Raw genomic sequence first — 1129013 nt, 5'->3', positions numbered from 1 at the left:
CTCAGAGGGAAGTCTGCTTCTCTCTCTGTCCCTCCCCCACTCGTGCTTTCTCTCTTTCTCTCAAATAAATAAATAAATAAATAAATAAATAAATAAATAAATCTATCTTTAAAATAAATTTACAATAAAATGATGGCAATCAACATAGTGTGATATTGGCATAAGAATAAACCATCCATCTATGGTCAACTGATTTTCAACAAGGGTGCGAGACCATTTAAATGGAAAAAGAATAAACTTTTCAAGAAATGTTGCAAAAACTAGTTATTCACAAGCAAAAGAATGGAGTTCTCACACCATATATAAAAACTAACTAAAAAAAAAAAAAGAACTCAAAATGGATATAAAATATAAAACTATAAAAGCCTTAAAAGAAAATGTGAGGGTAAATCATGATCTTGGATTTGTCAAAAGATTCCTAGATATGACACCAAAAGCATGAGTTACAACCACAAATAGATAAATTGGATTTCATCAAAACTAAAAATGTGCTTCAGAAGACACCATTTCAGTCTGTTTGAGCTGCTATAACAAAATACTTCAGACTGGACAGCATTACAGACAAGAGAATTTTATTTCCCATAGTTCTGGAGCCTGGAAGTCTGAAAGCAGGGTGCCAGGATGGTCAGATGAGGATTCTCTTCTGGGTCACAGACTTCTCATTGTGTCTTCCCATGGAAGAAAAGACTAGAGAGCTCTGCGGTCTCTTTTATAAGAGCATAACCCTACTCATGAGAGTTCCACCCTCATGACCTAAGCACCTCCCAAGGGTCCCACATCCTACTACCATCAGATTGGGCATTAGGGTTTCAATATAGTAATACAAACACATCAGTCTGTGTTCTTAGGAACTCTCTGGTGATGGATGCTGGTGTAGTATCAAGTTTGAACATTACTTGAGCGCTGTGGGGAAGTCAGAGGGGAGGTAGAAACTTACCTCCCCTCTGCTCTTTCTGGGTGTGTTTCCTCTATTGCTACAGACTCTCAGCACTGCCCATTCTCCCCCCAGCCCACAGTAGTTATCTTGGTAGAAAATGGCTACCAATTGGGGCACCTGGGTGGCTCAGTCAGTTAAGTATCTGCCTTTGGCTCAGGTCATGATCTCAGGGTCCTGGGATTGAGCCCCACGTGGTTGGTCTCCAGGCTCAGCAGGGAGCCTGCTTCTCCCTCTGCCACTCCTCCTGCTTGTGCTGTCGCTCTCTCAAATAAATAAAATCTTTTAAAAACATATAAAAAAGAAAATGGCTACCAATAATCCCCAAATTTAATTATTATTATTTTTTATTTTTATTTTTTAGAGCACCAGCCAAATTGAGACCAGGATCCAGTTCCAACTGCAGATTCTGGGGGGAAACTCAGGTGGCGTGGTTTGTGTCAGCAACCTCTTCAAGGTTGCTCCCGGTATAACCTTTGAATAGAGGGAGGTTGGGGTTGAGAAGGGAAGAAAAAGAAATGGGTATCCTTTACGGGCAGTGACAGAAGAAAATCTAGGGTTATTAAGCACACAGTTCAGCTAGTTTTAATTTTTCTAGTTTCAGCACTGAAAGTCTCATGTCCTGGGAAACACTTTCATCCTGAGCAAACTACGACAATTGGTCACCCCGGAACTGAGGCTTGGGGCAGGAAGAGTTTTCACTTTTGCAGTGAAGGGTTGCAAAAAAGAAAGAGAAGGAAGTTAAGACTCCCTCCCAAATGGGAGTATTTGGAGATGTTTGGTGCATTTTTGGTTGTCACCGTAACTAGTATGCTCTAGTGACATTCTACAATACTTGAGTCGGAACTGCACAAAGAAAAATTGTTATGCCCCAAATGCCAGTAGCTCCCTTGCTGAGAAACTTCTATAATAAAATGAAGGTATAACTACTAACCTAGTTGCATATTAAAATCACCTGAGAGGGATGCCTGAGTGGCTCAGTGGTTGAGCATCTGCCTTTGGCTCAGGGCTTGATCCCGGAGTTGCAGGATCAAGTCCCGCATTGTGTTTCCCGTGGGCAGCCTGCTTTTCCCTCTGCCTATGTCTCTGCCTTTCTTTCTGTGTCTCTCATGAATAAATAAATAAAAATCTTTAAAAAAATAAAATCACCTGAGAGCTTTAAAGGGCCTAGATTGGACCTCCAGACTTAGCCCCAGGTTTTCTGATTTAACTGGCCTAAGGAGGCACCCAAGGCCAAAATTAAAGTTCTCCCAGGTGATTTGAGTGCTTAACTGGGTTGATAGGACCAAGGAGAATCAAAGTGAGGATGAGAGAGGGATTGGTCCCTGAAGTTGGAGTCCTGGAAAGTGAATTATTTGGGCCTTAGGGGAAGTTGGAAAGTCTGAGGCTGTAGAGAGATATAGAAGGCTGGAGGACAATGATGAAGGCTTAGGGTCTGTTCATTGCCCCGCAATCTAGATCTAGCAGCTTGGAACCAGAGCAGGTATGTGCTCACTGCTCAATAAGCAGAGTGGCAAGGAAAGTGAGAGTCAGAAGTGGATCTAAATACCTAAATTCTTCAGGAAGCAAGAGCTGGTTGGTAAGCAGAGAGATGCAGGCAGTGTGACAGGTGTGACAGTGGTTATAGGTTCTGGGCTGGTGAGGTAACCGAGCATTGGATAGTCTATTGCCTGGTCAGCTCATTAAATACACTGTTTCTCCAGTATTTGCAAAGCCTGTCAGTTTGGGGTAAACAGTTGTGATTTCTATGTCTCTCAGTAAGACCAAAAATGACTGTTTGACTTCACATATTTGTAAAACGGTGTTTAATTACCTTAACAATTGCTTTCACTAAGCCTTTCCAAGGCACTTTCACATGATTTTACTTGGTCCTCCTTGTGCATGGTGGGTAACTGTTATGACCTCTTTGAACAAGAGAGTCCAACTTAGGAAAATAGTTAATGTGGTTAGGGTCACATGGCTAGAAAAAAGCGGTGTTGGGATTGGCACCAGGGGTTCTGATTTTAGGACAGACCTCTTTCCACCATGCCATACGAGAGAGTTCTTTTGCTCTTCCTATAGCCAAGAGGGGACTTCTGCATTTGTGAGGAAGCACATTCTCCTTTCAGCCTGGTTGGGCAACAGTTTGGATCACATCAGTCCCAATGCATTGCTTAAAAACATGAAATAAAATTGAGTTCAGTGTCAATAAATGTGGATATAATACATCTTATATAAATTAATCTTGTCAGGAGGAAGCTACTCCCCTTACCCCAATATATGGCTTCCAAAGTGAAGAGCTCAACAGAGGAAGGAAGACTTTGTAGGAGATAGAAGAGTAGGATGCAGGGAGAGCTTGGTGGACCATTACTGAACTGTGTGTTTTTTCTCTATTGCCCCTGGGTTCTCTGAGCAGTAGTGTATTTCCTTTTTTTTTTTTTTTTTTTTTTTTTTTTTTTTTTTTTTAGTAGTGTATTTCCTTTGCGGGAACAAATCTCCCATTTTTGGTCTCTGGGCACCAGAGGCTACTGGGCACAGAATAACAACAACGACAACAACTAAATAAATAAATAAATAAGTAAGTAAATAAATAAATAAATAAATAAAATAGAACAAATCTCACTTTGTTAATGTTGAGAAAAATTTGAACCTACTCAGTGCTTTCCCACCCCAGTGTATCAGAACTGTCCCTGAGAACATCTTTAAACAAGGCTCCTTTTGACTGTGAATAGTTAATTTGTGCTCTCATTTTTCCATAGAAATTCATGATCTCAAAAAAAAAAAAAAAAAGAAAAGAAAGAAATTCATTATTTCTATTTACCTACCCCCCTTCTCCCAGGCTCTTCCAGAAGCATGAATATGCTTTGCAAGTGAAATGGAGTGAAAAGCTGGCCTGGACTGAAGGCACTTCTGAGTGGACAGCCAGACAAAGGCAGATGCTGTCCTCAGCACGTGAGCCCTGATTGTGGGTTTGAGGGAAAAGAGATTTGTTGAATGCTGGGTTTACGCCTGTCTCAGGTTGTGAAGCTGAAGGCACTTGGTCTAGAACATCTGCCCTAAGGGAGAAGGGCCAGGAAAGGCTCATGTTATGCAGCCTTTTCTTGGCAAATAGCCATCCAGATTTAATCCACACTGGTCCCTAATGGTTATGACTTCTTTGAGTTTATAATGTCATCATTTGGGGGGAAAATGTGCTGTCCTTTAATTTTTAAAATTTTTAAATTTTTTTTTTAAAAAAATGTATTTATTTATCTTAGAGAGAGGGGGAAGAGGGAGAGCTGGTGAGAGAATCTCAAGCAGACTCCCTTCGGAGGGTAGAACCTCATGAGGGGCTCAATCTCAGGACCCTGAGATCATGACCTGAGCTGAAGTCAATAGTCAGACACTTAACTGAGCCACTCTGGCACCCCTGCTTTTTAATTTTTTTAAAAATTTTTATTTATTTATGATAGTCACACACACACACACACACACACACACACAGAGGCAGAGGGAGAAGCAGGCTCCATGCACCGGGAGCCCGACATGGGACCTGATCCCGGGTCTCCAGGATCGCGCCCTGGGCCAAAGGCAGGCGCTAAACCGCTGCGTCACCCAGGGATCCCAGCTTTTTAATTTTTTAATGTAATTATTTTTAAGTAGGCTGCGTGCCTGACTTGGGGCTTGAACTCATGACCCTGAAATGAAGAGTTGCATGCTCTCAACTGAGCCAGCCAGGCATCCCAGCTGAGTTGTTTCTGATGAATATGTTTGTTAGAAATGTTAATAATCATTATAAAGAAAATTCAATTTATTTAAACATTACTAATGCATTCAACAAATTATTTTGTGCCTGCCATTTGCCAGGCACTGTTCAAAACAGAGTCCCTATTTGTGTAGAGCCTACATGTTAATGGAAGGAATAGCCAAAAAAAAAAAGAAAAGAAATATGGACATATCAATTGGTGATAAGAAAGTATAAACCAGGGAAACGCCTGGATGGCTCAGCAGTTTAGTGTCTGCCTTCAGCTCAGGGCCTGATCCTGGAGTCCTGGGATGAGTCCCACATCGGGCTCCCTGTATAGAACCTGCTTTTCCCTCTGCCTGTGTCTCTGTCTCTCTGCCTCTCTCTCTGTGCGTCTCTCATGAATCAATCTATCAATCAATCAATCTTAAAAAAAAAAAAGTATAAACCCCTCAAAATCCCATCACCAGAAAAAAACATTGTTAACATTGTGGTGAATATCCTCGCAGACCCCTCTTCTGGCTTGTATACAAATAGAAATATAATTTTATATTAATGAGTATTTTCACATGCTGAGCACAACCTGCTCTTTAATAAGATTTTTTGACATCTTTTCATGTCAATAAGTAAAAATTAACATGATTTCCCCCCTGGTTTTGACTTTTTTTTTAATTTGGAAAATTTCAAACATATACAAAAGTTGAGAGAATGATATGGTGACATTTTTACTAATCCCCATTTAACAATTGTTAACATTTTGCCATATTTGCTTCACCTATGGGGGTGTGTGTGTGCTCATGTCTGTTAAACTAAATTACAGACTTCATGAACTTTGTACCTTTTTTGTTCCTACCCCAACTGGGTGAACTGCAATTCAATTCTTTTTTTAGGGTGTGTGTGTGCAGAATTCAATTCTAACATTAACTACCTGGAGTTAATATCAGACTCCACAGGCTTAAGCTCAGTCTTCCACAAGGCAGCCTTCACTTCAGATGTCAACCTTACTTCAGGGGTACCCAGGCCACCTGTACTCCTGACAAACTGGCTACAAATTTAGGGGTTCCCCAAATCCCCACATGTTCAGTTATTTGCTAGAACAACTCACAGAACTCAGGAAAGTACTACACCTATGACTAACTAGATTTCTATTATAAAGGCTATACTTGAGGTCTAAGAGGAAGGCAGAGCTCCCTTGCCCCCTCCCGATGGAGTCAGGGTGTGTTACCCTTCAGGGACATCAATGTGTTAGAAGCTCCACTGAGATTCAATGTCCAGAGTTGGGTTTTGTTTGTTTGTTTTGTATGTTTTTTTTCTTTGGAGAGGGAGGTGGGGGGAGGGGCAGAGTTTGAGGGAGAGAGACTCTTAAGTGGGCTCCACACCTAGCATGAAGCCCAAGGCGGGGCTTGATCTCAGGACTCTGAGATCGTGAGTTGAGCCAAAATCAAGAGTTGGGGGTGTCTGGGTGGCTCAGTAGGTTAAGCGTCTGCCTTTGGCTCACGTCATGATTTCAAGGCCGTGGGATCCAGGCCTGCATCCCATCAGGCTCTCTGCTCAGTGGGGAGCCTGCTTCTCCTTCTCCCTTTGCCCCTCCCCCTGCTTTGCAGTCTCTCTCTTTCTCTGTCAAATAAATAAACAAAATCTTAAAAAAAAAAATCAAGAGTTGGATGCATGGGGCATTCACTCAGGCACCACTCAATGTCCAGAGTTTTTTTTTTTTTAAGATTTATTTATTTATTTATTTATTTAAAGATTTTATTTATTTTTTCATGAGACACAGAGAGAGAGGGGCAGAGACACAAGCCTAGGGAGAAGCAGGCTCCATGCAGGGAGCCTGACGTGGGACTTGATCCCAGGTCTCCAGGATCACACCCTTGGCTGAAGGTGGCACTAAACTGCTGAGCCACCGGGCTGCCCTAAAGATTTATTTATTTATTTATTCATGATAGACAGAGAGAGAGAGAGAGAGAGAGAGAGGCAGAGACACAGGCAGAGGGAGAAGCAGGCTCCATGCAGGAAGCCCGACAGGGGACTCGATTTCGGGACTCCGGGATCATGTCCTGGGCCAAAGGCAGGCGCCAAACTGCTGAGCCACCCAGGGATACCCAATGTCCAGAGTTTTGATCAGGGTTTTGTTACTAGGTACGATTGATTAAATCAGTGGTCATATGATTGAACTCAATCTCCAGCTCCTTTTTTTCCCCTCGCATGTTTGGGCCCAAAGCTACAAGCCTTGAATTAGTCTTTCTGATGACAAACTCACATCCCAAAGCTATCTAGGGGCCCATCATAAGTCACTTCATTACAATAACAAAGACATTCTTATTACTTAGGAAATTCCAAGAATTTGTTACTACCATGCCAGGAGCTGGGGACAAAGACCAGATACACTCTTTTTTGGTGCCATATCACTTGTAAATACTTCAGTATGTATTTCTAAATATATAAGAACATTTTTCTTAAAATATCACTGTCTTCTTAAAATACCGAAATACTACTCTCATAAATGATACGGGGCCAGGAGTGAACTGTGAAGAATTCTTGAGATGTTTTTGGTGCAAAAAAGGTGCTTTTATTATAGCATGGGGATGGGACTCATGGGCAGAAAGACCTGCACTTTTACTGTGTGAAGCTGGTAGTTATATACTTAGTGCTCAAGAGGGAGGCAATGTGCAGGGAGTATTAGATCATAAATGTCTTTTTCAATTTCTATTCATCAAACTACTTTTGCAAGATTTCTCTGGTGCTTATCATTCATTCAGCTTCATATTAACTATTGGTGAGATGTACAGGTAGTCATGAGACCTTTTAAGAATTTAGCAACCAGCACATATTTGATCCTTATCAGAACTTTGCAGGCTGTTGGACAGCCTTTTGGGCTAAAGGTGAACACTTTTCTGCTTCTATTCCTCATTGATATGTAACAAAATTAACAATGGTTCTGACTTGATTTTCAGCAGCTGCTTGGGATCTAAGGTATGCATACACTCTAATGTTCAGTTCCTTATGTATGGAAATTTAGGATATTTTCATTTTTCACTAGGGCAAACCACACTGGAATGAACATTCCTATGCATGCACCTTTTTACCCTACAAATGTCCTTTTACTACCTCAGAAAATTGTGGCTGCTTGCCCCTGGCAGGAAGTTGTGAAATTCAATCCAAGGGTTTTGTCTTCTAGCTAAGCATAGTGTTTCTCTGTCCCAGAGCAGTCAGCACAGCTGTGCTTGGGTTTTTACTACCATCTGTGTGCCAAAGAAATCTGATGTTTCATGTTCTGTCTCCCTTTCTGATATGAAACATCAGATTTCTTTGGCACACAGATGGTAGTAAAAACCCAAGCAAAGACTCCTAACTCTGGGAAACAAACTAGGGGTGGTGGAAGGGGAGGTGGCGGGGTGTGGGGGTGAATGGGTGACGGGCACTGAGGTGGGCACTTGATGGGATGAGCACTGGGTGTTATTCTATATGTTGGCAAATTGAACACCAATAAAAAATAAATTTATAAAAAAAATCTGATGTTATCTGTTTCTTTTGGATGAATAGGAGGGCCTTCCCTTAGCTCTCTAATGTCAAGTGGAGGCAAATGTTATGGACTGAATTGCTTCCCCGCCAAATTGCCAAATTCGTATGTTAAAGCCCAAACCCTGATGTGATTGTATCTGCAGATAGGATCTGTAGGAGGTAATTAAGATCAAATGAGATCATAAGGGTGGTGCCCTATTCCAATAGGACTTTGGCCTTGTAAGAAAAGGAAGAGTGATCACACTGTTTCTCACTGCATAGAGTACACAGCAAGAATTTGATTATCTATCAGCCAGAAAGAGAGCTCTTACCTGAACCTGACCATGGTGGCACCTTGACTTTGAACTTCCAAAAAGCCTCAGAACTGTGAGAAAATAAATTTTTGTCATTTAAGCCACCCAGTCTATGGTGTTTTGTTATGGCAGCCTGAAGTAAGACAGCAGAGTGTTTAATCAAAACTCTTTTGATGAGACAGGTGACAGAAACTGAGTTTGAATTAGCTAGGAAAAAAGTATTCATTCGGGGAACTCTAGGAAGGGTTGAACAACCCGAACAAGGAAAGAATAGGTACTTGGGGGAAACCGTTGGCCTCTACCACTGTTTTTACAACTTATTCCCAAAGTTCAGTGGCTTTCCTCATCCTAGGGTTTGGAGTAGGCAACAGAGGATGAGAGAAGAGAATTAAGGAGAACTGTATGGGACCCCAATCTATGCTTAGTGTAACCTGAAGTTCATCTCAAGTCACAAGCATCATCCCATGGCAGATTTAAGCTTTCATGGAAGTTCCCATGGCAGCACCTGTCTGGAATTGGAGAGAAACTTATTTATTGAGGTATGATACTCAACCTTTGGATATGCTCACCGCTGGTGAGTAAAAGGCTCAAACTTACAACCCTGAGATCAAGCCATATGCTCTACCAATGGAGCCAGCCAGGTGTCCCAGGTATTTCAGATTATTTCTAAAAATTTATTTCAGATTTATTATTCTAATAGTACTTGACACCTTTGGAGCATTTGATGCTACTTAAAGGATGATCCCTTTGTAGTACATTCTCCTGGTTCTCCACTTTCCTCTCTGGCTACTCCTTTCTAGCTTCTACTTCCTTGCCCATCCTTTATTATTTATCTGCAGTGCCCTGCCTTAGTCCTTCTCCTCCCTGGTTCATCTGAACCATTTCCTTGTCTTCACCCACCACCTACGTATGAAGATGACTCTCAAATCTCTATCTTCACCCCAGTCCCTGGCTTCAGTCTGCTGGCCTTGGCTTGTTCACAAATGCCTCAATGCTCAACATAGCCAAAACTAAACTCACCATCTTCCCCCTTGCACTTCCTCCCTACTATCACAAAAGCTGTTTCTTTTTCTGGATTCCATATTCAGAAGCCTGGTTTCTCTTTCCTTTATCACACCCTACAGCTCAATTACCATATCAAAATTCTTTTCCCTAAATTCATCTTCAATATCCATATCTCCACAGCACTGCTGTGTCATTTTAGGCCACCATACCTCACCAGGATTGTCACAAGTTTCTTTCTTTCTTTCTTCTTCTTCTTTTTTTTTTTTTTGTAAGATTTTATTTGACAGAAAGAGAGAGAAAGAGAGAGCATGAGTGAACACAGCACGGGGAGCAGCAGAGGGAGAGGGAGAAGCAGGGTCCCTGCTGAGCAGGCAGCTCCATCGTAGGACCTCTGGATCATGACCTAAATCGAAGGCAGATGATATCCAACTGAGCAACCCACGCGCCCCAACAAGTTTCTTATTTCTGTTTTTGCCCCCTTCCCCAGCCATTTAGTGTTGCAACTAGATTGATTTTTCTAACTAAAGAGCTAGAAGACACATTATTTAAAACATTTACTATACCCACTATATATTAGACAATGGTTTAAGGACATGAAGAATAGGACACTATGGGGGGATTGGTTGGTTGGTAGTTTTTTTTTTTTTTTTTTAAGATTTTATTTATTCATGAGAGACACAGAGATAGGGAGAGAAGCAGAGACACAGGCAGAGGGAGAAGCAGGCTCCATGCAGGGCCTGACGTGGGACTCGATCTCGGGACCCCAGGATCACGCCCCGGGCGGAAGGCGGCGCTAAACCGCTGAGCCACCCCGGCTGCCTGGTTGGTTGGTTTTTGCAAATATTGGCCAAATATCTACATGGTGTTTTAAAAATTCTAATAACAAACCTTTTTAAAATAATAATTTTATTGAAATATAATTCACATACCGTAACAGTCATCCTTAAAGATGTATTAAATGGTTTTTATATTCACAAAGTTGTGCAACTATCACCACTATCTAATTCCAGAATATTTCATCTCTCCTCACTTCCCCTGGCAACTACTAATCTACTTTCTGTCTCTGGAGATTTGCCTATTCTCATATTCCAAATTAATGAAATCATATATGTGGCTTTTTTTTTTTTTTTGGTCTGGCTTTCACTTAGCATCTTTTCAAGATTCAACCACATTGTAGCATGCATCAGTACTTCATTCCTTTATTTTTTATTTTTTAAATTTTTTTTCAAATTTTTATTTATTTATGATAGTCACACAGAGAGGGGAGGGGGGCAGAGACATAGGCAGAGGGAGAAGCAGGCTCCATGCACCGGGAGCCCGACGTGGGATTCGATCCCGGGTCTCCAGGATCGCGCCCTGGGCCAAAGGCAGGCGCCAAACCGCTGCGCCACCCAGGGATCCCACATTCCTTTATTTTTTATTTTATTTTTTTTTAAAGATTTTATTTATTTATTCATAGAGAGGCAGAGACACAGGCAGAGGGAGAAGCAGGCTCCATGCAGGGAGCCGGATGTGGGACTCGATCCCGGATCCCCAGGATCACACCCCAGGCTGCAGGCGGCGCCAAACCGCTGCGCCACCAGGGCTGCCCTATTTTTTAAATTAATTAATTAAAGTAACAAATTTATTTTCTCATAGTTCTAAAGGCTGGCAGTCCCAGATCAATGTGTTGGTGGACCAATTTCTCCAGAGGCCTTGCTCCTTGGCTTGCAGATGGGTACTTCTTCCCTTTAATATTTAATATTCTATCATGTAGATGCATCACAGTTTGTTTATCCATTTATCCGCTGGTGGGCTTAGGGTTGCTTTCACTTTTTGGCTATTACAAATAATGCTATGAACATTCATGCACAAGGGTCCGTATGGACTTAGGTTTTCATTCTCATGGATACACACCTAGGAGTGGAACTACTAGGTTAGATGGTAACTTTAACCTTTTGGGAATTGCCAGACTGTTTTCTAAAGCAGCTGCACCAATTTACAACTCTACCAGCAGAGTGTGAGGTTTTCAATCTTTCCACATCCTCACCAACACTTAATGTCTTTTTTCAAGTCATTTTAGGGAGTGTGAAGTGGTATTTCATTATGGTTTTGAATTGCATTTCCCTGATTATTAGTGGTGTTGAGCATCTCTGCATATGGATTTGTATGTCTTTTTTGGAAAAATATCTGTTCAAATCTTTTGCCTATTTAAAAAATTGAATTGTGTTTTCATGGTTGAATCATAAGGGTTCCTTATACATTTTGCATGCTAAACCTTTAGATATATGATTTACAAAAATTTTCTTTCATCTTGTGGATTGTCATTTCACTTTTAATCATTACCTTTGACACAGAAGTTTTTAGTTTTGATGAAGTCTGATTTATCTATTTTTCTTTTCATTGTACTTTTAGTACTAAGAAACTATTGCCTAATCCAGGAACATGAAAATATAGTCCCATTTTCTTCCAAGGATTTTATAGTTTTAGCTCTTACACTTAGATCTAGAATTTATTTTTTTGTATATGTGCAAGGTAGGTCCAACATCATTCTTTAGCTTGTGAATATTCACAGAGCTTTTAAACTATATTGAATTGCTTGTCTTTCAATTAGACTGTAAACTCCTTGAGGGCAGAGACCATAATGACTTTACTAATTTTTTTTCTTAATGAATGGATGAATTAGGTTGCCGGAATATTGTTTCTTTTCTTTTGTCTGAAATCATATAAGTTCCGTGCAGTAACAGTGTTTCTCATTATGATGTTGGCTATTCAAATCTGTTGAGAGTAACAATTCAGAAACAAATACACAGGCTGATAGGAATAGTATTATTTAACAGGCTTCACGATAGTGAAACTGATTTGGATTCAAATCCTGACTTTAAGAACTATGTAACCCTGGGCAAAGTACATTACCTACTTCTTATTCTATAAAATGGGGATTCAGATGGTGTAGCTGTCAAGAGGATTAAATCAGATCTTTTTAACTACAGTGCTTTACACGTTGTAAGCATTCATCAAATAGTGGCATTTATTATTGCAAAGGACTAGCATCAATGTTGAGCAATCCTTTAACATGCTGCTCCCCTTTTGTCCAAAATTTCTTCAGAGTGCAGATTCCAAAATTCCTATTTTCTTTTATGAATTAAGAATTGTTAGACCATTGATTTTTTTTTTTTTTTCTGATTCGGAAAGATACACACAAAAATTCAATTCAATGACCCTAGAAATGTATGTAAATACTGTGGAGTTCAGTGTCCTGAGCAATAGAATGAAACACCTTTTGGGGTGTAAGAACTTAGTAGGAAGGGGGCTATACAGGGATTGTAAGCATTTTTGATTCATCTGGATGTGGCACATATTTCAGTTTTGTACATTATTTGCTTAAGCGTCTGTCTCATCTACTACAGCCAGGATAGGAACCCTGTCTTCAGTCATCTTTGCATTTCCAGTACGGTGCATACCGCACGGATGGCTGGATTGAGGCGCCTTCTCCACGGGCGTCAGGAAGGATTCCCTGGATAGGGATGGAGAAGTCCGAAGGGCGTTGGAAGGACCTCGGACCACTTTCAAGGAGAGAAGAGCCGCTCAGGTACAGAATACACGCCGCTCCTATTGCTCCAGTCGTAAGCAAGTAACGGAGAGAATCACATCCAACTGCCTCTTCCCGGCTCCCGGCCTGGCAGGACCACTTCCGGGAGGGGGCGGGGAGACGGGAGGAGGCGTGCCGGGAAGGAGGCCGTTTGCGAAGCACCAGGCGGAAGTGTGCCAAAGGTACCGGTGCCACGGCTTCCGGTCCGGGTTAACGCGGCTTAGGTACGCTGCGTGGTTTGTGTGGCGTTGAGGACAGACTTCGGAGGGCGAGTCAGTGGGTGAAGAGGCGAGTATCGGCGTCTGAACTCAGAAGTCTGGAGTCTAGTGGGAGGATAGGAAAAAAGGCCGGGAACCCGAATACAATCTAACCTCTGTTTCCGAGGGGGCAGCTTCCACGGGAACCCCTCTGCCCTGGTAACGGCCAAAGAGGAGATGGCGCCAGTCAGGGAGCGGCCGTGGCCGACACAGTGAGGAAGCTTGAAGGCGGAGCAACCGGAGAAGCCTCGGGAGAACAGCCAGAGCCGTCGCTGCCGCTACCACTGCCACCACCATGGAAGGGGCAAAGCCGACTTTGCAGCTCGTATACCAGGCAGTGCAGGCGCTTTACCACGACCCAGATCCCAGCGGAAAGGAGCGCGCCTCATTTTGGCTTGGGGAGCTGCAGCGTTCGGTGAGGGGCCCAGGGAGGCCGTTCTGCGCCGCGGGGCAAGGGCGGGGTGGGACCCGGGCTCGAGCTGGAGCCTGAGCAGGGCGGTTGGCCTCGTGAGATGCTCTTTAGGGAGGAGCTGCTGCCGCGGGGTGGGGCTGCGAAGCTACATTTACGCCGCTTTTCGGAAACTACTTCCTTGTGGTCGGTCGCGAACTGGCCCTTTCCCCACCCCGTAGAATCTTGATTTGTAGGTCCCGTTCTCGCTTGGGGCACGGATCTGGTCGTGTTTAAGTTTTACGCTTGCTACTTCTTAGGCTCTGCTTTTGCGTTTAGTCGTCCTTCAGCCAAATCCAGTCCCAATCTTTCTCCATCTTCCACTTAACGGATGCTTTCTCCGTCTCCTCTCGGTGTCCCAGTGTTGAGCCTGGCAGTTCCATTCCAGCAGTAGCCTTACACCTCACTGTGTGTGCCTCACTGATTTTTCATTAACAGCGATAGTTTGAGTCTCTCATTCTCGAAACTTCTCAGGTTTCTAGATTTCTGTTACACGTGAATTTCCGCCGTGTTTTGGAGTACACCATGATGCAAAGAAAAAAAAATACCGGTTCTGATTTCAGGAAATTCTTGCAGTTAGTTCACCTTTTGATGCATATTTGTTCTCTGACCTGGTTTTTCTCCTCTGACTTTAGTTTCTTTATAAGATACTGGTATCATAGCTGCCTTGATTATTCCATATGAATGTGTGGATATCCGGTTAGGGGTTTAATTACAACCTGTTATACCTATTGTATCTCTGCACTCTTTGATGCACAGGTCTTACCATCCTGTATGTTTTATATTCACTTTTCCTGTGTCTTATTTGTGTGTGTGTATACTCGATGATCTTACTGACTTTACCTTTATTTTTGCATTTTATATTCCCAAGCATATTTTTATTTTTATTTATTTTATTTTTTTTTCCCAAGCATATTTTTAAAGTTTACTCCCTTCTCTTTCTTTTTAAAAACTAGTAACTGATACTTTAGGGTGCTTTGCCCTTTTAAGTGAGGCTCTCGGCTGTGCAGGTACATAGTACATATTTAAAATTTTGCAGCTTTGGTTTTAAATATTACATTTAAAAATTGGGGAACCCCAAGTTCTGGATAACCTCATGGGAAGATAAAGGAGTAAGACTCACTGTAGGCTACACAAGAAAAAACCATTCACATATATTCTTTTTTTTTATTTTTAAGATTTTATTTATTTATTCATGAGAGACAGAGAGGTGAAGACATAGGCAGAGGGAGAAGTAGGCTCCCCACAGGGAGCCTGATGGTGGGACTTGATCCCCCGGGCCCTGGGATCAACCTGAGCCAAAGGCAGATGCTTAACCACTGAGCTGCCCAGGTGCCCCACATATACTCTTATTTAATGCTTAGTTTGTTTTTGGGGAGTCACAAATCTGATACATCATACCAAAAGTCACCTTTTCCCTACTAAACTTGCTTATTGTTGTATTTTATTTATTTTTTAAAGATTTTATTTATTTATTTATTTATTTATTTATTTATTTATTTATTTGACAGAGCCAGAGCACAATTGGGGGAAATGGCAAAGGGAGAGGGAGAAGCAGACTCCCCACCAAGCAGGGAGCCCTATGCGGGGCTTGATCTCGGGACCCCAGGATCATGACCTGAGCCAAACACAGATGCTGAGCCACCCAGGCATCCCGTTTGTATTTTACATTAATATTTTGAGTGCTTACTCTGTACCAGCAACTGTGGTAGGCATTGGTATATGGAAATGAACCAGACAAAAATTTCCACTTGCCACATAGTATGTTTGTGATGATGAAATGAGTTACTATCTGCAAAGAGCTTAGGGAAGTCATAGTTTAAAATGTTAGTAGTTGTTATTTAAATGGTACTTTTCTTACTTTCCACTGCTCTCTATTATAATCTTACATCGTCATCATTATTACTATTTACAGTAAGGGTCCCAACAGGAACAGATAGCACATTTGTAATAGAATAATTCAAGGAGGGTTTATTTTATAAAAGTATTGTTTATAAAGGTTTTGGTCTAATGTGGTACTATAAGAGATAGTGTAGTAACCTGTAGCCAAATTGTTAACATTTGTAGGCTGGAAAGAATAGGAGAGGGAGTGATTACTTGAACTCTGAAGGGAGGTATGGAGTTGGTTGCCTTGAGAGGAGTAGCAGTTTTCATTTGAAGGGACATAGTCATCATGAGGTGATTTTTCAGGGAGAGGGCTGGAGGAATAACTATATTGACCTTATTCCCCGAACCTCCTGGGATTCTTCTTTGAGCAAACCCAACCAAAAGCTAGGAGAAACAGGAACTTGTTGATAATAGTCCATATAGATCAGCATATTAGGGCAAAAACCAGGGAAGAGTGGAAAAGTTGACCTGGAAAAAACATCTAGCACAGTCCCACATCATCATTTATAGGCAACGTCTGCATAAGAATCCACAACTCAGCTGACATTTCAGCCCCTTAATTCCTTTACCTCCCTTTCTCAGCCACATGGTCATATTGTCACATCTTGGGTCTTGTCATTACTAAAAAGTCAGCAATCCCTCATGGCACTAACTCAGTCTTATGGTCACACAGTCACACCCTGAATCTTGTCATTTTTAAAAAGTCACCAGCCTGGGTGCCTGGCTGGCCCATTTGGTAGAGCATGTGGCTCTTGATCTTGGAATTGTGAGTTCAAGACCTATGTTGGGTATAGAGCTTGCTTTAAAACGGAGGAGTGTGTGCTTGGGTGGCTCAGTTGGTTAAGCTTAGGTCTTTATCTCAGGATCATGAGGTTAAAACACACATTGGGCTCCACATTGGGCTCCAGGCTGGTTGTGGAGCCTACTTTTAAAAAAAAGTCACCAGCCCCCCACATCACTAACATCTGCTCTGATCACAGCCCACTCTTCCAGTTTGCTGGCTTAAGGATTCAAGTAACCTCATATAACAGTTTCATTTTTTGAAATCTATATTTTTAATTTTTATCAAAATTAAAAACTTATGGAATGCCTGGGTGGCCCAGTCGGTTAAGTGTCCAACTCTTGCTTTTGGCTCAGGTCGGAATCAGCCCCTCTGTGGGGGCCCTGCATAGGGTGTGGGGTCTGCTTATGATTCTCTCTCTCCTAGCCCCCTCATCCCTTGCTCACTTTCTCCCTCTCTAAAAAAAACTATGTAGTTATATATTTAAAAGTTAAAATCTTTTAAAGTTAAACTTTTAAAACTTTAAAAAGTTATAAAATGGAAACTTTACAAGAAAGGCCTAGACTGTAAAAGAGCAATTATGTTTAGACTTTCTTCTATGAAAGTCTTCCATTGCATTTCTCTAATATAGTTCTATCAGTTTTGGTTAAATACACACAGTACACATTGTGAACCACATAGCAACGTGGTAATATTCCCTTTATTGTGCAGCTTTTCTCCTTTGTTGTGCAGCTTTTTTTCCTCGTGGTAGTCATTATCTTTTTCTTTCTTTCACATTTGCTTCATTTTCTGTATATCTGCAATAATTTGTCCAAAACTTTCTTTTTTTTTTAGTTTATTTTTTTTTAAAGATTTTATTTATTTATTCATGAGAGAGAGAGAGAGAGAGGCAGAGACACAGGCAGAGGGAGAAGCAGGCTCCATGCAGGGATCCCGAAGTGGGACTGGATCCTGGGTCTCCAGGATTACGCCCTAGGCTGAAGGCGGCGCTAAACCGCTGAGCCGTGGGGGCTACCCTGTCCAAAACTTTCTGCATATGTAAATACCCTTAGTATGTTCAGTTTGGTAATCTGTTTCCTTTTTTTGGTAGAAGGAAACCTCTCCCAAGAGCATTCTATCTTCCTCCTCCAATCTGACCTTGTTATTCTCCAGGTCTGTTGCATAATTATTGTTCTGGGATCTCTAACACCCTGGAGAATTATGTTCTTTCTTATGTTATAATCCTGGATCCTATGATCTTTTCTTGGATTACTCCCTCGTTTGATGACTAATTGAGAAGGAAACCTTTACCCCTTTTCTCTTGTATTTCTGTTTGGTCTTCTTTTCTTGGACCACTTTTATCCTGAGAGCAATCCTCTGGATATAAATGGGGCTGCCGCTGGCAGGTAGGAGAAGGAACCAGGGGATGGATTTTACCACTAAGTATGTAGGCTTTAATCTGTTTTAAATATGATATTCCTGTCCTTAGGTGAGTCTGTTGGCCAAGAGTCTAGAATCCCTCTGTGTCAGTCCTCCCAAAGTGAGTCTTCTATGATGGTGGGAGGATAGTAGCCTGGCCACTCAGTCAGGGAGAAAATATCAGTCTGACTGCTTATACAGATTTTGAGCCCACTCTTTTGTTTTTTTGTTCTACCTGTGCATCTGCCTTCAGATGTACCTGGTACTTTTAATTCCTGAGCCTAACTGAGATTTTGCAACATGAATCATTTTGCCCCTTGGCTTTCCCTTTCTCATCTTGTCCTTCCTCTGAAAGTTTCAACTTTTTCAGTCTTGCTAAGACAGTTAACTTCTTCATTAGCATTCTAGTTTCTACAGTTTTCTTAATGCTTTTTTTTTTTTTTTTTTTAATTTTATTTATTTACTCATGAGAGACACAGAGGCAAAGACATAGGCAGAGGGAGAAGCAGCCTCCATGCAAGGAGCCCGATGTGGGACTTGATCCTGGGACTCCAGGATCACGCCCTGAGCTGAAGGCAGATGCTCAACTCCTGAGCCACCCAGGTGTCCCTACAGTTTTCTTAATAATAGTCATGGTTTTATTCTTTTTGTCCTTGTGGTACCCCCCACCCCATTTCAAAAAATCTCTTTACTCTGATTTTAGTGGATTTTTGGAAGGGACCTGTGAGCAAACAGATGTGTTCAGTTCAATTATGTTAAACAAATCCCTGCATTACTTCTTAAATTTCATCAAAACCTTATTCAAAACTGGCTCCAATTTTTTCTTCATTAGGTCTTATCTTCTAATTTGGATTATAAGGTCTATAATTGTAGTCATTTTCTTAAATATACTGTAACCATCAACCCTTCACCTCTGATTTAGTAAAACTTCCTAGGTATAGCCAATTGCTTCTCACTTCTATCAGGTCTAGGTTGCTCTGCATCTCATTTTCTGAATTCTTAGGAACCTTGATCTTTTGGTTATCCTATCTCTCACTTATGTTTTCAAACTCTCATTACTGGGTTCTTCCCATCAACATTCATACAGCTGTAGTATTTCCCATAGTAAGCAAATGGTTATGATGGGGAGGGAAGCGTGGCAGAGAATGCTTCCTTTGTCCAATTTTCTTATTTCTTTGATTATTTCATACTTCTGTACTTTTATTCTTTAAAAAAAATTTTTTTTTTTTAAATTCCTGAGAGACAGAGAGAGGCAGAGACATAGAGGGAGAAGCAGGCTTCTCACAGGGAGCCCGACATGGGGCTCGATCCCCAGACCCAGGATTATACCTTGAGCCACCCAGGCGTCCCTGGGTACTTTTACTCTTTCATAATCTTGTCTTCAAATGAAGAAACTAACCCATCTTTTCAAAGCCCAGCCAAAATCCTTTCTCCTTGAAATCTTAACTGAATCTCTTCAAATGAAAATAATTTCTGTGTCCACTGAATATCTAGAGCACTTTATACAATTGTATTTATAAATTTTTTTTTTTTTTTACTTTTTTGAAAATCTGGTTTGTTCCTTCTACTGGACTGCAGAATCATTTTATTTGTTTATGTGATACTTACACTTGAGGGAATAATTTAATGGTTATTAAGAAAGCAGTGATCAAGATGCCTGACACATTTCTTTAAAATGTGTGTTGAAAGGCACCTGAGTGGTCAGTAGTTTAAGCGTTCGATTCTTGGTTTCTGCTTTGGCTCATGATCTTGGCCCAACATCATCAGGCTCTGTGCTCAGCGTGGAGTCTGCTTGTTCCTCTCCCTCTGCTCCTTCCCTTGCTTGCACTCTCTCTCTCTCTAAAATAAATAAATCTGGGCAGCCCTGGTGGCTCAGCGGTTTAGCGCCGCCTCTGCCTGTGTCTCTGCCTCTCTCTCTCCTCTCTGTGCTTCTCATGAATAAATAAATAAAATCTTTAAAAATAATAAAATAAATCTTAAAAATATATACATATGTTGAATGAATAGCTACTTGTAGGCACCTCCAAAGGGATAGTTGGGTATCTCAAATTTGTCTTCATCTATGAATTTCATTTATTTTTGCTGCCTCTCTCTACTATACCTGTGGTTAATTGAAAATAAACAATATTATTCAGCCTCCTATGATGTTCTGTTTTCAGTCTTTTTTTTTTTTCTTTTAAAAGATCTTATTTATTCATGAGAGACAGAGAGGCAGAGACACAGGCAGAGAGGGAGAAGCAGGCTCCATGCAGAGAGCCTGATGTGGGACTCCATCCCAGGACTCCAGGATCATGCCCTGGGCCGAACACAGGCGCTAAACCGCTGAGCCACCTAGGCGTCCCTGTTTTCAGTCTTTCTATCCTTTATGAGGGGCTTCTGGGTGGCTCAGTCAGCTAAGTGTCTGCCTTCTGCTTAGGTCATAGTCTCAGGGTCCTGGGATCCTGCCCTGTGCAGAGCCTGTCCTGTCGAGCCTGTTGTGTCTGGCTCCTTGCTCAGCAGAGTTTACTTCTCCCTTCTGTCCTTTCCCACCCGCTTGTGCTCTTTCTCACTCTTTCTCAAATAAAATCTTTGGGGGGAAAGAAAAACTTTGTGAGATGAATTTATATTGCCCTCATTTTATTCTCTGAAAGATTTAAGTACAGGAAGGGAGAGGAACTTTTTGACTCAATAAGGCTTTTTCAGAGTAATCAATTACTAAGTACAGACCAAAGGTCTGGTCTAGCGTAGTTACAGCATAGTGTTCGTTCTTTCTTTCTTTCTTTCTTTCTTTCTTTCTTTCTTTCTTTCTTTCTTTCTTTCTTTCTTTCTTTCTTTCTTTTCTATCTATCTATCTATATCTATTTTTAAAGATTTTATTTATTTATTCATAGAGACAGAGAGAGAGGCAGAGACACAGGCACAGGGAGAAGCAGGCATCATACAGAGAGCCTGACGTGGGACTCGAGCCAGGGTCTCCAGGATCACGCCCTGGGCTGCAGGTGGCGCTAAACCGCTGCGCCACCGGGGCTGCCCCTGCATAGTGTTTTAATTTCAAGTTGGTTGTTAATGAATTTGCCTGGCTTGTTTGAAAACCATTTTGAAGAATATACATTTTGAAAAAACTCATCACTTCTCCAACTCTCATTTTACTAACCAAAAGTCATTTAGTAGAGTTCTAATGACCTAGTGACAATAGATTTGGTTTAAGGGTGTAATTTAGTAATGGTTTAGTCTATGCTATGAGCATGTTTTCTTTTTCTCTGATATTTACTTAGAACAGCCATTTGCCAGAGAATCTATATTCATTACTTATTTTTTTTTAAATTTTTATTTATTATTTATGATAGTCACACACAGAGAGAGAGAGAGAGAGAGAGAGAGAGAGAGAGAGAGGTAGAGACACAAGCAGAGGGAGAAGCAGGCTCCATGCACCGGGAACCCGACGTGGGATTCGATCCCGGGTCTCCAGGATCGCGCCCTGGGCCAAAGGCAGGCGCCAAACCGCTGCGCCACCCAGGGATCCCTATATTCATTACTTATAACTTTTTTTTTTCCCGTCAAAATTCATGGAAACAATATATAGCCATGGTTTTGATTTTTTTTTTTAATTTTTATTTATTTATGATAGTAACAGAGGGAGAGAGAGAGGCAGAGACACAGGCAGAGGGAGAAGCAGGCTCCATGCACCGAGAGCCCGACATGGGATTCGATCCGGGGTCTCCAGGATCGCGCCCTGGGCCAAAGGCAGGCGCCAAACCGCGGCACCACCCAGGGATCCCGCCATGGTTTTGATTTATGTGATAGGCAGGTATCACTGATATCCAAAGTGTTTTAAAATAAAGCAAGTTATTTTTAGACAGATCTCAAAGGAGGCCTGACAGTGAACTATGTCCACTTTTGGTAACCCAAGAGTAGACTGTGTAGAAAGCAATAGAAGGAAAGACTGTCTCTTTATACAGCTAATGAATTATGCTACGCATTTGTTCTAGGTTTATAATTTAGGCTATAAGGAGACTACTTTTATAGAGACAATCTGTGGCTCAGAGGTTAGCTCAAAAGTTTTATAGTTGAGTCTGGAAACTGAAAAGAAATGATGAAATCATAAAAAGCATCAGTCAAATCAGATCATGCCCTGATGGACTAATTTGACATTGTCATGTTTGGTTTATTATATGTCCTTGGGAATTTTCTTCCAGATGTCCTGTCAGGAAAGTCATGGGTCATAAAATTTCAGCTTTAAATTTCTTTCTTAGTAATTTTCCTCTTTGGAATTTTTTGATTCTTTAGCCTAGTTCAAAAAACCTATGGTCTTTGGTTTTTCTTTTAGCAATTTCAGTTACTGACTTATCTGAAAACCTGGGCTTTCTTTATGCTTATGCTTTCATTTTCCAGTTAAGTAACTCGTAAAACATGACACGCTTTTGAAAGAAAAGCCTTCAGAAAAGAGAAATATTCATCTACAAATTCTGTGGATCAGTTAATTCAACTAACAGGAATACTGTATGCCTTGCATTGCTGGAATTGGAAACACATGAATGATAAAAACCAGAGACCTTTATTGCAGAGTTTAACAATCTGGCCATGTTATTTAATATGGTAGGCGTTAGCCAGATGGCTGTTGTGGCTACTTAAATTAATTAAAATTAAAGTTAAAATCAGTTCTGTATTTGCCATATTCCAAGTCTTGACAGTGCAAATATAGACATTTCATGTCTTTGGTGTATTGAAGACTCTGAATGAGAATTTGTGATGGTATTTATGTTGGCATGGTAGTCTGTTAGCTGGTGGCATTCATCCATGTTTGGATTAGTTTATTTCTTGTCTTCCCAGGCCTTGGACCAGAGTTGGTGGTGCGATTCAGGGTATAAAATTATCAGGGCAGTGCTGCATTTTCTAATTATAACACAGTTTTCTTCCAGAGCTTTCCAGATATTTCATCATTTTGTTCATGTTGATTGCATTGGTGTCTGTAAGGGAAATGGAAAACAGATTGCATGGATTTTTTTTTTATTGTGGTAAAATATTCATAACAAAAATAACCATTTTTAGGTATACAATTCAGTGGCATTAAGTATGTTCATGTTGTTGTGCATCCATCACCACCATCTTATTTCCAAACCTTTTCATTTTGTAAAACTGAAAATCTTACCTATTAAACACAGTTAGCTCCCCATTTTCCCCACCTTACCCTCCAGATCCTGGCAACCTGCTTTCTATTTCTATGAATTTCACTACTCTAGGTACTCCTGTAAATGGAATCATACAGGGCAGCGCGGGTGGCTCAGCGGTTTAGCCTTCAGCTCAGCGCGTGATCCTGGAGACCTGGGATTGAGTCCCACGTCAGGCTCCCTGCATAGAGCCTGCTTCTCCCTCTGTCTGTGTTTCTGCCTCTCTCTCTCTCTCTCTCTCTCTCTCTCTCTCTGTCTTTCATGAATAAATAAATAAAATCTTTAAAAAAATAAATGGAATCATACAGTATTTGAACTTTTGTGATTGGCTTATTCATTTAGCATAATGTCCTTAGGTTCATCCATAGTATATTATGTGTCAGAATTTCATCCTCTTTTAAGGCTGAATAATAATCTCTGTACCATATTTTGTTTATCCACACATCTGTCAAACAATGAACACTTGGGTTGCTTCTACCTTTTGGCTATTGCAAGTAATGCTGTTATGAGCATGGGTATACAAAATACCTTTTGGAGGCCTTGCTTTCAATTCTTTTGAGTATATATCCATAAAGGGAATTGCTAGTCTTATGATAGTTTTGCTGGGTTTCTTTGAGGAACCACCATACTGTTTTCCACATTTTATAGAATGTTAAGCTCTGTTGAACTTAAAAACAAATTTAATTCATAGGAAGTCGATATTGCTCAGGTTACCTCTCCTGTATTTTTCTAGCTTGTACCCTGATACTGAAATACTGCCAGAGTGTTTTACTGCCGTACAGGTGAAGTCTCACATAGAAGCTTAATTTCTGTTTATTGGAAGTTCATAGTGCTGCTAAAGGGGAAAATTTTGTAGTGTTTGTCATTCAGAACTCCTTAAAAATGCTGACTTAATTTTCCTTTCTGGTAGAATTTCCAAAATGACAATATTATGAAACATATGAGTTTTCTTTTTCTTTTGGTCAGAAATTTTCTGTTAATGGAGGTTATATTACTTATTTTTCTCAAGCCCATAGCACAGTTCTTTTCAGTTTTTCCTCTGTATTAATTGTTTCTTTGTATTTTCATTTTCAGCCATAGTATAGTACTCTTTAAGTAGCTCCCAAACACAAGAATATACTTGGAATTAAACCTGAAAATTACTTGTTTTTTAACATAAGGATTCAGAGTTTTCTAACACTTCAGTGCCTTTTTTTTAACACAATATTTTGTACTTTTACATAGACATTTCATATTCCTATAATATTGAAAAATTTGACTCTTCAGCACAGTGTTAACATGACTGAAGAAGCATGCATCCCTTGGTAATCTGATTTATATGAGTTGTTGTAAAACTTGGCACAGATGGGCAGGAATAGAGACTAGTGATTAAAGGAAATACATTTTCTATGTTTTTGGCTTTCAGGAAGTACTTATATCAGCTTTGCTTCATATGATTTTAAGTTTGGCATTTTCTGCTTTTAAAATAGGACTGCCTAGTATAATTAGTAAGGCCCACAGCAAGCACTGTGATTACCAAGGGATGCATGCTTCAGTCATTCCCAACCCAAGTTGATTTTTTTTTTTTTTTTCCAACTTGATTTTATGGATCCAGATTTACTTACATTTTTTTAGGGCCATTCTTTTTTTTTTTTTTTTTGGCCATTCTTGAGGCTAGTGTTCACGTATATAGGTTATAGAGGATTTTAAATTTGGATAAAGAGTTTTTACTTGTCATGAAAATATTTTGGCAAGATTTCTCAATACCATATTATTCATGACCATATTATGTGACAAATTTGAGCCAAATTTCATATGACAGAGTTATGACTTAGGATTGTTTGAAGATACTTGTCCCAGAAACATGGGGAATCTCATCAGAAACTGAGGAGGCCATATAGGGTTGAGTGCTGTCGTTTGGTCTTACTGATTTGTTTCATCATCACCTCAAGATGGAACAGCACATATAGACGCTACAGTCTACTGAAAGTTGACTTGAGTATTTTGATATTTGTCATGGAATTTGAATAGTTTATGATCTTTTAAAGAATTATTTTTAGCTAGAAATCTCTTCCTTCCCATAAAGGAAATAGCATCTCCCTTTTAATTATTTATTCAGTTATTATGGAGATGGCTGTGAAAATGTTTAAGTTGGCTGAATTTGTGTCTATGAACGAGCCTTTTTGCTTCTAGAAAAGTTACTTATGCACGCAAGGGTATTTTCTGGGTATGGGAGCCTGTTAGGGGCTTTGTATGACTCTTTCATTTATATTGGAGGTGGGAGTTGTTTACTTATCACTGCTGTGGTGAAGTTATTAGCTAAGTTCATACCATCATGGTTTCTGCATTTCAGGCCATTTTATAACACAAGTTATATTGAAAAACATCATTTTTAGGTAGTAATGTGCCAAACCCCATAGTTTGTTTTTCTTAATATTCCTTCAAACCATTTTCTCTCCCTGCTAAGAAAACCTTCAGAAAGTAACTCATGACAGACTTAGCAGATTGTCCTATATTTGTAAAATTCTCACAAAATATTAGATACAAAGGCTTAAGATAGTTGACTAGCTTAAAAAGTTACTTTCTCTGTTTCAGGTAAATTCAACTTACTTTTTTTTTTTTTTTTTTACCTGTCTGATGGGAATGATTTTTTTCTTGATTGGGGAAATTCTGGTTTTCTAGCTCTTTACCACATTTGTTATAGGGTATATGTATAAAACTGCGTTTGTGGACTGATGATTTTTTTGTTTTGTTTAGTTCTTTTCACTCTGCTTTGTCTTAGTCTCTTTTTCTCCCAATATGCTGTAAATCTTTAAAAGTCTTTATTTAATAAATACATTATTCTCTAATTGAAACGCTTAAAAAAGTACAGCAACCTGACCCTTTTATGTTACTTTTCAAATTTCACTGAAATATTTGTATTTTCAGAACCTCATTTTCTATTTGCCAGAGCTCTTCTGTCCTCAGTGAAGTATTTTAAGTAATTCTGCTTAATTTGAGGAGTTTTTGTAGGATTAACTAGCAGCCCTAATCCGCTTCCAATTCTTGGCAGCCAATGAATCCTTAGGCTCCTATCTGGGTGTGTGCTTGCATTGTTGACAGTCCGCCTGCTCAGTGATTTAGGTTGATTCGACAGTTTTGGAACTGTTGGTGTAGAAGTGAGTCTTGGAGCAACAGAGCACCATAAAGAAAAGGAAAGGGCAAGTATTTTTAGGATCTGCTGTGAAGTATAATGAAAGACAGAGTATGTTAGTGAAAGGATTGCTGGGCCATAGCCTGCTTCATATTCATCACATAGTCATGGAAATATCTTTTGAAAAGACTGATATAAAGGCCTGTTCTGCTACTGCTTTGTGAAATGGAAGATTGGAATTAGATGCTTAAATGGAAAATGTTCTCTTGTTGCAGCCTCTTTGAAATGTGCTGCTGGTGGGAGCTGCAGCTTCCTCCTGCTGACTCTGAGCCCCAGGCTTCGGTTGAGATGGTCCTTTCAGAAATGTGGAGCTTAGTCCAAGCCTGGATTTCAGTGGGTAGCACCTGGCATCTGTGGCTAGAAAGTCCTATGAAGTGTAAGTGCTTTATTCTCTCCTTGTCAAGAATCCCTTTTCCTTCCTTCTTTTTCTTCCTTCTGCAGCTTAGCAGAGGGGAAGTACAATGAGCAATATACTGTAGTGTCTAGGATATCAGGATTTGGTTGCATTTTCTTTATGGCTCAGTGACCAAAACAAGATTGCTTGGTTTTAGATATCAACAATTCTTAAACCTTCCTAGAATTCAAAATGAAGTGATAAATTATGACCCCTTAATATATGGTATTGGCAGTATCATCCCAAGTAATTTTTTATTGACAGATTATTAGTAGTTATGATACTCAGATTTGCCAAATTTCTCTAGAGATCACTCTTCTATTTTATTCTTACTCTAAAAGACAAATATTTAAAAAGAGAGGCACATTTGACCAGTGGATGAGGCAGCATCAAGGTAAATAAGGATTGTTGAAATGAAAGGACTTCTCTTTGACTTTGGCTTCTACCTGATACATTTGCACTACAAGCAATTTGGGAATTTTCCAAAGACCAGTTTCTCATAGAAGTGTCCTTGGAATTTCATACAGCTGCCATCTGTATTTTAGTTTAGTTAAAAAACAAAAACTGGGACACGAGCAGTTAAAGTGCCTGCCTTCAGCTCAGGGCGTGATCCTGAAGTCCTGGGATCGAGTCCCACATCAGGCTCGCTGCATGGAGCCTGCTTCCTCTGCCTGTGTCTCTGCCTCTCTCACTCTCATGAATAAATAAATAAAATCTTAAAAAAAAAAATCCAGATAACTACATAATTAGCATTAAAAGATACAAGTTTTATATGTGATTTAGTTGCTTGAAGTTAAGTGCTGTTCTCTTTTTTCCTATTTCGGAAGTACTGGTAATATTTTAAAGTAAGCTCATTCCAGAAGACTACCATTTTAGGGAGATTTTAAGATTCTCTTCACTGAAATTTTTCTTAAAGTCTGAATCTTCAGATTTTAGCTAGGAAATTATTGAGCTTCCTCTCATTGCTAAAACAGAATATGTATTTAAAACAAAACGAGACGAAGGCTCCATCTGTGCAAGGCATATGAAGTTCTACAAATGAAGATTCTGAATGAAAAATGTCTCATCCTTTCAGGGCCTCTGTTTTCTTTATCTGTAAAGAACTGATTTGCTTATTCTCTGTTGCCCTTTCTCTCTCTAAACATTTTGGATTCTGTTCTTAGAGCTGATTCCCAACCTAGTAAGTATCTAGCTATGTAGTAGAAGGATGGGCTTTTCATGTTTGGGAAAGCAAAGAGGTGTTAGAGATTTAGGAGATGATATAGTATCTTGTCATTTTTGCTTCTTATTTAATATATACTTTAAGTACCTCTTATGGCGAAGGATTTTGTGAGATGTAGAGATAGTTACAGTTGTTCTTTCTTTAATTTTTTTTTATTTTTTTATTTTTTAATTTTTAAAATTTTTTTTATGATAGTCACACACAGAGAGAGAGAGAGAGGCAGAGACATAGGCAAAGGGAGAAGCAGGCTCCATGCAACGGGAGCCTGACGTGGGATTCGATCCCGGGTCTCCAGGATCGCGCCCTGGGCCAAAGGCAGGCGCTAAACCACTGTGCCACCTAGGGATCCCTGTTCTTTATCTTGGAAGAGCTCGCAGTCTATTAGAAAAGATGAACAAAGGCCCAAGTAATTATAGTACAAAGTTCTATAGTTGAGCTGTTACAGAGCCAGTGTGAAAGCCTTTAATATTTTCTTGTAATCACTGTTTCAGGAGTTTGAGTATGATGGGTTTTTGTGTGGGAGTGGGGGATGGGAATGTTCTCTGTTGCCCCAGTCTACTATAGTCTTAATTCCAGTGCTGCTATCTCAGTGGTGGGGTTTTTTTCAGTGATCCTGGCCTCACCTATGGCATTCTTGCTTTGCATTCCATCTGGCAGGTCTTGTGCAGGATACTTTTTTTTTTGCCCTTCCCTCAGTGTTAGGAGACCTCGTATTGCCAGTGGGCAATAGGTCTTAACCTGTGTTGTGAGGGTGACAGGATTTGCTACCCCCACACAGCTTGAGGCTTTTGTTCAGTAAGGGAGAGGATCTAGTCAGCTTTTTGTGCCTTCTGTGCTGTTGAGGCTGTTCCTGTCCAGGATCATTGTACCAAAGGTCGTTTTCTCTGGTCTTTTGCCTTGTCTCCGGTCTTTGTCCTAAGTATCTGGGGGAGGTCTGTGAAGAAGAGCCTGTAGATGTTGTGAACTTCCTTTGTCTGTGAGTCCCAAGGGTTTTATATGTTCATGTTAGTCCATACTCAGCCTTTATCATTTTGTTCATAATTTTAGAATTTTTATTACTTGGGTATCTGGTACCCTATGCCTTTTCCTCATTTGTTACACCACAGGGGAGCCATTCATTGCTTGCCTCCTGTCTCCTTGGAGAGGTCTGTCTTTAGATTTCAATCTACTTGGTTACCCTGGGACTTCAGCTTTTGATGCATTTTAAGAAAAGTTATTTTGTAGTTTATTTGCTTTTGTTTATTGTTAACTCAAAAGCAGTGTTCTTTCTGACTTGCTACATCTTAGATGTAGAACTCCTCTCAGATATTTTTATTCAGATGTTTTAAACTCTACAAGATGATATTGCTTTATATAGTCAGTGTCCATAAAGATTAATCACATACTTAACCTTTCCATTACTCTTCATTTCTTCCTATTTCCATGTTTCCATCCAGAATTATTTTCTTATTCCAGGAAGAACACCCTTTAGTATTTTCTTCTTTTTGGGTCTGTTGGTTATAAATTGTCTTTTATTATTAGTCTTTAAATTTTTCATTTATTTATTTTAGTTAGCTATTTAGTAAGTAAGCAGGCAAACAAGGAAGTAAGCACTAGGCCCAGCGTGTGGCTTCAACTCGTGACTCCAGGATCAAGAATCACATCATCTACCAACTGAGTCAGCCAGGCATCCCTTTGTTTGTGGCCTTAAAGTGTTTTAATTTTGTTGCATTTCGAAGGGTTTTTTTGCTGGGTATAAAATAACTCATTAGCAGTTATTTTCTTTCAGTACTTTGAAGATACTGGTTCTCATTGTTTATGTTGACAAGCTAGCTATCAGTCTTGTTGTTCTTTTAAAGGTAATATATCTTTTTTCCTCTTTTTACTGTCCTTTAGATTTTTCCCTTTGGCCTTTTTTTTTTTTAAGATTTTTTTTCTTTTTTTTTTTTGAGAGAGATTTTGCATTTGTGTGCACAGTCACAGGGCAGGGGGCAGAGTGTCTTAAGCAGATTCTGCACTGAGTGTGGAGCCCAATGTAGGGCTTGATCTCGTTCCCCAGAGATCACGACCTGAGCCAAAACCAAGAGTTGGACTTTTAACCAACCGACACTGCCATCCAGGCACCTGTCCTCTCTGGCTTTAAAACAGTGTTATTATGATGTGCTTAAGTCTGTTTTTTTTTTTGTTTTTTGTTTTTTTTTTTTCTGTCCTTAGGGTTTATAGAGCTTCTTAAGTCTGTAGGTTGGTATCTGTACCACTTTGGAAGTTTCTCAGCCATAAATCTTTAGTGATTCTGCCCCATTTTTTTCTTTTCCTTCTAGGATTTCAGTTATATGTAAAAGTTTTTCACTTGTGTCCCATGTGTCACTCAGAGTCTGTCTTTTTTGACTTTGTGTTTTGGTCTTGTTATTTTTCTCTTGATTTTTTTTCTTTTTAAGATTTTATTAAAAAAAAAAAAAGATTTTATTTATTTATTTGGGAGAGACAGATAGCAAGTGAGAGCACAAGGCAGGGCCAGGGAGGGGGATTAGCAGGCTCCCCACTGAGCAGGAAACCAGACTTGGAGCTCGAAGCCAGGACCCTGGGATCATGACTTGAACTGAAGGCAGACGTTTAACTAACTGAGCCCCCTCCAAGCACCCCTCTCTTGATCTGTTTCTAGTACAGTAGTATTTTCTTCAGTTGTCTAATTTACTATTTTAACCCTTCCATTTGGTTCTTAATTTCTGTTACTATGTTTTGCAGTTTTAGAATTTCCACTTGACCCTTTTATAGATTACATTTCTTAATGACCATTCTCCAATTTGTCTTCTGATTCCCTGAATATATTAATTCCCTGAATATTAATTAATATTAATATATTAATATTTTGAAAAGTTCATAACTTGAAAGAACCTTACAGTGAACATTGATATACCCTTCTCCACAATTTGGCAGTGTTCCATTTGCTTCTGTCTTTCTGTTTTTCTTTGAGTATATATTTTTTAACCTTTTGGAAGTAAATTGAAGACCTTATAATGCTGTATGCCTAAAAACGGACATATCTTGTAAGAACAAGGACATTTTTCTAAACTAAAACTATTGTTACTCTCTAGAAGTTTAACTTTCATGTAATGGTATTATGTAATACACAGCCTATATTCACATTTCCCAGTAGTTTTTATTTTTAAAATTTTTCTTAATCCAGGATTCATTTAAGGAAAATGCATTGCTTGTAGTTGGTCTTTTTAGTTCTTCAAGGTGTTTTTGTTTTTCCTTTATGGGTAGTGACATTGAAAAACAAATACATGTCAAAAAAAAAAAAAAAGAAAAACAAATACAGTCCCATTTTGTATGTTTTTGATATACCCCCACTATTTGGTTTTATCTCCTCATTTTCTCATGATTTTATTCAGGTAAAATATTTTTGGGGGAATACTACCTGGATGATAATTTGTTGTCTTCAGTGATTCACATGAGTAGCATAAAATCTGTTCTGTTATTGGTGATGTTAAGTTTTATCACTTCAGTTAAGACATCATAGTTGTTAGGTCCTCATTTCATTATCTAGGTACGCTATTTTCTTTTTTTTTTTTTAAACATTTATTTATTCATGAGAGACCCAGAGAGAGAGAGAGGCATAGACATAGACAGAGGGAGAAGCAGGCTTTTTGCAGGGAACCTGATGTGGGACTGATCCTGGATCCTGGGATCAACACCCTGAGCTGAAAGCAGACGCTAAACTGCTGAGCCACCCAGGCATCTCATAGGTACACTATTTTCTATTGTCAGTTTCTTTTCCCTTTGTTGATGTTATTTAATCTTGCTTTTGTTTGATACTGGATATATTGTTTATGAAAATTTGAAGGGTTAATAAATGATGTTTTCCTCCTGACATGATTTCTTTCGCTTCTGGCAGGTCTTTAAAATAGGACTAAATCCCTTTACGAAGAACTTGAGCAGATTCTAAACTGTGTTTCTTTTTTTCTTTTGGTGGTAAAATATACATAACATATAAAATCTACCATTTTAAAACTATTTTTAAAGATTTATTTATTTATTTGAGAGAGAGTGCATGCATGTACACATGTGTGTGGGGAGGGGCAGAGGGAGAGAGAAACTTTAGCAGACTCCACTTTGAGCTCGGAGCCCCACGTGGGGCTTGATACCAGAAACCTGAGATTGTGATGTGAGCTGAAACCAAGAATCAGTTGCTCAATTGACTGCTCCACTCAGAGGCCTCCATTTGAATTATTTTAAAGTGTACATTTAGTGGCATTAAGTACATTCACATTAATTTACCACCATTACCACAGTCCATCTCCAAAACTGTTCATCCTCTTCAACTCCCCATCAAACAATAACTCTCCCCATTATCTTTTCCTTTCAACACCTGGCAATCAGAATTATTTCACTTAGCATAATGTCCTCAAGTTTCATCCATGTCATAGCATGTAATGGTACTCCCTTCTTAAGGCTAAATAGTTTATCCATTCCTCTGTCAGTTAGCATTTAAGTTATTTTCAACTTTGGCCTATTTTGAAATATGCTACTATGAACATTGGTGTATAAATATCTGAGTCCCTCCTTTGCATTGGCTTGGGAACATACTCAGAAGCAGAATTGCTGGGTCACGCGGTAATTTTATTTTTAATTTTTTGAGGACCTGCCATGCTGTTTTCCATGGTGACTGTACTATTTTCAGTTCTCACCAGTAATGCACAGTTTTCCAGTTTTTCTACATCTTCACCAATACTGTTTTCTGTTTTCTTGATACTAGGTATCGTAATGAGAGAAATGCTATCTCATTGCGGTTTTGATTTACATTTTGCTAATGATTAGTGATGTTGAGCATCTTTTCATGTGCTTATTGGCCATTTGTATATCTTTTTGGAGAAATGTCTCTTCAGGCCTTTGCCCATTTTTTAGTTGGGTTGTTTGAAGTCTTTTTTGTTGAATTATAGGAGTTCTTTATATATTATGGATATGAATTCCGTATCAGATTTATCATTTGCAGATACTTTTCCTGTTCTGTGGGTGGTCTTTTCATACTTACCAAGTCTTTTCATGATAAATAGAAGTTTTAAATTTTGACGTAGTCCAGTTTATGTATTTTTACCTTTTTTGCATGTGCTTTTGATCTGAGAATCATTGCCAAATCTCATTTATGAATCTTTCCCCCTGTGTTTTCTTCAAAGAGTTTTATAGTTATAAATCTTAATTTAGTTTGTGATCCTTTTGGGATTAATTTTTGTATATGATGCAAAATAAGAGTCCTGTTTGTCCTTGTTGAAAATTATTTGACCATATATGGAAGGATTTATTTCTGAATTCTTTTCTGTTCTATTAGTCTTGTGTCTGTCTTTATGCCAGTACCATACCTTTTTTTTTCTATTGTGGCAAAAAACACATAACATGAATTCATCCTCTCAGCTGTTTCCAAGAGTACAGTACAACATTAATATTGTCAACCATGCGTATGTTGTTGTGTAATAGATCCCTTGACCCCTCTCATTCTCCATGACTGAAATTCTATACCTACTGAAAAACATCTTACCCTCATCCCAGTTCTGAGTTTGACTATTTTAGCTATCTCATATAAGTGGAATAATGTAGTATTTGCCTTTTTGTGACTGACTTCATATAACATGTTCTCAAAAAAAAAAAAAAAAGGCAAAACAAAGCATAATGTCCTCAAGGTTCATCCATGTTATAGCATGTAATAGTACTTCATTATTTTTTTAGGACAGTAATATTCCATTGCCATGTATTACCACATTTTGTTTATCCATTCATCTGTCAGTTAACATTTGAGTTGTTTTCAGCTTTTGGCTATTGTGGATACTGCAGTGTACATGGGTATGTAAATACCTTTTTAAGAATCTGTTTTCAGTTCTTCTGGATATATACCCAGAAGTGGAGGGCTGGATCATAAAGTAATTCTGTTTTTAATTTTTTTGAGGAACTTCTATACTGTTTACCATAGCAGCTGTACTGTTTTACATTTGCTTTTATAACAGTGCACAAGAATTCCAGTATCTCCACATTCTCTCCCAACACTTATTTTCTGTTTTTTTTTTTTCTTTTGATAGTGGCCGTTTGACAGGTGTGAAGTGATATGTGATTATGGTTTTGATTTTACATTTCCCTGATGACTAGTGATGTTGAGCATCTTTACATATGCCTGTTAGCCATTTTTATATCATCTTTAAAGAAATATTTTTTCAAATCCTTTGCCCATTTAAAAATTGGGTTATTTGGTTTTTTGTTTTGACTTGTAATAATTCTTTATATATTCCAGATATTAACCCATTTTCAGAAATATGCTTTCCAAATAGTCTCTCCCGTTTCACAGGTTGCTTTTCTATTTTGTTGATTATTTCTTCTGCTGTATAAAAGTTTCAAAGTTTGGTGTAGTCCCGTTTGTATATTTTTACTTTTGTTTCCTATACTGTTTGTGTCACATGCATGAAATCACCATCAAGTGTCATGATGTCCTCCCCACCATGTTATCTTTGGGAGTTACAGTTTTCAGGTCTTAAATTTAGTTCTTAATATATTTTGAGTTAATCTTGTACATGGGTCCACCTTCTTTTTTTGTCTATGAATATCTAATTGTCCCATTATGTAGTTTTTTTGTGTGTATGAATAATTTTTGTATGTGTGTATGAATATCTCCTTTCCCCATTGTGTAGTTTTCCCATAATTCTTTTTTTTGTGTGTGTATGAATATCTCCTTTCCCCATTGTGTAGTTTTGGCACCTTTGTTGAATATCATTTGACTGTATTTGTGAGGGTTTATTTCTAGGCTCTCTTTTTGTTCTGTTGGTCTATGTACCTGTCTCTATGCCAATACCATACTGTTTTGGTTATTTCAGTCTTGTAATAAATTTTGAAATTGGGAAATGTGGGACCTCCAGCTTTGTTCTTTTTGAAGACTGTTCTGGCTATTTGGGGGTCCTTTGAGATTTCATGGATTTTTTTCTTTTTCTTTTATTTTAAAATATGCTTATTATAAAATACATTCATTTATGTTCATTTTATATTAAGTAGTGAAACACAGGGCTTGAACTCATGACCCTGAGATCAAGACCTGACCTGAGATCAAGAAGATCCTTAACTGACCAAGCCATCCAGGTGCCCCTTCATATGGATTTCTTTTTTTATTTTTTAAGATTTATTAATTTTTTGGAGAGAGAGAATCTTTTTTTTTTTTTTTTTTTTTTTTAAGATTTTATTTGTGAGAGAGACACAGAGAAAGGCAGGGACACAGGCAGAGGGAGATGCAGGCTCCCTGTAGGGGAGCCCAGTGCAGGACTGGATCCCAGGTATCTGGGACCACAACCTGAGCCAAAGGCAGATCCTCAACCACTGAGCCACCCAGGCATTGGAGAGAGAGAATCTTAAGCAGACTCCCTGTGAAGTGGGGAGCCTGACACAGAGCTCAATTTCAGGACCCCAAGACCACAGCCTGAGCTGAAATCAGGAGTTGGACACCCACTGACAGCCACCCAGACACTCCCCTCCATATGGATTTTAGATGGATTTTTTATTTCTGCAAGAAACGTAATGGGGATTTTGATAGAGATTGCATTGAATTTGTAGATCACTTTGGATAGTACTGACAATAGTAAGTTTTCCAATCCTTTAATACAGGATGTCTTCCCATTTATTGATGTCATCTTTAATTTCTTTCAGCAGTGTTTTATAGTTTTTTTAAAGATTTTATTTATTTATTTGAGAGAGACAGAAATAGTGACAAGATACCAAGAGAGAGCACAAGCAGGGAGGAGAGAGAAGCAGGCTCCCCACTGAGGAGGGAGCCTGATGCAGGGTTCCATCCTAAGACCTTGGGATCATGACCTGAGCTGAAGGCAGCCGCCTAAGCGACTGAGCCACCCAAGTGCCCTGTGTTTTGTAGTTTTCAGTGTACAATTTTGCTTCCTTACTTTATTCCTGAGTATTCTGTTTTTTTTTATGCTAATGTAAATGTAATTGTTTTCTTAACTTCTTCAAATTGTTCATTGTTAATGTATAAAAACTGATTTGGAAGTGTTGATTTTGTGTTTTGCAACTTTGCTTAATTCATTTATGATAACAGGTTTTTGGGGAATCTTTAGGGTTTTCTACATGTAAGATTATGTCTTATGTGAATAGTCATCATTTTACATCTTTCTGTCCAGTTTGAATGCCTTTTGTTTCTTTTTTCGCATTTGCTTTTGCTGGAACTTCAGTAAGAACTTCCAATGCTTTGTTGAATTTAAATGACAAAAGTGAGCATCCTTGTCTTGTTCCTGGTCTTAGAGTTTTGAAAAACTGTCAGTGACCATTGAGTAAGATGTTCATTGTGGGTTTTTCATGTATGGTCTTTTTTTTTTTTAATTTATTTATTTATTTATGATAGTCACAGAGAGAGAAAGAGAGAGAGGCAGAGACATAGGCAGAGGGAGAAGCAGGCTCCATACACCCGGAGCCCAATGTGGGATTCAATCCCGGGTCTCCAGGATCGCGCCCTGGGCCAAAGGCAGGCGCCAAACCGCTGCGCCACCCAGGGATCCCATATGGTCTTTTTTTATATTGAAATCATTTTCTTCTTTTCCTAGTTTGTTGAGTATCTTTTTTTTTTTTTTTTTTAAGATTTTATTTATTTCTAAATGAGAGACACAGAGAGAGGCAGAGACATAGGCAAAGGTAGAAGCAGGCTCCATGCAGGGAGCCTGATGTGGGACTCGATCCTGGGACCCCGGGATCATGCCCTGAGCCAAAGACAGATGCTCAACCACTGAGCCAGCCAGGCCCCCCTGCCCCTTTTTTAAATTTATTTATTCATGAGAGACAGAGAGAGAAAGAGAGGCAGAGACACAGACAGAGAGAGAAGCAGGCTCCATGCAGGGAGCCCGACGTGGGACTTGATCCCAGGACCCTAGGATCACACCCTGGGCTGAAGGCAGGCGCTAAACCACTGAGCCACCCAGGGATCCCCTGTTGAGTGTCTTTATCATGAAAGTGTGTAAAATTTTGTCAGATGCTTTTTCTGCATCAATTGAGAAATTTGTCGTTTTTTCCCCCCTTCATTCTGTTAATGTGTGGTATATTACTTTTTTTTTATGTTGAACCACCATTGCATTCCATGAATAAATCTCACTTGGTCATAGTATATAATCCTTAATATACTGTTGAATTTGGTTTGCTAGCATGTTCTTGAGGGTTTTTTAAATCAATATTTTAAAGGGATATTGGTCTGTAGTTTTCTTGTAGTATCTTTGGCTTTGGTATCAGAGTAGTACTGGTTTCATAGAATAAATTAAAAAGCATTCTCTCTTCCTCCAGTTTTTTGAAAGAGTTTGAGAAAAATTAATCTTTAAATGTTTGATAGAATATACTGGTAAAGCCATTTGGTCCTGGGCTTTTCTATTTTTTATTTATTTTTTTTTAATTTTTATTTATTATTTATGATAGTCACAGAGAGAGAGAGAGGCAGAGACATAGGCAGAGGGAGAAGCAGGCTCCATGCACTGGGAGCCTGACGTGGGATTCGATCCCGGGTCTCCAGGATCGTGCCCAGGGCCAAAGGCAGGCGCCAAACCGCTGCGCCACCCAGGGATCCCGGTCCTGGGCTTTTCTTTACTGGAAATTTTTGATGGCTGATTCAATCTTTTTACTAGTTATAGCAGTGTAGTTCCTTCAGATTTTCTAGATCTTCTTGATTTAGTATTGGTACATTGTATATTTTTGGCAGTTTGTCCATTTCTTTCTTTTTTTTTTTTTTTTAAGATTTTATTTATTCATGAGAGAGAGAGACGGAGACACAGGCAGAGGGAGAAGCAGGCTCCACGCAGGGAGCCCGAAGTGGGACTCAATCCCGGGTCTCCAGGAGCACGCCCTGGGCCAAAGGGAGGCACTAAACCGCTGATCCACCCAGGGATCCCAGTTTGTCCATTTCATCTAGAGTATCCAATTTGTTGGTATACTGCTGTTCCATAGTATTTCTTATAATTTTTTTTAAATTTCTGTAAAATTGGTAGTAACTCATTTCTTTTTTTCTTAGTTAATATAGCTAAGGCTTTGGCAATTTTTAAAAATTTTTTTCAAAGAATCTAGTCTTTTTCTGTTCTGTATTATTTATCTTTGCTCCAATTTTTATCATTTTTTTCCTTGTGCTAGCTTTGGATTTTGTTCGTTCTTTTTCTAGTTCCTTTTGAAGAATCATTATATGATTTAAGGGGTAAAGTTAGGTTGTTGATCTTTCATTGCTGAAATATTTCTTTTTTAAAACATAAATGTGTGTGGCTGTGAATTTCCTTCTTTATGCTCTTTTTGCTGCATCTCATAAATTTTGGTATGTGTATTTCCATTTTCATTTATCTTTTTTAAAAAGATAAGATTTAGTATGTATGTATGTATTTATTTATTTATTTATGATAGACATAGAGAGAGAGAGAGAGAGAGAGGCAGAGACACAGGAGGAGGGAGAAGCAGGCTCCATGCCGGGAGCCCGATGCAGGACTCGATCCCGGGACTCCAGGATCGTGCCCTGGGCCAAAGGCACCACTAAACCGCTGAGCCACCCAGGGATTCCCCATTTTCATTTATCTTAAGATATTTTCAGTTTCCCTTCTTCTCCCGTTGTTTGTTTTAAGAATATTTTACTTTTGGGGTACCTGGCTGGCTTGGGCTTGTGAGTTTGAGCCCCACATTGGGTATAGAGATTACTTTTTAAAAATCTTTGCATTCCCACCCTCAAGTTTAACAATCTAGGAGGAAATGGGTTTTTTGTTTTGATTTTTGGTTCTGCCCTTATTTTTGAGATCTCTACTTTTAAAGGCAGAGAAACATTTAAGTTAGAAATATAATTAACTCAGAATGATACATTTGGAATTTTTACTGGTTTCTGCCATTCAGATTAAAGCACAATGTGGCATGGTACAGTCAATGAACTTTTTCCTGAGTCCTGACCTGGTAGGTTGACAGATTTCACTTGGGAGGAAGACATCATACTAGTTCAGTTTTAACAGGAAATATTGGAGGTTTTTGGGGTTTGGTGGGTTTTTTTTGGGGGGGGGGAGTTCTATTTTGTTTTTTAAACACATATTCAGAAAATAGGGTGGAACAAATATATAACTTGGTAAATTACTGTATGTGAGTGCCCTTACAGTTACCACCCAAAACAAGAAGTAGAACCTTTATGGCCATTCCAGAAGTCTTCCTTGGCTCTATTTGACATAACTGCTTCCCTCTCCCTAAAAGTAACCACTGTCCTTTCGTAGTAATCCTTTCTTTGTGGTTTTTTAAATAGTTTTTATTCTTGTAAAAAAAAAAACTATAGTTTTTAGTCTTTAGTTTGTTAAAAATATGTCTTTCGAATGTCTTTTAATCAATAGATTCTCTGTCTCTATAGAATATTTAACTGTTGAGGAATCTGGGCCATTTCATTTGACTTACTGAGTTTCCCTACACCATGGATTTTGCCTATTGCATAGTTATGATGTAGTTCTAGTCTCCTCTATTTCCTGCAAATTGCCAGCTGCATCTAGAGGTTTGATGAGACACAAGTTTGATCCTCTGGTAATTGTGATATCCTGTTCTTTTGTCAGGATGCACATAATATTTGGTTGGTTGTTCTCATGATCTACTGTGAAACAAATTACCTTAAAACTTAGTGACTTAAGAGGTGCCTGGCTGCTCAGTGGTTGAGCATCTGCCTTTGGCTCAGCATCCCGGGGTCCTGGGATCGAGTCCCACATCAGGCTCTCCAGAAGCAGAAGAGCCTGCTTCTCCCTCTGCCTATGTCTCTGCCTTGCTATGTGTGTCTCTCATGAATAAATAAATAAAATCTTCCAAAAAAAAAACCAAACAAAACAAAAACCTTGGTAACTTAAAAATTGTTTTGGGGCACCTGGCTAGCTCAGTCAGTGGAACATTCGACACTTGATCTCAAGGTTGTGAGTTCAAGTCTCACATTGGGTGTGGAGCCTACTTTAAAAAACTTAAAAAACAAAAATAAAAATCTTTCATTGTATCTCATAATTTTGTGGGTCACAAATTCTAGCAGGGCTCTGTGGATGATAATTCTATTTCATGAAATTTGGTGGATGGGCTGGTCTAGAGGTTCAAAGATGGCTTCATTTACATACCTGACACTTACAGAAATGGCTGGAAGACTAGACTTAGCTGTGCTTCTCTTGCTTTACATGTAGTCTTAGGTCTCTTTACATTGTCTCTCCAGTATAGAAATCTGAATTCTTATATAGTAATTGTCCAAGAAATTGTATAAGTATTAAGACAAATATTTTGGAGAGATTCTTTGATAGATGATAGATCCTGTTTCTTTTTAAAGTTCACCTGCTGATTTTATCCCCTATCCATGAATATTGCCTGTAGCAATTATTACTGTGGTATTGAAATAGTGATTATCTGTTTTTCTCATTCCTTATTACCTTTATTAACTAAGCAGTTTTCTGTAAAAATAATATCTTATGTCTTGCAAATAACCTGTCCGCAGTTATTTATTTACTTGGTTATTGTTCACATCAGTATGGACTTATGGGTATTTGCTTTATTTTTGAGTGTTGTTTTTTTTTTTTTTTAAAGATTGTATTTATTTATTTATGAGAGACACAGTGAGAGAGGCAGAGACATAGGCAGAGGGAGATCCCAGGACCCCGGGATCATGCCCTGAGCCAGAGGCAGATGCTCAACTTCTGAGCCACCCATGCGCCCTATTCTTTGAGTTATAATCCAATACTGTCATCATTCATTTTCTTACACTAGGTTTTTTATCTTTGGCCATTGAGGTGTTTCAGGTTGGCTTCTGTATCCTTTGGACTTTAGACTAGTGTTTTCTTTTTATTATTATTGTTTTTTTTTGTTAGATTCAGCAATTTTTAATGTTATCACGTCAATTTATTAGGTAGATGTCCAATATCTTTGCATTTTTCTGGTAGACTAGTTTTTAAAATGTTCCTCTGGTCTGCTTTCCTTGTAGAGAGATTAGTCTATTCATTATTTTCTTTCCCCCCCTATAGCTATAAATAGCATTTAACCTCATTTTTGTGTGTGTGTGTGTGTATATGAGAGAGAGAGAAATTAATCTTTCTGAGCTTCAGGAGGCATGTTAAAGGTAATATTTTCATCTTCAAAGAACTTCCTTTTCTGATAGTATTTACAAATGTGGTTTGATTTCTAAGATTTCCTAGCTTTGTTACCTTCTCTTCTTCCTTTGTCTCTGTGTTACTTATACTGTATAATTTTGCTTCTGTTCACAGCATTCTGTCCTGCTTAGAGTCCTGTCTTTCCATTTCAAGAGTTTATAGAAACTAGACTGTACCATCTCCTTAGATTTTATGTAGGCTTCTTCCACTCACCTCTTCTCACCTGCTTTTAGAATGCACAAAACGTCTTCTATTTTCAGTCCTCAAATTATCTCTCTCTTCTTTCCATTGAATACCTTTTGGCTTTTTTGGTGTTCCTTTGCTCTTACATCCATTGGAGACCCTGTTATTTTCCTCTGCTTATGCTTTTTACTGAAGCTGAAACCACGCAGGTCTTATGTCACTCACTGGTTTGTCCTCAACCACTTAAGTTTTCAGGTTCTTAGACGTAACTAGATAATACCTGGTTTTGTTGTAAATTCCATAGTTCTTTAGTTTTGCTTTTTAACTGCTGTTTTTATGGGGTCATTTATGGAGATTCAAGGTTTCATAGAATCTTTTTGCTATTATTATTTTTTTAAAATAACAGTTTGAGAGGTACCTGGCTAGCTTAGTCAGTAGAGCATGCAACTTGTGATCTCAGGGTCGTGAGTTTGAGCCCCATGTTGAGTATAGAGCTTACTTACAAAAGAAAGACTAGATTATAAAATATCAGTTTGAGCAAAATATGTTTATGGCATATTAAACTACAGATATGCTTAAATTATTGGTTAGATACTGAATAGCTAAAAACTTATGTGGCTGGAAGATTTTTTGTGACATGTTTTATGCTTATTTTCCACCGTCTTATTGGATTGAAAGCTAAGTCTCTATTTTCAGTTTACTTTGGGAACTTGTACAGGCCATTTGAAGAATCATTATATGTTACCTGTGAAGTGCTCTAGCTTTATAAGAAATTGACTGGGTAAATCTATGTGATCTCTTTCCACAATTGCTTCTACTTCTGAATTGAGATTGAAAAATTTTTTTCATTTCATTATTGCCAACCTATTTTTTTTTTAAGATTTTATTTATTTATTCATAGACACACACACACAGAGAGAGAGAGGCAGAGACACAGGCAGAGGGAGAAGCAGGCTCCATGCAGGGAGCCCGATGTGGGACTTGATCCCGGGTCTCCAGGATCACACCCCAGGCTGCAGGCGGCGCCAAACTGCTGCACCACCAGGGCTGCCCCTTGCCTACCTATTTTAGCTTTCTCCCAAGAAGAGGCAGTTTGGTAGACTTGGATTAAAATTAATCAGTTGTTAATTAGTTGCCTACTGTGTACTGCACAACTTTGTTCTCAAAGTTATCTTTCAAAATAGAACTCTTTTCTGTAACTGTTAAAGACCAAATCCAGGGATCCCTGGGTGGCGCAGCGGTTTGGCCTCTGCCTTTGGCCCAGGGCACGATCCTGGAGACCTGGGATCGAGTCCCACGTCAGGCTCCCGGTGCATGGAGCCTGCTTCTCCCTCTGCCTGTGTCTCTGCCTCTCTCTCTCTCTCTGTGTGACTATCATAAATAAATAAAAATTTAAAAAAAAAAAAAAAAAAAAGACCAAATCCAGTGTTTTCATTCCATTATTATTTCCATAGATACATTTATTTTCTCCTGTGGAAATGATTTTAGTATTACGTATAGCACTTTGCCAAACAATACATTAGAAAGCAATAGAAGTATGTGAAATATTCACTTGGGGTGAGATGATCTTTCTGCTAAAGGGAGCTAAAGATTGAAATATAGGCCTGCTGAGACCTATTTATAGATATATTAAAATGGTTCTCAGATTCACTTCTCAAAGTGAACAAAAAGCTTTTTTTTTTTTTAAGTGGAAAAGAAGCATCCAACCTCTAGGTAGGCTTGGAAGTTATACAGTGACATTTGAGTTTTAGTGGGAGCTTTTGGGACTTTTTTCTTCATGCTTTCCCCCCTATACAATTAATGATTCTTATCAGCTAGATTAGATCAACTGATCTGATTGACTCTCATGCCTTCCTAGAATGAGTCAGGAGGATTTAGGTAATACTTTTGTTGAACAGGGCTTATATAGTTTGAGGTATTGGCTAAATTAGTGGGTAATTTAGCTGGTCAGATTTTTATTATACTTTGGTCTACATATTACGTGTATTGAGGTGTAACATTAAAATTACTGGGATCCCTGGGTGGCGCAGCGGTTTGGCGCCTGCCTTTGGCCTGGGGCACGATCCTGGAGACCCAGGATCGAATCCCACGTCGGGCTCCCTGCATGGAGCCTGCTTCTCCCTCTACCTGTGTCTCTGCCTCTCTGTCTCTCTCTGTGTAACTATCATGAATAAATAAATAAAATCTTTAAAAAAATAAAAAATAAAAAAAAAATAAAATTACTTAGGACAATAGTCGTTTTTGTCTTGTCTGCTTTCAGGTTCATGCATGGGAGATTTCAGACCAATTGTTACAGATCCGACAGGATGTGGAATCATGCTACTTTGCTGCACAGACCATGAAAATGAAGATTCAGACCTCATTTTATGAGCTCCCCACAGATTCTCATGCCTCTTTACGGGACTCATTACTAACCCATATCCAGAACTTGAAAGACTTGTCACCTGTCATTGTAACGCAGGTAAATCCTGTGCTTCTCATTAGAGAAATTTGTAAGGCCATTTGGATTTATCAAATTAATTTTGATTGATGTTGCTAGGCCACGTGAAGTAATGTTAACAACTTTATTAGAGTTACTGCTATTTTCTTAAGTGGATAGAAAGTGAAAATGTAAATCTGTGTTACTGTTAGAGTTCATTTGATTTCAAACCAATTTAAGTACCAGGAATGGGGGAGATGAGTATAGGTTTTCACAGGCAGGCATGTGTGGTGCCACTCCCCTCCCCCCATTAAAATTGCAGATGATAAAAATTTTGTATACTGTACTGTTCTGGGTCAGAGGTCTGCCTACTTGCCTTTAAAAAAAAATCCTTTCTGGACTAATTGACTAGTAAAAGCCTCATGTATGAAATAGTGAACCATCTGGCCCTTCCCCCTTAGACTGGGAAATACATTAGAAAGGGAAACTGGAAGAAGCTTCAGTGAATACATACTCACGCATGTTCTCTGCCTGGCGTAGAAGTGCCCTTGAAGAGGAAGGAGGCTTTTGCATAAAGCTTCAAGATGAGAAATGGAAAGAGAAGGGAAATGCCATTCCATTACTTGAGGAGTGAGCCAAAGGGCTGACTTTGTCAGTAGCTCTGGCCTTTTGGCAAAGTATAATTTATCTGTCCATGAAGTTCTATGGTATTGCCAAATAAAAGTAAGTATTGATGTATTCTGAGGAAAATCTGTAGTCTGTTCTTTCTGATTTCTTTTTGTTTTTTGTTTTTTTTTTTTTCATTTTTAGGTGTAAACTTTTAAATCCTAGCAATTTGTAGCTAGTCCAGAAGAGTTTACATGATATATGTAGTTGTGAAAGTGAGGAGAGGTGGGGGAGGTGTCAGTCTTTGTCATATTATTTGGAAAAAGTTTAGTTTCTTTGCTTTCCAATTAATATTGTTGGTAACCCTATTTCTGTTCATCTATTCTATTCATTATTCATTTCATTTATTTAATCTCTCTTCTTACTCAGCTCGCTTTAGCAATAGCAGACCTTGCCCTACAAATGCCTTCCTGGAAGGGATGTGTACAAACATTGGTGGAAAAGTAAGTCACTTATGTTGACTATATACTAGCATTTGGAATTACTATTAACCTACAAAGAGAAATTTGTTAGCATTAACTAGACATTTGGAATATTTCCCCAAACTCTTAACCAAGAATTATTTATTATTAACTTCTGTTAGAATAAAAGAAAATCATTTAAAATTTAAATATTACAGAATTGTCATGTGGGACATAAAAGGCTCTCTCATAACTTATAACATACATGTTCTTTGAATTAATTGCAACAAAGTCTTTTATTGTCTTGTGGATCACTCCTACTACCTGACATGTCAGCAATTCAAAAAAACATTGTCAGAATGTTTAAGATTATATTAAATTGAAAATCATTATGAGTAAAAATTCTTACTAATTGGGGTTTGTTTCATATCTGTCAAAGGGACAGTATCATTTTTAGATACATAGACCCTGCTACTTTGTTGTTGTTTTTGTTTTTTTTTTTTAAGATTTTATTTATTTATTCATGAGAGACAGAGAGAAAAAGGCAGAGACCTAAGGCAGAGGGAGAAGCAGGTTCCCTGCAAGGAGCCTGATGTGGGACACGATCCGGGTACTAGGGATCATGCCCTGAGCTAAAGGTAGACGCTCAACCACTGAGCCACCCAGGTGTCCCAGAGCCTGCTACTTTGAATAAAAGCATTTCCTCATGGTCTTAGCCAGATAATCTTCATATTTGCTTGCGTTTCAGCATTTGATTAGGAAATTATTTTTGAACAGAATGGATGTCCTTTTTAACTCCAACTACAATGTGTCATGACTTTAAGAAAATTTTCATTAAGAAAATCAACATATGTTCCTTAAAAAAATTATAATAGTATGGAAGCTTTCAAAGTAAAAGCCTCTCTCTGTCCCTATTCCTGTATTTTATAAGTAACCACTATTAATAGTTGACTGTATAGCCCTCCAGACTTTCCTTTAAGCATCTTGAAATAAGTAAGTGCATATACATTTTAATATACCCATGTATTTGTTCCCTCATATATAATATACTTCATACACTTTTTTTTAACTTAATACACTATGGACATCTTTTCATGTTAGGACATAGATATTTCAGTTACTGTAATGGCTACATATGATCCATTGTATGACTGTCTGTAACCTTTTTTTATCCTAATTATAGAGGACCTTTATAATTTCCTAATATTTTTGCTATTATAAAAAAAGTACTGCAGGGCATATTTTTGTATACTTTGGATATGTATGTGAGATTTTTCTGAGAGAGAAATTTGCAAGTGGAGTTACTGGGTCAAAGATTATTATGCAAGTTGAAATTTTGATTTCCAGATACCTTTCCAAAAAAATTTTAGCTGTTTTTTCCTCCACTTTAACAGTAATGAGAATGCTGCTTTTGTTGTTATAGATTATTCTGAAGCGTGTTGTTATCTTATGTGATTGTGTATTTTCTGACTGTAAATAACTTCAGTCTCTCTCCTTTTCTTTTCCAGATATAGCAATGATGTAACTTCTCTGCCTTTTCTGCTGGAAATCCTTACAGTGTTACCTGAAGAAGTGCATAGTCGTTCCTTACGAATTGGGGCTAACCGGCGTACAGAAATTATAGAAGATTTGGCCTTCTACTCTAGTACAGTGGTATCTCTATTGGTAAGTGTGAATTACTAAGTTGTTCTGTAGAGGCAAAAAACCTTGGTGGTTATTTTCTAACTCAGTTGCATTATTGTGAAATACAGCTTTCTTTGCAAAAATTGGCAATGATATTATAGCATTTATAGAACACTTTACAGTTAAATACTTTCAGAAACTACTTTTGAGTTGTAGTAGTGCTGTAAGGGTGATGTTGTTTCCATTTTATGAATGAGTTATGAGCTTTAGACTTAATACAATTGCTAATTCAGAATTTGAACTCAGGCTTTTCTGATTACGTCTCTTGCTTTTCTACTCTTTCATGCTACAAACTAGTGGCTCTTGATGAAGGACCATGCTAAGGGAAAGTGTATAAATTTACTTAGGGAGAGGATCCTCTCTTAAAGATCAGTTGAAATTTTGATAGGGAGGTGATTCAGGACTTTGACCTTTGAATATCATAATTATAGATTAGATAATACTACACCATCTTTTTAAAAAAAGTTAAATGTGATTAGGTCCTTTTTGATTAGGTAGACATTTTAATGCTGTAGACCAGAGATGGGTAAATTTATGGGTAATCTATGAGTTAGTCACCTGTTTTTTTTTTTATTTATGGGTAATCTATGAGTTAGTCACCTGTTTTTTTTATTTATGGGTAATCTATGAGTTAGTCACCTGTCTTTTGTATATAGACTTTTTTGGAAGACAGTCATTCAGTTATGTATTGTGCATATCTGTAATTTTGAGCTGAAATGGCAGAATTGAATAGTTCAGGACTACATATGGTTATAAAATCTAAAATATTTACTATTTGGCACTTTAAGGAAAATATTTGCTGGTTCTTGAACTTTGATGGTATTAAATTGTCTAGCCCGTATCTCATTATCTCATTTTTAGGTCTTTCTCGTCAGGTGAATTTTTTCAATAATGTAGTTATAGATTATTTTTCAGGAATTTGTTTCAGTACTTTTACAACATCATAGAACTTTTTATTTGAGAAGTAAATTTTTTACTTAATTGTGTTCAGATTGGTGTTAGAGATTCACTGGAAAATTATTCTTTTACATGCATTTTTCAACTTAACGTTTATTTTAAAGAAATAGTATTGAGAATTAGAAAATACAGACAAATTATATTCAAACTATCTGGAGATCACATTATTAACCCTTTAGTACATATCCACTATGAACATATGACAAATTTTTTAACTACAAGTGAAATTATATTTTGCCTATCCTCCTACAGCCTGCTTTCTCAGTTATCCAACTTCATCTTTCCATTTCAGTAAATTTTTATATCATCTAATAAATACCCAGACCATATTCACATTTACCACGTTCAATCCTAAAATATTCTTTACAGCATTTTTCTAAGTCAATATCCAGTCTAGAACCATGCCTGTGTCAGTTTATTATGATTCCTAATCACAGTTCTGCTTCCCCTTCTTTTTCTTTTCTTTTTTAAGATTTTTTTTTAATTCATTTATTCATGAGAGACACAGAGAGAGAGAGGCAGAAACATAGGCAGAGGGAGAAGCAGGCTTCCTTGCAGGGAGCCTGATATGGTACTTGATTCCAGGACTCGGGATCACAACCTGAGCCAAAGAAAGATGTTCAGTCACTGAGCCACCCAGGTGCCCCTCTTCCCCTTCCTTTTCAAAACACAACTGATTTCAAGGAGATTGGACCGGTTATTTATATTATAGACTACCTTGCCTTTTGGATTTTCTGGTTGCCTTGTCTTTGTTTCATTTAGTTTGTTTTTCTGTTCTCTGTATTCCCTTAATTGGAAGTTGTATCTAAAACAGCCCTTCTCAGTAGGCATTCCTCTAGAGAATTAAGCCTTAATGCCCTAAGGCATCCATTGTATGGAACAGATTCTCTCCTATGCATTAATAATGGTAGGAGCATGCTATCCATAGGATAATGGAAAAAACAGTCACCCAAATCATTTTCTGTAAGGCTTAATTCTTTTCAAAACCATGGTTGAGAAAGACAGAAAGGCTTAATGATTGATTTTAAAAGGTTAAAAACATTTTGGGACTCCCGGGTGGCTCAGTGGTTGAGTGTGATGATAACAGAGTCCTGGGATTGAGTCCCACATTGGGCTCCCTGCATGGAGCCTGCTTCTCCCTCTGCCTGTGTCTCTGCCTCTCTCTCTCTGTGTCTCTCATGAATAAATAAATAAAATCTTAAAAAAAAATAAAAGAAATAAAAGGTTAAACATTTTTAAATTTTTATTTATTTATTTTTATGGGTGGGGAGGGGCAGAGGGAGAGAGAATCTTAAGCAGGCCCCATGCCCAGTGCAGAACCTGACACGAGACTTGATCTCACAACCCTGAGATCATGACCTGAGCCGAAATCAAGAATCAGGCACTGAAGCTCATCAAAAGGTTAATTAAACATTTTTGTCTGGAATACATCATAGATACTTCATGGGGCATCTTATCAGAAGAGAAATACTTTTTGATGACCTTCCATTAGTGACATTAGAGTTGACTGGATTAGGATGATGACAATCTGATTCTTCCATTTATAAAGTTTGTTTTCTTCCTTGTAATGCAATTTATATGGTGGTAGTTTGTAAAATAACAAATGTTCAATTCTGTATCAACCTTTGCCTAAAGATTTCAAATTCTACTTGGTGTAATCAATGTCTTAATAATTTCATTGTAGTTTGCAAAATAATATTTTAATAATTCTTTCATTCCTTCTGTGTATAAATTGGCATTCTTGTGAGTACTCTGGTATTCTTCTACTAGAAAGGCACGATAAATCTTAAATTCTTTTTAAATTTCCTGTTTGCTAAATAAGGTTTTGTTTTAAATCTGCCTCAAGTGTTATTTTTTTCTGACATTTTCTTATGGAATATCATGACTCAGGATTTTCACTGATGTAGGGTCTCATCTAAAAATCATTCTTTTGGTGCTTAAAATGTCATAACTTTGGCCACTGGAGCATTTCTTTCCTTTCTAACAAAAAAAAGATGACTGATACTCCCCTTGTTACCTCTTTGCTCTAGATCTGGAATACTTGGTTCCTATTAGTATCAGTCTGAATCTAGTCAGAAGAGAGAAACTATATAGTAGTGTGTGAGAATGTTCATTCATTCATTCAAATATTTTATTTATTCATGAAAGACACAGAGAGGCAGAAACATAGGCAGAGGGAGAGAAGCAGGCTCCTTGATGTGAGACTCGATCACAAGACCCCAGGATCACTACCTGAGCCGAAGGCAGACACTCAACCTCTGAGCCACTCAGGCATCCTGGGAATGAGAGGCCCAAATTGTCCAGGTGAATAGGTTTGTCTTCCAGTTTATTGGAATCATATTTGTATTTCCGGGTAGAAGCATTTCTTCCTTGGGGACCAAAATCTCCAAACCAACAAAGGTAAAGTTGCTCATTACTGTACTTCCCTTACTCTGATATGAGTTCCTTGATTAGATAGGATGCCATGGTGGTTGGATATGACATTCTGTGAGTCTGTGAATGATAGAAGCACTGACAGAAACACTGCAAGCAGGGAAAGCAAATCCATATCCAGCATATGTGAGTCTCTCTCTTCCTGTGAGTGTTGTCCTTCCAGACAGATGTCTGCTTCTTTTGTGATAGAAGTCCAGTGTAATCAATCAGCCTGGTTCCCATGGTAGAAGGTGCCATTTTAGGCTGCTGTTGGCAGATATGACACTCATCAGTAGTTTTAACTTAGTGGAAGTCCATGTTAATCCTAGTGTAGCGTCCATCATTCTGTAATCCAGGCTTGATTTTTCTTCTTTAGTCATTTAGGTCTTAAGGAACATGCCAAGAGGCAGGAGACAACGGGCATGAATTGAGGAACATAAGCCAGTGCAAGAATAGTTGATGTCAAAGGAATCTGACCTATCTGCTCATGCAACTTTCTTATATCTTTTTGAAGTCAGTCTCTTATATTCCATTTCTCTTTGATAACAGGTTGCTGTTATGTATGTATCGCCATGTTTAGTTAGTTCAGATAATACTCATTTCATGATAAGCTCAGGCCACGTGATCACCTGATGTTCTGTGGATAGATGTTTGGTTTCTACCAAGGTTCAGTAGTAAGCCAGAAACTGTTTCTCAAAAGAATAATTACCTGTAGAAGAAGATATAGATTTGCTCCCAAGTCCTAGATATTTGCACTATGATTTATACTTCCCACAGGTGCCATATATTCATTAAATCCAGAATCTCTAAGAAGTACACTCATATCAATGAGTTTGGTTCAAGTTAGTAGTATATTCCAGCCTCCCTTCATCTAATACCCTTAGAATCATTCCCACATATGTTCCTCCGGTTTCTTCAGGTATATGTTAACAAAGTTGTACAGTTTTTTTGTTATTTCCTCTTGTATTTATATACCTGTCTCCCAGAACATGCTAAGATTTGACCATAGTTATGGGTGACACAAGAAATGGTTGTGGTAGATCTTGAGGAGAATGGGCATCCCCTTTGAAAGGCACCTGAAATTAGGCTATTACAGAGCTTTCAAACTAGTTTGAACTAGAAGGCTAGTCTTCTCAGACACTAGAAGGCAGACTACACCTGCTGTTAAGGGATACTCAGTAATTTGGGAGTTCAAGATTATCCATTTCATTAGGGTCCAACCAGATGTCTGTAGTCCAAGTTTCAGAATTCCATGCTTTACAGTTTAACTTTCACATGAGAAATTTGGTGAGATTGTGCATTCAGCTGTTTATAATTCAGTAAACCACACTATTATGTGTGTGTATATCAGCCCTGGAGCTACACAAAATAAGAGCCTCATACTGAGTGGTTGTGGAAGCTTTGATTCTCAGACAATGATTTAAGTTGAGTTAAGGGACCTGAGCTTGTTTTATTTTTGTAAGCATTCATATGAAGTCAAAAGAATCCAGTCATAACTGCAGTTCTTATAATCATCATTATTGGCACAGTGGTCAAGTGCAGCCGCCACTTGGACTCCCAAGGCATATGCTTGACTTAATACTTCTTCATAATTGACAACAGGCAATAGCTTGGTTTGTTATAAAGAAATCTGAAAATTTTGTCCCTGTAGTACTTAATAAGGTCTATAATTCTGTCATGTAACTTGTCATGCTATAGAACCCAGAAAATGAAATGTCCAGAATTGCCAGGAAAAATAGGTTGGCTGTGATATCAGGTACCAGAGGCCTCTTAAATCTTTTTCATGGTTTTCCCCATTCCTCTTATTCATTCTATTCCATCCCATTTTGTCAGTACGACACTTTTGTGGTCCATTAGAATGAAGCCATTTCTAAACATTGTGTTGAACTTTTAAACACTTTAAATATTATTCTTCTTGCCCTTAGAGTTGAACTGAGCCTGTCCTCTAATATATTTTAATTTTCTTCCCTTCATTTGTTCTTCATTTTGTTAATCCAAGGTTAATTCTTACTTACCTCTGCTGCATTTTTACTGGTGAGCTTTTCTGGCATTTATGTTTCAGCTTTGAGGCCTTGCTTTAAGAGAGAGAATTCTTAATAATACAGTTCTTAAAGAGGAAGCCAAGGTAACCCTTTCTAAGTTCTGAAGCTTTATGGTGTGTATTTGATTCAATGAGTGATTTTTTTTTTTTCTCTTCAAAGCAACTAGATTTAGATGTAGCATTTTTCCAAAATTCTGTTCTTAAGTTTGAGTCAGAAGTTAGAATATACAGTCAAGTCCTTCCATTTGTAAATATCATGTCTTAGTAAATTGAAATGTCATTCAAGAAGTATAAAGGCCAAACAATTGTGTAATGATTATACCTTCAAAGATTCAGATGTGTGTGTGGTTGCCATGAACTTGCTTGAAGCATCTTTTCTTTTTTCGTTTCAATTCCATTCAGTACAATTACTAATTGAGAAGAATGTAATTATAATTGTCTGATACAGCAATAATAGGAGGAACCTGGCTACCGAAAAGTACAAGAGTCAACGTTTAAATCACTATGGGATTCTGTATCCCACCATATGCAACCTAAACCCCATGGCAGTTATGTTATTTCTGATCATTGCTTATAAAAGTTACATTTTTTAAAAAATCCAAACAAAGTTGCACTACACTTTACTTTGGAAAAAATATACATCACAAAAACAGTTTGCAAAGAGAAACTGGTTTTTTATTTATTCATGAGAGACACAGAGAGAGGCAGAGACATGCAGAGGGAGAAGCAGGCTCCTCACAGGGAGCCCAATGTGGGATTTGATCCTGGGATCACACCATGAGCTGAATGAAGGCAGATGCTGAGCCACCCAGGCATCCTTAGAAACAGTGGTTTTAGTCTGACTTTCCCTTTTATCTCTTTTATCAACCCACCATATTTACAGTAGTGTCTTTTTCTGTGGAATGGTGTATTTACTGGAGTAATCAAGTGTAGCTGAAACATCAGCTTTTCATAGTAGGACTAGCTTACTTTTATAAAATCAACTGTGTAGATGAGTATTATTTTAAGATAATTTTTTGATAAGATTATGTTAATGCAGAAGAGGGATCTAAGAAACTATTATTTCTGAAACAGAACTATCTTTGGACAAGTTTTAATCTCGGTGTATCTCAGCTTCCCAGTTGAGAAAGTAGAAATAGTACCTGGCTGTAGTGTTAGTTGAGATTAATAAATTAAGGGCATTGAGAGCAGCATCTGACACTTTCAAAGCGCTTTGAACTGTTGGCTCTTAATATTATTATCCTTCTCAATATTATACCTGCAAGATGATTTTAATAATGGTTTAAAGATAAAGTTTGCCATTATTTAACTTTTTTTTCCTTCTTTTCAGATGACCTGTGTAGAAAAAGCAGGAACAGATGAGAAAATGCTTATGAAGGTCTTTCGCTGTTTGGGAAGTTGGTTTAACTTAGGAGTTTTGGACAGTAACTTCATGGCTAACAATAAGTTACTAGCACTCCTTTTTGAGGTTTTGGTAAGTAATGGGTTTGTTTATGAAAGTATTTTTACCACATAGTCACAGTAGTAACTAACCTTCTGGAACATAGCAGTGTTTTCAGATTTCTGTACAGTGATTAGAGGATGTATAATAAGAAAGCAGTGTCTCTCTCTTGCTTGTTACCAAGTACCAAAGGTATTGAAGGGGGCAGCCCAGGTGGCTCAGTGGTTTAGCGCTGCCTTCAGCCCAGGGTGTGATCTTGGAGACCCGGGATCAAGTCCCACTTCACACTCCCTGAATGGAGCCTGCTTCTCCTTCTGCCTGTGTCTCTGCCTCTCTCTCTGTGTGTCTCTCATGAATAAATAAATAAAATCTTAAAAAAAAAAAAAAGTATTGAAGGTATTAGTATTAATACTCAGAACAGAATGTAGTTAGGTTTAATAGGAAAGCAGTTTTACATGTAGATCAGTGGTTTACATATTAAACTCCAAGTAACAAAAAACCATTGGTCTCTTTTTTTCTTGTTTTGTCCCCTTTTCCTGGATGATGTCCTTCCATAAAATCATATTAGTTTGGAAGCTCTGTGTGTACTGGTTGTGTGCTAGTGCACTATTATTTAGAAGGTGGTAGGGGCACCTCGGTGGTTCAGTCAGTAAAGCATTTGCCTTCAGCTTGAATCATTATCCTGGAGTCCTGAGAATGAGTCCTATGTCGGGCTCCCTGCTAAGTGGGGAATCTGCCACTTCCTCTCCCTCTTCCTGTGCTGTTCCCTGCTCTTTCTCTCTCTCAGTCAGTCAAATAAATAAATAAAATCTTAAAAAAAGAAGATGATAGCATGATAATAGATTGATACCACTGTGAATTAAAGGAAAGGAAAGCACATTCTTCAAAAAGACATTTTTGGTATTCTATTGTTAGTGTATTTATGCTGTGTTTTTTCAGGAGCAGGAGCTAAGACGCAGGAAAGTTAGGATGCTGCTAATAATTATTTTGCTAGTCACTGTCTTTGTCTCCATTTCTATTGATGCCCTACCTCAGTAATGGTAATTTTGATTCTCATCTTACTAAATTGTATAAAGAGTAGTCAGTATAAATAAATTAAAATCCTACTTTTGTTTAAAAGTTTATGAATATGAGGGACACCTGGGTGGTGAGGTCAGTTGAGTGGCCAACTCTTGGATTTAGCTCAGGTCATGATCTCAAGGTCATGAGATTGGAGCCCTTTGTTGGGCTCCCTGCTCAGTGGGGTATCTACTTGAGATTCTCTCTCTCTCTCCCTCTGCCCCTCTTACTCATGCACACTCTCTCAAATCTTTTAAAAAAATTTATGAGTATAATTGATTACATATGAAGGGAGGGCAGTTTAGAATACACATCAAACACAAGACCTTGGTTACTTCTGGGAATTAAGACTGGGGTAAGGAGCAAGCTAAGTAGTGTGCCAGGATTATATTCTTCACTGATCCAGTGTGTCAAGACCCCTTTGCTATTTAAAAGAAGGATAATTTTAGAGTCAGTGTCAAATATATTCTCATTCTTACATTCATTCAGTGGTTCAGAATCATGCCATTAGTTTGGTTTATGTGCAGACCACAACTTTATTATAATGGTGTAATAAACTGTAATAAACTTTTCTCCCACAGTTCTTTTTTTTAAGCTTTTACAAATATAATGCTGGAGATATGTATATATATATATACACACACACACAAAATATATATACACAAAAGAATAAATTTGAGTGTTTAACTTTTAAATCATATAATAACAATAAATATTTTTGAATTTACCTCTCAACCTAAGAATAACCTAATGAATAATTTGCATCTATCTTGTGTGTTCTCCCAACCCTCACTCTATTGCTCCTTCCCCACCCTGGAGATTCTAAATGTCCTTGTTTTTTATTATTCACAAAAGACTAATATGCTTTCACTAAATTTACCCATCCTCTCAACTGTACTCTTCTAAAAAGAAGCCCTAGAGGAACCTTCTGATCTGCTCTAATTTGTACCAATTACTCTTTAGATCTTCTCCTCAGCTGTTGTTCTGGAACTTCTCTTTACTATGCTTTTGGATTGGATTGTGTTTTGAACGTTTTTAGACACCTTCCTTAGAAAGATATGTGGGAAGTAAACTTTGAGCTTTCGCATTCCTGAGAAATACTTTTATTTTACTTTCATTCTTGATTGGTGGTTTAACTATAATTCTAGGTTTAATATTCTTTTCCCTCAGGATTTCTAAGGCCTTTCTTTTGTATATACTGGCAGGCATCATTGCTAGAAGAAACTAAATAGCTGATTTTTTTGCTCCTATCAAAGTTACCTTCTCTCATCCCCAGAAGTTTTAGAAACCTTTGTTGAACCTTGGTATTCTGAAATATGGACCCTTTCATTTTATTTTCTTATATTTTTAAAGATTTTATTTATTTATTTTAGAGGAGTGGGGAGTGTTTGCAAGTGAGGGGAGGAGCAGAAGGGGAGAGAATAGGAAAGAATTCCAAGCAGACTTGGCTCTGAGTACAGGATCCAACGTGGGGCTCAGTCCCACAACCCATGAGGTCATGACCTGATCTGAAACCAAGAGTCAGCTGCCTAACCTACTGAGCCACCCAGGTGCCCTGAATCCTTTCTTTTTAAAATAGTACTTGAATATAAGAAAAAGGATGGAAAAGATTTCCACAGACTAAAACGGGGTAGAGAACACATGGCATTACATTAGGGGCAGCTGGTATGGGTGGGGGGAAACATGGAACTTTAGAAGTCATGTGACTGTGATTGAGGTATGGAAAGGCTGTATATGTTTGGCATATAGAGAAATAGAAATAGGACAGGGAAGATTGATGAATATTGTCTGGTTGAAGGTCATGACTGTTAGGCTGTTATGCATTTATTTATTTATTTATTTATTTATTTTTAAGACGTTATTTATTTATTCATGAGAGACAGAGAGAGAGAGAGGCAGAGACACAGGCAGAGGGAGAAGCAGGCTCCCTGCAGGGAGCCCGATGTGGGACCCGAACTCAAAGACAGGTGCTAAACCACTAAGCCACCCAGGGATCCTGCTGTTATGCATTTAAAGTATACTTCAGAAACAAGCTATAATTGTTTTGCTAGTACTTGGATTATAGCTTAATGATCATGTCTTTTCTGTTCCTACTATCTCCCAGCAACAGGATAAGACTTCATCCAACCTACATGAAGCTGCTTCAGATTGTGTGTGCTCAGCTCTCTATGCCATTGAGAATGTGGAGACTAACTTGCCATTAGCCATGCAACTTTTTCAAGGAGTCCTAACATTGGAGACTGCTTATCATATGGCCGTGGCACGTGAAGATTTAGACAAGTGAGTGATTATTTCAGGCAGTAGCCCTAGGTTCCATCCTTTGTGATTCTTTATGACTCCTTGTAAATATAGACACCTCATCCTAAAAATGCTCTGCTATTCTCTACTGAACCTAGACTGGCAAATTAGATGCAGAAGGAAAGGTTGGAATCATAGAAAGTAGTAGTAAATTTTTCCACTCACAGAGCATAAGGCTCTAAGATTTAGGAATGAACCTTGGAATATCGAGTGTGATTTGATAAGGATTTTATTCAAATGTTTTAGTAATTGAGAATTTAAACTGACTTATGAGTCATATGCTTATGTGTATAAAAATACACAATAAGGAAAAGTGGCTGTTGTAGAGATTTTGATACAGGATAGCTAATAATCACTACGTGTCCCTTAGACTGAGGATCCTTTTACTGATTTAATTAACTGTCTGTAAGTATGTACATATAATATACAGATTTCTGACTTGGTGCTGTCACTACTCTTTCATCTACAGAGTTCTGAATTACTGCCGTATTTTCACTGAACTATGTGAAACTTTTCTTGAAAAGATTGTTTGTACTCCAGGCCAAGGTCTTGGTGACCTCCGAACTCTGGAACTGCTGCTTATTTGTGCAGGACATCCTCAGTATGAGGTAGTGTTTATATCATCTAAGCCCATTATTCGCCAAATTGTATGTTGTATATTACCTATATTTCATTGCCACCCGCCCAGCTTTTTATTTGTGGGAAACTATAGTCTTGTTTTTGGTTAATGTGACGTGGTAGTTTCCTCTGTGTTGGAATTTTTTCTTTTTAAATTATATTTGAGTTTCTGCTTTGAATCTTTTTTCTGTTTTCTTATGTGGTTAGTTGGGCTGACTGCTGTAGGAAGAAAGCTTACTGCCTTTTTACTGAGCCCCCTCTTTAGGTCCAGTTGTTCTTTTTAGAGCTTTACTGCTAAAAAACAAAACAAACAAAACCACAAAATCTTAACTGCACAAGTCTTAACATCCAAAATTTTTTTTCCAAATTGTGGTTGGGAGGGACACCTGGGTGGCTCAGCTCAGTAGTTGAGCGTCTGCCTTTGGCTCAGGTTATGATCCCCGGGTCCCTGGGATTGAGTCCCACATCAGGCTTTCCTAGGGAGCCTGCTTCTCCCTCTGCCTATGTCTCTGCCTCTCTCTCTGTCTCTCTCATGAATAAATAAATAAATAAAATCCTTAAGAAAAAAAATTGTGGGTGGGAATGAGAAAGGGATTGAAAGGATTTAAAAGTCTACTCCATTCCAAAATCCCTATAGTACTCTGCTTCTTAAAAAGAGTTGACTAGATTTTTAAAAATCTTGTTTATTCAAGAAGTTTTACCTCCTCTTAATAGTATAAGTGAGAAAGAACTTCCAATTTGGGTATTATTTTAGATAGGTCTATTTTGGACCCTTGATCGAAAAAGGATGGTAAGGGCATCCTTAAGAGCACAGTTGTGTGATTCTCATTTCTTTTTCTTTTATTCATAAAAATGTTTGTTTGATTTGATCTTTTGAGGATACCCAGATTTAGATGAAACACAAAACATTTCCGGGAGGAAGTATAGCACCATGTAATAATTATCACTCCTTTAAATAGTGCTATAAGTAAGATAAGCTGTGGATAAAGTCCTGGACTTTTTCTTCCCTTTCAGTCCCACTTAGGAAAGTTGATGAGTAACAATGACATAAGATTAGCATGTTCAGGGATTTGCAGACGCTTTGCCTATTAAGAGGTGTTTTAATCTCAAATATGAAATGATTTTTAGATTTGAAAAAAATACTTTTAAAGAGACTTCCAGGGGATCCCTGGGTGGCGCAGCGGTTTGGCGCCTGCCTTTGGCCCAGGGCGCGATCCTGGAGACCCGGGATCGAATCCCACGTCAGGCTTCCGGTGCATGGAGCCTGCTTCTCCCTCTGCCTATGTCTCTGCCTCTCTCTCTCTCTCTGTGACTATCATAAATAAATAAAAATTTAAAAAAAAAAAAAGGAGACTTCCATTTCTGTATCAATTTCTCTAAATTCAGAATCCATAATACTTTTGAAGAAGTTATCAGCTAAAGAGGGACTGTACCCCCACTCATCCTAAATGGAGTTTTGAGGCCTATCATGGGAAGATACTTTGGGAGGATAATAATAAATCTGCTGGAGAACATGTGGCTTCTGAACTGGTTTTACTCCTATTATTTTAGATTATATCTTCCCTGTGTAGTTTTGGTAATAAAACTGTCTTCATATTCCATCCCTTTTCTGATTCAAATAAACTTTCTTTTCTTTTTCTCTTTTAATTTGACAGGTAGTAGAAATTTCCTTTAACTTTTGGTACCGACTAGGGGAGCATTTGTACAAAACTAATGATGAAGTTATTCATGGAATCTTCAAAGCTTACATTCAGAGGCTGCTTCATGCCTTGGCTCGACACTGCCAGCTAGAACCAGACCATGTAAGTTCCCTTCTCCACTTCTTCAGATCTTAATTTCCTACTCTTTTCAGTGCTAATTTAAACATGAACTAAAAAGATATGAAAATAAAGCTAATGGAATGTGCAGATTTTCTGTCACTCTATAGCTTATACTAATGGAATCCATAACAGTGTAACGAAGAGTGAGTATAAGGCTTATATAGAAAGAAGTCAGTTTTGCTGAGCCAGTAATTATTCTCCTGGGAATTTACCTTAAATAATTCTGCTGAAGGAAAAACAGTGGCTGTTTTATATATATAAAGCATTTTCTGTAAAGTAAAAAAATGATAAATTCATGTACAACAATATAGGAAGTTACATAAATTATGATGTAGCAACTTGATGGATCATTATGCAAGAGTTAAAATAGTGACTATTGAAATGGTCATGGGTCCACCTGGGTGGCTCAGTGGTTGAGCGTCTGCCTTTGGCTCAGGTTGTGATCCTGGGGTCCTGGGACTGGTCCAGCATCGGGTTCCCTGCAAGGAGCCCGCTTCTCCCTCTGCCTATGTCTCTCCCTTTTTCTCTGTGTCTCTCATGAATAAATAAAATCTTAAAAAAAAAAAAAAGTAATTGGTTTGCTAAATGAAAAATATCAGAATGTAAAAGTTTATAGGCTGTATTTTTAATAGTATAACGTAATTGGATTTAAACTAACACAGAAGTGAAGTATTTGTGTGAGAATGTGGTGAATTATACATATGATCACATAATACACATTTTTCTTTATATTTTTACTGATTTTTTAACTTATGAGAAAATATAGAAATAATCTTCTTAGAAGAATATATACTAGAAATACCATAAAATAGTTGGAAAACTCTTTAACCTCCATTCTTTGCTCAGTCTCTTAAATCTTAACAGCATTTATTTATTTCATCCTTTTGGTTGGTTGGTTAGTTGGTTAAATTCCTGTTCTTTAACCTAGGACTTGAAGAGAGTTTTTTCTCATTGCTCACAATTAAATCTGACATGAAAACTATAACTGTGTTTGTTCTCTTCATTTTAATGTTAACATTTTTGTTTGAGTCATGGTATTTTGCATCTTCAAAGAATCTTAGTGATGATCTAGTCTAGTGGTTTTCAACATTCTTGTTTTGTTTAACTGGGGAATTCTATCTTCAACTACATCTTATGTGAAAGCCTGATATGTAAATAAAAACAAGGCCTCTTTTTAAAAAATTTAAATCCAATTAATTAACATATAATGTATTACTGGTTTCAGAGGTCAGGGCAGAGAGCCATCAGTCTTATATTAACACCCAGTGCTCATTATATCACATGTGCTAAATGTCTGTTATCCAGTTACCCCATCCCCCCACTCCCACCTGTGATAACGAGTCTCCTTACGGTTTGTTTTGCTCTCTGATTTCATCTTTTTTTATTTTTTCCTCTCTTCCCCTATGATCCTATGTTTTGTTTTAATTGGCCCTACTTGTTTGATCCCCTTCTTCCCTTTTGCTAGTTCCTTGGCACCATTTCCCTTGCAGTAATTCCTTATACTTGTGGAATATATAGTGCTTTATAATTAATTCTTTACCTCAAGATAGCCATTATTTCTTCCTCATTCTCTGACTTTAATTGCTTCATCTTAAAGTAAGGAGGTTGGATGAGATCAGCAATTCTCAATAATATTGTTTTTTTTTTCCAGATAGTCATGGATAAAGCTTATTATACATGCCCTTAACCATCTCACAGATGGAAGCACGAAATATAAATGATCTCTATTTTTTAATGAAAATTTTCAAATATTTGGCAAAGGTCAAAATTTTATAGTGACTACCTATATACCTACTACCTAAACTCTGCTAAAACTTGTTTTATGTTTTATTATATATCTATATATATTATTTATATAGAATTCTTTTTAAAGTCTAAAATTCTATTCTGCATCCAGTTGTGATAATGACTGATTCTGGTAAAACTTGAACAATGAAGCTTCAGAGGCTTATTCAGTACTAAAAATAAGATAAACTTATATAAATTACCACCTCTTCCAGGTCACTTCCCACACCACTGCTCCAGATATTTTCAACAACAGCAAGATGTGGCTTGGGAATGGGGAAAGGGAGAAGAGTTTCTCATAGTAAGGGTAGAGGATAAGTTGTACTGACTTGTTGACATACTGTATAGTAAAATACCCCTGATTAGGCAACTTATCTCTTGTTCATTGGGACTGAATTGCTTAGTGGCTTTTTCTTTATTCTTAATTTTTTTTTAAGATTTATTTATTTATTCATGAGAGAGAAATAGGCAGAGACATGGGCAGAGGGAGAAGTAGGCTCCTCGCAGGGAGCCTGATGCAGGTCTCCGTCCTGGATCCCGGGATCATGTCCTGAGCCAAAGGCAGACACTCAACCGCTGAGCAATCCAGGTGTCCCTATTCTTGGTTTTATAGAGGTCAGTAAAGCTTTACTGATAAGTTTAAAAGAAATGTTATCCGACTTGAAATTTCAGGAGGGGGTTCCTGAGGAGACTGATGACTTTGGAGAGTTTCGGATGAGGGTATCAGATCTGGTGAAAGACTTGATTTTCTTGATTGGGTCTATGGAGTGTTTTGCTCAGGTAAGTCCATTTGGAGATTTTTACTGGTTTTACAGATCACTTTAGTTATGTTCACTTTTGTATTTTCTGTAAATGTTCCACCTTATTCTTCAATTTTAATGGCTAAATAGGACAGTAGATATGCAGGTGCCTAGCACACTGCCTGGCATATAGTAGCTTTGTTTGTTTAGTTTCTTAGAAGCCAATTGCAGTCTGTGGCTGGTTCAGTTATGGTTTATTCTTGCTATTGAAAACTGTTTTACTTTGTTCAGAATGGAAAATCATAGATAAACCTTAAGGCCCCAAGATATTTATAGGGAAGTTGGACCTAGCCAGGAAAAATTGGCAAGTTTTTCTGCTTTATTAATTATGTACCAACTCCTGGCAACTCTTTTAGTTATTTGGCATTTCCTTTGTCCATACTTATGGTTAGATTCCTGTGCAGTTTCATCCCAGAGGTGACTATACTAGAGTAGAAGATTCATAGTCCTGTGAATTTCCTGACAGTGAGTAACATTTTACCTCATAAGGTTGCATTCATCACCATTCCACATCACTTAACATTAGCATATTTTCAGGCAGTTTTCATATTGCTAGATTGTGCTCTAAGTTCTGAAATACTAGTTTTGATGTCAGGAATACTGAACTAACCTTTATTATATTTTATTTTTTTGGTAACCCAGCCATTTTGTGTCTTTTGGGGCATAATCTGATTTAGAAAGCGTTAATAAAATTATAACTTTTTCTTTATAACAAGCAAAGTGTGTTTATTGATCTAATTACAAAGAGTTGGAGATTCTTAACAGATTCAGTGAGATCACCAGATCACAGGCAGATGACCTTTGTTTACACTTCAGCTCTTCTGTCATTCACTGTGTGGCTTTGAGCAAGTTACTTGTTTTTCAAATCTCAGTGTACAAATTTACATAAAGTATCAGTGTTGTCCAAGGTGTATTCTGTGGAACACTAGTCCTATGAGATTTTTTTTTGGGGGGGAATCCTCAATTAAAATTAAGAAATGACTTAGACAATATGTTAAAGGCTCAGTGAAGTCCTACAGCAAGAGAATTATTTAATTTTATCTTACTTAGCAATGTTTGTTATTTGACTACAGAAATCTTATTTAGACTAACACCCAGTCACATCCCAGAGGTGGATATACCTGGACTAGAACATCTCTGAGTATTCTGCTTGGTCTCTTTTCTTCTTCCCCTTGCTTGGATATGGTATTCTAAATAGCTACTTTTTAAGAATTTAATATCTACTGCTAGTGTTGTTGCAGATAAGTATTTAAAACAATAGAAATGTAAAATCAGTACCTATTTAAGAAGTTTACATTGTATCTCAATCTTATGTGTATTTATGTGTTTATTATTGTAGGGATCAGGAAAAGACACTCATGTAATCATATGTTTTGCTTTTCCATAATCCTCATTTTGTGGGGGCAGATGATACTTTGATATACTCTTGGGGAATATAACTGGGTTTATTTCAGATATTAAAATAGTAGTTACTTCTAGTTAGTGAAGATGTGAAAAATGAAAATAATATTCTTCCTTGGCTCTGAGAGATAGATTTAGAAACAAAGGGCTGGATTTATTTTAACTAACAGGATTTTTTTGTTTTGTTTGTTTTGGAATTCTATTCTGTTGTCCTTTTAATGGATCCATAATCCACCTCTTCTTCTCTAGTTATATTCTACTCTGAAAGAAGGCAACCCACCCTGGGAGGTGACAGAAGCGGTTCTCTTTATCATGGCTGCTATAGCAAAGAGTGTTGATCCGTGAGTGTCTAATAAGTCTTTTGCTGGGAACTCTAAATATGAAAGGAAGGAAAATTACATCATTTTTCCTCATATGGTATATGTTTGGAAACTCTTAAAACGTCTTACATCTGTAATGTAATCTGCCTAGTCTTCTGACTTCTAGAGTCTGTTCCAGAGTAGCATGCATTGCTGATATCCATTTTTTTAAACTATATTTCTTTGAATTAAAATTATTTTGTTCTTGATGCTAAGAAGGTAATGCTGATTTATCTTTCGAACTGAGGCTCCCCTGTGAAAGTTGATACAATAAAAAATTTGTTAGGCTGTTAAATTGTTGGTACTTGCTTAAAAGCAGTTGAATAGGCACTAATTAGCTCTCATCTCCTTTGGACCTTGGTAAGTTATCCTTACAAGTATTTCATTATATTGTTCTCCTTTTCATCTGCCTTAGAGAATCATTTGTGAGTTTGAGAGGCAAGAGAGGCACCATTTCACCCTAAAAGAATAGCAAAATCTAAGGGGCAATTATTAGTTTTGTTATTGCCATGGGAAATTTTAAGTTATTAGAATTTGATTTCTACTTGAATAGCATAGAAATTCTATTTATGATTTTAACATGAATTCCTAAAGACAGAATTTTCTTTGTGATGTGAATTTATAAATTGATGCTAATATCTATCAAGTTTTCCTGTTGTGATCAGATACCTGCAATCGAGCCCTATCCCATGCCTTGGTTGGAGAGATAGTTAAGGTATCTATTTATGAAAAGTATAGTGCTTTCTTAGCTGCCTTTCAGGGTTTAGTCAATGAAGTCTTACATGTTTCTAATCCAGTAAATACTCAAGGAGATAGAGTAGGGTTTTTTTCTCTATTAAAATGCACTGGTCCTGAATTGCAGATCATACTGTTTGCTCTTAAATTTGTTTTGGTATCTTTTGGAACCTTCAGTGATAGTCTGAAGATTATTAAAATCACTAATATCCTAACTGATATGTGTTGGTGTGAAAAGAGGTGGGTAGAGAGTCTCAAAAATTAGTGCTCTCAGGAAACAAGGCATAAGCGAGAAATTTTATGTTGTTTTTTGTTTATCCACATTTCAGGCAAACTGTGTGATAACAATTTTTTAGTGTATACAAAGGACTTAGACTTAGTTTATCAACACAGAGTGCTTTTGCTCTAATCCAGGACATTATTTGGATTTTAAACATCTTTTGTTTCTGGATTATATCCTACCACTGTGGGGTGGGAGGAAATAAAGAATTTCAACCAGTATTCTTGTGGAGTGGAAAAAGATAAGGAAAGGGGGAAAATAAATTCATGGAGCCATGGAGAGTATTTGGTTAGCTTTAATTTTCCCTTAGGTTCCAAGTCGCACATTTATCTATTTCTGCAGCTTGTTTTCTTGTTCCTTTAGTTAGTGAGCTGGCCCTCCCATACTTACCTGTTCTTAAAGTTTCCAGTATCCAGCTATAAGAAATCTTTGGAGAAGAACTAATAGCAAGTGGTCTATTCATTCATTCATTTAGCCATTCAGGAATATTTATTGAGGGATCCCTGGGTGGCGCAGCGGTTTGGCGCCTGCCTTTGGCCCAGGGCGCGATCCTGGAGACGCAGGATCGAATCCCATATCAGGCTCCCGGTGCATGGAGCCTGCTTCTCCCTCTGCCTGTGTCTCTGCCTCTCTCTCTCTCTCTGTGACTATCATAAGTAAATAAATAAAAAAAAAAAAAAAAAAAAGGAATATTTATTGAGTGCCCACTATGTGCCAGGCACTGTTCTAGGTACTGCAGTTATAAGAATAACTAAAATGGATTCTTTAAGAGAAGACATTCATCCACAGTAAATACTTGCCTCTCCAATTTGAAGAGCCTTATTTGATAGCAGGATGTGTCTTTAGATACTTTACTGGCATTTAGAAGATTAAGGAGCAGTATGCTCCTCCTGAAACAATATCTTCTATTTCTGTCTTTTTGCCTCTTTTTGAATATTTAAAAAACTTTCATACCAAATATTAAGCACTTTCATCCAAATGGTTATATGTTTAGAAAAAAGCCCTTTAGCAATGATTTATCTCATTGCAGCCTATTATTAGGCCAGAATCTAACCTTTGAAATCAGTAACTATGAATACTTGCTTTTTGTACCCAGGGAGAACAATCCAACACTTGTGGAGGTCCTAGAAGGAGTTGTCCGTCTTCCAGAGACTGTACATACAGCTGTGCGATATACCAGCATTGAATTGGTTGGAGAGATGAGCGAAGTGGTTGATCGAAATCCTCAATTTCTTGGTATGTGTGAACTTACTCCTCTGCAGCTACTGTGTCTGATTTTTCTGATTTTGTTCTTCCTCTCTTGCTTTTGCTCTTGTCTTGCTTTCTATTTTTATTTGTAGGTAGAATGTTTCTAGACACTAAGAGTAAATATTATGAGATTGCTTAGTTGACACAACATTTATAATCCATACTTTGGAGAAAGAATCTTTGAAAGATTAGATTTTTAGATAGGGAAACAGTTTGCTTCTAGTAGTCTGCTTTGGCATGAACATTTCTGTCTGTTAGTCTTTGGCACATGGTTGAGCTAATCAGATTTGCCTGTAGCTCTAACCTTTTTTTTTTTTTTTTTTTTGTAGTTCTAACTTAGTGTTAATAGGCTAAAGCAAAGGAAAGGTTTTTTAAATTTTATTTTTATTTATTTATTTTTTTAAAGATTTTTTATTTATTTAATCATGAGAGACAGAGAGAGAGAGGCAGAGGCACAGGCAGAGGGAGAAGCAGGCTCCATGCGGGAGAGCCTGACGTGGGACTCGATCCTGGGTCTCTAGTATCACGCCCTGGGATGAAAGCGGCGCTGAAGTGCTGAACCACTGGGGCTCCCCAAAGGTTTTTTTTACAGTGTTAAATACATGATCCTTTTAAAAATCAAGAATTATCATTTGAAACAAAGTAAGTTCAAATTAAATGAAGAATGTTGAATTATATAACCTCTAGATGCACTTATTGGCCTGAAAATATAAATATTATAGTAGAAATCATTTCTTTTATCCCTCTCATTTTGCAAATAAACAAATTCAAAAAGACTAAATAATTTATCTTGGATAATATTAAGCCCCCCTGCTATTCAGTAGTGATATATTCTGAGAATTTTAAGAACCCCCAAACTTGTGAATATCATTAATTATATTATTAAGTTTGATGTATTTTCTATGCTTATATTACCACCTTTTAGAAAAAACTCTAGTAGAGTTAACATACAGTGTTATATTAGTTTCAGGTGTACAAAGTAGTGATTAACAGTTCTCTGCATTACTTGGTGCTCATCAAGATACATGTACTCTTAATCCCCTTCACCTATTTCACCCATCCCTCTACCCACCCCACTTCTGGTGACCATCAGTTTGCTCTCTTTAGTTAAGAGTCTGGTTTTGGTTGTTTTGTTTTTTCTTTGTTTTGTTTCTTAAATATATGGAACTTAAATTCCATATATGAGTGAAATTATATGGTATTTCTCTTCTCTGACTGATTTACTTTACTTAGTATTATACTCTCTAGATCCATACATGTTGTTGCATGTGGCAAGACTTTAGTCATTTATGGCTGAGTAATATTTGTGCGTGTGTGTGTATACCCCCTTTTTTTAATCCATTCATCTGTCGATGGACATTTGGGTTGCTTCCATAATTTGGCTATTATAAATAATGCTGCATTAAACAGGGGTGCATATATCTCTTTGAATTAGTGTTTTCATATTCTTTGAGTGAATAAGCAGTAGTGGAATTACTGAATTATACATTTATTACCACCTTTCAGCTTGATTTTATTTTATATATACTTTATTGTTTGAAACTCTTGCTTAAGAAGTGAGGTTTCTTTTTTCTTATTTCTGTATACAGAGCATATGACAGACATGCTCACATTATAGCTGAAACATTTTCAAATTCAACATATCATTTAAATTTTTAAAAATACCTATTTTCTAATTCTTTTTTTTAAAGATTTTATTTATTTATTCATTAGGGACACAGAGAGAGAGAGAGACAGAGACATAGGCAGGGGGAGAAGCAGGCTCCCCTCAGGGAGCCCGATGTGGGACTCGATCCCTGAACTCCAGGATCATGCCCTGAGATGAAAGCAGAGCTTAACTGCTGAGCCATCCAGGCATCCCAGCCTATTTTCTAATAGGTTTTCTAATAGATTAGATTTCTCCACATCTATTACCTGTCTCAACATTTGGCTTGCTTTTCTGAATGATTTTTCCACAAGAAACAAAGTGGGTTTGTTATCATTCACTATCACCTTGCATTATTTTATTCAAATAAACTTCAACACTGTGACAGATTGCTTCATGTTCATATTTACTTTAGAATAGTTAAAACACAGGATGCCTGGGTGGCTCAGTGGTTGAACGAATGCCTTTGGCTCAGGTTGTGATCCCAGGCTCCTTGCAGGGAATCTTCTCCCTCTGCCTATGTCTCTGCCTCTCTCTGTGTCTCTCAGGAATAAATAAAATCTAAAACATTTAAAAAAAGGATAGTTAAAACAATAAATATTCCATTTGAGAATCACAACAAGCCTGCAGTATTATAGTTGCCTATACTTTGTTTTTCTGATTTTTAGGCTTAAAAGTTTTTAGTCGTCTTTTGTGGAGGGGGCAGGGAGGTTGGTGCATCATATCAGTCATTAGACTGGAAATGAAGATAATGTTTAAATGTGCTTTAAGATACTATTATTTTGATTCCTTTTATGGTTTGGTATGAAGTTAGAGTATAAAGTACTCACAAAGTGATTTTTAGTCATATGTGATTTTCCCATAGAAAATCATTCTGAGGGCATCTGGGTGGCTCAGTGGGTTAAGTGTATGCCTTCAGCTCAGGTCACAATCCCAAAGTCCTGGGATCAATCCCTGCATCTGGCTCCCTGCTCAGTGGGGAGTATGCTTCTCCCTCTAACCTCTACCCCTACCCCTCTTCTCGTGTGCTCTCTGTCTCTCTGTCTCTCTCTCTCTTTCTCTCTTTCTCTCTCAGATAAATAAAAACTTAAAAAACATTGTGATTTTTACAAAGTAAGGTAAAAGATAATATAATTTTTTATAGAAATTCACCTTTATAATTAGTTTCTTTGGCACAATTTGCCACAAAGTAAAACAATTTTTCTAGAAGTGCTAAAGCTCAATCTATGTGTTTTTAAAGCCTTTTCTGACTATAAGAAAGGAAGTATAGGGGTGCCTGGGTGGCTCAGACGGTTAAGCGTCTGCCTTCAGCTCAGGTAATAATCCCAAGGTTCTGGGTTCGAGCCCCACATCAGGCTCCTTGCTCAGCAGAGAGCCTGCTTCTGCCTTTGCATGCTGTTCCCCCTGCTTGTGCACACACACTGACAAATAAAATCTTTAAAAAAAAAAAAAAAAAGGAAGCAAGTATAAAAGTGTCCACTTTAGAGAACCGTCATTGTCTTAATTAACATAGGCTGTTTTTACATAGTGACTCATCTCTGAGTGTAAATAATGGTAGCTTTCTGAACTTCATATTCTTTTTTATATTGCCGTATTCTTAATACTTGTATGGTCTTATCCACCAGTGGTTTTTAAATTGTACTGTGTGAAGGCCTAGCCATGAGGAAAGAATTAGAAGGGGAATAGTTAGGACCCAAAGCTCCCTTACACTATGTCAGTGAGATCAGCTCCTTTTGTATGTCTTATATATTGGAGTTTGAACACATTTCGTTTTCTAAGATGGTTCTTTTGCTTAAAAGGGGGGAAGGGGACAGGGATATAAACCTCTGTTCTAAGAAATTAGAAGTTTTCCTTGAGTTTCAGATATGTAATCTCTATTGTGTGGTTTCTTTGTTAGATCCCGTGTTGGGCTATTTGATGAAGGGCCTGTGTGAAAAGCCTCTGGCTTCTGCTGCAGCCAAAGCCATTCATAACATTTGCTCTGTCTGCCGAGACCACATGGCTCAGCACTTTAATGGACTCCTGGAGATTGCCCGTTCCCTTGATTCCTTCATGTTGTCTCCAGAAGCTGCTGTGGGCTTGCTAAAAGGTATTTACTTCAGATGATAACCAATAACATCTCTAAGTCACTTCTGGGGATTATCTTCTACTAGTGACATCCCAGGTTTTCAGTTGCAGCATGCTTAGTGATGGACAAAGTCAGCCATTCCACTCAGGAGGGTGTTGATTATATATAGATGCATTCTTTAGAATATTTTAAGGCTATATAACTAATTCAAACTGCTTACAGTTTGTGTAGCACAGACCTAGAACCTAGATTTTGGGTTGGCAATGACACATTTGAACTAAACATAGTTCCTTTTTAAGTTGGGGGAAGAATAAAAAAGACCAAATAGCATTGCCATACCAAAGAGGTAGTTGGAAATGTAAAGATAGTGTGTGATCAGTCTTGTCAGTAGAAACTTGGTCTCTTACTGGTCTTTAACCATTATGCATCAGCTTTACATTCAGTGATTGCCTGTCTAGAGGCAAGGAGCCAGAGTGATGATGAAGTTCAGAGGAAGAGGAACTAGAGATATTAAAGCTAGGGAAGAAAAGACAGAAGAGACTTTAAGCATGGTGGCTATTTTTAAATATTTGAAAGATTGTCCTATAAAAGAGGGAACAGTTTATTTTATGAATAGGAGTTAGTTGTTGACATGTACTGGCTCTTAGAAAGAAAACACTTGAAGCTAAACTCTGAAAACAGATTGGGGTGCCCTGTGAAGTAGTGAAATCCTATAGCTGATAAATAGAGGGAATTGAGGGTATATCAAATAAAAGATTGGGTAATACAACCTGTGTGGCATTATTTAAGCCTCTGTGAGTAAAAAACAAGTTAGTCTTGGCTAAGTTGGATGACCTTGTCTGTGAACTAACTGTTCTTTCTTATATTTATGACCAAGTTCCTTTCCAGCTAGTATATTTGCATTTTCCAAGACAGATTTTCTTTTTATAGCATGGCTTTTTGTTGTTGTTGTTTCCCTTCATAGGCATAGATAATAAGGCATTGAAACAGAATCAAATATTCTTACTACTTACCTACTGAATTAAAAGGAAAAATCCTATTTAAGTTAAATTCCTCCCTCTGATTTTAAATAGGTCTAACTCATCCATGACTTATAGATTACCAGGAGAAATCATTTAGTTTTTTAATTCACATTTGAAGACTTATGGATTGATAACTGTTCTGTTGAATGAAATTTTGGGAGATTAGAAAAATCATAGTCCTGGAATTTTTTTTTTTTTTTTTTTTTTTTTTTACCTTGGAAAGGAACTAGGCTAATATGTAATTCTTTGGCTCTAAGGGGAGATGCTTCAGTATTTGATGAGGATTGTGACAAGAGGAAGGCTGAGTGAGAAGGGTTTGGGCCTTCTGTTCCCATTTTAAGCTAGGTACTTTTTTTTTTTTTTTAACCTATTGGCATTCCAACTTAAGAGATGGAAGAGATGGGGGGGAGATTTTGCAACTATTTAAAAAATGAAAGAAAGGCAAACTTAACTTATTCTTCTGTTCAAAGCACTCATTTTACAGGCCCAAAGATCATACCTTACCTACCCCATAGATTCTGTTATGGTATAACTAGAATCAGACCTCTTAGGAAAAAAACTGTCTCTGTTTCTCAAACTTATCTCATGAAAAGAATTGCCTACAGTACTTATCAAAAATAAAGGCTTTCCTTGACCTGCTAGATCAGAACCCCTGGGAAGTTTGAGAACCATTCTACTATGCTATATAAAAATAGCTTTGATATTGGCTTTGTGAGGAATTTTTAAAAAGTATTTGAAGAATTGGAAGGGGAGTTGTATTTAAACATCTTTAAACCCATAGGCTGAGGAGAGAGAATTTAATATTAACTTCAGTTGTGAATGTTAAGTGAAAGTGATTTCCTTGTCTAAGCCAAATAAAGAGAAACTAACCTAAATAACAAAATACTATAACTGAAAAAACAGTGCTGATCTTTTGAAAAGAATGAAACCAGCCAGCCTCTTCTAATAGCCAACTGATAGAGATCAATGAATTCCCTCAGTTGAACTTTTGTTTTATTTGTATTTTTCTTTGTCTTGCAGGGACAGCACTTGTCCTAGCCAGATTACCTTTGGATAAGATTACTGAATGCCTTAGTGAACTATGTTCTGTTCAGGTTATGGCATTGAAAAAGGTGAGTCCCAATTAAATAAGAGGCTTAATATATATATATGATGCTTACATGTTAGAAAGGAAAAGACGAAATTATGTATTTACAGGTGATCTTTTATTTATGTATAGACAAGCCAAGAGAATGAAGTAAAAAGTTACTAAAAGTAGACAGGGGTGCCTGGCTCAGTTGGTTAAGTGTCTGCCTTTGACTCAGGTCATGATCCCAGCCTCCTGGGATCAAGTCTTCCATCAGGCTCCCTGCTCAGTGGGAAACCTGCTTCTCCGCCTCCTTCTGCCTGCCACTCCAAGCACACAGAGAGTGTGCCTGCCACTCCAAGCACACAGAGAGTGTGCTTGCACTCTGTCAAATAAAATCTTTTTAAAAAAATAAATAATAAAATAAAATTAATAAGTCTATCAAAGAAGCTGCATCCATGGTTTATTCTAAAATCAGTAGATTTTCACTATCAGTAATACCATTTTGAAGATATAATGGAAAAAACACCATTTAAGTTAGGAACAAAAAACCATAACCTACCATGTTTCCTTCAAGAATATTGAAAAGATGTCAGCTCTTCTCAAGTTACACTTGTAGTGCAATAATAGAAGAATTTGACATAATGATTCTAAAGTTTATCTCTAATGATATCCTGCTAGAACTATTTAAGAAGTTTTAGGAAACAATAAGAGGCAACTTACTTTATCTCTTAAAATATATTATGAAAAAAATATATATTATGAAGCCTTAGTCATTTTGAAGTGTTGTAACAGAAAGTGAAATAAAAATAAGGATTATATAATAATGTTGTGTATGATCTATATTATATAATGCATATAATGTCTTGGTATTATAAAAGTAAATGGGGGAAAAATAATAACTGTTTTTCCACACCACAATGATCATGTAGTAATATGCAGTCTTGGCCATGATGCAGTAAGATAAAGGAAAGTAATTTGACAATATGAATTTAAAAGTAGTAACTATTGGGAATCTCTTATAAGGAAATAAGCAGAGATTGGGAGGGAGGTTGATGTATAGGGATGTATGTTGCAGTGTTTGCTGTAGGTATGTATGTGTAACAACAGAGTTTTAATATCTCTCTGTCTCTTCAGCTGTTGTCTCAGGAGCCCAGCAATGGCATATCCTCAGATCCCACTGTGTTCTTAGATCGCCTTGCAGTAATATTTAGGTAAGAAGGGAGACTGGTTGCCTGATTTGGGTTAACAGCTCAAATAAGACCATTATGTATTTTAAAAAGCATGTGTTTTTTCCGTAAACTTCCAGGTACTTCCTGTCTTCTGTCTTTCTGTCTTCCTGTACTTCTGTTAGGAGACTGAAAAGCCCATTACTGGAAATTTTGGTGCAAAGACAAATTCTAAGACTTTATTCTTGATAGACCTTTGTCAAAAGATACTTTAAAATGTAATTAATTTTTTAAATCTCTAGATTGGTGATTATCAGACTTTAACATGCATAACAGCCATGTTATCAAATGGGTATCAAATGGGAGGGCTTATCAAAATAGATTGCTGGGTTCCATCCCCAGAGTATGATTCAGTTGGATTTGGGGTAGGATCCAATAATTTACATTTCTAATAAGTTCCCATGTGATGCTGTCATTGCTGCTTGCTATTCCCAGGATCACACTTCAGAACTATTGCTGTGTATTGTAGGGGTGCAAAATATAATAAAGCCTTTTCATTGATCAGGTGAAATTAATCCTTCTTTGAAGTTCAAGGGAAGCCTAATGATTAAAAAAAAATTTGAGGGATCCCTGGGTGGCGCAGCGGTTTGGCGCCTGCCTTTGGCCCAGGGCGCGATCCCGGAGACCCGGGATCGAGTCCCACATCGGGCTCCCGGTGCATGGAGCCTGCTTCTCCCTCTGCCTGTGTCTCTGCCTCTCTCTCTCTCTCTCTCTCTCTGTGACTATCATAAATAAATAAATAATTAAAAAGAAAAGGAAAAAAAATGTTTAAAAAAAAATTTGAGTGACAGTGTTCAGAGTGATCCTTCCTGAGTTACATAATTTATTATTTGTCAGACCCATAGATATAAGTGGAATATTAGAGTAGTTGTGTAAAAGCCTATGTGGAATAAGTTAAAACTGAGGTGTTTTAGCTTATTTGTTCAACAGGTGTTTTTTTTAATTTGGTGCAGTGTTTTTCTTTCTTTCTTTCTTTTTTTTAAGATTTTATTTATTTATTCATGAGAGACACAGAAAGAGAGAGGCAAAGACACAGGCAGAGGGAGAAGCAGGCTCCATGCAGAGAGTCTGATGTGGGACTTGATCCCGGGACTTCAGGATCAAGCCCTGGGCTGAAGGCAGGCACTAAACCGCTGAGCCACCCAGGGATCCCCGGTGCAGTGTTTTTCTTGTATAATTATGATAGCCCTGTTACCTGACATTCTGAAAGTCCAGCCAACAGTCCTTATTTCACAATAAATGGAATATCTGCAATAGATGGAAATCCCCCAATTTAAAGAAAATGAAATTTTTTAAAAAATTAAGATGCTGTTGAGTTTATTGAAATTCAAGAATTTCTTTCCTTTAAAGAGGTTGGTAATCATACAGGTTTTTTTTGTTTGTTTGTTTTTTGTTTTCCTGCTTTCTTTCAAATTAGTGGATTCTAGAACTAGAAAAGTATTTGGATTTGGCATATTGTAAGTGGGCCCATATTATATATCATTGGATTCTGACTACAGCCATGAAAAACATACTGGGTAGGCTAGAATTTTTAAAGCTTTTGCCTTTTAATGCTGAGACTGGAGCAGTACTTGGTTTCTTATAGTCGATTGAGACAGCCTGGTTTTTAATTAATATTTTTTATTAATTTGGAAAAGTCTGGTTTTTAAAGAGAAAAAAATGAAAAAGATAATTATAGTGCTCCACAACCCATGTAAGCCAGAGTTAGATTGAGTTGGCATGTTCTAGTGGAAGTGGCTTAAAGGTGACCCAAAAAACGGCGCAAGGGATGATTTAAACTATGTGCTTGTGTTTGTTTGACTGGAATAGAAGGAAAAGGTTTTGAGTCATAAATAACTTTATTATTTGGTATTCTTTATGTGATGACAGTGTTACTAAGTAAGCCAGCAGGATTCAGAGCTATGGCTCTTCAGTTAAGTTGCTCTTTTAATGTTTTGGGTTGTTGTCTTTCCCCAGACACACCAATCCCATTGTGGAAAATGGACAAACTCATCCTTGCCAAAAAGTCATACAGGAAGTAAGTGCTTAACATGCCTGTGAAACAAGGCTTCCTTCCTTTTTCCTTATAAGGCTGTGGGTAACTAAAATGAGAAGATACTGTCTTTTAGGCTCACAGGAAGATTCAGTTTGTTGATACAGTTTAAGTTTCAATGAATAGAAGAGAGAACCATTCAAATAAATATTTTTTACTATAGATTTGATAAGAAAACAGACTGTGGGGAAATGTACTCAAAGCCCAGAGAAGTAGAAAGAGATTATCTGTGTGAATCCTAGAGTTGCTAGGAGTAGGAGGCCTGTGTAATACTAGCAAAATTTTTTTGACAAAGCCATTTATCCCTCATGGCTTTTGTTTCCCCATTGTAAATGTACTTTTGCTTTTTTCACTGACGGTAAAATGAGGATCAAAAGGCATGTTATGAGAAGTGCTTTTCAGGCTTCAGTGGGAAATCCCCAAGTATCCATTAGTGTTTGACAGTATCAGATAATCCCATTTCGTTAGCTCCAGCCCTTTTGTTCAAAGTATTCCAACTCACAACTGTCTATAAACATCTCTTCCTCTGTAACTCATACTAATTCTTTTCATCCTGAATTAGGAAGTCCAAAGTTTATCTTTTAGGAAAGTTAGACATGCTTCTCTTCCTGTTCTATAGAGTCACTATGCTTCTCTTAAGAAGTGGTTGTGTTTTAGTGTTGGATAATGTATTGACCCTCTACACACTCAAATGCATGTGTGCACTCATGCACACCAGATTGAGGCCACATGTTTTTCTATAAAGAAAGCTTTTTCCAAATTATTTGAAAACCAAATTAGATGTTACCAACTTGGAGCATTTTTTTCATCTCTTAATTGTTCATTGTTTTCTTTCTTGTGCTCTTTGACTTTTGACTCAGATATGGCCAGTTTTATCTGAGACTCTAAATAAACACCGGGCTGATAATCGGATTGTAGAGCGTTGTTGCAGGTGCCTCCGCTTTGCTGTTCGCTGTGTAGGCAAAGGATCTGCAGCCCTGCTGCAGCCACTAGTTACACAGGTAAGTTCTTCCTGAGAGGGAAAATGTACAGTGTATAGAATTTGAAGTAGGAGTCTTCACTTTTTTTTTTTTTTTTTAAGATTTATTTATTTGGGGATCCCTGGGTGGCGCAGCGGTTTGGCGCCTGCCTTTGGCCCAGGGCGCGATCCTGGAGACCCGGGATCGAATCCCACATCGGGCTCCCGGTGCATGGAGCCTGCTTCTCCCTCTGCCTGTGTCTCTGCCTCTCTCTCTCTCTCTCTCTGACTATCATAAATAAATAAAAATTAAAAAAAAAAAAAAAGATTTATTTATTTGGGGGATGAGGAGAGAGAGAGAGAGAGAGGAGCATGAGCAGGGAGGAGGGGCAGAGAGAGAGGGAGAAGGAGAGAGCCTGACATAGGGCTTGATCCCAGGACCCTGAGATCATGACTTGAGCCGAAGGCAGATGCTTAACTGTCTGAGCCCCAAAGTGCCCCTGAAATAGAACAAAAATTTTGCTGATGAAATGGAATACTTGTGTTTATTAAATACAAACTCCAAAATATTTGAAGGAGATAAGTAGTACCTATGGTATGTTGTCTCTGAGGGAAACAGCCTATAATCTATTCTGTATAGTGAGAGTCTAAATAGTAACACATTCTGGCATGAAATTAGGAAGAGAATGACTTTAATGCTCAGCTCTCATGTACTAGCACTAAGCATTTTATACTAATTTTTCTTTTTAAAATGTGTTATGTCAAATTTTGCCATTTCTTGGCCCAAAGGAATTTTTTTCTAACTTGACCAGATTTGGTCACATAAGTCACATAAGTCTGTTATTTGTCAAGAAATGTTTGACTCTTTTATAATCACCAAGATTGATACGTAATTATGATGGTGTGACTCACTGTATGAGGTTCTGTAAGATCACATTCACATCAAGAACTACTCCATATGAGATGCCTGTAATTAGTGACTTAAATCACTAAGTAATTGATGTTAACCTTATAGCAGAGCCAGGACCAGATTGAAGAAAGGCACAGAATTGAAAGGCAAGGCAAAGTGTCAGCCTTGGTGTTTACAGGACTTGGAGTAAGTGCCTTCTTAAGTTTTGCCTCCATGCATTGAGGGAAAATGCACAGCTCCAGGTTGGGCCACCTCCTCAGCCTGAAGTGACCCTTCTCTACCTAGACAGTGTATCCATGATGCAGATTTTAAGGAGTTAAATATTCTGGGGAGCTGACCCTGACAGTGAGTGCCTCCTTAAATTCTGCACCCTGGTGCCTCATTCCTTTTTTTTTTTCTTTTTAAAATTGTGTTTCTTAAGTAAGCTCTACACCCAGTGTGGGGCTCGGACTCACAACCCTGAGATCAAGAGTTGGATGCTCCACTGACTGAGCCAGCCAGGCACCCTTGGGTACCTCAATCATAAGGAAGCACTCACCTTCAAGTAGGATCATGCTAGTGAAGTATCAGTTGGCATATGCACAGCCCTGCCTTCTTTATATTGTAGATTAGCTTAAAGTTTACATTTACTATACCCTGAGGACACTGTATATTTGTACTGCATGTATTTCCATCTTCGGTATGTATCCCCCTCAGTGTAATACATTCTGGATCAAATGTAACTTGATTTAATGCCTCTTTGCTGTTAGAGGATACCCTCATGACTTTATTTTTTATTGTTGTTTTGTTTTGTTTTGTTTTGTTTTTATTCCTGCTGATTATGTGACCAACCCAATAGAGTAGCACCTTGTATAGGAAGTGTGTTCTAAAATCAGTACACGTGAAAAAATGAAAAGTATTTTTTTAAATCCAAATTTCAGAAGTCAGTAAACCAGAACTATAATTGGCCTGTCACCTAGTTTTGTAAATATAGTTTTCTTAGAGATTGCCATGCTTATTCATTTACGTATTCTGTATTGGCCATTTTTGTGCTACGGTGGCAAAGTTGAGTAGACAGGGCAGCCCTGGTGGCTCAGCGGTTTAAGCGCTGCCTTCAGTCCAGGGCGTGATCCTGGAGACCCGGGATCAAGTCCCACACCAGGCTCCCTGCATGGAGCCTGCTTCTCCCTCTGCCTGTGTCTCTGCCTTTCTCTCTCTCTCTCTCTCTCTGTCTCTCATGAATAAATAAATAAAATCTTTAAAAAAAAAAAGTTGAGTAGACAGATGATATGGCCAACAAAGTCTAAAATTTTTACTATCTGGCCCTTTAAGAAAAAGTTTACCATGGGATCCCTGGGTGGCTCAACGGTTTAGTGCCGCCTTTGACCCAGGATGTGATACTGAAGACCCATACTGGAGACCCGGGATCAAATCCCACATCAGGCTCCCTGTATGGAGCCTGCTTCTCCCTCTGCCTATGTCTCTGCCTCTCTCTCTCTCTCTCTCTCTTCTCTCTCTTCTCTCTCTTCTCTCTCTCTCTCTGTGTCTCTCATGAATAAATAAAATCTTTAAAAAAATATAAATTATTTATTATTTATTTATTTATAAATAAATAAAATCTTTAAAAAAAAAAAAAAAGAAAGAAAGAAAAAAATTTACCAGCTCATGACTTCAATCATTCAAGTAGGGCATATAGTTTTGAGTATACAACACCAAACAGATTCATAGCTCCCATCATAGCCCATTCTATGGTATATGTTAATGGTAAGAGTCAGTCACTTGTCTTTCAGCCCCCTCCACATTCATTGAGATAAATTTATATAATAAAACCAATACACTGAGTTATACGTCCAGCTCTTGATTTCAGCTCAGGTCTTGATCTCAGGATTCGAAGTTCAAGCCCTATGTTTGGCTCCACGCTGGGCATGAAGCCTACTTAAAAAATCAATACATGTGTTGTAATGGCATTTTATTTTATTTTATTTTAGATATTATTTATTTATTCATGAGAGACAGAGGCAGAGACATAGAGGGAGAAGCAGGCTCCCTGCAGGGAGCCTAATGCTGGGACTTGATCCAGGACCCCGGGAGGATGATACTCAACTGCTGAGCCACCTAGGTGCCCCTGTAATGGCATTTTAAATAGATGAATGTATAGATACCTTTTAATTTTTGGAGGAGAGTAGGGGAAAAATCCTAAACAAATCATTTAACTCAGGTATATATATTAACATTTTTATTCTCTTGAGATCCAGGTATCTTGATCAGAAACACTGTTTTTTACTTAAAAGTTTAAGTAGAAGGGTTTAGGAGCCACTCAAAATTTAAACAGTGCTTTCACAGTCTCTTTCAGGATGAGGATAGTTGGCATTTTTAGCCCTGCTATAGCTATATATGCTTTTTTTTTTTTAAGAGTTAATCTTTAATGCAAATAAGAACGACCTTTAAGTTGTTAGGATATATGCTAGGATTTTGCAAATATCCTGGATTCTAGCATCCTAATGGCTTCCAGCTTGAAGTATTATCAGCTCTCTTAAAATATTGTTTTGGGAAGATAAATGTCAAAGGCATAAAAGGACTCCAAAAAGAGTACTGGAAAATTATTGAAGAATTGAGCCCTCTCTTTCAAAAAATGTAGCCAGCAAGCTTTACAGTGTTGTCTCAAAGAGAAGAAACCAGTCTGTCTCTGAATTTCTTCATCTAAACAGTTTCCTAAGTTAATACTTTTTGGGGAGTAAAGAATTGAACTAACTGGTTTTTCCCTTGGCAGATGGTGAATGTATACCACGTACATCAGCATTCCTGTTTCCTGTACCTTGGCAGTATCCTCGTGGATGAATATGGCATGGAAGAGGGCTGTCGGCAGGGACTCCTAGACATGCTTCAGGTCTGTTTTTCTTGGGGAGTTTCTTGGAGGGACTAAAGGCTTAGCAGTTTGTTCTTCACCATGTTTTGAATTCTCTTGCTTCTCTGTGTTTATCCTCCAGGCATATTGATTACCTAATAACAGGGAGGTAGAAACTTTCTAGTTACTCTCTGGACAGTCATGCCTGGGAGAATGAGAGAGAGATTGGCCATATGAATGTAAGGATCAGGGGCACCTGATAATCTAGTACATAAGCAGTCTTACTTTCAGAAAGTTCTAAATTTTTTTAGCTGGGGGAAGGTGCGCCTGTAGGCAGAGGAAGACAGAATCTTAAGCAGTCTCCATGCCCACTATTGAGCTCAACACAGGGTTTGCTCTTATGACCCTGAGGTTATAACCTGAGCCAAAATCAAAAGTCAAATGCTCAACTGACTAAGCCACTCCAGTGCCCCCAGAAACTTCTAAAACTTTGAGATGACATCTATCTAGTTTCATCAACTAAAATTTATACCCTCAACCCTATCTGAAATATGCACTTCATATGTGAAAACTACATCAACTGAGAAAGATTTCTCTCTTCCTTTTCTTGATCTAATTCTCCTCAGAGTGTTTTTCTTTTCCCATCTGTACTTCCCCCACTTTGTTCCTTTTGTGTATGTTGTGATATTTAGCAAGTCTGAATGCTGTTAGATTTATGTACTAGCACTTATTTAAAATCTCTATTCTGTTTTAGGCACTGTGCATCCCCACCTTTCAGCTGCTGGAACAGCAGAATGGGCTCCAGAATCACCCTGACACTGTGGATGATCTGTTCAGGCTGGCCACCAGGTCAGTCCTTCTGAAGAGCAACCCTTACTTTATTGCTTATCCCCATCACTGCTTAGTCTTGTCATGTAACACTTGATTGCTTCTCTATAAATGAGGTTAGAGGAGTATAGGTAGGTTAATGATTCCTAGCCCAAAGTTAAATATGAACTGGAATATCCCTGTAAGTGAGGAAGAGGAGTTGGATGGGAGTGGGGGAAAGCAGCTGGGTTTCTATAACAAAGGAGGGAACATGCACAAGACAATAAAACCAGCTTGACAAAAAACATTTGACTAGAAAATCTCTAGAATCCCCTCTAGTTTTAACTTTCTGTGCTGCTATGATGACATGCTTCACTTCAGCTTTTTCCTTTAGGAGGCTTGGCATCTTTTAGATAAAATCATATTTCAGAGTAAAAAGTTCTTAAGATTTTAAGGTGCCTTAGAAATTAACTTGTTCTGCACTTTCTGGTTCTACCCTCAGCTTTCCACCCCAATTACTGCTTAAATTCCTTCTACCAGTAACACTGACTATATTATTGCCAAACCTTTGAATTCTTTCTTTAGTCCCTAGGTAAGGAATTTGAACCAAATCAGTAGTGAGCATAAAAGCATTTAAAAATTATTAAAAATAGATTATTATATGTAATTATACATTTAATATGTATCACTTACAAATGCAAAATAGTATTGACTGTTTCAGGATTGACTATTGAACACTTTTTTTGTTAGTTTTTGGACAAGTTAGAAACACCTTTGTTTTTGTTGTTGTCATCATTGATATGAGAGAACTGTTTGGTAGGCTCTCTAGTCTCTGCTTTCCCACTGTGTGTTCCTTGAAAAACTGATCCCCAGAGATGCTCTTTGCACAAATAAGCATGGTAAAGTAAATTTGGAAAATATTGTGTCTTTTTTGCAGAGATTCTCCACGTACATTAAAGGGTCTGAGAAATCTCATGTCATATTGAGTGGAAAGTTTAGAGAGTTCCCATACACCCCCTGCACCACTACCACCCCACGCCTCCCTCAAAGTCCATAGTTTACATTAGGGTTTAGTCTTGGTTGTGTACCTTCTGTGGGTTTGGACAAATGTATAATGACATGTATCTACCATTATCATATGGAATAGTTTTAATATCCTGAAAATCACTGTGTTCCACCTGTTGAGTCCTCCCTTACCCTTTGATGGCTAGCAACCACTGATCTATTTACTGTCTGTATTCATAGTTTTGCCTTTTACTCTGGTTGCTTGTAGAGCCTAATCCTGTCATTTATACCTACCCTATCTTTCTACACCAGGTTTATTCAGCGTAGCCCTGTTACCTTGCTGAGAAGCCAAGTGGTCATCCCTATCTTACAGTGGGCCATTGCTTCTACTACCCTGGACCACCGGGATGCCAATTGCAGTGTCATGAGGTTCCTACGAGACCTTATCCATACAGGGGTAGCCAATGATGTAAGTATAAACGTTGTACTTTATTTTGCAGCTCACCGCCTTTTTTATATCTCTTCTTCATTTCTTAGGGGAAAACCAGATTCTCCTTATTTGATATGTATTGGTAGGTACATACCATTCACTAGCCAAAACATTATTAGATTTAAGATAGACTCTACTAAGTGCTGTAAGCTACATAAAACAGTCTAAAAATATTTCTACCTCCATGTTATTTAGGTTTGGCTGAAGAGATAAATAAATATATAGATTTAAATAACAAAAGAAAAGCAGTATTTGATTGCCAGATGACTGATAAAAGTCATGATTGCCGTGAGATCAGAGGAGGGAAAGCTCTTTGGTCAGAAGTGGGTTGGGATTAGTTTCTGGAAGAAGCAGGACCTCAGTGCAACCATCAGATATAGATAGAATTTGGATGGATTAGAGAGGGGGAGGGTAGTCTTAATTGGGGCATTAATATAGCCAGAGAAAGTCAGGATAGTACTAAGTATGTTAGACAATCAAAAGACCTGTTTGGCTGGAGTATATAATGGCTCACAAAATTTTCAAAGGTAGATTTGGCTAAATGTGGAATAGAATTGAAGGTAACAGAACAGTAAAGAAATAAGCAATTACAAAAAAATAAAAAGAAAAAGAAAAGCAATTACATGAATGGGCTAATTATTTAACAAGTTTGGTAGTAAAAGAAAAAAGAAAACTATGTGAAAAGCAATTTATAAAAAAAAATTTTTTTAAAGATATTAGAAGTATATGTATATTCAAGACTATAGAAAGGAAGAAAATAAGGGTTTTTTTGATAGAAAAGATTAGGTATCTGAGAGAAGTCTTTGATTTTTCAGTTGGTTTTATTTTATTTTTTTAAGATTTTATTTATTTATTCATGAGAGAGACAGAGAGACAGAGGCAGAGGCACAGGCAGAGGGAGAAGCAGGCTACACGCAGAGAGCCCGATGTGGAACTCGATCCCGGGTCTCCAGGATCAGGCCCTGGGCTGAAGGCGGCGCTAAACCTCTGAGCCACCGGGGCTGCCCATCAGTTGGTTTTTAAAAAGGAAATAGACACTATTTTTCACAGAAAAAGAATTAAAATTGCTACCTATAACCATTAATCATTGTTTCTCTTCTGCTTTCTGTTCATGAAAAATCTAAGGGTTAAAGTTAGTCTCAGCTGATTTCATGCCCATTTCCTTGATACTAAACTCTTAATATTTTCTTCCTAATGACAGAACATTTTAGTGGCATCTGTGAATCTAGCTGTTATATATACATTTCCTTCTCTAGGAAAGAGGAATTACTATTAGAGTGGAGATTTGAAATTAGAGCTTATTTTTACTCTGTTTCCTTATAGCATGAAGAAGATTTTGAATTACGGAAAGAACTGATTGGACAAGTGATGAACCAGCTTGGACAGCAGCTTGTAAGCCAGCTGCTCCACACATGCTGCTTTTGTCTGCCCCCCTATACCCTACCAGATGTGGCTGAAGTACTCTGGGAGATCATGCAGGTTGACAGACCGGTAAGATCATTTTCATGAAGAACCCATTCTCACAGTCCTAAACTTTAGTTCCTGGAGGCCGATTATAACTTTGAAAATAGCTCTATTATGGGGATCCCTGGGTGGCGCAGCAGTTTGGCGCCTGCCTTTGGCCCAGGGCGCGATCCTGGAGACCCGGGATCGAATCCCACATCAGGCTCCCGGTGCATGGAGCCTGCTTCTCTCTCTGCCTATGTCTCTGCCTCTCTCTCTCTCTCTGTGTGACTATCATAAATAAATAAAAATTTAAAAAAAAAAAAAAAAGGAAACAGCTCTATTATATATCCATGGAACCTATTCTAGGCATATTGCTAAGTTTAATTAATAGATGATGGGGCCTACAGAAGGCCAGTGATTCATTATTAGGTTTCTGAAACATGTTGGTTTCACTGTCAACAGGGTTTATATTACCTGAAGTGAATACTAAGCATTAAATTCAGTTCTGTGGCTGGCCAGTGAGAAATTTGTTCACTTGTGTGAAGAGATGCCCATATATCAGTTATATAATGATACAGATGGATATATTCAAGAAGTAAATTTACTTCAAGCTCCTTAGATAGCACTGTATGGTTTTCCATGCTAATAAATCTAGCCAGGGCATTTGGGGATATAGAAGCAGAAAATTAGCTCACAACATACTCTTGGATTTTTTTTCTCCTTTGGGTTAATTTGCATCTTGTTTCAGTTATTTTATTTTTTTTATTTTATTTTTTATTTTATTTTTAATTAATTTATTTGAGAGAGAGAGGGAGAGCACAAGCAGTGGGGGGAGAGGCAGAGGGAGAAGAAGAAGCAAGAAACAGGGAGCCTAGTGCAGGAGGAAGGAGAAACTTAGCAGGGAACCCAATGCAGGGCTCGATTCCAGGACCCTGGGATCATGACTCAAGCTGAAGGCAGATGTTTAACCCACTAAGCCACCCAGGCACCCCTGATGTTTCAATTCTTGATCCAGGTCATTTATCACCTGAGCAAGGAAGTTTTTGTTAGGTTATCCAGTAATTTCATTACTGGGCCACATGATCATAAATCAGGTTATATGTACTGCATGAAAGTTTTGAGCATAGTGGTAAAGTATATATAGCCTGTACATGATTTTTAAATAGGATTTATAATTTTTAATATTAATATAAAAGCAGTTCAGAAAAGTACACAGTTGCTTCAGTTAAAGTGAACTGTCTTCCAGAACTACAGAAAAATCCAGATGCACAAGTTTATTGTAACTTTTAAGTCCACATGCATCTTAATGTTGTTTCCTGCTTTGTATCACTGATAATAGTTGTTAGCTTCAACTTCAGCAGTTTCACAAAACAGATGTTACTGAGCCAAAGGTTCTGCCTTGGATTTGTGTATTTATCTCCAAAATTTAGTGATCAGTGTATGTTGTCCAAGTGAGTATATGCTTTACTTGATTTAAGACTTAATTATTTGTTTGAGAGAGAGCAGAAATGGGAGCAGCAGCAGCAGAAGGGAGAATCTCGAGCAAACTCCATGCGGAGCGTGGAGCCCAACACAGAGCTCGATCTCATGACCATGAGATCATGACCTGAGCTGAACCAAGAGTTGGACACTTAACCAGCTGCGCCACCCAGGCACCCCCAATTCTTGATATATCAAACTCTTGAGACTTCTATGTGACTCTAGTTTCATCAGATAGCTCTGCACTTCTTCCATGTAAGCTCAAATGCTTCAGGAATGAATAGTGTCTATAGTTCCTATTGCTAGTAGTTCATTATGTTCTATTTCAATCTAATATGGCTATATTTTTGTGTTTTCCTAAAGAAAGTACTCTGTGAACCCCTCAGGACCAAGTTTAATTCCAAAAGTCCTTGACATGAGAAGTGAAATTTCCATACTGTTACTTTTTTTTTTTTTTTTTTTTTACAAATATACTTGGTTCCCAGGTAACAGAAAACTTACTATGTAAATTTGACTTTATTTTTTTAAAGTTTTCATCTTTAATGAAATGACCTTGGAAATGTACATTTCCACGACACCAATAGTACAGTTTATGGAGTCACAGTAAGGTACACAGAATTACATCTGTAATTAATATGAATGCCAACATTTCAAGCAGTAATTTCTGTTACATAGCAAACAAAATCAAGAAAGCAACCATCAAACAAAAGAGACCCAGAGCTTCAGACAAGGCAAATCCCAGGATAGCATATGAAAACTGCTGCTGCTTCAGCAAAGGGTTTCTGGCATAACCAGTGATAAAGCTGCCAAAGACTGTTCCAATACCAGCACCAGAACCAGCCACTCCCACTGTTGCAGCACCTGCACCAATAAATTTGGCAGCAGTATCAATGTCTCTCCTGATTGCACTGGTTGGAAACTCCCTTTGGATTAGCTGAGGCACACCATTCTGGGCCCGATTAAATACTGTAGAGTGCTCTCCAGTCCTAGCCTCTGGTCGATATAACAATGATGCAGAAATTGGTCTGTATGCAACTCTGGATCCAGCTCGGATCAGAACAGGGATGCAAGCGAGCTTGGCGCAGGCAAACATCATACACTCTTTGGAACGGCGTGGCTGGAGGACCTGGGTGACGGCCGACGCGAGCTCCTCTCCTGCTTCCCTTCTTCCCCAGAGGCAGCAGACAGGGCAGCATAGGTCAAAAGAGTGGCACTAAACCTAACTTTATAAAAACATTCTTGGGGCCCGTGGGTGACTTAGGCAGCTCCCTTAAACTCAGGTAATGATCTCAGGGTCCTAGGCTCGAGTCCCATGTGGGACTCCGTACTCAGGAGTCTTTTTCTCCCTCTCCCTCTGGTCCTCCCCTCTGCTTGTATTCTCCGTCCCCCGTCCCCCCCCCCCCCAAATAAATGGATTTTTAAAAATATTTTTAAAAAAATAAAAACGAAAACATTCTGGATTTGTAAATCTATGGTTAAGTGCTAACAGAAGAAGAAAATTAGAACCACACATTTAGGCAGGAACAGAAATGAAATAGCCATGGGCTCATAAGAGTTTACTATATAGATAACCACAGAATGGTGGTCAAGCAATTTAAAAAGATTGTTTTCTATAAACATCAACTTACAGCTAAGTTTTTGTAAAGGAACTCTTACATAAATTTGGGTTGTCCATACCCTGTAAACTGATTGAAATTCTCTAAGGATGTAAGTCCAAAGAAAATTTGCATTGAGCACTTTCTTAATCGTACCATTTTCAAAATTCAGCACACAGATTCTTCAATAGAAGATGGTGTATCATCTTCATCACGTGACTTGAATATACTATTAAACCCTTACCTCTCTTCCTCTCTTTCTTTGTTGGATACCCATCTGTAGCCATTTACTCAGTGTTTTCAACCAGATTTCTCAGATTCCTTTACTGGTAGATGATTAGACCCATTGTGTGCTAGCTGATTAGTTTTGCTTTTTAGTTTCATTTCTGATTGTTCCATTTGGGGCTATCTTGTAAATTCACAGGCTGTTTTTGGATTCCAAAACTTTATCAATTAATGGTTCTTCCAGAATTTCTTGCCCCTGCTTGTTTTTATCTTAGTAGTATTGTCTTCTTTGGGAGTAACACTTGGAGAATTATGCAGTACTTCTTAAACATTGTAATGGAATATTTACTTTTGCTCCAGTCTGTTACCATAAATTAACATAATGGAATATATAATGTAAAAAAATATAGTTATAAAAGGTTATTTTACTGCTGAAAACTATGACCAAAATATACACCCTACTTAAGAAAGGTGTTAAAAAAGAAAAAAGGTGTAGAAGGGACTCCTGGGTGGTCTAGCAGTTTAGCGCCTGCCTTTGGCCCAGGGCGTGATCCTGGAGTCTGGGGATCGGGTCCTACATTGGGCTCCCTGCATGGAGCCTGCTTCTCCCTCTGCCTATCTCTGCCTCTCTCTCTGTGTGTCTGTCATGAATAAATAAATAAAATAAATAAAATCTTAAAGAAAAAGGTGTAGAAAATTAGAGCTAACTCAGAAAAGAACAATTCAACTGAAAATAACCCAGAGGAAGTCTCTAGAATTTGATTTTTTAGTTTGAAGAGGAAGGAAGTAAGAAGGGTAGGGGTAGACAGTTTTTCTGCATATGAAAGGTATAAAGAGAGAGACTGTAAAAAAAAAAAAAGAGAGAGAGACTGTGCTCAGATATAAAAAATATTCTTTTACAACATTTTTTTAAAAGTTGTATTTCTTTGAGAGTGAGAGAGTCTGTGAGTTGGGGTAGGGACAGAGGGAGAAAGAGAATCCCAAGCTGATGACCTGTTTAGCGTTGGAACCCGACATGGGGCTCGACCCCATAATCCATCAGATCATGACCTGAACCAAAACAGAGAGTTGGGATGCTCAACCCACTGAGCCACCAGGCACCCCAATAATATTCTTTTAAATAGCAAACAGAGGGATCCCTGGGTGGCGCAGCGGTTTGGCGCCTGCCTTTGGCCCAGGGCACGATCCTGGAGACCCGGGATCGAATCCCACATCGGGCTCCCGGTGCATGGAGCCTGCTTCTCCCTCTGCCTGTGTCTCTGCCTCTCTCTCTCTCTCTCTCTCTCTCTCTCTCTGTGACTATCATAAATTAATTAATTAATTAATTAATTTTAAAAAATAAACCTCTAAAAACTTTAAAATAGATAGATAGATAGCAACCAGAGTGAGCAATAAAATTTTCTGGCCCAGAGAAAAGGCAGGTACCACAAAGGAGTTGACTGAATAGTTGACCTTAAAATCCTTTAGACTCTGGATTCGTATTATATGTATATTCTTTGACATGTTTACTTACTATACTTTTTGTCCTTGCTCTTTGTGGTACTGAACTTTTGCTGTAAGTTGCCTTTGATCATTGTACTCGAGTTTTCTGGCAGCTGTTTAATTTTTGAAATATTACAGAAGTTTAATGATAGGAACAGAACAATAGTCTCATCCAGAAGAGACTTCATTTCTAAGGTAGAGAAGTGCTTTTGAAATGATGGCCTGCTGCACCTTTGAAGTGAAATCTAGATTTGCCTTTGTAGACCATTCCAAACCCCAGAGGGTTAGAAGACCTAAACATAGTAGTGCTTTTGTTAATTTGCTGCTAAGGAAAACCTGCGGGTTGTGTTATTTACTTGTAGAGTCCAGTTGAGTAAGCCCTGCCTCTTCTTAAAACTCTAACCATCTTCTCTGCACAGACTTTTTGTCGATGGTTAGAGAACTCCTTGAAAGGTTTGCCAAAGGAGACAACTGTGGGAGCGGTCACAGTGACACACAAACAACTTACAGATTTCCACAAACAAGTCACTAGGTGAGTGATGTGGGGTTTTTTTTTTGTTGTTGTGTTTTAATGTGAACAGAAATGGTGTGCAGAAAAAATATATCTTTGTTTCTTATACCAGATACACCCAGGAGTATGTTTCTCGTGTGCCTTAAAATTCACAATTCAGTGTCTGTTTAGCGTTGAATTGCCCACATTGACATTAGAAACCAATTTGAGGGGAAATATCACCATGCTGTATAGGTGTACATCATTTTTACTGTACAAACTTATTAACAGGTATAAGATCTTTATGGGTAAGTGGAAGCATTATTTCTTCCAAGAGAAAAATGCATTCAGCAGACCACTACCCTTCACAAGATCTATCTTTATCTTTCTGGAGTCCTCTGTTCTTGTCTGTATTCAGGGATCAGAACTATAGATGTGAATTAGGCAAACCATTAGTTGTAAAACATAGATGATGTAAACTGAAGTGAATTGGAAAATACTCATTATGCCTAAGATACTGAAATTCTAATTGCATGCAGGCCAAATGAAATATCTGAGATGCTTTAAGCCCATGAGTCAATTGCTTGAAGCTTAGTTAAAATGTTAAGAAGTATACATGAGTATTTTTTTTTACTGTGAACATAGTAAACATTATAAGTGTAGCTGCATAGTCTTAATTACTACTTCATAGCTGTAAAGGAGTTGTTTAATTTCTGGACGGTGCCTCTGTTAGTATACATTTAGATTATTTTTCAGTATTACAGGTAATATTAAAACTCTAGCCTTTTCCTTCTTTTTGACTATTTTCCTTAAAATGCAGTCATTGGATCAAGATTATGAGATTTTATGGCTCTTGATAGCAATTGTATTTTGTAACTGTGTGCTACCTTGCCCCAATACATCTTTTTATATGTCTAGTATTTCTAGAATTCTGCCTAGATTTTAGGTATTAGCTTACAGTCATACAGTAGTGGAATTATTTATAGGTCTGAGAATTGAGTGTTGCAGAAGGGTTGGTAATAGCGAAAAACACTATAAATATTCTAATTGCTCATTAGTAGAAATTGGTTAACTGATTAACAGAATGTAAATAAATAGGCACTAACAAAAAGGAGCAAGAATGTCATGATACAGAAGTATATGTAAGGTATATTATAGAGGGGAAAAATAACAGTATCATATAACCAACCCAGCTTCTACTGACAGTTTTCTTAAATTTCTAATTGTGATGAAATACAGATAGAATTTATCATTTTAACCATTCTTAAATATACTGTTCAGGAGTGTTAAGTACATTGTGCAATCACTGTCCGGAATTTTTTTCGTCTTATAAAACCGAAACTATACTCCTAAAACATCAACTCTCCCTCCTCCTAGCCTCCCGTCCCCAGCAACCATAAACTCTACTTTGTTTATGATTCAGCTACTCTAGGTACCTCATATAAGTGAAATCATACAGTATTTGTACTTTTGTGACTCAGTGTAATGTTCTCAAGGTTCATCCATGTTGGTAGTATGTGACAGAATTTCCTTCCTTTTTACGGCTGAATGACATTCCATTTTCTGTATATACCACATTTATTTATTCATCTGTTGATGGACATTTGGATTGCCTCTACCTCTTGGCTGTTCTAAGTAATGCTGCTATGAATATGGGTGTATAAATATCTCTTTAAGACTCTTGCTTTCAGGACACCTGGAACATATAAGACACCCCTAACTTTGTTCTTTGTCCAGGGTTGTTTGGGGTCTTTGGGGATTCCCTATGAATTTTAGGATAGATTTTTCTATTTTCACAAAAAATATCATTAGGATTTTTTTTTAAGATTGTATTTATTCATGACAGACAGAGAGAGAGAGAGAGAGAGCGCGCACGCAAGGCAGAGACACAGGCAGAGAGAGAAGCAGGCTCCATGCAGGGAGCCCAACGTGGGACTCGATCCGGGGTCTCCAGGATCATACCTCGGGCTGAAGGCGGCACCAAACCACTGGGCTGCCCTCATTAGGATTTTTGATAGGGATTGCATTGAACCTATAGATTGCTTTGAGTAGTATTGACATCCTAACAAAATTAAGTTTTCCAGTCTATGAACAAGGAGATGTCTTTGTATTTATTGGAGTCTTTAATTTCTTTCAGCAGTGTCTTATAGTTTAAGTATTACATTCTTTTTGATCCAGTTGTAAAGGAACCAACTTGCACTTTTAAAAACTGCTATATATATCCATAGTAAATTTCTGGAAAGATAGCTAGGACCAAGAAGGGAGAAAAGACTTTTTACTTCATAACTTTCTATATTGTTTTCATTTTTTCATGAGCATGTGGTATACTTTTGTAATTAAAACCAGACCTAGTTTTTTAAAGGGGGGAGAGGGGTGCCTGAGTGGCTCAGTCAGTTAAGTGTCTGACTTTGGCTCAGGTCATGATCTTGGGGTCCTGGAATTGAGCCCCACATCGGGCTCTGTGCTTAGCAAGTAATCTGTTTGTTCCTCCCCACCACAACTTATGAAGTGGTGGTACAAGAGCTAATCTTTTCTGAGACTAATTTCTTGATCTTGCTTTCCAAAATGCAAGTGTTTGGGTTCTCCCAGGGTTTCTCATCTCCCAGGGTTTCACCAATAATTTTGTTAATTTGTTAAAATTCAAAGCCTGTGCGTTCTATTTTGTAGCTTACTAGAAGTGGCTTAACATCATGTCCCAGGAGTAACTGACTTTTGGCCATAGGCCAAATGACATGCATGACCAAAAAATGGCTTGTGACTACCTTCATGACATATTTTGCCAGAAGGGAATTTCCCCTCTTCTAGGTAGGTGTATATTGACTGGGAAGACTTTACAAAATTATTTTATTTATTTTTACTATGAATCTTCCCAGTGGAAGTACTATTCCACCCATAAGCAGTCTCAGGGGAAAGAGTATAGCTTCTTTCTGCTTCTATTTTGCTCTATCCCATCTAGTGGTATAGAAGGGAAGATCATATTGGTTCTAATTTCCTTAAAGCAAATGGGAACCTGGAGAGAACCATCAAACCACTAGGCTTAGAGTCAAGGATGTTGGCATGAATCTTGCCACTTACTGAACCTCAGCCTATTCATCTGTAAAATAGGATAATACCTATCTTATTCATAAAGGGTTATTATGAGATACCATGTGGAAATCTAAAGATTTGGCATGTTGTAGGTGATCAGTGAATGTTAACTTTCTCCTTGGAACAGAATCTGCAGGAATGTTGTTAAGCATTTGCAAAGCTAGCTTGAGCATGTCTCCTGACAGCTCTAAGGCAGCCACCCACACATTCTAGAATAGGTCTCCACCAAACTTGTATTCCCTTATCTGGGCTAATCTATGATAGGTAGAACAATAGAATAAATCTGAAAAGTCATGGACATTACCTTGTTTAAGGAAAATTGAGGCACACAGGAAAGGACCCCAAATAATGCAATGCTACAAAAAAAAATATCTTTGATTTTTGCCTTGTGATATGGGGAAATAAGGTGCACTACCAACCTGGCCTACTTGATCTCTCATTGCGGAACAAGTTTTGCTGCTCCTCCTAGAGTAGGCTGTGACACAGTCGTGGGAAATGAGTAGAAGAGGTAATGTTGAGGTGCTAGAGAAGGTTTGTGATTGCTCACCTTATAGTAATTCTCTTTCTCTAGTATGTGTGTTGCTCTTGAACCTTCTGTTCCATGCATGACTCAGTCTCCCTTTTGGTTTTAAGGTCTTATAACTCCTGCCTCAACATGTTGCTTTGTTTGCCATCCTAACAGGGAGGGCAAACTGGTTCAGTTTCATTTCAGCAAGTCCAAGCCTGTTTTTCAAATGGTACTGGTAATTAACTAATTCTCTAACATTTTTGGTTGGTCAACTTGAAGAAAGCTGAGGTTTTTCATTCTGAAATATTCTTGCTCTCCAGATACCATTAATTATGACTGGAAGAAATCCTGCCATCATTTCCCATTTCTCTGTGTTGATGTTTATTCTCTGACTCTTAACACTTGGCATGAGGATCACAAGGTCAGAAGATGTTGAATTAAGGAAACATTGATTCTAGAGTTAGAAGCCAGTATGGGGTATCTTCTTGCTCAGATCATCAGTTAGAGTTTGGTTACTTTCTGTCATCCACCAGAACATCAGGTGAAAAGGGCTGTGTTTCTCAGCACACTGCTAGGATTACGGGGCTTGAGGAACGAGCACCATAAAAGTATTCAGAAGTATGGTGAAAGGATCAGAATTGTGGGACTAGAAGCCAGAAGATAGAGCTTAGAAAAATAGTGCCTATTTTAAACGAATGAATGAAATGAGATGAAATGGAAAATAAATGCCAGAAGAACTGAGGCAGAAAACAAAATAGTAGTAGCTTTTAAGTTTGGTTGTTATTTTTAAATCCATTTCTCTGGGTCTAATCACCAAGGACACATTAACTATTTGGCTGAGGTTCTCCCCACCAGGGCAGTTGCTGACAGGACTGGGAGCGGAGCTGAGCTGACTCAAGATGCTGCCCGACCCCTCCTTCACCCTGGCTCACACAGTTCTCTGTACTTGCATTCTGGCTTTGGCACTTTTTCTCCTGTGTCACAAGAGAGGTGAAGGATGGAATTATCATTTCTCTTCTGGATTAAACCAAGGGTAGAAAGAGGGTAGAATTAAAACATGTGAGGCATTAGAACAGCAAAAGAATCTTAAGTCTCTACTGTTGCCCCACATTTAACTGTTTCGTACTGTCATAGTTCCTTATGATAACATGCCACACAGTGACTTCTCGTGGGTTGCATATCTTCTTCCTTTGTGACCGTGGGAGCATGAGCGATTATGTGCTTGCCAACCCAACTGCCTCCTTAATAGTATTGATTTGGAAATAGAGTGAGGGAAGGTAATGGTTGTATTGAAGCATGTTAAATTTACAAATGGCAGAATTTTTATAAAACCAAAAGACTATCATTTTCATTAAATTTTTTGGGTGGAGAGACTGGAAGAAAGTTTCTAGAATCTTTGGTTGAATCAAATCCTGGAGTCTGAATCAAGGTTCTTAATGTTTCCAACCTTGTAAAAGGTAGGGAAATCCAGATGTAGGCACAAGGGAGATAGTTCTCCTTTCACCTTCTTTTCTGTGGAACCACTTATCAGTTCTTTCCCCTGCCGTTTAACCATTATGAGAAGGAGAAAGCACTTTCTTCTAACATTGAATCCTAGGCAGTAGGCTGTGGTCCTGAGTTTTTTTTTAGAACCAAAGAGAGGGCCACAGAAGAATGAGCATATTTGGAAGTTCTTCCTCTTCCCCCTGTTTTTAGCTTAGCTCCATGCCCATTTACTGAAGCCTATTATGAAGATTGACACAAAAGAACAAAGTGGGCATCAACTGGATTCTCAGGGACAGTTTTGGACAAAGGCTTTTTGAAGAAATAGGGTCAGGTGAATATTGGGCTTTTCAAATCCCATCTCAGTGCTTATCTGAGGACCCAGTCCTGTTTCCCTCCCTACTTTCTACATGCCTTAACCCTTTCCTCTCTCCTCTCCTTTCTCCTCCCACAGGAGGAAACCCTGAGCAGCCTGTCCAACTAGAAAATTGCTGACTGCTAGAGACTTAGTTGCTGGAATGGGCTTTGTAAACAAAATCTGCCTTTGGAAGAGAATGAGGAAACCAGGATACCTAAGTTAGCTCAGCTCATAGAGTTAAAATTATTAGCCTTAGGTGAATATGCTTGCTTTTTTATTCGGGGGTTCTGGCTTTCTTGTATTTATGTCAGGGACTTCAACCAAGTGTTGAATGACTTAGTCCTCCAAACATTATAAGGTAGGTAACGTGGTAAATGAAGCAACTTAGTAACTCGTCCAAGAGTGGTGGAACCAAGATTCAAACCTAGGCAGTTTTTGTCTAAAGCCAGTCTTTAGGGACGATACAGCTTATAATTATTTCACATGCAGTAGTTAATGTTTGCCCTTGAGTTACAGAAAGATCAGAAGCAGAGTCCAGAGACAATGGAGAGAGCTTCAAACAACTAGGATAGTTCCCAGTGGACCTCGGTGTTGTAGTTGTTTTGAGCATATTTTATCTTTCTCATCAGGGACCAACCTACTTTTTCTTTTCTAGTGCTGAGGAATGTAAACAAGTTTGCTGGGCCTTGCGGGACTTCACCAGGTTGTTTCGATAGCTTACACTCCTGCACTGTGCCTGTCACCCAGGTGAGTGGTTATAGTTCCTGGCTTTTTCCCTGGCTGTCAGCAGTGCCTGGGGATGGCATAGGTTTTAGTGCCTATCATGGAACCTGTACTATAGCTAGTTAGGAAAGGACTTAACAGTTTAACACTGCTGAACGGTTAAGAAATGCAGGACCCAGGACTCCTGGATGGCTCAGCAGTTGAGCATCTGCCTTTGGCTCAGGGCATGATCCCAGAGCCTAGGATTGAGTCCCGCATTGGGCTTTCTGCATGGAGCCTGCTTCTCTTTCTGCCTATGTCTCTGCCTCTCTGTCTCTGTGTCTCATGAATAAATAAATAAAATTAAAAAAAAAAAAAAGAGAGAGAGAGAGAGAAGAAAAGCAGGACCCTGATTTGCTTAGGTCAAGGCAGCCATGATCTTGTCAGGTGCTTTTGGAAAAGCACCTGCTTCTTCACCCCCATAGGAAAGTTCTTATTGTAGGAGATCTCAAAAAAACATTACTCCTCTCATCCTTTACAGACACTTGAGGATGGTAAGTATATACGTTAATAAATATTTTTTTAATCTGGTTATTTTGGTGAAAACAGTGCTGACCTAAAGTTGACTATAATTACATTGACACCATTCTCCTAAAACTGACTTTTCAGATTTAATGAGCAGAGATGTTTATTCTTAACACTCTTAAGTTTGTGAACTCCAAAATGCCAGGTTCTGACCAAGACAGGAGGTAGCATCTTTGGCTCCTCATCATCAGTTTTTCTCCATGTGCTTCTGTGACTCCTGGTTCTAAAGCAAAGCAAGAATCTTAGCTAAGGAAAGAAAGAAGTGGGTAGTGGGATTTGGGTACCAGTTTCTTGACTGAGAGAAGAAAGGCAGCTCTTGTCCTATGCCCTCTCTTTGACGTCTTAGACATTATCCTCCCTGGAGGCAGTTCTCAGTGGATATGCAGCACCTCACTGGTGGCCATTAAATGTATTAGTAGATTAAGGCACTTTTCAGCAGTGCCTTGCCACGCCAGAAATTATTTCTAAATTTTATTCTTTAGCAAGTAGTGATATCATTTGGGATCCTCAAGTTGTGCAGTGTCAGTAACAGCTAATGTTGGTACACATAGGCTTGTTGGTGGACAGCTGTGGATGCTCTTAGCTCACACTTATGGAGCGCTGTGTGTGTGTGTGTGTGTGTGTGTGTGCGCACGCCAGGTACTGTTCTAAGTGCTAAGATCATCCTCAGGTGGTTCTCTGGCTTAGTTACCATTATTGTTCCCATGGTACAAGGGAATAGAGGTTCCAACATGTTAAACGATTTGATTTCACAGTGAGTAATTGATAGAGCCACAATTCAAACACTGATATTCTGGTGGTAGAGTCCTCACTTTTAACCACTCTACTTCATACTTTCACGTAGTACCATTTTGATACAGACTAAATCAGTGATTTTTAAACTTTTGTTAGTAGACAAAGTCTTCCTTCAGCATAAACTCTTACATGAAACACACCAGAATTTAGACTAAAGTAGAGATTTTCTGGTTGGTTTAAGGTGGGTAGCCTAGACCTGCTGGCTCACTCTTTACCCCCAACATATCATCCCTAGTTTTACAACACTCAGAAGGGGACTGCAGGTAGTATCATTACAGCGGTAGCCCTCTTGAAATCACAAGAAAAAAAAAATCCAACTTTCTTTTTTTCACTGAGTTCTTATGGCAAAAGCCAGTGAGGTACCTGAGCAAATAATAAGCTTCTTATAAAGTCAAGGTAGAAATTTTCCTATCTCCTGAACCACAGTTATTGACTGTTTTGTCTCTTTTGTCAGGAATGTCTTTTTTAATTAGAAGACAGGAAGAAAAAAAAACCAGACTGTGTCCCACAATCAGAAACCTCCATTGTGGCAGAGGGGCCTTCACCGCCACCACGGCGTTCCGCCAGACAGGAAGAGACTCCAGCCTTCAGAGGCCATCCTGAGGAGTTCCTGTTTGGGGGTGTGAGGGAAAATCAGCGCGGTTTAAAAAAAGATGGCTGCGGGCCTGTCCGGCGTGGTGGGAGGGGAGCTGGTTTCCTGGTGAACTTGTTTCAAAAGGAAAAATAATTTTAAAGAAATAAAAAAGGAAAAAAAGGAAAACTAAACTGAAAACAGAACTGAAACGTTCACTTGGTAGCAGTGACATGCACACACACATGTACCTAAACACATGCTAACATGCATGTGCACACAATAAAATAAAAGTACAAATTTTTGTGAAACAGAAACCTTTACTTAGGGAAAATGGGAATTCAGACTAAATAGCTGCAATTGAAAGAAAAGGGTCAGGATCATCTTTTAAGGTTTTCTATTGTTTTTACCTCTTTCTCCCACCCTTCTTTTCCTTTTTCCTCTCTCTTTTAATGAAAATGAGTGGAAATTTCCTCCCACTCTCCCCAGCATTTCTTCCCACCTCTAGAGTTATTCAGACAAGGAGGAGCCTGTTTGTTTTATATCATGGTCACATCAGTGATACTAGGACCTGCCAGGGCCAAAATTCATGTATATTCCCAGCCCTGACCCTATCCAATCTCTTAAATCCATTTCTAATCCCCATTGGATTGTCATCAAACTTGGAGAAAAGAGCCAAAATTAGGGTGAGTGGGATACAAATGTATATTCTAAGTTTTAGTTTTTTTAAGATTTTTGTGGGGTTTTTTTAGTTAATTTGTCACCCCCAGACATGAGAGAGGACAAAAAAGAGGGTGGGCATATGGGGGAAAGTGTTTACAGGGCTAACTGTATTTTACTAAAAAAAATGTGGAAATTATTTGACTTCATTGAGGGGTGAGGCGGGAGAGGGAAGCCCAAAGCAGATCTTAATGTTTTAAAGGAGTTGCAGCCCTGCACAGGTGTTAGCTATGAGGGCACTGTTCTGTCTGGTGTTGTAGCCATCGCAAGAACAAATCAACAGCAACAAAAAAAAAAAAAAAGAAAAGAAAAGAAAAAAATAATAAATTTTTAAAATTTAATCAGTGTTTGTTTTTCCTCTTTTCACTGCCTCATAGCTCTGAAATGATACAGCTAGACTGCGTGAGTGAGCAGTCTTAGCCCTTACCTGGGAGATGGCTGTGGATCAAGTTTAAACAGCAGGCCCCTGCCCTTGACACCACGGATACTTCATATTTCAGAAATGGCTCCTGCATCTTTTATTCTTCTAGTTCATCCTAAAACTCCTCGTGCTACACTTTATTCTTTCATATAGCCTCAGGAGCCAAGAGAATGGGTCCCTACACATGTTAAACAAAAATGCGGCACATATATTCTCTACAAAGCCACCCAAGTAGATTCCTAACCCACTGATTCCTAACACACTGACTATGGTATTTGGTCTTTGAAAAAAAGAAACCTGTATTGCACTATAATTGACACAGGATAAGCTGCACATATTTCAGTTACACAGTTGATAAGCTTTGACATAGGATACACCCATGAAACCATTAACACAATCAAGATAGTGAACATACCTTTACTCCCAAAAGTTTCCTCATGCCGCTTACATCCTCCAGTAGCTACTAATCAGCTTTCTGTCACTATAGATTAGTTTGCATTTTCTTTAGTTTTATATAAATAGGATCACATAGTATGTTAAAGCAGTTGGGTTTTGAGCTAATAAGTTTGACTGCAAAGCTCTATATAGTGTTTGGAATCAGTAAAACTGAACCTTCTTGCATAACCTCAGTTGTACTCAGAGTTTGACTTGGACAGGATTTTAGACCGCACACATCTAAAAATCCGCCCACCCTTCAGCTAGCTTCCTCCTGGAAAGCAGAGCCAGCCAGCTGAGTGCTTATGGAGCCCCACTGACTCATCAACCTGGAAGGCTGGCCCTCCTCCTGTCGCAGCCCTAGAGATGGAAGGCAGGTGCTAGGGGAAAGGGCCAGCTGATGCCAGAAATAGGGTCTGGTAGAAGATCATGGAAGCAGATGGTACTGGAAAAAGTAAGCTGAATCTGTTTTTAATATTTATTAATTGAAAAATACATAAAATTCCATTTCTACCCCAAAGAGGTAGCTGCTGGCCTTAAGGATCCAGTATGATACCTAAGTGCCTTTCTCAGGAAGGAGAGAGATGTGAAGAAGTGAGGCCCAAACTAGGGAACCCCACAACCTGATCAGGCCCATCCCTGCTGAGGCAGCATGGCCCATAGCACTTGGCTCTTCTGGCCACAGGAATTGGGGTAACCACAAGATTGGGCCACTCTGAGACCGTTCCCTCTCAACGAACCCCCCAGGGGTGGTGGGGGAGTTACTTCTCTGCTTCCTGGGGCTTATGGCTGAGTTCCTCCAGAGTGAGCAGAGGAGAGGCACATACAGGGAGACAGCCCTCAAAGCAAAACTGGCTTCCAGCTTCCCTCAGATGCTACGGGAAAGAGCCTGGAACTTGGACCTCTCTTCCCTCTCCCTTCTCCGTGCAAATCCACTCCAGGACACCCAGATAGTGGGCCCCGTAGTCAGTCAGATGCCCACTGGGGCCATCACCCTTCACATGAGCCCACACCCCTAGGTGGGAAGCTGTGCCAATGTCCGTCTGCATGCAGTCTCATTGTTGCATGCCAACTGAGTGCATGGGCCAGGCCCCCTGGCCAGCACTGAGGCCTGCCACAGCGGGGGCCTGGGCCACAGGCTGCAACCGCTGCTGGGACTGCCAGAGGTGATGGAGCTCCTTGAACTGCTCTACCATGCGGTCTTTGAGGTCTGGGTTTGAGATCTGTAGCCGGATACTATCAGCTGACCAAGAAAGCTCCCCTGAGAACATCTCCAGCAACAGCCGAGCTGCTACAGGCACCACCTGTGGGGCAGAGACAAAAACAGTCAAATCCAGTTGTGCCTGAGGCATTCACCAGAGGGCAGGTGGTGGACTGCATCCACCAGGAAGAAGAAGGGGCACCAATTTCTACTTCATACAAAGGCTGCTGATGTGTGGGCAGCCTCCGGCCTTGATTATCTCTGGCCACGGAGTTCCCACTGCTCAGAGAGCCCTGGGCCTCTACCTGGGGCAACGGCTGATCCCCAGGATTCCCCAATATTCAAACCAAAGCAGAGTAGGGGGTGAGATGGCGGTATACCTGTACAGTGATGAGCTTCTTCTCTCGGGGTTTGCGGTCAGGCCACTCCTCCCCAAAGCAGAAGAAGATCTCAAATGGCGGTGGGGTGTTAGTCTGGCCCTTCTGGAACAGGATGAGCTCTGCAGCAAGATCAAGACCCTTAGAGGCTAGAACCATGCCCCTGGATGAGAGAAAGCCAGGAAGAACACGATGCGGGTCCCTCACCATTGAGAAAATGCTCCAGGCTGAAAAGCTTGGTTTTGACCTCCCGCTGGATGGGGTTGGGGTGTGAGCCGTGGGCCGAGGCGCAGGGCCCGCTCCAGAACACTTTGCACTGGCACAGGCGGATGGCATACAGATCTTGGCCCTGCAGCTGGAGTATGAGGCCGCGGTCCAGGACATCCAGCAGCTGGTTTGTGTAGAAGCGCTGCTTGTCGCTGGGGATGTCCTCAGGGCTGGGGAAGCGCACTTGCTCCAGGCTCACGGGGCCGAAGAGCTCTACCTGGTCCTGGGTGGGCTCCAGCTGACTGTAGAAGAGCCGGCACCCCTGGGGGTTGCTGATGGTGAGGGCACGGGGTGGCCGCCCCCGGTACTGGAACTTGATCTCCAGGTCCGTCACTGTGGGGCAGAGGGCAGTCCCGCCCAGGCCATGAGCCCCACGCCTCCTCATTCTGTAGCCCACTGACTTGCTCTGTCCTCTGCCCAGTGGCCAGACCATCCTGTCAGCAATCCCAGTTGCCCCCCCACCCTGCCCCCAACCCAAGGAGGGACTGGCTTGAGCATCTTTGCTCTTCATCCTCCACCCTTCTGGCAAACCAACCCCCCAGCTCTGCTTTACCCACCCAGCCCTCCTGTGGGTCCTTACGAGGCAGCATGTGGGGGCTGATTAGCAGGTCGGGCAGGAGTTGTTCGCCTGTGGGGGGCAGGCTGGCAGCCAGGGGCCCAGGCTGCAGGCTCGGCAGGACTTCAGGGAGAAGCTCCCCAAAGCCAGCAGGGTTGCCAGGGGTGGGGCCCAGCAGGCTGGGGTCTGGTGCAGGAGGGCCCAGCACCACAGGCGGCTGGAGGGTGGGCGGCCACTTGACATCCTCTTTGGGTAAAGAATAGGGTGCCATGGGGGGGCCAGGTTGCACTGCTTCTACAGAGGGTGGGGGCAGGCAGAGCTTTAATGCCACTTCTGGAAACTTCCCCCTAGGCCCACCTACTCCCAGTCCTGGGCATCCCCCCAGCCTCCCTTCAGCCCCCTCCCAGGTACCTATGGTACCTGCAGCCTCTACTTCTACCAGGCCCCCAACCACACCACCTCCCGGCCCCACCTGTGATGCTCAGGCTTGGTAACATCCTCTGGAGCTGAAGGGAAGACCCAGGCAGACGAGGGAATAGGCCAGAGAGATAGAAGGGAGGACAGGTTAATGAATTGATCTGAAGCTAAAGAAACACATGAGAACAACAGGCAATTCCCCGGTGCTCAGCTCTGCAAGGCCAGAGTCTGCCTTCCATCCCAGCTCTGCCCTCCCAGGCGGCTCCATGAGCTCTCACTGCAGGTAGCGGTCCCTACTCAGCCCCAGCTCCTGTGCGGGTGTGTCAGACAACATGTGGGTGTGTTTTGTGCCAACAAAGCCCTAAGGGAGTTCAGGGCAGTGACTGTGCCCTTAGCCTCAGAACCCCAAGAAGAAACTCAACAGCAGAGCTACTAAAAAGGCTGCAGGAGCCTGGAGGAAGGACCGCGGAATCCTAAAGCAGAGCACGCAGCAGAGAGGTCCCGACAAGGCCCACCACGTCAGTGCAGGCCGACGCTGCCAGGAATGGCCCCGAGCTCACGTCTTCCTCTTCTTCCTCCTCCTCCTCTCCTGCACCAAAAGTGTAATCCTCACTAGGCTGGGACTCTGTAGAGTAGGGAGAGAAAACAGAGGGAGTCAGTGGAGGAGGAGGAGGAAGGCCACCAGGGCTCCACGGGGCAGCTCCTGCTGTGGTTCTTCCTCACCCACAGTGGCCCCCACAGTGAGGTGAAACCCCACATAGCTGCCAGGAATCACTGGGGACCTCCCTGACCCCATGGCACTAAGCTTCTTAAGTCACTAGACCTACACTCCCTGTAGCCAAGAGCCACGAACAGGGCAAACTGAGGAAGGTAGACATGGAGCCTGGTCTCTGCCAAGTCATTCCCGGCCTCATAAGTGGCCCCATGGCAGGCCACTCACGGGAACTTGGGGTGTTAGGACCTGGAAGCAGGTCCCTGACCACTGCACGCTGGAGGGACCCTGGGCCTTCCCGAACAGCTTCCTAGGTGGCCCACCTAGGGCCAGGCCTGATACCTGCGGGAGCGGAGCCATTAGAGCAGACCTCGTAGATCTTGTAGGGCTGAGGCGGCATGTCCCGGGGTCCATCATAGATGAGGCGGAAGTCACGGCTCTTGTTAAGGGCACAGCGCAGGTTGGCCTTCCACTTGGCTGGGTCCGCCTCGTCCACCCCCTCGGTGTACTTTCCTGTCTCCTTGGCCCAGGCCTGAGGCAGGGAGAAAAGATAGGCCACCGCCGAGAACCACCCTCAGCAATGCCCCAGCCCCTCCTCGCCTACGGAAGTCACTGCTGAGCGGTGAGAAGTTCAGGGACACACGGAGCCCCAGAGCATCTCTCTGCGAGGTGGGAGACTGGGAGACGGGCCTGCAATCCTCCCCAGTCTCCTCAGGGCTCCGACAAACTATAGGAAACCTACGTGCTTTGAAAGGCATTTCATCAGCCACTCCCGGGAGGGGAAATAGATAAAATCTCCGAGCAGGACGGTGCAACATGGAAGGTAAGAACACTGGATCTGGAGTGGGATTCATTTGAATCTGGAAACTGCCATCCACCAGCTGTGGGCCAAGAGCATGTCACTCTGCCTCTTTTTGCTGTAATGTCTCCATCGGAGTGTCCCCTCACAAGTGTGCTAGTGAAGACTCCAGAGCCCACAGAGCTTTCAGAACTGTGCCTGCACTTCGGATGGGCTCCATACACTTCAGCTGTTGGTATTATTTTTGAGGGTAAGTTGGCTGATGTCAGGATTCCAAATATTCCCCCCCACACACTTTTTTAAAAGATTTTATTTATTTATTCATGAGAGACACACACAGAGAGAGAGAGAGAGAGAGGCAGAGACACAGGTAGAGGGAGAAGCAGGCTCCATGCAGGGAGCCCGATGTGGGACTTGATCCCAGGACTCCAGGATCGTGCCCTGGATCAAAGGCAGGCATCAAACCGCTGAGCCACCCAGGGATCCCCTATTTCTCCCCTTTAACCTAGCAATTTGACTTCTAGGAGTTTATCCTGGGGATACAGAAGCATCCACATAAAATTCTGCACATACAAGGTTATTCACTGCAGCACTATTTGTAAAAGCAGAAGACCCCAAATAAATAAATGCCCATCAACGGGACCTGATTAAATTATGGCCAATCCTTAGAATGGAATACTGGGCAGCAAGAAAAAAAAAAGGAGGTGCTTTTGATATACTGAAAAGTCATAATCTTCAAGAAATATGAGGTACAGAAGGGTAGCTATACAGCTGTCATTTTGTGAAAAGCAGGGAGGAAAGATAGGTACCTATTTGTGTGTATGCACAAAAATCCCTCAGGAAGGAGAAACGAGAAATTGACAATACTAATTGCCTCCAGGGAGGGATTGGGTGGCTGGAGACAGAGGTGGGAGGGAGGCCTTTTTGCTGCAAACCATTGTACACTTTTTTAAATTTTGCATTGCATTACCTATTCCAAAATAAGAAACAGATTTGAAAAGAACCTTCAAAGGGTAAAATATCTACCTGCAAAGACTAAGGAAGTATCTACTTGCAAAGACTATTGGAAAACATCCAAATCTTTAAAAATAAGGATTCTCTTTGACCCAGCAATGCTGAACTCTAGCAACTAACCCCAAAGAAAATCATTTATGATATCCAAAGGGTAAGTAAGAGTTTAGAAGGTGTACATGGCAACAGGTCTTCAATACCGGAACACTAAAAGCCAAGTGAGGTGTCCAAAAGCCAGGTCTGGATAACTAAACTGCTAACCCCTCCAGTGGTCACTGAAAGTGATGTGACATTTATGGCAGAGGAGAGCTGGGCCTGATGTTGGGTGGAAAATACAGGATACAAAACAATATACGGTTGATTTCATTTTTTAATTTTATAGACACACATACAGAAAACTGAAAATAGAAGCAAAAAAATATCCAAAGTCGTTACCTCCTAGTGTTAACATTACGGAGGCATTCTGGGGTCTTCTTTTAGGGTATGTGCACTCCACACAGGCGCCCTGCACACGCATGTACCGACGTGTGATGAGAATGAGAAAGGAAAAGGGAGGAGGAGGAAGGTCTCCTGGGGGGGAGGGGCTTCTGTCCCCACCTTGCTCTGGGCAACAGGTTAAAAAAAAGGCACAGCTGTGGGAATGCCTGCATCCCCTTAGTCCAAGCCTGGGGTCACCTGCAGCAGGGCAGCTGGGACAGTGGTCAGTTTGGTATATGGGGGATCCTCTTCTGGGGGTGGTGCCTCCGAAGTCCAGGCGGTAACCCCCATCCAGAGCTTACCTTGAAGATGGTATTATCCCCCTCCTGGCTGGGGCCATGTCGCGTGGCATGGCGCCAGGGGATGCAGAAGAATTTCCTTTCCCCATTGACCCACTGAAGCCCTGGGTACTGGCAGCTGTTCACCTGGGCCACCAGCCAGGGCTTCAGTCGCACGCGGCGGGGCGGAGGGGGTGCCCTGGGGGCAGGCTGGTTCATGGCCAAGGGGTCTGTGGGAGAAACCCAGAGGCGGCGGGCGCATCAGAAGCTTTGCAGATAGACGCTGCCTATGGCACAAAGACGTGGGGTGGGGGCACCCAGGGTGGGGGTTGCCAAGCCAGGGGTACTGTGGCTTTCTCTTCCTCCCAGCACTGGGGGCCAGAGTGTCTCCAGCCTGCACAGACAATTCCCTTTTCCAACCATCAGCTTTCTTGCCACAGGGTCACTACATCTGTGCTCTGAGTTTGGGGGGGTGGGGGGGACGGGGTTTACAGATACAGCGGATGCTGTGCGTGCCGCACCCAGACATGCTTTCCCAAGTGGGGCACCAGCTCCCCAGCTGCTGTGAGGCTGGAGCAGCACAAAGGCACTGAGCTGCTCACTGCTGTCTCACTCCCGGGGCTCCCTCCAGGGCCCATGTGACTGACAGGTGAGGAGAAAAAGCCAGTCTCCTTGCTTCCGTGGAGCAAACCGGTGCAACGTGTGCTCCAGAACTGCCTGCGGCCGGGCTGAAGGCTGCCTCCAGCCCATCCCACATCTTTGCTCAGCTTTCTTCCTGCCCACCCTGCTGCCCTCCCTCTCCTTGTCCCCAGGACTCCCTCCCTACAGCACCTTCGAGGAAACCTGGCGCAAGAGCAGGTCACCATGTGTGAATGGAGGGAGGGTTCCCAGCCTATCCCTCAGAACTCCCTTTCTTCCTCAGTTTTCCTCAGGGATGAAGTTTCTCTGAGGAAAGCTGGACGTCTTGAGAGAAATCCTACCAGCCATCTCAGCCCACCTCCTGCATCTCCAGGACAGCAGCCTTAAGTAGGACTTGAGAAATACCAGCCAAGTGATATACCCCAGGTGCTAGAAGATTCTGTCCTGCACCCGTTTCTCCTCCACCGGCCCTGCTCTCTCCAGGATCCTCCTCTGACTCAGAGTGGGGTGAGACCAGAGGTCAGAGGAAGGCCGCTGGGGCTGTGACACAGGCAAGGGTCCAAGGTGGGGCAGGCCTGTCAGGGAAGGAATGGCTGGAGGAAATGGGGCATCCGGGTGGCAGATGGGGACAAGAGCTATCCTTAGCGTTTGTGGTACCACCGTGTGACAAAAGGACTAGGGTTTGAGTCAACACCTGAACAGCCTCCACAGAGGCAGACTAGAGACCAGGTTGAAAAAAAGAACTTTCCGAAAGCTAAAGCCATGTGACAAACAGGCTAGGCCTGGGAGCAACTGGTGTCTGAAGGTACTCAAGCTCAGGTGAGCTTCCTGGCCTGCCGTTGGGGTGAGCTTGGAGCGAGAGGCTCTCTCAGGTGTGGGCCCCATCATTCCAGGCTTGCTTGGAGCTCGGTTTCCCCAGAAATTCCCTGCCCGGTACCTTTTTGGGTTGTAGTTGTTAAGCGCCACTTCCACGCTGCTAAAAAGTCTCCATAGGCCAGGCCTCTCTTCAGAGCAGTGCCCAGATCCGGGCTGCGACAGGAAGAGTAAGAGACCCCCCAGCCCAGTCCCCAGGCCTCAAAAGACTGGTGGCTCAGTTCCCCTTTCTGAACCAAACTCCACCCAGACCCAGGGGAAATGAAAGTGGCCAGACCAGACAACTCAGAAATCTGACTCACTGTGAACATGGAAAAAGTGACATTTGGGTCCCCAAGACCACATTCTTAATCCTCTACCCTGTAGCCCATTGCCCCCCATCCCTAAGCTTGCTGATGGTCATTATACATTAGCGTGGTTCACAGCAGGGGGTAGAGCCTCGCCCACCACATCAGTTTTTATAGTTCCCAGCTGCACCCTCTGCAGAGAGGCCTTGCTCCTCGAACAGACTGGTGATAGGCACCGGTAGCTGTCAATTCTGGCTAAGTGGAGGTGGACAGAGGAAAGCTCTGAAGACCCAGAGGAGAAGGCAAGCGAACCAGATGATCATCTCTCCACATGGTCAGGCCAGCAGCTGTGCGTGGGGTGGTGGAGCGGGGAGACCAGAGAGGCCTACTCCTCTGCCCAGGGCAAGGAGGAAGTCAGGGTGAGTCCTGCCACCTAGCCTGGCCCAGCAGTGCTGTTCAATACAAAGATTTTGAAATGACTCATGTCAGTAATGTACAATCCCTTTGGGCAGTCTAAGGAGCGGGGTATGGAGAAGAGGCTCCCAGGACAAGTCCAGCCAGGGCCAAGGGAGGGTGTCCAGCAGGCCAAACAAACATCTTCAGCCTCAGGTGCACCAAGACCAGGCTCAGTGTGTTTCCCAAGGAGCCTTCCTCCTGCCTGGAGGTGGGCTTAGATCTAATTCAGACTATCCTAATGCTAAGAGTTCTGAATCTCAAAGCGTTTGCACCCCATCCCTACTTTCCCTCCAGATAGAAACAGTCACCCACACTCCCAGGGGACCTCAGAAGCTATAGCACAACCTAAAAACTCCATCCTACATTCTATCCCCCCTTGCTGTGAGGACTTGATTTTTCAGGCCTGCCTTCTCAGGAGTCTGGAGACTTGGGGGTGACATTTCTGCAGCCTCCAGACCTAGGATTTGAGCTCTGGAGAGTGGGGAAAGCCAAAAGAACCTGCATCAGTTTCCACGGAAATGAGGAAAAGAGGTGTGGGCTGCTGAGGATCTGAGGAAGCCCTCATGGGTGAATTATATAAAAGTGAAGCATCTAGAGGGGCACCTCAGGAGCTCACGCTGGGGTGGGGAAGCCCCACAATTCACACCGGGACCCTAAAGTTCCAGGAGGCAACCACCTGAGGAGCCTGGAACCCCATAGGGCCCAGGGACCCCTAGGGAAGGAAGCTCTGCAGCCCCATAGTGTGAGGAGCATCAAGCCCCTTGCCACCTCTGGACTTTGATTACACTGTCTCCCTGCAAACCCCACACTAAACTCGGGGAGAAGGCGAAGGGTTCCCTACACCTGCGTCACCCTAATCCCACACCCTCCAGGTGAGTTGACCACATCTTGAGACAAGCAGATGCCTCTCTCGGCTTCCTTCAGGGGAAAGCAGAGGTGCAGGGGGAAACCCCAAAGTAAGGCCTTTAGGCTTAAAAGAAAAAAAAAAAAAGTGGTTTCCCAATGCCTCCCTAGGCTTGACAGGAGCCAGCTGCCAGACCAGATAGTTCAAGGGAGGGCGGGGACTCTGCCCTGGCCCGGTGGGCCTCCTGGCCTCCTCCGCGGGCCGCCTGCGTCCTGGCTGCTCCTGGGCACTTAGCCCCGCTCTGGGGGGCAACCTGGCGGGTCCCGCGGAGCCACCTCCAGGGCGCCGGCGCGTTCGCCTGCTCCCGGGCTCCTCCCGCTGACGGCGCCCCCTGCCTGCGCCCCGCCACCCCAGGGGCTGCCCAGGGGCTGCCCAGAGACTCCTGCGGGCGGGGTGGCGAGGGGGACACCTTCTACCCGCCTCGCGGCCACGGCCATCCGCCTTTCCTTCTACTTTTAGACTCTTCCTTGTTTTAAGTTCGAAGGAAGGACCTAGTCCAAGAATTGCTCCCGCGGTTCTTCTCTGCGGGGAGGCTCAGCGCCTCTCGCTGCTGGTCGCGAGGCAGGAGGCGCCCCCGCCCGACACCGTCTTCCCGCACACTCTGCCCCGGTCCTGCCATTGGCCTTAAGGTCCTGGGGAGACGAGCCCTTTAAGCCTCATCCTCTTGGCCGAAAGCGGGATGCCTAGGGGCCCCCTCTAAGACCCGAGCCAGGCCGCTGCCGGGCGCCGGGGCGCTCCCGGTCCTTGCGGTGGCTTGACGAGCCGGAGCGAGCGAAGAGCCGAGCTGGCCCCCGGGCTCCGCCCCCCGCCGCGCGGCCCCCGGGCCCTCCGGGCGCCTGCGGGACGAGGCTGCCGGGCGGCGCGCCCTCCGCCCATCGCGCCGCAGGAGGCACGGAGGAGGCCGCCCTGCAGTCGGCGCCCCCAACGCCCCGCCGCCCGGGCTCGGCCGCCTGCGGAGCCGGACGCGACCCCTCCCGCGCTCCCGCCCCGCCCCGTCCCCCCGCCCGCCGCCGGCAGGTGCCCCGAGGGCGCGGAGAGGAGCGCGGGCGGCCGCGACCTACCTGTGTGCGCTGCGCCCGCGTGGCTGCGCCCGGGAGCACCGGCCGGCGGCGGGGCCGAGCTGCGCTCTCCGCGAGCGGCGCCTCCCGCCCGCCCGCCCGCCCGGCACTTCCGCGTCGCCCGCCCCCGCCCCTGGGCCGCGGCCGCCGAGCCGGGGAGCGCCCGCAGCGCCCCGCCCTGCCCCTCGGGACCACCCCGGAGGCGCCCCAGCCCGCAGCGACCCCGCGGCCGAGCGCCCGGCGCATCCGGCCCCGCCGGGCCCGCCAGGCCGACTCCTGGGCTCGCTCGGGCGCCGGCAGCTGCGGAAGAGTCGTCCGACAGCCCCGCAGCCCGGCCGCAGGCGCCGCGGAGCTCGGCCGGGTCCTCCCTGGCCCTGGAAGGTCCCCTCGGCGCCGCGCTCCGGGCCGGGTCGCCGCCGTCGCGAGCCCGACACCCCCGCCCCGACGGGCTTGCAGGGGGCGCCCCACGCCGCTCGGCCCCCCTCTGGGTCTCAGCCCTCGCACCGCCCGCCCGCTCTCCCTCCCGGCCGCCCTGGGGACCTTCCAGCGCCAGTGCGTGGCCCCTCGCCCCGCGCGTCACGCTCACGGCGGCTGGGACCGTCCATCTGCCGCGCTGAGCGGCTCTCGTTTTGCGGTTCCGGCCCCAGCCTTCATATGCCCTGTTCCTTCTCCTGGAGCACCTCCTCTTGCCTTCATACGGCTGCTCTCTGAATTTTGTCTCAGCATCACCTCCTCTGGAAAGCCTACCTTGACTTCCTCTCCTTGGTCGGGTGTCTGAGCTCCCAAGCTCGTCCTTGTTGGCTTCATTTATGAATTTTTTTTTTTAATGTCTGATTCCCCCTGCAGTCAGCTTACTCGGGGGGCTCTTCTTGTCTTTTCATTTTCTCTAGTAATTTTTAATTTAAAAAAATGTTAATGAAGAGCAATTTCCAAGTTAAATTTTAGATAGCAACTGGAATATATTCATTTTTTCTAATATTATCAAAATACTGCCAGATTCCTGTAGAGCCCAGGGTGCGTGAATGTGTGGGTGGGGGGAGCTGTATTACTTGCCCTTTAAAGCGGGCACTGTATTTTTTGCAAATTCAGTGTTAGTTGATGAATCAGAACTTTGACCTTTCCCTCCTCTGCTTTTCCCTCTAGGAACACCTGGGTTGCTCTTCATTATTAATATGTATCATTACTCATTATGTGTTGTCTTTTTTTTCTTCATTTCTGCATCTCCCTCTCCTCTCCCCCAAACCTCAGTCCTAACGTAAAATGGAAATACAGTTATGTACAAGTATTTTATTATTTGTATCTGCTGAGTATTTCACTATTTCATATTTTTAAAAATTTAAAGTGTGGATAGTAGATTTATATTTTTCTTCTGTAAAAATGAAACTGCCATTAAGTAGAAAGTGGCCACCACAAAATGGGAACCCTTTCCCACCAATGCTTGATAGAAAAATATTCTACATTGGTCCAGAAAATATATCTGGAGCAAGAGCCACCAAAAGACTTCTTTTATTGTCAGATGTCCCACACAGAGTCTGAGGGACCATGAGACTCTAGGATTCTGCACCCTGCCCTCTACCCACTGCCCCTCTTGCTCAGGTGAGGTCCCAGCTCTTAGAGACTCTGAACTCTGTTAAGAGCCCTGCGGGGGGAGACCCCTACAGGGCCTGTGTACAGGAAGCTCACCACACTTGAGCTGGCATCCATCTCTGGTGCCAAGTTACCTTAGGCAGGTTCTATGAATCTGATTCCCTGTCTGTAAAGGGGAGATGTTACCGAGCTCACAGCATTGGCAGGAGGCTCCAGTGATAGGCGCTACACAGGAGCTCTGCTCCACCGGGGCCTGCCTTGAGCAGACTGGGGGAAATCTGAAGGAAGAACCACTCTGGGCCAGAGACATGGCATAGGGAGGAAGGAGCAGGGGCTCTTCCAGGCTCTTCCAAAACAGAAGGGTCCCCATGGTGAAGCAAAAGCAAAGGGAAAGTGAGGCTACACCCAATGCCGGTGCAATCACTCCTGGTCTCTCAACCCCACCCCTGTGCCCCCAGCAGGGCCTGGCCACAAGGAAGCAGGGAGACTTGGCCTCCACAGCCCCGGACATGTGCCCAGGCCCCTCACTCCCAATGGTGAACTAGCCCCTGCCCCCACTTCCCCTGCCTGGGGTAGCAGATTGAGGGTGTGGTGAGAAGCCCAATTCCGGTAGAGGCCAGGGTGCATGAGTGTGTGGGTGGGGGGAGCTGTATCACCAAAGGGAACTGAAAGAAGCTGAGTGTGAGTGGGTAGGGAGAGAGGACAAAGGTGCAAGAGGCAGTGGGACAAGAGCCCCCGCCCAACTCTGGACCTGCCCCTCTCAGTGCAGGCCTGAATGAGAGCTGCCTCGACCGCCCCTCCAGGAGACCCATCCCCTCAGGCTCAGCCCTTGGGATTCCCCAGGCTCACCTGTCTCCTAGATACCCCTCTTTCTGGGAACTTGCTGGCTAGATGCCAGGCTCTGGAGTCTAACAGGCCTGAGTCACTCCCTGGCTCTACCACTGAGGCATTGTGTGACCTTGAGCAAACCACAGCCTCGCTGGGATCCCCATTTCCATCACTGCACAGGTTGGTGGTGAGGCCTAAATTCAGCACATCCCAGTGAGCACCTTCTATATGCTGGGATAAAACAGTGAGCAAGAGTCTGTTTGGTCTAAACCCCCCGCCCTCCTGGAGCTTCCATTCTGGGGAGGCAGATGCTTAAGTAACAGAATTAGTGGTCTTTGTGGATCATCGTGCAGGCTGAGCCCATGTGATCTGACTTAGGCTTTGACTCGGCCTCTCTGGGCTCCTGTAAGCATGCAAGTGGTAGCTCTAGTAGGATCAATGCCCAGGAGGCCTCATTGGGACTTCCTCCCCGTTTCTTACCAGTGACTGCCACCTCCTCAGAGCTTTCCAGGGCAAGACCTGGAAGTCCCCTACTTGGCCAGCACTGTCACATGCACACCTCTAGACCTCCTGCCCCATGTTCCCCCACTTGCAGCTCCCTTTACCTCCTCACATGGCCTGAGGCCTAAGGACCTGTGCTGTCGCCCCATCCATCCCAGACCTGGCTCTTTCTGCTCCCTTGGCCCTTTTAAGAGCAAAAGCTACTTCCCTTTTCCTTCATAGTCAGCACCTTTCCTTGCCCTGACCACCCCCACCTCCCCACGCCGGCAACCTGGCCTACCCCTCTTCCATGGATTCTGGCTCTGAACCTCGGTCCCACAGTTCAAACAGGCCCTGGAAGTCCCAGGAACTCCCAGAAACTCTGGTCTCTGTATCTCTTTCTCATATAAACTCTCCAATCCCGGGGTTTCATTGTTGCCTAGATTTCTCATGGGTTTGCTATGTATTTATTCATTTTAAGAGAGGACAGGGGGAGGGGAGGGGCAGAGGGAAAGGGAGAGAGAATCTTTTATTTTTCTTTTAAGATTTTATTTATTCATGAGAGACACAGAGAGAAATGCAGAGACATAGGTAGAGGGAGAAGCAGGCTCCCTGCAGGGATCCCAGTGCAGGACTCGATCCCAGGACCCCGGGATCAGGACCTGAGCCAAAGTCAGATGCTCAACCACTGAGCCCCTGGGGGAGAGAGAGAATCTTAAGCAGGTTCCCTGCCCAGCCAGAAATGGGGCTCCATCTCACACCCCTGAGATCATGACCTGAGCTAAAATCAAGAGTCAGATGCTCAACTGACTGAGCCTCCCAGGTGCCTCTCTCATCAGTTCTTTATTTTTTTTTCTTTAAAAAAATTATTTTTTATTTATTTTATTTTTTTTCATCAGTTCTTTAAATAAAGGTGGTGGAGACTCTCCTCACACACCTCAGTGCCCTAACATTGTCCCCCTCGAGTAGGGCTGCCCTGCCTCCTGCTGCAGTCATCACTGGTCCTTCTGTTGACCCCTCCCCCACTCACATCCTCCTTCTAGACGCCAGGATGCCTCACCCAGGCATCCTTACACCCCCACCCCACCCTCACTGCTGCACACAATGATTCAAGTGCTCCCCAAATCTGCTGAGCTCAGTGTTTCACTCAAACCACTTCCCTCCCCTCTCCTGGGCTCTGTCATAGAAGGGATCAGGACTCCATCCTTCCTGCCTGTGTAGAGCAAGAGGCACCTGGATAAGAAGGAAAAGAAAGAGGAGAAAACCCAAGCCTTCTAGGGTCCTGCACTGTGAATGGCTGTTTTGTGGGGGACAGAGGCCACTTGGCCTCACAGGATCCAGGTGTGGACCTCAGTGTCCTGTCTTGTCCCAAACAGACCTGGTTGAAATCCAGAGTCTGTAGATGTTCCCACCAGGGACTGGAGTCCCATTCAGGTGCACGAGGCCCACCCATTGTTGGTTGGGGTGCAGGAGGCCCTGTAGTCACAGGCTCCAATGCGCTTACCAGCCAAATCCACCTCAAGCCCCTGTAGCTTAGAATCAGTGCTTGGAATCCTGCCTGGTGCAGGATTGTTGTTCCTTTGAGGTGAGAAATGAGGGAGGAGTCAATTCTATCCAGGATGTCAGCTGGGCCCAAAGGCATAGGGGGGCGCTCCTCTTCTCACAGCTGGACCTCAGGGTGGTGGGGAGATTACAGAAGGTCTAGGGTTGGCTCTGGGACTCTGCAAGAAGTGATCTCTGGCCTGGAGCAGCTGAAGTATGAGGTCATGGGAGGGGGGCAAAGGGGCATGATATTCATCCTACATGGCCTTTCATTACTTCACCATAGAGGGGGGATGTCCCCTGCCCCTCTTTGGCCTTCTAAGGGGCAGGTTGGGTGGGGGTTGTGAGTTGAGCATGTCCCACTTGGGGTGGAGGGAGGAGTGGGAACTCTTGGGGGCTGGTAGTAGTGGGAACAGGTGCTTGGTTCCTGCCAACCAGGTATTCCTGGCCTACTATTCCCTGGGGGTCAGGCTTCTGGGGGGCCCTGGGTGGGGTGTCCCCCAGGTTTCTCTGCTGCTCTGGTAGCTTCTGATGCCAGGGATTGAAAGTCAGAAAGCGGAATGCTCTAAGGGCTAAAGGATCCTGACAGGCCTACCCTGCTCTCTTAGGCCCTCCCAGAGAAGAGGAGGCTGACTGTCAGATCTCACTGGAGGGGCATCTGGGGAGTGGTTCTTACCAGGCCAGTGTTCTAGAACCCCATTGTTTCACAGATCTCCAAGCCAGGAGCCAGGTAGAACTCTGATGTCCCCCTGAGTCCCTGAGCCAGGCAGACTGGCACAGAGCAACAGAGGTGCTGGTGGGTATGTGGAATTAGGAGTCTCCACTATCTGTGCCAGTCTACAGGGCCATGCATATCCTCTTTCAGCCTATCCTCCTTCCTCTTTGCTGGGGCAGCACTCCCAAAGCTGCAGGGAGGCTGGCGTGGCTTGACAGCTGATCCAGGGCCCATCGTGGGAAAAGGAAAACGAAAGAGGTACCTACTCCGACAGGAAAGAGCTCACGGGTCCTTCCTCATCGCCACCACCCGTCCCCCACTCACTGCAAGGGCTTTGCTTTGCAGCAACAGGTCACAGAGTTCCCAGAAGAACTGTGCAAGGGGACAGTGAGCCCAGGGATCCTGGGGCCCACTTGGAACTTGGCCACTTAGGGAGCGAGTGTGCTCACTCCTGCATTCTTACTGTGGTTTGGGGCCCAAGGTTCAGGTGAGAGAGACAAGGGCAGTGGGTGCCATGCAGAGGGACAGCCTATCCCAAGCTACGGAGCAGGGCCAGGAGCGGTCACCACTGGTGCTGTAGCCTCTCAAGGCTTAGGGGACACGCTGGTTCACGGCCGTGTTGGAACTGGATACAGGGGGGAGGGGGCAGGCCACGTGCCTGGCTGACCCGAGGAGCAAATGCAACCAGATCATTCTAGTGAGCCCTTAATACATGCTAGACACTACTAAGCACTTGTCATATATTATTGCATTTAATTGTCTTGACCGGCCAACATGCAGTGGGCATTCTGAGTATCCCCCTTGACAAAGAAGCAGGCTCAGAAACAGGCTAACCTGGTGAACTTGAACAAATTACCCTGCTTACTTCTCTGTAGTCAGGATTATGCCCAGCTTGTAGAAGCACCACCCTGATCTCTGCCTTCATCCTCACACGGTGCTTCCCCTGCACTGTATGCCTATGTCCAAATCTCCCCTTTGGATGAGGACATCGGTCATATTGGATTGAGGCCCACACTAATGACTTCATCTTAACTGAAATAATTACATCTGCCATGATCCTACGTCCAAATAAAGCACCATTCTGAGGGACAGGGTGGGGGCAGGGGTTAGGACTTCAACATATGAATTTGAGGGAACACAATTCAACCCCTAACCATATTTAACATGTAACCTACTTTGCACCAAACACTGGAGTCACACTTGCTTTTCATGACAGGGAGAGGGGAGGGGGAGTCAGCAGCTGGGGGCCTCCTTCCTCCTGCTCAAGTCCCTGGAGGTCGTCTGTGTAGAAAAAGTGGCCCAGCGGTGCCTGGGTGACTCAGTGGTTGAGCATCTGCCTTCAGCTCAGGGTGTGATCCCGGGGTCCTGGGATCGAGTCCCCCATCGAGGCTCCCTGGGGGGAGCCCGCCTCTCCCTCTGCCTGTGTCTCTGCCTCTCTCTCTGTGTCTCTCATGAATAAATAAAATCTTCAAAGAAAGAAAAGAAAAGAAAAGAAAGAAAGAAAGAAAGAAAGAAAGAAAGAAAGAAAGAAAGAAAGAAAGAAAGAAAGAAAAGGTGGTCCGTGTGTCCAGAGAATAACTGGAGTGCCTGAGAGAGGCTGCCCACTCCCCAGAGGCACTTGGGTGATGCAGTCAGTTGAGCGTCCAACTCTTGTTTTCCGCTCAGGTCATGATCTCATGATCGAGCCCCTCTTTGGGTCTGCTTGAGATTCTCCCTCTCCCTCAGAGCCCCTGCTCGTGCTCTCTTTCTCTCTCTCAAATAAATAAATAAATCTTTAAAGAGAGAGAGAGAGAGAGAGAGAGAGAGAGAGAGAGAAACTATAGTATCAGAGAACAGACTGGGGGTGAGGTGCAGGGAAGGACTGACCACAAAGGAGCAGCATGAAGTGGTGGGAAGAGTAACAATGGTGGGTACACTAAAAAGAGTGAGTTTTATCATATGGGAATGACAAAGATTTTAAAAGTGGGGTGCCGGGGATCCCTGGGTGGCTCAGCTGTTTGGCGCCTGCCTTCGGCCCGGGGCACAATCCTGGAGACCCAGGATCGAGTCCCGCATTGGACTCCCTGCATGGAGCCTGCTTCTCCCTCTGTCTGTGTCTCTGCCTCTCTCTCTCTCTCTCCTCTCTCTCTCTCTCTCTCTCTCTCTGTCTCTCATGAATAAATAAATAAAATCTTTAAAAAAAAATTTTTTTTAAGTGATCCAGAAGAGCCAAATTCTAAATGTCAAGTTTTGGGAACAGTTTAACAAATTTACTTAGTTTGTAGTTACTTCTTTATGCAAGCAGAAGTCAGATATATGATAAATATGTCTTAGAAAACCCTTTAAATAAATCTAACATAGGGGCACCTGGGTGGCTTAGTGGTTGAGCATCTGCCTTTGGCTCAGTCGTGATCCCAGGGTCCGGGGATCGAGTCCCGCATCAGGCTCCCCACAGGAAGCCTGCTTCTCCCTCTGCCTATGTCTCTGCCTCTCTTTCTGTGTCTCTCATGAATGGATGAGTAAAATCTCACTAAATACATACATACATAAATCTAGCATAAACACTCTAAATAATTTTTAAAAAGCAAAGCAAAGAAAAAGAACACATCCTTCACAGACTGGCGGGGGCGATGCCTTGCCCCCATGCTCTCTGTTTCTCCCTCCCTCCAGCCTGGCTTCTTGGGGGCCTGCAACCCCTCTCCTGACCTCCTCTCAGCTCTCAAGAGGCTGACCATTGACCGACTTCTACTAAGTTCCCTGACTGTCCACGGAACCAGACACAGGGCCAACCCCCAGTATGAGTGGCTCCAGGTGACAGGTGTACACGTCAGGGTCCTGGGCAGGTGCCGTCAAATGCAGGCAAGTTCACAGAGGCGTGAACAGAGTTATGAAAGCCAGGGGCAATGTCCAGGCACCCAGGGCCTAGCATCAGTGGGGAAGCCTCCAAGGGATTACCTTCCAGGACCTGTGGCTGCAGCAAGGTGTGGGGCACAGTCAGTTCCATATCCCCGCCCCTATCTCTTGTCACTGCCTCCCATTAGCCAAATCCACCCAGAATCTGAAGGCCAAGGGAGCCCCAGGCACGCAGGCTGAGGAGGTCAGCCTCCTTGGGTCATGGAGTAAGGCAGAAGAAAGCAGAGGATGGATAGGGAGGGGTGGCAGGCAGAGAGAAACCAGAGCCGCTGGGAAGGGAGGGATCTGATGGGGGTGCGGGGGCACACCCTGGGGCACACTGTTACCTTGGGCTTCTCCCTTGGGGGACAAACATCCAAGCTCCTCTTCCAGGCTGGGAATTCCTGCATGAATGAATGAATTCTTCCTGGGAGAGTGATGGATCGAATGGGAAGAGGCGGGCTCCTACAGGCACTGAGAATAAGGTAGATCATTTTCCCCATGATTTCTGCCCTTCTAGACCCTTAAGAACTGAGTACCCACTTGGAGGCCTCCAAAGGCCCCTGAGCTAGGGAAGCAGAGGCCATGGCAGAGGCAGGGGGTGCCACCAGGCACCAGGGAGCCTGCGTGGTCCTTCACGTGAGGCCTTGCTCCCCCCTCTCACTGGAAACACCCTGGTGAGGTGCCCACCCCCTACCATCCACCCCCCACCGAGACCCCATCTTCTCCATCTGGGCCGCTCAGGGCCAGTTCGCAGGGCTGAGTCAGGTGTTGATGCTGCAGGGGAGGGGAGGCACAGCAGAGTGAAGACCAAGGGGCCTGTCACTCTGATTATTGTAGTGTGCACATCTGCACAGCAGCCCCCATGCTCCCCAGTGCAAGCCCCCAGTGGGAGGAGCAGAGCTTGGTCTTGGGACCTCGAATGTTCTCAGAGTGCCCTGGGAGGTAGGGCTGGTGGCAGTTGATGGGGAGGAAGAGGCTTTCTCCTCAGCCCCTGAGGCACTTGTACATGTGCCTTCTCTGTCCTACATCCTTCCCCCTGAGGGTCCTGGTCAGGTCGTAAACCACCCCTCCTGCACGCACCCTGCACCTCCTTTGATCGGGCTGGGCTTTTGGTGAAAGCTATTGTGGGTCCAAGGGTGTCTAGGCAGAGAGGTGGTTAAGACCTCATGAGGGCTCAGTCTCAGGGTCCAAGCACCAGCAGATTGGGGTGGGGGTTAGGGTGGGCAGTGGGGAGGCCACTCAGAAGGTCCCCTTCTGAGAGGTCTCTCCTGGAGGTCCTCAGGCAGCATGTCCCCCACTTCTACCTTGGACCAGAGCTGGGAAGGCAACAAATCCCCGTACTGGGCAGTACCTGGGATGAGGAGCAGAGGCCTGGGGTGACGGTTTAAGGGCAGAGTACCCCTTGTTATGCTTCAGCTTTCCCCCTGCCCCAGCCAGGAGCTGAACTCTGGCCCCCAGAGCTCTTGGCCTGGGACCCCACCGAAGCCTGAGTGGGCAGCAGGGAGCCCTATCTCCAGTGAGTGAACTCATCCCTGGGGTGTGGTGACCCTGGTCTTCCCCTTGTCCTGTGTTCCACCTGCTCCCTGCTCCTAGGTCTAGTCCCAAAGATTCCCAGATGCACTGACAGGGATGCTTTGCTTTCTTAGCAGAGCTGCTGGTTGACCAGAAAGGCAGAAGCTTCAGCAGCTGTCCACTCCTCACACTTCCTCTCATTCAGATCCCCCCATTCCAGCCTTCACCCCTGTGTGTCTGCCCTCTAGCCTGGCTCAGCTCCGGCTTTGAATTTTAGGATACTTTAGGGAAAAGGCAGGGGGTAGCTACCCCATCCACTGAGCGCTGCCCCCCACAGCCTGCCAGGGGCAGAAGGGAATGTGGATCCATTCCAGGATTCTACTGGGAGGTATTCAAGGTTCTGGAAGAAGCAGCATTGGAGCCTGACCACAGGGCTCCCAATGGGCTGCGCCCAGACCTTAGGACACACGCTTTCCTGCACCTGAACATCTGACTTAAAATCTGAGGTGATCCCAAGGGCTATGCAGCCCCCCAATACTCCACCAGAGTTGTATCCTCCGTATCGCTCACGGAGGCCACCGTGTGGCCATCTCAGTGCTTCAGTCTTCCTCCAGGTGGCATCAGTTGTCCAAGACCATCCTTCCTTAGGTAACTTTCCTGCCCAGGACCTTTCCTGGGAACAGCTTACCTGGATGGGACAGGAAGACAGCATAGTAAGCTGTCCACAGGTTAGCCTAGAGCAACCACTAGAAAAATAACTTAAAAATTAGTAAGGGATCCTGGCTGGCTCAGGTTAAGCGTCTGACTTTAGCTCAGGTCATGGTCTCAGGGTCCCAGGATGGAGCCCCGCATCAGGCTCCCTGCTCAGTGGGAAGTCTGCTTGTCCCTCTCCCTCTGCCCGTCCCCCTGCTTATTCTCTCTCTCTCTCAAAATAAATAAAGTCCTTAAAAAATAGTATGAAAAAATAATTCGAGGAATAATTTAAATTTTATGCTAGAAAATATTCACAATGTAAAACAAAGCAGTCTAGGAGAAACAGAGGAACAAGAAAGACATGAGATATTTAGAACGTAAAACGGCAAATACAACTATATAAATAATATGAATAGATTAAACAATCCAATCCAAAGGCAGAGATCACCAGACCAAATTAAAAAATAAGATCCAACGATATGCTGTCTATGGAGACACATTTTAAATTTGAAGATACAAATAGATATAAAGTAAAAGAACAGAAAAAGATGTATCATGCAAACAATGATCATAAGAAAACTGGAGAGGCTATACTAATATCAGACTCAGTCTATTTTTTTAAAGATTTTATTTATTTATTAATGAGAGACACACAGAAAGAGAGAGAGAGAGAGGCAGAGGCACAGGCAGAGGGAGGAGCAGGCTCCACGCAGGGAGCCGAATGTAGGACTTGATCCCAGGACTCCAGGATCACGCCCTGGGCCAAAGGCAGGCACTAAGCCACTGAGTGTCTACCCAGGGCTCCCCATAATTCCATATTTATATACATTAAGAGATGGTCACCATAATAAGCCTAGATACCATCTGTCACCATACAAAATTGTTAACAATATTATTGACTATATTCGCCTGTGTTACACCAGACCTCATAGATTTTAAACCAAAGGAAGTTACTAAAGGTAAAGAAAGACATTTTATAATGATAAAAAGTGTAATCCATCTAAGAGATGATAGTTATAAACATATATACACTTAACAACAAAGCTATCCTTCACACTGTATACAAAAATTAACTCAAAATGGATCAAAGACCAATATGTAAGAGCTAATACTATAAAAGTCTTATAAGAAAATAAATCTTCCTAGCTTTGCATTAGGCAGCAGTTTTCCAACTATGACACCTAAAGTATGAGCCACAAAAGAAAAAAAAACAGATAAATTGGATCTCATCAGAATTATGTTTTGAGCCGCAAAGGACACTATCAAAAAAGTAAAGAGACAACCCACAGAATGGAAGAAAATACTGGCTATCCATATACCTGATAAGTGACTATATATGATATATAAAGAACATTTAGAACTGAATAATAAGACAATTCAAATAAATCTGGGAAAAGGATTTGAATAGATATTTCTCCAGAGAAGTTATATAAATGACTAATAAGCACATGTAAAGATGCTCAACATCATGAGTCATTAGGGAAATGCAAGTCAAAACCACTTTACACCCACCAGGATGAATATAATAAAAAAGTCAGATAATAATGAGTGTTGTAGAGGATGTGGAGAAATTGGAACCCTCAAATATTGCTAGTGGGAATGTAAATGGTACAGCCACTTAGGAAAACAATTTGGCAGTTCCTCAAAAGGTTAAAGATAGAGTTACCACATGATGCGGTAATCTCACTCCTTGGCATACACCCAAGGTAAATTAATGCATATGTCCACACAAAAACTTGCACATGAATATTCATAGCAGTATTATTCATAATAGCCTCAAAGTGGAAACTACCCAAATGTTTATCAACTGATAAGTGGATAAATAAACTATAGTATATACCTGCAATGGAATATTATTTGGCAGTACAAAGGAGAGAGGTACCGATAGAAGTCATGACACTGAGGATCCTTAAAAATATGCTCAGTGAGAGGAATCAGACACAAAGGACCACATATTGTATAATTTACTTAGATGACATGTCCAGAATACGCAAAGAAATCTATAGAGAAAAACTGTAAATGAGTAGTTCCCAGAGCTGGGGGATGGCTGGTGGTGGGAAACAAGGAGTGACTGCAAGAATACAGGGATTCCTTTGGGGGGTGATGAAATGTTCTAAAGTTGATCATGCTGGTGATTGCACAGCTCTGTGAATATACTGAACTGCTGAATTGTACTCTTTTCTCCGCCCCCTTGGTAACCACACGCTTCCTTCAGCACTAGCAGTGCCCTGGGAACAGCACTAGGCTCTTCACCTGTTTTGTGTTTTTAATTAATTAATAAATCAATCACTAACTAATTATGTAGGCTGCACACCCAGCATGAAGCCCAATGCAGGGCTTGAACTCATGACCCTGAGAACAAATGGGAGCTCAACTGACTGAGCCACCCAGAGGCCACTTCCTGTTGGATGTGAACACCACGATGCTCTCTGGGACTGCCTGGGCCCGAGGTGCATGGCTCCCTCTAGTGGTGGCCCTGTCTGAACTGGAGTCCTCAGTAGCCGCAGGTCCCAGTTTTTATCTGCCTGGGTTTACTTAGATTTTCTGGTGGCCAAGAGCCTGCCTGCTGCTGTCACATGCGATCACAGGGGCTGCTCAGCTATCAAATCAATGGCAAAGTTTTCATTCACCTCTTTGAAATTTCAAATTGAATTTTCTTATAGTCTTTATTATCATACACCTGACTGGTGTGAGTAATCTTCAACCTGGTGCCCCAGGGGGTAGGCTCAGCAGCAGGGGGAGGTCACTGCCCCTGCCATCTTGTGGGCTCTGAATTGTACCCTGCAAATGGGTAAATCTATGATATGCGAATTATATCTCAATAAAGCTGTTTGCAAAACAAAAAACATAAAAAGGGAACCTGAGGTTACTACCAGGTGCCAGGACATCTGGTGTCTTAAGATGGCCCAGCTCTGGTTTTGATGCACTGGCCTCTCTCCCTCTTCAACTGATCCCTCTCTTCATATTACCTGGAAGGAAGACTTACCATTCTCCTTCCCTCAGTCCCTGTCCTTGGTCTTGTTTTTCTCTAAAACTGTGGGCTTGGGCTATGGTGCTGGGTGAGACCCGTTGCTTGACCAGAGCCCCCTTGGCCAGTCTTGGCCCAAACTCCAGTGAGACAATGTCTCCTCTGGCCAGCCTATGTGGGAAGGCAAGCGCCAGTGTCTCAGAGCCTGACTGCCAAGGGAGTCAAGAGAATGGCCAAGGGGTTCTGGGCTAACCCAAAGCAGAGGGCTCTGGGCAAGTGTAGACAGTATCCTCTCCACACAAGCCTCTATCTGGCTGTTAATGCCTTGCCTTTGTTTGGGATCTGAATTCTGGGGCTCTGACCCAGGATCACAGGAATAGGGGCCAAAGGAACTTCTGAGACTCAGTACCCCCAACCCAATCCTTGGATTTTATAATAAGATTGAGGCAGTGGAAAGAGAGACCCCTGTATGTGCCCATCCATTGGTTCCTGCCAAGCAACTTCCATGCCCATACCCTGGGATTAAAGCAGAGGAGGAGCAGAGCTGGCAAAGTGGACCTGCCCGAGGGGTCCTCCCAGCCCTCTGTCCTGGGGAGAATACGCCTAAATCTTGTAACTGCATGGATTCCCAGCACTGCAGAAGAACCGGTGAGAAGCAGAAGTTCCCCCTGTGCAGGAGTCACGGGCACTGGGAGAAGAGCAAACAGACACCTCAGTGGTTAGGCGTCAGAGCTGGGGTGCAGTGCTGGTTCTGCCACTCTCCAGCTGAGCGAGCTTGCTTAGGCTGCTTAAACTCTGCAAGCCTCAGTTTCTTTGCCTGTCAAGGCCATGAGGGATAAGAAGAGAAATGGGTATGGGAGCCTGGATGGCTCAGCGGCTGAGGGTCTGCCCTTGGCTCGGGGCGTGATCCTGGGGTCCTGGGATCGAGTCCCACATCGAGCTCCCTGCAGGGAGCTTGCTTCTCCCTCTGCCTAGGTCTCTGCCTCTCTCTCTGTGTCTCTCATGAATAAATTAAAATTAAAAAAAAAATAAAAAGAAATGGGTGGATAGGAGGAAGAGGAGATTGTAGGCAGGAAGCAGTATCTATGTATCTCGTCCTCTCTTCCTCCACCCTCTTAGCTCTCCAAGCCCTAATGGGATCCCCAGGGATCAGTCTTTGAGAAAAGAAAATCATGAAAGATATTTGAAAAAACGAGAAACGCTAGGCGGGGATAGGCACAAGAATGATGAGCAAGCTCCCCTCCAGGCTGGAGAACCTCAAGGCTTGGCGGTCCCTGTGTGGGTACCTGGAAACCTTCTGCCCATCCCCTAGGCCCCTGCTCTGCTGCAGGTTTCAGATATGCAATAAGATGGCATCAGTCTTTCTATGCCAAAAACAAAACAAAAAGTGCACACACACTCCTAAAGTCCCAGTGGGTTCAATCCAACAAGGAAGTATTCCAACTGTGAGTATTAATCCTCGAGCCGTGTTAGTCAAGTGTGTGGACTGGCATTCTGTGCCGGGTAGACATGCCGCAGCTTGGCACAGAGCCTGGAGCATCGTGAGGCGGACCTTTGCAGGCATTTTAAAAACAGGCAAAGGATGACCTTCCTGGAGGGCGACTGGTGGGCTACTTATTTGGAATCTGGGGGAGGGGTTGCCAGGCTGCGGGGTACAGTTGTGAGATTTGAATGTCAGATCTATGAGGAACAACACATTCCCCACTTGCTGTGGCAGCTCAGCTGGCCAGCCAGGGGTGACCTTGGCCTGGGGTAGGACACGATGTTATGAGTGGGGAGTGAGGGTCGTGGGGGAATTGGGAGGCTGGGACAGGAGCCACTGAGATTGCTGACTCAGGGGAGAGCTGGCAAGGGTTGCCGGGGTGGGGATGGGGGCTGAGATCCTGCACAGCCTGTTGCAAAATGCCATCTCCAAAAGAATCACATGGTGTATACGTGCTTGCACATGGTTGTGTGAGCCAGGTGAAGGGTGTGGAAAAACATCCCTGTGTTACTCATGGTCACCTGGGGGTGAGAGTCGATGGGCAAGGGAAGGGGCAGATGTAGCGATGAGCTTTGTCTGCCTATCTTTGTAGTATCTCATTTCATTTATTGCAACTGGTATGATTTGAAAGATAGCAAATGAAGTACAAAAAATGAATCATTTACAAATCTTTTCTGTCCCTCCCTCCTCATAATGGCCTTTTGCTTCCAGCCAGCAAATCCAGAGAGAAGTCCAACCTGCTGTTATTGTCCGTACAGCATGAAGCAGGTAATATCTGGGAGGTGACCTATGTTGAGGTGTTGTTCTGTGTGCCAGGCGCCACGGAGACGTCAGGGACACATCCTCATCGAATTCCCCCCTCCTGCAGTTACTTCATTGTATAGGTGAAAGATTGCAGCTTAGGGAGGTGGGGTAACTTAGTGGAATAAGTAGTTAAGTTAGCATACTGGTTGAGGACCCAGGAGAAAACAGGATACCTGCAGACTTGGTAAGAGAATCAACAAGGGGTGTTGAAGGCCGAGGGCTAAGAGGAGCAGGAAGTCGTCATCATCCCTGGGTGGAGAGGACAAGGAGAAGGAATGGTGTTGAGAGCCCAGGTGAGCAGAAGGAGGGAAGAAATATCCCCAACCACTGTCCTCTCCTGCCTCCCAGGCCCTGCCTGTGGCTCTTGGGGGCTGACCCAATAGGAAGCCAGGCAGATGAAGTCTGTAGGGGCTGAGAGGGAGGAGAAGGAATGGGGGTGGGGAGAAATGGAGACCAACCAGTCTGGACTGTGAGGGTGGAACAGGAGTTGAACTCAGAACCCATCAGCTTTGAACCCTGGAGTCCTTCTCCTGCCCTCCATAGCAACATGGGCTGCCCACATGGATGTGCCTACGCCCCCCTCTGGCTCCCACATGCCACTCTATATGTGGGGCCATCCTGCCAAGAAAGGACTTAAGCCTGAGTCTTTCCTGCTTTCTCTGGCCAGAATGTCCTCCTCTATAGAATGGGCTGGCTTTGAGTCAGGACAGCTGCATCTGGCAGAGAAATGTGAGCCCTGTATTCCAAGCCTGACACTTGTGTGCACCTATGATTCCACACTCACACTCACACTCCTCTTCTGCCAGGGACCCCAGGCCCCCCTTCCCTTGGCCTGCATGGGGGCATTCCACGAAGGGCCATGTTTCGTTTATTGCTATATCTCTGTATCTGGCTTGATGCCTGGCACAAAAGAGGTTCACGATGATCACTCATAGTGGAACTCAAATGCCTCCCCAAATGCCCTTTCCTCAGGACCCTGGGTTTTTATTTCAGAGTGAGTTTTCCAAATGCCTGAGTGGCTCAGCAGTTAAGTGTCTGCCTTCAGCCCAGGGTGTGACCCTGGAGACCCAAGATTGAGTCCCACATTAGGCTCCTTGTATGGAGCCTGCTTCTCTCTCTGCCTGTGTCTCTGCCTCTCTCTATGTCTCTCATGAATAAATAAATAAAATCTTTTTTTAAAAAAAGTTTCTCTACCATGTGAAACAGGTGAAGAATGTGCTGAGTGTCCTTTCCAGCCATTAATTCATGTAAGCTCACAAAACATTCTATGGGGCTTGCTATTAGAACTACCTGTCACAGCTAAGACAAATTAGCCCCTGAAAGTTAAATGACTTGCCTGAGGTCACCAGTGGAAAGTATCATCAGACCCAGGATTTGGACTCACCAGAGTCTGCTCTTAGCCTCTGCTCCACCCAGTCTCCCAGGGGACCTGCCTTATAACAGGCACCATTTTCTTTAACCCTGGTGAGACTAGAGATGCCACATCCTTGTTTCTTCTCTGTCTGCTGGCCCGAGCCTCCCTCTGCTCCTGTGAGCCCAGCTCCAGATCTGCTGAGGCCACCACTAATCCTCCTGCCAATTGCTCAGGCACTTTTCAGGGTCCACACTCCTGGGAGAGATGCTGCCCTCTCTTATGAGGAGTGGGCAGCAGAGAGGGGGACCTTTAACCCCTGCCTGGATGGGGGGAAGGGTGGCTTCTGACTCTCTGGCCTTTACAGCAGGGAGGGAGACTGCTTTGGCAGGATTCATGGCTCCACCTTCAAAGTCCCTTTGCCTGTGAGCTGGGGGGGGAGGGGCGGCATCCCTGCTCTCCCCCTGCTTCCCAGCTGCACTGAGAAGTTCTAGGCCAGCTTTCCTCACTTCCTCCCATTGGATGCCTCTGCCGGCTGAGCCCACGGCCCAGCCCTGCCCCCAGTCCCGGCTCTTCCCCACCCCAGGCCTGAGTTTAGGAACTGGAGAATAGACTGGGACCAGCCAGCAAAGGGAGGCCTTGGCATTTAGGGCCAAGCCTGGGGTTCCTGGGGTGGGTAGGGGTGGTGGGTAGAGTCCAGGAAGGAAACGCATAGGTGGAACAAAAGAGGAGGAAAGCAGGAGATCTCAGAGGCCTGGAGCAGCACCTTTGCTGTTGCTTGTCTCTACTGAGCACTTAGCATGTGCCAACCACTACCCTAAGTTATTTATATACTTGCACCGCCAGTCTGTAAAGTAGAAGTTATAATCCCCAGTTTACAAACAGGGAAACCGAGGCACGATTAGGCGTCTGTTTAACGGCACAGGGATTTGGCCGAATAGGGCTTTGAACCCAGCACAATCTTCTTCTCCCGAGAGCAGGAAGGAAGCTGACCTGGGAACCCCCGGGCAAAGGAGTGGCCCCAAGGGGAGGGGGGCCGGAGAACCCGCCGTCCGGGGGCCTCAGAGGGAAGAAGCAGCGTTCATTGTCAGGGTTCCTCGTCCCCCTGCAGGGACCGCAGGCTTCCGCGGCCGTCGGGAGCAGAGCCCTCCCCGAACGAAGCCCGGTGGGAGGCGGCCTGGCGCGTGCCCACCCCGCCCCCCGGCGCCCGGGCCGCGACCGCAGGCGGCGAGGCGGAGCGAGCATGGCCGGGCCCCGGGCAGCGCCGCTCGCCGTCGTCCTGCAGCTCGCGAGCCTGGCCCTGGCCTCGGCGGCGGGCGGAGGTAGGTCGGGGCGCCGAAGGCCGGGGCGGGGGCCGGGGGGGCGGGGACGGGCGGCCTCTCCCCACCCCGCGAAGGGTGCGAGCGCCGCCCGGGCCGCCGCGGTCCTGGTGCTCCCCGTCGGGCCGGAGCCGTGGGGGGGCGCAGGGGGCTGAGGCCCGGGGCGGGGGCTTCCTGCAGGCAGCGGTGGGGGAGAGGCTGCCCCGGGATCTGGGAGTCTGAAGTTAATTATTTGTCTTGAGAAAGCGGGGAGGAAGGAGGCCCGCTCGGGGGGCTGACTTGAGCCCGTCTGGCCTTCTCCTGGGGGCGGGGGCTCAGGCCGGAATAGAGGGGTCGGCGCAAGGGCTTGGCCGCCGGCGGGGACAGGGGAGCCGCCCGGGACAGCTCCCCGGGGAGCAGTCGGGCTCTGTGAAACCGTCTCCAGCAAGCGGCTGGCCTATCTTCCCTGAGGGTCCCGAAGGACCCCCACCCTCTCCCTGACGCCCTTATTGTGCCTGCTTAAGTAGGCCTGGAGGAGTGGCCTGAGAGGAGGGACCGGGGGCGGGGGGTGACAAGTCCGATGGAGGGTATCTGGCGCTGAGACCTCATTTTCAGCCGCCCTGCAGGGCCCCGGGAAGCGCGCCCCCTACAGGAGCCACACCACCTTCGCGGTGACAGGATACCCGCAAAGGGAGGCGATGGGGATGTGCACAAGAGGCTTGGGTGCCGGCATTTGTTGGGGTGTTAGAACCCAGATGTGGGGAGTAGCGGGGCAGGCTGAAAAGATGGGTGGCGTTTGCAAAAGGTCACATTTGGACTTCCCGCTGGGAACTATCAGACGTAGAGAAGTGATGCCAGAGGTGAGCAGGTGGAGGCAGGGAGGACGCCTCTGATTCAGCCTCCCGAGTGGAGAGAGTGGAGAGGAGAAGAAGGAGGAGTGGGTCGAGGACAACTGAGTTAGACCAGAGGCTGATGCGTTGGGGGGTACACAAGAGGGAAACTGAGCCCCAGATTTCTGAGTCCGTAGGGATGGCAGCAACCAAGACAAGAAACTCGGGCAGGCCAAAACAGGTTTGGAAGAGAGAAGACAATTTAGGTTTCAAATTAGACTCTCCAGTCCTTGCTTGGAAAAGCCAGGGTGGGGAGTGGGTGACACGGCCTCTGCCTTACAGGACTGGTGTCTGCGAGAAACCCTTTTAGCCACCCCAGGCCTGGCCTCATTAATGAGCTGCCTCTGTAGGAAAGACCTTCCCCTCTCCCTCCTCTTCCTTATCCAGACCCTCCACTGCCCACCCTCACCCAGAGGAAGGATCTGGGCTATGGGATGTCCTCAGCGTCAGGCTACCCCCGCCCGGCAGCAAGAACCTCTGTCAGATGCAGAGTGGGGGGTCCCAAAGTGGGATCCCAAACCCCTCCACCACAGGCCCAGAAATAGTGGCGAGGCTGGGGGCGGGGTAGAGGTGGAGCAGAGGGAGCGGTTGCCCCTCCCTGTGCACATTCAGGAAGCAGTGCCTTTGCTGATGGGATGAGGACAGGATGAGAACAGGGGGTTGGAGGGCCTGGTCTGCTCACATGAGACCGCAGGCCCCTTAAAGCAGCCCCGCCTTTCATGCAGCATCTCCCTCTCCTGGGCTGCAAACTGCACAGGCTGCTCTAGTCTCTCCATGTCCCCAGCAGGTCAGGGTCCCTGGGGCTGATACCTGACAAAGGTTCTTGCTACTTGGGAAAGCTGGTCTGGGTGACTTTTGTCCACCTTCTCCCTTCTTCTTCCATGCTCTCACTCCAGCACCCTCACAGACCATATCTCTTCTCTGGAAGGTGGGTGGGCAGGTGGACAGGGGTAGGGCACAGGGTGACCCTCTTCCCCTGCATGGTTTGGAAGACAGGACCCAGGAAACCTTGTTAGCCCTTTACCCACAGGCCCACCTTGGATTCTTGTACCCCTCAGGTGGGGTCATCCTCAGGGAGCCCCCTGAGCTTGCTGACATCCAGGACTACCAGCAGCAGGAGCCAGCCCACTCCTCAGCCCCTGCTGGGGCCCCCCAGGAGCAGTGGCGCCCCCTGGAGGAACGGCTGGGAAGGCTGGAGGCCCAGATGATGGCACTCGGAGAGCAGGTACTGCTGGGGGCCTGTGAGTGTGGGCGGGGGAGGCAGGTCTTGTGGGTTTTTTTGTTTTTGTTTTTGTTTTTTTTTTAGGTCTTGTGTTGTTAAAGGAAAGCAGGGTTGGGTGGGAACTGAGCCAGCACCTCCTACCTTCCCCTCTACCCCTTTCCCCCAGAACAAGGAGCTGCAGGCGAGGGTGAGGCAGCTGGAGTCCTGTGAATGCCGCCGCCCAGCTTCTCCCCAGTGCCAGGGACTGGGGCGGGCCTGGCCTGAGGGTGCTGGCTGGGAGCCTGACACCTGCACAGTCTGTGTGTGCCGGGATGGGGCTGTGCACTGTGAGCCCAAGCCCAGCCTGCCCCATTGCCATGGTGAGTGCTGCCCTATCTGCCTGCCAGGACACCAAGGGATGGCTGTGAGTACCTGGGTGACAGCACTGTCTCCTCCCCAGGCTGCAGCCACCATGGTCAGGCCTATGGCAATGGGGAGACCTTCTCCCCAGACGCCTGCACCACCTGCCACTGCCTGGTGAGTTCCCGTGACCCACCTAGACATCACATATCTGTCCCCCTTACCTGCCTCACTTAAGTTATGCATCACTGCAGCCTGGTATGCTGGAAGTTAAGTGACGGGGTCCACCTGCCCCGCCTCCAACACCTTGCCACCAGTGGCTCTGGCTGATTCCAAGTGGCTCTATTTTCTGGAGCTCAAACCCCACCCCCCTTCTGATTTGGGCCTGGCAAACAGTGGCATGGAGGGCAGAGGGGATGGAGCTGCTTATCTTCCTACATCGCCCCCTCAGCTGTGGCCCTTCCCTGTCCCTGCTCATCCATCTGTCCCTGTCATCTACCTGCCTCCTCTCCCTCACTTGGTTCCACATCCACCTTCTTCCAGCCCTTCCTTCCTCGCTTCTCTGTTGAGGAAGCTCTCAGTTTCCTTCCTAGGATCTCTCCATTCTAGAAACTTGCTAGTACCGGGAAGAGATGGTTTCTGGGGGTCAAGAGAAGCAGAAGATGATGGGGGTGGGGGTAGGATGTCTCTTTTCTGCCTTCGGACCAAAGGGAGCCCACGTACCCTGAGCTGCCTTGGCCTCCTGCTCCTCTGTTGTGTCCAGGCCTAGGGTAAGCTTTTGGTTCTGGAGGCAGGCCTTCCAGGGTTCTGATGTCTGTGCAGCCAAGGGTCTTCTTTCCCACAGGAAGGAGCCATAACCTGTACCCAGAAACCATGCCCAGAAGGACCCTGCCCAGAGCCAGGAGCATGCTGTCCGCACTGTGAGCCAGGTCAGCCTCCTGCACTCGTTCTGGGGCCCCCACAGCCATTGCGTGCTACCTTCCACCTGCCACAGGCTGCCTGCCCACTCACTCTGGCAGTAGTTTGGCGACTTCAGAACAGAAGCACAGGGGCACCTGGGTGGCTCAGGTGTTTAGGCATCTGCCTTCAGCTTGGGTCTTGGTCCTGGGGTCCTGGGATCGAGCCCCGTTTCAGGCTCCCTGCTCAGTGGGGTGTCTGCTTCTCTCTCTGCTCCTCACCTCGCTGGTGTTCTCTGTCTCTCTCTCTTTTGCTCTTGCAAATAAAATCTTTTTTAAAAAAACTCAAAAAACTGAAGCACAGTCAGCAAATACTGACTCTGGCCTGGGACTGATCCAGAACCTCTGTATGATCTTTTTCCTGCCCTCAGGGAGCTTCTAACATAGTTGAGAAGACAAACTGATAGCTAATATAACACAACATTTAAGATCCAATGACTAGATTAAAAGACCTATAGAGGGACGCCTGGGTGGCTCGGTGGTTGAGCGTCTGCCTTTGGCTCAGGGCATGATCCCGGAGTCCTGGGATCGAGTCCCACATCGGGCTTCGTGCATTGGAGCCTGCTTCTCCCTCTGCTTGTGTCTCTGCCTCTCTCTCTGTGTGTCTCTCATGAATAAATAAATAAAATCTTAAAAAAAAAAAGACCTATAGAAGGGCAGAATGTGGTTAACTGCCAGAGGGGATGGCAGGAAGGCAGGGGAATCCACTCAAGTCTGTGTCAGGGTGGGCTTTACAGACAGTGGGTCATCTCAGCTGGATCTTCAAGGGAAAGTGAGATTTCACCAGAATGAGATAGCACTTAACAGCCCTTTGGACACAAGAACAGGGTGGGGAGAGATGTGTTGTAGGAAATCAGTCTGGAAAGGCCCAGTGGGAACAGATTGCTGCTATAAGCCCTGCAGTTTGTACTTTCTTCTGTGGGCAATTGGAGCCATTGAAGGCTGCAGAACCAGCATGGCTTGCTTAAAAGAGTGTTTTAGGAATATTCATCTGGTTTGGGCTAGATGCGAGAGACCGTTTAGCAGGCTAGTACAGTAGTCGTCTAGGCATGGAGCCAGGGATGGCAGTGGCAGCAGAGGGAGGGTGTTTCTAAAGCCCAGGCAGGAGCTGGGGACTGGTTAGATCCCATGGAACAGTGGGAGGCTAGGAAGGCAGTGAGTGGTGCCAGTGACATGAAGAGAAGTGGGAGGAGGTGGAGGCTGTGGCTTTGCTGGGAGATGTTACTAGCTCATAGTCAGGGAAATAGGGTTCTCAGATTTAGCAAATAAAATACGAGAGGCCTTGTTAAATTTGAATTTTACATAAACAACACATTTTTTTTTTAGTGTAAGTACATCTAATGCAATATTTGGAACATACTTATACTAAAAAAGTATGGATTGTCTAAATGGAATTCAGATTCAACTAAGCATCCTGTATTTTATCTGGCAAGATAACAGCTAGTAGTATGAAGGATGGGTCAAGGGCTCAGGAGACCAGTGAGGTCTGGGGAGTCCTGGCCAGAGATGAGGAGTGGAGTCTTGGGAGTTGATGGATCACAAAGAAAAGGGACACACACGCACATGCACACACATAGAGCTTTCAGGATACGTGGTGCCTTAAGGCCACTGCTAGTTCACCTGATATCTTTGGTGAAGATTTTTAAAAAGGCACCCTTTTGGGGCAGCCCGGGTGGCTCAGTGGTTTAGCAACGCCGTCATCCCAGGGCGTGATCCTGGGGACCCAGGATTGAGTCCCACGTCAAGCTCTCTGCATGGAGCCTGCTTCTCCCTCTGCGTCTCTCTCTCTCTCTTCTCTCTCTCTGTCTCTCATGATTAAATAAATAAAACCAAAAATCTTAAAAAAAAAAAGAAATAGAAAAAAAAAAGCACCCTTTCCTCAACACTTCTATCTATTGTAAAATAATGGAAATCTAATTGTTTGAGTTAGACAATTGACTGCCATCTGCTGGAAAGTTGTAGTAATTATAAAAATTTCTGTTTATTGCCTGAATGGTACCCTGTGATGTGGTACCATTGGAGGTGCTATGGGTCTCTAACATGGAGCTCCCGGCCTGGTTTTGCAGGCTGCCCTGGAGGCCACAGATCTGGGGAAAGGTGGCAACCAGAGCCCTGTGTCATCTGCACCTGCCAGGTAAGGGAATCAGAGACTAGCCCAGCCACCACCCACGTCCCAGATGCCCGGCCTACCCCAGGCCTGGCCCCCAATCTGGGGGCCAGACAGAGCTGCTGCCACCCCCCAGGCGTCAAGGCCTACAGCCTGCTAGGCCCGCTAGGCCAGCAGAGTAACTCAGCTTGGGCAGTGGAGACAGAGGGAGGGCTCAGTGTTTGCCCTGCAGGCAGGGACCGTGCGGTGCCAGACGCCCTCATGCCCAGAGCTCAACTGCCTGGAGAGCTACACCCCGCCTGGGGAGTGCTGCCCTGTCTGCCGGCCAGGTGACCTCCCGCCCTGCCCTGCGCCTCCACCCCCTCAGCCCCTGAGGGTCCAGTACCTACTTGGGGTCATGCCTTCCCCGGGTGATGTCCACTCACCCTGCTCTCTGCTGACCAGCCTGTCATCCTGGCAACCCTCCCCAGGCTGTGAGTATGAGGGGCAGCCTTATGAAGAGGGTGCCAACTTCCTGTCCAGCTCCAACCCTTGTCTACAATGCTCCTGCCTGGTGAGTCCCCACTCCCTTTGTCCAGGCCCTGCTCCTTCTTATATACTCCTTGCCCTACCTTGGGCCATACCTGCTGCTCCTGCATCCCGTCATACACCTTCCAAGACCTGCTGCTGGTGAGGTTCACCTGCATGCCAGCCCCGTGCCCCGCCCCCAAGGATGTCCGGCCCTTGCCCACCTCCTCTCTGGGAGCCGGCCCCGGTGGCTTTACAGCTACCGGTGCATTACAGAGGAGTCTGGTTCGCTGTGTGCCTGTCAAGTGTCCACCCAGCCCCTGCCCTGAGCCGGTCCTGAGGCCTGGGCGCTGCTGCCCGACCTGCCGAGGTAAGGGCCCTGCTCCTGCCCTGGAACCCCAGGGCTGTTGCTCCATCTCTTCAACCCCTGAGCCCATTCTGCTGGCTCTGACCTGGGGGGGTGCGCTCTGGTCAGTGGAGAAGCGATGCCCTATCAAGCCTGCTCTGGAGCTGAGCACGCCCGGGCTGATTCTGCCCTTGCCACTTCATGGCTGTGTGCCTCTGAGGGAGTTACTCTGTGCCTCAGGTCCCCATTGGTGTGGATAATGACACTAGACACCTTATAAATGTTGACCGTAATTATTAGATGCTATGTGCACGGAGACACAGGGTGGGTGCTCCAGGTGGACCACTAGGGGGTGACGCTGAGTCGCACACCAATACCATGGCAAAGGCAGGATGAGAAGCAGGTGCCAGGTACTGTGAAACTCAGGGGAAGGAGCCCTAATCCAGCCTGGACACAGGAAGGAAAGCGTCCAGCTAGGGCATTCCAGGAAGAGAGGCCAGCTTGCACGAAGGCGCAGGACTGACAGTGTGAAGTGGATGTGTGTGAGGTGGGAAGGTGCAAGCAGGCGCAAATGGCCAAAGCCTACAGTGAGAGATGAGGAGGACCGAGAGCAGGGGAGGTGTGCATGGCCGCGCTGGGCCCTGGGAGCCTGCAGGAGTCTAGGCAGAGGCATGACCTGGTGTGGTCTGGGCTCAGGAGGCCCGGAGGGCATGTGGAGGAAGGTAGGAGCAGGCTGGAGCTGGCACTCAGGCTGGCTCCCACCAGGCTTCCTCTCTGCCCGTCTTCACCCCCACCCCAGGCTGTGTGGAAGGTGGCTCTCGCTGGGAGCATGGCCAGGAGTGGACTGCCCCTGGGGACCCCTGCCGGATCTGCCAGTGCCTGGTGAGCCCCACCACTGCTCCCCCACCCCTCCCCTTCCCTGTCCCCAGGCCCACCATATTCATTCCTTCATTTCACTGGGCACATCCCATAGGCACTAGGAGAGGACAGAGCTGGGGAAGGCCAGACCCTGGGCACTGTGAAGGCAGAGACGGGGCTGTGCCTGTCTGCGTGCCAAGTTCTGAGCACAGTAGGAATGCAGCATGGGTTTGTGAATGACCTCAAAGAGCTTGCAAGCTCCAGGAGTGAGGGCAGGATATGACAGGCAGGAACAGTTCCAGGAAGAGAGAAATGCAGAGTACCTGGAGACGTCTAGAACTGTGCTGTCCAGTCTGTAACCATTACTGTGTGTGGCCACTGAGCCCTTGAAATGTGGCCGTCTGATCTGAGATCGGCTGTAGTGAAAAATACACATGGGATTTTAAAGAGTTAGTATGAAAGAAAGGAATGTAAAATATCTTATTAATGCTTTATGTTGATTGTATATTGAAATAACTTCTGGATATATTGAGTTGAATGGAATATGTTAAAATTTAGTTTTATCTGCTTCTTTCTACTTTTTGAAATTTGACTACGAGGGAATCTGAAGTGACTTGTGACTTGTGTTATGTTTCTATTGGACAGTACAGATCTAGAAAATCTTCATGGGAGGGGTGGTGTTTACCTAAGATCTTAAAGGGTGAGTAGAATTTAAGTAGGGAGAAACAGGAAAAGACGCTCCAAAATGTTTGTGCCCCCCTCAAATTCCTATGTTGACATCCTAACCCCCAAGATGATGGTATTAGAAGCGGAGGGGGCTTGGGAGATATTTAGGTCCCGAGAGTGGAGCCTTCATGAATGGGATTCATGTCCTTGTAGAAGGGACCCCAAGGAGCTAGCTCCTCCTCTCTTCAGCCATGTGAAGACACAGTGAAAAGACAGGTGTCTAGGAACTTGGAAGCAGGTCCTTACCAGACACTCTGGCACCTTCATCTTGGACTTCCCAGCCTCCAGAACTCTGTGAACTAGATTTCTGTGGTTTGTGAGTCCCTCAGCCTATAGGATTTCATTACAGCAACCTGAATGGGCAAAGATACCAGGTGTGGGGAACAACAGTCCAGGCAAAACCTGGGGGTGGAAGCGGCGGAGGGACGTGGAAGCCTAACATCCAGGCAGGGCGCATACTGAGGAGGGCTGTATTTCCAACCAGAGCCACGGAGCTCCCTGACAGCTTCCTAAGAACTGAGGACTCCACTGTGCAGGACATGGGGCACCCACCCGCTCTGCACCCATGTGCGTTCCCACCCTGTTCACACGGACCACCCATGCTCACACCTGTGAGAAGAATCACTCGCTGCCCACGTATAGGACTGACCATAGTTAGCCTCGATGCAGGTGGTGAACTCAAGGGGCGGTCTCTGTTTGGGAACAGCTCTGGGGAGTAGCGGCAGCTACTGTTTGGCAGCTTCCAGAGGTGGCTGTCACACCAGACACCATATCTCATTTCATTCCCATAACAGGCTACGAGGACAGGACTATTATTGTCTTTTTTCAGATGGGTAAACTGAGTCACAGAGAGCTTCAGGGTTAAACATATCTGGGTTAAACATCTGTATTAGTTTCCAAGGGCTGCCATAACAAAGGGCCACAAATAGATTGGCTTAAACAAGAGAAATGTATCATTTTGTGGTTCAAGAGGGCACAAGTCCAAGATCAGAGTGTCATCGGGCTGGTTCCTCTTGATAGCTGTGACAGAGACTGTTGTAGGCCTCTCTCCTGCTTCTGGTGGTTTGCTGGCAATCCTTGGTGTCCCTTGGCTTCTGCCTTCCCCTTCACATGCTGCTGTGTGTGTGTGTGTGTGTGTGTGTGTGTGTGTGTGTGTTCAAATTTCCCCTTTTTATAAGGACAGTTATTGGAGGGGACACCCCACTCCAGTATGACCTCATCTTAACCAGTAATTACATCTGCACCGACCCTGTGTCCCAGTAGGTTATGTTCTGAGGTGCTGGGGGCTAGGACTTCAACATATGAATTTGAGGGGACACAGTTTAAGCCATAACAATATCCAGTAAGTGGATCGCAAGGACTCAACTGCTCTTTCTGCCGCTTTTAATGGCCACTTCCTCTGCCCCCTCCCAGGAGGGCCACATTCAGTGCCGCCAGCGACAGTGTGCCAGCCTGTGCCCATACCCTGCACGTCCCCTGCCTGGCACCTGCTGCCCGCTGTGTGATGGTGAGTCGGTGAGGGGAGCCTGGAGTGGGGGTCCAGAAAACTCACGGCTGGCCCGGCCCAGTCTCCCATGAAGGCCATGACATGCTGCAGTGGGGTTCCTGAGAGGGGTCTGAGGCACCCTCTTCCCCAACAGGCTGTTTCCTAAATGGGCGGGAGTACCGCAGCGGAGAGCCGGTGGGCTCTGGGGACCCCTGCTCGCACTGCCGCTGCGCTGTGAGTGTGGCTGCCTGGCAGGGAGGGCCCGGCTTCCCAGCCTGCCTCTCGAACGCTGACCAGGCCCTGTTGGCAGAATGGGAGTGTCCAGTGTGAGCCTCTGCCCTGCCCGCCTGTGCCCTGCAGATACCCAGGCAGGACCCCTGGGCAGTGCTGCCCAGTCTGTGACGGTGAGCTGGGGACTCGAGTCACCAGGAGAGGGCTGAGCACTGGCCCAGGAGGGGCCCCTGGGGTGGGAGCAGGCATTTGGACCTATGGGAAGCCCCCTTGGACTGTAGGATGGGAGAAGTCCTTGATAAGCCCTGTCACCATGGGCGAGGGTCACGTTCTCACCTCACCTTCTTGTGACAAACTGGGCCCCAGGGGTGGAACTCTTGATCCTGGAGGCAGGGAGGCTGGAGCATCAGGAGGCAGAGTGGATGCCTCGAGGTGGTGTGAGACTTCTCTGTCAGCCTCCAGCTCTGTCCCCCGGTCCTCCTGTCCTCCCGTCCAGGCTGTGAGTACCAGGGACACCAGTATCAGAGTGAAGAGACCTTTAGACTCCAAGAGAGTGGGCGCTGCATCCGCTGCTCCTGCCAGGTAGCAGTCTCACCCTCTCACACCCCAGATCTCTCTCACTCCTTGAGGACCCTCACCCAGTGTCCCTCCTAGGCCGGCGAGGTCTCCTGTGAGGAGCAGGAGTGCCCAGTTGCCCCCTGCACACTGCCCGCCTCTGGCCCCCAGCTCTGTCCAGGTATGTGGAGAGGGTGAGAGGTAGGGGCAGCTTCAAAGGAGTGCTGCTTCCAGCTGCTGCAGATGGAAGGGCATTCCTTCACAGTAAGGGGGGCATTGCTGGGCCCACCAACCATTCCAGTGTGTGCTTAGAGGCCACCGTGGGGATGGCAAAGCCAGGGTCCTGTGGTCTGGGGAGGTCAGGGATGGCTGAAGGTGTCCAGGTTGCCATGGTGATAGCCCCCCCCCCCTTGCTGCAGCCTGCGTTCTCGATGGAGAGGAGTTTGCTGAGGGGGTCCAGTGGGAGCCTGATGGCCAGCCCTGCACGGCCTGCTCCTGTCATGACGGCATGCCCATGTGTGGGGCTGTGCTCTGCTCCCCAGCTCCCTGCCAGCACCCTACCCAGCCCCCTGGTGAGAACTCCCCCCTGATCTGGCTTTCTTCCCCTGCTGTGTCCAGCCCACCTTGGTTAGCTGGGCTCTGACCAGTCTGCCCCACCCAGGTGCCTGCTGTCCCAGCTGTGAGAGCTGCACCTACCATGGCCAAGTGTACGCCAATGGGCAGAACTTCACAGATGCAGATAGCCCTTGCCATGCCTGCCACTGCAAGGTACCTCCTCTGGCTTGCCACTGCCCTGCTGAGCCCTTCCTGGGGCCCGGCCCCATTGCCCTCTTCCCTGCTCCCAGGATGGGACTGTGAGGTGCTCCTTGGTTGACTGCCCTCCCACAACTTGTGCCAGGCCCCAGAGTGGACCCGGCCAGTGCTGTCCCAGGTGCCCAGGTATGTGCTTCTTACACCTGTCTGGCTTTTGGGCCCTAGACCCAGCGCTCCCATGGCCCCATGGGCTTGGCAGATACCTTAAAAAACAACAGCCTTCTCAAATTGTTTCCAGTCTGACACAGCTTGGAACTCTCTGGATCTCACAGGGTATGGGTGGGAGGGAGAGTACAGATTTATTAATCCCTCATGTTACTATACGACCCTTCCCTCCGACTCTATTTCCTCTTCCAATACCCCCACCAGTCAGATATACTTGTGTATCTATCAGTATAAAGCAGGTTCATGCCACAAACATTTGGGTCTGGCATGTGGGAGGCTGGCTGCTGGCATGCAATGTGACCTGAGCCCTGCCCTCGTGGAGAGTCTGTGTCAGGGTATGTATCACAAACACATGCATGCATGAGCTTCTTGGCTTTCCACCCTCAGAGACATGCACACATGCCTGCAGGTGAATGGGCTCAAATACACACACACACACACACACACACGTGTGTGCTCAGAGTGATAGCCACACTGGCAATATACAGACTCCTCCTCCACTCTCTCCATGGTGCTTCCTAGTGACCTTTCCTCAGTGGCTCTGGACTCCAAAGATAGATGGGCTCTCAGTCCACTCCAAGAACTGTCAATCCTTGCCCCACTCTCCTGCCCCTTTCCACTACCCCAATGCTCAGACTGCATCCTGGAGGAACAAGTATTTGTGGATGGCGAGAGCTTCTCCCACCCCCGGGACCCCTGCCAGGAGTGTCAATGTCGGGAAGGCCATGCCCGTTGCCAGCCTCGGGCCTGCCCCAGGGCCCCCTGTGCCCACCCTCTGCCTGGGCCCTGCTGCCAGAACAACTGCAATGGTGAGGTGGATGGGATGGAGAAGGAGGGGTGGTCTTCTTGGATGGTTGGTCCCATCTGTGGGCTGGAAGAGCTGGAAGGGCGGCATACCAGGGAGGAGTGGGGCCCCTCCCAGGCCTATAGCTGCCCCATCTCCCAGGCTGTGCCTTCGGAGGGAAAGAGTACCCCAACGGAGCCGACTTCCCTCACCCCTCTGACCCCTGCCGTCAGTGTCACTGTCTGGTCAGTCCGCCCCCCCCACCCCGGGTGGGAGGAGGGGTCCAGGGGAGTAGGGGTGGGACTTGGGAAACCTGGACAGGTCCCCCAAGTGGCCGACAGAGACAGAAGGAGCGGGGACGCCCTCTGCCTCCCACCACTAAGCCGCCCGGCGCGACGCGCCCGCCTGTTGCAGAGCGGAAGCGTGCAGTGCCTCGCCCGCCGCTGCCCGCCGCTGCCCTGTCCAGAGCCGGCCCTGCTGCCCGAAGAGTGCTGCCCGCAGTGCCCCGGTAGGCGGCGCACCCCTGGGGCAGATCCAACCCCGACAGGGGGCGCCTCCCCTCCCGGCTCTCCCGGAGCCCCGACGTGCGCGCTCTCCCGCAGCGCCCTCCTCCGGCTGCCCGCGGCCGGGGGGCGGGGGTCCGGCCCGGCTCCTGGAGCATTTCTCCCTGCCCGGCGACCCCTGCCGCCGCTGCCTCTGCCTCGCCGGCTCCGCGTCCTGCCAGCGGCTGCCCTGCCCGCCTGCGCCCTGCGCCCACCCGCGCCGGGGACCCTGCTGCCCCTCCTGCGACGGTAACGCCTCGGCGGCACCCCCACCGCCCCCGTCCCCTGTTCCCTCCAACTCTGCCCCGGCGGGAGCCTCGCCCTACCTGGCCCCCTCTCTTTCCGTGTCCCCTTCTCCAGCCCCCAACGCTGCGCCAGCCCAGCATCCCCCTCCCTCCAAGCCCACCACTGCCACGTCGGGGTTCTCACTAAGCATGTGGGGGGACAGCGCCTAGTCCGCCTGGCCTGGGAGGCTGTGGGCCCGGGGGACAGCCACCACGACCCCCGCCCCCGCTCCTTCCCTCCTCGCCTGCCCCCCTAGGCTGCCTGTACCAGGGGAAGGAGTTTGCCAGCGGGGAGCGCTTCCCTTCGCCCACTGCCTCCTGCCACGTCTGCCTCTGCTGGGAGGGCAGCGTCAGCTGTGAACCCAGGGCCTGTGCCCCTGCTCAGTGTCCCTTCCCTGCCAGGGATGACTGCTGTCCTGCCTGTGATGGTGAGGGGCAGGGGACCGTGGGGATGAGGGGCTGGGAGGGCTGGGCCAGCAGAGTCTATCACCTAACAAAAACAGCTGATGCTATTTGGCTGTGTGACTTCGGACAAGTTACATAACCTCTCTGGGCCTACTTTTTCTTTTTAATTAAAAAATACATTTTAAAAAGCTGTAGTTTTGTAAAATACGCATTACTACCTTAACCATTGGTAAATGTAACCATATCTCCTATAAAAAAGAGACAGTTGAACAAGATCCAATTTCCCAGTCTTTGGTCATTCTTGTACTAGCCTAGCAATATTGCTACATACCCCTCTATCACCTATAATTTTATTTAGTTAACTGTCTTTCTTCAAATTAATTTTTTTTTAATTTTTATTTATTTATGATAGTCACACAGAGAGAAAGAGAGAGAGGCAGAGACACAGGCAGAGGGAGAAGCAGGCTCCACACACCAGGAGCCCGATGTGGGATTCGATCCCGGGTCTCCAGGATCGCGCCCTGGGCCAAAGGCAGGCGCCAAACCGCTGCACCACCCAGGGATCCCTTCAAATTAATTTTTAAATTTAAATCTTTTTAGAAAAGAGTCTTTATATCATACTGTCAATGAATTCGATTTGCCAGGAATGAAGATTACCATCAATATTAATACAGTTAAACATAAAACATTAAATTCAAGTCAGACACTTTTGCCTGCCAAGGCTTTGAGATGGAGACTCTTTATTTTCTGTTAAGACTTAATTTTTTCTTTATGGCAGTTTTAGGTTGCCAGCAAAAGTGAGAGGGAGGTACAGAGATTTTGTATGTACTCCCTGGTCCCTCACCCAGCCTCCCTCATTATCCACATCCCCCACTGGAGGGATGCATTTGATGCAGTTATAATTGATGAGCCAACACCGACACATCATTATCACCTGAAGTGCCCTCTCTTTTTAAAAAGGTCAGCAAGAGTCAAAAAGCTGCTGGGGTCAAGGCTGCCAACACCCCAGGATCCCTCCCTGTCTCTGATTAATCAGAGGGCTTGAAAGAGTAATGGAAAGAGGATACCTTGAACCATATCTCCCAAGCCATCCTGGGCTATTTCTAGCTCTCAGATTGGGAACATTGATGCCTTCTGGCCAGGCAGTGGCCTGCTGGGTATTTAACTTTAGGGACAGATTCTGTGTGGGTCTTTCCCAATAGATTGCAGGCTTAAAAGGGAGGAAGTTGGCCCTTTGGCCAGTCCCCCCACGCCAGACTCCTCTGACCCCCTTCCCCTGCCTGGCTCGAGTCCTTCCCTCCCACAAGTTGCTGTGTCTTTGAGGCCCCAGCTTGGGCCCAAGGGCCCAAGCTCGGAATGGAAGCAGAGGACTGACTGTTCATCCCTCTCCCTTTCTGCCCTTTGCCTGCCCCTCCCCATCCTTTCTTGAAGGTTGTGAGTATCTAGGGGAGTCCTACCTGAGCAGCCAGGAGTTCCCGGATCCCCGAGAGCCCTGCAATCTGTGCACCTGCCTCGGAGGCTATGTGACCTGTGGCCGCCGGCCCTGTGAGCCTCCGGGCTGCAGCCACCCGCTCACCTCAGCTGGACACTGCTGCCCGACCTGCCAGGGTAGGACAGCACCTGCCCTTCCTGCCCCTTCTGGAGCTCTGGGGGGCCTAGAGTCCCCCCTCTCCTGAGATAGCCACACAGCAAACCCACAGCCTGTACTCTCCTCACACCACACCCAGGCCCTCCTGTCTGTCCCTGCCGTCACCTCAGACCAGTGGTTGTGTTCGTTAAAAAACTGGTCCTTGTGTTTCCAGAACTTCCTGCTCTTTAATTGTCTCGTCACCTTCCTCAAATGTCACATCACCAGATTCCACCCATTTAGTGGCCCCCAGACCCTAGAGTCACCAGTCACGAGGGGCAGCTTCCTTCCCTCCCGGCTCCTTTTGCCCATGATCCCGAGCCCAGCCCACCTCTTGCCTTCATTTCCAGGAGTGCCCTTCCTCACCTCCTCTGCCCATGGGCCCTGCAGACAGAAGCTCACCAGCAGTTTTAGATCCCACCTCCAGTCCTCACTCCCGTCATGCCTGCCCCTCTCAGCAGCCAGGCAATGTCTCTCTTCCCACCTTCACCTTGGTGGCTGCTGCAGGCCACACTTGATGTCTCCCGTCTATGTTGGCTTTGGTGGAGGTCCCGGGGCCCAGCTGTATGTGTGGCCATGGAAGGCTGCATTCATGGCTGCTCTTTATGTTTCCTCCTCTGCCAGGGTGCCTCTATCACGGGGTCACTGCAGCCTCTGGAGAGACCCTTCCTGACCCACTTGACCCCAGCTGCTCCCTCTGCACCTGCCAGGTGAGGTGGCCTTTTGGAATCTTGGTAACCTTCCATCCCTCAATCCTCCTTTCTGGCCAGGAAGGCCTTGTTTCCTCCCACCCCGTCTCACAGGGTACCATCTGGTGGAAGGCAACTGGGCCAAGGGATGGGGGTTGGAACCTGGCAGGCTCAGTACGGGCACCCCACCCTAGGGCAGTGTGTAGCCTCATTTGAGGTGGTGAGACATGGAGTCAAGAAGTGGCAGTGTGACCTCTCTCCCCCAGGAAGGATCCATGCGCTGCCAGAAGAAGCCATGTCCTCCGGCTCTCTGCCCCCACCCCTCTCCAGGACCCTGCTTCTGCCCTGTTTGCCACAGTGAGCTGCCTTCCACTTGCCCCAGTCTCCCCCTGCACCCTATGCTCGTCCTCATCCCTCCCCGCCTGTGTCTACCAGCCTGAGGCTGCACAGGGCAAGGTGGCATAGCCCTTTGCCCAGGAAACATGTTTCCCACAGACTGCCTCTCCCAGGGCCAGGAGCACCGGGACGGGGAAGAGTTTGAGGGGCCCCCAGGCAGCTGTGAGTGGTGTCGTTGTCAGGTAGGCAGGGAGGGAGCACAGTGGTTAGCAGTGGGGGCAGGCCCACAATGCCTCTGGGGTACCTGGCCTAGGGGGCAGGTCAGGGAACCCACATCTCCTGCAGGCTGGCCAGGTCAGCTGTGTGCGGCTGCCGTGCCCTCATCTGTCCTGCCCGCTCCAGGTCACGGAGCAGGGGAGCTGCTGCCCTCGCTGCAGAGGTATGCCCGGCCCCATGTGGCTGCCCCCTTGCTTTTGCCCCTGGGTCTGATGCCCTGTACCTGCCCCTCCTTGCCCTCCTAGCTCTCCCTTGCCCCCCACCCCCGCCCTCCGCCCTGCTGGCCCTGCCACACCTTGGCCCTTGAACGCTCCTCCTTGGTAGTCTTCAGTTCTTCCTTCCTCTCTCTGCCCCTGGCCTGGCCAGACCATCACCCCCTCAAAACTGCCCCGCTTCATAACCACACTCTATTCATCATCATCATAATGACGATTAACATTTGTTGAGGTCTGCACTTGACACATATCTCATTTAACCCACACACGATCAGATAGGTACTGTGATTATTGTCATTTTACAGATGAGAAATCTGAGGTACAGTGAGATAACATATAACTTGCCTGTGGTCATGCAGCTAGTAGGTGGCAGTCAGGATTTACATCTTCACTGTCTGGTACTAGAATATGAGCCTTTCGTAGGCTGCCTCTTGGCCCTTGCCCCGAACACTGCTCAGCAGGGTATAGCTTCCACAGAACTGTCACAGCATCTCATGTGCCCTTGAGGTAGGCAAGACAGATGAAATCCCCATTTAACAGGTGAGGAGATTGATGCTTGGAGAGGTTGTTACCTTGGGCACATGCTTAGCAATGGAGCCTTTCATTCTTTCCACATGCACTTATTACACACCTGCTGCATGCCAGGTACCGTTGCTGGTACTGGGCTCCTATTTGTTGTAGTCCTTGGTCTGGCAGGCAAGCACGCATGGAATAGGATAAGAACCCAGGTGTTCTGACCCTCACCCCGGGCCTTTCCCCTGCACCAAGACAGGAGCTCTGTCCCAGGCCACCTTCCTACCACATCTGTGCAGATCCCTCTCCTGGTACCCACATGCCCTGCTGACCACCCAGGGTTGGGGAGACAAGGGCATACATGCAGAACCAAAGACTCAGAGCTCACCCCTGCTCACCTGGGATGCAGGCTGCCTGGCTCATGGGGAGGAGCACCCTGAAGGCAGTAGCTGGGTGCACCCCAAGAGCCCCTGCTCCTCCTGCATGTGTCATGAGGGCGTTGTCACCTGTGCCCGCGTCCAGTGTATCAGCTCCTGTGCCCAGCCCCACCAAGTGCTCAGTGACTGCTGCCCACGATGCTCTGGTACTGGAGCCTGGGGACCGGGTGAGGGAAGTCAGGGAGGCAGCCCCTGGTCAACATCTCCCTCCTTTGAACTGGGCTGGGCGGCAGAGACGGGCTATTCTAGAAGTGAGCCCCATTCTTGCACACACACCCCTGGAGCTGGGGGGCACTGTGGGGACAGATGACCCTGCCCCCTGGCATTCCTGCCAGCCTAAAGCCTCCCTGGTCCTGTTCTGCTTCTGCCCCCCACCCCAAGACTGTGAGCATGAGGGCCACAAGTATGAACCAGGGGAGAGCTTCCAGCCTGGGGCAGACCCGTGTGAAGTATGCCTCTGTGAGGTGGGTGACGGCAACATCAAGGGGGGAGCCTGGACCCTGTGGGGAGCAGGCACTGTGGGGGTCAGAGACAGGACTGTGCCCCTGTGGCCAGAAGGTGAGGCAGGACTTGGAGTGAAGAGCTAAGCAGGGCCAGAAAGTGTGGGGTGGGATGGGCACCAAGTGTGGGGAGTTGGGGAGGCAGGCAGTGGGAAAGCCCTCCTGGCTGGGGTGTAGGGTGGGTATGTATGGGAGGTAGGGGAGACACCTGGGAAGTGGTTGCGGGGCATGTTAGGGAATTGCCATTTGGAGCAGATGTTCAGTGGCCTATGTGTGGAGACTTGGCAGGCAGGGGAGGAGGATGGCATATAGGAGGGTCAACAGCCACATGAAGGTTCAGGCCCAAGTAACTGGAGAGAGAAGGGGACGTCACCTCTGGGAATTAGAGCATGGGGTGAGGGGCACCCTGGGGAGATGGGGAGCCTCACTGGAGTTTAACCTGCCCAAGACATATCCAGGAGGAGGCGCAGCAGACAGATGGAAGGGCCTGGAGCCCAGGGAAAGAGGGTGTCTCTCAGCTTTCAGGGCCTGGGACCCACCCACCTTTGCTCACTTGTTTTTGTAGCTGCAGCCTGAGGGACCCCCCAGCATTCAGTGTCACCGACGGCAGTGTCCCAGCCTGGTGGGCTGTCCCACCAGCCAGGTCCTGCCCCCTGGGCCCCAGCACTGCTGCCCCACGTGTGCCCGTGAGTTCCCGGGATATGGGGGTAGAAAAGAGGGTAGGACTGCCACTCTCAGAGTGATACTGGAAGAGCCAGCCAGCTCTCCTCTGCAGCCTTAGCTCTCACTCTTACCTGAGTCCAATGGACTATTCTGGAAGCCCATGCCCTGGCAGGTGAGGCCTGCACCCCACCACCCCCAACCTAGGACAAATGGGGAAACTGGCGGAGATCCCTGGACTCTGAAGCCCGGCACAGTTTGTGGAGCATCTTGCCCAGCAGGTGGCGATGGAGGCAGGAGTTTTGTCGGCTGCTGGTTTCTTGAGAGCAGTAATGGGGAGACCAGAGAGGCCACAGGGGTGGGGAACAGTTCTTACCCACACTTGCTAGGATGTGCTTCAAGGGGAGAGAAGAAGACCAAATTTATTAAGCATCTACTGCATTCTAGACACTGTACTTGGTGCTTTTAATAAACAGTATCCCATTTAATTCTCTGTTGCCCACTGAGGGGTATTGTTCCACTTTTACAGATGAGAAAACTGAGGTTCAGAGAAGTTGATTAGTCTGCCCAAAATGGCACAGGCACTCAATGCTGGAGCCAGGACTAGAACCTGGGGTCCCCACCTGGCTCTGCTTCCTCATGCCCTTTTAACCAGGTAATAGGAAAGGAAATAGCCGAAGAAGCAGACAAGGTGTCCTGATGGTCTGTAGTGACCTCAGGCTAAGGAAGCCACACCCTGTCCATCTCCAGGCCTTCCACCCTAGTAGTCTGCAAAGTTCTTTTTAAAAAGTCCAACCTTTTCTTTGCCCCAGAAGAAAGAGGACTTATCCTCTTGGAATCAAGGTGTTGGGCATATGAGTATGCCTAGGCCTAGAAAGTCTGGGGACACAGTGGGTAAGTGGGCTTTTGCCCCCTGATTCCCCCTTCCACCCCCAACGCTGAGTTCCTGTCTTCACAGAAGCGCTGAGTAACTGCACAGAAGGCCTGCTGGGGTCTGAGCTGGCCCCGCCGGACCCTTGCTACACCTGCCGGTGCCAGGTGAGCCCTTCTGCCTCGGGGACTCCCAAAGCTCTGTCTTCCTCCCTCATAGGCTGTGGCAGCCACTCCTCTCCTGTGGCAGGTCCAGGCTCCCCAAGGACCCAATGTCCACGCACTTACCTTGAGTATCATAGCTGCCTAAGTCTACTCCCAACACCCTGCTCCCTCCCTCTACCGATGGTGTTCATATGTCCTTCCACAGGATCTAACGTGGTTCTGCATTCGCCAGGACTGTCCTGAGCTCAGCTGTCCCCCATCAGAGCGCCATACCCTCCCTGGGAGATGCTGCCCCGAGTGCCGAGGTGAATGCCAGCCTTACCTGCATCCTCTTAGCATGAGCCCTGGGATAGACAGGAAGGGTGGCATCCAAAGGCTAAGTGGGCGACCTGGGGTCTATACTCCAAATGCAGTCTTCGTTCTTTTGTAGAAGTGAAGAGTGGTTCACTGGAGTGTAGAAAACAGAGGAAAGCAGGGAATGACCTCTGGATTCTCAAGGCCTCGCGCGAGGCTTATCAGTGGGCTCAAGGACTTCAGGCCCACTGGCCAGGCATTGCTCTGAGCTGGCAGCTGGCCCATGGGAAGGTTCCAGCCTCTGGCTCTTTGGGCTTTCGGGACCTTTCCCATTTCCCAAATACTGGCGTAGGGCCTGCCATCTAGTAGGTCATCTGGATGCCCATCAGGGTGTTAGTAGAATGGTGTGGGCACCTGGCTGCGGTGGGCCTTCAGGGTAAGCTTCAGAGAGGAGGATGCAGCTGGAAAGACAATGCTCCCCCATCCTCATTTCTTCCTGCTCAGAATGTGTGGTGGAGGCCGAGGGCCGGAGAGTGGCAGATGGAGAGAGCTGGCAGGACCCTAGCAATGCTTGTGTTACTTGCACCTGCCATGTAAGCTGGGTGGTAGGCGGGCATGGGGTGGGGCGGAGGGCCCTACAAATGGATAAAGGGAGGAGTCTCAAGACACTGGGCCAGTGAATATGGGGTATTTGAGATAATTAGAAAAAGCCCCCCCCCCCCCCCCCCCCCCCCCCGGCCGGGAGAGTGGGCAGCGGCATCCCTGTGCTGGGCAGGGAGCTAAGAGCTGGCTTTCATCCCTCACTTGGACATGAAGTGGGTGTTCTTGGGCAGGGGCAGAGAGAAGGGGCTGCTGCCTCAGAAGGTGACCCAGAGGGCCCCGAGAAGTATGAGGCCAGGGGCCCCAGGCCCTGCACAAAGTCCCTAGAGCAATAACATCTGTCCTCAGCGGGGTCAAGTGGAGTGCGACCTGGAGGAGTGCCCCGCCCTCTCCTGCCCCCACGGCTGGGCGAAGGTGCGAGAGGCTGGCCGCTGCTGTGACCGATGCCAAGGTGCCAGCCAGACGGTGGGACTTGGGGACGAGTGAGACCCAGTGCGAGGGACAGGCAGTTGACCCTCCCCCGCTCCTGTCCCCTCAGCCCCCGCCCGGTCGTGCGAGCACCAGGGCCGGGCGGTGGCCCCGGGGGAGCGCTGGGCCGTGGACCTTTGCACCACCTGCTCCTGCGTGGCCGGCACCGTGCGCTGCCAGAGCCAGCGCTGCCCGCCGCTCTCCTGTGGCCCCGTGAGTGCCGCGGCCGGGGCGGTGGGGGCGGGGGCACGTGGCAGCGCGGTCCTGGGAACCCGGCGGGAGGAGGCAGGGCGTGGGTAGTGGCGGCCGCGCGGGGAGCGGACGGGGACCCGGGGCTGTGCGGCTCCAGGCGCCGCCACAAGGAGGTGCCCTGAGCCCGCTCGCGCTGAGCCCGGAGCGAAGCTGGAGTCCCGGGAAACTCCGGGCGATCCTCGGTCCCAGGGGATCTGCGTGGGGCACGGCGGGGAGCGCGATGTGTCTGACCAGGGTCTGGGCTGAGGCCAGGACGAGGCCCCGGCCCTGAGTCCCGGCAGCTGCTGCCCCCGCTGCCTGCCGCGCCCCGCCTCCTGCATGGCCTTCGGAGACCCTCACTACCGCACCTTCGACGGCCGCCTGCTGCACTTCCAGGGCAGCTGCAGCTACGTGCTGGCCAAGGACTGCAGCCGAGGGGACTTCAGGTGCGCAGCCCCCTCCGCCTTCTCCCTAACTCCCTACACCTGGCCCTGCTGACCGCTGCACCTGGGCCTCTCACGCCACAGCGTGCACGTGACCAACGATAACCGGGGCCGGAGGGGTGTGGCCTGGACCCAGGAGGTGGCGGTGCTGCTCGGAGGCGTGGCAGTGCGGCTGCTGCAGGGCAAAGCGGTCACGGTGAGCAGAGCTGAGCACCCGGCGGCGAGCATCGGTCCTCGCTGTCCACTCGACAGTCCCGACTTCGCCCCTCCTCCTGCCTCCCTCCTCCAGGTGGACGGGCGCCCGGTGACCTTGCCCTTCCTACTGGAGCCGCTGCTGTACGTGGAGCTGCGGAGACGCACCTTGATCCTGCATGCCCAGCCCGGGCTCCAGGTGCAGAGCCAGGGCCAGGGGGCGCGTGGGAGCTTCCGACCTGCTCAGGCCTCTGGATCTGTGTAGAGGGAATGGGAATACCAGCCAGGTTCAGGGCCAGATCAGGCCAGGGAGGTGAGAAAGTTCTGCTGAATTCCGAGGGGAAGAGAGGAATCATGGTCAGACACCTTGGGTGCAATGAAAGGCATTCTGAGCCTAGTTTCTAATCTTGGTTCCACCACCGACACACTGGGACTCAGGCCAGTACCAACGCCCTCTGAGCCTGTTTTCTAGTTGGTAAAAAGGGGGAAAGATTGGGGGGGATGTCAGCCAAGGTCTCCTAGCTGACTTCTGAGATTCCTTCCAACTCCCATGTGAAAGAGTACATTTCACCCTGCCTTTGGCAAGAAGTACAATTTGTAAATTCATAAAATAAGGCTTGTCCGTATTTCTGATCTGGACTCTAATTGTGCTCTATCCTCTGTGAGGTCCTAATGCCCACGAGAAAGTGAATTTCTGGAAGTGGGTTGCATTTCATCAGGGGCCCAGCTCAGGGATGCCAATGGGAGAAGGTGCCCTCCTGCCAGAGTTGTGGGCATGCCTTCTGTTTGCCCAGGACTCACAGCATGTGCCAACTTGGCTTTGGCCAGAGCAGCCTCCTTTCCATGGGGAGCCTCTACCCACCCATTCTCCTCCCCTACAGCATGGAGTGTGTTGACAACACCTGTGGCCAGGTTGGGGTCCCTACCTTTCCCCATTCCTCAATCCCAGCCTCTCAGCACAGGTGCTGTGGGACGGGCAGTCTCAAGTGGAGGTGAGCGTGCCTGGCTCCTACCATGGCCAGATGTGTGGGCTCTGTGGGAACTTCAATGGCTTTGCCCAGGATGATCTGCAGGGCCGCGAGGGGCTGCTCCTGCCCACAGAGGCTGCGTTTGGGAATAGCTGGCAGGTGAGTGGCACAGGAGCTGGGTAGCCGAGAGAGGCATAGTTGAGTGTGAGTCTTAGAACAGCCCTTCTATATAGAAAGTGGGGGGACACAGATGGTCTTTGCAGCTTCAGGATGATTTGCGGGCTTCTTGCCTGTCCTGGTGCTGGGGAGGCAGGATGGCCCTTTGAAAGAGGCATCATCTAAATCCACAAGTCCTGCCTTGCCACTCACTGGCTGTGTGACCTTGGATAAGCCACTCATCTGCTCTGGGCCTTGACTTGTTCATCTGTAAAATAGGAACAAGAGAAAGTAGGTGGTGTTCCCTTTGCTATTCTTGTGGGGGGTGGGGAGGATTGAAGCTAAACCAAATTATTTGGTGGAAAGTGTTTTGAAGAACATAGCACACAAAGGTCAGCTGCCAGTGAATGCTGTCACATCAGGGTCACTCTTCCCACCTAGGTCCCAGAAGGGCCTGGACCTAGTCGGCCGTGTTCCAAGGGCCGTGAGGTGGACCCGTGCAAGGCAGCAGGTTACCGTGCCCGGCGTGAGGCCAATGCCCGCTGTGGGGTGCTCAAGTCCTCCCCGTTCAGTCGCTGCCATGCTGTGGTGCCGCCAGAGCCCTTCTTTGCCGCCTGCGTGTATGACCTGTGTGCTTGTGGCCCTGGCTCTCTGGCTGACACCTGCCTCTGTGACGCCCTGGAAGCCTATGCCAGCCACTGTCGCCAGGCAGGGGTGACGCCTGCCTGGCGGGGCCCCACGCTTTGCGGTGAGGGGGCAATGCCCTGCGCATGCTGGGGAAGAGGGTGGCGCAGAGGGCTCAGGTCTGGATGGGGTAGGTACCGGGAGGGCCGCCGGCGTGCCCCCGTGACCCTGACTTCCACTCCACTTGCAGTGGTGGGCTGTCCCCTGGACCGAGGCTTCGTGTTCGATGAATGTGGCCCACCCTGTCCCCGCACCTGCTTCAACCAGCACATCCCCCTGGGGGAGCTGGCAGCCCACTGTGTGAGGCCCTGCGTTCCCGGCTGCCAGTGCCCCGCAGGCCTGGTGGAGCACGAGGCCCACTGTATCTCACCTGAGGCCTGCCCCCCAGTCCAACTCACTGGGGACCGACCACCCACACCTCTGCCCAGCCCCAGCCAGTAGCCCCAGGGGGCACCCTGAGCCAGGATGACCCCAGGACTCATCAGGTCAAAAGCCTCCCCTTGGAGAACAGCTCTTGCCGTGGCCAGAGCCATGGAGAGAGTGCCCCACCCAGACCCCGGGAGCCTGGGCCTGTGTTCCACAGAGACCTCACTATGTTCAGTCAGAAGCAGTAAAATTGGGGTCTCTCCTAAGGCATACTTGTGTGTCTGTGTGTTTTCTCCTGGTGTGGGGATGGTGGCAGCTGTGGGAACTGTGGGGACTGAGCCCTACATCCTGCTCACTTCTTGCACCTGCCTAGGCTGCCCTCACCTGCCATACCCTGGTGTTACCTGGGAAACCCTGTACTGGATGGAAGGAGGACCCAGGTATCTTGGTCTCAGCACTGTGCTCACACTGTATCACAAGCATGGCCCATGGTCTGCATGCTGGTCCCTGGATTCATGTGGAATCCTGTGGGGGCTGAGGAACAGAGAAGGGGCTCAGTCCCCACATGGCATTCCTTTTCCTCTTGATTTGGGGGATACCAAGAGCTAGGTGCCTCCTGGGCCGCTCTAAGAGCTGGTGACAGAGGGACCCCAAGCTTGTAGGGGGGAACAAGAGATACGGTAGATCATGATGAAATATGGACATGTGCACATATGCACACACATACACACACACTAACACCCCTCAGAAACCCTGGTAAGGGATCCCTGGGTGGCGCAGCGGTTTGGCGCCTGCCTTTGGCCCAGGGCGCGATTCTGGAGACCCGGGATCGAATCCCACGTCGGGCTCCCGGTGCATGGAGCCTGCTTCTCCCTCTGCCTGTGTCTCTGCCTCTCTCTCTGTGTGTGTGACTATCATAAATTTAAAAAAAAAAATTAAAAAAAAAAAAAAGAAACCCTGGTAAACATGTGTAGCACATGCTTGAGCCCCTGTGTGCATTCAAAGCCACACCCACCCTCGATGGACACAGGAGCAGGAGACATCCTTGTAGGGGAAGGAACATGGGTTCTGAAATAGAAAAAAAGTATTTCTTCAAAAAGTCTCTTTTCAAAGGGACTCTATTTTTGCCACCTATTGGCTATGACCTTGGTGTTTCAGGGGCCTTGGGTAAAAGATGAGGGGGTGCTGCATTCTCATTGCCAGCTCCCTGATGTTTCAACAGAAATGAAGGGAGTGTCTGGCTGACCCGAGGTCAGCTGTCCTGCTAGCTCAGCCCCGGCTGAGGACCACGGAGCAGAGCTGGCCCCGGTCTCCCACAGAGCGGTGGCAAAGCAGCAGGAAATGTGACGATGACAGACCGGCTCACGTCTTGTCCTGCCCTTGTCCTAACCTACACAAAGCATGCCCTCACCTGATGAACCTTGTGTATGCAGAGGAGTAAACAGTGACCTGTGGCTCAGCCCTTTGCAGGTGAGCCACTTGGAGCAGGCACCTGGGGGTGCTCGCCCTCTTCTGCCTGTGGCTGCTTGACCCAGGACCATGCTTCCCCCAGGCCTGTGCATCCCGGCCGCTGGCCTCCAGATGAGGGAGACACTGGCATATGCTAGCTGGGGCTCCCTACCCTCTGGGACTGGTTTCTAACCTGGACAACTGGCGTGATAATGCTAGCACCTACTTCACAGAGGCTTCAGGGACAGATGACATGTACGCAGCATCGTGTTTCCGCGCATATAGTAAGTGAGCTGCCGGCGGCTGCTGTCCATGTGGGGTGTAGCTAATGTCTAGCTAATGCCGTTGCAAGCTTCCTACGTACACATAAAACACATACTCCCAGGACTGCAAACAAGCGCACACACGCACCTCTCTCTCCGGCACGGTCACAGTCCTTGCCCCGCCGTGCGAAGCCAAGAACCCCGTGTCAGAGACAAGCCTGAGTCTCTCTGAGACATGGCTGGGGTCCAGGCCCTGGCTCAGATGTCAGGTCCCTGCATTATTGAGCTCTGGAGGCTTTGTCTCCTTCTTATCCCTGGTCCTCCCCTCTCCAGGCTCCAGCAGCAGCAGAGGAGGGAGGGGAATCCGCTCTGGCTCCCCCTGCCCATGGAGCAGGCAGCCACACCTGGGGGCCCAGGGCTCCCGTGTAGCCACAAGCAGGCCTTAGCCCTGTACCACCACCTCTTTAGATGCCCTGCAGGCCCGGGCCAGCTCCAGGCTGCCCTGCAGCAGGTGAGGAAGGTGGGGCATTGCTTCCAAAGGGCAAGGCGGAGGCCTGACTCCATCCTGTCCCCCCAGGTGCAAGAGAGTCAGGCCTGTCCCTCAGGACTGGAGCTGCCCGCTGTGTTGCTGGAGATGGAGCAGAGCCGGCGGGCCCAGGAGCAGGTAGGGGCTGGCCAGGGCACATGGCAGAGGGCCGAGAGGGCACCCCTTCATGCCCCGGCACCCATTATTTTTTCAGCTCCTGTGGGACTTGGAGCTGCTGACTGGGGCAGGGCTGAGCCTCTTCTGGCCCCCCTGGGCCCAGTTCTGCGGTCTGAAGGACCAGGCCCAGTGTGTACAGAGCCGGTGCAGCAAGCCCCGCGGTAGGATGGGTGGGGGCCCTGAGCAGCTGACCAGCTGGGTGAGCAGGGGCACGGCTGAAGGCAAGGGGGTCGGTCAGTGTGACATCAGGGGGTGGTGGTGGTGAGGGAAGCAGAAGTATGGGCTTTGGACCCAGGAGCCTGGGTTCTGTCCCTGTTCTGATGCTCGCTGTGGACCGTAAGCCTGTTTCCTCAGCTACAAAATGGGGAAGACAGTAGATCTGACTGGAAGGGAGCACCAATGAACTCATCCATGTACAGGGTTTAGCACTGTGCCTGGCACACAGGACCTGCTCATTCCCTACCAGCTGCTATTACCATTCCACAGTTAGTGACTATATTGGCCAAATCAATGGAATGGTGACATCTAGAAGGCTTTAGATGTGGCTGCAGCATGGGGGGAAAGCAAGCTCAGTATTGCTCCTGAGGCCACAGGCACTGATGCCTGAGGTGCACAGACCCTTTCCTCTGGGGCTGATGGCTGGGCTGACCCCTTCTAGGAGGGAGGCTGTTATGGTGACTGGGACCTGGGACTGTGCCTCCCAGTCATGTCTCAGTTACCAATTGTCCAAGGCACTTTGGGCAGGTTGGCAGCCCTCTCGGAGAGCCTCTCCCTCAGCTGTGCAAGAGGGGGTGTTAGCAGTGACCACTAAGGAAGCATCCAGCTGACATTGTAGGTCAGGATTCCAGTCTCATCTGAAGGCTTGAATGGGCAAGAGCGATCCATTTCCTCACAAGGAGGGGAAGAGAACAGGGTCATAAGTGGGCAGGAATACCAGGAGGAGGGATGATTAGGTGTCATCTTAAAGACTACCCACCGCACTGGGGGATGATGCCCTGTGGACTAGGGCACCCTCCAACTTTCCAGAGTTCTAGGCGGTGCTCATTGCCCCAGGCTGGGGACTCTCTGAGCCAGAACCATCAGATTCCAGAGGGGTGAGTCTTTCTCCCAGGAAATTCTGTCCACTTCATATGGCCACAAAAGGCCAGGCACTGGACCCTTTTTTCCTATCTCCTTCCACAGCCTTGCCTAGCACCTCTTCCTTACACCCAAGGCTCCTCTTTGGGCTCTCACTCAGTTGCGCCCATATGATTGCCCCACAGCCCCTGGAAAGGGTGACGCCCAAATTCCAGCTCCTGGGGTCCAGTGGTGGGTGCAGGGGCTGGGAGAGGCGACCCTGGACTGGGTTTAGGCATTGGGGCCAGGAAACTGGCAGACAGGCTGCCTCCCCGCCTTCCAGAGCCCACGAGCTGCAAAAGGTGATTCTGAGGCAGGCTCTGCACTCCTGCAGGGGGCAGGTGGTAGACCCATCATCAGCCCTGGATCTGGGTGAAGCTAGGAGTGACAGAGACCCAAGGTGGGAGAGCCCTGCTATGCCTGCCGAGCCCACACCTGGTATGCCGACACCCTGGCTGGGTGGCTGGACTAGATGGGGAGGAGGGGGGAAGTCCTCATCTCAAGTGCCAGGATTTCAGTCCCCTTCTCACTCATTCTTCATCTTACACTGTTTTTTTGGGGGTGCCAAGGAGCACCCAGGGACAACAAGTAGGTCTTATTTTATGTCCCGATTCCACCTGTTTGGTACCAGCTGTCTCAGGCACTGGGTCCAGGATTCTGAAGCTAAACTGGGACTCAGGGGAGAGAGCACTGGGAATGACTGTCCATGGTGGCCCAGGGAGGAGGGGACAGAATAGCTGTGCCGGCCACCTGTTTACCCCTCGCATGCCAGGCACTGGGAACATACTGAGCAGGAGAGAGGCTTGACTCCATTACTTGGTCCCTGTCACTGAGGGGATCACAGCCTAGTGAGAGCGTGACAATAAATAGGCAATCAAAATTCCATGGGATCGATGCTGTGAACCCTGGGCCTATTAATTTATATGAAGCCGACTTTCATCTCAGATGATTTGTTAAATAAACCTAGGTAAGCCATAAGCCTCTAATTGTTCCACTGTGCATGTGAGAGAAGAGCAAAGAGCCAATGCTTGTTTTTTCTGATTGACAGACATTTTTACAAGTAAAAGATCTCTGGGGAATACAGAGATATCAGTTATAGCATTATAACTGGAGAAATAAATTATCTGGTGAGACAACAGATCAGAATTGTGAGGCAATGGGTTGGGGGTTATGTTCACTGTTCATGGCAATAATTTCTAAAGGCTTGGGAGTCTTATCAGACTCCTTTGTTCAAAAGACATGTTTGTTTGTTTTTTTTTTTTTTCACAAAAAAACATACCCACTTGGTTACCATTGTGAATATTCACACATCCATGTGGCATAAAGATGGAACATTCTTGTGAAAGTTGTCCGTTTAGGGTCTTACGAAATCAAGTTCTTTTAACCAGTTTTATGGATGCAGAGTGGCTCTCCTTCCTGCACAGCTGCAAGGGAGCAGACATTTCATTTCTTTTTTTAGATTTCTTTGGTTAATTATGAAACTCACAGTTTTTAGGCCAGGCTCCAGCCTAAAATTTCTTTTCTTGAGTTTCATTGGATTTTACTGTTAGCAACTAAGAAAGACCTAAAGAGGATTTTTCTTAATAATAGTAAAATAAGGTGCATACAGTGGGTTTCCTTGCCGGTCTAAATGGGTGTCCTCATAAGGGACTGACAAGCCTGGCCCACAGGCCCTTCCTTCCCCGTGCCAGGCAGCCCCTGGTGGTTTTGAAGATAAGGGTGTGCAGGTTCCTCTGAAGTGCTCTGACGAGGAAGAGGTGGTTGGCTGTCGGCAAGAAAATCCGACAGGCAGGCATGTGTGTGAATAAAGGTGACTGATGAGCTGTGACAGCCTTAAAGTTCACACATCAGACCGTCTCCTTCACCTGAGGCGCTGGGGACTCCCTAGGCTTCTTGGTTCCAGTTCAGGTGGATTGTGTGTGAGGGACTAGGCCATGAGCAGAGTGTTCCTGACATTGGTCTTTCTCCCTCAGGCTGCTTACAAGAGCTGAACCCTGCCACCAGCAGTAGCTTTGGGGACCCAGCACACTCTGAAGTCAAGGTGAAAGAGTCAAAGTGTCCTGGACAAGGGCCCCCTCAGACTGGCTGTGGATAGCAGGGTAGAGGCTGCCTGGGAGGAGGCTACTGGGGGGAGGTGGTGTCCCCTCCTATAGCCAGGTAAGAAGGGACCATCACAGAAGCATCTTTTTTTTTTTTTTTAAAGATTTTATTTATTTATTCATGACACACACACACACACAGAAGCAGAGACACGAGACACAGAGGGGAAGCAGGCTCCATGCAGGGAGCCTGACGTGGGACTTGATCCCGGGACTCCAGGATCAGGCCCTGGGCAGAAGGCTAAACCGCTGCGCCACCTGGGGATCCCCAGAGAAGCACCTTTTACATAACATAGAGTAGGCTTAAGGAGTTCAGGAGTCAGGCAAGGGCTGTGATGGAAATGAAGCCCACTGGGACAGTCACGGAGGTCTCCAGGGTCCCTCAGGGAAAGTGGCCCAGGCATGGGGGTTCCCTCGCAGGCCTGGGCCCAAATGCTCTTCTTCCTTCCCAGGACCTGGCTCAGAGGGAAGAGAGGAGACAAGCAGAACCCACAACCCAGAGGCCATTCATCGGCCTGTGGGGGAGGAAGCTGGTTCAGGGAGCCCCAAGGCCCTCAGGCCTGCCTTCCCAGGGCCTGCCAGAACCCCAACATCTCCCCCAGGGGCCAGGCTGGGGCCTGGGCCAGCAGAGAGCAGAGCTTCAGAAATTGCTGAGGATTGAGATTCTTCAGAGGCCGAGAGAGGAGGACCCTCAAGAGCAGAAAGAAGGGTGTCCCCGGGGTCAGAGAGGGGAGGCTGCCAGGGGAGAGAACAAAGACGTTCCCAAGAGACAGGGAGAGCAGCTACACCAGGGTCCGAGTGGGGGGGCTACTCAGGCTCTGAGGGAGGAGGTCTCTGTGTATCCCAGGGGGGAGCCTCCCCAGAGTGAGAGGAGAGAGTGTCCTCAAGGTCACGGCGGAAACAGGCCTGAGTGTCCGGGAAAGGAGGGAAAGGAGGTCCTCCGGGAGCCGAGGAAGGAGACCCCGCAGGCCCGGGAAGTGAAGGCCCTTCAGACTTGCCCCCGCGGCCTCTCACAAGCCCGGGGGGCGGACGAGGGAGAGGTCCCCACACCGTCCCCGGAGGAAGGCGGCTCCCCGGGAATTTCGAGGGACTCCCACCGGTCCCCGGGAGAACAGAAGCCCCAGCCTGCGGGGAGGGCGGGCCCTGGCTCCGGGGAAAGGACCACCCAGCTGACGCCGGACAGAACGGACGGCCCGGGGCGAGGAGAGCGGAGGGCCGAGCCGCAGGCGGCCCCAGACCCTGGGGGCTCCGGGCGGCGGGAGCGCCCCGCAGCTCTCCCGGGACGCCCGGGGCCGGGGCGCGACCCGGAAGGAGGCCCGGGCCCGGCGGAGCAGGTGCGGGGCGGCTCCGCGAGGCTCGTGGGCGCCGTCGGGGGGCGGAGGGGCGGCGCGGAGGCTCCCGACGCCTCGAAGGCCGCGTGGCCCGGGCCCCCGGGCGCGGAGAAGGCGTCGGCGGGCGCGGGCGCGGGCGCGGGCGCGGGGGCGAGCGCGGCGCAGCGGGAGACGGCGCTGCAGCGGCTGCTGGAGCTGCACCGGGCGGCCGGGCGCCGGCGGCGGCAGGAGCGGGAGCAGCAGCGGCTCCGGGTGCGTAGCGGCGCCGGGCGGGCCGGGACACCAGGCGCTCCGGGGGCACAAGGGGCCGCCGGCCGCTGACAGCCGCCTCTCCCAGGTCTTGGAAGGCCTCCGCATTGCCAAGAACCGCCGCTGCCGGGTGCACCCTCTGGGGCCCCCGCCCGGCCCAGCCCGGCTCCCGCCACAGGCAAGACTCCCGGGGGAGGGCGGCGGGGCCACCGCGATCCTGCCCGGGCGGGGGCCGGGGGCCGGGCGCTCCTGGGTCCCTTCCGAGGGCGCGCTCGCCCCGCCGCCGACTGAGGGCGCAGGGGCGCGCCTGCCCGGTGCTGCCCCCTGCGGGCTCCTTCGGGCCGCGGGCTGGGAGGCCGGGGCCTCAGGGCTCCACACCGCCCAGGAGGACGCGGCCCGGCAGCGGCGCGCCCTGCGGGAGCGGCTGCAGCAAGTGCTCCGGGAGCGGACCTGGCGGCTGCGGGCCCTCGGGGCCAGGTGAGGGGCGAGGGGGGCAGCCGATGGGGCGGTGGTGGCTCCCGCTCTCTGGCATCTGGGAGGACGGGCCGCTCTCTCCCAGGAACACCCAGAACTTCCAGCGGCTCCTGTGGCCCCCGGGCGCTGAGGAGCCTTTGCCTGGAGAGCAGCGCTCACCCTTCCCGGCCCCCTCCAGTCACTGCTGAATCCTCACGGGGTGATTAAAGAGATGGAGACCGAGGAAAAGGCGAGCCACGACCCGGCAGCAAGGGCCATCAGAGGAAGTTCCAAAAAAGGCCCAGAACTCTGCCTCAGCGCCTGGGAGGCGGGACACACAGACACACACAGCGGCTTCAGCCCCACCAGGAGGCGTGTTATTCCTTCTCCCGGTCCCCCAAGTCCCCTGGCTGGCCAACGTCAGAGAGCCAGGTCCCGAGGGTCAAGCAGCGCGAAGGCCCCATTCTTTCGGAAGAAGGATTCGATGCGGCACATCTTACAGGACACCAGTTCTTGCTTCGCTGGGGGGCCTGGGAAAAGATGTCAGAGGCCAGGAATGGATCCTGGGAAAGGAACTTGCGGAGCCCGGGAGCCCCACAAGCTGCCTGTATTGTATCCACTTGTAAGTGTGACGGAATAAAAAGTGCTCCTGAGGAACGTGGGCTGTGGGCAGACAGAGCCGACCGGGGGTCCAGACCAGCAGTGATGGCAGAACTGGCCCATCCGCCAAGTGTCATCTTTTCCCCCACCTCAGGCTCCTCCACTGCTTGCCATGGGGACGGACAGAGCCGGCCATCTCTGAAAGAGAGAGGGCTGCCTTCCACCTCCTGCTCTCCTGGGACTTGCTTCCTGCTTTGGGGGAAATACCTCTTTCCCTTCCCTTTAGGGCCTTGGGGAAAGTGGCGAGAATCTTTAGGCAAAATGTCAGCTGTGTTTATCCCCAGCCATCCACCGTTTGCCCAGGCCCTCAACCCTGTGGAGAAACACCCATAAGCCCCTGAGTAGTCTCACTTGCAGTCCATGACCACAAACAGTAAAGGGACACAGGATCACCCAGCAGTCCTGCAGCATTCCCGGGCACGCTCCCTTTCCTACGCCATTGAGCTCTTCATCTCCAGCTATACCACTGCCTCCCTCCTGTCCTCCCTGAGGATGATCTGGACTCTCAGCCTTGCAGATAAAGCAGACTCAGCCCAAGTGGACAGCCTTCCCACCAACACTGTCTCCCTACCGCTCTCTGTGCCCCCCTGCCTCTGTCAGATTCCAGCATCTGGAGTTTCCTGGGTGGGCTCACCCAGCCTCGGGCTTTAAGTAACATCTACATCTCCGTGGCTCCCAAACTGACATCTTCAGCTCTGACATCACTCCAGCGGGGGATCTCCGTACACAGCCACCTCACTGGCACCTCCGGCATGGCCAGGGCTCACCTGTCCTCACACGCCCTCCAGCCCTGCTCCCCTCCATCTTCCTTGTCCAGGCACCTGAGCCAAACACTTGTGCTTTCCCACAGCCTTCTTTCCCCTTCTGTCATCCCATCCATCCATAGGCTTCATTGATTCCTCTTCCAAAGCATAGCCTGAATCTACCACGGCTCTCCTGCTAATCACCCTAGCCCAAGCCATCGTCCTCTCCTGCCAAGAGAACTCAAAATAGATGCAGATCTCACTGGCCAGTTGATTCTTTCCCTGAAAAAGCCATTACTTATGGAATAGTTAGTACCCTGTCAGTATTGTTCACCTGCTTAAAACCCTCCATGGCTTCTTCTCCCACTTGGAATAAAATCCAAATTCCTCTGTCTCTTAGCTTCCAGCCTTTAGGTCCTCAGAGAGGCCTTTCTTGACAATCACGTATCCCTTGCCCATCTCCCCAATCTCTCCCTAGTCTCATCATGAAACTTTCCCTTCTCAGATGTCTCCTTTCTCTCGTGCTTATGGCCCAGATCCCCCACTAGAATGGACACCCCCACCCATGGGTCTTGTACGCCTAATGTCGACTGCATGGCCTGACTTGTGGCAAGGGCTCTGTGTCTGTGAGGTGAATAATTTCTGAGAAGTTGGGGCTCACCCAGCTGCCAGCCATATGTGAAGTTGGTGGTGATGGGGAAGAGGTAACGCATCTCTGGCATGTCCAGTTTTCGGGTGTTGAGGTAGCGGTAGCGCCCCTGGAAGTCGTGGGAGATGCCTTCATACAGCAGGGCCCGGGTGGCAGGCAGGACTGGGTACATTTCTGACCGAATAGGAGCCTCCAGGGCAGGGCTGGGGACCTTGGAAGGCACTGCTTTGGGGGCAGGTGGAGGTAAGAGTGGGGCTTTGGGGTGCAGGGTGGGCAGTTTGAGGGGCAGGCGCGCTGTAGCCTTAGCCTTCTGCTTGGCCTTCACCATCGACCCATACTTATGATGCCATTCACAGCGCAACATCTTCTCCCTCAGATATTCCTCCTTCCAGAAGTTCTGCCGCAGCGTATCCATGCTGAGTTGGCGCGACATGGTAGCAAGGGAAGGAGCGGTACCAGGGTGGCTGCAGCTGAGGGATAAGCGATAGCAAGTAGAGTCCTTCCCACAGCAGGTGGCTGCCACAGACAGTCACCTGGCAACCAAGCCTCACCTCACACAGGGCCAGGGTTCTACTTGCCATGCCTTTAGCAGACCTCACATGCCTTGATCCAGAGGCAACCTCAGGCCAAGGCCCACCGGCTAAGGCCTTGATCTCCAAGCCTCTTGCAGGACCCAGGCTCAGTCTAGTATCACAGGCTTCTGGGTTTCCTGTGTTTCTGCTTCCGTTCCTTGGGGTCAAGTCCCTCCCCAGCCTGAGAGAATGAATTGGGGGAGCCTAGGACCTAGGCACAAGCCTCCTCCCATCCCTCCCACCAGAGCTGGTCACCGTTGATTCCAAGGATCCATCCTTGAGTTATGATCTCTTGGCACAATCTTCCTGGTCCAGCTTTTCCATGCCTATATCTTTGGCAGAACCCTTCCCAACCCTGCCAATCTAATCCCCCCAACCACCTCATCCATGCACGTCCTTTCTAGTAGCCAGTCTCAATTTGGAGAGAAACGGGAATGTTGCTTTAATTTAACATGAACAGAGACACTGTGTAACAGCACAGGGAAGATGTAGTGGAGAGAAGATACTCAGGCTTCCTGTTCCCTAACCAGCCTTGACTTTAATGGCAAAGCCCCAGCAATCTGGAAGCACCTCACCTAGCCTCTCAGTGGGTTGGGAAGGGGCAGGGGGCTGGGAAATCAGAGACGGGCTGAAGGCAAGCCTGGGGAAAGGCTGCATGGCTATGGGGAGGGCTCTAGCGCAGGTCCTCGGCCGTGAACATGCCCCTGGCCCTGCGCAGGATGGAGTCCTTGGTGGCATCATAGGGGTGCTCCTTGGACGGAATCTCTAGAACGGCTGGAATGGAGCGCTGGTGGGCGTCGAGCGCATGCCGCACCATCTCTGCGATGTATTGGTTGATGAGGATAATGCCGATGTCATCCCGGTTTAGAAACTGCCTGTTGGGAGAAATGAGAAGAGATTCTCACTCTGAGGTGCTGAGGCTGGGCTGCAGAGGAGAAGGGGCTTGACCCAGAGACTGCAGAGCACAAAGGCAAAAGTTGCTAGCTACATTCTCTTTCTAACCAGGATCACCTTCATTTAAAAATCTAAGGGCCCAGGACACCTGGGTGGCTCAGCGGTTTAGTGCCTGCCTGCCTTCAGCCCAGGCGTGATCCTGGAGTCCTGGGATCGAGTCCCCCATCGGGCTCCCGCATGGAGCCTGCTTCTCTCTTTCTCTGCCTGTGTCTCTGCCTCTGTGTGTGTGTGTGTGTGTGTGTGTGTGTGTGTGTGTCTCATAAGTGAATAAAATCTTAAAAGAAAAAAAAAATCTAAGGGCCCTCTAGCTGTCTTCTGCCTCCCCTGCCTGAAAGGCTCCCAAGTGAACTGGTGCTGAAGACTAGTGCACATGCTGGTGCATTCTTCTGTATGCTTCATTTGTGTAAAAAAAAAAAAAAAGAGAGAGAGAGAGGATAAGAATGTCTGTCCCTTTGTGTGTACATAAAGAAAAAGCAGAAAAGTAAATAAGCAATTAATTGCTCACAGGGGTGGAGGAGGGAGGTAACGAAGTGGAAAAAGAGGAGGGTGGGAGTGAGGGGTGGGAGTGAGACTTGTCCGTGTATACCTTTTAAATATTAATTTACAAGCTACATGAATAACTTTTAAAGGAAAGCTTTTTTTTTTAAAGAGGGCTGATGAGACCATTAAAGGTCTATGCTGAAGACGTTGGGGAATGGATCATAGGGGAAGTTTCGCATGAGTCAAGAATACAACACAGGAGGAGGAAAATCACACTTTCCCCAGACAGAGAACCTACCACTGGGATCTCCCTTCCTTATGACCACCCACACGTTAGTTAAGTAAAATATTAAAAACTATTTTAACTGAGCGCTTGCTCTGTGCCAGGCACTAGGGCAGGTTAGACTTGATGATCTCTGGGTCCCTTTGGATGGAAACATGAAAAATTCCTGGAGTAAAACCTACCCTCCTCCCAAGACAACTTGGGTCACTTTACCAGAATGCCTAGAGATCAGGCCGGTTCAGGGCCAATCATACCCCCGGCAGCAGGAACCAGTCTCAGCCCGCAGCTCAGGACTGGACTGTGTAGGGGAAACAAGTGAGAGTAGTTTGTCCCTGAGATTGGGTAACAGCCTCCTTCAGGATGGGGCGGGAAAACAAAGGGGGCTAGCATTCTCAATTCAAGTCACCAGGACACCTCCTGGTTTAAGGGACATGCCTGCATTCATACTATGAAGCTATCGCTCTTGACCCAGGGTAAGAAATCAGGAACTTCAAATGCAAGGTCTTAGCAGAAAGTAGCAGGATATAGTCCTAATACTCTGCCTGCGGTGCTCAGGACAATAGGAAATTCTAAGAGTTGAGGGAACTGCACAAGCAGTGTGAACCTGGCTTAAGAGAGTTAGGTCTGGGTTCAAATCCCCCCTCTCTCTCTTCCAAAGGATGTGACCTCTCTGAGCTTTAGTTTTCCTACTTGCAAATGGGAATAATAGCCTCTACTTTACAAGGCAGTTGTGAGCCTCTAAGGGACATAACAATACAAGAAAGCCCGACCCCACTGCCTAGGTATTCGATAAGTGTGTGGGTCGCTTAGGGTCGAGCGCTAACAAGGCGGGGAGCCTGCTCTACGGGGCGAACAGGGGCGGAGCTGAGATAGGACCCTGGGGCAGATTGGGGCCGAGGGGCGGCGCCCATCTCCAGATCTTTTCCCCTTTCCTGACACAGAGTCATGTGAGGGATGAGCTCGTGAACCTGACATAGCTCAGGTTCCCCCATGCCCCAAAAGAGAACTTGGAGCATAGAGGCCTCCTCCGGAAGGGCGACTGGACCGACTTCCTTGACCCCAGACATCGGGGTCTGGAAGCCCGGCGCCGACCCCGCTGACCCCCGTGGCTCCCACCCGAGGCAGAGGGTCCCATTCAGGCCTCGCGGGCTACCGTACCGGAAAGTGTCTTCGATCTCATTGATGGTTGTATCCTTCTCCACCACCAGGAAATTGGGGTGGCGGTTCTTGTTAAGCTCCCCTATGCCGCCCAGCAGGAAGCCAGTCACGGTGTCTTCGTCTCCGATCACGGCAATTAGCTTCCCCCTACCCGCCATTCTCGCAGGCAGGTAGAGCTCCGCGGCGACGGCCCTTAGACGACGAAGCCCCTCCCCCGCAGCGCACCGCCTTTTCGGCCGCGCCTCCGCCCTTTACACATGCGCAGTTCACCACTCCGCCTTCCGGGACATGCGTATCAAGAGTAAAACGTCTTAATCTGAATACGCCTGCGCAATAATGAGGGGCCCCGAACCTGGGGACTACGATTCCCAGAAGTGCGCGCGGCACCACAGGTTCACGCAAGCGCGTTCCATCGGTCGTTCAATAAACCCGATGCGCCCACTGCTGATAGATACCGAGCCCCCAGAAGAGGAGACGCGGTTTCTGTCCTTGAAGGCAAGGTCCGGGTCTGTATCGTGTATTTAACTATGGCACACAGTTAACAACTAGTACGTATTTGTTGAGTATATAAAATATTGGACAAGTTAATGGTGACACTGACTAGTGAGGTAGGGATTCAAGTGAACAGGCAATTAATTACAGAGCAGTGTGGTAATTGCTAAAATGTGAGCCGTACGTGGAAGCATCCACTGAAGGGATAACCAACCCACTTGGGGGGACGGTGTGCGCAAAGAAGATCCCCCGAAGGATTTAGGAGATAGAAGTAAGGACAAGAGGGTGTTACACCCCGGGCAGGAGGAACAGCATATGCAAAGGCTTAGTGACATAGCATAAGTCCCCTCAAGCAAAGTTAAAGAATCTGGAACAAATTATTCTGAGGACAAATTATCCTGAAGTCTTTGGAAAATGATATTGTGAGATACATGTTTTAGAGATAAGCGCTGTCACGGTGCTGTGTGCAGAGGCAAGACTGCAGAAGGAGGGATCCCTGGGCGGCTCAGCGGTTTAGTGCTGCCTTCGGCCCAGGGTGTGATCCTGGAGTCCTGGGATCGAGTCCCACGTCAGGCTCCCTGCATGGAGCCTGCTTGCCCCTCTGCCTGTGTCTCTGCCTCTCTGTGTGTCTTTCATGAATAAATAAATAAAATCTTAAAAAAAAAAAAGACTGCAGAAGGATACCGTTTTGGTAAGAGATAATGGTGGTCAGAACTCAGGTTGTGGGAATGGGAATGTGGAGAAGGAGATGGAGTCAAGAGATATTTAGGGACAGAATGGACAAAACTGGTATTCAGATTGAATGTTTGGGAAGTAAGGTAGAGACCTAGCTGACTCCCAGGTTTCTGGCCATTGCAACTAGGTGGATAGCACTAACACGTCTGAGTGAGCTAGCCGTATTTCACCTAGTGTGAAATATGGACTGAAAGGTCCACCCTTTCCTCCTCTATTTTTAGCAAACAGGCATACTGGTGTTCAGCATATGGTTTGTGAGTTTAGAGTGCTTGAGACATCCAGATGGTCTCGTCTAGTGGGTATTTGTATGAGACGTTTGGGATTTGGGCACACCTGGTTTGAATCTTGGCCCAAAAGTCATACTTAGAGGTATGGTTTTGGATTTATCATCAAAATTCTCAAGGCTTCAAGTTCTTCAGATAGTAGTATCCCTACCCACTTGATAGGGCTGTAAGGTTTAAGGGAGATAGAGTCCATAAATGCTCAATACCTAGGGCCATTCTACAGTTGTGGAAGAGCAGCTGGGCTGGACATCTATGGACACACAGATGGAAAGCAGATGATGCTGAGGAGGTGGCCAGCAAGCCATCCAGGAAAGCGCTCACACCTAGAGTGAGTGGGGAGGGAGGGCAGAGAATGAAGACGGGTGCGTGTAGAAGCACCTGGTTTAGTGCCTGGCACAGAACTAGCCCATAATGCTCACAAGTGGTTGGGTACTTAAGAGAATGGATCTTGCCTTCAGTGATTTTATCAGGTGAAGAGCTGGGCACATTTATACACTCATTCATTCAACCAGTGTTTATCAAATGTGGCCATGAGAAGGCTGAAGATCCATGATTGATAAGACATGATTTCTGTCTGCAAGGAGCTCAATGAAGGATGGGGAGGAGGGCAAACATAAGAGAGGCCCTGGAGAGAGGTCTTAAGGGGGCAGGATTCCAAGCAAGGAGGGGGAAAGGGAAGAAGAAATTTAAAGAAGAGTGAGGAGGCAGATAGGCTACTGAGTAAACCAGGTGAGGAGAGTGGTCTTCTCTGACCTACCCACCAATATGTGCTGAAATGTCCAGGAGCAGGTCTACAGTTGGCGGGGGAGGGGGGTGTCAATTTACTGAAATCCTTTTTGGCCCTGCTGTGTCTACTGAATTATCCATTTACTCGCTTGTCACAGCTGTCTATATTAGACCTTCCAGGGTCAGGGAGCTACAAAGTCACAGATCAGTGTAGTAATGCAAAGATGTGCCCTGGGGAAGTTTCAGAGCTGGGGGCAGGGGTAGATCAAGGGGGCCAGGAAGAAGAGGAGGGTGGAAAGGCAAAGCATGGGTGCCCAGGAATCTCAGAGCTGTAAAGAGGGGTCGAAATGGAGGGTGTGGTGGGGAGTAGGCACACTGACTCAGGACTTCTTGTGTCAGCAGGTGGGGGAAGATGGTGTGCGAACTTAGAGGCCTTGTTAAGAGGAGTAGACATTAGCCTGGAATAGGAGGGAGCTGCAGAGGGGACCGGACACAGAGAGGGCCAGATTCCTTGAATGGGAGCCTGTCAGGCTGCAGTGTGGAAGGCGGGTTTGAGACGTGGCTCAGGCCAGGGAGGCTAAGGGGAGAGGCTGGTGGGCCAGGGAGACCAGTGGGCCAGGGAGGTTAAGTGACAAGGCAGGGACGCCTGGGTGGCTCAGTGGTTGAGCACCTGCCTTCGGCTTAGGGCGTGATCCTGGAGACCCGGGATCAAGTCCTGAATCGGGCTCCCCACATGGGGCCTGCTTCTCCCTCTGCCTGTGTCTCTGCCTCTGTCTCTCATGAATAAATAAAATCTTTAAAAAAAAAAAAAAAAAAAAAAAACTGTTGGTGGGGCCAGAGCAGGTCCGGACCTGACCCTGGACTCAGCTGGAGTGAAGGCTCCGGGCCTTGCATGGGGTGCTTGCTGGGTGAGGAACAGTTCCTGTTTGAAGGACCTAATTTATGGAACGTCTTTGAGACCAGGCTGCAGGGAAGCTGGCCTCCCAGTAGTCTAGGGCAGTCTTCCAGAACACTGTTCACCTCCCTCTCCCCCCCAGCTCTCCCCAGCTGTCTAGGAGTCTGAGAACTAATCCCTGAGGCCCCTGGCAATGGTTCTTTCAGGTATCCTGCCATAATCCCAGACCCCGCCAAATAGGTGGTGGCCACCCAGAGAAAGCACGAGAACAAGAAGAGCTAAGCCTCTGCGACAGGCCACACTTTATTTGGAGTGTTCCACGTAAGCGACTCCCAGCAGAGCCGCCTGATATGTGCAAAAATCCCCCCAGAAAGCTGGGCCTCGCAGTGTGTAAAAAAGGCCCCTCATGGGGCAGAGCTGTGCAACTGTAAAAAAAAAAAAAAAAGAGAGAGAGAGAGAAAGAGAAAGAGAGAGAGAAAGCAGTCCTCCAGGAAGCCTGGCGGGCAGATAGAAATCACTCTGGGCCAGGCCACGAGCCAGCACTGCTGCTGGTTCTGGGTCTGTTTTCTCCTCCGATTGTGCTTTCTTTTCCAAGTCCTTCACACTCTGGGGGTGGGGCCACCGGAGGGGCCAGACACAGTCCTTAGCAAGGTGGTCTGGCCGGCAGTGCGGCTTGAGGGTAACCTCTCTCACACACACGCAGACACCCCCAAACACGTGCTTCCCCACTGGCCTCAGCCCCACCAGAAAACTCGGGGCTTCCCTGACCCCTTCCCAACCCCCAGCCTGCCCTCATGTCACATTCGATGGGAGGTGCACTGCCCTGAGACAGATAAGGCCCTCCATCCCCCGGGGGCATGGCAGGGTGGGGAGGCCTTGCCCCTCATTTCACACCCCAGGGCAGGTGTTCGTGGTCTGACTCTGCGTGTGTGCATCTAGGGGTGTGTGTGTGTGTGTGTGTGTGTGTGTGTGTGTGTGTGTGTGCATTGGCTGGAGGTGGGGGCCGAGGCTGGGGGAGGCACTTCTGGGATTCAGGGCACGTTGACTTTGAAGGGGCTTCCAGGGACGCTTTCGTCGCCCCACTTGACGATGAGGATGTAGTCCCCTTTCTCCTTGACGGTGTAGGTGACGTTGTATACCCGGTTCCCCATGTGCTTCACATACACCTCCTCACAGGGGGTCTTGGGCCCGTGCACGCCCACCATCATCATGTTGGTGCCTAGAGAAGGAAACAGAAGGGGCTGGCTCACACCGGGGGCCTGCAGCCCTTTGGCACCTCACACCCGAGAAAACCACCCCTTTCCTCCCTCGCATGCCTGCTTTGCTGCAGTCCACAGTGAAGGAGTTCTTCTGGCCCACAAAGGCCTGGGACAGCCCTGGGCCCCGTGTCACCACCTTGCTGGCATCTGAGGAGAACTTAGGGATGGAGCTGTAGCTGGAGCCGCGGCTGGAGGATGACTTGGTCACGGTCTCCACCAGAACCGTGGATGTTTCGTGAAGGCTATGGCCTCCAGACAGCCGGGGACCTGAGGAACAGAGTGGGGTAACCACGAGTTGTGTGAGAGGCCTACGTCCCCTGGCAGCAGACCCTCGGCCAGCACTGACAGCCCCCATGGGCCACATCGCTTCCCCCGCTGTGGCTTCCAGAATTCCCAACAAGCCCTGCGATGTGTACCAGGTCTGGCTCATCCCGAGGTCCTGGGCCTCTGATGGCTCCAGCCCTCACCCTGGCTTGGTCTGGGAACCCAAGTCATAGGGTAAGAGTCTTGCTTTGAAAACAACACATATCCACATAATCCTTCAGTGCTTTGAAAAGGAAAGCTCGCTAAATATGTACTGAGTTTTGTCTTCTAGGAAGCCAGAAACACAGGAAGCCAGGAGGGCAGAAAGTTAAGCTAAAGCTTGGGAGCCACTGCAGGGAAAAGAGTAATCAACGGATGGATTTCAAACATGATTCTCCATGACATCACAGAATGGTGTGCTGTGGGAGGCCAGGTGACCTTATTCCTGGTTAGTTGCCCGTGGTTCCTGGGTTAGAACATGGCCCAATGTGAATGGCCACTGGACTCATCCAGGCTGGGCTGGAAGGATGCACCCAACCAGGGCACTCACCTGTGACCTTGGCCTTGAAGGGGCTGCCCACGATGTGCTGGGGGCCACCATACTTGATGGCAATGAGGTAGTTGCCAGGGGCCATGGGAGTATAAGTGACCACATGGCCCTCAGGACACTCCCGACAGTCTAGCTGCACCTTGGAGGGGCCGTCGATGGTGACAGACAGGGCCCCTGAGCCCGCATTCAGGGTGTTGACAATGAACTCTGATGATACACCTGGGGGACAGAGGCAGCAAGGCTGTAGGCAAGAAGGGCTTGGGGCCCAGAGCAGACCCTGCAGGGACTCAGTGCCCCAGGACAGGGCAGTGCAGGACCAGAGGCCGAGCACCCCAATAGCCAGCCCTCTTCCCCAGCCCCAGGCACTCACCAGTGGTGCCTCCCTCAAGCCCAGGACCATAAGCTGACACCAAGCCTGGGTCCCCTGCCTGGCTCTGTTCCCCAACACGGATCTTGAAGGGACTGCCGGGGATGTGGGCACCGTTGAACTTGACATCAATAGAGTGGACGCCGTTCTCATGGGGGATGAAGCGGATGGTGTGCTTGTCTGTGGGGCAGAGGGTTGGCGAGTGAGGCTTTGCTCTTCCCCTCCCCACTCCAGAAGGGCCGCACAGGGTGGGCAAGGCTGGGGCAGCTCACCGCTGTCCAGCTCAGAGACGTAGCACTCCTCCACTGCACCCGAGGGCGTGTGTACTCTAGCGTCGATCACGCCCCGAGCACCATTCAGCTGCACCGCGAAGGAGGCTGGCTGGTTCACCTTGAGCCCTGTCTCCTGCAGGGGCCACAGAGGGTGCTCAGACTCCTGGGCAGGGTCTGGAGCACCACTCTCTGCAGCCCGACACTGCTCTCGCTGCCCGCCCAGCCTGAGGCTCCCAGCCCCAGCCTGGCCCAGCTCAGGAAGGTAGTCAACAAGGCTATGGGAGCTGGGAGGCAGGGGCTGGGCCTCTGGCCTTGGCGCCCACCTGGCTGTGCTGGGCACTGTGGGGGAGGAGATGCCGTACCCTGTTCTGGCTGAGGAGGTAAGGTTCACACGATAGAGGAGGCCAGTGCTGTATGGCCCAGAGGCCCAGACAAGGAAGGAAAATGTAACCTAGACTGGCCTGGGGGTGCTCCCCAGAGAAGGTGGCTCAATGGGAAGGACTAGGAGAAGGAGTGTGTGATGATCCTGGAGGTGAGACATGGCGCCCCCTGCTGTACAGATACTGGGAGGGAGGGAGATTTCTGCTGACTGTCCTTACTGAGGTCACTGCTAAGCTCCTGGACATGTTGACCTGCCTTCGACTCCTGCCCATCTCTTAGGATGGCAGAGGGACCCTACTACCCCTGGGCACATACCTGCAGGCTGGTGACGGTGAGGCGGCGAGCGTCATCTGAGAGGGAGGCCACAGGCACCACAAAGGGGCTGTCTGGTATGTGCTCGTCATTGAACTTGATGGAGACCTCATAGTCACCTGGGGAACGAAGGCTGGTTGGCACAGGCCCCTGGATGGCAGGTGGTAGGGGTGGAATCACCCACCCACCTCATCCCAGGATAGGCACCTTGGGTCCAGGGCTCAGGTCTGGAGAGAGACTCCCATCCCCAGGGGGTGTGGGGGTAGAGGGAGATGGGGCAGAGAAAGAGCAGGGACCCATCTGTGCTCTGGCCAGAATGCCAGTCTGAAGGGTCAGGCAGGCACAGCCTCTGCCTCCAGCGTGGACCACTCACCTGGTTCCTGGACAACATAGGAGACGCCACAGGAGCCATCTTTTCGGTCTTCAAAAGCAATCTCCGCCTTGCTGGGTCCCTCCACAGCAATGGACAGGCCCCCGGCACCTGCTTCTCGAGTCCAAATGCTGAACTCGGCTGGGGACAGGGAAGCAGGGCAGAGGCAGCTCTTTAGCACCACTGCCACCCCGCCGGCTGCCCTGGGGCCACCGCCCCCCCGCCCAGCCCCTGCCCCTCACCTGGCACACCGGCCACACCTCGTTCCAGTCCTGTGCCACCAGCCCTCACTTTGTGGGCACCACCTTCACCCAGTGGCCCCACAGTAAACTGAAAGGGGCTGCCAGGCACATGCTGACCACGGTATTTGACAGTGACTGTATGGGGCCCCATCTCCTGGGGCACGAAACGCACACTGTATGCGCTGTCTTCTCCCTCAACGATCTCTGCGGCTTCCATCTTGCCCGATGGGCTGGTCACCTGTGCAGTCATGTCCTGAGAACTGGCTTCACCTGCAGGGAGTGTGGATTACTGTCAAGGTGAAACTGGGGCTGCTCGCAGCCTTGGACGTTCCCTCCCTCCTCAGTAAAGCTTCTTCCTCCACCCAGAACACCTGCTGCCCGTGCCCTCCCCACCCTGTCCCACGGACCAGAAGGCCCGGTGCAGCCATGCTTACCCTCCTGCTGCCGAGTGATGCTGCCGAAGGAGCCCAGGCGCTCCCGGCCCAGGAAGTCTCCGAAGACAGCAGGGAAGGGATCTCCACCCACCTGGGTGGACTCCTCCACCCGCACCTCGCGCTTTGTCTCCCCACCCCGCGTCTTGCTGATCTCCGTGCGCTCTGTGCGGGTGTACGTGTGGCTGCTACGCGTGAAGGTGCGCGTCAGGCGCTCCTGGGCAGACACCATCTGGAACCAGTTCCCTAGGAGACACAGCAGCAGAGGTGAGTCGGAGGCCCCGTGCCCTCCCCAGAGCCCCGCCCCAGCTCTTCCGAGTCACACCTGGGATCTTGAGGTTGAGGTCACAAGTGCTGCCGATGGTGGCGATGGAAGGCGCCTGTCTGCGCCGGGTGATGCTTTCCTTCATGCGGCCTTCGCCGGTAACCTTCACAGTGAATGGGCTTCCTGAAAGAGGGGAGGGGGGCGATAGGGTAGCTCAGACCACTGGCCTCACAGCCTCTCCCTGCCCAGCCGTGGCCCACAGCTTACCAGGCACGTGCTTGTCAGCAAATTTGATGTTGATGATGTAGGTGCCAGGCTCCGTGGGGCAATAGGTGACTTTACATGTACCGTCTTCCATGTCCTCACAGTTGATGTCCACCTTGCTGGGGCCTTCAATACTCAGCCCCAAGCCCCCATAACCTGGCAGGAAACCAAGGACCCATCTCCCTCAGGCCCTGCCACTCTGCTCTCCCTTGCCCACACTACAGGCTCTGTCTGGAACAGGTGGCCGACGCGTATAACAACGAGTAATGAAAGCTGGCTCTGCAGGAGGAGGAGTGGGCCAGGTGCTGAACCAGAGGACCAGGGATGGGGCAGTGTAGAAAATTCACTGGAGCCTAGGAGGCCTCCTCCCCCAGAGAGGGAAGGTGAGTCAGAAACTCAGGACAGCTGAGCTTTCTCTTACATTTGAGAGAAGTGCATAGTCCCCCAAATGGACCCCGGAATGTGAATCCCAACAGAGATGGGGGCCAGGAAGTCCAGGGAGGAGGATGTGACTAAGGAGGCCCTGGGCAGGAAAGTTCAAGTCCTTGTTAGAAGCTCCAGCTGAAACAAGGGGTCCCTGGGGCAAGAAGTACCTGCATTGCGAGTGTCCACGATGAACTCCGCCACCTGGAAGGTGTGTCCCTCGGACAGGCCTTTGCCCCAGACCCGCACCTTGCTGGCGTCCCCAATCTCAGATGGCCCCACCAAGATCTTGAAGGGGCTGTTGGTGACGTGCTTGCCACTCTTGCGCACGCTCACCACGTGCTCCCCAACTTCCTTGGGGGTGAAGGAGATGCCTGTGGAGAGGGGCTGGTCAGGCACGGTGTCCTGAGCCTGGCAGAGCACCCCTTCCTGACTCCTGTCATGCCTTCCTCCTCCTGAGGTCCCTCCCCACAGCCCCATGCTCACCAATGTGCCGGTTGGGCAGGCGCTTTAACAGGCAGGGCTCCTCATTGCCGGAGGGGGCACGGATGCTGGCGGTCAGCAGGCTCAGGTCACTCTCAGTGATCTTCAGTGACACATCCGTGGAGGTGCCCACGTTCAGCTGTGATGTGCGCATTGAGTCATCACCTGGTGGGGGAATTTGACATGTCAGACTGTGAGGACTCCAGACAGGCCATGTCCTCTTGGCTCAGGAAACCTCCTAGCAGACCCCACTGGACTCAACAGATGGGACCACTCAAAGGGCAGAGGCCCAAGGCCCAGGACAGCACAGTCTTCATTCATGTGTTAGCCACCAAAGATTACTGGTGGGTCCAGGACCCTGGCTGCCCCGTGGATGCCTCAGGCCAGAATGGGTTCAATCCCTAATCCATATATTTTAATTGCAAGTCGTGGTTTCATGACACTGAAACACTAGGCTGGACTGGATGATGTAGACCGTTGCCTTCCATGTGGCTCTGACCTAGTTGCTTAGCCTCTCTGGGCCTACTGATCTATCAAAAGAGATTATACCCTAACTTCACAAGTTATTTCAATACTAAATGAGATGATGTATTTGAAAGCATGTGGGGTGGTTGGATACTCCTCATCTGCTATTGACAATGGAGTGTTCTCTCTATTTGTCCAAACAGACCTCTTTCACCCAGAGAGGCCCCTAGTCTAACGCCCTGGGTCAATCAAACACGCTGGGCTTGCACATCCAGCACGTGCCGGGGCTTGGCCTGTAGGCCTGTGTGCCCACCCCTGCCCCACCTGTGATCTTGGCTGTGAAGGGGCTCCCTGGGATGTGCTTGTCATCAAAGCGCACGATGATGCTATAGTCTCCGGGCGCAGTGGGCAGGTAGGACACGGTGCAGGTGCCGTCCTTGTTGTCCTTGCAGGTGATCTCAGCCTTGGATGGGCCCTCCACAGCCAGGGACAGACCCCCTGTACAGGGAGGTGGGGCTGAGCTCAGATGTTCCTGCCCTCAGCCCTGCACCTGGCCTCCTACCCCAGCCCTCTGCCTCCCCAGCACTCACCTTCCCCAGCATCCTTGGTGACAATGGTGAAGGTTGCCGGCTTGTTGACCATGCCATGGCTCAGGCCTGGCCCATAGGCACTGACATGGCGGCTGTTGATGGCGTCCACGTAGAACTGTAGGGGACTTCCTGAAAGCAACCGAGAGAAGGGGCGGTGCCGGTAGTGAGGACAGGAGCTACCTGAGCCCACCTGTCTCCCACGTGACTCCCTGACTTTCTCTGTCTGCCATGGGGCCTGATGGAAGTCTGCCTCCTACTGAGATAGCAGCCTCCTCGAGGGCTGGTGTGGCATCTGCAAAGAGCAGGTGCTCGAGGGACGTTTGTTGAAAGAAGGCAGGCAAGGATGAAGTCACCGTGGGTTCCTCTCAGCCCAGCCCAAGCCCAGCCCGGCCCCAACTTACCAGGGATGTGGTTGCCGTCATACTTGATCCCCATCTGGTGTAGGCCTTTCTCTGTGGGTGCATATCTCACCGTGATGGTGCCGTCCTTGTTGTCGGTGATGTTGGGCCGGGCCGTTTTCCCAGAGGGCATCCGTACCTCCCCTGCCAGGTAGCATGGTTATTAGGGGACCCCGTTTTTTCCCACCATGCCCACCCCTTTCTTGCTGCCCTCAGGCACCAGGAGACAGCCCGGAGCGGCAAGATGAAGCCTGCACTGGGATGTAGGAGCCTCGAGTCTGAGTTCCAGCCCTGTCCAGCTTGGCTATGTGACCCTGGGTAACTCCCTTCCCCTCTGGGCCTGGAAGGTGACCCCTTCCCAGGCAGCGCAGGACAGTACCCGTGAGTTCCCCTTTCTGCACAGTGAAGGGGATGACCAGGTTGAAGGGCCTCAGCATGGATTCCATTGGCTCTGCAGGCACCACTGGCTCCTCTGTGGCCTGTGTAGGGGAAAGGAACGGTTGGCCAGGGAAGGTGTGGGGAGCCTAGCCTGAGTCACAACTGAAGTCGGAGAAAGTGAGGAAAGAACAAGATGGTTAATGGTGAAGCCAGAGTGGCAGGAGAAGTGTGTCAACCGCAAGAGAAGAGGTGCTCAGCTTGGAGGCCCATCTGCCCAGATTGACACCCGCTTGCTCCCCAAGATGGCCCCCCCAAACCATGCCCCAGCCCTGGCCACAGAGAACTAGAAGGAAGAAGTGAAGGAGCAGGGGGAGGGCGAGGCGTGGCCCAGGTGGGAGGCAGCAGTACCCAGTGTGTGGGGTAGGTGCTGGGCCGGGGCAGCTGCAGCACGTCAGCAGGCTCCTCCACGTGGGGCATGGGGTCACACGCCTGGGAGGCAAGGCACGGAAAGCATGGGTTGTGGCAGGCCAGTCCACACCCGCCAAGAGACCAGGAGCTAACTCTGAGAATGGCCCAGGGACCTGCAATTGGGCTACCCCTGGGGCGGGATGGCTATTTCATGAGCTTTATCCTCTGGAGGGCTTCATCGTCCTGCGGGGCCACCCTGAGGGGATGTATAGGGACTGTGGGCCTGAGGGTCAGTGAGGTGAGTTCTGACCGACCACTGGAGGGACCAGAGACAGGGGCTGTGCTCAACTCCCAAGTTGGAGGGCCATGGGGAACCAAAGGCTTGACTCCAGAACACTCGGCCCACAATTCATCAGACATGGGGATGGGTTCTGGGATTTCTTGCTGCTGCTAACCAAAGGCCCGTCTCCTCAGCCACTGCCCCAGGCCTTGGAACTTACCAGTACATGGAAGGGGCTGTTGGGGATGTGCTCGCCTCCAAAGCGGATGGTGATGACGTACTTGCCGGGCTCAGGTGCTGTGTAGTAGATGTCAAAGGTACCATCGTGGTTCTCAACCACGTCCACGTCGAGCTCCGCCCCATCCGGCGTGGATACCGTGCATGTCACCTTCCCCTTGCCTGCTGCCTTGGCATCTACTGTGATCACGGTCTCCTCCCCGATCTGGATGCGGGGTCCCAGGCAGGCACCTGCCACCCAGAAGAGCCAGGTTGAGGGTCTATGAGGGCTGTGCCCAGTCCCTCTCCATTCCCAGCTGCCCCTACCACCTCAGCCCATGGCAAGAAGAGAAAGGGCACTCACCCAGGCCATGGCCTCCAATGGACACTGGAAACAGAGAAGAGTGTGAGGCCACACAGCCATGGGGAGGAAGAGGGGGTGGGGGATGGGGGCAGATGAGGTGGGCTCTCTGACCAGCAGTCCCCTAAGGACTGGGCCAGGGACCTGGAAGAGCTAGGAGGGGGCTAGGAGGGGTGCTCCATGGTGAGCAGGAGCAGAGTACAAGGCGGGGGGTGGGCACCCACCTGTGACAAGACACTTGCTGGCATCCCCAGTGGGCAGGGCATGGATGCGGAAGGGTGAGTAGGGGATCTCGTCGCCACCATACTTGATGGTGATGGTGTACCGGCCACTCATGTCTGGCAGGTAGGACACGGTGTACGTGCCATCCCCGTTGTCTCGTATGTTGGCCTTCTTGGGCTTTCCCTCCGGATCCTAGGAGGGAAGCAGAGGTCAGGGCCTGCCTGTGCCCAAACCCTGACCAGGGAGGTGAGCTACACACAGACTCACCAGGATCTGGACGGTGAGCAAACCCTCGCCAGCATCCCGGGCATCAATGGTGAACTCCACAGGCAGGCTGGCAGGGATGCCAGAGGCATTGAGGCCAGGGCCACTGGCCCGCACCTTGCTGGCATCGTGGGCAGGAAGCACCTTGATCTTGAAGGGGCTTGAGGGGCAGAAAGGGTGGACAGTTGGCTGCAGGTCCGGGGGGAGTGCTCCCCACAGACAGAAGCAGGAGGGAGGATTCTGCAGGGCAGAAAGGAGGGAAGAGCCCACATCCCGAGTTCTGTGGGAGGATAACCTGCGGGGTTACCCGCTCATGATGGACCCAGAGCATTTCTGCGTTCCCCGGAAGATGCTGTGGTCAGTTTAAAGAGGAGGGTGTGGAAAGCTTCCTTCTCCCACCACCTGCTTTTTCCCAAGGCACTAATTTTGTGGCTATGTGGCAGGAAAGCCTGACCCAAGGAGAGCCCCTGCGGCTGAGCGCCTCTCTGGGGTTACAGGCAGGGAGCCCCAAGGAAGAGTGGACTGGGGGGCTGAGATTGAGACAGGTGAGGCCAAGGCAGATGGGAGGGGCACCCCCAGGACCCTGGCAATGGCCTGCAGGTACAGCCCCCATAGCAGGGCCCCAGAACTCAGGCTCAGTGTGTGAGAGCCCAAAAGTAGTTCTCACCTGCGTGGCACCTCCTGGTCAGCATACTTGACAGCTACCGTGTAGGGCCCATCCGTGGCTGGGGTGTAGTGGACGGTGTGGGTGCCACCTCCATTGTCAAGCACCTCCACGGGCTCGGCCACACCTGGACAAGGTAGGCAAGGTCAGCAGAGAGCCTCCTGATGCTCCATCCTACCGGCTCTCCTCCCCCCACCCCCACCTGGACATTCTGTACCTGTGGGGCCCAGCACGGCCACTTGCAGTGGGGCCCGGCCAGCTTGGCTGCAGTCCACTGTGAAGGTCTGGGGTACCCGGGCCCGGACACCGGCCCCCAGACCTGGCCCTGAGCACTTCACCTTCCCAGGGTCCACCACGTCCTTCACCGGCACCCGGAAAGGGCTCCCTGCAAGGAGGAGGACGTCAGCCCCAGCCCACCTGCCTGGGAATATCTTGGACACTGAGGAGGCAGCTAGAAGGAGGTCTCTGAAATGCCTCAGGGAGGCCAGACCAACATGTGCAAATGCTTAAGACCTTGCTAAGAAAATGTAAACAGGAATAAACAAACTTGGCTGCAGACAGCGACGGGGCAAACCTCATGCGTAGGGCCACAGGCCTGGAAGAATTCCTTCCTAAATTAAATGCTCGAAATGCATCTTAAAAATAAGATCCACTTTTGATGGTGTGAAATTAGAAAAGGTCAAAAAAGTCCAATTTCAACATGCCCAAGCTCTGCAATCATAGAAGACAGAACGTGTGCCAGCAGCTCAGCCCTGCAGGGGAGCAGGAGAGGGTGCAGACAGAGCAAGAGGGTGTGAGAGGCGACCTCGCTGAGCCAGCAACAGGGGCCTGGACTGGGTCTGAGCGACTGGACCCCTGAAGTCTCGTGCTTCAGGCGAGGGGCCAGGACACCAGCTCTGGACTTGTGGGCATGAACTGGAGGGGCCATCTCGTCCACAGCAAGCACCGCCCTGCTTCTCACGCCCTCAACACCCACACCACCCCACCACCCCACCCGCAGCCTCACTGCTGCCTCCCCCAGCGGCCTGCCCTCCATGCACACCTGGGATGGGCCGCCCCCCGAAGGTGATGTTGACGTCATAGTCTCCAGGGGTGAAGGGGATGTACTCCACGGTACAGCTGCCATCCTTATTGTCTTTGCAGGACATCTTGGCTTCCGAGGGGCCCTCAATGGCTAGGCCGAGGCCTCCAGTGCCAGCTCCCCTGCAAGGTGACACACTTGTCAGCTCTGCTAGTGACAGGGAGAGGGAAAAGTGGCTGACTGGGGTGGGTGGAGGAAGGAGGGCAGGCCACCAGGGGGCCAGCTGAGGAGGGAGGAGCTACAGGGGTTGACGTGAAGCACTGCAGGAGGTTTGCTCCTAGGTCACCCTTGAGGGGATGTGATGAGGCTCACACAGAAGGACAAAGGAGAAGGGCACATGGCTGGGTCAGGATGGCCATGCCTCAGGGGGCAGATTAGGAAAGGGGGAGGATACCTGGTCTCCACAGTGAAGTGGTTGGCCTTGTTGACTAAGCCACTCTCCAAGCCTGGCCCGAAGGCCCGCACTCGGGTGGGGTCACAGCCCTCCGTCACGCCCACTCTGAAGGGGCTCTTGGGCACAGCTACGTCGTCATACAGCACCTCCACCAGATGTACGCCTGGAAGCCGGCCACACACAGCAAGTCAGGGTGTGCACAGCCCCCGTGCCCCGGCTGCACTGAGCAAGCAGTGATGGGAGCCCCACCGTTCCCCCCTCAGCCCATGCTCTCACCCTCTTCATAGGCGGTGTACTGCACTCGGTAGGTGCCATCACCATTGTCCGTCACATAGGTGTCTGTCTTAGCACCCGAGGGGTTGAGTACACGCGCTGTCACATGGTTCCCACCAGTGGCTGTTAGGGATCTTGCATCCACAGTGAACTCTGTGGTCACCTCACGCAGGACACCTGGGTCCCAAGAGAGGCACAGTCAATGTGGGTCAGGGACAGCTCTCACATAGTTGCTCACATCTCCACTCTCCCTAACTCCCAGGCTGTCCCTCCTATCCGCCAGCTACCTCCCCGCCTGAGCCCAGCCACCCTCTGCACCCCTGTGCACTCCAGGCCCATCTCCCACAGCCCCTGATTTGTTCCCATCACCACCCTGTGACACTCTGTTCACATCAGATGTCCCACAGTCTCAAGGGTGAGTCTGGGTCTTCTCTCTCCTATACCTTCCACCCCCACGCCTAGCCAGTGGCTGGCCCCCAGCAGGTGGCCACTCATATTACTGAACTGAGCTATATTTACTGAACGGTCTCCTAACCCTCTACTCCAAAACTTTCCCTCTATACTCTCCACAGTGTGGATTTTTCAGGTCAGGGACATGATCCAAGAAAGCTAGGCTCTCCTCAGAAAGATGCACACAGGCAGGCACAGGTTTGCTACAGGAGCAGAGAGGCAAAGCTCCATGCCCAGCCTCTGGCTCTTGGTTCCTTCTCTGGGGTATCTGAGCCCTAAGAACTCCAGGCTGCCCCCCAAGCCCTATTTTCACCCAGCCCTGGCCCTCCCTAAGCCTTCAGCCCTGCTTCCCTCCCTCCTGCTGATGCCCATGGCTCCCTGACTGGCTCCTTCCTCTCACTCACCATGAGGCTCCACCCCGGGCCCTGAGACCTTGATTCCACTGGTGTCAACAGCAGGCTGCACGTGGACGCGGGTGGGGAATTTGGGGACAGGGTGCCCGCCATACTTGATGGTAATGGTATAGGTGCCAGGAAAGGCTGGGCTGTAGGTGATGTGGTAGGTGCCGTCTGCGTTGTTGTGGATCAGCACCTCAGCCTTGACGCCGGCATCCGACAGGATCTCAATGGTCAGCTCAGCCTCACCCGCCTCCGAGCAGTCCACAGTGAAGGTGGCTGCCTCGCCAGCCTTGCCACGCTCCAGGCCAGGCCCACTGGCCCGCACCTTGCTTGGGTCAAACACGGGCCGGATGGTGGCCTTGAAGGGTGAGCCTGGGATGTGGGCTTCAGCAAATAGGATGTTGATGGTGTACTCGCCCGGCTCCGTGGGTAGGTAGCTGACAGCACATGAGCCATCACCATTGTCCTGGCACTCGATCTTGGCTTCGCAGGGGCCCTCTACAGTCAGCCCGAGGCCGCCGGTACCTGCCCCCTTGGTGTCAATGGAGAACGGTGCTGGGCTGCCTACCAGTCCACCCTTGAGACCAGGGCCATAAGCACAGACCTAGGAAGAGGAGCAAGTATATGGGTTCCTGATATCCCATGGTTGGTCTTCATGGCTCCCTACCCAGCTAAGCACCTTTAAATGTAGCAGCTACTACAGACTGAGTCCTTATAACAATTCCAGATGAGGAAGTGGGGACAGACAGATTAAATCATTTGTCCCAGTTAGTGAACCTGGAATGCAAGCCCAGTGCAGTCAAATACCACACTCTTAATAACTAAGCTGTCTCAAAGGCAGGCCCTGGGATGGGGGAATCACTTGGCATTGGGTCCTTGGCTGCACTCACTCCAGGTGCATGGGTCTTCTAGCCTCTGCCCCTGTGATTCCTCCATCTTCCCTGTAAACCCCCATACCCCAGCTCCCTCCAGCTGCCATCTCTTCACCTTGGAGGGGTCAGGGGGCAGGACACCTTCCACAGCAAAGGGGCTGCCAGGCACTGGGTGACCATCGTAGGTGATGTCCACCTTGTAGGGCCCCTCCTCAGGGGGCATGTAGCGCACAGCCTGGGTTTCAGCTCCACCCCCAGGCTCCACCTTGCAAGGTATGGGTCGGCGAGAGGGTGAGGTCATCCGCACATCCAGCTGGCCCTGACCGCCAGCCCCACGTGTGTTCACAGAGAACGCCTGTTCTTGCCCCACAGCCACCTCTGCGGAGAGGGCAAGGGACACAATGAACAGAGACTCCAGCCCATCCCACAATACCGGTCACTTCCCAAGGCAGCTCCTGTCCCACTTACTGCTGTTCAAGCCTTGAACTTTGACTTTGCTGAGGTCCAATGGGGGTGCCACATTCACTACAAAGGGGCTCTTGGGGACAGGGTCCCCACCATAGGTCACTGTCACAGCCATGTTGCCCTGTTGGGTATGAGAAGAGGTCAGAACTAGGTGGGTTAGACATAGCCTGGCAACACACCCTTGGCCAACATGGACTTGAGGCCCAGAGGTGCACAGCCAGAGAGGAGGGGTGGCAGGAAAGGGGCCAACACTCAGAAGTGGCCCTAGGAGACTGGAGAATGGAAATTCAGGACCCTATCAGCCAGGAATGGTGAGGTGGGGTGGGGGGACACACCTGCTGGACAGCTGTGTACTTGACAGTGTAGGAGTAGTCATGGTTGTCAATGATTTCAAAGTCCCGCACAGCTTCGCCCTTGGCAGCCCCAGCAAAGTGCACATCCAACTTGGCCTTGCCGGCTCCCTTGGTCAGTACCGTGAAGTGAGTGGGCTTCCCAACTTCCACACCTGGGGAGCCCAATCAAGATGGCAGGTGAGGGCCTGGGGGACACCCAGCCCCACCTCCAGCCCAGCCCCGCACCTGCCCAGACACCTACCTGTTCTGTTCAGCCCAGGGCCCTCAGCCTTGACCTTGCTGGCATCATGGGATGGGTCCACCTTAATATGGAAGGGACTGGCAGGGATCTCCTGGATGGGAAAAAGACCTGGTGAGGATAGGCAAAGCCAGCTTCTGAAAGAGTCCCCTTTGTTTTTTCTGAAGCATGCTGCCTGCACACAGAAGTGCTCGATCGATGGCTGCAAAACTGTCCCCAAATGACATCATATCAAGCTGCTGGCTTAGACATGGAGGGTATAGGCTACCAGACTGCCACAGGCCAAGGGTGGGGTACCTGGTTGGCAAACAGCACCATGATGGTGTAGCGGCCCGCTCCCGGGGGTGTATACTTGACTGTGAAGGTGTCATTGTCATTCTTGATGATGTCAAAGTCGATGTCAGCTTCTGCAGGGCCCACTACGCCAGGGGCGCACTTGATACCGATACTCACATCACCTGAAGGGAGGCAGGCACAAAACCGTGAGTGGGGTCTCAACAGCCTCACCCACTTAACTAGAACTCTGCCCAGAAACAGGGTGGAGCCAGAGCAGGAGCCCCACCCCAGGCCCCTGCCCCCACCCCAGCCACAGCTGGGCGCACCTTGCCCAGCCTCACTGCAGTCCACGGTGAAGTAGGTAGGCTCGTTGGCCTTGAGGCCTGTCTTCTCCACGCCTGGGCCATACACCTTCACCCGCTCAGGGTGGCTGCCTTCTCCCACATTTACCTGCAGGGAAAGGGGTCAATGCTCAGCACAGTGCTCCTCCCACAAGGCCGCTTTCCTCAGCGCTACCAGGCCAGCCTTAGTGGTACCGATCTTAGCCTCCATGTGGACAGTGAGGTGGGGAGCAGGTGACAAGGGCCCAGGGACAACCAACATCTCCTGTGCAGGGTTCCACCCTCCCCTGGGACCCCAGCGGCAGGAAGCAAGACAGGAGGACATACCCGGAAGGGGCTCTTGGGCACGTTGACACCTCCCCAGGAAATGATGATGGTGTGTTTAATGGGCTTGGTGGGCACATAGGAGCAGCGGAAGGTGCCATCGCCGTTGGGAATGACCATGATGTTGACAGGGCAGCCATCAGCGTCCTGTGGGCATCACCAAGCGAATCTTAGAGTGCTCAGGCCTCCTCAGAGCACTGGCGCCCTCTGCTGGCCTCCATGCCCTCCTCACCCACCGCCTCTGACCTCAGGCCAAGGGAGCTCCGCCCCACGTGCTCTGGTGGTCAGGGCCCGCCCTGGGAGCCTAGAGATCTGGCTCTAGGCCATCTGTGTGGCCTGGCCTCCCAGTTAAGCATCTGAAATGTGTTAGTGGGGGAGAGGTTGCGCTAAGTCACTGTTTCTAAAATTGAATAGTGAACATTTTAAAGAAAAATTATCCTCTTGGACCCAAGAATACATTCATTAACTTCTAGAGGTTAGTGGCTACCAGTTTGAGAAACTGATTTGGGAAGCCAAGTCTATCACTGGCTTGAAAGATAATCAAATAATCTTTCAATTCAAAATTATTAGTACAACAAAATACACTTTTGGTAAAATATGCTCTTATGAATTCATCAGAAAACACAAAATTTTGTTTCCCATAGTTCTCCTGGATCCATAAGAGTCAGTCCTGCCATGCTACAATTTCCTCTGCCTCTCACCTGCCCCCACCTCCCAGGGCTCCTGCCCCAGGTGATGGGGGCAGCAGGACTGGGCAGTAAGTACCCCACCTGGGCATACAGATTCAGGTCTCCCTTGCCAGCGGCACGAGCATCAATGGTGAACTCCGCAGGCTTGTCCACGATGCAGCCTGTGGGCTCCAGGCCGGGCCCAAAGGCCTTCACCTGTGTAGCGGGAGGAGCAGAGAGCTAGGTCAGGGCCTGGAGGAGGGCCCTCTCCCCCAGTTCTGGGCCCTTGTGCAGGCGCTGGGACCCACCTTGTCTGGAAAGCAGTCGGGTGCGGCTGGCTGGATGTGGGCAATGAAGGGGGAGTCTCGGATGTCCTCATCATCACAGATGACATGCACAGCATACTCTCCGGGCTCTGTGGGCCAGTACCTCACATCGCAGGAGCCATCCCCCTTGTCATCACACTCAATCTTGGCCTGCGAGGGCCCCTCAATGGAGAAGCCTGTGTGCAAGGTACAGAAGATCAGAGGGCACAAGAGGCAGCTCGGACACTCAGGCAGGACCCCTATGTCCCACTCCTGATACTACCCAGCATTCCCACCCCGTCCCCAGTCACTTCCCAGGTCCCTCCATCACACCACTCCCCAGCATTCCTAGCTGCTACCACCCAGCCACTTACCCAGTGTCCCCACCTCCGTGCCAATGGCCTCCACCACAAAGTCGGCTGACTTGCCCACCTGGCCAGTTTTCAGGCCAGGACCCCAGGCCCGTACCTTCTGTGTTCCTGCCTCTGGGCTCACCTGTACCTCAAAGGGGCTAGGCAAAGAGGGATCTGGTGTCAATGCCAGGAAGTACCTCTGCTGGGGGTAGCCCTCCTCTCTTCCCTCACAGTTCCAGGCAGCCCAACCTCCCTCCTCCCACCCTGTGAGGGTCCCAGACAGGAAGGCATAGAGTGTGCCCGGTGCTTACCTGCGGGGGATAGCATAGCCGCCCCATGTGATGGTCACCACGTACTTCCCAGGCACCACAGGGTAGTACTCACACTCGAACACACCATCTCCAGCCTCTCGCACCTTTACTGGCTCCTCTGTGCCCTCTGAGGAGATGAGAGGTGGAGAAGGGGGTGTGATCAACAGTTTGGGAGTAACAGTTCCTCCATCCCTCAAGGAGCCCTCGGAACCCAGGTCCAGCCTGAAGGCAGCACTACCAGTGGGCAGAACTGAGATCAGGCAGGGATCACATGTCATCCCTGTGCCTGACACCTGGGGTTGCACGTAGGGTGAAGAGGATCATTCCCGGCTTGCAGTTGGGAAACTGAGGCAAGAGAAGAGACGATGGGTCTCTTTGGAGCCTCTCCAGGGGGGCATGGTACTGCTGTCACTGCCCTGAGGGAGCCAGACCCACTGGCCGTACTTCCTCCCTGCTCTCCCATTCCCCAGACCCAGGCCCTGTCACTCACTTGGCCCCTTGACTGTGACCTTGAGCTCTCCGCTGCCGGCACCCTTCGTGAACACCTTGAAGTCAGCCACCTCTTTCACACGCACACCCTTGGGCTGCAGGCCCCGCCCAGAGGCACGGCAGGCATTGGGGTTACAGGCTGGGGGTTGGAGAGAGAAGATTACCGAGGCTCTGTCTCAGGCTCCTCACCACTCATCCCCTACCTCCCTGGGCATAGTCTTCCTGACCCTCACAAGCACAGGGCTCTGCCCTCATGCATCTTCCCCCTGTACTCCCTGGGGCCTCTGACACAACCGGGGCCTCTGAGAGCCAAGCTGGACAGCGAACCACTAGCAACCCTTCTCGCTGGGCTTCTCAGAGTCCGTGGTGCCTGGGACAAAGATACAGCAGAGCCTGGCAGAGAGTGGGGCAGAGAGAGATAGGGGAGGGCCCCAGACCACCCCAAGGCACCCACCTAGAGCCACCTGGGCCTTCTCAGGCAGACCCACCATAGTGGCTTTAGGACTAAGTTATGCCACGAAACACTAACATGGCCTCAGAACAAGAGATACTCAACATGAAGCCAGCCAAAGGCAAGGCAGGGAAATCAGCCTGCCATGGAATGCTACCACTGGCAATGAACCCAGACCTGGTTTCTAAACACAGGCCAAAGAATGGTGATCTCAGCAGAGAACCCAGTGGGGGGCCACAGACTAGGCAAGGACATGTACTCCTGGCCTACCATGGAACCTGGGCCCGGCCACATAGCACAGGTGAGGCCAGTTAGCCATGGACATGCTGGCCGCCTCCGCCAGACAGCACTAACTTGGCACCACTTTCTTGGCCTGGTGGATGATGTGGGAGTGGGCGAGTGATGGCAAAGGTTCTGAGTGGCAGAGAGAAAACTGGAAGGAGGAGTCACCACCTGAGGGCCTGGGCTATGGGTGTCATCACATGTGCCCCTGCAATCCTTCCAAGGTGGCACCTGTCTCATATGCTTTCCTATGGTCTCCTGACCCTCCCTGGGAGTAATGTGTGGAGAGATGATCGGGATGAGATCTGTCCAGAGCTACCCACATCCTCACCACGACTATTCTATTTTAAAGCTTCAGCTGACTCCCTGGATCGGGTCCTTCATTTCCCATAAACCCTCAGACCCAGAATGTGGTGGCAATTCTGTGTCCCGGCCTCAGTGAGGGTGACTGTGGGGGACAAAGGATCTTTACCTTCTGCCACATGGACGGGGAAAGGACTGCGGGTGATGGGGGCACCAGCAAAGGCCACATGCACCGTGTGGGGCCCCTCCATCACAGGCCTGTACGTGCATCGGAATGTGTTATCACCCTTGTCTTCCAGGGCCACCTCCACTGTGTCCCTCCGGCCCTGCGGGTCCACGATCACCACGGCAACATCACCAGTCCCAGCCCCTGCCAGGCACAAAGGCTGTGAGTGCTTGGGATCTGGACACACACAGCTGCTCAGGATCCCCTTCTCTGGGACTGCCCACCTCTCTGCCCCAGGCCCCCATCTGCATCACCCAATGCAATTGTGGGCTGCCTGCCTGACATCCCCCTGGGGCCTACCCTTACCCGCAGTGTAGATGTCAAAGTAGGTGGGTTTGTTGGCCACATTGCCCATGGGCTCCAGGCCAGGGCCACGGGCCGACACCTTGTTGGCATCCCCCAGGGCCATGCCCACGTTCACCTCAAAAGGGCTGCGTTCGATGTTCTGGCCAGCAAAGAGCACGGTCACCTAGAGTCAGGGGACAAGTGTTAGCTTCTTAGGGAAAGCAATTCTGAGAGGGGGTGGTGGGGCAGGGCAGAGCCAAGAATGGGGGGAGATGGGCTGCTGGGTGTGCTGGGATGGGGTGGGGTGTGGGCAAAGAGGGGTCCACTCAACCAGGGCTAAGGATGAGAATGGAATGGGGAGGGTCTGCAGGGAGATACCTTGTGCAACCCCGCAACCTTAGGCACATAGGAGACAGCATAGGTCCGGTTCTTGTCATTGTTGGGAACCACCTTGGCCTATGGGGAAGGGAAAAGATCAGAAGTCACAGCACCTGGCAACACCCACGGGGATGCCTCCCCCAGCCCCCAGTATAGCAGCTGGTTCTGGCAGCCATCTCCAGGCCATTCCTGCTATCAGCCTGTGGTCTCTGGTTGCAAGCCCATGCCAATCCCTCTGGTCCCCAAAGGCTCTGCATACCTCCTCGGTGTGGCCCTCAGGGTCCTCAATGTAGACCAGCACCTCACCCACACCGGCATCCACCGTCTGAACAGTGAAGTGGGCAGGCTGCAGCACCGTGTTGCCGTGGGGCTCAATGCCTGAAGGACAGAAGGCAGAGCCAGGGTATTTACGGGACCCATCCAAGGACGTACCCAGCTGCACCGGGTCCATCCAATCCCAGGCCCTCAACACATACCAGGCCCGTAGGCGATGGCCTTCTTTGGGTTCAGCTGCTTAGAGCGAACAGGGGCACCAGGCTTGAGTTTGGCCTTGGGGAACTGGGACAGGTAGGTCATGACAGAATGCTCATCCACGTTGGGATCCACAATCTCCTCAGGGGCAATCACCTGCCACAGAAAGGAATGGAGTCACAGGGTGCCTGCCACCTTGCAACCTTACTTCTCTCCCACGTCCTGGCTGGGCTCCTTATAGACCCAACCTCCCTCCTGAGCCCGCTGGCCCCCCTTCTCTGCCCTCTCCCCATTTACTGGTGTACCTGGGGCACCCCGAGCCAGTCGTCCGCCTGCTGCATGGCCTCCCGGGCGTTCTCCACAGGCTGGTTGGGGTCCCAGGCCTCCCAGTCAGGGCAGAGGCCTGGAAAGATGGTAAATGGAGATGGTGACTTGGGGGGAGTAGCCAGTCCAAAGGCAGAGCATTTCCTTGTCCGACAGCCTCGCAGGCTGTGAATTCACATGCCCTGCTTGAGGCCCCGAGCAGCCAGGTGCCTCCTGACCACTTACGTTAGGGCGCATTGGCTGGGATGCCCATCACTGTTGAGAGGCACAGCAGCCCTCCCTAGCACCAACAATGAGATCTTTCTGCCCTGGCTGACGCAGCCTGGCACCAGCCCTGCCTGTCAGCCTCCTGCCTGCCTGGGCCCCAGTGCAGACCCTGTGGGGACACCCCCATCCCGTCCCTCCTGCCTCGTTCCTGCTGCCTTGGGGGTGCACAGAGGAGGTGAGAGGCCCCATCCTGCATAAGCCTGTCCCCCAAAAGGTCTCCTCATAGCCACCCTCAAGTCCTAGACCTCCAAGCACTTCCCACATCAGCCTTAGGGCATAAGACACCCTCTCCTTCCTCACTGACCACTTGGGGAAACTGAGGCACTTAAGGGCATGTTTTGAGAGAATGGGTTCTCCTCTGTGGACACCCAAAATCCAGCCCTCCTAATGGGAAGAATGCTGAGGCAGCCCCAGATCACTCCCGTCAAGGGGTGCAGAGGTTAGGGGGTACTTGGTCCAGGCCAAAGCTGGAGGAAGGGTGATGCTCATTGGTTGGGAGGGGGCTGGCTCAAAGGCTGGAATCCATGACCGCCGGAACAGCTGAGCTCACTGCTGGCGGCCTCACCAGCTGTGGGCAATGGCTCAGCAGCTGGGAATGCTTCCCAGGCACTGGTGCCCCCGCCTCCCACCCCCTGGCTCCCCACCCCCTGCTCCCCGGCTGACCCTAGGCTGGGGGAGGATCCTCCCAAGGGGCCAGCGGGCAGAGCTCATCCACCTATCCGGGTTAGAAAACGACCTATCTTCTTGGGAGGTGATGGTCAGAAAGGGAGCTGCCTATGGGACAGGCACTAGTGCGCGATGCCTCAGTCTCCTCGCCCTGAGCTGTTCCCACCTGACGAGGCCAGGGGCTACAGCGAGAGAGGGCAGGGCTGGGTCACCTGCCACTGGGCAGTGCCACACCAGCCTCAGCCCCTCCTCAAACTGATCCCAGGGTCTCACGAAGAAGAACCTTCTCAGGACCTAACTCCTGGCCTTCTTGCCACATTTCTGTTCTTTCAGCTCAGCAGAAACGGTACCCATGTGGCAAAGTAGGAAGCTCATGGAGCAGGAAGTTGAGGCCTTGGGCTCTAGTTCAGTTCTGCCACAAATAAGCTGTGTGGTCTTGGAGAGGTCACTGGCCCTCTCTGGACCTTAGTGTCCTTGTCTGTAAAATGAGGAATTCTGAACCTTTTGAGGCAGCTGCAGGATCTGGCACAGATCAGAGAGGGCCTGCTGCCAGCGATGATTCTCGGCTGGAGCAGGGGCAAGCCTCACCGGCGCTCCTGATCCCCCAGCCCTGAGATATGCATTCTGACGGGCCCAGGCCCCAGCACCCCCAGCGAAGGGCTCCATGATGAGCCCTCTGGCCCACTCACCAGGGGCGCAATTGTCCACCAGGGCACCCAGAGCCTTGCCGTCCTGCCAGTCACGGTTGAAGTTAGTGATGGGCAGTTGGGGCACCTTGTTCTGGATCCAGCCGAGCAGACGCTGTTTGGGCGTCTGCTTGCGGGCGTCCTCATCATCCTCATCCTCCCACATGGGCATGGAGATGGAGTAGTGCAGGATCAGCGTCCAGATTAGACCCAGGATCAGCTTCAGGTTTCCATCCACGATGGCCTTGCTGTCTGCAGAGCAGAGAGAACAAGCTGGACTCAGCAAAGGGGCTGCCCTGAACAACTCAGCTCCTGAAGCTGCTGCTAGAGCACGGGGGATCAGAACTCCTGATTCTGGAACCTGCCCCCTTCTCTGCCTACCAAATTCTCACCCTCCCACAATGCCGGACCCAGAGGACTAATGCATTTGTTTGGGTCTCTCCCCTGGAAATGAGGTTGCTTCCCAATGTGCCTCCACAACAGGTGCTTTCACCTGAGCAACAGTGCACGCATGGGCCTCCATCAGGCTACAAGCACCTGGGCAATTCTCCGGGATTGTGAGCCTCTTGGGGACAGACGCTGTTTTGTTTCTTTTTTTTTAAGTTTTATTGAGGTACGCCTGACATACAACAAACTGCACATATTAGAGCATACAACTGGATAAACTTTGACGGCACGTATACAACCAAAAAGCCATCACCATGTCATAAATGTATCCATCTCTCCCCAAATTTCTTTGCATGCGCCCCTTTGTGACCCCTCTCTCTGCCCCTCCTTATCTCCTCTTCCCAGGCAACAACTGGTCTGCCCTTGGTTACTATGGATTAGTTTGCATTTTCTAGAGTTCTATACAAATGTAATCGTATAGTATGTACTCTTTTCGTGTGGCTTCTTTCACACTAGACACTATCTTACTTCTCTAGACTCTGTAGAACTTGGTTGGGTCTCAATAAATACTGGTTGAATGGGTGAAGATTTTAAAAACTGAATTTGGAGAGGAATAGAACTAACCTGGTTCCAGCCAAATTTTCCTCTGAACACCATAAAAGGCTTTTGGAACAAAGTTCTGGAAGGAGGGAGGGGGTACAGTGCAGGCTTGAGTAAGGCTTGAAAATCATGTTTTCAAATGCTGGGGCCAGTAGGATTTCACATGAGCCAGGAAGAATGTCACCCATGTGGACTCAAGTCTCAGAAGCTCAGACACCGCACCCATCCCTTCCTTTGAGGAATACCAGAACAGGTCCCCCAATATTTGGGGGGCCTAGTTCACCTTCCACAGCCAGAAAGAAATATCCAGGTCCCAAGGTGACCTGGAGTATAGATCTTTGCAAACCAGCTTATTTATAAAAGACAGCACACGAGTGAAATCCATCAGCTTCCCTGAACACCACTTTTAGGAGGTTTGGCGGGCAGGGAGACTCAGCCTTGTTTACTCGTGTTGCCTGAGAGATAGGAGAGGGTGGGGCTGGAGCCACCCCTCCCCCCCTTACACATCTTTTCCTCCTTCTCTAGATCTTGGGAGAAAGCAGTTAGGAGACCAAAGACCTGGGGAACTCCAGCATCCTCCACCCCATCCCACCCCCACCAGCCCCCAGGAGGGAGAATCTCAGCCTCCCTGTCCCTGCGGCCTCCAGCTCTAGCCCCCTTGGCTCCCCCACCCTTTCACTGATTCATCCTTCCTTCCCCCGCAGCTCCCCAGCCCGCCCCCTCTCCCCCTGGCTCCACCGCAGCACAATGGTTTGGCAGCTCTCAGATTCCATGACACACTCCCGGCCTCCCGGTGCTTCAGTGCGCTCTCTCAAACACTCGGTCCACAATACTTTCACACAGCCTTGACACCCAGTGCCCCGCAGCCTCTCACCACCCTGACAGCCTCCAAAGCCAGTGCTCACACACCCAGAAGTGCTTCTTGCAAACTAGAACCAGATTCCTGGGAGGGAGGCCCTGAGGTTGCCGGGGTTGGAGGGGGTGTCATTCATATTTGCTTCAGGGAGAAGTTTCTCCCCAGTAACTGGCCCTGGGCCAGACAGCAAGTGGTCCACTGCAGCCTGGGGCAGGAGAGGGGCCCCGAGTCCTGCTCTGGAGCAGTGACCTTCCTCTCTGAACTCCCCCCCACCCCCAGGCCAGGCAGAAGAGGGAGAGCTCCAATGGAGCCAGGCTTCCTCCCTCATTCCCTGAGCCACCACTTCTCCAGCCAGGGGACACCCCCAAAGGGGTGGGAGGAGCCTGAGAGCCAGTCCTTGAGGCCACCCCAGGCCTCAAGTGAAGGGGGAGGAGAGAGAGCCTGGGCGAGGGAGGTGCCGGCACAGCTGCTACCCCCTCCAGCCCCTCCCTCAGCTGTTGGCTCTAGAAGGAATAGCAACTGGGGAACAGCTGCGGCACAGAGCTGCCTCATTAGGCCTCTTTGTTTGGAGGGGCTGGGGTGGGGGGGCGCCGGGTCGGGGTGTTGGGGTAAGGGTGCAAGGCTCCTTCAACCCAGGCTGAGCACCCCTCCTTCAGGTGTACTTCTCAGCTCCCACCCCACTCCTAGAAAGGGAAGTGGGGAGACTTTTTGACTCCCTCCCAGGTGCCCAGATGCTCAATTTCAGTCCTGAGACAATGCCCAGAGGAGGCCCCTGGACAGCCCCTTCCCACCACTAGGTGGGCCAGAGGGAACCAGAGGAAGCAGAACAGCCAGCCCTGGTGGAGAATCCCTTGACATCTCCCGGCTGGGGTGAGCAGCCCTGCTGCCGGTGCCCCCTCCCCTCCACCCTCAGCCTCAGGCCTGGCCCCAAATTGCTGACAGCTTATCTCATCAGCGCGAGTGAGCCACTTGGCCCAAATGGGGAACAGTTCCCCTTCCTCTCAGCGGGAACCGAGGAGCGTCCCTCCCACCCCCAAACCATCTTTTGCTTCTTCCCCCTCTACTCTGAGCCGGCCCCTCTACAGCTGAGCCAAGGGGCTGGAGCCAGGCACCACCATGGGGGAGGGGAGAGGTGCGCTCAGGAAGGATGAGGCCCGGAGAGGGGCTGGCCACCCCCGCAGTGGGGAAGGGAGGGGAAGGCTGAGCAGTTTCCTATAAAGCTCTGGTAAGGCCCCAGGCCCTGCCCTTGAGACACCACCTGGGACAGTCAGTCCTGTGGGTCAAATCCCAGCATGCAGGGGGATGACAGCCCCAGGACTGACTTGTCTCTGCCCCCCCCACACACCATCTGACCCCCCCAACACACACATACACATACACACACACTCATGTAGCCTTTAGCCCCACTACAAACACCAGGGCCCCCTCCCCCACTCCCTGTCCTCAGGCTTGTCCTTCTGGAAAGCTCAGAGACATCTGCTGTGTCACGGAGGCAGGGCTATTTCCAGGCCAGAGCGGGTGGGGTGGGGGGGCAGTATTGGGGCAGGAGGGGTAAGGCCTAGAGAAAGGACTGGACAGGGCAAAGGGCCCCGGACTGACTTCAGCTGCTAATTCAGGAGGCCGAGAGAAGCCCTGAGGGACAGTGGGGGTGGACAGACATTCAATTATCTAGAGAAGTCTCTGGGGGTAGCCTGGTGGGGAAAGGCACTTGACTCCATATGAAACTCCTCTTCTGGGGCCCTGGAGTGCACCCCAAGGGGCCCTTTCCGGTAAATCATGGCAAGACTCTTAAGGGCTTATCACAGGGGTTGGGGGTCTTCCCTGGGCCCTTAGCCAGCAGGGAGCACAGCAGGGCTGGGAGGGGAGGAGCAGCCCCTGGCCACTCAGAGCCCACCCCCAGCTCCCTAGCTCCCTAGCTCCCAAGCCTGGAGTGCCTCCCCACCCCCACCAGCACTGATACACCTTCCAAATCTGGTTACACTCAATGACTTCCTCCCTTCTACAGTCCTTCCCCTCCCTCTCCTCAACCCAGACCTTTAGTTGCAGCCAATGGGGGCCAAGCGGGTGGGCTGGGGCCTGGCATGGACTTGGGGGAGCACCCTCCCAGGCCAGCTGAAGCTGGAGGTGGGTAGGCAGGGGTTAAGGTTCTCTGCACTCGCTCAGTGCCTTTTTAGGTTTCTGAGGCTGGGCTCTGCCTGCCCTGGCCCAGGGGCCTGAACCCAGCTGCTGAGCACATGCCTGTGGAGGGCCCCCGGCCCCATGCCTGCCCAGCCACCAGCTCTCCCTGCACCTCTCAGTCCTCAGATGGGCAGTGGCTGGGACCTGCCTTCAGTGGGCTCCTCCTCCGGTGGGGGTGCTAGGAGGCAAAGAAGCTATTTACTTTGTTTAGGGAGTAGACACCCCCAGGAATCGGTAATGGGCACTGACCCTGTCTTCTCAAGCACTGGGCTGGGATGGCCCCATGGCAAGAAAGGGGACAATGAGGAGAGGAGGGTTGATGGGAGTGTGTGCGGGAAGGCTGGGCTGGAAGACTTAAGAACGGTAAGGTCTGGACTCCCCCGGACACCCCCCAGATGCCCCTATAAGGACAGCCCGGTGTGCAGGCAGTGCCCGTGCGGCCTGCGTCGAAGGGCTGGGAAGTCCCTGTGCCTCCCCGCTGTGCCGGGGTCGCCCCCTGCCCTAGCTCAGCTCCCCGCGCCCACCAGCACCAGCACCAGCACCAGCACCAGCACCAGCACCAGCACCCGCGGCGCAGCCCCCAGGGCCCGCCCATCCTCAGGGCGCGTCCCCCTCCCGCACTGACCGATGGACACGAGCTTGATGTGCTCGCGCTCGAGGAACTCGAGGGCCACGGACACGTTCTCCAGCTTCATCTGGCGGAAGTTGGGGCGCGGGTGGAACTTGCGGTACATGCGCTTCTGGCTGAGCACCTCGAGCAGCGCGATGAGGCGCAGCCCGTCGCTGAGGTCGCGCTGCAGGTCGGTCAGGCGCTTGCCCACGCACTTGAGGTGCTCGTTGCACCAGCGCGTGAACGTGTTCTGCTGGATCTTCTTCCACGGCGCGTCCTCCGCCAGGTCCTTCTCCGTGGACGGCATGTCGTCCACCTCGTCGGCCAGGCCGAGGCCCGCGGCCTCCGAGTAGCCGCTGTTGTTCATCATGCTGCGGCGGGCTGGGGCGGGCTGCGGCGGGCTGCGGCGGGCTGCGGCGGGCGCTGTCGGGGCGCGGGACTCGGCCGCTCTGCGCGGCTCTCAACTTCTCTCTCGAGCGCGCCCCGGCTGGCGGGACTCGCGGGCCTCCTCGGCTCCTCGGCCGCGCTCTCTCTCGGTCTCCCTCTCCGGGGGCGGAGCGGTGCTCGGGAAGTGCGGGCCGGGCCGGGGCGGGGGGTTTAAGAAGCCCCCGGGGCCGCGCCCCCCCCGCGCCGCGCGGCGGCCCCCGAGCCCACGTCAGAGCGCCGGCCTCCCAGGAATGCCGCCGGCCCGCGGGCCCCGCCCCTCCTCCCTCCCCCACGGCCGGGCGGCGGGAGGGGCTGGCCCGGGCGGGGGTCCGCGCCGCCCCCGCGCCGCCCCCGCGCCGCCCGCCGACGCCCCTCCGCTGGGGGAGGCGGCTCGCAGAGCAGGAAGGCGAGGGGCGAGGGCGCCCGGCACCCCAGGCTAAGCGTTGCCAGTCGGAGGTGGAGCACACCCCTTCCAGACGCTGTGGGGCTAAAGAGATAAGTGGGGAAACTGAGGCTAGTGCCTAAGGGCCAAACACACTGAACTAGTGTTGACAGAATTTTCTGGATGAACCGGTGTTAGGGCCATCGACAGGGCCTGCGAGTTCTGGCTCTTGGCCCCGGGGTATTGTCCACCTGCAGGGGAAAGGAAGTGTGTGTGCTTGTGATGGACTGAGAGGAAGCAGGACACTGCCCAGGCCAGTTAGGGAGCAGGCCTGGGGCCCTCCACTTTACAGGTAGAAAAGCCTCATTGGAAGCCCAAATCCAGGGCCCCAGGGCAAAGACTGAGGCTGCCCCTGACTCAGTGTCCCTGTCACCAGCCCACTTGGCCTCATCTCCTCAAAATGAAGCTGAGCTCAGGAAAAGAGTACCTGGTGAGTCAGACTGTGTCCCCCCTATGTCTGACTCAAGCCAAGGTGATGAGAGGGCAGGGAGAGACCGTCCCGTTGTACCAGGGAGCCCCTTGGGCAGTGTGCCCACTTGAGCCACAAGGCAGATCCTTCCAGCAAAAGGGCGGGTTAGCCAGACAGAAACAGGGAGAGCCCAGCCCAGAACAGCCAAGGGGAAACGTGACGGGGCTGGTGGGCAGGGAGAGCCTGAGGGAGCCAGCCAGAAAGCCTAGGCAGGACTGGGCTCAGGGTAAGCCAAGGGCAGCTGGAGGCCTAGGGTATGGTGACAGCAAGGAAACTGAGGCACTCGGAGGAGCTGCTTTGGTGAGGTCAAAGAGGTAGAGAGCACACTTCTATAGAGGATAGATGGTCTGCAATTCCGTAGCATACATATGTTCCACATCTCCCAGTACCCTTTCTAGGCCAAACTTTCTCAGCTGCCCCAACCTTATTGACCCAGTAAGTCTGGGCCAGACAATCCCCAACCTAAGCTGTGTGTGGTGATTAGAATTCGGGAAGGTTCTGGGACCTTCTCTGAATCATTCTATCTTATTCCTCTTCTACCCCCAGGCATGGTGAAAACGAAGAGGACAGTAGGCATCTTTGAAGGGTGTCTCTTCAAGGGCAGAGTGAAGGCAGTCCCTGTTACGGGGCTCAGGAAGAAGTTCAGGGGTTTTGTGGGGGGGCAGTGCTTATGGTAAAAGGGGATCTGGGAATGATTTCTTTCCCTTCTCATAATGTAGGGAGGGGGAGGAGTAGAGAAGGGACCAGAAACAGAAAAGAGACCTGCTGTGTGTGACTTGGGAGGGGGGAGCTCTGGGGGCCCTGATAGTGACAGGCGAGGTATAAATAGCTTGGGTCCTGCGGCTCATGTTCTGTCGGCTGCCTGTGACGAGGTGCTCAGGAATTCCACTCTGCTAGTGGCACCCCCCGTCTCCAGAACTCTCGTTCCCCCATGCCACCTTTGTTCCAGGTCCAAAATCAACCATCCGGCATCAGTACTGACCATCGACTTGAGAGGCTGAGCTCTCCTGTGGAGAGGTGCCCAGCTGCAGACACATGACACATAGCTGGGTCTCACAGGGATGTGTGTGTGTGTGTGTGTGTGTGTGTGTGTGTGTGTGTGTAAAAAGGTAGACATTTGATACCCAGTCTGATGTGCCAGCTCAGGGTTCAGTGAGGTTGTCTTTGAAGCCCTGATGAAGAAACTGAGGTAGGGATCTGAGACAGCTCTCCTGCAGAGGAGGGAAAGGGGTAGGGTGGGTTTGCGTGGAGCTGATAGCCTCTTTACAAACTCTGATGGCTAAAAAAAAAAAACAAAAAACAAAAACAAAAAACAAACTCTGATGGCTCACAGTCCTGTTTTGTGGGCATTACCTGAGGTCCCCCAGTAGGTTGAGGGAGTCTGTTGAGGAGGGGAGGATTTCGAGGGGAAGCCAGTGTGTGAAGAAAGAACTCCCAAGTACAGCTTCCCGGCTCTCCCCTCCTCCTTCCCTCACCCCTCTCTCTCCCCTCTCTCCTCCTTCTCCTTCCCTCTTTTCAAGAGAGGTTTGTGTGTGGCTCCAGAGGAGTAAGTGAATGGTTGGCAGACAAGGGCGCCCAGTGCCAAGGATGGTTCCCGGCATCCTTCTCACCCCCTCCCACAGAAACCCGAACCTGTTGCTCTCCAGGATAAATCGGGGCCTGACTCAGGCCCCAGCCAGCCAGTCACAGTCAGCCTGACCCAGGCACAGGCTGGTGACTCAGCCCTCAATATAGCCCATGAGCCTGGGCCCAGCCATGAAAGCTGGAACAGACCGTGCACAATGCTGGTCCTGGGGCCTGCCAAGTGGGGCCCCCTCCCTGAGGAGGGCTGATGTGCTCCTCCCTGAGTCAGGCAGGGGCACAGAGAGGAGTTTACAGGGGGTTTCATCAGCTGAGTATTTGGGGCAGCGCTGGCTGGGGCCACAGGCCTTTTATAGCCCCCCTGACTCACCACCCACTGACCTGTCTCAGGAGACCAGGTTGCCTGGCTGTTCACCTGGCCCTGCCTTTCCCACCAAGGGGCAATGCCTGTCAGCCACTGACACTGGCCATATTTAACTTAGGCTGAGGGCAGCCCCGGTGGCGCAGTGGTTTGGCGCCGCCTGCAGCCTGGGGTGTGATCCTAGAGACCCACATTGGGCTCCCTGCATGGAGCCTGCTTCTCCCTCTCCCTCTGTCTCTGTGTCTATGCCTCTCTCTGTGTGTCTATGAATAAGTAAATAAAATCTTAAAAAAAATAACTTCGGCTGAGCAGAATCTAAGTGACCAGGTCAAATGGGCCATGTTTGGAAATCTTGTTTTTCTGGAACCAGGGACATTTCCATAGTCACCTGTAATGATACCAGGTTGGCCAAGCTCAAAGTTGGCGCTTTAATCAATCTGTGATACTGACTGTGGCCCTGACTTAGGTCAGGGACACTGTGATAGTGTAGAAAGAGCCATAGGCTGAAATCCAGCCTCTTCACTTCTGGGTCTTGCAACCTTGGGCAGGTAATATTAATGCTTTGGGGCTTCAGTTTTCTCATCTGTAAAACGGAGTTACTAGTACCCTCATAGGACTTTTTTTTTTTTAATGTGTGAAGGCGAAAGGCGACAACATGTGAAATGATTAGCACAGTGCCTGGCAACCAATAGGTTGTGATCAGAAAAAAAAAGTGAGTTTGCTTTTTCTGCCGGTACCATGTAGTTTCTAGTGAGCTAGCCCTTCCTCACGGCTTTCCCTATCCCCTGTAGAGCTCATTGCCAGGATCTCTACACTACTCCCCAATTCCCTTCCCCATCTGCCAGAATCCAAACCGGAGTACTTCTGATCTGTGGAACCGCCCAGGAGTGGCAGGTGGTGGCGTGGGAGAGTCCGAGGTGGCCGTTGTGCAGAAAGGGAGCAATCATGCAGAGTACAGTAGGGGGGAAGGTGTTTGGAGTCCTGATTCTAGCTGTACCTTGGCCCAAGTGTGTGCCTGCCTGTGGCTTCTAAGAGAAACCCTTGCAGACATAACTAGCTTAAGTGGCTGTTTCATATTCAACACAGAGAGGCCTCTACCGGGGCCACAGTGTATCAACAAGACCAGGAGGCACAAAGCCCCCAGTGATCAAGAGGATGGCTTTCTAAAGCAAGCCAACAAGATCAAGTGTCCTAAAGGGAAGAGTTCTGTATTCAAAGCGCAAAGGCTGGGGGAAAGCAGGACCACTTTCCTGCCATTGCTCAGGCTCTAGGCTCAGGCCTGGGAAGGAACACACAGCATCCTAACTGGACGCTGACTGCACACCAGACTGTGACCTCCATCTTGGCTTCTAATTCCAACTTAAATCAGTGATCCTCACGGGTAGGTAATCTTCCAGTCCTTTCCACCACATATGTTCTCCTGCCAACTGGTGGCTGGAATAAAGCAGATAAAAAAACAAAAAAACAAAAAAACCCAGGGTCTCACTAACACTCAACAGCAAGGGGCTAGTGGTACCAGGTGGGTTGTGAAGGAATTTCTCCAATTTAGGTTACAGCTGAGAACACATGACCTAATGTAACCGAGGCCAGTTCTTCTCTAATTTTACTGTGCGTGCTGATCAACTGGGGATCCTGGTAAAATCCAGATTCTGTGTCAGTAGGTCTGAGGTAGAGCCTGAGCATCTGCCTTTCTAACAAGCTAACAATGCTGCTGTTGCTGTTTCTGGTCTGTGGACCACACTTTTGAGTAGCAAGGGGCTAGGCCACCCTAAATCAGTGCTAGTTTCAAAGAGGAGTCTTTTAAAGGGAGGTAAAAGGAACACGTGGCCCTGCCCTCAATCTGCCTAGGTGCAGCCTTGTTCATGCGGATTGGTCACGAGTTTAGCACCAGCCCCAGGCCCCCTGGGAAAAGGCCAGGGAAGAGATGAATTAATCAAATGTTTGGCAGTGCCCACCACAGTGCCTCATTCTTTTTTTTTTTTTAATAATAAATTTATTTTTTATTGGTGTTCAATATGACATTGCCTCATTCTATAGGTATGTGTTGCTTTGGATATTTGAGTGAATGGAACAAGGTCCTGTGGCATCAGGTAAAAAAGAGGCAGAGAGGAGGGTTCCGGAAAGCCAGCAGTCAGGGTGCCGTTTTGCCCACTGTGGGCTATGTATATACTCACAGGCCCTCCTCTGGGAACAGTCATGTGAAACAACGAATCACAAAGGGTTCCACAGAGATGGAGGAAAACAAGGACTCTCCTAAATTACCCTCATCATCCTGCTTGTCCCCACTTTGACCCACTCTCCATCCTTTGCCCTGCTCTGAATTCCAGGAGACTGACTTTATGTCCCCTAGGCATCTCTGCTCTCTGGCTGCCAGCTGGGATTAGCCAATGAAAGGTGCCAACAGGAAACTGGCAGGTGGGAAGAGAGTATCAGGCTCTGGCAAGGGCTGTACCCCCTGTGGGTCTGGGGTCCCTTTCCAGGCCTCTAGTCCTTGCTTCCTCCCCTCTCCCCTTCAGGGCTGGGAGGGGTGACAACTGTTGCTGGTGCCTGAGGACTTCACTATTCCTTGCTGGTCCTCCTAACTCTGCCTGCATGGAGTCCCTTCACTAAACACTCTTAAAGTTAAAGCTCTAATACACCCCCTATTCACTGCAGGCGCCTACATGATCAGTAAGTCCTCTCTGAGCACGAATCCCATGAGGAGTCACAAGGACTGAGCCTTGAATGCTCACATGCAGATCTTCTCAGGGCACTCTTCTCACTACAGACGGGTACGGGCACAGACCCAAGGGCAAGTCATTTAACCCCCCTCACACAGAGTACCCAGCTCATTCCATTTCCCTGAGCTAGGATGAGCTCCTAGAGACGGGGTTTATATGTGCAGACCAATGCATCTGCGAGACGGCTGGCAGCACAGGGTGCCATGGATGGTGCACCCTCATCCTGAGGTCATCTGCACAGCGAGAAATCATATTCAGGAACCAGATCCTTAAGTGAGGTACCTGGTTAAAGGGGGACTGCTCTGTTCTGGTTGTGTTGTGAGGTTCTGTTTAACAAACAAAAAGCCACAAAGTCTCAGGTAATTAGGTTGATATTTAATTACACGGAACCCGGGTTCTTACACAAGGCAGGAGATGGCAGCCAGCAGCTCCCCATAACCTTTCCAGCCTGGGTGACTGAGGCTAAGGAGATGGGGACACATGGGACACATGGGTGAGGTGGGGGCTCTGGCGCAGTGTGTCCTGCCCAAAGCTGAGGATAGTGGCCACTGGGGATCTGCTCCCTCGGCTGGCCCAGGTCTGCCATCACTCCATGAGGCAGAACTCTGACTCCTGCGGTCGCATGTTGGGTAACACATACAGAGCCACAGCCGCAATAGCCAAGAACACCATAGGCTTCCACATCCCAAACAAGTTCTGTGGGGACCAAAGACAAATGGTGAGTGCTCGGCCTTCTGAACCCTTCCCTAAGCCAGAGATTCCCCTGTCTACTGGCACTGGAGAGACATCAGGAACCTCATGGTCTGGTCTCTCTCACCTCCTGGGTAACTGCTGAAGACAATGTGGCCTTAGTTCTGGCAGTGTTAGACATCTGGAACAACGCCAGGTATATCACCTGAGGTGACTGCGTGTAGGCATGCCCAATGGAATGAGGAGAATACCAGTTCCTGTGTGTAGAAGCAAGCTCAGGAGGCAGACCAAAGAGTACCCAGATGGTCGCAGTGAGAAAGGATCAAGTGCTATGGCAAGAAAAAAAGAGGGTAAATGGAGGCCTTTGGGAAAAGCAGCAGTGCCTCATTGGCTTTATGCAGGAGAAGTGAACTCAGTCAAAAGGATAAAATGCAGGGGGAAGTAAAGAAAGCACACCATGGAGTACAGGCAAATATGAGGTTCTTAGGCAGCCGAAGCCTTTTGTGGAGAAGGACATTGGTTTGGGGAAACTCAAGGAAGCTGGTCACTGGTCTAGAAGGCAAATGCCAGGGTCCTTAAAACACCCCTGGTCACCAGGGTGTTGACTTCCAGAGCATGTGCCACTGTGCTAAGTCTTCTAGACTCTGCTGACCACAGCGAATCCTGCTGATTCGTGGGACAACAAAGCAGCATCATTTAGGGCACATGAAATCGTGGACAATACATACTTAGGAAAATAGTTCCTATTGTTACTACTTTTTTTTTTTTTTTTTTTTACTGTATTACTTGAAAGACCAAATTTGGGTTTTGAGTCCTAAGCTATGGCATAATAATGGGGAGGATTTTAGGTAAGAGCAGAGTATAGCCCATTGATGCTCAGAATGCATTTGCTCAGAGAATAATGGAACTAAAAAGAGGATTTTAAGCCAGCTATAAAGAACAAAGATCTCCTACATTTGTAGAAGTAGTTACTAAATAGAGCAGCACAAATGAAATGGAAAGCACAATGCTGGAGATGGATATATAGAGTAATTTATGTAACAAAATAACTGGAAGGGCACTTGAGGGGCTCAGTCGGGTAAGTGTCCAACTTTGGATTTCAGTTCAGATCATGATCTTAGGGTCATGAGATCCAGCTCCATGTTGGGCTCCACACTGGGCATGGAGCCTGCTTGGGATTCTCTCTCTCCCTCTCCCTCTGGCCCTCCCCCTCCTCAAATAAATAAAATTAAATTAAATTAAAATAAAATAAAATAAAATTTAATTTAATTTAAAAATAAAATAAAATGGAAGATAGAGCTGATCCATAAATGTGAACTAGTATTCTCTATACCAGAGATGCAAGTTCCAGACTGGCTGAGTAGAGGGCTGCTCCCAAAGGGTAAGTCACATCAGGCTCTCCTTTTAGACTGGGTTCCTAAGTTGGCAGACCAAGGAAATGTTTTTGGACTTTATCAAGACATCTGACAGACTTTCCATGATATCCTTGGAGAGGATGGGAGGAATTAAGAGTAGGGTACCAGCACAGTTTTCTGTGTGACCATTTAATAAGTGATCAGTGAGCTGGATAAAAGAGAGCCTGGAGAGACAACACTCTAGAGGCTCAGCCCTCATCTTTGATGATCATGAACAGGGCGCCTAGCTGGCTCAGTCAGAAGAGCAAGCAACTCTTGGTCTCGGGGTGGTGAGTTCAAGCCCTATGTGAGGTGTAGAGATTAAATAGATGAAACTTAAAAAAAAAATAATGCATAATATAAAGGTGGGCTGGTCACCTCTGAGGAGGATGCAAAGCTGGCAGAGAAATGGGTAATTTGAAACCACAAGGTCAAGATTAAAAAAAAGAAAAACACAAACCCAAACTCCACAAGTTACATCAATGGACTATACCTAATGGGAATGAATTAATAAATCTGCCTTGGATCAAAAAATCAACTGCAGGTAGAAAATGAGGAGAGGATGCTTAGCATATGCAATATGCAAAGAGGCTTTATAAACAATGCATGCCCTGAGTTAACAATGTGACATTAGTTGTCGGGAGCTAACACCATTGGAGGCTACATTAAGAGAAGTACGGGGTCTTCCTAATTACATGGAAGCAACCAAGGAAAACTGCTCAAAATGTGGAGAGATGGTAAGGAGGGAAGCAAGACTGGCATTTTAGCTGTTGCTAATATTAGTCCTTAGAATCCAACTCACAATTCAGTGGTGGTATTACTTGACCTCTCCATGCCTTGGTTTTATTATATGATAATAAAAGCTACCTCACTGGGTCGTTGCAAAGATTAAATGAGTTAACATACGTAAGGTGATAAGAACAGTGCCGATCACAATAGTATGTATAATGTAAGTATACACTCTTTTAAAATTATTTATGGGGTGTTTTATCATTTATGAAGCACTTTCATAAACATGAACTCCTGTGATCTTCACACAAGGAAGACAGGTTTGTTTGACCATCCTTTGCTGTCATCTCAGAAACGAATGTTCTCATTATACATTTTGCCCACTGGGACTAAAAGGAAGAGGCAGAGACAGACTGGGCCAGATTTTCTGACAACTGGTCAGCCACACTTTCTACAGGGCTACACTGCCTCAGCTCCTGGACTGGGAGCTGCAGAGCAAGAGGCACAGCCAGGCTCCCTAAGAGCGCCCTACCCAGGGTTCCTTCCTCTCATTCTGCATGGGCCTGGCCAAGCTGCAGAAAGGTTACATCCAAATGCTTTGGGTCTCCCCTAGGAACTGAGAAATCTGGATATGGACCGGAGAAGAACAAGTATAGGGAGACACTCTGTCACCAAAGGAGTAAGTAGAATGCCTTAGAGGGGAGAAAGGATGCAGAGGAAAACAAGTAAGGGGAAAAGGATGCTGGTGAGTCCTTACCAACACATGCTTCAGCTGCCACCCCAACCTGTGTGTTAAGCCAGCTACACTCCATTTGCAGGGGTGAGAAAGGAGGGCAGGGAGTGGGGTGGACAGGGGAGCAGGAGAAAGAAGCCAGAACAGGCCAGGAGAGAATAGTTTATGGGTTCCAAAGATAGGTGGAACCCTAGGGCTCTACCTTGGGCCCTCTAGACCACATTCTGCCTCCTAAATTTGGTATCCTGTTGACAGACCAGATTACATGGACCAAGGCCAAGTGGAAGGTGCCCAGAATATGTCAGCCTCGGTGCCCTGAGAACACTTGCAAATCGCTCTTTTCACAAGTACCTCATTCTCTCCAGAAAGCCTGGTTTGGGAAGCCAATTACAATAGAATCTGGACCCCAAAAGGGATAAACGGAGAACTATAAAATATTTCCTGGCATTCTTATTCTGATTTTTCCTAAGACCAGAAGTCCCAAACCAGAGAATTCCTTAGTAGAAAGAACACAATATGGTAGGGGTTTCTATTCCATTTTCACCACGTTTGAAGGACAAATTGAGGCTGCCCTCATACAAATGCCCCTGGGCAGAGGGATTAGGGTTGGGGTTGGGGGCTGGTCATGGCAGGCCAGAATTCCTCTCTCACCCAACAGGGGAGGCAGTAATGCCTTATTTTGCCGTCTTGGGTGGTGACAGTAGTGAGAGCTTGGTTCTGGGGCTAAACAGAGACAGCCTTGCCAACAGATGTCAGCTCACCAGAAGTGGTCAAGCGTTTCTCAAAGTAGCCACAGTGCTGGGAGCAGCCAAGGCTTTCCCAGCCAGAGGATAGAAACTCAAACTGTGTCAACAGTATGCATTCCAACTCACTATGTGTTAGGAAGACGTGCTCAGAGGTGTGGGCTCTGCAGTAGCCCGAGGAGAAGTCAGGGCTAAAACTCAGCCCTGCGTATCCTGCTGTCCGATGGCTAAAGCAAGAAGCAAGCAAACGAGAGAAAGGGGAAAGAGGAGAGGCCAGGGCAACCTGCACCCTCCCTCTACCCCTCGGAAGCAGAGGACTCAATACCAGTACCTGTGTTAGGACGACGTCTCAGCCCACCAGCACCAGAGCAAAGCCGATATGACCACCAGGCCTACAAGAGGCAAGGAGAAGATGGGGGGCTTGGGGGCAGGGGATGGCTGCAACATACCAAATGAGAAGGAAGCACAGGGAGAGGCCAGGAGATGGGGGGTGGTATAAAAAGACAGAAACATATGAATCCAATGGATAATGAAGATGAGAAAACAAAGGGAAAAGAGAAAGAGATTGAGAGGTTACACAACAGGCAGTGAGGGCAGCCATATCTCTCCCCTGGCCTGGGGCCTGGATCTTCCCACTGGCAGCCTGTGGAAGATGCAAACCTGAATGGGTTAAATCAGGCAGTCGGGCCACTCTCCTGGCTCACCATAACCCTCTCAAGCGGGGTGATCTGCACTAGACCGTTCTTGTAGGACAGTGACTCTTGAAAAGGGATGCCCCGAGAGTAACGCTGGGCTCTCCGGATGAGGAGGACGTGTACTTCTCCAGGTCACTGGGTCTCCTGCCAGGCCACCAGTCCCTCCAGTAGCCCACTTGTTCTGGTTGCTCTCCACCAGGTCTCAGTGTTCTGGGCTCTGGTCCCGACGATCCCCTAGGAGTCTAATGCTGTTGTTGGGGGACAACATGCACTAGAACAGGCTAACAGTAGAGAAGTGCTAGTGCTTCGACTTGCAACAATCTTCCAGAGAGCAAGTGAATTCGCAGGCAGTGACACACATGCCATCAGAGCTGCCTGCAAAAGATTCGGGCCGCAGGGAGGCAAAGGGACACCTCCACGTGTAGACACAAGGAATGTGCTCAACTGTGAAGTTCAAGGATCAGACTGGCATTTAGAGATGCAGCACCCAAGGCAAGGAAAGCTAGGAGGCTCTGAGCCAACATGTGGTGGAATATGATGAATTTGAAGAAACTGGAACCCTGGGGAATGGGCTGTGGTTGCTCCTACTTTTTACATCCTAAATAATGGTCCTCTGCCACAAGGTTAACAGAGAACTGCACACTAGATTTTTAGCCAGCGCTGCGGACGGAGTTGACTGGGACGTCCCACTACAAGAGACTTATTTCCTTCCCCTGTGTTTAGAGAGATGGAAAGAACCTGTCCTGTAAACTGAGGACTTATTCAGGAAGGACTCTTCAGGGAATCGGAGCCCCCAGATAACCTCAACTAGGGCAGGAAATCAGTTGGTTCGTACCTCTGCAGATGTACCAGTAGTTAAAATACAGAAATACTTTTGTACAGTTGGTAAACAACTCAGGATGCTCCCATACCAGCCTCTCAAGATCTAGCAACTAAAGGGTGAGGGCTCTGGTGGCTCCCCGGATGGGCCAATGGCCCTTGCAGACTAAAATACTCTACCGCTTCTGACCAGCCCCCATCCTCCTGCCCTGTAATACACAGAACCTGTAAGGCACAGCAGCCTCCCCACACCCCTGACAGCAACGACAAAGGTCAACCCAACAGGGCACCTCAGGGAAGCAGGACCAAGCCACTAATGCAGGCTGAGGGCCTGAAGCAGGCCTCACGTTGTCCTATCCTCAGTGCAGCGCCAGGTGAGGGGTGAAGAGCCCTCCTGACGTGAGGAACAAGGGCTACCACCCAAGTGAGAGGAGGTAGGATGGCAACAGCCCCACCCCGCTTCCCAGGAAAGGAGATCTCTGAGCCATAGGTCCACAGCACGTGGGCCTGAGCCCACCATCTCTCGTGGAGAGCCCACCTCCACCACTTCAGGCTCCATCTGCACTCTCCCCAAGTGCTGCGCCTCAGGCCTTGGCTGGCCTCTGCTCCTACAGACGTCCATCCTCAGGCTGGGTCACCCCTCCACACAAGGGCACCTGAGGGAGCACAGAGCCCACTTCCCACTCAATCCAGCCTTTGACCGTGGTTACCTTTTTGCTCTCAGAAAGCTTGAGGGGGTTGCTTTCCTCTGAAGCTTCGGGACAAGCATCATCAGTGCTCTCATCTTTGCTGTCTTCCTCCTTGCCCTCCTGTTTTTGGGACTCTTCATAAACCCCGTCCTCATCTTCTGTGGACTTCACCTCTGGAGGCTCTGACCTCACAGAAACCACTTCATTCCAGAGGACCTGCTTCATGTCCTTGATTTTTTCCTTCCCCTCCTCCATTTCTGTTAGATCACCTAAATCCGTGTGGCTGGCCTTGTAGTGCAGCACCACCTCCAGATTCTGTGGGTGGAGGCAGGGCAGGGTGGGGCTGCGGTTACCGCAAAGATGCCTACCTTTGGTGACAAAGCTGGACTATCTCAAGAGCACTTTGCTTCCCAGAGTGCTCCGAGTCTCTCCCTGAGCACAGAGCGGTGACAGTCACATCCAGCCTCTCTGGACCGACACAACCATCGCTGGCCATTTAAGATGGCTACCAGAGCTAGAATCTTGAGCTCTGACCCTCAGCTGCTGCCTCCCCCGCCCCGGCCCGGGCCACCATGACTCCTACTTGACCCCACCCTCCTCTCGTCTTAGGACACAACTGCTTTGAATGAATTCCTTCTCTGCATCTATTTGGTCCCTCTCTTGGGCATGTAACCCAGGAAGAAAATTGGGCTGAGCTAATTGGAGCAGTTGTCCACCCTAGGGGATATGGTCCTTTGGGGCTGCACCACCAGGTATAAGTGATCTATGTTCCACTGCTTTTAAATACACAGGAAAGGGGAGTATGGAATTGCCACCAAGAGGGAAATACTCTGCTACAAGAGAGAGGCCAGAAGCTTCTCTACAAATACCTCACCTGGCCAAAATGGTGGCAGTGATGATTTTTCTTCCCAAGATCTCATCTGCCTTTCTGCTTATCTGGCTACTAAGGTTATTACTCACCTTTTCGTTCTCATAGCTGCCCTCAGAACAGTCGAGGCTTGGTATGGTCACCTTTTTATTTTTAACCCCATTGGCATTTTTGTTCATATTCTTATTGCCATTTTTCCCATTGGTTTCTTTGGTAACAGAGGACTTCTCTTTGAGCTGGCGGAGCTCTTCCTGGCAGCACTGCAGCTGCCCCTCCAGCTGCTCCTGCACTGCCAGAAGCCTGCCCTGCTCATCCATGCTCGCCTGGTACTGTAGCTGCAGCTCCCGCAGCTTAGTCTGCAGCTCTTTGATCTGCCGGGGTTGGGGGGCAGAGGGCCAGTCAGCCGCAGCCTGGCCTAGTCAGTCAGCTGGAGCCCTGCCTGGGGGTCACTCCCAGTGTGTGCCTTGCCAAGGCCCAAGGGGGAGTAGACGAGAGGAAATTTTAAACTGCAGGATACGAGTCTCTATTGCAGTTTCACAAATAGGCTCTGAATGAGGTACCTGACGGTTTACACCTAACGTGATCCAAAAAGGATGATTTAAGTTATGTTTTTACTGTGACCTGTCTGGGGAAGAACTATAGGGCTACCTTTTCTGAACCTCGGGGCTTTATTACAGATAATCTTTCTGATGGAAACTCTTACTTTGCCCAAGCTATTTCTCTATTAACTACCTAAGGAACCGTGTGGTCCACTCCTGAGAGCGTGCCTGGACTCCTACACCTCACCCTGGAAACATAGGCAAATTCCAATGCTGCTCTCTAATTTCTGGTTTTGTCTTTCCTGACTTCTGGCATCACTTCTGGTTGCCCTGGTAGGTGCCAATACTAAGCAACCTAGGCCCACGTGCTGGCTGCTCTCTGAACTCTCCTGTGTGCACATGGTGAGCTCTGCTGGACTGTGGACTACTCCTGGGTTTAGAAAGACTGCCTTCTGTCCCATCCCTCACAGATGCACAGCACCCTTCTTGGCATAATGAGATCTGAAAGGAGGCAAGCCTCTATCCTCAAGGTGCTCACAATCTAGCTGAAGAGACCCCAAATAACTAAAGGTGAAAAAATACAACTCCACAGAAGTGTTCTGGGACCTACAAAGGAGAGAGATGGTAAAAGGACAAAGAGAAAAGCTATTCAGAGTTTTGATGATGAGTAACTCTCAGCACAGTGAGCACTGAGCAGTGTCCATCAGGGCTGATGGGCTGCAGCTCCTGCTCTGCTCCTCTGACCAGGAAGGGGGCGACTATGCAGAGCAAGCAGTGAGCTCCCAGCCCTCTTTCCTCAGTCTCTCCAAAATGGCTGTGACCTATGACCTCCTCTGGCTCTAGGAATTCCTAGAAGAAACCTGGCCTCCTAGATAGCAGTTACCTCATTCTTGTCGTTTGGGGAGGCAGTGGGCTTCTCAAGGCTTTCTATGCACTCCTTGAATTCCTTTTCACAGGCGTCCAGCTCTTCCTTCAGCTCTTTCTGCCTGTCCAGCAGCTTTTTCATCTGCTCTTGCAGCCGATCATGTTCCTCCTGGCTGAGCTGGTACATGGCCTGCACCCCCTGCAGCTTGATCACCACCTTGGCAACCATGTCCTCACAGTGCTGCGGAGGGTGGAGGAGTAATGACCGCACCCAGGGGAGGACCTGCCCTCCGCCCCACTCTCTTTGCTAGGCCCTTACCTGGGTACAGAACAATGGCGGCAAGGATCTGAAGCTGCCCAGGGGCTAATTCTGTATTTCCTCCCATAAAGCACCATCGCTGTGATGGGAGCATCTCCATATTAGACAGGTGGAGTGCCTTGTTCATTTCCAGTGACCCAGCTCAGCCCTGACCCCGCTGCCCACCTCACTTCTTGCACCCTTCACTGGTGACTTATCTCTTAGTAAGACAAGAAACTTCTCTCCCTGGCTGACCTCTCCTTTGGCTACTTTTACCTCTGTATCTTCAGGCCCAGCAAGCTCATCGTCAGTGCTGCTGATGTAACTCTTGTAACAGGTGTCAGAACTACTACTGCTGCCGTAACTCTTCTTATAGGTAACGCTGCTGCTGCTGCTGCTGCAATAACTCTTCTCAAAGTTCTCATGGGCACTGGAGCCGCTGTCATAGCTCTTGAGAAAGCTCTCATTGCTGGCCTGAGTGCTCCCAAAACTCTTGTGATAGCTCTCACTGTCATCAATGCTACTATAACTCCGGCGACAGTTCTCGTTGACAGTCGCCATATCGCCGTAGGTCTTGTAGGACTCCAGGCTCATTTTTATGGAAGGGGACTGGCCCTGGAGCAGCTGCATTTCTTCCAGGCAGAGCTGTAGGTCGGCCTGCAGCCTCTTCCGCTCCTCGAGGAGCCTTCCCTGCTCCTGCTGCAGTAGCTCCTGCTCGGTCTGAGTCCCCTCATACAGCACCTGCAGAGCCTGAATCTGGGCGATGATCATCTTGGACTGCCGGGAGTGGGTGGGGAGACATTACTAACACTCCAGATACTGCCATCCTTCTAGCTGCACCCTTCCTGGGACAGATGTCTGAGATGCACTTCAGGGACCCGTCCACCTACACTCATTTCACCATGGCCTAGGTCTTTAACAGCCTGCAGCTACTGGCACATGTCAGTTTCTCACACTGGGGATAATCTTCCCAGGGCAGATATTTTATGGTTCCCAGGCTCCCGTTCCTGCTGGTTTCTAAACTCTGGTACATCCGTCTCTCCATGCAGCAGAGCTGAGTGAGTATCAAGAACACTCTGCCTCCCTCCCCTCCCGTCTTCTCAGTCAGGATATACCCATTATATCCTAACCCTGGGGCTCAGTCCCCTCCCCTATTCCCAATTCTAAAATCAGCCCTGGCCTTGAATGTGAGCAATGTGAGCCTACAAGAATTCCTCCTTCAGAAGATGTGGACCTGGAATTAAGGTCTCACTACAAGTCCCTGTACCTCCTGTCCCAATTCTGAATCTGGCCTCTGGGCATGTTTCCCAGGCCCTCTGCGCCTGGCTTCTTGGCTGCTAATGCCCAGGGTGAGATCTGATCAGTTAAAGAAATAGTTATACCTGGTTCCTGGTCAGTGTTATCCATGCTGAAATCTGATGCCCTTGGAATCTGACCAAATCTGTTTGGACTTCTGCAATTTCCTGGTTCTCCCTATCTAGGCTAATATCTGAATGAATAGGGCTAGCCTAAATTGGAACTCTCTACCTGCTCTTCCCTGCTCACCCTGAGACCTCAGACCAAAGGCATCCCTTAATCCTGAAGAGACTTGTGCAGAAGTCTCCACCAGTGTGACCTCAGAGGCATGGCCCCTTCTTGGTGTTTGAGATGCATGGATTCTCTAGTCTAACCCCCATCACATGGCTCTTACTGCCACCAAAGTTCCAATGAAGATAATGTGGTCAGTACCAAGAATGCCACATGCTAGGAATTCTTCCCTTGGAAATGAATGGCCCCAGATTTGTGGCAGGTAGAACACCAAAAAGTGATAGATTTTGATCACTGGAAAGTATACTGCTCAATTATCAACCAGCTCATGAGAAAGGAATGACATGCTCAGAGTCAGTCCCAAGGAATCCAGACAAACACTAAATTGATACTTTAAATCTGGAAAATGATGTTGAAGGGGCTGCATCAAATTATCAAGTGATTAGATTCCTGGGTTACCCCCAGTTCTCAGTGTTCACAGCACTTCAACTGAGCATGTACCTGATTGAGGTCCTCAGGCCATAGCTAAAGCCACATCTTAATGAGCCTGTGGGTGGGCACGGCTGAAGGAGGGGGCCTCAGGCTCATTCTTACACTTGGCCAGACAGGCCTTCCTGACTTTGACCCTTCCATGGAGACCTCTTCCCTACCATGCTGCTGTCCCAGGAACTGTCTCCCCACCTCTTGTTCTGGTTACCTTGTTCTGACCACACTTGGAGGACTTAGGTGATTTGGAATCATCGGGCTTCTCCAACACATCCCGGAAACGAGACTCTTTGAAATGATGCAGCTCCTCATGCAGCTCTGACTGTTCTTTGAGCACACACTCTTGATTCTGCACCAGTTTTTTCTGCTCTTCCTGCATACCTTGGTAGAGCAGCTGTAGTTCACACAGGTCTTGTAACTTTGTAAGTAGCTCCTGACTCTGTAAGGTGGAGTGGGAAGGAAGCAGGCAGGAACCGTGGTAGCTACATAGAAGACCCATGCCTCCTCCTTCCTGCTGGGGACCCTTCCCTTAGGAGTCTCTGGGTTGGCTCTGAACAGCCATCTGGGATGGGGTTGGTGTGGTGGGGGAGTGGTCCTTCTGTGGAGACCTGCTAGGTGAGTAGTCATGATCTCGTATGGTGCAGGCATTCTGTAGTTTACAAAGTTCTCTCAGAGTATATTTTATCCAGTTGGACTAAAAATCTAAGGAGAAAATGCTGGGCAGGTTCCAGAGTACAATATGTATTTTAAGATTTAAAACCTACTCAGCTATACTCAATTTTTTGGTTTGAAGAGTCAGTGACCAAAGTAAGCCATGGCTGACTGAGAAAAGGTTTGATCCCCACCCTGATCTTTTCCCCAAGTATAGTCACACCTCAGAAGCTTCTCGAAGCAGCTTCTCCCTAGTCAGCAGCCATTCCCTGGCTGGGGTTACCTTAGGGATGAGACCAGTTTTGGGCAGTGGGAACGTGAGCCTGTGCAGCTCTTCCTGCAGCTGCCCCTGCTCCTCCTGCATCCTCCTCTGATCCTCCAGGAGCTCACACTGCTCCATCTGCAGCTGCGCCATCTCCTTCTGGCTGGCCTTGTACTTTTCCTGCAATTCTGTGAGTCTGGACAGCAGTGTGTCACACTGTGGAGGGGGTGGTTACTCTGTGAGGCATTTCTCTGCACTGTCCAGCAAGCAGAGCCCTTCTGTGCTCTCCTGCATCTTGTGGTTCACCAGAGGCTCCCTCCCTGTATGGTCCCCTTGGACTGACAGTCCCAAGCCATGCTGCACCCGTGAGGGTTTAGACACCAAATGGGAAACCCCAGCAGGCTGCTCAGGACTGTCCGGTTATGCTGTAAATTTCGTCTTCTGGCCCCTTCTGAGAGCCCTGTGAAGGGAGTGTTAACAACACCCCTCCCTTCTCAGGTCCCCACCTTCCTTTCCTTTGGCCCTTCCCTTTGGTAAAGATCATTCTCCTGCCCTGCTGGGAGTTCTGGTTCCTGTCACTGTTACCAACCCCAGTTGGTTTTATACCTAATTATACTTCTTACCAATAAAAACTCCACCCGATTTGTCCCCATTTTTGTTTTCATTATCATTTTTTTAAATATCTAGAAAAATATGGGCTACTGCTGAATTTGGATTGAAAAGACTAAATTATCCCATGATTCCATGAAACCAAACCTTCTAATATCGAATTCATCTCAATGCTGTTTTAGGACAAGAGGAAAAGCTGGCTCTGTGTCAGCGAGCTGGCTCCCTCTCTGTAGTCTCTTCTACTAGGAGAGGAGAGGGTGAGCAAGTCATAGACACTCTGGCCTCTAGACTGAGTGGGAATGGAAGAAGAAAATGTGAACCTGGGCATAGAGAGGCAGGTGGACCATTGGGGTGGTCCAGATAAGCTCCCCATTCTGGGTCTTCCAAAGGCTTTTCCCTGGGGACACAGCCTGCTGCTGGCTGTGATAGGAGCCACTGAGTATTCCGGCAAAAGGTGACTTGCTCTACCATACTTTGAGAATCTCGTGCCTTTTCTCCATCATGTTTCAACATCTTCCATTTCCTATCAGTGATCAGGAGCTGAAAGTGCTCAACACAAGGTCTAAGGATAACTGATAATGACTTGCATTTTATACACTATGGAAAAAAAGAAAATAAGGAAAGCCTCACTTATCACTACCAGGATTTATTATTAAAAGCAAGTAAGAAGGGAATAGTATTCTGTTCAATTTAAAGAGGGTAAAACTCAAGCTTAGAGAACTTCTCTATTCTGAAGTCACAGAGGAAACCTTAGAAGAGCCTAGGTCCTTCTAATATCCAATCAGCACCCTGGTCTAGTTGCACAAGACCACATCACCTGACAAGAGCATCTGCAATCTGCCTGAGAAAACTGGACCTTCTCTTTCTAGGTCTAATGATAAAAGTTGCACATGTGGGCTTTTCTGTATGTTCTCTGCAAATTACAAGATATCACTATAAGTTCTAATAACAAGGTCTAAGTGTCTACACATATGGAATCACATGCAAAACCCTCAGGTGTTCAGACTGGATGCAGCTGCACTGATCCTATTAGGCCGTGGCTTGGGCTCAAAATCAAGATCAAGGCAAACTGTTTAAAAGTAAATAGCATGGGACTCTTCTTCTGTTTCCTGACTTGCACACCCAGCTGTGACTGGACGGACAGGGAGCTCATCAAGCCCCTTGGTTGGATGACTGCACCTGTTGCCCTTATACCTCCTTTTTCCAGAGGAAGTACCCAGGAGACCTCACCTCTCTTAATTACAATTACCTTATTAGCACATTTCCCTTTGTCTTCTGGGATGGACTGGGTGGTCTTGAGCTCCTTCAGCTCCTGCTGGCAAAGCAGGAGGTCCTGCTCGAGCTGATCATACATGTGCTTCTGCCGCTCCAGCTCTTCCTTGCTGGTCTGGTACAGCCGCTTCATCTCCTGAAGCTGGGCGTGCATCTCTGCGTTCTGGGGTAGGGGAGGCAGGCCCCACCATCATCCCAGAAGCCCTTGCAGCTGCACTCTCTCTTCACAGACAGGGACTAAGGGGTCCTACCTGGTCCTTTCCAGTCCCAATTTCATCCCAATGGGGGCTACCTGAGATGGACCAGACCCTAACAGGCTCGACGCAGGGGCCTTCTGGGGCTTCCCTTTTGGGCAGATGGGGAAGAAAAAGAGAGCTACCTTTTTACTGGCTGATTTTCTGATTTAAAATCAAAGGAAGCTGCGTGCATCATGACTCTGTGAAATCACCTTTCTACTAGGCACCTCTTTATCCCCCATACCAATGGCTATACTACAGAATGCCATGAGTGCCCCCTCCTCTTTGGTACTACTGCTTTCACAGAAGATTCCATCTGGCTATATTCTCCCTCACCTGGAGTTTCTTTTACCTTCTCACTGCTCTCCTGGAAGGAGGCCACGACGTTCTTGAGGCGCTGCACCTCCGCCTCATGGTACTGCAGGTCCCCGCACAGCTGTCGCTGCACTTCTAGCAGCTTATCCTTCTCGCACGTGATGTGCTGGTACTGAAGCTGCAACTTCTGTAGCCGGCACAGTAACTCCTGTGGTGGAGGGGGCTGTGGGCAGTACCTCTGGGGTCCTCAACCCGTTCACTCTTCTGCCTGAGTCACTCTCAGACACGGATGGTCTAAGACCTGACTTCTCCCTGCCCCTTGCTTACCAGTTGTCCTCTCGCCCAGCGCCGTGCTCAAGGGTGGCCGGAGATCCGTACCAGTGGTGCTGCGCATGTGGCAGCTGGACTTATTTTAACTCTGCTCTGATCCACCGTCCCCAAAACCTCTAAGCACCTCAGTTGCCCCTCACCTCCTTTTGTGGTTACCTTCTCGTTTGGGCTTTCTACGACTGTGGGTTTCAAGACTCTGAGCTGCCGGAGCTCAGACTGAAGCTGTAGTTGCACCTTCAAGAGCTCATTCTGCTCATCCTGGCTAGCATCGTACTTTTGCTGCAGGGCACAGAGTCTGGTCTTCAGCTCCTCGTTCTGTGGTGGGAGGACGTAGGTAGAACAGTTACTCTCAAGAGAAACAGCAGACCCCTCTACAGACCAGTTTGGGTCCTTTCCAGACGTAGACATCTTGAAGAGCTCCCACAGGTCTAAGGTTGGGTTTCTTCTCTGAGGCAGACATTCAGGAATGGCTACCATTTCTAGAACACAAAGCTATGTGACTTGTCCAACTGGTCTCCAGTAGACTGTACCCCTGGTCTCAGGGCAAGAATCAGCCAAGCACAGCCTTGCTCTGCGTTCATCCTTCCCTGATGCAGCAGCTTCACGGAGGCCCTTCCGCCCTCCCCATACTCCCTTCCCCCATCAGTGTTTACCTGGGTGACATTGGGAGAGGTCTGAAACCGAAGCACCTCATTCTGTGCACACTTAAGCTCTCTCTGCAGCCGCCTCTGCTCCTCCTCACTGGTCCGACGATGATGCTGTAGTTCTTGCAACTCACAACACAATTCCTTACACTGTGCAGGAGATGGAACAGAAAGGCTGATTGAGGATAGGTGCCACACACACTTCGAAACTAGACTTGAGGAAGAAAAAAAAAAAAAGAATAGGCTTGGAAAGGATATGGCATTCCTTTTATTGGAATATTTCCATCGAGCAAGCAAACGAGAACCCAGAGTACTATCACCTGCCATAGTGTATGCCTCCTTTGTCAGCCCCGTATCTAAGGAGATGTTGCTACTGTAGGCCAGGAGAGGGTAAAAGAGAGACAGTGACGGTGCCTGCCTTCCCCTACCTTGTTCTGCATGTCATGCATCTGCTCTTCAGCTCCCAGAAGCTGTTGTCGCAACAAGTGAGTTTCAGGATCCGGTTCTAGAAAATCCATTTCTGAAGTCTGAGACTCTGCTGACATCATATTCTTTAGCGTTTGGGTTTCCAGCCACTTTTCTGTTGCTCTTCGTGTCCTATAATCCAGAACCCCAGAACCATGTTTGGGAAAGTGCTCTGCCTGGCATCACCTGGTAAGGGTGCTTGGTCCTGATGTCTTTATTTTAGGCAAAGATGGTAAAGAGCCTTATATTGTGATTTGTCTTCCAAATAAACATGTCAAGAAGGTGAAGAAAAAGTCCCAGTACCTCAATCAAGGCATGCTTGGCTCTGGGAGACCTAACAATGCTAGTCTAGTTGGGCTCAAGGCTGGGCCTTGTATCCAGCCAGCTCTAATCTGGAGGGAGGTACTACACCATTTGACTGAATTCAGCCTGTGTGGACAAGAAAGGAATCACTGTGATCAACTCTAGGGCAGAGCAAACCAGACCCCAATCCCTAGAATGGAAGTAAACTAAATTTTAGAACTCCAGTCCTGAGACACTTGGCTCTCCATGTTTGCTTCTAAGTGGCATCTGTGGAAAAGACTGGCTGGGTAGAAGTAGAGGGACATTTATTAGCCTAGCATCTGCCTTCACTGGTTCTATTCAGAGAAAAGCCAAAAGCAGAGTCCTAAGAGTCCTCCTAGCCTGCTGGTTATACCTCTCACTCTCCAGATCCGCAAGCTGCCCCGTGAGGCTGCTGTTGCTCTCCTGCAGGGCCTGGTACTCCTCGTTCAGGAAGCGGTAGCGTTCTCGCAGTTGCTGCAATTCTTCTGCAGAGGACAAATGGAGACGTGTGAGATCCTGGGGAAGAAGCACTGGTAATCAGCCCCTAATTTTCCTGCTTAGAAATCAGATAGCAGAAAGCTGAATAGCTTCTCTTTTTCTAAAGACTGAAGAGACACCGCATGCAGTGGCTTAGAAGACAAAACCCCCCAAATTCCACACTGCTATGTGTCTTTATCCTCTTTCACATAGCTGCCTTTCTTCTCATCTGCCCAGATCTGCCCTGTGTACCCATCTTCAGAACCCCAACAGAGGAAGAGTCTTGAGATTTTAGGAGCTCGTGAAGGTTTTAATTGAGTTTCTGGGTTATTATATTTCAAGTTTCCATTGATGATTACCTTCCTATTACTCTTTTAGTACAAAAGCTGAGGGATGTGAAACTGCCGCGTCACACTGCCAGTCCTGGCCTTCTGGAGACAACCTGGGCATCCTGAACGTCCTTTTACTTACTTTATCACCACACCAAATACACTGGCCTGCATGTGGTCAAGAATTCATTCTGAAGATCTTTTATCAGCTGACAGAAGAGCCCATCCCCACCAGACCCACATATCACCTTCAATCATCAGCAGAGATCTGGTTGCAATGACCCAGCACATGTCCCTAAGTACCAGCTACTAATACTTTCTGGAGCTACAATCAAACAAACACCTCTATCTATTTTGTTTCTTCCTGATTAAGAATTATTTATCTTAGAATACCAATTCTACTGATATTTAAAGAATACTGACTTGCTCCAATTAGAACACAAGGTCTATCGTACCTGCTGTAAGAGTCAACACCCTGAAATTCACATCTAATGTTCCTTCTTTATTCCAACCAAAAGTTTTTGGAGTACTGCAGATTACCATGGAAGGAAGGAAGGAAACTAACCTTTAATATAAGCCAACCATGTGCTAAGCATTAGCACTTGATGGTTTCAGCCTTCCAGTTAGCTAGTCTGTGAGGACTTCAACATACTAGGCATTTCATTTAATCCCGAAAATAGTCCTGTAAGGTTTTCTTTCCCTTTTTTTTTAAATAAACTTTTAATTTTACAATAGCTTTAGAGTCACAGAAAAGTTGCAAAGATAGTGTAAAACTCCCTGGGAGAGCTCTCATCTCATTTCCCCTATTGTTAACATCTTACCATGGGTACATTTGTCACAACTAAGGAATCAATATTCATACATTACTGTTAACTAAACTCAACATTTTATTCAGATTCCTCTCCATTTTCCCTAAGGTCCCTTCCTATTTCAGGATCCCCTCTGACTGTAAAGTTTTATTAACCAATTTTTACAGACACAGAAACTAAGAGAGAGACAATAACCAGGCCAAGTTCACCCCACTAATTAGCAGAACTGTGGTTCTGCACTCAGGTCTGTTTAACTTTGACCCAAGCTTTCCCACTGTGCTGGCCTCACTCTCCTGGCACCACCAGCCCAAATGCTCTTCTGAGAAACTTGTTACAGCTGGGAAAAAATCACAGTTCTTTGATTCCTTGTTGACTGCCTCTGCTTGACCTGGCCTAATACAGGGCCTCCCATTATACCCAAATCATAAATCTAGCCTCAGAATAAAGGCAAACTCTGATGTCATGAATCCTAGCAACTAGCTGGGAGACTCATTGTCTGAAAGCAGAGCTCTAAGCTTTTTAGTACTTCATGTATTACTGGAAATAACCTCTCTTCCTCTCCAGCTGTCTTGTGCTCTGATTTGTTGCCCCCTAAAGCTTCTACGTTGGAGAGGGCTCAAGGAGCCTAAGCATTAGCATCCTGGGACCTGGGAGCAGGACTGGAGCCCCCCCCACCCCCCGCCCATAACGCGCAGTCCAGGCAAACTGCCATGATGCCAGAGCTGCAGGAAGTTTCTCAAGGTGATCAACCCCTTATCCTGGAGACTTTCTCAGGAAGCGCTTTCCCATAGTTAAATCAACAAACGTCCAATGGCTCTCTGAGGAAGAATTCTCAGAATACACCTCCACAGTGTCATTTCTCATACCACCACTGACTGGTTATGTGACATCTAGATAAATTCTTCTCCCTTATGGTCTTGAATTAAACGTGGAGTTTTTTTTTTTTTTTTTTTTTTTTTTTTTTTTTTTTTTTTTTTTAAAGATTTTATTTATTTATTCATGATAGTCACAGAGAGAGAGAGAGAGGCAGAGACACAGGCAGAGGGAGAAGCAGGCTCCATGCACCGGGAGCCCGATGTGGGATTCGATCCCGGGTCTCCAGGATCGCGCCCTGGGCCAAAGGCAGGCGCCAAACCGCTGCGCCACCCAGGGATCCCAAACGTGGAGTTTTTTTCTAGAGGTTCCCAATTCATGATCTAAGACCACCTTCCACCATTTTCTTGGATACTAACTCCCTCTGCTCGGCTTTACTGGCAGGCCAGGAAGGGGGTTTGCCCTCTCATACCTTGCATCTCGGAGAAATCTGAAAGACTTAAACTATTGGATGGGTCAGAGCTCTTCATCTCCATTTCTGCACGGAGGGAGGTGATCTCCATTTCATACTCTCCCCGAATGCGCTCCATGTCATCGAGTTCATTCTGCATCCGGCAGAGATCCTCCTGCAGGGATGCTATGTCACTCTCATGTTCAGTCGCGGAATCCTCTGCTGCTTGCCGCAGATTATGGATCTCAGCCCGGGCCAAGTGCAACTCCTGTTCTATTTCCTTAAGTTCACTTTCTTTCTCACGCTCTAACAGGGAAATCTCCTCTCGTAGAGACCGCAACTCACCTGCAAAGCCCAGAGGTTGGGATGGTCAAGAGGATAAATGGACTTATCATGTTCTAGAAGCAGAAAGTTAAAGGCAGACTTATTTCTTATCTGGAAACTACTGGCAATCTAGTCTCTATCCCATCAGAGAAGTATAGCTTCATCTGCTATGGAATAAAGAGGACTCCATGTAGGAAGGTAGAGTAGAAAAGGAGATTCTGAGGCCTGGCACCAAAGCAACCCCTTAGGCTACTGCAAACAAAAAGTATTAAGTGCTCCTGTGTTGCAGATTAAAACTAATTTACAGTATTTTACTGATGCACCGAGTCTTTCCAAAAATTCCCTGACTAAAAAAAATTTGCACAGACTATTCTCATCTATTCAGTCTGGAAGCTTAGAAATTACAGAGCCTCACAGCTCCCACGAACTGCCTAGTACTGGCCCCTGATGTGTATTTAGAGTTCTCAGCTTAAATGAAAATGTAGGCTCATCACATGATAACCAAACATGGTTATGTCCTTCACTTTCCTACTACATCCTTGACGTTAGGGTTTAACTTTCCTTTAGGGTCCCCTCTGGGGTCTGGCCCTTAAAAAAAAAAAAAAGGCTTCCTCAGATCCACTGGAGTATGGAGGAAGGTCCTCTTCATCCAAAAAAGTTCATAATTTGGGAGGGCAAAGGGGCAGGGTCCGCCCAGAGTAGAGGGGCGGGGATTGCAAGCCCGAGGGGGAGGGGCTTGCCCGAAAACTGGGCGGGGCGGCCCCTGGTAGGGAGTTGGGGTGCCGGACCCGGATTCCAAAGAGCTAGCGCCGGTTGACAGTGGGTCTGGGGCTGTCCGAGTGAAGCCCAGGGCCCGGGAATCGGGCTGCGGGACAGAAGTGGGTTCTTACTCACTGGTTATGGCCTCCATCTCGTCGGGCCCCCCCCACCCCCGCAGGCGGTCTCCTTGGGGGGCCTCCCGCCGCCGGCCGGTCCCGGCCCCCGCGGGGCTGTGGCGGCCAGAACGGCCTCTCGACACCAGCTACCTCTGAGGTCGCGTGCGCCCCCTCTTGGCGGAAACGGGCAACGCGCGTGCACAAGGGCGGTCTCTATAGTTCACCCGGCAGGGTGCAGTTTGTGTGTCTTCACCAGACCCTCAGCCCCTCTCTTGCTTGAGACCTCATGCTTAGTAGAAACAACCCTACTTAGTAGAGAATCGCTCCTGAATTTCAGTTTTCCCAAGTAGTTGCCAACCTGCAACTCTACTGACTTCCCTCCTATTTGTAAGGAAGTATGTCCCTTCTCCAAGCAAAGAGGTCTTTTCCTCCTCTACAGGATTGCTTCCTTCATCATACAAACATGATCTAATGTAGTGAATCATATCTTAACCCCCCCCCCAAAAAAAAAACCTCTCCCTTGACTTCATTTCCTCTCCCCTTATTTCTCTGCTTCTCTTCAGAACATGTCTACTGTAACTAACTGTACTCACCTCCTCTATTTCAACTTCCCCTTCCTCTTTAATCCCAATCCAAACGGGCTTCTGTCCTCACTAAAATATCTCAGAGCCCTCCAAATAAGATGCAACAGGCATCTTATTTGATTTAACAACTTTTGACAGTTGATCATTATCTCTTTGAAGAAATTTCTGCTCTTGGCATCCAGAACATGAAATACTTTTGCCATTCCTCCTACTTTAGTCTCTTTTGTTCATATCTCCTCTACTGGACCTTTAAATACTGGAGTATCCCTGGGACTGGCCTTTTCCTCTTCTTATATCTCACCATGTGATTTCATGGTGATCTCTCAGGGATTCAAATGCCACCTAAATGCTAATGACTCCCAAACTTATATCTCCAGCCTTGATTTCTCCACTGGTTCTAGATTCATATATCCAACTGCCCCCTTAACATAGTTATTTAGATGTTAACAGTCATTTCAAACTCAACACGTAAAAACATGTCTCCAGTGGTTCCTCTAGCCCTTAAACTTGTTCTTTACCAAGTCTTCCCCATCCCAATAAATGACAGCACTATCCATTCAGTTTCTCAAGGCAAAGTGATCTTTCATGTCTCTCCTATTCCCACCCCTCCCCCACTCTCCACCCCATCCAATTCATCAGAAATCCTGAGGGCCCCACCTTCAATATAAGACACTCCCATGTCTTTTTACTGTACTTAGAATAAAAACCAAACCTCCCAGCTGACCTATAAGGTCCTTTGTAATCCAGCCTCAGCCTGACCTCTCAGAACACTCTCTCTTACAAGGGTCCTCCGCATGCACTCTGCTTCAGCCACAATGGCTTTTGTTCTGTCCTTCAAACACATGAAGCTCATTCCCACCTCTGCGTTTTTGCATGTGCTATTCCTTCTGCCTGGTATGCTCTTCCCTCAGATCTTTCTCATTATTCAAGTCTTAGCTCAAATGTCATCTTCTCAAAGAGGACTTTTCTAACTGCCCTATCAAAAAAAAAAAAAAAAATTCCATCTCACCACATCTCTCTATATCCTATTGTTATACTGTCTTCATAGCATTTATTGCCACTTGAACTTATATTGTTTATATTCTGCCTCTCCCCGTTAGAATGTACTCTTGATTAGGGCAGGGATCTGGTCTGTCTTCTTCATAGCTTGTCCTCCAAGTATATGGGCACTCAATAAATGAATGATAAACAAATAAATCAGCACCATTTTATGGATAAGGAACTGAGTCTCAGAGAGATAAAAGTGACTTGCCGAAGATTCTAAAGCATGTCAAGTGGCAGAGTTGGGCCCAAGAATCTAGGTGATCCGAAACAAATGCTCACTGTCTTCCCAGATGCAATGCATCTCCTGCCATTTCTCTCCCTCACCCTCTTCCCATTCATTGTCTACTTCTCCTGCATCTACCTTGGCTTACATTTTTCCCTTCTCTTTTCTCCCCTTTCTCTACCTTTGCTTGTTCCTCTCCAGGCCCAATACCCGGCCTTCCTTTTTTCTCCATTTATATTTTTCTTTTGGTTTGATCTCAGTTCTCCCTGGAGAGTCCCTGCTGTTTTCTAGGGCAGCTTCCCTAAACCTTCTGGAAGCCCATGGAAGTAACAAAAGCTGCCTCTTTTTTTGGTAGTACAGGGGAATGTGGGACACCTGCCTTGCTGCTTTCCAGAGACAAAGGGATGTGGGCGTTAGAAGAAAGAGATTTGGGGCCACAAGCTTGGTCCTAGGAAGCAAGAAAAGCGTTCTCATCTGCGTCCCTTAAAAGATGTAGAGTCCCCTCAGTCACTTCTCATTGGCTCATTGCTTTTCCCATGGTGCCCTTGTAGGGACAGGGAAAAGCAGTCTGGTTTGGAATTCAGCCCTGATTACCTACCCCATGACCCGAAGAACAAAGGGAAAGGGATATAGGTGTGAAGGGATGAGAGAAAAGGGAGAGTGTTAGCCAGAAAAAGAAGATGTGAAATGGTAGGGCAACAAAGGGCAGCGGAAGGCAGAAGAGCCAGGTAGAGATGCAAAGAAGAACAGAAATTAGGTAAAAAGGAGAATGGGGAGAGAAGGAGGAAAAGGTGAGAATAGTAAGGGGAAAATGAGGAGAAAGTACTGAATTAGTTTATATTTGTCTGCTATGCTACAGTCAAACCCTCAGGACAAAAGTACTTGGATGGCCACGTTCCATCCAGTCCAAGTGCTGGCAATTACCTTGGAGCTGCTGGATTTGCTTGGTGAACACCTCTGCCTGCTGGGCACTGGCCAGCCGTTCATCCTCCAGGAGTCCTGCAGTGAGAGAGGCAGCAGGCATGATCCTGGGATCCGGGGAGCCCAGACCCTCTGGCCCCCTCCCAGGCACTCACCCTGCAGCTCCAGGGAGTCATCCTCATGCTGCCCTGCCAGTTCCCGGGTCTCCTCCAGCTCTGCCACCAGCTGTAGCACCTGAGCCCGCAGCTCTTCCAGCTCTGTCTCTGTGAGGCTCAGACCCCGGTGCTTGCTAACAGACAGGGAGCCCACACTGCCACCTTTCTGCACTTGCTCTTCCTCTTCTTCCACCTCTTCTTCTTCCTCTTCCTCCTCATAGAGAGCTGGGAGTAACACTTCCCCTAGGAGAGAAACCCATCCCACCAGGGGGTCAGAGGCAACTTCTTTTCCAGAGTCCTTCAAGGGCCCTTCTGCTCATTGTCCCAGGGCAGAGATGGTATAATAGTGCCACCTGGTGTCCCCCAAGGAGCCCCCTCGGCAGGACCTGCACTCGGTGATGAGTCCTCAGGTGTAAGGGTCAAGTTTGGAGGTAGCCCATCCCCACCCAGGCCCTTCCTGGACCAGTATTGTACCAGGTGGCCTCTTGCTACTGACTTCGGGCAAACTGAGCAGCTGGGTGCTGGTTAGCTATGTGAGCTTGCACAAGGATACATGCTTCTTGCAGTCCTGGTGGTCTCTGCATAGTGGGACAAGTACTCAAGAAAGGATTCAGATGCTGGCCGTGTCTTTAGGCCAAATGGGACAAGAGTTAAAGTCTGGGGTTTGTCCAAAGTTAAAAAATTATCCAGGTGGCTTGGAAGAAATTAGCTTTTCCAGAATAAGAAAGGGTTGCCTATCGGTAGTTAGAAAAAGAAAACATCTGAATGAAGTGATTTTAAATGTTTTACTGGACCAATACTGAGGCCCTTTCAAATGTATTCTATCACATGGCTGTTCTGAAATTTTCTGCAGAGTCCACTTCCTTTTCTCTGCTGTTAGGAGGCCTCTCCCTTCCTCAAGTGTTATGAGTTCCCTCCTCCTAACTTCCCTCCCCAAACCTGAAGGAAACTTCAGGTTTCAGTTCCAAGGCTGTACTTGTGTGTAAAAAAAAGCCTACCATTTTAATGCATCAGGAAACTGGGGTGCACTGGTCCCCAGCCTCTGGTTGGTGAGTACCCCCTCCTTTGCTGCAATGCAGTTCCTTGAAATAGCGACATTTTGTCAGGATACTGATTATTTGCTTTGTTTTACAATTCTGAATCCCTGGTCTCATGACAGCAGCCTAAGGTCCATCTGGGACCCCTTGTGTCATCTGTCCCCTTAAAGGAGCAGGGTTGCCCACACAGTGTGCGTGGAGACCTGGGAACACTTCACAGGGAGTCCTGGGAAACGGATCAGCATCCTTCCAGGAGTCTGGTGTTGGCAGCAACTGTCAAGTAACATGGGTGCGGTGGGGATACATGAGTGTTGGGAGGTTGGCCTTCTCACCTGCCCCCTCCCAGGCAATTCTTTCAGGCTGTAAGGGATCCTAAGAGAACCAAAGCCACAAAGGCTTACATTCAAAGTTAGTGGTGGTGGCACCAGAAGGACAATGCTCACTTCACATGCTCACTTCCCTGCTTTTCAAAAATATGAGACAGCTTGGGATCTGGGTCGGGTGGCAGTGAGAACAAACCCCCTGCTGAAAGGCTGCTTCAAAGCTCTGTCCAACGAGGCCTCTTTCTCTGTCTGGCAGCTCCCCCCGGGACACACAACCTGGTTAGCTGGTGATTAGGGCCCCAAAGGGAGGCACCCAGAACCTCCCTCAAAGCCTGAGCCCTGAGGAGGGGTAGATTTCAGACCTGAAGGGTAGAGGGGGCTCAGGTGAGCTACAGGAAGGGCTCTGTCCTGGCTGGGAGCTCTGGGGACCAGATGGGGTAAGGAGGAAGGAAGGGAAGTTGGCTGAGGGGAGAGAAAGAAAGCTCTTTGGGAAAACTCACCCTCCATAGCTTGCATCCCCCGCCGCTCCAGGGACCCCCAGCGTTGGCCTTTCTTCCTCTCACAACCCTCAGATGCTTCATAGGAGCCTAAAGTGGTCACTGTGGGTCCTGTGGGTAGGAAGAGAGGAGGCACGGTGGGCTACTAAGGCGGCTGGGGGCTGGGGTGCACAGGAGGGAGAGGGGGACGTGCCTTCTAGCCCTCTGGAGCCCCAGAGTTTTTAATCCAGGTGGAAGTGCTCGGCTCACGCGGCCCCGGCTGCGACTTTCCTCCCTCAGCCGCCCCTCGAGCTGGGCCTGCGGGGATCCCGCCCTGCGCTGCCCAACCTCCCCGGCATCCCCAGTTCCAGGCTCCTCTCCCAGCACAGTCTCTTTAGCTGTGAAGGGAGACGGGCGAGAGCCAGGGCAGAGAGGCTGAGAGGGTGAGGTGGTGCAAGGAGGGGAAGGAGGGGATGCGGGGCGGGGGGATGCGTGGGGCAAGGGGTTCCGGGCCGGGGCCGCTCCCCTCCGCTCCGTTCTCTGCCTGGACCCATCCACCCCATCCTCGCCCTGCGCTCGGAGCCTTCGGCCGGAGGGGGCGCAGGGTCTGGGGCCCAGGGCCGGACCGACGGGGTGGAGGGGTGCAGGGCGAGAGACCGCCAGGGGATGATGCGACCGGTGTGGGGAAGACCCAGCCCGGAAAGATGGAGACCGGGCCCGGGGTGAGGGGCAGGATGAGGGAGGAAGACAGGACGGAAAGGTGGGAGCGGCGGAGGGAGAGGGGGGAGAGCGAGGACGTGGGGGTCTGGAGGGAGGAGAGATGGAGAAGAGGAAGGAGTGGCGGCGGAGAGGTGAGGGAGGGGCGGCTCTGACCTGGGCCGGGGCAGCTCCAGCCCGCGGCGCCCGCGCCCGCCCCGGCGCCCGCCTCCATGGCCGCTCGCGCCGCCGCTGCCGTCGCCGCCCGGAGGAGACGCCGCAGCCGCCAGGCCGGGGACCCGGAGCCGGTGCGCAGGGGAGGGAGGGCGGGCCGAGGGGGCGGGGCCTGGCCGGGCCACCTGACGCCACCCCCGCCCGGAAGCCCTCGCTCCACCGCCCTCCGGGACCCGGGCGGCGAGCGGGCGCGGGGGGCGACGGAGCCCGGCCCCAGACTCACCCCAGGGCCGGGGCCGGGGCCGGGGGCGGGGGCGGGGGCGCCCTCGGAGCGTGAGGCCGTCCCGGAGTGGCCGCGAGGTCGCCTGGTTCCGGCGAAGGGTCCCGCCCGGGCCGGCTGCGCGCGGAGACCCCTCGGGGCCAAGTGTCAGACGAGCCCCGTCCCGCGCGGGGATGGGGCAGGAAGAGCACAAAGCTGGACGCATCCTCCGCTGCTGTTTCCTCCAAACGCGCGGACACACGCCCGCCAAGCGGGGCCCGCGTCCCCCACCTCCGCAGGCAGCGCGGACCCCGGCCGCAGCCCCCACTCCCGCGCGGTGGCCTCTTGCGTCCCGGGACTGACCGCGTCAAGGCAGGAGAAGGGAAGCCAAGGCCGAGATCTGTGACCCGCAGGGCCCTGACCCCCCTGCTTTCCCCGCGCCCCAACCAAGCCAGAGCCCGAACCCCCTCGGGAGGGCGGTGCCTTGGCCCCTCGCAGCCCTCACTGCCTGAAGACCTCTTCCCTCCACCACTCTGCCTTCCCCCCTGGCCCCACACCCAAGGAGCTGCGATGCACGACTTCCACCCACCCTGCCTCTGGAGCCTGTTCCGAGTGGGCACTGCTGATTTTCACTCTCATACAAGGGAGACGTGGAAACCCAGAGGGCTTGTTTCACGTAATCGTTCATTCAGGGCACATCTACCTGGTGCGGGATCAGAGGAGGCAATCGTTCTCAGGTCTCTACAGGTCTCACCCAGGAAAGAAGTGGATACACTTGGGAACCAGGCAGTCCCAATGCATCGAGGAAAGTGTTAGGAGATTCCTGAGCCAGGGACACACACCAATCCCTTTTCTTGGCTATCCACTCACCAGGTTATGGACGTGCATTGTCTGTGTTCACAAGCCCTCTGTATTCTTCAGGAAAGAAGCCTTCCTTTGCCTAGACATCCCTACTTATTCTACAACCCTCAGTCAGGAGTCACCTCTAGGCAGCCTCTCCTGATGCCCACCCCTAGACCAGTAGAGGCCTGCTGTGCTCCACACTGTCCTCTTTACTCCTGGGGTAGCACCTGTCACTTTGTCAAGGTCAGGTTTTTACTTTGTGTCTGCCCAACTTCTGGAAGATTGGGAAGTACTTTAGTCATTTGTGTATGTCTAGCATCTGACAAAGTATCTGACACAATAAATGAGAAAGGTAAATCTTTCAACTACACAATTAATACTCTGTCTTATCATTTAACACATGATTTCACATGGAGTGAAATGTTGCCTATTAAATATAATGTTGTTCTGTAAGTCTCTTCTCTCCCTCCCTCCCCTCCACCTCCTTTTTTTCCCTCCCTCTCAAACCCCCCAGCCTGGTGCTCTGAAAGATGATGAACACAGATCAAGGAGGTTTCATCTGCTCCCCAGAGGGCAGGATTACACCCCAGGTCCTCTGGTCAAGGTGATCCAGATGTGGGGAAAGGCTGTTGAACAAGCCCATGAAGACCCCTTTCAGAGAGCCTGCTCCAGGTATCAGGCTTGTCCAGACAAGGCTGGTGTGGGGGTGGCAAGGCGTCAGGATGGGCGCACAGAGCCTGGGCATTGACAACACTGGAAGGCTGGAAGCCCAATAGCTGTTTGCTCTGCCCAAGCATGGCTCCTTCTAGTCCTGGCTTAGCCAGCAAGTTTGGTTAACAGTTGACCTTGACTGCTGACTTCTTGGTTCATGGAGGGAGGGGCAGAGAGGAAGTTGTCAACTGTGACATCCTGTGATCCAGGCTCTCCTCAGGGAGTTATTATCCTGAGTATTAGGACTAATCTCTCCTTGGTTCCTGGGGTGTTGGTCACCATTCACCTTGGATTTGGGGAACATTCAGGAGAGACCTGAACCAGTCCATTTTCAGGACCCAAATTTGGGCAAATCCTGATTGAGGATGGGGGTGAAGCTAGGGGGCAAGAGGTAAAGGCTTAACAGGCAGGGGGTGGGAAATGGACTGTGGTCCAGGGATGCATAGAAGGGCCAGGAGTGGTGGAGATGCCAACCAGGTAATCAGCTTAGGAGGATGATCTGAATTAATCCTTGTAATCCCTGGACTCTGTACTCAGCCTCCTCCTAATCCCATCCCAACAGATCATCCTCTCTGAGGATCGATGCAGCCATTTATCCCCCTTTGCCTTTATTTCTAAAGGCCCATTTAAAAGGAAAAAAAATGTGAATATTTCAAACATGCAGAAAAGTACAGTACAGAGTATAATAACAAATATCTGTGTACTCACCACTGAAATCCAACAACTGTTCATTTTGCCTCATTTGATTCAGAGATAGCCCTTTTATTTATAGTTTCACAGTTTTGCTTTATATGTATGTATCCACGAACAACAAAATATTGATTTGTGTATTTAAAAAATCTATCTGGGGGCTCCTGACTGTCTCCATAGAGCATGTGACTCTTGACTTCTGGGTCCTGAGTTTGAGCCCCAGATTGGGCATTGAGATAACTTAAAAATAAATAAGGAAAAACTCTGCAAACTTTCTTTCTTTTTTTTTTTTTTTTTTTAGATTTTGTTTATTCATGAGAGACAGAAAGAGAGGCAGAGACACAGGCAGAGGGAGAAGCAGGCTCCACGCAGGGAGCCTGACATGGGACTTGATCCCGGGTCTCCAGGATCAGGTCCTGGGCTGAAGGCGACGCTAAACCACTGAGCCACCCAGGCTGCCCTGCAAACTTTCTTCTTATGTCAACATTTTTTTTTTTAAATATTTATCCATGTTTCATTTAGCTCCAATTCATGAATTTTAAGTGCTGAATACTACTTCAGTATTTGCACATGCCACAATTTATTTATCCAGTCTTCAACTAATGGGCATTTAGGCTGTTTCCAGTTTTCTGTGTTAGAAAACAATGCTTTAGGGGCATCTGGATGGCTCAGTTGGTTAAGCATCTGACTCTTGATTTCAGCACAGGTCATGATCTCAGGGATGTGAGATTGGCCCCCATGGGCTCCTACTCATCTCTGTACTTGGCCAGTAGTCTGCTTCTCTCCTTCTCCCTCTGCCTCTCCCCCAGCCCAACTTTCAGGTGCTCTGTCTCTCTCTCTAAAATAAATAAACAACTAAAATAAGTAAAACGAAAACAGTGCCTTTGTGGTTAGTGTTGTACATGCATCTTGCACATATATATAAGAACTTCTCTAAGGTAGATACTGAGGAGTAGAATTTCTGGGTCATAGAATAATATGTGCATGTTAAACTTTGCAGATTATTACCAAATTGCTCTATGAAGTAGTTGGACCAATTTACGATCCATTAACAATGGCTTCCAGGGCTCATTTAGATTCGCTAGCATATTTATAAGTTTCTCTGCTCATCATTCCTTCTTGCATTTCTTTCCTTCCTTCTTATTTGCTTCCCTTCTTATGAAGTATATCTTTTGGTGGCATTTCAGTGAAAGTCTTCGGTAAACATTCTCAAATATCTTTGTTTCATATAACCTTTTTTCCCCAAAGATTTTATTTATTTATTCATGAGAGACAAACAGAGAAAGGCAGAGACAGGCAGAGAGAGAAGCAGGTTCCCTGCAGGGACCTCTGATGCAGGGCTCAATCCCAGGACCCCGATCACGACCTGAGCCAAAGGCAGATGCTCAACCACTGAGCCACCCAGATGCCCCTATATCATATAATTTAAATAGAAATTTATTTTATTTTATTGTTTTTTTATAATTTTATTTTTTTATTTTTTTAATTTATTTTTATTTTTAGAAATTTAATGGGCATAGAATTTTAGGTCGAGAGCTTTCTCTTGGCCTTTGGAAGATATTCCTTTTCTATAATCTTTTGTTGCTAATGCTTTCACTAGTGTCTTTTAACTATTCTTCCACATTTCATATCTCATCACTTCCCTCCTCCATATTCCCCCCCTCCATATTTTGAATGGTTTCATTAGCTCCATCTTCCAATTCACTAATTCTCTTAACAGCCGGGTCTATGGGACACATGGGTGGCTCAGCGATTGAGTGTTGGCCCTCAGCTTGGGGTGTGACCTGGGAATCCCTGGATCAAGTCCCACGTCGGGCTCCCTGCGTGGAGCCTGCTTCTCCTTCTGCCTATGTCTCTGCCTCTCTCTGTGTCTCTCATGAATAAATAAATAAAATCTTAAAAAAAAAAATTAACAGCCAGGTCTGGTCTACTGTTCAATGGGTCATTGAGTCTAATTTCAATGATGCATCTTTCCCTATGTTTTACTTTTTCCCTCAGTAAGGTTTTTTTTCTTATATATAGGGCAATACTTTCATTTTGGTTTATTTTCTTATCTTTAATCTTTAATAGTTCTAAGTATACTTATTATATAATGCTTTTCATGTTGTTTTCTTATGCACTGTTCTTGGAATGTTGATTCTCCTATTTGTTGTGTCTGCTGACTCTTCCTTATGGTGGCTTGCTTCCTTGTCCAGTTTATGATATTGTGAGGTCTTCTTCATTGGATGTTTGATTGTTTTGTGAAAGTCTCATATGCCCTAGGTTATGAAAACATTGTGACAGAGCTCTTTTTTCTTTAAAAAAACTTTTTTTTAATTATTTATTTTAAAGAGAGAGAGAGAGCATGAGCAGGGGGAGGAGCAGAGGGAGAGGAATCAAGAGAGAATCCTTAAGCAGCCTCACCAATGAGCATGGCGCCCAACTTGGGGCTGGATCCCAGGACCTTGAGATCATGACCTGAGCCGAAATCGAGTCAGCCACTTAACCGACTGAACCACCCAGTTTGCCCCAATGACAGAGCTCTTTCTTGCTTCTCTGGGGATATATGGTATTCTAAGTTTCCTAAGCCAGGGTTAGATTTAATTTCTCTGCTTGAGGATCCAGCATCATGCAGATAACGTAAATCCAGATGCAATACAAGCATTTGCTCAGGCTTGGGACTTTAATTTCTGAGTTGATTTGTGTTTCTATTCCTTTTCATTGCTTCCTTGGACTGGTGTGTGTTGTTTTCAGGTTTTTTCCATGAACAAAGTAGATCTTTGATAATCTGAGCTTTGTGCAGGGTTTTCAGTCCCAGCTTCTCATCTCTGGTGGGCTGAAGTGACATGCCCTATAACTGGAAGCACTAAAACATAGTTCCAGGTTCCCGGGTATATATCTGTGTCTGAAATCCACCATGGGCCACTGTGATAGCCCCCTCTTCTCATATCTTTTCTTTTCTGTTTTTTAAAGATTTATTTATTTTTAGAGAGAGGGAGCACAAGTGGTAGGAGGAGCAGAGGAGAGAGAGAGAGAGAGAGAGAGAGAGAGAGAGAGAGAGAGAGAGAGGATCTCCAGCAGACTTCACACTGAGTGAGGAGACCCACTCAGGACTTGACCATCACGACCTGAGCCAAAATAAAGAGTCAGTCACTCAACTGAGTTAGCCACCCAGGTGTCCCCTTATTCTCTTTTCTTTGGCTTTGTATTCCTTAATTCTGATGTTTGGAGATGTCTCCTTCTTTTTCTTTTTTTTCAAGTTGGCTCCATGCTGGGCTTGAACTCAGGACCCTGAGATGGAGACCTGAGCTGACATCAATGGTTGGATGCTTAACTAACTGAGCCACCCAAGTGCCCCAGGGAATTTCCTTTTTTAAAATAAATTTTGGGTGGGTGGGGGGTGCCTGGGTGGCTCATTTGATTAAGTGTCTGCCTTCAGCTCAGGTCATGATTTCAGGGTCCTGGAATTGAGCCCCATGTCAGGCTCCCCTCCAAGCGGGGAGTCTGCTTCTCTCTCTCCCTCTCCCTCTGTCTCTCCCCCTACTGGTTCCCTCTCTCTCTCTCTCTAAAATAAATAAAAATCTTTTAAAAAATAAAATAAAATTTTACATTATCCAGGTATTAATTTTGTTTTAATGTTGTTTTTGGTTTTGTTTTTAATTTTTAACATACTCTCCACACCCAGTGTGGGGCTTGAACTCACAAGCCCAAGATCAGGAGTCACATGGTCTACCAACTGAACCAGCCAGGCATTCTGATAGTAATTTTTAAATTCTTTTTAAAATTCTTTTTTATTTATTTTTTAAAAGATTTTATTTATTTATTCATAGAAACGGGGTGGGGGGTGCAGAGGCACAGGCAGAGGGAGAAGCAGGCTCCATGCAGGGAGCCTGACGTGGGACTCAATCCAGGGTCCCCAGGATCACACCCCAGGCTGCAGGCGGCGCTAAACCGCTACGCCACTGGGGCTGCCTTTTTTTTTTTTTTTTTTTAGTATTTTATTTATTTATTCATGAGAGACACAGAGAGAGAGGCAGAGACATAGGCAGAAGGAGAAGCAGGCTCCATGCAGGAAGCCCGATGTGGGACTCAATCCTGGGACTCCAGGATCATGCCCTGAGCCAAAGGCAGATGCTCAACCACTGAGCCACCCAGGTGTCCCTAAATTCTATTTTATGCAACCTTTCTGTGTGTGTTTTAGGGGGCACTGGGTGAGGAGATAGCTACACTAGTTCAGTCTATCCCATTGCCACAAGTTCCTCTCTAGACTTTATCTTTAGCATCATTCCAAATAATCCCAATGCTGTAAGGTGCATTATAGTTTGCAAAGAGCTTTCACATACAATTTCTGCTTTAATCCTCCCAACAACTCTAAGGAATGAGTGTTACTGTTCCCATTTTACCAATGGGAAAACTGAGACTCAAAATTGCTACTTTTTTTTTTCTAAAGATTTTATTTATTTATTCATGAGAGACGGGGGGGGGGGGGGGCGGGCGCGGTGCGGTGGAGGAGACATAGGCAGAGGGAGAAGCAGGCTACATGCAGGAAGCCTGATATGGGACTCGATCCCAGGCCTCCAGGATCATGCCCTGATCCAAAGGCAGACGTTCAACCACTGAGCCACCCAGGTGTCCCTAAATCCTACCTTTTGGACTTCAAATCCAGTGCATTTCATAGCTTGGACTTTATACGAGGAGCTTGTCTTTTCTAGACCTCCAGCTCAGACCCACTCCCCAAATTATGCTGATCATTTGCTCTTTATCTGAGGCCCTCTGAGAGGCTCTTTCAGCCTAACGCAATGCAACCCTTTGGATCTGACCTTCTCTAGCTCAGCTCCTGATGCCAGTCCCCTCCTTCCCCATTTGGCCTCAGTGGAAATAATGGGCTATATACAGTCCATGGCTAATGGGAAGAATGACTGGCAGCTTATCCTTGGGGTCTTTTATTCACTTACCACTAGGCCATCTTTATACCTCTACCCTAAAAAGGTCATGCAGTGTATATGTGTGTGTTGGGGTACTGGAAAAAATTTTAAGAAAACCAGGGCTCGTCCGGGATTTGAACCCGGGACCTCCCGCACCCTAAGCGAGAATCATACCCCTAGACCAACGAGCCACTGATGGTTATGTCTAACCAGATGTGCCTTCCCTGCCACATCAGCAGCAGGCGCAGTTTGTGGTTCCTAGAGGTGGAATCTTCTCCCAGGCTGGCAACCAGCCCAGGCCGGCTGCACTCCAGCGGGCTCTGCCTCTCTCTTGGCTCTCTTCACTCCTCCCCGGCCCAGTCTGGAGCCACACAGATGCTCCAGGCAGGGCCCCTTCCCCAGGACCAGCCGTTTCTCCCCCATGGGCTTTGTGGGGGTGCTGGTGGCAAAAGGCTGAAAAGAAGCCAGGGTCCAGCAACCTCCACTTTCCAGGGGAGCCCCAGGTCTGAGGAATCCTGTCTGGCATCTCTGGCACCCCATGAAGAACGGCCCTTCTTTCTTCCCTCATGATTAGACCACCAGAAAAAAATCCTCCAAATCATTAGCCTCTTAGATGAGGAAGTAGAAGGCTGATCTAGATCACCTTGACTAAAAGACATGTGCTAAATTGCTCAGTTTCCTCATCTGTCGGGGGTGGGGAAAGTAACACTTGCCCTATGTGTCTTAGGGGTAAGACAATGTCTGTGAAAGCAGTCTACAAACTGTAAGGGGCTGTATGAAGGAGATGAGTTCTTCTGATGGCAAGATGGGGGTCGGGGCGGGGGGTGGAAAGACTCAATAGGAAAGTTGCTCTTTAATGCTTAAAATAGGCTGGGCAATATATTCTATGTTTTATAGCTATTATTAAGCCTCATAACAACCTTGTGAGACAGGTGTCATTCCCACTGTAAGAAAAAAAAAACATATCTACATTCAGCTTACAAGAGGCACATTTATCTAAGTTTAAAGCCTGTTTTAAACACAGTACATACTGCTACCCAGACTTTCTAGAAAACTAGAGATGAGAATACATCCTGTAGATACTCACACTCCCTCCCACACCCCAGCCTGCCCTGCTCATCCTGCCCAGGGGAGGATTCAGGGAAAAGCCTACTAACAGGGTAAGTGTGGCGGCCTGGGTGGGTACCTTCGGGCTGTGGGCTTCGAGTTTCCCGCCTCCCAAAGGAGAGCGAGGGGGAGGTTCAGAATCTGGGGTCTCAGGAGACCCCAGGGTGGGGGGGGGGCCCTGCCTGGCTAACTTTTGCACTTCCCCTGTACCATATCCATCACCCTCCTCCCCACCCACTACCACCCAGCCGTGCTGCTTGCTGAAGGCAGAGCCCTGTCTTGTTAGTCTTTGGGTCCTGCCTGTGTCTGGCACTTGGCAATCCTGCTGACAATGACTCCCAAGCATTTCTATGTGCTGGGTTCTGTGTAATCACTTTACCAAATTAATCTCATCTTCACAGCACAACTGTTATTGTAGACATCACTTAGCAAATGTCTGTGGAATGAATGAGTGAGTGAGTACGTGAAAGAAAAGTCTCATGAGAGTACACAAAAAAATCACTAGTGGCAACAGATATTGAGGTCAATCCTCATCTCTTGGCTCCAAGTAGAAACCATAAGCCTGAAGAAACCCTCCTGCCTTCTGTGCTTTTAAGCTGGCTTCCTAATGAACCAACTCCTCTCTTGGATAGGCAGGAAGAGAATGGCCCCTCACTTGAGAGAGAGGACTGGCCAGCGTTCGTCTCGGCGGGGGGGGGGGGGGGGGGGGGGTGGCGTGGGGGGGTGGGTGTTATTGTCTCCATCCAGGAGGGCCAGACCAGACAACTGGTTCTGCTAACTAATCGTGGCCAGGAAGAAAGGCAACAGCTCATCTATTCTAAAACCAAAGAGACTTTTTTGGGTAGCTGTTCCCCAGCTATGAACTGGCTTATAAATAATAGCACATTCAACACGTCATTCTGTTACCTCAGCACGCATTCCCTAAATTGCTCATTTTGGTAGATGTGCCAGGAAGTGAGGTGGCTCCAAGAGAGACTCTTAGGGCTAAGAATGTTTCAAGGATGACACCGGGGTTGGATTTCAGCCAGTGCTTCTCTCTGGGGGTGCTGTTCAAATTTGGTGCAGGATCATTCTTCTTTTTTGTGGCCTGTCTGGAACAGTGTCCTGCCCACTAAATACCAGTAATCCCTTCCTCACTGTTGAGACAGCCAGAACACCCCCCCCCCGCCCCCGCACACTGCCAAATACCTCTAGGATGGCAGGGGTCTGGGGAGAGGATGGGGAGAGGAGTACTGCTCTGGTGGGAATCCACTGGCACCTACCCTTTTTCCCTAGGCTAAAATTACTGTGGCCTTGCTGTGGGCACTAGGCCTTTAGGCCCTCAATGACTTGTTTGTCTCTGTGTTTAACAAGCCACAGATAGAATTCTCTGGGGACAATAGTGGCTCTACCTCTAGGGGCTTCCTCCCTTTGTCTCAAGAGAGGATAGTTTTTAGTCAGGCAAATCCTTTGATGATTCCTCATTTCTGTGACAGCATGTAGGCCTTTCTCTTATCTCATCATTTGTCCGGAGAACCCTTATGGGTCAGTATTTAACAGACAGCATTGTCACAACACACCATCTCAAGTTCATTGTCACCTCCTATGTATCAACAACACAACAAAAGTCAACACTGGTTGCCTTGAGAGAGGGGAAATGGATGGGAAATAAGGTGCTTCTTCACTGTATATTCTTTTTTTTTTTTAATTTTTTTAATTTTTTATTTTTTTTTAATTTTTTTTATTTATTTATGATAGTCACACACACAGAGAGAGAGAGAGGCAGAGACACAGGTAGAGGGAGAAGCAGGCTCCATGCACCAGCAGCCCGACGTGGGATTCGATCCCGGGTCTCCAGGATCGCGCCCTGGGCCAAAGGCAGGCTCCAAACCGCTGTGCCACCCAGGGATCCCCTCTTTTTTTTTATATAGATGGATTTTATTTATTTATTCAAGAGAGAGAGCACAGAGGGAGAATGAGAGGAAGAAACAGATTCCCTGCTGAGCAGAGAACCTGACTTGGGGCTCGAACTCAGGACCTCGAAATCATGACCTGAGCCGAAGGCAGACTGATGGAGCTACCCAGGTGCCCCTTCACTGTATATTCTTCTGTACTTCTTGAATTTTCAGTCCTGGACATGTCTATAACCCACTCAAAAACAAATTAAATTATGGAAATCTAAGCAGAGAGAAGCAATGATTAGAGAGGGCAACGAGAAATATATTTCAAGAGTCTAGGGAGACTCAGTATCCTCTGGGTCAGAACAGGCCAGTGGAGCTGGTATTTGGCTCCCAGCCTAATGGTTCTGGTCTATGTCCAGTTCTGAATTATACTTTGTGTTGAGTCTGTATTGAGGGGTAATAGGCATATACCCAATCCTGTGAAACTGGTTGTTCTGTCTACTTGGGAATGTTGTTGAGGACATTGTTTATTGTATCACACCAACGGCTCCTTTGTGTAGTTCCCACGGAGGCATTCTTGTCTGTCATAATCCCAAGAACAGTTGGTTTGCATTTACTTTCTGGACACTGAATTATGTAAATGTGTAGCTGCTAGAAAGCATGCATGTATGGTCATATTTCAATTTAATTCCTGACTTTTGAACTCCTCACTGTTGTTCTCTTTCTTCTTTTGCTCCTACATTTGATTCATGACTTCTTGTTGTGGCCCATATATTCCCCACAAACCTCTGTCGAACTATTTCTGGAAAGGGTGGGAGTATAAATGAATAAACTCTTAAAGAGAATAGGAAAAAAAAAAAAAAAAAGCCCAAACACTAAAACTATTCAAAAAGGATCCTCTTTTGGGGGCTCCTGGGTGGCTCAGTTGGTTGAGCATCTGACCCTTGGTTTTAGTTTGGGTCATGATCTCAGGGTGGTGAGATCTAGCCCCACATTTAGCCCCACCATAGAGCGGAGTCTGCTTTGGATTATCCCTCTGCCTCCTTCTGCCCTCCCCCTGTTCTCTCTCTCTCTCTCTCTCTCAAATGAATAAATGAACCTTTATTTTTTTTTTTTAATTTTTATTTATTTATGATAGTCACAGAGAGAGAGAGAGAGAGAGAGAGAGAGGCAGTGACATAGGCAGAGGGAGAAGCAGGCTCCATGCCGCGGGAGCCCGACGTGGGATTTGATCCTGGGTCTCCAGGATCGCGCCCTGGGCCAAAGGCAGGCGCTAAACCGCTGTGCCACCCAGGGATCCCAATAAATGAACCTTTAAAAAAATCCTCCTTTTCTAGGACTTTCCTTTTTTCTGGACAATTAGAATGATTGGAAAAACAAATTTCCTCTTGACCATTTGGTTCTGGACATTTATGTGTAAAACTAAATCAGTAGTTCTTAACTGGAAAGTAGGGGACATGGAATGGTTTTACCTCTCAGGGGATATTTGTGTCTGGAAACATTTTTGGTTATCATGACTGAGGTGGAGCTAGTGCTATTGGCAGCCAGTGAGTAACGGTCAGGAATGCTGTTAAACCTCCTACAATGCGTAAGACAGCTGCCCTTCCCTCAACAACAAAATATACCTGACATAATTTTCTGTAAAGCCTTAGTATATTATCATGTTCCTAAATCAATAAAGTGACTTTAAACCCGAAAAGTGCACCACATACATTAAATGTACTTAAAATGTCTTCAGTTTTTATATCATTACCCTCCACTTTACCCCCTGTACCATCCTCAAAATCTTTCTGTTCCCTACTCTATGGCTTCACTGACTCTGAAAATTTGATGTCCCCTGCGTCAGTTTATACTCTATGCTTGGGTAAGGCTCTTTTTGGCCTGAGCTGTCCACCACCACCACCTCGCACTCTGAGCCCAGGCATCTGCCCCATCTTACTCAGGGCTGAGTTGCTCCCAGCTTGGGCCCACTGCCCCTCCCTCTGATGTTGGGTAGAATACGGTCAGAAGGGACTGTTTGGAAAGGTTTCAGGACCGACCTAGTAGGGGCCGAAGATGCAGCCACCTGGGTAGTGCAGTGACAGGGCCTTGGGGTGTCTTTTGCCCACATCAGCTGGGATGGTAGCCCAAGCCCAAGGGTTCCTGTCAGAACCATTTACAGAGGTGGGCAGCTCAGCAGAGCCCTGAAGACAGCAGAGGTTGACTCGCTCTACTCAACACAGGCTAACAGCCCCCATGGCCTTCCCAGAGGCAGGTCTTCAAACACGGCCTTCGGGATGGCCTCTGGCCCAGGTCAAAAGAGCCTGCCTGGGGCAGAGGACCAGCTGACCCAGGCATCTAGTGGAGACAAAGTGGCCTTGCATTTCCTGGATGCTTAGCTGGGTCTCTGCCAGGATCCTAGCTGTGGGTGCGTGCCCGTGCGCACACATGACACGGAGACCCCAGTCTCTCACAAGTGGCTGGCAAGTCTGCTCTGAGCCTTTCTAGCTCAGGATTCAAGGGATAGATTTCAGTCCTAAGGTGTGGACTTTTGGAGTTTCAGATGGAAAGCCACAAGTGTTTGCTCAGCTCCCCTAACTTGGTGGAATCAAACTCAAGCACTTTCTCTGCTGCCCTAGAGAGCAGCTCGAGCCTCTGCTCAGCTTCCAGACCACCAGCTCTTGCCTTTTGGAGGCTCCTTGGATATTCCTCCAGGCAGAGTTCAGCAGGCGGCCTGCAATCTGAGGGGAGTTTGCATGCAGATCTAAAGCCCTCTTCTTCTGTGGCGTTATCCTTCCAGGAAACCTACTTTCACTCTTCTACTCTGGAGTCCTAGACTCTGTCCTCTGACTCTTCAGGAATAAAGGTTGGGACTTTTCTGCTGGAGTTCCAGCTGTCCCTTGCCAGTTAGCCTGGGGAGTGTCCTCAGGAAATAATCCATTTACCTGTAGACGGTTCCTTTCATTCGAGGATTGGGTCCTTTCTGTTGCTGCCTGCTTTGGGGTACCTTATAGCGCTTTCCAGGAGATGTTTCGCACATTTTGTCCAGTTTATAATTTACCCCGCGGAGGGATTTCTCTGATACAAACTACTGTGCCACCAGGGGCCATCCTTTGGCTTCCACTTAGCTGTATTTAAAATGCGTGGCTTGGGGCAGCCCCGGTGGTGCAGCGGTTTAGTGCTGCCTACAGCCTGGGGTGTGATCCTGGGGACCCGGGATCGAGTCCCACGTCGGGCTCCCTGAGTGGAGCCTGCTTCTCCCTCTGCCTGTGTCTCTGCCTCTCTCTCTCTGTGTCTCTCATGAATAAATAGATAAAATCTTTAAAACAATAAAAAAAATAATAAAGTGCGTGGCTTTTATCTACATACTCACGGTCTGCTGAGGTGGGGCAGAGGGCACATTCACAGGGCTGAGGTGTAGTGTTGTAGGCAGAGCTTAGGGCAGAGCTGGTCTCGCTGAGGTGGGCTGTGCGGACGAGGTCTGGAGTCCAGCTCTCACAGCTGGGCAGGACTTGAGAGCAGGCAGGGCCAAAGGATGGGGGCTTGGGCACTGCTGAGCTCAAGGCAGGGCCAGGGAGCAAACTAACCTCAGCCTGGCTGGGAGGGAGGGGGGAGATGGGGGCATGAGGGCTCTGAGCAGAAAGCACACCCTCTCTGGGTAAAGTTAACAGGAAGAAACAGGCAGCCAGGGAGGCCTTAGACTTCAAGCATTGTCCAATTGCCCTTGTGCCCATCTGTGAAGGCTGTTTACTAAGCTGCTCCCAGGGCGCTCCCCAGGATGCTCCCCTGGCTCTGCCCCTTCCTGGGGCATGAGGCTGCTCCCCAGGCTGGCTGTGAGTCCAAGATCTCTGGAGAGGGAGACTTAGGGGGCACCTTCCACAAAGGAGCAGATGGGAAGAGAAACACATAGGGATGTAGTGGTGCTGGACACCAAATGGAAAGGCATGCCCTCAATAGCTTCGTTCGAAGGACACACACACACACACACACACACACACACACGCACACAATGGTGGCCACAGCTCTGTTAATATGGGTCAGCACCCCCAGGTTGCAGTGAGCCAATTCTTATTCATTCTAGCACCCAGTACTGCATATTGATTCTTTGAGCCCAATATTTTTATCCTCTCAAGAACACACAATCAGCTTTAGGGCCACAAAAGGAGGATGAGGTGGGGGCTTGGACAGCTCTAATCTCAAACTTTGTCCTTAGGAGGCTTAGGATCAGGACTGATCATTCAGGGAGCACGGAAGGGGCTTTGGAGGGTGGGGCAGAAGTGGTGGTGGGATGGTAATCTATAAGAGGAATCAGAGAGGGTGGTGGACATCCCATGAGTAAGATGTCAGGGGAAGAGGAGTTTTATCTGTTCAAGAACATCTCCTTGGTGGGGCCATGGGACGGGCCTCAGTACCACATCGCCCCTGTCTGGGCCTTCCACCTCCAGGCAGTCTTCATGGGCTTTGTCTTCTTTGCAGGGACACCACTCAATGGCACGGTGCTGGTGGCTACCCTGCGCTATAAAAAGTTGCGACAGCCACTCAACTATATTCTGGTCAATGTGTCCCTGGGGGGCTTCCTCTACTGCATCTCTGTCTCCACCGTCTTCATCGCCAGCTGTCAGGGATACTTCGTCTTTGGCCGCCATGTTTGTGCTTTGGAGGCCTTCCTGGGCTCTACAGCAGGTACTGCAGGGGAAGAGGCTGGGGGGAGACAGGACTACTCCAGATTTGGAACCAGGGACCAGACTGTGGGGTTAGAGTGGGTCCCTAAAGAGGCCTGGGGGGACGGGATTTGGTGCTCTTTATCATCTGGGTACAAAGCACCCTGGACTAGAAGTTTGACGAACTGAGTCCCAAACTCCACACCAAACGTCAGCCCAAAGCGCCTCTTTCCCCGCTCTGCCTGCCAGGCTGGGTGGGGCTGTCTACCCCAATTACCCTCACGTTTCACTACAGGTCTGGTGACAGGCTGGTCACTGGCCTTCCTGGCCTTTGAGCGCTACATTGTCATCTGTAAGCCCTTCGGCAACTTCCGCTTCAGCTCCAAGCACGCACTGATGGTGGTCCTGGCTACCTGGACCATTGGTATTGGCGTCTCCATCCCACCTTTCTTTGGCTGGAGCCGGTGAGAGTGTAGGGCAGTGGTGCTGATTTAGCTCGGAGCTCAGGTTGGCGTGGGTGGAAAGAGTTGGGTATAAATTTAGTCTCTGACCTCTTTTTTGTTTTGTTAAAGATTTATTTTAGAGAGAGAGAGCGAGAGCACTCGTGCACACACGGGGGTCGGGGAGGGGCAGAGGCAGAGTCTTAAACAGACTCTGCCCTGAACGTGGAGCCTGATGTGGGACTAGATCTCATAACCTGCCCCAGGTGAAACCAAGTCAGGCACCCCTGACTTGCACTTTTAAAGAGCTGGTGGACTAGGTGAGGGCAAGGCCTGTGAGAGGCAAGTGCTAACATTTATCCTGCAGTTGGAATTGCTATAGCTGTAGCTGGTAAAGACACAAACTGCCCCTGCATGAAGTCCTTGAGCATCCTCTAAGTGGAGAGCACAATCCAGGAATCTCAGCTCCCACTCCATTCATACTTGTGGTGAGCCCCGCAGCGAGCAAGTGCTTGTCCAGTGGGTGAGTGCTTGGTCCCTTGCAGGTTCATCCCGGAGGGCCTGCAGTGTTCCTGTGGCCCCGACTGGTACACCGTGGGCACCAAATACCGCAGCGAGTATTATACCTGGTTCCTCTTCATCTTCTGCTTCATTGTACCTCTCTCCCTTATCTGCTTCTCCTACTTGCAGCTGCTGAGAGCCCTCAGAGCTGTGAGTGATTTTTGAGGGTCAGGGAGGAAAGGGTCAGGGAACTCCAGAGGAGGGAAGAATGAGTGGGTGCTTTCAGAACATAAGACATCTGGAAATGCCCACAGTCAGGTAGAGGGGATATCTAAAAGCAGTGAGGGAAGTGGGGGCAGGCAGAATGATGAAATGGTGTGAAGAGTAGGGCGAGGACCTCTCTGCTCAAATATGTGTGGAGAGATTCATGTGATCTCTTCCAATGTCGCAGACTAGGGTGCCATCTCCATCTTGCCTTCCTCAAGGAAGGAGAGCAAGAGGCACTAGGCCAGAAGCTGGGACAGAAGAGAGGCAACTGGAGTAGATGCGTGCAACCCCTCCACCCCCTGCTGCCAGCCCCAATAGAAAAGGGTGGAGATGTGGGAGTTGAGGGCCAGGGAGAAGAGGATGTTTCTCTGTGCTCTGCCCAGGTTGCAGCCCAGCAACAGGAGTCAGCTTCAACCCAGAAGGCCGAGAGGGAGGTGAGCCGTATGGTGGTGGTGATGGTGGGATCGTTTTGTCTCTGTTACACACCCTATGCTGCGATGGCCATGTATATGGTCAACAACCGGAATCACGGACTGGACTTACGGCTTGTCACCATTCCTGCCTTCTTCTCCAAGAGTGCTTGTGTCTATAACCCCATCATCTACTGCTTCATGAATAAGCAGGTAAAGCTCTCTAATTACATTCCTATGAGATTCCAGTTCATAAGACCTGGTTCTCTTCTCACCAACAACTTTTGCATTCAGAGCTCTTGAACTCAAAAGGTTTCTAAGAGTGAACAAGGGAAGCCTTTGGTAAGCACAGGGAGATAGGTGTGGTCGTCGAGACAAAGTAATAGAACCCAGAGAAAATAGAACTTGAGCCATAAAAAATCTGGTTGCTCTAAATGGCAGGATGAGAAATGAAAGGGTTTTGCTTTCTTGAAAAATAATCATTCCCCTAAACTCCTAATCCTTCCACTTTACAAGTTCTTAGTCCTTTCCTTTCCTATTTCTAGCCCGCAGGAGCATATGCAAAGCACAGAAATCACAATACATGCATAAATCTCTAACACATCCTATTATCTGAAGGTTCCAGGTGGCCTCCTATCCCAAATCATGAATCTAATGAAAACCCAAATTTAGGTGAATCTAGGAGAGTTCCTGTCTTGTGGGGCAAACTCCTTGCTTTGAGAATAAATAACTTTGTTTCTTCAGTCCCCAGAGATGGATTCAAAACCTGTCAATGGAAACAAAATTGGCAATTCTTTCCAACCAGAAGCACCTTCTAATAATAGTGGCCCTTCCCTTCCAGTTCCGAGCCTGCATCATGGAGATGGTGTGTGGGAAGTCCATGACAGAGGATTCTGAAATGTCCAGCTCCCAGAAAACAGAAGTCTCCACTGTCTCTCCCAGTCAAGTTGGCCCCAACTAAGGTGCCATACTGGCTTATTTGCAGCAACAAGGGTTTTACATTTAGGGAAATTTCTTTCTCTCTCAAAAACCAAACTACTAACAAAGCAAAAACAGATGGGATGGGAATAATGGTAATTCAGGGAGTCAATTTTCCATTTTCCTACCATTCCTTTCCTACCTACAAAGCTATTGTTCCAACTGGGTCTACTAACATGGTCTATGGCCATGTCAACAATCCTCGATTTCTACTCCTAAGTGGCATCATTCATAGCATTTGGAGAACTGATTATATATGAGGGACAATAAAGGAGTATGGCTGATTTTTCAGTGTATGGATAATAATTACCTTCCTTTTTGCCAGTATTTTTCCTACTGGGAATCTGAGAGGATACATTCTGAATTAGAACTCAAACACCTTAGAAATGGGAGAGAGATAAAGAAAAAAACTGAAACTTTGAGTAAGCCCAAAATAGGAGTTTGAAAGAACTTCTTTATGCCATCACTGCCAGTAACCCTATAGCTCTGGCAAGGACAGCCATGTCCAGAAGTTCTTGAGCCAGTATGAGTTATTCTAGGTGCTCTCCCACCCAATTTAGCTAACCCTATATATCTCTCTTAAAGCTGCATTATTTAGTAAAGTTAATATTTAATTCCCTTCATGTTCTCAAATGACTGCCCATCTTAATACCATTTATAAACTATACCAGAATGTTCAAAAAAACTGTTTTACCTTATAATTTATGCTTCCCCTCTGCACCTCCTGAAAAAGAGCCTTTTTGAAATAAAAGATAAATGTGTGTACATTCAGGAATGGCTTGTTTGGTATCAGGTAATTATGTAATGAGCAGCTGGACTCCTCTCCAGTTATATGGCCCAAGGAAAGCAAAGAAGGGTTACAGCTGTAGTGAGAAAGATGCCAGATTTCAGAAATAGAAAAAGAATAATCTGGGAGAAGGCAGAAGTTGGATGGGGAGGGAGTGTGGTAAACCTTCTAGGAGACCTCCTTTTCTTGACATTATATAGCATACATAATTCTAAGCATGAGTTTTTCTTTTTTTTTTTTTAAAGCTTTTATTTATTTATTCATGAGAGACACAGAGAGAAAGAGAGAGAGAGAGGTAGAGACACAGGCAGAGGGAGAAGCAGGCTCCATGCAGGAAGCCTGATGTGTGACTCGATCCCAGGTCCCCAAGATCAGGCCCTGGGCTGAAGGTGGCGCTAAACCGCTGAGCCACCCAGGCTGCCTGTGAGTTTCATTTCTTTTTTTTTTTTTTTATTTATGATAGTCACAGAGAGAGAGAGAGAGAGAGGCAGAGACACAGGCAGAGGGAGAAGCAGGCTCCATGCACCGGGAGCCTGACGTGGGATTCGATCCCGGGTCTCCAGGATCGCGCCCTGGGCCAAAGGCAGGCGCCAAACCGCTGCGCCACCCAGGGATCCCTGTGAGTTTCATTTCTTAAGAGAATAAAGGACATACACATTCCCCACAATGAATGTAAACAGTTTTATTTAGAAACAGATAGGTACCTGTTTGCATTATAGAATATAAAACTTGGTTTACACTCTATAAAAAATAACCAGTATCCAAATTCAAGAGAGCTAGCATTCACAGAACACACAATGTGGGTGTGTAGCTACTGTTCACCAGCCTCAGGTTTGACTTAAACCAAAAAGATAATCCAGGGGGATCATTAGAGATTAGAGTACAACACTTGCTGCTGAGCACCCAGCATCCAGAAGTTGCCATTTTAGCATATGAAGGTTTGCTTTCTTTCTTTCTTTTTTTTTTTTTTTTTTTGTAGGTTTGCTTTCTAAGTGCATGACTTTAACATAAGGCCTGGGTTCTCTGTACCTAGGGAGCTGCAGGGCTCAGTTCATGTGCTCTCTCTAATCCCAGGTTGACATTATTATCTCTGATCTTCTTAACGATAAAAATGGGGAATCTGGAGAGCAGGGAATTTATATTCCCCTATACTGGGGTTAGACTTTAAAAGAGTGTATCCACTCTCAAGAGCTCAATGTAAAGGCCAGGATCAAGTTATGTGAGAATCTGGCTTTTTACCAGGCTAAGTAGTCCACCTCAACATGATCATGGAAGACCAAAGGATACACCTAGGTTCAGATTATAATAATCACCCAGCACCACCTGAATGTATTATCCAGAAAGATATATGAAATAATAAAGGTTAGATATACATATATTTATCTTAGTAACCTGAGGGCTAAAAAGTTTGGAATATAATAATTCTTCTCAAAAGAGGTCCATCTGTAAGAAAAGGACCAAAAAAGACAGAGTTCATGTTACATAAGATATGGGTAAAATGAGTTGGGAACAGAAGGTGGCTTCTTCAGCTCTTTCTACAGTGTCCCTCTCTTTGACAAGGATTGACAATTTGCTGATCCATGATAAACTTTTTGGGGGGCAGCGGGGATGGGGGCTGATGGGTCAAAAGGCAAGAAGGTTGAGCAATGGTCCTCAAACCAAAGAGTCCTCTCAGTAGGCCCTCTCATCTTTGAGTCTGAGTTCAAGCTCTTCAGCTGACACAGAAACAGGCCTGGGAGTAAGTGGTTAGCATTCTGAGGTATGAGGATCCCTGGTAAATTCAGCAGCATGTGGTTTTTGGAAACCAGCCCACAAGATAAGAACACTGCAACCAAGCTCCTAACTAATACTGCTATTTAACCTCTGTCTGAAAGAGAAAGAGAAGAAAAAAAAAAATCCCCAATATGCTGGGAGGTTGTAAGCTTCATATAAGGTGGCCCAAATAATCTCTATTTCATCTCAGGGTTTCTTAAGAAAACCCTCATTCAGTGATCATTTCTCTCATTAAAGGCACTTTCAATGAAATAACATAATTGGCAAAGAGTACATTTTAACTGTAGTGAAAGCAAGATTAATTCCTAGGAACACCTGGGGAAAGAGGAGTTGAACGGGGCGCTTACAGTGATTTAATAGGCAAGACAGTCTTGAGCACTTCAACAGATGCATACCCAGAAAAGTGTGTGCCCTGAAAACACTTGTATTTTTCCCTTAGTTTTCCAGCTGTTTCTATGTATAGCTCTGTAAGAGATCACACTCACTACTTGATTGATTTTCAAGACATGGCCCTAACTCTTCCCACCACAGCTGTGCCTAGCAAAATTAGCAAACAGCCAGTCCTACTGGGAAAAAAAAAAAAAAAAAAAAGAATGAAATCAAGTCGAGCCAAGCTTTCTGACAGCACAGGGATCTGTCCTTGCCCAGATATTGCCACAATCAATTGCTAGACTTAGAGCAATTGAATGGAATATGTGGCCCCTACTACTTATGAAATATATTTTTCAATAGGCAAGATTAAGTGTTGTCTCTCTAAATATAAATTTTGGGGTATATTTTTTTTCCTTTTCTCTCTCCTAAACATTTCTTATTGATCTCAGGCTTAAAAAATTAGTTAAGTCAAAATTACAAAAATTATATGGCAAGGGTTGAGAAAGACTGAAGGGCTAATGTTTGCCTACAAGCATGAGTCAAGGATGTTGATCCTTCATATCATACTCCCAACCAGAGAACAAATACAAAAATAAACACACCATGTTATACATAATACAAAGTGTAAATCTACAAACACAAGTGTACTAATTAGAGTTGTTCCTCAGAAGCACAGTTCCCTCCAGTACCTCAAGGAGGAGGAGGAACGGGGACGGGATGGTTTTCATTACGCCTTTTCAGGTCTTAAAGTTTGTAATAACAGTCTCAGTAGCGCAAACAATTTCATGTGAAACCAGAAGCTGTAAAAATAAATTACTTTTGAAGAAATGTGGGTTCCTCTGTCTACAGCTCAGAACTCATCATGCCGTACTAAGGCCTCACCAAAATCTGTGGCCTGGCTGCCCACAAATAAATCATACTTGTCAACAATCTCCTCCTTGGTAAGCTTGCCATCCTGAAATTAGAGAGAAGAGTGAATTGAGGCAAAATAGATTTCCCACTCCAAATTTAGAAACACTGCCAAAGAACAAAAGGGGTTAGTCAGGATTTATGATTCTAATTCCCACTAAATTAAATGTGAACTCAATCTTCACCCTCAACCCTCCACAACACACACACAAAGAAGGAAGAAAACAGCAATTAGTACAGTTTTCTTATAAAGTTAAAAATGGAGGGATGGAAATAACACAGCTCAATAACTGAACACCAGAGATACGTCAAACAAAATGTGGGACATCTCCTATGTATAGGTAAGAGACAGGAAGAATTGGGGAAAATACTTTAAAGTGAATCAAGTCATTGCCTAACAGGAACAATGAAATCTGCTAATGTCCTCACATAGTCTTCACCCCCGCTATGCCCTAGCCACCAATCAGATTCCAGACACAACTCCAAATGAAGGCTCAGACACTCAGCTCAAAAATTATCTAGGCCAGATTCCGAAGGGATGACCTTGGGAGTTTCCTTTTCTTTTTTTTTTTTTTTTGGGGAGTTTCCTTTTCTCACGTATCTCAGGACACAGCACCTGGCTACTAAAGCGATTAAAGCAAGAACTCAAAAACAGACTGACCCTTAAAAAAGCCTAATGCTAAGACACTGCATTTGAAACAGAAGTTTGGCCTAGATAGGACAATGTTCAGCATACCATCCCTCCCCTCCATCTTTAGATTGATTTTCAGCATACTCTAAGCAGAGCATTCAGATTGCTGAAAGGCATTCAAATTGGTGAAAAGGTGATGGCTTAGTGAGACTTCAATTCTTTTAATGAAATAAATGCCTCAGATAATTGATGAAGGACAATTTTAACAAGCTCCAGAGAAATGCTGATTTATAATCCACTACAAAGAACTTAATTTTAAAAAGTATATTTAAAGAGGAAACAATCAAATTTGAGCAAGCAAAATGAGCCTGTAACAGGTAAAAGAACAAAGGAAAAAAAAAGCAGAGAAAATGTTCTGGGGATCCAAAGATAACAGATGATGCATGCTGGACACAGGCTACATACAGAGGCTCATTTCTGAAGCAAATGCCTTCAATGTGTGAATACTGGGCGATGGGATTTCTAAAATCAGATAGCTACTGCCCTGTAAGTTTTCAATAGCTGACTTAAGATTAGTAGCAGACTTAGACCAATTAAGACCTTGCATGCTCTATGTACCTTAACAGGAATGGTTTAGGCAACACCCCAGAAACAGACTTCGCTCACTGCTATGTCCTTTAGACATGGCCAGACTTACCTTGTCTTGGTCTGATTCATAGACTAGATGCCTGGCTTCTGCCTCTGCATGATCATAGTCTGAGGGGAGGATCCAGTCTTTGGTCTCTTCCTTGTCCATCTTCCCATCACGGTTCTTATCTCGAAACTCAACAAACTGTTCTCTTTCTGTCTTTACCCACTCTGGCTCATCAGCATTTCCATCATGGCTGTACATGTCACCTGCATGCACAGATGTATATAATGCAAAAGGTGAGTCTGTCTTTTCTCTAAGACTGTCACATGGTAATCTGGCTTAACTCTTCTTCCTCATCCATTTGTACGGGACCTAGTAGCAGTAACAAGGGTATTTTAGGTCAGAGAGGCCTTAACAAGTAAGGCATTTTCCCGAGGCTTACTTAATGACCTTGTAACAAGAATATTTCCAACTGCTTAATGTCCACAATAGCTAAAATATGGGGAAAACCCAGATGTCCACCAACAGATGAATGGACAAAGATGATGTGGTATATATATATGCAATGGAATATTACTTAGCCAGTAAAAAGAATGAAATCTTGCCATTTGCAAGGACATGGACAGAGCTGGATAAATACCATATGATTTCACTCATATGTGGAATTTAAGAAACTAAACAGGTTGAATATAGAGGAAGGGAAGAAAAAATAAAAGCAGAGACGGGGTAAACCATAAGAGACTCCTGGGATCCCTGGGTGGCGCAGTGGTTTAGCGCCTGCCTTTGGCCCAGGGCACGATCCTGGAGACCCGGGATCAAATCCCACGTCAGGCTCCCGTTGCATGGAGCCAGCTTCTCCCTCTGCCTGTGTCTCTGCCTCTCTCTCTCTCTCTATCATAAATAAATAAAAATTAAAAAAAAAAAAAACATAAGAGACTCCTAACTATAGGGAACTGAGGGTTGCTGGAAGGGAGGTGGATGGGGGGATGGGATAATTGGGTGATGGGCATTAAGGAGGGCACTTGATGTAATGAGCACTAGATGTTATATGCAACTGATGAATCAATAAATTCTATCCTTGAAACTAATAATATACTATATGTTAACTAAATTTAACTTAAATTAAAAATTATTTTTAAAAAGAATATTTTATGCTGCTGCTTTTATGAGTGCAGAGAGTCCTTAGCTCTTAGGAAATGCAGAAATAAGGGGCAATGACTAGCATCCAGAAAAAATAAAGACTATACTTTTAGAATTATGTGAGTGGAAAAGTCTGAAAATTCCTAAGTTATACATCAAACTTGCATGCAAGGTATGGGGAACATATATTACATATATTACATAGGTCTAAATAATTTCTAGCAGTTCTAAGCAAAGGTAGTTATTTAGTTGTGATAAAAGTAATTCATATGTTGAAACCCACAAAATGGAGGCTGCTCTACTAGCATGGCCTACGCCATAAATCTAAACCTAACTTCTGGGAAACACTACACTGCCAAGGAAATTTAACATAAACCAATCATAATTCTCCAACTCAGCTTTAGCTAACTTACCTAACCCTAGAAAACAGAACCTACTAGCCCTATAAGGAAATCCCTGACCTTCTAGCCAATAATGCTGTTTCTGCATTGCTTTCTTCTAATGCTTTATAAAACCCAGTTTTACTCAAAATCCCTTGGGAAGAGTGTTCCACTGCTTATGAGGCATTGCACTCCCCAATCCATAGACTGTTTTCCCTTGAATAAAGGATGAATTCATTACTAAACAGTATTGACAGCTGCTACTATCATTTTCCCCAACTTGAAGGCTTAGAACTACTTTTTTTTGAACAAAGGAGGAGTACCTCAGAGCAGGACTTGCCAGTTTTTTTTTTTTTTCTATGCCACAGCATATTCAGAAAATGTAGTATTTGTATGATCCATTAGGCCCAGTGCACCTTATTAGCTGTCCTATGGGTCAAGGAGACCTTTCACAGTACATATGAGGAAATTCTGAATTAGGGAATAAATGTGTGCTGTAAAGACAAATTTTAATATATTTTTTATTTTTTAAAAGATTTTATTTATTTATTTGAGAGAGAGAGAGCATGAGTGACTGAAGAGGGGGACAAGTGGACTCCATGCTGAGTGCAGAGCCTGACTTGGGACTCAGTCTGAGATCATGACCTGAGCAGAAATCAAGAGTCAGGGCAGCCCCCGTGGCTCAGCGGTTTAGCACCGCCTTCAGCCCAGGGCGTGATCCTGGAGACCTGGGATCAAGTCCCACACTGGGCTTCCTGCATGGAGCCTGCTTCTCCCTCTGCTTATGTCTCGGTCTCTCCCATGAATGAATGAATGAATGAATGAATGAATGAATGAATGAATGAATAAATAAATAAATAAATAAAATCTTTAAAAAAAGAGAAAAAGAAATCAAGAGTCAGACGCTTAACCAACTGAGCCACGCAGGCACCCCTTAAAAGACATACTTTTAAAAGAAGCTAGAATATATGACATAACCTAAGTACATTTTAAAGCTAAATGAGTAAAGAATATTATTTAATTTTCCATTTAAAAAGGATTCAATCTTTCTTTTAACATAATCACAAAAAGTTCTTTTAGGTTTTAGAGATGTATACATAACCCAATGCTTATAGATGAAATGAGATGATGACTGGGATTTACTTCAAAATAAATTAAAAAAAAAAAAAAGAAGCAGCAGATATAGATTTAAAAGTACTGGCCATGGGCTGATGGCCATTAGGTACATAGTGGTTCATTATACTAGTCTAATTTTGTGTATGTTTGCAATGTTCTATAACAAACTTAAAGAATAAAAATAACAGTATAACTCCAGGGACTTCTTATTAATGTTAAATGTAAGAGACAAGGACCATTTACTTATGATCTCATTCCTCAACAGGGCAGAAACTAGCCCTGGCATATCCCCCCAAACTGGAAGATACTTTTCGGGATACTTTCAGGTTTACAAAGCCCAGCATCCCTAATGTAAAAGTGTTCACAAATTGATGATTTGTAAAAGAAAGCAACAAATCTACATACACACCTGAGAGCTTTAATAGTTTCAAAATACAATTCCTCTGCCCTTGAATCTCTATGATAGGGATGCAGAAAGAAATCTCTCCTTATTTGACCTCGGTGCTTGATAAATGATGGTACTTAACAGTTATAAAACTTAGTTCCTCTCCTCTGGAGGTTCAAATGAGTTCTTCAGTTTTAGCAATGGTGATAAAATGGCAAAAGCCAAGAATGAAAGGATAAAATATTGAAAAGTGGAAATAGTCAACTTTGAAACAGGCTCAAAGTAAATGCACCCAGACATTTATTTCCACTACGGTGATGAACTCCACTAAAAATAATCATTTTGGTAAAAAAAATTTTTTACTGTTCACCCCGTTCTTTAAAAAACTCAAAACACATCACTGAGTCTTTAAAGAAAAGAATGGTTAAGTATTCAGGAGTAATTCAACTAGAATAATAACCCTAAATGTAAGTAGCAAGCATAATTAGATAAAAATCTAAGAAGTAATTCATTTAATTCAAGGGACAGGTGGAAAAAAAGAGACAGAGGACCTAGACAGAAAATACAAACAGAACACCATGGAAAGAAGCAAAGGCTCTAAGAGAAACCAGCGACTCATGGTCATTTATTCACCCACTGATCTCTTTTATTCTGTTCCCTATCTTCTTCTCCTGGGTTTCCCAATGGCAGCCTAGGCTCCCTGAAACTCTTTATTGTCGATTCCATAGGCATCTGGGATGAACCGCATCAGTGCTATCCAATATGGCAGCCACTGGCTACGTGGAGCTATCAAGGACTTGAAATGTGGCTGGTCTGAACTGAGATGTACCGTAAGTGTAAAATACACTTTAGAAGACAATATGAAAAAAATCCTTAATAATTTATATTGATAACACGTTGAAAGTATAGTACTTTAGAATATTAGGTTAAATAAAACATATTATTGAAAATAATCATGTTTAGGGCAGCCCGGGTGGCTCAGCGGTTTAGCACCTCCTTCAGCCCAGGGTGTGATCCTGGAGACCCGGGATAGAGTCTCATGTCAGGCTCCCTGCATGGAGCCTGCTTTTCCCTCTGCCTGTGTCTCTGCCTCTAATTCTCTCTCATGAATAAATAAAATCTTAAAAACCAAAAAAAAAAAAAAAAAGAAGAAAAAAAAAGAATCACGTTTAAAACATTTTTTTTGATGTGACTATCAGAAAAGTAAAAATACGTATGTAGCTCACATTTACATTTTGATTGGATAGTGCTGCTACAGATACTTTATCACCACCCACTATTATTCATGCTGGTCTGGCCTTAATGTTGTGCTAAGAGTTGACCCATAGGGGCCAAATTATTTCTATGGGCAAATACACTTCCATTGCTTCTCAGCTTCTCCTAGGAAAAACAGTAGAAACAGACTTACCAATATACTCTTCTAGGTCAATGAAACCATCGGCATTCTTATCTATATCCTCCATTGTTTCCTAGGCAGAAGAAAATAAGAAGAGACTATTAAAGTTAGTATCTAGATGAAATTTAGGCAATAATTTATCATTAAAACACATACATACACATATATGTGTGGGTATGATTAAACCACAGGAAATTGCTTAGGGCACCTGGGTGCTCAGCTCGTTAAGCATCTGTCTTTGGCCCAGGTCCTGGGATCTAGCTCCGTGTAGAGCTCACTGCTGGGGTGGGGTGGTCATGCTTCTCCCTCTCCCTCGGCCCCTCCCCCTCCACGGTTTGTGTTTTCTCTCTCAAATAAATAAATCATTATTTTTTATTTTTTAAAAAGGATTTCATTTATTTATTCATAAAAGACAGAGAGAGAGAGAGAGAGAGAGGCAGAGACACAGGCAGTGGGAGAAGCAAGCTCCATGCAGGAAGCCCAATGTGGGACTCGATCCTGGGACTCCAGGAACATGCTCTGAGCCAAAGGCAGATGCTCAACCACTGAGCCACCCAGCCGTCCCAATAAATAAATCTTTTATATATGTATGTATGTATGTATGTATATATATATATATAAAATAAGCCATAGGAAATTGCTGTTTTTCTAGCTAAAAAATGGTAAAACATTACTTATTTTTTATGCTTCAACCCAAAATAACTATGAACCCTCTTGGAGGAACACTAGCACTGTTCAATGACCTATCCCATCAAGCCCACAATGATACGGAATAGCCCCAGTCATGCTGAAGTCATTCTAACGGGAGATGTGACAAATAGGTCAATAGCTATAGTCTGTATTTCATGTTTACAAAACTATAAAGCTTATAGTTTATGTCTTATTGGTAACTGCCTCCTGTGAGAATTCTTTAAGTATTACTATTAGTGCCTGATAACTGGTTATGGAATATTTTTAAAAATAGGATTTTCCTGGGGTGCCTGGCTGGCTCAGTCGGTAGAGCATGTGACTCTACCTAGGGGTTATGAATTCAAGCCCTATGCTGGGGCTTAGAGCTTACTTAAAAATAAAAGCAAATCATTCTTCCAGATACAAAGTAAAGGCTAAAGAGGAAAGACAGTGGAAGTAACAAAAAGAAACTGAGTTTCTGTTGAGAATTATCACTCTTCACCAACCTGTACTACTATATCTTTCATGTAGTCATATTCCTCAGGGTGCAGGAAAGCTGTAAATTCCTCCTTTGTGGCAATGAGGTCTCCATCCTTGTCTGCCATTTTAAACCTCCGCTCATCTCTAACCATCATTTGTTTATAGTTAAATCCATCATCAGGGTCTGGATCATCTAGAAAACAAAACATTTACGTCAAATCTTAAGACTTCCACAAAACATGAAAATGTGTGGGCTGAGGAATCAATTTCCAAGATGAACCAAGTAAAGAAGAAATAAGCTGATTACAAAGGTAAAATTTTAACGGTGTGAAAACATTCAGTTTTCATAATCAAAATCAGGTGCAAATTAAATGTAAATGTTTGCCATTCCACATGGAACCCTGACTCCTTAGCTATGTAACCTATTACGTGATGCTTTGCTATTTTTGAAGTTAAGGTTATGAGGGTTCAAGCTTTCTGGTTATATTTGAGAGGCAGTGCTAACATCATACTATCTGGGTTTGAATCCTACCACTTTTTAGCTGTGTGACTGTGGGCAAGTAACTGTGCTTCAATCTATTCATCTGTAAAATGAAGATAACAGTGGTGCCTATTGCGCAGGACTGTGGAATGAGCGAATAAATCTAAGTGCTTAGAATAGTGCCTGGCATATAGTGGGCATTCAACAAATGTTAGCTATTGCTGTTTTTATTAAACATTAGGCTCCTGAGGCACCTGGATGGCTCAGTCAGTTAAACATCTGCCTTCGGCCCTGGTTGTGATCCAAGAGTCTTGGGATGGAGCCCCACATCGGGCTCCCTGCTCAGTGGGGAGACCACTTCTCCTTTTGCCTCTGCCGCTCTCCCCCTGCTATGTTCTCACTCACTCTCTCAAATAAATAAAATCTTAAAAAAAATAAACATTAGGCTCCCATTGAGAAGCTAGATACTAAAGGCCCCCTCCCCTATCTCATATTAAGCACACTTTGATTCAAGCAACAGAATATTACCCTTTGAAAGGTCACACTTTTGTTTTTTTTCAGTGAACTCAGATCTACTGTAAGTTACAGGTACTGTCTGCCACTCTTATCATCTCCCCCACCCCCGGAAGATTTATGGAAGATTCTAGAATGCAAAACTAATCTACAGTTACAGAAAATAGGTCACGGGTCCCCTAAGAATAGGGGGAAGGAGAGCAGAATTACAGAAGGACATGAGGAAACCTTTTGGGGTGATGGATACATTTATTTATCTTGATTGTAGTAATGGGTTCACTGGTATATATCTATGGCAAAACTCATCAATTGTTCATTTGAAATATGTGCGATGTACTGTATGTCAATTATACCTTAATAAAGCTGTTACAAAAAATAAGCACTAGATTACAACCAAATTGAAGTTGGACCTACCCATCTGCTAGGATGTTGAACTACATAAGGAGTAGTTATTTAGTCTCTATATAAGAATCTAGAAGAATGAAATTCAGCTTAAGTTGAGAAAATGTGGAGTTATCTGTAGTAAAAAAACCCAAAACAAATGAACAACAAAAAAAAGTCTTTTCAATCTGCTGTGTGGACCAAAAGATAACATGTGAAGATATTATGAAATGTAAAAGACACCACCACATTAAAGCTAAGAAACAATCTTTCCTAGAACATACTGATCAAATAAAAAAAGATATGGCATTAGTTTTATAAAAAGGCCCACAGGGCCCCTTTAGCAATAACATCACATTGATTTTTGATACTGTAGTTCAATCTTTCCATACTTTAAGCACTGTTGGGAAAACAAAAAGTACTGTTCTATTTTCAGAGTTGGGTAGTTTGAAGCTTTATTCTTTGTTGAGTGTCAAAATTCTGTAAGACAGCTTATTGAATCATACTCAAAATCATAACAGGTTGGAGATGGGAGAATTTAAGGAAAATACACTTTTCTAAGATACTGAGTCATCTCTTCTAAACAAAGTTTCAGCACTAACTACATAACAAAAAAATAAGATAACAGAAGACAACTTACATATTAAGACTAGATTCTTAACTAAGAGCCCTCCTCTCTGCCTTAAGGTAAAATGTGGTGGCTACAATCCAGTAGCCTGATACATGCACATATATGAGGATGAAAAAGGAAGATAACTTTATTTTTAACAACTAAACTCATGTGTCTGCTGTCATTACTGATCGCCAGATCTATCCTAAGTACCAGTTTACTGTGCTATCCAGCCTACACAGTTTTGATAGGCTCTTATCTAATTTTGCTAGAATGGATCTTAGTATTTATCTGACTTGTGGTAGAGACAGTGTTAACTTTCTTTTTGTGGAAAGCAGATTCATTAAGACAGATTTTAATTAAAAGCTAAGATGATTTATACCTGAGCTCAAAAATTCAATCAAGAATGTACTCTCAGCTCACAAAAAACCCCTTAGCACTTCTGTAAGCCACCTTACTGCCCCAGCAATATCCACCCACATGCCTCAAGGGAAAGGTGCCTTATAAAGATATTTCCTCTCTAGTGAGTGCTTCAGCTTATTCAGCCTCAGTAGAAATACCCATTACATTGAATCATTTGACCAAGACAGCAAAAGAGCTCTCAACAGCTTTTTATGCGCATAATCATACAAAGGGTTTAAGATTCATTCTGGGTAGCAAGTGAGCGTCTAGGTCTGAATAGAGATTTATTATCATATCATTTTGTTTAGATCACCAAGAACTTACCCTTCACTCTATTTTTATAAGTCCAAATAAATCAGGAGGGTGTTGGCTCTGAGCCAGAAAGCAAGAAGCACGGGTGCCTCTCCATCTGCACTGACTTTTTAATACACAGGTTCTTAATTGGGTGAAGGATATGTTTGGTTCTTGGCTAAGTGTCAAGCATGAACAGAGATTGCCACTTTAGTCTAAGGAATGAGAACAAGCCCAATACAGAAATAAAAGTCTCTTCACTAGAAATGCATGCAGTCCTGTAATTAACACAGACAGCTGGCTATCCAGTGGGAGAAACAGACCATTATACACTCACTGCTTATTAACCAGTGGTGGAGAATGCCTCCTTTAACCCAGAAATTTGCCTAATTTCCAGGATAAAAATGCAAGAAGTAACATTTAATATACATCTTATTTCAAATTGTAACCACATAGGGGAATCTCACTAACAAAAACATCCTAAGTCATCAACTCAGTAAGATCGCCACCTAGCATTCAGCAACAGGCAAGTGTAATACAGAAAAGAAAATTACTAACAGGTGGCCCAAGCACACAAACTACCAAATCCACAGAAAGCAATCAAAGTCATATTTATTTGCCTTGAAGCATTTGCATAGCAGGCTGATAAACTCATGTGCCAGAGAAAACAAATGGGAAATTTTCATTTCTAAACTTCATAGGCAGATATACTAAAATAGTTAAATTTTATCAAGAAAAGCTATTATACTTGATATTTACTTCATTAAGGAAAGAGGAATTTTCCTATTCTCACCAGTTATAAGGAATCTAATTTGGTTTGAATTTCAGGTCCAATATTTAAAAATTTTTTTTAATTCAAATTCAATTTAGTTAACATGTAGTATATCATTACTTTCAGAGTAGCATTTAGTGATTCATCAGTTGCATATAAAACACCCATCATGTCCAATACTTTAATGTGACCATGTCAAGAGACATTTTAAGGTCTCCTGCTTTGCATTATTGAAATAATGTAGCCTTTTAGATGATATCTACTCCATGGTCTCTGAGGGATCACAGAAAGAAAAAATTGGTAAAATAATATCTGAATTGCTAAAGATGTATAAGATGCCAGACCTTAGAAAACCAAATTAAATACTTAATATATACATTTAAAGTTAATTTAAAAAAAAAGAAATCAGTTCAGAATTGGACTATTTATTTATTTATTTATTGGACTATTTAAAATAAGCACAATTTCCTCCTTTCACTGTGTGACCCATTTGTTTCTTTGACTCAAGACCATGGTCTCTATCAGGCTGACATCTTGCCCCTTACCCAGGTAAGTGCCATAAGTCACGTTTCTGTACTCATCCCAGGAGATTAAGCCGTCTTGATTCATATCAAACTCGTGCCATTGGTTTTCAACATTGTCATATATGTATTTCTTCTGGGCGTGCTTAATCCAGGATTTCAGCTCCCCCTCCGTCACAAACCCATCTTTATCCACGTCTATTTTATCTACAATCATTCTACAAGACAAAACAGTTACGTTTCAAGGTGCCAGCTCCACAAGGCTTTTTCCCCCAGATAGTAGGGACCTACCTAAAACGTAGCCGTAGGTGGCATTTTTATACTCCTCCCAGGAAACGAGGCCGTCCTCATTGAGGTCATGCCCCTTCCACTGTCGCTCTACATCCTCGTAAATCCAGCGCTTTTGTGCAAATTTAATCCAGTCTTTGAGTTCATCCACAGTGACAAACCCGTCCTTGTCGCCATCTATTTTACTTACAATTTTTCTGTAGAAAATGCAGAGAAATCCAGCAAGAGGTTAAAAGGACACAAGGCTCTAGACTTAGCCAGGTGTGTGCTGTAGCCAGAAGTGTTGCCCAGCGCTAAAGCACGGACATAAAAGAAGTCTCCAAAAAAAAACAAAACAAAACAAAAAAAAAACAACAACAACAAAAAAAAACCTTCCAGACAGGCAACTGAAAATATTTCTCATAAATGGCCTGTTACTGATCTGAAATGAGCCTTCCAGATAAGGCAAGCAGAGTTCATAGTCGGTGCACTCACATGCAAACCCAATCTCATCCCTTTAGGGGCAGGTTATAGCCAGTGGTCATAATTCAGGAGTGAATATCCATTCCTATCTGGATTCTTCATTCTTTGCATCAAATAACATGCAAATCTTTATGTTTTTCTTTATTGCTTTTGAGAGAATCTCAATTTCTTGGTAAATAATCACAATCACTGATATGATTTTCTAAAAAATCAAAAATTTACACTAGAATTTTAAAAAATCAGTTGCTTTTTAAAAAGGTAACACTTTTGTTAAAAATATAAAAATACAAAGACAGTTCTGGGATCACTTACACCTCAAGTCAAGATTTAAAAACAGAAGCCAAAAAACCAAAACACACACACACACATACATATACCCCCAAACCAAAAAGACCCAACCCCTCCCCCCATAAGCCCCCCCAAGCCCCCCACAGTGACACAAAGGCAGGACAGATGCATGTTTATTCTAAAAAATAGCTAGCAGCTAATTATACATTATGTTGAATTGGACTTTCACATATAACCACAAAGAAAGAGAACTCTGAGGAAATGATGGATAAGAATGTCTGCCCCTAACATACATGAGCTTAGAAGAATGTTAGTAAGTTGAGAGGGTGAGGATATAGATGATAAAGCAAAACTATAAAACTAAAGAATCAATATACTTCATCCTTCATCCTGGAGCTTTTCTTCCAGGTTTGCCATCTCAAGTTTAACTTAAGAATTTTGAAATATGTGCATGATATGAAAACCCCTAAAGATGCCACCACTCTAACTTATAGAGACACAGACAACCTATGTAAAGTCACCCAATTAAGTAGCCCAGTTTGGAATGGGAACTTCAAATCAAAATGTCTACGAGATCTGAAATCTTGGCATACTCCTATCCTCTACTATTTGCAGAATTGAAAGAAGTCTGTCACTTGGTAGCAAAGATTGTCTTTTCCCAGTTTGCATTCATTTCATGAATACAACACTGGAAAGTGATTAAAAATCACAGAGTACTTTAAAAAAAAAAAATCACAGAGTACTCCTGACACTATGAAAAGAGATTCACTTTGATATTGGTATGTTGTTAGCCTTAACTGTCTAGTATTTACTTAAACTCTGTAATGTAACAAGCATTTTCCTTCAAGGAATGTGTAATCGTCTAGCTTTTACTCTAAAATGTTAATAGAAAAAGTAAAGCAGTAAGAAGCTCTCTCTTAAATATCTTCCTCTATCTATATGGACAGAAGACGATTTTTTTGCAACTTTAACCCTTGAGAGTCTAAAAAGTTTTTAACACATTGATTCCTACCAGTATTAAAAACTTCTGCATTATCTATAATGGAGCCCATTTTATGTCCAAATGGTACTACCAATAGTGCCACTGTACCATTAAGAAAAAAAGGGTAAGGTATTGGAATGTCTCCTGTTCTCAAATGAAAATTTTAAACTATTATAAATAGCCTAAAAAGAAGGATCACTCAAATAAAGAGACCTATGACTATTCAAGATGGGGTTTTGTTAATGAAGTTGGCTGAACGCTACTCTATGTATTTCAACAGAAATATCTCAAATGCTTTAACCCAGAGGGTGGTAAACTTTTTCTGCAAAGGGATAGATAGCAAATATCTTTTATTTTGTTGGCCACATATGGTTTGTCACATATCTCTATATTTTATTTTTTTTAAAGATTTAATTTATTTATTCATGATAGACAGAGAGAGAGAGAGAGGCAGAGAGACACAGGCAGAGGGAGAAGCAGACTCCATGCAGGGAGCCTGGCGTGGGACTCGATCCCGGGTCTCCAGGATTGCACCCTGGGCCAAAGGCAGGCACTAAACCACTGCATCACCCAGGGATCCCGTATCTCTATATTTTAATAGTCATTTAAAAATATGAAATATGGGATGCCTGGGTGGCTCAGTGGTTGAGCGCGCCTTCAGCCCAGGGCATGATCCCAGAGACCCAAGATCGAGTCCCACATCAGGCTCCCTTCATGGAGCCTGCTTCTCCCTCTGCCTATGTCTCTGCCTCTCTCTCTGTGTCTCTCATGAATAAATAAATAAAATCTTAAAAAAAAAAACAAAAACAAAAAACTTATATATGTATAAAAGCCACTCTTATCTTGCTGGCGATCCAGCCTATAGGGAGCTATGAAAGCACACTAGAAGCAGGTATGTCCTATTTTAGGCACTAAGCTCTAAACTCTGATCTTTAAAGCCTGTGCAAATTTATGAAGCTAATGGTGTTGTTTTCCTGCGACCCTGAAGAACTCTACAGATGTAGTTATGATGCCACCAAATAAGCATTTATTTCAGGATAGACACAACGTACTTAGCGGACCTTATGTTATTTCTCCTAAGAGATAAGACATGCTTCTACATTTCAAAAGTCAGAAAGCAAATCCTTTGTTGTTGTTGTTTTTTCATGAACCTGGGTAAGTAGGCTCCAGGAGGATTCACAATATTCCTGAAATTTTCAGCATGCAAAATTTTATATATAGTCATATGTGCACTTTTCTGAGGAAGACTTCTTTGCTTTCCTTAGACTCTCAAAGAGGTTGGCCTATGCCCTAAAAAAGGATGATGAACTGCTCTAGTTCATTTCTTAAACAAATACACCAACGGTGAAAACTGTTTAATATTAAGGACCACCACCTTAAAACAAATAAACTTCATCTGAAGGACACATAAATGAAAAGTATACTTAAGACTTCTTCGGGTGGGAGGGGAAGAATACACACATAAGAAAAAATGTTCTATTTGTCAACATTCTTAAGAAAAAGGGAAAACTACATTAAAATTAAATGTTTTAGATATTACTAAAGATTTAAAAATAGTAGTGAATTTTTACAACTACAGGTGTAAACAATGATCTTTTTCCTAATCACTTGCCTTCTATATAAATGGAAAATTCAGAGGGTGGGCCAAATCTGTTGTTCCCAACCTCTGGTGTGCAGTCCCCTACCAAAACAATGTTTAGAAATGCCACAGCAGGGACGCCTGGGTGGCTTAGCGGTTGAGCGTCGCCTTTGGCTCAGGGCGTGATCTCAGAGTCCTGGGATAGAGATCCATGTCAGGCTCTCTGCATGGAGCCTGCTTCTCCTCCCTCTTCCTGTGTCTCTGCCTCTCTCTCTGTGTCTCTCATGAATAAATAAATAAATCCTTAAAAAAAAAAAAAAGAAAGAAATGCCATAGCAAATAAGCTTTAAAAAAAATCAGGGATCCCTGGGTGGCTCAGTGGTTTGGCGCCTGCCTTTGGCCCAGGGCGCGATCCTGGAGTCCCGGGATCGAGTCCCGCGTTGGGCTCCCTGCATGGAGTCTGCTTCTCCCTCTGCCTGTGTCTCTGTCTCTCTCTATGTCTATCATGAATAAATAAATAAAATCTTAAAAAAAAAATCACTTGGTATCCTTGTTTCCAATAGCAGTACATCACCCTATTTCTCCTTATCTCCAAAATTTAGAAGAAAATAGTACTTGTTCACACATTCTATGAAAAACATTTTAACTATCTTACTCTAAACAAATCTGAAGTCTGCTCATGTGTTGAACTTTTGCTATTTAATGACAAAAAGGAACATTCTCTCTACTGAAAACTGCTAGCAGAGCTATTCCACTACCTGCACAGAGCCAGAATGTACTGACACCAAGTCTAAAGGCCCTTCATTATTTAAGAGTAATTCTGTGAAGAGCCATGTGAGACCCAAATGGGGGTCGGACATACACATTAATAGGTAGGAGTCAAAGACGGAGAACACCCTCATGCATCCCTATTTTTAGCCCAAGTGTTAGCACAGTTATAAGGTTAAAATTAAAAGTGAGCATGGTCTCTTAAAGTTAGAAAAGCAACCTAAGAGAAGACTGACTCTATGTGCCTTCAGGTGTTTGAAGATAGTTTCTCATCCACATAGCAAAATCTTGTATTTCTGTCAGTGTTTCAGAATAAAATATTGTACCCTTCAATTAACAGATAATCTAATGAAAGGATAAGATAAACTTATTCTGAAGTATCACCCAAAACAAACTCTATAATGTCTTCTAATCATAGTACTATCCACGATGGCAAAATACTTTTGGAAGTTCTTACGTGGCACAACTTTCCAAACAAATCTCTTTAATATAGTTCAGGAAATTATACCAATGGTGCTCATTAAGGAGGAAATGTTCACTAAATTAACTTGCACTTCCTCAAAGAGCAAGGCTTTGGAAGAGCCAAAAAAGACATTCTTAGATCCTCAGAAATCCACCAAATCAACTCACTAGGTAAAAAAGATGCCTGCTGAGAGCCACAGAATCCAACTTTGGACCAGCTGTTATTAAAAACAGCAACTCATACTCTGACATTAAACCTATCACTTATTATAATCTAAAAGGCAAGGCTGGTTTGCTTGCTTTTGTTTTTGTAATTAAGGAAATATCTGAGAATGAAAACAAGGTAAAAGACATTCTCAGAAATCATCAACTTTACAGAAATTAGCCCAGGGGTTTCATTTACTTAAAGGCTTGGCTTGGGGAACAATGAATAGGTCGCAGATTGTATGTAAAAATTAAAAGCATCAGGGCCGAGAAACCCTCCATTTAACATTCCTTTGAAAATAAGATGCAATTCAATCTGGGTCCTGTAGCATTTGGTACTTTTATGCAAAAATGACTTTGCTTTGTAGAATGAGGTAAAACTGTTACTCAGTGGAGAAATGTATGAAAGCAAGCAATTAATTTTAGTGGTAGCAATTCTGGTTAGTTTTCAGGTGTAGTTCAAAACAGCTTTACTGTGTGGCCAAGCCAAAAGAGAAAAAAAAAAGAATGAGCTGATTTTTATAAAGAAATGTTATTAGTTTAGCCCCCTGAGAGTTGGCACCTTACCCAAGCCTTTCCTTGCTTTCTTCTGGTGTCAGCTGATCAAAGGTCTTTGCTTCTTCTGCACCCAAGAAGGCATCATGGTCATAATCAAAACTCTGAGCATCATTGTGAACTTTGTCGCTAAGCTGAGGCTCATGGTGTACACGGTCCTTCTTTTCTGTGGGCTTGCTCAAGGCAAAGGCTGTGCACAGGGACAGGCACATAAGAAATTGTCGCAGGTCCATGATAATCAGATCTTAAAGAAAAACAGAAGTTAGTTAATTCAGGAAGCCATGTGCTTTGTAATTAATTAAATAAGAAACTAAAAGCTCATAACCAATTTTTTTTGGCTTACAACCAATTTGATACTAAACCAAACATTATTATTTAATCCATAAAATAAGAATGGTAAAATATCAGACTTCCCAATTTTCACCAGTTTAAATTCAGATCTACTGACTCCAAATAACTATTTTTTGTACTATATCAGGGGTCTGGCCTTTAAACCTGGATGATTAGGATCACCTAAGAACCCTTAAAAAATGTCTCCTACTGAATTAGAATCTCTAAATTGAATGAATATATCTAAAGTTTTATTTTTTAAAGATTTTATTTATTTATTCCTGAGAGACACAGAGAAGCAGAGACACGGAGAAGCAGGCTCTATGCAGGGAGCCCGATGTGGGACTCGATCCTACGACTACAGGATCACGCCCTGAGCCAAAGGCAGCCGCTCAACAACTGAGCCACCCAGTTGTCCCTGATCTAAAGTTTTAAATGCTTCTCAGGTGATTCTGATGATCATTAGATTAGGAACCATGAAATATTTGAGATTACTTGTCCTTATATACAGCACCAAGTTGTCTCCCATACCCATGCTCAACCTCAAATCACCTTCAAAGATCAAACCATTCAGATGGTACAGCGATGGAGAACAACTGGCTTTAGCATTCCTTATACTGTGTTTCCCAAACTTGCCCAGGCATTAGGACTGCTTGGAGTACTGTTCAAAAGCACAGATCCTCAGGTCCTACTCCATACCTTCAGAATCTTGATAGTCACAGTTGACTCTAATGAACATGCACAAGGCTGGAACACTTTATCAAAAAATGTTGACCAAAAAATTGCAGACAAGCTGCAGAATGGTAACTTGTTTAGCACACTCTACAAATGTCCCACAGTATTGTCTAGAGAAGTTACAGTCTTAGAGAAAAAAAATAAAAGTAAAAATTATGGGGAAAGATTTTTCCAACTTTCATATTTTAACTAATCTTTCACCAGAAGAACATGAATTCTGAATGCCTTTCCCCTACAGTGAGAGTCAGTTTTTGTAAATTCAGTTATCTCTTACTCATTTCCACTGGAAACCAATGGCTCCCCTAACTGGATAGGCAGGTGGTTATTAGGCATGAGGCTTGCTGTTGTGGTTACATTGTGTTTCCCAAAAAGATACACTGAAGTCCTAAACCCTGTACCCATGAATGTGACCTTATTTGGAAATAGGATCTTTGCAGATGTAATTAAGTTAAAATGAGGTCATTTTGGATTAGGGTAGGCTCTAATCCAATGACTGATATCCTTATGAAAGAAGGAAATTTAGACACACAGAGAATAGAATGCCAAGTTATGAAGAGGCAGAGATTGGAATGATGCATCTGCAAGTCAAGGAATGTCCAGGATTCCTGGCAACTGCAGAGGCTAAGAAGAGGGAAGGAAGGATCCTCCCCTAGAGCCTTCAGACAGAGCATGGCTCTGCCAACACGATTTCTAATTTCTAGCCTCTAAAACTATGAGAGAATATCTGACCTTTTAAGCCACCCAGGTTGTGGTAATTTGTTACAGCAGCCCAAGGAAACTAAGGCTCATGCAACACACAAAAGATAAATATGTTACTTTACCCTAATTTGCAGATTAAACTAGCTAGACTTTCCTTCCTCAGGATGTCTTTAGTGGAACCATCTAGTCCAAGGGCTCACAATTTATATGTAAATATTTTTAAAAACATGAAAATTCTTTCAGCCTAACTCCTAACTTAGTGGTTCTCAACCTAGACTGCATGCACCCTAGAATCACCCAAAACTTTTTTTTTTTTAATTTTTATTTATTTATGATAGTCACATACAGAGAGAGAGAGAGAGGCAGAGACACAGGCAGAGGGAGAAGCAGGCTCCATGCACCGGGAGCCCGACGTGGGATTCGATCCCGGGTCTCCAGGATCGCGCCCTGGGCCAAAGGCAGGCGCTAAACCGCTGCGCCACCCAGGGATCCCTCACCCAAAACTTTTAAGAAAATATGATCACTAAGTCTCACCGCTACCTATTAATATTTTGAAAAGGCAACCAGGTTGTGAACCACTATTTTAACTAATCTCTCAAATAGCATAGTAATATCTTAAGAAATCTGATCTGAAAGTATACTTCAAAGAAACTGCATTTATCTGATCCTGCCTCAAAGTTTTTGAAACCTGGAATGAATTGTTCCAGGGAAAAAAGAAATTAAATATGCCACTACATTAGACAAATTTTATTTTTTTATTTTTTACTTTTTAAAAGATTTTATTTATTTATTTATTCATGAGAGGTACAGAGAAAGAGAGAGGCAGACACAGGCAGGGGGAGAAGCAGGCCCCATGCTGGGAACCCAACATGGGACTCGATTCCAGGTCTACAGAATCACACCCTGAGCTGAAGGCGGCACTAAACCGCTGAGCCACCCGGGCTGCCCCAGATTAGACATATTTTAATGTATGTTTTTCTTGTAACCCTCAAGAAAGCACAACCTGAGGCCTCCATGAATAACTTTCAGGTTGCATAGAAGGACACTGTATTCAATACCTGGGAAAGCAGCACAGTGGGGAAGGGAGAGAAGGCCCTAAAACAACAGAGGATTCATCATTAGAAAGTAGAAAGTATTCTAAATAGGACAGCCCCAAGAAGTCCAACAGAATGCCGCTAAGGAGATGACGGGAGGCAGTCACTCCTGGAATGCCCATTCTCCAAAAAAAGGTACTCTTACTTGAACGGTTGGTGAGACTGATGAAAACCCCTAAGCAATGTGAAAGCCAGACCAAGAGACTCTTAGAGAAACGGGAAGAAGGTGGTCCTTTTCTTAAGCTGTTCCCACCAATGTTAGAACTCAGCTATGCTTCTGAAAGTTAATCAGCATCCTGTTTCATGCTATCTCACCCAAATGCCCAAATTTGTATACAAAGACACTTGTACAAAGATATTCAATGATAGTTTATAATGATTAAAAAAATAGAAAACTAAACCAGAGAACTAGTAAATACATATTAAATCTATATTATGGGACAATACAAAAGATTAAAAAGAATGAGGTGGATCTATCTACAGTGAAACGGAGAATTCACGATGACATGTTAAGGGAACAACAAAAAAAGCAAGTTGCAAAACAATGTCAATTTAAAACCCAAACCAAACAACCTCTCCGATTATTTATATTTGTATAATATAGAACACATATGCATGAAAATGGCATGGAAGGATAAGCATCTATCTGTAAACAGTGGTATCTCCCCAGGCTCAAGGGAGAAGAGGTGGGGTGGTGAGGCTGGTGTGAACTTTAATATTGTACTTTGTTGTCTATATTTTGTAAATGAATACACAGTGTATTGCCTGTATTACTTTTTTTTTTTTTTAGATTTTTAAAAAAGTTTATTTTTTATGAGACACAGAGAGAGGCAGAGGCACAGGCAGAGGGAGAAGCAGGCTACCTGCATGGAGCCTGATGCAGGACTTGATCCCAGGACCCTGGGATCACGACCTGAGCCAAAGGCAAACGCTGAACCACTGAGCCACCTAGGTGCCCTGCAAATAAAACACTTTCAAGCCATTTCTCCAGATTGAAAAAGGAGACTGAACCCCCCCCCCACTATTTTTAAGTCATAAACTTTTTAAAATAAAACATGCTGCTCTAGAATAACACTTCAGCTTACCCTTCAATAATTCAACTGATCAATCAAATCAATGGAACAAAAGAGAAAATTAGAGATTTAGTGGCTCTCTTTAAGTGCCAAAATGAGTATGCCTTTATTTAAGGGCAAAATAAAGCTTCCATCTCAAACTACAAATAGTTCTTTAAACCAACAAAACTCTTTAGAGATAAGGAACAAATTTCTGTTGTTGATATTTTGTAATATATCCAAACGATTTCTATATACTGTTAGAGGTTTATAAAATCAAGTAAAATCAAGTCACTGCAACAGAAGATTTTCCTTATGCCTATTAATAAGGGAACTTCACTTTTAGGAAAATTTTATAAATAATTAATTATATCCTCAGAATAAAATACCCCAACAACTCTTGCAAATCTCAAATGTGACAATATGAATAAATGCGTAAGCCCATTACCAGGTCTGGAAAAGATACTGTACAAAGTTTTTATACATGAAATATATGGAAATGTAACACCGATTCACTGAGATTTAGAGGCAAAACTACATTTAAATTTGAGGCCTAAGATCTTGATAACAAGATAACAAGGGTAAGAGATAAGAGAATTCCAGAGTAAAAGTCAAGAGCTTTATCATCTATCGTTCCCTTTTTCTTTCTCTTTGAATTAACCTTCCAATCCCATGCCTCTAAAGGCTTCTTCCCCCATTTTGTCAATCAATACTTCTCAGGTTTCCACAATCCAAAATCAGTTCTTTCCCACACCTCACTATCCATTCAAGGTTGCCCTTCCCTTTCCTTCACCAGCAAGAGTGTCTAGGCTGCTATCTGTGTCTCCTCACCACCTACTGCCACCCTGAAATCTAGCTGCTTACCACTGATGAAACTGCCCTTTAAAAAAAAAAAAAAAAAGATTTTATTTATTTATTCATGAGAGACACACAGAGAGAGGCAGAGACATAGGCAGAGGGAGAAGCAGGCTCCCTGCAGGGAGCCAATTGTGGGACTCCATCCCAGGACCTCAGGATCCTGTCCCGAGCCAAAGGCAGCTGCTCAACCACTGAGCCCCACTAAACTGTTTCTTAAAAAGGTGCCCCACTAAACTGCTTCTTAAAAAGGTCATCAGGGGGAGGGGAAAAATAAAATAAAAAGGTCATCAAGGATCACTTGATAGACAAAGTCAATGGTCCTACCTTCCACTCTCTGCAGTGGGCAATAAAAAACCCTGCACTTTAACTTTTAAAAAAAAATATATATATATGCTTTGTGCCCACATATAATATACTAACTCCTGGCTATTAGAAACTTTCACAAAGGCCTCTTGTTCTATGAATACAGACACCAAAAAACAAAACAAAACAAAAAAAACAAAATGTACTAGATTTATCTAAATCCATACAATACATAAAAATGTTCAAGTAGAAACAAAGGCTATTCCCCAAGACAAAGGATATTTTATGTGGGAAGATGTGAGAACAGTACAAAACAACTTTTCACACAGGTATTTGAAGAACTACATTAGTGCAGTTATTTCTGAAGCATCTTTCTCTTTTTAACCAAACTGAAATCAAATGATAGAAAACTAAACGGCTCTTCTCTTTCTCCTTCCCTCTTCATTATAACTACACATCAATGGATAATAGAGTATCAGGAAAACATAAATGAAGAACTTAGTTGTATGAAAGCTCACCATGTGATCTAGAAAGTAAACGAATGGTTGTGCAAAAAGCATCTCCTCATCTCCTATTTATCAAATGGCCTGTAATTTCTTCTAAAATTCTGTCTCTAGGCAGCCCCGGTGGCGCAGCGGTTTAGCGCCGCCTGCAGCCCAGGTCGTGATCCTGGAGACCCTGGATCGGAGTCCCACGTCAGGCTCCCTGCATAGAGCCTGCTTCTCCCTCTGCCTGTGTCTCTGCCTCTCTCTCTCTCTCTGCGTCTCTATGAATAAATAATTAAAATCTTTAAAAATATATAAATAAAATAAAATAAAATTCTGTCTCTCCCTCACCAAGGGTAACATCTAATAATTTTTCTTAAAAAAATAAAATCTAGGGGTGCCTGAGTGGCTCAGTCGGTTAAGCATCTGCCTTCCTCTCAGGTCATGATCTAGCATCACGTCCCCACGTGATAGATAAATATGTCTATCTAGCTCCCTGCTCACTGAAGAGTCTGCTTCTCCTTCTCCTTCTCCCTCTGCCCCTGCAGGCAAGTGCCTGGGCGCTCTCTCCCCTTTCAAATAAGTAAATAAAATCTTTAAAAAAAAAAAAAAATCTAGACCTGTACTGTTCAGGACAGTAGGTGTGAGTCACCTGTGGCTGTTAAGTACTTGAACTGTGGCTAGTGTAAATTAAGATGTGACATAAGTGTTATACTTTATATAGAAAGAATGGCATTTCTTATGTACTGGGTTAAATTATTAAAATTAATCTGTTAAAATTTCAGGTGAAAATGTATTTATATGTAACATATACTTTATTTCTACTGGATAGTGCCATGTTAGAGACACAAACTAAAAAAAAAATTTTTTTTAAGGGATCCCTGGGTGGCGCAGCGGTTTGGCGCCTGCCTTTGGCCCAGGGCACGATCCTGGAGACCCGGGATCGAGTCCCACATCGGGCTCCCGGTGCATGGAGCCTGCTTCTCCCTCTGCCTGTGTCTCTGCCTCTCTCTCTCTCTCTGTGACTATCATGAATAAATAAATAAGGCAGGATCACACCCTGGGCGGAAGGGAGGTGCTCAACCACTGAGCCACTCAGGCATCCCTAGAGACACAAACTAAATAGAACAGGGTAAGATATAAAGTAACTATCATCCTTTTGAAGTATGTCATCCATAATATCCTCTGCAAAGTTATTTTCATGAATTGCTTGTTAATTTATAAGGAGAAAAGATTAATAGCATACGCTTGAGTCTCCTTCAATAACAAAGATTAGCCTTAAGAATCTGTTTATTAAAAAAAAAAAAAAATCTGTTTATTGGGCAGCCCGGGTGGCTTAGCGGTTTAGCGCCGCCTTCAGCCCAGGGTGTGATCCTGGAGACCCAGGATCGAGTCCCATGTCAGGCTCGCCGCATGGAGCTTGCCTCTCCTTATGCCTGTGTCTGTGCCCCGCCCCCCATGAATAAATAAATACAATCTTTAAAAATAAAAAATAATTTAAAAAGAATGTTTATTTTATCCATTCACAAATTTCCTTAAAAGCTCTAAATTCTTGCCATTTCCCTCCCTTCCCTCTAGTCATTGGTCACGGAACACTTAAATTGTTTCAGGGGAAATTTAGATGTCTGGATTAAATGCAACTTCTCAAGAACATTAGCACTGAGTGATCCCACAGGTATTCTGGTTGACCAAAGACCCATTGCTCAAAGTTAACAAGTGGGAGAAACGGGTGTGGTGGTAAAATTCCAGTTCTCTGAGCTGGATATTCAGCAAAAAAGGGCAATCCACTATAATGCAGCAAAAACAGGATCTACGTGTCTACTTCAACTGTGGGTTGGATAGCAGCTTAAGTATCCTAAGGCCTACGTTATGAAATCTAAACATTTAGAGCTATCTAGTTATCTGACATTCTTCATTTACAACTTTAACTTTAGTCTAAGTACCACCAATGGATTATCACATTAAAGGAATAATGTCATCCTTCACGATCTGATACAAGTTATGATAATGACAAACCATTTATTCAATGTTTCTCTAGTGGCAAGGCAAATCATTAACACATTCTAATTATATTTGTGGTACTGAGAGCACACATTTTTTAGACAGTTGAGAATAGAAAAAACTGCAAAATTTAGCCACAGAAGAACTTTGAGAATGATAAACTACTACTCAGGCTTCATTAGTTCTATAACCAAAGCAACCCAGTATAAAATTTAAATTTTTCTGGGGATCCCTGGGAGGTTCAGCGGTTTAGTGCCCGCCTTCGGGCCAGGGCGTGATCCTGGGGTCCCGGGATTGAGCTCCGCATCGGGCTCCGCATGGAGCTTGCTTCTCCCTCTGCCTGTGTCTCTGCCTCTCCCTCTGTGTCTCTCGTGAATAAGTAAATAAGGTCTTAAAAAAAATTAAAAATTTCTGGCTACGGAGTGAAAAAAATTAAGAAAAAAGTTCTAAAAATTCTAGGAGAAAAAAGTTTCCTTTGGGGCTGATGAAACCTTAAAACATAGTTAACTGCCATGGGAATGCTTTGCAGAATGTAGGGACAGGAGCTTTGTTTTCTAGTTGCAATTTTGTAGTGTATGTTTAACACACATAAAGTCCTTGAGAATTTGATAGTTATTTTAGTTCAACCTCCCTTCAGTGCCAAATGTCTATAAATAATTTTAAAGTCCTAGATGAAAAGACCTATCTATTATGATTACTCCATCTGGAAGTAATCCGTATCCATTCCTCTAAACTTTTATAAAACTTGTTTGTACCACTCCACAATAATGATCTTAGGCTACTTTAAGTTGTCTCCTTAGCTCCCCTACAGATACAACATTTTTTAAAAGGCAGGACTCTCATCTAATATAAATTAATATCTTTCTACAGTCCCTAATACAATGTCTTGCATTTTTTATATACCAATACATTTTACTTGATTGGTTGGACAGCACTTGGCAGCAATGCAGTTCCTGCCTGCTACCCAACCCCCAATTCCCTTTACCAGATCTGGCCATCAGGCAGCAACAGGCAACGTGTTATTTCAGCTGTTTTAACTCTAATACATAAATTACAACATCAACAACACCCATATTTCAGAGTTCACAAAGGATCTCGGATGCTATGGTCCAGCCTCTCCAATGGCTATCCCTAGCTATACCTCTGTCCTTCCGACATCCCTGGCACATCTATGTTATAGAAAATTTGTGTTGATATTTATTACTGACCTCCTATACTGGTGCAATATATAGAAAATGCCACCAATAAGTGTATCTTGTGATGAACGGAAACAATTATATTGAGAGTGATGAAGAGTTGATTTCAAAGCTGTAACTGGGTACCACTCATTCAAGCATATGCAGTTCATCTTTATCAATCAGTTCATAGTCCTCCCAGTTGCAATTCTCAAAAAAATCCTACTGGAGACCCCTAAATCACTGTGAAACTCAGATTAGACCTAGGCAACTCATCCTCTATCCACAAGTCCAATTTGCAGGTTTGTACTGTAAATCTGTACTATACAACTTAAAGTCTTCAGCAATGGCCAACGTTTGTTATTTGGTTAACTAAATTTGCTGAATGAGGTCAGACATGCATTTGTCTTGTGTCTTCCACTCTAGGGCAAAAAATAACTTATCAGTGATTACACCTTTCCTACTCCCCCTATGAAACCATCATTAGAAGCAATCTTATTCCCAATTCATTAACGTTGACCTTATAGTACATGCTGCCAGGAAGTGAATGCAATTCAATTCTGAGAGACATTATTCTGGGAACTTATACACTTAGGAATTGAGATCAAGGGCCCTACAACTTTAGGAGGAGACCTAATCAACTTTGGCTTGGTGCAAAAGCTTTTTTCAAAACTACCAACCACCTACCAAGCGCTTAATCAGGGCAGCTGTAGGAATTTACCTTTCAATACAGCATGCCAAAAATCAGAACTAGGGTCCAGCGCTAGAAACAGGAAAAAAAAAAAAAAAAAAAAAAGTAAAATACAATTCCCCAATAAAGCTTTACAAACTATTTCCCGTCGCTGACAAGTATGTAGCCAAACATGGAAGCTCAAAGCAGTCGGCCTTTTAAAATTACACAAAGTGTTTTTTTTTTTTTTTTTTTTTTAATCACCTAAGTGTCTTCCCGCTTTCTCCCCGCCCCGTTTCTACACCCTCAAAGTCAGCGAATACGACTGTTTTGGCAGACGAAGCCTACGCTCGGGATGTGGCCTTGGGGCTGGGCTGGAGGACACAGGTAGGCCAGTTTAGTGGGAGGTGGCAGATTACGGTTACAATAACGCTACCCCACCGCCCTCCGACCTTCGGTAGGCAAACGAGGGATTCGGCGAGAGACGGGGCCCCGGGACCGAAGACGTGGCAAGTCAGCCACAAAACAGCACCCCCCCACCCAGGAGGCCAAACCGGGAGCCGCAGTTCGCCGAGACCCAGCCCCCCTCCCCCCAGCGCGCGGCCGAGCGCGGGCGGCGGCCTTCCACTCAGACCGCGCGCCGAGGGCCCGGGGGTCGCAAGCAGGTTCAGGGCCGTGTCCCCGCGTTAGCACAAACAGGGGCCCCAAACGGAGGGGATCCACGCCGCGTGGGAAGCGAGGGTTGAGGACAAAAAGAAAGCGTAAAAGGGCGAGGCTGCAGAGGGACGGAGGACCGCGGTACCTACCTCTCCTCCTAGCGCCCACGGCCCAGGAACCCACTGCCGCCGCTCACCCACCGGCTCGGCTCACGCGCGCAAGCCCCGCCTAACCGGAAGCAGCTTCGCGACCCGCCCCCAGCCGCCTCACCGGCGGCCTCCCGACCAATCACCAACGAACCCGCCGCTGGCGTACAGCTTTTCCGGACATTCATTGGCCCTACAGTCGCGGAACCGGGATTGGCTGGAAAGCGCCACGTCCCCGCGAGCGCGCCGAGTGCGTGGACCGGATTCCCGCCCAGCCCCGGTCCCGGCCTGTGGGGTTGGCGGGCCCCGGCCCGCGCCTCAGGGCGGCGTGTGGGCGCGGCTGCCCGGCGGCCACGTCCCGCTGCACAGCGCGTGACGCGGCCGCCACAGCGCTTCTTGGATTACCCGCTAGTTATGCTCATGCCCACGAACACACAGGGCCGAATTACTGCCCCGGCATCAGCTTCTTTCCCTTGGGCGCTATCGCCCCGATGGAGACTGCCGGAGGCTCTTTACTCGTTGGCTCCAGTGTATCTTTGAGCTTTACCTCCCACCACTCCCTCCGCATGTCCTGGGCTCTGGCCATTACCACCGCGGTGTTTGCTAACAGCCTGCCCTTTCACATCTCTTTTATCTGTCTTCATCAAGTGACCTCCTCTGCCTGGGCTAAGTGCATTTTCCTGATTCTCTGCCTTATGGATGCCAAGAATAGTCCCGCTTCAGTCCCAGTCAACTTTAGAAGTCTTTCCTGACCCTACTAGGCATAATAATAATTCTTTTATTTGCCTTCCTAACTTCAATCTTCAATGCGCTGTGCCAAATTTTGCTATAGAAAGCCTTTTCTCCACATGTCCTCCTCTAGGCTAAGCTCTAGGCTAGAGATCTGCCTTATTCGTCTCTTTATGTAACAGCTGACCTTGCTGTCCAGTTCAGAGTAAATGCTTAACCCTGTTAAGTGAACCGAGTGGGTGGAGCCAATTGCATGTCCCTGATTTAAGAGGAATACGGGAAATGTTTCACTTACTCATTTTCAGGTCATGAAATTCAAAGAAACATGAAATGAGGACTACTATGTTTGCAACACAAATGGAACATAAACTACTATCTTCTTAGCACACAAAAGCCTCGATTCTTTAATATCCGGTTCAGATGTAAGTGATATGCTGATGAAAGAGTTAAATACAAAGCCATTTAATGCACTTTTAAGTGCCAAGATGAAAGGTTGAGGATGAATGCTGTGGAAATTCAGACAAAGGAGTGACAGTGACCCTTGGTGCTAGCCTGAGAGGTCTTCCTAAGAAAGTGTGACTCAGACTGGACTAAGGAATTCCTGAATGCAATTATTCAGCAACAGCAGTAACAGGAACAAAAGCAAGTAGGAGTCAGAGAGGGGGGGTAAATTCTTAGGCCAGGTAGGGGATGAGGGAGGTAAAAAAAAGAAAAAAAAAAAAGTAGAGGGGGCATGAATAAAAAGCAGAGATATGTTTCTCTAAATAATACAAAGTCTTAATCTGAGGAGCTTGAGCTGAAGGCAGTGGGAATTGTGAATCTTTTTTCTGAAGGTTTCTAAACTTGCATCTATGTGGGTGGTACAATGAAATTGAAGGAGGTTCTTTCTAGGAGGAACATCTCCCAATAGGGATTAACTATAAAATAGACTACATCAGGAAGTATTTTCAAAACTTTAAAAAGTGCCTCTTTGAAGTCAAGCTCTGTGCCAGGTGCTGATAAACCCACAATGAATAGGACATGGTCCTCACCCTCAAGGAACTATAGCTCAGTGGGAGAGCCACCCATCTTGAAAGTGTCCTAGAGGAAGCTGGATAAAGTAGTGCGACTCTGCCAAAGATGTGGCCCTCCAACCCTGAGATTCCCTGTGGTTAAGGGCTTGGACTGGGCAGAGCAAGGAAAATGAAAAAAAAACAAAAACAAAAACAAAAACCTCTTATATATAAGAGAAAAATTTAAAACATAAAGTGAAAATAACAAGTCCTGGACTTAGTGATTACTCACATGAAAGAAATGAAGGAGCTCTCAAAAACTTAAAGTTTTAATCATAGGAAACTGAGAGAATTAACTAAATGGGTGTAAGAAAAGGGGAATGAGTTCAAGATATGGAAAGTCTAAAAGGAGTCAATAGGGGCATCTGGGTGGCTCAGTCGGTTATGCATCTGCCCTTGGCTTAGGTTATGATCTCAGGGTCCTGGGATCAAGCCCCAAGTGGGGAATCCCTGCTCAGGGAGGAGTCTGCTTCTCCCTCTCCCTCTGCCCTCCCCCCTACTCATGCTTTCTTTCTCTCTCTCAAATAAATGAATAAAACCTTTAAAATAAAAATGAAAATAAAGAGAGTTAATGGGCTGGAGGAGATACTTAGAAGCATCATTGGACAAGGCAGCCATGAGAATAAGTGAGCTTTCTGAGGAGAGAAAAGCACATTATGCCTCAAGGGAGCCCCAGAGTTAGAAAGTAGGTGGTGGAGGAAGAGGACTTGAAGGGTGACACATGAGAAATGTCACCTTAGCTGCCCCCAAAGCCCATTAGTCCTGGATTCTGTCAGAGAAGTACTGAAGTACTGTTTATGGCAAGTATGTCAACCTCAAAAGGCTGATGTTCTTCAAGCATTCCCTACTCTGCCATATGGTACTACTGAACTCTACAAATAAATGTGCCAGACACTGTTTCCCATGTGCCAGACACTGTTCTAGGCATATGCCAGACAGCAATAAACACAATGGACCAAATTCTCTCATGGTGCTTTTATTCTGGTCTGTAGCCAATAGTCCAGATAAAAAAGCAAAACATATAGAATGTGAAGTAATGATGGGTACCAAGGAATAAAATAAGGCAGGGAAGGAGAGAAAAGAGTGCTGGGACTATCCAGAGTGATGCTGCCATCTTAGAGTGGCCAGGGAAGGCTTATAAAGAGGATGACATATAATGACATATAAGTGAACATCTGAAGGTAGTGAAGAACATATGGGGGTGGGGGTCGGGGGTGGGGGGTGGGAGAGAACAACAAGAAGAAAGGCCCTGACCTGAAGCATGCTTGGAATGTTTGAGAAGCAGCAGGGAACCCATGTGGCTGGACTGTGGTAATTGAGGAGAGTAGAGAAAATGAGGTCAGAGAGGAGGTAGCAGAGATTTCTGCAAGGAGCAAAGGAACAGCATGTAGAGCCTTTAGACTATTGTAAGGACTTTCGCTTTTACTATGACTGAGAAGACATGGAAGAGACTGGCTATTTACCAGACTGTTTCCTCTTCCTTCTATGAACATAGCTAGACTACAGTTCTAGTTCAGGATGGGTAACTGAGCCCTGGCCAAAGGAAAAATAGCAGAAATGTCTACTACTTCTAGTACTTGCCTTACAAACTTGCCATGTGCCTTTGTTCAAGATCTTTCTCTTACTGTGGTAACCCTAGAACCCACGGTACATCACAAGATGGAAGGAGCCCAGGTTCCTGTTAAAAAAACTGTTCACTGAACAGAAACACCTTTTTTTTGGACTTTTTCTGAGAAATGAATTTCTATTGGCTATTTAATGCCACTGATGTATTGCGATTTATCTATTTCAGAGCTAGCTTTACTTTAATAAGATGGGAAGACATTGGAAGGTTTTGAGTGGAAAAGTGACATGATCTAAGATTTTTAAAGGGTTACATGTGACCAAAGAGGGTGAGATCAGAAACCACCCACCCATTTAGGAGGCTTTTGCAACAATCCAGGTGATGACAATCATGATGATGACTTGGTCCAGAGTGGTAGCAGTGTCAGATCCTGCATATATCTTGAAAGTAGTTTGAAAGGATTTCCTGGTGGGTTGGAAATGGGGAAGAGAGAAAGAGAGGAGTCAAGGATGACTCCAAAGTTTTGAGAAAGTAGAAAAATGGAACTGCCATTTACTAGGATAGAGATGACCTTGGGAGGAGCAGGTCTTGAGGGATAATACTGAAAGGTTAGTTTTGGACGTGTTGAGAGCCTATTAGATATTCAACTAGAAATGTCAAGTAGGCAGTTGGATATGTGTCTATGGAGTTCACAGTGTTCTGGACTAGAGATATAAATGTGGGAGTAATTGGTTTATGTGTGGTATGTAACCATGAGTTTTGATTTGGAGATGGTAGAGAGTATTGATGAGAATGAAAACTGAGAAGAAAAGTCAGTGGAGGAGGAAAGCCAGGAGAGTGTAGTACTCTAGAAGCCAAGTGAAGAAAGCATTTCCAGGAGAAAGGAGTAGTCACATATGTCGCGTGCTGGTAACAGTGAGATGAGAAATGATTAGCCATTGGGTTTAGCAATGTGGGGGATCAGCTTTGGTGGGGTGGTGGGTGCCAAAACATACCAGAGGGGTTCAGGAGAGAATAGGAAGCAAGATTGGAAACCTATTCAAGGAGTTTACTTCAAAAGGGTGGAGAAAAGAAAAAAAAGGGTGGAGAAAATTGGAGCAGAGATATAGCAGGGCCAAGAGAAGTTTTATTTTCTTCTATTTTTAAATGGAAGAAATTGGTTTAGGAGAAATACCAGTGTATTGCTGATGACAGGGGTCTAAGAGTGAGGAAAAAATTGATGTAGGAAAAAGGGGGAATTTCTGGAGCAATGTCCTTGGGTAGAAGAGATGGGATGGGATCTAGTACAAAAGGGGAAGAGTTGGACTTTGCTTAGAACTGAGACAGTTCTTCCATAGTAGCAAGGAGAGAAGGAGAGAAGGTAGATCTATGGGTCTCGATCCAGGTAAGTGGTGGACATGGTGGAGAGAGCTTGAAGTTTCCTTTCTGTTGCTGATGTTCTCAGTGAAAAAGGAAGCTGGGGTCATCAGCAGGCACTGGGGGTTTGAGGTGAGAGGAGGTGTGAAGCAGCCATTCAGCAGAGAGGACAGATGAGGTGGGCATAGTATGATCTCCAGGCTATATTGAGGACCCTCCTGAGGCTGGAGATTATGACTTTGAGATAAGACTGGGAAGTACATCACAGTTTTCTCCAGGCAAGTTTAGCAGCGTGATGCAGGCATTGGAGCTGGTGGAGAGTCGAACTTGGCCAAGTAAATAGAACCAAGTGGAAGAGACACAAAGGTGTTGAAGGTGCATGCGAGAGAATGATAATAATAATAACTGATCCTAGAATGTAGGCTGAAGGGGAGGGAAATGAGGACATGGGGAGAGTGAGGGACAGTGAAAAGACAGCAGGAACAATAGGTTGTGGGATTAGTGGGTGGAAGGATTATTGGGCTCAGGGAAAGACAGGAGGTGGTAGAGCTGGAAAGTGGGAGTCATGGGGTGGGGTGCAGTTATTAACAACAAACTCCAGGGTAAAATCACAGTGGCTGATGAGTATAGTGGGCAGGATTTTGGGGCAGCGGCTCAAAGAATAGTGACCTGGGGTGTGGGAGAGATCATCTAGGTAAATATCGAAATCACCAAGGATCAGGACAAAACTCATCCTTGGAAAAAGTGATGGTGATCCAGGAGCTTACTTTTTAGCCCTCCAACCATTTAAATTACTCCAGTGAAGGAAAAAACCCTCGTAGGATATCTTAAATCAGAGCAGGACATCTAAGAAAGCTTTCCAGGGCAGCCTGGGTGGCTTAGCGGTTTAAGTGCCTGCCTTTGGTCCAGGGCGTGATCCTGGAGACCTAGGATCAAGTCCCATGTAGGGCTCCCTGCATGAGCCTGCTTCTCCCTCTGCCTGTGTCTCTGCTTCTCTCTCTCTCTCTCTCTCTGTGTGTGTCTATCATGTATAAATAAATAAAAATCTTTTTAAAAATCTTTCAAAAAAATAAAAAATAAAAAAGCTTTCCAATGAGAAGTTTGGTTGAAATGCTCATAGTCTTTTTTTACTGAATGTGAAATATTATACATTGTAAACAAAGAGGCTAGACAGTCCTTTGTGACTCCCTTGATCTGTGAACCGCTGATTTTACATTTACTTTGAGCCTGGAACCTCTGACTTACCTGTTTTGAGACTGTACCTCCTGTCTGTGAAATCCCTGGTTTAATAAGCACTAACAAGTTATGTCAACATTTAAAGGGGGTGTCAATGCGAATTGAGCAAGTGTCAGTAGAACTGAGACAAAAGAGAAAGTTTGACCATAAAAGTCCCCCTACCTCACCCGCCTTGTCTTACACTGCCTCTTGCAGGAATCTTTCTGCTGCCTCAAACCCAATCCTTCATTCGACACACCAGGGTCAGGCTAGCAAGTCCAAGTTAGGGAATGTGCTAAGGAAGAGGGTGCAAAACTTGAAGCAGAAGAGGGGGGAACCTAGATGGCTCAGTCAGTTGGACATTGCCTTCACCTCGGGTCATGATCTCAGGGTCCTAGGATCATATCAGGGTCCTGGGATGGAGCCCCACATCGGGCTTCCTCTCCCTCTGTTCCTCCCCCTGCTTGTGCTCATGCTCTTTCTCTGTCAAATAAATAAAATCTTAAAAAATAAAATAAAATAAGGGACTAATAACTACAAAACTGGCAAAAAAAAAAAAAAAAAAAAAAGGAAGCTTCAGGAGAGGCCGTGGGGTGGAATTGGTTTTTAGCCTTCTCATAGTTATCCAGAGTACTTGGCACAGAGAAGAAAACACAACTGTTTTGATATATGGCCTTACTTTCAAGTTTTAAATTAGATAAATAGAAGCTTAGGGAGGCATCTGTCAATGGTCTATTTCTTCTCTTGTCCTCCTCAGCTTCTCCTTCAGGGCTGTTCTGTTTTCTTCTGTCACCACCTCTCCGTGAGATCTCCCCTCTTGTCTTACTTCCTCCCTCTACCTCCTCTTCATTCCGCTTTGTTCTCTCCCACCTGTCCTTCGGTCCTACGTTCATTTCCTTCCTTCTCTCCATCTCTTGGCCATAGCCCTTCTGAGAGCACATCTTCTCATGCTCACCCTGCGGTGGTAACGGAGGCGAGGTGTGATGGGTGGTGGCGTGGACCTGGAGTTACATGCTGGAATAATGCTTCTTACCCGGAGCCATGCTCCCAAATGGTTTTCCAAGGAAAGGCTATGCTGTCAGCGTGAGATGATTCTGGTTTTTCCTTAGTTGTAGCTTTCTCCTCCCCCACATCCAGAGTCCCTCAGAAAGCTGAATGCTGCAGAGTGGTATTGGTGAGGGCTGCATAGATTCTCCCCAGTGCAAAAGGGTGGCTCAAATAGAATTTCCTGTTAGTGTAGGAGAGAAAGGTGTCCCATGAGATATAGCTTGCCTCAAAAGCTCTGGACACATAGACACTTAAGGTAATTTTTTTTATTGTCTACTATTAATAACAGGTATTCTGTAAGAGTTGGTAATTTATTATTATTATTTAACTTGAGAAAACACAAACCACTTCTGCTTTATTTAGGGATCTATCTCTGGTCAAACAGAGGCACATATTGGCACTAATGAATGGTTGCCAAATGAATATATGGATGGATGGATGAACCTTTGGAACATGCAAAGATAAGGGCTGGGCTCCAGAGAAGTATCACTTCCACCCAACTCTTTCTGGCCTAGTTCCTTCTCACTCTCTGCAATAGAAGATTGGGGCTCCCCCAAGAGCTCTGGAAAGGAAAAGGGAGAACCAGCATCCCACTCCCTCAAAGGAAGAGCCCAGAGGCACTCTGTGGAGTCAGCGCCCCCCATCCCCCCACCAGGGAGAAAGCAGGTCTAGCCACAACAGTGTTGTCCAGGTCTCTATGGCTTCAGGGCCTCTTGCAAGAACTCCCAGGGGCCTCTAGGGAGCTGCCACATTTAGGATTTCACTCAACTCAGCTGGAGGTAGAGAAGAACAGAGCAGGAGCAAAGAGGATTGAGGTGGCTTTGGTAGGCACCCCTTCACTCCCACCCACAGCCTCCTGGAATCACCCGCAGGACTAGGACCTGAACCCAGGCCTGAGATGGGACTCCAGGGCTGTCCCAGGAAGGCAATCAGATTATTCCCATCACGGTACCTATGTGTGAGGTCAGCTGTGGCCTGGTGGAGGCTGCCAGGGTGCTGAGGAGTGAAAGGGGCTGGGGCCCAGAGGGGTTCTCTCTTTCCCACTCTCCATAAGTGAATGAATCTCTCCAACTGAGGTCACGCGTGCAAGGGATGCTGTCTTCGCTGGGAGTGTCTTTCTCTAGGTCAAAAAGGGAATGCATTTGTTTGTAACTTTAATTCACAGGGCAGTCTCACAGGTCATAGCCAACACTTATGGGGTGCTTATTATGAGCCAGGCACCATTCCAAACAATCACATGCATGAATACTCTTTTAATCCTCACAATGAGCCCGAGAGGTCAGCCTTTTTACTAGTATTCTGAGACACAGGGAGGTTAAGTCACTTACCCATGGTCACATAATGAGGAGTCAGAGCCAGAATTCAAAGCCAGGCAGCTAGGCAATAGAGCCCATGTTTTAACTATTATATCATTTGAACAAGGCAGTGCCAGTAAAAGGAGAGAAACAACATGGCTTGGAGAGGATCACTGAGTGAATTTCCTGAGATTCAGCTAGCCGAACTGGCAATGGCCTTGAACCCGGATGGCCTTAAGCCAGAGCCCATTCTTGGTCCAGTTGGCTTCAGCTACTCAGAGGGTGGCTTGCAGCCCAACAGCTTTGGCATCACCTGGGAACACATTAGAAATGCACAGTCTTGGATCCATCCAGAACTACTGACTCCGAATGTGCATCCCCCACTGATGGGGGAGTTGAATGGTTCAGCTTCCCCTGAATGGGGGAGTTGAATGGTTCAGCTTCCCCTGAATGGGGAAGTTGAATGGTTCAGATTCCCCTGAATCTTTTCCAAATATAGCTCTCTCTTACTTTTCATCCAGAAGTTCCCAGAGGCTGGGGTACAGCTGTCCTTCCAAAGTCAAAGAAGAAAAGGGTGTTCTGGGATGCCTGGGTGGCTCAGTGGTTGAGCGTCTGTCTGCCTTTGGCTCAGGGCGTGATCCCGGGGTCCTGGGATGGAGTCCTGCAGTGGGCTCCCTGCAGGGGGCCTGCTTCTCCCTCTGCCTCTGCCTCTTTATGTTTGTCTCTCATGAATAAATAAATAAAATCTTAAAAAAAAAAAAAAAAGGAAAGAAAAGGGAGTTCTTTCGGTTCCAAGGAAAGTGAAGGGTTCTGAGGACATACTGGGATAATTCGTTCAATCAGCCTCAGGACAGTTTGGGACTGGTGGTAGTTTCCATGACACCACATGTCTTGTGACTCTGAAAATCAAGCTGTTCTCCCAAGTCCTAGAAATAAGCTTGACATATTCTCTCTGTCTTCTTCAGCCATAATTTCATGGGATATGTTTTGAGTATGTGTGTGATTGAATGTATGTGTGAAAACATTAATGAATCATCATTGTATTTAGTGGTCACATGACATGAGAAAGCACTCCTAGGTTTGGAAAAATGTGGGCCAGCTCTACTTACCATTTAGAACAGGGGCTAAATGAACTGGCAGCCTCCAGGCTGAATTTGGCCTGCAGATACGTTTTGTTTGCCCACTAAGTGTCAGCCTAGACTGTGTTTTAGTTTTTATGGGGCAGGGGGGTATGTCACATAAAAATCCAGATTTTTGCCTTTGTTGAAAAATCAGAGTATCTGGCAGCATCAGGCCTGTGTTCCAGCATGGTGACAATTGAAGTCTTCATGGAAACTTCCATTTTCTTGTTGTGACCGTCCCCACCACTTCCTACTGCCTCTTCAGTGCTGCAACCAAGTGTCAGCCCAGCTATTATTTAACTTACAATGGAGATGAAAGAAAGGTCAACCTTTCTTATATGATGTCTAGGCTCTCTACCTGTTTATACCACTTGCGGATGTTTGAGTTGTAATCCGTGGTTTGGATGAAAGTTGGCAGAGCTTCTCCAGGATCTACACATTCCCCTAAATTCCTAAATATAACATGATATTCTCATTGCCTTCTGAACCAATAATTTATCAGTAGTGTGATGCACGGATTTTATTGAATTCCCATTGTGCTCCTAGCCCTGTGTTTGCCACTGCAGATAATTCAGAAGCATGAAAAGAATGAATATTGGTTGAAGACATAAGACTTAAGCCCTTGAAACAATTAGGGAATAATTTAAAAGAAGTTATGACCAAGGAAAGATTAATCTGGAAGGATGGGTAGGATTTAGGGTGGAGCATCAGGGGAAGGGAGCAGATGGGATGAATAAGGCATGGGGAAGAAGAGCTAAGGTTGACCAGAGCAGTTTAGGCCTGCAGAAGAGGAGGCACAGGGCTTCTGGCTTGAGGGTGAGATGGTAAGAGGGTCATGCATGCCGAAATGAGTAGATTTGGGGTAAACTAGAACCTGTCAATAAATGGGGAACTGGCTGCTGTGTCCAGAATATGTCATGCTCCCTCACACAGATCCCCTCTGCCTCCTGTGTTTCGGCCAGCCTTGCTGTGCTCCCTCTCTATGACTTGACTCAGATGCCCGGCCTTCCCCAACAGCCTCCTGGGAGTGGGGATGGGCCTCTGTCTTTGTGCTCCTGAGGTATCCCAGGCACGAGTTTTGAATGTTGCCTAGAAAGAGAGGTTTTGTGATTTTAGGATCTACCCATCCGACTCCACCAAATTATAAACTCTTTCAAAGGGTTTAATACAATGTCTTTCTTTCATTGTGACTCCAAAGCCTTCAACCGTGTTGGACACTTACCAAGGGCTCACTGCATGTTTTTGAATGAGTAAATGAAGAATGAACTAGTGGAAGATTATTGGAGCAGGCCGGGCATGCGGCAGTAAGGTGGACTAGGGTAGAATCTGCGGGAGTAGAACTGAGGAAAAATATAAAAAATATTTCAAAGAAAGAAATTGGTAAGATATTCGCTGCCAAATTGACTACGGTGGCCAAAGAGCCTAGAGGAACTCAAACCAAGGCCTGGAAAGACAACAGAGATCCAGGAAAGCTGGGCTGGGGAGCTGGAGGGGGACATATTCCTACACCTGTGGTGCAGAAAGTTCTCCGAGAAATGGGTGCCCTGTGCCCTCTGTTACCTGAGCTGTCCCATTTGGTCTGTGTCTTTTTGCTGCTCCTGGAGCTCCAGCCATTTCAGGATCAAGGAAACGAAGGTCGAAAGGAAAAGAACAGAGCATGAAACTCTCATTTCAAGTCTTGTTTCTAGTTATATTTTTCTCAATGCAAACACTTTAGAGGCAGATATAAATACGAAAAAGGGGGATCCCTGGGTGGCGCAGCGGTTTGGCGCCTGCCTTTGGCTCAGGGCGTGATCCTGGAGACCCAAGATCGAATCCCACATCAGGCTCCCGGTGCATGGAGCCTGCTTCTCCCTCTGCCTATGTCTCTGCTTCTCTCTCTCTCTCTGTGACTATCATAAATAAATAAAAAAAAAACTTTAAAAAAAATATGAAAAAGGCCAGCTGTTGCTATACTGGGTGGGTGTGACACATATTAAAGTACCAGAAGAAAAAAATAGGGAAGGGGGAAGGGGGGTGGGGAGAGCAGAGCCCATGCTGCTGTTTTTGGTGAGGAGGAGTGGGTGTGACTCCATCTGTTTGGTCCTTTGTCTCAGCCTTTTATTTTATTTGCTGTAAGTTGCTTGTTGTTGCTAATGTGCAAAAAAAATGGATATAATTGCAACCAGAACCAGACTAGAACCTGCCTGAATGAAGAGAAAAACCATCACTCAGGGCTTCGTTCTGGGAAATTAAAGAGAAGAAACCAAAGTCCATACAAAGCAATTACTGAGATAACAGTGAAGCAGAAATTCACTTCCCCCGATTTCTCACAGCCCTCTGATCCATTTGGGACATGACAGCCCAGACTCAGTGGCCCTAGATTGCTGGCTGGTCTCTCCATTCTCCATGCCTATACTCCCTTTCTCTTCAAATCAACTGTCACTGCAACAGAGGGGGCGGGGTGAGGTGGGGTGGGAGGGGCGTGGGGGGTGGCACGGGACCTTTCCAAAAAGTAGATTGGATCGTGTCACTTCTCAGTTTTAAATGAGGCTAAGGCTCCTGCGACACTAAAGTCTGAATTCATTCCCATGGCTCCCTGGACCCTGGCACAGCCCTCCGCCACTGCCCACTTCAACTTCCGTCCATTTGTCCATCACCATCACTTCCCCATTGGCCTTCCCTCCCTCTTTCTAAAGTCACCAAATCTCTTCCTCAGGATGAGGTCTCATCTGGTCCCTCAACCTGTACAGCCTTCTCTACCCTTCATCTATTTAGTGGCTATTTTCCCTTCTGGTCTTAGCCTCCTCTGACCTTCCTCTGTCCTTCCAGAAATATTATAAACTGTCTGTGCCAGATATTGCCAATGGGTCCCCAGCATCCCTTCTTCCCTCTTTCCTTGGGAACAGAGGTCTAATTTTGTGTTGGGCCCATGGCTATGCACAATGATGAGTGTATTTCCCACCTCCCTTGTAGCTGGGTGTGGCCATGTGACTGAATTTTGGCCATTAATATAAACAGAAGTTATCCTTCAAACAGTAATAGTAATTTTTTAAAAAATCCATGATTTAACATTTGAGACAGTCAAGAAGTTGCTTCACTATATCTTGCTCTATTAGAGTCCAGGGGTCTCCAGCTCCGCAATGTGACATCTTACCTAGAAATTTCTTAACTACAGATCTCTGTAGGTAAGGTTCTGATATACAGAGTGACAATCTCCAGTATAAATTCTCAGGCAGTGGGCAACTGAGTTTTTCTTGTGTTAATACTTTTCTACTTCCAGCCCACGTTTGAGTTAATAAGACAAGTTAATACTTATTGAGGCTTTCCTTATGTCTGTCTCTAAATCTGCTGAGAAGCATGCCAAGTAGTGATATGTATGAGTTCATTTACTCTTACAATATCTGGGTAGGTTGGCATTACCATAATTTCCATTTTGCCCATCTGAAAATGTAGGACTAGAAAAGTGAAGCAATGTGCCTGAGGGCTCATACAGCAGTGAACAGGACTGTGTGAGCTCTTAACCACTCTAAGAGACGACCCCCTCCAACTCTACTTTTTGTCTTTCCTTTCTTTCTCTCTCTCTCTCTTTCTTTCTTTTCTTTCTTTCTTTCTTTTCTTTCTTTCTTTCTTTCTGTTCTTTCTTTCTTTCTTTCTTTCTTTCTTTCTTTCTTTCTTTCTTTCTTTTTTGTTTTGTCTTTGCGTTTCTGGTCCCTGTTGTGTTCTCAATGCCTGTCTTATACTGTCTGACTTAAGACTCAACCCTAAGTCACCTACACATCTAGGGACATTTCCTCAGGCATGGAGAAAATGGGACTGTACAATGGAGCTTTCCAGAACAGGTTATACATTTAGAAAGCAACCACAGAAGCTCCGTAAAGTCCAAGCAGAGGCCAGGCGAGTAGGTAAATGAACTCAATCAGTAGACAATATTTTAGTTGTTTCTCTGTAAGGACTAGGAACTGGACTAGAAATTAGGTTTTACTTTCCCACCTGTGCTACTAATTTATTCTTATTATTGAAGAGTTACTTTTTATTTTTTATTACATTCCTCCTCTGGAGTCAAGCCTACATGCTTGCTGTGTGGAGGAGAATAAGGCAAAGAGAATGAGGGAAAAGGTTACTCTGAATCAAAGAAAAAAAAAACCTGGATACTGAGTGTCAGCATTTCATGCTCCTCCCTCTGCTCCTTTTCCAAGTGACTAGGTTTCTGGATTGTATGGCCCAGACCATCTGGGCTGCAGAAGGGATGGCAGGCTGGCCTGACTTAAGGCATGTATATACCTGAACTCATCGTGCTGGTGCAAGTCGGCAAAAATCTGAGAGAGTGCCTCACTCTCCCCCTTGGCCATCAGCTGCATGAGGCTCTCACTGGGCTGGGAGGCTTGGGGTTTCTTCTGTACTAACTAGATGGAGAGAAAAAGCAAAGCCAGGTGGTTAAGGACTGAGGGTCTCTGCATTTTCCTAATCATGGTCCCGACCTGAAAGTGCTGGAACTTGAACTATTCCTCTGGGCTGCCATGTCAGCTGCTCAGAGAGGCCATTCTGGGGCCATTTCATTTTGTTTATATCTTCTGTATTGTTAAAAATATCCTTCGGTGCCTCAAGGTGTCATTGAAAACTTTAGACATAATTTAGTAGATAATCTATTCTTATTAACATACCTTCATACTTTCCTGAGTAGTCTATTCATAAAACTTTAATAAGGTTTTTGCTACTTGGTTTTATATTTAAATGTAAGGGGATCAAATATCTATTGTAGGAACTTAATGGATGCTTAAAAAATCAATTTCTCTAAGAAAAATCCTACATTGAGCTGCTTTTTACACCTGGGTAAAATTGTTTTCTTTCCTGTTGCCTGTGATACCACCATAGGTACTCCAGCTGCTAATTCATTCATTTGATCATTCATTCAATATTTATTGAATGTCAACTATGTGCCAGGCACTAGGGATGTAGCAGCTAAGAAGACAGGGAAAACCCACTGCCTTTATGGAGTTTACATTGCAGCTCAAATTGGTCTTAGGGCTTGGGGCAAAAGTGCCCAGGTGGTTGGTATTGGTAATATTTAAATATTGGTAAATTCTACCAAATATTTAAAGAAATGGTAATACCAATTCTTCAAAAATTCAGAAAACAGAGGAGAGAACACTTCCCAAATCAGTCAATGAGGCTAATACTACTCCGAGACCAAAGCAAGGGTATCACAAAGATTTCTCAGGAAAACTACAGAGTAATATCACTGATGAACATAGAAGCAAAAAATCCTTAACAAAATGCTAACACACTGAATCCAGCAACATATAGAAAGAATTATATATACCATGACCAGGTGGAATTTTTACTGCAGAAACACAAGGTTGTTTTAACATCTAAAACTCAATTAATGCAAGACACTATATTAATAAAGGACAAACCACATGATCATCTAAATAGGTGCAGAAAAAATATTTGACATAATCCAATACCCAGTCATGATAAAAACTCTGAATAAAAAAAGAATAGAAGGCAACGTCCTCAACCTGATAAAGGACATCTACAAAAATCTCTTGGTTGCATCATATATATATTTTTTAATTTATGATAGTCATACAGAGAGAGAGAGAGGCAGAGACACAGGCAGAGGGAGAAGCAGGCTCCATGCATCGGGAGCCCAACGTGGGATTCGATCCCGGATCTCCAGGATCGCGCCCTGGGCCAAAGGCAGGCGCTAAACCGCTGCGCCACCCAGGGATCCCGGTTACATCATATTTAATGAAAGACTGAATGTATTTTTCCTAAGATTGGAAACAAGGTAAGGATATCTGCTTTTGCCACTTCTAATAAATATTGTATGGTGCTAAAGGTTCTGGTTAAGGCAATAGACAATAAACAAACAAAGAGATCCTGACTGGAAATGAAGTAAAATTGTCTTTATTTGCAGATGATATTTACATACGTATGTATGTAGAAAATCCCAAGGAATTTGCAAGAACTACTGTATCTAATGAACAGGGTTAATATACAAAAATCAATTGTGTATCTATATACCATCAATGAGTGATGCAAACATGAAGTTAAGAAAACATAATTCAGTTCACAATAGTATTGACAATAATAAAATACTTAGGAACAAGCTTAATAAAAGAAATTCAGAACATGTTTACTGAAATGTACAAAAATATTATTAAGAGAAATGAAAGATCAAAATAGATGGAAAGATAATCTCATTTTCATGTACTGGAAGACTCAATACTGTTAGGATGGCAATTCTCTCCAAATTAATGTGTGAATTCAACATATTCTTGTCAAAATTCCAGCAGGCTATTTTGTAGAAATTGACAAGCTAATTCTGAAATTGGTATGGAAATGCAAAGGATCTAGAATAGTCAAAATAATTTGAAAAAGGATCAAACTGGAAAATGCACATCACCCAATTTCAAAACATAGTATAAGACTATACTAATCAAGACAATGTGATATTGGCACAAGAATAAGCAACAGATCAATGGAACTCTCGATTGAGAATCCAGAGATAAATCCTTAATTTATGGTCAATTTATTTTTGACAAAGATGCCAGGACAATTCATTGGAGAAAGAATAGTCTTTTCAACAAATGGAAAATCCTTTATTATATATAGGACAATTGTATATCCACATGTTAAAAAAAAAAGTACTTAAACTCTTACTTCCCATCATATACAAGTAGTAACTCAAAATAGATTATAGACCTAAATGTAAGAGCTAAATCTATAAAACTTCTATAAGAAAACATAGGATAAAATCTTTGTGACTTCCAGTTGAACAAAAGTCTTAGCTACAACCCCAAAAGCCTGATCCAAAAAAGAAAAGAAAAGAATCGATAAAGTGAACTTCATCAAACTTAAAAATTTGCTACCCAAAAACACCATTAAGAAAACGAAAAGGAAACTTACAGACTGGTAGAAAATATTTGCAAAACATATATCTGATAAAGGATGTGTATCTAGAATATACAAAGAACTTTCACAATTCAATAAAAAGATAAAACTCAATTTATTTTTTTTTGAAACTCAATTTAAAAGTAGGCAAAAGAGTTGAATAGATATTTCACCAAAGAAGATATATAAGTGACTAGTAAGCCCATGAAAACTTTCTCAACATCATTAGATATTCAGGAAACCCAAATTAAATCCACTATGCATCCATTAGAATGGCTTTACTAAAAACCATAAATAATACCAGTGTTGGTAAGGATATGGAGAAAGTGAAACCCTCATGTACTGCTGATAGGAATGTAAAATGGTGTAGCCACTTTGGAAAATGCTTTGTCAGTTTCTTTAAAAGTTAAATCTAGGAGTGCCTGGGTGGCTCACGGTGAAGCACCTGCCTTCAGCTCAGGTCATGATCCCAGAGTCTTGGGATTGAGTCCCGTGTCAGGCTCCCTGCTAAGCAGGGAGTCTGCTTCTCCCTCTCTCTCTCTGCTCTTCCCCCCTGCCCATGCTCCCTTTCTCCCTCTCCCTCTCTCAAAATAAATAAAATCTTTAAAAGTTAAATCTAAACTTACTCTATGACCCAGCTATTGCATTCCTTGGAGTCTACCCAAGACAAATGAAACATATGTCTGCACAAAAACTTGTACACAAATGTTCATACCAGCATTATTCATAATAGTCAAAAACTGGAAACCATCCAAATGTTCACCAATGGACAAACAAAATGTGGTATATCTATACAATGGAATGCTATTCAGTAATTTTCAAAAAAGATTTTATTTATTTATTCATGAGAGACACAGCAAGAGAGAGAGGCAGAGAGAGAAGCAGGCTCCCTGCAGGCAGCCTGGTATGAGACTCGATCCCAGGACGCCGGGCTCATGCCCTGAGCCAAAGGCAGATGCTCAACCACTGAGCCACCCAGGCACCCCTGCCACTCAGCAATATGGAGAGTTTGTGATTCTGCCACGGAGTTGACCTCATGCTACAATATGGGTGAGCCTGAAAAACATTATGCTAACTGAAAGAAGCCAGGCACAGAAGGCTATATATTATAGGATTTAATTTATATGAAATGTCTAAGAAATATGAATTTATAGAGACTGAACATATATCAATGGCTGCCTAGGGCAGAGAAATAGGAACAATTGAATGACTGCAAATGGGCACAGGGGAATTTGTAGGGTGACGGAAGTGTTCTAAAACTGGTTTGTGGTGATGGTTGCACAATTCTCCGTGGTTACTGAAAAAGTTGAACTGTGCTCTTCAAAGGGTTGGGTTTTATGGTTGTAAATTATACCTCAATAAAGCTGATTAGCAAAGGCCTACGGCAGGGATCACCTTCCCAGGTTGCTCGCATACCAGATCACCTGAACTCCATAGTTCAGCTCTGGACTTTGCTGGAGGTGGCAATGGTGCCCACTTACGTTAGAGTCTCCCGAGGGGCTGCAGCTGTTCTTGGGTACCAGACAGTGAGTGACAAGAATCCTAGGGTCTTTGGTGGTGATAGACAGGCCCTTATGCAGAATTTGAACCAGTCGGATCCAGAAGTGGAAGACAGTCTCAGGATGGTCAGGGTGGAGCCTGAGATAGTAGATCTTCTCAGTGACTGTCCTCAACCGCAGGATGCGCTGAAGCTGGTCGTAGACCTGGAGCTCCACAAACTTCAATGGGAGAATCCTGGAGCCACAAGGGAGGACACAAGGTGGCAACCCTATCGCTTCTGATTTAACCCTGTCTTTGTTAAAATGAGAAAGGTCTTCCACAGGGCTGAGGCTTTTGGAGTAGGAGAGAGAATGCTTAGCACAGTGATACTCAAACTTTGGGGAGACCAGATTCACCTGGGGGCACCTGGGTGGGTCAGTCAGTTAAGCATCTGCCTTCAGCTCAGGTCATCATCTCAGGGTCCTGGGCTCGAGCCCAACATTGGCCTCCCTTCTCAGTGGGGAGTCTGCTTCTCCCTCTCCCTCTACTCCCTGCTCTCTCTCTCTCACTCTATATTAAATAAATAAAAACCTTTTTAAAAACCCTATTAAAATAAATACATAAATAAAGTGCAGACACCTGAAGGTATCCCCTACAACTCAGATTCAGTAGGTCTGGGGGCTTGCCCTGACATCTGCCATGATTCTCATGTTGGTGCTCCCTGGGATCCTGTTTGGGAGAGGTAGCCCTGGAGTAAGGTGCCTGGGGTCAGTTTTCTTCTTGATAGCATAAAGGGAACTGCCCTTCCCAGCCACAGAGTGGCATTGTCCAGCCTGTCCATTTGTTGACCCTAATGCTTTAACTACTCTTCGAAAAGAGTCTAAAGTTCAAGGATTTGAGCTGTACTTCCTATAGGAACACCCAGAACATAAAGGCAAGGTTTATCACCCAGCCAACATGGAGAAATGAAGGGTTTCCCTGTATTTCTGGGACTCTCTAGAGATTCTTGAGATATCCTACAGATTACTTGGAGAAGCTCAAATATCCAAAAGAACTGTTTCATCCCAGAGAGGTCTGATGTCATTGTATGTCACAGTTCTGAGATGCAGTTCCACTCATTCTACCAGTAGGAAAACTGAGATGAGGCAAATAACTTGAGACTAAAAACTTTTTGGAGTCATTGGGATACCAGAGACTAGAACCTATGTCTCCCACCAGTGCTCCATTTGCCAGACCTCATTGCTTCCTTGCCCCTCAGCCCAAGTCGGAGAGATGTTCTATGTTCAATGGGGTGAGTGCAGCAAGAAGGGGCATGTTGACTAGCTTCTCACTGTGGACCATAACTCTTCCCTTGGCCCTTCCCCACCCTGGCCTTGATGCTTCTGGTGCACCTTGTCTTGGGCTACTGTTGTCTAAAAAAATAATGTCACTGCCAGTGACTTCTCTGCTTCTTACTACTTGGAGTTTAGTCACAAAGCAGCCTCTGCTTTGGGTCCACCCTTCATGCTACTCGTCCTCTGTTCCCATCTGCAATACTTACCTCTTCAGCTTGATGTTTGGGGCTGTAGATGGTCTGTTCCATGTCTGGCTCTGTCCCTGGTGCCATTTCACACTAGCCATGAGGAGGATATTGGGAAGGGGCAGGCAGGGCACAGAGGAGGTTACCCCAAGGGCCATGGTGTTGGAGGCTTTGTAGATGTCTATCCAGCTCCTGCCCTTTCTGACCTGCAAAGCAGCCCCACGGACACAGCCTGAGCATTTGGCAGAAGCAGCAGTGTATTCTAGCAGAGGGTTTCTCAACCTCAGGCCTATTCACCTTTGGGGCTGGGTAATTCTTTGTTTGGGGGAGGGAGCTCTCGCATGCATTGCCCGATTGTTAGCAGCAGCCTCGGTCTCTACCCACAAGACACTAGTAGCAATCCCTTCCCCCGCGGAGTTGTGACCATCAAAAATATCTCCATTTGAAAATAAGTAAATATATATAATCTCCATTTGGGATTGCCAAATGCCCCCTGGCGGCGGTGGGCAAAATCAACGCTTGTTGAGAAGCACTGTTGAAACCTGTATTGGTTAAATACCTGTAAAGTATTTATACTACCTCCTCTTAACAACTGCTCTCAGGAACCATAACCCAGGAGTTCCCTGACCTGTGTCACATTCCTGTGGCTCCTCCTCACACTGTTTCCTGGCTTTTCTTTGAAAAACTTGTCCTAAGGTCATTCTTTGAGGGGCCCAATTATCTCCTGCACTTTCGCTGCACTGTAAGATCCCTTGCAACTCCCAAGGTCTGTTTATTTGGGGTTCCCCCCCACCCCAGCCCCAGGAAAGGAAGTGCAGGCAAGGAAACAAAGATACGCTAAGGGGCCCAGGGTGGCACAGGTGGTTAAGTGGCTGACTCTTGATATGTCGGCTCAGGTCGTGATCTCAGGGTCCTAGAATTGAGCATGGGGATGGGGATGGGCTCATGCTCAGCAGGGAGTCTGCTTGACATTCTGTCTCTGTCTCTCTCTCTGCCCCTCCCTCTGTGCTGCCCCTGTGTGCAAGCATGCTCTCTCTCTCTCTAATAAATAAATAAATATTTTTTATTAAAAAAACTTTTTTTATTGCATCATTAAAAAATGCAAGAAGTGCCCATTGTACTTAGGCCTTTGCTTCCCATGTTTGCCTGTAACAACCAGGCCCAACTCCTTTTATAATAGAAGAAACTGGGATTTGGGGCACTCAGGTCACTTGCACAATGACACCTCCTGATAAGAAAGCAGAGACTCTGAGCCTGGGGCCCTTTTGGTACCCAGCTCCTCTTTTACCAATCAGCATTTCTGTTACAAGCCCTCAAAGGGCAACCCATTTCACTGCCTCTTTGTTCATCTCTTTGGGCTGACAGCCTGGAGGAGGAAACAAATTGAGGGATTCAGAGACCAAATCTACTGAGAGCAGAAAACCCCTGACCTCTGTCCCCACGATGACAAATGCCTGCAGAAGAAGCCCTGTCTGAGGCTCTGCAAAGTCAGGGTCAGATGCATTTCAGGCCCACTGACTCTTCCTTGCCTCAGTTCTCACTCCACTCCAGTCCCAGGGGCAGATGCTCCCAGTCACATCTTGGGAACAGGGTTAGGAGAATCAAGGAATGCCATTCTGAGCCACCCAAGTGTACCTGGACAAAGTTGCTTTCAAATACCACTGAGTCAGGAAATAGGTTGAATTCTGGAGAATGAAGCATCTGGCAGAGCAGTCCCTCCTCTACACCCAGGCCCACTCCAGGGTTTGGCTCCCCATCCACAGGCAAGAGGCCCCTGACTTCTTCCCAGGCATTTAGGGGAGGGAAGGTTGGAAAAGATCTTGTGACTTTTACTGTCTTCTTTGATTTCCACCTAGTCTTTCTCTGTGGAACCGATGACAACATTTCTGCACATGCTCAGGGGCCTGCTGCAAGTTTGTCCTGGTATCTCTCTCTTCCCTCGTGGCCTTGGGCAGCTGGCCAAGGCCTGGGACCGCCAATCAGCTCACAATGATGAATGGATGACATCATGAAAAAACCAGGGCAGGCCTGCAGGAAAGGGAAATGCAGAGGAGCCTCCCTTTTCCTCCAGAGTGCTTTTAGGGCTTGTTTATGCCCTGATGGTCCCCAGCCCCTGTCAGAACGCCGGGACACGGTGCCCCCAGAGCTTGCTGAGAAAGTGGTGAGCCAGGCAGAAAACAAGGAAGGAAGGTTTCTGGGAGGCGATCTTCCTCCCTGCCTTTCAACCTTCCCTTACTTTTAGTGCAACCTACCTCAAACAGTTTGAAGGGCTGTTCTCTATTTAAAACCCAGCCCTACTGAGCCTTGCATGATATGGGAACACGCGTGACCTGGTTTATCTGCAGGACACTTTTCTGTTTTGGAAGGAATTGCTGGGCCCTGCTCCGTGCTCTGCTCTGTGCTCTGCTACGCCTGGGTGGTTACTCCTGCAGGCCTATTTCCCTTAGCAGGTCAAACTGAAGGAGGAGTACAAGTAATTAGTTTCTTACCCAGAGGCTGGCTTTTGAGGGTGCCAGCTGAGAGGAATAGAACTGGGATGGGCAGTTCTGCTACATCAACAAGATATTCCCCCTCTCAGAGAGTGACAGCATTCCTCATTCTGGAGTCAGAAGAAGCAAGAGCCCAAATCCTGCTGTGGCTAGGTCAGGGGCAAAGAACAAAGCAGGCTGACCACCGCTCAAGTCCCCTTTGGGGGGAAATTGTATTCTAATTTGAACAAAATTCTGGAATTTACCAAATGATGTAAATCAAAATCAAATGTGATCTCTTTGGAAAAGTGAGTTGACAACTCATATATGCAACGTAGAAGCATGAAGATATATTTTTGTATTTCATTATCAAGTCAGAGAGGCAGCTGAAAGGTCACAAGATTCTCCTGATCCGATTCCATCTGTCCCTCACCTGGTCACTTCTAGTTTGCCCCTGGTCAAGTACCTGAAACTGCTTCCTGGTTGGCAAAGCAACTTCTGCATTCCTGTTCCTCATTTTTTTCTGTTTATCATGTGGGACAAATGTCTTCCATGGAATACTCTCTAAGGATAGGGTCAAGAGACCACATTCTGAGATTTACATTTCTCTAGAAACAACACACAGTACAAACAAGATGGCAGTTAACACGCTGGTATAAGTTAAGCTTGTCTACCACAGTCAAACTTATTGGTCTGGGAATATGGTTTGGATGTATTTGGCCACTGACACATCCAAAGGTCCCCTTTAGTGGGGAAGATGCCTTTTTCTGTTTTTTGTACTCTCCTGTTCAGCCCAATTGTGTGGTATGTGAAAGAGGCTTTAGTTCCTGGTCTAGAAACTAATTGTGAGGAAGTGAGCTTTCAGCTCTAAACAAAATGCCAAGCAATAATCAAATGTCTTCAAGATGTCTACCCTTCCTACTTGCCCCCAATCAAACCTCAAAAACTAGCACACTTAATGTTTTTTAAAACCACTTGATGGATGCTTGCCTTTCTCAATATCTATTCTCTCCATTTCTTTATTAATGGAATGCCTGATTTTTAGTTGGGCACAAGTTTCTGGAATCAAAATTACATTTCCTGGCCTCCCTTACAGCTAGATAAGGCCATGTGACAGAGATGTAAGCCCAACGTGCAAAGTGCTGAGGAAACATTGTGGGAAGGGGCATACTTTTTTCACTCCTTATTTTTTTCCTTCTGACTGGAATAGAGACTTGACAGTTGGAGCCTGAGCAGTCCCATTGGGCCATGAAGTGGCATTCTACGGGTGGTAGCATAGCAAGATAAAAGGGCTCCAGCTCCTTGATGATCATAAAACTGTCATACTAGTCCTACCTGGACTGTGTACATCCAGACTTCCTCTATGTATGAAAGAAATAAATTTGAGTTTTCTGTTATACTGAGTCAGACTTAAAACTTGCTGATACAACTATATAAAACTCCTGTCTATTCTTCCAGACTGATTTTACAGAATATAATGAGGCTATTTACCAATAATTCTAAGCAATGAAGAAAATAAGATTAATTTATAGGTAGTTGGGACCTTAAGACTGACAAATTTGTGACTTCTGGGGAGGAAAGTTGTGTAAATATATGTCCCCATAATATGAGAAACTCGTTGCAACTTTTATCATTCTGTGCATGCAGAGATGTTGATGCTGCCACAATTATTGCTTGGGCACATTTGGCGATCACTCTGGTGACGGTCTGTGGTTTGAGGCTAAAATCACTCAGTATAGTGTAAAATATCATTTCAAAGCTTGCTCAGGAATGACCAAGTATATGATTGTCAGTTGGGGCTGGACCTGGGTTCTGTGGAGCTTAAAGTTTATACAACTTTGGAGATACTTAAAAATACTGGAGGGATGGGGCAATAGGAAGTTATTATTTGATGGGTACAGTTTTAGTTCGGGAAGATGACAAAGTTCTGAAGATGGTTGTTGGTGATGGTTGCACAGCAATGTGAGTGTACATTATTCCACTAAACTGTACACTTAAAATGGTAAATTTTATGTATATTTTACTACAGTAAAAGATTTCTAAAACATAAAAAATAAAATAAAAAATCCCCACAAAAGTATGATACAAAATTGTTAGAAGCCTTCATCGGGGCTTGGAAGTTTCCATGTGAACAAAGGGCCCTAAAGTATAAGCTTTATTATCTTCATGGTAAATCTGTCCCATTTAAATCTGTGTCACTATTTAAAAAAAAAAAACTATTGCATAAGCAGTACATGTGCTTGTAGAACATCAGAAAATAGAGACAAGTTTAAAAAACAAGCAGCATATTCTTACCTCCAACATCACTGCAACAACCATGGGTATGGGTGTGTGTGTGTGTGTGTGTGTGTGTGTGTGTTTGTGAGAGAGAGAAAGAGCGAGAGATACTACTCTAAAAATTGTTTATAACTTTTTTATAACATAAATGATTTAGTCAACACTTTCTACCTTTGTACTTTGGTATACTTTTATCTCATCTCATCTAATTTCTGAGGCATATAAAAATTTCTTAAATTAACTCCAATTATTCTTAAAACTGATTTATCCAAATCAGTATTCAATCTAGGACTTCACATTCCCCTTAAGTTTATTTTAATCTAATACAGTCCCGTTTTTAGGACACGTACTAGTGGAACAATTGAAGTAGTTGTCCTACAGAATATCTCACCTTCTGTTTTTTTTTTTAGTATATGTGCTGCCGAAGCGAGCACAATATCTCACCTTCTGGATTTGTCTGGTTACTTCCTTGTGTTATTTAGTTCACTTGCTTAGCTATTATTTTTCTTTTGAAATAGAATTTATATCTAAAGGGCTGATGGTTTCAGGTAATTTTTTTTTATTAAAATAGTCACTATTTCTTAGTAAAGAGCTACTATGGGATCTATGTAAGATATTACTCTTCTCTCCCAAAGAATGTCCATAGGAAGATATGTTGAAAGAATATATATGTATCAGGAGAAAAAAATGATTCCAGGAAATAGAATAAAGTCCTTGACAAGAATCTTCTCTGCACTCAAGGGACCTTCGAGTTCCCATGAAACAAGCAAGCAAACAAACATAATCAGACACCAAAATAAAATGAAAAGGAGACCTGATGACGTAAGGGGAGGGGGGAAGAAGAAAAACCCACTCAATATCTGACAGTCACATTAGAAACCACAAGGAATGGAGGTAACATGGTAGCAAATGGAGTCAATGACATGGTTAGCAGGTCAGAGACTATCACATGGAACTCAATGATAAAGAAGAGCAAGAGATGAGGAGACTTGAAAGAAAATGACATGGGAGACATTTATATTGACCCAACATACAGCTAGAGTCCCTAATCAAGAGGGAACAAATGGAATCGAAAAAGTCATCAAACACATGAAAGAAAAAGCCATTTCTGAAACAAAAGACCCAATTTGGCAAACAATGGGATTTACTTTATTCCAGGTAAACTAAGTAAAGAAACCATTGAGACAAGAATAGCTCTTGTCAAGTTCCTTAATCTTAGGCCTAACAAAAGCATCCTACTACAAATGTCTGGATAGAAGAAGCAGAGAATCTGCCAAGGGGAATAAAATGAGACTAGTTTCAGACTTCAGCAACTTTAGATGCTATGAGACAATGGAACAATGTAAAAGAATATTGGAGAAAAAGGATGTGACCTATAATTCCATAGATGGGATTTACATCGAATGACATTCATTCAACTGTAAAGGAAGCAAAAATAATCTTCAAATACTAAGCATGCTGGAATAAATAAATTTATAGGCTGGTTCTTTGAAAAAAAAAAATTAGACCACTGGCTAACAGTTTAATTTTTTATAAAAGGAAGACACAGAATATACAATTTGAAATAAGAAATCACAAATAAGTACAAATAACTACAGGTTCCTGGATAAAGGAGATGTGCAACCTACAATATACTTTAGTCTAGGTATGTTCAAAAGACTTCAAAATATAGTGACTTAAAATAGAATGTTGGTTCTCCCTTACACAGTAGTCCAAAGATAGGCTGTCCTGAGCTGGTGGAGTACCTCTGCCATTGTCAATATGTCACTGTCTCTGTGTTTCAAAGTGGCTGCTTCAGCTCCTGCCATCATATTTGCATACTGGCCAGAGAGAAGGGGAAGGGGGAAGGGGAGGGCACACTCATTCCTTTTAAGAGCATGACCTAGAAATGGCATAATCACTTTTGCTCACATCTTATTGGTCGGAATTCAGTCATTCGGCCACACCCAGGCACAAGGGAAGCTGGAAAGTGTAGCTTTTAGCTGGATGCCCATGAGCCCACCTAGAATTGGGGTGTTATTATTTAAGGGTGAAGAATATCAGTGTAAAATCAGCAGCCTCTGCAAAGAAGCCATACAGAATTATTTCCTCTGACATCCATAGTAAATACACAATAATTTTTTAAATGGCAAAAGTTTAACTTGTGGCAACCTAACAAGAGGTTAAGTGGTGGCCAAAGAATAGAACAGAAAATCTGGGTATGGCCTGATAACAGAGCAAGAAAGCTAGTTAATATAATTGTGGTGTGTGTTCTCACAAATCACCCACATCCACTCCTACCCCCCTAAATTGGCGAGAGGCAGTCTGAGGGAGTGAGTAATCAGCTCAGGGAAAACAAGAGACAAATATTCAAGAGGAGGAGGCCCTGTTGATCACAGCACTGTCTCAGCAGAAGCAGAAAAGCTCAGCTCTGCCCTCTGTTTTTCAGATCTTCTGGCTGAATCGGCGCAGATCACCCCATGAGAACAGGGTATACCCCCCACTTAGAGAAGAGGATGTTTTAAACACCGCGGGGAGAGAGCATAGCCAGGTCCTCCTCACTGGACAGATCTTCTGGAGGAGGTTGGAGATGAGAAGTGAGTTGGGGTGAAGATCGACTAGGCAGGATGTTGCTGTGGGCCTGGAGCAGGGCCAGGAGAGAGCCTGAGGAGAGGGTGACGCATGGCTGGGACGGTCCTGGCGCCCAAGTGATGCTGTCGGGAGCTTGCTTCCCTGAGAGCTAAGAAGTGGAACCAGCAGCGCAAAGCAGCTTCGAGGAGCAGCCACAGTGTGAGGTGGGGGGGAAAAAGTGGAGAGAGCGAAGTAGGCTAAATGTTGCTGTTAAACTATCATCAAAGTCAAGAGGGCAATGTAGACGACAAGGTCAGCGCTCCAATATAGTGCTTCTCAGCCTTGTCAGACCCAAGTGCCTTTTCCATGACAAACTCTAACACCCCCTTTACCATTCTGAAATAAAATTCAGTGATTATAACCTACCTATATATATTATTTTTAAAAGTCAATATGCTAGCCTACCTGTAATATAAAAGAAAAAAAGCTATGATAAAATCATATATGTTCCAATATGTAAATGCTGGTGCAGGACTCTATTCGAGGTGGAAATGAAATATGATCAGAAACTTGTACCCAATGGATCCCTGGGTGGCCCAGGGGTTTGGTGCCTGTCTTTGGCTCAGGGCGGGATCCTGGAGACCCGGGATCGAGTCCGCGTCGGGCTTCCTGCATGGAGCCTGTCTCTCCCTCTGCCTGTGTCTCTGCCTCTCTCTCTCTCTCTATGTCTATCATAAATAAATAAAATATTAAAAAAAAAATTAAATTGTACCCAGAACGCAGTAGTCACACACACACACACAAAAAAAACCCACAAAAAACAAAAACAAACCACAACACCGACCGGTAGAGGTATATTGAATCGGCTACTCAATAAAACTACACTATAAATTGACAAGTGGGGTCCCAAGCAGTCAATGCGGATGGCAGGATGTTCCCGTGAGGCCGGCCTGCTCAGCCTCCTGAGCCAACCGGCGGGGTCCCAGCGGCCGTGGCGCGCCACCTGGTGGCAGTCATCCGCTCAGCTTCCATAGTCCTGTGAAGGAATGCGCGTTCTCGGGCTGCCTGGGCGTCTGGGTTTAGCAGCCAGGCTGGGCTGAGCCTGCAACCAAAGGTCCCTGATAACCCTGACGGCAATGGGCACGATGGGGACTGACGCCTGCGAGAAGAGGCCCAAAGGCCATTGTCCTTCTGCCCTCTGGACTTTGAGACTCATGAGCTGCCTGAAGCGCGTGCCAAGCTGTTCTGGGTTTTACTTTTCCCATCTGTGAAGTATATAGTTCATAAAAACAGCTATCTCATACAATTATGAGAATCACATTAGATTGTTGATGTGGCGACACTTTCAAAAATGCAAAGTGTTTACAAGTGGAACGTCCTGAGGGCGCGTGGGTGACAATCTCATACCACTAGTTGTCACATTCTTCTTGCGTCTAGATATGTCCCTTGCATGGCGGTGAAGGGAGGGAATGGTTGTGACAGAAATTCCTTTCCTTCTTTGTGCAAGGCAAAGTGCTTAACTGGTGACTTTAGGAGGCTGTAAAACCATTTTAGAATAAACCATCTGTGACTATTTCTTTGTACGCATGGGCACATGGTATGTTTCTTATTGCAACTATTAACATTCAAAATCAGTGTTTTGTTTGGGCATAATTAGAATTTTTAGTGATATTTTAATTTTAAAAAATATTATCCACATCCCCAGTGGGGAAATTCATTTACCCTAAATCAGGCAGGAGTCAGAGACAGAGCAAAAGCCACAACAACCCCTTCTCAAAATGTCTCTAGATTGCTGTATTTCTGGTTGTTTCCATTCAAGTTATAGCTTCTGTAAGTGGCCTTAGTTTTAATAATTCTAAATGTTCATTCGTAAATGCCTGTTTTATGAAGCTTTACCACTCTCAGTTGTTTCCCAGTATTGAAACCACAGAACTTGGATTTCATTGAACCCTTGTGGGCTTTATGGTTTTTTTGCTCTCTTTTTTGTTTTTGTTTGGTTTTTAAGCAGGACTTTATGGTGGGGGCAGGGCAGGGGGAGGCTATCACAATTGGTATAGGGACCATTATGATGGAATTTTGCAGTGAGGGGACAGGCATTGGGCTCAACTCCCAATGTACCTGGACAAGTGGGGATGTATAGCTAAGGGGCAGGTGGGAGTTGGTAGATGGAAAATACTGAGGAGTAAGGGAGATTCTGGTGAATTTGACTTAACGGGATTCTTGATGAAAATAAGACCTCTGTGTTTTGTTTTCTAAATCAAAGGCCCTTGATTCTGAGAGCTTAGTGAATTCCTTGGTATCCTCAGGATGCACTTCGAGACCACTCATTTCTACACTTTTGGTGTCCCCGGGATCTCTGCTTCCTCTACCTGCTGTCTCATCAATAACACTAGACTCTTAATTGACCAGCTGTTATTTTTTGTAAGATGCCATTTGTGAGGCTTTAATCTCATTCCATCGCACATTTCAAGTGAGTCTGTCTTGATATTATTCCTTGAGGACATGTCTCTGAATTCCACTTCAGAAACTTTAAGATGCATTCTTGCATTGTTTTGACAATTGTTTTTGCAAATGTCATATCCTGGTGGGCTCTAATTGACACTGGATCACAATGTTTTGTTTCTTTTCTCCTTTAAATTATGTGTTTATTGGCTATTAAAAGCTTTACTAATCCCTCATGTGGTGATATTTTCTTTTTTTTTTAAAGATTTTATTTATTTATTCATGAGAGACACAGAGAGAGAGAGAGAGGCAGAGACATAGGCAGAGGGAGAAGCAGGCTCCATGCAAGGAGCCCCACGTGGGACTTGATCCTAGGACTCCAGGATCACACCCTGGGCAGAAGGCAGGTACCAAACCGCTGAGCCATCCAGGGATCCCCTGGTGTTATTTTCTTTCTTTCTTTTTTTTTATTTATTTATTTTTATTTATTTTTATTTATTTATGATAGTCACAGAGAGAGAGAGAGAGAGAGAGGCAGAGACACAGGCAGAGGGAGAAGCAGGCTCCATGCACCGGGAGCCCGACGTGGGATTCGATCCCAGGTCTCCAGGATCGCGCCCTGGGCCAAAGGCAGGCGCCAAACCGCTGGGCCACCCAGGGATCCCATCTTTCTTTCTTTTTTTACCCCATAGGTCAGGAGTTCTTTTTTTAATTAATTAATTAATTCTTTATGATAGTCACAGAGAGAGAGAGAGAGAGGCAGAGACATAGGCAGAGGGAGAAGCAGGCTCCATGCACCGGGAGCCCGACGTGGGATTCGATCCCGGGTCTCCAGGATCGCGCCCTGGACCAAAGGCAGGCGCTAAACTGCTGCACCACCCAGGGTTCCCCCCCCCGGTGTTATTTTCATCTAAGAAATAGTTTGAGGAATCATTTTAATGATGAAGTCCATTCAGCAAAGGCCATAGTTTCTTCCCTTGTTGGGGGGTGTTGGGGTTGGGAAGAACGATGTGGGGCACCAGAGCTGACTATTGCAGAAACAGGTTTATTTAACAAGCTTTACTTGGGTGTCTAGCAGGAACCAGTTATTGGAGGATACACAAACGAGTAAGATACCAATGGTTGACATATTTGCCTACACAGCATCCATTTTTCTGGGAACAGTGTCACAGTTACACTTCAGGGCTGTAAGCAGAAAATTGACAGGTCAACCCAAGCCAAAGGGAATTCATTGGAAAACTATTGGCAGGTCTTTACCACAAATGAAAGTTAAGGGAACCAGGTTTGGGGGATAGGAGGGAACCAGAAGAGAAGCAATAGACCAGCCCAGCAATTGTCGTGTAGCCAGGGCCGCTTGGTCATAGCTCTGGAACAGGGCGAGGTCGGTGGAGGGAAGCTTACCAAGAGGAAACTTCAGGAGGAAGGGGATGACATTCCTGCTCAGTATAGAAAATTCAGCTTAAGTCTTTACAATGGACCTGAAGAGTTAGCAGGATGAGTGACTCCTGGAACTCGTGTTACAGGATTTTTTTTCTCCGTTGGTACCTGTGGATCTTGGTCACACTGCTTTGAAGAAGGAAGAGGTAGACCAGATAGAGTGGTAGGTGGCAAAGCCAAGTTTGTTGAGCAGTAGCAAAGTGATAATACGAAGCTCCGGAGGAAGGAGGGGACCTGAGACGGTTGCGCTGGAGTTCTAAATCTAGGGGTTTTAATGGGCTTGCTAGTGGGCCATTTTAATCTGATGACCCCTCCCTGAGCCTGTCATCCAATCAGGGTTTTGTCATCTATCTATCAGGTGGGAAAGGGTGGAGGGCTCCTTCCAGAGTGGCATAAAATCCTTTTAAGGGTGGTTTCTTCTTAGGGTGGGGGCCGTTTGTCCCAGCCTGCCTGCCTTCCAGGTATCTATCCATCACTAGGAAAGTGTTGAGAAGAAGAGGCCACCATGAAATGAGCAGTCTCTTTCTGTTCAGGAACACAGCCCATCTTGATGTGCAAAACAAAGGCAAAAGAAAAATGACATTTCCTTACTACCTATAGCCCACTGACAAGTCCTTGAGACAGGCAGAGTGACATTCCTCTAGGGATTCACCTGCCTCGATGTTAATGCTTTGTTAAGGGCAAAAGGCAATCTTAGTCCAACCGCCAGCATCCTGTATGTCTACTTTAACATATAAAAATTCCTTTGGATACTTCCTTTATCTCTACCCTCTAAGGTACATGTTAACAATCGTTCCCCAAGCATATGACCCATCAATATACACCTGAAGGGTCTCATGACTAAGGTTTTATTAGACAGTAATAAATGACCTTTTCCTAACAATAACTAGTCCCCTCAAGTCCTGGAAACTTTGCTTCCAAAATTCCTCAGGGACTCACACTAACCCTAACCCCCTCCCAACTTGAAAATATATAATGGGCCACTCCTCGTGATCCAAGCGCAGCTCTGTCTGCCCAAGGGTCCTGTCCCTGGACTTTAATAAAACCACCTTTTTGCACCAAAGACATCTCAAGAATTCTTTCTGGGCCATTGGCTCTGAACCCTAACATCTTTCCTACATCGCACCTTATGTGACTACAAGGGAGGGAGGAATTATCTCGATCTCATTCTCTTCCCTCCCTCTCACCTCCTACCTGGACTTCCCACTAGCCAAACCCACCTGGGCTCCAGAGGCAAAGGGCCCTTGAGTGTAGCCTATACAGATCAGCAAGGAGAAGAGGCAGGAACCAATGGAGAAGGGGGAGAAAGGAGGAGTGGATTTGGAGGGAGGAGAGAAGTAACTGGCACATGGAGTCACAAGGCCCAAGCTAGGATTCCTGGGACACTGAATGTTAAATGAATAAACACAAGGACAGAGAACACGACTTATTCATGCCATCGAGTGTCCCAACAGAGCATAGATTAAATCCAAGTCCTGGGTGCTGCCCTGGGTCTGCCCCTTCCAGCCATTCCAGTTTCTTCGATGGCCTCTTTGATTGTCTGAGCCATTCTCAAATGGACAGGAGGACACCAAACCCAAGCTCTTTCTGCCTCAGAGTCACTCCTGTTGCTTGCACCTGAAGAACTCTGATATACAGATTAGTACTAGAGAGTGGATTGCTGGTCATAGGTTCCCAGGGAGTTTAGTAGCCCAACAAGACAGCATAGAATGTGGCAAGATTCCAACAGTATTCTGGGGTGAGAACTTACCTGTCAATGGTCCCCAGCTCATTAAATGACCAGTTGTTGATAGCTAGGGCCACTTGACGGCAGAAGGTATCTGCTGCAAGTAGGTGCTTTCTGCCTTAGGAGCATAGTAAGGGTATGAAGAATTCCAGGACACTGGGGTACAATAGATGCTTCTAATGACACCGAATAACTTAAAAAGAACAAAAGTTAAAACAGATTTGGGTCTCTCGGTTGTTGCATTATGAAGGCTGTCAAGATCACAGCTTCCATCTGGTATCTTGTGTAAAAGAGGCACAATGTAACAGCGAGATTCCATCAGCTGGAGCAGGGATAACAGAGAAGACCTGGATGACCCAAACCCTCAGGTCTTTCTCAACACTCCCCGCTGCCCATCCCATGGGAGAGGAAGTCCATCTCTCCTTACAGGAGGGTATTGAACAATCCCCTCCATGGTATTATGCCAGCAACCAGAATTCAATGCCATGATGCCCCAGCAGGTGTGGGTAGGTAAGTAAGTATGGGAATCAGCAAAGGGAAGAGAATATTTACCCAGGAAAACATATTGAAGTCAAGTGTGTGAATACTGATCAGGAGAACTTTTAAGGCACTCCGTCAAGGCGGGAGAGCAGAGTTTTCGATAAGGCTGATTTTACTGATATGGATGCTCTTACCAGAGATTACATCATAATTGTGCTATTTCTCACAGCGCTGTATATTTCTTAGTTTGCTGTGTTGGCTGAAGCAAAGCTAGATTCAACCTGGTTTACATTAGAGAATGAGAGGCCAGAAATTCCTTGATGTGATGTAGAAAAAGGAATTCAAAGCCTTTGGGAGACAAGAAAGTTGAGTTGGATCACGTACTTGCCATTGCCCTTGCCTGACCCCGTCCCTTTTAGAAGGCCCTGAATACTTGCACATCTCCAAGGTTTTGAGAGAGCACTAGAATGTTTAAGAGGCTGTTTCTAAGCTAGTGAACAGGATCTATAATCTCAGTGGGAAAAAAGAGAATTCTGGGGCACTCAAGGACCGGAAGCATAGTTCCGCATGATAATGAGAGCTGAGAATGGTTTGACTTTTTGAGATTCTGTGTCTGTACGTAATCAAGGGTGTTTTGGGGACATTTTTCATGCCTTCTGGCTGCCTGTGCTTCTTTTTTTGGATTTACACATTATGAGTTTCATCTCCTCAAAGGGACCAGACCTTACTTTTTCAGCCCCCCCTTTCGGCTCAGGTGCATCCTGTAAACTGAATTCCGCCAAGCAGACTAACTTGCATGAGGCCTCGACTTGGGTATGAGCAACATAAGGAGGTTAGCCCTGCACAGAGAGGTCTCCCTGGGAGGCAGGGGAAGTAGAAGCATCTGATTTTAGAACTCAGGGATGACGGACTCCAGGCCAGGGCTACAGGGGAGCTGGTGTGTGTGCAATAGTGGGGCATGGGGTCTTTTGTTGGAGCCGTCCTGCAGCCTGGCTGGGCTATCATTCCTTGTCCTAACTGGAAGCCTTAAGCATTTCTCTCCTGCCTTTCCAGAGAGTCTGTCAGCTACTCGATATCCTTTCAGCTGTTCCTTTTATGCTTGAACTAGCTAGATTTGGCTGTTGACAACTAAAAGATCAGGACTGAGTTAGGGTCTCTAGGAATAAAATGGAGAGGCAATGATTCAGGTCATTTTTTTTTTAATTTATTTATGATAGGCACACAGTGAGAGAGAGAGAGAGAGAGAGAGGCAGAGACACAGGCAGAGGGAGAAGCAGGCTCCATGCACCGGGAGCCCGACGTGGGATTCGATCCCGGGTCTCCAGGATCGTGCCCTGGGCCAAAGGCAGGCGCCAAACCGCTGCGCCACCCAGGGATCCCCATTTGCTTGTTTTTAATGGCTTCCACCTCTTATTATAACTGATGGGTATGATACTTGACCTTATCAATGGAGCTCTACGCTCCTATCACATCCTGCGTGTGCCTGTTTATAGCCTTTCTCACACCATTATGATTGTTTACACGGCCATTTCCTTGGTGGGACTAGGAACTCTTGAAGAACAGATGTCACTTGCTATTAGAGTTCTTTGCCAAGAAAAGGAGCTGACTCTAATTTAAACCAAAGGGAATTTATTGGAAGGATATGGGTTAGCTCACAGATTCAAAGGGGCAGCTGAAAAGCCAGAGCCAGAGCCAGAGCCAGAGTTGAATGCACTGCCATCAGAATAGCTCCATGGATTCAGGTAAGGGCGGCCAACTGAACATCTCATCAAATGCTGCAGCAGGCTGGGTGGTTTCTCAGGAGAAATTGAGGGGTTTCTCAAGAGAACAACTTGGAGAATGGATGACTGGTGGCCAATAATAACAAATGTGCAGCACAATGTGACTCTCTGCTCTGTTCAGAGAGGCACTCTGCCATGGGCCTCAAGCATCTCTGCTCATCCTTGCTATGTAAGCCAGATTTCAGGACCTAAATGGGTTGTTTTGCTCACTTGCATGTTTCTGGATAGGGATGAAGAGTTTTTGTTTTTTTTTTTAAGATTTTATTTATTCATGAGAGACAGAGAGGGGCAGAGACATAGGCAAAGGGAGAAGCAGGCTCCCTGTGGGAAGCCCAATGCAGGACTCAATCCCTGGACCTGGAATCACGACCTGTGCTGAAGGTAGCTCAACTGCTGAGCTACCCAGGCGTCCCAGATTGCAGAGTTTTAGACAAATTGTCTTACTCTTTGTGTTTTCCTTCGAAACCATGTTTTACTCAACACTATGAAGGATTCCATTTTTTTTTTTTTGAAGGATTCCATTTTGATGGGCAGACTGCACAGTAGCATTTTGGGTCCCCCTTTGGTGTTAACTCAGAGTCAGTGGCCCACAGTTCTTTAAAGTTTCTGTGTTTTTTTAAATTTATTTATGATAGGCACACAGTGAGAGAGAGAGAGAGGCAGAGACACAGGCAGAGGGAGAAGCAGGCTCCATGCACCGGGAGCCCGACATGGGATTCGATCCCGGGTCTCCAGGATCGTGCCCTGGGCCAAAGGCAGGCGCCAAACCGCTGCTGCCACCCAGGGATCCCAGGTCATTTGGATCATCAAGTGAAAGCTGGCTCTCATGGATACAGTTAGGGAACCACAGCTGCTCACAGCCCATCTCCTTGAATAAAGGGAAGCCTGGGATCCTTAACTAGGAACACTATTACTAATACTGTAAACTGCCTACCATGAGTGTTCCTCTTAGGCATCTCTGAAGAGACCTTGGGCCATTTACACTGATAATGTGCCCTCATGGGATCCCTGGGTGGCACAGCGGTTTAGCGCCTGCCTTTGGCCCAGGGCGAGATCCTGGAGACCCGGGATCGAATCCCACGTTGGGCTCCCGGTGCATGGAGCCTGCATCTCCCTCTGCCTGTGTCTCTGCCTCTCTCTCTCTCTCTCTCTCTCTCTCTGTGACTATCATAAATAAATAAAAATTAAAAAAAAAAGATAATGTGCCCTCATAAAAGGGAAACACAGAAACTTTAAACCATTGTTCTCTTGAACAATAGGAAGAAACACAAGGAAAGTGATGTGGGCAGAGTGAAGGACATGCCACACCCTTGCAGGATGTAAATGCACTGTGCATTTAGGAAACTGCACTAAGTTTAACATGGTAGGAACTTGAGATGGGAGGGAAGCAGCCTCTGGGGAAGTAGAAAGGCTGGAGAAATACGCCTGGTCATTTCCTATCAAAGGGTTTGGCTTTTATCAAGGGTGAAGCTGTAGTCAGATTTGTGTTTCAAACAGATTGCTCTTTAGAAGTATAGAAGGGAAGTGGATTGGAAAGAAATCAGAGTTATTGGCTTTTGGAGTTAGACTGGGCTCAGATCCTGACCCCACTGCTTACTCCCTCTATGACCTTAAGCAAATTCTTGAACCCCTCTATGGCTCACATTCACCCTCTGTGAAATGTGTTAACAAGAGTATCTACTCCTGGGGCACCTGGGTGGCTCAGCCAGTTGGGCATCCATCTGCCTTCAGCTCAGGTCATGATCCCAGGGGCCTGGGGTTGAGCCCCTTGTTGGGCTACCTGCTCAGCAGGGAGCCTGCTGTACTCTCTCTCTTTCTCTCTCTCAAACAAATAATATTTTAAAGAGTATCTACCTCCCAATGAGTTGTAAGGATTAAGTGATCTTTATAAAGTCTTAGCATAGGGTTTGGCACATGGTCAGTTGCTAATGAAGTTAGCTAGTGGGGCACCTGGGTGGCTCAGTGGTTGAGTGTCTGCTTTTGGCTCAGGTCATGATCCTAGGGTCCTGGAATCAAGTCCCCATCAGGCTCCCTGCATGGAGCCTGCTTCTCCCTCTTCTTGTGTCTCTGCCTCTCTCTCTTTATCTCTTATGAATAAATACATAAAATCTTTTATAATAAAATAAAATAAAACTAAAAAAAAAATAAAGTTAGCTAGTATTGTTATAATGAGGAGAGGTTGGGAGACCAGCTGGGGTTATCACAGTAATCTAGGTGAGAGCCGACGGAATTGTAAACCAAGGCAATAGAAATGAAGGTGCAGATCCCCTAAATGTTTGTAAAACACACTGTATCAGTGGAGTTGATTGACCCTTCATGCAGGGGCGCTTTAAGAGCAGCATGGATATGTCACTAGTGATACTAGGACCACAGGCATAAGCTGGGAAGCAAGGTTACCCTTCACATCAGCCTCCAAGTTCTACTCTCAGACTGCTCTCAGTCCCTCATCAGCACTTGCTCAGCTTCACTGTAACATGCTGGAAGGAAATTTTTTTTGTTTTTCTTTTTATGGGAGACAAGAAGAAACCCACAAACATTAGGCATCCTCTCAGCTCATGTCTTTGCTGACCCAGTCAGGCCAGGATTTACCACTCAGCCCACCCAAGTGTGCTCAAGGGGAGAATGGCTGTGTTCTTTTTCCCTCCATCACACTATTTCCACTCATGTGAACTCTAGAAAAGAAGTGCCCCTGGCCTTGATTTGCAGGCCAGTGGTTTAACCACCATGTCGACCTTAATGGCTTTTTTGTGTCTCCAGAATAGGGCTCAGTATCTCTCCCGCATCCTCCCTCAAGGCAGGTAGCTTGTCCATCTCCTTCTCTCTAACATACCCAGCATCAAGCTCAGTGTCTGACATCTAGCAGGAGCCTGATGAATATTTCTGGAATCTTGTGGTAATATTTTCCAAGTGATTATCTGCCATTGGTCCAGAGGTTGGCCCAAGCTCCTGCTCTGTCTCTGATATACACAGTTACTGTATCTTCCAGGTTGCTTCCATTAGGTCCAGGGTAGGAAGCACCAAAACAAGTAGGACTTCCAGTGACAGGTGGTCATCGTCATCCCTACCAGAAGCCACATCTTTATTAGCAATCAAGCTTTGCACGGCCCAGGGTGAGCCTTCATATCTATACATTAACATGGCAGTTGGGGTGGTAAAGGCTCACTTTGTTGCTTGAGGTAAGTGGGGCAATGCAAAGTTATCTCCCAGTTGGTCAGCATCACTCTCAGGATTTCTTTCACTTTGGGCTTGTAGCAGTTCTGCCTCTGATTCCCCTGCCCTTCTGAAAGGGGAAGTTGAGTTTCTCCCCCTGGCCCTTTCCTCCAGACTAGATATTTTGGCTTTGCTTGGCTGCTCTGGGGTTTCAACTTAGCAGAACATTTTCCCCACTTACCTCCCTAGAGGGTGAGATTCTGCTCCTAATAAGTCCATCCCGAGCCTGAAGCCCCACAGAGCACAACCTCTAACAATTAGGAACTCACTTGGAGGTTTATTGGTGGAAGTACAGAAGCACTTTGTTATAAGCACCATCATACCTCTCCCATGGTCTTTTGGCCCACAGTGGGAAAACAGCATTAAAGGAGGTTGTAGCTAGTGCACTGAATGAAGCTAGGGAAGATCACCCTGTTTTGGCCAGGTATCAGGGTCCTAAAAGGTTCTCTCCTAGGGAACTGGCAACAGGAGCCTGCAGGAAGTGTTCATCTGGATTCTCTTGTTCCCAGAGACTGTGGCTCAAGGCAGCTCTCATGGGTATGTTCAAATTGACTGGAGATACCACTCTTGCGGGTGTCTGATAGCTGTCCAAATTGTCTATTTTGATGGCAACATTGGTGTTACTGTTGGAGCCCAGAAATTGAGGTCGTTGGAAGCAATAAAAGAAAAAAAAAAAAGCATTGTTAGGAATTTAATTTAAAAACTGTTTTAAAATTATGTTATTTCCTGTACACGTGCCTTGAACATAGATGTGAATGTGGCAATGATTGGCAGTGACACATGCATATACAGTATAATATATCAAGAGTGACTTGAGCAGAGAAAGCCCAGCAGGCAAGAGGCTCAAGCTAAGGCCTGCTCTGCTGGAGTGGAACAGACACCCCTCCAAACCTTAGGTGTCGCATTTATATGTCGTGAACCTAATGTGTTAAGACTCAAAGGTGAGATCTGAGCCCACTGGGATCTGCCTGATGCCTACTATAAACTGCCAGGCAGCAGCCTAAGCCAAAGAAAACCTTAAGACAATTCTCTGAAACATTAACAACTTAAAAAAAGTCACAGCCACTTAATGTGTCTAGAAAAACAGTGTAGCCAAATTTTTAAAAATTTTGATTCTAAGTGAGATACATGCTCATTTTAAATTAAAAAAAAGGGGGGGGGACCATAAAAAAGCACAAAAATAAATAAATAAAAATCACTCACACTGTAACTATTCAAAGAGGAATGCACTGAGTTTTTTTTTTAAGTGAAACTAATTTTAGAGTTATGTAGCTAGCACTTGGCAAAATGGCCGAATAATCTAAAAAAATCTTCGTATAAAACACCTAGAAATGCTAGATAAAATATAATCACATAATTTTTTTAAGACTTTATTTATTTATTCATAGACATAGAGAGAGAGGGGCAGAGACACAGGCAGAGGGAGAAGCAGGCTCCATGCAGGGAGCCCGATGTGGGACTCGATCCCGGGTCTCCAGGATCACACCCCAGGCTGCAGGCAGCACCAAACCGCTGCGCCACCAGGGCTGCCCCTAATCACATAATTTTAAAGGCATTGTTAAACCCACAAAAAGCAAAGAAAAATCCCAGGGGCCAAATATTAAAGACAGGCAAAGTGCGGGCTGAAGCTGGGGGTGCCCGAGGGACTCGTCAGTCTTTGTGCCCTGGGTATTTTCATGGCCATGAGACACAGGAGGTAAAGTCTTGGGCCCAAGCAAGGCAGGGACTTGACTGAGGTATTTGCATAAATCAGAACTCTCAAAGCCACCTTCTCTGTGAAAGGATGCACCAGAAGGAAATGCATCTGGTGCCACAGCTTCATCTATATCCACCTGGATTCTGAGTCAAAAGGAAAGTCTCTCCTGAAAATTCTTATGCTCTTTTGAAATCTGAAATGGCATATGGTCCAAGAACTCCCAAGTTGAAAAACTAATATAAAAAAATTTCTCCTGAGCCAGTAATATCTCTGAGGCACCTGACGGAAGCAAACTTATCATGGTTGGGGGTGGGGGTGGGGGGGTGGGGTGGGGAATCAACTACTTCCTACTTCTATTCAGGCTCACAGATAAAGACCTGCTGGAGAAAAAGCTCGTGATAAACAATTTCAGCTACAGAGGGCATTAAGATGCACTTGGTGTCCACATCTGTGTATGAGGGAGCAAAGAGAAGCAACAGGGCATCTGATGTATCTGAAAACAGGAGAGCTCCCAACCTCCCACAGGTTCTCAGTGGAAGTGCAGCAGGACAGTTTGAGAAGGAGGAAACTGGGAGGAAGTGCAAGGGGTCTGGCTGTGGTAAAGGCGGAAGGGGTTGGCGCAATACGTGCCTTATGAACTTTCAAAGCCATCTAACATTCTCTCTTGTAAGACACAGCCTCATACTAAGGAAAAACCATTGGAAACGGGGTCTAAATTGAGGAAGCAAAGAAAAGAGAGAGAGATCAGCTAAAGACAGGAAGAGGAACGCAGCCCCAGGAGGCCTAGAAAGCACAAGGCCGTAAACACTTCACAAAGACAACCTAGAGCCCAGACCAGAAAGCTTGACCCACCCTCGTTTCCCAAAGTTCAGAAAAATCATTTCACATCAGAAGTAACCATCAGAAAAGAAGAGTAATCAAACCCTGTGAAAAATTATATAAGGAAAAAAAAGAGTATATGAAGCATAATAAATGCTTACAGACAATGAAAGCACACTAAAAAGATGAGCCAGCAAAACAAGTGAAAACCACAACTCAGCATTTCAAAATGAGCTGAAAGAAATTAAGAAAGTGATAGAATATATGAAAGAACAACACAACTCAGAATTTAAAAGGTTTATAAACATGGTGATAAAACTGAAGAATTAGACATTTTTAAAGAAATGAAGATTTCCAAAATGAAGCCTAAACCAGAAAGAATACAAGAGCATACAAAGCGGATAATGCCCTAAGAGAAATAAAGGGACAAAAGCAGAAATTAAAGAAAGAAAAAAAGAGAAAGTGACAGCTCTATTAGATAAGCAAAGATGATCCAATACATATAGAGTATCCAAAGAAGATTTTATATAATTCAATAAAACTACCTTGAGATTAAAAACAAAACCAAAAACAAGCCTGGAAAGCACACATAAAGGCACACAGTGACCTGGGAGACCAACCCAGCATGACCATCATTGGCATTGGGACGGTGCCCCAGAGGGAGGCTAAGGTAGCATGGAAAGTCCTTTGTCTAAAGCTGCTGCCTTTTCCCCTCAATCTGAGAGAGAAGGGCTTCCCGGGACCACCCAGGGACCTTGAGCCATGGCCCCAGAGGTCCTGGGAGGCCCAGTAGGGAGGGGCAGAGCTCCCACTCAGGAAATCTGAAGGGTGGGAAAGATGGAAGGCAGGGTCTCTTAGGTGGCAGAGTGAAGAGGAGTTGCTTCTATGTCCAGTGGTTTGTCAAATCTAAGAGGACATTTCCTGAGGGTCAAATGTGGACCATACCAGAAAGAGAGAGTGGGAGCCAGCCTGGAGCCATGACAAGTCCTGCCCAAGGGGACTCCCTTAAAGGGCAAAGGGGCTATGACCGCTAGTGTCTGGGTGGCGTGGATGGCGGCAGAGTCAGGGTCCAAGAGGTGGTGGCCAGATGAAAGGAAGGTGTCAGAGCATCACCAGAGTTGCAGTGGGGCATGAGAGGAGTATCAGGTATGGGACTTCAAAGAACCCAAGAAAGCTCCTAAGAGAAAAAGTGAGCTTTCAAATTAAGAAAGAGAACAAGAGGAGTGACAACCCAGTGCCCACTATAAAGGACCATCTGAACATGAGGCCAGGCTGAGGGAAGGTGCAAACAGTTCAGAGTTTTTGATCATTATTAGGCACCAGACATTTTAATTTCAGAATTGAGAACCAGCTTTTATCTAGGGGCAGGAAGAAAACTTTTCCCACTGAAGAAATTGTAAAGGGAAAGCAATGGGACGCCCGGGTGGCTCAGCTGTTTAGCACCGCCTTCAGCCCAGGGTGTGATCCTGGAGTCCTGGGATCGAGTCCCACATTGGGATCTCTGTGTGGAGCCTGCTTCTCCCTCTACCTGTGTCTCTGCCTCTCTCTCTCTCTTTGTCTCTAATGAATGAATAAATAAAATTTAAAAAAAAGGGGGGAAACAAAAATACATTTACATTTTGATTACACCCTTCAAGTAGTAATTGTTCAATGTATTAGTTGCATGTTTTTGCTTTTGTTTTCCATCACTTGTTGCATAGAGTCCAATATAATTACTTAGCAAATTAGTAAATGGTGTTGGAGCCATCTCCACTTTGGCCTACTGTTTATTCTGTCCATCTTACAGAACAGATAAGTGAGGTAAAGAGAACTCAGAACTGTCTTACCCAGGGAATCCTGATGAGCTGGGACTGGAGATAGTGAATATTTAACTCCTTAAGCCTGTTTTATTAGCTTAACTTTCTTCAAATTAATTTACTCATCTCTCGTTCCTTTTATTGAGCACTGTCTATATGAAAGCACTACAATTTGCCTAGGATATATTCAGACCAATCAGCCACAAACCCTGTTTTCAAGGACAGGCTTATAATAAAACTAAGGGGAGAAGTCATTCACATAATTATCTAGAATAAAAAGAAGGAACTGAGATAATTTGGCAGAGAGTGTCACTGACACCACCCATGGCTCAGTGCTGCGGGAAGGGATATTGGAGCAACCGGTGTGGAGGACCCCACCTGTCTGCTGTGAGCTGGGGTCTTCCTGAGATATTCGAGAAACTGCCACTGGTCTGCTCAGCTGCCAACAGCATGAAGTTTTCGCTGGGCTGAGTGGATGACGGGAGGCTGCTTTCAGGCTGGGTGGAGAAATTTACAGTCAGATAACCAGGTCTGCCCTCGGACAGTTCTTGACCTCCTCAGGCCAGAACCTTGAAGGAACTCACTTGAATCTTCCGGCCTACACCTGGGAAACTACACCTGGGCCTACACCTGGGAAATGTCCCTTAAACATTAAACCTCAGAATCCTCAGACCACAATTGAACCATGGCAGGATCACCTCCTCTCTCTGATGGGCTACTATGGCTCCTGCTCACAAACATTAAGAGGCCATAGGATACCTAATTCCACAAGAGGAACGTGTTTAGATACTAAAATCTGAAAGTCTTAGGCAATCCAGCCTATTAAGTTCTTTCTTTCTGTGCCTCTTCCCTAAGCAGGTCCAGGAAAAGCCTTCTGTATGTTGGAAGGCATTGCAGAGTATACTTCTGCATGAGCTTGCTTCCTGGAAATAATCTGGCCATATATATCAAGAGCCTTAAAAATGTTCATACCCTTTGAATTCTAATAATCTATTCTGAGAAACAATCAGAAATGTGGACCATACACATAAATGCTTGTTTTAACATCACTTACAATAATGAAAAGTTAGAAACAATTCGAAGTGGCTGATAATAGGAGAATGGCAAAGTGAATTTTAATTCATTCATACAACTACTGAACAGCATGAAATTATCAAAATGATGTGCATAAAGAGCTTTAAAAAGAAATGGAAAAATGCTTCTGATGTAATCTAAGTCGAAAAAGCAACATTCAGAAACATTATATATTTAATATCCTCAAATCTATAAAGTAAAAATTAATTTAAAATGGAAAACTGTTTAAGAAACAAAACGAATGAACAGAGGGAAAGAAAGAGGCAAAACCAGGAAACAGACTCTTAACAATAGACAACAAATTGAGGGTTGCTTGAGGGGTGGGTGGGGATGGGTTAAAAGGTTGATGGGGATTAAGGAGGACACTTGTGATGAGCACCAGGTGCTGTAAGTGTGTGATGCATTACTAAATTCTACACTTGAAACTAGTAGAAACCAGTATTACACTGTATGCCAACTAACTGGAATTTAAATAAAAACTTGGAGAAGATAGGTAGATAGATAGATAGATAGATAGATAGATAGATAGATAGATAGACAGATAGATGATAGATAGATAGAACCTGGATGAGATGGACTCTTAGCAAATTCAATCTAGCCTCTAACCTTTAAAGAATAAATGTTTTCAAAGTTTTGAAATACTCAATGATGTGAAAGCACATGCGAAATTCTTCAGTTGATGTTAAGAAGACAGCATAACTTTAATGCCAAATCTAATAAAAAAAATCAAACAATAAAAAAGAAAAAGAATAATAAATAAAATGGAAGACTGGAAAGGAAAAGAAATATGCAGAATGTTCCAAGTGATTTGCGTGGGGTTGGGAAGAAGTGGGAGAAATTGTTCTATAATTTTCTAATTTTCTTCAGTGAGTATTATCTCTTTATAATATTGGGAGGGGAAAACCCGACGAAACAATTTTTAAGTGAGTTAAGCACTTTATAGCTCTTTTTTAGGAAAAGTAAATGAATTTGCTTTTCATGTTTGTAGACCTCAGTTCAGGGTGTGTGCCTCATTGGCCATGGAAAATGGAGTTGGTCCCTACAACACTAGACTCTAATATCCATCATCCTCTGAGGTGCCGTGCGCCCTGTGCCCCCGACTCGCTGTAGGTCTTGGCTGGAAGCCTCACTTACTGTTGTTGAAGTGGAGCTGTTGGACATTTTGGGCACCAGGCAGTGAGTGAATTGGATTCTCGGGTCTTTGGTGGTGATGGACAGACCTTTCTGCAGAATTTTCACCAAGCGGATCCAGAATTGAAACACAGCCTCTGGATGTTTTTCATGGAGCCTCAGGTAGTAGATCTTTTCAGTCACGGTCCTAACCCTCAGGATGCGTTGGAGCCGGTCACAGATTTGTAGCTCCACAAACTTCAGGGGGAGAATCCTAGACACAACCAGGAAATTCCCATAGCAAAAAGCTCACCAGTTCAATCAATCATGTGGTGCCTACCTCACACTTGGCCCATCCTCATTAGGCTCCCTCCTATCTCTGCTTGAGTGGGTTAGGGGAGATGCCCCTGGGAGAAAGCTCGAAGCCTACAAGGGGGAATGATTACCAAGAACAACTCTTCTCTGACTTCCAGGGCCTTTGTCACTAAAGAACCTGCCCACATCAATAATAATGGCTGATAGTCGTTGCATAACATCTCATTCAATCCTTACAACAACCCTTTGATGAAAGAAAGATATTATTAATTCCATTTTATAGATGTTGAAACTGAGGGCCAGAACAGCTAACTGATCTGCGAAAGTTTAGATCTTCATAAGTAGGACCCGCAACTGAGGTGTTCTGACTCCATTTCCAGATCTCTGCCCCAAATCCTAGTTAGCTGTGTTGAGAGTAAGAAGAATGAATGTTCTATACATCCAGTAGGTTTTTTTTCAATTTGAATATTCCATAATCCCATCTGATTTTCATACCCCTCACCTTTTGGGGGGAGGGGAACCCTCTAAGTCTATAAATATACATAGATTTATATATCTATAAAGACAATATACAAATAAAAATATGAATATATAAATATAGAGATAAATAAATATTAAATAAATCAATAGCAATAAATCTAAATAAATAAATAAATAAATAAATAAATAAATAAATAAATAAGAGCCAAGATCCTCAAAGACCAGGCTGAGACAAGGACTAGTACTCTATACCCATAGCACCAAGCACAGTGCCTAGTACACTCAGACACTAAATAAACATTTGTTAAATTAATGAATGAATTCTACATAGTTTATACATGAACACACTGTCCTTTCTTTTATCTAAAATCCAACTGCAAAACAATGCGGTCATCCCACCTCTTCTGGCCCCTCCCTCAAGCCTTACTTTACCTGCTGAGGGTGACCTCTGGAGCACAATCAGGCGTGCTCCAGGAGGGAAACTGACCCCGGGGCCAGGTGACGTTGGCCATCAGGAGGACGTTGGGAAGTGGCAAGGAGGGCACCGAGGAGGTCACCCCAAGGATCACAGTGGTAGACCCTTCATAGACATCCATCCAATTCCCGGGCTTAGTGACCTAGAAATCAGCCCCAGGTACATAGGTCAGAGAGAAGCAGAAGACAGGGTGGACAAATACAAGTGCTGCAGCACTTCAACTTGGTGACATGCTTAGAGCACCTGGGTTTCTTGCAGGTGTGCAGTATATTGGGCTGGGCCATGATCAGCATCCATCTTTGTGTGGGTTTCCCCAGACAGATCAGTTTACTGGTAACAGGAAACTGTGTTACCCTTCTTTGTGTCCTCTGTTTTATCTAGCTTTAAAGATTTTTATTTATTTATTTATTTGAAATGGGGAGGGGGGCAAAGGAGAAAGGGGAAGGACAAGCATACTCCCACACTGATCAGGGAGCCCTTTGTGGGGCTGGATCCCACAACCCTGAGATCGTAACCTGACCAAAATCAAGAGTCTACCTCATGCTTGGCCCAACCTCATTAGGTATAACATTTATTTAATGTTAAAAAGATGCATTAGTAAGAAAAAGCTGAGAGACATCGACATTTTACTCCTTCATCCTTGGGTTGAAGAAGCCAGCCAGGTTTCTAATGATCTGGAAGGGAGATTGTGTAAAGAAAGTTCTAGAAGAGGAGGAGAGTGAGGTAAGAGCTATTGAATGGGGAAGACTCAGGCAGCCCAGCATCAGGGAGGGCCCAGGTTGTTGCCGGATCTTGAATAAACTTAAGAACCTGTTTTCTTGCAGCATCTGAGGCTGTGGAAAGACAGGGAGACTGGATGCTTGGCACTGGACACAGCGTTTCAGCTAAGACACCCCCACCTCACTGTCCAGAGTGGGCAGAGAAGCCTCCAAGGAACCACAGGGATCAGGGTAAGGAACATTTGAAGGGTGACCCCTATGTTCCCAAGACCAGAGGACCTAGTCCCAATGTTCTAGACTTTGTAGGACCATCAGAACCATTTCACAGCCATGTTCACTGGGGACAAGAGGAAAGCCACAGGAAGGACTGAAATTTAAGTTCCCGCAAACCTAACTAGAGGGTGCTCCTAGAAAAGTCTATTTTTATTTTGAAGGAAGAAAAAAATATTTCTTGGAGCCCATGTTGTGGAATGAGAGTCATATATGTATTATAAAACACAGGGCTGCACATATTAAAAGTAAGTGCTAAATAAATGTTCTTGGGTGATACTTCTTTTTTTTAAATTTTATTTATTTATTCATGAGAATACACAGAGAGGAGAGAGAAGCAGAGACACAGGCAGAGGGAGACGCAGGCTCCATGCAGGGAGCCTGATGTGGGACTCGATTCTGGGTCTCCAGGATCACACCCTGGGCACTAAACCGCTGAGCCACCGGGGCATCACCGGGGCTCTTGGGTGATGCTTCTTAGAGGTGATAGCAGAGGGGTGATTCTGAGGAGAGGGGAGAAAGAGAGCCACCTAACTGTGTAACTTGGATCCTTTCGAGTAAACATTTTTAAAAAGATTTATTTAATCTATTTAATATACAGTGAGCATGAGTGAGGGGGGCAGAGGAGGAGGGAGAGAGAATCTTAGACTTTGTGCTGAGCATGGAGCCCAATGCTGCGCTCGATCCCACGACCCCAAGATCACAACCAGGGGGCAGCCCAGTGGCTCAGCGGTTTAGTGCCGCCTTCAGCCCAGGGCATGATCCTGGAGACCTGGGATCAAGTCCCACATTGGGCTCCCTGATGGAGCCTGCTTCTCCCTCTGCCTGTGTCTCTGCCTCTCTCTCTCTCTCCTCTCTCTGTGTTTCTCATGAATAAATAAATAAAATCTTTAATAATAATAAAAAAAAAAAGATTACAACCAGGGCAGAAACCAAGAATACAATGCTCAATTGACTGTGCCACCCAGGTGCCCCTCAAACTTTTAATTCCCCCATGGGGCAGCTTCAGCAGGCAGGCTTTTCTCCTCCCTAGTACAGTCTGAGTTTTCTGCTGCCCGAGTTGCTACGTATCCATCCAGAGAATCTAAACAATTTTAATATCATGTCAAAGGGAACATATTAAGAGAGTAAACCTCCTGTCAAAATATCACACCTAAATAGAAAGGACTGGAATTTGGTATCCTGAGTCTGAATTTCCTTCTCCACCGAGACTGTGTTAGGAAGGAGCACACCTTCCACTAGGTTGCCAGCTGATGGCCCCACTGTGCAGCCTCCTGGAGTAGTGCAGGAACCAGGGAGCACCAGGAGCCATGAACTGGCTCTCTGAAATCTGGGGGACTTTGTAAGGGAGGAGCTTGCTGTTGTGTGAATGCGTCTCCAAGCTAAGCTCAAATTGTCTCCACCCTCTCCTGTAACTCCTCATTGCTTTATGACTCCGTCACAGGGATTCCTGACTGCAGACCCTCCCTGTGCATTCCAGCCTCCTGCCTTTACCCAGGTCCTCGAAGTACCTTGGCCTGAATGTCCTCCCCCTGCTCTTCCACTTACCAAAGTCTCAGCAATACCTCAAAGAATGGTGTAACCCCCTCTTTGGGGGAGGCTTCTTCAACTGCCAAAGTCGAAAGAGGGCTCTGAACTCCCTAGACACTGGCGCCCCTCTCTCTGCTCATGCTTTAGGGATCAGCAGTTCCAAACCACCCGACAGAGCTTTCTTAGCAGTTACCATTTTATAACATGCCCTCTAAATTGACAAATTCATAAGCTCCTTGGCCAGGGACACTATCTAATCTCTCTTTACATCTTCTGCCCCACACACAGCACACAGTTTGCTAACTGAGGAGCTGGTTATGCCACACCTGCAAAGCAACACAGGTGTGCAGGTCCCAGCTAGATCTCTAGAGGGAGGCGGGCAGCCCCTCAGTGAGATGTAATGCATTTTTTAAAAGTAAAATTTACCCCCAATGTGGGGCTTGAACTCACGACCCCAAGACTAAGAGTCACATGTTCCACCATATGCCATGTGCCAAAAGCTAAAATGACCACCTCATACTCTCAATGGCCCCATGCTTCCCAGGCCCAAAATGGTCACTTCCATTGGCCATATCACTATCCTTTAGGAGATTTAGAATTTGGGCAAGGCCAATTCTAGGGGCTTGGCTCTCCAACTAGGCTGTTTCCAAACCATCCCAGAGAGAGGAAGTTGGATTTCAGAGCAGACATTCTGAGAGGGTGCATATGGACCCTGCTTGGAGACTGAGCTCTAATGTACCCTTTTGCAGGGTATAATTCTATTTCCTGAAAGCCTATGACTTGCGGGGAGCCCCATGATGTTGTAGGCATAAACTGAGCTGAATTTGGGATCCAGACCCTCTGGTGGTCTCTAGCCATAGCGGCTTCCTTCTCCTCCCCAGGGCTTTCCAAGGCCACAGCTCCTTTGGACCAACCTTCAGGAACAAGTTTTGGAAAGGGAAAGAGAGTGGGCTCTGAGCTGCACACGGGTACCTGGATAAAGTTGCTTTCAAACACCACTGAGTCAGAGAACAAGTTGAATTCTGGAGAATGAATCAGTTGACAAAGAAGGCCATCTTCCACCCCAAGTTCCACTCCAGGGCCTGGTTCCCTGACCTCAGGTGGGAGGCCCCTAATTTTACTCATTGGTTCTTGGGAAGAATGGGCTGGGGAACATCTCTGGGGCTCCACGCAGACCCAGCCCAATTTCAAGATGTTGGTGTGACCACTGCTCCCCCCACCTCCACAGCTCCACTTCCCCTCCTGACTTACAGGCTGTCCACCAGGCCAGGGAGGGCCTGTCGGCTCACAATGGCAGGCATGACATCAAGGAATGTGATAGGTAACAAACAGGGAAGTCAAGGAAAGATTGGGGGAGCAGGGCCTTTTATCTCCCCTTCGCACTACATACTGGCAGTCATGTAGTCTTATTCCATTTTTCACTAATTCTCTCTGTATACATGAGGAAAATGACTGCACTATGGTTATGCCAAGACAGCAGTGAGCTGGCCAGAACAGCAAGGCAGGCTCCCAGGAAACCCACAGCCCTCAATCCTCTCCCCCGACAGTGAAGGCCCTCACAAAAAGTTTCTGAGTGAACTGATCACCTAAAGTCAGGCCCTCACCTTGCCAGAAAAGCTTAGGACAGAGGCAAGCAATTCACCCCCATCTCTCCTACCCCATTTCATGGGATAAAATGATTATATATATATATATATTTTTAATATAAATATAATATATCATAATTTTATAATATAATAAAATAATATAATTTTATAATAAAATATTTTATAATATTTTATTTTAATTTAATATTTATAATATTTTAATATAATTTAATTTAATATAATATTTTAATTTATAATAAAATATTATATTATAATCTTATAATATATGTATTTATTTAATATATATATATTTAAACACCAGGTTGTTCACAAAGCAAAGAGGCTTATTTATTTGGAAACAGTAGGCAAATGAGAAAGTGTGGCATAGTAGTATGCTCGAGCCAGTGCAAAACAGAGATCATGAAAACTTAAATTTTCAGGATTTTGACAAAGCGGTTATTAAACACAGCCATTATTAAAAAATTAATTATATAAGCTTACACTTAAACAAATCATACAAAAACAAAGGTAATGGCCCAAACTCACCTTCTGAATTATTAATTATTTTACTACTCTCCAGAGGCTATTTATATCTATTGTACCTACGTGGTAAAAATACTCTATAATGGTGTGCTACTACTGCCTATCTCTTCTCCATGTGTGTTCAAGGAACCTCCTGTTGGTCACTGCCTTCAAACCAGCCATGTTGAGAGTTATTTACACCACAGAAACCAGTAAATTCGGGGCACTGGGGTGACTTAGTTGGTTAAACGGCTGCCTCGGCTCAGGTGGTTATCCCGAAGTCCTGGAATTGAGTCTGCATTAGGCTCCCTGCTCCGTGGGGAGCCTGCTTCTCCCTCTGCCTCTCCCTCTGTCTCTCATGAATAAATAGATAAAATCTTAAAAAGAAAAAAAAGAAAGAAACCAGTAAATGCTACTAATCAACCCTTGATTTATTATTTTGTTGGCTATCCAAAGGGATAAAGTGTTAATGATGGAAATTAAACTTAAAAGTGTGTCTGTAGCTGTTACATTGTAGCCACAAAATAACTCTGAGGAGTCTTCCAGTATATGAAAGCTGTTATCTGATTTAGGAAATATGTTGCTTAAGTCATTGGTGAACGTGTAAAGTTCCAACATACAACTTGGTTACTTCATTTTCACCTTATTAATATAAGTGAAAAAATCAGCCAATATTCATGTCAGAACTACACTTGTTTGTCAGTTGCATAGGTTGGCCATGGAATGATTACTGAGACCTACAAAGTTAGAAAAAGATGAAGAACAGTATATTTAAAATGCTATCACTTGGATCAAAGGTATTTAACAAAAGGATACATACTCATGCATGCTTGAACATGCCCAGAAAAATTCTGGGAAGATAAAAACGTCATTGGCTTAGGAGGCATAGGGCATTGGTAATGGTGATGAAAAAAAGGACTTATTTTTCACCGTATACTTTTTTTTTTTTACTATTTGAATTATTTACCATGAACAAGTATTTCTTTTTAAAAAATATTTTATTTATTTATTCATGAGAGACAGAGACACAGAGAGGCAGAGACATTGGTAGAGGGAGAAGTAGGCTCCATGCAGGGAGTCTGATGTGGGACTCGATCCCAGGACTCTGGGATCATGCCCTGGGCCCAAGGCAGGCACTAAAACCCTGAGCCACCCGGGTGTCCTCATGGATTTCTTTTAAATAAATTTTAAAATAAAAAGTGTTAAAGAAACTTCCTACATATGGCTCTACAAATATTTGCTGAGAAGCAACTATGTACAAGGTACATTATATATTGGAAGAATCATTACTAGCTCTATAAGTAGTCTGTTCAGAGTTGTAGACATGTGGTCAGGGCTGTATTGGACATAACTGTTTACTTCCTGAGTTAAAGATATGTATTTGAAGAAATAAGGGCTGGAAGATTTCCAAATATAGTAAAAATTATAAACCTACATCTACACAAAGAGTAATTACTAGAGTAACAATTTTTACATTAATAAAAATTTTTAAATATATATACACACAAATTTTAAAGTTCTTTAACAATTGACTAAAAATTATAACAATGTAATATGTAACATTACATGTAGAACATATGTAGCAGTAAAATATATGACAAGATGGCACAGAGGGGGTGCCTGGGTGGCTCCATCAGTTAAGCATCTGCCTTCAGCTTGGGTCATGATCTTGGGGTCCTGAGATCAAGCCCTGCATTGGGCTCCTTGCTCAGCAGGGAGTCTGCCAGGGAGCCCCGCCCCTCCCCCAGCTCATGCTCTCTCGCTCGCTCACTCTCAAATAAATAAAATATTAAAAAAACAAACAAACAAACCAAGAATGACACTGAGGATGAGAGGGGAAAATAAAGGTGGAGTATTGTGTGGTTCTGACATTATACATGAGGTGGTAAAATACTATTTGAAGTAAGACTGTAATAAGTTAGAAGATGTCTACTGTAAATCCTAGAATAGAGGAACCATTAAAAAATTAAATAGATGTATAGCTAATAAATCAATAGTAAAGATAAAACAGAACATTGAAAAACACAATTAATCCACAAGAAGGTAAGAAAAGGAACAAAAAACAAATAGGAAACAGAAAATAACAAGTTAGAACATTTAAGCAACCCAATCTTATTCATAATTACACTAAATGTAAATGGTCTAAACATTCCAATTAAAAATGAGATATTGCCAGTCTGTATAAAAAGAAAGGCACAGGGAAGCCTGGGTGGCTCAGCGGTTTAGCGCCTGCCTTCGGCTCAGGGCATGATACTGGAGTCCCGGGATCGAGTCCTACATCGGGCTCCCTGCATGGAGCCTGCTTCTCCCTCTGCCTATGTCTCTGCCTCTCTCTCTGTGTCTCTCATGAATAAATAAACAGAATCTTAAAAAAAAAAAAAAAGAAAGAAAGGCACAACTATATGCTTATCTACAAGAAATCACAATATATAAAGACACATAAGTTAAAGGGACAGAGTAAGATAAACTTTGCAGCCACTAATCATAAGTCAGCTAGAGTGGCTATATTAATATCATACAAAGAAGACTTCATGACAAAGAATAATACAAGTGATAAAGAGGGACATTTTTTTTCTAAAGATTTTATTTATTTTGAGAGAGAGAGTGCACATGCAAGCGGGGGGAGGCGTAGAAGGAGAGAGAGAATCTCAAGCAGTCTCCATGCCAAGCTCAGAGGTTTACATGGGGCTTGATCCCATGACTCTGAGATCATGACCAGAGCCGAAATCAAGAGTCAGACACTTAACTAATTGAGCCACCCAGGCACCCCAGAGGGACATTTTTAAAATTTAAATTCAATTAATTAGCATATAGTATATTATTAGTTTCAGCAGTAGAGGTCAGTGATTCAACAGTTGTATATAACATCCAGTGCTCATTACATCACATAATTTCTTTAATGTTTGTCACTCAGTTTCCTAATCCCCCCTTCCTCCACTCCAGCAACCTTCAGTTTGTTTCCTATGATTAAGAATCTCTTATGGTTTATATCCCCCAAAGAGAGACATTTGTAAAAGATAAGAGGGTCAATTTAAGACATAACAATCCTAAATGTATATGTAGCCAATAACAGAGTTTCAAAAAACATGAAGTAAAATCTGATGAAACTAAAAGGAGAAATAGATATTTAGAGTTGGATGTCTCATCATTTCTTTCTCAGAAATTCACAGAACAAGTAAATAGGAAATCAATAAGGGTACAGAAGACTTGAAGATCAACTAACTTTATGTAAAATTTCTTAAAGATGTATTTATTCATGAGAGAAACACAGAGAGAAAGTCAGAGACACAGGCAGAGGGAGAAGCAGGCCCCGTGCAAGGAGCCCGATGTGGGACTCGATCCCAGATCCCAGGATCGCGCCCTGAGCAGAAGGCAGACGTTCAACTGCTGAGCCACCCAGGTGTCCCTATCTATCTATCTATCTATCTATCTATCTATCTATCATCTATCATTTATTTATAGTGAGCGCACGCTCCAGCTGGGGGTAAAGGAGCAGAGGGAGAGAGAGTGAATCTTAAGCAGGCTCCTCAGCACAGAGCCCAATGCAGGGCTCCATCTCATGATCCTGAGTTCATGACCTAAGCCAAAATCAAGAGTTGGATGCTCAAGCAACTGAGACACCCAGGTACCCCCCTCTATATAATTTTTATTAAAATTTTTATTTTGTATATTTTCTATAAGAAATATTTTGTATGCTTTCTCTAAAACACAGAACACTCACTCAGAATCCACTTTCTTTTCAAATGCACATGGAATATTCACCAAGATACACCATGCGCTGAGCCATAAAACAAGTCTCAGTAATATGGGGTATGTTCCCTGACCATAATCAATGAAATTAGAAGCCAATGAAATTAATGAAAGAAAAATATTTGGAGGAGCACCTAGGTTGCTCAGTTGGTTAAGCATCCACCTTCAGGTCAGGTCATGATCTCAGGGTCCTGGGATCTAGCCCCATTTGGGCTCTCTGCTCAGAGGGGAGTCTGCTTCTCCCTCTCCTTCTGCCCTTCTGCACTTGCCCCTACTCATGCTCTCTCATGCTCTCCCTCTCAAATAAATAAAATCTTTTTAAAAAGAAAAAATATTTGGAAAATATCAAGGGATTTGATGGTCTATGGGCAAAGCAGGGTGTAAATATTGTAAGTCACAGTCATTTCATAATTTTTTAAAAATTTTTATTTATTTATGATAGTCACAGAGAGAGAGAGAGAGAGAGAGAGAGGCAGAGACATAGGCAGAGGGAGAAGCAGGCTCCATGCACCGGGAGCCCAACATGGGATTCGATCCCGGGTCTCCAGGATCGCGCCCTGGGCCAAAGGCCCGCGCCAAACCGCTGCGCTACCCAGGGATCCCGCATTTCATAATTTTGATTTGTTACAATAGGTTTTCTTAAGAAAAAAAATCTCACGTGTCCACACAAGAATAACCTGGGGGTGAAAAAGCACATTATTGAACTATTTTGCTATCCCGCCTTTTGAAGGGGTCCTTGAAAAAAAAAATTACGTTGTAGAAAAAAGAGCTGCAAACTAGCAATCGAGCACCCATTAATTCAATGATATTATCTAAGTTACTTACCTTTATTCCGTTTCCTCTGTAGTAAAATGAAAAGATCTATGTGTGTAATACAGTGGCCACTAGCCACATGTGACTACTGAGCACCTGAGATGTGGTTAATCCAAATGAGATATGTTTTTTTTTTTAAAGACTTTATTATTTATTTATGAGAGACACACAGTGAGAGGCAGAGACATACACAGAGGAAGAAGTAGGCTTGATGTGGGACTCAATCCTGGGACTTGTTCCTGGGACTCTGAGATCATGTCCTGAACCAAAGGCAGCTGCTCAACCATGAGCCACCTAGGTATCCCAAATGAGATATGTTCTAAGTGTAAAATACCAATACAAATACATACTTAGTACCAAAAAAAAGTAAAATATTGATCTCATAAATAACTTCTTAGGTTGATTACATGCAGAGATAGTATTTTTAGTATATTAGGTTAAATGTGTTTAAAATATATTTTTGTTTCTTTTTTGTGTAACCACTAGAAAAATTTAAATTAAGTATGTGGCTTGCATTATATATTTATTGGGCAGTGTTAGACTAGAGCCTATCTTCCAGCCTTAATATTCTGGTATCTATCATTAACTTTAGGGGCAGAGTCCTTAAATCTGGAAAGCATTACACAGCCTATAGTTACTGTTTCCTTCTTCCTTAGACTCCAGTAGATGGCACTAGAGCTAAGGCCTCAAGCTAATAAGGAGATAGGATTTCTACTTCCAACTTTCTCAATATGCTGTGCTTAGGCTCCCCTCCTGTCCTTGCTCACAGTTCCCTCTAGAAGGAAAAGTTTCTAAGCGTGGCTACCTATTCATTTCTTAAAATTCAGATGCTCTAAAAGCTTTTCCTTTTAATATCTGCCTCCGGCCAGAAGGTAACTTTATGTACCCACGTCCCATACATGTTCCTATCACAGAACCATGAAACATTATTGGTTTACATTATTGGTTTACATGTTTCTTCCCCCCACCCTGCTACTGTTGATGCATGTTATTGGAGGTAGGTAGTAATGAAATCTTAGTCTATGCGCAATAGCCAGCAGGTGCTGAAGGCAGTGTATCAGTCGGGATAGGCCAAGTTATGCTGCAGTAGCTTAACACAATAGAGGTTTATTTTTTATTTACACTACATGTTCATCAGGTATCGTAAAGGGCTCCTCTCCATGGTATCCTCACTCCAGGACCTACGTTAATGGAGCAGTTTCATTTGGACCACTGCTGGTTATTGTAGTGGATGAGGAAAGGTTAAGGTTTTTGAACCAGTGGTTAAGTGTTCTGATCTAGAATCGACACAAGTCACTTCTACTCACAACTCATCGGCCAAAACTAATTCATGGCCTTGTCCAATCACAAAGGTGTCCCGAAGTGCACTTCTATCATATGCTTGAAAGGCAAGGGCAGAAGTATTTGAAGACCGTTAATGACAACCACTAATGACTTCTGGTCAGTAATCATTCAGCGCACTATCCCTCCTGCAGATGATATACATTCACCATACCTCCCCAAAGAAGACAACCCAGTAATTCCCTTCAGCTACATCAAGTTCAAATTCAAGAATCTCTGAGTGATGCACAATAATCTCTACACCAGTTTCTGATGTGGCTTGAGATGGAGACCTATAAATTAAAAAGATAAGCCCCCTCACATTTAATAAATATTGGTGGAACAGGGACAAGATGAATGCACTAAGGGAGAAGAGGAGGAATAGGAAACATAGCAGCCTAGTGATCATGATGTGCCACTGAGCAGAAGCAGTGAAGGTCCCTTACCCCAGGGAAAGGGAATAGTTTCTGATTAGGCCCCAATTCTGCTTCCTGGGAACACAGCCTTAGGCAACTGTTCTGCTTTATGCTACTGAGAACTCAAGAGTTGTTGCTGCAGCATAACCTAACCTAACCTAACGCGCCCTCAACTGATAAAGACAGGACTATAGAAGGGCGTGTTGCATATTTGAAACAATAAACTTTAGTATGTGTGACATTTACTTACTTCGAGGGCAGCAAAGTGATCTTATTAAAAGTTGGGAAGCCAGCAACTCATGTTATACAGTAGCAAAGTATTGGTAAAACTGTTGCCTGCAGTAACTGAGAAGACATACCTGATCTAATCTAAGAAGTAAGGGAAAGTCGAGAACTGTATTTTAGCAGCCTGAATTGGGTACTATTGGTTACCACTGACAAAGCACAAGATTAGCTCAGACAAGAACTGAACTGGCCAGCCTGCAAGTAGATAAAAGGGCTGTAAAGTGATTACAGAAATCAGAGGGCTTGCAGGGTTCACAGAAACAACTATTTCTCATCCCTAACAGTTAACAGATAAAACTGAGAAATGTTTACAATGACAAATGCTATTTCAAACTCAGCTGTGTAGGCAGGATGACTGATGGGCTATCTTGGTTTACCCAGACCTGTCCTAGTTTTAGCCCTTAAAGTACTGCATCCCAGAAAAATCCCTCTGCCAGGCAAACAGAGACAGCAGGTCGCCCTATTCATGGGAAAGATCAAAACAGGGGTATGGCCATCACATCTGTTGTTAAAATCTCCAAGTAGATTAAGTTGTCATAGAGTGAAGACTTCACAAAGGTTGTGGCACCCTATAAACCATTTCAATTAAACTGCTTGGGGAAGTGACTTTCATGGGCAGCTCTCCCACTTAAAAACACCCCAAATGGGTTGAAGGTATGAGAATGAGAAAATATATCAAATTTAATATGTTTAGGATAGCTACTGGCACATGTCAGTGCCTGAAATCCGAGACCAAAAAAAAAAAAAAGTCAGCTATATTTTTTATTTGTACTCTGCTACTGAGAGGTGAGCCACATAACCCCAGCTATCCACTAAGGATCATGGAGGCAGACGGTACCATGTGCCCATGGGTGGGAAGCTGGAAATTCTTGCTAAACAGCACTAATGACTACCATAGTACAATAAACAGAAGTGATACCCAAACCACTGGCTTCTGGAGTAGTGGCATTTAAGCTCAAGAACGACTCAGGAAGCAAAAGTGGGTTAGCAGAGGCACCATACTCCTTTCTTACTCTTTGGCAAAAGTAAATCAAACTCACCATACATGAAATGACAAACGTCAAGAGAGTGTGAATGGATATATTACCATGGGCAGAGGAGTGAATGGATGCACTTGAAATGGAGCAGCAGATGGAGTAGTGGATACAGGCAAGAAAAAACCCCCACCCAAATCCCTCCATTTCTGTGTAAAGACCAAGCTGTAGAGATCCAGGAGTGAGCAGAAACAATTGTCTGTGAAGTGTGGACGTTTAACCAGCTGACCTAGAGATCAAAATTGAGCCCTTATTCCTATGGATAACAGCAGCACAGGAGGAAAAATACAAAGCCTACTGGACTGATAGTCCTCTTTCCCCCAGAGACTGAAGGTGAGGGTGCTAGAAGAAATCATTTTTCTTTAGAAATGGAGAATCAAGAGATGACTAGAATATTCTTGGTCTAGGCTCAGAAAACTGGTTGATACAGGGCAGACCCAACTGCCCTTGCCTCTGAATTCAGGTTTATTTACATTGTTTTATGGTTTTCTTAAGTAGCTTCTATGCTCAGTGTGGAGCTCAATGAGGGCCTTGAACTCACAACTCTGAGATGCTTTTTTTTTTTATTTAAAATTTTTTATTTTTTAGATTTTATTTATTCATGAGAGACACAGAGAGAGAGGCAAAGACACAGGCAGAGAAAGAAGCAGGTCCCTGCAGGGACCCCGATGTGGGACTCAGATGCTCAACCACTGAGCCACCCAGGCACCCCTACATTATGTTTTAAGCAAAGTATTCTTTTTTTTTTTTTTTTTTAAGCAAAGTATTCTAAGTACTTTTCTCCTCCAGAGTTTTTAAGGTGTCAAACCCCAAATCTAGGAATGAAGACCCTTCCCTACCATTAACTTCAAGGGCAGAAGTCAACATGACACATAGAAATATATATTCAACTTTTATTTCATTAGAAAAATTAATTTAAGCCACATGGTGGCCATAATGCCATTCTTGAGCAGGCTTTGTCATCCCACTGCCCCCTTCATACCAATATACATGCATACATGCTTTGTTAGAGAAAGGACTTTACCATATGAAACAATGGGAGGTGGACACTGACTATTTCATCATCCCCCTCCCTATGCCAACTCATACACCACTTCAACTGCTGTCCACACACAGACAAGGTCTCATGGAAGAGAAGCTGAACACCACATAAACTGACCATAACACCCAAACCCAAAGGAACTCTTGGAAAAAGCTAACAAAGCAGGGATGAAAATAACCCCATCTCCCAACCGCTGAACATGAAGCACATGCCCCTAAGAGACATCAGAGCCATGGTGCAAAGGACACCAGAACGTATACAGCAGACCCTGGGGAGAGCAGTGACATCATTCCATCGCAGTTATAGGCAACCCACTCACACCGGTATATTAGACAGGCTCTTTTTCCAGGGCAAGGAACATCCAGATGGAGAAGCCCTTCAAGGGCCTGGTAACAGTTTGTTCTGGTAACACTGATGTTCTGAGCTTGCCTGCCCAGGAACTGGACACCTGCCTGGATCTGTTTAGGCCAGTGGTCCAAGGTTATAGCTGGTGGAGGGAGGTCTTATCACACCTCTCTGGATGGATGGTCTGGAATGCCCTTGGGGGCTCTGCACTGGCTGTATGACCTCTGGTGGTCCAAGAGCTCCCCAGCAATGGGCTCTCCAGTATGCCTCCCAGGGACTCCATCAGTCTAACGAAGATGGAGAGCAGGGTCAGCACCACACCTAAGAGATAGAGGTTCAACATAGGCTTCATGGCTGAAAGGACTTCACTTCTCTGTAGAGCGGTAGAGCTGTCACTTCTTGAAGGCCTCTGGATACTGAGGAAAGAGAGGTGAGATTAATCGACAGCCTTTTGGGATATGCATGTATCTAGTCCTGACCTCTGTCTTCCTGTGGAGCTAAGGGTGAGGCTCAGCCCGTCAAAGAGACAGGGACCAGTAGATATGTTCTTTGCAACAGACTCTCCAAGCATAGTTATGCTGTAGACTCCATGGCTGCAGAGCTAGCCTTGCTTCTTGGACTAATTCAAGAGCACTCCTTAAAACTTTTACTTCTCCTAAAGTAAAACCTTTTATTTCTCCTGCCAGGTGCAATGCACAACCCCTATGCCACAGTCCAGAGACCAAAAATCTTCCTGAAAGGAGTCTTTTTTTTTTTTTTTTTGGGGGGGGGGGAGGTAAGGATAGGAGAAAGCAATCTGCCTAGAGGTTCTCCTCACACCTCAGTCAGGTCCCACCCAGTTAATCATCAACTTTTTGGTAAAGCCAAAATAATTACAAGACAGTCACATCTATCAAGTTCACTTATTCAACAAACACACCCTGGATACCTACAACGTGTTAGGCACCCTGGAAGGTACCGCACGGGGCCCGGTAGTCATGAACCCTGCCCTCAAGGGCCCTACAATCTAGGCAAGAAATTAGGCAGCGAGCAGCCACACAACACGCCAAGTGCTAACAAGGCTGCTGTGGGACCAGGGCCGGACGGGGACGCCTAACCCGGCGCTAGAGAGCACGAAGAGAGACACATGGAACGCAAGGCCATCTCTGAAGCCAAGGCCGGAGCGGCTGACTCCGCACCCAGGTGGAGGCGCAGGGAGGACGAGTCCAGCCGGGGGCGCGGGGCGGAAAGCCGGGGAAGCCCACAGGGCCGCTCACCTCCAGGAGCAAGGGCCAGGAGCGGCCCGCTCGCCAGACAGCGGGTCTCGCAGGAGTCCGCAGGCAAGTCACGTCCCGAGAGCGCCAAAGCGCAGCGCGCAGCCCAGACGACTCCCCGACGCAAAGGCGCAGCCGTAGGCGCGAAGCTGAGCGAGGCTGCCCACGCCGCCCACTTATAGCCGCGGCCCCGCCCCGAGCCCGCGCACGCGCACTCGGGCCGCACGCACTGGCCCCGACGCACGTCCGTGGCCCCGCCCCCGCCCCCGCCCCCGCCCCGCCCCGCCCCGTGCCGCGCCGCGCTTCCCGTCGGACCAGTTTCGGAAAGCGTCCGCCTGGGGTCTGTGAGTCACTGAGGTCGGCAGTGGGACTGCGTGCGTGTGAACCCAGACTGCCTTCTTCCTGCTGCAGGAAGCCGGAGGGAATCAGCCCATTTACGCCCTACCAGGTGGACTGGAAGACTTACCTGGAGTGCCCAGATCCAGAGGCCCGCGGGCGGGGCGGGGCGGGGCGGGGCGGGGCGGGAGGAGGGCGTCTTCCCCAGACCCTCCACGAAGCAAGGATCGCCGGAAGGCAACAGGTCCCACCCCTACCCTACTCCTAGTATTTAAATTCCAGCGACTGTAGAGCTGACTTTCACTTTCTAGGAGAACTGAGATTCCTCAACCCTTCCAAACCCCGACATTTAGTTTACCATCGATACCACTGGAATGACGAGAGGCCCTTTTACAACGTACTAAGTTCCGCCCTCCAGGAATGTCTGTCATATGTGAGAACATGTGAAATACTCAGCTGGCCCTGGCGTCTGTGCCTGAATGCACACGGACAAGTCACTTTGTACTCACTGGGCCTCAGGTTTTAAAGATTGTATTTATTTATTTGAGAGAGAGAAGAGAGAGCATGAGCTGGGGGAGAGGCAGACGCCCCGCTGGGCAGGGACCACGGAGCCAGATGCCAGGGACCCTGGGATCATGGGCCTGAGCCTAAGGCAGACACACAATGTACTGCGCCACCCAGGAACCCCCACTTGATAATTTTTTAAAGGTACTTTCAGATTGAAACAAAGAGCTAGGAGGTGACAATCCAGCCTCATCCCCAGATCTGCGGGCTGAGAAACCTTACAAAGCACCTCTCCACCCCCCAATCCCACCCCCCAGGAAACCGGAGAAATGTAGACCTTCTGCTGTGAGAGCAGATCTCAGAAAATAAGAGTCCTAGGGAGACGCCGGGAAGGCCCCTGGGAAGAGCCTCCACACTGAAGGGCTGTCATGGTCTCACGGCTTTCCTCCTGGGGATGGCAGTTTGGCCACAGCGCGGGGGGAAGGTGACTCCAAGCAGGGCCACAGAGCTGTGGGACTGGCGGTCCCATGTGCCAGGGGCAAGTGCGGGGGCTGGATGCGTAAGAAAGAACCCGGAGCCTTCTGCATAGGCTCTGCGATTTTGCAAAAAAAAAAAAAGAAAAAAAGGATGAACGAACAAACGAGCAGGAAGGGAGGAGCCAAATCCCAACTGCGACCTTTCCCCTACTTTCTGTGCTTGTGGTCTTGTTTTCTGGGAGGAGTGAGTCGGAAAAGGAGAAAGTTGGGGATGGAGACGTGCTGGCAGGCAGGCACTTATAAACTAACCTCTCTACTTAGACCGCAGGAATTTTTGGTCTTTCCTTAGAGTTTTGACTGTTTTTGTGCCGGACTCAGCAACTCTTGCACTGTTGTGAGGAGACGCTAGAGCTCTGAAATCACACTGCCAGATGTCCCAACTTGCTAGTTGGGTGCTTTGGGCAAATCCTTTAACCTTGCTGTACTTCAGTTTCCTCAGATGTTAAAGGAGAATAATAGCAGCCCTTAACTGGAAGTTAAATGAATTCATCCTTGTAAAGCACAAAGAAAACATTCCATGAGTGTTAACATTATCTGTATTATCCATTACAAAACTCCCAAAGAGGGGCTTTGGTCATAGTAGCTTATGTCTGGCACGTGAACCCAGGAATTCCACAATAATCCTTTGGGCTCTGCTTATTGTGAGCTCTCAATTTTTATGTTTACACAGCTAGAAGTAAGACATGGGCACCTCTCAACAATTCCCTCTCTCCCTATAGTCACTGTCATTGCCTAAATGTCATACCAGCTGAAGTTAACCAGGGTTTAGGTGAATGTAGCCCTGTGCTTCCCTTGTACCAGGTATGAATATTATTGGTTGTCATCTTTGGGTAGGAACTGGGCATATCTAAATCGGGACTCTTGTCCCATCTCCATCACCTTGGCCAAGTTAATTAATCTATTGGAGCCTTAGTTTCCTAATCTATAAAATGGGGGAAATAATATATAGATAAATAGGAGATGCTCCATAAGGAGTGGCTATTATTTTACTAAACCACTTGAATGTGTGTGTGTGTGTATATATATATATATATATATATATTTTTTTTAAGTATTCTCTATGTCCAGTGCAGGGCTGGAATTTACAAACCTGAGATCAAGAGTCACATTCTGTACCAACTGAATCACCCAGGTGCCCCTAGGGGCAAATTCTTATCTTAAATCAGGTTGTTATCTAGTTGGATAAATAAGACCTGCAAAAGATAACTGCCAACCCAAGGCACTATAGGGGTCATGGTTAAAAATGAATTGATCTTGGATCATGATCCACGGGGTCCTGGGATTGAGCCCTGCATGGGGCTCTCTCTGCCTCTGCAGCTCCCCACTGCTTGTGCTCTGTCACACTCTGTCAAATGAGTAAATAAAATCTTTAAAAATAAATAAATCCTTTAAATTAAAAAAAAAAAATTAGACTTGAGCATGAGTCCTGCTCTGCAATTTGCAACCTATTGTCCTTGGGCTCTGCTTGCCTCCGTTTCTTCCTTTATAAAATGGGAGTAATGAGATGCTTGGGTGGCTCAGTGGTTGAGCGTCTGCCTTCGTGATCCCGGAGTCCCAGGATCCTGTCCCACATTGGGCTCCTGGCAGGGAGCCTGCTGTTCCTTCTGCCTGTGTCTCTGCCTCTCTCTCTGTATCTCTCTCTGTGTCTCTCGTGAATAAGTAAATAAAAACTTTTTTAAGAATGGGAGTAATAATAGTTCTAACCTTAGTAGGTTAGACTGTTAGGAAGTTTAAATAATGGATGTAACGTACTTAGTATAGATTAAGGGCAAAATAAATGGTGGTTACTAATCTGATTAGCTCCAAGGGTAGACTATTGTGAACATACGGCAGTGCTTGGGAGCCCCGAAATAGAGGAAGAGAGGGAACTGGGTGGGAGAGAAATATGAAGGAAGAGCATGGCTAGGGTGGCAGTGGTCCGCTTGGGGATCGTTTAACAAATTCACCATGAGTGAGTGGAAGACTGGAAGCAAAGTAAGCATTTTCCAAATAATTGGCACCTGCCATGCATTTTGTTGAATGTCTTACATAATATGATTTAACTGAACTCCCATAACAACCCTGTGTGGCAGGTATGAGTGTCTTCCCACTTTGTTAGCCACACGAGCTAGTCTTTTACTCATCCTTCATATCTCAATTCAAATATGTTTCCGTGGGCTGCCTGGGGAACTCAGCTGTTCTCTCTCTCTTAAATAAGTAAATTAAAAAAAAATGTTTTAAAGACTTATTTATTTATTTATTCAGAGAGAGCGAAAGAGAGGCAGAGACACAGGCAGAGAGAGAAGCTGGCTCCATGCAGGGAGCCCGACGTGGGACTCGATCCCGGGTCTCCAGGATCACACCCCAGGCTGCAGGCGGCACTAAACCACTGCGCCACTGGGGCTGCCCAGTAAATAAAATCTTTAAAACAAAACAAAAACCATATTTCCTCTGAGACCCCTTTGCTGACCCCTCAGATCCTTGCTAAAGGCTGCAGTAGCATGACATACATTTCCATCACTGTTAGTTACCTTACCCTTGATTGTAGTAATGTCTGCTTCCCTCTTAAAAGCCTGAAAACATCAGTGAAAGGAGTATCTGGTCTAATTTTGTCTTCATTTCATCCTAGCACCTAGCACCACATAGTAGGCTTTCAATAAATATTTGTTGATTGGAGAAATATATAAACAAATGATCTTACCCGGCATATTCAGTGAGTCCCCATTGTTCTACCAAAGAAAGGTAGACAGGGCCTCAAGAAAAACCCTTTATAAGTTCTATCTTCTCCTTGGGAACTGCTAATCAAGGAAAGCTCCTTAATGAACCATATCCTTACCCCAAGCCCCTCAAAAAAAGTGCTACCATAGTCAGCCCGCACAGGAGTACCATACTAAGAATATAATATCTTCACAAATCTGGTCTTATGATCTGGGTTCCATTTAAAGAACATGTCTTTGCCAAGGTGGTGAGTATAAATTGGTACACTCTCTATGGAAATCAATTACATAGTAGCTATAAAAACAAAAGAATGCATATGCCCTTTAACCTAGAATTTCATATCTAGAAATGATCATTACAGACAAATTCCTGCATATAGAAAATGGAGTATATAGAGGCAGTCATTACAGCACTGTTTGTAATATTAAAGATTGGAAAGAAACAGAGCAGCCTATTAATAGGAACTGGTTAAGTGAGTGACCAGTACCAGGACTGCATGATCATACAGTGGGTTACTATAAAGCCAGCCAAAAGAATAAAGGGTTTTGCACAGACTGATGTGATCTCCACAATACAATAAGTGGAAAAGCTAAGCGTATAGTGTGTGTATAATATGCTACAGTTTGTGTTAAAACAGACTCCCAAGAAAGAACGTACAAAATGAGATACCAACAAGACGCCTGGGTGACTCAGTTCATTAAGCATCCTACTCTTGATGGCAGGGTCTTGGGGTTGGGTCCCGCATCAGCCTCCATGCTGAGCATGGAGTCTGCTTGAGATTCTCTCTCTCTCTCTCTCTCTCTAAAATAAAGAAGTAAAATAGTTTTTAAAAACAAGATACCGGGGTGCCTGGGTGGCTCACCCAGTCAAGCATCTGTCTTTGACTTGGGTTCTGATCCTGGGGTCCTGGGATTGAGCCCCATAACTGGCTCCCTGCTCAGTGAGGAGTCTGCTTCTCCCTCTTGCCATTGCTCATGATCTGTTTCACTCTCTCTCTCTCTCTGTCAAATAAATAAAATCTTAGCAAAAATGAGATACCACCTCCTACCCACTAGGAAAGATCTATCTATATCTATATCTATATTTATATCTAACTATCTATCTAATATATATATCTAGAGAGAGAGAATTATATAGAGAATTTAAAAGAAAACAAAATAAGCAGTGGATGTGGAACCCTTACACATTGTGGTTGGGAATGTAAAACAGCTGTTGTGGAAAACAGTTTAACAATTCCTCAAAAAATTAAACATAGAATCACCATATTATCAACAATTCTACTCTGAAGTAAATATCCAAGAGAACTGAAGATATATGTTCACCCAGAAACTTATATACAGATATTCACAACAGCACTGTATTTAATAGCCAAAAAAGTGGAAACAACTCAAATGTCCACTAACTGTAAACAAAATGTGACACAATGGAATATTATCCAACCATAAAATTTAAGTACTATACATGTTTTAGTATGAGCGAACCTTGAGCATATTATGTTAAGTGAAAGAGGTCAGACACAAAAGGACACACAGTGAATGACTCCATTTATATGACATGTCCAGAATAGGCAAGTCTATAGAGATAGGAAGTAGGTTAGTGGTTGCCAGGGCCTGGAGGGAGAGAGGAATGAGGGGTGACAGCTAATGGGTACAGAATTTCTTCCTGGGATGATGAAAATGTTCTAAAATTAGGCAGTGGTGCTGGTTGCACAACTCTGTAAATGAACTGTACATTTTGAAAGGGTGAATTTTGGCATGTGAATGAGATCTTAATAAAGCTGTTATTCTCTAAAAAGAAAGGCCAATTAAAAACATCATCCACTGACAAAGAACTAATCACTACAGACCCTTACTAAGGAACTTTTCAAGTGCTTAAAAAGAAACCTGAACCCAGAAGCAAATAGTGAGATTCAAGAAAAAATGGTGAGAAAACAAATTATGACTACTCAAAACTATTTTTTCCAGACTAGAAGAGAGCAGAAAAGTGGCAGCAGAGCACAGCATGTGAGATTGGAGCAGTCCTCTCTTGGGAGAGACAGCACCAGAACTTTGCATGGAACCTGAATGAGCTGGTGGTTCGTGAACAGAGCTGTATCAATGCCAATGCCCTGGCTTCACCATCACAACATAAAGACCCTAGATACTAACCCTGGAGAAGTACTTGGGAATTGTTTCTACTGCTTCGCTTTGCAACTTTAAGTCCAAAGTCATTTCAAAATAAAAAGTTTTAAGAGTTAAAAAAAAAGTAAACCCCTTTTTAGTAGTAATGATTACTTTGGCAAAGTAACAACAACAAACTAAAAAATAATGGTAAACCTTTAAGTTGGAAACAGTGAGTAGAGAACAAGTCTTATTGAGAGGAAGGTAGATATTGATTAATTTTAGGCATTTTAAGTCCATATTAAAATGTTAAGGGCAGCTCTTCCTGTTACCTTTTGAACGATTCAGGCTTCAAGCCATTGGGTGGAGCAGATCACATATTAGCCGTGAAGGAGAGGACTAGTGGCCCAGAGTGGAATATTTCTTTTATTCTCTACTCTATCCTCAGTGTCTGATATGTGTTCAGTAAATATTTGTGGAATAGATGGATACATAAATGAATGGCTTACTCTCTCACTCCCTTCTGGACTCTGATCAAATGTCATTTCTCAGGGAGGCCTTCCTAACCACCCTATATAAAACACACCCTCATTCTGTCCATCTCCCCTACTCTGCTTCATCTTTTCTTCACACTACTTGATACCACCAAACCTATCTTATACTTAAATGTTAATCATCTGTCTTCCCCCACTAGAAGGTAGCTCCTTGAAGATAAGGATTTGAACTATTTTGTCAATAACTACATGCTTAAACCCATAGCGTTACCTGGCATTAGGTGCTCAACAAATACTTACTGAATGATTAAATATTTTTTTGATTAAATATTTTTTAAGAAAAAGAGCAGCTCCTCAATGATTGGTTTTATTTATTAGTAATTGTGCAACATTTTAACAATTATTTCTGGGTGATATAGCTATGCAATTTTTCCTCCAAAATTTTCTTGCGGGTGCATGTGTTACTTTTATAATTAGAGAAAAAAACTTTCAAAATGTAAACTAACATTTTGTAAATTAATTGCTTGTGCAACATTGTGACAACAGGAGATATGCAATGAGGGGAAAACAGCCAAGGGAGTTTGGATGGGGAAACTGGGTCAAGAGCAGGGCTGCTGTGGGGGTGGGGGTGAGTGGGAGGGCTAGGGCAGTGCAGGGCACCAGAGAAAGATGCCCATGGAAGGTAGAGTCAGTTCCAAAAGATGGGCAAAGGGCACCCAATGCAAACAGAGGCTTCTACACCCCCTACCTGGGCCAGGGGCCAAAATTCTGAGTGTGGTTCTGGTGCTAACTACCTACCAACCTGGGACAAGTTGCTTTTCCAGGCCTCAGTTTTCTTTTCTGTGAAACACAGGGCTGAGGGAAATGAGCTGCCTCTAAGTGTTTCTACCTCAGAGGTGTGTGGTTCTAGAACCTGTGCTAAGAAACTACAGCATGAAAAAAAAAAAAAAAGAAAGAAAGAAAGAAACTACAGCATGGGCGGGAGTGAGTCCCAAAGGCACAATGGACTCCTGTCCCCAAGCCCCATTTGGGAAATCCCGGATAAACAATGCAGAGTTAGAAAAAAAAGTATTTAGACGCCTGGGTGGCTCAGTGGTGGAGCATCTGCCTTTGGCTCAGGATGTGATCCTGGGGTCCTGAGATGGAGTCCTGCATTGGGCTCCCCACAGGGAACCTGCTTCTTCCTCTGCCTATGTCTCTGCCTCTCTGTATCTCTCTGTATCTCTCATGAATAAATAAATAAAATCTTGTGAAAAAATAGTATTCAAAACTATATGGCCCATCTACATTAACCATGATATATATAAATATCATATATAAATATCATATATAAATGTCATTTATATCATATATATATATATATATATATAGAGAGAGAGAGAGAGAGAGAGAGAGAGAGAGAGAAAGAGACTGATAGGATATACTCTGAAATATTAACCTTGACATTAGTTTTCACTGGGCAAGCCCTTTTAATTCATTAGTCACAAAAGAGTGCCAGGGGCCTACAGACTTTTCAAGGACTCTCAAAAAAATGTTTGAGATATAGAAGAGAAAATACATTGCTTCAAAATTTTTTGAAAAGCAAAATTAAAATGAATGAACAGTTAATCAAAGGTCCCTCAAATATGACATGTCAACTAGACAATTTTACTCAACTCAATAACTTTAAATGTGGGATATGAGTATATTTTAGTGGGCTGGAGTCACGTCTAGGGCCTATGGAAGTTCTTAAAATGAGTGAGTGGTGGATTATGAATTAGTTTTATAGTTTCCTATAGCTTCAGATCTTCTACTATAAGCATATATAGTAAGAAGAAAAATTCAATGAATTTTGAGAAAGCATGTAAATGAAAAAGCCTAGGAAAATTTAGGGTGAAGAAACTTTCCCCATCTCAACAAAGGCTGAGGCTCTCTAGTCCTCTGATTTCTATAGATAATAAATAAAAAGGAAACTTAACTCAAAACATATATTTTAAGAGTTTTCTCTTTCTGTGCTGATTACTAAGTTATGCCCATCCAACAACTGGAATAAATCCACATGTGGACATTCTTCTCCCTCTTTCCTTCATGGAATCTTAAAATTATTAAATGTTAAGACCTAGGAGAAGCCTTTCTTCTTCCTGTCTTGGTGTTCACAGTGCGCTGAGAGTGGGGCACCCGGGTCAGCCATGACCCAGCCAGGCATGGAGTGGAGAGAGCTTCGTGCTTCTGGGCAAGTGGCTGCAGGAGCTCCAGGAGGGGGCAGGTGGGTGTCTGGCTGTCATATCAGGGAGATGGAAGTTGGGGTGAAAGCCTGGAAGGTAATGGGTTTCTCCTGATTTCTGTGCTATTTTCATTCATCATTGCAACATCTACATCCCCCTCTTCTGTGTGTGGCTACATGCACACATACCCTGTGTTTACATATATGGGTACACATGGGTACATTCTCTGTCTTCCTGTCAGGCTGACACCTTTCCCCCAGACACAGACGCCCAGACATTTCTGCTGCCAGCCGACTAACTGCATAGCTCTGTTCCCAGTCAGCTAGTGGAGGGCAAGGGGGTTGCCCTGCTGCCTCTCATCCCAGCCAAGAAGGGCAGAAGCTGCTGCCGGGCAAGACAATCTGGTCAGAATTCTCCTCTTCTTTCCCCTCAATGGTGATGGCCCAGGTCCTCCTGAGTCCTTCCCCCAACTCAACTCCAACCTCCCAACCCTCCCGACCCTCTCCCTGAAAGGCAGCTAAATCCACCCAGTCTGTCAGGCTCCCAGCTCTTTCTTTTCTTTTCTTTTTTTAAGATTTTATTTATTTATTCATGAAACACACACACACACACACACACACACACACACACACACACACAGAGGCAGAGACTCAGGCAGAGGGAGAAGCAGGCTCCATGCAGGGAGCCCAACATGGGACTCGATCCCAGGTCTCCAGGATCAGACCCTAGGCTGAAGGCGGCGCTAAACCACTGAGCCACCGGGGCTGCCCTCCCAGCTCTTTCTTTAGGCCCTATGATCCTCCCCAGGCCCCCAACTCTGGTTCTTTTGCTTACTGAAGTATCCGTTCCTGATGTCATAGCATTCAATGTTTTGCCTCTCAGCTGATAAGCACGTTCTATCTAGAGAACCTCCTGTACTGTTCTTAAGAATTATTACAAATGAAAAAAAATATTACAAATGTTTTACTTATTCATTTATTTTCACTGTTAGATTGTAATTACTTCGAGAGGAAGGGTTATTTGAAGATTTAAAAATATATTATCTTTTTTTAAAAAAGTATTCTCTATGCCCAGTGTGGAGCCCAATGAGGGGCTTGAACTCATGACCCTGAGATCAAGACCTGAGCCAATATCAAAAGTTCGATGCTTAACTGACTTAACCGAGCCACCCGAACACCCCCCAAAATATATTCTTTTTAATCTGTGCCTTGTACAAACCAGGCGTTCAGCAGTTATCTGATCAATCTCTTTAAAAAAAAAAAAGATTTTATTTATTTATTTGAGAAAGGGAGAATGATCAGGGGAGGGGCAGAAGGAGAAGCAGACTCCCTACCAAGCAGAGAGCCAAACAGGGGGACTCCATCTTGGGAGTCTGGGTTCATGACTTGAGCCAAAAGCAGCCACTTAACTGAGCCACTCAGGTCCCCTGATCAATCAGTCTCTTATCACACACAGGCAATATAGATCACTGAGCCCCCTGAGCTCACTAAATCCTTTAGATAGACTAAACTCATACTTTCTCTGCCCATCCCACCCATATCATCAAATTGAGGCTCAGCCACTGCCCAGCCAGAGCAATGGGTAAATCTTTTCCTCTCTCCAGCCTACAGTCCTCTCTGTTGAAACAAACAGACTGAGCTCCATATGCTCTAACTTTCCTTCTAGCAGATTAGATTCTCTAACTCAGTGCTGTTACAGCATCATGGCAGCCTCTTGTCCTCTGACTTTTGGAATAAATTTATAGTTGTCCCCTGCCTCTTCTGTCTCTGCAAAGCAGGGAGAAGTCAAGGAAAAAGAAAAAGAAAGGGATGTGGAGAATCTTTCACAGTAAAGGAAACGTCAATTTAGGGACTCATGCAAAATGAGGGCCACCCAGAAGATTGTGCTTGGTGTGTAATGGGACATGCAGAGCCCAGGTGTTCTGGGTGTGTGCATCAGGACAGGTGTGTGCACACTTAGGAAACTTTACTCTGGCAGTGACTCTCAGACAGTTGATGTTCTCGTTGTTGATGTGAACTGCTGCCCTAGAGTGCGTGGGTGTGTGGCTTTCAAAGCCTCCTGGTTCAGGTCACTTGGTCAAGAGGCGTGTGACTATTGTTGTTTTTGTGTGCCTGAAACTGTGCTAGGCTCATCACTCCAGGAAGTTCAAGTTCTTTGGTTGGATTAGTGAATCACCGCGTAGATAGAAAACATGGGCTGCCTGCAGTTCCCAGTTCCCTTACTTCTTGCAAGCCAGGCAATGAGAGCAATCTCCCCATGGTCCCAGAGGCCAACACACCTGAACAGCCCCTTCCCATTGAGGGAATGCATTGTGAAATTATACCCTGAGGAAGAGACATCATCAATGGGAAGGGCACGAAGTCAAAGTCATTCCACAATCTGGAGACAAGACAATGGCCTGGAAACAAGCTCAGTAACCAACCTTGCCTTGCTCAGCTCCCGAGTTGCATTGCCTGATTGACCAAGGAAAGGACATATTCCTATGCCCACAAGAATGAGAAGTTACCACTCTGATCAGAGCCCAGATTTCAATAAACCCTACACCCGAGGTTGGGCTCCTCTGACCTGTCAGGGCAAGACAGAGGGGTTCCTAGCTTCAGGGAGGATACTGTCTACCATCAGAGTTAGATTTCCTCCCCAGAGGATGGGCTCACCTTCTAACCCCTTCCCGGTAAAGTCATTCCCAACCCCACAACGAGAAGCTCGTCGATATATGTACTTCTGATTCTTCTAGCTGCTTTTCCCAACCTGGGACATCTGATCATCCTGTCAGAACACACAGCAGTCCCTCTCCTGCCCTCTTGCTTGTCTGATAAAGGTCAAACCCAGCTCTGCTGCTAGGCTTCTTGCATTTTCTGATTAAGTCCCCTTTCTCACATAACTGTGGTTCACTTATCCTCATGTGGTCCCCATGCTTTCTTATAAATTTATATGCTGATTTCCAGAAAGGGCGTGTATTTGACAATGTCATTTTTCTATTAAAGATATCTTGTTGGGGCACCAGCTAGCTCAGTCAGAAGAGCATGCTACTAGATTTTGGGGTTGGAAGTTCAAGCCCTACATTGGGTATAGAGATGACTTAAATAAATAAAACTTAAAATAAGTTTCTGTTCCTCTTATCAGTTTTCCAAGTTCTTGCTGTATTAAGTTGAGCCCTTATCTATTGTATTTATGAAAAAATATTTCCCTATTTGCTTTTAATTTTATGACTATTTTCCTCTTTTTTTTTTTAAGACTTTATTTATTTATTTGACAGAGAGAGAAAGAGAGAGAGAGCCCAAGCAGTGGAGCAGGAGAGGGAGAAGCAGACTCCCTACCGAGCAGGGAGCCCGATGTGGGGCTTGATCTCAGGACCCCAGGATCATGACCTGAGCCGAAGGCAGATGCTTAACCAATTTAGCCACCCAGGCACCTCTATTTTCCTCTTTTTAACATTCATTTATTCCACAACTATTTATTAAGTGTCACTAGGAATAAGCACTGAGCAAGACATTTTGGAGGCTGGACTACTTGCCTTTAGGATCCTTCCTCCCTCCTACCCTCTGATTGTTCAACCTTCAGGTCTAGAAGCTTGATAGTATAGTCATACTTTTGGGTTATAAGGCTCTGGGCCTAATCACTTAAATTTATATATAGCTCACGTAAGTAATAAAAAGGTAAACATGAATTTAAAATGTATAATATATGGTTAATATAATAACTCACTGCAAATAAAATTCACATGAAATTGACCTATCAACAACTTATTAACTTTCATTTATTAGATCACAATGAGGAATAAACCCTCCAGGTGCTGTGCTGAATGGTCAATGAGTACTTTGTTATGTATAAATGTCCACTTGGGGACCCAAACACAACAGAAAGTAGCTGAAGGTGGTAGAATCAGAGCTGGCTAGGGGATCTCAAAGGTGAACATCACCAAGTCCATGGGCTCGCTATCCCCACTGTCCCTATGGGAGGAGTTAGAGCCCTGGGACTGGATTTCTTGTGTTGGTATTTCTGGGTTAAGAGCAGCAGCTATCAGGTCAATGGAACCTGAGTTGAAGCTCAACTCCACTACTTATTGACAGTGTCACTTTGGATAAGCTACTTAATCTCCCTGGGGCCCAGTTGTCTCATTAATTATCTCTCAGTGGGAGTGATGATACTCCCCCCCCTATAAGACCATTTTGAAAATTAAATGACATTATGTAGCCAAAGGTTTTGGCAGTGTTTGTACTGACGCGCTCAATAGATGTTGGTTATATTTTATTATTATTATCACCACTGTTATTATTCTCCTTATGTTATGTGGCAGAGGCTGGCTGTATTTGGGTGCTGAGGATGAAACAATGAACAAGACAAACACGGTTCTTGCCCCATTCCACCTCCAGAGATCTGATACCCCGATTCAGCTCCTCACACTCATACTCAATCCAACAAGGCTGAATTTTGCAGATAGCCTTAATCATACACACAGCCTCGCATCCCTTCTTGCACTGCCTTGTTGAGAAAGTCACTTTAAATCAAGGACAATCTCAGACTATAAGTTCTTTGAGGGCAAAAAATTAACTTATTTCTCATTCCACTGAAGAACACAATACATGTTTGGAAAATGACTGGTGTCCTTCTGTGAAGTGGAAAATCTGGACACAGAGTGAAGAGGGCCATATGAAGACAGGGACAGAGATTGGAGTTAGGCTGTCACAAGTTCAGGAATGCATGGGTTACCAGATGCTGGAAGAAGCAAGGAAGAATTCTACTCCAGAGACTTCAGAGGGAGCACAGCTCTTCTGCTACCTTTGGACTTCTGGCCTCCAGAACTGTGAGAGAATAAATACCTGTTATTTTAGTGGTATTTTGTTATGGTGGCCCTAGGAAAATCATACAGATGAGGTGGAGTGGTATGTAGACAGGGGATGAAAAGGATTCTAACACAAATCAATACCATTTACACATCTGCAGGAATGTCAGATTAACTCATTTTAGGACACCAGAAAGCTATGTTAGATCATGGGGAGGGGAGGGGGAACAAGGCAGTGTGGTAGGGGGAGAAGGATAGTGCTATGGGACACTAGGCATCTAGGGGTTGAGCATCTCTGGGGCCAGATCAAGGGTGCATGGAGAACAGAGGTCTAGGGGAAAGCAAAGGCAAAGAGGAGCTTTCCCATCAGTCTTACCCAAGGAGCAACTCTGGGGACAGGCCATACATCTGGGTTCCCGAAAGGTAGGGTAGTGTTCCCACACTTCTGACACTTAAGGACTCTAGCCTCATCCATAAATCCATGTTTCAATTTTGTTGATCCCCCAACAATTTACCAATTAGAGTTTCTGATTAATAAGTGAGAACTAATAATAATACGTTCACTCACTTCAACATTTACTATATGCCAGGTTTGTGCTCTTTGGTGATGTTACAACCCGAAGAGTGTGCATTCTCTATTCTTCAGCAGCTTAAACAATTCTAGTCAAAATTAAACCACTTGACATTTCAGTTCGCCTAGGAACCCTAATGAAAGGGAGTGTATGGGTTATATCAGGATTTTTGAAATACTGAAAATAGTCCTGGGGAGCTTTTTAGTGGCAATACGGCTGATTTCCTAATTCTGAAGGGTGAACAGAGAGCAAAGTCTTTTGTTTTCCAACTCTATAAAACCCATAGAAAGATCATAGAGCCTGCAATACAAATAAAATAAAAGCAAAAAAATTTTTTTAAAGATTTTATTTATTTATTCATGAGAGATACAGAGAGAGATAGAGAGAGAGAGGCAGAGACAGAAGCAGGCTCCCTGCAAGGATCCCGATGTGGGACTCAATCCCGGATCCCAGGATCATGCCCTGAGCTGAAGGCAGATGCTCAACCGCTGAGCCACCCAGGCGTCTCAAATAAAAGCAAAATTTAATGCCACTCCCCATAGACCTTCAGACGCAGAGGCAATAATAAAACAAAACAAAACAAAACAATACAGGTTAACAAGTGTTGACAAGGATGTAGAGAAATTGGAACCTTAGAAATGGGGCTGCGGATGTAAATGATGTTGCCGTTTGGGAAAAAAAGTGTGCTGCTTCCTCCAGAAGTTGCACATGGAATTACTATATGACCCAGTTACTATATATATATATACTCTAAATGGGTGGATTTTACTGTGTGTGAATTGTACCTTCACAGTAAAACAAACAAACAAAAAGTCTCAAGCCCTAATGACTAATGATACTGGACATCTTTTCATATGTATATTGGCTACTTATATATCTTCTCTGGTGAAATGTCTTTCCACTCCTTTAGTCATCTCTAAATTGGATTCTCTTTTTTGTTGTTAAGTTGTAAGAGTTCTTACATGTTTTGGATATAAGTCCCCTATCAGATACATGGTTTTCAAATACTTTCTCTCATTCCATGGGTGCTCTCACTTTTGTTTTTATTTTTAAAAATGTTTATGTGGGAGAGTGCTCTCACTTTTAAATTCTAGTTTGGCGGGATCCCTGGGTGGTGCAGCGGTTTGGCGCCTGCCTTTGGCCCAGGGCGTGATCCTGGAGACCCGGGATCGAATCCCACGTCGGGCTCCCGGTGCATGGAGCCTGCTTCTCCCTCTGCCTCTCTCTCTCTCTGTGACTATCATAAATAAATAAAAATTTAAAAAAATAAATAAATTCTAGTTTGGCTAAGTATAAATTTTAGTTTGCTAGTTATTTGTTCTTAGACATTTATAATATTATTCCTTTGTCATCCAGCTTATATTAATGATAGAAAATGAGGACTCCTGTCATTTGTTGCTTCTGGACAATTCTCAGCCACTGTCTTTAAGAGTATTTCCTCATTTTATTCTATTTTCTCCTTCTAGAACACCAGTTCCACAAATGTTAGCCCTGGCATTAGTCATTCTGGTCACCATGTCTCTTAACTTTTCCTTCATATTTTCAATCTTTTGTCCAGCTCTGCTGCATTCTGTGTAACTTTTTAGTTTTTTTTTTTTCAGTTCACTAGTTTTGTCTTCCATTCTATCTAATCTGTGGTTTGACTTGCTTACATAGTTTTAAATTTTGATTATTAAGGCTTTCATCTCTCCATGTTCAATTTGACTTCTTTTCAAATCTCCTTTAACTTTTTTGAGAGCCTATGATCCTTTTCTCAGGTTTTCAAGTTCTTGTTTTCCTCCAAACATTTAAAACATTCTTCTTTTTTATGCTGTACCTAATAATTCCATTATCAGAGGATGGGAAGGATCTTACATAGCTGTTTACTGAGTATGATGATATTTGTTCACAGAGGATTTTTTTCTCTGTTTTGTTTCGTTTTGTATTTGAGCTTTACTTGTCCAAACTTTTTTTTGAGGGGATCCTATGGAGCCTGGAGTGAGGGGTGGCTACTCCAGAGAAGCTTTTCGAAAAGCTTCTTTAAAGAATCACTAATTGTGGGGCACCCAGGTGGCTCAGTTGGTGAAGCTGTTAATCATGCAACCCTTGGCTTCAGCTCAGGTTGAGGTCAAACGTCTGACTCTTGGTTTCAGCTCAGATCATTACTCATAGGTCCTGAAATCAAGCCCGGTGAGGGGCTCCTCACTTACCCAGCAGTCTGCTTGAAGATTCTTTCTCTGCCCCTGGCTCACTAGGGCATGCTCAAGTGCACATGTTCAATGCTCTGTCAAATAAATAAAATCTTAAAAAAAATAGAAAAAGAACCACCACTCATTCTGAATTTTTGTTAATGTTTTGTCTTATGTTTTCCCAGACCAGACATAATATAAATTTATTCTCAAATTCATCTGAAACACATGATCAAAAATTCCCACAGGAAAACCTTTTTCATGTCTGAAATGCACATAGAGATAAGTACATAACTCTGATCCCTCCCTTTGCTAATGGCCAGATTTCTCCTGGCCCACCCTTCCTTGAGAGCACAGCCCAGAGGATGCCAACTCTTTGCCAGGTTTTGGTTATTGAGATTAGCCAACTCCCACAGGACAGCTCCAGCTTCTTGGTCCACTTAAAATAACTCTGGTTTTCAGATTTCTCTATTCTTTGCTCTGTATATTTGTCTTCTTTTTAAAAAATTGTATTTATTTATTCATGAGAGATATAGAGAGAGGCAGAGACATGGTCGGAGAGAGAAGCAGACTCCCCTCAAGGAGCCGGATGCGAGACTGGATCCCATAACCCCCGGACCACACCCCAGCCAAAGGCAGATTCTCAACCACTGAGCCACCCAGGTGTCCCTGTATATTTGTCTTCTGCCTCAGTAGATTTCTCTTTCTTTTCTTTTCCTTCAAGCTCTGCTATGCACTTAAAAGAACATTTATATCTTTGGTATTTTGCATCTGGAAGATCGTCTTAGTACCTAGTTCTTATATTGCCTGAAATAGAACTCCCAGGGGGGAAAAAGCACAAATAAGCACAAGATTTCTAGTGTTCACAGCCCCACTGAAGACTTTAGACATGTGCTTCAGAAGATGAGTTCATCAGACAGTGGAATTCCTATTACTGTTAGATGTTAGATGTTAGATGTATGGGTAACCTAGAACATTGACCCAACTAGAATGCATCACCCTTAAGAAGGGTTTGAAAAAGTGAAATCTGTGCTAAATCTTTTGAGTAGTCAGCAGGAGCAAGATTAGAGACAAAGGCTGGTCTTTCTGAGACCCTTAAATCAATCCCCTTCCATCTAACTCTCCTATGTGGTGCCCTAGAGGAAGGCATGGGAAGCATAGTACCTGGCACCTAGTAAGTGCCCAATAAATACTTGCTGACTAACACTGAATGTATAATTGAGTCATTGTGTCACAAGACAACTCCTTGATTTTCTGCAGTAAATTTCTCTATTAATCCTACCAGTCCTCAGGCCAGTGTTGGAGAATGAGTTTGTTAAAACACTGCTACAGAGCAATAAGGTACATTGGGGTAGTATTAACAGATAGTCATTTCCAACTAATCAAAGTAAAACATGTACTTGGGGTTGAATGATGGAAAAAAAAGGGGGACCAAAGCCCACATATGAATTATGAAGTATTACCTAACACGCATGGAGCACTTGTTATATACCACTGTTGTTCTAAGTTCTCTCCATGTATTAATTTGTTTAATCTTGCCAACCACCTGAGGAGCTCAGTGTTGTTACAATCCTATTTTATAGGTTAGAAACTAAGGCACAGAGAAATTAAGTAATTTGCTATTGAAAGATGGAGCTGGAATTCAAACCAGGCTGTTCAGCCCAGGTGTTCATGTGCTGAGCCATTAGGCCATCATGCCTCAGCTGGGACCTGGGTTCCTTCACACAGATCTGCATACTGTTTCAAACAACACGTCTTGTGAAGCCTCTGGCCCTTGCCTGTGCTCTTCTTAATACTTGAAATGACCTGTTCTTATTTACTCCAAAGATACAAATGCAGTGATACGAAGGGGCACCTGCACCTCAATGTTTATAGCAGCAAAGTCTACAACAGCCAAACAATGGAAAGAGCCCAGATGTCCATCGACAGAAGAATGGGTAAAGAAGATGTGGTATATATACATGGAATATTACTCAGCCACCAAAAAGAAAAAAAGAAAAGAAATTTTGCCATTTGTAATAACATGGATGGAGCTAGAGGGTGTTATGCTATGTGAAATAAGTCAGTCAGAGAAAGACACCTATCATATGATCCCACTCGTATGTGGAATTTAAGAAACAAGATAGAGGAGCATAGGGGAAGGGGAGGAAACATAAAACAAGACAAAATCCGAGAGAGAGAAATCATAAGAGACTCTTAATCATAGGAAACAAACTGAGGGTTGCTGGAGGGGCCGGGTGGGAGGATGGGGTATCTGGGTGATGTAATGAGCTCTGGGTGTGACTTAAGACTGATAAATCACTGAACTCTATCTCTGAAACTAATACACTACATATTAATTAATTGAATTTAAAATTTTTTAAAAGAAATGATCTGTTCTTTCTTTATCTGGGGAAACTTTTTTCATCTTTTCAGACTCAGCTGAGATTTTTGGTGCCTCCAGAAACTGGCTCTACTTTGGACAAGGGCAACAAGGACAAAGGGGAAGGGAAAAATCTATACTCCATGATTGAGAAGATAAAAACCAATAGATTTCACTTATATGAAGCCAAGAGGGAGACATCCATGTTGCCTCCTGGCCTAGGGCTCTGGGGGGCTGGGCTGAAACCTTGTGTGTAGAGGGACATGTACAGATGGGAGAATCCATTAAGCCATGTTGTAAGAGTTTTAGGAGGCACTCTTTGTATCCAGCTTGCCTTTCCTTAGGACGGCTTAATTCAGAAGGGAAACCAAAGTGGTTGGTGGCAAGCACGCCTCCTCTATTCCGTGTGATTTGGGTGGTGATACAAAACCCCTCTGCCCAAATGTATTTTCCTTTATGCATGAAATCTCCATCCTTTGGGGTACAGTATTGTCTCCTGAAAGTCACATTTTACAACCATATACTGAGTTGCAATTACGTGCCAGGCAGGGAGCTCGGCGATCTATCTTCACAGCAATCCTAAGAAGCAGGTGCAATGGTAATCATACGTTTTCGTTTGAGGAAGCTGGCTTCTGAGAAACGACCCTCATGTAAGGTAACACCGCTCGAAAATGGCAAGATAGGGACTCACTCCGGTTAGGAATCGGCGCTCTCAACTGTTCCCGGGCCTCTCCCTGACGCCAGGTGGTCTGCGCATCCCTCCCGGGGTCCCGGAGAGCGCCCGGCGGTGGGGAGACAGCGCCTTCGCCGCCTTGCTCCGAGCTGCGGGGTTGCTCTTTGGGGAAGTCCGGAGGGGGGCGTGGGACTCGCGGATGCAGGCGCCGGGAGCAGCCGAGGTTCGTCCCAGGAGGGAAGGGCGTTCAGCGAGGCGTTCGGACTTGCTGCGCCCCGAGAGCCCTCCCTCTCCGGCTGGACGGCCGCGGGCTGCCCTCGCGCCGGGGCTCGCTCTCCTCCCGGGGCCGCGTCTGCGCGTCCGTCGGTCTGGCCGGCTCACGGCGCCGAGCTGGCCCGAGCGGGGCTGCCCCCGCCCCTAACGGGAAGGAGCCTCCGCGCACCCTGGCCCGGGAGCAGACCCACGCCCGGGCAGGCGGAGGCGCGAGCCCGAGTCCCCGCTCTCCCCGCAGCGAGGCTGGCAGGCGGCTCCGGGGTGCTCTGGGTGCCGACGACTCCCAGTCACCTCGGATGCCACCGCTTCTTAGCCCGCGCCTGTCCCGGGCTGTCCCGCGGGCCCCGAGCTCGGTGAGGCAGCTGCTCCGCCTTCCCCGGGATGGCCACACATCGCCGCCGAGGAGAAGCCGGGCGGCATGTAACCCCCCGCAGGGTGGCCCCCCTCCCCTAACCTGAGGAGTCAGCCTTTGTGTGACAGGTGCCTGCCTGCGCTCTAGGGACCTAGCTGTGGCAGGGAAGTGAGTGGGCGGAAGGAGGTGAAAGGTCCCGGTTCACCTAAGCCTCCACCTGCACCCATGAGGTCAGCAAACCTGGGCTGGGCAGGGAGGGTCAGAGTGACTGGGTCTTTCCCAAAAGCTGGGAAGAGCATAGGTCTTGCCCTAGTCACAAGCAGGTCAAGGGCTGAGCAGCCAGCTGGAAGCCAGTAGCTTCTCAGAAGCAGTCTCCTTGGAGGCAATTTCTATCCTCACTGGTGTTTGCTTCTACTAATTTTTTTTTTTTTTTAAGATGATGGGGTTGGTGTTTTACAAAAGTAGTGAGGTTGGTATTTTAGGTATTAGGTAACTCAGAGTCCCAGAGTCCGGACGGGTTGGGCATCAGGATGGGCCTGGGACATCATGACCAGAATGCACTCTGTGCTAGCATGTGGAGATTGGCTGTCCTAGCACCACCCACCCCAACCTCTTGTCTTGCACAACCTGGAGCTCCAATGGTTTAAATAGAATAAGCCAAATCATCTTCTTAGCTATGGCCAGAATTCTGGTGTTCAACTCTTAGCTAAAAAGTAAATAGTATATTTGCCACCATTCCCTATGCTTAAGTTTCTGATGGAGCAATGAGATGTCTCCAGGGCCCTCAAACTCAGAATGGGTGCAGTACCACCTTGCTATGTCACCTCACTTCTGACCCACAACCCCTGGAGGCTGAAGGGTTAATGTAAGCTCTGCCTAATTCTGGAAATTTCTCACTAGGGCTGCTAGAATCCAAGGCATGACTACAGCTAGGATGCATGAGAACCGAGACTCAAATCAGGCCTGCCATTTAAACAGGACACTAGGGCATCCCTGGTGGCGCAGAGGTTTAGCGCTGCCTGTGGTCCAGGGTGTGATCCTGGAGACCCGGGATGGAGTCCCACGTCAGACTCCCTGCATGGAGCCTGCTTCTCCCTCTGCCTGTGTCTCTGCCTCTCTCTGTCTCTCTCTTTCTCTCTGAATAAATAAATAAATCTTTAAAAAAATAAAAATAAAAAAATAAACAAGACACTAGCCTGGGATCACGAGAGTCTTAAGAAGGTAGTAGGTGTGAGGCATCTGGGTGGCTCAGCAGTTGAGCGTCTGTCTTTGGCTCAGGTCATGATCCCAGGGTTCTGGGATCGAGTCCCACATCAGGCCCCCAATGGGGACCGCCTGCTTCTCCTTCTGCCTGTGTCTCTACCTCTCTCTGTGTGTCTCTCATGAATAAATAAATAAAGTCTTAAAAAAAAACAAAAGAAGAAAGTAGTGAGTGTCTGGATGTGGGGAAGGATGAATGTGGGGCTCACACTGTAGTGGTGTGCAGGTCCCCTCATACACACAGGCCCCACATCAGTGAAGAGTCCTTACATGTGGTAGGAGCTCAGTAAATAGTGGTTAAACAAAAAAAATTGGCAAAGTTTTAGACTCAAAAAGACTGAGAAGTGGTCATAACCATGTCCCAATCCTTTGCACAATTGTGAGGTGCACCTGATTTCCATCCACCATGCATTTGCATCCCAGACCCTTACCTGTGGCATCCTGTTTTCCCTGGAGCCCCCCCACCCAACTTTCACTTACCTCACTCCTTCCCATCCTTTCAGTCTCAGGCTAGGACTCTTCCAGGAGGTCTGGATTATGTGCCCCTCTTCTGTGCTCCCATATACTGACACTGCCTTCCTGTGCTCGCAGACGTCACGTGGGATTGGAATTACCAGTTTCCCAGCCTGTGCCCTTCATCAGACCACAAGCCTTGAGGCCGGTGATTGTATCTTACTCTGTTCATGCCCCTGTGCCTAGCACATTGTCAATGCTCACTAGATATTTATGAGATGAATGCATTAAACACACTGTTTCTCCATCCACTTCCTCCTTGGAAGTTGACCTGAAGTGGAGCCACCTGCCAGGTGAGACATAAATCAACCTCTGGCAGAGAGAGACGTCTGTTTTATAAAAGACTTCAAGCCCAAAGAAACAATATCTAAAGTTGGAGGCTCAGGCATCGTGGCTGGTGGAGGGTTTCCTCCTGCAAATAACATCTGGGAAAGGCGGTCATCTGTTCTGCAACCGATGCTGCTAAGAACCAAAGGTTGGGGTGTTTTTGTGTGTTGAGATGAAGCGGAGGACCCTCGAGTCCTGAGCAGCCCTTTGGTCCAGTGGCGTCATGTACCGTGCTGTGATGGGTGCTGTGATGGGTGCAAGGGCCAAAGGGGAGTGGGGGTTGGGTCTGCTGAGTCCGAACCATACCGGAGCTCTGGCAGACGATCTCTACATGGCAGCTGCTAACCGTGAAGGTTATGTGGGGAAAGAGGGGCAACTTTGGGCTGCCTGGGTGGCTCAGGGGTTGAGCATTTGCCTTCGGCTCAGGGCAAGATCCCCGGGTCCTGGGATGGGGTCCTGCATCTGGCTCCCCACAGGGAGCCTGCTTCTCCCTCCTCCTCTGTCTCTGCCTCTCTCTCCATGTCTCTCATGAATAAATAAATAAATAAAATCTTAAAAAAAAAAAAGAAGAAGAGTGAGTTCAAGAACTTAACTGCTACATTGTTTTGTTCTGTCAGGTTTTTTTGTGCTGATTTAATCAGCCAAGACGCTGTGATTACAAGTATGAATATATAAGTAATGTGTTTGAGGTTGAGGATTGGGTGTAGACAGATGGTTAGAGGGTGTGTGCGTGTGCATGCACACGTGTGCTTCATACCCCTGTGGGCATGGTGTCCCTGTGCTTTCAGTTCAGTCACAGAAATGAGGAGGGAAGAACGGGAAAGAGGAAACACATACAATATGCCATATGCTTTATGATTTTTACCTTGTTTAATCCTATAACTCTGTACTGTAGATTTCGGCTATCCCCATTTTGCAGTTGAGGAAACTGAGGCTCACAGACGTTTTGTAGGGTGCCGAGGGACACGGAAACAATTTGTGATCTTCATAGTAATGTTCAATTTATGTCTGCTCCATTATTTCCAGGTTGACTCCTAACTCAATGGTTTGGCCATCTAGGACAGGACACAGAGGTAAAGCATTGATTGAACCCGGTTAAGAAAGGTTAAGCCTTCAGGCCCTGGGGTCAGACTGACCAAATTCCAGTCTGACTTTTACTGTGTGACCTGGGCATTAGTGTGGAGACCTTATGTCAGTGCCTTTCTTTTAATGCCATAAATTTCCCTTTATTAAGTGGTCAGCTCCAAACAGCTTATTAAATATTTATATCCTAACAACATAGACATTTGAAAAAAATAATACACATAAATTAAAAGCAAAAATATTTTAATTAATTCTTAGATTACCACGATTACTGATGAGATACTGTGACTTGGGAATTGCATTACTTCTCTACCTTTGGAATCAAATTGAACACTACCCTCAATTCCTGCTCCACACCGACTTCAGGTGGAATGTCCAGTTTTGCCGAAATAAGTCATTGAAAGGAATGCAGCGCCACCTACTGTAGAAACAGTGAACTGCCTTGAGCTAGTAGTTCACATAGATGTCAGACGTCGAGTATTTAACCGCTCCTGAAAATTTTCAAATATTCTGCGGAACCTCCGTGTGGCAACTTGGAGTACGTTGGCACACGGTCTGGGAATTGCGGTATTAGGGACTATCCAGGATTACTTGGGCAATTTACTTATCTTTTTGTGTTTTCCTCACCTGTAACGTGGATAATAATAATACCTAGCTGATGGGTTTGTGATGAGATTTGCATGAGGTGTGTGTAAAGCACCTTTGCAATGGCCCTTGATGCTCTACACTTGAATCATATGGGAAACCTAATTAAAATCGTGGATGCCTGAAACCCTACCTACAGATTCTGATGTACTTGGTTGGGGGAGGGGGTGGGCAAAGGCATAGGAGTTACTTTTTTTAATTTTTTAAAAATTTTTATAGATTTTATTTATTTATTCATGAGAGACACACACAGAGAGAGGCAGAGACATAGGCAGAGGGAGAAGCAGGTTCCATTCAGGGAGCCTGTTGTGGGACTCGATCCCAGTACTCTGGGATAACGCCCTGGGCCAAAGCAGACAACCACAGAGCCACCCAGGCATCCCAGGAGTTACTTTTTGTAAAGTACCCCCACGAGAAAGGAGAAAAAATGAGTGGGAAATAACAGGGAGGGAGACAGAACATGAGAGACTCCTAACTCTGGGAAACGAACTAGGGGTGGTGGAAGGGGAGGAGGGCGGGCACTGAGGGGGGCACTTGATGGGATGAGCACGGGGTGTTATTCTATATGTTGGCAAATTGAACACCAATAAAAAATAAATTTAAATAAATAAATAAATAAATTTAATTTTTAAAAATTTTTATTTATTTATGATAGTCACACACACACACACACACAGAGAGAGGCAGAGACACAGGCAGAGGGAGAAGCAGGCTCCATGCACCGGGAGCCCGACGTGGGATTCGATCCCGCGTCTCCAGGATCGCGCCCTGGGCCAAAGGCAGGTGCCAAACTGCTGCGCCACCCAGGGATCCCTAAAAAATAAATGTATTAAAAAATTTAAAAAGTACCCCCACGAGATTTTTTTATAAGATTTTATTTATTCCGATCCCAGGTCTCCAGGATCACGCCCTGGGCTGAAGGCAGGCGCTAAACCGCTGAGCCACCCAGGCTGTCTCCCCCCGCGGCCCACCCCCCCCCCACCCCCCGGCCACACACACACACACACAAGATTTTATTTTATTTTATTTTATTTATTTTTTATTTTTTATTTTTTATTTATGATAGTCACAGAGAGAGAGAGAGAGAGGCAGAGACACAGGTGGAGGGAGAAGCAGGCTCCATGCACCGGGAGCCTGATGTGGGATTCGATCCCGGGTCTCCGGGATCGCGCCCTGGGCCAAATGCAGGCGCCAAACCGCTGCGCCACCCAGGGATCCCCACACACAAGATTTTAATGTGTGTCCAGGGCTGTGATCCACTGACCTAGCACATAGTGAGCAGGCTATTTTAAAAATAAAAGTAATATTGTTATTATGGTCAGACAGAGAGAACATAAACCTAGGTATTTGAAGGCCTGGGTTCTAGAACTTTTCTTCCATTTAGGGGCTGTGTAGTCTTGGGCAAATTACTTGCTGTCTCTTAACCTCTATTCCTCTATGTAAAATGAGGATAATGACTGTGGTGAGTCCTAAATCATAGAGTTATCATGAAGTAATGTGTGTGAAACTGCTCTTTAAATTGTATGGCACTATTGGAAACTAGAAGATGTAATCCCAAAGAGTAACAAAACCCCAGAACACTTGAGGACCACTGCCCTCTGCCGGTCTGTGCACCGTGAAGCGACCCATAGACCCACAGCCGAGAAGAGGCAAACAAATTGTGGGGTTCACCAGGGCTCCTTCTCAGCTGCGGAAGAGCCCAGCCTATTTTTTGGAGGTACTGCAGTACTGAAGAATCCCAGAAGAGGGCACCCTTGTCCCAGTCCCAGACGCGGGTTGGCATCTAACCATCCATACCAATTTATTTTGAAAAAGTTTAAGTAAATAAAAGCTTAAACTTCTAGATTTTATTTATTTTTATTAGCCATTATACAGTACTATGTAAAATAATTACAAACTCAAGAGTTTAAACAAGAACACAATATAAACACTGTAAAAGAAATGAAAGCTTAGTTTTACTCACTTAAGGCTCTTTGGCAGTAGATCTTAGCAAAAAATTTCTCTAGATTTCCTTTTAATCACCATTTGGACTTTTAATAATTACAGTTTTAAAAAATATTTTATTTGTTTCTTCATGAGAAACTCGGAGAGAGAGGCAGAGACATAGGCACAGTGAGAAGCAAGCTCCATGCAGGGAGCCCAATGTGGGACTCCATCCCAGGACCCCAGGATCACAACCTGAGCTGAAGGTCGACACTCAACCACTGAGCCACTCAGGTGTCCCATAATTACATTTTTTAAAAATATTTTATTTATTTGAGGGGATCCCTGGGTGGCTCAGCGGTTTAGTGCCTGCCTTTGGCCCAGGGTGTGATCCTGGAGTCCTGGGATTGAGTCCCACATCAGGCTCCCTGCATGGAATCTGCTTCTCCCTCTGCCTGTGTCTCTGCCTCTCTCTCTCTCTCTCTCTCTCTCTCTCTGTGTCTCCCATGAATAAATAAATAAATAAATCTTTTTAAAAAATTTATTTATTTGAGAAAGCAAATGAGAGAGCACAAGCAGAGGGAGAGGCAGAGGGAGAGGGAGAAGCAGACTCCCTGCTGAGTGCAGACAGCTCCATGAGGGGCTCTATGCAGTGCTCAGGACCTGAGCCAAAGGCAGACACTTAACTGACTGAGCCCCCAAAATTATATCTCCTATGAGAAGTAGCAGTTTGTAAAGGAAGCACCTGACACATAGTAGTTATTATATATATATTATATATATATAAATAATAGTTATGATTATTATATATAATATAGTAATAGCTATTATTATCATGACACTTGAAGCTAAACGGAAGCCCTATGCATTTTCATACATATCAACAGAGAGTGAGTTCTGGGGTTTGGTTTTCCCTTGACCTTGGGCTTCAGAGTGAAAGGATGAGGTATTATTGTTAATTGATTAAAACTAGTCCTTTGTCTTTTATAGAAATAACTCTTTCATTGTTGTTTTCATTATATGGGCACACCTCTTTTGCCTGGCTGAAATATAAGCTTAGTACAAAAAAGATGTAATTATTGGGCTTTACTCATAACTGCCAAATGTGGTTCAGTTGTGAGTGGGTGAACAGCCTGTGACATCCATACTGTGATGGAATGCTCCTGAGAATGAAAAAGAAGGGGCTATGGGCAACGGTGTGGGTGAATCTCAGATGCATCTTGCTAAAGTGAAAGAAGTCAGACTCCGGGAAGACTGGGTGGCTCAGTGGTTGAGCGTTGAGCATCTGCCTTCAGCTCAGGGCCTGTTCCCAGTGCCCTGGGATTGAGTCCTGCTTTGGGCTCCCTGAGGGGAACCCTGCTTCCCCCTCTGCTTGTGTCTCTGCCTCTCTCTGTGTGTCTCTCACAAATAAATAAAAATCTTAAAAAAGAGAGAGAGAGAGGAAAGAAAGAAAGAAGTCAGACTCCAAGAGCTACCTACTGTATGATTCCACCTATAGAACATTCTGGAAAGGGCAAAATGATAGGAACAGAAAACAGATTAGGGGCTGCAAGGGATGAGGGGTGTTGGTGGGGAGGGGGACGTTGGCTGCAAAGGGGCAGTGTGAGGTAATGGGAACTGTTCCATATCTGGTATCTGGATTGTGTTGGTGGTTCCGTGACTCTAATCGTTGTCAAAACTCAGAACTGCATATCAAAAAGAGTGAATTTTACCTTGTGTAAATTAAAATTTTTAAGTGAGTGAAAAGCCAGACATAAACAGCCTTGTATTGTCTAATTCTATTTATATGAAAAGTTTAGAACAGGCACATTTATAGAGACAAAAGTAATTTTGTGGTTGCTAGGGGTTGGGACAAGGAAAGAATGGGGAGTGACTGCATATGGGTGGGGGCTTTCTCCCTGGGGTGAGAAAAATGTTCTGGAATTAGATGCTGCTGATAGTTGGAGAATCTTGTGGATACACTAAACACATGGAATTGCACATTTTTAAATGGTGGGGTTTTATGCTCTGCAAATTATATCTCAATTTGGAATAGTGATTTAAAAAAAATCTTACTTAGCCGGTTTCCTCATCTATAAAATTAATATTCCTACTTGATAGGTTGTTGTGTTTAATGTCCAAAAGGAGCCACACATCCCGTGTTCCATGGCTGTGCTCCACCTGGATGCCCAATGACAACTGCTTTCCAGGACCCCAGTTCCGGTGTAACCACTCTGTGTGGCCCCAGGAAAACCAGTTCACTTCCCTGAGCCTCACGTTTCTCCTCTGCAAAATGAGAAGAGCGGGATGAGATGAACTCTCCGATTCCCCCATCTGGCGAGGACCTCTACAGCACTCCTTGTTTGATGAAACCACCGAAAACAAGAATTTGTGTCTGTATGGTTCTCGACATTTCTCAAAGCACTTTTTTAAAAAAAAGATTTTATTCATGTATTCATGAGAGACACAAAGAGAGGCAGAGACATAGGCAGAGGGAGGAGAAGCAGGCTCCCTGCAGGGAGCCTCATGCAGGACTTGATTCCAGGACCCCAGGATCGCGCGACCCGACCGGAGCCAAAGGCAGACGCTCAAACTCTGAGCCCCCCAGATGCCCCCTCAAAGCACTTTCAAGGAACCTACCTCACTTGGTACCTCACCGAGCATCTCGAGCCTCTCGTGTACTCCATCACAATGATAATCCAGCTTCAGAAGAGCGAGCATGATGAACCAGCAGGAAGCAGAGGCTTGGGGCGGCCAGGAGTGAACGCAGCCTTGGGCAGAGGGGCCCTGGTTCAGTGGCTGCAGAAGCTCCCGCCTGCCCCAAGTTCAGGACCAGGTGCCAGGGCCTCACAGCACCCCCTGCCCAAGCGCGCGCTCAGGGGGTCCAGGGCGGAGCCACCAGCGCTCTGGGTGGCTGGTCCCTCCGCCCTCCAGAGCCCCGCCCCAGGAGGCTCAGGTTTCCAGGGGCCCAGAAACCCACTCTGGTGCGGGCCAGTGTTGATGTCAGCTCTCCAAACTGCTTCCTAAATCTGCTCTGTCTCCAGAGAATTCTTGGTTTCGTTGGCTAGAAGTTAAACAGAGCAGCATCTCCCAGCATTTCAGGACTACAGGCAGATAAGATGCTCTTTTTCCCTTCTTCAGTGTATATAGAGAGAAGGAGCCCTAGGGCAGCCTCTCTCTTCTCTCTCTTTCTCTCTTTGTCTCTCTGTATATCTCTGTGTCTCTGTCTCTGTCTCTCTATCTCTCTCTCGCGCGCACACACACACATTCGTGGGACTGTGTCAAAGGTTCCACAGCCCTGGTAGGGGAGAGTGGAGACTGTGTAGGACCTATCATGAAGGGTAATGAGAAGAGAGAAGGGTGCACAGTATTCCAATGAGATCCCACTCTGGCCTAGGGTCACCAGGCTCACCTCTGTACCTTCAAGGGAATAGAGATGTTGCCCCCAGTCTTACCCCCAAGATGGCCCTTGCTGGTAATTTGGTGCCCTCACCCTCCCGAGTGGCTCTGGGCTAAGCTTCAGATGCACGCAAGGGATGGGAAGGCAGTGCTGTGGATACAGGGCCTGCCTATAGGTAACCAGGTGGGGCTGGAGACCTCCATGGGGCCCTGGGGATCTGCCAAGAGGCCTGTCTCCAGCAGGAAACCCTGGGCAGCCCTCACATTCACCCTGAGGACTGAGCTGCTGTCTAAGCTGGAGTCCTCGGAGGAGGAGGCAGGAATAGGAAAACAGGTAATTCCTCTCACACATCCCTCTGAGTGTTGCAGGGGAGTGAGTGGATGGGGCAGGAGAGGATACAGAGTGTGGGAGCCCACAGGGTTTCAAGGCCTGGGAGCAGGGTAGAGAGGTAACACTCCCAGATGTGCCCTTGGACAGATTAGGCAAGGGGGAGGCAATGCTTGCAGGGGGAGGGAGACTTGAGTGGATGAGGTAGGCCTGGGCCCACTACTCCTATGACTGAACTTCTTCCCTGCTAACAGCCAGGTGTCACCCCAAGGCAGAGGCCCCTATCCTCCACTCTCCCTGCTGCCCTCTGTCCTGCTTTCCCACTGTGACCTAGCAGGAGGAGGAGGAGGCTGGGGCTGAGGCAGACCGGGAGGAAGGTAGAGCTCTTTTGAAACTTAGGGCCCAATTGCCCCCCCCCCCCCACCTGGTGACCACTGGATGGGAACAACTTCCCCTTCCTGCCCTCATGGCACCGGGGAACTGAAAACACTCACAACAGTCACTCCCCAGACCAGCTGGGGACCATGGTGGGGGCCTGCCCCGGTGCCCCAGGCCCACACTTGGCACCACCATCACCCTCCGTCCCTCTGCTTTCCAGTCTTGGGCCAGAGGCAGGAGTGGGTTGGGGTGAAGGCCAGGGTTTGTTGTGGCTGTGATAATGTCAGGGCCTCCCAGGCAAGAGAAAAGTGTGCTTTGCACATTGCTTACATTTTTCTTATGAAGCTAGGCTGAGAAACGCTTGGAAATAAAAAATGAGAGAGGGTGGGCAGACTGTCCTCAAAGGCAGGCTCTTGTGTCACCTGTGCCCTTGGGGGTGAAGGGAAGGGTGTCTCAGTGGGAATCCAGCAGAGGATGCTGATGGGCACAAGGGGTTCCTGTGGTCTTGGTATAGACCTTTCCTGGTCTGGTGATCTCTACTCACTATCCCTCTCCACTCTCACCCCTGCACCAACCCTGTCTGACTCCAACCTCATCCTCACAGGAGGTGCAAAAGCACTCACTATCTGAGCAATGTGCAGCAAAGCTGTCAGGTTATGTAAGCCCTGGAGGCTGGGGCTGGGACAAGGAGGGGTGTGGGAGAAGAATCATGAGGCTGGCACCTGGGTCCTGCTTCCTCCCATCACCCCCGCCCATTGCTTGGATATGGCTGGCTGGCTCGCAGGGGTGAGACTGAGACCCAGCTTTGTGGCTCCACTTTCTGTGATACCTCAAAATGCTAATCTCCACAGGCTGCTCCTTCTCATCTGACCTTACTCACGTCCCCAGTGTCTGGGGCACGGGTGAATGACTCCTTGCCTCTGAGGAGCCTGCGGGCAGCCCCTGGCAATCCACTGGTAACACTCCCCCAAATCCCAGGCTCTGAATCCTGTCCTCCAACCAAAGTACCCTGTTCCGACCCTGCTCCTAGACATTTTGCCTCTGGTCCCTTCTCCCCTACATGTAAACTGGACAGGAGAGAAGCACCAGTCAGTCAGGACAGCCTCTGCCCTCACGGCACCTTTGCCCTATGTCTCCTCTGATTGTCTAAGTGGGAAACTCCTGGTACTCCCTTTTCCTCCACCAGGTGAGATTCCCCCCCCCCCCCCCATTTCACCTGCTCTGACAACCCTGAGAACCTACCTGTCCTTCCTGACAACCTTGAGAACCCAGCCTTCTCCTTCCCCCACTGTCCCATGCCTGCTGGCTTCTTCATTGACAGTGGCCTGGGGACGACGCCACAGCTGCCAGAGCTGGCCAGAAGCTGTTCCCTTTCTAGCGATCGGCTTCTCTTCCATCAGTTAGTCTGTGGATTATTAATTGTGCGTTCTGTGCTCTTTAGAATGTGATTTAAAAAAAAAAAAAGATTTTACCCATTTATTTGAGAGAGAGAGAGACAGACAGACCCGATCACAAGCAGAGGGAGCTACAGGCAGAGAGAGAGGGAGAAGCAGGCTCTCTGCTGAGCAGGGAGCTCGATATGGAGCTCTATATGGGGTTCAATGCATGGCTCAATGCGAGGCTCGATCCCAGGTCCCTGGGATCATGACATGATCCGAAGGCAGATGCTTAATCGACTGAGCCACCCAGGTGCCCCTAGAATGTGATTCTATTTCTGGCAGCCTCCTTCTCTTATTTGATGAATGTGTGAGTATGTGTGTTCAGGTTTCTATAGGGTGTCCTTTCAAATAAAGAGACAGTGAAGTTCCAGAAGACCAGCTGGATTTGGGACAGAAAAAAGCTTTGGTTTGGGTGATATCCCTGAAAATTCCACTTGGCTCCTGACACACCAGTACAAGGTGGGGTCCTGCCTCAGGGGAGTTGGACTACTGTGAGGAAAGCCCAGGGCCTGGGAATAGGAGGACTTGCCTCTCATTCCAGCTCAGGGAACATCACAGGATCCTCTCTTAAGCTTTCTGTGCTTTGGTTTCCTCGTGTATCACCCAGAGTTACCATCAGCTACCTGACCCAACCCTCAAACTGTGCAGTAGAGACGAGGCTCCCTCCAGGCTGGCCTGGTCACTGTCCCAGCAACCTCCTAGCTCACTCCACCTCAGCAATTTTGCCCATGTCATATCCTCTCCTTGGAATGTCCCCTCCAGTGACCCTCTTTTCCTAAATCATAACTTCTTCAAAAACCCAGGCTGGTTCTTTCCCTCTGTGAAATCTTCTCTGATTACTCTAGCCAATAGTGTTGGGTCTCTCCTTACATCTTCTGTAACACTCATAGTTGGCATTACCAATGAACTTTATATCAGGGATTCTCAACCTCAGCTCAATTGACGTTTTGAGCTGGATAATTATTTGTTATAAAGGGATTATCCTACTCATTTTAGGACATTCATCTGGCCCCTATTCAATAGATGCCAGCAGTACCCCTCCAGATGTGACAACCAAAAACACCTCCAGACATCACCAAATGAACCCTGGGGGCAGGGGGCAAAATCAGCCCCAGTTGAGAACCATTACCTTATATTGTTATTTAGCTTTTAATATTTCATTTTCCCAGCTAGATTCCGTTATAAGCCCTAATGTGCCTGGTGCATGTTTTACATGTCATGTGCTCCATAATTATCTGTTGAACAAATCAAACATGCATTTTCAAATGCAAGAAGTGCAGGTAAAAGTGATTCTTATAGCTTCCTTTAGGCCTGAGTTTACTTCTATGGGGTGGAGACATTCATGTTTGCCCCTAGAAAGTCAGTCCACTTTCTTCCCACAATCAGATCTTAAGGAACAACTGTTAGCAAGGAATTTTGCGATGTCTACTACAGAAATTTTACAATAAATGGGACCCATAACAAAAATATTTCCAAGCTAAAAAAAAAAAAAATTTCCAAGCTAAACTCTCCTTATTTCAAGTAAAACTTACTCAGATCAAACTCTGAATCACAAAAGAATCTGAATCATCCTTTGAAGTTCACTGCAAGTGGCCATACCTTGTATTAGACTCTCTGCTGATGGTGTCTGGCTCTGTGTGAGAGTAGAGCAGATGAGAGTTATTAGGACAATATTTCAGGACCCAAGTGTTGAAGAAAACAAGCCCTGGGTCTTACAGGGCTCCACCAATCATCGCTTTCTGCCTGTGGGCAAACTGCTTCACCTTCCTGAGCCTCAGTTTCCCTGCCTGAGAAACAGACATAAGTCATGGGAGGCAGGATTGCTGAGAAAGGCATAGGTCTATGCTAGTGTCTGATGTGTATATACTCAATGTTGGTCTTCCTCCTTCAAGGGGAAGAGCTGTATCTAATTCCCCCATGAGCCCCTCTACAGCCTAAGCACAGTGCCCTGCCCATAGTAGTACTCTGCACACCTTTTTTATAGCAACACTCCATACATTTTTGGTGAATGGACTGTGCACCTAACTTTAGGAAGTCTGGGAGATGAAGGATTACAGATCGACAAGCACCTGGACAGACCATCACCCCTCAATCTTATAACCCCATGTTAGTTGCAGGCTAATCCTAAACATGTATTTGACTCATATACTTTGTTTCGAGCTGGAAAGGGCTTTCTACAAGATCTAATCCAATATTCTTCTTTCTCAGTTGAGGAAACCGTCCCAGCGAGGATACATAGCTCTTTCACATACAAACAACTACAACAGTCCATTGTCCTGCTTGCTTAGGAGGATTAAGTAGTTTTGCTTTAACTAGTTAGGGATTCTTCAAATAGTTCCTCTAGACAGACCAGTGTTTTTCAACATCGGCACTGCTGACCTCGGGACTGACTCTTTGTTGTGAAGGGTGGTAGGGTGCACTTTAGGATGTATAACAGCGCTCTCTGGCCTCTACCCACTAGATGCCAGCAATATACCCTTTTCTCCCTTTGTCATGACAATAAAAAACGTCCCTACACATTGCCAAACATCTCAGTGAGAATCATTGGTCTAGACATTACTGCAGGTAAAATCCCTTCATGTGAAATGCTGAGGCCCTCGGGTTATCCCATCAAAATGTGATTGTTTTAATGAATAGTTTGCTAGTAAATCTCATTTGTAGCCAGCAAGCTCTGGAGAAAAGACAGAACCGCTCTGTAGTGAGCGCCAGGTCTCAATCACTGCTCAGGGCCACTTATTCTGTATACGTGTGTCATTTATTTATCATACTGCCTACTTCCAGGGGACTTTGAAATGGAGCCTGTCTCATGTCCTTCTCAGAACAACTGGCTGTTTTCTGTGTGTTGCCCAGGAATCTGGTTGTGGAGAAGGGGCTCCTCCCCATCAGAGCCCCTCTCATATTGTACTCTCCCAGCCCGTTTGTCTGCCCCAGTGGTCTGTAAGATCCACAACTGCAGAGACAATGACCATGTAATTGGCACATGGGAAGTGCCCAATAAACAAGTGTGGAAGGAACATGGAATAGAAATTATAATATGTTGCATTTGGCTGTGAGTCAATAGTGCAGAACTTAGCTAGAGCTTGCTTAGTTCACATTAACCATTGCTTCTGTTTATTAAGATCCACCACAAGGGTGTCTAGGTGGCTCAGTCAGTTGAGTCTGACTATCGCTCAGATCATGATCTCAGGGTCCTGGGATCAAATCCCACATTGAGCTCCCTGCTCAGTGGGGGGTCTGCTTCTCCTTCTACTCCTCTCCCTGCTCATGTGCTCTCTCTCAGATAAATACATAAAATTAAAAAAAAGAAAAAGAAAAGAAAAGAAAAAAGAACCTACCACAAGCCGGGAACTTTGTGTTTTCTCATTAATGGCAAATGAACATTATCAGATAGATACTATTAACCCCATTTGAAAGATGAGGAAATTGAGGCTCAGAGAGTTTATGACTTGAGTGATTATATAGTAAGAGGTCCACATGTGGACCTAGGCTCACCATATAGCCAGTCCTCGTCCTTTCTGATATATTACTGCTCCTGTTTATAGTCATAAAACTGTGTGTTGGTTCTTTCAGTGAAAAGAATGATTAGCTCATGATCAGGGACCAGAAAAATGACCGTATCATTGTGTACAGTTAAGATCAGTCCACCCTTGCCCCTCTGAGAGATCTGCAAGGCCGTGGAAATAATCTTGTTATACAAACTGTCTGAGTTCCTCTGGGCTGCTATAACAAAAATACCATAGATTCAGTGGCTTAAACAGTTTATTTCTCACAGTCTGGAGGCTGGGAAGTCCAAGATCAAGGCACTGGCGGATATGATATCTGGTGAGAACTTTTTTCATAGACGCTGTGTCCTTTCATGGCAGAAGGCCTGGAGAAGCTCTCTGGGGTCTCTTTTATAAGGGCACTAATCCCATGACCTAATCATCTCCAGAAGGTCCACCTCCAAATGCCATCACAACGGGGATTGGGTTTCAATATATGACTTTTGAGGGGACACAAACCTTCAGTCAATAGCAAAAATATTGTCTATAACGTTATTCACAGTAACAAGATTTCATGTGTGGCCAAGAGTCAGAGAAAGTGTTTTAATCCAAAATCTGGGGAATGGGTGTGTACACATATAGGAAAAGACACCAGAAAGAATAAAATGCAAGATCCTACCACTGTGGGACGCCTGGGTGGCTCAGCGGTTGAGCATCTGCCTTTGGTTCAGGGTGTGATCCCAGAGTCCCTGAATCGAGTCCCACATTGGAGTCTTTGCATGGAGCCTGCTTCTCCTTCCTCTTCCTATGTCTCTGCCTCTCTGTGTGTCTCTCATGAATAAATAAATAAAATCTTAAAAAAAAAATCCTACCACTGCATAAATTCAATTTCCTTTGTGAAATAGTTGGTGAGGAGTCTGATCCATAATTCTGCCTTCTTGAAATACATCTTAACACCGCCAGTCATTCAGTGTTTACCATTTGCTCTCCCAGATTGTCAGACTTTTTTTTTAAGTATACAGTACAAGAATTGTCAAGTGTTTATTTTCTATCTACTCTGTGTCTTCAAAGAAATTATTGCCTGAGGGCAAGGACTCTGTCGACAAGAATAATAACAATGGTGAAATAGAAAAAGCTATGCCTTTTAGTCAGTAAATGAACAAGTTTGAGCACCTGTAGGCCCAGCCCCGCTGCTTGGTGATGGGGTACCCCAAAAGAGGGCAGAAACGCCCTTTTCTTCAGGAGCTTGCAGCCTTATCCGTTCCTTCCTCAGGTGGTGCCAGTTAAAATCTGAGGAAATCTACTTTTCTGCAGTTTAGGGGAATCTATTGAATAGGTGGTAAAGGGGGCAGCAGGCAAAGGGAGATGGATAATCACCCCCGCCTGTCTCGCCCGAGTTGCGGTAGGTCTGCGGCGGGCCCGTAGGAGGCGCCCAAAGGACCACGCCATCGGTCTTTAGAGACGCTCCGCTCCTTTCCTCTCCGGCTTTCCTTAGGAGGAACCAGATAACTGGAAGGTCCGGACGGTGGGGAAGGTGATGGGGCGCGGGGGTTCCTTGCGGTTCCCCCTCCATCTCCCGGTATCCCCTCACCATCCCCGGACGGCAGGGACCGGCTGAGCCCGAACGCCCGCTTCCCCGGCGGGGCGGGGCGGGGCGGAGCGCAGCGCCAGGGCCACGCCCCCCTCGGTGCCCCGCCCCCGCCCCGAACCCCGCCCCTTCCCGGCCCCCGACTCGGCTGCGCTCACTCCCCAGCGGGGGCCCGGGGAGCCTCCAGGCGGAGAGGCTCCCGCCCGCCCAAGCAGCGGCCTCCGCATGGAGGGGCCGCTAGCTCCGCTAGCGGGGTTGGGCCCGCGCCCGCCGCCGCCGCCGCCGCCGCCGCTGGGAGGCGGAGCCGCCGCCGTTCCGGAGCCCGGAGCCCGGCAACACCCCGGACACGAGACGGCGGCGCAGCGGTACAGCGCCCGTCTGCTGCAGGCCGGCTACGAGCCCGAGAGGTGACGCCCAGGGCAGAGCGCGGGGCGCATCCGGGGCGGGCGCGGCGGCTCCGGGAACCCGGCGACGCTGCGGGGGAGGGGAAGGGCAGGCCCCAGCACCCTTGCCTTCTAACCTCCTCCACCCCTAAACCCCCGAAGCCGGGCGCAGACGCCACACACCTGGCTTTGGTTGGGGGAAGCGGGCAGGCGCTGTGCAAAGGGTTCGGTGCTGCGCCGAATACGGGAGCAGGTCGGCAAGACGCTCCCGAAAGTCTTAGCCCTATTCGGACCTCGGCTACACACCCGACGATACCTGGTCCAAGTGGCTGCAACTCCTGGGGTGGAAACAGTGCTTGTTGGAGTCCCTGTCCAACTTTGTTTCCTCCTCCTTTAGCCGTTTCCTCCTAGAGCTATCTCCAGAGTCTTACAGGTGTAGGTGTCCAGATGGATGCTTCCTCAGAGCCGGGGGAGGACACTGCCCCCTCCTCGCCATTCACTAAAGTCTGATGAGGCTACTAATGCAGCTCGCCTCAGGGTTTCTCCTAAGATTCAGGACCCCTCCTGCCCTTAGCCTGCTGGGGTCTGTAAGAGTCACTGGAGGAAGAGTGAGGGTGTTGAGCTGGGCCCCAGGGATACTGGCTGAAAAGGAGACAGTGGCTAATCTCTGGTTTGTATCACAGCTTGAAATACAATCCCGCTGTCCTTCCGGTCCAGAGGATTTGGACTTCTTTCTCTGCCCCATCTGTTGGTGCTCAGCAGCCTGGGGAGGTGACCTGGAAGCTGGTTTGGTGGGGGGGGTGGTCTGGGGGGAATTAGCCCTGCAGCTCTGCACAGGGGCTGGTGGCTTATGTAAGAACTTTTAAAGGCTTAAGGGGCTGCTGGGTGAACGCTGGCCCCTCCTGCCCTGGCAGGCTGCCTCTCTAGAATTGACTCAGGTTCCAGCAGCCCTATCCTTCCTCCCATCCTAGAAATTCGCCTACTGGGGCCCAGGGGCCAGGACGATAGGGAGAGACCAGATGAGGTGAGGGAGCAGGCTGGGGCACTTGGAGGCTTGATGGAGGCAATGCCTTGGTTACAAGCAGGTACTGCAAAAGGATCATTTCAGAGCTCAGACCGGGGCTGCAAAAAAGGAGCATTCTTTCTCCAGACTATACTTCTACACAAAGGGGCCATCCCCACCCCCCACCAGTCTTGGAAGAACCTGTGTAAAACCCAAGCCCCAGCCAGGTGGTGTAATGAGATTCCCAACCTGCTGGCGAGACCTCCATCTGCTATCACTAGCTTAGAGAGCTCTGCAAACAGGACAGGGTTGGATGGGAAGTCCTGTGTCCTGGGTTTGGGGCTAGTGTTCTTGTTCTCTAGCTCCATCTTAGGCAAGCCATGTTCCTCATCCCGGCTCTACAAGGGCAATATTGTTGCTACCTCTTCACCCCACCCCCACCCTCCCCTCAAAAGTGTTTTGAAATCTTGTCCCTTTGAGTGGCTCCAGACCAGACAGAAACCCCTGGCTCCCAGCCTGGGCACTACTCCTCCACTACCCTGGAGAAGGTGCTTCGGCCTGCTTCTCTACCCCACTGCCTTCGCAGCTGCTAGGTGGGGGGCCTCAGGGGACCAACAGCCCTTCCTCAGGCTGAGGAGGCCCACTGGTTGCCTCGGTGTCTCCTCCCCATGGAGGAAGCAGCTGGGGAAGATCAGGAAGAGGGAGGAGGAAAGCCACGGGGATGGATTAACCGTCTCTGGAAAAGGACAGCCTAACCCAGGGCTGAGCCCAGCGGCTTAGAGTAATGAGGAGCTCTGACAGGTCAGAGCAGGCGGGGATGTGGGGCAGCAGAAGAAGGGGAGTAGGGCCCTAAGTTCTGTCATCACTGCAAAAGTGACCCCCCTCTCCAGAACTCAGCCTGGCAGCCTTCTCCCCTAGGTCCAATTTCTGGGCTGGGGCAGATGTCCCATTAAAGTCATCTGAGATGTCAGAATCCAGCTGCTCTCCTGCACCCCAGCTCTGGTGGAATCCTGAATAGTACCCTACCCATTCCTAACCCATTCTGTAGGGGATAGTGCGCCAGAGCAGGTCCCTTAGAGACCTAGAGACCACAGACCACCCACCACCTGTGCTCTTGGCCTACAATGCCACTGCAGCCCCTATCCTACTGCTGCAGAAGTGGCCCAGGACACTTTTGATGTGCCAGGGTTCTTTCTCTGGCTGGTCTCACTGCTCTGTCTCCAGATGGCCAGGGAGAGGTCCTAATGCTATGCCCCTCAGGGCCCCCTCACTCCACCATATGGCACGGGCCCCCTCAGGCCGAGTCCATGAGTGTTGGGGAACCAGGAGTGCTTCTGAGGCACCCCTGGCAAGCTGGCTCCAGCCCCTACTCAGCAGAGACCTCCAGTAGGCCCACTCCCTACTTTCCAGTGCCAGAGTGCCCTCAGAAGCCCCCATCAGGAACCCTCCTCAGGGGTCCCCAGGTGGGCAGGGAAGCTTGTGTGTGTGTGTTGGGGGTGGGGGTGTTCTGTGATATTCCCATCACTCACAGTAAGAGGAAAGAGGACACTGGACATCTGAGTCTCCTCCAGCACTGTAGCCTCACGGGCTTCATCGCCCAAATTCTGTGGGAAGGTCCCCCTCCCCTCTGCACATAGATGGAACAGTCTGTATTTTCCTGGCAGGGTCCTGGGGCGTCACTGGGGGAGGCTGGGCATCCCAGGGAGCCTCCCCTGGGCCCGGCTGCCACCAAACTGCTGAGAGGTAAACAAACGCAGCCTCCAAGGGCTGAGGCGGGAGGGAGGGAGCACCACAGAAAGCCACCTTGCCAGGAAGAGGACTGTGTCCCTGCCCTGCCTTTCTCTCCCCTAACCAAGAAGTGGGCTGTGGGGCCACAGGAAGAGGAGGGAGGAGGAGACCGTGGAGTTTGGGGTGCAGGATGGATTCTGCTCTCTAGCTTTTGGTCAGGGAGTAGCATTAGCAGTTCTGGTCTCACAGAGAGAAGGGTTCTGGTCTCCCCCTGCCATCCCACCTCTCCTCAGGTGAATCAGTTTGCTGCTGCCAAATCTTAATGCCCCCATGTAGAAATCTGGGTCTTATTGGGCCCACAGAGCCACCAAACTTCTGCTTTGGGAAATCCTTAAAACTTCCCCAGCCTGTGTCCTAATTTGTATGCATACTTGCCTAAGCCAGGCCTGTGATCCTCCCTCACCTTCCCAGCATACTACCCTCCCAAATGAAAACAAACTTTCCTCTCTGGGGTTAAAACCCAGATATATATATACACCACTTTCTGAGCTGGGGATAGGGCTGACAAACTGAAGCACTGGATCAGGAATCAGAGGTAGTACCGGTCCTCCCTTGCTTTGCTCTCCGAAGGAAGGGACGGTTTTGCATCTGTAAAGTGGGGATATCTAATAGTTGGCAGCCAGCGGATTGTCAAGTGAATGTGATCATTTATGAAAAATGCCTCGTAAACTGCAGAGGGCTTCAAGGCCGCCCAAAGGTCAGGGAATGTCATTGCTGAGAATGCCAGCTCCTAGGCATGATGTTGGGGGAGACTGGGGCCTTGGTACTGGGAGGGTCCAACCACAAACTCCCGTGTGTTGGGGAGCTGTGAGCCCAAACCAGGCCCACAGGGCTCCGAGTCCCCATCAGGGGCTGGCGCTTGGTCTCGGGCGAAGGCAAACCGTGTTGGAGGTATCCCTGGGGTGGGGAGTAGGACAAGGGGAGACTCAGGTCAGCGCGGGCCGGGCGGCTGCGGGAAGCGAGGCTGGGGCCACCCAGGCTGGGAGGGAGCGGGCAGCGGGCAGCGGGGAGCGCGCCGCGGGGGGTTGGGGTGCGGGCAGGGGGCTAGGAGGCGGGGCGACGGGGTGGAGGGGGCGTGGTCCCGTGGTCCCGTGGTCCCGTGGCCCCGCGGGGCGGAGGTGCCACTGCGGGCGGCGGCCGGGCCCGGCTCCTCCGGGCCTTTGTGCGGCGCGGGGCGGAGGCGGCCGTCTCCCGGGGGAGGGGCGGGAGGAGAGGGCGGCGCCCCGGGCCCGCCTCGCGGCTGCCGCAGCCCCCGCCCCCGCCCCCGGCCCGCCCGGCCCGCGGCGGCAGCGTGGCCGCGGCGTCAGCAGCAGCGGCGGCGGCGGCGGCGGCGACAGCAGCCCCAGCGGCGGGGCGGCCGGCGCGGGTGTTTATGTCGGGCCGCGGTGTCTCCCGGCAGCATGGCGGACTACCTGATCAGCGGCGGCACCGGCTACGTGCCCGAGGACGGGCTCACCGCGCAGCAGCTCTTCGCCAACGCCGACGGCCTCACCTACAAGTAAGCGCCGCGGCCTCGGCCCAGCCCCGCGCACCCCCCGCGCGCCGCGACCCCCCCCCCCCGGCCCCGCACGTGCGCCGCGCCCCGGTGACGCCCGCGCTCTCCGGCCCGATTCGAGCCACTTGGGGGGCGGGGGCTGGGCGAAGGAAGGAAGGAGGCCCGCGCGGAGACGGACGTGGCACAGCGACATCGCGGGCCCTCGGTGCCATGCCCCGGTTATGGCCGGATCCCGGGCCGGCCTGCCCCCTTCCTCCTCTCCCGGGCGTCTTGGCCCCATGGAGGGGCCCCGGGGCGGTGGGAACTGGAGATGTGGGAGTTATGGAGAGACTTTTTCCAGACCTTGGTCCAGGACACCCTCTGGCTCCCAGCTCACGTGAGGGCAGAAGGGACCCTGGAGTCCAGCTAAGGCAGCTGCTTGGGTGTTGCCTCCAGGAGAGGCCCAGCTGGGCAGATGGGATGGCTCCTTTTTCCCACAGACCTGTCCAGCCTTCCTTCCAAGTGTGCCCCGGCCGGCCCACAGGTTAGCACTAGTGCCCCCCCCCCCCCGCCCCCCAGGGCACGAGTATTCTGTGACTGCTACCCCTAGCCCACCCTACAGGGGGTTTTGGAGAAGGAGGAGACCTATCTGTTTGCCTCTGGCTTAGTTTGCATTTCCATGGGCCCCGGGCCAGTTGTCCTGCGGGCTGCAGGCCTGGCACTAGCTCCCCTGGCTGCAGGACTGTGTCCATGCCAGGAAGGACCATCAAAACCTGGGACTGGGAAGAGTGGGGATGCTAGCAAGTCAAAAGCATCCCTGCCCTGTCTCCTGCCGGTCCCTGCCCTTGCCTGTAAGCACTCATGCTCAGCAGGCAGTTTCCCTAGTCACCAGGATTCCCAGTCATTTCTAAGTGGTTCGGCTTGCCTGGCCATAGCTGGGGTGTGGGCCAGGTGAGGGGTGTATGCAATACCTAGAGAATATTGAGAGACCCAGACTCCAGCGATTCTTCTCCTCCTTCTCAGTGTGCCACAGAGGCCTCTTCACTGTACAGAAGGGTTACCGAGGGGCAGGGGCAGTTAAGGTTCTTTATTTGTTTGGAGGGTCTTTGATGAATGGGGAGAAAGGATCTCTCTGATACATTGTTCACTGGAGTCTTCTAGGTAAACTCCCTAGGGAAATTCCTAGCAGTTTCTCTAGGTCTGGCAGGTTAAAGACCCCACCCCTCCCACCCACCCTGCAGCTTTTCCTTCCTGCACTGGGGTGGCTGCTGCTTTGCTTAGTCCGGTTGGGAGTGTTCCTAAAGTATGGAGCTTTTGCTTTTGGGTGTGTCTGTTAAGGCCACGTGACTTCAGGCAGATTGGGCCCACGGGGCCCCTGGGTTATGGCACACTGCTTTGCCAAATCCACGCAGACCCACGGTCTCCTTCAGGGCTTTGCCATGACCATGGCCCACCCTAGTGTTGGCAGCTGCCATGCTTGGTTAGGGCCCCGGCATCCTGGTCCTAACAACTGTAAAGCCCCTTTCTCCCCTTTCCCATCCCAGGTCATGTCTGTTGGTTGCTCCAGTCCAACTGGAGTGGAGTGGCAGCTCTCTCAAAACATTTCCAAGTGCCTGCTCTGTCAGAACATGCCCCATGCTCAGCCCCCCAGGGTCCCTCCATGCTGTTCTGAACCCCATGTGACTCAGCAGCCCCAGTCCTGGGCTGTGCAGCTCGTCCTGTGCCTAGTGGTGCTCATGCCATGCTGCACTACTAAATGGTTTTTGGGTTCATTCTGTGTTTACTTACTGCCTCCACCTATCAAGATTGAGAAGTTTTCAAGGACAGGCGCTGTATCTGCTATGTGTGTCATTATAGGAACTCCTATGTGCCTCAATGAGCTCTGAGCCCTGAAGGCAATGGACATTTGAGGCCAGCTGCCTTGGTGGCGCCCCAGGTCCACAGACCTTCCACTGGCTTTGGCTCTGGGTCTCTGGGCTAGAATCAGCAAGATGCTAGTGGGGGGCATGAGGGTGCTTCAGCCCTGGCCAGGGAATGGCAGGGATCAGAGGGCTCTGGTCTCTGCCCCCCTTCCCACCCCTAGGCTACCTCGCCTGGCACGGCAGGCCCTGCCCCTTTTGGGGACCCCTCCTCACTCAGTAACGCTCACTTTTCTGTCTTCACAGCGACTTCCTGATTCTCCCAGGATTCATAGACTTCATAGCTGATGAGGTGGTGAGTACCTCTTCTGCTGACCTGGGGGAGGAGGACCCCGTATGTGGTAGAAGAGGCTGACTTCTTGCTCAAGGGCGGGGTGGTGGGGAGACTTTTCTCGGGCATGTAGCCTTTACTGCTGCCAGAGACACTGGCACAGTGCAGTGGGGTAGACTGATGGGGCAGAAGCAGCTGTGGGGACTCAGGGGTGTGCTGAGTGGTGGGCCTGGCACAGGGCAGGAGGGCTGTCACTGCCAGAGCCGCGGTGAGGTTCCGAAAGGCCCTGCGAGGGGATGGGGTTGGGTGTGGCAGCTGCATTACTGCGGTCAGGAAGGATTGCATTTTGTCTGAAATGCTGAGCAAGGACATGACAGAAGCCAGTAAAGTTATGGAGACTTTGGATGAGGTGGACAGACTGGTCTATGGGTCCGTAATGCATAGGAATTGGCAAGACGATTTGTGAGAATTCAGTTCTGGACAAATACAAGGAAACACGGTGCCTCACTTTATTGAAGGGGCTCAGCAATGAGCCAAGTGAATGAACAGTGTTCTTTATGCTTTTAACCTATGACAGATTCCTAGAAGCCGAGGGGTGAGTGCTGACGAGTATAAGTCATTTCATGGAGAAGTTAGATTATTCAACAATGAATTCCTGCACATTAGAGAGTTTCCTTTGTTGCTGTTACTGATACTTATTCGGGTCTGATGCTCACGGAAGACCAAAGGGCCTGAGTGTGCCCGGATCACTCTTCCCTCAGGGAGACTCATGTCTAGCCTCGTAGCCAGTGCTGATGTGGATAGATTTTGGGGGGAAAATTTGGGCTATTCTGGATATGTCCCTTGTGATGGCAACCAGGATATCTTGGTTCAACTGTTCAGTTTAACGAAATTTACCAAGCCCTCTGGCTTTGCACCAGACCCGGGGCAGGGTATGAAGAAGAAAGGGATGGAAAAGTACCATCCTGGCTATCCGGGTCTCCCAGTCCTATGGCCTAGGTCAGGAAGGCTGTGTGGCTCTTCTCCTGTGGCATGATGGGAGAGGAGAAGACAGAGTTTTCTAGACTGCAGGGCCATGGTTCCAAACCAGGGTCTCTGGACGGGCTTCAGGGGCCTATGGATCTCCAAAAATTCTATACCAACATCTGTGAGTGCTTTGGGGGCTAAGATCCATGAGCTGTTGGCCTGAATCTCAGAGGCAGATCCTCCCAAATGTATATGTGCAGCTCTGACCTCTCCCCTGAGTGGCAGACCCTTAGTTCCTTACTTTCCTGGATGTCCTATAGACTCCTTTCTACACCTTCTCCTGGTCACAGCATTTCCCACCTGGCCCTGTTGGGCAGCCTCCTCTGTTGCCTCCCTGCCTCAGGCCTTGTCACATAGAGTCTATTCTCCACATCAGAGCCTGAGCAACTTCTTTGAAACATAAGTCAGGGACGCCTGGGTGGCTTGGTCGGCTAAGCATCTCCCTTCTGCTCAGGTCATGATCTCAGGGTCCTAGGATCAAGCCCCACATCAGGCTCCCTGCTCGATGAGGAGCCTGCTTCTGCCTCTGCCCTTCCCCCTGGCTTGTGCCCTTTCTTTCTCTCTCAAACAAAGAAATAAAATCTTAAAAAAAAAGACAAAAAAACCCCACATGAATCAGATCATGTCTCTTCTGCCATGAGACCCTCCAGTGGCTTCTCATCTTAGGATCAAATCTAAGCTCCTCTCCATGGCCTCAAGGCTACACATCCTTACTGCTCACCCCCTTAACCCCTGTCTGTCTCTGCCCCTTAGCCCCTGCCCCTCCCCTTTCGCTCTCCTGTGAAAGCCTTCTTCTGTCTTAAATACACCTGAGGAAGATTGGGAACGGAGGCAGGTTTCGCACACATAGCCCTCTCTGCCTGCAGTGACAGCCCCTCAGACTTGGACTTGATTGGCTCCCACTTGTCATATCCCAAGAAAGAGGCTTCCCCTGACCACCACATCTTCCTTCCCGTGGCCACTTAGCTTTGTTGTCTTTCCTTGGGGCCTTTATCCTGACTGAATAATCTCATAAGTGTTTTACATGTTTGTCATCTTTTTTTCCAAGTAGAATGTAACTTCAGGAGCGATAGCACCTGCCTCATTCACTGTTGTATCTGCAGGCCTGTCCTGGTGCGGGGGACCCATAGGGGCTCTGTACACATTGGTGGAGCGATTGGTAAAACTCTTCACACAGACAATGCCTCTGTTCTCAGGACCTGACCTCAGCCCTGACTCGGAAGATCACCCTGAAGACGCCGCTTATCTCCTCCCCGATGGACACTGTGACAGAAGCCGACATGGCCATTGCTATGGCTGTGAGTCAGTCACCAGTGTTGGGAAGACTCTGGGGGTAGAGGGGGACCAAATGGGGGCTGGATTCAGGAGTGGGGTTCGCAGAGCAAAATGGTTGGCCCCTGGCTCTGATCACACTTCCCTTTCACTCTAGCTGATGGGCGGTATTGGTTTCATTCACCACAACTGCACTCCGGAGTTCCAGGCCAACGAGGTGCGGAAGGTCAAGGCAAGTACGAGGCCTGTTCCCCAGAAAGAAGATGCGACCTGGCTGCCCCCTGCTTTGCCATGCTCTGGCTGACTGCTGTGGGGTCTTGTCTGCCCTTTCCCACATTGGGGACATGGGGCTCAGCCCTCGTTTGCCCACTGGCCCTCTCTTCCCATTGAGAGTCCTGGCTCCCCTGTGGCATGGCTGTAAACCACCTCCAGCCTTCTTTCAGCTTTTCTGAAAGAAGCCTGTCTCTACCCACAGAAATTTGAACAGGGCTTCATCACGGACCCCGTGGTGCTAAGCCCCTCACACACTGTGGGCGATGTGTTGGAAGCCAAGATTCGGCACGGCTTTTCCGGCATCCCCATCACTGAGACAGGCACCATGGGGAGCAAGCTGGTGGGCATCGTAACCTCCCGAGACATTGACTTTCTTGCTGAGAAGGACCACACCACCCTCCTTAGTGAGGTACTTGCAGGGCAGGGAAAGTGTGGTGGGGGCAGAGGGAGGGCCTCACATCCTGGGGCCTCAGGCTGGTGCCTGTGACCAGGGACCAGAGGGAGGCCCGGCTCCCTTCTCTCTCACCTGCCAACCTGCAGGCAAATGTTCCTGGCTCCACAGGTGATGACTCCGCGGAATGAGCTGGTGGTGGCTCCGGCGGGTGTAACGTTGAAAGAGGCAAATGAGATCCTGCAGCGCAGCAAGAAAGGTACCCGGAGTGCGCAGAAATTGCAATACTCCTCCCCCATCCCAATCTGTCCCCCTGCACCCCAGGCCCCCTGTTCCTTCAGAGCTTTGTAGGCTGTTCCAGCAACCAGACTGCCTGATGCCCGGGCCTTGGGGAAGTTTTGAATAATCCCAGGTTGGAGTATGAATCCTGAGGTCCTTTCCTTGGCTTAGGAAAACCTGTCCCCTATTCAGCATCTTCACACTATGTCTTCCCATAAAGCTAGTCCTGTGTAATGCTCATCACAAAACAAAAACAAGAACAAAACTGCTGAAACATGCTTTCTATGCCCCATATTCCATAAAAAAAATTGTATGTCAGCTTATCAAAGACCTTGAGAAATCCTGCAGTTAAATGTATTTTACATTGGGGCCACTGACACAATAGAGGAGACACTGGGAAATGCTTCCCTGGCTCAGACTGGATTGTTTCCTGGGGGTGGTACTGGAAAGGGTGCATGTTCCTCCCTGCCTCACATTTGTGCCCCGGCTAGGAGTTTTCGACCACTGTGGCCTGTGGCCTAGCAGGTGAAAGGCTGCCAGTGCTCAGGGGCCGCCCACCCAGCTTGGTTAGGCCACAGGGCAGGAAGAGCTCCGGAACCCACTTGGTTGAGAGGTTTCTTTGCTTCCTGTTCTTTGGGAAGACGGCCAGGTGCCTAGGAGCATTTCCTGGGTGGGTGCTGTCACCTAGTGGCTAGTTTGGGTACTTCAGTGGGATCTTCAGGCTTGGTCTGTTTGGTCCTGACTTTTGGGACTCTCACTCCAGCCCCAGAGGCCTGTTCCTTCACCTAACCTCTGCATTCCTCATCAGGGAAGCTGCCCATTGTCAACGATCGTGATGAGCTGGTGGCCATCATTGCCCGCACTGACTTGAAGAAGAACAGGGATTACCCTCTGGCTTCCAAGGATTCCCACAAGCAGCTGCTGTGTGGGGCGGCTGTGGGTACCCGGGAGGATGACAAATACCGCCTGGACCTGCTCACCCAGGCAGGCGCCGATGTCATAGTGCTGGTATGGGCACCGTCCTGGAGCAGGGTGGTTCAGGAGACGAGAGGCTTAGGAAGACCTGGGTTTGCTTCTAAATAAGCCTGAAATTGGAATTAGGAGGGTCATGGGTACTCTGACAGCTCAGAGAAAATTGTGGGCCTTTTGGGAGGCCCGAGGCACCCTAATACTTAGAGCTCACATTCTTCGAGCACCCCACCCCCACCCCCCGCTTGCCTGGTTCTGCACTCAGACCTTTATGTGGATAAACTCATTTGACCCTCACAACAGTTCCCTGAGGTACAATACCACCCCCACCTGTCAGATGAAGGAACCAGGGTTGACAAAAATTAAGTAATTTCATCTGTAGTGAGTTGGTGGGAACAGGCTATGGCCCCTGGCAAGATCTTGCTGCAAGGACCAGTCCATACAGTGGGTATAACGGGGCTTTGTCTGCTCTGAGACTACAAACTGGTGGTGCTCAAACTTTTTGGGGAAAGCAAGCCTCTTCGAGACTCAGTTGGCTGAGAGTTGTCAAGTGTTTTCTCTGGGGAAAAAAAAAGAGCTTTCTCATAACGTTTTTCATACCATATCAGGAGTTTATCTGCTCATGATCCCCTCTTCCCCCATCAAGGACTGTTGGCCATGAAAGTCTGAATGTTTCTGTCTCCTTTCTCACAGGACTCCTCCCAAGGGAACTCTGTGTATCAGATCGCCATGGTGCACTACATCAAGCAGAAATACCCCCACCTCCAGGTGATTGGGGGGAATGGTGAGTGCAGGGTCCCCCGTCACCCCCTGTCCTTGGCCCCGCACTGCATAACAGAGGAAACTGTCCTCAGCATTCCTAGGTGATGGCATTACTCCTATGTGGGGAAGAGGGCTGACTGAACGGGCTTGGTTACTGTGGGTCGAGGAGGCTAGACTGGGGTCCCAGGCAGTCCCAGGGCAAGGAAAGGGCATCCTATCCTCACACTGTTCCTCTTTCCCTGCTCCTCCAAACCCTCTTCCCCACCCCTAGTGGTGACAGCAGCTCAGGCCAAGAACTTGATTGATGCTGGTGTGGACGGGCTACGTGTGGGCATGGGCTGCGGCTCTATCTGCATCACCCAAGAAGGTAGGTGTCAGGAGAGTAATGCCAACAAGAACACCCCACTGGGCCTCCACAGGCTCTGGGGCCCCACTCTTGTTCCACAGACGCATGCTGAATGCTCGCTGCACAGTCTCTTTCCCAGGATGATGGGTTCAGGGGTGATCTGGGCTCAAGCTCTGCCTATCTGACCCACTGACTTGGGAAAGGCTGATATAAGGTAACTTTGAATTTTGCAAGTATGCCAGCCTACTTCTCAGATTCTGGTCAAGAAGGCCCAATCTGGAGGCCCAAGGCTGGTGTGAATACTTCCCTGAGGGGCTTGTTGGAAGCCAGCTCAGAGTTTGGATAAGCTTTGTGACAAGGAAGATACTTAAGATGTGGAGATAGCATGTCCCTGAATGTGTAAGGACATACAACGTTATCACTGTGTGGCAATAGTGAGGGTGGGGGGGTCCTCTCAGTCACAAAGCCCTTTTGCAGGGTGCATTCCTGAACATGAAGTGGAGGGGTGGGAGACCCTGGTGTGCATCCTCGTATGCTTGAGGGGTGCTCCCTGGAGGCTGGTGTCTGACTTGTGGGTCCTGGCTTGGCCTGAGGGGACATTTCTGGATCCTCTAGTGGGGGTCATTTCTCCCTCACTAGAGTGACCCATTTGGTCTTCTCTGCCCAAAACATCTCCTCTTTTTGGTCTTCAGAGCCTCTGCTTTTAAATATCTATGGTTCACCTTAGCTGACCACCATGGTAAAACGTGGGCCTTCACTCAGTGACTTACCGTATATTAATTGAGCACCTGTTGTGTGTCAGGCACTGTTCTAACTCTTGAGAGGCAATAAGGACAAAACAAACCACAGGTGCTTCCAGAGAAAGCTTCTTCTCCATTTTATCCAGCTTTCCCTCCATCCCTAGATAAGTGCTAGTTCCTTAGAATTCCCACTTAAAATCTCATACTTAAAAACTGTGAACTATTAAAGTCAAGGAAACGCAAACCAGTATCCCAGAGGAGCTATGAGTACCTAACCTTGGTAACAGGCTTTGCAAATAAGAGATTGAGAGAGAGGTTGAGTCTGGGGACTGCCACCCCTCCCCCAGACCCAAGTGCACCAGTCTGGGGGTAGGGATGCTATACTCTGATACTCTGAAGGCTAGTACTGACCACACACACACACACACACACACCTGGCAAAATCCTGCATGGTACTGTTCTGGGTGGAGTGGGCCAGGTACCCGGAGTGACATGCCCCCTAGTGTTATATACTGCTGCCTATCCTGGGCCTCAGAAGTATCATCCAGCCCCGTCCCTTTTCCCAAGAGGAGGTGGGACACAAGGAGACGAGCCTCTCCCCACCTCAGACTTGTGTGCCCTCCTGCAGTGATGGCATGTGGTCGGCCCCAGGGCACTGCTGTGTACAAGGTGGCCGAGTATGCCCGGCGCTTCGGGGTGCCGGTCATAGCTGATGGTGGCATCCAGACCGTGGGGCACGTGGTCAAGGCCCTGGCCCTTGGAGCCTCCACAGGTAAGGGGGTCTGCTTGGGGTGGGGCAGGCTGGAGGGGGGTTGGGAGCTGGGTAAGGGCAGTAGGAGGTCTATGGGGCTGGAGGCACTGACCCCTCAACCACCACAGTGATGATGGGCTCCCTGCTCGCCGCCACCACGGAGGCCCCTGGCGAGTACTTCTTCTCGGATGGGGTGAGGCTCAAGAAATACCGGGGCATGGGCTCCTTGGATGCCATGGAGAAGAGCAGCAGCAGCCAGAAACGATACTTCAGGTGCCCTGCTTCTGAACCCCAGCCCCGGGCAGACCAGCCCACAACCCTTCAGCATCCACACAGCCTTTGATTTCCCAAGATGGTACCTACTCTCCATATGATAGTTCTGGAAACTGAGGCACAGGGTACAAGTAGCAGACATGGGATAGTACCTGGGCCATCTGACTCCGAACCCATGCTTTTTTACACTGCGGCCAGGGAGTGGCAGCTTGGGGGATGGGGGGCTCCTGGTGGTATCCCCTGTGCTGGTACCCTCAAGAGGTGGCGTGGGCTCCCCCGAGCCATGGGCTGCTTGGCTCAATCTCTTTGCCCTCCACGCAGTGAGGGGGATAAGGTGAAGATCGCACAGGGTGTTTCGGGCTCCATCCAGGACAAAGGCTCCATTCAGAAGTTCGTGCCCTACCTCATAGCAGGTATCCAGCATGGCTGCCAGGATATCGGTGCCCGTAGCCTGTCTGTCCTGCGGTGAGTACTGTGACTGGGGTGGGAGTGGGGGCACAGGTGAGGGGAAGACCCTGCTTCCCCTCTGTCCTCCATGTCCCTAACGTGCTCCACTGACCTGCCTGCAGGTCCATGATGTACTCAGGAGAGCTCAAGTTCGAGAAGCGGACCATGTCGGCCCAGATTGAGGGTGGCGTCCATGGCCTGCACTCGTAAGTGTGGTGGCCTCCTTGCCCCAGCTGGCTGGCACTTGGGTTGGGCAGGTGGGGCCATGGTTCAGAGGCCAAGCCGAGGTTTCAGGGAACCCGTGGACCCTCTGCACCAGGAATGGATGCTTCTGCAGGATGACCCCATCACCCTGCCCTACAGGGCCTAGCCCACCCTTAGACCCTGCCCTTTGGACCCCATGCAGGCAGGCCCCTCCCCTCCCCTCGGGCAGCTCCCCGAGCAGGGCATGGGAGATGTGGCTGCTAGCCCCCCTCCTGGGCTCCCAGTCCCTTGCTTGCTCAGAAGCTTGGTGGCTGGTGGCAGGGGCTGGAGGTGCTGGGCTCTTGCTGGTGGCAGCGTCAGGCAGGAGGTGGAGGCTGGGGGCATGAGCCCTCTGGCGGGGAAAAGGGCAGAGAGACACATGCCAGGGCCAGCGCTGGGGCGACCGTTGGGCGGGGCAGTGCTAGTTGGCAGCAGTAGTTGCAGGCATGCGTCCCCGCCCTGGTCGAGAGGGCCTGTCCCCCCAGGCATAGGCGGGCATCTAACTTGTGTCTCTTTCTGCCCCATCCTCCCATAGCTATACCTTTCTGCCGTGTAAGTAACTGCGCTGCCCGGGCCAAGCGTAGAGTAGAGCAGGGGCAGTCTGGGTGGGACCTGGGCTGGGGGCGGGGGCCGTTGGGTCGGGGGTGGCACTGGGGTGTAATCATGGGATGCGGACCCCAGGACTGGCACCGAGCTGGGGCAGCCAACAGTGGCCCCTCGTCCAGTGGAAACGGTCCCTTCTGGGGTGCAGAGAGATGTCCCCAACCGCAGGCCTGAGGTCTCCCTGTCTTGGACTGAACCCAATGACCACAAGGGGCCTTGGCCAGTGTGTGTGCAGGACTGGGGTGGAGACATGGCAGCAGAGGTTCAGCTTGGTCTGAGCTTGCTCTGTGAGGATGGACTGTGTCTTCTTTAGCTGCGTCTCCACCCCCAGCATTGGGCACAGCCTACTCAGCTGTGGCTGTGGCCAGAGGGAGCATGGCTATCTCTGCACCTGGCATGGTTCTCTCAGGAGCCATGGCCTGGGGAAGACAGAGGCACGGGGCCTGCTCTTTCCCCCTCTTGCACCCCATGTGGGGATGCCCTGGCATCCCAAGGCCTAAGGGTGAGGGGATCTGGGAAGGGAGCAGGTCCAGACACTCACTCTTGGCTTCCCTCTTGCCTTGTCCCCACAGTTACGAGAAGCGGCTGTACTGAGGATGGAGGTGGAAGCCAGGGCAGTGGAGGGGGTGCGCCGCAGGGTGCCCCTTTGAGCACAGCCTCCCTCCATAACTGAGTGGTCCATAGATTTGCACTACGGATTCCCCAGTTCCTTTCCAGGGAGAGAGGAGGGGCGCCCCTGAGGGTCTGCGGCCCCTCCTGGCCATCCCCTGCAGAGTCAGGACTGCTCCTGGGGCTCAGCTGCCCTGGGGGCATCCCCCCACCCCGGGTTCCCCCTTCTTCAGTCCCCCTGAGCCTAGCCAGCCTGGGCTCTCAGGCCCTGTGCCTGCCTCAGGTCTTTCTCGCTGCAGCCTGCTCCGGCCTGGCGCCCACCCCTGGGGCAGGTGGCCCCTCCTGGCTTCTGTAGGGCACCTCCCTCCCTAACCTCCATCCCAGAAATGGTGCTCTCCTGGCCCTGCCTCTGGCCCCTTCCTGGGCTGTCGCCCCCTCAGCCATGTGGCACTTCTGGGCTCCTGACCTAGGCCAGAGGGAGGTCTCTGCCCCCTTCCCCTGGCCCTGGACTCCCCGGGCCCTGCTCCTCAGGCCACTCCCCCTGCCCCTGCCCCTGGCCCTGGGGAGGAGGCTGCCCATCATTCCTGACTCACCGCCGTCCCCGGGTGTACCATTCCTGCCCTCTCCTCTCAGCTGCAGTCGAAGGCTTTAACTTTGCACACTTTGGGGTCACAGTTACGTCATTGTATATTAAATAATCTGAATAAATCAAGAGGTCTCAATACCTCTGCCATCTTGTCTCTGCCCCTTGTCTGCTGGGCAGTTGGCACCTACCCTAGTGATAAGCTGGAGCCCAGAGGCCCTGTCAGAGCTGGGCTAGGTGCTGGGGGATCACCAGGCCCAGCGTCCCCAGGAAGGTGAGGAGGGCGTTGTGGTATTCTAGGGGGTACTGGCACAAGTGGGCCACATGTTGGGGGGGTGTCTCCCAGGCCTGTGCCTACATTGGCATGCTCATGCAGGCAGACGGTGTGGCAGAGGAACCATTGTGGCTGTAGAAGACTACCATCGGAAGCCGCACTGGTGACTGCCCCAAAGTCCCCACTGCAGCCTTGTGATACCAGAGGTGGAAGTGGGGAATGGCTCTAACCCTGATCACCAGGCCCAGAGCCTGTGGCCTCATCAGCTGAGATACATGTGTGGGTACCAGGTAGAGAGGCTTAGCTCCCACTGTTCATATGCAGCTCAGGACCCGTGTCCCAGACTCAAAGCCCTCCTTGTGGGGACAGCACTTACATGTGGGCTGCTGAATATTCTCAGGGTTGGGGGTCCTGGGGTGCTCACATTGCCTTTCTCTGCCTCTGTTGTTATAGTTGGGCATTGGGCATGCAGCTGTGCCACCAATGTACAGGCACCACTCAGGAGTGGAAGCAAAGAAGATGGCCTGAATGCTCTAGTGGCAGGAATGAGGAGAGGGTATAGAAACTAAACCCTAGTGGGTGGGTAGGGAATAGCTGGAAACATTCCCCTGACTCTCACTGAGGCATCTTCCAGCCTTGAGGGATGAGAAAGAAAGACCTGGAGGGCAGGACCGTTGTTTGGGTTCAGAGCTGGTTCAATGACCCCTCCAAGAGTGTTGCAAAGTGATGGGTCAACTGAGAGTTCCCAGAGGCCTCGCACCCTGGAGTCTGTGGCCTCAGTGAGCCCCTAAGAGTCCAGAGAGACTCAGCTGGGTGGGAGAAGGATGCATGGGGGATGGACCAAAATGAGGCCATGTTTCATTGTTTGTCTTGCATGTTGATTTGCGAAAACCATACAGGAATCAGCTTGACCAGCAATTGAGATGGGAAAGATCTAAGGGTTTTTAGAGAAATACAGTATCACTTGGCAGCAAGGGTGTACATGGTTCAAAGCGAAAATTTTTCTTTTGCACTAGATGGAACTGGGTGATTAGAACTGACCAGGAGAACAGGTTACCTTGTAACAATGACCTTCCTGTTACTTGAGGTATGTTAGCTTTAGTTTGGTGCTTCTTGAGGAAGTTTAAGCACAATGGTCCTGAAATTTTGGTATGTATCCAAACCCCCTGGAGAGCTAAAAACAAATCCAGAAGCCCAGAATCACTGAAGTAGGACAGAGTCTGGGCCTATGAGCTATCCCTCAGGCCCAGGTGATTCTGACACATACCCAAGTTTGAGAATCACTGTTGAAGAAACCTATGAATCCAGTTAATATGATTCTGAGATTTGTCAAAGCGCGTGCCATTAAGAGTTTCAGACCACACAGCACCCACCTCATGGCCTCATTGTGAGGTTACATGAAAGAATGTACGGAAGGAAGGTTATGAGTGGTCAGTAAATTAGTCTTGGCATGTACTATTGGCCCTCCTCTTCTGCAAAGGAATGGAGGCTGGAGATGAACGCATGCCAGGCTGGCCCAGACTCACTCGCTCTAGGTTATAGAATTCAGCCACTGTAGGCCCAGGTGGGACAAAGGGATAGTCGCTTTAGGGAGGATGGCCACATCAGATCCAGAGGTAGTCCAGAGCCACATTTGGGGCAGATGCAGATCACAGACCCCGTGATCAGCAGAATGTGTTCACCTGGAGTCCAGCCTGGTTGGTGTGGCTTAGGCACTCCCCACCCTCACCCTGGCACACTCACCCAGCTCCGTGCAGTCCAGGCTGCCCATTGCCAGGCTGTGGAAGATGTGGCTGCGCAGGCAGCAGGCCACATTGCTGTGTCACTCCAGGTCCTGGCTCATAAGCAGCAGCACCTGTGTAGGGTTTTAGCCACACAGAGAGAGGGCATGCACCACCAGCAGGTGGGCAGCCAGTGTCCTGGTCTCTCACAGTGACACCAGCATGCAGGCAGCCTGCCCCAGGCTCCAGTACGGGCACTCTCCACGACCAGCACACGGAAGCCACAGACCAGGTAGAGCTGCAGGTACCTGTCCCAGCCAGGGGAGAAGCAGCAGCTGGCGGAGGCCCAGCGACCCTGATGAAAGGAGCCCGAGAGCTGGTGGGCAGCAGTAGGGCCGTGACCAGCCCACCCTGGAGGACAGATGGAGGAGTGGTGGGTAGCGCTCAATTCTGGCCCCACCTTTCCCCCCACATCTGCAGGCGGAGAGCAGGGGCTCTCAGGTGGCTTGACCCAGTAGCTCAGGAGGGGCCAGACTGGCCCTCTGAAGGCTCTTGGAGCTTCTTTGGTTCCAGTGCTGATCAGGAAATGGGTGGCAGCCAGCCCTGAACGGGGTCAGCACCCCAGCTGTGTACGACTCAGCCACCCTCAGATCCCCCTCCATGCCACCTCCTTACATCCGGGAGTGGGGTCTAGAGAGGAAGAGGAGCCAGCCACAAGGAGAGGAGGGGGAGGCAGCTCCTTCCTCCACCCTCACACTAAGCTTTTTATTCCTTCAGGATTCCTCCTGGCTAGTAAGGGCCAGACTCTGACGCCAACCTCTCTGGGTCCATGCCTCACCCCCACTTTATACATAGCTCCCCCCTTATTAGGGGGCAATTTTGTGCACGTCACCCCACCCCCAGCGGTCCTCCACCTCCAGCTGAGCAGGACATCTGCTCAGAGGTAGGGCCAGGGTCAGAGCATGCAGCCCCTGGCAACACCTACCAGGCCCAGCTCCAAAACCCTGCTCCCCATACCTGTTGTCCTTAGGACAGGGCCCCTCATCTACAGGGTGAGAGAATCACCTTCACCAGCCTCCTTTACTTTCCTTCTGCTTCAGTTCCAGAGGGAAGATAGGCAGGGTCAGGCACCCAAGAGACCTTGGTCCCAGCCTCCTGCTCCATCCCCTCTTAAGACCATTGGCAACAGTAGTCTCTGGGCTGAGAGCTAGGTGTCTGGCTCCCAAGTGAGCTGCACCCCCTAGCCCAGCTAGAGTCGGAGGGGATGCGTGTAGGTAACAGGGTGCTGTATTAGCCTGGGACAGGTAGAGTCCAGCCTTTCCCTCTCTGGGTGCCTTAGTTTCTCTACTTGTGATCCTCATTAGGGAAAGAAGATTATCTCACCCCCACCTCCACTCCAGGCATCTCAACAGCTTCCTGTCTTTTGACCCTGCACACGAGGTCCACTCCACCCTTCACCTTTCAGGGCAGGATCATCTCAGGGTGACCAAGGGCAGGTAGGGGCAGATGCCCAACCACTGAGACACCCAGGGGTTCCCGGAGCCACCCAGGTGTCCCAGGAGGAAAGCACTTTTTATGGTGGAGATGCTGGGGGAGAGGAGCAGGGGCAGAGAGCGTTCTGTGCCTGGGGAAGCCGGAAATCCCAGGTCTGGGTACCTTAGGAGCAGTGTGGCACTGCATCCAGCAGGTGGCGCCAGGACCCGTCGACCTGGGAGACCCCGGGACCCTGGAGCGGGGCAGTTTCCTAGGCAACAGGCAGCCTTTTTGAAAGCCCTGCTCTTGGCAACCATTCCCTGGTTGCCCGTGTCCACAGTAAAATTTGGCGTCTGAAGGACAGGAGGAGCACGGGAGTAAAATAATCTCTCAGAAAGGAGAGAAGCTGGGTGGGGGTGGGGAAAGGAGTCTAAAAGACCTGCTTTCCGCAGCCATTTATTTAACCAAGCACCAGTCACTGTGGTAGGTGCATGGTATCCTCAGCAATCCCACAAGGTGGTAGTAGCACAAATTCTTTTATTACGGACGGAGAAAATGAGTGCCAGAGAGATAGTGACTTCCCAAGTCACCAGATGATAAGAGGTTAGCTCAGTTAGGAAGCAGGGCCTGCCCAGACCTCCTCCCTTCCGTTCCACTTTGCCTCCTGGTGATGGGCATGGTCCCTCAGGGAAGCTGGGGTGAGGGGGTTGGGATGAGGCCTGTTAGGGGACCAGGAACATTAGGCAGGGGTGAAGAGAGCCGGAGATGGACCTGCCCTTTGCAGCCTCACCTGCATGGGGCACCCCTCTGCTCAGGGTTCCCCTGACCTTGCACGGAGACTCCCCTCTGTTGGAGGACCACAGAGCTGGAGGTTGTGTGGACTTCCTAGGGAAACCAAAGACAGACAAGCTGTCCAAGAAGGACGAAGCTGGAGCCCAGGACGGTGCAGGAATGGATTCCGTTTCAGCAGTTGTATAAAAAAGGCTGGCTTCCACTGAGTCAAGGGATAGATTTGGAGGATTCAAATTCAGTTCAAATATCTAATGTACTCTCACTCCATTGTGGTCTCGTTTACCTGGTTGCTCCACATGTCCATCAGGACATGAAATAGGATCTCATGCTGAACATAACCATAAACATTTACCTATACATACCTAAAAACCAGGAGAGCAATCCAGTCGGAGCCTATGTCCAAAAGCGGGAGAAGACCAATGTCCCAGCGCGAAGACAGTCCGGCAAAGAGAGCAAATTCTCTCTTACTCAGCCTTTCTGTTCTATTCAGACCTTCAATAGATTGGATGAGGCCCACTCACACTGGGGAAGGGAATCTGCTTTACTCATTCTACAGATTCAAATGTTAATCTCACCCAGAAACACCCTCACAGACACACCCAGAATAATGTTTGACTATCTGGGCACCCCATGGCCCAGTCAGGTAGGCACATAAAATTAACCATCAAACTTCCCCGCCATCATCCCACACCTGGTCCTCCTTCAATCTACCCCATTTCAAAAAATAGCAATTCCCTTCTGGCTGCTGAGAAAAAACGAAAACAAAAAATCGTGGAGCCCCCGCCTTGACTCCTCTTTCTCTCACATTCACGTTAAATCCATCAGCAAATCCTGTTGGCGAGCTTCCGGAATACATCATTGACGCTTCTTCTAGCGTCTCCCCCAGCAAAGGTGGTCCTAACCACCCCTCGTTTGCATCGGCTCCTGCAAGGAGCATCTAGCCCCAAATGTTGCCTCCCCACAGAGTCTTCTCAACATAACTGCCAGGGTCACTCTTTTAAAATGGAGGCCAGAGCATATCCTGCCTCTTCTCAAAACCCTCCAGTGGCTTCCCTGGGGTAAAAGTAAAATAAAGTCTTTACTGTGGCCTACAAGGCCCTTCACGATCCAGCCACCCTATGTCAGACCTTGTTTTCCATCCGTTTCTCCCCACCAGTTCTGTTCTAGCCACGTCGGCCTCCTTGCTGTCCTCAAATGCTCCCACCAGGCCTGTTCCCTCTGCTTCCCCCGGAGATCCACGTGGCTCACTCCTGCACTGCCCTCAGGTCTCTGCTCCAGGAGCACCTGGTTAGACAGACCTTCCCTGGCCCCATGTCCAAAACAGCAGGCCTAGCTGTCCATCCCTATCGCTATCCCTAGCACTTTTCCTGTTTTGTTGTTTTCCAGAACACATCACAAACATACTCTCTGCTTATGTGTATATGGTCTGTTTTCCTTTGTGATGTCTTCATCATGGAAAAGAGTGTTGCTCTGAAATACCTGTTGAATAGATTGAATAAAATTGTAGAACACACATACTGTATGCCGCTGAGTACTGCAAGCAGAGGATGCACAGATCGGGTTTACTCTATGTGGGGCACTGTGTTTCGTGCATTATGTCATTTAATACAGCCCCATGTAGTAGGGACTTACTATCAGCCTCATTTCCGGAAGAGAAAGCAGGCTCAGAGAGGCAAAGTGATTTGCCCCAGGCTGCCCACTGAGCCAATTGTGATCCAACCATTTGCTCTCTAGCCCCAAATTCCCTACCTCTCCCTCTCTCTTAGGGGATCCCAAGAGAGCCCAGGGGCACAGAAAGGAAAAAGAAGAGAGGAAAGGAATGCTCATGCCCCTCAGGAGAGAAGTAGAGCAGGATAGAGCTGGTGGGGCCCTGGGTGACAGGGCACCTCGCCAGCCCCTGCTCGCCTCCTCCCTCCACTCGTGTGGCCTCTACAGCCCCAGGGCTGATTGGGCTCCCTCCCCTGGCACCAGCCTTCTTTGCCACACCCCCGCCCTTGCCTGGGGCCTGGCTACACAGGGATCCCTTTCTGGCCCAGTGAGGCATGTAACCCCGGGCTGACAGGCGTCCGGATGCCAGGACAGCTGTGGCTGGCCAAGGGTGAGGTCACGGGCTGAGCACTCCATGCCCGGCCCTCCTCTCTCATCACAGGCTCACTCCTTGCCCTGCCCCGCTGCAAAATCCCCCTCCATACTCCCTCCTGCACCACAGCTTTGCCCCTGGGGGCTCGGGCCTCTCCTGGCAAGGCTTTGGTGTATTAGTTTACTGTTGCTGCTGTAACAAATTACCACAAACAACACAGCAGCTTAAAGCAACACACATTGATTATCTTACATTTCTGGAGGTTGGAAATCTAAACTAGATCTTCCAGTCTGTGCCCCTTCTGGAGGCTGAAGAGGACAATCCTTTATCTTGTCCAGCAGAATTCTAGAGGCCGCCTGAATTCTTCGGCTGGTGGCAACTTCCTCCATCTTCAAAGTCAGCAGCTCAGCATCTTCTAATCTCCCTGCCTCTCTGACCTCTGCTTCCATTTTCACATCTGACCTCCCACTCTGACCCTCCTACCTCCCTCTTATAAGAACTCTAATGATTATAGTGACCCACAAGGATAATCTCCCCACCTCAAACTCTTACCACAGTCACACTTGCAAGGCCCCCTTTGCCGTGAAAGGTAACATATTCACAGATTCTAGAGATTAGGATGTGGACATGTTTGGAGGGCCATTATTCAACATTCTAGGATCCAGCTAGGATGCTCACTTCCTCCATAACTAAGGGGATATTTACAGCACATTTACCATGAGCCTCAGTCTACTCCATGCTAAACACCATCAATATTATCTCACACCATTCCTCTGAGGTGGGCATGGGATCCCACTGTAAAGTGAAGAGCCTGGTCAGCTAGATCCTTTGGCTGGCCTCGATCCCAAGGCTGCCTCCTCAGACTGGAAATGAGCCCCTCCCTCCTGGAAGCCCTCTGCTTTGGCTCCAAGTCCCTGGGGTTTGCATCTTGATCTGGCCTGAGGCAGGGGTTGTGTCTCAGTCCTCAGGGCCCTGGTGTGGGACAGAAGAAAAGGTACCTGGGCAACGTTGAAATAGAAGGAGAGATCATATTTGTGGACTAGGGTTCAGGGATGGGCTCTGGAGGATCTATGACCGCCTCCTCCTGTGTGTGCAAGGTGGTGTGTCTGTAGTTCTTCTGGGCAGAGGGAGCAGAATGTCCCAGATTCTCAGAAGGGCTCGATTTCTAAGGATCAAGAAAGCCTACTGGAGGGATCCCTGGGTGGCGCAGTGGTTTGGCGCCTGCCTTTGGCCCAGGGCACGATCCTGGAGACCCGGGATCGAATCCCACGTTGGGCTCCCGGTGCATGGAGCCTGCTTCTCCCTCTGCCTGTGTCTCTGCCTCTCTCTCTCTCTGTGTGACTATCATAAATTAAAAAAAAAAAAAAAAAAAAAAAAAAGCCTGCTGGAGGGTCTGCTCCCATCCCCCTTACCTAGGCTTCCTTCTCTGAACCAGCCCGTCACCTGAGTTCACTCAGCACCAGGGGCCATGGCCAGGGGAGGCTGTGACGAGGTGCTGGGATGAGGGGCTTGTCAATGGAGCATACTGAACAGCATGGTTCTAGAGGATCCACCTTCATCCTCTTCTTCTTCATCATCCATGCAATGATTCCATATTTTTGAGTTCTTACAATGTATCATTGTCTGCCGTCCCCCCCCATCCTACCAACACTACCCCCCCCCCCACCTCCCCACACACTGGCTGTGAGGACACTTTCCTGCTCTTGGCAGAGTCTAGTCCTTCAGGGAGGAGCACAGTCTTCCCCAGGGGGCCGGGAGGAAGCAGGCTTTCCTCACCTCTGGTTCTCCATATCACCTTCCAAGCTCCTGCCTGCCTTCAATCTCCCAGTGGCCCCACCTTCCAAGCTTTTCCTGTCATTGCCCTTGCAGACATGACTTCACCCTCCTATCAGCAGTGGTCAGGCCCTGAGAGAAGGGGTGGAACATTCTTCATGGCTCTGCCCAAGACAGGACTGGAACACAGGTCTCCTGGTTCCCAAGTAAGACCGCTTCAGACACATGGTTAGGATTTCAGAATCGGGGATAGAGTGTGATGAATAGCTTATTTCAAACCTTGTAAAACAAGAAGTGTGTTTTGAGCAATCTGCTCCAATAGCTGGAAGCAGTAGGATTTCTGGTTTGCCCTCTTCGCCTGCGCCCTTCTTGGAAAGGTTTTACAGAGTTCTTCCAGTTTTCCTCCTACGGGCAGCTGATCAAGGGCTAAGCTTGCAGAGGGAGCAGGGTGCAGAGTGCAGAAACATGTAGAACACAGCCAGGGTACCCACAGCCTGCATCCCAATAGTGAACTCCCCACTCAGTGTCCAGGAGAAGGTCCCCTCCTTCATTCCCTGCCGGGCCCAGGCCCTCTGGGAGGTGGGGTAGATTTAAGTGTCCCCAGCATCAATGCTGCCATTTAGTGATCCTGCCATTTACATAACCAAGGCATCGAGTCTCAGGAAACAAGGAGGAAGGCTGAGATGAGGAGCAAAGATTGCTTTGGTGGTAGGGAGGAGGGAGGCCCTCCAAGGAGAACTAGGGGAACTAGGGGAATGGAACCTGTGCTGAGGCAGCCGGCTTCTCCTCTGGCGGAAGGGGGGTGCCCCCTCCATTGACACCCTGACTAGGCCTCACAGGGGTGCCAACGTAGCAGCTCTGTTGTTGTGGTCCATCAGCCCTGCAGGCCCCTCTGGCTGCTCCTCTCTGTTCTCTGAGCCCTGAGAGGGATGGGGAGGGGAGGGTCATGGGTAGAAGCGGCTCAGGCTTGTGGGTATCCACTCCCCTGCTGCGGGGAAACAGCTGAGTTCTCAGGACACTTGTGGGAAGCCTTCAAGCTGTCAAAAACCAAAGCCCAGCTGGGTTTGCTCCAACACATTTGTGTGGGAGGAGGGGCTTGTAACGGAGCCCCCAGAGCCACCAGTAGCCTCGGACCTGTCCCCCGCATCTTGTGCCTGGGTGGTCCAGAGTAGGGGACCTCAGCTCTAAGCAGGGCGTGTGCTTTTTTACAGGGATGTGAGAACCAGGACACTTTTCCCTGGGGCCCGCTCTGCCCTATAAAACTTAAACAGATCAACCTTGCAGATGGCATCGCAGCTCCTACCAGCCCCAACCTCTTTACCTCTACCTGCTGGCTAGCCGGTACCTTGTAGCCTAGCCCCTGGTAGGAATCCTCTTCCCCTAGCCACTCTTGTCCCCCACTTGTCCCTACCATGCTCCTGTTCCCCTAGCCCCCACCAATCACTTCTGTCCACTGCCCCCCAACTTCACCACCTCCTCTATTCCCCTGCAGTGCTTTATTTGTCACACCTGGAACCATAACATAGTAACATGGTAGTAAACACTTTTATGGTATTTCTGTGTTCAAAGCACTTCATACATCCTAATTCATTTAGTAGTCTCAGTAAGTTTATGAAGCGAGGATGATTATTACCCCCAATTTACAAATGAGGAATCTGATATACTGGAAAATGATAAGGTTTGACTTAAGTCTAAGGGCTGCAGAACCAGGGAGATAGAAACCCACCAAGCAGACACTTGGGAACAGCTGTCATTGTCAAAAGATTAAAGCGAGTTTTTTTTTTTTTTAATTACAAAATAACCTGTGCCAAAGACCTCCCTGACCTCTGCCCTATCCACCCTAATCCCCAAGAACTAAAGACACAAAGAGATGAAATGCAGGGACTCACTGGAGGGACCCTTGGCTATCCTACCCCAGCGCCCCCCACCCTAGGAGCCAGCAGCAGGAAGGAGGAAGGACAGGAGATCAGAGCAAGGTAGGGCTCCTTGGTCCCCATGTCTGTTCCTCAGGCCTCCTTCCCCTTACTACTCTGCTTCCGGCCCACTTCCATTTTTCTTCATCACCTGCAGGCACTGGCCTTCTGGATGCTGGGAGGATGCCCTGACCTCCCCGGGGAGGACTGCCCCACAGAGCTTCTATGTAAGGTTTCACCCCATTTGTGTGCATTCCCAAACAAGGCTGAGGAACAAGGATAATCTAACTGAGAAAGAAAAGGATGGTCTCATACTTGGCGGAGACTTCCTGGAGAAGAGATGCTGGCTGAGCAGAGCCCCTGGCTCTTGGGTGGCTTTAGCTACTCTGAAGATTTACAAGAACCTTTTCTGGAAATGTCTGTGAGCAAGGTCACAAGGGAGTCCTAGGAAATTCAGAGCCCACTGCAGTGAGGCTGGGGTGTCCACCGTCCCTTGGAGCTCTATGCTCTCTGCTTCCGAGCTTGCTCCTATCTCCTCCCAGGAATATGGCAAAGGGGAACACCTCCCTAGCAGGCAGAGGGGCCTGGAGGGGAGGACAGTAGCTTCATTGCAAGTGGTCAAGCCAAGGTCAAGTACATGTAAGAATTGGGGCAGGCTCACCTAGACAATTCCAACCTGTGGTTCCAAAGGAGGTACACCGGCATCAAAAATCTTGGTGATGACAGCTGTCAATGTGTCTTCTGACTTAGTCCCCAGGCTCCAATCTGAAGTGGCGTCCCTCTACACATGGTGCACAGCTGACATCTTGGGGTCCCCCTTCACTGTCTTCCAAGGCAGCCCTTTTGCCTCTCTCCTGTGGATCTCCTCTGTTTTGCACCCCACGTTTTTGGCTTTCTTGGTTTATTTCCTGGTTTTGCTAAAATACTCTCTCTAGTAGCTTTTCCAGAAACTGTGCAAGGGAGGTAGATATTTTGAAATTTTATACATCTGGAAATAGATATATCCTATCTTTTGACCTAACTGATAGCTTGGACGGGTATGAATTCTAGTTTGAAAGTACATTTTCTTCAGCATTTTTAAAGCATTGCTTTTGACTTCTGTTGTTGCTGTTGAGAAATCCAAAGCCTTTCTGGTACCTAATCCTTTGTATGTTACTTGGTTTTGGAAAATTCTAGACACTTTAATTTGCCTTGATGTGAGTTTGTTGTCATCTACAGTGCTGGGTCCTAGTGGACATGCTTTTAATGATCTGACAACTCATGTCCTTCTGTTCTGTAAAATTTCCTCAAATTAATTCAGTGAGGATTTCTTTCTTTCTTTTTCTTTTCTTTCTTCCTTCCTTTCTTTCTTTTCTTTGGTTCTTTCTTTCTTATTGGAGCTTCTTTTAATTTAGTGTTGAACTCATGCAGCTGTCCTCAAATGTTTTTTATCTTTTGTCTTCTATATTTTGTTAGTATGGTTGCTTTATTTCCTAGGGGATTTAATCAGCTTTATCTTCCCATCTTTCTATTGATGTTTTGTTTCTGCTGTCATGATTTTATTTTTCAAGACATTAATTCTTGCTGTTGCTATGTTCTGGTTGTCCCTTTGTATAGCATCTTGCTCTTGTTTTATGGATGCACTGTCTTATCTCTCTAATATTAACAATGCCCCCCCCTTTTTTTAAACACTTGCTTCTCTCTCTGTATAAACTGTTTCCTGCAAGTGACTTTTCTTATTGTTTGTTTTCTCAATTTGCGTTGAAAATTTCCTGGATGTCTGGTAATCTTTGGCCATGATTAAGGTTGTGGAGGGTGAGAGGGCTAGTCAAAAACCCTGAGCCAATTCACAGGCTGTGTTCACCACCGTAGGGTGATCTAGTTGGGTTGTTTGGAAGGAAACCTCTATGTCAGTATCTTTAGGTCTTTCCTCGGGCTAGTGAAATACCCCAGTGTAGAGTCTTCCAGTTTCCTGCCTAAAGGGCAAAGGTCCTACTCCTAGCTCTTTGGGAGCCCAACAGTACGAGAAGGCTAGGGGCCTCTGGTCACTTAATCTCCTGGTTTCCAGTATTTTCAGTATGGCATCTCGGTTCACAACGGCGTTCAAAGCTTCTCCAATCCATATACCCTCTATCTTACCTTCCTTCAGAGAAAATCTTCCAGACCCTGGCTGGGATAGGCGAGGGACTTGAAGCCCACTGGCTTGGAGTTAGGGAAGGTCCAGGGATCTAACTGCTTTTCATCCTGGCCCTTACTTTAGCAAACCTATTCCACAGCTCCAGAGGGACCTTAGCTTGCCAGTTTCTGTGTCTTCTGAGAACCTTGCAATGTAAATCAAATTGGCTCTCCATTTTCCCCACTGCCAGCTGAGATGTCTTTTTCCTCAGGGCTGATAAGTCAGTAACCACATGGCTGTCTGCCATCCTGCTTCAAAAATTCTGTGGCTGTTGTCTGTTTTCCTGTTCTTTCCATCCCTGAGGATTTATCTCGTGATTTAAAAATCTCTTTATTGAAGTTTTAGTGGGGTTTTGGGAGGGACTGAAATTAGATATATGCATTTAATCACCATCTTAACCCAGAACCCTAACTTCCCTTTTCAATATATTTTTAAAAATATAATTCCTGGGAATAACCCTACTTGGTCATGGAAGATTGCTGTTTTAATGTACTGGGGTATGTTTATTTCTGTCTTTCCATTTAGAAGTCTTTAAGTGAACACGATTAGCAGGAAATTAACCTTTCTATGAGGAGGATTCAAGGGAAATGTCTCTAGCAGGATAACTTTTACTAAGTATATGAGAGAAAACCAGTGGCTGGATCCCAGTATGTAGCCTTCAGGAAGCCCCTAAAGGATTTGGGGGAATTCCCTACTGGAAGAGGGATCCTATAGTAATCCCAGAGGGTGCATCCAGGGAATGCCCTTTGCAATGTTTTGTTTAGGGACCCAGAATAAAACCAGACTTCATCATTGACATTCCATGGAGAGGAAGTCATTTGGTTGCCTGGTTGAAGGAATTCTGTGATTAAAAAAAAAAAAAAAAAAGCGGTGAGTCCTAGACACCTTTCTGAAGCACAACTCATTGCCCACATGGAGCCCAGAATTATTATTATTATTATTATTATTATTTATTATTTTGTTATTCACTTAGCTGATATTCACTGAGCGCCTACCCAGGGCATCTCTTTATGACTCTGTGAGCTCTCTGACTGAGACAGAACTTGCCCTCAGTAACTCAATGAGCAGCACCCCCCAACCTTAGAACTCAGCAAGAGAGGGGGAAATGGAAAGGGGGCCAGAGTCACATCCAAGGCCATAATGCAGTGACAGTAATTTTTCTCTCTGTGGCTTGTGATGAAAGAGTAAGTGAGGATATTCCTAAAGTATTTAGCACAATGCTTGGCATACAATAGGATGTCTGATTTTGAGGGACAGCTTTATGTGGTACAGGGAATCTCCTGTTTTATGTTTTCCTGATACTTTTAAATACTAGCATTTTTGGAGGAACAGTTGAAGGGATTTAGAGACTGAAGATGACACAAACGAGCTGGAACTACTTAAATCAGTCACTAGGACACCCTAACAGGGTCCATAAAGTATCCACAGTGACCACCCTGCTCGTTTGTCATCTTTAACACTGGGTTAGCCTTGGCCTGGGCTCTCTTATATCCTTGAAGCTGCACACTCTTTGATTTCGCTGTTCTCTTCTCCTCTGTCATTGGAAACGCCTTATAATCCACCTCTCACAGGCAGCTTAGGCTCACCATTCATTCTTCCTGGCAGACATTTCTGAAACTCTGAGTATTTCTGAGAGATCAGTTTTAGCCAAAAAAAAAAAAAAAGTTACGCACCAATTGGCATTCTGCAGTTCACCTGTCCAGTGTTGCAGGCACTCCCGTGTAGCAGTACAACTGCTGAAAGCCACCCGGGTGTGGAGAGGGCAGCGGATAGAGTACAGTCTCTGCCAAGCTGCGGAATCTGGGTAATGGGCACATTCGATACTTTTCTGAGCCTTAATTTACCTACCTATGAAATGGGGACACCCACAGCTTGCGGTGAGGATGGACGAGACATTACACTTCCACTCACGGCTTAATGAGCGCAGGGGTGGTTCTTGCCTGGGGTGCGGTCCCGGGGCAGGCTGCCGTGGGCGCGGGCGTGTGTGTGCACGCGTGTGCGCGCGCGGGGCTCCGGCCCGCGGCCGAGTGTTCCCGGGCAGCAGGGCGCGCGGCTGCGTGCGGTGGGCCGCCAGGGGGGAGCGCGGCCGTCGGCGCGGGGCTGCGAGCGACATGCCCGCCCCCGCGGCCGACCGGCAGCGCGGGGTGGACGAGCGCGTCGGGGCGCCGGGCACAGAGGCGGGGGCGCTGGGCGCTGCGGTGCGCGCCCGCCTGGCGGCCCGGGCGGGGCGGGGGCGGGGCGGGGAGCGGGCGGGGAGCGGGCGGGCGGGCGGGAGGGAGGGGCGCGCGCGAGGGAGGGAGGCGGGGGGAGGAGGGCGGGCGGGCGCGCGGTCAGAGCGCGGCTGCCGCGGAGCCCGGCGCGGGCGGCTCTGCCGGGGAGCGGGGCTCGCAGCCAGGAGGCGGCGCCGCGGGGAGGGAGCGCGGGGCGGCGAGCCGGACCGGGCGGGCCGCGGGGCACAGCGCTGCGGGCCGCGGGCCGGGCCACACCGGGGGCAGCGTGGCGGCGTGGCCGCGGTCGCCGGGACGTGCCGAGGGGCGTCGGGCGCGACCCAGAGGACCGGCGAGACTCGGCGCAGCGTGGTCCGGCTGGGCGCCTGGGCCGCCGCGACCTCGGGTCCTCGGGGGACTTGGCAGCGGAGCCCCGCCTGCGGGAGGGAGCGGAGGAGCAGGTCGGCGGGTCCGGGCCGGGGGAGAGCGCGAGCGAGAGCCGGAGCCGGCGCCGGCGCCAGCGAGCGGGCGAGCGAGCCTTCGAGGGCTGGGAGGGTGGGTGTGTAGAGGGACGAAGGTGTGTGATGTCTGTACGGAGTGCGTGGATGTGTGCGTAGGGGTGTGTGTGCCTCTCTGTGTGACTGTATATACTGTGCGTGTCTGTGAGGGGCGTGTGTGTGTGCGCGTGTGTGGAGAGACAGGGAAGGTTGGGAGCTCATGGAGCTTGGGTCTGAACCCGAGTAAGGGAGGGCATTCGGCAGAATCGGGTGTGTGTGTGTGCGTGTACACGTGTGTGTGCAGGGTGAGTGGGTGAGTGTGTCACGGGAGCTAGGTGTGGCCATGTGTGTGATGTAAGGGTGCCGGGTGCACGTGTGTCCCTGGCTTACCCTCCCCTTCCCCCACCAGATGTGTGTGCGTGGAGGGGATGTTGGGGGGGAAGGTCGGACTCCACTGCAGCAGCCCCTTGCCCGGCTTGCCTGCCTGGCCATCTTCCCCAGGAAGCCAGAGCCGGCCAAGCTGCCCCTCCCCCAAACACTTCTAGGGTTAAGGGAAAGGGAGCAGGCCAAGCCCCTGGAAAGAGGGGACAGGCTGAAGGGACCGCTTCTGCCAGACCAGGGCCCCCTGCTTCTCTGGCGGGAGCCTGGCTGCCTTCCCCAGCTCGCCAGATCATCCAGCCCTGGGCTTTGCCCCTCCCAGGGCCCCGTGTTCTCTGGGCTCTGAGTGAGAGACAGTGCCAACACCGTAGCTTAGGGCCCCAGGTGGGCGTGGGAGCAGGTTGAGACTCCTCTGTGAGGGTTTGCTTGTTCACAATTGTATTAGCAGAAGGGTGCTTGGCACATAGTAGGCCTCAATAAATATCTGATTTATTGGAGAGGAGAGAGGGAGGACCAGAGGACAGGAGAGAGGGAGGAAAGGGATCTGAGTCTGGGAATCAGCTATCAGGTGAGGATGAGGGCAGCTGGTTGCCATCAGAGCCCAGTCTGGTAGGGGAGCAGGGCTTTAGGGGGAGGGGAGGGAACCCACAGGAGAGAGATCTGTTCTGGGGCCTGAATGGAGGAAGTAGCTGGCAACTCTCCTTGGGCAGAGCTCTTTGCATCCTGCCCCCCACCACCTGCTTCTCTGTGACCAGCAGCCTCTCTCAGGGGGCATCTGGTCTCAGGCAGCCAGGGCTCATAGCGCCTCTCCTCTCTCCAGGACCTTCAAGCTCAAAAGGTGCTGAAGAACTGAGCCCCTGCCCATTGAGGCCACCCGAGGCCAGGTGGGGCCATGGCAGGGCATAGCTGTCTGGGGCTGGGGCTGTTCTGCTGGGTCCTGCTTGCTGTTCCAGTGGGGCCCCAGCCTGCCTCCTCCGTCACAGGTGTCCCTCTTACCACTCTGACCTCACCACCTCAGAGTGAGGCCTCTATGCTGTCTCTCAACCTGGGACTTAACTTCAAATTCCACCTTCGGGGACCTGCTGCTGCCTGGGCACTCCCTGTCACAGAGACCCAGCCGCTCTCTTCTGGGCCCAGCCGGGAGCCTGAGGAAGAGGTGGCCAGTGGGCTGAGGACTGATCCCTTTTGGGAACTGCTAGTGGGCTCCCTTGGGAACTCCCCTCCAGAGTGGGGATCTGCTGAAGGCAGCTCTACTCCCTGGACCTCCTCCCTGTCTCCAGAGTCCACATCCCCCATCTCTGGGCCCACTGACCGGCCCACTGCTCCCTATCAGCCCAGGATGGGCACCGTGACCTGGAACACTGCTCTGACAGCTACGGCACCTCCATCCAGTGCTCCCAGGCTCCGCCAGAGTGAGCTGGAGCTGAAGTTTGACATGGCGCTGAGAGCAGGTGCGGCCCCCACACTGGGGCATCGAACGCTGCCCCTGCTGCCCAGCCTGAGGGCCAGTCTGGCAGAGATTGCCGGGCGCCTGGGACCCTTTGGTGAGTACCCACCCCATCTGGAGGAGAGCCCCTGCTGCAAAGCCTGGCAGGTAGGAGGAAGCTTCAGCCTGGGCTCCTTTTGCAGGGTTCTTTGGCACTACTCTGTCCCCACTGCGGAACCTCTCAGGCCCAAGCCCCTTAGGCCCAACTCCATCCCCAAGCTCTGCCTCTCAGGTTTCAGATTCTCCAGGTGAGTGTTTATTTCATTGCAACCAACACTTAGGGAATACTTCTACGTGCCAGGCACTGTGCTTTGGGCCTAATCAGCAAACACCCCCCCCCCCTTTTTTTGACTCTTTGTTGCTTCTCCTAGGGCCTGGGACACGGGCCACTGCTCCCGTAGGGGAAATGCCCTGTTTGCCATATGGAGTTTGGTTCGGTCCTAATAGCTTACCTCCAAGGGTGCATGTGGCTACAATTCCTGTTTGGTATATACTGGCTCCCTTAGCATAAGCTCTGGGGGAAGGACAGTATTTTCTCCAAAGTCCCAGAAGCCAAGGCTGGCTGGTAGGATGGCACTTGAACCCTACATGCTCCCTTTGCAGGGTTCTTTGGCACCACTCTGTCCCCACCCCCCTTCCCCCTGGAGAGAAAGCTCCCAAGCTCAGGACCGTTGGACCCAGCTGCTTCCCTAAACTCTGCCACGATGGCAACAGCATCAGTAGGTAAGTGTCCAATTCACTTGAACATGACATTTATTTAGCACTTACTGCATGCTAGCCACTCATCTGCGTTCTGGGACTTTTTTATTTCAATGTCATCATAGTCATCATCACCATTCTCTCCTTCGTCACCATGGAGATATATATTAACGGTCTGAGAACCAGTGTTGCTGGGGATAGTCCCACACAGAGTTAAGTAATGGTTCTCTGGGAGTTTTGTCATCCCAGGCAGAGCAGGATGTAGACAGTTGTATCAGAGGCAGACAGATACAGGAGCTCCTTCATGGTTCCCACAGTCTCGGTACCAACTCCACCCTTCACGCCAGCCTGCCTGGCCTGCCTCTCCACCCCCTACTCCAACCTTGGGGCTCTCGCCTTTGCTGTGTGATAAGACACGACATGTTGTCAACCTTAGCAGAGCTGGGCCCCTCATGGGAAGATGTGGAAGAGAAGACTGTGAGGAGACAGATGCCACCCTTATTCAAGGGAACACTTCAGAATATGCACATAGACAAGCTGGTGGTGCAGAGGAAAGAGCAGGGGCTCTGGAATCTTGAGACTTGGTTCAGAATCCCAGCTCACTTCCAAACTGGCTGGGTGACCTTGGGCAAGTTATTGAACCTCTCTGACCCTGAATTTTCTCATATATCTAGGGTTTAATGATAGCACCTATTTTGTTATTGTGAAGCTTCCAGATAACATAAGCTCTTGGCAAGAGGCTGGGCATGAAGTAGAAGTTTATTAAAGAGTAGCTGTTAATCGTGGTTTTTTTCCCTCCTGCATCCCAAATACACTTCCAGACCCTCCTGCTGGAGCACCACACCCTTGGCCCTGAGATGTGATGGACATCACAACCCACATGGCAGAGTCCACACTCAGGGAGAGGCTGTGGGAGGGGAGGCCCAGGGAACCATGGAGAGGGACCTCCAGGCCCAGCTTTAGTTCTGCAAAGCCTTTCCTGTTGCTGTGAATCCTCTCGGCCACTTCACAGTGGGAACCAGCTCCTCTAGCTTCTTCCAGTTCTAGACTTAAGACAGAACCTGACTCTGGCTCACTCCCCATCAGTTGCTGCACTCTTGGGCCTGTGGGGATTGGGGGGGGGGGCGGGGCTGCTGATCCCTCCCCATCCAGCCTAGTGTGTAGCAGTGGCAGGGTCTGCTGTAGGGTGGGAGGGGGCAGGCTCTGTGGCCCCAGGGGAAGGATGTTGGCTGGCGGTCTGTCAGCCTGGGTGACAGTGCTGGCCAGGCAGGTTTAATGAGTCTGGACAGTATCAGAGGAAGCCCAGCTTGCTGCCCTACCTCCTCCCCCCTCTCACTGATGGTTGCAGGAACTCAGCCTCTTCCTGGTTATTTCTCTCAGATAAACCCAGGAGGGCCAGAGGCTTCTTGGTGAGGTCAAGGGCCTTGCTCAAGCCAGCAGCGTGTGTAGGGAGTAGTGTTAAGCACTTAAGGGACAAAGTGAGGCTCTGTGTGTCTCCTCTAGGGCCTTCCTAACCTAGGTGTGGTTAAGCTTTGATTCTAGGGCTTCTCTTCTCTTGCATTAGGTTCCCTTCACCTTGGACAGAACTAGTATTCAGCTGGTATACTCCAGGAGAAGTTGTGCAGGTTATTAACATATTGAAAGACTTTGAAACCAGTTGAGAAGTACCCACTGGCCTTCACCCCCTGAGCACTCCCCTCCACTCCCTGACCACCAGGGCTGATGTCTGTTCTGATTGGCTGCCATCTGTGGCATTTACAGTTGTTAAATATTTCGAATATCTGTTACCCTGACAAAGAGGATCAATCTTCCATGATCCTAGAGGTGGGGGTTGGGAGAGGAATGGGGCCAGGCAGCTGAATGGGCTATAACTTCTACTGGGAGAGTAGCTTCCCAGGCCTTTGATCTGGGCAGCTGGTAGATAATCAGGCCTGACTTTCCAGAAATCTAGCAGGCCCCTCTCCCTGACTCCTCCCCAGCCAGCTGTGACCTCACCAATTACTCACATTGACATCCTATCTCCTTTCTTGCCCCTGAGGTCAAGAGGGGCCACAGGCCCAGAGTGGGACCACCTTGTAAGAGAAGGCCGCTCAAGAGAGGGATCCTAGGAACTCACTATCATCTAGGCTCTTCTTGGGAAGACTGAGGACTCCTTCTGGGGAAGCCTCAAGTAGGGAGATGGGATGAGGTCAAGCGGATTCTTCCAAGGCAGAAGCTGGGTCTTCTCTGCCTGTTGCCACTCACAACATGGCCAGCCCTGAGTACACAGGGCATGCTTACCTCCCCCCAGAAAGCAATGCTCCTACTTCAGAACTGCCCCCTCCGAGACCTGAGTTGTGCCTGAGGTCTATACTTTGTCTATTTTCTGGTTTTAATTTTTTTTTTCTGGCTTAGAAATGTTAAAAATTTGCTCTAGTTGCCATAGTGCTTGGGGACAGAGGTGAGAGATAAGGTGTCTTGTGACCCTCAGGTAAGAAATGGAGCTGGAAGAAGGTAAGGTAGACCAGATCTCTGACAGCTGCAACTTGTCTGCTCAGTGAGCAAAGAGGAGGCTGTGAGGGGTGGCAGTCTGTCTGGCTCAGGCTGTGGAGCTCCTGGGCACGGTCCCATTGCCTTTCTGCAGAGCCCGCCAAAGTGGGGGAAAAGCCAAGCAAACTCATCCACTTTGCAGAAGTGGGTTGGGCAAGAGCATCTGAGGGGACAAAGGAATGAGGTTGATGGAGGGGGTACAAATATTTGATGCTGCTAATGTCAGATTGATACCCACTCCTGATCAACAAGCCATCCCAGCCAAATGATCCTTACTAAACTCATGACTGTGTGTCTTCATTAGGTGTTCAGGGGTGGTTAGTCCATCCAAATGATGTTTTTAAAATAGGGTTCACAAAGTGAAATGATGTGTTGATGTTCACTCATTTGACTAAGGATGTGCTAAGAGACAACAGACTTTTGTTGGTTAAATCAAGAACTAGTTTGAGGCCAGGAATAGTCACGCTCACATGAACACAAACTGATGATTGATGGGTGATAAACATTAGCTGATAATGATGATACCAACAACAATCACATATCGAATGCTTATTATGCACCAGGCTCTCTGAAGAGCTTTGGACACATCATCCATTTATCCTCCTAACAGCCTTATGCAGTAGGTACTCTTCCCATTTCAGACTTGAGGAATGTGATGGAACGGGGACCAGGGCACATGCTGCTGTTCGCAGTAGGCAGCAAGCTGTGTATATTTAAATTTTTGGCTGCTCCCTCTCTGCTCTCCCCAGTTGTCTGATTTCTGTCTTCCCCCCCCTCTCTCTCCAGAGCCCCTTTCTGCCCCCCTCACTCCTTTTCCTTGTTCTTGGGATGGCTGTTTTGCACATTCCCAGTGTGAACTGGCACTGACTGGGCATGCACCTGGGGTCTTCCCGTATTGTACAGCTGAGGCAAGGTGGGAGCATGGCCAGGCGGTTGGGGCAGGAGTCTGCCTGTCAGGAGACCCTCCCTTCCTCATTGTACATCTGCCTCCTGTGCACCTCCGCATCCTCCCCAGGGTGTCTCCATCCTTCACCACCATCTTCCTCCCTCCATACTTGTTTGCAGCTGCAGTTCTGCTGAGCTTGCTAGGTGGAGTAGGGAGAGGTTCAGCCTGAAACATCTTCCTTTGCTGCCTGGCCAGGGGAAGAATCCTTGGATCTCTTTCTAGTTCTTTTCTGGCTCCAAGAAAGTAAATTAGGGATCTTGCTCCTCATCCTCTCTTCCTTGACTCCCTCCCGCCCTTTTTAAAAAAGATTCATTTATTTATTTTCAAGAGAGAGGGAGAGAGAGGGAGCAAGCATGCATGGAGGAGGGGCAGAGGGAGAGACTGTCTTAAGCAGATTCCTCACTGAGCAAGAAGCTCAATCCCATGACCTCGAGATCATGACCCAAGCCAAAACCAAGAGTCAGGCACCCAGCCGACTGAGCCACACCAAGTGCCCTTTGACTTTACTTTCCCCGAGGGATGTGAGGGAGGTGTTGGAGCACAGAATGGGGCCCGGGGGGCCTAAGTTGGCAAATCCTAGAGCACTCGAGGGGCTCACTCACTAAGATGGCATCTTATCCCACTATGCTCTCCCCAGTGGTTCCTTCCTGGGAATTCAAGGGTAGCCTTGAGACCCAGGGGAGTCCATTCCAATGTCACCTTCTGTACAGTGAATTGAGAACTAAAGGGGCATGCACCTTAAGAGCCTTAGACAAATGACTGAGTGACTGAGTCAGCATGGGGACCGCGGCCATGGGAAGCTAAAGTCTGGGGGTGTGGCAGACAGGAAGGCCGGTGAATAGGAAAGATTGTGTTCTCCTCAGATGCTGGGGTCAGGAGTGTCTTACCTCTACCCCCACTGCATGTATGCACATGTATGCAGAGGGGCTTTACCTAAAGAGACAGGGGGCAAGGGGTAGCAGATGAAAAAGGGCAGGGGAAGCTTCTCCTAGCACCAAGGTGGGAGTTGGGAGTCAGGGTTACAGAATAAGAGATAAGCAAACTAGCATTATGAAAAAGGTCTGGAACCATGAGAAGTGTCTCAGACCAATGTTCAGAGCTGGATTCTAGTGGCAGCTCTGCCAACTTGTGACCTTGGGCAAGTCACTTTGTCTCTCTGTAGAGCCTCAGTGTTTTCACTAGGAAAATAAGGGGATTCATTTACGCAACGAGTATCTGCTCGGAGCCTCCTCTGAGCCAGGCACCATTTTAGGCGTGGAGATTCAGATGTGAGCAGAGCAAAAATCTTTGTTCTTAAGAAGCTTTCTTTCTGGTGGGAGGATTGAACTAGAGGGGCCTTCTCCAGTTCCTTCCAGTTGTAAAATTCGGTGGCCTCTTAAGAAAAAACCCTCTTCAGTAGAACCTCAGAGCGATGAAGGGAAATGAACAAAGCAGATAGCTGAGGGTGGGTCAGGGATGCCTCCAGGGATGAGAGCTGAAATTACTGAGGAGTTTGATGGAGTTTGAAGGCCGGCAGAAGGCAAGGGGCTGAGAGACCAGGTGAATCCCATATTTAAGACAAATGTGTCCTAGATGTTATGAAGACTCTGACTGGCATACAGGCTACTGACTGTAGGGAAGTCAAGGGGAGGGCTGCACAATTGCCTCACACAAACGTTCTTTGCCCACAGACCCCACCATCTCCACCTCTGGCCTAGATGAAGCCTCTCCTGCCAGCCTTGGGAAGCCTTCGGTGGAGCCAGAGTGCGGGCCAGGGTCCTGCAGCATTGCAGGACTGCCTGGAACCGAGGGGCAGCCTCCTGGGGCCCCGCTACCGCTCTTCTTCCTGACCCTGGAGGCCGACTGGGCGGAGGCCAGAGCTCGCTGGGGGCTGGCCTGGGAGGCCCACGTGTACGGGGTAGGCACGCTTTTCGGCCTGGTGGCCCTGCTGGCGCTGCTGGCCCTAGCCCTCCTGCCCTGGCGCTGCCCGCCCGGCGCCCCCTGCCTGGCGCTGCTGGACCTGCTCCTGCTCTCGGCCGGGACCACGCGGGCCTTCCCGCTCTTCTACGACGCCTACGGCCACCGCGACCGGCTGCCCCCGCTCGCCTGGCTGCTGCTGCAGGACCTGCCGCTGCCCTGCCTGGCCGCCGGCCTGGGCCTGGCCTGCCTGCTGCTGGCCCGCCCGCGCCCGCCGCGGTGTCCCGCCGGCCTGGCCGCGCTGCTGCTCCTGGGGCTGGGGCTGGCGGCCGCCGCCGCTGTGGGGAGCGCCGCCCACCGCCCGCTGCGGCCCCTGCGGCTGGCCTCCCGCGGGCTGCACGCCCTCCTCGCCGCCCTCCTCTCCGGGCTCCTGCTGGCGCTGTCCTGCTGGGGGGGCCGGCGGCGGCGGGCCGGGGCGCCCCTGGGAGGGTCTGGTTTCAAGGGCGCCACCCCCGTCCCGCAGGCGCGCAGCCCCTTCGCCCCGCGCGAGTCCTGGCGGTGCGCGGCCCGCACGGCCCCGGTGGCGGGCACTTTCGGGCTGCTGAGTGGAGCCCTGCAGGGCTACGAGGTGCTGCACGCCTTGGGCTATGGCGGCCAGCCTGGCCTGGAGGGACCCTGGCCCTGGTGGACCTTCCAGCTAGGCCTGCGCTTGGGCGAGGTGGGCGTCGCGCTCCCGTTGGCGCTGCTGGGCCTCTACCCGGCGCTCAGCAGTCCCCGTGTGCCGCCGCGCTGCTGGGCCAAGCTCTTCCGCTTGTCCCCGGGCCACGCGGCCCCGCTGCTGCCCGGGGGCTGGGTCACCGGGCCTCCAGACAAGGAGCCCCTGGGTGGCGCCATCGCCCGTGGCGACGCGGAGCTGCTGCAGCTGTGCGCCCTGGCTGGGCCAGGCCCCGATCTCCTACTCCAGGGAGGCGGCTGCCGGGGCTTCGAAGGGGCGGCGGGAAACCCGGCCCCTTCTCCGGCCTCCTCCCCCTGCAGCGATTACACCGTGGACTTCCGCCCGCCCTCCCCAATCAACCTGCGGCGCAGCATTGAGGAGGCCCTCTGCAGCGAGGCCCTGCTCACGCCCGGCCTCTTCCAGGGCCCTGCCTTCGGGGAAGCCCTGCCTGGGCTCGGCCTCTACCGCACCACCTCGCTGGGGGCGAAGACGCGGGCTGGGCCCAGTGGGAGGTCTGAGGAGGCCCCTGGCTCCTCTGCGCCCCAGGAGCTCCCCTCTCCCGGGGCCTGGCCCGCAGGCAGCAGCGCCTCTTCTGGCTCACTGTGCGGACTTTCGCGGGACAGCTCGTCCATGCTGCTGTGCTCCAGCCCGGACAGGCCTCCACGCTGTCCACTGGTCTGCGTCCTCAGTCCACCCAGGCCCTCAGGGTGCAGCCCTAGCCTCCCGGGCTCAGGCTCCTACCAGGCTCTGTCCCCACCCTCCCGTGACTCCCCAGAGCCCACTCCTGAGCTGCAGGCCGCAGAGGCTTTGCTGCAGGAGCAGTTCCTGGACGCCTGCCGACAGATCGATGAGCTGAGTGTGGGCAGTGACACCATAGACCTGTGAAGAGGCAGCCCCCTGGCTGCCCCAGCCTATGCCCCCTCCTGACGCCTGCTCTGCCCGAGACCTGCACACTGTAACCCTTCCCCAATCCTGCCTGGCTCAGATACCTCCCCCTGCTTCCTTCCCCATCCAGGGGTCCCTGGGTGGGTGGGTCAGCAGCCAGGTTCTATTGATTGGGAGTCAGTGCCACCTCCTCTGGAGCCCTGGGTGCGGATCCCTCAGCTGCAATGCTAGGCTGGCAGGGGTCCCACTTTCCTTGGCATTCACCAGCAATAAAGTTCCAAGGTGCTCCACTCCTGACCGCCACTCCCCATTCTGGTGCTGAGTGAGAGGGGCTGTCCTCAGAGGACCCTCAGACTGGCTTCAGTCCCCACACCCACCTCTGCCATGCCCAGGAATCCCATTACTGTGTGAGTGAGACTCCCTGTCCTCCACAGGGTCCTTCCCCATAGAAGGGTCCCCCATAGAAGGATCCATGGCCCATCGAGGAGACTCTACAGCAGTTGGGTGGGAGGTGAGCGCTTTCAGAGTTAATTTATCAATAAAATATTTTCAGAGAAAGGTCTGATCTTCTTGGAAAGGTTTAGATGAGTTAACAATAGCAGCGGTTCCATCAAAACTGAAAGACAAGCAGTGTTTGGGTGGGATGGCTTCATCTTAGACTCCAGTGACCTTCACTCCTGACTGCACAAAGCCTTGTCCTACAGCTGGGATGAGCAAGGACCCTGGGAGTGACCCCTTGAAAACACTCTGACTCTCTGGGAAGTGGCTTGTCAGAGATGAAAGAGGCCCTGAGAAGTTAGGCGGGAATGCTATAGTCTTTGGTGGAAATGTCTGCATCCCTAGGAGCCTGGCCGCAGGCTGGGGTGGATAGCTGGCTAGGGATGAGTTAGTAGTAAAGTCCTTCATGGAAACATTGATACACGTGTCAAGGGCTTGATTGCTTTGAGCTGGGATCCCCAGCAATCTCCCTGCCATGTTCCCCGGAGGAATTCACAGAGGACACTATCTGCTCTACCTACCAACAGGGCCTTTTCAAAAGGTTGGACTTAACAACCCTCTTATCCTGCACTCATCTCCCATAGGTGTAGATCCTCCCTGAAGAAAGGCCCCATCCTACCCACCAAAGCAGAACTGACAGTGCAGAGACCCAGGCACACCAGGCACTCTGTAACCTCTCCCTCGTCCAGAGCATTTGGCTCTGAGCTCTGTAGTGTGCATTTATCACTTGGCTAAAATGCAGTAAGTTCAGAGTGGCACTAAAACAGGGTCATAGATGAGGTTTGAAAATGAAAATCTGGCAGTGCTCTGGCAGATGTCTTACACATCACAGGGAAACCTATAGGGGCATAACATACCAGGCTCAAAGTGGAAAAACAGGAATAGGAGTGGTTTTGTCTCCAACTCTGCCGATCAGCTCCTGGGGATTTGAGAAGGGAGGCCGGGGAGTCAAGAGGAAAGCAGGCAGGGAGGCCGGGAGGGGTGGGCCCTCACCAGACCAGGCCCATGCGCCAGTGGGAGAATGAAAGCACCACTCTCCTTGCACCTGAAGATCTGTCTTGCCTGACAGGAATGTGCAGGGTCTCAGACCTCAGAAGGAGGAAGAGTCAGTGATGTTTGGGGAGAGTGAGGGTCATAGTAGGGAAGACCATGAGAAGCAGGTGGGACAGGCGCCGCTGAGGGATAGGATGAGAGTGGTTTTTGACTGTATCTCCTCCATCACCTGGCTCAGCTTGGCTCAGAAATTCTTGCTGCATCGTCACTCTGGGCTGAGGCCCAGAGAGCTGCCAGCCTCCTAATTACAGGCATTTCTCATTGGTGTCGTTGTGGCTGTAGCGTACCCAACATTGGAGCTGCTTTATACCATGGAAGGGGTGCTTGCTGCCTGGAAAAATTGCTCTTTTTTTTCCTCACCAAGCCTTCCATCTGCCTCTACTCACACCCAACTTCTTTTGGCCACCTCTTCCTCACTCTGATGCTTGCCAGCTGGCTCATTCATTCGCTCTCCCCACCAGGGATCCTGGGGTTCATGCACACAGGCTCCAGCAGAGCAGTCCAAGCCCCACATACCCTGCCGAGTCAGTCTGTCGGTCGGTCTGTCTGTCTGTCATTCCTCCCCTCCCCGTCCACAGACACCCATTCACAAACTCCTTTACTGTCTGGAAGCTGTGGATGGGGCTGACGAGATGGGGTTGGGGAGGTAGACTGCAGCTCAGTGTTCACCAGCTCCAGCACTTTGGTTTTCCTCAGCAAGAGCTACCTCAGCCCTTTGACTTTATAAAGAGGCTAAGACTTTGGTGTGACAAGCCCTCCCTTTCGTCCCGTGCCTCAGCCCTCACCCAAGCAGGTTTCCCAGAGGAACCCAGGTAGATCTTAATGCATACACCCTTCAGTTTCAATTCTGAGTCCCTGCAGGGAACTGAGAGACAAATTCATTCATTCATTCATTCATTCATTCATTCATTCAATCTCTTTAAAACATTTCATTGAATGCTTACAATATATGAGGTGCTGAGGAAAGAGGTGAACGAGGTGGGCGCCAGCCCTGAACTTATTAAGTGAAGGTCTTTGTGGGTAGGCAGATGCTGATCTAATCATATAGGAGGGCCTGACTGGCTCAGTTGGCAAAGTATGCGATTCTTGACCTTGGGGTTGTAAGTTTGAGCCCTACTTGGGTATAGAGATTATGTAAAAATGAAATCTTAAAAAAAGAATTAATCATATAAATAATTACAGTAGCACTAATGGGTTATGAGAAGTGCCAAGAATAAGAAGGAAGTGGTATTCTAAGAAGGTTTGGCTTGCAAGGGGAAGTGGAACCAGAGGGATGGTGCCTGGGAGGCTGGCTGGGAGAGAGCACACAGCCCAGGCCTCTCTTACTTCCTTTCCAGGCTCCTGCACAGTGATGGATGAGGGAGAAGCCAACAGTTTATTTCCCCTGGAAGCCACGTTGCTGATGTGGTGCAGGGCACCACAACTCCTGCTATTTAATAAAGAACACTGCATGTGTCCTGGGTAGATGGATGAGCAAATATTCCTGACTGAAGCACCACGTGGTGTCCCTAATGTGAATGGATAGGAGAGGACTGGGCTGAGGTTGAGGCTGGGAGACTGAGATGGGGGGCCGGGTCTGAAACTCCGGAAGTGTAGATGGGGTCAGCAGTGTGGTTATCCTTCCCTACAGGCACAGAAGTCCTCCACATTGTGGGTGGCTGCTGCCCCCTGATGGGCATAGGCAGACAGTTTTGTCCTTTAAGGAAGGTCTGAGTGAGAAGTACTTAAAACAGAATTGTGGGGCATCCCAAAGAGGGGGGGAAAAGCCTTCTTAGGATTCTTTTCCCTCTGAACACTGCAGCCAGCACTGGGAAGGCCTCCCTATAGCTAGAGCCCTGAAGCTTGCAGTTAAGTCTTTGGAGATAGAATTTTGATTTCTAAAGTGGTGAAGAGGCAGGAGAGGAGGCAAAAAAAAAAAAAAAAAAAAAAAAAAAGAGGGAGGAATGTGGAATCCCAAACCGACTTTATTCAAATGACACATCCCACTTCCTTTGTCTATTGGTCTCTGTCTATCCGGGATAGGATTAACCTCATAGCCTTAAAAATCTGTTTTGCATTTCAGAACTTCCTCTCTTGAGTTATGTGTTTAAGAATAACTGGCATTTTCTTTTGAGCATTATTTACTTGGAGGTAGGGCTTGATAAATCTGATGTTAAGTGTTCAGGCTCCCCCCCCCCCATTACTATCAACCAGTCATCCCATCCATCCAAAATGTATTGAAAATAAATGGGGTTTGAAGAGAAAGGGAAATTGCTTTTCACTGTACCTTTTGCGCTTTTTGAACCTCTACCTACCATGTGTTCAGGTTATACTGTTGAAAAGTTATTATTTAAAAAGTGCATTCTCAGTTGCAACCCCTGCAGGGTGTGGCAGTCTTGCACACAGGTCAGTTCCTGAACCCAATGGAATGGCAAGTAGTCTCTGCCTTCTAGGTTCTAGGAGCACCCAGGTCTACTGGTGGAGTGAGATCCCTCAGCCTTGGATCTGTCTGATAAGCTGACCTGAGGGAAGTTTCTCTCCTGTCTCTGGGAGGACCTGTGTTCTGGGTCTCTGTGTGTGTATGTTATGTTTGTTTTGGGTATGTTCTCATGGTATCTTGTAGTGTACATGCTACGATTTCTTTGTAAGTTTTTAAAATTAATGTCTGTCTACCCCCCACTAGACTTCATTCTCCATGAGAGTAGGGACTAGTGTCTCTTTTTAGCTTACCAATTTTATCCCTAGTGCCTGGTACATAGTAGGAGCTCAGTAAATATTTATTGAATGAATGATTGTGTGTGATCTGTGTCTGTGCGTGCTTTAGTAGCTGCAATTTGTCTGTGAACTGTTAGAGGCACAGTTATAGCTATCTGTTATAGTGTGACAGATGTCTCATATTCTCTGAAAATATGAGGATTGTTAAAATGATGTGTACGATGTATGCATCTATGTGCATTCTGGTTGCATTTTATACATGTAATTGGGAGTCTGTGGTGACAGTGAAGAAATAATTTATTAAATATCAATTATATGTCAGATCTTGGGTGAGACCCCCGAACAAAAAACGACTTCCTCTGCCTGCTGTAGTACTTTGGGATCACCTCCTGGAAGTGAGATTTTAAACTGGGTGGGAGTGGGTATTTACCCCAAAGATATAGATGTAGTTAAACAAATGGGACACCTGCACCCCAATGCTCACAGCACAATAGCCAAACTGTGGAAGGATCCACAATGTCCTTCGACAGATGACTGGATAAAGAAGATGTGGTCTATACCTACAGTGGAATATTACTCAGCCATCAGAAAGGATGAATACCTACCATTTGCATCCCTGTAGATGGAACAGGAGGGTATCATGCTGAGCGACTAAGTCAATTGGAGGACAATCATCATATGGTTTCACTCATATATGGAATATAAGAAATAGTGAAAGGGACCATCAGGGAAAGGAGGGAAACTGGGAAAAATTAGAGACGAAGACGAACCCTGGGAGACTCCTCTAACTGGGAAACAAAGGAAGGGTTGCAGAAGGGCAAGAGGGTGGGGGGAAGGGGTAACGGAGCGATGGGCATTAAGGAGGGCGCGTGATGAGATGAGCACCGGGTGTTATGCTATATGTTGGCAAATTGAATTTAAAAAATAATAAATTAAACACACTCAAAGTAAAAATAAACTGGGTAGGAACTAGCAATGCCCCACAGTGGGGGGTAGGCGGCGAAGGGGTCCAGAGGGGCGGTACTGGACTAGAGGTGGAGCCCCGCTTAAGAAGCTCCGCCCCCGGCCATAACTCCATAACTTTCTTTCTTTCTTTCTTTCTTTTCTTTCTTTCTTTTCTTTCTTTCTTTCTTTCTTTCTTTCTTTCTTTCTTTCTTTCTTTCTTTCTTTCTTTCTTTCTTTCTTTCTTTCTTTCTTTCTTTCTTTTCTTTTCTTTCTTTCTTTCCTTTCTTTCTTTCGTCCTTCTTTTCTTTCTTTTTCTTTCTCTTTCTTTCTTTTCTTTCTTTCTTTCTTTCTTTCTCTCTCTCCTCTCCCCCCCTCCCCTCCCCTCCCCCCCTCCCCTCCCCTCCTCTCCCCTCCTCTCCTCTTTCTCTCTCTTCTCTTTGTTTTGTTTCCTATCCCGGAACGTTTTTTTCTCCTTCCACCACGTCCTCTTCCGGACTCTTTTGAATGACGAGCACTTCCGGAACCTCCGGGCAGCTCGGCGTGGTTGGCCTGCCGGAACCGGCTCCTTGCCCGGCGTGTGCGCGGGCCGGGTTCGCTCGCGGGCTCGCGCGCCCCGGTTTCCCAGCCTCATGGCCGGGCTGACCCTGTTTGTGAGCCGCCTCCCGCCCTCCGCCCGCAGTGAGCAGCTGGAGGAGCTGTTCAGTCAGGTGGGGCCGCTGAAGCAGTGCTTTGTGGTGACGGAGAAAGGTAGGGGGCGGGGCTGCCGAGGCTGGGGCGGGGGCGGGGGGCGCCCGGCGGGGACATGCTCCCGGCCTCAGCCAGCCGGTGATGCTGCACCCGCTCCGCCGAGAAGGGGCTGGGAATTGCGTTTCTTTTCTAAACCGACTCGGTTCTGGATGAATCCATAGGGGTCCGTTTCTGGAAGTCAAGGCATTGCCTTTGGGTTACAGAGCGCTTTCCATTTATTACCCGCGCTCACTTTGCAAGATATTAATTCGATAACAAGGAGATAGTGAATGTTTAATAACACGTCAGTAAGGCTTATTGAGAGTCAGTCTATCGCCTGGCATGGTGCTGAATTCCGCACGTGTTAATCTCATTTAATTTCCTCAACAGACTTGTTGGGTGGAGAGACTTAACCCCATTTTACAGACAGGAATCTGGGGCTTAGGTTAAATTTGGTAACTTTAAGTTCGTATAGCTTGTAAGTAGTGGATCCAGAATTTGGTTACTTGACCCGGAGCTCCTAACCAGTATGCTCTTCATTTACTCACTTATCCATTTACTCGTTTATTCATTCAAATATTTTTTGAATGGCTACTCTGTACTAGGCGCTGTTGTAGGTCCTAAGGATGCAACCTTGCATCAAACCAAGCCAAAAAACTTGCTCTTACGTCTTCAAGATGGGGAAGACAGCCAATAAATAAGCAAGATACATAGTTATAAGGGTGGTAAATACTAAGGAGAAAAATAAGTCAGGAAGGATAAGGAGTCTGTGCGAAGGAGAAAAATAAGTCAGGAAGGATAAGGAGTCTGTGCGAGTGAGTGTGCGAGAGGAGGGTTGTAGAGGAGTGAGGAATGGCAGGTATATAGAAAGCAGCCAGGGAAGGCCTGACCAAGATGAGGGAGTGAACTTGTGTCTCTCCAGGAGGAGTCTCGGTGGAGGAAACAGCAAGCTCAGGAACACTGGAGGAATAGCAAGGAAAACAGGGTGACCACAGTGAGTGAATGAAGGTAAGAGAATTAGGAGATGAGATTCTGGGGTACCAGATCATCTAGGACCTATAGGCCATTGGAAGGACTTTGACTTTGAGATGAGAAACTACTAGTTTTGGATAGGGAGCAGTAAGTATGATCTGGCTTACATTTTAAAAGTTTCTCTGAGGCTGCTGTTGGATAATAGGACAGAAGCAGGGAGACCAGATAGTAAGTAGGCTTTTGCAATGATCTAGGTGAGAAATTATGGTGTTGACCAGGATGGTAATAATGAAGGTGGTAAGAAGTGATTGGGATATGGATATTTTTGAAGGTAGAACTGAGAGGATTTGCTGATGGATCAGATGTGGGGTATGAAAAAAGAGGAGTCAAGTTTGACTCCCAAGGTTTTTGGTTTGAGCCCCTGGGGATATTGATTTGTGTAGTACTGCTATATTCCCCATATTCTGTGTGATGCTCATTGCATCACTGTGTGAAAGGGTTGGCATGTATTGGAATGAGGAAGAATTGTAAGGATTTTAATTGTAGAAGCATTCCTTCCTCTTAACCTAGACTTCAAGGTACACTTGAGATAGGCACCTGATGTTCCATTTAGCTCCCTTCTAGTCAAGAGGCTCTCTCTGTAGGTGGCTGTTGCTTTGCCTTTCAGCAGAACAGCTAGCAAGAACTGGCATCCTGTAGCCCCCCCCCCAAACCCCCCCACCCCGTTTCCCTCCATGGTATCTGCATATGTGATATGTGAGTAGGCAAGTTAACTGTGTGCCAGTAATCCCTCCATCATTAGCTTCTATTTCATTAATAGCAGAGGTTGGAGTTGGGATTGTCCACATGGCTCTGATTGCTATACAAGCCATAACACTAGCCTGGTTCACTGTCATTTTAAGTAGAGATATAGGTGAGTGAGAAAATGAGAGTGCTCTACAGCCTTGTTTCTTAAACTGCAGATTATTACTTGTTAGTGGGTTTTGAGTGGGTCGTGACAAGAATTTTAAGTAATTTGTACACCTAGTGTGAGGCTCAGACTTACAACCCCCCAGATCAAGACTCTCATGTTCCATGACTGAGCCAGCCAGGTACTCCATTGGTTTTATATGAAAAATATATATGTGTACTGGGTTCTACTATAAGTTACATTCATTACTTGGGAGAAACACTGTTGTCCAGTGCTTAGTGGTTCTGTCCTAGGGAAGGACAGGCATTGAAAGGGAATTCTCTTTTGGGTCCTCAGAATATAGCAGAGGTGTAATTTTACCTTGTACCCTGTGTATGTGGTCTAAATCTTAGGGGAAAAAAAGGGGGGGGGGGAAGCTCTATTCCCTTTTTTTATTCCCTTTTTTAAAGATTGTATATTTTTCTGTCCAGATAGTCAGGATGTGTTGGAAAGAGTGCTGTACTGGGATGGGAAGAAGGGAGGGGATGTGGGATGAGGTCTTAGTTGTGATGACTTGAAGGCATGCCACTTAACCTCTTAAAGATGGGGATGATATCACAGGATGTTGTGGGGATTCAAATAAAATGAGAGTGCTTTGTGCAAACAGTGAATGGCATTTATTGTGAATACATGTTTTTATTTGGTGCTGAGCTCGTTCACGCATTCACGTTTCAGCTGCTTTGTTTTTGGTTGTACTGATCAGGAAGGGCCCTGATTTTTCTTCTGACTTCTGACAGTGAGTGGGCAGGCCTTGTGAGGAGTCCCAAGAGAAAAGACCTTGATCTCCAGATCACAGTATGCCTTCCTAGGGCAAAGTACCAGCTTTAACTATTTATGTGAATTGGCGTCCTGTGTTTGAGGGCTTGTACCCTGAAGTAGGTTCAAGTGTAGTTGAAAAAGAAGCAGAGCATATGAGCCATGTTTCTTCTTTGGGTAGTAGGCAGACTACCTGGTCTTTTTTCCTTTTTAAAAAATTAATTTATTTATTTATCTATTTATTTATTTATCTATTTGAGAGAGAGCGTGTAAGGGGAAAGGGAGAAGAAAGCAAGAGGGAGATGGAAAAGCAGACCCCCAGCTGAGCCAAGGAGCCAGTGCAGGACTCAATTCCAGGACTGTGGGATCATGACCTGAGCTGGAGGCAAATGCCCAACCGACTGAACCACCTAGGTGCCCCAGTCTTTTTCCTTTCTGATGCAGTAAATGACTTAAAAATTTGAGTACACAAAATGTTAAACCAATAAAAGCATACCAAAAAAAAGGGCAGGGGATCCCTGGGTGGCTCAGCGGTTTAGCGCCTGCCTTTGGCCCAGGGCGCGATCCTGGAGTCCTGGGATCGAGCCGCGTCGGGCTCCCGGCATGGAGCCTGCTTCTCCCTCCTCCTGTGTCTCTGCCTCTCTCTCTTTCTCTCTCTCTCTCTCTCTCTATGTCTATCATAAATAAATAAACAAATCTTAAAAAAAGGGGGGGGCAAAAGTTGGTTATAGTTTTTATTTGCAACTATTAATCGGCTTGGTCCTAATATTCTTTATGGCCTTTATATTGGTGGAGTCCCATGGAAAGAACAGGGGGCTAGTGATGAGGAATCAGTTGAGCTACTAACACTCTGGTGCATTAACTAGTTCACTTACTTTCCTCCATCTCAAATTATTCATTTGGAAAGGATGAATATTACCTACCTCAGTGTGTTCTAGAAGTGAGATAAGAGATTTATAGCTACTTTGGAAAGGTTAAATTTGATATTGATTGCTAAGGCTTAAAAATGGTAATAGTATCTGCAGGCTCCCAAAAACAATGTTTATTGTTTTTGAGGTTCTTTTATCAGGGCCTCGGGCATTCATTTCTGATCTGCTGCATTATTACACTGCAGTTTTCAAAGTTACCATACTTACCTTTCCCATCTTCTCTGGTAATATTCCATTCTCTTTGATGTTGAGTTATTCTTTGGGGATATAATGGATATCATGGATCTCCAGTATTCTCAAGAGTATCAGGAAAGGAGGAAGAAGAGAAGCTAACAGTGAAGACACCAAATTAGAAGAGGAAGCCTAACAATTTCTGAGCAAAGTGGGGAAGGGGCCACTGATGCCAAATTTGTTTCTATCTCTCCTGAAAATTTTGGCAAACTGATAAGAGGATGGTCTGGCAGTATATTTGCTACTGAGGGCCTTGAGAATTTACTGGTTTAAAAAAAAAAAGAATTTACTGGCTTAGGGCTCTTGGTTTATTTTTTATTTATTTATTTATTTTTTAAGATTTATTTATTCATTCATTCAGAGAGAGCGAAGAGAGTGGCAGAGACACAGGCGGAGGGAGAGCAGGCTCCATGCAGGAAGCCTGATGTGGAACTTGATCCCAGGTCCCCAGGATCACACCCCAGGCTGCAGGCGGCGCTAAACCGCTGCGCCACTGGGGCTGCCCGGGCTCTTGGTTTATGATTCTCCCCCACCCTTCACTTTTCAGGGAGTAAGGCATGTCGAGGCTTTGGCTATGTCACTTTTTCTATGCTGGAAGATGTTCAGAGGGCCCTCAAGGAGATCACCACTTTTGAAGGCTGTAAGATCAACGTAACTGTTGCCAAGAAAAAACAGAGGAATAAGTCCAAGGAAAAGGGGGAAAATGGTGAGTTTCTAGTAACTGAAGGTAACTTTCCCTCAGGGTGAGGAAGAGAGGGGGGGAAAGGGGATAGCTTCTACATTTAAAGCTTCCTTAAATTTCTTTTTGATGTCCAAAATCATCTAGTGTATTTTATTACTCATTTTTGTCTTTTATTTAATTCTAACTTTGGGAATCTGATGGTCCTGCATGTTGTCATAGTTAACCCTGTGGGAAATGCCTTTTTTTTTTTTTTTGCTGGTAGCTTCTTTCCTGTGATGTTCTGGGCCTAGAGGTAGGTGATTTTGGATCGCAGACTTATTTTGTTGCCTCTTATTTTTTAGAAAATTCAGAGCCCCCAAAGAAGGAACCAAAGCCTAAAAAACCCAAAGTGGCAGATAAGAAAGCCAGATTAATTATTCGGAACCTGAGCTTTAAGGTGAGTGATGGAGAAAACACTGCCTGTTCTCCAGGCTGTTGGTGCTCATTGGTGGAAATCCTCACCTAGATGATATAATTGGACATATTTCCTTCTGGGGATGAATCTTAGCATTGTTGAATACAGAAAATGGGCCTGTATAAACAATTAATTAAGGATATTAAGTGTGAAGATGCCTGCCTTTTGGGACACTACTACTGAGATAGGGAGGAGAGGAAGAGCTCTTTGATGTCTATCTTGTCTCTTAGATCCAAAGCAAGATGTCTACTGTTTAGAAATGTTTGATATCCTAGTCTCAAGAGTAAAAAAAAAAGGAGTGAGAGTATGCAAGTTCTTTGTAATGAATTGGTTTAACAGTTGATGTTTCACGTTTATTTTCTGTGATAATATCTTTTCTTCGCTTTTGGCATCAGTGCTCAGAAGATGACTTGAAGACAGTATTTGGTCAATATGGAGCTGTCCTGGAAGTAAACATCCCCAGGAAGCCAGGTACCAGTAAACCTTCATTTGTTGTAGATTAGATTAAGATTATTTAAAATAACGGTCTTTTTCCATTTCCACCTTGAACTAACCACAGTTTGAAATAGAAATACAGGGGCACCTGGGTGGATCACTCAGTTGAGCATCTACTCTTGATTTCAGCTCAGATCATGATCTTAGGGTTGTGGGATCGAGTCCCAGGTGGGGCTCACACTTAGTGCAGAGTCTGCTTGTCCCTCTCCCTCTGCCCTCCCTGCCGCCCCCCCCCCCCCGCACATGCATGCACACTCGCATGCTCTCTCTCTCTCAAATAAATAAAATCTTTTAAGCAAAATAGAAATACAAAGTTCATGTCATACTCTTTATGAGCCCCAGATGACATGATATGCCTACATAAAGTATCAGGCACAGTGCTTGACACCTAGCAAAAACTCAAAAAGAGTCTTATTCCCCCAGTGGCATTTTTAATTAGATCAGAACTAGTTTTAGAAGATAAGTTATAGTTCAAGAAAATTGCTCTGCCCAAGCTTCAGTCAGAGCATACTCAGTAGGAGTACATAAGCTACTGCTTTGGGCAAGGGGCTGACTGGTTGGCAGGACTTGGGTCATCTTGTAATGTCCTGCTTGGTGTTCGTTAGCTGCCCACCTGCTGCCTCTAACTTCTTTGTCTGTTTGCACGCAGATGGAAAGATGCGTGGTTTTGCTTTCGTCCAGTTCAAAAACCTTCTAGAAGCAGGAAAGGCTCTCAAAAGCATGAATATGAAAGAGATAAAAGGTAAGTTTTATATACCTATACTATTCATCTAGATATTTCTGGTGTTTGGATGAATTAGTACAGTAACCCACTTTCTACATTTTCAAAAGGTGTTTTGAATTGTTGAGAGTCTTACTGCTAATATAGAAGCTGTTTGGTGAAATATTCCTAGTGCTTGATCTTAGGGTTAAACTTGAAAGAACGCAAGCCATTATTCGCTATTCCTTATTTGGTGATGAGTGTGTACTTAAATCTTTAATAAAAATATATCCCTGAAATAATCATTGATAGATGCAGATTGCTGTCCAGGGAATGTGTGGATTTTGCAGGTTCTCTGTCTTGGTCTTGATCACCCTTGAGCTCTGGTGGGCTATTAAAGAAGGGCTTGGCTTGGAGACTTTGTAACTTCTGTGCAAAACTCTTGCTTAGTCTAACTGGAAACTTGTCTACCTGGAAACACTGTTCCATTCTTTCTTTACTTTTTTACTTTCTCTTACCCTAGGTGTGGGGGCTGTGTAGAAAGGCAAAACAACATTTAAATTGATACAGAGCTTAAGGGTTAAAAGGGGCAGGCTACTCTGAGCTTTATTTTGGAACCAGTGTTCTCTGAATTGGCAGTTTCTTTTGTTTGTTTTGGTTTTGTCACTGTCTTTGATGAATAAGAAGTCATTTACAAGAGATGTTAAAAAGAGGAAGACCTTTCTGATGATACTTTTCTGTCTGACAGGGCGGACAGTGGCTGTGGATTGGGCTGTGGCAAAGGATAAATATAAAAATACACAGTCTGCCTCTGCCCCAGGTAAGATGTGGTGTTGGGTAGAAGGGCTTGTATGTCCTGAGGTGAGTATGGAAACATCCCTATCCTACGGAAAATTATAAGGGAACCTACTAGTAAGGGAACCCAGTAAGAATATTGGGTCAAAGATACAAAAGCACAAGATTAACAGAAAGAATGAGACTAAGGATTAAGAGAAACTGAGTTCTTGCAGGCTCAGAAATGAGCCCAGAGCTTTGTTGATTCATATTGTACCATCTGGTGATCTGGTCTCAAAATAGGATCTTTTGAGTCTAAACCCACTCCTGAGTGTGAATGTGAATAAGGAGTAGGGCCTAAGTTCATTGTCCCCCTGACGGCTGTCCTTTCCCAACTTTTCTTAATAGTGACTGAATATTAAGAATAGAGAAACTGGGGATCCCTGGGTGGCACAGCGGTTTGGCGCCTGCCTTTGGCCCAGGGCGCGATCCTGGAGACCCGGGATTGAATCCCACATCGGGTTCTCAGTGTATGGAGTCTGCTTCTCCCTCTGCCTCTCTCTCTCTCTCTCTCTCTCTCTCTGTGACTATCGTAAATAAATAAAAATTAAAAAAAAAAAAAAGTTGTATGCTCTACAAACGGAGCCAACCAAACACCCCATCCCCATTAAAAAAAAAAAAAAAAAAGAATAGAGAAACTGGGGCACCTAGATGGCTCAGTCGTTGAACATCTGCCTTTGGCTCATGCTGTGATCCCAGGGTTCTGGGATCGAGTCCCACATCAGGCTCCCCTCATGGAGCCTGCTTCTCCCTCTGCCTATATCTCTGCGCCTCTCTGTGTCTCTCAAGACTGACTGACTGACTGACTAAATAAATAAATAAATAAATAATCTTAAAAAAAAAAAGAATAGGGAAACTTTGGGGCACCTGGGTGCCTCTGTTGGTTAAGTGTCTGCCTTTGGCTCAGGTCATGATCTTGGGGTCCTGGGATTGAGTCCGATATATGGCTTCCCTGCTCAATAGAGAGTCTGCTTCTCCCTCTCCCCCTGCCGCTCCTCCCTGCTTATGCTCCCTCTCTCCCAAATAAATAAGTTAAAAATAAAAATAATAGGGAAACTTAAAACTTGAGGGTTGTTTTGTTTTTGTTTTTGTTTGTTGTTTGTTTTTTAGAAAGCAGTGGCTTTGAAACCACCAGGAGCTCAGAGAACAGAACTCACTGAGATGAAAGTTTGTGGCTGAGCTCCACAGTAAGCATTGTGCTGGCTGTGGTGCACAATGGCAGGCTGTCTGTGGGCACTCAGTTGCTACTTCTCTCATTCTCAGCCTGATTAACCTTAAGGCTTCTGATGAATGGGACAGGCTTCCAGGGAATCTCAGTCATGAGGGGTTTTTGTTGTTCTTTTTGTGGTTTTCCCTCATACTTTCTCTTACATGCGGTAAGAAAAAATATATAATATATAATTTTTTATATTTTATGATATATTTATGTAAAAATGTATTTTTCATAGTTATAAGATCTAGTCCTAGCCCCAAGGAACTAGGAGCTTAGGGTTTTAGTTACTCTGTTCAAATAACCTTGTTTTGGATTCTAAATGAATTCTTGACTTTCTTTATCTCTGTGTGTAGGTGAGAAGAGGCCTGAACCTAAACATCAGGAATTAAGTAAAGAGAATGGTAGGGAAGAAGAGGATATGGAAGAGGAAGAAGAAGAAGAGGATGATACAGAAGAGGAAGAAGATGGGGAGGAGGATAAAGAATCAAGGGTGACCAAGCCTGCACAGATTCAAAAGAGGTAAGCAGCTCAGCTTGTTCTGAGACAACAGAAGAAGATCTAGGATTATCTCTGGGAGGAGCAGTGGTCTTCCCTGCCCCCATCACGGCAGATGTAATGTGTGTGATGAAGGGGCATAGACCCCTCTGGCAGCCCAGATCCTTAGTTCTGAACTGTGCCATTGCAGAGCTGTCAGGAGGGCTGCACCTGCAGAGAGCAGTGAGGAGGATCATTCTGACGAAGACAGCGGCCTGAAGGAGAGAGATGATAGTATTGATGGAGAGGAACTGGCTCAGAGTGACACCAACAGTGAAGAGCAAGAGGACGAAGGTTTGCCTGGGGATCTTTGTAGACACTTTTACATTTAAAACCGGTTACTGACAAATGTGCATCAGTTCAGTGCACACCTCTCATTAAATAGGACCCCAAAGTGGTCTGTCAGATTCATGTTTCAGTGCTGAAAAGGATACCCTTATATTCCTTCTAAAGGTTTTTGTTTTGTTTTAAAATTAGTTTGGAATGGCATTTGAAGGTTAAGATTCTCAGGGAATTTAAAACCTGGCTTAATGCTGAGGCACTACTTCTCTCTTGTTTATCCAAGGTGAATGAATAACTGGATAAGCAGGATATTATATTCTAACACCAAGTGGATTTTAAACAACTCTTGTGAATTGAGATAGGGATAAAGACCTCTTGGGGCATTTTGTAAAGCTGTAATCAAACCCAGTTGCCACCTTTATAAAGAATGTTGGGTGTAAACTCATTTATTGAGGGAGGCAGGTCTTTACAGAATGAGGAATGGCCAATAACTGGTTGTTTAGGTTAAGTCTGGTGTGTCAGTTTGGTCATATAAAAAATCTGAGGAAATAGTTTTTTCCATGAGGAGAGAATGGGAGACACCCTAGAATCAGAGAAGCTTCTGTACTGAGGGGACTATGAGACCTTGCATTCAATAACCAGGTTCATCTGTCTCTTAACCATTCTTTACATTGAAAAAAATATTGAGCCAATACATAATAATGGCAGAAAATTTAAAAAGATAGTGCAGTAGAGTGTAATATAGAGAGAAAAGTTCCTCACCAGACCCCTAAGGGTCCCTCAAAGTAACCACTGCTGTTGTTTTCATATTCTTTCAGAATTGTTATATATCTGTAAACATGTATGTCTTTTTTTCTTTTTCCCCTAAGATTTTATTTATTCATTCATGAGAGGTACAGAGAAAGAGAGATAGACATAGGGGAAGAAGCAGGCTCCTCTCAGGGAGCCGGATGCAGGACTCAATCCCCGGACCCGGCCCGGATCATGCCCTGAGCCGAAGGCAGACACTCAACTACTGAGCCATATAGGTCTATTTTTAAAAACAAACAGTAAATCTTCCTTGTACCCAGGTCCTCAGCCACTTTAGGGCCCCTCCCCAGAGACAACCAAAGTTAAAAGTTTCTTGTGTATCTATTTAATACCTTTATAAGCAAAAACAAATGTGGGGTGTACACATACACATACAGGTCCAATAGTTATGTTTGTGTGTGTGAATGTGTATTTTTTTTTCCTCAAATGTTCTAAACCTTTAGACTGTCCTGACAGTATATAGGAATGTCTTTCTTTCCATACCCTTACCACATTGGATTTCATTCTTTTATTAAGTTGTTGCCAATTTGTTGGAATGAAAAACAGTATCTTTTTACTGGTGCTATGTTTTTCTTATAAGTTTGAGCGTCTTTTCCTGTATTTAGGTGTATATCCTTTGTTCACTTTTAATTTTGTGTTTTCTTATTTGTTTATGCAAGGTTTTTATATATCTAAGAAGTTAGCCCCTTGTCATTTGGGTTGCACTAAGTCTTTTTCATTTTGTTGTATTTCTTTTTACTTTAGATATGCAAATCTCAAAGAAAAAGAAGAGGAAGTTACCCTCTGATGTGAATGAAGGGAAAACTGTTTTTATCAGGTATGCCTTTGTACCTCAAGAGGTACTGTTTGTGTTGCCCTCACAGGTTTTCCTTTTCTCCTTTTTTCCTTCTCTCTTTGTCTCTCTTTATTTTTGGAAAGATTTTATTTTTATTTATTATTTTTTAAAGATTTTATTTATTCATGAGAGACACACAGAGAGAGAGGCAGAGACATAAGCAGAGGAGAAGCAGGGAACCCCATGTGGGACTCGATCCCGATCCTGGGACCCCAGGATCATGCCCTGGGCCAAAGGCAGGCGCTCAGCTGCTGAGCCACCCAGACATTCTGAAAGATTTAATTTTTAAGTAAGCTCTACACCCAGGGTGGGGCTCAAATTCAGAGCCCCAAGTTGTGAGTTGCATGCTCCACGGACTGAGCCAGCCAAGTGCCCCACTCTTTGTTTCCTAGTACTATTTCTGGTAGCTAGGCCAGAAAATTGGATCATTAATACATCTGGCCCTAGGAACATAGCAAACAGTGAGAATATAGGAGAATCAGAACTGCACCCAGAAGATAAAGAGCGGGAGTCTCCAGATTTTGTCCTCATTTACATTTCATTCTTTGTAACTGGGGTAGCATCATTTGGAACAAATCAGTTCTTTATTAGAAACATCTTTGTTTTAGGAGAAGTGCTGTAGAGGGGTGATACCACTTGTCCCAGATAATTTCTTTCTTCATACCTAACTTAACTTTCAAAGTAGTGTCGAGAATAAAATAAGGCATCCCATTGGTTTCCAAGAAAATTTAAGGGAGGAAGTCAAGTGGAGATAGGTTTTATCTCATGTTGCCATTGCTGTTATAGTCCTACTGACTGTGGTAAGTTGGCTGTTTTATAGAGTCAGGACATCTTCAGGACACCTCAGGCATGCCTTCTTTTCCTTTCTTAAGTGCCAACCTGCCAGGGCTATTTGGGTCTTATTTTAAAGAGGTGTACTTTATTTTCCTGTAGAGTGCTTTAAGATTGTTTTTATTATATAAGTAATTTATGCTTATTGTAGGAAATTTAGGAAATTTCCTAAATGAGCAAAAAGACACAAGATATTAACCTTAATTATTACTCAAAGAACACCTGCACACATGCCCATATCATAACTATTTACAAAGGTGAGTTTAGCCTCCACAAGCTATGCTATAGCCCATTTTCTGCCTTAACGGCATGTCTCTCATAGTTGTTTTTACCTGGTTGTTTGGAATGGCCATATAAATAATTTTGTATTTGTAGAGGATCTTGTCTAATAAGAAAGGGGAAATGTTATACTTAGGAGCCTGTGATTTTAATACCGAGGATACCATTCCTTACTGTTTCCACATCTTTTAATTAATAAAAAACTTAGGAAAGTAAAGGATGGAAGACAAAAAACTATACACAGACCAATTGGAAGAAGTAACGTGGCTAGGATGTCTTATTGCAGAAAATCTTTTTTGTCTCAGTTACTTTGTAAGATGGAATTGTTATGGGGTTAACTGAGTGTAGAGAAGAAAAATTATAAATATTTATTGAGGACTGTTTTTACCCTAGAAGGGTGTGAATAGCTGGGGAAATGAAGGATCTTTACAGTATATGGAAATTTAGTAGAACAAAATCTTCCAACTTTTTTTAAGATTTTATTTATTTGACAGAGAGAAAGCACAAGCAGAGAAAGCGGCAGGCAAAGGGTGAGGGAAAAGCAGGCAGAGGCAGAGGAAGCAGCAGGCTCCCCACTGAGCAAGGGGCCCCATGCTGGAGAATCCCAGGATCCTGGGATCATGACCTGAACCGAAGGCAGACACTGACTGAGCCACCCAGGCGCCCACTTCCAATATTTTTTAATTCCATGAAAAGGAATAAGTGCTTTTCTTGTTTTGCACTTAGTAAACTTTACTGTGTTTGCTTCTGAGTTATTATTTTGAAGAATTTTCTGACTTTTGTAAAGTTTAAATTGAAACCTCGATTTCACAGCAACACAGAGGGGAAAATGCGTAATTGAGAGAGGCGGGCAGATACACACATGTACACTTTTGACTTGTCTCATTAGCCTGCTGTGAATCTTCTGGTTGTAATAAGAGAAACGAATTTTGGCCAATTTAAATGAGAAATCAGGTTTGTTGGGTGAACATTGAGTGGTTCACTGGATCAAAGCAGGGGAAGAGCAAACCTTAAGAAGGAGATGAAAATCTGGATGTTTTGGGGCTCAGCTGTAGAAGGCTGTGGTCTTTTCTCTGAGAATACTGCCTTTCTTTTTTTCATTTTTAAGGTATATATTCTGTAAAGTGCGTTAATCTAAATGTACAGCTCAGTGAAATTTTTCATACATATGTATCCATGTACCCACCACTCAGATCAAGATACAGGACATTTTCAGATTTCCACTTCCTAGAAGTTTCCTTTGGGTGGGGTCCTGCTATTTTGAAATGAATTTGCATCTACAGCTTCTGCCTTAATGTATGTCTGTTTAAGTTTTAACTTTCTTGGGGAGAGAATCTGATTAACATAGAAAGGCCAGTTAATGCTAGCCATGGGGGAGAGTCACACATCAGAGGTGGGGTCACTGGGGCCTCCCCTATGTATGGGTGCTATTCTTAAACTACAGAGGGTGGTTGTGAGCAAGAATACCACTCCATTTGGTGTCTCACCTTGTACTAGAACATAGGATCTCACTTTTGTAATTGACTTTTCTTGTGACCTGTCTTCCATAGAAACCTGTCTTTTGACTCAGAGGAAGAAGAACTTGGGGAGCTCCTCCAGCAATTTGGAGATCTTAAGTATGTCCGTATTGTCTTGCATCCAGACACAGAGCATTCTAAAGGTATTTGTTGTCAGCTTGTCAGGCCCTAAAAAGGTAGAGACTGTTGCCATGGACACTGGGTTACTTGAGAGCGTAATGTGTGCCATTCTGAGGGGTCTACAGTCCATCCAGCCCAGGTTTCTATGATTCAGAGAAACACCAAGGACATTCTGAGGTTGTCTTCCAAGATATCAAACTCAGCATCTTTAATGGTGTTGCCAGCCACAATTTTGTCTAAGCTATTTTTTAAGCCCTTGCTTATTTACTTTAGGGTAATGAATTCCATTTGTTGTTCTTCTTTGAATTTCAAATGTGATAGCATCTCATGGGTATTAATCATTCCACATTGCTTGAAATTACTGGGATCTTTTTCAGTTGCTTTTGTTAGAGATGGAAGCTAACAAATTTTTTTGCAGTGGCAACAGTCAGAAGGAAAACTGTATATAACAGGACTGCTGCCTTAGATTTTTTTTCCCCTCAAGCTATTTCTTTTGAACTTTTAAGGATTGGCCCCAGTTCATTCTAGTATACTGTTGTTAGGGGAGCAGCATCTTTTCAGTCTATTCATAATCTTTCATTTCATCAACTGCAGTCATTCTCCTAAGCAGTGAGTTCTTAATTCATTCTGGTTCTTGCTTCCTTTGAGATTTAGCAAAAGCTATGAACCTTCTCTCCAGAAAAATGCCACTTCTGAGAATTTGTGGGCTCTCTGGACTCTATTCAAGGGTTAAGAACCTCTATTTTAAACTTTACTTTCCAAATTGATGAGACCTGATCATTTTCAGTTTTTCCTTAGGCAAAAAGATAGAAGTAGGGCAGTATGATGGAAAGAAAGCTGAACTGCTTCCTGGAGATTAGGGATCTAATTGTAGCTAAGCCGTAGACCAGCTGGGTGATTTTGGCAAATTGTTTAACCACTGCAGGCTTCAATTTCTTATCTATGAAATGAGTAGATTGAACTGGAATAATCACTGAAGGTGTCTTCAACTTTAATATTCAACTATACTTCTTGGACCTTCTTCATTTCCAGTATATTTTTTTAAAAATGGGCAACTAAAATTGCATAGAATGTTCCTAGTAATGTAGGATATTGCTTTACTTTGATATCTTTTGTTTCTTTTTGATGCAGTAGTCTGTTGGGTTGGTATTTTCAGAATGTGGTCAATAGTTGACTTTCTCAATCTTTCTTGTCCTATTAATATTAGCTGAGAGTTAATGATCTTAATAAGTGTAGTTTTCATTATTATTTCTTAAATACATTGTCTTTTTCTAGCACTTAATAAATTTTTTTGCTTTCTCACGCAGCCTTGGCTGCCTCCTATCATTTGTCCTTGTTAGCATGCCATTTCACTGTCTAGGAGAGCTAAAAATTATCTGTGGACTTTTAGGGAAGTGTTAAGACTAAACTCAATACTGACCCAGTGTTAAAATTCTTACCCATTCAAAGAGAAGTACCCATTTTCTTCGTATTGGATGAATAAGCTAATCTGTCAATTAGAAACATTCCTCCCCCTCAATCTTCCTTCCTTTCTTTTTGTATCATTTGTTTCTTTTGCTTGAATGTCTATTAATGCCAGATACTATAGTAGGTGCTAGCAGCCTAAAAACATGGCCCTTACTCCTGAGGCATTCGTCCTATTTGGGAAGATACCACCTGACCAGCGCTATAATAGAAGAGATGTGATTGGAGGACCAGTAGATGGGGCACTTCGCTCTGCCTGCTCTGGAGGGCAGGAAAGACCCCACCTAGATGGTGACTTTTGGGTTGGCCTGCCATGTGTTGTCTTAGTCTGCTGCCATTTATTCTCATAGAGGACAAAAGTTCAGTCAATGCCCCAGTAGCTCTAGGAAATATGACAGTTTTTTTTTCATATATGAGGGAATATTTAAATTTGTATAAAGGGATACTAACAAAATATTATGAAACTTGTGTTTCGTTTTTGGAGTCTACTATAAAGTCAACTTTTTTTCTTTACTGATAAAAACTGCTTTTTATCAATAGTAGAAATTAGGATGGGTTGATTGGCTCTGCATCTAACCAGCGATAGGTGAGTTTGTGCAAATTCTAGAGTATGAGTCAAGAATCGAGCTTCTGGCTTTCTGGTTCACTGCTGTATTCATGTGAGAGAGGCCAGGAACTTTGACTCCAAGAGACCAGTCTGCCCATATCTGATGTCTCCCAAGTGGCAGTGAGATGATGTGATTAATTAGTTGATGACAGTGAGATCTGTAATTAATTTCAGGGTTCCTGCCTCATTTTTTAACCTTCTAAAAGGCAAGCATTAAGAAATGCTGATTTAAGTGGAATTTCTCTACTATATCTTGTGGCTTTTTGTTACTAAGGAGAGCAGTAGTGAGACTAAAGTTCTAAGAAGCATTGGAAAAGATGAAGTAATAGTAAAATTCCATTGTAAGCACATGTCCTATCTGTCTTGGAACCTTTGTACTTGATGCAGTGCATGTCTCATAGCGTCTAACAAAAGGACATATTGCTCTGTCTTCCACTCTGTGTTAGGCTAGCACCATTTGTCGTGTCATCTTTGGCATCCTGGTGGGCCATGGGAGTTTGGCATCTCACTCAATTTTGTTTCTCTGTGTAGGTTGTGCATTTGCCCAGTTCATGACTCAAGAAGCAGCTCAGAAATGCCTTGAAGCTGCTTCTCCAGAGACTGAGGTAAGGAGAACATTTCTTCTATCCCATAACTTAGGGGATAGTGACTCCTAAGGCCAGCATTTGCTGTTTATACACAGCTTTATAGTACTGTCAATACTATAATAATAATAATAATAATAATAATAATAATAATAATAATAAAGCTAATGCTTATTGAGCACTTAGTGTGTGTTAGGCATTAAACTTTACATGTATTATTTAATCCTTAATATCAGTTCTACAGTGGTATATAAGGTAATTACAATTACACCTCTGGGGTGCCTGGGTGGCTTAGTTGGTAGAGGTCTGACTCGACCTCAGCTCAGGTCTTGATCTCAGGGTCATGAGTTCAAACCCTACATTGGGCTCCACGCTGAGCATGGAGCCTACTTAAAAAGATCAATTATTATACCTATTTTATAAGTGTGGAAACATGTGTAATAATGTATCTAATATTTATTGATCACTGTATGTCAGCCCATATTGTAGCCTGATGACATGAAAGTTGGGACAAGAAGGGATTAAGGTCATCTATGAAGAATAAATGAGAGACAATGTAGGGGTGATGGATTTTTCTGTATATTCTGTAACCAAGTATATATTGTTTTGAGGTATCCTGTGTTGCCCATTTATCTCTTAAATTCTCTTAAGTAGAGTTAACACTATCATTTCATTAGCTTTCTTTAGAATTTAACAATTTGGCTATTTACAGATCCGTTTTCCTCACTTTAGCCCTCCTTTGGGCCTAATCAACTCCCATAAAATAAATTACTGCTAACTGCCCTAAGTATACACATGGCCTTTTGCACAGCTATTCTAAAATATTAGGCTAAGTGATCCACTTGCAGCCACCTAGGCTAAGACATCCTGTGGGTTGGTTCCATAGCATAATTGGGGTTTGCTGTTTTCCCTTTCCTTGGCATTCCTTGTCAGGTACTTACTTAGTCTTTAACCTTTTAACTAATTTTAAGAGAGACAATTGCAATCTGTTACAGGGTGGTGGACTTAAACTGGATGGCCGGCAGTTGAGGGTCGATTTGGCAGTGACCCGTGATGAGGCTGCAAAGCTCCAGACCAAGAAGGTGAAGAAGCCAACTGGAACCCGGAACCTCTACCTGGCCCGAGAAGGCTGTGAGTAGTGGAAGGGAGATGTGAACCAGGCTTCTGAGTTAGCAGGCCCTGTTCTGTGACAGTGACCAGCAACAGTATGTTTGGGGGCATGTTTCAAATTAAAAACCCACATGTGTTCTTCAACAATGTTACATCATTATTCCACTTTAGCAAATATGGCTTTCTGTTAGGAAACCGTCACTCAGGTTTTGGATTAACCGGTCTCATTCTCTTTTCTTTTCTTTTTTTTTAAAGATTTTTTTACTTTATTTATTCATAGAGACACACAGAAAGAGAGAGGCAGAGACACAGGTGAAGGGAGAAGCAAGCTCCATGCAGGGAGCCCAACATGGGATTCGATCCAGGGTCTCCAGGATCACGCCCTGGGCTGCAGGCGTGCTAAACCGCTGCGCCACCGGAGCTGCCCTCATTCTCTTTTCTGCTTGTTTGCCTTGAGATCTTTAGGTTGGGGGATTAGCAGGGCAAAGAGGGAGGAAAAGCTCAAATTACCTTTGCTTCTTGTCATGATTTCTGATAGTTTTTCTCAAGGAGTTGAAAATTATGACTAAAATTACTCTTGATTAGTCATAGATTTAAAATTTGCACTCAGTACCTTTCCCTTAATGTCAAAAAGATAATCAGAAATTAGCTTCAGTGAAAAAAAAAAAAGCAGTTGGTTAAACGTCTGCCTTCAGCTTGGGTTGTGATCCTGGGGTCTTGGGATCGAGTCTCGCATTAGGCTCCCTGCTCAGTGGAGAGCCTGCTTCTCCCTCTCCCCCTGCTACTGCCCCTGCTTGTGCTCTCTCTCTCTGTCAAATAAATAAATAGAATCTGAACAATAAAAAACCCCAGAAGAATCCCTTCCTCTAGGTCATACAGTATTTGTCAGCCTACTACTGCACAGCTGCACAGCCTGGACTAGTGATGTAAGGCCTTTAGCTTTTGGTTGTAGGCCTCTGTATGGCCAGGTGGCTGTTTTCAGTTTGGCTTAATTCACTGCTTAGTACTCTCCCCCAAATACATGAGTAACAGCAAAATTCCAAGGGCAGGTTATAGGTGGAGCATTTTTGTTTCCAGAATACCTAAAATGTACGTATTTTCAGAACTTTCTCTAGGCCTTTCCATCTGACATTGGGCATATACATGAAGCTTTTTGTGGGGAGGGAAAAAGAGGAACAAATTCACAAAATGTTCAGTTTTAGTCCTTGATAGCAGCTCAGAGCTGAGAACTTAGCCCTGTAGCCTATTTCTGGACCTACCCAAATGCCACTATGTCCTGGCCAGCATAGTCCTCTGGGCCCTGTACAAAGAGCTTGCATCATTCAAATCACATTCCTCTTGTTGCTCAGTGAAAATTCCCTTGCTGATGTCTTGGCCTTTTTCCCTCTTTTTGCAGTGATTCGTGCTGGGACTAAGGCTGCGGAGGGTGTGAGTGCTGCTGATATGGCCAAAAGAGAACGGGTGGGTAGATTAGGCACCAGCCTTCAGGTTCTGCATGATTTATTATAAATCAATAAATAATAACTATTGAATGCTGGAGGTGCCTGTCAGAGAGCCAAACATCAATCACAGACCCTGCTTGCTTACACTCTTGTTACAGGGAAGCACACCGGTGAAACAGCAAATAACCCAACATTGTACATCATGTTATATGAGTGTTGTATGCCATTATAAGGACTGTGTCTTATTCTTTAATTCCTAATGCTCAGCAGTAAATGTTTGCCAAATAGTATGCTTCTACATCACGGAGTAGACACTTAGAGGCTAAGGCTATATATAATTAGGTATCAGTATGAAGGCAGAGTAACCTAAGAAAGGAAGATCAGAATGAGCTGGAGTTAATAGGGAAGGGGTAGATGTGGGTTTTAGAAGGAAGAATTAAGATGTCCTTTTGTGGTAGGGAGTTATGTCCAGATTATAAAATCATCTTAGGAAAACTCCACATCATGGGAGTTTCCACTGATAACTGATACCATTGAGTTTTTTTGCTGCTTAATAGTATTCATTCCCAGTAATATTTTAAAAAAAGACTTTATTTATTTATGAGAGAGACAGAAAGGCAGAGACACAGGCAGAGGGAGAACAGGCTCCACATGAGCAGGGAGCCCGATGCAGGACCTGACCCAAAGGCAAATGTTCAACCACTGAGCCACCCAGGTGCCCCTCATTCCTAGTAATTTTTAACTTTTGCCCAAGTAGCCTACTTTCAAAAAGTTAAGGCAGCCTAGAATGATAAAGAGGCATGACCATTAAAAGAATGAGCTTTGGAGCTTGAACATACAGAAGATGAACAGAGATGAGAATATAATGACACTAAGAGGCAGTGTGTTTTTCCTATGTACAGTTTCTAGACTTGGGTTCACGTTTTTTGGTAGTGATCTTCTGGAAATCATGGTATTTAGGGGGCACTGTATGCCCTTTTCTGATCACAATATGATAATGACACATTTAATTTTCCCTTAGAACAAATTTTTGTAGCAAAAAGCTCTGTAGATTATATGCATTATAATTCACAGCAGGTGGAGCTTTCCCTGGGAGAAAAATCATACTGTTGAACTCAGGTATGAGAGTCTCTTCAAATAACCCTTTAATATTCATTTCCAGAGTATCTGTTTATTTTGTGATTTGTTAGTCCTTTACTAAATAAGGAACAGCAGAAATAAGACTTAGTAAAAGACAAAAAATTAAAACTTTTTCAACTAACTGATTTTAAAAAACACACCAGAAGAAGACTATTATCCTCTCACTTCAGCAAATGTTGCCCTGGGACTGGTGTTTTGTGCAGCATAGTTGAGGCCAATGCTCTAGAAGCAAAATTCATTTCCGTTGTGTATGAAGCAAAATTTGTTTCTGTGGTCATGGACATTCTTCTGCCTCAAGGTGGCAGAGTTGAGACAACATTCTAGCAAGTATTCTTTAAATAAATTCCATTTCCTTTTGGAAGGACTAGATAATTAGTTTGAGTTGGTGGGCAGACAAGGATTGGGCATAGATGTTAACCACTGTATTATTTATTATTTGCTTTGGGCCAGGTTTTGAGTTCGGGATTTTTTTGTATATTACCTCATTTCAGCCTTACATCAGTGCTAAGAGATTGGTATTTTGAGCTACAGTTTCACTTTGTAGAGGGAAACACTGAGGCTTAAAAAATTTCATGTAACTTCTCCAGTTAAGGATGAATTTCCAGTTTAGTCTGAATCTAGAGCCCAAGATCTTACCACCTACCCACCATTTTGCCTCTTTGAACCTTTCTTTCCCTATGCTAGGCCTCATAAGGTGGTAGATAGGTGATTTCCCTTCTTTTGTCCATATGAAGGGTTATTGAAGGGTGGGGGAGTGGGGGTGGTGGCCACAGTTCTTTCCTTTTGGAGAATTATGAACCTGCATTTTTATTTTTTATTTTATTTTATTTTATTTTATTTTATTTTATTTATTTTATTTCACTTTATTTTAATTTTTTATTTTTGCATTTTTAAAGGGTAGATTGTCTTATTAACAATTTGTTGTTCTTTCAGTTTGAGCTGCTAAAGCATCAGAAACTTAAGGACCAGAATATCTTCGTCTCCCAGACCAGGCTGTGCCTGCACAACCTCCCAAAAGGTGTGGATGACAAAGAACTTCGGAAGCTTCTACTGAATGCCACCAGAGGGGAGAAGGGAGTGCGCCTCAAGGAGGTGAGAGCTGGCCCCACCCACTTAGAAGTTTGGTACTTGTCCTGGGTCAGATTAAGCATTTATTCCAGGCTTTGGTGCTAGCCGATTGACAGAATTTCTTCTGGGAGCATTGTCAACAGATGAGGCTGAGATTGGCAGTTTTCATGTTTATTTGTTTGTTTTCTCTTCTTATAACTGCCTTTCACCCACATTGTCCAGATTGTAGCACAATGTGAGGAAATGTCTGCCCTCATGAATTAATTTGAATTCTTGCTGTGTGCTCAGCATCATAGCAGGTGCTATAGTGTTAATTTTCTTGCAGAGAAAATAATCTGTCTATTTTGCTCTTTAGAAGAACATTTTACTTCCATTTGCAATACTCTTACTGTACGAAAAGAGTCCTTGGTGCTGTGTGGTAAGCACAGAGAGTCATGCGGGTCTTCAGCGGTTGTATTAGACAAACGCTGGATTTGCACCAAAACTTGATGAGACTCCATAAGAGTACAGAGCCTTCTCCTCTGCCCCACCCTCTGCAAATCTTCATCCTGGCACTTATGATTACATGGTCCTGTCGTTGTCTGCTAGTCATTTCTCCTGACCAGCTCTCCTGAGCTCTTTGAGAGCAGGTTTCTCATTGCTCCCAGTCCTTGGCAGGGTACCTGGAACATAGTAAATCTCTCAATCTATATTTATTGAATAAGTAACACAGCCAATATTAGAAATCTACTTTGCTCTGATTTATGACTATAAACTGTTTTCCTAATCCTGGAAAATCTCTTCAAAATGTATGGCATTGGTATTTGGGGAATTACATGAGAGAATGTGAACATATCAGCACATATCTGACACCACTCTTAGTAAAACTGTTCAAAGTGTTACTGGCATAGAGGTCAGTTGTGTAATTTCTCATATCAGCATCTACAATATTTAATAAGTGCTTGTACATTTAAAACCTATCATCAGAGAAATTCATGTGTTTTACTGTATTTGCATTGCATTGAATTTTCTCTTTATTTTATTTTTTGATCCCTCTATTGTCATTTTAAGGGGTCTTTCTTTTTTTCTTTCTTTCTTTCAAGAGTGATTCATTTATTTATTATTTATTTATTTATTTATTTGAGAGAGAGAAAGAGAGAGCACGAGCAGGAGGCGCAGAGGGAAAGGGAGAGAGAGAATCTCAAGCAGACTCCACACTGAGCATAGAGCCCTATGCAGCACTCGATCTCACAATCCTGAGATCATGACCTGAGCTGAATGCAAAAAGACACTTAACCAACTGACTGTACCTCCCTGGCACCCCTTGAATTTTCTCTTTAATGTTTTAATACGTGTTGGTATAGTATCTCACCAAAATCGTAAGCTTCTTCAGGACAGGAACCTCATTTTAAGCTTTTCTTAACTTCCCTATAGTACATGGCACAGTTCTTGGGACAATGTAGGTACTGGAAGTATACCAAATGCAGCATCCATGTATCCTTAATACCTAGATTTCTCGATTACATGAGAACTACAGCCTTTTCCAAGATATGCTACTATGGTATGGTATCTTTGATGTCCCAGGACACCTATTACATTCAGCTTACGGATTTAAGGCAAATCATGCCAGAGAAGATCCGAGCTCTGAGCAAAGCTAGCTGAAGCTTCAGCTGTAATCCTTAGGCTATATGTTAGGCAGGCCCTTCCTCATACCTGAATGTCTTTCTTAAAGATTTATTTATTTATTTGAGAAAGAGAGAGAGCAGAGGGAGAAGGAGAGAAGCAGACTCTCTGATGAGCAGGGAGCCTGAATGGGGCTCCATCTCACAACCCTGAGATCATAACCTGAGCTGAAATCAAGAATCAAATGCTTCACCAAGTGAGCCACTCAGGCACCCCTCAGTGCCTTTCTTAGCTAAAGCCATCAGGCCTCTTTTCCTTCTTCAGTAATTTCCTTTCTGAGTGGCTTCTTCAGTGATGAGATCTATGGACAGCGCTTCATCCTCAGTGATAACTTACACAATTTAAAGTACCATATACTTTTGAACTTGTATGTATTGTCCACAATTGACTATTTTAATTGGGGGGTATTTTCATCTACATGCTTATTTATAGGTTTTTTGTTGATCTCTGTAAACTCTTAGAAAGCCAGAAAGTATCTATTTAATTGGCTTTGTGCTTTCAGTAGATGTATGCTAATAAGACCTTGGTAAATGTTAGTCCAGTATAATATGGCTGTTGTGGCAGTGATGTGGATGAGGATTCTGTCCCAGCCACCTGATCTCACAGTGAGTCTGTTCATGCTCTCATTCTGTAATCATGCCTTCTTTCTCTTGTTCTACTCATAGTGTCGGGTGATGCGAGACCTCAAAGGAGTGCATGGGAAAGTTAAGGGTCAGTCCCTGGGCTATGCCTTTGCAGAGTTCCAGGAGCACGAGCATGCCCTGACAGCCCTTCGCCACATCAACAACAATCCAGAGATCTTTGGGCCTCTGAAGGTGAGCCTCATCCTGTGAGGAGACCTATTCCTCTGAGGGCCCTTTGCAGAAAACCATTTCTCTGCTTTGTCCAGTGTCCTCTGACTTATGTGTGGTAGGAAAGAGGAGCCAGTTAGTGAGGGAATAAGCAGTGGTTCAGCGGATAAGATGATCAGAAGGTTTTGAAATCTAAATTGGATAGACTGCTTGCAGAATGGCCCCTTACCTTTGAGTAGAGTAAGTGAGCAGGAGAGAGGGCAGTGGTGGGGGATATCTCAGCTCATTGCTCTCAGAAATTAAGAAATCTAATGAATGACATTCTCTTTCTGACACAGAGACCAATAGTGGAGTTCTCATTGGAGGATCGAAGGAAACTTAAAATAAAGGAACTGAGGATTCAGCGCAGCCTGGTACAGAACTGAAATGTTTTTCTGTTTTTGCTTGTTTTTTTAAGTTATGGTCAAATACACATAACATGAAATTTGCTATTTTTAAGTGTATATTTCAGTTAAAGCATTTTTTTTTTCAGGCTACGTTAAACGCCTATTTTATTGAGTTTGTGGTTCTGCACCCTTGAAATAGGTCTCTATCTCATTAGGTTTTTACACTTTACTCTTAGTTCCCTAGAACTCTCCAGGCCATCTTCTCTGCTGGCCTGTCTTGTGATAGCCTCACAGAGGGGAAAAGAAAGAGGAGAATCAGGCTGACGTTACTAGCAATGAGCAATGCCAGTACAGTGTTTGGTTGACAGTACATGTCAAAGGGAATGGCCCAGATGAAAGTTTTACATTGTAGATTTCAGTTCTCTCTTCCATAATTCTTCCTTCTTAGATGGCTCCAGAAGTATGATGCCTGATAGTTTTAGTACTGTTTTTAATCTAGTGTGGTATAAAGGAACGAATGGGAATGGAAATGCTCCTGTTCAGACTCAGGCTGTACCCCTGAGTTCCTTGGCAAGTTAGTACCTCTCTCAGCTTCAATTTAGTTTGTACAATAGGATTAACAGGATTTGCCTCACCTGATTGATAAGGATTAAATGGTAACAGTGCATGGTCAGCACATAGTCAGCACTCTTTCTCTTACTCCTCTAGCCCTCAGATGTAGAAGGCCAGGTATTCTTTTTTTTTTTTTTTTAAGATTTTATTTATTCATGAGAGACACAGAGAGAGGCAGAGACATAGGCAGAGGGAGAAGCAAGCTCCATGCAGGGAGCCTGATGTGGGACTCAATCCTGGGACTCCAGGATCATGCCCTGAGCCAAAATCAGGTGCTCAACCACTGAGCCACCCAGGCGTCCCAAGGCTGGGTTATTCTTGATTCCATAACTCCTACTGCTTTCATTGATAATATACCTTAATTTGCTTATATATCAAACATCTGCACTCTTTGTGGTGTGTACCATGGGCCTGACCAATAGAAGAGCAGTTTCAGTGGTTAATACAGTGGTTCTGAGTAGGAAAATCTGGGATCTGGTTCTTGTTTGAGACAGCTTTGTTCTAGGAATAGACTTACTTACAGCCTTAAGCTGTTGCTTCAGAGTGATTCTGAAACTAGTGGCTTAATAAAAATGATTCAGATGGCTTTATTTGTTGCTTATACTTGTGTACATATTGCTCTTTCTGTGTAAAAGTGTCCCTTTCCCCTGACTCAAGGACACTTCTACGGTTTCCATATTCAGATCAAATGTGCTTCCTCAAGAAGCATTTTCCCACCTCTCTCGAAAGAGGTAAGACCCCATTACTTGTACTTTCATGAACCTTTCCTTAAGGTCTCTAGTTTTTCACTTTGCGTTATTTGTGTGTCTCTTGTCCTCCATTAGGCCAGGAGTCCTCAAAGGTAGTCACTATTCTTTCCCTCTGTACCCTTACTTAGAAATTGAGACGGGCATATTACAGGCATAGAACAATCTTTGTTGTATCAATAATTAGACTAATTTAATGTGGATCTTCTGTTTCTTCTTCCATTACAGTGCAATATAAATCCGTAACATACTTTATGCCTTCCTTCTCTTTTTAAAAAGATTTTATTTATTTATTTATGAGAGACACAGAGAAAGAGGTAGAGACACAGGCAGAGGGAGAAGCAGGGTCCCTGTGGGAAGCCCGATGCGGAACTCAACCCCAGGACTCCAGGATCATGACCTAAGCCAAAGACAGATGCTCAACCACTGAGCCACCCAAGTGCCCCTGTGCCTTCCTTCTCATAGCATCTTTTCCTAGTCTTCATTTCACTATTCCTTCTCTAACGTTCTTCCTTTCTTTATGTAGACTCGAGTTTCTGACCTAGGTCGTCTTCCTTCTCAGAAATTCACTTAGCCTTTCTTGCAAGACCCGTCCCCTGGTGACAAATTCCTTTAATTTTGTTTGTCTGAGAAAGTCTTTATTTCTCTTTCACTTTTGAAGGATGATCACATTGAATACAAAAGTCTAGGTTGGTGTCTTTTTTCCCAAAAATTTTAGATATTTCTCTGTTCTTTTATTTCTTACATGGCTCCTGAAGAGAAATTCAGTGTAATATTATCTTTGTCTCTCTGTAAATAAGGTATTCTTTAGCCTACCCCACGCCCCTTCTTTCCAGATCTTCATTTTGTCTTTGATTTTCTACAGTTTGGTATGATATACCTGTTTTTGGTATATATCCTGTTTGGTATTTGGCTGAGTTTCCTGCATTTGTGGTTTAGTGTCTGTCACTAAGATTGGTAAATTCTCACTCCATGTTTCTTTTCTTTTTCTTTTTCTTTTTTTTAAGATTTTATTTATTTATTCATGAGAGACACACAGAGAGAGAGAGAGAGAGAGGGAGAGGCAGAGACACAGGCAGAGGGAGAAACAGTCTCCATGCAGGAAGCCCGATGTGAGACTCGTCTCCAGAATCACGCCCTGGGCTGAAGGCAGTGCTAAACTGCTGAGCCACCCGGGCTGCCTTCACCCCATATTTCTTCAAATATTTTGTCTGTTCTTTTCTTTCTTCTCCCTCTGGGATTCCCATCACACATTTGTTTAGTAATTGCTGCCCCATGCAACTGGCTTTTCTTTTTTCTTTCTTCCTACTGGCTTCGAGTCTTGGGCATGCATATACTTTCCTCTGTTCCTGCGTATGGAAAGGGAAGTGGTGATTTTGTGTCCCCCAGGTAACTGTCTGCTACCATGTCAGGGCCTGTGAACTTGTATTCATTTTCCTATAATTTGTAACTATTCAAGGGAAGAATTCTCCTTCTTTGACTAAGCTCCATGAAGCTCCTTTTCTGCTGAGTGTTTCCAGCAGATAAACCTCATCCAGAAACAGATGGCAGTGTCTTATTTTATGCAGCAAAAAGTGAAATCCAAGCCTGCAACTGGTGAGCCCCAGCAGGAACAACCAGCACTTGGAAAAGACCAGCAACAGAAAGCAGCTCAAAACCACACACGGGAACAAAGCAAGACCCCGCTGGAGCAAAAGGGGAAGGTGCATTCTACTTCGTGGACAGGGTTCCAGACCAAGGCTGAAGTGGAACAGGTGGAGCTGCCCGATGGAAAGAAGAGAAGAAAGGTCCTGGTGCTCCCCTCACACCGAGGCCCCAAAATTAGGTGAGATGCAGAATGGTATAGAACAGCAGGTTGCTTCTACAAGGGTTTGGTTTTGCTTAGCCCTTTTCTTCTTTGTGGCTGTTGTTTGGATGAAAGATATGTTTAGTACTGCATTGGTCCCCCAGAAAGAGCTAATGTGCAGGCATCTTGACACCAACAGATGTGGCTCTTGGAACAATTGGAGGCCGGAATAGCACTAGTGGAGGGGTCACAGAGGATCCTCCTCCTGGCGACTTTCGTGTCATCTTCTTCTCCTGAAAGCCCCCTCCAGTCCAGAGGGTTGTCTCTGTCAGCTGAGGCCTATCTACTGAGGGTTATCTTGCAGATCCTGTTTGAGGCAGCAGATTAGTGCTATCAACAAAAGTTAATCTTTACAAAATATTTGTGAAAAAAATGAAGGTTTTTGAGAATCCCTTGAAGTTTTAAGCCAAAACTTTTTAAAAGGTATATAAATGTTGAACCTTCGGGTATTCTGTTATAGTATCCCTTTTTAGAATGACTTCTCCTGGGCTAAGAAAGCGCCAGTGTGAGAAGAGGAATTTTATCTTGTGGCTGAGATAGCCTCAGAGGTGCCAGTTAGCCGGAGAATTCAGAGTGACATTTTACCTGACCTCTTATTTCAGGCAGCGGGACAAAGGCAGAGTGAAGTCTCTCCCTCCCAAAAAGCCAAAGCCCCAGATAAACTCGCAGAAGCAAGAGAAGCAAAAATTACCTTCCAACCAGGTGAGTTCTGTAGGGCACGAGGCTTTGGGATGGCTGGGCTCTGCCACAGCTGGCAGCCACTTTTGTGCCCTGATTAGTTAAGCAAAAAGAAGGGCTTCTGGATTGCAGCTAATGCAAAGCACAGCTTTTTAGAGGGTGTTGCGGTATACAGTTCTAAAAGTGGAGAAAACCTAGGACGCCTGGCTGATTCAGAACAGCACGTGACTCTTGATCTTGGCATCATGAGTTCGAGCCCCATGTTGGGTGTAGAAGTCATTTTTAAAAATAAATAAACTTAAAAAAAAAAAAATAGAGGCACCCGGCTGGCTGAGTTGGTAGAGCTTGAAACTCTTGATCTTGGAGTCGTAGGTTTGAGCCCCATGTTGGGTGTAGAGATTACTTAAAAATAGAAACATCAGACTCTTTTTTTTTCTTTTAAAGATTTTATTTATTTATTCATGAGAGAGAGAGAGATAGGCAGAGACACAGGCAGAAGGAGAAGTAGGCTTCATGCAGGGAACCTGACGTGGGACTTGATCCTGGGACTCCAGGATCACGTCCCAGGCCAAAGGCAGGCGCTAAACTGCTGAGCCACCCAGGGATCCCCGAAGCATCAGACTCTTGATTTCAGCTCAGGTCTTGATCTCAGGGTCATGGGGTCAAGCCCTGGGTTGGGCTCCACACTGGACACGGAGCTTGCTCAAAAAAAAAAAAAAATCTTAAAGTAAATAAGGAATAAATAAATAGGTAAGTAAAATAAAAGTAGAAAGAACCTGTATATTAGTTTCTCTACTTCAACAATTATCTTATTTTACCTATTCCTCATACATAATGCCCCCTGCCCAGATTATATATAGTAAGGCAAATTCTGCTTCAGATGTAAATATGCCTTAGATGAAAATATGGTTTATTGCTCAGAAAAGTACCTCAGAATGCTGGTCTGACTAGACTGACTAGACCTAACTGACTAGGTCTTAACAATATGTGTACATTATGCCATTATTATATCTAATGAAATGAGTAAGAAGCCTTTAACATCATCTAATATGCAGCCCATTTTAAAATGTCCCCAGTTGACTCAAAAATGTTCTTTTGTAGTTGGGCTAGTACAAATTAAGATCCAGAGTCCGCCCATTAATTTGGTTTTTATACCTCTTAAATCTTTTTTTTTTCTCTATAATACTCACTCTGCTTCATCACCCCCCCACCCTTTTTCCATGCTGATAATTTGTTGGAGAAACTGAGTCATTTGCCCTTTAGAATGTGTTATATTTTCAGTTTAGTTGCTTGCTGCCTTGTGGTGTCATTTAATTGATGCCTGTGATACCCTGTATTGCCTATAAACTGGTAATTAGATGTACAGGCTTGATTAGATTCAAGTCCAGTTTTCTTTTTTTCTTTTTCCTTTTCTTTAAGATTTTATTTATTTTTAAGTAATCTCTACACCCAGTGTGGGGCTTGAACTCATAACCTTGAGATCAAGAGTCACATGCTTCACTCACTGAGCTAGCCAGGCGCCCCTCAAGTTCAGTTTTCTTGGCAAGAATATTTCATGGGTGGTGCTTTCTGTTGTGTCAGCATCCTAAGGCCCATAACATTTGGTTGCCCCATTTTTTGTGATGTTCAGGTTAATCAGTAGATCTGCAGGCTTGAGGGTTGTCCACCTCTCTTCCATTTGTGAAGTTTCCACCAGCCTCTCACCTAATGGTTTTAGCACCCATTGATGATTACTATCTAGATCCATGATTTCAATAAAAGGTACAGAATGGTGATTTTGTAGGGTTTTGGGGTTTTTGTTTTTTGGTTCTTTTTTTCAGTTCTTTTGCATTGTTTTGGGAGAATTCTAAAGAAAAGAATCTTCCCTTGTCAACTATACAAATGAAATACCATTTGTATAGAAAAGGCAGAATAAATGCTTGATTTCATTTTTCTTTATCAGTTTTCAGAGCAATGAGTTGGTGCCCTACCAGCCTCCTATGGTGACCAGTAAGATCTTTTTAGTATTACAGATTCCTGAGTTTTTATATATTTGATGTGTTGCAACCAAACGCAGTTATAATTCTTGTCCCATCTTAGGCCAGCAGAAGGCCCTACAGGATGGCTCCTGAGTCCTTCCAATCTGACCCTGTCTTTGGTGGTGTCCTTGCTTTCTGGTACAACCAGATGTCCCACCTCATCTTACATAATTCTTCCTTAGTCCTGGCATTAGCCATTTTTCCAAGCAGCCCTATTTCCTTTTAGTAGAAAATTGTGGTTCTACATTCTTGAACATTTGAGGTCAAGCTTTCTTTTCCCCTTCCCTAGTGCCTTTCTTTTAAGTTGCAAGGATGAAAGAAGCAGTAGCTTCTCCTACTCAAGGAATCTGTGTCTCTGACCCGTACCATACTATATCATAGAGCTCTATTTCTGAAATCCCATAAGCAGTATTCTTGTTGAGGGAAAGGGCCAGCAAGAAGATGCAAACTCTGGGCTGACTCACCTGTGAGAAGACTTGCAGGAGCATTTGAGAGCAAGAGCTCTGAAGCACCTACATAGTGGTTTAGTTCAGCCCCTCTCTTAGGCGTTCCTGGTCCGGTTTCTTGCCAGCGGATGATTCCTTTTGGGTTTTGGTAGGAGTCACTCTCTGGAAATCCACCTCTTATGGTAAACAGGATTCGTTATTTTCTCTCTTGAATGGTGTCAACGTGAGGTCATAGTCAATGCTTGAAATTGATATCTTGTTTTTCCTTACCTTTCATTTATAGGCCCCTAGGAAGAAAGCTAAGGGAAATAAGACTGAAATCCGCTTCAACCAGCTGGTCGAACAATATAAGCAGAAATTACTGAGACCTTCAAAAGGAGCACCTCTTGCAAAGAGGAGCAAATGGTTTGACAGTTGATAGTGGCAGCGGACTGGATAAGAAGCTGGATTCTTTGTCAAGCTTCCCTCTGAGGGAAAGACACCCCCTTTCCTCCCCAGTGTGCTGCCACTTTGTTGGGAGCTCCCCTGGGCTGCACACATTTGAACTTTGGGCCCTCCCCAGTGTGTGATTAGTGAACCACAAAGAGAAATCTCAGAAAAACATCATGATGTTTTTTTGTGTATTATCCAAGTTACTGTGTGAATTGTGTCTATAATTATTACCCATTCAGTCCTCTGTTTTAGAAATGGAAACAATTGCACGGAGGATTCTTGAGGGCTGAATTTTTAAGATGTATATTTTGTTAAGTGTCTCCTCTAAATGAGCTGTTTTGTGGCTTTTTAAATAAACTATTTCTCATTTCTAATAGATGTGAATCCTTTATTATTTATGAACATTTTTGACATTCCTAACATAGTTCTACATAATGCAGGAATTAAGTAAGAACAGAGAAAAATGATTTGCAACCTAATCTCTTCCCAGTAGAAGAGACTGGGAAAGTCATTGAGGTCAGTGCAGAAAGCAACACCTGATAACTGTTTGCCAGATGAGTGGGTTATTATGGGCAGTTGACTAGAAATCAGTTTGCAGTAGTCCCCTGTCACTAACCTAGCTGGTGATGACCCACATTTTCTCTCCTCAGATCTTAACAGTGGTAGGGGTTGGAGGGAGCAGTGAGCATCAGGCCTAGCCTTTAGCTTGTCTTGCTTTTACCTAATGGGTAGCCTTGAACCATAAATAGACTCTCTGAGCCTTAGTTTTCTCATTTGTAGAGTAAGAAATTGAACTAAAGTTTTTTTCTGATCCATTTTGGCTCTGCTCTTTTTCTAATTCATTCATTCTACTTCATACACTTTTTTTAAAACTCGGGATAGAGATGACTCACTACTTTCCAAAATTTTAGGGGAATCATAAAAGCTGGGAGGGATGGTAAATAAATATTAGAATCTAGATCCAAAAAAGATCATGATAGCCAGAAGGAATGGGCTGAATCTGATAAGATGAAAATCATTGGGAGTAATGTAAATTCCTTCACTTGAGTTCCAAAAACCCTTCTTCACAATTTCTGGTTGAAGAGTTTGAGTTGATTGAATTCACATTATGAAGGAACAGCGTGGCTGCCACACATGTAATAGGACTGTTAGGCTATAGTAGTAGAAATGGGATGTCACCAGGGAGTCAGCTGCTAGTACTCTGGGTTGGCCATACCACACCTATGAGATAAATGTCATGACCAAGTTGGTGAAGGAAATCAAAATGATAGATGGAAGCACAATTGGTCATGAGTTGGTTGATGTTGAAGTTGGTTGTAGGTAGATGGAGATTTATCATACTATTCTGTTTGCTTCCTTGGACATTTGAAATTTTCCATAATAAGAAGTTAGAAAGTTTAGAAAGTCAGATGAGTAACGGGGAAACTGGTCTGACTTGCCTGAGAAGGGAATTCTTGGGGTGTTATTAGCTGTTGGTAGAGCCTAGAAGGATATATGGAGGCAGAAGAGTAAAACTCACAAGGAATCAGATTTTGGGAGAACTTAAGTGTAGCTGTCAGAGAGACATGAGTCCCATCTCTGGAACAGCCCAAGTAGAGTAAGTCTGATATTGCCAGGGATTCCAGTGCTAGGGGATTGGGCTAGAGGAGGTCATAAGGACTGATCAGCTCAGTAATGTTTGGCCCCAGGGTGACCTGAAGCTGTGCTTTATGTCTTAGTCCCTGAGGCCCCTCCTCATCCTCTTTGTATTGTCCTTCATATGCTTGGTCCCAATGATGTCTGCTCCGGGCTCAATATGGTGGTGTTCCTCCAACAGGCAGAGCCCATGGTTCTGCAGCCCCTGTCACCTCTCCTGCTTGTCTCTATCCATCACTCCCTTTCTTACAGTTTGGCTGCCCAACCCTTCAATTCCTTCAACTCGACCACCTCAGAGGCTTTGTATTTGTTCCTTTCACCTGGAAAACTTTTCCCTCAGATCTTTTGCTTACCACTCAGATCTCCACTGACTGGTCACCCCTCCTGGAACTCTTTCCTGGTAAAGTAGGGCTCTTCATCCCCTCTTGTCTATCCTACCCCCATCACTGGAATCCTGTCACTTTGCTTATTTTCTCTCTAGTGCTCAGTCTATCCGAAGTTATTTGTTCTCCTAGTTAGAATGTATGCTTTGTGAGGGGAACTTGATATCTCATTGGTCCTGGAGATGCAGGACCTAGAATTGAACCTGGCACATAGTAGGTAATGAGTAAATGTTTTTTGAATGAAAAAAAAAATGGGCAAAGGAGGAAATAGTACTCAGTAGGTCAGAGAAAGAAGTGGGAATACAGCCCAGAGGTTTTGACTCTCTGGTCCAACCTGGTGCTATAGTAAATGATGCTCTCTTGAGAACCATTGCAACCCTAGGGATGTGACTGTTGAAATATCTTGGGGGGAATCAATGAATGCTCAAAAAAAATGTCCTTAATTGGCTTAAAAATGGATAAAGGAGAAACCATGAAAATATTTACTCTTCCTTGGGGAAGAACTAAAGGGCAGGGGCTCTATCTCCAGAGTTACCTTCAGACAGTATGACTTGGGGAGTTTGAAACATTCTTGCAACAGCTTGGTCACACATCTGTCCTAGGAGGCTCTGTACACTGCGGAGGGAGCAAGATACTTTATTAAGGTATACACAGACTCACGATCTACCACCACCTGCCTCTTAGCTAATCTGTCTTCTCTTGGCCAACTCTGCTCACCAGATACTTTTTTGGGGTGTACAAATATCTCTAAATTAACATTCAAAAATACATCTTAACATTTAGAATAGATAAAAATTGGTGTCGACTCAGATAGCTTTGCCATATTCTCTTAGATTCAAATGCTTCTGATAGCTTTAGCAACCTTGGAAAGTTATTGCTCAGTTCTTTTTAAAAGTGATAATGCAGACCAGTCATCCGCTTTCTCAACAACCAGATTCCTTATATGGTATTGTCCTTTGGGACACCTTATTGTGGCCTATCTGGGCAGCTCCACTTACCTTTGCCTTGGGAGTATTAATGCATAAGGGTTGTGCTCACTTCTACATGAAATGGAAATTTCATGAAATGGTATTTTCTGAATTAGAGGTACAGACTGCTTAGTTAAAAAACAATGACAATGACATCCAAGACCAAATGTCTTCAGTCAAACTGCCAAGTTTCAATAGCATCTTTCTGCTTGGTTATGGTAGCCTGGCTCAGATATCTTCCCTTTAAATAAAGAGTCTTAAGATTATATGCTATTTCTTAGCTTTTCTGGGGGACTACTTGGTAGTTTTGAGGAATCTGATCCAGGATGTACAGTTCTTTACTTTAGGCTCAGCCTGCAACAAACATGTTTACCTGTCTTGGAAGTAAGATCTGTAAACTTCTATTACAGAGTCAGGACATGTGAAATCATTTTTATTTTTTTAAGGTTTTCATTTTAATTCCAGTATAGTTAACATAAAGTGTTTTATTCATTTCAGGTGCACAATATAATGATTCAACAATTCTATGCATCATCACCACAAGCTTATCCCTTAATCCCCATCACCTGTTCCACCCTTTCCCTGCCTCCTCTCTGTTAACCATCAGATTGTTCTCTATAGTTAAGAGTCTGTTTCTGGTTTGTCTCCTTTTTTTCCTTTGCTCATTTGTTTCTTAAATTCACATATGAGTGAAATCATACGGTATTTGTCTTTCTCTGACTGACTTATTGCACTGAGCATAACACTCTCTAGATCCACCATGTTGGCAGATGGCAAGATTTCATTCTTTTCTATGGCTGAATGTGAATTTATTCTTTAAAATATTTCCAAACATCTTTTGGTGTGTTTTTGCCTTGAAAAGAGTTTTTCCAACTCAGAACCTCAAGGTAGAGAACGTCTTCTTACCATGTATTTGACCTTCAGTCATCTGAGGAAGCAGGAGGTCAAATATGCCAGAGTGAGTGCCAGCCACCTAGAATCTTCAGTCTTATGCCCTCTGATTGACTCAAGTAGCTACTTTTCTGCTTTATATCCCCATGACTCACTTTTTGAGACATGATTGACAGGCATCTGCCACCTCTGCCCATGCAACTTATAAAGTTCTGAAACTAATCTGCTCTATCATGGCAGTAGCTACATCATCAGACTGTGAGGATGCCCAAGATAGATTCATGTTTCAGTTTATTTCAGATGATGCTCACCTATGCTTTCTCCCACTAAGCCCTAACTAGTGCTTTAAGGGCCAGGATGAGGTTGTTTTGTTTCTCTTAGGCCAAAGAAACATTTTCAGACTTCCTTTGTCCAAGGTTGACTCAGTTAGAAGTTACCCACATGTGTTATCTTATTTTGGTTCTCTCATTCTTGTTCTGATGCCTCTTCCTTACCAGGATTAATTGTAGAACCTGAGACAGTTGATTGGGGTGCTATTCAGTGGCCCAGCCATGTGTGAGTTATAGGTACATCTGCAATTGCTTTGGCTTCTGAACTAGTGTTTGGCTCTATCTAGGCTTCTGTGCTTGAGAAAGAATATACTGGGAGGAATATGAAAGATACAAGACTGAGACTGGTAACTAATTCTGGGAAGCAAACTGCAGAGTCACCAGAAAACCTTTGGACCACCCACAAACAGAGCATCTTTTGATAGATGGCTAATCCAGTTTTCCTTAGACTTGTCCATGCTGCCCAGAGCCTTCTCCATTTATCAGACATCACTGCTGCAGAGTCATCCCAAAACCCTTTCACTGGCCATTTGACAGAAGGAAAATCCTTCCTGCCCTTGAGGGCAGGAACTATATTTCACACTTTTCTACATACTCTGCAATATGTAATAATGATTTACACATAGGAGTTCATTTCATTCTGTTGAACTCACCGAAGGCCATCTGTTTCAGGGCTTAGCTGGGCTTATAGAGGACAACAGAGTCATTTCCCGAGTGAGGTATGTGAAAGGGCCCCAAATACAAAGTGATAGAAGAATAAACTGCTAGTCGTGGTCCCTTGAGCACACCACCTGTGTTGTTTTTACTGTTCCTTGTCCAGATTGGTTCATCCCTCCTTTCCACTGGTGTGCTATCCAGCATTCAAGTTCAAGCAGATTTCTCCCTGGCGACCCTACCCAAACCTTAGGAAAAGGTTTCCTTGCAATCCCTCCCTCAGTCCCTGACATTCACTAGTTGGCATCCACTGACAGAGCATATGCTACTGTGGCTCACTTGTCATTTCCTTAGGTCTTGCCTCCCCAAGGAGACTGAGCCACTGGCAGCAGGAACTTGCTCCCAGTAATCCCAGCCCCAGGGACATGGCTAACCTGAGAGATTGATTGTGGAGGATGATGAAGATGGGGGATATGCCAACAGTCATCTGTGGCAGTGACCTCTCCCCAACCTGTCATTTTCTTTTTGCTTAGCCTCGTTTATAGCAGGTACTCAATAAATGTCAGTTCCTCCCCCTCATTTTCTCCTGCTCTTCTTCCCTGCACTATTGTCTGGGCTTCAGCCCACCAGCAACTCCTCTCACATGCTGTTTGGTCTGCCTTATGGCCTGAACCCATCTTGTGCCTATCCCTGTCTGCCTGAGGGACTCCCAGCCCTCATGCATTCGGCTGGATATTAAAGGCTCTTTGTACAAAAACCTAGTTGTAAGACATGGATTCTCAGGTGTCTCCCACTCTCAACCTCTCCATTTTCCCCTCCTTTTCCTCTCTCCTGGGTTGATACTCCATTGTCTATAGGCACTTTTCAACCAAAAGGTACTCAGATGCTGTGCTTTGAGGAGGTTTTCCTTTGGAGAAAAGATTCCATGTCAGATCCACGTTGAGGAAGACCTTGTCATGGCACTTGGCACCTTAGATGGAGAGAGATCCAGAACATTGTTCTTTTCCTATTTGCAATGAGAGGATGGAAGTCTAGTGTACCCTTCTAATAAAACGATGTGCTATCATGACATAATAAGAAATATATATGTGGTATTTGTCTCCTTATCTTGGCACAGAGCTCCCAAAACCTTTGGAATTCCCTGTGAAGAGAGCAATAAAGGTGTCTTTTGTTAATGAGGTGATTTTTGGATGCATCTAAGGATGGGGGCTGGTTGCCAGAACAGCCAACCCTGTGACTGGAGGCTCAAGATTGAGTTCAGTCGTCAGTAGCCAATGATTTAGTCATTCAGGCCTAGTAATGAAGCCTCCATTAAAACCCCAAAGGGTGGGTTTTGGAGAGCTTCCAGGTCAGTGAACACAGGTAGATTAGGGGAGAGTAGTGCTATCCGGAAAGGTCAGGGAAGCTCTGCACCTTTTCCCAATACCTTGCCCGAAGCTTCTTTCCTGTCTGGCTGTTCCTGAGTTCTATCCTTTTATAATAAACTAGTAATCTAGTCAGTAAAATGTTTCTGTAAATTCCATGAGCCACTCTAGCAAATTAATCAAACTCAAGGAGGGGGTTGTTGGAACCTCTGATCTTATAGCCAGTTGGTCAGAAACACAGGTAACAACCTGAATTTGTGATTGGCATCTAAAGAGGCCAGAAGCAGAGGCAGGCTTGTAAGATTGAACCTTTAAGCTGTGGAATCTGACGTTATCTCCAGGCAGATAATGTCAACGTTGAATTGTAGGACACCCAAGCTGGTGTCAGAGAATTGCTTAGTCTGAGGAAAAACCCCTACATCAGACTTGGGTGCAGAATTGTATCTGGTTTCAGAATTATAGACAATACAGACAATAACTTGTAAAAGCACCCCAACGAACATCCCTGCCCCAGCAGCAGAGCGGCTATCAATTGCCAAGTAGGTGAGGCTGTCCAGCCCTCATAACACCACCAACCAGCTGTGCAGGAGGGTTCTGGGGGGAGGGGGGGCAAAGCAGGCCTGTGTTCCTTCAGAGTTGGATAACTCCACAAATAAATGAGGAAGAATGGAGAGACAGAGTACTTTGGCTCCTACCAGGCCAGTAGTGTCCACTGGAAGTCCAAAAGCAGCCTCCCTCATCTCATCAGATCCCAGGCCCACCTTATGTGGTGGGCAGATTGGAGGCTACGATATCCATTTCAGAGATGGGGCAAACAGGGAAGGTGGCACTGAGTGAGGCTGGAATACCAGCCCAGGTCTCCTGACTCCCAGGCCAGAGCTCTGTCTTTTGTTTTGTTTTGTTTTGTTTTAAAGATTTTATTTATTTATTTGAGACAGCATGAGAGCAGGGGGAGAGGCGGAGAGAGAAGCAGACTCCCCACGGAGCCGGAACCTGCCATGGGGCTCGATCCCAGGACCCCCGGGGTCATTACCTGAGCCGAAGGCAGATGCTCAACCGACTGAACCACCCAGGTACCCCCAGTGCTCTGTCCTCATTTCTGTTGCCATGTTACCTGCATCGTGCCCATCGTCACTTTTCCCCATTTGCCTGAGAGTTTCCGGAAGGAGTATGGGTTTCCCTTGTCCTGTGTGTCACCACATCCTTGATGATTCCCAGAAAAGCCTCTAGCTGTTGAGAGGGTTAGGGCCACAGTCATGGGTTCTAGATCGTTAAAGAGAAAACCACAGGCCGCAAATGGTGTCTCTTAGGCCAAGTCACCAAACCCCAGCTTAATGCCTAATCAAACTGCGGATTCAGTCTCCCCGCAAGAGATATAAACCTTAGCCTGTCAATCAGGAACTTTCTCATAAGCACCAATGAAGTCATCTGTCACACTGAAGCCCCCCAACCCCTCAAAGGAAAATGAGGTGATCTACCTAATAAGACCCCCTGGCCTTTTACCTAAGGGAAGGTGACTTTTCCTTTCTTTTCTCTTGCTAATAACTTTCTTTCTCCACCCTCTAAAAAATCCCCCCCCCCTTTTTTTTTCACAGAGAGAGAGAGAGAGAGGCAGAGACACAGGCAGAGGGAGAAGCAGGCTCCATGCACCGGGAGCCCGATGTGGGATTCGATCCCGGGTTTCCAGGATCGCGCCGTGGGCCAAAGGCAGGCACTAAACCGCTGCGCCACCCAGGGATCCCCAAAAACCTCCCATTTTGTACATACAGCTCCTCGCAGCTCCCCCCTACTTTAGCATGCCTAGCATCTCCCACTAGATGGGATGCTGCCCTATTCATGAGTTGCTTAATAAAGTCAATTAGCTCTTCAAATACTCTCAGTTGAATTTTGTTTTCTTTTTTAACAGTGTAAGTAGTGGAGTGTGGGCAGTAGAGTAGCAGAGCTGGGGGCTGCCCCTCAATTTCAGCCACCCTCCCTCACCTGTAGAGGAGGTGAGTGGGGGTATCCTCCAACCTCTCCTGGCATCAGGCTTTTCTCCTGATTGGAATAAGAACACAAAGGAAAAATTTCTTCCTTCTTTTTCCTCCTGACCCTTTCCAGAGGGGTTTGGGGGGTGGGGGCAGGCTGGCTGAGTGTTGGAGAAGCTGATGAAGCTTGCCTGAGGAACCTGGGTCTGGCTGTGACAAGTGCAGAGTAGCATCGTGACACCCTCCCCACTAACCCCCCACCCCCACCCCACTTCCCGCCACGGGAGCTGGGCCTGGGCGCTGCTCCTTTCATGTGACAGCCAGCTCTGCGGGGCGGCCTGCTTTCTCAGAGCTTTGCTTACTCTCACCTCAGGTGTTCTTCACAACAGTCCTGGCTGAGGTCATCGGAGGGGCAATGGGTCCTACGCCTCGCAGCTGGTGGCAACTGGATGACTCTCTTAAGATCCCCTGGCCACCAGAGTTGCAACCAGAGCAGGGCTCCGACCTGGCCCAGAGCTGTCTCTGGGGCCTATTTAAGGAACTGTCTTGTATTTCAAAACACTCTTTGCCGGATACATTAAATGTTTTTAGGATAAAAAATGGTTTCTCTTTTTCAAATTATGTGGCAAGAAAAGAAAGGACACTCTCACACGTTCTTTGGATGGCAGCAAAACCTTTTAAAACCTCTTCTATGTCATCTATAATGCCAAATTTTGATGATAAACTTTGACTTAAAAGTGAAGTCCTTTGCTTCACCACCTCCTTCCCCCCAGGGCAAAAGAAAGGAGCCATCCCAGATTTTTATAGTTGCTCTGCCTCTCCTCTCCTTCTCTCTCCCTCTCCAGTGCTACCAGAAGCAGAAAGTACTCATATACATCAAAATAGATGAAAAGAGTTTGAGCAGTGAATGCATTTACTTTATGATTTCCTCCTTACCTTGGCTTTGTGTTTCTGAAAGGGTGGATTGGCTCTACTTGATTTGCTGATGGCCTTTCCTGGAATTCTGCAGACATCTTCAGTTCCCCTGGAGGTCAAATTATGGCTATTTATTTTCCATAGTCATGGAAGTCTCTGGGGAAGAGCCATGGCAATTTGACAAGGACTATTAAAGGGACATTAGGATTGAAGTGGCTGCTCAGGAAGTCACACACACCCTTGCTCCCTGTCTGTGGGGACAGCTGCCAGCCGGGCTCTCCTTTGCTTCCTGTTCTCGTACTCTTCGCAAGAGGATGAGTGCTCTAAACTCAAATATAATAGTTCACAATAGCAGCTAACAATTCCCTAGCACTTAGGCCTGTGCTAAATTATCCCACTGAGCAAACGCTTATCCCATCCCTAACCCTGCACCCAGAGCTCAGATGAAGACGACAGAAGGGAAAGCCATGTAGGTAGCTATGCAGGAGGTCCCTTTGCCCTCTGCTTGCAGACCTTCTGGGAAGGAAACTCACCACCTGCACCAAGCATCTCATGCATTTCCACATGGCTTGGAATATATATCCCAGACTGGGGCTAATTAGCTGAGTCACTCCCCTCTGTACACCCAGAGTGCCTGTGGATCCCTCAGTGGCACCACTGCAAGTCTATTTCTGGGCCTGTCCTCCCTGCTGGGGTACAGCTGCAGGAGGGTGGGTGGGGTGGGGTGTCTTTCCCTCTGTCTGCCCAGCAACTGGAGTATATTTAGTAGAGAGCAGGTACTTAAATGGGTGCAGCTAGAACTATCAACAGGGGAAGGCCCCCCATGGTGAGTCAGGGTGCCCAAACTTTCCAGGAAGCAGAAATGTTCTCAGGGGCAGGGCCCACATGGCTCCCGGGAACCTGCCACAGGCCCTCTGGGTTTTGAGCCTCTCGGTGAGGTTTAGGCAATGTAGGGTTTAAACAAGGGACTAGTTTCCTTCCCCATGGAGGCAGTAAAGGATCTGAGCTGTTCCAGTAAGGTGGGGAACAAAAGAAGGAAAATCTCCTAAGAGATTCCAAGTTCTGGGGGGTAAGAAGCACCACCAGAGCCATGCAGGGCCAGGAGGGTCCTTAGCAGCACTGATGGGCAGGGAAGAGAGTGGGGCTGCGCCTCTCGATGTGAAGCTTGCCCTCAGCCTTTGTTTGCAGCCCATCTCCCCAGGAGGCTTCAATGACACAGGATAAGGCCAAGGGACAAGAGGATGACCTTGGACAAGTCACTCAGACCCTCCAGTCTTCTCTCTGCTCCTCTGTAGAGGTGATAAAGTCTGCTTTGCAGAACTGTTGGTGCGTGCTGAATGGAAAGCGTTGTGAAGGAGTGGGGGACATCCTGGATCAGGGCCAGCAGTCTCTAGGGGGCGGGAGCAAGGGGCTCTGTGATGCCTTTTGCACCCAGTGTCTGGGTAAATTCACAGAAAGGGGGAGAAAAAAAAAAAAAAGGAAGGGGGAGAAAGGATGATTGTCCTAGAAGGGTTTGCCGCCACCACCAGATGACTGGCTAATTGCCACCTCTCTACTGCCTGGGGTGAAGGAGCCCACCCTGTCCTCAAGGGTAGGAGCATGGCACTGGCTCCATTTCGGCCTCTGCAGGGAGACCCAGACTCGGGGACGAGGCTCTGCTCCCAGGGCAACGTGCCCAACCTTCCCTTCTTCCCCATAAAACTGCAGGGAGAACGGTCTGTCTTGTGTCCATGTTTTACCTGGCTCTGCCATCGAAAGATGGAGTGCTGCGAGAAGACAACAGATAAGGGACACCCGGGCCACCACACTTCCTCCTTCACCTCTGGCAATCATTGCTAACTGATCATGACACTCCCGCCACCCAGCCCAGACTGGACCTCAGCATCTTTTCAACACAACAGTCTAGGCGACCTCACCTAACAACTGGAGTTGGCATGCAAGGTGAAATCTTCTTGCCAATTTTGCGATAAGGGAACGGGCTTCTTTGCCAAAATGTAACACAGTATTAATAACTGCTTCTTATTGGGTTCTTGTTGTATTCCAGGCATCTTGTTAAAGGGTTTGTGGGATTAGCGGCTTTAATCCTCACAAGGTCAGGAGGTGGATGCTATTAGTGTGCTGATTTAATGATGAAATGAGACACAAGATAGACGGCACCTGCCTGCACTCCACAAGTGTTAACTGGGACCCGCCTTCCCGCCAGGTACTCCTGCAGATGCTGCAGAGGGAGGGCACTGAAGAGAATTCAGTTCCCCTGGCTTGGAGCTCACATTCTAGGAACCAAGCCCTGTTTCCCCCTCGCCGGATGTCTGATCCAAGGTTCTCACCCTGCTCTGCTCAGAGCCCTTGGAGAACGGGCAGAGAAGAACCCAGAAGCCAGAGCTTCTGGTCGGAAGGGGCTTGCATGGTCCTTGAGAGGTTCATGTCCAGAGATTGTGCCTCCACCTTGAGCCTCTTTCAAAGCATCCACCAGCATTATACCCAGGAAATTTGGGCTTCAAGGGGAAGTTGAGAAAGGGCTTATATTAATTTCCTAGGGCTACCATAACAAAGTACTACAAGCTGGATGGTTTAAAATTACAGATATTTATTGTCTCCAGTTCTGGAGGCTAGAAGTCCAAAATCAAGGTGTTAGCAAGGTTGATTCCTTCTGAGGGACATTCTGTTCTTTGCCTCTTCTAGCTTCTGACATTTGCTGGGAATCCCCAGCATTGACACGCCTTGGTCCAAGATGCCTTATTCCAATCTCCACCTTGGCATCACTCGGCTGCCTTCTCCTTGTGTGTGTGTCTTCACTTGGCATTCTCCTTTGTGTGTATGTGTCAGTGTCCAAATTTCTCTCTTCTTATGAGAACACCTGTCATATTGGATTAGGGCCCACCCTGATGACATCACAACTTGATTACATCTGCAAAGACCTTATTTCCAAAGAAAGTCACATTTTAAAGTCATAACCCCTAACCAGGCCTTAGGACTTCAGTGTATTTTTCTGAGCAACACAAATCAACCTATCACAGGCATAATGGGGTTTCCAGCCTTCTTTAAAAAAAAAAAAATCTTAATATAATTATTTTTGAAATAGGCAACACAGTCACATGGCACAAAATTAAAAGATACAGTATCTCTATCCCTCCTAACTTTGGTCCCTTGCCTGAAGGCACCAGTGTTAGAATTTCTTGAGCACCCTTCCAGAGATAGTCTCTGCACTTATAAGTACTTGGCTACATATAGTGGAGAATATTTTACTTGGTGTTTGCACCAGGGTTTGTTTTTGTTTTTGTTTTTGTTTTTGTGGCATCTCTTGGAAATCTTTCTGTTCTTTTTCATGGCTGCATAGCATTTGATTCTATTACTGTGCCACTACTTAACCAACTCCCTCTCTGATGGAAATTTCATTGGCTTCCAATCTTTGCTATGACAAACTGCTGTAGAGAGAAACCTTGCACATACATCACTCTATTAATGATGTTTTTTATTTTCTATATTTTATGATATTTTGACATCTTGGAACCTTGACTGTCCTCCTAGGGTTAGCTAATTCCTAGGGATAGTTAACACCTTGCCTGAGAGCACTCCTTTTATATGCAAATCAACTCCTTTATATCTACCTCTCTCAAATCCGTATTCCCCCTGCCCTAAATCACCCCACTGCCAGGTACCCAACCCCTAGGAGCCATCCATTTAGCCCAAAGCCCACTGAAATTACCCAAATTAGCCAATCCTAAATCTGTCCATCTTAGCTTGCCTTTTCATTGCCATGGAAATCACAATAAAAGCTTGTGCCCACACTTTTCCCTTTCTCCTTTAGCTTTCTACATGACCCTGGTGCTTCCCTGTGTGGCAAGGCAGGCCCTGTCCTCTTGAGAATTGTAAGTAATAAACTATTCTTGTAAAGCAGTTGTCATGGAAACATAGGAGCTGGTAGGTGTATAAACTAACCTTATTGGGGTAATCATTTTGCAATATATATGCATATCAAATCATCATGTTGTATACCTTAAACTTACAGTATGTTATATGGCAGTTATACCTCAATAAAATGAAAAAAATACAGGCAATGGTCTCAATGTCTATCACCTTACCATGCCTGACTAAAACAAAACCCAGGTGCATGTTAAGATAGTCATTTTGTCCATGTGGACTGCCCTTGCTCTCAGTTAAAGGGAAAATTTGAGCAATTTTTTGCTTGGTTCCAAGGGAGCAGTGCTTTATGTTTAGAGAGAAGAAAGAAGGTCAGTGGGAGATGTTTGAAAATAAAAATGTTCATTTTTTTCTGATGATACTACATGCTCGGTAGAGAAAATCTGAAAAATGCAGAAGAAATTTTTAAAAAATTAAAACCAACCATTCCTCAATAAGTTAAACATAGGATTATCATATGATCCAGCAATTTCACTCCTTAGGTATATACCCAAATAATTGAAAGCAGGAACTCAAACATACACTTGTGCACTAATGTTAACAGCAGCATTACTCGTAATAGACTAAAAAGGAAAACAATGTCCATCAATAGATGAATGGATAAACAGGGGATCCCTGGGTGGCTCAGCGGTTTAGTGCCTGCCTTTGGCCCAGGGCGTGATCCTGGAGTCCCAGGATCGAGTCCTGTGTCGGGCTCCCCCGGCATGGAGCCTGCTTCTCCCTCCTCCTGTGTCTCTGCCTCTCTCTCTCTCTCTCTCTCTCTCTATCATGAATAAATAAATAAATAAATCTTAAAAAAAAAGATGAATGGATAAACAGCTTGTGGTATATGTTTCGTATACTACAATATCAACTGTAAAAAGGAATGATATTCTGATACATGCCACAACATGGATGAATCTTGAAAATATTATGCTAAGTATCTTGGTCTGATCAGGCTGCTGTAATAAAATACCATCAAATGGGTGTCTTATAAACAACAGAAATTTATCTCTCACAGTTCTGGAGGCTGGAATTCCAAGACCATGGCAACTGCAGATTCTGTGTCTGGTGAGAGCCTCCTTCCTCATTGATGGTCATCATGTCACTGTAACTTCACATGGCAGAAGAGGTGATGATGCTCTCTGGGGTGTCTTTCATAAGAGCACTAATCCTATGTATGAGGGTTCCATTCTTGCCCAAAGGCCCCTCCTCCAAATGTCATCACCTTGGGGATTAGTATTTCAATATATGAATGGGTGGAGGCAGAAACATTCAGTCTGTTGCACTAAGTGAAATGAGCCGGAAAAGAAAAATATTGTATAATTCCACCAATATAAGGACCTAGAATAGGGCAAACTCATAGAGATTAGTGGTTATCAGGGACTAGGGGAAGGGGAAGTGGTAGCTATTGTTTCAGGGTTGTAGAGTTTCAGCATGGAATGAAGAAAAAGCTCTCAAAATAGATGAAGGTGATGATTATGTGGCATTGTGAATGTAGTTAGTGCCATTGATTAACATACTGAGAAATGGTTGAAATAGTAAATTTTATGTTATATATATTTCATCCCAATAAAAAATTTAAGACCATGCATAAATCATGCTGTTCAGAAGAAAGGTAATCTGGTTTATGTTAACTTCTTTCTTCCCTTGCATGTGTGTGTTTTATAAAATTTGGGTTATAATATATATATAATAGTGAGCTCTTTAGTTTTACATTTTTATTATGAATATATTCATATCATTAAATAAATTGAAATCACCTCCTTTAATGGTTCTATAATTTAGTATTACATGACGGTGCAACCATTGTCCTCTTGTTGGATATTGAGGCTGTTTCTAACTTCTCGTTATTATAAATTATGCAGTGATGAACATCTTTGTAGATAAATATTTGCCTACATTTTAACTGTTTCTTGAAGATACAATTTTTTTAGAAGGAGAATGACCTTATCTTAATTAATTACATACACAATGACCCTATTTCCAAATAAGATCACATTTTGAGGTGCTGGGAGTTGGAACTTCAATATACATCATTTATTTATTTATTCCAAGGGATATAATTCAACCCATAACAACATTTAACTCTTTCATCAACTGGAATTTACTTATTTGGATGTGTGGCATGAGAGAAGGTATAATTTTTTTCCCCAGACAGTTAACTAATTGTCTCTATGCCACTGATCAAATAATGCTGCCTCTTCCACCAGGACTGTGATGCCAACTTCAACGGCCACTAGATTCTTGCACTCTAACTTCTGCTTGTGAGTATGACCCACAAGGGTGTCTGCCAATTCTTGCATCAGGGTTACACTATTTTCATAATTTTAGCTTCATTGTATATTTAATATCTGATAAAGCAAAATTCCTCTGCATTCATCTTCAAATTTTTTCTTAGCTGTTCTTGCCTACAAGTGAAATTTAGAATAACTGTGGCATGTTAAGAGCCACAAAACAACATATCTCCTTGGACTTTCCATTGGATGGTGTTAAATCAACAAGCTGACTCTATCGTACGTTCACTCTTCCCTTTTAGGAACATGACATGCCTTTCTATCGAATTAATTATGGCATGTATTTTAGAAAGTTCATCAAGTTTTAAGATATAGTTTTCCCATTTCCCACATTTGTTGATAAAGTCAATCCTGGGCATTTTGTTATTGTTATTACTGTTGTGATTATGCTCTCTTTCCTCTGTCCCGGCCCCCACATTTTATTTTCTAATTGGTTGTTGCTAGTTGATGAGGAAGCTATTGAATTTTGCATGCAGCCACTTTATTAAATTCGCCTGTTAGTTCTAATAGCGTTTCAATTTATTCTTGTAGGCTCTCTAGAGCCTTTTGCACAAACCAATTCAAATGAATAATTAACTCTCCAACTGAATCAATGACCTTCCTTAAATCAGGTCTCTTATAAATTTAAGAGTTTGGCTGCAGGAGAATGAATGCTGTGTAAATGCAATGTGAATAGGGCCTTGGACAGTTCTAGTAGCCTCAAGAATGCTTATATTATTTAATTCCTGATTTCATTGCTCAAATATGAGCTTAAAAAAAGCGATCAGAACTGTGGACAAAAGAATTCAGGTATCAAGACGTGTATTGCAATGTTTTTTATTTATAATAATGAAGATTGGAGACAACCTAAATTATTAACATTAGTGAGTTGGTTAGGTCAAGTGGTTGCTTTCAGCTCAGTCCCATTGATCCTCAACTTCTACCCACTCTATATAGGCCTTGACCTCTCCCTCAAACTGCAGCCTCAAATATCCTGCTGCCCGCAGGAGGCTCTGGTTCCATTCCAGAAGCTCTCTACACCTCTTCCTCCCCTGCCTAGATTGGCTGGCAGGACACACTCTGAAGCAGAGGTTTATGTCTAGTTCCTGGGGAGGACTTGGAGCAGCATCTGTACGGGAGCAAGGGAAGAGGACCGGGCAGGAGGAGAAGTTAAACTGTGATGTAGTTACACCAGAGTCATCAGTCGATCCCATGGGGAGATCTACAGCTGGGATGGCCCTTCAGAGTTGTCCTAAAGAGAGGTGAGGGGGTTGGGCTCTGGTATCTCCCACATCCTCCAGTCATTGAATGAGGGCTGTGCTTTGAGAGGGTGTAACTCTGGGGGAGGACAGTTCTTGGAGAAAGACCCAGCTGTGAGCAGCCAACCTTCCCAGCAGGGAGACCAATGCCTCCATCTGGAAGGGGAGCTGCTTGGCTATGATGCTTCCCTTTATGTGTCATCTTGACTCAGCCACCATGTGCCCAGATATTTGGTTAAATATTATTCTGGGCGTGTCTGTGAGGGTGTTTTCCGGGTGAGATTAACATTTGAGTCAGCAAACTGAGTAAAGCAGATTTCCCTCCCCAGTGTGAGTGGGCCTGTACAATCTGCCGAAAGCATGAGTAGAGTCTGAGTAATAAAAAAGTATTTCTCTCGACCTCATTGTTTTTGAGCTGAGGCATGGGTCTCTTCCTGCCTTCAGGCTCAGGAGAGGACTGGAACTTCACCATAGGCTCTGCTGAGTCTGAAGGCAGGAGACCAATGCCAACCACATGGAAGAGAGAGAGGCCCTGGGGGAGAACCAAGGTGCTGAGTCACACAGTGGACCTTTTAGCTCACTCAGTGGTTGAATGCAGACTCCCCATTGAGCACAGAGCCAGGTCTGGGAGTAAGGGGGGCTACTCATGGGGCTCCATCTTATAACCCTGAAATCATGACCTGAGCTGAAACTAAGAGTTGGATGCTCAACCAACTGAGCTGCCCAGATGCCCCAAGCAGACACTGCTCTAAATCCATTACACACATTCACTCATCGCATCCTCACCCTGAGATAAATGATATCATTATCTCCCACTTTGCATTTACAGATGAGGAAGTGGAAGCTCAGGGTTAAGTCACCTACCCAAGACCTCTCAATTGATAAGTTGCAGAGCTAAGATTTGGGCCAAGAGTTTGCTGCAGAGTCTGGGTACTTAGCAGTACATCACAGGTACTCAGTGTCTCATTTTGTATTTTTTTTTTGCTGTTGTTACTTGTTTGTTTTTTAATTTAATTCCAGTGTAGTTGCCATAGTTCCAGTGTTGTATTTGTTTCAGGTATACAATATAGCGATGCAACAATTCCATATTATTACTCAGTACTTATCACAATAAGTGCATTTTTTTAAAAGATTTTATCTATTTATTAGAGAGAGAGAGAGCACAAGTAGGGAGAGTGGGAGAGGGAGAAGCAGACTCCCTGTGGAGCAAGAAGCCCCATGTAGGACTCAATCCTAGGACTCAGGGAACATGACCTAAGCCAAAGGCATATATTTAACCTACTGAGCCACTTAGGTGCCCCGATAAGTGCAGTCTTAATCCCCATCACCTATTTCATCCATCCCCTCCCCTCTGGTAACCCTCTGTTCTCTGTAGTTAAGAGTTTGGTTTTCGGTTTGTCTTTTTCCCCCTCTGTTTCAATACCTCATTTTGAATAAATACATGGATAAATATATGATACAGCTTTTGCATTAGCTGAGGTTCTCCAGAAAAGAGATCTATCTACTCTATCTCTCTTTCTATCTATCTACCGAGATTTATTATGAAGAATTGGCTCATTCGGTTATGGAGGCTAAGAAGTCCCACAGTCTGCCATCGGCAAGCCAGAGACCCAGAAAAGCCAGTGGTGTAATTCTGTCTGAGTTCAAAGGCCCAAAGACCAGTGGAACAATTGTGTAACCTGAGGCGGGGAGACGTTTGAGGGGGAGAAGATGGCGTAGATGTCCAGCTCCTCAAGTGAGGCAAGAAGAAGGGGTGAGTTCTTCCATCCTCTGCCCTTGTTCTTTTCAGGCCCTCAGTGGAGGGGATGAGGCCCACACACATTCGGGAGGACAATCAACTTTACAGAGTCCACTGATTTATTTATTTATTTTTTATAATTTTTTTTTTTTTAATTTTTATTTATTTATGGTAGTCACAGAGAGAGAGAGAGAGAGAGAGGCAGAGACACAGGCAGAGGGAGAAGCAGGCTCCATGCACCGGGAGCCCGACGTGGGATTCGATCCTGGGTCTCCAGGATCGGGCCCTGGGCCAAAGGCAGGCGCCAAACTGCTGCGCCACCCAGGGATCCCTTTATAATTTTTTTAAATAAAGATTTTATTTATTTATTCATGAGACACACAGAGAGAAAGAGAGGCATAGACACAGGCAGGGGAGAAGCAGGCTCCATGTAGGGAGCCTGACATGGGACTCGATCCCAGGTCTCCAGGATCAGGCCCTAGGCTGAAGGCGGTGCTAAACCACTGAGCCATCGGGCTGCCCCGAGTCCACTGATTTAAATGACAATCTCATCTGGAAACAACCTCACAGATAACACCCAGGAAGAGTATTTAATCTGGGTGACCCATGGCCCCATCAAGCTGATGCGCAAAATTAAGTTAACCATCACATACAGCCTTGAAAACAACACCCGGAAGGCTTTAATACCATAGGGAACAGCTTATCACCTACTGCTAAGGGAGGCAAGCTGCGTAAAGGAAGAGAGCAGAGCAGGCTGGAAGACCTTCTGCGGAAGTTTTACCAGAGATTGCTTCTGGGTTATGGACCGTCAGTAATTGTTTTTATGTTTCTTTACATTTTTCTGCACTTTTCATACTTTCTATAATGAACAGGAATCATTGTGATAAGGACAAGACTTAAGAAAGCAAACCCTGAGGGCTCGAGAAGTGGTGGGATCTCTTTGCTGCCCAGAAGAATCAGTTCAGGGAGGGCCTCCATCCCTTGTGGCCATGGCCTCCCCAGTGGGGAGCAGCCCCCTAAGGGTAGAATCAAGCTGCTGCAGGACAGGAATTCTGTCTGGGACTGGGGTGCTGAAGGGGTCCTCTGGGCCCAGCCCCCCACCCCCACAACGGCCACCCACCCCAGGAGCACTGGATGAGACCAACTGGAGGGATGTGAGGGAAAGGGCAGGCACAGGAGCACTGGGCCTGGGTCCCTCTGCACCACCTCTTGTCTGTCCTTCTCCACACGCAGCCTGAGGAAACTGCCAGGGGCTGCCAGGTCCTCTCTGTCCCATCCAGGGACACGGGGAGGGGCAGCACCCTGTCCTGTCCTCCTGTGGCAGGCAGGGGAGAGCAGAGAGAGGCAAGGAGACTGGGGGCAGGGGCGGTGCAACAGGTAATGCTGACTCCGCAGGAGAACTGCACGGGGGGGGGGGGGGGGGTGGGGGGGTGGGGGGGGTGGGGGGGGTTGGGGGGGTGCTGCCAAGGTCCCTCCTCCCTTCTGTTTCCCCAAGAGGCCCTTGATTGTGGCCACCACACCAAGGCCCAGGCTTCTTCCATCTCTTAGACTCTCTCTGAAGATGAGCTGCCAGGGAAAAAAGCACAGGCTACAGGATTCCCAGGCTGCCCAGAAGAAAGGTCAACAGATAAAATCTAAATAAAACAGAATCCCACACTCTCTCCTTTCCAAATCCCCAAACAGTTAAAAATCAAATACCTTGGAGCATCTGGCTGGCTCAGTCAGTGGAACATGTGACTCTTGATCTCGGGGTTGTGGGTTCTACACGTTGGGTGTAGAAATTACTTAAATTTTTTTAAAAATGTTAAAAAACTGGGATCCCTGGGTGGCGCAGCGGTTTGGCGCCTGCCTTTGGCCCAGGGCGCGATCCTGGAGACCTGGGATCGAATCCCACATCGGGCTTCCGGTGCATGGAGCCTGCTTCTCCCTCTGCCTATGTCTCTGCCTCTCTCTCTTTCTCCCTCTGTGACTATCATAAATAAATAAAAATTTAAAAAAAAAAAAAAAAATTTAAAAAATAAAAATGTTAAAAAACCAAAACCAAAACCAAATACTTCTTGACTGCAAACATCTACTGAGACCAAAAATATACATGGGCTGTTTTAGTGTTACCTGGTCCCCAGTCTCACATCACTAAGAGTAGAGATAGTTTCCTATGCCAAAGGGCCAGCCAAATTGGGAAAAAAATTTCACTCCCCCCCCCCCCCCGTTAGATTGGGATGAAGGCTGTGACAAAGTCCTCTGTTGGCCCACTTCCAGCCCTGAGGCTGGTGGGAGTGAGCTGGCTTCCAGGCGTGAGAGGAGGATTCACACTCAGAGCATTGCTGCCCCTGCCCTAGACCCAGGAAGGACAGAGAGGCTTCTGGCCTTACAGGGAAGTGAATTAATACTTCTCTCCCCTTGCCCTCCCTCAGCCCCAACGTGCTATCAGTCTACTGTCCTTCTATGTGTCTACCCAGACAGTGGGCAAATGGGTGAGCTCACGGGCATCAAGACTTATTTTTTTTTTAAAGGACTGTTATTTTTTTTAAAAAAGATTTTATTTATTTATTCATAAGAGACACAGAGGGAAGGGAGAGACATAGGCAGAGGGAGAAAGAAGCAGGCTCCCTGCAGGGAGACTAATGCAGGACTCAATCCCAGGACCCTGGGAATCACGACTGGAGCCAAAGGCAGAGGCTCAACCACTGAGCCACCCAGGTATCCTGAGACTGTTATTCTTTTAACAAACATTTTTGGTTTTCTTTAGGCCTTGTCTGTTGGAGTAATAACACCAGGATTTTCTGTCTGCGGTATAGAGTCGGTTACTATAATGGCCATAGTACTCAGTGGCCCCCGTATTTGGTGTCTATCCTATTTGGCGGTCATATTATCGAGTGGCTGTAGAATTTGGTGACCTCCTTGAACCCAGTGATTAAGAATGTGCTCTGACTTCTCTTTGCTGCCTGTGAACAAACTGCCCTCCCAGCAGTTCTTCTGTCTGCCCTGTCAGTTCAGCTGTTCCCTGGGCCCACATCCTCTGCTCATAAGCAATTTTTCAGTCCCTTGGCCCAGCTTCATTGAAAAATGCACTCCTCTGCAGCGCCCGAGAGATTTTTCTGCTGTTTTTCAAAGTTCAGCTGTTTCGGAATCATTTCCTATACTTCTCCTTCCACTCCTTCCCTTGCCCCCAAACTGAAGTTCTTTTCAAAGTGGAATCTGGATTTTTCCGTCCCCTGTCTCTACCCACAGAACGAGAAGATGATTTGGCTCAGGCTTTGGTTTGGGACTAGATGGGCAGGTGTTTGTCTGAAGGGATCATTGGATCATTGAACCGGTGAGGAGAGAACTACTTGCTGACCTAGTCCCAGGGGGCAGCTGGGGGCCGAGGGGGTGGTGCAGAAAGTCCGTTGCTCAGGCCCATCCCACTGGCCAGTCAGCCAGGGGCTTCTCTGAACCCGAATTTTCCTGGCTGATACACTGGACATAATAACAGTCCCCTCCATGGGCTCAGCTACTTGGAAAGTGCTCCGCTCGGGGGCGGCACTCACTGCCTGTGGAGCAGAGCTGTGACCACAAGCACCTGAACTGGAACAGCAGTGCCCCTTGGGGCAATTTGAGAAGCTAAGACAAGGCTCTCCCCACCTTTGCTCCACCAGCAAGAAAACCTTCCACAGAGAGTTGGAAGTCCACCATCAGAGTTCATTACCTAATATTTTCCTCTCCTTCCTATCTTAAATTTAAAATCTGGCTGGAAGGGAAACATAGCAGGCCTCCCAACCCTTTCACTGAAACTCTCTCTCTCTTTTGAAGTAAATTCTGTTTAATTCTATAAACACTTACTGCGTACCCACTAGTCTACTATATGCCAGACACCAGGCTAGGTAGCACAAACACATAGGTGAGTACGAAAGACATGGTTTCTGCAATCTGAGGAAACTCCCACCATCCTTACACTCCTAGCGATGAAAGAGGGGTTTTCCTGGTTCTGCATTTGGGTCCTTGGAGGAATCAGACTTGGCCAGCCGAGATCTGGTCCCACCTCCTGGCTTCTGGTTGGTGCCCCTTTGCTTTTGAAGCCTCCTCCCTCAGACTAACCCAGTAGGCAGCCACTCATGCCTGGGAGCTAGCCATCAGTCCAGTAGACTGACAGGACCCTTTCATTTTCTTAGTTACGATTTGTCCTGTGATTTGGGACACGCTCTGAAGCATCTAATAAATTCAGACTCTTCTGACAATTTAAGAATTGCAAAGGCAGGAATTTAGTTTGGTCCCTGGGGTAATTGAGATTCTCAACCCAGCCCCTTAGCCTTTTTGATTAAATAGAGGCATTTAATATAATTAAATAGTGTTCCTAAATAGCCTCTAGCTCTACACATTAGCTTTTTCTTCTTGACTCTGCTAAGAAGACTTTTCTTTGTTTCTCCCTTGGTCCTCTTCTCCCTCTCACCTTCCCTCTCTGATACCCATTACTTCTTGCTGTGCTTCCTCCACTCCAAGTCCTGCCACCATCCATGGAGACCCCGCCTCTGTGGAAATGTCCAACTCCTGGCCTCTTACACCCTGGGCTCCTCATCCCCAGGGCCCTGCCCTCCATGCCAGCCCATACCCGTGGCTGGGCTATACACTGGAATCCAGTGGATACAGGCTGTGGCTCATCCCCAGGATGGTGCACTCAGAGATTGACTCCTGACTGCAGCCCCCATGCTTTCGGCTCACCAGCTCAGTCACTTCTAATGCCCCCGCTCTTCAGGCTTTTTGGGACCTCCGGCTTGCGGATACCTCCACACTGTCTCCACTATCCAGTCTTTGCTGCCTTCACGTACCTCCCTTCCCAGCTCAGATTCCACACTCCCACTTCAAGCACTAATTGTCTATATCCTAGACTCCTTCTCTGTCCTTGTTCTTCCCCTGCAGGCATCTGGCAAAACCCCAACCCTCAACAAATGCAGCCAACAGCTTTCCAGAATTCTAGGTAGCCTGGCCACCTTAAAGTCCTGGTCTTTGCCCTCAGCTGAGCCCACAGCAGCATCCAGCACCCCAACTTGTCTCTAGGCAACTCTTGATTCTGTGTCCATAAGGACTACTCCACTTGCTCAGACTCCCAACAAGCAGGCCAGTCCAGGGGTGTGCTGGCAGAGGTTTAACAACAGGCCCGGGGGTGAGGAAAGCCCTGATGTACAGCGTTTGCTGATTCTTGTGCTATAAATAGCCCCATTGTGACCATTTCAAGCTACCAACATGACATCAGTAAGCCACCATGAAGATACAATAGATGTAAATAGCCCCTAGAGCAATAGATAGTAGTGAGAGAATTAGGAAGTGATTAGTTTTTAGTGTTTACATTGTATATATTTTTTAATATATATATTTTTTTATTTGAGAGAGAGAGAGAGAGAGCAGGGGGAGGAGCAGAGGGAGAAGGACAAGCAGACTCAACACGGAGTGCAGGGCCCTGAGATCATGACCTGAGCCGAAACCGAGAGATGATGCTTTACTGACTGAGCCACCCAGGTGCCCTGAGAGGAAAGGGTCCTAAACAGATTCTGAGCTGAGTGCAGAGCCCAATGCAGGGCTTGCTGTCATGACCCTGAGATCATGACCTGAGCCGAAATCAAGAGTCAGACACTTAACTGACTAAGCCACTCAAGTATCCTATGTAATTTGATTCTTTAAATATTTTATTTTGCAATAAGTATATATTTGCATGCGGTTGTAGGAAATAATACAGAACGCTCCCTTATATCCTCACCCAGTGATAACCTCTTATAAGTACCACCTTCCAGCCAGGAAGTTGACATTGATACAATCTATCAGCCTAGCTCAGATTTTGCCAGTTTTGCATGTACTTATTTGTGTACGTTCCTATGTGTGTGTTTCTGTGCATTTAATTCTGTGCAGTCGGGATCCCTGCGTGGCGCAGCGGTTTGGCGCCTGCCTTTGGCCCAGGGCGCGGTCCTGGAGACCCGGGATCGAATCCCACGTCGGGCTCCCGGTGCATGGAGCCTGCTTCTCCCTCTGCCTGTGTCTCTGCCTCTCTCTCTCACTGTGTGCCTATCATAAATAAATAAAAGTTTAAAAAAAAAAATTTTAATTCTGTGCAGTCTTACTATACATGCCAATTTCTGTGACCACCACAGTTGAGGTATAGAACAGCTTTATCACAGGGACCCCTTAAAGCTGCAGCTCTCCTGCCCCCACCCTCTGACCCCTGGCAACACACAATCTTTATACTTTTATCATTTCAAGTTATGTTCTATCAATGGAATCATATGGTATGTAACCTTTTAAAATGTATTTTTAGGGGCAGCCCAGGTGGCTCAGCAGTTAAGCGCTACCTTTGGCCCAGGGCCTGATCCTGGGGACCCAGGATCGAGTCCCATGACAGGCTCCCTGTATGAAGCCTGCTTCTCCTTCTGCCTGTGTCTCTGCCTCTCTCTCTCTCTCTCTCTCATGAATAAATAACATCTTTTAAAAAATGTATTTTTAAATTAAACTTTACTTTGAGGTCATTGCAGATTCACACGGAGTTGTAAGAAATGATACAGACAGATATCCATACTTCTATCCAGCTTCCCCCAGTGGCAACACATTGCACAACACTACAGGCAGGAGACTAGTGTTGACACAGTCAAGTTACAAAACATTTCCATTACCACAAGGATCGCTTCTGTTGTCCTTTCAGAGAGACCTCCTTTCTTCCTCTTTCCATCCCTGACACCTGGCAACTACTAATCTGTTCTCTGCTTCTATAATTTTTTCATTTTGAAAGTGTTATATAAATGGACACATATGGTACAATATCTTTTGGAACCGGAATTTTTTTTTCCTACACAGGGTATTATGATGAGTTAAAAAAAAATCCAATTCCAAAAGTACATATGCTGAGTGATCCAAGTTGCTATACGTATCCATCGTTTGTTCCTTTTTCTTATTGGTTAGCATTTCATGGTAGGGATGCACTGTTCACCCACTGAAGGACATCCAGGTTGTTTCTAGTTTTTTACTATTACAAATAAAGCTGCTATGAACATTCATGTGCAGATTTTTGTGTGAATGTTAAGTTTTCATTTCTCTGGGATAAATGCCCAAGGGTCCAACAGCTGGGTTTTATTGTAGGCACATGTTTCATTTTGTAAGAAACTTCCCATACTCTTGTCCAGAGTTGCTTTACCATTTTGCATTCCCAAAAGCAGTGTTTGAGCAATGCAGTCTCTCCACATCCTTAACAGCACTTGGTGTTATTATAATTTTTAATTTTAGCCATTCTGGTAGGTGTGCCATGTTATCTTATTATGGTTAAATTTGCATTTCCCAAAACGTGTAATGATCTTGAACATTTTTTCATGTGCCATTTGCCATCTGTATATCCTCTTCAATGAAATGTCCATCCATGCCTTTTGCCCATTTTTCTAACTGAATTGTTTTTTACACTGCTGAATTTTGAGAGTTCTTTATATTTTTCTAGATATTGGTCCTTCATCAGATATGTAGTTTGCAAATATTTTCTCCTAGTCTTTAGCTTGTCTTCTGATCCTCTCCGTGAGGCTTTTCAAAGAAAAAAAGCTTCTCATCTGATGAGGCCCAACGGCAACCATTCATTGAAACAGCAAAATGCTTTTGCAACTTTATAAAAAAATAATTGAGCATTTTTGTGTGGATTTACTATAATTTAATTTAATTTTTTTTATAATTTAAGTTTAATAACACCTATGTTTAATAACTGGCTCATGAAAATCTTGGAAATTTAACAGTAGACTCTCAGAGCCAGTTCAGGCATATGCTGGGCCAGCCCCACCATTTTGCCTACAGCCTCAGTATCTGACCTCTTCCCCTGCTTCAATGACAAAATAGAAGTTGTGCGGGAATTCCCTTCCCTCATCTCTAGACTTACAAACCCTGGCACCAGCCACCTCAGCGCTGCCCCTTGTTCCCTCGAGCTAAGAAGAAAGGGGCCCATCCCTCTTCCCACCTGGCCAGGCTCCTGGCTGCTGATTCTGGCTCCACCCACCTCCTTAGAAACCCTGCACAACCTTGGAGCCCCTCCAGTCCAGGCTGTCAGAATTGAAACAGGTTGCTTCCCTCTTACCCCTAGCCCTCCCCACCTGCCAGCTCTACCCCTGCATCACTTCTCCCCTCCACAAACTTGTTCCAAGAATCAGTTTCTGCCTCTTCCTCCTCCATTCATCCTCCTCAATCTACATCTGTCTCCCTTCAATCAAGCTGCGGTCCAGCTGTGTCCCCTCAGGGTCACCAGTGACTGACTGGTCCCTGAATCCAGTGGACACATGCATGTCCCTACCTGCTTGACTCCTTGTGATGTTCCACATGGCGGGCCATACCGTTTTTCTCAAGACACCCTCTCCTTTGGGCCTCTCCCCAGGCTCTTTTGTCCCAATAACCGGTCCCCAGTCCCGTTCCCCTGGGACACACACCACTCCTTTCTCTTCTCAGCCCTCCTTCCACATCCCACCATCTCCAGCTCTGTTGTTCTGTCAGTCACTCTCTCAAATCCTACTTTTCTCTTTCCCTGCTGCCTTGGCTCAGGTCCCCATGATCCCTCATCTAGACTATGGCAGCAGCCTCCTACCTGGACTTTCTGTCCCCGATTCAAAGCTTCCCTGCACTGCAGCCAGCCTGGCCTTTCTGAAGTGCCAATCTGACCGTGGGGCTTAGCTTCAAAGCTTCCCGTGGCTTCTGTAGCTCTCAGATCAAGTCCATCTGAAGGGGGTCCTGCATGCTGTGGCCTGGCCTACCTCTCTCTTTTGTCCCATGTGGCCTGGGTTTCATTCAGTTAGTTGCTCATTGGGCTTCAGGTTCCAACCCCACTCCCTTTTTGAGAAATGGTAATTCACATACCATGCAATTCACCAGTTTAAAGTGTAAAGTTCGTCATTTTAGAATATTCGCGAAGTTGTGCAACCATCACCACTATCTAACCCTGCAACATTTTTATCCCAGAAAGAAACCCAATCTCATTAGCCGTCTCTCCTCATTTGCTCCCTCCCAGCCCCAGCCTCTACTGGTCTATATTCTTTCTTTATGCACCGACCGATTCTGAACATTTCATATAAATAGAATCATACAACATGTGGCCTTTTGTGTCTGGCTTATTTTCACTTAGCATAATGTTTCCAAGGTTCCAGAACCTCTCTCTTGTTTTGGGCACTTCAAAAACAGTTACTCTAACCCCCAGCACCCTCCTATGACCCCTCTATCTGGAGAACTCCTGCTCAGCCCTCGGGTTTCAGCTCATCTCTTCTTTAGGGGATCCATTTCTACCCCAGCTCCCTGACCGCGGGGCACAGCTGGGACCCTGCTGTGTGCTGCTTCCAGCAGAGCCCTTGTCACATAGTGTTACTTACCTAGTAATTTATTCTCCTGTTAGATGTACGCTCCATCAGGACAAGGCCCCATATCCATAGGGCTTAGTGCATAAACATGTGCTGCTTAAAAAAATCAGTCTACTGGTTCTCTGGCAGAGCCCATTGGTAATTCAGCAGACATCTCAAAGTCTCGCTGTCCATCATCTTATTCTTTCCTGTCTTCCTCCTCTCTTGCATCAAGATGGAATTAGGGGTGTGCAGGGAAGGGCTTTGGACAAGATCCTGCATCCTTTTGTAACATCCTGGTGGCCAGCTGTGAGGCAAGCTGCTCACCTGGGCAGGGGTGGGGAGAGGGCTTGTGAATTTAGGAGGAGGTTGTAGAGCTAGGGGAGGAGAAAGAAGAGATCCTGGTGAGTGTAATAATTGGCAGAATGGAGCAGAAATAGGAGTGACCTGGAACAGCTCTTCCCCAACCCCCACAAACACAACTAGGCATTCTGTGTTGTGCCTCTAGAGGGCATTTCTAGGTAGGTGCAGTCCTAATGCAGGATCCCTAAGCCCAGGATTGCCAGATTTAGCAAATAAAAATACGGGGTACTAGTTAAATTTGAATTGTAGATAAATGATGGATCATTTTTTAGTACAGGTATGTCCCCGACAAACAATAGGGACATATCACATGGGACATCCTTCTTGTAAATACATATCCTGGTAAACTTTTAGATCTGAGTGTAGGATAATATTTTGTGGGCAGGGACCTTTCAAATATTCCTTCAAATCTTAATGCTTAGATGAAAAATTGCTAGCTTGCTATACTCTGATTATTATATTATTATTGCTTGGTCTGGCTGCTGAGAGCAACAATGTGGGATAATAATAGGATCACTCACGGACCAGTAGTGAGACTGAAATGAGGTCAATGTAAAGCATTTGTTAAAGGGTCTGGACTCTTTGAGGTTCCGCGAGCTAAGAAGAAAGGAGAAGCATTTGCAGGGAAGGGAGCTGCAGGCAGGCAGGCAGGCAGGCAGGCAGGGCTCTGGCCACGACAGCCGCCAGGGCCCTCCGAGGGCGCGGAGGGGCAGGCGCGGCCCTGGGCTGACGAGCGCCGCAGCGCGGGTGCGGGCAGCGGGGGCTGCGGGACCCTCCGGGCCACGGGCCCTGGGGGCGCCGGGCGCGTCTGTCCTTCGCCCGTCCCCACCTGCTGGACTCCGCGTTGCTATCTCGAGGGAAGAAAGGAAAAAGAGAAAGGGGGGGAAGCCAACACACAAAACCGGGGAAGGGAAATTTGCCGAGCCGGTGGGGCTGCGCCCCCAGACCCAGCCCGCTGAGCGGCGCCGCCTCTGGCCCGGCCCGGCCGGATCGCCACGGGGGAGCCCTGCGCCCGGAGACACTGAGCCCGGGGACCGGCTCGGAGCACGGAGCACCGCGGCTGCCACCCGCCGCCGGCTGTCGGGCTCGGCTCCAGACAGGGGCAGGGGCTGCGGGCCGCGAAGGCATTTCTGGAAGTGATAAATCTCCTCCAGGATAAAAAGAAAAGGAAAGGAGCGACTCAGCTGTTTCAGGAGGATTTGGGGGTGGGCTGTCTCCTCCAACTCAACTCTCCCCTGATGAGATTCCTAATTACCTTTCCTGGGAGAAGCAGCGTGAACAGCCAGGGCGATGGCTGGGATGAAAGGAAGGAGATGATATAACAGGGCAGGTCCCTGTGCTGGCACACCTCCTTCCGGGACCCTCCCAAGCCCCCCACACAGGCCTGGCCATCCTCCCGGAACATTGATTATGTGCAGGACCCCATGCAAGGATTTTGTGTGCATTATCTCATCCATCACCACAACCAGCCCAGAGCTGCGAGAGATTGAGTAATTTGCCCAAATCACACAGCTCATACATGGAGGGGTGTCTGCCTCTGAGTCCAGCTTTTAACCCTAAACCATCATCATGTCGCCTGCCAGACCAAGATAAAGCTTCAGATTCCTTCTGAACACAGCACTCCAAATAGTCACTACCCACAGACCTGAGTTGGCACATGAAATAAAACTTGTTTTCCAAATGCCTTATATTGGTGTATTGGCTCAAGCAAATAATTGTGGCTGCTGGATGACTTGACTGTCTTCCCATCTGACACAATTATTTATGGAATTGTACAATAGTAAATCTAGAACAGACCTAAGAAATGGAGTCCAGCATGCAGATTTGCAGATAAGGAAACTGAGGCCCAGAGAAGTAAACACTCTTGCCCAGGGCCACCCAGGACCGGGATTGGAATCCCTGTGTCTGGCGTCCCAGCTCAGGACTCTTGTTAATCCTCCTACATGGCTGTGCTGTTCTCCTGGAGCCCAGCTGAACCCCAGACTTTAGACTACTTCCTTTAGACTACTTGGAAGCCCAGAGGTGGACCAGGACCCCATGCTTTCAGCCCCAAGGCACCATGGTTTCTGGACTGGATGGAGGTGGGCAGTAGAGGAGGTTAGGTACACGTTCCTGAGCATCAGGTGTGGAGGACGAGATTGGGCCTCCTGGCCAAGCCCACATGGTGGTGGAAGTCTGGTGAGAATGTGAGTCTTTGTGGTCCAGACACAGCATCATGGCAGTGGGGTAGGAGGATGGGCCAGCATTTGTTGGGGAGCCACCAGGCACTGGGAACAGCTCAGGGTGCAATCAGTTTGAAGGACTGGGAACTGGGCATCACAGACCCACAGCCTCCCCTGCCCAAATCCCAGGGCCACTTAGTTCCCATTGAGCCTATTTTAGATGGTCCTGAGGCTGTCTTTCCAGACACTTGATGCAAAGTCACAAAATGTAGCAATCACAAAGATACCCCCCCTACACACACCCACGCACACTTTTCTGTTTACCCTCGTTAAATATTGTATTATTTCAACGATGATTTGTGTATAAATGAGTGTGAACAGTGATCCATAAAGAACTGGGGCACCTGGGGGAGTCATTTGGAAGAACATTCGATTCTTTTTTTTTTTTTAATTTTTATTTATTTATGATAGTCACAGAGAGAGAGAGGCAGAGACATAGGCAGAGGGAGAGGCAGGCTCCATGCAGGGAGCCTGATGTGGGACTCGATCCTGGGTCTCCAGGATCACGCCCCGGGCCAAAGGCAGGCGCCAAACCGCTGTGCCACCCAGGGATCCCAGAACATTCGATTCTTGATCTCAGGTTCCTGAGTTTGAGCCCCATGTTAGGTGTAGAGATCACTTAGAATAATTAAAAAAACAAACCCTCAGCAGCAAGCATGAACTAGGTGTGTGACGAACGGGTGCATCACCACTGTGGGCTGAAAACAGGAAAGCTCCTGCGGAAGAGACCTGCCAGTGGCACCCTGGGTTCTGTGCTTCCCACCTGTCATGTCATCTCAACAACACAGAAACCCCAGGGGGTAGGCTGGAGGGCTTCAGTGACTTAACCCCACTCACCCAGCTAGAATGACGAGGCATGGTCCAAACCCCAGATGTCCTGACTCAGGCCAGGAGATTTATTAAGGAGCACCCCCCAAATCCCTCCCCCTCCACAGATCTGTCAGGATTCCTAAAAATTTAATATTACAGTTCCCCAACCCCCTTACGATTGGAGGGTTTCTGGTGGGCTTCAAGAACGTCCTTTTTAAACAAACCATGCTGGAAGGAGCCCTTCTTAGTCACTATGACTGGATGAGGATTTAGGCTCCTGCAGAGGTGAAGGAGTAGGGGAGGGTATGGCAGGGGTATCAGGACCCCAAAGGCCACACAAAGGTGTAGTTTGTGTGGTTCCCACAGCTCGGGGAGCCTTCTCTTTCCTCCAGGCAGCTGCCTTGCCCACTGGGTTCTCTTTTTGTTCCTTCTTGCTTTTGCTTCTCCAGAGCCTGGCACATAGTAGGCACTCAAGAAATGTTTACAACTCTTTACCTTAGCTCCACATATGCCAGAATTTAATTGGCCTGATCAGAACCTGCCAGGATTGGCTACATGGCTACCCTTTGCACTCCTCCCCCAACCCTCCCACCCACTGGCAGACTGAGGATGAGCATAGTGGCAAGGAGGCCACAGGATTCCTCTAGAAATGTTTTTCATAATCTAGTCTCTGGCGAGGGATTTGGGACATCCTTAAACAGCCAGTGTGCACTGGGGCATAAACACTTGGCCTGCCAGCTCCCCAGCATGTCTATTAAAGGCATCAATCAGCCAGCCCTCCTGGCCAGGCAGGATGGGGCAGGGCAGCTCCAGACCTCCAGGATGCTGCGGGGAACCCCTTGGGGCTGCCCGTTCTGGGCCAGTGCCTCCTTCTTCACCCTGAGCCCCCCTGCAGGCCGCAGCTGGCCCCTGAGACAGCAGTTGCTCATCCTCCTTCCTGGGCCTGGGACACATCTGCATTTGTCAGGGCCCAGATTAATCCCTATTACCTTCCCTGCTGACTATGCAGGAGCTGAGCAATTTCTCCGCCCCCCACCTCTGTCCCCTGGGAAAACAAAGCCTAATGTTCCCGCAGCCAATGTCCTCACTAACCAAGGAGATTATGGCTGCATCCGGTTCTCGGAAGAGCAAGGCCAGAGTGTGTTCCTAGGAGGGCAGGGAGGCACTGAGGGATCTTGTAGCTCCCCAAACGGGGCAAGTAGAGCGAGGCTGTGAGACTGATGATGCAATACTAGCAAGTGGAGACAGGAGAAAATTCGAGAGAGAAAGGGGTGAGGGAGGAGGAGGAAAGGCTCTTTTGCAGATTTTATTTCTAGTATCTTCGAAGTCGGACTACAAGTAGAATCAGGAGCAGAAAAGCAATGAAGAAGCAGGGAAGGAAAAAAATCGAGGTGTCAGGCAGCTGGTGCATGCTTTGGGACCTGCAGGGTTGAGGTGGCTGGCTGTGTGTCCCACCCCAGACCAAAGGCAGAATGCCAGGAGTCACCCACCCTTCGGGACACAAACAGGTGACCATGAGAGAGGAACTTCTCAGCAACATTTTGTTGGGAGACAGTAACATCCCTGGAGAGCTAGGGCCATGGTACTCTGGCTCATTTCTGTAGCTATTATGCCTGGTACAGAGCCTGGCACACAATAGTTGCTTAATAAATAAGAGCTCCGTGCCAAGAACTACTCAAAGCACTCTGCACATCTTAACTCACTTTATCCTCTCAAAAGTTATGAGATAGATACTAATACCTTCATTTTGCAGAAGCAGAAGTGGAAGCACAGAGGGGTTAAGTCATTTGCTCAAGGTCACAGAGTTAGGAAGCAGCAGAGCTTGGATTCAAACCCATGCAGATTGACTTGGAAGACTGTGCTTTTAATGTTCTACAGACTCTTGAAAGAGCAGAAAGAAAGAACAGCATCTTTGTCATGACGTTGAACAAGACCCTGGATGCCATTAGAGCCAACTCTTTGTTTTATCAGCTAAGAATTAAAGAGGAGAAGAGACTTGTCCAGAGCCTTGGCACTAGGCAGCAACTGGCAGAGCTTGGATTAGAACCCAGATCTCCCTGGGGCTTTCTATCCCACCAGCTTGTCTTGGAAGAGAACAACCAGTGCCCTCCAGCATTTTTGTAAACTGGCCTTTTAATAGTCGTGGTGTCCCTCAGGCTTGGGAAACCAGTGGCAACTGGACCTCTTTTCCCTCTCCCCAGCCCTCCCCACCACCATGCTCTGGCTGAGTTGGTTCCACGGGGCATTTCTGAGTTCTTCAGGCCTTGGCACCCAGCTGAACAGGAAGGCAGTGAAGCTGCAGGTGCGGGGGAGGTGAGCAGGGGGTGTCGATGCAGGAAGCTGCGCAGGCCAGTCCTCAGGAACCGGGGCTCTGCTCTGTCCGAGGCGCCTGGTCTGCTGAGGCCCAGTCTGGGACATGTGAGTGTCCAGGGTGGACTTTCTGTGCTTGCACTGCAGCATAAATTCCCAGTTCTTTGGCAACCTGAATACTTAACATTTTCAGGGTAATTTTTCTCCCAAGGCATTTGTTCTGGATTGCTAATGTCTGGTATGTAAGATATCATTTTTGATTTAACATATTTAAAACTCATTTTTCCCCTAGACAAGACAAATTGAATTTGTATCTTCCCATATGGAGCTTTTCAAAAAGATCAGTGCTGGGATGCATTGGGTTCCCAGACTGATGTCATTTGATTAGTCTTGACATTCTTTTTCCACTTATAGGGGGTGAGTAATTGCAGACGTTCCAACTGGGAGAAGGTGTGATTGTTTTTTTTCTCCTGTGGGGGAAATCCTTTCAGATGGATAAGTTTCTGGCATCTGATATTTTTCTCTGCCACCTGGCGGAAACTTCTAGAATAGAAGTGTCTCAACAGCACACAGCCTGATCATCCAGGTTAAGGCTTCACCTACATTGGGGAAAGCATAATAAGCTGACTAGGATCCTCTTCTGGGCCATGCAGGCTTTGATAAGCCCTGTCCCATTCAGCTCAGACAATGCTAGAAAGGGGTTCTGATCTACTAACCCCCTCATCGTGGACTCTGGGGCCAATGCAGTAGGTTTCCCAGAGTGCTCTGGGGCTGAGTCACTTCCTCACTGGCCAGTCTGTCCTACTGAGCCCTCAGGACCTCCACGATGAGTACTAGGGACAGGACTAGATGGTTGGAGTCAGGGCCCAATTTTGTAGGGGGTGTCATTTACCTTGTTACTCTGTGGCTTGCTCAGGATACTGGCAGAGTGTTGGGATGAGAGGATGGTCTAGAAGTTTCCAGGGACAGGACATGGAATGGAGGGTGGTCCCACAGTTCCTCAGAGGCTCTTCCTTCTATGAAAGGGACACTGTCTTCTTTAGCTACTCTGGGTCCCTTCTTTTCTTTGGCAGCGAGCAGAATTTGTGAGTTGTAATGGAAACCAAACCAAAGAGGACCACCAGCTAGCTCTCTGACTGGGCGTTTCAGCAAAGAGGATCAGCACAGAGGAGAAAGGCAAGGAGGTGGGTAAGGAAGAGGAGAGTCCTTGGAAGGGAAGCTCTCAGCATATCAGGCTGGAGCTTCTACTCAGGCTTGAGATTTCCCCAGCATTTCAGGCCCTACCAGATTTGTCCCTTCCCTGTCTGTAGACCAAAGCCTGGAGTCCCAACCGTGACCCAGCCACCAGCCTCTCTGAGGAGAGAAGGAGCGAGGAAGGAGTGCAGGGGTTCCACAGCAGGGCTGAACCACAGACATAGGCTCCTGGGTGCTTGTCTGGGACCTAGACCTACTCTTTAGGGGGCAGGGCTGGGACTCCATCTCTTGGACTTGCTCATGGGGGAGCCCAAGGGCCGGTGTGCTGGGCTGGGCTTCAGTCAGGGCTGTTGGTGGCACTGTGACCCTGTGTTTGTGTTTGGGTCCTTCTGAGCTACTATCGTTTGCATACTGCAAACTAGTTCTTCTGGGGAATAAGCCCTGATTAGCTTTGCAGCAATAAAGTCTAATCTTGGTAAACAAATGAAGCCTCAAATAAATGCCTGTCTAATCATTGCCAATGTTTTCCTTCCACCCAAGGCAATGTAGCTCTGTGACCTTCAGTCAGTCACTTAACCCCACTCAGTCGATTTCTATATCTAAAGAAAATAAAGGAAAAAAAAATAAAGAAAGAAAATAAAGGTAATACCATACTCCTCCACCCTGGTTACTGCGAGGATCAAACAGTAATGCCTGTGAATGTCCCCTCTAAATGGCAAGGTGTTATTCTATTGTAAGGGATCATTGTGGTCATCATGCTTATTGTAAAGCACCCAGAACAGCCATGTCTTATAGGATAAAGTAGTGGCCACATGGGCTCCATTATAACATAGGGAAAAAAGGAATCAATTTTCTCAATAGGAAAGAGTGACCCTGGACAAAGCAGAGAGACCAATAAAATAACCTGAACAAGCGCAATGACAATTTGGATGATTTCATATCAAGGCCCAGTCCAGTATAGCTACTGACAAAAATGTTCTTCATTCTTATCAGAAGTTCTCAGAGCCAAGGACAATTGCTCTACTCTCTTCAAAGCTTAGGGTCAAACATCATTTTTTATTTGATGCTGTGTGGTTGAAGTTAAGAGCCAGTTGAAACTGGTTTTGGTTCTTCATACAAGAAAGTAAAGGGTCAAAGTGAGCGTCCTGTCTTCATGCTCCTAGAAAGAAATCCATACTGGAACAAGGTTCTGGAAGGCTATCAGGAATCAGAGGCCAGGACAGAGAATCTCAGAACAGAACCTTCTGGAGAGGTTGTCTGTTGTTTCTGCCTTCCCAGGATCCATCCCTCTTTCTTTTTTGGAAATAGAACTTTTTTTTCCCTTTGGGAAATTACCCCCTACCCATTCTTATTCCAAGGGAGCCCTTCTCCAGTTTCTGAGATGACTCAAGCTCAAACCTCTGCAGAGTACTGCATCCTCCTGGCTACTGTGATTGGCTTAGCAAGAGGCATGTGATCCAAACTAGGCCAATGTGAATCAGCCCTGAGACTTTTGCTGGAACGATCAGGAAGGAGAAGCTCTTTTTCTTTTTTGCGGGGGAGTTGCCAAGCTGCAAGGCAGAAGCTTGGAGGTTATGGTGGTCACCATTGCTGCTGCCTAAGAATGACCCCAATTTTGAAGGAAGCAGAACTGAGAGACAGAGAATGATTTCTATTGATGTAATTTGGACACTGGTTCAACCACACCAGAAGGCAAGGTGAGGAAAGGCAGCGTAAACAGATTTAGGATTGGCCAGTTTGAATAATCTGGGCAGGCTTTGAGGCACAGGGGCTGTCTCTAGTTATCTGCTCCCTGGCCTGGGGTGATTACAGCAGGGGGATAGTGGCCCTGAGTGTGAGAACCCAACAGAGGTGGTGGCTGGTGGTGTGGGCTCTGCATCGGTTGGTTTGTATTTGTATGCTCCCTGCAGAGCTGTTGGGTATCCCAAGGCATTAGCTAACCCTGGAAGGGGCAGTCCCTCCAGTATCAACAAGGCCCCCAAATGTCAAAGCATTAGAAGGCACAGGTAATTAAAAACATGCTTAACAGAGCTGGAATGGCTGGGGCTCCTCTCCACTTGGTGGCTCATCCTCTGGGAGGCTAGTCTGGGCTGGCTCCGTGATGGCCAGAGGCTTTCCGGCAATGAGAGAGGATAGGCCTCAGAGTGCCAGCACTTTTCTAGGATCTGCTTGTATATCACTTGCCATCATCCTGTTGGACAAAGCAGGTCACATGGCCAAACCCTGAGTCATGTGACAGGAGAGACTACCCAAGGAAGTGGAGACTGGAAGGTGCGACTCACGGGAGCCATCACTGCAATAGTCCACCGTATTGCAGGTAGGACCGCTCTACCTGCGAGATTAAGCCAAAGTTTGCCTTCTGCTAAATTCCACCTGCTGATCTCCAGTCTTCCTCCAGTCTTGTCCACATGTCAAGGCTTTAGCAACTCTATCTGCCCGGGATCCTCTAAGTAGATAGACTGCCCAGAATCCTGCCTCCCCTCATGGATCTTTCCTTTGCTCCTAAATTCAATGGCCCAAATGCGAAGTGTATACGGGCGTTCAGCTCTTAAAGTCAGGCACTTATTTAGCCAACAACCACCTGTTTTGTACTTACTCTGTGCCAGGATCTGGCCAAGGTGCTAGAGATATTGTAGGAAATAAAACAGACCTGAAGACCATGCTTGCCTCTTGGGAGCTTATGTGTGTTGAGTGGGGGGTGAGGGTGGAGAGGAAAATGTTAACCAACAAATGTATAAGTAAAATATATCCAAGTGAGGGAAGCTAGATGGGTGAGGGTTGGTTTTCGGATCCGAGATTTAAAGAGCTCCTTGCCCAAGGACAGGTGAGTAGTGCGGGAGGCTTTAGGAATGTTATTGGGGAAGGTGAGCAGACCTATGAGTGAACCCTAGAGCCATCTGTGCAGGCATCTGCTTACATTATGTGTGAGGGTACAAGCAACCCACACTGGCAGCTCCTCAACATCAGGACAGTGACATGGCCAGCAAGTGTTTTTCCAGATGGCTATTCCTCTGGTGAGGAGAGGTGGTGCTGGTGGGAAGGCAGACAGAATGTGTGTTTGGGCCTGGGTGGGGTGGGGAAAGATGGGCAAATACATTCAGCCTGGGTATTCTGAAGCTGAAGGCTCAGGTTCTAACCCTCAGATGTGAGCCTTGGGTAAGTCTCATGAGACCTCTAAGCCATCATCCATTGCAGGGGATAAGTAACAAACACCCTGCCTTGCTCCTCCAAGGGAGGAAGGGTCATAAATCCCTCTACCCGGAAGTACCGAGGTGGGTTCTGGACCATTCCCCCGAGCTCCAAATTATTACTGGGCTGTGAGAACCACTTCCAGATTTTGAGTCAGATACAAGGTCCAAGCCCAAGTGTGGAAGGGAGCAGGGCTTCCCCTTTCCATCAGGGTCTCAGGCCTGGTGGGGTGGGGGTGGGCAACTCCACTCACACTGCACCTGCCAGTTTTCTGTCCGGCAAATACACACATTTTATAAACAGAAAAAAATGAAGCTGTGACGGTTGGTGTTTCCTCAGTAATTATGGCCCAAAAAAGGATAGGAGGGTGGAGGCAACTTCAGGGTTGGTTTCCTGGTCTGTGATACTCCTTGGGGACATCCGCCTGAAATGAAACACTGGCCTTTGACGGGAAGGCCCTGTCTGGGGGTTCCACAGCATTCATTGCCCAGGGCTCTGGCTTAGGCCCAGAGGGGGAGGCCTCCCTCGCCTTCTGAGTCGGTCCCTCGGCTTGCCTGGCTCTGCACTCTCTGGATCTCCTGAAGCTTGTGTAGACGGTGTGCAGGTGGCTGGGTGCAGGTGAACAGGGATTTGCTCCTGCACTGGGAGGGGTCTGGTGTTAAGCCAGTGGAGAAATGGGCTGAGCCTGCCTCAGGCTGCAGCCAGATCCAGAGCCCCAGGGACAAAGTTTGAAGGTAGGGATGAAGTACCTTTTGATTACAATAACTTAGGTGAGGAAATGAGACAGCAATCCCATTTTCCTTCACAAACGGTCCCAGGGCTTTTCACTGTATGGAGTGTATTTAATATGGAGGGATAGCCTTGGAGTGGGGACACCACGATTCCCCCTTGGGAAGGAGAAGGGGAGTTCCATGGTTTCCATGGGGCACCCCAAGGCCCAGCAGGGCTAGGGCAACGTCCAGCACTCTCATTTCCACTCCTTTGGTTTTTTCTTCTAAGCATCAGGACTTGACTTTCTAGTATCTCGCAGCTGGCTCTTACCACTGTCTCCTTGTTTGATTTGTCAAATCTCTGTTTCAGTTCACTGTTTCACACCCATTCTGGCAGGCTGTCACCCCCGCCCCCTCCCCTTAGGCCCTGGGACATCTGCCAGGCAGTGAAATCAAATGTGAAGTTAAATAAACTGGGCTCCACATCATGTTAGCCCCCTTCCTCTTCCCTGCAACCCCCCCTCCCCTCCAATCCCCAGAACACACAACACCCAGGCAGTGGAGGGGCTGGGCTGGATGGCACCTCACCCCGAAGTGCTTCTTCTCCAAATTCTGCCCCAAAGTAGAGGGCTTGCTATAACAAACTCTTGCTTTGCAGTTGTCTTGCTCTGGATTCCTCCAGGAGCAGCACCGGAGACAAGGATTCTGGTGCAGGGGGTGTATTTGGGAGGCGGACCCAATTTTAACAATTATCAACATTTTATTGACCTTATTTGTCTACCCTCTCATATATTTTTTTCTGAAATATCCCAGACATCATTGCATTTTATCCTAAATGACTTCAGTGTGAATTTCTAACAAATAAGGAAGCATTTAAAAATAGGGGCTGCCTCAGTTGGTAGATCGTGTGACTCTTGATCTCAGGGTTATGGGTTCAAGATCCACGTTGGGTGAAGAGACTACTTAAAAACAAAATCTTAAGTTTTTTTTTTTTTTAAGGATTTTATTTATTCATGAGAGAACAGAGGGAGAGAGAGGCAGAGACAGAAGCAGGCTCCATGCAGGGAGCCCGATGTGGGACTTGATCCCAGGACTCCAGGATCACTCCCTGAGCCAAAGACAAATGCTCAACCGCTGAGGCACCCAGGCATCCATTTTTTTTTTTTTTTTTCCCAATAGGGTGCCTGAATGGCTCAGTCTGTTAAGTGTTCAGCTTCAACTCAGGTCATGATCTCAGGGTCCTGGATGGAGCCCCCTGCATCAGGCTCTGCATCAGGCGAGATAAGTTGTCTCCCTGTTCAGCAGGGATTCTGCCTCTCTCTCTCTCTCTCTTTCTCTCTCTCTCTCTCCCTCCACCCCTCCCCTAACTTATGTGCACTCTCTTGATCTCTGTGTCAAATAAATAAATAATACCTTGTAAAAGTATTTAAAAAATAAAAATAATTAACCACCATGCCAATACAATTAGTAATATTTCCTTTCATCATTTAACATGGAATCCATACTCAGATTTCCATCTCTGTCTCAACACCATCTTTTACAGTTGGTTTGGGCTTATATCTTTGAACTAAAAAGGAAGAGATTTGCTGAGCAAATTAAGAGTGAGCAGAATTTTAAGTTTAACCTTTAATGATTAGGACTGTGTGAGAAGCTTTCAGGATTTTCACAGAACTAGTTGACCTGATATAATGTTAATACAGGAGTCCCAGTCCCTTTGGTCACTAAGCAAGCAAGAGCTGAGGGCCTGCCGGACACAATAGCCAGGTGCAGGGGTGAGGCAGGGTGAGGCGGCCCTGCCCACAGAGGCTCACATCCCCAGGCAGGGAAGGGAGGGCTAGAGACCCCAACAGAAATGATTCCCTGTGAGCTGTGTGGAGTGAACAGGGGGCTGCGGGAGCTCAGTGTAAGGAAGAAATGCTAATATTAGGTCCCTTTATTGTAAAAAGACATTGTAGGCAGCTGATAGTCAATGATCGAGAGAACTTTGATTTGGCCTAGTGTTATTTTAAACAATAATTATATACATAATAATCAACAATTAGATTGGTGCCCTTGTAAAAGAGACCCCAGACATCTCCCTTGCTCCTTCTACCAGAGGAGGACACAGTGAAAGATATGGTCTATGAAATAGGAAGCAGGTGCTCACCAGACACGAAATCTGCTGGCACCTTGATCTTGGACTTCCAGCCTCCAAAAGTGTGAGAAAGAAATGTCTGTTGTCTATAAGCCACCCAAACTCTGGTATTCAGTTACGGCAGCCCAAATGCTGGAAGACGCGATACTAACTTTATATGTATTTCTTCTCTTTACATTTACTCCTTCCTTCCTTCCTTCCTTCCTTCCTTCCTTCCTTCCTTCCTTCCTTCCTCCCTCGCTCCCTCCCTCCCTCTGTCCCCCTTCCCTCCTTCCTTCTATTCCTTATTAATCTCATACTTCTTCCATTTAGTAGATTCCTTTTTTTGTCTTGCTCTCTCTTCTGTGTCAAGCTTTCCTGAAGTGGATTTCCTTTCTCCCATTGTACAGATGACAAGCTGAGACTCAGAGTGGTTAAATAACTCGCCTAAGACTTAAGCATCCTCTGCACTGGGAGCTGGAGTTCCAATGAGGCCTGGTGTGGAGGCTCCATTACCTTCTTTATAAACCTGACTCTACCACCTTCACGTCAGAGACAGTACGTTCCTGAGGCAAGGATCCCAGGGGGCTGAGGATGACAATGCGCCAGTGAACTTAACTCAAGTGGGTCTAGTGGGCAGGCAGCACCAGACTCAGATCCTGATGGTAAAAGCCTAGAAAAACTACCCCAAATTCTTTTGGGGAAAGTAGGGTATATATATTTTTGACTTTGTGCTGTTGTGCAGACTTCTTTCTCACTAGACTCTGCAAAAGTCCTGCCTTTGGACTTTTGGTCCATGGTCAGTTGCTGCTCCCAGACCCTGCCAGCTGTTTGGGAGATGTGAGCTCTACCTCGGGGGAGAGCAAGAGAATGCCCAAGGTTGGAAAAGGTTCAGGAAGCATAACTTGAAGAACATGCCCTTCCACTATGACCCTCACTCCACTATAACATTTCCAGGCCTCTGCTCCAAGACCCCTGTTACAGTGGGCTGTACTTGGGGATGGGTTGGAGGGGGTTGCTTCTAAGGCTCATGACTGCTTGGAAACAAGACATCTCACATAGTTCCAGATGGCCACCAAGGGTCAAACACATTGTCCCCAAGTGCCTGTGACCCACCTCAGGCTGGTAGAGACTGGGTGGGTCATGGCACGGGTGCCTTTCTAGGTCCCTGGAGATGAATGCAGAGGCAAGTCTTTTAAGAGACAGACTATAGCCCGGACTTTTCAGCAACGTGGGCCACAAATCCTCTCTTTTTATTTAAGTTTATTTCCATCGCTTGCAGTTAAAGAAGTCTTGACTGGTGTACAGAGACCAGCTACATCCCCAAGCTGCCAAGTGACCTACTTACTTAAGCTGTTCCAGGCATATCTGACACCCTCCTAGCCTGCTACAGCTTCCCCTCATTCCTCCATCACTTAAACTAGTACTGAGGGAAGGGTTGGCAGTTGTCAACTCTACTCTGAAATCACCCAAGGAAGTGACTGTTTGATGGGCCAGTCCCCTCCTCCATCCTACCCTGCCCCCCTCACTCCCAGTCCTCCCCAGAACCTGGGTTGAAACTGTCAGGTTCTAACTGTATCACAGAGATGATTGTCTGTGCTCTGTGCCTGCAACGAGATAAGTTGTCTTTTCAAGCCTGTGCACCTGGTTGGGTCTGCTATTGGGCTTCATGTTGTTGTTTGCTTGCCAGATTTTTCCTTGTTGTTCTTTTTTTTTTTTTTTTTTTAAGTAATTTGGTGCTTCTCAAGGCTGATTTGCAGACCACACTGTGCCTCTGGGGCAGAATGTGCTCATTTTGCCAGCTCTGTGCTTTGGGGGAATCCTTTAGCCTGAATAACTGGTGGCCGGTTGTGGCCAAGCCTGGGCAGAGCTGACCCTGGTGAGGGAGGGAGGCCAGCCAGGCCTTGCCCTGTCACACACAAATAGCTCTTCTAAAGCCCCTCCACAAAGGGTGACAGAAAACAAAGACCAGGGGCAAAGTTAATTTATTTGACTTTTTTTTTTTTTAACAAGAAAAAAAATTTTTTAAGTTACAAAAAAAGACATTCATTTACATTTTAGAACTTTCACACTCTGAGAATGAGCCATGGTGCCAGGTTTGGGTAAGTGAAAGGCTTAAAAGATCCCAGCCTGGCTGGGTGGTAATGATTATCTAGGTCATACTCTCCAGAACGGGTCTTACTCTGTCTATCTCATGAATCTCCGTTCTAGAACTTTCGATTCTTGACCCTTCTGATATCAAATTTCTTTGACCACTGAAGACCTCTTCAACATGTCACTTTCCCTCCCGCCTTGCCTTTGGCAGCCTTTCTTTATAACTGACTGCACATACCTTCACCCCGGTGTCTCAGCATGAACAAAACAGCCTCCGCCATTCAGGCAATTCACATCCCTCACCTCCTGCAAAATCACCTCCAAGTCCTCTCTCCCTGTAAGCACTTCTGGTCTCCCCTGCCCAACCCTATTTGCACCTCCAGGGAGCATTACCTGGCTCCCGGGACACTCTGGGAGTCAGAGGTCCTGAACTCTAGTCTCGGCCCTGCTACTTGTCTGCCGTTATGGTCTTAGGTATGTTCTTAGTTCTTATTTTTAAATTGTCAGCTATGCTGCTGCTTCAGAGGGATGTGGCTACACAGTAATAAATGCTGCCGTGCCCTGAAAAGCAAAAATGCTACGAAGTGGGAGCAGGGTTAGCCTGTGGGCCCCTGAGCACTGACACTCTCAGTTCAGCATTTCCGCCTGCTGAGGAGTGCGCTGGTTCAGCTGCTCAGTTGCCATGGTGCGAGGCCAGCCTTTGCATGCTGGTGTGTGGCATTTTTACCATCTGGAATGCAAGGTCCCTGAGGGTAAGGCTGGATTTTAACGTTTACTTGGTGAGCTTCTCTAGCCCATAGCACCAATCAGGACTGAGCACAAAGTAGGTGCTCGGTCTTAAAGTTAATAGCTTTGATTCAAATTTCCTTGAACAGATCCACCACCTAGAGTATGATGGCCTCATCATAGTGGCAGGATGGTGGAAAACCCAAGCCTCCTTGTTCATCCCACCAAACGTGACCTCTGGTGGGAAGGGCATTCCTGGCGGCCCGGCACTCACCAGTGCCAGTCCAGGTCTTGGGACTATTCGCTAAAGCCCTAGAACTTCCCCCTGGAGTATAAATCTACCCCGAATGAGAGGGAAACATGGTCTTGTTTGGGTGAGCCAGTCAGATGAGAACCACAATTTGGCATGCAAATCCCAAGTAGGGGTACTTCCATGTTACAAATCCAGTGTGGGATCATCCCTAGACCATTCCAAGGCCCATACTAAGGACCCCTGCTCTGGGGATCACCACCTCCAGTGAGGGATCCTCATTCCCTGATAAGAAAGACCTGTCTCCAGCAATTGGAGAAGGCCAGCGCTCACAACTGCCCCAGTAAACAGTCGTCAGTGCCACTGCCCCCCCCATGGGTGGCTGGCAAAACCCCACAACCCCCGCTGAAGGAGTCATATCCTTTGTTATTCTCATTAAAACCACACTAAGTGGTTGCAGAGATGAGAACATGAACCCCCCTCCATTCGAAGAGCCCATCGCACAAATGTAATTCAAAAAATACATCCTGGATCCTTCCCCTTCCTGCTAACACGTTCTCCTACCTCCAGGTACACACATCTATATATCACACATGACAAAATTCATCTTCTTTTTGAAATAACCTGGTCCTTGGAGATCCGCTCAGGGCAATGCCATTGCAAACACTGTAATTTAACATCCGTCACAGTAGAAACATAGCCAGTTACCAAAGAACTAACTTGAGAGCCCTCAAGTCACTAGAAATGGGTTTGCCTCAGCCAGGCCCACCGATGGGATTGGAAATAGCATTCCTAGCTCTGGCTGGCCCCAAAGAGCCTGGAAAGGCTGATGTTTTGCTTTAAATCCATCCAGAATAAAATGCATAATAAATAATGTGTTGCTTGGGAGTTTGCAGCTATGTGGATGTAGCTTTCATGGTGCTCCCAGAATTCTCAGACAGAACCTTGCTTGATGGTCCAAAGGCTCAGCGGGTGCCTCCTGACATCACCCCAGGTCACGCTGAAGCATGCAGTGAGGGGGGAGGTGGCACAGGAAGGAAGCCTTTTGTGAGAACCCCAGATGCAGGTCACTGTTTGCCAGGTGGGTCCCCCTTCCCGGTGAGCATGGAATCCTGCATTCTTATCTTTGGTTTTGTGCCGTGGAGGCTTATGCCTTTGGAAGAGTGGCTCTGTGGTGTGAGAGAGAAACGGCTAGGGGCCAGGATAAAGGACACCCATACGGTCTCTCTCCTGGAGACACCTGGGAGCCCAGGTTCTCTCCTCGACTTGGGGAAGAGAAGCCTTCGAGGTCTCAGCACCCAGGGCTGAGGTCCAGCCGCCGAAGCATGTCCTGGAGGGCCGCCTGCAGTCTGCTCAGAGCCACCACCTCTGTGGAGTAGAGTGAGGCTTCCAGGACGCCGCCCAGGCTCTCAAAGGTCTCCAGGCCCCTGGCCCGGGGCAAGGGGCAGCTCTTGGAGGAGGCCAGCAGGTGGAGAAGGTCCCGGAGGTTCTCCAGGTCATTAGATATTTGGACCACATTTCTGGAATGCAGACTGTTGAGGATCTGTTGGTAGATGGCCAACGTCTGGTCCATCCTGGACAAACTCAGGACTGGTTGGAGCCCAGGAATGAAGTCCAGACCAGCGACCCTCTGTTTGGAGGAGACAGACTGCTGGGCCAGAGGAAAAGGGAGAGCAGGATCTCAGACAAGTCGGTTCTGCAAGGTGTCGGCCTCTCCCATGAGCGTGGAGGTCCGCTCTCTTGCTTGCCTCCTCTCCTCCTTCCTCACCACCCTGGCCCAGGCCCTTGTTTCTTGTGCCCCAGGGGCTGCCAAGCTTCCAAGCTGTTTCCTGGACTTCTGTACTCCTACTCTTCCCAAATCACCCTGCCCTCCCCTTCCAGACCAATCCTCGCAGGTGGTTCTCTCCTGGAAATGGCCTCTGCTGTAGACCCAGCCATGAGGCCTGATTCTTACTTAGTGAAGTCTCTTCCCCAGGCACTGAGGTCCTCCTGAAGTGCCCCTTCCCCAGACATCATCACCCTCTTTTGCCCCCAGAGGATTCCTTGCTCCCAGTCAGGTTCTCCAAGGCCTCTTACCCCCTCAGGAGTCAAGGCTGGACCTCCTCCACCACCCCCCTCCCCCGCCAAAGAGTGTCCCATCTCACTCCTCTGCTCCAGTAACACTGGTTACCAGGAGTTCTCCCCTTCTCCACTGCCTGTGGCACTCACTCTCTGCACCACCCAAGCCGGGACACTCTGGACCTATCATGCGTGGCCCCATGAAAGCAAGGAGACTCATAGACTTCTCTCTTAAAATGCCCAAGGCTCTTATCTAGTTCTGAGCTGTCCCTGCTTCTGGCCACCTAACTTCTTCCTGGCTGCCCAAGGCCACTGTCAGACATCCATAATGGGCAGGAGATGTGGAAATCTCTAGATTGCTCCGTGCTGGGCTCCGTGCTGGGTGAGCAAGCAGGCTTTTAAGACCAGGGGCTACTAAAAACCACAACTAAACTTTTAATGAGGGCATGCTGTGTTCTGGTTCTGTTAGGGTGGGTGAGGGGAGATCACTTGCTTTAACTAACTGAATCTCCTAACAATCTTGTGAAGTCCCTTATGATAGTCCCACTATCAGGCTATGGAAACTGAGGCTTCAAGACATTGAGGAATTAGCTTAAGATTTTACAGATAGAGAACAGAAGCGTGAAGATTCACATTTGGTCTTCCTAATTCCAAATACAGCTGTCATCTGGGAAATGGCTGAAGGTCTAGGCCTGTGGACCCCAGGGCTAACAGTAACAGGGAGAAGCTTCACGGGGCTAGAGTTCATCTAGGAAGAATGCCCAATGATGAGTACATTCTAGAGATGTGACAGAGGCCTAGAGGGGATGCAACTAGGAGTCTGGTCACCTGCCAGTGGGACACAAAGACCTTTATGGCTCTCTTTGGTCCTAGGCACTAGGACTTGCATCAGAGAGGAAGGAGAGGGAGAAGGTGGGAGATGGAGAGAGAGGAAGAGAAAAGGCTGCTGTTTGTACCACGGGGAGGTGTCAAGGCCACCATGGCCCCTATATGTGGCTGCACAGGCCTCAACTACCATCTGAGGTCCTGGTTTCCCCAAGGGCCGGTCTTGGTTCTACTTTGTCTTCCCAGACCCTCCCTACCGTGTGTGAAATGTCATTGATCCTGGCGACAATCGTCTTGATGAGGGTTTTGGTGTCATCCTGGACTTTTCGGATTGGCACAGCTTCAACACAGGACAGATAGGGCCAAAGCCACAGGAATCGGCACAGAGGTCCACAACGCATTTTCCTTCCCCGGCTGTGCTTCTTGGGCCTGAAAACAGAAGGAACCACGCATAGCAGGTTGCTGGTATCTCAGAAAATACCCATAAGTCCTGTTACCAACCTCATCATCGGATGTGGATAAAAATGAGACTTGCCTTCTGCCATAGCAATCATCTCAGTGTCAAAGACAATTTGTTATCTAGAATTACATTAATGAAATGCATGTCCGTGGGGAAGTAAGACCTGACCAAATAAACAACAAAGTGATGTGGAATAGACCACAGAGCAGTAAGCCAGTGCATGAGTGAATGGATGTCGTGGTATGACTTTATTGCAAGCTGTGAGGAAGAGATGGGCTTTTAAGGTCTGGTCTGAATCCAGCCATTTAATAGCTGCCTGACTTTAAACAGATCACAAAACCACTAAAAACTCCACCTTCATCTCCTGCAATATACCTATCTCTAGACTTTTATGAGGATCAAATGAGACAATGCATGTGCAAGAGCTTTAAAGGTGTTGTGAAATGTACTATATTACTATCCTTATTACTAGAGATTATGTTACTTGCCGTCTCCATTACTCTCCCATGGCAGCCTACCGATACCTCTGTGATGGCATTTATCACTGGTTTTATTACTTCCTTTCTCTCCTACTGGGAGCCTGAATGCAGCCAGCACTGGCAGAAGATCTGCTAATGTGTCAGATACAGCGCCAGGCACCAAGGATAGAATCGTGAACAACAGATGCTCTCTACTCTCAGGTTGCTTATGCTTTTTTTTTTTTTTTTTTTTTTAAGATTTTACTTATTTATTCATGAGAGACACAGAGAGGCAGAGACATAGGCAGAGGGAGAAGTAGGATCCCCATGGGGAGCCTGATGCAGGACTTGATCCAAGGACCCTGGAATCACAACCTGAGCCAAAGGCAGAAGCTCAACCACTGAACCACCCAGATGCCCCACTTATGCATTAATAAGAGAGATAAACAGGTAAGCAGACCATTCCAATACAGGAAGAATAAACTTCACAAGAAGAACAAGTGCAAGATGTCACAGGAGTACAAAGGGGGCTCTCTGAAAGAGGTGTCACCTGAGCTGGGTATTAAAAACCCAGTATGGGTTAGTAAGAATGGAGAGTGGTTGCCACAAGAGGCCAGAAAACAGTTGGTTTAAAGGCATGGAGGCAGAAGAGACTATATAACGTGTTCATCCAGAATGTTTGACACTTTCAAAGTCATGGCACAATGAATTCTAATATTAATAATATGCAGATCCTTGAATAAGCAGCAAAGTTTTAATGAGATACATAAGACAAAAGGTAATAAAGTTAAATGTATGCGAGTCTGTGATCCATGCTAAGGTTGTGTGCATGAGCCTGAAATGATAATCAAATGTAAGTAAATATTAGCATGAAGGTTCTGGAGAAGGCAAAAGGGTTAATCTCTGCTTTTTATGTTTTGTCTCATCTGGGTCTTAATAAAAACAGATGATACATTTTCTGTCCACAGGTGGCAATATTAGTATAATTCATATTCTGGCAATATAATAGAAATAAACTATTTATATATTATTTATAAGGCTTGCTCAAAGGTATGCTTTTGTTTTTAAAATTTTATTTATTTATTTAAAAGAAAGAGTGAGCACAGGCAAGGGGGAGGGGCAGAAGGAGAGGGAGAAGCAGGCTCCCTGAAGGGAGCCTGATGCAGGGCTCCATCCCAGGACCCCGGGATCATGACCTGAGCCAAAGGCAGATGCTCAACCACCGAGCCATCCAGGTGCCCCAAAGGTATGCTTTTAATCTGAAATTTATAAAAAGGGGGAAAAGGAGGGTCAAGAAAATGTGTTAACTTGCTCAAACAAGCAAGTGGCAGAGTCAGGCTTCTGCTTAACCCAGAAAGGCTGGGGTGCTTTCTACCCACCCTACAGTTTCTCCAGCCTCTAGGGAGAGCCCCAAATTACAAACCACCCCAATGCTCAACAAGATACCTCCTGGGACCATGGCCTTTGGAAACAAATACCTTGCTCTAGGCTGATGCTATGCGATTGCACCCCCACATCGACTTCGAATATGAAAATATCCTTTTTTTTTTTTTAAGATTTATTTATTTATTCATTCAGAGAGAGCGAAGAGAGAGGCAGAGACACAGGCAGAGGGAGAAGCAGGCTCCACGCAGGAAGCCCGATGTGGGACTCGATCCTGGGTCTCCAGGATCACACCCCGGGCTGCAGGCAGCACTAAACCGCTGCGCCACCAGGGCTGCCCCGAATATGAAAATATCCTATGTAATTCAGGAGGAGGCACATCAGATGTTTCTATGCTTGTTTTCTCTCTTAAAAAGTGGAAGCTCCCTCTATTAACTACTGATTATGTGAGTAAACATTTCCACCAAAGGTTTTTGGAATGGAGTTAAATAGAACTAATCCCCAGTATGATTCCATGAAGCCCTAGCAAAGGTGGAAAGTATAGTGGTTAGGTCCCAGGGTTTCAGTGAGTCCCTAGGCAAATTCTTAACTTCCCTACAGAATCCGTTCCCATTAGTGAAATGAAATTTTTTTTTTTTTTTTTTTTAGTGAAATGAAATTAATAACACCACCTGGCTCTAAAGGGTAAATGAGGTGAACCTGTCAACCCTCTGCCTGTTGTGCGTTTTTGTGCCGAGGGGCAGGGGATGGGGGAGGTCAGCAATTTGGGAATTGTGTGGTTACTGGGCAGGGCTTGAAACACTGGGGTAACATTGCCTGTAGCCAACCCCAAATCTAGCATTTGGCCCGTTGCCTCCCTTGGGCATTCTCAACAGGGTGCCTGGTATTTCTGGGTGTTCCCCCTGCAGCACAAGATTGAATGGTACCCTTTTCTAGGATTCTTGGGTATGACACCCTCCTTCCCGAGAGAATTTATTACCAGATTAACTCTGCTCGTAGTCGCTCTCACATAATGGCCACCATGTAACATCTGAGTGGGAAAACAGTTTTACAAGCCCCTCTATTACCGCTGATAATATGCTTCAGTGGATGCAGAAAATACATTGTAGTTCCTTGAAATGTGGAACTGAGAAGCTGCTGGTAAATCTGCCTAAGAGGAGGAGGCCAGATTTAGGGGAGTTCTGTAGAGAATCCATACCAAGTCCATCTGAGATCCAAGTGGAGGAGAGAACGTGGCCCACCAACACACACAATACATGTGCTTGCATACACAACACACATCACATACACAAACACATCAACACATCAAACCCTTTTAGTAGAAGCAGGTAGTTGTCTCCAATATCTATTCTTTCCTTCTTCCCAAGTAATAGAATATCCAAGTTTAGATGGTGATGTGCCATCGAGAATAAATACTACACTTCTCAGCTTCCCCCAACTAGGTTTGGCTATGCCACTAAAGTCTGGCCATTAAGTATCAGCATGGGTGCTGTGTGGCAGCTCTTGGGTTGTGTGCCTCTGCCTCTTCCTTTTTCATCCCTTCCCCCATCCCATGCCTGAGCTGCAGATGTGGTAGCCGGGGTTCTGGTGCCATCTTGGATCACCTTATGAATGGTGGGCTAGAGAGCTGGAGACCAGGTCCCTGAGGACTTTGTGGAGCTGAGTGACATACTGGCTGCAGACTGCCCCCACCACGCCCCACCCAGACTTGTGCTATGTGTGTGAGAGAGACATAACCTCTGTCTTGGTTAAGCCACTGTTATTTTGGGTCTCTGCTAAATGCAACCAAACTTAATGCTAGTTGATTTATATGCCTGGACATGGGCATCAGGACAAAGTGGATGTTGAGTGTTCCTGGGTTCACCTGAGTACCTGGGTGGGGCCTGGCTGTGGCCCAAGAAGATGGCTGGCAAGAGCAGAGTTTAGGGACCAGAGAGGGGAGGGATAATTCAAGACAGCAACTACAACTTCACTAAGCACAGCGCCTGACACATAATAGTTACTCAGTGGATAGCAGCTGGTTGACAGCTAATGTGTACTGATCGCTCACTGTGGGCCACGTACAAAGATGAAATCACAGGAGGGTGGGAATCGGGACTAGGAAGGGACAAGGCTGAAGACTGCTGGTTTTCTCAGAAGCCCAGGGAATACACTGCAGTATTTAATGTTGTCAACTATTAACACATATTATTTGTTAGAGACAAAAGTAAAGAACAAAACTGTGCTCTTGAACAACCAGTTTGCATAATTAGCTGTAACTCAAGGAAGAATGTTTAAACAGACAGCATGCCCAGGGTAACTCAGGGGAGGGAGACGTGTGTAAAATTATGAGCTCTAGAGTTCAGCAGAACTCTGCTTGAGTTGGAGTTCAGGACCTTGGGCAAGTTTGCCGAACTCTCTCACACTCAATTTTCTCAGCTATAAAATGGGAATGATACAAACTGTCATTCCCACTTGAGGCTGTCCTGTGGATGAAATGAGGTAATGTGTGCAAAGTGCTAACTCCTTGCCTGGCATATGGTCAACCCCAATACACCTTAGCTGTTATCACCACTATTTCCAGCTAAGGAATCAAGGAGGTGTCTTGGAGGAGGTGGCATTTCATAAGGGCCATAAGAGTCTGGAGGAATTGGGTTTGTGAAGGTGGAGGAGAGGAGCAGCCCAGCCGAGGGCTCAGAGGCTGAAGAACCCCTGTGAGCTCAGAACACGGTGGCTCACAGCCTGCATGAGAGGTGTGATGGGCCAGGAGGTGGGGAGGGCTTGGGCCCTGAGTGCCGAGTAAGGAGGCTAGGCTTCTTTCATGGAAGTGAGGAGCTCTGACCATTCCCAGGCTAATGCTTTCAGCCCAGGTGACAAGAAGGATGGAGATGGAGATTGGCAAAGGCACGGGGAGGGAGTTGCAACACCACTGATTTGCTCAGTTTTGCTTGATTTGCTGGTTACGGCTGGTGGAACCTCAGGCAGACCTATCCAGCTAACAGCTGAGATTGGGAGTCACATTCAGAAAAACAGGGCCACACAAGTAGACCGAGCAGTGCCCAGGTGGAAAGAGCCAAGGTGGGAGGAACAGGGAGGACAAAGGTGATTGTCAGCCAGCTGCCTGGGCTGCAAAACCTTTTCTCTCTAGAAGTTTCCAAAATGGTTTTGAACATTTAGGAGCTGTCATTGTCTGAGAGTTAAAAGGTGAACTGTTGACATGTTAATACAACATCCTGTCTCCTTTATTTCTCTCTGCCCATTATTCAAGCGGGGCCTGGGGAGGGAGATGGGTACCTCCGGGGGTACCAATGGGTGGCTTGCACACTGGCCAAGGCCTCCCATTCACTCTGCTGGTGCCCTGCTCATCCTCTGGACTTCCTGTTCACCAGCTTTCACTGTCACTTTCCCTCTCCCTAATTAAGACCCTGCCACTCCCCATCATCTTTACCAGCATCCCCTACTATTCCCCTATACTGGTGCACTGGAGAAGAAAGGAGAAAAACCAGAAAATGGAGCCTCCCAGGGAAAAGGAAATGTCACCATAGAAAACAGTTCCAACAGTTCCAAGGCCAGGAGGAGAGGTGCACATAACCACACCTTCCATGCCACCACAGTTTCTACTGCCCAGGTTCACCTGGGGCCTGGGTGCCGGTCCTACCTCTATTCATCTTTAGCTGACCCCCCCAACCCTGCCCCACTTCTATGAAGGCCCCCTCACCTCTGCCTTCACCACAGACAAGCTCACCCCTTCCTTCCCCCAAGAAGCTGCTGGCCTCCAGATATGACCTCCTTCACCTTCACTCTGGTCCTAGGAAATGAGGCAGACCAGCCTCTATGCCAAGATAGGGGGTGTGCTTCTCTAGATCTAGGCTGGATGGTTTGCTGGGCCAAGGTCAGGCCTGCCTATAGCCTTCTGATGAAGGCAGTGGGGGGCAAGGAGAGCTTAGGGTCACAGAGCCATTTGCTGGTGGGGACTGCTAGCCTTGAGCTATCCAAAGTCCCACGTCTTCTCCTGGTTGAAAGCGCCAGAAGTTAACAGGGACCCAGCACATACTTCTCTCTTCCTTCTCTTCTCCAGCCATGGGGATTTCTACACCCCTCTCTTCAATAATCCTTGATGTGCTAGTGTGAATTAAATTCAGATAATGTGATATTTGCTATTAATTATGAGGGAAAAGCTTTGGATGGTCTAAGCCTTTCCTTGCAGAAATTCTTCCTGTGGGCTCCCTCTCATCCTTTCCTTCTACTCTGCTTTCCTGTCTCCGTAATTCTAAGTTGGAAGGGACTTGGGGACAAGGAATAAACAAAGGATGAATAGAGACAGAGAAGCCTGGATGCTGGTCATTCAAGCTACTCAGAATCCAGTGGAACAAACAGAAGCTTAAATAACTCACTTTAATACAATCTCATCAAGGTTATGAGGAAGGAACATAGAATCTGGGGAGCATAGAGGAAAGAAGTAACCCTAGAAAGGTGAGGACAGCTTTGCAAATGAGACAGTATTTGAACTGAGACCTTAAGGACAGGAGTCCTCCAGGCGGAAGAAGGCAAGCAGGGCATTCCAGACCAATGTGACAGTGTGGAGTTGGGAAAAACTATGGTGGGTTTAGGAGAATTCAATATGGCAGAATGATAGAGCATGTAAGGCTAGAGAGCTAGAATGTCCCAGGCTGGATTCCACCTCGTGGGGGAATCTGCCCTCTCAGAACACACACACACGCCCTGGAGGGGCATGACCAGTGGTAGGCAAGAGACCGAGAATACTCTTCTCCTCCTTCTATCTCTTTCTCCTCCAAACCCTGATCCGGTCAATTACCATCTCTTCCAGGAATTGAAAGTAGGGCTTCAGAGAGCCCAGTTTGTCTCTGTTGAGGGCTCAGAAGCTCCAGGTTAGCTGCGATTGCCCTCATGTGCATGGAATAGCTGAGGAAGACCAGAGTTCATCCTGTAACAGGTGGGTTACAGTCAGTGCCTATGCTCCTTCCTGAACCTTCTTTCTGGTTCCTCACCTTGTTGGTTCTGGACCCTCCCTGTCCTTAGCCTCCACTGTGAGATACTCTTCCACGTAGACTCGGGTACATTTCAGCTCTCTGATTATATTTTTTAATCCAGGGGATATAGATAAACACAAGTAAGAGGAACAAATGTCAAGAAATCAAATTCACTTACTGTGAGTGATATACTCCTAAGAGTTCTGTTTTTTAAATGTGGGTTGCAATATGTTGTTTGACACACTGAGCTAGCATGAGTGGTTTTCTCTTATCTGCAACTGAAAGCCTTGTTTCAGAAATGTTAACCTACTTAACCAGCAGCCAGAGTGTGGGTGTGGGGGTTATAGTCTTCGTACTCCTCATAAACCACCCTCAGATCTGATCCTCATTAGGGATAACACATGGGTTTCCAGTGTCAACTCTGATCAATTTTTAGCAGCTACCTGGAGCACTGTGTGGAGGCGGCCCTGAAGTTCCTCAGAGGCGAGAGGGTACCTCCATCAACTAGTGATGTCTTCCAGGTGCAGGAGTCGGGGACGTGCTACTTGTTCCAGCATTTCCCGAGGGCCTGGCACACAGCAGGTACTCATTAAATAATTGTTGAAATAAATCAAATATTTCCCATCTCTGATCTTCATTGTCTCACCAGGTTAACCTACCTCTACTGTGGTTCACCTGCGCCTGTCTCAAAGTCACATCGTAGAATTCACTTTTGCCCAGCAGGAATCCCTAGGAAATTATTTTTTAAAAGATCTTATTTATTAATTAGAGAGAGAGAGAGAGTGCACAGAGGGAGAGGGGGAGAGAGAGAAGCAGATTCCCTGCTGAACAAGGAACTCAATGCAGGGCTCCATCCCAGGACCCCGAGACCATGACCTGAGCTGAAGGCAGATGCTTAACTCACTGAGCCACTCCAGGCACCCCCCTAGGAAACTTTCTTAATGATAGAAATCACTTTGGCTTCCACATCTCCCTTTAACGGGTCTCTTGGTTGGCTTCCTGCACCTTTTATGTGTCCTCCAGCACCATGTGGATCCCCATTCCTTTCAGCTTCCTTAGTTCCATTCATCAGCCTGGCTCCAGCTGCTCTGGGCCTCCTGCCCTCCTCAGAGACCCCTCTCCCTCTTTTCTTCTCTGTAGCCCCCGCCTTTGCACTCCTCCCCAGCCCAGTGCATCCCCAGACTACAAGCACAATGTGCACACAGGTGGGGATGAAATCTTCAATGAAATCAGTGAGATGTCGGCATTGGCACCGAGCACGAATCCAGTTCTGGAGCGGGGCAGGGGGGATACTGACAAACTGAGCAGGAAAGCTTGTAAAATGCAGTTTGCACATCTGTTGTCACACATAGAATAAGCACAAAGAACTCCCTGAGCCCAGGCATCAGGTGTGCTGTTTTTAAGCAGAAACAACCTCTTTCTACTTCTCTAAGACAACTGTGTGGACAAAGTAGAATTTCAAGGCTCTGGGCTGGCAGGCCAGAACGGAGCTGCTGCCATGGAACCCTACTGCTGGGAAGGACAGGGTCTACTGATTGACTGCAAGACAATTTGGCTCAATTTTCCTTTAAATCACACGCATGCTGTTCATGGATGCATACCTCCCAAGGACTCCACTTCCCTGAAGCCCTATCTCTCTCCTCAACCCCCTCATCCCCTTGGGTGACATCTAGGCTGGAGCGGGGACAATGACTGGGTCTGTGAGTAGAGCTCTCCCAAGTGGCCACCTCCACACCCTGCACAGGCCACTCAGACATGAAAGGCATCTGCCTGCGGCTGAAAGGCAGGAATTCATTGCAATCTCCCTGGCTCTGTCCTTGGCGCTTGGAGCCATTTCCTGGAACGGAGGGGGAGGAAAATATTTCCCCCAAATACCAAGAAGAGTTATTTTGGGCATAAGATGTACAAAATATGAGAAGGACGCTCCTTTGGCCAACATGGAAACGTTCCCCTCAGCCTAATGTCCTCTATTGCTAGAAAAGGGAAGAACCTAAAAACATTCACTGTTTTTCTCTTGCCTTCTCCCCCTACCTAAGTGAGAGAAATGATTGGCTTGACATCTCTGCTCATGAGGACGTTAGAATGGCAGCGACTATGGTTCTGCAGACCAACCTGGTGGGAAAGAGATTGGGTATCTCTCTCCCACTAGTCCCAGCTCACTGCTGCCCACCTCAGAACTCTACAGGGGAACTTAAGAGGGATGACAGTGGTTAGGTCCTACAAGGGGGAGGCAAGGAACTATGCTCCTTGGTCTGGCCTACAAGTATCTGCCCTCTGCCCTGCCCACCCCAAAGACCACCCTTCTAGCAGAAATCAATCCTTTCATCCTCTCCCAAACTGCTCTTCTCAAATGACAAGCAGGCCGCTTGTCTTGGATCCAGCTGTAAGTAAGGATTCACAATTCCAAAATGCCACCATCTTGAAGCTCTAGAAACTGGAATGGGAAGACAACCACACTCACAGTGAATGTAAACCAGGCCAGGAGAGGAGGGGACTCGACCTGGGGCCCACCTGCCAACAGCGGGTATTTGCGGTATTGACTAGAGAGGCCGTAACAGTTGGGAAACATGCAGTAGGCCCTTCCGTGACCTGCTGCTCTGTCACCTTAGAAAACCCCAGTTTCTTTTTTTTTTTTTTTTTTAAAGATTTTATTTATTTATTCATGAGAGACACAGAGAGAGAGAGGCAGAGACACAGGCAGAGGGAGAAGCAGGCTCCATACACGGGGAGCCCGACGTGGGATTCGATCCCGGGTCTCCAGGATCACGCCCTGGGCCAAAGGCAGGCGCTAAACCGCTGCGCCACCCAGGGATCCCAGAAAACCCCAATTTCATCCACTGTGAAGAAGACCGTTGGCTTGGCTTGAAGGCCAGATGTGGTGAGACTCGTCAGAATCTCTCTGAGACATTTGGGGTTCTTCCTGAGTTTTCTTTCCGCCTCTACTCCGCAGTGCTTCCCTTCCTAGGCTTTGGCCTTATACAAATCCTTGCAATCAGACACCAGAGATGAAGACCCCCCGCTGGAAAATGATGCCCGAATTCTTAGCCGCGGAGCAAAAGCTAGTCCTCAGAAACCCAGCGCTCATCCCGAACCCCCAGCGCCCTCAACTTCACCGCCTCCGGATGGGGGCAGGGTACCCTGATCTTTGGGGATGTGCTCGAGGCAATTTCCACAGCATCTCAGCAGCTGGGCCGCGGGCTCTGACAGTCTCCTGGGGCCCCGGCGGCTCCATGGCACAGATTCCTGCTCCGTGGGCACCGGCACAGCCCGGCCCCGAATCCAGATCTCCCCGCTGCCTTCCCTCCCGTCAGAACCCCGCCACGAAGCCGCCAAGGTCCAGAACCAAGCCATGCGCCCCGCCCCCTCGCGCGCCTCAGTTTCCCCGGCGTTCGGGGGGGTGGGGGGTGGTGCCTGGCCCAGAAAGACCGGCGGAGAGGGAAAGAGCAGCGCGCCCGGGCCCTTACCTCGCAGCTGCTGGCGCCGCGACTCCTCCGGGGCTCCATGCCTGCCCGCCCCTCTTATAGCCGCCCGAGCGCAACTTGCGCAACTGGCCGGCAGGCCCGCCGCACCCCGAGCGCCAGCCCCCGCCCCGCCCGGCGGCGGCCGCGGGCCCGGGCCTCGAGGGAGGGCCTCGGCTGCCGGAGCCCGCGCGCCCCCGGGGCGGCCCCAAGGGCGGGGGCGGCTGGCGGGAGCGCCGCGTCCTCGAGGGCCCGGGCCCGCCGGGGACCTCGACCAAGCGGAGCTGCCCCGACGGCCCGGCTCTCCGTGCGCCCCGCGCCCGCCGGGATGGGCCGGGGTGGGGTCGGCTCCCGCGCCCAGGCGCGCGCTCCGCCCGCTCCACTGGGCGCAACGCCCCGAGCCCGGCCGGGCACGCGGCCCTCGGAGCGGCTCGGACGCCCCGCGAGTCCTCCTCTACCCCGGGTTTCCCGCGTACGCAGGACGGTGCACGCAGCCGCATTTCCTCACCCGGCCTGGGAGTAGGAGCCTGAGCCTTCGTCGGGCTTGAGGGACGCGGAAAACTGAAGTCCATGGAGGTTCAGTGACTTTCCCCAGAACCACCAGCTGGGAAGGAGTAGCGATGGGCAGGGAGCCCCGTTCGCGTCCCCACAGGGGGAGAGCAGCCCTGAAACCGAACCGTTAAGCACCAGCCCATCTTTTGAGGGGCCAGTTGGCAAGTTCTTTTTATTTATTTATTTATTCATTCATGAGAGACACAGAGAGAGAGGCAGAGACAAGAAGCAGGCTCCATGCGGGAAGCCCGACGCGGGACTCGATCCTGGGTCTCCAGGATCCCGCCCTGAGCCAAAGGCAGGTGCTAAACCGCTGGGCCACCGGGGCTGCCCCGGTTGGCAAGTTATGTGGGTGAGCCAAATCCGACCACCACCAGGACCACCATGGCCCCGAGCTAGGAATGGTTTTTGCATTTTTAAAGAGTTGAAAAATATAAAAATAAAAGAAGAATAGTTATGGACATGACCATTATATGAAGTTTACATTTTGGCATCCCTAAGTAAAGTTTTGAATTTTATCCAAAAAATTCCGGGGGCAACTTTTCCCTCTTGTACCTACATACCCTCTGATGTCGCCTCTTGGTCTGAAAAGCCTAAAATGTTTATCATCCCACCCTTAGAGAGAAAGTTTGCCAACCCTGGAACTAGAAAATACATTGCACGTTAGCTCTTCTGGGTCTTTATTCCTGCCAGTCGTGGGCGGGCATGCAGGACTGCTCAATCAGGCCTTCTCCAAGCACCGGGGTCTCTTCTTCCTGGTTGAAGTAGCTTGTCCTGGTCACCTTTCCAGCCAACTCCCCTCATTCCAACTGGCTTGCGTGACCTCTTCCCACCTCTGCCCACAGGCTGTAAGTGGAAGGCAGGCATCAAGTCTCCCTTTTATAAGTCCTGGTAACCGGGGGGCCGCCTGGGTGGCTCAGTGGTTGTGTGTCTGCCTTTGGCTCAGGTGGTGATCCCAGGATTTTGGGATCGAGTACCACACAGGCCTCCCTTCAGGGAACCTGCTTCTCCCTCCACCTATATGTCTGCATCTCTCTGTGTTCTTGATGAATTAAGAAAAAAAAAAAAAAATCCTGGTACGTTTGCAGTGCCAGGTGCATGTGCTCAGAAGAAGTTTCCCGAACAGAACCTCAGGGGCAACATGCACCACAGAACTGATTATTTCTGACCTTCAGTATTAGTGCCACCATAGTGGGGGGACTCCTCTAGACTCAAGGCCACCGGGAAGCAGATATTTAAAATGTGGGAAAACACACCTGCAGTGATGATGGTGTGGAGGGGACATGGAACGGTAGGCTGACATAGGTCCTGGCGGCACCATCAGATCACATTGGAGACTTTCTTATGGAAACATGTTCCCCAAAGGTTGTGTGCTCCATCAAGACTGCAGGGCTCTGTTTTGTTCACTGCTATATACCCAGCTCATAGTCCAGGATCTAGCATGATGTATATCATTTTTAAGACATCTTTTTATTTTTTATTTTTTTTAAGATTTCTTTTATTTATTCATGAGTGACACAGAGAGAGAGAGAGGCACAGACATAGGCAGAGGGAGAAGCAAGCTCCATGCAGGGAGCCCGATACAGGACTCGATCCCGGGACTCCAGGATCACGCCCTGGGTCGAAGGCAGATGCCCAACCGCTGAGTCACCCAGGCGGCCGTTTAAGACATCTTTTTAAATGAAAATTTCAAACATATGGAAAAGTATGCATCACCTAGATTTAATGATTATTGTCTTCCCATATTTGCTTCATTTACTTTTTGGCTAAAATATTTTAAAGCCAATTGCAAACATCATGACATTTCATCCTTAAATACTTCAGTTTGTGTCTCTAAAAGATAAGGAAGTGGGTGCCTGAGTGGCTCAGTGGTTGAGTATCAGCCTTTGGCTCAGGTTGTGATCCCAGAATCTTGGGAATGAGTCCCGCATCAGGCTTCCTGCAGGGAGCCGGCTTCTTACTCTGCCTGTGTCTCTGCCTCTCTCCATGTCTCTCATGAATAAATAAGTAAAATTTTTAAAATAAATAAATAAAAATAAGGAAGCATTTCCCCCATAACCACGAGACTATCATCAGACAATTATAATTTCTTAGCATCACAAAAGAGCAACACTACATTCAAATTCCCCCAAATATCTCAAATATGTCATTTATAGTTGCTTTGTTTGAGCCTGGTTGTTTTGCACTTATTTAATAACTATTTATTGAAGGGAGGAAGAAAGGAAATTGAGCTAATATTTATGGAAGTCAGAAAGTGTTAGCACTGCCTATGATTTGTAATTGTACTGCCACCAAAAAGATGGGAAACCAACTAAATGTGCAACTTAAGAAACTGATAAGATTATTGAAAAGCCACCACTTAAAAGCAATATGCACACATTAAAAATTATGTGTTAAATTATTAAATATATTAAATGATTAATATATCAAAATATAATATTTAATGATGCAGGAAAAATAATTCTGTTTTGTGAACTGGAAAGAATCTGATTACTGGGCATCTGGCTGGCTCAGTTGGTAGACCATGTGACTCTTGATCTTGGGGTTGTGAGTTCGAGTCCCACGCTGGGTGCAGAGCTTACTTAAAGAAGTAAACAATAAATAAATCAAGAATCCAATTATAAAACGATGTTTTCTGATCACACACATTCACACTAAAATATACGATATTGCTTCTGGCAGTGGGATTAGAAATGATATTTAATCTCTTTTTTGTGCTTTTCAGCTTTTAAAAAGTGTCTACAATAGAATTACTTTTTTTTTTTTTTTTAAGATTTTATTTATTTATTCATGAGAGACACAGAGAGAGAGGCAGAGACACAGGCAGAGGGAGAAGCAGCTCCATGCAGGGAGCCTGACTCGATCCCAGGTCTTCAGGATAAAACCCTGGGCTGAAGGCGGCACCAAACCGCTGGGCCTTCGGGGCTGCCTTGGAATTATGTTTTAAAGAGAAATACTTTACTGTGCTTTGTGTTGTTTTCATATACCAGCTGTTGAACTCACTGCAATCAAGCTTTCCTTGTCCCCATCATCTTTATAACTTGGCTCTAAGTAAGGGCTTAGCTTATTTGCAAGAGGTCCTGGCAGCCTGGGTTATTTGTCTCAGTGGCACCGTCTTCAGGGTTGTGGGCTGGATTTGAACAGAGCTCTTGCATGAACATCAAGCAGCACTTGAGACTACATTGCATGGATATGGGCTGCCTATCTGTCTATCCATCACCTATACTTGGTTGGTTAATAAATCTTTGTTATTTTATTTTTAATGAAATATTATCTAATAAAGTATTATTTTCATAATTCAAAAGGGACAAAGAAATACGAAAACTCAGTCTCTTTCCAATCCTCCCTCTTTCCCTAGAAGCAACTGTTACTACCAGTTTCTAGTGTGTCCTTCCATGGATGTTCTTGTTCTATTCTTCAGCCAACTATTTGCTTAAAAAAAAACCAAAACCCACACAAATGATATTATAGTAAATACAGTACTCTTCCTGCCCCTTGTCTTGAAATATGTTTTATTTTGGCAAATTTGAAATCTCCATAATACATTTACAAGAAAACATGACCTAACAAATCCCCACGTACCCATCATACAGCTTCAACCATTATTTTTTATTTTTTATTTTTTTTACGTTTTTATTTATTTATGATAGTCACAGAGAGAGAGAGAGAGAGAGAGAGAGAGGCAGAGACACAGGCAGAGGGAGAAGCAGGCTCCATGTATCGGGAGCCTGACGTGGGATTCGATCCCGGATCTCCAGGATCGCGCCCTGGGCCAAAGGCAGGCGCCAAACCGCTGCGCCACCCAGGGATCCCAGCTTCAACCATTATTAATCTCACTTCTTCCACGTAATATATCCAGAATATCACTTCTTACCAGTGTACATATATCTTAATCATCTCAAATATAATTTCTTATCAGTGTACATAGACCTGTGCCAATCTTTGTAAAGTCATGTATTTCATTCTATGGATGCACTGTCATTAATCAAACCATACTGTTACATACATGATGTTAGAATCGATATATTTATTTAAGTTAATTGATATTTAATGTAATTACATTTCAATATACTTATTAATAAATACAGTGATTTAAGTATAGTTACTAATATGTGAGTATATCTGTAGGAGAAATTCTGATAACTCTGTGATAGAATAGTTGACTCAAAGGGTATGCACATTGAAGTAGGATATATTACCAAGTTACATTCCGTAGAGGTTGCACCAACTTCCATGTGCAAATGGCTGCAAGTAACAGTGATTTAAGCATTAACAACATTTAGTTATCTCTTATAACCAGAAGCCTAGAGGAGGGCAAGTGCAGTAGCTCAGTGGCATCATCAAGGACCCTGCTCCTTCTAAACATGCTTGGATCAAAGGCACACAGATGTATATAAGGGCAGATTTTGTTGGTTCAGATACAATTTTCTGCCTAAGACATTCACACATAAATGTTCCATTTCCTTATCTGACTGCGCTTTGTCTGTTTGACCCTGCAATAGAATTCGGAAGCAAAACTTGAAGAAGAAGAAGAAGAAGACGAAGAAGGAGAAAAAAATCTTGCTCTTTCTGATCTTCTATTCTTCCATTGTGTCCTTGTGCTTATTGCTTCACAGTTGCGAGATAGATCTACTCCTTCAGGCATCATGTCCTCACATGAGTGCCCAGTAAGACAGAGGCAAAAGGTTTTCTTTTCTTGAAATTCTGTTTCAAGTTGGGGCAGGGAAGTCACATTTTCCCTTATTTCTCATTGACCAGAACTGGACTTATGCCCACCCCTAGACCAATCACTGGCAAAGTGGAATGTGATTTCCATGACTGATTTAGACCAATTATGTCTCCCCCTGGGGCTGGGGCAAATCAGAGTGGATGAAGGAAAGCTCTGTCTTTACCTGAAAGAATTAGGGTTCCATGAGCTTGGAAGGGGAATAGAAATGGCCCTTGGGTACAAATAGTGCTTGCTGTATTCAACTATGGTGTGTTACAAGCTTCTGATAGACTTGACGTACTATTAAATAGTAAAACTTAAAGTTTTTTTGTTTGAACCCTGACAATCTTCACAATAAAAAAAAAGTAATCGAGTACTTTATATTTGAATATTGCTTTTTCTTTTTCAAAACACTTTCATGGGATACCTGAATGGCTCAGCGGTTGAGCATCTGCTTTTAGTTTGGGTCGAGATCCCCGGACATGGTCCTGAGATGCTGCATCAGGCTTTCTGCAGGGGAGCCTACTTCTCCCTCTCCCTATGTCTCTGCCTCTCTCTCTGTGAGTCTCTCATGAATAGATTTTAAAAATCTTTTTAAAAAAGTTAAAAATGCACTTTCACGATCTAATTAGACTTTGAGAGCAACCCATAGAAAGAGGTAGGGTGGGTCTTATTCCCATGTTACAGGTAGAAGTGTAAGTTACAGAATGGTCCAAGGACTTCCTTGACACGTGGTGTCATTGGATGCCACAGTTGTCGGTCAGGATGGCCTCTGTGGTTCTGCACTGTTGTCATCCATAAGCTGCAGTCTGGCAAAGGTGTGCTGGGGTCTGAAGGTGGCTTCACAGAGCCCTGTCCTTTGCAGAACCACTGGTGGTGCCCTGTTCAGGGAGAAGAAAGGCAGACAAAGATTAAATCTCTGTTTTGAGTTTAGGTAATCTCAAGAAGCTTTTCTTGTATGAAATATGCCTTTCTATCTACATTGAGGAGGAGTCTAAACTGGCTGATAAAAAAAAAAAAAAAAAACTGGCTGATAAATTGGACTAAAAAAGCAACTGGGGATCCCTGGGTGGCGCAGCGGTTTAGCGCCTGCCTTTGGCCCAGGGCGCGATCCTGGAGACCCAGGATCGAATCCCACGTCAGGCTCCCGGTGCATGGAGCCTGCTTCTCCATCTGCCTGTGTCTCTGCCTCTCTCTCTCTCTCTCACTGTGTGCCTATCATAAATAAATAAAATAAAAAAAAAAATAAATAAAAAAAAAATAAAAAAGCAACTGGATACTTCAGTCAAATAATAGGTCTATTAAATATGTGAATGGGGTTTGGACTGCATTGGCTCTTTTGGTATGTATGTGGTCTCTTACTGATTGGTTTTTTTGGGTTGTACATGGTCCTTTATGGATGAGCTCCCCAAGAGCAAATACCATATCTTATTCACCTCACCGTTCCCAGCCCCTGACACAGCACCTGATACATGACAGGTGCTCCATAAATGCCTGTCAGATGCATGAATGCTCTAAGTTTAGATGCTGCTGATGACTGATGTTCCTCCTATTATCATGTAGGGGACCCTAAGTATTTCTACATAGAACCAATCAAAGAGTATAATCAACCAATCAATTGCTAATTACTAATTTGTCTATATTTCTGTCTGCATCATAAGAATGTAAGTTTCATGAGGGTCAAGGCTGGGTATGCTCAGTCCCAGCTCAGAACCTGATACATAGTAAGGGCTCTATAAACTGTTAAATGGAGTTTTGAGGGACACCTGGATGGCTCAGCAGTTGAGCATCTGCCTTCCGCTCAGGGCGTGATCCCAGGATCCGAGATCAAGTCCTGCATCCGGCTCCTTGCAGGAAGCCTGCTTTTCCCTCTCCCTCTCTCTCTCTCTCTTTCTGTGTGTGTGTGTGTGTCTCTTATGAAGAAATAAATAAAATCTTAAAAAAAATAAATGAGGTTTTGAACAATTATTTGTATCCCTAGTTCTTAGCAGTGGGCTCCTAGTAGGCCCTCAATAAATATCCATGGACTATCCATCCCTGACTGCACATGGCAGTGACTTAATGAAAACATACCTCTCACAGGGATGGGTGAAGTAGAGCAGGGCCAGGGAGCCAGACAGTCCTGTAGTATCCCAGGTGCACAGACAACACAGCATGAGGTCTGCTGGCTTCCATGGGATCACACCTTGAGGGGCGGGGTCAGCTGGCAGAAAGACTCAGGTGAGAGAAAGATCAAATCCTTTACAAAGGAAGGTAAAGGGGCACCTGGTTGGCTCAGTGGTTGAGCCCCTTCCTATGGCTCCAGTTGTGATTCCTGGGTCCTGGGATCAAGTCCCTCATCAGGCTCCCCAAGGGAGCCTGCTTCTCTCTCTGCCTATGTCTCTGCCTCTGTCTCTGTGTCTCTCATGAAGAAATAAAATCCTTAAAACAACAACAACAACAAAGGAAGGTAAAGAGGGGCTGGATTTTGAATGGCCTCGATAGTGGCAGCCATTAAAGGGACCATGTGAATGATTCGCATGGTCAAGTCACTATTTTGGGAGATTCAACTGGCAGAGAAATATAGGAAGGATTGCAAGGAAAAAACTAAAATCAAGGAGACAAATCAGAAAGGGTTATTTTTTGTCCATTTGTTCATTTATTCATTCAACCAGGAAGCATTCATAGAGAGCATACATGTCCTGGGCCCTGTACTAGATCCTGGAGATGAGAAAATGAGTAAGATTTATTCATGGACCTCTCCAATAGTTCCAGAACCTGAGGGAGGGGCATGAGGACACAGAGAAAGGGAAGACCCAAAGGACATTTTGAAGACAAGAACACCAGCCCTCCCTTTTAACTGAATGACCAACCATAGGAGGGAAAAGCAGCCATGATTTCATAAGCTGTCTTGCTTACAAGTTAGTGACAAGGCTGTGGGAGGTGCCTGGCTATGCAGGGGAGAGGGAAGGCTGGGACCACAATGCTTGCGACTGTGGCTGTTTGGAACATCCGGTTGCAGATTGTCCGGCAGCTAAATGGAAGCTGACGTTCACATGAGGGGCAAGGATGAAGACGTGGTTCCAGGCATCATCTTCAAAGACAGGAAAGATGATTTCTCATGACATCGAGGTTGTAGGCAGCAGCATTCTCGGTTTGTGAAATGCTGTGTAATCTGTAAGGTTCAAGTATGGTGGTGTGCAGTGGGGGAGGTGTGAATGAAGGGGGGGATTTGCTGGGGTAAAGGTCAGAAGGTGCTCTGAGGAAGCCCCACAAAGTAGAGGATGCCCTAGAGCTTAGCAGTCTACAGAAAGTTGGGGGAAGAGCTCTGGGAAGAAGGGAACAAGAACAGTATGGCCGCCGCTGCCCCCTACCTTTAATTATTTAATTGCCCAAGTAATCATGTTCATTGCAGGAAATTAGAAAATGCAAAGAAGCAAAGCCATGAAAAAAAGCCGTCCTTAATTCCCCCATGCTGAGATAACCCCTGTTAATATGGCTGTGCTGATTTGCCCAGACTTGGTAACAGCCTCTTCCATCCCAGGTTGGAATCCAGCCTGGAAACTCTGAAGAAAGAAATGACAGCCAAGAGGTCGACTCCAACAAGCTCATGCTCTGGGCTGCATGCTCTTTCCCTCACCGACTCTCTCTTCCCAGTTGGAGTGGAAGGACTCAGGACATGATCCTGTGTAGAGCTGGACCTTCCCCAGGAACCTGGGGGACTGAACAGGCATTCGGGAAGATGCTGTGGAGAGGCAGTAAGAAGCCTTCGATGTTACAAGCTGGCTGAGCACTGATGCATCCTGAGGCTTCCAGAGTCTCCAGCGCAGTGTTTGTCTGTTGTACCAGGCTCCTTGCACAATCGTCTGTAGACATGTCTCTAGCAGCTGGAGGCTAGCTCAAGAGGACATACCCACTTCTCCTAGCAATTATGCTGGGTGTGCAGCACCTCCTCAGGGACCCTTGAGGAATTCAGTCTTCCAGGAAAAATCTTCCAGTCTTCCATTCAAAATCACCATGGAAACATGACAGTGACATCAGTTGTCTGCCAGGGGACCTGTGCGGCATGGTGTCTCTGAGGGCTGGCCCTAGGGCCACACTGCCTGGGTTTGAATCCTGACTCTGCCATTTAGTAGCATGTGCTTTGGGCTAAGTTACTCACCCTCTGTTGCTTCTGCTTCCTCCTCTGTGACAAGAGCATTGTAGTAACAGCTCATAGGGTTATTGTGAGGGCAGCTTGTGTTCATTCAGGCAAGGCAGCCGGTGACCCCTCTACAAGTGTTACTTGCTAATTAGAGCAAGGGCATTCAGAGCACCCTGCATGGTGGGGTCAGTCTGGAAGGCTTCCTGAAGAAGGCACCAGGTTTGTACAGGCTGAGCAGTCAGGGAGGGAAGGAGTTCGAATGTGCTTGCTCTGCTGAATGGAACACAGTGACCAGGAAAGCCTGAGTCCTGGTTTGCCCCATTGTGGCCTGTAGTGAGGCCGAAGGGTGGGAAGACCTGTGTGCCTAGGGCGGAGGCAAGGCGGCCAAGGGGGATTCTGCAGTACATTTCATGAGTAGGGCTGCTGTGTGGCACCGTGCGCGGCTAAGCAGCATGGTCCAGCACCCAGGAACTCTGGAGGATCCTCCTGAGCTGGGCCTGCTCCCAGAAACGTGGCTCCCTAGCACCTGGCTCCTGCCTGAGCAGGTCTTGTCCTGTGCCCAAGGAGATGTCACTTTATTACACTTTAAAAAATAGAGTATCTTTGACTCTGATTATATAAGTAATGAATATGTCTTGTAAAAAACATCCAGAGAAGATACTTTAAATTTCTTGTAATTCCACTACCCTGAAATCACTGTTTTATATTTTTTATGCATAACTTTTTGCTCCTTCTTATATCTTGCTATATGTGCATATATACTTTTTTCTGTCATAAATAGGATCAACCAGTGCATATTGTTTTGCAATGTGATATTTTCAATCGTCTTCAACTTTCTTTTCACATCATTAAGTATTCCTCCATGATGTAATTTATAATGCTAGCATTGTGCGAATACGCCATAAATTATTTAACCTGTCTCTTAGGGTTGAAAATTTAGATGCTTTTCAATGATTTTTTTTCATCTCATAAACCATGCTCTCATGCATAATCTTGTAGATAAATCTTTCACATATTCATGCTTACTTCCTTAGGATCATCCCTAAAGGCTGGGCTAACAGATATGCCTATTTTAAGGTCCTAGATGCCTACTGCAAGGGCTCCCCAGATGAAACCCCCAGTGATGGCTTCCCTACCCATGGACCTGAGAAGGCCCAGCTATACCACCTGTAAGGGAGCTGGACAGATACCACCAAGCACCTTAGAAATTCCTCCACAGATGAAAAAAAAGTGACTGGGGCAAGGAATATGGCAGAAAGTCGTGTCAGCTGATGTGCAACTAAAAAATGTAGCTGTCCCTTGGAGAGCCAGGCAACCCAACGAGAATTGGTGGAATCCGGTGACTCTGTAGAGGTGAGTGTGGTGCCTCAAAGAGAAAGGACTCAGGAAGGACAGACTTTCTAACTCAAAAACCTGCTTGTGGCTTTCAAGGGAGCCCCAGCTTTGCCCACGCCTCCAGACTGTGGTCTGTCTATCCCACTAGACGGAGCTCCCCATGGGCAGGGATGTGTCTGTTCACTTCTCCATGCCCACACCCAGCCCAGGTGCTGGTAAATATTTGTTAAATTGACATGACAAACTCCACCCCCACTCACAGTCTCTGTAATTTCCTTGCCCTGCATTTCTAGATCAAGGTCAAAGCTGCTGGCACCCACCTTACTGCCAGTAGAGTATACATTAGAGCATCTTTTCTGGAGGCTGCTTGAGCAATGTGCACCAATGGCTTTAAAATATGTACAACTTTTGGGGACCCCTGGGTGGCTCAGCGGTTTGGCGCCTGCCTTTGGCCCAGGGATTGAGTCCTGGAGTCCCTGGATTGAGTCCCACGTCAGGCTCCCTGCAGGGAGCCTGCTTCTCCCTCTGCCTATGTCTCTGCCTCTTCTCTCTCTCTGTCTCTCATGAATAAATAAATAAAATCTTAAAAAAAATAATAAAATAAAATAAAATAAAATATGCACAACTTTCAACCAGGGATTTCACCTGTAGGAACACCCTAAAGTAATCCAAGCCCCCCCCTCCCCCAACTGCTGGCCTCTTCTCCCATCTATTTCTCATAGATTCTCTTTATACTCCCTTCACTCACATGGCTTCCTCATTCACAGTCTGGGCATCCTTGCCATTGGGAGGAAGGCATTTCTGACCCCATGACCTCCACTCCGCTCCTCCTCATGGCACGGTTAAAATACTACCTCCTCTAGCGGACCTGCCCTGACCCCTAGCTGGAAGTATTCCCCACTGCATTAGAGTCTGTTATGTGCACGACTTACCTGAACTTCCAAACCACAATCTATTTGAGGGTAGGCAGACAGAATTGACATCTATTTATCTTCATCCTTCTCCACATCTGGCAAAACACAGTCCCAACAGCAGATTCAGGGTGCCCTTGGGCACGTTAGCATCGGGCACCAGCTGGGGAAGCGCGCACCCTTCACAGGAGCTGTGGTATTTTCAACCCCAGTTTTCAGGTTCTCAATGTAAAATTTAGTTGAGCAAATGGAGGCTGGCAGGGGTGAGGGGCATTGACAAAGGCACACAAATTGTGTAGAACCCACATGATCGGATTTTAAGTTTGAGGCTCATTTCGTGAGGCAAGCTGCTTCATATTTATATTGTGGTACAAATATGATTATTTCTAACAGAAAAGAATCCCTTCCTTTACAATAAGATCAGGCGTACAGGACTTTAGATGGGTGCAAAGAGTTCCCCTGGTAAATTACAGGGAGGGTTTAATTAACTGAAATTTGATTCAAAAGTGCTAGCACCATGAAATGCCATTTTTTTTCCCCTTAAGGAGCCACTGTTCTGGCATTTCCCAAAGCCTGGGAGGACAGGGGGAGCTGGCATCCTCTGTTCCTCATCTTAAAACGCAGTGCTTTTTTACTATAAAAATGGAATAAAAATAAAATTTTTTAATAAAGTTAATTATTGATAGTAAATTTGCAAGAGGGAGAGATACTGAGATACGTACCCCACACTGTGCCGGGAGAGTGGAGAAAGCCCCCGGGTGTCAGCTTCAGTCAACCCTGCAAGGTGCAAGGTGGGTAAGGCCATTCCAATGTTGAGAATTAGAAAGTTGAGGATCACAGAGCTTAGTTAACTTGTTTGAAGTCACCCAGCGGAACCCCAATTCCAGTTCTGGTCAGTCTGACAGAGTAATAGGATTCTTTCCCTGCCCAGGTGGTTCTCACCCCGGCTGCGTATCACTGGCTCCTGGTGCCCAGGTCTCAACTGAGCCTAATAAAATCAGAAGCATTAGGCTTAGTGCCAGCCATCAGGACTTTTTAAAAGCTTCCCAGGAGCTTTAATGAGCAGGCTAGTAGAGACAGCCTGACCTGTGCCACCATGCCGCCTCTCAGCCCTCACCCCGGGGCTCCTTAAACCCCGGGGACAGACTTGACAGAGGCTCCCACCCCTCTCACCTTAGAACCACACAGGAGCTTTTCAAGACAGATGGCTGCCCTGGGCACCACCACAGATCACTGAAGGCAGGAACTCTGGGGTGGGAAATGTGCATTAAGCAGATTCATCCTTATCTTTTATAAGGTTTTATTTATTTATTCATGAGAGATACAGAGAGAGAGGCAGAGACACAGGCAGAGGGAGAAGCAGGCTCCCTGTGGGAAACCTGATTCAGAACTCGATCCCAGGACCCCCGGGATCATGACCTGAGCCAAAGGCAGATACTCAACCACTGAACCACCCAGGCAGGTATATTTTCAAAGCTCCTAAAGTGATAGAGAAAAATACAGCCAGTGTTGAGAATTAGTTCAGAGGCTTGAACCTAATGGCCTCTCAGGGCCATGCGTTAGGCAGCCAAGGGTCCCCAGCCCAACCAACCAAGGCCAACACCAGGTGAGGGGTATCTACCCTTCGTGGGATCCCTAGCCAGCTGTGGGCAGGAAAGACGAAGGAGAAAAGGATCAACATCCCACAATCCTGTGTGCAAAGACATCATTAAATGCTCAGGAAAACTCATACTCTCAAATCAATTAAATGCTTCCCTGCAAATTCATTGACAAATTTACTTGACATAATCTTTCTTTGCAGAAAAAGCAAAGTGCACTTTTGTCTTGGCATAAAAAAGTGATTAAAAACATTTGTCACGAATGAGGTGCAGATGAATGGGGCTCACTGTGGGAACAGAGGGGACTCAGCAGAAGAGAAACAGAATCTGCAGCCTCTGCCGTGCATCTATTGTGTGCAGGCTTTGTATGCAAAGCGGGGAGAGAACCGCTGAATAGGATTGTGATTCTGGAGGGAAACAAAAGAAGATTACCAGTCAATGCATGAAAGGGAGCTGGGCTGCACCCAGGGCAAAGAGCCCCGTAAGGAGGGCAGGCTGCAGGCTGGAGGACCCGAGCCATCTGCTGAGGCTGCCCCGCTCCAGGGTGGGTGGACTTGAGCCTGTTCCCTCCAGGTGGCACTGAGGCTTCTCCCTTACCTGCTGAAAGTGCCTCTGAGGCCTCCCTCCTCCTGGACTCAGGCTGGGCTTTGCCCTGAACTCTCTTTAGGAAAGCATGGAACAGAATCTCCTCCCAACCCAGCAAACCTCTCCACAAAGGTAGAAGAAAAAGAAAACCAGTTTTCTTATTGAATCAGCATTAAACCAGAATGTGAAGCACATCAGAGGCCATCTGCTAACAGATTGCAGAGACAGAGAGAAATTTCCCTTTGATATAAACAGCTACAACCCATCAGGTAAGAAAACATGATAGCACCATTTGTCACACATGGCTCATCCTAGATTCCCCTGGTTTTGGGGGTGGCCATCTGTGTCTGCTAATTGCTTTTATTCAAAGAAAAATAAACTTCTCATCTCTTTATGACAAGAACTCGTTTTTGCAACTTGGAGCCGAAGTTAGGGTTTCACCCTCCCACAGAAAGGAGGAGATGGGGTGCTGTCTTCCCAGATGACTGTATTTCAAAGAAATGGTTCCAGAGTCCTTGAGAAAGGCAGGCTGGGGTCATGAAGCCAGCGAGGCTTATTTGGCTTTTGAAAAGATTTACATATATTTCAAAGAGACAGAAAAGCAAGAGAAAGCATTTCCAATTACAAATTTTCTTAAGTAAATGCTCTAAGACAAAGGAAAGGGGTGGGAGTGGAGAAGTCTCTTCTGTTCTCTCAAGGAGGAGAATTAAGCCTCTTATTTTTTATTTCTATCTGCCCTGCAGATCTCTGCTTTGCCCTCCAGGAAGGGATGGGAATGTCTGACCTCCTGTGGGTGGGGGCAGACCTTAGGAAATCTGGGAAATATTCCTAAACTGCATTTGCTACCTGGGGAGGGAGCAGGGTTTACGTGCTTGGGGAGCTTTTGGATTTGTCTAGGGTGTTAGCCATGATGGGCTTCTAGGGCAGCCCCTAGAAGCACATATCCCTGGACCTCTCTGCCTTCCTGGAATCATTCTGTGCCCCATGTCACCCTGGCCCCCCATCCTCATCCCCCACTCACTCTGGGTGACTCTCAGCTCCCTGCTGGGGAGGAAGGCAGTTTGGGGTCCCTGGTCTGGTGTGGTTACCAAGCTGTGACTCTCCTCTCCCTGCCTTCCCCAGCCCAGCTCCTGCCTTCTGCTCCACTCCAAGTGTGACTCTAACCCACTAGAAGTTGCAGCCAACTCTGCGGAAAGTTCAAATCTTTAGGGACTTCATAAATTAGGCTTTACTGCTAAGTATTCTCCAAAAAAAAAAAAAAAAAAAATTGGGGAGCTGAGGGGTTTGAAAAGCACAGCACAATTGCTGCTTACTCTTCTCCAGCGCCTACTGTTCACTTGGCCAGTAATCTGGTATAGCCATCCCAGGAGGGGGCAATGGGGCCCTGGGGCCTTACTGAGGGGGCAGAGGGTGGCTCCGGCCCCATGGTGGGGACAGTGGTGGGGGAGGCACTGTTCTGAGGGGCAGGGGCTCTGACAGCATTTGTTGCAAATTCTGAGCAGGACCTTGTATTTTTAGTGTGTGCTTGTGAGTGTGCAAGAGGCTGTGCCCTTTTACATTTATGCCAGAAAATTTAGGTCAGGCATAAATTTTTGCACCCATGTGTGTCTCTGAGCATGTTTTGCTGTGTCTGAGTGTCACGTGTGTGTATGTGTGGAATGTGTGTGTATGTGTGTGTGTGTGTTCTTGAACTTGGTGCTGAGGGGAGGTTTCCATGAGATCCCACCTTGTGAGCCATGACTGTGGGGAAGTCCAGCGGTTTCTTGGTCCTAGCCAGTGTCAGCAGAGAGGCAGGGTCATGGACAGTGGGATGATGTATTGACAGGGCCTGGTCCTCATGGGACCGGGAAGCAGCCTCCATCTGCCTCTTCACATCCTCTAGGCTGTGCCCTCGTCTTCTGTTCCTCGTGTTTCTGGCCCCAAAACTTGGCTGCTGGAGCCTGGGGGCCATAACTCCAAACATTTCACCTCTCTCATGCCTTTATGTCTTTGCTCCTGCAGATCCCTCTGCCTGGAACACTCTCCCCCTTTTCCTCGTCTGGCTAAATTCTGGCCATCCTTCAGGAAGGTCACCTCCTACAGGAGGCCCTCCTCTACCGCTCCAGATGAGGAAGGAGTCCTCTCTCCCCAGACCATGAGCATCTCACCCAAGACTTGCATCTATTATAGCGCTTACCACGCCCTATTAGACTCCCCTGTCTGTGGGTCTGTCTCACCTCCTGGCCAGAGAGCAACTTGAGAGCAGATTGCATCTTTCATCCCTGGCTTTATGTTCCCAGTACAGCTGTCTGCAGAAAGTGGGCTTGTGAAATGAATGACCCTCGGGTGACAGCACCCCTTACTCTCATTGCACTTTCCCTGTTCACCAGCACTTCACATGTTATTCTCTGCTCCTCCTCCTGTCAACCCGGTGTGCAGAGGAGGCCGACCTCGTCATTCCTGATCCTGAGTTCACCAAGTCTCACCACCACCTAGGTCCCTGCTCTCCAATCCAAGAGCAGTCTTTCCTTTTGGGCAGGGCCCACAGAGAGAAGGTGACTGTGACCTGTGACAAGCAGGCTTCGGGGAGCTTTGCCCTAAAGCCCCAAGCCACTAACACACTTGTTGCTAAAAGATGTGTGTGTCAAGGGGCAGGGGGGGGATAATGTTTTGGAAAACGGATGAAGGGAGCAGCTCATGGATCTGGGCTCCTGATCCCTTTGAGATGTTCCTGGCCTGGGTCCCCTTCTTTCTCCACATTTGGGCCCAGGGATCCATTCTACTTTTCCCCGAGCAAGTGTTTGAGTCAGAGTTCTCCAGAGAAACACAATCAAAAGGATAATATAATAAGGAATTGGCTCATGTGGTTATGGAGGCTGACAAGCTTAAAATCTGCAGGCTGGACTGGCAGGCTGGAGGCCCAGAAGGGCAGGCATTCCAGTTGGAGTCTGAGGACTGTCTGCTGAAGAAATCTCTTACTTGGGGGATGGTTGGTTTTTCTGTACTACTCAGGCCTTCAATTGATTAGACAAGGCCCACCTACATTATAGAGGGCAATCTATTATTCTCCAAGTCTGCTGATTTAAATGTTAATCTCATCTAAAAACACCATCTTAGAACCCCCTGCCCCTCCCTGAATAAGATATGACCAACTCTGGGCATCTTGGCCCAGCCTGGTTAATACATGAAATTAATAATCACAGCAAACGATAGCTGGGGTCCTTGGGAAAGGGGAGGCAAACCAACTGAGCGCCAAAGACCATTCCAACTGTCCTAGCCCCGTTTATAATGAAATGAGAGTCACATGGGAGGATGGATGGACCAATAGGTAGATGCAGAGATGGAGAGGCAGACAGGTAGGTAGATGGGTAGGGAAAGACATATAGATACTAGTACTGGCTAGTACTGGTAACTAGTAACTTTCCAGTCAGTCTTAGACTGAAATACAAAACCAGAGAATGACAGAGCAGAAAAGTCAACTTGCCCAACTCTTGAGTTTCCACGTGAGGAAAACAAGATACCCTGAGAAGAAGAGCGATCTGTTCAAGGTCCCACAGAGTCATTGGCAGAGGTTCTGTGGCCCCTACTCTGACTCCCGGGACTGGCAAGGGAATCAGGTATGTATGATGTATATGCTTGATCCAGCTGGGCTACACTGCAGGAACTTCCAGGCCTACTGTGTGCTCATGCAGCGGATGCGACCTGGACTGGTGGTGGAGCTCTACTCCAGGCCCTGACATCTCAACCTGTGGCCTCTGCTGCCACTGAGGCCACAAAGAGAGAGTTGGCGTGTCGGAGGCCGGGTCCTCCAATATTTCAGTACAGAAACACCTGTCACGTCTGCTCTCAGCCACGTGGCCCTTCATGAGTAAGAGGGCTCGGGATGTGGGTGAGCACATGAGTATTTGGTGAGAAGCATGTCTGACATGGGATACTTTGCTATTTCTTTGTTGGGACCCCAGGGTCTCCTTTTCTACAGGTTGGAGGCAAAGGAGTTGCCCCAGGATATCTCAGCACCCCAAGAATCTCTCTCCAAGGTGTTTGACTTCACAATGCACGGAATACCTCCACCTTCTACACTGCAGAACTTGCTGCGCTTTGTGTAGGGAAGGATTTGAAGGAACATTCCTGTCATTCCTTCCAACTAAACAAATGGAGCCACAAGATCAGGATCTGTCAGAAGTCCTGGACGGCCTGGATCATTTTCTCCCATTTTTGCCTAAGGCTCAGGAAAATCGCCCCAGGGTAACGCTATGTCTGATCCCGCCCCATGTTCATCCAGGTTGTTAGAATGTTGGCTCTCAGTATTTTTAGGCTTTTAAATCTTGTCCCTTCTAGGGTGGGGTTTATTAATAAGTATTGGTCAAGCATTATGGCATTGACCAGAATCTGGGTTCACATCATTAGTACCTCATTGACTGCCTGCGTCCTCCGAGGTGCCTTACTTATAACAAACTGCAATCGGATAGCTGGACTTGAATTGCTTGGCTCCTTGAAGGCATTAGGAGCTGAGATGTGCTTTCCTTTCCTTTCTTTTTTTTTTTTTTTTTTTTTAAGATTTTTATTTATTTATTTGAGAGAGAGAGAGCAAGAGCAGGTGGAGGAGCAGAGGGAAAGGGAGAAGCAAAACTCCTCGCTGAGCAGGGAGCCCAATGTGGGACTCTATCCCAGGACCCTGGGATCATGAGCCGAAGGCAGATGCTTAACCAACTGAGCCACCCAGGTGCCCCTGAAGTGTGCTTTTCAAGTGGCACTAGTGTTCTTTCAATAAATTAAAATAGAGTTTTTTGTTAAAATAACCAAGAACAAAGAAGAAAACATTATTTTAAAATAGGATATGCAGTTGGAGTTAGATCCAAAGAAATGCCAGCACTAAGGCATAAACTGGCATCTTCATTGCCAGTGCTGCCGTCCATTTTTTTAGTGTAATCCTGGTCTTCCTTAGGCTTGGGGAGAATTTATCGACTCTGAATCTTTTAACTCTCTTAGCTGTGTGCCAAATCTGATTGGATTTGTCAAGAGTCCTGGTGGGCAGCTTTTCTCCAGCCTTGATCCCTGAGGTTTAATTAAGGACCTCTCCTGACCTCTTATAAAACTTCTCAGAAGAAGGCTTTAATTTCTTCTGTTTTTGTTTATGTCTTAGCCCTGTTTCCTTGCAGTCTGCAGAGAGAAAGAGAGAGTGAATTATAGTAAGCTGTGATGTTTGTAAATATTTGAAACTTGTGACTTTTTCTGAATCAGCAGTAACATTTTCCTTACCTGAATTCCTTTCTCAGTCTCAGTTCTTTAATGAGTTAGTTATCTCTAATCTCCATCGAAAGGTCCCTTGGGGGCAGCCCCGGTGGTGCAGCGGTTTAGCGCCGCCTGCAGCCTGGGGTGTGATCCTGGAGACCGAGGATCGAGTCCCACATCGGGCCTGCATGGAGCCTGCTTCTCCCTCTGTCTGTGTCTCTGCCTCTCTCTCGCTCTCTCTGAATGAATAAATAAATAAATCTTTAAAAAAAAAAAAAAAAAGAAAGGTCCCTTGGCAACTAGGCCCCTGATAAGGTTTGATTGTAAACCGATCCCTAATGTCATTTGACTCTGCAAAGCCTGCTCTTTTGTAGGTACAAAGCAGGCCATCCCAGAACATGGCTTTTAAACTACTTTTAACCAGAAGGTGACAGAGCAAAAAGTGACTTCTGTCTGAGCATCCCTGTGGGCTCAACATGATCTCAGGAATGCAAAAACAGAAAAGTGCTGGAAGAGCTTACAGTCATTTTGCAGTGTGACCTGGGGATCAGACATGAAGTAACAGGGCCCAAAGGGGGCAGCTCGTTGAGTTTGACTCAGTGAGGCAAACTCCCCTGGGTTCAGACCACCTGTATGTGGAGCTGTTTCCTGCTGCAAATCGACTTCTCCTGTCTGGGTCAGGGCAGGCTTTGTTTTCTATTCCCTCCCAGGTCACAAATTCGCTTCCTCCTGGTAAAGAACATGAGAGCCCTGAAGTGAGTTGGATGGAGTTCAGTAAAGCTACAAAGCTGAGTTGTCCAACAGCCAATGTGGTTAGGAAGATCAGGAACTCAGGAAGGACCACTGCTGGGCTTCGCTACACCCTGGCTGGTGTCATGGTGGGGGAGGGCTTCAGCCTATTTAATCCCAGGTGTTTGGGAAGGCTTGGAGAAGATTTTGGCTTGAACAGAATCTATGTAATCTGCAATGCAGATCACTTGTTTTCTGTTTTTGTCTGCTTATTGGTCAATTTTGTAGTGTAAGACAACTTTCCATAATTCCCTTTAGAAGGGCTGAACCAGAGTGCCTGGGTGGCTTGGCCGATTAACTGTCTGCCTTTGGCCCAGGTCATGATCCTGAGGTTTTGGGATCGAGCCCCACATCGGGCTCCCTGCTTAGTGAGGGAGTTTGCTCCTCCCTCTCCTTCTACCCCTGCCCCCTGCTCATGCTCTCTCTCTCTCAAATAAATAAAATCTTTAAAAGGAAAAAAAAAAAGGAAAGGCTGAGAGTCCGACTCTTGAATAAAGTAAATGAATAATTTAAAAAAAAAGAGAGAGAGAAAGAAAGAAAGAAGAAAGAAAGAAAGAAAGAAAGAAAGAAAGAAAGAAAGAAAGAAAAGCTGAACCAAGTTGATTAATAAAGTTCTTATCAAAAGGTCCAAATTCTGCCTGGGTCTTGTGGCCACAAGTGCTCTGAGGGGTGGCATGAAAATGGCCTGTGGGAGGTGAGTAGATAGAAATCGTTAACATTTATTGAGTGCTTGCTGAGAACCAGGCACTCTGTGAAAACTTTACTTCATGATCTTATTTATTAAGATATACAATGTTCTCTGGAGGAAGAGGTTCTCATCCTGTTTGGGAACAATCAGGAGAGAGAAGAATTCAACTGGAGGCAGGTCTTGGTGCCAAGAGGGGCCGTCCTTGCCAGGTGACTTACTCCTTCACAGTGCAGATCACCTGGAGAGGAAAGACCCTACCCTCCCAGGTATGCTACCCCAACCCCACCACTGCTACGGGGAACAGACCCAGCTCCCCTCCAGGCTGCCTGGGCTTTAGGAAGGCTGGCTCGCTGAGCATTATGCTACAGGCTTATCCTCACTACAATCCTGTAAGGGAGGAGAGTCTTTTTGCCCCCATTTAACAGATGATGACACTGAGACCCAGAGGGAATGACAGTTTGCCCACAATCCCACAACCAGAGGCTGACAGCGGAGTTCTCCAGTGTTCAACCTCCGTCTCCCCACTATGGTAATTTGCCAATGTTCTGACTCAGCCTAAGTGGGGTCCACCCTTTGGGTGGAATGGTCTCAGTCACAGTTCTGTGACTAGGACTATTGAGAATCTTGAGTAGGGTTAAGAGGGTCTGAATAATTATGGAAAGGTGTCTTACACTGCAAAATTGATCAATAAGCAGACAAAAACAGAAAATAAGCAATGTGCATTATAGGTTGTGTTAGTTGGCTAGCCTGCCATAACAGGACACCATAGACTGGCTGGATTAAATAACAGAAATTCATATTCTCACAAATCTGGATGCCGGAAGTCTAAGCCCAAGATGCCAGCAGGGTAAATGGTGAGAAGTGCAGATGGCCGCCTACTTGCTGTGTCCTCACGTGGCCTTTTCTCTGTGTGTGCACATCCCTGGTCTCTCTCTCTCTTCTTGGGGACATCCTATTGGATTAGGGCCCCACCCTCATGACCTTACTTAACTTTATCCCCTTAGAGGCCTAATCTCCAAATACAGTCACATCGCGCGTTGGGCTGTACTGTGGGAATTTTGAGGGGACATAACCGCAGTCTAATCATAGATGACTCAAAGCTCTGTGTCCCTCCTGATGCAGACCCCACAGCATGGGGCTGTCAGGCGAGTCCCAGGTGACATCTCTGCAAGACTTGGCAGCTAGAGGCTGCTCCCCACAATCCTCAGCCATGAAAGACCACTGCTCCACTGAGAATTCAGGAAGGCTTTTTACAGAACTTCTGCTGATTCCTACAGCTTTATAAAACCCAACATTTACATGTAATCATTTTCACATCAGCTAAAGCTTTTCCATTTACCAACTCAAAAGAGGGACTGCAGCCACAGCCCCCTCCCTATCTGGTCAGTTTTAATCAATATTACTTTTTTTTAGTCCTCATAGCTGCCTAAGATTTTATTTTATTTTTTATTTTTAATAATTTTTATTATTTATTTATGATAGTCACACACAGACACACACACACACACACACAGAGAGAGAGAGAGAGAGAGAGAGGCAGAAAAATAGGCAGAGGGAGAAGCAGGCTCCACATACTAGGAGCCCGATGTGGGATTCGATCCCGGGTCTCCAGGATCGCGCCCTGGGCCAAAGGCAGGCGCCAAACCGCTGCGCCACCCAGGGATCCCACTGCCTAAGATTTTAGAGGGCTATACTCTTCCCATATACAAAGTTGATTTCTTTTATTCTATCCCTGAAATAGCTTTTCCCATGAATATTCATTTTTTAAAGATTTATTTATTTGAGAGAGAGAGAGTAAGAGCACATGCGCTCTTTTAAGAGTGGGGAGGAGGGGCAGAGTGCAAGGGAAAGAATCTCAAGCAGACTGTGCACTGAGCATAAAGCCCAATGTGGGGCTTAATCTCAAGACCCTGAGATCAGGACCTGGGCTGAAACCAAGAATCAGACAACCACCTGAGCCACCCAGGTCCCTCATAGCTTTTCCAATGAAATAAATGGTTTTGCAAAAAGCCATGCATACCTTGTTAAATTTGCTCAAGAAAAAAAGAAAGAAAGAAAGAAGAAAGGAAGAAAGAAAGAAGAAGAAGAAAAAAAGAAAGAAAGAAAGAAAGAAAGAAAGAAAGAAAGAAAGAAAGAAAGAAAGAAAGAAGGAAAGAAGGAAGGAAAGAAAGGAGGGAAGGAGGGAGGGAGGGTGGGAGGGAGGCAGGGAAGGAGGGAAGGAAGGAAGGAAACCCTGATTTGTAGTTTGGCAAGTCTCATGGTGTAAATATCTCTACCATAATAGATTTCAAGTTATCAATGGTTTAAACACTGGTTCACAAAGTTTTTGAATATTTTATACTTGGCTCCCATGAACCACTGCTCCAAGTTACCACTGCTTATTCTGCTCATGATCACAGAAACCATAGCGTTTTTTTTTTTTTTTTTAAGATTTTATTTATTTATTCATGAGAGACACACAGAGAAAGAGAGAGAGGCAGAGACACAGGCAGAGGGAGAAGCAGGCTCCTCGCAGGGAGCCTGATGTGAGACTTGATCCTGGGTCTCCAGGACCACAACCTGGGCTGAAAGGTGGCGCTAAACTGCTGAGCCACCCGGGCTGCCCCCATTTCATAGGTTTTAATTTGGATCAGGGTGCAATCTGAGATCTTGATCACAGTGAGGTTGAATGGCCCCTCTAGGACCCAGTCTCACAATCTTATTTCAATTCTTATGATGCTTGAAACCTCTGAGCACAGATCCATGTGCATCTAATACATGATTCTAAGTTAGAACAGTCATCCATTTGCTGGAGATCAGTCACTCCACTGGCTGTGGGAATTCTCGCAGGGCCTTGGTCTTCATGGGAAAAGCCAAAAGTTAATCAGGAGCAAGTCAGGGGAAGATAGCTGGCAGGTGTAAAAGCTGCCCAAACATGTGCTTTGCTGGAACTGGGTGTCTCATTATTTTTCACTCAACAAGGACTGTGGGGCTTCGGCCACTGGTCCCTGTCTGGCCTACTGCTGATGACAGAGTGATCAAGTCCTCCTTGGGCCCTGAATGACTGTCTGCACACCATGTATGTGAATATGTCCAGGGAGCTTCCACCACAGAGTCAGAATTGAGAAACTCCACATGGCTCCTCAGTAACTATGTTACATAAAACATGTTGGTCATAGTACCAAGTTTGTGGCCACGATGTGGCATTTCAAAAGAAAAGAGATCTGGGAGGAGGTCTTGGAGATAACTGGGCTTGGAGGCATCATACTCCACTGAGTTAAACATAAGTGGGAATTGTAGCAAGTTTTGGCTCAGGAACGAAAACGTTTTCAGAGTGACCAGCATGGAGAGGGAAGGGATGATTCCCCTACCCCCTCCCCTAACCATGCCCCTGCTGCTGTATCAGGCCAGGCTTGGAGGGGAGCAGAAGGAAGCAAGGGGCCCCTCAATTCCCTCTCCTCCACCTCGTGTATATTCTCCTCTCCTTCCCCCTGTATTCTGCTCTCCTGATTATTCCTGGGTCCCAGCTGAGCTGGCAAAGTGGGCACAATGTTACTAATAAGCTGATTTGAGAGAAGAGTTTACCTCATTGGACCTTTGGGAAAGACCTTGTCTGGCACCTTGCTTTGTAGAATAACAAACTTGAATGAAACTAACAGTGATACTAGCCTACACCACTACCATATTCTTATTTTATATACCAAAGATGCCAAGAATCACTTCTGTAGGTGAAATCTGCCTTTCCTCTGGCAAGAGAAAGACTATATTGGAAATGGTATCCTTGGGGCCTCTTCTCCATTCTAGAGCTTCTCTGAGCTCAGGGGAGGGTGGGCACAGATAACTTCACACATCTACTTACCCTTGGCCAGTGTTCTCCATAACACATCATGACATTTGAAACATCAATAATGATTTATCCTTTCTCTTATACTCCTGTGGTCTCTGTTTTCTCATCGGCCTATTTTGGGGAATTAACGAAATTAAAATAATTTACCAATGAACATCTACTCTGTGCCAAATCCTATATTAGGTATTTTACAAATACTATTCCCAAACCTAGTAACATCATGAGATAGGAATCATATCTACTATTTTATAGATGAAGAAGCTGAGACCCAGAGAAATTATGGATTTGTTCAAGGCCATAAAGAGTTAAGATTCCAGTCAAGTCTTTTTAACTCAAAGTCTCACATTTTCTCACTATGTTACTATGTAATATAAAACATTGCATCAGTCAGCATAAAATTATTTATTATTATTATTATTATTATTATTATTATTTTAAAGATTTTATTTATTTATTTATTCATGAGAGACACAGAGAGAGAGAGGCAGAGACACAGGCAGAGGGAGAAGCAGGCTCCATGCAGGGAGCCTGATGCACGACTCGATCCCAGGACTCCAGGATCACGCCCTGGGCCAAAGGCAGGTGCTAAACCGCTGAGCCACCCAGGGATCCCCTGGTCAGCATAAAATTAGATTGTGCTACAGTAACAAGTAACCCTAAAATCTTTGGGGTTTATAACAACCAAGTTTTATGTTATCCTCCCATGTGATGTGTAATTCACAGGCATCACAGTTAGCTAGGGGCTCTGCTCCAGTCTCCCGAGACCCAGGCTGTTGATGGAATAGCCAGTGGTCTGTTGCCAGCCAGTAGGGGAAGAGGAAGTTCCAGAGGGTCTGAAACTAGCAATTAAATTCCCTGGCTTTGAATTGACACACTTCTACTCGCGACTCACTGGCCCAACTATTACATGAATATTCCAAACCACAATGGGGAGGAAGTGCAAATCCCACTGGACAGCCGAGAACAGAAAGTTACATGGCGGGTAGCATTGAAACCTGCTAAGAGTGTCTGACACGGGATTTGGCACCTAAGTGCTCAATAAACATTATTTCACACCCTTTTCCCTTCCCCAACTACGAATAGCTTATGGTGAAATAGTGCTTTTTGGATCAAGAGATGGGCATAGTGAACAGGCCTTTCATTTTGTACTCTGTTCAATGCTTTCTTTCTCTGTTGTTTTGCAGCTGGATCATAGGGTACTGGGAGCAGTCCACATCTGGATCAGATTGTTCCAGGGCCAGGGTCTCCAGTGACTTGACGTCTATTCTATGTATCTCTTTATAATTGCTTTTACATTCAGGAAAGAATATAACTCAAGAACACACTGCAGAAGGAACACATTAGTATCAGGAATCTCTATCAGTCGTCCTTAAATGCCATGGTGCTGGTGATGGATGATACTCACATGCACGACACATGACAGCCTCCCATGGGTATCCTTGATTGGCTCAGGGCTATAGGCAATCCCTGGCTTCTGGAGGTTTTAAGCCCACCCCTTTTCCTTCCTTATAGGGTAGGCTCTCAGAATGAAAGTGACTGACATTATCATAGTTATCTGCTCTAATTGATTCACCACTCATTTTAAAACCTCAGTAGTTCATGAGTAATAGCAAATTGCCTATGACACACCTTATAGCTGCTCCAGACGTGCAGCATGTCAGGCCACTCCTGTGGAAGAACTGCTGGTCCAGATGATGCCAGGGCAACCAGTTGTGAAATGAAAAATTGTTTTGATTAACCAGTTGTTTTATCTATACTGTGCCAAAGAATTGATCGGAGAGGACATTTTGTCCACACTAACTGAATTGGCTAGTGGTCTTGGCATTGTGTACACCCGCCTGGGTATAAAGAATGTGAGCATAATACCAAATCACAGAATGTTGGACTGGAAGGAATCTCTGGAGACATTTTCAGACATTCCCCTCATGTTACAGATGAGGAAACTAAGGAACAGCCAGGCTTAAAGATTTGCTAAGGGGCATGCAGCACAATTGTTAACTATTGTTTTAGAAAAGAGGTACGTGCGGGCACGTCTTCACCCACAGCATTTTTAACATTTTCTGTAGCTATTTCAGAATCAAGACACTCAACTGAATGGTATTGCATACTTTCTAAAAGTAGACAAGAATTTGAGAAACACCCCATGGTGCAATTGTTCATTGCTTAAACTTGCTGCTGACTCACTTGCCTTACACCACTTCTTTACCAACCTCGGTCATGGCATCTGTCACTTAACATTGGTTTAGGTTTTTTTTCCTCAGCTGGTCCCATCCTCTCAGGCTGGGCTGGGAAACAGGATGTAGTGACATCACCTCCACTCATCTCCATTGGCTGGTGGACCAGGGCTCAGAGGTGAGATCTCCGCAGGGAACCTCCTGGCACACAGATATTCTCCAGCCTGAAGTAAGCCACCTGTTCCCCGTGAAGCTGTTTAGGGCCACAACATCTGTGGAGCAAAGAAGCCAAGGGTTTTGGGCTTCCAATTTTTGAAGAAGGGTAAATACAGTACCCCCTGCAAACAAACACCTCTGTTGACTACACTTGAACTGTTGAGGTGGGGAAATCCCATTCAAAAGTAGCCATTGGATCAGCGCCTTCCATACTTCCACTGAATTGTGAATTGAGATTTTTCCCCTCCCCTTGTGTTCCTGCCTTTTGAGATGTCTTCAGTTTGAGACAGGTGATTTTATGGTGGTCCCTTCAATCTATTCCTCTTTTCTTAAGTCTCAAGGCTCACTGTTCAGGGCTCAGGAGGGAAGGCACCCCAGATCAGTTCTGTATGGCCCTGGGCTGAGGGTCAGAGCCAGTGGCCAGGATCTAGGCTGTCCATTGTCACTGGCCAGTCTAGGATTTTGGCAGCTCTCCCAACCCTACAGGCCCAGATGCAGAAGGCAGCCTTTGGCATAGGCAGAGAGCTCTTAGGATCAGGGCCAAAAAGTCAGCCCTTTCCCCCAGATGGAACACATGGGACTGCCCCTCCCCCCCACAGCACACCTTTTTCCCTCTCCCATGTGCTTACGTGGCTTAAGAAGTACTTGGGAGTTTGGTAGGGGTAGGGGAGCAGGGAAGACGGAGAGTAGGGTGACAACCTTGGACAAAAATTTGCCTAACCCATACCAAATAAGAGAGGGGGAGGAAAAGACCTGGAGCAAGAGAGTAGATTCCAGGCATACTGGGTACCTTCTCCTGGTTTTATGCATTGTTGAAAAGACATCATGAAAGACTTTGCTCTTCCCAGTCTGTCCTCTTCTTAACTTTGGTACAAAGCTATATAAACAGACACAGACACAGAATCACACTCATGAGTTAACACACATGTAACTTCACCTTATAACTCACATAGCAGTCATCTCTTCTTACCATTGGGTTCAGGTTCTGGAAAACTCTGGTGGTAGAAGAATTCATGTTTGAAGAACTTAAGCCTTTAAGAGAAAGTAAAGCTAGGAGGGGAAAGATCAGAAATAAACTAGAGAAACTCTTTATAATTGCTTTTACATTCAGGAAAGAATATAACTCAAGAACACACTGCAGAAGGAACACATTAGGATGTATCATATCTCCGTTGGTGGAAGTGTGAACTGGTTCAGCCAAGCTCGTGAGCAATTTGGCAACGTGTATAAGACTGGGAATGTGTTCTCCCAAGGGTGAGCAGCAGCACTTCTAGGGACAAACTCTAGAGAAACAAGTTCAAGGAGGTTCACAGCAGAATCATTTGTGACAAGTGAAAAATTAGAAATAACTTCCATATCCATCAGTAGGTTAATGGATGAATTGTGCTCTATTTGTACAGTTTAATGTTATTCATCAGTTAAAATGAATGAGCTAGATGTTCACCCAGTGACATAAGTAGACCTTAGAAACATCATGTTAGGTGAAAAAGGCAAGTTCCAGAATGATAGGTTCAGTGCAACACTACTTAACGTAAATTAAGAAGCACTTAAAACATTGCTAGGTATAATTTATGAGTAATTTATACATGATAAAGTATGAACACATTATGAGAAGAATATCCATCAGTTTTAGGATATCTCCTATATCTTTGGATGAAGAAAAAAGGGAGGCAAAGGGGACTTTGCCGAGTCTGCAAGTTTGTTTGTTTGTGGGACACCTGGGTGGCTCCATGGGTAAAGCGTCTTGACTCTTGATTTCGGTTCAGGTCATGATTTCAGGGTTGTGAGATTGAAACCCCACAACCTGCTCTGCTCAGCTTGGGAGTCTGTTTGAGATTCTCTCTTCTTTTTCCCCTTTTCGCACCCCCTCCCCCTGCTTGTGTTTGTGTGGGGGGTGTGTTCTCTCTCTCTCAATAAATAAAATCTTTTAAAAAATAAAGAATCCGACATGAATGTGGCAATATAACATTTGCTATTTCTGGTGGTTGGTGCAAGGCTTTTATTTTATTACTCCTTATATTTTTTTGTATGCTTGAAATATTGCAACATTGGGAAATGGAAAGAAGTTTCCCATGGCATTTTGCATACATTTACCAAGGCAGTAATGGATACGGTGCTGTGATTTTGTGTTTTCATCTCTTCTGTGAGAGAAACTTTTCAGAATTTCCCTTCTTTGTATCTGCAATGAACTGCTTGTAAATGCCTTTTTCTCTGAGTTGCAGAAATATCATCTGGAAGGGCATTTTTCTGGCTAGTTATCCCACACCCTCCTGATCTCATGACTCGGAGTGATTGACTTCGTCTCCATCCAGATATCTGAAAAAACCATAGCATTCCAAGTAGGCTCCACCCAAACCTCCGCAGGACCTCTTCCCAGGGTCAGGGCTGGAGGGCTCACCTCTGTCCGGGAGGGCTTCCTGCCAAGTGCCTGGCTGCCCTTCTGCTGGTTTACTTCCTTCTTTCTTTACCTTCCCCGAAGTTTCCTTGCAAAACCTTACTCTTTGGCTACCCCAACATCTCCTTTTTTTTTTTTTTATTCCCAACCCCTAGTTTCCTCCAGTCTTTTTTTTTTTTTTTTTAACATTTCATTTATTTATTCATGAGAGACAGAGAGAGAGAGAGAGGCAGGGACATAGGCAGAGGGAGAAGCAGGCTCGCTGCCAGGAGCCCAATGTGGGACTCGATCCCGGGACTCTGGGATCATGCCCTGAGCCAAAGGCAGACACTCAACCACTGAGCCACCCAGGCGTCCCTGACCTTCCAGTCTCTCTCATGATTCCACCAGTGCTAACCAACTAGAACAGTGGTTCTCAAACTTGACTGTACATTAGAATCACCTGGAAAGCTTATTAAAATACAGATTGCTGGCCCCGCCTCCACAGTTTCTGATTCAGTGGATGTGGATGGGGCCCAATGGTGTGCTGGAAACTCTTCTCCAAAAGAAAAAATAAGTACTGATTTGTAGTGTTTGCCAGTTCCCATGGTGTAAATATTCCCACGATGGTTGATTTCAAGCCCCCAATGTGACTGTCACTAGATGTGGACCAGGGGAGGGATGCATGTAATTGGTTCTCCCAAGGTGATACAAACCATCTCCAGCATACCCTTGGCACTGGGATCCTAAGAATGTGTATTTCTACTGAGGTTCCAAGTAATGCTGAAGCTGCTGGTACAGGAACCATGCTTCCAGAACCACTGTCCTACAAGGCTGAACATAAGAGTATGGGGTTTGGGAAGGGATTCCTGGATTTTGTGAATTGTGCAACCTTGACTTTAAAAATCCCACCTCCTAAATACCCACCGTTTGCTTTGACGTGGATGGAACTGGAGGGTATCATGCTGAGTGAAATAAGTCAATCGGAGAAGGACAAACATTATATGGTCTCATTCATTTGGGGAATATAAAAAATAGTGAAAGGGAATAAAGGGAAAGGAGAAAAAAATAAGTGGGAAATATCAGAAAGGGAGACAGAACATGAGAGACTCCTAACTCTGGGAAATGAACTAGGGGTGGTGGAAGGGGAGGTGGGCAAAGGGTGGGGGTGACTGGGTGACAGGCACTGAGGGGGGCACTTGATGGGATGAGCACTGGGTGTTATTCTATATGTTGGCAAATTGAACACCAATAAAAAATAAATTTATATATAAAAAAAATCCCACCTCCTTAAAAGGAGCCCAGAAGATTTCCTGCTCTAACAGCAAAGGTGGCTTTAAGTACTGGGGACTCGCATGGGCTATGCTGTAGATAAAACAAGCCCAAGGTCCATCCTGAGGTGGTGTGCTGGCCTGGATGCTTGGTCCCCTATCCTGAAAGCCCCCTGCCCACCAACCATGAACCATGCTGCTCCCATTTCATGCAGCAGTCTGCTCCCCTTTCCTGGCCCCAAACCCCACAGCCAAGGAGCATGGCCAGCAGGATGATGAGTGCCCACTAACCCCGAGGACTCCCGAAGGAAAGAACAGTCCTAGGATGCCACTGGGTCCCTGGCAGAACAAGGCATAGATGCTAGGAAAGAAAGAAGAGAAGGAGGTGGAGAAGGAGTGAGAAAAGGAAAGGCTAGAGAGGAAGAGTGGGGAAGGAGAGGCTGGTGGTGGGGTTCAGCAGCTTCCAGGGGACTTAGGTCACACCCCAGATCAGGCAAAAATGAAAGCACCAAATGACAACTGTCCATACCTCTACTAGTGGCATAACAGCTCCATTCTGGGAGCACATTGGTCCTCCCACTGACTACCCAGGCCAGATACGCTTGGAGCCTCGTCTGGGAAGAACAGAGGAGGCTCTGTAGGCTCTGTGGGATGAGCAAGCTCACAGGGGAGAAAGACAGGATTAACGCACAGCAGTATTGCCATACACACTCCGGATATTATCAAGTTGGTATATAGGACTGTATGTCATTAGGATTACAGGGTGGAATAACTCCAGGTGTGCTTGACATTTCTATTCAAATTGTACTTTGGGAAGCCTATATAGGTTTTCATTGCTGGTAATTTCTCTGACTCCTTCCTCCCAGAGCCTGGTGTTCATGCTCAGCCTGCCCCCACCCTTGGCTGGCACACCCTCACAGTTCTCACCCCCAAGGACAGTTGGTGGGACCCCCATCCTTGCCTGCCTGGGAGGTGGGCCTAGGAGGGGAGGAGATGGCTGGGAGAAAGAATCCAGCACATTCTTCTCAGTTCGCAGGTGCAGAAGCTGCAGCCCAGAGGAAGGAGATGCATGCAAGGACTCCAGCAGTGTGGCTCAGGTGGATCAGAAGGGATGCCTTGCCCCGTGCTGCTGCTGGTACTTCGAACAGTCTGAGGTGGGGGACACCAGCCACCTAGAGAGACTTCTTATGTTGCCATGCACTCTCTTCCCTTCTGTTCCTTTCTTCACTTTCTTTCCCCCTTTCCATGCTACCTCCCCCCCTCTTCCTCCCTCTGTCAAAGGCTCAGCCTTTGCCCCTCCAGCTCCAGCTTTACTGCCCCCCCAAACGTCCCTCCCCATCCTTGTCGACTTGCTCCAGCTCTGTCGGGATGGGCCACAGTACTCAGGCTCTCGGCACACCTCCTATCTACTTGGGTGGGTTAAGCAGGAGGCATGTAACCACGGCCAGTTTCAACCAAACAACGTATTGCCAGATGGACACATACACACAAATGCAGAAAGAGGTGGCAATGCACAGGCAGCAAGCAGATCCCTCCCCAGAGCTGACTCTCCTAGACGCAGTCGCGGGCCTGCCTTTGTAGGGTCGTGAACTCTCCTTGTACTGACAGCAGCACTGTCCACCGCTGCAAGGTGGGCACTGTATCCTCATTTTACAAAGAGAACACAGAAGCAGAGTCGATAAAGGGCTTTCCCAAGGTTACACAGCCAATACAGGGAGGGCCTGCGACTTGAATCAAGATCTGATCAATTCTGAGGTTCCAGTTCTTTCCATTAATATTGGAAACAGGAGCCTTTTCTGAATGATGACCTCTTCTTCCTGGGCCCCACTCCTCTTCCCTAGGTGGAGGTTCCCTAGGGTGGCAGGGGGTTTCAGTTACAGCCTGAGGGGCTTAAATCAAGGGCTAGGTACAGTCCACGCCCGGGACATGCACCTAGAAAGTCGCTTTGAAAGGTGGCCTCGACCCAGGAGAGGGACCTGGGGGACAGACACCCCCCACTGAGAGGCTCCTTCCCTCCAGAAATCTTTCCTTCCCACCTCCCCTCCCCTCCCCCTCGGCCTCTCTCCCTCCATCTCTCTCCTCTCCACCATCCCTCTCAGGCTCTGCGCTCCTCAGGACTGCTCCTCGAAGAAACTGGCTGTGTGGGAAGATCCGCAGGGCTTGCGCTCCCGGAGCGGAGCCCCGCCCAGGGTGGGACTGCGCCCGCGGTGTCTGGGACTGGAGCTCTTCGGCGGCCGCAGGGCGCACTACCCCACTCTGACCACACGGTGCCGCCCTTGAGCTGCACCCCCCACCCCACCCCACGCTCGGTTGGGCAGGTGGCAGAGGCGGACCTGCTTTGCAGCCGGGTGGGCGGGGTGGCACCAGGGGCAGGAGCGTGGGCAGTCACGGGCACGGGTCCGTCCTGCAGGCCTTGCTGCCATCCTGCCTTCTGCCTCTGCTGTCCGGCTGCACCCAGGTCAGGGCTGAGTCTATCTCACACACCTCCCGTCACCGCGGGGGGGCCCATCCACGCAGCGCACCCTCCTGAGTCCCCACGGTGAGCCCACAGCCCCGCTCAGGATCCTTCAGCACTCAGTGTGGGCCACACACCAGTTCGCCTGCTGGTGTTGACTTAGTCCTGCGTCTTGAGGCTTCTGCAAGGGAAGGGAACCTTCCAGCTGCCTTGTCTCTTGCACGCCGTGGCTTTGGTGTGACCTGTAACACGTGACGGGCTTGGGGAGGCCTGACATGTGCCCCTCCCCTTGGCCTGCGTGGGCACAGCGGCCACCCCGGGTTGGGTAGGATTCCGGAGAAGGAGAGGCAGAGGAGCCGGGACGGGGATCTCCTGGACGGAGATCGAGGCATTCGGGCCCTCTGGGCGGCGGGAGCTGAGACGGAGGTCCCCGCGGCCGTCCCTGACCTACGTGGCCTCCCTGCAGCGCCATCGCGGACAGCGGCGCCTGGCGGGAGGGGTGGGCGAGCCACAGCTACCTGCAGTTACCATAAGGCATCCTCTCCCTCCTTGAGATAGTGAAGACCCTATGTTCCTTTATTTTAAATTTCTCCGCAGTATATGGTGCTGCACTGTCCTACATCCCAACATTGTTCTCACCTTTGGGAATGTTTTCCCTCGGCCCTAACCCAGGCCTTATATGTGGTCCCAGCCTTCTGCTCGGTCCCCTGCTCCCTGGGGCCTGACACCCTGTGGGCCTTCCCTAAGGATGATAAGGCGTGCCCCAGGCCAACCTGTCCCCTCCCTTTCTCCAGGCTAAGCAATCCCACGTCCTGTCCCTAGAGGTCTCTGTATCCCAAGGCAAGCAACAGTAATGACTGCTTAACTAAAGCAATGAAGACTTTATTGGAAGGATTTAGGGGAGGTTCACCAGATTCAGGAGGCTAGGGAAGGGGACGCAGGAGGCAGGAGCTCAGTCTTCTCCTGGCACAGCTACTCGGATCATTGTGTTCCCGATCTTATATCCCTCCACACAGGATTCCAATTCCCAGGCCTGTCTTGGGTCTCGTATCCAAGGGGGCCGGAGAAGGCAAGATGCCTTGAGTGACAATCCCACCCAGAGTGCCCATGGAGTGGGAGAGGCAATTCCCCAAAAGGAGCCCAGGGAGACAGAGGACAGCAGGCTGGGAGCTAAGCCACCAACACAATGTCAGCACCTTTAATTGAGCCGCCCTTGGTTTTTTCTTACCTTGTGGAATCTCCCACTAGACACTGCACACAGATAAATGATTGAATGTGTCACAGAGCACTGAGGCACAGAGAGGCTCCACACTTGTCCTGTGGTCAACCAGCAGCTCGGAGGGAAACTCAAGTTGACGACTCCACTTGTTGCTGTCACTTATCTGTGAATTTGGTGTGTGACCAACCTGATGCCCTTGGAGGGCATTCCCCCTTGTAGACAAGGCCTCCCGCAGATACTTTTTGGGGTAAGGGCTTCCTGACTACTGTTGAGAGGAACAGCAAGCCCAGACCGCAAAAAGATCCAAAGGAGACTGCAGCCCTCAGGCAGGAGAGCAGGAGGGTAGGAGGGGAGGGTGGGTGCCCCCCTCCAGTGCTCAGCTTGCTTGCTCCTTGGGGAGGCAGAGGCGGGACCTGAAAGGAGGAGAAAGAAGGAAGGAGCTGAGACTCCCAGGAAGTGGGCTGGCAGCAGGAACCCCAGTCTAATCCCTCCCTCCACCCACCCACCTGCAATCGCAATCAAATTCTTATCTAGGGATTGTAGAGAGGCCAGCAGAGCTGGGAGGACTGCAGGGTGCTCCCAGGCAAGGGGGTGTTTGAATCTGCAGTGGCTCCCCTTCAGAACCTGTGCCTCCCTGCATTCTCCTTGACCTTGGAGCATTTTGGTCTCCTGCTGTGATTGAGGTGCAGTCAGGTAGTCTGACGGGGAGTCAGAGTCCTACAGAAGCCTCCTTCCTGGGGGAGGGCCCACACAGACCTAAGCACCTCCTAGGTCCGCAGCATCAGGCCCCCCTGGGACGCTCCCAGAGTCACAAAACACCAGTCCCAAGAAGGTGTCATGTTGGGTGAGACTTCTGGGGACAGACACCTTTGAACCTGCAGGCAAGGACATTCAGTCTGTTCTGCGAAGCCCTCTGCTTTCAGCAGAGCAATTGTCATGGCAACAGCAGGGGTTGGAGGCAAGGGTTGAATTTGAGGGGCTTAATCTGATGACACCTTCCCTGCCCCTCTCAGATGAGTGGCTCCACAGAGATGGCAGCCAAGCCCCCACCGCATCCCCATCTCAGCACTCAGTTTCCATAACAAGGGAAGTCAGCCAAACTTCCCAGAAGGACAAGAGCTAGCCTGGCCTTGTGTTTCTCTGCCTCACCTGGAGGACCCCCCCCACCCCCCCCACCCACCTCGAGGCCACAGTCACCCAGGAGTGTGGGAGGTCGTACTAGAGTCAACCTTGCAGTCTGCAGAATGGGTGGCTTCACCCAACGGTCCACTGCAGAGCTCAGGATGGGACGGTCTGTGCTGGGGTTTTCCTGAAGGAGTCGAGGAGGCATTGGGTCCTGCCAGAGAAAGTGGGCCCTCATGGCCTCCCAGACTCCCAACCGGGGCTGGGGAGCAGGCCCCACCTGGAGATACTGGCCCTGCTCCATAGGTTGGTCCAGGAAAGAGACCAGAATGTGGGACCTGTGGCCATAGATGAGAGCCTGTGGCCATGCGGCAGTCTGTAGCGGAGAGCACTGGGCAGCCAAGGGTCTGGGAGTGCCCTACCTACCTGGACAAGTGTCCTTGCTGCCTCTGCATGGGTGGGCCTGAGCCTCACCGGCACCAGGACCGAGCTTGCTCTCAGAACCTGAGCTTGCTCTCAGGACGAAGAGGAGGAGGCCTGCTGCCACCCGGGGAGCAGGCCTCCCTTGCCAGATGCTCCACCGCTGGCCCAGGAAATCCATACCTGGCAGTGACTCCCAAGGGGCAGGCAGCTCCGTCTTGAGGACAGGGCCACAGGTCTGCGTCAGGGTCTTCACACGGAGAGAAGGATCGCTCCCAGCCGGCTTTGAGCTTGGGCTTCTCCCGGAGTCCTCCAGTAAGGTTCCCTGGGGATCTCCTGGGCCTCCTTCCCCTCCTGCCCCCCTTCCCTGGCCGCAGCCTGTGTCAGAACCGGCAAGAGGACAACACTGATGGCCAGTATGGGAGGCACCTTGGTGGGTTTGAGTGGAACCACACGGGCCGTGCTGACTGGATTGTGCACGGGGCAGGGCTGCTAAGGGAGTAAGCCCAGGCCCTCCTCACCTCCCGGCTGGCACAGGGCTCTTCCCCTGCCCGCACCCCAGGGTGCTCTGTTTCTGGCATCACGGAAAGCCTCCTCTCCCGAGGCTGATGCCTGCATTTAAGGCACTTCCGGGTGAGTCCAGGGCTCACTAGAAGCCAGCACAGTGCTGCTCTGGGTTCCTCACAGAGGCCTGAGGAAGTAGACACGTTAACACCCCCTTTCAGGGCGGGCGGGAGTGGGGGTGCGCTGATCTGTTTGCAGCTAGTGAGGGGCTGAGACCCAGCCTGAACTAGGTCTGTCTGACTCTAAAGTTCATGTGGCTCTTTTTGCCCTTGGCTCCAGGACACACATCCCAACCCTCTGCCCCTCCCTTCCCGTCTCTTTCCTGCCCCTGCCCCCAAGATCTACCACCGTTTCTGCTGCCCTTGAATCTCAGGCCATGTTCTGAGATACTTGTTTCCTCACCTCTAAAGTGGGTGCAATTCCCTGTGTCTGGGTCAAATGGAAACATCTCGTACTCCTGCTACCAAATCAGCCTACCTGCCTCCACCTGACCCCACCTGTGCCCCCTGACCTCTCCCTTTCTGATATATGGTGAAGCACCTGCTCCTGCCTCAGGCTCACCCTGGCCACACAGTTGGAGAGGGCTCCAGCTACTGCCCACCTCGAACGCAAAACTCCTCAGAGTCTATTTGCTATTCTATTTGCCCCCACAACCCTGCACTCTCCCCTGACCTCCCTGCAATCACTTTGGTCCCCAGACCACTCCTGTCAAGGTCATGTGATGTCCAGGGGTTAATTCTCGGAGCTCATCTCACCTGACCTACAGACAGCCTTGGACACAGTCACCCTGTCCTCCTGGGAATGCTTCCCTCGGGTCCACGAATGCCCTCCCCTCCCTCCCCTCCTGCCCCCCTGGCTGCTCCTCTTGGGTGGCACCCTGTATGTCAGCTGTTCCTCAACCCTACCCCCCTGACCCCCCAGAATCAGAGCAACCTGGGAGCCTGGGGTGTGGCCCTTGGACTTCCTCTGGTCTCCCTCTACACTCTGCCTTGGTGAGCTCATCCAAGGCAACTGTAACTCCCCGCTGGGCACCCCATTTCCAGTCAGTCCCGGGTTCTGCCTCCAAAGTTCTCTCTGACTCTGTCCCTTCTGACCCCTACCACCAGGACTGGTGAGCTGTTCTGACCCTGGCCTTTCACCCCTCTGGCAATAAGCTGTGTACTTTGCTGAGACTTGTCCCTCTTGGGATCTGGAAAGCTTGAAAAATGAGATGGCTCACAGGAAGAGGTCCTCAGCTGCTCTCTCCCGCTCCAGCTTGTGCTACCCAGGCTGTCGGGCCAGCTCCTCAGAAATGCTTCCTTGGCCACTCTCCTGCTGATGGGAGTGGGTGAGAGGGCCCCCAGCATCTCTGGTCTAGCAGGGGTGAGCGTGGAGAGGCTGGAGCTCCTCCTGTCTTCTTAGCTCTTCTGCTTGGCACCTGCCCAGACAAGACTGACCCCACCGGACCTCACTCTTCCCTCAGATTCCTTAATCCCTTTCCTGATTCCCCAACACAGGCCCCTGGGCCATTCATTTGCCCCTGGGTGTTCACTCCGCAGACGCCAGCTGAGTGCCTGCAGGGATGAGCCTGTCACAGACTCTGCCCTCTGGGAGCTCCCAGCCTAGAAAGGAAGTGTAGGTGAGGCCCCCTGGATACCGGAGTCCCTCAAATAAAACTCGTCCTGCCCTGAGCTCATCGGCCTCCCTGGGAGCCCCATGTCCTTCCCAGGACACCTCTGCCACAGGGTGGGCAAAGCAGGCAGTGCCTGAGGAGGGTTTCAGAGCTGTGGGGCTGCCCGAGAAGGGGCAGCTGTCCCAGGCTGGGTGGGGGTGAGGACAAGGAGCCTGTGAGGCTTCATCACGGAGGCCATGTGGGCATGGAGCTGGGGAGGAAAGTCAGAGTCAAGGCCAAAATTTGCTTTGGGGGTCAGGCTGAGGAGTTTGCAATGCTCCAGTGGGTAGCGGACAGCCCCTGAGGTTTCTAGTAGGAAAAATCTGAGAAATGATGGAGGAGGGGGAGGCTCGGATAGGGAAGTCAGAGGCTTTGCAACAATTCTGCTGAGAGATAATGGGGACTTGACCCAGAAAAATAGCGAGGGGACGGGGGTGGGGGGTGCAGCAGATTCCTGAGGATATAATAGGTCATCGGGGAGGCTGGGAGAGGGTCCCCAGCAGTGAGGACAGAGGGGCTAACGGGAAACAAGGTGGTTGGATCACTCATGACATGCAATCCAATTTAATAAGCAGATGTGGATGACCCATCACTTTCAGGGTCACCTGCGGTTCTCAGGGTGTACAAACTGACAGGGAGCATGATGTGTGAAGGGCAGAAGGGACAGAAGGAGGCAGAAATAGAAGCTGGAGGACACCCAGGGAGAAACAAAGCAGGAGGAAGGGAGGCGTGCACGTGGACACTTCCCGTGTGCTCCCGGGGTGTGTGTGGAGGCCCCCCCAGCACTGTCCCAGCGGCCCTGGCGGAGCAGAAGAGGTTGCAGGGCATGTATGCAGGAGTGTGACCTTGCTTGGCAGGCCCGTGGACAGGAGGGAGGGAGGGAGGCTGGGGCAGTACAGGGCAGGGGATGGGGCGTGGGGTCTTCTGAGACTGTGTGACCCTCCTTTAGCTCAGAGCACAGCCACCACCCCATGGTGACATCTGGCACAGGTACAGCCCCTGGGCTCCATTATAAGCTTTCTCAGTTGCCTGGTTGGCTGTGGGGGTGTCACTGTACCCTTTGCACAAGCCAGCACTAATGCCCTCTAATTGTAAAGCAGGAGAATTTCAGACACACAATGGAAACGGTGCCCCCCCTTCCCCCCCAGTGCGGGGATCCTCCTCCATCCTGGCTGCTCTGCCCAAATCCTAGAGGCCACCGCGGGCACCTCCACTTCCTCAGCCCTCATTTCAAATATGTCTTAATTTCAAACTCCCCTAAATGTATTTTGAACCCACCCACCCTCTGCCCCTGCCCTCTGCCCCCCCCACTGATGCCCTGCACTCGTGACCTTGTCGCCCACGGTAGCCTCCTACTAGCTCGCGGCACATCCACTCGCCTCGCTGTAGCCACAATAATTTCATTTCAGTGTAAATCTCCTCATGTCCCTCTCCGGCTTGAAAAAAACCCTCAAGTGGTTTCTTACCACTCTTCAAATTAAACCCATGCATGATCACCTGCCCCTACCTGGCCGCCAGGGCTCCTTCTGCATCAGTCTGTTCCTCCGTCCTGCCGCTCCAGCCACGTTGGCATGCTTCCAGCTCCTTGGACACACCACGCTTGCCTCGGGGCCCTGCCCGTGTCGGTCTCCTCTGCCCGGCCCCGGGAACCGGGGTCGCGGGCCCCCTGCTCCACCGTAACTCCCACTCAGCCGGCCTCGCGGAGCCCCCTTACCACTGCCTCCAGGGACCTTCCCAGGGCTCCCAGATGAAATCCACTCTGTTAGTCTGTTGCACAGCGCTCCCTACTCCTTCCTGGCACTTCATCCCCTTTTGCAAATATATATCTATTAGTGTGATTTGTTGTTTGCTAGCGTAATGTCCGCCTGTCCCGCTGGACCGTAAACCCACGAGGACAGACGTCTTGTCTGTTTTGTTGGCTGTTGTATGCCTAGCAAGCACCCCCAGTCAGTGCGGGTGAAACGGAGGAAGGAAGAAACGAGGGAGGGAGGCCCGTGTTTTCCTGCGACAGCTGCCACCACCCCAGATGACCCCCGCTTCCCAGAGAGTTCCAGGAGATGGCATCCTCAAATATGCATCCGATCTATCCCCACGCCAAGAACTCCTGCTAAACGTGAGGCATTTTTATATTGTGACCTTCCTCCACCTGCCGAATCACCTTTGTACGCCTTTCTTCATTTTAGCGTCATGCTTCATGATTTGTCACCTGCTTGGTAACAAGTTGTCCTTTGTAATTTTCTCCCTTTAATATTTACATTTTCTTTGCTCGTGTCAAAAGAGAAATATTTCTTATTCACATTTTACTCATTAATTTATGGACCATTCTTTTTAACAGCGCAGTAATAATATTTTCTGGTCTGTTGTAAGTTCTTATTGTCCTCATGGTTTCATTAACCATAAAATGAAACTAAATAGAGTTACAGTTGTTTAATTTAACATCTGAGTCTTATTCTTGTTCAGGAAATAATTTAGATAAAAATAACTATTGTATACCCTGAATAGTGTATGAATTGAGGTACCGCAGTTTATAGAATTTCATTCTATTAATAATCTTAGAGTTTCCTGATTTATTTCTTTCTGATGCTAATAGAAATCCAATCTCTTACACCCACTCCACCCATCTGAACTCCCTATATCCGGGAAGCCAGACTCTGAGGGCAGGGCCTCAAAACTCCGAAAGCCATCACACCTCACCGAGGCTCCCCAGGATCAGACCTTAAGGTGAAAGAACTTTACCCAAAGGTCAGATGTCCATGTGTGCAGAGTGAGAAGTCTCCTCCCTATTTCTAAGTGGAAACCAGATATGGGAGCATCACCCTCTGAATTTAGGGGAGCAAAAAGCAACATAAAAATGGCACATGTGGGAGCATGTGGCACCCTGAGAGTGGTGCAGGCTATTGGACCAGGCTATTTGTGCTACTGGACCTGCCTGAAGAGGCCCCTGGAGATGGACTGGGGCTCAGAACTGTGGGCAATGGCATGTCCAAGTGCCTGGGAGCTGGTTCTCAGCAAACAAGCAGAAGAGCTGGTCTGGAGGGAGTCTGAGGGCAGAGAATCAGAAACAGAGGCTCAGGCCAGTTTTCCAGCCCTTAAGGGAGGAGGCCTGTATCTCCAGGAGGCAGGGCCCATCCCTTTGCTCTGGCTCCAGGCCCTGTCACCACATTGTGACCTCATTCCGGGCTGCCAGGAAGTCTTCTGGTGACCAGCAAAGCCTCCTGGGCTGTGGTTCTCGACTTGGCAGTGGGCAGTTGCCAAACAGGAGTGTGACAGGCCCTGAAAAGGTGCCTTTGACTACCTTCCACCCACAGTCACAGAATAAACATGCCTTCAGGTCTTCTCTACTGTTCGTTAGTTGGGTCCCTTGGCTGCTGTGCTGCCCTGGGAGGTGAGATGGGAAGTTGTGCTTCTCACTCTGCAAAGGTCATATTGGGACCCAGCTGGAAGTACAGGCTCATGTGAAGAAGCCCTGAGGAAAAGCTAGCCGCCAGGTGGCTGGGTGGCTCAGTGGCTGAGCGTCTGCCTTTGGCTCAGTGTGTGATCCTGGGGTCCTGGGATCAAGTCCCACAGCAGGCTCCCCATAGGGAGCCTGCTTCTCCCGCTGCCTATGTCTCTGTCTCTCTCTGTCTCTCGTGAATAAATCTTTATTTATTCACGAGAGAGAGAGAGAGAGAGAGAGACAGAGACAGAGAGAGACAGAGAGAGACAGAGACGCAGGCAGAGGGAGAAACAGGCTCCCTGCAGGGAATTTGACGTGGGACTTGATCCCAGGTCTCCAGGATCATACCCCAGGCTGAAGGCGGCGCCAAACCGCGGAGCCACCTGGGCTGCCCTAAATAAAATCTTTAAAAAAAAAGAAAAGAAAAGAAAAGCCAGCGGCTGCCCTCACTTGGCTCCCTCCATTCCCTTCTCTTCCTCCTCCCCATCCCAACCCCACTCCTCTTCTGGTGGAAGATCTCTGCTCTGGGCTTTGTCTTCCCAACTTCTGCCCTTAGCACGCTCTCTCTCTCTCTCTCTCTCTCTGTCTCTCTCTCTCTCTGTCTCTCTCTGCCAGCTCCTCATCAGGCCCATGTCCCACGGGAATCTGATCCTCTTCTTCCCAGGGAAGTAAATAGAGTTGAGTGGGGAAAGGCAGTGGTGAGAAAAGTAATGAGGAAGGTGTTTATCACCCAGTCCCCATCCAAAGTCTCCAGAGTGAGGGTACCAGAGTGGCACTGGGAGGGACACTTGGGGCAAGCAGGGCCAACCCACCATTTGCTGGCAGCCACAGCCTGACTATGGTTGAGGGAAAGCAGAACAGACCCTCAGGGATGCCTCATGAATCACCATGACCGCTGAACTGCTTTCGGGCATTGGGTAACAGGTGGCACAGGACTGTTGTTACAGGCAGAACGGAAACACGTGAGGTGAGGTCCACATTCACTCCAGATTTCTACCAAGGTGCTTTTTGGGTGATGGAGACCAGAGTTCAGAGCTGCCAAGCTGGCTAGAATTCAAAGTCAGAGTAGCTGTTATAGGCTTAGTTGGGTCCCCCACAAATTCACATGTTGAAGCTTTAATCCCCAGGACCTCAGAATGTGACTGTGTTTGGACAGAAGGCTTTTAAAGAGGTGATGAAATTAAAATGAGGCTGTCAGGGTGAACCCTGACCCAGTCTGACCGTGCTCTTTCTAAGAAGAGGGAATTTGGATCCACAGAGACTTTGATCTGGTACTGCCAGCCTCCAGAACTTGGAGCGATAACTTTCTGTTGTTCAAGCCACTCAGCCTGTGGTGCTTTTTTTTTTTTTTTTAAAGATTTATTTATTTATTTATGATAGACATAGAGAGAGAGAGAGAGAGAGAGAGAGAGGCAGAGACACCGGAGGAAGGAGAAGCAGGCTCCATGCCAGGAGCCTGATGTGGGACTCGATCCTGGGACTCCAGGATCGCGCCCTGGGCCAAAGGCAGGTGCTAAACCTGCTGAGCCACCCAGGGATCCCATGAGCCACCCAGGGATCCCAGACTGTGGTGCTTTGTTATGGAAACCCTACTGAGGAATACGGTGGCACTGGAAGGAGGGGGTGGCATCTACAAGAGCTACTCATGGTGCTTGGCCAAGGACTGGGCTGCTAGGCCAAGGATTGGGCTACTAGGCCCAGGGCAAGACTCCATGAAGCCCAGCACAGGGGCTGCGGTTCTGAGCCACTACGGGTCATGCAGGGCTTCTAGACAGTGTTCCAGTGCAGCAAAAAGTAGCAAGACCTCAGCAAGTACTTCAGCATGCAGGAGTGATCCCAGAAAAGGATCACGTCAGGGCTAACAACCATGCCACACTCTAAGACAAAAGAAAAAAAAAACACACACAGCAAAGAAAAATAGCCTGCCAGGATCAAGATGATCCACCTGTAATTTAATGCCTATTAGAACAAAGCTCAATACTCTTTAAAGGAAGAAACACAAACTAGGCCTCCTACATAATGTCCAGCAAACAATAAAAAACCATTTTAGATGGGAGAAGAAATAGGGAGGGAGTGGGTCAGCCCGGCAGCCCTGCTCTGGGGAAGGCAGGAGCAGGGAGCAGAACCTCCCAGAGGCCAGCCACTTCAGGGAAGGGGGCCAGGAAGCCCACAGACATGGGAGGGAGGGTGAGGAGGGCAGAGGGGAAGGCAAAGAAGCTCAGGTATTCCACTGTATTTGTTAGGGGCAGATTAAGGGAAAGGATTCAGAAGGATGGTAGCAGCTGAGGGGCATAGCAGGCGAGGACACTTCTGTTTATAGGTTGTGGGGAAGCAGGTGATGGGAGAAATGATTAAAGACAGGAAAAGGAAGACTGATTTTTAATAGTCAAGCAAGTACAGGACCTAGGACTCCGGTGGGTGTCTTTGGAAACACTAACACATTCCGAGGAGTCTGATGAGTGGTGTTTCAATGCGAAGTGGGGGTATGGTCACGATCCACACCTAACATAGCCCATGCTCACGCAAGGGCCAGCAGTGTTCCAGACACTTCATTTGTCCCTGCAGCTGCCTGTAAGATAAGGTCTATTATTTTCCCCATTGTTACAGAAGAAGAAACTGAGGCACAAGTAGCTAAAGCACATTTCCCATGGTTCCCCAGCTAGCAAGGGGCATAGTCAGGATTTGAACCCAGGCAGTGAGTCTGGCCCCAATGTCTCTCTCTTAACCATTCAACTCTGGTCTCCAGGAAGAAGTCTAGCTTGGCCACTCACTAGCTCTGTCCTTGGGACATTGGGTTTGCTGCAAAGAATGCAGTTCTGCTTCTGGAAAATGGAGAAGTAGTCCCTGCTCTGCCCGCTACAAGGTACCGCTGGGAGAGCAGGGTGGGGAAGCCCCTTTGTGAAGGCTTAAGGAATCCGGGGTTCTCAATGATCAGGAGTTTTCTCAGGAGCTCAGGAGCAAGGGTACCTGCTGAGGGCTCCAGCTTCTACTTGGGGACTGCAGATGGGGTCCAATGTGGGGAGCCCTTGGATTTGAGCCAAAAGGGCTTTAAGGCATCATCTGATTATGCTCAGATGTGCTAGGAGAGGCAGATAAGAAAAAGGAAAGTACGATTGAATCTCAAAAATAAATGACTTTTGCTGTGAATTACTCTTGTCTATGTGCTATGCAGGGCACTTCCCTAAACCACCTCATTTACTCCATCTTCAAAAGGTAGCTATCATGTAGATATAATTATTCCCATTTCACATATGAGGAAAGACTCACAGTCAAGAATCTTGCTCAAGGCCACACAGATGGTGAGTGGTAGGGGTAGGATTAAAATCCAGATGTTTAATACTGAAGCCCACATCCCTTTCAGGCTCCCTCCCAGCCACTTAGGTTAAGACTGGTGTGGTGGATACAGGATTGGAGGAGGGGGCTCAGAGGGCAGGCATTCTAGAGGTCTAGAGGGAGCTTCTCAGACATGACCAACTGGCGAGAGGCAGACTATGGAGGGAGAAAGGAAAGGAAATCCTCTTCTCCACTTGGAATGAGACCATCAAGTGAGGGTTCTAAAACTTTGGGGTCACAGAGCCCTTTGGCAAGCTGATAAAAATTAGAGTCTCACTTTAGAAAGGATGTCTAAACTTCTCATGATATTCAGGGGTTCATGGCTCTCCCAGTCAACTGATCCATGTGAGGTCTTGAGCCCAGGACTGGATTTACAACCGAAGAACTTATTCCCCCAGCTGCTGGGAGTGCTGCCACCCTGACAGTCCCCATCCTTCTTCCAGAACTGTCCTTGACTGAAGAGGGTCGCCTTGCCTAGTGGTCTCTCCTTTCCAAGGCAAATGACATCAGCTACTGACTCAAGACAGCTCTGAAGGGCCCTTCCCTCCCTGGGTGTTGATCTGAGAGCACTCTCTAATAAACTTCCCAGGGTCAACTTCTTGCAGAACCCAGAGATCTCCACCAGTGACACACAGACTCTCTCCTGGAGTCATAGCAGCAAGTGGCAAGGGAAATATAGATTACAGATTAAGTATTGTATCCCCTGTTTGCACATAAGAAATCTAGAACTTACCCTCAAAAAGTTGGAAATAGAGCTACCCTATGACCCAGCAATTGCATTACTGGGTATTTACCCTAAATATACAAATGTAGTGATCCAAAGGGGCACCTGTACCCCAATGTTTATAGCAGCAATGTCCACAATAGCCAAACTATGGAAAGAGCCAAAATGTCCATCAATAGATGAGTGAATAAAGATGTGGTATAGATATACAATGGAATACCACTCAGACATCACAAAAATTGAAATCTTGCCATTTGCAACGATGTGGATGGAACTAGGAGGTATTATGCTAAGCTAAATAAGTAAATCCGAGAAAGAATTGTCATGTGATCTCACTCATGTTGGATTTATGGGACAAAACATAGGATCATAGGAGAAGAGAGGAAAAAATAAAACAAGATGAAATCAGAGAGGGATCCAAACCATAAGAGACTCTTCTTAATCATAGGAAACAAACTAAGGGTTGCTGGAGGGGAGGGAGGTAGGGAGATGGGGTAACTGGGTGATGGGCATTAAGGAAGGCATGGGATATAATGAGCACTGGGTGTTATATAAGACTGATGAATCACTGACCTCTACCTCAGAAACTAATACATTATATGTTAATCAGTTGAATTTAAATTTAAAAATTCTCAAAAACATAAAAATAAAAAAGAAATCTGGAACTTAGGCAGCCACTTGCTCAAGGGTACAGAGCTAGCAATGGTACAGTTAGCATTTGAATCCAGCCCATCAGAACCAAATCCCATTCCCACTGCACCCCTCTTTCATTCATGAGAGGGGACAGTTCCCAGAGAACATACCAGGAAGGAGAGACAGGGCTTCGGCCATAGTGCAACGGAGGCAGAGCCCCTTGGTCCTACCTGGAAGGGGGTTCCATCCCTGTGCATGGGCACATTCAGGTTTGGACACTTTCCCATGCCACCTGGAGGCTGCCTTCAGCAGGGAGGGCAGATAGAGGCCTCGGGGCTCAGCTCTGAGGCTTCTTGAAAAATGGAGAAGGTGGTGCCTTCAGGTCATATCCTCTCTGGAAGGCAGCCTGCGAAGCCTGCTGTCCCTCAGGGAGCCCACAGACCTGGCTATATCCCTACCCTGGCACCATCAGCTGGCATGGCTGGGAGGGGACTTGCAGGTCGCTCCTCACTCTGGCCTCATTGTCCTCAGGCTCAGCCACAGGGCACAGGGTGAGTCAGGTTCTCCCTCCCCACTGCAACCTTCAAAAGCCCCATCCCTCTTCTGCAAGGTCTGTCTTCCAGCCCTCTATCCACTTCCTCTGTGCGGCCACCTCCCAAATCCCTGCATACTCCCCACACCCGCTAAGACCTCTGTCCCAGCTCCCTGTCTCCCTGTCCACTCCAAGCCCTGCTTCATTTTGGCCTGACCTCAAGCTCCACATGGCGGGCTCATTCAACAGGCCAGCCTCCTGGGCCTTGGACCTCCTCATCTGCAGGCCTCCCTGCCCCCAGTTCCCCTTGGGCACTCACCTCCTTGGCTCACTCCCAGCTGCCCTGTCCCCACCAGTCTCCCCTCTCCACTCCCTGGCTGTGGGGGCAGTGGCTTCACCCTCCTGGCCAGTGGGGCCCACTTGCCAAACCACCTGGCCACTCCCTAACAGCCCCATGTGGAGAGCAGGGGCTCAGGGGCCCTTCCCCACCTCAAAACACACTTCCTGTGGTCCCAACATAATGTCCCAACAGCACGGACTTTTTGTAACTGTCAAAAACGTGGCAGAGCATGAAATCAGTTACATAAGTTATCTGGCTTAAGCCATGGTGCATTCTGTTTGTTTGTGACAGGGCAAAAATGAAAATTTTTGCCTCAAGATGGAGAGTAAAACAAAGACAAACTATAACAACCATCTCATGGAGAGGCCTGTCTTGTGTATGTCCTCTCAACACCTTATTGTCACAATTGCCAATATGGGGGACCTACTCAGCTCCATGGCCCCACCTTCAGCCTTTCCCACTCACCCTTCAAAACCGCAACCTTGGATGGGTCCCACAGTCCTATTCCACAACCTCAGAGTGACTAGAAAAAAATAACTGCATTATCTTGCAAACTGATGCCGCAAAAATCCAGGTCTTTAACCTCAGGGGGCCTCAGTATCCCGTGGACAATCCTTTGACTTGTCCCTATTTTTCTCAGCAACTTTTCTCCATTTTCATAATCTGTCTCCCCTCATACCCCCAATGCTGGAAGATAACCTCACTCCCTTGACCCCCATGAGAACAGAGGCCTCCAACCATAACCTGCTCCATCAGATTTGGCCCTATCTGCCCTGTCCTGTACCTTTTCCCAGCAGTCTCTGAGTGGGCCGTCCCTCTCCCTACATGGGGCCATCCGACCACAGGCATGCTGACCCCACTGCCTGTGCTCTCTGCTGGCCCCTCGTCCTGTCAGTTACATCCTCTTTCTCTTAATTCCTCAATTTCTTCCTCTCTCCTGGCTATACCCCCAAACACAGAGTTCCTTAATTCTGATTCTTTAGCTCTTTGATTCTCTTTCTTCCCCTTTCTTAGCTAAGCTTTTTGAAAGAGCAATCTGCAGCCTCATATACCAACTTGAATGGGAAAAAATATTACAAATAGAACCCAGCAGAAGAGAAATAAAAATAGTATAAATGACAAAGTGAAGTTTATTCCAGGAATTTGAAGACTGTCATTAAGAAATCTATTAATGCAGCTTATCTCATGAATAGATTAAAGGAGAAAACCGTAGGATCATTTGATAGATGACCAAAGGCACTTGATAAAACAGAATATATATATTTTTTGAGAACTCTTTTAATAAATTAGGAATAGAGAAAGGTAATTCCAAAATGGGATAAAAAGCAAATTTAAACCAGGACTGATGTCATGCTTAAAGATGAAATACTACCCCACGAGTACCCAAGGATGTCCTTGATTAGAGCTATCATGAGATATTGTAAGTTTTAGCCAACTGCAAGGAAAAAGAGAAAAACAAGTGATAAAGTTATTGGACAGGGAGTGTCAACAATCTGATAGACTCTGTAGAAAACTTGAGGATCAGGTGAAAATTATTATAATTAATAAGAGTTTAATAAGGCAGGTACTTACAAAAAATATAGAAAAATGTATCAGCGTTTCTATATATCAGTAACAACCAGTTAGAAAATATAATAGGGAAAAGGATTGCATTCACTATAGCAACCAAAATATAAAATATTAGGGAAGAATCTTAACAAGATAAGTGCAGGACCTCATAAAGAAAAGATTTCACACTTTACTGAACAGGAAGATGCCATACTTGGTTTCAAGATAAGAAGACTTGATATGGTAAAAGTGTCGATATTCCAGACTCATCTATGTATTTTCCATAATTGCGATCAAAATCTCAATTGAATTTTTGAAGAGAAGTTGATAAAATAAATCTCATATTAATCTGGCTGAATAAATGTGAGGAAATAGAGAAGAAAATTTGAAGGAAAAAAAGGCTGAATTTGAACATCCCCTGATGCTTGTCATATCGAATACGAACAAATATATTTCAAAGCTATATAATTATAGTAGTAAGGTATTGGTGTCAGAATAAACAGACAGATTGGAGGAACAGAATAGAAAATCCAATTGGCATTCTAAGTCAGTGGGGGAAATAATGTGCTATGCAAAAGATGGTGCTGGGAAGAAGACTGTTTTCTGATTGGATTTAATATATTGAAACATTAAAAATTTCCATATGTCAAAGACACTATATAATTGAAATATTTACAGATGAAATGATATGATGTCTGGGATTTGCTTCAAGATAATAGAGGGGAAGTCGGAGGGATAGAGTTGAAACAAAGCTAGCTATATGTTGATAATAGTTGAAGATGGGTAATGGATATATGCCTATAGAGGTTCACTTTACTATTTGGCCTTCTTTTATGTAGGTTTGAAAATTTCCAAAAGAGAAAGTTTTAAACATTATATGAATTACAAATTCAAACTAAAAAATATTTGCAATATTTTATATTTATATGCATGAAGATAGATTGCTTTAATATACAATTGCTCTCAGAAAGCAATACAAATTTTGACCGTTCCAATAGGAAAACAAGCAAGGTTTAGAAACTGGCAGTGCCTGTACAAAAAGATGCTCAATTCCACTAGTAATCAAAGAGATACAATTCTTTTTTTTTTTTGAAAGTTTTACTTTTCAACTGATAACAATAGCAAAGATTAAAAAGATTGATAATGCTTAAGGCAGGTGAAGAAGTGAGAAGGCCCTCTCCTACATGGAGTGAAGGGTAAGGTTCCAACTGCTCTGAGGCCTTTAAAATATTCTTACACTTTACTCAACAATTCAACTGTTTTTATTTATTTATTTATTTATTTATTTATTTATTTATTTATTTATTTAATTAATTTATTTAAAAGAGAGAGAGTCCTCGCATGCAAGCAGGGTAGGGGGGAGGCGCAGAACGGAGGAAGAGGGAAAGATTCCCAAGCAGACTTTATGCTAAGCGAGGAGCCTGAGGTGGAGCTTGATCTCACAATCCCAAGATCGTGACCTAAGTTGAAACCAAGAGCTGGACACATAACCAACTGACCCATTCAGGCATCCCTCAACAATTCAATTTTAAAAGAATATAGATATAAATATTCAAACCGGTTCACAAAGTTGTTCATACATGTGTGTTTATCATATTATTGTTTGCTACTGTAAAACATTGGAAGTACCCCAAATATTAGTTAACAGATAGCTCAAGCAAATTAGGATGTATCCACACATTAAAAATGATGATGTAGATCTACATGTAATGATATAAAAAGAGGTGCTGGTGAGTGAGAAAACTCAAATTAAAAACAGTGTACAGGGGATCCCTGGGTGGCTCAGTGGTTTAGCACCCACCTTTGGCCCAGGGTGTGAATTTGGAGTCCTGGGATCAAGTCCCGCATTGGTCTCCCTGCATGATGGAGGCTGCTTCTCCCTCTGCCTGTGCCTCTGCCTCTCTCTCTCTCTCTGTCTCTCATGAATAAATAAATAAAAATCTTTAAAAAAATAAAAAATAAATAAAAACAGTGTACAAAGTAGAATATAATTTCAAAAAAAAATCTGTCAGGGAAAATGTCTGTAAGAACTTACACCAAATGTTAATAATGATTTCTGAGTGATAAGACTGAAGGTGTTTTGGTGGTTTTTGTTTTTGGTTTTTTTTTTTTGACCTCTTTCTGTATTTTCAGATTCTTTTTTTGTGATGGCAAATATCACTTTTATAATAAGAACAATACAATTATTTCTGTTTTTTAAAAAAGAAGGAAAAAGGAAAGGTAGGAAGAGGGAGGGAAGGAAGGAAGGAAGGAAGGAAGGAAGGAAGGAAGGAAGGAAGGAAGGAAGGAAAGAAGGAAAGAAATGTCTTATATGCTCTTCCAAAGCTACTCTGTGTCTCTACAAAATATATGTGTTTATCCTTTTTTTAAGTGTGTTTATTTGAGAGAGAGAGAAAGAGTCAAGCGAGAGGGGCAGAGGGAGAGGGAGACAGAATCCCAAGCAGGCTCAGAGCTAAGCTGGGAGTCCACTGGGGCTCAGTCTCACAACCCTGAGATCAGGAACTGAGCCTAAACCAAGAGTCAGAGGCTTAACCAACTGAGCCAACCCTATGTGTTTATCTTTTTAAACATGCAGGTAGCATCCCCTAAACATTTTTTAATCCTTGCCTTTTCGACTTGACAGTAGATCCTGGTTATACCAATTCAGTCTCCCACCAATAATGTGTAAGTGGTCCCCATCCTCGCCAATACAATATACTATTTTTGATCTTTGTTGAGTTTTGATGGATAAAAAATAACATCTCATTGTAATTTTAATTTGCATTTCCCTCATTCTAAGTGAGGTTGAACATCTTCTCACATGTATAAGAGCAATGACTTTTTCTTTGAGAATTTTACTCATATCCTCTGCCTATTTTTCATTTTTTCTAAAATTTTCATTTTTATATTGACTTATAGGGACTCTTTACATAGAAAAAGTAGGCATTTGTCTGCCACATATGTTTGCAAATGTCTTTTTGCAATTTATCATTTGTTGTTTGATCTTATTTATATGAGCTTTTTTCTAATGTAGATGTATGTAATTCTGATACAGTTATTTAATAGATCTTTTGTTGTGTGGCTTTATAAGTTCTCCCCTCCTCCAAGATATTTATATGTTTATATTTATAATTGCATACGTATTTTGTAATGCTCCATATTTTATTCTAGTGTTTTTATGCCGTCAGCTTTAACTTTTACATACTTGCTCCATTATTTTGATGTAAAGAGTGAAGTAGGAATTAACTTTTATTCATTGAATTGTCTTTTCCCTTCTAATATGAAATGCTATTTTCTGTTATTCTAAATTCCTACATAAATTTGAGCCTGTTTCTGACCTCTTTATTCTGTCCTATTGATCTGACTGCACTTTTCTATTTTAATTATGTTTTCACATGTGGTAGAACTGATCTCAAGGCTCCTCTTTATGAGAATTTCCTGGCTATTTGTGCATGTTTATTCTTCCCTATAAACATGAGAATAAGCTTGTCTGGTTTCAAGAAAAAATTATTTAAGTATTACCTAGATATTGCAGTGTAAAGCATAATTTAGGAAGAATTAACATTGTCATGATGCTCAAGATCAACATTTTCAATTCAAGAAGGTTTTTCATATCCATAAGTTCTCTTATTGTATTCCCAGAAAATGTTTTAAAATTCTTAATATGGGGCACCTGGGTTGTGCAGTCACCTAAGCGATCTACTCTTGGTTTAGACTCAGGTTTTGTTCTCAGGGTCATGGGATCGAGCCCTGTGTCAGGCTCCACACTGCGTGTGGGGTCTGCTTGAGATTCTCCCTCTCCCTTTGTGCCTCTTTCTTCTCTCTCTCTCTCTCCCACACACTGTCTCTTAAATAAATAAATTAATTTAAAAATTATTTATATGGACCTTGTCTTCTCTTACTATTACAATTGGGTTTTCCCTTCCATGGTATTTTTTAACTTCTAGTTGTTTTAGTTATTTGTTTATTTATTTTAAAGATTTCATTTATTTATTCATGAGAGACACAGAGAGAGAGAGAGGGAGAGACATAGGCAGAGGGAGAAGTAGGCTCCGTGCAGGGAGACCAACGTGGGACTCAATCCTGGAACTCCAGGATCATGCCCCGGGCTGAAGGCAGCGCTAAACCCAGGCTGCACAACTTCTAGTTGTGTTATAGAGGAATGCTATTAACTTGCCATTTTAATCTTGCATCGGCAATCCCAAAGAATTCTTACTATTTGCACTTTTTTTGCATTGATTCTCCTGGGTTTTCAAGTTATGTAATCACACCATTTTACATTAATGATACAATTTTACTTCCTGTTTTCTAATTTGGTGCTTCATTTCCTTCCCTTATTTAACTGCTTTAGTTAATACTTCATCTAACTGCTCCTTAGTCTAGTGGGAATCTTTCTATAGTTTTATCATTAAACTAGATGATGGATTTGCTTTGAAATAAATAGGAAAATAATCAAAACACAAAATAGGTATATTACAAAAGAGGATATAAAAATGGCTCATGAATATATGAAAAGATGCTCAAATTATCCAGGGTGTTATTAGCCTGTCCTTTAAAATGCTAAAATCTAGATTTTTGTCCTTGGTCCTTTTATCACTGGATGCTTTCTTTGGGCCACCATAGGCTGATGGCTCCTAAGTCCACAGCTCCAGGATTGACCTTTTCCCAGAACATCCATCTGTATATTCGACAGCTTCCTAGGCATCCCCCCTTGGGCCTCCTGCAAGTCCCTCAACTCAGCACTTTCAAAACTGAACCAATCATTTCTACCACCAAACCTCAACCCCATCTTATTGAGATGTGCCACCATCTGCCCACTTCTCCCCTCCTCCCTCTTCCTCATCCATCCTTCAGTCAATGAAGTCCTGCCACAATTTACCTTTTAAATATTTGTTTTAGTTTGCCTCCCTCCATCCTGCCCATTGACTTGATTCAGTGCTTTGTGTACTCCTTGCCTGGGTTATGACAACGGCCTCCTATGTGGATTTTCCTTCTCTATTCCTAACTCTTCTAGGCCCACCCAGCTTCCAGAATACACCTGCTGTTAAGGTGTATTTCCAAAAAACAAAGTCAACTATGTCACTTTCCTTCTTAAAAAAAGTGGTTCCCCACTGACATCAGGATGAAATCCAAGCTCCTGACAGGGTCTGTGAGGCTCCCGTGGCCCATCCAACCATATTTGATATCCCCACAGCCCATTTTGGGCTCTCTGCTCTAGTAATACTGAAGCCTGTGCTGGTCATCCTAACTACCCCCAACCTCTGGGCCAACCTTGCATGCATCTTTGCTCAAAGCATTCTGTTCACCACTTACTGCATTTTGGTATGGGGATTTTAAATGAATGAATATGTGTGTGTGCAATGTGCATGCATATGCACACATACACATGCAAGCATGCACATGTATGAAACCAATATGTGGTTAAAAAATAAAATTGTATCAAAAGGCTGATAATGAATAGAAGCCAACAGGAGGCTACCTCTCCAGGTCCCAGTCCCACTACCTGGAGACAACCACTTTTAACTCTTTGAGTCTTTTCCTTTGGTATTTACTTTCATATCTCTCTCTATATATTTATAAAGTGATGTCTTGATTTGTCAAATTTATTCATCGTTTGACCTCTTATATAACAGATAAGGGTTCAGTTCTATTACACTGCCCACACTTGGCTTCTCCTATTCTATCACCATCTTTGGTTAAATAGTGTTTACATTATTGTGATCATGTAAACATGACCATTGCAGACTCAATTGGGATACAAAGGTTAAGTTTTATTTCCGTGTGTAGATTTCTGTTTTTCTAGAAATTTCTAATTTTCTTTATTTTTGTCACGATCCCCTGTAAACATTTCCCCTGCTTTCTTCAGAAGCTCTGGCACCCCAGATACTTCAGGGAATCTCCCTTTTATCAGGAGACTCCTGTCATGAGCCCCCTGTCCTCAGGCTCCACGCTAGACACAGCTCCTTGGGTTAACTGCATAGCTATCAGGCTGGGACTTCTGACCACTCTCCAGATTGGAGCCCCTGTTTCTCAATTTTTCTGCCTTTATTGCCTTGTTTTTTTTTTTTTTATTTTGTGGTGTTCATTATATATAACTTCCTTAAATGGGGTGCTGAGTCCTTATATACCTGAAAAATGTCTTTTTTTTTTTCACTCTGACAGTTGATGAAAATCTGTCTGATAATTGAAATCTAGGTTCAAATTACTTTCTCTCTTAGTTCTGAAGGTCTGGTTCCTCTGCATTCTGGGGTCTGGTACTGACATTTGGAATTCGCAGGCCATTGAAACGTTCACTGAGATTTCATATTTTCTCTCTGAACATTTTTTGGTTATTTTCTTTGCCCCCAATATATTGAAATTCTAGGAGGACATACACTGCTGGGTGTCTCTTTTTAGTCTTTGTTCTGGAATGGATTCCGTGAATTCTGTAGAAATCTCTATACTTTCAGGTTGAGAATTTCCCTGTATTATTGATTTGGGTTTTCTGCCCTCAATGTTCTCTATTCTCTCTATTCTAGAAGTCTTATTAGCCCAATTTGAGCCTGCCAGATTGATCCTCTTTTCAGTTCTATCATCTTTTCCATCAGTCTTGTTAGTCTGCTTTCTGGGACATTCCCTCAAATTCATCTGCCATTCTATTACATTTTCATCTTCTACTTTCTAGGAGGTTTCCTTCATGTTAACTTCAATTCTCCTGAATATTTTGTTTCAGCAGCCATTTTCAAAACGTTTTTACTTCCAAGAACACTTTCTTGTCTCTGAATTTTCCTCTTTGTTCCTGTCTCCATGGACATTAATTAGAGGTTGTGTTTGTTTTGTGTTAGTTTCTTATGTTTCTCCCATTTCCTTAGGGGGTCTTCTTTTTCTCTGGGTTTTCCTCAGTTTCATTGTGTTGGAGACTCTCTTTGGCATGGATTATCTTTATCCATTCATATATTTAAGAATAAGACATAGAATGACATTTGGGAGCAGTGTGTGCATGGGTGGGTTTTTCTCAAGGGCTGAGTTGGGCTTTGGGTTCTTAGTTGGAGCTGGTTGTTACGTGGGGACCCTCACATGCCTGTTTTCTGAGACCACTTGACTTTCCTGAGAAGATACCTCCAGTGCCCTGGCTGTAAATATTTTGCTTGGTGGCAGGGGTCAACTGTTATATAAAGGGGCTTTCAATTAATCTCCCTTTTCTGGTACCAGATCTCATTCTTGTCTTTTGCCATACCTGGCTCTTTGGGAACCAGTTATCAGGGGTTCTCCAGGGGCAAATACTCCCCTTATGTTCTACATCCCCTTCTCTGAGCACTGTAAGCTCATACTTTCTCCACTCTTCTGCTGGACTTTTCCATATTTTCACCTAATCTTAGTCTTCTAGAATTTTGTGGACACGTCTCATCCACTGATAGTCTCTTTTCATCATTGTTAATATTTTTTAAAGAAAACCTCCTTCCTTTAAGTCTAGAAGGGTCTTGAGAGAGAAGGGAGATAGGAATATGTTCAATCTGACATTTTATGTCACTATTTCACCACTGGCGGAGACCCTAGGGACAACAGCTATTTCTCAATCATCTCTGTATCCCCAGAGCTGAGCACAGTGAATGGCATCAGTCAACAATCTGTTAAATACCCATGAATGGAAGGGGACCTACTGATCTCTCCAAATCCGTCATGCTTAGTACAATGTCTGCTTGGCCAGGATAACAAAGTACACAGAAATCATGTCACATACAGAACAGTGAGGTATTATAAACATTCTGTCTGGAGAGGAAGAACAGGATAGGGGGATATGCATTCTACACCTACACCTACAAATATCAGAGATCTCATATAGAAGGACTGACATTTTCCATGTGGCTTCGGAGGACACAAGTAGGGCAAGTGAGAGGGTGGAAGATTCTCAATGACAGGTTCAGCTCCTTACATGCAATTACTTTTTTTGCCTCTTAGCTCAGCCAGCTTTCTGATGAAACGACAGACTACCTAGAGAGGTAATGAGTTCCCTGCCCTGGAAATGTTCAAGCAAATCTGGACAACCAGCAGTTAGAATTGCTATAGAGAATTCAACTCACTGGTCAAGAGATAAGACTGGATTTAAAAAAAATTCTACTAGAGTTAAAAACAACCTCTTTTATAGAAAATATTTTACAATACCCTCTTTATTATGCTGAAAGAAAATAATAGAGTAAAAGCTATTTTTAAAAATCGCACATATTTAAAAATATAATTCTGTAATTAAAATATAAAAATAAAAAGGACATGATATAGGAAATGTGTTTCAATGTGTTTCAACATATAAATGTTCAGGTATGATGATGCATAATAGAAGAAAATAGTGAGATGCTTGCATCTATATGTAGAATCATCATGAATGCAATGGGTGCCAATGCACATTGATACAGGTGTGCTGTTTCGATACTCAATTTCTTTGGGGATCTTTGCCTTAAGAGGTAGGATTTTCCAAACTGACACACAACTCTAAGTGAAGTTCTAAAGTACAATCTCTCCTTGATTTATATACAGAAAACTTCTTAGCAAATTCAACTGTGTTTATATATACACCAGAGTTCAAAGATAATTCTGAACAGGTTTTTATTGCTTAGCAAGGCATTTGAAAGCCATTGGAGATGTGGGACAAACCTTTTCTGTGCAGGACTGTCTCTTGCATTGCAAGAGGATGGGCATATCTGGCTTCCACCTACTCAGTGTCAGTAGTGTTCCTCTAATCATCGTGACAATCAAAAATTCCCTCCTACCGTCATATTTCCAAAATGCGACCAAGGGTCACTGCTTCTGAACCATTGGACTAGATGATTGCTAAACTCCCTTCCAACCCTGGAATCCTTTGATTCCTTTATGAGCTGGACAGTCAGCAGGAGGGCAAATGAGTCTGGCATTCCCTAGTTTCTAGAACTACCTGGGCTGGTGGATATAGAGCAGCTACTGCCTCCGGCATCTGGGGGCAAAGTGAGGGGGGCTTTCTCTTTGCAAATAGAACCAAGTCAGGCAAGATACCAGTAGCTCCATTCATCCCCACCCCTAGGAAGGAGGGGCACTGAATGGGTGTGACTGACTGCCCCCACTTTTGACCTTCCTAAGAAGGGTAGGAAAACTTGACCCTGAAAATGATGATGTCAATGGCATTCTCCACAGCACCCTGGATGCCCTTGAGCCTAACCAACTCCCAAACCTGAAGGAAACCAGCCATCTTTATTCTCCTCACCAACTGGGCTACTATGGCTGGGAAATATTCAGCTCTTTGCAGGCTGCCAGGACCACTGCTGATGTGGGTCTCCCACCAGGCTGGTTCTGTCTCTTCTCTCCTGTTCCCCAAAACTTCTGGTGTCCCTGAGGCTATCCAACCAACTACTTTGCCTTGGCTGTCAGGAGATGACTTGCCCCTGCTCAGAGAACATAGACATCATGAATTGGAACTACTTGAACATCCCTCTCCTCTCTAAGATGAAATCCTCTCTCTGTTCTGAATCACATCTCCCCAGTGCCTCTAAGATCCCTCCAATTATCTCCTCTCCCTCTCCATCTTTAACCACTTTTAACTCTTTTTCTCTTAGTTCAGAAACTGTCTCATCTTTTCCAAGCTAAGCAGGTAACAGAAACCCCTTTGTCCTACTTATCTTCTAAACCACAGCAGCTCTGTTTCCTTCTCTTTCTGACCAATGTTGGAGATTAACCTACACTTCTTGTGCCCTCTTTCTCAGTACCCTTGACCACTGTGGTCTGGTCCTTCTCATTGCCAAGCCCTGGACCATGGGGTCACTAATGATCTAATTATCAACTCCTGCTTTCAGTCTCCTAAATTCTCTGCAGCATCTTCCTCCATGAACTATGCTCTTTTTCCTGAATGTCTGTTTTTAATTCTAGGCATCCTCTTCCTGTTCTTTTTCCTTTTATTTCCTTTTTTTTTTTAAATTATTTGTTTTAGAGAACAGGGCAGCCTAGGTGGCTCAGTGGTTTAGCGCTGCCTTCAGCCCAGGGCGTGATCCTGGAGATCCGGGATCAAGTCCCACATCGGGTTCCTTGCATGGAACCTGCTTCTCCCTTTGCCTGTGTCTCTGCCTCTCTCTCTGTCTCTCTCATGAATAAATGTTTTAGAGAGCACACATGAGCATGGAGAGGGGCAGAGGGAGAGGAAGAGAAATCCTCAAGCAGATTCCCTGCTGAGTGTGGAGCCCGATGTAGGGCTCAATCCAAGGACTCCGAAATCATGACCTGAACCAAAATCAAGTGTCAGCTGCTTAAGCAACTGAGCCACCCAGGCACCTCTCTTTTTCCTTTTCTGATCCATTCTTTCGAGTCTGTCTTCGCTGGATCCTTTCTACATCTCCATCCACCTTCCCCCTTTCTTTCCTCTACTTCCTATATCCCCTTAAGTAGTACAGCCCCAGTGTTCTGTCTATGCTCCTCTCTCCCTGTCTTTAAATGATCTCATTCATTTTTATGGCTTTAACAACCATTGGATGTTGACTCCCAGATACACAGCCAACTTCAACTTCTCTCTTTAGCTCCATTGTCAAACCCATAGCTGCCTCTCAGCCTGTCCAAACTTGCTCTGCCTCCTATGATCTTCATCCCACTGAATGGTGCCACCTCCCCCTAGTTGCCCGAACTGCACACCTGAGGGTCATGATCAATATCTCTCCCTCACACGTTATATGCAATCTGCCCCCCAATCCTATGAATCCTCATTCAGAACCATCTCTTAAGCCTGGCCCTCCTCTCCACCCAATCTTTAGACTCTCAGGTGTCTAGCAGTCTCATTTGGTCTCCATGGCCACCTGGTTCCCTCTAGTCCACTTTTCCCATTTACTTTTCTAAAGTTCTCTTTATTTCTTTAAAAATTTTTAATGATTATTTATTTATTTATTTGAGAGAGATACAGCGAGAGAGCATAAGCAGGAGGAGAGGCAGAGGGAGAAGGGGAAGCAGCCTCCCCACTGAGCAAGGAGGCCGACATAGGGCTCAATTCCAAAACCCTGAGATCATGACCTGAGCTGAAGGCAAATGCTTAACTGGCTAAGCCACCCAGCAGCCCCTAATGTTCTCTTTAAAAGACCAATCTGAATCATAACATTCTGTTCCTTCTTACCTAAATCCTCTACAGGTACCTCATCGTCCATAGCTAAAGCTGAAGTTCCTCAGAAGGGCACAGACCACTCTTCCTTGTCCCACATATCCACTTCATAAGCAGTCATCCTGAGTCCCAGTAGCCCCTGAACACACCTGCCCTGCAAGATGAGTCCTTTGCTTCTCAGACAGTGAAGGGCATCCTTTATTGTACACTTGTACACTGTGCCCTTTATTATGTTCATGCATGCCCTCATGTCCTGACAGCTATGTTCTCACCTCACCCCAGCCTCCTTAGTTGTCTTTGAATAAGCAGTGCCCAGCATTTGCTATGTGCTAGCAAGTGATTACTGTGATTATCAGTAAATGACCGAAAAAATGAATGAGCAGATGGATTGATTAAAAAATTATACCCTCGTCTGCCTCTTCATCACATCGTTCCCTAGGCCAAATTTGAATGTGCATACAAATTACTTGTTAAAATGCAGATTCTGACTCGATAGGTCCAGAGTGGGACCTCATCATCCATAGCTAAACCTGAACCTAAAGCAGAGTGGGACCTGAGGTTCTGTAGTTCTAACACGCTCCCAAGTGGTCTTGATGCTGCTGCTCTGCAGACCACACTTGAAGGAGCCCTATCCTATACCAATGGTTTCCAAACTTTGTTGATATTAGAATTACCTGGAGAGCTTTTAAAAAAAAAAAAAAAGTCCTGATGCCCAGGGTACACACTATATTAAATCAGAATAGTTAGGGGAGGGAGCCAGATGACAATATTTTAAAGATTCCCAGGTAATGCCAGTGCGCAGTAAATTGGGAACCCCTACCCTATGCCATCTCTTACTTCCTCACTGGTGATTTGCAACCCTGGATGCTCATTAGAATCAACTGGGAAGCTTTTAACAACTACTGGTGGTGCCTCGACCCCACCCAGACACTTTAACCAGAATCTCTAGGGTTTGTACCTGTGTGTTTTAAAGCTCCCAAATGATCCTAATATGCAGCCAGGGCTGCATTGAGAACCATTGTTTTCAGGCTCTGCCTCCAAGGAATGGCTACAGATTTGAGGGATCATGAGTCCAGGATAGAGAGTAGGGGCCAGGCCTGGCTTTCTTTCTCTTTTTTCAAGATTTTATTTATGTATTCATGAGAGACACAGAGAGAGGCAGAGATACACACAGACGGAGAGGCAGGCTCTCTGCAGGGAGCACAATGCAGGACTCGATCTCGGGACCTTTGGGATCATGACCTGAGCCAAAGGCAGAGACTGAACCACTGAGCCATCCGGGTGCCCCTGGGCCTGGCTTTCCAGTTATGTGCTGTATCATCTTGAAGAAGTTAATTTAGCTCCACCTCTAAAACAAGATTAAAAATACATGCCCACCCTATCCCAATTTTAGTGGAGTCTTCACAAATGGAACTGGGAAATGGAACTGAGTAAAACAATTGCAGGAGCCTGTCTTCACCTTTCCAATCTGTGGTCACCACTTGTGTCCCCACCCACCGGGTTGGCCTCAGAGGCCCATGGCCAGGAGAAATCTCTGTCATGTGTGAGCTCCCAGCTGCAGGCCCAGCTAGGGAGCAGATGGTTCAGTAGCAGCCCAGGCCACCAGAGGGCAAGTCACGAGGACTTGCTCTGGGAGGCTGACTGAGAGGTGGAATCGAACACAACCCCTGCAAAGCAGTCTGGCCTGCAGCCTGGATGCCGCACGGTGGGTTGGTCGGCCCTGTGCAGGGACAGCGCACACCCGCTGTTCTCTGCATGCACCGCGGCGCTGCCACCTGACCCACAGCAAGGAGCCTGCAGGCTTGTGCCAGACTCCTCCCTTATGAGCTGTCTCTGCAAATCTTTGCTGGTGCTGTGGGAAGGGCATGGAATGAACACCAAGACATATAGGTTCAAATCCAGCCTCCCTGCATGAGCTTGGACTCCGTTTCCTTGGCTGCTGTTATTGTTACCTATTTTATCAGCATCATATATACAGAGACAAAGGCCCTGGACCAAGCAGACACACTCCTCCCTGGAGACAGCAGGGACCCAGGGCCTCAAGGCTGGGGGCAGGTTCCAGGTCCTTGGTACCAGGGAAGTTTTGAGACATTATACTTAAATTTTTTCTGTATTTTTCTAAAATTAAAATTTAACTGGCCAGCCTGTATATGTTTTTGCTAAATTGAGCAACCCTCCAGGAGAGGAAGGAAGGAGTTAAAAGGAGTAGCAAGTGCCCCTTCGGAGGAGACAAGCTTGGGGCAGGAGGGCCTGCCTGGCTGAGCTGGGTCCGGGCTGGGGGCTTCAAGGTTCCCAGATGGCAAAATTATACCAATTTTTGTGTCCCCAGAGAATCTTCTGGAAATAGGCCTCAGGCAGCAAAGCTCATCAATTCCCTGGGGCAGGTGAGGTCAAGGATGGGCTGTGGGTTGGGGGAGGGTCTCAACTCACACTCCTAGCATCCTACCACCTATTCATCCCAAGGAACTAAGTCCATGTGATTCTTGCTGGCTCTTCAGAAACAAAAATGCCTTCTGTCACCTTCTTCAAATGCCTCTACCTTCACGGATAGAGTTTTGTATCCTACAGATTAGTTCTTGAGTTTCACAGCACAACAAAGATAAAAGAGCCTTGGCGTTCAACCAAGCCCCTCTGGGTACTGCTGAGAAGTCTGAGTCCAGAGAAGGATGAGTTTACCCAAAGCCACACAGTGATTGAGGAGCTGGACTGGGATGGGAGCCAGCTTTTCCCACCAGTCAGGTCAGCTCAACCCATGCCCGGTCCTCACCTTCATCATCAATAGAAATGCAAACGACTTAATATGCAAATCCACTCACTGGCTCCACAATCTAGGATCAAGAGGAGCCAAAGAGGGCCTTAGGTTCTCTCTAGTTACAATCCAATTAGAAGCAAAGCTGCAGAGAATCCTGCCCTGAAAAGGGAAAGGGCTTTCTCAGGGCTTCTGGAGACGACAAGGCTGCCTGGGGCCAGACCCACTCACTGTGCCTGCTTGGAGATGTAGCTGCAGTTTGCAGGGGTTCTCACTGATGGACAGCACAGAGAGGGCATGAGCTAAGGAGTCAGGAGACACTGGCACAAAACATCTGATCTGATCGGTTTGGGCTTATTACTAGGCCTCCATTTCTTCATCTGTGAAATGTAACAATCTCACAGGTGGTACAAAGATGAAATGAGAATGGGCACGGGATCTGAGGCATTATATTATAAGGTCTAAAATTTCAAGAACTTCAAGTCCCAGAGGCCTCTGTGTTTCCTTTGTTCTCTCCAGATGCCTCCTACCCTGCCAGAAAGCCTTCCTACTCAGCTAGTTCTAGCTGTACCCCATCCGATCTTCAACCTAATGGATTTCACCTCCCTGCTAGCTCCAAAAAGTACTCAAATAAGCCCTTCACAACATCGTGAAAGAATCAGGAGGTGCAACAAAGCCTGTGTTACACAGCCCCTGCTGGCTCACTGTTCCCGAGTACAGCTCTCAAGGGCAATGCTCGTGTGGTCCTGCATGGCGTGTGCTGTCCTCCCCTGTGCTGTGATTGTATGTGACTAATAAACTCCTTCAGTCTCATCTGTTCATTATCAGTGTGGTATGTTTGACCATCTGATACTATGTACAGCAGGGTGGGTCTCTCTTCCTCCAAAAGGTGAATAGGAAGTGGCCAGAACAGGGTGCTTAGTAAGGCCATGGGCGCTGATGCTCTATACTAAATCCCTATTCTGGGGAGAGGGCCCTCCTTGTATTCCTGAATGATGATGCTGGTCTTCTATGCGCAGGGAGAGGCTAAGATCCTGACAATAGAACTTGGCCAGACAACATCTGGGGAGACAACATTCTGGGGTCTTCTCAGGCTCTTAGGCTCAGTAATCTCTCACCTCTCTCATACACTTATCTTCATAGTATCTCTTCAGACTAACTACTGCATGTGAGGAGCCATGGCAAATGCTTTATCTCTGTTCTCATGCTGTGTAGAGAAATGACTAGTCCAAGATTACATGGACAGGTGAGATGGGGCTGGGTCAATCCCTCCCCAAACCCTCTGTCAGCACCAACCCTGTGACCCACAGTCTCTGGGGAAGAAGCACTGTGTATGAGGGTTGCTCCCCTCTGCTGAGGGAACCCCTCCTAGTTTCATTTCTGTAAGGGCTGCAAAATCCAAAGGTTGGCCTTGGGCCTGCGACCCATGTCCTCTGGCAAGCTTCTCATTGGGAAGAGAGCACAGTGACCTTGTCCCAGCTTGTTTGGAACTTGTTTCAGTCCCCTGCTAGAGAGTGAGGTGATCAGGAGGCCTCTACAAGATTCCTAGCAGGTGGGAATACTCTGAACTTCTTGGCCGTAAGAGGTAAGCCCAGGACTATTTCCATTCAGCTCTCTTGGTTTTTTGTTTAGGAGAATGGGGGCTTCCAGCTTAAGCCCTAAACTGGGTACTAGAGCTGTGTGATTTTGGCCAGCCCAGAGCTGTTCCTCACTCATACTTCCCCTGGGCACTTCTCTAATAGCCATGAGTCCCTGAACTCTGAATGATGAGGCCTGGGCTTCCATCCACATGGAGAGGCTGAGACTATGACCAGGAGGTAGCAAAGTTATTGTTGGACCCAGAGCCATCCTCTCCCATGCTCCAAGGTATTCTGAGCCTCCCAGGAACCCAGATATTTTAGGAGCCAGCTCTTTAGGAGTTATCTCTAGTTTCAGATGCTAATGCAAGCCTCAGACATCATCAGAGCAAGTTGACTCTCAATGGGGACCATCCTTGCTTCAGGTAATCCCCATTATTCAGATAGAGATAATTAGGCTCATCATAAGGACTTGCTTAAGAATCAGCAGGGAGCTGAAGGGAAAATTTGGCCCCTTGTGCTGGGACTGGTGCTGAGGTAGTCCAGATCTCTGCTGTGCATCTGACCCTGGGGAGTGGGACCTCTGGCCCAGATGCCCTGTGGTGTACAAGGACAACCTCAGAGGCCTGGGATCTCCTCAGCACCCAGTGCAATGTCATGTGCAGGTTTCTTGCCAGGTGGGGCCCCTCACCTTCCCTAGCTCTTCTTCCTAGGTCCCTGCTCCACACAACCAAAGGAGAAGTCAGCCTCAGGTCCCCAGGGTAAACACCTCTGTATCTGCCCGACCTTGGCCAGCCTTCCCCTGAGGCCACAGCCAGATGTCACCCAGCTGAACACAGAAGGAGGCCAGGGAGCCAGGGAAGCTTGGAAAGTAGCCAGGAGTGGGGCTAGGCAGATGGTGGCAGCTTTGTTGCCTCCCAGAGGAACAAATTTTGGCTGCAAAGACCCTGGGGTGGGGAGCGCTGGGGAGTGGGCACTGTCCTTTGGTGGAAGGCATATCCCCTTGCTGTTTTCATATTTTTCCCATGCTGTTACCTCCTTAACCAAGTCACACACAGCTTTGTCATGCAAATGAATTCCTTTGGGGAAACAGCTGTTTTTTTACTCCCCTTGAGACCTATGGAAACTGAGGATGTCATGGATCTGGTCTTAGGCTTCTACCCTCTGAGAAGGAAGTGCCACTGGATTGAGATTACTGACTCTCCTTCTTTTGTCCCTAGACTGTATTTTTTCCCCCCTCTCCTCACTCTGATAGCTGAGCAGCAAGCAGAACAATGGCTTCTTCAGAGAAAAGGCCATTTCCTGCTGACAGTGTGCATGCCTCACTCCAGGTCCCAGAGTTTCTGTAAAGAGACACCCTCCCCACCAAGCCCAGACCTCCTCTAGTGCTTTGGGCTCAGTAGGAGAAAGACAACACCTGGATCTGCCCCTGGGTCAAATATGACAAGTTTGGCCTAATCTCTGCTGCCTGAGAGAGGAGAATATCTAGGGAAGAAGAGTGTTCTGATTCTCAGATAGGGAAAGAGGTTCATAGTCTCCAGGTTTCTGAAACAGGGTGGGGCAGGGTGGAAAGAGCTGGCTTTTCCTTGGCTTCCTTCACCCATCCCTGAACCAGCTGGGGCATCACGCATACTACTCTACCTGGAGAAGTTGAGATGACAATAAGACAATTCCTGAGCAAGGTGGAGAGAGGTGTCAGGGGCAATAGTCTAGTGCCATCTTTCATCAACTAAAAGAATCCGGAAATAGAGAGAGCCACAAGTAGATTTGCTGTGTCCTAGATTCCATTTGGGGTAGAATGTGGAGTGGGGGCTGTCCCAAAAGTCTCTGTGTGGTCACAGCCCAGCAAGTCTACACAGAGCTCTGTCACCACAAAAATTACCTTCAACAGTTCAAGGCACAGCTGTAGTGAGAACTCACATAGACATCACCCTATCCAGAGCCCCCAAAGCTATGACATTAGCCAAATCCTCTCTGACTGTTGTGGGAAGTAAAGAGGTGGGCAGTGTCCATCCCTACCCCTTCCTCCACCAGGTGAGGCCTGGATTTAGGAAAAGAAGGATGGACAGGACTGTGAGACTGTCTGAAAGGTGATATCAGGAGCTACTAATTGTGTTTAAAGAATCCAGAAAATCCTGAACCCCACCAGCACCTTCTGAAAGCTGGCACCTCTTCTGAGGAACAAATCTGGCTTTATTTACTTATTTTAATGAACTGAGGTAGGAAGAGGAGCTTGTAGCAAGGCCTTGGCAGCCTCTCTTCAGAGTTCCTACTCCTTGAAGGAAGCCAGGCTGCTGGTAACATGGTGATGCCTGCCAGTCAGCTTGAGATCTTGCAGGCTGGTTTTTGCCCCTTCTAGCACCTGGGCACGGAACAGAGATCTGGATGGGGAGGAAGGACCAGACTTGTGTGCGTTGGGGGCGGGGGAGAGGTCAGAAAGGCCAGGACGGGGGACGCTCACTCCCACGTCCTGAGCTCAGGCCCGGTGAGGAAAGAGGCGGTGCGGGGGAGGGCGTGGAGCTGTCCGGACCCTGGTGCTGAAAACGCAGGCCCGCCGCCGACCCGGGCAGAGAGCGGTGGCTTCAGCCCGAGCCTTTTAAACCCCCGGCGAAAGGGGGCGGATGGAAAGGGATTTCCTCCTCTTCAACTCACGCTCCAAGGAGGGAAGGGCACAAGTGAGCTGGGGCAAGAAGATAGCTTGAGCTCTGAGAAGTCCGCAGCCGCCCGAAGCTGTGGCCAGTGTGGAGAAAAGACGGCCACCGCCCGGCTGGGGGTAGGGTGAAATCTGGAACAACTGTGGGAGATGAGCAGGGTAAAGACCTTGGATCTAAGTGGGTCCCTCGCTGGACCCTACACTCCGGGCAGGTGCCCCAGCTGCGGGCCAAGGAAGGGTGTGGAAAGTGCTCCCACACGTAAGGCACCGACAGGAAGACACAGCAGACTTCTGTGAGTGCGTACATACACACCCCATGGACACCCGGGGTGCGCTCCCAGACCAGGCACAGACCAAGCAGTCCCATACACGCATCCTGCTCACGGGCAGTGCCCACCCCCTCCCAGGCTGCTGAGGCTCCCAATCCAGTCTCACATCCCCACGGCCTGTCTGGCCTGGACACCCTTTCCCGCTTAGCTTGCTGGCCTCAGATGGCGCCTCCAAGACAGGCACCGCCAGTGGGAAGCCCCAGTTCTAGCCTTCGACTACCGGAGGTACTGGAGAGGAGCAAACAAGCAGCTCCTAGGCCAGAAAGAGTGGGGGGACCCAGGCAAAGAGGGTAGGTCTCAGACACCACTTGTCCTTTCACCAAACTCCCAGTTACGGTGCCAGATCACGAGAAGAATGTGGACAGGAGTGAGTGTGAATGTCTCCCTCCCCATGCTGGGGACACCCTGAGGACCTGCGCGTACCTGTGCGTGGGAGGCCCGGCGTGGAGCCCCCTCATCGAGTCCGGACCTGCTGGCTTCTCTGGCTCCCCCTGGATAAAGGTAGGGTGGGAGTGGGGGTTACCCCGCTTGCCCTCCACGCCGCCTCATGTCCGCGGGCAAAGGAGAAACTCCGTCCCGGGCTGCGGGAAGTTACCGGGTCCGGGCGCTGGGAGGGGGCGCCCTCTGGTCCCTGGGCCTGGCCGGGGTTCCCGCGCCCCCGCGCCTGCCGCCCTCGCCACCTCGCCGGCGCCCTCCCGCCAGTAGACTGCGCCGAGCCTGAAAGCCGGGAGCCCGCCCGCCCTCCCGGAGAGTCTGCTGCTGACCTGCATTGACGTCATTGCGTCATTAGGTTTCCCCTGGAAACACTGGCGCGCCCAAAATAGTAACACATTAATTCAGGCCGGGGGAGCAGGGAGAGACTGTTTGTAACCCTGCAGCTAACTCGGGCGCGCGAGAGCGAGCGCGCAACGGCCCCCACCCCTTCTCAGGGCAGCGCAGACCCGCTAGCCTACTATTTTGAGAACAAAGGAAGGGAAAATATAGAATCCCAGATAGAGGGTGCGGGGTACGCGGAGACCCTCTCGCCTTGCACGCGCGCACACGCAGAGACACACACACATACACACACACTTATGCACACCACACCTAGGTCTGTCCACCTTCGGGCAGGAGCTCCCTACGTTCTGGCTCTTTCAAGAGGGACCTCCTGGGGTGTGTGTGCCCAAATCTCCTGGGCAAAGGGACATGTCAGGGCCTCCTGCCCTGCTGAAGGATGAACTCCCTCCCCGGGCCTGCGACCGGCAAGGCGGTCCGGCCGGGCGTCCCCCCTCCACACTATCCCCCCCCACACATGCGGACCTGAGAGGAAGGCACCTCGCTCAAGAGGCAGGCGCACCCTGCGCTTTCCCCTCCGGCTCACCCGGACCCCTCCAGTGGGGGAAAGCCACCCGGACGCGGCCAGCCGCCTGCTGCGGCCCCAGGCGGGCGTGAGCCGAGTTATACCTTGCACCCCGGTATTCTGGCATCTGGGGGGCGGGGAGGAGTGATTTAGGACTGAAAGCCTGGGGGCCAGGGTTGCTGTCACGGGCTCCAGAGTCGTTTGGGCTGGGGAGCGACCGACTTTTCGGGGCGTCATCTCGCTCGCGCTCTCGGCGGGGCCGGGCACTCAGAATGGAGAATGGGGATGGGGCTGAAACGTGAGCGCTGGGCCTCTGAGGTTCTTTATTAGCTTTCCGACCTCCCCTTACCGGGCCTTTGGCCTCTCGGAGAGCGAGGAGAGCGCTGCTCTGGATCGAAATAGCAAGCGCTTAGCCTCGGGCTGGCGGCGGAGGCGGGGAGGCGGGGAGGCGGGGCGCACAGCCGCCCGATTCCGAGCGAGCGCCAAGGCCGCGCCCGCCGGGCAGGGGGGCTCGAAGATTTTCTCGCGCACCTGAGTGTAGGTCAGGAAGTAGGGAGGGTCGCTTGAGAGTGCTCAGCCTTCCCCTCCCTCCCGGACGCCCCTCAGAAATCCGTTGAAGGGTGCAGAGAGGTCTGTTCATTCCACCCTCGGCTCTGCTCTCTCTGGTTGGGGAGGGAGGGCGATGAGGGGGTGTGCCTGGGATTTGGGGACGCGTTCCCCCAAGGACTCTGTCTCTTTGTGCATGTGTGCAGCGCTCACGGCAGTGACATGGCTCACACAGCACCAATCCCGCTCCTACAGCAAGGGGGAGTGATGCCTCTCATATAGACACAGACCCCAGGTATCCTCTTCTTGGCCTTTTTTCCTGTTGGCTACAGAGGTGATAAACAGGAGGTCATGCACTGACCTCTGTGGACAAACCCAGCTGTCTTGAGCAGATAAAAAACAAAGAACAAGGTTTGGAGAAGACAGGCCTGCCCCTATCCCTTGTGAGCTGTGCGTCCTCCTTCTGCGTGTGACTTTCCCTCTCTGAGCTGCAGTAGCTTCTGCTGTAAAAGCCCATCATGAAGCCCACTCCACAGGCTGTTGTGAAGATGACAAGAGATGGTACCTATAGGATGTGCTGGAGAAATGGCATGTCCTGCTCCTGCCCCTGCCCGGCTGTGAGTGATTCTCTTAGCAGTGAAAAAACCCACATTCCCTAACATATACACTCCTTTGTCCACATCTTTGGGGGAAGCTGATCAAGAGATACTGGGGAAATAGTGACATAAAGTGTCTTAGCCCCCAAAAGGGTGTGCTCTTTTCCCCCACATCATCAGCCTCTGACCAAAACCTCAGTGCAGGTTTCTAATGCCTTCAGATTCAGGTTCAATCAAAGAGGGTGGGGGATGGGGACATGGCAAGGCTCTGCCTCCTTCTCTCTAGGCTTATTTCCCAGCAGGACATGCACCAGGGCTACATGATCTGATCTCCCCTCACCCCTGCCCTCTCTCACCCACAGCTCCTGTCCCACTGAACTGCAGCCACCATCAACTTGTCTAGCTCCTCTCTGGACCATGAGAGGGACCATGTGGCACCCCCAGCAGTCCCTGGCACAGTGCCTGACACAATAGTTAATATTAATTGTTGGCAAGCCAAAGATTGACAGCCCTTCTCTTGGGAGCCTCTTGCCCCAATCCCACTATTTCCACCTATCGCTCCACCCATGGTCCCCAAGCCCTGGGTCAAGTGCCAACTCCAATCAATCCTCTAAGCTCTTATGCCCACAAGGTCCTTAGTCTTGTGACCACACCTATTTGCAAGAGATGCTAAGAGTGTGATCTTTGTTTTCTAAGTGGCCTTTTCTAAGTACCCAGCTAAAAATTCCATGATATCGGCCATGGTAGAAGTAGATTCTGTTTCTATAAAAGAAGAGGGATTTAGATAGTCAGGGGAGAGCTAACAGTCTGTTAGCTCCACTATTTCCACCTATCGCTCCACCTATCGCTCCACTATTTCCACCTATCGCTCCACCCATGGTCCCCAAGCCCTGGGTCAAGTGCCAACTCCCCTACACAGGCTTCTCTGGTCCGCAGGGGCACAGACTCACCCATCATTAGTCCCTGGATCACTTAGAAGAGTTCTCATGGCATTGACCATAGTCTGTCCTAAATTGCCGTTCTCTATGTAAGTTGAACACCTCCCCGCTGCGCTGTAACTTCTCAGAGCCAGAACTGGGTCTTGCCCATCTCCATGTGCCCCACATAGCTGAGCTGTGCCCAGCCCAGGCACGGTAGATGCTCAGGAGATGTTTCCTGAGCTGAACTCTGCAGGTCCGCTCACGATCTCTCAGCTGTGAGCCTGGCCTGAGATGGACAATAATGCTGTTGATGAACTCTGCAGGTCCGGGCTCAGAGAGACCTCAGACATGTCAGTCTGAAGATGCCCTTTCTACCCCACCCCGAAGACAGAGGCGCTGGGAGACGGTCTTTCCTCCTTTTCTCCTGCCCTGGGGGAAAGCACAGAGTATGTCTTGCCACCTGGGACGATGAGGGGGACGTGAGGGAAGGAAGAGATCCACAGGGGCAAAGCCACAATCCACCAATCAGCTCTCTGACAGGAACGCAATTATAGGACAGACCCTCGTCTCCCCTGGGCCCACAGCAGCATCTGCTGTTCAGTGAACAACAATAAACTGGAGACCCAGAGTAAGGCAGGGGCTCTGTCCCTGCCAGTGAAAATGTGGCAGCCACCAGCCCCCTTCACACAGGTACAGACCTGTGACTATCTCAGGCTCCACACTTGCTGCATTGCTTCCAGAGACTGTCTCAGCTGTGCATCCTTGGCTGGGGGGGCACATCTATTTTTTCAGACCATGTGTCCTTAAGGTCCTTCTGCGTCCCCTAATGTAGCACCCCTTGTCCTCCAAGTTGGGGACTAGAGGAATGCTCTGTGCAGAGGGGGCAGCAGCATCCTACTTTGCCTCCAAAATGCAGCTTTCCATAAGTATGTCTCTGCTGCCTTCACGGGGGCCTTTTGGTGACAGGGACTCACTCCTGCTGCCTTAGGTAACAGGCCATGTTGTGAAGAGATGTGTGGGAGTCAGGCAGCAAAGATATTCTGGGTATGTTCAGAGGTGGCGGACATGGGGATACAAGGGGAGCCAGGAAGGCTGTTTGGGATCCAGGGGGGCTCTGTTGACTCCTTGGGCTGTCTCCCAGCCCTGAAGCAGCAGGAGCTGTAAGATCCCATGTTGGCGTGCTGCCTGGAAGGCTGCTCAGCAACTTAACTTGTCACTTGCTTCCTTCTGGCTTTCTCTCCACAGTTCCAGTTTAAATTACTAACAAGGGGAGAATCTGATGACCCAGGTGAATATCAAGGTTCCCAGTTAGCCAGAGCCTTTGACCCAGGCCACCTCTAGGCTCCTGGGACGTGCAGAGATCCACAACCCTAGGATCAACATCCCCCCACTGGTCCAGTCAGCTGGGCTGAAGTAGGGCCCAGTGCAGGTGGGGGGTTGCTCAAATGTAAGTAGTCATGACTCCCCACCAGCAGAACTATAAGAATGGCGAGTTCCTTGGAAAGACCTCTTTGATACGTTAACCACTCTGGCTGGCTTTTCCCATATAGTTACACTCTGGAATAGACCTCCATCCTCCTCCACCCTTAGCCTGGGAAGATCAAGATATTGTTGATATCAAGATATTGTTGGGCAGTAGGTTTCATTGTGGAGTTGATTTTCATGCCAGGCCTCCCAATGGGGCCCAGAAGGCAGTGGTTGACCTCACTGTGTGCTGCTGATGGCAATGGGATCAGAAGGCCAGTGATCTAGGAAAAAGCCTGCCAGCTGTCTCCCCAGAGGGTACTCTGTGTCACACTCAGCCTCCACTTCGTTTGCAAGAACAGGTTCAGTTGGAGAATACCTGGGACCTCCTGCTGAATGCAGGTCAGAAGGAGAGCCCCCTAGTCTCCCAGTGGAGGCCTTGTTTTGAGTCTTGCAAAGGCAAAGTGACTAACTTGGCCACAGAGTCAAGAAGAAAGAGCTCTGGGCTGGAATTAGGAAAATTGGCTTTGACTCCAGTACTGCCGTAAGTTATCATGTAAGTCAAGACAAGTAATGTCCCCTCCCTAAGACTCTTTTCATCACCTGCTTCATGGTGGAATAGAATAACCAAGCAGGGTTGTCAGCACAGATGTAGAAACCTGGCCATACCCTTGTCTTCATTAAAAAAATTGGCCCAGCCAGCAGGAACCCCAAGACCTTGGAATCTGGGACTATAGAACGGCAAGTAGCAGAGTGGGCTGCTCTCTTTGGATCTGGCCTCTGGCTGGCTGAGCTTCTGGTGGCCATGGGCTCTCTCTTCCACATCAGGCCCTCCATCTTATGCCTTCTTAGCTTCTCTTGGCTGGCAGCTTTCTGTATTAAGCGAGGATGCCACAGCCCCTAAATGCTTCCTAACAACACAGGTGAAAATCCATTCATTCCATCATTCAACAACTTCAATTAGTCACATGTCACTTTTACTCAGATTGCTTTCTCAGTACCTGTTCCTTGACCATCAAATGTTATCCCAGCCCCTGCCCTTGACAGTTGAGGCTTTGCCCTCAACATTTCCCTGTACATGGGTCCAACCTGTTTTCTAGAGGCACCATCATCCCCATCATCATTTTGCCAATGTCCACATCTGAATCTGAGAGTCCTGGAAAATCCTTGTCCACTTTCTTCTCTTCCACTGTGCTGGTGTTCCTCCCACTTAGCCACAATCTGTTTCCCCATATCTGGTTTCCAATCACTGGGAAGGGAGAGCTGAGCCAAGGTCACAACATTGCAGGACCCTAAGTTCAGGTCTTGCTTCTGATAGAGGAGCAATTGTGCTCATTGCTCTTTTGGGCAGAGGTGAAGGTAGCTGAGCAGCAAATGATTAAATTTGGAAAACCTGCCAAGGATCCAGTGGCATAAAGCCAAGAGTTGGATTCAAACTGAGAGGTGGAGTAGGTGCCAGCTCAGCTGGTGTGGACAAATTTTGCAACCAACATTCAGAAAAGGGATCATTCAGGTTGGAGAAAACTGGCCGGCTACACACTGACACTTGGACTGAACCCCAAAAGATAAGTAGGGCCTAGAGTGGGGAGTGGGAAAGAAAGGAAGACAGATAGGTGAGAGCAACTGTATTAAGCAATGGATCTCAACTCTGTTTGCACTTTAGAATCACCTTGGAATAAATCTGAAGATGGTATAAAGATATTCAGGCCATACTCTCAAGAAACTTCAAAATTCCAATGGTCTCAGGTGAGGACCAGGCATTTGTAGTTTTTATTTTTTATTTTTTTATTTTTTTTTTCATTTTTTTTTTTCATTTGTAGTTTTTAAATGTTCACTTGTACTTTGTGATTTATTGGCAATTAATCGTGTTCCATGCTATCAGAAATTATTTTTAATTTGTAATTATCTCTAATATAGTTCAAGGGACTACACAGTAGTGGTTTAGAGGGAAGTCCTTTCTGCTGGAATCCTGTATCCCTGATCACTGACCCTCTGACCAGGACTAATATCCTGAACTTCCTAAATTTTTTGTTGTTTCTTTTGTAGAATGGTGATGATGAGAGTACTTACATCTCACATACCTGCTTTGTGGCTCACAGGAGATAATGCCTTCATGTGTTGAGTGCTAAAATGCTGGGCTCTGCTCATGTTCAATAGCTCTCGATGATTCTAATGTGTGACCAGGACTGAGGATCTCCAGCACAAAGTGATGGACAAAATGGGCTGTCTGGGGGACTCCCCAGACAACATACCCCCCTGGATATTGGGGAAGATCCATATAAGAGGAAGGAGGAGTTGAAAACTTTGGGGCTATATTATGGAACAGTGTAATGACAGGGTGAAATGTTGGGGCTTCATCCTGTTAAACACAACAGGACCCCAGGTTTTAGGGTTTAAGGATGGTGAGTGACATGATGAATGTGACACTTCAGGAATCTGGAGGTTATGCAGCCTTGCTTGGAGGGAGAGAGATGGAGTCAAGAGAACAGGCTGGGATCAAAGCAGGCCATGGAAATTACAAAAGAAGGGGTGAGTGTGAGGTGAAGCGCAAAGGAAGAATCAACAGGACTTAGGACCTTGTGGGCATAAGAGCTTAGAGGATTGAGGGAAGAAAAATATATTTAAGTTTTCAAGTCTAGCGAGACTAAAGAAATAACCCCCATGTTGGTTAGGATTATATTAAACTCTGAGTATTAGACACTCAAATCAACAATGGCTTAAACAAAATAGAAGTTTCTTTCTCTACTGGTTGTATGTCCAGAGATCTGCAATTCAAAACTGGGAAGGCAGCCCTATTCCACAAAGTTCTTGGAGATCCAGGGTTCTGACAATTCACTCATCTGCCATCTTGGGGTGTGGTCCTTATTCTCATGGTACCAGCTGGTGGCACTTGAGTTCCAGCATCTGTATGGAGAAAGGAATGAAAAACTGGCAAAAGGAAAGAGGCAGGGTCACTTGAGGAAGATTCCTTATAGCTGCCACTCATCATTTCCACTCATATTCCACTTCTAGAAATGAGTCTTGTGACCACACCTATTTGCAAGAGATGCTAAGAGTGTGATCTTTGTTTTCTAAGTGGCCTTTTCTAAGTACCCAGCTAAAAATTCCATGATATCGGCCATGGTAGAAGTAGATTCTGTTTCTATAAAAGAAGAGGGATTTAGATAGTGAGGGGAGAGCTAACAGTCTGTGCCATTGCCTCATTTCCTTAAATGGTGAAGTTGAAACATGGAGTCAGTTTAGGAAAGCATTTGTTTCTGAATATGCTGAGTTTGAAACAGGGGCAGTCGGGTCCAGGCCTAGGGGCTGTGGGAGGTAGAATTCTAAGATGGCCCCAGGATTTCTGACCCTCTGGTGTATACACCCTGTATAAACCTCTCCCTGTGGGTAGGATGTGTGAATATGGTGGGATGCAAGTCAAACTGTGGGAAGTTAGTGAGGAAATGGCTGATGAGCAAGGGGAGGTAGACATTAACAACGAAAGGCCTTAGCACAGCACACAAAACTCTCCATGAGTTGGCCATGATCTCACTCTCCAGACTCTTGTATCTCCAGACTCTTTTCCTTTTACATCCATTCAGAGGTTGACTCTCAGGCTTCTGATTCGAGAAACGGGGTGGACACAATAGAAAACACTGGAAACAATAGAAAAAGCACGGATTTGAGGAAGAAGACAAGGAGGTTGATTTTGATTGAGTTTGGGTATCTGTGAGAATACCAGGTGGAGAGACTGCAGAAACAGTTGAAATACTCAGAGGGATGGGAAGACATAAATGTCAATGGCCTTGAAGGATCATTTCCCTTTTTTGTAAATTAGCAGTTTGTTGGCTCAGCAGGTCTGAATCAGCTCACGGGAAGAATGGCTCAGCCCAGCACTGAGCTCTGAGATGCTACTTCCTTGACCACAGAGCTGCCACTGTCACAGGGCTGCGTGGATGTGTCTGTTCCCCTGTCTCTATAAATAGGTAGAGTTAAGGGAACAGAGTCCCTCTCAACCAAATGGTTCTAGTCTCATCTTTAGATGTCGCCATCAATATCTGTGAAACAGACTCTAGGAAAAAGACTAAAAAAGCTATCTTTATTTAGCCTGGAGAAGAGAGGGAGGGAGAACTGTGAATTTGCTAGGAATAAACGGGGCTGCTTTTATCTTTTTGTCCTCAAGGAGGCCGGAGGAGGTCGACTTGGGATACAGTTCCGCAGGGTTGATTCTCCAGGAGGTGGGGAGTCGGGGTTTTTGCACACACACCCTCCCCTGCCTCCGCCTACCAGGGGTCATTTGGCGATGTCTGGAGACATTTTTAGTTATCATGACAGGCAGAGGGTGGGCGGGCAGTGCTATTGGCACCTAGTGGGTAGAAGCTAAGGATGCTGCAATGCAGGGGTCAGCCCCCCAACAAAGAATTATGAAGCCCCAACTGTCAATAGTGCCAGATTGAGAGACCCTGAATTGGAGGAATTTTAATTACTTATTTCTTTTGAGGCAAAGAACAAATAGTCAATCCATGCGCCTTAAGGGAAAGGGTACTTTATTTTCATGTTTGTTGAAGGATCTAAGCGGTTGGGAACTGGGATTAGAACCGTGACAGCTGTCAGGAATCCATCTCTCTCAACCACCTCTTTGTTTCTAGTTGCCTGCTCCCGCCTCCTCTCACTGCTGTTTGGCCGAGCCTTTTAAAATTCCAGGAAAAGCAGTCTGATAGGCTTAGCCAGTCACCACTGCTCCAAGTCTCTGCATGCGGGCCACCTTCCGGAGCTCTGGCCAGCTTGTCCATGGAATAATACCGCTTGGGCAGCAGTCCACTTCCCCCTACCCCATTCAATTAGAGGCCACTCTTATAAGGAACAGTCTAGACATATTCCCTGGATAGGAGAGCTGAACCAAGGCAGTGTGAGTCAGAAGGGGCTCTTGGAATCAAATGCACCATGGCCAGCTTTTGTATTTAGTGGCCACTGTATGGGATGGTGCAGGTGCTGAACATTTCCATCATTGCAGAAAGTTCTATTGAACAACACTGCTCCAAGGAAAATTACTGACTGAACCAGAGGGATCGGATATAAATGGAAAATACATTTTAGGGTCAGCCCTAAAGAGAAATCGGAGTTGTCTTTTACTGATCTGCAGTCATTAGTGCTAGGTATGTGTGAAATACTGTGAGCAACTGTGCCTGTTCCCGAGTTTATGCCTTGGTGTGGAATGTCACCCAGGGATTATATGCTCCTGCTCACTGAAGCGAGGGCTTGGAGAATAATTTTACCTGAGGAGGATTGCTGTGACTTACCCATTTGGAAGGGTGCTATAAATGTGTAAGAGTAAAGAATAGTTGAAGAGCTCTGTATAGTGCATAATAAGCTTTTCAAACACCATGACAATAGATGACACACAGAAATTTACAGCTCAGGTGAACAAATGAGTGTGACCAGTTGCTAGGCTGACTGGCATGCCCATGGGGGCCTCTGAGGCCTTTCTTCCTTAGCTTCTATCTTTCTTGCCCTCCCTTATCCTTCCCTGGTCTTATTTTTCCTCTAAAGAGAACAAATTTTCTTCACCCTGTGTGGTTGTCATTACTGCTGTTCATCAAATATTCCCAACCCTCTGCCTTCCAGGCACAGGATAGGATTGCTCTCTCGTCCCTCGTGACTGGGAGCTGAGCCCATGTGACTAGTTCTGGCTAGTGGCTGCAAATGCTCTGTACTTCTCCATCAGAACTTAAGGTCCCTTTCTGGCACAGCAACCAGCAACGTTCAAGTTGGCAGCTGTTCTGCCATTGTGGGTTCCTGGGTGACCACCATGTTCAATGGGCTCTGTCAATCCTTGATGGAAATGTAATGTGAGCAGGAAATTAAGCTGTGTTGTTTTCAGACACTGAGATTTGGGGATTGTTGTTTTACTGGGGCATAATCTAACCAATTTACCCCATGCCCTGTACCTTTCACATATTCATACCCCCAGCTGTCTGCAGCATTGCAATTGGCCATGTCCATTGGCTGGGGTTGTTTCCTGTTACTCAGAAAAAGAAATGGGGGGCACCTGGGTGGCTCAGTCGGTTGAGTGTCAGCCTTCAGCTCAGGTCATGATCCCAGGGTCCTGGGATTAAGTCCTCATTAGGCTCCCTTCTCAGCAGGGAGTCTGCTTCTCCCTTTCCTTCTGCCACTCCCCTTGCTTGCAGTCTCTTGCTCTCTCTGTCAAATGAATAAATAAAATCATGTAAAAAAAAAAAAAAAGAAAGAAAGAAAGAAAAGAAAAGAAAAAGAAGTGAGTTGAAACTTTCTATATTTGTACCAGTCACCAAACTTGAATGTTTATATGATTAATCTTTTTTTACGGATTGGGGTTCTTGATAGTAGAAGAAAGAGCCTTTTCACCTGCTGAGAAGGGGAGACATTTCTTCCTTAAACTGGTTAAGTACCTGCTGTCTCCTTGGTTTTTTGCAGAATGACCTTAAGGCTGACAACTTCCTCGGGAAAGGAACTGATGGCGGTTAGTAACAGCAGTGGGCGCAAGAGGAGAAAAAAATACTAGGGAGGAGTTGATGGGAATATGTCCCCTAGGACAGAAGTAACCCTGTTAGGGAAATGGACACATAGCTCCTGGGCCAATAAAGGCCTCATGTTCATTCATTCATTCATTCATTCATTAGCAAACAATCCTTGAGCATCTAATATATGCTCTGCCCAGGTGGAGCTTATGTCCGGGTGGGGGTGACAGAGGATGCATAAGTAGACAGACAAAAGTGCAATGGAGGAGTTGAGGAGGGAATGAGATGGAGGGACAGGGGCAGATATGGTCAAGGAAGGCCTCTCAGAAGAGGTGACATAAGAGTGGAGACTTGGAGGGACACCTGGGTGGCTCAGCGGTTGAGGGCAAGATCCTCAGACGAGATTAAGTCCTGCATCGGACTTCCTGCAGGGAGCCTGCTTCTTCTTCTCCCTGTGTCTCTGCCTCTCTCTCTGTATCTGTCATGAATAAATAAATAAAATCTTAAAAAAAAAAGAGTGGAAACCTGGAGAAAATGGAGCCAGTTACACAGAACAGAAGAGCATCACAAGAGAGAAACAGCATTCCTGAGGAGGAAAGGTTAGCATACACAATGAATGAGGGGAGGGGACCCAAAGTCAGTAGACGTAAGTGCGGTGGTGCTGGTGTGGTCGGAGGACAGGGGATGAGTCAGAGAGGCAGGGGGGCACCTCTGGGACTTTGGGTCTCCCTCTGGGGGGAGGAGGAAGCCCTCGGAGGAGATTGGGGAGGGGATGATGACCCTGGTAGTTAGTATGATCACTGTACCAGCTCTTCAGCTCTGCGGAAGCAGCCATGGGCAATACATAAACAAATGAGCATGACTGTATTCCTATAAAATTTATGTATGGACAATAAAATCTGAATCTCATATTCCCATGTATCACAAAATATTATTCTTTGGAATTTTTTTCCAACCATTTAATAACATGAAAATCATTTTTAGCTCATGGACCAGATTTGGCTTTCTGGCTGCAGCTGGTCAACCCCCCAACTTGGATCACTCGGGCTGAAGGACAAATGAAGCAAAGAAACTAGTTAGAGGGCCCCTGGCTGGCTCAGTCAGTATGGCATGCGACTCTTGATCTTGGAGTTGTGAGTTCGAGTCCCATGTTGGGGGTAGAGTTTAAAAACAAAACCAGAAACTGTTTAGGAGGCTTTTGCAAAATAATCCATCAGGAGGTGATGAGGCTTGACTCCCGTGGTTACGGTGGAGGTGATGAGAAGGTATTGGGGTCTAGGACATGTTGATTTACAAGATGCAGAGGTGAAAGCAGGACACGAGTCAACGATGACTTGGTGGTAGCTCCATTCACTGAGAGACCCCTGGGCTGGAGCAAGCAGGAGTTGTCCTGGGCCAGAAACCGAAACTTTGAGTTTGTTTTTGTCTTGATTGACTTAGCCAGACATGAGCCCAGGGAGCAGTGCATTCCAAACCTGGATTTTTTCCAGAGCCTGTTGCCTACCTGCTGTATAACCTTGGGCAAATCCCTTCTGTTCAATCTTTTGCTGCTCTCAATATGGAGATAATACCTCCTGCCCATCCCTGTCTAGGTCATAGTGGATTTCAGCTGAGATTTCACTTGAACTCGAGTCAGCACTCAGCACACCCTTCCTAGCCAAATCCAACTCTAAATGAATTGATGGGTGATTCTTTAGATTTGGGGGAAAATGGAGAAGCTGCAATCAGTCACCACACAACTGATAACCCCCTGTAATCTTCTCTGTTCTTTCCACGAAGTGCCTCTCCTACTACAGCTGCCTCAGGAAAACAAAACACTCACTGTTTCCTCTTTCTATTCAACATTTCCAACACCAAATATGGGGGGCGGTTTACCCACAATGACCCATTCTCCAATTCTCTGGACACAACTGGATGTTCTAGAATTCAACTCTGACACTAACTGCCTGAGGGTTCAGTCCTACCGGATTGCTTTCACTTCAGACACCAATTGCCAAGTAGTAGGTCCCAGGTTACTTCCACTTCTGTCCAACTTGGCTACAAATCAGGGGTTCCCATAATCCTCTCCTCATGTTTGATACTTTGTTTTGCCATTTTAGGATGCAGGGAAGCACTTGCTTATGTTTGCTGGTTTGTTAACAAAGGAAATGATAAGGGATACATACATATGAACAGCCAGAAGAAGAGGTCCACAGGGCATGGCGCAGAAGGGTCCCAAATGTAGGAGCTTCTGTTCCCATGGAGTTGTAGTATGTCACCCTCCCAGCACGGGGATGCCTTCATCGACCTGGAAGCTCTCTGAACCCCATACCTCAGGGATTTTGTGGAGGCCTTATCATGTAGTAAGATCAAAGATTAACTTCATCTCCCATGCTTCTCCCTTCTTCGGAGAATAGAGGGTGGGTGGAGAGTTCTAAGCTCATGATTATGGCTTAGTTTTTCTTATGGCCAGCCTTTACCCACAAGCCACCAAGAGTCTCCTCATTAGAATAAAAACGCTCTGGGTCAAAGACCAAATGTTAGAACAAAAGATACTCATAGCATCCCTATCTCTTAGGAAATTACAAAGGTTATAGGAGCTCTGTGCCAGGAACTAGGACAGAGATCATATATATCTTATTTTGTCACACTGGGTCTTGCCCTTCCCTCCACCCTTCTTAATCTCTCACATCATGCACTCAAAACCCCTGACTGGAGATGTGGAGGAAGGGGATCCTTGTGGGGTTAGGACTGCTCTGTATCTTAACTGTGGTGATGGAGGGATCCCTGGGTGGCTCAGTGGTTTGGCGCCTGCCTTTGGCCCAGGGCGCGATCCTGGAGACCCGGGATCGAATCCCAGGTCGGGCTCCCGGTGCATGGAGCCTGCTTCTCCCTCTGCCTATGTCTCTGCCTCTCTCTCTCTCTCTGTGTGACTATCATAAATCAATAAAAATTAAAAAAAAAAAAGAATCTGACTCTTGACTTTGGCTCAGATCATGATCTCAGGGTTGTGAGATCGAGCCCCAAGTTGGGCTCTCCACTGGGCATAGAGCCTGCTTCAAATTCTCTCTCTCCCTCTGCCTCTGCTCCTCCCCCACCCCACCCTGGCTCGAGGTTCTCTCTCCCTCTCTCTGTCTCTTGGCTTGTCAGTCCCACTCAACAAGTTAGAAGCTGACCTAACCTTGTGAGTGAGCAAAATCCCCTCACTGGGTTCATCAAACAATTCCCTCTACTTTTACCTATGTCTGACATTTTTCATTAAATAAAGGTCAACAAATCTATCCCCCCAACCAGCCAAACTCAATCATCTATTTATCAAAGTTGAGAAACTTTAATCTACTTCACCATAGAAATAAGAAAATTCTCTAAACACTATGCCAGGTAAAGAATTGTATTATGGTAAAAACAACATGTGCTAAGCACCTATTCTGCACCAGCCCCTACATTTGAAAGTTAGAGATTCAGGGATGAGTGCAAGAACCCAGGCCATGGGGTGCTCAGATGGGTAGGAGGAGGGAAGTGGAGATGGTGTGGGCTGAAGGAGTTCTTCAGATGATTTGAATATGGGACCTGTGTCCTGTTCCCTCTTTCCACAATTAATAATCACCCATCTATCCCAAGAGGATGAATTTGTGTGCTTTGGGCTTAAGGGCCCCTCCATGCTCAGCTGCAGTCTAAAAGCCCAGGGCATGGGGGATCCCTGGGTGGCTCAGTGGTTTGGCGCCTGCCTTTGGCCCAGGGCATGATCCTGGAGACCCGGGATCGAGTCCCATGTCGGGCTCCCAGTGCATGGAGCCTGCTTCTCCCTCTGCCTATGTCTCTGCCTCTCTCTCTCTATGTCTATCATAAATAAATAAATAAACAAACAAACAAACAAACAAATAAATAAATAAATATCTTTTAAAAAATAAAAAAATAAAAAAATAAAAGCCCAGGGCTTCATAAGGGAAAGAATGATAATCAAAATTGCTATAATATAATCATATCATCTACTCCTGATATGGCGTCCTGGGACTCTAGCTCCACAAGACACTTAACATGTATTCCTTGAACATGAGCCCCACCGTGCAGGAAGTTAAGGGAACCGTGTGCAGTCCTCTAGTGTAAAACCCTCCTCAGAAACCCACAAGGTGCAGTAGAATTTAAAGACTCAGGCAAATCCCTCAATAAGCCTGTTTAACTTTGTTTAAATCAGCAATTCTTCAATTTATTGGACACCTATCACTATCACTTGCTTACCTGGTGTTTGGAGAAAGGCACTTTGGCTATGCTGGTGAGCTCTTGCTACCTGTCTGCCAGGTGTTGCATGGTTTCCATTCCTTTTGCTGCAGGTGTGAGAGCTCCGGCTGTCTTCCCTTTGCCTACCCTTTCTTTGCTGCTCTGGAAGGGTAGGGGGCTTCTGTCTTCCCAGAGGGGCAGAGAGTGCTAGGCTGCTGAGCCATCAGGTGGTATTCTGAAATAAAAGAGGAGGGAGAAGGAGTTTCCTAAGAAGAGGAGGAGCCTTACCTGAAAAGAGCACAGGGGGTAGACTTGGCCAAAACCCACTGCAAGGAGGGTTATTTGAAACCTTGGCACCCAGTGGAAGCTGAGTCATTGCCTGGGAGCACCCCCTCCTCCATTCTAACAGTTACTGCCACCTTGCACACCCAGGCATCCCATCACTGCCCTTTCTGCCAGCGTTCACCCTGGATGTCATTGTTCATGCTCTCACCCCTAAGAAATAATCTCTGTAAAACATCTTGGCATTTGTGCTTTTCCTTCTTACATTTTATGTCTATACCTTTAAAAAGTATATAAATAACATATGAATATAGTGTCCTTTACCAAGAAAATGGAGACATAATGAATAAAGCTAACATCTCCTCAGACTTCCACAACCACCAGGAGAAACACTATTATGAATTTGATGAGTTCCTTCCAATTGTTTAAAATGCATTTTATGTACATAATTGTGTTCACAGAAAATATGTAACTGTTCTGCAGTTTTATTTACATAAACCAAGTTTTGCTATACATATCATCTGGGGCTTTATTTTTTTCTTTTTCACTGAACACTGTCTTTTGAGATCTACTCAAAGTGATACATATTGATCTAATTTTTTTTTTTTACCATAGGAGAAATTTTTATAACTTAAAGAAAATCTTTTAAAGTACAAAACAGGGATCCCTGGGTGGCTCAGCAGTTTGGGGCCTGCCTTTGGCCCAGGGCGCGATCCTGGAGTCCCGGGATCGAGTCCCACATCGGGCTCCGGGCATGGAGCCTGCTTCTCCCTCTGCCTGTGTCTCTGCCTCTCTCTCTCTCTCTCTATGTCTATGTCTATCATAAATGAATAAATAAATCTTAAAAAAAAAGTACAAAACAAAACCTAGATGCCATAAAAGAAAAGATTGAGAGGGGCACCTGGCTGGCTTAGTGGAGAGAGCATGACTCTCGATCTTGGGGTTGTGAGTTCAAGCCCCACTTTGGGCATAGAGATTACTTAATTAAAAAAAAAAAGATTGATAGATTTAGCTATGTAGAAACAAAAACTAGTCTGTAAGGCAAAAGCCACCATAAGAAGAGTCAGATGACTAACGATGATTACTTACATGTGCATTTACATTTCATATCATGGGAAAATGGATAATTTCCCTCTTGTTAGTTTTACTGAGAAGTTGACAAATAAAATTATAAGATATTTAAATTGAACATTGTGATGATTTGATATATGTATACATCATGAAAGGATGCCTCCATCTAGTTGATTAACATATCCATCACCTTACACATCAAATTTTTTTTAAGATTTTATTTATTTATTCATGAGAGACATACAGAGAGAGACAGAGAGAGAGAGGCAGAGACACAGGCAGAGGGAGAAGCAGGCTCCACGCAGAGAGCCCGACATGGGACTCGATCCCAGGACTCCAGGATTACGCCCTGGGCTGAAGGCAGGTGCCAAACTGCTGAGCCACCCAGGGATCCCTAGATTTTATTTTTTAAATAATTCTCTACACCCAATGTGGGGCTCAAACTCACAACCTGGAGATCAAGAGTTGCTCTACCAACTGAACCAGCCAGGAGCCCCTACTTATCTTTTTTTTTTTTTTTTTTTTAATGAGAACATTTAAGTTCTCTCTTAGCAAATTTCAGTTATACAATATGATAGTATCAACTGTAGTCACTATGTCACACATTAAATCCTAGACCTTATTCATCTTATGGCTGTAAGTTTGTATTCTTTTACCAACTTCTCACTATTTTTCCTATTCCCAGCCCTTGGCAACCACTTTTCTACTCTGTTTGTATGAGTTTGACTCTTCTTGTTTGTTTGTTAGATTCCACATATAAGTGGCACCATGCAGTATTTGTCTTTCTGTCTGGCTTATTGCATTTTGCATAATGTCCTCAAAGTCCATCTATGTTGCTGCAAACGGCTGGAAATGGCTGGATAATATTCCATTGCATATATGTGTGTATACACACACACACACACACACACACATATATCATATCTTTTTTATCCATTCACATTTTGGGGAGCACATAGGTTATTTTCATATCTTGGCTATTATGAACAATGCTGCAATGAACTTGAGAGTGTAAATATCTTTGATATCCTGTTTTCATTTCCTTTGAATATAAATCCAGAAGTATGGTTGCTGGATCATATCGTGGTTCTACTTTTAATTTTTTCGAAAACCTCCATACTGTTTTTCCGTAGTGGCTGCACCAGTTTGCATTCCCACCAACAGTGCACACCACATGCTCACCAACACTTATCTGTTGTCTTTTTTATGACAGCCATTCTAATAGGTGTGAGAAGTCATATCTCATTGCAGTTTTTATTAGCATTTCCTTGATGTTCAGCACCTTTTCATATACTTGTTGGCCATCTGTATGTCTTCTTTGGAAAAATGTTTATTTAGTTCCTCTGCCCATTTTTAAAAAAGAGATCTTATTTGTTTACTTGAGAGAAAGAGAGAGAGGTACGCGCCCATACTCTCTATTGGGTTGTATGAATTCTTTATAACTTTTGGATATTAACCTCTTATCAGATATATGATTTACAAATATTTTTTCCTACTCTATAAGTTGCTTTTTGTTGATGGTTTCCTTTGCTGTGCAGAAGATTTTCAAGATTTCAAGGGACATTGGGATGTTGCCACACTGAAGGTCCTTGCGTGGGTCTCCCTGCACATGGGTTTGAATGAACGGCAGTGGAGCTACCGCTGGATTGCCAACAAAACCAATGATCAGACTTATACCTAGGCCAGTGCTATGCAAGGGTGCTATTTCCCTACTTCAGTGACAACCCTTGAAATGGTCAAACGTTAAAATTTTTACTTAGCCTCCACATAGTTTTCAAGAGAAAACAAAATGAAGCAAAAACAAACCCACATCTGCAAGGAGAAATCTAAATCCCATCCTCCCTCTCCGTCTCGCCACATCCCTCCCCCAGCCACCCACCACCTCTTACTGCCACCACTGCCAAAGCCACCAACAGGGCTTGCCCCTCGACTCCCTCCCCACAACAGCTATGGAGTGCTCTTTTTATTTCAAAAATAAATATTTCAAAAACCGAGACAAGTAAAGAGAATACTATAATAAAGCACCCATACTCCCACTTTATCAAACACTCAGCTTTATCAATTTTTAACATTTTTTGTATTTACTTCCCGTGCATGTTTTTATACTTTTCCTACAAATTTATGTGGTAACCATAACCATAAACAATATATAGTCTAGTTTTGCATATTTTGGAACTTTTTATAAATGGCATTAGACACCATGCATTTTTCTGTTACTTACTTGATTTAGATCCTCTGGCTTCAGAGGCATCTACATTGATATATGTAGCTCTTGTTCACTTACTGTTAATAGCGGCCTTGTATTTTGTTATCCACTCTCTTGTGATCTCAGTTTTTCATTATTAAACAGTGCTGGGATGAGCATTCCTGTTTATAGTCTCTTTATTCATATGCATGGTGATTTCTCCAAGGAATCTGTCCAGGAGTGGGATTGGTGGGAGTAAGGACATACCCCTCCAGCTCTACTGGATTTTCCCAAATTGCTTTTGAAAGTGGTTATACCAGTTTACACCCATAAAACTGTAAGTGTGTATTAATACGAAATGTCTACTGACAATGGCTTGATGTATATTTAATGTGCAATTGCTGATGACTTGATGTTGAGCAGTTTTTCAGATTGGCTTATTGACCATTTGAAGTGCCTATGTGCACCATTTGTCATTTTTTTAGTGTGTCTTTCTAAAAAAATTGACTTGGAGGACTTTTTAATACATTCTAGATGCTAACTCATTGCTGGTTATTTGCATTGCAAAAAGTCTCTCCAGTCTGTGTTTTGTGGTTAACTGCGTTCATAGTATCTTTTGTTGTACAAAACCTCTTAATTTTAATGAGGTCAAATTTATCGGTCATTTTCTGTAATTGGGAGGTTTTGTGTCTTGTTTAAGATACCTTCTCTTCCCAATCCGAAATCACAAAGATATTCTACTCTGGTTTCTTCCAAGAATTACAAAGTTTCGCTTTTCACATTGAAGTCTTTACTCTAGAAAGAATTTTTGTCTGGTATCTATGATGATTGATTATCCAATAAAGATAATAATTTGTCCCAGCATATAAAATAGTCCTTCTTTTCCCTACTAATATAATCAGCCTCTCTCATATATCAGGTTTCCGAATATGAGTGAGTTTATTATCTGAACTGTAGTCTGTTTGCATTCATGAGGCTACTTTTCTGTCCCTGGGCTAATACCACACTGTCTTAGTTAGTACGACTTTATAATAAATCTTCATATCTTGTATGGAAAGTTTCCCCCTCCCCGTCTCCACCCCTTTCACAATTATCTTCGCTTTCCATTTAAAAAAATTTTTTTGGCCTTCCATATTAATATTAGAATAAGCTTGTCAAGTTCCACAAAAAGATTTCACATGAATTTTCATTTGTACTGTATAGGATTTATACACTAAACTCAGAAGAGCTGACACTTTTACGAGAGTATCTTCCAACCCATGAATATCGCCCATGAGCATTTAAAAATCTCCATTTATTCAGATCTTCTTTTATGTTCTTCAATAATATTTTGTGATTTTTCTCCATAAAGATCTTGCATATATTTTGTTAGAGTTATTCCAAAGTGTCCTAAAGTTTATTGTAATTGTGAATGACCTTTTTTCTGTCATATTTTCTAATTGGTTATTACTTATGTATAGAAATATTATGCATTTTTATGTCAAACTCTTTCAGCAATTTGCTGAGTTCTCTTCATTAGTTTGATTCTTTTTCTGAATATTTTCATGGTAAATAATTCCTAGGACTTTCACTTCTGGGAAGTAGCAGTCTAGATACCCTGACAAGTCTTGTTGCTACCATCAGGTCTATCCTGCAGGAGTTTAAGTAAAATCTCCAGGGGACCACATGAGCTGAAACCAAAGTGTAAGGTTACAAGCATAGAGGAGAGATGGAATCGTCCTGAGTGCACATGCCCATGCTTGTAAGAGGTGCAAGAAAAACTTTTGGCCAGCAGGCAGGCAACCTAAACTCAAACTCCTGCAATAAACTGGGACCCTCAAAGGTAGCTAAGATGACACCAGCCCTGATTCAGTACACCCTTAGACATCTAGAAAAAGCAAACACAAACCTTCTCTGGAGAAATTTATCCTCAATTAGGGCCCAAAGATTTCCACAGATTAATATTTATCAATGTGAACTCAAAGAGTAAAAAATCTCCAGGGGTGACTGGCTTGCTTGATTAGTGGAGCATGCAACTGTTGATCTCAAGATTGTAAGTTTGAGCCTCATGCTGGGTGTAAAGATTACTTTAAAATATTTTTTAAAAAATCTCCATAGAAAGCAAATTCCCATGGGTGAGAGGAGAAACAACCAACAAGAGGGTTAAATCCCTCAGGATATTGGATACTGGAGTCATTAGACAGAGGGATAGAGTAACTACATAGGAAATATAAAGAAATGAGAGACGAAATCACAAAAATGGGCCAGCAATGAAAGATTATCAAAAGTGGGGGGAACTGACCATTCCTGACATGCATGTAGTGCTTTGAGAAATGAAAAATATAATTTTAAAATAAAAAAATTCAGGATTGGGGATGCCTGGGTGGCTCAGAGGTTGAGCATCTGCCTTCGGCTCAGGGTGTGATCCCTGGGGTCCTGGGATGGAATCCCACTTCAGGCTCCTCTCAGGGAACCTGTTTCTCCCTCTGCCTATGTCTCTGCCTCTCTCTGTGTCTCTCATGAATAAATAAATAAAATCTATTAAAAAAATTTCAGGGCTGACTAGCAGATTGGATTCAGTTGGAGACTTAGCTGAGAGATTAGTGAACTGGAAGATCAATACAAGGAATTACAAATAATTTAGTCCAGACAAGGACATAGAAACTATAAAAGAAGTTAAGAGATATAAGATAATCTGGTATATGTTTGACAAGAGTCCAAGAGGGGAAAATAGAGAATTGAAGAGATTATAATTGAGAATTTCCCAAAACTGATGAAATAAATCAATCTTCATTTATCCCAAGCAGGATGTATTATGAAGAAAAATCCACCCCCAATGTGGTGGATAGAACATCCACAATTCTTGGACACTCCTCTCTTCAAAATGGGAGCCTAATTCCCTGTTCCTTGAATATGAGTTTCATTTAATGACTTCTACATCTCTTTGTTTTTCTTCTCTATTTTCCATTTCTTTTTTTCCTTTATTTTCAGGGGAGGTGGGGTGCAGAGAGAGAACTTAAGCAGGCTCCATACCCAGCACAGAGCCTGACTCAGGACTCAATCTTACAACCCTGAGATCACAACCTGAACCGAAATCCAGAGTCAGACACTTAACCGACTAAGCCACCCAGGTGCCCTTCATCTCCCATTTCTTCGTCCTTTCCTTCTTCCTTCTTGAAGATTTCCTCAATCAGACCTTCCAAATCACTCCTCAGCCTGTAATTACCCTATCCTGTTATCGCAACACTTCTATTTTCCATTTCTAATATTCTATTTTAACTATTACATTTTTCATATCCAGGGCTGTGTTTCTGCTTGGTTCCTTTTTAATGTTTTCTTATTTTGTTTCATGTTACTAATATCTTCCTTTATCTTTCTCTGCTTATGAGGCTAATTAGAACATTTGGCCCATCTGTTCTAATATTTATGCTTCTGATGGAATCTGAAATCCAATATGTTGTTTTTCTTTTGAAATATTTGTGCTCCTCAGTGTTCATTTTCCCCTGGGGCTCTGGCTACCCTGTCAGGCAATGAGGACACCCGGACTTCTGTGCTTGTCAGCCCCCATTAGCTCTGTGGACAGGGGGGTGGGGCAGATGAGATCTGGGGTGGAAAGCCCCAGACATCAGAAAACCTCAGTGTGCACCCCACAAAACAACTTCTTGTATCAGACACACACACACACTCCCCCCAAGGATTGGGAGGTGATACTTAGATCATCATTTAGCAGACCTGGGGGTATGCAGAGTGAAGGGTGGGGAAGAGACTATCCAGGGATAATCAGTCTCTATTTTCCTCAGCTGCTCACAGGTAGAGGGCTTCTAGTTCACTCCCACTGACCCCTGGGCCAGAAGTCTGAGTGCACAGAACAGGTACTATTTCTCCCCAAGTGATGGCAGAGGAGACAAAAGAGAGGAACCCCAACAGTTCCCAGGGGGTCCTCAGAGCCTTCTTGGTGTTCTCCTCATACAGCTTCTTGGGCACTGATCTCTATGGAAGGAGCCAGAAGTTGTGCTTGTTCAGCACCTTGGTCAGAAACGGAACTGCATCCTTTTCTCATTTCATGGATGCAAAACCTCTTTTGCCTCCGAGGGTATTTATGATAGCTCTGTTATTTTTTTCCTTCTGATTTCCTAGTCTGTTTCTGCTGGCTTGCCTTGTAATGTCGTTTTGGCCTCTGTCTTTCATGTTGGAGGCTTTCTTCAGATGCTGATGATCCTTGCTTGTGTGTTTATGACCAAGAGCCAGAGCCATGGAGCTGTTTGGAAGCTCTGAGCCCTTGGGAGTATGGGAGGTGGTGGTGTCAACTCTGAGCTTCTTTGTAGAGTCTTCTGATGGACCGTTTGGTGTTGGCCTCATCTTGCCCCCTTTTTAGGTCTTTCGTGTTGGGAATCTAGTAGGGAAGAAGGCAAGGCAGTCTCTGCATTCATAAAGCATGCGTTAACTAAATTCCTTCTTTCTTGGATACAGTCTTCATACCCTCATAACTTGATTTTCTCCATCCCAAAAGTCATCCCTCAGACTTCTGCCAGTGTGGGAATGGGCATTGCTCAGCAGCTGGAGCAGGAGGGAGGCTGAGATCTAGGGTCCAACTGGTTCCTGAACAGCTTTCTGCCACTTATCCCTGTGTACCCCCACCCATTACGCCCAGTCTCAGCAGTGTAGGGGCTGCCAGCTTCTGAGTCCTTTGAGGAAGCTAGGGGTTTGCAGAGCTGGTACCCCGCTAACCAGTCAGTGTGCAGTATGGCCTCCTTGGACCTGCTGAGTCAGCAACTTCTCATCCATCCCTGTTTTTCATTGTCTTGTTAGTTTGAATTTCACCCCTTTTTAAAACACAAAAACTTTCTTTTTAAAGCTGGCAGTTAGGGGGCACCTGGGTGGCTCAGTGGTTGAGCGTCTGCCTTCAGCTCGGGTCATGATCCCGGGGTCCTGGCACCAACTCTCACGCTGGGCTCCCTGCATGGAGCCTGCTTCTCCCTCTGCCTGTCTCTGCCTCTCTCTGTGTCTCTCATGAATGAACAAATAAAATCTTTAAAAGAATAAAAATACAGCTAGCAGTTAATTGCTTATTGCATCCCACATCTTCCTTTGGGTTCATTTTTCTTCTGGCTGAATTATTCTTTCTTGTGGTCAACATCCCGAGGGAGGTAAATTCTCTTTCTATGTCAGAAAATGTCTCCGTTTTGTCTTTGTTCCTGCATGACAATCTAGCTGCATATAAACTCAGAGCTTTAAATATATTACTCCATTGTCTTCTGGCAGATATTGTTGCTAATGGGAAGTTGGCTGAGAGTCTAATGGATGGGCCTTTATTTTATCTGAATGTTCGTGCCCCCTAAAATTTAGATGTTGAAATTCCAACCCTCCAAGGGGATGGCATTTGGAGGTGGGGCCTTTGGAAGGAGCTTAAGTCATGAAGGTGGAGCCCTCATAAGTGGAATTAGTTCCCCTACATAAGAGAATCTAGAGGGATCCCTTGTCCCTACCACCATGTGAGGATATGGCAAGAAGTCTGAGACCCAGAAGAGCACCCTCACCCTACCACGTTGGCATGCAATCTCAGGCCTCCAACCCCAGAATTGTGAGAACTAGACTTCTGTCCTTTGTAATCCACCCAGTTTGTGCTGCTGTGTCATAGCAACCCAAATGGACTAAGTCAGTAGTGTTTCTGAAATCTCATTATTCTCTATACTCTGCAGTTTAGTACCATGTGTCTAGGTGCACACTTATTTTTCTTGACCCTGCTTGGCACCTGGAGTGCACTGATCATCAAAGAATTCGTGTCCTCTTCAATCCAGGAAATACTCGGTTTTATCTTTCCAAATGTTACTTCTCCCTTCTCATCTTCTGAGATGCCTATTTTCATATATTGGAGGTTCTTTCAAGCATTCATGAGTCTTAATTAGCCCTTATTTGAATCTCTTCACCTCACACTGCATTCTAGGCTATTTTGTTTTGTTTTTTGTTTTTTTGGGTTTTTTTTAGATTTTTATTTATTTTATTTTATTTATTCATAGAGACACACAGAGAGAGAGAGAGAGAGAGGCAGAGAGGCAGAGACACAGGCAGAGGGAGAAGCAGGCTCCATGCAGGGAGCCAGAAGTGGGTCTCGATCCAGGGTCTCCAGGATCACGCCCTGGGCTACAGGCGGCGCTAAACCGCTGCGCCACCGGGGCTACCCTCTAGGTTATTTTGTACTATCTTCAGATTCACTAATATACTCTATGTTTCAATTGTGGAATGTGTACTTCACATTTTTTAATGGTTAATTTTTTCCCCTCATTTCCAAGAGTTTACCTCTTGGTTCATTTTCACCTATTTGAACATCCTGTTCTTTAAAAAAAAATTATTTAAAGATTTATTATTTATTTTAGAGAGAGAGCACAAATGGGAGGGGCAGAGGGAGAGGAAGAAAGAATCTTAAGCAGACTGTGCTCAGCACAGAGCTCATCACAGGGCTCAATCTCACAACCCAGAGATCGGGACCTGAGCAGAAACGAAGAGTCGGATGCCTTACTGACTGCAGCACCCAGGTAGCTCTAAAATTTTTTTATTTAATAGAAGATACTCTTTCTTGAGCCCCTAAACACATTTATTCAAAAGTATTTGTCAACCTATTCTATAAAATTAATGCGGTTCTCATGAGTTTGCCTTCTGATTGTAGATTTTGTTGTCTTTCTTAGCATTAGGATTCCTCTATGTCTTTTTTTTTTTTTTTCCTCTGTCTTCTAATTTTCAGTGGAAAGTTTCACTGGTTTGGTTTTTTTCCCCTCCCTCTCTTTGGCATTTTTTGTTGTAGTAGTCCCTACTTGGCACCCCAGGGACCCCAGTTCAGAACTAAATCTTTTAATAAGCCATCACCCATGCCTTTGTGGAGTTTAAATATATATTTTTTAAAGTAGGCTTCACACTTAGCATGGAGCCCAACAGGGGGGGCTCAGACTCACCACCGTGAGATCAAGACCTGAGCTGAGATCAAGAGTCAGATGCTCAACTGACTGAGCCACCCAGGTGCCCTTCTGAAGTTTAAATATTAATGGGGAAGGACAGACATTAAACAAATAAATCTAATCTACGTGTCAGGTAGTAATAAGTGCTATGGAAAAAATAAAGCAGGATAAGGAGACAAGGGTTGCAGAGGTAGGGGTTCATTTGAGCAGAGACCAGCATGCTCCTAGGATTCAGGCTGAAGCCAGCCGGCAAGGGTGCAGGAAAGCACGGGGCGGGGGTTCCTTTTGAAGGGGCCTGGCTGGCTCTCTGCCCCCACCCCCTGGTGCAGCCCTCTCCCACTGGTTGCTAAGCCTCTGATACCAATATTCAGACATTAGCTGAGAACCATGAGCACTCCTGAGCGCAGGGAGCCCAGAATTTACTTTAAAGTGAAGCAAGGAGTCAGCAGCAGAGCCTGGGTGAGATGAGGCGGGTGACAGGGGCGCAGCCCTCCTGGGGGTGGGTCTCCTGCTGGAACCATCTGCCTACAGAGCCCGGGAGCTGCTAGCAGGGCCAGACGGGATGGCCTATGAAGATTGAGGAGCCGCAGGGCTGCAGGCTGTGATCTGGCTGTGGCAGGAGGAAAAGCAGAAGGAAGGGGTCCTTCCTAGGACCTGGAGGTACAGGGAACCAAAGAGCCTTTGGGGGACAGGAGTGAGCAGTGGCTGTGAGAGTTTGGGCCCCGGTGGTGCTGCCTCCCGGGGAGCATGTACTGAGCCGGCACTGGGTGAATCAGCCACTGCCCTTGAAGGGCCTAGATGGGCTGAGGGTGAAAAAGCCACCTCCTCTACTACAAAGAAAAGGTGCCAGGGTGCCTGGGTGACGCAGTGGGTTAAGCGCCTGCCTTTGGCTGAGGTCACGATCATGGATCCTGGGATGGAGTCCCACGTGGGGCTCCCTGCTCAGGAGGGAGTCGGCTTCCCCCTCTCCCTCTGCTCCTCCACCCAGCACTGTGCTCTCTGCTCGCTTTCAAATAAATAAATAAATAAATAAACAAACAAACAATCTTTTTTAAAAAGGTGCCAGAGTGGCCCCAGCTGAGGTTAGCCAAGAGGGACAGTCCGCCTAAAAACACAGAGGCCGCTTTTAGGCAAACAGGCCTGTGTGGTAGAAGGCAGAAAGGGGCCGCGGCCACCCCCTGGCTGAATCCAGACAGGCCCATCGTGGGGCCCACCTCAGAATAGCCACAGGCCCAACTGACCAATGGGCTACGTACCATTAGGCACACTTAACGAAAAAGGGAAAATGCTATATGTCACCACACCTCCTTCTCTTCCCCCTTTAAAAACAGCCCCTACCCACTGCCTCAGGCAGACAGCCGCACCTCTGCTCCCTGTGGGGTGGACTCAATCAACTTCTATCTCCTTTGTTGTGCCTCAGGTGAATCCTTCCGTGGCCGCCCCATGGGCTTGACATGACAGTCGCCCCGCATTTGGGACAGACACCACATTTAGACACTAAGCTAAATGACTCATTTAATCCTCAGGCGACTCTTGTGGTAATGCCTTAAGTAATCCCATCTCTCAGTGTAACTGAGAGGAAAAAGAGGATTGGAAGATTAATGTTAAAAAGGAAAAACAAGCCCAAACTGGAGTCATATGCCCCCCACAACAGCAAACCAAGACTTACAGTTTCAATCTATTCCAGGAATAGTAATTATCTTATTTTTTATTTAAGTATATATACATATATTTTTTTATTAAGTAAATTCCACACCCAACGTGGGATTCGGACTTGCGACCCTGATTTCAAGAGTTCCCTGTTCCCCGGACTGTGGACTGAGCCAGCCAGGTGCTTCGAGGAATGTGATCTTTTAAAAGGCAATCTGGAAACACCTAGTTGGTTCAGTGGTTGAGCACCTGCCTTTAGCTCAGGGTGCGATCCTGGGGTTCTGGGATCAAGTCCCACAGAATAAATAAATAAAATAAATGAATAAATAAATAAAAATCTTTTTAAAAATAAAAATAAACTAAAAAGAAAAGTCAATCTGAAATTTTCTGATCAGCCCTAGTGAAGTCATGTGCATGATAAAAACCCTGCCCATCCCTTCTCCCCAAAAGGAAGACCCTGCCTGAAACAATCCTTTCTTTACTTTTTCCAATAACTTCTTCCTCTTCTTTTTAAAATGTATTCATGAGAGACTCAGAGACAGAGGCAGAGACACAGGCAGAGGGAGAAGCAGGCTCCATGCAGGGAGCCCGACGTGCGACGCGATTCCAGGTCTCCAGGATCAGGCCCTGGGCTGCAGGCGGCGCTAAACCGCGGAGCCACCCGGGCGTCCCTGGATTTTGTTTTCTTAACAGTAAATTCTTGCACGTCACCCAGCTGGTTAGCGGGGACTTGAACCCGGGTCTGCAGGACTACCAGCCCTGCGCTGCCATCCCAGCGGGCAGGGGCACCGGGGGAGCTGGTTAAAGAGGCCTGGTGGAGAAGAGATGGCCAAGGCTGGGAGGGCTGAGCATCCAGAAAGAGCCTGTGTCTGAGCCAGGGGTGGGGAAGGAGAGGCCCCCCTGGGTTTGAAGCCATTTGCCCTGCCCAGCCGCCAACTCACCTGCCCGCTGGCCCTGACACCCTCCGTGCCAACCGGCGCGGGGTACGGGGCTCCCCTGGGGCCTGAGTCCATCCCAGCGGCGGCTTTGAGGAGAGGCGCTAAGCGCCACCACCCATCCCATCCTTCAGGCACGTCGTCTCCAAACCGAGGGCACAAAGCTCCGAGGGAGCGCTGCTCTCTGCCCGAGGCTTCTTTTAATATGTAACCATCTGCGGATGTAATAGGGTGGGATAGAGGTTAAACCTCGAGTTTCTCCCCGTAACGGAGTTTACAATGCATTCATTCAATCAGCAAAAGCTTGTTAGTTGTCTGCTGGGCTCGGCAAGCAGAGCCGAGCTCCCGGGGGTGTGGGCAGCTGCGGCCGCTCCACCCCCGCGGCCCTCCCGCCGCCCCGCGTCCGCCTCGACCGCAGGCGCTGAGCTCGCGCGCCCCCTCGTGGGGCCTCCAGCCGCGGCGCCGTCCGGGGCGCTCACCCTGGGCCGGCCACCGAGGGGCCCTCCAAAGCCAGGGGAGGACGGCGCGGGCGGTGCCTGGCGGAGCCCTCGGTCCCCCTTGGTCCCCGAGGTCCGATTCGACGATCCAGACGCCTCGCCCTTCCTGGACGCTGGTGGCCAACCCCTACCTGCCTGCAAAAGGGCCCCTTCTTCCTCCTTCATGCTGGCTCCCAGCTCACCCTCTCTGGGGTTTCTGCTCCAGCAGAAAATGAGTGACTGAAGAACAATCGACTCTGAACCAGACTGAGGAAATTCTCTTAGTCAAACTCCTTCAAGGTCTTCACCAATTTTTCCTAAGCCTCACTTGAAAATTGCACTGAGCTTCCAGTTCTAGGCATCAGACACAACACTTACCTCTGCCCCACCTGGGCTCCGTTAATACGATGAAATGCCACTGAGAGAAATCAAACAAGACCTAAATACTTGGGGAGATATACTGCGTTCACAGATTGGAAGACAACATAGCGAAGATGTCAATTCTAAACAAATTGATCTATAGGTTATAGCAATTTCTATTAAACTCCCAGCAAGGTTTTTTGCAGAAAGAGACAAGCTTATTCTAAAGTTTATGTGGAAATGCACAAGCGCTCTAGGAGCTAAAAGAATTTTGAAAAAGAATAATACAGTGGGAGGAATCACCCTACCTGATATCAAGACTTAGTATATAGGTTAAAGTAATCAATACTATGTGATATCGTCAAAGGGATAGGCATAGAGATCAGAGGAACAGAATAGAGAACCCCCAAATAGAGCCAACACAAAGATGGTGGACTGGTTTTTTCCAGAAGTGCAAGATCAATTCAATGAAGAACATTGCCTTTTCAACAGATGGAATCTACTGGACATACATAGGCCAAGAAATGACCCTTGAGCTAGGTGGCTCACCTTATACCAAAAGTAACTCAAAATGAATCAAATGGTTAAATGTAACATGTAAAAACTATAAAACTTTTAGGAAAAACATAGGATATAACCGTCAGGATCTAGGGGTAAGCCAAAAAGTTCTTTGGCTTGACACCAAAAGGAGGATCCAGAAAAGGAACAATCGACAAATTGGATTTCTTCAAAACTAAAAACTCATTCAGAGACAGACTCTTTTGAAAGGATGAAGACAAGCTACAGATGGGGAGAAAATATTTGCAAATCATAAATCTGACCCTTGAAGGGGGACTCGCTCAATCCCAGGACTCCCTCTATATTTCCCTGTTTGCTACACTCCCCTCAAATCTCCAACACTTCCTCACCTTCAGCTGATGGATGCCCTTGCTTCGTGTTTCACCGAGGACACATAATCACTTGGGAGAGGACTCCCACAGGCCGCCCCCAGCAGCTGCCTCCCGCAGCTCCTTCCCGGGACGGGCCCCAGAGATGGGCAGCGCTTCTCTTTGGATCATAATATTCCAGCCCTTCTGCCCACTCCAAGACTTGCCTCTGCAATTATCCTCTCTCTCCTCCATTGTACATCAAAATTCTTCTCTTTTGGATCCTTCCTATTAGCATACAAATATGCCATAATAACAGTAATTTTTAAAGAAAAAAAAAAAACTCCCTTGACCTCATATCCCACCTCCAGGCATGACCTCATTTCTCTGATGTCTTCTGCAGCAAAACTCCTCCAAAGATCCATCACAGTGGCCACCTTCACTTACTTCTTCTGCATTTATTTTTATTATGAAAAAGGCTTTATTATAAATAAATATTCATCAAAATAGAGAATGGTATAAGAAAATCCTATGTACCTGTTACAAGTTGCCTTGTGTCCACCCCCCCACCCTCGTACCCCCCTCAAACTCATATGTTGAAATCCTAACCCCCAGTACTTCCAAGTGTGACCAAATTTGGAGACAGGGCTTTTATTTTGTTTTAAGATTTTATTTATTCGAGAGAGAGTGAGGGCAAACAAGCAGGGGTGAGAGGGAGAAGCAGGCTCCCTGCTGAGCAGGGAGCCCACCACAGGGCTCCATCCTGGGACCCAGGGATTATGACCTGAACCAAAGGCAGACACTTGGGCAGCCGGGGTGGCTCAGTGGTTTAGCGCCACCTTCAGCCCAGGGCCTGATCCTGGTAGACCCAGGATCGAGTCCCATGTCAGGCTGCCTGCATGGAGCCTGCTTCTCCCTCTGCCTGTGCCTCTGACTCTGTGTGTGTGTGTGTGTGTGTGTGTGTGTGTGTGTGTCTCCCATGAATAAATAAATAAAATCCTAAAAAAAAAACAAAGGCAGACACTTAACTGACTTTGACTGAGACACCCAAGGGCCCCTGGTGACAGGACTTTTAAAGAGGTAATTAAGGTCAAATTAGGTCATATGGGTGGTCCCTAATTCAATCTGACTAGTGTTCTCAGGAGAGGTGACTAGGGCAAAAATGATACAGCCCAATGAATGACTGTGTGAGCGCCAGCGAGGAGACAGCGTCTGGAAGCCCAGGGGAGGGGCCTCAGAAGAACCAGACCTCTAGACAACCTTGATCTTGGATTTCTAGCATCCACAACTGTGAGAAAATAAATTTCTGTTGTTTAAGGCCATGCTATTTTGTTACATTACTCTGACCTGTTTAATATAATACCCATCACCCAGATTCAAGAATTTTCAAAAGTTTTTCTCAGCTTGATTATTCTATCTTCTTTTTTCTGAAGTATTTTATTTTATTTTTCAAAAGATTTTATTTTTAAGTAATCTCTAGACCCAACATGGGGGTCAAATTCACAACCCCAGGATCAAGAGTTGGACGGTCTACTGACTGAGCCAGCCAGAGGCCCCTTTTTCTGAAGTATTTTAAAGCCAATTCCAGAGCTCATGTTATTTAGCTCCCATGTGCTTGAATGTGCGTCTGGGGGAGGAAAGCACATTTTTTTTTACATAATCTCAATGGCTTTTTCACATTTAGAATATTAGCAAGAACTACTTAGTAATATTTAATATCCTTGTTCATATTTCCCTGATTGCCTTTCATCGGCTCCTGGCTGGCTCAGCCGGGGGCACATGCAACTCTTGATCTCTGGGTTGTGAGCTGGAACCCCACGTTGGGTGTAGAGATTACTTAAAAATAAAATCTTTTTAAAAAATAAATAAATAAAATGTGTCTTCAGAGCTGTTTTGTTGGAATCAAGATCCACACTGGTTTATTGTGTCTCTTAGAGCAACTTTTGTCTAGATTAGCCCCTCTTCCTGGATCCTCCCAGATATTCTGAGAAAACCTAGTCAGTTGTGCCATATGACAACCCACTTTCTAGATTTGTCTGCCAGCTTTCTCATCCATGTATTCTTTCGTGTCTTTGTTTGTTGTTCTTTTTCCTTTCACTTTCAAATATTTCAAACATAAAGAAAAAGTGCAAGAATAGTATAATAAATTTTCTTCTTCATGGAATATTTGAATATAAGTTGCTGACCTGATGCCCCACTACCCAAGAATACTTTCATGGATATTTCCTACAAACAAGGACATTTTCCTAGGTCCACCAGCAAAATGAAGAAATCAACACGGATACATCACTGCCACCTAATTTTAACATTTCATTCAAGTTTCACTGATTGTCTTCATAATGTCTTTCCTGTCAAAAGGATCCAATCCACAATCATGTGTGTACCTTAGTTGTCACGTCTCCTTCAGTCTAGAATAGTTCCTTGACCTACAGGACCTTGACTGTTTTGAAGATTACAGCCCAGTTATTTTGGGCAGTGCACCTCAACTTGGATTTGTTGGGCATTTCCTCATGATTAGATTCAGGTTATGCATCTTTAGCAGGAGTATCTCAGAGGTGGTTCTGTGTCCTCATTGAGTCCTGGCGGGTGGTATGTGATTTCTATTTGTCCCATTACCGAGGATGTTAACGTTGATGAGTTGACTGAGGTAGAGACTGCCAGGTTTCTCTGAAAGCTATTCTTTTCCCTTTGGTAATCAATAAGTGTCTTGAAGCTCTGTAATAGCTTCTTCAAACTTCCACTCACAAGTTTTAGCAGCCATTGATATTTCTTGGATGAGTTCATTATTATTATGAGGATTGCCAAGTTTTCTAATACCTTCATTCCTTCTGTATTTATTAGTTGGACTTCTATCATAAGGATGAGCTTTGCCATTGCCTCCCCAACCTGCCTTTTTCTATCAATACAGGTTCATGGAATCCTACTTTATTCACTGGGTTATAATCTGCTGTTATTATTATTAAGTTGATGCTCCAATAGCCCCAGAGTCAATGAGTGAGAGCTCATCGGGCTGGCTTCTCTATCCTTTTGACATGACTTGAGCACTTCCTTACTTTCTGGTACAAGATTTCCAGGCTTATCTTGTACTTTTCCTACCTCAGTCTTGGAATCAGCCATTTCTCCAAGGAACTCTGGTTCATTTTAGGGGACAGTGGTATTTAGAAACCAAGATCCAGGCACTTGGTGTGCTCTTTGATTTTAGATAGTGTTGCTCCCAGACCCTCTCAGTGGAGAGAGTTAGAAAATCCGTCTCTCTACACAAATTTTCATCTATCTTTGTTTCTACATTTAATTCCAGTCCAACACCATAGGATTCTAATTTTATCCTTTTTACATTTATAACTTTTTTGCCACCAGTGAGAACCCTGAATCCCATTATCCTCAATACATTTGCTTATTTGATGAATCCTATATGTAACAAATCTTCTATTGATGCTGTCAGCACAGCGCGCCCCCCCTCCCCTGCTGCCCACAGATGCCCTCATCACGCCACTCAGGTTCTAACACCCTGCCCCAGGCTGACCCCCTCCACCCCCCAACCACAGATACCCATCCAGCCCAGCTGTTGGACTAAACAGCTTTAGGGCTGAATTATTCAGGAAAGAGTGAAGAGGAAGGATGCATTTTTTTCTTCCACTTAAACAGGAAACAATACAGGGTCACCAGCTACTTCCCCTAGTCACGCATCAGCCCTGAGATTCTTTGTCCCCCAGCAGCATGCTACACAGCTGTTTACCCCCTCCAGACTCTCCCACTCCTACTTCACTGGCTGTTCCTTTGCAGACTTCTGGGCTGGATCCTCCTCAGCTTCATGATCTGTAAACTCTGGAGGGCTCCAGGGCTCCAGCTCACTTTTTCTCCCCACCCACCCACATCATTTTCCAAGTCATTCCATCCAGTCCTAAGACTTTAAAAACCATATACTAAGGCCTTCCAAATGTTTTTCTCAAGCTCCAACCTCTCCTCTACTTCCAGACTCAAATATCCAATTGTCTCTTCGGATTGCATGTCTAATAGAAATCCCAAGTTAGATACTCTTCAACCAACTCCCAAAGCTCTCTCTCCAATTTTTTTTAAATCAAATCCAACAGCATATTCTGTCAGTGATGGCTTCAAAATATATCCCAACACCAATACTTCTCACAATCTCTACCCTCCACTCCAGGTCTGCACTTCCCTAGGAATGTGTCTGTAGGTCTCCTCACTAGCCTCCTTGCTTCCTCCCTCGTTCTGAATGCTCCATTCCCCACCCCTCCAACCCCAGGAGCCACAGTGATTCTGTTAAAATGTAAATCCCACTTCCAGTTCCCAGAATAGAAAAGACAAAACAATTTCAGAATTTACGACTAAAGGACAAAGAGCACAAAAGGACAATAGACACAATATAAATGAGAAAAGAAGAGCAGTGATGAGAGTGGACATCCCTGTCTTGTTCCTGATCTTAGGGGAAAGGCTCCCAGTGCTTCCCCATTGAGAATGATATTTGCTGTGGGCTTTTCGTAGATGGCTTTTAAGATGCTGAGGGATGTTCCCTGTATCCCTACACTCTGAAGAGTTTTGATCAGGAATGGATGCTGTATTTTGTCAAATGTTTTCTCTGTATCTATTGAGAGGATCATATGGTTCTCGTTTTTTCTTTTGCTGATATGATCAATCACATTGATTGCTTTACGAGTGTTGAACCAGCCTTGCATCTCGGGGATAAATCCCACTTGGTCATGGTGAATAATCTTCTTAATGTACTGTTGGATCCTAGTGGCTAGTATCTTTTTGAGAATTTTTGCATCCATGTTCATCAGGGATATTGGTCTATAATTCTCCTTTTTGGTGGGGTCTTTGTCTGGTTTTGGAATTAAGGTGATGCTGGCCTCATAGAACGAGTTTGGAAGTATTCCATCTCTTTCTATCTTTCTGAACAGCTTTAGTAGAATAGGTATGGTTTCTTCTTTAAACGTTTGATAGAATTCCCCTGGGAAGCCATCTGGCCCTGGACTTTTGTGTCTTGGGAGGTTTTGATGACTGCTTCAATTTCCTCCCTGGTTATTGGCCTGTTCAGCCATTAGAAACGACAAATACCCACCATTTGCTTCGTCGTGGATGGAACTGGAGGGTATTATGCTGAGTGAAATAAGTCAATTGGAGAAGGGCAAACATTATATGGTCTCATTCATTTGGGGAATACAAAAAATAGTGAAAGGGAATAAAGGGAAAAGGAGAAAAAATGAGTAGGAAATATCAGAAAGGGAGACAGAACATGAGAGACTCCTAACTCTGGGAAACAAACAATGGGTGGTGGAAAGAGAGGTGGGCGGGGGGTGGGGGTGACTGGGTGACGGGCACTGAGGGGGGCACTTGATGGGATGAGCACTGGGTGTTATGCTATATGTTGGCAAATTGAACTCCAATAAAAAGAAATTTAAAAAAAAGAGAAAAGAAAACATAATACAATGGAAATAAAGAACGTGATTTTTAAATTAGAGAGAAAATGACAGCTGTGTAAGGCAGGCAACAGCAGTCCAACATTACATAATCATAGTCCCCAAAGGGGAAAACCAAAACCATGGAACAAGAAAAATTATTTAGAAAGTAATTAAAGAAACAAAAGAGAAGACTTAAATCTCTATATCTCTATATCGAAAGGACAGATTGACTAAAACTATTGAACTTAGAAACATATCCTAGTATGACTAAGTGTCAAAAGAAGCTTCATGACCAGAGGAGGCAAATCCTGGGAGGAAAGAACCAGGGACAACTGACTGGCAATGGGGTGAAGCTTCCAGACGTCCAAGCACACAGGTGTACACTCGCAAATGTGCACACGCACACGCGTGCATGCACGCACACAGCACTTTGGGTCAGGCAACAATAATTTGGGCATTTGTCTCAGGTAAAGCAATGAATGTGAGAGCTTAGGTTATAAAATTGGGCTGTACCCCAGCCCTACTGGTTGGGAGGAATAGGGAGAAACCATAGCAAGGGAAGACAAGTTACCCCAGAAACCCTTCTGATTGTATGTCCTCCCCTCCACCACCTTCCCCATTAATTGAAAACAATTGTTCTCTGCCCTTTTCTCAAGACAAGAGGTTCATACAGATCTAGAACTTTCCTGCAAACATTTGGGGAAAGCCATGCCTGTTGACTACAACAACACATAGAAGACTGATACCTTAGGAAACAGTTAATAAAGCAGGCAGGAAAGAATTTTAAAATAAATATTGAAAATATCTTTGAAGGGGGCACCTGGGTGGATCAGTCGGGTAAGCATTTGCTTTCAGCTTAGGTCATCAGCCCAGGGTCCTGGATTGAGTCCTGCATCGGGGTCCCTAATCCGTGGGGAGCCTGCTTCTCCCTCTGCCTCTATCTCCCTCCTTCCCTCACCCCCCTCTCTTTGTCTCTCATGAATAAATAAATAAAATCTTTTTAAAAAGGAAAAAGAAAATATCTTCAGAGGTACAAAAAGATAAGGCATCCATGAAAAAAAGTCTATTTTGAAAAATATTTAACAAGGTATTACATAAATTAAAAACATAAATTATAAAATATGTTGAAGATAAATTTGGGAAATGGGAATAACAGAAGGAACTTGGTTGAAGAGCAAATTAGTGAACTAGAAGATGGAGATGAGTAATTCTTCCAGAATGCAGTAGAAGGTATATAGTTATACAAATCATAAGAGAAAAGATACAAGATGTGGAGAGCAAATCCAGAATTCCAACATCCATTTACTAGGTATTCAGATAAGAAAAAAGAGATTAAAAAGAAGGTGATATTTAACGGAGTATAGAGTAGGAATATAGATATAAAATTCCCCAAAACTTAAGGAAGATATTAGTCTCAGGTTGAAAGGGCCCACTGTTGTAATAACTTTATACCTTGACACATCTTAGTATAATTTAAGGACAAAAATAAAGGGAAAAGCCTAAGAAATTTCTCTGAAAAGAAAAGTTATATTGTCTATAAAGGCATATGGTCAGATTGATATTAATAAGAACTATTAAAAATTAACAATATTGAGGCACCTGTGTGGCTCAGTCAGTTGAGCATCCAACTCTTGGCTTCAGCTCAGGTCATGATCTCGGGGTGGTGAGATCGAGCCCCCATCAGGCTCTGTGCTCAGTGGGGAGTCTGTCTCTCCCTCTACCCCTCCCTAAAATAAAAAGATAAATCTTTAAAAAAGTTTTTAAAAAATTAACAATATTAATATCAGCCAAAATTTATTTCAAGGTGGCAAGCATTTATGACATCTAAATAACTGAGGTTAAACAAAAATAAAACCAAAGTTCTAAACTACTTATAACTGAACAATATGAAAGACTGTATGACTTATGGGATATAACCAAGTCGTACTCAGAGGAAGAGTTATAGTCTTCATACATCTATTTGATAATAAGAAAGAGTAAAAATTAATGAACTGTGCTTTCAAATTAAGAAGCTAGGGGAAAAAACAACAAAAGTAATGCAAAGAAATGAAAAAGAACTAATAATGATAAAAAGGAAGATTTAAGGGATCCCTGGGTGGCTCAGCGGTTTAGCGCCTGCCTTTGGCCCAGGGCGCGATCCCGGAGTCACCGGATCGAGTCCCACGTCGGGCTCCCGGCATGGAGCCTGCTTCTCCCTCTGCCTGTGTCTCTGCCTCTCTCTCCTCTCTCTGTGACTATCATGAATAAATAAATAATCTTAAAAAAAAAGGAAGATTTAAGGAAAGAGAAAAACAGTAGAGGAATTGTTCAACTAAAAGAAAACATGGTTCTTTAAAACCATTATTAATACAGACAAATTTCAGGCAAATGTAATTTTAGCCAAAGAAATAAGTGAAAAGCTTGAACGAAACAGCAGTAGGAGTGAAAAATGGACAGGTAAATACAGACAGAAGGGATTGTTAAAATGTAAAACAAACAAAACGAAGGAACCCCACAACTTTTTACTAATAAACATGAAAACCTCTGCAAAACTAATGACAAGAATAGGCCAAGAACAAGCAAAATACCCGAATAGGCCAAGAAACAGAGATAAAACTGAAATGGTGGTCAGGTGACGAGTTCAAAAATTGACAAACCCTGACAGTATTCGAGGAGTTCTACCAAACTTTCAAATTATTAAAGAGTATCCGGCTTGTATAAACTTTCCAGAGCACAGAATGAGAGGAGAGTCTCAATCTCATTCTCTGAGACCACCTTGCCCCTAAACAAAGACACAGGAAGCACATGGGAAAACCAGAGATCCCTGCCACTTGTTAGCATGGATACGAAAATACGGATCAATTAATGATCAGGTAGGGTGGTTCCAGAAGAAAATGCAAGAAAAGAGCTGAACAATAAAAGCTATACTGAGCTCATGGGTGGGAAGATTCCATATATGTCTTGGACTTTTTTTGTTGGGTTTCTCCTAGTTCTTTAGTTATGTTGCCATTAAGATGCCACGCCTGGGCAGCCGGGCTGGCTCAGCGGTTTAGCGCCGCCTTCAGCCCAGGGTGTGATCCTGGAGACCCGGGATCGAGTCCTGCATCGGGCTCCCCGCAGGGAGCCTGCTTCTCCCTCTGCCTGTGTCTCTGCCTCTCTCTCTCTCTCTCTCTCTCTCTCTCTCTCTCATGAATAAATAAATAAAATCTTAAAAAAAAAAAGATGCCATGCTTGATGGTACTGTTCATCCAAAGTCCAACAGCACAAAAGCCACACATTAACAAAAATGCAGAAGAAAGAAGGAAGCTCAGTTTCGTGTTGACATCATCGGGCGGGGGGGGGCTTTCTCTGTACCAGTTCAGGTCTGCATTTCTGTGGATTTACTAATTATGCAACACTCACAATTTTGTTATTTTAAATATATCTGTCTCTGTTGCTGAAAGCTGATACAAATCCCAGTTAGACTTCCAAGGACATTTTTTCTGTGCAACATGACAAACTAATTCTGAAATTCTTGTGAAAAAATAATACACCCACATTCCAGGCAGTGAAAGGAAGAAGTGAGAAAGAGAAAAGGACAGTGCCTGTAGCAGGAAAGTGAACCTCCCCCCTCCTTCCAAGTCCCCCATAGCTGGCTGCTTGCCTCCCTGCCTCCCACCAGAGCTAGGTGCCATGGAGCCCCTAGCTGCAAAGGAGACTGGGAAATGTAGTTCTATCTGAGTACAGTATTGCCATCAAAAAAATACTCCAGGGCAGACCCGGTGGCACAGCGGTTTAGCGCCGCCTGCAGCCCGGGGTGTGATCCTGGAGACCCTGGATCGAGTCCCACGTCGGGCTCCCTGAGTGAAGCCTGCTTCTCCCTCTGCCTGTGTCTCTGCCCCTCTCTCTCTCCTCTCTGTGTATACTCATGAATAAATAAATAAAATCTTTAAAAAAAATACTCCAGATGAATTAAAGACTTAACCGTAGAAGGAAAAACTTTTAAAATTTTAGAATATATGATAAAAGACCATCTTCTTTACTTTCCAGTAGGGAAGGGTTATTTAAACAAGACATAAAGCCTGCAAACTGAATCATAGAAAGATTTTTACATAAAGAAAACTTTACAATTTTGCTACAAAATACCAGAAATACATTTAGAAGACAACAAGAGTGTGATGGCAAACTCTTTTTTGAGAAAGAAAGAGAGAGAAAGTGTGTGCACACCCTTTGGGGTGGGGAGGGAGAGGGAGAAAGAATCTCAGGCAGACCCCATACTGAGTGTGGAGCCCATCACAGGGGCTTGATCCTATTACCCTGAGATCATGACCTTACCCAAAACCAAGAGTCAGAAGCTTAACCAACTGAGCCATCCGGGTGCCCTGGGAAACATTTTATTTTATTTTATTTATTTATTTTTAATATTTTATTTATTTATTCATGAGAGACACATAGAGAGAGAGGCAGAGACACAGGCAGAGAGAGAAGCAGGCTCCACGCAGGGAGCCCAACATGGGACTCGATCCTGGACCTCCAGGATCACGCCCTGGGCTGAAGGCGGCGCTAAACTGCTGAGCCATCTGGGCTGCCCAAACATTTTAAATATATAGAAAAGGAACTAAAATCTAGCATTTATATAACATCTATAAATCAATAGGAAAAAGAAAAAACACCCAATAGGAAAAAAAAAAAGAACAGTGGCTATAAGTACGCAATTCACGAAAAAGAAAATATAAATGGCTGATAAACAAAAAGATGCTTAATCCCAGGATTAATCAAGGAAACGTGAATCAAACACTATTTTCAATCTGCAGCTGGCATAAAACCCCTTGTTTTATAATATCAAGTGCTAGTGAAGGTGCAGGAAAAGGGACACTAATTGGTACAAACCACATTGGTGAGGGGTTTGATGATGTCTGTCCAAACGGAGTGCAGGGGCTCCTGGGTGGCTCAGCGGGTTAAGCATCTGCCTTCGGCTCAGGTCATGATCCTGGGGTCTTGGGATCGAGCTCTGCATTGGACTCTCTCAGCAGGGAGCCTGCTTCTCCTTCGCCCTCTGCCTGCCACTCTACCCTACTTGTGCTCTCTCTGTCAAATAAAATCTTAAAACAAAACAAAACAGGGTGCCTGGGTGGCTCAATCATTGGTTAAGCATCTGCCTTTGGCTCAGGTTGTGGCCCAGGGTCCTGAGATCAAGTCCCAAGTGGGGCTCCCTGCTCAGCAGGGAGTCTGCTTTTCCCTCTCCCTCTGCCCCTCCCCACTGCTTGTGCTCTCTTTCTCTCAAATAAATAAAATCTTAAAAACAAAATGGAAAGTGTGCATATCCTATAACCTTGTCATTCTGTGTGTCAGTGTCACACACTAGAGAGATCCATGCGTGGAAACATTCATACATGCACCCTGATACCTGCGCAAGCAAGAATGGTCTCTGAAGTAGTCCTGAAATAGCAAAATAGTCCCCTATTTTGCTATTTCGCAGTCCCCTGGGGTCCCATTACCCCATTGTGTGGTATAGAGCAGTAAAGTGTGGTATATTCTTAGGATAGATGATGACTGCAGCCAGAAAGAATAAACCAGGTTTAAATGTGTCAGTGTATACGGATGTACAAAATAGCAGTGATGAAAAGGGCAGTTGCAGATGTAGGGTTCAGAATATGTCACCCTAAAATATGCTACTTTGACATATTGATTATTTTGAATTAAATGTACTGGAGAGACAGCTGGTGCAAGAAGGACACTCTGACCCTCCTTTGTACCTCTGTAAGCAGGAAATCAATCTCCCGTGTGAAAGGCCCCCACCCTGCACCACGAGGGCAGCAGGCCTCCTTATCACCAGGGACAACGGAATTTGGGGCTGAGAAAGCTGGATAACCAACCTTGTTACTTCTACATCACTTTATTGCCCCAAGCCCAAACACCTTCATCTTGTCAATTCTTCACAAATTTATTGTTTCTTTGTCTGAAAGATATAAAAGTTTCCCACTCTGATCATTTCTTTGTGTCTCATATGTTTGTGGGGCTCCGGATGTATATAATTAAATTTGGCTTTCTCCTCAATCTCTTTCTTACAGTGGATTTCAGCCAAGAGCCTAGAAGGGTAGAGGGAAAATTATTTTTCTTTCCCTATACGGAACATATGTGATAGCATTTCTATTTTTTAAAAAGCACACACCTAAGACAATACTATTATATATGTTTTTTGGTCTATCTAATAGATTTAAATATATATATATATTTATTTTATTTTATTTTATTTAAAATTTTTTTTTAAGATTTTATTCATTCATGAGAGACACACAGAGAGAGGCAGAGACATAGAGGGAGAAGCAGGCCCTATGCAGGGAGCCTGATGTGGGACTCGATCCCAGGACTCCAGGATCACGCCCTGAGCCGAAGGCAGACACTCAACCACTGAGCCACCCAGGCATCCCTATATATATATATTTTAAAATCTGAAGGATCTACACCAAAATCAGATAGTGAGGGGCTCTCTCTGGAGATGGGGAGGAGCAAAATAGGATACTTTAGATTTATTTTTTATCATCTCTAAGGCGAATAGATTCATGTATTGAAATAAATTCAAACCCCAAATCATAAAAAACAGAAATTTATATCAGAATGGTTTGTATATCGCCCATAGGCTGGCGCACATAATTGTGATCACTGAGAGCAGACCATACCGGGCTCTCAGGCCAGTAGCGGGAATCCTTTTGCTGTCTTCCCCTAAGGGTCCTTCGGGCTCCCTCCCTTCACAGGAGGGCTGCGCCTGTCAGGTGCCCGAGGGGACAGGGGACGGAGCCAGGGAGCAGGGTCCTTAGACACCTTGACGTGGCCAGGCAGGCTCCAAGAGGCTCCACGGCCTCTGGGGGCCTTGCGCGATCCTATTTCCCACGCTGTCCTGATCTCTGCGGCCAGGCCCTGGGTGTCTGGTGGCCCCGCCCGTGTTTCCTGCTGCTGAGAAGATAGAGCCCCGTCTGTAAGTGTGGGAGCTGGACACCCTGCCTCGATGGTCACGATTACTATTCGCAGTCCCCTGGGGTCCCATTACCCCATTGTGCCCAGCACCATAAGGCTGTGGCAGCTCTTTCCTGCTGCTGCCTCCGGGAGAGGGCTCTGGGCGGCCCGGGGTGGAACTCACATGCTGGGCACAATGTCCCTCACAGCCAGGGACACCCCGCTGCAGGCCCCAGGGACTCCTGGGCTGCTGGAGGCCTGCATGGTGGCCTGCATGGTGGCAGTGCTGCTGGCAACGAGATCCCTGCCCCCAGAGACCCAGTGTCCCCAGAACCTTTCCAGCTGTTCATCCCAGCCGGGAGCACGGGCCACCCAAGTATCACCATCCTGGTCACATCGCTTTCACCCAGATCTGTGGGCGCTGGGCGGGAAGGAGGGGGCCTGCACCCATCAATTACCCCAGCTCCAGGTACAGGCCTGATACACCGAGGATGTATTTGCTGGTGAAATGCCTGTTCTCTATCTCTTGCTCCCAGATATCCCCATTCCTTAGTGAGGCAAACTGAGAGCAGGGGCCCTCCTCTGAGTGAGAACCAGAGGCCAAAGCTGGGGACCCTCTCCTGTCCTTGCTCCTGCTCCTTCTCTGTCTCCCCTGGAAGCTTGCGCTTGCAAGCACGCAGCTAGCCTGAAGGGAATCAGGGTCCCCAGGCTGTCCCCCCAGCCCAGCCCCTCACCTCCTCCTCCCTCAGGAGCTCATCCCTGGCAGGCTTAATTAACTTCCAGAGACATTCGATAGCCCTGGATGATGGGAGCTATAAAATTGCAAAGTCTGATTAAAAATAATAATGAGAATGCCTATTGTCGATTAGCCTGTGCCTGGTCCCTTAACGAGGGTTAATTAATTAATCAGCCTCCTTGCAGCCTGGGAAACGGACAAGGGTGATTGGCACCCTTTTAGATATTGGGGGTGGGAGCAGTGGGAGGAAGGGCTTTGCTGGCCTCACCCTGGACCTTCTTAGCTGCTGGAGGAGAGCTCTGGCCAGCCCTCAGAGTGTACTCTTCTAGGCTGTCCACTAGCCGGTGGCATGTGCATTGGCTCCCACTCCCTGGGCCTCAGTTTCCTCATTTGTCAAATTCAGAGATTGGAATCATCTCTTTCCAGAGCCTCTTCCAGCCCCAGTGTTGGGGCTGACCAGGTGGCCAGAGAACCCTACCTACTGCCACCTCCCTGGGGTGCAGGGCTGGTGTGGGCTTTTCTCTGGGGAAAGGAGGTCCAGCCCCTTGCTCATGCACCTGCCCTGCAGGAAGATCTGGTCTTGTTAACCAATCTGACCCTGGATGCCTTCATTTTTGTTGAATTGTGGTAAAAATGTATGTAACAGAAATTTTAACATCTTAACCATTTTTGCGCCTGCAGAACAGCGGTATTAAGGACATTCGCATTGTTGGGGCATCCATCTCCAGAATGTTTTCAATTTGCAAATCTGATACCGTGTACCCATGAAACAAGGGCTCCCTCCCCCTCTCCCTGGCAACCTCCATTCTATTTTTCTGTCTCTATGAATTTGACTAGTCTAAGTGTCTCATGTGAGTGGAATCGTTCAGTGTTTGTCCTTTTGTGACTGGCTTATTTCACTTAGCATAATGTCCTTGGCTCATCCATGTTGTGAATGCCCTTGGCTTTGACTTTGGTATTTTTTTCCCACCTTCTAGGATTCCAGCTTGGGGTGGGGGGTGGATGTGGGGAGGGGTAAAGGCGGGCTGTAAGACTCCTCACACAGGAAGATTCAGGGTAAAGGGGCACGGCCTCTGAGCATGTCAGTTTTACTCATTGGTAAATATTGTAAAGCATTATACATGAAAATAAATATGAATATATTACAAGACATAATGTAAAATGCACATGAATTTTTTTAAAATTTTTATTTATTTATGATAGTCACACAGAGAGAGAGAGAGAGAGAGGCAGAGACATAGGCAGAGGGAGAAGCAGGCTCCATGCACCGGGAGCCCGACGTGGGATTCGATCCCGGGTCTCCAGGATCGCGCCCTGGGCCAAAGGCAGGCGCCAAACCGCTGCGCCACCCAGGGATCCCTGCACATGAATTTTTCACTCAAAACTGGTACTTGAAAGAAATTCTGTGCTTGTGGCAAGTTTTCTCCAACCTTGGGCCCTAAGGGGAAGTGATGGGAAGCTGAAGGAACCAAACCCAGGAACCTGAGTCCCAGCCGGGGATCTGGTCTGCTTGGGCCTGAAGTGCCCCCGGGAGGGAAGAGGCAGCTGACTGGCCTGTACCCTGCAGGGCAATGGGGTTGCGCCACACCACAGTGTCATTTAGGCTTCAAACACCCAAGGGATCTAGAGGGTGCCCTCTTTAGGCCCCACTGCTGCCAATCAGACACGCACCTCCCCAGCCAAGGGACCTGCAGCTGGGGACTGGTTGGCTTGGATTCAAATCTCCCTGGTAACCTGGGATCTATGGTGGAAGCGGACAGCTTCCTGTGCTCCCCCAGCATCCCACCCCGAAGCAGGAGAGGTTGTCAGAGGCAGCAGCCAGCCAGGAGGGCAGGCAGGGAGCTGAGGGCCACCCCACACCCGGGGCCTCCAGGAAGCTGCAGGTAAGCCCCAGAACCCCTTGCTGGGCAGGCTCCTCTGCTACCAGTGTGCTTCACAATCATTTGGCCTGAGAGATGAGAGCCAGAAAGTTGCCCATTTAATTTAATTTATTTCAATTTAATTTTAATTTTAAGCTATTCCACATTTGCTCCCCCAGCTATCTTTTTTCACTCCCGAGGTGATTAAATGATTGCAGCTCATGAAGAAAGGGAGGATGGGAAATGGTCAGAGAGCCTGGAGGAGCCCATCCCCAAGCCCAAGACCCTGACCACCACCATCACACTGCCCTGGGGGTCCCCCTTGGGGTCCTCGGGGCTAGACTGGAGGGTTACTGCCTCTGATGGACCCAGAGACCACTTTCCCATCCATACAGTGAAAGCAGTGGTAACACTGACAATCTACTGAGCACCTGCTATGTATACCAAGTCCTCTTAGCTCATGATTCTTGGCACATGCCAGCCGGCGGGCACTCGTCCCATCTCCCAGCGAGCCATCTGAGGCTTCGAGGCCCAGTTGTTTGGCTAAAGATATATGACCTCTAAGTGCAAAGAGGGTGGGGAGGAGGAGGGACTGGCTATGTGTCCTTGGGTGGGGGAATTATCCTCTCTGAAACTCAGTTCCTAGAATGCAAAAGGCAGTGATAATTATTCTTAAAAGGGTTTCATGGGTATATTGGCTTCAAAAAAATTAAGCAAGTGCAAAGGGATTAGCAGAAAGACTGGATTTAAAATGTGGCAATGGTGGGAAGATAGCTCTTTTTGGATTACAAGCAAACTGTCTTGGAGGATGGAAACCTGGATTGTCTGTCTTGGGGACTAGCCTTCCCTTTGTTCTGCAATGAGCCCTTTGGGAAGCCAGGTAGCTTGTGTGGGGCAAGACAAGGACCTGCTCCCTGTTGGGTGGTCCAGGTGGGCAGACACCTGCTGACCTAAAGGGCTACCCCCCAAGCAGAGGCTCGGTCGATGCTGTTCGGTTCTCCCTTTGCTCATCTTTGGAAGAACCTGCCCTTGCACAGGTAGATATATATATATATATATATTTAAATCTAAAACCTAGAAGATCTTTGGTTTCATCCCAGACCACAGGGTCTTTGTACCAGCCGCTCCCTGTGCCCAGAATACCCTTGTGCAGCTATTCACGTGGCTGGCACGCTGTGAAGAGAGCACACAGAAAGGCCACACGTAGGTGTTCATCTAAGATCCCAACCTCAGGCAGCAGCAAGTGCCAGACAGCAGAATGAGGGAGACTTGCTCAGAGCCCCCACGTCCCCACCTTGTCCCTGTCTGCCGAAGCCAGGGCACCTGCCAAGAGACAGGATGCGGTGTCTGGTCTGGTCTGTCCCTGATGCTGCCCTGCCTCCCCCGACCCGGCCAGCACCTCAGGCCTGAGGGCAACACTCAGGTCCTTGGCAGAGGGTCCCTAACCCCCGCCCCTGGCCCCCTGAGTCCCCCAGCCTGCCTGGCGTCCCTCACGGCTGGTGGTGCCGGGTGAGAGTGCCCAGGCCTCTGAGGGGTGGCTGGGCCCCTGGGAGCCGTGCGCTGCTTCCCGGCTGTCTCCCCAGGGCCCTCCTTTTCCTTCCCTTCAAAATAGTCTCAGATCAGCTTCCAGCCCCATCTCTGGCTTCTCATTTGCTCTGTTTCTTGTGCATCTTGGCTTTGGTCCATTTAGCATGCCTCAGGGTGTCTCTCTGGTCCCTGCTCCCCGCGCCTGTCCCTGTCCCTGCCCCAAGTCACTCCAGGCGACTCTGCTGAGCACCGCACGGAGGAAACTGCATCCTGCCCAAACCTGGGGCCTGGCTTTGTCTCAATCTTCTTAGTTCTGGGCCAAAGAGTTGTTCTGAGTTTCCCTGGGGTTTATGGAGGAGCAGAGGCAACCAAAGAGAGGGGCTACAGGGCACCTGGGGGGCTCCATTGGTTAAGCGTCCGACTCTTGCTTCAGTTCAGGTCATGGCCTCTGGTCATGGGGTTGAGCCCCACGTGGGGCTTTGTGCTCAGCGGCGAGCCTGCTATGAGATCCTTTCTCCCCCCTCCCTCTGCCTCTCTCCCTGCTCATGTGTGCGTGCTCACACTCTCTCTGTCAAATAAATCTTTTTTGGGGGCAGCCCAGGTGGCTCAGTGGTTTAGCATTGCCTTCAGCCCAGGGCCTGATCCTGGAGACCTGGAATCGAGTCCCACATCGGGTTCCCTGCATGGAGCCCGCTTTTCCCTCTGCCTGTGTCTCTGCCTCTCTCTGTCTCTCTCTCTCGGTGCCTCTCATGAATAAATAAATAAAATCTTTTAAAAAAATAAATCTTTTTTTTAAAAGATTTTATTTATTTGGGAAGAGAGCACACAGGGAAGGGCGGGGGGAGAGGGAAAAAGAGAAGCAGACACCACCCCGCCCCCCAATTGAGCAGGGAGCCCACCATGGGGCTCGATCCCAGGACCCTGGGATCATGACCTGAGCTGAAGGCAGATGTCCAAATAAATAAATCTATTTTAAGAGAGAGAGAGGGGTTATAATCATGGCCTGGTCCAAATCTGACCTCATCTGTTACTAGCTGTGTGAGCTTGGCCAAGTTACTCAACCTCTCTGAGCTTCAGCTTCCTCATCTGCAAAATGGGGTATAATGAGTAAATGAGTAGATGATGCATAGGAAGCATTTATTGAGAGCAAGGCTTAGCACATAGCGAATGCTGCGTGTTTGCTAGTACTATCCTGGCCTCTGTGCTGCCAGTTGTGGAGGGGACTGGTGGGCTGGGGGGAATCTTCCATTCCCCTGGGGAGGGCTATGTGCCTGGAATCCTTTCTAGAAGAGGAAACATTAGCATCTGCCTCCTCCCCTACCCTCACCTTCCACTGCATTTCCACATCTTTCTTTTTCATTGTTCTGACCCAGCTGGGGAAAGGACCAGCTCCGGGTCAGCCAGGTAGCTCAGGCTTCCATGCTCCCCAGCTAACATTCTTCCAGCCCATCTTTCTTTATTTATTTTTCTTTGAGAGAGAGAGGCCAAGAATGTGTGAAGGGTTGGGGGTGGGCGGGGAAAGAGGGGCAGAGGGAGAAAGAGAATCTTAAGCAGGCCCCATGCTCAGTGTGAAGCCTGAGGTGGGGCTTGATCTCCCGACTCTGAGATCACGACCTGAGCTGAAATCAGAGTTGGATGCACTCGACCAACTGAGCCCCCAGGCACCTCTTCCAGCTCATCTTTCTGCCAATGTCCCATCTCATGCTGTGGTCACGTGGGAGGTCACGATTCCGAGGAGTCCCGTTCACAGCAGCATCAGCTCCAGGAGACACCAATGTCTACAGGACTTGGGTCCTCCTCCTGCTCCTATTTCTGGCTTTGGGATTCTAGAAGACCTAGCAAATCACAGCCTAGAAGGGAGGGGGGGGCATTCTCTCTGTTTGGGGATCATCTCCAGCTGAGCCCAGAAGGAGACTGCTAGGGAGGCCGGGCCCCTCCTGGAAGAGTTGTGGGGACAGCTGGGGTGGCGGCAAGGAGACAGTCACAGCTTTCTGCACAGGGTGGGTCACCGGAGAGGGGCGGCTGCAAGACCAAAGTGCCCAGGATACCTCTGTCTGCCCTCATCTCCATTTGTGCAAGCCCTTGCAATCCTTCTAGCCCCTCTCAGGTGTTCCCGGAAGATTCCAGCATCCCTTATGCCTTCTTCTGCTGGGTGGCTTTGAGAGTCCTGTTGGCACTTTGGTACATGACACTGTGACTTGCTCAGATATTTCCTGTGTCCCAGAAGGTGGGGCCTGTGCCGCCTTGGACTCTGAATCCCTACCTTCTAGCATGGTGTCTGCTGATGTGACCAACGCACAGGTGACACGGAGGCTTCAAGCCTCTTGCCCATCTCTAGAAGCTGGGGGTCTGCTGGGGGCTCCACACGACTCACAAGAGCCAGGGATTTGAAGTCATCACCACCCGTGTCACTAGCCATCCCTGGCTTTTGTCAAGCCCCGCCTTCCTGAGCGGTGACCTACTCTCTCCTCGCCCCAAGCCGGGAGCTGGAGCCATGCTCAGCTCTTCTGCGGGAAGACGGGGCACAGGCTTCTGGCAGCCCCTCGTGAAACATCAAAGTTCAAGAGCAACCACAGAGGACGACAGAGGGAAACTGCCTCCCTCCCGTGGAGCGGGGAGCTCCCCTTGGCAGGTAGTGGTGCCGCCTCCCGGCAGGGAGCACCCCACCAGGAAGGAGGGCACACGACCATCAATCACAATTAGTCATGATCACTAACAGGGACGCTGGCAGAGCCCTTGCTGTGTGCCAGGCCCCCGGCTTGTCGTCACCTCTCTCACTCCTCACCTCGGCCCCGCGAGACACAGCCTTTTACTGTCATCCCTAGTTTACAGATGAGGAAAATGACTCACTTGTCCACGGACACACATGGCAGCAAGAGGCAGAGCTAGGACTTCAAAGTGGGGTGCTCTGACTCTGTCACCATATCAAGAGCATCCTTACCCCCGTACCCACCCATCCTTACCCTGCACCCACCAGCCCTCAGCGCCCACCTTGCCTGCGGACGGGCCCCCACCAGCACTGCTCGCTCCTCCCAAGTGCTCCATTCTCCCTGGACCCGCTGGCCCAGTCAGCTCTTGGCACAGTGATGCTGTGTAACAAAGCACCCAAAGAAACCTGGGTGGCTTGTTGGAAAACACGTTTATATCATGGGTCTGCAGGTCGACTGGGGCTTGGCTGCATTTCTTTATTTATTTTTAAGATTTTATTTATTTGACAGAGAGCATGAGCGAGAAAGTGAGCACAAGCAGGGGGAGTGGCAGCAGAGGCAGAGGGAGAAGCAGGCTCCCCCTGAAGCAGGGAGCCCCATGTGGGGCTCCATCCCAGGACCCAGAGATCACGACCTGAGCTAAAGGCAAATGCATACCTGATGAGCCACCTGGTGCATTGATTAGACGTCTATTATGTGCCGGGCACTGTTCTGAGTCTCAGGCCCTGGGGATCCAGCGAGTCAGCAGGAGACATACACAAGACAGTAATTGTAATGAGAAATGTGACACTGTGATAGAAACTGTCCAACATGCCTGAAGACACAGAGAGAATGACAATTTTTCTTTGGGATGAATCGGGGATAGAGGGTACCATGTGAACTGGGCCATGGTAGGAATTCAGACCTCCTGGCTGGCTTAGTGAGTAGAGCATGGGACTCTCCATCTCAGGGTCATGAGTTTGAGCCCCACATTGGGCATGGAGCCTACTTGAAAAAAATTTTTGTAGGAATGGAAGAAATAGCAAAAGTAGTGTTCTAGTAGTGTTCTAGAAAGTGGGAACTGCCTTTGTAAAGGCAGAGAGGAATGAAGAGATGAGTGTCTCCTTTGCTGAGGAAGCATGTGGGTCAGGCCAAGCAGTTTGGGCAGCCTTTTACATTTTTTAAGCTGGAGAAGGGATTTGAGGGGGATGGGGTCGAAGGTGGGAAGACGGCTAGAGGGCTTTGGCCATTCTCCAAGTAAGACACGCTGGAAAGCCAGCCTGCTAGACCCGCGCTGGGCAGGGCCATGCAGGATCCCAAGGTGGGAGGGGGACAGAAGTGGCAGGAAAAGGCAACATTAGCAATATTTCTGTGGGGCTCACACCCTCACTCTGTTTCAAAAGAGGCATCACTGAACTGTGTGCTTCAGCCATGGCAGCATGGTCATGATTCGAGATAAATCTTTGTCCCACCTCCTGGCCCCAGGGGATGCTTTGCAGAATCCCTACTCATCCAATTCCTTACTAAAATGTTCATTCTTTGTTTGAAATTAAAAACAAACAAACAAACAAACGAACCCTTCATTCTTTAGAGACACAGGTGCACACACCGGACACCACTAGAGGCTCTTGGAAGAGCCAGCAGCCCCTGCCCTCCAGGGTCTCCTCTCTGTGAGCACAGTGTTCCAAGAGAGCCAGAGGGGCAGGGGTCCTGCGTGTTCTTTCCCCCCAAGGGCCGGCCGCTGGGCCCCAGGGGCTTTGTCTCAGGCTCCTTAGGGGCCCAGCTCCAACACGTTGCTCAGAAAGTGTCTTTCACCCGCTGGCAGCTGGATGTTCAGAACTGACAGGAAGCAGCTGGGGGCCAGGTGACCCGGCCAAGGCCCCCCAGGGGGCCACCCTGCAGTCAGAGGAACCTCCTGCCCATCCCCTTCTACCCCGTTGCCCCCCCACTCCTGCAGGTGCCCCAGCCTGGGCGGTGCGCAGCAGGCAGACACCTGCCAGCAGGGAGGAAGCCGAGTCGCCAGGGAGCGGAGGGCTCCACAGCAGGGCAGCAGGGACAGCAGGGACAGCAGGGACAGGCTGCTTATTTTTAGCCCACTTACTGGCTGGGGCTTTGCAGACCAAGACGCGGCTCCTGCTCCTCGCTGATGCTGTTGTTTCTCCCCACCAGGCCCGGGAATTGGTTTCTTTTGCAGGCAGTCACCTCTGCGGGGCCCGGCAGCTGCGACAGGCCCCGGGCAGGTGGCCGCGTGTCTATTATTTTTGATCGCCCGTCTGTCTTCTGGAGCGAGAAATCACCAGGGGGCTGCGGGCTCTGCACGGGCCCTCATCTCCCCGGGGCGAGGCCGAGGGCGGCAGGGGGCAGCGGTTGGGGCCTGCCAGGGGGCCTGGCTCAGGGGTGCTCCCATCCGCTCTGTGCTCCTTGCCCTCCGGCCCCAGACGGAGCACTGGGAAAGGCGGGCAATGGGAAGCAAGAGGAAGGCGTCAGCGGGGAGGCAGCTCCCGGCCCAGTCCCCCTCCCTGCCCTGGCAGGTGCTGCTGGAAGGCGGGCTCCCTTCACGCCCAAGGGGAGCAGAGGTGGCCCGGAGCCTCTGTTTCCCCTTTCTGTCAAATGAGCAGGGCTGTGCCTTCCCTGCCCGAGAGCTCCAGGGGAGAGCTTGCCTCTTCTAGTCCAGGGTGGCTCCTGGTCCTTGGCATGTGCTGGCACAGCTCTGACCTCTCCCTCTGCCTGCTGAGGGTGGCAGAGCCCAAAAGACAACTGGACGAGCTCAGGACCTGCCATCCCCAAATATGCTGCTTTGGCACATTGATTATTTTGAGCTTCAGGAGCTTGAAAACACTGAATGCAGGGAGAGGCTTTCTGTGAACTCCCCTCATTGGCAAGGCACTCACTTGTCACCAATCCCCTTTCCAGGGGTTGCATCTGGGGAGACTGAATTTTGCATCAGGAGAGGGCACTGGCAGTGACCCCACACCCATGCGGACTTTGTCAGAAACAAGCATACTCCCACCTTGCCTTCTAGGGGCCCCTTTGTTTTTCCTAAAAACCCTCTAGTCTCCCCTAAGGGGCCAGCCTCCCCCTTCCCTTCCCCTATTCAGATGGTACTTAATCCTGAACCCTAAGGCACTTTGGGAGTTACCCAGTTTCCTCTGGGTCTCTCCCATGTTACATGAGGTACATGTTAATAAATTTCTATTTATTCTTGGCTAAGGGGTGTCGGCTAAGAATGCAGAGGGATGGAGGGAGGGTGATTTTTCTACTGCCTTCATCACTTGGCCTCTGCCTCTCCTTTTTCTTATAAGACACCAGGCACTGGATTTAGGGCCCATCCTGAATCCAGAAGGATCTCATCTGGAGTGCCTTCCTTAATTCAAGTGCAAATCTAATTATATCTGCAAAGACCCACTTCCAAATAAGGTCGCATTCACAGAGACGGGTTGTCAGGACATGGACATATCCTTTGGGGGGATGCTATTCAACCCACTATAGCCAGGTACTTATGGAGATGTTGCTCGGTTCTCTTCCCTGGCTCTAGATCAACCAGGTCAGAGGGCATGAGGTTCCTGGAAGAAGGTGTCTGCCCAAGAGCTGCTTCTGTGTGGAGGTGCTCACTTACCTCCCAGTCCTGGTGCAGATGAGAAGCTTGACGAACGTCTGAGCCCTGAGCACAGAGTGAAGGCTTACCGCAAACCCTTCTCCTTCCCCTACCTGGAAAGCAGAAAAAAAAGGAAGAAATAAGCAGAAAAGGGATTAAATAAAATAAATCGGAGCCTTACAGAATGTGCGGCCACCTGGGCAGAGAAAAGAAGGAATAAACTAAGGGGGTGCCCAGCTCCGCAGGGAGGCCTAGGGCAGAAGCTCCAGGGAGAGGAGAGCTGCAGCCTGGAACCTGCCCCTCCCTGGGGTATGAGCAGAGGGGTCAAGTGCAGGGGACACCTCAGCCCCTCCTCCCCCCCAGCTCCTGGCAAAGCTCTGGCTTGTCTTCACTTCTCCTGCTTTCCTGTTGGACACTTTTCAAACTGAGGGACCTTCCCCTGGAGACCCCAAGCTCCCCACCTTCAGCATCCCACCCACTTTGAGTAGCTTCCCTTGACACACACTCCAGAGGCTCATTCTCCTTTCTTCATCAAAATGTATCAGGTGCCCAGCTCATCCCTTAGGCCACTCTTCTCAGCTGTTCGGGTGATAGGGAGCTAATCCTGTAAACAAATTCAAACCAACATGGAAGTTAATACTGAGCCTGTTGATGACTGCTAACAACAAAATGGGTTGGTGTGCAGGGGGGAAATATTTTGCTTTTTAGCGAAGAAGAGGCTTTAGGTGGAAGCAAAGAAACCCTAATGGTGGCTTGTCAGTCCTGTGACAGGCCAGTCGGTAAGACATAGTTCTGTGCTGAGAACTTTGTCAGCCCTCCAGTCATCCCATGGTCACGGTCGTGGCTGCTGCGGGGCCATCTCCCACAGCTGGAGCAACTCCTTGCCATGCGTGTTCAGGCCAGAGGCCTTCGGGGACCCCGCACCCCAGAAAGGGTCTCATTGGACTAGCATCTGGTCTCATAAACATGCCTTGGGATCTGTTTATTACTGTTTCCTCCTATTTTACTTTATTTATTTTAAAGGTTTTATTTATTTGAGAGAGAGAGAGAGAAAAATGAGTGTGGGGGAGGGGCAGAGGGAGAAGCAGACCCCCGCTGAGCAGGGAGCCCAACTACGTGGGAATCGATCCCAGGACCCTGAGATCATGACCTGAGCCCAACCAAGCCAGATGCTTAACCAGCTGAGCCCCCCAGGTGCCCTGCGTGCATGTATTTTTAATCTTATTTGAGTGCCTCAGAATTATGGATCTCATCGTCTGTCTTGCTCTCCCTCCTCCGTCCTGCTCTGAGGACCCCATGCTGACGTGGGCAGCTACCTCCTTGCCGGGGCAGAGGGCCTGTAATCTGCTTCCCGGGCATCTGACCGGCGCAGCCGCCCCGGGGTGGCTCTCCCTCTACCGTCACCGTCACCGTCACCACGCGGAATCCGCCTGCCCCCGTAGGAGACTGTGTGTGAGGAGGTCTTTGGGGCTTGTGCCAGGAGCAGAAACGCCAGGCCTCAGGACAGGCAGAGCCGCATTTGCCTCGGGCCTGCCGCCTCCCTGCCCACAACGGCCACTTTGGTCTACACCCCCTGTGCACTACCACGTGAATTCTTTTCCTCCACGTCACATGGGTTCCCTGGTCACGAAGACTGCCAAGGCTCTCGCTGAATATAGGTTCTGGTGAACCAAAAATGTGAGAAGAGCAGCTCCTGAGTGGCACAGTCCGTTAGGCGGCTGACTCTTGTTTTGGCTGAGTCCTGATCTCAGGGTCATGGGATCAAGTCCTGCATCGGGCTGCCCCTCTCAGGACAAGGTCTGTGTGGGATTCTTTCTCCCTCTCCCTCTGTCCTCCCACAGCTCATGTGCTCTGTTTCTCTCTCCCTCTCTCTCTCTCTCTCAATAAATAAATAAATAAATAAATAAATAAATATCTTTAAAAATGTGAGAAAACTATAGAATTTCACTGTATAGGAATATTAATCATAGTCACTTTTTTGCCAAATCACCAGACCTTCCAATAATTGCCACTATGTGCCAGTGGCTGCATGTCTTCTGTTTGCAAATCCAGATCTATTCTCCACCCTGCTCTCTGCCCTGAGGCTGACCCGTCTGGGCAGCACCAGGCCGCCCCCTTGATCGCAGGCTTCTGGGTTGGGGGTGGCCGTTGGAAGGCACTGGCAGAGACCAGAAAGCCCAGGGAGAGTGAAGCAGGGTTTTCCCCTGGCTTCTCCCTTCCATCAAAACCTGCCTCATTCCCTTCGGTCTTCTTTGTTTATCTTTCTAGGTGATGGCGAGTCTGGTCACCTGATGGCCTTCTCCATCCAGCTACTGCCCCTGCCCTTCTTCCTCCAGGCCTCAGGGTGGTAACAGCCCCTCTCTCTCCCTGGCCCTGGGATCCTGCGTCATTTCTTGTTGACTTCCCTCAACTCTACCCATACACCTTCAAGCATATGGCTTTCTTGAATGGAATGTGTTACCTGTTTATACTGGGACCCTGACTGATGATACAGCATCTGATATTTGAAAAGAATACATAAAATGTTGGGTTAGACTAGGTGATAGTGGAGGACAGTGGCCCCACTCTGCATTTGAGGACAGCTAGCGCCTGCTCTCATCGCCTGCCTTGGTGTCCCACTGAGGACACTGCCTGGCCTGGGGCCTGCCCTCCAGGACACACTCATCTTCAGAGTTCCAGAGCTCACTTCCCCCCTCCCCAACAGACGCCTCAGGTTTAGGGCCATGCTTCACCCCTCCCACCCCAAATTCCTCTGCACCCTCTCATCTCCCTGGGCTTACCTGCCATAGGTAGCTTTCATCCACTTGCTTACAGTGTGACTGTCACCAGATTGCAAGCTCTCCAAGCCAGGCACTGGGCCCCAGACTCATAGGTTCCTAGCACAGTGCCTGGCTGGTGGCAGACCAGTGGCTGTGGAATGCTTGCTGGCCCTGGGGGTGGAAGCGTTTGCTCTAGGCCTTGGGATCTGTTCTGGCCCAGTGGAGACAGTGGTCCATTACCCTTTTCTGGGCCCCTGGCCTGTCCCATCTTTGGGGAAGTCAATGACAGAAGCTGGAAGATGTGGTTGGGAGATATGGGGGCCAGAAGGCAGACACTTTAATTGCATAATTATTTCCTCAGTACTGATGGTGCTGGGGAAGATGATGCCTGCTGCCTGCAGGATGGATGATGTGGGGATGGGTGAGTTATATTTTCCCAGATAAAAGCACCAATTGCCTATAAACTCTGATTCTGCCTGATGTAAAAGCCACTTTATTGCACATCCAGAAATTACTACCCGTATAAAAGCACATTATTGTGATGTAAAAATAGATTTTTATATAATTTTTTCATGCCACCACCTTGTAATTCCTCATTTCCAAGCACCCTGAGATTGCACTGGGGTTTATTTTCCTCTTTTAATTGTTTGCCATGGCATGCCAATTTATGATGAGATATTTTCCCTGAGATCAGAGCAGGGCCCAGGCATAAATAACAGCCATCACCTCATGGCAAGCAGAGTTCTGGGGTACCCCAAATGCCATCAAACATTAGGCTCCAAGTGACAACACAATTTGGAGCGGGGTGGGGCGTGGTTTCATGCCCATTTGAAGCCCTCCTGAAGGCAGGAAACAAGGAGGGGCTCCATTCCTCCCACCTTACCAGAGGGTGCAGTATACTCCCACCTCTCCTGTCCCCTGCCCGCCAGAATGCAGCCAAGGGAAATGCTCTGGGCTGTGTTCAAACCCCACTGGCTTGATCCATGTGGCTCATAGTTCCTCTTCCTCTTCAGAAATTTGACCTTTTCTTCATTGAGTCCCAGAGCCTGGGTTCCTCCTCAGGTGGTCAGCCCACAGGAGTGCATCCAGAGATGAAGGAGGGTCCTGTCCTGCAGAAAAACCTGTCCTTCCCCCTGTCCATCACCCCCCCCCACACACACACACACCCCAGACTGCCTCCTCTCTACTCCTGGCAAAAGACTCCTGACCCTCCAGAGACTGTCCTTGTTTGCCAAGGGCAGAGGAGGTTCATTCTCTGTCCCTATGGCTTCCATGCTGGGTGCTGTGAGCGCATCACACCTCACTCCAGGGGGACCCTTAGCAGCCACTGGCTCGCTCCTGGCCTGGACCTGGGGCCTCCTTTCCTGTTCCTGAGTCCCTGGTTTGCCCTGTCTGCCATCCGTGAGCTATTGAACAGCATCTCCCTGTGGGCAGCGGGGTGGGGCCTGGGTAGGGGGGCATCTTGGGGCTTCAGGGTGCGACTCCTCCGCTGGCCGAGTTGCATAGGTCTGGTGATGAGTGAATAAAGGAAGCACGTTTAGATCAGCGGCTGGCAAACCGTCGTGTGCCTCGCAATCACCCGCTGGGCTCCTTGCAGTCGTTTGTTTCAGGGGGTCTGAGGTGGGGCCCGAGTTTGCATCTTTAACAAGTTCCCAAATGATGCTGATGCTGCTGATCCGGGAGCCATATTTTTAGAACCGCTCCGATTATTTGTGTCTCTGTTACCCTGATGAGTGGGAGGGATTATTGACAGTAGGGAGTCGGGAAGATGGGGAGTTGGGTGCCTGCCTCGGTTCCTGGGACGGGAGTGGAGAATATGGGGCGGGTGTGGGGGGAGGGAGGAGGCGGAGCAAGGGCAATTTTAGAAAGTGCCCGAGACCTCAGGGGGAAGGATGGGGACCCGAAGACGGTGGGTTGCTCTGGGGCTGGGGTCGCGGGGCCCCTGGCAGCCCCAGAACGCGCCGGTTCCCCGCGCGGGAGGTGCCGGGCCTCTCGGCCGCGCGCGTCGGACCCCAGTGCGCGCGGCCCCGCCGCCCGGTCCTGCTGCCCCCCCCCCCCCCCCGCCCCGAGGTGGCGCCCCGCGGCCCCGAGCCCCGGCGGAGAAGCAGCCGCCGTCCGCGGGGTGGGGGTGGGGGTGGGGGTGGGGGTGGGGGCGGGGCACCCGGCGCAGCGGCGGGAGGCGGGGGGCGGGGGGCGGGGGGCCGTGGCCGCTCCCCCCCGTGGGCGCTCCCCCCCCCCCCCCGCGGCCCTCCTCCTCGCTAGTTTTGCGGCCCTGGCCGAGTCGCTTCCTCTCCCGGGTTCTGTTTCTTCATCTGTAAAATGGGGGGACGACGGCTTCCGGGTCGGAGGCCCTGCGGCACCGTGCGGCGGAGGGCGCGGGGCAGCCACGGAGCCCCCCAACCTCGGCTGCTGACAGGGGGCGCCCCGCGCCACCCCTCGTCTCCCGCCCTCGTCTTGCCCCCTGGGGGCGCTGCTCCTCGTGCGTGGGCCGGGTCGCTGGGGTTGGGAGCCCACCTCAGCCCGCGACCTGGGACGGCAGGAAAGCGCCGTGGGAAGCAGGCACGTGATGTGCTTGGCGCAGGCCTGGCACAGGGGCGACAGCCGCGTTTAAGGACATCTGGGTAATGTCAGCCTCCAGTGCCGGGTGCTGCCCTGCCCGCTTCCGCACAGCGGACCTGGGTTTAGAGATCCCCAAAAAGAACTAGGGTGTCATCGACTTGGAACAACAGGGCTTAAGGATTTCTTTTTCCAAGCAAAGGCTGGCCACAGGCCCCCGGCTGGCCTGTTGCCAGAGTCCTGCAGGGGCTGGTGGCAAGGTGACGGCTGTGGGGACATGGGGAACCCTGGGTGCTCCAGCCTTGCTTCCCATTCTCTCTCGGCCTGGTTCCACGCAGTACCCTCCCTCTGCGGGGCTGAGCTGCACTTCATTCATCCATTCGTTCATTCATTCATTTATACATCACTGCATACATGCTTCTCTGACAAATACTGGGCCAGGGACGGACACGTAGATCCATAACACCTGGCCTGTCTCTGGAGGGGATCTGTAAAACTGGGGGCAAACAGTCCTCCTCTCTTAGCGCCTAGCCTAGCACCCAGCAATTGTTAGCTATTGCTGACATCATGATCTTAGCTTGTCATCTAGAGACCCTCCACTCCGTCATGTAGGTCTGCCGCTCTCCCATGCTGTCGCTGGTACTCCTAGAGGAGAGAGTCAACCAGCCTGGAGAGCCGAGTCAGGATCTGGATCCTTCTCTCAGATTTCTAGCTCTTTACAGCATGAACTGTTTTCTCTCCTGGTCTCCAACCTTAAGCCTTGGTCCACCTCACAGCAGGGTCTCATAGCCAGGCAGTTTCTCTACCCACCTCCTTCTGGTAGGCTCTGAAAAGGGAAGTGGGGAGGCCTTGCTTCTACTGCCTGAGCCCCCTCAGGGAGTTTGTTAGAGATGCAGACTCTTAGCCTTGCCCCAGGCCTCCTGGATCTGAACCTTTTTAGTTTAGTTTTAGTAAGACTCCCGGATGAGTTATATGCATGTTAAAGTTTGAGAAGTACTCTTCCAGGGCCCACTGGCCTGAAACCAGAGGAAAATGGAGAGCTAGTCTTCAGGAAATGCCCCCAGCCCAAGTCACTCAGACACTTCCAGGTTTGGGGCCTCAACTCTTTCTGCTGTTGGAGAACGCCCTGTTTCCACCTTTAGGCGCCTCTCCTTCCCTAGGAAAATTAGTTCTGCTAAAGTTGACAGGATTCAAATATCTGCAGGTGATGTCCCCTGACAGGGCAGGGAACTTGATGGACTCAGCTGTGGGTCTTCTGTGGCCAGCACACAGTAGGTGCTTAGCTTATGTTTATTAAACTGCAACACATTCCTTGCAATTGGAACACAGTTCAGTAATAGGGTAAGATGCCTGCGGTCAGAAATGTGAAGCAAGTGACCCCTGCTCTAATGGGTCTGAAGCCCCTTCCCAGAAGACACCAAGAGCAAATATATGGGACATGCATGATGATCCTCTTTCCCAATCTCTTGGTAGACATCAGGAATTGATTACAGCTGACTTTCTGGCATGACCTTGGAATCCTTCTCTACATAGCACCCTAGGGAGTCACTATCAATCGATCTCATGGCACTTTTGGAGATCTTTGCCTCAGGTCTTCCTCTGGGAGCTGCCCTCTACAGATCAGGCAGAGACAGGAGACTGGGCCAGTTCCTACTGATGCCTACTGCTCCCACCCTCCTCCCACCTTCCCACGGAAGCCCCCTGCCCTGGTTGGGTGTGCCTGCTGCCCCTGGGGGACTGCCCTCCCCAAATGTTCACAGCTGGAGGGATGAAGTCCAGCCCCAGACTTGTCTTGCTTACACAGGCCTCTCTCCCTAAGGGGTAGGAGACCACTTAACTGGCCACCATGGTGGGCCTCCATGAGGCTTTCGATGCTCTTGCCCTTTACTGACTTCTCCTGCTACCCTGTCAGATGGGAATGCCCCCAACAGTCATGCACTGTGGTGTCCTGGAGTGTGCCCCTCTGACCCCATGGTTTTGGTGGACACGAGGGGGTTCTAGGGAGCGTCCACCCAAGGGTGTTCCCATCTCCTCCCTGGCATGGTGCCCTGGTAACCGCCAGTACTAGGATTCTTGCCATGGGTCAGGGCAGCTCTGCTCTGTACTGGACTGCTGTAGCACCCTGTTCTCCTAGCACTGCCCCTGCACCCTGGTCTCTGCCCACTACCCCTTGGCTGCCCCACCACACTCACCACACCAGCAGGGAGGAGTCATTTTCTTTGGCATGTTATCAGGTCTACTAATCAAACTGCCAGTCGTCGAGAGATACCTATGCTCACAGCCAACCCCTACCACCATCTTTCCCTCCTGCCTACTAGGTCCAGAGTTTAGCTCTAAGGAAAGGTGTCCATGTGGAACTTTCGGCTGGTTGTGGGCTTGCGCCCTCACTAGTCTGTGAAGTCAGGCCTCTGCTGTGTTTACTGCTATCTCCAGTGCAATGCAGGTGCTCAGGACATGTGGGCCGTTCACCAGCCCTGAATCCTGAGATCACCTGTAAAGGCTGGATCTTTTACCTTTTTAGCTTCAGTTTACAGATAAGGAAACAGTCTCAGAGCTTACTTAACCTGCCCAAGGGCACTCCATGAGTACAAGGCAAGCTAGGGCAGCCTGTCTGCCCTCAGAGGTGTGTCCTCGGCCCCTACGCTGTCCTGAGTCCTTGAGGTAAGTCTCATTTCCACATACTCTACCAGCATCAACTCAGCCTAATAATTACTAATCTGGTTGACTATCTAGCAACTTGGCCTTTGAATGCAGCCTAAACTCCGCAATTAATTCCGAGTCCCAGACTCTGAGCCAGGCGCCGCAGGACAGGCTGGAGAGAGTACAGCCTGGCAGGGCAGCAGCCGGGGGCTGGGAGCACGGGCCACCGTGCCGCCTGCCCCGACACCACTGCCTCTTATGAAGCCTGAGGCCCAGACACTCCTGCCCACGGCCATCTGTGCGTGCAAACACCACCTTCCGAAGTCCAGCGGGGACTGTTTAGATTAACTGCAGCTGTGTCTTCTCCTGCTTCCACACGGACAACTGGGAACGTGAAATGTTAATACTGGGGACTCTGTCCCTGGGCCACGCTCACCTGGCCTGAAACAACACTTGGGGGCTGCGAAGAGCACCAGACATCCACTCCAGAGTAGAGGGTGAGCTGGCGTCCTCGGCCCAGGCACCCAGATAACACCTATGGATTGAGGCCGCCTGCTCACTGAACCGCATCAATGTCACACTCTCAGGGCACAGTGGCTGAGCCCAGGGCATAGAATGACTCCATCGAGCTGGGATGATGGATCTCTGCTGTCAGGGTGGCAGCAGCCAACGCCCTCAGGCAGCAGGGACAGGGACTGTGGCCTCCTGCTGGCCTTGTCCAAGGTCCTGAGGCAGTCATGATGGAGCTGTGAGGCCCCTGTCCTGTCCGGAGTCGATTCCAGTCCCAGGTTTAGATGCTCTCATAAAGGTCCCTAGAGACCACGCGACAGCCTCACTCCCCCAGGGCTGTTTTTGGGAAAAATGTCTTTTGAAAGAGCCCGACACCAACAACAGCCAAAACTATGGTGACATACTTCTGTCATTACTTTTAGGGGGGCAGGGAGGGACTATCAAGGAACCTTCTGGGATGCTGTTGATCTGAGTGGTTGCAGGGAAGTTCAGATTTATGAACATCTGCAAGCCATATACTTAAATTTGTGTATCTTAAAGTTATACATCAACTTGAAAAGTGATGTGGGAACCCTGAAGTGTCTTATGTAGGCCTTGCCCACTCACCCTGGCTGCTTCTCCCCACAGGGCCAATGGGACCTCAGCTGGTCAGCACCCAGGGCTGGCGAGGACAGCCTTTGGTCCTTGGTGCTATGTGGCCCCTGGACTAGACCCATTCTTCCATCTGGCAAACCTGTTGAGTCACCTCGTCCTTGAAAAACCTCCCATAACTTTCCTTGGTAGACAAGTGCTATTTGAGGTTTCTCTAACCATAACTTCTAGCCCCTTACACTCTCAGACACATCCCATACATTAAATTATCATTTAATATTTATGTATGTAAGCAGTGTATTACTTGGTTTTGAACTTTATATAATAATGCTCAAATGGCATTAAGTCATCTGAGATGTGCTTTCTTGTTTCTTAAGATTCATCCATTTTTCTGCATGCTCACAATTCATTTTCATTGAATAATATTCCGTTGTATGTATACACCTTGTGGCGTCTGTGGTGCCGGTTTTGTGTTAGCAGGAACACAACTCTGGTGACCCTTCTTGCACACAACTCCTGGTGGGGGTGGTTCTCACACATGCAGAACAAGAGAGAACCTCTTGGCCGTAGTCAGGAGGGAATCGCTGGATCGTGGGCATGCACATTGTCAACTTGACAAGCTAACGCCACCATGTTTGTACATACACCTGTATCAGTAAGGTTAACTGGGTTTTCCTATCACCAGTATCTGATGCCCTCAGCAGCTTGTAGGCGGATATGAGGGATGATTCTTCCCTTTATCCCGGCACTTAGAACAGTGCCTAGAGGCAGTGGGGAGGAGGGCACTAAGTGCTAAGTGCCTCACTACCAGAGGGTTAAAGGTTCAGGGCAGACCCATTCCTATTGAGAAAACCACCTGAGGATGTTGCTGCTGCCAGGGCAGGACAAGCAGTGGCATTTTGCACATGGTAGTCAGTGCAGTGGCTCTGCACAGAGCAAGGTTGTAAGCGTTCTGCTCACTGGAGGGGTCGCCTCCCTGTACCTAGGCAAGGGCACCCTGGCTTCCTTCAACTGAACCGGGCAAGGGCACCCTGGCTTCCTTCAACTGAACCAGGTCCTCAGGCCCCTGGGGGCCAGGCCCATGGGGACGGACACTTGCCAAGGTGAAAGCCATGATGTAGAGAACATAGGCTAGGGACTGGTTTTCTATTCCTGGCCCTGCCATAAATAAGCTAGATGGGCAAGTCACTTTGTCTCCTTCCTTACCTTATAAAATGAGTTTGGACAGTGATAGCTAATTCTTGAACTTGAGAACTAATCAGTATCACCAAAGAAGCTTGTTACAAGTGCTGATTCCCAGGCCCTGGACCACAGGAATTGAGGGAATGGTTCTGGAGTGGGAAGCGATACATGCAGATTTACCTGATAATAAATAAAAAATCAGAAATACTCACCGATGATGAAAAAGTTGATACACAGGGAGTTACAATAAGTGCTCCCAACACTCAGCTGTTACCTATACGCAACCACTTTTAATCATCTGTTTCAGATTTTTTGGTGGTTACCATCATTGCTAAACAGGACAGTTCTTGTTTTATCAACTGCACAAACATTACCCATTGTCCTCCTACTGTGATGGATGGTTCACATTGCCACTCCCAGTGAGTCCTGGCAATTTTTGGAAGCTGTGTTTTAACGAGCACCTCAGGTGATTCTGAATTAGCTGGTTGGTCAGCCACACTTAAATAAGCACTGGTCTAGAGTGGCTTCTGATAGACGCTGTTTCCTTAGATCACCTCTTAAGCACCTGGTTCCTCTGCTTGGCTTCTAGAACATGCTGACAGACCCTTTCCCCATCTCTGGGAGCTTTGAAAGGCGGGGCAAGGGAGCCACTCTGGCAACCACACTATTCCACGTTTGTAGTGGGTGGAATTGCCCTGCCCTGTCCTCTTGCTACCCCATCTCATCTAGTGTTACCTCCTGTCCCCCAGTTGCATAATTAGAATGAGCAGATTTCTCCTCTAGGGACTGGCATAGCTCTGGCTCTAGCAGATTGTTGAGCATCTGACTCCTTCATAATAACCAAGAAGTGGTGTATTCAGACAACAGTACATACAGAAACAAGGTACACAGCAAAACGAACCTAACAAGGACACAGCCCACAGACATACAAAGCGAGAGAAGGCAGGCACGCGAGAATCCATACTGCAGGACTCCACCTATGTTAAACTTAAAACCAGACAAAATTGGGAAAAAAAAAAAACACACACAAAACAGACAAAACCCTCGACTGGGAGCAAGGTCAAGAGAGGCACTACTTTGGAGGGGGACAGTGACTGAAGAGCAAGTTTGAGGAGCTGGTAACGTTCTTTTGACTTGTGTATATTTACATGGCTATGTTCACTTTGGAAACCCCTGTATCCTTTAATTTGTGGACTTTTCCAAATTTGTATTTCCTTATAAGTATCCCCAATAAAAAAAAGGAAGAGAAACCAAGCAGCTCTCTCTCCTGCCTAAACAAGCCCTTCCCCAGGATGGGATGGGCCCTGGCAGGCAGGGGAAGCCAGGGATGGGGCTCTCATCTGCGTAGCTCGGCCTAGGTTGGGGGAGGAAGGCTGGCGTTCTGAGCACTGATCCTGCTGGTCACTGTGTATTTCCGAGCTCCAGCCTGGAGCCCCACAGAGCAGAGCAGCCTGCTGGGTCAAGGAAGTGGCTGGAAATGAGGCCCAAGCATATTCCCTGGGAAGGATGACAAGATATTAGCCAACCAAGACTCATATGCCATCTTCCCCACCTGCTAGCAGCCAAGCTGTCCGGGGGGAGGGTGGCGGATGGGCCCCCAGCCCGCCTCCCCAGGCTGCTAGCCAACCCAGTGTAAATATTATCATACTCCTACGCATCTGAAGGACGTTAATTATTAAAACACATGCCACCCAGGGTAGTGCACTGTAATTAGGTTCAAATTAAATTAGCATCCTCTCGTAATTAGGACATCAATAACTACTCTTGAGGCACCAGTTCTCCAGCCCCTCCCCAATGCTTCCCAACATGAGCTAATGCAAGGAAAGGGGTCCATTGACTCTCCCTGGGATGCAGAAATAATCAAAACCATAAATAAAGTAGAGACAGTTGCAGAAGCCCTTCCCTCCCCCCTCCCCCCCCTTTCCATTCTGGTCCTGCTTGCTGGCAGGGAGAAGGTAGATGACAGTCACTGGGGAGGGTCTTGGAGTGGCAGTACTTCCCTGTTGGCTAGCCCAAACCCGGGGCTCTGATGCATCAGCCCTCAGAGACTGGGAAGCTTCCAGAGCCTGTCTAGAGCTTAGCATGCTGTTTTCCTTCCACCTCTTAGCTTGACTCTGCCGCCCTCCCCATGTCCTGGTGCACTGCCCATGGCTGTGGCTTGTTAGGGAGGTTTCAGTTGCTCCAGCCTGGCCTGCATGGCTCCTGGGGGCCTATGGAGACAGCCTTGGCATCCACTGGACCCAGTGTTGTCTGGGTCTTAATCTGCACTTGGTGGGTGGGTGGATGGATGGATAATAGGTGCTCAGGAGGTTTTTGGGTTCAACTGGAAAGGCAGGCAGGGGAAGGGACTCTGGAGAAGTTTTTGGTGCTACTGGTGCAAGTGCTGGTGTTGGCTGATCTTAAGTATGGACAAAAGGCAAAGCCTCTAATGCATCCACACGCTGAGTGCCCCCCTGAAATTCTGCATCCTATGTGCCTGGCTCCCGTCACCCCAGTCCCAGCTCCGCCTACAACAGACCCCAGGAACTCAACAGATGTGCAGGGGAGGAACTGAGATGAACTGGCAGCCGCACCGTCCAGCCTTGTGAACGGTCTAGCCTGGGTTGAAACCAGCCTTGGAAGAGACAGAAAAGAAGTAGGAAGGTTCAGGCATCATTTCAATTGCAGAGCTACGGAGGGCTTATCCTTGGGCGCAGATGTAACCAAGGCAACTGTGGAGACAGTGAGCCGATTTCAGACCCTTCTGCTAGAGAGTGGGCTGGCATCTTGCCCCTGCCAATGGAGCTCATGGGGAGTACATCCTGACCTGCCTCTGGACCCCACCAGGAGGTAGAGAAACGGGGGAGGCGGGAGTTCTCTTCTCTATGACTAGCCTCCTCCATGCATGATAAGAAAATGTAAGACCACAGGGAGTGGGCTTGCCTGCTGGGGGCAGGACAGCTTCTCCAGGAGTGGAGACAGGCAGGGACCTTCACACTTCTGCTGACTGCTTGGGCCCTGTCAGGGGCTATATGAAGTAAGTCATGGGAAACTAGTTTTCTGGGCCGTAAAGGGTCTGATTTGAGGACCATAAGCTCTCTAACCCAGAGGGATTGGCAGGCAGGCAGGCAGGCAGGCAGGCAGGCAGGCAGAAATGGGAGTCTTCAAGGGAAAGGAAGCACACGGTTTCTAGAGATGCACACACACTTCTCCCCCACTCACCTCTCTCCTTAGCTAGAATGCACCCTGAGTTCAGGAAGCACATATCTTTTCACCTAAAAGACAGGTTCTGGGTAGAACCCCATGTAAACTCTGGGCCTCAACAAGCAGGTGTAGGAGCAGAATTGCCAAGAACCAGAATTTTCTGAGATCTAGGATGTTTGGTTTAGGAATAAGAGCTCGCCAGCCAGGCCCTACCACCTCCCCTGACTTTCTTCAAGATCAAAGGACCAACCTTATATGGCAGCTTGGAGCACCATCCCAGATTGGAAATGGGGGATTGAATGTCGGGCCACCAGGAAGGTATGCCATGTTTCACAGGATTATGTGCCTAGGAAGGGCAGGGCTGCACAGATGAGGCAGATTCCCAGGACACTGTGGTGACCTGTCGTATACCTCATTTCTCTCCCTAGCATTCTCGGACTCACACAACAGGTTCTTCACTGCACATGACAGTGGCTGCTCTTGAGCCTCCCTCTTCCATCAGGGGAGGGGGGAAGGGGGGAGGAGTGGCCTGGGGTTTCTGAGCTCTGTGGCCAGCTCTACCTCGATCCCCTGGAGGTTACTCTGTTAAGTCAAACAGAGCAGGAACTAACCTGGAATGTCAGGGTCTCCTTGGCGAGCAGCCGAGACCCCTCTTGGACTTGCCCTTGTCCTCTAGCAGCTCCATTTTCCAAAGAACACACACTGGAAGGAGATGGGCAGGCACTGGGGCCCCCAATCCTTAACACACACTGTGCCAGCTTATCTGGTGCTAGCCTTTACTCCAGCCACAGCAGGAGAGGGAAGAGAGTTCCTTCTGACCCCCTGCCGGGGCTCCAGCAGAACTTGGCAAAGGACAGTATCAGCGACTCTCCATAGGGGCCTGGTGAGACCGAGCCCAGCCTTTTGTGTGTGGCCACTCCTGGGCACTGCTTGCCAAGCTGCTCTAAATCTTCCAGGTCCTTGAGGGCAGCCACGTGCAGTGGGGAGTCTGGACTGACGAGTTAAAAGAGAAGCTCTCCAGCCTTCTGCAGGATGGCCAGGTGCCATCATGCCTCCCAGGTTCTGGGAGTTGCCCATGACTTTGAAGAACTGCTCTGCTTCCCCTGACTGGCCGTTTCTAGGGTTGAGGCCAGGCATGCAGATGACTATGCTGAGGGTCAATCAAGTGCCCAAGTCTTCTCCTGCTGGGGCTGTCAAGACCCCAGGCTCTGGACTCCACCATGACCAATAAGAGCTGCAGACAGCAGGTACTATTTTATTGGGCCTTGAAAGCTTTAAATACAGAAGTGGGGAGGGCTGGCAGGGGGCAGATGTAGACACGCTGGCATTTGAGAATGGACGTATCAGAAGAATCACATAATCAATCAACAGGTGGACAGAGAGCTGGGGAGAAAGGCAATCTGGGATAGAAGTGGGGTGCCAGCTGGCCTTGGGTGTCAGGATCATGCCCTATGTTAGGACAAAGTCTTTCATGTTCCTGATTTGAGGACAACTTTAAAAACAAAACTGCCAAATAAAAACACAAAATCAGCTGGGACAGACTGTGGACAGCAGTGCCTGTCATCTCAGAAGACAATGGCCTGCCCTCTGAAAGCCTTGGGCTCCCCCATCCCACCTCCAGCCCAGATGGTGCCCCACAAGACATTTCCATACACTGAAGCAAAGCTGGACCCAATCTACACCCCTGATCTGGGGTCTGGAGCTGAAAACACCCTCCCTGCAGAGGAGGAGGTACTGGTGTGAGCGGGGCTGGGGGCCAGACCCGCTTCCTTCCTTAGCGGCTGTAGCCAAACTCATCAGCATCGTCGGCCCGGAAGTCTCCATAGCGCCACAGGTTCAGCTGTGAAAAGGCAGAAAATGACTGTGAGGTGGGACCCGTTGGAACCCTAGAATTAAGCCCCCTTTCTCAGCTTCCCATGGAGCCCTTGAGGCAAAAACTCACCCTGGCGCTCTTGGCTGACTCTTGGGCATTCAGATACTCTGTGATCTGGAGGGACAAGGGAAGAAAGGGAGGTCACAAAGAGGGTATTTGCCACTGAACAGCCAGAATGACCCTAGGGGCTGCCTGGGTCTGGTCTGCGTTATTCCCCCACTCAGCGGGTCGCCAGCTCCCTCAGAACAGAATCCAAAGAGCATGGTCACATGGGCCTTCTTGCTGTTCCCTGATTCTTTGGACTGGCTCTTCCATCTGCCCGAAACACTCTTCCCCTCATGTCCACCTGGCTACTAATCTTGCTTCTTTGAGAACTGATAAAGCATCACCATCTCAGTGATGCCTCAAATGATCCCATTTTGAATTCTAATCATCCCTCCCCCACACTGATTCCTTTTATTTCTATTTTCTCTTTTTCCGTTGCATTTATCTTTTTTTTTTTTTTTTTTATCTCCTATCAGTTAATTTCACTGACTCAGTATATACGTTTTTTGTCAACTCATGTTTGAATGTAGGCTCCATAGTGGCAGAAATGTCTCTTACTCACGGAGGTTCGTAGGCCCTCAATAAAACCTTGTTGAAAGAAAATCAGTGAATGAATGAACACTTGTAGGGTGTTTATTCTCAGATACTGGGCAAAGGAATGTTCTAGACACCAGAGACGTTATGGGTAGCTTCCTAGGGGAGACAGTGAGAGCTCAAACATTTACAGGGAAATTTAGGTCAACTCCAAGGGCAATCTCAAGACACTGGGGGTCTCTAGTGAGAAGACTAGGGGTGTCATGCTTCTCCTGTCCAGAGGAGACACAGTAGCAATTCACACTGTGGTCTTGTTCCAAATGAATCACCATCCTGCACAACCAGTGCCATAGACCCAGAGGCCGCAAGAAAGAGAGGCCTGGGAAAAGGCACACTGGAGAGAGAAGGCTGCTTTCAGCACTGCCGCTCTCATCCCTCCTCTCAGAGAGACTGTGGGGAGGAGCTGGGTTCCGCAGGAGGGCACAGGCTTCCCCCCAGCCCGTCCTGAGGGGGAGATGCCCATCCCAACTCCCAATGCTTAGTAAGAAAGGCAGTGCAGGTGGGTCCCAGGTGTCAGCCACAGGCCCTTCATGGTCCAGCCTGTGAAGCAGCGAGGCCCCAGGTGCCTTCCCCATCTCCGCACCGGAAGACTCAGGCCCAGCTCCATACTCTGGGCGGGTGGGGGGGGGGAGGGGGTGGCTTTTCAGAGAGGCAGGAGGGTGGCAGGGGCAGTCCCTTAGGCCCATCCCAGTTGAATCTGGCTCCAAGTGGCACTGCAAGTGAGCAGCTGGCTCCAGACTTGGGAGTTTATGTTAGAGAGAAGGAATGATAAAGGGAGGTGGAGGCCCTCTCCAGGCCACCCCTGGCAAGGCTTTTCCAGCCTGCCACCTGGGGGCACATGCTAAGGGACCCTCCCGCTCTAGCTTATAGCTGCATTCTCAGCCAAGCCTGCAGCCAATTAATTTGAGATGTAATTAGCTTTTTTTTTTTTTAAACCCCAACAAACCCAAATCCATTATCTTTCTCTAGCAGGAACAGCAGGATGGAGAGTTCCCTGCTTTGTCACTGGCTCTTGATGCGGCCCCAGCCCCCCTGTGATGGCAGGTGGGGAGCACTGGCAGCCTGGTTCCACATCACGTACCACTTTCTGGAATTGTTTCTCCTTGCGCACCTCCACCATGACCAGGCCCTCCTTTACCAAGCCGAGCCCCACGTCCCCCTTGGAATCAGCAAACTGTAGGGTGACATGGGGGCAGCCAGCGCTCAGGTGTTCCACATTGAGCAGGCACTGAGTGTTCTGGATATCCCGTACCACACTGTCCACAGCGTCTGTTCGAGCATCCTCCTGGAGCAGACACACATGCAGCTTAGTGGGAGGCAGAAGGGTGAGCTTTAAAGACAGCCACGTGGGCCCCAGGTCCTGTTCACGGACCTCCAAGTAAGTGTCCAGCAGGTGCAAGCATCTCATTCCCCACTTCCTAACAAGGAAGGAAAGAGCCTCCAGACAGGAAGCATCCCCTCTCCCTGGCCTGTCCTTTCCCTCCCCACCTAGCCTATCTGCATATATCCCAATCTTGTCACCACCCCTATACCCTGCCCACCTGCCTTCTGTCTCTGAGAAAAAGTGGCTTTTGTCCATCCAAAACTGACCCTCCACTTGCTGTCTTGGCCCCCCATCATCTCCCACCCCCACCAGACTGTGCTCTAGTGCCCTGACCCCTCATAGTCCTGCTTTTGTGCATGCACTGACCTCTCAGGCTCTCTCCATCATGCCCCTGACCTATGCTGTCACCACTTTCTACCGCTGTTTCTCTTCTGCCCTTCAGCAAATTTCATGAAAAGGCATAAAATGTTCTATGGCACCAATTCCTACCCTACCATTTGCTCCTTAGCACCCTCCATCTGGCAGCAGCTCCAAGCAGGCTGTTCAGACCCTGCTCTGAGCACCAGGGACCTCTGTTAGGGCTGAAGCCAAGGGTACTCGCCAAGCCTTATGCCTGACCTCCCCAGGGAGCTGGACACTGCAGATCGGCTCCTCACTTCTGGAAACTGGGTGGCTCTGCCACCCTGAGCCCACATTTTCCTCTCTGGATGCACATTGTCTCAGGTTCTTCGTTGGATTTGGGAAGGCCAGCATTTGCCAAGACTCTCTCTTCCACAACCTGTCTTCCACATACTGTCCTATATGTGCCCATGGTTTTGGCTCCCAACTCTGTGGTTCTAGGTCTCCTCGCTTTCCAAACTGAACACTATCAAGCTGCCTGGAGTTCCCACAGCCCCTAATTTGCTCCTTTTTGTCCTAGTATCTCGGCCAACAACATCATAGCCACATGTAAGAAACCCAGTCATCTTCTGTTCCGCATTTCCTGCTTCCCCTCCCCAAACAGTGCCCCTGTGGCACATTGGTGTGATCAGGCTGTCACTGTGTCTAGCCTGGACTTCCACTACTATCCCATCCAGTCTCTGACAATGGCCCCTGGAGGAACTTGCAGAACCAGATTTGACCGTGTCACACCTATGCCGAAAATCCTGCCCCTACCCATCAGGCCCTGATTTATCTTTCCATTTTCATCTCTTGCCACTGCCCACAAGGTCCCAGACTCCCAACCGTGTGGATTAGTCTTTGCCCAAAGTGCTCTGGCCCACTGGGCCCATCCATCTACAGAATCAGCTCAGATGCTCTAATGCCACCTCCTCTGTGGCACCTTCCCTCAACTTCCTTGGTCACTCCCATCTCTTAAGTCCTGTCACTAAAAGGCTAATGGTCACTGTTTCTATCTCCTAGTAGCCTGTGAGGGCCGCCATCAGTGGCTGAATGTCACGGGACAGCCTTCTTAGGAAGGAAGGAAGGAAGACTTACGTCTTGGGGCACCTGGATGAAGGCGAAAGCATACTCTGTGGCCTGAGCAGGCAGCACACGAGTGCTGAAGGCAGGTGGGAGGGTCCCCAGGCGGGTGGACGGCAGGATCTCTCTCTGCAGAGGACATGTCAGGCAAGAGCATTACATACTTGATGCCCACCCACCCCTGCCCTTACTCTCTCACAAGATGACTCCTGTGACTGGGTCTCTGGAATTGTAACTCAGGCCCCGGCCACGACTTGCTCCCACTTAGCCGCATGTGCAAGCAGGCAGCCATGGCTTACACCTTCTCACCCTGGGCCTGGTGTTGGCACACCTGGTGTCTACTAAAATAATCAACTTGATCACTGATCTCTAGCCACGATTTCCACCTTTTCCCAATGCTTTCCCTCTGTGATTCCTTGAATACTTTTCCACAGGCCAGGGGGTGCTCTGCTGGAAAAACACACTGAGGGTCCCGACAGTCCTGCAACATGGCAGGACCTCTTTTGTGTATCCCCTGGTGCTAAGTTGGGAGCATGGACCAACTCTGGGCTTCTGCTAATTGACCCTCAAGCCTAGCCTTTGAGGAAAGTGGACAAACATCAGGAGTAGCATGGTTCTGAACTCCAAATTTCTCTCCTTGCTGCTTGCTGCCGTGCCCACAGGGAATCTTCCAGAATTGTTAACAGACTCCCAGGCCCAGCCCTAAGGGCTTTTCTCAAGGGTGCTCGTCACTCTGCTCCCTTACGACTGTCCTTTCCCAGCAAGCCTAGGTTTGGGCACGTGCTGGGGATCAGCACACAAGCACCTAGTCAAGCATGAGGACCAGGAGCTGTGGGGCAGTGAGAACTTCCATGGGCTCTCTCTTCAAAGAAGTTGGGCAGAAGATGAGCCAACCTTGGGTGTGGCTGGGCACTCATCCTTAGTGCCCAGAAAGGAGACTCCTCAGAGCTCAGAGACCTCTGATGAGATACATCAGCTGTGCCTGGTCTCTCAGGGTTCAGTGGCCTGTAACACGAACCGCAGAGATGTTTACATGCTCACCGTGGAGTCAGGAAGGGATTCAGAGCTTGCAGGAACCTCTGAGAGCTCAGAGGGACTTGACGCAGGGGACTATTGTGCTGAATGACCCTGGCAGCCCCCCGGGGGCCCCCTCTTTGCCTACTCTTCCACTTTCCTGGTCCCCCACACTCACATTGCCATAGTCAATGTAGAAGACGTGCACTTTGGCAGGAGACTCGACTTTTTCCACTCGGGCGCGGTACCTGCAACGGCAGTACAGGCAGAGCTCAAGGGCCAGCCCTAGAGAGTCTGGCCTCCCTGGAGCCTTAGTGACAGCAGGGAAGTGGCACAACACTTCCCTGCTCTGGGCTCAGAGTGAACACCCCTGGGTGTCGCAGAGGGCAGTTCTCAGACTCCATGAAGGCCCAGGTGCGGGGCATGGTGGCCACCATCTAATGGAATCAGAGCCTCACTGGGAGCAGGGGGAGGGAGAAGGGAGCATGTGGAGCAGATTAATGTGTCCTTGGGGCATAAAGCAACAAGACTAATGACTAGATTGATGTCTGCTGTTTAAAGCCAGCACACTGAACAGCAGCTGTAATTAGCCGGCAGATCTGTCTGGGAGGCCGCGGCAGGGAACACATCCAAGTCACTTCGTCACCCAGGGAAGGCCATGGGCCCTACTCTTGGTAGATCAGACATAAGTGACCTTCTTGCAGCCTGTGAGTGCTCCTGCTCATGTTCCAGACAGCTGGGCTGGAGGGTCGGGCGGCTGGTCTGGACTCACTAAGAGTCAGCCTCCACCCTCCCTACCCCGTGTGACATCATTTTTTCCCGTGTGGGGTGAGGGCTGTGTCGGAGAGTCTCAGCCAGCCATGGCTCCCTCAATAGTTTCCCAGGAACAAGAAGAGACACTACTTCTATACATGAGGCTCACTGGGCTGCAGGAAAATCATAGGCCCCAGAAGGGTGGTGGGCAATGAGGAGGGTCATACTGGAGAGCTGGCCAAAGTCAATCACCACCTGCTGGAAACCAGGTTGCTAAGGCAAATGCCTGAAGTCTACCTGGTAGCTATGCAGGCCTGTGCCCTGAGGACAGACCTGCTATTGCTCCTGCTTAAGACTCTGCTCAGTTCCAAGTGGCTTACCATTCTCCATCTACAAACTTGGCAATGCAGAATTCTCCCCGGCGGGGGGCATAGGAACCTTCGACAGGAGGGTGGCTGGCGATGTCATTTCGCATGTTCTCCATCAGCTTCTCCAGCTGGGTGCCTGCAGGGGAAGAAGGAGTGAGACCTGGGTTGGGGAGCAGGCAGGGCATGGTGTTCTGCATTTGCCTGTGGCACTGGCCTGCCCCATTCCACAGGGAAGTCCTCTTTGGTCTCTGCTCAAGAGGTTTACACGGTCTTCAAAAGTGGGACAGGGACTTGCTGACACGTTGGGCTTCAGAGGCACACAACCACACAACATCAGCTCTCCAATCCACCAGCCAGGGCTTTGGAAGTCACTTGGGATGTTCTTGGGCTCCATTCAAGTAGGTGGACGAAACATGGGGATGTGGAGCCAGGCCAGCTGGCCTCATCCAGGGTGGGAGTGGGACAGCTTACACCCATTCAATGAGGGCTGCAGCCATTCTTTGCCAGTGTCTCCCCGGGACAAACATGAAGGATGGGCCCCACACAACCTTGGGCAAGGAAAGAGCCTCAGATTCTGAACCACAGAAGATGGGGAGCAGAACCCAGAGTATATTCAAACTTGGCTACTCTGGCTTTGCTTACCATGTCAGGTACATGCAAAAGCAAGCTTTGGTACTGCTGGCGTTCCAACCTCCCACTCCAACTTGTGCTCCCTTTGGTGGGTGGGGGAGAGTCTTCTTCCCTGCCTATCTTTCCCCAATCTTGAGTCCCTGTTGCTCATCAACTGGTAATCACATTTGGCAACACCCAGGGTCCTCTCAGGTTCCCTCCTCAAGCCCTAATGCTGTGTCCTCCGGCCCCACTCAGCTAAGCATCAGTCCCCAGTAACTTTACTTTCCCATCCCCCTTGGCCCTGCCTCTAGCTCTGCATCAGCCCTGTTGTGCCCCCTTTGCTCTCTGAGTTAAGGGTAGCTGGGTTCATGTAGTGTGGGTATGGGATTCTTCTTTCCACCTCCAGAGCCCATGGCCACACTGTAACAGGTGCCTAACACATGCTGGCTGTTGGTACACTTGTCAACAGTTGGCCTTATATGTTCCTTGTCTGGTTTATGTTTCTGCCACTATGCTGTGAGCTCCTTCAGGGCACAGACCATTGCTCACTTGGTTCTGTTTGCTCTTGCAAGGCTTAATAAATCCCTGACACATGCAGAATGCTTAAGAATTCAACTGTATTGAAGATGCACTCTGCATTCACAAAGACATGTCCACTCTTGGACCTCTGCATGGGCCACTGTCCCAGCATTCATAAGCCCCAGTTTCAGAACAGGGACTTTTAGGAAACAGCTGTCCTCCCCCCCCAACCCAGCAGTAAACTTTCTACAAGACAAATTCTTTCCATACTTGGTCTATTTTTATTTTTTTGCTCTAAGGCAACAGAAGCAGACTTTGCCTCCTGCAAACAAGTCCTTACACAGAGCCTGGCTGGTCATTTACAGCTAATGGCAAAGCTTTCATCATTTCATTAGATCCTTCCTGAAGGCAGGCTTTAATTAAGAGAAGAGACACAAGGCAAGAGGATGTCCCCTAGGAGAGGATGAAAGGTTTCAGAAGAGGGAGGCTGTAGTTGCTGAAGTTTATTTTCAAGGATTTTATGGAACCAAGGTCAGGTCTTCTCTTCAGGAGTCCACTACAGCCCTCCAGATAGCGTGCCAACAAGCGCCTCACCCCCTTCCCCAGTGTTTCAAGAATACATGGTTTCCCCCTTGGTTCCTTTTCTCCTACCTTGGCCACTACTCGCTGCAGTGTTCTGGCTCCCTAGAGCTGACCGAGATAGCCAGGTGGGGCACAGAGCATGCCCAGGAAACCTCTGAGATTATTGGCTGAAGCCTTGAACCTGTAAGCTCTGTCCCCTGGAGAGGCCAGGAAGAGCCTGCTAGGGAGCTGTTGAACCTTGGCCAGCTCTTCAAGCTCCCTTTTTCCTGAGCTTCCTGAGGCCCATTCTTCCTGGCTCCTGTGCTCAGAAACAGCTCTTCTTCCTGCCTGGACCACCAGTCAAAGACTCCTTTCTTTGTCACACCACCCAGACCTGGCAATGCCCAGCAGGACTGCAGCTGACCTCAAGGGAACCTCATCCTGAAGGCTCATTAGCTCATCTCTACCCCTCTCTGGCTCTTTTCCCTCCCAGGCAGAACCAGCCCAGGGCTCAAGAAAGTTGGTTTTCCTTGGTGAACTGACATGGCCACAGAACAGCTGCCTGAGAAATGTCATTAGAGGGAAGTGGCTGATGATCCGGAGGGGCCAGGCAAGGGGAAGGGGGCACCGGGGGGCTGGGCAGGCCATACCCTGCCACCCACGGGGCTGCCTCGAGTGCCACTGACTTCCTCAGGCTCCTCTCCCTTGCAAGGATCTGGCTTCTTGGACCCCGAGGTGGCTATAAGAGCTTTTCCCTCTACTCTCAACTAAAATGGTTCCCTGCAGAGGGATTCAAGGAGAGGAAGGAGGGGAGGGTAGAGAGCAAAGGGAGTGGAGGTGGGAATTTGAGCCGGAGGGGTCACAGGGCCATGGCTGCAAGAGTGGCTTCTACTGCTCTGTCCTCCAGAAGCCTGAGGTATCTGCTGAGGTGTCCCCTGGTCACAGGGCACAGCATTTGAAGGCAGGAGGAGGATGGAGACAGAGGGTCCTTCAGAAAGACTGCCGGGGCCGGGGGGGGGGGGGGGGGGATGGGATGACTTCCCCTTGAGCGCAGCCTGTTTCCATGGCAACTGGCTACCACTCAGGGCTATGGTAACCTCTAGAGAAGGAGAAACCCCAGAGAAAAAAGCCCAGGCTCCTCTCCTCCTGCTGCCTTCCCAAGGAAGCTGAGGGGGAGGAGGGTTAAGTGATGCTGGTTTGTGCTTCCTGACCACATTGTGTCAATCTTTTCCTTGCTTCCTGATAGACTCTGAGAGCTACAAATCCCCATGCCTAGCCCAGCCAGGGGTGTCTGAGAAGAGCAAAACAATTCCCCAAGAATTTGAGTATCACCCAGACCAGATGGGTTACCTCACCAGCCCTCAGAGACCCTGCTTAGCCTCACCCACTCCAGGGCTCACTTGCGGTACATGAAATAACCTGAGGGCACAGAGCAGCATGTGGGGCCCAGGGGATGGCCAGTTGCCAAAGGCTATTTGGGAGAGGCCCCTGGAATGCACAGGCTGTGCCCTTCCCCAACCCTGCAGAGCCGAGGGGGTTCTGGAGGCGGGCCGGGCTGGCGTACTCACCGGTCTCCACATCCTGCACATAGAAGTGCAGGTCATCAGTGATCTCAGTCACGAACACTGGCTTGTAGCTGGCAGAGCGCTCTTTCTCCTCTAGCACGGGCACCACCTCCTCCACGGGCTGCTCCTCATAATGGGCCCAGACCTGCATGTGCAGTCAGCAAAGGGGGTTAGGGGGTTAGGAAGTAAAGCCAGAAAGGACACAGGAAAGGGGCTGTGGGCAAGTGGGGCCACCCCTGGGATGAGACTGTAGAGTCACCACAGGGCACTCACATCACACTGAGCTGAGCCCCTAGAATTCTCCTACCTCTGACTGGGTAAGGAGAGCACTCTGAAGTTCTTCTGATCAATCATTTCTCAAATGCTGGCAGGTATCAGAAGCAAGTGGGGAGCTTATTAAAAATGCTGGTACCTGGGTCCCAACACAGTCTACCAAGTTAGGATGTGTTATAACTGCACTCAGAGAAAGTAAAACAAACCAAAGCAGGCACCCAGGCAATCCTCACACATACCAGAGCATGAGAACCTTGGTGTTGCAGTGGTTCTGGATCCCCACCACCCTCCTCCACAGCACTCCGGAGGGGTCACTCTGAACTCCCAAGGCCCTCACACTGTCCAGGGCCGTGGTGCTCCTGACGCTCTCCAAGTGACAGCCCTACGCCGTGGAGGGGAGGGTCTGTCACTGTTTGAGAATGCCTCCTCTCGGCACCTTCTCTGTCTTCACTGCAAGCAGGTTGTTCTGACTGCAGCTCAGAAGCTGGGCCACTCCCCTCCACCCAGGCCCTTCCCCTCCTCCCCTGGCCCTGCACTGTCAAGGCCACAGCTGCTCAGAAGCTGATTCCGTGTGACAGCGCGTCAAGTCCGATCCTGCGGCCAGGAGATTATCCCAGTAGTGAAGCCTGTCAGAGTAGGAGTGGGCGGGGGTGTCCAGCTGAGTAGTGAGAAGGGGGTGAGGGGCTGGACCACACACAGGGTCCCCACAGATACACAAGAACAGGGGGTGACAAAAGTATTAGTCAAAACATACACACTTCCTAGGTGCCAGGCGCTATTCAAAACATGCTCCAAGCAGAAATTCATTGAATCCTCATGACAACCCTTCGGATAGGTATTAATGTTGCCCTGTCTTACAGACAAGAACTGGAAGCACCCAGGCTTGCTAGAAGCAGCAGAACCATGATCTGAACCCAGGCATCTGGGTGTCAGAGATCTCTGAGGGGGCATTATCGACAGTGACCAGGCATCTAGAAATGGAGGGCAGCACTGAGCAGTAGGAAAAGTTGTAGGTGGGAGATGGGGTGTCTTGTCCTTGAATTTGCTGTTGGACTTTGGTCAAGCCATGTGCCTCCTGCATCTTCTTTTTTTCCCTTGCAAGAGGAGCAAGTCTGACCACATGATCACTCAGGTGATCCTGAGATCCCCAGACGGCTGGTGGAAGCAGCCCAAGGGCAGGAATGTCAGAATTACTGAACTTCCCTGGGTCACACCTGCAGAAGCCCTGCTCCCGCCTTCAGCGTGGTGTGAGTATGCTTCCACTAGAAGGGGAGGCCAGGGCCCTGCAAACTGGGGGACTGAGCATGGGGGAGGCTGCTAGGGAGTGGCTGAGGGGGATGGGAGAGATGTCACCTGGGTGCAAACCTCTGACAGTCACACACAGCAGTGACATCACCTTCTGACTTTTGGGGAGGGGCTTTAACCCAACCCTCCCTGACCCCTCTCACCTACTCCCAATATTGGTCCCACACAGCTACTTCCCTCCTCACTAGCATCCAGACATCTCTGTTTTGCACATGCCCAGGCCTGGGTGCCGTAGGAGAGGAGACAGACAGACAGTAAGGCTTTAGTTTAGTAACATCAGAGCCTCCAGGCCGAAAGGGGTCTCTAGCTTTCAGACTTCCCTGTGAAAGGGCCTCTTCAATCAGAGGCCATGGCACGGATAGCTGAAGCATCCTGGGGGATAGCCACAATGATTTCTGGTTCCAAGGCCGACATCCTATTGAGGGACTTTCTCCCCAGACCCGAGAGTGGAAGGTCCCCAGGGAAGTGACTATTCAGTCACCGCACCCCCACCCCCCAGCCACGCTGGGATGCATCCGTGCAGCTCGAGGGCCAATGGGACTCTCACAAGCCTGCCAGCACTGCCTTAAATGAGCTGAAGCCAAGTGCTGCCCCCTCCTCCCCACCCTCCTCTGCTCCCTTCTCCAGCCAGCACCTATCTTCCAACCTGTCTGCAACCCATCCCCAACCAGGTTAGTGGGTCCTTTTTGGCCTACCTCGTTGTTCTTACTACCTATCTCCCCACAGCACATTAGAAAGTCAGGGCCCCATCCCAGCCCCACACTGCATCCCTCCGCTGTAGGGAAGGAGGCTCCTCAGCAGCGTTGATGAATTGGGAACAGACTGACAGGGTGAGAGCAGAAACTGCTAATGACTCCTCAAGCTAAAGCGCCCAGGGCGACAGCATCAGGTTTCCTCCTGGGGGAGGGGGGAAGGAGCTCCTCTTCTGGCAGGCTCAGGTGGGCAGTAAGCTTGAGGTCAAGGAGGATGCAAACAAAAGCTCCAGGGAGCTTGCAGGCCTCCAGCTCCCACCAGGGAGGGTAGCAGTAGGGCCAGTCCCGTGACAAGTTCCACAGCTCACTGGGGAATGGGAGGGGCACAGCAGGGTGTACCCTGCTGCTTCCCAAGGTGAGAAGTATAAGGTGGCCTAAGGGTAGGACATTGAAAGCTGCTCCTATCTCTAAGGGAGGGCTGGCTTGGCCCCTCAGTAGAGCCCTGCAGGTTTCCCTCGGAGGATGGAGGGGACCATCTATTCCCTGGGACCTAGCCAATGGCATTTGGCAAACTGGTAAATGCAGCCTGGCTAAGTGGCTTCTAGGTGGGAACCAGCTAGCCAGCTGAGGCCCTGACCCACTCTCAAAACAAGGGCACATTTTGCCCATATTGGCTTATGTTGCCCTTCTGCAGAACTGGGGCAGAGAGAGGACAGACATACTGGCAGACAACTGCCACTTCCCCACAGCCATGCTGAGCCCTCTCTCAGATCAGATCCCTGACAAAGAGCTTGTTTTGGGGAATTCGCAGGGAGATGCTCCTCATCCTGGATCCACGGGGTGATGACAAGGAAAACCCAAAGACCCTTTCCAGAGAGAACAGTAATTGTGCCTGAACACACTGAACACAGACTCCGTGCCTTACGACTCTCCCCCAGGTTCTGGGCAGATGGAAGAGCTGGGGAAGGACCTGCATGGCCAAGATGCCAAGCAGAGGATGGGACTCTGGAGCTGGAAATGCCCTTGGCCTTTGGTGGAGGCCAGCCTGAGCTGGGCGTCAGCAGCAAGGCCCAGGGATGCTCGGAGATCCACCCAAGGCAGGGATCTGCTCTGCTCTGGGCCCACTCCCATGTGGCATTAGTGTGGAAAGGTCTTTCCCAGCTCCTCTAATTTATAGTAGGGTCTGTTATTAGGCTGGGGGCCAGGATGGCACTGTGTCCTGGGGCGGGGTTCCTCTGTAAGCCCTCCATGACCCTGGCTACAGACCCAGGCGGGGGAATGGCTAGGGAAGCAACTCCTTCCTTCCTCCCTTATCTGTTCCACTGCCACTCTGTCATGCCAATTCCTGTTCTGCTCAGGTCCCCTCTACATTGTGGGGCCAGGTTAGGAGCACAGGCTGTCTCTCCTCCTATCCTCACCCATCCCTGGCCCTCCCTCTTTCCCACACTTCCTCCCCAGGGAGCCCCCAGATCCTTGCCTGGCAGAAGATGGGTGATGTGGACTGAGGCTCCACTGGCTAGAGGCTTTCCTATTTAATATCACTGCTCAGGAGGCTCCAAGGGTGGGGCTGGCAAAGGACCAGGGTGGTGGAGGCCTTCAAGCTCGCAGTGGGGAAGACAAGTTCAATAAAAGGCAATCAATGGCCAATCCAGCCCTGTCCAGGGCCCTGCTGGGGCAGAAGGGAGGCTGGGGAGGGTGGTCCTGGTGCCTGCCATCTATGGCTCTGTCTTTGGTCCTCAGACCAACCCAGTATTCCTGCAGGAGGAGGGGATAACTCAGCATTAGCCTCCTATAGAGGAAAGCATCTCCTGACCAGCATCTTCATGAGGAGCGGGGTCTGCAGGGTACAGGAAAGAACTGGGCCCAGTAGGGAGGCAGCTAAATTCTCATAGCTGGGAAACCAGCATTGCCAGGTTCCCGCAGATAGACCCACCATGATCTCATAACCCCACACGTGCCTGTCTCTGGACAGTGAAGGCAGCCCTCCTGGGGTCACAAGCAAGGCAAGGTTGGAAATCCTGGAGACACTTCAGACATGCCGTTTGCTGTCCTCCAGCTGGCTACCAAATTCTCTGAGTCCAGCCAACTCTGAGGGGTGGTGCTATGCTCTACACATGCTGCTCCTGGGAACCAACCCCACCAGAAGAGGCAAGCCACACCAGATTCTGCCAGGATCCTCGAAGAGGATGGGATGTGCAGGAGAGGGACCCAGGAGGCAGGCAGGCCCTCACACTGAGAGGAGCACACTGCATTTTAACTGGCCTGGAATAAAAACACGTAGCCTGTGTAAGTAACTACTGAGGATTCCTCCTCACCATCATTGTGCGGCACCAATGAAATGATGTCCTGGGCTCTTTCAGACAAACCCACCATGTAGTAAATAGTGATGCCAGGGTAACACCCAGCAAGGCAGCCATCCCTCCATCTCAGGTCAGATTCCCCCCTCTGTCTTCTCCTGGGTCACTCTGGGGTCTCTAATCTCAGAGAGCAGAGCCTGAGGACAAAGATGCTTTCAGAATCTGAGCCTTAGGAGCCAGTGCTTTCCACACAGACCCCCAGCTAATTCTTCAGTGAAGGCTCAGCCCTTTGCACACATGGCCCCAGTACCACATCTCCTCCTACCCCTGTAGCAGGCAGAAGACATGGGGGTGGCAGCCTTAAGTTCAGCTGTCACCAACAGGAAACCCAAGAAGCAGTTCTTTTGTGCTAGAAGCTAAGACTGCCCGCTCCCTGTTACTCTAGGAAGATGAGGTTTAATGTGAGCAGAATTGGGACAAGAAAGGGTTAGAAGCCTCCTCAGAGGCTTCATGGTGGCCTATTCCTCCAAGGCATGGACAATCCCTTTCAATCTGTCCCAATCTTTTTGGGTCATCTCTCCCTAGAGTTCTTTCACCCCTACTGGGGGTTGGTCATGGATAGGGAATGGGAAGAAAAGGAATAGAGAGATCCAGGCAGGTGTCCCTCAGCTGGGTCCCTGAGGGAAGATAGCCAGGAAGAGGCAGAGTGAGGTGGTGTCTGTTCTGGGTTGGAAGATAATGGGGAGCCCTGAGGCCCTGAAGCCCCCTACTCCTCTTGGCAGGTGTCTGGGCCTTGGCTCTGGGAGGCGAGTTGCAAGCCAGATGGCTGCCCCATGGGGAAGGAAACGTTTATTCCTGGAACAAATTTATGGCTCAGCACGGCTGTCCCATGAAATCCTCCTGAAGCTCAGAGAAGCCCTGACAAATTGGTGGCCGGCTGATTTACTCCCATTATCAGGGCTGGGCTGTAAGTCAGTGGTGACAGGCTGAGTTGGAGGGTGCCAAGCCCAGCTCCCACCACCAAACCACTGGGTTCTTTAATCGTCCATTTGTTTCCAAAAGCTGCTTTCCAACCCACCCCCCTTGTCTTTTCAATGCAGTGTCTGCAGAGACTGATGGGCTCTAAATCTGTTTTCTTAACAGCTTTATGCATCTCCTGGGGCAGCTTCCACAATGGGGCTCCCTGCAGGGCCATGTAAAGGAAATTCAGAAGGGGGCTGCAGGTGTCCAGGTAGCTCTGAGGGCAGGGGGAAGGGCTGGGCTGGAGAAGGGACAGCCCCCTGGGTTCCTGCTCCCCAGGGGCTCCCCCAGTCATTCCTCTCATGGTTTTGAGATCACCTTCCAGACACCTTTCTGCTCCACCAGGTCCACCAGAGTAGGCCTATAGCTGAGGATGCCTAAGCTGGCAGGCTCTCTCTTGCTCATGTGTGGTTCCTAAGGTAGGGTCTCAGACCAACACCGACCAGGGTCCCTCAACTGTGGGATAACAAAACCACTCTGCCTGCTGTGCGGAGGCAGTAATGTTTTGGGGGAGGAGAGGGAAGGAGAGAAGAAGTCTGAGCTCTGGGGTGGCACCAGCCTCCTCCCCAGGAGGCCCACTTGCCCATGATACCTTCTCTTTCTTCTGCTTGGCGGCCTCCTCAGCAGACAGCAGGGATTTGTAGTAGGAGCTGCGCTCGGCAGTGAAGTGGACCTTGGAGAGTGCGTGCTCCACCAGCAAGACGGACAGGTTGGCGCTGTCAATGTGCAGCCAGCCGATGAAGTTGCCGGCCTTGTCCATGCTCTCTACCTCCACCTCTACCTGGGGAACAGAGGAAGGGGGTGTCAGCCTATAGGAGGCAGCCTCTGGGCCACCAGGGGGGACCTCACACCACAGGACAGGGGCTCATCTGGCCCAAAGAGCCAGAGCTTCTTGGAGCTCTGGCACTGCTGACCCCTCTTAGAACCCTTTGCTTCAGTTCCGTAAGTGTGATTCTTGCTTTTCTGCCTCACACCCAGAATCATCCTTTACAGAAACGTCACTGACCAAGCAACTTCAAAACTTCCCTCATCTCAGCTCTTTTGAAGTAAGGGAGTCTGTGGTCATCGCTGTGCGCACGCGTGCGAGTGTAGCTTGGGGAGGAGTGAGATAAAGCAGTAGACACAACTCAGGGAACATCACTCTCTTCTTTAGCACCCACCCGGCCCAGCAATTCTAGAAAGACAGGCAGGCCCCAGGAGCAGGGCAATCCCTGAGGGTGCAGAGCTGAAGGAATTAATGAGGAACAAAGGTAATGAAAGTGGCTGGATGAAAGCCAGGTGAGGAGAGGAGGGTAAGGGGGCAGGTGAGCAGAAGGATGTGAGCAGGAAGTGCACACAGGGCAGCTAGGGGGTGACCCCAGCAGGAAGCTGCCCAACAGGAAGCACCAAGAAGGGTGTAGTCACTACTCCAAGTCCAGTCCTGGGGGCTGTGCACTGTGGCTGAACTTCAGAACCCTCAGGGACCCCTGCGGTGCTCTAGAGCTCCTGAACCTCTTCCATGGAGGGCCTCCTCAAGACCCAGAACCACAGACACAGTACGGACTTTGCTCCTCCAAGAAGGTGGCCTCGATGCCACAGCCTTTGCAGTGGCTGATTGGCTCCCACCTCATGAAGGCAATGGCCCAGGGTAAATTTCTTCTTTGATTCTCTCCCAACCTCCTCCTTTCTCTGCTAAAGGGGCTTGTAAAAGCCTTTGCTGCCAAATATGAAAACTTGTATTAATTTAAACAGCTTCAAGCTCGATTAAGCAATAAAATGAATGTCTAAATACGTGGGAATTCTCTGAAGCCTGGGCTGGAGCCTGGGCTGGAGCCTGCGGCAGCAGCGTAGGCCAAAGGGTTAGAGAGGTGAGTATAGGGGAATGGGGAGCAATGTGGGGGACAGGACAACTCTTAAGGAGATGAAGGGTGGCTTGGGCTTACGGAGAGAAGGCAATGGGGAGAAAAAGAGGGACAGGACCAGGCAGGCAGGACCTGGGCTTCTCCCTATCCTTGAGCACCCTTTTCCTACTTAATTAAGGCTAACAGTTTACCTTTCCAATGGAAATGCAAGTTCAACGATACCTGAGGTTGGGGTGTGGCCCAGAAGCAGATATGAAGAGTTTATAAGAGTTAGGAAAAAACATTCTATATAGATCCATTCTAAGTTGACTCTGTATGTGGGTAGACAGGTCCCCCATTCCTGGACATCTTATCTTTTACCATGTTAGTGGCCCAATACCTTTTCCTAAAACTGATGGTTGCCCTGATGGAGTACAAGGCCTCCTTCTAGTTTCAAGTAGCCTGTAGTGGGCCAGTGTGGTTGTAACAAGAAGCTTGATGGCTACCTACGTCATTTCTCTTGGCACTGGATTGCTAGGACAGAGGCAAGAACCTCAGAGGCAAACTGATGAAGTACCCAGGTAGGTACAATCATGCTCATCTTAGAGGGTGCCCAGATTGAGATCGCAACTCACCAGCAAACCCTGAAACCACACCTCACCCTGGAGGCCACAAACCAGATGCTGGCCTTGCAAGGGCTTGCACTAGCGGGAGACTCCAACAATGAGTAGCCATGCCTGGGGTCAACACTGCCAACTCTCTTGGCAGGTGAACACTGCCTTCACACTACCTAGCCTCTCCCTGCCTGCAATCGATACACTAACTTGGGCTTGACAAGTCCCTGGGCCCAGCCAGCTGCAGAGGAAAGAAATCTCTATCCTTGGGCACTGTCTTCCAGTTGAATCCATCTTGCCTTAGAGAGGGAAATAAAGTTGTAGCCTGGAGGTCTCCACTTCCCCTTTTATTATGGCTGCTGCAAACTCCTAATTTCCCAAAGGCACTCAAGGGAAGGTGGACTGGGCTCAGTGAAGGGATGAGGCTACTCCCGAGTCTCTTGGCTTGTGGCCTTTCTATCCAAGCCCTGTGCTGTGTCTATTCTTCTGGGCACACAGCATTCACTTTGAAGACCAAAGTCTTAACCCTCCTCTAAACCTCACCAAAGTTTCACAGGGAGCAAGCAAGGGTTAATAAGCATGATGCTCCCAGGCTGGTATATGTGTTCATTGTTCATCACATTTCTCTTAGATTAACTGCCAGGAATTTGTGGCTTGACTCTAGCATTTCATGGGCCAACGTCTGTATATGCTCTATTTCTCTGATCAACTTTAAGACTCAGGTTTTTTTTTTTACATTTTCTCTATCTCTTTTAGAAGATTTATTTATTTATGGGGGTGGGAGGGAGAGAGAATCCTCAAGCAGACTCCCCACTGAGCAGGAAGCCTGAGGCAGGGCTCTATCCCAGGACCCTGAGATCATGCATGACCAGAGCCAAAGTCAGAAGCTTAACCAACTGGGCCACCCAGGTGCCCTGGTATTTTCTCTTAATTAAAAAAAATACATATAAATACATACTCATATAGAGATATACAGATACGGTTGATTCTTGTTATTTGTAGTACTTATGTTCTATAAAGTTACCACGAACACTGAATTAGTGAATCCTGAGCCACTGCTCCCAGAGGAAACACAGGATTAGGTTCCTCCAAGACTCTGGTCACAACTTATCAATATGTAACCTGCTTCTGTGCATGTTTTTGTTTAAAGACATCTTATTTAATATTTACTGATGTTTCATTAACATTGAATTCACAGTCAATAGCACTGTAACTCATGCCTGAATAAAGCTTATCTAACACATGTATTTTCTTCTTAAGGCACATCACAGCCTTCTTGTACTTAGGAACACTAGACAGCACTTCAGTACTCTGCTCGGAGGCCATTTTAAACTGCAAAATTGCCAAGAAAAAGCACACACCAAAAAGAAACGGGGGGAGGAAACGTGGCACTAAGGAAAAGTACACTTGTTTATGGTGTGAGAGCTGAAACAAAAAGGCAGAGCACCACCTTTTGCAACCTTAATTGGGAAAGTACCCACCTGGAGTCTCCAATCTTTCATGACTCTGCACATCCACAAATGATCAAAAAGTACCATGAGTACTGATTTTGGGTTATAAATAAAACTTAGTAAGCGAATTTGCAAATATGGAATCGTATATAACGAGGATTGACTATATACTGATGCACAGAGAGCTATTTCTTTCAAGTTTTCCTCAAACTGAAGACAAGAGTTAGGGGAGGCTTGTTCTTGTCAAATACACAAGAAACTTTCTGTTTTTTTTCTGGCTATTGTAATCACGAATGAGACCCACTGTTCATCATGTGTTGTGTATACAACATTGTTGTATACAACATTGTTACTTGTCTCTTCAGCATCTTGTGGAGTGTTTTAGGGAGAGATTTGGACTCTACAACTTCCCTACAACGGCAGGTGACATCAGGGATTTCAAGCCTTGGGTGACTACCATGGGCTACCAGGATGGCTGATTTGTGGGTGGGCATTTGGTGTGTACACGTGTGAGCTGATATGGCCTTGAGGGCACCACAGGATATGTGTACACATGGACACAAGCGGCATCAGCAGGGAACAGATGGAGGCTCTTCTCTTCATTCCCCTCTTCAGTGTTCAAGTTGAAGCTGAGACCTAGGAAAACAGCACAGAGGGGAAGAGAAGGCTTCCTGAGAGAGATGAATGGGGCCATGGCATCCCACTGGGGAAGTGGCTGGGTGAGAATGAAGCAGCAAGCAGCCTAGATGCCCAAAGGTCAGACCTGCTCCTTGGGTGCTGCTGCCTCACTGCGCACCCCTGCTGGTCTGGCCAGCCACCAGCATCTCTTGCCCTCTGCTCTTGAGGCAGACAGAGCAGGTGGTGAGCCAAGCCTTGTGCTGTGTCTATTCTTCTGAGCACACAGAATTCACTCTGAAGACCAAAGTCTTAACCTTCCTGTAAACTTGACCAGAGGCCCTGTGAGCTGAGCTCGTTCAGTTTCAACACCACCTCCCTGTGAGGGCTTCTCTAACCCAACAAGTGAATCACCCTCTGAGCACCTATGGGCTCCCCCACCCTTTGGCACTGAGGCAGCAGTGTGTAGCACAGAGGTTTGGAGCTTAGACTGTGGAGCTAGAATGCCTCAGTTCAAGTCCACCTACTAACTGCATGAGCTTTGACAAGTCACTTATCTTCTGTGTCTTTGCTACAAAATTGGAATTGAAGTATTACCTATCTCAAAGGATTTGTTATGATTTTTTTAATAATATTTTTTTTATTTATTTATGACAGTCACAGAGAGAGAGAGAGAGAGAGAGGCAGAGACACAGGCAGAGGGAGAAGCAGGCTCCATGCACCGGGAGCCTGACGTGGGATTCGATCCCGGGTCTCCAGGATCGCGCCCTGGGCCAAAGGCAGGCGCCAAACCGCTGCGCCACCCAGGGATCCCAGGATTTGTTATGATTAAATGAGCTAATACAAATATACTAAGCACTGACACATAAATGCTTCATTATCATCATCATCAACTTTGTAATAGGGGCACTTATTTCACTTCCAAATGTCTTTATTCTCCAACTAGACTGTCAGACCCAAGGGGAACAAAACTAGTTCTCCACTCTGAATCTTCCTCAGAGCTGGGCAGAGACATAGCAAGGAAGAGCATGGATCTTGGAGTCAGACAGATTTGGGTTCAAATCCTATCTCCGGCTGTGAATTTTTGGAAAGTCACATGACCTCTTTTCTTTCCTAGCCAGTTTTCTTTCTCTGTAAAAAGAGAAGTGGGAAAACAAAAAACAAAAAACAAAAAACAAAAACAAAAAACAAAACAAAACAAAAAAACAGAGAAGTGGGGCTTGTGTATTAAATAAAGGCAGTAACATAAAATGGCTTCCTCTTCCCTTCATCAAATAGGAAGCAGCAACAGCTCTGCTTGGGCTGAGCTCCATCCCCTTAGCTCTCTCCCCACCTAAAAAAGCTTTGGGTTTCTTAAGCCCTGGTGGCCTCATGTGAAAGACAGAATGGAGGGAAGGCAAGTAGGAAGAGCTAATGTGTGACTGTCCTCAAACCCAGCCGAACAAGCAGATGAGAGGTCTTTCTCCACCCTAGGGCCAAGGGGGTGGGGGGGTGCAGTCCAGCCAGCCATGCCCAGCCAGAGAGCAGCTAGACACACTGGACTCAGCCTGCCTGTGGGCTGGGGTAGCAGGCCCTGCTGCCTCACAGTGGGACACGTCTTCCTGCTCCCAAGCACATTAATGTGCCACTAATGAAATTGTTCTGGCTTATTTACCAAATTAATACAAACGGCACAGGCTGTTAATTTGCATGTCTCCTAATTACTGAGGAAGAGCTCCCATGCCCAGGCAACTGGCACACCTCAGGGCCCACCCAACCGAGCTGTGGCCTCACCCTGTGGGTGGGTGAGGAAGGGGAGAAGGGAAAGAGGAAAGGGGAGAATCAGAGCAGCCCCCAGCTCACTCTCCATGGCTGGGAACAAACAAGGAAGAGAAGGTGTCGGTAGCCATGAATTTGTTTCACTGCCTGTAATCCTCCCCTTAGGGGCTGGAGTGCCTTGGCCTCCAGAAATATACTCTGTCCCTGTCCTGCTCTGTCTCCCAAAATACTCCTTTTTCTACTTGTCTGGATTCTGTCCAGCTTCCTAACTTAGGAACTACTTCAATCAGGCAGGCAGTGGGGTCTGAGTCACCCTCCTCTAGGCAAAGCAACACTTGCTGAGCCTGGGGGTACAGTGCTGGGCCGGAGCGGTGCCGGGGGTCACAGGAAGGGAAGTCCAAGTGAGGCAGGGGACAAGGCTCTTATAGACACTCCTCCTCTCTCTCAACTTGTTCTGGTCCTTCCCAGCCAGTCACCCTTCAGATTCTAAACCTTCTGTAAAGTGAGTGTGTGAGTGTGTGTGTAAAGGAGCACGGAGAGCTGTATCAGTTAAAAGGTCACCATAAGACCACAGAGAAAATTCTGACTGCTCTGGGCATTTATTTAGCTGCCTTACCTCTCCTGATCCATGAACCAAACTGGATGCCTACTGGTTTCAAGTCTGGGACAAAGCTGAAAAAACACATAGGTCCTCCCGTAGCCTTCTTTGGGTCTTGGGGAGGTGTGGGCCAGGGAAGAAAGAAGGTATTGGAAGGTGCCTCCACTGAAAGGCAAGCTACAATAAGGCAGCTAGTTATCCCCCTCCCCACCACAAACCACACTCAGGGCAAAGAAACCCCATACATATGTATCCATCTTCCGTTTTCTGTGTGTCAAGAGGATGGAGAAAAGGTTCAGCCTCCCCAAAGTGCACTGGCCCCATCTCTCAGCAAAGTGTCTGAGGCAGCACAGGGAAGGCTGTGGAATGCGCGTGCGTGTGTGTGTGTGTGTGTGTGTGTGTGTGTGTGTGTGTGTGTGAGAGAGAGAGAGAGAGAGAGAGAGAGAGAGAGAGTGTTTAGAATAGCCGAGGGGATGCTCCCTCCCTCATGGGGAGATGCTCCCTCCCACAGGGGAAGTGGGCTGCCTCAGGCAGGACAGGTGAAACCAGGTAGGCCCCAGGAGCAGTGCAGGCCACCCCTGCCCTGGCACCTGGAAACACCTGGAAACAAGGACTTCCCGCGGGTGTGTGTGTGTGGCGGGGGGGGGGGGGGGGGGGAGGTGTGTGTGTGTGTGGGGAGGGTTATACAGGCCACCAGTTCCTCTCACAGGCAGAGAGCAGAATGCTTAGGGCTGCCTCTGGGGAGGTGACATCAGGGGCCCTAACAACAGGCAGAAGCCTCTAGCCATAAGCCTGCTTTAAACACCCCCAAAGCCACCAGCAACAAGAATGGGGCAGAAGCCTGGAACTGGGAACAAAATGGGAAAGCTTGGATGGGAAGAAGGCCCCAAACAGCAAAGAGAAAGCCAAGAAAAAGCCTAGATTGGAACTGTGATCTGAGCTGGGTGCATGTGTGTGTGTGTGTGTGTGTGTGTGTGTGTGTCAAAAACCCCCTCTAGGCTCAGTTTCTTCAGGTGCCAATGGAACCAGGGTTTTACGGTGCTCTCAGCTCTGAAGTAGCTGAGGTTAGAGTCTGGCTAGAGGGCTGGCGGTATACTAGTATGACTAGGGGCAGAGGAGAGAGGAGACTGTGGGTTACGTGGGAGGAGGGTTAGTGGGGAAGCCCCATGGAACCCTCAAGCCCCGCAGAAAAACTTGCAGAGGGGGATGAAAGGCACTCAATCCTCTTCCCTACCCGTGCTTCCCACCAGAGTTCTCGGCCACAATGTGAGTAGTGATCCAGAGCAACCAGATTGCAACTGGGACTCCTTGCCTGCTACCCAGAGGTAGCCACGTCTCTGTAGAGCTGGGTTTTCCACCATCACTGATGCTGCACGAAGGCTATAATGTGCTGCCACAGCTACAGCTGTGAACTTAAAGAGACACCTCACCTTAATATAGTAGCAACTTAACACAGCCAACGTGTACCCTCCACTCACAAGCACGGCAGATACACCGTCTCTTAGAGACGATGAACATTAACACGACGCAATTAATAATGTGACGCTCTGGGAGCTAGAGAGGCAGTGCCCATGAAATACCTCCCGGGTCTCATTACCGGTGGCTGCCAGCAGGGAGTGGGCAGGGGAGAGAGGCAGGCAGCCGTACAAATCCTCCCGGTGCTGGAGCAGCGGGGCCCTAGTCCTTACCAGTGCCTCTGCTCCTAACCCCTCAGCACCTCCAGATCAGATGACTCTTTCAAGTCCAACCCACAGTGCCAACTATTCTCCAGAAAACCTCTTCTCTGACATCCGTGCGCTGGCCCAAGCCAAAGCCCTAGGAATGCCTGGAAATCAAGCCTGGGTTGGCAAAGTGGCACGAGGGGCCAAGGAGCTCCTGGAGGTTGATGGAAGGCCTGAGCACTGAACAAGATGGCTCAGCCAGAAGCTCAGGGTTTCTTTCTCTCTCTCTCTCTCCTTGACTACCTCAGGGATGAAGGGTGGGATGACAGGGGTAGGGGTGGGGGGGACGGGGCAGCTCCCAGTCCCGCCTGAGGCAGAGAAGCAGCAGCCAAGGCGATGAGCAGTGTCTGAGTCTGCCGGGAAATGCAAACCTGCTGACTCCAGGCCTTTGCAAACGGTAACACAGTTTATAAACTGACGCAATCTATTCCTTTGGTGCAGACAATGAGGAAAGTAGATTGTTCATCTTCCCAAGAAAACCCAGGGTAAAGGCTGGAAGATTTAACTCTCTCTTCCCTGAGGTTCACGCAGGGAATGAAGCTGCCCGCATTCTGCCCCCTGTCCAGGGCACCACTGGTGGCAGCTGTTCCCAGAGGTTTCCTGGGCCTGAGGCAAGCTTTGAAATTCCTTCAGAGAGTAGGGCATGCCTGAATGGCCCAGCTCCTCCCATGCTCCCTGGCTGGCGCGGGGAAGAGCCGTGAAGACTGCTTTCATTGGGCCAGGGAGGCAGCCACAGCGGCGTTCTCTAAAGCCCAGCCAGAATACCCCAGGCTGTACCCAAGCCCCGTGAGGACTGAGTTAGTGGTAAGACGATGGTTGGCGTCTGGTCAGGACAAATCAGCGTGTGCATGCCATGGCATAATTGCGAGTGGTTATCAAACATCTGACTTGGTCTGAAAGGAACCGAATGTTGTCCAATCACATTAGATTCAAATGCCAGTTCCCCCTTTGCAAGCACCTGTATCTCCCTGATCCCAAGGCCTGCTCTGGGATACGGGCACTCTGCTTTACTACCCTGACTCTCAGGCTTCTTCACCTCAACTACAGAGGGTTCCTATGGGGACCCACACCTCGCCTTTAAAGAGTCCTTATATTAATGACTTCTTTCCTTTCTACCTTGGAGAAAAGGAAATGAAGCCGACTCTAGATCACACCCTCTTCCGCTTCCTCAGGCACCAATCACCTCTTTTCTACCATTCCTATTCCCTTTTTTTGTCAGTGTCTGCCTCTTTGCCTATGAATCTTTTGCCCATCCTAGAAAATCTCGCTGCAGTCTCCATTCCCACCCGGCTGACCGGGTTCTCCTTGCCCAGACTTCTGCTGCCCTCCTGTTTCCTTCCCGGTCCACCGTGGTGACTCACCACTGTTGGTATTCCAACATAACTAGCACCACACAGTCATTCAAGAACTCTTGTCATTTTAACTATTTCTTCTCGCGTTTCATTGTTGTTGACCTTTTGAAGGATCTGATAGTAAAGAACCCCTCTTCCATTTTCAACTTTCTTTCTTTCTTTTTTTTTTTGTAAAGGCTTCTGCGCTTCCCAGTCATGGTTTCTTCTCCCTGTTCTTGGTTTCAATTGTGAACTCTTTCCCAACATGCTCCTTGAATATGGATATTCTCCAGGGGGCCATTTTAAGCTGTACAGTCCCTGTCTTTCACTGCTCTCGCAATTATAGGACACCACAACTTTATTTCCAGTCCAGACCTCTCTTCAGAATTCAACTCCACCTGAGAAATTTCACATATAACAAGTCGAATCCTGAATCTACTATCTTCACTATAAAACCAGTTCCTCCATCTGCATTTCTTATCCCAATTGGTAGCATGAGAAGCTTGGAAATCATCCTTTGCTCCCTTACATTCACAATCAAACTCCAGGGCACACTACTCCTACATCATAAATATCTTCTGGATTCTTCCCCCCCCCCCCTTTTTTTACCCTTACTATCTCTCCTTGAGTGCGGGTCCTACTTTGGGTAGCCATCTCCTTCACTGGTATCCCTATCTCCCTGCCACAATGCTGTGGAGAGGCTTGTCGCAGCCAGTATGGCCTGATGGGTAGACAGGCTAGGGAGCCAGACTACCTGGGGCCAAGCCTTGCTCAACTGCTTACTAGCTGTGTGACCTCCAGTGACTGATTTAAACACCCAAGAAGAGTTTGGTATATAGCAAATGCTCAGTAACTGTTGTTCTTACTTAACAAAAAATCCAAACCTGGTAATTTCTTCCATTGCTGAAATCCTTTCCTTGTTCTCTGCTACAGTTCAAATTCCTCAGCACAGCAGGGTACAAGCTTCTTACAACTGGATTCTTACCAGTCTCATCTTCTACCATTCTGGCCCTCATTATTTTGATCTAGTCATGCCAAACCAACTCTAGCTCCACACACAATGCACTGTTCCAGGCCTCTGTACACACAAGTCCCTGTGGCTAGAATGCTCCTTCTATTATTGCACCTGTGAACTCCTACTCAACACATCAAGACTCTGCACAGATGGGATTTCACTCAAACCATTCCATTATTTACTTAGTAATGCTCTTCCCCACAGCACTTTGTTTATACCACTATTACTTACAGTATTCTAATGAGCATTTATTAATGGTATCTTATTGCTAGCACATGGTAGGCATTCAGTAAGCAGACGATGAAAGGTAAAAGGTCTTAGGACAGAAAACTATCTATTTCTGGGGAAATCCAGTGGCACCAAACCGACTGGAGAAGGCCTGTTTTGAGAACCTCTCTAAGGTGACAGGGCTGTCCCATAGCTGCCCCAGTCAGGGCAGGTCTGCTCATAGGAGCCCAGAGGGGCAGATACCGGCTTGGTCAGTGCAGCCAGCACTGATGACTCAGAGGCTCCCAGACGTCACGAGCAGAAGGGGCTGTTTCGCACTTGGCTTCGCCTGTACTGAATATAACTGGAGCGAGGATGGATTCTTCTATTTATCCAGGCATGAACACAGGCAGCAGCTGTGTATGCCTCCCTCTGGTCTCCTACACATCTACCACTCCTGGCCACCATCCCTCAGCAAGGAAGGGGCGAAGAGCAAAAGCAGACATGTGACAGCTAGAGGAAGAGCTATGAGGACAGGACAGGATCCTAGACCCTATCTGCTAAGTCTTCCAAGCCAGGGGGCAGATGTCCAGTTAGGCCTTGGTTGCCTGAGGCAGTATCTTAGCACAAGGCTGAGAAAGCCTTAAGTTCACAAGTCCCTTGCCAGTGTGGGCAGGTCTCAGGCCCTTCTACAAGACCACAGAAATCTTCGAGGAAAGGCAATTGCTATTGGGTTTAAGGGCATCTGGGGCTTGGACAGGCTCAGCCACTCCAGAGTTCTCAGAACTGGGCCGTGGCCAAGGGGGTCACTCAAAAGCGGTCAGGTTGTGGCAAAGGATGTCCTAAGCTGGGGGAAAGGGAACAAGGATCTCCTTTTCTGTCACCATCACTTGGTCTCTTAGAAACAGGAACACAGACACCAATCCCTCTTGCAGGCCAGAGAAAGGCACCAGAGAGAAAAGAACTTGGAACAGACAGAAATCCTATACTTACAGCTAGGGACCAGGCAATTTGCTTATTTTATTAAACTGAATATAAGAAATAGCAACCGATTTCAACACAAAAACATGGAATATCCATCCCTCCTAATGTCAGAACACCTGCATGAAGGCACAGTGGAAGGCACTGAGAGGATGATGGAGAAGCCACCAGACTATGGGGCCCTCACCTCTTCTTCTTTTCCTCCCTCCCCACCTGGCTAGGTAAGTATCGTCTCCTCTGGGCTCCTCTTATTGAGCCGCCTGCCCCTGTGTTTACCTGTGTCCTTCCTTAAGATCATGCTGCCTTCACTTGCCAGCCGGAAGCCTGGCCTCGGCCTGCTGTCTGTCCTCAGCAGGCCATATGCCATGTATGCTCTGCACTCTGCCACCCAGGGATGGACATGTGCTGGGCTGGCAGCAGCCCTGTGATCGACATTCCTGGACAGGCCATAGGGAAAGAGTCCCCTGCTCCCCTCTCACCACACTGAGGGGCTGCTCTCTTAGGCCCAGGGGAGAGGAGATCTCAGTCTCTTCAGGGACTCTGTGTTTCATGCATGTCCTCAAACTCTGTTTTAAACCTATTTCAACACAGTAAGAACAAAAAAAATCCTCTGAGATGATACAGTGTTCATGCTCCAGCAATGCCAGTGGGCAAGGGCTGTTGTATGTTCACCCTCCTCTCACATGGGCAAACTGGATCCTTGCTTGGTAGGACCTGGAGAGCTTATGATCTCTGTGGTCTCTCCATAACACAAAGAAAAGCCTATGGGTAAAAGCTGCCATTATATGGTCTGAGTGCATACAAGCCAGACTGGGCTAACTGCAGCATGCCAGAGGCCACACTGGCCTAGTCAGAGACCCTGGCCCCTGCCCTTGTCTATGGGTTGAGGCTAGACTTCTTCATTGCCCAGTTTTTATTGCTCATGACAATTAAAATATGGCATTGCTTATGCTTTCACAGTTGGAACTCTTGCATACCATAAGCCCTCCCAAACCCCTCCAGTCTACAGCTGGCCCCAGCCTTCTTTGTACAGGGAAAGCCTGGGACCAATGGGCACGGGCCAGCATGGCCATGCTGACTCCACCGCTTCTCCACACTGGAACCGTATTCCTTCTTCTTCTTAGTCTTTACCCATTCCCTAGGGCCTCCTAATGCTGTTTTGGGGCCTTGGAATTGACTCCTGAGAGTACTCACAGCCACTGGAGTGAACACAGGTAAGAGAGGGAAAAATACTAGTGGCAGGAAAGGACAGTATGTAGGAGGGGTCAGCAGGTAGTTGTTGACACAACTCTGTCCAGCCTCGTGACAGGAGCCAAGGTGCCATTAATCACAATTATTTATCTCTCCCATGTCAACCAAATGTCTCAAATAAAATTCAGCTTAATGAGGTCCCAGGGGCTAGTGGGTGGTCCCTCAATTTGCTCAGGCTGATTTTGCTGTTCTCAGGCAGGAAGTAGCTGTATGTTCCCCTAAATGGGGCCAGAGTGGCCTCATTTGCCTCACTCCACCTTCTAGTTCTGTTGCACTAAGCAGAATTCCATTGACATCTGCTCTCCCGCTCTATGTGGGGAGTGCTACCTCTAATGTAGGTGCGTTCTGAAATGGAGACAGGAAATGAAGATGCTCAACATGTCTAGCTAAGATTTCTAGAAGTCACAATTAAGCTTTTAAAGACAGTTCCTTTGATTTTGGAGCAAGCATAGTGAACCTGACCCTTGCCTAAGCCTAGCTGCCTGTTCAAGGCTCCTCTGGCAGAAGATAGCTTGGCTGCAGTCACTACTGTTAGTATAGCATCTCCCATCGTAAACTTTCTACCAGTGTCCTTGGAAAGAAAGCTCTGAGGCTCCTACCCCCACCCTGACACTCCGTGTAAACATCATTTAAGCAATTTGGTTTTTTATTTTATTTTTTTAAAGATTTATTTATTTATTTATTTATTTATTTATTTATTTAATGAGAGAGAGAGAGAGAGAGGCAGAGACAGGCAGAGGGAGAAGCAGGTTCCATGCAGGGATCCTGACGTGGGACTCGATCCCGGGACTCCAGGATCACACCCTGGCCCAAAGGCAGGCACTAAACCGCTGAGCCACCCAGGGATCCCAGCAATTTGGTTTTTTAAAAAAGATTTGAGAGAGAGCATGAGTGCATGCATGTGAGCACGGGGTGGAGGTACAGAGGAGAGAGAAAATGAGAGAATCTCAAGCAGACTCCCAGCTAAGTGTGGAGCCTGATGTAGGCTATGTCCTAGGACCCTGAGATCATGATCTGAGCCAAAATCAAGAGTTGGGCACTCAACCAACTGAGCCACCCAGTGTCCCTGATTTCTTTTAATGCTATTTGAAGATGCTCTCACTTGCCCACTGCTCCTGAGCTGCTGCCTAGAGCCAGTGGGCAGGTCAGAAGCAGGAAAAAAAAGAAGAAAAAAAAGAAAAAAAAAGTGGGGTGGGGAGTGGTGTGAACCAGCACCATCCTCTAGGTTAGGCAGTGCTCACAGGGATGCTGTAGGGAGGACAGAAAGCAGTGCTGTGAGGAGAGATTCTCAGCATCATGCACCTTCTTAAAGTATACCATACTCCCCTTCTGGCCAACCTCATTTCCTCTACCCCAACTCCACCCCCACACTCTGGTCCATGTGATCTGCCTGACCTGCCTCCTGTAGCCTGGTTAGTCCCTAAGGCCTTGACCCTACATCTCAGCTGTAAAAGTCAGATTTGCAGCAGCCCCTGTCCTGCCAAGGGAGGAGCAGAGAGAGGTGCAGAGCATACTCAGGGAGATGCCTGGTCATTTACCAGTAAGGGAATGCTAAGGCAACCCTCTGTTTCAGGAAGTTTCTGCCCAGGACTACTGAGAGAAATGTGTGAGGCTGTTTGCAAGGGGCAACTTCCCCCATACCACTTTTGTCTTTTGGGAAGCCTTCCCTGATTCACTCTTCCTGACAACTCCATCTTTAGAGCTCATGTTATGTCCCGAATCAGCTAGACTGCTCATTAATCCATTAGCTTTTACATTATGCCCTCCAAATGAGGCTGTTGCCTATGTCTTGTGAACCCACCCCTAGTCCCCAAATCATATGCTCAAGCATCAGGATTCTAGGCAGTGCTGGAAGGTGCTTGTTGGAGGGGGATCCTAGGCTTCTGGGAGATACTGTGCTTGGCAGGGCTCTTTTGTTTCTGGGCAACACCTTCTACATGGCTATAATCGTGGTTGCTGTCCAGAGGTTCCCTAACAAAGACAGCTTCCAAGGCCAGGCAAGCATCAGAAAATTCAGGTTACAGTGATAATAGAGTACAATGTACCCTGAAAGAAGAGATCATTGTGATTCGGCCTTGCATCTCTGGAAAGATACAGCAGGGCTGGAGAAGGACCAGGGATGCCTAGTTGAGCTGATTAAAGAGATGAGAACATGCAGAAATGATTAGGATTCTTCAAAATGGAAAGACAAATGCCGAAGGAACTGAAATGTATAATAATCATTAAGGACATGTAAAGAGACTTAGGACTTATTATAATCAACCAACCAAGAAATAGCTATTTGGCATCTACTAAGTAGAAAGACATTGCATTAGGCATTGCAATAGATGCAAACAGAAAAAAATAACTTCTGTCTTCCAAGAGCTTAAGTTGAGAAGATACGACAGAGCCACATCCTGCCGACTAGTAACAAAATGCCATGTAAAACACATGACCACTGAGTGGAGGTACTGGAGGGATTGAGTCACAGGAGTTGCAACTCTGAGTGCTAGACAGTTCAGGGAGGGGCCGGGCAGGACATTACAGGTGGGGCCAAGCAAACATGCTCTAGCACATGGAATTACTTGGGTCATGCTTTGGAAATAATGCATGATCAGTAGGGTAAAAGCAGGAAGAAGGTAGAATTTCAGAACAGAAAGGGAGGCTGAGGTCAGTGGGGGTACAAGGAGATATTGAGGGGACATGGGGAGGGGTGACAAAGACAGCAGACCAGGAAGAAGTGCAAGTTGCTCAGAAGACAAGCTCAAGAGGGTGACCCTGAAGGACAGGGTGATGAGACAAGTCAGATCCCAAACTCACCCTCCCTCCCTCCCTTTCTTTCTTTGAGATGGAGATAGTATAAACACACACACACACACACACAAGAGTGAGTGCACGAGCGTGGGAAGGGGCAGAGGGAGAGGGAAAGAATCTCAGGCAGACTCTGCACTGAGCATGGAGCCCACTGCTAGGCTTCATCACAGGACCTTGAGACCATGACCCAAGTCAAAAACAAGAGTCAGATACTCTACTGACTGAGCCATCCAGGCGCCCTAGCCCCTTCTTAATATAGATCTGGGACAGATGGATCAGGGGGTGGGTTCTGTACATTCTTAGGAAGGCAGGAAGGATGGGAACCTAAACAAGATGCACAGTAGTCCTGTTACATACAGCGACAGTGGTTGGGAGGCAGGAATGAGAAGGAAAAAGCGCAGCATAGCTTGTTAATGGATCGTGCATTGCAGAGGGAATGCAAAGAGGGAAGGAGGCAACGAAGTCAAAGAGGAGGAAAGCCTTTACCAGGCTTGGTCTGTTAGCATGAATTTCCCTTGCTCTCTTGCATAACGGATAGGCAGGATGCTCTGTGCTCTGTCCCACCTTCATCTACTCGTCTCAATTCCGACATGCCTCCTGATTTGGGGGACCTCATCCATCAGCATAACTGTATAATGGTTACCAGCCATAACTCTGGAGCCCGACTATCTGGATTCAAATTTGGCCTCTGCTGTTTAGTAAACTGAGTTATTTTTAAGTCTGGGCTTCAGTTTCAAACTTGAACATGGGAGCAAAAAACTGAATACCTCCCTAAGGAAAATCTGAAGTTTCAATGAGTATACATGAAATTCTCAGAACAACATCTGGCATGTCATAAGCACTCAATATAATGTTGGTGCTTCTTACTGGGTTAAGCATAGACGGAAAGAACAGAAATGTATTTTTGAGTGTGCATAGGTCACACAGAGTGACCAAACTCTGGTTTTCTCAGGGAAAAATCACAGCCTTTGTCCAGTATCCAGTCCAATTTGCTGGGGCCTAGCCTTAGCAGTGTGACTTCTAGACCAACATGGATGCTTTCCTTTGAGAGGGAAGGGTCTGAATGGGAGGTGCTAAGCTGTGGCCTGAGGCTTTGGCAGATGCCACCTGACCATCCCTGCCTGAGCTCTGGCGATTTCCCTGTTCACTGGAACAACAGAGCTTTCATACCCAGAGGGAAATGTGGACTTCTTCTCTTGTTGCATGTCCTGCCACTTCTCCCTCTTATACTAACCACATGGACTCTGGGACTCAGGCAGACTGAGATAGGTGGTCCCTAAGCAAGTACTGAAATGTCACGTCACATGCTGTCTGTGGCACAGACCTCCAAAGTGGCCTTCTTTCCTTCTCAGTAACAGGTATTCTTTTAGTCCACGTGTCAGTGTGACCAGCTGAAAGACTGTCCCTCTCATTGGTCACAGCATGGAGATTTAGCTGAAATTTCTGAGTGGGACTTCTGAGAACATTTGCCATCATGGGGTTTTTCCTTTTCTTCTGGTGTCCCAACTAGAAGGCAGATGTGAACGGGTGGAGCTCCAGAGGCACCCTGGACCCTGAGATTGGAATCCATGCGTGCTATGACCCAAGCAGAAGAATGAAGGGAGTTCTAGCTCTGTTGACACTGAGAGTCACTGTACCAATTCAAGACTATCTCTGCAATTGTTCATGAGAGAAGTAAACTTTAATCCTGTTTAAGCAATTACTGTTTCTGAACTATACCAGCAACTGAATGTAATTCCTAACTGGTGCATTAGTCTCTCTCTGTGGAAAGCATGTTCTTCTACCCTTGGTTTGGCTGACGTATACTTACTCTTAAAAATTCGGCCTAAGCAGTACTGTCTCCAGAAGGTCTTTCCTAAACTCTTCATTGTGCTCTAAAGAAATCCTGTGAGTTCCCGAGCATGTATCACCCTGTACTCTGGTTCTTGAGGAGCTCTTGAGCCTGCCAGCCAACTCCTTGATGACAGAAAAATTGGTTCTTGAGGAGCTCTTGAGCCTGCCAGCCAACTCCTTGATGACAGAAAAATTACCACATAGTACCTGACTTTGTGGTGCCAACTCCTAGCATGGCACCTGACACACAGTAGAAAGTCAAAACGTGTTTGATAAATAAACTGAATGAAAAGAAAACCCACATGCCAATCACTGGCACTTATCTACTGATTTGTCTTCGCTTTTGAGCATGTTTGATTTAAAGAACATGAAAGGAAGACAATCTCAGAGAAACAAGGCCTTTCTCTTATTACAGGTCCCAACATGGTCCCTGGCACACAGTGTCTAGGGCAGAGGTCTGCTCTGAGGATCCACAGCATTATGGCTATACCCTTCTAGCTACTGTCCTGAACACAAGCTCCGTCAGACAGCCAGGCTGGGTGCCGGGTAGCTCATGAACACTCCGGGGCAAGAAGGTTCAACAGTTCCCACTTCCACATCTGAAGGGAAGAATGGTAGCCCCTCACTATAAGGAAGGGGGAAGGGAATTAACATTTATAGAGTACCTTCACACAATGAATTAGGTTCTCTGACATGCATGTTGCCTTGGTCAATCCTCATAGCCTTTTGGTGAAGTGATTATTTTTAGTCTCAGTTTACTGATAAGGAAATGGAGGCTCAGAGAGGCTGAAGAACTTATCCAAGGTCATTTGTTAAGGAGAGAAGCCAAGATTTGAACACAGTTCTGCCTAATTGCAGAACGACCTGTTGACGTCCAGGAGAATCACACTCCTAGGTGCCTGAGAGTTTTCTGAAGCTCTGACCCAGGCAGCAGGAGGACATTAGGGACTGGGAATGGGGAACGAAGGCATGCCGAGAAAGGCCAGGAAGTGGACTTGGGGAGAGTCACTGGTCTTCTTGCTGGCCCTGGCCACTCTGCTCTTAGGCCAAGAGGTGATATGTCAGTATAAAGGAAGAAAGTCATCAAGAAAGCCTTGATTCCCCTCTACAGAGATTTGCCTGAACTTGTTTCCCAATGATCCCATGCTGAGCACTCCAGTTAGCAGTGTTCTGGGCTCATTACCCTCTGGGACTTGTTGCAGCTACTCTCCGTTTGTTGCTCAGCATGAGTGCAGCCCTGGGAATGCATCACCACCTCCCTGACTGCCTGGGAGAGCCAGGGGCTGCAAACCCTTCCCTCAGGCCTGCATCGGGAGGTTGTCAGGCTAGGGGCATCCTCTCACCATGAGGCCAGGAGGTTGCGGTATGAATGCTCTAGCAGACACCCACAGAGGGGCTCCTTTAGATCCCTGTGGTGGGGACACCAGCCACACTGAGATGATAAGGACAAGGGAAACCATGGTCCAACAGAAGTGCCCAAGGGAGGAGTACGGGCAGCAGTAAAGGTAAAGATGAAGGAAGAGCCAAACTTGGCATATCTGCCTGTTCTCCAGCCCCAACTGGATCTGCCTTTTTAATCCCTTGACCAAAACAAAATCCTTCTGGCTGCCCCACCGAAAACAAAGTTTATAATTGAAAAGCCCAGAGAATTTATAGCTGTGGAGATGAGGAAATTTAAAACTCATAACCACCCTGCAAGCCAATAGATCAGGCTGATATCCATCCTATTAGGATTACTCTACACTGCAGATATCCATCATATTAAACTAAATGGTTAAGAAAGCCTTTCCCCCGCATCACAGAGATGCTGGATGGTTTTCTGCTCACCTTTCCGAGTACATTCATCAGCCCATTTTGTTTCTTCTGTTGAAGGCGGCCTCAGAATTACAAACTGCTGCATGGCAGCAGAAGTTTTAAATTAAGCATTCATGGGCGTAGGTGAGCTTGGGAAATGATGGTGGGTCGGGAGGCAGGCAGGCAAGATTTAGTGCCTCGTGTGTGGGGGAAAAGCTGAGGCTCATCAACAAGTCTGGATCAAGCTGGGGATGGAGGAGCCAGGGAGACAGGGAGAAGAAAGGGCTAGGGAGGAGGAATTTAAAAGCTCTCTGGTCAAAGGGCCAGATGCACCGTGTGACAAAATGAAAATTATTGAGACTCTGAACCACTGCTAACGCCAACCTTTGTGCAAGGCATAAATATCTGCTGTGTGAACAATGTCTGTGCAAGGTGGGGACCTCGGGAGGACAGTCAGCCAGGTGCTCGTGCCTCCCTCCACCTCCTTCGGGCATTTCCAGGTCTAAGACTCCCCCTCTTACAGCTAGTTTTGTGTTGCCAGGCACCTACCCCAGGTATACCCCATCAGAGATTGTACTATCAAGGCTTGTCTTGGGGTCACCTGAGGGCAGAACTCCTTTCCTCTGTACCCTGGTTTGCCTTAAGTGAAATTCCCTGTCTTCCTGCCCTGAGAGAGCTGTGAGAAGGCCCCAAGGCCTGGGGTATATGGAGTGCTGAACCAGGATGCATGTGTACATGCTGCTGTTGCTTCTATGATGGACCACTGCGTGGGGCTGCTCACTCAACCCTGGAAAGGCAGCCTAAGGGACTGCAGATGACTTCCTGATGGCAGCCTTAACAGTGATCAGTGGTGCGGAAAAGAGGGGCAGCAGCGGGCCCAGCTCTCTGGGGAGCCGCCGTCTGCACCCATCATTCCCATTACTTTGGTTTATTTTATTTTATTGCAGAACGGCTCCTGTGCGTGGGTAATAAAGCTCTGCATGCTGCGCTTCACAGGCCTGGGGTGGGGGAGAGCTGCACTTGCTCAAGTAGGGCCGTGAGGGGTGACAGATATCAGAAGATTCTTCCTGAGTTTGAAAGTCCCTTTGAGGAGTAGGAGCAGCAGCAGCAGTAAGGGGCCACTCCGAAACTCTGGCTTCTCCCTAGTCTCCCATTCATCCAGGATCCCCACCCTCTGCCTGCTGATTTTTACAACCCCCTACTCACGCAAAACCACCTCATTTTTCTCAGGTGTTGTGTTCCACTCTCCTGCTCCTGGGCTGACCTCTTTCCCTCACCATCCAGATATTCCGCTTCTATCTTTTAAAATTTTTTCTGTTCTGGTCTTCTAGCTAGTGGGGAAAAAAATATTACCTTCCAAAGTGACTGGCCTCCTGCAACATTTTTCTTTGACACCTGTGAATCATTCAGAACCCTGATGGGAGGGCAAGCAAAGGGAAGAGAATTACTTGGTGCGGCCACCACCAGAGGTGGTAAACAGGAGAGTTCTTCACTTAAGAGCCAGGAGCCTTGGGCAATAAAGTGCTGGAGTGGCTGAGAGTTAGAGAAGGTCTTCATGAAGGTTCAGGTACAGGCTTGTATGGGATAAAAGAGGCTTTAGGGAGAAGAAAGAGAAGCAGCTGGCTGGCTTACCGCCAAGACACAGGGTGACAGAGATTTTTGCAGCCCCAAATGGTTTACAAACACAGAACCTTTGCCAACACTTGTCCTTGTCAATTTGAAAGCCTTAAAACCTCATAATTGCTGTTCTAATGAGACCTTCTAAAGAGACCCTTCTCTACCAATTGTCTACAACACACCATGCAATCTGGTCATGCCCTACTCAAAATACACCTGCAAAATTTTAAATTAAATCCATTTTATGGGCAGCCTGGGTGGTTCAGCGGTTTAGTGCGTCCTTCAGCCCAGGGTGTGACCTGGAGACCCGGGATCGAGCCCCACGTCGGGCTCCCTGCATGGAGCCTGCTTCTCCCTCTGCCTGTGCCTGTGTCTCTGCCTCTCTCTGTGTCTCTCAAGAATAAATAAATAAAATCTTAAAAAAAAATCCATTTTATTTATGCTCTATTTTATGCCAATCAATTCGGGATAATCATATATATATATATTAGGCCTGCCCTGTCCACACAGTAGCCACTAGCTCTAAACTGCAAGTTCCTAAAGGGTAGGGGCTGGGATGGGAAGTTGTGCATCATTTTCTTAACTGTGATTCTCCTGCCCTAGGAGGCCCATCAATGTAACACTGAAATCCCAGAGGGAATGATTTTCAGGGCACAAAATAGGGTGGGATGTAAGACTGGCATTCTAGACACAGCCCATCGGGCCAGCTTTGGACAAGGAGATGGATTTCGTCTGATTTCCTTTGACGGACGAGTTGTGTTCAGCAAACAGCCCAGCATGCGGCTGTCACTCTGATGTGGAGCTCTGACAGGCATCGATCAGGCTGCAGTGTGAGCATGCAGATACACACACAGGCCTCGTCAGCATCCCTGGCTTGAAAGACAGTTCTGTCTGGGGCCAGGAGGGCAATACCCCCCTTGCTAGATGCAGCCACAGAGGCGGCTACAGGGAGCAGGACAGGGAAGAGATGGGATATAGCTTCCTCCAAGTGCCCATTCCTGGGTGGGAAGACAAGCTGTGCCAGTGGAGTCAGAAAGGGGAGGAAGCCAGCCCCAGCCCCGACAGGCCACTGGGAAGACAGCCTGTTGGAGGTACTGAGACTAGAAAGCAAAGCAAAGGGGCAAAGGCTGGCATAAATAGCCTGTCATCTGTGAGCCCAGGCAGAAGGGGCGCTGGCCGTTCCCAGCTTGCCCTGCACCCGCCAAACAGCTCTCCTGTGCCCAACATTGCCCTCAGAGAGCCCAAGAGAATTCCAGAACACCCTACCCAAACCAAAGGTCATCGTGGTCTTCCCTCCCCACACCTCTGGGAAATGGTCAGCTTCTATGAAAATATTCCAGACCAGAGAGCACTCTACTTTAAGCAAAGTCCATTTCGTTTTAGAAAAGTCCTCTTTCAAGTTGAAACCCACCAACCTGATGCCTTTCTCTTATTTAACTAGCAAATAAAGTTCTTTAAGTCCAAATGCCTCTTAGCTCCTAGGACTGCTTTGAGAGTTACATGAGAAAAGACTCATTTGTGAGTGACTAACACAGTGCTTAGCCATAGCAAGTCTACAAAAAGTGTCTGTTCTCTGCCTCCCTCTGTGAAACAACCAATCATATTATTATCGTTTACTCTGTCCTCTCTTTCCATCTCCCATTACTCCTTGAACCTGGATCCCACATACTGTACCATCCAGTCCTTTTCCAGGAATGCTCTCTTATCAAGAACTCTCTAAAAATGCAAAGCTCAGAGCTGAACACAATGTCCCAGATATTGCTTAAGCAAAGCAGAATAACTGCCTCCTTCGATCTATACTATTTCTGTATTAATGCAATTTTTATCAGTCACTTCACACTGTTGTTAGTGTACACTTTGTAGTAAACAAAACACTCTGGGGTAATTTTCAAATGAATTGCCATCAAGCTAGGTCACCTTCATCTTGAAACCATGTAACTGATTTTTTGAACTTCAACACAGGACTTGGTATTTGTCACAACTGGTAAATTACATTTCAGTTTGTAAGTTGCAGCCCATCTCTCTTCATACTTGTAAGAAATTCTGAACCCTGGTTTTCTGTTCTAAACAGAACACAGTCTTGTTGATCTCAAATGTAATAAGCATGCTTTCTGGGCCTTTGCCCAAGTTTTTGAAAGGGCAGACAGACCCAGGGGCAGAAACCTAAAACTTGTACTGTGATTCCAAGATGCCAACATCCAAGGATTTGGGAAGTGCTTTCGAGAAGGTAAGCACTATGGTGGAAGCTTGTGGAAGCTCTTGAGGCAGGGCAGAGCTGAGAAGGATGGGGTCTGCATTTTACACTCTGCAAACCCAGACCCTTTCTCCTTCATATTTACTGGACTCAAGGTTTCCAGAAAAGTAAGGCTACTGCCATTTACATGCACTCACAGATGGATATGGGTAAGAGTCTATGTTAAAAATGGAGATGAGGCAGAAAAGTACTTAGAAATAGCGAGGGAATGATGCTCCTCCTCTGCCCAAGAGGGCTGACTTGGCTCTGTCGCCTCCCAAAGCCCCTTGTCTCCTCTTGGCAGCTCTGCCTATCTTCTTGGAACAATGGTTCTCTCTGGTAATTATAGAAACTCTCTGGGGAAGGCTGGCTAGGTCACAGGTAGATGGCTGTGGGAATGCAGAGAAGGATCTTGGCAGCAGCACAGACAGTGGATTTGCGAGCGACGTGATAAATGGAAGAGGAATTTGCGCCTAAAGACCAGGGGAAAGTGGTGTGAGAGAGGACTAAAATAAAATAAAATAAAATAAAATAAAATAAAATAAAATAATTAAATTAAGCTAGGAACCTGAGGCCAAAGTGAGCTTTCTTCATAGACTGCTCTGATGGCAAACCCCTAGACATCTCAAGGGCACATGTGACCTACTGGGGGTCCAACTCCCCAGATTTTACACAGCAATAAGGTCTTCTGGGTAAATGGGTTTTACACCACGGAGCTCCCTGATAGCACAGGAACTGAATCACTCAAGTCAGTGAAGGCAAGACTTAAAGCTTTCTTTCTTGGGTGTGAGAGCATAGGCTCTAGACGTGAGTTGTCTGGGGAAGGGGGTCAGCAGGGGAATGATAAGGCATGGAGATTCTTTAGGACCTGCTGGGTCACACTGACTTGATCTGTCTATAAATGATATAAAAATGGAGGTAAGATCACCAGAAAACAGTGTTTTTTGCAGAAATTCTTTATCCTCATAGGGGTATACAAACAAGAATTTTCCACAGGCCAAAAAGAAAAAGGAGAGAAAGAAGAGCGTGAACTGGGTAAACCTCTTCTGTTAACTACACACACACACAGTGCCTGGCTCAGCCTCCTTATGAAAAGCGGATGGGACGAATCACATGGTACCTGAGGCCATGTGCCTGGGGCAGAGGGTGTCCTGAGGTTCATTCCTGCTACAGAATGCAGTGCTCTCTGGGAAACTTCTCCTGTGCATGCTTGCCTCAGCCTCCCTGGTTCCAGCCAAGCTTTCATCGTGTGAAACTACAGCATCAACTCAGGACATCTTTCCCACTCACAACCCCACGAGAGACCCGCTGCTCCTGTGACCTCACCAGTCTCTCCCTTCCTACACCTTGGGCTCTCTCTCTGGGTACTTTCCTCCCTAGCTGTACTTCCTGGAGCTGTACTCCATTTCATAAGGAGGAGTCAGAAAGTTAAAGAGGTTCAGTGCCTTAGGTGTAAGGACACACAGCTACTGAGTGACAGCACCCCAAGGGAAAAGCGGGGCCGTTTCCCCGTTTCACAATGGTTGCTAACCATCGTACCATCCAGTTGCACAGACATGTCATTAGACTCGAAGCTCCTCAAGTCTTCTGGTCTCATCAGTAAGTTGAGGTGGTGGGTGGTTAGAGCCACAATGGGCCCAGGAGAGAGAAGGAAGAGGGGAACTGCTGGGCCCTGTCAGGGTGGCACCTAAGGAGAAAGCTGTCCTCTTTGGGAGGCCCCGGAAGAACAGAACGGGCAGCTTGGGGTAATGAGTGAGGGCTGCGGGACAAAAGCAGGAAGCAGCTGGGCCTTGTTTTGTTTTATCCAGACCGGAAAGGGGAAACCTTCTGGGGGTCACAGCAGAACAACAGATCAATCACTGAGCCCTCTATGGTACTTCCTGTAAAAGACCTGGATGGAAAGGGAAGAGTCATCAATTCTAGGCATTGAAATGATGCTGTGTTTGCTCCTTTTGTGGTGGCAAAAAAGACCGGCAAGGGAGCTCAAGGGTGAAGGTTCCAGCCCCCCATCTACTCCCAGGAATGAGCACAAGGCAAGATATCTGAGGTTGATGATAAGCTCTGAAAGGCTTTGCAATCCTGCTCAGCTTCCCCACATGGCTTGTTCTCTGGGAGACTGAAAGACACACACCCATGCAAACGGCTAGAAAGTTCTACAAACCAGAGACAGCATTTTCCACGGAGGGCAAATGTGCAGCCTGAAGCCCTCAGAGTGGAGGCAGCATGCGCAAAGTGATGAATAGTTTATGTGGGGAATGGAAGATAGCTTACAACAGCAGGGATGATACATATACACTGCGTGGCTTGAGAACCTGACGCTACCCCTCTCCTAATGGCTTTCTGCTCTCTTGCTCCCAAGACAAAAATTGGTCCTGGATGCTCTCCCTTGAAGCCATGCAGTAGGCCAGGTCACCTCTTGAAACAGTTTTCTGTGGGAACACCTTCCCTCCCTCCTTCTCTCTGTTCATTCCCGAGGTTGTTAAGAAACAGCCTGCATGTTTCCCCAGTTCATCCCACTCTTTCCAATCAGGGCTAATTGAACCACTTAACTCAAAGACAATAACATTTGTGTTTCAAACCATTAAGAAAGCGTCTCAGTTGAGGCGTTATGCATGAGGCCTGCTCAGGGGGGATGGTTAGTACACACTCACATACAAACATGCCCACAAGACATACTCAATGTGTAAACGCACACATGACTAACAGCTCTAGGAGAAATTCTGCAGAAGTATATTCAGCAAAAGTGTCAGCCTGTCTTTTTAACAGGGTTTTCTAAACTAAAAAAAAAAAAAAAAAAAAAAAAAAGAAAAATCACTGCCAGCTCTAATTCAAGGCCTATAAATTGCAGCTGTGTGCTTATCCCTCCCCAACCAAGAGCTTCTACCTCCTGTGTTGTCTGAGGTCCAGAAAAAAGAAGGAAAGAAGAGAGATGCAGAGCTCAGATGCTACCACACTTGGCAGCTAGAACTTTTCTGGGAGGAGGTAGGATGGCAGAGAAGTGCTTCCTGCTGCATCCTTCGGGGTTTCCTGCTAGTCTCCCCTGTCATAAGGGAAGCCCATAAGCCACAGCATTACATAAAGGAGAGGTCCATGGGGCACAAAGGTTTGACAGCACCAACAAGAATATCCTCGCTGAACAGTTTCCCTCCAAGTCCTAAGAGGCCCCAGAAACATGAGGAGAGGGATCAGGGGTGCTGCTTTGTCCTCAGGAGCGTGGTGGAGAAAGTGAGGACGAAGGGGTGACGCCAGTGACAAGTGAGGAAAGGGGAAGAACTGCGGAAGGGGAGGTGGGCCCGTGACCCCAAATCAATTTTAACCCTAGGCAGGACAGAAGACTTAAGATAATGAGTGGAAATAGCCCCTGGTCCTAATCTTAGCTCTGCCACTACTTTCTGCCAGTGTAACTTTCAGGTTAGCCATTGAACTTCCCTGGGTTTGTGTTTCCTCATGGGATGAGATGGCAAACACCCGATTCCAACCCTTGCTTCTTTACCTTCCAGTTGCAGGCTTCCTTCTATTCCCTCTCCAGCACGTGCCTCACCTGCCAGGACGAGGGCCTGGAACGCTGGGGCAGTAATCTGACTTTTAGGGTGTTTGCTCATCTCTCTTTGAGCCCAGGTGCTGTACCTGAGGTGCTGAGAGGAGGTGCTTCTTCTGCCATGGGATTCCAAGACCGATGCTTTCCCCTGGAAAGTCCCATTATGTAACAGCAAGCCTAATCAGTTCACCACAAGTTGCTGTATTACAGTCTGTATGCTTTCAGGGACCACAGAGAAGAGATACTGTTAGCAGGGAGACAGACAATGCTAGTCTGACCTTTAAAAAGGGGGAGAAAAGATCAAAGAAAAGGAAAAATGGTGAATTCATAAACCACAGGTAAGAAAGCTTAAAGTCTGTCCTGGACCAAATCCCAGAACCAGTTGTTCAGATGTGGTTTGTGAGCTCTTAGAAAGCATTGATTTGAGACTAACCCTATTTCCTTTGTTGGGGGTCATGAAGCCATATGATGAGGGGTCTACCATATACCTGCTTTCCCCAGGGAATTGAACTATTTTGTTTTAGGGGGGTGGCAGGGCATAAAACGATAACCACAGTTATCCCCCTCTCAAGTATTTCTCAACTCTTTTTCTTAAGTTAACGAGAAAGTCCCGGCTTGGTACTAAACTGTCTTTAGCAAAAAGAGGGCAGCCCTCAGGCTCAGAGCCTGGCAAGCCAACAGGCTATAGCCAGAATTCAGTACCACTTTTCTGTGTTCTCTGTATTTATGCTCAAAGTTTCCTCTCACCTACAGCAGGTGATATATTTCCAATTAAGGACGTTTCCTTTAAGATAACTTATTTCAGAAAAAATACACAGAGATTCAAAGTATTTAGGAAATTATAGTATGGTAGTACTTGCATTTGGCAATAGCACATAGGTGGTATAAAGATACCTGGAGTTTCGGAGGGAATGCTGGGAACTGAACACAGGCTGGCACAACCAGGGAAGGAGCCACTCAGTGGTATGAGGGCTGCCCGCTGGTTGCTCACTCAATGGCCATTTCCCCTTCTCTCTGCTGGCAACTATCATTTTTTCCTTGTGACATCTGTATGTGACTCAGGAAAATGCTGAGTCTAAGTTATATTTTTGTGCCATGGATTTCTTTGGCAGGGAGGGAGGGAAACCTATGGACCTCTTCATAGAATAATGCCTTTGAGTATAACAAATTAAAACATACAGGATTGCAATTAAAAAGCCACTTATGCCCAGTTATTAAAATATTTTTAAAAGCCATCCAAATCAGGATATATAATATAAAATATTATAATATATATGCACATATATATTTACGTATATGTAAATATATATGTGCTTCTTTACTAACACACTAAATAGCAAGATCAAACAAAGGTCTAAAAATTGTAATTTTGGGCAGCCCGGGTGGCTCAGTGGTTTAGTGCCGCCTTCAGCCCAGGGCCTGATCCTAGAGACCCGGGATTGAATCCCACATCAAGCTCCCTGCATGGAGCTTGCTTCTCCCTCTGCCTGTGTCTCTGCACCTCTCTCTGTCTCTTATTAATAAATAAATAAAATATATTTTTTAAAAAATTAAAAAATAAAAATTGTCATTTCAAGGCAGTGATAGGAGTAAACAGTTATTTTGGAATTCCTGGTACAATTTTGATAGGAAAATATTTCTGATTTCTTTTGGTAATGAAGTCATAGATACACTAGTTTTACTGATTTGTTGCTTACATTCATATTAAAGGAAATGCTAAATTTGAGTTAGAGTTTAATAAAAAAGATGTGATTTTTTTCCCCGTCCAAATTCATGGACCCCGTGAGTACCTGGTTTCAGTCAATCATTTGGGTGGAGGAGAAAAGAACACCCTTTCCTAATCCCACATAACAGTTTGAAAGTGTCATCCAAATCTGGATAATAAGATATAAGAAGTCATGTGAAAGGCATGTGGGAAAGGACATTTTTGCTTTTAAAAAGAGAAGGCATAAAATAAAAAGCCTAATTTCTCCTGCCTTTGGAGATTAGTGTGTGTGTGTGTGTGTGTGTGTGTGTGTGTGTGTGTGCAATGTCTAGAGCTATGGCAACCATTTTGCAGCCAAGAAAAACACTTGTGGTCATGCTGAGAGAATGGCACAGCAGAAAAGATGGAAAGAACCAAGGTGTCCGTTCTGATATGGGGCCACTTCTCAGTTAAACCAACCCACCCTGGAGCTCCCTTACTTTGGGACTGACTTTATATAAGGTAATCAATCTCCTGCTTGGATATTCTATTACTTGCAGCATAAACCATCTATAGCCTAAACACCATGAGCCTTTTCCATGGTTACAGGTCATTTTACAACCTCCACAAAAAAACCAGGTAGGTGGATCCCCTAATATTTCCAAGGCATAGGATTGCTCTGTATCCCAAGCCCCTGTCTTTTGTCAGCCTCTCAGGCTCCTCAGTGTAGAGCAGAAGAGTTTTCTATAGTGTGATGGGACTGCTAATGGCAGGAGGGCTCTTAGTAAAGGATGCCACCCAGAGCATTGGCCTAGAGCTTTATTGTGGGTGCAACAACCTGTGTGGACAGGCAGAAGAATCAGGGTTCATGAACTCGGTCTACGAAAGAGGGCACAAGTGGTCCAGCACAACTATAAATGGACAGCCAGAAAGGCTAGGTTTCCAGGTTTTTAAGTGGTTCTGATTCAAATATCAGGGTGTATACCATTTCAGTTCTTTACAAGAGATTCTTTCCCTTTTTCTCCCTCAGCAGCCCACATCTACCTTCAGTTTCCATTCTATCATTGCATGAATTCCTCAATTCATAGCCATAAATCTGATAGAAAGCTTGGAGAAGACATCAGAGAGACTTTATAATCTCTGCTAATCCTGTAATCGGGAGCTAAACCCAGGACACAAGTGGATTTGCAAAAATAAGGATTTTGGAAACTCAAATGGCATTAGCAGGCCCCAGAGACAAATGTACACAACGAATGAATGAGATCCATCAATACAGAAACGGGCACATTCCTTCTACTCCACGTAAACCATGTAGAGAAAGGAAGAACTGAATGGGAAAAGGCTGAAGAGGAGAGTAAAGCCATCCCTTTTGAAGGTTCTCTTAACTGTAAATTTGGGAAGTAGGAGCAAGAAGAGGAATAAGAGGTCGGGGAAAGGAGGTAAAAAGGGAGACAAACCTCTATTCTAAGTGCTTTTTTATTATTTTCTTTGGGGCAAAAACAATGAGTGACTTCAGCAAGGTGAGAGCAAGGAAGGACAAATTTTTAAAAAGAAGCATCTTGCCTATACATGGGTCCCACATAGAAAATTCCTTGGTCACCAGTTTTCATGTCACTGGTTTTTAAAATTTCTGCTTATCTGACCTGCTTGGGGCTGGGGGTGAGGGGGTGTTTGCCACCCATGACAAGGGTCTCTGTGAGAGAAGCAGGGCTAGATAGGTCTACAAAGCCTATTTCTTCAGAGGCCTCCCTGTGTCTTTTTGGATGAGGCCTGAATAAATCTGTTTGTGCTACCCATCGGGGCAGCAAAGCTCCTCAACTGCACTAAGCAGAGAAGTGAATGACACACAAACCACTGGTGAAGGCAACATAGCACTGGAGATGGAAGCTGGGTCTGGGGGAAATGTTCCTTTAGCTGGATGGAAATATTTCCCTGGGTTTTCTTCTCCGAGCATCCAGATATGATGGCATTGAGTCTGTGGGTGAGTCCCTGGGTGGGGCAGCATCTGCTCCTTTTGGGGACCAAATGTTCCTTGGGAAAGGCTAAGTACAGGCCAGTGCAGGACACCCTACTCTGCTAGATTCTTGGCCCCACACAGAGCCTTTTTCAGGCCCATGGCTTTTCCTAGAGGTTTCTGAAAACAACAAAGTATTTGTTTGGTTACACCGTCCTACTTCATGGACACTCTTTATAAAGTGTTGCAATGTTTCATACATTATTTAAGATAGATAGACTAAAAGAATGGGCAACCATATTTTTTGATCTTATTTGTAGCCAAAGAGTTGGACATCAGGCCCTTTGTCAAAATATTCAACATAATTAGGGAAAATGAGATACAAAGGGGGTTTTAGCCCTGGCAAAGGAGACACCAACAGAGAAACCCTGCAGAACTGAAATGAAGGGGCAGGGATAACCGAAGTCACCTTTGAGATATGCCATGTAAGATAAAACTCAGCCGCTCTCTTGGTTTCTCCAACAAAGATGTAGCTTAATATGGAGATGTTTGGGAGGGGGTCTGTCAGAGACTGAGACAACCCCTCCCCTGCCTCACTTGCCAGTGCTATTGTGCTCTAGCTCACATGTGAGGCTTTAGAAAAATTCAATACCTACTTAATTCTTCTTCCCAGAAAACAGTATTTAATGAGAATGGTCTTGTTCACCTAAGCAAGTGAGTCAAGGTTATGTGTTTAGAAAACTCATTAATAACAAATAACATTCTTAAAGAGACAGACACTAGTGGAGACAGGAGCTGGCAGGGAGCCAGCTGAAAATGGGGTAAGGTTGTCCACAGTGGTAAAGGCCAGAGCTGGGCCTGGTCTATCAGAGTAGGAGCTCCTCTTGGTCTCAAGTTGACAAAGAATTTTACCCTGCAGCTCCCAGATACACAGCAGAGCGTCTTTTTCCTGTCCCTCTGCACATACAGAAGCAAAAGACTGCTTTAATTGGTCAGGAAATTGAGAAAGCTCAGGCCAACACAGGGTTCTGCTGGCTGATAGACAGTTGGACCAGTCGAGCACAGTGCTGCACATAGTCTATATCCTAGCTGAGGTTTCTGCCACAGAGAATTAGAATGTCCCAATTTGTTGGTTGGTTTTTTCATATTCATCTTTCACTTACTGTCTCATGTGCACACACATGGCCTTAAATAGATTCCATGGACTGGCATCTGGAGGCAGACTGCCAGAAGCCACAGCAGGAGGGAAGAAGCTGGAAGTTTCTCCATGTACCTGGGATCCCAAGATGGCCTCCTCTTGGGGAGGGATTCCGAGGGTTTGGTGCCAGCTCCAAAGCACCAAGTTGCTAGGCCAGAGGGGCCAGTTGAGGGGGTGTGGGGAGGGTGGGGTAGGGCAGGCAGCCCTACTCCAGCCCAGAGACTGCTCACTTACACAAAGAAACCTTTCAGAATTATTGGCTGACAGGGCTCCTAACAGACTCCCCCCACCCCGCCACGGTTTGTGCACTGAATACAAATCAAGCAGCCTCACTGGGCTGCCACACAAACTGGCCCAAATCACCAAGAAAATGATACAGAATGAAGGCTCTTCCCAGCCAGGCTGCCAGGGTCCAGATATTGTGATAGGTGGTTTCCAGATCCCCATCTCATCGCCCAACAAAAGTGTGGGCTTTAGCATCCCTCATCAGAAACAGCCATTTCAGTGTGCTGTCCTTCAGAGAAGTTTAAAATAGATCAGTGACAGGTTCATGAGAACACAGTTTACCGTTCTTGGCTGGTAGTGAGGCAAGAACTGAAAAAGTGGGGATTCATAGCCAGGGGGTGGCATTCTGAAGTAAAGGAGTATAAGTTTCAAGGTAGTCATGTTATTCTTGTATAGAAACAAACAAATCTACCTGTCAGTTCAGGCCAAATTTAGAATTGTGTGTGAGAGACAGTAAGTAAAAGAGAGAGAATATGAACATGAGCAGATCAATTGACCAACCAACCAACAAACTGAGGAATTCTAATTTTCTCTACACTTGCTAGAGGAGTGGAGGGTGCTAGCTTCTTTATTTGAAGTTCTTTCATCCCAAATTCTTCTAGATATAAAGGTGATTCCCACTAGAAGCATTTGCAGATAGAACTGCATTTAAAAACATAGACCAAGAGCAGGCTGGAGGCTGGGAAGATCTAACTCCTGAAGAGGCTCACATCACAATAATAAAGGAATGCAGCATCTAGGAACCTGGGTGTCAGCCAACCTACCAGTCAGTCCTTTGATGACTCATGGGGAAGCCAGTGGTGTGAGCTCCAGGCTGGTCTCCTGGTGTTCCCAATGCTGTATTCCTCTCCACTTCTAAGGCTAGAGAGCCTGTCCCTCTGCTCAAGGATTTTGAAGGGGCAGGGGGCACAGTGAAGATGCTCACAATGGCATCTAAGAGACAGAATTCAAGTTCACGTTTCCATTAGGATCCCTCCAATTCTACCTCTGAAGCTCCTTAGAGGAGATCAAAAGAACCCACAGAGCACTAGGCTGGTACTGGATGAAAAACTAATAAGGCCACACCAACTGGAACTAAGAAAACTCTAGCCGTAGCTGAAGCTGGAAGCATGAAACTGAAAACAACAAGTTTTGTGAGCCAGCTTGATGGCTACAGATGCTGAGCCACAAGAAACCGAATAGCAGATCAAGAAGGCTGGCAGAGAAGAGGTAGTGCCAAAATAGCACTGCCTATGAACTGAGGGGATTAGAGTGGCTTGGAGACCACACAAGAGATTCAAAAATAAACTGCAGAAAAGGACACAACAGGTTTCAAGCTAAATTGAACAGATTAAAACAGAGGTAGTTCCAACCTGAGCATACTTCTTAAAGTCAGAAATTCCCTAGGGTAAGTATAAAAAGTATGTTCTCAACTTGTTCATACTTTCTAAACTAAGTTTTTCCCTGGAGCAGTGAGCTGCTCCATAAAAGACCCTAGAATATTCCCAGGAAGATAGTTCAAAGCTATGGGACTGGAAAAAAAAAATTCTGTGACACACTCATAGTGGAATAAAATGGAGTCACCACATGAAGAAGCAGGTTCTCTCAAAGCAAAAGGGAAACGAAATTAATGATAAAGCTGGTGAAGGACCCAGGTGGCCTGGGCTCCCAATCAGGCTCACCACATAGCTCTTTGCCTTGTCTTGCCGGAGTGTTTTAAATTAAGAGTTTGTTGATGGAATTGTTTGTTCTTTAGGCATACAGAATTTGAAGACTGACAGCTAACAGAGATGAAGACCCTGCACAGAAGCTCTGGGCACCTCTCATTGCCCAGCTGGATGCCCACCAACTGTGCTATAGCTTAGGCACTCAGTGGGATATTTATAGTTGCCTTTATATTTACCCAGCTCTCCATAAAATGAGGTAATGGGGCGCCCTTTACTGCTGCTAGTGGTGATTGTCCTAACATTCTTTAATTAGCAAAAAGCGTTGGCACAGCCACTTTCAAAACATTTGATCTTACTGTCCCGGTGTTCCCTATTTCAGGCTCAACAACCCCCACTCCCTTTGGAGAAAATGCACTTTAACAAATTTGAAATTGACCGGCACGTGTGTACATGAGCACAGTTAAGTGTATCTGCGTTTCTCTACTCACTCTTCTGCTCGGTCCTCACACATCACAAACTGCCAAGAACCTGTGAGGCTTTGTAACTCTGTGAAACTCTCATGAATCTGTCCGTAAGGGGCTAGGAATTCTAAAAATTGAGGACTGGAGAAAACTTAAGGTCACTAGGATCCTCCTTAATTTTCCCAACATCAAAAGCAAAAAACAAAAAAACCCAAACCCTGGTGATTCCTCACCTATCTTTTCAAAGATTTATAGAGCAGGGCTAGGGCTATTGATATACGACTAGGGAAGCCTGAGCTCTTATTCACAAGGGCCAAAGAACATTCCTCTTTCCTCTGAAATAATTCACTATTATGATAGAGGTACTGGACATAAGATGGGAAGGGTGAAGGGCCTCTGCTTTCTTGGGGATGTGTAATAAACGAATAATCACATAAACAAGATAATTTCAGATAATGGTAAAAAAAAAGAACAAGAAAATAAAACCTGTAACATAATGTTACTGTGAGTGGTGGGGCTATTTTAAACAAGGCAGTCATGGAAAGCCTCTATGAAGAGACCTGTTCTGGAAGGAACAAACACCGGAAGAGTAGTGGAAGGACATTCCGGGTAGAGGACAGAGCCGAGGACCTAATAGGGAGAGAACTGGCTTACAGTATTCCAAGAGAAGAAAGCAGAGCAGTATAGCTTAAGTGGAAGAAATGAGGAAGATGGTAAAAATATGAGGGTAGAGGTGCAGGCAAGGCAATGATGGCTTAGGACGTGTGGTCCATGGTAAGCAGTTTGGTTATCAAGTTAATTATGAAGGGAAGACACAGGAGCATTTTAAGCAAATCAATAACAGTGTAATAAAATGTCACAAAGATCACTTTGGCAGCTGTGGAGAATACACTGTTGAGGGCAAGAGTAAAAAGCTACGCCTTTAAGAGGTAATTTCTTAGTTCTGAAGTAATATTCTGTGGTCATCTCTTATGTTTACATTAAGGGAAGCTGGGGAGAGGGTATATTTTTGATCTGTAAGTCAAGAAATTATCTAAAAAAAATTAACTGGTAAGAACAATGGAAACCACCTTATTATTGTTAATGGAGAATTAAAAGGTCTAAATCAGGTATGCTGCCAAAGACAGAGAAGTGTAGGGTGGGAGGAGGGGAAGGGAGAGGAAAAAAAAAAGGATCAAGAATCGACTTTGGATAAATTATTTCATTTCAACACTAGTTTCCATATGAAGAAATAATAGCTGCTGTGGTCACAATCTACTAATATGGAGTGTGTTTTCCCTTACTCCCTTCTTGTCCAAAAATACCACACAGTAATTATAGTTATGAATTCCACTTCATACATGAAGAATTTGAGCCTTACAGAAGTAACTTACATATGCAGTATGCAAAAGGCAGAACCAGGATTTGAACCCAGGCCTCTAACTCCAGAACACTTTCATAACGACCACTATAATGCCCCACTAGCACATGCGCAAGCACATGTATGTCTGCCTCCTCCTCCCGAGCTCCACACTATCTTATAGGAATCAGTTTGGGGGAAAACTTGTTTGGGTTTCTCCCAACCAAAATATGAATACATTTATACACACTGGCAAATCTGTGAAAAGGTTAACTATAGGCATGGACCCCTACGTAAGGATCCAATTTATGATGGCACATATGAATTGTTGAAAAGTCATTCTATGCATAACTCCCAGTCCCACATCTGAATTTGCTGGACTCTGATCTTAATGTGTCTCTTAGTCTTCAATGAACAGGAAGCTCAACATATATGTGACATAGTTATACTTGAGCCAGATTAGGTAGTAATGTCAAAAGGTACTTCTAGCATTACTGGTAAATGCTCGGGATAAAATACTGGCAAATGTTCGAAATAAAATCTAGAGGCCAGGTAAAGAGTGAGCAAATTACCAAGACAAGGGATCACGAGAAGCATAAGGCAAGCAACAGGATGCAGATGTTTCACGTTGATCTAGTCAGCCTGCCCCCTTCACTTGGCTCATGTGATCTGTCCTAGCTGCTGAGCTGACTGAGGGACAGACGGATTCCTTCCCTCCTGGGGGCTGTCCTGCTCCCATGCTGCTCCTCTCTACTTCTCAAGCACAGGCATGTGGAGGGGCACACTGCTGGCTGTCAGATGCACCCTTCCCTTCCGCTCCCTCTTAAGTGGCACCTCACAGCGGTTTATAATGTGGGCACTAGACAGATGTGAGATTGAACCTGGCTCTGGGATGCCTGGATGGCTCAGAAGTTAAGCCCTGCTTTCAGCTCAGGGTGTGATCCTGGAGTTCAGGGATGGAGTCTCACATCGGGCTCCCTGAGGAGAGCCTGCTTCTCCCTCTGCCTCTCTGTCTCTCATGAATAAATAAATAAAATCTCAAAAAAGGAAAAAAAGAAACCTAGCTGTCACTGTAGTAAGCTCAGTGAGCCCCAGAAAGGTTATGTCCATATCCTAATCCTGTGACTATGACCCTATTTGGAAAATGGGTCTTTGTGGATATGATTAAGTTAAGGATCCTGTGATGAATTCATCCTGGATTACCTAGGTGAGCCCTAAATCTAATGACAAGTGTCCTTATTAAGTCACAACGCAGAGAGAGAGAGAGAGAAAGAGAGAGAGAGAGAGAGAGAGAGAGAGAGGCAGAAGAGTCAACATGACCACAAAGGCAGAGATTGAAGTGATACAGCCACAAGTCAAGGAATGCAACAGTCACCAGAAGCTGAAGAGGGAAGGAACAGATTCTCCCCTAGGGCCCTTGGAGGGAGCATGGCCTTGCCATATTTTGCAATTCTAGCCTTCAGAACTGCGAAAATAAATTTCTGATGTTTAAGCCACAAATATGTGGTAATTTGTTATGACAGCCTCAAGAAACTACTACAGTCACTTACTAGTTAGTTCTGTGACCCTGAGAAAGCTGCTTAAATCCATCTGCAAAATGGGGACTCTAATGGTACCCACCACTCGAAAACTGTGAGGATTACATGGGCAAGGACACAGTGCCCCGTACCTGTGAACCCCAAGTAAATATTGCTGTTCACATCATTATTGTTACTGCTGTACAAAGGGAATTAAAGAGAAGGATAGAACACAAGAGCCTGTAGTGGGCCTGTGCACCTGCAGAGGTGAACATTTCTAAGGCTTCTGGCTGGACCTCGGGTCTGTTTGAACACAGAGGAGGTTGTGGCTAAAATGGGCACCAAACCGATTATTCCAAAAGAGGAGGCTGTGGGGAGCTTTGGGAGGTTTCTCCCTTTACTAAGGCCTACCAGCCCACAAAGAAATTTTAAGCCCCAGGAAACTAGCCTCAGGAGAGAGAAAGGCCCTTCTATTCTATAGTTTTTTCTGCCATTCTTATTAAGCATCTCGTCTCTTCTTTGCTGAGGTTTTTGCAAATTACTCTGGATGAGACCTGCAGAGAAAGGGCTTTTTTTTGTACACTTCCTTCTGATTTCCTTAAAGAACAGAATTCTTGGGGGTGGGGGAAGAAAAGTGGATTCTCAGGGCACTCAGAAGAGTAATTTTACAATACCTGGGTTCAAGGGATAAAACCCATTTCCTTTATGATCATGTATATACAGCAATGGTATAGCCACAGCTTCACTAAAGAATCACAGCCAAGAGGGGTGCCTAGGTGGCTCAGTTAGGTGTTTGCCTTTGGCTCAGGACATGATCCTGGGTTCGGAGATGGAGTCCCACAGCAGGCATCAGGCTCTGCTCAGCAGGAAGCCTGCTTCTCCCTCTCCCTCTGCCCCTCCCCACATTTATGCTCTGTCTCTCAAATAAAATAATTAAAAACTTTTTTTTAAAAAGGATCACAACCAAGAAAAATAACATTATTATTATTTTGCAATAGTGATTTTATCCATGAAAAACATCGTGATCGGTTGACCGTGTAGGGGTATTTGCATACATGGGGGAGAGTGAGAGATGCAAACATATGAGAGCTTGAGTGCACATGATGTGTTCTCTGCTTGGTTAAGAGGAGGTGACTATTTCCATATGGATGGTTTCTTATACTATTCTGTTGTTGCTAATTCACCAATCAACTGATGTCTTTCCTTCATTTGTGGAGGATAATTTCTGTACTATTTTTTTCTTTTCCTTTCTTCCTATTTCCCAAGTTCCTTTTCCACCCTTGCTCTTGTTCTGTTCTTTCCTCGAATGGAAGAGTAAAATCTATAAAAGTGGAAAAGGTGCTTGAGTAGAGGTTGGCAGCCCAACAGTACTGAAAATAGGAACTAGAGATTCAGAGCATATGTGATCTTCTTACCACTGGTGGATCTACCTTAAGGGACCAAAAGCCTATTGGAGGCCAAGATAACACTTGGCCAAAGATTATTCAGTCCTGGCAAACTCTATGAGGCATTATGGACATCTAGTGGCTGCTCGGAATAATGGCTCAGGGATGCACATCAGTGTAGGGAGTAGTCTAGCTCTGGGCTTTATCAGGAGCCCAATTATCCTGACTGAGTGAGGCGGTCCTGTGTCCCCTTACAGTCAGTTCCCTGGGTGACTATTTCTTTCATTTCTTATTAGGATTTCAAAGTCACTCAGAATGGCAGACTGGTTCTACTGAAGACCCATCTTGATCCCTGTCCAACAAAGTATAATGACAACACCGTATAAGACCACAGAAGACCATGGTCTTCAAGTTCCAGGCTTAAACATCATTACGCTGTCCTCCCGACCAAGGGGCAGAGCTCAGGAATGACAGACTCTATCAGTCAATCCTGTGGCTTTAGGTCAGTCACTATGCTTCTCTGAACTTCACTAATGACTCTGATGAGAGGCTGAGTCAATATACTCTCCAAGATACCTTTCACTTTAACATTCTGTGATCTATCAGCCTTTTTAGTAGCTGGGAAAACAAAGTGTGATCTACTCTGCTCTGGCACTGTGAATCTCTAGATTCAACTAAAGGAAGCATTCTCTTCAACTTTGTGGCTCATTTCCAAGTCTTGGCTACCATCCCAATGGATTAACCTTCTTCAAAGAGCTATGTATCTGAGAAGAGGTGGGAATCAGGGACTATGAAAGTCGGAGGGAATATTCTAGTCTACTTCCTTCAAATAAAGAAACCAGTGTTTGGAGCTGTTTTAAGATCTATAACAGGGATCCCTGGGTGGCGCAGCGGTTTGGCGCCTGCCTTTGGCCCAGGGCGCGATCCTGGAGACCCGGGATCGAATCCCATGTCGGGCTCCCAGTGCGTGGAGCCTGCTTCTCTTTCTGCCTCTCTCTCTCCATGCCTATCATAAATAAATAAATCTTAAAAAAAAAAAAAAAAAGACCTATAACATTGTCTAGCCAGTGTCAAAAAGGAGACTAGAACACAGGTATCCCAACTTTAGGGCAGGTACCAAGTTGCTGACAAAAACCTTGCCTAATCACTGGCTGGCTTCTTCAGTTCTCTCTGGCTTTATCATAGCAGTCTCTCTATGCAAAACCACAAGTGACAACATTCTTGAGCCAGTGCTTCCTCTTACTCTTCCTCTCAAAGTTTAAGCTTTCCTCTTTGTTTCTTGGTTGTACCACTCCAAATCAAGGAAGCTGTCAGAACCAGGGGCTGAAGAGCAATGGATGACGGCTAGACATTCAGGCTCTGGGGTTAGAGATCTTAGGGCCACTTTCAGTTCAAAAGGACTGTGGGGCGCCATGGCTCTACAGCCTCATCAGTCAAGCCTATATCTTCTGTGGTGCTCTCTCGGCTTAGCCAGCCTCCAGAGGGCAAAGCAGTCCCATCTAGAACTCCATGGGCTTCACCAAACTTGGGCTTATTCATGGTCATCAATCATTCACAAATATTTACTGGGAGACAACCTCATTATTAAGTACTGGCTGGATCCAAGGCAGCCCACCCTTCCATCCACCTATACCATAAGGGGGCATAACCTTTCATTTTCAGTGCCTGGAGTGAACAGATGGGGTCTGAGTTTGCCTACATTGGCAGGAAACCGTCTGGGCAGAGTCCCTCTGTTGCCTGAAGAGGTGAGGGCAGCCATACCCCAGTGTACCATCACACCCTGGCCGGGGTGTCCTCTGGCATTCTACCAGCCTGATGCCATTTGTGGCAAGGAGAAGAACCACTCACCAGTAAGCTTCTGATTTTCCTCCATAGTTCCCTGTCAGGATAGGATTACATTCCCCGGATCTATAAGATGGTAGGGTTCTGCTTGAACCTGATGACGTGCAGATGGGGCTTCAGCCAGGAAAGCAAAAGGAGCCACTGCAGAGCCCAGATAAAGCCTAGTATCAGGGTTTAACTTATCTCCCCTTCTCTCTCATTCTTTCTCTTGATGAATCATTGTGAATAAAACAAGTTAAAGGATGTATTTTCTCAGTTCCTCCACTCCTACCCTTTGTTCTGTTTATTTCTCACACACCTGTCACTGAACTTTTTTATACAGCCTTTCCTTCCCTTTGCTTCTGTCATTTACTCTCTGCAACGTAGACACAATGGACATTTTTGTTAGTGATGAAAACACTGGGCTCAGGGTGAGAAGACTGGATTGAAATGCTGGCTCTGCTGCTTTGAGGATGTATGACCTTAAGTGTGTTATTTGCCTGCATGAGCTCAGTATCTCCATCTGTAAAATGGAGGAAACTATGGCAATTGCTTCACTGAATAAGCAAAGATTAGACAAGAATACAGATAAATTATCTCTCTCTCTCTCTCTAAATATCCTTGTAAATGACTTTTTGAGGTGGAGGAATGAAACCTGAATTCTCATCAACTGGGAACAAACTGGAGAATTACTTCCATGCCCAAGTTTCTTTTTTTTTTTTTTAAATACAGTTTTTCTTTTTATTTATGATAGTCACACACACACAGAGAGAGAGAGAGAGAGAGAGAGGCAGAGACACAGGCAGAGGGAGAAGCAGGCTCCATGCACCGGGACCCGACGTGGGATTCGATCCCGGGTCTCCAGGATCGCGCCCTGGGCCAAAGGCAGGCGCCAAACCACTGTGCCACCCAGCGTTCCCCATGCCCAAGTTTCTATACATCTGCAATCTGCCAGGGTTCACATCTTGGCTCTGCCATTTACTATGTAACTTTAGGCAGCATATTAACGATTAAAGTTGTTGTTATTTGACTGCAAAGGCAGGATCAAAATGTCTCAGTAATCAATGGGGAATCCAGCTTGCCTACCGTGGAACTGTTTCCAGGAATTCAAGAATTCCCTGGCATATTTAAGGGCATATTCCCTGCCCAGGTTACTGGGCAGCAGACAATCCTGAGACACAGGGGTGGTAGAATGCAGAGAGCTGAGAAATCCAGGACCGCCTCATTCCTCAGCATTAGCCCATACACAGGCAGAGGGGGGTGGTTTATCTAACAGGCAAGCTTGCCAAGGTGGAAGGGTGGGGCACGAGGGAGGAGTCTGGTGGCAGTCCCTGAAAAGAAGCAATACTAGACCAGTGCCATATTCTAGGGCTTTCCAGGGCTTAGCCACAGATGGCTCCACCCCCACTAGGCAGAGAAAAGGGCACTCTTTTTCTGGGGTGGGAAAAGGCTGACCTAGTCTGGGTTCTCCTACACGGGTCTGTGAAATGCCCCAGGGTGTCGCTTCACCAGCAGTGAAAGCAGGTTGCTATGCAGTACTTCTCGGGAGATCCAGCAACAAAGGGGAGCTAGTGAAGCCCTCTGGCAGAAGACTTGAGACCCATCCTACTCCAATTCTCCCGGCTTAGCGAGGGGAAAGGGCGACACAGGACTGCCAAGGAGTGAGAAGTGGTTGAGGCTGAGGCTCCCTGAATGAATGGGTTCTCCAGTGGTTTCTGGGAGTTCACCTCAAACCCTCCTGCAGGCCGCTGTGTTGTCCCAGGCTGTCACTGCCCGGGCTCCTCACACCTGGGCTTTTCTTCCACTGTTTGCCTTCTCTGTAACCCTCATTAAAACAAGAACGACAACAACAAACTGCCATTTAAAAGTTAAAACCGAGAAGGGGTAAGGAAATTTGCAAGGGAGGAGGCAGGACGAGGCACCGATGCTGCTGCTGCGGAGCCCAGGCTCTCGGTCCTCTGGCTCCAAGCAGCCCCGGCCGCCCCCGCGTCCCCACCGCGCAGCTCCCAACTCGCGTATGCTGCCCGGGCCGCGCGGCCAGGCGCCCGTCAGCAGTCGGCGGGGGGAGGATGACGCGGTCCGGACGGGAGGCCAGCCAACTGCAGCAGCCCCGTCGCGCCACCAGCTTCCCAGTCCGGAGCCCACCGCGTCCCGAGCCAGAGGGGGCCCGGCGCCCGGGGGCGGGGCGGGGCACCAGCCACGGTCTCTCCCGCAGCAGCCCCGCCGCTCCAGCCTATCAGCAGCCGCCCGGCGGCTCCCTCGGCCGGACCAAAATAGCTGCGAACGCCTGCGACTTGCGCGCGGCCCCTCACTTGACGCTCACTCCGGCTCGCCGGCCCGGCTCGCTCGCCCGCTCCGCTCCCCTCGTCTAGAGGGGGCGGGGGGGAAGTGCCGGGGTGGGGAGAGAGAGGAAGGAGGAAGGGAGGGAGGAAGGAAGGAAGGACGGGAGGGAGGGAGTCGGACGGACGGAGGCGCGAGCTCGGAGCTGGGGCTGCGCGGCGCTGGAAGGCGCCGGCGTTAACCCCTCGAGGGCAGGCGGCGGAGGGGGAGCGGTGTTAATACATAAGAGCACTGCATCACGCTAATCTTCTCCCCAGAACACTATGCGTCAGCAGTACATTCACGTTCTGACTGAAGGACAAAAGGATGAGAGAGCAGTCTGCGTGGCTGCTGCCTGCAACACCGCGAGCCCGGCGCGAGGAGGAGACGGTGGGCGCCGAGCGCAGGGGCCCCGCTGCTGCCGCCGCCGCCGCCGCTAGCAAGCGCGGACCATGTTCTGGAGCTCCGGAGCGTTCCCCGCAGCCGCGACCCCCGCTGCTCACGCCGCCGCCGCCAGCGCTCGGGCCGCTGCAGCAGTCCGCAGGCGGCGCAGCCTCTGAAGGCGCCGCGAGCCGAAGCCCGGAACTCGCTCCCTCAGCACAGAGCCGGAGCCGGCGGCGCGCCGGGGGCCCGGCTGCGGCGGGCGGCGGCGGGCGGTTGCGCGCCACCAGGGGCTGTGGCCGCTGCCGCCGCCGCCGCCGCCGCCGGACCCGCGCCCGCCCCCGGACTCCCTGAAGGGGCCTTGCGGTGCGGGCGCGACCCGGCCGCCGCGCGCTTCCCCGGGCAGCGGACCTGGTCCCCGCGCTGCCTCCACGCCGCTGACCCTCAAGGGGCTTGGACGGACTGCTGCTCCTCGCGCCGGCAGACGGCGAATTGGGAAACTGAGCCCAGTTTCGGTCTTTTTAACCCTTAAGAGAAGAGGCGAGGAGAGAAGGGGGTGTGTGTCTGGGGAGGGCGAAGGAGCCGCGCACACCACCTCTTAACTCTCACGGCTGCAGCAGCTGCCTCCGGCCGGGAGCCGCCGACACACGGAGAGGGGGCAGCGCACGCAGCGGCAGCTGCTGGCGAGCGAGCGAGCGAGCACGGCCTGGGAGGCTTCAGGGTGCCCCTCAGCCCCGCCGGGTGGCAGCCGCGGGAGCGGGCCGGGGGCGCCGGAGGCAGGCTCCGGCGATGAAGCGGCTTCCCCCGTGGCTGGTGCGAGCCGGTGCCAGGGTCCAAGGACAAAGCGGCGAAGCGCTGGTGGCGCCGCTCCTCGGGCTGAGGGGGGGGCATGCACCTGCATAGCCCGCCGGGCCTTGGCTCTCCCCCGCGCGCCTCAACGCCTCAACTCCGCCGCTTCGTCGTAGCCTGCTCCGGATTTACTAGAAGCCATTTTGTCTCCCCCACCCCTCCCCTCCCCTCCCCTCCCCTCCCCTCTGCCCTCCCCGCCCCCTCGACTTCCCCCTTTTGTTAATTAAAACTAAGAAGTAAGAATGGCAACGACGTGGCCGGCTCCGGTGGAGAACGCTTAAGGACACCACGCCAATCCCTTCCTTCCGAGGTAGGTGACAGCGACTGGATGGGGATGGTTGCCACGGGGGAGAGAAAGTCTCAGCTCTCTGAGGGGTTGCCTTGAGGGGGGCTGGAGACGCTGGCCACGCTGTCGTTGGGCATGTTTTTTTCCGCCGGTCTGCTCGTCTCTCTAATCGCCCCCTCCCCACCTCCTTCTCCAGATGGAAAGAGGAGCTCCTAGCTCATTTAAGCCGGGGTAGGGCTGGTTCTCCTTTCCGAGCCAAAATCCCAGGCGATGGTGAATTATGAACGTGCCACACCATGAAGCTCTTGTGGCAGGTAACTGTGCACCACACCTGGAATGCCGTCCTGCTCCCCGTCGTCTACCTCACGGCGCAAGTGTGGATTCTGTGTGCAGCCATCGCCGCTGCCGCCTCTGCCGGGCCCCAGAACTGCCCATCCGTTTGCTCGTGCAGTAACCAGTTCAGCAAGGTGGTGTGCACCCGCCGGGGCCTCTCCGAGGTCCCTCAGGGTATCCCCTCCAACACCCGGTACCTCAACCTCATGGAAAACAATATCCAGATGATCCAGGCCGACACCTTCCGCCACCTCCACCACCTGGAGGTCCTGCAACTGGGCAGGAACTCCATTCGGCAGATCGAGGTGGGGGCCTTCAATGGCCTGGCCAGCCTCAACACCCTGGAGCTGTTCGACAACTGGCTGACAGTCATCCCCAGCGGGGCCTTTGAGTACCTGTCCAAGTTGCGGGAGCTCTGGCTTCGCAACAACCCCATAGAAAGCATCCCCTCTTATGCCTTCAACCGGGTGCCCTCCCTCATGCGCCTGGACTTGGGGGAGCTCAAGAAGCTGGAGTATATCTCAGAGGGCGCTTTTGAGGGACTGTTCAACCTCAAATACCTGAACTTGGGCATGTGCAACATTAAAGATATGCCCAATCTCACCCCCCTGGTGGGGCTGGAGGAGCTGGAGATGTCAGGGAACCACTTCCCTGAGATCAGGCCTGGCTCCTTCCATGGCCTAAGCTCCCTCAAAAAGCTATGGGTCATGAACTCACAGGTTAGTCTGATTGAGCGGAATGCTTTTGATGGGCTGGCCTCACTTGTGGAACTCAACTTGGCCCACAATAATCTCTCTTCTTTGCCCCATGACCTCTTCACCCCACTGAGGTACCTGGTGGAGTTGCACCTACACCACAATCCCTGGAACTGTGATTGTGACATTCTGTGGCTAGCCTGGTGGCTTCGGGAGTACATCCCCACCAATTCTACCTGCTGTGGCCGCTGTCATGCTCCCCTGCACATGCGTGGCCGCTACCTGGTGGAGGTGGACCAGGCCTCCTTCCAGTGCTCTGCCCCCTTCATCATGGATGCACCTCGAGACCTCAATATCTCTGAGGGTCGGATGGCGGAACTTAAGTGTCGGACTCCCCCTATGTCCTCCGTGAAGTGGCTGCTGCCCAATGGGACAGTGCTCAGCCATGCCTCCCGCCACCCAAGGATCTCTGTCCTCAATGACGGCACCTTGAACTTTTCCCACGTGCTGCTCTCAGACACTGGGGTATATACATGCATGGTGACCAACGTGGCAGGTAACTCCAACGCCTCGGCCTACCTCAATGTGAGCACGGCCGAGCTCAACACCTCCAACTATAGCTTCTTCACCACTGTCACAGTGGAGACCACCGAGATCTCACCTGAGGATACAACGCGCAAATACAAGCCTGTTCCTACTACATCTACAGGTTATCAGCCGGCATATACCACCTCTACCACGGTGCTCATTCAGACCACCCGTGTGCCCAAGCAGGTACCCGCAACAGACACCAATGATAAGATGCAGACCAGCCTGGATGAAGTCATGAAGACCACCAAGATCATCATTGGCTGCTTTGTGGCAGTGACTCTGCTAGCTGCCGCCATGTTGATTGTCTTCTATAAACTTCGGAAGCGGCACCAGCAGAGGAGTACAGTCACAGCCGCCCGGACAGTTGAGATTATCCAGGTGGATGAAGACATCCCAGCGGCGGCGTCTGCAGCAGCAACAGCAGCTCCATCCGGTGTATCAGGTGAGGGGGCAGTAGTGCTGCCCACAATTCATGACCATATTAACTACAACACCTACAAACCAGCACATGGGGCCCACTGGACAGAAAACAGCCTGGGGAACTCTCTGCACCCCACAGTTACCACAATCTCTGAACCTTATATAATACAGACCCATACCAAGGACAAGGTACAGGAAACTCAAATATGACTCCCCCTCCCCCCAAAAACTTATAAAATGCAATAGAATGCACATACACACACACACACACACAAGACAGCAACTTTTGTACAGAGTGGGGAGAGACTTTTTCTTGTATATGCTTATATATTAAATCTATGGGCTGGTAAAAGAAACAGATTATATTAAAATTTAAAAACAAAAAGTTAAAACAAAACTATTTTCTAACTTGTAAGTTCTATTTAAAGGGGGAGTGGGGTTCTTGGGAACGTTGTGGGGCAGAAGCCACAAGTCAACTTGCTATGATGCCAGAAGGGATTTCTGATCTAAGGTTGAAACTAAGATGAACTAAAACAACAAACATCCCTAAAGAGGCAGGGTGTGGGCTGCTGAGGGGTGCGGATGGGGTGGGGGGCAGACGGTCATTTTTTAGAAGATGCTTCATAGCATACAGGACTACCCATTTCTAGAGACACCTTTCTTAAGCTGAGAGCTGTCTTTGCAAATTTCTCTTATTTTAAAAATACAAAAAAAAAAAAAAAAAAAAAAAGAAAAAAAAAAAGAAAGAAAGCACCAAGAATTTGTACTGTGCTAAGTGTTGCGAGGCAATAATTTTTTTTTTCATCAGAGGCCAAGGGGAAGATAGACGTGTAAATGTATTTTAAACAGGAAAACCACCAAACTTCAAGTGACTCCTTAAAGGGGCTCAGTCCTTCCGTCTGTCTGTGTGCACAAGTCTCCTTGGTTTGTGCACTGGGACACGCGTGCGACCCGCCTGACAGCGCACCTCAGGAGGGAGCAGAGAAGGAAGGGAGCTGGCGTAGCTCTGAAATGCTTTCCCACTGCACCAGATTCCTGCAGATGGGTTTAACCCACTCTCTGCAAGGCATGTGTCTATTCAGGGTTTCCCTTGAGGGAGGAGGCCCCTGAAGGGGGTGCGGCAGCAGAGGGGGGACAGGAAAGGAGAGCAGGAGCAGACAGAATGGATTCATAGGAGGCCAGAGATTAGCATTGTGCTATGTCCACCTGTTGTTCCTGGTATCTGACAAATGATTGTAGACAATGATGGCATTTTACGATTTTGCTTTTTATAAAGATTTTGTTTGTTTTAAGGTGGAGAAGGAAGAGAGGCTGGGATTGGGGAGCTTGGGGGAGTGGAAGCTTTTCTCATGCTTGTGATTTGGTGACTATTCTAAATGCTGATTCATTAGGGATTATTACAGCTGATGTCAACTGGTTGTGGCGGTGGGGTGGGGGCAAAACACGGGTGGAGAGAGTAAAAGGGCACAGGCTCATTTAAAGTACGATGAAGCCTTGAATCAACAGGATGGTTCACAAAAAAGATGTGAGATACACAGTTAAAACAAAAGTGATACACATGCACACGAGAAGTGAGTTCTGCAAGGAGTCCTGTTGAATGTAGCGGAATGGGGGGAAGGCTTCCCTCTTCCAGGCCTACCTCAGGAGGAGGTGGAGGAGAAAGGGAAGGGTGTGGGTGGTGAAGGCAGAGATCTCTGTTATTCTGGTCCATTTAATGCTGTAACTTCTTTCATTTATTATTTTAGCTTTAAAAAGAAATAAAGGGTTCAGATTTGAAAGGGGTGGGATGGGTGGGGTGGGGAATGCCAACAAAAGAACACTGATTGTAATGTGAGAAAAGTGTATTTTTGTATTTTAATAAATATTGTTCAATTTTTACTTCAATGTCCCTAAAGGGTTAAATTGAATAAGATCCTATAGGTTCTTACAAGCATCAACCAAGTCTTTTCTACTTAAAGATAAAAAGGGGAGGGGAGGGGAGAGGTAAAACCGGAGGGGAAGACAATGTGAAAAATGCTAAAGCTGTCAACAATCTTTCCTTAGCTTAAATAAAAGCACCCCAATATTAGTGCACCTTCCATAAGCTAAGTGTGTTGGTACCTGGCTTTGTTGGGGCTAGAACCAAATTCCTGATGCCCTGGAAAAGCAGGGGAAATGGGTCAGCCTCAGATCCTGGGACCAGGCCAGAAGTTAAATGCCACCTCAGCAGAAGCTGCTGGTCAGGCAGCACCGGCTCTACCCAGGGACCCTAGGGGACCTGGATTTAAGAGGTCTGCAGCAATGCTGTTTGGCTTCAATTTCCCACAGGCACTGTTCCTTCCGTTCTCTGGGAGCCAAATAGCCAAACGCGTCTTGGTGGTGGTGGGTATCTGTCTCCTGATGCTTCCCCAGTGATAATGTCCAGGGAGGCTGCATGAACTGGGATCCTGCGTCTCTTCAGCGCTTTTATACTACTGCAGGGAATCGGGACTGAGTGGGTGTGATCTCTCTGGCACTGAACAAGGAGAGAAAGGCAGGCAGCACTTTGCAGCAGCTGGCTAAGAAAGGGCCAATTCTTAATCCCCTGGGCATATACATGTCATTTCTGGGTATCAGTGTGTGTGGCAGCATGCACGCATGGTGCACAATTAGAAACTGCCACTCACATTTCTGGGCTCTGAATATATATTTCTCTCTGTCTCTCCTTTACCAGCTTACCCCCAATACGACAAGGAAACTGCAGCAGAGTAAAGGGTGGGACTTGGCCAGGACCAGCTGAAGAAAGGATGTGGGGCCGATTTGCTCACGCCTCTGCTTTTGTGACAGCTACTTGGATAGTTAGGGATTATACAGTCACTCTGGAATGAAGAAGTGTCTGTGGCTGTACCAGAGGTCTGAGGGGAGGGATATAGAAATGGTCTCAAAACATTCCTGGGAAAGAGTCCTAAGGACAAATGCATGTGTCCTGGGGGCTGAGCACGTTGCCATATTGGGATCTGAGGGAGAAGTGCTTTCCAGAAGGAAGATGAAAGAAGGTGGGGGAGACTGAGAATATGGTTCCTGGGTATAAGCGGCCTTAGAGCTGCAAGGGTAGTTTGCTTTCCCCACTGGGCCCACTCCTTGACCTGGGCAGTATTGCAGGTTGTAGAGTGGCAGGGCTCCACTGCCATAATGTTGGGTATATCCTCTTTTGTAGCAGGCACTTGGGACAGCTTTTCAGAGAGGAGTCCCAGGAGCACCGAGAGTACAGCCTTTCATGCCGTGTTGGTGACTCATCCTCAGGCCTGGTGGCCAAGCTATAGGATTTGTTACTTGAGAATGGGACATGGGTTGGTAGCTCTTCAGGGGAGTAGCTGGAGCAACACATTAGAGGGAAAGACCGCTGCTGATTATATGCAGTTAGAGAATTTTCATTAGAGAATTTTTTAAAGGACATGAAAGATCATTTATTTAGTCTAGAGGTGGGACTGAAACCCAGATCTCCAGACTCCCAGGTCAATGTGCCTTCCTCACTCAGGCTCTTCTGGGCCTTTAAGAGCCCAGTTCTTTCCTGGCTGATATGCAGTGAAAATGGGACCTTCCTACAGATACTGCTGTGTTCTCTTCTTAGTGGTGCTCAAGCTCCTTCAGGACTGGCTCTATTGCCCTCTCAGGACTGACCAGAGTTCTTACCACAGGGGTCCCACACAGCTGGCCCAAGGGCCATGTGTGCTCACTAAGGACTGCACATAACAGCTTCTGATTCTGAGGTTCAATGGCAGACAGCTGCCAGAGAAAGGGTGACCTAGGTAAGCAGGGTATTCACAAAGGGAAAGGTAGCTTGGCCTTCTCCCAGACCTCAGCCTTGGAAGCTTTGCAGAGTAGAGGAGTGGCGGAGGTCTTAAAGGGTCTTAAAGGACTGATCAGTTTAAGTTCTCCATAATGGAATGGTTTCTGCTTATTTGGCTCAACAATGAGACTACTGGGGGAGGCTCCTTAACTCCTCTCCTCCACTAAACCTACCCCAGCCCCAGTCCTTCAAGTGCCATGCTGAGGCTGCCATTCCCATAATCTGCTCTAGGCCTTTTATCACTCTCTAGTGTTGTGCTGCATCTTTTTATCAAAGGAAGGAGAGTAGACCGGACACTTTCAAGGCCTAGAGACATTAGCTTTATCATGGCTGTTTATCATGTTGAGGCCAGCAACTTGCTGGGTGGAACAATGTAGTAAAGAGTCCCTGGTAAGACAATTCCTGTTGTTGGTGGGGGAAGAGGTCCAGAATCCATGACCATTAATAGTAAAGATAAAGAGCTCTGGCTTACTTCTATGGAGATGGACATCAACTAGGAGAGGGCTGAGGGGGCCTTACACAGCCCAGACTACTACCTGAGAGGGCCAAAGCCCACAATTAAGGCCCCAACATTTTACTGCAACAAAGCAGCAGGGGATTAAAATTAGAGGAAAAGAAAGAGAGAGAGAGAGAGAGAGAGAACATTTATATCCAAACATATGTCTGATTTTATCTCCTCTGCTGGCACTCAGCACTCCATGCCATCGGCTAATGCAGGCACTGTTCACGCCATTTCTAAATCCTGCCTCAGCTGAACTGCAAAGGCAGCTTTTGGCTCAAAAGCACCTCTCCTGGTCTCTATCATTCAGAAAATACCCTTTACACCTGAGAGGGTGAAAATGGTTTGGGCTGTAGATTAAGGTTGTTTTCATCTTTGTTTTTTTTTTTTTTCATCTTCGTTTTAAATTAAAATGAAGTGAGACGTCTGGGTGGCTGCCTTTGGCTCAGGGCGTGATCTTGGAGTTCCGGGATGGAGTCCCGCATCGGGCTCCCTACCTATATGGAGCCTGCTTCTCCCTCGGCCCATGTCTCTGTCTCTCTCTTTCAGGAATAAATAAAACTTTTTTAAAAATTTTATAAAAAAAAAATAAAAAAATAAATTAAAATGAAAAATTGTTTCTTGGAACAGGAATAAATGCTTCAGGAACCAGATCAGTGAAACATACATATTTGCAAAGCAACACAGCACAGTGCTTTCAAGTATAGACTTTGGATCTGGTCTTTTGGGTTGAATCTCAGCTCCATCGCTTACTACCTGTGTGACAAATACTCAGTTTATTCATATGTAAAATGGACATAGTAGTATCTGCACTGCACCACCTCATAGGTTGTTTGAGAACTGAAATTATATAAATAAAATCACACCTAGAATGGTAACTGACATCATACAGTAATTCTGTATTGCTGGTAGTTATTTGATGATAAACATAAGGATACAGACCAACTGCCCAGCCTTCCTCAGTCAGTACCTCTATTCTAGAACCTCATCTGTGCCCAAAGAGAGAATATGCCTACTGAGCTGTTCCAGAGAGGAAGGATGTTTATCGAGAAGTCTGGGACAGTGGGACAGCACTATCTATATAAGCCCAGACCCAGTGGAAAAGAGGAGTTGTACTTTTGTCCCCAGGAAGGCAATGCCTTGTGCTCTGTTCCCTAATTCAACTCTCTAGCTGGCCCAAGGCACCATTTTTAGTCCAGGATCAGATTACCTTCCCCCGAGGTAAGCCAGAAGAAAGGAAAGGTGCTACTGTTGATATGATGCACAAGCTGAGGGTTGGGCCAGGAAACATTTATATTGGAAACCTCGGTCCTTTACTGAGAGTACAAACTTCTTACAGTCTTCTTCACCTCTCCTTGTTTCTCTGTCGGGGTGCCTTACGAAGGGCGGGGGGAAGGGTAAGGCCCCAGGAAGGAGAAGGCAGCACAGAGAGGAGCTATCAGGGCCTTAAAACAGAATCAGAGGGCTTGGAGAAGATAATTAGGTGGAAGAAAAAGTACCATAATTTGAGCAAGCGAGAACAGAATGGAGCTACATGGCAGATGCACAGGCTAAGGGTCTGCAATGCAGTTAAGGAGGAAGCCAGGGAGAGTCCTCTGTCCTAGCAAGCAAGAGGCTGGCTGGACCCTGGATGGGGGAGGACTGTTAGTGTGAAATCCATGACATAGAACGGAAGTGAAGAAAAGCAGGGAGATCAACTTTCCAAGAGAAGCCTAAGAGAGAATGCATTTTGATTTCCTAATGAGTGGCTAGAATTAGATTTTAGGATGATCACAGGTTTTTATCCTCCAGAACATGCCAGCTCTGTCAGTACTTGGGGCAAATCACCTACCCACAACAGTCCTGTTCTCTATCCCGCAGACTGTCCACTGCTTGGGGGAAGCAACCCAGCCTTTAGGACTGTAATCTAATCCTGACCCTGACCAGCTCACTCAGAGGTCTGCTCTGAATCTGATCCTTCATTTCTATTAGGGCAAAGTCACAGGGGGACAGAAGAGGGTGGTGCAAGTCACTATTTATCCACAAAAGGAATATTACTCCAGAGGGAGGATATTATATAAATTGTGTTTTCCCGTAAAAATGGTGATGACTTTCAGTGCACATGGATGCTGGCAGTAGGTCAGAGAGATTAGGCTGAGGCCTGTAGGGGATATCCCTGGGAGAAGCTCTCTTTCAAACAGTGTTATCATTTGAGAGGATGGTGTCTTCCCTAACTTATCCCACTAAAATTTTTGACCCTCCAGTGGGAAGCACTGAGATGAAAGGCTGCTCTAATGCCAGGTGTAGGGACAAGAAGGAGCGAAGTAGGATTTAGGTACTTTCATGGTCATTCTGTGCACCTACGAACAATACTAGAACAATTACTAAAGTTTTGATTACTAATATACCAAAGGAACAGTCTTTGATCCACTTGTTTCTTTAATACCCATGCACCTCCTTATAACCCCATTAATAAGCAGCATCCTCCAATTTCTTATATCAGGTTGTTTCCCTCCATAATCCCCATCTGAGTACAATCATCTGCCATGATAGGACCTAGGACATTTTTGCAAGATCCTTCCATTCTAGAAGACTGGTGACTCTTTCTTCCAACAGTTCTCATGCGGTTTCCTCTTCCAAAGCAAGTGCTTCATCTGTAGTCTTTTCAAGTTCCTTTAAGGTCTCACCTCTGGTTTCCCTATATCTGCGCTGGTGCTGATTTAGTCACTGGATAAGTCACTCTACCTGCTCAATGAGTCAGCAAGGATGACGGAGAAGGGCTTTTATACACTAACCGGTCTCTAGGCAAAGGTTGGTTTCCTGGCCTCCGGCTACTTCCTAGAGTCTTCGTAGCCCTGGCTTCTTCCCTTCACCTACCTACTCAACCAGATTCATTAAGACCATTCAGACAGCTTGTCCCACTCAGATTCCGCCCTGTAGGTGAATTGAATGAGTTCCAGGCAGCTCTCCACAGAGGCAGGTCACTGCCCTGATAGCACAGCAGTGTTTGTAGGAATGCTCAGTGTGTCCCTCACAAAAGGCCCAGCACAGGTCCAGGGATGGAGCTGAGGCCTCAGATACTAACAGATTGTTTCTGCAGCCTACCAGCTGCAGTGGTTACAAGTTCTAATCTATTACCATTGCAAGAAGACTTAATTTCTGGACTTAAAGGAAGTCGGATAATACTTTATCCTATTAGCTTTGCCTGTGTGAATTGACAATGGCTTCCTTCTGACATGACAGCATATTCTTCCAATTCATCTCTTTAAGGGGATGAATTGGGAGAGTCTGGAGTAAGGAGGGAGGGCAAAGGAAGAGACTGCCAAAGGAATCAGGAAAAGAAGACAATCTTTTAATTAGAAATGGGAAGGGGGGCTGGGAGATATCTGGCAAGACTGAGATATCTCAAAGCACATTTCCATTTCATTTTGTTATTCTGATGAGGCAAATGATTGCACCTACTGGGTGTACTGTGTGCGTGTATGTCGGAAGAAGGTTCTGAAGCCACAGAGAAGTATGAAAACAAGAAGCATAAGGAACTGGCCTATCCCAGTGTTCTTGTTTCAGCCTGCTGTGCCTGCAGGGTAGCTTTCCCTTTCCTTAGCTTTCCCTCTGCCACATTCCTGTTTTAAGTCCACATCTGCTCTGACCAATGGTATCATGCCAGCTGAGGGCACCTTCACATCATGGGTGTGTAATCAAGGCTAGCCAACCTCAGGATGGCAAGACACTTAAGATAGAATGATGATTTATAGCTTCAAAATTCAGAGATGTGGAGGCAGAGAAGGGAATCTCCAAGTTAATTTAGAAAACTTTTTCTATTTATGAGAAAAATGAAGGCCAGGGAGATGTGACTTGCTCAGGTATCACACAGCTGATGATACAGAGATCAGATCTCTGGTCTTTGGGTTCCCAACTCAGCACTACTACGGAACACCAGCAGGACCACAGTGACCGACAAATCCAGGGGCGCTATTTACAGAAACTACAAAATGATTAGTGCCTGCTGGAGTTTGCAATTTTGTACAGTCCCTTACAGTTGGCCTCTAGGGAGAAAAGGGGAAAGCCTTTCACACCAGTACCTTATCTGGGCTTGATTCTCTGACACGGTGCCTACTCATGACATCGTTCAAATAGCTGGAGCTGAGAAATCAGGCAACTCTTCCTTTCTCTTCAACCAGACACGTTCCAAGGCAGGTGAATTCTGATGGCAGCCCAAACAGGTAATAAATTAAAAGGAGCATTTGTTGCTTATGCCACCCCCCCACCTTCCCCTACAAGAGCAAAGAACTGTAAGATAAAGAACATGTACTCCTCTGGTGCAGGGAAGGCATACAGAAGCTAAATCAGGTTAGAGGTCTGTTCAAGGTCAAGATGACCACTGGGGAAGCAGAGAAGTCTGGAGTCCTGCTTCCACTTCTCTTGCCTTCCCTGGTACTACGTAAACAAGGGGACCCTTGCAGGGCAAGCTCAGACAGCTCAGGTTGACTCTGGGGCCTTCTCTGAAACCTGGTCTGGGAAGCTAGTAAATGTCTCCTCTTCCCAGCCATGTCAATAAATCCTCTCTTGGGAAATGGAGTGGTCCTGGCTATAATTTTATCACATACATTTAATTAGAATCTGTCCTTTCATGATGGTTTCAAGCCAAGTCCCAATAGAAACATTCTAAAAGAACAGCCGCTATCAACCAAGGATCTTTTAACCAAGTTAATTTAGCAGAAATTTGCCATCTTGGATGGGATAGCGATAGCAGTACCTCTCTTTTTGACTTCAAAGCTGGGAAGAGAAGGGAGGGGGGAGAATGCAGGAAATAAAGAAGAGGGCGGGGGCTTCAAGCAAATGAGTTTTCATCTATTAGGAGTGGTAATTTCCGCTAGCTCCCCTAGAGACTGGTCCCCTTCAATAAAGGCTTGATACTAATGATTCCCACTCCTAAGCAAAAGCCTGTGTTCTGCTGGTGTTGAGACAAACTGTGCCAGAGAAATTCCCTTTCTCTCGGAGGTGCTGCTATCATTATGCAGGAGAGATTAGCCAGCCAGGAGGATATGCTCTTGGTGGGGAGCGAGGGTAACAGGAAAGTGTGCTCTTCTCCAGTGGCCACGGTACTGCTGACCTAGGATAGAAAAGGCTGGGTGGGAGGCTAGAGGTCAGTGAGAAGATGAAATGGGCAGGCACTCTGACAAGAGAGAGGAGACAAGAGAAAGTGAAAGCTTAGGTACCCCTGAGGAGTGATGGTCTCAATGTGAGACTAGCACTGGTGGGCTGAAAGGCAGAGGGAGGGCTCTGGAGTGTGGACTGTGGTTGTGGATTGAGCTTGGACACAATGGACAAAAACTGAGCATTTGAGAAGTAAAACATGGTGATAAGTTTACTGAATCAACCTCGAGTCCCTAAATATGGATCTTTTCTAGAAGTACAGGGATGTGGGCCAACACAGAAATTGGGTTGATAGCTATTACTGAGGCTATGGTGTCGGTTGAAGGGGTGGGGTCCTCCCATTCTGTCCCCTCCCTTCCTATACACTGAAATCAGTGGGGAAAGCTAATTCTGTGGCTCTAGTTTTTCATGAGGCTGCTGCCAGCAGGTCTTGAGTAGGGGGTAAGGAGCCCTTATTTTGCCCCTGGTGGCTTTCTTGTGATGGAGACGGAATGCTTCCAGAGGCTGCCTCTGCCAGATGTGCCAGCAGGCAGCCCCGCCAGAGAGCCTGCAGTGCAGACAGATGCCCTGGGCCGGATTCAGGATGGTGAGACCCTTTATGGTACTGTGGCTCGGCTCTGGGGCAGTGCCAGAGCGGCAGGGTAATGTTCCTCAGCCAGATTCATCCCCTCCCCCGCCAAACTCTTCAAATATGTGGGCCATGGAGGGAGGCAAATTTAATTAAATTACTATGTCATGGGCTGCCCTTTCTGGGCAAGGGCTAAAAATGGGCTCACGCTGACATGTAGACCCATTTGTGTACACAGAGCATGCATTTCTTTGTGCTTGGGCTGTCAGCAGCTGGATGGGGTTGGCAGTGCCCAGCGCTGGCCCTACTGAGATGGACCCTTTGCTGCAGCAAGGCAGAGTTAACAATAATCTAACCCGGGCCCCATACGGCTCTGATGACCTTTTCCTTTCTGCTTAAAAGATGACCGAGCAGCACTCCCCCTTCCTACATCAGTTCATCTCTCCTCAAATGCCTCTCTTGCTGACACCCAGGACTTTCCCGTAAGGCGGCGCCGTGTGCTGAGCTCGGGAAGGAGGAATGAAGCTGCAGAGAAATGTGATTCAGAGTGGTGCATGGGCAGGGTTTGTTTAGCTTGGCAGGAGACAGAGGGGTCTCCCTAGTGATTCTCCAGAGTGCTACTTCAGCAGTTCCCCACTGGCAACTCTGTGCAGCATGGAGAACCATTTTCAGGTGCCAAAGTAAAGGAGCCAAGCTCTCTCTCCCCGATCCCTGCATGAATGCCATGGTTGATATAGAACCTGACCATCAAAAAAAACAAAACAACAACAACAACAAAAAACACACAAAAGAACCTGACCATCACACAGAGGCAAGGAAGTTCAGTAGTGATGAAAACCATTTAATATGTGTAAATCAACAACTCAAATAAATGCCGGCTGGGCTGTACATGTCACCCCACAAGGTCATTCCATTTCGTTTCTGTTGTGGAAGTTAAGGTCTCACTACTTCAGTTTACAAAATACTACAAGGCTAAAGACTTTGCTCCCGAATAGTGCTGCTACTGTCGCTGCTGGACTGAGGGCTTCCCTATGCTGGTACAAAAAGGCCTGAGATGGAATCAGGTGTGGTGTGTAGAGCAGGAGCCTGGTAATGGGTTTGTCCACTTGGAATTAAGACCCTGGAAATGTCAGTGGGGGGAATCCTTTCCCCATTTATCCCCCGAGAGAACAGAGCCACCTCTCATGTCTAAAACTTTAGTGCAGCATGTGGAGCCTGAGACGCAGCCCTGTACAGAGACGACAGGAGTCCTTCTGCACCCTTTCAGGTCAGGGCATCCTGGCATGGAGCAGACCCCCAGGCAATGTGAGCAGTACAGGCAGCTCTGGGAACTCTGGCAGATTTATGGGCAAGCGGTGCCACAGTGAGTAGAGAGGGCAGACAATGCAGGGCAGGACCTTCCTATCCCAATCTCTTCAGCAACTTGCAAGGTGGGGAAGGCAGCAAGCCCCTTTGGAGAGCATGACCTGGGCCAAGCAGCTCAAGGGCCATTCTCCTTCATGTAATTGGGGATATGGTTGGCAATGTATCTGCCACAGGTTTTTAGCTACAAATCTGATGGTTACTCTAAGAGTTAAGGCAAATCCTGTCAATTTGGGTTCCTTGGGACCCAACTCAAGGACCTGGACTGTGCCATGAGTCACTCAGCCCAGCAATTTTGACTAGAATTTGTGGATCAAAAACCAAAAGCAGGCAGTCATTAAAATGTGGTCAAAGGAGAAAACAATGGACCCAGAAGAGTATGTATCCTATTAAGAGGGTAAGCAACAACTGCAGCAGGAAGAGAGTACAACATATAATGTTAGAAGGAAGCCTAGAGGGCAGCCCGGGTGGCTCAGCGGTTTAGCGCCGTCTTCGGCCCAGGGCGTGATCCTGGAGACCCGGGATAGAGTCCAGCGTCAGGCTCCCTGCATGGAGCCTGCTTCTCCCTCTGCCTGTGTCTCTGCGCCCCACCCCCCTCTGTCTTTCATGAATGAATAAATAAGATTTAAACACACACACACACACACAAAGAAGGAAGCCTAGGAGGGCAGGGCCAGTTGTGAAGAACAAGAAATTGACCACCTTGGTGATCTAGATTATGTGGCTTCAGAGAAACAAAAAGGTACTGGGCTATGCCCAAGGATCTTTCCTTCCTTACCTGCCAAGTGGGATAGAAGAGAGGAGACCCCATCCTCAGGTTGTAGGAGCCATGGCATCTGGAGTGGAATAAGGTCCCTTAATTCCATTCCACCCGCATGGCCCCATGCTCATGAAGACAAACAGCACTCACCAAATGCCTGGCCTCGAACTATGGAGACAAAAGCAGGTAACTCTTCAGGTAGTCGTTGTCTCCTTTAGTCAGTATGTTACTGGTTGTTGGGCACCAACGGACATATTTCATCATTATTAAGGATTAAAAATATCCTTATCCTAAAGAAAATACTACAATATATCTAATATATCTCAGTCCTGATATTCCCCTATAAAAATGGTTGGCTGGGGGCTTATGTTCTTGTTTAAGCAGCCTAGGACTGGGACAGTTTTCTCCACAGAGAAATCATATGTGTAACAGCTGAGTAAGCCTCAGGATGAATCATGTGAATATTAGTACTGCTGAACCAAAGGCATTCCAAAGCTGCTGGGGTCCCTTAGGTTTACAGATGACCCAAATGAGCTGGTGCATTTGCTCTGGATGCCCCATCCTAAAGGTGGAGCAGACTGCTACCACAGTACTTCCTCCCTGCAGCTGGCTGTGGCTGGAGGGCATGGCTGTAGGTCTGTGTCAGAGAGAGCCTGCTAGATGGGACACCCTGATTCCAGTGTCTTGTCCTCAGCTCAGCAGTGAGCTACCACAGGGAGAGGCAGAGTGAGGCCCTCAGGCTACTGCAGCACATCTTTCTCATATACAAGGTCACCCATGACCCCCTCTAGCATTTGTTACCTGTCACTTCATTTTTCTTGGAGAGGGACAGGGAGAAGGGAAATGAACTGATTACAACAGTGTATTACAGCGCACTACCTTTCAGCACCCTGAACTAGACGGAGGGGCTGAGGGGTGGTGCCATGAGAAGCTGTCAAGTCTGCATTTGAGGGAGGAGAGGGTAGGCAGAGCAGGAAAGATGATTTCTGGCACCTGCTCTCTCAGCTCCCAATAATATTTAGGAAGCAGTGTGGGTGGAACTAAGCATATTTGCAAAAATAGATGACCTCTGATGTAGGCATCAGACCTTCCTGTACCTTTGTCCTGTGTGTTTCAGATAAAATTTTTATGTTTCCTAGGTTAGTATGCCAGAGCATGAGCTAACAAGAGTGGTCTTCATATTAGTCTTAGGCTGATCTGCAGGCAAAGCCTGGCCCAGCCCCTTCATCTGGGGGAAAGCAGGGCAGGAGAGGGATGGGAGTGGCAGACGTTGCTGGTGAGGCTGGGGCCATCTGCACTACTGTGAATCAAGGTTGGCCCAGACAGAAGGCGCGAGGGAGGAGGTGCAGCTGCTGATGGCTCAGACAGCTTGGACCTGTCCAGGCAAACAAGCCGCTCAAGTGCAAGAACAGCCAGCCAAGTAGGCAGAGCACGAATAAGGACTTAAAGCCTGAAATATCTGACAAGATATGGAAGGAGGGTAGGAAGCTGTCTGGGATTTCAACTGGTGTCTGGCCTTGCTTCTCATTGCTGAGGCAGACTCTTCTGCTACCAAAGGATGGGATGTGATATTTGGGAGCCAGTGGGCAAGCATTATTTGAGCTAAAGTCTTAAAAGAAATATTCATCTTAAATTGCAAAGACAGTTCTGCACGGTCTGGGAATGGTATCTGAGAACTAGCTGAGGAAGGAGATGTGGGGTGTGCAGAAGAGGCAAACACATGCTCTTCTCTTCCACCTTCTAGGGTGGGGGGAGGGCAAGGCCAGCAGATGTTCAAGTGCTATTATAGCTCCTTCTAGTGAAGACTCTTGGAGGCAATGGTTCTCAGTCCTAAGTATACATTGCCAGCACTGAACAACAACGTCCAGACTCAAGATCAAATACAGAGGCATCTATAAGGGTGATGGTGACAGGATTTTAATATTTAAAAAATATTAGCTGGGTGATTCAAGAGCAGGCCCAGGATTAGAACCTCTGCTCTTGAGTCTAGAGGGAGCAGGGAAATTCTCAGTGGTCACACTGGTTTCTGAGGCAGGACAGTCCTGTCACCAACCACAGAAGGACTTCTTGTACATAGTTTTGCTGTAGCTGAGCTAGTGCCCCTGAGGTTTCCCTGAGGTTCTGGAGGAGGAACCTGTGAGAGAGCTGGCCAAGTATCAACTGACTACCCTGGAAAAACAAAGGGAAACCCTCCTATAAACATGTCCATTTATTCCAAAGGAAAGCGGAAAGAGAACCAAATAGCATGCTTCTCTCTAGCCATTACCAGTCAGAAACCCTCCCAAACACATAGGCTGCTCTGTAAGTTAACTCAGGCAGGGCTCAAGATTACCACACAGTTCAGTTCATAAGCCCAAATGAATGAGAAACTACTCTTTAAAATGCTAGGTTTCTGACCCTTAGCCTAGTGGCTTTCCCTGCCATAACCCTCCTTTGGTTCACTTACTCATCTATATGCTTACTTAGAGCCAGTACAGTGACTGGCACTGTGCCAGGTGCTGGGAACAATGGAGATGAAAGACCTGATTCTTGCCCTTAAGGAGTTCCTACAGTGGGGAAACAATACAATGAACAGCCTAAGGGTGACAACAGGGGAGATATGTACTAGGGAGCAAAAGACAGTCAGTGAAAGCTTCTGCCTCCTCCCATCCAAACAGCCCAATGAAGGCCATATGGCTTGGAGTTTTAAATTTTAGTGACTCTAGTGACTCTGAGGCTGAAAGTTCTTATGAGCGGGCAGAGGAAGAAACTGTCCTTTTGAATTCTGGATGTAGGCACTGGAGAGTGGTAGGACCAATAGTGACTCGACCCTGGGGAAAGTCAGATGCTCTGGGCCCTCCTACAGAGGTGCAGGGGGAGACTTCTGCACCTTTCTCAAGTTGGGATTTGCTGAAAGGACCATTCCCAAGTCTTCCCAACGGAGTGGGGAGAAGGGCACCCGTGCACTCGGTAAATACTATTGGTAGCAAAGCTCTGGGCTGGTCGAGTGACCTTGGGCAGTCTATAGCTTTCTCTCCACTTCCCTTCACAACCACACCAACTTGTTAATAGATCTACACCACAAAGCCCCTAGAAAAAAGGAGAGCCAGCAGCCTGCTCAAGAATGGAGAGGTGGGTGTTAAGTCAGGGTCTTATTTTTTATTTTATTTTTATTTATTTATGATAGTCAGAGAGAGAGAGAGAGAGAGAGACAGAGACACAGGCAGAGGGAGAAGCAGGCTCCATGCACCGGGAGCCTGACATGGGACTTGATCCCGGGTCTCCAGGATCGCGCCCTGGGCCAAAGGGAGGCGCTAAACCGCTGCGCCACCCAGGGATCCCCAAGTCAGGGTCTTAAACCAGGCTGTGATATTTAAATGTGGCCTGGAAACTTCCAGCCAAAGCTCCAGAGCACCATTTAGTTGGGCTGCAGCAAGCTTCTGTTTATCCCACCTGTTGAGCAGCCCGAGCAAAATACTGCTTGGGAGTTGGGGCTGGTGCTAAGGACACAAAAGAGCCCTCATACACTTGCACTCAGAGCTGAGAGCATGCAGACTCCCGGGAAGGACAGGGAGGTACAATTTCAGTGCCCTTGCCCCCCACCCTAGCTTCAGCTAAATCCCACTAGATAAAGTGCTGAACACTACAGAAATCAGCGCCCTCCCGTGCATGCAGCACACTGCAGTGGTCTTTTATTTCCCTGGTGTGGCAAGAAAGGTTCTCAGGTCAGTATGCAGGAGTGCTGGCAAGTGACAAGGCAGGTAAACCACAAAGTACAACAGCCCTTGGGGCTGGGTGATACTGACGTCTCTCAATAGAACAGACAAAGCTGTCTATGTGTGTCTGTCCACTCTGAATTCTGATTCTAGGTGCCTATGCTGTTCTTCACCTCCTCAAGAGCTGAGGGTCCAGATTACTTATGGGAACTTATCCTGAAAGGTCACTCTTAGGTTATCCAAAGTCCCAAGTCAGAGCTGATCTAGGGTGTGGGGATCCAAATTTAGTCTTCTATTTTTTTTAAGATTTTATTTATTTATTCATGAGCAACACACACACACACACACACACACACACACAGAGAGAGAGAGAGAGAGAGAGAGGCAGAGACACAGGCAGAGGGAGAAGCAGGCTCCATGCAGGGAGCCTGATGTGGGACTCGATCCCGGGTCCCCAGGATCACACCCTGGGCTGCAGGTGGCGCTAAACCGCTGCACCTCCGGGGATGCCCCAAATTCAGTCTTCTAAACCACTGGTTCTCAATCTTAGCTAAACATTAGAATCATCTGGAGAGATTCTAAGTGGTTTTTTTTTTTAACATTTTTTTTATTACTAAAAAACTTTGATTTGAAAAATTTGAAACACTAGAACTAGAGAATATACCAACCATCCAGATTCAGTAACAGATCTGCTTATCAGAACAGATCTGCTTCATCTATCCCCCTTTCTTTGCTGATATATATTAAAGCATATCCCACACATGATGTCACCTCACCTTTCCATACTTCAGAATGCATCTCTAAAAAGCACAGCCATTTTCTTACATATCAAAATGCCATTATCACATCGAACAAAATCAACAAACTATTCCTTGGTATCACCTAATATGCCTGGGGAACTTAAAAAGCTGGGGCCTAATGAAGACAGAATCTTGGAAGGAAGGCCCAGGTACGAGCGTCTTTCCTAAAGCTCCCACACTCCATGATTCTAGTGTACGGCCGAGGTTGAGAACCACTGCCTCATCAACCCAGAATCCTGCTATGGGCCCTAATGTGAGCTCCAAGAATGTGCCTTTACCCCTGATCACATGGTACACAATAAAAAAGCTAAGGAAAAGGTGGCATGCCATAGAACAGGATAAAAAGAAGGAAATAAGGGAAGCCTGGGTGGCTCAGTTGGTTATATGGTGGACACTTTTGATTTCAGCTCAGGTCATGATATCAGGGTTGTGAGACTGAGCCTGGAGTTGGGCTCCATGTGGGAGTGGAGCCTACTTAAGGTTATCTCTTTCCCCCTGACCCAACACCCACTCTCTGGGGGTGGAGGGAAGAGAAGGAAAACAAAAGAATTAAGTCAGCAAGATACAGAATGGGATCTACTATATAATGCAAGGAGCTGAGGCCTGCTCACTTGATCCTCTAGATCCATCAAAGGTCTGAGAGGCCTGGAAAGAGTTGTTCCCAGCTGCCAAGGCTGCTCAGAGGGCCCTTAGCACCTCACACCAGGCCAGCCTGCATTATGCCTCCTCTCTATTTCTAGCCCTTTCTGTACATGCTGTCTCTCTGGCCTAATATTCTGGCAAACTCAGAGCTTTAGCACCTGGTCTTAGGATTAATTAGGCCTTTGGTGAAGGGGTGTGCCAAAATTTCTTGGGCCTTGGCACTAGGGCTTGGGACCACAGTCTTCAATTTTAACTATTTATTTTATTTAAAAAATAACTAAACAAAATATCCAGCAGAAAAGATGAGGCTGTATCACTGCAGCTAAAAATACCTCTACCGAGGGCGTCCACTTACCAGCTCTTCAATTAGAGATGTTACAGGGCCCTCTGTGAGCTGTGCAGAGTTGGCAGCTCCACAGGGGCTCTGGGCTGCTGGGGACAATCCCTGGAGCAGTAACCAGTGACTGCTGGGTGGAGGGGGTGGCAGACAACCAGCCAGCCAACATGATTGGCACACAGAGGTAACTCCCAAGCCCCTCTTTTGCTTTATGGACCCAGTGTCCAAGCCAAGAAACCTCTTGCCTTCTTTCAATGATGGACCAAAATGCTACCTCTGAGGATGCATCAAAGTAACTGGGGAACCTTGAGGTTCACATGAGTGTGATAATAACCAGATGAGATAATGCCACCCAGTCTACCTCAGGGTGTGTCTGTGCTGCCAGACAACTTCCAAGTTTGAGTCAGTGCTAACTAGACACAGGTGAGGCATCTTGGCAGAGTCAGGAAAGTCAAGGAGGAAAGCCTGCTTGAAATGCAGGCCTGACATCTGAAGGGAGAAACTGAGGGAGGTATAGGACTTTATAGTAACTAGGGTTTCTTTCTCTAGGATCTCTTTTCTACGTCCTCTCAGTCCTAGAGGTCATTTAATCTAGCACATTCATTTTTATGTGGGAAGATGAAACCTTAGGGAGGTTAAATGATTTTTTGTCAAGGCCACAGATTTAGTAAATAGACGAGCCAGGCAGGACTTACACATGGGATTTTTTATTACAAGTACAGTGCTTCATCTACTTTACTATGTCATCCCAATGAACGGATCCATTCTATAAGCGTTTAAAGAGCTACTAGAAAAGGTATTTTCAGTATAAGGGACCAAAGAATGTCAGGTGAGAATTCCCTGGATGACCTGGGAATTTTATAATCCCCTGGTTCTGCAGAATTCAAGGGTCAGACTCACAACTGAATCAGATGTTCTGTGGGAACAGCACCACAGATGGGTGATAATTCATTTAGCCAGAGATCCAGAGCCATTCCCTTCATTTCTGCCTGGGGGAGTGGGAAACACTTGACTGGAGGATACCAGGAGAAAAAGGGGCAAGGACAAATAGCTGCCTGGTTGGATGTAGGCACTGACCCTTCTCATTTCTTGACATTGTGTATAACCCTTATGAAAGAATCTGGAAGCTTAAGTTAAGAGCGTGGGATGGTTGGATTAAACAAACAAACAAAAAAACTCGAAAACATTAAACATTCAGAAGTATATGGGAAGGTGCAGATTGGTTCAGGAAGAAGAGTACAATGCAAAAACAATGTTTCTGGGGTGTTTATCATGGGCAAAGACTGTCTAGAGTCCTGTGTTGTCCAATATGGTAGCCACTAGCCACATGTGGCTATTAAAATTTTAGTAAACATTCTGTGTTAGTCAGTTGTACTAACTACATTTCAAGTGCTCAATTTCCATATGTGGCTAGTGGCTACTGTACTGGATAATGCAGATAAAGAACATTTCCATCACTGCAGAGAAGTCCTATTGGACAGTGTGGTCTATAGACTCTGGTTGTCTTCTTACATTCCTTGCTGGTCATAGTGAGTTGTTTCTGAGAACCCTTTGGGAAAGTGCTGAACTTGGGGAAGCCAGAGGGTACCATTGCTCACTCTCCAGCAGACCTATTAAACCTAGGAACTCAAAGAAGCTTAGAGCAACTGGAAGCATGAATGCCCCAGTGTACTAGACTCACCAGGCCCTAACTCTTCTTCCCTCAGGGCCTTGTCTACTCCTTCACAGCCATTCTGACCTTTGCATATTTTACTTGGTTTCTATTTTACACTGTTTTAATTGATGTTTAATATAGCTTTACTCTGCGTGGTGTTCCAAGCCCCTCACTAGGGGGCCGCTCACAGGCAGAAGCACAATTAATAGCAATCCCCAGAAAATTATGCCCTGTATCAAAGCTGTCATTGTACCATATAAATGCTTATTATTACTATTGAATTCTCCAGCCCTGACACCTCCCTGTGTTTACTAGGTAGCGGATAAACCTCTGTGTTTGTGTCTTCCTTACTCTACCACACCATCCGGATTAAATATAGCCCCTGTGTGTATGTTTAGCTCCATTTAGCTGTGCTTTGGAAAAGGGGGGAGAGGGGACTAAGAGTTAATAAAATTAAATTGCTGGAAAATGCGATTTGTTCCTCCCCCACCTGACAAGCCCTTAAAAGACACACAGACATCACCACTAATGAGATGGGTAAGCAGCCTCAGCTACAAGGTGGGGGTAAGGCCCAGAGCCTGCTAACATGGCTTATGGCTTTCAGATCTGCCTCCTCTGAGAGAATAGAGGGAGCAACCCCAAGAGCAACAGGGCCTTAGGGGCAAGGGATGATACCCAGGGGTCCACCCTGTGGTCTGGCAGAAAGCGACCAGAAAACAGTGCCTGAGCTGAAGTCCTGCCTAAGGAGTTAGAGGGCAATAAATTTCACCTCTGCCCTGCAACTCTCAGTTTGGGGAAAAAAATAAAAAATAAATAAAAAGGCAAGCAATGTAAGCCTCTCCCCAACCCCGAAAGAAAAAAGAAAGCCCCTCAATTTAAAACAGTTTAGTATTCCTTGGTTGTTTCTTTTGGGCATTTCTGAAGCTTAGTTTTTGGCATGAAAAGATAACAGCTTTTCTATGATCACTAATCAGGAAAAGCAAATGGAAAATTCCAGGCTTGTAAGACACCTGTACTCCTCCCTCTCTGGCATGCCTTCTTATCCTGTGTGCATTCTCTCTGCAACCCTGTCTAGTTAAGAGTCTTCTTTACAGAATGCTGAGGCCACGGATGACTTCCTCCTCTGACTTAGCCCTATGTCCTTTTCTTTCTAAAATACAATTTAGAGAATGCATGTGTTCACCTCTTCTGTCCACCTCTATTACATACACCCCACTCCATCTTATATGACACTCTCAGTCTTCTCCTACTTATCTGTACTGCCAGTGGATGAACAGGTGGCTGTCTGGGAGGCAGGTGAGGGTGCAGGTAAGATCAATACAACAGTAATGTGCAGATGTTAGCTTTCCTGTGCATGACAATGTGTGTCCCGAGGACTACCTTCCTCATGCCTCAGTTTCTCAACTACTGTGAACTGCTTTGATTGGACTGTGTAACCTCTAGAGCCCTGACAGCTCTCAAAGGCTCTAATTCAGTATTTTGAAGGCTACGACTCAAGTCCTTGGAAACTGAATGGGTCATGTTTATTTCTATTTATAATCCATTTTTAATTTTTGCACTCAATGCTCTATGGAGAAATGTAGATTCTAAATTCTTCTAACCAACAAAGAAAAAGCTCTATTTTAAGCTGTTTGACAGGAAAATATTTCTAACTACATTGAGTTTCCCATATTATATTTGCTTTGCCTTATTCCATCTTTGCCTAAAAAAGAAGTTTCTAAAAAACCATAAATGCTTTTTGTGCTCAGGCATAGCAGGAATGAGGCTGCCTTGGCTGAAGGAAGAAGATGGTGCGGATCTTGGGCCCCAGTGGGGCAGGACTGTTTGCCATCTGCTGTACTAGTTGCCTCGTCTCCAAATCAGGCCTGGTTTGTAGTTTGCTGCAAATATTAGGAGCTGAGCCACTAGCACTTCCCACCCATCATGGCAAGCCTTGAACCCTTTGTACTCTGGCTGCCAAGAGAATCTGAAAGCAGGGGGCCACTTTCCATCTTAGGAGAAAAACATGTGTTATATGTAAATAGATTTTTCTTTTCCCTTCCTCTCCTCATTCCCAGCCATCTTGAATGCTTTAGACTGAAAGGGAGGAAGACCTGTCCAACAAAGCTGAAGAAGGTGATGGAATTGTCAGAGACTTCCCCTGCCCCATCTATGCAGGCCAGAATGGTTTATTAATGATCCATGGGAAAAGAACAATCATCCTGCTGGCAGCTTCACATGTAATTAACCAGCTTCACAGAGAGCTGGCTGCCTTCTCCAGGTCTGGCATCTGCAGACTGCAGAGCTACCTGACATAGTGACAATGGGTTTCTAGTGAAATCTTCCTACTGGGAAAGGGGCATCCAAAATAGTGACCTAAACCCACTGGGCACTCAGGAAACATAACTGTGATGGCAGTGCTCTTCTGGAAGCCTGACTGTGTACGTGGGCTGACACAAAATCCTCCAACCTCCCTGATGGCAACAACCAGCTCTGGGGAACTGCAAATCCCACTGGTCACCATTAATTGCCTGCTCAGGTAAGTGGCTCCCTCTGTTGGGTAGAGGTCATGGAGCAGGGTAAGCTTCCAGGTGGCCCTGGAAATACTCCCCCAGCCAAAACTCTACCCACAGGAGTTTCGGGAATTGGTTCATGCTATGCAAGGCAGCAGACTCAAGCTCTCTCCGCCCCTCCGCAGTGCTGAACAACCTTGCCAGGCGTGGTAGGCAGCAGTTGCTTCTGTGTATTTATGCGTTAGAGAACCAACAAAATTCAAACTACAATACACAAAGAGAAAAGCAGCTAAGTTAACCACGTTTTGCCTCTGTAGTCAGCGCTAACTTCCCTTGTAAGAGCCCTGGGATTGAAAGACTCTTGGTCATCCCACCAGGTGAGTGAAGAAATAAATATTTGCCATTCAAGATGCAGTTTTAAAAATGAGCTCTTTAGTGCACGGCACCAGAAATGTCATTGATTGTGTTTCCATCACCATTTCCAACAGAGAGTCAGAGGTATTTCAATGAGGGAGAACAGAACAACCCACAGACACACATGACCTTCCTGTGCTTGTTTCTCGAGTGGAGAAAGAAGCAGATAAAAACTAAAAACTGTCTCCATTCTCCATCCCCTGGTAGATACCTCTTCTAAGCACTAGAGCCCTTCCTTCACCCCGACTCAAGCTCAAACCCTAGGCACCCCCAATTCCCCTAGGGTGAGCCAAAGTTACTACCTGAAGTCTCAAAGGGAATGACAAACATTTGCATGTGCAGCAAAACCAGAGCTAGTTCACAGGTGTCATGGACTTTTTGCTCCCCTAACTCCATTTACATTCTGTAGGATCATAAAGGAAGGCTGTGCCCTTTAGAAAAAGGGGAGAGGAAGTGCTGGGTAAGGTGGTAGTGTCCATCAACTAATACCATGCTCTCTCTTCTTGAGAATACTGCACGTGTGATGAACCCCTCAAATAAAGCTGTGGAGTTGAACAGGCTCCACAGTCATTTTCTTGCTCCTTACTTGCAGTCTCCTTCCTCACTCAGCTCTGATTACAGGAGCCAAACACAAACTCATTCTTGTTAAAACAGCCTAAAATTCTCAGCTGCAGCTCAGCAACTAACAGGCAGGAAGAGGTCACTGGTGGCCTGGTAGGAAATAGATAGCTCATGATGAATGAATTGGTACTGCCTGCCATTTTTACTTGCCATCACTTTAATCAATAAGGGAAAAGGTGAATTGCTATTGATCTTTTCAATACCTCTCAACAAAACTGTACAAATTACAGAAACACAAGGGGGAGGGTGAAAGCATCAGAGAGGAAGGACAGATGAAAGAAGTCTAGGCAGGGTGAGAATGCTGCATCTTCCCAGTAGTCTCCTCGTCACTGGATGTTAGCCACGGTTGGGTGTATATGTGAATGTTTCACAAAGAGCCCTTCCTCACACCTTGAAGAGCTGGCTACGGAGAGCAGTTTCAGGGCCTCCCTCTCTACTTCATGTGGTTGCTATGCCTCATCAGGGCAACAGGGCAAGTGAAACCATATGGCTTCCCTTGATGCAAGGCTAGAAGTCTGCATGTTGAGAGGTGCTACAGGTCCCAGGGCCTCAGAATTTTTAAAGTTGTCATTTTTGAGTGGTGTCTAGCTGGGCTATCTCTCAACAACTAATATAATTCTGGATGGGAAAACAAGAATCAAAAGCTTTGAGGGCAAACTCCAGCTTTGTCATACTGACCCCCAGCCCTGGGTTAATAGCCAAAAGAAGCCAGACAAAGCTGATAAAGTAGAACTGTCTTGCAACATACTTGGATAATAACAAAGACCATGGCTCCACGAGTTCAAGCCTATCCTTTGAAACATTTTGGGCTGAAAGATACATCATAAAGATCAGAGGTTGGGGCTAAAACGTGAGAATTTTGATCTGAATCCCAGGACAATGACCATGCACAGACACGCAAGATGACATACTGTATGTAAATACGATCTTACCCAGAGAACAGGAAGCAGTACACACTGTTATGACAGATAGGCATAAACAACTAGTAACAGAAAGATATACATTTAAGTGTCTGATTTTCAGGGCTTAGTCCAACCAGCTGGCTATCAGAAAGACTTGTGAGAATCCTTCAGTGCTCTGGGACAGCTTCTGTTTAAGATATAATGCTTATCAGAACCAAAGTCACGTCAAGAAAAGGGCAACATAACAGACATTTTATGACAGGGAGAAAAGTGAAAACTGATATAGCTAATAAGCCCATGAGGTAAAAAATGGTCAGATCTCAGAATTTGTCTTCTGTTTCATCAACCAAGTCGAATTATTCAGATGCAGGTGAGAAGAAAAAAAGCAACCACAGGTTGCTTTCCAGGTCACAGAGTGGCCTCAGCTTGTATGTGGTGATTCGCCTTCTACCTAGGTGGGAAGAACTAGGGCTCCTTGGATCCTCTGCACCATGCCTTAGTAATCACCTTTCAGCTCTCTCCAGGCAGAACAGGGCTGAATGCTCCCGTTCTGCAGATGGTGAAACCAAGAAGGCTGTCACATATCAAATATGAAAGAGAAACCCAACCTTTAAAACCCGTACGTGAAAAGAGTGCAAGCCCTTCAGGATGCTCTTGGCGCTCTTGCTTAAATGATTCTCCAGAGACAATGACTCAGGGTGTAATTGTGTAATTCTGAAATCAGTGAAAACCCAGTTTGCCAGTCCCCTCACCTTCCTCCCACAAATACCTGAAGGGCCAAAACAAGGGCAGAATAAAATGCAAGTTACAAAGCTGCTGATGTGGTTAGAGTGGAAGTGCTGATATTAGAAGGAAGTGGTTAAGTGTACCCTGGGTGTTTGGAAATGGCCACGTCTGCAGCCCTGTAAGCTGATGAAGGAGCAGCTCCGGCTGTCTCTGCCAGGCAGACAGAGATTGGTCCTACACTCAGGAGGTGGGAGCATGGCAGTGAGAGGGCATGAAGATGAGAAACACTATTTAGCAAACACCAGTACCCTCCTACATGGAATCTTCCAATTACGAAAGTGACCCTATTCTAAAATTACCACGTGGCAAGTGGCCAGGCCAAAAATCCATATCCAATCAGTGGTAATGGACTATTTGTTGAATTTCCTCATATAGGATTGCAGCACTGCTATAAAAATCTTGGGTCAGTAGTTTTAGATTTATTTAACCAGAGAGGTACCAGCATCCTAGCATTGCCAGCACCGAGAAACCTGTGCAGGCTGCTGGTAGTGGTGGAGGGACCTGTTGGGTTTTACTTGCATAATCTTCCCCTTCTAGCTGTATATTCAATGCCAAGACCCTCTTCTGGTACCATTTGATAGGAATTCACTGAATCGAGAGAAGGCAAAGAGGGAGGCATTACGCTAACCTGGAAAGAAAAATGGTACAGTGAAGCTGTTTCCAATTCAACTTTTCACTACTGGCTTAATAGATAGCTTTTGTTCTTCCTGCAGTGACTGTCCCAAAAGATTCATCTTGGGTCCTTTTCTTGTCTCTTTCTATCCTGGTTAACACCTAGATCTTTCTTTAGAGCTCGTGCCTGGCACGCCACTATTCTCCAATCCTCAAATTTAATACAGATCAAAGATAAACCTATGACAATCTTAGATTGCTGTGGCCAGGCTAAGGTGGCATGGGGCCAAAAAAGAGCAAATGCTATTCCAGAGGATAAGGAAGCCTGGGCCAGTTAGGACCTAGATAGGCATCCCTATATCCGTGATTTTCATGTCACTGGGACACCAAGAAATAAGCAAGGTCAGAAGTCCTGTGTAAATGGAAAGAAAGCATGGAGAACCCTGAGGATTGGCAGATCATCCTCCAAATACTCATATGGCAGTTCGACTGAATGGCAAATATACCCAAGCCATTATTTCTTAGATGTCTATGAAGAATCTGTAGAATCTTGGCTCTTGGTGAGGGTTGGCCTTACCTCTCCAAAGTCTAGAAGAGGCTCTGTGCACAGGTTAGGACTCTGTGGCCATTACCCTCCAGACCTTCACTTTTCCACTGAATGTGACACTGCCTAGAAAGATGAGATTCTAACATGTAGGACCATGTGGAAGCAGAGGCAAAAAGACCCTGTTTCTGGGATGCTTGGGTGGCTCAGCGGTTTGGCGCCTGCCTTCTGCTCAGGGCGTGATCCCAGAGTCCCGGAATCGAGTCCCCGCATCAGGCTCTCTGCATGGAGCCTGCTTCTCCCTCTGCCTATGGCTCTGCCTCTCTCTCTTCTCTGTATCTCTCATGAATAAATAAACAATCTTAAAAAAAGACCCTGTTTCTTCAGAGAAAAGGGACTAGATAACCCCTGATGGTATTTAGACTGCCCTCTGAGAACTTAAACCAAGGATGGCAAATAGGTATCAAAGTGCCAAATTCACTCAACTGGTAGAAGCTCCTAGGAGTCCTGTTTTAAGAAGATTCTGAGCCCTAAGCCAAAACAGTGCTGTGACTGTAAACATGTGCCATGGGTGCTAGATGGGAGGAGCATACATATTTGCCATCACTGGCTTAGACAGGACTGGTGTGTGAAGAGCATTGGTGAGGACTAACCATTGTTCTTTGTTGATTCTAATATGAATACTGCTCCCAACACATATGCTGATGACCAGCCTACCTCCCTACTTGGTATCACAGTTTGTCCGTACTGAGGTTCTAGTCCTAGATTTTAGCTAACGTCTGAGGGAAGAATTTTCATTCATAATAAAAATAATGACACAAGCTGTTGTTCGCTGAGTGTTTACTATTTAACAGGGCACCACTGCTGGGAATTTTACATATATACATGATTTCCACAATAACCCTAGAGAGAAGGTACCCTTTGCTGCAGGTGAAGGAGTTAGGTTTAGCAGGACTGCTGCCCTGTGCAACTCTAGGAGCACCATTCTATTGAATTTCATTATGCACTGAGACGGTCCTGGATTTAGAAAGATTAAGGATCATGTCCAAGGTCATTCAATGAATGGTGAAGCCAGAACAAGAACATAGGTCTGACTCTGAACACATTACTAATGGAGTTTTTAAGTGACCAAGAAGGTAAAAAACGTCCCTAAATGTTTGAGATGTTGGTCTAAGGATGAACTTACCCTTCCTGAATAAGTGACACATGTTGTTTAGACCCGGTTAGGGTATCTGCTGTTAATTCTCAGGCCTGCTCATAATCTTATTTCATGCACCACAGCATTTCATAACAGACCATTGGTCACTTTCATTTTCAAAATCCATTTAAGTTCAGCTGACCAGAAACTGTCACAGGTGGAGTGGCAAGTGGGAAGTTCATCAATAAAGCCAGATTTGGAACACAGAGAATCTTGTCTAGTCGTTGGCAACAGACACAGGGAGTGAGCATGCTAATGGCAAGAAGAGGGCAGGGTTGCTCATGCTCTAGAACAGTCACTATTATGTCCTTGGAGGAGTCACACGTGAAACACCAGAATGTTAGTATTACCTGAAGAGCAAATGAAATGTACAATCTTTATTCTTTGCTGGAGCTCTGGCAGCCCTGCTATTATATATTAAGGGCTTCGTTCTAAAAAGATATCTGTTGAATTATGTAATTCCAAGGAGAAGATATGAACATTCAGGCAGTAGGTGTGTCTGGTAATGGTTAGGACAAACTGAAAAGTGAGATATGATGCCTAAAGACCCCCAAACATGACAGCATGAAAGCTCACATTCCATTTTACATGGGTGCTGCCAATGTCTTGGGGTCCTGTGTGAAGCTCTTCTGGAAACAAGAGAATGGGGCAAGTCTGCATGAAGTCATCTTTAGTGTGTAAAGTAAGTATGATCTGCTAGTCAGAAGATATGAAATAAAGAACTGTTTTCCAAATTAGGCTCCCAGAAGGAAACGGACAGACTTCACAAATAAGGGACTTCATCTGAAAAAAATCTGGAGCTGCTTTTCTATTCTATTCTATTCTATTCTATTCTATTCTATTCTATTCTATTCTGGATATTAGCTTCTTTTCTCCCCATTTTTCTTTTTTAAAGAGAATCCTTACCAAAGCTCAAGAAGCAGTGAATACTCAGGATGACTGAAGAGGTAGGAAAAAACAGGCATTATTACTAGGGGCACCTGATAAAACTAAATCAAATAAATGGGGGCAGCCCTGGTGGCTTAGAGGTTTAGCGCGCCTTCAGCCCAGGGTGTAATCCTGGAGTCCTGGGATCGAGTCCCATGTCAGGCTCCCTGCATGGAGCCTGCTTCTCCCTCTGCCTGTGTCTCTGCGCCTCTCTCTGTCTCTAATAAACAAACAAATAAATAAATGGCACCCAGCTCTCCTAGCCCAATCCTAACCTAGGAGTAGTCCAGAAATTTCTTATTTCTTACCTCTTGATAGAATTTTTCCATTTGTTCTGGGTCACAGGCTCTACATAACTATACAGAAGGCAGACCAGGATACACCTGGCAATAGCTGCTGTCCACAGGGATGGCTCATAAAGAACTCTACGTCAGATAGGCAGACAGTACTGAATACCATAGGTGGCAGGAGTTCTGCTTAGCAAAGCTCTGTCCGAAGGATTTTCATGGTCATGTGTTTATAATGATAATCTTGTAGTGAACCAATAAATGCACTCTCCAATGGCAATCAGTGTCCACTATACTCATTTCCAGGCTTCAATTTAGATGAGGTTCAAAGTACGTACTGTGGACCATTCTAGCAGAAAGATCCAAGAGGAAGTAATGTTTGAGCCTTTTGCATTTTTACTCTAAGACTGATGTCGGTCAGAAGTAAAGATGGAGAGAAAAAAAAAAATCAGTCCAGGGACCTGCCTCAACATTGCTAAGGACCTACTTATGGAGGAAACAACATCCGCGAGGTCTAAGGCCTATACTTTCTATTTCCTTCTACTGGTAGGAACAAATTGAACTGGCAGAGGAAACGTTAGTGTCTCTGAAGGAAGAGTTCATAGTAGTAAGGACCAATTCCCCAGGGAAAGGAAGAATCCCTCTGCTGAAAAGGATTTTCTTCCTTGAGACTGGATTACATCCTTGAGACCTTCCTACATGTCCCCAAGGAGGCCAAATCCCTTGTGGCCATAAACCTTATTCTACCTTATTCTGTCCCCAGTCCCAACAGGCAGGCTGGGATGTGAACACTAGTCTCGAGATGGCAGTGAGGCCTATCAAACTTTACCAGTCAGCCTGTATGACATAATTACAGGTAATAGGATCTTGGCCAAGCCAATGAAAAATTAGGCCCAGGAGCTATTTCAGAAGAATGGATGCAATTCTATGCTTGACTGGCTATGAAAGTTCCAAGCAGAAGAACAGGGAAACAGACAACAGCTTAAGCTGAGCCAGCAGCTTTGCAGAGAGGAATCCCACTGGAGCCAGCACACTATCGGCACCTATCAGCATATGCTGCTGAACTAGCTTAGGGAAGGCTACTGGTGACTGTCTACCTGGGGAGTTTAAAAGCTGACAGGGGAGACTTAGCAGCCAGGGGAAGGGAAAAACGGGGTAACCTGACAGTATCCTCCATTCTTCATTTTTACCTCACCTCTAAATGAAATGATGCCGTTTTCATTTAGGTGTTGGAATGGGAATTGAGGACCTTCCTTCTAGGGCTTTTAGAGATACTTGGCAAGAGCCAAGAGCCCAGAAAGGAAGGAGCTATAGGTAGGCCGGTAACAGCCTAGTTACCTGCCTAGTTCACATGGTGCTTACAGCCTATCACTGAACAAGAAATGGTTGACTTGAACTTCAAAATAAACCCTTTGATCCACAAAAGCAAAGGACAGGAAATACACCATGGGGTGAAAGAGAGGAGTAGCATACTAGGAGAATGATGAAGGGATACTAATGATTTCTATTTGAATACTAGAAGTTTTTCAAAAACACACATCATGATCTCATTACCTTTAAGTATCTTGGTTGGAGAGCTGGGGAGACCCAGGGATGTCAGAGTCCCAGAGTGATAGCAGAGTCAGGTCTTGATAATGTACTTTTTCAATGAGAAGCGCCTGAGTTAGCAGCTGTGTGTCTGGCTTCAATACTCCAGTCTTCCTCCCTGACTCACAAATGCTGAGATTAGAGAGCCTTCCCAAAGTACTACAAGGAACAACAAAAGAACAGGCCTTCTTCCCAATCTCTAGAGTTAGGTCACAGGGAACCAAGTAGTAGATTTAATGAATGTCAATCTATTAATTATCTCTCAGACACTAGGCGAAGTACAAAGAACACAAGGACAAGAGCATGCATGGATCCTGTCCTTGAGAAGCTTATGATCTAGGGGGGAGGCTGACCCACAGATCGCTTCAATGATATTGGTCAGTGCATGACAGATGTGTGCACAGGACACTACAGGGACCAAAGGAAGGGCATCTCTCTCAGTCTGGGTGATCAAGAAAAGCCTTCTCAGAAAAGGAGTTATATCTTAAAAGGACAGGTAGGAATAAGAAAGCAAAGAGAGGGTGGTTGATATACTGGGTGGGGAGCCTGGGTTGACCTAAAGAATGAGGTGAAATGGAATGGTAAAAATGGGGAACTGGGAGTATAATAAGGTGAGTGAAATGAGTAATGGTGAAATATGAAGCTGGAGAAGTAATCAAGGATATATGTAAACTAAGGAAATCAGACTTTATCCCAGGGACAATGGGGAGTAATATATATATATATATATATATATATATATATATATATATATATATATACACACACATATATATATATATATATTTTTTAAAGAGTTTATTTATTCATGACAGAGAAAGAAGGGGGGTGGGCAGAGACACAGGAAGAGGGGGAAGATGGAGAAGCAAGCTCCTCACAAGTAGCCTGATGTGGGACTCGATTCTGGAACCCGAGATCATGCCCTCATCTGAAGGCAAATGCTTAACTGCTGAGCCACCCAGGTGTCCCAGGAGTTATATACTTCTAAATGATTAACTTACTAGATACATCTTTTAAAAAATATTAGAAATAGGAATATGGATATATATATCAAGCTGAAATGGAGCAAGGTAGGTCAGAGAAGAATCATCATGAGAAAAAAAAAAGAAAAAAAGAAAGCCCACAAAAGTCGAACAACAGATAGCAGGTATCAGACAATTGAGAGGTGTAAAAGCTGACAAGAGAATAAATATTTTGGGAAGGTGTGGCCATAGTAAATCCCTCAGCTCCCTCAAGTCTTATGAGCATCGAGAATCACACTCAGTGGTTCCTTACTGGAGATGAACTCTCAGTTTATTTGCTGGACCTTTAGGGAAGTCCTCTACAAATTAATTAGGTCCTGATATTTGAGGGTTGAGAAAGGGTATATACTGTTAAAAGAATGACCACATTCTAATAGAAAAATTGGCAAAATTTAGGGAAGAAAAAGCACCTGATTTGGAATGCATTTGGGTTTGGTATTTGTGCTACAACAAACTCTGAATAGAGGCAGGTCACCATCCATCTCAGTTTCCTGAACTGTGAAACTGGGATATTTCCTGTGTAGGTTTACTTTGAGATTAAAATGAAATATTGTATATGAAAGCACTTTTACAGTAGAAAATACTATATAAATGGAAAGGGTGATCATGATTAAGACACGAGGTCCTTACCCGAGCTCCCTTCAAACAAAATAGCCTTTAATGGAAAACTAACTGGAAGACCACTGGGAGGGGCTGAACCATCAAGAGTGTGTGGGGAGGTAAGAGAAAAGCCTTAGCCTCCAAAAGCCCTCAACACCTCATGGAGTAGGAGAGTGGCTGAGAAAGGTGACCTTACTGCATTCCCTTTTACCTGGGCAGTGGCAGAGATGTAGAATAGGGTGTTCTTTGGAAATAAGGGAAATGTTGGTAGAGAGCTGGCCTGCCTTGCCAGCAGGTTATTATTTATGGCTCAGCAAGGGTTACAGAACCAAGGGAGATTCTAAGAGCAGTGTTTCACTGGCTTTATGGGCACTAGGTTTCCTTTACCTTTCTGGGTTTCCCCGTGGCTTGAAATATCCTTATTGCTTTGATCCAGAGATCTAACTGTGCTACTGTCCCTCCTCCCATATATCTCCTGGACAGGGAAGGGACCTGCGTGGACAGCTGGGAACAGCAAGGGTGAGAGCATATACCACAGCACTATGGGGAAACGGGGGGCAACAGTTTCAATGGTAAACTGCTTAGACTGTTTATTATCTTTTTCAGACATGATGCAGCACACTTGGTGCTAAAAAAAAAAAAAAAACCCAAAACTCCCCAAGAAACCATCTCTTTTATGCTAAGGTTTCTCTTTCAAACATCTCTCCATAAATACACACCAATATTCATTGTCAAGTCCATAGTCCTCTGAAACGTAAAGACATGTTCTTCAGACACCAAGAGTTGCTTGGGATCTTTTGTGCATCTTTGTTTTTTTTTAAAAAAGCAGGGGGTAGTGGGAGAGAGGGGATCCAGATTATGCCCTGGCCATGGCAGGCGGGCAGCCTCCCTTTTGATGCCAGCAGGGAAAAGGGAAATAGGTCAGGGCAGTAGCCAGAGTTTTCAGCTCAGGCTGCCCAGCATGAGGATATTTTCCAGGCAGCAGCAAAGGGTAATTTCTGAGATCTGAAGAGGACAATGGGGTCATTGACAAAGGTCTTGGAAATGATCACCAAACCTCCATACATCCCACCTCCTGCCCTGGGGAAATGTTTACCTCTTATAGCCTGGAACTGTGAAGAGGGTTAATTGTGACACCGATCTCTACTAATACCTTAGAGCCCCTTCTCTAAGAGTGCAGGATTTCCTGACAGCAACCAGAGTGCTGTACAGGCAGCAGCTGGTCAGTGAGTGAGTGCTGGCTAGCTGGCCTTCTGGCAAGGTGTGAAGAGATCCCAGATGACTGCTTTATTCATAGGAAGGCCCTTAAAAGGAAGAAGATGGCTTTGGATTGCCAGATTAATACTTTAGACGGGAATACCAAGTTAGGAAAGAATCATCCAGAGCCACATGATAACTGGAGTACAAAAACTGAGAGTTTGCACATTTAAGCCAGTTATCTACCCATTAGCTAATGTTATCTCTTGCCACTACTTCTGGGAAGATGCTAGCAATGGGCACAGTTCCCCATCTGGGAAGCTACACCAGATCTTCCTGTTCTTGGCAGTGCGGCAGAGAACTGCCTGAAAGAGGCAGCTGTATTGCGGGAGGAGGGCCCACAAGGGGGGATTGCAAGTTCATGCCATCCAGGGGGACACAGAACTCATATAGCTCACAGTCACAGCTACAGCAATGGACACAATGATCTCACTCTGCGTGGCCCAGAAGTAGCCCAGCCTCAAAGGCAGGGGCATAAGAGCAAATTGTCATTTTCAGGGCTACAAGCTATTTAAACCAACCCACTCAGTATATACCTACTGTACAGCAAGGGTCAGCAAACTTCTTGTGATAAAAAGATAAGTAAGTATTTTAGGTTTTGCCAGCCTTACAGCCTGTCGTAACCATTTAACTCTGCTGTTAGAATATAAAGGCAGCCATACCCGTAGTTCATAAAACAATTAGTATGGCAGTATTTCTTTCTTTTTCTTTTTTTTTCTTTAGGATGGCAGTGTTTCAACAAAACTTTATTCACAAACACTGGCAGTGGGCCATATCTGCCCACCCCTGTTACATACTGAGTCAGGGTGGGAAGAACTGCTGAGCTAATTGGATTTCCTTCGAGTAAAAAAATAAGTATGAAGTCCTTTCAGAGTTCCTTGGCTGCTTTGGCCAAGGCTACAAAGAGTCAGGTAACAAGATGGTGTCTAAATTGCTCTTTCTCTTGCCCTGGAGCAAGAATGCCAGAATACTCAAACTCCTGATGTGGAATAGTCCTCTGAGACCCCTAGTTCAGGGAAAGCAACAAAAGACAACTGGGGTGCCTGGGTGGCTTAGTTGGTTAAGCGTCTGCCTTCAGCTCAGGTCATGATCCCAGTCAGGGTTCTGGGATGGAGCCCTATCTCAGCAGGGGAGTCTGCTTCTCCCCTCCTCCCACCTGTGTGCGAGGTCCCATGCACATGCGCACTCTCAAACAAACAAACAAACAAACAAATAAATAAAATCTAAAAAAAAAAAAAAAAAAAAAGACAATGGGAACCAATGGCTAAGAAGGACCACATAGAAAACTGGAGAAAGAAGAAATACAATGATACATGAAAGGTGACAGGAAAATGGAGCTGAATGGTGGCCAGGAATGTCAGTAGTTCCATGCTAGTGTGCTAGTGTCACTGTAAAACACATTTAAGGAAAGGAGGGCTATTATGTCTCTGGTATTAGGGACCATCTGAAATGTCAACAAGAGACTTGTGTGATACTCTGGCAGGCTCTACATGAGGCTATGGGATGGAAAGACTATGACTTACAACTCTTTACTCAAAACAGAGAAAGACACAGGCAGCAATTTCTCCTCTGGCTACCCAAAGCCAAGACAATGCAATTCATAAACAGGGAGTCAGGCATCTGTACCCCAGCTGTCTGTCTGCTCCCTAGCAGGGGGGCTAACCTGGGGGCAGTGTCCATTATAGTCTCCCCCCCACTCCACATCCTCTTCCAGTCAGTTTACTGGTTCATAAATGTGAGTAACTTGATGGAAGCACCACTGTGGGATCACACAGGGGGCCCAGGACATGCTGTGAAATCATGAAATCTGTGTACTTCTCTCCTATATGATACTGTAAGTTTCCAGTGACTGGGGAAAGTGGATAGAGGGTAGAGAAATCCTGGTCAAAAATAATATAATAAAAAGAAAAATTTAAAGGGGAGGGATGGGGGTCAAGGACAATCACATCATCATCATACCTGATTACTTTAGCTAAATCTGATTATCAAGGGAATAGGCACAAGATACAAAAAACCTGTTCAACAGGGGCCATGACAGCAACAGTTCCGCTCTAGAAGAACACCGGAGTGGGGCACAATGGAGGCGGCCCTGAAGGTAAGAGCTACTGGGTGAGAGGTTGTGAATCCACACTCAGACATCCAATTACACAGTAGTTTCTCCTAAGGGTGGGAGGGATCTCTGCATCCGGGAATGCCAAACCATCAGGCTGTTTTAGATCCTTGTGGGGTGAAAGGAAGAGAAAGAACACCAAGAAAAATGTTCTCCAAGACAATGTACGGAATAAAAATACAGGTAAAAGTTAAGTGAATAAATCTAGAACAAAACAAAAAATGCTCTTCATTTGTACAGCATTCAGAAAACAGTTTTCATACATGATATGAAGGCAAATGCCCAGGAGAACAGGCTAGAAATGTCCTTTACTAAATAAACTTCCAAATTATCCTGAGTTTAGGCCATACTCCTTTTTCCTCTGGATAAAGACCTTCCAAAACAGGCCAGGAATGCCCGGGTGGATCAGTGGTGGAGCATCTGCCTTTGGCTCAGGGTGTGATCTTGGAGTCCCAAGATTGAGTCCCGAATCAGGCTTCCTGCATGGAGCCTGCTTCTCCCTCTGCCTGTGTCTCTGCATCTCTCTGTCTCTCTGTGTCATTCATAAATAAATAAAGTCTTAAAAAAAACACACACACACACAGTCAGGCCAAGTAATCATATAAGCAGCTAAGAAAAGGCAGAAAGTTTCTATAACAGGAGACCCCAACTTAGGGCTCTGCAAGATTGGGCCACTACAGCCAAGAATGCTAAATATCAATCTGGATTATACTAAGACCTACAAACTCATGCACATGTTAGGGGCATCAAAGAAGATAAGGAAAAATTTATCTTTTCCCACAATCAAATATCAGCAAACATACAGATAAAGTAAGGTCACAGTAACTAAGAGAGTAAAAGAACTTTGGGCCACTCACTCTGTTTAGTGGTCAGTGTTCTCTCTGACCCCCTTGTGCTTTTGGATATCATCAGCGGGCCAGAAACACGAGCAGGTAGAAAAGTGGCTGGGGAAATGAGAGTTGAAAAAGAAAGGGAAAGAAACTTCAGGAGACATGAAACACGAGGGGGAAGGTGGTGGTGAGAAAAGGGAGGACAACACAGAAGTGGGGAGGGGCAGGAAGTGATGAGAATGTTGCTACTGCAGGTCTCACAGGATCCAAGGAACCTTTCCTCCCTCCATCCAAAGTACAACCACCAAATGAACATCTGTTGCTGCTACCTCTGTGATGTCTTTAAGTCCCAGACCTTGTGTGGACTTACCTGCTTTTGCCAACACAGAACTGCTCTGTAGTTCGTTATCCAAAGGCCCACATGGAGGAAATTCTAAAATATCTGTGCTTCTACCTCATTACCATGCCCCAAATCGCAACAGCTACTGAGAGATAACTGGAGTGTTTGGATTCTTAAAATACTTCTCTAGCAGGGGCCTATCTTTAATTGATAAAAATTCAAGCTACGTTGCACAGTTACAAAATAGAGGGGAGGGGTAAGGCACTTTGCATGCCAATATGAGGATTTCTTCTTCACAAACATGAATGGATGCATCTTATCAAAACCAAAATAGGGGTCAAGGTGAGACTGAAGAGACAGCCAAGGGGGTAAGCACTCCATTGTACAGATGGCCAACAGAGCTGGCGCAATGCCCAGGAAGCTGCAGTTTGTTTTTGGGAATGGGAACTCATAGCTCTTGAATTAAGAAACTCAGGATTTCTTTTGCCATACCACTTTTCATGAAATGGGAAGGTATGTACTAAAGAAATCCTAAAGAGGTGGCAACCAAAAGCAAATAGTACTGCTCACCCAGAAGTCAAAGAGGTGGTTTTCTACAGGCCAGGGCAGTCCAATGCAGTATCTTGGGCTAGTGTGTTCTCTTGTACCCCTAGTACACAATATATTCACTGGTGATTCAAATCAAAATGAGCGATGCTGAAGCTTATGAACGCCCCAAAGGCCTCATGTCTGATTGTAAGGATCTACAAAGACCCATGAGTGAGCTAACCTCCTGGACTCTATAATCTTTTAGTTCTGTGCATATTATGATATTGCATGAAAGCTGAAGGGACCCTATGGGTTTGATGGTAAAAGAAATGAGGACAAAGGCAGATCTAAAATCCTCAGTCTGAGCCTAGCACACACTCCCCCACTGTTCCTTTCTTGTGCCCACCTAGCAGGATGAATGACTGGAATACTCCTGGAAAGAAGATGGATCAGTTGACTATGACTTGATAAAAAATTAGCAGGTAGATGAACACCACAGCAGCTAAGAATCCTGACTCCTGCCTGCAAGAGCCAGCCCAACAGGCAGAAACAGAAATACAATTAAATTAAGTCAGAAAACCCGCTACAGAAAATGCAATTACTCAAAGATACAAATAAATGTTCAAAGAAAATTGGCCTCTGACAGGGTTAGTCAAGCTTCTAAATCCAGCTGGAGGCAGGCAGCTCAGGCTAATTCGCCAAGAAGGAGAACTGCAAAGCTGTAAGCCCTCTCTGCGTTAGGACGCTGGCTAGGCGGGCTTGGTGTACACCACGTATCCTGGGTCGCCAATGGTGAGGGGCGACTTAGGGTGGCTGGTCAATAATGCAGGGCTCAAGGAAGTAGGATGTGGGCAGACACACAACAGATGGTGGATGTGGAAGGCTGAGCACTGGAAAAAGTGACACACTCATCCCTGACGTGGCAGAAAAACATTAGACCAAGGGAGCCCCATTTTCTCAACCCTCTTCAGACAAGAAGCAATTGTAAAATGTCCCACCTCTCGCTGCAGCACCAGCTCCTTGGTGAAAAGTGTTGCTTCCTCACTGAAAGGCTCTCCCTCCTGCACCAAGCCTGGGAGGTTTCGCGCTCCTCTGGGGCATTCGATGCCTGTGTCAGGAGAGAAGGAGAATTTGTGATGAAAAGGGGCCCAGTAGGCCTAATGCCCCTAACCTTTCCAATAAGGCAGGAGTCAGATCAGAATGCCATCACATCTGAGATAAGGGACCCCAGACGGAAAAACCAACACCACCAGGGCAGCAACAATGGAGAGGAACTCTCAGTGACAGCACCTGGAAATTATCATGACGACCTAGGGAGTTCCATATAAGACATGCAGGAACACAGACACCCAGATGCAGGATGCACCCCACCCCCATCTTGTCCTCCTTGCAATCTCAGAGTCTGTCCTAATGATCACTTACATAAATGGTTCTCTCACCTAAATGATACTGCTACCCCCAGGCATTCTGCCTTCTGAGAGCCATTCCAGTGGACTCTTAGACGTCTTCTCTTTATGATCTGACTTTAACGTCCAATTCAAAGTGTTAACTCAGTGTCATTTTCCCTTCATAAGCTTCCCCCACTGTCCTCTGGCTATATTCTAGATAATAGTACCATCAGTTTTTCATTCAGAATGAGAAACAGAAAAGACAATACTGATCAAAGTACTAGGTGTCTGGAACCAGACAGACCTGGATTCACATTCTAATTCTGTCACTTATTTGCTTTGTGACCTTAGCCAAGTTACTGAACCACTCAAAGCCTCAGCTGTCCTATTTGTAAAACTCGTCAAATAATATATCTACCTCACTGGGTTGCTGTGTGAACTAGGGGAGATTATGTATGTAAAATACACAGCAGACAGTAGCTTCGCATATGGAGAGGTATAATACATTTTAACTTTTATTGTTTTACCATTATTATTATTATTGCCTCATAATGCCTCAGTTGTCTTTCACTCCATACCTAGCCTATAAAGATCTCTGAGGATCCCGTTCTTCACACTTCTTTATATCTGAGGACAGCCTTTTTTTTTTTTTTTTTAATTTATTTATTTGAGAGAAAGGGAACAGAGAGCACAAGTGGGGGTGTGGGAGAGGGAGAAGCAGGCTCATTTCCAGGACCCCAAGATCATGATCTGAGCCAAAGGCAGATGTTTAACCGAGCCACCCAGGTGCCCCTCCAAGGACAGCCTTTTATACAACACAGATGCTTACTACCCATCTCAGACTGCCTCTTTTTACTCTTTGAGTCAGCCATTCATTTTGCCAATGTATTTATCACTTACAGTGGTCACCAGTGAGACCATGAAATATGTCACATTTTGACAACTGAGTTACTTATAAATATTTCAAAAAAAATTCATACTGTAGCTGTAATTTTAAAGCAAAAAGCTGAACTAGGCTAGAGACACAATAAAAGGAAAGGATCAAAATATGGGGGAGGATGCATTTAATGCCAAGTCTCTGAAGCACCGCTGGTCTCTCTTGCTGCATAAGGCAGAGTAGCAGGGTGTCTAGGCTACTACCAACACCTACCAGGGAGCCTTTGGGCGAAGAGGGGCAACCGTTGCTGGGATATATCCCAGCCATATATCTCTTATGGATGAAGCCAGGTGGCTGCTCATGTTTCTGGCCACAGCACAGATTCAAGGTCATGAAGCTCAGAGGAAAGGGAATAGTTTATACCTTGAGTTTTCAGAAGCTCAAGAACAGAGCCTTTTCTCCGAGCCTCAAGGCTTCACAAAAGGAATACATCACATCAAACGAAACAGCAGAGTGGGAGAGCAGCAGGACAGCAGCTGCAGCAGGACAGCAGCTTGGGCTGGTGGCCAGGGCCATTCTCCCACCGATGAAAAGATGGGACAGCCACAGGCCCTGCCCAAGTGTCCCACGAGTAAGAAGATCACCAGGGCTGCCTCATTTTGGGTACTTCAATGCCAGGCTGCATGGGATAAGTGGAACTTATTTTTGTAAAAGAAAGTAATAAACTCCAAGCCAAAGAGCTTGAGATTAACCTTGAAGGGAAAGATGGAGCTAGAGTAAAACTGAATGAAAGAGAGCCCATAATCTCTACAACAACAGCCAAAAACACTTTTCATTTTATATCTGCAAACTAAGCAAAAACAGAATTGTCAGGAAAAAATAAAAAATTCTATTGAACTTTTTGGCCACATACCACAAAGCATTGCTGCAAAACAAGAATAATGCTAAAGTAAGTTTCCAGTTTGTTTCCAACCCTTAGCAACCATCTGGGTGGGACCGAGCTGGGTGCTGCTGGTGGGGTGGTTGCAGACTGGGAGCCAGAACTGGGAAAAGGCTGGGACAACTGGGCAGCAGGAATTGGGGGAATAACTGCATAAAAAAGGCAGAGAAGATTTCTGAGACTCTCTGGCTGAGTAGATGTACTCACTCTACTCTGCTGTCATGATCTTGGTACTCAGAAATCTCAAGAAATCTAGAGATCCCAGTAGCTCTCTCTCAATCCTGGGAGACTACAAAGTAATTACATTCAGAAAACAAGATGGCTCAACAAGCCCAGGGAATTAAACAAATCAACCTGAAATGAATTCAAAATGTCTTTCAGGAGAGAGACCGTTGGGCCTGAGGTGACTCAAACCCAACTGCTCCATGCAGACTCAGAGACAAAGGAGGGCCTTTCTTATGCTGCTCCTCCACCTGCCAGCAGCTTCAGTTCTTCAAGTGGAGGAAGCAGAAGGAGGTGGTCTCCCTGTTTCTTTTTGAGTGGAAAAATGTAAAAACCTCGATGCACATTAATTCCTGTCAGACAAGGTGGGCAAGAGAAAGGAGAGGAAATAGAAAGTGCTTGAGAACAGGAGCATCATCTCTGCTTTTCTCATTTACTACCTTTTCTTCTGGGCTGTCTCTTATAAAGTAACTCCTTCTCAGTCAGAAACTCAGTCAAAACTGTCACATCTCAGCTCAAGACAGACAGGAAGAAGTTGTATGCTAAAAACACATGCGATGGAAGTAGGAACCTGGGTATTAGTGCTAAGGGGTGCAAAATGAGTACTTATTGAGTACCCTCTACCTATAAATAGACATAAAGCCCAAGATCACAAAGCTACTAAGTGGCCTATCTGAACCCTAGATTGTCAGATGCTAAAGCCACTGAGAAAAAGTCCAGTTTTGGAGTTCAACAACACTGTAAATTAGAGGGCGTTATAAGCTATAATGGAGACTAGGTAGGAGTCCAGGGTCTATGGTCCTCCATTTCTTGGTGAGCAGGGTTAGGGAGTCTAGGCACAGCTGGTGTTGGGATGTAAAGTGGAGGGGTGCTTGGCCCTGGGGCCACCAAAGTAGCAGTTTCCATGCTCAGGAGAAATTGCTAGACTGGGGAGAAGGGGCACTAGGAAGGATACTAAAACAGGGCCTGAGCAGGGAGAGGCAGAATGTACTTCTACAGATACAGAACTGTGTAGTTGAGCATTTTCAAACTTTTAATTTTATTATGACCCATATATACATTTACATATAGGTATATACACTTACACATAGTGAGGTTTCCACAAAACAATGGTTAGTCTCGACTACAAGTGATATGCTCTGTATCTCTTCTGTTCTATTTCACTAAAGAGAAAAAAAGATGCTTATGACACTGAATTAAGACTCCAGTGGGTCAAGGCCCTCAGCTTGACACTGGTGTAGACTAAAGTGTTAAGATAAAGGCCTGGGGGAGGGGGGTGGAATCCCTGGATGGCTCAGCAGTTTAGTGCCTGCCTTCAGCCCAGGGCATGGTCCTGGAGTCTCGGGATCGAGTCCCACATCAGGCTCCCTGCATGGAGCCTGCTTCTCCCTCTGCCTGTGTCTCTGCCTCTCTCTCTCTCTCTGTCTCTCAAGAATAAATGAATAAATAAAATTAAAAAAAAAAAAGATAAAGGACTGGGAGGGTACTGATGGCCCTCTTAGAGTTCAAAGGTTACACTGAGTGCTTATTTATCAGCTTCTGGACTTGCTTTTGTGTCCCAAGGGATCAAGGAACAGGGCAAGAAATAGGCTGTTCATTCATAAGAGGGGAAAGAAACAAATGTTAACTTCTAAAGCCAGAAGGACAGCTGTTGCTGCTAAACACCAGGTAAAGGAAGATACCAGGTGAAGGAAGTGCTCTGTTCAGCCCACCTTCCCCAAGAACCTGGCCAGTAAGTCAATGGGAGAGTAAGTCTATGCTGCACCTTTATTCAAACAAAGACTGCACTACTGGGCTGGTGTCCCTGGTGTGCTGCTTTGTTACCAATAGAAAGCAAGCAAGCAAGCAAGCAAGCAAACAGGTCAAAGGAAAGAAAGTTGGGCTCTCAGAAAGCAAACCCCCAACTGTAGCTGTTGAGCTGTGCAGGCTGACACGCAGCAATGGGGAGCTCCTAAGACTGTAAATATGAAGTGAGATATCACTGGAGTTCCAGAAGCTCTCCCCAGCCAAGTGAGAAAGTGCCGGTAATTCTGGATGGTGTGCATTACCACTAATAGCTGTCTTTTCTGATAGTGCACTGGGGCAGTGCTGCCTGCTGATAAGGACATACCAACTCTGCTGTGCTTCAAACACCACAGGTGCAGGTTAACTGTCAAACTTACTCCTGACACTTACAAGCCATTCAAAAAACAAACATTTTGCCTAAAACAAAACAAAACATCACCAAAAACTGCATTACAAAAATCCCAAACATTCTAAAACATTTTACTTCCCTATTATGGAGTGTGACAGAATGAAGACACCCTGTACCCCGTGGAGTTTTTCAGCTGATGTCCATGAAGGGCAGATTAAGACACACACCCTCTCTCTCCTAATCCATACATATGGTTCCTTGGTCTCTTTATTTTTTAAAGATTTTATTTATTTGGGGAGGAGGGAGAGAAGGGGCGGGCACAAGCAGGGCAGAAGAGGGGTAGAAGTGTCAGAGGCAGAGGGAGGCAGAGGGAGGCCAATGTGGGGCTTGATCCCAGGACCTGGGATCATGACCCGAGCCAAAGGAAGACACTTCACTGACTGAGCCACCCAGGCGCCCCATCCTTGACCTCTTTAAAGCCCGACAGATCCATCTGCCTATAGCTAACCCCCCCCTTTTTTTTTAATTTTTTAAAAATTTATTTATGATAGTTACAGAGAGAGAGAGAGGCAGAGACACAGGCAGAGGGAGAAGCAGGCTCCATGCACCGGGAGCCCGATGTGGGATTCGATCCCGGGTCTCCAGGATCGCGCCCTGGGCCAAAGGCAGGCACCAAACCGCTGCGCCACCCAGGGATCCCCAAAACCCCCCCTTTTTAATATCTTTTTTTAAAAAAATGCTTTCTGGGATATAATGATTGCCCAAGACCGCTTAAAATAAAAGAGGATATATCTGATTTTGTTTGGTTTAGAAAGATAAAATGTATACCCTAGCTATCAGCACATGATGATTCTGGTTTCTGTTCTGCCAATGATGAAGTATGAAACCTTTCTGGGCCTCATGGTCTCTGTCTATAAAATAAAGGACCTCCAAAGCCTCCCCTGGTGATAAAATCCTACAATTTTGGTTATGCCCTTTTGAGATTCCTCACACAAGGCTTGACTCCTGGAGTTCAGGGTGCCCCCTTTCAAATTAAAAATGCTGGCTATAGAGCATTCTATTAAAAAGAAATTATACATTCAGAGACATTGACTAACTAGGTCAATTAACACAAACACTTTGGTCAGTCAGCTTTGGAACAAGAAGTACGAATTCTTGTTAATGACACAATAATGGCTATATAAGAGATTCTATTGAAGGCTATGTGAGAGTCATGTATCGCTCTGAATATTTTATATTGTATGTTGAGTTTTATGATAATTAAGCCTCTGCGCTCAAAGTGTGTTTGCTTTTCCCTTTATTGGGCGCTAAAAGGAAGTGTGGCAAATCTGCCTTGGCTAGAAGTGACAGCTTCTCAATGGCACTTTGTCTAGCAAACAAGAGATCAGGCATTAACTAAAAGAAACAAAACTCAGGTGGAAACAATAACCAACTGGAAGTATTAGTCAATGATGCTGACTTCATGTCCAGTGTGTTTCACAACTGCATCGGATAGTACCGAGAGATGGGCACAGGAAGCATGCAGACATGATCTTTGCCTTCTGCCTGCTTTGGATACTTAAAAATGTCACAGTTCACTCAGTTCCATTTCACACAGACATATCATCAACACCTACTCTGGGTCAGGCACTGTGCTAGAAGCTGAGCACTCAATGAGGAAAAAGAGAACTTTGTGCCAATAAAGCTTAATTACCAGCAATGAAAACATATCCATCATATAAGGTCTGTGACTGGTGAATGAATTTACTCTTAAACCTACAGGTTGCAGAATGTTGAGAAACAACACATACTAACTGGACTATGTTAGGCAGATGCATGTGTGCCTGGGAGACTTGGTAGAATGTACTGGACAGGTCAGTTATGGGGCTCACCACACCAAGTCCCTTGCTAAGGCATCAGGCAACTACGTTCTCTAGCCCTTGACTCTGGCCTCTGTCCTCTCCCTTACCACAAACTGGGGATGGAGGTGAGCTGACAGGGGGCTGGGAGGAGACGGAGAGAGCTGCTGCTGCTGCATGTGATTCGATGTGGCCAATCTACAGTTGGTCTGGCAAAGGGAAAAAAGCTCTGTCCAAAAAGAAATGGGAGATCATGAATGAGCCAAAAAGATTCTCTTTCTGGAATCTGAACCCAGCAGTGTGCAAAACATAAGCCCATCAAGAGCCAGAGGAAGGAGGCAATAAGCAGAAGGGACTTACCAGCATCAACACTGAAGCACTTCCCCTGGAGTCCTGCTGTGGAGTACTACATACCCACAGACCACCTCCCATTCTAGGAGTGGAGACAATGGACTTTACCTTGGATCCTGTTAGATTTTTCAGGGATGTTCCCAGAAATCAGCTCTCTCCTCTTATTGCTACCATGAGCAAGCCTCTAGGAGAACCTGGTATTTGCAACCCAAATAAAACTAAAACTAAATTGCTTCTTAGGCTGGGTACTGTGTCATTTAGATTTTATTCTTCCCAAGATCCAGTACACTGCCTAGCACACAGTGGCACTGTCGATCCTCAAGAAATGATGAATGAGTGAGTATGGGTGAAAATACTTTTGAGAAGAAGTAAAGACACAGAAAAGGAAATGGCTAATGAACTGTCAGGGTTAATGCAGATATTCCGCAAATACCAGGGGAGGGGCCCAAAGAACCCCTGGCTACATGCATCCCACTTTCCCATTGGTTACATAACACTTCAAGAAAAAAAAGTGAGCACAGCTACATCCATTTACCCCAATGGTCTTTAGCTTGTCTCACTTGGGAGTGCAGCTGAGCTAGAGAGAGGAAGAGGTCAGCGCTGACCAGCAATGCCAGGGAGGCCTGATGGAGCATGGTAGAGAGATTCAGGTTCCTTTCCAATACAACAAAGGAGGGAAACCATCCCCACTTATAACCCCGAGTTCTGCTATCGGAAGCTGTGTGGCCACATGGAAATGAAAAAAACTGGAGCACATTTCAAGGGAGTAATGGAAATGACTCAGGGGCAGGGAGGCCTGCCTTTAAAGGAAAGATAAAAGGTGCTAAATCTGTACAGTTCGGCTAAGCGGTGACTAAGAGGGTGACAAGATAACAATCTGCAAATATTTGAAAGGTGTAAACACAAGAAAGGAGGGAAAATGCTTAGCTTGAGAACAGGGAGGTGTAATTATTAGGGGAAAGAAAAATCTGGACAAAATATCAGAAACACTAAGTGTGGGGATGACTACTGGGTTATAAATAAACTTCCCAACTGAAATGAAAATACTGTTTTTTTTTTTACCCTAAAACTGAAATATGGCCACTAAGCCTATCCCTCTTCTTACAAGAAAGTAGCCCAGACCAGGAAGCTACTATTTTCTTTTCTACAATTTTGGGAAAGATTTCTTAAATAATATTCAAGTTTAAATATCTCTGCTTTAAATGCTGCTCCCTGAAAATTTTAACACATTTTTGTTGATTGAATCAGACAAAATGGCTGTCTTGGTGAGACTTTCAGAACAGCGGCTTTATCTGCTAGTATGTGCCACATGCCTGGTTGACAGCTAGAGGGGGGCTAGGTACACAGCCAGGTGGCAGACAGCTGGGAAGAGGATGGGAGACTATATACTGTCTCATCTAGCAGGACAGCTTCATCCTTTGCCTTTTAAGACCCCAGGTAAGAATGCTGTAAAAGTTTCCCAGATGGAAACCGCAGACACCTCTTCCTTCTTTTTAAATACACAGTCCCCTGGAGTAAACGTCAAGGACAAGGCAAGGCACAGAAAGAACCAAAATAAGCTTCCTGTCATACCGACTGTACTCCAATACCTGAGTTCCTGCTGCTGCAGCGAGCTGATTTATAATTCACAGACTCTCAGTAGAGATTTTTACCCCCCGATTCAATTAGTTCCATTTCTATACTTCTCTTTGCCATCCTCCCCAACACCACCAGAAAACTAAACACAAATTTTAAAACCCCACTCTGTATAGAGAATAAGACATTTGAACTCTGTATGTAGCCTAAGAGAAGTAACACTTAACTATGTCCAAGTTAATGTAATACTTAACTATGTCCAAGGCAATTTCAAAAATTCTTAGGTGTTAACAATGTTTAGACAGTTATTTCTTCCCTAAGCATCAAGAACAAAATCCAGAACTCTTAAGCCATTGGCACAAAATACAGAAGCAGATAGGCCATCTGCCTAATTTTGAGGAATGTAGTTATCACCTGAATATACATATAAAACCAAATTAACAAACCACATTGTTGGTTTTCAGCAACATATGTAACACATCTCATGCACCAAAAGCTTGCTTTGAGTTTTCTCATAAGCTTTAAATTGGAATTAATTTGGAGACCTCAAATTGCAAATACCATCAATTAATCTGTTAATAATGGAGAACTGTAAAACATCCCATTCGGGCCAGCTGGTCCTACATTACCTAAAATGGCCCAAAGAGCAAGGCAAATGGTGGACTAGTTGGCTTCTAAGAGTTAGTTCTACAATTATATGAGGACTCGACTTGTATTAAAAGGGTCAGAAATGAAACAAGGATTCTGCGCGGTCTCAAATTCTTTCTTCTCTCCCTTGTTCTCTGAACTGCTATGTTGTTACCTTAGGGGAGGTAGCATCTTGTGGGCCAATTTTGGAACATGTCACTGCTAAAGCTCTTTCAGTGATCAGAATAAAGGCATAAAAGAAGAATGAAGGGATTCTAATTAAAGGGATCCAACTCCTCAGGTAATTGTAGGCAGGGTGTCAGAACTGAGTAAGAGTGGAGACTGAAGCTGTTTTTAGTTCATAATTCCAATTGACCAATTGGTCACAAATATGACCCAGTCTTTACAATGCCACAGTAACTACAGCTTCTTTTGAAGAAAGGAAGGGGAGGCATCTACAGAAAGGAGGTACAGTAGTTCCCCCACTATCCATGGTTTCACTTCCTGCAGTTTCAGTTCCCCATGGTCCAGTGTGGTCCAGAAGCAGATGATCCTCCCTATGATGTACTGTCAGAGGGTCATTATAGCCTAATGCTATGTCATAGTGCCTGCATCACGCACCCTGCTTCATCTTATCATGTAGGCATTTTATCATCCCAAGAAATGGGGGTACAGTACAATAAGATCTTTCAAGAGACCACATTCACATAACTTTTATTACAGCATACTGTTGTAATTGTCCTATGTTATCATTGTTATAAATATCTTACAGTGCCCAATTTATAAACTAAACTTTATCACAGGTATGTAGATACAGGATAAAATGCAGTATAGAGGGTTTGGTTCTATCTGTGGTTTTCAGGCATCCACTGGGGGTCTTGGAATGACCCTTCCGCGCATAAGGCAGGGCCACTGTACAGTGCTTGGTTTCAAACATGTCTTGAGTTTCTCTGATGTAAGTCATGGGCTTTATATCACCAGGACAGGGCTGACTTCTCAGGTCTCATCTCCAGCTGTTGTTAGCCTCTTAATGGTGGATCCCCACTCTGCGATTATTTGAGGTAAAGTAAATGCCAGTTCTCTGTGTATCCCTGGTATCTGGAACACAGTTGATACTCAAGAATTGTTTTTGCTAAATGAAAGCCAGAGACATTAAACCTAGCAGAAACAGATGCGACAAACCTGTTATAACGATGTCCTATTCAGAACACTTGGGGAGTTCATTAAGGAAATCTAGTAACTCTTATTTCTAGGACTCTAAGGTGAGTGGGTGTTAAATGCTAAACCACTGCCCACTTCTAAGGAGATGACAAGGAAGGGATGGCTTAGGGGCTTTCTACTGGATTTCTGGCTCTAAGTCCAGCCAGGCAGTGTGCAGAACTGGCTTCATCAAACTTGATTTATCATTGGCTGTAGACACCAAAGAATCATTCCCAAAATGAAAAAAAAAAAAAAATTCAGATAACAATCGGGCCAGCATCAGAACCACCTTTTATAATTCTCCCCATTGCAGAACAGGATCTGAAAACGATTTTTAAGGGGAGGGAAAATGCTCCCTGATTAACAAGACCTTTCCCTCCCGGTGGCATTTTAAGAGCTGGGTGGTAACGGGTGGTAAACAATCCAGCCAGGCTGGCTCTGGGGGTGTGTGGGAAGGGGGGGCGGGTTGGAGATGGCAGGCTGTCTGCTTCCCAATACACACATTTGTTTTGGGTTTGCTATAAGCAGCAGCTGCAATAATATCACCACCAGCTAGGAGAGGAACAAAACAAGCGGGCCTAAGAAAGAACCATGCCGACCCCCAATTGTCTCTTTGAATTTCTCTTCAGTGCCCATCTCAAACATCCACCTCATATGGACATTACATAGAAAACAAAGCATTGGAGATCAAAAGCAAGGGTCATGATGGTCTTTTCAATGACAAGAAATCAACAGGGCTTTAGCTTTTATGTAACACCGTGGCACCATGGCGACAGCACCCAACAAGCACAAATCCCATGTCTGAGCAATGAGGAGGAGTTGGTTTCTATGAGAACCCTCAACTTTTGCTTTTTCTGACTTATTTTAAACATGCAACTTTATCTTTGAATCAAATAAAACTTAGATGTATTTTTTTCCCTTTCATTTTTGGCACTAAGGAATTCTAATCTTGGTCTTTTAAATTCCATGTTAATAGATAAAGAAGAGAATATGAATCTACTGTCCAGGCTGATAGAGAATAGCCACTGGGCCAGGAGAAAGCAATAGGAAATGCCCACGTGGATCTTGCAAGTACAAGCTTCTAGAAGGTATTCTGACACACATCTGGCAGCCAAATGTAAAAGCTACTTACTTGAATAAATTTAGAGTGACTTTCTAAACCAAGCTGTGTTGTGTTAGTGAACAAAATGCTTCTGAGATGTGTGATTGTACTTCCAATCTATTGCCCTTCTTGAGCCTTCACTCATAGAAAAAAAATTGTTCTGAGCTTCTACTCCTTAGGCAAGTGAAACTCAAATGTCTAGCAATCAGTATATTTGGCTATCAGAACTGAAGCAAAACAAACTAGCTAGTGTCAGGAATACTAAGACCCCCAAACCAATGGGAATGAAATAAAACTCTGAGAGCAGACAATCTTTCATTAAGAGACCTTTACTTTACTGATGTAACCTAACAAACCTAACAATAAATAAATAAAAACAAGCAAAAAGAAAGGAATTCTGAAAGGGCAAGCTTCTTCAAGAGGCTGATCTTGATACATAAACCCATCCTATCCTGAAAAGTAGCTTGAATTCTGGGCTGTGGGTGAAGAGTGGCTTTAATTTTTCCTTTTTATTTTTTGGTTAGCATAACATAAAGGGGTCAGGAGACAACTTCTTGTCGATGAAATCCAGCCCACTGCCTACTTTTGTACAACTCATGAGCTAAGTAAGACTGGGTTTTACATTTTTGAATGGTTAAAAAAAAAAAAAATTGTGACATGTGAAAATTACATGAAATTCAAATTTCAGTCTCCATAAATGAAATTTTACTGGAACATAGCCATGCTCATTTGTTGTCTATGGCTTCTTTCATGGTACAGCAGAAGAGTTGAGTATTTGTGACAGAGATTATCTGGCCCAGAATGCCTAAAACATTTACTCTGTGGCCCTTTATGGAAAGAGTCTGCCAACTCCAGCTTTAAGGAAAGCTATATGCTGGTTAAAAGAAAGTCTACCCAAGGCAGAGTTCAACTTCCCAGGACTAGAACATTAGAATGGGTGACAGGCTAAGAATATCTTAAATAGTAAAAATAATACTAAAAAAAAAAGCCTACAGTCCTGGAGCAGAGAAGAGGAAACACAATGTGGCTCAAAGGAGAGTGGCCAAGATAGCTGACATTGACCACAGGCCCGTGCTCAGCTTTCTTCTTCTGCACCTCATTTTAGGAATGTCTCCCCTCCTACATGGGTGATCTTTCCTCTTTATTCCCGATCTACTCCATCCGACTCAGATTTCCCCATTCAAAACTTAAATCCCATAAGCTCTAAACCTGATGTTTCCAGAGTTGCTGTTCTTCATTCCTTGCCACAATGGCTTCTCTCCACTCCCTGACATTACACTTGTACTATCACTCTTCTTGTACATACAGAAAGCCTTTGCTCCTATGATTTTGTACTCAGACTTTATCTTTCTACTAGAAAAGTAACCTCTTCACTCACAAATATCTAATAATCTCTTCTCAGTGGGAGCCCTACTAGATCTCTACGTGGCTTTCAACACCATGCATCAGTCCTGTAGTGCAACGCTTTCCTTCTCTTGATTGGTGTCCTAGCTCTCTGGGCTGCTTGTCTTGTCTCCTGCTTTGCCCTCCCTCACGTCCTGGACTTTCTTTTTATGCTCTGCACTATCTCTTGGAAGGCCCACCCTTTTTTGTGTTCTCGATCACTGTGATCCCACAGAACCCACAGATTAAGCCACAGACCCAACCCAAATGTCTCAAAGACATGTCCCCTGGGAGGTCCTGCCAAAACCTCACAAACTCAGGATGTCTATAACCAAACTCCTTCTTGTCTTCCTTCCCTTGTGCCCTATTTCAGTTTCAGTACTACCATACTCCCAGTCTAAAAACTTCATCTCTGATTTGTCCCTACTTTATCCACGTGACTCAATGACTTCTACCTCTTACCAAGTCCAGGAATTTCACTTCCACAGCTGTTGTTCAGTATACCGAATCTTTTCAACTATCAACATAACTCTGATTCTTGAGGCTTCTAAGGCAAGAATCTTCTATCTGCCTGCCTTCAATTTTGCTCTATATGGATTCTTCTTACACATAGCTAGCAGATCAATTTTCCTCAAGCATATGCTGTCAGTGGCTTCCTATAGTTTATCTATTATAAAATCAGAACTCCACAATCTTGACATTCTAGGCCTTCTAAAATCTGGCTCACTTTGCCATATAAAACATCCATTACACACTTGACAGCCCCTCAAATATGTGAAGACAGTACTTCTAGTTCCTGCCATCCTCATGTCTTATTTTCTCCAGGCTAAACATTGCCAGGTACTCACAGGACAAGGGTTTTGATTTCCTACCCTTCTACTTGTTTTTCTCTTTCAGCCCAGATAATATGAAGGGTATCGTTACAGGAAATAGCTTTCTGGTTGATTTAATTAAAATTCTGATGGGATGCTGGGGCACGTGCAATGGGGATGTCCCTTCTTACGTGCTGTTGTTGAGAGCCATCTTCGGAGGGGAAATCTGCTGCCTCTGCGGGACTGACTGGGTAGGGGTGTGGAGAGATGGCATACCAGTCCTCCCTCCTTGTGACGGGGCAGAGCTGGACTTTTACTCCAGGCAGCATGCTGCGGCAATACAGACAGCTCCATTAGTGCAGGAGGAATCCCTGGGCTGAGGGAGAAGGGAAGCCCTCAAGGGACTGTGTGGGAGAGGCAGAGCACGTCCTGTGGAAGGCTGCCTGCTGCCATGGCCTCCATTCCAGCCCACTTCCATTGTCTATCTCTCAGCAGCAGCCTCAGGCACTGTGGAGACCCTGGTGGTGTTGTGACAAGCAGTCTATTCATTTCCTTCTCTCATTCACTGGGCTCTTGGGGATAAAAAGGAACAGCAAATCCAAACCACTGTCTAGAATCCACTTTGCAGAATTCAGGAAAAGACTGTTCTATTGAAGTGATTATTTTCCCTGTTTGGGAGACCCAAGGGAAAGAACAGGATTTCTGCATCCTTTACTTTCCAAGGATGCAATGTTGCAGAAACCACTATTTCAGTCATCATTGTGGCCAGTGGGACAAGGAAAGCACGGCTTGCACTTAATTGAGGCTTTTTAGCTCCTGTCACAGTGGCAACAGGGCACCAAAGCACCAGGATTTGAACTGTGATGCTGGATACAAAGCTTCAGTTGAAAAGCAGGAGACAAGGGAGGACAGCAAGAGAGAAAACCAGGTACCTGACAGACAAGCTTCTTGATTTTTTGCAGCCGGATGAGAGATATTAACCAGTCTCATCAGGCTGTGCCTGTCTTCAAGGGAGAAGAAAGCTGCTCTAGTGTGCTGCTTATTGCATGACTGAAGGATGGCACAAGTCCCTGGAAGGGAAGCTTGCCAAAAATCATTGTTAAGAAGGGCCCAACAGGTGAGGAAGTAGTGGTGGAGTGTCTAGGGAGGGAGCGGGCACTATGCTTCCCAAACACAGCTCCAAGTCAGGCAGGTTGCCCAATGATGACTCCCGGTGCCCATCACAACCAAGAGCACTCCTGTGCCTGTCTAGTGTGTGCACACCTGTGTGTGCTTGCTTGCTTAAGGCAAGAGGGCAGGGGGCAAGGCTGAAAAGGGGGAGGGAGAGGAGGAAGGTCCACTAAGGAGGAAGAGGGAGCACTGGAGAAACAGAAGTGCATGTCTCCAAAGGCTGAGCTCATGTGTCCCAGCCTATGGTGGGGGACAGCATCTGCTGTAAGGGGGCCCAGATCAGAAACTGGGATTTGTGGGGAGAAGGACACCGGGGCTGTTCCTACCGACAGGCACACATACACTCAGTGGGGAGTGTCCGATGTGGCAGACACCAGAGACAGGAATGGGGGGAGTCCTCGGCACAGCATACATGAAAATCTGGTTTTATTCTAAGGGACAAGGAGAGAAGCCACTCCATCTGCTTCGTGCCCTTCACATCTCATCCAAAGCACCTGGCTGTCTGCCAGTCCCCTCTACTGACCTGAAATCTGCACTAGATGTTGGCTTGAGAAGTGCCTTCTCACTTACTTTTGTTTCTTGCTTCTCTCCACCGTATCCCAGCCCCATTCCATTGTCACAAATGGAGGGGGAATGCCATCAGCTGAAGTCTTCTAGACAATGCTTACTGGCTCCTTGGGGATGCAGGTGGGGAGAAATCTCTCCCTCCCTCCACCCGCAGTGCTTGCTCCTCCCATATCTTCCTATGTGCCTGGTGCTGGGGTCTACGAGGCTTGTGAGAAGGCATCTAGATTAATGGACAGTTATGGATAGGGTTCTTTCTTTCTGGAGCCTTCCTCTGAAGTCTAGCCAGTGACTAGATGTCCTCTGGCCCAAAAGGATCCCTTGGGGTCAGAAGGCAATTAGATTTCCCAGCACAAGGAACTCTTCGGCTCTACAGCTGTGGATGTGTGTGTGTGGGGGGGGGTTGGGAGGTGAGGGGGGGTGGGGGGCGGCGGCGGCGGCGGCATGGAGAAGGCACTTCCCATCTCACATAGCTATCCTAAGGAGGAGATGCCAGCTCCTGAATGGCAAACAGGACAGTTGTCAGCAAAAGGATGGGGAACGATGAAGCAAATTTCACAACATAACAGGAAGGAGAAAAACAAAAACAGAGAAATGTTTCATATGGAGGCTGTCTCCCCTAATGTCACCAAACTGGAAAATCCTACATTCTGTAATTCACCCACCCTTAGCGGACAGCTGTTTATGCCTGAGTCAGGAGAAAAAGGTGAATGCTTTTGGAAGGAGAAAGAGGGATTTCTCCTAGCCAGCCTGGAACCACAAGAAGCTTAATCACGTAAATGTGTCATATTTTGGGCTGCCACAGAAAAGTGGACTCACTTCTCCATTAGAAAACCAACTTGCTCCCTATACAGTGAAGGACAGCACAAAAGGACTGCAGCTCCAAACAGAGGCTGACCCCACAGGGAGACAGTTGCATGCCCAATTCCTGCCTATAGGGAGGACAGGGTCAAAGGAGTGTGGGAGAATCTTGAGGCACCAAGTTAGGTCCAAACCCCTGAAGTCACCTTATGTACACTGAGAGAACCAGCACTTAAAATTGAGAGGGCCTCAGCATTCTTATTTCTCTGTTACCGGAGTTCTGGCTGAGACTCTATAATGTATTAATCTCTGTAGATGAGTGATGCGGTTTAAAATACTGCAGGGTTTGGCTGCCATTCCCTCCCCTGGGGTCTCAAAATAACTCCACACAAATCATTTCTGCTAAACACTCACTCAAGGCAGCTCTTTCCTGCCAGAAAACACACATCTTATGTAACCAAAAAAGCCACGTAGCTTGCTGGAAGAGGAGGGGGCGTTCCCAGAGAGCAGTACAGCTCACTGCCCTGGAGGCTCTGCAGAGCTGGGCTTTAAACCTATCCCTGTCCCTGGCCAAAAGACACAACTCAGTCTGGCTGCCGTGCCTGAGCTCCTTCCTGACCAAGAGAGCCCCCAAGGAGATGCAGGCAGTCAGATCTGGGAAGGTCATCCAGCCCACTCGGGGCTGTCTTAGAGACAAGTGCAACCTGGACATGCAGCGACCAGTTACTATGTAAAAAGTCTACTCTGGTAGATTTTGGACAGGAATGAGGAATGGAAAGAACATGGCCCTTCTCCTTCGAGAATCCACACAGTTCAGTGCATACTACAGGCACCTATATAGACATGATACAAAGCTACAGTAGGGGCAGGAAGAGGAGTGCTACACAACACTTGACCTTAGGTACACCTTCAAAGCCTCTTCTCTTCCCAAATCTAAGAATTCTGTGACATGGATCTTGCCCTTGGCTTGGCTTCTTTGTTAACCCATCCTCATGGCGTTCCCCCTGCTTCTCCAAGCCTCTGCTGTCAGACCTTCTTCTCTTGACCCTTCCTTAAGCCTTAGAGCTTCACAGTGCTCTGTTCTTAGCTGCTTCCTATTAAACCCAACTCCTAGGCAATTAAATTCACTCCCTGGGCTTCAAATTCCATGATAAACTGGTGACTCTTCAAGTTTTAATCCCTAATCCTGGCCTTTTTAATTGAAGTCATTTGGATCTGCAAGAATCCATAGGCAACTAACATTAAAAGTATCAAAACGAAGGGTACTTGCAGATATTCTATTATTTATAAGCTAAGCTAGGAAGCTATCCTCTTTCTTCCCCATCCTCTATAATCAAGTAACCAACAGAATTCTACAGTTTAGAACCCTCCTAAGCAGTTCTCAGATCTGTTCTTTCCTCCTCATTCCCACCCTGCAGCCTAGTTTAGGCTCCTGTATCTCTTGAGAGGTCAATGGCAATCACCTCCTAGCTACACTTCCTGACTTGAGTTTGGATGCTCTCCAATCTAAGTCTTCATACTGTGGTAACACCAACTGCTTAAAAATACATACTACAATGAAAAAGGAAAGACACTACATTTAACAACAAGGATGAATCTCATAGACAATAGGGCAAACTAAGATTAGGATTTCTGGTATGAAGTCCAAAACAGGTAAAACTATATCTATGGAGACAAAAGCCAGAATACTAGTTATCTTGGAGAGAATGGCCATGAGAGAACATTCCAGGATGCTAGAAATATTATATATTGTGTTATAAGCATATTTTCATGCACATAAAAATTAATGAAGCTGTATACTTAAGATTGCTTCCTAAGGAGTTCCTAGCCAGGGGTTGAGGGGTTCAAGGACAGGCTTGGAGGCTAGTGTTTGTAATCTAATGAAACTGTATGAAATCTATGTGTACGTGTATTTTCTGAAGAGAAGACTGACAGCCTTCTTCAGATTCATATTTGCTAAGAATAGCTGTGGCTCAAAGTTGTCAACAACTTATCTCTGTGGTACAATCTAAGCAAACTTGCAGACACAGGGCCCTTCAAAGACCTGGGTATCTGACTTTCCAAACTAGCCCTTAACCACTGTCCCTCTTCCAGCTGACATGACGGCCACTTTAACCTATTTCCCATTTTAAATAACAATGCTTTTTCAAGGCCCTCACTTTCCTTAGCTGGCCACCCCACCCCCACCCCTGTCTTCTCCCATATGTGGCATTTTCTAGAGGGAAGGCCTATAGTTTTCTAAAATGGGTTAAAAGGTCGAGGACCAACCCAAATAGCAAGGAAACTGAGTTACAGGGTAAGGTGACATCTAAACAACTCAGAGCTGAATTCTAGCAAAATAATCTGCCTGCAAAGAGTGGCCTGGGGCTGGGCGAAAGCTCAGTAAATGCTGTTGAAGGAATGAATGAATGTGAGCACTTGAATTCACTGCCCCATGGTCCTGTGAAAATGATCAAGTGATGATAGTGCACACTTGGGTCTAATCAGGATATTTACTCAAAAATGAGGTGAAGGTACTGAAGATCTACTTATTTAATATAAATCAAACAAGAAAACAAACACAAAAAGATTAAAATAGGCAAGAAGCTAGGGTCAATGTTAAAACCTAACATTGAAAAGGGTTAACACCCAGTGCTGCACAGAAGATGGGGGTGGGGTGAGTGACATGGTTTAATTTAAGCTCATGTATAAAATATGCAAACCTGGGAGAGAAACTCACACTGCCTAAGTTTCCTGGGTTTCCAGCCTAAAAGGAAAGCGAATGATGGCAAAGTCATTTACATCTATCACTTACGCGTTGACAGAACTGTAACATTTTATAGCTGTTAAGAACCTTCCAAATGATTGAGCCCCAACTGTTTTTACAGACAAAGGAACAGGACATCAGAAGAGTTAAATGACCTATACAAGGTCAGAGGCCAACTTGGTTATAAGGTACAGATTATAAACTATATCTTTTGATAGACAGTTGTTCTTCCATTGTATCATCCGTTCAGGATGAATGCACTTCATCTCACTCAGACTGCCCAGTGCCCCAGTTTAGCCTATGGAATTCTGGGTTTATATGTCTCTGAGTGGATAATCTGATAGGCTACACTGGGCTTTTAAAAAACTTATTAGGAAATAGTTGGTATTATCATAGCTAGGCTTACATATAGTTTTCTGATGTATATCAAGAGAATACAGACTGATCACAAAGAAATTAGTAGAGCAACGACAGTTACTATAATAATTTGTTGACTTCTGTTGTGCCAGGCATCAGACAGCAAATTAATTTACAGATAAGATAACTAAGGCAAAGATAGGTTGAATAGCTTGTTCTTGACCATGGGGGTTTATAAATGAAAAATCCAGAATTTGGGCCTATGCCTGTCTCTAGGCCCACTGAAGTGTCCTCCTCAAAAAGGGACTTTCCACAGAATTCCTGAAGCTGGAGTTAAAAGAGACCCTTGAGATTATCTTTGTCCACCACTCTCATTTTATATATGAGGGAGTGGAGCCATGATCAGACACAAAGTGTCATGGGACTGTCCTCTTAAAATCTTACTTTTTTCCTATACACCACCTTCCACATGGAGTCTGCAGATTCTGCTTGCTTGGATATGTGTGATAGAAGAATGAGCTCTGCTCACCCTCTTTCCCAGGTTGAAGGCACTCACAGGGACTGACTAGAGAGGACACTCCATGATGACATTTTTTCCTTAGGACACAGTGGTTGGGTAGGGTGACCAAGAGATCACCAACCTACTAAGTCCCTATGAGGTCCCAGGTATTAAAACTCCAGATGAAGCTACAGTCACTAGGCAATCCAAGGACAATGAAGTTACAAGGGTCACATGATGGCAGAGGCAGCAGAAGACGCCATGGGAACAGGGGGCAGGGCAAGACTCGTAAAGGGGTCAACTTTGGCATTCTTATCCTTAATGAATAATAACTGGCCAGGGGAGCATGCGTCAAGGAAAACAATGGGAGTAGTTTACTGAAGTGGTGGAAGGGTGCTGTGGTACTTGGGAGGAGGAGCAAGAGCAAAGTCTATACATGTGCCCTGGTAGGTTACTCGAGCTCCTTTTGAGAGCCATGGCCCAAGTCAGGATATATGACAGCAGATCCCTGGGAAAGCACAATATCAAATCTTCCTGTCACAACTCACTTATAGAGTCAGGAAAGGAACCAGGTAGGTAAAACACAACTCACTGACTGCTTCCTATGCATTCTTTGTCCCAACAAATGTTGCTATAATTTCATAAAATCAAAACTAGTAATTATTCAAACACACTATGTATAACTACCATGTATACACAGCGTTTCATGTTATCGATTTCTTTGTAATTAAAATTATGAACTATTTGAGGACCAGTGTCATAGCCTTCTTCTTTCTTCTGTCAATGTCTAATCATCAAACCTCTGCAGAGAAATTCAAAGGAGGCTGAAAGGGTAAAAGGGGGCCTTTTTTTAATTTTATTTTTATTTTTTATTTTTAAATATTTTAATTTTTTATTTTTAAATATTTATTTTTTTAAATTTTTAAATTTTTAAATATTTATTTATTTATGACGGAATGAATGAATGATAGAGAGAGAGAGAGAGAGAGAGGGGGGGGGGGCAGAGAGGCAGAGACATAGGCAGAGGGAGAAGCAGGCTCCATGCTGGGAGCCCGATGCTGGACTCGATCCCAGGACTCCAGGATTGCGCCCCGGGGCCAAAGGCAGGTGCCAAACCGCTGAGCCACCCAGGGATCCCCTAAGGGGGCCTTTTTAAAGATTCATCCGCAGTTTCCAAAATTCATTAGCTTCCTATTCCTATGGAGATGGCTTTTCCCAAAATTACATACATTTATCAGGCAACAGGGACTGCAGGTCTCTGTTACTGAGACAACTTTCAAAACCAAGAGTAAAGTGGGTTAAAGGGGGACAGAGATATTTGATTGACAGGAGGTCACAATTCCTTGGCAGAAGAATAAAGAACTTGTCTCAATGGAAGATCAGAATTGAAAAGCTTAAAATATTCTTTTTAAAAAAGAAACATTGTTCTGACATCTGAAAAGGACAAATCAAATTGGTCTCCTCCCTCAGTGTCTGAAAAGGAGAGGCAGGAAATGGTGGAGGAGTAAGTGCCAGTTTCATCCTTAATTAAGCTGTATGACCTTGGCCAAGAAACAACTTTTGAGTCTCCATGTTTTAACTTGTTACATGGCGACAACCACCCTCCCTACCTCACAGCACTGTAATAAAGAAAAAGAATGTGAAAGCACTCTAGAAAGTATGTATTATACAAATTGATACTCTAGATGATAATCATCCTGATAAATGTTAGCATATTTAACCATGGCCTAAACCACCATTTGAAAATGGCCACACTGGTGACTAGAGAGCACATAACCCCAAAGATACCTGTTGGCCTTCTTGGAAATATTTTTAGGAAATTTAGTTACTGCAGAATAAACCTGTACCTAATGTTTTTACAACAAGATACAACAAGAAAAATTTAATTTGAGAATACTTTGGATTCTGAAAAGCATGGCAGGATCAGCTGGGAGGGGTAGGGTGCTGCACAGGAAGAAATGGCCTGCATCTCCTAGATGCCAGGACTTGTTTCTGACTGAGGTCTGTGAAGCATGAAGAACAGACAACAGCTGGGAATCGGGGAGAGAGTAAATCAAGCTGCTGTTATTCATGCTCTCGGAAAGCTACAGCACAGATAGCAACAAGTGATAGTTACATGAAAACAGAAATTACATTCCGTACTGATTTTTTTCCATTGTGATTTCAGTAAAAAACTTTTTTCATCATTCCCATGCCTGCCACTATCTTGTGCATGATGCATCAGGGTAACATATGAGTGAGCTTTCTGGATGCTGCTGTCCTTAAACACTGAACCTATAAAAAGGGTACTGCTGGCTCCTGAAGCAGGAGAAGGGGTTGTCAGGGTTCCCTCAGTTTTTACCTTTTGCCTTCTCCATCACCAGTACCAAACAACAGATCTGTCTGTGCAACATCCTCTGGGAGCACTTGGAAAACTGTGGGAGTGGTGTACTAATGTGCCCAGATTCCTGATAGCAGAGGGTGCTATGGGATTTCTGAGGGGGAACCTAAGATGCTAAATACCCTGAAATTCATAGAAAGTCCAGGTGAGAAAGTATTCCACCGAAGATGCCACTGTGGACCCCCTATGAGAAATCTGCAACTCTAGCCTCACGTCCCAGACCCCCTCACTTGCCATCTACACTCATCCCAAGACAATGACTTTGCTGCCTATTCATGCTTTGCGTCTCAGTTTCAAACCAAGCTGCCCCAATCTTCTTGTTCAGGTCAGAACATAATGATTTTGGCCTAAGGCTGCTGAACAACTTAGAGAAAAATAGATCAAATAGAATGCAATCATCAGAATAAGCTATAAAGTAATTGTTGATTTGACTTGAGGTTCTAAGAAGGAAAATATGCTCCACTCCAAAGTTTTCCATAGACTCCAAGAGATCATAGTATCATTTGAACTGATGCTTAAAGTAGCTCTGGCTTTGAGTTGGGAGCAATCCGTTCAAAGAAGGTGAGTTAAGAAACGTGTTATGTCTGAATGCAAGCTATTAGAGCTGAAAGTCCATGGGATGAAGCCCATGATTTATTACAAATAAACCTGTTTGTGACCATGACAATACAATTCCATTTCTTTGTGTCTCTGTTTCCTCCTCTGTAAAATGAGAAGCTGGACAGTTTGCAATACTTGCTCTGGAAAGGCCGTCAGAAGCTGCCTGTAGGATTGGCCTGATGAACACACTGGGCTTGATCATTGTGACCCACAATGATCCGCAGCCAGCCAGAACAATATTAAGAAACAAAACTCACATTAAAAACAATCAACAAACATAGGAAATCTAAGGATCCTTAAAGCCAGAAAAAACATACAAGTCCCATTTATTCTTTGCCAATGGGCTTGTCTATGTCTGATAAAGATTGCCATTTGGGGAAATCTGCTCTGCAGTTTTCTTCTTCTTGGATAGAGGATACTTTTTGCCAAAGAGATCTGGGACTGCAGGAGTAGAAATGCAACTCTTTGCACATGTCAAGAGAAATATACACATATGTACAAAGAGGCTGGTTTTGTTCAGCCTCAACTAAGATCACATATTCTTTGGCAAACACTTCTGTTTGATTTGTAGTCAGCTTGCTTACACAGCACTATTTGGGTTTCAAGGTTTAATTTATTTGACTATATTCATTTCCTTTCCCCATCTTCCTTCCAGCACAGCAATTCCAAGTAGTGAGGGAACTCACCATACTGCTTTATGTAAAAAAGTACTTCTGCTTTACGTTAAGATTCTCTGTAATTACTTTTTCTTTTTAATAACAATGAGAAAAGGCATACATTATGCATACCAATATAGTGACCCTATCTTTATATTCTTTTAATTTCTAAAAAGTTATGCAAAATAACCTTATTACGCTCACAGGATCAGATTCCTGCAACTCACAGGTTCTGTGCTGAGAATGAGCAGGCTGATCAGCTATCTCTGGTGATGGTCGGATGACCTACTGTCTCCAAAGAGCAATGGTGTTGTTGCAGGAGGGTGTTCTGGGCTAAATCTGTTTGTTGATTTCACCTAAGTTGATAAGATATACCCTTTTCCTTCCAAGTAGGTCTCAAAGGCCTGGCAGGGGAACAGACACTGGCATTTGTGTTGATTTATTTTGGTTGAGAATGGACCCACAGGAAATGGTAGAGACGCTTATTCTAACCCAGGGAATCTTTCTGCTTTCATAAGCCCATAAAGATACTAAAAATGAAGCATCAGAACAAACAGAAGCTGATGATGTCAATAGAAGAAAATGAGGCTGATTAGACAATTTCACGTGGTAAAAGTGGTATTTAAATTTTGGTTGTTTTGGTTTTAGGTTTTGCTTTTTTTCTTTTCTGGAAAATGAGTACTTTTTGCACGTGTTTGCTACAGTGGCAATCAAAGAATTTAATTTTATTTGCTTTGTTATCATCCAAAGTTTTCTTCTATTTACTTACTTCAGCTTGCTTTTTAAGCAGCTCAGAATAGATACCTGAATCTAGACCTCATCATCATGTAGCTCCATTTGTAAAAAAGTGAAAAAAATATTTGTAAGTAAATACCATTTATAACTAGTGTATGAAAAAATTGCCACTGATTGACTGTAACAAGATTATTTTAGAAGTGTACTTTGGTAATACGTTAAAATTTCATGCTCTTTAATTATCTAATTCTGCAAAGCAGGTAAGTATATATTTCTCATTATCCACAAATTCTGTAACTATCTGGATAAAATACCGACTATGGGAAACCTGGAGAGGGCCCACATACGGGTGGGTTTACATGGTTTGAAAGAATGGGGATACATTTAATGAATGCCTCTCCTGCAGAAAGAAAGAAGTTGACTGTGGTTTGAGGCACCTCTGACAAGGACCTGCCTATGCCTCCCAAGTCCATCTGGAGACCTAGCACCTCTCGGGATTCCCCTAAGCTCTATCCCAGAATGATCCTGGGCAGTTGGCAGCCTAGCATCCAGCCTCTCAGAAGTTGTGCCTTTGTTCCAATTTCACTGTAACACTGCAGCATCCGATATAATCCCTTAAAGGCTCTCAGAGTCTGGCCCTAATCTCCCTCCTAAAATATAACTCAGAGAAGATGTAACTATAGATGGCAACCTGGTCCATTTTGCTGCACAGATCAACACAGAAGGATCATGGTGAATACAGATTTAATGTCTATTTCCTCAGCAAGCGATGCCCCTGGGGCTGCAGAGCACAGCTGAAAGGGATTAGCCCTATAACCGTGCTGATTTGACTTCATTATTAATGCATCTTTATTTAACCTCAGTTGAGGCCTCAAAAAAAATTTATGATGCTCAGTAAAACTTCTGTACCCCACCCCATTTCTAGATAGATGTGATACTTTCTTTTTTCTTTTACTAGTGACCAGTGGCTCTTAATCATGAGCTGTATCAACTCCCAAAGGGAGTTTGGAAATATGGGGGGAAATGTTTTTGCTTGTTACAATGGCTGAAGAAGGGGAGCTGTTAATGGCATTTAATGATAAAGACCTGTGATGCTGATCTGGCCAGTTCCACACAGTAAACTTACTGTCTTAGGTAAAGCCTACGCCTCCAGTATGGCTAGGAATCAGCAATGAGGGTCCATTCTGGAAAGCTGAGAAAAGGGGATCCCTGGGTGGCGCAGCGGTTTAGCGCCTGCCTTTGGCCCAGGGCGCGATCCTGGAGACCCGGGATCGAATCCCACATCGGGCTCCGGGTGCATGGAGCCTGCTTCTGTCTCTGCCCCTCTCTCTCTCTCTCTCTCTCTGTGACTATCATAAATAAAAAAAAAAAAAAAAAAAAAAAAAAGCTGAGAAAAACAGGGTGTCTCAGCCACTAGTTGTGATATTGGCCCAGATACTGACTACCGCATGGGACTGGGAGAGGAAAAGGCAACATAAGCAAAGGCACTGTTTGCCTTATCTTCCCCCACCCAAGCCAGTTCAGGAGCATATCTGAGCTAGAAGAGCAGGTCTATTTCAACTTCTTTCCCCACCTGATGAGAATACATAGTAGATTGCTGGGGAAGAAGTAATGGGGGGAGCAGGGCAGAACAGGAACGGACTCTTCCATTGGTTGGTGTTTGCCAAGTACTGAGGACTACACTCACAACGTGACTGCCAACACAGCTTTCAAGATCTCTCCATTATGGGGAAGCACAGTGATCATCATTCAACAAATATGTACCAAGCACCTACCACATGCCAAGCATAGCCACATGGGTGGAAATACACAAATTCTGGAGGGGTAGATGGGGCTTACTCATAGGCCACAATAAAAACTCTAGTTTTTACTCTGAATGAAATGGAGAGCCTGTGTTAGATTGGCATCCAGGGACCAATCAGTATACAAACAGCTACATGTGTAGGCATGGCTACATAATCTGCCAGGAAAAAAAAACCCTAGTGGTACCCCATGACCATGAAGACCTGACCAGTATGTTGCAGAATCGTAAAAGCCACTGCCAGCTGATGTGTAGATCCTGTTTCTCCCATTGCCTTATGGAATAAGGCACAGGGCATGTGGCAGTGCCTGGGGAAGCTCTGGAGGGAATCACCCCCACCTTCTCCCGAACTCGTGGGCTGCTGCTATTACAATCACTACCATTCTAGGATGGTGTTAAATTAGCCAATTTAACAACAACAACAAAAAGCCCCACACAAATGTAGCTTCCAATGGCATATTCATTTTTATTAATTGGCTAATTTAACACTGCCTTAGATCTGAAATGAGAGTGGCAATCAGCAAACATACCAGCGCGCTGCACACTCTCTTTCTCCATCCCTGGTCATATTTCTGTGTGTGCAGACACATACCAGGCAGCTGAGAAGTCACTGGTTCTGGGTTGGTACTCATGCCTGTGGCTTTAAAACGTGGCCCCACAGTTTCCTCTCCACAATGCTCCCCACCTATGTAATCTATGCAGGCAACTGCTACTTCAGGAAAAGCCTACTTGCCTCTTTCAAAGTGGAGCAGATACAGCTCCACAAGAAGCAGCAGGCCCTTTGGATGCATAAGAATGGATGGAATGAAATAAAAGAGTCTATCTAAAATGATGTTTATTTTGCCAGTAGCTTCACACAGAGGCTTGAATCTGTGAGGAAGGAACTTGAACTCTGATCTTACAGGAAGGACTCTGCTATTAACTTGCTGGCCAACCCTGATGCTCAAAGTAGTCAGGGTTAGTGCTAGTTCTGCTTCTCAGGGCTGCCACACATGGCTATGCCCCACATGCCCTGATTAATTCCAGGGGTGCCATTCACACAGACAACTGCTCTCAGTTTCCTTACCTGTGAAAGAGATCAAAATTTAAATGCATTAAGGGGTTATTAAACATACTAAGTCAGATAAGGTACTATTTATTAAGTATCTAACGATGTTAGGGGAATAATAATTGCCTACTACAGTAAGTCAGAAGAGAAAACCACTTCAACCTTTGCAGCAAGGACCAGTGTGATTTGATAGGGAGGAAACTTCCCATAGCTGATCTGACTCTTGAATCTGGACTGGCCTAGTACTACTGGACTTCAAGCAGATTCTACCGGGGCCTGTTGGTCCACACAATTCTCCATGTATCCTCATTCCCCTCAGCCTTCAACAGAGCCGTGCACCAGTGAAGAAGCCGCCAAATACTTGCTGACCACAACAATTAACTGCTGTCATTATTCTCATCACCCCCTGTTTAGTCTCAGAATCCTGAGCAATTCTGCTCTAGGAAGACCCACAACCTCTACTATACAGCCAAGACTATCAAGGACAGGCCCCTAATTTTGTTGCTGTTTAAAGGTACATACCAATAGAATTGAAACTACGGCTTTCCAAGGAACACGATGGTCAGAAACAAGAGTATTTACAAGGTCATATTCAATGCCTGTTTTAAATCAACAAGATGGCAGCTGTGGCGTTAAAAGAACAAGATGAGGGAATGAATTTCAGTTCATCGAAGGCATGTTCACAGTGATAGGGCCATCTAACTGGCTAGCACCTCTGAAGGACTGGGCTCCACGAAGATGCCAGGAATCTCTGCAGCAGAAGACACTAGTTAGCATATTACTGCCGGCTCCAAACGCAATGCTGATGTGGTCCCAACACGGTCACATCTCTATTTTCATGGCTCAAAAGTGGCAGGGACAACATGGCAAGACTCCTTTGAAGAAAAACTGTACTCCGATTTACTTTCTTGGGGAGGTGGGAATAGAACTCTAGGAACATACATTTTAATTATTTGCGGTTCTCCTGGCCACAGAATAATGAGTAGCAGACTGGTAAATGCTAGTGTTCTCTATGGTTCCTTATACAGTATTTCCTTTTTTAGGGAAATGGTCTCTATTGATTCAAGACCTGCTCTAACTAGGCAATGTTCTAGGTGCTACGTTTCCCTCTATGGTGGTGAATAAAGAGCAAAGAATCCCTGCTTTCGTGGATCTTATATTTTGAGTAGAGAAAAAAAGTTAATAAACAAGCAAATTGCATAGCATGATTGATGATGAGTGACATGCAGTAAAGTGAGGGAGGTGGTGGGTGCTAGGGAGAAGACAGCCAAAAAATGCATGCACACACAGTACCTGACCTGGAGTGCCTGGGCCTAGGATGACAAGATGATTTGTCCTAAATTATGGTTTGTTTCTGTCCTTGGAACTCAACAGTAGGCCAGTAATAATCATTGGCAGACCAGGCAACAGCCCTCAGGACTCTGATGAGGCTAGGCTCGAGGCCTTCCACAGAGCTTCTTCTGTTCATGTCTCCTCACATGAACTTCCATACTGTAATCTCATCCTTGCCTCGCTTCCCTGATAATCTAATCTGATTTAACATGTATGCTACCTTATCCAACATGGACTTGTCACTCCTTTTGATGCCATGTGATGTATCCTCCACAGTTCTTCTGCACACAGTAGAGAAATTTAAGCAAGTAGGGTGCCTGGGTTCTGGATTTCAGGGAACATGCACAGTCCCACAGGAAGCAAAGGGTAGTGGAGACCCGACAGGTGATGACTGGATGACAACTGTGCATTGCTCCATTCACATAGCATGCATGAACCCCATCTCTGCTCTGTGCCAGATACTGAGATGAACAAGAAACATACAGACATGTGCATGGAGAGTCAGGATGTTAAACTGAGCTTTTTCTGAGAGCACACAGACTCCTGGGGGTGAAGGAGTGATGATAGAAGGAGAGAAGGGGTGAGACACTAACCTGAGTCAACAGAATGTGTACAGCCCCTGTGGCCAGCATGGCTGTTCTGGATATTTCAAGTACATCTGCTGAGGAAGAGGCTTGGTGAGGATGGAGGGTGGCAAAGCTCCAAAGATGAACAGGGCTCAGATCACAGAGAGCCATAAATGCCTTATTTTGAAGGCAAAGAAACTACTGAAAAGTTACAAACAGGTGCAGGTACACATTTTAGAAAGGTCTCTCTGGTACATGGAAGGCAGACCAGGAGGGTCATGAGAATTGAAGCAGAAAGACTCACAAGAGACTGGGATCCTGTCTGGGAAGGGAGATTAAGTTGATTCTCTATACTAAGGATCCCTGACGATACACACAAGAAATGAGGGTGGCTGGTGGTCCTTGAAGAAGGGGTCTCAGAAGTTCCAAAGGAGCCCAAAGTTTCCATTCAACCACAAATTCCAAAGGCCAGGACCAACGACAATATAACAACAGGATTTAGGGCTGTCTTCTATCCAGCTCTCTCTCCATTCTGTTCTTAATCTCCTTTAAATGTACCAGTCTTATATTTTCAGGGCAGAGACAAGTTAATCCAAGTTACTGAGGTTCTTTGCATCAGATTCAGAGATCAAACCAGGTCTCTCCTGGCTCTCAGAGCAGGCAGGGAATAGGCGGAGAACACTACGGGAGAGCACTTACATGCAAAATATTGGAGACTGGATGACAGAGTTATTAGTGATTATTCATTACTATGAATGTTACTATGTATTTCCTTAAAACAAAAAACAGAACAATAAATCACTCAAACTTTTCTTTTAAACATGAATCTAGGGCAGCCCCGGTGGCACAGCAGTTTAGCACCGCCTGCAGCCCAGGGCGTGATCCTGGAGACCCTGGATCTAGTCCCAGGGTCTCTGCATGGAGTCCAGGCTCTCTGCATGGAGCCTGCTTCTCCCTCTGCCTGTGTCTCTGCCTCTCTCTCTCTCTGCATCTCTATGAATAAATAAATAAAATCTTTTAAAAAAAATAAACATGAATCTATATGGTTAAACCAAAGAGAAGGCAGAACATGCCAGGAAGCAGGTCAAAATATGCCACCCCGAGGAAAGCTTATTAGTTGTGTTTTCCTCTTTCCTGTTCTTCAATCCTAGATCATTTTTCACCAGTCTCCCTCGTTAAGTATGATCGTGAGCCGCTCTGACCCCAGCAGGGGGTGAAGTAGTTTCCCACACTGACAGCCCCAGGGCCCAGGGAGGATGAGTTATGGGTGTACTCTCCCAGCTCCCTCTCAAGATAGGGTGCAGCCCTCCATGGGAGCTGCAGGCAGATATAGATCAGAGCCCTAACGAACAGAGATAAATGTCATAACTCCAGCCCCTGTCCATAAATACACAGCGGCAGGAACAACCTGAAACAGCCCACTGTGCCCAGAAGAGGCAGGATTTAGTGGGTTTCCTTACTTGCTCGTGTGCTGAAAAGCGCTTTTAGGAGGGTGTTAAATAGGCACGTTACGCAAGCTCATGGACCCAAAATAAATAAGGCACTCTCGTTATGTGGACATCGCCCACACGGAGAGGCTGCATGTGCTCTTTCCAACAAAAAAGAAGAGAGACTTTACAGAGCTGTTGCTCTAGAGCCAGGATCCTTCAAACCAGCGCCAGCAGCTGCGGTGGCAGGAGGGTCGGAGAGGAGACCCCCCGGGGAGGAGATTCTTAATCAAGCCCACTGTAGACCCCAGGGATGCTGGTTCTCAGCAAGAGACCTTGCTACCGTCTTCTCTTACTCACTACCTGTCACCACCAAAAGATTCATGTTTCTTAAGTGTAACCGGTGGGCTCCTTCCTATGCAACACCCTTTATGATGTTAACCAACTCCCAGCATCTGCTCCTGCTTTTAAGTCTAGGCTATTAATTTGGCTTTTCATACAAAAGCTCTGCTCCTAAACAAGCAACTGGCTCTTCTCCCCAAATCAATGAAGCTCTCCAGCTCCCGAGAGAGGGATATATTAAGTATCAATCATGCGTATTATTTTGCAATATAATTACTTTGGCAATTAACCCATAAGAAGTATTGCTCTCCAGATCCTAACTTCTGCCAACACAAACACAATACTCTTAGAGAGTGGTCACGTGGATGGAGACTGAGTTTCCAGGGGAAGAGAGACAAAACTGAAGACATAAGAGATTAGAGGATGAAATGAATCTCCCCAGGGTCTCTCTCAATCCTTGCTTCAAGAGTCCGGCAGAGCCCCTGTTTAATCACACAGAAAAAATCCAGCAGCAATGAAGGAAAGACTGACAATTTTACTGAAGTAGGTAATAACAAAGGCTCCTGAGCTCAGAAGGTTTGTGTGTGACATTGGTGGTGGGGATCAACATATATATTTCCAAAATCAAATGTTCAGTACTGCAACGCCATACCAAAACCCACTGGCAGCTCCATGAAGGTTGGCCTTTAGTCCTGCTCACTGCTGTGTCCCTGGAACACAGTTTATGTTCAATAAATAACCTGTCAGAAAGTGGGAAGAGAACCGGGGAAGGAAGGAGACAGGTTCTGCTAGATTCATTCCATGGAGAGGCACTTGTGTAGTTGCCCTTTGTAGCTTCTCAACTTGGTCAATCAGGCAATCCATCTTTGGCCACAAAACCAAGAGGTACTTGTTAGTGAATTTGATAAAGTCAATCCAATTTCCTAAACCTAACCTGTTGTCAATTTTTACATATTGCCTCAGAATAATCTAATTAAAAATAAGGAACAACATTTACTGTTTAAATTTTCTTTCCTTTCCTCTCTCCTTCCCTATGGTGGAGGAGGAACAGTGAAAAGGCTAAGATAAGAGTAGCAGCAGGAGAGTGCAGAGAAGGAAGTGATAATTGCCAAATTGGATAAGCAGCCTCTGAATAAATGAAAATTAACAAGACTTGCTTTCCAATAGCTTCAAATCTAAGTGAAAAGGATTCACTGATGGTAAAAGGAAAAAAAAATCATTTGATTCAAAGCATTTAAAACTTTTCCTTGATTCCTTTTACTATCCCCCAAACTATCATTGTGACAGTAAATTGAATAAAGGGCAGATTGAGAGAGTTAAGGGAGATTAAATGAGCAATCCACGTAAAAGCACTGAGCACATGCGCTGGTTCACAGCCACACAGAAGAAAGGTTTATTTCTTAGAGGGAAATAGGAGAGAAAAAAGTTAAGGGGCAGGAAAAAGAAAAGTAACTGGGATAAATAAGAGGAAATGGGACTGAAACTATAAGAGATCGGAAGAGGAATCCCTGAATGAGAAGCGTGCGTGGGTGGTCAAGCTGCAGAGAGGAAAAGTTCACCGAGGAGGAAGAGAACATTCTAGCACATGGCCCTCTGCTCTCATCAGCAGACCTCAGTGGCAGAGAGGAAACTCCTAAGTAACTCAATCACTTTTACCACAAATGCTTTCTTCTCTTTTAACTGTATGCTCCTCTTACTTGTGTTATAATCAGCCATTCTAGGAAAAAAAGTCAAGTCTGTATTGATAAAGATGTTTTACAGGCATTCTATGTAAATAAAAATGTCCTAGTTAATTACTGGCCTCAAAATATTGGGTATCTGACACTTTTAATTTTGATAAGCAACTTCACAAAAAAATCTGGACTGTTGTAGACTGTCATGTCAAAAATGAATTAGGAACATGGAAAACTAAAGCAAAGAGCCATAAAATCTAACATAGCTGTTTTCCTTAGTGTATGATGGATCAGCTCAGGAATCTCCAGAGTCTGCAAAGGCTACAGGTCTGAAAAATACAGGAAAGCTAAGAGTTCTTAATTTTTTGCCTAGAGCTAATAGTTTCTAAGTGAAGTTTGCTTCTCCCGTTCCCTGAGCTTGCTCCATCAATTTGCACCCTCTGTGGCTGATGCCGGCGCTTTGGAAATCAGTGATGATCTCTACTTATGTACAGTCCTGGTTCCTGGAGGCAGAATATACTCTCAAGAGAATCTTACAAATGCATGTTGGTGCCACAAATACAACTATAGAACAAAAATCCATGAGTACCTTGGAAATGTATTCAACAGAAAGCTGCTGTACGATTAACCTATATCTAAGACTATGCATCACCTTCTTGCTCCCTATATTCCACTGAAGAAGGCATGGCTTCAGAAGCAGGGCAAAGTTTCCACTTACTCAATACATACTTACTGAGTGCCTACTATGAACTAGGGGCTGTGCTGAATAAGCACTGGGGGCACAACATAGGCAACATGAAGACAAAGGGAACTTAGCAGCTACTGCAGAAGGCTTACGTACAAAATAAAAGCAAGCATAAGGTAGAACCTTGGGAATCTGTGGGAGGGAAGGGCTTACTCTATCTAGTCCAGGAGCCAGCAAAGTTCTCTGGGAAAAAATGAGAAGTGGAGAAGTGAAGGATGAAAGAAGCTAGCTACGCTTCAATGTGGCAAAAGTGGATTTTCCAACATGCAGGGCCAAGTAAGTCCAAATAAGAACTAAAACATCCTCTCTTAGAGAAAGTAGGACCCCCCACTCACCCCATAATACAAGAGAATACCTGGGGTTATTTGAGGTTCCCACACTCACTACAGAAGGGACCAGGATGTGTGAAAGGCCTCATGATCTTGGGCATGCTTTTCAACCAATTCAGCTCCCCATTTCCATTTTCTACTTTAAATCATCACATTCTGTCCTAAACAAATATGCTTTAATCCCTAGAAAGCCTCTGCAGACACAGAATCTATTTTCAGAGTGTGTAACCTTGTACGTCTGAGATTGAATTGGCAACTACCATTGCTACTGAAGACAATGCCTGGGGACCCTTCATGGAGGGCTAACTTCCCCACTTTGCTGTTCTATATAGAAGACTTGAGTACAGGTATCAAGGTAGGAAACATCCATTCCAGCTCCAGAAGATGGGCTGAGGCAGAATACACTCTCAAGAGAATCTTACAAACGCATGTTGGTGCCATAAACACAACTAAGAACAAAAATCCATGACTATCTTGGAAATGATATTTAGACCTCAGTGACAGACCAGCTTAGGATGCTGTGCTAGGGGCCCCACATCTCTGAACAAGCAAGGGCTACTGTGAGTGGGAGGGAACACATCATTAAGACCATAGTCTGAGGTACATGGTTGAGAAAGAAAGCCAAGTAGGGCATTGGTTCAAATACAGCACTCCCCTAAAATATAAGGATGAGGCCTCCCCAGGTGGCATTTCCAAGAACAGAATTCAAATCATGCATCAAGTATGGGTCAACATGGCCACTTAAGGTTTTGCTGGTCACTGGATAAGAAGAGCCTCACATGAATGATTTGCTGATCACCCTTTCTTTCTTTCTTTCTTTCTTTCTTTCTTTCTTTCTTTCTTTCTTTCTTTCTAAGGACTTTATTTATTCGTGAGACACACACACACACACACACACACACACACACACACACAGAGAGAGAGAGAGGCAGAGACACAGGCAGAGGGAGAAGTAGGCTCCATGCAGGGAGCCTGATGTGGAACTCATCCCAATCCCGGGTCTCCAGGATCACACACTGGACTGAAGGTGGTGCTAAACCGCTGGGCCACCCAGGCTGCCCTCATCCCTACCTCTTTATTTTATTTTTTTTATCCCTACCTCTTTAAATGGGGAAAAGAGAGTTTCAAATATCTAGGCAGTGGAGAGCCTAAACTCAAGACTAGATGGGGGGCTCCAAAACTTGTTCTCTTAGCCACTAAGGCTTGGTGTGTACAACGGTATTTCATAATTTCTGAGTCTAAGAGAAAACAAAATAGGAAGACAACCTAAAGTGTGTCCCTTCAGGAGTGGTCTGCAAATTAGCAGCAATGACATCACCTGGAACCACGTTAGAAATGTAGAATCTCTAGCCCACTCTAGACCTACAGAACAGGTAATGAGAAGCACCATACTAGAACTCACTGGGAGTGATGGGCTTTCAAGCCCTACCTGGAAGTGCCAGGGCACAATGCTGTGACTTTGAGGCCACACCACAGCCCACAGCAACGAGTGGTGAGAAACCTACCAGTTTCCATTGGGTCCTGAGGACTCCAGGCTCTCCCTTAAAGCTCCTGCTCTAAACTGCAATCAAGAATTTCCACTCCAGAAGAACAATCTTCTTTCAAATGCAGGGAGAGGAGGAGGAGAGGAGTGAGTTGAGAGGGAAGGGGAGGGATAACTAAGTTATTTTCTATTCAGCATAAAACCAGACCCACCAAATAACAAGGGAAAGAAAAAACAAAGTGGTAGAGCACTAAACACAGCTGGTGATTAGTGCTGACAAAGGCTGAGGAAGCACCTTTTCCCTTCACCCTGAGGAGGGGAGGGAGCTGAAAAGAAAGGAAAGAAGCTGGTTTGGAACCAGAATTTCTTTCTCAGATCAAGTACAAAACAAGGAAAGAGGATTTCTGAACTACCTGAGTGTTTTTCTATTTATTTTCCCTTTAAATTCAAGATTCCACACACAAGCACATGCTATAGATGAGATGCTTTTTTTGCCTCAAAAAAACAAAACAAGAACAAAAAGAACCCACAGTTTTTTGTTCTTAAATGTTGCTGGGAGAGTGATTCAGTTTCGAATGTAATAGTTAAGGTTGCAAGCTTACTTTCTCACTGCGTACACACATCTCATCTCCTTCCAAACATTAAGAGATTAAAATCCACCTCCTCCAAACGTGGCTCATTAAAGGCAATCTTCCTGCTAAGTATTGAACTTGAACTGCTGTGAAGCTCAATGCAAATAAAGGTCAAACTATTTTACTTCCTTCTTAAACATTTAGGGAAAACAAACTTCCACAAGGGCAGGAGGTTGAAGAACTGAATGATCACTGAGAAGTTACCATTCAAAGTGATTCAAGAAAGAAGAGTTCCATTTATTTGCCAGCTCCACATCTTATCACCCCCCCTATTTCTTCACATTTGCATTGTTCATGTAAAATGAGTCAGGGAATGCAAAAGTTAAGGTTTCCACATAGCAACTGTTAACAATCCCACATGGTACATACGCAGTATTGGCAATTGCTAATTGGGTTGCTGCTAAAGGTGAATCCTTAATATACCTCACGTGTGAAGTGGGCGAACCAGCATGTCAACAGAATTTTAAGCTTGTTTCTCAGCTTCTGTGTTTACATCTGTAGCTTTAAAAAAATGGGCACGTGAAGAAGAAAAACCAAATCCCAGATAAAGCCAATGCTTAACACAACACATCTAATTTCACCAAGAAGAGGAATAAGAACGTTAGACGCCCCAGATCCTACATGAACGCATGGAAGACATTTGAGCAAAGGGTGCATCTCAAACAAACAGCTTGCCTCCAGACTTCTCTCTGGTGCTATCCCAGAAGCCCCGTCCTCATCTCATTAGGGTCCTAATTGCTTTTCTGAGAACTTGATTGATGGCTTTAGTGTTAGCCTTTGGCTAGCTCACCTTTGAGCTCAGGATACTTTAAAACTGAGGTCTGTCATCCAATTAGAGCATTTATCTGATGAACAAAGAGAAGACACTGGCTGTCTTAGAAGTTCTCATCTCCTACTCGCACATATTACATTTATGTCAAGGTGAAAACTTTATCAACTCAATTTATTGGTCAGCTGACTTGATTTCAAACCCCAAACGTAAGAGTAAGGGGAAGGGCTCATAAGATTATGGCATTTTTAGGCCTTGAAAGAAGGTCAGCTGCCATTTAATATAATCCAAGGCGGGATCCCTGGGTGGCGCAGCGGTTTGGCGCCTGCCTTTGGCCCAGGGCGCGATCCTGGAGACCCGGGATCGAATCCCACATCGGGCTCCCTGCATGGAGCCTGCTTCTCCCTCTGCCTGTGTCTCTGCCTCTCTCTCTCTCTCTCTCTGTGACTATCATAAATAAATACAAATTAAAAAAAAAATTAAAAAAAAAAATCCAAGGCCACAGAGCTAGGACCATATCCTGGAGTTAACAATAGTGGGGCAGAACACATAAAAGTATAGGCCAATGGGAGTCAGAGAAGTGGGGGCAGACACCTGTGTGAACATTGTTTAAGGCCATAAAGTGCACAGTAAAGTCTGGATGAGAAATCAGGTCTTCCAATTCTTTGGTGAACTATTACCCATTTTCCTTTAAAGTATTTCAAATTCACCTTTCCCCTATTCTATTTCCATATAATTAGACTTATCTCAACTCTATTAAGCCGAATAATCTCCTGCTATACTGAAAGGTATGATCTCAATGAAGTCCCCTATAGGATCATGAAAAGCAGTGGGGGCAAAATGCTTGACTAAGATGTACAAATGCTAATAATGCTGGCATCATTATTGTGAAATTTCTTGCTGTTATAAAATCAAGACCATTCACCAATGAATGAAAAAAACAAATCCCAATGAAGTTGAAAGAGACACAAGCAATAGGACGAGTACACATACTAACAGTTTTCATTTCAGTGAAAATTCAGGAAGACATTAAGACAGGGAGTGGATTCAGAAGAGCAAATATAAGAATGTACAAAGTTGAAAGCAAAGAGAAAAAAGACTTTTAAAATTCTGTGCCATGAAACATGAGATTAAGCAGTCAAGGTCCCTCAATAGTTGTCATCATGCTTTTTAGCTGGCACGTGGGGAAGTATCAACCTTGAGATTCCTTTCTGTGGTGTTCTGTAGCTTGCAGCAGCTTACAACTCAAATAAATGTAGTCTTCACCAAGACATCACTGATATTCACAGAGCACCTTTAAAAAACAGAACCCCCCCCAAAAAAAACAGAACCCCAACATAAATGGAGGTAGGCGTACGTGGAGGAATCATTTTGCTTTATTCTGATCCCTTACTTACTGAAATCTTAAAGGAAGTAAGACTAAGACTATAAAGCCCCTATCATTTCTAGGGGCAGCATGAAAAATTCAGGACAACAAGCATGCAGAGATACCAAGGTGTGCTCGCTCCCAATGGCTTACAGATGGAGCTCTAACTACCTCACAGAAGTGCTGCTTCCAGGTCCTCTCACCCATGGAGACAGCAGAACCTGACAGGGGCCCCAAAGTTGTTATAATGAGATCTTCTGAACCAAAAAGATCCACTGGACACTAGGCCTGAACTTTGAACACTTGAAAATAAATGGCAAAGCCAAGATGTATAACTGCTGCAGCCCATCTTCCAAACATGATGTTTCATGGTTGTCACAAGAGAGTAAGTAAGGTGACTACACAAACTTTTTAAGTATGTTCTGTATGGAAGAAATTATTATACAATATGAGAGGCAATCTGGCAAAAATCTTCTGATTCTAAAAATACATTGATAGCAAATGGGGCAATATGTAAATTCAGTAAAGGTAACTTCAAGATCTCTGTACTACGGTTTAATTTTTCTATGAACTTGAAATTATACCAAAATTATACCAAAGTTAAAGGAATTACTTTTTTCCCCTTTAAATCCCAACAACTTCTGGTGCTTAAATGTTGGCTATCCTGGGGCACTTAATCATGACACTGTGAAAGGTGCAGCAGGTCAGTCCAGGGAAACTCAGCAGGGGCAGTCCCCTCCAAGGAAAGCCCTTTGTTAGTCTACAACGTTAACATTCAACACCAGTTTCACGTATTAAGCTCTCAAAACTCTGCTACTCAAGGTAGTCAGTTTAACCGTTTCACCTCCAAATTAGAAAGGAGGGTTCCCTGATGGTCAGCAAATATTCTGTCCCTCTAACCTTTTCTAAGCTATGCTTAAGTATCACCAGGACTAGGCTTTATTAGTAAAGCAGCTGAATAATTTATAAGCGTTGCACAGGACCCATTAGAAGTGCCAGAGCAGTAATAACTGGCTTAGGACTTTGCTTACTCAGGGCTAAAGTTTAATTTGTCCATAAATGCCCTAGCTCATAAACCCATCCCACAGGTCTGACCTGCCTGCTCTTCCACAATCACATGTCCCAGCCATGCTCTCATCTTAGATGTGTTCTTATCAGTGTCATCTGGAGGGCCAAAAAAATTCAAACTCCAACAGCAGCTAAAATCTCATACCCTCATTACTACATTTCCTAAATAGGGACACTTCCAATGTCCCCTTAACCTTTCTTTGGGTCATCCCCAAAGGCTTGATTCCTGGCCAAGAAGAGAACATAGGCAGATGCAACAAAAGGAGGGAAGACTGGAGAAAAAAAAGATTAAGACCTTGGGAACAGTATGTTCAATATCCATTTGGGCACTGCATTCTAAATGACAGGACATACAACATGATCAAGAACATGTGCACTACTTATTTAGGAAGTTAATTACCTTTTCTAAGCCTCAGTTTTCTCATTTGTGAAATGGGGACTATAATGATATCCACTTATTAGGGCTGTGGTAAGAATTAAATGAGCTAATCCACAGCATAAATATCCATTAAGTTAAACCTATTGAGATTCAGTCCTACAACGAACCCTAGAGAAATCTAATCCACTCCCTCAACTCAGTGCACAAACCCAAGGCCCAGAGACGCTATGTGACTTATTCAAGGTTAAATGACTTTGGGGACAGTTCTAAGTCTTAATTCAGTTCTCCAGACCCAGTTTGGTACTGTTTGCTATTTTAGGGCTGCTGTGGCTCTAGTACTCATTCTCTACAGGAACAGAGTTATTCTGTTTTCTGAATTTTAAGATCAGCTAATATAAGGGGCACCTGGGTGGCTCAGTTGGTTAAATGTCTGCCTTTAGCTCAGTTCACGATCCCAGGACCAGCCCTACATCAGGCTCCCTGCTTCTTCCTCTTCCTCTTCCCCAGGGTGTGCATAGCTCTCTCTCTCTCAAATAAATAAATCTTTTAAACAAACAAACAGGGATCCCTGGGTGGTGCAGCGGTTTGGCGCCTGCCTTTGGCCCAGGGCGCGATTCTGGAGACCCGGGATCGAATCCCACGTCGGGCTCCTGGAGCATGGAGCCTGCTTCTCCCTCTGCCTATGTCTCTGCCTCTCTCTCTCTCTCTCTCTCTCTGACTATCATAAATAAATAAATAAATAAAAAATTAAACAAACAAACAAAAATAAGTTAGTAAGTGTCAGCCCAGAAACTTCAGTGTTTGTTCATTCATTCACTCAAGAACTCTCTACTGAATGCTAACTCTGAGTCAGGCGATATTTTAGGGGATGTTATAGGGCTTCAGCACCTACAACACAGACAAGGTCCCTGCCCTCAAGTATCCTGCAATCTGGAGATGCAGTAAGTCAACAAAAAAAGCAGATGAATAAACCAAGTAATTCCAGATAACGGCAAGTGCTATAAAGGAAATAAAAAGGTGATATGAGAAAGCAAGTGGCAGTTGGGAGGGCAGAATTCTCTTCTGGAGGCCTTCTGTGCTGATTTCTTTGCAGTTTAATCTCTAGGAAGATGACATTCTAACATCGGTTTTAGCATATGCATATATGAATATGCATAAGTACATGTGATAAGAAATTAGACAAAGTGGCATCAACCTCTAAAAATTTCACTCTGGGGCAATCATATCAGAAATAAACACACTAGCCATTACAACTTTAACATAATAAACCTTTTCTGGTCTTCTGTCTTACCTCCCTGGCTATTCCATCCAGTGCAGATAGGCGGGTTAAGACAAAAGGACACTAGGATAATCAAAGTTCACATCACTTTCTTTTAGGTGAAGTGCATTTCTCTTACCCTCTGGAGGTTAGATGCGTAGCCCCTGGCATTTATGCTATGGTGCCATGAAATTCCTGCCCCAAGAACCAGTTCAGGGGATCAAAGAGCTATTATTAAGGTCTCAGTTTAGGCCAACTAAGGGAGGGAATGGCAGTAGAGGCAGGCCACTCACCCCTTCATTCAGCCGCCCTCCTCCACAACGGGACCATTGAGCAGGCGCCACAATGGATGGCTGAGAAGAAAAGTCCGAAGGAAATCATACAGAGTCCCCTCGCACAGACTCGGTCATTCATCACTAGGCAAGTGCCAATATCTGGGAACAGCAATCTCAATTTCTGCAAATCCTCCAACCTGCAACAGCTGCTAGTGACTCTGGTGGGCGGCTTTGCTGCTTACGCGAATTTCCAATACCAAGCCCTGGACCGGATCCAAGTCGACATTACTTAGGTTAGAGACACTCTGGCTGCAGAGAGCAGCAACAATGGACTTCACAGCTTATAAAGCAGCTTACAAAGGGCTCCCGTGTATTTCAAAAAGCACTTCAGATAGCTGGTGAGAGAGGCTATCTTGCACAAACGCATTCAAGCAGTTTATTCCTAACCCACTTAATTCAAGGTTTCTGTCAGAAGCCAACGACATAGTGGAGGAAGGTGCAGAAGCGTGAGAGGGCTGGATGGCTGGGCAGCTAGGGGAATGCAGGCAGCCCCAGCCCTCCCCTCCAGAGCACCAGCTCAGCAGGACTGGGAGTGTGACAGCAGCAATCAGCCCTCCACCTGGATAACACAGGCAATGAAAACATGGAAGACAGTGTGTGGGATTCCTCGGTTCTTTAGTGAGCTGTTAGTCTCCACTGCTTCCATCAGTATCATTCAGGGGGGCATTTGTAAATGAAGAGTATGAATGCCCTCTAGATGCCTGCCACCACACAACCAAATACACCTTCATCTGACAGCACAGGTGACTCCAGTCTTAGCACTCCCAAGTCTCTAGGGATCCACTCATCTCTTCCATGCTATCTGTGCACACCCTGTTGGGCACAGCTTAAATAAGTTCATAGAAAACAATTTTGCCAGGTAAAAGTCACAGAGACCGAAAGAAGCTAAAGACTAGAAGAAAACACTGAGGCCCGAAGGCCCATGGATTTGGAGCCTGGAGCTCACAGAAGCCACTCAGGTACAGAGCAAATAATGAGCGTGCCGAACAGGAACCATCTCTATGGAAGAAAAGGGATATAGAGTAGGTAAGAATTTTTTGTTAATTTTGTCTTATCTGTGAACTTTTCAAAAGAACTTCACAAGTGCTTTCGTTTTTGGAAAAGTTGTGAAGAAGACCATCCCTGAACATGTTTAAATGGAAAAACCCCTCACAGGACTATGGGCCCCTCACAAGACAACAGAGCCCATTTGGAGATCTGTGGGTTTCTTGGAAAATACTGCATCAGCAGATATCCAGGTAAGAAATCATTACAAGATTGATTAACAGAATCCAAGAAGATATACAGAGCTATATTAAGTGTGAGGTATGATTTGGAACTGGAAAAAAAAATTACTAACTTCCCAGCACTCATTCTAATGGGTAAGACCTATTTGCTAAGGGAATAAAGAGGGATGAATATGAGGGCACGTGGGTGGCTCAGTGGTTGAACATCTGCCTTTAGCTCAGGTCATGATCCCTGGGTCCTGGCATCAAGTCCCGAATTGGGCTCTCCACTCAGCAGGGGAGCCTGCTTCTCCCTCTCTCTCAAATAAATAAATTTTTTAAAAAAGTGAATATGATATGGCAATGTTCACTATGAGGCCAGTCTCATAGTATGAAATGGGTCAACATGAGAGTAGGTTTAAAATGCTATTATAATGTGATGTGGTGATTGCAGTATCTTGACCACAAGAACCAAAACAGAAATGTCCAGCCATGGGTCATGGACCTGTGAGTAGAGCCTTCCTAGGCTTAGTGCACCCAAATTAGCCTAAGCTAGTGTTTTGATGGTTTTTAGCAGCAGATTAGGGAGGGGCAGAGCTACAGCAGTTAGGTCTGTGATCATGCCACTGTGCTGTTTTCTCTGTGATCTTCAGTTTTGGTTCTCTTGAGTTCTATTGCAGGGACCTTTCCATTTGGTGAAATTCGACTTTTAAAACATAAAAAATCCAGGAAGTCACACTGGAAGTTGTGCATTCTGGGTAAGCAAAGTTTGGTTCTGGTAATCAAGATGAAGTCACCATCTGCCAAGAGCAATAGTTCCCCCAAGAGGACTGACTGAACTTTTACTGAAGCAGGTCACCTCTAACCCAGTCTCATGAATGCTGATATTATATATCTATATATGACGTCCTGTACGTGCGCTTCTTCCTCTCAAAAGGAAGGCACACAGTTTCCCAATCTTCCCCATGCAAGTGTCATTCAGTAACAGGTTTAACAAATAATCACCGACGAATCAACAATAAAAAAGAGGGATGGGAGCATGAATACCAGCAAGAACAAGTACCCTTTACCATGTCTTCCCACCCACCAAACTGTGGAGGAGAAAATTCCCTCCTTTCGAATCAAAGCACACTGCTTACCAGGAGCACAACGCAAAAGGGAAAGATGGCCACTCTACGCAATATGCCTATTTTGATACAAATAGCACTTCCCAATCAGAGCACTCACAAATAGGTCTAAACTTGGAACAGAATAAAAAAAAATCCCTATCAAACAATGAGAATCAAGAGTGAAAAAGAAACAGTTTGCTGAAAGAGAGACGAAAATATATCAGGGCCCTAGAGGAGTTATTTCTGAATTCCCTGCACATACGACATCATTCATGAAGAAGGCAATGGTACAAATATAGCATAAATGTCGTCTGCTCTAGCTTGTAATTTAAAATGCAAATGCTAATGAGCGAACTGGTATATCAGTGGAGTTAATAACCGCATGCCTAGCACAGGGGTTGCATCCAAAACACACACAGAGAAGAGACAGACACCATGTTCCAATTTAAAAATAAAAACACCCAAATTAACCCTAGAAAAATCACTAGCAGATGTACAAGCTCAGGAAAAGGAGGCACACCAGGGCAGGGAAATGGGAACTTCTCCACCCGTTGTAGACTAAGTAGTCAATTTAAATAACTTCCTACATATAGTGAAGGTAAGTATGGGAGTTACTAGGGTTTATTCAGGACTACTATTGTAAAACACAAGTATAATAAGGAAAAATTACAGGGAATCCAGAAAGCTTAAAGTTTCTTCAAAGCCCACTTGGAAGCCCATAAACCAACCTTGAAGGGAGCCGTATGTCCAAAAATCAAAGGCCACAGAAGAGAGATACAGACCTCATTTATTTTAACATAGGGAAAGAGCGGTTAAAAAACAAAAAACAAAACAACAAAAAACCCCAAACCTAACAAGTCTATATTAATGTGGTAATTTAAATAAATGGGTAAAAGCTCTGATGATTTAAAAAAATAAAAAATAACAGAATGCAATTGTGTCTCAGACGCCTTCGAGATCTGAAAAGAACTTCTATGAATTGTTCTTCCTCCTACAAGTTCTGTGTTTGGCAGCTCTACATGAGAATCTGAGACCAATCCCATGGTACCAAGACTGAGCGCAGCCTCAAGACTGAGGCTTCCTTGGAGCCCCTCAGGCAGGAGGCATGAGGACATGCAACATGTGGCCAGTGCTTTTATCCAGTTCTTTGAGTAAAAACCTGTGGTGTTTGCTCGGGCAACAGGAGGGTGTGCTAGGATCAGTTGCCGATAGCTGGGCACCTAGAATGTTCTAATTCTCGTGTTAGTGCCATTCACTGAAATTTTATACAAAGGGCCAGGCTTAGACTGGCATAGCCAGCCCTCAGGAAAATTTTCTGAAAGGAATCCAAGGTGAGCGATGATCTAGAGTTTGGGGGCCAAGATAGTTTTTCATGATGAGGAACTCTTTTTTTAAACCCAGTCATATCTCTGCTTGAAAGGGGGATGTGAGAGGTGGTTCCCATAGCAACTAGGATTAAGTCTTATAGGCAGTCTGCACTGTTCACCCTGGGGCTGCCCATTACCAGATTTCAAAGCATTTCCCTTTAATTTCAAATTACCACACCATTTATACTCCGTCTCCTGCATCCAGGTCCTGCCATTTTCTACTATTAGGCTGGCCAAATAGACACCCCACAGGGCAGGGGTAGTGGTGAGTAGCCCAATTCTGGATGCTGCTGCTTGCCACCACTACTACTAAATGGTTGCTGACAAATGCCAACAGGCTGACAAGATGACAGTGAAAAATCCACACTAAAATGTATTTTTCTGGGAAAGCCACAAGGATGGAATTAGAAGTGAGGTATTTGGGCACAACCAGGGATAGGTGCTAGTACTGGAAACACTCCAGCAGAGAGCAGCGATCTGACTTTTGTAAGCTTCCTATTCCCTACCCGCCATGCCCACGAGGTAGAAGGCAGCCTCGATAACTTTTAACAGACTCAGAAAGAGCCATCCAGTGGGAGGGGAGGAGAAGGAATAGAAGAGGAAGCTTCCCAGGGGAAAAGCTCCCAGGTCTGATCATTCTGTGCCACTCTACTGGCTCTTATTGGCTCTGTATGGAATAGGCCTGATTCCTATTAGGAATATTTTTGCCTTTGTCTCAACTAAAAAACCAACCAACCAACCAACCAACCCTCAAACATCAAGAGTAAAAAGCAATAGAAGGCAGGAGTCCGAGGATTTGGAAGGAAAGGATTCTTTTTTCTTAATTTTGACCCATCCATCCAGAGGGAATGAATGGGCCCATCCTCTAACAGCTGAGGAGAAATCAACAACTTTCTTTTCTTGGCATAGAAAACCCTACTGAAATGGTAAGAGCTGAGCATTCCCATTAGGAGGCTGTACCACCCTCAGCAGTCTGACGGGCTCCACAAAAGGTGGTGCCACTGCTAACATGCTTCCCTTCAGTTGCAGGTCTCTAGACAGGCTGGCACAGAACTGCTAGGTGAGCCTTGCTGTCTCCATCATCTCTAGGGTCCCAGCATCAGACCAAGATGCAGGCTGGTCTGATAGAAATAATTAACCAGGAAGCAGGAATTCGTCTTAAAATGTTTTTAGCTCCAAGGTCTGTGACTGCCATTAAACCATGATGAACAAATCTTATTTTTATTGATGTCTTCATTACTCTGACTCAAAAACCAAACCAAACCAAATGGCTACTGGGCAGATAATATCCCTGCCCTTGGACCTGGAAATATTCCATTATGTCCTGAGAGTCTCCTTTGATTCCTACTACTGGTCTTCAGGTCATGGCATTTTTAGGTCTCTTACCATCCCAGTCACTCTCCTCTGATCCTTCTGCAATTTGCTAATGTCCTCCCTAAAAGGGTGGTCCTCAGAAGATCACACTCCAGGCCTGCTCTGATCTGGGCTAGACCAGCATTCATTTCCACCCTTCTCCAGATGGTTGTACTGTTGGGTTATAAACTAGGATCGCTTTAGCCTTTTTGCCAGTTATCTCAATATAGGTTATTGTTTTATAAAAATTGGAGTTGTTTTCATTTATATGGTTTTTAAGGCATGTTTCTCTTACTCTTAGCTTTCTTACAGAGGATTTATTTTTCCCCTTCATGTCTATACATTCTTTACCTCAGTAGACACAACTACTTTGCTTGAAGCCTAGAACTTATGTTCCTAAATTCCTAGCATAGTGCCAGTGGAAATAAATTATTAAACAGCCATGTCATTGAATGACCCACAAACATGATGAGGATCATTCTGGGGATGATTCACAATCTAAAGACAGGAGATAATTAGGCTATCTTTGTAGGCCTGCACTTTTATCCACGTGACATGACAGGGGTGGTGGTATGGTATGCATGCAAAGATGGCAGTGGAGGGCAGGGCACTGAATGCTCAATGGCAGGCGAGCAGAGAAGGAGATTTACAGAGAGAGGAAAATGATTGATGAATACATCCATTTCTTTTAGACTACTCTTCCTGAGAACTAATGATATAGGCTAAGTTATTTTGCCTAGATGAATCACACCTAGCCTGCCAAAAGAAAATGTTCCTGATCTTGGATGCTCAAATGCCACCTCCCTTGTGAGGTCTTTGCCATTCCCCAATTAATTGTACTTTCTTCTGCATTTTCATGGTATGTTGCTCATAGTTTTCATAACTCCTTTTAAGTTCTTTGTTCAAGTTATTCATATGGCTGTCTACACTGCTAGGCTAAAAGCTATTCAAGAAAGCAGGAACTATCATATTAATTTATGCATCACCCAAAATCTATCTATCAAAGACTGCTTTCTCTTATAGTGGGCTTGCATAATCTTGGCTTCATTTAAAAAGGGTCCCCAACTTGTTTATCGTGTTAATGCTTTCCTAACGGGTGATCCTCCAGGACCTTCTGTCATGAATGTAATTCATACAATGGTATCTTTAAAAGTGAAGAACTAGAGCAGCTCCATAAAAGTCTCCTGTCAAGCTGCCCATTTCTGGTAATGGGACCCAACTGAAAGCAAGTAGGTGGTGGAGACAGAATCAAACTGGCAAATCCCAAGAGAAAGAATACCCCACTTTGCAAATACCCATTAAGTTGCAATTCAATTAAAGCATCTGAAAGGAATTCATAAGTATCAGCAGACCCTGTAATTGCTTAATTAAGGATAGAAACCCAGCAAACACAACCATATAACAGTCTGATTCATTAGCACCTCTGTGATAGCAGAATGGGATTTCTTACTTAAACATACATTGGCTTTAATTGTGTAATTTGGTTAGGCATTGGTAATCAATGGGGATCCACCATTTCTGGGGCCAGGAGATGGGAAGGATATTCCTGTTCACCTTCCCTCTCCTCTCTCATTAGAAGTTTTTGGTCTTTTGAAACAAGCAGTTGATATTCTAATAGGAATAGAATGGAGAAGAGGCGTTAAAAAGAAAGGAGGACATGAGATATTTTCCTCAAAGGCATTCAGGGTCGAAGGACACACAGCCGAACCTTCAGTTTATCCATCAGGTACCATCAAAATTTACCAAGCCCTAGATACCTAGGGTTTCTCACTGCATCCCTTGTCATAATGCAGCTCCAGTGGGGAGTTGTAATCAAAGAGAGAGAGAGAGAGAAAAAATTGAAAAATGCCAAAGGGCAGGCAAAGGGAAGTCTCATTTTCTAGTCTTGTTTCATATGACTAGGTAACTGGTTAATTAAAAGTCACCTGCTGTGATCTACATGGGAACCCCCTGCCAGGTAGCTGTTGCCTCCTAGGTGACATCTACTCCCCCACACTCCAAACTTGCTTCAGTCCCCAATTCCACGTACATACTGCTGCCCTAGCTTTAGGAACATAGAAACGCAATTGGGGTCAGTGAGTTAACAGAAGACATCAAATACTTGATATGAGACTACTTAGATGACTGCACTGAAACCTTAAATTATTATTCTCTTCCAATTCAGGCAGCTGGTTCACAAACTTGATACCTGTTCTGCTTAGTCAACAGGACTACTTCCTGAACTATGCCCTTAGCATAACCCAGATACCCCAGAGCCAAGAAAGTAATTCAAAATAAGTAAATGTACTATCAAGGTCATAGCGATATGACACACACCAAATGCCCAATGGTGCTGTTAAATAAAAAATGTGAATCAAAGGCCAAGTGATATGCAAATATGTGCACCTCAGTATCCCTCTAGCCAAAAAACAAAAACATGAAACACGTGACAAATGAAAATAAGTGAAAAATAAAGATTGGGAGCAAACTGCTTTTGTTCTAATGGAAGGAAAAGCATGGGGCACACTAAATGCTAGATGAGGAAAAAGGGTGCTTTCAAACAAATGTGGACTGCCTGGGGATCCTGACTTCCCTGCAAACTCGGGACAAGACCTGGCTGTGATCACCTCCACGACTGAACGAAGTCTGCACAGCAGCAGTCAGAGGGACCATCAACAGTCTCTCTTCTGATGCTGTAAGATTACCTGCTCACCAACCAAACCTAAGCCAGGTGCTCAAAGGACTAGAGGGCAAGAGCCTTCAGGAGGTACTGACCTGTTAGCTCCAGCTGACTCTGGCCAGCCCCACCTGCTAGTCCATCTGACCAATCATTCCACATACAGGGGTGCAGGAACCGTGACAGAGAGGCCAGCTGGCTCGCGCCAAATGCCACTCCCTATCAAGCTGTGGGGCCTTCTGCCCAAAAAAGGCCACGTAAAAATGCAAAGTGTCCACCCCACCTTGATGTCCAGAGGGCTCTGTGAAAGGCTGGGATTAATGAGAGCAGCACATATGGGATTGCTGAACAATTATCTTGACTTTCCCCTTGAGAATCACAGCCCAAACTCCCTCTTGGCTGCAGAGACATCATTTCCAGCAGAATGCCTTTTTTTTTTCCATGACGTAAAGCACATCCCACAGATACCTGCAAAGCTGTGCCATTCATCTCTCTGTCCAGGTGAATCACCCCACAATGTGAATGTTGTGTCTGTGTCTACACTCACGTTCAGCGTTCCTTGTAGTTGGTCTCAGAAGACCAAGGGGCACTCCTCTAAGGATCCTCCCTCCACTCTGTTCCCCATCCATCTCATCCCTGCCGTCTTCTTTAGGTCACTGCTCTATCAATCTTTCCTTGCAGCCTTTCTTCGTTCTTCTTCTCAGCCTTCAGACCAGTGTTTCTCATGTTTCCTAGAATACTTTCTCACTCCGTCTTTTTAATATCCTCATTTGCCAAGAAGATTTTGTTGAGTTTTACATTCTGTAATGGTATTATGAAAACAATCGGTGTACTGAATAGCTTTTCCAACTACATGCCATGTTTTGCTCCAGTCTTGAGGAAGAATTACCAATATCAAAGTACTCAAGTTGTTGACACCCTTACAATGTTATTGTGACCCTTTAGCTTTCATTTTTATGCATTCCTTTTGCAATCTGTTAGAATTTTGTAATGAGCACTCTATTTTTGATTCTGTTCCTCATTTCCCATATTTACACCCTACTCGCCTGTAATCTGCCTTTAGCTGAATCAACTCTGATGAAATTGCACTGACAAAGGTCATTTGTGACTTTCTAATTGATAAATAATATAACACCACTTCATAGTTTTTAGACTTGACATTTTAGGTAAAATCTGACACTGCCGACTCCTTGGACTTCTTTCTTCTCTTGGCTTCCTGAATATTACTTGCAGTATTCTCAACCTAATCCTCTGACCACCAATCTGTTCCTAAAACTTCTTACTTTTGTGTTGATATCCCAGTCTGCCCAAACACTCAAGCCTTGGGCAAGTTACTTTCCCTCCTACACTCAATGTCATCCCCATTTCTGCCCAAAAAATCCAGTCATTCCCCTAATTATTTCCTCCTTAATACTTTTCCAACCTCTCCTCTTCTTCATTGCCAGATGTTAGGCCTCTACCTTTGTTTCTTAACTGCTTTCTCAGCCTCCAGCTGAGATAGGCACTGGTAATCAATGGGGATCCAATGTATTCACCAGAATACATTGGAAAGAAATAAAGAAAGAAATAAAGAAATAAACTTTCTCAACACAAATGTGAACATGCTGCTCTCTTAATACCCTGAGTGACTCTGAGGGTCCACAATACATCCTGTATGCATTTCTAGCCTCATCCCACACCAACCCCTCACTCTTTATACTCCATCAATACAAAAGGGGGCACAGTTGGCTGGACACACTGTGTCCGGATATATCATACCTCTACACCTTAGTACATGCTGTTAACCTCAATTTAGAATGTTCCTCTCTACTTCCTTTTCCCCTCCTATCCTAACACTGAAAACTCTTATTTGTCCTTCAAAAGCAGCTCAGGTATTAGCTCCTCAGGGAGACAATCCCCAATTTCCCTCCAAGTAACCAATCACTCCCTCCTCTGTGTTACTTCTGTGCCTTAAAATGAATTCTCTCGTTTTGAGCCCAGCAGTTTGTTTATATTTCTGTCTTCCCTCTAAAGCTTCGAGAGACCTAGGACAATGTCTTACCAGGATGCAGAATTCCTTGTAAACCTAAAGGGAAAAGCCAGTAGCCTTTCTTTCAGTGAGCCTTCTGTTCATTCAGGAGGAGGCTAGAACAGCAACTTTCCTTGACTTATTTCCATTAAGAGATATGTCATGGAGAAGGAAGATCCACAGCTATGCGCACATATGCTCTAAAAGTATACTATTCCATGTAAGAATTAAGAAGAGCTCTGGTTATGAATTCACCAAGTCTTTGTGAGAGGAAGGGGAAGGAAACCTATTTATGAACCATCTACTTTATGGCAGGCTTGTTCTGAATCCTTTACACATCTCCTTAAACCCTCACAAAAATCCTAAGAGGCAAGAAACACTTTCCAGTTAACTGGTGTGTAAACTAAGGCTTCAAGAGTAAAAAAAAACCTCCCCTAAAGTCACCTGCATGTGAAGAGTAGAGCTGTGATTCAAACTGAGGTCTGCATGCTCTTACAACTTTTCACCATCCTGTATCCTTATCAGGTTTCTAAAGAAATTGGAAGATGCAGAATATAACTGCATAAGATATGGCAGGAGAAAAAACATAAAAGCTTCTATTTTATCATGTATTTGCTTTGGTAATCAGGCACCGTATTTCAAACTGCTAAGCTTAGAATATTGCCAAGTACACACAGGAACTGGCTGCTATGGAGTTGAGTGACCAGTCTGTGAGACTGAGCCTCAGTGGGCTGGAAACTGGCCCAGCGAACACTTAAGCAGCACATATTCTATTTTACATATAGATGGGAAAAGGCCTTTCTAGCAGTTGGCTGAAGCCCAGAACAGTCAAGCAGGACAAATGGTCCATGGGAAAGAAAGTACAACCAGAAGGGTTCTTCAGGAAAACCCCACCAGGGTAGGTCTCAAGCTCTGAGCTGGCTCCATTCAGGTAGTTTTGAGTTTAGAAGCCAGAACTTTACTGTTTTCTTTCCCTTACAAACCTGTGGCCAAGTTTCCCAGAAAGAATAACACGTTTTCTCTTGTTCACCTCTGGGAAAAAGCTCCACGCTGCCAAGAGGATGTTTTTGTTTTCTAAGTATAGAACAAAGGAGAATATATACTTCAAACTCTGTAACAACAAGAATTCACTGATAAGAAACTTCTCTGCTCTGGAAATCTTAAGTAAAGGGCACAAATGGCCTCTGTCACACACTGCTGTGCCACCCCTCAGTTTATTACAACTCACAAAAGTATAGCCCTTCAGTAAGGTATGGATTTGTTTTGGTCCTTCTGTTCCACGGCTGCCCCAAGCTTCATGTCATACTTCAATTAGTCCCTTCAGAAAGCCTGCAGAACTGTGCAGTGATCATTAACTTCTCCGAGTGAGAGAGAGAGCTTCAGTCAGAGGTAGTGGCCCAGCAGCATCAGGGCCCTGTGTTTGGTGAGTGATTTATCTCACATAACAACCCACTTAGTTAGGGCCTGAGGGACACCCGTATCCAGAGGAGAAGCTATTGGTGCCTTCTAGGAGAAGGAGCCTGAGGCAATCTGGTAGGGGACAGCAAGCATGGCTCCCATTTCTCTTCTTCCATGGCAAATTCTACTCAAGAATTCTAACAGAAGGAGCACTGAGGGAGCAGAGCAGCAAGAGAAAAGGCAATGCACACCGGGCAAACATTGTAGTCCTGTCCTCGGTGAGTTAGTCAATGTGTGTGTTTTACGAGGCAAGGATGTGGGCCGCTGAAGTAAAAGGACACTTTCTCTCAAAAACCATAGTCTCTGTGAAGTACTGCCAGGAAACAAATAACTTTATTATCTGCCATTGGGGAAGAAATAAAGCAATCTGCTCTTTCAATGCATAAATGTAAATTGGTTTGTGAAATATTAAGTTACTAGAAAAAACAGGGTAAGAAAGATGAACACTGAGTCAGCAAAGAAAGGGTGGCTTGCCCTAGCATGTCAAGCTTAGTGCAACAGAGAAAGACCATAGATGCAGAAGCCTGGGAAGGTAATGTCCTATCTGACGTTTCATAAAAGATTTGGATCCCAATGACATCTAAAAAGAATAGAAGAGAGACAAACAGCAGTGCCTAGGGAGACACAAGGGGAGGGTGTCTTAGCTCCTTGGTGGACTGCCTGTGACTAACATGGCAAGGATGGTCTATCCCAAATGGGAAATACCAACTGAAAATTCCATCATTAATAGTTTTCTTTGTCTGGAATTCCCTTCACTCAGGCTGTGAAAGGATACATGTTGTCTTTCAAGCTGCTCTACTCTTATGCCCTGTGGTTGGTGGAAATGAGGAGCAGGAAGAGTTCCAGTGTTTGGTCTGCAGTGAGAGAGGGATCAGATCTAGCAATTTTGTGTTCATCTCAATTAAAGAGTAAAACACCTATAAGGGCTCAAGGTCCTATCTAAAACACAAGGGAAAGGAGGGCATGTGACCTCTAGGTATGACCTCTGAGCTCCAAGAAGAATCATCAGAACATATAACATACAAGACTTACCGGCAAGCAAGAAGGTGATAAGGCAAGTTTCCTTTGGCAAATATAGCTTGAGACGAGAACCACTGAAGACATATTCCACCACAGCTTCAGAACGACCTGCCCGCTGAAGGAAGGGCAGAAACTGCTTTGCTTTCTGGGTATCCTAGTGGACAGAAGAAAAGAATCATTAGAAAGACGTAATAGAATCTGAGCAAATGATTCTTTCTCTCTGTTCTAGGGCAAAAAGTCTGGCAGACAATAGAAAGCTTGGCAAATAATCCTAGAAAAAAATCAGACAATTCTGAAACTATGACATAGTCAAGATACCCATGTGGCTCCCACAGAAGAAACAGAGTTAATCTGAAGTTTCCAGAACATCCTGAGTGCTTCCCTCTGTTCTGTTACTATGCACTCAAGTTAGGAAGGTGCTTTGAAAAGAAAATTTCATTTCTCACAGGATGTGAGAAAGGTTCTCTTTCTTCAATAAAATTGATGGGAGAAGACTAATTCTAACCTTTTGTGGAGGTTAATTTAACTTTTAATTTTTATTAAAAAAAAAAAAAAAAGAGTGACTTCCAGGCTATGTTATATAAAGCCCCTTCCCAAGAAACCCAAGCAGTTCACCTTTAATCATTAATTGGTTATGTAGATTCAGAGCTCATTGTTTCTGAACATGAAGAATACAGCCCTCTTTGGGTGCCTATGCAGCAAGCCTTGCTCTACCGGCTTTTCAGGAGTGAGCTGGGACATGAGCATACTATTCTAGATCCTAGCCTGGGAAATCTTTGACAGTAGGACATGCCGGGTGGGGACATATACCACATCATGTCAGCATGAACAATAATAGAAACAAGAAAAACACATGAAACCAGGTAGCACTTTAAAACTTTTTTTCACACATAAAACACAAAGTGCATGCCCTCTACCCTCAAGAATAACCAAACTATGGACATTTTGAACCTCAGAGCTCTCAGCTACAGAGCTTCAAATCCTTTTGGTCTTTCAAGCTCATTAAACAGATGGAGTAAGCAAGCACCAAAACATCACAGTGCATGTGCTGTGGGAGTAGTCAGAGAATGTCAGAATTTCCAAGGTTTTCAGCCCAGCCAGAACTGTAAACTCCCACCAGGGACAGCAAACTCTGCATACTTTCCTGACTCCTGCGACACAAGCAGCCTGCAATCCGCCAAGCTCTTCCTTTCTGACTCTGCTCCTAGCAACAGAGCTATTGTATCTAAATTAATGCACATTAGATAATGAAATTTTAACAAGCCATCAAGTATTTGAGAGCTTTCACAGAAGCCAGAGGGGCTTCTCTCATTCAGAAGCAGTGAGGTAGGCTGGGATGAAAACAGTATTTATAGTAATGAGATTCATCCTTCCCTTCAAACAGATTCTCAGAGAAAAGGAGAGACAGTCATCCATTCTCAGTGTCTCTAATGGCACATTGGTAAAAGGTAAAGTAACAATGAGCTTTAGCGAGTTGGGAACTCCCCCAATGAACACTTAAGCAACATGTATTCTACTATACACATACAGTGGCACAATGCCTTTCTGGCAGTTGGCTGAAGTCCAGAACAGTCAAGCAAGACAAATACTCCATGGGAGAGAAAGCACTACCTGATTAAAATCCTTTTGCCACACTAGTCTAAATCTGGGACATTATTCATGAGCTGAACCAGTAAGTCAACAACAATTATCAAATTGATTATCGCAAATCATGAGGCAATATAGTGTCTCTGAAGAGAGGGCCTTTCCCCTCAAAACTGCAGTAATCTATATTTTGCAGAAACAGACTTTTACTCACTGTCATATGAATGTATTTATCTGGAGGGGGAAAAAGTGCTTGTAGGAATAATAGCAGCACGCGCATACATAAGTATTAATACAAAAAGAAGGTTGGAGCAGCCTCTCATCCTATTTTGCTAAACGATTACCTACTTTACCAAGAGATCATTTCACAGAGTGGGAACCAAGGAGAAACGAAGGTACCTTACTACCAGCCATGCAATTAAAACAAATTTTTTTTATATATAAAAAAGTACCCCTAAATCTCAACCTACAATTTAATAGTCCTAATCCAGAAACAACAATATATGGAAAGATAGCAAAGAGAATGTGACATGCCACTGATGATGACAAAGATTAGAACTGAAAGCCAACTATGACAACTGAAGGAATGCAAACAAATTGTAAAAGCCCACCACAACTATCCATGTTTACTTCCAGAGGCCAAACTGCAAGACAGGACACACAGCCCCCTCATCATTCTAAAGGCTTAAAGATGATATGCCTAGGAACAATCCGTTATGGGAAAAAATACAAAATTTCACCCAAGTTCATAGATTTTTAAAAATAAAAAATTCTTATCATGTCAATTAAATTGAGCGTAAGCACCAGAAGATGTCAGCTCTTTCAAATCTCTATCACAAGCAGACAATGGTGTCGGTCTTTCCCTGTCATCTCAAGTGCTTCTTTTGCTTGGCATGTTCTTTTACAATGTTTCAGTGGCTCTTATGAAAAGACTGGGAAATCAGACTGAGAAGTTGCCTCAAGTGATGTAGCCATACATCATTCCCTGCTTGCTAATTTAGCTATGGAATTTATTTTAGGGCTTTTGATTGTTAGTACCATAAAATTGACTGAATGTGGTTTAACTCTGATTTGCCTTCCAAAGAGCCCATGCCAGTACGGCGATGTGCTTCAGTCTCTTACACTCCTTTCTAAGTTTCAATGCTACGTAAATAAGAGAAAACCTGATTATAAAAAGCAGTGTAAGAGAGAAGCTTAGGCCCCAGTGAGGAACTGAAGATGCCAGCCAAGTGGATCTTAAGCACAGCAGAATGAGCAAGTTCAAATGACATCATTAATACGACACTTGAAATTCTCCAGTAATCCTGAAGCAGCACCTAGTGAGATTTAGTGAAATCAAAAGTTTCTTTATAACCTTATAACTCCAAAAGGTATTTTTAAAATTAAAGATTAAAGGCCTCAGATTTAAAGTGATAACAACACTGAAACTTATGGCACAGAAGGCTCATTCCAAGGTTAAGGTTATTCAGTTATCAAATATTTCTGTCTAGTCTAATTGCAGAGACTCTCCTCCACAGATATTCCATGCTGTGACTTCTGCATGGGAGGCCTGGGAATCTACCCACCATAGTTATCTGGCATGACATTGGTTCAAGGCTTTAAGAATCCAAGCAGATAAATTAGCTATAGTTTTCTGCACCAATATTCCCCTCCACTGGTGTAAATAATCAAGAAGCAACTGTACTTCTGAGCAGGTGAGTCCTTTTTTATTGCACTGCTAGTTTTCACATTACCTGCACTCCAAAACAAACCATACATAAGTATTTTCCTGTAATCCTAGAAAAGCTAATTTAAGGTTGCATTAGCTAAATTTAACTTGCTATTGTGGATGGCACCTCTTTAAGGAATGTTTCTGCCTCCTCAATGCACCTTGAAATTGAGAAAGTAATGGTGCAACAAATGTGCCTGGGGTGACTTCATTTCAAAGGATGCTAATATCTATACCTCAGACTTCTTGAAACGGGGTTTGGACTGACCCCAAAAAAGGCAGGATGATCCTTAGAGGGAAACGTTGTAAAGACATCTTAATTACACACTTCTCCTCTGTCCTTATGTCTGGCCTGTCAGGCCATACCTCTTCCAAATATAGGTATATGTGTTAATGCCTATAAGAAATGCCCTTCAGGGCAGCCCCGGTGGCGCAGCGGTTTAGCACCGCCTGCAGCCTGGGGTGTGATCCTGGAGACCCAGGATCGAGTCCCACATCGGGCTTCCTGCGTGGAGCCTGCTTCTCCCTCTGCCTGTGTCTCTGCCTCTCTCTTCGCTCTCTCTGAATGAATAAATAAATAAATCTTAAAAAAAAAATGCCCTTCAGCAGTCAGACTGCAATCTGTTTCTATAAAGTACCTTTGCTCTGTAAGCAAACAGGTGTTTAAACTAATTTAGTACAATGAATCATCAAGTTTGGGAGAGTGGGAAAGTTGAGGGTAGAGGAGAGGCAGAGGCAGAAGAAGCAGAATCCTTATATGGCATGCACAGGACTGACTGAGGGTGACATATATGCTACTTAGACACCCATGTCCTCTGTATCCTAGAAGAGCACAACTTACATAAATCAAAGTTCTGTGATTTCTGGAACAGGATTTAGGCTGTCAGTTTGCGCTGAATGTTAGCAAAGTGAATTCTATGATTTTCCTACTGAAAATATCCATATAGTAGGCATAAACGTAGTTACTGGTGAGAAGCAAACATCACAACACAAAAAACAGCACAGAGAAATGGGAATCAGAGTAAACCTATTAGTTAACCATTAATCAGGATTATCATGGGCAAGTCTCAAAAGGGAACTGTTAATAATGAAGCTCACTAATTAGTTTTCATCATCACAATCACTCTTTGATTAACATCATAGCAAAAAGAACTAAAACAAACACATGCAGAGCTTATTAGGGTGCCATGGGGGTACTCTACCAGCACTTGAGAAACTAAATTTGAAAGAGGCCTATCAAACCTGAAGCAGCTGCCTGGCAGTACAACAGAACCCTGCACTGCCCACTCCAGCAAAACAGGAAGGCTTCTCCCCTGTGAGCGCTGACTATCCTCTATACTGGGCTGGCCAGAGGCTAAACAGCCTCTAGAGCACAATGCTGTCTGGGTCCAACCAATTTTAATACTGAAGCAGCAGAAGCTCTTTGTACAAAAGAACAGATATAAAGGGGAAGAAAAGAGCATGGAGATCAGAACTAATAGCTAAGGATAGGACCTAAACACACTTGCTTTTGAAGGTACTGTGATAACTCATTGCCATACTCATAGATCTTTTCAGGCCTCCCCAGGCCATACTCATAGATCTTTTCAGGCCTCCCCAGGCTTGTGGAAGACAAATTATAAATATACCCCCTACCAGAAAGTCAGAAAAACCATCCATCGCTCCACGCTCTTCCTCTTATTTACAACCTGGGCTCTATGGCCACCACTAATGTTTTAATTCGCAGAATGAGGCTGTGATTCTGTGAGGAACCAGCTGTACAACATGATAATCTCTTGATATAAATGGGACCCTGGAGGGAGATACTTGGGAATGCCCTCCAGCTCCAACATTACCAGAGAGTACCTAAAAATTTGAAACCACCATTCTCTGGCTAGTTTATCAGTGTTTCATGGTGAGGTGTGTGTGAGGGAACTGAGGGTGTAAACATCAGTGAGGGTCAAGTTTAATAGGAATGAAGTGAACATAGCAGAGAACCCAGAATAAAATGCTCTACTGAAAAACCAACAAAATTACAAGGAAACAAGAGAAAAAAATAAAGTGCTGAAGCTAGGTCATCAATAATCTTTCATTAAGTGCTGTCTATAGTTTAGTTTCTTATACTATTTGCTTGCTTGGCACAGAATCTCACTCAGACCTCCAACATATCTGGGCGTAGGAGAAGCAAGGCTTCATGCTCTGAGCTCCACTTCTGGGAGCATGAATCAGGAGGACAATCTCAGGAGCACTAAGGCTATAACACAGTTTTGAGCTTGGGAAGCTGGTGTTCCAATCTGTGGCACCCTCAACAGAGAATACAACCTTCTGTTTTTTCCCCTGGCTCTACTCCTTTATTTTTATTTTTTTTAAAGATTTTTACTTATTTATTCATGATAGAGAGAGAGAGAGAGAGAGAGAGAGAGAGGCAGAGACACAGGCAGAGGGAGAAGCAGGCTCCATGCAGGGAGCCCGATGTGGGACTTGATCTTGGGACTACAGGACTGTGCCCTGGGCCAAAGGCAGGCGCTAAACTGTTGAGCCACCCAGGGATCCCCTGGCTCTACTCCTTTAGCAATTAGTAGCTTAGGATGGCCTGGCTAAGCAAAGCTTCCAAACTTGCAAGCTAAGGACAGACCAAAGGGCAGAAGGAGCAGCATGGTGTGCTTTCCAAGTTGGAAGAGAGCTGCAGAGCATGTCAGTACAAGTGCAGCTTCATGCCCCAAATATGGAGGAAAAGCAATTTCTCTGTAATGAGACTTGAAAGAAACTCTGAGGATATGCCTGCTGGAGACCTGCAAAGAACAGGTGTCTCTAAATGTTTGCATTTGGTTGAAAATGTCCACTATCTATTTTCTTTCCAAAGGGTCTAATACTGATAAAAGCAAGCAGGGCTTGGCGATGCCAAGATGAGAAGATACAACCTGTGTTTAGAAGAAAAATAGGCAAAACAGCATTCTGATAGGCAATCATGGCAGCCAGACTAGGAAGAAGTCAAATTGAATTACAGAAATAGATTTGGGTAGCCCAAAATATGGCCTGGACTTCATCTGTACTCACCCCAAACTGGAAATAGCCTAAAGCTCCCTCAAGAGAGGAGGGAGCAGTACCAGCTGCAGTACACTCACACAATGGAATGCTACTCTGCAATAAAAAGGATATGGCCAACAACACAGATGGCTCTCAAATACATAATTCCATTGATAGGACACTGTTGCAAAGGTTAAGGTATAAGAACAGAAAACAGATCAGTGGCTGCCAGGGATTGGGGGAAGGGCTAGAGTTTGACTCCAAGGGGGATGGAAGAATTTTCTGGGATGATCCAATATTTCTACTGTCTTGACTATGGTGATGATTACACGTATATGTTCCTTCTCAAAATGTTCATGTTTGTCAAAACCGATAGAATTATATACTACAAATGATAAACCTAAATTTTCAAATTTATACTTAAATTAAAAAAAAAAATTGGCCTAGATAGGTAGCCTATACAAAATTTTGATTTTTGGGATGCCTGGGTGGCTCAGTGGTTGAGCGTCTGCCTTTGGCTCAGGTCTTGATCCAGGGATCCTGGGATGGAGTACCGCATCAGGCTCACCACAGGGAGCCTGCTTCTCCCTCGGCCTATGTCTCTGCCTCTGTGTCTCTCATGAATAAATAAATAAAAATTAAAAAAAAAATTAAGGTTTTATTTAACTTAAAGTGTTTTTGCTTAGTCAACTAGTTTGTAAGTATCTCAGAGGAACAATTTCAAAATGAAACACTTTTAATGCTTCTAACTGTTCAATAAATTATTTAAAAAATTCAAGCCGAAAATAGTTTAGATGAGAAAAATCATGAGGTTAGAAGAGTATAGAAAAAAATCCTATTGGTTTCCCAAAAGCAGCATAAGAAAGTATTAATTCTTGGCAACAGCTAAAGGAAAGCATGATGCCATCCTCAACTGGCTAAATAGAGGAAATGTTTTGTTCAAATAAAGAAAAAAAAGTACTACTAAGTACATACCCTTTTCTACCTTGAAATAAAATCATGTGATATGGCTTAATGACATTTCTTTTCTACCTTGAAATAAAATCATGTCATATGGCTTAATGTGAATAAAATAATATCAAATTCTCTATCAAATGAAAATTCTATACTAGCTCAGAAATTCTTTTACTGAATGACTTTCAATTTCCCAAATTTAACCAGCTGAAATTATACTGTGATAACCATTCAATTTAACCATTCATTGCCTTTTAGTGGAAAAATCTGCATTTTATCATCAATAGGAAATACAATGCCCTTGGCTTATTCTACAAGACTTCTTTTTGTACTTTAAATTTAGCACTGAAAGAGCAGATGATGGTATATGTGTGCCTCATACAAATAGTGGAGAAGTATTTACCTAGTTAGAATAAACTATCAACTATCCAACCCTGCTTTCTTCCAATATTCAATCCTCTTTCCCTAACTTGGATGAAGCGTGTGAAGCCCGTTAGGGTGGTATGCCAAGGGATGTCCTTCCTCAAGTCTGCCAATCCACAGAATTACCTAAAAGTTATGACTTGTAATTGGTAAAGTCCAAAAAAGTTTCCACAAATAAAACCTACCTTTCTCCCATCCCAAACCATCCCTTTTCTCATTTCTCCATACTCTAACTTCCCGCCAGATTATTACAATTTTTTCTTAAATTGATATTCAGTGTTCAGGAAGACTGTAAATTACAGCCCTCCTTAGAGTGCTCCCTTCCTTTCTCCTGCGGACTTCTGCATGATGGCCTCATGAGGTCTGCCTCACAATGGATGTCCCGGGCGTTCCCTTCACATCCTATCCTGGGTTGTGCTTCCTAGATCCATGACTTCTTTCTTGGTATACTTCCTTTCCATTAAAAAAAAAAAAAAAAAATTCCTATTCTTATTTCACGTAGAAAATGTCTTCTCTCTCTGAGGTCAGGTAAGTATAGTATTGATTTCATAGTTTTATTCAGGAGATACACTATTCTGTTCATAAGTACTTTGAGTCAACAGACAAATTCCTTTTATAATCCATCAGCATAGTAATAAGGAAACTAGAGGAGCTTCACATACTGGAAGACATATCTTCCAGTTATTTTCAGGTTAAATACTTTAAAAAAAAACCGTGTAATTTATTCAAATTGTAGACATATGATTTGTAATAAAGAATTAAATTGGTTAAAAAAATAGTTAAAGGAAGCATTTCTATGTCAAACTGATAAAAATAAGTACAACTAATGATAACAGAAAAAGACCATATACATTTAAAACAACTGTGCTGTTTGGGCGTCTGTGTGGCTCAGTCGGGTAAGCATCTGACTCTTGATTTTGGCTCAGGTCATGATCTCAGGGTCATGAGACAGAGTCCCACGCTGGGCTTCAGGCTGAGCCTGGAGTCTGCTTTAGATCCTCTCCCTTTTCCTCCTACTTTCTCTCTCTTAAATAAGTAAAATCTTTAAAACAACTGTTCTGTTACTTTTCTAAGAATGAAATGATGAATCTTTATAGGAAAACCATAATAGACATCCTGAACATTTTTGGAAAAAGGACAAGAGACTAGTCTAAAAACACAGCTTATACATGGCAGGTGACAGTGAGAATCTGGAACAAAGCAGACCAACCAGTCTACTGTTTTGGATATTAATTACAAGGCCATGATAAAAAATAACAAATTTGAAATACATTTTTTTCTGTAAAGTTTTAGATCAATTTTTATCACTTCCAAAGTCTCTATAGGCAAGAGGTAAGAATTTATTACAGAAGCAGAAAATGGCTTGAGAGATAATTAATATGTGCAAAGTAAAGAATTTAAAAGACTGTCTGATGAAGCACAAGTTTCATTTCATGGGCAAATCAAGAACTCAAGGGCAAGGAAATTGATGTCATGCTAAACTCTACCCCACCTGAGATAAGAACCAAACTTCAGAAAAGGATAAAGGGAAAAAAAAGAAAAAAAAGAAAAAAAAAAAAAACAGTAAGCAATCTGTGACATAAAATTTAAGAAATCAAAATAAATATTATAAAAGGTTAAAGGATTAGAATGATTCCAATATTTCCTTAAAGTACTCTGAACATTCATTTTTGCCTGGAGACATAGCAATTTAGGTTCAATGAATCTTATTTTTTTTTTAAATATTTTATTTAAAACAAAACAAAACAAAACAAAACCAAAAAAGATTTTATTTATTCATGAGAGGCACAGAGAGAGAGAGAGAAAGAGAGAGAGAGAGAGAGAGAGAGGCAGAGACACAGGCAGAGGGAGAAGCAGGCTCCATGCAGGGAACCCGACCTGGGACACGATCCCGGGTCTCCAGGATCACACCCTGGGCTAAAGGCGGCACTAAACTGCTGAGCCACCCAGGGATCCCCAAGTCCTACGTTTTTAGAGTTAATAAAAATAGACAAAAGATTTGGGAGAGGAAGTTCTAGTTTTTGAGATATGGAGAAAAATGACAACTATTACAGCAGGAGTTTATTACTAATTAAGACAGAAGGTGATCAGTATTTTGAATATATCAAACTAAACTCTAGTCATTTCACTCAGTAAAGATTTATAGGTGATGTTAAAAAAAAAAAAACCTACATGCATCCTTTGGCATAAGTGTCCACTTTATGGGATCATTCTAAGAAAATAATTACAGACTATGAATTAGCTAGAGGAACAAAATGTTTATGAAAGAAAAAATAATCAAAATAACTTAAATATTTAAGAACAGAATGCTGATGAAATAAATTACAGTACATCAAGAAGACCAGATAGACATTAAAAGTATGGTTCAAGGGACACCAGCGGTTGGGCATCTGCCCTTGGCTCAGGGTGTGATCCTGGAGTCCTGGGATCGAGTCCTGAATCAGGCTCTTTGCATGGAGCCTGCTTCTCCTTCTGCTTGTGTCTCTGCCTGTCATGAATAAATAAATAAAATCCTTAAAAGAAAAAAAAAAAAAGTATGGTTCAAGAAGGCATTCATGTGGAAAAATAAAATTCACCGGAAAAAGCAATTAAGTACCTACTATGTGCCAGGCACTGTTCAAGGTGTTGTGTAGTTAAGAATAAAACAAAGCTTCTCTCCTGAAAATAGTTTATATCATTTAAAGAGGGGGAAGGAGAGGGCAAATAAAATTTAAAAACCTACATTTTGATAATAGGGTTATATTTTTATTAAATAGATGTATATTTATTAAAAATTTTCTGATGTAGTAGAGATCATTTTCTTCTTTTGGCTTATTTATATTTGATGCATTTAAAACAAAAAAAAATTGACAGAAAATCTTTGGTACAGAAATGTGTTAAGTTTTTGTTTTCCAAAGAAAATATATTAACATTCAGTGCTGATTCAGCTCTGCCCAGACAAACTCACAAATTATTCAGGTCAGATAACTGTCTCTCTGGTTTTTTAAGAGCCCAATTCAATATTTTCCACAGTGATAATAGGCTTAAAGTGTAATGAAACTACCCTTACAGAAAAGGGTAGTTTGAAATGTAGTGTTTTGGATATACTGGGGAATTCTAATTTCTCCTAAAAAACAAAAAACAAAACAAAACAAAAAAAAAACAAAAACAGATTTAACTCTGCCTCACCTAGTGACTTTATAATTCTGATTTGATGTCATCACATGTGGATACGGTACTGGGATTCTGTAAGTATGACCCTCAGGATCTAGCTTATCAATGGAAACCATGTACCCCAGAATGCATGAGTTAATGGCAATTCAGACAAAGAGTTTTTTTGATCAAGATACCCAAAGAAATTTGGGGGTTCTCCCATCATTGTCATATCTTTCTTCAAGAGTACGTATGTAATTATGGATACTCTGGATTTCTTACTCATTGAAAACTACACAGAGGGGCACCTGGGTGGCTCAGTCGGTTAAGCATCTGCCTTTGGCTCAGGTCCTGATCCCAGGGTCCTGGGATCGAGTCCCAAGTCAGGTTTTCTGCTTGGTGGGTTGCCTGCTTCTCCCTTTCCCTCTATGGCTCCCCTCTGCTTGTTCTCTCGCAATCTGTCTCAAATAAATATTAAAAAAAAAAGAAAAAAAGAAAAAAAAAGAAAACTACACAGACACCATCATTACACACATTTATCTACTTGCTATTCTTAGGAAACCCCCAACAGTGATGGCATAGAGCCGCAAGACATTGTTCTTGGGGATAATCCAATTGGGACAATTAGCTCTTGCTCCCTATGCCCCTTCAGGCAGTTAAAACTGCTCTAACTAAAGCCACGAGTAACCGGTGTTACTAAATCCACTGGACAGTTCTTGATCTTCATCTTTCTTGACCTTAAAGCAAGATGGTCAAGTCTTGTATTGTAAGGCTCTCTCCTCCTAGTTACTAGGATTTTTCTGATAGCTCAGAAAGCACCTTTCAAAGTTTGTTTGGTGGGTGACATCCCACCTATACATGATCTTTAAGTTTTGGAGATAAACGGCTTGGCCTAGGAACTCTTCTCTTGATATTCTCTGGGAACTTTGTATATTCACACACACATATATATACAGCCCTTAAGTTCATGTATGAATCCAGTCTACTTTTTGGGGCTCTGGACCACTTGAATGGTTCATGGGTACCTCAATTTTAACATGTCTAGAAATTCTTAGTGCCTCCCCCAGCCCCCACCAAATCTATACCACCAGTGTTTCTCATATGGAAAAAGCAGTACTACCAATCACCCAATATTTGTAGTTGGACACTTAGAGTGCTTATGTCTGACACCCAGGTTTATCCCCCTGATGCAAGCAATGGCCAAATTCTAACAGTCCTACCACCAAACTAGATGTCAAATTTATTTTTCCACATCCACTGTCACAGCCCCAGTTCCAGCCACTGTCTAGTCCTCCAGTAACTAGTGTCCTAAAGTCACTGTTTCAAGTCTATATCCAAAAGCAGCCAGGGTAGGGGCAATAGGGTAAGTATATCATAATACAGAGATATAATGATAAAATGCTGACCTAATTAGTTCTTCCCTTGTTAACGATTTCTCATTATTTTTCAGACAAATTTCAAAATCTTTCCTCAAGGATCACAAAGTAAATGTTTCAATCATTTGCTGTCTTAATTCCAATCACTATCTTCAACATTCCAGCAATAATGGCCTTGCCTTTTGAACCTAAGCAACTTCCTATTTCAGGAACTTCCCTTTTTTTTTTTTTTTTTTTTAATTTTTATTTATTTTTTGATAGTCACACAGAGAGAGAAAGAGAGAGAGGCAGAGACATAGGCAGAGGGAGAAGCAGGCTCCATGCACCGGGAGCCCGACGTGGGATTCGATCCCGGGTCTCCAGGATCGCGCCCTGGGCCAAAGGCAGGCGCTAAACCGCTGCGCCACCCAGGGATCCCATACAATTTCATTCTTTAGTCCTGAACAAGATATTCAACGAACTTCTTCTTTGACCTCATTTTAAAATCATTTAAAAGACTGTCTCTGACAATGTGGAATGAGTTTGGGCCCTGAGCACACACACTCACTACTAGCACAAGTGTAATTATAGAAAGAATTGCATATGCCTTATAAGGACTGTAACCGTCTTGTTCAAGGTTACATCCTCAACACCCGGCACTGTGTCTGACATAAGCAGCAGTTGATAAATACTATTGTTTGATCATTCATTCACTGACTCAACATGACAAATGCATTTTAAAAACAGGCCAGATGGTATATGTTAAATGTCTAAAGAGATAAAGAGGTGGTAAAAGAACTCAGAAGAGGGAGGGTTATGATCTGCGACTTGAATTGGATGGAGAGTTTAGAATACAACTGATGATGATGGTGGTAGTTATCATTTATAGCAGACTTTCTGTATGCTCAGCAATTTAATAATAATAATCACCATCAAATGAACCACTATCCTGTTGAACTCTTGTTCTTGTCAACTGTTGTTAAGTACTCTTAACAACAGTACTGTTGTTGTATTAAGGCATTTGCTCATACCACAACCTAATGAGGTAAGGGCCATGATTATTCATTTCATAGTGGAAAAACTATGGCATGGAGTTATGGGTAAAATCACCACCTCACAGTGACAAAGTAATAAGGAATGGAGCTGGGACTTGAGCTTGGGTCATTAGATATTGGACCCATGCTACTACTCAGGATTCCATAGTGCCACTATATGGTGGTAAACATGGAATCCTTCTATAAGCCTGTCCACTTCTAGGGTACTTAACTAACACAGTTAACCCTGTACCTAGCAGCAAGGGTCACATATTTTTCCAAAAACGGTATCATACTGCTTTTTGATGATCTGCCATCATACTAGCAAGTCAAATCTAAATTAGGCTCTGTGAAGAGATACAAAAAAGACCTCCCCTTCCTAGGAGTTTAGAAACTAGTGAGGAAAACCACTGCACATTTCAACTTGAGAATAGTTACCGTCAATATACCAATAAATGCATAATCATGATAGTAAATGATTATATAAATGCTGAAGAAAGGCCTGATCAGAAGGCAGTGAAAATAAAAAGGGGAAACTACCTGGAAGAAGAGAGATGCCCTGAAGGAAGAGAAAGGCAAGGTCAGGAGAGAAGGGACAGCACTCCAAGAAGAAATCCCATTCCAGAAATGCTAATTAATAACATCGTCAGTCAGGGACACCTGGGTAGCTCAGCGGTTGAGCATCTGCCTTCAGCTCAGGGTATTACCCTGGGTCTGGGGATCGAGTACCACATCAGGCACCCTGTGAGCAGCCTGCTTCTCTCTCTGCCTAGGTCTCTGCGTTTTTTATGAATAAATAAAACCTTAAAAAAAATAGTTAAGAACTGAGAAACTGAAACAGGGGTATGTATAGACTGAATATGACCTGAAAGAAAATAAATAGTTTTTACAATGGGTGAAGTATTTGGGCATGCTGCAGTAATGTATTATCAACAGAACTCTAAATTCAAAACGTTGGTAATAGCTTTTATTCTCAGACACCTCCCAAATCTGATACTGTCTTAGGAACTTTATCATTTCTTCCTGAGAACACCATTTTCTGAAGAACCGAGGCACAAAATTACTAGGTAATTTCAAGCTGAGGCTGAGTTCTGATTCAAGGATATTTATCTGGACATCAACATTGCATTCATGTCCAAAATTCTGTACAATATATTCTGTAGGAAATATGTTGGAAGCATGCTAAATAAAGCCTTAAAATACGAGTAAACTCTAAAATGACTTATTTTGAGATGTTTATATAAGCAATAGCCACAGGACAAAATGAGTTCAATCTAGGGCTAATTAGTGTTATGATGGTGAAGTGGAGAGTGAAGACAGGGCTGGTCAGAAATATTTCAAGTTCTATCACATCACTCAGCAGCCATGGGACAGAGAAGACAACACAATCACACACCTGAACCTGGGAATCAAAAATTTTATTATTTGCCCTCAAAATACCCTAACATTTATTTAGCCACGCCTGTAATGAGCTCATTTAACCAATTTGGACCCATGAAATAGAATGAAAGAACAGTACCCACATGCACCCAGAGAACGGGAAAGAAAACTCAAGACCATGAACTGATACCCAAATCTATCCTAGAGACCACTCCCTGTAGATCCTTGCTCAGAATCCTTCCTACCAGAACTCACTTGAGCTTTCAGATTAGCAGTGCCCATTGCGTGACTAGAAATATCATGGGATCAAAGACATTGGAAAACTTCAGTGGAGTGACCAGTGCATAGATTGTCATTCTTTTTCTCTGTCTCTCGTCATATCCTCTTTTCCCCCATTGCATCATACAGTCTCAAAGTCTCTATTTCCAAGCACATCATAGACACTTATGCCACTGTACTAGTGCCCTGCAGACTAGTCTAAGAGGGAGGCTGTTTGGTTCCCAGCAAATTCTTCAAAATCTGGTTTTAGGGACTTACGCAACTCAAAATAAGCACCTACAGCAAGTAAGGGAAGTCACATCATTGTTTGGAAAAAATGCTCCTCAACTCCCTCAATTTTCTTTCTCCTCATGCTGAACAAAGGAAGAAAGTAGAGTCATTATTAGAGCTCAGGACACTGAAATGAAAGCCAGGACCCTGTTTCTAAGGGGCTCATTTGCATGCATTCCTGTGCCTGAAGTCATAGTTAAAGAATCAGAAGGGAATCAGAAAAAATCTGAGGCAGATAACTTCCTGAAACAGAATTCAGTGCAGGGACATATCGAGTCTGATTATTTTGGAAAGAAGAGGTTTTATTATCAGAAACAACAAATTAAGAATGCCTGTCTTTGATAGTGCTCCACCTCTGGGCAAGTCACTTGATCAGATGTTTCTTCAGAGGTGCTGAATTGCACAGCTGGGACACACTTAGCAAATGTCAAACTGTGCCCGGTCTTCAATGTCCAATCTCTTTACTTCAATTGGCTATGGTGCCTGAATTTTCTACAACAAAAGCCTACTGGTGAACATAATGGCAGACCAAGTAAGGTACAGGCATAGAACCACACATTCTGTAGATGAGAGATTCACTTTAGAACTTTAAAAAAAATTACTATCACAACCAAATGGATCTTCACATTTCTAGGCATATAGCAGGCAATAAAATAAAGGCCTTTCAAAGCACATGATTACATGATCTCTTATTGGCCAATTTATAAATTGGTTTTCTAGTTCTCTCTTGTTTCTGTAATAGCTTCCCCTTTTAAAGAATAATTCCCAAAAAGGGAAAAGTCAGGACTGTATGTATGTATTTATTTAAAGTAGGCTCCACGTCCAGCACAGAGCCCAGTGTGGGGCTTGAACTCAGAACTCAGTTCAAGACCTATGCTGACATCAAGACTTGGGACACTCAACTGTTTGAGCCACCTCGGTATCTCCAAATCACAACTTTAATACAAACATAAAATATGAACACATCAAATATTTATTTTAACCCACAAATTAATGAGGGAGCCAAGAAGATATTACAACTTATTCAAAAGAGAATTTGAGGACCATATATATATAGGCAACTAGGACACAGAAGTGAATTTACAAAAGATGCAAAACTGTACAGTAAAACTAGAGTGAACATGTAAAATTTGAAATTATTTCTTTTACAGGGTGGAAATCAACTGTGTGTTAAGTATAGGACCACATTTGTACAAGCAGGAGATCATTTGCATCACATGGGCTTTTACAAGTTAAATTCTCTCTCTGCAGAGGTGCAAAACTGCCCAGACACAAAAGAACAGACTTGGACAGAATCAGATAACCCCCAGGGGTTTTCTAGGCAGAACCCAGAATTCTACTGAAAGATTACCGAGTCATCTGTGTGCCTGTCCCAAAATCTTTAATAATTTCTTCTGATACTCCCAACTAAAGATGAGATACTATGTCCTAAATCTCGTGCCCTATGGTGCAAAACGAAGAAACAAACAAACAAAAAATGTATTGCCACTAACAAAACCATGCACACACACATAAAAAGAACAGAACTCAGTGGAAAAGTGGATTAAATTTGTAAAAGGAGGTGCCTTAAATATAACCATCACGAATTGTGGTAAACACTGAAACACAATCTTGAAACAATTCCAGCATTTCTTTCCAGTTTTCATTGAGAAACTCACTCAGTCTGAGAAAGACTTCTCTCCTATGCCCACTGAAAGCATAAATCCTTTCAAATTTCATTAGAAGGAGAAGGGGATACCCCTGCAGTTCTGGGGAGTTTGAATAAAGAGCTTCAAAAAAATAAGAACTGGCCACAAAGGACTTCTATGGCTGAAAGGAACAATGGACAAAAGACAATGAAGCAATGCCCTCAACTGTTAGGGAGAGCAACTAGCTGAAAGCAGACTCCCCCAGTACAATCAAGGTCACCTTAAAAACATCCAACTCTGGAGGGGAGGAGTGGGGAAAAAGAGGAACAAGTTAAAGAGAAAAGACACCCATCCATCTGAGCAGCTGAGAAACTTCCAGAGTAGCTGCCAATTTGGCATCATAGGTCCCTGTGCCACAGGGCTGCAGTACATGTTTCTGTGCTACGAGAATCCAAGTCAACAAGCTGCATACACGTCGCAGTCCACTTCAAGTTCAAGAACTTTGAGTGGGGACAGCGGAAGAAGGAAACAGAGGAGTGATACCTTCCCCTAGATTAGCAACAACTTGGCCTTCTAAATATATAGGAGAAATGAAAGAAAACCACCACCAGAACCTACCACCAGTACTAATCATGGCTTCCCCACAAGGGGCCATCATATCTATGAAGCACATCATGCTGGCTCTAGAGAGCAAGGTCAGCAGACAGTGAGGGTTCCTGTGGGATTTCCCCAGGGTGGCAAATGCACAGCCCACCTGTGGGGTCAGTGGCTATGCTATGAATGGAGCTCTAGTGCTAAACAAACCTCCAGGTCACAGAAGCCCACCAGACAGAACCACAGGCCACAGCCTTGTGTAGTTGGTACAAAAAGGGACATTAGAACAAGCTCTGAGGCTAAGAAAGAGTAAGAGAAGGGAGGGCTATTTAAACAAGACAAAAATAACAAACATGAGTAATGGTGCCATCAAGATACAGTGATTTGAAAGAACAGAAGGGTTGTTGAAGAAGACTGTAGATTAATGCAAGACTATTTATCCATGTGGGCCAGAAGACATGAAAGGAAAACTAATTTCACATTGACTTAACTTACATAGCCTCTGGGTGATGGTGTGGCTTTCACCTTCTTTACACTTACTGGGCAAACCACTTTTAATTTCTCTTTAGCCAAAAAGAATATTATTATTTAACTCTTCCAATGAGGCCCAACTTCATGGGGAAATAGGGAAAGAGAATTTCTGTAAAGAGCCCCTAGTCTCTTACAAAAGGAAGATAGCTTAAATACCCTAAGGAAAAGAGGACAGTACTTATATAAGAAGACACTGAAAACTCAAGAACTAAAGAAAATGTCAGAAGATGATGTTGAAGAAAAATCCTATTTTCATTCATTCATTCATTCATTCATTCATTCATTTTTAGGGAGAGAGCATACACACACTAATAACAAAGAACTATAAAAATAACTAGAGCTAATAACAAAGTAGGGCAGAAACAGTCTTAAGCAGACTATGCACTGAGCACAGAGCCTGACATGGGGCATTTCAATCCCAGGATTCCGAGATCACAAACTGAAACAAAACCAACAGACACCCAACCAGCTGTGCCACCTAGGCACCCTTATTTACTTATCTTAAAAGGAATAACTTCGATCCTTGAGGTTTTCATGTTAGAACCTCACTGGTCAATTCTATAAGCCCATCTTTCGTGATATTCTAGAGCAAGAGAGACCCAAATTTTTGCCTTTTACTTCCTATCCCCAGAGCTAGCCTGTGGGTCACTCCAGGCTCTGCTTTAAGGAAATTCTTATTATTAATACTACGCATGTCCAACAAAATCATCACAAAGAGGTTACCAGAAAGTTCGCATGTAATAAGAGCAAGGAACCAAAGTCCAAGTGAACACAGCAGCATTTAACATAAAAAAAGACACAAGGATTTACTGAAGACAAGGAAGGAAAGCAAGCAATAGCAATATGAACAGAGGAGCTGCCATGACTCTGAATCAAGAGGCAGAGATGTTCAGAGGAGGAAAACTCCATCTGACAGACCTGCAGAAGTTCGACTAGACAAGGTGCTTGGTCCCTGCTCTATCCCCTTGCACTGCTGTCAAAAAACAAAGTTCCTAACTCCTCGCGCACCAGGAAGGAAAGAACAGACACAACAGGAAACAGAGGATGAGGGAAACAGACGGTGTGACTCACTGAGTACTACTCACACACCAACAGAAGAGGAAGAAGTGGAGGGAGGCGCAGGAAAAACTCAGTGCCTGCTGGCTGCGACCTGAGGAGTGGGTAGGTTCCGTAGAACAATAACTGATGTGTCTGATTTACCAGAACAACAGTAAGCCACGCACCAGCCCCATTTTATTGCCTGTTTTACATTCTCTATCTGAAGGGATCGTATTTATTACAGAGCAGGCTACAGCAAAAACAATAATAAAGCTAAGATAAGAAACAGCCTTATATTCCACTGACACGCACATTCCAACTTTCGTCTTCTGGTAAGGGAGGAGACGGGATCCAGGAAAGACAAAACACACGAAGAATAAAAACATGAACCTATAAAGTGAAGCAGTTACCACGGAACCATCTTCCAAAACAAATCTGATATAGTGCCAAGCCTGTCAAATTCTTCCACTGGTTTTAAATTCATAGGAGGAAAAAATTAAAAAAAATAAATAAATAAATTCATAGGAGGAACATCTTGGCCTAAAGGAAAACCAGAGGATTACAGAAGAGACAACAAAGATACCACTTTCTTCTGGAAACATCAGAAATAAAGGAAACTAGTAAACTTCTTCAGGATCCAAATTACTGGACTGGCAGTATTCTTTTCTTAGTGGTACCCTGAGAACACATGCAAAAGATGCAGAAAAGCCAAGTTTAATTAAAATATCCCTGTCCAAGGGGTGGGGTTCACTCAGTTGGTATTACACACAGATGCTGTATACCTTATGGAAAACACAGCACTGGGCAGCCCCGGTGGCCCAGCGGTTTAGTACTGCCTTCAGCCTGGGGTGTGATCCTGGAGACCCGGGATCAAGTCCCACATCAGGCTCCCTGCATGGAGCCTGTTTCTCCCTCTGCCTGTGTCTCTGCCTCTTTCTCTATGTCTGTCATGAATAAATGAATAAAATCTTTATGGAAAAAAAAAAAAAGGAAAAGGAAAACACAGCACTAAAATAAATAAATAAATAAATAAATAAATAAATAAATAAATAAATAAATAAATAAATAAATAAGAAATGAAATGAAATGAAATGAAATGAAAGAAAACACAGCACTCAGCTGAACTTAGTGGCAAAAATCATCTGTATTAACAAGAAAACAACAGAGGAGAGAACCACCCAAAAGTTGGGAGCTAATAACATTTTTGAAAATTCAAAAACCTGTAACAAGCTCATAATATGGGAAGTGCTACAAAAGGCTCTAATAGCATAGCGGAACACGAAGTTAAAAAGCATGTCAAGTAGCCAATAAATGTCCAGTCCAGTCCCAGAAAGCCAGTGAGCGGATATGAAAAGGCCTCCCTGTCTCATTGCCCAAAGGCTAGTGTCTCTCTTCCCAAAGCAGGCACTCTTTCTCCCACTCCTATGCTGGGACTACACTCCCTTTTTACCACAGGAAGTCAGCTACACAGGCCTTACTCTTGTTAATACTCTTGTTAATACAAGGCCTTTTAAGGGACTCGTGACCATTACACAGTGAAATCGTCTTTGAAAGTGCAAGAGGAAGAGAGATGGACAATGAGGATAAACTCAACTCTAAAAGTAGAAGGCCATTAAGCCTAGAACAAATTTCATTATGACATAACATCATCTGTATAGCATATTTCTTGAGGGTGTTTAGGAGACAAAAAATGTGATTAGTTTATATGTGTCTTGTTTTTATTCCAAGGATGTGTATTGGGATGGGAAGAGGCATTATGTGTAAATACTGGTCTACACTAAATGTTTTTGGCAGTATGTTGCATATCTGATCAGTTCAACCAACACTTCCATTTACCATGACCTGTACTTAAGAGGGGGAAGAAGAAAAGAAAGAAAGAAAGAAAGAAAGAAAGAAAGAAAGGAAGGAAGGAAGGAAGGAAGGAAGGAAGGAAGGAAGGAAGGAAGGAAGGAAGGAAGGAAGGAGAAAAAAAGGAACTCAGAAATTTTTACAAAACCATTATGCATGTATGTATCTGTATTGAGGGTGTCGTCTTCATTGCTTGTAAGCTATTTGCATGTCCCCCTTGGACGGTAACATCACCAGCATGCTTTAGGAAGCTGAAAAGCCATACATTTCACTGAAATGGCATAAGGGAGACCAACACACACGTACGTCAATACAACATTGTAATGGAAAGAAGGGAGGGTTAAAAGCAGAAGACAAAACTCCTCTATTGGGGGGGGGGTGCACACACACAGAAGCCTGCACTCAGAGCTGAATCATATATGATGGAGGTAGACAAGGTCACTCTGACATCTATTTAAATGGAACAGCCTTTTCACTTTCTCACACTTGTTCAAGCTTTCCTTGTTTATTTATGTGATAACTGAGGGAGATTTAACTCACACGTATTTTTTTTTTAATTTTTTTTCACACGTATTTTTAAATAACATGAGAGCAAACCAATTTTCCAAAATCAAGATAGAAAGGAGAATAAAGATATGTATGAAAATGAGTTATAGGGATCCCTGGGTGGCACAGCGGTTTGGCGCCTGCCTTTGGCCCAGGGCGCGATCCTGGAGACCCGGGATTGAATCCCACGTTGGGCTCCCGGTGCATGGAGCCTGCTTCTCCCTCTGCCTGTGTCTCTGCCTCTCTCTCTCTCTCTCTCTCTGTGACTATCATAAATAAATAAAAATTAAAAAAAAAAAAGGAAAGAAAATGAGCTATAGTTGGGGAGGGAGGAGCCAAAAAAGGGGGGGGGGATGAAGACAAGTTTCATTAAGACCTTTGCTGAAAAAAGGAAAAAAAGAAAACACCCAAACGCCTCAAGGCATAAGCAGAAGAGTGGAAGATGGCAATAAAGAACATTAGGATACTACACTAGCAGGGCCAAAAGCACAGACTTGAGGCAAGTGTGACTCCATTCAAAAATCTGCTGAGGACCTTCACCTCACTGCCAATGGATAATGTGAGCAAGAACATGAACTCCACAGCCCAAAGGTATCGTCATCCCCAAGGCATATTTCAGCTTCTAGAACGCCCTGGAGTGCAGGCCTGACCTAAGTTTTTTTTTTTTTTCTCCTTCCATCTGAACAGCCAAAAAATTGCCCTTAGATTACTCCACCATCTTCAACAAAAGAATATTAAGGGAAATATTGTTGAGAATACCACAGGAGACACACACGGCAATTGTTAGGTATGTTTAACGACAAGGTGAGCCACAGGGAAAATAGGCCTTAACACTAGCAGGCCAGGAGTCACACCTCTTAACAAGGAGCCTTTAGTAGATACATCTTGGTCACCCAGGGCTTGAAGGCCACTGCCAACAGGTTTCTGGGCTTCAGAGGAATCTTAGCTACAAAGAATGTGTATCAATGTACAGCACTCATCAGACAGACACACAACTTTTTGACAAAAGTCCACTCAATGTAAGGAATACTATTTAATCTGTAGTTTGAAGTGACCGGTCAGAGTAAGAAAAGTTCAAGAGAATCCCATTGCTTAAAATGAACATGGTACTGCTATACCCAGGCAAGGGACAGCTGGCCAGACACATTTATAATAAGCAATCACAAGGAACAATAAGCAAAGTCTCAGCCAGGCTCGAGAACAGAACATAACAAGAAGATAATACACTCTAATCCATCACTGCCGTGGGCCAGGCTGAGCTCAAGAAGCTTTTGTTTATAGGAGCATTTTCTTCTGGGTGCCCAAGGCAAGCTCCCTGAGTAACCATGCTAAGATTTACTAGCCCTTCCTCAGTCATCTTCCCTGGGCAATGTAGTGCCCCCTACACATGACCTGGATCCTCTCCTTAACCATAAATTACTAATGGAGTTGAAATGGATGGTGTGTGTCCCAGGAAGAGAGGGTAAACCGATGAGCCAACAAACCTTCTCTGGACACCTTCAAATCAACACCTAAGCGGCTCACTCTTCCCCTAGTTGGTTCTGTTTCTCTTCATAGCAGTTGCTGCTACCTGACTCTGCCACTCCCCTTTCCCACTTGGATGCAAGGACTTCTATCAGTTTTGTTCATTGTCACATTCTTAGTGCCTACAGCAGTTCAGGCACAATAGGCACTCAGATACTTGCTGAATAAATGAATAAACCTTCTCAAATAACAAAAGTATCTTCTTCAGCCAAGAGATTCTAAATGTGCAAAAGTAAAGTCCTATTCATTAAGTAGTCACTTGGACACAGCCCTTTTGGGAGCTCATTAAGTATTTATGCCTCCCATTCTTCTATATCATCTATATGTATTAGCTCACAGGATGCATACACATTCTTCCCACTTAGAGGCAACAAGAGGAAAAAGCAGCCATAAAGAAATTATGACAAATTTTTAAGGTTGTCCTAAAATCTACACTTAACTTTTTTCCATTAAGACTTTCCAGTCATAGCGATAATTAAACAGAGATTAAAAAAGGAAGTAATTTTTTCCTACTACAATTGGCAAGAAATATCGTCTTACTCCTCATAATTAAAAAATGGAAAGGCAACAGAGTAATAGTTCAGGTGAAGAGACAGGAGGAGGTTTTATGCCCTAGTTTGAATTCTGCTTTTTCAGAATATAGAACAGGATCTCCATAGATGCATAAGCAGCAGCCCTGGAAAAATTCACATTCTGTGTCTGAAAACAAACGAGCTACAGAAAACACATAAGCTGAAGTCCTTTGGTGAATAAGCAGCCAAGCTCTTGGCGCCTCTGAACCACACAGCTCTATTCAGGGACACAACTCACCCCAGATATGTCTGCGACACGGTGGATAGGCACTTCCTTCTTGCTATGCAATCCTTTGCCATTCTTAATAGCTCTGTAAAGGAAGAAGAAAAAACTCAATACACAAATCACATTAAAAAGGGTAGGAGGGTGGGAAAAAAGGGGTGAGAAGAGAGGTCGTTCAAATGCGGGGGTCTATCACCACACAAGTCACACTGCACAATGCTGAGTAGCCAGTCTCTGCAGGAGCATTTGGTAGAGGGGAGAAGACAAGCTTGCTCTTCTAAGCCCAGTTCCAAGGACCTGGCTGCTAGTTTCAGCTAACAGTGTGCCTGGTAATCAGAGAGAGCTTCCGAACTTGTTTCCAAATTAAAGGCATTGTTCCAGGCACAAAAGAAGAATCAGTTGGAAGAACACACTCCTAAGAAACAGAAGTAATAATGTTTCTTTCTGCATTTAATCACACAAAACATTTTAAATGCAAAATATACAGTTAGTGTTCCAATTCTAATGGAAATAAGTTCCTCCCAGGTAGAAAGATAAGTTGCCCTGAACAAAGAAACACTGTACTGTACAGAAAAGTCATTTTTAAAAGTGGGGGAAAAAATTAGCAAAGGCTACAGTAAGTGACATTAAGCCTCATTTTAAATCAGTTTCAGGTTATAACAGATTACAACAGCAGATGTAGTGGGGGAACTCTGTCACATATCTGATCACTGCTTGGTTTGCTCCAATCTCCCATCTTTTATCTCTTAATCCCCTGAGTGGTAGCTTCAGGGACAGAAGCCTAAGCATCACTGGGTGTGATCATTCATGTTAACAATGAACACTATTAGATTAAACCTTCCTACATATTGCAGACCAAAAGCAAGGAATGTTTTTGAATTTAGAGAATGGGAAATAGACATTCAGGGACTAGCCTTTATAGAGTTTCTGAATTCCAAACAAAGTGTAGAGAAAACTGCCCAGACCAGGATGGGTATGTTGGATCCTTGTACTATACACTAGCAACCACACTTCTTTCTTCCCTTGCTCAGGCTCTTACTTCTTAATGACCAGAAGTAGAGGCTACTACTTTGCAGGGTTTACTCTGAGATCCTAACTTTCTAAACCAACCAGATACCAAATGGAGCAGGTGTTGCTCAATGCAAAGAGGCACAGTCTTATTTCTTATATACTTGGCTGTGAACATCCGCCCCTCAATCCCTGCCTGCCTCCATCTCTGGAGATTTCTCCCTCAATTAATTTGAAATACCTTCTATTCAGAAATAACTTACTACCTACTTCCTATTCCGTTAAAAAGGGTAGGAAACGGAGGATATAGATGTTCAATAAGAAAGACAAAGCAAAACACTGACTTTGATCTGCACTGCTAACAGAAAAACCATTTCCCAGTCCCTTGAATTCTCATAGTTCCTTCTGAATTTGAGTCAAGGGCTTCGGCTTTAGAAATTGCAAATGGGTCAGAATTTTCCATTTACAATTTAGTGCAGTGATTTATCATTCAGGGAATGTGTTAAATGATCAGAGATCAGGGCTGGTTCTCAAGGTGTGCTGCTAGTACCTTGGAATTTGCAAACTAATGGCAGAGGATGGGAGGATATGGAAAACCAATGGGTAGAAGCCAACAACAGATTTGACTCTTTCAAGTCACAAAGCCAGGCACGCATCCTCTGCCATCAACAGGCTTTTCATTTTGCTACCTTAAACTCAAAGGAGCAGCCTTGGGAACAAGCAGCCTCTGTGAGGGGAGGCAAGCTCACTGCCACCCTGATTGTAACTCACCTTCCTTCAAGGTGAGGCCTGCTAAGTCTTCTGCAGGTCCTCTGGGGGCACAAAATGCCTACAGCCTTATCCTCTTCTAACAACAAGGACAACCAAAATAAATGGACCTGCCCTATAAACAGATGGGTTCATGTGACAGCACTGCCGAACTTGTGGCCTTTCCTGAGGGTTGGAGAGCATCTCATAAACTACAAGGAAAAAAGACGGTCTGAGCAGTAAGTTAGAAAACAAAGGTTCTTGAGGCAAAAGCAGTTAGGTGATAAACTATAATTCTGTTTTCTTTTTGTGACCCCATGCCCAAAGCAGAAATCTAGGACAAGAGTAAGCATGCTTAAGGGAAGAAAAAAAAAAATAATACCCTAAAACCAGAAAACATGAATAGTGTAGATGACATTTAAAAACCAAAATTCTGGACAGCCCAGGTGGCTCAGTGGTTTAGCGCCGCCTTCAGCCCAGGGCCTGATCCCGGAAACCTGGGATCAAGTCCCACGTCCGGCTCCCTGCATGGAGCCTCCTTTGCCCTCTGCCTGTGTCTCTGCCATTCTCTCTCTTTCTCTCTCATGAATAAATAAATAAAATATTAAACTAAATAAATAAAAGCATGTCCTTAAAAAAAAACCAAAATTCTTTAAAATTAAGCCTTAATAAAAAATTCTTGAAAAAAGGGAAAACTCTATGCTCCACCTTGTTCCCAAAAAGGATACTATTAGTTATTTATTTGCATATAGGCATTAATTTTGGAAAAATTTTCAAAGACTTAATCTTTTTATACTTTTGATTGCTAAAATAAATCAATTTCGGGCACATTCAAGAGGCAGCAAGAAAGCAGTATTTTATCATCATCATGCACAGAGAAACAGTTCTGTTCTTAAGAAAACAAGAGGCAAAATTGAAAGTTAATAATTTATAAACACTAAGCAAAATAATGCCCCCCTAAGAAGCACTTTAAAAGGTAAGTGGTTCACCAGACCCAGGCTAAAAAGCTGAGAGCGCTCAGAGAAATCAGCAACAGAGTCTAATTCAGCTTGGGTCTCCTTCTCTGTGCTGAGGTTGTTTTGGCTCTTGTTCCCAAACTGCCATAGAAATGACCCAGGAGGCATCGTCGGAAAACCTCCCTCAGCCTGATATGAGGCTGATGCCACAGCAAGAACTTTTTCTCAAGAGAGTATCTGGGGGAAGTGCCCAGTATAGAAATTCATGCATGTAGCTCAAAGAGGAAAGGAAAGGAGCAAATACTGAGAGTGGCAGGCTTGCATGGTTCTCTGCCAAAGGAAATATATAATATACATTTTGTTCCAGGACTATAAGGGATATGTGACATGACTGCCTACTAACTGTTGTATAAATGGTAAATAAAAGTGGAGATCCAGCATCTGTTCCTTTGTCACTGCTTCTCAGTGGACCCCACCCCCCCTGCATCTTATGTAACCAAGTTTCCCTGGGATAGGTTTGGGAAGCTCCGTCTTTGAGACTGGGAGGACAGGTCAGGTACTGGAACCCGCTCCACCCAGCTAACACCTGACTCCTCTCCCTACACTCCCTTTACCCTATCCCTCTCCCTGCAGGCTGCAACCACAGTTCAACATCCCTTTTCATTAGGCAAGGAATGAAACTCCTGACTTATAAACTTCTCCTGTTGTGTCTGCTTAATAGCTGCTTTCTCACAAAAGCAGGCTGGTGCTCAGGCCAGCCAGGAAAAAGGAAGCAGTGGGGCAGAATACAGCCTGCTCCTCTCAGAAGCTTTCGTCTCCAGGAAGCAGAAGTATAAAGACGGCAAAGCCAAGAGGTGTCAGTAATGGACAGAAATCACCAGACAGGAAAAGTGACTATATGTCCACCTACATACACAAAGGGATAACAGGGCAGAAGAAGAATTAAAAACTCAGCTTTCTAGGTTACTTTTAGAAGCATCTTGAAGCCACAGTGTGGGAGAGGAGTACCATTCCAATCACTGGAAATCACTTTTCTTTGTTTAAAGTTTGAAATTCTCATGTATTAGATGTTACTGCCTCCCCAGTAGAAGTTAAAACATGAACTTTTCAAGGACAGGTAAGAATACTGTTTAAGTGAACTATGTGCCTCAACACCACAGGATTAGAATCTTAGCACTCTTAATGCAAAGGAATAGAGTTTACTTTAAGGTTTTGGGGTCCCTTGCTCAGGCAGTAAAACCCAAAGACCAACCCTATCCAAGGCACTACTGACACACAACGGTTCATCTTGTGCCAACAAAGAGGCTGTGGTCTTAATTCCAACTCAATGATGGCAGATTGTTATCCTCAATGTATATTTCTGAGTGATTACAAAGAAAACCAAAGGCTTTACAGTTAGATCCAATCTGACCCAATCATAGAACATTGGATCAGGGATTCTTAACCTGGGGACATATATGAGCTTCACACTTAGGATGCTGGGAATATCTATAAACTAGCCCGAAACAGCAGAACTACACATGTGAATTCTTCTCAAGAGTAGAAGCTTCCAAAAGGCTTTCAGAACAACTACTTTCATACATAAAAGAAAGATATCGAAAGAAAACAAAGTAATGGAAAGTAGAAATTGCATTCAACAAAGAGGTAGCCAGAGAATGATGAGGCAAGGGAGGATGGAGAGCTAAGAGATCAGGAGATCCTGAATCCATAATTTCCCTTTAACAACACTTTCTTGGTAACTAGGAACCAAATTGTCCCCTAACTGCTTCTGCTTCATCGCCTACATCCAATATTTTCTTCCTTCCTAACTGTACTCACTTGGCTCTTTTGTAACCCTATGGATTCAGGCCCTTCCCAATTTATTCCAAGATAACATCAGAAAAATTTTAACTAAACTCACTCAATCCCTTTGGACACTGCAAACACTGCTGCATGACTTCTCCATAAAAATCTTTTTTGTTATTTTGTTGACTTACTTTTTATACCCAAAACAAAGACTACCACTACCCTGTGACATCAAGTAAAAAAAAAATATGATGCTTGGTTTTCATGGGCATCTATCATACGGTATCAGTTTATGTCATCATATGATTTCCATATTAATCCTACCAATCCAATTAGGCCCATTGTCTCCATGTGTCTTGTAAGTTATTCATTATGGGTGCCTAGCTAGGTCCAAAAGTCATAGCGTATCTGTAGCAACAACCTCACCATAATAAAAAATTAGTTATCACTTTGGGAATACTCAATCTAGGGTCCTAGGTAAGCTGCAGTTTGTATGCTGGGGTCTCTAAGAACTATACTTTGAAATGATAGTAGAATCATATTCATATATATATATAATATTTGACCTATACATGAGTGTGTATCATTCAGTTCAGCATGAAATTATGACATATAACACATTACTTTCAAAGTTCATTACGTGTTACTCTTTATTTCTTATAGGGAAACCTCAGGCTCTTTGAGGGTTAGAATTCGGTTGGTCCTTAATATTTGTTATGGTGTTTAACACAGAAGCTATGTTCACATCGTCCTATAACTCAGGGTCATCTAGTTCAGTTATTGTGTGCCAAGTAAAGCTGAATAAATGATTGGCAACTGACTAATGCAGAATGCTGAAGATATTTCAAATTAGAGATATGGGTAATGCCCAAGTGACAGCAGGGCAGGAGCGTGAGGCTTGCTGGCTCTCTTGGATACAGTTTTGTGATCTATGCTCCAGTTCTAAGGCATCTTGGTTTTGCTACTTGGAATGGTGCAGGGCAGAAGAGCTTAGAGTGTGGCCTCTGAACAGAGGCAGAAGTACATCAAGGACTAGAGGAGATAGGCAACCATCAGAATGGCAATGAGTGGGAGCAAAGAAAGCCCTGACCGCCATAAACAATGAAACAGAACAGAGTGGCAGGATTTTATGAAACTCCTACTAGATAGCACAGGATAGATGACTGAGGGTAAAGGAAAACAATTCCAACAGAAAAGGTTAAAAAGCAGAACAAAGAGTAAATAACCTGCTAAACTTCTAAGGCACCTCTCACTGTTTCAGTTCACATTGATGAATACAGTGTTTCAGCATGAACCAAACATAGATATCAATGAAACACAGTGACATTAAACAATCCTTATGGCATTTCTATTGGTTCTTTGGTAGCTGGAGGAAGCAACAGGTCCTGATGATGCTTAGAAAATCAGATACAGAGCAGGTGCAGGTGCATGATGGTAGATGGGGGTGCTAAGATTGTGCAGCTGGATTTTCAGTGAAATCAGAATTTACTGATAAGAAAGACAGAAAAGATGGAGAGTGCATGGACTGGAAATGAGAAAACTGAATTGTATGGTCAAGGGAACATAGGTGGACTAATGAGTCAACAGGTGTTATGAGGCAATAAACCAAATAAAGAACTCTAAGCCATCATCTCCTCTAAAACTAACAGAAGAAACCAAGACACAAGCTATTGTGCCAGGTGTGAAAACAGATGTGCAGTGCTTAGGTAAGGGGCAGGGTGGGTGACGAGGAGGATGGATGGATTGTGAGGTCTGTGGCTGGTGACTACTGGAAAAGAGATACCCTGGTGCTAGACTGATGGGAAACACAAGCAAACTCTACTGTCCCAGATTAGGACCAAAGGACTATTAGAGCTGGGTAGAAATAGTATCAGTCTAAAGTCTTTTTGAGAGGACAAGGCCTTAAGACAGGTGAGATCGGAAACAATGATAGCCCCAGTGACCTTGCTTCTTTATAACTTTCCATGTCACCAAGGCAATAATACATGATCATCAGAAAAAAACAAACTGGTAAAACAATGATCCATAATTTTATTCTAAGATCAAAGCACCACTAGCATAATTTCTAAGTGCTGATACACACACACACACACACACACACACACTCATCCATTATATTTTAAGAAAACTACGGAATAGTTTTGTAGTCTTTTTTTTCTGCTAGAAATGATAACTAAATGAATGCTTCCTTATGTTATTAATTGTTTACATCATTTTAATAGCTAAAGATAAATCCATCACATGGATGTAAACCCTGTAATTTAATCAATTGCCTATTGCTAATGCTTATGTGAATAAAATGCTATTATAAACAATGCCATGAGGAATAGCTTTTAAATAAACTGTTGGGTCTCCCCTAATTATTCCTTAGGATAAATCCCTAAAAGTGGAAATGCTGTTTCATAGGGCAATGGAATACAGACTCTGGTTTCAATCTCCCTTTCCCAAGGTGAACCAGCAAAACACATTTTGCCTCATGGACTGAGAGGATAAGGCTGTGACTTAGGTGCTTCTTCTCCAGGCATCCAGATACCTACATATTATCTCCAGTCTTACAACTGTATTTGTAATGACTTAATTGCTCGTTCAAATCCCCATGAAACCACCATGTGTTTGTTTTTATCTCCAATGCACTTGACGAAATATTTGTCACTGGAATATGAACAAATCAGAGAAAATTTTAATGTATCTTTTGACTGAGAAAAAAGCAACAGACTCACAGTTCAGAAAATGGTTTTTCCAATATGAGCTACATTTACCGGGGACCTACTAGAAAAGATTCATTGCTGTTCCACAAGAGATTTGGCTCTCTGAACTTGATGCAAAAGCAAGAGGAATGGGAAATAATCTTTCTCAACTTCTGTGCCCAAAGCTGGAGGGGGAGAGTCAAGGGCAGCTTAGGATAAAGCAGAAGTGCATGAGAGAATTTATAAGAAATTTGGATGCAGAGAATCCTGCAAATGAAAGAAAGCTATGAAGAGGATTTCCTCTTCACAAGCAGCTATAAAAGTTCTGTACATTGATGTATCAGTGATTAATTATTCTAACTACAGTCATCCTGAGAGATTTCCAAGGATTAGAGCAGAAGTAGGATAGGGATGTCGGTAATAGAGACTCAGCTCTCCAACCCACTCAACCACCTGACATTGCAGATGAGCCAAATCAAGTAAGCACAGCAACTCTCAAGATTATTTCATGTTAAATTAGCCAAGAGCTGGTGGAGGCTACTCAAAAGGAATCAAATTAAGGAGCCACGAATGTAGAGTATGAGGAAGGGGATAGAGACAAGAGTCAAAAGGAATAAGCAGCTGTTCAACTGCCTTGGTGGAGAACAGGTATGGCTGTGATCACAGGAAAGGCACTACTAGGCAGTGAAGTCCAAAGAAATCCAAAGCTTCCACATTCCCTGGCTTGTTCTCTATTACTCAGAATCATGATCTTAATTCCAACTATAATAAAGATTATTAATCTTTCATAAAAGGATATCTGTTTCGATTTGTTTTACAGTGGTCAGGAATTGGGCAGTGGTTATCAAATTTCAGTGTGCACCATAATTACCTGAAGTATGTGTTATAAGACATTGCTGTGATTTAACTCCAGAATTTCTGAATCAGGAGGTCTCAGGTGGGGGGAAAATTGGCGGGAGGGGAGAAGCCCATGAATTCACACTTCTAACAAACGAAAGTTATCTAGAAAGATAACTCTAGAATTTCCTCTGAATGACTATAGCCAGAGCACACCAATGAATACAGGAAACACTGGGCAAGGAAGATTTATTAGGAGTTCATTATTTGACCATGACCTATTGAACCACCCATGTCTCTGTGTACAACATAGCAGAAAAACCTAATGGGTTCCAACTGTACCCCAAATCTTCACACCAGTCATCAAGATACATCTCACAGTCTGAGTTCTACCAGAAGGAACTGGGGGTAGGGTGGGAAGAGAAGGATATGGTAAAGAGAGTGAGCAGATCCTCATAATATCCTGAAGGAGTAAACTATCTGGAAATGGAGACATTATGCAGCTCTCCAGAAGTGGCCATTTGTGTTGCTTTAAATGCAGATTGATTACTGCTATTTGGATGTTGAGTGCATCATCTTTTCTGAAGAAAGGGAAAAGCTAAATTTCCCCACATTCAGCTGTATCGTCAAATCACTTCCCCACACCAGCTCTTTTAATGCATTTTCCTGTTATCATATCCACTTGCAATAGCTGATTCACTCAACAGTGAATCCCTCCCCTGGCCCACTAACATGTGCTGAATCCCATTAACAACCTCATAACCATGACATGTAACTGTAAGCCCCAAATGTAGTGAGGTGTGCATTTCCAGGGTTAAAAAAGGAAGGAAGCCACCAAGATACTGAAGAGAAAGAACAGCCTCCTTTCTCTGTATTGGTCTCCAACCTGTACTGGCAGGATGTAATGCAGCTGAGTGGAGAGAGCAGTAGAAGACCATTCACCCAACTCCAGCTTTCTAGGATACTCAGGCTAGAAACCCAACAGCTCCCCAGTGTTACAGAATTCTACAACTCCACAGTAAAGGAGAGAGGAAAGCTTCCAATCAAAGCTGTTTTTCACAGTATTCAGGAGGCCCTAGTTTTATTCAAAGAGAAATTTCACTTGTTGAGGTCATTAGATTGAAAGTGAGAAATCTTGGTTTATTTAAAGCTGTACCATTAAACTATTGAGAAGATAAGAACAGAGGCTGGATAGAAGAGATGAATTTCACGGAAATGCTCTCATGGGAAAATTTAATAGAAATGAGAGATGGAATAAAAAAAGATGTAAGGCAGGCTGTGTTAATGGAAAGGGAGAAAGGAGGAGGGGCTAAGAAAACAGGAGGAAAAGCAAAGAAATAGGGAAAAATCACAATTTCCAGAGGTACTATTAAAGTTATTTAATGTCGGTCCCTCTGAGATTACATGCTTTGTAAGGCTGGAGTCTATTATCTTTCTTCTTCTTTACTATTATCCCCAATGCCGGGACCCAGGATACACTCAAGAAAATGAGAATGGAGAGAAGAAATGAATGCAAAGCCATCACTGGCAAGAGAAATCTGCCTTGGGGCAGCCTGGGTGGCTCTGCGGTTTAGCGTCACCTTCGGCCCAGGTTGTGGTCCTGGACACCCGGGATCGAGTCCCACGTCAGGCACCCTGCATGGAGCCTGCTTCTTCCTCTGCCTGTGTCTCTACCTCTGTGTGTGTGTGTGTGTGTGTGTGTGTGTGTGTGTGTGTGTGTGTGTGTCTCATGAATAAATAAATGAAATCAAGAGAAACCTGCCTTGAATCACTATTCCCAGTAGAGGAATGATCTGTTTTCTTGGAGAAGTGGTTAACTCATATAATCTATACCTTGTGATAGGACATATTAGTATCAAAATTTCAAAACACACACTCAAATTCAATACCAGTTTCCTCACTGGATAGGTGTAACACAGATGAAACTTGCTTTTTATTAACACACTTAACAAATGGAACTGCATAGTGCTGAACTCTTCCATTTAAGAATCCTAAAGCCAGAGGTCTTAACTTAGCAATGGAAAGTGCTGGTGAGTAAGTCTTCACATTTCATTTATAACCAGTACTGTAAATGCAGGTTAAAGATACAGAGAGGAGGGACTCTATCCAAAAGCTCTGTTTTTTTTTTTTTTTCCCCCAAGAAACAGCTTAAAAAAATTTTTTTTCACCTATTGAAATTTTGTGGAAAAACTCCTATAAATCAGGAAAAAAGTGAAGGTGCTCTGGCTACATTAAGAATAGGAGACTAAAACACTTCTTTCCCAGTGGTACAGAAAGCACTTTAGTAGTAATGCAAAATGCATTTGTAACTCACTGCTACTAACATGGAAATGGTAGGTCCACCTTGGCCCCCAATAACTGCATCATCAAGGGAGAATGTTACTTCAAACTGTTTCCTTCTTCATAATGACTACTGATATTGGCCTAGGAAAGGGTTAGCAAGTTCTAGATTTCTGATCAAAGTCCGTGATGGAAATGCCAGTCTGGATTTCCTAGAGGTTCCAGCAGAGAGAAGCTGCAACAAGGGAGGGTGCTGTCAACCACAGTAGGTAAAAGCACAAGAGACAAATGACAGGATTTTAATCAAGGACTGGTGTTTATGGGGTTTGGAGACTAGAGGTGCAGAGGTCAGCAAGGCAGGATTGCTACTTATTTGTTTATATTTTTAAAGAAAATCTTGCAAGATTTGTTCCATAAGAAACATAAGTCCCCATGGAGACTGGAAAGGAGCCCAGGCAGAGCTGAGATAGGGGGCAGGCTTCCACTTGCCTTTTAAAGAGAGGACACCACCAGTTTCCTCAATCTGCAGTGTGCAGGGCAAGGAGCATACACACAAAAAGATAAGGGAGAGTCTGCCCTTTTCTCTTCTCATGAGATAACCCTAACCTCATTATGTATGTCCAGAATGATTCTAAATTCATTTAAATCTGCTCAGACACTAGATTGTTCGATGCAATTGCTTTCCCACAGTCAAGCTGGGGCATCAATTTCTTTTTTGAATATATACATCCTTATGTTGAAATTACAAAATCTTAGAATTAAAAGGTGCCTTAAAGGAATAAAGCCCCAACGCTGAGCTAACAGAACTTCTGTGTTTTCCAGCAACAAGCCACAGATTCTAACAGTTTCTAAGAAATTTTAAAATATTACATTTTTAAATCACGTTACTGGTAGCTTCAGGAGAATGCACAGATGATATCCCCCGGGTCTGGATGTCCAAGGAAAACAAGGCACACAGCCAGGCTTTGATCTGGCTCCAAGCATTACCACCAGCTCATCTTCAGTGCCCATAACAAGCTCAACAAAAGCCCACTCGAAAGACCTCTTAGAATGCTAAGGAAATTCACATTCTGGCCTACTTAAAATTAAACTGGAAGTGTTATACCAAATACATAGGCTAGAATATGAGAGACAATAAAAAAGGTCCCAATAATGACTCACTCAGTATCTTAGAAATACTTCAGAAGGATATGAGACAGATCCTCTAAAGGAGTCAAAAGCCCCACCTTAGGCTTAGGACACCCATCAATCCAAGTAAAGCAGTGAGCCAGCTGAGTGAGAAATACCACAATAAAATAAGAATTCAAAGTGTTGGAAAGTCCACATGGAAATGAAAAATTAGGGGTGTGCAGAAAAGACATGATGTGTCAGGTTCCCAGTGAAGCCTATACAAGGTCCCTAAAAGGGAGAACCAAATTCAGGAGTGACAACATGAAGCATGGGTCAGCTGCATAAAAGGTCTTTTTTTTTTTTTACTAAAAACACAAAGTACACACACTAAAACTCTCAGAACCCTGGGACAAAACCAAGGGCTTTTCAATGGAGCCCATAAGATAGGCAAGGTGTGAGAGTATCACCAAAAATGCCAAAAATCTTATCTTGCCAGGACACAAGGTAATGAGGGAGGAGGCAGCTGATGACAGACAACCCAACTGGAAAGGAAGGTGCCTACTGGGAATTACAAGTGTATTTATCCCTCTAACAAAGAAGATGTGCTTTCCTCTAAATATGCCAGGTATTGGAGGTATAATGAGGGTTTCCCAGAAGTAGAGAAGCATGTGAAAAAAGGGGCCTGGAAGGGTCAGGCATGCTGAAGAGAGTAGCCAAGATGGTATGAACTTGTTCCTGGCAGGCAGGTGGATATGCTTGAAAATAGTGGGCTGACTTCAAACTGGTACTTTCCCTCCCCTCTCTCTCTCCTGGCTTCCCAGTGAGCACATAATTCATCACTTCCTGAACTTGAACCACGTGGTCCGAGAAACTGTGGCAGGACAGAGTCCCTGGCAGGGGAAGCAGTGGCTGCAGAGCCCTAAGAAAGCTCATCGACTCCTGGACAGGCAGCCACGCTGACCTGCGAAGTCAGGCACATTAACAGGCTGCTCTTTCCCCAAAGCTTACAATGTTTCTCAAAAAGGATTAATGGCCAAGCAGTGCTGTGGAAAGCAGAGTCAACGGAAGAGCACTGTGCACCAATGCCGATATTGCCAGTGATAACCAGAGGGAAAAACAGGAATCTAGAGGTCAGGGACAAAGCAATCTGTTAGAAACAACACCCCTGTAGGGAAGGGCTAAAGAAAGTGATAGCCTTGCTACATTACCTTCATCCATGTATTATTTACCTAGTGAGTTCCAGGATGAAAGACTGATATGAATATAGCAGAAGTTATTAATTTGGCCTTTGCTAAAGCATTAGATATAGCACCTCAAGAAATTATACTTGGGAAATTAATTCAAATTGGCTTGGTTTGGCACACAATCACCCAAGATTAAAAAGTAGCTGAAGGATGATTATTAAAAGACAGTTAAGTGACAGTCCATGTAGTGAGAGACTTGGGGTCAACATCAAAGCCATTCTTGTTTAGGGGTTCTATTTAGGGCCCAGGAAAGGAGTAAACAACTCACTAATGAGATCTGCAGAGGACACGAAGCTGGGAGGTGGAGGAACCGCACTGACAGGGGCATAAAATTACAAGGCAGAGTTCAACTGGAAAAAATAGCTCATCTATCTAGGGGAAAACAACCCTATACTAAAATAATATTCAGCAGACAGGCCAGATAAGGGGCAGCAGAAGCATGTACAAAGAGCTCAGACATGCTGTAATGTGCCAGAACCAAGTAAGAATGGTAAGGGAACACAAAGAATGTACGCCATGAAGAAATGGAGGGCTTCAAAGTGAAAGCAAACTAAAAGCAGAGTGGCAGAAAATAGGTGGTCTTAAAGCAAAGTCAATTCTACCACTAATAAAATGGGGGAGCATACATTCTGAACTGAAAACATTTTTTGGATGGCTACAAAACCACCATTCCCATCTGGCAGGTGTTCCAATCTTTCTCGGATCTTCATTTACCTCACTGAGGGGTCGTATCTACAGGATGGCACTGGGCCACCATCCTGGGGCTAACATACTGCTTTTAAGGAAGACTCACAGGTCATGCTGGCCATTTCTCCTACTTCTTTTATGAGGTCTGTACTGCCTTATGGCAAGGCTTCACCGGTTTGGGAAGTGGTTAATTCCTCTCTGTTTACTCAACCTGCAACAGTGCAATGGCCCCGAAGCCAGTTTTTCCACTACTAGTCTGAAAGCAATGGCTCAACACAATTATCTCTAGGCTGCTCACTGCTTTACCAGACAAGCATGTTGTTACATCGATTCCACTTTAAAATGAGTGCAAAAAAAAAAAATAAATAAAATAAAATAAAATAAAATGAGTGCTAAGTAGGCCGTTTTCTTCCTAAAACCTCAAAGTTTAAAAATGTCACTATCCTCAACACCCAAAAAATAAATAACCCAATTCAAAAATGGGCAGAGATATGAACATTTTTTTCCAAAGAAGACATACACATGGTCAACAGACACACAAAAAAGATGTTCAATATTAATGATCATCAGAGAAATGTAAATCAAAACCACAATAAGATATCACCTTGCACCTGTTGGAATGGCTAAAACATAAGAAACAACAGGTGCTGGTGAGGATGCAGACAAAGGTGAACCTTCTTGCACTGTTGGTAGGAATGCAAACTGGTGCAGTTACTCTGGAATACAGTATGGAGGTTTCCAAAAGGTTAAAAATAGAAATACCCTATGATCCAGCTATTGCACTACTAGGTATTTACTCTAAGAATACAAAAATACTGATTTGAAGGGATACACGTACTCCAATATTTATGGCAGCATTATCTACAATTGCCAAATTATGGAAAGAGCCCTAGTGTCTGCTGATTGATGAAAGGATAAAGAAGTGGTGTGTATACATACACACACGCACACTGGACTATTACTCAGCCATAAAAAAAGAATGAAATCCTGCCATTTGCAACAACATTGAGGGAGCTAGACAGTATTATGCTAAGTGAAATAAGTCAGAGAAAGACAAGTATCATATGACTTTACTCATGTGGAATTGAAGAAACAAAACAAATGAGCAAAGCGGGAAAAAAGAAGGAAGCAAACCAAAAAACAGTATCTTAACTATACAGAACAAACTGATGGTATCAAAGGGGAGGTGGGTATGGGAAATAGGTAATGGGGATTAAGGAGTGCACTTGCTGAGATGAGCACTGGGTGATGTATGGAAGTGCTGAATCATTATACTACACACCTGAAACTAATATTACACTGTACCTTAACTGAAATTTAAATAAAAACTTAAAATATATTTAGAACATAATCTATAAAAACAATTTCAATATCTATGTATACTCATTAAACATAGCACAAGTAGCTATCTTCAACAGCATAAGAAAGCTTGTTGGGGTGGCTGGCTAGCTTAGTTGGAAGAGAAGGCAACTCTTGATCTTGGAGTTGTGAACTCAAGCCCCACAATGGATGGGTGTATAACTTAAAAAAAAAAAAAATCAGGGATGCCTGGGTGGCTCAGCGGTTGGGCAGCTGCCTTTGACTCAGGTCATGATCCTGGGATCTGGGATCGAGTCCCATATCGGGCTCCCCAGGAGGAACCTGCTTCTCCCTCTGCCTATGTCTCTGCCTCTCTCTCTGTGTGTGTCTCATGAATAAATAAAAAAAATAAAAAGTTTAAAATAAAAAAGAAAGTTTGTTGTGGCCTCACTTTCCAGAGCAGCTAGGCAAATTATTTTCATAATTCCAGCAAATATTTGCCTGTTACATATATTTACTAGTGGCAGAGTGACACCAGGGCAGAAAACAGGAGTCTAGATCCCATTGTATTAATTAGTGCTCCTGCTATGCTAGGAACATATAACCTATTTTTTTTAAGTTATCACCAGGTCACACTGAGCCCACCCACACAGGCTGAGCACAGACTCACCTTCTGAATCCCCACTGAAGTATGGTCTAATCGCTATCCATTTCCTAGAGTATCTATATCATCAAATAGTACTTAGCAATGTGAAGCTGCATTTCCCAATATGGGTTCTTTCAGCCAGGCTGCCTTAGTGATAATATAGGCATGGAGAGAAGGAAAAGTGAGGAACAATTGAGAGAAAAACCAATTATGGATTACATATCATATTATTTTACGCTGGCCATTAAAGAGTCTTAAAACAACAAAGCTACTGGTGTTTCCACTGAATTCTTTGTGTTTGTCAATTAGGTTTTTTTAAAAAATATTTTATTTATTTATTCATAGAGACACAGAGAGAGAGAGGCACAGAGACACAGGCAGAGGGAGAAGCAGGCTCCATGCAGGGTCTCCAGAATCACACCCCAGGCTGCAGGCGGCGCTAAACCGCTGCGCCACAGGGGCTGCCCTGTCAGTTAGGTTTTATTTAGACAGGGGCTATTGGGAAAAGCCCACAAGAAAGAATACAAAAAGCCACAACAGTCTGACACACTGATTTCTTAGCTGACATTCTGTGTGACATTCTATAGATGCTCTATCCATCAGGATGTGACATGATGTTAGAGGTAAATGTCACATATCAGGGCAATGTTCTGTGCCAAAGAGCAAAAGAAGTGATCTCAATGACAAAGTCTGGAGTATAGATAACATGTGCCCAAACTCATTCCTCCTCAAACTTAAGAGTATAACCTGGCAACTACCAAACTTCTAGAACTAAATAAGTGGCTGAGTGTGGCACATGCCTCTTTGAAATAGTGGCTATATTTTGATTGAGACCAAGCAGTCGGCTGAACTACCCAAGTTAGTTCAGCATCAGCTCATTTTTTGTTCTTTCCTAAGAAGTCTGGGAATCACTAAACTACCAGCACCACCCAGTGACAGAAGTCTCTGTGAGTAAGAGCCATAGGGAATGTCACTGGTTAAGAAATAACACTGAGCAGAACGCATGTCCTTGGGGCAACCAGCCACAGGGATGAAGGACAAGAATAAAATGTCACAGGGCTTCTTAAATGCTCTCCTGCCAGCTGTCAGAAGTGTGAAACAAAAACTCATTTCCTAATAAATGTTTTCATTTCCTTTGTACATGATGAAAGGCTGAGAGGTGATAAATGGGAGGGGCTTGGGAGCAGAGGTCTCTAGAGGTAAGAACCTGAGGCAAATGTCCTGCACACATAAACAGAACTTCATTGTTAGTCCCATGGAACGACAGGATGGGGGTGGTAAAAATACCTTAAATTCTCACCTAGGTTTCATTTTATATCTACAGGAGATCATATTTACTATATGTCTATTTTGCAGATCTAAAGAAAATGGAGGTCCAAGTGTATTTAATCAAGGTTACACAGCACATTCGAAGTGTGCCCTTTTCTTTTGATCCTTAAAGTGTGGGATAAAAGTGTACTACAAGCTTTTTCAGCGTATTGCTTTCCATCACATTCTGCTCAGGGATAGGCAGGATAGTGGGAAAGAAAAAGTGGGACTGTTGGACCCAGTGTGTTCACTTTGGAATTATTCATCTCACCTGGCCTCTGCAGCAAGCAGCTCATCATAGTGAGAGGATCGCTGATCGTCATCCTGCCGGTATCTGATCACCGTGGCTAGACCTTTGCTGACAAGGGCCTCAGCAATGTTTCTGCAACAGAAAAGATAGGTCAGTGAGCACTAGAGCTGCATACAGGGCTCAGTCAACAGAAATAATAACATTTAGCACCTGGAGGTCTTAATGCATCCTGACACAGGCAGGGAGAAGACCAATGAGTTGCTTAACTAGAAATCCAAATAAAAGATGGAATACCAAAGTTCCTACCTAGCTCAGCACCTTTCTGGTTACTACAGTCAGATGCTATATGAATCCATACATAAAAACTAGCAGAAAATATCTGTAAAAAGCCCACATTAGGCAGGGCTATTTACAGAATGTTATAAACAAGCCACTACCCTCAAGAAAAGTCTTCTCTAAAATATCAGGCACATAGATAAAAAACAAAACACATAAAAGCATGACCTAAATTTCTTAAAATCTCCTTTCTAGTCTATACTGTAACTAGAAAAATGCCTCATTCCAGCTTGGCAATGTTAGAAAGGTTAGTTTAACCTAATACCTCAGTGCTTCTCTTCTCCTCAGAACTCCTGACAGTGGAAAAAAAAAAAAAAAAAAGGGCAGCCCCAGTGGCGCAGCGGTTTAGCGCCGCCTGCAGCCCAGGGCGTGATCCTGGAGACCCCGGATCGAGTCCCATGTCGGGCTCCCTGCATGGAGCCTGCTTCTCCCTCTTCCTGTGCCTCTGCCTCTCATTCTCTCTCTCTCTCTGTCTCTATGAATAAATAAATAAATCTTAAAAAAAAAAAAAAAGAACTCCTGACAGTGGCTCTTCCACCCAAAAGGGGCTTCTCGAAGGTAAAACTATGAATTTGGTGGCTGGTGCATGGTTCACATGGTAAAAATGGAAGTTCTTTATGAAGAAACGGCATGAGATAGAAGAAAAAATTAGGTAAGAAGTGTAAATATGAGATGACCAGCTTCATAGCAATACTCCAAATAGAGAGTCCTTTTAGGACTACAGAAATATTTAGCTTAAAGCCCTGTTTATTAAAGCAATTCTCAAATGTGTCGTCTTCTTCACCAGAATAAGAGGTGCCACTGTAAGTGGCCTCCATATACTCTAACTAGAGAAGAGTACATTGGAAATACTCTCAGACAACAAATAGAGCATATTTGCATGGTTCCTCGCCAAGATGGAAAAAGACTTTTGATGTGAAGCAAAATAAGCTGCAAACTGCAAAAATAAATTTTCAAAAATTACCTGCAGCAAGCACTGTAGGACAAGAGGCATGATACTATTGGGAGAGAGTGATGGTTATGTCTTTCTTTGTGTCTGTCATAGTTACACCAAAGGCCCCACTCAAACCATCTGGTTAGCTGCCCTACAGGGAGGAGGTAGGGTAAGCAATAGGCTACTGTACCATATGCTATGATTTAGTGTTGTTTGGAAATGTAGTTAACTCTTAACACACTAACGTTCTTAGAACCCCAGACTTTAGAGATGCTGGAAGCCAGACTAACCATTCTACATGCATGTTTAAACCACTGAAGGGTTCTCTTCATCAAAACCCAGGTATTTAGTTTTTTAAAAGAAGAAGAAAAAAATATGTGTGGGTAGAGAAAAGAGGAAAAGATGCTATGGCTGATTCGCTCTCATTATGTGCCCCTCTACTGCCTGCTTATCTACTGCCAGCATGATATTAATATCTCCAAACCGCCACAGAATTAGCACTTCTCAAAATCCACTCCCACAAAGAGGCTGCTTTGCTGGCCACCCTGTCTCCTGAGTCACCGTATAAGTGTGCTGGCAAATGCTCTCATTATCACAGAGTCGGGTTTGGCAGCATGGAGAATACCAACAGCCCCAAATCAGCAGCTGTAGGTATTGATCTATGGTGAGAATTTAACTAAGGGTACTATCAAGAACCCCAAAGGGGCAGGAGAGCAGCTCCACCCACTAACAGGTGAGAGAGACTAGGGGGATGGCTCCACCTATGGCAGGTTGAGATGTCTTGGTGACCTGAAATGCTCAAAGAACAAAGACTTCTTTGTTACTGCACTTGGAACTACTGCATGCTGACATTTACAGTCAATACATGGGGATTGAAGGAGAAAGCTGGAATGACTGAGCAGGCAAGAAAAGATCCACACAAATAAGCCCCTACATGAAGAGAGAAAATGAAGCAAAATAGCACAAATGTTCAGTGATACACTCCTGTTAGTACTGCTCACATCAATCCGCAGAATGGAACTGAGAACTTACGCAGCCAGCAGACAACCAAGGGCACAGTCCTTCCGTTCTGTATCCTGTCAGCTAACAGACATTATTAGACAAAGCAGATAAGGCCTAGGATTCCCACTCTACAACCTGTCCACAACCAGCCTCTCCCTTCTCTCCATGGCTTAGCGCGTAAGCCTTGTTTTCTTTGCTTCTTATCCCTAATTACAGATTTCTCCTGGAGGAACAGTGGTGCTGGTGCTTAGTGAGCAGTGAGGAGAGTAAAAACACATGAAATAATAACAGCTGTCATTACTGGGTGTTTACTACGAGGCAAACATGTGAAAATAACATCACATATATTTTCTTCTTGGTGTATATTCCCCTGTGAGGACTCATCACCCCATCTTACAATTATTAATTAATTGCCTATCTGTCTTTCTGAGAGGGCCAGGGCTGCATCTTTCTACACTGAAGTGCCTAGACCAATAGCTGGCATAAAATAGGCAGTACATATTTTCTGAACAAACTTAGTTTATTCGGGGTAATTTTTAAATGTCGCAAAAATCACAGTACATTCTTTTACTTTTGTTTTAATACATCCTGAAAATTCTGAGATACTCTTTTGGAGTATCAGAAAAACACCTAATGGTTTTGGAAATACAGCCTTGGAACATTATTATACTAAGCAACTATTAACCAAGCTTGCCCAGCATAGAATTAAGGACAAAAGCTTTCTATGTGCCTTACCAACTTTTGTCTTTCTCCTCTACATTATCTAAAATTTCAATTTAAAGAGAATGAAAGGGAGAGAGAAAATGGAATTAGCCTAGATCCATGTACTTGACTTTCTTTTGGCCACTAATGAAAGGTCAGAAGATTTTCCCCTTGGCCAAAGATGGCTCAAATCCTGACATGGGTGTATTGACCAGTTGCCCAGTGGAAAAAAAGAAAACATTAAATTATGTGCCATGGCATTAGGCTGCTTTAGACAAATTTATAAGTTCTGCTTTCTTGAGTGTATCAGTAATTCTACTCAAATTACACATGTCTGGCTCGAATGGATAATTCATAATCAGCATATAAAAAGGGACCTAACAGCCTTGGAAGTCTAACAGGAAATCATCTCTCTGTATCAGCTAGAAACACAAAGAATTAGTGCTGAGATTGAAATTCTTCTCCAAGCTAAAAGAGAAATTTAGGTTCTGATAAAACTGAACTGTTGCCATCAGGCATGATCAGATGTTTCTGATACAAGCACAAACAACTTTGGTCTCACATACAGGCTTTCTCAAAAGGTCTCCACATAGTTGACACCTTCTTTGCCCACTGTTTCCTCAGCAAGCAGATTCCAAAAAGCTCATACTTTCCCCTCATAAGATACCTCTGAAACCATGGGGTAGTAAACTCTGCCAACAGGGTGAACAGGTATTCTATGCCCATACAAAAGAGGATTCTTAAAAAGTCGATTTGAATTACAGTAGTTTATAGTTCATCACATTTTTGCCTGCCTTTCCCCATCCCGAGACCCCACCCCAAGGATGGAATAGCAACACGCTGATAGGTCAGATAACTGTCTAAGATTACCTCAATTACTTAACTGGTGTATATGTGTGCAATTCTGAAACAAACTTACAGAAAAGTTGGACATACTGCATATAACAAGGAACATGTCATTACTCTTTGATCTATTTGGTAGTGAGTAACCCATCTGTTATACCCTCACCCGCCAAATCTTTAGTGTGCATTTCCCACAATTCAGGATATTTTCCTACAAAATCAAAAAATAATAGAACCAGAATACCTATAAAGATACATTATTATCATCTAATCCACAAACCCTAATCAAATTTTGTCAATTATTCCAATAGAATATTTAGGGGGGAAAAAGGATCCGTGTCTCTTTAGTCTAGACCAATTCTGCCATCTTTCTTAAGCTACCCTGCAGCCTTGACACTTCTGAAGAATACAGCCCAGTTATTTTGGTTTGTCTGATGTTTCTTTGTGATCAGATGCAAGTTACGTATTTTTAGCAGGAATATCATAGAAGTGATGGATGTATTGTTCCCTTGGCCTCCTATGAAATGTACAATTTACTGATAATGTTCACTTTGATCAGTTCATAAGGTAGTGCCTATCAGGTTTCTCCACTGTAAAGTTACTCTTTTTCTCTTTATGAATGATGTTTTTTTAAAAAGATTTATTTATTTATTTATGATAGAGAGAGAGGCAGAGACACAGGAGGTGGGAGAAGCAGGCTCCATGCCGGGAGCCCGATGTGGGACTCGATCCCGGGACTCGAGGATCACGCCCTGGGCCAAAGGCAGGCGCTAAACCGCTGAGCCACCCAGGGATCCCCTGATAAGTATTTTTTGAAGAGACTTTGAATTATATAATTTTCATCCCTCAAATTCCAAAGTTATTCATTTATTTAATTATAGCAAGATAACATCATGGAATGTCATTTCATTTAGTCATAATCCACTACTATCATTATTTGTTGTGATACTGAAATGGTTCCCAATTCGGCCAGTTGGAGCCATGTCAAGCTGGTTTCTCTTTCCTCTGGACATGCCCCCCACCCCCATCATTCCCCTTGAGTACTTCCTTGCTTTCTGGTATAACATGTTCCAGGCTTCTCTTGTACGGTTTTCTGCAGCTCTGAAATTAGCCATTTATCTAAAAAGCCCACATTTACATCTTTATTCCCATACATTTATTTCTAGATCAATCTATAACTACTGTGTGTGTGGCAGTCATGAAAATGTGCCTTTCGGATCTCTGACTGCAGGAAGCATAATTGATGGACAGTCCCAGCTGCTGTGCTCTGAAATCCATCACTGTTTCGGCCAAAGCTATGCTTCCCACCAGCTGCTCCTTGCGTGGGCACAGCAGATACTAAGGCAGGCCTATTGCTAAGAGATGTGGGACTTCTCTGATGGCAACTTTGGCTTAAGGACTCCTTGTTGGCTTTGTGGTAACTCTCAGACTTTTCCAATTCAACCTTCCTTTACTCCCATCTTTTGCCATAGATATTAGGGCTACACTGCAGTCTGATGGCACTCCCAGCCTCTTTGAGCTCCCCTCCCATTTTCCCACAGAAGGGTTTTCATGATCAATTAATCTCTTTCATGTCTAATTCTGTCTTGGCATCAGCGTTTTAGAGAACCTGAACCATCTACCATGAGTTCACAAAGATACCAACAATCTCACTCCAACACTAGAGAGTTCATTTTCATTTTCTTCCTTTCCATATCTGTTACTTCCCTTCTGATGGAAACTTGGCTTCCATTATCCTTAATAGTTTTACTTATATGAAAACCTTCACTATATATACACATACACAGTCTCAGTCACTCACACATTTGTGACTTCTATGATTTGGTCCTAACACTAGAGCTAATTTAAAGAGAATGCATTACTTGATAAAACAGGATCTGCTACATGGATAAGTATTTCAAGAGTGGGAAAAGAGTAATTCCATAACACACACACTTGTGCACATGCATGCACACACCCCCTTCATTCTCCATCTGACTAGGGATAACAGATAACTCAATAGCTCTGTCTCACAGATCTTTATCTAGATATTTGACCCTAACACTTTCCACTAAGAAAATATCTACATTTTATCAGTCACTGACATGTCCATGGACATTGCAAAAGCAGAATATTTTCCTCTTGGTAAACATACACAAGGACACATTCAGAATAATGTAAGCCTATAAAGAAATATCTCTAGCCTACATTCAAATCAAGGCAAAAGAAAAGGGTTGAAGATAATTAACAGCTCAATTCATTCACAAAAGTCACATCATCTGTATCAGAGGTTCATATCTCAACAGGTGTGCATGCATACAGACACATACATTTTCCATACAATGTCTTTACAGTAACTTTAAGGCTCTGTAGTCAAATTTCATATGCCAAGTACAATATGCTCCCCACGGCTATTCACTGTGACAACATGGATCCAACAAACAAGACATCGGGCATATAGCTGGGCTCTCTGTCACCCATGACCCTCGAAGACTCCAATGTCTTAAAGCCAGAAAACTACCTTCATATTCTTTTTACGTTGGCTGTACCTTTGCCATAAGGAGAGGCTTTCTCACAAGTGCTGGGAGGGTTTCAATATTGATTTCTAACATACCAGATGGCTCATCTCACTTTTCCTCAGCTATACAAGGGATGTACTACTGTGGGGCTGAACCAGAGACACTACAAAATGCTAATGTCTCTCTTCACAAACAGGTAAGAGAAAAGGAAGGAGAAAGAGATCACCATAGGATTTAATAAGAAGATAGAAAGCAGTAAGGACTAGAAAGCTATTTCCTTTAGAATATTAGGTCTACCTTTACTCATATGGTTGGCTTTCCACTCTAAAAAGATAGTGCAGAAATGGGGAAAATGATTAACGGCTACCAGGCCCAAAAGCCAGGCTCCCTTTAGATCTTCTTTGCAAGTTCACACTAAGACCTCTAATATCCATGCCCTTTGAGTCAGGAACCTGACAATTTCAGGCTTGTGACAGTCTTGTTTTTTTATAGGCTGACAAAACAGGCTATAAAGGGCGAGAGTGAAATTCTGGATGAGAGGCATCTACAGACAATGGTCAATGAATAGGTTTACTGTTTTCAACCAGGTTTCAAACCACGAAAAAGTCTTAGCAACACGTAGCTTCCCAAACCTAGTATGATAATGACACCAAGGGGGAACGTGTTGCCCCTCCCACCCAATGTCTTTATCTTCCAATCTCCATTGACTGAGGTCCTATGGATCTGGAACAATAATGCAGCCCCCCCACACACACCATTTTTTTCTTAAAATACATTCAAGAGGCACTTACAACATAATCAAGCAGCATATGTCGACAGGAAACTGTTTTAAAAGCATCAATAATTAGAAACGTTTGAGGTGGCACACAACGCCCTCTATAGATTTACCAAATCTCTCTCCTACCGTACCTTTGAACTAACATAATTCGAAAAATAAAATGGGATTTTTTTTGGATCTTTTCATCATTAAAAGTTCCTTTTTTTTATTTCATTAAGTCCTATCACCAGGATGACCACCAAAGGATCTGAACAGTGGCTAGAGACTTTCCCAGAATTCATGACACAAACTGAAAACAAGAAGATAAAAATTTCTTGATGTCCCTAGACAGGCTCAGCCAGGAACTATGGTAAAATGAGGAAAAAAAGCAATAATTACCAAGGGCTGTATTAAGGCACCTGGAGTCTTAGGATAGGACATCTTTGCTCCTGACTTGGATATCCACCAACTCAGGTGTGGTTATGTGGAACACAAGACACAACATAACCCACAGAGAAGCATGACCCCAGCAAGTCAGACTCACGAATAAGCAAGTATGGAATGAGACTGATCTGAACCCACAGAAGCAAATTAAGCAATAAAACAAAACAAAACCAAGAAACCAATCCCCACTCCTCTGAACAAAACTCTCCAATAAGTTTTAGTTCACTTTTAATGAGCATTCAGAATATGTACAGGTTCTAAACACAACTGTTTTGTTGATGAGAGCATTTTCTAGAGACTGCAGTTGAGAAATGAAAGTCAAGAACTCTTGAAACATGGACTCTGTCTCCTCTTTGTACTTTAATGAATCCTAATCCTGCTTTCTCAGCAGGAGGGGGATGTGGAGGGAAAGAAGGAAGACTGATGGAGGCTGACTTTTGAAGAACTCAAAGGGTTACACAATTCTAGTGGAACTGAAAAAGGCCCGTAAACAAGACTGGCAGGCAGGGAGAAAGAAAGGAGGGCACGAGGAAGGGAGGAAAGAAGAAGAAAGGGAAGATGGAGGGGAAAGAAAAAAAAAATCATTCCATGAATAAATTACTGCTTTGGAGACAGATAAATCCTTGAGTCCCCACAGTACACATCCATCAAAACTTCATTATTAATAATAGGCTTACTCCTGAGCACTGACAAAAGCCTCTGGCTTCAGAGGCCATGTCCCACTGAGCAACCAACAGTACTCCTCAGTTTAGGAAGAACTAAAAGCAAAGATATCTAGGGAGCAGGGTTTCAAAGTGGGTGATGAAGAGATGTCACTTCATATTCAACCTGTCAAGAACTGCTAATTCTCTACCCCAAGGTGGTCTGTGCCACATCATACCCATTACTTTAGTTCCACTCACACCTCACATGAGGTCATATCTATTCTTGATCTCCTGAAAGAACAACTAACAGGAAAAGAAGATGGAAATATACTTGGAAGCAGTAGAATTAACATCTAACCCGCTACAGAACTCTGGATAGTGGAGAGAATAGTGTTGAAAAATATGGGTCAAAGTGATTTTAGAAAAGGAAGGAGAAGCAGCATAAGATCAAATAGTTATACATAAAATAGTTATGCTTACTAAACAGACAATTTTATACTGCCCCCAGGATTTCTGCAGTGCTGTAATCTCATTGCCACCTCTTAGATGATAGTTTCATTTATTCAGCAATATCATGGTTACGGCTTTCTAAGACAAGGAAAACTGCTATTATACTCTATTATGTCAGCTCCTCTGAGTCTCACTGCACCTACCAGTCCTATCTGAGATAGTTAGGACAATGATGACTCCTGGATGAAGTAGAAGGGTTATATTAAATATAAGTGGCAATAAAACAATGTCCACCTTGAAAATACCTAATATAATCCCCAATCTCCATACCTCAAAATCAGAAAGAAAAGAAACCGGAAAGAAAAATGTCTGTTTCACAGACTTTTCTGAATCTCCCTTACACTACAGGACAGAATACAGAGTAGGTACCCAAAGTGACACATCCCCGGTTAAACAGTAATGCTTCCTTCCCAGGGGACAAATAGATCCTTCAAACACTATTAAGCAATTAAATACTGGATCTAGCTTGAAGAAAGCAAACTGTCTAACAAATATGCACTTTCAGTCCAGCCATGTTGGGCCCCTCAATGCTAAATATGCCATGCAGTTACATTTCCAACTATTTGCAGGACATGTGAATTCACATGATTCATCACCATGTAAAACTCAGCATTACAAAAATAAAATTCCCTTCCCCAAATTAAACTTTTCTAAAACCTACTAAATTAGCTCATTCTCCTAACATCTCTAACCGTAGGGCCATCACACTCCCAGTCACCTAGGCCTGCCTGATCTCTTATTTCCACATAAAATTAGTTGTCAAAACTTTCAACTCAAATTTCCAATCTTTCCCACATGAATGCTTTCTTTTCTTTCACCCAGTTGTGGCTCCCACTGCCTCTCACCTGGACTACTTACAACAGCTTTCCCCTCCCTGGTCTCCTTGCAATGCCTACCAATTCTCAACATTGTCAGCTGAAGCATCTTTAAGCAGGCCTCGCGAGTGATCCTCATTCTCACACCCACCACAATTACAGTGACCTTTTGTTTGAAATTTTCCAACATGGAAACAATATTAAGTTACCATATATGAAATGCTGATGGAGGGAAAGGAGAGGAGAAGGTTGGTGGAGGGGGAAAAGGGGATACAGAAAGAAAGGGAGAGAGAAGTGGGGAGGACGACGAGAGGGTGAGGGTTAGGAGAAAATGGTTAGAGGGAACACTGACTTTTTGAAGTACTACTTAAATGCTTTACACATTTATTAAATTCACTTAATGGTCACAAAATCCAGGAGTTAGGAACTCTTACCATCCCTATTTTACAGATGAGACACATGAGGCATGGAAAGTTTATAAAGGTCACAAGTGATAGTTATAACCAAGAAAGGCTATGCAGACACTTGGCATTTCAGTGATGTAAAGGATCTTGCGAATCACCTTACCCGAGCCCCATGCCGTAAACATCAGATGACAGAACAATTTCTTTGATTTTCATTCAAAAGAAAATTTCAAATTTAATGAACATCAACTGGGAGTTTACTAGAGGATAGGCATTTAACACATTAATTTACTCCTGCTTGCAATGCGCAAAGTGATTATGTATAAACAGTAAACAGTTCAGACTTACAAGTAATCCTGTTTCTACGTGGCAGAGGCACGATTAGAAGCCCGATCTTTAAATTCCAATTCCAGTTTTCCTTTGACTATACAGTGTCATAAATTACAGGGTAACAGACTATTAAAGGCATTCTGCAATAGAGCCTTCAAATACCTCTCTAAACCTAGTCCATTAAACACCTTTCAATCTTCTCAATCTCAGTCCATTTAGCTACCAAGCAAGCTAGCTGCACTCTCCCCATCTTTATGCTGTTGGCTGTGCCACTCATTTTATGCTCATCTTTGCACTGCTGTATCTTATTATCTCCCTTTGTGTATATATCTTGTCTTCCCAACCACATCACAGCCCTTACTGGTCCAAAAAAAGCCAAACACTTAGTAGGCACTCAATAAATATTTATTGGCTAGCTGACTGATTGCACTCTTGAGTTCCTGGGAGGGTGGGGAAGGGTTCTGTGGGCGCTAGATGAAAACAAGGCAATAACTGAGTCAGAGAATTTTTGAGCAACAAGTGCCCAAAAAGATAATCCAATCCAAAAACCTCCATATACAAATGAAGATGGACCCAGAGAGAAACAGAAACAGAGAGAGCAACACCACCACAATAGGCAACTAAGATCCTTCAGATTCTCAGCCTGTTTCCCTTTATGGTACAGCTGTCCTTTAAAAATTATATAAAATAGGGGGCACCTGGGTGGCTCAGTTGGTTGAACATTTGACTTAATTTTGGCTCAGTCATGATCTCAGGGTCCTGAGACTGAGTCCTGCGTTGGACTCCATGCTGGGCATGGAGCCTACTTAAGATTCTCTTGCTCTGTCCTCTCTCTCTTTCTCTAGTTTAAAAAAAAAAAAAAAAAAGTTCAAAAATTTTATAAAATAGGAATGAACTATTTTACATGAACTATCCAAGATGCCCTTAATCCATTAAAAACTTATCAGGACATTTAAAATAATCTAGCCAGGGGATCCCTGGGTGGCTCAGCGGTTTGGTGCCTGCCTTTGGTCCGGGGTGCGATCCTGGAGTCCCGGGATCAAGTTCTGCATCAGGTTCCCGGCATGGAGCCTGCTTCTCCCTCTGCCTGTGTCTCTGCCTTTCTCTCTCTCTCTCTCATGAATAAGTAAATAAAATATTTTTTAAAATAAATAAATAAAATAATCTAGCCACATATTATAAATTGATCACACGATTACTAATGTTAGCTACAATAAATATATATAACAATTATAATTATTTGCTTATTATAATAATTGTCTTCTGAGCATTTGGAGGACTTTTTCCTAGGAGACGAGGAGAAATGATTCAAAGATGTGTGATGATTTTTCTCCCAATATATATTCCAACACGAGGTAGAAATGTACATTGTAGACATAAATGTGCTTTCTTTATCCCCTATTTTATCTGCTCCAGCTCCTTTGCCTACCACTGTCCTGGACTCATGAATCAATTCACTGAGCTGGAAGAGGTCCTACTACAAAAGGTGACTGTAGTCATTCCATACTTTTGTGCATGGTCTTTACACATATTTGAAAGACAAATATCCATGTGTTAGACAATGGATATAAGAGACAACTGCAGTCCCCCTTTCAACAAATGGCAATATTCCGCTGTTGGAGCCTTCTACCAAGGAAGATAAAAATCATCAGATGCCTGTCCTTGACCCTGTCCCTAGCAGTGGCTCTCTCAGTTAAATGCTCCTGATTTAGGAGTGATGCAAAGGAGAAGACGCAGTCAGAATTCATTTACAACAGTGTCTTTCCTCTGGGACTGCGCCCCATGCAGATGATGATGGTGTCCTAGGCACACTGCACCAAAGTAAAAACAATTATCCTACTTTCTGCCCCTTTGGAGGTGCCCTGATCCCTATCTATTTCCCAAGTCTGATACTCCAGCCTTAGGTCAGTTCTCTTAGCTCCTCATAACTTCCCAACCTATTCTCTTCTTCTTTAGGACAGAGTTGTTGCTGTTTCTTACAACTAACAACATCTTAATGGATTTAACTTATATAATGAAGTTGCATCCCAAGAGTTTAAAGGAAAAGTCCCTAAGCATGGGTTACATAGGTCACAGGTCCTTTAAACCAGGTCCTGGAAGCCAAGGCCTAGGATGAGAGGCGGGTGCCATAGTGAGGCTGGCAGAGTCTGCAAGCCCGATAAAGGCCATATAAGGACACCTGGGTGGCTCAGTGGTTGAGCACCTGCCTTGGGCTCAGGGCATGATCCTGGAGTTCTAGGATGAGTCCCACATCAGGCTCCCGGCATGGAGCCTGCTTCTCCCTCTGCCTATGTCTCTGCCTCTCTCTCTTTGTGTCTCATGAATAAATAAATAAAATCTTAAAAAAAAAAAAAAAAAGAAAAGAAAAGAAAAAGGCCATATAAGGTGCTCTCTTCCAGAGTTCCACTGAATTACCCAAATCTCATCCTACCACAGGATCCAGGGCTGGTGGCTGGACAGCACTAACCTTTACCTTTTTGCTTAGGTACTTAGTGTTAGGGAGGACAACTCTATCTTGCTCTCACTACTAGCTGAGTTAAGGACTTATTGGTATGATCTGTAACTGAACACTTGATCCTCTGATGTTCTCCAACCAATCTATAACCTAACAGTTCTAGCCACTTTCCTAAGGAAAAAGCAGAAGTGCAGGAAAAGGAAGGGTGGCTTTGAGGATATTGCCACTGAGAGAATATAAGTCAGTTGAGAAATGTCCATAAACATTAATTAAAATGTGTAATATGAAAGGCAAATATCATAAAGTCAAGAAAACATGGGTCTATGCCTTTACAGAATTACTACTATATTCAGGTGCAGGGATCAATTATAAGGGTTTTTAAGAATGGGTGAACAAGGTGAATGTAAAGAAGGCCTATTGTTAGTAAAAGAGATATTCTACTAGTTATTTCATTTGAGTTTCTAAACAAAAATGATGTCCCAACTACATTCATTTTAATGGAAAAAAACAAATTAGAGGTGATAAAGTGCTTACCAGTTAAAACAATTTTGTATGTTTAGGAACTAAAAACATTCCATATTAGCTTTGTTTGTTTGGTCTGATGGCCTTTCAAAATGCACATGAAAGGAAACCAACTTTTTAAAAGACATTTATAGTGTGGCAGAGGTTTTTGTTTGCTTGTTTTTAAAAGAGGGTCTAACACAAGGCATTATTTCATATCAGCACTTTAATAGGGCAAAAAAAAATCTTTAGATAAACTATGAAAAATGGGTAAAAAGAATAACATAGTAAAACGAATATGATAAAAAAGAAATGTTGAAAAATGTTGATCAATTCTCCTTCATCCAACAAGAGAGAAGTTATACACAGCATTTATATTTATTCTTCAATAGTGAAAGCCACTTAATGTTTCCCACTTCCTCCAGCCCTTTGTGGCCATAGAGAGCAATTATGAGCTTGTTTCATAAAGAACTCATGACACAGAGCAGTGATTCAGGGCAGAGGATCTCAGTTCTTAACCCAGCTCTCTGGCTGTTTAAACTCTTGTGAAGAAGCTAAGTCTATACCAGCTTCTGTATCTATAAAATAAGGGAGCAGATCTAAATTCTCTATAAAATAAATTAGAATATATGGGAACTAGAACATAATTTAAAAATGAATTAGCAGGGCAGCCCAGGTGGCTCAGTGGTTTAGCGCCACCTTCAGCCCAGGGTGTGATCCTGAAGACCTGGGATCGAGTCCCATGTCGGGCTCCCTGCATGGAGCTTGCTTCTCCCTCTGCCTGTGTCTCTGCCTCTCTCTCTCTCTCATGAATAAATAAATAAAATCTTAAAAAAACAAACAAACTAAGCTTTAAAAAAAGGAACTAGCAATTACAGATCAATAGTCATATATATTCAATAATAGCTTCATCTTTACAAGTATTTTTATACAGCACTAGCTGATAATATTCAAAGCAAAGTAGATAATGTATTGTTTCAGTAAGTATATAAACACTGAGGTGTGTTAATACACATTTCTGGTTGTGTTTTATAGAATATTGTGGAAGCAGACACAATTTCTTCCAACCCTTCTACTAAGGACTTTAATAGCCCTATCCTTTCCGTGGATAGGGGTGAAAAAGGGTGGGAGGCAAGGATGTTTGATATTTATGTATTCTCAACAAATACTTATTCTTGACAAATATTTATTCTATTCAACTGTTTGATGTATACTATTTCTTAAAGATATAATGCATTCCCCAAATGTTCTGGAATATTAAAAAAGAGGACAGAAGGATGAGTAAATAAAAGAATATATGTATATGGTATATCTTCTACCAAAGAAACTAAAGACCAACATTTTGGTAACATCTGGCTAGTTCCTTATACTTAGGCTAAGTACCTTTTTCAATAGCAAGAAACTGCCTTTATGCACTAGTAGAAATGTGTTCCAAAAACGGATTCAAGAGTAGAACTGACATTTAGCAGGAATTTATTACATTTCTTGAACCTCTGAGGCTCACTAGATAAGGTAGAGTAGGAGGTTTACTTCTAATCTTATCACTGAACATAGTGAAGAAAAATCAAAGACTCACCTTTACATAGTTTGCCAAGTACTGTTTTGGCCTATCATGCTTTCACTTGAGTAATAAAAGTAGCAGCAACATGTCAATAAAACAATTATGTTTCTTGAGTAGTCCTTATGAGACAATAGAATATTACCGCACAGTAAATATTAACAAGAGACGTTGACTTCATTACTACAGACCATAAGGAAATATCAGAAATACTTCATTTTAACTACAGAATTTTGAGCTGAAAGGGCCTTAGTGTTGTTCTACTCCAATTCTCTCATTTTGTGGATTGTAAGGTCTCTAAATCTCAGATTAGGAAAACTATTTATTGACTGACCTGGATTAGAACTCAGGTCTCAAGTCATAAAATAAGCATCCTTCCATCATGATAACCTGCCTCCAGTTTCATATAAAGACTGGAAAAACTATTGCTACACACAACTCAGTTGGATCTCAAAGGCATTATGCTAAATGAAAAAGGTCAACATCAATAGATTGCACACTGTCGGATTCCATTTATATAATGTTTTTGAAATGCCAAAATTATAGAGATGGAAAATGGATTAATGGTTGTCATGGATGTTGGGAGGGGAATGGCATGGTAGTAACACAAGGGAGATCCTTCTGATGACTGAATTGTTTTCTGCCTTGATTGTGGTGGTGTGCACATGAATCTACACATGTGATAAAAATGGCAGACACGTACACTGCACCAACACCACATTCTTGGCTTTGACATTTTATTATAATTATATAAATTATAACCGTTGGGGAGAACTGGCTAAAAGGTATATGGAATAGACCGCTGTACTACTTTCGCAACTTCTGTAAAACTATAATTACTTCAAAATAAAAGTTAAAAAAGAAAAAAGTAAAAAAACTTGAATTTAGTTTTTTTTTAAATCTTTTTTTTTTAATTTTTTTTTTTTTTTTTTTTAATTTATGATAGTCACACAGAGAGAGAGAGAGAGAGGCAGAGACACAGGCAGAGGGAGAAACAGGCTCCATGCACCGGGAGCCCGACGTGGGATTCGATCCAGGGTCTCCCGGATTGCGCCCTGGGCCAAAGGCAGGTGCCAAACCGCTGCGCCACCCAGGGATCCCGAATTTAGTTTTAAAAAGAAAACAAAAGCAAAGATTCTAAGCTCCATTCTCAATCAGAATAATCCTCAATCCAGAATAATCCTTTAAAGATTAAAGTCAACAAAACTTGCCATTACTTCTCTGCTCAAAACTCCACAAGGGCTCCTTTAAGATTTTATTTATTTATTTATTTATTTATTTATTTATTTATTTATTTATTTATTTATTTATTTATTTATTTGAGAGAGAGAGAGAGAGAGAGAGAAGGAAACACAAGCAAGAGTACAAGCAGGGGGAGCTGTAGCAGGAGAGGGAGAAGCAGGCTCCCCACTGAGCAGGGAGCCCAACGTGGGGCTCAATCCCAGGACCCTAGGATCTTGATCTAAGTAAGCCAAAGGCAGACACTGAGCCATCCAGGTACCCTTCACAATGGCTCCTATCTCATTCAATGTAGAAGCCAAATACTTGAGTGGCTTACAAGAACCTATAGGATCAGCTACCCTTCAAGCTTCCCAGTCTCATTTAACCTCATCTCTCACTGGCCATGCCTTGGCTCCCCTGCTCCAGCCACAACACATTCTTTCTATCCAGGCACACTTGCACACAAGATCTTTGTCCTTGCTGTTCTCTTTACCTTTGTACCACTTGCTCCTTCACTTCATTCAAGTCTTTGCTCCTGTCACCTTATCAGTGAGGCCTGAGTATCCTACTGAAAATCTGCCTCCTTCCAACCCTGGAATACCTCCTCTACTCTTCCTCAGCTTTATTTTCTCTACAACACTTTGACCATCTACATATTTTGTTTTTGTTTTGTTTTGTTTGCCACCACTGGAATGGAAGTTCCTGCCTAAAAGACAGATTTCTCTCTAGAGTATTCATTACTTTATATTCAGTGACAAGAGTACCTGGCACATCATGTACTAAAGAATTAACCTGCTGAATAGACAAGAAAAAAAAAAAAAAAAAAAACCCAGCCCATAAACCAAAGTAGAAAAGTAAAACAAACATGTTATGTTTATGTGGCCTATGGAAAAGGTGCAACTTAGGGATTACATATAAATGAAGCTGCACTTTGTTTAGATTTGCAATCATGAGACCAATTCTGGCTTTAATTAGAAGAAACCTGACAAAAGATATTTACCTTTCAAGTTCCATTTTTCTGTCCTATCATACCAATGGAACTAAAGTGAATAACCTCTAGGGTCCCAGACAAAGCTAAAAATCTAAATGGTTCCATGTGAGGCAGAGAACATTTACATTTCAGGTCTAACCCAGGTGAGTCTAGAAAGGAGACAGATAAACATGGGAAGCCATGGAAGGTATCTGAGCATTGGTTATCTCAAAGACCTGGTATGTGGCAAAAATTGCAATATGGACCGGGGGGGAAAAAAAAAAGAGAGAGAGAGGCTTTGAAGCGCCCAGAATCTCACAGTAAGTAAGCACTGGGTGCTGATGAAGCACATGCACAGAGGCCCAGTTAGGGTCTTGTCTGGGAAGGGTACCTAAGTGTAAAGCTTCCATAAGAGGTGAAATGCTGAAGGATGAGTAGGAGAAATGTATGTTCCAAACAGAGAGAGCAGAAGGACTTCAAAAATAGTGAGTTTTTTTTTTTTTTTTTTTTTTTTTTTTTTTTTTTACAGAAATGATGGATGAGAGCCAGAGAGTATTAAATATAAACACAGAGAGGTAAGCAAGGCCTAGATCACAGGTTTGTATTAATCCTAGAGGCTGTGGATGATTAATGAAGACTTTTAAGCAGGAGAATAACAATCAGATTTGTGTATCAGAAAGCCAACTGCAGCAGTAGTGGGGAAAATGGATCAGAAGGGAGTAAGACCAGGAAGGAGACAGCATAAACCAGGCAGTTAGGAGAAAAAGGCTTGAATGAACGTGATATATACCCATGGATAATCGGGTATGGAGAGTGAGAGAGGAAGAGATAAAGATGACACTTTGATTAGTGGAAGGGAAGACTGAATAAATGGTGGCACCATCAATCAAGATATAGGATTATTCAAGGGAAGGAATAGCTTTTTAAAGGGGAGAACATGAGCTCACTTTGAACCATTATTGAGTTCTGCTATCTAAGAAGTGAGATGCACTAAGTACTTGGATATACTGGTGGGGAAAGCCTGGTAAAAAGAATTGGGCTAGAGACCTAGGTTTGGGAATTGGCAACATCTACCTAAAAACTGAAGCAATGGGTTGAATGAGATCACCCTTGGAGACTGAGGTGGGGTAAGAAAACGGACAAAGACGGAAGCCTGTGAAGCACAAATATTTAATGAACACTCAAAAGCAAATTGAAGAGAAGTAATCAGAGTTGTAGAAGAAAAGCCAGTCAAGTATGCCATACTAAAAGAAAGGAGAGAATTAAAAAAAAAAAAAAAAAAAAAAGATTGTGGTAAATTTTAAATAATGCAGAGATCAAGTACAAGCAAGGATTGAGAAATGTCCTTAAGGGAAGCACTGGTCTCCTAGGTAAGCTCATTGTCAATGATGTGGAGAGGTCAAAGCAGATGGTAAAGGAAAGAGGAGCAAATGGAGATAGGATTAAAATTTCTTTTAACTCTTTTAATTAACTCGGCTGTGAAGAGAAGGCAAGAAGTAGAAAAGTAGCTATAATATAGAGAGGACTGGAGGATAATTTTTAAAAATTAGTTAAAAAGAAAAGGGATAACTGATGGCACAAAATCCCTAGGAGATCAAAAGAGAGAATTCAGAGTATATAGGAAAATTAGCTCAGAAAGAAAGAGGCTGAAGTCTTCCATGTAGATGGGAAGGCAAGAGATAAGCAAGCAAGCAAGCAGGGGAAAGACAGGTGTGGAGCTGTGAGAACCAGTTTAAGGCATCTTCTACAGAAATTCCTATTTTTTTCCATAAAGTAGGAGATGAGGCTGTCTGCTGAGAATGAGGGAAGAGAGAAGAGAGTAGAGGGCTGGACTGAATATAGTTGTGAAAATCTGAAATAGCTACTGTGGTAAAATAATACAAAAAAAGCACTAATGGGGAATCAAGCCAGTATCAGTATGCAGGAAGAAATGGAAATGGGATAACTTGCAGTTAGGAAAGGCTTATGGAAAAGGCTACTGAATTAACCAAGGTCTGAGTTGTTGAGTACAAGAAGTAGAGTAATGGCAAAAGTAACAGGAAAGAATCAATATAGGAATTTGTTAACAAATCAATCTACAACCCTTCCTAATTAAACTGCTTCTCCTCCCAAGGCCTCCAGAGCCACGAAGGCAGGATCAAACATCTTCAGTTATTTCAGCTCCTGTTAGGAACGGAAGCTATGGATGGTTTGTCCCTGCCTTGCCCCCAACATTCAGGCATTGCAGTCCAAAATGTTTGCTCTGATTCTTGAATGATGGTGCAATAATCCAATTTATCGACCCATTAAACCTCAATGACCATGCCTATTTAAAGTACATCTGGAACTATACCCTGTATGAGCAGTGATCAATTCTAACAGCTGTCCAATCAACTTGGACAATTCTTCAAAATGATCCTAGATTCTTGGTTACTGTCCAAGCTCACTACGTCACAGACTGATATGAAAAGAAATAAAATCAGTGAGCCCTACAAAAGTAGAGTTCATTCCATTGCCTGGCGTGCTTTTTTAATAACCTACACAGGGGATTCCAGGGCACACAAGTTGGAAAGCCACCATTTTAAATCAACATTAGTATTAAACATATTAGCTTTGAGATGAGTGCAGGACATACAAATGGTAATGGAAAGCAGGTATGTGGTTAAGTTAGGAGGGATAAGCAAAGAGTAATAAAGCTGATAATCACCACCATTCAGGGGATAGGTGAAGTTCTGCATTAACAAAAGACCGATGGGAAACCATTTACAGAGAAAATATACCAGGATCAAGATTAACCCTTAGAATATGTGAAGCCAAAGGACACTTCATTATATCTTTTAAATACATATACATCAAAAGCACTCAGAAAGAGCACATCCATTTTCCTGCTTCTCAATTCACCTCTGAAGTTCATTTCTTTTTTTTTTAATTTTTATTATTTTTTTTGAAGTTCATTTCTAAAGACTGATCATCAACAGTATTTTCGGTAGCTGTATGGCATCTTTCCTCTGAAGAAATATGCAGTATGCTACTGCTCTGAGCCACATTTACCTAACCTACTTCTAATCTTGATCTTTCTAAATTAACCAAATGGAGAAAAACCACCTTCAATTCTTTATAGGAGCAAAGAGGTCTGGTAAGTTACAAAGGGCAATAGGCAAGAATAAGTAAAGCTCTAGAGAAATTCGAGAAAGCCAGCATACGTGCAGATGTCCTTAGAGGGACGCACTAATTAATCACCAGTAGTTTCTTTCTCTCTCTCTCTCTCTCTCTCTCTCTCCCCCTCACTCTCTCTCTCTCTCAATGGAATTCCTGCCTGACTGCTGATCTGGGTGCAAGCTAATTTCCCCCATGGTGAATACTGCTGTTGAGATGCAGAACTCTCCACCATCTGTTACCCAGAAATAGCATAATGACAGATTATCTAATCCCTTACATTTAATAGATACAAATGGCGCTCTTGTAACACCAGTTCAGTCATATCCTCATTCATGTGATCTGTCTCCGCCCCATAAAAATTGGTCCTCCCACTCTGCTGGTGATGAATCTGATCTGAAGTTTACCCCCAATCTTGCCTAAAGGTCCAGATGCTTCACCATGAGACATTTTCCTAAAATATTTTATTCAGGAGTGGGAATACAGCTGTTATTCCAGATGCATCTGAAAAGGGGCACGCTGAACAAAAAGAAAATCTATCTCTAGGAGACTGGCTAACCTAGTGTGCAGGGCAGTGCCGCCTTGAATTAGATCAGGTTGAAAATTTCAAAAGGGAAGACAAAGGTGAAGTCAGAGCTGATCTGGGGACAGTGACAAAGGGAGAAATGCAAAAAGAAATCAGAAAGTTGAATGGTAGCAAGTAATACAATACTAACAGGAAAGCCTTTGCTGTTTTACAGATTCAGGGGTTCTAGACTGACCCAGGGTAGCACTAAACAAAAAATGGGAATCCGACATCTAGAAAAACAAGGACAGTTCCCAGAACCAAATAATTAGAAGAGCACAATCCCTAAGAAGTAGAATGGAAGAGGAAGTGAATTGACTAGTATAGAGCCAATGCAATTAGAAGGAAGTGAAAAGCCATCAGAATGTATTGAAAATAATTTCCAAAACCAGCAATTCCTCAGAAAGTGAGCTTCCAGGGTCAAGAGAAAACATTACAAGAAATGCACTTGCAGATAAAGGGATACCAGGTTTCCAAGGTGGGTGGTTTCTTGTTCATTTTGAATATACAACTCTTTGGATATAATTGAAACCATCAAATATTTAAAATACTTATTAATCTAGAGGTATTGTTTATTTATTTATTTATTTATTTATTTTTTAGAGGTATTGTTTAAAACATTTCAGAAACAGTAGTCCTCAAGCTAAACTCTCTGTAAGTGTATGCAATATACAATGTACACCATCATCAGAGCCACTTTCTAAGATTGTTTTCTTTCAACTTATCTACCTTAAGATTTTTACACATAACTGTTTGGGAATCTACATATGATGTTGTTATCAGAAATACTTTAAGTCACAAGGATTCATTTTCATAACATTTGGATGGCTGGTTTTATTACTTGTTCTACAGGTATCTATTCATTCCTCCATAGCTTAAGTCCCTACAGACTCAGTCTCTTTTTAACTAAAGTTTTATCAGAACATAGCCACACCCACTTGTTTGCATATCGTCTATGGCTGCAAAGCACAGCTGAATAGTTGCAGCAAAGACCTTATGGCTTTCAAAGCAAAAAATATTTACTATCTGGTCCTTTACAGAAAAGGTTGTCACCCCTGCCTTACAGTACTGCTTAAAAAAAAAAAAAAGAGAGAGAGAACTTTAAAAGGTCACTTTCTGAGGTGCCTGGCTGACTGGCTCAGTCACAGAGCACACAGCTCTTCTTGATCTCAGGAGTGTGAGAGTTCAGGCCTCACGCTGGACATGGAACCTGCTTAAAAAAATAATACATAAAAGGTCACTTCCTATGACATCCAGCACTTGCAGTTAGGGAGACATACTCAACAGAATAAGTATTACACTGTGGAAAAAAAAATTTGGCTCATTTTTATGATTCTGCAATGCGATCTTCATGTACCACGGACTGAGGTTTTATCAAGCTCATTGGTGTGTTCAAAATAAACTAACTGGGGCACCTGGGTAGTGCAGTAGGTTGTGAGATCAAATCCTGTGTAAGGCTCCACACTCAGCCCAGAGTCTACTTAAGATGCTCTTTCTCTTTCTCCCTTTGCTTCACCACCCCCGCGGGCACATGGTAGTGCACACACTCTCTCAAATAAATAAATCTTAAAAAAAAAAAAAAAATTAACTGAGGAAGCACTCAGTAGTACATGAGCCTCTGTGAAGACCCTCTCTTCTGAGCACTGGCAGGCAGGGAAGGCCTGTGTCTGGCATTTAGAATACTATGCTCTAGCGTACAAGACTCTAGAGTACACAAATTAGCCCCTCTCTTCCAAGGAGCACTCACAGTGCCACCACTAAGAGTAAGGAAAGCAACCAACACTGTCATCTCTGTGGCAGCAGAAGGCATGCAGTATAGTGAAAAGTCACATGGAAAACTGGACTTGCAGCACGATGAATGTTACGTCATGAAGCAGTGGTGAGCAAGAAATAGAAGACTATACTTCAATTCCGTCAGGCAAATAGTAAGTATTGTGGGTTGGTGATTACTCTGGTTGGTTTTCATTATCATTGACACTGGCCTAGTTGTGTTACTCATCCTGGACCTAGCCTTGTTCATAAAATGAGGGAGGTAGACTTGATAGTCTTAAACATGTTTCCCTACTATAAAATCTATTTGGCTAGGGGAAAAAAATGTTCTATGTAAAGACATGAAGATACACATTCTCAATGCAAGCATTTTTCAGGAAATAGCTGATAAGGTGAGCCTGACTTCACAAGTTGAGAGATCTGTCCAGGAGATGAAGCTATCAGAGCAGACTCCTACTTCAAATCCAGCTGTCTTGGGAAAAGGTCACCCTGAGCTGATAAAGACATTGTGTTCACCCCTTCGGCAGCAGCACATGGCCTGGGAGAGCAGCCATCCATCCGCAGCACTCTCAATCACACATGCCACTGCCGAGGCAAGATTCACGGCTCTGGCGGCAACAGGCCAGTGTTCTCCAATATGCATGAAATCAAAGTTTTCATCATTTCCAGTGGTCAAAGGCCAGTGAGTGATAAATCCCAGAATACTAAGATTAATGAAGGAGTCATTAAAACCCAGCATTAAATCACTTCTGTAGCCACTGCTGACAGTGATGTCTGTAATACATTACCAGGTTGATTAGAAAGAAACAAGTTCCAATTCAGAAATGAATTACCTGGTTTTTTAAAAAACTAACTGTATGGCTGTCACAGCAATTTTGCTACTACAGGAGAGATAGTGGCTAACATATATGTTATGTCATAAACAGGAAATTATCATCTCAAAATCACAAGGAACAGAATTTGGGGGTGGGGGGAATAATCTCCTAAAGACAGTAAGATGGAGAAGGGAGGACTGACACTGGCCAGATTTTACTTCTTGTTTTGAGTGCAGGTGTGTGTGTGTGTGTGTGTGCGCGCGCGCATGTGATTCAAACAATCCAAACCAAAACAGGAATACTTCTTGTTCTTGATTCCTCCCCTCTCTGCCAAGCTACTGTGAGAGAATGACATCTCTCCTTGAAAACAAGTCTTGAAGGATTCTCTAAGACGAGTTGATATAATGCAAATTCTTATGTCTTATAATCAGATAATATTCAAAATATTTAACATATGGCACTGGCTAGTTTTTCAAACTTGTATAAACCAGCTGAGTATAAGCTTTGTTTATAAAAACAGAAAGGTATGCAACAAAACAGCTAGAGTCATAAATGTGGTTGTATCTAGAAGGGCATTAGGATAAAATAGCAAATCTCTTGAGGATATTAATTTGGATTAAAGGTTGCCAAATAATTATGCCTCAATCATCAAAACATACATCATTAATTTCAGATGCATCAATCTACACTCCCAAAAGAAAACAATTAACTCTAGGGCTTCTTCAATATTTAACTATTGGCTCGAGTCTTTAGTAAACCCCACAAATGGCATTTATTGAGTCCAACAAATAGATTATACTTGAATTTCTTTGGTCCCCCAAAATATTTAAAAGATATAGTTTGGCTTAGTTAGCAACAACACTTCATATAGACAAAGAATTCCTCTTAAGGAGAAAATGAAAACAATAGTTGCCAACTAGACGAAAACCTATGAATATGATAATTACAGATAAAGTAAAAGGAAAATTAGAAGTCTAAGTTCAAAGCTCTTTCCAATGTTCTACACCTTGTTACCTCAGGTACACAATTTAACTCGAGGTCACGTCAATGGTGAATGGCAATAAGGCCATTAAGTCGATTGGCAGTAATAACTAAGAATTAATTATTTGGATAAAGTTGATTCTGCAAATCCACAGACTTCAAACTAAATCTAGTGTTTATGATTAAAATCTGGGGAGGGAGGGCTACATAAGGGAAAATCCAAGGCTAGCTCTTTCGCAGAGAGCGATATAGGCCTCACTCATTACAATTGGCACAAAAGCCACAAGACAAGGGTCAAGAGAAAGGCCTATCTATCATAAGAAGAGAAGTATGAGCTGGGACATCCTGCTGCCAATACTAAGACTGGCCCTCACTGCATACACACAATCCATGTTCAGGGAGGCAGTAAAAAGAACTGTGCCTTGAGGCTGGACATGGGGAACTTTTCTTGGGGCTCTGAGTGTTGAACTAACAAAACAAAAATTCCTGATGCTGTCTACAATGCATCTGCCAATGAACTAACTAGTCAGCCCCAAGACTCTGGTGAAGAACTGCATCGTGCTGTATGACAGCACACCTTACAGATAGTGGTAGGAGTCCCACTATGTACGGCCCCGGGGCTGCAAGGGACACAAGCAGACTCCTGAGGAGGAAGAGATTTTAATCAAAAAACAATAAAAAAAAAATTAAGAAATATGATGAAAGGAAAAAGAATGCCAGTCTTCTGGAGGAGCAGTTCCACTAAGGCAAGCTTTTTGCATGCATCACTTCAAGACCAGGCCAGTGTGGCTGAGGAGATGGCTATGAGCTGGAGGACAAGAAGCTAGAGTTCTAGCTTATTGCTCTGAAGAAAAAAAAAATCCATGGCTAGACTTTAAAGCCAGTAGGAAAACCTCTCGCATCACTGCTACTACTTCTCTCACCCCTAAACACACCCCTAGTTCAAGTTCTCTTTCTTAAGAATGTTGAGAACAGGTTTAAAGAAACTTTAAATTACTAAAAAGAGACACTAAGATATTAAAGAATATTAGCAATATTATTTGTTAGTTTTTTTTTTTCTTCAAAAAAGGCCAGATTAGGGCCTTAGGGGAAGAGAGTAGGTAAATGACCAAGGTCATGCTACATGCTGGAGGCAGACCTGGAAATAACCATTACCCCTTTAGCCCCTCCACTGCTCTGCCACTCTGTACTTATTTCTAGGCAGAGTTAATGCGACAGAAATTAGTGGAGGTAAAAGGCTAGGCTTAGGGACCAAAACTGATCTAAGAAAAAATAATTTGTAAAGTTTCTTTTATTCTCTCTTACGTATATTTATACTTATCTGAGAAGAGAGAAAAATGTTGGTTTTGGAACTTCCTGTTTCCTTCAGATTTCTTTTCATAGTGCTTATTAACACTGGCTGCACATTAGAATTACCATTCAAAATACCAATGCCAGGCCCTATGTCAGGCCAGTAAGTCTAGAATCTCTAGGGGTGCAGAACAGTATTTTTAAAAGAACAAATATGGGGGGGGCACGTGCCTGGGTGGCTCAGTAGGTTAAGGACCTGCCTTCAGTTCAGGTCATGATCTCCAGATCCTAGGATGGAGCTCCACATACAGCTCACTGCTCAGCAGGGACTCTGCTTCTAGCCACCGCCCCCATACTTGCTGTCTCTCTCAAATAAATAAAATCTTTTTTTTCAAAAGGGGGAACAAATATAGGTACCTAGATTTTATATATGGGGCAACCATTATTTTTTTCTTAAGTGCCCCAGATGGTTCTATCACACAGTTTTGAGGAAAACTGCCCAGACAGAAAAGCTCAACTAATATATTCTCTTCTTCCAAATTTCAAGGGCCCATGAGTGACCTCACACAACCTAAGGCCCCCCATATCATAAAATATGTTAAAGAACCTGGCACTCCCCAAAGAACAATAACCTAAGGTTTATGGGTAAGCACAGACCAATTTTTGGAACTGGTTCAGGAACAGCAAATTCATTCCTATTGGTTTGATTTAAGTCAGAGGAAGACAAGTGATGGGTTGTGAGAGAAACCAGAGAGAAGATTCCCCATCTTTTTCTCTTCAGAATAGAACTGCCAGTTGCCATGCAGCATTTTCTAGGCAGCTGTGATGAGCCCCCTCCAAAATGTATGCATCACTTGGGGAGGGAGAGTACCCAATCTCTCAGGGGAATAAGGAATAAATAAGCAATCGTGGCCATTATGACAAAACCAGGCCTACATACCCAGTTTATTATTAGCCTGACATTAAACACCACTTAAAAACAAAACAAAACCACCCGCCCACACAAACACACACCCCAAGACAGAAAATTACATAATGGCATCTGGAATGATCTGCTCTGACAGTGAAAGTAGAACCAACCAAATCAGAGGTCTAGTAAAGACCAAAATGGGCATGAGGTAGCCCCAGAGAGTCATTTTCAAGTCCTCTATAGTTTACCCAAATGTTAAGATACATAATGCTTTGTTTAGAAGAAGAATTTCAAAATAATACTGTAGGTTCTGAAAGGTTGTCATTCTGCTCTGAGAAATACCAAGTCTCTATTAAGTGGAAGAGTAACTCTGTGTTCTTTTGATAAACCCTATCATCTAGAGAAGTTAGAAGAAAATGATCTTTACACAGGTTGCTTCTTAGGGTGGAAGTTCAAGATAAGTTTTGCATATGGCTCAGAGAGGGAAAAAAAAAAAACAAGGCCCAGTAAAGACTTCCACTACCAGTCTCATTATGGGTGATAGTCCACAACCCAGCCAGTGGGCACCACAGGAACAGGAGTGGTGTTCTTACTCCCTAGAATCCATGAGTAAATGGACAGTGTGGCTGTAAGTTTAGGATAGGTAACGGCTTTAGACTTAACTGCTTTCAGAACCTCTGCAAGTAAAAGCTCCAGATGAGTCTCCACTTATAAAACTACATCAAAACCAAATTGTTTTTTGGTGGTCAACATTTTTCTCTAAGAATTAGAAGACCTAATACTTTTTCACTAGATGATTATTAGCTATAGTAAAAGCAACAAATGACCCTAAAAAAAGGCTAAGGATTTTGAAATTTCTTCTCTCCTACTCTTTGGGGAGGGCAGGGTTATTTTGGTTCTTGGCTTTGAAACACAGTTAGCTACTAGAGAGCCTTTGTGGTCAACCTTCACTCAGTGGTCTGATCTCTCCACAGCCACAGGCTGTGCTAAGCGACAAGTGAAGGAACAGTTTCAGAGGGAAGTTTTTGAGAAAGTGGTGACAAGAATAAATGTTCTGCATAGTTGCTTCTTAAAGAAAAAAAGATTTTGCAATCAATGCCAATGTGGTTGGGTGGGGGTGGTAGTGAAGAAGAGATGGTCTAAGAACTACCATATAATTCCCCTTGCTGTTGACCTATCATGGTTTATTAATCACAGTTTTAACTCAAAAACAGCTCACATTAAAGCAACAGTCTGCTGAGTCATAGTTGATATATAAGCAGATAGGTCAGAAATCCAAAAGGCTCCATGTAAAACCCACACTGTAAACTTGAGAGAAGACAGCGACTTTTACCTGTTGTGAAGTTCATGCTGTTATTAAACATCTCCAATTTCTATCATACACACTGACTTCAAAGGTCCAACTATTTAGTCTCGTGAAGTTCCACTTGTTGTAAACACATTTACTGATGTCATAAAAATTCACAAGGGTGTCACCACAGAGAGGGTCATTCAGTAAACTCCACAGAATACAACTTTTCAGTAGAACTATTCAGGTGGAAAGCACAGAATACAATTTCCTAGAACACCTAAGATTAGTAGCCCTATGCTTTTCAACTACTTGATATATGTAGATAGGCAGATCACTAGCTATAACATTATATCCAGATAGGTTGTTTGCTAGCACACCTCTTGCTTTGCAAGATTTTTTTTTTTTTAAAGTAGGCTCCATGCCCATTGCAGGGCTTGAAGGCAGTATCCTGAGATCAAGGCCTGAGCTGAGATTGAGAGTTGGGCATTTAATTGACTGAGCCACCCAGGCATCCCAAGATGCTTTTAATAAATTACTTTTATTAAGGGATAAATTATATGTTTGCTAATCTTCTTAAAACATGAAAACTTACAAGTATCACTTGTACCTTTATGCAAGTACTTATCAATCATTACTGTGTAAACATAGTATATATCAAAAATTTAGAGGAAAAATGGATATGTTAGCCATCATGGTAATTTAAAAAGTGAGAAAAAGAGATAAATCCAATCGAAGGGTCTGGCATGGAACAATAAAAATGGTCTACAGGGGTGCCTGGGTAGCCACAGAGGTGCCTGGGTGGCTCAGTCAGTTGAGCGTCCAACTCCTGATTCCAGTTTGGGTCATGATCTTGGTGTCCTGGGATTGGGCCCCACATAAGGCTCCCTGCTCTGTGGGGAGTCTGCTTGTCTCCCTCTCCTTCTGCCCCTTCTCCACCCATTTTTTTTCCTTTTAAAAAATGGACTACTACAAAACCTAAGCCACAGTACAATGAGGTATTTTGTTTTGTTTTCTAATTAACCTATGGACAACTACTACATACCAGGTATTTCCTATATCTTATTTAAACTAACACTTAGAACATTCTGAGAGGTAACAGTATTATCAGTGGGTTAGCTTAGCCAGAAGGAGTGTGAAGACTAAGCAGAGGATGAAATATAAAAACATTCAAGAAAAATCCTTAAAAAAAGAAGCTGAATGGGGGGAAAAAAGGGTCAGAAATGTGCGAGAAAGGACAAAGAAAGGCCAGCGGGCGCCTGGCTGGCTCAGTTGGTGGAGCATGCAACTTTAGATTTCAGGGTCATGAGCTCAAGCCCCCCACCCCCTTGGGTGTAGAGATTATTTACATAAATAATAAACTTTAGGAGACAGAAAGAGAGGGAAAATTCAAAAGCCACTAAATACGAAATTACATCAATGGTGACCAATCAAGTTTAGAGGCTTGGAGCTGATGTGAGAACTTGTCTGTTAGATCTCAGTAAATATACTGAATATTTTAAATGCATTAGTATATTTAATCCTCACAACCACCTGATGAGATGTGAGATTATTAAATCTAAGTTACATAAGAAAAATCTAAGGCCCAAGATCACATGGCTATCCAGAAGCAGAGCTGAAGTTTTACTTCACGTCTGTTCATCTCCAAAGCCTACTTTTATCAACAGCCAGACTCCCAACAACTTGCCTTAGACTTCATGTCAACACTAGGCCAAGTAGTCAATTTTCCTGTTCCTGGATTCATTTCTCAAGAAAAACCAGCACACAAAAGGAATACCTCCCACATAACAGCTATTCTATTAGCATGCTTATTAAATAATGGATAGTTTCCCTTTATTTTCCAAACTTCTGAAAAAGTTACGATTTTTTATTACTTAAAAAAAAAAAAATCACTCAGTATGAACTGGAGCAAATCCCCTGTAAAGCAGCAACACTACTGGCAGATAGTAGATTCTACAAAAACATTATTCCTATTCACCCTACCACTTTGTACTGTGCTGGCCACAGGAAATATAAAGAGAAAGGTGCTGATGTGGCATAGAAAAGACACGGTATTTTCGCTTATTGGTAACCATGTCAAATGTCCCCTCTCCTTATCACATCAATTGCATTATTCAAAAGAATAAAGAAAGAATGCTTGGGGGAGGTCAGAACGGCAGACTGGGAACTTCTGTCTACATAACATCCTTTACAAGGTCCCACTGAAATGACAGAAAAGACAGATATGGACAAGAATAGAGCCCTAATGGTGCTAGAAAACAAGAAAGTGTGTTAACAGCATATCAGAAAGTTTGCACAAATCCTGAAAGACAGAAAGCAGATGGGATCCGATTGGCAGAGAATTGGCAGTGCCTCAAGGGCCTTTATTGACAAAATACAAAGTACCAGAGCAAGGAGGCTTTGGGGACATCGTGTGAGCAATTAATGAGGACCCAGTTCAAAAGAACTGGATCAGCCAAGCCTCTTTTCTGCCCTGTCCCAATGATGCCCACAAAGTTATTAAGAGCAGGGGTTTTCTGACTCTTCGCAAATATTCAAGAAGTAATCTACCAGCAAGCACAGGCATTTCTTATATCATACATTTTGTGTTCCTCAACAGTTCACATTCCACAATGCCACCTAAAACCCCTAAAAAAAAGAGCTTGAGAAGAAAAACTGGGTTATGGGCAGACTACTTAAACCCTATGGAACTTTCTAGCCCAAGCACTAGCAAAAAAAAAAAAAAAAAAAACCCTAATAACAACAGGGGTACAGTTAGGTCTCTACTGGGCTAAATTACACTTTAGCTTTCTCCTCCTTCTAGAGGAGCTTTGTTTCTACTAGAGACCATTTAATCAAAATATAAAATCTGACTCAGACTGTATAGCCTTCTTTATTAATCCACTGCTTAAATACTGGAGGAAGTGTCTTCACAGCTTTTTTTTAACTACCATAGCAGGGTGTTACTAAGGTTAACCAAGCAGAAAGCATACAGGTTCCTGAAGACACCTAAGTAGTCATGACTTATACTAAAGGAAGTCACTGCGGTAGATTTCTGAACTGCACATTCTGAGATTTTTCTAAGTCTCTATATTGCTAAAGCTCTTCCTTTAGGTGGGACATGGCTTTCCTCTTATTGATACAGTATTTTAAAGTATCTGGGAATATTGTTTCTAAACCAACACGACTTCGACATTAAGCCAATGAGATTCCCCAGCATTACCAAGGTCACATATAGGATAATTCACAATTATAGAACAGAAGGTAGGTGATTTAACTGGGGGAGGACCTCAGATGGAGGTTGTAGTCTGTAGGAAACACAGAGGTACAGCATTTGAGACTGAGTCAAACAAACACATCACATTCCCTTCTTACTACACCCCAGTGAAGTACACATAAGCTCATTTCCAGCCAAGAATGCTGCCTTTGCCTTCACAGTTTTAGTGGGGTCTGAAATTTATGAAAGAAAAGAAACAAAATAAACAGAACATTTAGTCATGGGGGATAATTCAATAGAAGAGGGTTTTTGAATTTTTAAATATTATTCTCAGAGAAAATATCATATCTGTGGACTAGGAACAGGATGCCATTGAAAACACTTGAACAAAAAATTTAAAGATGAGTGCTGGAATAAAACATCTAGGGGATGCCTGAATGGCTCAGTGATTCAGCGTCTGTCTGCCTTTTGCTCAGGACAGGATCCCAGGACCCATGATCTAGTCCCACATCAGGCTCTCCACAGGGAGCCTGCTTCTCCCTCTGTGTCACTGCCTCTCATAAATAAATAAATAAATAAATAAATAAATAAATAAATAAATAAATAAATAAATTCTAAACAAAACAAAAACAACCAATTAAAATGGATTAGATTAAGAGAACAGTCTCGGGATCTCTGGGTGGCGCAGTGGTTTGGCGCCTGCCTTTGGCCCAGGGCGCGATCCTGGAGACCCGGGATCGAATCCCACATCGGGCTCCCGGTGCATGGAGCCTGCTTCTCCCTCTGCCTGTGTCTCTGCCTCTCTCTCTCTCTCTCTCTCTGTGACTATCATAAATAAATAAAAATTAAAAAAAAAAAGAGAGAGAGAACAGTCTCTGTAAATTTCATAGAAAAAAATCATTTCAGTTTTAGAACTACCAATACATTCCTGATGCTTAACACAATGCTTAGTACATACCAGATATTTTATAATTACTTGATAAAATGAACTAATGAGTAAGTGAATGAGTGAATAAGAAAGTGAGAATGAATGAAAATGACTGGTGGCTGGCAGTGCAAAAGAGGTCTTAAAAGAATGGAAGAACATTTACGGAGATATGAAGTGTAAGATACAATACTGATAGGATTTACAGAGTCAGAGGCAAAACGGAGAGAAAGAAAATAATTGAAGAAGTAATACAAAAAAAAAAATCAGTTGAAAACATGAGTGTTTGGCCCATTGCATACGAAGCAAAAAAGGACACACCTAGAAACATTTTAATAAATTTTCAGAAAACCAAAGAGAAACAGAAAATGAGAAAATCTTCCAGAGCCAGAAAAAAAAGGTTAAAAGAAATGGAAATTTAAAGGAATGGAGATAGAATTCTCATAAACACTGATGAAGCAATTGAACAACATGTCTTCACAGTTCTTGGGAAAATAATTTATTTTGAAGCTAGAATTTCATATAGATATTATCAAGAATATAGGCAAAATGAAGACATTTTCAGACACGCAGGAATTCAGAAGTTTTACCACCCTCACATGTAAAATCAAGGTTCTTCACTAAATCAGAAGGAAACACCACAAAAAGAATGAATTGAGATACAAGTGGTAGGTGCATAAGAAGAAATACAAAATAGGGGCACCTGGGTGGTTTTGCTGGTAAAGCATCCGACTCTTGATCTCAGTGCAGATCTTGATCTCAGGGTCATGAGTTCACACCCTAAGTTGGACTCCACACCCAACATAGAGTCTACTTATTTAAAAACAACAACAACAAAATAAAAACAGAAAAAGAAGTACAATATGGAGAAAGAGACAGACATACACACATCGTGAGAGAAACACACAGGGAATTAATTTAACATTTCTCTGGGGATATAATAACAGGATTTCTTTTTCAGTAGGCTTTCGAATTATCATACTTGGTCCAACAATGACTTAGAACTGTTATGGGGTGGGGGTGGAGGGTAAATTTTTTGGGTTAAACTTACAAGCAAAGCTTAGAAGACAATTACACAGATAGGAGAAATGCAATAAATCTTAAAATCTAAAACTTTTATTTATTTGACAGAAAGAGACCTGTAGGGAAAGAGGAAAAGGGAGAGAATCTTAAGCAGACTCCCTGCTGAGTGTGGAGCCAGATGGCAGGGCAGGTTCAATCGCATGACCTCAGGACCTAAGCCAAAATTGAAAGTGGGACACTCAATGGACTAAGCCACTCAGGTGTCCCAGAAGAAAAACTTTTAAAAAGAAGGAGGAGTCCAAAAAAGGTAGCATTCTTTCTAAGCTTTCAGAGAGGAAAATACTCTACTGTTAATCAGCAATAGTAACTGAACTTTATGAAGTTCACTAATGGTAAAACTTAAATAATATAACAAATTGGAAGTTAAAGGATGAAATAATAGTGTAACTATTCAAAAATACTCATCTTTTATATAAGTAAATAGATACAGTTTAAAGTTAAGCATTTTTAAATTAGTAGTGTTAAATTTATAAGGATAACTGTCCAAAAAGTAAAAAGTAGACACGACTAAGAAGTTAGTGTCTATGCTTCCATGAGAGTATTTGTGGGAGGCAGTGGCCCAGTCAGTGATATTAATGTCTCCATACTTTCTCAGGTGCTAAAAGAATATCTTCAGAATGTTGTAGGCAACTCTGAGTAAGAACACTAGTCCAGAAAATTGGGTTTCAAGAGGCCACTTTCTTCCTATGTTTAGCTTAAAAGTCAGATATTAGTTATGTTTTAAGATTTGAAAACTTGAGAGAGAGGAGGTTTGGCTTGATTGTGAAAGCCTTAAAGCTAGAGAGAAAACTCAAGCTAGAAAAGCTGGGGGTTGTATGACACTTCTACTATGGCTGAGAAAAGCCAAAATAGGATTAGAAAAGGATTATTCTAGAAGGACTAGACCTGACTTCAAGCTTCAGTCACATAAGGAAACTTGAGGAAAATTCCTACAAACTGGAACCAAAGAAAATGAAAAGATAAGGGGCACCTGGGTGGCTCAGTGGGTGAGTGCCTTCAGCTCAGGTCATGATCCCGGGATACTGGGATTGAGGCCTGCTTCTCTCTCTGCCTATGTTTCTGCCTCTCTCTGTGTTTCTCATGAATAAAGAAATAAAATCTTTAAAAAAAGGAAAAGAAGAAGAAAAAAGCAGCACAAGTCTCATTCCTTGCAAGTGTGATTATCTGGTTTACATAAACATAATAAAAGGCAAGCTCTGTCTATGAAGAATCCAAAGAGACATAAAGAAAGTTCATAAGGATGGCTCTGTGGCTCCTGGATAATAGTCATTATAACAAAGAGGTAACTAAGATGTCCCAAGTCCAAAAGATCTTTGACAATACCTCTGGCAGCAAGGCCTCATACTTGTGTGGGCAACAAGTGAGCAGAAAGCACAAGGGCAAGGCAGTAAAGCAGTAGAGGGAAACATGGTTTCAAAAAGAAGGTTAGGAGGAAAAAAAATCACCTCCTCCCCCAAAATATGACACTGTACAAAAATAGGCATTTTCCAATTGTTCCTATTCTATAGTTTCATCTCTATGCCATTCTTTACTATCCAAAAACAGGTCATGTCAATGGTCTACTGCCACTGTGAAATACTTCACATAATGAGAAACACTGGGGAATTATCTTAAGCGATACTATATCTGGGGGATCTGTTATAGTTTTCCAGGGCTGGAGTGACAGACACTAAGTGAGCATGTGAGGCTTAACCCTAACTTGTAATTTTTAGGCACCGCCTTATAAACGTGAACAAATTTTAACACCTTTCTCTGAAAAGGTGACATGCAGAAAGATGTGAGCAACCAGTTAATAGACTATAATATATGGGTTTGCCAAACTGGAGCTCCAAGTAATCGGGAAGTCCAGGACAAGAAAAGGTCACCTCAGAAAAATCTCACTCTTCAAGAAAGCTCTGACAATAAAGAAAGAACGAGATTTTAATCACTGAAGCTAATTACACAGAAGACTAAATCACAAGAAGAGTTATTTAAGCATCTTAAATACAATAAAAAGTAATTAACAAGAAGCGCCATCTTGACAGCTTCATGTCACAAACCAAGCCTAAAAGGCTCAGCTAATTCCCAGCCCGGGAGCCAGAGAATGAGAAACAACTCTAAGTTTGATCTTTTTATTTTTTATTTAAACTGTTTTGATTAACAGATAACAACTCTTGCCAACTCTACAGTGAAGTTAATCAAGAAAAAAATTTTAATCTATTAGAGGAATGATGAACCTCGTTTTCCTTGATTCTCCAGAGGGCAAGAGAAGAGAACAGAACACGGTCACATCAGAGGTGTCTCAAAGAGATCCTATGACTCAACTCCCTCTTGCCATACCAAAAAGAAAAACAGAAGGACTAGATAGACCGAACACTATTGAGGATACAGACATTTCACATACTTTGGCATGTAAGATACATTGAAAATCTGCTCTAAAATAACTGCAAGAGACTCCATCTCATCTGCCTCTTCTTTCTCATTACCCTGTGATCAGCAGCTTGAGAAGCTCTTTCATAGCCAGAGGAGCCCAGCTGATCTCTTGAACAACAGGAAAGCCTTTAAATGCTACACAAGCCCATATATAGGTACATAAGTCCACAGAGGATGACAGGCATAATTTGGATCAGATGACTTCGTAATTCTACATTCCTACAAGCCTGAACACTGTCTTACAGAGAGATGATGATGCATTATAGGAGCTCTCCTAAGTGACCTTCTCTGAACTGACCTGCACATTCTAGGATTTCAGCTGATGCCAATCAGAATGACTGAAGGTCACTCAGACACCTGTGCACTTTTGTCCCAAACTGTTGAGCCATTTGTTTCTGTCCTCATAACTATTTATACTGGTTGTGCTTGTTATTTTTAATTATGTACTTCATTAAATAGTTTATTAATAACTGAAATGAGTACTCAAAAAATGTGTTTATGAAAACAGCTGAATGCTTTTTAAAGGTTTATCAAAATGAATGGCTTTAAATGGCTGCAAAATAAATGAGGGGGGTGTAAATCACAAAAATCCAGAGTTTCATAGTGTTTTTAAAGACTCATTCTAAAGAGGAAGTTATGCATTTATCAGGTTAGCAAAGAGTTGATCTACTCTGCCCACAGACCAAAAATCTGGAAATATACATACATTTTCAGGTTTAAATGAAATGAAAATATTTTAGATTTAAAAAAAAATCCCTTCCTTAGCCAATGTTTTCAAATAATTAACCATTGCACTAAGAAGGCTGTTAGTATACCTAGATTCTGACTATGAACTATTTGAACACTCTTATTTATTCATACAAGTCTTTTAATAGTATTATTTGGAATGATTTGCAAAAGGACAGAAAATTCAGGAGAATAAATTAAAAACAAAATCAAAGTGAGAAGAGTAAAGAGAAGCTATGATTACAAATAGAATATAAAAAGCATAATTGATATTAAAAAGCTGATCTTCCAGAAATAGCCTATCTTTGCCAAGGACATCCCAATAACCAAACAAAAAAGGAAAACTATCCAATACAACTTCTCCAGTATTGATTACGTAACAAAATCAGGGCTCAGTAGAAATAAGTGTCCAAGGTACTGAGACATCTAAGTATTCCCTGTTATGCTTCTTAAAAGGACACTCTACAATATAATAAAAATGTACTGAAACTCCCACTACAGGCTGAATCTGCTGAGACTGTAACAGGGAATATAAGTAACGAAAATCCCTACTTTTAGGGAGCTCAATGGTCTAGTGAGAGTTTGTCTCAAAAGTATCTGTAGATCTCAATTACTTCTCCTGAATGCAGCCCAGTAGTTGCTTCACAAAGTCTAGTATAGTAGAAACAACTCTCTAAAGAAACTCATAATGCTTCCCAGGCACCTTGCTAGACTGGTCTAATCCAAGGAGACAATTTAAGTTATCTAGAAGAGGATCCCTGGGTGGCGCAGCGGTTTAGCGCCTGCCTTTGGCCCAGGGCGCGATCCTGGAGACCCGGGATCGAGTCCCATGTCGGGCTCCCGGTACATGGAGCCTGCTTCTCCCTCTGCCTATGTCTCTGCCTCTCTCTCTCTCTGTGTGACTATCATAAATAAATAAAAATTAAAAAATATATATATTTAAGTTATCTAGAAGAATCAATACACTGGTAAATACTTTGGTAAATCATATAAAAATAGTATTTCTTATAATCCAGTTACAAGAACTGAAAGGTAGAGAAAGGTAAGGTCAAGGTTATCATCTCTGGCATGAACCTGAAATACAGATAGTCTATGCTGTCAATTAAGACCCATCAACTTGTGTTAACTAACCAAACTGAAAAAAAACATTGATACCTTCTCATGAAAGCTTGAGAATCTGACCATAACCTTGGCTGGAACAGAGACACCTAACCTTTGCAGAAAGGCATACTAGCCTGAAGGAGTAATCATCAAAGTCAACATCAACACAGTTGAAACTTAAGGTTTCATGGCATGGAACATGCCCAAAACACCCTACTACGGAATTTTTAACTAGCTGTTTCAAATTGTCCTATAAGAAGAAAAATCTTATAACATACCAGATTATATAAATTTTAAGCAGTGTGAATTTACTTTAAAAGTGTACCTCAGTGGTAGCTAAATGAAATAACCTGCACTAATGGATTGTTAAATATGGGTGGAAACCATCTACAAAAATAAAGATGTGGATTTTTACAGTACTGATGCAATCGTTTTTACCAGTGTATTACATAGGAGGAGTAGTTATTTCCTGAGATGACTCCTTTTTTGCGACAGTTAAAATATATAGGAATACCAACTTTCCAGCTCCCCATAACAGAGTAGCATGCATCTAGCTCCTAGTGACAAAATAGTAATAATCATTATTGCAACTTACACAGACAGAAGAATGACCAAATTATACATCCTAGTCTCTCCCATGTCAAAAATATTATATAAGATTTGTCAAGATTCTGCTTCTAATAAAACCTGTCACTTGTGATGGTGTTAAGGTAGTGACAACAAAAGCCTGTATCAAGCTCCTCTCCATGAAGTCTCTGACTAATGTACAGTAACGTTTACATAAATATAGGAGTGATAACCGTGACCAAAAGTTATTGCCAAAATGTCATAGCGCAAATGAGCAGAAAAGGATCCTATTTGGTAGGAGAGCTTCTGAAAGGTAAATTAGCTACAAGATCTTCTCTTTCCTTTCAGAGTCACACTGTAGCTTAGAGGTATTTCTCTTAATAGCTCCACTGTACTTTCAACAAGACAACCCCTGTTTTGATGGGAAACCTATTTTTTTCTTTCCCTCTACTATGCCCCCTTAAAAAAGAAGAAAACTATCAGTTTGGTAACAAACAGCATTTAAGATTGTTAACTAGAAATGGAAACAATATCATGCTGGTACATTTTATACAGACTAGAACTGCTACTGGGGATTGTTTTAATATTTATTGTGGAAGCATGGCCTAGCAGGCTACAGGCTTCTTTCTTCCCCCATCAGATAGAAAAACTGTTCATCAAAAAAAAAAAAAGAAAAACTGTTCATCAACAAAGTTCCCAAGAGACTTTGGAATTTAACAGGATATGGCCAGCACAGAAGAGAAAGGCCCTATGATCTACTGAAAACATATGTCTATACAAAGATAATGTCGAATGAACCCCTACCCCCTTTTTGAGGAGTGGAGGGTGCCTATAATTGAACTTCCTAAATTAATGTGTAGATAATTTTTCTACCCAATGTTGGATAGTACCTAGGACCTGACTCTCAATAAATGGCATTATTAATAGTAATAATGCATGCTACATATTGCCAAGCACACAGCCCAGTAAATCTTTTTTTTTTTTTAAGATTTTATTTATTTATTCACGATAGAGAGAGAGAGACAGAGAGAGAAAGAGCGAGCACGAGAGCAAGTAGACACACAGGCAGAGGGAGAAGCAGGCTCCACGCAGGGAGCCCGATGCGGAACTCGATCCCGGGTCTCCAGGATCGCGCCCTGGGCCAAAAAGGTAGGCGCCAAACTCCTGTGCCACCCAGGGATCCCCCACAGCCCAAAAAATCTTAAACAATAATGAAAGAATATGATTAGCTAATGAATGATTATAAAATGCTTTGCAAATGCAAACTGCTATCAAGATATAATTAAGACCACTGTGTTAAGAGCAACAGGAAGCAATTCAGGAAGAAGGGAAGTAAAGACTTGACAGAGAACAACTCATAGCTATGGCTGAGCCTCTGCCAGCGGAACACTCACATTCCTCCAATGGTGACAGTGGCACATGTACGCTCTGAAAAGGCAGGCACCGTCTCTGTGGCTGGGCTGGCTGGTCTAATGTAGTCCACAGTCACATTCACCTGCAAATAAAGAATTAAAGGAGTTAAGGTTGAGAGTTTGCAACATAGTTCACTAGCAGCATCGTGTGCCTGCCCAGTTGTGAAAGACTACCTCACCCAGTTTGATTTTAACACTTTTTTAAAAAACATCAAACAACAACAACAACAACAACAATCAAAAGATAGCTCAACCACAGACTGGCAGAAAATATCTGCAGAACCCTTATCTGACAGAGGGTTTTTAACCAAAATATGCAAAGAAGTCTTAAAATTCAACAGTAAGAAAGTGAACAACCCAATTTAAAAATGGGCTGAAGACCTGAACATCTCACCAAAGACCCTGAGATGGTGATAATGCTTTCCATCATAGATCAGTGGGGAAATACAAATTACAAAACTAATAAGCTACCACTACATTAGGATTGCCTACTAAATACTGACAGCAAATGCTGGCTTGGATATGGAGCATCAAGCACTCTCATTCATTGTTAGTGTGAATACAAAATAGCATAGCTACTTTGAAAGATGGGTGGTTTCTTACAAAACTAAACATATTTTACCATACGTTCTGATAATCACGTGCCTTGGTATTTATCCAAATGAGCTAAAACTTATGTGTAAGGTGTCCTTCAGTAGATGAACATATAAACAAACTGATACATCCAGATAATGGAATATTAATCAGCACTGAAAATGAGCCAATACACCATGAAAAGACACAGAGGAATTTTAAATGCATATTGCTAAGAGAAAGAAGCCAATCTGAAAAAAAGCTACATTTTGCATGGTTCCAACTATGTAACATTCTGGAAAAGGCAGAATCATATAAACAATGAGATCAGCAATTGCCAAGGGTCAGGGGGAAGAGAAGCGGATGAACAGGAAAGCACAGGTGATTTTAGGGCAGTGAAACAATTCACTATAATAATGATGGATACATGCCATTATAAATTTCTCAAAATCTAGGGAACACAGAACACAAGAATCCTATGTAAACTACAGAATTTATTTATTTATTTATTTTTTTTAAACTACAGAATTTAAATTGTGATGTATCAATGTAACTTCATCAACTATAACAAGTGAACCACTCTGGCACAGGATGGTTGTGCTTGTGTAGAGGTAGGGTTTATATGGGAGCTCTCTGTACGTTCTGTTCAATTTTGCTATGAACTAAAACTGCTCTAAAAATTTAAATGACTGATACCAAAAGAGAAAGACAAATGGCTAAACATTTAAGGTCCCATGGGTATTATAGTTGATAGAAAGGAGGTTGGCAATGTTCCTGGAGGACTCCTAGATAACATGACATAAAGCAATTCTTTAACCTTTTCAGACTCCTTGGAAGATCTGTTTCTTAAAATATGAAATTACTCTACGGAAAAACTGCATGTAATTTCAGTCTACCATAACTTCTCCAGAATCAAGTTAAGAAACATCAAGAACAAGCTGACAGTCAAATGGATGCTCGGGACAGGATGCTCAGGACTGGTATCACAGTATATTAATAAAACTACAAGCTAACTGCACCCAGTACCAATACAGTTGGAGTTAGGAAGTTTTTTGGGGAAAAAAACATCAAAAACCAAAAAACCAAAAATTGAATGGACCAGAAAAACTTTAAATTCTGAATGAAGGGATGCCTGAGTGGCTCAGAGGTTAAGCGTCTGCCTTTGGCTCAGGGTGTGATCCTGGGGTCCTGGGATCGAGTCCCACGTCGGGATCCCTGTATGGAGCCTGCTTCTTCCTCTGCCTGTATCTCTGCCCCCCGCCCTGTGTCTCTCATGAATAAATAAATAAAATATTTAAAAATAAATAAATAAATTCTGAATGAAGAAAGGATATGTATACAAATAGGTTAGGAAGCTACGAACCTAAAATGAGAAAGTTGTTTAACCCTAATATACAATATATGGATATGGACAATGATCTTTCTCTATGAAAACTTTTAAGAAAACAAGCATGTGGTATCCATTAACAAACATGCAGTGTCTGTTTTATAGCATTAAGGTATATGTCCAGTTTTGGTCACAGTCAAGGTTTACATATCTGCATTAAAGAAAGTACACTAGATCCTGAAGCCAACCTCATAGTGAGGGATATGATCAACTTCATTAAGTTCAGAACCTAGTTTTCTAAACACATCTTTAGTTCCCACTGATCAGCTTAAAGAAGCATATTGCATAGACATCAAGATCAGCCACAGTGCTGGTGAGCACCGTTAAAATCCCTTCAAACTGTCTGTTCCTCAAAAACTCATGTTAAAAATGAATACAGAAATTTTGAAAAGGACAGCTGCCTCAAAATTTGGACTGTCAGATCATTCATTTGAACATTCCATCTAATCATGGTTTAAAAGCAACAGGGAGGCCTATCAGAGAGAAAGCCAATTAAGGACTGAAGGTAAGGTAAATCTTTCTTACGAGAAGTACTAACATAACATAACATAACATAACATAACATAACATAACATAACATGACAGACAAGAAGAAAATACACAGAAGACCTCTAGAGTCAAGTGTATACACTGGAATTATTGCTAGGTCTCATCAACTTGTCTAAAGCTAAGGAGCTCGGTACATTTGAGGGATATGATCAGATGAGAGTAAGGATGGGGCTTAACAACTAGTCCCTCCTACAAAGAGGTTTTAATAGTTTCCTTGTATGCAGCTGGCCAGAGTTACTACTGGCCAAAAGACAGGACAAGGACTGAGAGGGGCTAGAAACAGAAGCATTACTGACTCAAATCCCTCGGAATAGGGGATCCCTGGGTGGCTCAGCAGTTATGGGGGGTGTGGTGGGGGGGACGATAATAAACAAAAATTAACATCTGACCATCCTCCAGTTCGGAAGGCCAAAAGGCACCCTATCCCAAAACTGTCTTTCAGGAAAATAAGTTGAGAAGACCAAACAAACAAATAAAACCTTAATTTTCAATAACCTAAAGAATCAATAATTACATTCATCTCCCAATTAATTTCTTCCTTTATTTAGGAAAAGAACTGAAAATAAGGGATTAATGAGCACATTGGGGAGACAACACTGTTAAAGCAAACCTGAAGTACAGATGATCAGGCCCTCATTACAGCTCACAGCCAAGACACTCATCTTAGGCAGTTGTGACAAACCAAGAATTAAAGTCAATGTGTAATTAGCATTTATGTCCCTCTCCTGTGGATTCTGAGATCAGTTTCTCTACCTTGGAGCCATTTCTAGATACTCATCACTGCCTTGTCAATCATCTAAAAAAGAGCCACAATTTAAATAGTTTCGATTAAAACTATAAATCTTAGCAAGGTCTTTGAATAAATTATAACTTGAGTTTTGTGCTTGTGGGTAAAGTACACAGGAATGGCAGGAGTTAAAAAGTAGCAGGTTAGGGGCAGCCCAGTGGCTCAGCGATTTAGCGCCGCCTTCAGCCCAGAGTGTGATCCTGGAGACCCAGGATCGAGTCCCACGTGGGGCTCCCTGCATGGAACCTGCTTGTCCCTCTGCCTGTGTCTCTGCCTCTCTCTCTCTCTCTCATGAATAAATAAATAAAATCCTTAAAAAAAAAAAAAAAAAAAAAGCAGGTTAGGGGGGCCTGGGTGGCTCAGTCCACTGAGTATCTGCCTTTGGCTCAGGTCATGTACCCAGGGTCCCGAGATTGAGTCCCACAGGGAGCCTACTTCTCCCTCTGTTTCTGCCTCTCCCCCTCCCATGAATAAATAAAATCTTAAATAAGTAAGTAAGTAGGTCAATGCAGATAGGTTCCTCATTTAATCAAGCTTATAGATACTCCTGAAATGTTGAGTATACAAGTATTTTATATGTACATAACACAAAGACAGGGCTTGATCTCTGATCTTTCTTTACAGCAATGACCCGAGGAAGCCTTGGGCTCTTGCTTGATTCTACTTGTCATTCTTTCTCAAAAGAGTCACATCCCATCTTTGGGTCTCACTTTTTCACCTGGAAAACTTAGAGCACTAGACTAGAACTTTACGGTATCACCAAACTCTCAAATTCCTAGCTAGCCAGACATGGTGTATTTTATGGCATTTTCTTAGGTCTCTGCAATTCCTACCTTACCCTTACTGTAATATATTGGAACACATAAGCTGTAAGTTCCAGGAGAAGGCAGGCATGCTTTTTACTCCCTAAAACTGTTGTCATAGGGCCAGTACAGGAGTAGGAGAGTATATAGTAAATATCTGTTTCATGAATGGATATATGTCATCCATCAGGAGCCCTTTCAGACATAAAATTCTAAAGGACACCTTTGAAATGAGAAGGCTCATTTTTGAGGGCTGATTTGTCAGGTTGTTGATCTTTCCACCTTTCTATATGACAAAAATATATTTAAAACATGGAGGAGGAGAATATCCTGAAATCAGGATAAAGCTTTAATCACAGCCATTCCTGTAACAGGAAAGCAAGCAAATTACATGTAATTTTCCATATTATGTGTTTCTCAAACACATTTTCAAAGAAAAACAAAAAGGTAGGGGGCAATCTAATTGGAGTCATCCTATTAGATTGTGGAGTCTTCCCTGAAAGGAATTTCAGGGACCATTCAGAGAAATGAAGATGGAAACTTAAGACCAAATTTATATCACAATCTCTTATAAAGCATGGAAGTAATTTAGTTCAACAGAATAGCTTTGGGCCACAGCTAAAGAATTCTAAGGCTCTATGGATGGATATTCTTCATACAACTGATCTCTCAAAAAGTCAGACTACCAAAGAACTTCGTAGACTTTATAAAAGTGATGATAATGAAATGACAAAATGACAAAACCTGAACCATGTATAAAGGATAAGGAAGTAAGAAAAACCTCATATCCACAACATTTCCAGGTCACAGCCTGAGTTTAGTATTAATATAACTAGGGCTCTTATGTAAGGCTATTTTGCATGATTACCATATAATCCCACCCCCTATTCCACATGGCCAATCATAAATTCACAAAGAGCTGTAATAAATACCCTGCCTCGGGAAATAAGCTCTTAAATGACCCTTCATTCTTATGACAGAATTTCCAGGTAGTTATGAAAAGCTTCTATGCACCCCTAAAAAAGACACTGTCATCTGGGCAAGTCCAGCTAACACACCCAGAAGACAAAAGTAAGTAGAACAAACTATTTTCCACAGCTTAAATAAGAGCATAGACTCTGGAGCCACGAGGCTGCAAGGTTTGGTTCCCAGCAATTCTACATAAGAGCTGTGTGAACTTGGATAAGTTACCTAACTTCTCTGTGTTTAACATGGACAACTCTCCCTATCTCACAGTTATATGAAGAAATGCATTAATAAACACAAGGTGTTTAGAATAGGGCCAGACTCAGTAAGCTCTACGTGTCGGTTATGTTTAGATAAACATGTACTGATTTTCTTGGAAGAGAGCCTAGCACAAAGTAAGTGCTAAATAAGTGTATATGACATAAATAAATACATCCATACATATATGCATAAATAAGATGCATATTGACTTAAATCATTAGACTGCTAAAATCATTAAGTAGAAAGACTCCATTAAATACACTTTTCTGCTTAAGGAGCCACAGCAAACAAGAATATGTACTTCATACATATTCATTCCAACTTAGAGATAAGTAGGGCTTATTTTAAAGAATGATACTCTATTTAGTATTTATTTACACATCTTCTAGATTAATTTTGCAGGTACCAGTTATTGGAGATTTTATTTACCAAAGATAATTAAAGCAGAGTGTGGGGAATAATCTCAATTAATTAATAGGTTAACTAGAGATATTTTGAGAGGCTACACCTTGCCTTACTAAATTAGGAAGATAATCAACAAAGAGACCAAGGTCTCCATTTGTCTAGACAGAATAGGGCCTTTATAATACTCTTCAATATTTAAGTATGCTTAATCTTTCTTCCCTACTAAATAAAAAGCACCTTATGTATTTCTTACAAAAATATTAGATGTATATATTTTTAATTTGCAAACAAATTTTAATTACCCATTCACCTAGATATAGGATGAGCTTCAAAACAAATTACTGAAGGGGAGCCTCTTGGTCCTGCTTCTGGTAAGCTCTCAGCTTATCTCCCAACCAAGGAAGCTACTCAGATACAAGCCCTTATGGAGCCCCTCAATTCTCAGAAGAGGAGGTAAAACTTACCTCCTCCTAGACAGGCACAGGGTCATAGAAAGACCGGGAGTCACCAATAAGAGCAACATGTGTACATTCACATTTTTAGTAACGTCAAAAAGGGAAAAACATGAAATTTTTAATAATATTTCTTCTTTAACTAAAAATATACAAAACATCCTATCAAGAAATAACCAATATGAAAAGGATATTGAGACTATTTTTTCTTTGATATGAAGTCATTGAAATCTGGTGTGTGTTTTGCAGCTCCAGGACACCTTGATCTGGACCATGCACATTTCAAGTGCTTGAGAGCCACATGTGGTCACCACACCAGACTGTACTGTACACACCTACTCTCCTAAGGCACAAGTGTGTCTTAGCGTCATTCCTCTATTACATGATTCTATCTATTATGATTCTAACTTTCTCTATATTTTTCCCTGGGAGCTTTTGTTTTCTTATATTTTATGAATCCCTGTAAACATCCTTAAACCAAGTATGAACAAACATGGTATGAAAAGCCAGATATGAAAAATAAAATGTTTATTCTTCATTTTCTTTTAAAAAATCTGTTACCTGACTAGATCAGGAAGCTTTGGAATTTTCAGTTCCTAAAAACAATTTCAGATGTGAGAATAAATTTGTACAAAGGAAAAAAATTCCTTTAATTTATGACTATCTTTATGAAATATATTGTTTTGTATTTGATGAAGATATTTTTCTTCTTTAAGATTTTATTTATTTATTCATGAGAGACACAGAGAGGCAGAGACACAGGCAGAGGGAGGAGGCGGCTCCATGCAGGGAACCTGATGTGGGATTCAATCCCGGTACTCCAGGATCTCGCCCTGGGCTGAAGGCAGACGCTAAACTGCTGAGTCACCCAGGGATCCCGAGGAAGATACTTTTCAATCACTTCTACCAATTCAATGGCTGAGCTTCATTTATTCTTGTCTTTGCTTACTATTATTCTAGAATTCTTTACCTTAGTGGCTGGAATTTATTCTACTGGATTGATGGTGGCTAGAAACTTGGCTAAGGAAATATCTGCTTTTTGTAGCAGTGATTAATACTTCTACTGAGTGTTGACTGATATTATTAGAAAGAAAATGAGCAATTGGTAGATGTTGAGCTATTTATTTTTATAACCATAATAAAAAAGCTGAAATTTATGTTTCATTTGGATATTGCTGAGATCTGAGCTCTCTTAAAACAATTTTTACAGAAGGCCATACTGGAAAACCTAAGCAATTTTGCAGATAATGGACAAAAAATTATACATCTACACTGAAAAGATAAGGAAACAACGAATCCTTCCTTCCTACCTCTCCAATCCAGCCTAGTTGTATGTGTAACAACCCTTCCCACTTTGAAATCAGTGTAATTAGGTGCTAAGGCTGGTTATTTATTCACATATATTTATGTTGCTCTCCCCCCAGCTACAGTCACCCTTCCCAACTCCCCAACAGAGTCAGAACTATTCTTAGAATATCCCATTTTCATCAATGGAATGTTAACCTATAGTATAGTGCTTACAAACCTCTATAAGCACGGAGCAAGGAGCATTCTTATTTGATGTACTTCAGACAAAATGAACTCCTTACCCTCCACCACCTTGATGGATGGACAAATGCTTTTATGTGTTTTGAGAGGAAAGGTAGAAATCCAGCTTAATACAGGGCCTTTAGAGATACTTAGAGTCTTTAGTGACATTAAGCATTCATGTAAGTGGACATCACTGCTTCCTGATAAATATTCAGCTTGGTAAATATTTAATTAATAGCATACACAGGCATGAGATCCACAAATACAGATGAAGACATTTCATATAAGGACACGTTAGAGATTAGCAAAGATTTCTAGAAGTAGTGATAACTTGACAACCATAACATTAAAATGGTCTCAAAATATTCCTTAGCTTATGTATGAGGTAAATAATAGGCACATATAAAAGTCATTGGATAACAGTTTTGACAACTGAAAATATTTCAAGTCAATTTGATAAGGATCACAGAAGAAACCAGAGACCACTATATGAGTATAACCTTACAGCTGGCAGTATTTTCATTAATCCTCTAGAATCTTCAGTCCTTACAAGCATGCAAATATATGTAAAAGGCATAATCTATGTTTGCACAAATGTTCCATCATTTTGTTCATTACTCTATCATGGTATAATTCATCCCAATACCCAACTGTATTACGATAGGATCCCTAACAATGAATGCTAAGGCCCCATAAGTAATACTGGAAACTGTATTTTATGTCTCCCATATGGCTGCCTCTTCTTATTCCTCATCTGAGCTACCATCTCCCAATGCTTTCCTCTAGAGGATGGAAGTTGCACAAGGGTCTTTTTTTCCTCCCCTGTACAAGTGTCAATCACAGGCATCTGTGTCCAAAATTTTCAAGGTCAGCAGCAGCAGTCAGGGGAAATTAAATCATTTTGTCCAGAACTCTCCCTGGAGGAGTTCCAGCCACACAAGCAGCACAAATACACAGAGATACTTATGCTTTGCGTAGAATACACACAATGTCACTCAGTCTTTAAAACAAGAGTAGTAATAAAACTGAGAAGCTCAGGGATATGAAGAAAGAGGATGTGCATAATGGCATCTGAGGAGAATTACTGGGGGAAAAGGGAATATTATTAAGACGTGGATAAAAACAAAAGGTTACATTTTCTCTGCAAATATATGCCATTCTATGAAGAAAATGTCTCCATTCACCAAAAAGGCCAAACTGGGGAACCTAAGCAATAAAGTGGGGGCTAATGTATTCACCTTGTCATGAGTTCCAATAAACCCTTATTGCTCTGGGAGCTAGGTGTTGCTTGGGTGAGCAAAGCCAGTATAAAAAAGCCATCCTCTATTCACTAAATTTCAAAGCACACCCATTTCTCCAGCATGCCCATGAGATGGCATTTAAAGTCACTCAGACGAAGGGAATACATATTCACGTAAATTAACTGAAGGCCAAAGTTAGAATGGTGAACTGGACTAAAAAGAAGTGTATCATGACCTCTAAGGAGAATTATGAAGAAAAATATAATAATTCTTAAGAACAGCTGCCAATGACACAAAGAAAAACAGCCAAAGGATACAGCTCTTCTGTATTTTATATATTCTTGGTTTTGATGCTAAGAAAAGATTCCAAGATAGATAGATGTTAGCATTACAGGTCTTTCTTCCTTTAGACAATCCACCCTCTCCCTGTATTTCACACAGTAGATAGAGGCCTACTAAATGAAACAAAGTTCCCTGATGAAAGGCACAGCATGCACAGAGCAATATCACCTAAAGTCAATGCCTGAAACTACACACAGAGACTGATCAAAGACCATCCTGCATTGCATCTGTGTCTACCTCCAAATCCAGGTATCTTGACTTGTATGCAACCACTTTTTTTTTAACTAGTTTTTTTAAGATTTTATTTATTTATTCAGAGAGAGAGAGAGCAGAGACACAGGCAGAGGGAGAAGCAGGATCCACACAGGAAGTCTGACATGAGACTCGATCCCAGGACTCCAGGATCACGCCCTGGGCCAAAGGCAGGCACTGAACCGCTGAGCCACCCAGGGATCCCAGTAACTAGTTTAGTTTATAAGCATACAGCTAACTCCTAAGCCACAAACATAAATATGTATTTATGAAACCAGGTGAACATAAAAATGGACGATAAACCTGGGTCAAATGCAGCATTTGCATATCTAACTGCCTACGTTCATGAAGCTAAGCTCCAGGCAGCTATATAGACAAGCCTTCTCTGATACTCCTAGTCCCCAGTCTCCACTGCTAACTTAATCAGAGACAAGAAGCAGAAAGATTGCTCAGTTTCTTCAAAAAATTAAAAGCAGAATTACCATAAGAACCAGCAATTCTACTTCTGGATATATTCAATTGAAGGGATGACTGGGTGGCACAGTTGCTTAAGCATCTAACTCTTGGTTTTTTGCTTGGGTTGTGATCTTGGGGTCCTGAGATCAAGCTCTGCGTCAGGCTCTGCACTCAGCCTAGAGTCTCCTTAAGTTCTCTCTCCCTCTGTCTTTCCACCAACCCTGTGTGTGTGTGTGCACGCACACACACACATCCCCTCCCTCCCTCCCTCTCTCTCGAAAATAAATCATTAAAAGAAGAAGAATTGAAAGCAGGGTCTCAGAGACATTTGTATCCCATGTTCATAGAAGCATTACTCACAATAACCAAAAAGCAGTAGCAACCAAAACGTCCACTGATGGATAAATGGATAAACAAAACGTGGTATATACATACAATGGGATATTATTCAGCCTTAAAAAGGAAGGTCATTCTGACACATGCTATTACTTCAGTGAACCTCAAGGACATTATACTAAGTGAAATAAACCAGTCACAAAAAGAAATACTGTATGATTCCATTTAAATTTTTATTTATTTATTTTTATGATAGTCACAGAGAGAGAGAGAGAGAGAGAGGCAGAGACACAGGCAGAGGGAGAAGCAGGCTCCACGCACCAGGAGCCCGACGTGGGATTCGATCCCGGGTCTCCAGGATCGCGCCCTGGGCCAAAGGCTGGCGCCAAACCACTGCGCCACCCAGGGATTCTTGTATGATTCCATTTAAATGGGTGATCTAGAGTAGTCAAATTCAAAATTCAAAGAAACAAAGTAGATGGTGGTTGCTAGAGACTAGAAGGAGAAAGAAATGGAGATATGTTAAATGGGTGCACAGTTTCACTTTTGCAAGATGGAAAAATTCTGGAGTATAAGCAGTGTTGAGTATTACCCTGCAACCACAAAGTACACTTAAAAATGGTTTTGATCATAAATTTTTTGTAATGTGCATTTTGCCACAGTTAAATATATCATGGTTTGTTTTTTGTTTTGTTTTTGCTTAGGACTTAATACCCACACACATTCCATTAGGCAATAATTCAGCAGCACAAGCCAGGCAAAGGTCAGATAACTCTTATCTCAGACTTAGCCAACTCCAGAATCTGAAGAAGATACTTCCATCACATTCCCAAAAAACAGATGTGTACGCAAAGGCAATAATAACGAGAAGTTATGTCCAACAACCCATTAAAATAAAAGAGTAGTCTCAGGCAGTTGTAGAGGACCAATTATTCCACTCTTCTCAGGATATGAAATACTTTTATGTATTTTTCTGCTTCCGAAAAAGAGCCAATCCAAGCTGCATGTCTAGGTATCCCAAGTCTAACTAAATGTTACCTGCTTCACTGTTTCTCAGCAGCAAGTCACAGAGTAAGATAGAGTAATCTACAGCTCATGGACTTCCTATAAAATTGTCAAATAATTTTGGATGTGTTGTGCTTGGACACATTTCCTCCAGGAGGAATAGACCTTCCTTAGAGATCTGTCAAGTGTAGATCTAGACTTTGGGGGGAATTTTCATTGTATCCCACCATAATTTTTCCACCTCTGTCTAGTTCTCTGTTGAATCTAATCACTATTGCTATGCTTTTGTCTAATGAGCCTTCAATTTTCATGGCTTCTCTAAGTGCTATTTTCCCTACTGTTGGCAGAAACCTAAATTGCTATAACATTTTTGAAGGTCAAACTGACAACTGTACCAACACTTATTATGTAGATATCCTATGACCTAGCAATTCCACTTTAAGGAATTTAGTCTATAGTAACAAAAGATGTATGTGCAAGGACTCTGTCCTTTGCATTCACAGTAGTTTAGCACGAATGCATAATTACAAGTTGTGATCTAACTCTCATAGCAACCCACAAGTTCTAAGTTGGTAGCAGCCATGGCTATTTTTTTCTACTAGTGTATTACCAGCACTTCTCAGCAAATATCCCATAGCTGTTGAAAATAAGGGAGATCTATATACTCTGCTTTGGAAATACGTCCAAATAAAAAAGCAAATGTGCAATGGTACATGTAATAAAATTCTTTTGGGGGGAAATTCAGGACCCAGAAACAGAATCTGGAGGAAAATATCCAACAAAGGTACAATTATAGGGTACATTCAGTTTTTCACACCATGGGTTTCTGAGATTAAAATTTCTAAGTTACATTTGGAGAAGAAAAAGATTAAATTTAAGAAAACAAATAGTTAGTTGGAATAAAATATATAAAAGATAACATGTACCTTTATTAAGAACAACAACAAATTGGCCTGCTCAAACCAGATACTTTCAATACTGATTATGTATTATATCGCACTCATTCCCAGGCTGAGGCCAGGGTCACCGTTCAGTAGTGACTGCCAACCAATAAGAATTATGCAGGGCAGGCTAACCACTGTTAGGACACAATCATGAGGGCTTCCGGGTGCCCAGCGGTGCACTGTTTCCATGGCAGGTGGGCATCACTATCTGCAAGTGAACTGCCAATCTCACTGTGAGCTGATAATGATGCTGCTGCCACCACCTGCCTGCCATATGTCTTCTCTACTTGTCACGTAACAAGGAACTGCATTTTGCCATGCTAATCACTGATCAAGTCTGATACTACTGGTTTATGTTTGTTATACCTATGCAGCCCTTCATATAGCTGAGGAACAGTGTATGAAAGATATAAAATATTACTACCAACTGACCACTCACTAAGCCCTAATATTTTGCAGTGGGCTAATCTGCTGTTCTTTCTTTAGTCGTAAGGCCAAGAGCTACTAATGTCTGAAGGGCTATGCCCCATCCCCAGTTCATGCCCCGATCCTGTTTCCCATTGGCAGAGCAGACAAGGAGCATAGATATCCCGTTGCAACAAAGTGAACTCATTCTCTCTCCCTAAATCATCACAGTATAGTTGATAAAACCTGATGTCAACCCATGGGGTTTCCTTTTTTAGTATAATGTACTACACGGATAAGCGAAGGCTGTGACATCATGAGCCAAGAATTGGTGGTAATGGAACACTGTCTCATACCAGCAAGTAATCTAAAGATGATCAAATATGGTAAAAATATGTTTGGTATACCAATAAACTGCCACCAGCACTATACCTCTCATACATTCAAGTCTGCATCTAACAGAGAATCTCAAAGTATAAGGCTTGCTAATCTAACACCTAGGCAGCAATCCAGTAACTAGTTTCCAAAAAGGAGAGCCAGAGATTTTCAAAACCAAGTTCAGATAAAACATAGCGAACATACAAAAGAGAATAAAATCAATCACACATGTTAACAAAATGTCTTGCATTCCCATTAATAACGGGAACTTAAAGGTGATTATCCAACAGCACTTTCTATGAATTATCAAATCACTGCACAAGTATGTTTCCCTTAAGGAGGGGACTCCTCATATAATTCAGGGGCCATCCCTACTATTCACTACTTAACTCACTGGGTAACCAGCAATAGCATCAAGAAGCAAATACCTAATGCTTCTTGTCATTCATTCTGCAGCCATTCCACCAAAATGCAGATGAACCTTTTCATCTTTAAGATAAAATTTATATAAAACTCTCCAGTGTAACCATTCTAATGTATACCAATTTAGTGGATTTTAGTATATTCACAATGCTGTAAACAATCACCACTATCTAATACCAGAACACTTTCATCACCCAAAAAGAAATCCTTTATCCATTAAGCACTCTCCCATTCCCTCCTTCCCCTAGATCCTGGGAATCATTAATCTACTATCTCCTTGTGTTTGCCTATTTCAGACATTTCACAAAAATGGAAATGTACATTAAGTAGTCTTTTGTGTCTTCTTTCATATGGTATAATGCTTTAACTTTCATCTAGGTTGTTCCACAGGTCAGTACATGATGCCCTTTCAGGGCAGAGTATGTGTACTATATGGGTATACCATATTTCATTTGTCCGTGATGATACACTTTTGAGACTGGAGCCCTAGGAGAGAGTGCATGGAGAACCACTTTAATAAGATCTTATATAACAATAATTTTGCTTTTTGTAATACCATAAAGTGTCTTGAGAATCAGTTCAGAAAGCAACTGATAGCATATGCAGAAGACTTAACACTAACAAACACAACTAAGCTATCAGAATCAAATAACTGTTTTAATTTCCTAATCTATCCAGTTCAGAGAACCTCAACCAAATTCATCTTTTTTACAAAAGCTACTCTTTTGTAAAAAGGAAGAAATCTTTTGGTGCCTAAGTCTCAGGGGATGGTCCAAATAATTAACCAAGCAAGCAGCCACTTCACAGGAACGCAAACTTCCTCACAACAGGTCCTTTGCTTAGGACAAACAGCACAGCACCACTGTTTAGGATGCCAAAAAAATGATACAACATATGGAAAGATTCTTCCAAAAATTACAATCTCTACAAGCTTTTACCCTCTCACCAGCTGTGTGTGCTTCTAGTTTTCTTGCACATACTCGACTTGCTTAAAGTGAACTGGACTTAAAGTGAATCAGGATTCAAGGCCACCTATGTCTTCATTACTCAGGTTCTCTGACTACATCCCTGGTACACACGACAACATATCTCTCCCTGATGGGTCACATATGGTAATTTCTATGTGATGCTCTTCCTATCAGCTAACCTATACCTCTAAGAGTCCACAATGGAAAAACTAATGAGAAATTCTTCCACAGCATAGTGGTATAAGGATAAACAGAAGGACCCAATGAACTCTCCTCCACAATTTAGCATGTAAAGAATTTTTGTTCTTGTGCTATTAAAAATCTCTATCTCTCTCTGTTCATGAGATGTGATCTCAAGAACATGGCAGTTGGTTCACTCATTAATCTTTTGAGCTATAAATTAATCTTATCATTGAAAGACCAGCCTACGCAGACGGTGATATTTAAAATATACTGCCAAATACAGAATTACCAAACAAGTTTAGACAATTTCATGGGAAATAAAACAAAGCCAAAACTTCTAGCTGCTCCTGACACAACCACCAAGATGACACAAAAATTCCAACCTCCAAACACTAGAAAATCAGCAATTGTAACAAGACTTTATTGCAACTGGCCAAGAACTTCATGCAAACTACCCTATGGAGAAACTTCTCAAACAATCTCAAAAGAATTATGTAAATCCCAATCACTTAGAAAGTAGCTTTCAGAACAACCAGTAAGTATAGGAAATAGAAATCAAATTTACTGTATTAGAAAAAGAGCAAGCAAAACTGCTACATATATATGTACACACACACCACACACACACAAACTAGTAACACATTAAATAAAGAACGACACTGAAATTTCAGATTAAGTGCTGAAATAGAAAGGATGGGTCTATAATAAGACCCTTATATTTTCTCAGTAAAAGATAAACCAATATGCATAAGTATGTTTAAATAAAGTGATGCATTTATAAATCTAACCTGTAAAAGAAATGGTTTAACGGATATGGTAAAGCATTTCAATTTATAACCTAATAAAATGAGTATTCTTAGTGATATCTGCTAAAATTCCTGTAAGTAAACATCAAGATAAACATAATATAGCAATGAAAACAAAATATTCACTGGTAAATATGGGGTTCAAAAGTTTTAAAAATCCCATAATCATTAAGAAATAGGAGGCATGTTGAAATACTCGGATCTGGAGCAAACAGGGTAGTATCGGTAAAATAATCGGTATTGCAAATCAAAACCACAATGAGATACCACCTCACACCAGTGAGAATGGGGAAAATTAACAAGGCAGGAAACAACAAATGTTGGAGAGGATGCGGAGAAAAGGGAACCCTCCTACACTGTTGGTGGGAATGTGAACTGGTGCAGCCACTCTGGAAAACTGTGTGGAGGTTCCTCAAACAGTTAAAAATAGACCTGCCCTACGACCCAGCAATTGCACTGTTGGGGATTTACCCCAAAGATGCAGATGCAATGAAACGCTGGGACACCTGCACCCCGATGTTTCTAGCAGCAATGTCCACAACAGCCAAACTGTGGAAGGAGCCTCGGTGTCCATCGAAAGGTGAATGGATAAAGAAGATGTAGTTTATGTATACAATGGAATATTACTCAGCCATTAGAAACGACAAATACCCACCATTTGTTTGCTTCAACGTGGATGGAACTGGAGGGTATTATGCTGAGTGAAATAAGTCAATCGGAGAAGGACAAACAGTGTATGTTCTCATTCATTTGGGGAATATAAATAATAGTGAAAGGGAATATAAGGGAAGGGAGAAGAAATGTGTGGAAAATATCAGAAAGGGAGACAGAACATGAAGACTCCTAACTCTGGGAAACGAACTAGGGGTGGCGGAAGGGGAGGAGGGCGGGGGGTGGGGGTGAGTGGGTGACGGGCACTTAGGGGGACACTTGACGGGATGAGCACTGGGTGTTATTCTGTATGTTGGTAAATTGAACACCAATAAAAAATTAATTTATTAAAAAAAAGATTCCACATTATAAGTAAAAAAATCGGTATTGATCTAATAAGCAACTCCCAAATCTGAAAAGAATGAATATAACCAATTTTTAATGATTCTACAAGTTATTAGCAATTGATCAATATCTGTAAGCGAGAATCCCATCCCTTTCTTCATTTTTGCTTCTCTTGAACATTGTGAGAATATTTTTTTAGCTGCTTGTAAGCAGCTGGGCTGTGGAGAAGATGACACAGTAACAACAACAACAGTTATATAGACAGGTTAAATAATATGTCCCCAAATTATGCAATAGTGGCCTTCTGCAATACAAACTGGTGGAGTTATACAATCTGGAATTAGGCTAGCTTACAAAGAGTGGAAATAGAAAATATAATAATATAAGTTACTTTTTAAAAATGATTAAGATTTATATTTATTATAAAGATTCCATTTTTAAAATTCCAACTCTAAATTAGTTGATTGAGCTCTAAAGGGATGAAGTAAGAGTAATGCTGTTTAAAATCAGAATGAAAGGGACACAGTTTTCAGGTAAGGCAAACACCTGCCACTATCCAAGAGAAAGCAGATTCAGTGGAGTGTATGAATTCTCCAAATTTAAACAGCAATTCAATCAAAGTTACGACTAGATCCTAAATATCAGAGCAAATAAAATCTGAAAGTACAAGAACAGTAATCCACAGTAAAATGAAGCCATTTCAGTAAATTAAGTCTGTTACATGCCTAGAGAGAATTACAGTCTAGGAGGGTTAGCCCAAAAATCTTCCAAGTCTGAATCATTTAAGAAGCTACTCTTAAAATAAATGGATGACACAAAGCAGATGGCTAAAGAGTAGTTCCTGAGATGGCTGAGAGACCGAGGCCTCCAGCTTCTGTTATTGACTCTGGATCCTACAAAACTACTCTGCTTACAGCTATCCCTACTAATCTATAATACAGGCAAATCAAAAATAAAATTACTAGGACTATTTTGTTGCTATGTTGTTTTTAAATAATGAAAAGGGTAATGGAAGGTTAAAAATTAAGCATTAGAACTAGGCTAAAAGAAACGTTAAAAAAAAGGAATAAAATTCAAGTTAATCATTAAAGAATTAAAATCTCAGGAAAAATACAAAGTTGACTTTCTGAATGAGATGAAATGCACATGACTGAAGTGCAGGAAAACGAATAAACTTCTTAAATGACCAAATCTTACCTAAAAAAGTACTCAATGCCATAAATTAATAGACAGGAATAACTCTTCTAAAATTTGGATCCTCCCAAATGTAGAAGTCTGTGATTTTGTATGCTCAGGAAATTTATTTGATTCTATTATATAGTATAGCTTGTTTATCAAAACATAAAATAAAACCACACTGCCATAAGGTCTAAAAAATTAAGATGAATCAAATGGTGTAATAAATCATCATACAATCATGGAATAACATAATAATCACTGAAATTATTACATTAAAAGTTCATTGAAGGATGTAGGGAGATGTTCAGGTTATACAGTAAATTGAAAAAATAAGGCCATACAGACTGATTCCAAAAGAAATATAAGTTAAAGAAAAAAATCCCAACGTTAACAATAATTTGAAATACTTTTATTTTTCCTTTGTACTTTCCAAACTTATAATGAACATACTCTGCTTTTATAACCAGAAAAAAAAGTAACCACAGAAGAAAAGCAAGAGATCATCCTAGGTAAGGTGTAGTCTAAGGTAACATTAGTGACATTCCTGAAAAGCAGTAAGCTGTATGTCACGGACAACAGGGGAGACTAGATTCCCTGGCTGTATGTAGGTCTTGTAATCAACTGACTGATTTTTATTCAGTGCTCATGTTCCCACTTCCTTATTTTCAAAAATAACTTAAAACTAAATGGTAACTATAGAACATATTCTCCCTTTCCCACCCAAAAGACAGAGAAAATATTTGGCAAATCACAACCTAAGATGTAAGCTAATGGGGTTAATTACAAAAAATGTCAAGATTAGAAGTTTAGAAAGCTTTCAAATTTAAGAACTAAGGGAAGAGGATGAAAAACATCAGCAAGATGGTTAGAACTACCCAAAATGAAGACACTCCATTCCTCAACCAATTTTTAAAGCAAACTTAAATAAAGAAAAATGGGAATGCATAAAGAGATTTGTATCTGCAGAAACCGCAAAGGAATCCTTCATCTTTTCCTAGCAGTGGAAATGCTAGCTCTAGCAAAGGGACTATAAAACCAGATAAAGTGATTAACACAGTGAAAATGAATGAAGATGGGAATTCAGATTCTAGGCTATCTAGCCAAAGAGAATCCTAACCTAAGTTGGCTTAGATCTTAAAAGAAGCAGGCTTTTGAAGTTTCAGATAACATGAGGGCAACCACAGAGGTGGCATCTAACACTTGTTCTGTGTCCATTGACCAAGGAGAGAACAGATTCAATTAAAATCTGGGAACTTGGCTTAAATGTTTATAAAAACAAAATAAAACCTCACTGCTTTCCTTTAAAAAATGAAGCTTTCTATAACCATCTTTCTATGACACATTCAAACTGGCAGATAATTCTTCTGAGACAACAAATGATAAAAATGCTGAGGATGTAAATAAAATCTGGTCATTTATTTCAATCAAAATTTTGGTTAATTTGCACTTAATTATAAAAAGGGTGTCATTTATTTTTTTAATGTTTCATTTTTAAAAAAATTTTTTAAAGATTTTATTTATTTATTCATAGAGATGCAGAGAGAGAGAGAGAGAGAGAGAGAGAGGGGCAGAGACACAGGCAGAGGGAGAAGCAGGCTCCATGCAGAGAGCCCGACGTGGGACTCGATCCCGGGACTCCAGGATCATGCCCTGGGCTGCAGGCGGTGCTGCGCCACCGAGGCTGCCCCAAAAGAATGTCATTTAGAATCAATAGAGCACAAGTGACACTATGGAAAAATGACTGTATAATCAATATTCTATCTGTAGAACCAATTTACCTATATTTAAAAAAATAAACCAGCATTTCTACTTCATTTTGTTTGCAATATACCCCATACTTAGCACCAGGGTAAATCCTTAATTGCATAAGTGCTGCCTAAGATGTGAGCAACCAAAAATCATCACTCTGTAATACAAATCATAACAAAACTCTCCCTGGAAGTATCAGGTGCAGTTCTGTGAACAAAATGTATTGCCTATGGAATGAGAAACAAACCTGCTTCAAAGTATTACCGCAAACTTAATGAATAACTACTCTGCAATTCAACATTTAAAGGTAAATATGTCAAATCTGCAAATAAATAATATTTTGAAATATTCTGAAATATTTAATTGAGCTTTCATTTGGGGAACTGAAAAGCAGGGTAGCCAATGTTTATTTCTGACTGATGATCAGTTTGATTGGATAGGTGAGTTTAGGAGGAAACATCTTCAAACCTGAGCTTCAAGTTTGGGATTTCAGAAAGAAGGGGGTGGGGGAATTGCTGCATGGGGCATACTTGGCTCTTTATTTCCCTTCCTTTGGGTCACAGTAAATTAAATTCTCATCAGATCTCCTGCCAGTTCCCATGGGAACTCTATCAGGCTGTGAAAAACGTACCAGAATTCTCAGAAAAGAAGGAAACAGGATGTTAAGAGTTCTCTCCAAGCTTCTTCCTTACCCAGGCCCACTCCCACTTCCTCTCTCAATTGGGTAACCCAAATCAGGGCCGACTCAAGTCAGGGCCAATAAACACCTGGAGATCAAAAAGACAATCTTAAGAAGAGGAGGAACCAACAGACTATAATCTTGTTAGACTGGTTTTGTCTAACTAGCTAGCTATTGTCCCTCAAAAGGATTTACTCTCTGCTCCTCCTCTCTCCCCCAGTGTTCCCTTTTCAGTTCTCTTTCTCTCTCTCTCTCTCTCTCTCTCACAACCAACCTTACCAGGACACAGAATAAAACTAGCTCATTTTATTTGTCATATTATATATTGCTCCTTGTTCTTAATTTTCCTAAGCCCTGACTCAGTAGTTTGCTATTATCGATTAATTTTTTACAATATGCCGAGCATTGCACTAAATGCTAAACATACATTATCTCACTTAATGCTCATGACAGGACTGAGTTAGGTAATGCTACCCCAGAGATTCAAACCCATGTCTGTTTGGTTCCAAAGTCCATATGCTAAACCACTACAAATAGCCAACATTAGGATATTGATTAAACATTCACTTGATGTTAAATGATAGAAATACCTCATGTAGAAGTCTAATGACATAGGGAAACCATCATAGTGAAGGTTACAAAACAGTAAGTACCATATAATTACTAGCTAAGTTGAAAATTATGCAAATACCCAAATACATAAAAGGATTGGAATATTTACACTCAAGTATTAACAGATGCTATCCCTGGGTGGTTGTTTCCTTTTGCTTTAATTTTTCTTTTTTTTCAAAAACATTTTTTTAGAATAGAACAATCACTGTTGCTTTTGCGACTGACAAAAATGGGCAGTAAATGTTATTTGAAATGCAACAGCAAAAACAAAATTCAGTATCAAAACCAGATAGAATGGACAAAATTACCAATATTAGCAGAATTCATAATTATATTTTCAAGTCAGAAAATTATGGCCACATAGAAAACTAGGCTGAAATTTTGTTGGAAATCTGTAAGCTTTCCTTCCCTAAATTGTGCAGATCAACAATGACAACCGTTTAGTACTTTTAAGCACATAAAAATGAGATACAAATGCAAGGATACTATTTTTGGTTATACATACAAAATTTTAACTGTATTTATGATGCTAGCATTTGTGCAAAAAGGGAGAAGAATATCCACCCAGCCACAAACATCTGCCTATATAGACCTTAAAATATCTCTGGAGAGATTCACAAGGAAGTAGTAATAATGGTTGTTTGAGAAGAAACTGAATCAGCAAAGGACTAGAATAGGATAGAAGGGAGCTCTCTAACCGTATACCCTTTATCAAGATTTGAGTTTTGAACCAAATGAAACAGATTACCTACTCAAAATGATTAAAATAAGAAGTGAACACCACACCAAAGAGAGAAAAACTTAAATCAAGGTTACTAGTTTCCTAGTAAATAAAAGTGTCTAAAACATAAAAGATATGTTAACTAATTTAAACGTCTGCCTATTTTATACAATAGTCTGTCAAAAAATATTCTAGGTTTACATATTGGCTTTCTTGCCAAATGACTTTAAAATGTCTATTTCAGCAAATGAAGCAACCAAAGCATTCTTGATTTGACTATGAAAATCTTTAGGAGAAAATAAAAAAAGAATCACTGCTTTATCCATATATGTGCTTTCTAAAAAGGATATCTACATCTATTTTTTTAAAAAAGTAAGGAACTTGTTATGTTAAATAAAACCACAAAAATATTTTAAATTATGTCTTCCTGACTGTTTAAAAATTAAATTTAAAAAATCCTGTAAGGGAAGTATCTTTGCCTTGTCATGGAAATCACACCATTGCAAAGTGTACTCTCTGAAAGGGAAAAAAACAAGGAGCCAAAGCCATCAACCCTGCACTACTACTCACCACCCTGGACACACAGGGATGCTGACATGGAGTCAATGAAAAAACAAACCTGAATGTGAATTCCAGGAAGCTATGCCATGCAAGGAAAACAGGATTCCCCAATATTCTGAAGTTATCCAAATATTACTCTTTTCTTAGGACACTACAACATACAAGCACCTCACACAGTACTTATACTTGGGGCAGCAGCAAACCGAGGTGTCATTAGAGCACCTAGCAAGTACACACATACCCTGGCACATTCAACTAGAATCCCTCGGGGAGGGGAAATCTAGACTAAAAAAAATAACTTACAATTACTTCTTCATTCATGTTTTCCCTTTGCCAAAAACAGTAAGAAACAACAGTGAAAACACTCGGGAGTTTTAAATCAAGCACAATATTATCAATCCTGGAAAATTCTTCTGATAGAAGCAAATGCTCTATCAACTTTGGTACTGAACCAAGTTTCATGCTGCTGAGAGGAAGAACAGGAACAAGAAAAAATGACATTTAGCAAATCACTTCTTTCCTCTTAAGGCCAGAAAGGTCCCAGGGATCCACTGCAACGGCCAAGTCAGACAGTACGGCAGATGGGGTGTGTGTACTGGAAAATGAGAGCTACTACAAGCTAAGAATTTTGAAGTTGTTCGTGTTGAAGGTCTAAGCACCTGTGAGGAGAGAGAGCAAAACTGGAAGACAGAGAGATGGAAGGGAAAAGGAAGAATAAACTGAGGAAGGAAAACAAGGAGGTGAGAGAGAGAAAAGGAAAGGAAGAGGGACTTTGTGACTGTAAAGGGAGGAATAAAGACTATCAATACCATTTTCACTCCCTCGGTGGTAGAGAAAATAGTTAAGATTACCTAGACTTAGTGATCCTGTTACCATTTTCCTTCCGGAAAGCTAGGATTAGTGACTACCAAAACAGAAAAACAGAAGAGCAGCAACACCATTCATCTTTGTCTTTCATCTTCAAAAACTTCATACATGGGGAGTTCAAACCACATGCTGCTGTTCTACACAGCTGGCAACACCACTGGCAATGAGGCAAACTGGTGGACAATGTGAAAGTGTGGAAAAGTGCCAGGCGGATGTCAAGGAATCAATCATTCTGATGGATTTGGCTCCTAAAGTCATCATTTCAAAATTCAGTGAATTGGGCAGCCCCGGTGGCACAGCAGTTTAGCGCCGCCTGCAGCCCAGGGCGTGATCCTGGAGACCCTGGATCGAGTCCCACGTTAGGCTCCCTGCATGGAGCCTGCTTCTCCCTCTGCCTGTGTCTCTGCCTCTCTCTCTCTCTCTGTCTCTGTGAATAAATAAAATAAAAAAAAAAATTCAGTGAATTGATGAATTGATAGAAGGAAACAAACACCAGCTCTCAAAAGGGTGAAAATCATTTAAAGACATAAGTCCTAGAAAAGGAGAAAAGAGACCCCTGCCTCAATGGAAACCAGACTGTAACCCCAACCATAACATTTCAGATGGAAAGATGTAAAAGATGCTCTGATTACAACTCAGTAACAGAAGCAAAAGTAGGAAAAGAATGAATTCAATCTCCTAGCGTTCTCTTGGGGAGGGAGAAAGAGGTGGTAAAGAATTGTATTATAGCACCCCCAACAAACAGTCCTGTATTCAATGTTCTTAGTAAGTACAAAGAATCATTTAGTGGTCACATGATTCAGGTGTGTGTGTCTCACACATCTATACACCTATCCTCCTCAAATCTTATCATTTTGTCTACTACACCACAGGTATTCACATTTATTGACATTTAAAATAAACCTTTGTAGCAAAAGATTAAACTTTCAGAAATGAAAAAGGATCACGTAGGTCAATCTGTGCTAACAGAGCAAAAAATCTTCACTACTGGATTTAGGAACAGATCTTTGAGATTGCCAGTCCACTCCCCTTTTACACATAGGGAAACTAAGGACTAATATTGAAGAATCCATGGAGTTAGGACAAGATGCACTTCAGGTCTGGGGCTCCAGACACCCAGGTTTTTCTACCTTTAACCCATCCTGTGAGGTGAAGCCAGTTCAGGCCATGGAAATCTGCCAGCTTCTTAATGTGGCTCTCCCAGAGTCTTTACTGGGAAAGATCACATTTATCAGTAAATGTTGTCATATCAGAGTCTGATTAGAGATACTAGGATGACTAATTGAGGCTTTCTGGATTTTTTTAGTAAGATTATCTATTTACAGGATAGAAAATAGGTTACTTCACATTTCACAATTTGAGAAAACAAGGAACACTGAAAGAAGGGAATTCATCCCTAGTGTAAGAACATGAACATACACAATCTTCAGCTGTGTATCTTTCTTGCCTCTGAGGTCACAAAAAGGTCCTACCTTTTCACTGTAACATGGGCTGATAAACTGTGGGTAAGCCTGGAGGTCTGCATTTGAGACACTAGTTGGTATTTCTACTCTAAAGAACTTAAAAACAGTTCCTTTCTGCCTTGCTTAAAAGTTACTAACAGTGTTCTGCTTCTATTCCCTCCCTAAATGCACCCTGAAAAAATCACAGCTGTCAAAACACTGTACCCCATTTACAAATAAAGAAACAAGAGGTTTTGTAAATACTCAAACCAACACTTAAGATTACATCTCTTAGCTGTTAGGATTCAGCCAGAAAACTAAAGAACTTCTCCAGCTGCAAGTGGTACGTTTCATCAAACTTGTTCACCTAATTTCTAACTGGTGCTCAAGCCATTTCTGTGATTTTCTTCCTTTCTTTCATTCCTTATTTTCTCTTCCCTTCTCCCACCTTTTTTGGGGGGGAAAAGAGAGGGGTAAAAATAAAGAAGGGCCAGAGGTTTAGGGATGGTGGAAATCTGGCCTAGTGGGTATAAGTCAGATGCTTAATTGGCCTCTCCTTTCACAACACTCCACCATGCATCAAGGTCAAGCCTGCCAAGCTCCGAGGAGCTGGGCTCAGCAGCAACCTGCCAGGCTAAAAGGTACCCCATACATTGCTGAAATGGCAAAGTGGAGCAAGTCAGTGACTTACTTCCAATTCATTCGGATTATTGGAGAATAAGGGCCTTATGAACTCCAAGTCAGGGGGGATGGGAACAGCAGGGAGTAGTGGGGGGCCATCAAGCTTCTGTCATTTAGAGCTTTGAAATAATAGATATCCAAGTCAAAAAATAATAGTTTTGCCCACTAAATCTGTCAGATCATCTTAAAAGAGAATAAATTACAGATGCTGCACATTTTTGATTATGAAGTAAAGCCACAGAAATAACAGCCGCAGAGCAGACCTCTAGCACTAAGGAAGGACTGTTCAGGCAGCCATGCGAAGACTTCAAAGAGCAACCTGACAGTGAGCGGTGGACCACACAGGCATGGAGCATACTACCACTGATCTGGTGGAGAGATAAGTTCATAGTCATAATCCATATACAGAAAACCAAGAGAAAAACTTACTTATTCAACATATTTTTAATGACTTCATTTGTCTCTCAGACAATGCTATGCCTAAAGTTTCACTGAAGTCAGGCTCAAAGTCTTTACCAGAATGAGAAAATTAAAGAAAGCAGGTGATAAGGAAACCAGCTCCCTAGCTTAGAACTACAGGGTGAGCTCTCTGTATCCCTCCTCAATATCTAGATATCCCCAATCTTTAAGACCTTCTAGGTACCATTTACCAAATCCCATCTTTTCTGTGAAGACTTAATAGGGATCAAACCTGATTCCTGACATTAGGGACCAAGAGCTGAAGAAAAGACTAGCTCTTTGTCTTGCATGACTGGGGGTGGGGGCTCAGAACTAGGAACTGCTCCTGGAAAAGTAGGCACAGAGGTATACTAGGAAGACAGAACCTAGACTTCACATGGGGATCCAGGAATACAGGACAGTGGTAAGATTCTTATAAAAAACCAAGTGTAAAGGTAAGAAGCTGTGAAAAGGATGGGCCCTGTCCATGGAATGGGGAGAAGTTCTTTGTGACATATGGGCGGTAGAGTAGGAAGGAAGATGGGAAATGAAAGCAAGATCTTTAAAGGACATTATGATATTTTACACACACTGCCGCCTTTCCTCTGAATTTACGTTCATTTAAGGAATGAGAGGCTTTTCTGCAGGCATCTGGGGACCCCCAGAGTTTGTGAAAGGGTCAGGAGTATGCATGTAGAAAGCAATCTGACAGCAATGTGAAAGACTGTAAAGATCAGAAGGAGCAGACCAACCTAAGGTGGAGTTGCAATTAGTAAACTGAGATATAAGGAGTAAACAGACTAAAAGTCACTGGAAGTACCATGTAAAGGAAGATCTGAAAGAGACAACCAAGGCAAAACGAGGCAAACTTAGGATGAGCAGAGTGTGGACACTAAAGTTCAGGACAGTGGGCAGGGGAGACATTATTTAAGATTAAAGGGACCCAAGGCAGTTTGTGGGCAGGGAAGAAAAATCATATGGAGGCCATGAGCTACATTTTGGACCTAACAGATGTCACCTATTTACTGGGTACTGTATTTGAGTACCCAGTGGTCAGCAGCTGGAAACAGATCTGCAGGAACGGAAAGAAGTTATGAGTGGAAATATTCGTATATAACAATCAGCAGCATGTGCAGTAGCTGAAGCCAGTAAGTACACAAGGTCACACAGAAGGTGACACCTCTCCTGTTTCTGAAAGATAACTATGATCTGTACAATCCACATTAATATTAATCCAGTACTGCCAAAGACACGCTTTTCTGTTATTTTACCAGTTATTCATATCTGTTCCTTTTCAACTTCACATATTTTGATGTAATCTTGCTCCAGTTAGACTGTAAGCAACTTGTAACACAAATGACATTTTTATTCATCTTTACTTCACCTCCATTAAGGGTACCTAATAACCATACGTGCTCTTTCTAAAACATTAATTCCAAGAGATCAGGTGTTTGGAAGGCTCTATCCCTAATACCTAGAAAAAAATATGGCACATAGTAGTTGCTCAAAAAATATCTGCTAAATGAATAAAAATGACTTGATTTCACTAGGCTACCACCTCTGGCCTTCTTAGCATATCAAGTGATTAGGTATGACCAAAGCTTTAGGGATTGAGTCCTTGGAGAGAATAAATCTACTTGACCTTCATCTTCACAAGAAGACTACCTGCTCATCTGCCCAGCACAGCCCAGTCCAAACACTTGCTGAAGCCAGAAGAGGAGAAAAGGCAAAACTGCAGAAAAAATACCTTGCTCAAAGAGGTCTGACTGAAGACAAAACCTGAGATTCCTATAGTTACAGAAGGAAATTCACACATAGCTCTGCAGGCAAAACTTTAGACGTGGTGCTCCAGAACTTGTAATTAGACATGGTGCTCCAGACTTGTAATTATTCCTAATGTTCTATTCATCACCCTTTAATGGTATGAGCACGGTTCATCAAAAGCTATTGCCAGGAATGATTCCCTTCCAGAGCACGCCATATTTCAAAATGCTAATAATTACTGAAGTAGAAGTGATAGAGGGACTGACTATGGCAGCTTTCTTAAGTGGACAGCAGAATTCATCCTCCAAGGAAGAGAAATAGCACAAGTGTGAGGGTGAGCCTACTGACAAAACGAGAAACATGCTCTCAAGTCTATCAATTACTCTATAGCAATCATCAGCTGGCCTGGCAATGCTAAAACAATGCTAAAACCCAAAAAAGTAATGACAAAAGAATAAACACAAATATAAAAAGCAAAACAAGCAGGGGATCATAGGTGAAAGAACGTCACACATTCAAACCCTTTGGTCCTATGGATCAATTCTGCAGAGGAGCTTTTTATCAAAATACAAACTCATAAACAAGAACTCCAAGAGCCAAGTGGCCAGATACATGAAGCAGCCTACCTACTTACCTACTGTACCACCTACCTAGGGCTGCAGCAACAAGATCCCACAAATTGGTTGGCTTAAAATAATAAAAATTCATTCTCACAGTTCTGGATATTTCAGGTTTGAAATCAAGTCATTATACTGGCCTTGTCTCTTCCTAGCTTCTGGTGGCTCTTGGTCATCCTTGGCATTCCTGGACTTGCTAACTGAGTCACCTCCATTGTCATGTGGACTTTTGTTTGTCTCTGTGTCCCATCCCCTTCTGATGAGGGTACCAGTCACTGGGTATAGGGCCCATCCCAATCCAGTATGATCTCATTTTAACTTAAATTATAATCTGCAAAGACCTTATTTCCAAATAAGATCACATTCGGAGGTTCCAAATGGGCACGAATTATGAGGGGACACTGTTCAGCCCACTACACCTATCATCATGAAAACACCAGGAAAGACTGTGCAAGTCAACCATCCCCAAGAGACAGAATTGCAGCACTTTAGAAAATTTGTCAGAGAAAAGGTAACAAACAAGTAAAAGCAAGAAGGCAGTTCTAGGTACCAATAAAAGAACTTGTTCAGATAATACCAAAAAATTTCAGATTTTAAACATACTAAAACAAGAGGCTTACAACTACATGGCCCCCAGTATGAAGATAGAGGTTTCTTAATTTCTATCACAAGCTGTGAAGAGTTGACAGAACTTCCACATTAGAGCCAATAGACACTTGTGTATGCCCCCTTCTTGTACATGCACAGGTTGTTCATACCCTTGTAAAAGAAATACAGAAGTATATGCCTAACTCTCTAAATATAAAAAAAGCAGAGGTCACACAGAAAGAAATCAAAGCAATCCTAGAAAGTTGGTGCTTAAAAATTTAATTCATTGATTCTGAATGATGTGTTATTTTGCAAACATACAAAGATTTTTTTTTTAGGATTTTTTATTAGAAAAGTTGTATGTACTCTCTATAGGTCCTTTGAAGAAGATGAAACTATTAGAGAAAAAAAATATTAAGAAAAGATAGCAAGAGTCAAGTTTCCTTTCCAAATGAGCATATCTGTACCATCTCACCTTACACCTTTCTAGAACATAAGATATTCTATACACTATCACAGAACCCAGTGCAAAGGAATCTATGCTCTATAAACCAGAAGGTATAGGAAGTTCGAAGATTTGCAATTCAGCACATTTTGTAAGGTTTTTGGCATATAAGAGTTATTTTTAAAGAGGGAAAAAAAGCCTGTCCTCTCCCTACCCCCAAACACAGCTGAGCTGATTCAGCACAAATCTCCCCCTAAAATAAAATCCTAGTTTGCAGAGAATAAGCATGGAAAGTTCCAGCCCCAAGGACGACATTTCAGAAACCTAGCTGTAAAGATCAGGAGAGGGTGGCTGAGGAGAGCCTGACTACAAATCATGTTCTAAACCTAAGAACTATCACCAGAAAACCTCGAGCAACTCGGGAGTCCAGGGAAGAAAGTCTTTAATAATAAGCAATGTAATATATGAATATTACCCAGAGATATGAAAATCTCGAGGATTCTTGTAGCTAGTGAATCATTTCCCACAGGTGAGCATGCAGAAATTTCCAGGAATGCAGTTGACGGTTTTAGTTTCTTCATTTAACTTAGAGATGCTTTCTGAAAAGGATATTACAATATACATCATACAAATATTACACTTCACCAAGGAGCAATGTGCTCAGCTCAAAACCCTGAAGGCCCCTAAGGCGCAGAAATACTTTTCACAATCTGCAGATAAAACATTCAAGAGCTCATTATCAAAAAGAGCATTTAGGTGGCAGGAGGCAGAAAGCTACCTTGCCCAGAACAGCTAAATTTCCAGAAACAGACAACTCTATAGTTTTGCTAATTACCTTCACCAGATGAGGGAATGAAGGGGTCAAGGATCATTCCCCAAACCCACAAGATAAAGGGCATCTAGATGACTCCTGGTCTTCAGTGCATACTGACATGCTGCCTTCATGTCTAAGTGCGTGAAGTCTTACTAGAAAAAAAGGCATGGTCAGAAATTATGAGCCATTCGAAACATCTCTTGATTTGGTAAATATCTATAGTCATTTATTCAAAAAATGTACAACTTCACTGATGGTAACAGCTGGCACAGAGAAGGCAAGGACAAGCAATCCTGTGTAAACCTGTCAATTTAAATCACAATGCATTCACAACCTTAGGGCCTGTTTTGATCATTAATGTAAAGAACTTTTCCATAGCGTGAGGGGATCAAATTAATATCAAGTAGAAAATGTGGAGATGACAAAGGAAATGTTTATAAAAACCAAACTAAAATACATCAGAGGTATTAAGAACAAAAATCCCCAGATTGCCAGCTTTGCACTTAATGCAACTGATTAAGTAATACAATACGAAAGACAGAACTTAGAAGTGTTTTTAAGGAAAAGGACAGCCCTGCTAAATAGCCAGCAAGGAGTGAAGGAGTTCCTCCTCAAGAGAGCTCCTGGCCCCTCAAAGGCTTTCATAAGCTGAGTGAAAAACCACTTCTGCTAAGGAATGCCATTCCAGGTACCTTCAGAGATCTGTCTTTGCAAGGGGAAATGAGTACTGAGAATGCTCCTCAACCTCTCCCTGGCTCTGGGCCAACATAAAAAAGCAATGTGACTTTTCTTTTTTCCCAGATGCTCCCAAGCCACACCTATGCCAAGAGATCAAAGAGAAAAGGAAATCAAGCTTCAACATTGGCTTAGCAAAGTTACCCATGACCTCACACTGTCGGTGTAACTAGCAGAAGACCATGTAATCTGACACAGGTTTCTCCGAAGAACAATTTGATGAAACATCACTTCACAGGGACATCTCAAAGACTAATGAGATCATGTCTAGAGGGCTGAAGGCATTCTGAGGGCTGATATATGGTGCTCTTACCACCTGCTGATATCTGTAAATCAAGACAATACAGTTAAGGAGAATCAACTTTTTTTTTTTTTAAGGATTTTATTTATTTATTCATGAGAGACACACAGAGAGAGGCAGAGACACAGGCAGAGGGAGAAGCAGGCTCCCCACAAGGAGGCCGATGTGGGCAATCCAGCATCCTGGGATCACGCCCTGGACCAAAGGCAGATGCTCAACCGCTGAGCCACCCAGGTGTCCCGAGAATCAACTTCTTATAGCACATAAGGTATGTGTTATATAGAAGAAATGACATGATCCCAAAAAGGAGCGTGACCCTGGCTATCTATATTATTCAATAAACACAACATGGGTGGGCCTTTCTAGATGGCCTTCAATTTAGCATAGCAATTATAGACACCTGGATAAAACAATTTCTATAAGCTTCAGTTTCTTTACCTATAAAAATAGGGATGATACATATATCTTGGGATGGAGGTGAAAATTAAGTAAAATGAAATAGAAGTGAAAATATTCAGTGCTTACCACGGAGAGACAACTCAATAAATGACAGCCCTGACCCTGTTAAGCTCAAATGAGCATTATGTAAAATGTCTTAATAGCCTGTCTAGTTCACAGTACAAATTTGAATGGCATGAAAATCATACAGAGGTGTTCACCAAATCGCAAATGAACAACATCTTCTATAGCTGGCATCCCAAGAAAACAAGGCTATTAACAGTAGTTGGGTCACCAACCAGTTCTTAAAGCACATTAACCCAGAAGAGAGGGAAGATCATTTACATACTATCAGCCATTTCCAGATTGACTTGAGACAACCTCACTCATGCTGCTTCTTCCATATCTGGCTAACTATAGGCAAATCAGGTAGAGCCTATTTCTAGCTCCTTTAATAGATCTTTATCTGGATCCACACAGCCTTCATCCCAGTGCTCCCATTTTCCCCAGAGCTAATTAATTTAGAAGAAATTTATTGAGCACCTACTGTGTATCCTAAACTATATGTCCTGAGCCCTGGGGTGGTGAGCAAAACAGACGTGGGCCCCAGTTGGCCTAATATAATGAATCTAATGAGAGAGAGAGAGGGGGATTAACACAGAATCTCTCAAATATATTAAGATGTGAAAAACTGGGCAGCCCCGGTGGTGCAGCGGTTTAGCGCTGCCTGCAGCCCAGGGCGTGATCCTGGAGACCGGGATCGAGTCCCATGTCAGGCTCTCTCTATGGTGCCTGCTTCTCCCTCTGCCTGTGTCTCTGCCTCTCTCTCTCTGTCTCTATGAATAAATAAAATAAAATCTTAAAAAAAATAAAAGATGTGAAAAGTTTTGTACAAATTACTGGGGGGGGGGGGGGGTTGTTCTGGGACAACTTCTCCCAGGAAGTCACGTTTAAATTGAATCTGAAAGATGACTGTTAAGATAAATAAGGGGAAAGGAGGACAAAGGGTATCCCAAACAGAAGAAACTGCAAATGCAAAAGCCCTGAGGTGGGAACAGAATGCATTTCAGAAACCTAAGGGAAGCAAGAAAGGTGGCTAGTAAGTGGACGAGAGAAGGGGTAAGGGCTTCTTTCTGAGAAGCAGGTTGGAACTAGATTATACTGGACCTTGTAGGCCACAAGAAGCAAAGAGAAGTCAAAAGTCAGGCAATGGAAGAGCATGATGTGACTGTCATTGGTGAAGTTCCCTTTTAGCTGTGGGTGGAGAATGGACTAAGGTGGGGAAAAAAAGAATGGCTGCAGGTTCCAGGAGTCTAGGTAAGAGGGGATCTAAGATAAGGCAGCAGCAGTACAATGGAAGGAAAAGGAAACACACACATCTACAGAGCAGGAGTTGGTGAGGGACTAGAATAGGGGGTAAAGAAAGAGGGAGTGTCAAAGAGGTCTCTGACAGCAACAGAAAAATGGGACTTCCAGAACACTGGAGGAGTCCAGATTTTCTGATAGAGTATCAGGAGTTTGGATTTGAACATGATGGACTTAATCTTGGTGCACACAAAGATCATTTCCATCTATCCCAAAGAGCTCCATGCCTCAAAAGTACAAACTTCAGGAAAGAAGTTTCCAAAGGAGCAGAACCACCTAATGCAATATGAATTTGAAATAACTGCTAGTATTATTTATAGCTCAATAACTCCCCCATATGTCTGCATTTATCAAGAAAAAATGCTCAATTTTAAGTGCCTAAAAAAGAGTCAGCCTAGTTCACAGAACAAATTTTGATGGCATGGAAACCAAAGTTGGCCGTTAGTTTACAAACGAGTCATCTCCAAAATCTGCTTATTCAACAAATACTGCCAAAAACACTTAGGGAGCACAGACATTTTTGGGCAGAAGATTCTGAAGATAGGAGAAATCTGGACCAAGCTAATAATGCCAGGGCTGAAGCTTCTCTGCACTTTCACTCCTTGCAGTTCCATCTCTCCCACTCATCCATTTTTCACCCCTCAACTGTCCAAGCAAGTTACAAGTCCAAACACAACAGTTCCCATGGAGATAGAAATTGTACGATTAAGGGGCAGGAGTTGTAGTGATTCATAAGTCATTTGTAAATGTTGCATTACATGGATTTAAAATATTTTTGAGATTCTACTTTATTATTTTTTTTTAAGATTTTATTTATTTATTCATGAGAGAGAGAGAGAGAGAGAGAGAGAGGCAGAGGGAGAAGCAGGCTCCAGGCAGGGAGCCTGATGTGGGACTCGATCCTGGGTCTGCAGGATCAGGCCCTGGACTGAAGGCGGCGCTAAACCGCTGAGCACCATTCCACTTTATAGAGATTGAGACAGTTGGGAAAAAGTCCCAGTTGTTAGGATTACTTTCCGCCACTGAGAAAAAAAATGATTTAGGCACACAAACTCTTTCTGTCAAAGTGCTGACCTTCTCTAAACATTAAGAAAAATAAAATATCTATACACAGAAAGACACTGCTCCTGTTACTACAAGAGGACTGTCGCCCTGGTTATTTTAGGACATCAATCTCATCGTCTTATACACACCTAGGATGTCATGCCACAAAACTGATAGACATAAGGAAGTTACCATGGATTCTATTTCTTATAACATTCTATTATGTTAGGGCCATGAAGAAAGAACCCCAGAAGAAATTAGCAAGACAGTTCTTCACCATGTATATTCATTCCTTAGTCAAGATTTTAGTGAAAGCACAGATGGCAGATGGTAAACAGAGGACGGGAAGAGAATTCTATCAGGCAGTTATGGCAATTCCAACAGCTTCTGAAACACTTCCAGATACACACATAACCTTCTACGTCTCCCTCAAACCAGAGAACACACAAACACACACTGTACACAACACATACACACTTGTACACATATGCAAACTGCACAAGGAGCCACTCATTTTGTGGAAGCTGGAAATGTGATACCACATCTAACCAGGTCCCACTAAAATTTGTGCAATGGGATGGTGTCAGTCAAATTAGTTGCACACTGATTCACATCTCTTGACCTCAGAGCCAGTTAAAAAAAAAAAATTGGGGGGTGAACTGAGAAAAAATAAGACTGTAGTAGATTCTATAGAAAAGCAGCATTAAACAAAACAACACATCTTACCTGACTGGCATCTGGAAAAACATGAAAGGTTAGTATCATCCTAGATTCTTATTAACAATTTCATGAGAGAGGGAAGGCAAATAATATTCCCAGTTGACAAGTGATGAAACCAAGGCTCAGAGAGGTGTGTGGTTACTTTAATTAAAGCACTTAGCCAGAATTAAATCTTGGGAGTGAATCAAAGTGAATTTCCATAACTGAAATGGAAACCACTGAATATAACAAAGCATCTTAGCAGTTTACTTTCAATCTATTTCTCTACATTCTAGAAACTCCTCAAAACTGTCGTTTCATACTCTCTGGGATGGTCAAATAATAGTCTGGGCAGAAGATGATTTTACCTCCATTATCTTGCTTAAGCTGTGACAGGCTGCCCTAATCAGCTTTCATGCAGAGGCACATAGGCACACATGCTCCCTCTCGGTGCCTCTTAATCACCATGTGCCATGCTGAACAGCTGCAGAGGTCTGAAGGGAATTGGCAGAAATGTGCAATGATGTGCTAGCCACCCCCGAGGCAGCAACCGCCCTGCCTGCTCCCAGACTCGAAAGAAAACATGGGTGTTCACTGTCCCAACTGACAGGCCCAGAAGACAGGCAAGTGGTTTCAGGTGGTGAGTCATGAAACGCAGTCTGATCAGGAATGTTCCAGCCCAGCAGAGCTGAGCAGCATCCTACTCCCCATACAGGGATACAGTATTCATCATTTATACAATGTCACCATGGGGGACAAAACTTGGGCTCAGCACAAACTGAATCCAATCAATTCTTAGGCAGAAGAACCAGTAAACAAGGCTTCTCCCATCAAGAAGGAACCTTAATCGCTTAAGAATTACCACCACATCTGACACTTGAGGTCAGTCTTTCTATCCTGAGACAGGTGTCTTTACAAAGTGCTGCCACATCGGGTTTGAGCAGAACCCTGGGGGATCCCTGGGTGGCGCAGCGGTTTGGCGCCTGCCTTTGGCCCAGGGCGCGATCCTGGAGACCCGGGATCGAATCCCACGTCGGGCTCCCGGTGCATGGAGCCTGCTTCTCCCTCTGCCTGTGTCTCTGCCTCTCTCTCTCTCTCTCTCTCTATGTGACTATCATAAATAAATAAAATTAAAAAAATATTTAAAAAAAAAAAAAAAAAAAAAAGAACCCTGGGCTACCCCTCTGGGACCACTCAGCAGCGGCTTCAATATGCTGTGTTCTACATTCCCAGGGATGAAATAGAATCAGGTGAGGGCAACATTGAAGGAAGCCAGGTGGATGCCATAACACACTGCTTGCAAACAGCGGCACAGGAGTCAAATAAGTGCTGCTCCCTCCCTTGCCCTCAAGGTGATTCTGGATGGATTCCCATAGAAAACCACACGTTTGAGGGAATTCTTGTTTGTTTTTATGCTATTGTTTATGAGCCAGCAAATGAGTGATAGGATATAAACCTGGTGAAATAGAGATGTCAACATTAGATCAGATAACAGGAGATCTAGAAAGTGAAAGCGGCTTAAAGCCATCATTTGCACTACACTTCATGAATGAATACAGCATTCTGTCAAGTTTTATACAATGACAAATGAGCCTATTCTCTGAAGGAACCTGAAGAGATTTAACACTCATTTTTAGGGAATCCAGTTTAGTTTCTCCACTTCAAATTAGCAATTTCATCCCATGCCAACTTTAAAATCTCTTTACTACAATTTATATTTCTAGTGACTATGGTATATAATAAAACTGGTTATGTTTATGATAGACTACTTTGGCATTAGTTCAAAAGCCAGAGCCTTATCAAACCTGTCATATCAGTAAAAATTTGCATTTAGGTAAAGAATGCTAATGTGGCATTAATGTACTAAGGCCAGGTATATAGCTGAATGGCCTTATCTTTATAGAGACAGGAGAAAAATCAACCCAAAACGTATTTTCACAGAAGAATCCTCCCTGAAGCAAAGTACAGAAAAGACAAATCAGTCCCCCCTTGAACAGATCAACATCAACTGTCACTCAATCAAAGATACAGACCTTACCAGGGTATTTAGGGGTGTAGGGGATGTCAGGGAAAATAGGGAATGCTGAGAGGCTCATTCTCAGCCCCCCAAAATGGCAAGTTCTGCAGCTGGTCATAGAATGCATGCCCTAAGAACAAAAGGAAATGCACTCTTAGGGCCTCTGAGTCATTGCACAAGACCAGAACGTCACTGCACCACACAACACCAGAGGCTCCATGGGAAACACTGGGAAACCACGCAATCCTCCTCCAGCAAGGCTGCCCTAGCCCCTGCAGTAGAAGCTATAGGAAGTAGGACAAGCTGAAGAAGTGGGGGTGGCATATGCACCACATTGCATTTCAATAAGCATTCCCATTCCAGGAGAGCCTCTCTTCTCAACAGCCAATCTATTACTCAGAAGTAAGGGAGGCAGAGAAAACCAGCAGCCTTCCTTCAATAGCATATCCCCCAGCACCGACTTTTAATGGAGGTGGCTGAAGAGAACAAGAGAGCCAAGTAAATGAAGCTCAGGGCAATATGCAATTATTGAAACTGGAATTGAGCCTGGACCCTGGAAAGAACATGCTGTGAGAGCTTTGGCAATCACACTGTGGTCAGGGCCTCAATTTTAAATCTCTCCCACAGGATGCCACTTCCTGATACACAGGCACACCCCTCCTCCTACCAAAGTAATTCTGCTGGACTTGGCGGAGGGGTGTCATCTGTTGGTCTCTGGGATTCCATCACAAAGGCTCAGCTTAAAATGATTCCCAACCATTTGCAAATCAGTTTCCGTCATCATTTACCTTTTTCCCAATAAGCTTCTTTCGAAGAAATTCCCGGGCTTCAAACATGTAGGGAATGTCATATAGGGGACGTAGTTTCTTGTTCTTATCCTAAAAGAAAAACAAAATGTCCTATCAGAAATGAAAAACAAACATAAAAAAAAAAAACACAAATGAATACAGCCAATAAAACAAGAGATACTGGAATACATCTGAAATATGCTACTTCCCAATATCACAAATGCTAAGTGCCAGGTACACAGTAAATGATTAATAGATATTTGAATAAAATGCTTTACAGGAATAGGATTATCTTTTTCACATGACAGACTTGAAAATAAGGAATGGAATGTTTGTAATTACCCAAACTGGAAACAACCAAATGTTCATCAACAAGGAAAATACCTACATAAACTGTAGTATAGAACCAGCTAAGTATTAGGGCCCTTCAAATATTTATAGATACCCTATGAATCTAGTTCTATTATTCTGTAAGCCGTTATTAAGCACCTACCAACTCTTAGCCCCACATAAAGCTCTCTGTAAATATATGTTATAATCCTGGATTCAAAATTCTTGTATTACTAACAGAGTAATACACGAAAAGCTATGACATGGCAACAGATACAAAATGGCAACACAAAACAATTTTGAGTAAGTGCTAAATTGTGTGATATAGACTAGGGACTAAGTGCTATCAGAGTTCAGGGAAGTGGAAAGAAAGAAGTCAGAAAATGCTTCACTGACAAGGTGACATGGTTTCATTGACTTAATGTGAGTTTACAGGATAAGAAAAAACTAGGAAGAAAATTAGAGTTGAGAAAACAACAAAATAAAAGAGGCAGGAATAAATAGTATTTCAACACAACATGCACATACATGAATATCAACACAAACACAATTCTTTGATTATGTCACAAATCCCAGCCTTCTTCCTGAAGAGGTTACTACTCTAAGCAATGTAAATTTGAGAATATGGGAGAAGGTTCTAGAGGAACTTGACAAAGACGGAATGGGTAGGAAACTAAAGAGATATGAGAAGCATTTCAAGAAATGAATGAACAGAATGGATAGAGGGGATAAAAGAAGAATCCAATATTCTAACTCATGATTACACGCATTGGAAGTCAAGATAAGTTGGCCTTTTGATGGGGAATGTAGAAGACTGGAGGCCATTACACGAAATAGGGAGATGTTAGCTAGATTGCTTGGTCTGATTACTGTCTCTCTCCAGCTAAGCCCCTAAGTTCCACAAGAAGACAGATGCTCTCCACTTCCATCATTCTGTAACCCTGGAACCAAGTAGAGTGCCTCCACTCATAGTACATGCTCAAATCAAATAATAGTTGGATGAACTAACTACAAAAGAAATATCCACAATGACATATATACAAAAATCAAATATGCTAGAACAATAGGACTACATGTACAGGTTTCAGAATCCCCAGGACCCAGATCATACTGGGGAGAAAATTCACAAATAAAGGAAAAAATCAAGGACTAACCTCTAATCCAGAGGTGTATTGTTACTTACCCATCCTGTACACTTAGCCCACCTGGCCTCACCTTTGCCATCTATTAAGCCCCTGAGAAAACAAGATCTCTTTATAACCCACTCCATACTCAAGTGTTCAAATTATTTTCTTAAGTAGTCAACTACTCCTTATTAAGAAACTTTGTCATTTTAATACCCCATATTTAAACTAATGCTAATGACAATATTGAGGTCAAGGATAAGTTTTTCCTCCTAGACCCTAACCAAGACTTGGTGCCCACACACATCATTTAAACATTTCAGTTCACTGACACCACCAAGAAAATATCTAGGAGAACGCACAAAATAGAGTCTGACCTTCACATTCATCATCCAACTGCCTTCTAGCTCCTCTGGTTAAAACAACTGTAACAAGGTGAGGCAGCATTTCAGCACCCAGTGCTCTTCTTGGGGGTTAAAAAAGCATGTTCAGAAATGAAGGCAAGTTCCTATGCCTTCTCAGATGTGTAGGACTCCATGTGCTTGCAATGGGAACAATGTGGATGGCCACACTTGAATCTAAGTCCTGGGGTGTCACAATCACTTTCTCATAAGGGATGGCCCTCAACATGAAGTTAATTTTTTGCAGTGGTGGTGGGGAGGAAAACAGGATACATGAGAGTTGCTGGGATAGAGGGAGTTCTGGGTAACACAATGGCAAACGTACAGGATTATGGATATTTTATAAACATCCAAGCAGCCAAATCAAAATAGTAAGTCACTACTGGAGAGTTAAGTATAATATATAAGCCATAAAACAGAGTTTATGATGACACTCAATGATACAATAAGAATGCTTACCAGACAGAAGATTCTAGGTGTCACTTATGAATAAGATTTTTTTTTTAATTTTTATTTATGATAGTCACACAGAGAGAGAGAGAGAGGCAGAGACATAGGCAGAGGGAGAAGCAGGCCCCATGTACCAGGAGCCCGACGTGGGATTCGATCCCGGGTCTCCAGGATCATGCCCTGGGCCAAAGGCAGGCGCCAAACCGCTGCGCCACCCAGGGATCCCCCCCCTTTTTTTTAATTTAAGATTTTTAATAAAGACAAAATCAATGATTATCAGAATCAGCCCTCGGGAATAAAGAAGGGCCAATGTATTCATATTCACCATGCAATGGAAGGCACTCTATTTACAGAAAGTAGCTGTAATTACACAAGCCTAAGTGAACAATATAATGAAGTGAACAAAATACTGACATTTACTTTGCACAGCCTCATGATTTGTCACAGAACCTGAATGTGTGAACCTTACCTTTCTTATTCTGAAACACAACAGAGATCACAAGGCAGTATGACTTGACTGGACTGTGAAACAATGAACAAAAGCTAAGAAATACAGTTTTAACAAGTATTCAAATGAAGATCATGAGATGAGATACACCTAAATGAGGAAAATGCCTATGTGAACAAGAAAGACACTCAGCAGAACTTGCCCAGGCCAAAATGTTCTCAGAAGAATGAAAGAAAATAGATAGTACACTAACAAACATCCCAATAAAAAACTGGCTAACTTCAGAGTCTGATTATATGTCTCTCATGAAGCTAGGAAAGAACTAATAGCACAAGCAGAAAACAAGGTATCACAAGTGAAAACAGAATGATCTTGTTACTCTAACCCTTCAGAACTGGTAGCTATTGACATCTGCAAACATCTTACAAGAGAGATATTAGAAGTCCCTAGGAAACCACAAAATAAAAGCAATTCCTCCAAATTACCAGGTACATAAAAGCCTTTGAAATCTCTAGGAGGCAATTGAGCTATGGAATGTATTCTGAGAAAACAGGACTTTAGCAGAATCTTGCCTGCTAAAAAGGACTGTCTAGTTTAGATTCTAATTTACACAGAAATATTTTAAAAAAATAAAAATAGAAGAGAATCCTTGCTTTATCTGGTGGGCAGATGATACAACACCAATATGTGCTGTAATCACTGTTCATCCTGAGAAACGACGTTGTATGTAGGCCCTGCAATGACTCACACATTAGAGATAACTTCAATTATCTGTACCTCTCACTGGTTTAGAGAGGGAGGCCCAACACCCATATCTCAGCATCTAAAAACCCACCTGGAAATTTTATAGGAGTTGTATTTGGCTGGTTGCCAAAAAGCAGCTGCCGTTCAATGCTCACTTAAAGGGAATGGAAGAGACCTCCAATCAAGGCTTTATATTCAACCTCTAGTTTTGGGTCTCAACCGCAGGCCAAATTTTATCTAGCTCTTCCTGGAGCCAAAAAATTAAAGTAAAAAAATCTAATGCCCTAGGGATACTGCAGGATTTCTTAAACAAGGCTGAAACACAAACCATGGGCAAAAAAAGAGAGAGAAACTAAAGCAGTTCTCTACTGAAAAGATTTCATGAACAAAGGGATAGGCAAAAGCACCAACACTTAGTAGCTGATAATTGAAACAGATTACAGAAGAAGCAGAGCAGGATGAGAGGCAGTTGGAGTGCTGGGCCACAGTTGTCATGTGATCAGGATGGGGCCCTTACAGAGCAGATTACATTTTAACAAAGACTTAAAGAAGGCATTGGATAGAGCCACCTGGAGAAGGGCAGAGAGAGCGACCAAGGCAAAGACCCCAAGTTAGGAGCATGCCGGGTGGGTTCAAGAAGCAGCAAAGACATCGCTGTAGCTACAACAGTGCGCAAAAGGGGAGAGAAAGAAGAAATGAAGACACAGAGCTGACAATATTTGAGAAAATTACTTTGGCCACTGTGTTGATAACAGACACTATGGCAAAGAAAGGGCAGAACAAAGGGAGCCCAAGGAGGAGATTATGACAGTAACCCAGGGAGCAAATGGTGGTAGATTACATTGAGGAGGTAACAGTAAAAGAGGTAGGAAGTGGTCAGAATCGGGAAATAGTCTGACATACAGATGGCATGAGAGGTGTCAAAGAAAGGGAGAAGCCAAGGATGACTGCAGAAAGGCAAAGGGAAGGGGTCATTAGAGGAGATGGCCAGAAGTTCAGTTCTGGACATGCTGCCCTTCCAAGTAGACACACTGGGCATACCAGGGTGGAGCTGGGAGGAAAGCGCTCTAAATTGGCAGTACACATTTGGCAGCTGCTGGTATGTAGGTGGTGTTAAAGCTAGGAGTTTGAAAAGGACTGAGGACTGAGACTTGAGGCATTGGAACATTAAAAAGGAATGAGAGAAGGAATCTGCCAAAGCAGAATGAGAAGGAGCACTCAGTAAGCTGAGCAGGAGGAAACTACCAGAGTGTCAGGCCCTGGAAGCCAAGAAAATAAAGTGAATTGAGAAGGAAGGAATGACCAATGGTCTCAAGTGCAGCAAGGCAGAGGAGAGGAGGACTAACCATTTGCATGGTAGATTAAGCTAAGTGAAGGTCATTGGACAAGGAGAATTCTAGGGGAGCAGCAGGGGCAGAGGCTGACAGGAACCAGGAATAGGAAGCAAAGCCCTAGAAACAGTGAGCACACACAATGCTTTAGAAAGCTGTGCCATAAAGGAGTATGGAGGGATTATGTGGCAGTTGGCAGAGGAAGCAGGGTGAAGAGAAAGCGCTTCTGTTTTCCATTGTAGATGACAGAAATGATAGGTGATGGTCCAGTGGAGAGCAAACAAGTGCCAATGTAGTAGAGAGGAGAGAACTTCCAAAGCAATATCCTTGAATAGGCAAGGCACTAGTGGCTTTACACAGAAGTACGTAACTCATCATCAGGTATGTGCTTAGAGATACAATCAGGTAGGCAGATGTGGTGTAAGAGTCACTGGAAGTTCTGATTACTTTCATGTGCTCTGCAAAGACAGGAAGAAGTCTAGCAAATCAGTAAAAAAAAAAAAAGAGAGAGAGAGAGAGAGAGAAACAATCCAACAGGGGAATTGGCAAAAGACGTAAACAGACATTGTACAAAAGAACTCCAAATGAACATTAGGTATAGAAAAAAATAATTTTTTAAAGATTTTATTTGCAAGAAAGAGAGAGTGTGCACACAAGTGAGAAGGAGGAGCAGGCTTCCCAATGAGCAGGGAGCCCCATGTAGAGCTTGATCCCAGGACCCTGGGATCATGATCTGAGTCGAAGGCAGACATTTAACTGACTGAGCCATCCAGGAAAAAAGTATTTTTTAATCAATAATCAAGCAAATGTAAATTGAGATACTACAGGACATCCACTATATTGGCAAAAGCATTTAAGGTGAGAATGGGGGGAAGTGGGAGTGCCCACTAAGCACAGATGGGGAGTAAAACATGGCTCAACTACTGTGATGTCCTGACACTGCTACTTATCGTCATTTGGTTAAAGATGAAGATACACATCCCTCGAATTAAGAAATTCTACTCAGTAGAGACTCAAAAAGTCTCATATGCACAAGACAAATGTAATAACATTCACAATAACATTATGGTACAGCCCTAGAGTAGAATACTACAGAGCAGTTAAGCTGAATTAGAGCAACCCAACAAATGAACAAATTAAAATAAAAAAAAAACTGAGCAGAAAAAGTTGTAGAATGATATAATAAAATCCCACAGAAACTGAAAACACATGCATGCAAACATTATTCATAGAGCTATATAAGCAGCAAAAGTATAAAAATGCAAAAAAAATGAAAGACAATGGTTACTGATGTGGGATGGGTAGTGGAAAAAAAAGAAAAGGAGCAGGAGGAAAGAAATGGGTTTGAGGCTGTATTCAGGAGACTTCCAGCTTTCTGTGAGGATTTCTGTCTTTAAAGGAAAGAGAGAGAAGAACATGTGGTATAATACCAAGACTGAAAAAGGAATGCCTGTTATATTACTCTATAATGTTGGAATGTCTTTTAAGCAAAAAATGTTCAGGGATAAGAAACCCCAAGCCCTGTTTGGTCAACATTTTCCCTTTGTTCACAATATTTTACTGCAGAGGAATAAAATATGAAACAACTGGTCATTCTTTTCCTCATAAAAAAAATACATGAAATTCCTTTTTTTTTCTTCTAAAAAAAAAAAAAAGGTTCACAGATGAATCCTTCCAGGAGGCAGAATGGAATAATTTAACTGCAAATGTACTCTCAAACAACCAGGGTCAAAAACAAGTTTGATTTTTGTTTTTAATAGAAGACTTTAACTATAATAATATTAATTAAAGTAACCGAGCAGAATTGTACTCTATGAAGATCTTAAAACTGGCCGTTGAACTAAAATAAGAACAGACGTGACCAGATTAAAATGGATAAAATTTCCAACAGTAAATAATGGACCAGTCCCAGTTGCCCTGCCACACATGCCATTTTAAAAAACAAAGGCTGCTATTTCCATTTGAATTATAGACTGAACATAGGAACATTACCACAAGCCCTGGGCATATTTACAATCAAGTACCTTTCAATTCCCTTGGCAGCCAGGAGATAGAATCCACAGGGATATCCACTATTTATTTTATGGTCTTTAACACATAGAGTATTTTTAATAAAGGTGGCTGGCTAACCAGAAAGCTATAGTTAGTACCTGGGGAAAGGTTCAAAATTGTAACCACCTTGGCCAAGTGGAAGTCAGCTTGTACCACTCCATCTAAAGGATCATACACAGAAAGTGCATATATCCAAACATTTCTCCTGGATATTGTTTCATAGAAAAAAAAGATGCTTATTTCCTAATTAGCTCCATTTCATTCTGCCAATCAAAGTATCTCTCAAAGGTAAACAGAATCTATTTTTTTTTTTAAAGATTTTATTTATTTATTCATAGACACAGAGAGAGAGGCAGAGACACAGGGAGAGGGAGAAGCAGGCTCCATGCAGGGATGTCAACATGGGACTCGATCCCGGGGTCTCCCTCACACCCCAGGCTGCAGGCGGCGCCAAACCGCTGCGCCACCGGGGCTGCCCAACAGAATCTATTAAAGAGACACAGTCTAGGTAAGTCCCAAATTCACAAAGCGATACATTTCATATATATTTCCAGAAGGCAAAGAGGGAATGGTAAACAATAGAAACTTAAACGGGGGTGGGGAGTGCCTTATAAAAATGCACAGGTATAAGATTGGAAGGGGCTAGTATTTCAACTCCATGATTATGCCCAAAAAGTGTTTAAATGCTTCTATAGGACCCTCAAATTTCTCAATTTTTCTGACAACCATACTTGGTCTTGTTGATCCCACGTTTAAGGATCCTAATAGTACATATGAAAAACACACGAATTTAAGGTATAATTTTTTTTTTAAATTTATGATAGTCACAGAGAGAGAGAGAGAGAGAGAGAGAGAGAGAGAGAGGGGCAAAGACCCAGGCAGAGGGAGAAGCAGGCTCCATGCACCGGGAGCCCGACGTGGGATTCAATCCTGGGTCTCCAGGATTGCGCCCTGGGCCAAAGGCAGGCGCCAAACTGCTGCGCCACCCAGGGATCCCGAATTTAAGGTATAATAATAAATGCTATTATTAAGGATGAGGTTTCTACTGCTTTCTCATACTCCTTTTGCCAGTTTGAGAAGGCACTAGAAACAGAAAGGTCATTTTGACCTTATCCCTAACCCTTCTCCCCTCCAACAGATCATAAAACCTCATGGGAGAGATGCCCTTCCTATATCTGGAAAAGAAAAAGAGAATCCTTATTTCCAAAGATAACACTGTGAAGAACCCAAACCCACAGGCCTTGACACTTCCCTCATACTCTTTCTCCTATCATATTTCTACCCACTAGTCCATTCTTCATTGACCTAACATAAAACCACCCAGGTCTGTTTCTTAGTCTTTATTTCCTTATGAAAGCTCCCATGTCACATAAAACTTACATTAAATAAATCTGTATGCTTTTCTCCTGTTAATTTGTCTTTGTCAGTTTAATTTTCAGACCCACAGAAGTACTGTATGGGGGAAGGAAAACTTTCCTCCCCTACACCAACAACCTTATCACCCCTACAACAACAACCCTATCAAGCAGGCTGAATGCTGCCAGCAATGCTACCCAGATCGTGGTGGCAAGGATTATGATTCCACTTTTACAGCAAGTAAAAGAAAAGTTCCTAGTTCATGTGACAGGTAATAGTAGAGCTGGGATTCTGGACCCAGCTATCTCAGGGGTCTTATGCTCACTGCTGGTGGGTGGGACACTATACTCTTGGCTTGTTATTTCCAAAAAGCAATCATTGCCTGTCAGTGGTTGTCACATTTTGGTGTGCCTAAGAATCACCAGGGAGCTTGTAAACACGCAGACTGCCAGGCCCATATCAGATATTGTGACTCAGTAAGTCTGGTGTGTGATTTCCATAATGCTGTGTTTTTAATAAGGAGCAAGAAAGCCTATGGGCCACACCTTGAAAAATGCTGCTGTATCAAGTGCCTAGCCCCACTTAAAACAATGGTGAGAAGAGGGAGGTTAAAGGTTTTAAGAGTCAGAAAGTAATACTGAAGTGTTTGATTAATGTCAAATGGTTCATCAAAAATAAACAAGTAAATAACTGGGGAATTCAAGTGTTATCTACACACATGTGGCTGGAGGTAACTCAATACACTCCTTAAACTTCTATATAAGATAACTTAAAACATTTTAGTAATGGTGGCAAAATAAGACTTTCTTTTTTTTTTAAGATGTATTTATTTTTATTTATTTATGATAGACACAGAGAGGGAGAGAGAGAGGCAGAGACACAGGAGGAGGGAGAAGCAGACTCCATGCTGGGAGCCTGACGCAGGACTCGATCCTGGGACTCCAGGATCACATCCTGAGCTGAAGGCAGACGCTCAACTGCTGAGCCACCCAGGTGCCCCAAAATAAGACTTTCGAATATTCCCAAGTCCAACTACAGGAAGACTGAATATGGAATCTGAGAATCAAGACAGAAAACCAACCTGCCAGTGAGCAGGGAACAGCAAAAGTAAGCATATCCTCTCTCCTGTCTGCCCCTGTCCTCAGACACACAGTGGTCTAGACCTAGATTAGCTACAGTGACAGCAGAAAAAAGGAAGTGACAATTCCCCAAAACAGGCCCAGTTACAAATGTTTTCTGGCAACATGCCAGGAAAAGGGCTTCACAGTACCCAGAGAAGGAAAGAAGCAGAGCAGATTCAGGCAGCCTCATGTCCTTGAAGGGACTCACCCATCATCTGCACTGCACAGCATATGATTACGTTCCACAGGAACTTGCACATCCCAAAATTAAAGTACCATTTTCAAGACCATCATGAAAGGAGGAAAAATGTCTCTGGAGACTGCTCTTCTACTCAATTACATTAAGTCAACTATAAGCATTTTCAGGAGTACTTGCTATTTATTGCTCAGATGCAGTAAGGCTTGGGCGGGGGAGGCAAAAGGCCAAATATCAGGTCTTTTCTCCCCAAGATCCTGTCAAGACTTTAAGAATAAATATATTTTTTAAAGATTTTATTTATCCATGCGAGACAGAGAGAGAGAGAGAGAGAGAGAGAGAGAGAGAGAGGCAGAGATACAGGCACAGGGAGAAGCAGGCTCCATGCAGGGAACCCGACGTGGGACTTGATCCCAGGACTCCAGGATCACGCCCTGGGCCGAAGGCAGGCGCTAAACCACTGAGCCACCCAGGGATCCCCTGAGCCACCCAGGGATCCCCTAAGAATAAGTACTTTAAAGGCCTGAAGAGCTCCAAAACCATTACCCAAGCAACAAACCATATGGGGTCCCTTCACTTAGCTACAAATACTTCTGCAGGCATAGGAAGGAGTGAAATAAAAGAGCAGCACTATCCCTCACAGGTCTCAAGGCTAAAGAATGCCAAAGCTCACAAGTAAGAAGGTGTGCAATCCACAGCAAAGCTGCTCCCCGACCCAGGAAGAAAAACCGAAAATAAAAGAGACTCTCGAGTCCTGCCCCATCTTCTTCTCCCTGCACAGGAATGGCTTCCAACAAGTCAGAGGGCAAAATCTTTTCCCCCACTCACCAACTACTCTGAAAATAGAAGTCTGCTCCAAGGGGGAACACCTTTCCTAAAAGAATTGTGAGGTTTCTGCCAGTAAGATGGGATAATGAGACAGAAAGGGCATCTAATCCTTGAAGAAAACAAAAGCTCAAGTTCACTACTCCTCAAACACTCCTCAAATCAAACACTCCTCAAGCATGTGATAGCAACAAATGATCAAGAGTAAGTGCACAGCTTGCTGCTGATCAATAGAATAAGAGGCTGGGCTCTACGTAATGATTCTAGCACCAGCAGCTCCTGGCTACTCATATGCCTCAGTTTCCTACTAAGAATCAGCAATTTACAGAATTACCTGGCATTATACAGGTGAAGAGAGAGAAAAGCAGGCAAAATTATTTCAAAACTCTGTAAAAATTATAAAAGGGCTAGATTTACTAGTACCAATGAAGGAAACCCCAAGTTTACATTCAAGGAACATTTCAGGTAATATAAACTCCACGGGAAAACCAAATCTACACTTTCAGTGTTATGAAGAAGCAAAGCTACTTAGATAAGTTTTAGAACATCTAACATGGATGTTAACAAGAGTTAAAATGTCAAAGAGACAGAAGAGATAAGCCAAAGTTACAGCACGAATCACTTTCTGCCTTGTTATTACTGTAATTTAATTACTCCATATAGGTCTTATCTTCCCAACCAGACCACACAAGGGAAGATCACTGTGAGAGAAAAAAAAGATCTTTATATTGCCCAGGAAGTGCCTAGCATAGTGTCATATTCCTAGAAAATTCAATACACTGAGAAAATAAGATGAGGAAAAGATAAAGTCCTATCTAAAAGTTTTTTTTTTTTTTTAACTCAAACTGTACTTCTTGTGATTATAAGAATAAATGGAGCTGGTTCATAAATATCAAAGTGAATGTAAAAGATGACGGGGAGAGACAATATCACTGTAGGTTCATACCATTGTTAACAGATACATTGAATGAAGACCCCTCATACAGCACTACGTGACCATGAACTATTCTAATGTTTCTATCTTCTGGCTAGTATTACCAAGTAAAATGCTATACTACACAAATGGTATTACTGAATAATAATTTTTAAAGATTCTAGGCTAGATATCTCACTGTATCGACTATAAAATCTAGGCTCCCTGTAAGCAGTGATGCAAAAGTAATACTCTTAACTGCAGTGTGTAATGTCAGAAAAGACGAGTGTACAAAATCCAAATAATTGGTCTGTTCTCTTTTGACCTAAGAATTTAAAGCAATCTCCTGTTCTCTCTCCAAGTTTTACATAATGAATTCTATTACTTACAATCTTTGAAGAAAAAAAAATAGTCTTGATCATTAGCTAATGGCTACCAGAAATCCTTATAGGGCACATATAATACCACTCAGAATTTAAGTAAAGCTGAACCGATATTTTAAAAATATCAAGTATGACAGTTCAACATTAAAATAAATAATAGTAAACTACAATATAAATGCAGATTTCCTAATGTGAAATCGAAGTACCAGTGCCCATACCCCAACTCAAATTTGAGATTGAACTTAAGCCTAGGGACAGCTGGGTGGCTCAGCAGTTCGGTGCCTGCCTTTGGCTCAGGTTGTGATCCCGGCATCCAGGATTGAGTCCCACAATGGGCTCCCTGGGAGAAACCTGCTTCTCCCTCTGCCTTTGTCTCTGCCTCTCTCTCTCAGTCTGTGTCTCTCATGAATAAATAAATCTTTTAAAAATAAAAATAAAAAAAATAAACGTAAGCCTAGACAAAGGCCTGCACTGGGGTGATGTTTTTGGGGTGGCTAAGATGGAAGAAAAGAGAAGGCCAGGGGAAGGAAGACTGCAGGGCCCTTCCTCTGTTCTGGAGACTGATAGGCAACAATCCTAACAGGTGCAAAGTGATGCTGAATGACACACTCCTCATGTGGGGTTCAGATGAGCAAATGGGGCTGAGAAGAAATAAAAAATGAGTAACTCTCTATAGGGCCTCTTTCTACAGAGCTAGTATTTCTGAAGATTGATTGCAAACATGAATCAATGTTAACATGGGAAACCCCTTCATTGGGAAGAACAAAATGTCTGCAAATAAGAAAACAGTTTAAAAGTGGAAGGGGAAAAAATGGAGCAGGGAGAAAGCATCTTCAAGGACAAAAACAGGCCTGGAGGTCTGCGAGGTACTGGAAACCAGCAGGGACTGGGTATATTACAACTGGCTCTTCCCTTCTGGAACTGCTTTCCCTTTCAGTGGAAGCTCATAATTAACCAGTTGGCCCCAAATCATGTTTTCTAGTAATGTAGAAATCTTCTCCCACATTTCTTACCCTTCATCCCTAAGCTAAAAATGGAGAGCCAATGCCCTCAGAAGAGACAACCCTGTTACTTAAAGTACAGGCTACATGCCAGATGAAACCCATCCAGCACGGTGATGTGCCACAAGCCCTCCCACAGTTCTAGAAGAGCAGGAAGAAAAAGGAGGAAAAGAAAATAAATCTCTTACAATAGGAAACCAATTTTCTCTATCAACAGACCACAGGATCAGGGAAGCCCATTCAGAAGATAATTTTTTGTTAGAGAAATGTTTCTTTGGGAATTCCCATCCTTCTTCACCATATTAAAAAATAGTTATTAAAAGTTTCTTCCTGGAACAACACAGAAGAGAAAATGATGCTGGATATGACGCCATTATTTAGCTGGTGCCAGTGGAACCTTCAATTGAGCCAGATTTCCAGTCAAATTTGTGCAATAAATTGTGATGCATTTCAAAAACCAAGACTGAATTATGTAAATGCACAGCTTAAGGTCTCCCTTTAGACACTGAGCTTCAGCTTTGCCAGTCACATCATTCTAAGGTCTAAATCAGGCTGCCAGGCCTAGTGCCACATATTTTATCCACCAACTTCAAAGTATTCTCAGTCTGGTTTTTAATTCACTACAATGAGGTCTGCACCTTCAGGACAGGTATCATTCTAGCCCTACAGAACAAAGAGGACTCTCTTTTAAGCTATAGTGTACCTGTCATCAATCAGAAAACGACATTTGTCACTTACTACCACCACAGAGAAACAGACGAATCAAGTTCCCAGAACTACAAACAGCACAGACATTCATATCTAGCACCCACCTGGCAAGGCAATTTCTTTCTAGAGACCTTGACAAGACTGAATCCAGACTTGCTAAAAGTTGTTCCTGGGAAAAACTAACCTTTCACCCAACCTGGAATAAATTCAGTCCGGAAGGGGTTGAGGTTCTGTACCATTCAATTGCACCTAATGAACAAGCATTCAAGCGACTAGATTCCCCACAAAAGTTGGGTGAGGGCAGGAGGGCCAAAGTAGGGAGGCTCCTACTCTGAGCTCTACAACAGTGGTTATCATTCGTGGCTGTTTGTGACGTCAGTCTAAGAATGGTGCCTTGGTCACTGAGAATGTAGTTTAAGCTCCTGGCTTACGTAATGCCACTCTAAATTCCTTGGTTCTTCTAGCCATAAACGAAACTTTAACTGTGCCTACTTAACAACATTTTTATGTCAATCACATCACCATCCCACTGTGACAACCACACACTTACTGTTCCTATTGCTGGTCTTCTGACTTCACTCCCTAACACAAAGGGATGGCTCCATTCTCAATTTTTACAACACTTTGTTAAAAAGCCAAACAAATATCCCATACCATGTGAATGCCTACTATGTGCTTGGTACTTTAAAAATTATTTCCAATTCCCACAGCAACCAATTAAGCTGAAGTGATTAGCTTTGCTCGACTGGAAGTTAGATGCCCAGAGAAAAAACATGCTCAAGATAACACATGTCAGAGCAGAAGATCCCGAAAAAGACTGGCCCCAGAGTCCATACTAGTTTCTTTCTTTCATCTGCCTCACTACTACTGAGGTGGCAAGGACTGACAGATTACCCACAGGCTCTTGGCTCCCATCTGGTTCCACACCCAATCCCCCACAGCCCTGAAAAGGTCAATTAGTTTCAACATGTACTGCATGTCCACCCAAAGCCACCAGCTTCTGGGAAGCTCATCGAGATGAAGTAAGTTAGGCACAGTATTTGTGCCAGTTATAAAGGTACTGTCACTCAGTTTCAAACTTAACCTTTTTTAAATTCTGATGCTGAGATGGGAAAACTGCCAAGCACGTTTCTGCTTTGCCAGCTGGTTCCCTGTTTAGGCTCTGCCAATAGGGGATGTTAGCAGGAGAATGGACAGGAAGAAGTGACAAACTCTTTCCTCTTCCTGTCAGCTTCTCCAGAGATACACTTCTTCCTCTCAGCAATGGCAGTTTGCTCCAGGAGCAGTAACTGATTCCAGCTTATAGTTTTCCCAACACTCCCAGAAGTCATCTCATCACACCTCCTCAGCTTCTCTGCAACCAACTGACTGGCAGCCCCTCCTGGTGGATCTGGGTCCCGCTCAATGGTGTTTCTCCTTCAAGCTTAGACACACAAATATTGGCTCAAAAGAGGTCTGCATCCCCCTTCCAATGGGTCCATCCTCCATATTTCTAAGTCTTCATATTCCAATCTCTTCTTTGTCCTCCCACCTCTACAAGTGGTAGCTGCATCTTAAAATGAACAACTCCATGCGAACCTTAGGGTCCTCTGCCTTTTTAGTATTCCGATACCTGATTAATAATTTCTTATATTAAGTTGCACTTGTTAAAATAACGAGTATGGTTTCTGTCTCCTAAGACAGTGGTCAAAAGACTCCTTACTATATAACTAGACAAACATTCAGATAGTTCAACACTCTTGACAACCAACACCTTCCTCCAAGGACACTGCCTCTTACCTGTTCTAGACTACTGGCACCTGGCCAGTACCTCTATGTCAGGGCCATCTACAGTGTAAAAATGTACATAAAGACCCAAGAAAAATAAAAAGAGTGCACAGTTAAAGCTCCCACCATTAAAATAGATGATGGAGTGGGGCGCCTGGGTGGCTCAGTTGGTTGAGTGTCCAACTCTTGATTTTGGCTCAGATCATGATCTCAGGGGTCAGGAGATCGAGCTCTGTGCTTAGCACAGGGTCTGCTTGAGATTCTCTCTCCCTCTGCCCCTTCCCCTGCTCATGATCTCTCTCTCTCTTTCTAAATACATAAAATCTTAAGAAAAAAAATTGGTGAGGAGAGAAATGCTTCAAAGATTTAACTGGTAACACAAGCACCACAATAAAGAGATTTCCAAGCCAGTATGTGCTTAATGTCAACAAGACATAAAATTTAAGCAATGGGAACAATGTATCCTGAACTTCTATCTGATACATTGTAAAACGACCTCATTTTGTGATCTTAGGGTACATTCATGGTTTCATAGGTTGGGATCATGGTAAAGACGGAAAAGTAAAAACCTTAAATGTGTCAATGTGGTTATTATAGCATAAAGAGGAATAAAAATAAAGTTAGGGCCAGTTGAGATGGCCAGACTTACAGGCATAAAGAACAACAACATGTCATTTTTCTACTACACCAAGATGGAAAAGTAACACCAGCTTTTGATATATATCTTATCATAAAAGGTCACTGAATGGATTCTAGAAACTTCTCTTATGTCATCAGCCAATAAAACAAAGTGGAGCTCACTAGTTACTAGGAACCTGATGGGGAGGGGAAAAACACTGTTTAATGGGTATAGCCCTTCAATTCTACAAGATAAATTTCTGGAGATCTGTTGCCCAACAATGTGAATATACTCTGATTTACACACTTAAAAAATTTACTGTGATTTACACACTTACACTCTGATTTACACACTTAAAAAATAAGCAAAATGGTAAATCTTAAGTTAGGAGTTTTTTGTTGTCGTTGTTGTTGTTTTACCACTAGAAAAAAATAGAGCTCATTCCAGGTAACAGTCTGATCTCTACAATCTGGGAGATGTATCAACATTCAATCAAATTCCAAGTTAACATGAGAGTTTTCAGATATGAATCCAGATTTCTGGTTGACAGCACAAAAAAAGATTACTTGGTCACTATTTATGGATATAATCAAACATGCTAGCCCAATTCTGATCCCAACAACTATATTCCAAACAGTTTCCTTCCTGAACAATAACCACAATGGAATTTTCTATTCCTCTTTTTTATGTTATATCCTATGCCTGAATGTGACTGCAATCTCAGCACTAAAGACTCTGGCTTACTAAAATGACAAAAACTCTGTAAGCGGGCAGCCCAGGTGGCTCAACGGTTTAGCGCCATCTTCAGCCCAGGGTATATGATCCTGGAGACCTGGGTTCGAGTCCCACGTTGGGCTCCCTGCATGGAGCCTGTTTCTCCCTCTGCCTGTGAATGTCTGTGTGTGTGTGTGTGTGTCTCTCATGAATAAATAAAAAATATACATATTAAAAAAAAAACTTCTGTAAGGCCATGTTCAAATGCCATCCACCCCCATCAGCTAAACTTTCTCTAAGCTCTCTAGCCAAATGTCCTTGCTTTCTCTTCTTGTGGGAAGAATTCCCACATATTCACATATTCACATATTCACATATTACCCAAGTCAGTATGTAAACTTCTTACATCCCATATGTGATTGGAAGCTACTCAGGTTAAAACAGTATCTTACCTTTTTAATCCAACAATACTTATTTAATCCTCAGAACAATTCAAGAGAGTAAGCAAATGAGGCTCAGCATAATTTAGACCCTCAGTCCCACCAAGAAAACAATGGCAGGGGCAAGAGTTAGACTCTGATTCCATAATCCATAGCTACTAGATTCTACTACAGGGCACTTAAAGACCCTGTGTGTACCTACAACAGCTTCAGGAAGGAGAAGAGCCATTTTCCTTCTTTCAACCACTAAGTATTCTGTCCTACAAGAGTAGAGGTGGTGTGCAAAAAGAAGAGTGAAATCACAGTTAGCCTGAGCATTCCCTACAAAGCAACCCCCCCTCCTGGGGGAGATGTGCACAAGGTGACCTCCTCACCTAGAACTCCAGCTCAGTCTCACCACTCGATGACAAGAATGCTGGGAGACTCCTAACAAATGTTGCTGAATGTGAGAAAACTACCCAGGGTCACTGCTAATGAGAAGCCAGAACATCTTGCCATTTAGCTACAGAATGTTCACCTAATAAATCTTATAGATTTGAACACAACCCAAGACAAGGAGGTTACAGGAAAACAAAACAAAAAATTTAGAAACACCAGCTTAAAAATCCATACACCTCCCTTCCAAAAAATAAGGTATAACTCATACAGTTTTGTTATCAGTCCTAATCAGAATAAAAGAAGAGGCTATACATAAAAAATAAAACCAACCCCCTCCCCCCCCAAAAAAAAACCCACTCAATATTTCCTTCTGAACAGTTTAATTGTAATATATGGTCACTTATACTCCTGAGGAAATTCCTGTTTCTACCTTGATTTAGCTTTATTGATCTAATTTTAATCAAGGACAAGTGTACAGCAAAGGATAAAGGGTCAGCAACTCAAATGAAATGGAGAAACAAGGGAAAAACACTCTAGCTCAGCAAATGGGTCAGCTTGGTAACAGGCCCGAAAGAACTATCATGGCCACAAAACAAGGCACTGGAGAAAAAAAATCAATCTGCATACTTTTTTCTTTTTAATTGCAGCATACTTTTGGTCCTTAAGGGCAGAAACTGTCTTTTGTAGGATAGAGTGCTGCTCAGCACCAATGAACTACAAGTGTTTAGATTATGATTAAGTATGGAAGTAACATCATGTAGGATATTCACTTTCATAGTGAGAACTGGAAAACACCCTTGTTTTAGCTGTAAGATACTTATTTGTCTCATACTAATTACGAATGCAGATTTAATCAGACAGATGAAAAGCTCAAGTTCACATACATATAATTTATGAAAATTTTAAAGAGGTTTGCCAATCGATTTGGGTATAACTAAGGGTTTTAAGCTTCTTCCTTGAATTAATATACTGACAATTCACAGAACTATAAATCTACCATTAACAGCAAACCACCATGAGCTGTTTCTCGGCACAACATAGCTCATAGAGCCCAGCAGAGAGCTGAAGAGAGAAACAAAGGGATGGACTGCCTCAGTCAGTGAGAAGTCATTCTGTATTCAACTACATTTTCAAAAAAACATCCTGTGCCAGTCGCTGGAGAAAATGGTCTCAGTTCTTAAGGAAAAAATGCAAAGAAAAACTGGATATGCACAACATAAAATTACAGGATTGGGAAATAGGTACAAAGTGCTGTAAAGACAGAGATGGACGTGCCTAAATGAAATCTTGAGAAGGTCGGATAGCTAAAATGCCATCTCCTCAGGAATCCTAACTCAAGAAGAATGACCAGTTTCTATAACTCGTGCAAAGCTAGGGCCTATTTGAGGCATAAAAAGTATATAGCAGCAGAAACTCTAAGGGAAATTAAAAAGGTAAGAGTTAAGGACAATTGGGGCAACAATAATCCGATGGAGAGTTTTAAGAAGATAGGAAGACATGAAGTTAAGATAAAAACTCAAATATGCCTACAAGATGTGGCAACGACTTCAGCCATAGTTGCAGTCAGACTCGAGGGGGTTTAATAAACATAGATAGGTAGTGGACACTAATCTTTCAAGAAAGAGGGGTAGCTAAGAAATACTGATGTCAAAAAGAAGGCTGGATTTTATTCTAGAAATAAGTGAAAATCTTTATTGAATGATGCAATAAATTAAAGGCAGGAGAATGAACAGAAGGATGACATAATTTCTGCCACATCCATATAGAAAGACTTCAATATGAAGGATTCATAAATATTCTAACTTCCTGACCTGCTAATTATAAACTGTATGATCTGAGAACTATGTATTATCTCCAGGAGGGACTTAGACTTATTCATCTCTGTAGCCCCCAGCACCTAGTATTGGGTCTAACATATGGTGCATGTTCAATTAATGTTTGTTGAATACAATTATTTAATCTCTCTGGGCTTCAATTTCCTCCTCTTGGAAAGGGGGGAAAAAGGTGGCTGGATCTAAATGATGTTCCTTCTAGCTATAAATGACCATCAGTCTGTAATTGTTACATAAAATGGGTCAATTCCCTATGACTCCTTGAAAATATTCCATGTTGTAACATTCACATTTAGGCAAGGGCATGAGAACCAGTCACACTCATTCATCTAAATAATGAGACTGTATGTTAATCCTGAGATGGTCCTTTGAGGTGAAAAATATCTTCATTAAATCAGATCACAGAAGGAAACAGAAGACAGACCTCTTCAAAAAATGTTTTGATGAGTGTTAACTCCTTTGCCCTCTCCCTGCCTCCAATGTAATTGGCAGCCTGCACAGATAGGGACACTACTTGGAAACTTAAAAATGTAAAGTAAATCTTTAAAAGTTCATTTTAAAAAATTCAAAGGTAATAAATCTGCAACTGTGTAAATGTCTTATGTCTTCCAGTCCTGGGCTGTTTAAGTTTTAATCCAAATTGGAGCTAGGGAGGTGGGACAGGAAGGACAAACAGAAAAGAACCCCAAATTTCAAAAGTAGAGAGAGAGAGGTCTTCTACATCTACAAGCAGTTAAGAAATACTTATGAGACATTAAAACATCAACACTAATCAGTAGTTTCTCAAAGCACTCAAATGAATTTAACAATTTCCATGGTTAATAAAGCCATGTGCCCTTAAAAATCAGAAGTCAACTATGTTCAATACTAAGTGAAAAACTAGAAAACTAAAAAGAACCAGACTCTGATGAGGCAGTGACATGAAACTGCCCCACTGCTCACCTTTACCACAATCCTTATTCCCAACAATCTAGTACCTCTCTACACTGGCCCCTCAAATCTGGCCAACCCTTTCCAGAACTTCTATTTAACTTGCAAAATCAGAATTTATGTATTTATTTTTTTAATTTATTTATTTTTTAGATTTTATTTGCTCGTGAGAGACACAGAGAGAGAGGCAGAGACACAGGCAGAGAGAGAAGCAGGCTCCATGCAGGGCACCTGATGCAGGACTCGATCCTGGGACTCCAGGATCATGCCCTGGGCCAAAGGCATGACCAAAGACAAAGGCATGGCCAAAGACACTTAACCACTGAGCCACCCAGGTGTCCCGCAAAATCAAAATTTAAATGTAAAATAACAGGACACCATCTACATGGATTTTGAACAGATGGACACAATTTAGTTGGACTTTATCCACAGGAAATATTTAAGTTGTAGGTTTTAACAATACAGTTTTTGCCTGGGATTATTTTCAAAGAGCACAGAATGAATCACTCAATGGTGGTATGTTCAAACTTGGTAAATTACATCACTTTATCCTGTTTATTTTCTACACTGATACACAAACATTTAGTTGATCAATCCAAATTGAAATCAAGTAGCATGGTTTCAGGGTTTAAAATTTATAGCAGGAAAAAAAAGCAACAAGTAAACAAGGGGGAAAAAATGCTACAATGATTATTTGTGTTATAAAAAGATTCTTCTCTCTACATAGAGACTTTAAAAATTGTTTCTTTACAAAGTTATTTCCCCACTGCTTCTAAAGCATAAATGGATTTACCAATAGTCATTTTTATTTGCAGCATTCCAGGAACATCACAGTGAGGAGCCATACACCTTCTTTCTGCTTCCAAAGCTTTTACACTGTCATCATAAATTTAACAAATTATCATTAATAAATTTAACAACAATAAAGTTAAACTGTTCAAGAGGAGAGAGGATATAACAGATTAAGAAAACAATGAGGACTTTGCTTCTTTTTCCATCCCATTTTTTTTTCAACAGCTTCCAGTCTTCAATGATAACAGATATTATTCCTCCCTATTCCACACTGAGGTTATAACTTAAGAATTATGAGTGGCAGGGGCAGAGGAGTAAGCAGAAAGTGTTCTGATGAGCAGATGGATGCATGGCAATGATGGGAAGCTTACACTGTGTGCCACAGGCACCCCCACAAGGATATGGTGGAGAAACTCTAAATAAATATGCAAATATGGGCCTATCATAAAGGGGCTTCTTATTCAAACAACCCATATGGTTTATGTATAGGATATCACATCCATCAAACCACTCCAAAATTCCCTGTAGTTTAACTCATGTGCTCACACTTTTCTAAGAAAAAAGAAACAAGCAGCTAAGAAACCCACAGTAAAGCATGAAAGTAACAAAAAAACGGATCAAAGGAAAAACAAAAAGGAAAGAGTACCAAAATATTTGTATCGAGGAGGGGACTATTATCCACAAATCTAAGCCTTATGGTTTAACTCCTGTGCAAAGTCCCAAAACCAGCAGGATATATGGGTAACAAAGGGTGGAAAGAGAAATCATTCTAAATGAGATTTTAAGTGAGTCACGCTCAGTAACCCAGACGATTTCATTTACTTATCTAACTGAAAAATGTATTTTATCCAAGGAGCCATTAAGACGACATCACATATGCCGAAAATACAGTAATCAATTTAAAAAGAAATTCAAGACAAAATGTACAGGTATGAAACAAAATATCCTTTAGAGCTGTAGGCTTGCTAAATGTAGCTTCAAAATTTTTAGGTGCAATGTGGTGAAACTTTCAGTCTTCAAGTATAATCATGGAAGGCAAACATTAGAGAAAAGAAAAAACAAACATATCAACAAATCACAAACTGGTATGCTCCAGGCTTCAATAAGTGTCCTAAAAATGTCCCTCACATTTTTTAGACATCTTTCCTAATGCAAGTAGATGTGAAGGTAAAAACCAAAATGGTTTTATTTTCTTCTGTACATGCTTAGAAAGCAGAAAGGCAAAGGGAGGTCCTGTGACTAAATAAACATGCTGCATAGCTTGGGTTATTAAGGTAGCCAGATCTTCTGCAATCTCAGTACAACTTAAATTCTGTGATCTGTGCCAAGAGTCAGATAATAGAAAAATTTAAGTATCCAATACATATTGTCCTTAAACACTATCTTGTCAACCACCATTAAATACCATTTTGCTAGCCTGTAAAATTGACAATTCATATCTAGGGAGTGTACAATGGATAACTCTGGGAAAGCATTCAAGGCTTTGGACACACATTTGAGGTATTGCAAATAAACATTAAAAAATCAATTCAACAGCGAGAATGTTAACTAAATTTCATGACTAACATCTCGCAATTATAGTCACCAAGAAAGATGCTGAATTGTTAAATTACTCTTAGGCCAAAAGACTTATTAAGATGGCTGAGTTCCCCAGTGGGCACCACGGATGGTATTTCTTAAAAAATGTAATCTCACGACTAATAAACTTGTATAAAGAATTTTCTTTCTTTCCTCTCTGAATAGCATGCATCAGAATTCACAAGATGAATCAATATCACTTCTGTCTTTGTATAATCGGTAATCAACTCCAAGTAGTCATTAAACAGTCTTGGAGAAGGGCTTCATGTCTCCCCCTTTTTCTACGTGTTGTTCATCTTCCAATTATTTTCTACTAACTGGTCAATTAAAATGCCTTTGTTTAGGTCAGGCCCCTTTTGATGATTACTAGGTTTCTTCTTTCTGCTCTCACACTGCTTTCTCTAAAACTATAATCTTCCAATATTCTCCATTTCGATAAACAGAACCTTTTAAAAAAATTTTCGTGCTTCATTCACATCCTCACATCTCTGACCTTTCTGCCAATTTTACTATGTGCATAAGATGTTCAAAAACACAAGTCTATGAACTAGGCCTTGCCTACGGTAAAAATTTCCCGTTCTCGCAAAAATCAAAAAAGTGAGGGAGAATAGTGTAATGAGTCTGGGCTTCAAGAAATTTATTGTAAACGACTTAGACTGAAAGCCTATTATTCTTAAAATACATGTTGTTGGTTTTTTTTTCCCCCAGATTTTATTTTTAAGTAATCTCTACACCCAGTGTGGGGGCTCAAACTTAGAACCCCAAGATCGAGTCACACACTCTACCAACTGAGCCAGCCAAGCATCCCCCCCATTTTAAAACTTTTGGGGAATTAGTTGTTTATGCTAAGAAGTAATGATGTCAGAGGCAGGAGAGACATTTTTCCAGAGGGAGGGTTGAGGTAAGTAGCAGGAAAGAGAGTTGAAAAAGGAAGCAATGCTGGATAGGGATCCTATGGACAGATCATTGAGGGCCTACTGTTGTTAACCAGGCAGAGACATTAACCCGTGGAATATACAAACAAAACTTTTTGGGACGAAGAATGACGGGTTTTGAATTTCAGAGAGACTAAATGAGCAACAGTGTGGAACAGGTTGGAGAGAGTGATATGTGAAAGATGCAACCAAAATGCTTGTGCCATACATGAAACAAAGGATGAGGCTTCAACAGTGGGGGAGAAAGAGTTCTGAAATAATATTCTTAAGTTTAAATCCATTAAAACATACCAAGTGCCTGGGTTACCACACTATAACCCACATGTGAGATTTCAACAAAAGTCAGTATCTTTCTGTTCACTTTGCTTTCTTTATACCTAGGAATACCCATCTAGATATGGTTACATTAAGCCATAAGTATCTATTAAGAACCCAAAGATTAGTTTAACATGCTTAACATGTTCTTCTTTTTACACACAAAAAAAGTCAGAGATAACTGGCATATGTTCCCACTTTAATGAATACTAGTTATCCAAACTCTAATTATAGTATTATACCATGACTAAAGTCACAACCAAACCAGAGAAAATTTAAGAAGTCTTCAAAGCAGAGCACAGAAAGATCCAGGTATAGTAGGCACTCAGTAAATACTTACTGACTGAAGAGAAAGTTCTCTCATGAATTGTCACATGAAGTGAAAGAATAACGAACGGCTAAGGCCCAAGTATAGCTGCAACAAGAGTCCCCAGGAACACGCAAGTATGCTTGGCCTATCCCTTTCGTTTTGGCAACTTTAATAATCAAGGTGTTAAGAGCACTCAACATATCTCGTAATGAGTACAGGCAATATAAAAGCTAAAACTGGAAGGAATTCTATCGCCCCATGACACCAAACAACTACGCTATGGCACAAAACTGCTGTTAGTGTCTGTTATCACAAATATTCATCAGAGAAAAACGGGAATCACAGCATACTATTAATCATCGTCTGCTGACCAGTATCTTGTCAATCACTGGAATAGGAAGCCTGTTTCTTTGGGCAAAAATTGGTCATATCTAATAAGGCTTCAAAAATCTAAAATGGCTGAAGTAGACAGAATAAAGATATTAAAGAGGGTAAGTTACAGCTGTTGGGCTTCACTTCTGTAGTAGCAGGCACATCTGGTTCAAAGTCTGCTAGGAACAGTCACCAAAGCTCTACGTATTCAAATGAAAAAGAGTGCCACAGTGGAAAGTGACTCATGCATGCTTCAGAAGGTAAAGTGATAACTATCCTTTAAAGGACATGTAGCCAGAATGGATTTCCCTCTCCAATATCCTATGAGCAGATGCTTACCACAAGTTCTCACCCTCCGGTAATATCTTTGTTGAATTAAAGAAATAACTGGCCATGTATATTACTACACCACTCCAACAGATCTCTTTCCTATTTAGCAAAATTGGAAAATATAAAGTCAAGAAGAGGAAGATAATGCCTCATTTGCTGGGAAATTCTAGTCCTTGGCATTTCTACAGCAAATAAATGCAGAGCAGTTGAAAAAATTCAGTCCAGGCCAATGAACATGGTCCCTAACACTTCTCAGAGGTGGGGCAGATACTGCCCCCTTCAGCTACATATAATGGTCAGAAGCTCAAGTGTGCACAACCCACAATCACACAAAGTCGTATACATGCTTGGTTTACAAAGGATCAGTGGTCCAAGTGGGGTTTTAGTTATTTTTTTCTAATTTTCATACAATCTTAAAGACCTAACAGGCTGATCAAATTATGACTCTTTTGCCAAATTAAAAAACATTACTTTGTACAGTAGCCAATTAAGCTCTATTTTCAGCAAACTAACAACCCAAAGGATTGTAACCTATGACAGAATGAGGTTTATTTTTTTTTTTTTTATTTTTTTATTTTTTTAATTTTTTTTTTAATTTTTATTTATTTATGATAGTTACAGAGAGAGAGAGAGGCAGAGACACAGGCAGAGGGAGAAGCAGGCTCCATGCACCGGGAGCCCGATGTGGGATTTGATCCCGGGTCTCCAGGATCGCGCCCTGGGCCAAAGGCAGGCGCCAAACCGCTGCGCCACCCAGGGATCCCCAGAATGAGGTTTAAATAGAAAAATAAGTTCTCCAAGCTGTTTAAAGGTGTCTTAACCTCAAAGGAATTGCACATCTCATCTGAATTCCAAAATCTTATCAGAGTCCTTGGCAAAAAGAATGCAGTTAATGTTGGAATGTAGGACCCCAGTATTGGTTTTCAAACTCATACACACATATCACAGGAAACACTATTCTTAAAAGATCTTAAAAGATTAAGATCTTTTTAAGTTAACTTCCCTTCTCCCCCTGGAAAATAAATCAGATCTCAATGGTAATCATCCTCAACAGCCACAAAGGAGGTCAGTGTATTAAATTAATCTCCCTGGTCTGAGAGAGGCAATCAAAAACAACAGGAAATCAGACAGGTAAATAAGGTACTGGATTAAGAAGAGTTACTGAGGATCCTGACAGGCAAGGCAGGAAACTACTTTCTGCCTTCATTTCTAAAAGATGCACAGCTCTGAGTAGGGTCACAGATATCACAGTAGATATCTAAAGATACCTTAAAAACCTACAAAAAAAAGAAAAAGAAAAAGAAAAAGAAAAAGAAAAAGAAAAAGAAAAAGAAAAAGAAAAAGAAAAAGAAAAAGAAAAAGAAAAAGAAAAAGAAAAAGAAAAAGAAAAGAAAAAGAAGAAAAAGAAAAAGGAAAAGAAAAAGAAAAAGGAAAAGAAAAAGAAAAAGAAAAAGAAAAAGAAAAAGAAAAAGAAAAAGAAAAAGAAAAAGAAAAAGAAAAAGAAAAAGAAAAAGAAAAAGAAAAAGAAAGAAACTGGTCAGGACTTACACAACTATACATAAAACCCAGGCAAACTTCATGGGAACTTAAGTAGAAAAAGAATCTGGTCTAGGTTCTGCAAATAACTCCCTAATTTCAGTCTCTTGTGGGTTTCTCCTATATGAAATTATTGTGAATAATCCAGGCAATCATTCTCATATATTTGAGATTACAAATCTCAATGTGCTTTGGAATATTTTCATTATTACTGGAATGACATTTCATTATGATTGCTTTTACTTTAATGATTAATAACAGAAGAGAAAGCTCTATAAAATATATAAGCATCTGGCTAATTTGCTCTAAACTAGCCAAAAGTCATTCTTGGGATTGAAAAGTAGGACTTATAAATCAAACCAGGATATAAGGTTCAGACCTTGACTTCTATTCCAAATGAAAATTCAAAAGAGCAAAAAAGTTTCCTCTCCCTTGCTTAATGCCTAAGAGGCCAAAGACACTGCTACCTTTGCCCCAGCAACTTGGCATAACTGGAGTTAGGAAATTCAGAATCACAGGGAACAAACCAGTTTCCATTTTTCTTGACAATTCTATAGTTCAATTATATCATTTATTATAATGAACACAGGAAAAAAACAAAAAACCACGGTTGTCAAATGGTGGAGGCAACAGTCAACAAGAACCAGCTACCTCGGGCAGCCTGGGTGGCTCAGTGATTTAGCACCGCCTTCCACACAGAGTGTGATCCTGAAGACCTGGGATCAAGTTCCACATCGTGCTCCCTGCATGGAGTCTTGCTTCTCCCCCTGCCTGTGTCTCTGCCTCTCTGTATCTCTCATGAATGAATAAACAAAATCTTAAAAAAAAAAAAAAAAAGGAACCAGCTACCTCACTTGTAATGAACAAATGTATGAAAAGACAGGCACAAATACATGGTTCCCATAGTGAACTCAATCAGTCTTATAACGTTCAGGAATTTATAAACTACAGAATCACAAGGTCTGTGAGGTGAATGGAAGCTTCAAAGTTTACATCTAGCCTCCTATCATGGTCAAATCCCGCCCATGCCATTCCTACAATATGGTTATTCAGCCTTGTAGAAATGCCTTCAATCAAAGAGAAATCATAACTTGGCTAGGGGTGGTACACTTTCCTACTGAACAGCTGTTTTTTTCATAGTAAGGTTAATAAATATGTTTCCCTGTAACTGGTCCTAGTTTTAATCTTTGATGCCCAACAGAACAAGCTTAGTAAACTTTCTTACTTGACTAGGCAATAAAAAAGTTTCTGTGCAGTGCAGCCTAACAAAGAGGTCATGAAACCAGAGTATCTGTAATTGCAGTTGGATTCTAAATGCTGCCAGAATCATAAAGAACGTGTTTTTCCTCCATAGAGCGGCTTAGGCTACTAAACCCCAGTGTACTGTGAAACCCATTCTTCGTGAACTAGACAGCCTGTTGCTCTGATCTAAATGACCAAGCTGGACAAAAAGGGATCTAAAATTAAGGATGTCTTATTATTGTCTAATCTGTCAGTTAAAGCACTGAAACAATTCTAGCAAAAGAGATAAGAAGGACTAATGGTGTCATTATGATTAGTGAGTTAAACCCTAAACAGAACACTGGGATCGGCTTTCATTATGTCAAGACAAAAAATTACAAAAGAGGAGGCAGGTGATTCTAAGTACAAATTTGAGATGTCAAAGAAAATAAATATGACAATGCTGAAATTATTTCCATAGGGATTCATATTGTTGCCTTGGACAAGGTAACCTCACTGAGCCTCAAACGACAGTTGTAACATCAGGAAATTGGGCCCACGCATATTAAAAGGCTGGCAATTTTGATATTGCATTATCCTAACTGGTAAAGGACTTCTGACTATCCTACTGCTTCCTCCAAAGAATGTAATCCTACTCACCATAAAATGAAACAATCCTCTAATGGTTTCATGTGTTGGCAAGATTTCACAAGTAGAAGCTACCACACTTTAGTCAGTATAATTTAAAAGTGATTATAAAATATATAAAACAAATGAGAAACCAAAAGTACTACAAAATGACTCAGCCCCTTTATTGGGGATTTTCAAGTAACCAGCAGCAATTCCTGAACTTGTTCTTGCTTCAAGGCAGGAATAGATGTCTACATCTACTTAAATAAAACAAGTGTTAATGACCTACAAGGAATCATGTTGCATATGCTGGGGAAACAAGCACGAATCAAACATAAAATCTACTTTCACAAGAGCTAAAAGTTTAGTAATAGAGATGAGGTATGTGCCTACAATGCAAAATAGAAAATAGTACCATAAAACAAGATATGTTTATGTTTACAGCTAAAATGCTATGGCAGCTCAGGATGAGAGATTAATTCTGACAAAGAATCTGAGGACGCTTTGTGCAGAAGGTCACAGCTGTCTGAATACTGACGAGGGGGTAAACTTGTATACAGATAAGGGGAAAAAGCTGGAGACAGATCAGGAAAAGTGTAAAGAAAGCATGCATGGAAAACCACAATCCAGTTTGTCAAAGTTGTGCATACTGCTGCTCAATGGGTATACCTTGGCCATTCAGGCTAGGTAAAATCTTCAATAAGTAGGACTGTGGGTCTAGTACTTTTAGCCCCCACCGACTAAAAATTCCCCCCAAAGACATACACAAAAAACTGTCCATACAGATTTCCAACTTCTCATTAAAAACTAGTCTAAAAAACAACAGTATATAAAGAATATTTTAACAAACTGGTTTGGAAGCCTAGGCCACATCAAGGGACCTTGGAAGTTTCGCCCTTTTCTTTAGGAAAGTTTAGTATAAGGAGAGTAGCAGATTCAGAGGCATATCTCAGGAAGATTAATCTAGCAGGCATATACCGAACTGAATTGGAGGGTAAGAAGGCCAGTTAAGAGCCCATTATACCGGGTGAAAGAGATATAATCAGGACCAGAACTACTCAAAAGGTGTTCTGTTCAACAGACACTGTCCAAACCAATTTTAAATGACCCCAACAACCATGTATCCCTAGCTTTCATGATTTATTCTAGCATAATATGTCACTACATCATTCATGTCCAAGAAAGAACAGATTTCTTTAAGTGCTGCAATAATCTCCCCTCCCCCCACCATGGTGCAAGCTGAGCTAGGGGTTTTTTACACAGAAAATGTGGTATGCAGGTATGCACGAGGGTATCTTGCCTTGTACATATGGACTAATTAGAAAGCACATTATTTGTTAAGGCATTAGCCTAACAAACCAATTTTAAAATAACACTTGAGAACAGGCCATTCAAAATACAAGCCAAGGTTACTAGTGTAAGTCTTTCAACAGGGAAAAAACCATCAGGCCTAAAGGGAAGCAGCCAGCAGCTCACAGTTAGGTGAGGTGCATGTGCAATCAATGAAAAGCCAGAAGCTGCTTTTAGGCACTTTCTTATTTAGGGATCCAAAGTGAGTCAGAGCTACTAAATAAGCATGATTGACAAAAATAATTATTAGATAACTACATAATACCTGAATGCCTAATATGCACAGGTACTATGTATGACCCACTTAATATTCCAAAGTCTAAGATTTCAACAATAGGACTTCACAAAGGAGGAAGCCAGAGCTCAAATACATTAAAAAACTCATCCAAGGTTAGCCACTACTCAGTCACAGAAATGGACTTGCAACCCAGGTCAGTCGGACTACAAATTGTCCTCTTTCTACAGATGGCACTCAATCCAAAATTAATGTGAACAATGACACAGCACATGATTTGAAGACAAACATAAATGGACTGGCAAGAGGGTAAACAAACATGATCAGTTAGGGCCAAGACACCCTACATGGAAGGTAAGGGATAAAACTTAACATCAAGTGCAAACTACTGAGAAATTCCAATGAAGCCACAAAGTTGAGTGACAGTAACTGCAGGAATGAGGGACACTTGATTTTAGCAAGGTCTTTAGGGATACACACAATGAACCTTCCAAACAAGGGGTCTTTCTTTCTCCTCTCCTTTATGAAATGTGTGAAGATTCATTATGTGGTCTGCTATACCCAAAAGTTTCTATGCTAGAGTATAAAAATCTCGAAGTCAATCGATTTTCTTTTGAAAGTAGACAGACACATTGAGCTTCTCTTTCAATACCCTAAAATACATTCCAGTCTAGAGCATACCTTGATTATGTGTTTCTGAAATCAAGAACATAAAATCCAATCTTATGCATTATAGTAGCTATCCTTTTACTTCTGCTCATTCCTGACACTTTCCTCAAATACAGACAACTGAACTCACTCTTGCATTTCTCTCAGTAAGCAGGAGGAATAAACAACCAAGTCAGTGCTACAAGAATCTCCGTTCCAAAATCGCTTGACCTACCAAATACTCCCTTAAGTCGAACAATTTTACCAACCCTACCTGGGAGTTTTTCAACGTTTATTTCTGCCAACTACAAGATGATATTTTGTGTATCACGTTAAGATACTAGTCTAACTACAATTTTTTTCCTAAATTCAATCCCTTCTGCCCTATAAAGAAGGTCTCACTTCCTCTTTTTTTGTCTTTTTAAGATTTATTTGAGAGAGTGCACGCGCGCACACACACACTCGCACAAGCAGCGGGGAGGGGCAGAGGGAGAAGGGGAGACTCTCAAGCAGACTCTCTGCTAAGCTAAGCCCGGAGCCCTCCATAGCTCGTTCCCCACACTAAGATCATGACCTGAGCCATGGAATGAAGAGCCAGCTGCTTAACCGACAAAGCTACCCAGGTGTCCCTCACTTTCTCTTTGCAGGAATGTGTTTCCACTCATTATGGGGAGGTGGGAAGGAGGTGCAGTGAAGCCTTGATCATAAGACAAATCTGCGACAACTTTGACTTTCTTCTTTACTACCCTGACATCCTCATTCCTGTGCCATGTCCAGAAATGTCTTGAACTGTTGGTTTTAAGAAATACCCACTGTTTTATACTACCCCCTGCACTTGGATGTCTACAAAGCACAGTAACTGGAATTGTACACACACACGAATTTTCTCTCCTTAATTTCTTCACTATATCCACTTAGGTAAATATCATTTTCACACATTTTTCTTAATACTTATACTTACAGACCTCTGCCACACTATCCCCAGGAAAGGTCTGAAGAGGAGGAGGAGAAGAATTATTTCCTGAGAAATAGGAGTATTGTATTAAAATATTCTTGTGCCCAGAAAACTGCATAGTGCATGGTCTGGCCTCCAGGATACCACATTTCAAACACATTCATCTTCTAATTTAAAGCATCACTGCCCCTACATATATCCCATTTTCTTAAAACAGCAACAAATCACTGAATCTTAAATGAAACAAGATAAATATAAACTTTAGTTTTAATAGATAATCAAAGTTGGCACATAAAAATCATGAGGAAAACCAGCAGATCCTTTTACTAGAGCCATTTCAAATGCTATGCCATGCATTAAAGATCAATCCAAACAAATGAATTACTCAGATTCCACAGGGCTTTGCCCTAGAACAACCAGACAAGAACCAATGAAATGAAGATTGTAAGCTAGTTTGGCCAGAGGATGAAAGGGTCGATATAAATTCATGTGTTCATTAGAAAGCAGAGTTAGAAGTACCTGTTCATTATATAGCCAGTAAGTTTCTATTATGTAGACCAATACATTTCTATTAAGATGATAGAGATTATAATCCTAACCATGTTCAGTTTCCTATGAAAAAACAGTTCCAGTGTCAAAGAAAAAGGGAGCCAGAATGGGAACATACTGTATGGCACCATTCAACTTTCACAGCTTTTGAGAGCACCTTGCTCTTCCTCAATGGTCAGTGGAGTCTTAGCTGCTTAGTCATGAAAACTGCTTTGTGACTGAACTTTTCTCTTCTGGGCCATGACCAAATGAATGGTTTTCTAGGTATTCATCCCCTGTTGTATGATTCCATACTGCAATTACAGACTCAAAGTGAAGTATAATGTCAGAGAATTCATTTTTCTCCCTTCAAACTTTACTAGCTAACACTTTTTTAGCAGCATTATCTTGGGCAAGTTTACTAAAACTGTGTCTCCATTTCCTCGTTTGTAACTGGTGAGCATAAATGCTTTCAACCACATACTGTTATTAGGAGTAAATCTATAATATATGTCAAGAACTCAGAAGCAATATCTGGCATCTTGGGAGACACCAAAAAAGTATCTGTTATAGCTATTCAAACTTAACCCACTTGAGAGTTTGAAGTACCAACTAGCAACCTGAGGAAATGTGCACACATACTCTACATGTATGTATTCACAACACTCAGAGTAAATCCTGCCACCTCATGCACTGGCCAATGTTCATGTTAAAAGTCAATTTTCATTTTCAGAAATGATTAACCTTCTGCACTAAAAACAAGTGTTTCGCCAGTAGGGAGTTACTGAAGTTCAGTAAGCTTCTAGAATATCTGTATGGCTGTTTCAGAGAAATCATTTGTTGAATGAAACCAAGGTTTCAACAAGCAGTTTTAAAGGGATGGTTTGAGCTGGGCTGGAATAAACTGGAATGCCAGTTACTTCTCTATCAAGAGAGTTGGATTCTAACAAGAACTTTGCTTGTTTCAACAGGAATTGCAATAAACTTCTAGTCGCAACACATAATTAAGCTTTAAAGCAAATAAATAGGGGATCCCTGGGTGGCTCAGTGGTTTGGCGCCTGCCTTTGGCCCAAGGCGCGATCCTGGAGTCCCGGGATCGAGTCCCATGTCGGGCTCCCAGCATGGAGCCTGCTTCTCCCTCCTCCTGTGCCTCTGCCTCTCTCTCTCTATCATAAATAAATAAATCTTTAAAAAAAACGAATAAAGCAAATAAATAAATGGGGGATAGGATGGATAGAGATTTAAGCCCGGCTTTGGGAAGACAATAAATTTAAGACATAAAATGACCAATGCTCTAAAGCAAAAAAAAAAAAAAAAAAAAAAAAAAGTTTTATAAAATGAAATGTATTGGAAATTCATGTCCAAATATAGAAAAGTAACCATATAGTGACACTCATCTGAAAGCCACACTAGAAAGATACATACAGTCAATAAAATTATTCTCCTTTAATTAATCAAAGGAGATAAATGGTATACCCAAAGGGAAACAAAATGTGATAAAACATGCAAAATGCACATCTTTCCTACCAATATTATATGCAAATAAAAACAATTCTAAGGTCCTATTAATCTGAGAAATCTAACAAAAATAGTTAATAGAGAAATCTAACAAACCAAACCAAATTATACGTAGAAAAGTTTATTTATGGGGTATATTCTGAAAATTAGCTTATATATCCTTTGGCCTATTAACCCACTTTGAGAATATAATTCTAAAATAAATAACTCTAAATAGAACAAAAAGATGTATGTTTAGTACTATTTTAAAAAATGAAATTGGAACGCGGTAATAATTAGAAAATAGAGTATTAGCAAAACTAGAGTATTAGCATATGTGTGTGTACATAAAATTAAAAATGCCTTAAAGAAAAATGTGGTACTTCCATTTCCAACCAAGATGGAACAAGGATCAAATCTTCCCTCCTGCTTAAAACAGTCAAAAACACAACACCATTTTGAAACATGGTTTCTAATACAATAGATAAAAGGCAACAAAGGGCAGCAATCCCTAAAAGAGAGGACACAAATGAGCCCTACAACTGCTTACTACCTAGAAAGAGTTTTTTAAGGGGAAAAGACAAGGGTCTGGGGAGACCAAGACAGCTGGAATTCACTGCACACATGAAGAGGGAGAGCAGCAAAAGAGAACTGCTAAAATCTGCACAGGGTACCCCCTTGAGCATAGTACAGATTAGCACAGGGGTGTGCAGAAAATATCAACGAGGTGAGGCCAGGGAAAGAACCACAGGAAAGCATTAGAAAGAATGATGATCCAACCATCCCACTCCAGGCTGTTTATTCATAGGGTGAGAAAACATATATCCAAAGGAAAAACATATCCAAATGTTCATAGAAGCTTTACATGTGAATAGCTAAAAACTAGAAGCAAGCAGAAACAACTCAAATCACCAACAGGCAAACAAACAAACCATGGTACTGCCCTACAATGGAATACTACTTAGCAGTAAAAAGGAATGAAGTACCAATAGACACCACAATATGGACGAATCTATAATTATGCTGGGTAAAAGAAGGCAGATCAAAAAAAGGATGCTATATAATTCCATTTTAAATGCTATCTATAGTAACAGAATGTGGATCAATGACTGGAAGAGACACAAAAGTACATAAGAAAATTTGGGGAGAATGAGTTTGTTTACTATCTTCATTGTAGTGATTTGATGGGTATAAGCATTTCTCAAAATTTGCCAAACTATGTATTTTAAATATGTGTAGCTTCCTGCATATCCATTATGTCCCAACAAAGCCCTCTGTAAAAACAGAAAAAACAGGGGAAAAAGTGGTGACATGAACAATTGTAAATATTAGAATATAAAGTAACACATACATATTACAATCATCAGAAGTTTAGAGATCTACATAAAGTTTGTGAAGGTCTTTTGAATTTTCACTTAATTACCTTTTTAAAAAAAATTACACTCAGAGTCAGTTTAATCTGAACGGCCATTCTTATTTTCCAGAAACAAGAGCTGGGAGATAGTTTGCCCAAGAGCACATGAAAAGGTCATAGGAGAGAAACAGATACCACGCAACTCATAATATGCCAACCTCTGCTCTACATTTATCACTCTCAATTAAATTTCACCAGTACCAACACTTAGAATAACAGGATGCTTGGAAATGAGACAGACATTTTGGAAGAACTACAAGCAGAGAAGCTAGAAAAATGTTCCTAATTCGACCAGGGCAGCCAGAGTGCTCCCAGAGGTGAAGCACAAAGGGATATCTTGCCCACAGGAAGAACAACAATATTTAGAAATTTGCCCCCACTCACATTTCCACAAGGGTCAGTTCCTTTAAAGACCAACTGGAGCATTTCAAAGCAACATTTTGAAATTCCAAATTAACATGTCTTGCCATACCTGATGTTCACTTAGAAAACCATGTGTTTGGATGGGAAGAAGGGAAGAAGGAAAGAAAGAAAAGAAAGAAAGAGAAAGAGAGAAAGAAGGAAAGAAAAAAAGCAAGCAAGCAAGCAAGCAAGTCATTCCTTCTTACAAGATAGAAGATGTAAAACGAAAAGAAACAGGGGCAGGGAGCACCCACAGGTATTAGTTTCCTAGAGCTACTACCATAAGATATTACCACAATCTGGTGGCTTAAAACATGAATTAAATTCGAATTTAATTTTCTCACAGTTGAGAGCCCAAATTCTGAAATCGGGCCAAGCTGCCTCTGAAGTGTCTGGGGAAGAATCCTTCCTTCCCTCCTTCAGCTCTGGTGGTTTGCCAGCAGTGCTTGGCTTACAGCCCCATCACTCCAGTTTCTGCCTCTGTTGTCACATGGCCGCCTTCTGTGTGTGGCCAACCTTCTTGTAAGAGCACCAATCATTGGATTTAGGGCCCAACATAATCTGGTATGACTGCATCTTTACTTTATTACGACTGAAAAGACCCTATTTCCTTTTTTTTTTTTTTTTTTTTTTTAAGATCTTTTTAATTTACTTACGAGAGAGACACAGAGAGAGGCAGAGACACAGGCAGAGAGCCCCATGTGGGACTCAATCCCAGATCCTGGTATCTCAGCCTGAGCTGAAGGCAGATGCTCAAACACTGAGCCACCCAGGCATCGTTCAAAGACCCTATTTCCAAATAATGTCATATCCACAGATACTCAGTATTAGAACTTCATCATTGGTAGAAGACAATTCAACACAAGATTGGAGGGGGCAAACATCTAACACAGTAAAGTTCTCTTCAAGGAAGGAGGCAGTAATGAGGGAAAACTAAATTTTTGTTAATGTAGCAATAAGGATTTTCCCATCTAAGTACATACTTGCAGCAATCTCACTTTGAATCAAAAGAACTTCAATATGGCTAACAAAATGCAAAAATCTGTTTCCTGTTTTTCTAATTTCAAAATTATGCAGGCAACAAAACATCCCTGACCCTTATTCCATTCATCCTCTGACTAATAACAATTTTCTTTCTCAAATATATTGCTTAAATTTTAGGGGCCAAGAATCTACAAATCTCCCCCAATTTCTAACAGGGTTACATTCTGATAAACCTATCTGAACTGAAAATATCATAAGACAAAAATGCATTTAATATATCTAACCTCCTGAACATCATAGCTGAGCCTAGCCTACCTTAAACATGCTCAGAATGCTCATGTAAATTTATTGAATACTGTGCTGAAAGTGAAAACCAGAGTGGTCGTAGGAGTAGAGAATGCCGTTAAATGTATCGGTCATTTACTCTTGCAATCGAGTGGCTGACTGAGAGGTAGGTGCAGCTCGCTGCCCAACATCAAAGATTATCTTAGAACATATAACTAGCCCAAGAAAAGATCAAAATTCAAAATTCGAAGCATAGTTTCTACTGGATATCACTTTTGCATCATCATAAAGTAGAATTTTTTAAGCCCAGCCATAAGTCAGGGACCATATATACTTTCACAACCAGAAAGGAGGAGGGGAAAGTGTCATCTTAGAAGTGAATTTGCTTCTACAGTATTAGTCTTGTCCTTCAGAGCCTTCATTATTATAAAGGTGTTTCATGATCTTTAACATGTTTACATACATACTCATTTACACATATGCATAACACTACTGTTAGAATGCACTCTTGAATCCTTAGGGCTAAGAGTAAAGGATTTTACCACAGCTCAAACATTCTTCTCTTCCATGCAATGTCTAATGTGTACCAATCAAATTAGCTTAGCATAATACAGAACACACTAAAAATCGGATTTCTAGGGCAGCCCTGGTGGTTCAACGGTTTAGCGCCACCTTCAGCCCAGGGCGTGATCCTGGAGTCCCGGGATTGAGTCCCACGTCAGGCTCTCTACATGGAGACTGCTTCTCCCTCTGCCTATGTCTCTGCCTCTCTCTCTCTCTGTCTCTCATGAATAAATAAATTCTAAAAAAAAAATAATAATAATAATAAAATAAAAAAATAAAAAAATCTGATTTCTATACTCTAGATTTTCAAGTATAAAAAAGATTTGTTAAATAGAGAAATACTTATTAACTGAAATTCAGTGATTACACCCATTATATCACTAAGGAATAATCTGAAGACTAAGCTATAAGTCACCAGATCCTCAAAAAAACCCTCTCAGATGCACAGATGAGAGAGGGTTCATTCTGCTATCAATGCCAATATATCAAATAAAGGTCTCTGGTCTCAGATGATTTGCTTGCCAGACAGTGCCTGGAGATGTCTGTCTAGTAAATTACTCGGTAATTAAAAAAATGGAAACTATACGTTTCCTAATTTATTTTTAGGCAGCCTGTAAACAACAGAATTAAAATGGACCTCTAACATATCCTTTTATATTTCACAGCATCATGATGGCACAGATGAGAAACTAGGTGATTTTTTTTTGATGATTCATAATAATGCATAAAATATGGTTAATGTTTTAGGAGTGAATCTAGATCTGGTATAAAGACACCATATCTAACACAGTCCATTTCTTCCAACCCTAAAAATTACCATCCATAAGCAGGGTAGGGACAAAAACATTACATCTTTTTTTAAGTTTTATAGATATAAAAAACAAAGGCATTTCTTTAGAACTAAGGGCACAAAGCCAACTACCTATGATAAAAGTGCTGCAAGCATAGGAAAATTTTCTTACAGAGGGGGTGAGGAAATACTAAACCTCTGTTCATGTGGAAAAGGACCATTCATTAGAAGAACTTAAATCTAATCTTGACTTGTGAGAAAAGACCTCTTCACCTAGTCTCCTCAAAGTCTTTGTCCGAGATTCAAGGACACAGCTACTGCTCTTTCTTGATCTTGGTAAACACCATTAAATCCAAATAAATTATCACCGAAATATATGTTCCACTCCCCTCCTCTAATGTCTGCCTGCACTGATTATGTTTATGAAGACTATGCTTCTGGTGCATTTATATTAGCATCTTTTCCATCACCTACGATTCTCAAATGTCACGAAAACTCTCAAGTATTACAAAAATTATCTAGTGGGCAGGAAAGCACCCATGACAAAAGTGAGTAAATATCTATTTAAGTAAACAGACTAGCGGGAATCAAAAGAACTCAGGTGTTCCAAATCTACTAAAGCAATTTACCAAGTCAACAGAAATAGACATCACAGTGGAGATTAAAACCAAGTAATGATGGACATAACCATCATATTTAATCAAATTTAAAACTCCACTTATTGTAAGATAAACTATTATTTTATTAGCCATTAAAAGCTGTCAGTTATGACAATAAATTCCAACTTGAAATCTGATATGCTAAACTGTAAGGGGATAGATCTTTTAAGAATTAAAAGAAATGTGGTATAGTTCCAATAAAGTCAAGATGGAAGGATTATATCATAAATGCAAAGCATTATTTTTATCTATCAGTTAAAAAAACCTTATTGGTAAATTTACTTTATAGCTATTCCCACCCCTTATGCTCATTATGTATCATTTATATCAAGTACAATCACTCACCCAGCAAGTGGACCTCAAACAGTTAAAACTGTATGTGCCAACCAGATGGAAAAGATAGAAGATACCTAGCTAGCTTACAGCCTGGCCAAACATCATCCAAATTACTTACACCAATCTAGGGAAAATAAACTTAAATTTGCTCTTTTGGGAAACCCAATAGTATGTATATGCCAAGAATTAGCCCGTGGCCCCAAGCTGATCATTTTCTTTGCATTAACTCAGAGTGAATAATGATCAGAAGGCAATTGGCAGAGACACAGAGCCCCCAGCTCTGTTTGATACATGATCCTGTGACAACACGTTTACCAAGAACCATTTCTCTTGCACCAAAATACTGAATCCAGATGTCAACCTGGTGCCTGGAAACAATGCTACACAGTGACAGCTGTTTCATGCTTCTATCCTGAAAAGCTGCATTCTGACCAGACACACACTTTAGCCAATGAATTATCAGTGCAAAAATAAAGAAAACATAACAAGTCTGGCCACCAAAATTTAAAATTAGCACACACACTTTTTTTCTTTATATTGGCTTAAGCCATAATAAATGAGTTTTGCAGAGAGATGATAAAGGGACTACTGCATTTTATGTAATTAAGCAATAAGCATATAGAAGCAATTAAGTGTATAGCATGAAATAGCAATAAGCATTTAGCACAACACAAATTACTCAACACATTCATTTCACCACACTTTTTATAATTGAAAGAACTGGTGACCTAGATAAAGCACTGAATTAAAAATCAAGAGAATTTAAACAGTAAGATGTAGTACTTAAAAGTACGACATGTGATACAGGCCTGGATTCTATTTTCCCGTGGGTATGACCTTGCACAAGTTAACCTTTCTTCCCAAGCCTCAGTTTCCTCACATGCAAAATAAAGGTAATAAAACCTTCACCTCATGGGGCTTTGGCTTTGTGTACGATTAGTGCAGAAACACTCTAACCAATTATCTGGCACAGAGGAGAAAATGCAAAATGGTACATGCTATTTATCATTAGTACAGTTGAAGCACTATGAAGCTATGCACTTCCCAACCCTCAAACCTCTTTCTTGTTCTAAATTTCATTGGTTTGTTGCTTTTGTGCGTTTCCTAAAACACCTTTATTCTATGCTGCATTGTCTTTTTTTTTTTATAATTTTTTTTCATTTTTTTTTTATTTATGATAGTCACACAGAGAGAGAGAGAGAGGCAGAGACACAGGCAGAGGGAGAAGCAGGCTCCATGCACCGGGAGCCCGACGTGGGATTCGATCCCGGGTCTCCAGGATCGCGCCCTGGGCCAAAGGCAGGCGCCAAACCGCTGTGCCACCCAGGGATCCCTGCATTGTCTTTATTTGTATTTTATCTTGATTCACCCACCCACCACCCCAATCTACATTCAGGAATACCTCTGTATCCCCTCAGAAACGAATATGGCACTGAAAAATACTTAAGTTCTTTAAAGCAGCTAAAGAAATATCTGGGCAATGAAACATGAACGGACATCAGTCTATGGCATCCATTGCCTGGCAGCGTGCACTCTGATGAAGGTAAGTGGAACAAAGCTGAAGGGCTAAGCAGGCCAGTAGCAGCAAGAAGTCCCAAAGCATTTCTATTTCCCTCCATTCAGAAGGATGCCTCTACATAAATGTTTCTACTCAAAGACAACACTAATGTGCTTCTGTGGAATTCTGCCAGTCTGACCCATAAATATCCTTATCAGGCAGAGTCAAAAAGTATTTAATTCATTACAGGCTGAGACTTTAAAAATCAAGAGAGGATTAAGCAACACACACTCCAGTAGTGGGCTACAAAAGGGCACTGTTCCAGTTAATACAGCCATCTCTGTAATGCATAGGGAATAGAAAATGATACAAGAAGATACATGAATATGGAATTACATATTAAATATACACACATACATATATATGAAGTCTGCCAACATTATACCACAAAGGACATTTTGAACACCCCACTCAAGACTAAGATACATGGAATAGACCTGGATAAGCAATAGAAGCTGGTCAGAACCTATCTAACAAATGAGATACCAGGGAGGGGCTGCCAGAAAAATAAGTAACCAGATTTGGACATGTTGCTAGAGAGAAACCAAAACAGCCCTCAGAATTTAGCAATAATGCAATACCCTAGGTAGAAAGTCACCCAGCAACAGCACGAAGAATCCAACAGAGCTGGGAAAACACATTTTCTATCCTACCCTGGGCAAACAGCATACACCTGCCTGACTTGTGGCCAGACAGCCCAGGCTTCTGATTAGTCACCATCCAGGGACACCTGGGTGGCTCAGCAGTTAAGCGTCTGCCTTCAGCCCAGAGTGTGATCTTGGAGTACCGGGATCAGGTCCCACACATCAGGTTCCCTGCATGGAGCCTGCTTCTCTCTGCCTATGTCTCTGCCTCTCTGCGTGTCTCTCATGAATAAATAAAATCTTTAAAAAAGAAAAAAAAAAAGAACTGATTAGTCCCCATCCAGAGAAAGCAGAGTAACTTTAGTTGTTAGCGCTGGCAATTCTTAAAAACACTACACCTAATACTTCCGGGCCTCTGGAAACAAGCCCAAGGTCTGCCTCTTGAAGCCACTTTAATTGTTGAGTCTGACACAATTTCACCAGCAGTATCAAGAACTTATCTATCCCCATTTCATTCTTCTAATCCCTAAAATAAATCGTATGGGATTTACCTCTCCAGAGGCAATTCCTTATGGATTCCAGAGGTGCACTGAAGACAAAGAATTTGCCATATATTTTATGTTTGTATTTTGTCAGCTGTCTATCCATCCCTGTTTCCTAACTCCACTCAGAGAAAGAACTTGATTTTAAACTGTTCCTGGTCTCAGACAATATATCTGACCATCCTAAAGCCCTTCTTTGTGCAAAATAATAATAAAGGAATTTTTCATGAGTGATTCTTACTATACACAATTTTTATCTCCTACTCTGAACTTGGACTCCAGTTCCCAATAGGATACAGCTCCACTGTAATTTGTCTTTCTGGTATTTAAAATTAAAAACCATAACTTCCCTATATTTAATTGACTACAGAGAAGAGGAACATCATCTATTCAAGTTTGAAACCAGTGAAAAATGGTTCTTCAAACCACAGGAATGCTCACACAAAGTCAAGATTAATCACCTGCAAATCTTTAGTCCATTTTATCACTTCATTAAAAAATATTCTTCAAATATCAAGATTAGAGAAAACCTCTTTGTTCTGTCATAGTCCCCATAGATTCCATTCAGATATCTCACAGTTGCAGTCTTGTCTGTGTAACTAAGAGATTGTGGGTTGCACATCAAAAGGTCACCAAAATCCAGGTATCCCATCAAAAAAAAAGCAAGTAAACAAGAAAAAGTGAAAAAAGATTATGAATCTGGGATCCCTGGGTGGCTCAGTGGTTTAGCACCTGCCTTGAGTCCAGGGTGTGATCCTGCACGTTGGGCTCCCTGCATGGAGCCTGCTTCTCCCTCTGCCTGGGTCTCTGCCTTTCTCTCTGTGTCTCTCATGAATAAATAAATAAAATTTAAAAAATAATAAAATAAAATTCTACCAAATCCTATTTTTTAAAAAAAGATTATGAATCTAAATTACAAAGCAAATTAGGAGATGATTCTGAGTCACGGAGCATACCCAGGACAGTTATTTCCTCCCTAAAGCTTTTGTAACCCTGTCCTTCTAGAGAGGCATGCTCTGCCTCATAAGTTTGTTGTTATAAGGTAAAAGTGATACAAAACTAACAACTAGGTCCTTTGGAAATGAGTAATGAATGAGGTAGTGAAATAGTGAAAGGACAGACTTTTATTAAAATCAGAGAGAACACAAATATTGACCCTATTAAAGGAAAGTTGGGAAGGTGACAGGCTGTTAATGAGGTGCTGAGAGATAAACAAGGCAACCCAGCTCTGACAACTAGTCTAACTCCATACATGTCCCAGACTATGCTATAGTATATTCACTTCTTCAACATAGTTTTATCAGCATATCCCTCTTCCACATTCCTCCTTGGGGCTATGTATGGAAGAAAGGGTTCAGAAAATAAAACACTGTAGAAATTAGGTCTCAGAGCCTAGGCTACAACTAATTCCATAGCCATGTTATTCTGTCCTTCCCCTTTACACAGCAAGACCAAATCTTCCAGGCCTATAAATTGCAGATTTTAAAGGCAATTCCAAACATAAACACTGATCAACTGTCTATGTTTATTATTCTAACCTAGGATGCACTCAGATTACAGAATTAAAAAGAAAATAAACTCCTGTTGATTTCTCAGAATGAGGGAGAAAAGGAATCCTTTATGCCACTACCATCCAGAAAGTGTGTCTCAATCTCCAGCACTGATCACCAAAGATAGCTAATAGATTTGCTAAAATCATTAGAACCTTAGAGTTATTAGATCCTCATTAGCAAGTCCAATTACAGAGAGAAAAACCAAGCTATTTTAGCTGAACAGTCATACCAGTGGAAAAAATAGAGCCTTCTTAATCACTTTCATTATCAAAACAGACTCCCTGCTGGAGCCTTTCAATTGGAAGTCTACCCATTTTAAAGACATTTGCATTTTATCAAACAATATTGACAGAGCTAATAGAAATCGCTTCTAGCTTCACGTCTCCCAAATACATGATGACATCTGTAGCGATCCACTGAACAAAACCAGGAATACCAGGATAGGAACCTGGACCCCTAGCACACAACCATCTGGTTTAGAAATTTCATCACACTGGCAACCAGCTTTCCCCTCTTCATCTCTGCTATGTTAAAAGAAGGAAGCAGTAGGGAAAAGAGAGAATAGCATCACATTTAGTTTCTCTCTATATAATGTCCCAAAGATCAAGGGATGTCATTTACTATCAAATGAAAAAAATCAGAAGCACTATTGATGTATGTGAGATGAATAGATTTGCATGCTAGACATTTTGTACCTAAGATATAGGTCTCTCTCCCCATCTTTCCAACATACACTCTCTAAACATGTAGAGCACCACAGTGTTATTGCCATGAGCTATATTGTGTTATTTATAGAGGCTATAAAAGTACACAGCTCTTTACAAACCATAGAACATAGGCACTAAAGCCTGGAGGAACTCAGACTGAGTTAGAAATGGACAGAGTGGGGAGAAAAACAGGAAAATATTTACTTGCACCAAATTCTTGGCAAGAATAATTCTGGGAAGGAGCAGGAAAATGACTAATTAATAAAGAGTGATCTACAGAAGAAGAATTTACACAAACCAAAAGCAACCCATCATCAGTAATCCAAAGCCTTAATTCCTGAAGGTAAAGAATAGTGGAGCACTTCTTATGACAATTTCCACCTTTAGCATTAAACATGAATTATGGTTTTCTAATCACATAATGACAAGTTCATCCAAGTAATATTAAAATGTGAATACTGAATAAACACCCAAATGCTTAAAAAGAAGGAATGAAAAACAGGTCATAAAAATGATCTTCTGGGAGAGCTGCGAACCTAAGTTTATGAAGTTCAGCCCTTACAAGTGATAGTTGCACAATTCTCATCAACTCAGGGAGCCACTGAGTCCTTTATCCTCCAGATAAACTAAAGATTTGAGCATCCAAAACATCTATAAGGTAAGTATTCCCAAGAGACACAGAACTAATGCCTAAGAAATCCCACTGACAAAACACACAAAAACCTGTATTCCCAGACATTCACAATGTACCCCACCAACTCGATGAGCCAGATCTCAGGGTTAATTTAAGTATTAGCTTAATTTAGTGCTCTCTGTACTTACTAGGAATGCAGCACAATGGACGGATGTTGTTAGTATGGAATTTTATAAATTACAAAAGACCTGATGTCACACAATTTTATGATTTACTATTACGATAATGATTACTATTATTTATTATTTTAATCTCCCATTTTGAAGGGAGATTAAAAGACTTTCTCAAATATACAGCGGGTAGTGGGTGTCTAAGAAAGACATAAGCCAGGTCATCAGAATGCCAATCACAAGTACTTTCTTGATGACCACTATTTTAACATAATTACCATGAACAGTCAAAATATAGTATTTTTTCTAAATGCAAATCTAAATGCTTAGTAGTTGACTTAATAGATAGTAGAAATAATCTGGGGAATCCCTCATCCTCTGAGCTAGCTCACTGAGGGTATACAACAACTAAGTTTCTTGGTGCTACTTTCTATAATACAAACGATTTGACAATCCAATGTTCTCACAATGTGTAGCCAATATTGAAAAGAATCACCTAAATGATTCTGATGGTCTTTTCATAAATTTCTCTTTAGTTTCCTAAAGCCCATGTTACCAATTCATTGCAAAATCAGGCTTTAATCTCCTCTCATTCATCAACAGTGACACCAACCCCCTTCTCTATTCAAGGGGGAAACCATCTGCAATAGTTCTGCCCGATTTCCCTGAGAATTTTAGCTTCGACTGCCTGGTTTCTGAACCCTCAGCAATGGGAGCAATTCACCTCGATTGACTTCGCCAGTCACTGTCGCAATTTAGCTAAGACATTTCCCAAGGGCCCATTAGAAAAGGTTTCAATTTGAAAAACTCACATCTGATCCTACAAACCAGTCCTAGAAACATCATTTGGTACCAACTTAGAAATTATTCTTTTTTCTGATCCCAAATCTTTCACTTTGACATAGATACGCAAAGAGGAAATGACAGGATTTCTGAAAATCAGCTCAAATATACAAACATAAAAAGACATTCTGATAAAAGTCTCAGCCTGCTACATGATAGTAGGCTTTGTTTTGTTATTTAACCCTACACTGAGCAAACTGAAGATGGCGGCCCAGGGCAGAGGAAGCCTCCCTCAGCAACTATAACACAGTACTATCAGAAACGTAATGAGGATGTGGAATTCCTTCCAGAGTTAAGGACCATGAAAAGCTAAATCGCCCTTTTCAAGTACCTCACACAGGCACACACACTGCACCTACTCAATGGAACTAACCAAAAGAAATTTGAAAGTACCCATTATGTAGGGATGGGCAAAGGATGGGAGAGTGCTCCTCTAGCAAAAGAAATGAAACACTTTAATGCCAACGGGTAAAAGTCAGTTGCAACCTTTATAAACGGATTATTGTTGCAAAAGCTATAATAATCAGATTGGAATTAAGTTCTACCCCGTAGAATATAAAAATTAGTGAAAGGGAATAAAGGGAAAAGAGAGAAAATGAGTGAAAATATCAGTGAAGGTGACAAAACATGAGAGACACCTAACTCCGGGAAATGAATAAGGGTGGGCGGGGGGTTGGGGTGACTGGATGATGAGCACTGGGTGTTATGTTATATGTTGGCAAATTGAACTCCAATAAAAAAAATTTTTTTAATTTAAAAAACAAAAAGTTCTACCCCATAGTTATATCAGTATTTGAAATTAGACTTAATAGGCCTTGACAATATTTTAGTAGCTTTTCTAGAGTACTTTAGTAGCTTCTGAAACAGAAAGCAGAAAAAGTGTCATCAGTTAAAATGTTAGCAAAAATTAGTAAATAAAACAGCCTCAGTTTGGGATTTTTGTCCCTTTTTCTTTAAAAAGAGCATCTGCTGTCAAATGGCAGTAAATCAATGACCAGTATCAAATCATTATTACTAGTGTATTGCATTAATTACTATTAATAGAATGAATATTTTAGTTCACACATATGCTTCATTTTATATAACTTCTGTATAATGCATTTTCTACCTGGAGAACTGTTCTGAATTTAAATGACAGCGTTAAATATTTCCCTAGACCAAGAGTTCTAGTTTTGCCACCTGAACAGGTTTCGAAACCAGTGCTATACTTATAAAACTTAATGGTGGCAGAGTCCCAAATGTTCAGAAAAACAGCTCGTGTTAGATATTAAACAAAGGACTCACAAGATGCACAATTCTAGACGGAGTATTTCTGTTCCCTGACTCAGGTGGTCAGCCAATAATTCTGGGGATTTAACTTCCCTACTTGTAATTAGAGAGCATATTCGCTCTTTTAGGTGACTACATTCATCTAAGTTTTAACTGTAAGGGAATATAAGTGGATTGTCCAAAGATATTGATTTGTAGATGGTTCCTTTTCTTTAATAACAGTACCACTCACACTCTATAGCCACACACACACTTCAAGTCAAAAGCTTTCTACAAGGTTCAGGTAGTACATTCAGTGTGACTGACAATGTCATTTGGGAAAAACCTACAGCTATTTTAGAGCAGTCCTCAGATATAAACCAAAGATCCCCGGCTCCTTGTTCTTCCTCCCTTTCCAACTACTTATGTATGTGAAGCTAAAATTTCTTCAAATGTTTCCATCAAAATAACACATTGAAACAGAAAATGCAGAAGCAGGTAAGATTCCAGCTGTCTTCTATTAAGCCATACATTTTGCAGATTTGCAAAATAAAAGTAATGTCACTCCTCAGTTTGGTGGGAAATATTTTTCATAAAAACTTATGTTAACATAACAGGCTTATTACTGTTACTTTTAATGAATTAAACATTTTTAAACGTCTCATTTTTCATTTCTCAAACAGTACGTATCAACAGATACAATCAATCCATATGAACAAAAGCTCTTTGGGTCCTCAATGAATTTAATATACAAGAGTCCTCAAATCTAAAAGGTTAAGAACCACTGTTTTGGAGGAACTCAAGAGATATAGTTACCTACAGCATGAGAGGCCCAATGTAGGAAAGCTTTAATGTGATATTTCTTCAGCAAAATTCATCTGTGAAATAGGAGAGTCAGTTATATAGACAAATCTATAGACATATATAGAATGAATGAATGAATGAATGAATGAATGAAAGAAAGAAAGAAAGAAAGAAAGAAAGAAAGAAAGAAAGAAAGAAAGAAAGAAAACAAACCTTGAAGGAAAATTAAAATTAAAATTCCACTTTTCATCCAAATACAACTATGTAAGTATGCTCTAAACATAGTTCCCTTCCAATCTGCTCTGTGCTTATATTTCTGTACAATAATTATTGTAGTACAAATAGAATGATCCTGGCCTCTTTGATCACTTAGCACTGTACCTAAGCAATCTTCCCAGATCTATAATCATTTTCCTAAATACAGAATTACAACACACAGCTATGTATAAATGTAAAAGTTCAGCAAACCAAAAAAAAAAAAAAAAAAAAAAAGGTTCAGCAAACCGTACATTTAAGGTTTCTACACTATACTGAAAAAAAATAATAATTCAATTTGAAAAATCTTAATGGACCATTGATATTCCAGAATTTACTTAACCTAGCCCTTATTTCTGGCTATTTAGACTACTACTACTTTTTCTGAGATCGTATTACAGTGAACATCTTCAGATACAAAGTTTGACTATTCCTTTAAACCCTTTCCTTAAACAGAGCTTTATGAGGGGGACTATTCTGATTAAAAAGTATATACCTCTTATAAAGCCACCCACAACTTTAGCCAGCTTGACTGCTTGGTCCCAACAAAGGACAGGATGCCATTGCATATCACATTTCTTTCTCAATTATTCCTTAAAAATAAAGGATTTTTTTTTTTTAACCTGAAATAGCCATGAGTTCAACTTATAATTTACTTAAGAATGCCTAGCCTTCGGCAGATGAGAGTCAGCATGATGTGTCAAGCCTAACTTGGGACTCAGTCATAGTTGGGAATATAAAGCCTAGAGCAAAGTCTTCTCTCTGCTGGACTTGAGCTACCTGGTAAATTGAGGTTACTGTTATGAACTAAACTGTGTCTCCCCCAAATTCATATGCTAAACTCCATTTTGAGATAGGACCTTTTAAGAGGTGATTAGGTTAAAATGAAGTCAGTAGGGTAGGCGCTTAAGGACGTGACTGGTGTCCTTATAAGAAGAGATTAGGACAGAGACACCAGGGTTGCACAAGTACAGAGGGATGATCATGTGAAAAGTAATCGAGCAGATAGCCACCTGGAAGCCAAGGACAGAGGCCTCAGAAGAACCTAAATTCAACAACTGTAAGAAAAAAAAAATTCTGTGGCTTTAGCAGTGTAGTCTGTGGTATGTTGTCACTGCAGCCCTAGCAAACTCCTGGTTACAAGTCTGACCCCTGAGGACATTTCCCCATGTTCTCCCCAGTCTACTTCAAAGCCTTCCATTTACCGATAAGGAAACCAAGCTCTTTGAGGTTAGGAATTTTCACTGTGACTACAAAGCAAGGGGAAGATCAAGGTAGATTTCTTCACACCAAAGCTCCTTCCATCATATCACAAGAATAATTACAAATGAGAGGCCTAGATATTTCTAAGATCAATACCAAAGACCCACAATTTAATCTTAATTAATTTCTGGAACACAATTCTTAAGGATGCTCAAAATCAGCCAGTAGTTTTAAACAACAATATGTCTCTAGGTGTAAGGCTTTAGAGAATACTATACCAATCATACCCACCTACTATAGAAAAGACATGCCTTCAAGGAAAAACAAACAGGTTAATTTAAAGACACAAGGGCTTTGAATGAATGAGAGGAAGAACTTCCTCTTGGCAGGGAGATGAAGCTAATTCTGACAGTTTTCAAGGGAAAATGGGTATTGAGAATGAAGTCAAATGACCAGTAATACCAGATAGATGTTAGCTTTGAACCATGGATAAAGAAATTTGATGAAAACTAGAACTTTCAGGTTCTCAAAGCTGACAACTTATAGAAAAGGATGGAAGAGACTGGTGAGAGTTACAGGACAGTTTAAGTAGAACTATGTTTTTATTTTAAATATCTAGGTCTCTGTAAATCCTTGGCATATTAAGTATTTCTTTGTTTAGCTTCCCGCTCTTAGTTGATACATTCCTCAGCTAATCAAGGAGGTAAAGTACCCCAATATACCAGATGAGATGATGGCACAGCTTACTCACCCTGAAATTCACGAAAAATAATCCAAAAAACCGCAACTGGTCAAATGATAACCATGCACAGCATTAGTTATTAACCACTCAAGTCTAGGGATTTGCTTTATATAGGAAATCACGTGTAAATGGTAACAGCAATTTCCTCCCTCAAAACCTTCACCCCTCACAAAAAAAGAAATGTGTTTGTGTTTGGGAAAGATTAATTTAGTAGAAGTTGAATTATAATTAGAGTCAGGCAAAATATTCAAAATTCTTCAGCATGCTGATCTTATACTTGATGGCCAAAACGGTAGTGGTAGGTGGCCTAGAAAACCATATGGAGACATGAAAACAGTGATTTCAAGAAGCCCTAGTTAAGGTATATATGGAGAGCAATAAACCACTTGGAATCTATTTTTGAAATCTTTTTATACTTTTTAAATGTGCTCTAAAAATTATATTGTGCTATAAACTGAAATTGTGATGACATAAAAATTTGTTCAGAATATAGTTTGCAATTATAATGCAGTTTCTATTTCATCAAGTCCATAATGTTATAATACCAGCAATTAGTAAATATCTGGACACATAGGGCCGCTGCTTAAAAGTATGAAGAAACAACTAAAGAAGAGGAAGCTGTTAGACAAAAAAGCTAGCACTTAAAAAGAACCAATGGATATCAAGATAATTAGGTAAGAGTTTGCAGAGGCGTATCCCTTAATAATGGTAAAGATAGCATGACAAACCATATAGCAGAGAGGTGCCTTTTGAGACTGACAGTGTTTTAACATTAACTTCTTGACTCATCTTCCCTATTGTCATGAATGCACAAGGATGACTGTCCTAGACAAAGCTAGGAAAGTTCAAAATTAATAACGTTAAAGTCAAACACTTTTCTCCTAATTGCCCATCATCAGGTAATCAGATATCTCTAAAAAATAAATAAAACAAACAAAAGACTTAGGAACGTCTTACATCTTACGCATTATCTTTTTAAAATTTTTTGAGAGAAATCACACAGCAAGCGTGCGGGGAGGGGTAGGGGAAAAGGCAGAGGGAGAGAGAGTCTTAAGCAGGCTCTATACCCAGGGTAGAGCCTGATGTGGGCTCAATCTCACGACCCTGAGATCATGACCAGAGCCCAAAATCAAGAGTTAGACATTCAACCAACTAAGCCACTCAGGTGCCCCCTCCTATGCACTATCTTAATTAAACCTCATTTACTACACAACAACCAAGAAAAGTAATCATTATAATGTTCATTTTACAGATTCAAAAACAGATTTCCTTATCATCTTAATGCCTCAGAACTAGTGGTAGGCTAATTTCAGACACACACTATCCTAATATTTTCAGGTCCGTTCCTTTGCTATTCATCATCAGGTATCCCAAGTAATGAATAAATAGAATAGATTAATGAAGTTGCGAAGTCAAAAAAGCTCAAATCCATCCACATTCATTTGCCCTATGACCCAACAATACCATTCCAAGGTCTACACAAGGAGAAATAAATGTGCATGTTCACCAAATAACATACAAGAATGTTCACAGGCAACAGATCCAAGCTGGAAACAATCCAACTGTCTATTAATAAGAGAATATGAAAAAAAAGAGAATATGTAAACAAAGTATAGTTTATTTACACAATGGAGTATTATCTACAAAAGAAAAGAACCAATACTGATACATGTAACAAAATGCGTAAATCTCATGGGCAGAAGTTCCATGAAAAAAGACAAAATCAAAAGAGCACCTAATATAGGATCCCATAAAGTTCCAGAACTGACACAACTAATTGATGATGGCAGATATCAGAATGAAGGTTACCTTGTGACATTAAAAAAAAAATATATATATATATATATATACTAAGAATGGGGGCCTTCTGACGTGATAAAATAGTTTATGTCCACCTGGGTGGTATACATACCTAAAAATTCATCAAGCTGTACACTTAAGGTTACTTCACTTAATACACTAAATGTTTAAGTTCAATAAAATTTCTTTTAAAAATGTTTCCAAAAAAAAAAAAAAAAAAAAAAAAAAAAAAAATAAAAATGTTTCCAGACAGTATCAAAGATAGAGCGATACCATTTACGTTTAAATGAAGATAACTTTTATTAGCACTGGGAGTAGAATCTGGAAATTACTTGAAATTTGTACCACTGTGCAAATATATTGTTACTTCTAGGTAGCAGCTGGCAATTCTACCTTTTAAAAATGAAGCTGTACATTAATTTGTTTGGGGGCAAGTATACAAGTTGGGGAAGCCCAAGTTCTACATTGCCATTTGCAGGGCAAGAATTCAAGAAGAATGGCTAGTGCAGAGGCTGAGGCGATAAAAGGAAATTAAAGACATGCAGGAAGATACAAGAAACAAGGGAAGGATGCTGGAAGAAATAGAGGCTATACATTATGGGGAACACAGCATCCACTTCAGAAAAATGAAGGTAAATTGGGAAAGATACAAAACAACTACTCTCTAGTTTGTGAATTTTAAAAAATTGTACAAAATTCACTTATAGAATGTACTTGTAGTCCTTACTGCCCCCTCCCCCATCTGCTTTAACACCAACCCACAAGTCTGAAGTACAGCTGACTCTTGAACAATGTGGGAATTAGGGATACTGACCACCCCCTTATAGTAAAAAAATCCATGTATGAAACTATTGGGTCCTCAAACCTTAACTACTAACAGCTCACGGTTGACTTGAGCCTAACCAATGACACTCAGTTAACATGTATTTTATAGGTTATAAGTATTATATACTACACTCTGATAATAAACTATAGAAGAAAGTGTTAAGAAAATCATAAGAGAAAATATATTTGCAGTACTATACTGTATTTATTGAGAACAATTTGTGTACAAGTGGACCTGTGTAGTTCAAATCCATGCTATTCAATGGTCAACTGTATATAAGCCGCCACTAAGCAGGTGTGAAGGCGGTACCAGGGAGAGGGGAGAGGAGAGCTGACTGGCGGGCAGCAAGGTCACAGCTGTGGGGGTGTAAATAGTGCATGACTCCAAAAGCCTTCGTCTCTTGCTACTTTAGATTTACCGGCTGCTTTTGCTTCTTTGTTTTCTTGTTTCTTTTAATGCCAGTGCCCTAAATTCTTGATTGCCTGCTGCATTAACTTGGCACATTTTATAGTCTGCACTCTCTAAATGTCCGCGCACTGTAGGCTTACCCAAGTGACAAGAGCCTGCTACTTTCCTTATCCAAAGTGCCAAAAGGAGAAGCCCCCTGTTACCTCTGAAGCTCTGAAAAGTAACCACTCTTGTTGAAATTATCCCACATTTGTGTACTCTTAGGATTCTGAAATTCCCTGGTTCTTATGCTGGATCACTTTCCATGCTGGGAACACATCTCTCAGAACCCAGAAGTGGATTACACACAATTCACAAGAAACCTCTTTCTTATCTACCTGGACCCACCCAGTTTCTCCTGGATGATGAATTCCTTTCATAAATAAGGTTAATCACTTCTAGTCAACAATCCGGGATTCAACTATCTCAAACTGTCACATTCATACATAAGAACATGAGAGAATATGAAATTAAAATATTGCAGATCGGAGGCCATACAAATATAATCCATCTCCCCAAAGACCCCAGCACTTGCTCAACTGAAGACCAAACCCCAGACAGATTTAAGACAAAAGCTCCTCTAGTTGTAATTGGTTTGTAAAAACCAAAGTTTATCTACTGCCCACCAGCATTTATCAGCTCTAATACTTCAAAGGCTGATACAAGAGCTCATTTTATTTGAGCTCCACAAATCCCTGAACATTCATAAGTATTTTTCAATTCAAATTCAAATGAATATTATTTTAGTGAGGACAAATGTTTTTTAAAAATAAGACTATTCCTTACCAAACGTGGAACACAAGTATTCATTGGGTAGCACACTCCTGTACTTGTGTATAAACTCCTACATTCATATAGCACTGCAATCCCATTATCCCCAGGCTTAAATTAATAAAATTGTTTGTCTTGTCAGCTTGTGTTACACGTTGTACAAACTTGTTAGATAATCAGCAGAGGCATGACAATTCATTATCCTACAGGGAGCCGGTCTGAAACCAGCAGCTTCCGCTCTCAGACAGAGCCAGAGCCACCACATCAAATGAGAGCAGCAGTTGCTGCACACTTTGAAGGGCACAGACACAGAAGCTCAGCATACATCCTTCTCTTCACCAGCAGCAAGAGATTTTAAATTTCACTCCCAGATACAAAGCACCTATGGCTGCATGGTATCAGCAGGACTGTATTTTACGAAGTATCTGAAATAAGACAGATTCTACTCATTCTGATACTCAGATTGGCTGGCAAGGGTAAAGATGTGGTCAGATGTTATAGTGGGTTTTAACAGCAGCACTTGGCTCATGTCAAATCACCAAATGTTATTCTTCTCCAGCAAAGATGGGGGAAAAGAAGAAGGTAGGAGAGAAATGAACCCTTTCAAACAGCAGAACTTCCTTTTGGTTTAGCTTCAACCAGATGCCTCCACACTACAACTGCACAGAGGTAGGCATTTCTTGTCACTCCACTGGCTGTGGAAGAACAAGATGTTACTCCTCTTAGGATCCATGCTACCCAATATAAATAATGCTGCAATGAGTTAAGTAGGCAGGAATCTACTTCAGTACTTCAGGTAATAGGAAGTAGATGTCAGTTACAAAATAGACTTCTTGGCATCATTCACCCAAAATACAAATTGGTGACAGATGGAAGACCATACTCCAATTGTTTTTTGTAGGTTACAGAGATCACCTCTACAATTCGGCCCTAGAGCTAAATACTGATATGCAAATCAGATAAAGTCCATGGATCCAAAGGGATTTGTTCAGGTCTGAAAGAAATGAGCTTTTGGAAAAGTCAAAATGCTAATGAAAATAAGACCCACGACTTATTCCCTTAGGCTTTTAATGCTTATGATTACTGACCCACCAGACCAGTGAGAATTTTTGCAAGCCAAAAGTAGTTTGACATTTCTCCCCAAAGTAAAGGAATATGGGTTCTCCATTTGGGGCTGGATAAGTCTGGCCATCCATCAAGTCTGTGGTATTGTTTCAAAATACTGTCTCACACTCTCACTGGGAGAGAATAATAATCTACCTCACTGTCAAATGTGGCCATGTGGTTTATAGAACCCTTCCCCGGGGAAGGATTATACATTGCTGTCCTAGTGAATTCAGAATGGCTAGTGAAATGAAAATGAGTCAGCTCTTGGTTTCCATGCCGGTCTTTCCCTCCACTATCATACTGGGAAGAGCCCAGATAATGAATGATCAGCCTGAGTCTCAAAGTGAGTAACTCATGAAGCAGAGCCATAGCTTACCTATGATGGAGAGAGAAGTGAGAAATAAACCCCTACTTTCTATAAGCCACTGAGCTTTGTAACTGCAACAGAACCTAGCTAATGTGGACTAAATAAAGGCTACAGGAAATTTGGTCCCAGCAAATGCTGCAGTAAAAAGCAACGAAACATCTAATCAGCAGTAGAATCGTATCTTCCAAAAAATGATGGCTCATGTTAGGAAAGCAAAATTCTTTCATTATACCTGACCTCTCAACCTGAGCCCTATTTTCACTCAAGAAGATAATCTATACAATTCCAACACTGAAATCACTTTCTATTCTCAAAACAGAAAATACCGTGATACAAAATGACACACATACTCAGAAAGTCTAGTATCTGTTTTATCTTTCTCTGCTTCCTATCTGGCTATAAGGCTGCTAGATCCAATTCACTTCTAATTGACAATCTACTTTACGCTAAATGTGAATAAAATATGAATAAACAGGCTCTGAGGGCTCCAGGGGCCTCTACTGACAGCTAACTTTTTAAAAGAATTCTTTATCTGAGAGAGAGAGAAAGGGAGGGAGGGAGGGAGGGAGGGAGAGAGAGAGAGAGAGAGAGAGAGAGAGAGAGAGAGAAGAGAAATGGAGAAGCAGAGGGAAAAGAAGATTTTTCACTGTGTGTGGAGCCCAACACAGGGCTTGATCCCAGGATGGTGAGATCATGAACTAAGCTGAAATCAAGAGTCAGACACTCAACCAACTGAACCACCCAGGCCCCCCAGAAAGCTAATTTTTAAGAAGCTACCTATTTTAGCTCTTCAGGAGTCAAAATTTTACTTTCTCACTGGAATCAGGATAAGGTGAAGTATGACAAAGAGAAGTAACCACTTTAGCAGGAGTGAATTGTTACAAAATTTTATTAGCTATACAGAGTTCAAGAGAAAAGATGTAAAGAGCTGAAGTACATCTCAGGATCAGCAAAACTCTGAGTACTAAGAAGGCAAAATATAACAGCAATATCTTAACGAATATAATAATGGGGGAAGGAAAATCCAGGAACCAGATTGTTCCACCTTACTTTGTTTACACAATTTGGATTTTCTGCCAAAAAAAACCCAAAAGATTTATCAGAAATGAGGAACACTATGCATCTAGGCACCCCAGAAATGTTTCCTGTCCTACCCTTACCATAGCCCTTTCACAGAGCCAATAATCGTAATATATTAAGAAACAGGGGCAGCCCCGGTGGCGCAGCAGTTTAGCGCCGCCTGCAGCCCAGGGCGTGATCCTGGAGACCCTGGATCGAGTCCCACATCGGGCTCTCTTCATGGAGCCTGCTTCTCCCTCTGCCTGTGTCTCTGCCTCTCTCTCTCTCTCTGCATCTCTATGAATAGATAAATAAAATCTTAAAAAAAAAAAAAAAAAAGAAAGAAACAGTTTGGGGGCTAAAGGGCAGGGAGTGTGAGGAAAAGGGACTTTTTCAATTAAAAAAAATTTTTTTTTTTTTTTTTAAAGAAAAATCAACATCTCAATTTTCATGCCCAACATACCTACATACAACATCTGGCTTCCCAGCATCCAAGACTCCAATGGGCCTGTTGTGTACCACCTCTGCTCTTTGAAGATTATACAGTCCACTGTTTCCTATTATCATTATGGCTGTTAGTAAAAATTTCCATCCAAATTACCCTCCCAGAAGCACAACATATTCCAGTAAGAATGTAAAACAGGTTGTTCAGAACCCAGTCTCTTCTATAACAAAGTCTGAGTTTAGATACCTGACAGGAATTTATTATCCAGGAGCAGGCACTGAACTTTTGATCCTCTGAAGCCCTGAAGGGAGATGCTACTTGTCCCTAAAAAAGCTGGGAGTCAGTTAAGATCACTGGGTCAATACCATGTTTGTCTCCAAGCTGCCAAACCACACAAACAAGAGTTCAGGGGACAAACAAAATCAAAAACCGAAACAAAAAACAGCTCCCGATCGATGCTAAGCCAGCGGTCTTCAAAGAGACACTCCTGAGAGAGCAAGAGGGGAGAAGGAAGCCAAGTCAGATACAGAGGCCAATGCCCAAACCCTTATACCAGGGGATCAGCAAACTTCTGCCCACTGGCCAAATCTCACCTGCCACCTATTTTTGTATGATATGTGAGTTTAAAATGGTTTTTATGGGGCTGGTGGGGCGTGGGGGTGGGTTGTCGTCAAAGAATTGAGTGGTTGTGACAAACGGTATGGCCCACAAAGCTTAATATTTACTTAAGCTATTTACTATCTAGCCCCTTATAAAAGAAAATGTGCCAAACCCTACCTTCTACTCTCTAAATTCCTCTTCTGCCCCTCCCAAGAATGGAGCCTATAAGGCCAGAGCTCACCACTAGAACCACCAAGAAGCAGAGGAGAGTAGCCTGTCCAGCAGTGGGAGGCTAGCTGGGACCCTAGAGGAAAGTGGTAAGATTCATCTTTAGATTTCCCATGTCTGGGGCACAAGAGGCATTTAATAGAGTGTGTCACTGGATGGCTTGTGAATATAAGCATTCTTACTGCTCTGCAACGAAACTCCCCCTGCTTCTCCCCGGGTTTACCAAAACGTCCCATCCCCTCCAAATCTCTACATAATCATTTTTTAGAAACCACAGGGCATCACCAGAGAGTAGAATGAAAACCACTCTTTTGATTGATATGGAAACCAGCACAAACAGTACAATTCCTGCTGTAATAAATTCTCCAGTTCTATTTGGAAGACAGTATCTTAGAATGTTGACAAAGGAGAAGATGAGAAGGGTAGAGGGCTGAAATGCTACATCTAACAACATGGCTGGCTCAGTTGGAATCCAACCAATACACAGCCCCTTCGATCAGATATTCACAGAGCAGCAAGTAGAAAGGAAGGGGAGTGGGGCAAGTGCCAGCTTTGCACTCGGGTGCTACTTGTGATTCAGGCAACAGCTGCACACTGGGTAATGCTCCCGCGAGCAGTCAGCTGGGGAAGCAGTGTGCCTCATACTCACTAAGAGCTCCGGCTGCAAACCCACTCACCCTATTTGGACAGCCAATTGCCCATGACTAGGCCAGTATCCAGAGGGTACTGAGGAACCAAGGAATTCAATAGCGTCATTTGTTCGTAACAACAATCCTGGAAAACTGCAAGGACACTCCTTATTTTCCAAATCCTGCCCTAGCCAAGGATTTGTCAGAGCAGGGATATTGCTGTGAGTCACACAGAATCCCACATCATTATCATTCAAACAAATGAGGACACTGAGGCCAGTCTCTCTAGAAAGACTGTCCACAGGCCAAACAAAAGCTATAACCTAAGGTTCCCACCACCAAGTTCCTTCCTCTCTACTAATCAGTAGCTTAGTCTGCCTTGGAAAATCTTCCTCCTTCTAATCCATCCCTCAAGTTATATGTGTGTGTGTATGTGTAATGTACATATATATTATGTTAAAATATATGTATATATATTAATAACATAAAATATATGTTATACATATATAATGTTAAAACACAAGATGTCAGAATTTGACAGGGACAGTGTACAGTCAGTCAGAAAGGCAAGCATCCACTCCTCACCTGGTATTCTGAACAATGCATACCACCTACATAATAGACTACAATACCAAATGTCTCAAGTACTCAGAGCCAAGTGAAAAGCTGCGAAACCCATTCAGGGAAGCAGGGAATGCTTCTTCTGAACCAAGTCAGACCATTCATAACCTGAAGTTAGGTGGCTTTTCCCCTTTTCAACAAAAGGGAGACTAAATGGGCCCTGACCCACCCACCCCCAAAAAAAAATGCTGCCATAGAAACAAAATCCCAACACCTCTTAAAATGGATGTGTTTGCTTGTATTGTCCAATTCTTTAGACTGGCTTCAGTAACATCAAAATGCCTAGAATGGTCTGCACTCAACAGAGCCATTTGTAAACCAAAAAATCCTACTAACACTAGTACCATTACACACAGCCCAGAATGAGGACCCCTAAATGGAAGGGAAGAATTTGGAGAGCAAAGATACTAGTACAAATTCATCCTTTTAAAGAGATTCCCTACATTGTACTTTTGACTTTCTGCCAGGTTCTGGTTTGGGGGGTAGAGGGTGGCAGTGGTGACTGTCAAAATTCTCTAGCAGAATAGCCTCAGACTACCGTTTAATATTCCTTATCCACAATTTGAACTTCGAAAAGCTCTAAGAACCAAAAGATTTTAACTTAACCTAACCTGAACTGAGTTGCTACAAAACCTAACCTTAGATGTGAGGCAACTTTAAAGTCTTTACCCCACTTTGTGTGAATATTTGTATTTCGCTGCAGATATATTAACATGTTGAATTACAGGGGTGCTATCCACAACTCCACTGAGGTTCCTGTGCAATTAATATACCATGTCTGTACCATATAATATATATTTTCTCAAATCCAAAGGACTCTGAATTCAGAAACATGTGATCCTAAGCAGATTTCTAACAGGGGATCCCAGATTTGTATCTCCTGACTCTCATCACCCCCACCACCCCCTGAGTGCCTCCAAATCCTCCAGCCCAACTCTCAAGCTTTCTCAAGACTTATTCTCTAACCCATGTGCAGTACGTGCCCTGGATTAATAATAAATCTCAGTGCAGATCAAAAAATTTTCATTGCCACACATTTTACCAAGTTACACCTCACCTTTTTCTCACTCCCTGTTTGAACACTCCCACCTGCAGGTTGTGCCAACTTCTCAGAAGCTGAACTCCCTATGGTTAACCCAGTCTCTCATACCAGCTCTATTTCTATCTATCCATTAACTAAAATTCTTATCTCCCAGGATCAAAATCTTACATCTCTATTGACAAATCCATATCTACTAACCTACAATTTAACCATCCCTCCCAAATTTAATGAATCAACAAACTTCACTGACTCTTCATAGCATGAATATTCTTGCATCTTTTCCTTGTCCATGTCTTCTACCTGATTCTGACTCTCCATTCATCACTAATACCACCAAAAGCCACCTCACTGACACTCCACTGTAGAGTCTTCTTCAATTTAAAGTGCACTTTTCCGTAAGATGTATATTCCTAACCCTTCTCTTCCATCACAAATGCCTAAAATCTCATCATAGGCTTCTCAGCCCACAGAATGAAGCCAAAACTACTCACCTTACAGTGTAGCTTTTGAGACCTTTCCATTTTGGTTCTAAGCAAAATTTCCAAGCTTATCTTCTTAAAGCTAGATATACATCTGAATCAATGGGAATTTTTTGATACATACTCATGTCTATGTCCCCACTCCACCTCCCTCAAATATCTTGGTTAAATTAAGAGGGCTATTGGCCCAGACTGTTATTATTGCTCTTTGTATTTTTAGGTCCCTCCGTGACTCCCATGTACATTCATGATTTGGGGGCCACTGATATAAGAAAACTTTTTAAGGACATCTGGCTGGCTCAGTTGGTAGAGCATACAATTCTTGATCTCAGAGTTGTGGGTGTAGAGATTACTTAAACATTTAAAACAAAAAGTCTTTAAGAAGAATTTTTTTTTTTTTTTTACTCCCAGTAGCCTTGTATGCCTTGCACATTTCACTCACCTACCCTTCTGGTCCTACTAAAATACCATTTCTTCCACTAAGCCAGCCTGTTCTAACCTATTTGAAACACTCTCTTTTTTGCCTCTGACTACAGCAATTTCTGACAACCAGTTCATATAGTCTCCTGAAGTTATCTCTACAGAAATAGGAACATTTTATAAGATACTTCTTTTAAAAAAATTTTTTATGTTTAAGTTTGTTCAACTAGATCATAATTTAGAGAAAGACTAACACTCCTTTTTTCACTGGGTACATAGTTTAATTCTCCCACATTATATTAGGATATATTTTGAAAGCTTATAAATTGATTTTAAAATTACTTCTGCCATATATCCAAGGGTTAACAGGCTTTATGGCTACCAATTCCCACAAATAGCTGCCAGCATATACCAGGCTGTTATGGTTATAGACCAGTACCCAAAGCAGGGTGGTGATCAGTGCTCTGGATACACATAACCATGCATACTAGCTTTGATCACGGTATACATCCTAAGAAAAGGTGCAAAGACCTCGTCCAGGAAATCATATTACCAAGTATTCATATCTATTTGCATGGAATCAGTAGGCAGAAGACAAGATGTCAATGCAATGATACAGGAGACAAGGTCAGGTAAGCAAAAGAAAGAACCATAGGCAAAATCCAACCAAGGCAGAATGACTCTCCTGAGTGCCAGGTTCTTTCTTGCTTCAGTGTCCTGTATTCAGGTAAGTGTGTGTTTCCACCACTGGGCCAGAAAATAAGGTCAAAGGAACAAGTTAGGACAACACTGACTTAGACAGTTGGCAACTAAATATGTAAGATATAAAGGACCAAGATGTTTCCTAATCAAAGGAAATACAACACATACACAGAAAGGGGTGAGGAAGGAGGACAGTAACTACACTTGCCCATCATCATACAAAAATATATTAATTCTACAATTACCAAGATACACGGTTCTACTGTCTACAACATACAGTTTCTTCGTACTTTAGTCTAATAAAAAGTCAAGAGAGATAGTCCAACTAAGTGACAATATGGGGACATTAATAGATAGGCATCAGTTGCCTTCAGCTAAAGCTGAAGTTATTATTATAACCGAAAAGTTATTACAGTGGCATGTCCTGAAAAATTAGTCCTTGTAAGAAAATACCATGTTATGGGCCTAAACAAGTAAGAGTCATTTCCTCAAACCACTAATGTTCAGTATTATCAAATATGTCAACCAGGCTCTGATAACTGCTGTCAGTTAGAAAAAAATTTCTTCTAAAGGATCTTCCAAGTTGGACATGAGGTTTTTAGATTACTGGATTCTAATTTCCCTCCAAGACTGTATGTAACTAGAGAAATCATTCATGTCCAGAGAGTGCATTCTCATAGAAACATCTCTCAACACCCAATGCCAATTCCTTGGAATACCCTGCAAGCCTGGAAAAGAAATGATGCTTTATAGTAATTGGCTAAATTAGCACAAGTGTTGGTGATCTATAAGAGTAAAATACAGAAGTAAAAATTATTTCAAGTCCATGATTCCCCAGAGACACAGGGCAAGAATTGCTACAGGCAATCTTACACTTAACAGAGTCCTCTCTTATAGCCACATGTGCTATTTATATCCGAAGCATAGGACACAGGGCCTTTGACAATTCACTTAATGATAGGGTACACCGGAATGTCTATAATTTTCAAAGGCACAGAGATGTTTATCCATTCGAAGAACGTGGCCAACCTGGAAAGCAGCCCTGCAAATCACATTTTTCCTTTACTTCTATAAAATTTAACTCTACCACCCAAACTCCATCCTCCACAAACACAAAAGACACCTATGTGTACTGAGTGCAAAACCATTCATAAAGTGTTTATTTATTCCAACATGTTTTTTTTTAATTATTTTAATACCAAAGAAAATGCAGAACAAAATGTGCTAGCAAAGAAGCACAGAGCACTTTGCCTTGAAGTCATATTGCTATCTATAGTCAAACATTACTAGCATAGACTAACTATTCTGGTGGCAAGACTGAATGTTAGCTGCCTTTATTAGCCATTTCTGCAACCCTTTCAAAATAGCAGACTGAAGGGAAAGAGACTGGATGGCAACAAAGCCATACAAGCCAGCACATAAATGGGTATTTTTGTACTGCCAAAGCTCGATTTCAGTTGTCTAGCCTAAAACACTACTGTACGCAAAGGATGAACGTTTCACAGGATGAAAGAAATAGTAAATAAAAGGCCAGCCACAGAAAGCAATAAGAAGCATCTCCCAATGAAATAAGGCACAGAAAATTGGGAAGGAGGGAAACTTTCAATCTACCAGCAGGATGTCTGTGTTTCCATTCTTCTTTTCCATCTCTTTTGCCCTCCTCTGATGAGTCTGTGACATTACAGACAGATTTCTCATTTAAGCATTCATGGGTTCCTGCTATTCACTCCCACCTCAAATCACAATCCCTAGAGTTTGAGGCACAACAACCCATTGTTATGGAAATGAATGTAAGACCACAAGGGCGAGGGCTCAAAAGCTAGTTTAGCTGGCAAGAAAGAGCTGAATGAAATGTGTAAGAAAATTAAATCAAGACCTCTGCCTGATTCTGTAAGGCAATGATATGGCCAAACTATATATTTTTTAAAAGTATCTGTAAAATTACAATGCATCAGAATGGCAGAGACTAATGCTATGAAACAAAGGGGGGTTTCTAAAGATAGTTTTCAGCCATGACCATTCCCTTCAAGTACTTCCTACAGTTTCCCCACGGCGCTTAAGAGTTCCAACAGCAGTACACATGGGTGTGCACACAATCGCAGCCTTCTCAGCAGAGAAAGCAGAGTAGGCCATCATGGCCTCAACGCCTTCTCAATACCTGAGCACATACTGGAGACCAAACAGACAGGAGCTGAAATTAGGGGCTCTGCTGAAGGTCCTCTGGCCTGATACCTCCCCAAACATTCAGAGCCTTTAAATGGCTCAGGCCATCCTAGAACTATCATCAATAATCAGCATTTTACCAGACTATATACAGCATTTTATCAGAATATACAAGGTTTTGTGAATTGGAAGGGTCATCAGAGACTTAACTATGTACATGATGAAGCCACTCAGTGAGCAAAAGAAGATAAAAATCACTTTCACATAAATTTGTGGCAGCTCTTGGAAGACAAGCAGAAAGTATGTATCAACCTGTAACTTTACAAATAGTCAAAAATACCTAATCACAACTTACTTTATCATTCTGTTAAGTAGTCTCTCTCCACCATTATGAGTCATTTACAGCATGCCAAAATAGGTATACTATCAGAAATTCTGGTAAGCAAAGTAGTAAAATTCTGAAAATAGGATACAGAAACAGTCTTAAAGCTGCTACCAAAACAAAACATCAACAACAAAAAAGAGCTGAACAAATTAAGTCCCTTGTTTCCATCCTTTTCCCAAATCTTCACACAGTTGAGTGAGCACCTCCTCCCATGAGTATCTTTCTACTTATCAAGGGTATTTAAAGGATTAACAGTACTATTTTTACATAGTTTAATGTTCCTGGAATTAATCTTCCTAAATATCAGTTTATGAATGTAATGTAAAAGGAAATCCTGCTCAGGGATTACATAATTTGCAGGATGCAAATGGGACCGCATTTAGAGAAAAATCAGTTGCACATGTGGTCATCTTAGAATTTAAATTGACTCCAAGTGGCCATCTAAGCATTTAGGGGAGTTATGAGTATGTTTTTATAAACAGGAGTATTTATTATCTCTCCAAACCCTCTCTTTCTACTATTTTGCACTCTTTAGAAATCACTTCTCTTTCTGTACTTCTGCATTTTACAGGAAAGAGACCAAGATTAAAAGTCATCATCTGACAAAGGACTTTATCAAGTATGTTATTTTCTTTTTTTTTTTTTTTTTAAATTTTTATTTATTTATGATAGTCACACAGAGAGAGAGAGAGGCAGAGACATAGGCAGAGGGAGAAACGGGCTCCATGCACCGGGAGCCCGACGTGGGATTCGATCCCGGGTCTCCAGGATCGCGCCCTGGGCCAAAGGCAGGCGCTAAACCGCTGCGCCACCCAGGAATCCCAAGTATGTTATTTTCTTAAACACAAGGGAAAAGATAATCACACACAGATGGTCCCTTTGAGAGAAAACATAGGACAGCTAAGGGGAAATGAGCATATCACTATTTACATATTCACATGGGAACCTGAGTGACCCAGTTCAAAATGTTTCGTGTGCGGGACAGGCAAGAGATACAGAAAAGAAAAAATGGGAGGGAGGAGTCCTATCAGGCACTAACATTTACTCCATGCTCACTGTACTTTCAACAACTCTAACTTTGGCCATGCATGGCTGTACAGAGTAAACTAACTTTGCAAGTGATCATCTCAGAGTACACATTTTATTTAATATCGTAAGTTCAGTACATAAAGGGAAGCAAACATAAGCAGAGAATGTCTCCAAGGCCACCCCCTCCAAAAAAAATTAATTAAAAGAACATCAAAGAAATAGGAACGAAGAGGAACCTAAGTATATTTAGCACACCTTCAATATCTATTAATTATAAATACAGATCTTCCCTAAATCAGTGTTAATTGCAAAGGGAATATTCATGATCACTTTGCTTAAATAAACAGATGTTTGACTAAACTTACAACTTAATCACCATCATGAAAGATATATTATAATCTACTATCATTAAAAACCACCACATACAAACTTAATTTAAAAAGAGTTTTTACAGTAACTGTAGGTTCTTCATTATAAGTAGCATCATCATTACACATTTGAAAAAATATTTGTATCTTTGTGCAATTTACATGCCAGTTGATAAAGACGGGTGCAAAGCCTGGGAAGTGAAATGGGGCAACAAGAGGTGAAGATTTTACTGCTAAAACCACCATGATTAGCTATCTCATTGAAATTGGCCAAGGTAATCAAGATCATAATATGCTCGAGCTGTGATAATCCAAGAATGTAAGCACGCATGGCTTAAGTCAAAAACACACCCCCTTAAAAAAAAAAATCAATATTACTTTTTTCCATAAGTCAAAATCATAAATCATGAACTTCCTCCTGAGGAATAAGGTGACTACCTCAAGCTCACAGTGCACACTAGAACCTTCATATTTGCTGAAACCATGCTCTTTAAAATATAGCTCCAATGATTTTTTTCAAAAACAGCTTCCAGAAGGGACAGGTTATAAAGATGAGAGTGAAGACGGAGGAGACAAGAGAAGGAAAGAGGGTGCTGACCTTTAAAGGTAGAGATACCAAAAGGCTGGGGGCTATTTTGCAAGAAAGTAAAAGCATCACCTTCCTCCCTGGCATCAGAGTGGTGACACTAAATGCTTGCTGACATTCAGCAAAACGACAAGGGCTGCCTGAGGAGTGGCCTTCACAAAATACCTAGGTAAAAGGCAGAACTTCAAGAGAAAACACCTTGCAGACTCAAGTTCTTATACACCAGGAGACATCTATTCAAAGGGAAAACCTACAACTAATGACCAAAACTTTGCAGGTTCCTGTGGCTTTTGACCAGCTTACTAGTCAGTTCCATCCCTGGTATCAAGCTCTCCCACAATCTTTGGAATCTTTTTCTTTCTCCCAAGAGGAAAGTTCATAACTGTTGTTTTTTGTTTTGATAGGAGGTTGGCTCCTGCAACACTGGATTTGCCTAAAAGGTTTAAATGGAAAAAACAAATTCCTGAAGCAAGAATAAAATTTGGGGGTAGGGAGGTATATAACATGTTATTTTCACCACCCTGCTGAGTGAGAGTCTCTAAATGGCCTGTTTGGGTTTCTACCTCTCAAGGGGCACAAGCAGGACCACCACCAGTATCCAAGCGGTAAAGGATAAGTCAAATGGGATTTCTCTCTCCTGATTTCCCACAGCACTCAGCTTGGAGCCCTACCAGCAAGTAGCACATACTACCTCGTTTAACTTGTACGTGACTCAGTCCCACTACTAGACTGAACTTTTGACTGTGTGGGCTTCACTCTGCATATCTTTGCTGCCCTCCTCATCCCCCAACACAATGCATTGCTCAAACAACTAAGGAAGTACCTGGAGAACCATTCCCACTAGAAAATGTGGAGAAGTGGAACACAATCGTATGACCCATGCTTTGTAAGGCATTTACACACAAGAAAAAGCACATGGTGCTTGCGCCATGCTCTCCCTACCACCCAATACCTTTGCTCTTGTAAGTATGACAGACAGGAGTTAACATGAACTTCTTACTACAGGTTAAAAAAAGCACTGCAGGAAAAATGATGAGTAGGGTTCAGCAGAACTGGAATAACTCTAAGAAGTCCTCCAGAGAAGTTTCTTGCCTTTTCAGAATGTGAAATGCTGAGTTACTACCCCTAGTGACCCTCAGGGAGAGTGACAGTTCCAGAAGCTCAAAGCTGCTGAAAATGACATTAATTCAGCCCTTTGGTGACACCACAATGGAGAATGAGAAATACCCTTTAATTTGAGGCAATTTAAACATCAGCCAAAGATATATGTTGGTAGCACATGTTGTCCTCTGGGCTCACTGGTTCTGCCTTGGCTCAGTCCAGCTTTCATGCCCACTTTCACACACTTACATTAACACTACAACATCCTCTGTCTACAACTATCCAAGCCCAGCCACCAGCTGCCCATCAAGTAGAGCTCTTCACCAAAGATTAGGAAGAGTATCTTTCAGAAGGCTTTGCAGGCCTTATCTTCTGAGTAAAGATAAGCTAGGTGATAAATCTTAACTGCTCAGATTACCAGAAAGGCAATCTGGGAACCTGTCCAAACCCTAAGGGGTAGTATTCAAGTTGAGAAAAAGGGAGCAAGGACCAGTAATTTCAAGGTTTTAGACTTAACAAAAAAGAATACCTTACCTGACTCTGGGGAAGCACTGTGGGGATTAATTATAAGGCTTTTAAAGAGACTGAGCAAACCACCCCACCCCCAAACAAACAAAAAACCACTAAATAAGCAGTGTTATCATTTATTAGAGGCGAAGTTCAAAGGTAGGTCTACTGTGTTCCATTCTATCAAGAGGGCCTTTTAAAGTTACCCGCAGAAGAGAAATTATTAGGTTTCTCTCACAAGGGCCATAAGAGATAAAACAGCTGAAGGCAATTAGAAAGAGGAAGGAGGAAGAGCAAGGGCCTCTTCAAGATGTAGTCCACCAAGCAACAAATAGTGGTATGTGGTTTGCCATCCTGTTTGAGAATTAGCATTGCCTGTGTACAACGCCTGAGCTCCACTCCCAGAGACTTTGATTAACTGTTCTGGTTGAGGCCTGGAGTTCAGTCTTTTTCTTTTTTAAAATTCCACAGGTAATTTTAATGTAATAACTTAATAAAAATGTCACAAACAAGGAACAAGCAGACAAAAACTAAACATAGAAAGGGCATTTCAAGAACCAAGCTTATAAAAAAGAGAAAGCCAAAAACCTAAAATCACAAGATTTAAAAGTCATTTTAACTTCTATTTCTTGAGAAAGTTAATTATATAGAGAACATGAAACACCCACCTAAGCATCTGTATAGATTATACAGATTAATTTCTAAGAGAAATTAGAGTTTTCCAGGTAAGTTTCATAAATCAGGACATACATTATAGCTTTCAAGACAACTATTGGCCTAAACAATAGAAGACAAAGCCAGACGCTATTATTACTATTAACAGTTTTCATACTAATTCTACCCTGGCGGGACACACACACACACACACACACACACCCCAACAAGCAATTTTCTGACACTAGCTGGGTGTCCTACAATTTAACAATTCTGACACTATCTACCTAGAGATAATGTCAGATCCCGCTGATTAAGGGTTAAGGACTCCAAGACTGTGCCTCTATCTTCAGATGCCAATTTTGATTCTAGGCAGTTACTTATGCTTTTGACTGAATGGCTATAAACTGGAGTTTCAAACAATCTCTTTCTTAGGTTGTTAATTCGCTGTAACAATTCACAGAACTCAGAGAAGCATCTTCCTTACTAGATTACTGGTTTATTATAAAAGAATAGAATTCTGGGAACAGCCAGACAGAAGCTCTAATCCTCGGATCTCAGAGTTGGTTCTTCTGACAACCAGGCCCCATTCACAGTTGGCTTTTCCAACATTACCTCATTAACATAACAAAAAACATCATCATCTTGCTCACCCCTTAAAAAATTCCAAGACCTCTTTGCCAGGAACAGGCAGGAATATCAAATATATATTTATTATTATAAATCATATATTTATATAAATATATTTATAGTATAAATACTTATTATTATAAATCACAACTATGATAATGATTTTCCCTATCTCCAGAGGTGACAAGAATATGTAATAATGCTTTATAAGGGAACAGCTTTCCCGAAAGTAAATACTTAAACTTGTCATGTCAGAAATAAGTGACTATGACATCTTCATACTGAAATAAGCTAAAATTCCCCAATATTTAAAAAAAAATCCCCAATGTGTAAAGGAACATGATTCCTTTTTTTTTTTTTTTTTGAACATGATTCCTTTAAACAATTCATAAGGTAAGCTTAACAAGACTTACACCTACACAATTTGGGTTAGATGCCATCACTTTTCATAGTAAGACCCAACTCAGAAGCCATGCCACCAGATCTCCACTTCCACAGCCACCTAGGACACACACAAAAAAGGTGGTTGTCGGAGATCCCTGGGTGGCTCAGTGGTCTAGCGCTGGCCTTCGGCCCAGGTTGTGATCCTGGAGTCCTGGGATTGAGTCCCACACATTGGGCCTCCCTGCACAGAGCCTGCTTCTCCCTCTGCCCTGTCTGCTTCTCTCTCTCTGTCTCTCATGAATAATAAAATCTTTTTTTTTTTTTTTAAAAAAAGGTGGTTCTCAACCCTGGTTGCTCATCAGAAGGACCTGAGAGAGGGAAAGAAAAAAAAAAAAGGAAAAAAAGGCATCTAGGACCTACACTTAGAAATTCTGATTTGTAGAAATGGGGCATATAGGATTTTTAAGATAACCCCTAGGTGATTCTGGTGTGCAGCGAAGGTTTGAGAACCTCTGCATTAAAAGCCTCACTACTCAACACTCACTTTGCACTGCTCTGCTGACTGAGCCATGTTATGAGAGTCAGAGTTGAAGCAGGCAATAATTGGTTGTTCCATGACACACAGATGAGTTACTGTGATTCTTTACGACTATAATTTAGTGGAGTTGAGACACTGATGAGTTCATGGTTTTGTTTCCCATTTATCTTTCATTGGGTTCCAAGTTGTGTGTGCTTTTCATTCCATGATTCCAAATCAACATATAAAAAAGTTAATGTCTAAAAAAAAAAATACCCCCCCCCCCCAAAATACCCAAGTTACTATCTTTTTCTGTTAGCCTTTTACATTCAAGATGCTTAATGGGGCACATGGGTGGCTCAGTAGGTTAAGCTAAGTAAGCATCTACCTTGTCTCAGGTCATGATCCCAGAGTCCTGGGATGGAGCCCTCGCTTCAACAGGGCTCTCTACTCATGGGGGAGGCCTGCTTTTCCCTCTCCCTCTCCCCCTGCTTATGCTCTCTCTCTCTCTCTCTCATAAATACAGTCTTTAAAAAAAAAAAAGATGCTTAATGAATGAAAGCTACCCATCCCTCCCCACACACAGCCAGACATGTGTCCATTACAAACAAATGCAGCCAGTTACAGTTAGAGCAAGAGATACAGAAACCTCTTTTGCCCTGAACCTTAAAACAACACCTGAGACCTGTGCTTGCAGGCAACAATGAGAATTTAACCATGGAAAGCAACATGAGCAAGAGCTCATCAAGGAGGGATCTGCCAGGAAGGTACGTAAGTGCTTTATGCTGGCAAAAATGAAAGGTTGGAGGGATATGCATTGTGCAAAATGTATCTCCCCACTCAGAGGCTCTCTGCCAACCAGTCTTTTACGACCATGATTTTAGGGCTTGGCCCCCAAGTTCTGTGACTTATTTCCAGAATAACATCTCAGAGAACATCCTTATTAGCAAGTGCCTTATTACCTTAAGAATTTCTGAAGCAGCTTGGCCAGTGAATTAACCATGGCCAAAACCCCCAGACCTAGAACAAGAAAAGTTCCCAGAGCAAGAGGTCCAAGTCCATTTTGATATGTGGCATCTCTTCCATGGTGTTGGGGGGGGGGGGGGGGGGGGGCTGAGTCTTATCCACTGATCTGCTATCTACCCCAAAATGAGTTACGCTGTCCATTGGTAGGGGCATTTTGCCACCCACCTAGGGGGAGGAACAGCTAGAGGCTTCATCAAAGCCAAGAAAGCTCCAATCAGTCCCTTGAGGATGGAGGCCAGGAGAGGGCAGGAGAAATCATGGCAGTTGTCTGGGCCTCAGCACTCAGCACAAGAGAGAAGTTATTAAAAAATAAAATAAATAAATCAGCCTTCTGGGTTCACATAAATATTTCACTAACCAGTTAAAGGACAGTAAAGGGAATATAGAAAGAGTGCCCAACATTTAATGGGATTTGGATAAAATATTAGACTTTCCAAAAGTTACTCGACTGTAGCAGGGAGTCTACGAGCCAAAATTACTTTTTCAAATGACCACTAATTCCTTCCTCAGAACCACAGGGAAGGACCCACATGAACAACACAATATCACAAAATGATCACCAGCCCTGAACCCATTCTTTCTCTCCCTGAAATTGCAGACACACGTCAGCACAAACCCAGCACTCTCAGTTTCATCAGAAACCAGAGGGAGCCAATGTCACTCCAAGCTACACACCTGTGCACAAATTAAAATATCTCCATTCATACTTCCTGTTCATCAGATACAACTAACCCTGGAAGTGTCCTTCCAAAGCCCTCTACTGGCTCTTACAGTTACCTCTCCAGAGCCAGAGGGGAACAGGGTGAGTTTATCCAGCAGAAGCAGGAAGATGGGGGTAAAAAGAGTAAAGACCACTCCTGGGGTCACACAGGGCACCTCCTACAGTCAGAGAACAGTGACTCAGCTCTTCTCCCTCCATCCTCCCCAGTTTCCTGGGATCCCCAGGCCATGTTTATCTGAAGAGACGATCCTCTCTGAAGGACAGATATGAAAATGATCTGAGTTTAAAAAAAATTTAAAAAAGCAAACAAATACAACTTTCATTTGGGGCCCTCTAATCGCATAATGACAGAGTTCTCCCAGATACACAACTGATCCTTAAAGAAACAGTTTTCAGTGTGGCCAGGGCTATTCTGCCAGTGGTTGGGAAAACACACTAAGTAAGGAAATGTGACAGTCCTCAGCTTGGGGGTGGGGGTCTGCCAATACAGCAAGTACTAACCTTCAGAGAAAAAACAAAAAGTAATCAGAAAAAAAGAATGCAAAATTGTGCATGTGAACAGTTTATAGACTGAGAGTATCTGACTTTGTTGTAAAGATAGTCAATTAAGGAGTTACTATAACTTCTGGGTTGGTGTGTAATAATATGCTCTATGCTCCCAAGGCACCCAGTTTTTAGTCAATAAGAATGCAGCAGCTCAACTGCTGAGTGACATGGAACACAGATAGTACCTGTGTCTGTATTTGTCCATAGCTGCCTTTTTAGCCTGAAAGAGATTTGTGATGCTGACTGTAGCTTAAAGCCTCAATGCTTTGAACCTTAACTCCCTGTAAATACCACTCCACTTCTTGAGATCAAACAAGACTATCTTGCCAGTGCTCAGGCTTCCTACATGGAGTGGCATAAGGGTTGTGCAGAACCCCCATTTGTCTCATTTCCTGCCAACTTTGAATGGGCAGCAGCCTCCTCCCCAAGATGGGACGTGGCATGGTCCTTTAAACTAGCACTAGTGATTTGAGTATCTGCCAGTCACCAGTGCTGTTGCTTTTTAATTAAATATAATTGTTTTACACACACTTATTTGTGGATAATTGTTTTTAATCACAATAGGGTGCAATGTAATTGTGCCAATACTCATAAGTGCATGGCACCATGGAAGTCACTGACAGAGCAGCTCATGGGATAAAACAAATTCTGCAAGCTGCACTCGCAAAGCTGCCATGGGAGCCGTGTGTTCCCCGTTAAAGTGTCTCATCAGATCCCAGCCTGGGCAACAGAAAAGAGCAGTGGTCCCTGGGAGAAGATTTACCATCTATTCTACCCTTTATTTCAGATGCAGCAAGTTCAGCTGTTGGGGGGAGGGAGCCATCCTGGCAACAAAACAAAGGGCCTGGATCACAGCCTGCTTCTAAATAACACAAATAGATAAGGAATTAGGTGATTAGAGAATGTACTGCAAGTGGGGCTAAATATCAGCCCCTCTGGGAACGTGTATATTATATCGTACTACTACAATATGATATCTTATATTGTACTACTACGTGTATCTATATTGTACTACAGCACAACTTGCCCAAGAGCTACCTCCGTTCTGAATGGACCTTTTCATACTTTCTTCTTTAAGGCAATTTTTCTCTTTTAGGAATTAAGAACACCTATAAAAATTGAAAGTAATTTATATACACAAAAATTAGTGGAAACTGCCTATGGTATACCCACATTTTTAAAAACCATTAAAAGTCATGTTTTGCAGGGGCACCTGGCTGGTTCAGTAGGTGGAGTATGTGACTCTTGACCTTGGGCTCATGGTTCAAGCCCCACCCTCGGTGTGGGGATTACTTAAAAAAATAAAATCTTTAAAAAATTGTTTTGAAAAATTACTTAAATGCCAACAGAGATAAGCTCAGAAAACATGAACACAAAGAAGGTGAGAAGGGCATGAGATATTAACAGGAGTGATGTTGCCTCTAGATGGTAAGATTTCATTTGTATTTTCTTCTTTAAATTTTCCAAAATTTAGGGGATCCCTGGGTGGCTCAGTGGTTTAGTGCCTGCCTTGGGCCTGGGGCGTGATCCTGGAGTCCCGGGATCAAGTCTCACGTCAGGCTCCCGGCATGGAGCCTGCTTCTCCCTCCTCCTGTGTCTCTGCCTCTCTCTCTCTCTCTGTCTGTCATGAATAAATAAATAAATCTTTTAAAAAAAATCTTTCCAAAATTTATTAAATAAACACATTTCACTTATAAGAAGGAAATGATATTTTAGGTAGAAAATTTAGATGAAATCAAAATTTCTACCTACCTACCGCCTACCTTCTGCCCAGGACTTGATCCTGGAGTCCCAGGATTGAGTCCTACATCAGGGTTCCTGCATGGAGCCTGCTTCTCCCTCTGCCTATGTCTCTGCCTCTCTCTCCCATGAAAAGGGAAGGGGAGGGGAGGGGGGGGAGGGGAGGGGAGGGGAGGGGAGGAGAAAGAAAGAAAATAATAAAATGTATAGAATAAATGCTCACAGGGCTCAGAAACCTATACAAAGACGACTAGTGTTGAGACTCTTACTAAAAGAGAATCCAGGGAAGCCTGGGTGGCTCAGCGGTTGGGCACCTGTCTTCAGTTCAGGTCGTGATCCTGGGATCTGGGATCGAGTCCCACATTGGGGGTTCCCTGCATGGAGCCTGCTTCTCCCTCTGCCTATGTCTCTGCCTCTGTCTCTCACACTATGTCTTTCATTAATAAATAAATCTTTAAAATAAATAAATAAATAAAAGAATCCAATCTCTTCTCTCTTCATAGAGTTGCCCTGACCTAAACAAGGAGATTACTGCCATGAAAACTTCATACGGGAGTCAAGGACATTGACAACAATGTTCAAGAACAAGAACATCCACTTTTCTGATGCTAAACACCCATTTGAAGTATAAATTAGAATCTCTCAGTGAATTATGGTACCTCCAAAATGGTCGCAGGAAATATTTTATTTTGTAAAAATACATGGCCATAAGAAAGCTTACGTTAACAAAGACAACCAGCAGCAGCTTCGGTAGGTGGCAGAAATCCTGAGAAACAAGAGTGTGGACAGAGTGGTGTTTCCCCCCTCCTCCCCCCAGCAGCATGTAAGGTTACTAACCTGGCCCCGGCAAAATCAAAGTCCATGGAGTACATTTGGAAATGTGTGAAACAAATCTCTGTTAAAATCCTGGATCTTCCACTTACCAGAGAAAAAAGCCCTGGGCAAACTCTTCTCTTCCCAAGCTTCTTGTTTATCTGTCCAACAGGGATAGGAATGGAGACAGCATGTACTGGGTCCTAGTGTCTCACTCTCTGCCTGGGCCACACAGGCAACCCAGGGCAACTCAGCCTTCCTCAGTATCCAGCAACCCCCTTCACTTCAAGTCTATAAATATTAAACCAACTACCTCCTAAGAAAGAGAACACTCTCACCCATCAGAACATTCTGGTCTGCTTGGCAGCTGGACTTCACATCATAAATAAATAAATCTACAAAAGGACTTTTAAATCACATCTTTGTGAGTTCATTTAGCCCAAATCAGTTAACCAGTCTGACAGCATTTTGCAGCTTATAAAGCTCAGAGCTGCCCTACAACAGTAGCTAAGCTGAGCAGAAGATCTTCTGTAAGGTCTTAAAAAAACGGATAAGCTTTCCTTCTCCCTCAGTCTTAATACAGAGTCATCATCACCCAACACTAAACCTATACAATGTACCACCGTGCACCTGTCATGACTCAGAAGGCACTTTGATTTCACCGTGCTGTATCGTGAACTGCGATCAAGCTCTGGCTCCTCTGTATGTGCCATGAAGCACCTGTTATTTTCTTCCAGTGATTCCAGTGCTGCTTGCACATGTCCAACGCAAGCACATTCTTTATCCTGCACCCTCTTCTCCACCTTACTAAGTTCAGTTACTATAATGGCACATGAGGTGTGACATGGGACTCAGATCTAACAAAGCACCGCTTCATAAATCTTTTCACTTTTTATCATGAAATTCACCCGGAAACTGTGAACAGGCCCCACCTAAACTAAACTGGCTCAAATCATATGCAATAAACCCCAAGAAACTCCCTATTCCTCAGAGAGTTCTTCTCTGAAGCAGATAAATGTTTTCAGGTAGAACTCTCCTATCTCCTTTCACTGGAAACCTCAGGAGATGTTCTAAGCTAAAAAGGGATATATCTGGTTTGCAGTTGGCTCTGAGACCTGAGAAAAGAAAAGCTCATACAGGAAACAGCAAAGATGTTACTGCATCTAAGTCTGGCTCCAAGAAGAAAGAGGATATTCTCAGAGCCCCAAATCCTGGACAGCCAGCACTGGTAAAGCCCCACCTTCCTACTGCTAGGAACAACAATCTAGAACAGTAGTTCTAAGCGGAAATACAATGGAAACACCTGGCAAGTGCTTCCTAACCACAGAGATTCTAACACAAGCAGCTTACAAAGCAAAGCACACTCTCAGAAAAACTGACTTTGTCTCTACTCTAGAAGAAATGCTCTCATCTGGATTTCATTGTGAGAGTCAGGGATGCACATACCTTTGTAATCTGAGCTGGGGCTTAGAGGGAGGAGAAGGAAGGGAAATCAGGAGAAGGGCAGTGACAGAACCCTAAACACATTACAAGGTGGCTGTTCAATCAAAAGATATGGCATCAACAGGGATCCACTTAATCTTTGTCCTTGGAGCAGTCCTGTGAAAAGCCAGAAAGCCAGAGCTCCTCTGTAGCAAATGAGAAGCAACAGTATTGCCAGCCATATTTGCGGTGAACTTCAGTTAGCCATCAAATGATTTGCCTTTGTAGAACTTCCCATTAGGGAATACCTTTGAACCACACATAGATGCATCATTTTCGGGGCAGCCCCGGTGGCGCAGCGGTTTGGCGCCGCCTGCAGCCTGGGGTGTGATCCTGGTGACCCGGGATCGAGTCCCACATCGGGCTCCCTGCATGGAGCCTGCTTCTCCCTCTGTCTGTGTCTCTGCCTCTCTCTCTCTGTGTCTATGAATAAATAAATAAAATCTTTTAAAAAAATAAAAATAGTTTAGAAAATTTATTTATAAAAAAAAAAAAAAAGAAGCATTTTCCTAGCATGTAAGGCGACAGAGGTAGAAGAGAGTTGTGCCAGGGTCAAACAGCTGCCAGAAAGAGCAAGGAATCCCTATTCATCAGCTTCCAAACTCAACTCAGTATCACCACGATGCTGTAAGATACATAAGCATGGGGGGGGGGGGGGGTCAAAAACTGCTTCCTTAGATCGTACATTACACACACACACACACACACACACCCCAGGACTCTTACTGCATTAAGCTCAGTGACCTCTACTACCATGCAGGGCTCTACATCTAATATCCCAGGATATTACAACTGGGCAGAAAAGACAGTCATTGTGGAGTTAGGGTTTTAAAAAAATAAAAAATAAAACTATTTTCTTAGTTCTTTGCTCCTGCCCATTACTCCTGCCCACCACCAGATATTAATAATGAGGAGCAAGCTAGAGAGAGGGAAAGGTATAAAGACAGCAGTGAAAGAGGGAGCAAGAAACCAGCTGGGAAAGGTATTTGATGCTGCAATTGTCTAAGACCTGTTTTCTCCCAGAGGTACCAAGGAAGAGAACCTTACAGTCTCTAAAGAAGTGGAGTTCTGAAACCTTTTACCACTAATTATAAACAGCAAGGATAACACTGCCTTCACAAACAACAAAGATTCTCTCTTTGACCAAACTCTACTCAGGTTCCTCTGAAGTCCATTCTTAACTAGGCCCTGACATTTGGGCACTATTTACACCTCCTCATTGTCCAGTTCTGTCAAGAATCCTGCCAAGATCAGTTTGGCCCCAATTCCCCATCTTGATATCAGATTACTCTCAATATCTGGGTTTGGGTTCCTCATCCTCCACCATCCCCACTCCACAACCTGCTCCTTGATTATGAATTCCTACTTGTCTTTGCTTTACTCAGAACCCAAGCTCTCTCCCCCAATACAAAACCGCACTATGGGTCCCTACACCCCTCACAATGGTGAAGAAGCAGTTGTACCTTACTTTATCAAGTGTCATGAATAACACTTTAACACAAGACCAAAAGAAGAAAAACCCTGCCCCACTGCAAGCACACAGTACAGGCTCAAGAGACTCTACTCCAACCAGTGAGGCACCTTCTGCAAATTTATATCTATCAGCTATAGATTTAGAGATTTGGCCAATGAAAATATCAATTAATGTAAATTCTAGGAGAAGGATACTGGCCTGGCTTAAACTGAGCAAATGTAGTTTTCTAGAATGTAAAATTACATTTCAAAAAATAAAAATAAAAAAAATAAAATTATATTTCATAAGCAGCTAAATATGGTTATCCAAGAACACTAGAACAATCCAGTTTGGTTGCCATCAATGTTTTTAGTGAATTCAGGTTAAAGTTGCCACTCCTGGGGGCTCCTGGGTGGCTCAGTCAGGTAAGCATCCCACTCTGGGTTTCAGCTCAAGTCATGATCTCAGGCTCTTGAGATCAAGCCCCAAATTGGGCTCCACACTTATCATGAGTCTGCTGGAGATTCTTTCTCTCTTCTTTTCCCTCCCCACCTCAGCTTGCACGAATGCATATACTCTCTCTAAAGAAAAAAAATCTTAAAAAAAAAAAAATTGAAAGAAAAAAAAAAAAAAAAGGTTCCACCTCCTGGCCAAACCCAAAGCAAGGCAGCTAAAGGGTTACAGTGAACGTCAACAACACTAAGCATTCATTTGCAGGCTCATGTAGCATCCAAAACATAGCACAGGTAATTTCAGAGCAATATTCAAGACCAAGGGGATCCGGAGGCAGGGGGACGGCGGGGGGGGGGGGGGGGGGGATGTGTGTGTCAGCCACAAGCTCCATTGTAAGGTGTGCAATAACAGGTAACAGAATGACCAAACTGCATGTGCCAAAAGGACTTCATTCAAACCAAAGATACAAACCCTATCTCTATACTTCAGGAGACAGGTGGGAGAGGGGAGTGGGAGGAATCACAGTGAGGGATGGGGGAGATAAAGAAATCAGAATTAAAACTTAGGTAGCAGAAACACAAATCAATACTCTAACCATTCAGATACTTTAGAAATACTTCCAAGTCAAAACACAAAAGCAAACAAAGAGAATAGGCAGCAGCCTATATTAAAATTTTTGAGAGCCTGGGGTGGAGAAGATACTGCCACTGAGGGGAAAGGGGCAGCATCAATCCACAGGTCTCCAGCACAGCCAGCTCGGAGTTGGGCACAGCAGCAAGGAGAGAGAATGTTTCCACAAGAACAGATTCACATTCAATTACATTCCAGGACAAAGATCTCCAACACCATCAGCTTCTGCCCTCAGAATTCATTTCTTGCTGGATAATGAGGGTAAAAGATGAAAGGCTGTAGGATTTTCATGCTGAATTTTCAGTTTGTCAGGTTCCATCTACCACATCAGATACCTGGGACTAATCTGTATCTTTTAGGATAGAGACATATCTCCCTAACAGAGCTCCAATAACTATTCTCTACCTGCAGTATTTTATGGATATCTAATAATAACATGGATAATAACATGTCCACTGTGGAAAACAGTATGGAGGTTCCTCAAAAAATTAAAAATAGAATTGCCATATGATCTAATCATTATGCTACCAGGTGTTTACCCAAAGAGAACGAAAACACTAATTCAAAAAGATATATGCACCCCTATGTTTACTGCAGCATTATTTGCAACAGTCAAGATATATGTAAGCAACCCAGGTGTCCATCCACAGATGAATGGATAAAAAAGTGGTAACACACACACACTGGAATACTATTCAGCCATAAGGAAGAATGAAATCTTGCCAGTGGAAACAACATGGGTGGAGCTAGAGAGTATAATGCTAAGAGAAATAAGCCACTCAGAGAAAGACACATATGATCTCATTCATATATGGAATTTAAGAAAAAAGAAAAAGAACAAAAAAACAACACAACAGACTCTTCAATACAGAGAACAAAGTGGTGGCTGCCAGAAGGAGGTGGGAGGTGGAATGGGAGAAAGAGACGGTGGGGATTAAGGGTATACTTATCTTGACGAGCACTGGGCAATGCACAGAATTGCTGAATCATTATATTATACACCTGAAACTACATTAAATTATACTTGAATTAAAAAAATAACAACATGGAGCCAAATTGTTGTTACAGAAGCAGCTTAATGGTTTCTCAACTGAGACACATTTTTCTGAACTCTGACATTATGGAGTCCAAAGCACCTCCAGAGTAACTATAACTTGGTATGCAAACAAGAGTGTCTAGACTGAAAGAACCATTCACTCCTCTGACAGAAAAGGACTGGAAGGGGGGTGGGGGGAGGGGAGAAAGCCAAAAAGCTTTAACAGTGAGGAGGCAGCACCACAACATGATCCATGATCTGCGAAGGCAAGACAGAGCCTGGCCCAAATGGAGGGAGGAACCCTGGATGTTTTCCTAAGGAAAATACTGAGCTGTTAGTTTAATACACATTGAAAGGAATAGCAAAGGGCTGGGATAACTTCCTTCTCCTCCACCAGAAGTAAGAAATAAATAAAATAAACTGCTTTAAGTGATGTGAAGTCTCCCTCTTCTTAAAGCACAAACTGGCTTAATACTCCTGACTGTCCCAATGGCCAAAACCAGCAAATGGAGCCGGCTGCCAGTTCTCCCACGCAGAACACAGTGTGCTTACTCACAGCAGCTGCACGAAGAGGTAAAAAGAAAGAGGGTCCAATAAGAACAGAGCGGACAGTACAGATTGTACCCCCACCCATAGGGACCAGCTTCTAACCAGAGTGCGGGAGCAGGTAGGCTGCAAAGGGAGCCCTGGGCATGCAGCACATCAGCAGCCCTTCCGCAGAGATCCACCTACATTCTTCTGCATGGCAGTGTTTCTAAAACAAGCCCCTCCAGCTGGATAAGCAGATGCTAAAGGCAGCTCCATATGAATAAGAATGTGGCTTTCTCCTAATTCCGGACCACCTTACAAAAGACAACTACACATAAAAAAGTCAAACCTTCCTACTAGCCTCCCTAGTAATGAAGAGAAAAATTCCTACAAATGGAATGGCTACAGACTCAGAGTCAAGTGTTAGTGTTCTGCCCATCCTCCGGTCCCAAATTATGAACCAGAGTAAAAGACAGCCAGTGAGAATGAAATGAGCCATTACCCAACAAACATGTGAGTATCAACTATGTGCTGGGAAGGGAGCTAGCAACAGATGTAAAGAAATGAGGAATCTACTTGATCCAGAAAACCCAAACTTGGGTAGGGAAGGGGGGGTGAGGGCGGGTAGGGAAGGGAAAAAGCATTTTAAAGCAGAAACTAGAAACCACAGGCATCCATTTTGTGGGTTATCAAAAAATTAGCAGGACAGTAGAAGGACCCAAATTCTGGGACCAATGTCTGAACACAAAGTTGCAGCGGATACCCACATAAAGAGGATATTTCCACTTAGCCTCCTAAAGACCCAATATAGTGAAACAAGGATGAAGGAGAGCATATCAACTGGCTTCTCTCTCTACAGAGATCCTCCTGTGAAACAGCAGTGCACCATGGTGGCAACCAACATATCACTGAACCAGGCAAAGGTCTTTGCCATTTGCAGCCAAAACCAGACTGCTCTCACATTAGATGGTGAAATGAAGGCCTATGAAATGTGAACAATCCATAAAGTGTGGCCAGAGATTTTCAAAGAGCAAGCTGAAATAAAAAGTGACATCAAAAATATGCCTAAGCAATAGACCTGTCATTTACTAGGAAAAAAAGCAAGCATCTGTGTCCTTCAGCTTCCCCTTCTAGTCTCCCTATTGAAAAGCCTTTTCCAAAGCAGTGGCACGAAGTAATGCTTCTTCCTCCACAATCTATCATCTGGTCTGAAGTCCACCTTGTGATCATAACACACACCAACTGGTCAGGATTAGAGATTCAGTTTCTAAAATTATAAACACTTTCCTAATAAAAATAACTTCCCAGATCCATAATACCTAGAATACATGAGGATCTTAAATGTTTGGTTTTTGAGCCAAATCAAATTTTCCCAGTAAAAAGCTAATTAGCCCACCAAGGAATGAAACCTATAGCCCTGGCCTGAAGAGGTAGAAAGCACTGATGACTGTACTAAACTTGCTTTGAATGTAAATGCTATGCAAAAAAAAAAAAAAAGGCAATTTGTCTAAACACGTGTAGGTAGCTCGGCAATCAGTATCTCATAAATAAAAAGAGAAAGATGAAGGGAAAGCTCTCTAATTGATTTTAAAATTAGTTCCAAGCAAAGAAATAATCTGACAGCCAACAAGGTCGACAACAGTTTAAAAAAAAAAAAATTACATAGCTCTTGGGGAAAAAGTATATCTAAAAACTCCAATGACTCAAGACACCCAGACTGCCATGGAGGAAGGATATTTGGGAAAGCCTGAATAAGAGTAGAGATGTTAAGAGAAAGTCAATTGGGGAACGAATGCAACATCACTTAAAATCCTGAAATTAACCCCTCTGGTGGACTGAACCCAATTCACATTGTGCTAATGGAATGCCATTATGAGGAAAACCGGAGCTCAGAGGGGCAGGACTAAACAATCTACCTGCAGCAACTAGATTAAAACATGGGAATGGGGAAGAGGAAGTGTCTACAAAAAAGGAAGCCAGGTGTGGCCTGGTCATCAAAACAAGCAATCCAAGATGTCTGGGTGGCTCAGTGGTTAAGCATCGCCTTCAGCTCAGAGCGTGATCCTGGGGTCCAGGATCAAGTCCCACTTTGGGCTCCTGCGGTGAGCCTGCTTCTCCCTCTGCCTGTGTCTCCGCCTTTCTCTCTCTCCATATCTCATGAATAAATAAATAAAATCTTAAAAAAAAAAAAGGCAATCCAATTAGGAAGGAGAAAAAACAGGAGCGCAAAATCCCTCCCAGGACTGTTCAATACCAGGATGCACGGTCTCAAGTTGGAATGATAATCAACAGGCAAGGAAATGAGCAATGGATTGGGTAAAAATTCAATCCATACTCAAAAAGCAATCTATGCATTGGGTCTTAAGCTGCAGTATATATTTTGACATAAACATTTATTAAATGCCTACTGTAGTCACAACACTCTGAAAGATTCTGAAAGAGAGGGGATATGAGGCTGAGAAAACTATTTCCACTCCTGTCCACAGTGGAGTTTAGGCTTCATAATGGAAAGCAGGTGGACATCAATAAACAGTACAGGATGATACAGAGAAGGGAAAGACTATGTGTATGGAAATCTCAGGCCTAAAGGAGCTTTCCTGAACTAGGGCAAGAAATGTGGTTACCTCAGCACAGCAGCTATAGTAAATGGACACAGGACAGTAAATATGATGGTGCTGTCAACTCTGGAAACAACAAAGAATTACTGCAGCTCACAGGACTGAAAAGAGGCAAGAAATATGAACACACCAGCACTCAGAAGATTTAGATAAATTGAAAATATAGAACTGTGTAATAGTGATGATTAAATGAAGAGAGAAGAAAGAGAGGAAGATGGATTCAAAGAAGTAAATGCACATTATTCGGGGAAGGATAAGCACCAGGCCCCATGAGATTGTTAAAATTCCACAAAAATTATTGGAAAGGGATAGAAAAAATCATGAGAAAAGGGAAGCATTAACTTAAAAAAAAAAGAAAGAAAATATAATTTGTTAGTAGGGAAAAGAAAATAAATCAAAGGGAAATAGATAGGCAATTGCTGTCTTTTCCCAGTTATAATTCACTTACAGAGATCAGTGGAACGTACATTTTTAAGGAACCCTGCTATCCACCCAGATACCAAATGTCTTGACCTCACAAAGAGTCAGGCTTGCCCCCCAGTGCCCTCCCCAGCAGAGGAACAGGAATTAATCTTTTAAAAATGACACAGTACCTACATCCTGAATCTTAAATAGACGAGCTAAGACCCACCCACAGTCTCTGAATGGTAAATTTTTTTTCAGTCTTCTAACAAAGGAGGTTTCAAGTGTTCTTCTCAAAAATGCCCAGATCAAACAAATCGGAAACTGGTACAGAATGCCTCTGCCAGAGCTCTGACATATTCTACGTCTTTTGGTCTTTTGATCACATTGCTGCAGTCCCCAAGTCTCTCCATTGGAAACCAGTGAAATGCTATATCCATTTCAAAGAGCTTTTGCTTTTCTCCAAGGTCCTTAATGCCAAGCTGGAGTCCTGCTCTAATTTGCTATTTGCCTTATGCTCCCAGTCCCAAGCACGAGATCACAGTCAGTGGGTTTATCGGTTTGCCCCTGCTTCACTTAGGGACTGTGGTCCCACAGCTCTCTGCTGGCAGGTATCTCAGTAGCGGCGGCGTCTGCCTTAGGGTCCAGAGGGACCAGTCATCTGGCTTTCAGAAATCTCAACTGAAGGGAATAGGTTGAGAACCACTTTTAATCGTGTCTAAATGGCAAAGCACCCTGGGGCCCTGTACAACAAATGGAGTTATTAGCACCCGAAACTGCCCTGCCTCTGAGAAAAAGCCCTTAGGAATCCCAGGGTATCACTAACAGGGCCTACCTGCAGATTGTCTGCCATGACTGCCTACAGAGGAGACCCTGTTGGGTCAAGCCTGGGAAACAAACACCATCCCCTCAAAAGGCAGCAAGGACACCAGGAGATTAGGCAGATTATGGCTTGAACAAAACTGATCCTCTGGTGCCCATATCTGAATGTTTAGAGGCCTGCTGTGAAAGAACATTTATGTGTTAAATAAGTTCCACAGGGATAAAGGTGAAAGACAGTATGATGGAATCAAATATAAGCTGAAAGCGTGGGGCTGCAAGGTCAGGGGAAAGGCTCCACATTCAGGTTTCCAGACTTCCCAGAGACCCAAGCTGAAGGGGTGGGTGTGTGTCTGTGTGTGTGTGTGTGTGTGTGTCTCTCTCTCTCTCTCAAGGGCAGAGAGGGAGAGTGATGGTAGGGATGGAGAGAGAAAGAAGTGGGGGGTGGGGAGGATGGAGAAGGAGGGAGGAGGGTGGGGGAGGGGAGGGAGGCTCTATGGATAAGAGTTTGAGGAAGAAAGCCCTGCAACTGAAAGCAAACTTTCCACGCTTAACACCTGCGAGTTGGGTAAATTCTGTACCTTTTTCAAGATAAATACCAGCTCTGTATCTTTATCCACTACAATAGCACTGCACAGGCAGAACCAAGAGTAAGTCAGATCTTTTATCAGATACCAGAGGGTCTGCATGTCCTTTGTCATTAACACTCCCAAGTGTGACGTGAAGCCACAGCAGCTCTAGGCACAGAGCACTAGGTTTCCCAGTCTCAGGTGAAAGCCAAACCCTCCCTGGGAAGTCCTGAGACTGCACAATATGTCCTTTTCTCTAAGGCAGTAGCTCAGAAAACCCACAACCCTTCTCCAACACTCAGCACTTGTTTCTTTGTGGCAAACAACCATCTCAAACAAACTACAGTATACCTTTAGAGAAACCCCAATACACATTCAGGTCTTCAGGAATAGACACATCAGTGTCCAAAATGGCACTCAGCCTGCAGGAGTTAAGATCTCCAAGGAAATGACACTGGATTCACCCTGAATAATCCAGAAGCCAAGATACCACAGAAACAGAATCAACAGCATCAGACATCCAACTGTAATCTTTGAGGAAAGTATTACACACCCTTGCTTTAAAGTCTCTGTCACACTTTCCAGCAAAAATTCCAGTTCTAACCAAAATCTGGGAGTAATGGCTACCCCTGAATTCCTGGATATTATTGGACAGCAAATGCCTAGGGATGAAAACAGCTCCTTTGATCATGCTGTTATGTCCAGAGCCATTCCTCTGGCTGCATTACAAAGTAACCAAAGGAAAAAAAGGGGGGGGGGGGGGAGGAGTATACAGTTAGCCTTGAGCAAAAAAAACCTCCTTGCCTTCATGTATAATTTAAGAGAAAATAACTTGTTCTGTGTTCAAAAAAGGAAAACCCAACTTGCCCGACTATCCCCACAATGTAGTTATGTCTCAGAAGATCTATATAAGTTAATGACAGATTATTAAGAGTTTTTAGGGTTTGGTTAAGATAAACATTAAAAGAATCTCCCCTTCCTTACCTGAAGGGCAAACCCCATTGGGTGGTCATCTGGGAGCCCATAGGGAGGCCTAGCCCGCAGCAGGAGTCACACCCGCCATCTGCCTGCCCTTGAGGGAGCTCATGCAAAGACTTTCCCTTCCCTCTTCACCTACTCCTCTAGTTCCTTAACCTGTACCTTCTCCCACTCTGCTCCAATACCATAAACTGTCAGATTACCGTTTTCCCCATTTCAAAGTCAATGATCCCCAGCCAGAAGCAGAAGGCAATCTGTGTCTCACGCAAGGCCATCTACAGTCCATCCGTCATTTCCAAACAATCCTCAAGCACCCCACATCTCTGCAACTGTAAGACCATTCTAATTCCTGAAACACATCCAACCTTCTCACTGGAGATTATAATCAGTCCTGTTCTAGCTATGACAGCCACATATTCTTATGCACAAGGGCACTGGCTAAGGGGACGGAGGCTGAATGGAGCTGAAATTCAGCTGCCATTCTGCTTGCCAGGCCGCATGCCCTGACAAGAAGCTGTCCGGAAGAAGGGGCACCCCTCTATAATTTGCACAAGGGAACCACATGGCTAACAGAGGCCCCAGCCTCAACATTTATGCCTTGAGTATTTAACTGGACTCCCACTGTAGCTACAAGAATGTTTTTTTAATATACCTTACTATTTACAGACCAAAGACTCCAAGGAGATGCCTACTTTCCCAGTCCTTACATACATATAGTTATGGCCTCACTGGGGTGATTCCCCAGGTGATTTTTATTCCTACCCCCATATTGTAAATCTCTGATAACTTAAAGGTAAGCATAGAACAGAGGTCTGGGGAATTCTTTAAGCAGAAAGGCAAACACTTCAAATCCTGTGTAGAGACTGCTAGAGCAAGATCCCAAATCCTCCTCCAGTACTTCATTTGCCCTTCGGTCCTTGGTCAACAGGGGCTCAGCAAAAGAAAAACCACAACTCCTTCCTGCAGATGAGTTTTCATCTGGTACGATCTTCTCTTATAAATGCAAATTACTTTCATGTTTTGTAAATGCAAGCCACCAACACAAGAGTACTCAAATCCAAACATGCCATTCCCTAGTTTAAAATTCTTCACACAAAAATCTGAAAGTATAGCAACGTTTTCAGCATGTGGCCCCTGCCTAACTCCCAAGACCATTTCTCAGTACTCTCTAGCATAACTACCCTCTATTCCCAGTCATACAAAATACCCAATAGTCTCTGAGTATCCTGAGATGTCCACAAGACATGCATGATCTGGCCCTGCCTATGTTTTGTCCCACACAGGTATCATACCACTCATGTACTACCCATAATGGCCAACCATTACCTCTTCCCAAATTCACTCAACTCTTGTCATTACTGCTATCTCAGAAACAGTCTACTCACAACATTTTACCTAGCTCAATCCCAGTCACCCTCGAGTCTTTGGTTGGTATACAGTAAGGAATATTAAACACTTCCTCCAGAAGTGTTTAATAATAAACGCTTTCCCAGATTATACATTCTTGTAAACTAAATTTTTTTTTCCATAGAATTTCACATAAAATTACTTGTGTATTTCCCCTACTTGGTTTTAAAGTTTCATGATGATGATTCCATGTAAGTTTATTCCCTGCTGCATTCCCAGGATACCACCTGGTGCAAAGTGGATGCCTAGTAAACACTTATCAATGATGACAAACCCAAACATTCATTTTAATTTCTATACCTGTGCTGTCCATTACAGAAGCCATTACCAACAGATGGCTGCTGAGCTCTAGAAATATACGAGAACGGGGGCACCTGGGTGGCTTAGTGAGTTAAGTGTCTGCCTTCCTCTCAGGTCATGAACCTAGCGTCCTGGAACTGAGCTCTGAGACAGGCTCCCTGATTAGCAGAAGCTTGTTTCTCCCTCAGCTGCTCCCCCTGCTTATGCTTGTTCGCTCTCTCTTTCTCTCAGGCCAGGAGGCCAGCACACATCAGAACAAACTGAATTATGTTCCAAGTATAAAACATATACTAGATTGCAAAGACTTAGTTTAAAAAAAAAAAAAATCAAATTAAGTAAAACATCTCATAAACTTTTTACATTCATTAAGTATTGAAATGAGAGGCAACTGGGTCACTCAACTGGCTGACCATCCAATTCTTGATTTTGGTTCAGATCATGATCTCAGGGTCATAGAGATCAAGTCCTGCTTTAGGCTCCACATCCAGTGAGGTGTTGGCTTGAGATTCTCTCTCTCTCCCTCTGCCCCTCTCCCAACCTGTGCAGGTGCACATGTGGGCATGCTAAGATAAATAAATAAATCTTTTTTAAAAAAATGTTGAAATAACACGTTTTGGATATATATATATATAAAATACTAAAAACATCAATTTCAATACAACTACTAGACAATTTTAAATAACCAATATAGCTCATATTAATGGTTTGCATTATAGATGTATGGAGCAGTGCTGGTCTAGAGTGCCCTTTCTTCCATCTGCTAACTTCTCATCAGTCAACACTAGTCGTTCCTAGGGAGACTTCCCTGAGTGCACACTGAAACTGGGTTCTTCACAGCACCCTCCATCATTGTACTCAAAGCTCATTATGTTAACTTATGTGACTGCCTCCTTAAAATCTTTCAAAAGAATTTAATGAAGAAATAAAAATCATTACTCACTTCAATTAAGTCTTATTATAGACTCTTTGACGTGAGCCTTACTTCCTTAAAATGGAGTAAGATCTCAGAAGTGAACAGAAGTTAAAAATAAAAAGTAAGTGATAGCCTACCATGGTAAAGAATAAGGAATTCGAGATCCCTGGGTGGCACAGCGGTTTAATGCCTGCCTTTGGCCCGGGGCACGATCCTGGGGTCCTGGGATCGAGTCCCACGTCAGGCTCCCTGCATGGAGCCTGCTTCTCCCTCTGCCTGTGTCTCTGTGCCTCTCTCTCTCTGTCTCTCATGAATAAATAAAATCTTTAAAAAAAAAAAAATAATAAGGAATTCCGTAAACAAGATCCTGCCTAACCTAGGGAATATATTCCAACAACTCCCCATTATCTACTAGGCTAAGAGGAAAATCCATCCGTTACCCCTGAGGAGTTCCAAAGCATCCTAGGAAAACTAAAAACTCTCAGTAGTAGTACCTACTACTCCAGAAAACCTGCTATCACCCTACCTAAGCTACAACATCCCCACCTCCTTAAAACCCGCTTGAAATTCAGCTACATAGTCTTCATTAACATAATGCTTTGGCCAATGATGCAGGCACAAAAATTAACGTTCAAGAATTTCAAAGTTGTGGTTGCTGTGGGAACGTTAATTTCAACTGCACGGCACAGATGCGAATCGTGGAGTACTCCCAATACTGATAAAATTGGAGATGTCTATTTACTCTGTGCAATGAGGCACAGCTACAGTTACTGAGAGAACCTTATTTTGGCATTTCTAGGCTTTCATGCATTTAAATTCTCAACCTTACCACAATACCATTTGCTGCATTAAACTGCCTCCTCCTCTGTGTGTGTGTTTGGGGTGGGGGGGGGGGGGTGGGGGGGGAACTGATTGGCCAGACATTCAAAGAACCCATCCTGTATATGTTTCTTATGCATGATTTGATTCAAAAGACAATCATGATATTTTTATTTTACTCTTTGGGCTGTCTGTAAACTCTCATGCAAATGAAAATAGGGCATGAATTTCAACTTGTAAATGCACCAAGACATGTGTACGTGCAAAACATCAGAAAAGCACATTTCTTGTCTTTAGAACTACAAAAGGGATAAATTAAAGCACAGAGCACTAATGTCAACCATGCTGTGTTTAATTTCTGAAAACTGGCCAAACATCTGCCTGTGGCACTGGCACTCAGTTACACACTGCAGTTATCAGAGAGTAAAAATAAGAGTTGGAAAGAGGTCTGTAAAAACAAGATACAATCAAACAAATTCAAGAAACACTTCAATCCCTATCTCCAACGTTTCGTAACCATGGAAAGAAAATTTAAAAGACAACTGCCAGCCCAGGTAGCTCAGCGGTTTAGCACCGCCTTCGGCCCAGGGGGTGATCCTGGAGAGCCAGGATCGAGTCCCTGCAGGGAGCCTGCTTCTCCCTCTGCCTGTCTGCCTCTCTCTCTCATTCTCTCTCAAGAATAAATAAATAAATATAAACAAATAAAAGACAACTGCCTGCAAACTACCAACTCTTATAGTTTTCATCTGAAGCATTTCTCAAAATTTATATATCCCAATCATATACGTTGGTTGAGCAAGCACCTTTACGGCCAAAAGATCCAACAAATAGCAAAAAACAGTTTAACTAATAATTAGTTACCACTCACAGATTAAGCAGGTGACTCCAGAGAATATATATACCAAGATCCATTTCTTCCTTGAACAAAACATATGCAACTTTCAAATCAAAATGCATGGGCCTTATAATCATGCACCTGAGATACAGACCTCCTTCTCTTTATTCTCAGAGAAGTAAAATCCTGTTATAAATAAAACTTAACCACTGCCTCACATATCTCAACCCTAACTCTCTCAAACCCCTTAGGGAGGAATGCCAGTAATGCCCACCCAAAATGAAGCAGAGCAGTGCATGTGGTCCAGGAGAAACTGATGTCTGCCCAATGACAGTGAGGCTACAGACGTTAATAAATATTTTGGAGATATAAAATATTCTCATTTAGCATTCTCACATATATGTACCATGTTTAAGTATTCTCCAGCATCTTCCCTTTGCTTTTTGAAAAGAGGCTCCATTGCCTATTCTCACCTGTGTGTTCTCCCCTTCCAGCCTTGGTGGTCGGATACTGGACAGGTGGATGGTCTTGTAATCACCAGAGTTCAGTTTCACAACAATGGCATCTGCATTCAGCACCTGCATCACCTGTGGGCAAAAGGCAAAAATACTTAAACCTGCTCCAATGGCCCAGATCTCACAGCACACATGCTAAGGAGTAAGGCCCACCATAGTCACAGGGAGGAATGTCAGATCGATAGCCATTTGAGGGTAGATCCAATATCATCCTTCAAGGTGTAACTATGTTAGATAAAATAATGCTAGAATTATCAGTCCTCTAAAGACCATATTGTGATTTCTCAATGAGGCAGAATCTGTATCATTCATAAAAAGTGATCTTTTTTATCTTTTGTCCTGACCAAGACTTGTGGTTAACTACAAAGCTTGCTGGAAATCTAGTCTGTACATGTTATTCAAGATATTCTTTGAAACAAATTCTAAACTAAAATCAAAATCCCTATTTCAATGTTAATCTAGGAAAAGAGATAAGGGCTGGATTAGAAGACATTAGCACTGGATAAGAACCAAAATATGATGTCCCTAAAGAGCAGAAAAAAATCAAAGACAAGTGAAGGGCAAAAAGAACTGTCACCACAGTGTGGGGAAAGGAGAGGCTCAGCTGTTCATCTCACAGTAAACGTTTCAAAATGCTAAGACATTACTTCAACTACTCTGAAAGCCAACTTTTCAGAATACTACCATAGACAACTTTGTTTTAGACCACAATATCAGTAACACTGGAGCACAATCTCAGCTAAAAAAGATTAACTTCTACTGTTGAGAAACCTACAAGGATACCTACTCCAAGGACAAAAGCACAAATATTCCTCTGTGGAGGTTATTAGAACATCCCACCAGGGTGTAAAGAATGAAATTGCATTGAAACCAGCCTAGGACTACATCAGGGTTTTAACCAGAACCCATAATTCAGCTAGCAGTCTACAGTTCACCTGATTATAGTCAGAGACTGTTGTTACAAAGCTGTTTGGGATTTTTATTTTTTGGTGGGGTTTTTGTTTTCTGGGTGGGGTTTTTGTTTTTTTACACAAGTAATATTTTTCTACAAGGCAGCTATTGACTACAAATCACTGTCACCATCCACTTTGCAGAATCAAAACCAACTCTGCCAGGTTTCAATCAGGCTCCATCAGGAGCCAACAGGCAGCTAAACAAACTACAGGGTAAGCTGCCACAGTGAGGGAAGACTCGCAAAATTTCCCTCCTCTTTCATGCAACAAACAAAAGGAGCTAGACTTTCCTTTGCTATGGTGGATATCACACTGATAAGTATCCTAAAAGAGTCCTCTCTATTCCATGGAAGGCTTCACATCTTTTAAAACAGAATACAACCATTTACTTGCAGACTCCTCCAAAAATGGCTATTCTCTACCTTTTCCAAAGAACAAGCCAACCACATACCAAAAAGAGTAAAGACTGATTTAAGGGGCAATGTGAAGGAAGAGCAAAAACCAAAAGCAAGTGAGAAATTATACATGATAGGAAATAGCAGGGAAAAAAATACCATCAGACAGAATGAATGGGGGAAAAAAAAAAAGATGACGGTTAGAATCAAACTGTAGTCCATGGAAGGCTGACTATGGCTGGCAGATGTGGTAAAACCCAGGGATTTATTCCCAAGTAATGGGAAGTACATTTAGGGAAAAACAGGCCAGTGACCAGCAGAATAATAAAGGTCTGAGAAAGAATGGTGTAAATTAAGAGAGCGGGTATTTTCAAATATCTAAGATTAACTTGCAGACCTCAACACAGCAAAAGATCGTCTCAAATAGCCATAGCCATTCTGCTTTAACCTTTTGACAGATCTGAGAATCACAAAAGCTAAACACAAAGGCAACAAGAACCCAAAATTTGCCTGGCCAGAAAAAAGTCCAAGGGCAATCAAAAGCATGATTTGTGGTCACCCGAGGACCACAAGGTCAGGGCTGGTTACCTGGGTATGGGTGGTACCAAAGTTTACCAGACCCTCCAAATCAAAGAACAATCACGCAGAACTTAAAAACAGCCCAAAAGGTATCACCAAAACTACAGATTCACCAACTGAAAGAAAAAGAGTACATCTTGTTCTCATTACCATCTAGACACATTAACACCAAGCAAAAATGCCCTTCACAATAGAATCTTCCTCCCACTCCCTAAAGATACCAGTAGTGACTTGGACAACTGACCAAGAAAAAGACCACAGCTAATGATTCTCCACCCTTCAAAATCCCACATTTGGGTAAAAGGAGAAGTATCATAAAACGGATGACAAAACTTTTGTGGGGTAAAGTATCCATGATACATGTGATTCTGCTATCCAGCCTTCAAACCAGAGAAGAAAAATTCCACAAAGCCATACCAAGCAAAACAGCTATTACAGCAAATCAATACTGCTCCTCCTTCAAAAGTACAAGACTATCATCTTGAATGCACACATCTCACAGAATTCCTAAATCTCAGTGACAGAGCTACATATTCCTCTCACACCAAAACTAACTATTATTAAATTATCAAATGCCAAAAACAGAGAAATTCCCGTGATCAAGACATGAGAAATACCTAGACAGTTTTCACTCCCTCATCATGCTCAGAGGAATAAAACCAGGGAAAGCATTGTAGTGCTCACACCTTCACCCCCTGATTACAGAATGTGAAGATCTAAGCATACCCCTGTGACAAGTTACTGGTATTCGTCACCCCTTAGAATGTGTTAGCAGTAGCAGCAAATGGATTCTTATAGCTGTAAATTTCAGGCCTCAGCAGCAGACTTTCTGCTCGGCATCTCCCTGATTAGAAACCTCCTCTTCAGGAACTGCACTCTGATGTTGGCAACCTAACAAGGCTCGGCTTTCTGAAGAAGAGGTGTATAGTGAGTGCACGTGTGTGTGTCCATGTGTGTATGTAAGTGGGGTTTACGACTTTTATTCCTCTTTAAATTGTGTCATTACTGTCCAGAGAACAAGCAAGCAGCTCCTGCACAGACACGGAAGAAGCAATAAAATAGTGGTTACAGTCACGTACTGTGCAATAAGTAAAATGAAGAGTGGATTACTGTTCAAAGCCTGCTCATCAGCACTGCTGCAGACCACATTTATAACCGTGATATTTCGTATGGTACTTTCACCAGGGTAAGTCTATGTATGCCTGCGTCACTCACTCTCTCCACAAGCTATGAATCCCCTAATCACTCTACCTATACCCTATACCTATACCCTATACACACCTACCAAACCACATACTTCAGGATATAATCTAAGAGGCAGGGGCTTCTGCACCACAAAACTCACTAGCTGGACTCAAAATACAAGCCCTAAATCCAATTTCTCCATTTCTTGAAGCCCAATTGTAAAAGGAAAAATGAGTGGCTTAATGATGATGAGCGTAGGCTAAGGGCTGCCACAAGTCAAGAGAACTGCAGAGGTCTGTCAGGGGCAAGGGACAGCCATTCCCATCCTTGGCCTGCTGCCATACTCTCCATCTGCAGAGCCTGTCCATAGTGCTCACCAGGAGGCCAAAGGCTGCTACTGCTCAGCTTCCTAAACCCCTGCAGCATATATAAAACGAGCAAAAAGAGCCACCAACAGTTTCCTGAGCTACAGAGATCCTCAGAATAGCTCCCTAGACACAACTACCAATACTCCCAAAGCTGCCTAAATTGTCAGTGCTGGACAAAAATAAAAGGACCATCAGTGCACACAGGGCTTCTCTGGGTGTCACCAAGGAGTGCCCCTGATGAAGCTACTGGGAATGCGACACCAAATATCCTTATTACTGTCTAAAATCATGACACCCAGCTGCTTCTCCTGCTCCTTAAGACTGAATGCTGCTAGGTCTCTTCTCGCCAAAGCTAATCATGGAAACACCAGTGAAGCAGAACCAGAAGTGGGTAAAAAGTATGTCCTAACTGTTAACAGCGATGGCCTGGAGCCACACCCCCTACATGCCTGAGCCTCCCCCAGAAGGGTACAGCGGTCACCCTATACCCTTGACAAAATACTAAGCACAACAATATCTTGATGCAAGTAATTCCAGGCACCTAAGTATGAGCAAGCAGATTAGTTGATAATAAGTATTTAAAAAGAAACCAGGCATCAGACCAATTCCAACAGATGGGGCACCCTACAACGTAACTGACCAGTACTCTACAAAACTGTCATGGTTATCAATAGCAAAGAAAGTCTGAGAAACTACCACATCCAAAAGGAACCTAACAAGACATGACAACTAAATTTAGTGTGCTATGGTGGGTGAGATTCTAGAGAATCTAGAACAGAAAAACAGGCTAGAGAAAAACTAAGGAACTCTAGCTAAAGTATGGACTTCAGTTGATAATAACATATCAATATTGGTACACTAATTACAAATGTACCAAACTAATGTCAGGTAATAGAAAAAACTGGGAGGAGGGCAGGGGTAATGTAGGAACTCTGTACTATCTGCTCCATTTTTCTGTGAATCTAAAACTGTCTTGAAAAATAAAATCTCAATTGAAAAATACCAAGTAAATATTTTTTTTAACAAAGCTTTTCTATTTCAACTTTATTTTCCTATCAGCAAATCAGCTTACTAACTTAAGCTACAAATCAAGTCTTGATCTCTTTTTGGTGCAGAGCACCACCTTCCTAACCAAACCATCCCCAGAACTTCCTCTTCACCTGAAAGCTCTCTGGCAAAAGTCCAGGAAATAGCCAGTATTTTGTTGTTGTTGTTCTCTCCACATTACCAAATGCAAATATAATGGGAAAGTCTAGATAATACCAAAAATATTAAAAGGTGGCTTTGTTTAAAAGCCATCTCAGAGAGGCATGACAATTAAACTCCAGTCAGAGCTATGACTAGAAGCATAGCAAAAAATGATCAGGGCAAGACCTGACCTAACCTGACCTCCAAAACTGCACATGCCACCAAGTCCAGACAGTTGACTATTTAGGATAATCTTCCAGACAGAGCCCTAGATGGTAGCCCCTTGAAAGCAGGAATCACTTCTCATTCTTCTGCATCTTCTCAAAGCAGAAGGGCTCTGCTTGTTTAAGCAATCACTCAATACAGAGAACCAAGCAAGAGGCCTTTAATCAAGGCAGTGAGAAGACTCCACCTCCTAAAAACATGCTGTCAATTCCCCATCCTTCCCACCACCCTTGAGTGTTATTCGGGTCTGTAAAATCTGCAAGGCCCAAGAATCCAGCAGCAGGGACAGGGAAGCCAAACCACGTGCTCAGGGGACCATATGGCTACAAACAGCACAGATCAGCTAAAACGCCACAGGGAAGGCAGGCAGGAAACTGGCAAGCCACAACAGGCAGAAAAGTCTCAAGCAGGCTCAGCTAATCGCTGTGAAGTGAACATGTTTCTCTGCTAACCTGGAGAGACAGGGAGAGCCCTCCCTTGCATTTCCTTAAGAAGTGAAACTGTTTAAGCAGAGGATGGAAAACATTCTTTCAGCAGGCTACATGTATCAAGACAATACTCTGTTGATTTCAAGTTCCTAGGAAGTGAGACTTGACCAATACATCTTATCTACGGCATCAGTTCCAGAAATCACCTATAGGGCCCAAGAGGCATCTAGTTCAAGAGTTCACGGGTTACTTTTAGCTGTTCCCTATACAATTAGCTTCTAGGAGACAGGGTAGGGACTGCTGAAGAGAGAACCATTATTTGTTCAGGCCTTACAGTCACATGAGCCTCAAAACAATCCTTCAGCAAAAACTTGTAGGACCATCAGACTGTGTTTGTGAAGTCTCAGGGCACCTTAGGACCCTTTGAGGTTTCCTTAAAAAGTAGCATAGTATACGGGTGCCTGGGTGGCTCAATGGGTTAAGCATCTGCCTTTGCCTCGGGTATTGATCCTGGGGTCCTGGGATGGAGCCCCACATTGGACTCCCTGCTCGGTGAGGAGTTTGCTTCTCCCTCTGCCCCTCCCCTGCTTGTGCTCGCTCACTTGTGCTCTCTCTCTCTCAAATAAATAAATAAATGATCTTTTAAAAAAATAGTAGCATAGTATAAACAGACATTTTCATCAGGTAAAATGACTACAAAACAGCAGTTGGGTTCTAGGTTATGAAAAGAAACAGATCATTTTTTTGTTTTTGGACGTAACATTGATAACCTGTGCTCTACAACGGGGGATAGCAAACTATGGCCCAAGGGCCATCTAGCCCATTCCCTACTGTTGTAAATAGAGTTTTACTGGCACACAACCGGGCTCATTTATTTACATATCATTCACAGTCTGTTTTCTTGCTAGGGCAGCAGTCAAGCAGGTGCAACAGATTATATGGCTCATAAAACATAACTTTTTCCTATATGGTCCTTTAAGAAAGTTGGTCCACCTCTGTTCTATAGCATGTTAGAAAATGAACACATGTAGGGCTATACATGGTTAACATTCCTAGAAAGCAATTTGGTAAATATGTTCTAAAATATTCCTGTGGAAATAACTGCCATTTACATAGATTTATTCCATTTTCTAAATAATGGAAAAATTATACACTATACAAATATCGACCTATTGGGGACTGGTTACATAAATTATGCAGTCTTACAATGGAACATTATGAACAAACTAAACAAACTCCAACATTCACTTTGGCACCCTCTCTAAATACCTTTAAATAAAAATAAAGGGATTGGGTGGGGGGGGCGGGGGGAGAAGTCCAATAGAACAAATATAACAAGAGAGAAGAATAGAGCAACAAAACATTGGAAGCTAGAAAGCAGATGAGTGGTAACAGACTCCACACACTCAGATAAGGTAAATCCTGGCCTAGTGATAAGAAAACCTAATAGCCAATCTGATTTATACTGCAAAGTTTCCCACCAGCCAAGATAAAGAAATTGTCAAATCAGAAATCTCAAGTGGAGATGAAAATGGGACCAAAACCTAGGACTAGATTTCAAGTATATACCATAAATCCCATATAAGTTCACTGTTTTAACCCAGTGTTTAAGATCTTGTTCTAAAATAAGAGAGAAAAAAATAATAAATAAAAATAAAATAAAATATAATTAAAATAAAATAAAATAAAATAAAATAATAAAATAAAGAGCTAAGGAACACCAAGTAACTAAGGAAAGACTCTCATACAAAAAATAAGAGACCAAAATAACTAAAAAGAATTAAAAACAACTTGGAAAATATACACTATGCAGGGAATAGAAATTTTCAAAAAATTATAATTACTCAAAGGTAATAGATGATATTTCATCTCTGAAACAAGTAATATTACTATTAAAAATAACAAGAAAAAATACACAGATAAATCAACAGAATGGAATAACGAGGCCCAGAAATAAATTCACAATTACATGGTCAATTAATCTACAACAAAGAAAAAGAATATACAATGGAGAAAAGACAGTTTCTTCAGTAAATGGTGCTGGGAAAATTGGACAGCTACATGCAAAATAAAAAAGAAAATCAAAGTGAACTGCTCTCTTACACCATAAACAAAAATAAACTCAAAATGGATTAAAGACCTAAATGTAAGACCTAAAACCATAAAACATCTAAAAGAAAACATAGACAGTAATCTCTTGGACATAGACCTTAGCAATATTTTTCTCTGGATCGGACTCCTCAGGCAAGAGAAACAAAAGCAAAACATAAACTACTGGAGCTACATCAAGCTAAAAAGCTTTTGCAGGCCAAAGGAAATCATCAAAAATGAAAAGGAACCTACTAAACAAGATATTTACAAATGAAGTATCCTGATAAGGGGTTAATACCCAAAATATATAAAGAACTCCACAGAACACCATCAAAAAACAATCCAACTTGAAAATGGACAGAGGACTTGAATAGGCATCTCTCCAAAGAAGACATGCAGCTGGCCAATAGACACATGTAAAGATGCTCAACCTCCCTTATCACCAAGGAAACGCAAATCAAAACCCCAAGAAGGTATTACCTCATACCTGTCAGAATGGCTAGTGTCAAAAGACAAGAAATAAGAAGTGTTGGTAAGGATGTAGAGGAAAGGAAACCTTTACCCATTAGTGGTGGGAATATCAACTGGTGCAGCCACTGTGGAAAACACAATGGAGGTTCCTCAAAAAAACAAAAAAAAAAGAAAAACACAAAACCATACAACCCAGTAACTATACCTCTGGGTATACTCAAAGAAAGCAAAGGCACTCATTTGAAAGATATATGCACCTTAATGTTTACAGCAACTTTATAATAGCCAAAATATGGAAGCAACCTAAGTGCCCACTGATAGGTGAACAGATAAAAAAGATGTGAAGTGTGGATACACATAGGTGCACAGGCATGCGTGCGTGTGCGCACACGCATGCACACACACACACACACATAGTGGAATATCACTCCATCTTTAAAAAAAGTGAAATCATGCCATTAACAACAATATGGATGAAGCTAGGGGGTATCAGGCTAAGTGAAACAAGTTAGAAAAAGACAAATACCACATGATTTCACTTACACATGGAATCTTAAAAAAAAAAAAAAGGTGGGGGGGATGACAAGCAAACATATAAAACAGAAAGATTCGAATACAGAGAACAAGAAGTTGGTTGTTGCCAGGGGGCTGGGAGGTGTGGGAAATGGTGAAGGCAAAACAGGTGAAGAGATTAAAAAATAAGTAATATAGATGAAAAGCATAGGAAATAGTCAATGATAGTGTAATAGCACATTTCATATGATGATGGATGATAACTACTCTTATTGTGGTAATCACTGTATAATGTATAGAATCATCAAATCACTATGTTATACACCTGAAACTAATATAATACTAATATAATATGCCAGTTACATTGCAATAAAAAATAAAAGAACCATCCAGAGAACAACAAAAAAAAAAAAGCAAGCTCTTAAAATACAATTATCATAAATGAAATATTCAGTAGTAGGGCTAAAGGGTAAATATGAAAAAATTAAGAACAAGAGACAAAGATTGAAAAACAGGAAAAAACTAGAAGACCAGTCAACAAAGTCAAACATCTGCTAGAAAATAGCAAAGAAATTAGCTGGAAATCAACAACAAAAAGTAGTTGAAGTTCCCAGACACAAAGGGCTAAAAATCAAAAAGTATAATATGCTCACTCATGGATATACACAGTGCACTACTGTGAAATTTCAGGATAAAATAAGAATATGCAAAAACTTTGCAGAAAGAAAAAAGACAAATCATATAAGGATGAGGAATCAAATTGATATCAGACCTCTTAAAAAGAAAAACAAATTTCCAATAGCTAAATGACAGTGGAGCAATGCCTTCACAATTCTGAAGGAAAGTAACTTCTAACATAAAATTCTATATCCAGCTAAACTATCGATCAAGTTTAATTACAAAATAGACATGAAAAGTCTCAAAACATTTACCTGCCAAGCACTCTTCCCAAGAAGCTACAGAATGTGTGCCACCGAAATAAAGTAGTAAATTATAAAGCCATGGGATCCAGCAAACATAGCTCCAACCCAGAGTAAGGCAAAGAAAACCCCAGGAAAATGGTGAAGATATCCAAAGATGGCAGCTCTATAACAGTGAAAAAGAACAAAGAACTAGTCCAGATTGACACAGGTCACAAGGCTCCTGGAGGGTATTACTGAAAAAGATAAAATTAACAGGCTGATGAATCAGTGTCTTAAGGGGAGATTTAGACAGGTAGAGTCTGGAGGTCAAATTAATAAGTACATAAAAAATACATAAACTTTTAAAATTATTAAATCCAGGGTAAACAAAAAGTTCTGCACAGAATGAAATGTAATCATAATATATTATATGGCTTTGGTGGTAATTAGCATTTACAAAGTAAAGACTGAACCAGAATTAGGATACAGTCCTATGGGAGGGTTACAGAAAAGCATATGCACATTTATGTGAATCCTCATCTTCCATGGTATGAAGAAAAAGGGTTATGCCTAACACTGAAAAATTAAGAAAGAATAATATCAAGATTTTATTAAAAAATATAGATTAGCTAAGAATTGAAAATGGCTGTTTCAAGGGACTGGGAAAATGGACTAGTACATTTCTTAATAAGCCCAAAAAATTCTATAAAATCTTTATGCATTAAAAATAAAAAACTTACAAACTTAAAAATTATATACAAAAAAATATAGCTCAGTACTACTCAAAAGCTGCTGCCAGTCTTCAACGAGAGAAGGAGCTTGTACCAGAACATAAATCAACTACTTTACTGAGAACATTGCTGACATTTTTTTCTCTAGCAAGCTTTTCTTGATGAAAGTAGCAATGCCTTGATCTACATTCTGGCTCAAGCTCCTTATATTCTATCAAGGCACTTTGAATAGGGCTGGTAGAGATCAAGGGTCAGCATACTTTTCTGTATAAGACCAGATAGCATGAAGGCTTTGCAAGCTATATGGTCTCTGTCACAACTCACCTCTGCCACTGTATTACATGCATAGACAACGTGTAAACATGTAAACAGACAGACATGGTTATGTTCCAATTTATTCCTGACATTGATATTTAAATGTCATAATTCTCATGTGCCACAAAACATTTTTTTCTACATAAAACCCATCCATACTTCACAGGCCATACAAAACAAGCAGCGGGCCAGACTTGGCCCCTGGGCCATAGTTTGCCAATCCTGGGAAAGACCGTATAATAAACTTTTTTTAAAAAAACCTTGTGGAATAATAGTTTCATGTAGCATTTTCTTCTCCTTTTTATGCTTTTCTCCTATTTAAAAAAATAATAATAATGCTGAAGAATTTCTAAAACTCAGGAAGTTTTAAAACCATTTATCTGCCTACAAATACATTTATCTCTACTCTCTAAGTAGGCCTATATCCAAATGACCTAAATTTATACTATAGGACAATAGCTATTCCCCATAATCCTCAGATAGTTTTTGGAGGCAACTTCCTCTATTCTGCCATTTTAACAAACAAAACTTCATTGTAATGAAAAAATCCTCACTCTTTTAAAACACAACAAACATATCCTGGAATCCTAAATTTAAAAAGGAAATGTGCCAGCTCTTTTCTAGTTACCATGAAAGTCATATTTAAGAAAAATACAAAGCTACTGACTTAATCATCTCAATTTTTTTATTTCTTTCTTCAGCAATGCATTAGTTCCCCCAACCAGTGAAGGCCCAAAAACCCTTCAAAATCTTCTGGGTTTCTCTAGAAGCTCAGTTTCAACTGAAGAATGGCCAGTAAAGACAGTACAAAAGAATAGGACCCTCCTAAGCCTCATCTACATCACTAATATCCAGCCTTTCAAAGGATGGTGAAAACCAGAAGGCCTGACTCCCTTGCTGAGTGAATGATCAACCTTCCACTGTGCAGCTATAGTCCTAGAACAGAACAGATTACAGGAAATATAAGCAGAACCACGTAAGTTCCAGTTAGGTAGAGCTATGGTGTCGAAGTTTCCAAGCTAGTCTTGTCCTCACACAGAAAGGAAGCAGGGGTTCATTCTAGTCTATTCACCAAGATTTGGAAGATGTATGGAGGAGTATCCAACGAGGAGTATTCCTACTAATATCCACTAAAGACCCAATCAAGGCTAACTTGACAGCTGCTTAGAGACCACCTACTACAGGAGGGAGAGAAGACACTTGAGTACTCTGCACCTTATTGCTTTGGGCATAATAAAAAGGAAAGTGAAGAAATTCAGCCAATTCCTCAAAGACTTAAAATTTTATCATTCTGAGAAACCAGTCCAGAATTTTCTAGGCTGACAGTGCCACCTAGTGGCTTTCTATCTTAAACTCACTTGGGGCAGCCACCTTTAAGTAGATATAGATACATTAATTAAGCTCTTTAAGTTCATAAAACCAAAGCTTCCAGCATCTCTTGCCAAAAGAAAAAAAAGACTGGAAAACATTACAGCAGCATTTTGGGAAAGTGAGGAAAACAGGTCTACCACTCAAGGTACCAAACCCAACAACTAAGAAAACATATAGCACCGTTGCTGGGCTCAAACAATCTATTCAACAGCACTAGTTCCTGTCAAAGGAATACACTCCAGACACTTCAGGAGAGCTCTCAGAAAAAGCATCACATGAGAAAAAAACTCAAAACCACGAAAGTCCCAAAATAGGAAGAAGAAAAACTTGAGGTCACATAACGCTCTGACATAGGAAATCTGAGAGAGCCATCTGTTAGGCAGACAGAAGTCCCAAAATAGGAGATATTCCAAAATGGCAATATCCACAACTTTAAGTCATGAACTTCTAAATGAAGTTAAGCAAATTATGACAAGGAAGGTCTTAGGGTTTCTAAGTCCCCTGCAATAAACAGACACATGCATGCAATCATTGCACATACATCCCCACACCACTGGCTTGCCTTAAAATAAAAATGCTTCACTCTGGGTTGACTGTTCAGATCTTTGTATTATTACAATGTCCACCATGCATCTTAAGATGCCAAGAATGACTCACCTTGGCAACAAACTGCTTGTCCTTTTGGTCCAAATTAGCAGTGGGAGCCACATAATCTCTCCATATTCTCAGCCTGCGTTCCTTGGCAAACCTGGCAACAAAAACGAGGATGCAAATCATTCAGACGGGTCAGCAAATGGAATCTGCCATCACCATGGGAACAAACAGTACAGAATCCTACTCTACCTCAGATAAGACACCCAAGAGAAAGGCCACCAGTGAAACCAGAACAAGTGTGAAAGCCTCAACAAAGAGTATATAGAAATGAACTATCCAAGAGACATATACAGCATACACCCTTGGCTCGTAGATCGGGTTCTAGGTGTGCAATTTGTCAGGCCCAGACAGTACAAGTCCATCTTGAACTAGGTCTTTAGTTTATCCAGTATCTTCTGGAGACTACTAAATGGGAAGAAATGGGAAGAACACCCACATCTAAACAAATATATTTTTTAAAAAGCATTAAGTCCAATTTCCATTTGAATAAAAAGTATCAGCTAACCAAAATTTACGTGGAAAATAAGAACAAAATTGTCTCTGTAGTACATCTAAAGAAAATAAGGGACAAAAATCCAACAGTTCAGACAAAAGTGAAAAAAACTAGGTTGGAAGACATTTGTTTTACAGTACCAAAATCATTAGGAATTTTTCAGTCAGGCTAAGAGAGCCAAATGTGCAAAGATTTTTTAAAAACCAGTGAACAGGGGATCCCTGGGTGGCTCAGCGGTTTAGCACGGCCCAGGGTGTGGTCCTGGAGTCCCAGGATCGAGTCCCACATCAGGCAACCTGCATGGGACCTGTTTCTCCTCTCCCTCTTCCTGTGTCTCTGCCTCTCTCTGTGTCTCTCATGAATAAATAAATAAAATCTTTAAAAAAAAAAAAAAGTGAACAGCTATATTGACAAATACACTTTGTGTTTTGTACTTACAAAGTTTTTATAAATAAGTATGAATAGTGGATACATGTGCAAGGGAAAGGAACTATTTCTGAAAACAGTATTACTTTTTTTAAAAGAAGCACTAACTGAGAAAGAGACAAAGTAGCATGTAGTAGTTGTTGACAGAGATTTAACAATGCAAGCAAGTCAAATACAGCATGCAAAATAGCAGGCAAGTAATCACATATTATTGAAATAGGATTTGCATTCCTTGCTATAAACCTGTTTTCATGATGAACACTCTAAAAAATCCATAAAACCTACAGATGTTATAAAACATGTAGATACTACTGCCATTATACTCACTTTCTTCGAAGAGAGGCAGGAACTTAAAAAATGCAAAAAGAATTATCAACCAAATTTATATTTAGAATGATGGACTTACAGGATTTTCTGAACAACAAAAAGTTTTTGAGCATCACAGAATAATCAGGTATTTGGAACACTGTATTTGGTAAGAGTATTTTATCTTTTGACTTTAATTGTGGAACATAAAGACCAGAGAGTTTTATACAATCTTTTTTTAATCAGATATGCCGAATCTATCTAATGGCCCAGATTAAAATCTACTTTTATAAAAAGCTGCAAGTCTTTCTGCTTATAGGCACAGAAGAATATGAAAGACCCAAGGGGGAAAAAAATCTAGTCATCCAATCATATTCTTGCATATCTCTTAGCTGCACAAGCTTAGTTTTTGCCTCAAAGGCGAAAATTGTAAAGTTGTCAAGACCATTATAATTTTATGATTCTGAAATAAGTCATACAACACACCTTGAGAGCAGATCATTGTCATCAATGTTTGGTGGTCTTCTGCTTAATTGTATGCTAGGAGATGGTAGCTGGGCCTTTCCCCAAGCATCAGCTCTATTCATCTACTCTTGCTACCTGCTTCATTTTCTTCCATTTACCCTATTAAGTTAAAGAAGTTCACATACACCTGGATATTCTTAACCTTGACACTTGAAATAGCCACCCAATCTTTGGAATATCCAACTATTGTTCTTCTGGAAATAAGTTATTTCTACATATGCTTTAACCACAAAGCACCTAGCTAAAAACGTGACAACAGCACCCCACGGTTGCATTAACATTTTTAATTAAAACATGCTTCAGGGACACCTGGGTGGCTCAGTGGTTCGGCACCTGCCTTCGGCCCAGAGTGTGATCCTGGAATCGAGTCCGACATCAGGCTCCCTGCATGGAGCCTGCTTCTCCCTCTGCCTATGTCTCCGCCTTTCTTACTGTGTCTTTCTCTGTGTGTCTCTCAGGAATAAATAAATAAAATCTTAAAAAAGAAAAAACATGCTTCAACAAATGAGGGCATGAGGCCTCACAATAACAGGATTGAATGGTCCTGTTTCAGGACCCACAGGCTCTATCTTTCCATCATACTCCTGCCTCCAGCCTGCCTGTTTGGTAGTAGCTCATAAGTGATTATATCATCCTCGAATGAGCCTCAAGATTTTCATTCCAAATGCCTGAAACTCAGAATTTCAGTGAGGGGCTTGGAAGAAAAGTGACTCAAAAACATTAAAGAGCAAATCTGGTGAAGAACAATTTCTGAATAAAATCTAGGCCTTACTACACAGCAGTGAATCAGACAACCCAAAGATTTATATGTAACTCTTCTATGAGATCTTAGCCTCTTTTGGAATTTCCTTAATCCTTTACTGAAATATAACAAATACTGACATAGATAGGTGAGAGAAGATCACTAGATTTCTTTCCCTAAAGACCCTAAACAAGATCCTTGACTGGAAGGCTTCCCTGACAGACCTTACCTCTCAGCTGCCCTCAGCTTCTCTGCACCGCGAGTATAAACTGCAATCGACCAATCCACACAGCGTGCAAAGCCTTCCTTGAGGAGGAGCTCTGTGATGTTGCCATTCTGAAAAACAGGGCACGTGAGAAGGAAGACACAAGAAAATCCATTTCTCTAGACTTCTAACATAATCAACAACCACAGTCTATACTGCAGTTCATCTTAAAAAAAAAAAAAAAAAAAGAAGATAGGGAAGAAGGGGAGGTGAAGAAGGGATGAGATGAAGAAAAAGGGTAAAGCTGTTTCTCTCATTTGGAAATCAGCCCTGAGATGGAAGACACCACTCTGTAGCAAGTCCTAATAACCTTGGCTTCCCATCCCCACAACACCCAGCATAGTAACTCTTGCTTAATAGGAATAAGATAAAAGTTAGTGGCATTGAATGGAACTGACATTTCAATAGCTCCTCTGGAGGATGTTATTCTTTAGTAGAGATTACACCTTATTATTTCCTTCCCTAAGATCAATACTTACTCCCCTTTTCAAAAGGAGAAAGCTGAAGAATGGGTTGAGGAGGGGTTAACAGCAGCTCCATTTTGCCCTGTGAAGTACAATTCCCATTCTACGGTGACACAGAGCCAGCTGGTAGGGCATAGACAGACAGCTAGTTCTCCAGAAGAAAAAGACAGGACCTTGGTGCATTTCTAAAACAAGCCTCCCAGCCCTCCACAACAACTGTCAACAACCATCATGAAAGAATTCTCTAGCCAAAGAATAAGTAACAGTAGTATAGCCTATCCTGGATACAGGTTACAATAATGAAAATTCACTTGCACTTGGATGGTACAATATAAGGTCACTCCCTTTCCAGGAGGAACCCACCTACCAAAGCCTATGTCTGAGTAGAATTGACAGGCACAACTAGAAGAACATAAAGAACCTATTTCCTGCTCAAAGGCAGAGTTAGGAGGTAACTAGATAAGGTTTGGAGTACACAAAGTAATTTTTCCATAAAAAGGTTTCATCATCGGAATTCCATCAATACTTTTTTTTTTAAGATTTATTTATTTGAGAGAGAGCACGTGGGCAGAGGGAGGGGCAGAGGTAGAGGAGAGAGTTCCAAGCAGACTTCCCACTGAATGGGGAGCCCAACAAGGGGCTCAACCTCATGATGCCTGAGATAATGACATGAACCAAAGCCAAGAATCAGACACCTAGCTGACTGAGCCACCTGGGCACACTGGGTTCCACCAATACCTTAAACCTAAAGAGCTACCCCCTAGACCTACATACAAACTTCAGCAATCTTATTCTATACACTTCAGTGCCCCCTGCTCATCTGTGGGGCAGCCCCTCACATCACCTACTCTCAACCTCAAAGACCAACACCTGAAGAAATAGGAGTTTCTCTTCCCCTGACATACTTAAAAACTGAGGTTCATTTTCTAAAAGTAAGTTGGATACATCTGTCCAATTCTATCAGCTAACTGGTATCACCCTAGAAAATGGCTCAAAAATCAGAGGATAATCCTGCCAAGATATTTAAATGCTTTTTAAATACAGAGAGAGAGAAGAGAAGCAAACCACAACCCATCAAACACCAAATGTACTCCTAACCCCACACAGCCCAGTCTGCATGTGCACACTCACTGGATGAAGGATGGTACCCAAAATGTTCTGGTTGTGGCAGCTCTCCAGAATGATCTGAACATCTCTCTGAAGCAGTCGAGACTCGGTGAAAAATTTGGCTTCTGCAGCAAAAGGCTCTGGTGTTTCACTGCCATCTGCTTCCCGTCGAAAAGTTGGGCACTGAAGCAAAAGGAAAGTAGGTGGGTATGCAGCCTCAATGTGAGTGCCAGGTACTCTCACACCACACCAAACCATCTAAAACCACAAACATAAAGCTAAGCTAGCAAAGGTCTCAAATCAGGCTTTCTAATCCCTTTTTAAAACATATTGGTAAAAGTGACTAGAAATAGTATCTTATTAGACTTCTTGGGAAGGCAACTAAAACACCTGTCACTATCATAGGGAAATTTTAAATTACATTTAAGAATGCCCCCTTGCCAAGAGTCACCAGTGTCTGTAAAAATCTCTATAATTTCCTTAAATCAAAATGGCTATTTTTCATTGAGACAAGCCATTCTCAGCGAACTTCAGAGCTTCTCGTCTCTCCTTTGTCTCAACAACCTCTCCACACAGCTCCAAACAAACACTGAGTACTTCAAAAAATAATTTTATTTGATCTCTTAAGAATAGTCCCTCGGCAAAATTTACAGTGTAAAGTACTATAGTCAATGTTAATAGCCCATACTAGGAAGAATCAGTAAATCCAGAATCCCAGAGTAGAGGAATATAACTGTCACTGAATGCTTCCACAAACCCTATATATCCACCCCATAGCCCAGTATATGGTCTGACCTTGATCCCTGACAGCATGACCGTAACCAGGTAGTAATCTGGGAGGAGCAGGGCCCTGACCACACTGCCGTCCCGCACATGCTCGATGATAGCTGTGTGACAGAATAAACAGCTTAAGTCATTAGCAAAAGTTGTGCCAGGGATAAACAATGTCCAATCAACTGCATTTAACACAGTTCCTCTCCCCAAATTCCCCCTGAGAAGTGCACTAGAAGATCATGAATATCCACATAACAGACTCTTCTACAAGCTATTCCTGGGAAGACAGATTAGATTGATTTCTAGGTCTTCAACTTTCTGGGATCTAATGGCTCATACCAAAGCTTTGTTATCGGTAAGCTAGGCTGCTCATCTGAGTTACCAGGTGCCCAGCAAAAAATAAGTAATAATACAGATTTGGTAATAATTTTACTCAGTCTGTAATTAACAAGGACTCAAAACTGGGCCAAGAACTACAGTGTGTATGAGTGTGTAAAAATGTGTCTATATGTATACAGAATACAGTTTCAGGGATGTCACTGAAGCAGCAGCTTTTAGAAAACAGGAAGATCTCAATGTGGAAAATTTCCAGTGATCTACTACCCTACACCAGCAAAGGACTAACCTCTGTCAAATATATCTGTTGTAACCTCAACGAACTGGATCCAAGTTACCTTCCAAAATACCATGGTGCTGCTGCACTCTTAACAATTTCCTTTGGATACCAAGTAAAATAGTTTTTAAAAAAACTCAAAAAACTTGAGAATAGGAATCACTCTGCATCATGTCTGTCTTTTCCCACCAGCCTCACCATTGACAGGCTTCTGATGATGTGAGTCCACAAAGTGCCTTGGGTTCTCAATGGTGTACTTGAGGTCCCGGATAGTATGTGAACCATTCCCCTCACTCCACATTCCTTTCTTAGCTGCCTTCGCTTGTTCCTCACATTCCGAGAGCCGGTTCTGCTCAGGACTGGGACATGGAAAAAGAAACACACGTGGTGAATTCACAACAGGGGGGGAAAAATTCAGGCTCTTCTTTGAACTCTGGATTTCTTCAGCATCTGCTCCCCTTGAAGAGACCAAAGCATTTGTTTCAGATCTATGGCTGCAGACCCAAGCCTATATAACCAAAAAAATTATCATGAGTGCAATTTCCCAATTCCAGACTTGTTGCCTCAAACAACAGATTTGCTCATAAGAGCATTTAATGAGAAGATGCAAAGAACACACATCTCAGTACTGCCACCATCAGTGATTACAAGAGAACAAGTTGGTGGCTCAGTGGGAAGCCTCTGGAGGGAGAGGAGTACAGCTTCATTTAACTATGTTAGACTCAGGAACTGGAATCCAGGAAGAGCTCAGCAGGACACAGAGCAAGGAAAGTGACTAAGAACCACCCTTACTCCCTATTGTCTACAGAACAGGGCTGGGGAATGCAGAGCAGATACTGTTATAGAGGTCATCCCACAAAAAACAACAACAACAACAACAACAACAAAAAAAAAATAGAGGTAATCCCAAAACTACTTACACATTCAGTAAGACCAGCTAATAAGCAAAAGCAGTTTGAAAAGCTTCCATTATGAAAATGGAAGACTCTTCCTTCATGAAGCAGGAAACCAAATATAGATATCAGCTAGGAAACCAGAAGATAGACCAAAAAACAAAACCAGAAATGGCTCCTCTCTCTCTCACACCACACACACACTACATACTACACACTACACACACACACACCCCTGAGCTAAAGTGAACAGTGAACTCCAAGGCCTTTCCACAATCTCAATACCCAGTTCCATCAATAGCTATATGCATAAATTGAATCTCTCACCTTGAGCAGTAGGGATATCTGAACAGGATCCCTGACCTATAATTTCTTAAACCAGAAGTCTTCAGAACTGTTTTTTCCCCATTACCCCTCAGAAAAGTCAGTCAACTTCTTGGGAATCCCATACTGCAATCAGAATTCAATTTAAAAAAAATGTAGCTTAAGAGATAGAAGCAGACATAGAAACTGAAAAAAGGAAAATTTAAGTTGAGACAGCTTTGGAGAAAAAAAAAGACTGGGACTCCAGAGGGAAATTTCTTTGTTGAGATGGTATAATAGAGCTACGAGCTTTTATTTATTTTTTTTAAAGATTTATTTATTTATTTATTCATGATAGACATAGAGAGAGAGAGAGGCAAAGACACAGGAGGAGGGAGAAGCAGGCTCCATGCCCAGAGCCCGACGTGAGACTTGATCCCGGGACTCCAGGATCACGCCCTGGGACAAAGGGAGGTGCCAAACTGCTGAGCCACCCAGGGATCCCGAGCTACAAGCTTTTAAAAAACTTTCATTCTGGTTGCAAACTGGATTCCCCAAAAATACTGCAATGATAATCATGCCAATGATTTTAAGATACAACTTCAGCTTCCAAAAACACCATCTAAGACAAATGTCTTTATTCAATTAAATTCTCACATGTCCACCCCCCAATTATAGGCTCCAAAAAATGTCTCTTTGCAGCTAGAAGGGACCCAAAGAAGTATATGGTGAATGAGTTGGCCTCAAAGTCTATGAAGACAGAAGAATGCAAAAAGTGCCTCTGCTCATCCCCATCACTGGTACAGTTCATGCAAATATTTACCTAGAGCCTTTTGTACACCAACAACAGTCATATAATACAGCAAGGACTTAATGATTTAAACAGCATCTTTAGCCTCCAAATTACTGATGTAACACATCACTTTTCAGAGACTAAAGTGTTAATTAAAGCCAGCTGCAATCCATCCTACTGTGATCCAACACTAGTGAACTTGAACATGATACATGTGCTATAAAGCTTACATAACGAACACTCATTCCCATTACGTTCACACTGCCGTTAGCTAAATGTACTTTTACCTACTACTTAAACATTTACAGATTTGCAGACCAAAACAGACCTAAAAGGCTTTGGAGAAAAAGAAAAGTTTCCCTGACTTTAAAACAGGACCACTGAGGGATGCTTGGGTGGCTCAGTGGTTGAGCATCTGCCTTCAGCTCAGGGAGTAGTCCCAGAGTCCCGGGATCAAGTCCCACATTCAGGCTCCTTGCATGGAGCCTGCTTCTCCTCCCACTGTCCATGCCTCTGCCTCTCTCTGTGTCTCTCATGAATAAAAAAATAAAATCTTTAAAAAAAAAAAAAAAAGTACCACTCAGCCCTTTTTTGGTTTTCCTAGATTCTAAGCAGATTTTGTAGAATTCAACACAACTTAATTTCCCTTGCACTTATTTCTTGCATGTGATATATCATGTATCTATCTGTTTATTGGTTTCTTGTCTGTCTCCCCATTAAAATGTTAGCAGAAGCTGTTTGCTTGTTCACTGCTGTATTTAGTGCCCAGAACATAGCCTGGCACATAGTAAGTGCTCAATAAATCTTTTGGGATGGATGGATAAATACTTTGGAACTAAATATCTATGGCTGTTGGCTCTTATGAATATAAAGAATAGAGGTGCCCTGTCTTAAAGCCTGTTTTTAAAGGATTTATACACGTCAGATGCCACTAATGAATCTTGAGTGACCTCCTGGCTCAGAACAATCCACACTGGGACAGGTATATCCTAAAAGGCAGGAGAGCACCAGAAGTTACCCACTATATGCCAAGGAATGGTAAAGAAAATATAGCAAAGCCACAATAGAGCTGACTACCCATCCTCCCTTGGGCAACCCCAACTCTCTCATGGTGGAGGGGAAGGAAGTTTGAGGGGGTCAGAAGAGTAATAAATACTTACTTATTAGCTCTCATGCCTTCTCTCCGGGTGGCCAACCCCTCTGCAACCAGAGATTCTGCAATGTTTTCCCCATTGGTATCTGAAGAGGAAAAAGGGAATTAAATACAAAATTCAAATCTGTCTCCAATAGCAGCAGAGCTTGAATAGAACCACTTTCACCCTTAGCTCTTCAAGAATGATGTTGCCAGGGAATTGGACAAGGCTGCAATATAGTGTTGGGTTTTTCAGAAAACCTCTTGTCCGAAAATGTTTAGTCTTGAAGACCCAAGGTCTATAAATCTTCTTCTTTAAGACTTTGTTTCTAATTTTCTTGTGCATCTCCCAGGTCAAAGGCAATCTTGGGAACTACGGAGACTGAAAGAAAGCAAGACACACAGCAGCCCAAGAGAGTATAAAGAACACTGACCTAAAGAGCAGAGGCCTGGAGCGGAATACAAATTCCACCACTTAATAGCTTAGACAAGGTCTTTCGGTATCTTAATTCATTCACCTATTAAATGGGAAGTGTGCCTGCCACATGAGTTCTTGCAAAAATTAAACCACCATGTCTGTAAATCTAGCACGGTGCCCAGCACACAGCAGAAATTAAAAACAAACAAACAAACAAAAATAGTACCCACACCTGTACAATCAAACAGATTCATTTAGGATTGTCTATCACATTTTACACAGACAGTCCAATTCCTCTCAGGATGCCCTATCCTCTGCTCCAAGAGGACACCAAGACAAACTACACCGTAGTCAAAGACTTTCTCCTGCTCTCAGAGACACAGGGGCAGAGGTAGTGTCTAGATTTCTAATCTATCATATAGCAGCAGGCAAGAAATATGAAGTTAAACTTAAAACCCAACCTGATTAGGTTCTACTTGAGCACTTGAAACATTAATTGCATTTCCATGCTACTGAAAAAGCTTTCAGATTCTGTATGCTCTTAAATCTCCTCTTGTCAGACAAAGCAATAAAGGAAGACATCTGTAAAGGAACTGTGGCATAAAAATCTTTAATATGGCAGAGAACAAGATCCTAGATAAACTGAAACAGAGGAATCTAGCTAATAGGTAATGTCAGCAAAGAATAAAATTCTCTAAGATTTATATTTAATACAGTATATATTGACTTCTGTAAGCAGTAACAATATACGCATCACCCTCAAGCCCAGCTTAAATGCCTTGCCATTAGCATTGCCCAAATTGCTACAGAAGCAAATTATAAGCTTCTTTTCCTACCAAGGAAAGTTAAGTTGAATATTTATACAATGAATTCTCAGGTTCATAATGGATCACAAGGACCTTTCCACTGAGGTTACTGTTGAGGCCAGACACAGACACACACAGCTATCTAACATTAGCAAATATTACACTGGTTGTTTCAAAGCAACAGGAACCTCAAAGAGTAAAAAGTCAAAAAGAAGGGTTTAACAAATAAATGAAAAGTTGAGCAGTAAGGTGCCAAGAGGTCAGAGAGTAGAAACAACGAAGCCCAGGTACAAACAAGATGGGTAGGTCTTAAAACTAGCCAATCAAATGCATGCCAAATAGCTTTCAGTGTCTTGGCATAGGGCACTCTGAAATGGCCACTGGCTGGCCCACTTCTAGAAAGTGAGTTCTCATTACTCCTTCTAAAGGGAGAAAAATATATTTCCCTGGGCTGAACTCCAGCAACAAAATGTGGTGGACAGAATACTGAAATGGGGAATTTGTAGGCCAAGGATCTTATTCTTGCTTAGTACTTATCAAATTACAAAATTGATTAAGTCACAAATGGGATGGTATTCTGAGCAAGAGAATGACTATTTTCTCCAGAAGTCAGAAGATTATTTTTTTTTTTTTTAAGTTCTAGGTCAACCACAAATTCTCAAATTCTACCATTCTTCCCCATCAGAAAAAGAAGTGAGTAGCCATGAAATAGGATAAACATATAGAGACTGATTATCTAAGCCACTGTACCCTTTCATTAGAATCGGTATGGAGATTACCTTAAAAGAGCTAGTGAAAATATTAAACTTTAAGTCATTTAAACCTTTAAAACTAAAAAATGTAGATAATTCCAAACATTCTTTTAGTATATATTTATTGAGCACTTTCTATATACCAGGTTTCAGTACATATTCTTTCAGTATATATTTATTGATCACTTGCTATATACTTGGTTTTATCCTAAACACTAGTCCATTATCATGCTACATTATATTCAGTTTATAATTTGGGTCAATTTAAAAAATGAACTTTCTAAAAACAAAGAATTTTAAATGTCAACTTCCCTTAAATACTTAGACCATTTTATTTGAAGACTAAGTTTACCTAAAAGAACTCTTGGGGCACCTGGGTGGCTCAGTTGGTTGGGCATCTGTCTGCCTTTGACTTGGGTCACAATGCCCGGGTCCTGATATCCAGCCCCAAGTCACTTAGCAGGGAACCTGCTTCTTCCTCTCCCTCTGCTTTCCCCACCCCCAGACCGCCCCCTCTTGTGCTTACTCTCTCTCTCATAAATGGATAAAATCTTTAAAAAAAAAGAACTCTCAGAGGTGGTCACTTTATAGAGGTAACTGTGCCTGACATTTTGTGTCAGTTTCAGTGAAGTCTCTGGCAGGGTAACAGAAGACTGACCAGCTGTTATGGAATTGCAATTTTTTAAAGTGATAAAATCCTTGAGCAACTGCATTTTGAAGATCACACACTTCTAGTCTTCCTAACCAGCAGCCATCTAACAACAATGCTTAAGTGTTTTGTTTTATTTCCTACCAAATTATTTGAATTTTGGGTAATAGGCAAATTTGTTTCTCTTTCTGAAAAGATTGTATGTATTTCTATAATTTCCCATTCAATCAAAAAGCAGATGGTCATCTGTCTGGAAGGCTAAAAAGAGTGTTCGTCTACTGGGTAAATCAAACAAGATATCTCGGGGTCGTCCCTAACTCACTTTCCTAAGACCTCTACAGTTAAAATCAGAATCTTAAGAGGATGTTGTTAGCTGCTTGCTTACATGCAGGTATTTACTGACTATCCAAGTCAAAAGATTATCTAAAGCAGCTCAGTTGAAAGGTTATTTTATCAGAGTCGGAATTTAATCAAAGATTTTTTTTAAAATACATCCCAAAATGGCTGCTTTATGGAGGACACCCTACCAATCCTTTCAATGTTCTATTTCTGTTCAAACTCCATTCCACAATCTTATTTTCCTCTCCCTCTACCAAATCCAAAACAATCAGAACACCTAAGACCCCATGAGCCATCTGGCCCAACTGAACAATAGGCATATGTGCATGTACACATAGAATTACTGAGTACATAGTCTGTGCCTATAGCCAAGTACTTTACATATACTATTTATTTCAACTCTCTCAATAGCTTACAAATGAAAAGACTAGGACTCACAAAAGCTAAGAGTTAAATAAGGATACATGGCAACAGAAGCCAGAATTTCAACCCACCTCTACACAACTCCAAAGCCTGTGTTCTTTCTATTCCATTGCAAAACATGTAGTTTGCAAAAACCCACAAGCCCTAAACAACTTTTCCTTTCCTAAAAAGCCCCAGGAGAAGTAAAGCCACAAGACAGATAAAGGAAATAGCAGATGCCATAGGAATTCAGTTAGCACTAGGACCTAGAAGCACAGAGCCACTGAGTTCCACAGGGTGATGATCCAAATACAAGAATGCTATGGGTGTACTACGCACACATAAACCAGGCCAGGAAAACAGGCACAGGAGTAAACAAGGACAGGAATCAGGGGCCTATGCACCATCAGCTCCGGTACTCAAAGGACTTCCTATTACCCTATTACAACTGTCCTAGAACTACCTCCACCAGAACTCACAATGGCCTTCCATCAGATAAAATCTGATCTTTGGAGAAACTTTAGACTCAGAGAGAAGTCAGTCCTTTTCTCCTTGCTAACTCACCTTTTCCAAGGTAGATCATGCCATACTCTCGCCCCTGGGGAGTCTTGTTTTCTATCGTGAAACAGACTTCCTTCCCAATCAGCTTCTTCCGAAGGAACTCTCGGGCAGGAAATGCCCAGGCCTGAAAGACAAAACAGATGCGTCACGTGAGAACTGTCTAGTTCCGACCACAATCAGCATTCAAAGAACTTCATTCCTTTAATACCCTGGCCCTACGCTAAGCCCTGAGAGGAATATAAAAATGAAATGCACACAACACAGATTGCATTCTTAGGAGGCTCATAAAAAACAAAGGATCTCACAGTTGGTTTAACTAGCACAGGCCCTAAAAACAGGTCTCATAGTTGCTCAGATACTGGCTGTAGTACTTTCTCCTCCATCACTTCCTATTCAGACTATAGTTTACTTCATGAATTATAATTACCAATAATTTTATAGCACTTGCCATAAGCCAGCCACTATTCTAAATGCCTTAAATTTATCAATCCACTCCTGAATGGGAAGTCCAGTCTCCAGGAACTCACCTGGTCAAAGGAAAAACATTAGTAACTACCACCTCCATTTGTTTGCCTCTTTCCAGGTTACAAAATGCTTTCACTGATTAGTAAACTGGCCTGAAACCAGTTCAAGGCACCATCAGAGCAAAGGCAAGGTTCTAGTGCTCTTATTTCAGAGTCTCCTGCTCATGGAAGAGCCTTGTTTCTATCATTTCCCTCACCCTTTTTTTTTTTTTTTTTTTAAAGAACTGGAGAATTGAGAAGGGCAAGAACTATTCTCCCCAAAACATCCTTTCCTGCTCTAGTCTGAAGCTGTACCAGTGCTACCCAAGTCCCAGAATCTTAGGAAGACACCAGTAACAGGCCCTGGTAAGAAGTCATCCTGAGAATAGTTCTCCCCTCTCATCCACTTAAGGCCCTGACACAAGGGGTGAACCACATATTCACAAATGCAAAGGAATCTCCATGTGATCTCCAGATGCCCACCCCATCACTTTTAGGATAGTACAAGGGAGAGGTCTCCTCTGAAGCCATCCTGTCAGTCAGCGGCCGCCTGTACTGGAACTTGTAATTCAGATGCAGCTCAGTGCCCCCAAGTTCCCTCAGAACAGAAATGAAGGAGGAGGAGGTAAGAGTTCAAGGAATATAGGATATATAGGAGTTCCTGCGCAGAAAACATCCAAAGTATGAAAGGGAAGCATGTATATGATATGCATACATTGTCTATTACAATCACCCGGAGCCACAGAGCTCGGGCTACACATAAGTAAAGGCAAACAGTACATCACTGGTCTAGAAAGGAAGCCTCTACTAATCTTTTCAGACCATTAAGATTATTCCATGGGGTTATCCAACAAGCTTTTCTAAAAGGAAGACCTCTAACTTCTCAGAAAGCAGAAGCCAATCAAAAGATGGCAGTCCACCAACCCGCTGGGCTGGTATTCACAAAACTAGTACTGTTATATAACAGTAGTTATAGTTGGTAACGCTTCTAGGAAGAACTGATCCTGTGTACGTTTTCTGAAAGAAACAAAAACAAGCTTATCCTCACTCATCTAATGCTCTTTCCTCAAAGCACCCAAGAGCAAAAAGAGCAAAGTCACTCAATGGTCATAGAAAGTTCACCATATTTTTGTGTCCCATTTCCACCCTCCTGCTCCACTCCCTAAAAATGCCACCAAAAAAAGTCTTGTAATTGAAAAATAAGCCCAATTATCAACCACATCACAAAGACCATACTGAACAAACTAACACAGCCTCTTCCATTTTTATTACCTTAGTAATCCACTTAACTCTGAAAACATCCTCAGCTACAGATCTAAGGTTAGGATCCAGTTCTGAGTACCACGCTAATACCTAAAATTCAGTAACACACTGTTTTCCTAAATACTTGGAAAAGCTCTGACAAAACAAGTACTCCTAAAGGACTTTGGTAAAAATTCATTTATCAAGGGTCAGTTCACAAGGAACTATTTAGTACCTAGCACCTATGGGGAAACCTGCAATTTCTACCAACTACACAGAAATACTAAAAGCAAAGGGAAAAAAAAAAAAAAGAAATACTAAAAGCTTTTAAGACTTGCTGAAGGAGCACCCTTCTCTTAGGACCTCATACCTCATATTTTACAGCTGGTAAGTCACTGGGCAATAAGAGAAAGCCACACTGGAGTTCTTATGAAAGGACAGATACATGCCTAATCCTGTTAGAAAAAATAATTTCTATAACCTTGCTTTTTTTTAAACCAGCCTTCTCCAATTGTGTTCCATCCAGGTTGGGCAAATTCACAAACTGCACAAGATTTTAGCTATGAAGACAGGCAACTAAGAGACCTACAGAAGCAAATGACCACACATCACTCCTCACAAGGGCAAGAGAGCACTCCAGGACAAATCTTTGTGCAACCAGCAGACAGCTTATCTGCTGGGGAAGGCTATCCCAACACAGTCTCCCAGAACAACTCTAGGAATTAAGTATAAGGAAAGATGTCCAAAGCATTTATCAAATAAGATCCAGAATGGCTTCGTAGGGAGGATAGCTGTGATCTGGTTCATGATGTCCCAAAGCTCAATTTAAGAAGCAAATGGCTGTTAAGTAGCCAAGTCTCAAAATTACTTCTTCCCTTTAGAATGCTCAACAGCAGGCAATGGAGCAGCTGGCACTCTGCACCAACTCAAGCAAGGTCTAAGGTCTACTACAATGAAATAAGGTTTTTTAATTCCAATCTTTTTTTGAACTAGGTAGACTCCTACACTACTAAACAGTGTATGTAAATCCTTAAAGCTAGCTACTTTTGTCCATGGCTCAGGGCTCAATACTTCCTGTCCCATCTTCTAATCACCTCACTCACTGTACTCCATATGTATGGAACCAGTTCCTCTCTGCCCCACCACCCTAATTCTCAAAAGCTTCACTAATCATAAACTGTAACACTCATTTCTGTATTTCTCATGAAACCAACATACAGCTTCACACATAATAGGAACTCAGTAAATCTGTGGGAAATAAATGTGTAATTCCCACAGTGCCCATCAGTGCAGTATCTAAGCTGCCTAGAGTAGCTAGGCAACACTGGGGATTAGGCTGGAACAGGCAGTGACGGCTGGGGACATAGAGTGGAGTTGCTTTTACTGCCACAGAACTTAAGAGAGATCTGAGCTTCTGTGAAAGAAAGTATCATGAGTGAAGGCAGAGAATAATCAACCAAATGATATGCAGGACAGTGATAAAATGAGAAGCAAATGAGGAATACCATCCTTGACTCTATCCGTTAAAAAAAGGGAAGGAAGAAGGAAGAAGGCAGAAGGCAGAAGGCAGGAAGGCAGGAAGGAAGGAAAAGAAATGAAAGAAAACATGCTCCAAGACAAAGGAAAGCCAGAAAGAAAGGGTAAGGCCACATTCCACAATCTACTGATCCCCAGAAAGGAGATGCTCAGGTTTTTTACCCTCATTATTCACATTTATTCACTGTATATCTGTTTCATGTCAGGCACTGCCTAAGCGCAAGAATAGAGACAAGAGATAAGGTCCCACCCGCTCAAAGAGCTTACAATGCAGTAGAGAAAGACCTAAACATGGAATGAATGTGGGAAAAATACTGCTAGGGAATAAATGAAATTTTGTTTCAAAAAGATCTGGGAGCATATGGAGAAAGGATTAGAGGGGAAGAGAATGAAGGCAGAAGGTCCATAATTTCAACATTCCTAGCACATCATCAGAGTGGAACAAAGAACAGTAGGAGGAATAATGAAGTTTTAAGGATAGAGAGGAGGTATCTTAAAGGAGGCAGACTCTCTAGGTCTTAATAAAGGTCTGGATGTCACAGGGGAAGGGTAGAGCAGAGAAATCAGGTTTCTGATTTGGGTTATCAGTTGGCATCACCGGTCACTTGAGCCAAAGCAGTTTCAAAAGTGTGGTACGGGGAGAAAACCAGATCACAGCACGGAAAAGAGAGACTGGATTATCAGGGCAGAGAAGTAGTGAGTGTGGCTAAGCAAGGGTGAAATCTGTAGCTATCAAATACTTCATGTCTCCAGGCCTCTGAAGTTACCAGAAGAAACATAGTGAGATGGAGTTGCTCTGGAAGAGAGAGAAAAAACAACAACAACAACAACAACAACAATGGCACACTGTACAAACACATGGAACTATAATGAGGGCTAGGATCAGATCACGTAGTATTCTCTCAGCTAGGGTAGTTCCTGTATGACTTTACTGTACTGTTACATAGGATACAGTTAAAATATTTCAGAACAAGTTCCAACTGGCTTTGTGTTTCTCTGCCCTAGATTTCCATCCATGAATCAGGAAATTAAAACCTAGCCCCCACTTCTTTCTTAGAGGCTACATTGCTTCTTTCTTCTGGGGCAATGAACTTGATCAGCCCTAGCCAGCCAGGGTCGACTCTTCTCTCACAAGCACTCAAGCTGTTCTACAACACACAACTGAAACGAAAAGAACTATTACAAATGTTGGTCAAGAAAAGCACTCAGCATCCAAAATCTGGAAAATACTGCAAGAGAGTTAATCTTTATAGCCTGGTCTAACAGTACTAGGAGTATTTAGAGTAACAGAAATTACCAAACAGCAGTAGAGATTAAAGGTAACATTTATCAAGTACTTTATAGACATGTGCTAAGCACTTCACATGATCATTTCATCCTCACTAAACAACCCCAGTGTCTACATTATCACTATTCCCAACACTTGTGGTCACTGATGGAGGACCAATGAAAAATAATTTCTTTGGCCTACTTTGTCATCATCCCATGGATTGCTGCTGACATAATTATGGGAGACTTTTCTCCATTTTCTGGAATATTGCTTCATTATTATAATTCAAACAAAATGCCCCTTCATTATAGATTTTTTAAAACTACAGTTTTCCTTAAATAGAACATCCCCATGAGCTGTGTTTCCTTCTTCACTTCCATGTCAGGTAATAGCAGAGGAAAGTGGAGGTACCAAACTTGCCCAATATATCATCAAGTTGGGGAAAGGACAAATAATTAGAATCCAGAAATTTCACTTTTTTTTTCCTTAAAGATTCTATTTCTTTATTCATGAGAGACACACAGAGAGAGAGAGGCAGAGACACAGGCAGAGGGAGAAGCAGGCTCCACGCAGGGAGCCCGACCCGGGACTCAATCCCAGGTCCCCAGCCAGGATCACACCCCGGACCAAAGGTGGCGCTAAACTGCTGGGCCACCAGGGCTGCCCCAGAAATTTCACTTTTGATGACAGCCAAAAGCACTACTTGCAAAGAGACAAGAACTGGGTTTCAAACTAGGAGAGCCAAGAAGACTAAACCATGCCAAATTTGGACTCACAGTTGTTGCTAGGAGAGTTCAAGGCAGACCAATAAGACAACAAGGTGGACAGGCTTTAGAGGCAGGGGAATAACAGCACAATGGAGGGGATGCTGGGACACAAGGTCAGAAGTCTCTCAAAGTACCATAACACAATGGTTCTTGACTACTAGGCCACAAGGTGCCTTGAGAAACCAATTAAAAACTCCCTCCCTTGGGGCGCCTGGGTGGCTCAGTTGGGTATGTGTCTGCCTATGGCTCAGGTCATGATCCCAGCTCCCCCCACCCCCGCATCAGACTCTCTGCTCAATAGGGAGCCTGCCTCTCCCTCTCCCTGCCACTCTGCCTATTTGTGCTCTCTTTCAAAAATCTTTAAAAAAAACAAAAACCTCCCTCCATTAACAATACATGTTTACACAAATCCTTGCAAACAATTTCAGGGGGTTCACAGATGCCTTTAGGAGTGCATGGATCCAAATTGAGAATCTGTAATAAAGCACAGGCATGCAGTATGTGACTACTTATGAAAGGAAGAGTCCCTATTTGGACAAGTGATAAATCTCTCTGGAAGGAGACACAAGATACTAACAATATCAGATGTTTCACTCTCTATCCTTCTGAATTTTGAACACGAAGAATTAAAACATAAATTAATAAATAAAAGAACTCTGCCATAATCAATGGCAACCTCAAATGACTGAGACGAAATAGTTCAACCTATGCCAAGAGAAGGAGTGAAAACATGGACAAACCTGAAAAGGCTCCTAGCTTATGGGAAAGGGTAGAAGAAAAAAGCCTGAGGCTGGAATTACTGCTAATGGTGGCAAATGTGTAAACGTACAAAAGTAATGTTGGGTTATGTCCAGAGTCATCATTCCTGTGACACAAAAATGCTTAAAGTATACACAGAAAGAAAGAGTACAAACTTGCATCAAACTAGGAGACTCGGCTATAACCTGGGTCCACAGCTTCAGGGAAGCCTCTGGAAGCACCTACCTCATCAGGGGTATCCTTTGCATCAGGTTGTGTTGCAGCCGCCCGGCGGGCAAGATTTCCGGCTCGAATGTTGCTAAGGTTGATCTGCCTCTCCGGAGGAGGCCCACCACGAGGCTGCCCTCTGACAATGATGGCACAGCCTGAGAGGACCTACGGAGGGGGAGAAAAAGAAAATTAGTTGTCTGAGGTAAGATCACTATAATATAAGTTGTTCACTTACTGTATCCCCAAAATCTCAAACAGTACTTGGCCCCTTGGAGGCATTCATATATTCATGGAGTGACTAAATGAATGGATTGTTTTTAATTGCATAAGAGAAATACCTACAGAAACATTGAGCCAGCTTCTGAAATGACAGACCCAGAAACAGAAGTAGGAATTAAGCAAACAATGGAAAAGTCATAAAATAAATAGACTGTTTGGGATAAAGAGGCATGTGAGACATGGAGATGAATGACCTTTGTAATTTCATCCCAGCAAGCACCACTACCCATGTTCTTTTCAATTATTAAGAAGTTAATGTCTTCCCATCCACACATCCCATTTTAGGATGGAAGCAAGCGATGGAAGGCCTTAGAAAAAAGGGAAACTGAAGGAAGAAGCCCCTACAATCCATCGGCAAGGAGCTGAGTATGCCTAATGCTACACTTCCGTTGCAGACAGCACTCAGTCTAGACTAAGGGAGACATACAAAGTGATCTAGAAAATCCATGCTCTCCAGGAATAAAACAGAAAAATCAAAGAGGCATCTTACAGCTCCCAAGAACAGTAACACTTTTTTATCTTTCTAATCAAAGGCACCACCAGGCATAGAACCCCCTTGCAAAAGAGCTCTGAAGCTCATTGGAATTTAACTTAAAATATTTGCAGGGGAGAAGAAGGGAGGATTTCAAGTGGGAGAAGAGAAGAAAAGCCATACAGAAAAAAAAAAAAAAAAGACAAACGTCACCCAAGCTATTCAAGTTGTCTTTGCTCAGCAAGGCACAATTTAATGAACAGATGGGCTCGAGCACTGGCTTCACTAGCTCTGAAAGACTCCCAATCTCACACTTCAAAACAAATAGCTGCTGAAAAATTAGTGGATAGAAGGTTGGAGAGTTCTGCCAATATAGAGCTCTATGGTAGACAATACCATGGAGTTCTCTGTAAAAGAAGGATGCTTGGAAAGGAAGGAACCCCTGTATATAGTTGCTTAACTGATATTTCTCCCTCATCTCTTTAATTAATGCTTTAAATTATGAAATATTAATATAAACACAGAAGCACATTTAAACACACACATACACATTAAAAAATAAGCATACAACTGAGTAAACAGCACCCAAGTAAAGGACTAGGAACACTGCTGGAACCTAGGCTCCCCTTTGTGCCCCAGTTTACTTATAGCCCCTTTCCCTGTCACCATTATGAAAACCCTTCCCTTGCTTTCCTGTACAGTTTTACCATCTATGTATACATCTCTACACAACATGGTTTCATTTTTCCTATTTCTGAACTCTATATAAATCAAGTCTACTGTGTGTGCCCTTTTGTCACTTGCTTCATCTGCCTTTTGTTTTTCTTGGCGAAACTCACCCATGCTAATGTAAAACGTGTTTATTCACTTTCACGGCTGTATATTTCATTGTATGAACAATTTATTCATCCATTCTACTACCTTTTTGCAGAAGCTGTTCAACAAACATACTTATTCCAATTTAAAAAAAAAACAAAAAACAGTGCTCTGATTAATGTCTCAGTATCCTCAATACCTTAAGCACACAAACCTTGGTCTAAATGGCTCTCCTCTGGCTACACCAGGACAACATATAATAAAAGACGGTCTTTCTTATCTAGTTACAAGTCATGCTCTTCATTTACATCCTTTCTGATCAAGTGTTACCAGCAATTAAACTCTATAGCTTCCAACCAGCCTTTGTAACCACCTCTCCTGAGAACCCATGCCCTAGGCCATCATCCCTAGGAATGGACATTCTAAAAAGACAAGCTCTCCAAGTGAAGCCAGGGAAGAATAGGTATACTAGAGCACAGGATGCCTGGTGCTCCCAAAATGAGAAGCGCCAAAGGAAGTAAAGGAAAACAGCTTGGATGGGATTCGTTTATAGTCAAGTCTTCACAAGCAGCAGAAGCAAGAATAGCACATTGTAGAATACCTGTGCTTGAAATCATTCACACACAATTTCTGAATGGGGCTGAGGAGAGCCAAGCTACATACAGCATATAAACCAGAACATCTGTCCCCAGTGCCTGCTCTTCAGTTGTAGTCAACCTTTCACTGAAAGTAATAAGGCACTCTCAGGAGACCCAGTACTTTTCAGTGAGCCCAGCTGGAAAAGCTAAGGTCCATTTAGAAGAAAACCCATCTTAGCTAATCAAGGTAAACACAGATGAGTGAGCACTGATCTAGGCTATAAAAAAAAAAAAAAAAAAAAATTCTTATTTCTCAAGTCTGACCCAAAAAAACAACAAAAACAAATAAATAAAAAAAACACTGAGAAGCTCAAGAACAGAACTGATGAGAAGAATCTCCTTTGTCCCTAAATATCAGAGGTGCTACCTCCAACGCTTCTATCTAGTAAACGAGATCCCTGGGGGGCAATGGGTCTATAAATATTACCCTGGCCCCAAAGAGGGCTGTGGCAAGCAACTTGTGTACAGGAATTTTGCAAATTTTCCTATCTCCTCCTCAATCCCTGAATGCTATTCTAAAGACTGTCTAAAGACAGTAAAGATACTGTCAGAGTATCTTTGCACTATTGTGCCAAATATGCCATTCAGACAAGAGTCAATGCTTGGATTAATTTAATCAGAGAGAGAGGACTTTAACTTAACAGGTTGTTTGACCCCTTTTATACTACTGAGTATATAAATTCAAGTAGCAGGCATCAATACAACCTCCTAAGCGACAAGAATAGATACTCATCATGGCAGGCATTGCCATTCCTATTCCCCCAGGAGGAAAGGACACATGTACGTCTTTCCAGTGAAACTTGCTCCCCCTCATCTAGCCATAGCCATGGTGGAGAAGCAGGAAAAGACTGCGTCTGCAGACCATTAAGAAGAGCCCTATTTTGGGACGCCTGAGTTGCTTAGCAGTTAAAGCATCTGCCTTTGGCTCAGGGCATGATCCCAGGGTCCTGGGATCGAGTCCCAGCATCAGGCTCCCTGCATGGAGCCTGCTTCTCCTTCTGCCTCTCTATCTCTCTGTGTCTCTCCTGAATAAATAAAATCTTAAAAAAAAAAAAAGAGAGAGACCTAGCTGTAAGAGAAGAACTAGTTTCCTTCCTATTATTTACAGGAAAGGAAATAGCATAAAGAAGGTGTAGTGTAGGGACGCCTGGGTGGCTCAGCAGTTGAGTGTCTGCCTCCAGCTCAGGAGGTGATCAAGGAGTTCCGGGATCAAGTCCCACATCAGGCTTCCTGAACTGAGCCTGCTTCTCCTCCCTATGCCTATGTCTCTGCCTCTCTCTGTATCTCTCATGAAAAAGTAAATAAAATCTTGGAAAAAAAAAAAACAGGTGTAGTGTGTTGAGCTATCTCCATTTCACTTTCTAAGGTTTGTTAAACTCCTTCCACCTGTCTTATTTCCCAATAGTCTTTACTAAAGTTCCTCCTCAATTTAAAAAAAAAAAAAAATTTTTTTTTTTTTTTAAGAAGGAATGGGGGCAGAGGGGGGCAGAGTGAGGGAGAGAGAGAATCCCAAGCAGGTTCCACACCCAGCATGGAGCCCAATGCAGGGCTTGATCTCACAACCCTGAGATCATGACCTGAGCTGAAATCAAGAGTTGGACATTTAACCAACTGAGTCCCCCAGGTGCCCCCCTCAATAAAAATATTTTAATGGCCTTCTCTTATCCAAGGTTCCTCACCAAATAAACCCAAGGAGAAATAGCTTCTGGTGAAAAAAAAAAAAAAATACTTAAAGGGTGTTTAAAAACGAAAAAGACCAAATTATATATTTGATATTTATATATCAAATTTAACTTGTATCTCCTATAGCACACCAAAATAAATCATTTTTCCTCCCTGAAAGACCTGACATCTAAGCTGGTAATTGTTATTGTATTCGCTGACTGATTCATTTATTACATCAATGCAAATTTGAATGCCTACTATGTGCCAGGTATTGTTCTAGGCAAGTGACATATTCAGGGAATAACACAGATAAAAATACCTACTCTTAAAGAGCTGACATTCTAGTAAGAGGAGACAAACAATAAACATAACAAGTAAATAAAATATATTGTTTATTCAGAATTTAAAGTCAGAAGAAAAATGTGAAGATTGAGAGGAAACTGTCACAGACAATTGTTCTGCCAAAGCTGTACTGATTCATGTTGCAAACTTTCATAGATGCAGTAATTATCCTCAATTGCTAATTTATAGAGCATAGAAAGCAAATCCTATGTAAACTGCTTTACCCAATTATATTAATAAAATGACATACTCTAGAAAAACAATCTTAGCCCTACCTGATACAGCAGGTTTGTGAAAACAGCTGTCACAATGAATCAGTTTGACTGAGGTTATGGATTAGACATTTCTCAGCTCTGCCAATAAAGGTTGCAAAGGGACTGGTTTGATTCAGAAGACCTGGCTTCAGGGCACAAGTTGGATGGTGACAAAGGCTGAAACAAACCAGCTAAGTAGGAAAATAGGGACTCAACTATTCAAACCCACTTACAGGCTTACGGGGAGATTTACCTACAAGAAACATTTTATGGGCAGCCACTAAAATGTTGCCCAGCAACAGAATACCACATTAAACCTTTACTAGATCCTGATAGATGATTTGGTGCATGTAACTCTTAAACCTCCAGACCACAGATAGAAAACTTATACAAAACTCTAACCATGCTATATACTTAGGGCAAAGAAACTGACAGTATAGAAATCCATTTAGGTAGGGGGCATCTGGGTGGCACAGCTGGTTAAGTATCCAACTCTTGGTTTCAGCTCAGGTCATGATCTTGGGAGTCATGAGACTGAGCCCCACATCAGTCTCTACACTCAGCAAGGAGCCTGCTTGGGCTCCTCTCTCCCTCTCCTGTACCTCCCCACAACATATTCACTCTCATGGCAGTCTCTCTTTTTCTCTCTTTCAAATAAATAAATAAATCTTTAGGGGAAAAAAAGAAATCCATTTAGTATGACAATAAAACCAGTATTCTTTTCACAGTACCAAGAGTAAAAATTATCTTGGCCTGAGAATTGAATCTTATTACTTGAGAACATCGGATTAAGGTCTGCAAGGACAACCAGCTTAACAGATAAGTCTGTTAAGATTCAAGAGAAATATCTTAGCAACACCCACCAATATAAAGACCTATTATAAAGAAAAAGGGCACCCACCTGAACACTAATAGATTACCAAAAAGGCCTAAAATAAACCCATATGTTTATGGCCAAATGATTTTCAAAAAGGATGCCAAGATAATGCAGTTGGGAAAGAATCTTCAACAAAAATGGGCCAAGAAAACAGTATCTGTGTGCAAAAGAATGAAATTGGACCTCTACCTCACATCTCATACAAAACTTAGCTCAGAAAATAGCCAATTTAAATAAAGAGTTAAACTACAAAACCTTTAGAAAAAAAATATATATGATAAATCTTCATGACCTTGGATTAGGCAATAGTTTCTAAGATATGATGCCATCTTGCAAAGCACAAGCAACTAAAAACAAGATAAACTGGGCATTAAAATTTAAAACCAGTGACTCAATGGACACTATTAAAGAAGTGAAAACACAATATTCACAAAACATATCTGACAAAAGTCTAGTATCTAGAAAAAGGAACTACTGTAACTCAATTTTTAAAAAATGCAATTAAGGGGGATCCCTGGGTGGCTCAGTGGTTTGGCACCTGCCTTTGGCCCAGGGTGCAATCCTGGAGTCCTGGGATTGAGTCCCATGTCGGGCTCCCAGCATGGAGCCTGCTTCTCCCTCCTCCTGTGTCTCTGCCTCTCTCTCTCTCTCTCTCCCTCTCTCATAAGTAAGTAAGTAAATAAATAAATAAATATTTAGAAATAAATAAATAAATCTTTAGAAATAAATAAATAAATAAAGCAATTAAAAATGGGGAAAAGATTTTAATACTTACCCAAAGAAGATATATAAATGATCAATAAGTACATGAAAAAATATCAACATCATTAGTCATGGGAAAATGCAAACCAAAGCCACAATGACATACCACTTCACAGCCACTAGGATAGCTATAATCAAGACAGACACCAACAATTGTTCACAAGGATGTGGAGAAATCAGAACCTACCTACATTGTTGGTTGATAATCACCAACCTAGATCGTTGATGATGCAGTCATTCTGGAAAACAGTCTGGGAGTCCCTCAAAATTAAACAAAGCATTATCATTGACCTAGCAATTCCACTCCTAAGTATATACCCAAGAGAATATGACCACACAAAAGCTTGTATACAAATGTTATTCCAACATTGTCCATAAGAGCCAAAAAGAGTGGAAACAACCCAAATGTCCTTCAAGTGATGAATGGATAAATAAAATGTGGTATATCCATAAAATGGATTATTATTCAGAAATAAGAAATGAAGTACCGATACTATAACATGCATGAACCTTGAAAAAATTACAATAAGTAAAACAAGCAGGCAGAAAAAGCCACATATTTCTGATTTCATTTAAATAAAATGTCTAGAACAGGCAAATCCATGGACAGAAAGGATTAGTGGGTTCCCAAGGGCTGGAGAGAGGGAAGCTAATGGGTATAGGGTTTATCTTTTCAGTACTGATGAAAATGTTCTAGAATTTGACAGCAGAGAACATTATGTAAATACAGTAAAAGCCACTGAATTGTATACTTTAAAAGGGTGAATTTTATGGTATGTGAATTTATTTCAAAAAAAAATTTTAACACCCAACATGGAAGTACAAAAACATGAGGACATTAAGATGTATGCTTCACTACAGAGCATTTCCATACCTAGCAGGAAGATCAGATGCTTAGCTGACCAACACTAACAAAAATACGTTAAAAAGACAGTTGATTCAGAACCCAAAGTGAGGTATGGTGACTCACCAAAGAATGACGGGCTACGGTATACTTTCAAGTCCACTACAAATAACAAGGTAGAAAAGTCACAGGAAGAAAGCAGAAGTTCAATGAAATCTACAAAACTCTATAAGTGAAGAAAAGAATATAAGCTTTTTCTGAGAAACACTACAGCAAAGAGAATGAACTCCTTTCCCTCTGTGGCACAGAAAGAAGAACCAGGAAAGTCACTGGGCTGAAAGAGCCACAGTGCCATCTGGAAGCCTGCAACTGCCACAACCATAGCTGCACACACAGGGACTGCATGTCAGAATGACAAAGCAGGCCAGGAACTCTTCCCTCGACAAGGCATTTTCTCTATCTAAAAATACCATCAGGGGATGGGGAAGGAGCTGCTGTGGATCAGATAGGAAAACCTTTATTAGATACACTTTCATGAAGCAAAAAACTTCTATTAAAAAAAAAAAAACAAATTAAAGAGTAACTGAAGAGAAACTAAACTGGGGGAAATTTCAGGAAGTGTATCAAAAAAAGCTTCTTGGCAGCCACAGCTGTTGCCTCCACAAGAATCATCATCACTTGAAAATTAAAAAGTCATTGAGACAAAGAGCAAGCAATCCCAAAAGAACATAAGCTGTGTGGTCTCGGAGGTCTTTCCCAGAATACCCGCCAACAAGCCAACTCTTTCTGGCAAGAGCAGAAGGAAACCTAAATTAGAGGCCCAGCATTCAAACACACTGAACTGGAAGCCCATGGCCTCATGACAAGCCATTTCACTTGCTCTGGGCACACCAGTACATTTAGCAGAGATGAGCGTTAAGTAAGTGGCTGCTCCCCAGAATAGCTATACCACAAACTGGCCCTCAGTCTGAAAATTGGGGAGTTCACATCTCAGAGGGACTAGAACAATCATCTACAGATAAGAAGCAGCTTAAGAGAACATCTAATCTGGGCCATTTTAGAGATGAAAAATCTGCAAGCAAAACAGGCAAAATGACTTTTGTGGACAGTAAAGTATGGATGGCCGAGCAAGGACTAGAACATGAAGTCCCCGAATCCTGATGTTCCACTACGCCACCACACGTTAGAAAAAAGTATCTGGGGAGCTGACATCTATTAAAGAAGTATCTTAAGTTACCTACGGATTAAATCTAAGGTTACCTACTAATTAAATCTTTTCCCCCAATTACAATCTCCATTTATATGTGTCAGCAGAGCAAGTGTCAAAGACTAAGTCACTAAGCAAGTAAAGCTTCCATGAGCCAGTTGCTCAAAATCAAACCAACATTTGTTAAATACCACCATACGCAAGGCAAGCAGAGACTTAAGACTCCAATATTACAAAAGAACACCCAAAAAGGAAACACAAAGGAAGAAAACTCCAGGATGATAAAACAGAATTGGCAAACTACACCCAGCTGGCCAAATCCATGCTACCGCCTGCTTTTTGTACAACCCATGAGCTAAAAATGGCTTTTACATTTTTAAATGGTTGGGGGGATGGGGTGGGAATCGAAAGGGTATTATGTAACATATGAAAAGAGTATGAAATTCAAATTTCAGCATCCATAAATAAAGTTTTATTGGAATACGGCCAAGATCATTTGTCTATGGCTGCTTTCACATTGGAAGCAGAGTTGAACAGCTTCAACAGAGACCGTATGGCCTACAAAGCCTAAAATATTTACTACCTGGCCCTTTACAAAGTCAGTTTGCCAACCTCTGATATATTATGACAAGGAAGTGAGATGAAAACTAGTCTTATGGTAGTCTAAGTAGCAAGTGCACAACAAAAATAAATTCTGGACTATCACTTCAAGTTATACAAACTGCTCCTTTTTGTAATCAGAGAAGGGACAGAGGTATGTGGCAATAAAATTTAGTTTTCGAATCAAATCAGTATCAGTGGTGATCTTTGAAAGTTAACTGCCTCTATTTACCTCAGTTTCCCCACTTATAAATATTCATAAAATATATAATACCCACAAGAATTGTTATGAAATCTAAGTAAGAATAAAAGCATTTAGCATAGAAGCTGGCCAAAAGACCTAATAAATAACAGCCAATATTGTTTAAGAAATGGCTCAGGGGTGTCTGGGTGGCTCAGTGAACTAAGCATCCTACTCTTGATTTTGACTCAGATCATGATGTCAGGGTTGTGAGATTATGCTCCATATCAGACCGCACTCAGCGGGGAGTCTGCTTGGAATTCTCTCTCCCTCTGCCCCTACACACTCTTCACTTTGTAAAATAAATAATTAAATCTTTAAAGAGAGAGCAAGAAATGGCTCAAAGTGTGGTCTCAAGTAAAGATTGTAAGAGTATGTACAATAGAAAAAGGTAGGGCAGCCTGGGTGGCTCAGTGGTTTAGCACTGCTTTCAGCCCGGTGAGTGATCCTGGAGACCCAGGATTGAGTCCCACGTTGGGCTCCCTGCATGAAGCCTGCTTCTCCCTCTGCCTGTGTCTGTGCCCCTCTCTCTGTGTCTCTCATGAATAAATAAATAAAATCTTCTAAAAAGAAAAAATAGAAAAAGGTGGACATTTCCTCCAGGGGTATAGAAGTAATTATCAAAATCATGGAAAATTCACCAACAACTGAATTCAATCAGAAAGGATTAAATAATCCATAATTTTTTGAATTATTAAAACCCAAAATTCTCCTATTTATCAGCTAAGATACCCTCAGTCTAGGAAAGTAGATTTAAGTGCTTATGTCAGAATCTTTGTCCTCAGAGATAAAGGTAAATTAGTATCATAATGTACATCTGCACTGAACTTTATCCCTAACCAAGTGTGGTGGCACTCATAGCCTCAGAGGATGAACTCTGAAATCAGTCTTGAGTCTGAAAACTAACTTAAAAATCATTCCTAGCACTGTGATATTCCCTCACGTATAAATGAGGTCAATACTACTATTCTCTGAGTTGTTAGGATGACTAAGTGAGAGGCCTCAGTCCCTGACACTAACAGGTACTCAATAAAAGTTATATAGGTCCATTGGTCTCTCTTCCCTTCCCTCCCTAACCTCCACCCCCTTCATCCTCACAACAATGCTCGGAAGAAGCTGAGCAGGCACTGTTATCCACATCTTACAATGGAGGAAACTGTGGCACAGTCATGATGGCAGCAGAGCCAGAACCCAGGTTTTCCCAGTACATTTTCAGTAAACCCCAAATGCTAAATATATGAGAACTGTGAGTCCAAAAATTGGTTGGCTGGGGTTGGCAGTAGGCAAAGTAGGTGAAGAGAGTTAAAAAGGTACAAACTTCTAATTAAAAATACATAAGCAAAAAAAAAATTTTTTTAAATACATAAGCCATGAAGATGTCACATACAGCATGGCAACTATAGATAATAATACTGTACTGCAGATTTGAAAGCTGCTAAGAGAGATCTTAAAAGATCACAAGAAAAAAAGTTTTGTAACTATGTATGGTGACAGATGCTGACTAGACATTGTGGTAATATTTTACAATATACAGTCAGGCTATTATGATATATTAGTTTCAAGTATACAACAATTACATGTTAAAAAAAATTGGTAGCTTATATAAAGCACCAAGGTTATAGCTTACTCCTCCACAAATAAAATCTCCCCATGAAAGAAATGACTCCATCTCTGGGAAGCCTGTACCAGAACTGTCCCCAGAATGATGGTCCTCTGCAGAACCAAGTCCTTGCTACTCATGTGCTCTACTCTTGTCAAGGACCCAGAGATCAAGACAATTACTCAGAAATAAGAACTCAGGAAGAACTATATGGCAGGCAAACAGAGGTGTCATTTCAGAGAAATCCATTCCAGTTGTCAAGAGAAAACTTCAAAGTGAGCAACAGTCACGTGTGAAAACTAGCAAAAGAAGAAAAAATTAATTGACTTCAGAACATAAAAGAGTATCACTAAAGGACTTGGATGTCTGGTTGTGGTCAAGTAGTCAGACTATGTTAAAGGTAAAGGAAAATTACTGCAGTGACCAGGGCTTCTTGTTGATTTCACAGTTTAAATTTAAAATGGCCCCCTAGGTGTAGTCCTGAAGTGTTCTTAAGCACAAAGAAAGATGTTGTGATGTGCCTTACAGAGAAAATGTTAGATTAAATTTCACTCGGGCATGAGTATATATTAAAATAAGGCATCTTTAAGCACAAGCACATATGGAACAAGGTCAGCTATCTATCATTTGATGATAATGTGATGACCAGAGGCTTGCAGGAATCTAAACCTGTATTTCTCATAGGAGAGATGGTTCAGTATTCTCTAGTTCAGTGTTTGCAACTTCACAGAACCTACCTACCATGAATAATGACTGTAATAAACACAGAGAGAATGACAGGGCAATTGGGGACCCTGGATGAAGGGAACACAGAAATTGTCTGTACTACCCTCACAATATTTATGTAAGTTTGAAATTTTTCAAAATAAAGTTTTAAAAAATTTTTAGGTGCTAAACATACTACAGGCTGCCCTAGGCCTACAAAACAATCACTAAAACTAGATCTCAAGGTAGTTCTGAAGTTGGTGGTTGTCTTGCTCCTCACCTCCCTCCCTCTCCTGCTCTATGCACACAACACTAAGAAAATAAATGTCAAATTGTTATTATGTTGCAAGGACCACATCTTTTGACATGAGCCATTCACTTCTTCACAAAATAAAATGCTTTAAAATCACAGAATCCAAACCTCCTCTGAGCACACAGTTCAAAAAGGCTATTGCACCCAAAAAGCATCTCTTGGGTTTTAGAGAGTCCCTCTTTCTTCCTATGCTGGTAGGGATTTTAAAAACTTACATGTGTGATCTAATTAGATTTAATATTCAGAAAAGTCAAAAGCTCCTTAATGTCTCAAAAGTTTTAAGAAACAACTGTGGGAATTCAGTTATGGGGGAATCTTTGGGTGGCTCATGATCCTGGAGTCCTGGGATCAAGTCCCACATCGGGCACCCTGCATGGAGCCTGCTTCTTCCTCTGCCTGTGTCTCTCTCTCTCTCTCTCTCTGTCTCTCGTGAATAAATTTAAAAAAAAAAAAAAAGAAAAAGAAAACTGATGGGAATACAGTTATAATAATTGAGAACGTTCTATAAGAAACAAGAACTCCACACACACTTTTGTTTTCAGTGAAGCCTTGTAATCTTGGTTATAATTTCTTTACCCCTCAGAGTGGGCTGCCTTTATTATAAACAATGCCTGAGTTACCCCACGCTAATCTAGAAGGGGTCTTTTGGGAGATGCCAAAAGAAATTCTCCGTTAATAATGTAAGACATTATTGGATTTTCTTTTGTTCTTAACCACAACCTAAATTTCCTCCTCCCATCCCCCATACATTTGGCCCTCTCTACAAAGTAGGTTGTGATGGAAGGACAGAGTAGGATTTTCACCTGGCATGTGGAGGGGACAGAAGACTCTCTACTGCTAATCAATTATAGCTACAAACACTCAACAGTGATAGCACTGCAGCCACCATGGCTACAGACTGGAGGAAAAAATAACCCAGTCCAGTCCCATGATCTTTCAAATGAAATAAAAGAATAAAAAAGGCAAAAGTGAGGAGGATGCACAGGAAGCCTCTGAAAAAAACTACAGAGCAGCAATCACTTGAGAGCTTGTTAGAAATGCAGACACTTCAGTTCAACCTAGGACCTAATGAATCAGAATCTGCATTTCAATAAGATCCTTGAGTGATGGGTTCGCACAATAAAGTTTTATTAATTCCGGATCTCTATCCCCAAACTGCCTGGCTCAGGAGCATGTTCTCCAGCAAATTCAGCTTACATGGTTTCCTCAAAGAGGCGTACCCAATCTCCACACTGGGTCAGATAGACTTGCTATATGTGCTGAGTACTCTGTATACTTCTTCCCATGGGATATATCACAACGCTAGAGTTGTTTAGTACTGGTTTTCCTCTTGAAGCTACAAGATCTATGAGGATGGGGCATGTGAGTGGCTCAGTTGTTGAGTGTCTGCCTTCAGCTAAGGTTGTGATCCTGGGGTCCTGGACGCTCCCCACCAGGACCCTGCTTCTCTCCCTCTGCGTAGGTCTCTGCCTCTGTCTTGGTGTCTCTCATGACTAGGTAAATAAAATCTTTCAAGAAAAAACAAAAACAAGATCTAGGAGGACAAGGACCAGGTCTACCCTACTTATCCTAATAGCTCCAGAGCCCAGAACAAGACAGGAGACAAAGTAAGCATTCAGTTTATTTTTTAATAAATGAGTGCCTCTACCATGTAAAAGCACAATGCCAGACTCTGAACATCAAGACATGGTCCTTGTCCTTAACTCCTAGCTTAGTGAATTTTTGCTGAAGCTAACAAGAGCCAGGATCTCAAGAGCACGTGCCACATTCACATCTGTTTTCCTATTTCTCTGCCAAATGACAACAGGTAGCCCAAACACCTGCCACCCACCTCCTGGGCGTGACCCACGGGCAAGCATGTCCTCATCTAGTCCTCCTCCCTTCATCCAGGATTCTCCATTCCAAGAGTTCAGTATCTTGTCTGCCTTCTCTCTGCCCTCTCTAACGCAGCTCCAACAGGCTTCATCAGCATCATTCCATTCTCCCCCTGGGAGTGTGTTATTTCTGGCAACATCATCTTCAGCCCCCTTCCCTCATCAGTCCTCTTATTAGAAGATGTCGAATTTCCCTGGTTACCTCCTTCAAGAACATCTTACCTAACTCATTTCTAACCACGCAATTGATTATTTCCTATAAACTGTCAAGTCTACTCTATTCAACAGAAACCACTCAAATCTATATCCCAGATCACAATGAAGACTCTCCCAATTAAGTGTTCAATATTCAATTGTTTTCCCACTTTCCTCAATCATTTCCTATATCCCTCAAAGGGACACTAAGCAAGAGCGATAATTTCTTCTAGGATTATATTCTCCATGATTCTTACATTTATTCTTATTTAACAGACAACAATGTCTCGGTAGATTTACACCCCAAAGCCTGTATCCAAATAGCAAGGTAAGAAAAATATATTTGAATGTCTTAATTGAAAGCAATGAAAGTAACAGTATTTTTTTTTATCTTCAGAGAAATGTTAAGTGGATAGGCAAAGAGCACACTGTGACAGGGAGGGAAGTGCTCAGAGAAGGCACAAGCAAGCACACAGCAGTCTCTGACAGGCTCATAATCCTGATCCCACATGGAGTCCAATGCAGCACTTGAAACATCACACTCTAGACTCTAGGACTCTAATATAGAGGTCTCTTCTAAGCACTGTACGTGCATGGTCCTAGTGCCAGTCATGAGCAGGGCTAACAATTCAAGGGCCATGCCTTCTGAATGTTTTCCACATCCCAACCTGTAGCAGTGATTACCAAGCAATGGTGGACTGGAGCCCTAGTCCAAAGATTTGGTTGGGGACTGCCAGAAATTTTAGAGCACCGAAAGCACTTTAAAAAGTCATTGATTTGGGATGCCTGGGTGGCTCAGCGGTTAAACATCTGCCTTCTGGATCAGGGTGTGATCCTGGAGTCCCAGGATCAAGTCCCACACCAGGCTCCCTGCATGGGAGCCCTCTGCCTGTGTCTCTGCCCCTCCCCCCTCCTCTGTCTCTCATAATAAATAAACTCCTTTAAAAAAGAAAAGTCACTGATTTGTACTTTTTCTTAAATACTTCAAAATACACACTTCTAGAGTATATGAAGAAGATACCTCAGCTGGTCTTATGGATTTCAAATAACTGATAGTTTTTCTGTTCACATACATTTCATCCACATGCCCACTCTGTTTCAGAACTACTTCCTGTGGTCACAGGAGAAGAGGACTGAAGATCATATGCCTCTAAACTTCTGTTGTCCCCACGACAGGCAGAGGATACAGTTCCCCAAAGACAAAGACTTCTTCCCTTAAGGAAACCCAAGAAAAAGTTGTTCCTGATGACAAAAAAGGCCATCCCTCCCCTGTGCAGGAACTGTTGGAGGTGAAGCAGGGGTTGCTAAGGCAGGGTGGAGAAGCCTGGGACTGCATTCAGGGAGCTACTCGGTTACTGGGTCAGTCCAGGCCCCAGCCTACCCATCTCCCCCATCTCCCCCATCTCCCCCATCTCCAACCTCAACTCTTTTCCTCCTTAGCACCCTCAATGCTCAGAAGAAGGAGGGAAGGGACCCCTTGATTTCTGATCCAAGGAGGCAGTGGCCAGAGGACAGCTATTACCCTACTAGCCCCCATGGCTGTAGCTGCCATGTCTGACTTCTCATAGCTCTGCCTGCATAGTGGCCAGGAGTACAGAATGTCACACCACAGTCTGAAAGGAGGGCTGACACCCGCTAAAACGAAAGCACACCAGAGACCCTGAAATACCTGAAAGAAATGAAGATTGTTGCCTTTAATATTATTTCTCAGGTTTGCTTCCATAAAGTCCTATGTATTTTTCTTACAGCAAAAAGGATGCTAGCTTATAGAGAATACTCAGATTCAGAGTGAATCATCTCTAAAGAATATCTAATATATTTATTTTGGTTTATATGCAGAACTGACTGTAGAACTTAAGGATGTAATTCAATTTCTAAGCTACCCATGAAAAGCATTAATTTTCCCATTTTATTTTCTAGATTTGTTTGGAAACTTTTCCTATTTTCAACATTAATGGTCAATTTTAGATGTCAAAATAAAGTACAAATCACAAATTTACCCTAAACATTTCAGAGTTCTTTACTGCTAAATTAACGTACTACCCCAGAATTCTCCTTATCATTAAAATCCTAGGAAAACTACTATGGGGGAATAAAAACTGCAGTCTCCAAGACCCCTCCATCCTCCATCACAGATAATACATACCTCCTCTAGAAGCCAAACAGAAGGCTGACTGGCCTACCTGGAATTCTCCTGTGTTATTTTAACTACAGCTATTGCCCAGAAGATACTGCTCCTCCATTTTTATTAAAAAAACATCCAAGGGCGCCCAGATGGCTCAGCCCCTTAGACAGCTGCCTTTAGCTCCCTTTAGCTCAGGTCAAGACCCTGGGGTCCTGGGATGGAGCCCTGCTGGGCTCCCTGCTCAGCAAGGGGTCTGCTTCTCCCTCCCTCTGCTCCTCCCCTTCCCCATGTCCCCTCATGTGCTCTCTCTCTGATAAAATCTTTAAAAATAAATAAAAAAATAGAAACATCCATAATATTCTATATATCCTATGCTAACCACAAAGACCAGCTCTGATTCCCCTCTCCTTTTTGGGGTAGGGGAGGGGAGCACACTCTCTAATGAATAATAAAATATATAAAGCAAGGAAAGCAAGGAAAAGCAGGGAAAATTTCCAAGTTTATAGATAGCTCAGACTCACAGGGCATCTTTACTCTTCACATTGTGCCATCAACCACTTTCAAAAACCAATTTTCTAACTTCCTCACATAATCTAAGTCCCAAACTTCTAGAGAGGTACTTTCATTAAGAGCATTGATACGGGAACCTTAAGAATTTTTTTTTTTTTAAAGATTTTATTTATTTATTCATGATAGTCACAGAGAGAGAGAGAGAGAGGCAGAGACACAGGCAGAGGGAGAAGCAGGCTCCATGCACCGGGAGCCCGATGTGGGATTCGATCCCGGGTCTCCAGGATCGCGCCCTGGGCCAAAGGCAGGCGCCAAACCGCTGCGCCACCCAGGGATCCCGGGAACCTTAAGAATTAAATGGAAACCAAGAAGTCCAGCTAGCAGCCCTACGCTGCCTTGCTATGTAACGGAAAGTTAGTCCTCCAGAGCTGGAATCATGATGACTAACACGGGGGCAGGGCAGGCTTACCTAAGAGCTGGGCCTGTGCCCCACAGAGAGCCTGCAGGAGGTCTCAAGAGATTCTAAAGCGCTCACAAGAGAGGAGTTTAACAAGATAACTCAGCTTTTAAGTAATAGCTGCAGCCTCCTGGCCTCTGGGCTGTGAAAGGGCTCACCTGCCAAGAGTAATAACACAAGCAATTACTACACACAGAATAGATCTCAACAGGATTCCAGGACCCAGACATTCCAGAGTCTCCCTTCCGCACAGAGGAAAGGAAAAGGAGGTAGGGAAAGAATGCACCACTCTTCATGAAGATCTGGGAGCATCCTGTTAGTTAAGTAGATAAGTTACACCTGGCATAATCCACTATTTTGGGCTGCTGCCAAAAATAAAAATGGCCCTGGTATTAAAGGCTATAAAACAATGGATTTTCCCTCTCCTGGAACAGAATTCATAAAGTTTAAAAGCTCACTAACCTCACATTCCAGAAACTGGAAAGAAAAACTCAGAAGCCTCACCTCTTGTTCCTTTCTCTACTACAAACTTCCAGCAGTGCTTAGTCGCTTTAAGCAAGTTGCCTTAATCCTGCTCATTGCATCCAGACTGCTCATAGCTGCTTCCAAGCCTGAGTATTCCCACACTTGTACTTACCCATTTCTCCTTTTTATCTCACCCATTTTATTCCTCTGCCTCTGTCAAGACCTGTCACTTTCACCACCTCTCCAGAAAAGGTTTTTTAAACTTTTATAACAGATCTGAAAACATCACACCTGATTTTCTAACCCATCCATCCTCCAAGGAAACCATCAGTATTTAAACTCACAAGTTCCACTTTAATTATAAAACAAAGCTACCTACCTCTATTTAACAGCAACATTTTAACGAGACTGACAACTCAAATCTCCTCAGCCCAAAGCCTTGGGTCTCAAGCCTAGGCCACATCCTCTCCATAAAAGGCTTTCTTAGCCATGAGACCCTCCTCTCAGGCCACCCCAGTTGCTAGGTTTACAGAAACATCTACCTTCTGTTTATATTGGTCTCTATGAACTTTTTCATCCCACACTCTCCCAGATTTGACTGTTCTTACTAAGCACAGTAAACATCCATTTTATCCCTGGAATCAGGGCACTTCGAAGTGAAAAGGGGTATTAATGAAAATTATGCCAAGACAACAGGTGTGAACAGCAACAGCCTGCAGCAGACTGTTCTTACAAAGGTGCCAAGACCAGGTAAGGAACTATTCCTTGCAAAGAATTAATTTATCTCCTTCTCTGGGAGACTGGGAATTGGCATAGGGAACCAAGAAAAACCCAAATTTGGATTACTGAGTCCCCTTGGAGAAGAAAACAGAAAATGTTTTAGGGGCACCTGGGTTGGTTGAGTGACTGACTCTTGGTTTCCACTCAGGTCACAATCTCAGGGTCATAAGACTAAGCCCCCAGTGGGACTTGATTCAGCTTGGAGTCTCCTTGAAATTCTTTCTCTCTCCCTCTGCACCTCCCCCCCACTCACATGAGCACTCTCCTCAACAAATGTTTTAGGGGTGCCTGGGTGACTCAGCTTAAGCATCTGCCTTGGGCTCAGGTCATGATCCCAAGATCCTAGGATCAAGACCCACATGGAGCTCCATGCTCAGTGGAGAGTGTGCTTCTGCCTCTGCCCCAATCTCTCCCCATCCCCCAGCTTGTGGATATGGTCGTGCATTCTTGCACCCTCTCTCAAATAGTCTTAAAAAAAAAAAAAAAAAAAGTTTTACTTTGAAGTGAAAAAACTGTTCTAGGGCAGCCCTGGTGGTGCAGCAGTTTAGCGGCGCCTGCAGCCCAGGGTATGATCCTGGAGACCCGAAATTGAGTCCCGCGTCGGGTTCCCTGCGTGGAGCCTGCTTCTCCCTCTGCCTGTGTCTCTGCCCCTCTCTCTCTCTCTCTCTCTGGGTTTCTCGTAAATATATAAGTTAAAAAAAAAATTGTTCTAAATATGTCACTATATCAACCTCAAGTTTTGATGTGGATTTGGGCAGAGGTGGAGTTGAGGCGCTGGTGATTAAGGGTATGGGAGGAAGGGGATGAGATGCAACCTGGTCCTAAAGTACCAGAGGCTAGAGGGTTGCTGGGAGAATGGGGGTCAGGGAACCCAAGAGAGCCAAAACTTTTCCCAGTTGAGTTTCTGCCTAACTAGCCACCCATGTGCCATTGAACAACAACTAGTATTTACACACACACAACTGCAATCTTCCACGCGTTACCTAAATTTGTTTAATCCTTCCTAATCCTAATCTTTCCTAATACTTCAATAGCTAATATCGCTGAAGTTTAGAAGAGTTACACATTTGCCAATGCGCACGTTTCTGCCAGGTGTTCCCAGATTTCTAAATTTCATAGACAAGGCTCCCCTGTCCCCAAAATGTCCCATTACTCAGTTTTTATTTTTGCTAAGGATATTAAACAAAGGTTGTCACATTATTTATAAAATAAAGGATATTTTAGCAAAAGAAAAAGTAGTAAGAATATAAACTCAAAACTAAAGCCAGTTCTTTAAATTGAAAAACTTTAACAGCACAAGACCTGCCAGGTGTCTTTATTTCCCTCATTTTGCTCCAGCAGTTCCACTTTCATCCCCCTCTGACTTGAGGATTGATACGGAAACGGCTGGACTAAACCCAACTAATGGTCACTGAAATGTCACATGCGCTGGACACTGTGCTAAACATTTTCCATGCATTCTCTCAATCAGCCACAGCCTCACAAGGAGAGTGCTCTTATTACACCCATTTACACGCAAAGCTGCAACTTGAAGGGATAAAATTAACCTACTCATGGTCATATGGCTAGTAATCAGTGTTGCTAATGACTTGAACCACAGCCATTCCAGAAATCAGTTCTACCCCCAAGACACAAGTAATGTCTATTTCCCAATGCGGGGGTGGGGGGAAGTGGGGAGTGGGGTTAAAAAAAAAAAAAAACTGCCTTATGTGGTAAGTAAACCCTGTATATATCAGCATTTAATATTTACACATATATAAGAATGGACTCCTTTCCAAATCTCTTTCAATCGTTCCTATTAAATGAAGAAGAAAGTTCCAGTTTGGTGGCAGGAAGCCTTCAGCACATCTTCACAACTTGTTAAGCTTTCTTCAGAGCCCTCCACAAGATGCTGTACCTAGCTAGAATTTAATAACACTGTTTTCGTTGTGCATTTCTTAAGGTACTTTCAAGTTATGCCAAGTAACACTGGTTTTCCATTTCCAATAGTGAAAAAAACTTTGGTTTTTTTTTTTTTTTTTTTTTTTAAGATTTTATTTATGTATTTGAGAGAGAGGGAGGCAGAAGACTAAGCAGGAAGCCTGATGTGGGGCTCAATCCCAGGACCCAGAGACCATGAGCTGAGCCAGCCAGGTGCTCCAAATTAAGTTTGCTTTAAAAATATTTCAATTTTTAAAATAGCTGATTGCTCAAAAGACTTTTGAACTAAAGACAAGTAGAGGCAGTGCTCCAGTGCTCAAACCATGGTAGGGGTTCACGCACATGTGAAGCCCAGGAAACCTGAGGTAAGCCATTACACCAAGGCTGGGCTCAGCACTTCACTGAAGACTACCAAGGCTGACTACCCTGGTTGTCTCTCTAAACAACTCTAAACATAGCAGGGTTTCCCCACACAGGATGTGGTCATGCTTACCACCTCCCATCTCCACCTTCTTATCCAAGAAGAAAAAGAAAAAAGAAAAGCTATGTGCCAGTCCACGGGAAAAAAGTCAAACCTCTCACATGAACTTGCCTTTCACCTCCTCATGCCATTTGCAGCTAGGTAGCTGCACACTTCCTTAGTCACACAGCTCTCTAGAACCCAGAGAAAGCAGATGAAGCTAAAGCTCAAGTAACCTACTCTCCTTTAAATACTAGGACCTTAAAACACCTGAGGATCTTCAAGCAATTAAAAAGTAGTTATTTTGTGATCCCCAGGCGGTTGGGCCCTGCCCTCTAATGAAGAGATAAAGTGGTTTTCAAGGATACTCTGATTGGAGAAACAGAAACCAAACGTGCAATAATTAATGAGTAATGAGAGGTTAACCTGTATTTTGCCCTGAATTTTACCTAAGATGGTATCTATAAGAAATAAACAGGTTAAGTGTACGTAAAACCACCCTACAACCACCAAAAACATTAAGTGATATGAAAAGGTACCAGCACTGCAATTCCAGGATGTATCTTATGGAAATGCCAACGCAAGAACACAAAGATGTAAAAAGCACATTAATTCAGTGTAGCAGTATTAGAACCATGAAAAACCAAAACATCAACAAATGGGTAAGTAAAAACACCCAAATGATAGAATACTCTTCAACCACTAAAGAATGAGGTAGGATCTATAATTATGACATTGATGATCGTCATTTTTTTTAAAAGTTGCAGGACAGTGGACACCTAGGTGGCTCGGATGGTTAGGTGTCTGCCTTTTCCTGGAACAGAGAGGGAGCCTGCTTCTCCCTCTCCCTCTACCGGTCCCCCTGTACAGTCCCCCTGTACAGTCCCCCTGCTCAGTCCCTCTGCTCCCCCTGCTCGTGTGTGTGTGTGTGTGTGTGTGTGTGTGTGTGTGTAAAGTTAGGAAACACATTTCCTTAGGGGAATGAGTCCCCCTGCTCGTGTGTGTGTGTGTGTGTGTGTGTGTGTGTGTGTGTGTAAAGTTTAGAAACATTTCCTGAGGAGATGTGGCCGCCGCGGTGAGGAGAGCCATGGGTCAGGCGGCCAAGGTTTTACAGCTCTTTAAAACATTACACAGGACCAGACAACAGGTTTTTAAAAATGATACCAGAGCATTAGAAGCAGTCAGAATAAAGATAAATGAAGAATTTAAAAGTAATAAAAATGAAACTTCTCCCAAGAAAATAGAAGAGAATTGGTCCCTAGGAAAGAACTCCTTGTAGAAAATGTGCCATATTGTGATGCATCAACTCAGAAGCAATGAGTATAAAATCAAGTCTTTGTAGTTTTTAATCTTAAATATATAACACTGGCAAAAGTTTTAGAAATGCATATTTCAGAACTAGCTTCTTGAAAATGAATGAATTAAAGTCTCATAATTAAATTTCACATTAAGAGAACATTGTTGAAAACTGCAGAACATAGCTAAATATTTCTAAACAGCATTAGATAAGACATGTCATTTGTTTTGAAAATCAAACTTTATGAACTAAAATAAATGCTCAGGAGGTATGTCATATTCAAAAAACAAAAAACACAACAAAAAAAGAAAGAAACACATTTCCTTAGGGGAATGAGTCCCCCTGCTTGTGTGTGTGAGACACGTTTGGAAATACATTTCCTTAGGGGAATGAGAATGAATGACAGAAAATTGAGGGCTAAGGCCAGAGGGAGAGATATTTTTATATTTAATTTTATATACTTTTATACTATTTAAAATATTATGAGCAGGTATTAAGTCCAAAACTTAAATATTGGTAATTATTAAATTATTAATGCTGGTTGGCATTCACCTGAACTTTTTTTTTTTTTAATTTTTTATTTATTTATGGTAGTCACACACACAGAGAGAGGCAGAGACACAGGCAGAGGGAGAAGCAGGCTCCATGCACTGGGAGCCCGACATGGGATTCGATCCCGGGTCTCCAGGATCGCGCCCTGGGCCAAAGGCAGGCGCTAAACCGCTGCGCCACCCAGGGATCCCTCACCTGAACTTTTTGAAGAAATTTAGGGATGAACTAGAAAACTGCTGGTCAAAATGAGGAAAAGCCACTAGGGGAACTGTAGATGTGACCCTTAATCATAAGGACCTCGAAGACCTGAGAATTATAAGAAAATTTTATTTTCATATTAGACAAACTAGTGGAATAAAAAATAAAGACTAAGACCACCAGAGGTCACTCAGGGTTTTACTGATTATTTAAGAATGGGGCTTATAAACAAGAAACATGATAGAAGGTCCAAGTGTGTGGCTCCCAAGGATTACAAAAGCAGAAAAGTGATTAGCATAAAATCCTCATGTTTGTAGATGACACTAAAGACTTCACAGCAGTAATGTGCCAAGTTATTGGCGCCAAATTATAGAAAGATCTTGGGAATCTATGCAAATAGAAGAAAATGTGGCAGATGAGTGTTAAAATGAGCATATGGCCTAAATCAGGCATAAAAACAACTTCTCAGCTGTCAGTTATGACCCAAGAATAGGATCTCAGATCACTGTAAATGGACCCTTGAGGACGGCAGCCCAATATTGAGCTACAGGTTAAAAGCAATGCAAAGTGTCCTGGGAGCCATCAAGACAAGCACTAAAAAGAAAGAGAAACTAGTATCCTCCCCTCATAAAATTCTGATGCACCCACCCCAACACATATTATGCTCCTTTTGTCATTTGTGTCCTGCCCCTTCAACTACATATAGAAAAGGAGTTAAACAAGATCAGTGGGTCTCAAATGCCAGTCCCTGAATAGATCCAAAAATGACTCTTGCAGAATCACCTAGGAGAGGCTTTTTTTTAAATACAGATTCCCAGGCTGCACTCACAGAGATTCTAATTCAATGCCTCTGAAAGGCCTTCTAGATGGTCCTGAAGCAATTATCTGTTCAAAAAAATTCACTGGACTGCTTCACTCTAAATCTACTCCCAGAAAGGATTCAAGAAAGCTTACAATAAAAAATAAACTCAAAAGAAAAGAAACCATGTGAGGAACTCCCAAGAATAGATTATGATTCCTATACTTGCACATTAAATGAAGTGGAAAAGATCTGCAAAAGACAATTAGGATGATCTAAAGGAAGAAGCTCCAGTCTTGAAGTGTGAAAAGCAGAACTCCGAACCCTACCAACCCCCCCAGATTCCTCCAATTAAGAGCAGGAGGAGAATAAACTCTCCCCATAACCTACAGGTTCCCAGAGTGCCCTTCTCATCCCCACCCTTCTCAATTCAAGACCTGTTGCCCCAGGAGAAAGTCAGGGTGTTCTGAAGCAGAGGTGAAACTGTATAAATAAAATCTGCTGGCATGTTCCTCTGGGTTCCAAACAAGCACTCCCACTAATCTATCCTGAGCCCAGGAACCTCCTAGCTCATTTCTATCCACCACCTTCAACCAACTCTGCTACCCAATCACTTAGTCTAATTCAAATTCTAACTTCCTCATCTTTTACACTATAAAAACCACATTTCATATTTCATCTGTCTCAAAAAAAAAAAAAGCAATGGAAAAAGAAAACATGTTTCATGCAAGATAAGCAGCAATTCAAAGTGAAGCCTACCATAAGGTAGATTTCTCAGTTTTGATTCATCATGCCTAAAAGACATGCAATAGAAGGTTTCTTATACAATCACAGCCTTTTTGAGACTGTTAAAAGCTTAAGAGACTGAGTTTACCACTTAAGAAAAAAAGAGCATCTTTGAGGTGAAATATCTTACCCCACATCACCCAAGTGGAGAATAGGAGCATCTGTAGAACTGCATCCCCTGAATCCTAGGCTAATCTCTCTTCTCTGCCAGGCGGTTCCCAGAGACAATGTTAATAGATTAATTAACTTGAGGCACAGATTCTCCAATCTTTACAATTCCTCCTCTTACACATTAGGTTAGTGTTATAAGACCATCCCAAGAAGACTATTTCCCATATGGAATCTAAAGCACCCCCAAATATGGTAAGGCATAAGAGAAGAGATAGTGCCTTAAAGAATCACTCATCATAAGCATATAAAGGGAAAATGCTCCAAGATCAGTTTATATTATAGATTGGACATCTCAAAAATGATATATGAAAACATCACCTAAATTTTCATTAGATTTTTACCTATAAGTTGTTTTACTTCCTAATTTTCAAAAAATGCCAACTGAAACCAATGTTTTTTTCCTAAACATTAGAGCTAAGTGTGAAAAACATTAGTTGTTTATCAATTGAGTCTCACTGAAATAAGTGAAATCCCACAACACTCCATCTGCATCAAATGTTCAAAGCCTGTAATTCTGCATTAATTTCTGCTGTAAAAACAAAAAGCATGTCAGTCTCCCAAGAAAGGAATTAGCAACAGAAACTGGGTGTCTATCCATTTCCAACAAGAAATAAGAGGAAAAGCTACCTACATAAGCCCCTTATGAGTTGAATCCCTTTACTTCATTCCTTGTCCCAGATAAGGCAAAGAATTGCCTACAATATTTAGCTATGTCATTTCTTGGAGAAATGAAATAAAATAAATCCAAAGACATCTACACACCCCATGCTAGAACCACACCTGTCAGCTGGACAGCTAGTCTACACTGATAAGTGAATACACAACAAGCCTTAGAACCTTCACTCATTTCCCAAATGTCACACTCCAAATAAACTGAGGCACAGACCCCAACAACCGTGTCCACTTATTACCAGCAGTGATCACCACCCAGCCTCAGGAGTCTCCCCTCATGTTAATAAGCCACACTATGTATGAGCTAGCTCCTTCCAGACCATTACTTTGAGCTCTCAAGTCTGCTACTTTGCTTTTCACCATTACTATCACTAAAGCTTGCTAGGTTAAAAAGTGTTGCCAGAGGCCAGAGCAGAACATTCCATGTAGTAGTAAAATGCGAACAAAAGTTAGCAAAAACAAGGACAAATTCTACATACAATTTGACTCTCATTAATAAGCCTGCTCTTGGCATTTATCTTTTCAGCTAAGTACCCTCCATCCACTGAAAGGTGGTTACCTTAAGAATACTCAGGACTGGCTGACAGGAAGTTAAAAAACCTTAGTCTTGGCCCTGTAAGAAACATGAATATGACCAAGAGCAAGTATTTTTATCAGTTTCTCACTGTTTACACTGAGCTAATGTCAGCTATTGATCTTACTGGGGTACCAGAACAGCAACCACCTCTACTGCTTTTTGGCCTTCTATCATCCTAAAACCCATATTATTTATGTAGAACACTGAACTTGAAGGCGTTAAAGAGCTACTATAAAAACACTGAAGACAGGGATGTCTGGATGGCTCAATGGTTGAGCCTCTGACTCCGGGCTTGATTCCACGGTCCTGGGATGGAGTACTGCACCAGGCTCCCTGCATGGAGCCTGCTTCTCCCTCTGCCGTCTCTGCCTCTGTGTGTGTGTGTGTCTCTCTTATAAATAAATAATAAATAAAATCTTTAAAAAAAATTGAAGATAAACATTAATGGGGACCCTACACCTTTTGTACTTGCTGTTCCCTCTATGAAGAACACACTTTCCCTATGGCTGGTTCTTTGCTGTCCATCAGATCTCAGCACAAATGCTGAGAGAAGCCTTTCCTAACACCTGATCTAAGAAAGCCACTCCTTTTCTTACTCCCAACCACTCTATCCCATTTCCCTGAAATCACCATAATACCATGCTTATTGCTTGTTTACGTTTTTGTTGTCTGTCTCCTCCATAAACCATAAGGGCAGGAATCTGATCTACTTTTTACCACTGTTTCTCCAACATCCACACAAAGCTGAACACTGCAGATGATCAATAAAATCTGTTCAAGAAAGGAAGTATGATTGCTCATCATTCTGTATCATTAGTTAGTACACTGCAGCAGCCACTGTGAGCATTGACTAGAGCCAGCTGGATGCTTCCTTTTCATACAGAAAAAAAAAGAAAAAAAACATTTCAGATACAGTAGAAATTTAGTTCTTTTCTGCTCCTTTACTTACGATCTTGACCATGCTCACCTGCTGAGAAGGGAGCAGTTTTAAGACTCCAGGGAAAAGCCTTCCATCCTATTCTACCTAGTTCTTTGCAAATGGCTCTACTAAAATACTGTTATTTGGCTACCTTGTCCCTGTGAGTGGTAGCATAACAGTATTTTAATTAGGTTAGAAAAGATGTTTTCTTCTTTCAGTCTGCATGAGCTTAGTGCACATAGGAAGGAACAGATCAATGGACTACTACTCTTCATCCCTACTATACTCTGGAAAGACACAGACTTCTTAGTTCAGAAAACTAAGAAACGTTAAGCTATAATAACCTAAATTACAGGTAGCAGTTCCTACAATCTGCACACTAGAGAAATTTCCACTAAGCTACTCATCAGGAAGCCTACATCCCACTTTAGAACAACCTGGCAGCACAATTCCTGTCGAAGGAGGAAACTGTGGCCATCTCCTCCTTTTAATGCCCCTGTACCTTAATCACCCAGTGAGAATTCTGGTTCTTAGAATAAAATCAAAGACTGGCAGAGGGATTCCTTTCTCCTTTAGGCAATTAAATGGGGTGGAGTGAAATGAACTGAGATTTGGCATTGTCCTCCCTTTGGCCTATCTTATCCATAAGCAGGATAAGATATGCTGCTTCCAGAGCTGCTTCTGAAAAGCATCAAAGATTCAAGAACTGTGGTAGAGTCATTCTGCTGTTCTGAAAGCAACCTACATGGCTCCTGCTTAAAAAGACACACAAACACACAGAGTTAGAATGGGAATCAGAGTGAAGACATAGAAAAGGGCTCTATCCCCCAAAATAGAAAGTAAGTTAAGTGTGTAGGACCAAAAAAAAAAAAAAAAAAAAAAAGTGTGTAGGACCAGAGAAAACAGCCATTTCTAACTAAGTAGGGTGACCAAATTTCATACTAAGTACCCCAAGACTTCTACCAACCTCATCTAATACATGCTAGTAACAATCTGTTGTGGCTAAAGAAAGTCTAGCAAATTATTCAAAAAAATCCAGAGTTAAAATCTTTCAGAGTTTTGAGAAGATAGCATCTGATTTGACAGAGACATTTACTTTTTCCAGGTTATATTTCATCTGCCCACACTCTTGCCAGTCTCATCCCAACTCAGGAAATAAAAACCCACCTTCAGTTTTTCCATCATCCTCACTGCCTTTTCACTAACAGAACAGCTCCAAAATGCTTTTGTCAACTTACTGCCCACTTCCTCCTTAAACACATTCCAGAACCAACTCTGTTTCTGTCCCTTTGCTCCCACTCTCAAAAGCAGACACAGACTCTACCTTCACCATCATTTTTTAAAACTGGTCCAATGCAAAGATTTTTCACAACTTGATTTCGAGTTCTTTCTTCTTCAAACTTAAAAAAAGTAAGAGAACTTACTAGATTAGAAGACAGAGACCAGGGATCCCTGGGTGGCGCAGCAGTTTAGCGCCTGCCTTTGGCTCAGGGCACGATCCTAGAGACCTGGGATCAAATCCCACGTCGGGCTCCCGGTGCATGGAGCCTGCTTCTCCCTCTGCCTGTGTCTCTGCCTCTCTCTCTCTTTCTGTGTGACTATCATAAATAAATAAAAATTAAAAAAAAAAAAAAAGAAGACAGAGACCAGAAAAAACACGCATCTTCCATGGCTCTGTAATTTGATTTCTGCTCTCCAAAAAAGAGGAAGGACTATTCCTCTTCACTGTAGCAAAGCTCATCCCTATACCGTTTCATATCTGCAGCTCAGCCTGGGTCTAGGCAAATATGGAGGGCTAGCCCTGAAAAGCACACCTCCAGGTTCTACCCCTCTCCTAAAAGGAGAGGCAACTATTTCCTTCTCACTTTCTGTCACAGAGCTCCAGCTTCCTTTGTAAAGTTCTTACAAAGCAGTTCCTAGTACCACTGGAAATGATTACTCTCCAAGAAAATACAACTTTGCTTAGCAGAAGAGCTTCACACAGAGCAATTTGTCAGTGGTCGATTTTTCATTCCAGACAAGGCTTCTATGCCTGGCACCAATCTGCCTGTCACCCTGCAGTTCACCTGGCTTCCCTCCCCTAACCCCTACCTGCAATTCACCCACCTATCCCTGCAGTTTGGCCACAAAGAAAAGCAGTATAGACTACTCAATGGCTAAATTTTCAAAGCTTCCTCCCAGATTCAAATGTGTCTTCCACACCACACTCCTATGCACATAATGACCATAAGCACCAAATGAAATCACTCACCACAATAACAGCTCAAGGATAAGACAAGGAGTAACATCTAATCTTTCCTCAACTTGATTACAGTCAGTTTCACTTTCCTGCAATTTTGTGGTCATGCATCACTGGTCCCACCCTCCACATTATAAAGTCATGCCCTGAAGGGAGAAGCAGCATAGCATGATGTCTGTGGTAGACAGGCCTAGGTTCAAGTCCCAGCTCTGCTTTTTATTGCCAGTAAAAAGTGCCTGTCCTTGGGTGAACTATTCTTCCTAAACCTTAGATTACACAGCTCTAAACTGTAGCCAATAATGCTACTTGTTAGCTGTTATAAGTGAAATAATATAAACAGAATACTCAGCACATGACCCTTAATAAATGATTGTTGATATTCAGTATCCATAGGGGTTAATCCATGGGCTTGGTCACTTCACAGAATCCAGATGTCCTAGAAGCCTCTAGCACTGACAGAAGCCTCATTCCACTCCTACCTCACTAATGAGAGGGACCTTTAAGAAAAAAAATCAAGCAAAATTCAAGCCTTGGGACCACTGCGTGGCTCAGTCAGTGAAGTGTCTGCCTTCAGCTCAGGTCCTAGTCCCAGGGTCCTGGGATAGAGCCCTGAGTCTGGCTCCCAGCTCAGCGTGAAGCCTGCTTCTCTATCTGCTACACCCCCTAATTGTGCGCTCGCTTTCTCTCCTTCAGATAAATAAAATCTTAAAAAAAAAAAAAAAAAAAAAAGATTCGAGCCTCAGTGAAGGAAAAAATTCAGAAAGATCCACTCAAAAAAAAAAAAAAAAAAAAAAAAGATCCACTCAATGCTGCCAATCCCACTACTGAACCACCAAGCAATGCTGTGTCCTTATGGTGGAGGGAAAAATCAGTGCAAATGAAAAAAAACTAATATAAGAGGAGCTACTCATGGGTCAGATCAATAAAGAGGCAAAAATATGTGGACCTTGGAAATTCCCTTCTCACTCAGCTTCTAATAAATTCTGAATTTCCATTTACGTATAAAGTGGAAAAGCAATACTGAAAACCCTGAGAATCTCAGCTGGTGGCAGAATATTACCTAAGAAATAAATACATGAGAATTAGGCTGGAGAAAAAAAAAAATCTCAAAAATTCACATACACACAAGCTAAAGAACATCTTAACCCTGACAGACAATGAGCCAAGAAAACAGAATGTTTTTTTTTTTTAAACTTTCTGCAACTGCAAAAAACTTGTGGAGCTTTGGGAGACAATGTCATAAATGGTATTTGCTGTTCCAGAAGAAAGTCAGTACTGAAGTTTGAAATGTCTTAAAGTAATCAGTCTGCAGTCATCACAACTGGGAAATCTATTAACAATCAAGAAACATCAAGTTCCAAGATTTGGGAGGGTTGGGGAGAGAACAGAGGTGACAAGTGATAAAGAGAATTTATACTACAAAATTATCATGGAGCTGGAGGATAAATTATTTTAAAAAATTAGTCATAGGGTTTCAAATTCAAAATTCAAAAATGGAGGGAATGGAGGGATAAAATCAGGCAGAATCTAGTATTAGGGCCAGAGACTGGGAATCCGAACCCGGACCCTGATCCTGGCCCCAATCCAAGCCACCACGTGATGACCTTAGGCAAGTCACTGCTCTCTTCAAACCAGTCTCCTCGTGTGTACGGGGTGAAGGAACAGTAATGATCGCTAAGATTCCTACTGGCCTAGCATTTAAGGGTCAAAAAGGGGGGGGGGGTGCATAAATCCTAAACTTCCGGGACTACACACTTGACAGAAGTGGTAGAGAGAAAAAGACGGAATATGAGGGCCAAAGAGCGAGAAAACTTGGGAGTAAGTAAGTGAGCGTCTGTAGAAACTGAAAAGCTTCAAGATGGCCAAGTGCTCTTGGTTTCAGGGAAGAGCGGATGTCAGGATCTCGAAAAGCTGCACACTGCCCAGCAGATGTCAATGGACAGAAGAACGGGGGATGGGAGGGCAGATAGCAACTTATTACCTCCGTTAATCAATCAAGTGACCAATCTGTCTGGGTAACAGCAGACCCAAATGCCGCGACTACGGAAATCACCGTGACCCCTGCTGCCGGGGTGGGGGGGGGGGGGGAAGCAAAGTACCGAGGGCAGTTTGTGTCGGGTTCCGTCTAAGAAGAGAATTCCGAGAATGGGTGAAAAGTGAGGAAAGAGAGAAAGGGGATCTGGGAGACCAGGCAGACTGGCGGAAGGAGAAGAGGAGCCAGCGCCAAAACCCGCCCGGAATCGGGCGGTGGTGGGGTCAGTGTCCCGGGCCCCGCTCTCACCATCTTGACGATGCCCCGCTGCACGGTGGGGACCGCGGGTCCCCCGGAGGTGCCGCCGCTCTGCGCGGAGGAGGCCATGTGTAGAGATGGAAAGGCAGCAAGTAAGGAGGTGGGCCGGCCTGGAGGTGTCAGTGAGGGTGTCGGTGCTCGTGGGAGGCCGCCGCGGCAGGGAGCTGGCAAGCGACGGGTTTCGGGCAGTGGACGGCACGGACTCGCCGGGCGCTCACAGGAGCAGCAGCGGGACTGGGAACGAAAGAGGAGACGCGTTCTCCACCGCCGCCACACGTTCTACTCGCCGCGCAAGCGTGCCAGAGCGCCACCGCCCTCCGGCCAATTAGCGCCCAGAGCCCGCCGGATCTCAAGCCAATAGGCACCCTGCTCGCGGAGCCCCGCCCTTTAGCCCCCAAACGGGGGGCAAGCTCCAGGAAGCGCTGAAAGAGCTGATTTGCGGCGACGGGCTAAGCTTGGGGCGGGACTTCCGGGGCAGCCGTAGTAGGTAGTGTCGGGAGGTGTAGTGGGAAGGAAAGGACACGTCAGCATCTGGCCGCGGGGCGCGGGGGGCCATGGGAGCCCCGGGGGCGGGGCCCGTCTCGCCCTCCAGCCTCGCCCCGCGCGTGGCGCCCCGCCCCGTGGGCCAGGGAGAGCCCACGTGGACGGCGGGGTTCCGAGAGGGAGCATCCAGATCGGGGAGTTCCGAGTACCGGCTGCACACCTAATTCCGACATTTTACCTCAGCTAAAAGTGTGAGGAGAAGTTGGAAAAGTCTGAGCATCGCGAAACCTACGGATGTTGGCGTTGACAGGCAACACGGCCGGGCGCCCTCCTGTAGTGGGGAGAGTATCTCGTTTGTGTTGCGGGTGTCTAGCACTCATAAGCCTCTCGATTAATGTTCGTCGTTGGGAGAAATAATCTCGTAGGGGGTGGTGTGCCCTGTGCACGGCGGAGAATGACCCTCGTTTTCAGGCTCTTCCTAGCTTCGCCCAGGAAGTTAGGGAAAGCCTTGGTACACACTCTCCCCGGGCCTGGAGGAGACATTCCCGACACCTCTAGTGATGAGCCACACGCCCCCAACCACCTGACCCCAACCCGGTACCTGATCCTAATCTCTTTTGAATAAAGAGATTGGGGGAGGGGGTGCAGAGCCTGGGCGTACAACTAGAGACTACTAGTATTTGTTCTGTGCCACTACGTGGAGCCAAGGACCTTTCCTTTAAGCCATTTAATCTTAATCTTCAAATCGGGCTCTACACTGAGGACGCTACTTGCTCTGTAGCTCTTTTTGAGAAGAGGTTGTCCATGCTTTCACACTTTACATAGGCCAGGGTCATGTTTTGGGGGTCAGCATCTTCCTAGATCCTTAGGGCTGCCCCTTGCATCCCATTAATTTGCCACTCTTCAAAAAATAAATAAAAGGGGATCCCTGGGTGGCGCAGCGGTTTGGCGCCTGCCTTTGGCCCAGGGCGCGATCCTGGAGACCCGGGATCGAATCCCACGTCGGGCTCCCGGTGCATGGAGCCTGCTTCTCCCTCTGCCTGTGTCTCTGCCTCTCTCTCTCTCTCTCTCTGTGACTATCATAAATAATAAATAAAATAAAAAAAAAAGAAGTTAAATAAATAAATAAATAAATAAATAAATAAATAAATAAATAAATAAATAAATAAAAGCAAGCTTTGTGAAGGTTCATTCCACCTGATTTATAACACTCCCTATTTCATTAAGGTTGTTGGCTTCTCTGCCTCAACTGCCACCTTATCATTCCTTGAAATAAACACCTGGTGCCCATTTCTTCTCCACTCACTGAATGACCCTGAATGGCTTAAATATTTATGAACCTGACTTACCCAGTACCCTGGGGTCTCAATACCTTGGCCTCATCTTCAGTGAGCTTAACCTCTGTGCCAGTTTAGCCACCCTCTTCAGTACAGATGAAGTATGGGAACTGTTTGATGGCTGAAATTGTAAACTCCAGATCCTTCATTCTCTGATCTTAATTGCTGTCCTTTCTCCCTTCTCAGTCAGCTCTTTCTTTTATACCTTCTATAGTTATCTATTGCTTCATAACAATTTACCCCTAAATTTAGGTATTAAGCAGTGAACATTTATTATCCCACGTTTGTCAGGAATCTCTGCATGGCTTAGCTGAAAGCCTTTACCTACAGGTCTCTCTGGGGTAGCTTACATGATAGCTGGTTTCCATCAGAGCAGGCAGATCAGAGAGAGCAAGAGAGGACAAGCAAACCAGTCTTTTTGAACCTAATCTCAGAAGTAACATCCCACTGCTTTGGCCACATGCTATTCATTAGAAAAGTCTTTCGGTAAGTCGGCCCCCTCAAGGGGAGAGGATTACACAAGGGCAAGAATACTAAGAGGCAGGATCACTGATCACTGAGGACCATCTTAGAGGCTGCCAATCACACACTATTCTTTGGCTTTACATAGAATTCAAAGTCCCTGACCCTCTCTATAATCAGTTATCATCTGCTTTCTCCTGGATCCTTGGTTAGACTCTCTTACTTGTGCCCTCTCTTCTCAGGATCCTCATCTCTAATCCCTGTTGTCTTCCATTGGACCTACCTGTCAAAACTCCAATTCTACATCTCTCTGCCTTCTCCAAACCTGTCACTTAGCTAGAGAAAACACTCGACTGTTCAGGTTGGTTCCATGGTGAATTTGTGGGCCCTCACATATTGCCTGGAGTTCTTCTGTTTCCTCAGCCACTTTGGTCACTGAGTCTGGTTGTTGTTGTTTAATTAACTTTATTTTTTTAGAGAGGTTTTAGGTTCAAAGCAATATTGAGGGGGAAGGAACAGAGATTTCCCGTAGACTCCAGACATATGCATAGCTTCCCCTGTTATAAACATCCCTCATCAGAGTGGTTCACTTTCTACAGTTGATGAACCTATATTGACACATAATAATCACCCAAAGTCCATAATTTGCATTAGGGGTCACTCTTGATGTTGTACATTCTATGCATTTGAACAAATGTGTAACATGTATCTACCATTATGGTATCATACAGGGTAGTTTCACTGCTCTAAAAATCAGTTATTCTCTGGGCAGAGGGAGGACGCAAAAAATATATATATATTAAAAATAAAATAAAGTCAGTCTGTTTAAACCTGTGTTTCCTTTTAACTCCAATTCCACTGGCTCCCACACTCTCAAATAGTGATAGGCCTTCTCAGAGAGATAATAAAAGCCATTAAGAACTCTCTTCACTTCCCACCACCAAATCTGAAAACTTACCTTCCTTCTCACTCCTCTTCTTCTCCCTTGTTACCAAGAAAAAACATCCTCCTACTGCTTAGGCCAACCCCTCCATCTATGTTCTGGATCCACCGCCTCCTCCTTGTCAAGGACTCTCCTTTTTTTTTTTTTTCAAGATTTTATTTTTAAGTAATCTCCACACCCAATGAGGCCTTGAACTCACAACCTCGAGATCAAGAGTTGCAAGCTCCTTGACTGAGCCAGCCAGGTGCCCCAAGGACTTTCCTCATAGATAATTCCCTCTCCTGTTGTTATATCCTCTCCGTTTATCCTGGATTCTTTTTTTTTTTTTTAAGATTTTATTTATTCATTCATGAGAGACACACAGAGAGAGGCAGAGACTCAGGTAAAGGTAGAAGCAGGCTCCCTGTGGGGAGCCCCGTGTGGGACTCCATCCAGACCTGGGATCAGGCCCTGAGCCCAAGGCAGATGCACAATCACTGAGCCACCCAGGAGTCCCTATCCTGGATTCTTCTTATTAGCATTTAAATATTCTCAAATTTCTTGCATACTGCAAATAAATAAATCTTTCCTTTATTCCACATCCCTCTTTCAACAGCTCTCCTCCTCCCTTCACAGGCAAACCCTCTCAGTGAAATTCTTTATGTTTGTTGCCTCCCACATCCTCACCCTGCATTCAATCTTCAGCACACTACACTCACTTTTGCTCTTTATCAGTTTACTGAAACTCTTTTCTCCAAGGTCAATACTGACCTCATCACTACATTCAGTGGACACTTTGCACACTTCACTTTGCTGAGCCATTTGTAAAATTTGATATTTGTTCTTCGAAATGCCTTTTTCCTTCCCTTGTTCCTTGTATTCCTCCCATCTATCTAGCTGCTCCTCCTTATCTACATTGTGAATGACACTTCTTTAGCTTGCACTCAATATTGACGTTCCTCTGGGTCCTTCTCAAAGCACCTTCCTTTCTTATTTGAAACATTCTTCCAAAGACATCTTAACCACCCCCCTGGCTGCATGCTGAGGATTCCCAAATATAGGTACATATAACCCCTGTCAAAATCTCTCTTGAGCTCTAAATCCTATGTTCAAAAATACTCTGGATGTTTGCCCATGGTTGTCACCTTGGGAATTCAAATTCAACATATCTCACAAAGAACTCTGTGTCTTTCCTCCCAAAACTGCTTTTGCCTAGTGTATGTCATAGTTCAGATAATGACACCAAAAGTTACCCAGTTGCAAGCCAGAAATCTGGAGATCATTAGTGACTCCACCTCTTACTCATTTCCCACTTCTTAGTCAACCTCTGAAATCTGTTAGATCCACAGGGGCACAGCCAAGCATACATGCCCTGGAAACAGACCACCTGAGTTCACATCCCAACACTGTATTACCTTGAGCAAGTTATATAGTATCTCTATTTGATGGAAGTCTCTTCTGTAAAATAAATATGATAATAGGACCTACCTCAGGATCCCTGGGTGGCTCAGGGATCCCTGGGTGGCTCAGCGGTTTAGTGCCTGCCTTTGGCCCAGGGCGTGATCCTGGAGTCCCGGGATTGAGTGCCGCATCGGGCTCCCTGCGTGGAGCCTGCTTCTCTCTCTGCCTATGTCTCTGAGTCTCCCTCTCTCTGTCTCTCATGAATAAATAAAATATTTTTTTAAAAAAATAGGACCTACCGGGGATCCCTGGGTGGCGCAGCGGTTTAGCGCCTGCCTTTGGCCCAGGGCGCGATCCTGGAGACCCGGGATCGAATCCCACGTCGGGCTCCCGGTGCATGGAGCCTGCTTCTCCCTCTGCCTGTGTCTCTGCCTCTCTCTCTCTCTCTCTCTCTCTGTATGACTATCATAAATAAATAAATAAATAAAAATTAAAAAAAAAATAGGACCTACCTCCTAGGGTTGTTCTGGTCTTGAGGATTATGTAAATTAGTATATGTTAAACACATAGAACACTATGTGGATCATCTATGTGTTAACTTTTTTATGATTATTATTAAATATCTCCTATTGCTTAAACTTGGCATACTTTTACTTGGACTGCTGCAAGGTCTTATAATAGGGCTCCCCAATACCATGCTTCCTTCCCTACACCCTATCCATTCTTCCTACTGCAGCCAAAGGGACATTTCTTTTTTTTTTTTTTTACAAGATTTATTTTTTTTACCTGAGAGAGCGTGCATGTGTGAGGCAGAGGGAAAGAGAGAGAAAGCAGCAGACTCCCTGCTGAGCACAGAGCCCAAAGAAGGCTTGATGTGGGGCTTGATTCGGGGCTAGATTCAAAGCTCTATCCCAAAACCCTGAGATCACAACCCAAGCCAAAATCAAGAGTTGGACACTTAACCAAATGAGCCACCCAGGGCCTCCAAAGTGACATTTCTAAAATGCAGATCTGCTCATGTCTCTCTTCTTCTCAACTCCCTCCTGTGATTTCTTCACACCAGGTCTCCTCTCACAGTTTTAGCCTTCAAACAGCTATAGGGGCCAAGTAAACTTGGTTTTGATCTTTCAAGAAAACACTCCTTTGCCTTCAGGCCTGTTTGCATACTTTTGTGTCTGCCTGGATCACTCTTTCTACTCCTTTGTCCTCCTCTCCACCCCCAGTCACTTCACAGGGCTACCACCTCCCCATTCTTCAATTTCCCACTTAGAAATCACAGTGCCTCCCTTGAAAGGCATTGAGAAGAGTGACAGATTTAGTTCTCTTTCTTCCTATTTTTGGTCTATCAAAGTACTTATCAGATTGAAACATATTGTCTCTTTGCCCTCTAAAAGGTCATCAAACTCAGTCTGATTTATTTACAGTAGAATTCCCAGCCCAATGTCTGATCAGTCAATATTTGTTAATAAAGAAATGAGAGAAAAGTATTGTCATACACATTTTACCTATAAGGAGCTGGAGACTCATGTAGGATGTTTGTTGAGGTCACAGAGCTAGTAAGTAGCAGAGAAAGGATTTGACACAATTCTTGTGACTCTAAAGCTCATGATCACTTTGCCTTTATAGGGAGGAAAGAGATTTTGATCCTCCTTAGAAGTAGATTCCAGTCACTTCTATGCCCAGGCAGCATCAGACCAGAGGGGGTAAACTGAGTGTTGAGCAGGTGTAGAGGTGAGAAAGCCCCACCTCCTCTCAAGAAGTTGATCCAGGAGCATTTGCTGGTTTGGAAACATGGTGGAGATTGCATCTCTGGTTTCTCTCAGTGGAATACAGTAAGAACTGTAGCTCCTGATCCTAATTATACACCCCAATCCCTTGCTTGGAACTAGACCTGGGGTGCCAAAACTGCCTTTCTTGGTTTATATAGCAGCTTCCTGGAGAAGGATCAAAGCTCAGATGCATGTGAATGGGGTAAAAAGCCAGAATACAAACTTTCTTACCTCCAAGAGCCCCTACTCCCACCTCCCCTCAGAAACCATACCTGCTGTAAGATGTCTCTAGGTGGCCCTGTCCCTAGACAGGGGTCAGGCATTTTATATCAAGGGTCCCTGTATATGTTTAATTTTAAAAGGATCTATGTTTGTGCATTTTATGTATACTGGCATGATTTTGAAAATGTATGTAATCTTATAATATTTACCAATGATTTATTTACAAGCTATTTACTGAAAAAGTGGAGCTGCTTACAAAAAAGACAGAGAGATAAAAAAGAGATACTTTGAAGTTCTTAGAGGTGACTCCTTATGTGTGGTTGAGAACACACACCACACACACACACACACACATACACACAGGTGTCTATCTTGTCTATCTCTAGACCAGATTCATTTAACCAAACAAAATACCCTGCTTCCTGTATTCCTTTGGGAGCAATTTTTTAAATTTAATTTATTTATTTTAGAAGGCAAGAGAGAGTGAGAAAGAGAGCACAAGCAGGGGGAGAGAGGGGTAGAGAGAGAGGAAGAAGCCGACTCCCCACTGATCAGAGAACCCTACCCAGGGCTCAATCCCAGGACCCTGAGATCATAACCAGAGCTGAAGGCAGATGTTTAGCCAACTGAGCCACCCAGGTACCCACTTTGAGAGCAAACTTAAGAAATATATCCCTGGTAGTAATAATAAGCAAAACATATTGAACCCTAAACATATACACTAAACAGACTTTGTGCTAAATGCTTTCAACTGCATTACATAATTTAATTCTTAGACCAGCCCTATGAAATATACATAATCAATCTCTCTCTACAAAGGACAGTAATGCTTAAAAAGGTAAGCAAGCAACTCTAGGTCAATAGCTAATAGGGATCGTGTCAAAATTTAAACTCAGAACTTTCTTTTTTTTTAAGATTTTATTTATTTATTCATAAGAGATACAGAGAGAAAGAGAGAGAGACAGAGGCAGAAAGAGATACAGGCAGAGGGAGAAGTAGGCTTCCCTCAAGCAGCCTGATGTGGGACTCGATCCTGGACCCCTGGACCCTGAGATCACGTCCTGAGCTGAAGGCAGACGCTCAACTGCTGAGCCCCCCAGGCATCCCTAAACCCAGAACTTTCTGACTGGGGTCTGCTCTGAACTATTTGGCTAGCCTGCTTCCAAGGTGGCCACGCATGCCTTCCTCACTCTAGATCTGCACTTTTAGGACCTAGAAGCTGGACAAAGCTAGTAAGCTTCCTTGAGGGAGAACACTCAGCACTGGAGTAACTCCTGTCTCCATTCTCCTTGACCCACCTCCAACATCAACCCATCCCTGCACTGTTAACCTGGTGTTTTTTCTAAAAGGTCAATCTCAGTCATACAGAATTTCTTCTCCACACTGCAGTGCCCCCCTTCCTGCTTCAGGGTAGTTTCAACTCCATCCAGTAGCACACAAGGCCCTTACCATCTGGCCCTGGCCTACTTTTCCTCCTTATCTTCCTTTTCTCCTCCTCCTTGTTTTTTTAAGGTTTTTTTTTTTTCCTGTGGACTGAATAGTGTCTCCCCCAGATTTCTATGCTGAGGCCCAAACCCCAGTGTGTCTGTATTTGGAGACAGGGCCTTTATGGAAGAAATTAAGGTTACACAAAGTCATAAGAGTAAAACCCTCATCTCACAGGATTGGTGTCCTTATAAGAAGAGGAAGAGACCAGATCTCTTTCTTTTTTTCCCCTGCAGTTGTACAGAGGAAAGGCCATGTGAGGACGTGGTAAGAAGATGACCATCTGCAAGTCAGAAAGAGAGTTCTCTCCAGAACATCCCTGACACCTTGATCTTGGACTTCTAGCCTCCAGAGCTAGGAGAACATGTTTCTGTTTTTTAAGCCATCCACTGTGTAGCTTGTTGTTATGGCAGTCCACACTGACTAACACAAAGTTTCACTGTATATCTGCTTAAAAGAAAAGCCTCACAAACACAAATTGTCCAGATTAGCCCTGATCAGAAGAACCTTCTAAGATGACAGAACTGCTCTGCCCAACACAGTAGACCAACTACATTTGGCTGATGAGTACTTAAAACTTGGCTAGTACAACTGAAGGACTGAATTTTTCATGTTATTTAATTTTAATTAATTTAAGTTTAAATAACCCCATGAGGCTAGTGACTAATGTATTACACAGCACCAGTCTAGGTGATTAAACTTGAGTCTTGATTAAACTTGAATATCTAATACCATAATTTTCTATGTAAGTTTTTAAATTAAGAGATTTCTATATTCCTCGTGTAGTCCAAACTTGATTAAAATGCATGACAGCGTAAGGCATCATTTTAAAAAAACTTAAGAAACAACAAAATAAATGTATAACATTAAAAGTGGAACTTCTGGGGATCCCTGGGTAGCTCAGCGGTTTAGTGCCTGCCTTTGGCCCGGGACGCGATCCTGGAGTCCCAGGATCGAGTCCCACATCGGGCTCCCGGCAAGGAGCCTGCTTCTCCCTCCTGCTGTGTCTCTGCCTCTCTCTCTCTTTCTACGTCTATCATAAATAAATAAATAAATAAATCTTTAAAAAAATAAAATAAAAACAAAATAAAAGTGGAACTTTTATTATCTTTGCAATAAAAAAAGAAAAGGAACAATTTATCCTGTGCTTGAGACTTAGACATTATTTCTCAAATCCTTAAAAAAAAAAAAAGAAAAAGAACCTTAGAAAAAAATTTGTATCAACCTAAGAAAGATAATGCATTCTTCCCAATTTGCTATATCTATATAGTAAGTCAACATAAAGGATTTATAAAGGTGTCAGATGCATTTATGCAACTATATGATTATTTGGACAATGGTTTCAAAACTCTTAGTTAACAGATGAACTTTGTATCCTGTCCTGTTGTCATTTGATGGCAAGACCAACCTTAATTCCATTCTCTCAAATGTTATTAGTCAATGAATCTGGGTTCTCAGTACCCTTAGATAATTGTATATTGATTTTCTTCTGCTACAGCCATCATTTTAACTGCCATCAAGTTTTGTCACCTTGGACCCTCCCTGCCATACTCAAACCCCTGAGAAAGAAAGCAGGAGGAAAGCTCCAGCCAGTGGTGCCATCTTTATCACAGGGAAGCATGTTGCTCTGAATCTCTTGTCCTCTATGCAAATTGAGATGATCAAGCTAGTATGGAACCTAAGGATTCCTTTTTCTCGATCCCCAGAATCCTGAAGTCGCTGGCTAGCAAACTCAAGAGTTAGGAACATTTGAGCAAATAATAGCAAACTACATGAACCATGGGTTAAGTGTATATTTTTCTTTCACAGATCAAGAAGTTGGAGACATTTGTTTATAGGCTTAACCATCTCAGGATGGACATCTTTGTGATCCTCTTAGCTTTTCCCTTGTGGTTGCAAAATAGCTGCTTAAGCTCCAGATACTAGAAAAGGAAGAAGAAGAAGGCAAGAAAAAAGAGAAACAGCAGTACCAGAAATATCTGCCCATTTTTATTTGGAAAGCAAAAGCCTTCCCAGAAGTCCCTGACCTAGGCCTCACCTTGCTGCAGGGGAGGCTGAGAAGGCCTTTAGATTGACAAGGGAGAAGGATTCCAGAATGAGTGCTGAGGCGGCTTGAGCATTGGGTGTCTTCTTTGCTTCTGGCCCTGGACTGCCCTTCCTAGAACTCTGGCCTATTTCTCAGCCTCATTCCATTTCTCAAGGGAGAATATTGTCCCCTCATTCTTTCCAGACTAAAAAAGGCTAAAGCAGTAAACCCATGTTTCATCTCTGCTGTGTCTGGACTCTAGCCCTCCCTATAACCTTCCCTACTAAAATCCCTGCCTCTGTGGAGTGGAGGGAACATTCTCTGCCTTCTCTGCCTGTGGAAAAGCCTTCTATTTGCTGTGGGACAGAACCACATGTTGCATTGCCCTGTGTTGCTCACTGCAGCCCCAGCAGCTCTACTGCACTGGAAAACTCAGTCTAAATATACCCAGGGCCCAATTCCCTCCATGTAGGTTGCCCTTCCACTCAGTGCAGATACAGCTTTTCCTATAAAATCTTCTGAGACACCTGCAATTAGAAGTGACTTCCACCTCCTCTGTATCCCCAGGGCCCTTGGGTTCTACCTTTCCAGTTTTGCGTACTATACTCTTCCTGTGTCATAGCTATTTGTGTAACAGTTGAAGGAGGCTGTGATCTTTTTGATAACAGCCTCCTATGAGTCTTGTTAGTTTTTGTGTTCCCTATATGCGGGGCATTGCCTTGTAAAGAATGTAGCTCTTCAGTAAGTATATTATAAATTAAATTGAAGTATTCAGTCTCTTTGAATGATTGAGATGGCTTATTTACTTTCTCTTTTCTTCTCATATTTCCATCATGTGTTTTTTGTGTGTGTGTTTTCTGGAAACAAACTGAGAATGTTGGGGTATTTTAGGTGGAAGATGGGGATTATAGGTGGTTATCAGCAGTGGACATAAGACAGTTCTTCTGAGGCATGAATTTTATCTGTGTCTTCACCTCTTCTTGAACCCTGGCAACCACATTCACCTTAACTTTAATTTGTCCCTTGTCTTAGATATGATAGGCCAGTTGCTGAAACAAAAGAACTAACAATTTTTCAGTGACTTAAATAATAGAGAGGTATAATTCTCTCACAGAACAACCCAGTCACACAGTTATCCAAAGGCCCAGGTTAGTTGCAGCTAGTCCATCCATTAACAGGGACTCTAAGAGAACTGTCCTTTAAAGTCAAGAGCAAAGGAAGAGGGATCATGTAATGATGCAGAAACATTTTGTGGAAGAGAAGAAAAACAATGAGATGGTCACATTGGACAATCTCAATATTCTGCATGAAGTTAAGAGAATTTAGGTATCAGAAGACAGGATGAATCCCTGCAGAAGCCATGACCCCAGGTTTGAAGATGAAGCCCTTTCCAGGGAGTCTGTGGCCTGGAATAGCCAGAAGCTGATCCAAACCCGCTCAGGACTCTGGGGTGGTTTGACATAGTCCCCACCAGGACAGCCAGTGTCAGCTGTTAGAGTTGAGGGGTCAGAGCAACAAAGAGGAAGCATGGCAAGAGGTTAGGATCGGAGTGAGAGGTGACAGTGGGGAATGTAGGGGCAAGATGAGGTGAAGAGAACTGGGCCCTGGGCTTAGGGAACAGAGACAAGGTAGCTGGAGTGTGTGGGGGTTGGAGCTGCCAGTGTTAAATAACCAGAGTCCAGGCACGTGTGTCATCTGCTGGGGGTGAAAGAGTAGGGGTGGAGCTGAGGCAAGGGGACAGGGTTCCGGTGGTAGCTTGAAGGGACTCATGGTCTGAGTCTGCTCAAGGTGAATTTCAGGATGATCTAGGCATCTTTTTTCAGATGCCCTTTTCTGAATTTCCTCTAGCTTAACTCATTCAAAGGATAGCTATTTCAAGTAAAAGTACATCCTATTTCAGCCACATTCCATATAAATGCCACAGAGACATTTTGATGTCAGAAAATCACTTCTCTTTCCTCTTTACCCAAGTCTTTGTTTCACATACTTGAGAGTGGTATAAATTCCAATAAGAAATGATTTTATGAAAAGGCAAGATAATTCTAAAATTACACTACACCCTGTTGTTCAGCAGAGAGCAGTTAATAGAGTTTGTTCTCTTAAGAGTACTTCAGAGGACAGGATGTTGCTTTATGCTGCAATTGAAACAGGCTAAACGACCATCAAGTTCTGTGATGTTTACATGCTTTTTTTTTTTTTTTTTTTTTTAAATCTCTTTTCTCAATACAAGGCCTTTGAACAGTTTCTGTCTGGAATTCTGTCCCTGCAACAAGGAATGAAATGGACAGGATGTCTGCCTTCTGGGAGCTTATATTCTGATATCAGAAAATCAGGATGGGATGATTATGATGGCTGAACTTTAAATTTGGATTAGAGGTATTTGCAACCAAGGCAAAAATAAAAAGGACACATTAAGGTTATGTAAGTCTTACTGTCTGATTAAAGGAAGCATATTATTTTATGAGAAGCAACAAACTTTTCCCTTGACATTGAATTCTAGAAGGTTTTTGTTACAAGACTCTTATCTAAAGAGCAATCAGTGGGTAATATAATGGGCGATGTTTTTAGCAGAATTTTGAAAGACATGCAGAAATGTGGCTCTTTCTTATAAAAAGTTCACATAAAACCTAAAAGAATACTATTGGATAGTAATTCAGTGAGAGTTTGATAGGACACTACAATCATCATAAAGAAAAAAATATGCTTGATAAAAGAGCACAAAAATAACTAATTCTTTCCTTCTAGGTACTGACAGTTAACTAAAATATTTAAGAAAGGGAAAATGAGATTTATAATATTCTAAGTGGATCAAGTGTATTAAGGCATTCACTAACACATACCATTTTGCTGTGGGAAGATGTATGGAGAGGCTACATAATTGGATTCCCTAAACTTGACATGACCCTGACCCTTCACTAAATTCCACCGGATGTCATTGTAAATTGGTTTAGAGTACATAGAGAATAATCAGGATGTGTAAGAGCCTTCTAAAATTGCTTAAGACTTCTAACTTGGCAATTTCACTTTGGGAAATCCCCAGGAAAAAAATGCTCTTTGGTCCCTCTTTGGTCGGGGTGGGAGGAGTCCAAAGCAAGTGTTCTGACAAAGGGGTAAGGAATAAGAGTGCTGGGATGTGATTGCCAGAGTATGAGTTGTTGGTGAAACGTATACTTTGCAAAACTTACAGTTACTTAACCTCTCCAAATCTCAGCTTCCTTATCTGTAAGATAGTAATAAAAATAGAACCTGTCTTATTAGGTTGTTCTGATAATAAATAAGATAATGAGTAAAAAGTTCTACTCACAGTGCCTGGGATCTAGGGAGCTATTAATAAGCTCTTAATAATGATGATGATCTTGAAAATTTGAAGTCACTCACAGTCCCAAAGATATGAAAATAACAGAAATTTTGTGGTATGTAAACACAATGAAATACTAGGTAGCTATTAAAAATGACATGTTGTAGACTATCTTTATAGTGCAATGCAAAAAGCCATTATGTGAAAGAGTTCTACATATTGATTATAACAAGGTAAGAAGACATATTTACATTAAAAAATAATCCAGTGGGGACGCCTGGGTGGCTCAGTGGTTAGGCATCTGCCCTTGGCCTGGGGCATGGTCCCAGAATCCCAGGATGGAGTCCCACATCAGGTTCCCCTCAGGGAGCCTGCTTTTCCTTCTGATGTGTCTCTGCCTCTCTCTCTCTCCATGTCTCTCATGAATAAATAAATAAAATCTTTAAAAAAATAACCTAATGAAATTTTTAATAGTTTAATGATCTGTCAGTTTGCTGGCTACTGTTTCTGAAGTCCATAGTGAATACTTTATCAAGTAAACTTAATTCTCAGTGCCAAGAGATTCATTTCTTATTTTGAAAGAATCATTATATGATTACAGGACTCATTTTCTTATCTTATTGTGTACTGTAAGACACCAGGAAGGTGCCCCCAAACAAAAATGTACAATTTAATGATTTACCACAAAGTGAACACCAGTATAATTACCACCCAAGTCAAGAAAATGACACCAGCATCTCCAGAACTCACTCTCCTAATTATTACTCTTCATATTCTTTAAAATTTATAACTGAAAATAGACAATATATATTCCTTCCTATGACTTCTTTTGCTCAACATTATGTTTGCGAGATTCATCCATGCTGTCTCATGTAACTGTTCTGTGCTCATCTTCATTCCTGTGTAATATTCCTCTGTAACAAATATATCCTAATATATTTATCCATTCTACTTTGATGAACATTTGGTTTGTGGTAGGTTGTATTTTCCAAAGATGGCCACAGATATATCTCTCAACATGCGTGTTCTTACAAAGTGACCTTGACCTTCCTCCCATTAAGGTGTGGAGTTTATGCCCCTCCCTTTGAATCTGAATGGGCCTTTGCTCTGCCTCTCCCAATAGACTACAGTGAAAAGATTTCTTAAGCCACTTCATAAAATATGCCTTAGTCTTCTGCTATCATGTTTTTTGGGGGATGCTTGTACTAGGAATCCAGCCACCATGCTGTGAGAAAGCCCAAGCCCAACAGAGAAAAGCTGCATTCCAGTGTTTTGGTCAATAGCCCCTGCTGAATTCCTGCCAATAGCAGGCATCAACAGAAGGATGCATGAGTGAAAAAGCCTTTAGATGACTCCAGCCCTTTACTACTGAGTCACAGTGTTTGAACCTCCCAGCAGAAGCCACATTACAGAGCTGAGATAAGATATCTAGACTGTTTCTTTCTAAACTCCAGACTCACAGAATCCATAAGCATAACAAAATGGTGGTAGTTTTATGCTTCAAAGTTTAGGGTGGTTTGAAACATAGCAACAGTGTCTGGAACAGTATTGAATACAATTTTTAGATATTATAAATAAACATTCATGCACATGAATTTCTTTGGGGAATAATAGAGGGTCATAGGTTATTAATATCTTTAACTTTGGTGAATAATGCCGATCTTTTACCAGAGTGGTTGTACCAAGTTAGACTCCATACAGTAGTTTCTCATTATGTTCTTAATTTTCATTTTCTTAATTTCTTTTGTTTTTCCATGTAGACATCATTTTCCTAATTTCTAATAAGAGTTAGCATTTTACAATATGTGTATCTGGCATTTGGTCATAAAGATATTCCCCTGTATTATCTTCCAGGAGCTTTATTATTTTACCAATCATATTATTAGTAACAATTCCAAGAGGTACTGTGACCTCATTTCATTTGTCTTTCCTCAATTTATTTTTTTGGGATTGTAACTACTTACATGCTATCATAATCCAAAATGAGGTTGGAGGGTGAGAGAGTATCTAATCCTGGGAATATTCTCCTTCTCCCAGAGCTTAGAAATTCTTCGTTGTAAACCAACTGATAAAACAAAAATCCTATGCTCCTAAAAGAGTAAAACTCTTTATTCTTCAAGCAGCCTGGTGCAACTTAATTTAGGACCCAAATTCTGTAAAAGAAGTAACTAACTCACTCTAATCTCATCTCAGACCTCTCCTCCAAACCAAGTTCTACTTGAGCCTATGGCTCTCCACCTTTCTCACTGTGATAGCCAAATAAACATAAGCTTTTCCGTTCCCATCTAGTCCTTGTAGCCAGAACAAGATGATTAACTCTTCTGAACTCTGGATTCCCAGATTTAGGGGCAAACATGAGGATATCAGTGCATTTTAACTCTACTTTAGACCTTTACATCTTAGTGTTTGAATTCCCCTGGAAGGATTAGGATTGTTTCTCTTCCTAGGAGTTACTACCCATGGAATCCCTATGAAGTTAGATTTCCAACCTGCTCTTCTCTGTGATATGAGACCATTTTTTTCTTCCTCACCATGACAAACTAATGGGAAAATCTCTTCAGTTACCCTAATGTTAAATGCTGCTCAGACTACCCTAGTCATTCATTTCCCTTCTTCTTTTCCTTCCATTCATCTTTCTTCTTGCTTATGACTCCTTCACATTTCTAAATGCTTTTGTCTCTTTTCCTAAACCAAAAATAAACACACTGTAATTGAATGCCCCCCAATACAAAAATTCCACCCCCAAGGATTTTTTTCCTTTAGATTTTCAACCTAAAATGTAAAAACTTTGTTAGGACCAGGAAATAAATGCAATAGACAGAAAAGGAGTCAAAAAATAGTGGGAGCATAATAAATGCTCACAGAAAAGTGTAGCAATTGGCTAGTAGGTCAGTGGTACTGATGAACTTCTCCCCAGTGAGGCAACCTTGAAGTGCTTGGTTGCTCACAGAGGTTCTCACCTCCCTCCCCTCCCAGATTCCCACAGGAGTGCTGGTTGTATAATGGAGAGAAGAGCCCAGAAGTTCAGCTCTAATCATTCATTCAGGGAATAGTGTTGTAGCTCCTCTGCAGTCCTTGGTCCTGCAAGTCCTTGTCTACTGGCCAACACAGCTCAGAGTGCACCCTAGAAAGAGAGCAAATTGCTTCTCCTTAGTGACAGCTTGATAGTTATACCTTTCTAACTTCTAGATCAGAATGCGCCTAGGTGAGAAAGAATGAATAGGAAAGCCTCATGTGACTATAAGCCATCAGCCTAGAAAACCTACAAAAGACTTTTCTATTTGAGTTGTTTGTTTAGTTTGATTTTGTTGTGTACCACTTCAGTATGGCTGCATAACGCACATGCTCATCATTTTTGATAGCAAAGCAGCCTCCTGTTGCCTTCTACTGGTGCGTAAGCAAGTTATAAACATTACCTTTTATTCAGTCTCTACAATGCAGCAGGCATAGTAATAGATATTTTGAATATATTATCATTTTATCTCATGAAATTGCTATAATAATCCCACAGGGGAAATGTTTCCATTATAAAGACAATAAACTTGAGGCTCAGGAGGACAGGATTCAAACCCAGGTCTGTTTGACTCCTAAATTTAAACTCTTAATCCTTCTATCAGCTAATCTTTTTTTTTTTTTTTTAAGATTTTATTTATTTGAGAGAGAGAGAGCTCAATCCAGGGGGAAAGGCAGAGGGAGAGGGAGAAGCAGACTCTCCATTAAGCAGGGAGGCCCCTGTGGGCCTTGATCCTAGGACCCTGATATCATGACCTGAGCCAAAGGCACATACTTCACCCACTGAGTCACCCAGGCACCCCTCTATCATTTAATGTATTCATGAACTATATTTTGGAAGCCTCTTGGAGTCCATCCCACCCTGCCCAAAGGTTGAAATCATTGTCAAAGACTTGTTCCATATAACAACATTCACCTCATCTGCCCATTTTTTCTTATTTTTCAAGGTCTCTTGCTCGCCCATCTTTTATTTTCCCCACCAAATAATCCTTTTTATTTCAGTCCTAGAAACAAAATGCTGGAGAGATGAGTCATTGTTGCAAGCCACTGTGGCAGTTCTCTGCTTTCCTCCTACAGAAACTGTTATCTAGCTCATTGGGAATTTTTCTCCCCTTTTATCCAACTTGATTGTCCTTTCTCTGCCAAGAAATTTTCTGTTCCTACAAAATAGAGATTAGAGGGAGTCTCTTCTCAACTCCCTCTTGGGTTCAGACAAAACTGACAATATCTGAGAAAGTTGGAAGTCCTGGGAATGATTTTTAAGGAGGGGATTTACTTTAATGGTCCTTGTTTGTTCCAGCCCCCTCCCTCATTTCCAGGGCTTTTGCCCTCTCTTGGGGATTCCTTCCTTCCAGGTACTTGGGGATCAAAATGCTGCCCTCTAGCTGCCCAGCAAAGCCTTATGGGCAGGGCATGCCCAGTGCTTGGCCTGTGGCTTCTTTCTCCATCCAATGGACATATTGTGGATGTCATAGGATGGTCAAGGTGGATTTGCAGGAGGCAGTGAGTTAACTTGAGGACTGTTTATCGTATGGACCCTGGGCAGCAACTGATCTCCTCCTCACCCTGGGGCCTAGAAACTCCAGGAAGAGACAGGATGAACCTAAAATGAGTCCTAGAAGCACTTCTAAGAACATGATGACCAACACAAAGTGATGTCATGTTTGTGAGAGCCAGCTTGCCTGGGCACTTGCTCTAGAGTCCCTTCCCAAGATGCAGGGTAGGAACTCATCTTGGGGACCAGACAGGACAGGATAAAGAGGAAGATGCTCTCTTCTTGGGATGTGGCCAGGAAGGGCCTGGTTATCTGTCTCCAGGCCTCACTGCTAAGAGGTTACCATAGAAGAGGTCCTGATTAAAACAATGGACTCAGTCTTGTTACAGGTTGAACTGTGTCCTCCTAAAATTAATGTGATGGAATCCTCACCCCCAGTACTTTATAATGTGACTGTACATGGAGATAAGGTCATTGTAGATGTAATAGTTCAGTTAAAATTGATTATCCTGGAGTATGGTGGGCCCTTAATCCAATATGACAGGTATCTTAATTGAAGAATGCCTTGCAAAAGGACATATACACAGGAAGGGCACTGTGGGAACACTGAAGTCATGCAGCCACAAGCCAATGAACTACCAGAAACTAGGAGAAAGACCTGACACAGATCCTTCCCTAGAACCTCAGAGGGAGAATGGACCTGCTGCCACCTTGATGTCAGACTTCCAGCCTCCAGAACTGTGAAACAATAAATCTCTGTTAAGCTACCCACTGTGTGGTATTTGGTTTCAGGTGCTATAGCAAACTAATACAACTCCCTGTAACAACAATACAAAGTGAACTACAGATAATTTATTCATAGAAAGCTGAGGTCCCATGGCAAATAAGTAGCAGAGTTTGACCTAAAAATTAAATTTTCTAGCCCTCCACATACTTGTCAATGGTGTTCTCCCACCTTGTCTTGATAGGGCAGGACAGAAGATGCCAGGCAGTCAAGAGTAGAGATTTTCCCATGTCTTCTCTTTCTCATTCCCCTCCTACATACTACTTCCTCCTACTCCAAACTGTTCCCTTTCATCTCCTACTCCATGAATTTAAAAAAAAAAATTCATGAGAATGAATTGGGAGAGGAACAATTTAAAAAGCTAGGAGGCAGGACTCAATGGAGATTTTTATTCCTCTATTTTGCCTCTACGTCTTTGTCATCTGCCAAGGGAGACTGGAACTCAGGGAACTCACCTTCTAGTGCAGAGAACCCCAAGCATCCGGGGGAGAGAAGCTGCCATCATCTTATTTGAATTGCCTGGTATCTCTGTGAACTGACTGATGAAATTCTCTTGTCTTCTCTCTCAACTGGGGCCCTCCCACTACTCAAGATGTGTGAACTCAATCCTAAGGGAGTTTGTTATTTACATACTTGCTTTGCTTCTACCCATCATCTTCATAGACAAACACCTCCATTCTTCCCTGCAAGACTCTGCCAATAGCTTCAAAATCAGCTCTAATTTTTTGAGACCGTGATGATGAAGAGGGAGGGCAAGTGGAAGCATGCACAAGAGATTCCTTCTTAAAAACACCATGGTAAATGAAATGAGTCAGACACAAAAGGACAAATGTTGCATGATCCCACACATTCGTGGTACCTAGAATAGGCAAATTCGTGGAGAGAAAGTAGTGTAGAGGTCCAAGGGTTGGGGGAGGGAGGAATGCAGAGTTACTGTTTAAAGGGTACAGAATTTGGGATGATGAAAAGTTCTGGAAATGGACAGTGATGATAGTTGCACAACACTGTAAATATGCTTAATGTCACTGAATCATACATTTAAAAAGTGGTTAAAATGGTAGGCTTTAGGTAAAAATCAGCATTTTTTACTACAGATCCTACATAATTACAATTTTTTTCTGAGTTACTAAGATTAGTGCCTTTGAGCAATTATGTTAGATAATTTGACCGATATTTTTACTGTTTGTTTTAAAATAAATTCCGTTTTCCCCTGAAAAAATAAAACTGGAGAATTCTATTCTCAAACCCAGCTTCCTCGAACAGTGGCAATAATACCCAAAATAGTTTACTCTGTTAGGTTCCAGAGCCTGTCTTTTCAATTCCATCCCTGGAGACAGAAAGATGCATAGGGGAGCAGTTTGGGAGGATGTGGGATTGAAAGGGTCCAGGTATCCCAGAGCACTCCCAGCTGCCGTTCTTGCCCAAGTCTGCAACTCTTTTGCCCCTTCTGACCTGGTGCTGACTCCCCCACCAGTCACACTGCTCACACTTTCAGGGAAGTTGTGAGGATGGAAGCCTGGGTCACCTACAGTTACAATCAGGCTGTCCCCACCAAATGCAAGGCACTGGGCAGGCTGCAGGGGGAGCCCGCCTACAGACCCAATGAGCCGTCTGGGTCTGCCAGGCTCTCAAGGGACTGATCTCCGTGGGGGTCCAGCAGAGATAGCCAGCTTTCTCTCCAACTACTGTTTGGTTGGAACAATTATTATTATACATTAAATTACAGAAAATATAAAGAAAATTAAGAGAATGAAATCAAGGTACCAGGAGGCTGGAGAGAAACTGGCAAGGTGGGTGGAGTAAGTCCAGGCTGCAGTCAGCGGTCTAAATGCTGGAGACTGGGAGAGAGGGAAGAAGAATTAGATAGTCAACAGAGGCTTCCCCTGAACATTAATGTTGCGTGTCTTCCAATAAAAATAAAAGGGAAGTGTGGAGCAGTGCAGGGAAGTCTAAAATCATTGATTCCAGGTAGTGGAGACTTGAGAGTAAGAGCCCTTTGATGTAGAACCAAGAGTGGACCTGAGGACCAGTAAGGAGGAATCAGGTGAACTGGGGTTGATGGTGAAGGGGATGTAAACTGGGACCATGGATGAAACCTGGGACCATGGACCATTCAGAATCTGGTTATTGTATTGGATGGTGCCAAGCCAGAAATAGCAATGAGACTTTCTTTAAAATTACCTATCTTTACACAGCTTAATCTCTAGATAGGGTGACTTCTGTTGGGCTTGAGCAGGTATTGCTTTGGAAGCCTTTGGACGCACAGTAAAGGTAAGAGCTCTGGATTTCTGAGACAGAGATGAGATCCTTATCCTTAGAGAATTTTCTTCCCCATTGCCTTTGAGTCTTACTAAGCAGTGGAAACTTACCTGAGCTGGAGCACTGAGCTTTCTTATGTAGGACCCCTAACAGATCTAGTTTCAGGAATGGTTAGCTTAAATTAACACAGTCCCCTCTCTGTCCTGGGCCTGGCCAAGCCCCTGCAACCATCAGAAAGCATACAGACAAAGACCTTGGATCATTGATGACTTTTGTTCCTCATTCCCTCCCTTTCAAAAATGAAAAACTTTTACTGTATTTCAAAGGCAGCTGAAAGATAGCCGCCCAATTATCTCCCAAGTTAGGTGACTCTAGGTCAGAGAAGGAATTTCATATAATAGGCTTCATGAACCTGGAGATCAGAAGGGTCAACTGAAGAAGCATAGAGGCAGAAATGACAGGAATGCAGACTACAGACAGCAAGGGTGGGGCTGGGAAGCTTCTAGACTAGAGCTACAGAACTCTGTCAATAGATAATGGGATTACCTACTGGTGCCTAACAGAGCAGTAGTAACAATAATAATAATAATACTTGTATGGAATGTTCTTTATATATACTAACATATGTAATACAACAGTCCTATGGAGTAAGCACTGCTATGGTCCCATTTTATAGATGTGGAAAGCTGAAGATGTGGAAAACAGAAGGTTTTAAGATGTAAGCCCCCAAAAAGCAAGCTCTGAAAGGGTTAGGATTTGTCTTTCTTTATTATTTTTAATTTAATTTAATTTAATTTCCAGTATAGTTAACGTACAGTGTTATATTAGTTTCAAGTATAAAATATAGTGATTCAGCAATTCCATATATCACCCAGTGCTCATCACAAGTACACTTCTTAATCCCTGATTTCATCTGTCTCCCCCTCCCCTGGCCCCCTCCCGCTCAACCATCAATTTGTTCTCTGTAGCTGAGTCTGTTTCTTGGCTTCTCTCTCTCTCTTTTATTTTTGTCCCCTTGCTCATTTGCTGTGTTTCTTAAATTCCACATATACTGAAATCATATGGTATTGGTCTTTCTCTATTAACTACTGCTATCCCAATGCCTGGCACATAGTAGGTGTTCAATAATTATTTGTTAAATTAACAGTTAACTGGCCCAAGATCATGCAGATATCATGGCAGAGACAGGATAGAAATTGAGGTTTAATGGTTTTAAAGGTCCTGCTGCTAATTACTGAGTCATACTGTCCTGGATGCAGTGACAGGAGATGCATTTTGTGTGTCTCTCAGCCTGAATTACATCTCCTTGGCAGACCCTGCCCTCACTCTCAAAGCTGGCTATCCAAGAGAATACTTCCCAACTCATGGTAGGAGACCAGCATTAATTACCCTAATGACAAAGAATGGTAAAGAAGCTACAAGAAAGGAAAACTGAAGACCAATATGTCTAATTAACACAAATGAAAAAAATCCTTAACAAAGTATTAGCAAATTGAATCCAACAATGTATAAAAAGAATTATATACCGTGACCAAGTGGATTTATTCCACGTATGCAAAGCTAGTTCAACATTTAAAGATCAATCAGTATAATCCACCACATCAATAGGCTAAAAAAAAAAAATTATGTCAACTGATGTAGAAAAAGCATTTAACAAAATCCAATACCCAGTCATGATAAAAACTCTCAGTAAACTAGGAATACAGGGGATCTTCTTCAACTTGATAAAGAACATCTACAAAACCTATAGCTTTGTTTCATCAGTTGTAACATGGGGGATGTTGAATGCAGGAGACTATATATGTGTGGAGGGCAGGAGGCCTGTGGGAAATCTCTGTCTCTTCCTCTCAGTTGTACTATCAATTTAAGATTGCTCTAAAAAAAAAATGAAGTCTGTGAGTATGGTGATTATCTTCTTAGATACAACAAGTAAGATATAATCCATGAAAGAAATAACTGATAAACTGGATTTCAGTGCAATTAAAAACTTTTGCTCTTTGAAAGACAATGTCAAAAAAAATTAGAAGATAAGCCACAAACTGTGAGAAAATATTTGCAAAAGATACATCTGATAACTGTTATCTAAAATGTACAAAGAACTCTTAAAACTCAACAATAAGAAACAATCTGATTAAAAATGAGCCAAAGACCTTAACAGATACATCACCAAAAAAGATACCCAGATGGCAAATAAGCACATGACAAGATAATCCACATCAAATGTCATCAGGGAAATGCAAATTAAAACAACAATGAGATACCACCACACACTTACAAAATTGCCAAAATGAGAGAGGAGAGAAAAATCTTCTGGGCAGAAGAAATCCAAATAATTTATGTAGGTGGTCCACCCTCAAGCTGAAAGCATAACTCCCCTCCCCATTCCTTGAGTGTGAGCTGCGCATAAGGACTTCCTTCAGAAAAGCACTGTATGGGAAGGAGGCACAAGAGTGACTTCAGTGGAGACACCTGACAGACACTACCACAACCAGGTGATCAAAGTCAACATCAATAGTGATGTCATCATTTGACAGCATATACTTTTAACATGATGTGATAGGAATGACACTTACCTTCTGTGGTCTTTTCCCTCAAAACTCATAAGCCCAATCTAATCATAAGAAAAACATCAGATGAATCCTAATTGAAGGACACTCTACAAAATACTCGACTCTTCAAATTTTTCAGTTATCAAAAACAAGAGAGTTTGAGAAAGCTGTCCCAGCCAAGAGGAGCCTAAGGAGACATGGTGACTAAATGTAATGTCCTGTATGGGATCCTGGAAGAGAAAGAGGACATTAGGGAAAACCTGAGGAAATCTGATTAAAAGATGGATTTACTAATAATGTGTCAGTGTTGGCTTCTTCATTACAACAAATATACATACTAATGTAAGATGTTAATAATAAGGGAAATCGAATGTAGGGTGTATGAGAACTCTATGTATTATCTTTGAAAGTCCTCTGTAAACCTAAGACTGTTCTAAAAAATAAAGTTTATTGAAGTGTATTTAAAAAATGGACTATCTGCCTTCCCAGATCCTCTACCCCACGCAAAGTGGAGGAGGGGAGGAGGAGGGAAGCTCTGACAGAGCTTGCAGGCTCCAGGGAACAGATTGAATTTCAGGTTTCTGGGTGGGTGTAAAAACCCCAGCTGCGCCGCAGCTTCCCCACCCGGGCAGGGCTGGCGCGTGCGGCCCGAGGACACATTGTCCACAGGCGGCGGCAGAGCATCACCCGACCGCCCCAGCCGGCTGCAGTCGAGGCGCACGGTGCGGGTCCAGGCGCCTCTGGGCTGGGCTCTTCCTAGCCTGCCCTTGGATCCCCTTGGGTTTCCTTGCCTGGCCTTCTGGGTGCTAGGCCTTAATTCTGGAACTCCCCAGCTCTCTTAGGGAAGTGCAGACTCACCACCCTCCCCTGCAGAGCCCAGTCCTGAGAGAACCTTGGGGAGGAGTTGAGCTCAGAAGCTAGGGGCTCTCGGGGGGAAAAAAAGAGGAGGAAAGGAGGCATTTTCGGTGCCCCAGTTCAAAGCCACAGTTGGGAGGACAAGTTGTTACTGCTTCCCTGGCGCATTCAGAGGGAGGGAGCCAGGTAGCCGGCCTTCTAGAAACACAGTGGAAAGTGCAGGATTTGCAGGTGTTAGAGCTTGGTCTGGGTAGGCAGAGCAGGATAACTACCTAAAGCTTTGGGGGTGGGGAGGGTTGCAACTTCCACATCCAGCTTAGGAATAGCCAGGGACCTTGAAGATTCCCTGTGCTTTCGTAGCAAGGAAACTGCTCTGACAGTAAACGGAGACGCGTCTGCCAGAGAGTGGCGTTGGAGAGGTGGCGCAGCGCAGTGCGCTCTGGAAAGCTGAGGGCTGGCCAGAGAAGGTTCTTGCTGAAGAGAGGGAAGATGGGAGACAGGCCCCACAGCCAGCTAACAGCTGCCACAGGGAGGGGGTGGAAACAGCCTGGAACTGGTGTTACCTCCCCCAGTGAGTGCCAGAAACCCCGGCTGAGGTGTCAGACCAAAGCCGCCGTCACCGCTGGGTCTCTGCACTGGCTGCCCCTGCCCTCTCCAGCTTTGCGCACGGGCCTGTCTTGTCTTCTGGCCCTGTGAGGAGGTCAGGGGAATTCCTGCCCCCTCCCCTGAGGACAGATCTTTTCCACAGCCACCAGGCTTTATTCTAGGAGGTCTCGAGGGCAGAAGAAGCCAGCAGTTAGGGCTTTACATCAGGGCGAGCGACAGACTAGAATGGCCATGGGCGGCCTGGAGAGGGGCGCGCAGTCTGGCTGGCGGGTGGCAAGACCTCAGAGTTAATGTATAATTTCGAGCAGATGGCGGGGGCTGGTGGCAGCCTGGGCCCAGCTAATGAGGGACAATTAGCCCCAAACCTGGTGAGGGAGGTTGAGAGAGTCAGACAGTGAGGGCAGATATTTGCTTCTCAAACAGTCTGGTGCGCTGGGCAGAGGGCTGAGTGGCTGAGCCTTTGGGCTGGCTAGGCCCCCCTGCCAGGGCCCTTCCTCTCTTCTCCCTCCCTCCATCAACTCTAGGTCGAAAGCCTCTGTTTGTTCAGACCCAAGATCGCGTTGTAAAGGAGGGGGGGAAAGGGTAGTTTATGGGGGAAATCGCTGCCACCACCATCTGCCAGGGCTTGTCCCCTCTCCCCCTGACACCCCTATCCCCACCCCTCATGCAGCTGTCTATGGGAGTAGCAGGTCAGGACACAGAGCCTTGCGCCCCCAGACACAGGGGCAGATGTGAGGGGGAAGGGCTGAGGCAGGAAAGGAGGACTAAGAGCAGGGCTTCCATGGGACTTACATGAGACCCTCTGTCACCCAGGCATGGCTGAGTAGAGTGAGCAGCAGTTCCAGATGCCCAGGGATTAAATGGGCTCCACAGGTACTAGTGTATGTGCCACCCTGCCCATGGTGCTGAAGCCAACTGCTACAGTCTCCCCTTGTGGCCCAGGGCTCTAGGCCAGCCTGAGGAGGCTGGAGGGGGCTGCAAGAGGAGAGGTCATATAGAACACCCATTTCTGTGATACATTTGGCCCTGCTTTGAGAACAAGCGTTCTCAACCTTAGGATCAAGCTGAATATACAACATCCACACCTAATCTCCCTCCCCCCCAACGTGAAATCCATTCTTCCACCCTCTGGGTCTAGCTTTATTGCTCTACACCCTGCTTACTTTCAGCTTGACTTCTGAGAGGGTTTCACAGAATCCAAGGTATGGAATGGACCCAAAGGACTTTCCATGTTGGATTATTCATAAAGGATCTGCACAAGACCATGGTGGCAACAAAGCTTCCATCACTAGAGCTATGTTTCACTTCCAAGCACCCCATTCCACAAGAACCACCTAGCCAGCTCCTGGTTTCCCCCACCCCAACAATGATCCATATAACCTGTGGTGTCCTCTGTGGGCACAGGAGCATCATTCATGACATGGAGTTTAAAAGCACCAAATCATTAGTGGAATGGAGCCTGATAATATCTAGAGATGGAAGAAGAAAACCAAGTTGCACACCTCCTCATAAACACCCCATCTGCATCCTAACTACCCTAGAGGCTCATTGCCATCACCACTATTGCCAGGGTTCTATAGTCCAAGGTGCCCCTATTTCTAAAATTCATCCTTGGTGTCACCTCAGTCAAGGAGCCAACTGGAGTATTGGTGAAGATGCTCTGTGGAGAGAGCTGGTGCTATGTGACACATGCTTTTCTACATGTACCATCATTCTCTCAGAGATTTAGGAGCTAACTTGGCCAGTATTAGATATCAGTCTATATAACCAATTATCTTTTATAGTAATATACACAAGACCCAGGAATTGACCCCCAAACTCTGGCATGTGCATTCTGGCTGGAAAGCTGTCTGTGGTTCTAGATGTCACCCTTGGCTTCTGTGCATTCAAAACATTGAGGATACAGTCTGAAATTCCCCCATCTTCTATATTCCCCAATCCCTTCAGGAGTTCTGGCCCTTGAGTGGGTGCGCTTGAGGGTGGCAGGTAAACACCAGGTGGGCTCTGAGGACTTCCCATGGAAGGACAGAATGGGTCGTTGGCTGTGGTTTGCTCTGCCTCAGGGCCAGTGTCAGTCAGCCCCATGCACACCTCCCTCCTCCTCTCTCCTCTGCTCATGGCCTGTGACATCACTGGCTGCTCCCAGAAGGCTGCCCTCTGCTTCTGAGCACGGGCTCTCTGTAGCTCTGGACCCCCTGGCAGGACTGAAGCAGGAGCAGAGTGGAGGCTGTTACTAGGACCAGACCACCATCACCCCTGGAGCCTGCAGGGGTCTCAGGAGTCCAGCATAGGAGACTGAGATCATCCTACTGAAGCACCCACCTCCTTACCTCCACACAGGTAGCTCACCTGCAGGCTCATTGTCTGCTCTGCCTCCCATGCTGTCTCCATGTCTTTGTGTGGCCAAAACCAACTTCCCTCCTCTGTCTTTGCAGCCTTGCACCCTCCTGCTCCTCCAACTCCCTACCTTGCTTTCCCATCTTGTGAGAACCAGCTCTTTTATCAGACAAGTTATGAATGTTGGGGAGGAGTGGGGTGGCTGTTGGGAATGGAGTTTCTGTTTGTGAATTTTACATTTGGACCTGACTGAGGTTTGGATGTTGAACCCAAGTCCCCATTCCTCCTCTTAGTTCTGGTCACTTAGAGGGGACATAGTCATAGCAAAGTTTTGGCTGATATTCTGAGCTCACATCCCCTGCCCTGGCAGAGCCCTTTCTATTTCCAGCTTGACTCTCTTCTCTTTTGGTGGCAATTACACAAACATGAAGCGGGGGTAGGGGGCAGAGAAACAGCCCCAGGAATAGAAGTTGGAAATTTTGGCTTCCAATGAGGGACTGGCTTCTAAACCTCTTTGAGTTTTACTCCCTGGGTGGCCCCCTGATTTGTGGGAACGCCAATCTGTGCCTCAGCTTTCTTTTTGGAAAGATCTCTGCCTTCTATCCTGGCTTTCTGGAAAGATGAGAGCTTGAAGGGGGAACATGTCTCTACCTCCTTGGAGAGGAGGGCGTAAAAGCGAATTCAGCCACTGAGTTAAAAGCAACTCCAGATTCCATACTCTGTGGGTTCCTTGTTTCACCTGTGCTGGTCTCCTCTTCCCGGCTGCTCTGTAATCTCTTGGAGGGCAAAAACCTTGTTCCTTCTCTTTTCACTCCCTTCATCCTGAACAACCAGCAATATACTAATGGTTAATACTTTATTCAGAAAAGAATTGCAGATTAGTGAGCTGAGCCAAGATGGCATAGTTATTACAGGAAAGGTCTCTGCATGAGCTATTTTCTGGGGTGACCTCTAGCCCTACCAGGTTTGCAGGTGAGAAAGGAGGTGGTTTCTACTCCTGTTACTCCCTGATAAAAGCAAGAAAGGCATGGTGGCCCATGATCTGCAACCTTTGCTGGTCAGACTCTCTTGTGCTCACAAGGTATTGTGCATCAGCATGCTGCACACTCCTGCCCCTCACTCTCTTCCTTCAACATGTCTTTCCTAAGTGTTAGTTCAATGAGTGATCCCAGACAATTGGTCTCTGAGAGTGAAGCTGCTTCACTGCAAGATCTAGAACTCTCCAGAGTTAATAGGAACCAACAACCCCAGCAGGTTAGAAGATGTCAAGAGATGTTTCTTCCAAGAGAAACCTGGACTTCATGCTTGTTCATCTTTACTTCCAGTTGGTGGGACCAGAGCCTCAATGCCCAGGGGTGGAGCTGAGCCCCCATGTTTCCTCAGGGCTTCCTGGAGAGTATAAAAGAAAAAAATCAGGAGCAAGACCCTTCCATGAAGTGCTCTGAGGAAAGCTCTGTGGTTGGTGGTTTGGAGAAACTAAGCTTGGGAGCTGCCTGATAGTGAAGGCAGTCTTGAACCTAGTCTCTAGCCTCAGACCAGAGCAAATGGGATCTTTAGTCACTGATGCCCTCTTCTGGCTGGGCAGAATATTATAGATTTTTGGGTTTTGACCCAATTGAATCTGAACTTAGGAGGCCCAAGTATATCACCCAGGGCTGAGAAGGCTTTTGAGGGGTCAGAGACAACAGGCGCCGACTTGTAAAAGGGAAAGCCTGAACATTTGTAAGCATAATCCTTTTCTATTTCCCTGACCTCTTATGATGGCAAGTATGAGAAATGAGAGCCTTCCTACCCTCTCTCCCACCCTTATAGGACATCCAGAAAGATCTAGTCCTCTGCTGGACTGGTGATATGTTAGTTCATCATTGAAGGGTATAAGTAGAGAGAATTTGAATTTTCTCAGTCAACCTGCTTGCAAATTTGAGAAACCTGACCCTCTATCACAAAACACTACAACCCAAGACCACCATGAGCCAGAGACTTCACCCAAATAATTGCGATCATTGCAGACCCAACCCCAAGACCAAAGAAGGAGCTCCTCGGAGGAATTCCTTTCTCTAGTCTTCCCAGTCCCTGCCCTTCTGTGAAGAAGGTTGGCCGGGAACATGCCGCAGGATGGTAAGACACCTGGGAGAAGTGGGAAGAACAGGTTGGCGTAAGGAGGGAGGAAATACCTCAGGGCCCTGCTTCCCTCCACCACTTTCCGTGCCCTTGGCTGGTGTTCTGAGGGAGCCTCATCCAGTCATTTCCTTCCTGCTCCACCTTGCTTCCCTTAGGTCACAGGGATCAGTGTAAGTGGCCTCAAAGCAAAGGCTCACCCATGAGCCACCTCCCAAAGAAAGTGGGAGCTGGGGAGTTTCAGGGGAGGACTTTCTCTGTGATGGGAAGCCAGACCCAGAGCAGCCTGAGTAACCCTCCCCAAGAGAGTCCTCCATGCCACAGGTGGGCTGGGGAGAGGGGAGATGTGTGGATGCCTCCTTCTGATGCCCAGGGATCAGCAGTGTGAATCAGCTGGGGGGCCTTTTTGTGAATGGCCGGCCCCTGCCCCTGGACACCCGGCAGCAGATTGTGCGGCTGGCAGTCAGCGGGATGCGGCCCTGTGACATCTCACGGAGCCTTAAGGTAGTATGGTTTACCTGGTGATGGGGACAAGAAGCAGGGACAAAGCACCCTCCTAAGGCAAGTGTGAGGCTGTTGTAGACTCGGAGGGCTTTGGGGGCTTGGGCTACTTCCTAGGAGACCCTCTTGGGGTCCGGGATGGGAATCTTTAGGCACTCAAAGGTGTCGCTGAATTCTCAACTCTGCAGCCTGGGGCATTAGGTCTCACTTTGCCTTGTAGCCTCCTTCTGCCCCAGGGACGCTCACCCTCTGCCCATCATGCCATCATCTGTCCCTGCTTCTCACCCGACCCAGGTATCTAATGGCTGTGTGAGCAAGATCCTAGCACGTTACTACCGCACAGGTGTCTTGGAGCCCAAGGGGATTGGGGGAAGCAAGCCACGTCTGGCCACACCCCCTGTGGTGGCTCGAATTGCCCAGCTAAAGGGTGAGTGCCCTGCCCTCTTTGCTTGGGAGATCCAACGCCAGCTCTGTGCCGAAGGACTCTGCACCCAGGACAAGACTCCCAGTGTAAGTGCTCTCCCCTGCCTGCACCAGGGCTGGCAACCTGGCCATCTGGGGAGAAGACCCCTTCTTATTCGGCAATGAGACCATCCCAGGCTGGAGAGGCAAGGCTGATGGGCTCTCTTTTGAAAAGTGGGGTCAGGGGACAAGAGAGTAAAAGAAAGCATGGGAAGAGAGGAGGCTGCCCTGGGAATGATGTGTGGGCCTAAGAGAGGAGAGAAAGGTTATTGGGGAGATATCCTCAGGATGTAACCCTGGGTCTGCGCACCGTCTCCCCACTCAATACACACGCCAACACCCCCAGGTCTCCTCCATCAATCGAGTCCTGCGGGCACTACAGGAGGACCAGAGACTGCCCTGGGCACAGCTCAGGTCTCCAGGTGGGTCTTGGCACTGCCCCCAGGGATGATCCGAGCAAATGTAAGAATGTTACAGTTTGCAAAGCCCTTTCTTGTTCTCTCTTGGATCACCCTCACAAAAAGACAATAAGGAGGGCCCGGCAGGGAGTATTGTTCTCTCCTGGCAGAAGAAAATTGAAGCTCAGAGAAGGGAAGTGACTTACCCAAGGCTATCAGCTAGTCATTGGCAGGTCCTGGAACAGGACTCAGGCCCCTTGGCCCTCAGATTCACAGGATCTACTGAGGAAGAGGAAGGACTGGACCTTCCATGCCCTCCCTCTGCCTCAAGAACAGCTTCTCAGAGCACCCTTCAGGTTCTGTGGGATCATGCAACCTGGACCAACCTTGCTGCTATTTCCCCAAACACCAAGCATGCACCCAACCATGGCATTGGGTGTGCCTCCCCCTAAGTGCCCCTGCAGTAACCTCCAAGGAGCTGTGAATGTCCTGCTAGCATGGCTCTGCTCTTATACCCATACTGTTCCCTGTCCACAGCCCCAGGGGCTTGGGAACCCCATGGGATGAGAAAAATCACTATCACAAACAACCATAAGCCATTGTCCGCCTTTACAGCTGTTTTAACTCCAGTTACTCACACGCCCCATAGTGGCTCTGAGACTCCCCGGGGTCCCCACCCAGGGACTGGCCACCGGAATCGGACTATCTTCTCCCCAGGCCAAGCCGAGGCGCTGGAGAAAGGTGCCAGGGGTGGGGCAGACAGTGGGTGAGAGGGTGCTTGGTGTGACCCATGGAGGCAAAGCCCTGTGGCCTGTGGGCAAGGCTGAGAAGCAGAGGCTGTAGATGGCCCTGCCCTGGGGAGGAGGGTAGTGTGGGGTTGTGGCCGGTGCAAGGAAGCTGAGGGGGAGACCCAGGCCTTGTTCCTCTCTGCATGCCCTCACTGTGCAAGCCTCGATCTCTGCAGAGTTCCAGCGTGGCCAGTATCCTGATTCGGTGGCCCGTGGGAAGCTGGCTGCTGCCACCTCTCTGCCTGAGGACACGGTGAGGGTGAGTGAGCTCTGCCACACACGGGGCACAAACTACAAGAATCCAGAGTCTGTATGGAGAAGGCTTTGAGTTCTGGTGAGGTGGAGAAGGGGGCCGGAAGGTGGAAACAGATCTGTGTAGCCGAAATCAGACACAAGACCCTCCTTGTTCTCCTTCTGCTAGTTGCTCTCCTCTCCTCCCCACTCCAAGCCTTTGAAGTGAGGAAGAGGACAGAGAACAAAGGCCAGAGCAGGGAGGGAGGATGTCAGGTCTGAGGACGGGGCTGTGCTCTGGGTCTAGACCAGGAACATGTGATGAGAGCAGTAGGGGCCAGGCAGTGGGGAGCACAGCCAGGTCCACTGTCTCTGCCCTCCTTCAGGTCTGGTTTTCCAACCGAAGAGCCAAATGGCGCCGACAAGAGAAGCTCAAGTGGGAGATGCAGATTTCAGGTGATTTCTCTGCACATCTGTCCTTTCATCCATCCACTCACCTACCCACCAATTCTTGCATGTATCCATGCACTTACCTATGCATCTATCCACCCACTCGTCTGTCCATCCATCCATCCATCCATCCATCCATCCATCCATCCATCCACCAAACATTTACTCGGTATCTTCCATGTGCAAGGCCATGTTAGATGCTTGGCATTCAGAGTCTCTGTTCTTCAGACCTACACTGTTCCCAGTTTACCATATCTGAGATTTAGTCCTTCTTCCCCTGTTTCCCAAGGCTCTGCCTTAGAGAGGAGGCTGTTTAAGGTCATAGCATCCCTCTCCTCTCATCCCTGCCATAAGTTGCTGGCTTTCCTAGGACGTCCCAGCTACTCCCCACTACTCCCCACTCCCTAGACCCATTGCTCCTTCTGAGTGGATCTGCTCTCACCTTGTAGGTGCTTCCCAGGATCTGACTCTCCTGAGTGCCTCCCCAGGGACCACCTTTGCACAGGTATCCAGGAAGAGAGGGGCATTTGTGAACTGGGGAGACAAGAATTCACTGCTTCTGCCATTCCCAGTGAGCCTGAGCTAGAATTCCTGACTGCTCCAGGTTCCTACACTGCACACTTTAGAAAAGCCCCATCCTCATAGTCTACCCTGTGAATGCTGCCCTCCTGAGTGGTACAGGATATAGCCAGAGGCAGGGGGCTGCCTTAGAACCCCAGGTCTGCTGAACAGGAGCCATCACTGACACCTGGGGGTCTCTTACTTTTTCTAGCAGTCCCCTGGCAGTGTGCCCACAGCAGTCCCACCTGCCCTGGAATCCTTGGGTCCCTCCTGCTATCAGCTGTACTGGGAGACATCACCAGACAGGTGTCTGAGGGACACCCCACCCCAAGCCTCTCTCAAGCCGTGCTGGGGTAAGAATCCACAGGCCAGGCCTCACTCCTGCACAGTGTGGGGAGGGCTTACTCTATGACCTACAAGAAGGCATGGATCTTCAGTCGGGGTCATCGAGAAATCTTGACACAGCTTTCTTCTTTCCTTGCATGGCTTACAAGGTTGGACACTAGAACCCCCTGGCCCTGAGTCTCTAGCATCACTGAGAGCCTTAGCAGGAAGAGGGGATGGGATTGGGACTTGAGAATATATGTCCCCAGGGGAGAGAACTGAGGTCTGTCCCTCTTCCCACCAGTGACTTTGAGGGCTGGGGTGACAGCAACAAATGCAAACTCAACCTCTTTTTGTCCCTGTAGGTTACCTGCCTCCTGCAGCCGAGATCCCTGGATTCAGTACTGCTCTGCCACCCTTGCCCTTCCTTCCATTGCCTCCATTACCAGTCTTGGTGCCCCTTAGACCTTGCTCTGGCCCAGCCCCCCACCCCTGCAAAGCCTGGCACGAGGGAGGAGGGCCAGGCTGGGAAGGAGATAGGGTGAGGAGGACCTAATCCTGCCCAAGCAGATTATTGCTGCCCCCTCCTTCCTGTGACTCTTTTTCATCTGTGGACCTGGCCGGGCTCCGCCTCACTGCCTCTCCAATGCAGCACCGGGGCTGGAGAAACCGTGCCCACCCACTACTCACGCTGACCTTAAATGGCTCGTAGTTGGCAAGAATAAAAGCATTTTTTAAATTAGCAGTAGTTCCTGTTAGTGTTTTTCCCATGAACATTCATACTCCCACCCCTACGTTTAAGAAAGTTTGCTCTATCTATCTACCTATCATCTTTATCTTCCTATCTCCCTATCTTCTAATCCATCTAATCTATGTATTTATCTATGATCTATTTATACATGTAATTATGTATGTATGTTTCTAATTATCATCTATTTAATGTATCTATGTCTATGTAACTATCCAATCTGTCTAATCTATATATTTACCTATCTGTGTATATATCTACATATGTATGTATGTAGATATGATCTATAACAGTGTTTGGGTACTCATGAACCCATATGCACACGCACCCACACACCCATACACTGATCATGGCATGTCACCCCTAAGTCCCCAACAGACATTCCCCTAAAATAAGGAACTTTTCTTAGATAACTACAACATCTAAAAAAAATTTACAATAATTCCTTTATCTAAGAAAATATACATTACTTCCTTAATTGCATATGTACTTTTTGCAAAGCAGCACAGCAGAAATGCCATTATTCATACTCTGCTTGTCCACATGCTCCTGAGGCATGTTTGCTTGGTTCTTCTTGGTAGTAAGTTCCAAATCTTCTCAATTCTGTCTCCCTTCAGAGAAATCTCTAGGCTCCTCCTGGGAAGCCTCGGTATGTAGTGAAAGAGAAGAATACAGGGAAAAGAGGGTGAAGAAAGGGATATTTTGAATGGGGGATGGGCTCATCCCTCCCAATTTTTGCCCTTTTGATGGGCTGGGGATAGAATGATGATGATGTGAAGCAGGATAAAAGGAGTGGGGGCAAGTTTGTTTTCTCCCATCTGGGAGGGGTACTCATCCAGAAGTTATCTTATCAAAAACTCTAGTGCTGTGCTCTTCAGTAAATAGCCACCAATCACATTGGATATTTAAATGTAATTAAAATTAAGTAAAATGAACAATTCAGCTCCACATTCACACTAGCCACATATGGAATGGCCAATAGTCACAGGTGTCCCATGGCTACTGTATCAAAGAGTAAACATTATAGAACATTTCCATCAGCACAGAAAGTTCTATGGGACAGTATAGCTCTAGAAGGAAATTCCAAGAGTGGTGGAGTACACCCTGCTCCTGCCCTGCTGACAGACTGCCCAGGAAAATGAGTGAAGTTTTGTGGGATGACAATCTGCACAGCACAATCTAAGAACAAGCCGTTCACTTAGCAATGGGACTCATGTCAGCCATGGAGGGAGCTGCCAGCTGAGGCTCCAGGGCCAAATACAGTCAAATGGAGGATGAATGGCTACTTGTGGGGAATGGGAGATAAGAGACTGTGTGTAGGGGATGTATGCACGTGTGTGTATTTCTGTGCATATGCAAGCTCATGCATCTAAATTTGTACATGCATTTATGGAATGCCGAGGAAGAGAAGAATCCCTTAATCTTTAATCTACATTAAATGACCTCTAAGGTCCTATCTCTCTGGAGGGTGTTGTGTATTCCACTCCATATCTTTGGCCTGTTCTCAACTTTCTCTTGGAAAGAGATGCCCTGGTCTCTAGTGTTCTTTAGCCTCACTTGCTAGGTTAAAATTTTTACAGAATTATTTTATATCTCTTGAGGAGAAACATACTTACAAAAACCTGAGGTCATTTTCTCTATGAAAATGGAATCTCTCTCATGTTGTGATATTAGCTTCTTTTCTCAATAGATTTAAAAACCAGGCACTCATTATAGTATGATGCAATTTCCCAAAAGTTGGGGTCAGGCATCACTGTTGGTATTTGAGAACATTTTAGGACACTGCTTTAAATATAGACACTGCTTTAAATAACATTTAGTCAGAAATGAGGAAATTATTCCCCTTTTGACTCCTTTTCAATTCTGATTGTATTGATGAGAAAACTTTCACTTTGATTCTATTTTTTAGTGCCTCTGTAACAGTTGTTAATCTTTTTTGTAACAGAGGGAAAGGGAACCTCAGGTTCTGAGCCTTGGGCAGGGGAGGGAAATCTAACTAGAATTTGATAACATCACTTTGTTTTCATTGTATTTATTTTTAAGTCGCTTTCTATTTATGGCAAGTGATTTCTCATTTTCCATTTTATGATAGTGATTAGAATATTCCTTTCCAATTAAAAGTACTTAAGAGTCTATGTCAATAAAGACATTGATAGAACAGATAGTAGATAGATGAAGGCCAAAGTTATAAAGACAGTACAAGAATGATGGTCATTGTGGAAGCTGTTTTGATGGAAAGAGTAATGGACATTATAGTCCATTCTAATCAAAGAATTGAATCAGAACTCCCAGTCATGGGACTTTGGGCAAATCACTTCAGGTCCCTGTAAAAAAAGGTGGGCAGTGATAGGGATAGTACTCATCTTGCCCAACTGATTAGATCAAAGGTAAGGATAAAGCAGGATATTTGGTAAACTTCAAGGGGGTGGTGATCAGGAGGGGGGCCTTATAGCCATAAGGTGTGTCATTACAATGACCCTGTGCCCATAGGACTCATAATACTTCATTCTTTCAAAACCAAAAGGACATCTAATTATTTCTGGATTCTGAGTCTTTCAGGGCAAAACTGGCTCCTTATGGGATTACTGGAAAAATTCTGTTGGTCCTGGCAGGGATGGGGAAGATAAATGGAATAACTGGTTACCATTTGGTCTTGCCTCTTTTGGATAGAACTTGGAGTGGCCTGAGGCCTCTGTCTACCCACATCAAGACCTCTATTCCGTACTGAAGAGCACAGCACACAGGGGTCTTGGGGGTGGCCTTTTGAGATGTATTGTTGCCCGAAACAGGTGTTTTGCTAAACTGGGTAGGGAAAGTTGTGTAACAGATATTCTCATGGATCTTGACTTTGAGGTTCCTGTTGTGTTTAGTGCAGTAGTTTCTCCTGGAAGATTTGGATTTCCATAGGTGGCATCCCATTGGCCTGAGAAGGTAAGGGGAAATAGAAACTTTCAGTCAATCATTTGCTCATCTTGGGCTTTTAGGAAAAATCTGGTAAGATCATCTGGGAAAAGATAGAATAAAGTGATTTGCTCCATTCTTTTTTTTTTTTTTTTTTTTTTTAAAGTTGGATCCACACCCAGCATGGAGCCCAACACAGGGCTCAAACTTATGACCCTAGGATGAAGACCTGAGCTGAGATCAAGAGTCAGACGCTTAGCCAACTGAGCCACCCAGGCGCCCTGTTTTGCCGTGCTTGATGAAGGATTACATAGATTTATGTGAAGTTAATTTATAGGAAAAGGTAGTACAAATTCTTTTTCTAATCAAATTAATGGTGTAAAAAATACCATCAGAGTTCAAAGGGGTACTATAGTCAAGAGATAAGATTTACTAAGAATTCAATTGGATCAGGAAAGACTTCTGATAGACTACAGTGCATTAGGCACCAGGCTATTTACTACACATCTTGTAATCATTAAAAAAAATTTTTTTTAATTTTTATTTATTTATGATAGTCACAGAGAGAGAGAGAGAGGCGCAGAGACACAGGCAGAGGGAGAAGCAGGCTCCATGCACCGGGAGCCCGATGTGGGATTCGATCCCGGGTCTCCAGGATCGCGCCCTGGGCCAAAGGCAGGAGCCAAACCGCTGCGCCACCCAGGGATCCCTGTAATCATTATCTCACATTACAACAATCCTATGAGATAGATACTGTATTCCCATTTCACCAACAAGGAACAGGCTTTTGAGAGGTTCATTTTTCCAGGGTCAAACAACAAGTTTAACTGATAAAAAATCTAATTAAAAGCCAGTTCAGGGATCCCTGGGTGGCGCAGCGGTTTAGCGCCTGCCTTTGGCCCAGGGCGCGATCCTGGAGACCCGGGATCGAGTCCCACGTCGGGCTCCTGGTGCATGGAGCCTGCTTCTCCCTCTGCCTCACACACTCTGCCTCTCTCTCTCTCTGTGACTACCATAAATAAATAAAAAAAAAAAAAAAAAAAAAAAAAAAAAAAGCCAGTTCAATATCCAAGAATGATACATTGTCTACTAGATACATTGTCTACTAGATGATACATTGTAGACACTATGATACATTGTCTACTAGAATGTCAGGCCTGGAAGGAGCCTGAGAAATTTAGTTCAATTGAAACCCTTCATGGAACAGATAAGAAAACAAGCCCAGTGGGATTTCATTTGATTTTTTCCAGTTTGGCCATAGTAAAGGGTTTGTGTAGAATACCAGTAGAAAATGCAGGAAAGAAGTGAACATATATATTGAGGGTCTACATCTTGATTCATAGTTACTTAACCTTCATACCACCCTATGAAGTAGATATTGCTCCCATTTTACAGATAAGGAAATAAAGCCCAGAAATGTTAAAGCAAATTCCCTGAGGTTCCAAGATATCAAAACCAAAGCTCTTCTTCCTATAACATCCTTATGATTTTCCAAGCCAGGGAAGCAAGGTCAACTATGAAGAAATACAGCTAAGAGCAATGAGGTATCCTAAAGTGTTGTGAATAGGGAATGATGAATTAGAGACAGCACTTTAGGAAAGTGAACTTGGTGTGGAGAAGAGATTGGATGGGACGGATCTGGAGTCAGGAAGTGCTGCTGAGGAGTCCTTATATTGCAGTAGAGGCTTTGGGTGAAAAACCTGGATCTACACAGTAGCAAAGGTAGTTAAGAAGGAACAAGCACTAGGGATGCCTGGGTGGCTCAGCTGTTGGACGTCTGCCTTTGGCTCAGGGTATGATCCCGGTCAGGGGATCTAGTCCTGCATCGGGCTCCCCACAGGGAGCCTGCTTCTCCCTCTGCCTGTGTCTCTGCCTCTCTCTCTCTCTGTATCTCTTATGAATAAATAAATAAAAATAAAAAAGATTTAAGAAAGAACAAGCACTCAAGAGGCATTAAGGAAGTACCCAAGAATTTCCAGGGTTCAGTGAAGTCATTGGAATGAAAAGGAGGAAAGAGAGATGGTGCTGAAGTCTTTTCTTTCTTTCTTTCTTTCTTTCTTTCTTTCTTTCTTTCTTTCTTTCTTTCTTTCTTTCTTTTTTCTTTTCTTTTTTTTTTTTTTTTGGTGCTGAAGTCCTGATGCAGAGCATTTGGGAGGACAGCAATGCCCTAGATGGCCTTGGAGAACTTAGGAAGAATCATCTTTGGAGGGGAGGGTGAGGAGGCTGATTTTGAGGGGATGGCAGGACAAAGTCAAGTCAGCTGTGAATCAGGAAGTTGGAAAGTGAAGAGGTTAAAGATCAGGACAAGGGTCAGAGCTGCAGATGAATATTTGGAAGCCATCAGCACTCCAGGGATCCAGGGGTATAGGAGCAGAAAGTGCATAGGATAGAAAGCATACCCTCAAAGTTATCTGTCTTCCCTAAAAATGGGGCAAAACTCTGCGTCTTAACAAAGAGAGATAAATACACGAGTACCCCTGATTCTGTCCCCTGCAGGCTTGCCTGCACTCACGTGTCAGTGTGGCACAATAGTGAGAGACCTAGATCTGATTTCCCCTCCTTTCTCCAGCAAGTCTGCATTTAGAAGCCCTGAGAGGAAAGGCACAGATTTGGAATAAATGTCCTGAGTTGATCAAGCTGTGGGACACTGGTGTGTTTTTGTCTCATTCTCCCCCACATCCCTTCGTTTCTTGCCCCTCAGCTCCTGCTCTTCCACCTCCAGGTCCTTACCCACTTAATCTTACCTAAAACTCCCAAATACACTCTTTGGTAATCTCTTCGCTGTCTGCCAACAGGGTGCCACTTCGGTCGGATCGCATGTAGAAGCCATTGGGTGCCAGCACTGTGAGCAAGTTGCTCCCATGAAGCTCTATACAGAAGTTGAGAGCAAACTTTCCCCAAGGGCGAAAGGTACCAAAGGATGTTATTGACCAGAAGGATCCACCCTGTGCTGGGGAGGGAAGGGTGAAGGATGAAGCCCTCCAGTGGGTATAGCCTGAGGAGGCTCCTGAGAAGCATGCCACCCCTCCCTGACTACCCTTCCCTGCTTGTGTTGGCAGGTGCCTCTATGAAAATGCAGGAGGGCTTGGTTTTGTTCTGCCAACCCATTCTGGGGGCCTTGAAGTGTGAAAACAAACAGAAACTCCGTTTCTGATGAGTAGGCTCTGAGCAGCAGGTCCTGAAGTCGGAGTTGGGGGTAAGGCAGGACTAGACTGTGAACCCAGGGATGAAAAAGAGGAGCTCCTCACCCTGGAAGTGGTAGATGCCCTGGCGGCAAGGCAGCAGGTGAATGCAGTCGGGCTGATCCATATTGCACTTCATTAGGTCGTGTTCTGATGAGGTGCCCACATACCCATAACGACCTCGCAATACAAGGAAGCGACGGTTAGCTAATCGAATCCCAAATTCCTCATTTGGGCCTGAAAGAAATAGAATGGAGTTATCTGGATGAGCAACTTCTAGATGCTTTCCCAAATAGAAGCAGGTAAAGGGACACTAATTGCAGAGTGTTGTCAACATTTTAAGAATTAGTGAATGCCTACTATGTGCCAGATCTTCGGCTAGGCGATTATGGAATGTTTATGAAAGCACTTAGTACAGTGTGGAGCCCGAGATTTTAATCTTCTTTCTTCCTGCAAGATGTGTGAATCTGTTTAATTTTCATGATAATCCGGTGAGGCAGGCAGGTTGGATATCACCTCCATTGATAATGGAACCAGTGACACTGAGGCTCAAAGGAGTGTTTGCTCAAAGGAGTGATGACAAAAATTCAGTGACACAGCAAATATACAGACCTAAATCTTCTGGTCCCAACTTCAGTGCTCTATTATATCCCAGCTCCCCCTTAAAGCATCTCTGACTTTGAATAACCCGGTGAAAGGGCTGTTCTACTCGCCTGGAATGGTGGCATTGGCCATCAGCAGGCCATTGTCCACAATGCCTAAGAAGCGTCCATTAGGAGACTGCAGGATGATCTTGCCACAATTCCAGTGCACGCGGAAGAATGTGTCAGACTCCATTGGGTGTCCATTAGCCACCACTGTCCTGTGGCGCCTCTGGAGAAATTATAGGGAGCAGAGAAGAGAACAAGGACAAAATCTCAGCTTTCTTCCCATCATCTTTATTTCTAGACCCTTTCCTACATCTCACCCACTAGCCTTCTTCATTCTCCCAGGGCATGCTTTACGCTTTCACATTGTTTTTGGAAAACATATTATAACCTCAGCTCTCCCACTTCCCCAGACTTTGCTATATCCCAGAGTCCATTATCAAAAAGGGACTTGGATATCCACATGGAGAGAAATAAACCTTGGCCTACACTCCAAAATCATTTCAAAATTAATCATACACATAAAAATGAAAATGTCTAAAAGAAAACATAGGAGAAATTCTTTGCAATGTTGGAGCAGTCAATGATTTATTAGGACAACAAAACCAGGGGGTCCCTGGGTGGCACAGTGGTTTGGCGCCTGCCTTCGGCCCAGGGCATGATCCTAGGATCCAGGATCAAGTCCCAAATCGGGCTCCCTGCATGGAGCCTGCTTCTCCCTCTGCCTGTGTCTCTGCCTCTCTCTCTCTCTCTCTCTCTCTCTCGAATCAATAAATAAAAATCTAAAAAAAAAAAAAAAAAAGGACAACACAACCACTACTCTTTCATAAAGTGGAGAGATTGAACTTCATCAAAATTAATAACTTGCTGCTCAAAAGACACTATTAAGCAAATGAAAAGGCAAGCCACCGACTGGGAGGAAACACTTAAAATACATACATTTGGCAAAGAACTTGACTTTAGAACATAGAAAGAACTCTTACAACTCGATAATAAGATAAGCAACCCAATGACAAATGGGCAAAAGATTTGAAGAGACACCTCATGGAGAAGATACACAAATGGCCAATAAGCACATGAAAAGATACTCAACATTATGAATTATAAGGGAGATGCAAATTAAAGCCACAGTAAGATGCCACTACACACCCATTAGGTTGGCTGAAATTAAAAACACAGACAATACCCAGTGTTTATGAGGATGTGGAGCAATTAGAGCTCTCATACATTATTGGCAAGAATGTAAAATAGTATACTCACTTCAGAAAACGATTTAACATTTTCTTAAAAATATAAACATGGGGTGCCTCGGTGGCTCAGTCAGCTGAGTGTCTGCCTTTGGCTCAGGTCATGATCCTAGGATCCTGGGATGGAGCCTTGAGCCTTGTGTGGGTTCTCTCTCCTTCTGTTCCTCCCCCCCAATCACGCTCTCTTTCTCTCTCCCTGTCTCTAGCATGGTCTCTCTCAAATAAATAGAATCTTTAAAAAGAATAAAAATATAGATACACATTTATCACGTAACCCAGTATTTCTACCCCTATGTATTTGCCTAAGATAACCAAAAATATAGGCCCACAAAAAAACTTGTACACAAATGTTCCTAGCAACTTTATTCACAGTAGCCCAAACCAGAAATGACTCAAGTGTTCAACAAGCAAATGGAGAAACAAATTATGTTTGTGTTGGTGAGTAGTAGTATGGAACACTAACTACTCAGCAGTAGAAAACAAACCACTGATACGTGGATCATGAATGAATTTCAAAAACATTATGCTGATGACAGGAAGAGTACATACTGTAATATGATGTGATTCCATTTATATGGAATTCTAGAGCAGGCAACTCTAATCTATAGTGACAGAACAACATGTAACAGCGGTGGAGAGGAGGGCAAGGAGAAAGGGGAACTGATTACAAAGAGGCAAGAGGAAATTTTGTGGTGATAGAAATATTCTCCAACTTGTGATTGGGGCATGCATAGATGTGAACATTGATCAAAACTTATTGGGCAGCCCCGGTGGCCCAGTGGTTTAGCGCTGCCTTCAGCCCGGGGTGTGATCCTGGAGACCCCGGACGAGTCCCATGTTTGGCTCCCTGCATGGAGCCTGCTTCTCCCTCTGCCTGTGTCTCTGCCTCTCTCTTTCTCTCTGTGTCTGTCATGAATAAATAAATAAAATCTTTAAAAAACTGAATTGTACGCTTAAATGAGTGTACTTTATACAAATTGTGCCTCAATAAAGTTGCTTTTTTCTTTTTTTAAAAGAGGCCCCATTGGATGAAACAGGGTCCATTGGTTGAAAATTGACAAGGGCCTCTACAGTTCACCTCAGCATCTGCTCACCTGCCTTAAAGAAGGAGAAAGTATGGGAGCACTCAGGTATTAAGGGTTCTCTTGCTCAGAAGGCAAAGGTCTCACCTGGGCTAGGTAGCAGCCATTGGCTGCACGAAGCTGCAAGGTGGAGCTCTCATCATCACATTCAAACTGGAACAAGGACATTGGGGTTACGTGCTCAGAGGCAGCATATATCTCAACATCTGAAGGGAAAGAACATGTCAGAAGAAGCCAGACTCTGGCCTCACCCTCAGTCTCAGTTCCTCCTCCACACTTCATGGCTGGGTTCCCTGTTTTCCCTCCTCAGCCTTCTCTGCCTTCTGTTGGACCGTAGGAGCCTGGAGAAGACCCAGGCGACTTTTCCCTGAAGCCCATGCCCTGCCTTATCACCCTGCTCCATGGCCTAAGAGATCCTGCTGGGACCCCAGGATCTTCCTTCTTGGGAGGTTCAAAAATCCTTACTGATCTTGAGCACATTTTTCTCTTTTCAGCAGCCAGCTCTCCCTCCCTCCACAGCTGTTTTGAACCCAGCACTTGCCATAAATGATGGAGAGGAACTTCCGAGTCTTTGACCTGAGGCTGACCCACGTCGGACAGCGCTGTAGGATGAACCACTCCTCGCCCCTGTGGGGATTGGAGCCCAGGCCCAGGAGCAGGCGTGCACCCTGTGGGTACAACATGCCTCCTTCTCCATCGCTTAGTGCCACAAGCCCTCCAGGCCGTACCTGCATGTGAAAAGCTGTCTGTGTTGAGGGTTGGGGGACCAGCCGGTCTAAGTGGGACAAAAAGAAGTGTGTTGAGGTCTCCAGGTGGTAGCATCCATCTTGGAAATGCAACAGGAAGCCACATTCCTCTAGGCAGGGAACAGGTGCATCCACCCAGACGCGGCCCACAGTGGGGTCAGCCCGGGCGTAGCAGTGGTTGACAGGGCTGTAAAGGATCACATGGACATGTAGGGCTGGCCGGGGGGTCCACATGTGGTAAGCTGAAAGCACCCTGGAGTTGCAGAACACATCCTCACCATCAGACTCCAGATAACGACCACTAATTATGCACTGGAGAGTCCACTTGCCATTGCGGTGGAAACGCAGTAGGAAGCATCCATGGTGACTGGTCCTTGGCCGGCCATAGCACAGACTGCCATCTGCCTCACACAGGAGGTAGAGGCCTTGCAAGCTCCTCAGTCGTACTACAGCCTGGGTGTCGTGCTCATTGCTCACCAAGATCTCCCAGGTCTGGAGGCATTGGGAGGGAGAAGAAAATGTACTACAGCCAAATGACTAGGCCAGGGAGTCCTACCACCATTTCTCCTGGCCTAATCCTAGAACCTTCATGGGGACCAACCACCTTCCCCTCCACATCGGCCTCCATGTTGACTGTCAGCTCTCCCGCTCTCTCATCCAACAGTAATCAAAAGATTTCGGGAGGTCTCTACTGCTGGAATCAGAGTACTACTCAAGATCCCAGGAGAAGTTCTGAATGCCTACCTCTTCTAGCTAACCAAAGGTAAACCTCTTTCTCTCTTACTCGGTGGCTTCCTTCAATACCTAATTTTCTAATTAGTGCTCTGGTTTAAGTTTTACTTTTCTTTTTCTCACTGTTGTCCCTGGATAGCACACTAGCTAACACTCCCATCCCCAGAGCCCACCTCCCCAGCATGGCAGGAGAAAATCAAGATCTCTTACAGGTGGGCCCAGGGTCCAGGGATAAGAATGGGAACACACACAGTTGAGATGCAATTGTCTGGTTCAGCTGTGATCAACCCTGTTGTAAATGAGAGCCTTGCTGCTACCTCACTCTGTAGTGCCATTGTGGGGTTGCTTACATCTCTCCCTAAAATGAAGAGCTTCACTCTCTTAGGGCTTTAGAGTTCCCCATTCCTAAACCACAACCAGAACAGTATCACCAGCCCTATAGTCCCTCCACCCATCCATCTTGCTCTGGACTCCCACAATTCTGCCTTCCAGCCTGGGCTCTTGACCTCTACTCATTGTGATGACACAACCACCCAGTGTTGGGGCAGAGGGAAGAAAGCAGCCAGAGAAGACAAGGCAGCAAGGGCTGAGCCTTTGCCCCTCAGAACAGGTTTAGAGAGGAGGAGACAGAGAGAAGGAGACCTGTGAGCAAAATCCTGGGGTAGGAGGGTCTCAGCCTAGTAGTGACAAAGGCTAGGAAAATGATTAGGTTGAAAGTGTACCCCAGGCACCACACACTCACACACATATGAAAGAAAGAGAGAGAGAGAGAATGTGAAAGAGCAAGCTTGGCCACTGGGAAAAACAACTCCAGTACAGGTTTGCTTTGTTACCTGTCTCCGGCCCAAACCCTTTGCAGTAGCCATGACCGTATTCTTATAAGCCTCAGAAGTGAGGTAGGATCCTGCCCAGCTGATGAGCCCAACCCTCAGCTCCTCAGGGTTGGGTCTTCGTGTCCACTCCACCTCATCCATGGGGCCGGCACCACAGGTGATGACTCTGTCCGGCCCTGCCTTCCCCCCAGTGGTGCGGTTCCACAGGCCATAGGGCCTGGAATCAGGCCTGTAGTACCCACCAGAAGAAGTTCCCGGAGAGAATTTCTCAGGCAGAGGCTGGCCTAGGGCCCAGCACCTCTGTGACCCGGGAGCATTGTGACTGTGAAGGCTGCCTCTTATCCACAGTGAGGAAAGGGCACTGGCCTGGCAATGTCAATCCACAGCCCAGAGGAAGTAGGTCTAGGGCTTCTGGCGTTAACCTCCCACGCAACTCCAGACACCAAGGTAGGCTGAGCTGAGACTGGGAATCAGAATTTTGGCCTGTGCTGGTGCTCACCTGTGACTATAGGCAAACATCGTCTTCACTTGTTTCCCATTTTAATCACAGGATAAAAACCAGCCTCTTTCATCCCTAGGAAGTAACTTCTGCTTGGCTCCCTTGGGACTCAAGTGTTTTTTAAAGTTCAAGATATCCAGGAAAAATCTATTAACTTTTACAGCCCTTGGGAGAATGAGGCCAAAATGTCTCAGAAGGTACTTTTCAGGAAATGTGAGGAAACCCTAGATAGATAACCAGCAAGGATCAAATTACTCATATTCATCAGAAAGGGCTAGCTCAGAGCAGGGGAAGGAAAATGTTCTAGATGGGAAGAGCACTGGGCATCTCCCTCAGAATCCCCAGCTGCACTGCTGCTGGGCACATGGCTAGTGCACCCTTTCCTTCAAAGGGTCCCTGTTGGCCAACAGCCTCTGGGACTCACTTCTTACAAAGCTCATGGAGAAAATCAGTCCAGAACCTAGAGAAATTGACATGAAAGGAGAAAGGCAAGAAGAAATAATGGTGGTGATGGTAGGTTTTAAGCTTTGCTGGGATTCAAAGAATGGATAGTGTGAACCACACTTGGACAATAGCCCACCCTCCTGGTTCCATACATACATTTTCCTAGGCCTCCGTGGTGGGGGTGTGGTAGTACAGGGCAGGGGTGTCTTCCCAGGTAGGAGGTCCAGTGCACAGTGAGGAGCTTTCACCCCCAAGGATTAAAAGGGTCCTACCAATGTTTTATAAAATAAGGCTAAGAGACTACTAGTGACACAATCACCAGTGTAATTTTAAAGATTCAGATTCTTGGGCTTCAGACCAGTCCTTATGAATCATATTTCTTGAAGTACACCTCAGGACCGTATTTTTAATAAATATTCCCCCTCCTCCTCCGTATTAATGTTCATAGTAATCATTAAGAACCACTGCTCTAAGTAGCTAGGAGATAGAGAGGAACAGAATGTATGGGATTTACAGATTCACGAAGGTAGAGCCTGTTTACTCTCAACAAAGCTCCCCTGGAATTGGGGAGGGAATGTGGTACCTGAGGTACTTGTACCCTCGAGAATAAGGAGGGTGAAGCTGAGCTATATGAAGGCAGCAGTGTGTCCGCAGGCACGCTGGTGGGAGGGTTGGCGCCACAGCCTTAGCTGCTTTGAGTCTCCCCCATATCATATTGTCTCTTTGTACCCAACAACACCCCCCCCCCCCATTCTAGGCTACAGACAACACTGTGTAGAAACCACAGCAAATTTATTACTCAATATCCATCATAGCACCACCCGGAGCCCTCACCTCCCCTCCCCACCTGGCCCCAAGGGTACACCCAAAATGGAAAAAACAAAAGTAAACCCAGATCCCTGCTCCTCCTCTGGAAGAAAGGGCCTCAGCCCTGGAAGTCCCTTCCACAGTCCGAGCAGGCAGGAGAGCAGACCCCTCCGTGCCCGGAGAGTGAGACTCCAGGCTCAGATGACAGAGACAACATGCAGGCAGGAGCAGGAGCAGAGGCCTGTGTCTGTGGGAGAGGAGTGGGAGGGAAGGGCACCGCCTGAGGAGTCCGGGAATCTGGTTGTCCCGGGGATGCACGCGGGAGCTTCTGGGCAGCAGGGGCCGGCCCCTGGTTGGTTAGCGCTTTGACAGCTCATGGGACAGCCAGTCGAGCCCATCATACAAGCCTGTGCCTTGGGTGGCACAGGTGGCCTGAACATACCACTGCGGGGGAAAAGGAAAGAATGATCAGCAGCAAGGAAGAAAAGGGGATGCCCTGACTTCCCGCCCCAGCCTGTGGCTCCCTTGGGAGAGGGAGCACCCTCACCGTGCGGCTGCGCAAATGCTGCAGCCCCAGCTTGTCGGTCAGCTCGCTCACAGGCATGGCGTTGGGCATGTCCTGCTTGTTGGCAAACACCAGCAGCACCGCATCCCGCAGCTCATCCTCCTGCAGCTGAGGGAGGTGAAGGGGATGGAGTCTGGAGTCCTAGCGGAGTCTCCAGGCTTCCTCTTCCCCACTGTGTAGGGGAGCACCCTTTCCTACCTCCTACCAGATTTGTGGGAAAAAAAAAAAGTAATACTGCGTAGTCTACTGCTGAACACAAGACAGAGTCATAAATCAGCTTGGAGCCATTTGGACTTATATCCAGAAAGACCCTTTTTCTAATGACTTGCCCTAGTCAAAATGACATTTCCAAATGGGAAAACAAGAATGTAAGATGATATTTCTCTCCACCACATATAATTCCTCCTTTCCCCACCAACTTCTCAGATATGAAGACATGAAAATTCAAGGAAAAAGTCAGTCATATGCCTTTCACCCAACTCAAATTCAAAACAGGGTGAGATACTCCTTGTGTCTGCATCCACAAAGGGAGACATTCAAAGCCTGTAAGCTATTTCCTGACTTTCATGTTAGCACAGAGATCTCAGAGATCTGTCTCCAACGAGGGCTCAGCAACCAGGGCTCTGGGTGCTCACCATCTTCTGGAGTTCATCAGCAGATTCCTGGACCCGCTCTCGGTCATTACTGTCCACTACGAAGATGAGGCCCTGGGTGGGAAGGAAGAAAAGACAAGCAATCACTCTCACCTGGGACATAGCCTAGTCTGGCTCTTTCTCTTTTCCCCATCTTTGTGTCTAAACCTTCTCATCTAGTAAATTTTCACTAAGGTTCTGCAGACATGCTGGCACAAACTGGCGACACCCTGCGAAGGATACAGACTCTGCCCTCAGGCAAGCAGTGTAGCTAGAAGAAGTGCAAGGGAACAGGGAAAGATGAGACCAGAGCTAAATGAGGCAGCATGAGTGCACCCAGCTGGCTCAGTCAGTAGAGCATACAACTCTTGATCTCGGAGTTGTGAGTTCAAGGCCCACATTGGGTGAAAGCTTACTTTAAAAATAAATAAATAAACGAGGCCACATGGCCTCAGATCCCTGCTTCTCAGGAGATGCATAAGGTGGCTAAGTCTCAGAAGACTATGGCCATTTCTGAAGGATGAATAGAAGCAAGCCTACAGATGAGAACAGAAGGAGGTTAAGGTTTTTTTTTTTTTTTCCTGGCTTGGGGGCCTATGCCAACATCTTGGTTTGGAGCTCTAACACCTTTTCTCTGGGGGTTGGGGAGCCCCACCCCACCTGAGTGTTCTGGAAGTAGTGCCGCCACAGAGGCCGAATCTTGTCCTGGCCTCCCACGTCCCAGACTGTGAAACAAATGTTCTTGTATTCTACTGTTTCCACATTGAAGCCTGGAGATAATGGGGAAAAAATATGAGAACAAAGTCCTGAAAGAAAGGAACTCATTAAATCTGGGTGGATTCATCAGAGACATATAAAACCAGAAGGCAACGACGAAGTCCCATGGGAACAGAACCGCAGAGGACCGGCAGTCCACAGACCAGGCGGGGCTAGGTCACATTCACCCTGCCTCGGCACCATCCAGCAACTAAAGGTAACTGTGACCCACTTCTCAGGTGGCAGTGTCTGGTGTCAGGGTCAGCTCACTGCACGGAGATAAGGGCCTCAGGCAGAATGGGGAGCAGCCCCTGAGGCGGCCTCCCATCAGCCTCCCGCTCCTCCCCGCCTCGCCTCAGAACTCACCTATGGTGGGGATGGTGGTGACAATCTCCCCCAACTTCAGTTTGTACAGAATTGTGGTCTTGCCAGCTGCATCCAAGCCAACTGCAACGGAGAGGGGCATAGGGATGGAGACGGGAGCGAGGGAGCCCTCTAGAGATCAGGGAAGGGGAGAGGCCAGGACAGCTGATGGAGACTGGGGCGGAGAGCCCTAGCGCCTGCAGGTGCGCGCTGTCCTCCACCTTCGAGGCCTTGAGAGCAGTCTGGGTGGTGAGCACCAACTCGTGCCCCGAAGCGGGCGAGAGGCGGGAGAGGGGTAGGGGTAAGGGGTCGAGGAGGAGGGCTGCGCTCCTCTTAAAAGTCGTCTCCAAGGGCGGAATCCTCCCTTCTTACCAGCCTGGCTGGGGCGGAGGGAGCTTCACCCCACCCAGGCCCGCAGCTCCCGGGCTCAGGCCCCGGGGTCGGCGCTGCAGATCGCGACCCGCCCGAGAGCAGTGACCGCAGGGGGGTTAGGCGGCGGGTGACTCGGGTTCAGAGACCCGGCTGAGCTGGGCTCGGAGGGACGCGGGGGCGGGAGGGCTGCGCGGGGGCCGACGCTCCGGTCCGGGCCGCGCGCTTGATCTGCCTCACCCATGAGGATCCGCATCTGCTTCTTCCCGAAGATCCGCGAAAAGAGCGCGGACACGGTGAGGCCCATGGCGGGGCCCGGGGGAGGGGGTGCGGGCTCGGACGCGGGGTGCGGGCTGGAACCGGCCGGCCGCTGGGGGATGGGGCGCAGCAGCAGGAGGAGGAGGCTCCGCCGCCGCCTCCGCGCGTCCCGGCCCGCCCTACGTCATCGCGGCCCCGCCCCCGGCCGGGCCCCGCCCCCGCCCCGCCCCTTCCCCGCCCCCAGGCTCCCGCTCGGGCTAAATCTGAAGCTCAGCGAGTCTCCGCTTGCTCGCCGCGTCCCGCGCAGGCTTAAAGAGGGGAAGGGTCTGGGTTTCCCCTCGTTTCTCGAGGGCCGGCAGATCTGTGGCTGCTTCACCGGCAGCCCGTGCGGGGCCGAGGAAAGTTTACAATGCTCCCCAACGGCCCCTGACCCTCAGCTTAAGTGGCCGGCCTCTCGGGCTTTGGTTTGTCGCGTCCAGCCCACCCTGCTTTCTGGTTTAGTTAGCTCTAGCGAACTAGCACCATCCACTGTATGCACCACCCTCCTAGGGGAGCGGAAGCTCTGTGATGCGTCTTAGTCTGCTTTGGCCCCTCAGCGCCCAGAGAGGGGCTTTGAGCGTTGCAGGTAGTTCAAGTGACTGTAGAATCTCGAGAGGAGTGAGAAAGAGAGGTGGTGGAAAAAGGGTGTCCAAGCGCTAGCTGGCCTTCTTGGTTTTGCAATCAGCATGTTGTCCTGCATGCTGGACAACAACGCCTTTGCGTCGATGGCCCCGGGCACAATGCTTTTCAGTAGATCCAGGCAGCTTTTCTGAAGCTTCTTCACTTTGCCAGAGACCTGGGAACCCGGATTTTTAATGCACACCTATCCAGGAATTTATGAAACTCTTGTGGCTTTAGACTCAAAGTGCTTCGTAAGTAATTTTCCCACTCAGCAACCAAGGGGGAAATAGCAAGACAGGAATTAATTTAAATTGTGTCTATGGTTGAGAGTGGGTCAGTGCCAGGCACCTAATATATGCTCAATAAATACAGTACTTGCTGGTTTGAATGGACTAATAGGCTGCTCAGTGGAGCAAGGACAAGCAATTTGAAACTGGATTGCCAGGAGGCTTCTAGGATCAATTGCTTAGGGACTGGACATGGTGAGGGGAGCTGAGAGTCAGAGAACCTTTATTCATTCAGTCACTCAACAAATATTGAATGCCCACTATGGACCATTGTTCCAGGTCTCAGTCAAATCTCAGTTCTGTCCCCACCCACCCCCTCTTTTGGAGGGTTTAGCTTCAATCCTCACAACTCATTTATTTTCTACAGAAGGAAACTAATATCTGCCCTATCTAATGAGGTTATGGTGAAGATTAAAATGATAATATATCTGTATGTCTGTATGGTGCAGCTGGATGTTATCTGGGCCACTAAGAAACTAATTAGGTCTGAATAGACCTCCAGGGTCTGCCCCATCCTGACCTGAAAAGTCTGTAAAGAGAACAGACTCTGGGCACTAGGTATGAGTGAGTCCATGACTTTCCTTTACTCTTCAGCCATAGACTTGCGTTCCTAAGAAGGCTTTTTACAAGGTTGAAGAGTGCATTTAAAAGAGTCTCGATATAATAACTAGTGACCGAGTCAGGTCAGTTCTACAGCTTTTTTAGCTCTTTTAATTAGCTTCTTCCTTTGCCCTATTGTCATTGCCCTATTTCATTACCATATCCTCTTCCTTAGGACAAAAATAGTGTCCTTACCAGTCGGCTGCCCCTTGGTATCTTCAACCTGTCCTACAAGTCTGGATGATGCCACTCAAGATTAAAATTGTTTAGTGTCTTCTTAGCACCCAAGATAAAATCGAAAGGCCTTAATTTGTCTCCACCTATTGTGCCAGCCCCATCTGTTGCCACCTCCTTCACATACCCTAAGCTACTGCCATGAAATGATTCTCAATGCTTCCTGGGTAAACCAGCCTCTCTGATGCTGTAGGAGTCTGTTGCAATCTTTCCCCTCTACCAGGAATGCTTGTTTCCCTCATCTTTAGTTAGATGGACAATTGCTACTCATGCTTCAAATCCCTGAGTATTTTCCCTGAGAACATTCTCTGCCTCCCCTAGACAGGCCGCCCTCCTCTTCACTTCCATGTCACTTTGAAAATCCCCATACATACTGGTATCAGAGCAGGACTTGTGTTTGTAACACTAGATAGAAGAAGCACCTTGAGGACAGGACCTTATCTCTTCAGAGTGGTCACCTGGAGCAGCACTTGGTGAGAGTTAGACACATATAGGTAGAATTCCTAGTTGTGTGACCTTGGGCATGTTATTTAACCTGTGTCTCATGTTTCCATCCACTGAGCAGAATAACTCCAAGGGCTTAATATCAAAACTCTCGTGAAGGTCCTGGAATACAGTTGGCACATACGATGAGGGTCATGGCCATAGGGTGCTCTCTACAGATATTTGTTGAATCAACTCAGCAGAACTCAGGAAAGGTGCTAATAATTTTTTTAAAGATTATTATTTTTAAAACTTACTTATTCATGAGAGACACACGGGGCGGGGGGCGGGGGGGGAGGGGAGAGGCAGAGACACAGGCAGAGGGAGAAGCAGGCTCCATGCCTCCATGCCTCCCTTCAGGGAGCCCGACGTGGGACTCGATCCCCAGACCCCAGCATCACGTCCTGGGCTGAAGGCGGCGCTAAACCGCTGAGCCACCCGGGCTGCCCAATGTGCTAATAATTTTTATACTATATACCTAATAGGTGCCAAAACTGTCCTATCAAGGCTTACAGTTTTCGTGGTCTAAGTGGGAGTCTTACTTGTTGATCTTTAGCGACAGAGCTAAATGTGGGGAAGCGTCGCTCATCCGGGTGTTTGAGGAGGACCCAGCGTGACGCTGCGCACTGCTCCTCGCTCATCGGAGCCCGAGGGTGGGCTCAGGCGCCCCCACCATACCATTATCACTCCGGAATCCGGGCTTGGTGGTCCGGCGCTCGCAGCCGCACTGAGCTCTGAACAGGCCGCCTCCCACCCACCGGCCGAAGTAACTCCACCCGCCACGCGCCCCCTGGGGGGCGGGGCCAGCTGCGTCACGTGTCGTCACTTCCAGCGGACCCGGAAGCGCCGTTCTCTGGCAACTGCGGTTAGGAAGTGGGGATGGGATTGCGCTCCGTTTAAACTCTTGGCCGGCCGTGGGCTGAGGGCCGGCCGGGACTGCTGTGGCCTGGGCGAGCGCGGAGCGTGGGGCGGCTTCTGGGACAGTACAGGCGACCTCCGCCGTGTGCTCCTGGAGCCCGCGTCGCCCCGCCTCTAGGATCGGACCCGCCCCCGCCCTCGGTGCCTGGGACCCCGCGGGCGCTTCTGCCCGGCTGCCCAGCGCTCTGCATCCGGTCTCCGACAGCGGGGAGGAGCGGGTGTGCGGCTTCGGGGACATTCCGTCCCTGTCGTTTACTGCCCCCGCCAAGGTCTCCGCGGGCCTCTTCTGACTGACGTCGAGCAACCCGTCCTGAACATGGAGAAGTTTGGCATGAATTTCGGGGGCGGACCGAGCAAGAAGGACCTGCTGGAGACCATTGAGACGCAGAAGAAGCAGCTCCTGCAGTACCAGGCACGTCTCAAGGATGTGGTCCGCGCCTATAAAAGTCTACTGAAAGAGAAGGAGGCTCTAGAGGCCAGCATTAAGGTGCTGTCGGTGTCCCACGAGGCGGATGTGGGCCTCACAGGCGTCCAGCCTCCAGGCCTCTCTTTCCCTGACTCTGCGGATGACCGATGCTCCACTCACAGCGAAGATAGCACTGGGACAGCCACGAGCTTGGATACTGCGGCCAGTCTCACCAGCACCAAGGGTGAGTTTGGGGTAGAGGATGACAGGCTGGCTCGTGGCCCACCACCTCCAAAGTCCGAAGAAGCCAGCGGATCAGAGAGTGGCGTTAGCAGTAGCAGTGGAGATGGAGCATCTGGGGGTGGAGAAGTGGACAAACGGCTGCACCAGCTGAAGACTCAGTTGGCTACTTTGACCAGCTCTTTGGCTACAGTCACCCAGGAGAAGTCTCGCATGGAAGCTTCTTACCTGGCTGACAAGAAGAAGATGAAACAGGACTTAGAGGATACCAGTAAAAAGGCAGAGGAGGAGAGGGGCCGTCTGGAGGGAGAATTGAAGGGGCTGCAGGAGCAGATAGCAGAAACCAAAGCCCGACTTATCACCCAGCAGCATGATCGGGCCCAAGAGCAGAGTGACCATGCTGTGATGCTTCGTGAGCTCCAGAAACTGCTGCAGGAGGAGAGGACTCAGCGCCAGGACTTGGAGCTTCGGCTGGAAGAGACCCGAGAGGTCCTGGCGGGGCGGGCATATGCAGCCGGTCAGATGGAAGGGTTTGAACTGCAGACCAAGCAGCTGACCCGTGAGGTGGAGGACTTGAAAGGTGAGCTACAAGCTCTTCGAGAAGAGAAGAATCGGCCAGACCCTCGGCTGCAGGAGCTTCAGGAAGAGGCCGCTTGCCTTAAGAGCCATTTCCAGGCTCAGTTGCAGCAGGAAATGAGAAAGGTAATTATTGTCATGTCCTTCAAACATTAGTCATTTAGCCTGAAGTGGAAAACATTAGGGTTTTTTCTCCTTTGGTAATTAGAATTAAGTGGCTGCACTGTTGATTTTTGATGCTATTCAGAGTGTTGCACTGGGAAATATGGGAAATCCTGGAAAATCTGTTCCGTGGGGTGTTGACAGTATCCACAGAATGCACTTCCAACAGGATGTGGACTCTATTAGTGTAAGGCTGGTTTGGAGCCAGACGCCTCTGAACTTCTGGGCAGTGGCATCTTACCAGCTGTGCTCTGTGGAGCATTAGAGTGGCAGCTGTGCGGTGAAAGGAGTGTGTATGCCTACGGGTGTATGTATTATTTAGGTAGTGGTATATGCCTGGGGGATCAGGAGGTGCAAAAGGAATCTTCTCAGAAGTACCCTCTTATAATTGCTTCTCAACAGTTTGCCTGTTTAGGAAAGATGTGCTATTTTACAGTGCTCCTTTCAGTGTGGAGAGAGATCCAACTGAGTTGTGAACTTCTGAGAATATTGGGAGAGGAAAAGAATGTCATGTGATTTCTTAGTAGGATTTGGGGAAACATGATAAAGATAATACGCTTCGAAAAAAAAAAAAAAGATAATACGCTTCGTATGTGAGCCTTGTTTATGGTAGGAGAAACTGAAGCACTAAAGCAGAACAACAGATTTACAGAGGTTCTTAATATTGTTTGGTATAACGTACCTCTGGGAGCAGAACCCAAACGGGTTATAGGAACTTTCGTTAGTATCCAGATCAATAGAAAAATCCCCAGTTTCCATTCTTTTTAGGTCATCCCAATCCCATGACCCTTTTGCTCCCCTCTCCTGCTTTCTCAGTTTGCTATAGGCATTTGTGGCTTTTTGGGGATGCATTTCCATCTGTTCCTTTGTTTTACAGACAGCCCTTGCAGAAGATCAACTGCGGCAGCAATCTGAGGTAGAAGAGCAGAGAGTGGCGGCCCTGGAGAATCAAATATCTGAGGTGTCTGAATTACTGGGCACCTATGAGAAAGCCAAGCAGAAGGACCAGCTGGCCATCCAGAAGCTAAAGGAGCGTATTCTGCAGCTGGATCTGGAGAACAAGACACTGGCTCTGGCAGCCTCCAGCCGGTCCCCTCTAGATAGCCATGGAGAAGAGTCCAGTCTGGATGTCAATGTCCTGAAGGATAAGATGGAGAAGCTGAAGAGGTTGCTGCAGGTGGCAGCCAGGAAAAGCCAGGTGACCCTGGATGTGGAGAAGCTCTGTGACCTGGAGATCATGCCCAGCTCAGAGGCTGCTGACGGGGAGAAGGCTTCCGTGCTCTACTACCAACAGGAGCTGAAGCAGCTAAAGGAGGAGTTTGAGAGGTACAAGATGAGGGCCCAGGTGGTCCTCAAGAGCAAGAACACCAAAGACGGTAATCTGGCCAAGGAGCTGGAGGAGGCCCAGGAACAGCTTGCAGAACTGAAGGAGAAGTATATCTCATTGCGGCTATCCTGCGAGGAGCTCGAGCGCCAGCACCAGCAGGAGGCTGAGGACTGGAAGCAGGAGCTGGCCCGGCTGCAGCATCTCCACCGGCAGGAGCTAGAGCGGAGCCAGCTGGACTTCAGGGACCGCACGCTGAAACTCGAAGAAGAGCTGCACAAGCAGCGGGATCGGGCCCTGGCTGTGCTGGCTGAGAAGGACTTGGAGCTGGAGCAGCTGCGCTCTGCAGCCTTGTCCTCTGGGCTGCCAGGGCGCAGAAGCCCCGTGGGGGGCGGGGGGCCCGGAGAGCTTGCCGATGTGTCTGCCCCAGATAGCCTGACGCAGGCACTGCAGCTGGCTGCAGCCAACGAGCCCACGTTCTTCCTGTATGCGGAGCAGCTGGCCCGCAAGGAGGTGGAGATCACATCACTGAGGAAGCAGAAACACAGGCTGGAGGTGGAGGTGCATCAGCTGCAGGATCGGCTGCTGGAGGAGGGGGAGCGGCACCGTGAGCGGGTCGGAGCCCTACAGAGCCACATTGAGAAGAATATCAGGGACCAGAGCAGGGAGGGAGCCAACCTGGAGTACCTCAAAAACATCATCTACCGCTTCCTGACCCTGCCCGACACCCTGGGCCGCCGGCAGACGCTCACAGCCATCCTGACCATCTTGCATTTCAGTCCCGAGGAGAAACAAGTGATCATGCGGCTTCCAACTGGTAGTAGCTGGTGGCCTTCTGGCAAGAGATGATACCCTTTTCACTAACTCCCGACATTGCTGTGCCTCCTGTGTGGGAAGGGACAGACTCTGTTTCTACTGCCTCTTCTATTACATTATCAATTTTTTTCTTCACTGTGTTGAACTGGGAGAGTCTTTAATGTGGGGTGGGATTTTCTGCCAAACGCCATTAAGGCCACATTGTCCTTGGGCCCTAGAAATACTGGAAATGTCCCCAAGATTTCCTCGGGTGGTGTGCTTGTGAGGGGGACAGGGTGGCGAGATGAAGACTGGGAGGTGCCAAAGTTGGGGAAGTGGTGGGAATCTTTTAAAATAAGACTTTCTGTTTTAGTATTATGCTCCTAGCCCAGAACCAGGAGTAAATGTGACTCCAAAGGGAGTTCAGTTATTTCTAAACCCCCACAAGGACCAGCTGTTTACTCCCCATCTCATCATAGTCCAAGTCTGGTCCACTGCTGCCCCAATTTTCTGGGGACATAAATCCAGGCTGGAGAGAGGGACCAAGAAGTTTGAAATAGTGACAGATTGTCTGCTGTTGTCCACAGATTTTTCCATTCTGGAACTGGGAAGCTTGGTCTAGTTGGGGCTAGGTATGGCCTGGTCGGTCTGGACAAAACACACCACTGTGTCCATCCTGTAGAAGGCTCTGAGCACCACGTCCGTCTTAGGCATTTCCTGAGTAACCTGCTTTTCGCCCTGGATAGGGTTATCGGAGGCCTCTTGCATTTGACCCTGCCTTCACCTGTCTGCCTCAGGTTGGCCTGAGACTGTGAGTGAATGATTTTGCTAGCTTTCCTCTGTGTTGAACTTCCATTAAGAAAAAAATCCTGGCTTCTTATAGAGAGGGGTCCGATTGGGAAACTGATCCTGTCTGGATACAGAGAATTACCTCAGAGATTTACAGCCTCCTCACCATCCCCCCCACCCCTCAGCTGTTTCTGTGGCTTTGTAGGGACAGAGAAGAGGAGGAAGATTTGCTGATTGCAGATTGCTGTGACCCTCCCAAGAGAGTGGTGGAAGTTTAGGAGGAGCTGGGGTGCTAGCTGACCCGTGAGTAGCATTCTGGCTAAATCTCCAGTCCCTGCAAGCCAGGGTATTCATGGGTTGCTGTCACCAGGGTGTTTTGCCAACTCCTTTAGGGGGTAATAGAGTTTCAGTACACAATCCTCGTCTTCCCCACATGTGTTACTACAAATTTTCCTCCTTTCTGTTTTTATTTTTTTTTTAATGTTTGGTCTTGTGAAAGTAGATTTGATCTGCGCATAAAGAAAGGGGACCTCAGGCAATCTGGAAAGAAGGGACTCAAGAAAGTTCGGTTGAGACAGTATCAGTTCCTCTATTCTATCCTTTCCCTCATCTGCTCTTGCTGGCATAGAGATCTTTGGACCCTAAAGACCAATGCTTTACCACTGACTGGACTAACATGTATCTTTCTGTTATTTCATCATAGAAATCTGATTTGTGTAGGTTTGGGATAGCAGAAGACTTTGCTTACATGTTCTAATTGGGAGGCTGGGTACCTTGGACTGTCTACAAACAGCAGACTTAATGAAGCAGATGTGATGTGTTCAAATGATAACAGATCATGGAATCATTAAATCTGAACAACCTGACCTCTATGCTTTCTTAATGAGATGCACACATACATACACACGCATACACACAGAATGTGAATATAAATGGTGAATAAAAAGGATGGAGATAATATATTAATCCATGAGTTTGAGGGGCACCTGGGTGGCTCAGTGGGTTAAACATCTGATTTTAGCTCAAGTTGTGATCTCAGTGTCTTGAGGTTGGAGCTCTGCATCCGGCTCTGTGCTCAGTGGGGAGTTTGCTTGTTCATCTTCTTTGCCCCCTTCCCCTTGCTCATGTTCTCTCCCTATCTCTCTTAAGTAAAAATTTTTTAAAGCTTTTATTTATTTATTCATGAGAAACACAGAGACACAGGGAGAGGGAGAAGCAGGCTTCTTGCAGGGAGCCCAATGTGGGACTCCATCCTAGGACCCTGGGATCACGCCCTGAGCCACCCAGGTGTCCCAAGTAAATAAAATCTTAAAAAGAAATCCATGAGCTTGAATCTAGAGAGGAATGTCTCAATACTTTACCTCAATTACAAAACAAATTTTTCAGCCTGGAATTACGTGTGTGTGTTTGTGCTACAAGGCTGTAAATAAGCAGCTACACTAGAAAAAGCTTTCTCCTAGGTTTGGTGAATGGGCTTGAAACTTAAGTAATTGCTGCTTGAAACTTTAGAAATAATCAGCGTATTGAATGCTTTATTATGCTTCAAATCATGGTTCACAGTATCCTAGAAAAATTTCTGAGTATTTCAAACTAAACTAAAATCATAATCATTTAATTGTCTTAATTAACCCGATCCCCTCAAATGTAGCATATATTTTTATTGTTATTTCTAGGTGGTTTTGGACAGCACAGAAAGATCCATAGTCATAGCTGTTTTCCTAGGACTAATCAATCATTCCTATGCTTTTTATTTTTGAGAAGACACCACAGGGGCAAAGAAGCAAGTCAAGTTCTGATAAATAATTGTTTAAGTACTGATATTTATAAGCCCATGACTACTCCCTACTGAAGTGGAAAAGGCATGGTCCCTTCCTACCTTTCAGAAGAACACAAGTTCTTTGTCTCCCCACATTTTCCTCCCAAATATGTTTTCCAGTTGCCTGACTGGTTTTCCAGTGCTACTGCATACTCTGAGAAAGGAAAGGGAGAGAGAGGAAAAGAATTGGAATCAGATACAGAGAAAAATAAGTTTTCCCCTGGCCTTATATCGGACAGTACATGAGGTGTGTCACTAAAGGAATGAGACAACTTTATTTATTACCACACAAATTGGGAGGATTGCTGAGAACAGATGCAGGGAGAAGGGGGCAGGAAGGCAAGTTGATTATTCTAAGGGCTCTCAGCTTTCCTCCTCCTCTCTCCTCTCTTGTTGGGGATCTCCTCTCTGGGGAGCAGATAGCCATATAATTATGCCCCAGATGTAAATCCCCATCTGTTACCCAGAACTCTAGGGCTCTTGGCCTTGTCTTGAGAAGCTGCCACTACAGGGTTGTGTTTGGTAACTTGCCAAGTGTACCAGCACCGTGTCAAGCCATTCACACCCATTATATCATTTACTCCACATACATGTTGCTATCCTCCCATTTTTACAGATGAAGAGAGGGTGGTTGAGATGTTAAATTTGCCCAAGGTCACATAACTGGAAATGTCTGAAACAGGTTTGGCTACCCAACACCTGCTCAATCTGGGTGTCCTTTCTTAGGACTTGTGAGGGTCAGGGCCTATCTCCACAGGTGACTTCAGGGATGGAGAGATGGATCGCTAGGTTGAACTGGGTTGGTTCAAATGGGGAGAAGGTCTCCAGCCATAAATTGCAGTCAAGCAATGTTGCTACGCTGTAGAGTTAAACAGGCGACATTGGTTCCTTATAAAGAGCCCTAAAGCTGTCCTCTCCCCCAGGTTCTAGATGACTGCTAATTTTTAGGACTTGGATCACTAACAAAACAAAAGGAGGGCTGGGTATCAACTATTGCTGTTGTGGTTCCAACTATGACCTCTAGTAAGGAAGGAAAACAGCTTGGGGAATTAAAAATAGAACACTAATGAATGGGTCACTAATCTTCAGTTCCTTTTACTTCCTCCCCCTCTGTCTTTCCATGCTTCTCTAGGCAGCCTGGTTACCCCAGGTTGATGGTTTTGGAGCAAGGAACTAGGTTCACACATTCTGGGTTGAAATCTCAATCCAATCTCCTGTCAGTTCTGTGACCTTAACAAATTAATATTACTTAAGTTTCTTATAATGGGGGTAATACCACCTATTTCAGGGTTCTGTCCTCATCTTAAAGAAAAACTAAGTATATAAAGAACCAGGGAGATCCCTGGATGGCGCAGCGGTTTGGCGACTGCCTTTGGCCCAGGGCGCGATCCTGGAGACCCGGGATCGAATCCCACGTCGGGCTCCCAGTGCATGGAGCCTGCTTCTCCCTCTGCCTATGTCTCTGCCTCTCTCTCTCTCTCTCTGTGTGTGACTATCATAAATAAATAAATAAAATTAAAAAAAAAAAAAAGAACCAGCCCAGTACCCAAAACAAAGTCGGTGCCAAGCACCCAGAGTGTTTAGGTGGCAGAATGGGGGTTAGACTGAGCTCTCTGGATTTAAGTCCAGTGTTTCTTAGCCACAAATCTTGCTGTAAGCAAAAAGTAGAAATAACAATGGTCTTTTGGGGTAGTCCGGGTGGCTCAGTGGTTTAGCCCCACCTTCAGCCTAGGTCCTGATCCTGGAGACCCGGGATTCGAGTCCCACGTCAGGCTCCCCGCATGGAGCCTGCTTCTCCCTCTGCCTGTGTCTCTGCCTCTCTCTCTCTCTCTCTCTCTCTCTCTCTCTGTCTCTCATGAATAAATCAATAAAATCTTAAAACAAAAAACAAAAAAAGCAATGGCCTTTTGTGGAGTGCCTGCTAGGAAGCAGACTGCTCACATTTCCCCTACATTATTTTATTTACTTATCATACCAATCTTGTGAAGTGTATCTATTTTGCAAAGGAGGACATGGAGGCTTGGCAAAATGAGACGAATTGCCAAAGGCCCAGGGCTGGTAATGGCAGAATTGGAATGCAAACATGTTTATCTGAGGCCGTGCTGTCCCCCGTCAAAATATTTTGGAGGTTAGTATTTACAGTAGGGTCCCTTGTCTTTATCTTAATTCAGCAGCTATCAGGTGTCTGAAAATACAGCTTCAGTCTAGACAGTATCACAGACCCTTCCTGGGGATCCTATCCTGGCAGCTTGCATACTCCACTGGCCTATCTGCCCAGCATGTGGCTTTAGTCAGCTGAGTTGCGATTGGAAGGCGTCTGGAGGCCAAGCTTGTTCATGTTGGGTTTGCAGGCCTTCGCTGGGTCACCTGGTCAGTTTCCATTTCCTGAAACTGGGATCCTCCACACCATTCTCTCTACCTCAAGGTCCTTCCCCCAGTGCCATCCCAGCCTGGATGCTCCTGCCCTTTCACGCTTGGCTGGAATGTCACTTCCTCCATGCTGATTTCTCTGATACTTAGCCATGTGCAGTGCTTCCTTCTCTGAGGTCCCTTGCGATTTTTTTTCATACTGACCTTGGGTACAGTGATTTCCTGTACTTTATTATTATTTTTTTTAGGGAGGGAGTTGTGGCGCGGGTGCAGAGGGTGAGGGAGAGAGGGCTCCCTAGCAGGCCCTGCACTGAGTGCGGAGTCCTAGGCAGGCTCGATCTCATGACCTGAGCAAAAACCAAGAGTTGGACACTTAACTGACTATGCTGTCGGGTGCCCCTCTTGTATTTTTATTTTTAAACTTACTTCTCTGTGTCTTTGACTAGCCTGTAAATTCCTCAATGTCATGCCCCATGCCTTATTCATCTTTGTACTATTAGGACTTCTCATTCCTGGCACTTACTGAGTGCTTAATACAGAGCTGACTGGATGGAAAAGAGGCTGAAAATACCAGTCTCATAGGATTCTATAACCTCGTCCACCATCTGCATTCCAATTTGTCAATTAACCCAATAATATTCTTCATAGAATTTTTCTTCGTCTTGTAAAGGATCTTGTTAAGGATCACATATTGCATTTAGTTGCTTTATCTCTTTAGTCTTCTTTAATCTAGGATAGTTCCTCACCTTTTCATTATCTTTTACAACAGAGGCATTTTTAGATAATACAGCTCCCTGCCTCCCCTTAATAGAAATTTCTTTATGATTCGATGGCTGGTTATACATTCCCTGCCAGCATATTATACAAGTGATGTGATCTCAGAATATCACATCTAGAGGCAAATTGTATCCATTTGTCCTTCATTGATGATATTGATTGTGGTGCCCACACAGATATCTGATTTCTTCACTATGTAGTTAATATTTTCTGCCTTGCTACCAATAAGCAATCTATGGGGAGATGCCTTAAGTCCCTGCAGATATCCTGCTCCTTATCAAAGCTTCCCTTCTAAATTTAGTATCAACCAATGATAATCCAATCATTACTCTATTGGCTGTGATGGTTGCAAAATGGTTTTCAACTCTAGCATTTATCTTTTGGTCTTTGATATTTTCTAAGCAAGAGCCTTGCCTTCTCCGTTGTTTATTTAACAGTTTATTTATCTATTTATTATTAGTATGAACTGATGGATTCCTATTTTTCCACAGTTTATAATTCACTATTTTACTTAATTATTTTAACTCAAATTTCCTCAGATTTGGTCAAAGTCCCTTCAAACTCCCATATTCTTGTGTCATTCCCCCATCATTTCTGGCAAAAAATGTGTTTCTGGCTCATCTTCTGAGTTCTATACCCCAGTCATGAAATCAATTATTTCTCTGGGGATCCTTGGTTCCTATTAGTGGAGACTGGTATTAGAAACCAATATCTGGGAGTGATGGAAGTTCATTGTTACTGGGGTATCTTTGCTTTTAGGTAGGCAGACTTGGGAAATGTATGCATATAATGTATATACATAGACACACGTACACATGTGGCTATACACATATGCAATACACACTTTATACATCATGAGCTCACACTGATATCTCTAATTCCGATCCATTTCCACACAGTGTTTTTGCATTATCCATCCATTCCATACTTGTGTTTCTTCTACAGCAAGAACCCTAGGATGGATCCTGTAATGTTTCATTAATATTATATGTTTCATTGACATTTAGAAAACAGGCAGAGTGAAATAGGCACAAGGAGACAGACAAGAACAACCAGAAAAGGAGGAGAAAGCCAGTGGAGGGATGTCAGAGAATTCAAGGTAGACTGAGTTTCATTATGGAAATATGGAAAACAGTGGCTGAGCTATACAGCGGAATACATGTGAATGTTAAAAAGCCATTTCAAATCCTGTTGGAAAATCATTTAAAACCTGACAGGGCTGAGGGCACCTGGATGGTGCAGTCAGTTGAGCATCTGACTCATGCTTTCGGCTCAGGTCATGATCTCTGGGTCATGGGATTGAGCCCTGCAACAGGCTCCATGCTCAGTGCAGAATCTGCCTGAGACCCTTTCCCTCTCCCTCTGTCTTTGTGCTCACCATCTCTCTCTCTCTCTCTCTCTCTCTCTCTCTCTGTCTCTCTCCCTCTCTCTCTCAAATAAATAAATCTTTTTTAAAAAACATAAAATTAAAAATTTAAAATCAAGGTGTCCACAGGGCTCTATTCCATTCTGGAGGCTGGAGGGAGGAGCCATTTCCTTGCCTCTTCCAGCTTCTAGAGGCTGTCTGCGTTCTTTTTCCCATGGTCCCCTTCCTCCATTTTCAAAACCAGAGATGTGACATTGCTGTGTACCTTTCTCCCAGAGTCACACCTTCCTCTAACTCTTCTGCCTCCCTTCTTGCACTCTTACAGACCCCATGATTACATTAGGTCATTGGGATAATCCAGGATCATCTCTCTATTTTAATTCCCCTTTACCATATAACCTAACAGGTTCTAGAAATTAGGACATGAACATCTGTGGTGGACATTATTCTGCCTACCACAGTATATATTTGGTAAATATTTTACGTGGAAAGAATTTTAGCGAGCAGAAATGGAAAATGAAAATTCTCTCTAACTTCTTGGTAATAAAAGCTTCCAGTACTACTGGAATATTCCTAGCGATATTCTTTTTCATGGGAAACCAGCAACACCTAGTGTCTCTTCAAATAAATTTCAACAGAAAACATAAAGTGTTCCGTAATTAAAAAGATAGAAGGTACAGCTCAGTTCCTGATGGCAGAGGAAAGAAATTCTCACCATTCATAGTGGAAGAAGACTGATGATTCTCTCTTCTATCTGTTCTCTCTCTCTTTTTTTTTTTTTTGACATAATGTTTTCAAGGTTCATCCATAGCTCTTCTATCTGTTCTTTAGACCTAGTTGTGTTCCCCATATCCATGCATATATCCAGAAGTATTTAAATTAATTCTGCTTGGGCATGACACAATAATGGGCTCTGTGACAGAAGAAGAAAGATAAGACAAAAAAAAAAAAAAAGATAAGAACATGATTTCCATTTTCAAATTGCCTTCAGTCTTATTGAGCAGACAAGACACACTGTGGGAATTAAAGCATATATATGTACCCATTTATAAAATACTAGAGATTTAATGGCCAAGGATACCAGTTATAATGAGGCTTAATTGTGCATATATCAAAACCCAAAAGAACACTGGCTTCAATAGCAGAGAAATTCATTTATTGTTCTTGTGAAAGAGTTTGTGTAGTCATTGGAAGCCCTTCAAAAAGTTAAACGTAGAGTTATATAGGACTCAGAAGTTACACTCCAAAGTTTATATCCAAGAGAATTGAAAACACACTTCCATACAAAAACTTGTATATTAATGTCTCTTAATACAGATAATAGCCACAAAGTGGAAACAACCCAAATGCCTGCCGTCTGATGAATGGATAAGCAAAATGTATAATCCACACAATGGAATATTATTCAACCATAAAAAGGAAGGAAGTACTGATGCACGCTACAGCATGGAAGAACTTGAAAAACATTATGCTAAGTGAAAGAAGTCAGACACAAAGGCCACATGTTGCATGATTCCATGTGTATGAAATGTCCAGGACACATACATTTATAGAGACAGAGAGTAGATTAGTCATTGCTAGGGGCTGGGGAGCAGGAAGGGAAGAATGGAAGTGACAGCTAAGCACAAGGTTTATGTTGGAGGTGATGTTCTGGAATTAGTAATGGTTGAACAGCTTTGTGCATATGCTAAAAACTCCATCAGCTGTTGAATTGTACACTTTAAGTGGGTAAATTGTTTTATATGTGAATTGTATCTCAATAAAGTTACTAAAAGCATGCTAGGAGGGCTAGGGAGGCAAAATGAGTGATGAATAATTAGAGGACATGGAGAAGAGATTGGAAAAGTTTCTCCCATTAGTTGTTTGCTCCCCACCCCCCCAGTTCCTTCTCTAGGCCTCAGAGTGGTTGCCCCTTTCTTTCCCATGTATTAGATCTCCTTCCTACAAATAGGAGGATATTTACTATGAGAGGCTGACCTGGCCCTCGTCAGGGAGAGAGCTGGCTTTTCTGGGCCCTATGGAGATAAAATAGAGAATGTGCTGATGGACACAGAATGGAATAGGGTTCACTCTCCGTATCCTGATGGTGTCCCCATGTGGGAGGCACTTCTGGTTCAAGGGAGTATATGTCCTTGAGAGTCCTTGGCCCTGATGGCACAGGGGAGGAGCTCTGTGAGCCTGATAGATCACTGTTGGCCACTATGTGACTGACTGGAGGAGGATGAATCTTAAGGATGCCTGTGTCCCTAATCTCCACGGGGGGAATGTGAACTAGCAGTGCCTGTCTGCACTCCCTGGCTGACCCTGCTTTGGGCCCTCAGGACATTTGTCCTCCCTCCAGTCCCCAGTGATAGAGAGTTCCTCATTAACACATATTTTGGAATCCTCTTAACAGCCCTGTGGCTTTATTCTTGATCTGTCTCTTATTTCTCTTCTTGTGCTGTACAAACCAAGTATTCCTCCTGCCTGCTTGCTTGCTTGCTTTTTCTCTTTTGGAGTTGTCACACACAAAGAAACTTTCATTTGTAGCAAATAAGGAGGTCACAGGGAATAACTGCCAAAGCCATGACTCCTCAAGTACTATTTCTGACATCACTGTAAGAGTTATCTCACTTGTTCTAATAGGCCTTTGTCAACAGTGCAGATTGGATTAGACTTCATGTGTTACCTTGAGTGACTCATGTCTGTCCCTATGACCTTTCTCCCCATATTCATAGATCCCAGGAGTCTAGGTAGTGTGGAGATGGATAGAGATTAGCCTGAGATGGAGGAACTATCGTAAAAGATAGAGTCCCAATGGTCACAGCCAGAAGTGCAAGGAGACATGATGACTAAAAGTAGCATGGTATCCAGGATGGGACCCTAGGACAGAAAAATGACATTAGGTAAAAACTAGAAAATAGGAATCAAGTATAGACCTTGGTTAATAATCATGTATTGATACTGCTTTATTAATTGGGACGAATATGCCATAATGTTAAGATGTTCATCATAGGGAAAACTGAGTTTGAGGTATGTGGAAACTCTCTATATTGTCTTTGAAAATTCTCTGTAAATCTAAAATTATTCTAAAATTAAGACTTCATTAAATCATACCCAAATATAATGTCCCCATTCCCATCAGAGAATTTAGCTCTGCATTGGCCAGACTATTTTAAAGAATGTCATCCTTCTTTATTATTTATTTATTAAAAGACTTATTATTATGTTTAAGTAATCTCTACATCGAATGTGGGGCTCAAACTCACAACCCTGAGTCAAGAGTCATATACTCCGCCGACTGAACCAGCCAGGTGCCCCCCATCTGACTTCTTTAAATGCTAGTTATCGATACCACTTGAATCATCAGTGTAGCCTGGAAAAGATCCATTTACCTGTGTATAAAAGACAGGACTTTAAAATCCTGGGTGAAAGGATAGGAAGATGAGAACACTGGAGCAGAAGTGCACATTCTGGTCCTAGAGGGGATGAGGCCTTGAAGGACGAGTGACTGTTGTAATCCTGGGCCATGTCCGAATGGCTGTTAGGAAAGGACTGACCCATGAGGACACATGTCAGGGAGTTCAGGTAAGTTTTGCATCCACAGCAGAGCCAAAGGTCAGGAGCTGAAAGTGTTGCCAGGCTTTGTGCCAAACTCGTGAGTTTAGTGTGAGAATGAGCAAAGGTTGGGGTGTGTAAGCCATGTAACTGGGTCATTCAGAAGTGAGTTCAGAAGCTCTAGGTTCCAAGATCTCTGACTGGGGGCACAATGGGTCAGCATACTTCTTATGACAAGCTGTTAGAGGTAGACAGCCTGGCCAACCAGATGCCTCTGTCCACCTCCCTGGGGGATGCTGCTAAGGAAAAAGAGGGACTGAAGAGGTAGAGGAAGGGGAGAGAAATGACTTGGCAGGCTGTCCTACCCCTCAAGTGGTGACCGGTTTTCTTAGGCAGGTGCTTACCTATTTAGTGTAATGGGCTGAATAGTATCTCTTGAATTCACATCTATTTGGAGCCTTAGTAGGTGACTGTAACTGGAAATAGGGTTTTTGCAGGTATAATTACTTAAGATGAGGTCATACAGGATTCAAGTGGGCCCTAATCCAATGACTTTTGTCCTTACAACAAGAGGAGACACACAGATGGGAGAAGGCCATGTACAGTTGGAGACAGAATATGGAGTGATGTACCCATAAGCCAGGGAACACTAAGGATTGCTAGGAGCCATCAGAAGGCAGGAAGAGGGATGATGGCCCTGCCGACACTTGATTTGGGACTTGTGGCTTCCAGAATTGAAAGAGAATACCTTTCTGTTTTAGGTGACCTAGCTTGTGGTTCTCTGTTCTGGCGGCCTAAGGAAATCCAGACATCTGATGGGGATGGTGCTGGGAGGGTGTATAGCACCAGCTACGCTTGGCGGGCCTCAAGCTGGGGTGATTCCTGGTCCCTGGCAGGCCAGAAGCCTGAAGCTGGAGCCTTATAATTGTGAGCCCCAACATGATCCAAAAATTTATGAGTAATTAGTATAGATGATAATATAGGTTACCCCCACCTTCTACTCCCCACAGTGAAGGCTTGCCTGCATGGGATTTCCTTGTGAAATCTTTGTCCCATTATTTGAAAGAACCAAAAGGTGTAAATTCCTCCTAAAAACTTTGCCTAGTGGTTCCATGGGATATGCCCACATTTTCTTCTCTAGGGGTTACCCATCCCACACCTTCATGCAGAAATTTTTCAGATCATTCATGCCTCTCTTTTCAGATCCTAGATCTGCTTGATCATTGTGACCTCTGACCACATGATGGTCATAGTGTGGCCACAGTCTCGGACACTATGAACCATCCCTTTCCCAAACTTCTCTCCTAGAAAGCAACACCTCTTTCTTCTTTCTCCTCTGACTTCCTCTCTTCGTATCTCTGTGACTTAATTGCCTCCCCCACTTGCTTGAAAATGTTGTAGTTCATTTGAGTTCTGTATTTGATCTTCTGTCATCACTCTACAACTCTCTTGGGGGACCATCCAATTTCCTAACTGATTGCCCCCACCACATGGCCCCTAAACCTGTGCTCCAGTTCAGGACTCTTCCTTGAGCTCCAGCTTCATAGGTCAATGCAAGGTTTCCCCATGGGGGGTACCAGCCACTTGTGAATCAGGGTGTTTCTAAGCACTGGATTGATGTGTGTCTTCCCTCAGCTAGAGCCACAGACCCGCCCTCTATTGAAATAAAGAAGTCATAAAGAGTTTTCATGAAGATTTAAAAGATAAATATTGAACAAGTTTGAAGGAAGTAAAACTCATGCAAAGTAAAATTCCTACATGTGTTGAGTGTAGGAATGATGCAATCAGTAGATTGTCAAAGCTTGTCCATGCTAACTTTTATTATGATAGAAGGTGGTTTAAGGGCACAAAAATACACATTTAAGGAAATCATAGGCTAAAGTATAATGTGTTTAATAGCTCGTTCCAGCCACCTTAGTGGCTTTCCAGATCTTAGCCCTGACTTAGAGGCTACTCTTCTTGGTCACCTGGTGTTGCCCTCAGACCAGGCTGAGCCCTTCAGAGTCTCCTAAGTGGAGAGAAAAGCACTCTTCCGCTGTCTTTAATCTCCTTTATTCATGAAGCTCTGCCCTTCTTCTCTATAATGATGTCCTTTTGCCCTTGCTCTTGGCATACCTCAGCAGGGTGATGAGCCTCGAACCTCCTGTGTGAGTCATGGTCCCGAGCTTTGTCTGTACTCCCTCGTGGCTCACTTTAGCTACCTCGGGTCAGAGTCTAGGCCAGGAAACACCTCCATGAAATCACGGGAAAGATCAAAAGTCTGCAATGGTCCAATGGCCATTAAAAAAAAAAACACAAAAAAAAAACTTAAAGTGTCTGTGGGTCCAGAAGTACGCTGGGGAGATGGGATGAGAATCCACATAATAAAGTTTATTTTTATTTTTATTTATTTTTTATTTTTTTAAGTTTATTTTTAAACATGGTGTGAAGTCATCCTATTCCATCACTAAGGATGCTAACATGCTGGAATGTGTGGATGAAGATGCTTGGGTGGATAATGTTGGCCGTTTCCCTTGGTATATTCATGCACAGTTTGTTTTTGAGACATCCAGTAATGATTAGAAGTGTGCCCCTAAGCAGCTCTGGGCTCAGCTCTGGCACTCATGGCTTAATTAGGTGGATTTTGACTCATCATTATTTAGTTGCCCATTTTTTCTTAGCAGAGTGCTTTCCTTGTTTTATGCAATTAGAAGGAGGAAGCTCACAAAAGTCATCACATTAAAGAAGAGATATGACAGAAAAGATCATTAATTCTATCTTAC

General features: G+C 45.1%; 22 protein-coding genes, 13 long non-coding RNA genes, 1 other non-coding gene and 3 pseudogenes across 96 annotated transcripts; 17 read left to right on the top strand and 22 right to left on the bottom strand.

The window, feature by feature from the left end:
* The first annotated feature begins 13235 nt into the window (after positions 1-13235).
* Positions 13236-97371, top strand: TNPO3 (transportin 3). 2 transcript variants are annotated; one of them, XM_072784515.1, is made up of 24 exons: positions 13439-13700; positions 26334-26494; positions 43287-43487; positions 44481-44554; positions 46021-46177; positions 52936-53079; positions 56210-56385; positions 56873-57011; positions 58677-58823; positions 61299-61406; positions 63077-63168; positions 65298-65437; positions 68992-69183; positions 71205-71296; positions 72388-72464; positions 74436-74496; positions 75372-75512; positions 79129-79245; positions 79958-80052; positions 81328-81484; positions 82829-82996; positions 88152-88264; positions 94313-94404; positions 96194-97371. In XM_072784515.1, exons 3-23 carry the CDS (start codon positions 43365-43367, stop codon positions 94371-94373), a joined length of 2574 nt encoding a protein of 857 aa, XP_072640616.1. In that variant the 5' UTR covers positions 13439-13700; positions 26334-26494; positions 43287-43364; the 3' UTR covers positions 94374-94404; positions 96194-97371. The 2 variants fall into 2 exon arrangements, with proteins under 2 accessions (XP_072640614.1, XP_072640616.1); XM_072784513.1 differs by lacking the exon at positions 26334-26494 and having other exon boundaries at positions 13236-13700.
* Positions 84946-85541, bottom strand: LOC140609234 (ATP synthase F(0) complex subunit C3, mitochondrial pseudogene; annotated as a pseudogene).
* A 979-nt stretch (positions 97372-98350) lies between the features above and the next one.
* IRF5 (interferon regulatory factor 5) lies at positions 98351-109049 on the bottom strand. Of its 6 annotated transcripts, XM_072784519.1 has the most exons (10): positions 108202-108218; positions 105558-105649; positions 104006-104211; positions 101759-101948; positions 101220-101329; positions 100760-100793; positions 100312-100581; positions 99672-100064; positions 99468-99586; positions 98351-99190 (listed from the first exon to the last, which is right to left on the bottom strand). In XM_072784519.1, exons 3-10 carry the CDS (start codon positions 104198-104200, stop codon positions 98942-98944), a joined length of 1560 nt encoding a protein of 519 aa, XP_072640620.1. In that variant the 5' UTR covers positions 104201-104211; positions 105558-105649; positions 108202-108218; the 3' UTR covers positions 98351-98941. The 6 variants fall into 6 exon arrangements, with proteins under 6 accessions (XP_072640620.1, XP_072640622.1, XP_072640621.1 ...); XM_072784521.1 differs by lacking the exons at positions 105558-105649; positions 108202-108218 and adding an exon at positions 108946-109049; XM_072784520.1 differs by lacking the exons at positions 105558-105649; positions 108202-108218 and adding an exon at positions 108739-108864.
* A 17207-nt stretch (positions 109050-126256) lies between these two features.
* On the top strand, positions 126257-150332 carry KCP (kielin cysteine rich BMP regulator). The gene is given in 42 exon segments (XM_072784728.1): positions 126257-126357; positions 128282-128448; positions 128612-128804; positions 128885-128961; positions 129629-129713; positions 131807-131874; positions 132080-132176; positions 132318-132400; positions 132631-132724; positions 133500-133582; positions 135698-135791; positions 135925-136004; positions 136081-136174; positions 136498-136583; positions 136656-136737; positions 136976-137128; positions 137218-137324; positions 137402-137495; positions 138170-138343; positions 138481-138563; positions 138733-138826; positions 138921-139109; positions 139402-139572; positions 140981-141157; positions 141801-141886; positions 142132-142222; positions 142361-142443; positions 142547-142640; positions 143615-143788; positions 144024-144106; positions 144708-144828; positions 145761-145840; positions 146043-146142; positions 146636-146724; positions 147080-147182; positions 147270-147412; positions 147704-147876; positions 147958-148069; positions 148163-148264; positions 149028-149192; positions 149631-149937; positions 150064-150332. Coding segments are annotated over 42 exon segments (5079 nt in total). The 5' UTR covers positions 126257-126278.
* Positions 150333-157747: 7415 nt separating this feature from the next.
* LOC140609231 (uncharacterized) lies at positions 157748-159699 on the top strand. Its single transcript, XR_012011153.1, has 2 exons — positions 157748-157926; positions 158009-159699. It is a non-coding gene; the product is annotated as an uncharacterized lncRNA (long non-coding RNA).
* On the bottom strand, positions 157814-160818 carry SPMIP1 (sperm microtubule inner protein 1). Of its 2 annotated transcripts, none has more exons than XM_072784511.1 (2): positions 159967-160818; positions 157814-158700 (listed from the first exon to the last, which is right to left on the bottom strand). In XM_072784511.1, the coding sequence occupies exons 1-2, from the start codon at positions 160385-160387 to the stop codon at positions 158636-158638; spliced, it is 486 nt and encodes a 161-aa protein (XP_072640612.1). In that variant the 5' UTR covers positions 160388-160818; the 3' UTR covers positions 157814-158635. The 2 variants fall into 2 exon arrangements, with proteins under 2 accessions (XP_072640612.1, XP_072640611.1); XM_072784510.1 differs by having other exon boundaries at positions 157814-158432; positions 159967-160813.
* Positions 160819-160943: 125 nt separating this feature from the next.
* ATP6V1F (ATPase H+ transporting V1 subunit F) lies at positions 160944-163704 on the bottom strand. The gene is made up of 2 exons (XM_072784512.1): positions 163402-163704; positions 160944-161401 (listed from the first exon to the last, which is right to left on the bottom strand). The coding sequence occupies exons 1-2, from the start codon at positions 163557-163559 to the stop codon at positions 161200-161202; spliced, it is 360 nt and encodes a 119-aa protein (XP_072640613.1). The 5' UTR covers positions 163560-163704; the 3' UTR covers positions 160944-161199.
* A 3108-nt stretch (positions 163705-166812) lies between these two features.
* FLNC (filamin C) lies at positions 166813-193830 on the bottom strand. Of its 4 annotated transcripts, XM_072784506.1 has the most exons (48): positions 193278-193830; positions 188635-188883; positions 186994-187091; positions 186694-186844; positions 186477-186595; positions 186218-186295; positions 185861-186023; positions 185498-185698; positions 184294-184431; positions 183804-183930; positions 183514-183650; positions 183143-183336; positions 182937-183050; positions 182170-182313; positions 181828-181951; positions 181523-181683; positions 181229-181319; positions 180970-181139; positions 180638-180755; positions 180285-180547; positions 179304-179901; positions 178453-178626; positions 178177-178339; positions 177744-177904; positions 176919-177086; positions 176705-176828; positions 176041-176197; positions 175776-175965; positions 175555-175578; positions 175195-175442; positions 174695-174775; positions 174288-174387; positions 173912-174052; positions 173511-173639; positions 173245-173418; positions 172459-172620; positions 172143-172346; positions 171553-171705; positions 171346-171468; positions 171024-171266; positions 170590-170859; positions 170351-170488; positions 169981-170096; positions 169285-169417; positions 169016-169192; positions 168646-168864; positions 167850-168059; positions 166813-167752 (listed from the first exon to the last, which is right to left on the bottom strand). In XM_072784506.1, the coding sequence occupies exons 1-48, from the start codon at positions 193630-193632 to the stop codon at positions 167565-167567; spliced, it is 8163 nt and encodes a 2720-aa protein (XP_072640607.1). In that variant the 5' UTR covers positions 193633-193830; the 3' UTR covers positions 166813-167564. The 4 variants fall into 4 exon arrangements, with proteins under 4 accessions (XP_072640607.1, XP_072640609.1, XP_072640608.1 ...); XM_072784508.1 differs by lacking the exon at positions 174695-174775; XM_072784507.1 differs by lacking the exon at positions 175555-175578.
* LOC140609230 (uncharacterized) lies at positions 167739-175647 on the top strand. Its single transcript, XR_012011152.1, has 3 exons — positions 167739-171287; positions 171774-171932; positions 174125-175647. It is a non-coding gene; the product is annotated as an uncharacterized lncRNA (long non-coding RNA).
* Positions 193831-199616: 5786 nt separating the features above from the next.
* On the bottom strand, positions 199617-225261 carry CCDC136 (coiled-coil domain containing 136). 5 transcript variants are annotated; one of them, XM_072784501.1, is made up of 18 exons: positions 225158-225230; positions 224309-224416; positions 222449-222691; positions 222297-222371; positions 218344-218667; positions 215817-215928; positions 215083-215251; positions 214664-214804; positions 214167-214325; positions 213718-213888; positions 213107-213292; positions 211270-211464; positions 210547-210774; positions 208599-209099; positions 208044-208265; positions 206714-206992; positions 205775-206068; positions 199617-199957 (listed from the first exon to the last, which is right to left on the bottom strand). In XM_072784501.1, exons 1-18 carry the CDS (start codon positions 225213-225215, stop codon positions 199847-199849), a joined length of 3576 nt encoding a protein of 1191 aa, XP_072640602.1. In that variant the 5' UTR covers positions 225216-225230; the 3' UTR covers positions 199617-199846. The 5 variants fall into 5 exon arrangements, with proteins under 5 accessions (XP_072640602.1, XP_072640603.1, XP_072640604.1 ...); XM_072784502.1 differs by lacking the exon at positions 206714-206992 and having other exon boundaries at positions 225158-225242; XM_072784503.1 differs by lacking the exons at positions 222297-222371; positions 222449-222691; positions 224309-224416; positions 225158-225230 and adding an exon at positions 219541-219682.
* Positions 225262-232680: 7419 nt separating this feature from the next.
* TRNAP-AGG (transfer RNA proline (anticodon AGG)) lies at positions 232681-232752 on the bottom strand. The gene has a single exon. It is a non-coding gene; the product is annotated as a tRNA-Pro (tRNA).
* Positions 232753-239750: 6998 nt separating this feature from the next.
* On the top strand, positions 239751-243513 carry OPN1SW (opsin 1, short wave sensitive). Its single transcript, XM_072784500.1, has 5 exons — positions 239751-240210; positions 240484-240652; positions 241174-241339; positions 241780-242019; positions 242648-243513. The coding sequence occupies exons 1-5, from the start codon at positions 239859-239861 to the stop codon at positions 242765-242767; spliced, it is 1047 nt and encodes a 348-aa protein (XP_072640601.1). The 5' UTR covers positions 239751-239858; the 3' UTR covers positions 242768-243513.
* Positions 243514-244238: 725 nt separating this feature from the next.
* CALU (calumenin) lies at positions 244239-273367 on the bottom strand. 4 transcript variants are annotated; one of them, XM_072784498.1, is made up of 8 exons: positions 273221-273277; positions 272466-272507; positions 263025-263256; positions 257716-257909; positions 253480-253646; positions 252317-252377; positions 247954-248153; positions 244239-246671 (listed from the first exon to the last, which is right to left on the bottom strand). In XM_072784498.1, exons 3-8 carry the CDS (start codon positions 263243-263245, stop codon positions 246567-246569), a joined length of 948 nt encoding a protein of 315 aa, XP_072640599.1. In that variant the 5' UTR covers positions 263246-263256; positions 272466-272507; positions 273221-273277; the 3' UTR covers positions 244239-246566. The 4 variants fall into 4 exon arrangements, with proteins under 4 accessions (XP_072640599.1, XP_072640600.1, XP_072640598.1 ...); XM_072784499.1 differs by lacking the exon at positions 257716-257909 and adding an exon at positions 257449-257642; XM_072784497.1 differs by lacking the exons at positions 257716-257909; positions 272466-272507 and adding an exon at positions 257449-257642 and having other exon boundaries at positions 273221-273367.
* A 6704-nt stretch (positions 273368-280071) lies between these two features.
* GARIN1B (golgi associated RAB2 interactor 1B) lies at positions 280072-299097 on the bottom strand. 21 transcript variants are annotated; one of them, XM_072784479.1, is made up of 8 exons: positions 298923-299088; positions 294109-294501; positions 292495-292679; positions 290957-291209; positions 286861-286981; positions 284157-284213; positions 281133-281300; positions 280072-280361 (listed from the first exon to the last, which is right to left on the bottom strand). In XM_072784479.1, exons 2-8 carry the CDS (start codon positions 294355-294357, stop codon positions 280348-280350), a joined length of 1047 nt encoding a protein of 348 aa, XP_072640580.1. In that variant the 5' UTR covers positions 294358-294501; positions 298923-299088; the 3' UTR covers positions 280072-280347. The 21 variants fall into 21 exon arrangements, 17 of the variants coding, with proteins under 17 accessions (XP_072640580.1, XP_072640581.1, XP_072640582.1 ...); XM_072784480.1 differs by having other exon boundaries at positions 284157-284207; XM_072784481.1 differs by having other exon boundaries at positions 284157-284200; positions 286860-286981; positions 298923-299087.
* Positions 299098-311101: 12004 nt separating this feature from the next.
* GARIN1A (golgi associated RAB2 interactor 1A) lies at positions 311102-322373 on the bottom strand. Its single transcript, XM_072784475.1, has 5 exons — positions 322101-322373; positions 318567-318751; positions 317364-317613; positions 315534-315652; positions 311102-311467 (listed from the first exon to the last, which is right to left on the bottom strand). Exons 1-5 carry the CDS (start codon positions 322251-322253, stop codon positions 311272-311274), a joined length of 903 nt encoding a protein of 300 aa, XP_072640576.1. The 5' UTR covers positions 322254-322373; the 3' UTR covers positions 311102-311271.
* LOC140609219 (uncharacterized) lies at positions 319357-322319 on the top strand. Its single transcript, XR_012011147.1, has 2 exons — positions 319357-319559; positions 322010-322319. It is a non-coding gene; the product is annotated as an uncharacterized lncRNA (long non-coding RNA).
* Positions 322374-331733: 9360 nt separating the features above from the next.
* Positions 331734-333677, bottom strand: HILPDA (hypoxia inducible lipid droplet associated). The gene is given in 3 exon segments (XM_072784476.1): positions 331734-332440; positions 332443-332657; positions 333498-333677. Coding segments are annotated over 2 exon segments (189 nt in total). The 5' UTR covers positions 332594-332657; positions 333498-333677; the 3' UTR covers positions 331734-332402.
* Positions 333678-333770: 93 nt separating this feature from the next.
* On the top strand, positions 333771-340163 carry LOC140609218 (uncharacterized). Its single transcript, XR_012011146.1, has 2 exons — positions 333771-333942; positions 339532-340163. It is a non-coding gene; the product is annotated as an uncharacterized lncRNA (long non-coding RNA).
* A 6436-nt stretch (positions 340164-346599) lies between these two features.
* LOC140609215 (uncharacterized) lies at positions 346600-353721 on the bottom strand. The gene is made up of 3 exons (XR_012011145.1): positions 352941-353721; positions 349909-349982; positions 346600-347166 (listed from the first exon to the last, which is right to left on the bottom strand). It is a non-coding gene; the product is annotated as an uncharacterized lncRNA (long non-coding RNA).
* A 16362-nt stretch (positions 353722-370083) lies between these two features.
* On the top strand, positions 370084-386437 carry IMPDH1 (inosine monophosphate dehydrogenase 1). Of its 2 annotated transcripts, none has more exons than XM_072784472.1 (15): positions 370084-370298; positions 374465-374563; positions 376705-376753; positions 378952-379053; positions 379185-379259; positions 379503-379709; positions 379863-379950; positions 380779-380978; positions 381633-381723; positions 381973-382068; positions 383416-383559; positions 383667-383811; positions 384133-384276; positions 384381-384464; positions 385037-385076. In XM_072784472.1, exons 1-15 carry the CDS (start codon positions 370117-370119, stop codon positions 385059-385061), a joined length of 1731 nt encoding a protein of 576 aa, XP_072640573.1. In that variant the 5' UTR covers positions 370084-370116; the 3' UTR covers positions 385062-385076. The 2 variants fall into 2 exon arrangements, with proteins under 2 accessions (XP_072640573.1, XP_072640575.1); XM_072784474.1 differs by lacking the exon at positions 385037-385076 and adding an exon at positions 385677-386437 and having other exon boundaries at positions 370087-370298.
* Positions 386438-400987: 14550 nt separating this feature from the next.
* On the top strand, positions 400988-411273 carry PRRT4 (proline rich transmembrane protein 4). 3 transcript variants are annotated; one of them, XM_072784470.1, is made up of 5 exons: positions 400988-401145; positions 402380-403103; positions 403189-403293; positions 403649-403768; positions 408890-411273. In XM_072784470.1, exons 2-5 carry the CDS (start codon positions 402452-402454, stop codon positions 410713-410715), a joined length of 2703 nt encoding a protein of 900 aa, XP_072640571.1. In that variant the 5' UTR covers positions 400988-401145; positions 402380-402451; the 3' UTR covers positions 410716-411273. The 3 variants fall into 3 exon arrangements, with proteins under 3 accessions (XP_072640571.1, XP_072640572.1, XP_072640570.1); XM_072784471.1 differs by lacking the exon at positions 400988-401145 and having other exon boundaries at positions 401244-403103; positions 410151-411273; XM_072784469.1 differs by lacking the exon at positions 400988-401145 and having other exon boundaries at positions 401244-403103.
* Positions 411274-416416: 5143 nt separating this feature from the next.
* Positions 416417-447460, top strand: RBM28 (RNA binding motif protein 28). Of its 3 annotated transcripts, none has more exons than XM_072784468.1 (19): positions 416417-416652; positions 421016-421174; positions 421492-421586; positions 422000-422075; positions 422749-422841; positions 423548-423619; positions 425200-425365; positions 425532-425674; positions 427217-427289; positions 429968-430077; positions 432657-432730; positions 433705-433840; positions 435216-435280; positions 437335-437493; positions 439797-439946; positions 440261-440335; positions 443235-443491; positions 444115-444214; positions 446938-447460. In XM_072784468.1, the coding sequence occupies exons 1-19, from the start codon at positions 416535-416537 to the stop codon at positions 447070-447072; spliced, it is 2256 nt and encodes a 751-aa protein (XP_072640569.1). In that variant the 5' UTR covers positions 416417-416534; the 3' UTR covers positions 447073-447460. The 3 variants fall into 3 exon arrangements, with proteins under 3 accessions (XP_072640569.1, XP_072640568.1, XP_072640567.1); XM_072784467.1 differs by having other exon boundaries at positions 416423-416612; XM_072784466.1 differs by lacking the exon at positions 416417-416652 and adding an exon at positions 417554-417639.
* On the bottom strand, positions 444617-446861 carry LOC140609211 (uncharacterized). Its single transcript, XR_012011144.1, has 2 exons — positions 446673-446861; positions 444617-444888 (listed from the first exon to the last, which is right to left on the bottom strand). It is a non-coding gene; the product is annotated as an uncharacterized lncRNA (long non-coding RNA).
* A 2178-nt stretch (positions 447461-449638) lies between the features above and the next one.
* On the bottom strand, positions 449639-456443 carry LOC140609209 (uncharacterized). The gene is made up of 3 exons (XR_012011143.1): positions 456214-456443; positions 454425-454573; positions 449639-449719 (listed from the first exon to the last, which is right to left on the bottom strand). It is a non-coding gene; the product is annotated as an uncharacterized lncRNA (long non-coding RNA).
* A 14554-nt stretch (positions 456444-470997) lies between these two features.
* On the bottom strand, positions 470998-476376 carry LOC140609559 (uncharacterized). The gene is made up of 3 exons (XR_012011362.1): positions 476295-476376; positions 474710-475053; positions 470998-471398 (listed from the first exon to the last, which is right to left on the bottom strand). It is a non-coding gene; the product is annotated as an uncharacterized lncRNA (long non-coding RNA).
* A 13178-nt stretch (positions 476377-489554) lies between these two features.
* On the bottom strand, positions 489555-504399 carry LEP (leptin). Of its 4 annotated transcripts, XM_072784462.1 has the most exons (5): positions 504276-504305; positions 501471-501540; positions 501255-501379; positions 493798-493969; positions 489555-492308 (listed from the first exon to the last, which is right to left on the bottom strand). In XM_072784462.1, exons 4-5 carry the CDS (start codon positions 493939-493941, stop codon positions 491949-491951), a joined length of 504 nt encoding a protein of 167 aa, XP_072640563.1. In that variant the 5' UTR covers positions 493942-493969; positions 501255-501379; positions 501471-501540; positions 504276-504305; the 3' UTR covers positions 489555-491948. The 4 variants fall into 4 exon arrangements, 3 of the variants coding, with proteins under 3 accessions (XP_072640563.1, XP_072640565.1, XP_072640564.1); XM_072784464.1 differs by lacking the exon at positions 501255-501379 and having other exon boundaries at positions 504276-504293; XM_072784463.1 differs by lacking the exons at positions 501255-501379; positions 501471-501540 and having other exon boundaries at positions 504276-504399.
* A 17732-nt stretch (positions 504400-522131) lies between these two features.
* LOC140609206 (uncharacterized) lies at positions 522132-536916 on the top strand. Of its 2 annotated transcripts, XR_012011140.1 has the most exons (4): positions 522132-522305; positions 524867-525035; positions 535660-535784; positions 536730-536916. It is a non-coding gene; the product is annotated as an uncharacterized lncRNA (long non-coding RNA). The 2 variants fall into 2 exon arrangements; XR_012011141.1 differs by lacking the exon at positions 524867-525035.
* Positions 536917-578501: 41585 nt separating this feature from the next.
* Positions 578502-599950, bottom strand: LOC140609205 (uncharacterized). Of its 2 annotated transcripts, XR_012011139.1 has the most exons (4): positions 599571-599950; positions 586534-586747; positions 581868-582019; positions 578502-578743 (listed from the first exon to the last, which is right to left on the bottom strand). It is a non-coding gene; the product is annotated as an uncharacterized lncRNA (long non-coding RNA). The 2 variants fall into 2 exon arrangements; XR_012011138.1 differs by having other exon boundaries at positions 578502-582019; positions 599571-599948.
* A 38708-nt stretch (positions 599951-638658) lies between these two features.
* Positions 638659-1059264, bottom strand: SND1 (staphylococcal nuclease and tudor domain containing 1). The gene is made up of 24 exons (XM_072784460.1): positions 1058957-1059264; positions 1028080-1028229; positions 1021781-1021901; positions 1017879-1017957; positions 1014928-1015088; positions 1014138-1014229; positions 1013367-1013525; positions 1011736-1011842; positions 1009018-1009108; positions 996604-996717; positions 906603-906692; positions 869593-869693; positions 830532-830642; positions 813682-813754; positions 790050-790191; positions 737350-737459; positions 654292-654480; positions 648116-648257; positions 644868-644991; positions 643913-643982; positions 642736-642849; positions 641017-641220; positions 639366-639410; positions 638659-639263 (listed from the first exon to the last, which is right to left on the bottom strand). Exons 1-24 carry the CDS (start codon positions 1059032-1059034, stop codon positions 639198-639200), a joined length of 2733 nt encoding a protein of 910 aa, XP_072640561.1. The 5' UTR covers positions 1059035-1059264; the 3' UTR covers positions 638659-639197.
* On the bottom strand, positions 658188-737325 carry LOC140609204 (uncharacterized). Of its 3 annotated transcripts, none has more exons than XR_012011137.1 (3): positions 735854-737325; positions 735511-735597; positions 658188-658220 (listed from the first exon to the last, which is right to left on the bottom strand). It is a non-coding gene; the product is annotated as an uncharacterized lncRNA (long non-coding RNA). The 3 variants fall into 3 exon arrangements; XR_012011135.1 differs by lacking the exon at positions 658188-658220 and adding an exon at positions 722961-729823; XR_012011136.1 differs by lacking the exon at positions 658188-658220 and adding an exon at positions 722961-729782.
* LOC140609201 (uncharacterized) lies at positions 686776-693171 on the top strand. The gene is made up of 3 exons (XR_012011134.1): positions 686776-687377; positions 687726-687892; positions 692635-693171. It is a non-coding gene; the product is annotated as an uncharacterized lncRNA (long non-coding RNA).
* On the top strand, positions 697202-700783 carry LRRC4 (leucine rich repeat containing 4). The gene is made up of 2 exons (XM_072784461.1): positions 697202-698018; positions 698191-700783. The coding sequence occupies exon 2, from the start codon at positions 698291-698293 to the stop codon at positions 700241-700243; it is 1953 nt and encodes a 650-aa protein (XP_072640562.1). The 5' UTR covers positions 697202-698018; positions 698191-698290; the 3' UTR covers positions 700244-700783.
* LOC140608531 (small ribosomal subunit protein eS8 pseudogene) lies at positions 853246-855571 on the top strand (annotated as a pseudogene).
* LOC140609557 (complex III assembly factor LYRM7 pseudogene) lies at positions 1049527-1050077 on the top strand (annotated as a pseudogene).
* Positions 1059265-1086091: 26827 nt separating the features above from the next.
* On the top strand, positions 1086092-1092799 carry PAX4 (paired box 4). Its single transcript, XM_072784459.1, is given in 12 exon segments — positions 1086092-1086270; positions 1088277-1088385; positions 1088759-1088889; positions 1089181-1089396; positions 1089695-1089770; positions 1090362-1090487; positions 1090711-1090793; positions 1091152-1091221; positions 1091665-1091720; positions 1091988-1092129; positions 1092466-1092479; positions 1092481-1092799. Coding segments are annotated over 11 exon segments (1092 nt in total). The 5' UTR covers positions 1086092-1086270; positions 1088277-1088372; the 3' UTR covers positions 1092646-1092799.
* Positions 1092800-1093280: 481 nt separating this feature from the next.
* On the bottom strand, positions 1093281-1104509 carry FSCN3 (fascin actin-bundling protein 3). Of its 12 annotated transcripts, none has more exons than XR_012011129.1 (8): positions 1104219-1104509; positions 1102449-1103145; positions 1101995-1102113; positions 1099645-1099804; positions 1098998-1099168; positions 1098494-1098694; positions 1095493-1095771; positions 1093281-1095172 (listed from the first exon to the last, which is right to left on the bottom strand). XR_012011129.1 is itself a non-coding variant. In XM_072784450.1 (8 exons), the coding sequence occupies exons 1-7, from the start codon at positions 1104357-1104359 to the stop codon at positions 1098265-1098267; spliced, it is 1563 nt and encodes a 520-aa protein (XP_072640551.1). In that variant the 5' UTR covers positions 1104360-1104509; the 3' UTR covers positions 1095596-1095771; positions 1098262-1098264. The 12 variants fall into 12 exon arrangements, 9 of the variants coding, with proteins under 9 accessions (XP_072640550.1, XP_072640558.1, XP_072640557.1 ...); XR_012011131.1 differs by having other exon boundaries at positions 1093281-1093493; XR_012011130.1 differs by having other exon boundaries at positions 1093281-1093484.
* A 1427-nt stretch (positions 1104510-1105936) lies between these two features.
* Positions 1105937-1109107, bottom strand: ARF5 (ARF GTPase 5). Its single transcript, XM_072784458.1, has 6 exons — positions 1108894-1109107; positions 1108288-1108368; positions 1107826-1107935; positions 1107169-1107240; positions 1106516-1106641; positions 1105937-1106412 (listed from the first exon to the last, which is right to left on the bottom strand). The coding sequence occupies exons 1-6, from the start codon at positions 1108958-1108960 to the stop codon at positions 1106326-1106328; spliced, it is 543 nt and encodes a 180-aa protein (XP_072640559.1). The 5' UTR covers positions 1108961-1109107; the 3' UTR covers positions 1105937-1106325.
* Positions 1109108-1111995: 2888 nt separating this feature from the next.
* GCC1 (GRIP and coiled-coil domain containing 1) lies at positions 1111996-1117251 on the top strand. Its single transcript, XM_072784440.1, has 2 exons — positions 1111996-1113441; positions 1114355-1117251. Exons 1-2 carry the CDS (start codon positions 1112410-1112412, stop codon positions 1115648-1115650), a joined length of 2328 nt encoding a protein of 775 aa, XP_072640541.1. The 5' UTR covers positions 1111996-1112409; the 3' UTR covers positions 1115651-1117251.
* An 845-nt stretch (positions 1117252-1118096) lies between these two features.
* On the bottom strand, positions 1118097-1125522 carry LOC140609198 (uncharacterized). Its single transcript, XR_012011132.1, has 3 exons — positions 1125383-1125522; positions 1123430-1123627; positions 1118097-1118355 (listed from the first exon to the last, which is right to left on the bottom strand). It is a non-coding gene; the product is annotated as an uncharacterized lncRNA (long non-coding RNA).
* Between the last annotated feature and the right edge of the window lie 3491 nt (positions 1125523-1129013).

The sequence above is a fragment of the Canis lupus genome, chromosome 18 (genome assembly GCF_048164855.1).
Source record: "Canis lupus baileyi chromosome 18, mCanLup2.hap1, whole genome shotgun sequence".
NCBI lineage: Eukaryota > Metazoa > Chordata > Mammalia > Carnivora > Canidae > Canis > Canis lupus.
The sequence above is the reverse complement of the archived record's forward strand: the minus strand, read 5'-3'. Positions and strand labels throughout refer to the sequence as shown.

Bases quoted from the DNA above. Each gene is read 5' to 3' on its own strand.
- TNPO3 (XM_072784513.1), top strand. From the start codon at position 13,581: ATGGAAGGGGCAAAGCCGACTTTGCAGCTCGTATACCAGGCAGTGCAG. The intron at 13,701-43,286 runs GTGAGGGGCCCA...GTCTGCTTTCAG, and splicing joins TTGGGGAGCTGCAGCGTTCG to GTTCATGCATGGGAGATTTC. The intron at 82,997-88,151 runs GTAAGATCATTT...TTCTCTGCACAG, and splicing joins TCATGCAGGTTGACAGACCG to ACTTTTTGTCGATGGTTAGA.
- IRF5 (XM_072784516.1), bottom strand. From the start codon at position 105,804: ATGTTCACAGTGAGTCAGATTTCTGAGTTGTCTGGTCTGGCCACTTTC. The intron at 104,212-105,557 runs GTACCGGGCAGG...TTTCTCCCACAG, and splicing joins AACAACTACAACCCAAAAAG to ACCCCTTGGCCATGAACCAG. The intron at 100,065-100,311 runs GTAAGGACCCAC...TCTGCCCCACAG, and splicing joins CAGCCCCCACATGCTGCCTC to TGACGGACCTGGAGATCAAG.
- SPMIP1 (XM_072784510.1), bottom strand. From the start codon at position 160,387: ATGTCGCGCCAACTCAGCATGGATACGCTGCGGCAGAACTTCTGGAAG. The intron at 158,433-159,966 runs GTGAGCCCCAAC...ATCTTTTCCCAG, and splicing joins CACATATGGCTGGCAGCTGG to GCCCCCCAGCGAAGCAAGAA.
- ATP6V1F (XM_072784512.1), bottom strand. From the start codon at position 163,559: ATGGCGGGTAGGGGGAAGCTAATTGCCGTGATCGGAGACGAAGACACC. The intron at 161,402-163,401 runs GTACGGTAGCCC...TTCTCCCAACAG, and splicing joins GAGATCGAAGACACTTTCCG to GCAGTTTCTAAACCGGGATG.
- FLNC (XM_072784506.1), bottom strand. From the start codon at position 193,632: ATGATGAACAACAGCGGCTACTCGGAGGCCGCGGGCCTCGGCCTGGCC. The intron at 174,053-174,287 runs GTACTGTCCTGC...GCTACCTGGCAG, and splicing joins GCAGAAAGGGGAACTCACGG to GGGAGGTACGGATGCCCTCT. The intron at 172,621-173,244 runs GTGGGGCAGGGG...TTCCCCCACCAG, and splicing joins CTTCACAGCCAAGATCACAG to GTGATGACTCAATGCGCACA.
- CCDC136 (XM_072784501.1), bottom strand. From the start codon at position 225,215: ATGGAGGCGGGCGCCGGGGCGGGCGCGGGCGCCGCGGGCTGGAGCTGC. The intron at 208,266-208,598 runs GTAAAAGTAGCC...CACCCTCCGCAG, and splicing joins CTGGGCCTGAAGATACAGAG to CACTGTGAGGACATGGTTGC. The intron at 206,993-208,043 runs GTAACTGCTATC...CAACCCCGGCAG, and splicing joins CCCCAAACGACAAGAATGAG to ATCAAAGAGCTGCAGACTAA.
- OPN1SW (XM_072784500.1), top strand. From the start codon at position 239,859: ATGAGTAAGATGTCAGGGGAAGAGGAGTTTTATCTGTTCAAGAACATC. The intron at 240,211-240,483 runs GTACTGCAGGGG...GTTTCACTACAG, and splicing joins CTTCCTGGGCTCTACAGCAG to GTCTGGTGACAGGCTGGTCA. The intron at 241,340-241,779 runs GTGAGTGATTTT...TGCTCTGCCCAG, and splicing joins TGCTGAGAGCCCTCAGAGCT to GTTGCAGCCCAGCAACAGGA.
- CALU (XM_072784497.1), bottom strand. From the start codon at position 263,245: ATGGACCTGCGACAATTTCTTATGTGCCTGTCCCTGTGCACAGCCTTT. The intron at 257,643-263,024 runs GTAAGGTGCCAA...TTTGTCTTGTAG, and splicing joins GAAAGCAAGGAAAGGCTTGG to AATGATTGTAGATAAAATAG. The intron at 253,647-257,448 runs GTAAGGGGCAAG...TTTGTTTTCTAG, and splicing joins GACTTATGGCACTTACCTGG to ATGATCCAGACCCTGATGAT.
- GARIN1B (XM_072784478.1), bottom strand. From the start codon at position 294,357: ATGTTGTCATCGGTTCCACAGAGAAAGACTAGGTGGAAATCAAAGAAG. The intron at 284,209-286,860 runs GGTATATACATG...TGATCCTGAAAT, and splicing joins GCACCAGCACGATGAGTTCA to GGCTGGAGCTCCAGGAGCAG. The intron at 283,686-283,818 runs GTAAGTGTCCAA...CTCTCTTTCTAG, and splicing joins AAACATGCAGTGAGCCCTTG to GCAACATTCAAAACTCGTGC.
- GARIN1A (XM_072784475.1), bottom strand. From the start codon at position 322,253: ATGAGTAAAATTAGGGGCCTCCCACCTGAGGTCAGGGAACCAGGCCCT. The intron at 318,752-322,100 runs GTACCCGTGTGC...GCTGATTTCTAG, and splicing joins TTGAAAGCAACTTTATCCAG to GTCACTAAGCCCGGGAATTG. The intron at 317,614-318,566 runs GTAAAGTAAGGC...GGTTGTGTCTAG, and splicing joins CCAGAGGTCACCCTCAGCAG to GATTCTCCCCCTGAAGTTTG.
- IMPDH1 (XM_072784472.1), top strand. From the start codon at position 370,117: ATGGAGGGGCCGCTAGCTCCGCTAGCGGGGTTGGGCCCGCGCCCGCCG. The intron at 379,951-380,778 runs GTACCCGGAGTG...ATTCCTCATCAG, and splicing joins CCTGCAGCGCAGCAAGAAAG to GGAAGCTGCCCATTGTCAAC. The intron at 384,277-384,380 runs GTGAGTACTGTG...ACCTGCCTGCAG, and splicing joins CGTAGCCTGTCTGTCCTGCG to GTCCATGATGTACTCAGGAG.
- PRRT4 (XM_072784470.1), top strand. From the start codon at position 402,452: ATGGCAGGGCATAGCTGTCTGGGGCTGGGGCTGTTCTGCTGGGTCCTG. The intron at 403,104-403,188 runs GTGAGTACCCAC...CTCCTTTTGCAG, and splicing joins CGGGCGCCTGGGACCCTTTG to GGTTCTTTGGCACTACTCTG. The intron at 403,294-403,648 runs GTGAGTGTTTAT...CTCCCTTTGCAG, and splicing joins TCAGGTTTCAGATTCTCCAG to GGTTCTTTGGCACCACTCTG.
- RBM28 (XM_072784468.1), top strand. From the start codon at position 416,535: ATGGCCGGGCTGACCCTGTTTGTGAGCCGCCTCCCGCCCTCCGCCCGC. The intron at 421,175-421,491 runs GTGAGTTTCTAG...CTTATTTTTTAG, and splicing joins CAAGGAAAAGGGGGAAAATG to AAAATTCAGAGCCCCCAAAG. The intron at 435,281-437,334 runs GTGGGTAGATTA...TTGTTCTTTCAG, and splicing joins ATATGGCCAAAAGAGAACGG to TTTGAGCTGCTAAAGCATCA.
- LEP (XM_072784463.1), bottom strand. From the start codon at position 493,941: ATGCGTTGTGGACCTCTGTGCCGATTCCTGTGGCTTTGGCCCTATCTG. The intron at 492,309-493,797 runs GTAGGGAGGGTC...CCTCTGGCCCAG, and splicing joins TCAATGACATTTCACACACG to CAGTCTGTCTCCTCCAAACA.
- LRRC4 (XM_072784461.1), top strand. From the start codon at position 698,291: ATGAAGCTCTTGTGGCAGGTAACTGTGCACCACACCTGGAATGCCGTC.
- SND1 (XM_072784460.1), bottom strand. From the start codon at position 1,059,034: ATGGCCTCCTCCGCGCAGAGCGGCGGCACCTCCGGGGGACCCGCGGTC. The intron at 643,983-644,867 runs GTAAGCCACTTG...CTGCCGTTGCAG, and splicing joins AAGTTTGTAGATGGAGAATG to GTACCGCGCCCGAGTGGAAA. The intron at 639,264-639,365 runs GTGAGTTTTTGC...GCCTTTTCACAG, and splicing joins AGTCAGCCAAGAGCGCCAGG to CTGAACCTGTGGCGCTATGG.
- FSCN3 (XM_072784449.1), bottom strand. From the start codon at position 1,104,359: ATGGATGAGGTGGAGTGGACACGAAGACCCAACCCTGAGGAGCTGAGG. The intron at 1,102,114-1,102,448 runs GCAAGTGCTGGG...CTTTCCCTTCAG, and splicing joins GTTCCTCTCCATCATTTATG to ATGTTGAGATATATGCTGCC. The intron at 1,099,169-1,099,644 runs GCGAGTAGAACA...TATTTCTTTCAG, and splicing joins GGCCAATGCCACCATTCCAG to GCCCAAATGAGGAATTTGGG.
- ARF5 (XM_072784458.1), bottom strand. From the start codon at position 1,108,960: ATGGGCCTCACCGTGTCCGCGCTCTTTTCGCGGATCTTCGGGAAGAAG. The intron at 1,107,936-1,108,287 runs GTGAGTTCTGAG...CATTATCTCCAG, and splicing joins CACCACCATCCCCACCATAG to GCTTCAATGTGGAAACAGTA. The intron at 1,106,413-1,106,515 runs GTGAGGGTGCTC...TTTCCCCCGCAG, and splicing joins AGCATTTGCGCAGCCGCACG to TGGTATGTTCAGGCCACCTG.
- GCC1 (XM_072784440.1), top strand. From the start codon at position 1,112,410: ATGGAGAAGTTTGGCATGAATTTCGGGGGCGGACCGAGCAAGAAGGAC. The intron at 1,113,442-1,114,354 runs GTAATTATTGTC...TTTGTTTTACAG, and splicing joins TGCAGCAGGAAATGAGAAAG to ACAGCCCTTGCAGAAGATCA.